General features: G+C 41.5%; 20 protein-coding genes and 1 long non-coding RNA gene across 54 annotated transcripts; 9 read left to right on the forward strand and 12 right to left on the reverse strand.

The window, feature by feature from the left end:
* Window positions 1–131,115: 131,115 nt before the first annotated feature.
* SLC7A11 (solute carrier family 7 member 11) lies at window positions 131,116–189,958 on the reverse strand. Of its 4 annotated transcripts, none has more exons than XM_085544924.1 (13): window positions 188,100–189,958; window positions 187,441–187,660; window positions 184,693–184,819; window positions 180,865–180,980; window positions 173,940–174,065; window positions 171,103–171,202; window positions 168,622–168,666; window positions 145,282–145,405; window positions 144,009–144,112; window positions 143,412–143,508; window positions 140,338–140,487; window positions 138,431–138,608; window positions 131,116–133,528 (listed from the first exon to the last, which is right to left on the reverse strand). In XM_085544924.1, the coding sequence occupies exons 2-13, from the start codon at window positions 187,631–187,633 to the stop codon at window positions 133,461–133,463; spliced, it is 1,428 nt and encodes a 475-aa protein (XP_085401050.1). In that variant the 5' UTR covers window positions 187,634–187,660; window positions 188,100–189,958; the 3' UTR covers window positions 131,116–133,460. The 4 variants fall into 4 exon arrangements, 3 of the variants coding, with proteins under 3 accessions (XP_085401050.1, XP_085401051.1, XP_015716570.1); XM_085544925.1 differs by lacking the exon at window positions 188,100–189,958 and adding an exon at window positions 187,972–188,093; XM_015861084.3 differs by lacking the exon at window positions 188,100–189,958 and having other exon boundaries at window positions 187,441–188,086.
* A 222,901-nt stretch (window positions 189,959–412,859) lies between these two features.
* On the forward strand, window positions 412,860–418,286 carry NOCT (nocturnin). Of its 2 annotated transcripts, none has more exons than XM_015861083.2 (3): window positions 412,860–413,275; window positions 415,214–415,483; window positions 416,149–418,286. In XM_015861083.2, the coding sequence occupies exons 1-3, from the start codon at window positions 413,122–413,124 to the stop codon at window positions 416,982–416,984; spliced, it is 1,260 nt and encodes a 419-aa protein (XP_015716569.1). In that variant the 5' UTR covers window positions 412,860–413,121; the 3' UTR covers window positions 416,985–418,286. The 2 variants fall into 2 exon arrangements, with proteins under 2 accessions (XP_015716569.1, XP_032300283.1); XM_032444392.2 differs by lacking the exon at window positions 412,860–413,275 and adding an exon at window positions 413,827–413,957.
* A 4,376-nt stretch (window positions 418,287–422,662) lies between these two features.
* Window positions 422,663–449,782, reverse strand: ELF2 (E74 like ETS transcription factor 2). 4 transcript variants are annotated; one of them, XM_015861031.3, is made up of 9 exons: window positions 449,565–449,782; window positions 444,389–444,584; window positions 443,248–443,413; window positions 432,789–432,902; window positions 431,689–431,862; window positions 429,938–430,024; window positions 425,509–425,701; window positions 424,754–425,107; window positions 422,663–424,384 (listed from the first exon to the last, which is right to left on the reverse strand). In XM_015861031.3, exons 2-9 carry the CDS (start codon window positions 444,458–444,460, stop codon window positions 423,754–423,756), a joined length of 1,791 nt encoding a protein of 596 aa, XP_015716517.1. In that variant the 5' UTR covers window positions 444,461–444,584; window positions 449,565–449,782; the 3' UTR covers window positions 422,663–423,753. The 4 variants fall into 4 exon arrangements, with proteins under 4 accessions (XP_015716517.1, XP_015716519.1, XP_085402548.1 ...); XM_015861033.3 differs by lacking the exon at window positions 443,248–443,413 and having other exon boundaries at window positions 449,565–449,701; XM_085546422.1 differs by lacking the exons at window positions 443,248–443,413; window positions 444,389–444,584; window positions 449,565–449,782 and adding an exon at window positions 437,276–437,445.
* A 3,731-nt stretch (window positions 449,783–453,513) lies between these two features.
* Window positions 453,514–473,635, reverse strand: MGARP (mitochondria localized glutamic acid rich protein). Of its 5 annotated transcripts, none has more exons than XM_085546427.1 (7): window positions 473,478–473,635; window positions 472,349–472,452; window positions 471,185–471,281; window positions 466,482–466,700; window positions 456,659–456,787; window positions 456,078–456,126; window positions 453,514–454,189 (listed from the first exon to the last, which is right to left on the reverse strand). In XM_085546427.1, exons 1-6 carry the CDS (start codon window positions 473,560–473,562, stop codon window positions 456,080–456,082), a joined length of 681 nt encoding a protein of 226 aa, XP_085402553.1. In that variant the 5' UTR covers window positions 473,563–473,635; the 3' UTR covers window positions 453,514–454,189; window positions 456,078–456,079. The 5 variants fall into 5 exon arrangements, with proteins under 5 accessions (XP_085402553.1, XP_085402551.1, XP_015716521.1 ...); XM_085546425.1 differs by having other exon boundaries at window positions 456,641–456,787; XM_015861035.3 differs by having other exon boundaries at window positions 456,659–456,817.
* Window positions 473,636–474,735: 1,100 nt separating this feature from the next.
* NDUFC1 (NADH:ubiquinone oxidoreductase subunit C1) lies at window positions 474,736–476,597 on the reverse strand. Its single transcript, XM_015861037.3, has 3 exons — window positions 476,309–476,597; window positions 475,790–475,893; window positions 474,736–474,819 (listed from the first exon to the last, which is right to left on the reverse strand). Exons 1-3 carry the CDS (start codon window positions 476,367–476,369, stop codon window positions 474,736–474,738), a joined length of 249 nt encoding a protein of 82 aa, XP_015716523.1. The 5' UTR covers window positions 476,370–476,597.
* Window positions 476,598–476,691: 94 nt separating this feature from the next.
* On the forward strand, window positions 476,692–507,645 carry NAA15 (N-alpha-acetyltransferase 15, NatA auxiliary subunit). Its single transcript, XM_015861030.3, has 20 exons — window positions 476,692–477,059; window positions 487,988–488,072; window positions 489,512–489,616; window positions 490,326–490,483; window positions 491,021–491,155; window positions 491,322–491,475; window positions 492,870–492,989; window positions 493,433–493,528; window positions 493,667–493,773; window positions 494,170–494,242; window positions 495,946–496,115; window positions 496,577–496,729; window positions 498,713–498,841; window positions 499,661–499,874; window positions 500,631–500,824; window positions 502,498–502,606; window positions 503,179–503,277; window positions 503,888–504,031; window positions 504,764–504,861; window positions 506,181–507,645. The coding sequence occupies exons 1-20, from the start codon at window positions 477,006–477,008 to the stop codon at window positions 506,379–506,381; spliced, it is 2,598 nt and encodes an 865-aa protein (XP_015716516.1). The 5' UTR covers window positions 476,692–477,005; the 3' UTR covers window positions 506,382–507,645.
* Window positions 507,646–515,766: 8,121 nt separating this feature from the next.
* RAB33B (RAB33B, member RAS oncogene family) lies at window positions 515,767–521,989 on the forward strand. The gene is made up of 2 exons (XM_015861072.3): window positions 515,767–516,033; window positions 518,859–521,989. The coding sequence occupies exons 1-2, from the start codon at window positions 515,791–515,793 to the stop codon at window positions 519,300–519,302; spliced, it is 687 nt and encodes a 228-aa protein (XP_015716558.1). The 5' UTR covers window positions 515,767–515,790; the 3' UTR covers window positions 519,303–521,989.
* A 6,500-nt stretch (window positions 521,990–528,489) lies between these two features.
* On the reverse strand, window positions 528,490–531,396 carry LOC107313102 (uncharacterized). Of its 4 annotated transcripts, none has more exons than XM_015861042.2 (6): window positions 531,216–531,396; window positions 530,763–530,822; window positions 529,972–530,103; window positions 529,348–529,494; window positions 529,118–529,178; window positions 528,490–528,951 (listed from the first exon to the last, which is right to left on the reverse strand). In XM_015861042.2, exons 1-6 carry the CDS (start codon window positions 531,378–531,380, stop codon window positions 528,848–528,850), a joined length of 669 nt encoding a protein of 222 aa, XP_015716528.1. In that variant the 5' UTR covers window positions 531,381–531,396; the 3' UTR covers window positions 528,490–528,847. The 4 variants fall into 4 exon arrangements, with proteins under 4 accessions (XP_015716528.1, XP_085402556.1, XP_015716529.1 ...); XM_085546430.1 differs by lacking the exon at window positions 531,216–531,396 and adding an exon at window positions 530,339–530,435 and having other exon boundaries at window positions 530,763–531,110; XM_015861043.2 differs by lacking the exon at window positions 529,972–530,103.
* Window positions 531,397–531,493: 97 nt separating this feature from the next.
* Window positions 531,494–548,316, reverse strand: SETD7 (SET domain containing 7, histone lysine methyltransferase). 2 transcript variants are annotated; one of them, XR_001554803.2, is made up of 9 exons: window positions 548,231–548,316; window positions 545,538–545,667; window positions 542,402–542,603; window positions 541,408–541,597; window positions 539,741–539,822; window positions 538,939–539,056; window positions 538,534–538,691; window positions 536,601–537,607; window positions 531,494–532,262 (listed from the first exon to the last, which is right to left on the reverse strand). XR_001554803.2 is itself a non-coding variant. In XM_015861041.2 (8 exons), the coding sequence occupies exons 1-8, from the start codon at window positions 548,268–548,270 to the stop codon at window positions 537,427–537,429; spliced, it is 1,101 nt and encodes a 366-aa protein (XP_015716527.1). In that variant the 5' UTR covers window positions 548,271–548,316; the 3' UTR covers window positions 531,494–537,426. The 2 variants fall into 2 exon arrangements, 1 of the variants encoding a protein (XP_015716527.1); XM_015861041.2 differs by having other exon boundaries at window positions 531,494–537,607.
* Window positions 548,083–554,470, forward strand: LOC146761024 (uncharacterized). 2 transcript variants are annotated; one of them, XM_085546431.1, is made up of 2 exons: window positions 548,083–548,670; window positions 553,913–554,470. In XM_085546431.1, exons 1-2 carry the CDS (start codon window positions 548,095–548,097, stop codon window positions 553,940–553,942), a joined length of 606 nt encoding a protein of 201 aa, XP_085402557.1. In that variant the 5' UTR covers window positions 548,083–548,094; the 3' UTR covers window positions 553,943–554,470. The 2 variants fall into 2 exon arrangements, with proteins under 2 accessions (XP_085402557.1, XP_085402558.1); XM_085546432.1 differs by lacking the exon at window positions 553,913–554,470 and adding an exon at window positions 549,875–550,026.
* Window positions 554,471–561,108: 6,638 nt separating this feature from the next.
* MGST2 (microsomal glutathione S-transferase 2) lies at window positions 561,109–568,880 on the forward strand. 2 transcript variants are annotated; one of them, XM_085546434.1, is made up of 6 exons: window positions 561,109–561,188; window positions 562,597–562,696; window positions 563,545–563,615; window positions 564,811–564,892; window positions 566,253–566,413; window positions 568,679–568,880. In XM_085546434.1, exons 1-5 carry the CDS (start codon window positions 561,131–561,133, stop codon window positions 566,383–566,385), a joined length of 444 nt encoding a protein of 147 aa, XP_085402560.1. In that variant the 5' UTR covers window positions 561,109–561,130; the 3' UTR covers window positions 566,386–566,413; window positions 568,679–568,880. The 2 variants fall into 2 exon arrangements, with proteins under 2 accessions (XP_085402560.1, XP_015716531.1); XM_015861045.3 differs by lacking the exon at window positions 568,679–568,880 and having other exon boundaries at window positions 566,253–566,487.
* On the reverse strand, window positions 568,546–762,424 carry MAML3 (mastermind like transcriptional coactivator 3). 2 transcript variants are annotated; one of them, XM_015861040.3, is made up of 5 exons: window positions 761,281–762,424; window positions 638,955–640,442; window positions 577,768–578,010; window positions 575,224–575,308; window positions 568,546–571,902 (listed from the first exon to the last, which is right to left on the reverse strand). In XM_015861040.3, the coding sequence occupies exons 1-5, from the start codon at window positions 761,647–761,649 to the stop codon at window positions 570,911–570,913; spliced, it is 3,177 nt and encodes a 1,058-aa protein (XP_015716526.1). In that variant the 5' UTR covers window positions 761,650–762,424; the 3' UTR covers window positions 568,546–570,910. The 2 variants fall into 2 exon arrangements, with proteins under 2 accessions (XP_015716526.1, XP_015716525.1); XM_015861039.3 differs by having other exon boundaries at window positions 575,224–575,311.
* A 3,864-nt stretch (window positions 762,425–766,288) lies between these two features.
* LOC107313114 (uncharacterized) lies at window positions 766,289–811,451 on the reverse strand. Of its 2 annotated transcripts, XR_014945743.1 has the most exons (6): window positions 811,013–811,106; window positions 809,978–810,095; window positions 803,458–803,624; window positions 771,098–771,207; window positions 767,973–768,028; window positions 767,240–767,324 (listed from the first exon to the last, which is right to left on the reverse strand). It is a non-coding gene; the product is annotated as an uncharacterized LOC107313114 (long non-coding RNA). The 2 variants fall into 2 exon arrangements; XR_004307004.2 differs by lacking the exons at window positions 767,240–767,324; window positions 767,973–768,028 and adding an exon at window positions 766,289–766,506 and having other exon boundaries at window positions 811,013–811,451.
* Window positions 806,420–815,170, forward strand: SCOC (short coiled-coil protein). Of its 3 annotated transcripts, none has more exons than XM_015861063.3 (4): window positions 806,420–806,769; window positions 812,062–812,133; window positions 812,237–812,320; window positions 812,854–815,170. In XM_015861063.3, the coding sequence occupies exons 1-4, from the start codon at window positions 806,706–806,708 to the stop codon at window positions 812,994–812,996; spliced, it is 363 nt and encodes a 120-aa protein (XP_015716549.2). In that variant the 5' UTR covers window positions 806,420–806,705; the 3' UTR covers window positions 812,997–815,170. The 3 variants fall into 3 exon arrangements, with proteins under 3 accessions (XP_015716549.2, XP_085402561.1, XP_015716550.1); XM_015861064.3 differs by lacking the exon at window positions 806,420–806,769 and adding an exon at window positions 811,560–811,655; XM_085546435.1 differs by lacking the exon at window positions 812,237–812,320 and having other exon boundaries at window positions 806,429–806,769.
* Window positions 815,171–815,901: 731 nt separating this feature from the next.
* CLGN (calmegin) lies at window positions 815,902–833,176 on the reverse strand. Of its 8 annotated transcripts, none has more exons than XM_085546416.1 (15): window positions 833,112–833,176; window positions 830,908–831,086; window positions 829,446–829,516; window positions 828,166–828,224; window positions 827,349–827,490; window positions 826,494–826,575; window positions 825,536–825,728; window positions 825,236–825,425; window positions 824,430–824,543; window positions 823,708–823,864; window positions 823,094–823,309; window positions 821,474–821,593; window positions 821,142–821,292; window positions 818,078–818,190; window positions 815,902–816,933 (listed from the first exon to the last, which is right to left on the reverse strand). In XM_085546416.1, the coding sequence occupies exons 2-15, from the start codon at window positions 831,067–831,069 to the stop codon at window positions 816,853–816,855; spliced, it is 1,851 nt and encodes a 616-aa protein (XP_085402542.1). In that variant the 5' UTR covers window positions 831,070–831,086; window positions 833,112–833,176; the 3' UTR covers window positions 815,902–816,852. The 8 variants fall into 8 exon arrangements, with proteins under 8 accessions (XP_085402542.1, XP_085402545.1, XP_085402544.1 ...); XM_085546419.1 differs by lacking the exon at window positions 833,112–833,176 and adding an exon at window positions 832,818–832,903 and having other exon boundaries at window positions 818,078–818,187; window positions 821,151–821,292; XM_085546418.1 differs by lacking the exon at window positions 833,112–833,176 and adding an exon at window positions 832,818–832,903 and having other exon boundaries at window positions 821,151–821,292.
* Window positions 833,177–833,551: 375 nt separating this feature from the next.
* MGAT4D (MGAT4 family member D) lies at window positions 833,552–863,301 on the reverse strand. Of its 4 annotated transcripts, none has more exons than XM_085546423.1 (15): window positions 863,281–863,301; window positions 851,598–851,759; window positions 848,648–848,782; window positions 847,111–847,244; window positions 844,523–844,569; window positions 843,423–843,536; window positions 842,006–842,081; window positions 838,756–838,867; window positions 838,348–838,478; window positions 836,898–837,005; window positions 836,465–836,658; window positions 835,578–835,656; window positions 835,378–835,456; window positions 834,409–834,521; window positions 833,552–833,687 (listed from the first exon to the last, which is right to left on the reverse strand). In XM_085546423.1, the coding sequence occupies exons 2-15, from the start codon at window positions 851,725–851,727 to the stop codon at window positions 833,661–833,663; spliced, it is 1,479 nt and encodes a 492-aa protein (XP_085402549.1). In that variant the 5' UTR covers window positions 851,728–851,759; window positions 863,281–863,301; the 3' UTR covers window positions 833,552–833,660. The 4 variants fall into 4 exon arrangements, with proteins under 4 accessions (XP_085402549.1, XP_015716546.2, XP_015716548.2 ...); XM_015861060.3 differs by lacking the exon at window positions 863,281–863,301 and adding an exon at window positions 860,823–860,968; XM_015861062.3 differs by lacking the exon at window positions 863,281–863,301 and adding an exon at window positions 860,415–860,522.
* A 3,120-nt stretch (window positions 863,302–866,421) lies between these two features.
* Window positions 866,422–876,794, forward strand: ELMOD2 (ELMO domain containing 2). Its single transcript, XM_015861048.3, has 8 exons — window positions 866,422–866,690; window positions 866,894–866,922; window positions 868,116–868,210; window positions 868,966–869,095; window positions 869,962–870,095; window positions 870,659–870,727; window positions 871,841–871,974; window positions 872,681–876,794. Exons 1-8 carry the CDS (start codon window positions 866,546–866,548, stop codon window positions 872,836–872,838), a joined length of 894 nt encoding a protein of 297 aa, XP_015716534.1. The 5' UTR covers window positions 866,422–866,545; the 3' UTR covers window positions 872,839–876,794.
* A 3,520-nt stretch (window positions 876,795–880,314) lies between these two features.
* TBC1D9 (TBC1 domain family member 9) lies at window positions 880,315–915,075 on the reverse strand. The gene is made up of 21 exons (XM_015861047.3): window positions 914,697–915,075; window positions 904,989–905,099; window positions 903,402–903,520; window positions 902,376–902,604; window positions 901,363–901,624; window positions 900,187–900,394; window positions 897,429–897,635; window positions 896,700–896,870; window positions 896,107–896,257; window positions 894,533–894,747; window positions 893,505–893,622; window positions 892,349–892,634; window positions 891,792–891,921; window positions 890,212–890,310; window positions 890,021–890,089; window positions 888,845–889,085; window positions 885,855–885,920; window positions 884,526–884,612; window positions 883,752–883,826; window positions 883,516–883,616; window positions 880,315–882,549 (listed from the first exon to the last, which is right to left on the reverse strand). The coding sequence occupies exons 1-21, from the start codon at window positions 914,821–914,823 to the stop codon at window positions 881,824–881,826; spliced, it is 3,798 nt and encodes a 1,265-aa protein (XP_015716533.2). The 5' UTR covers window positions 914,824–915,075; the 3' UTR covers window positions 880,315–881,823.
* Window positions 915,076–933,510: 18,435 nt separating this feature from the next.
* RNF150 (ring finger protein 150) lies at window positions 933,511–1,052,187 on the reverse strand. Of its 2 annotated transcripts, XM_015861049.3 has the most exons (7): window positions 1,051,402–1,052,187; window positions 984,876–985,126; window positions 977,813–977,884; window positions 977,321–977,403; window positions 970,055–970,151; window positions 962,878–963,088; window positions 933,511–940,620 (listed from the first exon to the last, which is right to left on the reverse strand). In XM_015861049.3, exons 1-7 carry the CDS (start codon window positions 1,051,865–1,051,867, stop codon window positions 940,502–940,504), a joined length of 1,299 nt encoding a protein of 432 aa, XP_015716535.1. In that variant the 5' UTR covers window positions 1,051,868–1,052,187; the 3' UTR covers window positions 933,511–940,501. The 2 variants fall into 2 exon arrangements, with proteins under 2 accessions (XP_015716535.1, XP_085402563.1); XM_085546437.1 differs by lacking the exons at window positions 933,511–940,620; window positions 962,878–963,088; window positions 970,055–970,151 and adding an exon at window positions 970,683–976,390 and having other exon boundaries at window positions 1,051,402–1,052,072.
* Window positions 1,052,034–1,054,945, forward strand: LOC116653404 (uncharacterized). Of its 2 annotated transcripts, XM_085546438.1 has the most exons (3): window positions 1,052,034–1,052,871; window positions 1,054,002–1,054,059; window positions 1,054,146–1,054,945. In XM_085546438.1, the coding sequence occupies exon 1, from the start codon at window positions 1,052,034–1,052,036 to the stop codon at window positions 1,052,718–1,052,720; it is 687 nt and encodes a 228-aa protein (XP_085402564.1). In that variant the 3' UTR covers window positions 1,052,721–1,052,871; window positions 1,054,002–1,054,059; window positions 1,054,146–1,054,945. The 2 variants fall into 2 exon arrangements, with proteins under 2 accessions (XP_085402564.1, XP_085402565.1); XM_085546439.1 differs by lacking the exon at window positions 1,054,002–1,054,059.
* Window positions 1,054,946–1,074,806: 19,861 nt separating this feature from the next.
* Window positions 1,074,807–1,085,051, forward strand: NOAZFP (nucleolar atypical zinc finger). The gene is made up of 10 exons (XM_015861073.3): window positions 1,074,807–1,074,899; window positions 1,077,768–1,077,897; window positions 1,078,140–1,078,159; window positions 1,078,265–1,078,335; window positions 1,080,307–1,080,386; window positions 1,081,173–1,081,299; window positions 1,082,015–1,082,119; window positions 1,082,948–1,082,994; window positions 1,083,599–1,083,716; window positions 1,084,359–1,085,051. The coding sequence occupies exons 2-10, from the start codon at window positions 1,077,778–1,077,780 to the stop codon at window positions 1,084,631–1,084,633; spliced, it is 963 nt and encodes a 320-aa protein (XP_015716559.1). The 5' UTR covers window positions 1,074,807–1,074,899; window positions 1,077,768–1,077,777; the 3' UTR covers window positions 1,084,634–1,085,051.
* Window positions 1,085,052–1,096,581: the final 11,530 nt, after the last annotated feature.

Consider the following 1,096,581-nt stretch of genomic DNA (forward strand, 5'->3'; position numbering starts at 1 on the left):
ACATGTAAAATAAATTATATAGTACCACTGTTATTAATTTGCCAAGTCAAGCAAGAGTTAACATTTAAATGCTCATAGAAATACACATACAAGGTATTTTTCTGTCCCCTGTGTACTGTAAAGGACTTAAAAATAGTATGACATTTGGGATCCCAGCTCTGCTCTTACAGCTTTTAAAATATACAAGTAAAAGTATGTGCACAGCTATTTTGGTCGCTCCTTGGGGGTAAGTCATTTGAATTTTCATATAGTCTGGCAACACATCTGCAATTATTTTGTTATTTAGAACATATGTTTCATGAAACATAATACCAATTAAAGAGCTGCTCTGTATTTATATTTGATCATCTATATGTGTGTGTATTATATATTTGTATTTAAAAGGCTACATTTCTATGCTTAAGTTTCAATCAAAGGAAATAAGAGGATTTAAATGTACTGAGGCTGATATTATTACCACTGATTTCTGTTTCTATAGTAGTTTTTACCTCAGGATTGCAACATGTTAATTAAGGCTCCTGTTTAGAGAACTATTCCTCTCCAAGAATGCTATTTTGCACATGGTTAGACTCATAAACTTAAAGTATATATTAATGTGACTTCCTGAACAGTGATGGCTTTATTACATAGGTAAGGATTTTTTTTTTCTCCTTAAAGGAACTAAATTTCATGCTGTCCACAAGGCCTTCTCAACTCATATAGTCAGTCTCTTTAACAAATTTCACTCTACTGTAGTCCAGGGAAATGAAACAGAGATACACATTTTTCAATCTAGCCCTTAACTGGGGGGACATTTCCTTTTCCAGACAAGCCTAAAGTCCTAGGAAGTTTTCACAAAATGAAGGGCTGCATAAAAGAGGAAAAACAAACCTAACCTACTCAGTTTACTGGCATTTGTTGTTGTTTGTTCTGCTGAGAGGGGAATGATATTCATATCTGGCTCTAAAATTGCAGAAAACCGTTCTGTTATAGAAACATTAGCTCTCTGGCCACCTTAACATCAACAAGAGTCATTATAATTTACAGCCTCACAAAGAGGAATAAAAGAATGTAAAAGATTTAAAGGAAAAAATAAAAAAGAAAAGCAAAATTCTGCCCTATTTAATCACTCATAGATGTGCCTTCAGAGTTTCCCTTTAAGACATGTTTATGAGCTCTTGGTTACTTAATCAAATAATGTGACAAAAACAGACAGTTCCATTTACAGCACTAGGAGCCCAGTAGACACAAACCTAATCTCCACTATAGACATGCAACCACCTTAGTACAACAATGAATCCAAGTTAATTTCCTAAACAGCAGGACGGTGGCACTTCTTTTTTTCCAGTTTCAAGTTATAGCTTGAAGAATATTGCAGCACACTGCTGGAAAGATTCAAAAGTAAGAAAAAGGAGTGAGAAACCCAACTTGAATTAGCTCATAGTAAGGATGAAGTGCTTCTGACCCACAGTCCCACCCACTCTGGAATGACTTGGCACATTTAAAGCCACAAAATGGGCACACTTGACCAAGAATAAATTCTTAAAATATTGCACCTTTGTGTACATAACACTTAATATGTGTGCACAAATATTTAATATTTTTTCTGTTTCTCTGCAGCACTCTGCCTGGATTGGCAAATGGGCTGCACAGCATAGGTGTCATATAGGTGTCATTCCTGATTTTTGCTACTGCAGATTTTCTCCCACAGTAATCAAGCAGCTCCTCTTGCTAATCAAGCAACAGTGACCAAACACAGACTTTTGTTCTCCTTTACAGTGTTGCTGACCATCAGAGCTAGGAAAGATAGCAATACTTCATGTAGTTCAGCTGAAGTCTTAACCTGCTTCTGTTATTTATAGGTCAGATCCAATAAAACACCTGTTTTAATAAGGTAATCTTTAATAAAGTTTTACATTTTCTCTCACCTCCATGGTCTTAAAGTTAAACTCATCTTCAGAAATATCAGTCAGTGTCATTTAAAAACTGTTTCTCGAGTTTCTGCAACAATAAGTTTCTTTAGAATACATACACACCAGATATTAATATTCAGTTGTTCCAGTTTTAAAAAGAACTCACTTGGAATAAAACATGCTATATTTTCCACAACTGTAAACAACAGCATATGGCATAAGTTGGTAACCTAAAATGGTAATTACACAGCTTAAGAGAAAACAACAAGCAAGCAGCCTAATTAGTTCCACTCCCCCCCTCTGCTCTGCATTTTAGAGACCTTACCCATCTCAGAAACCCAGTTTAAAGGGACCAGAACAAGCTGTGTCAGCCCAGTAGGTCAAGCCTCAAACTCAGAATTTTCTGAAGATGGTTTATGACTTTTTCTTTCATAATTTTTCCTCTGGAAATTAGTATATTTAATATATCAAGAAGATTTCTCAAAGGAAAATCCACTCTGTTGGAAAATTTGCACTGATCTCATGAATAAGCAATGTAATAGCAGCTACATGTGCAAAGAAATGCTCTAGAATAATCATCCCTACTTGTACATCTACTTCCCAAAAACACAAGAAAAGTAACGAACTTTCATATTTACTCAGAGATTAACAGGCACTTTGTGGTAAGAATCCTAAAAGCAGGCTTAAGGGACAGGAGAGATTTCTTATGAACTATCCCCACTGATAGCTCCTTCCTATTGGAGCCACTGTGAGGAATGAGATGAGCTCTGGAGCACTAACTTATTGCAACACCTTACACATGAGGAGATGAAAACTAATTGTAATTTCAGAGCAAAATTGTTCACTGACTCACAAACACAAGGTTTGTGGGCAAAGCAAACAGCAAGCAGCAAAGTGAAATACTTGCATAATAAGCCAACCCTAAGACTCTATCCTAACTTCAGTTTCTTATATCAGATCTTAACATCATGCAATGTAGCATTACTTGTCTCATAATGAAGAGCAACATAGATAATCACAGTAAGACAATATTTGGCAGAAGATCTCATATCTAAAAGCAGAATGCAAGACACTCACATCATCCCTTCTGGGACTTGCTCTTAGAAACTCACTCTGCTCTAGGTATAAAAAAGCTATGAAGATGTCAATTTTCTGTGGAAAGAGTAGGCACTTTTCTCCACTCAAAAAGTAAGCATGATCTTGAACACAACTGCTTTTTCTAAATGTGGTGTCCCAAGAGATTACTTGAGATTTATCTCGTTGAGGGCTTACAGTTCTGGTGAGTCTGAAAGTGAGAAAGAAACTGGAGATTACTACTAACTCCGCTTTGTTACTGACATTGTGACACCACAAGAACTAAGAGAAGTCACTGACAGCAGCCCAGAAGAGAAAGACATGGGGGTTCTGGTGGATGAGATGCTGGACATGAGCCAGCAGAGCACACTTGCAGCCCAGAATGCCAACAGTATCCTGAGCTGTATCAAAAAAGAAGCAGCCACCAGAGTCTACAGTTACATTGAAATAACGGGGAATGGTTTCAAAAGTAAAAAAGGATTTAGGTTTAATGTTAGGAGGAAATCTTTACTCAGAGGGTGATGAAGAAAAGGAACAAGTTGCCCAGAGAAGTCAAGGGTGTCCCTTTCCTGCAGGTACTCAAGGCCAGGTTGGATCGGGCACTGGGCAACCTGAGCTGGTGGGGGGCAGCCCTGCACATATAGCAGGGGAAGACGGAACCAAGTGATTTCAAGTTCCCTTCCATCCCAAACCAAATATGACTCAATGATACAAACCATTCTCCTCCCAACTGCCCACAATACTTAGAAGATAACTAGGACAAAGTACAGAGTAGGTCTCCCCAGTGCTGGCTGAACGGATTTGTAAATTAATTTAATTGCTCTTATGAATCTTCATTTTTGCTAATTTCTTTAAAAGTTCCTAGTGACCTGATTCAGTCCACTGAAGAATAGTACAAACCTTTATGCACTCAGTTGAGTTGCATGACAGCACAGGTTATATTGCAAATAGCATCATTGTCCACAGAAAGTCTTAAGCTGCTCTGTTTCAAGTACCACACCAGCAAAATGTTATTTTGTGATAAAGCTAATATTAGAAAAGTAAAAAATAGCATTATTAATACGTTAATTATAATTAAATTACCAGTCTATTAATTATTTGATATTATATGTTACTTTTAACTTTTTGTCATCAGGAACAAGGAAAATTTTGCATTATACAGCTGCACAACAGCACAATATTTCTTAAATAATTATTTGGCTCAACATCAAAAGCAGGAAGTTTGAACTGTTTCCCACCAAAAACGTCCTGGAAATCCTCTTTGGGAATTGCAGCCCACTCAGAAATACTGTAAACCATCTCAGAACATTTATTTAAAACACTAGGAAGAATGTGAGGCTGATGGGGCATGAGATCATGCTTTCAGTTTCCCCAGATTGCCCTTTTGCATGGTATTTGCCATCTTGCAAAGATACGTATTTCACCACTCAAATCATTATTCATGAGTGATTTATTTTACTTATTTGTACGCTGTGATCAGTGTCATTTTGCAAAGTATGGATTGATGTATTCAGATTTGTGTTCACAGAAATGTCTTGAGATGTTATCAATAGGCAGATGTCCTCTGTTACTAGGAGCTTCTACCAAACACTGTAATCAAAAATCAGATCTGAAGACAGCGCTGTAAATGTATGTATGTTTGTTGGTTTTTTTCCCCCCTAAATTGGATTAATTCTATTGAAATGAGTGCATTTTCCAAACCAGTCCAGAAAGCAACAAGAGCCCTCAGCAACAGCACAGCTCCCCTGGGATTCCAGCAGACCACAAAAGGAAATGTGTTAAGGGCTAAATTAAATCCATCCTTTACATGAACAGAAGAAGACAAAAAGAAATACAAGAATAGTTCCTTCTTGTCATGCTCTGAGAATCATGAACTGTAACCAGATGAAGGGAAGCAGAATTGTGGCTCTATCCTGCATGGCTTTAGGAGCTAATTCAATTCTGCTGCCCTAAAGTGTTGTGCAGCCTGTACATTACAAAGATGTGATTTTTAAGCTGCAAATTCTTCAAGGCTTGGGGAGCATTCAGGGCAAATGTTATGTGTTCACCTTGCTAGTAACTTTTTTTGCCCTCCAAAAATCCACTACTGGATGAAGCAGAAGGAAACACTAAGCTAAGTGGACTGACCAGCGTGGCCATTATGCTCAACCTCACACAAACTGAGGAGTTCGTAGGAAGGGATTTTTTGAACAGTGAGGCTTATCAGAGCTCCCACATCAGATAGCATCTTCTTCTCTCCTAATGCTACATTAGCTAATATTCTTCTGCCAAGTTATCTAAGAGAAATTATTAGTTTTCATACATATTTCATCTTTCAGATCTTGCTACTGCATTGCCCACAATTTTTGAAAGGCACAGGCTACTTCCTATTATTTCTTCTATTGTTTTCAATGAGGTCTGCTTTTGTTCAGCCTGATTGTGTATTCATGCTAACTACATAATTATTTTCTGGCATATCTGCACAGATGTGTGCGGAAGGACTTCGCTTGAAGCCCTAAGGCTTCCCTCACCGTTGAAATCTTATCTGTTTCAGTACATAACTGGTACATCTGGGCTGGAAACCAAGCAAAGATGGTTTCAGTCAGACACGGCTCCACCTGTGAAGCTGCATCTCTATCCCCAAGCAGCAGGACTCTAAATCCCTACAGAAGGGAAAGGCAAGCTGCTGAGATGCTAAAACTTTAAACTGCAGCAGCTAAACCCACTCTAGCTTTCAGTTGGAGCCCTCCTTTAGGAAGTCTCACTGCTGGATCATAGAAAAGGTCACATCATTTAAAGAGATATGAAACAAAAATACTGCTGCTGCCTAATTTTCGAGGCTGTGAGCAAAAGACTTCTCAAGAGCCTTGAAGAAAATGTCAAGATACAGAATTTCTTTTCATAAAAACCTTCCCTGCCCAGATGAAAGTTTACTACTCTTAGCCTGGAGTGGAAACAAAGGAAAACAAAAATAATGTACACTCCATAACAACCCCGAGGCACAGCAAAAAGAAAAATACAGCAGAAAGAAATAATTCACAGCAAGGTTAGAGAAACATAAGAGAAGAACGACAATAATGTAACATAGCAGGTGTAAGAAAGCAAAATGAATGGATTAGATAGGGTTGGATCAGCATGAGACACTAGCATGGCCTGACCTTTAGAGCAAAGGTGTACAAACACTAAATTACTGCCAAAAGCAGTTTGTGATCTACTGCCAGTAGCAGCTAATTTGCTTCAGTGGAAGAGAAGGAGTGACAAGAGATTACAGCTGCTGTTTTTACATGGGAGAGGACATTGCAGCACTTATCTGTGGGAAGCACAGTGCCAGGCAAACAGAGCTAGCAGGCATTTTCTTGATGCATCCTATGTTAAGAGCTCGGGGACATTATCCTCACACTGATAACAACTGAGACATCTAGAAGAAGGTAACAAGTAAATTAACAAATAAAAAGACCAAAAGTTGCTGCAGATAGATATGAAGACAAGTCTGGACTTGAAGTGATTAGAAGGGCAGTGGCTGTGTAATGACCAAGACTGGGTGCAGTAACAGACTTTTATATCTGTAGTGGACGTGGGCAACTTGACACGGGAGCAAGGAAAGGTTGAGCATATACTACACTTGCTGTGTTTGCAATGTATTCAGTATTGGGTGAGAGACTAAAGAGCCATATGTCTGAGAAAGGAGTTACCTATAATTCTTAAAATCTTTTCAGGTTGGACATGCAACGCACTGTAAAAGTCCTTGACCTTTATAGAGAAATAGCATATGATCTAGGGTCAGCTGACTGACAAAGGTTTGTCTCAGAGATGTCCACGAGAAGACAATTTGGAGAGAGAGCCATTACCTGCAAGTCATGCTGGAAGACTGTGCTGTATCCCAAAGTGAAGAGAGTCAAGAGGATCCCTAAGGAGATCTCAAACTGTATTCAGGCTTGAGCTTTATTCCTTTGGTCTGATGTCATAAATTTACAATCTCTGTAAATGTATATTGCTCCCCAGTTGATTTTTATAGCTGCTCACAAGGTAAGAATGTGACAGCACTGCTTGGCATTTACATCACCACCTTCTGAGGCAGATCCTAATCATAAATATAAATGATATATTTGCATCTGAATAGGCCCCTTTGTCAACTCAGAGAACAGTTTTAAGCATGAGAAGACAGACAAAAAAAAATATATCTTTCCCTGTCTGTTTAACCATTTTAATTTGTGTTTCTGTATCACATAACAGCTGTAGTCACACATACCAGAATGTGACTGTGCTTAGTGGAATAAATTCACTTCCCACAAGCTGATAAACAGGGCCTCTTGCAAGTCAAGTTAGTCCAGATTAAATTTAGAATTTATCAGATGCCTTTAGCGTTTGCAGTTTTACTAGTAAATTTCCTTGAGTTTATGATCTTAGGAGCCTAATTGTAAACAGAATGCAATTACAAAACTATATAATAAAGAGTGTTGTTAGATACTCTCCAGCTACACATCAACAAAATTTCCCATACAAAATTACTTCATTCTAAATTCTTTGGCTTTAAAACTGATGTTAGTTATAGAAGCAATTTAATTTTCCTGCTACATTTAAATATGAGACTCTAAGCTGTGACATCTGACAGAGATAAACTTCCAAGATCCAGTTGTTACTTAATTAAGGAAGGGAAAAATGGAGAGAGAAAAAGAACTTCGTTGACATAATCTAGTAGACTTCCTAGTTTAAAAATAATAACCTAAATGATTACCTTGGATAGATTTCCATATTTGGGCTATTTTGTAATGGAGTAGGAAAAGAAATAATCATATAATCACCAAGGTTGGAAAAGACCTCCAAGATTATCCAGTACAACCATCTACCTAACACCTCCAGGGGCAGTGACTCTACAATCTCTCCCCGGGCAGCCCTTTCCAGTGCCTGACCACTCTCTTGGAGAAGTATTTCTATATATGGGAACATATCACTTTTATATCATATCATTTCCATATCTGACTTCAACACTTTGTAAATTTCTGTTTATTAAATAGAAACTCAGAGTAAGATGAAATCACAGTTAATGCAAACTCCCATCATAATAGCAGTTTCTAGTTGTTCTGCCTAAAATCTGCAACAGAACTCAGATAGATTCTTATCAGAACTTCAACTCAGCTTTTCTGCTTTTGGCTACCAAATTTAAAAAAACAAACAAACCAACCAAACTAACAAAAAAGCAAAAAAAAAATTGCACGTTATCCTACAAGGAGTTACTGATAAATAGCATTTGTTATCTGAAGCAGCTAGCAGAAGCATGTCATCCTCACAGCAAGAAAGCACATTATACTGATATTTAAGGAGCAAGAAGCCAAATGAAAAGCTTCTCTCACAGCCTATGGATGTTGACAATGATAATCATTTAATTACAAAACTGAAATTCGGGCTGTGTAAATTGAAATGCTTCCCAGAGCTCACTAGTGATTCTGGGATCATTTCTGTTTTCAAACAGAAACCACAGAAATCATAAGAAACTTCTGAGGCTGTTCAGCTTTGACCCCACACCGAGTGCATCTCGAGGATTTAGGTTTGGATTCCACACAAATCCTCAAACACCAAATGAAATGTAGAAAAAATCAGAAGCTTCCTACCATAAACATACTTGCAATTTACTTGTTTATTCCGTGACTCCTTCTTAAAATGCATAATAAACCTCAGAGAATCTAATTGATAGAAAGATCTCTCTGTGTCCTTGGCTAATGTAGCCACCCAAGATGATTTGATACTACTGTGTACTTAACAGAGAAGCAAAGCCACTAAACAAAAGAATGGTCATCTCTGAAGATACAGCTGTTTTCTATGAATGCCCTAAGTTAATGTAAATTTAATGTAAATTTACAGGCAAAGGAAGTGGAGAAAGGATTTGAAAGCATGGAGGAAAGGGACAAAAATTATAGTGAAGTTTTCATACCATATGGCTTCAGGGAAACTGTGTGTGAGCAGGAAGTGCTTTGAGAGTGAGTCAGTGTTTGAGAGGGGGCAGCTACCAACATAAATTCACACATGGAAAACGTATTCTGACCTTGTGGGGCTCAGATACATTCCCCCTCCAAGGAGTCTGGCAGTTGGGATCAGTAAATCTGCTCACTGGAAGCTGTTCTAGATTCTTTTATTTTTATTTTTTATTTACCTATCACCATTCTCTAGCATACATTTTTTTCAGACAAAGACTAACAGATTTTTCACAGTAGCTTGCTGTCAGTTTCCTACAGCAGAAGAAAGAAAAGAATGGCTTTGTAGTGGGCTCATATCACACCAGTAGGGTTACATATAACAAAATGAATAGTGTTTGTTAAAAAATGGACAAAAGCCTAGATATGGAATTTTATCCCTTTACAGTGTCCACCACATGCCTCCATAGTTATTCAGGTAAACCAAAAGAGTAAAAGAATGCTTTCCAGAACCACTTTCTAAGGCAGAATAGTAAATATCTTTAATGTGTTTGAAGAGTAGAGACTGACTCATACTGATACGCTGGACTGCCTTTCTGCTGCTATCAGAAATTTGGAAGAGATCTTCATTTGTGTTTGAACTCTGCTTAATGTGTGACAATGTGGCTGGTGAGAAAGCACTAGAAGCATCCTCATGACTCTTATGGACAGTTGACACTCCCAACATAAAGGCTTAATCTAGCTTCCTAGTTCTTTCATTAGCTAAATACTATTAAAATTTCCAGCTCAGTCTGACCCCTGTTCTCCAATAAAGCTTACAATGGCCTTGCCTTTTCCTACCTTCTCCCTCTTTCTAGTCTGAAACTCTTAGCTGGTTTGAATTTGATTTCCCAGTAGCATATTGTAACTGATAACCAAGGCAAACCTGTTTACCAACAACAGTTGATAAATGATTATTATCGAGGTTCCACACATAAACAGGTAATGAGTATAACCAGCAAAAATTTTATTGTTTGTCCAATTCCTATTTTATCATTTAATACCATGAAAAAACATCAAGTGTATTTTCCATTAAGGAGATTTTTATCATTGCATATTTTTCCATTGAAAAAGTAGTCCCTTAATCATTAAAGGCCCAACTGAAAGAAAAGTTCCAGAGATGAAAAGAACAAAAAGATGAACAAAGGACACAGCAACTTTTTAAGGTGATGCTTACATCTTTTCTAAATGCTTTTGAGCTGAACATCACTCATGCCTCTTCTGTCCTCCTTCCTCAGTCAACTCTAACAACTCTCAGCATTGTGATGACACATGCATATGGATGGAATCTCTTCTGAACTTGCTGAATGCTTTAAAAAGGCAAGAGACTGCATTTTAAGTATTTAACCAGAGAGCTTTTCTTCCATGTATGTATCACCTTGTAAATTGCCAGTGCTACAGAATATTCATGCCAACTCATAAGGGACCAATGCTCTATTACATCTGATAGCAGCTGCACTGTCATCACGTATATTCTGAAATAACCCTTTGGTCAAAGCCTCAGAACTACAACTCTGTAGGCTTAGCGTAACCAATCCATCATTTATTTTGTTGCCCAGCTCTAAGACTTGTAAACCATGCGTAAGTTTTCCTGCCATGCAATTACTTGCTGATGTTGTGCCATGTTCAGACTAATGGTTTTCGTGCATCATTAAACACGGTCCAAGTGGGGATCCTACAGCAGGTTTCAAATTGACTTGAACAGATTTCATTAAGTTTTTCTTAAATGGTCTACTTCACAGCTTGTGGCTCTCTTTCTTCTCATAAACATTTAAAATAGGAAGTTAATACATCAGCTTCCCAGCAAGTGTCATATTATCTGTTTAGTATTTTTTTCAAGATAAAACTGATAAAACACAAGCCTAGTACAGGTCCTCTAAATGTAATAATGGTCTCATTAGATCATTATAGCCTTCCTATAGATCTGTCTGGTTTATTTTTCTACACTAGTTTCATTGTATATACAGCATTACAGGTTTGCGGGAGTTTTTTGCATGCAGAAAAATCACAAACCATTGCAATTTTGTATAAGTTGTCACTAAGGAATTAAAGATAGTATTCCAGCATCATCTAGACTTTCCTCACCATTTTCTACTGCTCCAAGGAAAGCAACAGCTTAACAAACCTACTTCTTTTTTACACAAGATCGCTGTTGTAGGAATTTAGAAAAACAGAGAAGTTTTGAGCATTCATGACAATACAACCAAGAGACATAAAAAAAGCCATAAGCCTAAATACAAAGCTATGGCATGTATCTTTCCTATGATTACATAATAAAGCCTCTATTTTGACTTTTGTCTTCCATGAAGACATGAATCCAGACTCCCTACACATAGCAGTCCTTAAACTTAGAGTAGGCTAGCAAGCTTCATGAAGGAACATCTCCTGCATTCCAGCTCTAGCCATTCTTCTGTGTGATTGTTTAGAGGAAGACCCTGGGACTAAGAGCATATACTGGTTTAGTTTTTATTTCTAAATTCTTATTAACATATTTTTTGCCCTTACTTCCAAGTTACCCCCTAGGCATGACGGTATACTAAAAGATAAGAAACTTCAAGTCTTGGAGGCATTTATGCAAGTGTCATATCTTTGCTCTGACTTGCTAATAAAATCTATAATTCATTTTTACTCCCTAGCTCAGTAGAAGCTATCACACTGGAGAAGAAAATAAAAGAATATATTTCTAGTATCCTTTAAATGTATTCACCATGAAGATTAGCATTTTTTTCTCTATAATTGAATATAGGAGTATTTAGAAAGGAACTTATAGTAATATTGAAAAATGAAAACTTCAATTTTAAACCTATCCTAGGATGGTTCAAAAGTTATAAATCATATGTAGAGAAACTGAAGGTAGAAATATCTGCTCATGTGTTCTTTTCCATGGTTGTATTCTGCGTGGAACAGCTTCCTTCCTAATCCGAAATAACCTTAGTCTACTAACTGTAGGGGACATTGCAAGGTGCCTGTATCAGTGCAGAGTGTGGATAAAAGATACATATTGCATCTGCGCGGGAAATGGGTTTCAGTTTCAGGCAGAGGGATGATTTCTACTTGCTACTGGGGTAAACCTCTATTTAATTTCATGGTAAATTGTGTCAGAGCCCTGTGTTGTTTTGTTGTTTTTTTTTTCTGTAAAGCACAAATCCTAGAAAATTGTCAAATACAATATATGTTTGCTTTAAACAACCTATTCTCATTGTCCATCAATGTACAAAATTCCAGTCTACTAAAATGTGTAAAATCCACCAAAATCTCTTTACCCTCCAGAGGCAGTGGCGTGCCAGTAGCTTGCATAAGGTTTCAATCTCTCTTTCATAGTTAAATGGTCTAAGTTTCACACAAACTCACTATTTTTTAGCACGCATGGCCTTATCCAGTAGAGAACAGATAACAACACTCCCATTTTAAAGATGAAAAACTTCTGACAAAGACAAGACAAGGGCCAAATAATCTGTGCTTAACAGGATTTTCAAAAAGTCCTGCATGCCTCTTCAGAGGCTTCAAATACTGTGACAACCCAGCTTCTTACTGCTAAGTTACTCCTGTTTTGACCTGTATGCATTTCACTATCAAAAACGGGATGTCTGAAGCAAAGACTAACCCAGTTTCCAGACTGTAAGTAAATTTTACACATCAGAAACAAAGCTGTCAGTAAAACAGTTGAAATAGCAATAAAACATGAAAAAGAGTGTAGTGAGTCCTATATGATATTTTTTTCTAAGTTATTACTTTGGATTAAATTGACCACCCAAGGAGAGACAGTAGTATACAGAAGTATAGTTACACAGAGACAACAAGAAGCCTGGCTACACAAAAACATCAAAGCTGTAAGAATAATTCTTCCCATTCATCCTACCACACAATGAGCAAGATCCTATTTGGTGAGGAAGGGGAAGCTCATCATTTGCTAAGTTTCCTCTTAGAATCACAGAATGGTTCGAGTTGGAAGTGACCTCAAAGATCATCCAGTTCTAACCTCTATGCCATGGACAGAGACACCTTTCACTAGACCAGGTTGTCCAGGGCCCCACCCATCCTGGCCTTGAACACTTCAACAAATGGGGCAGCCACAACTTTCTACGACATTTTTTCTACAAACACCATTTTTCACAATGCCATTTTCCCCATCTGATATGGGATTTCTCTTTAAAAACCTCTGCTTGATTTTTCCTGATTCCTGGCCTGAATTTTCTGATTTATCGCTGACAGCATATTCCACTGAAAAATGCTTGTATATGAAGGTTTATTTAAGTGCTTAAGGTGTGGCATGTTTGGTCAGAGCAGCAGTCTGGACTAGGTATTCCTAGTACTTTATTGTTCATCCCTGCCTTTGGCCAAAATTTAGAAATCATTTTGAAATATGGTAGTGAGAATTACCACTGTATCACAGCTTTAAACACTCACATAATACTGCTCTCTTTGCTCTGACTGGCACTGTTTGCTATTCCTTAGACTAAGTTTGATTTTTTCCATCACCAAGCAGCAATGTCCTTATCCTCACTTTTTACTGTGAAATGTTCAGTAGTATACCTGACATGTTTTCTAGGAAAGTTTACTGACCTCAGGAGTTTTACACACACACACACACATAGAAACTTATTATGAACTTGCAATACCATAGTCACTCCGGGGCCCTAAAATGAAAATACTGTAGACACACCTTCATACCCTTCCCATCCCCTTTCACTGCATTTTCTCTTCTTTTGTGCTGGCTTTAGTGAGCAGTTCAGGACTTTTCAGGTTAGTCAAGTACTTGAACCCCCCCTTTAAAGCACAGGAGGTTAAGGTCTGGAGGTGGAACTGTGTCCTTGTATTGAACAACTCATTAAGCTGATAAACAGCACTCTGAGACCAAGACCTGATTAAGATGCTCCAACACAGAATTGACAATGCTACTTTCTAGGATAAAAACTAACAAAAAACAAAAAAAACAAACCCACACAAAACTCCAATGGAAAGAGTCGATTCAGTGGAATTTGGATTGCACAGGAGGTTCTTTGTTAAAAATGATAAATAACAGATACTTTCTGAAGAAAAACATGCTTCATTCTCTCCATTAGAGCACATTATGATCACAAGCATAGGTACATCTTACATAAATTACTGATGGCCCAAACAACATATGGTTTAGTGTGAATATTTTATTCAGCTCTGTCATGGGATTTAACTTTAAGTCAAGTCTTAATTTCATCTGAAAGGCCCTCAAGACTACTTCCCTAAAAACAAACTAAAATCAAAGAAAGTCTTGGACTGAATCCAAGCAACCCGTTAAAACTCAGAATTAAAAAGCAGTGTCACAAGGAATGATTGAAAGTCACAGGAAAAGACACAGCACAAGAAAGCATTTTTCTCACACTCTGTCTAGAATATTTTACTTGTGTTAGAAATGGTAAAGGAAACATGCAATCCCAGGTATCATCTGTGGATTAAAACAGTATGGATATTATAGGATACAGTTGCATGGTTTCTAGCAAGCTTTGCCTGTAAGAAAATGAAACATAGCATATTGTTTCTGTCTTCACCAGCAAAAGTAAGAATGGACTTACCTATTATCAAGTACTCCTGTAAGGAAGGCTGAGACTAATAGAAATAGGTTCCAAAAACTCATACACGCACTAAACTCTTATTCAGGACTGTGGTGGCAAAGTATCTCTCAAAACAAGAATCAACAGAAGCATCAGATATGAAAGACTGCACCTACATTTCAGCACCCTAAGCAAGTTTACTGCGTAAACATAAATACTTGGAAAATCAGTCCATGATTCTATGAAACAGTTAACAGGAAAGCAATTTAGTGTAATGGGTTTTAGATTTGCATTAAGTTGCAATTCTGAAAATGCATGTGAGAGAATGCCACGCAGTTGGGTTACCTAATTACACATACCATTTCATTGGTCTCTCCAGGAGTGCATTTTCACTAACCTTGCTTTATCTCCCCAAATGAAAACCCTTGCTTTACCTGACAGTCACCCAGGAAAGCAGTTAAGAACATATTTAACTTGAAACACATTTACTGTGGCATCTTCTCACACTTAAACAAATGACCCTTTCAGCTGCTCTACTCTGGGAGTATAAGCAAGCCATCAGAGAGCTTACAGCTATCCAAGTGTGAAACTTGTTATTTTCTTTCAACAGTCAATTAGATCCTAATTTTTGCAATTTACTTATCTTGATCATTCTTCTATAAACCTAAAGTCAAGCATGCAAGGGTCACCATTGTGCAAACTGATCAGAGCATACTAAATCCCATGGTTTTCATTAAGTTTCTTTAAGATCTGTTCTGTAAGCAACCTATGGAGATCTTTTTGATGTAGATTTTTGTTGCAGCCACTTAGTAGTGGCCTGTATTTGATTCTTTTCTTACCAAAGTTGCCTTTGGTAAGAATAAAAAGTATTATTTTATTTAGAATAAAAATACATAGGTATCTAATAATGAACTCAAAATAAGATTCAAATTATCTAGGCTTCATTTTTTGTTTGGCAAACACAGAGCCTCAGAGCACTCTAGTTTTGTCATTTATTTTGTATTTGTAAATCCTGCTGATGTGTAAGGGGATTTTAAGAACTGCTGGGGACAAGGGAATAATAATCCTTACCAATATTTCCTTTGAAACTCAGACCTTGCGTTCCCTAACGGTAAATCTTTCCAGTGGATTAGTCACAGAGACTCACTGTGAGAACATCAGCTCTATGCTGAAGTTAAAAGTGTCTTCTAAACATATTTAAAACCACTTGCTTCATTTATTAAACAGCTATTTTTCAATTGAAGTTGTTCTGCTTACTGATTACTGAGACGAAGTTATTAAGTTTTCGTTTAAAGACATTCAAGGTTAAAAAAGCTTTTCTTTCATTAAGCATCTGTAGGAAAGTGGCCTATTCTACTGACATTTCGACTTGAATATACACTGAACTGTTTAACTGCTTAAACTGCATTAAAGGAGAACTCATCTGGGGCCTTTTGCCCAGAACTTTAAAAATAAATATCAGGCAAACTGGAAGAGGATTCTTCAAATGTTTATGCAAATCAGTTAACTCTAAACACTTAGTTTAGGGATAGTATTAACAGGCTAAAGAACACTGCCATAAACTGTGTCCTAATTAGAGGCCATATATGCATTCACATGGTATTCTGAAGACTGTCCTTAAGGGCAGTCTTTCGAGACTAAAATACAAGTAGATCCCTCTTGCCACCACTGTTTCTGTTAGTTGTCACTATCATAAATTAATTATATTCATGTATTTAACTGAAATATAAATCTTTTATTTACTGTGTGATTACAGTCCAGTGCTGACAGAAACTAAAATGTTCACTTGTGAAAAAGAAAACAAATGGATTTCTGACAGGACTGCAATGGATCACATTAAAGAAGGTGTAGGAAACCCACTACACTGAAAACCCACGGCTGATAGATGCTGTTTTACCTTTGCAAGCCAACTGTGTCAAGGCTTTTCAAATTTAAAGCAAGGGAGGAAAGACTGAGATGTCCATCAACAATTTATGAAAGTGTGACCAAGCCACCACTTGTCAAAGCAGACAGAGCTGAAAAAGGAAAAGGAGTACTCTCAGATACAGAAAATTTGGACATACCAATTGCAGGATAAGAAAAAATATAGGGTTAATCCCAACAGTAATACTCATATTACTTTAATGGCCTCTTATAACAAACTAGGTGGCATAAAATCCATTGTTCATAAGCCACATGTCATCAAACTATCCTGACACCAAATTCAAAAAGCAGGCGGGTAAGATGCTTTCACCATGGAACAGCCCAGGGAAAGTATGCAGAGAGCTGAAATATCATCACTATGCATATATTGTATGAATATCATTCCTAGCTCCTTACTTTTTGTTTACTGATTTTTAAAAAGTGTATCACCATGCTCTTCCATGATCTCACCTTCATTTATACACATCAGTGAACATCTTGCTTATAAGACTGATTATTTTTATAAAGTTCTATTAATAATGTCTGGCTTTGTCTCATTATTTTCAAATTAATAATATTAATATTACACTTCATAAAAATATTCTTATATGTAGCCTTTACACATCCTGCTCTAAAACCTTTATATGATTTTTGTTTGCTCAAAGATACCATGGTTGCAATTTAAGACTCAGAACACTAACTGTGCTTGAATTCCGTCCAATTCAAGTACAGTTGGCTGAGAATTGATTTTCCATTGTAATGTGGTGTTGGCATGCCTGTGCTGTATAGAGCAGGCTGCCTGCCAGCCTTACCACTGCCATGCAGGAATAATAACATAATTTTACACAGACTTGCACATTTATTTCTTTGCAAACTACAAGGAAAAAGTCAAACTTTTTGAGTAGGAGTAATACTGTTATTTGATTGACATTCTCTCCACATTTCTGTCTTTGAAATACAACATTAATTGACTGCATAGTGGAGAAACTCTACCACAGATACTTTTATGCAGGCTGATCTATGTTCTCTACAATTATTACTAAGGCAAGAATGGTGCACTTGCTGCCTGATTGTAAACCCCAATCTGACACTTCTTAGCCTTCATTCTAGGACAAGCACTGAAACTGTGACACCAGTGACAATGTCTCTGTCATCTCCCTATCAGGCACCATGCATAGAGTAGTTGTTGATACAAAACAACAGTTTCAAAAGTACTTTAAGCAAAAAGGTGGGACTTCCACCTAAACACAGAGATTTATTTACCTAAGATCTACAGGCAAACTAAAACACTGTCTTTGTACAATTAGAAATGGGCTGAAGGTACAGTGAGCAGGATCAGAAAACCCACCCAGGCTGAAGCGTTACTCCAACTGGATTTATATCACCTCTACACTGCTCCCTGGTAAGTCTGCACCGGCAGAAACAGGTTAGTGAGAAGAAACAAGAAGGAAAAAGTGAGCTTATTTTGGTGATATAGTAGCACACAGCATTCAGAGAACTACCATCTATGGGAGATATTGATGTTTGTGTAATCCAGCAAGAGAATAGTTCCAATGGTGTTTTTTTTCTATCATGTTTATTCTCGGCTAATCTGAATATAGCCAAAGCACCTAGGAATACAGACAAATGTACTTAAAATTTGTATATGTGCAAATTGACATAGATTTAGTTGCTAAGCCTAAGAAGTATTATGAAGACTGCTTGTCACCTTAAAATTGAAAGGATTTTGGTTATCCATGGAAATCAAAGCTCAACATCTGTTCAAAAAGTTAATCTTCATTTTCCTAAATCCAATAATTTTAGTTTGAGCAGTTGTTCATTTTCAGAGATGCTCCAAAACTTCCCTTGACAAACTTATTGAAAGTAAGATAGAAGAAAAAGAAACATCTTTAGTGGCTAGCACAAAAATAATACATTGTGTCCTCTTTTGACTTCATCATCACACTACCAAATAATAGCCTCCGAGCTGTGCTAAAATCATTCATAGATGCTGCTGCAGGAAGATATTAAAGTAATATTTAAATGGCAGTTGTTAAATAAAAACAGTCTTGCCTGGATTCTGTTACATTTAAAAGACAGGAAAACAAATCAATGTTGCCAAATGGAAAGAATAAGATCAGTGGGTGGGAAAACTACCTTTTCAGGGCATTAAAAATTTGAAAAGTAAAACCAAAAGTTTAAACAGTTTGAGCAACTACCTGGCTGCCTCCTTTTAAATCAAAGTTTGTGGCATCTATAGAATGCTAGACATAAGGTAATACCCAGTATTTGAGTGCTTAGCATTGTAGTTTTCTGACAATGTACCTCTAAAGCAGTAATTTGCCCCCCTCCCTATATTTCATGCCATTAAAAGAAAGGATTGGGCTGTCAGTTAATTTTTTCTTTCCTTTGGGTAGAGTTAAAGGAGCAGTAACAACTATAGGTGACCCACATTTCAGCAAAGTTAATTTCTGAAGCTTAGAGCTATGTTGATACTGAACAAATCCCGAGTTGTCATGAGTTCCACTCTCTCCCTTATTTTTCTGTGCAGAACTCCAAAAAAGTACACAGAACACATCATTTCACTGCAGTTAATAGGAGAAAAGTATACTGGAGCTCTAGAAAACCATACAATTTTGTTAAAAATTGGAAACCAGTTACTGGCATATAGTCCTAGCTCCCATTACAACACCATGTCACATATGGGCAGAGGCGCCAGGTAAAACAGAACTGCTTAGTGTGAAGCAAGAGGTCCTTTCCTTCTGAAGAGAGACTTAAATCACAGTTTCAAGATCCTGTTTCTAGTCTATTTTTGATGTATACCCACAATACTGTTTCCCTCTTAAGAAGGGTATTTATAACACTAAAAGCAACTGCAAACCTTAGCAGAGCTTCAGAGAAAACACATGTGGCAATGCTTATAGCAGTAAGTTGCTCCCTGGTTCCCAAACATCATCCAGACCTTTTTCCATGCATCTCCTCAAATACATGAATATCCATTCCTAGAGCCACAAAAATTTGGGATTTACATCAGTGAAGTTAATCACCACTCTCTTCAAAAGTCCAGCAACACTTGTCTTAATGCAGAAATATCACGTTTGAGTTCTATTTGCCTTCCCAATCCCAGAAGTATATCAGGACCTGATTCTTACAGTTAAGGTTCTCAGCAGTTTCCTCCACCTCTTTCCTACAGGCTCAGCCAGCAAGAGAAAAATCCCTGAGAGAAGCAAACATCACTCAGAGCTGCATCAAAGGGACATCAGTGAACATCTTGTGATTGGTTTTGTTGGGACAAGAGTGTACTCTGTCAGCTTAACCTGGAGCTGAGCTATGAGATAAACATAGCTTGAATATACTGGTTGAAAACTGGATATGTACATGGAAGTACATACAGCTGGCACTCACAGGTCTGTATATCCAGCATTAGGAAAGAGCAGAATATGAATGTGTCATATTTCTACATGATAATAGAGTAAATTTACACCTTTTTTGCATCTGCTACATCTCTGTTATGAGGTTATTTTCCTTGGATTTATTTTAGCAATTATAGCATTTTACTGACAAATTTCTAACACTGCATGTCGGCTTCTGAGGGTTTTCTAACATGCAGCGCACATCTACATTTATTTTACTCTTAAGTTCTGACCTCTGATTTAGGCCAGTGAGAGAGACTCTGGGGCTGGTAGCCATTATTTATTTATTTATTTATTTTGGAGCAATTATCATTCAGTGCCTTCTTTTCTTTCTTCTCTTTTCTTTTTTTTCCCCTTTTTTTTTTTTTTTTTTTTTTTTTCCCCCTCAACAAATAAGGCAGTATTTAACTCCCCACTGATTTCCACATGAGAGCAAGGTTCTTGCAGAGGCAAGCTGTAGGACTGTGAATGAAAATAGGGATAGCATTTGCGCAGCTGTGAATGCTACCATTACTCTTAGAGAATCTGTTAAAATAAAATAAAATAATTCATATGCACTTATATTGCTGTGTCTGAAATCATTCAAATACTGCAGAGGATTCAGACTTAATATTTCTCAATAAAAAACAAAGGGAAAAAAGGTACTGAGACACTGTACTTATTAAGTTTGCTGGTTTTGAGACATATAGAAAGCCTTCCTTTAACAATGCAGAAGCAATACAATTGATATTACAGACTATTGAGACAAAATAGAAATATACTACTGATCAGTTTAAAGCAAAGATTCTTGAAGTTCCTTGTTAGTCTGAAGGAGTATTTCATTCTTTCTTAATTACTCAAAAACTGTGTCACTATGAGCACTTTCCACATAGAAAACCACCTAAAAAACTGTTCTCTTGAATGTCTTTTGAATCTGCTTTAGCCAGTAGAGAGGAGTGACCTGGTCACACCACATGTCCTAGCAACTTGTGACCAAGTATACATTGTAAACGAAGCCTATCTGGAAATTCTTTCTGAAGAGTTCATGTAGGATGCACTACCAAATTGATACATCAATTTATGAAATAGCAGAATTCTGCATTCCCAGTCTTTTAGCAAAATGGGGCCTTATCACCAGAAGCTAGAGGACTTCTGCCAGGTAGAACTTCAGCAGCTTCACAGAGCCAATAAAAAGCTTTGGAGCAAGTATTGTTTCTTCTTTTAAAGGTTTTTAAATTGCGTTACTGTGGTTTTATGCATTATTTACTGACTCAAAAGAGTAATACAAGTCTCAGCCCTCCAGCCACACAGTCCGACCACTTTTTTTATCCCAATAATTCATGGAAGGAAGCATTCTAAAAAGCTTTTAAATCATGTAGTTAAAAATATAAAAACATTATTTGAAAGCCTAATGAACAAGTCCCTGTACTTTCATTCATGAACCTATCCATCAGGCACAACCAACTTTCGTATTAAGTCTGGACTAGCTGCTGCAAAAATAAGTAGAATACAAGAAGAGATCAAAACTTGGCTTAAGTTTCAGAAATCTCAGGGCCAGACAAAGGACTCATTCTCAAAGTTATCCTTGCACAAATTACCCAACAAGAAACTCATCCTTTACCATTCCAGTTTCCCAGCCCTGTACACGTCTTCCTTATCACAACATTCTTTATCACCACCTACTGCATAGAAGGAATATTATAGTGCCTTACCTGTAGTCATAAGTAAGCTTTCAACATAGAGCCATCCAGCTTTTCATGGGTCACCAGCATGTGTGCTGGAGAACCTGCACTAGGATTTTTAACAATCCACATAGAACAAAGAGATAACAAAAGTTTTGCACATTTCCTTGTGAAAGGAAATTGACTTATCTAACTGAATCAAAGAGCCCACAGTACCTAAATTCAAAGTAGCACTGTATTCCATTTGTCAAGATCTGGCTTCTCCCTCTCATAGACCAAGGATTTTGCCTCTCTAAGAACTAGATTCTCACAGATCTGTGATCTTCCTGAACTCAGAACTGTGACATCATCTTTCTGCCTTCCTCCCAGCTGAAGTAGCATGTACCATGGAAAACAGGCCTAAAAGGTAATAGCTTACTAATAATCATGAAGGGCATTTTGTACAGAGAGAGAAAAGCTACCATAAAAGCCATTTTAAATAGATGCTCCAGATAGCTGGTTAGAGTTTTTACACCAAATATTCTCCTAAACATTTCTGAGATGGAAAACTACTCACGTCAGTAAGAAGTGCAGATTCAGTTTTCTGAGACACTGACAACTAATGTAGATAAAGTCAGATTATTTCACAGCCTCTCCAGTAGCCTGTTAGTTTTACAGCACCATTCCATATGAAGCTCACACTATCAACACATTGTTTTGAAAATGTTTAATGTATATCAACAAACGTGTGTTCTCTTGCTCAGAGACAAGTTCTGTTCCCATAGAAATTAGATTTTGTTTTCAGACTATGAGTACTATTCTGATGAGTACTGACTGAACCAATGTTCCCACTACAAAAACTAAATGAAATGCAGTAAAAAGCAGTAACTACAAGGAAGGCATTACACGAAGTAAGAGGCAAGATAACAGTCTCGTAAATTCATTTGTTACTGACATACATAGATAAAAGTCTTAATTTACCTTTCAAACACATGATGCAGGGCAATAAACTATTAAGACATGATGAAAGATATAGGATAGATAGAGTTTAAAGAAAAATAAGAGAAATGAAAGGAACTTTTGTGCTCTTTACTCAGTTTGCTATCTTTACCTTGTATGTGTAAGAACATGAGGACTCTTCATTTTACAGCTAATTACAATTATATTCAGTTACACTAAGGAATAAACTAGTAAACTTCTGTATCATGACCTTGGTAAGTTTTTTGTGATTGTTTCCTTAATTTGCCATGTCTCGAGAACACTATCCTATAGGCTAATCCTAATCAAAATGGATGAGACTCTCCCAAAAAAAAGAAGTAGGTGTTCAACATTCCAAAAAGAGATCCATGTCTAAAAAGCCATCAGAACATCCAATCTGAAAATCTTTGACATTTGATTAACCATGGAAAAGCAAGACGGATGAGAACCAAAGTAACAGTTCTAAGGAGATCCCTTTAAAATGTTTCCAGTGAAGAACATTATAAATATTTTATTGGAAAAATAGATAGAAATTTCAGTTGTCTCTTGAAAAGCTATTGTGCTAAATTTAGAGTTTTAGTTCACCCATTAAAGTATCAAATTGACAGATTTTAGACCTGCTTTTATTGGAAATCAAAATGCAATTTTAAACTGTGGAGCTCCTACTGATGCCTTTGTAATTGAAGCATTTTGGGGCTGAACTCAAATGGTTTGTTCCACTCAAACTGACACTGAATAGAAGAGATTTAGTCTTGGAATAAAAAAGCAATTTTTCCATAATAAAAACAATGCAGGGAGGATTCAATTTTATTAAAGGCACAGAAGAGGGCAGCTGTTGTCTTCGATTATATTTACAAAGTATGAATCAATTTTAACACATCAAGGTAGCAAAACAGAATAAATTAATGCTCACCATGTGGGGACATATGTAGATGATAAGGATGATCACAGTTCCTTATTTCAATCATAATTTCAACATGCTCCTGCTACAGATGCCTGCCAGGCTGAAGAAAACTATTTCAGACTATCATTAAAAACTGTTTAGGAAAGAAGAATTGAGGATAGAATAAGAGGTTTTGTACACAAGAAATTAAGTATTCCACATCCAAGTTCATGTTATTTGCCAAATAACACTTGAGCTCCCTCTTGACTGTGAAATTCTCATGAAGTCTGAATAAGTCCAACATGAGGAAACATTTCATGAAATATTGTGGCAAATACCTATAGCACTTTTTGGGTCATAGTATCCAGACAGAGAATCCAAATAGAAGTGACCATGTCATACAGAAATGCTTGACGCAGAAATGAGGACATCAAACTGCACTATGCATTTGAATTGAGAACTGAGAATAAATATCTTTACATTTCCTTCCAATAGGAAAAAAGCAGCTTCTCTTCAGTGTTATGAGACACACACTGTTAGAGTACTCTAAAGATTACTTGTTAGATAGTATTCATTCTGTTATTTCAAATGGAACAATTATTTTTAACCTCCTGTTAGACAAAACCTGTCTTGTTTGACAAAACTATAAATAGCAAAACAATATCATTTACAAATGCTACCTGTGATTTTGGATTAAGTGTTAATGTAAAGGAACAAAAAAACGGCAAGTGTCTTATGCTCTTTAGAAAATGCAGCTAGATTTTGCATGAATGAGAAAAGATAGATGTAAATACAGAACAAGCATTTGACTTTGTGAACACATTCTGCAGGGTACGGACTTACATAATAGGAAAAAAAATGTATATTTGCCTACTTTTCACTGACTAGCTGAATGTTGATACTCCAGAGACCATCACAAGAAACTCTGCATAAGTTTATGAATTTCATTAAAAATATGCAATATTGTGGTGGAGTACTGAAGTAGAGAGCTGTGATCTCTTAAAAGAACTGTTAGATACAACATAAAAATTAAACTATAAATTAGTAAATTGATATATCAGGTTGTAAACCTATTTGCAGTGATTTTAAGTATCTAACCTAGTCTTGGATATCCAAAGGAATAGGCAGTACTTTTTGAGAAAACATCTGGAAAGACTAACTTTATGTGTGTCTGAGTAACTATTCCCCCTTGCAGTAGATTACATAGCAGTACCACATATATATATGCAAATACATACACAGAACATGTATTTCCAGTATACGTGAGTTCATTTGCCTTATTTAATCATTTATCCACTAAATGTAGAATTAAGACTGTATACACACTCAATTATTTTAGAAGTGGTAAAACTACTATAGGAAGCATCCAATACGTGGAAAACACTCAAGATCTATTACAGACCAAATCAACAAATATATATCTGGTAATTCCAGTACCTTGGTTACTCCCTCTGTATCTCTGATCTCCATTCAAACTCAAATAAGTAGTTTTGAATATTCATCCCTTTTTCCTCTCAAATACAACCACTTATAAATGGTTTGTTTGTTGCCCTACCTAGAATCCTGTTATAAGTACATATGTGCTCATTCTCTTCTCCCTCTCTAACCTTTTATTTCCCTCTGTTCTGCAGAAGACCCATTTTCTTTTCAATTTCCAGGTCACAGAGCAGACAGCCAAGCACAGTCCAGCCCCAGCCATGCTGTGACAGCCATTCAGGAAGGAAGGCTACACCAGCCTTTGCCTCCCTCACTGGCTATGAGTAGCATGCTCAATATTCCTGTCAAACACATGCACTGTGCAGGGCATCCAGAGGTTCACAAAGCTTGTGTTATTTCGGATCAACTTATTATCCGTATTAGACCCTGAGGATCATCATCGCTGGTCCTGAATAATTCTCTGGGGAGCACAGCCAAAGGCTGTCATTCAGAAAGCAGCAATTTCCTGCTTCCTGCATGTGAGTTCATATCAACAGTTATCTATAAGCTCTATAAACTGGGGAGTATAACCAGGATCATTTCAGAGGAAGATTTCATTCTATCATTGACTTCTGTTTCAATCTACAAAGGTGTCATTTTTACATACATACAGTCTCTGTACAATATATACAAATAATTCACATTTAGATTTCTGTTGCAGTCCCTTTCCTGGGTACGATAAAATGATAGTATTGGACTAAACTCCAGTGCTTCTAAGGCACCTAGTTTCCATCTGCTACTGAGTAGATTAAGGATGGTGAGAGACTCATAACCAAAACCAAACAAACACAACTTTGTAATCAACTTGTATTAAAGAGGTCTGTTTGGTTTTCACATGTGGTTAAAGTCAGAAATTAGCTCATAACTAGAAGCAAACACAAGCTTATTACCACCATTAAGAGCCAGAAGCCAACTAATCTGGTAATGTGTAAAACTCTAAATGCTGAGGGATACAGCTCGAGCATTAAGGATGGCAAGAACCGACCTTGGAGCGTCCGGTTGTATCACTATTCTATAGTAGCAAGAATTGTCACAAACTCAAGGATAAAGTTTTTCATGAGCCAATTAAACCACAACCTTAAGGGATGAATGCAAGATAGCAGCGAAAAAATTTTGACATACATCCCTATTGTGAGAAGAAATATAACAGGGCAACGTGCATGTAATAAGCATTCATACCAGCGCTGAACAAATTATGAGACTGAGAAAATAAGGGAAGTGAATAGTCCTTCATTTATTTATTTATTTTTAATCAATGGGATTATAAAAACCACACATTTTACTTTAGGTACCCTTTACTGACAGATTGTTAAGGAATTATTTAGGTACACAGTTTAAAGCATTTAATATTTTACCAGTAATCAGAACACATCCCATTTGTATTCGATCATTTCAACTCCCATTCTTCTACATTCTAGATTTCTGTATTCACTGTTAGTAACCATAATTTATCTTCTGATGCAACCAAGTCATTAGGAAATATATCTATAGATTTGTTCCTTAAATAAAATTAGCACATTACTCTTGTCTGAGCTAATCAAAAAGATTATTTTAGCCTTTCTGTTAAACGAAGAGAAGTATATTGCAGAAGCACAACCATGGTGCAAAGCCAGAGAAGACAAAGACAAATTATGGCAGCTTTAAGATACATAGCCCTAATTTCATTCTTGCAACACCACATCCTATGAATTTGGAAAGAAATACACGTTGAATCCAGAAAACATTTTTACACAAGACTACGTAAATCCAAACAGTTGCAACAGTGGAATGGACTCAAAAGCCTAAATCTATTGTAAAGCTGTAGAAGCTCAGGAATTTCTAACAAATTTTCCCAGATTTACAGGTATATTATAATCAAGTCATATAGCAACTATGTTTGAATTAATCTTTCAGAAACATGTATTGAAACTACATCATGCAATTCAGTATGGCTGAGCTGGCCATAGCAATTTCATAGGACAATTTCTTTGTCAGATGTTTACCAAGTGTAAGTTTTTGTTTGTTTGTTTTAAGGAACTGTTGATATGTTATAGAAATACATAGCACAAAGGTTTAAATTTTTTGTCCAATAAATGCACAATCAACCCATGAAAACCAGGACAAGTCCAGAAGGATAAGAAAGAAACCCATTTCATAATATCCCATTGTGGTTAATGTACTCTTCCACAAGCAGCCTACTCCTATAAACTGAAAAGCTTTTCCTTTAAACTAGACAGAAAACAAAATAAAACAAAATGCCCTGTTTTCAACACAGAACAATGGTACAAGATAGAATGTACATATATATTTATATTAAATATTGACGCTAAACCTCATTATTAATCTCAAATTCTTTAAAACATCTATATATATATATATATAATAGCAATATTATAAATATATCAATGTGTATATATATATATATATACATATATATATATAACAGTACATAGACTTCCCATATTAAAACTACCACTTCCACTTGTGATTCACTGAGCTTCACTCAGATTTGAAAATAGTATCTTTTTGAGATATTTTACATTTGATTTTAGAACGTGCTTCACACAGAACTATGAAGTTTTGTTAGCCAGAGAAGATAACTGCATTCTCCATAACTTGAAAGTGATGAGGCATTACAATAACAACTGAATTTGTGCAACTCTTCTGAACTACCCAAACTGGTAAGCACAAAGAATATTTTTATATCTAGATGTTAGCTGCCAGACAGTTGGAAAAGTAGAAGAATTCAAGGTAAACTTCATATGTAATAACTGATAGAACCCAAAGGACAATAAAATTCCTCCCAAATATCATATCCAGACACATCATCCCCTCCCTCTCAAAAACCCTGACTCTCATTAGACAGTACATATTCACACTGCATAAAATCATGTAGTTAAGTTAATCCTGCATATCATCATTTGTAATGCTCTAAGAGCACCATAGTATTTCTGTCACCATGTTCTGTGACCTGGTATGGAAGTGTGTGAGACAAGTTTGCAATTTTGAATATTTTTCGTGTGTGAGGCTCTTTAGCAAGCAGGGCTACATCCCTGTACAAGCATTTTGTAATTCATATCATTGCACTGTCCTTTGTTTTCACTCCACATGTTTCATAGCACAGATTACTTTCCTCAGAAGTCTAAGAAATAAGATATGCCTCCCACATTGTGACAAAGGGTGTCTAAGTGCAATTCCATGTCCTCTGGTAACTGTGATTTGAAATGGCATCTCCCTTTTGTTCCATCACAGAAAAATCAGTCTTAAGTTAGCCCATTTGCAATGCACAAACAGCAGTCTCTCCTCTTACCATAGCTTATTCCAATTGAAGATGAGTCACATCTACTCAAAAGTGCAATAGTGGCTATGCATTTGACAGCAAAACTTAGGAAGGTTTCAGGGAATTTCTTCACTGTTGCTCTGTATTCATTGTCCTAATAACTGCTGTTTTATTCCTCTTTAATTTATTAGTTATAATCAGATAGAATTATACTAGTTCAGACCTGGGAGAGGTTGAATTTTACATGATTATGGCAAATATTAATAATATAAGATGTTTTCATGCTATTTGGTTGGAAGAATAACAGAACATTTCAAAGAGCTCCAACTCCCCTAGGGTTTACATACTTGAAAATAACAGTATCTCTGAATTGCCAAAAGGGGAACAAGGGCGAACAACAAACCTCCAAATTAATATTACATTGGCAGCAGGTTTTTACAGACTACTATCAGGGCTGTGTGCTGACTCTCTGGCTTAATGAACAGCTTGATTTAAAGCTTAAAATTATTAAGTGTTCCACCAGAGTCATAAATAATGCAGTTTATAATATTCCGATCGAGCACATAAAACTACATTTGTCTTCCATTAACAACACACTTTTTAAGTTGCCTGACCTCTTCAGATATATAAGAACATGCAATTAGTGCAATTTGTCACAGGTCCTTTACATTTTAATAAGATGTAATTAATTGTCTGTTTAGTCTAATTAACTTTGAAACCCTGACGGTTCTTGCTCTCTGGTATAAAGCAAGCTCCTTATTTGAATTGTTAATATTGGACAAAGAGCCTCCATACCACAGTAAAATGAAATCTGTGTACCTTTGCAGATTAAGAGACACTGGACTAACCTATGAAAATCTGCATTAACTTTTTCTAAAGTCATTTTCAGAAATCTGTGCCAATGCATTTGTGTTAATAAAATATGGAAGTCCATGTTTGTGAAACAAACAGGGTAGAGTTTCATTAATGATCCCACAATGGTTCTACCTCAGTCATACATACCCAAGTATGTTTCATACATGATTTAAGAAATGAATTATGGACTCTGCCAGGGATGTAAATCCGTTATGTCCTTTCAAGTTACTCTGCTCATCAGAGAAAGATATTGGCTGCATGGAAGTAATACTGAACAGATTTAACTGCTAAAAGCTTTGGAAATCTGATTTTTTCTTTTACCTCCCCAGCTGTATTGATTATGAAAAAGTATCTTGATTTTAATGCAATTTTTTTTTTTTTTTTACTTTAAAATACAATTAATTGTCCCTTGATGATTTTAAATTCTTAGAGGATTCCATTTGCCACAATAAATGGCACTTAGTTCAACTGAAAGCAAACAAAGGGCAGAATCTGAAATACTGTCCTCTTTTAAATAAAATCATTCTCAGTAAATGATCCTGCAGAAGTTAATGATCCTCTCCAGAACCACAGAAACAGGAGAATGTGAGAATGAGTACAGAAATATGCATGTGGAGAGAACCATTCAGTGAAGTGTTGATACGTGTTCAAAAAGAGCATATATAATACATTCAATGGAAGTTTTAGCAAGTTGAAATAATATTTCATTTCTTATTCTGAAAACAGGAATAATTTCACAGTCTGAGCCTTGTTGCATGGTCCTCACCTCACAGAATGCCAAGTAAGGGGATAAATAAATCTCGCCTGCTATAACACAGACACTGACAGGGACAGAATGAGCACCAAAGCAAATATGAGGTAGAAATGATTTTTTATTACTTTAGGTATTTCCAGATGTCAGATAAAAATGAGAACATTGCTAAAAATTTTACAGAATGACAGCTGTGCCTTATGGATAACATTCTATAGTTTGATGTATGAGGAAGAAAATGTGAAAAATATTGTGAAGTACCACCTTGACATGATGATGGAATGCCAAAGGAAGCACTCTCACTCTAGAGGAATGTAATAGACCACTGTTAAATAAAAGAAGGAAGCTTCAAGTCCAGTAAAAGAAAGAAATATCAAACGCAGTCTTCAGAAAAAATGCAAGTTGCAAAAAACTTTGTTTCTTTTTATGCAGCAACCCAAGTTCTGATGTTTTTGTTTGAGCAAGATTATCCCTCAGAGTTTCAATAGTTGCAGAGGACTTTTCAAACAGAAAATGCCTTTCACAAAACAACAACAAAAATGCAGCCACTCCAGCATTACAAAATTTATAGCACAGGCTATTACAACAGACTATGTATTTTTTAAAAGCACTCAAATATAGCACAGGAAGGCTCAATAAGCAGTAGTTGTGTGGCTAAAGCGATTTAAAATAACTCTTATAGCCTCGTTTATCAAAATCTGCTCCACGCCAGACAATAAACATTGAAAAGTTGGAAATGAATAAGTACCAAATCTACTTAACATGCTGCTAAATGTCCACTTAGCATCACACATAAATACAATGTCACAGATTCACCCATACATTTCATCATTGAACACAGAGTACTATCATGTGCTGTCTCCTTGAAGCAAGGTCCACAAGCTGAAACCCTTTGTACAATAGGGTAAGAATGGCTGGGTTCACCCTGAAGATCAAGGCCACATGCACACCCTTTTCATTTCAGCACTAGACCTGTGTCAGCAATATTCAGGAGGAAGCCAAGCTTGTGAGCATAATTTCTGCATGGTATCCCAAGTCCCTCATCCTGGCAAGACAAGTTGCCAAACCTGACACATGGGCCTTGCCTATTGGCTGAGATGCCATGTGAATCCTACACTCACCCTGAGGCTAACTTGTTAGTCAAGTATTTTCATCGCTTCCCCACAGGTACAGGTATTCTCATAGTCAATCATCAAAAGCATCCAGATTCCTTTTATAGGACCTCAACAACAACAGCCTTCCACGAGCATTATCTGTTTGCTGGTGTCCCCTCACTGTGCCCACCAGTGTATTAGATGAGTAATCTATTATCTTGCACCTGATTAACCCTCCAATGTATCAGTTATTATTTAATGGAAGTTAATTCCATGTCTAAAAATAAAAGCAGAAACACAGTGGAGCATTCCACTCTGCTTGCTACAGGATATGCATGATTCCCCCCCCAGTCTTCTTTTCCCCAGGTTGAACAGACCCAGGGTAGTCAGTCTTTATCATACACAAGATGCTCCAGGCCTTTTATCATCATAGTAGCTATCCACTAGACTCCTTCTAGGAGATCCTTGTCCCAAGAACTGAACACAGTATTCTCAATTGCTATAGGCCGAATAAACATTACAGTTCCAAAGCAAACTAATGACTTCTGAATATCACTACAGGTCTGATGATCTTACATGTCAGATGGATATGAGGAAAAATGGACAGAAAGTGAACAATGATTCACATGATGATTATCAATAATAACAGTAGCAGCAAACAATAATTTATTATTATTTTTCTTTAAGAAGATGATGGGGAAGAACATTAATCAAAGCATCTTTTCTTGTGTAACTGTACCAGTAAACATTTTTGGCAGTGTCAGATTAATCTCAATCTCAGTTTATCTTAGCATAGCAATAAACAGTATGGGGACAGTGTGCCCCGGTGGCGCGTTGCAACACTGGGGCCCGGAGTTCAAATCCCCCCTGTGGCGCAAGTGGTAGAATGTGCTGCTCTGCTACACAGAGGCTTGAATCCCGGGAGTTGGACTCGATGATCTCTAAGGTCCCTTCCAACCCGCACGAGACTATGATACTACGATATGATGACAGACATTTGTAAGAAAGCAAGCAGTGCTTCCCCCCTTTTGGAATTTTAAGTCATTTCTTCTATCTTGAAATTAACAACTTCTCCAAATACTAATCACCATATAATCTCCGCTCAGCAATAATAATGACACCAATACTGTAGTACTCTTGTAAAATGTAAAATGAACAGGAAAAAAAACCACAACAAACAGAACAAAACAACAACAACAGAACAAAACAAAAAGTGGGAAACAAGATAGCCGCTTAAATTTAGGTAAGTTTTAAACATTCCAGAGTATAAGAAAAAAACAAATTCAAATCAATCCTAAAGTTATAGAAATTAAGAAAAATAAAAAGAAATCTCAGTAAAAGTGAGTACAAAGCTTCATATATAAATGACAATACCGAAGCTAAGGCAAACCGGTGTTTTGCACAAGACTCCACCTCTTTTTAAACCTAATAAACCCTCAGATAAAATACTGGCTCCACCTGGCACTGGGCACCCCAATATAAAGAATAAAGACTAACTGGAAGTGTAGAGAATATTAAAAAGCAACAACAACAACAACAAAAGTTGACAGAATTAGTTTAGAAACTTCAGAAGAGTTAAGGCCAAATGGCACAAGAGATTCTCAAATATGTAACAAGTTGTTCCTAACTGATAGTACGTAATCTAGTAAGTAATCCATCTCTGCTGAGGTAGAAAAAATAATAATAATCCTTTCTTAGGTATAAGAGAAACTTTAACCTTTTGGTTTCAAAAACATGTCAGAGATGTATTTTGTATGTTTGTTTCAGAGCACATAATCAGATAATTTTATGGTTTAAAAATCATTTTAGGTCAACCTTTCAAAGAATTCTAATGATACACAGAAGTGTTTTCTCTATTAAACAGCAACATTTGGATGGAAATGAACTTGTAACAGTAGTGACACAGAAGTTATGGAACTAGATAATATCCAAGATGAAATAATTGTCTACCTATAAGAACAGAAAGAGTTCCTACATGAATGTATTCTAAATTAATGTATGCCAGACGAGAAAATCCACTGAAGAAGTTTAGCATTGTTGACAGTAGTTGACATGCAAGTGTGATTGATGTCTGCCTTTCCTCCAAGGAAGAGCGGAAGGCTGGCAAATGCCACATATACATAATGCTTTGAATTTTAAGCCAAATTGGTTTTCAGACATCGTACTTGACATTTCCCCCTCATACTTCAAATTATTCCTTGGTACAAATTGCATGTTTATATAATGTGTTTTGCTGTACCGTCTGGTTTGATCATATCTCCTTTAGGCTTTCTTGAGGCAGCTGCAGTTATAAATAGGCCAAGAGCACTGCTTGTAGTAAAGATGAAATAGAGATTACCTACACCAAAAAAAAAATAAATAAAAAGGAGAAAAGCCATGAAACATCGGAGACCTTTAGATGGACCCATTAGCAGAACACTGCATTTCTATTCCACTTATTCTAAACTGCCACCCAGGCTTCTACTGTTTGCCTCTATTAAGTGGCAGCAAAATAATAAAGGAGAACTTTGGCCTTCCTGATCTGTTTTATGAAGTTGAAGTAACAAAACCACAGGGAGGAATTTTAGGGGGCTCATTGGCATACAGCTGGCCCTACTGCAGTGGCCTAATAAGGTTCAGGAGGATACAGACTGTGAGCTGAGGAACGCAGATCCAATTTGTGGACATGAAAGATGCCAGTGAAGGCTTTACTCAGGATCTCCTGTGACGCTGCTGTGCTGCTGACTCTGGTTTGTCATACACCATGCCTGTTCCTGAATAAGATAACCTGATCTATGCCTCAGGCTTTCCTTCTATTTCAGTTTTTGTTTCATCAAAACTAGGGGGGGTGGGGAGGGAGACAGAGAGAAAGGGGAAAAAAAAAAAAAGTTTATAAGTTTACAGGTCATATATTCACTCCCTGGAGACATAACACAAAAACTAAAGGAACAAGCACGGTAGCTATGCTTGCTGTTTCAATTTAGGTCTGTAACTGGAAATCCTGAGTCTGTGTTGCAAGTACTTGGTGAGATAAAGTCTAGCTGTGGAGTAGCAAATTAGAATTAGAAACTGGAAAGGTATCTAATGATCAGCAAATAGACAGTTTGCTTAAACACTTAAGGATAGCATATTGATTTGCTCTCTGCCATATTCAAGCATAACTGAAAAAGATAAAATCCTGAGTAAAGAAGGTTGAACTCCAGGTATCGATCCCCAGACTCATACCGATAAGTTTAAGTTAAAATGTAAATATAAACAGAGCCTCGAATTTCACCTCAAATAAAGCCCTCAGGCATGCTGAGGAAATCTGAACTGTGAAGATCTGCCTACAGGCATAACAGTTTGCTGAACTGTAGCACTCCAATTAGAAAGATAAAGATGCAGAGGTAGTAGCTGTAAAACACTCAGTTTCACAACCATGGCCCTCTCTTTTCCTTCACAGAAAAACAAGAGGCAGCTGCCTGGCTCTGTTAGGTTAGCAGCTGTACGTCCTTCAGCAGTGGAGATTAAAATATCTAAAACAGTCTGAAAACGGATGCAGGTCCTTCTGTTCAAATCCTGGGATAGAAAAGTATCAGTGCCCCACAATCACTCATTTTAACACCAAGCTGCCTTGCACCAACTTATTTTATAGTCACGAAGTTCAGTATTATTAATGAATGTTTCACAGAATGTCCTGAACCAAGAATCACCTCTGAAGCATTAAGCTGACCCAGGGTTTTCTGAAATTACATTCACAGCACTGATTATGGTACAAACTGTCTAACTTCCTGGCCTGGAGTTACACCTTTGACGTGAATACAATAACCTTATGTTAAGAATACAAAAGGAAAGAGAACCAAGTTTCCCATTCACAACTCCAGCAACTAGTGTGATTTCCAGAAGTTGACTGATGCGCTGAACTCCCATTTATTTTCAGGGCAATTTTACTTGTTAAGTGCTGATAGGAGTGCTCACTATCCTAAATTCTATTAAATGCAGAAGAAAAAAAAGCCACAGTACTTCAGGTCTGAAGCTCCAACACATCGTATTCTTTGATGCCATTCTGTTCAAAACAAGTTCAAACAAAACTGCCCTAAGCTACAGAACAGTAATCATTAAAACCAAATCTAAGTTAACATCGAATGCTGTTAACTTTCATAGCAGTGCTAGCCAAGAAACACCCTGATGGGAAGTTTTTTTAGCTGTTATTATCATCTTGTTTCTCAGAACCAGCTGGATGCTTTAAAGGTGGAATTGTGTATTTTCATATCTTAGCACAAAGGCATATCAGCACAAACGCAAGCTGGTCTGTGCACTTCTGTTTATCTCTTCAACTTGTAATGAATCTTTCATTTTAATCTAGGATTTATCAGAAACTGTTAACTCACTAAACCTTCTAATTGAATCATCTATCAAGGATTCCAAAAGAAACATCATACAAAAGCACAATGTAATTCAGGCCCTTTAATCCCCTGCTTTCTCTGCCACCAGGCTCCTATCATATTCACCTTGGGACTTTGGAAAAGGATGTAGCACCATAAAAATCACAGAATCCTTACAGTTAGAAGGGTCCTTGAAGGCCATCTAGTCCAACCCACCTGCAATGAACAGGGATGTCACAGCTACATCAGGTTGCACAGGACCTTACCTAGTCTGTCCTTGAAACTCCCCAGGGACAGGGCATCTACTACATCCCTGGGCAACCTGTTTCAGTGCCTCACCACCCTCACTATGAAAGACTTTTCCCTTATATCTAACCCAAAATCTACCCTCAGTAAGCTTGAAACCATTTCTTCTTGTTCTATCACAGCAGCCTCTGCTCCTTTAGCTCCCCTTTAGATACTGGAAGGCTGCTATCAGGTCACCTCAGAGGCTTCCCTTCTACAGGATGAACAGCCCCAGCTCTCTCAGCCTAACGTCTCACTTGGAAAAATTTCCAAAGCATTCAGATTCAAACCACCAATAAACAAAAGAAACAGCAAGAGAATTATTACCATCTTGTATCACCTGATAAAACAATACTTGCTACATTTAAATAAAAAAATAAATCAAGCCAAAGACACATTTTCCTGAATTTCCTTAACAAGTTCAAAAATGGCTCTCAATACTGATTCCCTCTGACTATACTATATACACATCAGTTTATACCTACCAAAAAATAACCAGTAACGATTTAGACATCTTCACAGGAAGTCTGTTTTCAGTTCTGATTCTTAAAATGAATAAATAAATGATTTTCTTTTATAGGAAATATAAACAGGTAACATGCTCATTTATTAATTCATACATGTGTGAAATGTATCATTAATACGTTTTTGGTTTTTTTTCCCTAAAAGCAGAGCCATAACAGAAATAAGGTGTAGTATTTAAAATATTTACCTGTTATTTTCATGGGAGTTAAAAATGGGTTAGAAATAGACAGGCTGAGGCATTTTGAATTACAAGTGCTGAATTTTTAATACATGGAAATCTGAATATTTGCTCTCTGCGGAAAAGCTTAGCTAATGAGTTTCCAATAGCCATTTTCTTGCCCTGGAAGAAAACCTGAGGCATTTACATAGCTCTTATTTGTTCTTTATTTAGGCAGACTTGCTGACTTCAGTGGGAACTTAGCAGTGCAAGATCTGGAAATAAAAATTGAATGAAGGCATTAACATCTGTTCACCTGGAAAGAGTATCTGGATTTTTCTTGGCTTACTTTATACCCATGCTGAATAAAACAGGCAATGGCATAGTTATTCACAGAATATTGTGAAATGGATCATTTTGAACAACTCACTAGAGAGATTAAGAATAGAGGAGATACCTGATTTTTTGAACCATACATTGAAATTCCATCTACGAATGGTAGCAGTCAAGCAGAGTTTCAACTGCATAAAAGGGGACTACACAAATGCTTCTGGCATACTTGAAAGCCTCTTTGTTATACTGAAGAGACAAACTTAATACAAACTATAAAATGAATCTCATTATACAATGCTGAGTCTCCTACAGAAGCCATATCATGACAGTACCTTTTAAGCTCTGTGCTGAATGAGCGTACTATTCTTGCCCTCATTTCTTCTGTCTTCCTGTAAAGCTAAAAGTTACCTATTTTGGCCTCATCTCATACCATAGCTTTCAATTTGTTATGGGTTCTCAGGAGCACACTTTGGAGTAGTGTTTTACAGAGACATATGGTACAGATGTTCTGTGAATCCTTCCAGACTAGATGTCTATTTACATCAGTTGCCTGTTAAGCTAACACTAAATGACTCCTTGTCCTTAATCTGTATTCCTAGGGAAAAACCTTTAGCTTCAAATGCTCTGTCCTACTATTCTCTACTACAGATACTCCAGTTTCTTTCTCCTCACTTGAATGGGCTCTAGGATGCAATTCTTGAAAAATGGTAGCAACAAAATTTCATGACATTAAATCTCACAAGAACCATTTCTCATGTAGCTTGCTCTGAAAGTAATGCCTTCTATTTATTAACATGGAAATTGCAACTGAGTCAAACTGCACAGCAACACTATTTGATAGAACAAATTTTCAGCTACAAAACACTATTTTCCCAACATCGTCACCACCACAACTATAGATTTTCAACAGCAACAAACAAGAGCCTGCATACCACACTCACAGAAATCTGCACCAATAGAGATAAACCACTGTTTCACAGCTGCTACTACAGCATCATTGCTAGGAGGATGTTGCCCACACAGTTCACAGTTTAACACAAACAGACAGATGTTAGAAAGCATCAAATGCAGACTATATAGTGAGTGTGTTAGAACACATTGGCAATGTGCTCCATGGTCTTCAAACTGATATGGGACCTGGTGTTATGTGTTGCAAGAGAAAGATTTTCTTTTCTGGCCTTACTCAAGAAGCTTGAGCCATCAACACAGACAGCACCACAGTGTAACAGAGCTGATGGCTTGTCTGAGTTCCAGGAAATCTGGAAGAATCATTCTGCTAATATCCCAAAAGACAGTGCACAATACATTACTTGCTGAGGGATACATTTTGAACTTTTTCAATGAGGAATTAGCATGTCATCACTCCATGGACTGCCATTTTGACTCTGGCTTATGGTGGTGACACTACGTCTTGTCACTCATCCAGGAAGCTGCCACCTTCAGACTCATATTTGTTCATTAGGTTCTGACATACGGTGTTGTATATGGTGTTCCTTCTTCTCTTGTGTGAGCATTCATGGGACCCACTTGGTGCAAACTGTAATATTCCAAGATGGCCACCAGTATTTCCAATGCACCAAAGCTGATATTCAGCTCAATACAGTTCCCTGCTTGTAATCCATCAATTTGCCTGGATAAGCTGATTGAGACACTCTCCATTTTCTGGTGTGACAGCTTTGCATGATCATACATGCCTTGTCTTTCATGTCACTGTTGCCACTGCTGAAACACACCACCATTGACTCATTACACTAACACCCAACTTTTGGTTTCCATAAACATTCAGCAAGAGTTAATGCATGTTAATAGATGCAGCCTTTTCTGCATGGAGGAATAAAGTGACACACCTTTACTTCATATGCACTTCCATTCAGACACCTATTTGTCAGGCTGCCCCGCTGCTACCTCCTGTTACACAGGAGTAAAATTGAATGAAATACTGGCAGGAAGGCTCAGCCTCTAATGCCATACCACTGACATCTGCCTCTGATGTCATGGGCCAGTACCATAAAATATGAGAGCATTTCTTCTGGAGCAGTCCTCATAGTTTTTGTTTACTTTACCATGCATTAGAGGAAATTACAGTGACACCTGAGATCTTTAAGTAATACATGCTCTTGACTGGCACAGAAACAACCAACTCCACACATGCAAGCTGAGTACACAAAGAAAGTTGAAATAAGTTTCTTGATCTCACTGAGCTAATGACTGGATTTTGAAACAGGAATTCCATACAAAAGAAGGATAGTAGCTTGAACCTTTGAAGGAAAAAAAAAGTCTGATTTCTCCATAACAAGGTCTGAGATATCTCTGTATCTGCTTTTACTTCTTTATTTGACCAGGAATTTTTGTTATATTAAAAATACTAAGTATTCGTAAATACAAATAAAAGCATTAATATAAAGCAGTCAACAGTGGCTTCCTTTGCAACCAAGAACAACTCTGTTTCTTTTCTCCCTGTTCCCATTTTGGTTTCATGAAAACGAGTGTCCTCAGCCATAAATAATAATAATAAAATACACAGTACTTGAAAACTTACTGGCTAATTTCCATCAGCTTTGTAAAGTATTTGTATTTTATATCCTTCTCCCTCTCTTGATTCTTTCAAGCAAGTCACAGATGATCAATTACTCATTTTCTCAACCATTAATAACAATCAGGCCTTAAATCTGAGAATCACTAAGCCCTTAAAACTTCAAAGTTTGACAGCGTGAACTTCCTATGTCAAATGGCTGTGAGCACACTTTCACGTCTCCACAGATTTTATAGCACTACTCCAGTGCATTCTTAATCTGAAATCACTTTCTGCCTGAGGCTAGAACACAAAACGTATCTTCTCAACAGATGCGGAACCTAGTCATCAAACTTACATTAAATGCCATCTAAATTATAGTATGTTTATGTATCTCAAAAAGTCAGTTGATAGAAATAAAAACAAAATTTCTCTTGGCCTATTCCATTTAGACAGAAAATCCACTAATAAACAGGAATAAAAATCAGCAGAATATCCAAGTTCATAAGTTAACCTGTGACGATTAGTCTGCTAACAGACTCCATTCTCGTATAGTTGTAATCACCTAATACAGTGCTGGGACTATCAGCTATCCAAACAAAGATAATTGGCCACAGATCAAGGAGAATATTTCATGAATTTTAGATCTATAAGGATGTAATAAAATTGAAGTAATAGTCTAATGAATTCGTATTAGATCAAATGGAAAGGCATTTGAGATTTTTTTTTTATTTTTTTTTTTTTTTAATTTAGGAAGAGAATTAAAGTACAATTGTGGAAGTGGTGGCAGCAATTCCTGCAGATATGCCTAGCTATCTCATCAAGCTACCTAACCTTTTTGTTTGTTTTTGCCACTGTGATCAAATGTTTTGCACAAGAGATTACGAGACTGATCCAAAACTCACAGCAGTGCTAAAGGACTACTGCATTTCCTGTAGTTCACAATTTTTCTTTCACTGGTAGCTGGAGTTCTTAAAAGAGTCAGTACCCACTTTACAATCTGCCTTGAGCTCTCCCTGATCACATATAGTCACTCTACACTGGTAGTCAAGAACTGCCACATACAGGTATAGGAAAAATAGATCTGAAAGGGAAGCCAAAGACCTTGTAGTCCATCTCTGCATGTTTCGTAGTGGATTAAATGGCTCTTAGTATAATTTCCCATTTATTTGTGAAATCTACATGAAAGGATCTCAGTAGGCAGAGTGACATGTTTTCTTGTTGTTTTGTTGGTTTTCATTTTGTTTTTTAAATGCATTAAATCCATCAAGCTAATAAAATTCATAACTGATTCTCAGGGCTCTCAGAATATTACCAACTTTGTTTTTTATTTTTTTATTTTTTTTAAAGCAACTTATCAAAATACAGTTGGAATTATCTTCCTTCTCACAGTTTATGTGAAACTCTGCCACTTCAACACTACAGCAAGGTACTCACACTTCCCTTATCTGAACATGAGAAAACAGCTCAGCTTTGCTGAGTTCATCATCAAAATGGACAGTGTTCTCCAACCCTGAAAGGATACAAGGTTGCTCTGCAAGTGACAATGCAGTGTTCACCAGACAATACATTATTACAATACAGTAAATAGTATTACACGTTCTGACTTTAGTCTATTATGAACCTGACTTAGGAAAAATAAATAAATCTATTGATTCTGTTCTGAGTTTATGCATTGCCTGTTTCTGCCTGGATCTAGAAAAGCACAGCTTTCTTTTGTCCATCTTCTATTCATTTCTTGGTAGTCATCTTACAGCCCCGTCATCTTTCTTTCACCAACTACTGAAAGTAATACCCTCCAACACATGCTAGAATAGCTATTTCAATTTAATAACAGAGTTGGTTACATCTAGTATCTTTAAGAAGATAAATGTAGTGCATAAGCAGTGCAATATCTCTGATACTTAAAAAACAATTTCTGTATCACACTAAATTTGTGAACTACTAGAGCATTATCAAAGTTATTAGTTAAACAACAGTAAAAGTAGCATTTAAAACACTTCTCAGTTCCTTGGATACCCATTGTGGGTGGCTGAACCGGGAACTTGAAGAGGAAGATACATTACATTGCATCTCTTTCTTCCATCACTTGTCTTTTTTCTCATCTTTGAGAAGGGGGAAGAGAGCAGGACGTGATTCCTGCTTGTTCTACTTCTTCCTATTGCATCCTCTCATGGTGCACCCACTTTAAAATGTTTCTTGTGGGGAACTTTGGAAAATGACTTTACCACAGTTGTGAGAGCAACTACAGTCCATTATCCTCTCAGGTTTCAGTTTTTCACTTTCTGGACACAACAGAATACCTTACTACTAATCTTGTTTTACTTTCTACAGCTCTCTATTTACCAAGTTATGGAATGCAATTGCAGCAACCCATGTAGTTGTTCACAGAAGGGCTGGTCCCTCATATTTCTTGTGATGCATTCCACATTTCCATAACCTTGCTGAAGTCTGGAAATGAGAATCCACACAATGACTGGACTCTCCAGGTTTATCAACACTTCCTTTCTTCCAATCTCTGCCCTTTTGGCACCATATGTAACAACAGGCAAAGTACAAAGTCAAATTCAAATTTGGATACGTCTCAGACTGTACAATGCTAAAAAAACTAGTATTTCATTCTGTACAGGCTGCCTAATGTTTCCCCCAGATTGAATATACCTCAGCATTAAGAAGTATGCAAGAGAATTGGCTATTTATCTCAATGACCCCAGGAAATTTGAACTTCTCACCCCATCAGTGTGCTGCTGAATGAACTGGTAGATTTCAAGAATATTCCAGCAGGTGTTCAAATATTTGTGCATTCATTTCTGTCATGTTTTCCAAACTATTTAACAAAATATATCATATAAGAATCTAAGTGTTATTATTATTATTAAAAAGAACATATTCTATTGGATTGATTCTTGTCAGAAAAGTGTGATACATTACTGTTCCATTACAGGAATTGCAATTGGAAAATATACCATACAGAGTTATTTGTTTTCAGCATTAGGCAGAGACACATTTCCAGTGCCAAATGACTTCTGACATTTAATTTGAAACCCAAGATACCTGAAAGTTAACTATCCAGGAGTAATAATGGTAGAGCACCAGAGCATTCAATTTCCAGGAATTCATTTTTCTGGTTGTTTTAAATAAATGGAAATTCATCTTATGGCCAGCACCTCATGCTGAGAAATTTTATTTTCTTCAGTAAACTACTCAGTTCAAGAGCTGTGTTTGGGTTGAATCTAGTTTGTAAGAGAATCTGCATTCTCTTACAAACTAAGCTTTTTGTTTAATGGAGACCTAGCTAAAATATTAAGAGATTTAGATGGATGTTTCAATTACCTGAGTATTTTTTGTAATGGACAAAGCATTCCAAATACAACTTTTCACACAGTGTCTCAAACTGGAACAATTTATTAACTGATGCAGAATGTAATTTGCTTCAGGAAAAGCTTTAATTAAAAAATATCACGCCTAAGTTTTATTTCATACCTTAGCCCACCATTATTCTAGAGGGAAATAGGTCCAAAATTTTCACTCCTTTTTTTTTAAATGTATGACAACTCAAATGGACCAAGCTATTTAGTTCATTTAAGATTTATATACCCATTTGTATTTTACACTGACCCAAAGCCTCCAATATTTGGGGTTCCTCATATAAACAGATGTCCAAGAATCAAGAGCTGAAACAGGACCACAGATGAAGTCAGACAATTTGCTAGTGAAAACTAAGACTCCTAGTGATATGGTCAAGTACTTGATGGTTGGTTTCAGAGCAACATAGAGTAGAATAGTTCAGTTGGAAGATGCCTAGTCCGACCACTTGACCTCTTCAAGGCTAAAAGTTAAAGCATATTACTGAGCAATATCCAACTCCAAATACTCTTGAATACAGACAGGTGTTACCAACCACCTCTCTAGGCAGCCTGGTCCAGTGTTTAACCACTCTCACAATAAAGGCATATTGCTAGTGTCTAGTCTTAACCTCCTCACCCTTCCTCACAGGACATGCCCTCCAGACCTATTACCAGCTTTTTTGCTCTCCTCTGGATGCTTTCAAGGACCTTACCATTTTCATATTGTGGAGCCCAGAACTGCACGCAAAATTCAAGGTGAGCTCACACTTGGTATTTTATGCATTTCAAAATGCATTTTGCCCTCTTTGGTTGCTAGTACACACTGCCAGCTGGTGTTGAGTTCCTGCCACCATCACCATGCCAAGTCCCTTTGTGCTGAGCTGCTCACTCACAACCCAACATTTTACTTTGCTGAACTTCATGCAGTTTCTGATGGCCCAGAGCTCTCAGTCTATCTCAATCCTTCTGCAAGACCTCTGGGCGTCAATGTCACCTCCCAGTTTAGTGTCATTAGCAAACATTTGGAGGATAGACTCCATTCTTAGATCCAGATCACTGATAAAAACATTGAATAGGATAGGGCCTAGGATTGAGCCCTAGAGAACACCACTATAGACGATTCACCAGCTAAAAATTAAGAGCATTAGAAAAAAAGTCTGAATCATTTGAAGACAGCTCTATATATGTGTATGGAGATATGACATTATGCATGCAAACCACTGTAGCGGCTCTTGAAGAACTAATTCTACATAAATGTTGAAACTTCCTTGATGACACACTAGGCAACAAATTAGTGTCTCATGAGAAAAAAAGCATCATTATTTGAGCTACATTAGTACCGAGTCATGTGCACAGGAGGAAAAAGTTTCTTTGTCTAGGAGAAAGCAAATTAAGAAGCTGAGCATTTAGAATAAAGGAGAGATGCAAATTAACTATAATGTTTACATGCAAGGCCCTTTATCAGTAAGGGCAATATGTGCTGTTTTAAAAGAAATTTTAATAACCATCCCTTAGCATATTTCTTCTCTCAGTGTTTACTGAGCCAACAAAACAGATGAGATGAATTTTGTGTTTCAGCAGCATAAGCACAATCAATTACAGGATGATATCTGTTTGCTGTATCTCACAAATAAGCAGTTCTCAGATCAACACTTATAACACATGGTTATTTTACACGAAATGTATTCCTCAGGAACATTAGCCAGCTTAGAATTACACTGTGCAAAACATCAACATAACGAGTTTCAAAGGCTTGCTAAGAGAAACTTGGGCTCTCCCCGATGTGAGCTACAATCCATTTCTAAACTAGTCTTCATTGTTTTCTCTGCCAACAGTTATTGTTTCAATTAGCCTTTGCTTTTTCAGAGTAGTTTTAGTTTGCTTCCTGTTTTGCTTTTCTATTAATGGAGAGACGGCATATAGTGCAACTAACCAAACCACTGACACATAGGCAAAAGGAAGAGAGTATATATGTATTTATGTTAATCTCTTTAGAGACCAGGATTATTTGGATTAAAAGGAGCAGCCATTCAAACACAGGCTTTTCCCCACCCAGAGAAAACTAATAATCAGCCTAGAAATCCAAGAGCATTAAAAAGAAAGCCAAAACAAAGAGCATTTCAACTATGTAAAATCCTTTTCCATGTGGAAAACAAATAATTCTATCAGTCGAGAGCAAGATTTAAAGTGTGAATAACAAATTAGCACATGGCAAATCAGGTCAAATTTTAAATATGCTTCACCCATCCAAAAAATTTCCCCTGCAAATAAAGTTCTGAGGAAAAAGAAGGGAAAAGATGAAGAAAAGCTAGGAGGAGAAAAGTCAGAGCTGCAGTACAACAATTTAAAATGCTGCCTGTACATCCAAGTCCTCACAACTTAAAATTGGAGGTATTAAAAGTGTTTTCTTAATCAAGTTCCAAAGTCTAAAGTCTAACAGAAACTTAAAAACATAAACTGCTTCTAAAGCAAGCACTCTGTAATTTTATTCCCACATCAAAGCCACTAACTATGAGATGATGGAGAGGACTGAATTTACAATAGATTTCCATCTCCAACTCAAAGTCTAATTCAGCTGGGAGTTTCTTGATTGTTTTTGTTTGTTTGTTTACTCTTAAACTGTGTGCGTTACCTTCACGGTGCCCAAAAACCACACCGCTTGACTCTTGCACTTTCCCCCCTCAGTCCTGGACACAGCTCTCTGCTTGGAGGAGTAAGGCCACCAAGGGCTCTGTCCTCCATCAGCAAGCTGTTGGTCCACCAAACTATGGAAACGCAATCCAAGAGAACTGACAGACTATGCAAACTGGCAATGCCTTTGTTTGACTTTGAAAACCAGTTCTAATGAACATTTATTACTACTTCTATTTGTACCATTCCTGCCCCTAATAAAGTCACTGCAGTAAAAGAGGGTTCAGAGTTTATTCACAGAATCACAGAATTGCTCAGGTTGGAAAAGATCTTAAAGATCATCAAGTCCAACCACAACCTAACCACACAACCCTAATTCTAACAACTCTCCACTAAATCATGTCCCTGAGCACAACATTCAAATGGATTTTAAACATCCAGCAGTGACTCAACCACCTCCCTGGGGAGCCTATTCCAGAGCTTAACAACCCTTTCTGCAAATAAGTTTTCCTGATATCCAGACTAAACTTACTCTGACACAACTTAAGGCCATATTCCACACTTTAGGCACCTTCATATTTTCTAATTAGAGTTTTCAGGAGGCAACTCCAAAATTTAGAACCAAAGAACTGAAGCATAATATAAAATTGAAAATTGTGAGTTAGGCTAAAATTTCATCAATTGTGACAGATTCTTTGTCATAAAAGGAGAACGTTCCTTTCCACAGTAGAGTACCCTTAAGTGCTGCTTAAACACTTCAACTGCTGTGCTTCTCAAAGGTTGAGTAAAAGATACATCACACATGCAATTGACCAAAAGACAGTCTCAAAAATATTTCTTTTCTTGCATGTGTTAAGTCTAAATGGACAGCAGGTGGAGGGGTGGGAGGGTGGTTCCTAGAGATTTACATGGTTTACTCTAAATACACATGTATGATGTAAAGTGAGTGAAAGAACTAAAAGCTGAGGATAACTTCAGCAACTTCCTTTCATACAAACAATTTCATTGTAAAGTTCAAACTTACTTTAGCCAGAACAAAATTTGGTTTAAACTGAAGAACGGGAACAATTTCGCACACAAACCTGAACTGGGAGAAACCAAATTAACACAGTTCACTGAAAACTGAATTTCACGTTTCACAGAACCAAAACTCTGTCAAAATAGCTTTCTGTTCTGTCAGCTGCTGAAATGACTTCTTACTGGGGTGACAGAATGGGAAGAAGAGACTGTTGCTTTTATATAAATTCTAAAGACTTTATGGAGAACAGAAAGATTATAGCACGTCGTCTGTTGAAATAGAAACAGTTAAGTAGTATTATTTATTGCAGACCTAAATCAGATCAGTGAGAAGTAGCAACAGTGCTATCAGAAGCTACCAGAATTAGAATGTTGAAGTATATTAAAGCTAAATTGAAAATTGCAGTAGACTCAAGCATAATTTATCGATTTCTTTATAATTGCGGTTCTATTCAAATTAATGGCTGTAACACCCAGAGCACTTACCCAGTTATCCAAGACAACTAAGCAATCATGCAGAACTACACTGTGATTAGATATCTAGAAAATATAACTTCCCCATACCATGAAAAATACACCCTATGATGAATAAGGTACTTATTTTAACATAAATGAAAGAGGAATACCACTAAGGCAGAAGGAAAAGGAAACATCTTCCTTCTCCCAAATCTCTTTCAAAGAAGTATGAATTTCTAATGCTTTGAAGGATAATTTTTAGTGGATGTAACTGTATTTCCGGCAACAATTTTCTGTTATGAATTCTTAATGCATCAAACTCCAAACACCTAAGGACCCAGCTGCACAAGCATCCGAACTCCTAACAAGGAACTAGCCTAAGTTATTTGTATGACCTATAGCTGATATGTAGTTCAAACAGTTCTCAAACACATGTAGTAAAAGCACAAAAGGAAACAGCTGCAACATGTAAAGAGGGAAATTCCCATTGGACATGAAGAAAAATTCTCAACTAGAGGGTTCCCAACACTAGAATAGCTCAGAAAAGTAAGGAGATGTCATCCTTCAGACTCAAGTGAAAAGGGCTCTCAGCAACCTGATCTTTCTAAACTGCCCTGCTTCAAGAACGAGGTTGGACTTCAGAGTTCCTTTCTCCCTAAATCTTTCTATGGTTCTAACAATTTTGGTGTTCATACAGAAATGCAAATAGCACCACACAGCACATTACAGAAGCCTATTACTTACTAACTAACTCTGAGAGACAAAACTAAAAACCATATTATTCCTCCCACTGCTCTGATTTAATTTGTCCTGAAGAAATTCACCCTCTGATATGACTTAAACTTTCTGATTGACCTTATGCCTGACAAGAACAGCTCCAGCACAGCAGTATCTTTCACTTTTTCTTTCCCATTCACCCATGCATTTCTAACAGGGATCAGTTTCAGGTTGGATTTTGCTGGAGAAAGAAAGGAGGATAGCTCAGGAAGAGATGGGTCTGTAACAGAGGTAGACAACTTCATGGCAGATGGAGTAGGAAGCAACTGTCACAAAGTATGGTTGTCATCTGCAGTCACAGCGGTAACATGGCACACTGGTGGTTGCACAGTATTAGCCCATCGCAATGTCTGAGCATCGCATGGTGTGATTCAGATCTCTTTAACAACCTATCTCTGTTATTTTGCTACCTCACAGACCTTTATGTCATCTGAAAATTTCACCAGCAAAGATTTTATATCAGTGTCTGGATCAATGATAAAAATATAAAGCAGTCCCGGCTCCTAGGAGACTGTAGAAAGAATGGTATTTCTCATTGATCTCTCCCCATTAGCAACTACATTTTGATACCTGTCAGTGAGCCAGGTCCTAATCCATTTGCTATGTAGCCTGTTAATGCTACACAATGCAGTGTTTTTAAATTGAAATGTTATGTGGTACTAAATTAAATACCTCAGAGAAATCAAAGTATCTAATATTGACACAGCTGTCTTTACCAACCAGACCTCTAACTCTTCTAAAAGCAAAACAAAAGTGGATATGTCTGAGAAGAGGTTTCATACTGGCAAGTCCAATTATACCTTCAGTTTCTAATTCTTACTTAACCGAGTCACATAGTCCATTATTCTACCTTTAGCTATCATCTGACCAATGATCACATATTCACTTTCAGTCATTTTAACCAGCAAAACTGTATTGCCTGTCCATTGCCTAACTTTCTGTCAAATTCCCAAGGAGTAAAGATAAATACCAAGACAAGAATAGGTTCCTCAGTTCCTAAAAGCCCCATGTGTTATGTTCCTAACAGTTGTAACATGCTTTGGAAAGCATACTGGCCTCCTTCTCCTGTACCTTTTGGCATGTGATTACAGACATGTAAAAAACAGACCAAAAAAACCCAACACATTTAATAGGAAATAGGTGAAAGGAAGGTTACCCATGGAAATAAACAAAAGCAATCATTTGTTACCACTTCTGAAGTCAGTTTACATAAACTGGGTAAAACCAACTCTACTCAGTAACTATTTTCAAATCAATTGACTGATTTCTGATGTCTACAAATTTATCAGCTGGGCTACACTAAGAGCTCCAGCATGGAACACTCTTTCCTGCATTCTCCCAGAGGATTCTTTCACACTTTTGACATGCACACCTTGGCTGTGCTTCCTAAACCAGGGCCAAACATGATATGTGAGTCTCTGAACAGTATTGTTTTTTTCTCCCTTTTGTTCCAAAGAATCCAAGGTGTTCATTCCAACCTTTCTAAAAGAATGTGAAAATCTCAAAGTTCCGTACAAATAAAAATTACCATTCTTCTGACAGTTCCTAGAATCATTTCCAGCCGCTTTCTCCCTTAGTTCCCTGCTAATGTTTTAAAAACATTAAAGCTCTGCTCCCAGCTTGTAAGTTATTTTGAAATTCAAATCTTTTGATTTTTGAAGTAGAATTGTTTCACAGCTGTCAGGAAATACAGGGAAGCTGAGTTATTTTCCCCAGGTTACACAATGGATCAGTAGCTCACCAAGAATAAATATTTATTTATAAATTAGATTATGAACTTTTCTTTCATGTGTCTAGAGACAGGTAAAAAGTCTTGCTTAATGGAAAGGATGTTTAACCTGAAGAAGGACCAAGTAAAAAAATCATTTAAGTACTTAAAAAGCTGATTAATAACATGAGTGTTCATATAACATGGTGTACAGTTACACAGTTATGCAGTCATTAGGTAAACAGAGGTTAAACAGATGTTTCATATGAAAGATTATTGTGATTGAAAGATAATCTATGATAAATGGAAAATGCTCACCAATGTTGAAGGTTCGCAGTAACTCCACAAAAAAGCGATCCCCAGAGAAAGAAATCCTGTCTTAGCTGTGGTCAGCCCTTAAATGAGATCTGAGAGAGGTGGAGCCAAGCTCCACCCCTTCAGGTAGCACAGCTGAATTACCTTCACCTGTGCACCTGTGCTCCTGCAGCTGACTCATTGCTTGCCCCAGGTGGTTAACCAGAGGTTCAGACTGTAATCAACAATTTCCCATACACAGCTTCATAAGGACAACAGGGTATTCAAGATGCCATTTGATTAAAAATATCCTCATGCTTTCTTTGAATGCTTTACACAGTTAAAAGATTTAAAAAAAAAAAAAAAAAAAAAAAGAGAGAGAGAGAGAGAGAGAGAGAGAGAGATTCTCAAGAAGAGCAAGTCAAAATTCAGACATTTATGCAAAAAGGAAGAATTAGGCTTCACGTTTCCTGAGGTACATTTCATGGAAATGCATGACAGGTATGCATGCACTTATGCAAATACACATAAAGTCTGCACATCCTTTTACACTACTGCTTTCATTAAAAAATCTGGAGAAGACAGGCAAACATTGTTTCATCATTTGCTTTTTCTCCAAAAACACATACAGACTTTGCTTTTAAAAGTTGCTTGACTCTCAAGAAACTGCAATGTCCTAATTTAACTGTGCCGCTGGGAACCATCAAAAAACTAATTTTGTCAGGCAGCTTGGTAGCTTTACATCCTCTCTCTTAATGGCAAGAAGTTCAGGTCTCCACTGGCTGCCTGGGATGATTCTCAAGACTGCAGCTCCAGACACTCACTTCCAAGTCCATCATGGAAAGAAACAAGATCTGAATGGTATTTTCTAAAAACAGCCTCACTCACCTGAGGACAGTGGAAGACTTGTCTAGACCTCCCTCCTTAATCAAGTCAACCTGCTTTGGCTCAGACCTACAGTTGCATTGTAAGGCTAATTAATGTTCCTCAGTGTTTCCTAAAGTTAGTATTTAAAAGCATACTCCTTAGCAGTATCTGTTGTTTCCTGAAACAAGCAGCAGTCAGAACAGATTCATCAGGGACAGAAACAGTAATCAGAAATCAATTAGTACATTTTGACTGTGAATTTAGATTATTTAAGTTCATTACTTATTTCATGAGGCAGACTTTACTTTTTTGGTTGAGGGGGGAGGAGGGAGTTGTGCTATGAAGAAATTTAACTTTTCAGAACATATAAAGAAAAAGCTAAAATGTCTTTTTACTTCACCATCAAATCAAATTAACTTTTTTCTCTGCATATACTCACTTCCAATTTCATCTTGGCACCTGTTATTCTTTTGTAAGAGAGCATAGCTTTTCAAATATCATAGTTAAATATAAGCTAGATCATTTAGTTTCTGGGTTATAAAGCTCTGGCTTCTAAATGTCTCATCACACACCAGTGCACTGATCTTAATGAGTCTTTTCCAGTATTGAATCCAGTCCCCCGCAACAACCATGAAGTTCGAAAAAAAACAAAATCCACAAGCTCTGCAGTTTAGCTAATTTATGAACTTGATAGTATCCATCTCAGATTCCACCACTGGATCCATATGTTCATTTATATCTGTTTCAACAAAGCAGCATATGGAGAAAGTTTGGGCTATAAATCCAAACACAGATGGAATAGAATGGGAATATTTTCCACTACCTACTGAAGATTTGGAATTCAGTTTCTCATCTTTAGGGCTGCACCAAGTTTCCCATGCTTTCCAAAGGTAGCAAAGTGTATGGAAACCCACTAAGAACATGGGCACTCTAATTTCACAATGTTGCCCTCACTGTCAGACTCTGCTACAAGTTACATGTTCACATAGGAGGTCACAAAAATCATTCCTCTATCAGATGCATTCCCTGCTATCTGTTTATTTTATCCAGGTGAACTTACACTGAAATCAGTTAAGAATTCTGTTTTTCCAAAGCCCAACTTTGTTCCAAGATGCTGGGTTTGTTTGTTGGTTTTTTTTGTTTGTTTTGTTTTGTTTAGGTGGGAGGGGCAATTGACTTAAATGGAAACAATGCAGTCTTAAAAATTTTCTATTGATTTAAGTGGTTCCACTGTCCCTCCTCCACAGCCTTAGATACACACATTTTTTTTCCTGATCTTAGCTGATTAACATCCTCTTACTTGTTTTTACTTGTTTAAGTTTCATCTGGGAAAAAAAAGCTAAGTTCTATCATGATTTATGAAGCTTCTAAAAAAATCCTACCTTAAATCAGAAGAACTGATTTGATACTGTTGGAGTAATCCTAAAGTAATTCAGCCATTCAGAAATTCTGACAGAGGAATTTTATTAAACTTCCTAGACTTTCTTCACTAGACTTTACTTAACTATTACAATTTTAGATAGCATTTTACTGAACTCCAATTCTCCTCCAAAAGCTCTAGAAGTCAGTTTTCAGATCCTCCAATTTCTTCTTCAAACTAAGCTTTCATGACTGAAAATTATCACACATCTCCAGCATTCTTTTTACCACCATTCTTTTACCAAAAAGACACTTCCAAGTCATACATAATCCATAGCAAATGTTGAATAACTTGCACTGAGACCTCTCACTCTTCATGTTTACAGAGAGTGCATTGCTTCATATACTTTTTCTGCAAAGAATCTTTATCTAACCTCATATTCTAAATATATGCCATGCCAACTATGATAAATAAAAACAGCAGTACAACTTCCCTCCAAATGTCAGAAACACTGAAAAGAAAGATTAGACATTCATGCATAATGGTCAGGGAGTTTATTTTTAAGTTCTAAAAAATGAAATAAAAAATACAACTGTTTTGTCATTCTTTGAACAGATCTGATTTCCCCTCAAGTCTCTGCTCATCAGTCCTACCAATGGTCTATTAAAAGATATTCTGCAACCCTTCGTTACTTCCTAAACAGAGCCTTATTAGGACAGTATCAGAAATCAGGGACCCTAAGGGCAGATCCAGAAGTAGACCCATAAAATAAAACTAATATTCAGGTCTAAAGTGTCAGCAAAAATGCTACTACTATATTCAAATAAAATACTTAGATCAGTTACTGTAGGACCACTGAGACATTACAACACAAATTCAAATAAACATAGTAAAACAATTTATTATTACTATATTTTTCAAAGAACTAAGATGAACAGTACAGAAATTCTGTATCCTAAGTTACAGCAACAGCCACCTCCTTCTCTCTATCTGGGTTTCTCCAGCTGCATGCACCTCTAAAATTGCTAATTCTGGAACCTTTTCATAAAGCACAGCAAAGCATTTTCCCAAAGTGCTCCCAAACTTAAACTTCTATATTAAAGAACAGTAAATTTCACAGCTGCTCATTAATTGCCAGTTTTCTGAGGGCAGGATTTTTCAAACACCAAATTGCAACTCCTCTTTAGACATATACTGGTCACAGTCCATAGCATTATTGTCATGGAAGAGACCTCCAATAACTTTCTGAAAATGAACAGTCTTTGTCCTACTACCAATGCCAATTAATTTTCCCCATAGAGCTTCTGTGCATGTGTGCATAACCTCAACTTGAAGCTGCCACTGGACTTCAGCAAAGCAACACGCTCCACTCCAACTCTACGAGGAGCAATGAAGACTGGCTATAAACATGCCAAGTGCGTGCTTATTCCAGTGAAAGATATTTTTCCCCATTAAGAATAAATAATTATATAATAAGATGGGTTACAAACAGTTTTGAAAACTAGGCAAAAACAGTTATGAAAATTAGGCAACATCTTGCTCTTAGATATACAGTGTTTAAATTGCTGTATAGATTGAATATTCTCTAGTGTAGCTGAAGCTGTGTGGGTTGTTTTGGTGCTGTGGGTTTTTTTGTTTGTTTTTTTTTGGTTTTGGTTTTTTTTTTGTTTTGTTTTTTTTCCAACTGAAAGCCTTAAAAAAGAGTACAAGTCCTTTAAACTGGTAATGATTTTCAGATGCTCAACAAATTGCTTTTTTGATTAATGACTAATTTGAATACTCGGGGGTAAAGTCCCCAAGCACTTTGTATTAAAAAATTATATTCTCCATATAGTTCCTCTGTAATGAAGTAGTTTAGAAATTTACCCTGAAGCATTCACAGACATTCAAAACTTGATTCAGAAACTATGTTAAAGCCCCAGTGACTTTTCTACCAACATCATTTCTTAGGAAAAACAGAGGAGTTTGTTCATTCAGTTGTTCTTATTTTGTTGTTCTTTTTCCCCAGGGGAAAAAAAGCACTGCATTTCCAAGTCTTACTTTTAACTCATGGGCTCTAAGAAATAGCACACAGAACAAATAACTTGATTTTCAAGACATTTATTCATTACTCTGGTCTTCGTCAGAAAGAGATCAGAAAATATTACCGTATTGGTTAATAATATTAGTACAGGAATAGTCTCCAGTGCTTTTTTAGTACACCCCTTAATATGTTCCTGGATTACACTAAGTTTCTGCCAAACAACACCTTCTATATCAAAAGTCTGCTCTGAACATTCATCACAGATGTGCTCTGCTGTGCATTTGACTACTGTTTTGGCCGTGCACTTTTAAAGTTCAGATTGTTTTGTTTCTGATCATGGCCGTATCTCTGAGTTTTCAAGAGTTTGGTGATGCAGATCCTTCCCCCATCATGCTCTTGAAGGTGGAAGGCTGCAGCCTTTGCTGTTATCTCTGCAGAATAACCAGTGAAAAACAACACCTTTCTCAGTGTTCAAATTCAATACATTCACTTCACAGCTCACTGAAGACACTCTCAATAAGACTGGACAAATCACTGTCAAAACGCAAAACACTAAAAAGCACACTGTATGTCCTCAAGCTTTCAATTTGAAACTTAATTAAAAACTTGTGACCATTTATTCTGGCCTAATTTGAAAATGAGGAATTTTATTAGTAAGGCCATGTTGAAATAAAGGATTTTCAGGTTCTAAACCAAGCATATTTTACTGGTACAAAGCAGGTTTTTTTCTAAGTATTACAAGACATTTTTAAAACTACCAGTGCTGGAAGGTAATGCCATTCAAGCCACTTCTGCCTTCCTTTCAGTTATCACTGAATATCCTTCTGAAGTTCTACCAACTAATCATCTGCAACGGCCAAGCAACTTTAGAGAACTCAATTGCTTCTCTATTTATGAAATGTATGGTCTTTATTTAAGACACCTTACCCCTTCTATCAATCACAACAACTGAAGATGATAATATTATTGCTGCTATGTCTTGTCAAGAACTACAACATCTAATTTGAAGAAAATTCTCAAGCACTAAATGTAAAAAAAAAAAAAAAAAAAAGCTTAAGTGTCATGGAAAGATGTTTTATTTGTGCTTGTATGTTTCTATCAGCTTTAACAGTTGGCTTCAAATGAGTTTGTAGTTGCCACAAAATTACAATCAACATTTGCTTAAGGGTCTTTTCTGTCTTTTCTACTAAAGACTACAGAGGAATTAGGACTTATTCTTAAATTCCAGGCAAAGGATGTTGAAAGATGGTCTAATTTGCCTCCTACCATTACATTCAAAATACCCCAATTAAATTATAGTGTATCTGATGTGATTCTGTGACTTGGTGGCTGCTTGTTGCTTTCATTACATAGCTATTAAAAAAGAAGTTTTTCCTAATGGTTGTGCCCAAGCACCAACAGTTGGTGGTTGCACCATACCCCCAGGCTATCAGATTTACTACAAAAGTGCAGCAGAGTTGAATATCACTTTGTAGCTTTAATATCAATAGGAATTTTACGGTAAGCAAACAAGATGTATTTCGGCCTCTATGTAATGGATTATAGAGATTGCTCGAAATGCATTAACTATGAAAACATTAAATATATAAAGTTTTAGAAACCAGATGCTAATCCCTGAGGTCCCAAATCACAAGCTCCTTAGTACATTAAGGAACAATCAATTTTATGTTCTCGAGGTTTGTGAACTGAGCCATAAACCTTTAAATCATTGAACTGTAAATACCATACCTATGAAAATGAACACTGTGTACCATTTATAATACTGCAGTCAAGCTCCTCGGTTTGTTTTTAATCTCCTCAGACAGAAGAGTAGGGTGTCAAGGTTGAGAGAGAGCAAATAGCAGACGTGATTATTTACTTTGTTAAAATATCCTCACAAAAATCAGTGGGGGCTTGGGAAGTACTTTTTGCAAGCACTTTGTGTCATCTTCCCAGGCTTCAGGGTTTCTGGAAGCTCTGCAAACATCTCACAATTAATATTGCCACAATCTCTGCCTCAACTGGGCAAGTGATACTTGTGTCATGAATCCCAGAGCTGTGGCTGAGATGATCCAGACCAGGGGAGCTGTCAGGGTTCAACACAGCTGCTTTTCTATCACTGAGTCAGAAGACAAAGGCATCAGTTAATCTCATAGTGCAATCTTACTACCTGCCCAGCAACCAGAAACCCATAAGGACTGATACAATCTAAAATAAAATTAAAAAAAAAAACAAACAGGAAACATTGCCAGAGAAAAAGAAATGTCTCTACCCTAAACCTCATCAGACTTAACACAAAGAATGAGCCTAATATTTCCGGTATATCACCATCATTCTTGGCCAATGTAGTTATTTTACTGAACCAGCACACATAAGATGGAGTTAAATAGTTTTATTTAAGTTACATCTTTTTAGTATTAGCTTACACATAGCTGTTAGAACTCCACATAGGAGCACGTACAAGTAGTCACTACTTCAAGCCAATAGCAATTTAAGATCACAGCTCTGAGCTCTATCACCAACTTCACCATTCAGTCCTACAAACCTAAAATTCAAATGACTTTGAAAGGGCTTTCACATGAACAAGGAGAAAAGCTCTGGCCTTTATCTGACATCCTTCTGTCTTCTTAATTAACCTTTGGATAATTCAGAGTCATCCCTTTGTTTCTGCAGTCAAGTATGGCAATCTAAAAAGCAACTTTCACTATTAGGAAAATGTCACCATTACCTTTCAAGGGGAATAGAGAAGTGCTAAATCTCTAATTTAATATTTCTAGTTGATTCATTGATCAGAAGTTAATCTGGTTTGTTATGTTGAATTTTGCTACCTTTCACAAACAGGTATTCTGTAACGAAGAGTCAAATTAGGATGGTACATCACACCCTACAGTTGCTTTGACTTGAAATTATTGTAGCTATTTTTAAAGTCTCTTCAGAATGACATCTGGCAGAAAAAAAAAATATATATATACTTAGAATTATTTAAAAGGGGGAAAAAAATGAAAATTTATTAATTTTCAATTTCCAAGATTTTAAACAACAGAAAAAAAAAAAATCAACATATTCTTCTGTCAGGATGAACACTGCCATCAAAGCAATTACCAATATGAAGGTGACCTGGAATAGAACACAACCAGTAACAACTTATCACTTAGCAAAATACCATTTATTGCTTTTATGACTTCATGTCAAACATTTCACCTCATACCAGCTCAGTTCAATGGAAAACTTTAGGTCAGCAAACAATGACTTCAGTAGAAGTGCCCATCTGCTTCAGATTAGGTGTATAAGCAAATACCCACAGAACCAAAGCCAAGAACAGCCATTCAGGTAAGGGTTCTCAAACATGAATTAATCATCTTGTCCCTCATGGCCAGGGGCACATTGATCAGTTTATTTTAAGAAGTTATGATCTCATTTATTTAGAAATAAGCAGACATTTGAGTACATCTGTTTATAAAATAACTTTTTTTTAATATCATTTGAAAGAATGTAGGCCTCTGGTAACATATAACAGACATTTAGAGCGAAATCCTACTTTCACAGACTTCCTATGGCTGAGACAGACTCAAAGGGGCACAAAATTTCATCTGAACTCTTGGATACCAAATTACTTTCCCAGGCTTGGTCTAATTTACTCTGCTGCTACTTCTACTTCTCTCTGCTCATCTGCAAGACATTTTCTTTTCCACACATTCACTTTCAGCATCTTGGAAATGAGCTTTACATGCACTTTTCTCCCATGTGTGCTTTTTATTTTTCACTGCTTTTCCACTGCATCCTGTCATTCCATTTCCTCAGATTCATTGTTTACTTGATCAAGTTCCCAGAGTGACTTTATCTACTTCACAGTATCTAAAGTGGAACTTCCTCACCTCCCTGTGTGTATCATTCCTTCAGTACCTACCATCTTTACAATTTCATGTATCTGCCTCATAATGCCTCAAAGACAGAAAAATACTTTTACAGGAAGAGAATTGAGATGCAAGCACAAAAGAAAAAATACACAGCAGCTTGAAGGCAGGACCTGTGTCACCTTAACTGGAATTACCTAAATAATCAGCATTCAGTGCTAAATCTGTGTATCAAATGGAAACAGAAGTTAGCAAAGACTGCTCATTACATCTTAAGATAGTGTTTAAGTGCCATCTCTCATACAGATGAGGTTATATATATATATATATATATAAAGAGAGAGAGGCACTGGGTTATATAGGACTTCAAACTACTAGTTTGGATTAAGATCCAGCCCAAATAAGAGATGGCTGTCTTGATTTCAGTGACTATCTACTAAAATGACCTTGAAGATCTGGACTAAAGGGAACATTTATCTAGAAGTGCAAGAAGACACAAAATTACTCTACTTGCCACATGTCAGCAGCTGAACATGTGCCTATTCCTCCACAACACCTACTTCACAGCATAAGGAGTCCTTACGCAGATGGAAACAGTCACACAGCAGAACTGAATGCAGGAGCTTGGATCACTGACAAGGCAAGCACCAGTCTGACTGCACACTTGCCATGCATGTTCTCCCCCCCATTGTAGCACACACAACATCTCTGACACCCAATACCAAGTCCTGGTCTAACTTTAACCATACTCTGATCTGTCCTCCTCTGAGTTCTGTATTGTCCACATCTCCTGTTTATGCCTAAGGAGCGGTACAGTAGGAGTAGGAAAGCGAAATCCTTAAGTTTTCCCCTCAGCCCTAACCCTGGCCATTTGCACTAGCACTATTTTTGTCCTTTAAAAACAGAAATATCTTAGGACACCCAAAGGTCTGAGGTCTTGTAGGGTTGGGGGAATGTGTGTTGACACAATCTCTCTTATCAAAAAATTGTTGATTCATTTATTCCAGTGCATTTGCAACACTGTGCAGTATGCAAGTATGGATGGCATGTAGAAAGCTTCCTCTCAGGAGACAGGGAGAAGGTGATAATCCCCCCTTTCTGTGTAGTGCTGGTATACATGATACACAAAGAGACAAGATGTCTTTCTGACAGGCTTTCATTTCATTTTGATCTCCTTTACACTCATGTTAAAGATTGAAATAACTCCAAAGATCTGAACTGAAAATTAGTCATGTCCCATCTGGAGCCCAGAGTTAAGTAATGTAAATAGTCGCGTGGGAGTAAATGTACAAATAAAAAAAAGTGAGATTAACCTTCTCACATGACAGAAATAGCGGATTCCCCATCATATTTCCTATTAAAGATGAAAGAGACTAAATATGCACCAACATATTGGATTTTTTCCTATTCCAACTTTCCCAATGGGAATCGTTAAACATCACTCCCTCAGTATCAGACTGAAGAACCATTATTGCATGCAAATCCACAAAGCTGTAATATTTCAACATATCTATTAGGCTCAGAAGAAAAGGTGCAATGTACAGATATCCTCAGAGAGCAAGTTAAGTAGCCTTACTGGAAAAATACACTGGTGACATCAGCCTGAATCAAGCTTTTTCCCCAGTACTAACATGGTTTAGTCTCAGACAAACCCTCAGATTCTTATTTTCCTTGCCTTACAGTTTATCATCACATCTGACTTCATTCTTGAGCAGTCCCAGAAGTTCTCTTTTGCCTCCTGCCCCAGGCCAGGCTGACCTGCCACCCATCTCCTCCTACAGCACACACACACCACGAGCACTCCCACACTCACCTATCCAGAGTGCAGACACCTTTCTGCCTCTCTACATGATTATTACTGTTTTCTTTTTTTCCCTTAGTGCCTCAGATCCCCAGTCAGACAGCAGCAAGTCTTTTGGCTTTAAAGGATTCCTTCAAAACAGGCATTCACATACTGCTTGATTTCAAAGGCTTTGCTGATCTGCAGAAATAAATGCTTCAAGAAGGGAGCTGAATGAGAAATCAGCATGTTTTGCCTGGATTAAGAGTAATTAACGTTACATTTATAACCTTATTCCACTCAAAAATTTCACTCTAAAATACAAGGCCTTGCCATAACGGATGCTAGCTTAGAGAACAGAGAATAAAGCATCAGCATTTGGAATGAGAGGAAATCAGAGGAGGTTTTCTCGTTGAAAGGTCAACAAGACTTACAAAGAGATTCAATCTGTAAAGCCCAGCAGAATTTCATTTAAAAAATAAAACCCCGTGCAAAAAGAAAAGCTCTGAGCACGGGGACCCGCAGGCAGCTCCTCGCCCGGTGACCCTGAGCCTCGCACCGCGTAGGCTCACTGCCACCTACAGACGGACAGACAGAAGGACGCGCCGCGATTTCCGAGCACGTTAACACCAAAGCGTGAGAGCACTGACTTTTTCCTACAGTCAGGGTCTTTCCACATGAGCATTAACTACAACTAGCTACTAACATTAAATACTACTGACTGAACAAATACTGACCACATCATAACGCAGCCAGCACACGTAAAGAACATCTCCACCTATTTCCCCCTGAAAGATCATATTCAGTAGCATCATCTATTTCCACACAGAGCATAAGAAAAGAGAGGCTGACAATGAAGTAACGATCTCCTAATATGTATAACACGCACCTGTGGAAAAGAAATTAGAATTCTGCCTCCAGTCAGAGATGAAGGCTTTGAAGAGCAAGGGGAAAGCACGGTTTCAAATCATTCCAGCATTATGATTTTCCCTAGTAAGAAGGAAAACTGGGCTGGAGTTTCAGGCAGAAACTTTACTAACATCTTTAATGAACATTTCAAACATTTTGCAGAACGTGCCTTTATGTTTACTGTTAATGCTGAAGTACTTCAAGTTTTAATCCCCTCCCACCCCCCCAGAAAAAAGTAATGAGCAGTGTTTACATTTTCATTAGGATAAAAAAAAAAAATGTCAGTTTAATGAGTTTTTGCATAGATCAAAGAGATAAAGGCAACAATATTGAATCACAAGCATAAAAGGGCACAGTTATAGTCAGAATCATACAGTAAGAACACTTTAAGGTTTGTTAGATTTGTTTCCAGGAGCATCATATAATTTAATACATATATATATTCTTAATAATAGTGGACTGTTTGCTTTCATACTATTTGAAAGAAATGCCATGCTTGCATCACTTTTCTTTTAAACAACAGGACTACTACAAATTAATTGAAAATCTCTAATTTCCTTTGGGAAAAAAAAAAAAAAAAAACAGATTGCCTGAACACATCCAGGACAACAGCCCTGTTTATTCACAGCCAGCTTCACACTGCTGGAAACATGGGTAACCACATCACCTGCAGGACTAGCACACTGTAGATATGCAGTAAGTCCTAATGGAGCTCCTCGAGAGTGCTTGACCTCTTCTACACAAGTCATAAGTGCTATGCTTGTGCAGTAAAGCCATGAGAAGAACAATGGCCAGATCTGAGGCTGCCAAAATTGCCTTTCCTGAACTGTTCTCAGATGCAGAAACCCAAACAAATTGGCCTAGTAAAGCTGTAACATCTACCAGATTTGTCCAATTAAAATACTGGTAGCAGTATTACTCACTTATATTGTACTCACTCAAGCAGTCTAAACTGATTTTATAGCATCCTCAAAATAATTTCAAGTAATTCACTTTCCATACTTCTGGTTCCAAATACAAAAGCAACCCCAACACCAAAAAGCTTAGGCAAAAATCACTCTTGCATACAGCCTAGGTATTATAAATAAGGCCTTGGTCCTCCTGGACTCAAGTTTCCATCAGGTCCATCCTGTCAACCAGATCTTGTTCACATGTAGGAGAAAGATATGCAAAGGTAAATCTCAAACCAGGAAAAGCATTAACTACAACACTTGCCCTGGAAGGGGTCCAGAAGCTGTGCTGGGATCAAGGGATAAGAGAGCACTGACGCTAAGTGTCCATGTAGAGGGTTTGGATGGAAATCAAGGTCTCTTGTTTAGACAGATACTGTTTGTTAAATCATGGGAGATAGCCAAGGCCTATCTGCAAAGTGTATTCAGGTCTCTCTCACTCTTTCAAATGTGTTGACATACTTGTTAAGAACAGAAGTATAAGCTCTGACTCCTTAAAATTCCACCTGTAGGAATAAATGCAGTGAATCCTATGGGAACACTGCTGGGAAGACCTGGCCAAAAGCATGCAGGAGGTCAAGATGTTCCCACTGAAGACACAGAACTGAGAGCAGTGAATCATGCAGCAAGCTCCTAAAAATGCCCCTGTAACTAAAGAAAACATGAGAAGTAAGAAGGCATGGAGCAACTTTATTCAAGCAATCATAGCTTGCACAGCACTCTGCAAAAGAAACAGTTATAAGTTCATTTGGTCTTGAGTAGAGGGTGCTTGATTTTACAGAAGGGTGGAAGCACATCAGTCTTCTCATACACTTCAAGTCACTGTCTTCAAAAGTAATAAAACTGCTGAGATTTTTTGGCTATAGAGAATTCTCTGCTTCTCATGTAAGGCACTACACCCCATAAATATTTCAAAATACATTTTTCATCTCTATTTTGCTTTAAACTGTAGAGAAGCGTGGATAAGCACTTCAGAATCACAGTTTTGTACCTTTAATGAGCTGCAGAGAGCATTTTTAAGTATACACAATCTCACCAACTCCATCAGCCTCATTCAGATTCAAAAATGTTTCTATTTAAGAAAATTGAAAATCACCAATGAAAGACTTAAAATTGAAGCATGCTAATTAACCTTAGTTCTTGCTAAACTGACTGTAATGCTTTTGGAATCTAAACCACTGTCTCCCAATTTCTAAACACTACACTTTGCTATAAAGACACAGCAACTTGGTCCAGCATCTCCAGCATTGCAACAACAACCCAGAAAATGTATACAAGTTCTTTTAACATACAACACAAATAGAAGGCTATTGTGCTCCCAAAAACAGCTGTGCTACTAGTAATCACCTTATCATGACCAATTGCCTCACCGTGTGCACCACATACAAGAATAGAGCCAAGCACAAGTGTTGCTATGTTAACTCATAGAAGATGTTGAAGAGTCATTTGTTTGTTTGTTTTGGCTTAACCTTGGCTGCTCTACAGGTAACACCTCCTACTCTTTTATGTTGGTCCACAAAACCAGATGTGAATGGTGGTGGTACAGCAGCAGAGGTTGAATCTTCCCACCAATATTCCAATATATTTTGTTGCTGTGCAACAGATGTCAGCAGTAGTAGGGCAGTTTGGACAAAATGATATCTGACATGTAGGTGTGTATGAAGCAAAGGTGTGTAATTGAATGCAGAAAAAATTGCACCCATTAACATTAATCAATATTTGCTAAATGCTTATGGAGACCAACCAGTGGACATGAACACAATGAGGTGGCATTTTAGCAGTAAGCAGATCACCTCCTCTAGTACAAATTTTAAAACATGGCATGCAGGCTTTTGTTCATCACTGGTGAAAATGCATAGCAAATGGCAGTGACTGCATTGGAAAAGTAGTGGTTCGTAACTGAGAATTAGCTCTGTCCAATAGTATTACTGTGTTCTTTATCTTTCATCATTTCCATGGAAGTTGAAGAGGAGGCAATACTTTCAGAGCAACCTATGTCATTTTCACAAAAATAAATAAAAAATAATGATTAAAAAATGGAAAGAGTAGAGTGTCTGTGGTCAGAATAGCTGTGAAATTTGGAATCTTCACAGTAAGAGGAAGAACAGAGGGGACAGAAGGAGCAGTCAATGACAAGCACATACAGATATGTAGGAATGAGCTGTAATACCTTCCTTGTCATCATTACTTGATATAAACCATTGTTATACTAACAGCTAAGTTATGACCTTTCTACAAGAAGGGAATCCAGCAGCTTTCTTTTCAAGTTATCTGATTTTAAGGTTATTCATAAATGGTATGCTGTATTGCATCAACTGCACTCTCTGTCCTTTTAGAGCTTGTCTTGAATCCAGTTCTGACCTTCCTTCCTGCAGCTATTCAGAAACAGAGAGACAAATTTTCAAAGTTAAAAGGAAAAAAATTCAGTGCCTACTCTCTTAATCAGGAAGCAAGACTCCAATCCACCTGCAGTTGTTCTGCTGGAGATCCCAGCGAGTACAAGCAAACTTCAAGCCCTAGAGCATGCATGTCCAGCCATGGCCTGTCATGTTCTGTCATGATAGCAGCAGTTCTAACCCAACAAGTAGCCTGGCCCAGGGACACGGGGAGGGCACAGTGCAGTGTTGACAAATAATATAGCACTGTTCTTAATTTGAAAAGATACTGAGTCAGTTTTCAAAGATTGCAAAACAAAAAACAAACAAACAAACAAAAAAACATATGAAGAAACATGCTGCCAAATCTGATGCATATTGAGGAAAGTTTCATAGACAAAATAAAGAAACTGAAAAAAAAGTGTGCCACTTCAATAAAATATCTTTTAATCTGTTGTAACTCAAATGGACTCTGTTATAAACACTAGATACAGAATAGAAGACCTGACTGCAAAAAAATCCAAACCATTTCCTGGTGGTGAGTTTGTTAAGCAATTCATGGAAAGCATGACAAACATAATGTACCCTGATTAAAACAAAACAAAACAAAACAAACAAACAAAAAAAAATGGAAAATCTATAAAAAAAATAATCAGAGAGCAAAGCCACTAATTTCAAATTTTCTGCTTTGGCTACTTATTAAAGTACCAATGCTACAGATACAGCTCAACTTGCAGTTTTCATTAGAGGTACTGGTAACAAATACAATGTCACTGAAGAAATGACTTCTTTGGTGCCACTGAAAGACAAAGTAAGACTCTTGATTTGTATGAAGCTGTAAGTAAATAAAAATGATTTTCTTTAGCCTTTGTCAACATACCTTGTACAGCTTCTGAGAGTGGACTTAGAAGATAAAGAAATTATCAGTGATAGTGTGTCATGAAATATGACAGTATCAGGCACATGAAGTATCAGACATGAAGAAAATTTATGCAAAATAAAAAATTAAAATCAGGTAATAAGATGCAAATTTACAACAGTGTGAATTTCATTAAGTCCAAGGGACTGAATCTTCACCATTTCTAGGACTTCCTTAAAGTATGGGTTCTGATTATGGGACCATCATTTACTTTTCTGAAGGATGGTAACTAAATTGTGGTAAAATGTGAGAAAAAATAAAGAATTTGTGCAGTGAAATCGAGTTCTTGGTGGAATCAAAAGGAAAATTTGTGCCATACTACAAAGATTAAAAATGCCTCACAGATTTAGCTTTGTGTGTGTGCGCGCGCTTGTGTGTGTGTATTTGACCATTCATTTAAAGGAGTAAAATGTGTCTTCAAGGTGAAAAATCACCTTATCTGTGCTGCGTTTCAGACAGCAATAGCGTTTGTTTGAAATGTAACTTAAATTGTAGCAAGCTATGGTAAATTTCATGCATTTTGATATGTAGGCTAAACACAGTCCTTTGAACAATGAGAAATAGACAGCCATGCTTCACGTTTTGATACAAGAATTTGAGAATAGGTTTCAAGATTTACCAAAAAAAATCATCACCATTCTGTATATTTGTGACTCCATTTTCAGTCAACAGAAATATATCACTTGCAAATTTTCACATAGGATGTTCAGCTCAAAGAAGAATGATTACATCTTTAGCAGTTTTATAAGCCCTATCTTACCAAAGAAAACTATCCCTCACTTCACAGTCACACCCTTATTCATGTCATTAGTATGCATATTTGTGAACAACTATTGTCAAAGCACAGAAAGAACAATATTTCACCAAAAATCTCTGATTAACACCTCAAGAACTTACTATGAATGGCAACCACTGCCATCTAACCAGCCATATCACAAAACAAGTTCAAACATACCACTAGTTTTATGTTTTTGTTGCTGTTGTGTTTTTTTCTTAATTAAGATATGAAAAATACATTAAAATAAATTTTGTTACTGTTTTGAAACAGCACGCTGCAGGTTTTTGATGTACCTGACATGTTTTCGGGTCTTCAATATTGACTTTATTCCTGGATTCAGTAAGGAACAGCAAAATGTCAGAATGATTTTAATGGAATTTCACAAATCATGATGGAGATGACCTGGGGTTGCTCTGCAATTCTTTTCTCTTTCTAACATTTTTCTATAAAAAGACAGCAGGAAGACCACTCTTAATTCAAACTCACAATAACTGTTCTAAAAAAAATTCAAAAAGACTACCAAAAGTTACAGAAAGACAAGCTTCATAATCATCAGATGCCTTCCAATAAATCACTGCATTTTCAGTTTTCAGCTGTTTTGTACACATTTATGGACACGATTCCAGACATGGTTTGTAGTATATTTGTTTTCTACTTTCCTACAAGAAAAATTACAGAACATAAAGGCACAGATGCATAAAGCAATGTTGGAAATATCACTCCTATAGATTATGGCTTCCAGACAAAGTGAAAGCGAGCAAGCTTTTTTTTTTTCTCTTAGCTGATACAGTGCATTTATAACACCTTCATTAGTATTTATCATGCCATCACACAACTCAGGAGACGGAGAAGCAGCATCATACCATCTGACATGAGTACTTTCATTTCCTTCACACAACCAAGTTGGTATGCCCAGAACAGCAATTCTAATGCAGTACATGGAAAATTCCTAATATTTTCAGAATTGTGTTTAACTGCTGTTGCTATTCTTCTGCACAAGCAATGTTTATTTTATGAAATATTGATACAAGGTTCAATTTTAAGCAGTCCAAAAGAAACTACTACATACACTTTGCTGACAGACAATTATAAGCTACTGTAAGTGAATCATTCCAAGCTCTCTCATGGCCTGAGTTTGCTGTCCTACTGGACATCAAGTAAAGGTTAAAAATATACAGTCTTTCTTAGACACAGTTTGCCTAGAAGCTTTTGCCAAATACTAAGATAAAAGCCACACTAGTGGGAACCTAAAGTATTTCACATTACACATACCAGTGATAAAATCATAGTGCCAACTTTATTAGAGGTTGAGCTGATTTCACCCACCCAAATGTACTGTGCTTATCCTAGTAAATAGTTGTAGGACCATGAGCTAAGCCTAGGACCTCAGAGTGATGTATTCACAGAGCATGCTTTTGCTTTACTGAATATGGTGTAAAGACCAATCTTCTGGCAACACACAAGTAATTAGGAATCACTAGCAATGTGCTGGTGTTTCTTAGATACTGTGTCCTACTGATTCTAGTAACTGAGAAAAGAGAAAAGCAAGACTCAGAGGATCAGGTACACTAAAGGAGTACAATCAGATTATAAAAATGCTACTATGTAACATAGCAGCCAGTCTTACACTGGAATTTTGATAGACTAGCTCAAGAAGCACACTAGAATGTATATGAAAAAAAAATAGTAATGAGTCATGCTATGGCTAAACAGTCATGTACTTTCCCATTTGTCTGGATTTCCTACCTGTTGGGTTGATTAATCAAATGTCTTCAAGTTTATTTTCTTTTGGATATCTTAAATCTCAACAAGTCCATTTCACGTTCTTAACACCAACATTTCCAGTAGATCTCTCCTAGCAAGTCAGAATGACAGATACGTTCCTGAAGCCAACCTTGCAGAGAGCTCATTTTTGTTTCAGACTTGAGTACTCACACTGGAGGTTCTCTACACAAAGGCCTTTAAAATTTTAGGTAATTTTAAGATCTATGTTGAGTAAAGGAGTAATTTCTATGCTAGAGAAAGCTCTATAGCAAAGGTCAAAGCAAAGTTCTCCATTTTATACAGTCTGATATCATCAGTCCACGTGCTAAAGTAGTAAGAACTGAAATAACAGCAATAAACTCAGTAACTCAGTGCAGAATTTGAGATCTATTCTATTTATTCATAGGGTTGTCTGCTCTATGTTGAAGTGCGATACAGTTATTTATGAGACAGTTCTATTATTTTTCCTTCCAAATGTTTCATGCTCTTATTGGCAGCACAGCAACATTATCAGCATACATTTATCATTCATTTGAAGAATGGTGCTGGTTTTTAGCCAGCATCCAGTAATTGTTTTCCTTTAGTGAGAATAAATACTGAAATATATAAAATAAATAAATAAATACTGAAAGAAAGAAAGAAAAAAAAAGTACAATCCCTTGCACTAATTTCTGACAAGTTTATTCCTTTTCTTACTACAACTTTTTATCTGCAATAGCGAATTCAACCAGTCTGAAGTACAGCTGCTTCAGTAAGTGTTTCATTATGATTGTCATCATTGCTCACTTGTATGTTTACTCTTTCAAAGTGAAAATAAGGTGCCAGACTGAGAAACTACATAGGAAAGATCAAATCCTGCTTCTACTCCACACTGTGCAGCTGTCTTCTTTCTGCGCAGCTGAAAGGACAATCATCCATTCTGTCTTGCAAGATGTTTATGACACCAAGTAATTATCTGACATGACTGGAGTAAAAAACATCACTACTTCCCTTCTTCTTCCTTTCACCCCCTAACAAACACTTCCAAAGTTCTTTAAGCTCAGTTTTGAAACTGAGACATAACTTTGTACTGGAGACATTGGTTGTATTTTAGATATGTTGCTGTTGGGAGATCAGCTGTGCTCATGGAAGCACAAATGGTTCACCACATAGGCCTGGATCTCACTTTAAAAAGTTCCCTTTTTAAGTAAAAAAGAGCAAAACCTCTGATAGCTTTGCTTCTACACATTAAAAAGAGAAATCCCGGCATCATAGTCAAAACTTGACAAAATAGCCTACATGTTTCTTCATGAGGGTGAAGAAGAAGGAAGGAAGGAAGATATTTGGGTTCTTGGATGAAATATTTCAACTATGTAGATCTTCCAGCTGACTAGATCAAGGCAGAAGCCCAAGATGGTGTCAAATAAGCAACTGATAATGACCTGATTGATATTAATAAATGTGGTTGATATTAACCACAGTTAGACAAATAAGGATATAAGGTTACCACAGCTTCAGTGAGCTGCAGTCAGCTCTGTGCATGTGTTTGGAAATAACTGCATTTAGATTTTGTCTACTTCCCAAGATTCATACAATCCAATTTAAGACATCAATCACACGCAGAACTAATGTCATCAACATACAAGTGTAAATGTTATTTATGTTTGAGTATGCAAGCAGTGTGTATTTTTACCAGTATTTATCATTCTTCATCCCCACTCAGAAGAGTAATCTGCTTTGTAAGCTGTATCAAGCAGTCAGATACCAAAGGTATTTGTAGAATTTCTCCTCCCCTTTAGCCAGACCTAGAAGCACTCTCTAGACACTCTCTCTCCTTTCATCTAAGTAAAGGCCAGCTACAGGGCTGCTTCCCTGGAAATCATGACTTTACAGCACAAACCTGAATTTCCATATATAGTGAAGAGTGCTTCTCTCTCCTGCTGAAATCAGACAAGTTCCTTAAGGGACAGTCTGTTTTAAATCATATCCCCTTTTTTTTTGCCTGGTTTTCTGAACAGGTTTACAGCCACCAGACCAATGCCTTTGAGCCTGTGCAATTATAACTTCTAATAAAATTGTAAGGAGCTTATACTAAGATATATAAAGTGTGCTTTATGAATAGCTTCTGCGTACAAAATTCTTTAGTTTAAATTACCTCCTAAAGCCATCTAACTCTATGCTTTAATATGTTTGGTTTTTTTCCGTAACGCAATAATCACTTCTTCATTAAAGTCTACATTTCATTGGTGTGGACAAGCAATTAGAAGTGTAATTATACTGATAACACTCTCTAGAGAGTAGAAACAAGAAAAACCAAAACTGGAATTTCAAGTGCTATTAAACTTCAGATACAGACTAGACCAACATTAAATCTTACAGGGTCTCCACAATAACATTTATGTTGGAATCACAGTAAGATATGCCTATTTGATCATACTGATCAACGATCAAAAATCTTTCACAGGTATAAAGGAACCCTTACTTTTCAGTTTATCTTTTTCCATTGTTAAGTTATGAATGCAGCTTACAAGATTAAAGAACACAAATACCCAAAGCCAAGCTGCAGACTTCTTAAAATCTTGCATTTAATCTAAATTTGATATAATAATCTGGTCGCACACTTTTTTTTAACCTCAGTCTCACCAGAAAAAAAAGAAAAATGGCATTACTTATAGCAATTCAACACTCAGAAGACAAAACAGCCCTGCCATGATGGACAAAGAAAATATTAAATAGCCTTCATTCTAAAGAATAGTTATCGCCTTCTGAAACTACTTTCTCATCTAGTTGACAGTACACAGAACACTTAAGCAGGAACATCTGCAGCATTCTTTCAATACTCTGGAGAAAGCATGAAAAGCAACATGTTAGGCTAAGAGCCTAAGTAATGGGAATTCTTTCTTTTCAACTCAGTCAAAAGATGCTTCTCATGTAGGCTTCTTTAATTTTTAAAAAATGAATTTAGTTAGACTTCTTAAGGAAGCCAGATGTTATTATGGTGTTTCCATGCTTCAAAATCCTTTGAGTTTAACTGTTAGAAGCCAACACACTTATTGCATTAATTTACATGTCTGCAAATGCTTCCCATACAAAAAGCTTTCTGCATAATGTGTGACTGTTCATTCTCTATTAAAGTCACCCCCCCCAAAAAGGAGTGAATAGGCAAGGGGGAAGCTAAAAGCAATGGGCAATTTTACTAACCTTTTTGGCATCAGGCTTTGAAGGCTGCACTTGGAAAGTCAGAATAAGGTCTAAGAGAAGCAGTGCTGCTTTCCTAGGACTAAATTTAACACACACCTGCCTAGGTCTCCAAATAGTCAGCGTTTCCTTTTGTTTTAAATTAGCCACCATGTCCAAACTGTATGTCTGGTTATTTCCAAGCTTCAGATCAGACTTTAAAATGGATATACAGCAAATCAGTATCCAAACCATTAACCAATTATCTGTCTAACCATAATTCATCCAGGAAACAGCTTGCTAAATGCATTTGTATTTTGTTCTCAAAACAAAATACATTAAAATAAAGAAAGAAATAAAATCAGTGGGGTTTCTATTTATTTATTTATTTTATTGCTGTTAACTATTTTCTTTCTGTCTCTGTCAAAGAAATGGCTTTCCTAGGGTAGTCTAAGTCTCTTAAAGTGGTGTCCCCAGAAGTGGTAATCAAGTACATCATTTACAATCTGAGGCAACTATAAGTAAAACAGAGCCAGGGCTGATAGACTTCTAGTTCCTCCTACAACTAATCATAAACAATTACAGGAATATTGTTCCTTGTCCCTAATCAGTCATAATAGCTTCTCAGCTGAGTCCAGTGGAACTGTCAGGTGTAGAATGGAACACATTTTAATATGCCAGACACACTATAATAAAGAAACCTGGAAGCTCACAAAGACAATAAGAGTGCACACTTAACTGTCCATTTATTACAAGAAATAGTGTTAATCTACTTCAGATGCGGAAAGTCATCTAAAAGTTCTTTGTTTCTACTATTTTACTGCTTAGGCTTCTGAAAAGCAAGGCTTCATAGAGCACACTTAAAATCCCTGAGGTGTTATAGACCATGTTTCTGTTTGACCTTGCTATGAATAATACAAGCTCTCTTGGCAGACACTATCCAGTAGGAAATACCACTGGGCTCCTGGACCTTATGAGGTGCAGGAAGTTGCAGATCTAAGCCTTTTGACAGGTCGGTTTGTTCAAAAGGAAGGTCACAATGCCATGGATACCAATTAAAACATCCCACTTGTAGTTCTAACTTACAGAATGAACCAAAGGCATATAGCCCAGAAATACTGATTCCCAGAGTGGATGATTTCCCTCCTCTCAGTTTTAGACATTCAAAAAGAAACAGTCTTATATTAAAGCGCATTTGAACTATGCCTCTCATCTATGAACATAAAATATCAACAGCCTATTTCAGAAACAAATTCTGTCTCCTAGCTGCAAGATTTCTATGGTTTTCTAATCCTTCATACCAAGTATTTCATCCTTGGCAATCCATGAAATTAACCATCTGGCATTTTCCCACATTGTCTGGTGCAGATGAGGTTCTAGTGGGGACATGAGGTGGTCCTCTGCTTGGAGTACTCTATTGGGCACTGTCAGGTCACAAGGGACCTGTTCTTGCAATGGATATCCTGTGTAAAACTGAAACTAAAGTTTAATCAAGTGAAGTAAATGGAAGTACTACAGACAGAGGCATAAAAGTTACAAGGCAAGAGATGAGTGAAATATCAAGATTTAAGGTCTGAAGGACTGGGCACTTCTGTTTGAGAAGATAGCAAAAATGGAGAAAAAACATCCTTTCTACTTTGAAATTTGAGAAAGCATAATCTGTACTAGTTTTGGAAAATATTTACAAGAGACTTCATAAAAATCATAGAATCCATAGAGAGGGAGGGTACCTTTAAAGCTCATCTAGTTCAACTCCCTGCAATGAACAAGGACATACTGTCCATGTCACTGATGAAGATATTAAAGAGTATCCACCTCAGCACTGACCCATGTAGGATACCACTCACCACTGATCTCCAATCAGACATGGAGCCATCAACCACTACTCTCTGGATTTGATCCTGCAGCTGGTTTGTCCATTGAACAGTCTAACAATTAAATTCATATCTTTCCAATTTGGAGAGAAGGATGAAAGGCCACTAGGCTGGTCAAGCAGGATTTTACCTTGATGACACCATGCTGTTTTTCCCGTATCACCTCCCTGTGTTTCGTGTGCCCTAGCATATCTTCCAGGAGGATCTGCTCCATGGCCTTTCCCAACACAGAAGTGAGACTGATAGGATGGTAGTTCCTGGGATCATCCTTTTTACCCTTCTTAAAAATGGGTGCAATGTCACCTTTTTTGCATTCACCAGGGACTTCACCTGACTGCCACAACTTTTCAAACATCACTGAGAGCAGCAATACCATTGAGTCTGACTTAATGGACTCAAATGCAAAACTTCTTCACCCACAGAAATAGTTGTCCCTCTCTGTCATCTATAATCATAGAATATGGCCCAAATCATATTGGTCAGGCCAATTTCAGCAGTTTGCTCCACTTCACTCTATTAGCTTTAAAAGTATTTGATCATGTGTTACATACCTGACTAGTACTAATAGCAGAAATACTTATATATAGGAATAGACATTATATTCATCGGGGGTGAACACAAAGAGCTTGAAAAAACCACAGATTAAATATTTACAAGAAAAGTGAATGAAAAAAATAACATTCTCGTACAGTAACTGCCTCAAAGAGTCCTCACATCATACACTCAGGAATCTGTACTGGCTCTTAATTGGATGCAAGGTTGTTGTTCATTTTTTAGGTAAAGACTGCAAAGAAATTCTGAAGACTTAGACCTACCAGCTCTTAGTCTGTACTCTATTGTATTTCACCAAAGTTCAAAATAACTGGTCCAGTACAGTACTACCTATCAACAGCTAGAGACCTGAAAGACATCTTTTCATCAATATTTTAAATAAGCTACTGTTCTGTAACCAGTTTGCTTCTGCAGACAATGATTCTACCACTGCATACAATATTTCCAGGCTGTAATGAAGTTTTCCCTTTGATGAAAGCAATTGTAATGACTATGAGATGAAGCACTACAGATAACCACTCTGCACTCAGTAATTAAAGATGAAAATGAACAGGTACCAAAGCAGCCACATTATGAACTGAGGTAATAGTGGGAATAAAAAGACAATAGTGTATAAGAACAAAATAGATAGGGTGCTTAGGAATGAAAAAAGCATCTTACAACAAACAGAAAGGTGTGATGGAGTCAATACAGAAATTCTAAAGCAAAAGCAGGACCGTTAACAACAAACAAACCAAATGTTCATTACACGCACAAAGGAAAGATCAGGAAAGAGTAACGTCTCCACAGGAGAATATAATATATAAAGCATCGTGAGAGTTTACATAGGAGAGAAATAAAAGGTATCACAAATGAAACTCAAGTGCATTCAAAGGAAATGGGAAAATCTCTTCAAAAACTATTTTAAGAATATTTCCCTGGAAAGAAGATCTGGAGCCAGTTTATTTCATAAAGCAGTAACACCTGTTGTATTAAAAAAGGAAAAAAAAAAAAAACCAACACAGATTTTTCATTATGTCAGTACTTCACTATTTCTCATCAGCTCTGTCTATAGTGGTCCATATACTATATTTGATGATCATGAAAATTCTGTTGATTACAAAATTATGGAGAATTTCATATTTCCTCTCTGGATGCTTATTAGAAGATTTTTTTTTTTAATTCCTTGAAGTACAATAAAGCAAGATGTTCCTTAGAAATTACTCTTAGAGCTGTTCTAGCAGATTTTTTCTTTCCTCTAGAAATTGTACTCTCATATGAGCAGAAGCATTCAGTATTGTATATTGATAAGTCAAAACTGCTTTAAATATTGAATGCTGAACTCTGTTTGTCAAAATTATATCCAAATGCAAAGGCAATTTTCATGCTTTATTCCACGATATTCAGTACCCCACATGTCAGGTGTAGAATACTCCAGATGGTTTAAAACAAATCTCAACATGTCAGTTCTTTCCTGCAAAAACTGACCTTGTTTGTAATGTTTGTAAACTGACTGTATTTACTGGGGAAGGAGGAAGGACTAGGAAGAGGATGAAAAAAAAAAAAAAAAAAAAAAAAAAAGGTATTATTAGGTATTCTCCAGAATTAATTTGCTTTCCTTTTAATACTGGTACCCAGAATTAAAAACCTAATTTTTAAATTGCTACTTGCATTTATCACTATGAATCATATGAATTTATTGCAAATCCAGAGACAAGCATCAAGAAAAGAGTCTTAAAATGATGTTAGCAATTTTATTGCTGTTTAAAATACTACAAGCTAAAAGTCAGAAAGGAAGAAAAGTTTAATTTCAGGTCACATGTCAGCTTATCTACCTGACATAACTGCCTCTTGATCTATAAAGTCAAACATTTGATCCAACAAGAACACAAATGCAGCCTCCTTTACTGTACTCCATCTGACCAGCAAGGTCAGCCAGACTCTAGCTTCAGGGATATTTCTTCTACTGTCAGAATCAGAGAGTCTCCAAAAATTCAATCATGAATTTCAGCCACCACTTGAAGCAAACTGAAGATATGCCTTTAACTTCTAAAGGTACAATTTTTAACACATATCTCACAGATATTTGGTTGTCAGTGTGTTACTCACAAATCTTTCAGTAGCTTCAGTATAAGCTTCAAGAAGAAAGCATGCTTTGCCCTCTCAGATTTTTGTTTTCTGCAAATACTCAAAGCCAGTGCAAGATTAACATCCACGAGCCAACGTGAACTCAAATTGAGCACAGCATCTCAGCAAAGCAAAATTTCAGTCACCAGTCAGAGCAAAGATTTCCATCTCTGCTTGGAAATGGAGATGACTAATTCTGTGATTCTGTGACCACATTTACACAGAACTCTCTCTGCAAATGGAATCCTATTCATAGCAGTGACTCGGAATTAAGACTAGACCACTTCCCCTGTGGCAACAAGCTGAGAGAGCTGGGACTCTTCAGCCTGGAAAAGAGAAGGCTCCAGAGGCACTTTATAGTGTCCTTCCAGTACCCAGGAGAAGGCTTCCAGAAAAGCTGGAGAGGTGCTTTTTATGAGGGCAGGTAACAGGAAAAGGAGAAATGACTTTGAATTGGAAGAGGGTAAATTTAGACTAGATATTAGAAAGAAATTCTTTGCTGTGAAGTTGAAGAGACACTGGAAGAGGTTGCCCAGAGCAGCTGTGGATGCCCCCATCATGGAGGTGTTCAAGGCCAGGCTGGAAGGGGTTTTGAGCAACCTGGTCTAGTGGGAGTTGGGAGATTGGAACTAGATGGACTTAGATGTCCCTTCCAACCTAAACCATTCTATGACTCAATTATATGACCTACAGAATTCCCTCAATTCTATCTTTATCCTAAGGAAGAAAGATAGACATTGGTTTCCTTGTGCAAGGCAGATATATAAGAACTGGGATTTTTCATTAAAAATAAAATACATGTTTTTTTCTTCCACCACTACGCTGCAATAGCTGATTCTTTGGCTTGAGGCTTCAAAGGGCATTTTTGACAAGTGACCCTTTTTCAACCATTGCTTTTTGAAGAAACATGATTCTAGTAGATTATTTTGCCATATCAACCTTTATAGTTAAACCAAGATAACCTTCAGAGTAATTCACTGAAAGATGTGGTACTCCAATGGGGGTGGAGTTCCAAAAATAAGTAGGACATGTTATTCCACAGTGCTATTATGTAATTTTTTGATTGTTAGCCAAGGTTATTAGCTTTTTTTTTTTGCATTTGATATTCTTCATTTCCAAATATTTTTGGTTAGCACAAAATATCAGTAAGTATTTTCTCATTTTCACATGGCTGAAAAAAGCATGCAAAATTGAAATGCAGTAACAAAAGCACTACTTTGGTAGTATTAAAACCCACCATGAGTAATTAGGCTTCTGATTCTGCTATGTCATTATCAAATCTAACCACTAAAAATTCCTTACAACTTCCCTATTGGAGGGTGTGGAACTTTATCTGCTATTAATGATGTTTTCTTATGTCATGAGTTATAGAAAGGTGTTAAAAACGATTTAATAAAGTCACTGTTTTTGTACATCTCAGTTTTCTCACTGATATTCAATAAAATGTCAAGTGTACCCAATTTAATTCCTGCCACTGTATTCACAGTAAAGATTTAGATAACAGTTCTAGATTAAATCAGTAATATACAGGCAGTCATCTGCAGCCTCTCTGTAAATCGAGTAATGAGACTCAGACAGTTAGTTTTATAAATCTAAGCTAGAAACTCCAAATAGTACTTAAGCAATTCACTGTTAAACAGTACAAGTGAGAGAAGCATGAAAGATTTCTGTCTATGGAAGTAGATGATTTTTATTTATTTCTTTTATTTAAGATAATGATTTTCAAATCATTTTTACTCAAATTTAAGAGCAGCTTTTTTTATTATTATTTATTTTTTGAAGTGAATGGTCCAGATATAAACAAAGTCAGTGTTGTCCTGCTCAGTACTGCAAACTCCTCGTGTTCAGTTCAGAAACAGAACCAGAGTTCAAGATCCTTTATACAGAACAGGGACTAATTGGGGTCCATACTGCACTTCAGCTATTTACGCAGCTAATATTTCTCTAGCAGAAAGTTCATTTGACTATAGCAGCTGGGAAAACATTTATATCAACCACCTTCACCTTAAAATGGAAGCACAGTATCTTGGGCTCTAACAGGATGTCATGAAAATGACATGTGTTGTATTTCTTTATTATAAAGGGACTGAAACTGAAGGGATTGTTGCCCCACATGCAAGATAAATACTGAAAAGCACCATCCCAGATTCCTATTTACCCCCTTAAGATGCTGAAGGCAAAGCTAACACAAAATGACAGAATTGTGTATGGACAAGGCATTTCTATTTATACACCTCACACCATTTGCATCCAAATAAAATCATCTTTGATATTGTAGTGGTAACATATTTCAATTTTCAGGGCATCAATTTTAAACAGAGATAATGAAGAAGTCAGAGAAGTCGGTACATCATCTGTTCATTATATTTACACATAACACCAGCAATGTAGGATTTAAGCTTCCCAAAATTACCTGTTTGGTAAAGCTTAAAGTAACAGTTGCATAGCACGTGCTTGTGCCTCAATTTAACATCAGCCCCAAGTCTCCTCCCTTACAAGATCTGCAGACCCAGAGCTATTAGAAATATGTTCACTGTCACATCAACTCATTTCACTTATGAATACAAAGTAACTTTTCTGTCCTTGCAACACGAACATCAGGATGAGTTAACAATAATAAGCCACAAGCGGGATATCTGTGCACAAATCAAACAAAACAGCTTATCTATAAGTGTTATAGCTACCGCCTTCTTTAATCAGTGGAAGCATTATGTAAAACAAATAACAGCATTGGATTTTTTGGGTTTAAGGAGGAATTTTTATCTCTTTGTTGTTGCTAAATAAAGCTTCTTTAAACAACTGAAGAGCTATTTTTATGCCTTCTTTGACACGTGATATGTCCCAACATCAAAATCATGCACTCCAAATGAAAAGACAATTAGATTAGAATCAAAACGACAGCTACTTATAAAATTACTTGATTAAAAAGTAAGATTAGGCAGTAGGTGCATTCTTGACTTCTCTAATTTGTTTCTATTCAGCAGTATGTTAAAAGCTTCTTTGCATAGGTGCACTTTGCATTTCATTGCTTCTCATTTCATTATACAGTGATTCTGGCTTGCCAAAAATGGCTTTTTATAGTTGGAGAGTTTTGTAATCCTCTAATTTAAAAGAAACACACAGAGAGCTCAGCTAGCTCTAGCACTAGCTCATGATTTATTTTACAAGCAGTTTCACACAGCTTTTTACTAAACAGACGTTCTTTGTGCTTTATTACAAGTTTGCTCCATTGAGTCATGCTCTCTGTGGGATGCTGCGACTATATTTTATTTTACTCTTGCAATTAATTACCTTGTGGGCCTGTATCATGTCTCTCTCAGTGTCATTTATTATAACGGCGCCTGCTAGCGTTGCTCAAGTTAAGAGGCTGTCAGTATTTCCATTAGAAAACCCATCTCTCTGGGGTTTATAAGTCAGCTGTAAAAGTTTACTCCTGGTTGATGGTTGGCATACATGACCACAGCCAGAAGGTTTCTTCCCTTCCTTAACATTAACTAAAAAAAAAACCAAAAAAACCAAAAAAAAACCCACAAGGGGTTTTCAAGTCAGACATGAGTTTTGAGACCCTGTTTTTAAGCTCAGAAACAGCTTAATTTCTTTAAGCCAAGCAGGCTGTTTTCTGATAATAAGTTACTGCTTGTGAGGTTTTATGTTTTGTTTTGTGTGGGTTTTTTTTAATGGATTCAAACCAGACTTCTATCACTGAACTTGAACCCTTTATACCCTGCCTCCAAATAACAGGCCTAGATTCTGCTCCTCTGCAGGTGCTGCAATATGAAAAAGCTTTCAAATACTCCAAAAAATCTACTCTTTTGTCTGACACCACAAATGAAGGCACATGCTCTTCTGCCTTTCTCTCTACATCCACCATGGTGTCACTCGCATTTATTATTTTGTCTCCACTTTGAGTAGAACTAGGAGATAAGCCATAAGACTTATATTTATCAACATCTGACTTTTATTTCTCAGTTTATTTGTTTTCTTTTTTTTCCTCCGCAAAAACAAACAAACAAACAAACAAAAACTGCAATATTCACAGAGGTGAGGGACTCAGCTGGGCTAAGAACCTTGCTCTGCCACATGCAGATGCCTGAAGATCTGTCTGGACTTCACACATTTACTACAATCATCCTCATAGAACACACTGACAAAAGAACAGTCCCTGGATGACACAATATAAAAATATACTAAAATCTATTCTTTGCATTCTACTCCAAGACATCGAAGAATGTAACAAAACTTTCTATGAGAGGACACACCCAAGAAGAAAACAAAATCAACTACAGAAACTTGCAGATTAAATAACGCATATAGTTCTTTACCTAACAAGCAGAAGGCACAAGGTTTGCAGGTGTTTGATCCCAGTGATCTAACTGGGAGAAAGTATCTTTAAAGAATAGGAAGGGTACATATCCACAACCGAATCTATGTTATGTTAGTTATCATAGCGACTGGTTATTTGTCACATAAATAAGGTATGAAAATTCTCCCTAGATCACTTCTTTCCAAATAGTCTACTGAACATAAAACACAACTACATTTCACACACTGCACAAAGGAATGTACAGAAAATAAGCCTGAAGTATATAAGTATCGGCACACTGATTTTAACAGCAGGCTATTGACACTGCCTTACATCACGTTTTTCTTGTGTTGGTTTTGGTTTTTTTAAATAATTCATACTTGATGCTTACCTTTGGTTTGTGCCTCTACTGAAAAAACCCTCAAAAAGAGTCAGAATTAGACCAAAGTTGCTCTACTCAGGCAGCACCTTAGAAACCACAACATTGTAGCATCTGCTTCATAGTTTGCATATAGAACAAAGAAATTCAGATTTATGTCATAACTCTTTTAAATCACTTAAGCCAGCATCAAGGAGATTCATCCCATCAAGAATACTGTGGCTGCACAAGAATGTTAAAGCCTCCCAAAGCAGTTCAAACATCCACACACTACACTTCTCCTCAAAGGAATGTTTCAAAACACAGCAAAGAAGGGAATCAAGTAACCCATTAAGGTAATCATAAAAAGAAAACAAGTTACAGAAGAATGTATTAAGTTTCTATTAATCCATATTTTATACATCAACTGTGTAATGGTTGGAAATAAGGCAGTTATCAACTACAGAGAGAAAAGGGAATTTACTGCTTGTATGAGTTGCAGGTGGGGTGGAAATGGATACTGCTTTAACAGGGCAAGGAATATGTGTGTGATTAACAAGGACTAGGCACCACCATATCAGCTGAAAAAATCCACTTATATACAACTACTGAACTCACAAATCATCATAGCTTACCATTGAGCTTTATTTGTCTTAAACCAGTTCCCTAAGATAGATCTAGGCTAAACTTCTTTGGGTAGATGCTAGCTTTCTTTTTTCTATGCTGTCACTTACTAAGCGAAGGGCATGGTCTAACTTTTGGATTCAGTATCCTCATCCTTATACGTTAAATGGTCAGGATATTTATTTGTATATATTATTTATATAATATATAGTAATATAATATATAAATTATGTACTTTTTCATTACCTAAAGACAATGCAATTGCCAATCACTCATTTCTATTTTACACCACCAAGAATATTTACAGTCTATGTGGAATGGCAGATGAGATACAGAAACAAGAGGACAATAAACCTGTAGAAAATCATCTATGTTAAACAACTTAAAGATCACATAAGATTCAGAGGAAATGAAGACATTGCGTGGAATAAGTGTCCTTTAAAAACAAACCTTGAATTTTGTCTCAAGAGATAAAATAATATTACATTAAGACCTTACATAGTTAAAACCAGCCTAAATCCAGCCTTTGCGACTCTTCCTCCTCTGTTTTTTCTAGACATCTTCCCAGAGTAGTAGAGATGTTCACAGCCTCCCATCCCAAGAAAATTATTCTCTTCTCAGCCAAAATGCACTAACTCAAGACCATTTGTATTTTTATACTTTTTATTTTTTAAAGCTGCAAACTCAGAGCTGGCTGTTGCAAAAGCAACCATAGGTTTGAAAGATCCAGAATGTCCTGGTCCCCTGCAAACTCATCCTAGGATTTGCAGTTGGGATTTGTCATGGTTTTTGTTGTGGTGGTTTGGGTTTTTTTTCTTGTGGTTGTTGTTGCTCTGTTTGTGTTTTTTTCGCTTTTGGGGTGATTGGTTTTTTGTGTGTACACACATGCATGGGGCTGGGTGGTTTTTCTTCAGTTGCTTTTCTTGCAGGTAGTATGAGGTTTGTCTTAGGATATGCATATGTATGAACACTGAAAAAATTCCTTCCTTCCCCATTAAGAAGTAACATTGAATTAATTACTCGCCCAGCAGACAGGTAACTATGGCACTTGCACCAACCCTGAGCACATCATTAAACACACAAATAGTAAGTACTTTAGATAAGAATTTTCAATAAGCCAGGCAGAAGCAGATAAAGCCCTTTGGTTTCCTCTCCCCAAGATACCTATTTGAGAACATCACATCTGCACCTGAAGTACAAGGCAATAAATAAATCCTGGCTTTGTAGCATTCTGCTTCATTGAGTAGCTGTGCTGCTCCAAATATTTCTTCAACTTAAATCCCAAGAGTAGGGCTAAATGTGTAAACCTCAGCTCAATACTGAATGCTAAACAAATATACACCTAACAAACTGAAACCTTCTCATGCTAGTGGGTCTAGTATTTTGGCATCAAATTAATTTTACTTCCCAGAATAGCCTTATATACAGCTGAAGTTGATACTTTATAAGATTTTCTTTATTTTCTGTTCCAGGAATGCCCAAACAACATTTTTGTTTACATTTGGAATTACTGTTTATGAATCTAGAGATGCCTTTGAACTGAGGCTCATCTATACAACCCCCAAAAGCTGAAATCTTCAGTTCAAATGCATCACTCATAAAAACATATCTAAGAAGAACAATACAGAACAAGATTTCAATCTTTGATTCCAATTTCTTTGTTTGATTTTCTATTTCTGCTCCTGGCTTTTACTGGAATTAATAGTGTTTACTTATTTTTCTCTTCCAAGTTTACACTGGCACTAAAGATTCACTTCAAATAAGAAGTGGTAGCTCTTAAATAAGATCCATGTTCATATCCAGCCCACAGCAAGCTTACTGTCCACAAATCAAACTGATATTTCTCAGTAACTCCTCTCCAGCTACTCTGCCCTCTTTTCTAATCCAAAAAGGCACTGTCAGTCACATTTATGGGATAATTTTCATTTTATTACTTAGGCTGACTAACAGGCTTCCTTGCTAGATCTGACCTATACATGCCATTCTACAATAATCAGAAGTGATGCCTTAAAGTATTTACCACTGTGGATTTATTACAATTAATTTTTGCTCAGCAAAAGTAGCAACTGCCTGGCTGACGATAAAAACTTCTGTGAGGAAATTTCCTCAGCTATGGATAACAACAGGCTATATAATCTCACATCTATTACTAAATATAAATTAACATCTAATAGCAGACCCACAGCTTTGGCCTAAGGGTCAAAAGGTTCTTCACTATAGATCTATCATTTTACATATATATAATACAAGCAGGAATCCTCAAAAGAGTTCCCATTATTTCCAACAAGCCCTACCAGAACTAAAATAGAGATGCACCCATGTCTATTCCACCAGCACACTTCTTGTCAGGACAGTTAGAAGGACAACAGCGTCAAACAGCTAATTCTTAAAAATTGGAGGGATCTGTCCATGGAGGGCTCTGCTTCACAGAGGACAATCAAACACTTTCACTTAGTTCCTTTTGCCACTACCAGTGAGAATGGGAGAAACCATCTACAGGGTTCAACTCTCCACAAAAATTATTTCATAGGAGTATGCAGATTGCAACACGGAGCAGAAACATGAGAATTCATTAAACGTGAATGAATTCTGCCATTAAATATTTGCATAAAGTGAATATAGTAGAAGAGTTGAATCAACTCTAGAAATTGCCCACAATAATCACTCTTACACTGCTCAAAGTAGACGTATTACAAAAATGCCAAAATATTACTGTCCTGATTTTCATATAGTGATAAAACACTAGACAGATTAATTCATTCTTTGTTGATATCAAAACCAGCTAACTGTAATAACCTTGCAAACATTAACTCTAATTATAAGTAAAATAACAGACAAGCCGTTGTATTTTAAGAATTGTGTTGACTGAATTCTGTGTTTACTTTTTTCTTCTTTTTTTAGTGCACCATTATCTTCTAGCAAAATACTTGATTTATGATGCAGATACAGTGTAAGTTTTATCCCCATATGTGTCGTAAAAAAATAAAGACAAAGCAAGCTTATAACCAGGAATGACACCAAATGTCAGCATTCCTGCAGTTTGTAGAAGAAATGTGCTATCATGCGAGTAGTACTGCAGAGGACTAGGGCAAAACAAATTGGATGAGTAACCCAAAGGGGAAAAAAAACACTTAGGAATGATTCCAATACCTTTATGCTGGAAATGCTGGAACCTTACAGTCATTCACATAGAACATTTTTTCCAACCAAAATCAATGTGTTTCCCCCCTCTTTGATTTGACCTTGTCCACTAATGCACAGCCTTCCAAAAAGCAATTTTAAGTCAACAAAACAGATTCCATTATTACCTGCATTTTTCAACCAGACAAGATTAATAACATAACTCAAACCTGTGCTTAAAACTCTTGTACACTGGCGGTGTTCACTTGGAGGTGAAGCCATATGATTAGGATTGTTAGAATATACACAGTTAATTTAGCACCCAGTATAAATATGAACTTGAAGAATGTAAAATCAGAACTCAAAAACAAAATGATACTATTATTTTAAACTTGCAGTTATAACATAGTAGTTCAAAAAAGTCACTCCATGGCAAGCAAGCTAGTCTGGATAAAGAGCCTCGCTTTGCTGGTCACAGTGCAGGAACCACACCTGGAAGCAAATGAGAAGGCTGTGCAAGGGTAAGCAATTCTGGGAGACAGGGTGCACAGAACCACTCCAAGACCCTCCACACGGAGCAAGCACTGGTTAAGACCAGCTACTGTACAAAGCACTCTGCTAATAACCTTAGATTTGCAGCCTATACACACTAGGAAAATGAGCTCTTCTCTTAACTAAGTACAGTGTTTTCATGCTAATAGATGAGCATGGAGAGGCCTGCATAGTCACCACCATAACTCTAAGGGGACAACATACTGTGTCTGTAGAGCAATCATATAAGCTTTCAGTGAGATATTATTTAAACAAAGAAAAATCTATGAGATTGCCTGCTGACTTCACAATAGAGAAATACTTAGATGCTCTCAAAAGAATAAGTTTAGAGTCAAGGTTTAATTTGCACAGAAATACACCAAAATTTTATCTTCTAAAAGATCTGATATTCTTTTCAGATATTGATGCAAGGAAAAAGCAACAGTGACATAATATGAGAAGTCAAGTGGAGGAAAAAAAAAACAATCACACCTAATAGTGTAATATGAAACTAATTAAGAGAAGCGCTGATCCATTTTTTTGCTTTTTTGAGATGATCAAGACAAGAGAAGAGTGTTATAGCAGCATCAAAATTCTGCAAGAGCTCATTGCAGCCTTCCAGTATTTGACAGGAGGTTATAAACAGAAGGGAAAACAACTTATTCTATGAGTAGATACTGATAGGACAACAGGGAACCATTTTGAACTAAATAAGGGTAGATTTAGATTAGATGTTAGGGAGAAATTTTTCACTGAGAGTGGTGAGACACTTGCACAGGCTTCCCAGAGAGGTTGTGGACAGTGCCATCTGTGGAGGTGCTCAAGGCAAGGTTGGATGGGCCTGATCTAGTGCCTGACTTGTTGTGTGACAACCCTTCCTGCTGCAAGAGGGTTGGAATTAGATTATCTTTGAAGTTCCTTCCAATCCAAGACATTCTATTATTCCATTAATTTCCACATGCAAGCTCCTTCCATAAAACTGCTCTTGCACAGGATTTGATTTTATGAGTAAATTGTAATTCTGGGATCTTATTTCCAAAGTATACTTTACACTCTTTGAAAGACAGAAGTTCTAATCTTACAGTGAAATGTAAATGGAGACAATGTAGCTTCATAACAACCAAAAACCAGACTGGGAAAAAAAGAATTGAGCTGCTCAGGGCTGTTGTTCCAGCACGGATCCCCTTCTAACAGGGAAACTGCCAGTAGTCTCCTCAGGAGAGCATGCAGCGTTAGTGATGGGGAGGAGTGAACCACAAACTCATCAAGACTACCACTTCTCCCAAGCTGCATTTCTGCCACCCAAACCAAAGCTTCAGAAGAACAAGATTTTTGAAGCTCCTTTTCATTACCTGCAGGAAAAGGGATGAAGTTCAACCCTGCCATCTATTTTTCCAAAGTCAAAACATGACAGAACAGAATAAGCCTCTCAAATCCTAAAAGCTATGGCAAAATTTGGGACTGGATTAAGAGCCCAAACACAGCTTTACAAGGAGGCCATGCAGAGGGAGCCAGCCCAGCAAACTCTAAGTGAACAAGGAGCAGAGCGACTCATACCTCCAGGCTTCAAATGGTGCAAAATACATTCCCACTACTGCTGCTCATTCTGGTCCTGGGGCTAGTGGCAGATACTGCTGTTCCAGCTTTTCCTGAGCTTTAGAGAAGGTTGTGCCACTGAGGGCTTTAAGCCTCATGTTTAAAGTACACAGAAGTCAAAACTCTGCTCAAATAATGCAGCAACAGTTGCAGATTTTAAGTAGCAGAGATAAGTCTGCTATGAGGAGATATCAGAAAACCTATTTAAACTAATGGAGCCCAAACACTCAAGGTTAACAGTGACAGAGCTAACTTAGATATCCATTTCCTTTGCCACTATAAGAGAAGTGAATTTTCCAAAATCTGTAACTCACAACACACCTTCTTCTTTTATTTAACTTGCTACTGAGGTGCCCACTTACCAGAACAAATCAGGAGGAATTGAAGAAGTCCTTTGAATGGAGCAGATCAAAGTAAATCTCTGCCTGCTTGCATTACAACTGTTAAAAATGCACTGTTACTGTATACACAAACAACCAAGAAGGGATTCGGCCAAGGGGGTGTCATAGCACTTGCTTCTCCAAAGAAAGCTTGGGATTGTTCGCTAGTTAACTGACCATTCCTAGTTTCTTTTCCAAAGATAAAACAGTGTGTATAATACATTCTATCCTTGACTGATGCCAAGAATTATTTAGGTCTTTAAAATGCAAATCAAAGTAAGATAACAATTGAACTCATCTTTCGTTTTATGTTGAAATGTCATTCAATAAAGCCCATTCCAGGCTTTTTCAGAATAGATGGATGATATTTCCTTACAGTGCCTTACGGTTGAGTTTATCGTGAACAACCTGAGGGGGCAAAATTGAAAGAGTAAGAACTGCTCACACAGTGCAGGGAGATGAACAATTTAATTGCTACTTGCAGACACAAGCTTCTAAATACCATCTTTTATTGTAGAGGTAGTGAGCCACATTTATTCTTAAAGGACTTGTTTTGTGGCAGGCAGATGCAGTCTTTAAAGAGAGAGAAAGTAATAAATATTTCAGAACACCCACAGGTAGTTTGTGAACAGTAGTTAATGTCTATTCAAACTACAGGGGATGCTTCAGAGGAAGTAGGCTTTAGGCAGTTTGCCCTTTACTACTTACACAACTTCACTCCAGACACAAGATGCTCTACTTATCTTCGTGCAGTTACATTTACCAGCATAATTCATCTGCTTGGAATACATAAATGGTCCATCATCATTGCCTGCTTAGGTATTAAATGGTGAGATTTCTGTCATGAGCCATTTGAAATTTTACTCTACTTAGGCAGTAAGATCTAGGCATGCAAATTCAATGCTATAAGATATAAACATTTCTGTACTAAAAATACACAGGAAACATGTCTGAACTAAGTCAAAGCCTTTGACATATTTTAAATTGTATGACCTTTCACTATTATCTTACACCACCATCTAGCTTTCCTGTGACCACACAACACAAATTAAACTTGGGTGAAACTGAGTGGTAGTGCATTGCATCAAGCGCTCTTCAGAATTAGTTTATTTATGTAATTTAAATTTCTTGTAGATGTAAGAGAAATAGTTTGTATTTATGAAACCTGGAAACTTAAGACACAAGTGGCTGAGATTCTGATCTCATCTTGCAACTGTGGGAATTGACGCCTCAAGTTTGACAGCCCACCAAGCATAAGAAACCCAAAACAATTTATATCAATTGGATTTGGTCACTCATATTTCAGGAATCTGAGTTACAGAGATGAGGCTTTAACCAGCCCTTGCTCAAGACAGGAAGAAAGGCAAGAAATATTAGATACTTCTCTTAAAATACCATCAGGCTCTGAAAGCTAAATGAATCTCTGAAATGGAAGGGAATAGACTTGCAGACAAGTTACACTCAGATGAGCTATAATGCTTTCAGCAGTCCTTATAAAACACTTGTATGTGGTATTTTTGCAGTGCTGCACTATAGTCCACAAATCTGCATGCCTAATGCTCATGACCAAAATTCAAAACAAGGGAAACAACTGTGAAGGCAGAGACTTGTTAGAGGGCTTAACACTTCTGACTTTGGAAATGGAACATGCACGGTTTCAGGGTGGTAGAGCTGATGAGATCCTTGCTGATGAGTTTTACATGCACAGACTTCCACAAGGTTGTTTAGTGAGCCAAGAAACTTGAAGACAAAACATGACACCAGTAAAATTTGTGGAACAGAAACACATCTGTAGAAAAGGATGAGGCGCATAGACATCTTAATACAAAGCTTGGTGAGACAGAGTCAGCTAAATAGCTTGGCTGTGTATGACTCTGCTTCCAGATGTTGCAAAGCTCAATCAATTATTACATCAGTCTATGATGCTAGACACTCAGATGATGGAAATGAGAGGCAGTTCTGCCAAAAGAAGATCCTTTATGATCAGCCAAGATGGCATATGCACATTCTTGTCAGGAGAGAGAGAAAGTTGTGCCACAGTTTTTCTATTCTCTCCCAATGGATGGATCTCCACCCACTTCATGGTGATGCTTTCTCATTTACAAAGTCCAACTAACTATTCATCAGTACTTGTGAATACAGGAAAAACTTATGGATATAGCAACAAGGCCCTAGAGGTTTCAGAACTGATCATAATCTAAGAGATTGTGCTGGTTAGGTCAAAGCTCATGCAAAATATGAGTCAGTGTAAAGCATATGCCCTACTTCTTAGGTTTTTATTAAATCATAGATAAGCCTTTCTGCAGTCTAATAATAATATATTTACACTGTTCTTATCAAGTATCACATGAAACCATCATTATTAAGTTACTGCTCACACATACTGAAAACCTTTTGAAAGCATTGCTGTTTTGCTTGTGGACAGCAGAATAATTGTTTTTTGCAGTAAAGCCTATTAAGATAAGACTGAGGGCTACTCTGGAATCAGTTTTTCCTGTAGGTGCACCTATGCACATGCCAAGCATACTTTGGTTAGAATAAAATAATTTCTGAGTTATAGTATTTGTACAAAAACAAAACAAAAATAAAGCAGAAAGATGAAAAGACAGTGACTGACTGCTATAATCCTCCAAGTCATCACAGGACTTCAGAAAGCTATTCAGTGGGTAACTTTGTTAGCATGTGCCTAAGGTTATTATAACACAGCCCCAATGATATAATCTCTCACCTAAACCACCCAGCTTTTGCAACTGCACACAAAAAGGACTACAGATGTAAGAACACATATGCTAAGACATATAGCATCAGATGGATATTGGGACCTTACTGTTGTAAAAGAGAAGTAATCAGGACATTTCTAAAACTCCTTTCTCTTCTAGTATTCTAGAAGGAAAAAAAGAAAACAATCAAAATGTTTGTCACCTGCTTTTCAACATTTTTTTTTGTGAAATGATGTGATATTACTCTGAAGTTTCCAACTCTGTGCAATAGCTTCCTAGAATGCATCACAATCTCCTCAAGGCCTTTTTTCAAAAATAATTTATTTTCTTTATCACAAGTGCATTCATCTTAATTTTCAGAGCTCGGATTGTGAGGGGGGGCCTGGAAGGTGAAGGATGTAAGAGAAGAAAAAAAGCAACTTCAAGTTCATTGCAGTCACCAAATACCCAATTTCATGTTTTTAATGACAGCTAGCAGTGTAATTTTTTGCTTCTACACTGACTACTCACCAAAGTGATAGTAAGTGATGTTGACAGAAGATAACAAGCCATGGCACAAAGCATCTAGCAAACAAAGAAATCCCCAGGAAGAATGCAATAATGAATATGGCTTATCTTCTTATTTCTGAGACACTGGAGTTATTTGTGGATGGATCTCTGTCTTTTCACCAAGCCACTCTGACTTTTCTACTTCACTTTCATTCCCTTCCCTTTGATCTCTTTCACATACTCTGAATAAAATGTGTTGCATACTAAAGGGGCTCAGTCAGCAGCTGAATACGTCGTAAGCTTTAGACCTTAATTCAGACTAGTGCCATGAATGGAGGCCTGCACAGCATTCCTGTTCTACCAGCCGGATGTCAGAGTAGGACACCTGTCTCCTTAGAGGTTATCAGCACCTATGGCACACCACTGTTTCAGGCACAGGGCAGGAAAAGGCTTCTTTGCTGAACCCAAGCACTCACAGCAGATGTATGCCATTTGTTGATTATTATTCTACTACTGACATTAATCACAACACCATAATGAGTTTGGTCTTTAGAATATAAATATGAAAATGGAACATAAGTCATTTGAAGAGACCAACTCATACCTCTGAAGACTCTTAATCTAATTCCTAATGAAGTCTACGAGACAGGACATCTGATTTTGAGGAATCAGTCCCCTATGCCCTGACTTCAGATGAAAGCCTCAAGTGAATTTTCAGCCAAATAGAGACCATAAGGCTCATCAAAAAGTTATTATTTAGGAAAAAAGAAATGACTAGCAAATTAGAGGCAGAGGGGAAACAAACTAACACAAGAACTAGGATGTTCTGTATTACATTTTTAGTAAGTTATACTGTAATATTGTATATGTTCACTGAAATACTGTACTTGTAATAACATCTGTTACCACAAAGCAGTAGAATAACCACTATTTACTGTATGCTTTTTCACAAGCACAGCAACTGCCTTTACACCAGTTTCATAGTTTCATAGTTTCGTGCGGGTTGGAAGGGACCTTAGAGATCATCGAGTCCAACTCCCGGGATTCGAGCCTCTGTGCTGCAGAGCGGCACTTCTACCACTTGCGCCACAGGGGGGATTCGAACTCCGGGCCCCAGTGTTGCAAGGCGGCGTCTTTAACCACTGCGCCACCGGGGCACACAGTTAGTAATACAAAATAAAGAGAAGACCTTTGGTCATTGAATGCCTTCCCTGAGATTTAAGCAGTCCAGTCTTCAGAGTTTCTAATTATGTAATCCTCCAAAAGGAAATGATCAGTAATGACTTAAGACAGCAACATTTACTTCAGCTTTTGCCTAAAATTGTGTACCACTCTGAGCAAAGCATTCCATATTACTGAAGGAGACCTGTTCAGTACAATAAATCAGATATTTTTCAGAGAACCTTGCAATATTTATTCCTCTACCCCATATACCGTCTTCAGGAGTCTCCTTTTCAAGGATAGATCTAGGCAAGTTAAGATTACAACAGCTTATGAAATCTGTCAGATCGCAGAACAAGGTGGGATGGAAAGTTGCTTTTTTTTCCTGATGAGAAGCAACTTGAGGGCATTAAAGGACAATGCTGGTTTACATGAGGATTCCAACAAGGACACAGAGAACCCACACTAGAACTGATCAAAATGAACCCCACAAAATCAAACCCAGTTCTAGCTACATGCCAACAGTAAGAATTATCTGCCCTCACACGCCCACAAAAGGAATGAATACCATCTTAAAGCCAAGATGCAAAGTTATCTCACCATCTGCAATAAGAGTTAGCATACCAAAATATAATTGAATGATTTAGAAAATCACCAAGACCAATTTGTATTTTTCTCAACAAATTAGAGATGTTTCACTCAAAGCGGCTTGTTAAGCATTAAGTAACATTTCTAAAAAGGCATTTAACAATCTGCTCCTTATACAACTCTTTTCCAGATAAATTGTACCCATAAAGTTATAGCGGATTTGCTCTGGAATCACAGCAAGCATGAGTTGCATGTTTTTATTACCTGGGAAATGGTTAGCATATTATACTTCAGTAACTACACATATACAGTTTTCTTTCACTGTAGTTTACAAACAACCCAGCAAAGTCGTCTTACAGTTCTACGTTATGAAATTGCTTTTAACTCTGACACATCAGATACCAGAAAGCTGGCAGGCTCAGAATAATGAGCATACTTTACCTGCTTTGCATTGCCCTGTTCATCTAACCATCTCACAGGCTTCTATACATCCATCTTTTGAAACTGCTTTTAAATTCTAAGAGATTTTGGGGGGTGGTTGTTTTTTTTTTTTTTTTTCCATTGTCGCTTCTTGCTCTTCTACCACAGCACTACAGTTGATCTGTAGAGAGCAGCAATGATGAGAGAAGAAGGGCTTAGGGCGCTTCTCCCTTTTGGTGCCACGGTCAAGTACTTCCATTAGTACTCCTATGCAGCTTTTAGCCTCAAACTTAAAATTCACTCAAAGACACAAAGTAGTTTGTTCTCTTTTAACACAGAATCCACCTGGAGGCAAAAAAATTCCAATGCTTCCCATTACCAACAGTTCTTAGAGCCAATCTTTCATCAATGCATAGAACACTACAGTACTCTGTGTCTGAAGTGTTCATGTACCTGTGAGTAGCACTGAACTGCACTTTCTTCTATTCCACTTTGTTCTTCATTATTAACACAAAATATTGCTGATTCTTATCTCTTCATAAAAGGTCACTAGTATTAGTTGTAAATAGTCATTTTGACTCATGAATAATCAATGAAAAAATCTGTTCCATCCTTCTACATGCAAAGACCATTAAGGATAAAAATATCCTTAATCCCACGTGTATTTTTAAGAAACTTTTAGGTAAACTTCCTGCTGGGTCCTGTTTTCCAGTGGGAAACATGCTTAATCTGTGTTTATGCACAGATGCTTCTGCTTATGCATGTCAAGGGTGCATAGATGAAGAAGAAACTTGGAATAGATTGTACTTTTAAAAGCAAAGTGACCTTTGCATTATTGAAGCCAGTTGTCATGCTTGTTCATCCAGTATAAATTATGAATTGCCGTTCCTGAGACATCAGGTCACTGCTCTTACCTGCTCCCACATTAACTTGCAAGACAATCCCTGACAATCTGAAGACATCAGGCATGCCCTCCTCTGGGGCTTTTCCCTCCCTGTCAATCCGTATGTGACAGCACAGCTGCTTCCAGAAGTTAGGTAGAAAACAAATAGTACCAGTGCTACTGCTCACATGCCCATCTGCCCAGACATGTATTAAATAGGCTGTGCTTCTTACATTTGTAACCAGAGCAATCTCACAGAGCAAGTATCAGCACCATCTTTTTTTACTGGAATCAAAAAGCCTAAGTAATATAAAAATATATCTGTGTAAATAAGACATTCTAGTCATTTTCTATGAAATTAAAGTGATACTACTAAGCAAAGAAACCATTTCTGCTCTTAAGCCGCATTGGTAAAAAGATTACGGAATTACTGCATATTTAGGATCATGACATAGCTACATTTATTCTGTTCATCTAGTTCAGTCTTTATAGAGTCCTCCTCAGCACAAGAATACCAAGAACAGCAAGGAGGGCAGTAAGTGTCAAATACAAACACATAGCTGATTCTGTAAGCAATTTCAGTTTATGTCAAATTAGTTTCTTTTGGAGAGAAAAAAATTTTTTGAGTACACTTACTAAAAACTAACAGAATATGAGGAAAAGTTTGGCCTTTTTCCTTTTGCTAAACTGCCTGCCCTCTATCTCAAAGATAATTTCCACTTTTTCTATCTTTTGACTTGCCAGTTTAAACATGATTGGTCTAATATCAATTTATCATCATTAGCAACATTAATCTTATTAGAGAATGTCTGTTGAATTACAAGCAACAGGAAGAGTCGCTGAACTATTCATCTTATTAATAATAAGAAAGCTCAAAATAGTTACAGCAGATGTCTGAGAGCCAGAATTTTCACTGTTACAATTTTAGTTCTGTGACAACTCATTACAGAAACTCACAGGGGTTTTGTTTTGTTTTCCTTTTTCTTTTGCAAAGTGTTCAATGAAAGAGGAAATAGAGGTATGCACCCATGACACTAAGCTTTTTTGCACAACACTGAGAATCAAAATTCAACAAACTTTAACATCCATAAATTAGGAACAATTGAGGAAGAAATGGAAATATCATTACCCATTTAGTTAGGGCAGTGTGAATCATATGCATACAACAATTCAATTTTAATGCGGGTAATATCATATTATTACTAACTTCTTTCTTATAGAAAGTATGAATTCTAACCCCTCTTTTTGCTTCTGGGAAAGAGCTAGAATTAAGAGAAGTGCTCCCTGGGGGTGTACTTCACAACTTCACTCAAGTCAATTCTGTTACCAATGTGGAAGAAATTTACAGGAAAACAGAAGCAAAAGGAAAGGTGCAATCAACCTGTCAGAAAACTACCTTGGCCCTGAAAAGATAAATACAAAAAGCTTACAAATCTGTTTGACAAAAACAACTGGGGAACATTTTCCAAAAGTACAAATTTTACTGTAGAAACATTGTTTTTATTCACATGTGTATTACAACTACTGTGAATTAGTTAATGTTTGTTATCAGTTTTAATGCTTATGACTAAGATTACCGCCATTTGATTTCTTAACTGAAACCAGAAGATAAGCTTCATGGGATAAGGAAGTGCAAAAAAAAAAAAAAAGATGATTTGACAGTAGTCAATGAAAAACTGAAGGAGATAACCATTTTACACACACACACACACACACACACACAGAAAGTGGGAGGTACCTGTTCCTTTTCTGTCTGGAAAAAAGTGGGCATTTATCTGGAAGATAATCTTTGCGCACAATAAGTGAACAGAAGGCTTTTATTCATAGAAATGATGTTTCCCACGTGTCCAGTCCTGGGGAACCATCTGGAGATTCCATTACAATATTCTTATTTCAGTTGGAACAGAGTTGATTTCCTCATAACATCTGGTATGATGCTATGTTTTAGCAGAAGAAGAAAAGCAATATTGATAATACAGCACTGTTTTAGCTGTTACTGAGCAGTCCTGCAAAAAAAGCCAAGGATATGTCAGCTTTTCAGCTTCTACCGTCCTATCAACAAGGGGCTGGGAAAGCACAAGATTCTGAGGAGGAAACAGAACCAGGAGAGCTGACCTGAAGTGGCCAAAGGCATATTCCATCCTGTATAATACCATGTGAAAAGCTATACTGCTGTGGAGAGCTAGCAGGGGCAGCTACTGTTCAGGGACTAGCTGGGCATCAGTCAGCAGGTGGTGAGCAATTGCTTTGCGCATCACTTCTTTGATAAACATATACACACACAATTGCTCTACACATCACTTCTTCAGTAAACATCTATACACACACACACACACACACACACACACACACACAATAACTACTCTTATTTCTCTTTCTTTCCTGTCTCAGGAAATAGTTTTTATTCCAATCTATAAGTTCTATTTATTCCTCCCATGCACACACCCTGCCTCTGATTCTCTTTCCAGTCTGACTGGGTGTGGGGAGAGCAAGTGAAAGGCTGCCTGCCAGGTTAAACCACTACATATATCTGTGTATTTAAAGCAGGAAAACCAAAATATCTATCTGCTCCATCTGAATGCATCCTTGCTAATCACATCAGGCTACTGTGGTACACGTTGTTGGCATCTTGTTATGAAAAAGTCCTAAAACAGGAGCTTAGAAAAACAGGACAGTGAAAAACTTCAACAGTGTCGTTACTCTCTGTTCCTAGATAATGTCTTCTTTTATGTACACATTGAGCACATACTCAAGAATATCTGTATTACATCTTAACTTTTAAGCACATGCTTGAAGATTAGAGGACCTACAATTGGCATTTGAAGGTAATGTAGATGCCATTCTAATACACCCAAGATAAAACAATATTATAACAGCTGGCTACTGCCCTATATTAGTATCTTCCAAACACTTAGTTTAGATCTTCCAGAAAATCTTTATCTAGATCCTCCAATATGTGTTTTTATTTATTTTTTTTTTAAAGCAAAGGTTAAAAACAGATTAAATACTGATTGTCTAAGAGCCTCTACTTAGCTCAAGATAAAGTCCATTCAACAAATTCTAACTACCTAAGTAAGCAACAATTAGTACTCACTTAAATCAATACTCACTTAAATACCTCCAGCAGTCTTAGCCATTAATTGTTTCACAAATGAAAAATATTTTAACTCCAGTCTGGTAGCAAAAGCCTGTACAATTTCGCAATTCTTTTTCTTTCTGGGACTCACACTTTTTCCATGTCCAAACAGGTTTAAAAAAAAAAATGAAGTTATGATAAAACCTACTTAGGAGGATACAAAATTTATCTTCTGACCATAAGAATACATTAGGCTAGCTAACAACAAGTTAAAAAAGTATTTAAGAACATGGTAACTATAAACAGTTTTCATTTGAAAAGGTTTTTTTCCTTGTCTAGCAAAATATCTCAGCTAATTTGCTTCTTGTGTTTGAGAAAGTGTACAGTTTTCATAACCAGAATAATTTCAGAATGTTTAAGCTTACTTTTATTCTCAGGCAATAACTAAACTGTAACATCAATCTCAAAGCACTGAAAAGGGGACTAATGAATACCTATCATCAGCCAGAATGTATTTTGTATCCAAATTATCAATACCCAAACATGACTGAGAAATTAATTACTACTAGTCACATTCCTACAACTCTCAGAAGAGCAAAGAGTTATTACACAGTGCTGGTCTTTATTCACACCATAAGAAGAGCATTAAAACATCCATTCTGCTTCATTTAGAAACTTTGTGCACCAAATATGGCATATCATCACCTGTACAATCCTCTTCTAATACTTCATTACTGCAAAATCTCACATGGATGCTTTAATTTCCTCTTCGCAGAGTGGTGAAATACTCTCCTCTATATCTTTCCTCCCCCAGCATGTTGCTCACACACTAGGGACCAACAGGAAAAATGACTACATCATCTCCACTTTGCAACAGTTCCTCCATCACCCTCTCATACTTTGGCATTACCTTGCTCTCAGGTTGTAAAGCCTGAAGCATCTTGTATGCAAGGACACCAGCACCCATACTTAATTCCCTGATCTACCTCACTGCCACCCCTTCTCAGCATATCTGAACTGACAGCGTACAGCAGGCATTATTTACAGTAATCTCTCTATACTAATAATAGATCATTTAATAGACTATGTCACATCATGTGTGTTCCATGTGCAACTGTAGCACACGTAAAATTCTGCAGGAATGCATAGATCAAGCTTCAGGCACTCCTAATTAATAGCTCAGAAGACTTATTTGTGGCTAACATTCTAAACAGAAAAGCTCAGCATACCTACAAAATACTCTTGAATTAGTAGGCACCAAGTAATTCGCACACACAAAAACTTGATGAGAGATCACCAAAGCTGAAACCAAGCAAGATGACCTAAGAACTTCTTCCAGGTCAACCTAAATTAATTTGCTTATGCCAATTCTACATACTCATACCCACTCCTGTTCTTCCCTCCATTACCACAAACACAACCAAACTGAGGAAATTTTTGTGTAGGCAAATGCATTGAGACAACAGAAAACTGTTGTCATTGAACAAAGCAGAATTCAAATTTGAATTGAAACTTCACTTTCTTATCACACTTTCTAAGATCCTGAGTAATCATTCACACTTAATCTTCCAATCTTTAAAATGCAGATAACTCTAAAGAACTCTTCACCTTGGGAAGCTTTAAAACTATTTGCATAGAATAAAAATTATACAGAACATTTTAAGGCATTTCAGTGAATGTGAACGTACAGTATAGTATATATTTTAAATAGCAGTGACAAGCTGATAAATAATGTAATATAAGAACTAGATCTAACACAAACCACAAGTATCTTGCTTTAAAATTAGAAATGAGTATTTTGCAGGTGCGCTGCCCATTCATTTTTAAGGCTACATCACAATTCTTTGAGAAACAGACAAATAGACATAGTCTTCATGTACAAGTATGTAAAAGAATAATTATCATGAATTTGTCAAGAAACTTCTGTTTAAAGCAATTGCAAGTGAGAAAGAAAAATGCATGGTATGCTTAAATAAAGATCACCGGTTTTAGTCAAACTGAAGATTGCTAAGTGAATGTGTCATTTGTGTTAAGTTTAGCTGTACAGATATTGAGACTGTACTCTTAAAACTAAAAAGTAGATGCAAAACGAGCAGTGGAAGATATCCACCAGCACAGTTCAGCACCTCTGAGAAAACAGACAGACAGAACATGCTATGTACACAGATCTCTTAGGGCAGGCACGTTTTTCCTCTGAAAGATTAGGCAACCACATGTGGGTCTAAGCTTGAAGTGACCTCAAGGCTAAGAGTAAAGAGGAAGATACAGTTTCACATCTTAACTCTTGGGTTTTGAGGAACCTTTAGCCTCATTTCAGGAGCATTTGCATTAATTGGAGCATTTATGAGCAAAGAGCCATCCTGACCGGCATTTTAAGGAACAGCACCTTCACTGTGCAGAAATAAGTTTACTAGAGTTTACTTCCCTCTTTAGCTCATGCTCCAAACCAGCAGAACTATCTTGTCATTCCAGACATTTCCCAGTCAGCATCACCTGGGCAAGGACCAGGAGAGAGGACATCCAGAGGCTCCCTCACAGCGTTTTACAGTCTCCTAAAACTTTCCAGCCTAAATAGTCTGGGGGAAAAAAAAAAAAAAACAACAAAAAAAAAACCACCACTTTCTTCCAAGAACTTCCAAATAGTTTCAGCTGGAAAGACAGCCCTGCAGAGCTGTAAAGCAAATAAGCAGATTAGATGCCTGCCCCAACCCTGACACCAGAACACAGCATCTCAGCATCTCCTGGGGAAGTCTTATAATCAACTTCTCCACCTCTAACCTGATCATCATAATTACCTACAAAATTAAAATATCTCAATAGCCTACAACATTATATTCATTGCCTTAAAAAAAAAAAAAAAACTTCAGCAAAATCTTAGTGTTCCATATAGTCAGCAGTAACATTAATATTTGACCTTAAAGCACTTCATTAATATTGTATTAATAGATTGACATATTTGAGGTATTTTTTTTGCCCTCAGATTATATTTTTAAAAGTCAGTTTTCACTCTGCTGCACCATCAACATATCAAAACAAAATGTTTTAGCATCCATTTGATTACTTAAATGAAATTTTAAAAGTTAACAGGAAAAAAAAGAAAAAAAAAATTGTCAGGCCAGCTCTCATTCATCTGTTCATTTACAGATCCTTAATTCATGAGCCTGAGGAAGAATTTGTTCAAGCGAGGATTTACATCTTTTAATAAGTGATTAAATAGAAAAGAAAAAGAAAAGAAATGCACACAGACCTAAGGTTAATTTTATCTTAAAAGTCAAGCTTCATAGAGCCAACTAGTTAAAAATAGTGCTTGGGGTTGAATTCTACAGTCATTTAGGTTCCCTAACTCCTCCCTAAAATAAGTTTCCTCCCTTAATCATTTAAGTGCTGCCACCAATTCAAATCAGGAAACCAACTGTCACTTTAATGTCTTAAGTAGGGTAGTATCTTTAAGATATTCAGGACACCCTGGGTATTCAAAGAAATTCATTCCTTTCCATCATCTATTACTGGCAGCCTTCAACCTTTGTTTCATGGAAGCATTCACTCACCACCAACTAAAAGCCCCAGTGAACTTGTCTGCATGATCTGCAAAACAGTATTTGGCAGATAGGAATACTCACACTGATTCAGTAGGAGCCAAACTAGTGCTTTCTATTCTCATTTTTTAATCAAGTTGTTCTACCTCTTGGTTGCCTATGAAGATTGATCAAAACACCTAAAAATATTTCAGGTTCAAACATGTCATAAATTTATTTCTGAAAATATGCATGTAAATGCAAATAAAATTCACTTCCCTCAGAGCTTCTCAAAATCCATTAAAAACAGTTGTCCAAATGTTAGCATCAAAACCATGCTCTACTGCCAGCACTATGAAATTCTCCAGCCCAACATAACTGCCCAGCTCATGCAACTTCCATTCACAGCAAGAGATTATCAGCTGGACTCTGCAAGAGTAATAATTTACTTCAGTTTGCTTCACATTCGTCTTATGGATGTAACTGGAGCAAAATGCTTCCTGTAAGTTAGCTTTCATAGATAAAGAACTACAAGGAGAAAGAAGCAGATTCAAGTAGCAGCTGACTGAAAAACACTAGTACACCTGTAAGGTATTTTTTCCAATACACTTTACTGCATAAGAACATAAGGACAACAACCAGAGTTAGAGCAGATTCGCCACTGATACTAACAGGAATGATGCAAGAAATCTGTTCAGAAAGTAGAGTTTGAAGTTTAAAAAAAAATCAACACTGTAGAGATTCCTATCTATATCACTTCAAGTTCAAAAGCCACAGCATATTCATAAGATGTGAATATATACAACATACCACTCATTGAGATTAACTTGTCAGGAAGAAACACCTCCAATGGTTTTCAGGATAGTCCCACAGGGACTACAATCATATCATGTTAATACGGAGCATGTCTGTGAAGCACAAGAAGCATAGTGCCCCACGCTTGATCTGGAGAAGCCAAGCAACTCAACATTCCAGTTGTCTGGGCACTGACAAAAGTTACAGTTCCTTCAGATCAAATAACAACTTTTCACTCTGTTTACCTCAAAGCCTGTAACCTATAATCAGCTTTGATTTTGGACACTACAAAATAAGTTGACCAAATCAAAGAAAAAACATATTCACATCCCAACCTCATACAAACTTAACGAAACACATAAATGCTAAACTATACAGTATACTAAAACAATTAAAATCACTAATAGTATTTTCTTTAAAATCCTGATGAGATTTGGCATTAATTCCACCCTTAAGACCTCACCATTGACAACATTTTTAAATTACAACAGATTGGGATTTTTCAGTTGTATTTACTCTGTGAAACAGTAGCTCCCCCATTTCAGTTTGATACCTCCCCCAGCATCCAGAAAACTTGAGAACTCCTTCCCTAGAGCTTACTTTCAGCAGAGCAAGCATAACAACAAACACAAAGCACAACATAATCATTTCCCACTCTCCCTCCTGCATGTAGTGCTAAAGAATTCTGTCCCCTAATAGTACTCACCTCTCACCCATCACCTTGCCACGTAGCCTATAAATCAGAAGTCATAGTTCCTTGATATTATTTCTTTCTGGAACAGACACAATACCTGAGTGAATAAACATGCTCTGAAGCTTTATAAGCTCCTTCATTTACATACACAGACACAGATCATCAATCTAGCTTACTATCATTTCACCTAGACAATTTCAAAGCAGAGACTATCTATCCCTTGGATTATTTAAGTTATACAGGTGCATTGGGTCAGTGGACTTAATCCTTACTTCACACACAGATGGGAGAGGATAATTAGCCCAAAGCTGACCAGCAGAGCTCATCACTGCTGCTAAAGAGCAGCACAGGCATCATTCATTTAGTTTGATTATGCTAGGAATCTCACTGTTGATAGAAAACTTCTAAAGAAATTTAAGAATGAGTGGCAAAGAGATTGTGAAGCACTATCCAAATTTCTGAGTTCAGTTGCACTCTTCCTTTTCAAATAGCAAAAGTCAATCCAAGTCTTAAAGCAGAAAACTACTAATTCCAGTCTTCTGTCACTGGTCATCCTCATACCCCTACAAAGTTCTGGTCAAAAACTTTCAAGATCTCAGTGCTTAGCCTGAAGATTGTCCCAACAGACACCCCAGAGAACTGACCTCCTAGACTGTCTATTTTGTCATTACCCTCTTAAAGCTCACAAGTTTCAGAACATACCAGCTCTCTGTGGAGTGACAGACAAGCTCTGCCAGGCCACTGACACTTTAATGTTGCTGGCAAACACCCCAGGTTCTGGCTGTCAGTGGTTATTTTTTAGAGCTGACAGCCATCCCACAGTTATTTGGATGAAATACTCTGTTTGGATGATCTTCTAAGCAACCTTTCACCTGTGCATTCACAACATCTACTCTTTAAGAAGAAAAACAGTGGCACCTGTTCCTCACTAAAAAACAGTGTGGGTTGTGTGATGCTGTAAGTGCACTTTTTTTTCTTCTCTGACTGTTAAACTTCTTTAAAAATTTAATATAAAGCTAATGTGAACAAAAATAACTCTTGAAATAGAGAGGACAACATCAGTTTGGAAATTCCACCTTTTCTCTGTTCTTTCATTGCTTTAAGATTCATTGACTTCAAAAGGATCAAATCAGGAAATATTACTCATGAAAACATATTTCTAATGGAAACATTTTGAGCATTCTTTTAACCTATGCTAGCAAATGCAATTAAAACTGAGAAAAACAAAACGTTAATTAAGAACAGTATGGCTCCTCCACCCACGCATGTACTTTATATTTTAAAATGGTTGTACTAAGTCCTTCAAGCTTCAACTTTAATATATGTGAGTTTGAGGTTACGTATATAAGGATGACTTAGGACCACAATCAGTGAAGATTAACCAACTTGCTGATGTGAAGACAATATGCGAGAATCAATAATGCACAAGCACAGGGAGCCCTGGCTTTCTCATGCTTCTTTATTACAAGTTACTAGTAGCAGAACAAATATACACTTCCATGTATCAAAAAATTACCACTGTGAAAGCAACTATATATTATAATAGTAACGCAAGTATATGTTACAAGTAACTACAGAATTCCAACTAGCACAGCAACTACATATTTATGAACATTTACATATACGCATGCCTATACATACATACTTTATGTAAGGTGTTACTGGTATGACACTTTCCAAAGCACTCCAAGGAGCAGGGCTCATCAATAGTAGAAGTCTCATGTCACAAACATTTCACATTAAGAAGTCCAGCTGGGCATCCCCAGCAAATATCAGGTCTGTCCGTGGGATCCCCTGCAGAGAAGCTCGTTTTCGGAAGACAGTGAGGTACTTTTTACTACTATTTGGGGGGCATTTATATAAATGGGCACAGGACGTCAGTCCCCAGGCCTCCTGTGGCTGACTTTCATTTTCCTTAGAGGTCATCACTTCATCACCACAGTTTCTTTGTTCTGTGCCTATTGAGTTTCTTCATCCTATCAGTTATACCTCAACAAGGAGGTTTTACTGAGTTTATCTGGGATGTCCTGTGGCTCCCAGATAATTAGACATCCTTCTCTCAGTACTGGGTCACCTTTGTAACAGCCAAGACAGCTAAGGACCATCAGCGAACCATTGCAAGTTGCTGTCTAGCTCTTGACTTGTGAATGCAAGTCTCAAGACTTCCTTTATTCCTGGACAGTTGATAAGCCAGTTTGATAAGGCAGTTTATTGTATTCTCTTTGCTAATCTGGGAAAATCAATCTTTGTTTAGTAAATATGGTCAAGGAAGAGAAAACGGTCCTCTTTTCCAAACAATCTGATTTGAGATAAGAAGTAACCTCAAAATTATTTTGGATTTTTTTTTTCTCCTCCCATGTAAAATCAGCTGAGGATGTTAAAAATTTCTTTGTTCTAGCTGTCCTAGTTGCTCCTTTCTGGATGATAGCTACCTATTCACCGGGCCAGTATTTAGAGTAATGACAACACAGCTTGCATAATCACATCTTCTTTCTTGTACACTATATCTTGCTTACCCACAAAACAATAAATTATATATAAATAAATCTAGGCTATACGATAAGGATAATAATAAATAGATAAAACACTCAGTTGGGATTAATTCAAAGCAAATATGTTCAAAAAAAAAAAGGTCAAAGTAAATTTCCGTTTGTGAAGAAGCTGCAGACAGCAAATAATAAATATATGGGAAGGAAGGGTTCCTACAGACAGCCAAAGGAATGTTAGTGTCAATAAACAGCAACATACTTCCATTTTGAAGCATCCATTTTTAATACCCCAGGAAGTTATGCATGACAAATTAGCAGTCCTCCTTTCTAGAGAACTGAGAGATGACTTGTAAAATTCGGATCATCTGAATCCAGTGTCCTTTGTCACACAGTTGCTGCTGGAATTGTGATAAAAATAATACCAAAGTCTAGACTTCTACTAAATGCATTAGTGCATTCCTTAATTGAATAGGCCACATGGAAGGGTAATGAGTGGAGGAAAAAAAGTGTAAAAAGGAATCACAAAAGAGCACAAAACTACAGTGTTCTACTGAGAGAAATTGATTAAAACACCATGTAACACAACAAAACAAAATGTCATAAAATAAAAACAAAAGCCAAGCCGAAGTGGTATCACTCCTCACGGTGAAGAAGAGTTTCTCTAGAAGAAAGTGGGAAGCTGGCTCCTTTGGCTATGTATAAGTGCAGTTAAATGATCATTCATATTTTTATTGATTAGTTGTCATGTTTCATCCTCATGTTTTTTTAAATGATTTTCCTGAAATTCTTTCTAACATAACCTGCTGTAAAATACAAATAACACAGCTTTAATATTCCAGTAGTTTTATAGAAGTCTACGTCAGATCATGCAAGAGGATCTGGGATCTTCCTTTTTAAGTGAGCCCTTATTGTTCAACAGGTACAGCAAAAAAATTACTATCCCATATTCTGCAGAAAGATTAGACTCTTCTGCTTTGATTACTGCCAAGAACTCCTTCCTACACTAACATATACTGACTTGAATGTGCCTATGCAAATGCATGAACTGGCATTGAAACTTGAACTTTGGTGTGTATATAATCCCCACTTGAATCATTTACTATATAAGCATAGGCACAAATTGCTTACTGAATATAACCTAAAAAGATACTCAGGAGTGAAGAAATTCATTAGAATTTTATGTGGAAGAATCTAACCAGCCAGACGAAAAGAAAAAAAAAAACAAACCTGACTTTCCAGCTGCAGTTAAGATAAACAGTTTGCTTTCCAGTGACAAGGCATCTGATTCTGATTCACACAAAATACCGTAACATAGATATAAAAATCATCCCCAATCTTTCAAATGTCTTTTGACACTATCATTATGACATCAAATATCAATCTTGGGTAGGGGAACGGGGGAAACGAAGGTCTTCAAAAACTATTAGTGTATGTAACACTATATGAGCAATGCCTTGTTTGTAAGTAATAAGGCTGCAAATCACAGGAAAGTACATAGAAGTACGTAGTTTTTGTCTTAATGGCTATTGAACATTCAAGCAAAAAACTGCATGATTTGGTATTTCTCTGTGCTCCAGATTTCCCTTACAAATGTAGTACCATTGATTTATAACTAATATTTTCATGTAAAGTAGGACCAAGCGAGCGCATCCTCACAGACAGGTGCACCCATCAAGGCAATATTCAGACAGAACAAGAAGGCAGTATACGAGCATGAGTCCTATTGGCTCATTTCAGGCTGCATGAGCAAGTCTGAGAACATCTGCAAGGTGAGTGGGTCTGCAATCATAAAAATCAGGAATAATAATGCATCTGGAAACAGCAGCAGTCAACATTTTTATAAATCTGTATTCTTCTGGCAGCAGGATATAGAGAAAAACATTTGTTTTTTTCCCACAGTGGTATGTTTAATACGTCTAGCCTCCCATAGGAGCTCCACAAGCCTGAGTCTTCACTGCCTTGTTCAGTGCAGAGTATCCTGTACCACTGCCAAATGCTGTCACTGAGGAAATGACAGGGAAATCACAGACTTGGAGATTGCTTGCAGTGCCCCGGGGCACAGCACAATGTGAGGCAGGAGACATCCAGCCCCTGAATCTCTTGTTAAGTCCAACTGCAACTTTTAAAATGAAGCTATGCTATCCTCTGGCCTTGAAACCTAAGCAAATGCTTTTCCCTTCTCTGCAGTCAGAGCACTCTGGTTCTCACCCCCTTAATGTATGATGCTCCCCCAGCAAACAGCATGTATCAAAGTGTCCTTAGTTTCCACAAAGTCTGTGCTAACAAGCAATAGCAGAACCAAGGATGATAGCATAAATACTCAGTTTCTGAGTCACACGCTGTTTCTTTCTGAGTTTTGACCTTCAAGCTCCCCATTAAAACTGTTGCTTTTGGCAGAAGCAACAGTTCTTGACCACAAAATAAGGAGAAGGGAGAGGAAGCAGCAGTGATGAAATGGAAAAAATCACACATCTGCCAGAGTTTAGACTGATGGAATAATAACATTTCTTAGTTATTTTTCCCACCAGAAATATGGGAGAGAAGGGCTGTGATAGCTTCTGAAACCATCAGCTGCAGGAACGGTGGGACTTGTGGCAACAAAATTAAAAAATAATAATAAAAAATAAAACCAACAACAATAAAGAGCACAGCAGTACTCATATTTTGTCCAGCACTCTCTAAACTTTGCATAAAATGGAGACGTTATCATTGCTTTGGTTCACTTGGGAGGATGAAGTGATAACAAGAAACAAGTCTACTAGACAGCTTTGATTCACATCTTCCCCTCCCCTCCCCATCCTACTGCACCCCTCGGTTCCCAGTGTAGCCACATGAACATCTCCAGCAGAGCAGAGCCAGCCCAGATCCTACACGCATGCTTACCCTGTTCACAAGTGTTGCCCCAGCAGAAAAGCCTTCTCGTGTAAGGCAAATACACTGCTCTAGGTAATGCATTATGCTCAAACTCATTGTTTCCTGACTGCATCTGATTCAAGGACAAGAGCCTTAAGCGTGAGCTTGTAAAGATTGTGGGTTTGTTTTTTTTTCCCATCACAGCCTAAATTCTAAAGGGAGGCATTATGCCTGTTGTCATTTTATTTTGTATTTCTCAGAGAAGAAAGTTGGAAAAAAGAAGAGTATAATTTTAAAAGTCTGTTCATTTTCCATAGCAGTTGTTAGCCTGATTTTCTAACCTCCTATGATTGCTGTTGCCTTGGTCTTACAACCACTTCTCTGCTGTGCCCTGCCGTGCACACCCACTTCTTGGGATGACCACTGGGTGTATGTGTGTGCATGCATGCTTGCAGCTACTTCCTTTGCACTACCAGGGCAAGGCATCATGGCAGAAATGTGTTCGCACATTTTCAAGTAGCGTGGGGCTGAGACACAGCTTTAGCAAATGAAAAAAAAAGGCTTCTAGCTAAGGAGGAGCTTCAGACAGAACAGCTTTGGAAGAGAACAGGTCACGCAATTCTTCGAGTCTGATACTGCCTGAAGTTAACAGCTCACATAAGAAGAATAAACTGGTGGTGCTGTAATTGAATTTTTATGGAAATAAACAGGTGGCAGATTTACTATGGCTGCGGGGATAGCAGGGGGTGAAATGCTGCAGCCACATTAACCTGTTTAATTTAATATCCTCTCTACTCCAAGAGAGAGGGGAAAAAAATAGATACTGTGCAGTTAGTTCAGTCAGCTGGATGCCAAATGTAAATAACTACAATTACCCTACTATGCCCATGTGCTAGATGAGAAAAGGAGTTCATGCCAACTCTCACTTAGTTGTCGTATTTCTTAATTAAGCTCCAGAAAGTTTTAAAAAAATACAGCAACAACAAAAGTTTTGATTCAAAAACAAGACATGGAGGAGGAGTGTCCATATGGAAGCAAATGTAGGGTTCACCTGGGTCTGCTCTGCAGCGTCTGCTGCTGAAACTCCAAACCACAAGCTGCAGGTGTGACCATACTCGCAGGGGAAGTCGTGACTGAGTTGGCAACTTTGTCTTGTGCTGTTGCCTACTGGGCAATTGAAAACTGGTCAGCATTTAATAATAGCCTTTAATCCTCACAGGGAACCTGCAGCAAACAGGCACAGAGATCCAAAACCATTATGTGTTTATAATCAAGGTAATTGTATGGGGAGGGCTGGAAATATTGGATTTAGCTTATTTCGCCTTAACTGCTGATGCAAAACAAAATAGGCTGAGGCATTAGTAGTACTGTATTTGCATCCTGGCATGTTAAAGACAAATGAAAGGAATGCTGCTATAATATTCAAAAAGGGCTCCAGGGCAGCCCAGTAAAATTATACATTAAGGGAACAGGGAAGCTGCACCATTAAGCAGTTGCCAGCCAAAATTGGGTTCCAGGGATCTGCCCCTTGTGCATATGGATGATAATATAGTCTCTAAGTATATGATCAGTCTTTAATGATGAAATATAACAACAACACATTTCCTGGTGCACTGCTCTCAGTAAATTTCTACACCTGTGGATAAACAGCCATTAAAATACTTTATACCTTCCAATTCAAGCAAAGAATTCTCACTGAAATGTACTTCTCCAGAAAATTACTCTATTCAAGAAAGGGAGTCAAATTCTGTTAGTGTAAGCTGACATAGATTTTAATAAAGCTACAGCAATTTATGCACATTGAAGATCTGGTTCAAGTGATCATGTAATTAATGACAGCAACACAATTGCATATCATTAGCATGGCTGAGATAATGCCTTAACTTGCCTTTTGAGCAGCATATCTGGGTTTTTAACACTGTCACCATTAGCCTTTATGTCATTTCCCAGATACCTTAAGAGCAGATCAAAAAACAAGAAGATCCTGTAATTTGAAATACTTGAGTATGCCACAACTGGTAAACACACAGTGACCCATATCTCATTCAGAAAACTCGGTGTAACACAAACACTGAACACACAAGCAGCTCTCCTTTCTCCCTCATTACTACATTACTGCCTCTTCTTGTTTGACTACAAACAAAGCCCTGCTTGCCCTCTGAGCACCGAGCAGATGCTGCTCAGCTCACAGGAAGCTTCAACCCCTCTCCTTTTCATACTGTTGTGTTGTACCTGAGGTCAAGATGCCCCAGCTTTTAAACAGTGCATTCTGAAAGAATACTGATTTGGAATAGTTATGCTTATATTTAAAGCGAATACAGAACAAATGCCAGGTTTTCTTCCCCAATGACATATCTAACCGAGCAGTGCATTTAAACACCGGCATCTTAAGATGGAGAGGGAACACGTGTCACAGGAAGAAACTGCTAAAATAAAACTCACTCTTGGACATTAGTGAACCTCTTCTTCTCTAGGAGACATCACCATCTACCTTAAATATTGCTATACACAAGGTACCTGTAAACTCAAGTGGGAGGGGAGAGGGGGGGTGGGGAAAGCTGCTCTGAACTCATATTTCTCTCGATAGCCTTCAGCTTCATCCCTTAACAGGTGCTCCCGCTGCTTTCCCCAGTCAGATCGGCAGAACAACGCAGAGCATCCAGACCCGCTCCCCCGGCCATTTTGCAGCACAACCGCTCTGCCGCGCCCGCAGCCGTGCCGCTGCTGCCACCGCGTGGGGCGGAACGTAAACGGACCTCCGACTGACAGGAGCGGGAGGCGGATCAGCAAAATAATAATAATAATAAATTAAAAAATGCATCTAACGAGCCTCCCATTGGGCCGAAACCGCGCAAGAAACGGGCCGTGGCTCAGCCGTGCCCTGGCGCTTTGGACATTCGTAGGAAGCCGAATGGTAAAAATTGATAGAAAATGCTCTCCTTCAGGGAAAAGCAAGTCAGGGCTCCGTGCAAGTCAGCACTCTGCCATCTGCTGATAGCAAAGGGGGGGTGGGTGTCCACGTTCTGTGACGGTGGGAAACTACCCTAAGTCTACACGAGAACCCAGTATTTCTCAGTGCTGCAGCTATCCCTAACATTCTGAAACGCTGCCAGTACAAATGCAAACAACATAAACGCTTCTTACTGGCATCCAAACTGAATTCAAATAAAATATAAAGTTCCTTTATTGCCCCTGAAGTTCTCTTAAACTTCAGAGTGCTGCTACTCCAGAAGAAATATCTTTAGGGTCCCCAGTCTCACACAACGCTTGGATTTAGCGTGCGGGGAGAAAACATTTTTATGGACAAAATATGCAGAATATTGCACTGATGGGGACCTTCATCCTCAGAAACCTGTCTCTAAACTGGCCACTATATGCCATAAACGCAGGAAAATTATGTTGCTACTCACAGTGGTGTAGTATAATGCAAGCGTTGAAACAAGAAAATATGATGGAGGTATACGTGTGTCTTGGGAGTCTGAAGATACCATAAACTGCTCATGCTTTTCTCTTTTTTACAATCAGAACCCTGTATTGCCTCCTGTGTTTTTATCACCAGTTTTTTCTCAGTTGGTTCTTCATATATAATGGACACAAATAACTCTTACAAACTGTGGCATAGTGTTCATTTATGTAGTACAGTAACCTAAATACTCAGATTTTATTCTTCCTTCATTAGATAGGCTTATTTAATCCAGGTTTCTTCATGGCACGCCCTCTTGAGAAGTGAAGATTCATTTGAATGGGCAAAAAAAATTTACGTAGACCAAAAAGCTATTAAAATGAATTTGGAAAGATTTTCCCCTGGCAGGATGATAAATACTCTAAGAAATCCAGTTCTACATATTTACAGCAATATTACAGCTGTTCTGATATGTGTTCAACAATGGTGGTGTAAAAAGCACTGTAAGAATGAAGGCCAGGCATTTTTAATATATATTTGCTGATCAGATTCACCGTATCTTTTAATCTCTTTGCATATTTTGATTGTTATCATTTAAGCATTTCATGTTAATTTCCTGTAGTAGTATTTTCAGGCCAGAATTATATATGCAACTTATATTTACATCATTTGATACTGATGCTTACATTGGTTTCTGTTTTTTGGTGGGGTTTTGTTTTCTTCCAGTCTCTTTCTCATAGCACTATGCTTCAAAATATGCCACACTCTCACTCATAGAAATGCATCATCCTGATTATGGTTTTATGGATGCATGAGCTCTGTAGAATGTTCTTCATTCTTCCACTTCAAGAGTGCTAAAAAACTTGTGTTTTTATTTCAGGGTGCGATATTTTTCCTTCAACTCTAATCTGACTGGCTGTAATACCTTTGAATTTTACTGCTCCCAGCTACATGAGGGATCTGACCCTATTGAATTTCTATCCAAACTTAAGTTTAAACTGTGTTCATATCACCTCTATTCAAGCTCCTCACTTTAAATTTCGTAGTCCATGTTGTAAATTAAATGAAACTCAGCTCACATTGAACCTAACATAGCAGTGCCCAGAGAAGTGAAGTGTTTGGAAAGCTCTCGTTGTAAGACAAGCACAGCCTAGCTTACACCAGTAAGTTGTAAGATGACTCACATAGCAGGCCAGAATAAGTCCCATGGCTCTGAAACTTATTTCACAGTCAAAATCTGAATTATCACAAAAGAAGCACAACTGTGATTTGCGTGTTTCTGCTGGTTTGCAAATACACGGCACTGCTTTTTTATTGAACAAAGCCAGGTGTGTGAATATAGACATAAACTCAAGGGGCCCAGAATCTCTGCTTATGAAAATCAGTTTACATCAGTGAAATTGGTTAATTTACACTATTTAACCATCTGGCCCTCTGGCATTTTCTATCAAGAACAGCCAGAATAATAGCTGAGTATCTGAGCATAAACTGACAGACAGCAAATGCATGCACAACAGTTGTAACCATTGTAATTGGAAAGTAAGAAGGAGATCTGCAGAGAGACGGCTCTCCGGTACTGTCAGTGCCTTGACTGAAAATTTAGATGCTGAAAATACTAAGCTTCAGTCTTCCTGTTGGTACTGTGCTGATCTAGTCCCAGCTGAACCCCCACAGACCTACTTAATGTTTGTGCCATGGCCAATCCCCTGCAGAGTTCACATGCCGGCACTTCCCTCTCACCTAAAGGTATACTAAATTTCCCCTGTTGAAGTGGCTTGACGTGCAAAAATGGATTCAAAATTAAATCAACAAGCAACTCCAGTCCTATGCTCCAGGAGAAATAATCTCTTTTTTACATTGTTCAGAAGAACTGAGGGAAACTGAAATCCCCTCAAGCCCTCAGAGCTATGCTGGTGGCCTCTCCAGTATTCATTATATTTTGTTGTTGGAGTGGGGAGATGTTAACCAGCCTCAGCCCGTATCTCCTAGCCAGCTTTCACAGCTGCAAACCTTAAATATACACAGGCTTTTCCCTACCTCATTTTTAAACAAGGCCTCTAAACTCTTCTGTTCCTCTCTGCTGACCAGGCTAAACAGCTCCCTCGTCAAGGTGCTGGTTTTTTACGGATCCCAGCCTTAGTCCTGCAAGGTGTGCAGGTCAGTGTGGGTATCAGAAATGCTATGTCAACTCATCACCCATCGAGAAACAGTTGGTGTTTGCCTGGAGGTTTGTTGACTAACAATCGTGCTCCTGGTACTCAAACCACCCACTGGCTCACTGAGTAATGCCAACTGCCTCTCTCCCTACTTCATACCTGGGCTATGAGGTCTGCTACCACAGTGCAAAGCGCACTTGGTAATCTAGTCTGTTTTCTGTGCCTGGAACAGTCTTGTTTGGCAGCTCATGTAGTAGTAAGAAAACTGAAATTTTGTTGTCCTTCGGGATTTTGATCCCAGACCTATAAACTTTCTTCATGCTCCTCTCACTCTGTATAATCCGTTCCACCTGTCTGCTGAAGCTGTTTGTCACTTCTTCCGCAACGACACCAAAATAATGCAGTCGTTGCCCAAATGCCAATTGCTGCCACATTCTCAGTGGGAGAAAAAGGATCTTTGATCTGAGCTAGTTATTCATCCTGCCCCACACCTAGTACTACTGTTAAAAAACATAGCACACTGGAGGGAGATTGTGCTATATTTCATGAACATTCATTGCTGGCGCTAAGGGATGTACCCATCTGTTATTTGCTCTCAGCTTTGCTTACTGATAAAACAGGAAAGACAGGTTGCTGATGGGCTCTTTGAAGCAAAAAGCATCTCTCTTTCTTACAATTAATGCCTCTAAATTATTTTTTTTCATTAGAGAGCGTGCAGCCTACCTCAAATCAGAATGATTTCTACTAAATTAAAATTAAATATTCTGTGCATTTTTCTGCACCATGTGACTGACTGACAAAACTTTACAGCAGCGTGACTGTCTTTAAAACATGTTGAATTAGATGTTTTCCCAGTATTGTGTAATTTGGATTTCAAACGTACACTTCAGCATGTGTTTCAGCGATGGTACTTTATAAAAAAATTTGAGGGAGAAAGTCTGTTCTGCCTCAAGGACCCAAGAGGGAATTATAGGCAGAAGACAGGTAGGAGGACATGGCTGCCTATAGGATGAGTGCTACAGTAGATATGAGTTTACATCCTGGCAGAGATTCTCTTTGTTCATATTTATGGCCCTCATTCCCAGGAGCATCCTCACACCAGTAGCTTGTTCACATGGGAGTGACCTTCCAACACATCACACAAAGCCCCTTATTTGTTTTCTCACTAGGATTGAGTTGTCATCCAGTTTGGGCTCTCAGTGCAGTCAGGGGCACTGGATAGAGAAGGTCCTCACACAGTGGCTTGAGTCTTACCATAAGGAGCTTACCAGTTCATTTCCAGGTATCTTGCTGTCCTTTCCCTTGCTAATTTGTTGTGTTCCTACCCTGTGATTGCTCAGGCAATTCAGAGGATTCAAACTTTTTCAAAATGGCAGTATCTGAAGATTTCAGATCTAAACAGTGATGGTTCTCACATCCAGGAAAACCTAGTCAGAGGTAAAGCACATGTTATACATGCAGAAATAGCCTTGTCAGAGGAAAAACTGGTCCCTCCTTTTTCTTACTCAAAGTAATAATCATTGCATTACCAGTCACTGATAATCAGCACATTGACTGAGATTAAACCAGAAAAAGTATTACAGGTGTCCCAAAAAACTCGCTTGTGTTTTGCCACACAAACCACTGACCTGGCTGCAATCCATCTGATGCTCAGCACTTTGACACGATTTAAGTGCTGCCAATGGCCTACCAGCCAGGCTCATGTCTGCTCTTTGTTCTACGTGGACACATTTGGCAGTGACAGCTGAGAGAAACAGAAGCAATTCAGTGCAAGGGGACAACAGCAGCAGACAGTATATGGTTCATTTTGATATATAGTTTAAAGCAACATTTAAGGGACTGTGTTGGAAAATTAATTTGCTGATGCTATAACGCCTGCCCTTGTTACATACACAACCAGGAAGTACAGGAGAGCAATCCTCCAAGATTCAGTAACTAGTTCTGAGCTTTCCAAACTTAGGTAACACTACCTAATAAAGTGCACTAGTTAGCAGCCTGTTCTGTACATTTCTCAAGATGTCTAAGAACATCTTGTTCTGACAAGGTCATTTCAACTGCTTGGCCTGATTGAGCCTCTTAAAGAGAAAAAAAAAATAGATCACCTGCTAGCACAGAAAATTCTGCTGTAGATTCAAGATGCTTCAACGTGCCTGCATTTTCCATGGGTCTAAATAAATCACCTTGTAATTCTGGAACAAATCTGCTAACAGAAACATCTCTACACAACCTCTTTCATCCTCATGAGGGTGGTCACTGCTGCAGTATTCTTGTTCACCTGCTCAAAAGGCAACTGAAGGCAGAAAGCAAATGTAGTTAAATGCCATGTCAAATGCAGTCACCTCTTCTCAGTCAACAGGAGATGGTGTGCTTCAAACATGTCAAACATGCTGAACCATGTGTCATCTATGTGGGCACAGCTGGTCTATGGAGGATACACACAAGTATATACAAGTGGGTGCAGAGTCAGGGGATTCTCACAGCTAAAAAATCCTAGCTGTGTTTTGCCTGCAGCAACTGTTGTCATCTCTTCTGGAAGCATATCTGTCAGTGTTGCAGCTATTCACAATTACAATAGCAATTTGTCTACAACTCTGTAAACAATCTGTAGTTTGCAGTGGTGTGAGTCCACTGCCAGGGGCTGTCTTGGCTCTGTTCTGTTCCTCCATGCAGCACGTTAGCCATGCATTTGTTTGTGAACCTTTGATTTTTAATTTTCTTTTTTGGGTAAACAACAACAAAAAAAAAACAGATAACAACGTATCCCCCAGCCCTTACACTTGATTCAGCCTCTGTTCAGAAATACTGACCCCATCAGCGAAATGTAAATACAAAGTGGGAGGAAAACCACATACTTGTGCATCATTTATGATAGATTAACAAACGTATTTCATCTCTACTCATCAAACACATCCAGTCCATTGTATACATCTGTGTATGTATGCATATATACATAAACCTATTTCCTGGCACAATTAGTTCTTTTGTTAGCCGGCTTTTATGTCATCAAAGGCCTTCTGAGAAAAATGCTAGAGATTTAGTAGATATTCTGAACTTTTCATTCCTTCCTTTCAAAAGAGGTCTATGGATTATTTATCCATTTCCCTCAAATGTGAACACATACTGCTATATTATTACACAGACCTCCTTATGGACTATATAATGCAATTAGACCCCCTTTTATCACCTTTCTAGGCCTTGAGGCATTATGCTTCCTAAACCTATTTCATACACAGATTCACTTAACCCTACCTTTCCCCCTCTGCACACACACAGAGTACACATTTTGCCTTTCTCTGCACTCCTTATGGTATTTAAGTATCATCTTCTAATTTTCATTTTGAGCCTAGTCAACAAAATAGCACACACAGCACAGGGATTAGTTCCATTTTTGGAGATGCTGGAGAGGTGTTTTCCTTCAATCATAACTCTGTTTTTCCTGGTCTCATGGCAGCTCAGTCCTTTGAGTAAAGTTGTCTCAAAAGCCAGCCATTTCTAAAAGAGTGCCACAGCTTGTTGCTTTCTCTGGTGCACTTCTGTCATTTTCAGAGCTGTGCTGAATATCCTGGGTTATGATTTCCTTTTGCAGGAGTGTGTCATCATCATCTCGATACTCTTCTGGCAGTGTCTCAGTTAGTATACAAACAGTGCAAGCAATGAATTTCAAAACAGATATGTTGAGAGCTAAAGGGCATTTTCTTAGTTTACAGTGTGTTGTCACAATGCACTAAAACCTTGAAAAACTATCAGAAAAAAGTGAAATATCTGCTTAGAAAAGAAAGGTTATAATTTGTAACAGAAAGAGTTTCTATTTGAAAAGAAAATAACAATAAAAAAACAAAATTGAAGAAAAAACTATCAATCCTTCATCAAGCAATCTACTTGAGAAATCAGCTATCTCCTTACAAGCAATACTACTTATGAGTGAAGCATCCTTCACTCTTCTTTCTCAAATAAATTCCATGCTCAATAAAAGCATGAACATACGATTACATTACGCTTCTCACAGCTCCTTGTGCCAGACTATGTTTAGCTTCCTTCTAAACCCTGTCAAGTTTACATTTTCCATATTGGTATTAGGCTATTTTGTGCAATCTGTTTCTCCAGGTCTCTAATGAGCAGACTGGTATGTGTCTCTGCTACGCCGTCATTAGCAGCAGAGTGAAGCAAGGCAGTGGCTTTCTGGAGAAAAGCCATGCAAAAGAAGTGCCTTGGTAAGCTCATCCAAGAGAATTCCCAAACCCAGAGCCAGAAAATTTTAAGCCAAACAGGCTGTCATTGAAAGGACCACATTCTTCAAATACAAAGTGTTCAACACTGATCTCAGGGATAGGGACCCTAAGAAATATGCCTGGCTTTCAGCCAGGTGGAACAACTTCTAGGAGCCCAGGGTCTGTCCTTGAAGCATACCTGCATTTGTGGAGCCAGCAATTACCCCATGGTTCAGAACCCAGGAAAAGATCCAGACTGCAGGATATAGCAGGTGAGGTTTCCGTGCATTTCTCAAGGAATCTTGTTCCCTAGTTTTATCTTTGCACATAGTTCTTCTTTTCCCTAAAATACTAATAAAAATATTCAAACCTCCAGGACTCCTGGATATCTCCAGAATATAAAAAGAAAGCTGATAGTGACTTCTCCAGGGTGCTCATCATAAGTGTGAAATGTAGGTCTACAAAACTTAACACTTGTGGTAAGCAGATGCTTTAAAATATATTTGGTTTGGCTGCTCTGAACGTTCAGGAAAAACAGTGATTAGACACATACTAATAGCTATGCAGTGTTGCCCAGTCTTCTGTTTCTAGTATTCTTTTTGGTAAAATAGAATCTATTTCAGGTTTTTTTTTCCCACTGGAGTCATCAGCAATAGCATATAGCATATTAGAACATGACTTAGGCTTCTTGAAGGGTTCGCTGAGATTTAATGGTGAGTTTAATGGTCTAGCTAGGCTGCTCCTCTTCTTAATCTGAGTCTCATTACAACTCGCCTGTGTGAAACGACATGAAGATCCAAAACAGATGAATCAGTGCTACATCTGCAAAATGAGTACAGCACTGAACTCTGGTCTTCTCACCAGTGTAGTGCAGCACAACTGCGGAGATGACTTATGAGGCAATTTTTCCGTATTAATTTAGATGACATGCTCTCCCCCTCAAAAATAACTTAGGCACTCGTCTGCCCATGCCCTGAATACATTTGGCTGAGTCAGCCTTTAGCTAGCTCTTTATTTCAATGCCATAAATTTCAACGACGGATGATAAAATCCATATATTATTTTCTTGCTTAGGATCACCAAAAGTTTAAGAACCACATTTCTGTAACCTCAGAATTAGGTTTCATCATTATTGTAGAGCTTGGGGGTAAATTAAACGCTCCTGGGCAACAATTGTTCATAAAAACAACTCACCATTTGTGCGTATACACTTAATTGTGTTCTTACCAGGAGAAAGCAAAAACAAAAACAAACAAAAAAACCCCATATAAGTAAGCAAAAAACTCAGGAGGTATTAAGATGTACCTTGTAGCTGGGAGTGGTGAGGTATTGATAGCCATATTTAAGAATGAAGCTATGTTATCTTACCATTTTAACATCCAGTTGCCTTAAATATTTCATCGGTGGCACCATCTACCTTTTTTTTTTTCCCATCGGCAGCAGCATCTAAAAAAGAAAAGAAAAGAAAGAAGATAATCTCTACATGCTAAACTCTAAAATAAATATTTCACTTGAGTTTTATCCTGCATTTGATAGGTGTCTGGATTGCTTTTGCTGCTATTTTAATCCTCTTACTTGGTAAGATGTCCCACAAAGGGAGAGGCTTGTTTTCCCCCGGCATGCTGTAAATGCCATGTAAAGGTGCACACGCTGTATCAACACATGAGCCAGATCTCATGTCTAGACAGATCTGATGGCCTGCTGAGTTGGCAAGGACAAAAAGGTTGGAGTTTTAGCTCCTATTGTGTGGAATATATAGTGATTCACAGGTTCAGATGGGCTGGCCTTAACCTAACAGAACACTTGCTTGGTTTGGAGATGTAGGACACTGGCGCATATGTCAATACACACATTTGTGGTCTAACTTCAGTCTTTCTCTATTTTTGTTTCTGCTTTTCTCTTGTGCCTCTTGCTGTGATTGATTGCTTTTGTCTTTGATTCGCTTACTTCAAATCTCATGTTGTTTATTGTCTCTATTAGAGTGATTAGTGACCTGTGAGTCTGGGGACAAGTGAGATAGGTATTTTGTAGGCCCTTCTAACCTAGATATCAATAGAACAGTTGCCTTTGATAGTGATCAGATGATTCCTGCATTTCTAATGTATTTGAGCAAATGTTAAATGCATCCTGACCTTCCTTCCCTTTGTTTTTTCCTCTTAAAATGTCATTTGTAACATTACATTGCTGACAGAAAAATATCAGCAAGTGTAAAGCTAAAGTTTCCTATGCTTGTAAATGTATACACTGCAGAAGAAAGAACAGTAACACCTGAGAGGAGGTACTGTTGTATCTTTAAAAAGAAAGAGTCAAAACACATATTGCTGAAAATACATGCTGAGTTTCATCTAAAATTTCTGAAATGATAGATGTCTATGTTGAACCTTGGATCCAAGTTAATGGGAAGAAGTTATCTTTGTTCTCTCTGTAAATGTAATGAAAGACTAAGCCCAAATGCACTGCTCAAAGGCTGTAAATGCCACTCTGTTTCATATTTTAAACTCATTCTGCTCCCCATCACCAGAATTTGCCCTTAACTATAGAAGTCTGTAGCAAGTTAGAAGTTCACTGTTAATATTTATGACTACCCCAATGCTTCAGCCTAAATTACAAGCTTCAAACAATTGCATCCAACTGAAATTAGGATGTTGGAATGGAAAACATTCATTTGTTCAGCGTCAAGTTTGTTCCTCTCATGTAATACCAATTCCATTTACCTACAAAGCATTGACTTGTCTTACAAACATGAGGTTCATGCACACAGTTGTGATGATGGCAACTAACTGCAAACTGGGCTATATATGCAAGACTGAAGACAGCAAGTCAATGAAGTCTTTGCAGCACTTCCGGGTACTGAATACTGCGCTCAGTTGTAGGCTCCTCACTGCCAGCAGGACATGAATGTACTGGAGTGAATTCATTAAAGGGCGATAAAGCCAGCTGAGGGTCTGAAGAACATATCTGAAAGGAGGGGTTAAGGGACTGCACAGCATGGAAAAGGCTTAAATTCTCAGCTGTCCACTGTTTTAAGAACAAGACCAAATGCTTTCTGCATCACATGTTTGTGCATTTTACAAGAGTGAAATGAGAAGTGGCTAAGAGCTCTAGCAAAAAAAAACTGTTTCACCACAAGGATGTTCAAACATCCTAGAGTGGTGAGGTCCTGGAACAGGCTGCCCAGGGACGTTGTGCATGCCCCATCCCTGGAGGTGTTAAAGGCCAGGTTGGATGGGGCCCTGGGCAACCTGATCTAGTAAGCATGGAAGTTTGGTGGCCCTTCCAGGCAGGGGGGTTGGAGCTTCATGATGCTTGAGCTCCCTTCCAACCTAGGTCATTTTGTGATTCTGTAAAACGCTGGAGCAGGCTTCCCAGAAGGCTGTACAGTTGCCAAACTTAGAGGCACTCAGAACTATGTATGTCCCTGCACAGAAGTTACCCTGCTTAGACTGTAATCATCTCTGCCAGCCCAATTTTTTCCTATTACTCTTAGACTGCAAATCTAAAATTCCTACAGAGAAATGAAGCAATATATGAAGCAACAGAAAGAAATAGAAGGAAAGAAAAGAGGCTAATCCTAACCCAGAACTGAATCCCTCTCTCTGCCATTTGAAATGGTTAATTATTTCATACAAAACTATGACAGTGCCCTGTTCTGAGCCCTATTTATAAAATGCACTGACATTGAAAGAAACCTTCCAGGACAACATCCTTCCCCTTCTGATAACAGATTTTCTGATACTCAGATTTTTGATGACATTTCACAGAGGGACAGCCAGCTCTTAGTGAGCTGATTAATTCCACTCCCTGTTCACCATGAGCAGGTTAAAATCTGGGGTGCAAGTGTCTAGTCTAGCGGTACCAATTACAATATCAAGATGACTAATGAGATGAGTAATGAAGGATATCATGGCTTGAAATTCCACCTATCCCAGAGATGAAAGGTTTGGGGAGATGGTTGCATTTATAATCTAATTTCCCCCACATAGGGACCAGATGGCTTCTAGTATTGATTCCATTGATTTTTTTTTTTCCCACTTTTTTATTTGACATACCTGCAAGAGAGCTCTTCTTTCATAACAGCTGTGTGATTTATCCTTGCATAGTGTTTCTTTTTTCTATGATTCTTTCTTCCCTTTCTTCATCTGTGCATACATCCCCCAACATATCTCTTTCTGGATAAACAAAAACCAGTTTTGCAAAGTTTAAATGTGGCAGCAGTGCAAGACATGACAGAAACATTCTTTTTGGTTGTTGGTTACATGGTGTGTCATTTATGCTAAACAAAAGTTCTTCCCCAAGACGAAACATTACATACAAGAGATGAACGGCGGCTTCCTGTTCAGAAATCTAAGACATTATGCTTTCTGCTAGGCTTTCTCTTTGTACAATATTGTATACTTAATTTCACACTCAAAAAAGAACTTACTTAAGTGCATACTTTTGAAGTGTGGCAGAAACAGTTTGCTACCTAGGAGCCAACTACAGAGCTGGGGATTGCATTTGCCAATTCCATGCTTATCAGCAAATCTGAAGAAATATTCTGAGATGAACTTTCTGAAGATAATAGTAGCCCAACTGTATCACAGTCAGGATATTTCCATCCATGAAAATGTTGGAAGTTCAGCACAGGGAATGTCTTCACCTCACAAGTCTCTTAGAAACTTTTCAAAAGTTATGCATTTTGACTGACATTTACCATTTCTATCAGCATATTGAGACACTTCGTTTCATGGTGTAACAGCTGTGCATGGCCATCCAGAACGTGACTTGTCTTTCACGTCACTATTGCCACTGCTGAAATGCACCAGCCACCACTTCACTGTGCTCACATCCACTTTTTTGTCTCCCAAAGCATTCAGCAAGCATCAATGAGTGTAATTTTTTCCACATGGAAGAATTCAAGGACACGCCTTTGCTTCATACCCTCTTCTTTGTCAGATACCATTTTGTCAGACTGCCCTTCTGCTGTTGTCTTTTGCACAGCAACAAAATTTAACAAAATATTGGTGGGAAGGTTCAACCTCTACTACCATATCACCAGCATCCACCAGTGATGTCATGGGCCATCATAATAAAATAGGAGGCATTGATTTCCAAGCAGCCCTTGTGTCTCTCTCTTTCTTAAATTGGGTGTTGAGGTGCTGTTAGTTGTTTGGTTTTTGTTTGTTTGTTTGTTTGTTTGTTTGTTCTCCTCTCCCTCGCTCCAGTTTATTGTCCTGAGTTACTTTTAGATGAATGGGACATTCTCAATTTAATAGCATGAATTATTAGCCTTGTATTAATAACTTCATCTGGCTATGGAGACTGAACAGCAATGGTAAAGACACGGTGCAGTACCATAGCAAAACTGATTTTGAAGATTTGGGTTGAATTTACAATTATATATTTAAATGTAGCTAGTCTATGACTTCTCTACTGATAATAATGACTCAGTGAGATCCTTCTTACAACCTGTCTCGCCCCTCTTTTTCTGATTACTCAATGACATCAACTTCATGCACTTGAGACAAGAATTGCAGCGCTGCCTAGTTGCCACTGCACTAAGAAAATTATTCTCAGATTTGCTATCAGTATAGTTTTGGGTATCTACATAAGCATGTGCCAAGATTTTTTTTTCTTCCTGCTGGTTGGTGGCAGTGAGAGGCACACACTGATGGGAAGCAAAGGATATTTACCCAGTGACCCATCCAGTGGGCCCCAATCTGTTCTCTATTCCACACCTCCAGGAGCTATCCCTCTGTCATTAGTGGAAGGCAGACCTAAAACCACCAACAGATACTTTGGAGAAAGGATCTTTTCTTGCTGTCTTGCTCTCCCTGTTTTCCTCCACTGATGAGCATACCCTAACATACCCTATAAAAATTTACAGTGCAAGAAGAAAGGACCCTCCTTCCTGACAGAAATGACTGATTTGCAGCTAGCTTTTACCTAGGGTTCATATATCACCTGTCAGTCTTCTTCAGCCACTCTAAGCTTCTTTCCAGAGACAAGAATCCTCTAACCTATCCTACCAGCTGACTTCAAGCTGAACTTCAGAAAGGTTCTGTTAGCCATTGACTATTCAACTGTATTGCAGTTCAGCTACTGAAGTCTCTCATTCAACTGCAGTATCAGGAACTATAGAGAGTCAAGAGTGAAAATTCAAAGAATCATGCAGGCAGCTCTGCTGCATAAACATTAGAATGGGGGTGGGCATGAGAGAGAGCGAGTACACACGTGCATACACACCACCATTGCTAAATTACTTTTTTTTCCCCATAACTTCAATCTGAGACAAATGAAATCCCCCATTCCACCTCCCACCTCAAAAAATAATCAAAGCTAAATTGATCTCTTAAGTGGATCAATATAAGCTTAACTGAAATGGATTGGGGAGTTTATCAGGCCTGATGCAGTAAAACACTAATAAGATCGCTTCCAATTCACACATATAGGGCTAAATTCTCAGCACAAATTGATCTCATTGCCAAGGATGAATGGGAACCTTTAGTAATGGATTAGGGCTGTAAAGCATTCTTCTTCTACACAAGCAGTAGGTTTTCCTCTTATCCTCACTGATTGCATGTTTTTAAGGCTGACTTTCTTCTGTGCAGAACACTAGATTTCTCTTTCAAGAGTTTATTTGTTTCAAAAAGCAGACTGCTGGGTCATCTGCTGAACTACTTTGCTCTGAATGGTACCTGAGAGAAAGCACATGGAGCAAAATCCTCTTCCAGGCAGAATATAAAGGCATTCCTCTTGATGCCCTCATGTTCTTTCCTGCTGCAATGCCTACATGAAAGCCACAGGTGCAGGGGAGGAGGCTCAGGAGAGAGAACAGAGGGTATCTCTAGCAACAAAGCAGTGCCTAAGAGGGGAGACCTGAACTTCATCTCCCATCAATTCATCATATCACTGAACAGTCAACATTTTGGTTATGAGGTTATCTGTGAGAAAGGGGAAAAGCTACCTTTTCTCCTACTCCTTAGGTATAAAATCCATAACAAGCAGATTGCTGCCTCCATCCCAGAGACAGGCATCAAGACACCTTTTGTAGAATGGTTGTGAGCCACTGACAGCAGCTGACTTGCAGTCACATGCACAGCTTACCTTGCCTCTATGGACTACCCTCTGTGGTCAACAGGGAACAGTCTCCTCCAGAAGCAGCAATGAGAAAACCTGTCATATTCCAACAGCTGTAAACTGAAGTGCATCAGGAGCTGCCAACATGAAAACAGCAAGACTACAGACTCAAAGAAAGAAATGTTCTGGGGGAGACGATAGCAGGCACCAGAGGTGCTTATTCTACTTCCAGGGAAGGGCAGTTTCTCTCCTAGGCCTATAGAGAGCTTCAGAACTCTCACTGACTAAGTGCTTGGCTCTTAGATAGTTAGATGCAGGTGGAATCAATCCAGCTTTGAAGACATCAGCTCCACAGTGGTGATGTTAGCTCTTAATCTCATCCCTTTGTTTATTTATTTATTTATTTCTGGAAGGCTGCTCTTGCAATTGAAATATAACTTTGCTGCACACTGATCAATTTAAAGGAGAAAAAATTGAGGTGAAAGAGTAAGCACTCTCTATTTTGTTATCCAGGTGTAAATGAATGTATGTACAAATGAGGCAGACCTTGCACAGCTATGCATTTCTCTGTCTAAAATGGAGAGAAAATAAAAGGTATTGACAAAATAAAACTTCTTGTGAGATAAGACATGGAAAAAAAAACCACACTGAAGTATGTAGACAAGGAAACAAGCCTAGGTTTTGTGTATGTGCGGTTTGGTAACAGTAAGGGGTGCCTGTAAGTCCTTGTAATGATACAGTGGGGAAGGACAATCTCTACCAAGAAAAATAGATTAATAGTGACGATGCCTGATGAAAAGACAACTGAAGACTAAATGCAGTGCTGCTAGCATTACCAATTACTACAAATAAACATAATGAAAAACAGGACAGGAAAAAAAAAATAAGAGTTCCTCGTCCAGAACTTCTGAGAATAAATTTTCTGAAAGAAACACATTAAAATATGACATATTGTAATATATGGGAAAACAAACTAAAAAGGAGTTACAATCAATTTTGGAAATAACAGAAACATAAATAAAAGAGCAGCAGTATCATGGTACCCATCAGGCCTATATTTTGTTAATGAGGAGTAAAGGATTTCTGCAAAATAGGCTGTTAATGTAAAATCCATAACTGCGCCTAGACTTCAGATAACTGTCTCTGGAATGATAGCCCCTGGTCCGCTCCCAGCACTGCCTAGAATACAGGAATATAAACTGCATCCATTGCACAGATAATAAAAACAAAGTCTATCTGTCTTCTCTTTTCTTTTTTTTTTTCTCTCAAGAACAAAACCTTTTATTAATGGAAAGTTAAATTGCAGGCTCTGCAGGCAAAAATTTCAAAGTGCATTGGTAACACAGCGAGTGCTGTGCACAAGAAACACATTACACTCTTCAGGAAAAAAAAAAAAAATACTGCATCAAATAAAGCTCCTAAATAAAGGCTGTGAAAGTTTCTCTTAAGACTGAAAATTAAGCTCAAAATATTTGAAATTAGACGCTCCAGATCAGAGTCATCCAAAATCTGTCACTGTTTTTTAAGATGTTTTTCTTATTACTTCAAAGACACAATTGTAACTGAAGCATTTTGTGCATGTTCTTTTCATCATCATTTGAACTGCAGCGTTTGTAATGGGTATCCTAGCAAAACAGAAACAATATTTTTTTCCTATCCTAATCAACCACAGTTGTTTTATTGATGTACTGCTTCGATCGTATACAAGAGAACTCAAAATAACGTTATGTGGAAACACTTGAGTATCAGCTGAGTCTCAGGGAGCTACAATTTTTCTTAGATACAATATTCACAAAGAAAGGAGATGCAATTTTCAAATGAATCATTAGAAAAAGTGTGCCCAATGTATTGGTGACAAACCTTTCCAGAGAATTATTTGCATTAGGGATTCTTGAATCTGGTCAGACTACATTCTTATGGCCTTGTCACCTTTGTCCTCTGGGCTCAGGGGGCTACGTGTAAGTACCTGCTGAAGGCTTACATCCACCTGGCTCGTATCCACCCATGAGCTCTTCATGGCTTCTCTCTTCTCCCACTGAAGCTCCCTTCTCCCATTCCAAAACCAAAATGCAAAAAAAAACTCATCACTTTTCTACAGTATAAGCACACACACACACAAATGGCCATTTTCTTCCTAGATAGGCTCAAAAAGAGAGGAAGAACATCTTTAAAGGGACAAGCACATAAAGGCCTAGTGGTGGAAAATGTCCAAATTTATAATTTGTGGGCTGAAAATAAATGGGGAAATATGGAAGGAAAATCAAAGAACTCGAAAGGATTATATGAGTGTTCCTTTTGCATTTGTACAAATGAACACAGCAGCTCCGATCTCTTTTCAGCTAGTCAGTGCAACTTGTCTCAGACATCCTTCACCTGGTCCTCAGATTACACTCATCAGTTTTTCTCTGGCAAGGCAAGACAGGGCTGGCTCTTCGGCAGCATTCTTTAAGAGGACTTCAAGCTCATGGCTGCCCCTTTAAGGCACCATGTCTTGAAAGCCATGTGGACAAAACTTTTCCCATTTCTTCTTACAGGCAGTGACTGTCACTGCATTGCCCTAATCCTCAATGCAGTCTGTCTCCCTACTGCTAACTTTCTTCTTTTCTCTAGCCTCTTTAAATAAGTCAGCCTTTGCAACTGCCCTCCAGTAATGAGGCTCTTATTTCTTTTTTGAGATGCACTTGGCTCTCCAGGGAGTTGAAATAATTATCCCCTATGGTCAGAGGAGCACAGAAATGCACATGACACTGGAAGCCTTGATACATTCAGTTTTGGGGTCAGTCTATTGTTGCTTAGTATAAAGGGCCTCACAGCTGGCAAGAGTCTGGACAGGTTGCATTTGTCACAAACACCAATTTCTGGATGGGTCCTAAAAGCCACCTTTTTCTCCCAAGTCTTTATTTTCACTAATTCAGCAGCACCCATGGGTGCAGCCAGGGCAGAGGCCAGCAGACCACAGTTTGCTTTAAACAACCATTTCCTCCACCCAGCCAAGAGAAACTATCACAGACAAACTTCTCCCCAATAAGTTGTGACTCTCTTAATTCCAAAGCGTTGTCCCCAGACCGTGGCACCACAGCCCTCTCTCTTACAGTTCTGCACTGGCATCCAAAGATTTGCTTTTAGATGCTGAGACCACCTGTAATTCTGTATTCCCCCTCTCATACACGCTCATATAGACACATCCATCCATTTTTATTAGAGGGAAAAGGTTTTATATAAGTCTGGAGGATTGGATGTTATTTTTAAAATGTTTGCAGTAGTGCTTCTGAAGCATCCATATTATCCAGCAAAAAGAGGAATTTAATGCAAAACCGTATTTCAGTTGCTCTCCCAATGCTGCCGCTTCCCTTACAGAAATTGTTTTATTGAATCTGATTTTTTTTGAAATGAATTTGGTATTCATGAAAGAACTCAGATTGATAGCTTGGGAAGTGGTGGCCAGATTTCCACACAGAGTCCAGCCAGCAAAACTTGTGTCAGAGCCACTGCAAGGAATTCTTGAACAACATCAGCTTATACTGGGATTCCACTGGGTTTTTTGTTCCCAACCAGAAAGAAAGATTTCACTCACGTGCCCAGCCTGATGCAAGGAAGTATTCCCAGATCCTACAGACCTATTCCCAGTCTTGTTTTGAAGGCATGTCTTGGGTGTGTGCCTGCTGGGAGGCAGCATGAAAGCAGAGGGTGACCGATCGCCTGATCATACTATGATTCATACAACTGATCCAACATCAAAAAGGTGATTTATGACCCAACAGATCCAATCCTTTCATTCATCAGTTTACTAAGAAAGAAAGGAAATGGTCATACCTTAAGAGCAATGCTGAAAAATGTGTTACTGATGAAGTACAAAATGAAATTTTTTTCAGCATTAAAGTACTAGAAAAAAACTACCCCAAACCTCTCACATTCTCAAAGTTTGCAGCAGCATTTATACATATTCTAGAGCTGCTTTTGCACAAACTGACATGCACAGGCACTTTTCTGTGGGTAAAGACAGGTGCAGATTTACATCAATAAACAACAATAATAAATAATGATAATCATAATGATCTGTGTTATGCTTTTCCAGCAGCTCTCTTTTTTTAATCTTTTCCATTTTCATTTCCCTCTAGCTTTGTTCCAAGTTCAAAAGAACAAGCCATCACTTCAGGCACGATTGCAGTGTTTGGAAAAAGGTGCTGATAGGACACCCTACCCACAAAGATGTTTCCATTAACTATGCATAAGGAAAAGAGGGTCCATCTTATTTTCACTCATTTATAATAGTGAAAAACAGATTCAGAGAGACTGCAAGCTTATTGCGGAGAGCTTGAAAGGAGCTCCTAATTATTATTCACTGTTTTATAGATCACTGTTAAAAGTGTTAATTTCAATTATCTAAACATTTTTCTGGCTTGTATGTCATTTGCAATAAAATTACCAGGGCCAGATTTACTGGTGTACACCATTTGCCGCATGAAATTCCAACCTCAGGTTTATGGCTGCTTTGTGTTGCTGGAGCAGCACGCTGAGCTCTCTAATGATTCTGGCTTATTGCCTTTTCCCCACACATTCTGTATCAATTTATTATTCCATGGAGTATGGTTATATGCTTTCTGCAATTTAGTTTAGAAATAGTATTAAAAATGAAGTTGACATGCATTAAATAATATTTTATTGATTTTCTTAAACTCGCAACGCAGGAGTGCATCACTGCACAGCTTTGCCCTAAACAATACATACATATGTATATATAGAAAACCACATGTGCACTGTAAGAAGAAGCCAAATGAAAGGCATGCGTGTTGAACATAAATACATCTTAAACGACATCTTGAAAACCGTTGTGAGAAAAAGCATCATATTGCACCAGCCTGTGTTTTGTATACTGGCACATTTGTAAGGTAAATGACACAATTTCACTATGGGCAGCATCTGAACAAGCCATGCTGCTCCCAGAGGGGGGGAAGCAGGAAGGGAGAGTAGCCCCACACTGCTTTCCTACACCCTTTCCATTCAGGGAGGTTGCTCCATTTCCAAGCCTGTTTCAAGTACATACTTTGGAGCAGACATCCATTGCTGAGAGCCACAGAGCAACAAATCACACCTGGATCTGCAGGATTGGTTTCTTTCAGATGCTCTATTTGACAAAGACCGTTTTTTTTTCTGAGACAGGAAGAAGGGGAGTGTTTGGGTGAGCACCTAACCTTATAATGATTTCATTTCTAAATGTAGCAACTCTCAGTGAGCACAGAGATAGGTATTTTATTTCCCACATGTGTCTGTTTTAGATAAAGGCTTTACATTTCCATTTTGGGAAGGAATTTGAAAACAATTTCTGTTTAAATTATGGGTAAAAGAATAAAAATGGGTCAAGGTGGATTCAACACAAGAGATAATTATTAGCATGAGCTACAGCCTGAAGCATTTTAGAGTACACATACCGCTGGATAAATACGACACTGGTGCAGCACTGTATGCTATCTTCTTCGCTTTTCATCATCCAGATGCCTTTGTATGATCTAAAGCAGAGCTGCATGGGACTTGCAATCAAATGCTGTGCTGTCAGAAAGGTGCGATCAATCATCTCTGCCAGGTTGACAGCACAGGATCTGATTTATCCTGCCTCTTTCTGACGCTTATATTTATTATAAAATCAAAGGTAGCCGGAGTTTAGCATCAGTACAAACTGCTGGAGCTTTGTTCAGTAGTGAACTGTTATGTGCACAAGAACCAAATCTCCTGGCATTTAATGATTCATTTTAAATATATCTGGCCTGTGAATTAGCAAACAGAGCTGTGAAATACTAACAGCAGCCTAAAGTAATTTATGAATATTGAATTGCATGGTGTGGTATGTCAAACAAAAATACAGCAAGAACTCCCTTGGAAGCTTTTTTGCCCACTGCAGGGTTTTGGTAATCAGAACACAGAAAACCTAAAATACTCCTCTGAAAATGGTAAAAAGGAAATTTTTAGTAAAGCACTCGGTAATTGAAGGTATGCAAGTAATAAAGCATGCAAGGATGGCTAATCACAGAACTCACCATTCTGCATACCATCACTCAATTTGTACAAACCTACCGGTACCCCCACAGAGCTTTCACAGCATGCAGCTGGGTTTGTCAGGTACCCAGATGACTTGGGGCAGGCAGCCATGCTGGGGCCTCCAATGGGGCCTTGGAACATGTGAAGTCCAATGGTGTGGATGCACTGCAGGACCTGGGTGCAGTGTGTTCAGCTGTCTTGAGTAGTCTGAAAGCAGTTTGCAAGCAAAGCTGTAGGACCCTGGCAGAGAGGAGCCCTTGGGTGAGACACGTGTGGCCACAACATGCAATCGTTTTAGGTTTTAAAATTACTGTTATAGCCTAGAGAACTGGTTGTCTATGACATGACAGTTTTCAGATGAGGAAAAATATAAGCCTTAGAAAAAAAAATAAAAATTGAACGTGCACGGGCAAGAATAGCACCCAGCTTAAAATTAAATACAGATGTCTTGAAAAGCTGGCCTGCAGAGGAGGCACTGAAAGGAAATACTCTCAGTGAAAAGTTATTTGTAACCTTCAACCAGGGTGAAGGCAGGAGAGAGCACAGGGGAAATGCACAGACGAATCATCTGCTTGAGTTCATACTTAATCCTCATTTCCTCACAGAGCACACACAGATACACAGTCCGGAGTACATCTGTCTTTGTGCTGTTTCCTGGGCATTTTGAAAGTATCCATCTGCCTTAAACCAGAGGTCCTGCCCTGATACTTTTGTGTGGTGTCTTATACTGGTTTCATGAAAACTCTGGTTCTTGTAAAGACTCGGTCATCCATATGTACAAGTCTGTTTGCTGTGCTATGCATACTCATTGATCAGTATCCTTAGAAATCAGCTGGATATCATAATTAAGACAAGCCAACATTGCTAGCAGCAAATTATACATCTACTTTAGATCCAATTACACTGTAATGACTGAGTGGCAAAGAGATATTGGCAGCTAAAACAGCATCAAATAGCTTTCTTGAGGCAGAGCCAATAGCAGGGGGTAAAATTAGAAAAATATCCCATAACATTTTAACCTCATAACAAACAGGGAGGGGAAAAAAAATGCCAAAATTCCCAGGTAACAATGTTAATATGTTTTGAGTGGGAGTGGTGATTGTAAAAGTCAGCTCCTTCCTCAGGCTGAGGACTCCAGCTCCCCCCTGTCAGACCGAGCTCTGGGCTCTGCCAAGCATTCATCTGCAGCCAACATGTATTAGCTTCCAGAGCATCCTGCTGTGTGGAGAGGTGCACCCCAGAGGAGGGGAGGGGGTTCCCTCTCAGAGGAGGTCTGGGTGAATTCCTGTGAGTGGGAAAAGGCCTGCAGGAAAGCTGAGCAGTGGGAATGTATTTTAGCTCACGCTGTGGGAAAAAGAATGAGCTATGCAAGCATAAAACCCATCCTAGCCACAGTCCTTTTATAACCATGTTGGAACACCACCAACATGATATTTAGAAAATATCAAAGCTGTGGTTTAGATCACAGTGTTGTAGATATTCCTGTTGCAAGGGATTTAAAGAGAATCCAAACGCTCTCTTGATAAAGTAAAGCCTTTGTTGAGAAAGGTGTTTAATCCATTTGGGTCTTTGCACTTCAAGGAAAAGAGTATTTCAAAAGTTCCTTTGAATAGAAAGAAAAGAAGAAGAAAGCCAATGTAAACTGAATAGGTGTGTCAATTGTAGTCCTGCTCCCCAGCAGTTCCTTTGCAAAAGACAATAGCAGAAATCAAATTACACATGGACTAACATGTAGGGATAAAAGAAAAAGGAAAAGGAAAAGGAAAAAAGAGAAAAACTAAAGGCTTCTGAACACCAACAAGAAATTCAGCACCAGTTTGCCATGTCCCAGCAAGTCAGCAGGAGGCATTTCATGCAAGTAATCTGCAGAGGAGAGCTCCTGTGGGAGCACAGGGGAATCCATACCCTGCCCCCTACTCATGGCAGCAAGCAGAAAGATCTACAGTTGGTTTTCTAATACCATGATAAAACTATCTGAATTCTGGAATTTGTCTGATGCTTGAAGCATTTTACGTTACCTGGGAGAAGACGCCAAGCCTCACCTTGCCACAAACTCCTTTCAGGCAGTCATAGAGAGCAATAGGGTCACCCCTGAGCCTCCTCTCCTCCAGAATGACCAATCCCAGCTCCCTCCGCTACTTCTTATAAGACTTGTGCTCCAGACCCTTCAGCAGCTTCATTGCCTTTCTCTGAACAAGCTCCAAGGCCATCGCAACTTTCTTGTAGTGAGGGACCCATGAGATGCATCTTAGGTCTCAGCAGAGGACACATCATGATCTGTGACAGCTCAGTTTTCTCAAGCTTGTCTCTCCCTAAGCGAGCTTAGCCCTTAATTTATTATGATCAAATGCATACTTATATCAAATCAGATTAAATCCCTTTTTTTACAGTGTGTTAGCATTAAAAGGCACCATCCGATATACACAAATGAGAGCAAAAGTAAGCAACAATATCTGTATAAAGTGAAAAATGCACCAAAAATTCAATAAAAGACAGGAAAGTTGTTTCGCAAACACACACAAACACATCTAGGAGATAACAGATGTGTGAGAAGTTTATAAACTGGTACCTGCCCAATAACCTCACGAAAGACAAGGCAGTCTCCAGGGTGGGACACAGGTCTTGTAGCAGGAAGAGAAGGAGGGCACATTGCACCCACATCATACTGTGGGCAGGCTGCAGGGGCCAGAGCAGGGCGTGCTGATGTGATCATGCCTCAGGCCACACAGCAGGCTGAATCAGGAGGACCAAAGTTAGGTCAGGGTTTCTGTGTCTTCAAATGCTGACCTGTTTCTCTCAGAGATATATTAAACCTCAGATGTATTCTCTACTTGCATAAAGTGTTCGTTTCCACTGCTTTTGGTGCAATGAAAAAAATAAGAGCAGCACCCACATAAAACAAAGAAAGAAATGGTTTTACAAAGCCCAGTGGATTAATAGTTGTATGGGCAAGAAAAAACAGCAAAACATTTAAGGATCTTTAAATTCTTCACAGAGCACTCTCATCAGCATGATCACCTCAGGCCCTAATAAGAAAAACATATATATAATTTATCTATTATCCTAGAAGAAATTCCTTTATGAGACTGAAGAGAATGCTTTCAAAAGTCTTAAAAAACAACTCCACATCTTTTATATATATATATATTTAAAAAATCTTTTTATCTTTTATATATATTTTTATATATATGTATATATATATATATGTATGTATGCATTGTTACCTGTATTCTCTCCTTTTGTGATGACACGCATCATTTCCACGCATAATAAAAGTCTTCAGTACTGACTTTTATAACACAATGGAGATCAGATTAGAACATTATATGGTGATTGTGGATGCTAAAGAAGCTAAAATAGAATTTAGAATCAAAAGGCATTTTCAAAAAAAAAAAAAAAAAATTTTTTTATTTTTCAGGCAACATTTTTTCTCCCAAAATATACATCTTCACAAACAATAAGTCAAAGGAGCTCTCTCAGGACAAATTAATCCCTTAGATGAACAGAAAATACAGTAAAATACAGTCATTGGGTCAGACTTCAGAAACATTCCTAAACTTTAAAGTCCACAATGGCAAAAACAACAGAAATAAAGTAACATTCAGTTACACTTACAGAGCCATTATTTCTACAAGTTAACACTGGCTATGCCTAAATCTTCAAGTAATAGGGCACAACAGGAGTGAATACATGGAGTTAAACAACTGATGTGGAAGCCCTGCTGCCCAGAGTATCAGTGTGAAGGAGGCTTTGCTCTGGTGGGATTCCACAAGCAAGGAATGTGATAGCCCTGCTCCTGGAAGGCAAAAAGCCTTTGGTTCCATGAGAAATGGATGGATATGGTGTACACCTAAGGTGCTCCACGCTGACACAGGCCAAAACGTGGGGGACTGGGATGGGCAGGAGATGGCCTCAAAATCCTACTTCTGCCCCATGTGTAAATACCAACTAAATGCATGCACTGTCAGCACAAAAATCTAGCTCAAAATGTTTGCCTAAAATAAGTTTCAAATAACACTTAAGTTACCGTAAACAGCAAATACTTAAAAATAGTTTGGAGAATGTTCTCTCTCTTAAATTACCACTCTTCTAGATCATCAGTTATTCCCATTACCCTACTTCAATGAAATTCCACTATAGAAATACAAGAAAGAAAAACATTTAGGAATTTAAGATATTTTACTGTACACCCTTAAAATGGTAAATATTCTGGATATATACAACACGCGTACAAAATACAGTCTCCCTTTACTGTAGTGGTCCAGCTATTAGTTGTGCTTTCCTCCCTATTCAGGAAGTCTAATGTTGCTTAGTTCCATAAGTTTTCATGAAACATAAGATTTGCTAATAGCAAACAGCTCAGAAAGTAGTGCATTCAATGTTTAAGCATTATATTCTTAACAGAGAATATTCTTAACAAACAATAGTCTTAAGGTTGAGTAGTCTCTGATTAATTATATAAAACTGAATTTTTAAGCATTAAAAAATTCCTTATCCACATTTTTTTGTTTTTAAAGGGAAAAATTTCAGCTCATATTCGAGCCAATTCTCAGATCAAACATCATTCTGAAGGTGAAACTTCAGTTTAGTTTGATTTTATCAGTTCTGATAGCTTTTCTCTGTTTCAGCAGAGATAAAACCAGGAAGAAGATGGCAAAGCACCTGTTCCTGGGTGTTTCAAAGCCCAATTAATTGGAGTGTGCTTGAATAAAAAACCCACAGATTAGGTGTGTTCCCAATTCAAATCAACAAATCTGTTATAGCTTGCCTTACACCTTACTCATAAAACAGTACTGCATTTATTGCTGTATCTATACAAAATTCCCACAGATTATAAACCCAGTGACCATTATTCATTTGCTGCCCACAAGTAATTATCTAAACCTCTAAAATCATGTTTGCCTGACTGATAAATGCAGGTTTGTATGCTTCCAGATAGAAAATACTCATATACCAATGGAGATTGGATTCAAATACCGATTTGAAAGTAATTACTCTGTTGTTGTATTTCCCATACACACACAAAGAAATATTGGCAAAAATAATCATAATCTCCTGACTGGTAGAAACTGGAACATGTATGAAATTACTGTCCCTAGGCTGAAATCCACCTGTCCCGCTGGTAGAAATACTAATTCTCAGAAGATGCTTTTATATGTTATGTTGTACCTTGATCTTGCTACCACAAACACAGTAGAAACCACTGTATTTCTGCATCAATGCACTGGTGCTCCAAGCAAGACATAAGTAAATTAGGGCTGCCAAACAGAGGGAGAGGAAGAACATTATTAAGTGATACTCAGCAGCTTTATCTCCCCCTTTCCCTAGTGAGAGTAGGTTCTTCAGGACAGCAAGTAGGATACGTTCTTCACAATACACCTGACTACTATTTACACAATGCTTAAACTTATTTTCAGTGACAATGCAGCAAAAATCCTTGCTTGAAGAACCTATGTTTCATTAAAACGTAACACTAACAAAAATAGTAAAGACCCCTTATGGCACAAGTTCTTGCTCTCTGCATATAAACCAACCACATTAAAAAAAAAAGATTGCAACATCATAAAATACAGTTCTGGTAACTGACACACTCAGTATCCATCTCAACTGTGATTTGTTCCTCCATTTTGCAGAGCACTAGGAGGAGGAAGACATCTCTGCAAGCTCTTCCTCAGTTTGAAATGAAACATCAAGCCAAAGGCTGCAATTTCGGGTAGATGCAGATCATGATTTCTGGTCCTCCTCTGACGGGACAACTTCCAAGAGGATTTGCAATGCTTCGGTTACAGTGTCTGAAAAAACAAAAGCATACACGTGGGAGATTTTTTGGATGGATGGAGAAGGAAAAAGCAGCCAGGAAAACTATCTCATCTGCTACACAGCCTGCTTGCAGATAGTGTTCATGAGTTACATATACCTGGTGCACATATCATTTAAATGCCTGGCTTATTTTATTGTCTTTTTAACTATGTGTTCTTTTCCTCTCATCTAATGATATTTATATAAAATAACAACAGAAGGGTATATAGGTATACACTTGTTCAATAAAGGTATGCATGCATTTAAGGACTACCATAAAACATGACTGCTCTCCGCAACTGCTTAGTTTTAACACCATTGTAATGTTAAAATAAAACTCTGGAAGGGTTCAAACAAGTTAATTCAGCTGTGCCAAGTTCTGCCTAACCAAAAAAGGAAACAATACTAAGAAACAGAGGAAGAAAGAAAACGATTATAATGCTTCACAGATCTAAGAATGTCACACGTACAAAGAAACTTTACATTCTTGGTCACCACGGACATATTTCCATCCTGTGTATTTACAGGTTTCCTTTTTAAAGAACTGATTCATAAATGGCATAGTTCATTTATATACTGAAGAGTAAAAGAGCATTCTTTTACCACTTCTTTGTCTTTTTTCTTTCATTTTCAGCAACACATTTTCAGCTAGCAGGATTTATTTTGAGAGAAAGTTCTTGTTTCCCTGTCTAGTACTATGTGTCAGCATCTACACCAATCCAGACTGAGAAGGGTAAAGCAGTGCAGCTCTCAGAAGACATGAACCAGAACTGCTTTCCTGCTTTGCTGTCTAACAGCCTCTGCCATATTCTGCTCTTCCCTCTGGAGGTCAGCAGCACAGTGCAAAGCCAGTGTGCCCTCAGACTACACATTGATGGAGTCAGAGAGGCTGAGATTCAACAGGGACTGCATTTTCTTCCATCTCCCTCCCTTCCAGCAGCATGGACTTCAGATCTGGGCTGTATGGATTTAGGGTGAAGGGTAGGAGAGCCAGCAGTGGGAAGCCTGCAGGGGTTTGCCCTGGTTGGTCCACTCCTTCCAGGGTGGAAGATGAGCAAGGAGTAAGAAGAAAGAGACTTTCTGTCAAGCTGAGCTGAGGTGTAACCGTTCTTGGAGAAAGGGCACAGCAGCAGAGAGAGAGCCAAGGCACCTCGAGAGCTGTCTGGGACATCAATATCCTGTTAGACTAACCAGGCACAGCAACATGCAGCCAGGCCTTGCCCTCCCTATGGTGGGAGGCAGCCTCCCCTCTTCTACCTCCATGCAGTAGTAGCAAATGGAGAAGCAATCACACAAGCATGGGGGTGAGGGGTTTGAGTTGCTTGTTTGGCTGGTTTTGTTTGCACTATACACAAGGTAAGACAGTGTAAGAACATTTCATTCTGTCATCAGTCTGTATTTGGATTAAGCAGTACCTGGACTCACACGACCACCTTTCCATTTGTAATGAGACAAAGAACCATCAGTAAAGACACATTTTGTTTCTACTTTCAACCCTTATTTCACATTTCAAGTGTAGAAGTCACTGTGAATAAGGGCCAACAGCCTTTACCAAAAGAAAAAGCCCTTAGCTGGTAGCTCTGTGAGTGCCACATATTGCTTGGAAGGGTAAAGAAAGCAGTTATTTTTTGCATATTTATAAGACCAGACATATGATCTGCAGCAACATATACTGAGTAAATTTCCTGTGGATCATAGCATCACATGCTCAGAGAAGAGAACAATGTATGATACTGTGTCCTGAGTGAGAAAGCATCATCCTCTGGTGTTTGTACATAATCCCAAAGGAGACATTTTGTTATATAAACAATCTCTTTTCTAGTGTGGGCTCAGGCTATGAAGAAAGCAGCATTCAGCTTTTAAAGACCTTCCAATTCAATCCACTGTAAAGAAATAAAGCATGATTCTATGGTTGGGTTTTCAACTGAGAAGTCCAACTGGAAGAGTCCTGGTGCTGGTGCCGCATCCTTTTTACACATTCATCTGCTTCAAAGGATTTGCTAGACTTGACTTTTTTTCATTTTCACATTAGTTCTACAAAAAGCAAGCAAGCAGAGGTCAAATGAAACCTGTACTAGCTGAAAATTATTTGTCCCAGAACATTTGGTACTACAGCAAACTTCCTTTGGAAAAGAACAAAATGTTACTCCCACTGCAAACTACCACCCCGACCCTATTAACCTCTCCAACTGTGAAGCAATCTTTTGTTCAATACAGTAATTTGGTAAAGTGAATAGGCAATGTAAATGCCATTAAGGACAGTCAAAATGTGCTTATCCAAAGAACAAAGATGTTCAGTCTTGGAGGGGATTTCTTGGGTAATGCGTACTCATCTTCAGGCTCAGTATTTGAACTCACTACTCCCGACAGTTCAACATCCCTCTCCTCTAATCATTAAAAAAAACTATATTGAATATCCAGACAAATCTTATGTGGGGATGGTTTGTACCTCTGGGATCTTGCAGCATTTTTCAAGGCATGTCTGGGGAGATGAGCAAGTGACATTCACCCCATCAAGGTGACTGCAAATGGGCAGAAAGAGACCCATGCCACTGGCACACTGGGCACAGCTTTGCCAGCAGGACACTGTGCCCCAACCAACCAGCTCCAACCTCCAGCAGTTCTGCACAGAATGCTCCACTCAAGTCTAAATACACTAAATCTATTGCATTTTCCTTTTCCTTGTCTGGAAAAATCAGTTATCTTCTCAAAGACAGCTACCCAGCTGATCTGGCAAAAATCTGCCTTTGGTGAATTGCAATCAATTTTTTCACAGTGTCCACTTATACGGTGTCCAGAATTACTCTTTCATGCCTAAACTCATCTAATACATATGGTTTCAAAGCAGGAATAACAATCTCTCAGCTGTGCCATGACTATTCCTTCCTGTATCTCACAGAGGTACCTTAAGTGAATTCATCCTCATTCAGTGCCTTTGAAAAACGCTCTCAGGCTATACAGAGAAGCATCCTTAGCTTTTAGAAAGTCATGCCAGTTTAATAATGACTCCATGCTGAATGTTGATTGCTTACTCTGAGAGGTAAAAAAAAAAAAGAAAAAAGAAAAAAATCTTTATATTTAACAAGAAAATCACCTCTCCACTCCACCTAAAAACTGTCAACATCACTTTTCTGTCATTACTGTTGTTATTTTGGGAATAATAATTGCAGAGCAAACAAGCTGTTTCACCCACCGCCTGGCACCCGCTGCTCTCCCCCCTGAGCCAGCACACTGTGTCCACACACATTACACAGGCACCTGGCCTTCCTTCTAGGAGGAGAATTTTCTGTTATCTGAAAAGCTAGAAGATTTACCTTCATTGTCACAGCTGGCAGAATGAGCTCCACATACACCCAGACTACCTTAAAGAGAACATTTTTTCTCTCATCCAAGTAACGTGGTTCAACACTGGCATCCTGTGGCCAGAGATTCAAGCGACTATATTCCAAAACCTCCGAGTCTTCACAGAAAATGCTAAAAATCTCCAGTATATGATAAGAGAAAATCTCCAAGTTCCTAAATGTCTATTTGTCTGAGAAATTACAGACAAACAACTATTTAATAGAATGCCTTTTTGCACACAATTATTTTCATTTGCACTGGAATTTTCTACTCAGTCCCGGTGTATTTCATGTAATTTACAACTTTCCTGATATAAAATTAAGTAGAGCAGAAACCGATAGCCTTAAACTAACACCTTCTTAATGTAAATTTTTTCTGCTTTATTGTCTATGGATTTCCCAGAATGAATTGAAAAATTCATAGATTTTACAACAGATGAGATATAAATACAAAGACTACATTTTTATTATCTATGCACATATAAAAACATGAATAATAGGTTATAGTGCAATACATATAAATACCGAGATACTCTTACTGTGAGCATATTGTTTTAAAGCGTCTTTTAACAGTGCAGCACAAAAGGCAATACAGATTTTCAGTTCACCACCTATATTATAGGACAGTATACACAACAAAGTATATACACAAACTATTTGTAGCTGAAATTTTTCAGGGGCTGAGTTTTCTGTTTTGCAGCAGAGATTTTCTTTTAGTTTCATTTCTCCCATCTCTCAAGTATTTTGCCTATTTTCTTAATTTATTTTTTGAAAATTACCCACATTTTTCCAACTTCCTCTCATGTTCAGTGAGAAAAGAAGAAAATAATAAATGACAATGATTTCTTTCTAGTAGAAATGTTCCAAATAACCCTTCTCAAGCATACCAGAACTTTCACAAATGCTTTTATAAACATTCAGAAATGGCACAGAAATGATTATTTGTGTATTTTACATGTCACTTGGGAAGTTGTTTGTCACAAAGCACAGAAACCATTTCCACAGAGGTGTGTCAGGTTTGGTAAATTTTCCCTCATTGGGGAAATTCCCTTGGTTGGAAGCCATCCTCAAGGACAATACACCCCCACCAAATCTGACAAAGCCTGTCCTATTTCCCTACATTCCTCAGTGGTACACAGATGTGTTGTGCCAACAGTGAGTAACAAGCCCATCCTGCCATCACAACTGTGACATTTCCAAACCAATTCTGCTACAAGTGAGATACTGTCTCTAACGGAGTAGAAGAGAGGGAGATTGAATTTAAAAGGAATCACGTGGTTGTAGGGGCAAGAAGGGGAAAAGGAAGCAGGAAGAGAAGCATGCAGACGTTTGAAGTCACTTTCTTTGGCTGAAGAATAGGCTTGCTGTAAACATCTCTGTTTAGTTAGCTGACATTGATTGTAACCAACGCTACAGCATATTCCACAAAGAAACTTGCATTGTCATGCCCGGAGCAGAGCAGCCAAGGGAATCGATAGCAAGGATTTCACAACACCCAGAGCCCTCAGAAAGTTCTAGAGTCAGATCAAGGAGGGAAGCCCCCTGGGGACTTACCTAAGAGCTTTCTGAACCACTTTGGTTTCTTGTCCCATACAATAAAGAGGTAGTAGGCAGGAACTCCCGTCAGGGTTATTGCGAATCCAATCCCTGTATTGACTGGATCGGAGTAAAGTGACAGTGCAACCATGAAGAGGCAGGTGAAGGAAAACAATGCTGGAATAAACAGAGGCACCTGGAATACAAAGAATCATTACTTGGCACTGACCTTGCTGTTGAATGATAATGGCATTTAATGTTCCATGAAATGTAAACCAGATAAAACTCAGCAGTACAGGATAGTCCTGGAGAAATGCAGGTTTCTAGAAGAGGCACGCAAAATGCCAGAGACTGCAGGAACCAAGCTAAGCCAAGTGCTACGCAGTAAGCACCACAGAAGTCTTTTAATTACACACTAAAACACTAGAGTGTTTTATGCCCTTTAAAATGTAAGGGTTGTAAATATGTTACATTACAAAATTCCTTTCTCTAATCCTCCAGTAGATAAGTAAGCAGCACTAACTGCAGTAAAGATTTCCTCTTTGATAATTACCTATTAGAAAACATTTTAAAACACAACACGGAGCTCAAGCCACCTTTTAAAACTATTAAGAAGATATTGATTTTCTTCCTAAGGTAAAAATCAAAATCTGGCAGGAAGAGAGCAAGTTAAACACCCATTTGACTACTGATAAAGATATCTGATACCATTATGAAACTGATAGCTTCTGGAAAAGCACTTTTCTGACAATATGACCAGTAGCATTGTCAGTGTCACTGTTGAAAGGATGAAAAAATAGCAATATCAGATTCATTCTCTCAATTTTAAAGAATGCTACCACAATCACTACGTTACCACCTCCCTGTGCCATGGCTTGTGAAATGTTTGGTGCAATGGAGAATTGGAGAATTCCCCTGGAGACTATTTTCTTCTTTTCATGCCTTGAAACATTACTGTTCCTCTTTTCTGTACTGTCAAAGCACTTTTTTTAATCAAAGCAAAATGGGCTGTGCTGTTGACCTTCTTATTTGCTGTTATGCCTGCGAGAACGCAACAGTGCACATTCTGAGTTCTTCATAAAATAGATTTCTTAGGAATACATAAATAGGGCTAGAATCCTCCACATTTTTCATCACGTTACCTTTCCGTACACATAATAGGAAAACTCACTCTGTGAGATGTTAAATGAAACAAGATCAGCGACAGAACTAAGTTCTAAGAACTAAGTTCAGTGGGCCAAACTATTGTTATTTACTTTCTGGTTTTACAGTAACAGTGCATGCAAACCACTCGTGAGTTCAAAAAATGAGTAAAAAATTTTCTCCTAATCTCTAACCTAAACCTCCCCTGCCTTAGTTTCAAAACCATTCCCCCTCATCCTATCACTAGCCACCCTTGTAAACAGCCATTCCCCTTCCTGTTCAAATGCTCCCTTCAAGTACTGGAAGACCACAATGAGGTCCCGCCAGAGCCTTCTCTTCTCTAAGATAAATAAGCCCAGTTCCCTCAACCTTTCCTCATAGGAGAGGTGCTTCAGCCCAGCTCCAGCTACACCAGACTGGAGATATTTTCACACAACTTGGCAGAGCATAGTGACCTTAGCTTGCCTCACACTGCTTCAACACAACAGGCAAAACTGAGCAAACAGCTTGCCTTTTGCACAGCAAGCTCAATCGCTCCCCTACAGCCACCAGGGAATTAATAAAAATTGTCTTTCAGAAGAGAGCTCAGCCAGGATAGCACTGGATAACTTGAAGGAAAACACGAGGAGACTCTTCAATGTAAAAGACTATTTTCTATTAAATCCTGTTTTTTTCTTAAAATAGCCTAACTTTTTACATCAGCAAATGCTGCTTTGCTATCTGACTAGACAATAGATACAGGGGAGAAAAATTCATGTAGAACAGCATAGAGAGAAGGTTACCTTGAAAGGACGAGGCATATCAGGGCGTTTATATCTGAGATAAATCAAGCCAGCAACTACCAGTCCAATAAAAAGCCACCTGGCAAAACTGAGGAAATTCAGGAGACTGTAGAGATCCCCACTGAATAACATTATCATTGTGAGAGGGTGCTGCAAAAGAAATTCAGAGTGTAAGAGGCTTTTAATGGTTTGATCTCTGTTATTTTATAGCAGTGATGCCATGATCTCCATCGGCATGGAGAGAAGCAACACAGTCTTATCCAGAGATACATGAGGGCCACAGCCTTCAAGCAAGCCAGCTCATGTAACCAGATGTTTGATCAATTTCTACCAGTCCCCTCGGATCATGTTTAATCAATATTTGCTACCCTGGCTTACCACATGTGAGCCATACACACCTGTCCCCAGTGACCCAGACAGATAGACAGGCACCACAACACATGTGCATCCTGTGCTTTGTTCTCACAGGACCTGCCCACCACTCCTCTGCTTGCTCGTGACAAAGGGAGCATATCAGAGGTTGGCTACAGAGTATGGGATGGTGGCTGGGCACACCAGGCTGACACCAGCTTGTACCAGCAGCATGCCCTGTGGGCTTGAGGGATGTAGACTTACTGCACATTGGAAATACAAACATTTCTAAGCAAAGATAAGCAATTAGCTGTCACTCAAGAGGTTGCTGAACAGTAAAAAGGGAAAACAACAGTAAAATAAATACAATTCTTCACTAAATGGGTGTTTTGAGGTATAAGGTGTCTGCGAGATGGGTGAAAGCTTAAGCATAAATCAGAGTGTTGTACCTGGGGTTAGATGATTAGTGTAGGCTACATGGATCTGCTTCAGCGTTATCTCTGGACAAAAGCAGAATATCTGTAGCTTGGACCAACTATAAAGGGTAGTCCACACTTCCCATATGAGACACTCTATACCTGCAATGACACAGCCCTTGCATTTGGGAATGAAGGCACCTGCAAGCATCACTATTGTGCAATTCTTCAGAAAAAGACAATGTCCCAGTGGTGACAGTCCCTCGAGAATTATAACAAGGCAACAGGTGAAATGCAGATCTCTAAATATTTAGCTAGTCTAAATCTTTGTATAAAGAACATTTGCATTAGAGATCTAGAGTCACAGCCCCTCTTTACGTTTTTGTTTGTTTGTTTGGTTGGTTGGTTTTGTTGTTTTTTGTTGTTTTTTTTTTCTTTTTTTTTTCTTTTTCTTTTTCTCTTTTTTTAAGCAATGAGTACTGTGTGGATTTGAATCAGAAGGATCAATATTTCAAATATGGGTATCTGACTTCCAAACTCTAATGACTTACAAAGCACTTGGTTCTTTACTCATAGATATTAAGCAAACTTCTCTGTAAAGGTCAAAGGAAATTTTCCACTGAATTATACTGGGCCAGAATTCTGCTATATAGACTCAGTCCCTAGAAGAAATCTCAGTTATGGGAGTGATATTGCAACAATGAGCCACAGCCAGTGAAAGAGAGCTAAGAGAAACAAAACCATACTGTATGGTTTCTTGGAATTGTCACATACACATCCACCAAATATCAGGAGATACAAATAATATGCAAATTTCTTAATTCCTAAATGTTTTGTTTTTTGGGGTTTTTTTTGTTTTTTTTTTCAGGCCTCAAACACTGAACATGCTCATTTACTCAGTTTCTCCTCAAGATCCCTTCCCTTTCGTACAGCATGTAGAACTTGTAAGGAGAAATAAAAGAAGAAAATGCTTAACTGCAGACTACTGACACAGAATATATCCTGCATCTACTCTGAGGCAAGAGAAACACAATCCTTGAATGAAAACCATCTTCATACGAGAATCTGACTTTTTTAAAGGAGACCAATGCACTAGTAATGGGACCAGATGCAAGAGAAGAAAACATTTTCAGGGGGAAAATATATATATATGTGTGTGTGTGTGTGTGTATGTGTGTACTTTAGTATATTTAGGGCATTTCATTCCACAGAAAAATTCAGTACAATTTACCTGATGATTATGAATATTTCAGCCCAAAGATATAAAATGCAAAGTAAACATTTAATTAAAATGAATTCCCTTAAAACTTTTCACTATAATTATGCTGTCTAGTTTTGCAAACTTGGATGCCTACAGCTACATGGGCATATATAAGATTCAATACTTCAGCTGGCACTTCAAAAGCGAGCTCAAGGCATGCCTTGCAAAAAAATGATTTAAATTCTAGTGCAAGCAACTGATCTTGCTTGCATAGACACATATGTACACACATCTCCTGCTGTAGTTAGAACTCCCCCAGATGCAGAGGTCTGTCCAAACACATTACAGTCAATGGGTCCCAAAAGAGTGGCTGAACACCCACAGCTACGAACAAGTCTGCAAGTTAAGTGGAAATCTATTTGGCACTATGCAAATTGGTGTGAAGTTTGTATTTTGACATTTTGTCCTAACAGTTTACTACACAAATTAGCCTGCAATGCAAACACATGGCCAACATTGAGCTCTGCCTCTATGTTAGAACACAGTAATAGTATTTCAACTATAATGCTGGTGCTTCTCCTCAGATGATTCACAGACTATTGCCCAGGCACACATACTCTCATTTTTTAATCACCACTACACCATGCTGATGAGGGTTTGCTTTCCATTATCGAAGTGCATAATTGTTTGCATTTTTCACTGTAAGGTGGTATAATGAGCTTTTAGGGTGCCCCCAGACGCTGGTGTTTAGCTGCACTTTCAGTGAAATGAAGACCTTTTTTTGTTTGTTTGTTTAACCAGAATTTGTCTCTCTGAAAAGGAGCTAGCTCATCTCTAGCACGTCCTTAGAAAAAAAGGGGCAATAAGACATGAATACTGTTCCAGCAAAAGGCAGTCAGGCGCTACCAACAAGATAGCAAGGAGGAGATGATAGAATAATAACAACTCCCAGATCTCATTCCTCTCTTTACTGTCCCCTGCCCTGCCCAAAGCCTGCATATACATTAATAAATGAGACTCAAGCAGTGCCCAAATTCTGTTTGAATCCTCCAGAGCAAGCCTGTAATATGAATTCTTGTGCAGGAACATTTGTTTGTATGATTTACCAAAACAATGACAGCTGGCAGAGGAGTGTGCTTGCGGACATGAATCATGGAGAGAATTTCCGGAAGGTGACCCTCACGGGAGGCAACGAAGAACATCCTGGTGGGAAATAAATGTGGACAGACTTTAAATGTGCTCATTACTGTGACAAGGCAAAGCAGCTCATGAAAGTCACACAACACAGAAGCACTTCTTAGGCTCGTTTGAGGTGTTCAGAATGAAAAGAGTAGCAAGAGAGGCCCATAAGCAGAAATCAAAGTAATCTCTGTTTGTGTCCCCCCATTATCTTACACTATGATCAGTGTTTAGAAGTAGTTAATGTTTTCCCTCCAATTTACCTCCTTCACATGAAACAAAACAGCCATTAATGAAGTGCAACACTCAAAGGGATCAGTTTCCAAACTGTTCAAAGGGTTTTAGCAATGATACTAAACTCAACAGGAGCAAAGTGAGGGGGGACAAAAACACACTTTATAAACTTTTCAGTCATTTTCAATTTCCTGCTAAAGGAATAAAGCCTTTTCTTCCTTCTACTTGCTTCCTTACTTTCAGTGTACATCCTATGCCTTTCACTTCCAGTAATATTAACATATGCTCACCTGGAGACTGCAAAAATGCCACCATTCATAGATCCAAAGCAGGAGAGAGCAACAAACACTGGTACAGCTAAAGAAAAGCTTCCCATTAATCGTTCAGCAAAGGTCTGTTGGAGGAGAGAAAAACATACTATGACTTTTCCCTCATAAAACATGAAAGCAATTTTACTTTATTAACAAATTATTAATAAGCATTTGAATTCTATTTATAACCCTCTTTGCGTCCCTCACTGAAACTTGTGCTGTACATTTGTGACTCCTCCCTCTCCAACACAAGCCTGCTGCAGATGAGGTCTTCCACTCTTTCTTCTGACTGTCCATGTTAGGCCTCCAGCTGAGGCAGTGCTGTTGACGTGGAATCAGACCTTGACTTTGTTGTGTCAGATCATTATGCCTCCAAAAAGAAGACTCACTCTGAACAGATCAGATTCTGATCTGCATAGCTTGTATTTTTTTCCACAGCCTTTTCCTTAGCTGATGCTACTCAACACTTTATTCCTCCCAGTCACACTTCGTTGTTCAAGGTCACTGAAAGAGCCTTACTTGGTGTTTGGGGCACCACAGGAGACCTGCACAATTTTCTGGAGATCTGCAAAATGTTTTTTTTTTCTAAATCTCCCAGGAGCTACTGAATTGGCCATTTTTTAAATGACACATCAATTGAAAAAGTCACAGGCTGTGTCACTACTGCAAAGTAAATGGAAATTTTTATTTCCTCATTCCAAGTTCGATATCATATATAAAAATCAGTGTCATCACAATTCAGCAAGACCAATCACAGCAGTATTTCCAAGCCAGGTGCCTTACAACTCGTTTCCAAATAAGCTCCAGTATTCACAGCAACCCCCTTACTAAGTACCCAGGATACAGGATGTGCAGAGACAGCGTTACTGCTTCTTGATACACTAAATAGGCTAGACCCCCCACTTTCTCAAGTATCTGTATTTTCTGCTTCCCAGGGGTTCAGCCCATGATTTAGTAAAAAATGTTATAGTTAAGTACATATTGGACAATTCAAGTCCTATTGACTTTGTTATATCAAGTAAATAGATATGGTCTAACATTATTATTATACATGCTATGACCTTAAATGCAATCCCACTCACCAGACAATAATCAACGTTCGCCTGGTTGCTACTCTATTGTGTAAGAGAGGAGTTATACAAAGCATGATTGGATGCAACCCACCCAACCTTTTTCCCCTTGGAAATAAGAGTATATGGACAAACAGAACTGCAGCAGGGATATAGCTTTGTATTTTTCTTCTGTAACTTACCACTGCTACAGCTTTTGAAAGCAGCAATTCCCCAGCACTGATTGTAGTGAAATAAGCCACGTTTGTTAACACATAGCCAACTGTGACGATAATCATTGAAATGCATATTGCGAGGGGTATGTTTCTGAAATACACAAGGTAGCTCATTATTTTGCAATCTGGTTGCTATCTCCTGAACATGAAACAAAAAAAAAACAAAACCAAAAACATAAGAAGCAGCCGCTAATGGTGGTGAATGTGCTTTTTGGTGATCCTGCAATACCATAATTAGAAACTACCAGTGAAAATAACACATCTAAACAAAACCATCTAGACAAAGTAAAGAGTTTCATGGCAAAGAGGGAGGAATCCTTTGGGGATCCCAAGAGGTCATTGTTCCATATCTCCCATATAAGATGAGTGGCACATTTTCTTTTCAGACTGAGCTCAATGGTAAAGCAGCAGGTCTTAATGCTGGAACCAGCAATAGCATGGATGACATGGACGGGGTGACCCAGCACTTTGCCTGTCAGGAGGGCAACTGCCGTGCCATTTCCAACAGGTGCCAAAGGTGGGCATTGCTTTCCAAACCTGGCAACACACTTAGGGGTGGTTTGATACCTTCCCCTGCATGCCAAGACATCCAGCACATCTGCCCTCACCTCCCTATGCAGTTCTTCCCTTGTACCCCTCACCACGCCTTTGTTCTCCCCATCATTTTTTCAGGGATACCTGAGAGTAGAGTGAGGTACAGAGATAGGAACAGCATGAATTTGTGCCATTCTGTACTACTTGTATCAATCAGCACAAAACCTCTGACATCTTAGCCAAAAACAAAAACAAAACAAAACAAAAAATCAATAGCACAAATGATAAATTCAAACTGATACAGAATACATCCTCACATTCAGCAAAATAGAAAAGCAGAGTTATATCTTTTTTAAAGAAGAAAAATGGAGGCATGAGCAAGTGCACTGTAGGTAAATGATCAGGTTAGGAAAACAAAGCTTTTTTTTTTGATGTTTAAAGCATACTTAAGTTTCTTTCCACTTAATGCCATCACTAGGCCAAGATGATATCTGTACGAATTCAGATCAGGAACCAACACCAGGTACTTTGATTCCAAGGCCATGGAGTGCAGTTTGAAAGACCCAGCACATGCATTTCACCAGACTTGAGCTGAGAGCTGCTGCCTCACAGACAGTTCACTTTGGCTACCTATTCCAAGAAGCTGAAGAGATGTTAAGGCTGCTACAACTAGCAGACTTTGCTATGAAGGTCATCTGACCAGCTAGAAGTAGGAAGAGAAAGAAGTAGGAACTGTGGTATAACAGAAGTACAGTGCAAAAGGACTAGTGTATTTACCTAAAGGAGAAGGCAGTTTGAAAGCCAATACTAAGATGCATTATTTTCACTTTTTTTTTTTTTCCCCTAAAGAAACACAGCAGGGTCAAAATTTAATGATCCTCTTCACTCCTAGTCCTTACTTCTCAGAGAAACCCTTGCCATTAGTATGCCTGAATAAAGCTGGAAAAGAAGTTCTAAACTGAATATATAAATAAAGTGGGGTAGCATCACAGTTGCACATCATGCCCACCTTAGCAATCATGGTGCGAACCCCTGTAGCTAACCCAGTTACACAAGATCACGCTGTACTGCAGTATCAAATCTGGACAGACACAATATCAGTGCTACCTCAGGCCCATCCTCTCAGATAAAAAAGCTGGAAGGAATCAGTTTGTAACATATGCTCATTAATGGTGGACTAGGCCATGGCAAAGACCAGGATAGAAGTGTTTTATTGCCAGAAAAAAACACCAAGTTACCAACTCAAGAAATATTGCAGAACTGTGTGTTCATAACACAGCTGTGCAAAGTTTTTGTGGCTCAGCTGCCAGATATTCTGCAGCCGGCTTGGTTATATTTCTAACTTGATCTTAGTATAAATCAAATTAGATCTGCTTAGAATCTGATTCAAAGTAGGAATGCATGGTTTGAAGCCCCCTCAAAAAAGGCATTTTAATATCTTTTGCACCACAAATGCTTCAACCATGGTGCTGTTGAGTAGGTCAGCACTCATTCCAGCCTTAAAATGTGCTTCTAACCAAAACCAGAAAATTTGCACTATTTTCACAAATATCATTTGAATTACTGAAGCACACTGTGTCAAACTTAAGAAACTGTCTTTGTCTATTATAACCAGCTCCAAAATCCAGCCGCCATACTTTCTTCTGACTTAAATCCCAGCCTCACTTCCTCAAATATAAAATAGCAGTGCAAAAAAGCCACTTGCTTCCAAATACAAACATTCCCAGCACAGAGTCCTGCCTCACGATTCTGAGGAGCACTACCGGATGCTGACAGTAACCACAGCAACAAAAAATCCGCAATAAAAATAAAAATAAAAAAATAAAACATTGAGAAGAAAAAGTAAAGCAGAATAACAAAGCAAGCCTGAAGTACTCAGCTCATTAAGAAGCCCAGAAATCCCAACTCATGCCTGGAGCAGCACAAGGAGTGTTGCTGCTTGCAAGTTTCTGAGCAAAGCATGCTCAGGTTGTGGCTCTATTTGTCCCCTGGCATGAGTGCCTCTGGGAGGGATGCAGCACATTTGCACACAGCCAGCCCAGGGCTGCTTGGAAGCTGCCCTCCATGACAGATTTCAGGAAAGTTAAAGGTCATGTTCAGGACTTCAGGAGTGAGGCTTATAGCATGCCTTGCTTCTCGGTGACACTTCAGATTTATACTTGGTTCTTGACTCATCTGAAGACACAGAGAGAGGTGCAAACCCTTTGCATTGCTGTTAAGTGACAGCTCTGACCACACTTTCCTATCCTTCCAATTCAAGAAGCACTTCCCAGTCTGCAGCAGGATACCATCAAACTTACTGCTGTCAACTACAGGTACTACACTGTACGTTAACTGTTATGCCAGAAGATCACTGTATAGGTTTTCTAGTATTTTATCTGCTCTCCTAGGCTTCCAAATCCTCTTCGAAATCAGGAAAAATCAGACCCAAGTCTATTCTCCATTAAATTACCTCCAGCTATATAGATTTCACCTTTTCAGTTCTCTGTCATATGAACCAAATGCAACACAAGCTGTTAGCAAGCCAGTAAGTCACATTTCTTATACACTGCGAATTCATTACTGTCATATGGGTAGACAACAGTTTTGGACTAGAGTGAGTTAGGAAATTCAAGGAAGAAAGTATTTCTCACTTTCGAATGAAGTTTTTCATTCATTGAAGCTGAAAGTCTTGACAGGAAACTGAACCATTTCAGTATGACATTTCTTTGGAAAAAAAGTCTTAGAGCCAGGACAAATTCTTGTCCAACTCAGACACACCTCAGGATGGCCTATGGCTTAAAAACCACAGCATTATGCTCAGACATGGAAGACTGACATATTTGTTTTGTACAAAGCTGACCCAGGACTTGAACTTGCACTGAAGTGTTCGCTGGGTACTGCAGGGCAGCGTTTTCCTTTTGCATTTCATCTCAGAGTAAAATCTCAATGCATTTCAAAATCAAGAGAAATCATTCTCAAGGTAGCTGTTTTTCTGAGTAGAACTTCAAGTGTGGATGCCTTGGAACTGGCCTGTGCGTTAGCACCAAAATGGCATTCAGGCATGCTGCTTCTCTGATACTTCAAAGAAGATCAGTATCAAAAGGAAGGAATTCTGGGGAGACCTGAGCAGGGAAAGTATTGACAACATCACTAGAAGTCTTTTTCAAATGAAACGAGGTTTAGATAGTGAAGGAAGTTTTTAAATGGTAATTAAAACTGAATTGAATCTCTACACATTTTTAGATTCACCACCCCCTAGCGACTATTCAAAGCCAAATCTTCCCTTCCTCCCCTACATACAAAGTAATTGTGATGAAGGATCATGACAGTTTAAGCACAGGTCACATCTACCTTTTGCTCCCCAGAACAAAAGTCACAGAGGTGTCTACTATCACAAAGAAATGTAGTATCAGCAATACAACCAGTCCCACATGTGACTGTGCAGGGCTGAAACACATTGCAGTGTACTGCTGAGCTCTGCTCTGTGGCCTGGAAATAAATTCTCTCCTCAAGTCTGAAAAGGCCCCAGAGCCAGGGCACAGGTTCAGTCAATCAGGATATCCACTGCAGTTTGGGTTTGACCCTAGGTGTTGCAGAACTATAGATCTTCCGATAATCTACTCTGACACCACACCACCTCACACACATATTTTTGAGAGAAACACACAGGGAAGATTGAGTAAGAAGGAAAAATAAATAAATAAATAAAAGGTGGGGGGAAATAAAAAGAAATCGAAAGTGAGAACCTGGGGATAGGAAGAACAATGTCAATAAATCAGCTGAGGAACATTCCCAGAAGTTTACAGCTCATAGCTCAGCTTAATGACAAATTTTATAACAACAAACAGTAAGTGCTAAGAGCTGTGACCACTGCAGACTGATCTTTCTATGAAACGACAAGCACACCGCCAAAATATGCCCCACAGATTCAGCTGAGGTCACAAGTACCAAATACATTGTCACCACATCCTGTGCTGTTTAGAGGCCATGACAAAATCATTCCCCTGAATGCACTTTAAATTTCAGTTTTACAAATACTTGGTCTGAGGCGGCTGCCCTAGAGAAAAACTGCATTGATGGAACCCGATCAGAAAACATAAGTAAGAGGACCTAAACAAATGAAATAATTGCTGGTAAAGTTATATTAGATCAACTGCATCTTTACTGCACTGCGGTAATTGTGAATTTCTGTTGTATTTAAATGTAAAAGAAGAGTGGAGAAGTCCTAATTCTTTTGCATGGATTCCAGGAAGGGATTTGGTTTTCATGAGCACAAGCCTATATATTCTGTACTTCTTTAGTCAGAAATTTACAACCACGGGAATTTCAAGATCCTTCTCAAAAGTTCCCTTGTGCAATAATTTATTCACCATTTGCAATCTGTTAAGCAATTTTCCAATTGAACTGTTTCCAGATTTTGGCACTCCTAAAATCTAATCATCCATCGCACAGTCCATAGGGCCAAGGCTTGGTGGAATAAGTCACAAGTACATCCCAGTACTGGAAAAAAAAATAACCACATACGGTACAGAAGGCAGCAAAGAGAACCCTGGTGATTTAATGTTCCGAGGACTTCACTGCAAGAGAAGAAAGCATACAAACTTAGTAAATACTGTGTACCGGCACTGATCTGTATCTCCAAGCATTCCCAGGTGATCGTGAACAGTGGTGACTCTGAATCCTGTGCAACACAGCAGTAGGATCTGACACACGCTTACTTGCCTCTTTATGACAAAAGCAGTGCCTACAAGACATCCCATCACACTGAAGGGATCAAATGGTTCTCAACACATCAGTGTGGGGGGAAATTACAACCTCACATCTATCGGTTACAATAAATGGAGTAAAAGGAAGATGCAGAATATAAATAGAGGCCACCTCCCAGGACAGAATCAAAGGTAGGAATATAGAGGCAGAAAGTATGATATCATCACATCACATCTTGAGTCCACAAATCTGTAAAGGCTAACATGGTTCTTAGCAATTACTGGTTTTAGAAATAACTATTATTATTTTGTTTATTGAACCAAGCATTCTCCTCAACAGATCCCTGCATCTCTCCCTTTGCTGCCCCCCCAGCTTTCTGTTCCAGACTGGAAGTGCTGCCAATGGGCTTGCAGTGCAGCCACTATTAAATTATGTGACTTCTCTTTATCTTCTTTTGATTGCAATTTCCCAGGGGAGAAATGAAAAAGGAGAGAGTGGCTATTAGCAGCACTTTCGTTTCTGTTGCTGGGGTGCCAGTCGAAGGGCTTCCGTCTCCATTCTGATGCCCTGGTTCTGTACCTCTGACATCTGCAGAGATGCAGCAGCATGACATCGGGATAATAGAGTGAAGAATCAAGCTGCAGTCTGCATTTAAAACCCATCTCACTTTCTATCACCTTGCAAGAGAAGAAAAAGGTTTCTGCTGTGTCTAATTACTTGCTTTCTTCCTGGTGTTTGACTTCACAGGTTTGGATTATAATTGGTTACAGTTCATAAAAGGGGTCTTCTATGGCCAGCTGACTTTGAGAGGTCAAACTGTGATGTAAGTGTGCTGGGAAGGGCAGGAGATTTTATTAACTTCTCAGATGTTTTCAGTATCCCTTCCAGCAGGGTTTCCTAAAATGTGAATTAGCATAAATACTCTCTTGACTAAAACTTAATACCTAGAAAGGTACCGACTGCACAGACTAGCACTGTTTACCATAACATCTTATTCCAGCCAACCTGGTGACAGCCCTGGCTAATTAGCCTAAGGCTAATTGTTTCATTAGCAGTGTGATTTGTTTTTTTTAAACAGAGATTTGAATGTGGCTGCAGTCATATCACAAACCCACTCAGGCTATGGTGAGCCAAATCTCACCTGAGCATAGAAATCATTTATATCCAGGCCCAAGTCCTAACTTGCTAAGACAATGTCTTTTACAAAATAACTTTCTTTGAGGATCAGAACTGATTCATCTGAAACTTGGACCGCTAGCTAAGGAGACACTAGACATTCAGGCAGGATCCTGAGTCATTTCCTATGGAGTGGATAGCTCCTATTTGTCCCAAGGAAAACCAGTAAAATACAGCAGGTATTAAGGATAACAGCAAAATCCACAAAGGATTTTTGAGATTACAACACTAAGTATTAGATACACTGGCTCTGCTTTCCTATACACATTTCCTTCACAGCGAGCATTAGGTATTCTTAACCAAGGAATAAACACAAGAGGAGGAAAACAGAGCTGCTAACATGACAAGGAATGCAAGTAAAACAAGGCCTAAATTTTAAGAAATATACATCTGAAAGAAAATAAATAAATAAATAAATAAAAAGAAATAAAATAGACTTGAAACCTAAGATATAAATCATCCTCCTGTGACTTCTCACTCAGCTCTTTGATAAACCATCTCCATATATCCCTTGGGTGTCAGTATCTAGTGTTTCTAGATTGCTCCATTTGCAATCTTACTGTACAAAGTTTATGACCGTTTCTGAGAGATGTATAAATAAACAAACCTGGCTTTCATTTTGCACTGTAACTTGACCATAAATCACATCCTTCTGGAGGACCTACAGGTCCAAAGGATCTGAGCTAGCTTTTCTTTCTCCTTGTAACAGTCAGCCCTGCTCACCCCAGCATGGGCCAGGCTTGCCCCGGGGAGCTCAGCATTGGAGAAAAGTCAGATGCCTGAGAAACCTGGAAGCAGTTGAGCAGGATCTCTGAGGGATCCATGCTCAGCATTTCACAGCCCAAAATGAGTGATGATCCTCAGATCTTTCATGGATGGCAGCTGCTCACCTTTAGAGACAGTGTCAATAATCTAGGGTATGGCAAGAAAGGCGTGCTTTAGGTTGGACCCATAATTAAAACAGTGTCTGCCACTCTCTTCCACAAAAGCTTGCCTTTCAAATAAAAGTCTAGGCTCAGAGAATTCAAATACAAATATATTGTCACTGCCAGGCTCTCAATCATGATTTTGATAAATGACTTCCTTGTTCCCTAAAAAGTGTCAGTATTTTGACATGTTCTATTTATTTCACTGGTAGGAAACTTTTATGTACTCTAGGAAGCTTGGAACCTTTTTCACTTGAGGCCCAAAAACTCAGATTTTATTTGTATTGCTTAGCTCACATTCAGAAAGGAGATGAAGGGAGCACCTCTGCTCTTTCACAAACTCTGGCTTTGTATTTTCTTCTGAGGCATATTTGCTGGCAGTGCTTACAGCCCTGCCAGTCATGGAGGTTATGATGAGAAGCAATAGTAAATCACAGTGCTTACTTGGAGGCAAGGGAGCTATAACCACCAACCTGACACAAGATGCTAAAAATAAAACAACCAGCTGGGACTATCATTTCCATCGCATATGGAAATGCAGGGGAGTGGAGCAGGGCAGCACTTCCAGGCTCTCCCTCCAACCTGCATTATCTAGCACAGGATCTCAGCTCTAACTTCCTCTTAACTCTTCCACACAGAAACATATCTCACTGCCAGACTTAAAATAAATGTAATAAGAAGGGTGTCGAGAGATAATTGCCTATTAAAAGTGGTTTTATCTATTACAGGAGGTTGTCCTGGAAGTCTGAAACTATTAAATCTCTGAGCATCTGATTTTATGAATGGGGTCGACTTTCCCCAGGCAGAATCACTTCTAGCAGTAAAGGAGGCGTCTCCTGAAGCTCCCTACACATTTCCTAGCCTGCAGAGCTATGGACCTACAGAACCATTTCCCATAACGCACAGAAAGCAGCAGGCAGAGCTGGTAGTAGCTGGAGTGGGATTCAGCAGTACAAACAAGGCACTAGAGATGGGAAATGGGCTGACAAGGCCCCATAGCTCAGAAAATTAAGCCAGCAGGGAGCAGCTACCAAATAACAATAATGTTAATGCCAAGAAAGAAAATATGGTGCTTGCAACTGGATTCCCACTAAAACCACCTGTCACAGCACCCTTCCTGTACTCCCACAGGTACCCAAGCAATTGCAAGTAACGGGGCTGGGGTGAAAGCAGAGCGCTGCCTTACTCTGTATGTATTTCTATTGTCTATACCAAGGACATATGTTTCTGATTTATGGAACAGTAAATGGCAAAGCGACACCATGAGTAATGCAAGGGAAAGGGCTGGCGCATTTGCTATCATTCTGGAAATGAACCACGGGAATTCAGAGCCCGTTGACAAGCAGCCTGCATACCAAGCACCTCGCCCAGCTCCTGATGTGGATACAAAAGGGAATGCTGCCCCTCATCCGGCATCTGAACTTCTAATGAAGCATTGCCATTAGCATATTAATGACGCCGTATGGGAGCAACATAAGACAAACGCTGAGGAGAACAGAGGGGTGGAGGGAGGAGCGTGTGTCTGCATGTGTGTCTCTGAAAGGAATCGGATTTTTCATACTTGTTGAATTCCCTGACATTTAATTTTGAGCAGGAGAGTTTCCACAATGCCAAAGATCATGAAGGAACAATTTGCTGCTGTATGTTACCATTGATATTTCGGCATGAATGGAAATTGCACCGTCCGGTGATGAAAAGAGCAGCTACTTGTAATAAGGAGCTCCATGGAAACTGAAATATCATTTACCAAGGCAGGCTCTTCTGCTGAAGGAATTCAAAATGAGAAAAATGGCAACTGTGGGTGCCTTGCAGCATTAGAATTTTAAAGCTATAAAAGGGCTTAAATGAAATTAAAAGGAGAGCTCTTAACAATACTGCATTGCTAAGAAGGGGCTGTCTGGCAGGCAGATATTTTGCCATGTGGTAAGAAAGGAAATGAGGCTCCAACTAAGGTCAGCCCAGGAGACGGGCCCCAGACATGGGACAGCACATTGAAACAACTCCACAAAATGACAGAGTTCTGACACAGAAGAGAAATTCATCCAATACTAAGCGTGAGCTGAAATGTGCCTTTGCTAAGTACAGTAACCGGAGGCAACTGAACAGACTTCAAATGGGAATATCTACTTTTCTATTTTATTAGCTTGATTGCTTCTCACTAAAAATTCATAATAATTGAACTACAATCACATGCATAGGAGAAGAAAAGCATATGCATATAAAATTTTCAAAATCAATGGTGAAGCTCAATTTTCATTTTCTGTGTTCAAGCTGGGGCTCTCAAGTCTAAGCCTTAAAGGCTTATATTTAAGGTGTAAGGTGCTGAAGGTACTTAAGGTACAAAGTACATTAAGGTATTAAAACCCTCCTGAAAAGCCAACTCCTTCAAGGTCTTTCAAATCAGATCGTGATATGAACTATCCAGAATTATTCTTTTTCAGTGATCTCAGACAGTATGGTCAGTGAGGCTTAGAATATTTTTTTTAAGATGGATCTTTGCAATTGCACACAGTCCAATGTACTTTCTGTCAATAAGATGCTACTCTTTCAAGCTAAAATCTTAAAACAAAGTGACAATGATGGTTTTTTCAGACCTTTCTATGTGGTCTCTTAGTCTCACTCAATATCAGCCCATTAAAAAGCTGTGTAATGGTGCCACCAAGAAGCCCTGTGCCCTGGCACTTCATAGAACACTGGCCAGCACCAGCCCCTCTAACATTCACACCTAAAAGCAAGCCTAGAAAAAATACCTTAGACCCACAAGTAGCTTATTCTGCAATGAAGTTTCACTCAAGGAAATGCAATTTAATTATCTTTGTGGATAAATATTTACATTCATCTGTTCTTATTTAGCAGCTGTTTTTGCTGTTGCTGTTGTTGTTCTGTAGTAAGCAAATGCGAAGAAAAAATAGAAACGCTTGTCCTTCATGATAGGATGAGCCTGATTCTTTTTTCACTAAAATAATTCCAACACAAGATAAACCTCTTGTCATACCGGAGTGCTGCTATTCTCTAACCATTCTCATGACCTATGGTGGGAGTTTCTCCATTGCTGTTAGATCCTTTCAAATGATGATATCAAAACCATCCTTCTAAGGGACACTTCATTCCATCATACTTCAAAAATTAAATACTGTTATTATATACTCCATATTTCTTGCAATGAAGAAAACATAATGACAAGGTGAAGATGCAAATAATAGTACTTGCTCAACAACAAGCGCTACAAGTGAATGAGGATTGACATAATAGACCACAGCAGTGCAACTTGTAAAATGCAGATTATTCACTTCACAGATCCTCTGAAGCCATTATAGTCTTATATAAATCCACTTAGTTTACAGATCATGGATACAGGCTACACTGTAATTTAAATGATTGAAAACCCTTATGGGATGTTAGTTAACCATTTCCTTCACTTAAATAAAATATGTCTGTCATCACATATTTAAATTTCCAGCAAACACAAAACCAAATATCAAAACACAAGCTACACAGTAAGCAACCCACTTCCAAATTATCAGCAAACCCATAGGCATACACACAAAGCAACTACTGTGTAGGGAAGAGGTATGCAGAGGAACATGAATCTCAACACTCACTGGGCAAGAGGAGCCTACAGCCTTCTCTGATGGAAATTCTGCCATCACACAGAGTGGGAGATGTTCATCTACAGGAAAGAGGCACAAAGCCAAATGGTCTTCTTTTGATACAACTGCAGTATAACTTAAATACAAGTCAGCAATTCCACTTCTCATTAAAGCTGAACAAATAAGACAGCATAAACATTGAGTAAGTTGCTCTGCTAGCTGATGTAAGTGAAATACACATCATTTCTCATGTATGAAGATACCATTGCTATTGATGCTTTGACTAGGCTGTTCTAAAGGATAAATATCCTTGATGACATGGCACATGGTAATTACAGACTATGAAGTTCTGTAAGTCACTTCTTATACACCTGGGGACAATAAAGAACACAATACCCTCAGTATTTTAGTAGTTATTTACTTTATTTGTGTTGTGTTCTGCAACTTATGTTTTATACAAACAAAAAGCCTATAGATGTTTAAGATGGTGCTCTAGTAAAAGGCTGCTATAAATGGCATACAAGAGGCTGCTACTGATTCTGACATAACACTGAACATTGGCTTAGGCCTACATGTGTTATCATTTCTGAGGGTCAGCGCTAAAGGGAAAGGGGAGCAAGGGGGGCACAAAGAAACTTCCAATTCTGCAACCAGGAAAAGTTGTATCGAGCACAGGCCATTAAGCTGTCTCAGCATCAGCTGTCCCAGCAGTCTCTGCTACCCTTAGGTAGCAGGTGTTGGCTTGCTTTTGCAAGTAACAGGAAAAAAAGTTGTTAGCCTAGGTCACCGGTTTCCTCTTATCTATGTGATCTACATAGTAGTACTCAAGAACAAGAAGAGAGTTGGAGAGTTGCAAAATTGCACTCTATATCAAAGGGCAGGCTCCAGAACATGCCAAGTCCCTGTATGCTTTGTTACCTTATCTGGCTGCCAGCCTGAAGTGCAACCTGATAGCAGTTATCAGCTGGTACAATCGAGGTTTTCCTGCATCGCACTAGTATACAAACATGCAGGTCATCAAAGCTGAATGAAAAACTGGTTCCCAAACCAGTAATTCTTAGATAGCCAAAGCACTTGTTGATTTGGGCTGGTATGTTTGACGTTAACAAATCATATCACTGTGCTGTAGCTGACGCTGTAAGTCTATAGACTTAAGTTTATCTGATTCCTACTGGGACACTGTTTGATCTTGTCTGGTTAGCTGATGTGGTGAGTATACTCGCTTTCATATCTACCATAAATGCACTGCCCTCTTACCTCTTCTCTAGTGAATTCAGACAGGCCACCAAGACAAACCTGCTTAAAAACCCCAAAAATGAACAAAAAGGGCCAACAAAAGTCCAAGGCCTTCACTAGCTTAAACCTGAGTTGTGATCTCTCCAGTACAACTGAATTGGTTTTATACCTTTAAAGCTTTAATACAGCATAATTCTTGCAAATGGCTTTTATTCCTGCAATGAATATCCTGCGAAGGAGCTCTGAGTTCACATGTGCCATCATCCTCCTATATGTGCACAGCTGTGGATCTGGGGCTGTGTGTTCCCCAGAGAAAGAGGAGGCTTGCATATATTTTGGGTGCCAAAGTGGGGAAAATGAAGGAAAATGCAAGGCAGTGGAAACTCAGAAGGTTACGTTGTTTAGTTGTTACATTACATGAGCCTGCTGTTAAAGCAGATTAGGATATTGCCAACTACCCAGGGAGATTGTGAATAAACATTTGTTTTACTTCTCTAGCAGGGCTGATTCACAGCAACAATGATTCACATAAACAAACAGAGAAGGCAAAAAGCAAAGCAAACACACCTTGCACTCAGCAGGTTATCACATCAGCATGCCAAGTGGGCCGCCAGGGCTTGGAGCAGGCAACCCGCTCAGCAGCAATGTGACACGGGGCAAAGCAAACACTGCACAGCCACAGCAACAGGCTGGGCAGCCGCCTCCCAGTGCTGATGCAAACATGGACACACACCTTCTTGTTATGCCCAAAGACACCAATAAACTCTTGGGAAAAAAGCAAAGCTCTTGGGGGTTCTGTGCCAACCAAGAGCCCCCTAGCAAGACAAGGAGAGGCCCAACAGCACCAGCTGAGGTCCTTGAGTTCTGCTTCCTTGAAAGAGCTCAGCAGAGGATGAGAGGCCAGGCTGTGGGCTTGCCTCTTCAGTATCCACCACAGTGTGAGTATTTGCCTTGGGACAATAGCTTCACCTCTGCCTGGTCACAACTTACATCCTCAGCATCAAACTGGCAGGGTCAGTCACTTGTTAAAATCAGGATGTAACAATATCTTCAACTGCCCCCCCCCCCCCCCCCCACACACACACAGAAGAGATTACCCCACACTGATGCATTTGTAGGACTACAAATAATCTTCAGAAAGTTTTTGCTGATTCCAGAATTCTGAGAGATTTCAGTCATTCTCATTTCAAGTTGGGCTTTTGTCTTAAACCACAGAATCCAAGTAAACATGAGCAAATCTAGCAAAGGAAGCATTTCCTTAATATAGATGATGCCTTAAAAGAAAGGTGGTTGTACCACCCCTCTCACACCCCAGAGAAGCACAGCCATCACCAGCTGTGTCAGCACAGTAGTATGGCCCTGACCTCCCTAAATACCTTCCACACTTTTTTTCCTTCCATCCTCCAGTGATGTTTGCTGAACATTTCTGATTTCTCAAGCAGCTGACTACCTTTCTGTTTTCATTGCTAAAACCATTTACAATATCTTTATTACATTCTTAAAATATGGAAGGGATTAGAATCGGATACTACGTCAGACAATTAGGAGAAAGTGAATAGAAATTGCTCTATTAATTTCAATACAAATATCCACAGCTAAAAGGCAGCACAGTAATACTGAACCCTACATCCACAGCATTCATCTTTGTTCTTCTTCCATTTTGCCCATCACCCTTCCTTAGGCATCCATGTGCTCTAAGTTAGCTCTGACTGTTTGAAATGCTCACACTAGGAAAATAAAGCAGAACAAACTAACAGAAAAGACAACTATGCTTTCCTTTATTATGACCTCAAAGCTTAAGCTGTCAAAGTTACGTCTCCCAGTCCTGAATATTTCCGCAGCTGTCACCTCGACTTTTGTGTGAGTAGGAGCATTTCGTACCAGGAATATAAATGTTAGAAGAGGTAATTATACAAGTGACCTTGCCTTTCTTCATTCAATAGTGAATTATTAGTCTTCCCAACTGCAATTTTATGAGACATCCTTATTGCCTTAATTAATGATCAAGGTATATATTTGAAGCCTTTACAGACACCACAGATTACATCAGTCTCTTTTCTCATTTACACTTCCTGACCGGTCACAGGTAGCTCTAATGAAGTAGAGGACAGAAAGACTGGCAGTCCCTTGAACCAGTTCAAATGCTAAACTAGTGTTTAAAAAGCAGCCATAAATTACACAAGTATCAGGGCCTGAAAAATTCAGGCAAAGATCATTTCTCCTCTTCATGGCATGGAATTGCCCCAGAGGATATAAGCATCATCAGAGATGGGCTGGAGAAAGAAACAGAAGCACACAAGGGAAAAGGAAAAAGAAATAGCAATGTTTGTTGAATGCATGTTACACGCACATGACTAGCCATTACAAATGGTGATAACACCCATGAGGTCAGTCCCCAACTAAATGTACAAGGGAAATGTGCACACTCTGGAAAGCAATGCATACATGCAGCAGCTACCTGATAGTGCCTGGTGAAATGGACAGCATGTGTTATCCCTGCTGCTGAAGCCTTTTCTCCCTCTGATCCCTATTCCAGATGGCAGGTGAGTTGATGCCATGACTCATCCCATCCTCCTAGTCCTTCAGCTGTCTGCTTGCACTGCTCAGGTGAATTCAAAGCAAAAAGTGCACGTCAGAGACAAGGCAGGGGATCCAGCCTGGCAGAGTCTTTGTGTATGTGGTGTCAACCACTGCAAGCTCATGTTGCATGGCATATCCTATTTTCCAGGTTGACTGCTATCCAGAAGGCAACACTGCATCCCTAGGGTAAGGGTCACCCAGGTGTGGTAGAGAAATTTGCGTTCAATAGCCTCTAACAGGAAAAACAAAAATTAAAGGGCTGAATTCACATCCTCAGTTGTTATGAGGTATTACTTAGAGTAGCTACTTTGCTGAAACACTTGAAAACTGTAGTGCCAAACAAACATCTGTGCTGCAAGACTATGGGGGTAACTAATGTTACCCAATCTAAAAATCTAGTTCAGTGCAATTGAAGATTTAAAAAAAAAAAATAAAAAATCACTTGGATTTTAATTTGGGTCACCAATCTCAATTCCATCCTGACCTTTTCCCTGTTTTAATTCAAGCTACCAACAATTACAGTCACAGTATCCTTTCTTCACTCCAGGTGGTTGAAAACACTCTGGGGATTCAGTAACTCCCACCAAACCCCATCACAGACAGCTCCCAAGCATGGCTTACAAGCACTCTGAAGCCCTCCAAACATTTGTACGTCTCATAAATCGCTTAATTGCATCCATCCTCAGAGAAGTAACAGCTTGTGAAGTCTAGGCCATCTACAGCAGGTCTCCTGCGGGGGCTGGAGAAGAGAGAGAAGTAAAAGCTGAAGGCAGAACTCAGCTGAACCTACCACAGCATCTGCTGCTCTAGCATGGGCAATTTCTTCCAAATCCTTTCACTCATGACTCTAAAATCTCCACTCACTGACATGCACAGCAGTATGTCCTGAAGGAAGTCTGTCTGCTTTTATAAATGTGCATTATTCCTTATTGATTTACTGACATTCCCACTAGGAATTAGGAAGCACTTGCAAGAAAATTTTCCCAGCTGCAATACTACCATTCCTAGGCTGACATCACAGCTGGCCAAGCAGCTTGTTCAGTCCCCCACACTCTGCAATTAGCTTAGAATTTAAGCTGCCCCAAACCATCAGCAAAAATTAGCTGGAATCAACTACAAATTAAGTAATAATTACTCCTTCCAAACGATGAATTGTATTTATGAAGCATATCATGTCACGCCTAAAACTGCATTGCCTCCCACAAAATATTTTGTCAGGCATTTCTTAGCCTGATGCTGTACCTGAGGCCTTTGGGTATTACACACAGGGAAGCTTGGCAGGAGCCAGGAGCTGAGCACTGCAGCCTGCCAGGTTGAGCCACAGACACTGCTCATCCAGCCCCAGAGCTGGGCTTCAAGGACACCACAGAGGCACTGCACATAGCAGTACAGATGCTTTAGAAATCAGGAAAAAACTATCGAGTTATCTGCCAATTAACTTCTACCAAACAAGATGTTTACTGAAAAGGAAAAAAAAAAAAAAAAAAAAAAAAAAAAAAAAAAAAAGAGAGAGAGAGAAAAAGATGATAAATAGGAACGAAACAACTCACAATATTTGGGTCCCACTCTAGGAGAATCTCCAGCTTGCAGCAAAAGGAGAAAAAAAGTGCAAAAATGTATTTCCATACTGAGATTTCAGAAATCCAAACCATCTAAAAACATGCGTCCAAGACTGAAAAGCTTAGCTTCAGAAATGAATTATCAGCCTTATAATAAGAAACTATAATGAATGAGTTGATGATGTGAGGCACGCAAGCAGCCAGCAGTTAATAAGCTTAGAGAAAGAGCAAAAGTAAAAGCAAGTTCATTTTATCAAGACCAATTTCATGCCGGTGAACTAGCTCCCCTATGATCTAATAATGATCTCTTTCTCCCTCTCAAAAACACACAAATGCTACTGAATCGCAGACTTAATTAAATTCTTTTTTATATACTTCACAAATAGCAAAACCCATTCTTGATTCTGTGTAAGTAGGATACTTGGTCTGGTAAATTCTTTTCTGTATTCAGGAGATTCACTTCCCCCATTAAAGGTCCTTATAGGTCTGAAGGTTGTGAATCTATCATTTTACCCCTGACACAGGGCACAGTTAAACTCTGGAAAGGGAGGTTACATTCACTGGTGTTTGGGAAGCTTTTCTTCTGAGATGCTTAGCAGAGAACTGATGGAATTTTAGGCAATTTGCTATGCTGCTGGGTGTAAAAGGAAAACTAGAAAAAGTACGATTTCTTTAACAATGACTTAGAAGTAGCTGGAGAGTTTTAAATAGAACATTCTTATTCCAAGATGGAGAGTAAATATTCAAAGAGAAAAATAACTCAACACACAATGTACTGACCTGAGTTTCACTTTAAGGCAATCTGATGAATTCACATGAGCAAATGGGCTTTGCAAAATAGCTGAAAGATTAGCATTTGTCTCTCCTGATTATCTCCAGATGTAATCCTATAATTTCTGCACTGAATATTTGGCACTGTGGCCTGACATGAACAAAACAACTTGCAGTCAAATGCATCTTTTATGAGTAAATGGAACAGAATAAAACAAGGAAGGCTTCAATCTCCAGGTAGAGAAGCTGCTCCGCCTACATAAAGGCAGGATATCTGAATCCAGCTTTAGACTTAAAAGGATTTGTGCTTATACTCAGCTACTTTGTGAGAAAGCTTGTCCAAAGTTCATTTGAAAAAAAAAAAGATTGTAGCCCCATGGGGAAAACCCTCAGGTGCTAATTGCTGTCAGGTTTGTGTATGTACCTACATGCTCCCTTGTTCTGCTGATACCACATGAGCCCTACAGAAGAACTGTGCCCTAAAGAAGCGACACACAGGGCTTAGTCCACCTGCTAAAGCCTTCGGGTCAGGCAGAATATGCAGTTTTAAATCTAAAGAAAGTTTCTGGGTTCTCCAGCTTTGGAACAACATACATACTCCCGAACTGCAGCATGGACATGGTACCTCTCACACCATAAGGCTGATACAAAAAAGAGGGAAGAAGAGAAAGCAGGGAAATGGGACAAGAAAAAATGAAATAATTCTTCATTATCTAAGCAAGTCTGTGCCCGACCAGATCTCGGGAGTCTCCATTTGGTGCTTTTAACTACATTGTCTTTCTATCCAAAATAAAAAGCAGTGCTGAGGAGGGTTACAAATTACAGACAGGATAGCTGGAAGGAGATCAGTATCCAACTTCATTTATTTTCCAGTTCCTAAGATTATAATCATCAATATTCTGCTTCAGAATAGAGCTTGGCATTAAATTATAAAATAACAAAAGTGAAGAGTGAAACACAGAGGTAGCAGTGGCTTTTGTCCTCTCAATGACCACTTAAACTGTTTTCCAATGTGATTACTGAGCACATCATGCACATGGAGTAACTACTGGTGGTCTAGACTGTAGGCAAGCAGTAGCACAATCCAAGTTCCTGATATTGATTTTGGAAGGGGAGACTTATCCTAATGTGAAGTGCCAAAATCAGACAGCTACAAACAAGGGAACTGGGGGAGTTATCAGTGTCTCAGCCACAATTCTCCTCCCATCCATCTGCATCCCTATGGTGCTCAGACACCCTGAAAAAGCCTCGCTTGGTCCTCCTAGATGCCAAGTGTGACTTTCAACTTTAATTAATACAAATGGGTGGTACACTTTAGATTAATTAGACACGACACTCACATTATTTAAATCCAATATAAAAACAGATTACAGCAAACACTTTGAAACCCTCGTTTTACAAAATGTCTAATGACATCAAGCCTTGATGACTTGCTATACATCTACTGTTTCTTGCTTCCTTAGAAAAGAAGGAATAAATGAAGTGAGAAGAACACTGGAAAAATCTAATAGACAAACTGACTAATCTCAGACCCCAAGGTCATAGCAAAGCAATTCATTTCTTGGCTTTTCAACAGCACAAGACATGATTTATCAATCTGAGACCCAGCTTATAAACACTATACATCTCAATAATATGTTCTTTGCACTGTGTAACTTTTTAAACAATGATAGATTGCTTGGGCTGGACCAAAGTTATTTTACAAACAGAAATAGAATTTTTGCAAATGAAATAGTTCAACAGGGAGGGGGGAAAAAAAAAAGAAAAGAGAGGGGGGAAAGAAAAAAAAATGAAAAAAGAGATGAGGCCAAATAGGAGATTTGCTTAACTGTAACTGCTAAGGAATCTATCTGCTCTAAAATATTTTCAGGATCCATATCCTTATAAAAAATCTCCTGTTCATTATTTTATGCAACTGAAATTGAAGGCCACTAAAGCAAAAATATTTAAGTCCAACAGCACTAACAAAAATTACATTGCCAAAATAAAAATAGGTATTGGGGTTCCAGAAGGATTGTGAATCAATACCTGCAGTTGCCTACTACTGACACAGACACCCTTTAAGTCATTAATGAGTTCAAGTCTTAGTTTCCTTTCTCTTAAACTTTAATAATATTCTTGCTCTTCCGCCAAGAGCCTAATCTTTATAACATGAAGCCTTCAGGCTCATCCTCTGCTCACACTGAGGACGTGGCTCATGAATTTTTTAAAGCAGGGTTCTCTTTGGCCAGTGCCTGACATGAGCTGGCCCCAACTTTGATGAGGCTCTGAAGGCAGCGCTGTAATGTAAAACACTGCTGTACTATTTCCTCCTCTGCAGCTTGTCAAATTCCCTGACAGAGTCGAACACCGGCCTCAGAGCCTGCTCCACCTGCAAAGGGAGGAAGAAAGTGCTGGCCAGGCACCTGCTGCTTCTAGGGTCTCGATTGAAATAACTTGGTCTGTTTCTTGGAAGTACAGAACAGAGGCTCAAGAATACAGATGAGCTCAAAGACTATGTATAAGGAATGAGTCTGAAAGTTCAACACGCTTGATTTCCAGTCCTCTAAATTTACTGCTCCAGGCAACACAGCTCCTGTCAATTTTCAGGTGACAAATACTCTTTCAGAGACCTGACTGTTCCTTCGCTCACTTATTATTTAGACAATACAATATGACCTCAGTCTGAGTAGGGCTGATCCTTATAATGTAAGAAAATCGAAAAGATCAAAGCCGCACGTGATGTGGCTGCATGAGGTTATTGTAGGAAAGCTCTGCCTCGGGGATTAGTCAGAGATTCCATTTCAAACAGCAATCACGACTGAGCCAGCACACATATGCAAAGCATGATTTTAAAAAGTAAAAGTAAAAAAGGAATGCATTATTACATTTCAGTGTTGTTCCACTTACTCATGTTAATAAAGTTACTTCAGGCTCCTTTTAAAAATACTGCATATTAAAGCTGAGCGCTGCAACCACAGCTCCCAGTGGAACAAACACTGACTTGGTGTTGCTTCAGGGCCCTCTGGCACTGATCACGGGAAGCTCTTTAACAGAGAGGAATAAAAGAAATAAGTTCAGGCTTAAAAATGAGACATCAAAAGGGGGTTTAGCAGGAGACAGAAACAGCTGCTTTTACATCTTATGATAGCTCACGCTATATTAATGTCCTTTTTAGTTTACAAAAGAAGAGACTGTACCATTTCCACAGTGAGAATCATTTCTGCTTCAAAAGTCTGGAAAGACAGCAACAGAATTCACTTTCATATTGTTTCCTTTCCCATTTTCCTTTCTGTAGCTTAAATGGCACTTCCTTTCCACTTGGCTCATTTCCACTCTCTCTGTCCAGGATTTCAGATCACCTGGGTATCTCAGTGCCTCAGGCCCATAATATTTTATCCTATTTATACACCTAACTCAGCAATTTACTGTGCCTAGGCAGAGTGCTGCACCCACATAGACTCCTAGCCCCTCAGGAGGCATTTCTGCCCATATAAACAGCCTCTCTGCCAGAGCACAAGGTCAGCTTTCCACTGGGTAAGGCTAAGCGCACCCTCTGTTCCTGCATCTTTCCTACCCCTCTGCCCTTACAGAGGCAATTGCTACCCTCCAACAAGCTTCCTGGTACACCACACATCACATCAAAGAAATTCCTATCTAAAAGATGACCCAGCAGATGTTCGCATCTTCCTGTGCATTTTATAATATAATTGAGGGCTCTGGTTCTTCTCTCTCTCTCTCTATCTCTCCATAACACAAGAGCCCACGACTTACCCAGCAGAAAGGAGCATTTCTGCATTCCCTCTCACGTAAAGGCACTGTTACCCCCAGAACCCTCTCAGCACATTTCCCTGCATGTTTGCAGCAGGAGGGGATGGCTCAGGCTGACTGCCCAAGCTCCTGCTGTTCGTTACTCTAAAGCTGCCGCACACCTGGAAACAGGCAACTGTGACTGATTCTCTGACAAACATTTACCTTGGCATGCACAGTGCAGAAGGAATCCTCACATTCGCCTCTGTCGCTGTAAGCAATTTGCATCCCTAACACTGACAAATATTACAAATTGCACACCTGGAGCTGTTACAAGCCCCAAGTGGCTCAAAGCTGCACTTTTTCTTCCATTTTAAAAACACCTGGAGTGTCACCACAGCACTATGTGTCATCCTTAAAATAAGGAATGCTACAGAAGTGAGAGGAGAGACAGTATCTTAGCTCAAAATAAATTATAAAAGTGCTTGCAACATCAAATGTGATCAGTGGATTGCATGGTGCCTGTATGCAACTGGTTTTAGCTTGCTTGGGGTTTTTTGCCATTCACAGATGGCAAATGGCTGAAAAATATCACCACTGTTTCATTTCACCTTTTTGGGTGAAGGGAGTCCTGCTTCCCCATTTCCAGAGGGTGCAGAGGACTTTCCCAGCACAGCAGGCAAGAAGCCACTTGCCCTATCTCCACCCGCCAATTACAAAACAGGGTGGACAGTCCCAGCCTTCTCCACTGTTTATTTGTCCTGGCGCCAGGAGGTTGTGATCTCAGGCACCCTGCTGCAAGCACTGTGCTTTTTCCTTTATCTTGGTCTCCAAGTGCAACCTAACAAGCAGAGTAATGCAGAGAAGCCCTAACAGCTTTGTGACAGCACTGCAGGGGATAAAGGGAGCTAGTTTTCCAGAGCTGCCTGGGAAGAAATCAAACCAGGTGGGCAAGGCCAGCCCTGCTTTGACAAGGGGAGTGGGACGGCAATGCCCTTCTGTCCTAAGCAGCAGAGGGCAACATTTCCTGAAAAAGACTTGGACCAGAATCACTCAACTCATTTCATTTAGGTTCACATTTCTTTTTAAATCAGTCTGCCATAAAAGTGATTTTTTAAAAGCATCAAAATCCACAGCTCTGCCTCCCTTAACTTTATAAAGTACATAGATTCCTGGCAGTTAAACCCAGATCTGCTATGAGATTCGCTAACCCGATTCCCTGTGTGTCGCAGTATGGGAAGTGTGAGCCAGCTACTTGACATGGAGCCAAATGACTTGGGTTTCACTAAAGCAAAGCTTCTAAAAAGATGTTCTGTCTGAATGGAAGAGTGACGATGAGGCATCCAATGTTTACATAGGTATTTGTTCTAATGATTAGTCAACCTTGTTAAATATTAATGCTATTTCTACCTGTATTTGTCTGGCTTCAGCTTCCAGTCATAAATGCCTTGGTATACACATCCTTACCGCACTGAAGAGCCTATTAACACCCAGGACCCCTCAAAGACGCTGAGACAATAGAAATCTGACAGTCTCTGCCACTCTCATGTTAAACATCTCATTTTTTATGTAATTATTTTTAGGTCTCTCAGAAAAATACCGAATGGCACTAGGCTCAGCTGCGACTAAAGCCCGTCAGCACACTCTGATGGCTGTGTGTAGTATTTTTCTTTACACATCTCAGATGTACAGCTTTATAGGATCATGCAGTGCTGGAGATCTTTTTAAACAGAGTTATTTGGTAAACAGCCACATGTCTCATTTTAAAAAAACCTAAGGAAATGACATCTATGTAACCATTTTCAAACAAGTGAATAGTTACTTTTTCCCTCAAATAACCCAATTGTATTGGGCAAGATGTTTTCTTTAATTGCAGAAAAGGTTAATATTGTTTTACTATTGGCCACTTCCGCCAAGATGTATCTATCAAAGCAGACCTGCCAAGTCAAACTGTCCGTAACAGGAGAGCTTTTCTTTTCACATTTTGCAGACAGGTGCTGTGAGAGATCTCATCTCTGGTTTGAAATAGACTCCCACCAACACTCCATGTTAGGCTTAATTGGATGGGATGCTGTTCTGCACGCATTCAAGCTCCTGCAACATTGAGACATCTAAAGCAAGAAGAACTAAGTATTGGATTAATATTTAAACATAGCAAAACTGCCAAATATTGCAGCAGAGAAGTTTCTCGGGCAAAATTTCCCTGACAGGATACCAGGAACTTTCACTGAAAGGAGCCACTGGTAGTTACTTGTATCCTGAGGGCGAGATTGGAGCCCTGGAGAGCTGCTTAGTTTTCTGCTCTCCATGCACATGAAAGCAGAACACATAATAAGGTCACAACAGGCCAAAAATAGCAAATCTTCAAGTAGTTGCAATTCAGACAGGTATCAGATCTGCTGGAAAGTAAGCAATTTGACCAGCATGCAGAATTTCTGAAGATCACGACTTTTACAGCATTTTGTGTTTTACAAATACCCTTCAAAAGTTAAAAAAAATAATAAAATAGGTACATACTTTTCAGGGTTTTCCACTTCTTCAGTAACAAAATTGAGGTAAAACCTAGGAAAGAGGCATAAATGTATCATGAGACCTTGGTAGATTTTTTAATTCTGTATTTTTTTCATAGAGAATCAAGAAGATGCATTTAGTTAAGCAGCGCTGTTAATTCCGGCAGGCTCCTCAGGCTCAGGAAGGGAATTCTCAGAAATAACAGTAAAGCAGGAAAAAAAGGCAAGAGCTATGTCATGTTACTGTGGGATGAAATCACATCTGTTGCCTTGACACACTAGGCCAACTATGATCGTCCTAATGCTACACAGACACACACAAAGACATGCACCTTCAAGTCTTTTGCCATCTTTTGACCCAGCATGAAATTCCACACAGCCAGGTTTGCCATCTCATCCTACCTCTTCATCATTTGTTTCTAGACTTGCTAGTGTGTGCAGCACAGGATAGTTCCAAAGAGAAATAGTTTCTTTAACAGGACCCCTTCCACATGCTACCAGGTAGAAATAATTTGGTGGTCCTGCATTAGTCATTTTATTAATGCAAAGGCATGTTTCTTTACATTCTTTTCTCTACTTGTCCTTTTTCTCCCAGCATTTTATACCCAGGTAGTCTACACTTGCTCTTGGCAGGATGAGCCCACATCCATAAGCAATAACACCTTTGTTTTGTACTTTAAAACTGTATCATTAAAAGATAATAGTGTCACAGGCTATGCATAAATTTCTGCCTCCATCCTGGGACACATCACCAGCACTTGCAGCACTCCTTTACATCCAGCTTATTGGATTGATTTAGCCCCATGAAACTGATAGTGCAAGGGTATTGACACTTCACTTAATGGTCTGCTCTTCTGTGCTCTGAGGCAATCAATTTGAGCTGGTGACAAAGACAAATAGGCAGCTTAGGAGAAGCACTATCCAAACGAGATCTTTTCCTGCTAATTTCTCCTATAAGTGGCAAATCAGGACCATGAAATAAAAGTCAGAAGGTGTAAGGGAAAAACAGAGATGATTTTTATTTTAGGAGGTTTGGAACGTCATGTGGAAAAAGGAAAGAAATGGGAAAGAAACAACAGCAGAATAGCAATCTTCTTGATGTAAGATTTCACAGTAAACCAGCTCTGCTTTGGCAATGAATAATATTAAAGACCTTTTAAAGTTGCCACCTTAGAAATGTGTACACCAAGGGCAATGTTTTAAAAGTGAGAAACCATCATGTGTATGGATGTATGAGACAAAGGTGGCTGTATCAGAGAAGGAAGAAGGAAGAGACTGTCCCTATAATGAGTTCAATTTCTTTGAGCCTTCAAAATGCCAGGCTCTTTTCTTACATATCTATCACAGATAAAAGCTGTGGACTCGCTAAGGTTACCCTGTCCCCCCCCCCCCAACACTGCCACCATTTAATACAAAAGTGCTGTTCAGTGATTTAGTGTGCATGTTTATACTGCTCCTGCAGTGGGGGAGTTACAGGCCAACAGAGAACTCAGATGCTGGTCCCATTGTCCCTCTGAATGAAATAAATAAATCCCTTATCATTCATTCCCCAGCTTTTGTACAAGGGTAAGAACTTTACTGTCTGTGAAGGCTATGGAAGGGAAAGGGAAGACCTCCAGACAAAGCTATCTCAAAAATAAGCCCACGCTCTGCAGTCTTTTTGTTGTATATTGTAGTCTTTTTTTCATGCCACTGCTGCAAAGCACATCAGCACTGTGCAAAGTGGAGCCCTTGCTAAGCACAAATAAATCGTAAGGTAGATTTGAAGCGTAGAAGCTTCTTTCAAACAAGCCGCAGTGTACTTTGGTGGGAAGAACTTAAAAGAAAGTTCTGAGCCAGATACTTGAAGGCAGATTCTCATTACCTTTTGAATAGCACTTAACTTTTGTGGAAGTGAGTTGCACTTCTTGTTAAGTGAGGCCCAATTTTGTCAGAGCAGAAGCCATAAGAACCAGTGTTATCATCTTGTTTTGTGGTCTGCACTGGCCTTATCAGAATTTGCTTCTGATTCTAAAATGCTGCTTTTACAAAGCAAAAGCTGAGGTCCACACAAGTGGGATGGAGAACTACAACTTTGAATCAGTTCAGAGCGATCTTTTTCATATAATTATTGTCTTCTTCAACAAAATCTAAAGCATTATTATCCCTTTTAGCCTTCTATTAAAATACTTAGTAAGAATTTAAGAGCATTCATTTCTCGTTGTTTTTATTTCTAGCCTTGAGAACAGAAATATACCTGATTTTTTTAGTGTTTAGTGGGTGCTTACGTACTGCATATTGAAGAAGAACAATCTTTCCTTCTCAGAGCTGCTGGCAGAGAAGCTGCCGAGCATGTGGGAAAGCAGCAAGAGCTATCTTCACTATATATGATGGAGTTTGGGAAAATAGGTAGAATGTGTGACTCAATCTGTGGTATAAATAAATGCCTCTGTTAGTTCATATTAGTGTTTGCTTTCAGGACAAATGCTTATAGGTTTCAACAACTTACCAGCCTGAATAGGCATACATTCCTGAATAGAAAGCAAGTGGTAATCCCATAATACTGGCATCATTCCCTGAAAAGGCATTTTTAAAGTGCTGCGTTTCTCCTGCAACATCAGAAAATAAAAAATAAGAATTAAAAAAAAAATAAAAAATGAAAAACAAGCTCTTTGGTCACCTCCTACTTTAAAACAAATAAATATATCGCACCATGGAACATTTAATCACCCAGTAGTTCACTGACTTCAAGCTCTGCCCTTGACCTTAATTTCTGACCCAACCCTCACAGCCAAATTCTGTTTGCAATTGTAAAAGGCTCTTGTGGTGTCCTTAGCCATGTCACAGCAGAATTTGACCTCTTAGTTTTTGTAAAGCGTTCTGAGTTTGATGACACTCAGCACACTATTGTCTCTAGCAGTGACTTATATCAACATTGAAGAGCAAAATGAGCTCTGGGTTTTTTGCTATAAACATTTCCCTTGTTTGTTAACATTTTCTTCAGATGGAGCATTAATAGCATTTCACTTATAAGAAACATTTGTAAAGTAAACAAACCCAGTATCTTAAGCCTTATCATGACTAAAGTTCTCAGTAAGTTTCTCTTCTGCATTATAGGCAGCACTGTAGCTTATGTTATAGCGAGAGTTATGCTTCTCTACATGCAAATGTTTTGACATTTTGAAAAATGTGCAAGGCAGATAGCAGAAAAGTTGTAGAAGTAGTTGAGTGCCAAAGATCAGTAACAAAATGAGTGCATGAGAGCCAAAGTCTCTGTCCAAAAAACACTATATATACACCATGAGACCAAATATTCAGTAAAGATCTTTCCAATATTTTGATAACAGAGGAAGGTGCTGACAAAGCTAGTAGTCTCCCTGCTAGTGTAAATGCACTGCCACTAAAGAACACCAGACATTCATCTTTCCTTATGGATGGGTACCTGCAGCTGAACGATGAAACGTGGAGGACCCATGCAGGAACAAAGCATGATTAAGGATATACTCCTCCAAAAAGTAATAGAAACAACTGGAAATTCTAAAGCCACATTATGAGCTTTATCTGTGTGCCTTTGACATAGTCAATGGGTTATGCTATTTCATTATCCATCTGCGAAGTCCTCTATGGTTCAAAAGACCAGCCCATAAGCCCCAGATTTCTTGAGAAGAAATGATCCTTTGCATCAACAATAACAACAACAAAAAGCAAGCAGTAGGAAAAAGGAGAATTCATTGAGATTTAAATGAGCGATGGTCAAACACTCCTCTTTACACATTTTTACTGAACCCTCAGGCAGAACTTCCACTGGAATGGAGGCATTTTAGCTAAAGGAATTGGGAACACTGAGCTGCATAAGAGAGGCAAAGCTGGTCCAAATCTGGGTCTGACCTGTTCCAAAGGCCTAGAGGAAAATGCGCAGGTATAAATATAGAAAACGTCTGTGTGTGAAAGGAGGTAAGGGAAGGCATGGTAGTGGCCAGAAAGCATGTGAAAAACGTGCAAATAGAAATAGTGAATTAGCAGAACACTGCATAGGGTCACATTTATTACAGAGGCTAAGGGCAGTGAGCTGCCTGTCCCTGTCAGGTGCTGAGCTCATGGGCAGACCCAGTGCTATGCAGCTGTCTCGGGTGGGAAGGAGCCTTGTGGGGCACAAGAGTGGCCCCGGGAGCTGGGCCAATCACTGCCATCATTTTTGCAAGATAAAACCTGCTGCTAATTCATTAAATCTGTCCTCCTTTCTGACTCACTGTGCTGAATGGCTCCTTGTGCTTTGTGTAATTATTATCTAGCTTTACTGTAATGAGAGAGAGTTGTGGCTTGTCCCCTTCTCACTCACGGCCATCAGGGCTCTAATGGAAGAGTCTCCTCTCAGGCAGCTCTGTGGAGACCAGTAGAACTTCATTGTCAGTAGGAAAAGGCTGCATACCATTATCCATGCAGGATAATTTCACACTCCTTGCTTAGGCAGCAACTATCCAGCCTGCTTTCTTTTCTTACTCTTGGATAGGCCCACACCATTGTATTTACGTTAGACATTAGGAAAAACTTCTCAGAAAGAGTAGTTGGGAACTGGAATGGGCTGCCCACAGAGGTGGTGAAGGCACAGTCCCTGCAGGTGTTCAAGAAATGTGGAGATGTGGTACTGAGGGACATGGTTAGTGGGCATGGATGTGTTGGGTTGACAGTTGGACTAGGTGTTCTTAAAGGTCTTTTCCAACCTTAATGATTCTGTGATTCTAGTCTATGACATAGTGGTATGCTTCTGTTTTTCAATTGGAAGAAGTAAAGTACACATGCAGCAGAGCATCCCAGAAAGCTGCAGCCAGGAAGCCTGTGAAAACAGCAGCTAGCTGTCTTGTTCTCCAAGACAGCACCTCTTCATCATTCATTTCTCTCTGATAATGAATCATCACAACCATTCCTACCAATTGGTTAAAGAATAGCACCCACAATTAGAACATCCTCCACGATAACGTTTCTTTCATACATGCCCAAAGCTGAGCCCCTAACACCACCATACCCTTGTGCTGAAGAGGAGCAGGCACCAGCACAGTTCCCAACGCTTATGCACAATGCAATTTACAGAGAAGGGCAATCCTGTCACTGGCTTGAAAACCAACTCTATCTGAATAGTCTCATTGGCATGCAGAAGGAAATACCAGTTCATCCCAGTGTAGTTCCACCTCTAATCAATTACATGACAGTACAGAGCTCCAGTTGAACAAGCAGAGACTAATTAAGAGATTTTGCTGCTATAAGCATTATTTGGTGGAGACAGGTGGGGGGAGGCTGCAGAGGGTAAAGATAAAAGCACTTTAAAAGCATTTACTTTTCATTTCATACCTTTAATTAGCTGGATAACTCCAGGGACTATAATTATCAGAATTGCTACAAGCTTGCAAAAGGTAAGGAAAATCTGAATGCGGGCACTCCAGCTGACACTTGTGCTATTCAGGACCATCACTAGCGCTGCAAGAGGAAAAAAGAAAAGTCAGAAAGAAATATTCATTCCACAGAAATCACCACAAAACTCTCTGAGGCTGCAGAGATACTAGATTCTGCAGCAATGAAGGAAATAACACCCTGATAGCCTTCTCTATCTGCTGCCCTCCCACCCCTCTCATGTTTCCCTTACAGTCTCTGTACTAAATGCTGGAGCTAGCCCTTCTTAGACCCTTCCACTTCGTTCTCCACTTAGCTCCTTCTGCATCAAATTAAAGGTTCGTTTACCCAGGACTATTAGCTGTTGGTAGGTGATGGGCTGACAGAAGCTGCCTCAGATGAAAAAAAATAATTGCACAAGCCCTGTCATTCCAGATTTCTGTACCAGTGCCAGTTTGATTAGAGATTTGCATTTTCAGAAAACAGTAACAATTAATAATGACATTAAACTTTCTCACACCCTTTTAGGCTCCACGTGAATTTGTCACTCACTGACTTGTTTACACCTCCTCCTTTCTCTTGCTATTTTCCCTCCTGTACAGCCATTCCATGGTGACACAGGAGGGCCAGAGTGCAAGCAGCATTTCTGCCCACACTGGGAACTGATGAGGAAACCAAAACCCAAGTCTGCACCTTGCCAAGCCAAGGAGCCCAGGGGAGTGGAGCTTCCCTACCCCACCTGCCCAACACACATTCCCCTGGGCCACTGCTGGAGCTCAGTGATGAGAGGTCCTACAGCTCAAGTGCCACTCATTCCAGTTTACATAAACAATTACCCTGGCAAAACAGAATCAATAGAGTAGTTCACCTAAAAATAATATTTACTAACTGAATGGAAAACATGAGTCATTTCACTAGATAAGAATTCCTCTTTCCCTTCTGCCGCAGGGAAAGGTGAGTGTGGCACAACAAGCCTACTCATTGATCATCTTGCTCCTTCCATCGTGTGGAACTAATGAATTAGTCCTTCATCACAGCTCTTCCTTCCCTCCAGCCCTCCCAAGAGCGCTGCTCTATCTGCCTCATCAGCCACACAGCACACCACAGGATGCATACAATTGTGAGGCACTGTTTCCCACCAGATCCTGCAGGTTTGTGGGAGCTGGCATCACAAACCTGGCACAGCACAGGGCTCTGACTGCAGAAACAGCTGGGCTGTCCCACGCCTTCTGTATCGATTTTGGCCAGTGGCAAGGCCAGAATGTATTATAAGCAATTCACTGTTTAAATCAAAAAAGAGTTGGGGTTTCATGGAAAAGTGAGAAAACTACAAGCAATCCAGAAAAAAAAAACAAACCCTAAATAAATAAATAAATAAATAATATATAGAAAATATATAGTATAATATATATGTAAGCAGCATTTTCTGGAATTTGCATTTGCAAACTTGCAGGCCCCACACTCAAGTGGACAATTTACCAAAATTAACCAATGTTGATGAGCAAAGTCAACACAAACTCAGACTATCACTTAGTTTTAAATCCACACACAAAAATTAAAAAAAAAAAAAAAAAAAAAAAAAAAAGCAACAACAACAAAAATAAAGATCTTGAAGGTTACAATATTTTTTCCAGTTCTGTATTGTACCATATTTTAGAACTGAGATGTCATTTTCTGAGTCACCAAAATATCACCTGGACTTATGGAAAGTATCACTTGAGACCCGAACACTTTTTTGTTGGGTTTTTTTTTTTTTTTTTTTTGCTTTATTAAATCCTTATGTGTGTATATTTGGCAGGAAACAGAAAATCCATCGGGTTCAACTCATTACTCTACTTTCCCAATATTACCCTGATGTAAGTTCACTCACTGAGATGCTGAAAGCTCCCCTTAAGCCACTGCCAAATAGCAGGGCTTACTGAGGCTTCCCCTCTTTCTTAAGGCTTTATCACCAGGAAAATAGGGTAGAAAAAGCTAGCAGCTGTCATTCAAGCATAGCATATCAACACAGATATTTAACCAACAGTGATTAAACTATGAAGAGATCCCATGCCATAAACAAGCACTGTCTCTTTTCAGATTTCTTGCAAAGTTCACTGTACTGCCTTTTCCTATTCCACAGGACAGGCCCAGGAAGGGACCAGGCTATGAAAAAATGTCACCAAAGAATTCCACGCTTGGGAAAAGATCTGTGACTTGACATCTAGCATGCTCAGAGTTCAAGACCCCTGCAGCAATCAGTCTGCTACCTTACCTGTGGCAGAACAGCTTATGTGAGCATCCTCACCCTCCTCGAGTGTCGTTAATGCATCGCTTTCAGCCTCCAGATACACATATGAGAATGTCATCAGATGGCAAACTAAAATGAGCACTAATTTTGATCCACTCATCACCTTGCTTGCTCGTCAGCCACACACAAATCACAAACCATAAATCTGCCTAAGAGCCACACTGGCTTGAAAGAAAAGCACCTAGAGCAATGTTTCTGTGAAGATAACCTCCATATGTACAGGCTGCTAAACTTTTCCCATCCCTGCCCGCGAACTCAAACCAGCAAAGTGCTTTCAGCTAAGGTTTCTTAATGAAATGGAGAAAGCAAAATGGACACAGCAAGGATCTTCATTTGATAGGGAAGGTAAAGGAAGGCTATGCTTGCAGCCAGTCCAGTGCACAATGCCATTAGTTTGGATGATCCTCCAGAAAAGCAAGTCCCTTGCAGAGTTGAGCATCTGCACAAATGAAGATGGAAATTTTATCTTGGGTCTGTGGTCATTATCTTCTACGAATAGGATCTTGTGGAGATATTTCAAGATTGCAGAGACTTTGATACAGGATCAGAGCAAAGATCATAAGGACACAGCAAGTCCCCAGACAAAAGGACAGTAAAAGCAGGACTCACCTCTAAATTGGCTAGCTAAAAGTCAGGTGGCTGGTCTGCCTGCATCCTCCATGAAAAGACATTTACCTCCACAGGATGATTAATCACCCATCTTTCAGATGCCTAGCAAAGAGAACAGCTGCCTTCAGGAAAGATATTCCCTTCCCTCCCTCCCCCCTCCTCACTAATTTTACAGGGAGCAGAGGCAACTGGCTATAACTAAATACCTAACTAAAAGTGAGTTGAATTCTAATCTATGGAGAGAGAACAAACAGGGTTTGTGAACAATTGGTAACACTAATCATGTTGCTTTTCAGAATCCTTAGCCTTCACATAGCCACAGCTATAAATGGATAACACCTGATGACAGAAGCAGCAGCAAGCATCCCAGCCTGCCTTTCAGGAATACATGTACCATTGCCTCAGCAGGAAGCCAAGGGAGCTGCCTTCCCCTGACTTTTCAGGCTTTTAGGGTCAAGACATTTACACAAAGCAAAAAGTATCCTTAGATTGTGGCTTTTAATGCATCAATTAAAATGAAGTCACAGGAGGCACAAAAGCACCCATCGGAGCAGCTTTTGTTATTCCTACAGCCAAGTGATGTCTTAATTTAAACCACTTGTCTGAAAACTGTCAGTGGGAGAGAGCAGCGTCCACAGCATCCACCATGAAGGTAGAAAAAGCAGCTATTGGCTCCCATGTACATCCAATTGATGCCAACAAAACTTCCCAAAGTATCTGCCAGCAAGCCCTGACAGATCTGTAGAGCTGACCTTGATTTCCAAGCATGATATGGCTTCTGTCTAGCAGGCAGAACTTGGGTAATTAGGTCTTTTTGGCAGACCTCCGAGCACAAAGAGAGAGGAAATATTACATATTTTACTCTAAATGTGCTTGAGTTGAAAAACTTTATGAATGTTAGAGTTGGTAACCTGCTTTCACTTTCAGTTTTTTATAGCTGAACCCTGTTTATTTGACTTCTGATATTTAGACCAAGAGAAAAGATTAGAAGTGGCTCAATTAAGGCTGTGTGGCCATTCAGGTTATACATCAACAATACAGTTCAATAAGTTAACACAGCATAACCTCTCGCTCACTATTACAAAAAAAAAAAAAAAAAACCAAAAAAAAAAACCTATGACAAAAGCACCATACCCTGGAACAGAAAATCTGCATCTACAGCTCAGGAACAAGTGACTTTAGGGGGAATTTTATGCTGAGCACACCTTTGCTCCTATAAATAACGAATAAAGATGGAAATATTTTTAAGGTCATCATCTCCCATGGTTCCATTTTAGTTTTCATATGATCTCCATCTCCTCTAGAGCACCCTTTTTTCTTTTGCATCACAGAGACACTGAGGTGGAAAGGTGGGGATAGGAATGAGCTTTGGCCACTCTATAAGCAGTGCTTTTCTGCAGCTAGGTGAGACAGCAGTGTCCGCCACTGCCATCATAATCCTGCCTGCATCCATCTCACGCAACCTTTGCATTGCAGTTCAGAAGGAACTCTCATGAATATCATGCTTGGCCATGCACAATGTTGGTACACAGTATTTCACTACTCCCCCCCTTATCTCCCTTCACAAACCTGTCTTGCAGAACAGAATGTTTACATTAAAAAAAGAAAAACGAAAAGAAAAGAAAAAAATCTTTGTGAAAAGTACAAGAAAAACTGGGCTACAGCACTGGGTAAGGTGTAGGAACTCACCCCTGGGACTGTGAAAACCACTGTAGATTAACATCTGTTGGGAGCTGTTTAGAAATGCACTGATTGTGTTTGAGGCAAGGGACTGCCTGGAGATTTTTCAAAATCTCTTCCTTCCCTTTGTAGTATGATCAGAAAATACAAGATAACACTACAGAGTAAAGTTTCTTTCAAGGATACAGGCTGGTACTACCTTTCTCCCCATGCAATAGGTATGTAGTGAGCACTCTGCAGGTGTAGGCAGCAGATGGGACCAAGAGTGGATAAAATGACAAAAAGCTCATAAGCTCATATTTTCATTAACTTAACAAAATCTTCAGTGGAAGTAAACACTACCTTTGCCACTGTTAAATTGGATTATAAGATCTTCAGTGCTCCAATGTGTCTGTGCAGCTCAACATCTTAATCTCACCTATCACTCTGCCTACCAGCACAACGCAGAACATTCATCACAGTCACCACACCAGCTAATTCTCACAGTGCAAGAATAACAGCTGTATGTTCTCAGATAGCTTAGCTCAGAATGTAGCATCGGCTCAAAAACCACCACAAATGAGAATCTGCTACAAAGCACAGTGCGAAGAATTAAAATGAAGCCTCAGTCTGACAGGTTCCCTGCTCTTCTCAGCACCATCCCATTCACAATTACAAACTTTCTACCAGAATCTCTCGCTTCAGTGAGACAGCAGCACATCCTACCTGCTCTGCACAGACCCTCGGTCACCATAGGAACAGGCTGCTGTGAACTCCCATCTCCCTTCGGGGTGTAATTATTCCAGCGTATCTCCCCCCTTCCCCCCCAACCTGCAGTGCTACTTCTTTGTTTAATTACTTTGTGTAGCCCCGGCTTATCCCACAGATTTTCAATTAAATTAAAAGCAATAAAAATCTATTTCAAATTGTTCACTTATTGTGCTTGAATCGCAATGCACTTAACAAAACACTTTTAATGGAGTCCTCGCTTAACATTCCTTCTGTCTCAGTGACCTTGAAGTTACTGAACATCTGTTTCATCCTTATCTTTCACTAAAATATTTTAGACAGATGTAGTCATAAAAAGTCATTGACCTCGAAATTCAAGCCCTTAATTCAATTATTCCTATGAAACCTATAGTTTGTGCATAATTAAGTCAGAAAGAAATGCGGTCACACACTGATTTTTTAACACTCCTGGCAGAAGACAGCTCTCATCAAGAGAGCTCCTACAAAAAGCCCCAGTAACCTGGAGACCGAAAATTTCCATGTCAATTGAACTCTCTACCCCAAAGAAAGAAAAAGTCATCTGAACCTATTATTGTGCAAAATTGAAGTGGTCCCCCTGCATGCCTTTGATCACTTTGCATGTCTTAATTCCTTTTTCCACCCCTTTTGTTTCTGATATGTGCACTGGCCGAACTGAAAGGAACAATCTGTTGCTAATTACTCCGATCTGCTCTGCACACCCTTCCCAGCACAGCTGAAAGAGCGTGTGTGAGAGAGAGTGAGGGAACATCATCCATGATACCGCACAGAACTGGAAACAAAACCTTTACTGCTGCATGGCTCTGTTTCTCATCAGAGTCATGCCTTCCATTTTACACAGCTTCACACACTGTCCAGGCACCCAAGAAGCCCCCGCAAAGAGCTAGCCTCCCTCCTAACATCAGCACATTTTGCTTCTCAGTGTCCCCAAACAGTCCCTTTTACACTAATTGTAAAGTTGGAAGAAGAAGCTACTCATAATAAATTAGCATTTCAAGCCAACCATACACCCTGCTCCCAAAGTCATTTGGGTTCCTGCTTCCCAAGCTGTGAGTGCCTCAGTAAGTTTTATCACTGTGCAGGGCAGTGAGGGACTGAGGATGATGATCTCATGTTGCCTACATTTCTTCATGGCATCATACTTGGCAAGTACTTGCCTGCTAAAACAGAGGTAGAGCAGTGCACTTAAAATCAAGTAATCATTCTTCCGTATCTCTGGCACTGGCTCGTCATCTCCCAAGGACTGAAATTGCTTCCACGAAAGTAATAAGAGTTCTGCCATTAATTCAAGTGGCAACAGAATCAGGCTTAGCAATAGATTTTTTCTGCCATTAATAAAGTCTGCTCTTCTTTTTTTTTTTTTTTTACTATTGCATACCTTCAGAAACACACACTCAGGCAAAAAATCACACCAATGCCCTTGGAACTGGATGTGCACTCATTCTGCAACAATTCACAGCAAACAACTACCTGTTCAGTGTCTGATTAACTTTTTTTATTATTATTATTATTAGTTTCCATCATCTTTACTCTTTCTGACAACTACAATCAGATACTTACTGATGCCAACAGCCGTAATAAGTTTAATCGCAAGTTCTGGGATTTCACACTGCATAAAGAAAGGCTCCAAAATGTAGCGTCCAAATGCCAAAGATATCACTGCTGTGGCTGCAGGGCTGGAGTGAAAAGAAAGAATAGAATAGAAAAAGCACAAAATTACTCTGCAGTAGCATGTAAACAATACTCATTTGGGATCACGCTGTAACATTATTATCACAGAAGCACAAGGTGTTCCCAGCCTGTTGGTGACTACGGCGCCATGTGCTGTGATTCCTGAGCACAGCAGACAACCAGAAACTGTTTGGCTTTGCTCAGTGGCTTTGATCCTGCCAGTGATAATTCTTACCCTGTGTGGTTTTACTATTTCCATGGTGTGAAGCAGCCATACACAGAAAAGAGATGCATCAATGCAAATATTCATACCCATCCTTGCAGTGGACATGGCCAGATTTAATTTGTATAGGCAAATTAAAAGTTTAAAAGTTGTTGAAGACTGAAGTGTGGTGGTTAGATACATCCCACCCCTCATAACAAGCATATTAATTTCAATGAAGATGAGAATTCTGCTTTACTGAAATAGGAATCACAAAATTAACCCAAGTCTGTTACTGAAATCTGAGACAATATAAAAGATGAATGAAAATGGCATCTCCTAACACGCAAACACTATTTAAAATGTGTGCTACTTTTACTGACAAACTTTCCTGCACCGTGACAGGGAAAATCCTCAAAGCATAGAAAGCCCCTTTCCATGCAACAGAGCAATGTAATGAAAGGTAGGCAAGCCTGTTGCATTTCCCAATCTGAAATGCCATCCCTACAGCCTTTCTCTTTGAGGCTAGCTAAGTATTTGCCAGAAGCCTTCACATGTTACCTTCCACTGGATAGATCACAGAATCTGAGCTCCATCATACTGCTACACACAGCAAGGAGAAAGGGGGCCTCAAAGGATTTTTGAGTGAAATAAGAGTCTCTGCAAATTTGTTATGAAAAATCTACAGCATTTAATGAAACAACACCTTAAGTACAGAATATACCTCTCCCAGCTGAATTTTAACTAAAACACAGTTGCTAAGAACTGTGTGAAAACACTGCAGAGAAGTTGTTCTTGTTCATTGGAATGCTAAAGGGATTTCCCACCAGAGAGTTTTGCCTTTGAACCAAAAAGAACTACAACCCAACCAAAGTATCACACGCTGCATTGGACAAAACCACAGGAAGCAAAGACCTGAAGCACCTTCCTATGAGACTTTCTACATTAAGTGAAGGCAGATAATGGCCTGGGCACTTATTCTACTTATCCATTTGCTGCCTTTACCTATCTAACTGACATAAGCAGCTCACCAGCCTCAGCTCTTATACTCTTAGCTGCTCAGTTTGAACTGACCTAGATCAGACAGAAGAGCAGATCTCCAAAGCTTTCCCTGGATTGTCTCCTCAGACTCAGCTCCTTCCTGCAGCACCTTGATTTTTCCCTCTTGTTTTATGGAAAATCTAGCTCCACACCATTCACTTTTAAAAACAAAGCTCCTTTAATAAATAGCTAGTTATCCCGGCTTCTCACACAATTGGAGATATGCTGCTGGCAGTTCGCTCAACCAGTAGAGGCCGAGGGGGAGGGAATGGGGCATTTTCCTTTTGACTGCAATCATAAGGATCAGCAGGCTCTTAACAGCTGTGTGCTCACAAACGCACACAAAGCAAATTAACAGCTTTCATTTAAAGGCAAAGAGAAAAGAAAAAGCCTGAAGAAGAAAGCCAGTAGGTGGGGGCAGGCAGAGGGTCTGCAGTACACACAGCAGGCGCACGAGTCACCTCTTCGGCAGCGTTCTCCTACCCAACCTGCAGGGAGCAAGCACCAGATCCAAGTGCTGCAGACAACTCCTTCAGTCATCCTCACTTGTTTGAGAACCTGCCTTCTTTTTTTGTCTCTTCCTGTTTTTAGGAACACAGTACACCTGAGAGAAAAGGTGTTCCCAACTGCACTGGATGAGGAGCACGGGGCGCTTCTACAGGCGATGCTAGCATGGTTTACTCAGTATGCGGGCACAGCTAAGTGTGTCTTGGACCATAAAATAGTGGCTGTATGTATATATGAGAACAGGAAATGTTTATTTTGGTTGTGGGCATGAAAATATTGCAATCGTTCAGAGGAAAAAAAGGCTGAAGTGAAAAGTGTGTGTGCAGCTTGGCCCCCTGACAATAACACTGCTACACACTGAGGCTCAGCCCCTTTGGTAGCTGCAGCCAACTAGTTCGCCGTACCAGAGTCAGCCCTAAAACTGTGCCCAGAGTTTTGGCAGTGCCGCTCTGATCACAAGTTACAACAAGTCCGTCTCCCTCACTGCCTCTTGGGTTGGATGATTAAAGGACCCACTGATGTTCTTTCCCATGAAACATGATTATTTACTGGGTGTGGGGCAGAGTGCAGTGACTAAGACTGTTTTGATGACACTCCTGGGACGCTGTCATGTGTACAAGAAAAAAAAGAAAAAAATAATTGAGTAGAAGACTTTATAAGGTCTGGTTTCTTGTGGGTACTCATGCCTAGGAACAGCATCTCCCCGCCTACTAGGGTGCAGGTTAACAAGAGGATTTCTCATGACTCTCCTTTCATGATTGTGCAAGGGTATAACTACATTCATGCCACTGTCTCCCTCGATGAAATCCGTAACTCCACTTCCTCTTTCTGGTTTTCTTTTCAGAAAACACTTAATACGATTAAAGGATCCACTCTTTCATCACATTTGATGGAGTTTATTCTAAGGTTACGTATGGGCGGGAAGGAAGCACGGGGCCATCTGACATGCACAATCATTTCCTCTGGAAATAAGATAAGGATTTATGGTTTCATAATGAGTCAGCACTGTTAGTGATTTTAAACTCTAGTCTATGCTAGAACTCGTCAATATTATGTAAACATAGCTGTGATTTGTGATGAGGCTTGTGTGTTGGTGACTCATGTGCTCATATCAGAAGAGAATGCAAAGGAGTGCTGATTGGCCTAGGGCATGAACACAGCATTCCTGAGTTTATTTCACACTAATGAACTGCCTTATTCTACAAGCAATGAGCTCTCCAGTTCCTGTAATACTGTAAAATTATATATATATATATATATTTTTAAAGGGACACATTTAAGTTTGACAAAAAGATCTATTTACGTTATGCAAATTTATTTGCTATGATCTAGTGAATCTGCATCTTTGTGTTGTAATTTCCCTAGACAATACCAAGTGCTGTAGAAATCACAATCTTACATACCACATCAGTACTTGGGGCATTTTAGGTATGTAAGAACTTATTATTGCTTTATTTGGCCAGCTTTCTGTAGTAACTTCTCCAACACACCATGATAACAAAAGATGGGGACCAGAACTGTCATCTAGAGAAGACACGGCACCCACAGATCTGAAATCTATTGGGCAACCACTGTGCCAGGTGTTATTTCTGTATCCACAGACAATAGAAATTGCTCCATAAGCCAGCACCTAGGCTTAGAAAATGTAAAGGTGACCTTCCTCTTCCACTAGACTTCACATAGGCATGGATATTAACATCAACAGATATAGTAAGCTTAGCAAAAATCAAAACAAGTCTCTGAATTTGTGTGACAGACAGCATTTGTAGAATCTTTTTTTTCCATACATACACATATGTCTTTTTGAATGTTTCAACGGTGAGAAGCAAAATAGCATTGTTAAATTGTCTGGAGCAGCCACACTAAAAAACTTAGCTGATAGATCAAGATATCTTTGCACTTCACATAGTGGAGAGTTTTCATCGTGACTGAGAAGTGTCGTGCCACAAGAGAAAGAACACACTTACCGAATAACAAGCAGTTCCACCCAGACTCTCACAAAAGCAGGAAGGGGGCCAAAAGCCTCCAGGATATATGTGTAGTGACCACCAGATTTCTTAATGCATGTTCCCAGCTCAGCATAGCAGAGGGCACCTGTGAGAATGAAACTGAGGCATCACAAGAGATATCCAGAAACACATTTCCAAACATCTGTAAGGTGAACAACCGAGCTACTATGGTAACAAAACAACTTCTGATACATTCTAATCCTCATTTATTTATTTATTTATTTTCCAAGAGGGTTATAAGTTTGATGTCATTCAGACAGACGTGCAATTAGCCAAGCTGCAAATGTAGCTGGTTACATTTATGTGTAAGCCGTGGAACAAAGGGTTTACAAGCAAGGTACTTCTTACTGACCTACGCTGGCATGGCATAAAGTGCTGCATCATGCCAACAGTGCAGAGCCCTCTGACACACAGTTATGAGCAAATATTGCCTGGCACCATCGAGTTTCAGAAAACCCACCTTATCATTGGAGGAAATATGGCATTCCCTTCCCTCCTCAGCAACAGGGGGAGCAAGCAACTGTCTCATTCATGTTTGGAATCAGGAATCACAGATGGAGGATTTTCCTCACCAGTACTCCTAACGTCTTGCACACCAAACTCAGGGAATGGCTTAGCACTAACAGCACTGAGGCAGTATTGGATTTCCCAGTAAAGAACAGCTCCCAGGGAAATCCTCAAGGCTGCTGTCAGCATGGTGTGTCACCCCAGGCATTACAGAGCAGCAACTGTGACCACGAAGGCCTACATGAACCACCTGCTAGCACTGCATGATGGCCGTCACCCAGCCTTACAGCCAGTGGATTCTCAGCTCTGTGGGCAAAGAGGGCACTGGGTCTGCACAATGCTGGCAGCCCTTTTTGGAGAAGCCACAAGAAAACCAGTTTGTGAGCATTGTATTACACAGAGCATTACACAGATCAGCAACATATGCTAAGCCTTCTTCACACCTGCTTTTATGCTGCTACATGTTAAGGTGAAAACTACAGTTGTCAAGACTACCTGACACGTACCAAGCCCAATGAAGCCATAAGACTTTATAACACATTACATGCTCATTCTTCTGCTTTGTTTGGGGATTTGCAAGAACATGACAGTTTTTATCCAATCATCTTTAGCTTTCCTGGAAATTTACTTACAGAAATTCTTAGAGCCACATTTAAAAAGAAATATAAAAGGTCTATTGACAGGCTTTCTCTTGTCAACCGGCTCTGGCATGATTCTGAATGAAATCAAACCATGCTTTGGTACGTATTACACAGACAACCTCAGCAAGAGCCTAGCTAACCTTTGTGTGAGGTTTTACCATAATTAAGTCTTGTAGGAAATTAAAACATTAATGACAAAAATATTATGAAATAACAACCATACCAAGTCCATTTAGAGGGAAGAGGTAATATCTTTTACTGGACCAAATTAGACAGATCTCTACACGTTGAGATCTGGAAAATGACCAGGAAAACCCATCTGATTTTTTTCCACAGACTTTACTTCACAGTCAGAAAATTACTGCTATTGAAGTTAAAGCTAAATGGGAGATGCTTAAGCAAATTCTGTTTTGACTGCACCTGAAGACCAGGGTCCTACGACAGAATTACAAATTGTATTTGAGGTGTTTCTATAGGGAAATTTTTATTACCGGCAGGACTTAAACATTTGGACAACAGAATATGTTGCACATTGTGCCAGTACAATTAACATTTGACCAGAACAGGTCCTAACTTTCTTGAAACGTCTGTTTGGCTTGGGTGGACTTAGCCTCCAAACACTCAATGCTGCTTTTAAGCTCAGAGCCAAGTTATACAGGGTGGCATTTGCACATTCCACCTATTAGACAGACACGTGTTAGCCCCTATTTGTCCTCCCTACCTCATGCCAGAAAACAAGTCGCCTCTGTTTTAAATAAAGCCAATACTCATGTTAGTTCCTCTGCTTCTTTGAGATTAACTCATTAAGGAGGTCAATGGACCCTCTGTCCCCCAGGAGTCAGGGTGGGGTTTTCTGCTCTGAATGGGGCTTTGTGAACAGAACAAACCACCCGACATTCTTCAGAATGTAATATTGTTAAAAAGAAACACAGCAAAATTAGTAAAAACTGTCACAACAAACAGGCCAACAATAAAACTCATTTTACACATTTGTTTCTGCTGCATTCATCCTTGCAACCTGAACTTTTCAAGGCACACTGAGAGCAGGGAATAAAGTGAAAAGCAGTAACATGAGACAGGGGAGAGGGGCTGTTGATGTTACTACACTGCTCCCTCTCATACCAACACAGATTACACCCAGTGGGAGTTATTCCCTGAGACCTTGACCGAGCCTCCAGGGAACCAAGTAAAGCTACCTCAACACTTGGCCCCGCACACCAGCTGTCAGGGGCCTCACAAGCAAGCTGTGAGCTACTTCTTACAGCCAGAAGAACAGCATATTATGTACAGCACAGCTAACAGCAGAAAGCGGCTACTTGCTTTTTCTTTAGGAACCCATGAGAAACAACCTGTACTCACAACCAGTGCTGACACGATGCTGGGTGACAAAGACTGTGGACTGCTGTGCCTTGCATGCAGCATTCTGCAGAGCAAAAGCCTTCCGCAGCCCCATTGGTCCTCAGGCTCCATGCTGAGCCTTGATATCCAATGGAAAATGAGACAAAAAATAGGAATAATCCACCAGCTGCCCCTCCAGACCAATTGGAAGCAGACTTACCAAAGAGCGAGAGGATGCCACATGCTGTCCAGACCATCAAGGACATGCCAACACTGCCTGTGTTCTTCAGGATCCCCTTGGGTGAGATGAAGATGCCAGCCCCAATGATAGTGCCAATGATGATGGAGATCCCCCTCAGCAGCGTGACTTTCTTCTTCAGCACCACCTTCTCTTGTGGCTGCCTGCTGTCCATGGAAGGCAACCTGCCGTTCGGCTGCCCCTGCAAGTAGCTCCCATTAGAAACTGTCATGACAGCAGCTTTCCTCACCATGCTACCGTGCCACCAGCACACCGATGGCAAGCACAGCCAAAAAGTTCCCAGCAGCAACTCAAGGCTTTTTCCTCTCCCAGCCTCTTCCTCCGCCACCTCTTATCAGTGGGGTTGCTACTACGTGCAGGTAGAGCTCTGCTCTGCCCTGCTGCCTGCCAGCGCTCACAGCACCTGCACCCTCACCCTGCCCACGGGCACTGCCCTATCATTGGGAACCAGCTCAGCTTCCGCGTGGACCTGTATTTAAGCTCTTGTCGTACCAAGTTAGTCCAGCTGAATGATGATGCAAATTCTCCAGGTTTGCATCAGCCATTTGAGAAACCTCTGGCATTACTCAGCACTTTTTTTTTTTTCTTCTCAAAGCTCAGGGGCATGTTGCACAACCGACCTGAGCGTGGTAGGAGGAACAAAGCCTTCGCAGGAAACCCAGCCCATCGAGCTCAGCACATCGCCGCCGGCACCCCCAGACACGCTCCCCAGTTTGTTACAGCAACTTGTACGCAGAAACAAAAGCCTGCCGAAACACAAAGCGTGTCGGAGCGCGAGGGGAAAAGAAATCAAACAGGATACGTCAGCTCTGGGTCTGATCCAGCTGCTTTTTCTCTCAGCTCTCTTAGTGAAAGTTCAGTGCTCAGGGCTGAACTCTTCGTCCTGCTGCAGCGGGTCAGCCTCTGCCTACCTGCAAGCCTAGGGGGACTGCCTCCACCTATCTAAAGAAAACATACAAACCCCTGTTAGCCCATGTTGCCTGGCAACACACCCAAATCAGACTCAAGAAAATCTAGGTTATTTCCCCAGAACAGTACTTTTCATACAGGCGGTGTTTCTGGATGTTGGTAGCAACTCAACAGTGACACTTCCCCTTTGGAAACACCATCCCTGTCTGCAGATGCCATGCTCTGGCAGGAGGAGAGCTGCAGGGAGCACAGGGTCTCCGGCAACCCGGCAACCCAAGTGTTCCCTCTCACAAAGCCCCTCAGAGCAGTAAGACTGCTGGACCCTACAAACTTCTGTTTCACTGCCTGATTCCTCAAATTCCAACCTGAGAAATTAAAATCTTTAAAAGAAGAACCCTCTGCTAAAGCAGGATGAAAATCACTAGCTTTCAAGTGCTTGTCAGCTAATTAAGGGGCATGCAATATGTGCCAAAGGGAAAAATCCTGCCCAGCTTAACTTCTGCAGCTGCTCATGGCTTCAGATCAGATCAGTGCACAGAGAAGTGATTCCTGGGGTTGCTGTTTAATTGGGACCCGGGATTGGGGTGGGGAAAGAAAGCAATAAAGCGGCATTTTATCATGTGAAAAACAGGCACAGAGCTCTGAGCACAACTGTGCTTTCACATTTATTTGGGAAACGGGAGATGCTGGAGTACTAAAACACTGCAGCTGTAAAATTACGGTGATTTTAAAGCCTCACATTTTCAGTTATCACTCACCTGTAATAATTTGCACCGAGGTGAAACAAGGCATGCTAAAAGCTTATCTGGTTTAAATGCACGCAGATAAAAACAGAAGGCATTTCAGCTTTTGACTGCAGACTGGCACTGCCTGTTTTCTGAACACATCCTGCCCTGCCTGCCCCAGCACAGCTTGCACCTGACCTCAGGACACACCTGCTCCTCATGCAGCACTGCTGGGTCTGAACCGAGCTGACTCTCTCAGTACTGGTCACACATGAAGCCACGAGGAGGTGTCATACTACACAGAACTGTTTTCCCTTGGTGTACATTTGTTAAGCAGTCCTCCACGAGATTATTAATGCCTGAAGTAAATAACCAGTTCTAACCAGGAAAAAGCATTCACCACAGAAATGGACTCATGATCTTTACTCTCATTTCCGAAGGCTGCTTTCAGAAGAAACACATGACATCTTGAAACATCTAATAGCATAATGTAGTCATTCTTACCCAATGATTACCCTCTGTTTCAGTAGGAAGATGGCTCTAGGATCACATCAAAGCTCAGTGGGTTCCCAGCTGATCCCCAGGCAGCTCCCCATCACCCAGCCATCTGCATCAGTATAAGCACTGAGCAGTCAAATGGCTTTCTAATTTCATCTGATCCCTAGCCAAAAAAATGCAAAAATGTTCTGAATCCACAATTGCCCTTTGGACATCACGAGTAACACTCCCCCACACAGGGAAAAGGGTGCCTGCTGCTTCTACTAGGGGAGGATAGTGGACATGGAAAGCTTAAGACTACATAGAACTCCCACCAAACTGTCTAAAGTGTGAATAACCAAGGAGGGATAGACACAGAAAACCTTTTTTCTGAACTATTGGCAGCTCGCTCATGATTACGCTATTTGCATCCTTCCCAGTGAGCACTGCAGTGTACAGCATTTCTCTATCCTATCAATTAATATCAAACAAGTTCCTGCATTCGAAGCTTAATTCAAACTATCAGAACAGAGAATACTTATTTGGTGCTCGGGGATGGTTTGTGGTTTCCTGGAAATTTCATGAGAATCCTCTGTGGAGAATGCCCACTGCTGCCCCACAGTACACAGCATGTTCCAAACCTGTTTTCATCACCTGCAGCCCACCATGGGCTGTTGTACCTTCCCTGGGCAACCACAGCACAGCACTCAGCCTTTTTCAGAGAGCTCTTCTGAAGGTGTGGGGCTTAACTTGCCTGACATTCAAAAAAAGCCTTCTTCCATAAAAACCTTCACTGGAAGCAGAGCAAAAATATAAAAGGTACAAATTTCTTTAGACTGATGAAATTATTGGAAGCAGTGGAAGTAAAGACAATGCTCTGAAAACAAACCTTCAGCCTCCGATGGCAGCTGGCATTGTGCATGGATTTTTATTGTTTCTCTTTGCTGTTTTCTTCCCTCCCTCCCCAGACATTTTCTCCTGAGCAAACATTTTCAAACAGAGATCCTTAAAGTGAGATGGCTTTCTTCTGAACTGCACCATCAGCCCTGGGACAGTGTTTCACAGGCTGAAAAAGCCTTGATACAGAGTTGGTACTAGCAGGGCTTGTGCCAGATTCCTGGACACGACTAAACCTTAACTCTGAAGAAGCTACAGAGTGGATATTTCCCCTGAGAAATGCTACCAAACAAACACACACACCTTAAAATTCAAGTCCAGACTTGAGTTTCAACTTCTCAAGCCCACATAAACTCCTTGATTTTGAGGTGTAGCAAGCATATTTTGATCATCCTTCCAGGCATTTGTATATCAGCTCATTGAATCAAGCAACTCCAGAGTCACAAGTCGAGCCTCCAGGCCACACACTGCCACAGCCACTGGAGACACAGAATAAAAGGAAGTATGGTGAGGCAAGGAAAACCCCAAACTTCTGTGTGGGTGGCACGGCATGAAAAAGTTGTTTAGAAAACTGGGCTGAATCTTCTTTGCATAATCTGAAACCGCTTGCGAGCCTCAGAAAGCAGTTCTGTAGGAAAGCAGTAGTCTGGTTTCACATGTCAAAGGAGGACAAAATACCTACAAGTCTTTGTTTCACGCAGACTATCTAAGCAGTAAAAACTTGTGACTGGGGATTTTCTGTTCCTTTTCTAATGTTGAGAAATATTTTAACTAACTCTGGGAAAAAAAAAATATCCGTAAGCAATTTAAGTGCTCAGGTGTTACTGGGAATTAAGTGAGAAAAGCATCATCATACAAAGAAATCCCAGTAGATCAAGATGGGTTTTAATGTTATAAAGAAAACCTGGAAATTTAAGAAGATGCTACGATCTCTACTGCAAGCCAAAGTTTTAGTTAAAAAAGAGAAAGCTGGGGATGTTATTTTGTAGTCAGTCTCACAAATTACTCAATTATTTTGCATTCCACTTTGTGCTGGATACAAAGATACTTAGAAGGAGGAAAGAAAAAAAAGAAGAATGAGGAGTGAAATAGTTCTCCAGTTCATAGGCTTTAAAAATCAAACAAAAACCTAGAAGAAATCCAAAAGCAATTCAAATGTTACTTCATGAATTTTCAGTAAAAGACTTCCAACAAAATGCCTATGCAGTCAGCAAATAGAAATCTGCTTCCAAGAAGCCTACAGACAACAACAGCAGTTTAGAAAGCAAAAACTTCTGAAAGATTCTATCTTCATTTCCAGGGCTGTTCAGCCTGGAGAAGAAAAGGCTGGGGAAAGACCAGATAACAGCCTTTCTAAAGGGGAGCTGTAAGAAAGAAGGGGATAGACTCTTTAGAGGGGTCTGCTGTGATAGAACAAGGAGAAATGGTTTCAAACTAAAAGAGGGGAGATTTTGCATGGATGTAAGAAAGAGAGTTTTTGTTTTGTTGTTTGTTTGTTTTACCATAGGGTTGTTGAGGCACTGGAATGGGTCAGCCAGAGAGGTGGTGGATGTCCCATCCCTGGAGACATTCAAGGCTGGGCTGGACAAGGCTTTGAGCAACCTGCTGTAGCTGTAGGTGTCCCTGTTCATTGCAGGGAAGTTGGGCTACATGACCTTTAAAGGTCCCTTCCAACTCAAAGGATTCTATGATTCAATTAGCTGATACCTGCCTATCCATTTTCAGATAGAAAAGAAAAAAACAAAGCTTTTCAGAAATCCTTCCTGTGTTTTTTACTACTACAGCTTTATTTCCAGCTGCAACCATGATAATTCCAACTGAACAGTTGGATGTTTTAGTGATTTTTTTTTCAAATGGACAAAAATCATTAATGCCTGGTGCCAAGCAAGAAAACTTCAAATGAAAAATAGCCAATTTTTACTGAAGCCCTACATACATAGATAAGGGATTGTGCTTTACACCATCTTGTTTTTCATATTTGGAACCTATGCAATTATAGCCTAAGCAATGCTGTGCATAAATATTATTCTTATTTTTTCTGTGTTTGCATTTCTTGTCAGCAGATTGAGACAACAATTTTCAGAGTCCCTATGTTATCCTTCCTCATCTTTCGGATGCACACACTGAGATATCCCATGGCTTTCAAGAATCAAGACTTCGTGGTAAATTTCTATCAAAAATGCACAGATTGATTCCTGGCACAAATACAAATTCATTGTTGGCTTCAGGAAGCTGATATTTAAGTTGAGATGTCTTAACATAGGCTGAGCATGTTGACAAAATTACTTGGTGCTTCTGAAAAATTAGGATTTCTAAACAATAAAGACAGGTAATTATCACAGAAATGATCTTCTTTCCTAGTTCATTTCTCCATTTTTTTATGAGAATTCTTCACACTAGGTAAAAAGCTTGTAATGTGAAGAAACTGTGTAACAGTTGCTTAGATTATCATACTGAGACTTGGCTGTTTAACTAATCTGATATGTATTTGCTGTTATTGCATTTTTCATACAATTTATCCTGTATTACATACACAAGAAATAGGATGCTGGGGTACTTACCTTCCTCCTCTATTTGGCCAGGTCCCATACTTCATGCAAATCACATTCTCCCATGATGAGTCAAATTTTCTATGAAATTCTTTTAATGTGTTAATGATACTTATCCCAAATCACAGGTGTGACAACGAAATCCAGCCACTGAATCCTGTTACTGAAATAATCTCTACTAAATCTTGGAAAGGGGAGTTTTCAAAAACTTGAGCAAAATTTCAATGTACTGACCACTCCCGGGGAAATCTTTCAGATCACTTTTCCTAATCTGGACTCCAATTCCTTAAACTCACCGCAAAAGAAGGTCACCCTCCTTTCTTGTCAAGTTTAATGAGCTCATTCCCCTCCTGTTGCATACAACTTAGACTAGATGGAGCATAGATTCAAGATTTGTTTTTTCTGAAACAAAAAACTCTCACCCAAGCACCCAAGAATAATTGTAATGGGATTTTTAGTTCCCTTCTCATTCCTCTCTCAATTGCCAGATGCAGAAGTAGAATTGCACCTGTGGATTTCCCCTTTGGTTCATTTAATATAGCTTTTTGTCTGGAGAGCAACCAAGTCCTGGCCACAGCATTTTGCCACTCATGAACACAACAAGGTCAGGTTCCAGTCAATAAATTGTCAGGTAGTTAGCACTTCTTGAACATCAGCAGCAATGGCACAACATGTGCATTTAGAGATGGACAAAATCTTCTCAGTCAAGGGCTGACGCAGTGACAGAGTTTACCAAAAGGAGGGATTAAACAGAGAAAAGCAAAAGCGCTACTCAACGTGGGTGTGCAGAAATGCTTCACTGGCAATTGGCGGTCAATCATTCACACTGGCATCATAATTTAGCAATGAAATGTGGCTTATGGATCCTACAGGGAATTGTTTTATTGGCATCTAAATGTGCACACTATGTCTTCTTGAAGTATTAAAAACTCCATCAGAAAGAGCAGTCGTTTGGAGTGCTGCCAAGGCAGTTCAGCAGTTTGTACAATCCTGCTCCATATATTATTCCTACATTTCAATAGAGAAGAGCATCTTAGTGCTGAGGTCAGCTTCTGTTTCTTCTTTGAAAGTGGAATTCCTCTTTTCCACATTTACAATATACTCTTCAGAGGTACTGTCCATCCAGGTAGGACTAGAAGAAGGTACGAGAAGGTACTGAACAATGCTGTACTGTAAATCACATGAATACTTAAGTATAACAGAAACTTAAGATGGGGGAAGCCTGGCCTTTTCCTGTAACAATTTTTGTCCAGGTTACGTAATGCAGACTTCTCTATGCTTACTGACAGGAAGATAGTCTAAGCAGAGAGACTGAGATAATCATTTGCAGATATTATTATATATATAATTATAATTAACTTCGATTTATTAATTTCCTTCAGAGAAAATAGGGAAAGTACAGCATCCCAGTTTGACTTTCTGAAAACCACATTGATTTAAAGACACATCCTCATACACCATAGTAACAATTGTGGTATGCCTGGGCTATTTTACCATTTGTTGATCCTTTCATTTTCCTTTTTCATTTCTCACCTTTTCTCTCACTTTAAGTACACTCTATAAATTCTGAGCTGAGGTAGGAGCTATTCAGAAATTTCTCTTATTTTTCCATACTTTTCAGTGCCCCTTCCCAGGGCAAAATATGAATCTCTGTGAACACAGCCTCATTCATTCTTTGATCTCAGCACCCATCATGAATGCAGATAGCTTATTAAACCTGTATCAAGAAAACAGGCTATTTTATTGTCCTGCTTGCCCCTCAGGCTATTTCAGAATTGCTCATTTGAGGAGGAGGACTTGACCAACCAGCTCTGAGCCAGCCTCATTGTGAGGGTGTTCTCAACCTTTCTCTCTCAACTTCCTCCTCCAGCCCAGCCTTGCACAGGAAGACAATGAGCAACTGTACTGATAGCACTCTCACTAAAACAGATTAACAACCACAAATCTGTCTGAAACTGGGAAGATGAAAGAACTGATAGAAGACACCTGGTTCAGCAGCTAAGGCACCTAAAAGAAAAGTATGCCTGTGAATCCATTTATCTTACTCCATAAATAGTGAGCAGCCCAAGAGCTCCTTGAGCTCTCCTGCACAGCAGTGGGGCTGCAAGACAGTCTCATATCAAGTAGGGATGCCTTCTGAGGTCATGCAGAGATCCCTTACACCTTGATGACAAGACGTCTTGCCGGTGCAGATTCTGGGTATGTGACTAATAGTTTCTTTTAAGGTTAGCTAGCTTCATTAAGATTGTATCTTAGATTCACTGTAAGCTTTGTTAGCTTTGCCAAAATTACATTTTAGACTGATTGTGCACATACAACCCCTTACGCATAAACTACTGACCAAGCCTGGGACTGGGAGTTGATCCAGCTGCACTTAGGCTCCTTCCCTCTGTGGTTCAAGGATTTTAGAAAGTAAGGGGTTGCACTTTAAACATTGTGACTCAATGGGAGGGTCTCTGTATGTGTGTGTTTAACCCTAACATCTATGCAGTAAATAATCAAGCTCATACAGCCATCTAAAATCTTGTTAAATCACTACATTGTATCTACATTGTATCAATAAATATATTCCTGCTTCTCTCTTATGAGTGAAGTGCATAAATGTACCTTTTTCCAGCTATGATACTTGCCTATCCACACTAGTGCACAGTCAAACAGAAACCTCAGGGAGCCATTACCAGGGTACCAGCTATTTCTTAACCGAGACTGGAGGCAGCCACACCTATTCCAGTGCAGACTCAACCATGCTAGCTTAAACCACAGGTGGCAAACTTCTTTTTCTCCATCCAGTGACCTCATTATCTGAGGAAACTGAGCTACCAGGCTGAAAGGTACTAGGTTGCATTAGGACTAAAGTCCTGGGCTCAGACTTTGACAAACATAGCATGTAGATCCTTGTAGCTCCATCATAAACTATCCATTCTGTAAACTATCCACGCCTTTCACTGTTTCATCTTCCCTTCTATAGACACCATCCTTACTCACTAATAAAAGAAAATTTTGAATTTTTAATATACCTCACTATCAATACCAACTCTTAAAAAACTTAAATTCTCAGAGCATTTTTCTGCCTGGGCTGTGAGTACACAATTAGAGTATCTGGCCTGTGGGGGTCATTCTCCTGGTAATGGCAAATGAGGGGTGTGCCCTGAGCTCAACAGGTCCTTTTTCAAATGGAAAAGGCTTCACTGCTCCTTTATCACCACAAAAAATAGCAGAACAGGCACTAACAGTCAAAACACCAAAAAAGTGCCAACAGATCCTGATGCCGGAAAGGAGCAGCTTTGATGGACTGTCTTCCTTATACAGACAGCCTGGGTAAGTAGTAAAGAATGGAGGATACCTTTGTGAACCACAGCGCAAAGGACTGAAAGGTCAAAGCAGTAAATAATTTTACTTAACAGAATGTATTGGGCTTTATATATCTAATATTACTTCCCAAGACAAAAGTTATTCTGAACGCACTAGGTGACAAAATAGGAGTCCAATCTCTTGACAATTGCTCTGTCAGAGACCTGGAAATGAGAAATGATACTCTGAGAAACAATTTGTCTTCCTAACTCTCCTTCAATCTCCTCCAGTCCAGTTTTCCTGGATGAGTTCTGAGCCTCCAGTCTTCTGCGTGACACACATGGAACTAGGTATTTGGGAACCAATGCACCAACACTGTGAAGCCATAGGGACTGGTGAGTCTTTCCAAGATTTGGGAGAGCTTTGTACATACCCTGTTTTAATTTCATCTGTTGAGATTATCTTACCCCAGACTAACCTACACACGCACATAGAAAACATCTCTTCAAATTTCATGATCTCCTCATAAGCTAATACATCTTTTTCAATCTGAAAATGAATTAATCTCCCCCCTCCACACAGTCCAACATGTCATCCACTCAGTGCATTTTCCGGTCAGTTAAACAAATAATACAAATGCACTTTTCAATCACTTAGGCTAAAGGCCAAAGCTAAAATTCCTAGCCTTACATGCACCAAGGGTAGAACTTTTTACATCAATTATTATCCTGTTCTGAGTACAATCAACTCAAATAACATAAAATCCTAGTATGCCTTATCAGACAGCAAGCTGCAACTCTTCAGAGCAAAACACCTGCACATTTGTATTTCCTCTTGTGTGACCCTGAATATACTTCCTCTTCCCCACTTCTGATAATTAGTAACAGACCTGGTAGAGCAGAGAGGAGGGTGGAGACAGAAAAACAGGAATTGTACCAACTTCTGGTTCAAAAAAAAAATAATTCTTGATGCTGGTGGCAAAGTTTGCATCAGTTTTCTTGCATTCCATATCTGTAGCTATCACCAACCTCGTTTTTAGGGGAAAACTGTCAAGAGTATGCAAAAGTAATTCCAAAGCTAAAAGGCAGGAACACTTCAGCCTCTGTCTTCTGGATTTTCACATCTGTTGGCAGTTTCTGTAATTGAAGCAGCAGATTCAAATCTCAGCGCCATGAAATAATGAGGTGTAACAGTACAGAAGTTTATTAGGTTAAAAGGAAACCTGCAACTATTTTGTTCAGCAAATATAGCATGGAAGTAAAAATAATATCATGGGAACAAAAATAAATATGTATTAGTTTGTTTTAATCCTTGAAAACAAACATCCAGGTGCATAGGAAACTGCATGTTTCAGCTCATCAGGGAGTGTGCAAGGGTAGATGAAAGGACTTTTGGCTCCTTCGTCTCTAACCAGTTGACAGGCTGGTCTCTGAATTTTAACAGAGCCTAGGGAATATGTGGTTTTGTTCCTGCTCAGATATGAAGAGAGCCAGTCATACCCAAAGCATTGCTGTAAGGCCGGAAGAAATAACACCAAAATGGCAGGCAGGCAGGCATCAGCACAAACCCAGCATCATCAGTGCAGAAGAAAAACTTGTATCTGTGTGATTACTTGTGGCAAAGCCTATCAGCTTCAGGTCCAGAATCTGCCCCTGAAAATAAATATAAATTGGTCTGATTGTGCGGGAAGTACCCAGGGCAAACATTTTCAATTGCCTCTTTGAGCAAATTGAATTGTGCCTATTGGCAATATCTATCACCTCGAGAAAGGGATGCTTCTTTGCTCCAGACAAGACAGATGTGCAGTTTAAACCTCTCAGCTACCAAAATGTCCTTCCTACCTAGATGCCAGGCAAACTAGTCAGTTTTGCATGAAAACCTGAGGATATGATGTTCTGTACAACTACCCTGGTATTTAAAATAATAAAATTCAGCTTATGATTATGCAGAGCAGATAGCCAGATTTTGTTTAACTTTACCTGCATGCCACTTCTGCTACCTAACTCCTCTTCAAATCCAGAACTGTAGAAATTAATTCCCCATTTGGGGCTTTTTGATATATTAATTTTGGTTATTTTTCTGTTCATCAGAAAGATATTTTTATCCTCTAGAGTCCGACACCATCCTGAAGAGGAAAACATTATAAACAGATTACAAGCAGCGTGCATTCAAATAAATTACATGTTTAAATGTGTCAGTTAAATTATAATGCTCAATTAGACAGCTAATTATGTCGAAAATGCAGTTGTGCGCATAAACTGATGGCCACTCCCCCAGCCTGCCTGGCTGCTTCCATTCATACATTGTCCCTTTCTAGGTTTTATCTTTCAAATATCACCTGGTGGAAGGTTTATATAAATGCAGTCATACACTGCTCCACTGTTACTTCGTTAAAAAAAAAAAAATCATTTTAAATCCTATTCAGCATTCCCACTGAGCTGTACTACCTGCCATCAGAACTTCAGGGCTTGTAGGGTAGGATCTGTGGGGCAGATGCCCAGATTTGTAGAGGTCGCTTTCCCTCTCTCAGCAATGTCTCATTTTTAATTACCCTCACCACATCATTTTAAAATCATACAATCCGTTTGTTTATACTTTACCTGCACACATGAGTTTTACAGTGGCTTTTTGAGTTAAAAGAGAAGCTATGCCTGAAACCATAACGGCAACATTTACATTTATAAAGCACTGTGTTAAAACTGCTGCTGTGCTCATTAATAGGACCTGGCAACCAAGTAGCAGAAAGACTCTGCAATAGTAAATGAATCAGAATTTGATTTCAGGATAATACCTTGTGTAACAAAACAGATCCACATACACATTTATGACATATACACAATCATTATGCAAGAGAAACCTTTTAAGATATATTGTCTCTGATTTACCCTTCATTTAATTTCTCTAAGTTTACTGTGTATATTAGGATCCAACTAACTGAAGCATTTACACAGCAAAATCCAAGATCTCATAAAGAATGACTTCTGTAAATAGCTAAATGACTTGGTTGGTGCTTCTAGGCCGTGACGTATCTCATTTCTTACAGTATGAAAGGGATCATTAGTGAAGTTCATCAGTATCACCATGTTTGAAATTTCAGCAAAATAAAGACAGCGTGAAACTACCAAACAGAAAAATCAGCTCCACTGCAGTTCAGCATAACAGCAGCACTTCAAACAGTCAGCTCTGCTATTCAGTTCTCATGCTTAAATGATACAGAAAAAATTAATGCTGGAAAAACAAGCAAACAAACAAAAAAACCAAACACCATAAACCTGACCATTCTCTTATTGTTTGATATTTCTTCTGAATGGCCCAGAGTACACATTACATTTTAAGGTCTGAAAAAATTATGATAGAGTTTCTCCACATTGTCAAGCCACATATGCCAGAAATATTTGTAATATTGTTCTCAGTTAGTCTATATCTCACCATAATCCATGTAAGAGACCTGCCAGTAGAGGGAAAAAAAAAAACAAAACAAACAATAAAAATAACCCTGCGACTGTAGGTCTCAGCATACGTGGCAGCAAAACTGAGCTCCTCGCAATATCAAAATCAACCTGGATAAGTACTGCAAATGATATATGAGCCATGGCCTTGACAACACAACAGACGAAAATGATCTATTGTACTCTGCCTTTTTCTTTTTATTACCTCTTTCAAGAAGGAAAGCATTTGTAATTATGCTCTCCGGCAGTTCCTCTGAAATACCTCTGAAATCAGGGAATTCCAGGGTGTGTTTTTATAGCACATACTAAAAATTATCAAATTGCACTTTGAACATAAAAATCCTGCTTAAACCCTCTTCCAAAAATTTTCTGTTGAAATCCACATATCAGTGTCTGACACGTCACTTTGAACCACTAGCCATGGCACGACAGACTATTGGAAATACATAGAAACAGGGTTTGTACTTATCATTCAGCTCTAGGTCTCTGAGCAGTGCCAGCCTGCCAAGTCACAGAGTGACACTGAGAGGGGATACAAACTGTTTAAAGATTTTTAAAGGTTCTTATAGCTGTCACTAAGCACGGTGCTCCACAACAGATTGAAAAATGTGAGAGGCTTTCCAGCTGAAGTCACGTGGGTGTTAAAGAGGATTAACATGAACAGCCAACTAGCAATTGCCAATTTCTTTCTTTCTGGTTTTTTAATCCTCCTCTCTTTATATCTTGCAATAAAACATTTCTTGCCTCCTATTCTATATATTTTCTCCTCTTGGAATAATGCATAAAGGAAGCTGGAAGCCATTTAATAGATGCATCTAGCACAACGAAATTTCGCGCTATAGACTCTGCGGATGCAGACTGTGCAGTAAATCGCACTCGAAGCAGAGAGTATTAAATCACAGAACTACTGGAACAACTCAGGGTCACAACTGCTCATTTACACAATTCAGCTGCTGTATGCTTATCTCTGCATTCTCTCCAGCCCCCAGTGCATATATCAACAAAACCTGTTCAGTCAGAAAAACACCTTTTGCTTTGCATCCAAAACCACTTCAGACAGAAACAGAATAGAAATGTTTTGGATGAATCAAACTAAACTGAAGTCTTCACAAGGCAGAGCAGTCTTCACAGGGTGACACCTCCTCAGAAGGAGAAGGGAAGTTGTGCCACCTCGTCCCAACAGCTGGGCTGCTTTCACCTTCACCTACACCTTCGAAACATGAGGGACATCATGGCTTGGTCCAGCCCTGTAAACACCATTCAAACACAGTACAGTGGAAAAACAGTGGGTCTAGAGTACTGTGGTTAATACCAAGCCAATAGTATTCATCTTCTTCCTCTGGGAACAGTTCTTTTGACAATAAACAAGTCATTTACCGCAATAACGTCTGTATATCAGATTAAGGCCACCCCTTCACTGGGTCTCCCAAGAAAGAGTGCTGCAACAGCTGCGGGTCCAAGGGTTCTTGATGCAGAAGATGCATCCAAATTGTTACTGCATTAATGGCCTCCACTATGAATTTGCACGAGCACTTTCCAGACATCCTTCCACCTTGGAGAAAAAAAATGTATTTTCTTTATTTGTATCTGAAATTTTTTCTCTTGTTTTAGGCCATATGCTCAAGAAACAAACAAAAAAAACCTGCCTACCTCCACCCCCCTCCATAAAATCCCACAACCATTCTCCTTTTTAAAATTCTTATAGATTCACTTTAGAGTGCATTTTTCAAGATCGTACCTTTCAACAACTTTAAGGAGATAGATTTTTTAAAAGGTAATAATAACAACGAACCCTGATCTTCATGATTCTATTTTCCATTAAGGTTGTTGAATATAATTCAGAAGAGCAATTTGGCATCCATATGCACTTAAACATTTCCAAATTTCTCTTTTAAATTCCTTGGAAAGTAATGGTCAGATTTAAATGCCAAGATGAGGAAGATAAATTTACAAATGAGACCTCTGAGAAACAGGTTATAGTGAATTTTAACTATTATGTAGAGTGTTCTCCAGGTGAAAAAAAAAAAAAAAAAAAAGCCAGAGTTAAGGTAGGCCCCTGGTTCTCTTACATTGTTCATTTAGGTCAGAAACCTTTGTAATGTTTGAATATTTAAAACCAATTCCCCAGAAAAAACATACGATCACTATTCACCTTTCTTTAGTAAAAACTCTCTTGAAATACAAAGTTGTCTGAGCCCATATGATCTGCAGTGAGGAAAAAGTGGAACATCAGTATCGTGAGAGTTTGACCATTGGATTGATGCTCCAGTACAGCACCTTCCTCTTGTTGTATCCATTTATGAGTGATATTAACTCGACACGGGTCAACTCTGCTATCAGAGAAATCCCAAAATGAGGGTAGTTTAGATGACAAAATAAAACAAGAATGATAATTTTCCACCGTAGTCATATTTCTTATAATTCATTTAGTCTTTATTCAATTATCTTAAACCAGATAATCTATGTATCATAATTTAACAAGGACAAAATACCGTTCAAGGAATACCTGTTAATAGTATTTAAGGCATTAAATATCTGAATGCTATTCAGTTCTCTGAGAGATCTTTATGTTGCTAGCTCCTGCTTATTTGGGTAGAGGTTTCAAAATGAAAGAAAGACAACTTCAGCAGAATATTGGCTTGATGATCTTTTAAAATACTCATTCAATGGCAAACAACATTTTTTAAAACCAACACAGATTCAAACAGATTTAATGGAACACAATAATGCAAGGGAGAAAATCTGACAGATCTTCATTTTAAAGTAAACAGCATTTGTACTCTGAAATTACTAACTCTGTTGTTAGCCACAGCACACAGTTTACATATGAAAAATAGAGAAACCAAATTAAGAGGAAGAAAGATTCAGCTTTATGTTCTCCTGAAGGGACAGAGAGGAAGTTCCATAAGTACATTCTTGCGTCCAGTTGTTGAAAGAAATGTGTATAAGCTGCACAACAATCTCTGTCATGAACCATCAAGAAAATGCGAACCCTATGCTATAAACCACCTTCACTGCAAAACTAACTCTACCAGCTGGCAGTACTAATCAAGAACACAGTAAATGTATATATCACACTGCACAAGCAGCAGAGAAGTAAAAAGGAAGCAACTGTGCACACTTTTTGCACACTTTTTGCACAGCAGTGCAGAAAGAAATGCATGGCCAACTCTACGTGATTTAACTACACTTATCTCAGAATCTCATCCAATGACAATCACCCACCAACCTCAGCATCTAATCACAGAGACATTGACGTTACTGATCATTTTATCTTTACATGGCAATCAAGTAATTTCCATTGCCTTAAAGAGAAAACAACCCACCCTCCTTTGTCTCCTGGGTTCAGTATACCCATTATCAATATGAGGTTTGCTCTTTCATACCTTTCATCATGAACTTCTGCTTTTGATATCACTGTTTGCTGTGGAAATCATTACAAATTAGTGAATTATAAACATCAAATTGAGCTTTTTACTTATGTTTGTTTATGTCAAGTTTTCTAAAGTAGGTTTTGGTGATTTTTGCAAAATTTCCTCCCCTGTGAGAAATGAACAGGGGAATTTTTCACACTGCTTTTCAGCCAAGAAAACAACTCATGGCCTCCAAATGACTGTGGACAGAAGGTCCTGAGAATTCTGTTTTTACCATCAGCTTACACTCACACTTCCCTTTTCTTGTATCCACAGCTAACATCACAGGTCTCACTGCTTATCCAGTGCCTCCTATGCTTAACTTTAATCTGATTAATAGTCATATTTCAGAGGGATTTGGGCTGTAAGCTTTCACTGCATGGTTTGGGTCTTTAAGTTACACATGAACACCCACCCACACAACAGAAATGCCTCACACTGCTTGAACAGGGACAGGCATGGGCATATCATCCGTGGGATATTCACACTTCTGTGTCTGCTCTGGTTCCACAATCCAACCCAGTTCATTTTAGGCAGGCATCTCTCCAGTCTGAAGTATAAACATATCAACAGACTCTGTCCATTCTCAAAACTCAGCTGGACCTATCACAATGGAAATAAAGCCATACGGTACAACATACTTCTTCTAGTTTTATTGTTAGACCAGAACCAGACTACCTCACAACCTGTGAAGTCGAACAAGAATATCTTCACTTGGGCAGAACTGTTGCGTGCAGTTGCAGGACAACAAGTAACCACCAAAGCACTTCCTAGTCTCAGTTTCTTCTCTAAATATTGTTAGATGTGCAAAAACTTACTCTTCAGACTGCTGTAATTCCTGTACTTACTACAGGACACTGTACAACAAGGTTTTCCATCACAACTACATCAGCTGGCATTGGAGGGCAGAATAAATCACTGTCAGCTCAAACAAAGATAGCAAAATCTCTGGCATAGAAACAGATTCACTAACAGCTGAGTAGTTTTGCAAGCTTAGCTTATGTCATTTGTCATTTTTTGTACAATGCAAACACTCTGCACCTCTGCTAGGCAGCTTCTCCACCTTGACTATGTTAACATTGTGACATATGCTAGCGTACGCTACCATAGCTATTCTAGTGCTGGCAAGGTCAACAGGAACGTTCAGCATCTCCAACATTTCTTTTCATTTGTATCTTTTCCAGGGGGAACAGAAACCCTGCCTGGAGAAGGTGGATTCATTACAATATTTCTGTTTTCTTCTTTCAAGAATGGGTCATCAGAGACAGACAGAGGTTAGCCTGGGCTCATAAAAAGATACAGAACATGCAGAGCATGCTGCAAGAACTGTCTCATATTCACCCCTTGCCCTGTTCTAAGTTAATATGAAAACTATGCATGATTAATCTTTTAAAAATTGGAAAAGATGATGCCTAAGGCATCTCTAATCAACTTGCTTGGCCAAGTACATACAGTTCTGCTGTAGTTCTGCACAGCAAATAAGCTACATAGAATTTTAATACAGCAATTACTGCCTGCCACTTCAAGATAATGATTACTTACCAATCCATTTAAGATGCGTGTGTGTGTGCATCAGTGAGAGGGATAAATTATGGGCTCCTTCAGCTGAGGAGGCAGCAGACTGAGGTTTTTACCAAAAAGACTACCCCATAGCACTCCAGAGCAGGGTAGAAGGAACATTCTAGGTGAGGTAAATTTACAGCAGAGCGTATCTGCTACTATGCCCCTCTGCGATGCTCCAGGGTCAAATACTGGCAGCATCATAAAAACAAGAAACAGGACCACCCATCCAAGTTACAATCCCCAGCACTGAAATAAAGCCAGTAGTACACAAAATATCCCTGCACTGACACATTTGGGAGAAGAAAAAACATTTATAAATGAGGAAACAGCACTAGGAAAAGTGACAAAGAGGGTTGTGAGTACCCTCCTGCTCCTAGAGGAACTTAAATAAATAAATAAATAAATAAAGCATAATTTTCCACTCCCTCACTCCTTGCTTGTCTATCTGACCTGTCCCTGAGCTCCTCTGCTTTTCAGACACATCCATATAATCCTGGGCCATAAAAGGCTCTCACAACAAAAGGTGGTGTAGTTCCTCTGCTTATCTAGCATTACACAGCCCAGCTTTAAACCAAGTGCAGCCAGATGGAGAGTCAGAGGTCACTGGTTATTTTTAAGCTCCATCTATCTAGGAAAAGCTTTTCCCATAGTTGTTAACTATCAGTTAAGTAATTGTGTGTACTCTAGTGTATGTCAAGATAATATTGTGCTAGATCCAAGCTACCACAAGCTTCTCTCTAGCAACACAAAAGTAATGCTATGTATTATGATGACACAGCGATGGACAATATTTTGCAGAATCTTGTTTAAAGCAGAAAAACACAAGAAGCTGCCCCTGGAGATAAATATATATATATATATATATATATATTATTGCCCATGTAAGCATGGCCGTGCACAATTTGCTCATACTTGGGACTAGCAGACCCTGGAAATATAAAAACAAACACAGAAGAAAGAAGTTATTACTGCCCCCACCCATAGAAGCAGTCAGCTTTGAAAAACAGCTCAGCTTTGTAATGAGTTTCACAACAGTGTGCAGAGTTATTCAGAAAAACAAGAGGTGACAGTGAGAAGCACTGTAATGTTTCAGACAATTGTGGAGTTTCTCGCCACTTTGGGTAGATGCTTAGATAAATTTCTTGTTATTAATCTTCTATGAATTTTGTTTTTAGAGAAGGAACTCAATGTGTGCACAAAATTTTTCCAAGATGATTGATTCTTAGTATTGTATATAGCATATTATATATATACATTTTACACTCCTTAAGATTAGTGGGGTAATGACCATTTTGTCAAAAGATCACATGAAAAATCTTGCAGAAGAATTTTCACTAAAAATCTCTGAGCATGAGACTTGTTCTCCTTCTCAAGACAACTCCAAGACATCTGTAAAAGAAGAACAGATCCAGGTTTTTAAAGAGTGTTATGAAAGCTTCACATTTGATGCATTAAAGTAAACTCAGTAATAAATAAGTAAATAAATTGAAAGTTGTATTATAGATTAAATACTGAAAGACAGCACTTTTTCAGGCAGAAGATCTCTGAGCTAGAAAATAATGGAATTTTAGAAACTCTAATGTCGTTTGCTTTGTTTGTCAACAAAGCAGGAAACTGAATAAAATAGAAAATGGGCTGATGCCCAGACGTAAAAATTATGAGGAAAAAAGTAAAGTAATGGTAATACTTAAGTATAAGGCAATATCATTCCAGCTAAAACTGTGTCTAACTAAAGGTCATCTGTGAACAGAAACCTCTCATGAATTAGTACATTAGTTGCAACATCTCTGTACAAAATTATAGAGAAACAATGTTACTGAGGTTATGTGACAGTGAGCCTTAAACACATAGAAGAGGTCAGAGGGATAATGTACAATAACACATTTTAGTATACCCTTCCTGAGCATTTCCTGAGAATACACTTTTTATTACATTTGGTAGCTTTACAAAGCTATGGAGCTCCACTCCCTTCAACATGTAATGGTGTGACCTCATATACATGACCACATGTTTCCCAGCTCTTAGTTTTGCACTTTCTGTGGCTCTAGTTCTTTCTAAAGTTCTGCCTTCATCAACCCATGGCACTGCTACACCTGAACTCAGCACCAAGCATCCCTGACTTCAAAGGAGTTGTATGGGATCCAAGACAACAGTGCTACGTGGGCAGCAGGGAGCCCTCAGTTAACAAACCTGCTGACCGCTTTGACCACACAGCACAGCTTCCTGAGTGTGTCTCTTGCACAGGGCTACAAGGATTTTATTTTAGAAGAGGACTTCTATTTCATTTTCCCCCAAAGACAGCACATATCAGTCTGAATATCTAAAAGAAGATGACACAACTCGAGCATCCTATTACTCACATTTCTACAGAATGACCTTGAGGAACAAACACTCCTCTTAAAACTTGGCTCATCCTATGTTTAAAGTCTACTCCAACAACAACACATAAAACAGACCAGCAGACAGCTTTTACCATGAAGTCTACAGTTTAATGCATAGCTTCTGCATCATTCCTGTCCTGAAAACTCTATATAAAGGAGTGTGGGAGGTGGACATTTTGTAAACATACCATGATATGTGCCTGCATTCCTCACTCCCCTGACAGCTGCCTCATACTTAGGTCTTCTTTCTGGAAATCGCATATCATTGCATGTCAGGTATGTCAGGTCAAAAAGATTTGAGAGGAGGTATTTCTACCTGCTCTGATTTTGTTGTTAGCAGTTTGTCCATCACAGACTCAAATACATTTAAAATCAAAATGAAGATGTTACTGAATCACTCACAACACTGTTCATGTGTTGTTTTTTTTTTTCCTTCGGTTTTAAGTGCACTTTGCAATCCTTAAGATTAATATATTCATTTCCATTGAAACACCTTCACTTATTTAGAGTATAACACGAGGAAATCTTGGGCATATTAAATTATCAGGGCCACAATCCCAGCACTTGATCTTTCATTACTTACAATTGTCTCCCTAAGCCCAGGAGTATAAAAAAGACAAGTAAAATACTACCACAACAGAATACAAAGAGGACCATTTTAAGGGAATCTTTAACCACATACAAGTGACCAGAGCATAATGCTAAGCTATGCAGTCACCTTGGTGCTACGGCAGGCAATGCCAATGCTAGGACTTTTGCTGAATAGGAAACTGCTAAAGCACAACCTTTGATGCAAGGACATGACAATATGTAGTTCTTATCCCACTTCTGATGAATAGCTTTTGACAATTAAACCTTTAATGCACTCTGAATTTTTTAGTATTATTTTTACTACAAGGGACGGTGATTTTTTTGTGCTCACATTGCCATCAGGCAATGCTGGCAGCACTGCTTCTACCCGTTGGACAACAGAGGACCACAAAGCTATCTGCATTCTGCTTTAATGTAGTACAGAGATTAGTGTCAGATAGGTGACAGCAGAAGCACCTTTATCAGAGCCAAATGATTATAGTATTCACTTTATTTTACAATATATTTTACCATTTATATTGAATATTAGTAACCTTCAGCAAGGTGTGAGTTATCACTGAAAACTGCACACTGGTCAAAATAGAGCTAGTTTCTAATTCCACTGGTAAGTTTCTAAAATCATCATACAATTATAGAATCACTAGAACTGGAAAGAAGCCATAACAGTCATCTAGTCCAACTCCCCTGCAATGAACAGGGACACCTACAGCTATACCAGGTTGCTCAGAGCCCCATCCAGCCTAACCTTGAATGTCTCCAGGGATGGGATTTCCACCATACCTCTGGCCAACTCATTCCAGTGCCTCACCACCCTTATAAAAAACTTCTTCCTTAAATCCAGTCTACATTTCTCCTCTTTTAGTTTGAAACCATTTTCCTTTGACCTCTTACAGTGAATCCTACTAAAGAGTGTCCAATTTTTCTTACAGCCCCCCTTAGATACTGAAAGGCCGCTATCAGGTCTTCCTGGAGCCTTCTCTTCTTCAGGCTGAACAGCTCCAGCTCTCTCAGTCCATCCTTGTGGGGAAGGTGTTCCATCCATTGGATCTTGTTATAGTAAAGTTATATCATTATTCCAATAATATAACAGGAGAAGAGGGTGGGTATTAAGTCATTATTCAAGTCTGCAGGCGCACCTCTGTCATAACATTTATTTTTTTTCAGCAGTGACATGAGGGCAAAATGGTGCCATTCAAATTCAATAGGAAAAGGTGGAAAAGATCCAAATATTCCCAAATGCACAAAGACAGAGGAGGTTGCACAAGTCTAAGTTTCAGTAACAGGCATATAATAGAAGACTAAATGTAACTTTAAGCCAGTGAAATATACTGCATAAACACAACAAAATCCCTGTGGAGAACAAGAGAAATAGGCTGTTCCTAAAACAAAGGTCTCTCACTGGTCTAAATGAATGTGCTAGTCTCATACCTGCAGAAAAAAAAAAGCAACTTTTATGTATATTCATTGAAGGGTTGACTTAACAAGTGAATCCCCTAGAGTTTTCACAATGCCCAGAGATGGTAATTTGGGCTCAGCAAGACTCCTCTTCTTGCAGCAGAAATGAAAGCCTATTGAAGATGAACAAGTAGGTAGGCCTTCTTTCATTCTGCAAGGTCACAAGCATGCTGATTACAGCACAGGAGCAATTTTTGAAGAAATATTGCCTGCACACCTGAGGGATGTGGTGAGTCGTGATCTGACCTTCAGGCATTTCCCCAGCCTCTGCAGAGTTTCCAGTAGCATCTCTTTGCTATTACAGAGGCAGGTTTTCTTACCATAAAAATAAAAGAAAGGATGGTATCTTATTGAGAGAGAAAACTGAAGCTGTCCGCCATGTAAACGAATGACCCCAATCCACCACATGTTTTAGCAGCATTTCCCCATCCCAAAGCCACTACCTGCCAAGATTCAAAAAGGCATGCCACAGGTGCTACATAAACTAGCTAGTTTTTCAAAGGCAGTTACAATCAATACAGATCTTGTACTAACTTTACAAAATCAGTTGTGCCAGCACCAGCGCCCTAATTAAATTTCTGTTCAGGTAATTGCGACTCATTGAGCAGCCTCTTGTGGGCCCCAGCCACCCACCTTCTTGGTTCTCCATTTCATCTACAAAACCACTCAATGCAGTTGAGCACTCTTCAGAGACTATTGCATTTCAGCTGTGGGCAAAGGTAGCTCGGTCTTTCTGTATGCTGTGGAGTCTCAGTAAGTTGCAGTTAGCACAAAAATATGATATTTTCTTTCTGAAGACATCGTAAACACTTGAAGAGATGACTTTATCTTCAGACAGTCCTGAGGTCAACTTTTTTCTTATGAAATTCAAAACTTTTCAATAAGCAAAGTAAATTCCCAACAAGATAATTAACATCAATTTTTACTGTACATTTTTCATAAAATTGCATCTCTTATTTTACAGGTACCCTTTTTTCAAGCTTCAGACAGAAGAGTTCATGAGTTCCTAGAACATCCCAGTTCCAGTGGGCTCCACAGATTGTTTGTGCCTGAGCATGAAAAGTCCATAAAGTGAAAAAGTTCAAATGTTGCATCTAAATCCAGACTCAGTTGTTATTCTGCAGCTGTTTTCTTTAAACCTCTGTTTTCCTTACTGTATGCTTGTTTTGGACTACAAAGGAGGCAAAAGTCCTTTGCTCTAGAGTTATTCTCAAGTAAATCCATGGTAACCTGTGTGAACGTAGCTCCTGATCCAAAATCAGAGTTAGGTCCAACATCAGGAATCATTGTCCTGGGGGTACAATTTATGACAGCTCTTAAATGTGACACATTTTAATTAAAATTCAAACTGCTACGATGGATTTTCTTTTTTTCTTTTTATAGTTTTGTGGCCAGGCTGCTCTGTAGTAATTTAGGAGTCATTATTATGATCTTCATCATAATTATTTTTCTTTGTTTAATGTTCAAACAAAGTTTCATTTCCATCTTCCACTTCATTTTACAGATTTTGATCTTACTGGCAGCCTGGAGAGCCTTGCTTAATTCTCCTACATGTTAGGACCAATGAAGAGAACTAATTAAAAGGAAAAACTGCTAAGTACAAAGAAGGTTCTAAGGAGAAAAAATATATATACAAAAGAGAAGTACAAAATGCTATACTCCCAGACTGGTCCTTGCTGAATATAGAACTACTCAAGTTCTAGTAGACACGAGAGTACCATTCATACAGTAAGGGAAGAGAAGAGCAGAATGTTTCATATTAATGAATTCAGCAAAGGAGAAAGGCCAGGAGGTCACTGTTAACCTCTCACCATTTTGACACTGATCCACATGCCTAGATATTGATGCCTCCGCCACTTGCAATGTTTTCAGGTGTCCCTCTGCCTCAGCTGATGTTACAGGTAGGCATGGGTATCCCATTCTTCCAGTTTCACATCTACCAATACTACCAAGGCTAGATCAGCAATGTAAAATGCTTTAGGTATCCACAATTAAGTACCTGAATCACTACCCTCCTATTTTTCTTTCACATTCTGAGAACTATCAGCTCATAAATACATGACATACAGCTACTCCTGAGTGCCACTACTTTGTCTACCACAACCTATTGGCATAATACATAATACCACGTACTAAGAAGACTTGCAGCCTTTAAACAGATGGAAGGTAGACCACACTTGAGATAACTATATTTAATATTCAAATTTATGCATCAAATGGACAAGGCTGAGGCAGGACAAATTGCAAAGTATTTAAGAAGAAGGCAGAATCTCAAGAATCAAACTGCAGCTCCCACATCCATGCTCAGGCTGCATCCCAGCTCCACCAAAATGCACTCCAGGGCACACCACCAGAGCTCCTGTGCAAGTTGCAGAGTTGCCACTCCTTGTAATACTCAAATTGCATTTCCTTCCTGAAAGAAACACTAACCCCCACATATAGAACTTGTAAGAAGAAACAAAGATTAGAATTTAGAAAACTAACAAAACTATACTCTCCAACTATTGGGGTTTCAGGAGACTGTCAGAAATTACCAGCACAGACACTTGCTTTGAATTACAAAAAGCAATAGGGAGACAGACTTGTTAAGCTTTCAAAATTGCTTTCATTCCATTTACACAGAAGAAATCACACAGTGCTCAACACTTCTAATTTTCAATCACAGCTAGCCAACCTTGATCCCATGGTCTCCTATTAATTTTTCTTTCTCACAGACCCAAGCAGCTATATTAGTTCACCATTTTAACGTGCTTTCACCCTGTGTAATTTAAATTCCAATGGCCAAACTGTGAATTTCTATTGCAGGCATCTCTTAAATTGGATGTAGGGACTTAGACAGCTGCTGTTATCAGGGAACACTCGATTGTTTATTACTGATATGCCTGTGGTGTGTATCCAAGACAGTCCTGGTGTTTTACATATGACAGACAGTTCTGCACTTTCAACATTTTCCAGAGGCAAAAGGTCAATATATAAGAGCTGCACGATAATGTAAATAACATCATATGAATGTCAATGTTAGTGCATGGACATATCCAGAAGCAGAGGACCCCTATGCCTTTTCCTTGAGTGCTGTTGTTTGCAATCAATTCCACATGCACCTCCAAATCCTGTAAAATTCATATCCTATTATCCTGTAATTACAAATTGCAACACATGAAAATCAGAACTTAAGTGTCAGGTTTTGCACCAAGTTATCTTCACCAAATTTTCCAGTAAAGCCAGTACAATCACTTGCCATCCCTTGGTGGTGGTCTACAGCTTATGCAACTGTGGCCGTGGCCACAGCTTACCTTATGGACAGCACCAAAACATTTGTAATCAAAAAGCATTATTACATTTTACAAGACAAACTAAGAAAGGGCAAGACTTCCAAGCAAGCCTAGGCTTCAACTTAGGTGAGCATTCATATCCATAGCTTTCTCATCCGGATGCTACTCTTGCTCCTTGGTTTAAGGCATTTCTGAAATCCCCTAAAGATATATTTATATTACTGCCAATTACTATGTTTAGATAACTAAGCTTTCATAGGTCACACAAGTTAGGTTTCATAGATGTTTCCATAGGCTCCGTTAAAAAAGCATGTTAAGGTCAGGATCATATGACCTGTTTCACATCACTACATGCAGAATGAGACCAGTCTTGCCCCAGACATTCATCTTCATTCCACAGTGTGGTTGGAATGAAACACAGTGGAGCCAAGTGGTTTCCACAGGTGGAGGCTCACTACAGGTATCTGCAATTGAGCAAACAAGCCCCAGCCAAGGAGGCAAAGAGCAAATTGGCCCTGCAGAGAAAGGGCTGGGTGGAGATCTTTGAGCTGATGATGACAGTAGCTGAGAGCCACAGCAAAATCAGACCATGACAGTGGGGTGCTGCATTCAAGACACTGCAAGTTCTGCAAAGCCAACTTTGTGGGTATCAATTCAGTACCTTTAGCATGAGGTGCAGGAACACTCCTTTACACCAGGAAACATTATTTTATACCTACTTGCTGAATATAAACCATCAGATACTATTGAGTTGAGGGAACTGGGCTTGTTCAACTTGGAAAGGAAAAGGTTCTGGGGACAACTCATTGTGGCCATCCAGTACTTGAAAGGAGCATGTAAACAGTAGGGAGAATGAGTATTTACAAGGGTAGATAGTGATAGGACAAGGGGGAATGGTTTTAAACTGAGATGGGGGAGGTTTAAGTTAGGAGGAATTTTTTCACACAGAGAGTGGTGACACACTGGAACAGGCTGCTCAGGGAGGTTGTGGATGCCCCATCCCTAGAGACATTCAAGGCCAGGCTGGATGTTGCTCTGGGTCTGGTAGCTGGAGGCCTTGCTAATGGCAGTGGAGTTGAAACTAGATGAGCATTGTGGTCCTTTTCAACCAAAGTCATTTTATGATTCTACGATTCAGTGAAACTCGCTAATCACAGAATGGACTAGGTTGGAAGTTACCCCAACAGTCATCAAGTTCCAACCCCCCTATCCACAGACAGGGCCACCAACCTTCACATATGGTACTAGACCAGGTTGCCCAGAGCTTCATCCAACCTGGTCTTGAACACCTCCAGGGATGGGGCACTCACAGCCTCACTGGGCAGCCTGTTCCAACATCTCACTGCTCTCTCTGTGAAGAACATCATCCTGACATCTAACCTAAACCTTCCCTCCTTGAGTTTAAAACCATTCCCTTTTGTCCTATCACTATGCACTACTTAAAATGATTATTTGCAGTCTGAGGTGATTCAAAGTTTGATTATATTTACAAGCCTAGGAAAAATATATCATTAATAATACTACAAAGTATGCAACAACAATAACATAACATCTCTTGCACTGCAGAGTCTGACTTTTTAAAAACTAGGGCAAAGTCTTTATTTCGGTACCACTGGATATTTAATGGTAAATGACAGTTTAATTTTTTTAAAGGCCTAATACCTGACAGCTTGTTAACTTTACAATTATGGACCGTTGATATCTCCCTCCCAAAACAGGCCTAGAATCATAGGCATTACTTTGTGAAAATACAGTTTAGTTCACAAGAATTCATATTTAAAGTATTCAGGAAGTAAACTAAAAACAAGTTAAAAAACAAAACCAAACCAAAGGTCTTTCCTGTAATTGAAGCCCCTATAAACAAGTACTGTTGAACAGCAAATAACCTTTTAACATTACACAATTAAGCAAAGTCCTTCAAACAAGAAATGATTATGTAAGCTACTGAGAAAGAGACAGTTCTTCTGATTGAATGTGCCTTAAAAGGAAAGATTTTCTAACTGGTGCCTTCACCAGAAAAGGTTTTGCTGATGCAACACTTTGCAGCTTCATTTCTATCACATTCAGGTGATGCTGGGGGTAGGAACAACAGATGTCAGTCAAGACTTATTTGAGGATGACTATTGGAACAGGTTGTGTTTTCATTTGAAAACAAAGGTACTTGTGTTCTGAAGTTACAGTTTTACTAATAAACGCTGAACAGAAGGTCCATTCTCTGACTGGTTTCCTTGCATTAGTGAGTCCATTTTCAGGGATGTCTGGTTGAGACATCATGTAAATTCTAGGTCTCCAAACTCTAAGAAATTTTTGCAAGTTAAAATCTCTTTGGAAGTTATTTAATTTCTCTACCAGTTACACTGAGACTTTATTCAGAAAATTAACTTCAGAAAATGTTGAGCTAGAGCTCCCTGTCAGCAGTTTCCAGAACAAGCTGGATCATTCCACAGACAGCACTACATTTATAACAACTGTCAGTCCCATAAATTTAGCCTTGGGCATTAGAAGTCAGACATAAAGGCCAAGTATTTTATTCCCAGCACAACAACCACCACCGAAAAGGATTGCATGCACCTGTTGTTTCCCTAGGAGGGACAGAAACATACTTTGATGTTACAGAATCCCCGTCACCGACACCTCAAGTCAGCATGCCCTTCAGAAGTCTGTTAGGATTAACTAGTCGTATCTTTAAGGATTACATCTTGGAGAATAATCAGAGATAAGAAATAGAATAATAAGATGAAGTAGGGAATAGGAAAGCACGCATTAGTCTTCATGCCTACATCCCATGTGTTCAAAGGGGGCTGTTTAACTTCCCATTCAGTTTTCTGAGCTTCTTTTGCTTCCACAGAGAATCTCAGAGTGTGACCATGGTTACAGACTCACGCGCTCTGGAAGCTTGAATGAGTAATACATTAAATACCTAACACAGTACTACATCTGCCCTGGAAAACAATCCTGACCTGGCAGAAGAATCAACTTTACGGTTTTATAGATCTGTTACACTTATAATTAGCAGAACTACAGAAAACTAACACATGCCCTACAACACCAGTTAACATGTCAGTACTTAGCAAAACACTTCAGGCTAGGATCATTATAAACTGTTCAAATAGAGACACCGTATTGCAGCAGCTTTATCTCCACTCCTTTAGAATTAATCAGACCTTTAGTCACTTGTTTTGCTGACTGTTCAGTCCTGGCTGTCTCAGGACAGAATAATTCTGTTTTGCCTGGGCTGGTATGAGCATCACATGGAAAAGTAGCAGAAGAATAGGTTATATTAAAAATTAGGTTCATTTAAAACTTGAAATTTTGAAAGTGAACACATTTCATCATTTCCAGCTCGGTGTTTTGTTCCCAGCATTAACACAGCATGATTGAACAGTTTCCCTAAAAATAAATAAATCAGTCACATGTGTCAACATATCTATGCCCTTCTCCAGTTGTTTTAAATGGGGATGATCGTCCCAGGATGCAGTTCAAACTGTACAACACATGGGCCAAAGTTTACAACCAGATTGATTCAAATCAAGTACAACTTTTTTTAAAACAGGTAATGACTATTGATCTCTTTTGGCTGCTGCCATCTTAACTCCTTGAATTTAGCCCTGAACATTTACGTAGACAAAAGCCAGACGAATAGTTATAAAATACATTAGTTCTTTATTGGAACCTTTTATAGCTATGGTATGTCTTGTGATGTACTATTGAATGTGGTCATTTCCAAGATACCAAAAAAAGGTTAGCTTAGCGGGAAGGGCGATCAGGGTACTGATGTGTTTCTCCTTTTGCTAGTATGGCCAAAAGGAAGCTGCCACCTGAATGATACACACTTGAGCTGGACATGATATCTGAATGCAGAGAAAGCTCCCAGTCACTGACTGACAGCAGCTATTGCAGCCACTCATCCTTAAAGAAAACATATTTTCTGTTAATACCTGTAAGTGCCTCTGCCAACAGGAATTTCCAAAATTCGGATTATATGGCTTCAACACTCTTTATTGATCTGTTTTATTTTTTTATTGGAGTGTGGCTAGAAGCAAGATGATCTGTTTTCTATAACGTTCTGACCTTCTCTTAAGCTTGGCAAAATCTCAGGCATAGCTGACAGTATGGATGTCAAGTAAAAAATAGATTTGGAAAGAGCTTTTGAAAAATCATTTTCCAGTTAAAGGTCACTGAACACTATTTAAATTATATAAGGAGAGTGGGAATTAAGATTATGCACCTTTGGCTGTTTCCCTGCTTCACGGAATATGAGAACAATTAATAATGCAAAGAGCTTATACTATTTAATGATACAGAGCACTTAGCAGAAATACCCATGCTATTCCTAAGACACCACAACAAAGACCAAACCATCTAAAGGAGGCTTGCTTTTCTGCCTGCACTGGGTATCTTCATGTTCCTTCGTGATTTCTGAGAGCTCTACCCTACTTACAACTTTGTTCCTGAAGAAGAAAAGATGAACACAATCCAGAATTCCCCCTCCTTAATTAGCCTCCCATACAAAGACTCCAAAGGTTCACATTCTGTCCTCAATTACACCCAAACCTCCAGTCTACTTCAAAACAAATGTACTCAGGGAGAAGGGGGAAATTAACAATGTGCATTAATAACCAGACAAAAGGGATGGAAAAAAAATGGCCAGGTTTTGCACTAGAGGGAAGCTATCGGTGAGGTCTGAGCTACATCCTTTTCTGCATGGATAAATACTCTGAGGAGAGGGGAGATGACAAGGTGCCACCTGTGCCAGTGACGCTAAATAATTCAGAGCATCCTGTATTGGTCCCAGTTAGTGTACTGGTTTGTTAGAGAAATGAAAGAGATAGGAACTGTGGAAGTTCATCTGCTGTTTTAATATTTCTCTTAGGTATGCATTCAAAACAACAGATGATCAAAGGTTACAATGAAAACATTTGGTGGATGACTTCACTTATATCTTCTCAGTAGCAGTTCTTAGAATAAAAGCTGAAAAAATGCAAAGTTGAGCATACAGAAACAGGAGCTGGGGAGGACTGGCTAAGAAGCAGGGAGTCCGAAAGGCTGGGCACCTCAGGATTTGTGTCTGGCAACATCTTCCCCCTTCCCTCCTTCTGAGGCAGGTCATAGCTGTGGATTTTAATCCCTCATTACAGTGCAATTAGACACGCTGGGACGCGCCGTGCAGCAAGGACTATGCAGCACAGCTCTGGGAGCCTGCTGGGCTCTGGTGCCAGTCTGCGCAGGGTTGCCAGTCTGCCCAGGAGAGCAATGAAATGAGTAAGAACACACCCAGCACCACACCTGAGCAACACAGGCACCCGCTTCAGAGAGATCCTAACAGATTAAGTATCTGATGACCTTTATTCGCATCTTGCTTTTTTGTACTAAGAAAAAAATAATAATCTAAAATAAAATTTGGCACAAACCTACACCAACTCCCACATGAAACTGAAGCATTCCCAAACTGTACATACATACTCGATCAAATCTTTCTTTCTTACTCTAGACACAAAGTGATCCAATGAAGCTGAGATAATGAAATCATCCAGATCACTATAACTATAAAATAATAGGATGGGAACTGGCTTTAGAAGAAGCACAGGGCTCTTGGCAGACCAAAATTTTGAGCAAGAGGTTGCATTTCATTTTTATTATTGATGCTTTTCCCCTATTATGGACTCTGGTATTTTTATTTTCCCTAATGTTTGGAGTAAAAGGTAATTGAGACAAGCTCCACTTCAGTAGGGACTGAGCATCAGCAGCAGTACTACTACTGTGCTCCTCACTAATGAATCTAAAAAAGAGCCCATGGCTAGGAAAGAAAAAAAAAAAAAAAAAGAAAGAAAAAAAAAAAAAGAAAAAAATCTGTTTCTGATGAAACCTCTCATGAAATGATTCAGTCCTATTGTCTGACTGAATTATGTATTCTCTCCTTTCTCATTCTCTCCCCAGTATTCATCTCACCTGAATAATCATTTCCAGAGCATCCTACACTGTGGTTCCTTTTATTCCAGCACCAGATCCAATGCCACCAGTTTCTCCAGCATAAAAGACTAGAAGAAACGCCTGTCTTTTATTTGTCATGGACTTCATGCCAGAAGGAAAGGCACTGCTATTTAGCAGCCCTATTTTTTTCTTCATTAGCAGAAACTGAAGCTGTTTGAGCTATATCTTTATTACCAGCCTTAGAGAGTTCCCCTCTACAAGGCAGGAGTGCATACCTGCTCCTCAATTCAACATCTGCATGCACCCCAAGCAAGTACAATATTTTCTCTATTCCTGAAATCTAGCTTCTACACCAAGGACACCTGAACACAACATAGCTGATCCCTGCACACAGTCCAGGTGCAGCTTAGCTAAAGTCCTAGAGGCTGCTATGAACTACGCCTCCAGATTAATTTCATTGGGAAATGCAGTTCCTTCCAATTTCCTTAGGATTGGGAGCTCGACAAGAAAATACAGGTGTAATTGACAAGTTACATTAACTTCTGCTTGACTCAGAAATATTTTGTCTGTGACTGAGAATTTACTCCATCTGTGGTTTGCAAGACATTTGGAAATAAATCATAGTCACCTTTTTTAATAAAGCCACATGCTCACTCTTATAGACAAAAGCAAGTCACCAAACAAAGCACAAGAAAGCATAAATTATATCCAATTTTTTAAAGTTAATCATTTTAACTACAAAGCCCACAACAGTCCGTGCATTTTTTCCCATGATAGGTGGTCCTTAGATCAAAAGCAACTGGGATACACCAACTCAGAACATACTGATGACTAGGCTAACTCTGTGTCTGGGTGGCTGCCACCTGCAGCCACATGAACACCATATTTAACACCTGAAAGAGCAACATAATTCCTCAGCTGTGTTAGAAAAGCATTCTGCAAGAAAAACAGAGCAAATTACTGAGCTTTGTAAAAGTGCAGGTACAAATGAATATGGAAAGGTGTGAAAGATGTAAGAGAAATTGGAAAAGCAGGAGGAAAAAGCAACTTCTGGTGTCCATCTCCCCATGCTGTCTTTGCCAGGTTCTGGGGAATGCAGCCCAGCTGAGGCTCACCTCCCAGCAAGAGCTCCTTTTTGCCAGAGGCCTGTAGCCAGTGTGTCAAGCACCATCCCATTGAGAACAAGCAACAACCCTCATTCCAGGTCACAGGGCCCAGAAAGCATTCAGAGGCAGACGGCAACCAGACAGCTGAGGCTGCTGCCAGCCTCCCTCCCCACCTGCCTGACCAGTGCCGCTACCCCAGAGGCAGGGATGTCTGACCCACCCAGGAATCACCTCTGAACCCCCATCACTTCTTAGCCCATCAATTTATGGCAAACTGACATCAGTGGAGCAGGCAGCAGCTGTCTGGTTTCCACATAACTCCACGTATACTAACATTTAAACATAAAATAACAAGAGGTACATTATACTTTGGTTATACTTCATTGTTTTTTGGGTGTTTTTCTTTGCCTGTAAAACAACTGAAAAATTACAGTTCTCTAGATATCCCAGGTGCTGTATCTCTGATGACCTGTAAAGGGAATATTCTGAGCATTTTGTTCTTTAGCTCTATGTGTCTGAACCAGGGCTAACGAAATAATACTAGAAAAGACAGTCATCACAAAATAATAATAATAATGGGCAGTAAACTTTCCTAGGGGAAAACAAAAGCAATAAGTTCATAGGTATATGGAACTTAGACACAGGTTGCAAAAACTAAGCACAATGAACACTGAAATTCTACTCTTTAAAGAGTTGCGGGTCTGTTTGCCTGAGGACACAATATTAAGGACAGTATTATTTATAACATACAATAAAGGCACAACTTTAGGTCCTTTTAAAAAGTTACTGATATTGATCTTGGGTTCTTTATACAAGACAATATCTGTTACTTTCCTAAACATTTACTGGATTGCAGCTAAATTTATTTTTTCATATAAAATGAAAGTGTGTCTGACACAATTTACTTTTTTATATAATGCTATATTAAATCAGCCCAGAGACATTGACAACAGAGTGGTAAATATTTAAGATTACATCTTCTTTCCTACAACATCATTCTTTTCCTTCTCTATCAGATCTACTGTCAAATAACTCAGTTCCTCCTTTTATTCTCACTCTTCAAACACCCTCAGAATCTCAGCTGCACTAAGATCATCAGATTTCACTGGCAAGATAAGGAGACATCAGAAGTCAAAAGAGCACTTTGGGCATGGTCCAAAGTTACAGGAGTCAACAGAAAAAAGAAAATTGTTACAACTGGCTCAATATTGAACTCCAAATATTTATTGTCACTTCAAATGATTGTATGCCAGAGTCATCATTAACATTCATTACAACTAAACATTTATCTGAAAACTGAAACAGTAAATGGGATAAAGCATGTCCAGACAGAAAGCTCTAATAGTCATAATCTTTCTGCAGTCTAGGGACTGTTAGAAGACCAAAAAAAGTATTTGTTTTCATTTCTCTGTCTAAGAAGAAATCAGAGAAATCTTTAGGGAAGTAACATTGTCAAAAGAGCTACGATAATCCTTCAGTTATTACTCTGATCTGGAACTCCCCACAGTTTGACAGCTATCTTGCAAGAAACACTACTGATCAACAGGCAATCATTACACACTTCCCTTGGAAAAATAAATAAATCAATAAATAAAGAAAAATTAATCATTCCATTGAGCTTAGATATGATGGCACAAAACAAACACACCATGCCATTCACAAACACTTCTCCAGAGAAAGCTTTTGTATTTGCTTTTCTATAATCATATGTTGGGCCAAGCAGGGATTGTATTTAGCAGTTAGTTATAGGCTTTTCCTGCTGCTGTTTTGCTTCTCCTCTAGCACAAATTTACCTTATTTGAAATTCTGATACAATCTACAGCACTGGGGCAAAGCTCAACGTTTCAGGGATCTGCCTTTAGCCATAATTATAGCTTCGCTATTGTGCTCTGCACTTTCAAGGGTGGCAGCTGCTATAAATTTCCACAGGTGGAAATAAAATAAATATATATAAAATAAAACAAAATAAACCCTCAGCTTTCTTGAAGGGACACCAAACAAGCTACAAGCTTGTCCACTGACATTTTCCTCCTGGATAACTCAGGCCAGGAGGTCAAAACAATGGCTGACTAACAAGACAGCATGCAGGGAAAAGGTTACCATTAATAATGCAACAGAAGAGCACTATGTGGACAAGTAATGGTAGAAAAACATACCAGGATGACCAGGAGGATAAAGGGGTCATGAAAGAAATGACTAGATGCTAGTTGGAGAAGCGATGTTCTGAAAAAGCTGTAATGTTGTTAGCTGAACATCCTTCCAAGTGTTCAGTAACTTCTGCTCCCAAAATATTTCCCTCTGAGGTAGCAAATGCAGATGTACTAATGTTCTTACTTCATTATTATCACACAACAATGCTTGGATGATTTCACTAGATGGCTTTCCTGAACAACCCCTGACTTGCTCACTTGAAACAGACAACACAAGGAAGGGTAGCATGAGGAAAGCACCATTCAGACAGCTCAGAGAGGAGGATTCCCTGCCAACCACAATAACACAAACTGTGGTGTATTTGTCAGCTGATGCCACCCATCACATTCACTAGTTTCACTAGACTGTGCACTACTTCAACCTTTGTCTAACAAATAGATACTGATATTGCTAAAAAGGCTCAAAAAAGGATTCCCAAAGTAAGCTCCTATCAGCTAACAAAGTCAGCCTCAGCGAGGAAGAAACCTCTGTGTCCCATAATTTCAAGATCTACGAAGATCTACATACAAAACAGACAATTTCAGCAGCATTTTCACAGCCATTATTGGTATATAATGACCTTGTACCTATATCAGATATAGACTTCAAACCTAGATCTTCTTTCCCTGAACAGTGGAATGCCAACCTTGGGAATGGAAATCCAAAAGCTCCACAAACAAGCAGCAAAGGCATAGTGGTGCTGATACATCAGACCTTTTTGAAAAAATTAATATACTTTTCTCCAGAAAGCATTGTATTTCAAATCCACTGTGGTACAGACTTGGAAGTTTGAAGACTGAATAGTGCAGATCTGTACTATAGTCCGGTCACAGCAGACCAAGCCTTGTGCAAGTAGGAAAATAACTGCAATATTTTCTGTAAACTACGAGAAGGGCACAGAGTTTAAATAATGGTTTTATAATCAACAGCCCTTTGTATCTACAGCCCATGATCAGAAAATAAAATCTGTCTTTCATAATAAAGAACAAGTGGCTCACTTTAGAATTCCTTACATGAATAATAAACGTGAGGCGCAAGCCACTATTGGGATGAAGGAATTACAAGGTAAAAATGAATTGAAAAAATGTTTTCCTTTCTGGTAACGACTTTGGAAATGGTTTTGCAGTTCAGTTGCACGCAGACAATTCTTGTGGAGAAAACAGTGTGTGGGTGGAAGTATGCAACTGTAGAGAGAAGAGAGAGGGTGTAGGAAAGCTGCCTGTTTAGTCATCTTTTTTGCTAAATAATTCCCTCTCTTACCAATGACAAAATGGAAAATAGATTAGTGGCCTTGCATTCTCCTTCACTGCTTAACTAAGTACACTTACAGAGAAGCCTTCAGTCACAGCCTTCAAGTACAACACAGTAAAAATGATTTCAGAACTGCTTTGGTGAGGTAGTAGGTGCAGTCTCTGCACAGGACCTTCTACGTATGGGAGATAACAAAAGATTCCGTTTCCTAATGCTCTTTAACTCTGATCCTGGTTTTGTGATTTTAGCTGATAGTCACTGTAGGCTACTGAAGTAAAGACTTCAAAGCCCTACGATTGGGACCTTTTAAAAATAGTTAAGACTTACCCGTATCATCAAAAACTACTACATTTGCTACACTATGTCAGAAGTCTGTCCTGGCTGTCTCAAAGATCAAACCAAGATTCATCACTGCAAAACGTCTGAGGCAAAAGAACAAAAATTCAAGAAAAGAACTAAATAGAATTTTGTAAGAAAATTATAATGTAAAAATAAGACAATTAGACTGTAGATTAGACTACACTTAAAGATATTACAGCTTCATACATGCTGACAAATCAATATGAATACAATGGCATGTGCGAGTCAGGAAACTGTTGCTGCTGTATCTTCCACATCACCCAGTTGATATGGAGAAGAGGCTACCCTGCATTACATACTAGTTCTATCTTTTCTGAAATGTCAAACATTTTACTCCAAAGCAGAAGGACTATACTACAGAGATAGAGAAGACAGATTTACAGTCATATCCCAACTGATTCATTTCCAGAACAATTAAGCCACATCCTGAGACTCTCCAAATCTCTAATGCTCTTTATGCTTCACTGGCTTTATGCACAGCCCTAAAACTTCTATATGTTAAGACACAAAATCAAAAATGATCTGGGCTAAGTGTTCTCAACCAGTGACACTCCTGCTGCACTCCCTTTTCTAAGAGTGCAGCACTGGAGGAGAAAACAAAGTGCTAGTTCACAGAGCCAGCCAGCCAAGAAGCTAAGCAACACTAATCCAGCATACCTCAAGGAAAGGGAATAGCTTTTCATAAAGCTGCTTCTCTTTCTAACCATGTGATATCTCATCTCTGTATCAGAGACATACTAGAGAGAGGAAAAGATACAAAGGTGCCGAGACAAGGAGTTTTGCTAGACTCCAAGTACCTTGGGCTTAGCAATGCAAAGCAATGGAGAAGCCAGGACGTGCGCATGTAAAGGATAGGGGTTTTGTACAACTTAAAACTTGGTGAGAAGCACATGGAGAGACTAAGGCAACAGAACACTCAAATAACTGAAAAGGTGACAATCTGCAGATTTTGAACTGGCATATTCTCTTCATCCCTTACTTAATAAAACAGTGAAATCTCACTAGATCTAAAGTACTTATATCTCAACAGTTCTCTGTCATCAGATTTTATTCACACCACCTGAATTATAAAACTGACAGAAACAAAATCTATCTGAGGACACACAGGGAAATGAGACTACATCAATCTGTGGAATAATTCTAATGGGACAAGTTGTCATTTTCTCATACAAGCTGATGCTCTTAAAAATCAAGAGATGGAGAGACAATGAGCAAATGAATGAAAACACCTACCTTTGAAGCATCTAACCCCCAAACAGTGTGACAGGATACAGGAAAAGCCTGTATTTTTTCATGAACACATCTGTGCAAGCCAATCTGGGCAGCTGTTCTGTGACAGGCATCAGGAAGTAGAGCAGGTGGGTGGAAAAAGGATTTGGTTTGCTCCACAGCAACTCTTAGAGCTCTTCAAGCAGGAGGACAGCAGGCCAGGAATGAGACTCAGATGCCTTTCTTATCTATAAAGATCCATAAGGATTCCACCTCCACCTGGACTAAAGTAAAACACCCCCAGCACTAGCCTCTCTAGAAGTTCCTGTGCTCTAAACACCTGTATTGCCAACAGTAATGTGCACGCCATAAGCCTTCTCCTCCTAGTAAATTCATTTCCTTTCCTCTGTCCACCAGAAATCAAAATGAAACAAAACTTTTTCAAGAAGATGAACATGAGGTGGGATGACTGAAGTGATGAAGACATTGAGTTCAAAGGAAACAAATGTTTATTATAGTAGTATTTATTATCTCACCTTTGAAAAAGATAGAGCTCATTTTGCACATACTTATGCCACAGACAAAAAACAGAGGAAGAAGGGATATGACAGAATGACAGATTCCTGGCAACTAAAATCTTCCTGCTTTCTCACACTGTACATGACAAAGAGTTTAAACTTGTCCACTTTTACCTTGTGATTGAGAGTATGCCCCAGGGTGGCAGTCCCTTGACCTAGAAAGGGTCCTCCTCAGCTGACAAATGGGGTCTCTGCAAGAGAAAGAGCCACTCTATCAGAGACAAACAAGCACTGAAGATTCCCAGCTTCCATCCCATTCAGTCCACCCGTTCCCCCCACTCACCCACTTCTGTACAATTTTTAAAAGCTCTTATAAGACCTTGGAAGGATCAGAAGAGTCATCCCCAGTGCTGTTTTACACAGCAACCAACACTGAATCAGCAAAGATTCCTATAGACCTCACCTCAGACTCAAGGGAGATTGTTCTTTGAAAGGGAAATGAAGTAACTCCACATAAGCGATTGATCAAAGAGGGACTCCAAGTTATTGTTCCCATGACACCTCTTGTTAAGTTGACCTCCAGATGAAACCTGAGCCTACAAGTTGCTTATCAGAATACCTAGCACACTGCTGAATGTCAAGTTATTGAGAGCCTAAATGTATTTGCTTAATATCTGAAAGATTATCTTGCTTTATAGCACACAAACAATCAGAGGATCAGAGTAATTGTTTCACAACCACAGTGCTTTTTGTTCCCATAATCCACTAACTAGGAAGAGAAGCCAACCTGCATAATGAACAGAGCAGATTAAATTGTTAGCTGTCACACACGAGATAAAAGAGAGAAGTAATTTCTGTGCCTCTGGTTGCATGGGCAGGATTCAGTCCCAGGACACATGCAGTCTTGCCAGTTCCTGGCATTATCAATCCATTAGTGAGCCTTCATCTCTCCCACAACAATCCCTTTCCTCAAATGTCTTTTTTAAATCTCTATCTGAAGATTTATCCCTTTGTCTCATGGTGTGCTGTCCTTTGTCCAGACACTGGGGAAGAATTAAGCTCCTGTTTTCTGGCCTTTCCCCGCGGAATAGCCAAGCCAAGAGATCTAAAACATATCCTCCTCTTTTTCTAATAACTACCTCCCTTCTGGCATTCAGGGTTTTCAGAAAACTGCAGAGGTCTCTGAGAAAAGGCTGGTTCTCAACAACACTAAATATACTTCTGCGCCACAGTGGAGAGAAACCAGTCATGATGATAAGAGTGTCATAATGACTGAAATATATAAGAAGCATTAGATCACATTAGAGTTTTGGAATGTTTTTAGATGAATCCATGATGAAATTAAAACGCAAGAAATTGATTTTCAAGTATAACAGAGAAAAAGTAGAGAATTGTAAACAATTATACATTAAAGACTCTCAGTAGAAAGGGAAGAATAGAATTCTGTTTTACTTTGAAGTTTTTCAGGTTTTTCCTTAAAAAAGATGGGGAAACAAAGAATAATACCTAGAAAGGTCACTGTTCTAACTATAGATATTTTTTATTAAGATCTATCCGAATCACAATGTAGTGTTTAGCAAATTGAATTTCAGTGAATGTTTAGCTGGAGATTAATCAGACATAAAATTAAAATTAAAAAAATATATATTAACAATAGAATGCATTGTACTGATTTGCCTAGAGTGAAAAATTAACTAGTTATTAGTTCCAGCCCAGTCTTTGTTGTGATCTCATTATAAATTCCCAAATGAAAAACACTTATCCTCTTTTCCTGCTGAATGTGCTATTCTCTGTCTTAGGACATCCATCTCCTGTTACTGCTGCTGCTGTTGTTTATTGGAATGCTTTTCTGAATGTGACAAATGCATTACCACGCACAGGGTCTGGCAGCAGTTTGACATACACAGTAGGCATTTCCTGTAACTTTCTTTTCTCATTATGGAAGATCTGTAACTAGATTTGTTCCCCAAATATGAATGAGATTACCTAGAAAGCGAAGAAGTTTCTAGGTTTGAGGCAGCCCTAAGTCATCATTTAAAAGAAAATCTTTATTTTAAAAACACTACTCTTGGGGCCATCCAGCTTCCCATTTCAGTCTCATGAAATTCCCACTTCAGTCTCATGCACCAATCAGTACCTCCTCACTGCAACACATCCTCCCATTTCAGGGTGACATATAAACTTAATCTTAACGAATTAAATACTCGGGCTACTTCTTCACCAGGACTTGACTCTATTTTCAGTCATTCAAAAAACAATTTTCCTAATGAAGACCCAGTCCTCTGGGCAATGAGGCCCAGATTTGCTCATCACAGCTGTCATTCACCAAGGTACTCAGCATACACCATCACCCAAGACAGGTCCAGGTCATGCAGGAGAAATAGAGAGAGCAGCCTATGCGTGCCAATTACTGCTCAGATTCAAGCTGATTCAGCTGCAGTAGTAAGATAGTCTAAGTTTTTTGTGTACCAGCAATTTTCTGCTTTCTTGTGCCTATCCTCTAGCTATTACCATGCTTCACTATTAAGATCTTTTTTTTCTCCCACTTAATTCCAAATTTAGCTATTGCTTCCTTAGGCTCCTGACTTTTCTTACTTGTTCATCTACTTTTTGTATTACAGGCTAATGATCTGTCAACTAATATTAAATTATTTGCTCTCCTAATTGCCTATTTTGAAATAATGGATTGTGGAATAAGGTGGCTACCTTAGCACTTTTCCTGTACATTTCAAAAGAAGAAAGGACTGAAACATTAGAAATGAAAGGCTGAAACCCCAAGGGAAGCCTAGTCCTATTTATTACTCACAAAAACATAACAGCCACAAAATTTAAACATTTTACAGTATTTCTGTAGCATTTATTTTTGTCCATTTCCAGTATCATCTACTTCCACTACGAAGCATACGAGGTTTTCTCATTTTCAGATCAAATGTTCAAAGCATGCTGAACATTTAATACTACCATAACATTGTACAGGAAAACAAAAGGAAAAAGAAAGTGTTTGAATGCACTGCCTTTTTTTTTTCCTCTCATAAAACTATTTCCTGCACACTAATGGAAAAAGAAGAATTTTAAACAGCTGATCAGGCTTAGGATAAGTTGCAACACAGACTTGCACAGACAGTATACTCAAGAGCTCAAATTTTCCAAAACTTGAAGAGCCTCTGTTAATGTGGCTCTCCGTTATAACAGGGAAACGATAGTAGTAGAGTTGCCAATGGAACGTACTCATACAGGAAACAAGGTCTCCTACCTGTCTCCTCCAAATCCCATAATTATTTTTCTTGGATGGATTTTTGTCCATGTTTTCAACTCTTTCAGGACTTTACAATGAATCAGTTAAACCAGTGGAGCAGCATGGTTACCTCAAACTTCTGAATAAACAGAAGGTGTAAAAAGACATGGAAAAACACTGACTAAAAACCTGCTGGCAACTCAGTAGAGATACTGGAAGGTGCCAAATAAAGATCCTCTCTTTCAGACCACTCAGATTTACAAACTAAATTTGATCTTGGTGGAAGCACTCCACCAAGAGCTTCACTCTCATTTCATGAACACGTAATGCAGTTTGGCAAAAAAGAGCATGTGGTTTTGGAGAAGAGAAAAATGAAACCTTGCTTCATTGCGGGGCACTTGCAAAGCCTACGAGAAAATGACATAATATCAGTTATAGGAAAGCTGTGGTAATAAGGCCATTCACAGTAGTATTCCTTGCTGTTTGCTCCACCTTTGAACTCATACACTTCATTAAGCAAACTCTCCCAACAGAAAGAGAAAGACCAAGATGGCATGACACTGAGTTAAGCCTTGTAATGCAAAATCTGTATGATTTCCGCAAGAAATTTGCAATAAGTTTTCACAGATTATTAATACATAGTGAGTGATGTATCTACCAAAATTCATTTCTTGGTACCCAATAAAGCTCATTTTAAAAGCTAATATGACAGATGGATTAATGCAGAACATTCCGCAGCTTTCAGTTGTTTGTTTTTATTATTATTCTCTAAAAAAAAACCAAAAAAAAAACCCTTAGTAAAGTTTCAGGGCACCCTTAAAGTCCTTAGTAATCTGTGACATTAAACACAGGAAGCCTAGGAAGATTTCAGCTATGCCAAATATTCTTAAGATAAGCTTAAGAAAATAAAATAGGAAATAAAAATAAAATAGGAAATAACCAGTGAGACCATAAGCCTACATTGATCTTTAACCCAAAGCCTACAATGATTAAAAAAAAAAAAGTCCTAAAATAACTTTCAAACAAATCAGAGATAACTTAAAGAGAACCTTAGTTTTCCTTGTGAATTGCAGTTAATTGCTTACAAAAAAACCTGCATCTGTCAACAATTAAAGATAACTGAATTTATCTTCTTAAAAACATAATCACAAGGTACTTCACTTCTCATCTAATGATATAATCAAGAGATGATGAAGAAACTCTTCTTTAAAACATTCACTTTGCCCTTGAATTCATCAGTGTGAAAGTCTCCACCGCTGCAGCCTGTACAAGCAGTAGGTAGCACAAGAGCAGTGTCACAGTAGGATATGCAGACCATTTTGTTAGCATGACACTTCACATCAGGTCAGAATTAGCCATCTGCAAAAGAAGGAAATACTTTTTTTTGCTCTTCTCCAAACATCTGATTTCCATGAGGGACGGGTGGGGGTTGCTTGGTTGGTTTTATGCAAAAACATTAATATCTGACTGTAGCTGCTAACAAAACTTTCACTCTCTTTACTGAAAGATTGTGGGAGGGCAAGGCATACAAATCCACATCCCTTTAATTATGTCCTTGTGCTCACAGGAGAAAACATTTCCTAATTGAAGAAAGTGGCCTGTGGTGGTACTTAAAATTTCAGCCTTTGAATCATGGACTTGCACTTATTTCACAGTACCCACAGGGCATGAAACTTTGTGGAAAATAAGCAGATACCGTTAGGTAATGCCTTGCTCACACGCTTAGACTCACAAACAATAAAACCAACTCACCATAACATCAACATTTAAAAGCCATTATGTACTACACTGAAAATAAGCAATAATAATAGTAAAAAATGAAACCATGTGTCACTATTGAAAACTCCACATATGCCATAGGTACACAGAGAGGTCACAAAATCTGAAGTTTCAATGGGAATTTATGTTTCCTGCCCATCTCCTCCAGCTCCATAATCTTGGTTTTTTTTTCATAGAGTTTACCTGCATATGGAAGAGTTATAGTCCACATTCAAGTCCACAAACAAGTTTTGGAGATCACCTTTTCACAACAGATTTCCTCTTAAGCGGGAAAAAGTTTAATATCATATCTCTTCAAAACAGGCAGGTGCCACACAAAGGAAACAGCTACAAATCATTTAGGAACTGAATTCCTGCCCAGCCTCAATGACTGGGGTTAGAATTTCATTGGGATTTAGGAAGCTCTAATATGAAATCAGGTGTCTGTATCATCTGTAAAATAAGATGCCCATTCTGCTCATGCATATCTTTTTTTTTTCCTTCTCAGCCTGGGAACAAAGGAGAAAGATTCCCACGTGGCTATCACAGGCTGCAGTTAACAGTGATACCTTTAGGAACTTCAAACAGCCCTGACAGGTTTGGCTGCTTCCACGCCTCCCAGCTGCAAAGGAGAACATCCGTATTGGCAGGGTCAGCACCATGCTGAGCAGGGCAGCCTTCCTCATGCAGAGTGACAGGTGACAATGAAAAGCAGTGGGCCGCCGTATGTTTTGCAAAATGTTTTCAAGTCACTTCTTCCTTTTCCTGTGAGTCAAAGCCTGATATAATGCATGGAGATGCCCTTAGTCTTTAATTTCAGGTTTACAACACAGAAAATGTTAATAGGAGTTAAATTAACTATTGACATTTATCACAATAATTTGCTGTGCTGCCTCTGACCTGCAAGACAATATCAGGATAATAAAGGCTTGGGGACTTGCCTGAGCTGGGAGCAGCCACTGTCAGTTTGCCCATCTAATGTGAGATTCCTTGATTTACAGACAAAGAGAACCCAGTGAGGTCTGTTTTACCGTTGAAGTAGGCTTACACACAGGCAATCACATCAACTTTCTCCATTCTCTCCACAAGTATATGTAAAATTAGGTCCTGAAAATTGTTTTTAGTGGAACAAAGCTAAATTGCTACTGAACATTATAGCATACAAAACGAGCATCCAATGTGACATCCTTACAAGAAAAATGTTTAAAAACATGAAAGACAATTTGCAGAAATAAGGTTAGCTTCAAAAATATGAAGCAATTATCTTATAAATGAATTTTAAGCCAAGTAAACTCTTCTCTTAGGTAACAAATGATAGGACAAGAAGAAATAGCCTCAGGTTGTGCCAGGAGAGGTTGGATATTAGGAAGAATTTCCTCTCTGAAAGAATGGTGAGGCACTGGAACAGGCTGCCTACAGAGGTGGTGGAGGTCACCATCCCTGTAGCTGTTTAAGGAAAGTGCACATACAGTATTTTGGGATATTGTCTAGCAGGCAATGTTGGCAGTAGATGGATGATTGGACTAGATGATCTTACAGGTCTTTTCCAACCTTAAAGATTCTAAGATTCTAATATAAAGGAGATCTGAGACAACAAGAGATAATCTTTTTGACTAACAGATTTGTTGTGTAAAGAACGTAAAAACTTGTGGAATATTGCAGCTTTTCTTTCAGAATAATACTTAACATTAGAAACTAGTAACATATGGCAGGCAGACAGTTCTGTATTTTCACAATGTAGATTCATTCAATTCCACATCACGGGCAGGCAGTTGTAAACACCTTTTTTGACATTAACAAAACAAAGAGCACATAACAGCTAAAACTTTACATTCTAGAATTTTCTAAGTAGAATATTGGTATTAACACAATAGAGCTTGTGTACCCTAAGAGAAAAAGCATGTTCATAAATACTCATATCTTATCAGGCACTTCTGTACCCATGCAGGAAGCCTCACATCTTGGTGTGACTCTTCCCAAGACTTTATCCTTGCCTAAATGGAGACTATCAGAGTAACTTGACTTTAGCATTACAGGGTAGAATGCTTCCTACATGCCATACCCAAGTGTTAGCAGACTGCTTCATGAGAACATATTCCAGAAGAATAAGGGACAACGGGATGGGGTTTATCCTGTATTTGGGCACTGGACAGTAAGCATTGTTTATTTAAATACACTTTTTGCTAATTGTGTGATCATGTGGAAAAGGTGCAGTGATGAAGCCCATCACACAGTCCTTAATTAGCACAAATTCTATTGAATTAAAGAGAAGTTTTGCCTCTTTAAGAATTCAAGGCTCAGAGAAGTCTTCCTGCACCCAGCAGTTGATCATTATTTTTCCCTTGAAGGCTGATTAATTGCTTATATTCTCTAACTATTTTCCTGGCTTATGTAACTGAAATTCTTTTCATGTATGTCTTGTCATTTTTATTTCCTAACCAATCTACTGGCAACAGCATCACCCTGCTTCAGCAATTTCTATAGACTGAATAAATGTCGCATGAAAATATGTTTCTCTTCATCTGTTTTAAATGTGTTGCCTTTTAATTTCAACATTCCTTTGTTCTTTTATTATAAGAGTAAAAAGACTGAGCTTCTCCATACCACTTCATATTTTATATAACCCTAACATCTTCCTTCGCTAGGTCAAGCAAGCCTTATAAATACCTCTTTGGTTGTTAGCCCCTCTGCTTCTAATAATTTCCATTGCCCTCTGAATCTCTTCTATTTCTGTGATGTCCTTCTGCAAGTAATTCAACTAGAGCACATTCAAGGTTAGGAAAAAGATGTACCAATGCTTAGATAACACCAATTAAATATTTCCTATGTAATTTTGTGTCACTGTCTAACATACCCCATCACTTCACTTGCTCCTACTGCTACCAGAGACCCTGTCTCCACCTCTACTGCACTGACCCTTTGCACCTCATAACCCCAGTAAGTCAACATATTTCAGTAAATTCGGTATGGAGATCAAAGCCTGACAACAAAACACTCCAGCTCACACTATCTTCTACAGCTCATGATCCACCACCCCTCACACAAAGAGCCCATGGCAGTGACTGCAGTCCCTGAGCATCACTGCAAAAGCACAGCAATTACAGCACCCTGGAGGCATTGCAAACCAAGACCCTGCCCTCGTGAAAACTTATTCAGTGTTCACAAGAATTAAGTTACAACTCTGCCCAGAAGCCTGCTAAGGTGAGGGTCATATTTATTTCAGTTTCTCAGTTTTAATCACCTATTTCTGTGCACAGAGTATGGTAGCCATCTATTTGCAACATTTCCTAAGGTACCGGTTATTTCTCTTAGAACGGGTGCCCATCTACCTCAGCAAATAGGTTAGTCATTTTTTTGTTGTTTTTTTTTTACACTAACAGGGCAAAAATGCTACCTACAATTGCAGTTTCTCTGCCATAAATTATTAATCACTCTCAAGAGCCTGTTTGCTTCAGAGAGAGGGAAAAAGGATTGTTTACCTAATAAAAGAAAAGCTTCCGATCATGCCAGTAGTTTTCAACACCGATTTTTTTAAAAATCTAATAATCTTGCAACACTGGAAAACACATAAGTATTTATTGTTTTATTTGGTAGAGTTTACTTTTAGGTTAGGAGATATTTTCTCAGGGTGATTGATTTCATTTTTGATTCATATCTTATTTCCCCACAGTGTTGTAGATTAACGTAGAAATATATATAGTATGCTGCATTTAACTCCTTTGCTTCCCTCTGCTAAACCTATTGTGACACAGTATTTACGTTCGGTAGATCTCTGTTCTGAAAACTGAACCAGAGCTCAGGGCGCAGCCCACCAGAATAGTGAGACTCATACCTGCAGCAAGCCAAGAGCTAAACCTGAGGATGGAAATTACATCTTGTCCCATCCGACCCACACAGGCTGGAAGCTTACCTCAAATGACCATGCAATTTTACAATACAACTGTTAGATATATAATTTGAAATTTAGAACTTTATTTGTTTTAATTCTCTCTTTTGGAGGTGATATGGGCATAGATTCTCTAGTATTTTTGCTCATCAGTACCTCAAAAGCAGCTAATCCACTTCATTTCAGACACACTGTTATACTTCTCTGAGATCCCACAGCTGGAGATGATCAGATGTTCAAATGACAACAGATCATTTACAAAAGCAGGAAGGCATGGAACAACCTGCCAAGAGATATCACACTTGGCTCTATTGTAGTTCATTCTCAGAGAGTTAAATCCACATACTGTTTTTGAGAAGACCTTCCCTGGAAATAACAAGCTAACCATAATAGGAAAAAAAAGAATGAAAGAAAAAAGAAAGCACAAAGTCCTTGGCCGTATTTCATTTCCTCTCATGGTCCTTGCTTTTGTAAAGCATTTGAAATGCTATAGTGAGAACTTCTTTTGAAACATCATAGATTGAATTAGATCTGTAACGTGATGAAAAATTAAAGGCAGATGCCCGAGCAGAAGAAAATGCAATTAGATAGATACAGGTGCCCCAGCTGTCTGAGAAGAGAGGAGATAGATAATGGGGTAGTAGGTAGCAAGGCAACATCTAAGTGGCTGTTTTGTAGCTGGTTTACTGTGTCAGACAGATGCTTTTCTTCTATCCTACCCCATCACTTTGTTCAGGTTCCTGTGACAAGAAATAAAGGCACCTCTACTAGGGATGTGCAGTAGCACTCACTGACCAGGTCTGCAACCTGCCTGGCCACAAAGGCCACAAAGGTTTCTGAGTGCACCACAGAAGCACCATTTATTTATTTTTCCTTCCCTGGGTTACATACAGTTTTGTGTCAGCCTAACCCACTTGCAGGTCACAACAAGGCGTGTATTTAGGTCTCTGCCTCAGAGGACTGCAGATCTCCATGAGCAGAAGTGTTAACGACTCCATTAGAAGCAGCTTTGTGAGCCAAAATCAGAGTAGAGAGGGACCTAAGTAACATCTGACAGGTGTGCATAGGGCTACTTTCAGATTTAAAGATCCTATTTCTGGAAATATTCTTAAAATAAATAAAACTCAAATTACAAGAGCAATTTTTTGAAATCACAAATTTTTTTTTGGAAAAAAAGTGCATTAAGAAAACACACTGTTCTCTTGAGGTTCTCTACCTGCTGACTTGCAATTACTCACCAATCCACTAAAGCTGTCTTTGATTCTCCAAAAGAGAAATTCTGGGATTTGTGCATGAAGAAAACTGATCCGGATACCACTGAGAACAGAAGGAGCCTATCAGAGCTGCTGTCTGTGGTAGCTGTCATCTTCATTTGTATTTCTGGAAAAGAAAAGTACATCTGTCTTTTGTGGAAATAAGCATACAGTTGCCATCTTGAAATAAACAGGCACTGAAATGACGAAACACAGCTTTCTGGGGGCATGTTCACCTTGTATTGCTTTTAAGACTGCCAAGGAAGCGCCAAGTAAGTTAGTGCACAAAGTGACACACCAACAGCTACACAGGGGGGTTCCTTAAAATCATGTGGGCACAGAGAAACAGTGCTGATGAGCTGGACTAATTAGTTCTGCTTGAGTACTAGGCATACACGCCTATAGCGCTTCAAGGGAACTCCACTCACTGCAGCACTGTATGATGTATTCACATATCATAAAATAAAGAAGCTGCATTTGTGAGAGAAGCTGCACTTGCATAATTTACCACACAGTTTCAGTTCAACCATTCTCGTTATGGGAGCTCCACCACTGCTTTCAATGGGAGCCAGCTTAGGCCAACATTTGTACTTTTGAACAATCCACCCTGAAGACAAATATTTCAGGGTAAACAATCTCAGCAGGAGCAAATTAAAAATTAAAAAGAAATAGATAAAGAAGACTGCTCAAACTCAGACACCATGTAGGCAGCAATAACCAGGTAGGACACTTCTTCAAATGCAGTTGTTTGAAGATGAGGTTTCATGTTGGCTGTCAGAAGTCAATTTTTTTCTGTATAGCAGGCACTGGGAAAACCCTCCAGTTTGTTTTACTCAGCATCAGGAAGAGAAAGTTTACTGCCTGTCCCTGTTCTGCCTGCCATATAAGAGATACTAGTCAGGATGACCAGGAGGTAAAGACAAGATACACAGTTGAAAAGATAGCTGAGGCAAGAAAGAGCCATTCCCAGAAACTAGGAGAGATAGAGTCAAACTTTCTCTGGTCCTTGAACACCACAGAAATGTACCACCCCAGAGAGATAATGTGATAATATAGTTCTTTATACAACCTTGTGCAGGAAGTAGCCTGATTTGCTGAACAGCACAGTAGGGATGAAGAGCCTGAAGTCCTCTACCTCTAGAAACCCAAATCAGTCAATTTGTTTTATAGCTCAAACAGAATACAATTAGATAGTAACACAGTATTCACTGCTGCACTGACACCCACGTAGCAAAACAAATAAATCTATATTATTCATTTGGACTAACAGAAAGGAAGAGTAACTTACAACCTCATTGTAAGGAAACACTGTCAAACAATCAATGTCTCCCCACTTTACCGTCAATAACTTTGCTCTGCTTTGGTTTTTGTGAATCAGCAGGAGACTATTATTTTGTGACAACGTTCTCGCATTTATATCATCTCTTTAGAAACTGTAGAAACTCCCAGCTGGCAGGATTTTACCATTAAATATTGATTTAAGATTTAAAAATAATAATAATAACCCTATATCTGCTCTCTAACTCAAGTGAAATAATCTTTTGTGAAAGTAAAGAAACCTTTTAATGAAGAACAGTTATGACAAGGGAAAAAAATCTTCTGTAGAGTTAAAGCGTGTTTGCTGTTAAATAGCCTCTTTGTATAATTAGGATTTGCAAAGTGGCAAAACACAATCCAATTAAGTGAGTTAGGTTCATATGATTAACATCAGACTGCCAGTATTGCTCTCATAGTTCATCAGTAGCACTACTAATTAGGACATCACTAAGCAGAGACATCTGACCTTGCCTCAGCCAGTTCAGATTATGGTTGACCCTTCTGAACCCTGAAAGAGCCTCACACTGCTTACTTCTTTCCTTACTTAACTTACCGATGAACACTTTCCTACAATGTTCTGCATCCTTTGAACGTCATTCCATTAGTCGTCAGCCATCATCAATTAATTAGTGCCTCTCTGACCGCTGACCAATGATCAGAAAACTGAAAATGGATAAACCAGCTTTTGGCGGACATATTTTTCTGTTCCTACTCTGAATTCACTACAGTATTAAAAATCAGTGCAGTGTACTGGTACAAACAATTTTAAGTTTCAAGTAGCAAGAAATAGAGATGATCTTTTCTCGCCAAATAGTAGCCACGAGTGGAAATGGTGTCAAGTAGAAACAGCACAACAAATGCTCAACACCAGCTCAGTAATCAGAACTGAGGGTCTACTGCAGGGAAAACAGGATCTGTGATTCCAGCCCTGGCAGCATCCCTGACCCATGACAAAAGGACAAACCACGGTCACTGATTGTTTTGCTTCATAAGCTGCTGCTTCTCCTCACAGTGCTGCGGTAGCTGTGACCACAGCACTTATTATCTGGGGCAGTTATTTCTTTCTATGTAGAAAAACAAAAAGACCTTCCAGATACTATTTTCGTATTACACCACTACACCTTTTTGGTTAAGTACCCTTAAAATCACTGTCAACAGAATTGAAGACTTTAGAACGTACCTTCAACTTTTCAGCAGAGATTAAACAGTAACTGATAACCATAACATAGAACCTCTAAATATCAAGAGTAAACACCATACAGTCAAATTTTCTCTAGAACAATACAACACATCACCTGGTAAGTATAAAAAGCAAAATTACTTTATCAAATATTATATTAACAACTTACAGAGCACAAAATAAAATTCCTATTTGGCATTACAATTCTTTATTTGACACTATAACTCCTCTCCATATCCTTCCTAGCTGTGACTGCTATGGCAGAGATAAAAATACTGAACACAAACGAACTGGAGGTCTTTGAGGATAAACCCTAGTAGCCCAAAACCAGTTACAACTAAAATGTATCTATGATATAAATAAGATGGTAAATGAATTAGTGACAGGGAGACAAACAATGAATTAAGCAAATTAGTGGGAAAATGAAATCTCTAAATAAATGCAAAAGAAAACTAATTATGGGATTAGAAGGAATTAAGTGACAGAGCCTGTGATGACTCTGAACATTACTCCATAATCCTCAAGATTCCCCTCTGTCCGCTGTTTCCAGCCTTTCCAGGAAGCATTCTAGAGAGCAATTCACTGCTGCATACACCTCTCCAAAGTCTGCTCCATTTCTCAACTAGCCAAACCGCTTCATAGCTGATGTAAATCATTTTCTAAAGAAAGTACAAGCAATGTACCATTGCTCTGCACTCCTTCTGCGATACTCTTCGTTTCTTCATCTTCTTGATTTAGGTCGCTTAAGCCACTAGAATTGCAAAGGTCAAGGATGCTGAACTTTGCATGGACGTTGTGGCTTTGTTCTTGACTAACTTGATGCCACTGACTTAATCTGCACTTGTTTCCAAGACCAACGCATATTTTCAAATACCTCAGCAGTGCCTCAAAATGTTGTTTTAGTACTCAAGATTATCAGAAAACCTCTGTGTAGAACTCCACAGGAAAAGAAAGGTTTTAAAAATATATACATATATCCATTCCCTCTGCTTTCCAGTAATATCAAAAAAGCACCATAAAGGCTAATTTTCAGTTCTGGTTAACACCTGGATGAAGAATTCAAAAGCAACATGTCGTACCTCATTCATTTTTTCAGTGATAAAGAAACTGCTTACAATAAAATGCTTCACTTATGCTACCAATTTCTCTAATAAGTAAGTCAAAATAAATTGCTCAGCATTTCAGAAACCTGACTGGTCTAATAAACGCTTTCAAAAAGTATAATCTCCAGTGGGGAAAATGGGTTCTTAAACTGTATGTCAGAACATACAAATATCTATCTGCAAAGTAAATCTTGGGAAGACACTATAAGAAGAAATGAATTTGAGGTTGGAACTCAGAGAGATGACAGCATATACAAACTATTTATTACTTAATGCATTTGGGAGGGGTTATTCTTTTTTTGTAGGTTTTCTCTGTTTTATTTTTTGTTTGGTTTTTATACATGTTCAGTACTGTATATGTTCATTCTTAGACTGTTCTGAACGCTGGCAGATGATGTTGTTAGGGTGAATGAAATGGTCCCTGAACCTTTCCTTCTCATGAACACCCAAGCACAGGGCGTACAGAGTCAACAGGGTGACTACACACATTTTCTTGCAAGTTGTTTAAAGGAGAGTACTTGCCGTGAGACACTGCAGCTATTTGTGTTGTCACCACAGAGCAGAATTAAAGCTCTCTGGATCCATTTACAGTGTGTTTTAACCTCAGATTTCATTTGAGTTATAACTTCTTATATCATCTTCTTTAAGTTGTATCTATCTGATTTATAATAGATTGTGTTTGGGATAATTAAATCTAGACATACAACTTTGCTCTAAATCAAAGTTCCGGTTGGCAGCTAAGCCAATCTCACAGTTTTTGCACCAGTATTTCAAGGATACTGATCCCAACCCTACTGACTCACACCATCTGTGAGGGGCTTTAGGTCAGGCTTACAGCTGTCAGGATTTCAATAACTTCAGCAAAGGAAACTCAGGAAGGAAAGGATTTGAGTACTGCCAGGGATCCTGCTTTGACTGAGGTAAGCACTTATACATATGTAAACCAGCTACTGATCAGGTGGAAATCTTCATGAAAGAGTAGGTGGAAATCTTCATGAGGAAAAAAGAGGGACTCACTTTAGGAGCTGCCTTTCAAGATCCACCCTTACAGAAAACTGCATTAAGATGATAGACTGCTGCTTGGATCTGAAAACATGGACCTGAGTAGACTACACATTATACAAACAATTCTCATTCTATCATGTGAAATCTCCCTTTAAATGGGTTCCAGATAAATCAGTCCTTCTCATTGTGTCCCTGTGGAGCCCCTTCTAAGTACAGTGGTGTCTCCTAGCTTTCTTCTTCCCTCTGTCTTTACATTATCTGTGATTTTATTCTCTAGATCACATTGTTCCAACTTTTTTTTCCCTCCATTCTGCAAAGAGACAGATTGTGAAAGTCTGATGACCACAGTCAGATTTCTCTGTTCTTTATGGTCTCACTACCACCTGTAACAACTGCCACAACTGACCACCTCTCTCCACCATCTCCCATCAGATCCACAGCTAGCTCTGGTGGATGGAAAGGGACAGTGGGAGGTGCCAAGCACAGCCTGAAAACACTACCCAGAATTACAGCTTCCAAAGATGAGTACACAAAAGCCATAACATAAGAAGGAATGGTAGGAGAATGGAAACCTCACTGTCCCTCAGGTTACAATGCATACTTCACTCACCTCTGAACACAGAGCTCTTATATTCTTCTCCCTTCCCCTCCATACCTCTTAAATACTTGCAGGCATTGTGCTGCTTCCCCACACACACAAAACAGCAGCCTTCTGCCGGCCTCTCATCCTTTCACTCAACATCTCAGCTTGTCAAGCCTTACAGCTTCCTGCCTATCTCTGCAGAAGCTATGGTTCAGCTCCTTCCTTTGACAGAAATCAGAAAAAAATAACAATAATTGCAAAGTGCATCAATTCTCCTATTAAAAAAAAATATTCACTTGAATATTATTTTTATGGAGAAACATATCTTTGAAGACAAACCTTGGAATAATCAAGAAAATCTCCTGTTTTCTTACTGTCCTTCCACTTGAAAATTTCATCCCATAAGTCCCAACTCATATCTACAGATCTGATGGGAAATTAATGCACATGTCCCTAATGTATTGTCAGAAAACAGCCACGTAGGGCTGCACTATGACTTAAATGGCTTTTAATGATGACAAGAAATGTCTTATTGTATTCCTCAAATTCAGAGTACCAAGCAAAAAAATCTTACTTTAATGAAAATCAGCCCACTGAAAACACTGTAAGAGAAGGTGATGGCCTAGAATAAATCTTGACCTTACTTTTATGCAGTGACATCACAATTCTTCCTAATTTCTATTGCATGCATATAAATTTAATGGCACTATGCACAGATGATACAATTATCTTACAGCACTTTCTGTGTTATAAGATATATTCAACTGTAACTGATGATATATAAATCAGTAGTTACATGGTAAGGCATTAAGAATTCTGATTGGATGTTTGTATTAACGTTTACCTAGTGAAAATGATACCTAAGTATTCTGATTTTATAATAAGAGTTTGGTAGCAGAAATCTTCAAGTTCAACATTCTGTGAGTTAAAGAGAAATATCATTCTGCAAAGTGTCTAGAATGAGTTGCAACACTCAGTGTGTGTGATATGACATCAGTTTATATCATGCAAATCTCACATTCTTCTCTTTTTAGCCCAAATTTGTGAATAATATTTACCTCCTGATAGAACTTAAAGTTTCAAAAAGCCAAAAACATTAACAGCAAAAAAGGGATGAAGAATGTCAAGCCTTTTCCTACCTTCCTTTCTTTGATCAGTATATAAACTATTCTGATGCAATCTTGAAAAAGTAAAGACACACCTCATATATTTTTGCATGGGTGACCTGGACAGAGCACATTAATATTTTCAATTTCATTAGAGGTACTTCAGAATGTATTTATAACTAGTTAAAAATGTGTTTGGCTTTTAATGATCTTTCTCAAAAAAACACAACAGCTTTTCACTTTCACTCCACAACAGCAAGTAGTAATTATGCAGGAGGTTGGAAATTACTATCTTAATGGTCCCTTCTGGCCCTAAACTATGTTCCAGCTATGAATTAAACTTTCATATCTTTGACTACAGCTTCAAAGAACTACTTTTTAATATGCAGTAAAGAAATCTGCGTCAGAATTTAAGCTAAAAACCAAAACAGTCTCCTCCTCCTCCTACCTAACCAAAACTTTCTTGAATCCTTAACAAAACAATGAAGGCAAGACGATATGCAGAAGGGCACCTTCCAGCACCTTATGAGTGAGTCCTCATAAGTTCTTTCATTTCACCAAGATTGTCCATTGGCTGTTAGAGCTTCTGCCTTTGGTGAAATCCTGCACTGAGGCTTTCACAGGAAATAAGATACAAACAAACAAACACAACCCAAATACATCCATTCCGAGTTATGCTCTCAGTTTTGCAACATGAGATAATTAGATTCCCCAGATAGAAATTACCTCTCCTCTGGGTCACAGTGTTTATTTTAATGAAATCTTTTTTGTTTAAACGTATATATCAGAGCCAGTTCAATACATGTTCCTTCTGCTCTCTGCTCCTTCAAAGAAAGGGTTAATTATAGCATATAGAAGATCTAACATGTACTTACACTACACACAAACAAAGTTCTAATTTATAAAGAAGACAGAAGTACCTGAAATTAGACTTAATGAGAACTGCTATCCCAAAACCACAGTGCTGCAACCAGAAGTCAGATGACAGCTATCTAGGTGAGCATAAAGCCTGGGCACTGCTTTGAATTCCCAGCTCTGCACAAGACCCTCACATCCACCTCCCAGCATATGCTCCCCATCAGTAAATACCAATGTCCCTTGAAGCGAAGACTCTCACATTGCAACTGTACAACTGTGAGAACAATGCCTTCCTAAGTACTGGCTGAGGGCTCTGCCAGGCAAATAAAAGCAGGATACATATATGTACATAAAATCCATTCACATTAAGCTCCTTGTACTTAAGTAAACCTTGCTTAAAAGTTCATCTCGTACTTTACTTTTCCACTTGCAGAATACTGAAACATAAGGGAGCGTAATGTAATAGATTAGTGAACCGAATCTCTGAAATGTGCTGGAGTAGATCATATCTTATTAATAACAGTAATCTGGATTTTTTTAATGCCTTTCCTAAAGAAGAAACTTAAATACTAGTCAGTTTTAAAGCAATAAAGCCCAGCTATGTCAAATAAGCTGGGCTTGCTCTGTGCATGGTTGAAGTGTTAGAATGCAAAGCCTTTAAGCAGTGCAAGACGACCTTATACGGCCAGAGAATACCTCACCCAACACAGAGATTGTACACAATACTGTCCAAAGAGTACAAACAAAACATTCTTTTGCATTTAAATTATTTTCCTGCAACAGAGGGTTTAGCCTTAATCAGAAATGTTTTGCTTACAATACACCTGAATAGCAAGAACAGCTAATGTACTGACCCAAGCTAAATGCCAGCTCCATCATCAAGGGTTGATGTTAACCACCCCTTAACATTTAAGCCTTTGTAATAAGTAGGTAGGTGCACTCTCCAGAAGTGTGTCACACCACGCAAAAGACTCAGGATGTGCCCAAGTGGAACAATGGTGAAGATAACTCACTCAGAATACATTTAATGTGAATGATCAGTCCTAGGAAAAGTACAAGCTACAGATCCCTGTCCTATGCTTGTGAGCAAGAATAAAACTTTGAAGCAGGTCAGCAGGAAAGGAAGATTATAGCTTTGCAGCTTGAACTTCTATTACAGGCACAAGCTGGTATTGAGGCCATCCAGTGACTTCCATGAAGACACCCCAGCCAATATGACCGAGGCTTCTCACTCTTGTTTGCTCTTATCAGTCTACTGAAGTTACAGCTGGAACAGTTTCCCAAAGTCTGAAACTCATAGGATTCCTTCTAATTTCCTTTCCTCAAACATCACAGTTAGACTTCGTGCTATGTTTTACCCCATCATCTCCCACATCATTTGTAGTTACTTCAGATCAGCCCTCACTGGTGGGGCGAGGCAGCATTCCCACTGCTCCCTTGGCTGTGTATTGATTTAGCCAATGCTAGCATGTTTGGGATAGCTGTCATGTTCTTCATCTGCCTCACAAATAAATCATCTTCAAGGAGACAGGTCTTAGACACAAGCTGCTAAAAAGTGATAGGAACAAAATGCTCTTGGGCATAGGGCCACCAAGAGAACAAGGAGCCTGGAGCTCCTCCCTTGTGAAAAAAGACTGAGAGACCTATGAATGTTCAGTCTGGAGAACAGAAGACTGAGAGGAGATCTTATCAGTGATTATAGATATCTAACGGGTAGGAGTCAAGTAGACAGGGCCAGGCAGTTTTCAGTGGTGCCTAGTGACAGAACAAGGCACAACAGGTACAAATTGGAACACAGGAAGTTCCATATGAACATGAGAAATAAACTCTTTACTGTGACAGTGACAAAGCTCTGGAACAGGCTGCCCAGAGAGATCACAAAATCTCCTTCTCCGGTAACATTCAAAACCCTCCTGGATGCCTACTCTAGAGAACCTGCAGTTCTACAATAGGGACTGTGACTGTGGCAAGGGGAAACCATAAGGCACCCATGAGTGGGGAACCTATAGGGATTTAGCCCTGACTGGCAGAGGCAGGAGGTGTACACAAGCTTTTCAGGCTCACAGTAGTAGCCTGTAGTAGACAGGTAGTTAAGACTGCCTTAGCCAACCTCTCTTTGTCCCGCATCTATGAATATCAGCCTCCAGTACACAAAGTATTCATATGTATTGTTCACGCCATTCCTCACTCCTGACTTGCTACTCTAGCACCCAGAGTTGGGAGCTTACCTAAAAGAGAAGAAAAGCAATGCAGAGAAAAGTTCAAAAGCAGATGTGTATACTAGAAGATTAGCTGAGGAAGCTCAAGACAGTGTGAATTACCATTCTGAAATTCTCCCTCATTCCACTAATGACTGGAGCATCTTCACCCATCAAATAAGCGTAACACTAGCTTTGCAAAGACTCTGCTCTGCCACTTGAAAAATGTCATAGGTTTTCTGAGTCCATCTATCACTTATGCTAAATCATCAAGGATACAATACTAATGCCAAGAAAATAATAAACTGAGTTGTCCTATTAAATTGTTATTTAGGCAGCCAGCAGTGCTGTGCCATAAGATCTTAACAGGATTTGAAAGTGTCCTCTCAGCAGGCTGCCATAAACGTTTTGCTTCACTTTGAGAAAGCTGACTTGTGTAGTTTACACTGGATAAGTCACACCAGCCCATTCAAGGACAATTCTGTGGACTGGATGCCAGACAGAAGTATAAGCTCTGGAACTATCATTAAAGAAAAACAGATAACTAATTCAAAGAAAAAAAAAAAAAAAAGAAAAAAAAAGAAAGAAAAAAAAAAAAAAGAAAGGAAGAAAAAAAGACTTTGCTTTCTTCTTTCATGTTTCTGAAGTGTTCAATTAGCACTCTTAGTGATTCTTTTGATCAATGACCCAAACTGTGCTAAAAAGCAAGTGGTAGCTAAAAAGTACAGTAAAGGGCTGGAGGCCTTGGAAGCATTAGACAAATATCTTCCCATACAAAGCACATTTTTCCATGCAAATGAAGGGTTGTAATCTAAAGAGAAATGCTGCAGCTAGCCCAATACATCTATTTGCTAAGTCTCAATGAATATCATCAGCATTCCAATCCACAAAATAAAAAGCAAATGGCATCCTCAGTACTACAGAAAAAGATCAAAGGGGGGTGGGGGAGGGCACTGTATCTTTTGCAAATAACAGAGAAGATTAATAGCTATCTTCAGCTCTCCTATTGCTTCTGAAAACAAGCACGGGAGAGAAAAACATTTTGTTGCTTAATTGCTGGATAACTTGGAAAACAGTCACTAGAATTGCTTTTTCGTAATTAACAAGGAGAAAAACAGCTTCTTGTAAGGGAACATTAGAATCATGTCATATAAGACAAAACAAAAGGCATATTTGTTCCTAGAAATTATGAAACTTGAAAATGATTACAACAAGAATAGGAAAGAGATGCTGTCATGCACTGGTGCTTCACTGGAAAAGTTTTTGACAGTGACAACAAACATTTTTCATGTCATTGTTCACAAGCCTAATTTTCACAGCTTGATACTAAGCAAACTCCAGTATCCATGCATGCAAAATTTTTCTTGGAGCAACGCTGGGTTGAGTCCCTCAGCAACCAGCACTGTCCTACGGAGTCTGCATATGCACAATAGCAACATCCCTCAACAACTTGGGGTTAGCTGTAGAATTGGACTTAAGTGACTTGGAGGTAAGAGGAAACAATCAGCCACACAGTGGGGATACCATTGTGCTAGGATGACTGATGCCATCTCTAGGATATGAATTTGAAAAAACTAAGATTAAAGAGAAATCATTGTATTTGCATTAGTAGCTGGAATAATTGCTACTGGTCTGGTGTGCACAGTCCCAGTGACATCAGTCTGTGAAGCAGGTTTACAGATTAAAGAGGACAAGAATTTTATCGCTTTGTAACAGAAGCAAACATGAATTTTTCTGCTCTATCGATATTAAAAATTTCAGACTTTTCCATTTTACATAAACCTAACTTTGTTATCTGAGGCGGAATTGACAGTATTCTCTGGAGGAAAAGAGACAAATTTGTAAGACAGCAATATGATTTTGTTCAAAGCTTTAATGCTGACACAGTAACAGTACTCTATAAGCCTCATCTTACTACCATTATTCTTTCATTGTATTTTCCACCACATGACCTTAGGTGATGCTAAATACATCACTATTTCAATCTTTAACATTCTATGAATGAATTTACCACTCACATGGCTATTAAACATACATAATTTGGGGGTTGGAAGCAACCATTAAAGATCATTTAGCTATTCCCCCCATCACCGTGGGCAGGGATAGGTTTCTCTGGATAAGGTTGCTCAAAGCTCTGTCCCTATCACACCTCAGACATTTTATTCAGTACGCAATCACTGCTGACAGATTGGTTTGTGGTTTCTTTTGGTTTCCAGAAGGAGCAAATATCCTGAAGAAAGAGAACACATAAGAGAGCCAATCACTTTGCTTAAAAAAGTATCCCCTCATCCTGCAGTGCTCCATCCCTCCAAGTATTTTCAGCATTCTATTTCATTTATTTGGAGGATAAAGGAGTACTGAAGATTCTAGAAAGTTTGTAAATTTGAGCACATCTGGGATCACACCTATTCAAGTAACTTGCTCCCCCTGAAGCCTGTTCTTCAAAGTTAAAAAGACCATATGACCTATTACAATACAAAAACATGGGAATAAACTGAATAAAGTGTCTGCCAGCTACAGTATCCAGGAATTAGTAATAGAAAAATGTTTGTTCCTGAATTCCTTTCAAGTTAATTCTGTACAGCAGAAAGAATTCAAAACAGAATCAATTTGTTGCACATTCTGCTGTCATCTAACAAGTTTGTAAATCTTTATAAATTTGCAAGTTAAAAAAAATAAATAAATGTGTACTTTATATTTGATGCTGGCAGAGTTCCAGGCACTATTAACCAGGCAATCCATCACAGTTGTAAGGAAAAGAGAAAATAAAAATAACCAACAGAATAAATCATGAGCAAGCTTGTGCACTGCTTAAAAGATTTAACAAGGGTTTGTATGCGCAAGTGTCTGTTCCTGTTCTCCAGCAGTAATCTAGCATCTGTAAAAACACCATCTGAGTAGCATTTTCTTTCCATTTTGCTATATATTTCATATTGCTAATAAATCCTTTCTCCTACATTTCAGCCTTTGCATAGAAGCCAATGTCTTTTATAAAATGTAAGAATTTTAGTAGACAACATTTGTTCATGAAAAAAAAAGAAAGAATAGGCACTTCAGCTGCTCTCAATAGAATTGGCAGTAACAAATATGCTGTTCCCCCAGGTCACCACCAATACACCTTCTGCCAGGCAGATCCCACACAGTGAGTGTCCAGCCTTTCCTTTGCATAACTTGTGATGCTTGCCCTCCTCCCAGGATAATCTACAGGAAGCAGCTGTGCCAACTTACATGGCTGACAGCAACCACCACACTAAATACTATTGAAAAAGACATTCAGATACATCACTGGATAGCAGAATTTTCTAAGCATGTTCCCAGTGGACTGAAAAAATGCTATCAGTAGTAGCCTGACAAAGTGCCAAACACTGTCAAACAGCTGTTTCAGATGCTGCTGTCAAGCTGGAATGAAAGTGCTCTTGTAAACTATGCCAACCCCTCACACATGGGTTAGTTTGCCTCACTGCATCCTTGTTCTTAGCAGGATTGGGGTTTTTTTTGTGTTGTTGTTGAGGCTTTTTGGTGTTGGGGTTTTTTTTGTTTTGTTTTGGTTTTGTTGTGTTGTTTTGATTGTTTTTTTTTTTTTGCAGGGGGCAAAGAGGGAAAAGGATTTTGATGTGAAGCCCCAAAATGCATCAAAAGATCAAAAAGGAATTTAAAAAGCTTCTAAAAACTTCTGTCATCAAAGGAGTTAATCTAAGCTTTGAAGATTTACCCTCACATGGCATTCTGACAAGAGCTGCAGGATATGCTTATGGTGAGATCCCTCTCCTTCAGTCTTCCTGCTCTGTCTAAACCAGACCCATGACTGTGAATCACCACACAAGTTCATAAAGTCCATATGATTGCATTCATTTACTGTAGAACCACGTGAACTACCAAGTACATTTGCACACATTCCAGACAGAAAACAGAATTACCACACCACAGTAAAGCAGTGGGCAAAGGGCTTAAGAGGAAGGATAGTAAACAATTCTTACCACCATGGCCCTATTGCACATTAAGACAGCATCTATCCTTGTGATGTATATATAATGTTACTAACCTGGTCTGGAAACAGAAGACTGTATTTGTTACATTATGTGGTATATTCCTAACCTTACATCCCTTAAAATCTGGATAATCAGTGCTTTCTAATAAATGGAATATATAAAAAGTACTTGCTGTAGTTCTGTTTAACAATGGTAACTTTTAAAAAATTCCTACAGGGTGAATAAAAAGTTACAGCAAGTACCTTTGATTGAAAGAGAATAAATAGCCATTGTCCTTAAGATTATAAAAATGTTCTGTAATGGTTGGGAGAAAGAAATCATAGGAAAAGATAGCTAAGGGAAAGCACCTGAAATTGACAGCGTGCCAATGACCATAGCTGTTACATTTAATAACCATGCCTATTCGTTATGTGGAGTGATTGTGTGTGTGTGTTCATAATTCTTCATAAAAAATAACTGCTAATAATCAAGAAAAGTTTATGTTCTCGTTTAGGGCACAGTTTTTTCCATCATTAACTCTAAATGTCAGTGGGGCAAGTTTCCAGCATTGCTCCCCTTCACTATACTGTAATTATAATGGATCTCAAATGTTTCTGATTTTTTCAAGTCCATTGGATGATTAAAACTCATCTCAGCATTTACTTTTCTCCTGTTGAATCACAGGTTCTGGAGCACACAGCAATTTCTTATGGTCTCCCAGCAATAAAATGATGAAAGTAAGTGATCTTAATTTGTTACAGATGAGCTGTGTTTCTTGAAAGTGGTACAAAGCACGGGAAGTGCATCCCAAGAGTCCATGAAACTCTTAAGCAACTGATCTCAAGGTCATGTTTGGCCCTGCACCTCTGAAGGCTTCCCAAGAAACGCTGAGCAGATTGCCTTGGAAGTTTATAATTAAGCGATACCATCATTGCCCCTGTGTTCTGCAAAGCAGTAATCCAATTCACTTGTGATAAACTACCTGTTCTTCAGTCTCATAACTCAGCCACTGAACATTCAATTACTCTATCATAAAACAAATGGGCAATGATATTGCTGTTGTTATATTTCCTAGACCAAAAAAAAAAAAAAAGAAAGAAAAGAAAAGAAAAAAAGAAAAAAGTTGCTAAGTGAAAACAACTAATTACCCCTCAGTTCACAGTAAAATGGTAGTAGATGAATAATCAGATGAATGCCATTTCAATCAAGTAGCTCATAAATGGATGGTAGTCCTTGAGGTATAAGACTTGATATGATTCTGGGCAAATTATAGAAAATAATAGCAATTGTTGCTTTCCAAAGCTTTCTTGACCTTTCTTCCTCCGGAAATTGGGCCACTCAGAAGATAATACTTCACACTCACTTTTCTCCATCCCATGAAGCACCTCATTTGACTCCAAACCTGAGCAGTACTGCAGAGCTTGTTCTTGAGACTGTGGCAATGCTGCCTCAACTTTGGCCTTCTAAATAAAATACAACAATATCCTGGCACAACGAGGTCACAACTATCAGATTTTAATTGGAACAAAGGGGAAAAAAAATGAATCTCCTGCAAGACAGCACCATCTGATCTTTGTCCCCATATAGTCTTCCTAAGTTTTCCTTTTATAAGGAGGGGATACATATGTCTTATACATACATAGGATGTCATTTCTTTACTATGTTCTTGATATTTATTTGGAGGTGTTGAAATTCTTGATTTAGAAAATACAACATGATGGATAAATTAGTAACACTGATTGTACCAACACAGCAGCACTCTTGTCTGTGTGTCTCACCCTGTGTGATATGAAGAAATTCTCTGTCCTGAGAGACAGAGGTATTCCATTTGGGTAATCACCTGCGAGAGATAAGTGAAAGGATGGTAGCTCAGCATGCCAGTGTGGTCAAGCTGCCAACACAGAAATAAATCTTTCTCAGTCCCTGTTTGAGAGATCAAGTTATCTGGGGAATAAGAAATAAACCAGGGCACAGAGAAATTCCAAGTTCCACCCTAAATAAAACATCAAACATTAGTTCTAATAGTTCTGATGCTTTTAGAGATTCTTTATGGTTCTTGCTGGTATTGCAGTTTTTCCTATATCATCAAAAGCACCCCCACTCTTCCAGAATGCTTAAGAGCTACTCTTATCTTAAAGTTCAGCATGAGAGCCAAAAGAAGATAACACATAGATCCAGAATGAGATGCTGATACTCAAGTTTCTCTAAGAACTCCAAAGTGATTCTGCTCAGTAGTAGTGTGAAGCCTGGGTATAAAACTTTCCTTATATGAGCCAACATAATTTGTAGGTTATAAAATCCCAGAAGAATCTTACTGACAACAAACAGTGTGGTCCTCTATCCTCTGCCTAATGCACATAGAAAAAAATCCATAGGAACATGTAGGTCCTTTCCAACCTTGTGATTCTATGTTTTCTGGTATCATCTTGGGTCTTGTCCAGTTTTCTGAAATGGACCTGCACAAGTGTTCTCATAAACTATTGTGCTATTTTCACCTCTCTTTCAAGAAGCTGAGCTTTAAATAATGTTATTTCAGCACAACATTGATCTCCTAAAAGCAGTGAAAATCACAGTGAAACCTAAGCAAACATTTAGCACAGTTCTCAACTTGTAAACATTTAGAACAATGTTCTAAATATGGAATGTTAATAGCTTGTAGTTTTCTTCGGAGTAAAATGTGTTATGTTCAGAACAGTGCCTAAGAGACTAAGTAACAAAATCTCACACAAACAAGTAGTTATTGTCATTTATGCTGGTGTTCATTCTAGAATTTCTTTTGGTGGGTAATTATTCAGCTGAAAAAAACTGACAATAATGAGAGAATATAGCTTTTGAAGACATTTTCTCCTGGACATAGGCTCTGTTCTTAAGTTTCAATGCAAGGCAGTAACACGGAAAAACAAAACCAAAAGAAGCGTCTGTAAAATCAGACTGACTTCGTGGAATATAAACAATACTAACCTTACACTCTTGTTGTAGGCAAAGATTTAAAATAGCAAGTGCCTCCACGTGTTTTGCAAGACCAGAAATATTTTTGTGAAGTATAGGCTGTAGAAGAAGAAGAAAACAGAGCACACAAGAATAATTAGTGTTTGAAAAAAAATTATCTTTCTGATAGCTCAAATAAAACAAGAACTGCTGTATACACTGTGTGAACATTCATAGTAGAGCATACCAAACTCCTAAGCTCAGCCCTTCATTCCTTGATATTTAATAAGTGATTCATTGTTATGATTGATAAAGGTCACAGCCTACCCATCTCTAAAATTGCAGCCTTCACTTAGACTGTGAAGCTTTGTCTCTGTAACAGTTTTTACCACTGGAGATTTATGGACAGTCACTCAGTGTAAGCGAGGTAAACTCCATTAATTTATTTTTTTTTAACAGCAATATCATGTCCTTAAAACCCACAAGTTCTCAGCTAACAAAGAACTACCACCAAAATATCACAGCATTGATAACAGCTTCTTTGTACTGCATAGCAAATGAATTCCTCACTGTATTCTGCAGTCTTGCTGTCCCAGTCACAAGAGCAATTGGTGTGACTGGGCATGACTGGAATGGGCCATGATTTCTTTTTGGTTCACTTGCCCAATTTTTCTTCTTAAGGAAAGCATGGCACAGGGAAGGCTAGTTGGGAAGCAGTCAAGGCATACATTGGATGTTGGTGTCTGGAAACAATGCTTTGGCTGCACACTTCAGATATTGCCTCTCATTTCTGTGCTGGTGGCTGGCTGTGCTCCAGATCTGATCTGATCTCATCACACACTCAGTTCCACAGCCTCACAATTTCACAATCTGCTGGATGAGGTGAGAGAAAGATGGCACAGGGCTGCTCTTGGATCTGTCAGAAAGGTCTGACACAAAAGGCTTAATAATAGGCATTTTAATAAGGTAGAAATGAGATAGAAGAGGAATATACATAGTAAGTAAATCTTATGATGGGAACCCCACAATTACAAGGCATCAGTCAGAACTTGGATGGATTTTCCCACAATGCCCTGCTCAGATCCCATTCACATTTCTGGTCACTCAAGCTATGCCATGAAAGCCTTACAAGAAAGCAGCTTTACTTATCACTTCCACTACCATAGAGAAATATCATTCACATTAGAACACCCCACAGCACCATCAGATAAAGGCAAGGCAGGTGGCACCACACTGTGCTGCATGGTAGCTACATTGGGTAGGCCAGTTGCCTTGCCAGTGGCAGTAAAGCCAGCACCCAGAAGTCCCACTGCATGAATCACATGCTACCCAGGGCACAATGGCCTCCAGGTAAGGATTGCTGCTCCCAGTCAGCCTGACCCACTGCCACCTCCACAGCTCCAGCATGAAGGCCTCAGGATGGTGGTAAAGGAGCTGTCTTCCTCTTCTCATGCATTGACAAGCAAATAGCTTATGCTTCACCTGCAGGAAAAACAGCACCTATGTACTACAGTCCTGCCTGAAGGAGAGAAATCAAGAAAGGAACCCGGGAGGTCCCACAGTGGAATCACAGAATGACCCAGGTTGGAAGGCACCTCGAGGATCATGAAGCTCCAACCCCACTGCCTTGCAGGGACAACAAACTTCCACGTATACTAGATCAGGTTGGGAAAAGGATCAGAGGCGGGCAAAGACACTGCAAGCCCAGCTATGAGGAAGGAAATACTTCAGAAGATATCTCAAGGGGGGCTGCAAGCAGACACAAGAACCAGCCTAGTAATGTTCCCTTTCATGCTGAGGAAGGGGACCATCCATACTGTCCCTCACTGTTCATACATCATGGGAACAGGACAGCACGGGCCTTCAAGCACCCAGCAAGGAAGAGAAGGGAGGTGCCAAGGATGATGCTTACCCATCTGAGAGCATCTGGAGCCTTTAGAGACAGAGCAGGCCTGCTATTACACAAGTCACAAGGAACAGTCAGGAGAACTGACCATTTCTGACATGTTCCTTTTTCTCCACTTTGATGCTTGTCTATTAGAAAGTCATTTCAATTGAAAGCATTTCATAAGCAAAGGGGAAGAAAAAGAGCAATTCATATGTTATACTAAAAAATAAAAATAGAATAATAATAATATCTCTGTGCACTTGCAGATAGGAGAGAAGAAAGCATACAAGAAGTTGCAAAAACACTGTGGAATGGAAAACAAAAGTGCAGCCTGTTTTTCCTTAGCAATCTTAATCCTTTCCTGCTAATCAAGTATTAGATAACATGTCGTTTACGTGCCTCACAACATACTCAGTAAAAGACAGAAAGTCTCTGCCTGATCCATCTAGAGACTGCATCAGCTTCAACTGCTACAGGCATCAGCTGCAAGGTGATACACAATCAGCATTAGCTTCCTGACGTTACTGTGTACCCAGAGCATGTACGTGTGAACTGCAACTAGAAAACTCAACACAGAGCAGCACAATACTGCAGAGCAGACATACACTTGCTGGACAATCCTAATGTTTTTCATAGAACTTAAAGTGGAATGCACCCTGCACGAGTGACTGTGCAGCATAAGATGTAACACTGAAGTCACAGGACACAGCAGATAAAACCAAAGCATCTCACAGTGACTGTTCACTATAGTAAAATATAAGTATGCTGTTGAAAATCAGCATGTTTTGCTTCTTGACAGAATTTTGAAGGAAAGCTGTACCTCTGCAGGACTTCAGTAGACATAGCTTAAAACTGAATCTCATCCGCATGACTGCTGCTGGGTGTCAGTACTGCATTCTCATTTCCTACCAAAGAAGAAAAGAGAAAAATTCAAATCACCCAGCCTCTGAAAAGAGTGTTGGTTCCTACATCCTTCTTCATTTGAAGCTGCTGCTCTGAAGGGGCATCAAAGGAGGTGACTATTTTTTGTTGTGACAGATCTAACAAAATTTGTTCTTCTGAAAGATTTTAACAGGCTCATAACAGTAAGCAAAAGGGCTGGATGAGAACAGGACGTCAGCCTGTTTTCCTTCAACATCTGCAGGTGAGGCAGAACAGACCAGCAGCTACAGCACCGGCAATTTCCCACTGTAAAGATTAGGGGGCTATTCAGCACACCTGCTGTACAAGAGAGGGTGTCAACATTTATGGGCTGTTCAGGATACACAAGCTTGGCACAGACTACACCAAAAGGCTTGAAACTGTATTTCTGATGCATCTAGGGGATCTTCAAAGATACGGCTCCAGTTTATTTCTCTTCTGAAGCAGAAGTCCTTTGCCAGTTTTGGCTCCAGAACACAGTACCCCCAACAAGGACTGGAATATTAATTAATAAAGAAAGGTCACAATCTGATTTTTTTTTGTTGTTGGTCTTCAATCAAAACCATGCAAAAAAACAACAACAAAAAAGCAGGAATGACTTTCCACTGGTGTTTTGAGGGCTTTTATGGGCTCAGAAATTACTCTTAGGAAGATCTTTTTTTGCCACGTAGAATTTTAAACTAAGGCTGTCATGCTTGAGAATATATCAATGATACCCCAGGCCAAAGAGGTAGCCTAGTAATTTTTACAGATTTTTCCAAAATAAAACAGTACAGTAAAAAGTTGACTACATACCTCTGTGCTACACTCACTCTAACCCTGTTACACTTGCAACTATACTGTCTAATAGAAGGACTCTAAACAGAAATCTCCTAATAAATCTAAGTACATCTATATGTCTGATCATGACCCACTTATTTCAGCTTGTTAACACAGCCTCATGTTGATAGTGGTTCTAATGAGTCACTTCTGAGCATGTAAGTGAAGGTAGTTAAATATCTTAATAAGTTTTCTCTGAGCACTTGAAACCGATCCATAGGTTTTGCAATCCACAAAATACACCTGGAAGGAAAAGTCCAGTGATCTGTGCCTCACCCAGCTGGACAAAGCCATCATGTAGCACTTCTAATGAAAGCCACACTAATTGCCTTTGTGGGGCAAAACAAAGGGAGATTTAAAAAATAAAAATAAAAATGCAAGGAAAGGACAGAGAACTACAGGCTCAGGCTTGAGGTGGAATCCAAACTCATGCCCCGACACTAGTAAGAATTACCTATTCAGGGCTGAGTAAAACCACAAAGAGTAATAACCTTGACGGCAGATATTAAAAGCACCTCTAAAAGGCACCCTACTTGAAAATACAGTTGTAGCCTCAGCATATGGTAGATGTTTCCCTCCAATGACTGAGAAAAATAAAGTTGATGCTCTTTAAAAATAATTTAAAACAACGACACTAAAAACAAACCTACAAAACAAGTAAGGGCTTTATTTCTTGTGAAGCATATTAGATCTTAATTTCTTTACATGTATTCGATAAACGGATTTTTCACTACTTGCAAGTACTGGGTGCCATCCTGTTGTCTGTGTTTGGAGATGCTGGAGGCTGCTGTGCAACAAAACAAAGCTCAGCCAGCAAATGTCAGAAGTCCCACTGCACTAATTCATGGGACCCGCATCAGTGTAAGTGAGCTGAGGACTTCGTCAGGAGAGCCTGCACTGCATTAAACACAAGTGGAGGTTTGCCACATCTCTGAAGCCAGACAGAAATGAACTTGAAAATCCAGAACTCTTCACATACAAAAGAAAGACCAGCTAGCAAAAACATGTTAGAAAAACACTGCTGTTAAAATGGCAGTTATAAACATATTAAACTACAAGGCTAGTTTGCCTTCAAGTACCTCTTTCTTGTCTACTGTATTTCAAATGTCCAACATATTTCTTGTTATTTCAAGCTAGTTCTGATCACCCCAAATCCGTACAGCATTTTGCATCTCAATCTGTAGCTTCCCTGACTTTCAGTTTCCGTCCTGAACAGACTGAATGGAGAAAATAGGGGAGACAACTGGACTTCTTTAAATTCTCTCTTTGACCCATAATGCCAAAGCTTTCAGCTCCCTGTGCTATGGGAATTACCTCCATGTCATTATCCAAGAAGTAATCACTGCCTGGGAGTCCCAGAAAAACAAGTCCTGAAAGCTGCAGGGAAGTCAGAGGGCCACAGACTGCAAGTCACACCAACACTTTCCTAAAAACAGCAACATAACCTTAAAAGAAATCTCAGGGGATCTCCCAGCTTCTTCATAGGAGGGAAAATTCCAGCCACTGCTAGCAAGTTTCTCTTCACTATCATCTAGCCTGGTTATTTCCACACATTATCATATACTGGTTTGCTTCTTGTCATGCTTATGGGTGATGAGGTATTTCCAATCTGGATGTACTCTCGCCGGAGCATTTTTCAGTGTTTCATCAAGAGCTGTCACACAGACCAGAAACAAATGGGAGACAGGGCAGCCATTCAACAGCACAGCTAGGAAAGATAATACATTTGCAGCAGGGAATAAAAGGTCCCTGATGGAAGAAAGTGAATTTACAGGGACATAGATTTTTGTCTCTAATTGCCTGTGCTCTTATTCTCCCATATTTGTGGGAAAGAGAGAAGCCTGCTCCCTTGGTTTTGACAAGCTCACCTTCCAGCTCTCTTCATTTGCCTTCATTTCTGTTCAAGTCACCGTCTTCCTTCCATGAGTTCTCTTCAATCCCAGAAGGACATGGTAACTGAGGGCTTGCCAGTGCCACTGGAGGTGATGGCCAGGATAGCATATGTGTTGTCAAGTATGTTCTTGCTGGCCTCACGAACCACCTTCTTACTGTTTTGTAGGGTTCAGGCTTCTTTGAGAGCATGATTAAAATAGTTAGAAAGTATAGTCATTTTTCCAGTGTCAGAAACAAACTGCTCAGAAACAAAAAAAACCTGATTTCTAAAGAAACTGTTTTGCAGCTGTGTTATCCACACTGGGCAAATGGTCACAGCAAGGGGGGGGGAAATCTGTGCATTTCATGTGTTACATGAAAGCTGTGCTACTAAGACTGTCCCACAACAAATAAATAAATCCTGAAGCATATTCTCTATTTGTGTCGTGTAAAGAAATTATCTGGCTCAATGCAGCGATGCTGTGATATTACTACACTTTCTGCATTATGATATCTTCTCCTCAGTAGAAGAATGGACTGGACTTAATGGACAATGTTAAAAGTGTGAATCTGTAACCTGTACTGTTGAAGAGGTCACACTCCCAATCCCCCTCCCCCCCCCCCCCCCCCCCCCCCCAAAAAAAAGGCATTGTTATTTTTCCTTGAAGGGAGATTACAGGAGGAAAGCAAAGTAACTTCTTTGTCATTTGGATTTCAAATATATGTATTCCACAGAGGGGTGACGGATGTAATATACATCTTATAACGTGCTAATTGCATCCAAAGCACCTCAATGGCTTTTTAATTTTGGTTCCCTCTCTCCTCCCCAGTCTAAATCCATTTCCTTGCCTTCCAGTTCATCATTTTTTCTTTTGGATTTTTCTCATTTCCATATTTTTTTCAGTTAACCTCTTTTCCCTCTTTATCACTCCCATTCCTAATCCTTAGATTCAGTTTTCCCTACATACTGGCTGCCCGTTGGATTTTGGTACTCTTCTCTGAGGCAAAGGTCTTAGTTTCTTTGCTTTTCTTGCTGTTCTTTCTCTGCCAGTAAAGACAACAAAGAATGCCAAAACTATCGCACAGTCCAATTTTAGAGTCTGTGTGTGAGCAATTCTCAAACATATTTTCATGGACATTTCTTCTCTCGTTGCCTTAAAATCATGTTATATTTCTCCTTTTTCACCTTTCAGCCAGCTGTTTTCTCTGATTTTCCTTTTGAGATCAGAATAGAACTGCAGGCCATGCCCCAATACAAAGCTGGAGGTAAGGAAAAGGGCTGTTTGGATTCAATGTGCCTCCCTGAAGGCCCTGAGAAACAAACACAGACTCAGAAAAACCAGATTTAGAATCCAATATTTATGAAGCTATAGGATGCTCAAGATCTATGTTTAATGTTGAAATATGTGTTTTACTCCATTCCAGTTGTTGCTTACAAGAGAAAATGCTATAATGGATCTTTATTCTCCATGCACACAATATCCTAAACCAACTCTCCTCCAGGGAGCAGCATGTAAAGGATCTAACCACAGCTCACTATCTCCTTGGGCCCTCACCTGTTCCACACTTGATAGGCTCAATAGTTTCCTGACTTAGAAATTGGAGTATTCCTTAATATACCCCTTCAGTGAGTACATTCATTATTGGGTGTAATGTTTTTGGCACATTTGCAAAAGTATAGGTTTCACATTCTCTCGCTCAGGGCCTCTATCCCCATATCACCATGCAGGGTGAACATTTGGTATTAGACTGGTGGTACTCAGGATTCTTTTCCATTTGGAGGACTCAATATGTGTCACAATTTTTTGGTTTTGTTTTTTTTTTTTTAAACCTCTGACAAAATCAAAAATACAGTCAACCCTTATCAACTACATCTAGCAAGACGCAAGCTTCTCCTTGAGATTCTAAAGTTTGATTTAAGACACTCACCCACACAAACATCCAATTATCCTCTGCCCACTGGCATTCACAATTAAAGCTATCTTTTTCACCTACAACAGCACCTGAGTGCAATACACTACTAGATGCTGGTTTACAGACCAGCAGTCTTCACTGGTTCCAACCCTTCAAGTTTTAAGAGCTGCAAACACCACCTCACGCTTCCCTCTTTCATAACTCTTCTGATAGTCTGGACCCAACATGGGTTCAGCAGTCAAGATGATCACTTTCAGAAACAGAAAAGGAGTACTGTAGGCTCCTGCTATGAAGCCACAAAGTCACCCTGTTATACTCTGAATAATCAATCAGACACCACTGCGTTTTCCTGGTCTTTGATTTTACAGACTCAAGAAACAGCCGGAGGTACTCAGCATCAATTTTCAGAACCTGCCACATGTTTCTGTCAGCTGTGAGGTACCTCATAGGGTCACAGAGGTTTCAGAGAAGGCAGGATGTGGGTAAGTTAACTGCACGACCTGATTTACTGAAGAAAGTCATAAGACTAAAACTTGAAATGGGGAAGTGGTGAAATACAAAGAACTCTCCACTCCCTCTTAGGCATATCCACACTGATTAATGACTATATTTCAGAGGCAAAGTCGTGTCTAGTTTCAGAAGAGGCAAAGGAGGCTATGACATGGCAATGAAAGTCACAGGACAGCCTCCACATCATTCTTTCTCTCAGATAGCCCATGTCTCAACCCAACACCCACAGCAGCTTTACCCAGCACTACTGATAGAGCCCAAGGAGCACACAATCTTGGTAAGATGGAGAAGTGCAAATCATGTGCCTTAGCTTTACTGAAGCAGACAAAGTAAATTTAAACACTACAGAAGAAAGCTGTGAACACTGACCACCATAATATATTTTAGCACGAGAACAGAAAGAGCTATCAACAGAAGCTACTTTGGCACAATATTTCATGTACCTAGAACACACATTATTCAGACAGGACTATATTCAAAGTTATTAAACTTAATATTGAGGAACTTCTAGTGATCACAATTAGAACCATGGGTTACACCTCACATGACAGGAGTTCGGGTGTCTGCTTGAAGAACACTACCAGCAGCACATTGATGAAAATGGTTTTTAGTCACCATCTTGCACAAGTTTTCACTGACATGCATTGTAATGCTGGCACAAAGCCAAGCTATTTTAATACTGGAAGTACCAGTACTATTTTGTAGGATTAAGAATTTACACCTGTATAACTTATCCTTTACAAGGAGAGAACAATTTAGGTACAAAGTCAGTATGTTGAGGATGATGCACCAGTTTTGCTTCAGAAAGCCCTGTGGAGCAGGGCCAATGCAGTTTCAGATGAACTGACCTGCTGAATACAAGTTTATAAACGCATTCAAACCAAAGAGCTTGGATAGTTCAGGGCTTAAAACATTACTAGTTTTCAGATTAGCCTCATAATCAGATTAGATTCATTTCGCAATCTATGTCACTATGGAGGGATGCAAGAATTCCCTACGTTGCCCTTCATTTTACACATTACAGATATTACTATCTACATTGTATTACATATTCCTGAGATTTTAAATGTAAGCAGAAGTGTTCTTGTAGCTGTAAGAAACTGAGCAGCTATTTGAAGTCATTTATGCATCCTGCTGTGGAGAGCTGCAAAGCCAGGCATGCACCTCTTGATCTCACAGCCAGCAGCAACCCTCCCAATCTCCCCACCCCAGCACCACTTGGGGAAAGATAACTGCTGATAGCTGAGGCTTGTTCTGCCTTCCCAGTCAGCTGTTCAAACCATGTAGAAATCCTACAATGAACAATGTTTTAATCTTGTTCCAATACCCTTCCTCCCAACCCTGTGCAGGCAGGCAAACCAACCCATCTCCTGCATGGCTTTGCTAAGCCTCAGAAGTCTTTTATTGTGCTTCCGACTGTGTGACTGTGTTGCCTGCAGCCCAGTGGTTTCTTTTTGAAGACTTGCATCAGAATCCTTCTCTCAATGGCTTTAGTGCTTTAGTAAAGGGTTTTCTTTGTCTTAAATGTTTTTACAAGCTCCAAAGTATGTTTGTGAAGAGCATCTTCTCAGCCTGCAGGACAGTATACAATGATGTGACATTCCATTCACTAGATCTGGTATTACCAAAGGAGGGAAAAATTCTCAGAATTCTTCTCACCATTTTCTTTGTTTTTTTTTTAATCTGTTTACTGGGAGAAGAAAAAAAAAAAAGAAAAAAAAAACAAAAACACAAAACCAAAAGCCACTTTCAATTATATAGTGTCAGCTGTTTAGTGATAAATCACAAAAAAATCAAAGTAATACCTCACACAAAATACAGATATTTACATTCAAAGACATAAGGAGTTGCAACAACCACTCTGCACCACAAAGTACAGCAAAATAACAAGCAATCTTCTATTCTGAATATTGAGTCTTTATCTTGTTGCACCAACCTTTCAGCAGCTGATCTAAACAGAAAGGTCTTTGCACCACCTTGTGACCCAAAGCCACCCAAACACAATGGAAACACAATGACTCAGGAAAAGTTCAGAATATATCTCTCCCTATCCTGCCCCGTGCTGCTGGTATTTGCTTTTTTCACACCAAAAGGAGAAAAGGTATATGAGGTCAAGTGCTCTCAAACTTTAGAAAATGAAGGCTGAACATCATCCAGGTCAGAGAGTACATGAGTTGGTTTTGGTAGTACAATCTGTTACCAAGTGCACCTCACCACACTGAAGCACCGCCAGGACAGAGACAGTCTGTCCTGTCACAACATTCCAGTAATGTCTGTCAACAGAATAAAGAAAAAAAAAATCACAGAGCTCCCAGAACTGCATGAGGCTTGTCTACGTGATAGGATTTTCCTCAGAGCAACAAGTGGTTTTTCATCTAAGTACTTAATCCAGAAACATCAACCTCACCCTGAAAATCTTCAGCCAGGTTAAGGACGAAGACAACACCCAGGCACAAATACTTTGGGAGCAACATGCACCAGCAAGGTGCCTCCAGAGCTCTGCAGAACATACGGGAATCTGGAGGAAGGCCACCCTGTCTTATAAGATGGCCACCAAGCTTTTTGGCTGTTATAACACAGCAGAGGAGAGCAGGCATAAATGTTTGTAATTTGTGTTTAAAACAGTCCTGGACTCTATTGCAGGCAAAGCAGGTAAAGGAGCTCACAGCTAATATCTGTACTGATTTGGGATTCAAATTAAAGACCTTCGAGAATTACATTTCTGCTAAAGCCTCTTTTAGAATATGAAATATACTTTTAAATAAAAGTCATTTAGGAAAATTACTGAGATTTATGGATACTTAAATTTGTACAAGCCCTTGGAGGGCAGCCTTGCCAAATTTTTCCTGATTGTTATCCCCACTCCATCAACATGCAGCAGGTGTCTGGACCACTCCTCCTCAGCAAAGAGATCTTTGCTGTGAAAATCTTATCCTGAGCCTAAGACACTTGGATAACAGCTAATTAAGTTATATAGAGAAGTGGGACATAAATGCAAATAGCAACAGGACAGCATTTTAGAATGCAACAACATAACAGAACGGAGAAAATATTGCAAAAGTTGACATTTTGAGTATTCATTGGAAAGGGCTTCTACATGGAGAAAGATGTGCTGACTGTAAACTATTTGTTCACGTTTGCCAAAGACAATGAAAATCAATGCCAGTAAAGAGAAGTAAGCAATAGCTCTAATAGCCAACATGAGCACAAACACACTTGCTTGCTTACAGTCTTGCAGCTTCAGTATCAAGGCCTGAACCCCCAGGCCCTCACCTGGGCTGCTGACCACAGCACAACCACTCCAGTCACTCAGGCACACTTTCCATTCATCTTACTGATTTCTAGGCTATCTTCATGCTATTCCAGACAGGAAGCTTAGTGCAGAGCTTCATGCCAAGACCCTGTCCAACTGCCCCGTGAGCAGTGTCATCCTGTCTGTGATCTGCAGCTCATTGCAGCCCTGAGGGCTATTCTTGTCTTTCAGTCAAACTTACAGGGCGAACTGGGCTATAATCAAAGATGCACAAATGTAAATGCGAGCCATGAGTATGGCAAGGGTTTACTAGTCAAAAATACAACTACTCTTGAGGTATCATGAAGTCAGTCATTTAATGAATGGAGGATGTAGGCTATGAGGTGAAGACTCCACAAGAAGGCAAGTTGCAAAGAGCAGTTTTGCAGTGAGACACACAAGGCAGGCATTGTGTCAGCTCCATGCCCTTCTGTTCCTCTTGGCTGACTTCCTAGACACACACCACAGACCAAGAGCCTAAAACCAAAAAAATTCCTCCTTGAACAAGTGAAAACCAGAAAGTCCCTATAAGCTATCCTTTTGCAACAACAAAAATGCAGATGCAGGCCACAGAAGGGTTGGGCAAATCCAAGAAGGTATTCTTGGCTTTCACTTAAGCAGGTAGAAGCCCTAGCCACATGCAGGTCAAGGCCTCAAGCAGACACAGGCAATCTAATCGTGCTAGTACATCACAGATGTCTCACTACCCCTCAGACATAAAAACTCCATTACAAAGCATTCCCAAAGCACAGGCCTGTTTCTTTTACTGAAAGTCATTCTAGCCCACCACTAGACCACCAATTACTTCAGTACAAAGGGACACACCAGTAAACACAGCTAAGTAGTGAGTTGGTTTGAGGCAAAATTATACCCACTTCAAAGGGAAGTGAAATTTTTGAATATACTCCTGACTGTGTGCCTCAGCAAGGAGCTGCATTCTGCAGGCTGAGGCTTTTCAACATCAAAGCAATGCAGTTTAAGAAGAAACTTGAATAAACAACCCCTCAGTTTTTTTGATGCGCAGGTCAAGAGGAAGATGAAGAAGCAAACTAACCCAGAACTCTGTTGTTCTGAGATACATCAGGGATAAGAGCAAAGACCTTCTGTGCCGAAGATGTCAGTACACCAAGCCATTCAAATAATCCACATCTAGCATATGTAAATACACTGGGAGTGGTTTTTCCCCATGTTTAGTGCATAAATCTATATACTGTAACACCAATAAAGCAGATCAGAAAGCATGGTTTCAGAGAGTAGGGTTTGATTGTCCCAGAGACTCTCTACCCTCTCTTCCCATGGCTTTCCATCTTCATTTAAACCATATGTTTTACTACAGCTCTGAGTGCTCAACACCCTGGAAAATTGCACCAGTAAATTAGGGGATTGTTTATGTCTGCTTGTACAGAAATCCTTCCTGCTGGCTACAGTAATGAATGAGCAAAGCTTTCATTTGCTGCACTGTTGCTAGCCATTTCTCTAATGCATCACTGCATAGAGTTTGTGGAAAGATCAGTCTTTGGTGAGACAGGGACTTTGCTCAGCAAGTATTTCCAGGACAATTTGGAAAAGGTTTCCTCTAACTGTAGTTCTTCTATTTAGGCTGAGGAAGAATTGTGAGCCCCAAGCCTGACAATAGGCCTCTATTAATATTTGGAGAATTAGTTGTTTTATTAGAGAAAAAGGCCAGGCAGTCAGAAAGAGATTTTGTGAGCTCAGACTAAAAATAGTACTAAGCATTTATTCATCTGTAATCCTGTTTATCTTGGATAGTTTTTCATTGATTTTACTGGGGCTCTTCCAGGTCTCTAAGCTTGAAAAGCTTTTAACAAATAAAGGTGGTTCTTTGACAGATGGGCTGTTTCCAAGCTTTCAAAGCAAGAAGCTCCCTTTAACCTTTGCAGCAAGGCCATCAATAAATGCAATGATCAAAGAGGGCCAAATTCTGCCCTTCGTGGTACAGATCTGTATAATCACAATTCCCCAGAGAACACAAGGCTCCTTTCTCTCAGCAAACATGCAATAACCAAATAAACAAATGGAAAGCAGCTCCCAGACTTTTACACCACATGCATTTAACTGTCCCAATCTTCCAGACAAGTGATCAGTCTGGGTCACCATAAGCACAGAGATTATTATAGAGATGAAGTCATACAAAAGCAGGTCACATGCTACTGGAACTGTACCTTCTCTTGCATTAGACCTAATACCCATTTGGAGATGGCATTTCTAAAGATCTGTACCAAAGCGCTGACTTTATTTTGAATGTAAAACACTTTGCTTGGAAGATTCATATTTGAAATGCAAACTCTTCTGACATAAAAGATAGCAAGAAACATAAATCAGAGAATAACAGAAAAGTTAAGGAAAGAAGGGGGAGTGTGTTGCTGTCCTGAGCAGAAATTCAGCAAAGTGCCAGCAGAAAAGGAGCACAGAGCACTGACAGCCCCTGGCTACTAAAGTTCCAGTGGGTCTTTCTGCAGTCTTGACTGAGATTGCTGTCTTAGTCAAACAAGAGTGAAGACAAGCTTTTCCGCCTTCAACTTCCCTTATGGAAGTTGATACTGATTACAGTGATTACAGAAGTTATCCTTTTTACATCACACAGATTTTTACTAGCAGCTGCCAAGTTCTTCAGCATTGCTTGGAAATAATCTGTGAGTGGATACGGTCTCTGTATAGGGTATGAACACCCTCCAACCTCCTAACTTTGCAGTATACAGTATGTCTTCAGAGTCCTGTCCACCATAAACTGTTAAAGTAGCTTAACATGGAGCTTAATACCTAAGATAAACCTCTTTCAAAGCTTAAAAGGCTACCTCTGCTTGCAAATTAAAGCAGCTTAGTGCATCTAATCAGAAAATCTATGTCCCACAGAAGAGATATTGTCATCCCCATTAAACAAAGAATTATCCACTAAATGTCAACGGAAAAAAACTGGCTGTTTGAAGAAAATCCCCTTAAACATACTCTTCAATTACCCATTTCCAAAACTAATTGGAGTGTACTGTATTACACAAACAAAAAATGCTGCTGATTAACATCCTCATGGAATCTTAACTCACTTTAACTGAAAATTTCATGGCCAGATTTTTTAAGTACAGTTAGTAATACAAGCACCAGCATTTCTGGGTACAAAACCTGAGGCATTTAATAGTGAACTGACTGTCAGAGAGACCAAACCCCTCATTTTTGAAAATCAGCATTCAGTGCCTGGCCCAGTAAATTCAATGAAAAGCTTCACTCACTGTAGGCAGTGAAGGATTTCCCATTCCCAACTTTTAACTTGGTCACAGGAAGAGCAGCTGAAAGAAGGCAAAAAGGCTGGGTCTGAAAAAAAAGAACAAAAAAAAAAAAAACAAAAAACAAAAAACAAAAAGCCTAGAAAAAAAGTAGAGCTTAAACTTATGTTGTAAAAAAAAAAAAAAGAAAAAAAAAGTCAAAATTCGAATTCTAGAATATCCACTGATCTCTTTTCATTGTCCTCTCACCAGGCATCAGAAAGGACAAACATATCTCCACATTGACAGTTTCTTATGTAAGCAAGTGTATCTTGTGCTGGCTCCGAACTACGTTCAGATCACAACTACTTGGCAAATGTTATTAAAATGAAAAGCACATTAAAACGACCATCAAATCAGACATTCGTTAATTTCAGTTTCACTTGAATTCTCAGTTCTTCACTTAAAGTTTCACATTGGTGTTATTGTGGTATGGTGTTTTTATTGTCAAGTTAGCCTTGACACATCTCTTTTTGCATTTAAGGCCAGACCACAAGTGCCTTTTCAAACAAATCTTCCAGTAATCTTCCCTTCCAGTGAATTTCAGATGTTGATGAAGAGATAGTGATGGTTACTTACTTCTCCCCACTCCCCTACTTTGTTTTTGTTTTGTTTACTTTTGCTTTTTATTCTCCCAGAGACATATTTCTTGCTGTTTGCATTGTGTCTACGCAGCGTATCTGTTTGGCATTTCAAAACAGCATGCTGTGAATGGTCACTGATCATTGGTTCAAAGGGATTCTAAATGCCACTTGGGATAATTAATCACAGGCAATAGGGATGTTGTAATAATACCTATGAAAACATTTCATATTCAAAGCCTCTACCTGCTGAGACTGTTCAAGTGTAGCATGTGGACTGCAATTCAGTCTTTGGTGTATCCGAACACACCATAAGGATCATAAGCAAACAGAGCTAATTTTTTTTATTATTATTAAATAGCAAGTTGGAGAAAAACAACTTGCTGTAAGGCTAGTTGTACAGAAACACTTAATGCCAATGTATATCACTTATAGGTGCAGGTTTTATTTCATTGAGCATATTTTTATTACTCAAAGATTCAAATATATTGTTGTTTATTCACTGCTTCCTACTCTGCCAGATCAAATTAGATCCCTTAAAACTGTCACAGAATTTTCTGGCAAACTGTAACAGGCATTTTCATTAATATTTGTATTCAAATGTATACAGCTGTAGAACTATGCCTATGTCCAATCCCCAAGAAAAGCATAAAGCAAAAACTCAATATAACCTCAAATAAAGATCAGTGAGCTTTGACAGGCTCTGTTGCTGATTTCAGCTTATTTAAATGCTATCATGAAGTACGAACAGAATACCTGTTTTTCGCAATGGAAAATGCAGTTTATCTTTGATTTTATTTTATTTTATTGCAAACTGTTGGTCTTGATATAGCTGTACACAATATTCAACATTTGTTACAGCTTCAGTAAAAGCATATGAGCACTACTGGTGTCTGGGACTAAAAAGCAACAGAAAAACTACAACTAAATTATCAACTGATTCAAGTTTCCATCAGATTACAAATCTAGCTTCTGCTTTTATATGACTGGTGTCACTTCAAATAGAAAAAAAAATCATTAATAAGAACACTTCAGCTGACAAAGCCAGCTCAGGTTTTCTGAACTCTTTCAAAATGATATTCCACTGTCAGAAACATTCTAAAATAAAAAACATCTGACCAAAACCAATAATATTTAGCACTTATTGCTAACAACAGTTTAAAGTTGAAACACAGAGACAAACTATCCTTCCAACCAGTCTTGTATTTTATGCCCGAAATACCCATGCTCGTTAGCGCCCACAGAGCAGCTGTTTGCCATGCACCAAACTCACAATCAAGAAAAGCCACAGTGCACACAAGTGGAAGGCCACCACCAGAGGACAGGTGGCTTGCTGCTTCACCATGTTTCAGCAGATCTCATCCACAGTTTGAAGGGTTCTGTCCTGTCCTGCCTCAATTCCAAATTCATCAAACCAACCAAAGCCGAGGTTTAGTTAAAGTAAAAAACTATGAGCTTTAAATCTGAGATTTCACACAATATAGTTGGATCTCCATTGCAGTGAGAACTCAGGGCTTGAGCCCTAACCTCACCCCAACCACACGCTGAAATCATTAAACCACAGACTCCAGATGTCTATTAAGGTCACAAATTGCAACCACACATACTTGTATACACAAATGTTTCTTGATTTGTTTTCCAGTGTGAAACCCAATAGTTTCAAATCATAGAATCAGCAACATTGGAAAAGACCTTTAAGTTGATCCAGTCCAACCATCCACCTATCACCAATATTTCCCACTAAACCATGTCCAATGTGTACAACATCTAAACATTTCTTGAACACCTCCAAGGATGGTGACAATATTGCAAGCATTGCCATAAAATAATTCTTGCACATCAGCAGGTCTTTCAGCCCACAGCATGCCAGGCTCCATGAATCCCCACCCAGATACATGTCTTTAGGGAGGTCTCAACCAGCCTTGAGCACCTTCTCCTTACAGGCCTTTCTTATACAGACTCAGTAGAACAACAGTGTCTCAAAAACAACTAAGCTCATTTTTCTTTTCATTAAAAGCACCAAATAAACTCATAAAGCTAGCACTAAAAAAAGATAACTTCTAGGGCCTTTGTACAGAAATAGCAGTGTAACTCAAATTCCATGTGCTTCAGGGTACATTCTAAAACACACTGTTCACTTGGAGAAAGACAGTTCAGTGCAAAAAGAAGAATAAGAGCTAACAGCAATTCATGAGCAGTTAAAGACATTGTATGGAAGAGGAAGGAATGAACACAGGAGGATGTTTCGCTCAGACTGGTGCCCATTTCAAGGAGCATGGAGAGAAGTGTTATATTGATTTAAGTGCTATCATCAACATCCCAAAGCGTTACAGGGGATATTTATGTGCTAGAACTCAGGTCAAGCTGCAGTGCTACCACTGCAAGCTGGTTTGTGGACAATGTTCAAACAACCTCTATTTCTAGAACTAATTTTTTTTCCCTTTTCTTCCCCCCCCCCACTACCATCAGGGGACCTACTGAAGTACTTATAAATAGCAAGAAAGCAGGGAAAAAGGCACCCCACAGAAAGCTCACAGGGAATCTTGAAGGTTTCTCATCACCTTCACTTTGGTTTTTTTTCGGTTCAGAAATATGTTCACACTATCCACTCCTTCTATAATACTTTGTGATTTCTCTGATTTCAAAGCTGGCATAAAGCCATCCTAAGGAAAAGTCTGGAGCTCACCACTCACAGATGGGCCATATTGCAGTGCAAAGCTCCGCTAGTTGTATCAATTTAATCATTTGTGTCTGATGGATTAAAACATATATGCCCATCCAATTGTTTTTTGTTTGGAGGATTAAAACTTGAATGGGGTGATTCACAGATCTGGACACCTCTCCATCAACCAAGTGACAACAATGTAATTTATACATATGTAGGTTCAAATTTTTCATGCTTAAGAGTTTACGGGTTTTTGTTTGTTTTTTAGGGATCGTGTTTTCTACTTTTTAAACTCTGTGTAGATACAAACTAGCTCAAGGAAAAAGTTCATCCAAGATTAGTGAGGGAGAGCCTTCTATTAAATTGGATAGAAAGAAAACATGGTCTAGTAATAAACATATGACTGAAAACTGAAAATTATATGCTTCATTTCTCATCTGACTAGAGAAGTTGTGTTAAATCCTATGAGTTCCAAGTGAAAACATTTCCTCGTACCAGTGTTATACACAATGCTCATCAATGCTTATAGTCCTCTGTGATTCCCAGATGAAAGACAGCATGCTACAAAGGTCACCTACTCATATGTTTTTTCTGTTTTACTTTGCTGGCTTAACTTGTGATGAATGTTCATTGATTCTTCTGTATGATATAACTGCAGGCATTAAAGCTCCTGTACAGCTGTTCTATTTCTCAGTTCCAAACCTCATGCCTTTAATTTCTAAGCAAGGTTACTTTTCCATTAAATACTACACCTGGTATTTTCTGAAATGCACTCTGGATTAGTCTTGACTTCTGAAGTTTTCTTAAGTTGACTAAACGCATTCATTTGCAAAATACTGAACTCGGGCAATCAAAGTCATGCGACAGGCTAGCAAAAGAAGACAACAGCCTACGCCTCCTAACAATTAATGATAAAACAGACATAGTGGGGATACTGGAACATAGGACATCAAAAAGATTTTTCTACAAAACGGCATGAAACAAAAGCTGCTCCAAAATGAGTGTTTTTCAACAATTTTAACATGTTGACAAAAACTCCCAAAGGAATTTGTCAGCAAATCCACACAGAAGGCACTTGAAATATTCGAGAAACCGAACTACTAAACTTTTAAACTTTTAACAGGTCTCTAAGGCTGAACAACTCACTCCCACCAGGATACTTCCCTGCAAAGGTCCTTCCTCTATTACATGTGACAAAACACCCACAGGCACAGTAGCAAGTGTCTCTGAAATCAATCAACAACAATTATTTTACTGTAGTTGTATTTTTATTGTTTCCAAGGATTACAATATGTTATTGATGCTCCCACGACTATAGGCTTCCTTTGTACAGCAATTTTGCTTCACAATAGCTTGGCAATTTTATTTTTTGGCCTTCTATTACTGCTTTGTGTTTTGTCCTTTTACTATGTTGCAGAATCATGGTAGGGAGGCCCTGGAGGAAGCAACTTGCTTAATCTACTTTAGTTTTCAGTATCACAAAATATGTGTTGCTTCCCCCTCCAACCCCCCACTAATCTGAACTAATCTATTCCAGTTATTTTAATTTTAGAGTTATGCAGAGGAGTAGAAAGGAGAAAAGTACTTTGCTGCAAAAGGCAGCAAGAAAACAACATATTATTGTTACACTAATACAACATCAGGTCATACAAAAACAGATCTGATGTCCAACATCTCTGATGTGTGAGAAGGTCCCACATGGGGGACAGATCATGCATACAGAACAAGTAAGCCTAATGGTTAAAGCCAAACAGTTCTCCATCGGGTTAAGTTTGCTCCCATCTTCACTATTCCTCTGACAATGTAAATTTTATCACATAACTCATGGATTGCAAAGGAAGAGTCGACATTCTTCCTTGTACATCAGTGCCACCCCCAGGGATACCAGTAAAATCTGTATTCCTTCATATCATTTCATAAATAGCAAATGAACATGTAAGGAAAGAAAGGAAAATTTTTAAGGAGTTTTAAGTTGCTAGCTAATAAACTTGTGAAAACAGGGAGTAACACATCTGCCAGTTGCCTCACAGAAGACCTTTCACAAAAGGTAAGTAACAGGCTAAGCAAAAAATAGTTAGCATTTTCCTACATTTTTCTCCATGCATAGCTACGGAGCCATTAACCCACGCTCCTTCCATTCCTCTCACTGGTGAACCTGATCTGCCACTGAAAGCCCTGGGATCTGGCCCTCATTCTCAAGAACCTGTTGTTTGATTCAGTGCCTGTCTTCTCAGCTGTGAGTAAAGAACATCCCAAGCATAACAGAAGAAATGAAAATCAGATCCACATACTTCCAAAAGAGCTTTTCTTGAAATCTCTCCTACTCATAGCTGTTTACAGCTGGAGGTCACCTGTTACAGAATAATTGCAGCTTTATTTCATGAGCATTAACTACTTATCAGTGATTGTATGGCAGGGCCAATGAACTATAAATATATTGGGTTGTGCTTTTAATTGCTTCTCATCAGTCATCATTTGTTGGCTTCTCTGCAAATTTCATCATCTATCCAGGATGATGAACATTCACTCCTGTGCTACTGGTACAGCATATCAAAATGGTGATAATCTGTTTTTTCAAACCAAGAACAAAGAATCACAACTATCTCCATTTTTTTTCTGATAATCCCTTTCACTCAATCCACCACAGTTCTTCCTGCATATTCTTTTATGCTGCATCTAACACCCAGATTGACTTCCTAAAGCTTTATTCAACTGATGACAGGAAAAACTACAGACACTGATGGTCCATGTCCAGCTTGCCATCCAGTGGTACCCGCAGATCCTTTTTGGCAGGGCTATATCCTTATGCTCTATCCTTACACCCCCCACTTTGTATCAGTATTCAGGATTGCTGCAACCCAGGTGCAAGATCTTGCACATGGCTTTGTTGATCCTCATGGGGTTCACCTGGGCCCACTGCTCAATCCTTCTAGGATCCTCTGCCTGGCATTCTGTCCCTTGGGCGTGTTGACTGCACCCCACATCTTGGTGTCATCCACAAGCTTTCTGAAGGTGAACTCAACCCCACTGTCAGTGTTATTGATGAAGATGTAAAAGAGCATCAAGGATGAGAAAACACAATAGCAATATAATAGACCTAGTGAGCAAAACATTTACAGCCCAAGGTCAACATTAACCTGGCTGGGGACATCACAGTTATCAAGTGTTATCAGAAATTATGAGACCATCAAAAAAATGCAATACTGTATGGGGTTCTTGATCGCAACTACAATTTACCCCCCTCAAGAAACTATTATATAACTGCCCAGACACCCACTGTTGAGTTTCTGTAAATTCACATATAACTTTTCCTTCAATAATTTTTGTGCCAGAAAAGGGTGAAACCAACATGAAAATTCCTGAAATACTGCAATATGTTCCATTCTTCCTGCTTCAAGGATTAAAAAAAAATAATAATAAATTAAAAAAAAATAAATAAAAAAAAAAAGAAAGAAAGAAAGAAAGAAAGAAAGAAAAAGAGGCTTGATTATTTCCTATAATTATTTAAGGCCACAGCCTCAAATAAAGCAAATACTTCTGTTCCCAAATCTTCCCTATATTCTTACCCTAACAGCTGATTCTGTTACACCCAGGGGAAAAAAAAAAAAAAAACACTACTTTTTCTTTTAGATTCAATTCTAATTAAAGTCAGAAAAAATGAACTTTAATATATAGACTGAAAAGCAGATAAAGATAATTGCCACTTTAGTTGTGAGTGATTAGAACAATTCAAATCGCTTACAGCTAATTCATTCTCCCAACTTCCACTCTGATTCGTTAATCTTCTCACAGTGTGCCATATCATGCATAGAAAAAACATCACGGGGTCCTAGATGCTAAGCTAAAATCAGAACGTAATAACAAATGTTTAAATACAATCTCTTAAGTTTATAATCCCTCTACCTTTATGTCAATTATGTCCCTACAGATGGTTTCTTCACAGCCCTCTAAACTTGCATAATCCCTTTCCTCATACATAAATCCTTCCACTCTGTTTGTCATGTAGATGCTCTAGGACACATGCTCTACAATTTTAGTACATCTTTCTTCAAAATAGAGTGAGCTAAGTTGGGCAATAAATGTCAGATGAAGACAAAATGAGTTCTATGAAGTGACAGCATAACACTCTTAGACATACAGCCCACTTTATGCAAGCCAACATCTTATTAAACTTTATTACTGCTGCTCACTGGTCAAGGAATTTAAATAACGTGTGTATTAATGCACCTCAATCAATTTCTTCTTAAGCATGTACGGACATATTTGAAATTCTGTGAATTCAAGCCACAGACCATCCATCACATTCTCCTTTTAAGAGCTGGCTGCATCATAATACAACCATAACAGGACCGTAAAAAGCAGCAGCAAAAGAAACCATTGTGTGGATACCAAATTATTTCAACTCATAACAAAAGGAATACAGTTAACCACTAATTGATTCCCCTTTGCTAAATATAATTGCTCCCCCTCCTTACCAGTTTGCTTCAATGAAAACGTTCCTTATGTTATGCTTTTGAACGCATTTTCAGAAGAGTGGGGAAAGGACAACTTTGGGAAATTACAAGATCTTTGTTCTGCATGACAGAATTATGACAAGGTGTGAATTTGCATAAAGTTCACTTTCCTTCAGAGAAATTTAATTTCTCTGCAGAGGTTTATACTCCTTAGGAATTCAGAGACTGGATTTGTTTGGCTTTGTGCAACACTTACCATCTGGCTTCTTGTGTCCCTTCCACAGAAAAGTTTGCTTTCCTGTCAATTCTGTGTATTTGAGATGTTTTTAATCTTTCTTCTGAGATCTTAGAAATGGCTCCACAGAGTCTGGCACATGGCAGCATTTAGAGAACTTTGCTGAGTGAAAATTAGTCATTTATTGTGCTGTGTGCCAGCTGTACTTTTGCCTGTTGTGTCTTTTCCTGACTGCAGAGAGACCATTGAATAAAAGAACACAAGCATGAAAAACCCCTCTGTTCTTCACACACTGTGGGCTGCGAGTGGGCTTGGAGACCCACCAGGATTGCACAGTTGCTTGCTTTCTACTGTCTATTGAAAGGATGAGGTAAATCTTCAATACACTGAGTTGCTAAGGTGTCATTTCTATTTTTGCCAGCATATCTACAAACACACACACACACAAAAAAAAAAAAAAGTAAGATGTTTAAAATGTCTGACTCTGTCTGATGGCAACTCTTATGCAGCATGGAGTCTATTCCGCTGTAATGGGGAGGAAATAATTCTCCCTCATCTGATTCTTCATTTACTCCACTTTCAAATGCAGGCTGTTTCCAGCCCCCTCTGAGCCACTTTCTACCCCACTTCTCTAACCAAATCTCTCTTCCCACTTTCTCCATTTTCCTTTCCATTACCTATCTTATTCTTCACCTCCTCTTTAAGTTCACTTTCAGTGGGAACAAATTTCCCTCATTTCACTCCAATAATAAAGCAGGAGAGGAAAAGGGAAAAAGAGATGAAACATGAAACAGCAGAAGAAATGGGGAGAAATATACCCATCTATAGATAATGAAGCAGAGACAAAGCTGGCAGCAGAACTGCAAGAAAGCTGAGTGGAGGACTGCACTGGGTAGGAAGCACAGCACTGTGGGATGGGATGAAGATCTGTACCCATGTGCTGCATTTGGCAGGTGTGCATTTCAGTTTCTCTCCACTGCCCCGAAAAATACTCCTTTCTCTTCCACTGACAAATGAAAAACATCTCACATGAAAAAGCAGAAAACCTGTGAAGCAATGACACCAGGTACTGTTCTCAAAGCATATAGCTGTGTAACTCAGGAGGAGCGGCATGTTTACTTGCACGCAGCTCCACAAGCTCTCTGTGGGCAGCCAACTCCAGGTGAGCGTGACAGCAGGAGATCAAGCTCAGCAAAGAGTCATTGCAGCTGACAGAAATCTCTAAACGAGTTGTTTAACTGGCCTAGGGAAGTTACAATCCACTTAGTACTCCTGATCCCAAATGACTCAGGTCTGCTGGCTGTATGTGCCTCTACAAGCATTTGTACATGAAACTGTCCCCTTGCGTGGGCAGAATGAGAGATTGGCAAAGTCAAGCTGGAGTAGCAGCCTGACTCACACAGAGGAAGCACAGAGGTGCAGTTGTGCAAAGCAGGTTGCTGCCATGCCTGAAGCTGCACTTGTTTGTTTGCTCACCAAAAGTCCTTAGGCTGGAGTTGATGCTCATCGCCATGCAAACACAAGCTGCGGGTGGCATGAATCAGCTTGGAGCCTCTGCCCTCCTACACAGCCTGCATCACACTGTTTACCACCCCCAGCCCAGCCTTAGCTGGAAGACATTGTTTCCTCCCTAAACACAGAGACATTCATAGGATTCAATAAAAACAAAGGATGTCTGACATCCACAGTTCCACACAGTCTAACGCCACCAGGTGACCGGGGACACTGACACAGGGCTGGGCTGAGCCATACAACCTCCCAGGAGTTCCCATTACAAACAAGACAGCAAATGACCATCAACTATGATGCTGAAGAACCTGGACATACACAGTGCAGTACTCCATATGGTGTATATAAAATTTCAGGAAGAAGGGCTTACTCTCACAGCAGTTGATACCCTCCGGGAACTCTCAAGTTGTGTCAGCAGATGCCAGCTCAGCCTCTAGGAAGAATGTGAGGAGGGCTCTGCCTCAAGAGCCCGTATACAACAAGTTTCTTAAGTGTGTTTCTTAAGTGTCCCCAGAAGATGCTACGCATTCCTTGTAATACACTTGTACCTCTTCTGGTGTTTTCCCATACGTTCATCTGAACATCCTGCATCAGCTCTTCCAAGCCAACTTATGGATTCAAGACTAATCTACCCAATAAGCTACCTGGGGAAAAAAAAACATTGCAGGCATAAGCCTAGCAAAGCATAGAAGAAAATAGTGATGCTCAGCCACAGAGCAAATTCTCAAGCAGAAAAAAGGTAGTCAGTGAGCTTCAAAAAGAAGATGTGGAAGCTTAAGAGAAATGTTCAAAGCAAGACAGTATTTGGTAGCCAGCCTTGTCATTGAACCTACATTATAACAATTGAGTTAAAGGCTTCCCTTCCTTCCAAATGATTGCTTCTAAAGTTTTTTTTTCACAAACTTCTGAACAGTCACTACAATCTCTTATGTAGACAGTGCCTCCCTTGCAGCAAGACCCCCAGGAAGATGTGGTATGAGTGACACAGGCTAAAAAACACAGAGTCTTTCAGGCTTCAGTGCAAAACTATTCTGACCAAATAATTAATTTTTAACTTGTTCTGTGGTAATTTTTTATTCACATTTATCACCTGCAAATCAGCACTGCTTTCTTTGCTCCAAACACCGTATTCTCATTATTATTCCATAGCTATTCTCACAAGGTTAACTCACACAATGGGATGTCAAACTAATCATCAGAAACACATAGGAATATGAATATTCATAACAAAATCTGGTGCATACTCCAAACTAGGACCATTTCCATCACTGAGCGACAAATACCATCAGCTGATCACAGGCTAACAGGAGACCAGTCAAAACACAGATTGCCTGTGTATAGGATATTTCTCATATAAATGAATTTAACAAACTTGGAAAATAAAATACCCTTCCTAAACGTACAGTACATGGAAGGATGTATGTATATTCTCCACCCGTTTACCAAAAGCTACTGGTGTCTGGACAAGATCACAGTATTTGTTTCTGGTGATCTCCAGACCTAAAAGGAACTTCTACCTAAGTCAGCTTAATGAGACAAATATCATAAAAGTCTTCTGGTATCTCTCATGTTCACTTCCACAGAAATACCTAATGTGGTTTCCACACCCTTCTCCAGCTTGCTCCTAAGGAGGAAGAGAAATCAAAGCAGTTAAAAGCTTCTCTCACAGTGAGCATACCTTGCACTGTTCTGACAGCTGTCCAACCATGAAGCATTTATGTTGGAGCTACCACAGATAGAACTGCAGGACACACACGTATGTAAGGGATGTAAGCCAACTTCTCCTTAACATTCTTTCCCTAAATATATAGCTATTTCATGAAAGCTCATTTCAAATATATTAATACATGCAGGAATATACATACACATCTAAAGTCATACGTTTCATGCATGTGATATATTACAAACATGATACACACAGTGCTTAATCCACCTCTGGACCTGGTTTTCCAAAGCTCCTTTTTGCAGAGCCTTCATGTTTTGCCTTCAAAGATGACAAAAGCCCATGGAGAGAGTAAGGTTTTGGAGGCTTCCTTAGCAATAGCTGTTAGCTGTGGTGGGTAAGCAGCCATTAGAGGACGCAAATCGTCAGAGGAAGCAACTAAGCGCCCAGCGCTTTTGAAAATCACTTACTCAAATAGAGGTTAGGGAAATATTCACATCTAACTTTAGGTATTTAATTTCTGTTTCCAAATTTGGCAGCTTTCTTCTTTTGTTATTACTGAATAGAAATAGCTCATAAATAAGGAGGTTTAGACATGAGAAATATTTAAAATTATATAGTGTCAACATTCCTCCTTCTTCCAGTTCTCACCTCCTTCTAAAAGGGGCAATTAAGTTCCTGTTATAAAAAACAGCATCAGATTGGATATATTTCATACACACACTATTAGAAAGAAAGGAGAGAGCTGACTGTTATTTCCCATTGTTTTGTTTAGTCCTGGGCACAAAAGCAATGGATAAGACAGAATTACCCTGGCATCTCAGGTACCATTAATCAGAGAACTGTGAAGGTATATCCCTGCTGGGCTAAGTGACTTCTGCATTTTTGATGTCTCTTCAGCCTGTTCTACTGTGCAAGTCAAGCTAGGAAAATATAAATGTCAACAAGATTCTACATTTTACTTGCTTCCTTTTGACTCAATCCCTTTTGGGTTTATGTGCTTCAAGTAATCTCAAATAGGTGGTGGTACTTCTGTGGAGAGGAGTTGTTTGAATTGCAGTGTGAATGTCTACCCTTCTCTGTCTATTAAGGTCCTTGTTTAACTCCCAGCCTTTATACAGTATCTGACAGCACCTGGGACACACACAGAGACACTTTATATTTAAATTCTTGGGAGAGTCAGCATCATCCTATTACCAGACATCACAGCTCTTTTTGGTCTAATCCAGTTGCAGCTTTATTTTTCTTAACCGTAAACTAAGCTGTATAAAAATCAGCAAAATGATTCAATATATAGTTCTCACCTTTTTCCCTAAATAATACTTTCTCTCTTCTCACTTCGTGGAAAAATTGTACAGAACATAAACTCTATTGGTCTCTCCATAGAATTTAACAGAAATTTCTATTCTTCCTGCAAAAAAAATATATAGAATTTCCTTCAGTTGAGACAGCATAGACTGTTGTTTCCTTCGGGTAGATTTAGATCTATGAAATGACAGTATGTTTCTGTATGAATGTTACTGATTTGTGTAAATTACATTTCAGAGGCAAATCTGGCTCTAAGCTAGATTTCTATGAATTTATTTTTGGTTTTATTTCTTATTTAATTTATCCTAACAGTTGTTAAAAGATACCTGTCCTCTGTTTGCCCACACAGAAAAAGCTAGACAGCCTAATAATTCAAGTGCCGCAGCCTTGAAATTAAGATTATACGCTCAAGGAGACACTTCTATTCCTATTTCTGATTTTTCCCTCCAACAAAGCTCCCAACTGCCTTAAACCCTCCTTGGGGCTGACTTGTTTTCTGGGGGCACCAGAGCTGCAAGTGAGCTTAGAAAGCTATTTCATGTATCAAAGACCTGTATTTTGATCAGCAACTTAAATGATATCATGTGGCATTACTGAATCTATGGACTAATGAGTTGAATACTGAGATAAAAGGAAAAAAACCTTATGCTTGAAATGAATCCTTCCTACTTCTAACTATATTTCCAAGCTTGTGATGTTAGATTCACAAAGAAAAAAAAAGAAAGAAGCTCTGGAGTCAACAATCACCCTTTCCCAGTTCAGCCAATTCCCTCACTGCTAATTCCAGCCAGGGATGTGACATTTAAAAAAGTGAGGAAAAAATTATCCTCGCATCAGCAGATAGGGAAGATTTCCAGCTGAAACAACATTTTCTTCATAGATTACACGTCTTAGAGGAATAATAATGAGAATTATATTTGTACAGCAATTCTTGCTGAACACCTTACCATGCATTCCAACAGAAATGTAAGCAACAAATGTCTATCCAAGTATGATTTAAATCTTGGACCAGTCTGGGTTCCCAGAGTTTGACAAACGAGCCCATGAACAGAGAAGAAAAATGTTAAAGGCTGGGCACTCCAAAATGGCTCCTCCTCATTTCTTGGAGCTGTGTAATAAAGGCAGACCTTTAATGCCGTTAGCAATGTGCAATGACATTTGAAACTGAATAACACCTTTCTCTCCATCTGTTCATTACACAGGAGCCACTTATGGCTATAGTGCTACCTTCACAATTGCCAGAAAAGCTCCCACCTTCCTGAGAGATTTTTTTGTCTTTAACCTTCATCAATAAAGGTTTTAGGAATAGGCATACTGTTTTGATGCCAGCTTACCTTGCTATCCTGATTAAGGGGAAGGGAGATAAAGGTGGGCATTGGTGGTTCCCTGAGGCTCTGGGTTTTAGTCCCAACCTCTCTGGAGCTGCAGCATGGGTGACAGTTGTGTGAACACAGGAGACTGAGCAGAAAAGCTGAGAGACAAGAATTTGACTGCAAGCACCTCTTTACTTGAATCTTTGTATTTTAAACAATGCTGATGTTACTCAGTCTCTGCACACATGCTTATTCTATAAGCAGAGCAATTACCTTTGATCTTTATATACACAGATGCATGGGGAAAACAATAAAACAGGAACCAAAACTTATCTCCTGTTTTCATATCCATGACACATAATGCAATTATGCAAGTGATGTTTCTGTTAATTGAAAAAAAAAGGAAATATTTAAATGTTATTATTTCACAAAACTAAGGTTTGATGCTGCTATGTGTTATAAAATCTACTTGAAGATTTAGCCACAAACGTTTAATTATATTTCTGTTTGTACATAAAAACCTGTAAGAAGCATCACTGCACTGCTGCAGCATTCTTCAAGATACAGGATTTGTTCTAGTTTAGAGACAGCAATGCTTGATGGAACAGAGCTGAACTCGAGCATGCCACATCTAACTTTCCCACTGAAAATATCAGCTGTTCATACAATCAAATTCTCATTATAGAAAAGATTTTACCACAGAATATAAGCATTCTTTGTAAATACATTATATGTTTCACCAGTGGGAAAATAGTAAAACAAATTCAGAGAAGATACTATTTACATAAATCCTTTCATATAAAAAAATCTTTTTACTATTTGCGTTACTCTTACTTCTAAGGTCTACAAGATTTTACGTTCAATAAATGGATTTTCAAAGCCAGCTGTGGTCACAAAGTTTTTCTGAGGAAACTGTTAAAATCTGCCATTGCCACATGGTTGCTAAAAAGGGCAAAAATTCTTAATGTACTGTGTGCAAGCATATCTATACAGACAGTAGGGTCTGCCATGACCCCTACCCAGGAGACAGGACATAAGGTTCAGTAGTGGAGGTCCAGCCCATCAGGGAAACACTTCCCTTGATACCTGTGGCTGAGTCAAAGGAACAGCCACCCATAGTGTAAGGTAATCCATGTTCATTTCTCAGTAACACATGCGATAGTTGCACAGCCAGTAGCTCAAGTGTGGCTGAAATTTGTGGCCAATTTCAAAAAGCCAGCTCATGCCAACTCAAACTTATGTGCTAGCAACTGTATTTCTGGACGCAGATCCATGTTTGTTGGACTTCCAGCTTCAGGCAAGCTGTTGAATTTGCTGCAGTTTCTCACCTAACTGTAAGAACCCATTTTGTGTTCATAGTCTCAGGTCTGAATTAGATGTAGAAGCAGCTCAAATTCTCACACCTCAACTTCTATAAAGGGGAAAGAAAAAAAAAAAAAAAAGGAAAAAAGAAAAAAAAAAAGTAAAAGCTGGTTTCTACTTCATTTCTTCTTTTTATATTATTATTATGAGTTACTTCATATCTTGCTCAGAGAGACTCAACAGAAGTCACCGGTTTAGTGGAACTGGACTGCTACATGCAGCATAAAGGCATATCTTTAGTGCATAAAGGACAAACAAAAACACCCTCCGCAGGTCTGCTATCAGCACCTCTAAAGCAAAGCAGCAGATGGAAAGTGTAGCAGTCTCTCCTTTGCTGAGGCAGTCACTGCTGTGCTATTGGAAGTCCTCTAATCAGATTTGTTCATATTCTTTCCAAGACTGCTGAGTCTTGTCAGCAAAAAAAAAATTCACAAAATGCTAACATTCAGCATTTTGCAGTCACTCTGGCATTTTCATTTGAACTACACCTTTTGCAACCCGTGTGCCTTCCTCCAAAAAGCAGGAGAATAAAAAGTAGTCACTAACCTTAAAATAAGTAAGTGAAGTTTTAAAACATCTAGGAACTCCCTGAAGCTGGGAACCAGTATTAAAATAATAATAATAATAATAATAATCTGGAATATAAAGACATTTAAAAAGAGAAAGAGAGAGGAAGTCCTATCTCTCTTTCTACCTCAGGATCATATTATTAGGTAACAATGATTGAAAATAAAGTACTGTGTAGTAGTAAACGTAGCAATTAGCTGATGTTGATTGTTTACTTGGAAGGAAATATAGAAATGCGTGCCCCAAGGCCTATATTTATGAAAAGGTTCAATACCTCCTCATGAGGTAGAACTACAAATGCCAATATTTTAATAATTCACCCACCTTGCTTTTAACTAAGAAGAAGTCATCTAATCTTCAGCTTTTCAGTTAGCTACATAAAAGTACCACCTCTCCATTTTTTTTTTTCCTATTTAATATGAAGAATTAAGACAAGAAAAATTGCTTTATCCAGTGCACAGTGTGAGAAAAATGGGAATACTTCTTCATCTCCCATTTATTATTTATTCTTACATTCTTCACAGGGATGTTCTTCCTTTCTTGACACAATATGCTATTGAAACATTTCAAAGGTGCCACAAGGTTTAAATGTTCTCATCAATATATGATTTTGTGGCTTTAGCCTCTTATCCTTGGGATTTTAACTATCCTTGGAATAATAACTTATGCAGTTAAAGAGCTGCATTCATTACCTAAATCACACTAATATCAAATAAAAGGATGAGCCACCTGTGCCATGAGGAAGGTAAAAACAATTCAGTAAAAGAACTTATTTTATTCAAACCAGAAATAGCCTTGCAATAAATAAAAGACAAGTTTCATTTACAAATACAAGCTCCTAGTATATAACTTCCAGAATCTCTCAGATATGATGGTAAAAATATATTGAGCCCGTAGGTGTGTTTCTTCTACTGCTGCTCTTTCCTGGCATCTTCAACTGCTACTACGCTGAAATACACAGCAGCAAGAATTCCCATATCGTTCTCCTTTCCCTCTAGCCACCTGTCACAGGCTTCCTCTTACACAGAAACTACCATTAGTATCCAGGATGGTTGCTAATTTCCTGTCAAGCAGACACTGCAAATTATTTGATAGTGAGAAGGATAAGCTGTAAAGAACGTCTTGTCTTTGATGCTTTTCCTCATCCAGGTTGATTCCCCGTAGGAAATGATGCCTACTGGACCACCTCACTCAACCTTCTCTCCAAAATATAATATGGTATGAAACAATACATTGCAATTTCATATACAAAAGTCACTCTGAAAGTAATGCCTCCTGTTTATTTCCAGGGAAACTACAACAGATACAAAGAGAACAATAGCACTAATTGATAGATCAAATTCACAGCTACAGAACACTGGTTTTCAACACAATCACCACCATTATCTATGCGTTTTCACCAGCCATGAACAAGAGCCTGCATGCCACGCTCATTAAAACAGCAGAGGAAACCTGCTGTTACAACTGATGAAACACAACACCTTCCAACTCACTGTGCTCACCTCCACTGCTTGATTTCCATCAATGTTCAGGGAATGTCAGTGAATATCAGTGGGTGACATTTTTACCCACAGAGGGATTCAGTGGCACACCTTTGCTTCACATGAGCTTCCATGTCACATGCCATTTAGTCAGGCTGCCCCTCTGCTGCCATCCATTGCATGGCAACAAAATGGAACTAAATATTGGTGGGAAGGTTCAATCTCTACTGCCACACCACCAGCATCCACCTCTGATGCTGTGGGCCAGCATAATAAAATAGGGGGCATTGTTTTTGAAGCTGCCCTTGTAGTACGATAACTTGCAACAGGTGCAATTAGGTATTGTCCATTTGGCATAGACTCCCAGCTTGCCCTGTGAGTAGTTTCACCACAGAGGAGCTGCTCTGCTGGTGTTACTGCCTGGCAAGATGCAGTCCACCAGGTTTCCTATCAGTTATAAATACTTGGAGCTAAAATTTGTTGTTCATTGTCTTAAAGAAAATAAACAGACCCAAAGATCCTGCCAGGTTTAAAAAAAAAAAAAAAAAAAAGCCCTATGAAGACACAATTTGAGTCCTGCTGGGAGAGGCAACACTTAGAAGCTGACCACAGCTGCCAAACACCAAGGATAGGAAAGTTCAGACACTTCCCAGTACAAGGAAGCTTACTGAAACGGAGCAAGAAAAATCAAATAGGGAAACTAACCTAAATTCTCTACAAAACATGGAATAGCCTGATCTTTTTGAGAAGTTATATGAAAAGGCTCCTCATCCACTCCCAGAATGGGAATCAGTGGTTTTGACTGATTTATTCACTTTCCATGCATCATTTTTAAAAGTGCTTTAAAACCACAGTCAAGCCAATGCCACTGGTTAACTATGTCTATGCAGAAGTTAGGAGATAAAATGATTCCAACATCAATCTCTTTTTCCAGTTTCTTGCTGAAAAACACAGCAATAAATTGCAGACAGTTCACCACAAGGCTAAGATGTAATGCTGTAAAAATTTCTATAAAGCTTCAGTACCAAATTTAACTCCAGTGATAGGCTGTATCACAAGATCCTCACAATGCGGCAGGAGATGGCTTCGCTAAACAGTAGCAGCAGATCAATTAAAAGTTGCAGTAAATAGCACAATCTCTTAAGAGCATTCACAGTACAAACATAAGAATGCTCCATGTTATATTTAGGAAAAGTATATAAATGCCATACAAGTGCTCTTTGATTAAGAATAAGACAAAACTATATAACAATTATAGCTGAAGAGGTTTAAGGAGGTTTGAAGGCTGCTTCATTATAAAGCATATTTAAAATGCTAACTAGGTGCTCTTCCCACTAACAAAACCTCACACCTTGATCCCTGTAGAAATAATACCTGTCTGGCTGGCTGCCCATGCCCCCTGCAAAGGGAGTGGGGATGGTGCCAATAGGAGAGCCCCAAAGGCAGCAGAGAGGAGCTGGGGAGAACACATGGGGCAAGCGCCAGCTCCAGGCTGTGGCATGCCAGCCAAATGCCACACCATGTTCCCCTGTAGAGTGAGTGCTGCTTCAGTGACCCTGGATTTTGGGAACCAGGCATCTGAAGGCACACAAGTATGAGCTGTTCATATGCACACTGTAGAGCAGTCAGTGCTCCAGAACACTCTTGTCAAACATCCAAAAGAGTCAAAGCATGACATGCTGACACCAGCCTCTTGGATATCAGAAAGGCAAGGAAGTCATTCTGCAAAAAACAAGCTTTTGCATTCTCCAGAGTTTGTTTCCATGTCTCTTACTTTTTCCATCAAATAACTATTATCAAAAGAGCAAGCAAGGAGGAACTGTGGAGTATATTCTGCTTCTGCAGTCCTTAGGCCATGTGTGATCATTGCCTAAGTTCAGAGTACAATAGCAAACACTTTGTCCTATAGTTCACATAGCACCTGAAAAATCCTGGACAAAATTACTGCATTTTACACCCTCTGGTAGAAATTGTGGGTTAAGTATTAACAGAAATAATCTGGAATTATTATAAATTTATAAAATATTTTCCAAGTAAAAGCAAAAGTATAATTATGTATATTTGCCTACAGGATGTTGGAGAACTACAATATTTATAAGAAGACACTACATAAACTTTGGGAAAGAAAACTGATGAGACTAAGCAATCCCAATGTTTTCAGAGACAGTTCTTTGAGTCGTAGGCAGTTACATGCAACTCAGTATCTATAAAAGCCACGCTACTAAAAAACTCCTAAAAAAAAAGCCCTTTATAACCTGCTGTAACAGAAGAATCCTGCTCCTAGCTAATGAAAGCACGCCGTTTGCTCTAGAGACTACTGCAAATGAGCACAACTGGAAAGATGAAAAGAACCCAGGATAAAATTTCATCATCTTTCATCTAGATTCAGAAAATTACAGTCAGCTAATAATCACAGAATGAATCATATTCCCCTTTAGCAGAGAGCCTCTTCTGCAAATCAAAAAGAAACAACAGCTGATACTGGCAAGGATGCCCACCCAACACAGTGCCCCATACAGCATCCCCTGGCTCTTCAATTCCATAAATAGAGAGCGTGTTCTTATGTACACTGAAGATATTCCTCGTGCAGAGCCAAGTGCAAATACATTAAAAGCTCTGGCAGCAGATTTCTCTTTTACTAACAGCATATCAAAACAATGAAATATATTTCCCCCGTTATGATAAGCATCAGTCCCTATGGATTTTAACGCACTGATCTTTCATGCATTAGAAAGTTTACTCCTGACTTCAGCGGAACAGATGAGGACAATACAAAATTAAACACTGAGGGAGAACACACAGAGAAGTGGCCACAGGCTAACAGCGCACGTGCAAGCATATACATGTATACAGTACATCACACAGGCCAACTACTCATTTAAGGATTTGGCAGCATAATCAACAGTTACAATGACCGCTATTTTTTCATTGCACTGAATACATCTTTTGCACAGGGGTACGGGCAACTTAAAGACATACAAAATTCCAGCATGCTGTGATGGAATCCATTTTTTGTGTGTGTCTATGCAAAAGTAAGAACAGCACAACCTCCATGCAACAGGAGCCTTTGTGTACAGCTACAGAAGATCTAAATATACACTCTCACTCTTTCTAGGCAATTTTTCTGTGACAGAGAACTAGGTCATAGGCTTACCCATTTTAGATTAACACCTTCTGTCCAGCTCCTTACCAGGCTACCAAGGATATTGTCCGAGGGCACTGTATGGAGGATTTTCTTTAAAGATTTACTACAGGGGCTGATTCATTAGAACTGAGAGCTTGTGCTTCTAAAAGCGGACATCATGTGTAACATCCACCTATTAAAAATACACTCCAGCATCAAGTAAGGAATGAAAAACAGCAAAACTGGTACACAAGTAAGATTGGAGTGGGATAGTAAGCCATCAACACAGGGTTTTTTGGCTTCGGGGTTTTTTGTTTGTTTTCTTTTTTTATTTCCAAACAAGCAAGGCAAGAAATAAAACTGACACTCTTCTGAAGGAGTTTTTTGAACAAAATTTTATACAGTGATGGGACATACTGTAGCAAGGACATCATTTTTCTCATCCTAGGAAAATACACCTATTAGGTACACTCAGCTTGCATACTGATTTTTACATCTGCCACTGTAAAGTGCCTGTTACCTGCATGCTTGCCTTCTGTTCCTTGATGCAATGCTAAGAACTGTGGTGATCAGTTTCTTCTCTGTGGCTCAAACTCACATTTGACAGCATCCCCTTGAAATGAAATAACAATATCAGCAAAAAATTTTTCCTTCCTCTGACAATACTGTCCTGAAGGACTCTGAGACACTTACAAGGCTCCCTGAAAGGTCACCCTACCACCTCTCACACAAATGGCAACAAAGGGCTCAAATACCAGGGAGAAGGCAAGGACACTTGTGAGAACAGCAGCCCTGCGATCCTTAGTGTTATGGAAAATGCCAAAATATGTCTTGTTCAACCAAATTACACCTTTGCTTTTTTCCACAAACAAACCAGAGAGCAAACAAAAAAAAAAAAAAAAAGACAAACACTTCTTGTAAAAACAGACACACAAAGCAATTCTAAAACCTTATAAAATGCTAATTGAGAAAAAATTAAATACCTGAGCACAACAATAGCCATATAGTCTGTGCACAAACTACACTGAGTCTATACAAGGGCTGCTCTGAAAGTAATGCCTCCTATTTTTTTTACATTAGCCCACAATGTCAGAGATGGAAGTTGGTGGTATGGCAGTAGAGGCTGAACCTTCCCACCAATATTTAGCTCCATTTTGTTCCTGTGTAGAGTGGCAGCAGTGGAGTGTAGAGTCAGCCACGTTTCAGTGCTAGAATGTGAAATCACAACAGAAAGCTAAAATTCACATTACTGTTTTCCACAGCCAAAGGAGATGATAATATGACTGCTACTAGACAAGGCTAATTCTCCTTCCTTTCACATTTCTTCCAAAATCCAAATCAAATTATATTTGCTACGCTATCCTAAAAAGTCAAGATCTCACCTGACCTCATAAGCCAGATAAATCAAGAGAAGGGTACTATTTGAAGTCCTAAATATATGCCTCTTTTCATGATCAGGATCCTACCAATAGGAAACATTTATTTTTTGTATACTAACATTTTAAAAACAGCAAGTAATGCGTGATTATTTTGAGCTAATACGTCATGTTGAGAAGTCCACACATTGAACTCACGTAAATAACTACAGAATGTCACACAGTCCACATCAGTCATGAGTTTGTTCCTAGAATATCCAGAGATCTCAAATCCCACCAGTTTCTTTTATTTCTCTCCTTGCAATGGGCAGTTTTCTAAACAATGCTAATTGTTTTATATCTCTTGATCACAAATATTTGACCACTTCTCTATAAGCACATAGTTGGCAATAAAAATTAAGCCCATTTCTCCTTGCCTTCATTTTCTCTTTCAGTATCCATCTAGCTTTATTCTGATCTTCTTGAAAAGACAGAAAAAAGCTCCCAGAATCCACCCGTGCATTTTGGAATAATCAAAGTGAATCTGTTTTTCCCTCCATTCTTTGTCCTTCTCAGCTTTGTAGTACAGCAGGGCTTTCTACCTGTCTCTACCATTATCAATCCTCAAAAACCACAAATGCTATTTCATCTGCAATTAAATGCAACGTAGGTATTTCATCACACTGTTAATGTGTAAACAGCCACAATTGCAGAGATACTTAGATCGCCTAAAGGTGAATTTTCCCATTACCATCTTCTCTGTAAACCAGATATCCAGAGATTAAGTATTACAAAATCCATATCCTGTAAGGATGCTTGAGTGTATCTATCATATGGCAGCTGTTCGGCACCTTCATAGTACCAAGAGTCAATCAGCCATATCACGGGTATGTGCCTTACTCCCCCAGAGAGATTAAAACAAGGGGTTCACTGCTTCTCCTGAGCCCCACAGAGTGCCCTGCTATTTGCTATCCAAGGTAACAAGGGGTGAACACCAGAAAACAGGAGAAAAATGGGAAGCACATTTTCTTAGAAAGACACATTTAAGGTCATGAGACTTAAATATTTTTTCCAGCAAGTAACAATTTGCACACTGGTTCAGGTATTGAGCCACATTAAGAATGGGCCTTCAGGGCACCTCTTCTCTGCCTGTCTTCTGATAGAAATCAATGTGATATATACACATTGCGCAGGTTGAATTGCATCCCCCATTTTGTGGGGTAGCAAATACCTTCTTCATCGATTTCATCTCGTCTTCACTTCTTCATTTGTTAGAAAACAAGGGCAGCTGAATGTTCCAGCCCCAGAGAACATTATGCTGCCACAAAGATACAAGAATCAGGTATAAGCAGCTTGAATCCCTAGACATCGGGAGACTTCTTTCTGCTCAAGTAAAGACAAACAAGCCAAATAAGGTTGAGCTGCATTACCTGCTGTATGGCACATAAAGCGATGTGAGATTAACACTTCACAGACCTATTTTTGTCAGCTTCAGCTGAATTCTAGTATTACTTGATTATACATCATATTCTACATATAATGCTTGAGAATGACTGCCTAAAAATGATCATTTGTGCAAGCATTATTAATAGCACTTAGAGAAGGCAGGTTTTTGCCTTAAAGAATAGTTAAATGAGCACTGGACTCTTCAGTAGAATTCTGATCTTAATCCAGCAAAGAATCTTAAGAGGTTGAGTATTGTCACATGCTTAAAGCTCAGCATATGCAAAAATGTTTTGCCAAGCTGCAGCTTTTAATAGCACCACATATGCTTATAATTAACACTGTGATTATTCTTCATTATTGGATTTTTTTTCTGAAAACTGCAGGAGATTTGACAGGCCTGTCATAATCTGCAGTCACTCAACAAAAAAAATGAGGCAAGCTCATATTAGTGACATTTAAGACCATTTGAGTCTAGTAAGAGCAGAAAGCCAAGCAGTAAAGGAGACAGTTTTACAGTGCCTGCTCATTGAAACAACATATAGACCTGGTGATGATCAGGATAGCTAACTATAACAAGAGAGTCATCTTACTGAATAGAGCTCAATGCTACCCAGTACTAAAATTGCCAAGGCTTTCTCTTATTTTCTTAGCTGATGATCACTGAAGGGATTTTTCCTTTTTATTCAAATTTGACATGAAGTACAACTAATAGGTGTCCTGAAATGGGAGCCCAGGCAGGACAAACACATGCCTCTTGCTACCCTGAAAGAGGAGGAGATGCCTGGGGAGAACCAACCAAGTACCCAACATCTGAAACTAATTTTTACCTTTCTTCTTGTTTTGTTTTTCCTCTGTAAATAAATAAAACTAAATGAACTAAGATTCAAGTTGACTCATTTTCTTCAAAAGCATTAAGTGCTGTACATTCCTATGCAGTGAAGATGCAATACACAGTGATTATACACATACACTCTGAAGCTGGTAATGGGACTACTACTTGTAACTCCCCTTTGGACACTCTCTAATCTTCTGCAAAGAGAGACTCCCACTTTGTCACAGATGCATGGCTCCCTTTTGTCTTTAGTTATAAAAAGCTGGCAAGGTGCTGCAGTGCAGGGAGCATACATAGGGCAATACGCTGAGACTGAGTTTATCACTCAGTAAATGGCAGCCATGTAAACATCCCCACCTTCTGTTTTACACCACGTGCTGAGAATATCTATCTGTATATTAAACTCTTTTATATAAATTCCACCTATGAAGTCACAATAGCTTTCATTGGAGGCATACAGCTTAAAATTACGCAGTTCTATTCAAATAAATTCTCATCACCAAAATTATTCCTATTTAGTTCAGCTACAATCTCTGTCATTAGAACAGAAAGAGGGATTGGCACAGATGGAAAAGTGGTGCAAGCATGTGGTAAGGTATGGTTGGAAAGAGAAGGCTTTCGAATGAAAAGCCTACCTCCATCTCTTGATCAATACGAGACATAAAGAAACACAAAGTTTTGCTATTTACTTCCATTACTATCACTCCAATGTGAAATAAAAATGAATTAAAAAAGAAAAGGGTTAATTTCTAGTTAGTAGGGCAATTGAATCCTATCCTAATGGAATATCAAAATATGCACACAACTCACTGTGTTGTGAGCCTCTATACTGCAGCCCAGAAGACAGGATGGTGGAATTGAGATCACACCAAAATCAGACGGAATTTGGGACATGACAAAAGCACCAGGTCTGCTGGAGACTACTGTATGATTGATCTCCTACTGTGGTGATACCACAGAACAGATGAGTTATCTTGTTTTCCTAAAATTTAGGAGCAGGAACAGAAAGAAGTCTTATTTCATACACCCAAGGAAGAGCTCTGAGGAGTTAGTACTTTCAGTAACATCAACATCCTGATCTAAGATTGCACAAGCACATGTTCCCCTCAAAATTTCCATGTTGTTGAGATCAAATTACTTCATTACGTGTATAAGAACATCAGTGAAGTCAGGTGTAAAACTCAGTTTCTGCTGTTGGGTTTACCTGTGGCACAGCATTCCCAACTCAGGAATTCTGATCCTCTGCAAACACCACAGACAAAAGACACCAGCTCCAATAGTAAAAACCTGTCTAAAGAAAATACTTCCTCAGTCCAATGCTTTGATTTCACGCTATTACATGTCACAAATTACAGTCACAAAGAAGATTATGAAAAATAACGAGTGTATTTACTTTTATCTCACCCTTCTGAACACAAATGGCCAAAATAGACATGGAATGCCTGAGTGCAAGAATGGCAGCATCTCATTTTATGCCCACTCAATAACAAAGACAAATACTGAAGTGTGATACACCCAAGAATAAAAAGTAGGTATTCATCAACTCTAGAGGACTTGGTTTGCACAAGTACAAAAGGATCTTTTCAGTTCTTGGAACTGAGATAGAAAAAGAGACAGCATCAGGGTGGAATACTAGTCACTTTAGAGCAGAAAAAGATCATCTTCAAGTGTTATAGAAAATGCAGACATTCAGGAATTCAGGAAAGAATTTTGAATAAACACAGCCTGTCTGAAAAGGTAAACCAAAAACTTGGGATACATAAGGAAAATACACTGAATACATTGATGGAGAAAAACTTAAGTTATATGGTCATGCATAAACCCCTCCAAGGCTCTGTTTCATCTTTTGATCCTTGTAGGCCTTTTAGCAGGGCTCCATCTCACATGAATATCAAATCCAACAACTTTGTTGTTTTAAGAAGAGCTTCTTGGTGCCAACCAGCTAAAGATGCCCAGTTCTCTAAGGAAAAAAGACATCTTAATCATCAGTCAACTCTGATCTCCATCTTATTGACATGCAGAAAAAGAAACCCTTGCTTTTAATAATAGGTCTTCCTTTCATGCAAAGATAGCGGAGGCTTTCAAAGGATAAATAATTCATGGTCTTCCAAGCTCTGAGAATAAATTTGCTCCTTTTCTGCTTTGCTTTCCTTCAAGATATGACATCTTAGGCAAGCAGGGGGAAGGAGACTGCTCTTTGCTTCTAAGGCTATAAACACACTCACTGTTTCATTCCCCACTGCAACAAAACTATAAGATCAATAGACAAGCGCTGAAAAGCTTTTCCCACCAGGCAGAGACTGTGCCATCTAAATAGTCTCTCAAAAGATATAATCTCACAAGCAGCAGCAAGAAAAGAGCATCCAGCGCATAGCTAGCGAGCATGCTCGGAATAATCTCACATGGGGACAGCTCCACAATAAGACATCAAGTTAATTAAGCTTGATTGTATCACTGACTGGTGACCTATAGTTCTGTCTCCATTCTTTTAAGTTTTATTTAAACTCCAAGGGGATACAGGAAAGTTGTTTTACTTGTTATTGTGACACACTTTGTAAACAAGAAAAAAACCTAGCACACCAGGTTGAATAACAATGCAACATATTCCATTCGGCAAGCTCAGCTGCCTTCATATAAGTCTAGTGCAGCAAAAAAGCTCTGAACAGAACAGTCCCCATTTTTCACTACTGACTGACAATACCAGCAATGGTGCTCAGAACCTGTGGGGCTTTTCTCAAGCACAGGAATCACTCTGTTCTCAGCCCAATTGCATTTGGTTGAGGATCCAAAATTCAGCTTGGAGATTATTCTCACAGTTTGTATTTGTAATAAAGCGGAAATCATCCAGGTTAAGGTTTATTCACGAATCACAAGAGGTAGATGCATGAATATAAAAGCTGCCATCTGGCCAGGCCAAGCAAAATGGAAACCCAGGAAAGCATTTCTTGCAAGGAAGAAGGTGATCCCAAAGGATGACATATGAGCAAGAAAACCATGACTAGTATCCCTATCCAGCCAGCAGGGTTATTCCCTAACACACACTTACTAAGTCTTTGGTCACAGTTCACATTTAATAAAGATTATAGCTTTCAGTACTTACTTTTAAGAGCTCTCTCAGCATTATGCAGATAGGTCATTGCCAGCAGCCATAGAAGAGCAAATGTAAACACAGTTCTGCAGATGACAGAGTAGTATTTTCTAATGATATTTTTAAGCAACATATCCCTCTTCAGGAGACTGAAAGTGCATTTATATGAAAGATTTGCTGACTAAAAAGGGAGTAGTGCCATTTGAAACTTATAGCTGCCTAGTGCAAATTAATATTGGGGAGGATGGGGATAAAATCACTATTTAAGCAATAAGTCATTAATTTGCACCTCAGTACTGAGCATGAATTATTGCCAGCAGTACTGACAAGAGAAGCTATGAAAAAATATATCCCCATCGCTGCAGACATTTTTATAATAGCTGTTATTGTCAGCTTAGTTAATCCAGTTAAGAGTCTACCAAAACAATCAAGGAAGTGAAAGATAAGGCTTACACAAATATGGTCCACCCTCTGAACCAGTTCTGTGCTCCAGAACCAACTATATCAAACAGTATGCTTGTATCCATTAAACTGCAGCTTTAAAATCATGGCATTATCAAACCCAACAGCTGATTGCAAATACTTTGCATGGTACGTACAACCACACTGCTGAAAAGCAGTGAAATTTGAGGACAAAATGGAGGAGAGAGCATTTACAGTGACAAAACAGCATCTAAGTCCAAGCAAGCGTTATCTGTAAGCTCTGGGAACAGAGATTAAATACACTGTTGAAACAGTACTGAAAATGCATTCAATAATCCACAGGAATTCCAGTTCCAAAGCACAGGAGTTTTGCTAGCTTTAAGGACTTATCATCACCATTACATGCACACTCATAAGGGGGAATAAGAGGCAGATGTCTTCCCCTCCTATGTTCTGTTCATTCCTTGTCTCTTTGTTGGGTTTGGTCCCACCAGCAAAGGTGAGGGGAATACGCAACATTAACACCAAATTAAACTGGCTCAGCTCACCATACACATCATTGATCAGGTAGCACAGTAAGTATTCTGCAACTACACACTATGCTGGGAAGGAAAATAGTTGGTACAAACAGCAGTACCCCAGCAAAGATTTTCTATCGTAGCGTTATTATACCATAAGAAGAGGAGACACTGAAACAAGCTGCACACCCAAGCCCAGTGCTCCAGGGAGAGAGGGAAAGAGCCAAGGTTTGGATCCTGTTAATGTGTAATGCAACTAAACAAAACCTTGTTTCTCCCAACTCCACACTGCTACAACTAGAATAGAACTAGTACCCAAAGTTGACTGCATTAAATATAACTCAGGTAATCCTAGTTATTCTAGGATTCCTAGTTATCCTAGGAATAGATTCCTAGTTATCCCTATAATATCTGTTAAAAGCTAAGAGCATGCCCTGCCCCAAAGACACTGGGTTTTCACAATGATACATGGGCAGTGCATCATCAATACAGTCAAACAGTCTGAATCAGAAATCATTCTTTACTTACACTGGTTTAAATATGTGTGTGTTCACCTAATACTATATACATATAGTACTGTCTTCTTAACTAGTGTGGTACATGACTTAAGGCAATCTGGTAAATACATTCAGTTAAAATCAAAAGGCATAACTTCAAAGAATTTTAACTAAATCAGCTTTAACACACATGCCAACCTATGGAGGGTGCAGGGCAGAAAGTGCATTACTCAGGCTGAAGCTGGAACCATTCTCTAAAACTAGGCTACATGACCAAACCAGTCACTCTGCTATCCACACCCTTCATCACAGTTTTTCAGCCAATTCTTCTCTCCACTCTTTTTGCCGTAATATCTGTGTCTATCAGGAATGTGATCTGGAGCCAGAAGGTGAGCATCAGGAAAAGCTGTCAGCAAGGACACAAGCTACAGCAGAATTCCACTCAGGCCCAAAGTTTACTCCCTTAGAGAGTAGGAATAAGACAGGTTGACAGAAATACAGCTTTACCATACCCTTGCCATGTATCAGATGTGCCATTATAAGCTTAACACTGTTACAGATCTGACCCAAGCAGAGAAGCAGAGCAATTTGTGAGAAATTAATTTCACCAGATGACTGAAAAGGCCTTTCACTTCCCAAAGAGAGTGTGCTTTGATAGGTCATCAGGGCTCAGCTAATTAGAGCAGCTTCCGTCTCTTCCAGAACAGAACCTATCAAGCAAAATTGCTAAGAAAAAGGTTTTCATGCAGGTATCAGTTTCAGTCTCTCAACATTAATATCTATCCCCTATGCAAAGAACTCCCTCTCAAAAAAATAAAAAACAATATAAAACAAAACAAAAACAGCAACTGAAAAGTTTGGAACAGTGGTAATAAAGTCTGCAGGGTTCAATACTAGATACGCTTCAAGCACTAATTTACTATCTATGCACAATGTCCTTAGCAGTGCTGTTCAGGATTTCCTGAGATCCAGAAGATTAGTTAGCATCCCAGAAAAGAGGCCACTGTTGTTTAGGCAGTGGGTGTGAGACAACATGGGCTTGTATGGTGTGCACTATGAGGTCTGTCTACATGGGTCTGTCTGCCAAAGACCTGCAGTCCTACTTCCTCCAGCTTCCTTCACAGGTACCGCGTGCACAGAGCATTTGGCCTATTCGTATCACAATATGTTTCATTGGGGCATGTAGCGACAGGAAAAGGGGAAATGGCTTTAAACTCAAAGAGGGTTGATTTATACTAGCTATTAGGAAAAAACTCTTTACTGTGAGGATGGTGAGACACTTGAACACGTTGCCCAGTAAGGCTGTAGATGTCCTCACCCTGGAGTCATTCAAGGCCAGGCTGGATGGGGCTGTGAGGAACCTGGTCTAGTGGGAGGTATCCTAATCTATAGCAGGGGTTTGGAACTAGATGATCTTACAGATCCATTCCAACCCAAGCCATTCTACAATTCTATCAATTTCATCACACGTGAACACATTTTTGCTCAGTATTTCTTAAAAGAAAATGAAATTTCTTGTGAATTTCGAAATTCATGTAGCCAAACAGCCCCTTACACCTCCCTAACACTCCCTCCAGTTTGGACCACCCCAGCCAAACTCACACTTACTAGGGCACTCATGTCTGTACAGTCTCCAAGAAGATGCTTTTCCTGGATTCATAGCTTCATATCATGGGATGCCTTCGGCTCCAATAAGAGGGAAGTCTGTCAAGCCCTTATTAGACTGTTAAGGACTTTGTTAAAGAAGATTTACACATGCAGGACAGAGTGTTTTACATCAAAGTAAGGTCAAAATGTCCACAGTATATCAAATCCTGTAGTCTCGATTTTAAAATCAATAGTGCCACAGCTTTCACATTCTTCTCAAGCTTATTCCAATGCTCAACAGATCTATTCGTACATTACTGACTGAAGACTGTTTCTCCAGTTCAACGTTGTTCTTCTTTTTGAGATCTCATTTCTCTCCCAAACTGCTTTTGCTCCAGTCTGCAGCATATTGCTGTCAGACAAAACTGGCTACAACAGCCCTGGGTAGCAGGCTCCAGCATTGTATCCATTCCCCTCATATCCTTCCTTTTATAGAAACCCTTTCAAGCTATTGTCTGCTGAAGAAAAGGTATTCTCGTGTCAAGTGTTAATTCTACAGAACTTGTTTTAGGGTTTTACTCCTGAGAGGCACTCAGGGTTGAGAAGCAAGGAGCTGTGAAAGAGCATGTCCTCTCTGTTGCTATAACATAAAACAAGGTCATCCCCATCTCAGTCACATTGCTAAATGCGCCTATTGTCTTTTATTAATATAACTGGTGTTGCAATTAGGAGAGTTACTATCATACAACAGTGGACTTCCACTTCTCCCCCTCCTCCCTGACTTTGTTCATATGCTCACGTTCATTCAGTCAAATTGACAACACAAAGAAACTTTAAGGCAACAGGTTTCACTACTCAGGATTAAGCAAACAAACAACAACAAAAAAGCAGTTTCTCTGCCAGGAGTTACAGGGCTCCAGAGGGTATTTACACAATGCAGTGTTTCTGGATGCAACTCTGGCCTTATCCAAAGCCAGCTGAAGCTTGCCATGTGCCTCCTGCCAACACACCCCAGGCATTCTTTCAGTGATAATTTACCTGTTCAGAATATCAAGTCAGACCTGGAAAGTAATTGATTCCTTGTGTGCTAGAATAATTAAATAAATGAAATCAAGGACTTTCTGAACTGCCTTGAGGGAACTGGAGCCTTTTCCATGAAGCATCATTAAAAACAGTTCTGAAAATATTTAGGCAAAAAGTTCCAAAGCATTTCTCATAAACAATCTGTAAGAGCTAGTTTTTGTTTGCCCTAGATCTAATCAGCTAGACAACAGTTTAGACTAACTTTAATAGAATTATAGTGATTATTTCATCTTCACTCTCAGATTTATTGTTCTTTTACTGTAAATCATCTGCTCTCATGCTTCGTAAAAAAAAAAAAACAAAAACTCACAGGAAGAGAAGATCAAAACTAAAACCTTTATAAGCAGCTTAACTACTTATACAGATCTTTCAAGGTTTGAAGTCAGTTGGCTTGCAGGGTGCACAGGCTGATCTCTGAAAATAAACATGTTTCAGAATCTTTCCTCATGTTCAGACCAATCCTTCAACTCCAGTAAGACTTTGGATGTGTGAGAAAGTCGCACTTGGTTCTCTCATGTATGCTCTTTATAAGCATCTGTAATTAAAGAGGGAGGGAAGCACCTTTACACGACTACCTTTTAAACATGCTATTACAGCATTTAAAGGAGAACAGAGAGAATCCATGCCCTCAAGCAGAAAATACAAACAAAACAAGGATTACTTAATGGTTGTGGGTTTATTTCAGTTTCCTTCTCAAACAGAAGTTTTGTACTGCATTTGCCATGTGGATGGCAGCACCTGGTCATCAGATGTTACTGCAGGCTCTAGGCTGGTTTCCAAAATACACCTCAGCTGGGTAAAAAGTGTAAGCCTGATTTATAGGCTGTAAATTCAGCTACGAAACGAGCAGCTTGGCTTGGTTTTGATGACATTCATAACTGTGGAAGGTAAGAGGAGACACTAGCTAACCCCTGACGTACTTGCATAAGATACTATAATGACTGGCTTGTTGCAAAACACACTAAAGGCTCAAGGACATTTCAAAAGAGAGTAATTTGTCCCGAAATGGACATGGACACATTGACAAGACATGGGAGACAGCAAAGAGGACCAGCACAACTTCAGAACTGCCACGTGCAGCAACATCAGGCTGCTGGGGCACTGCAGTCCACACAGACCTACAGCTCAGAAGGGTGATTCTGCAGTCTACAAATTCCCAGAGATGTTATTCCACAAATGGTTGCTCCACAGAGGAGTATCTCTTGGGGTGGACAATGCCTAGAAAAAAAAACACCTGTATATTGTACAGATTTTTTTCTGCCAAATCTGATTGCTCTTCCAGAGCCTTTAGCGTAACTACCCTATGTTGGAACATACACACAGCAATTCAGGGTACTACTAGCAGTGTAAAGCAGATGTAGACCAATGCTCACCACAGAACACAGAAAAATATTCTACTTAATATTAAAAGAATAAAAAAAGATAATTTAAAAAAAAAAAGCAACCAAACACAAAACACAACAGATAAAGCTATCCATGCCCATTTAGAAAACCAATTGCATATTATCTATCCCCTCAGCAATATTACAGAAAACAAGAAGTGTTTTAGAGAGTTCTTTTTCTGAATGTTTTACCTCATTCATTAGAGAAGCATGGATACAATAAAGGTACGCCCTTCTTACACTTAGTTACCAGTGCCTGTTTCTGGAAAGTGCCTTGCTTTGATCACTGGGTCCACTTCATCAAGCTAAAATTGAACCATTAAACAGAGCAAGAACAAAATCTGCAAGCTGCACTTGTCAAAACCCTGGCAAATTCCTACACAGTCATCTTTGTTCCCTCAGTGCTGCCTTACACCTCCCAGCTTGTTAAAGCCCCAGAGGATCTTCATTCTTGCTAATACGAGGCTTTGAAACCTATAGCTCTCATACAGACCAGGTCTATTATTTCCCAGTTATTTCAACAGCTGAAGATTTAGGATATCAGAGGAGGGAGGGGGGCTCTAAGATTAAACTTTCATTGGGGTTTACACAAAAGAAGCAGGATTGCAACAAGTGCTCTTAGTCCAACTTTGCTCTTGAACTGAAACAAGAAAATAAAGATGGACTTTTTTTCCCTAGCTTTAGTATTTCAATACAAAAATTATTTTAACAGAAGTGTTTTCAAAAGGCTAGAAAAGCAAAGGGAACTGAACAAGGAGAAGCAGTAAGAAACAATTAACATAAAAGAAAAGAGATGATTAAAAATCTTCTATTAATATTTTAATTAATATTTTGCTGCACTAACACTTCCAGCCGCTGGCTTCCAAACCTTCCCCCCAGATAGCCTTGAACCTGAAGAAAATTGCACAACTTCACATTTCGAGCAGTCTCATTCAACTCAAAGGGAAAGATCAGCTGAAAATGAGAGACGCTGATCTATTTACATGGATTTCTGCAATAGTTCAAAGCAGTCTGGGATGGCACTGATGAAGATTTCCTGAGGATCAATGCATGCTCAGAATAAATTTGGAACATCAACAGTAAACATAAAGATATAAGATTCTTGCACTGCTTTGAGCAGTGATGAAATCCAATCTTCCAGGATGCAAAGTTGAGATGACATCTAAGCAGATTTCCTCAAATCTCTGGAGATTCCTGGGTACATTACAAGTGTAACTTGTTAGCGACAACTTGTATAAATGCCTTCTTTCTTATGTGTGATGACAGATTCAGTAAATTGAATAAACATTTCAAGGATAGCAAACAGTTTACTTTTGGTTTATTTTTCTGCAAGTATCCACCCACTAGAAAAGGGATTTTGTGTACTGTACTGCACTAAGCCTGCTACATAAGAAAGCACTTCTTTACAGTAATTATTAGCATATGAGTTGCTTCTTAAAACACGGGAACACTAGCTGAAGATAGAATAGCTAGCCCCAGATCTTCCCATTTATGGTCTATGTAGCACAGTTGTGATAGTTAAGTACTTGGCCAGCATGCAGACTTCTAAACAAGCTGTTAATATATTTATCAAGATTACATTATGATTGATTATTAATTCATTTCCTATGTGACTGAATCAATATTCAAAGCCTAAATTTAAAGCCCCCCTGTTAATTATACAGGAAAATGAACGATCTTACAGGTTAGCTTTGTCAAAACCAGTTGCACCATCTCCCTGAGATTAATGAGGAAAAAAATTTATAAGCACAAATGAATTTGTCACATTTACTGAAGAAAAATGACTTAGAAAATTATTTTCTAATGAATATAAATAATAAATATGACTGTGACCTCCTGATCTAGACATGTAACTTCATTTCATAATAAGGGAAGAGACAGAACTATGAATTCACAGACCTGTTAGATTTTCATATATGCCACATAAGGAAACTTGTACCAAAGCAGACTCAAAGCTGTTGAACCTGCCATATAAATTCATATTTAAGTCTGCAATTGTTTCTTGTCTTTTTACTTCTTACTAACAACACAGTTAATTTTAAATCCATTATTAACTGATGGGTCAAAAAGGTATTAGCATGTTACAAGAAACAGAATCATTTGCTTGTGAAAAAGAAATCAGAGGAACTGCTCAGAAAAAAAATACAAAGTATCAGACATAACAGTTTGCCAGGACTCACAAAAAATGCAAATACCACTCATAAACCAAGGATGGGCACTTGCGCTGAAGTAAATGTTATAATAATCATGTTGTTCTTTCTAAAACAGGATCGGAAAATGTGTTTTGTCTTTGTAATGTATTATTAATTATTACTTACTATTCACACTGCATTAGCTCCTAGCAGATTTGTCTGCTAACAGTTACACAGAAGCATCTAGATTGATTCATTGATTTTTTGTAATAATCACAAGAATCTTAAGTTACATTCTCAATTTCCTACATTTTCATCTTTCAACTGTTAGTTTTCTGCTGGCTTCATCTCAGGGCTTTTGCTTTACAGGATAAGGAATTGTGAAATCCTATATTCAGCACTGCTTTGAAGACATGACAAAAGTACAGCACAACTGCCCCGTTTGTATTCCATTTTCTTCAGAAAATGCAGTTCAAGTTGTATATTCTGTTTAATGCTCCCTAGGGCAACAGCCCGGGAGGTACATCAGTACGGAGTGCAGTAGGTGAAATAGGTAACAAACCTGACTAGGTGCAGATATTACAGAACATGTGTTGATAAGGCCATCACCACCAACCCTCACGGCAGATTGCACATTGAGTGAGACAGATTCCACAAACCCCAGCAGCCGGAAGGAGCACCAGGGTTACTCGTGGAGCAGTAACTGATGCCATTTTTCTAAAAATATTTCCAGAAAATAAATAAATAAATAAAAATCCAGTTGGCTTTTATGAGTTATTTGCTTCCATGTTGTGCTTCTCTTTGTTGTGCCTTCTAGATAACAGTACTGACACACTGTGGCTCATTGTGCTTCATGGCAGCACTCTGCCTGCCCACACTGTCCTCCTTAATTAGCACTGCTGCTGGTGGTCAGCAGTCAGGAAATGAGCAGTATCGACAGAAAAAGCACGACTGAGACTTCTGTTAATCAAAAAATGGTTCACAGTTATTGTGGGACAACATTTACCGTAAAAAACTTCCAAGCTTTTCAATAGAAATTTTTGTTTAATTCCCACTTAGAGGCTCACTTGAACAACTCAGATCCACTGGTTCTGATACGCTGTGTAGCAAACTCAGGCTGCAGCAACAACAGGTCTCGGACAAAAATTTCCAAGCAGCTGGAGGTTGGCCATAAGAAAAAACAAAAACAAAGAGCACTCTGTACAACACAGTAGGACGGTCTGAAATTGCAAGAGCCAGAGGTAGCTCCAGTGGGAAGAATAGAAACAAATGAACATAAAAAGGGAGGCAAGCAGAACACAAGGGTCTTTTGTAGGAAGGGAAAGGAAAGAAGTTTGGTTTAGTCCTGTTATAATGTGGGTTTTTTTATGCACTCTGAGGCAACCATTAATGGTGAAACCCATAACAAGCAATTCAGGCCAGGTGAGGTAGTGTGGAAGTGAAGATGTAATCTGCTCTTGTAGTCCTCAGAAGAGCCACGCTGCTCTCGGTCACAGTTACCATTTGCAGCAGTATTGCTAATAAGGTATAAATTGTCATCCTGTTGGTACCACTGCCAGTGCTTGGGTTAATGAAAGCCTAAACAAGAAAACCATAACTAGTGTTAATGACAACATGATTGCTCTGTCGTGCAATGAGGCAATGCTTGTTACATCTGTGGTTGGACTTGGGAACACTCTGCATTAACAAGCATGAGAACAGATGGGGGAGAAGAGGAAAAGAAAATGTTTATGGCTGTCTGAATTTCACACTGGCTCTGGCCTCAGCACAGTTCAGAGTAACCTTGCAGTTTGTGATACAGCAAAGAATATGACCCTTTTTTCCACGTACAAAAAACCAAAAAATTAGAAACAGAGCTGCACTTCACACAAACAAGAGAATTTGCTCTTTTTGCTCACTTATTTTATGCAGCAACCTACTCCATTACTATTTTCATAATAATCAAACACCACCCCTTTTTTCTCTGAGAAGTAGAACTAATGAACTTGCTCCTGTTGCATCTGCATCCTCCTACTCCTTCCTCTCTGTTCTCTTCCATTTTTGCACACCCCACCTTCCTCCCAACACTCCTACCAGAGGCCAGCCTGAAGCTGCCCACACACTGGCCAGGCTAGGAGTTTTCTCTCCCCCAGCAGCAGCACTAACACACAACTCTCCACTTGACAGATGCCTATTTTGAAATGAACCTTAGGAAAACAAAACGCCTTCAACATACCTTCTCTTCTCTAATTTGGTAGCAGTTGGCTTCCATTCAAAATTTAACAGGGGAAGGCAAAAAAAAAAAAAAAAACATACAAATTGCACCATCAAATTAAGGTTTATTTTCCAAGGAAACACGTATAAAACATTTACATATAACCTGTCAGTTTCACTGTGGACATTGCTTGCTGCTCCTCAATAAAAGCAAGGATGGATGACATAAAAAGTCTGACCAAAGCATACAGGATATACACATGCCCAGCCTGAGTGATATTAAATCAAAGGTGAATTCAGAGAGAAGGACAAGAAGATCAACAGAATTAATCTAGTGGGCACATTATAACATTTTTCCTGTTTTCTGTGTTCAAAGTAGACTTGAAAAATGCCAGCAAAAAAGCCATACCAGACAGCACATTGGAGTTCACAGAAGTCTGTTGGATTTCTCTGACTACCCACAGCTCGAAATCTAAATGGTTCATCGCCAATCACTTTGAGGAACAGTACTGACAAGTCTAAATGTTCCCAGCAAGACAGGAAGAAGGTGAGTAACTCTACTACTTCACTTTTAAACACTGATCGGTCTCATCGTTTTGGTCAGTTCCTCTGTAAGAAGGAAAGTTTTCTGTACACCTAATCAAAACGTGTAACAGTCTTGAAATATCTTGGTTATCTAAGTTTAATCCTCAGTTACAAAACTCTGCCTTTAGCTGTCTAAATACTATGTACAGAGGAGACTAGCACACTTTCCCTGCCCACAGAGATCACCTTAGACACGCAGCATGGAAATGGAAGAACACCGCTGTCAACTTGAACACTGATATTTTCTTATTTAAGAATTCACTTTTCCTCTGCCACAGTTAACAGACATCTTTTTTGCTACCATCAATAATCCATTACAGAAATCCAGGACAAGTGTTTGTTCTGAAAGTGCTTATCAATATCCAGTTCTCCAGATTTATGCCCACAAACACCAGGACTCTTCTTACAAGAACTTCAACTGACAAGCATGTATAGTACTCACAAATTAAAGGCTGTTCCAGACCACAAACACATTCAGAGGGCACAGATGGAGGTGCTGTTACAAATATATTACTACTAGGTGGAATTCTGCTTTCTCCCAGCAGGTAATGAAGTGCGTTCAAAGTGACTCCAGCACTATCATATGAAATACCAGCGGTCCAACCAACAACAGAAGAGCTCTCTCTGAACACTTCTCTCAGTAAAACAGAAAAATAAGCATGCTGTATCATAAGAACCACTGAAACAAAATGCATTTTAAAAAACACCTGATGTTTACTCTAACATCCAGGCAACGACTGCAATTAATTCAAAAATGTCTTAGAAAAAGTTCTGATATATTGATAAAAACCAAACGATAGTTGTCAACGTTCCAGCTGGTGCCTCTTTTGAAGTAAAAGGTAGACCTGCAGTACCAACTGGTAATGAGGGCACGAGCAAGGTACAATCTGCAGCCATCTGTTGTTTGTAATATCATACTGGGAGTTGGATAAGATGAACTTTAAAGTAAAACCACTCTATGATTTTATGATACCTACATTTTGTCTTTACCAGCAGTAAAACTTGCCCCATTTGCCAGCATGGTGCAACTCATGGAAGAGCACAAGGCTACCGGCTGGGGGATCTGGCAGTCATGGTAAATGGGGTTCTCCAGCACTTGTGCTCAGGTGCACAGCTCTGACTAGTCTGGCCACAAGGATGAAACTCCAGAGGAACCAGTATTGCGCTCACATGCGTTCCTCAACTCAAGTCCAAACCAAAAAGAACACTAAGACAATCAAGTGAGCAGCATCCACTGAAACCCAGATACATAAAAATAAATTGATCCTAGCAAAATCTTGGGCTGTTCACAAAACATGCAGCATTGCCAGTTGTTTCTAAAATCACTTTGACTGTAGAACAGCCTAACTCAAAACTTAGTCCATAGATTAACAGGTTTTTTCTGACTGCGGCTTCTTTTTGTACGCTAGTCCCCAAGGAGGGGCAGTGAGTATCCTAAATTCAAGAGACTGACAACCTGTGTTGTTTTCTCACACACTAGAAAGTCTTCCCAGGTTACAGCACTACATTTTCCTTTATCTGGTACTGCATAGTTTAAACACAGCCACTGGTGGGACCCCATAGCAAGTAATGGAAAGAGCCGCTGCACCAGCTGTGGAAGAGTGAAAAAGAAGGTCCTGCCCTTTTGGAAGCTTCTGCTCTTTTTGAAAAGTGTTACCTTTTCCTTAAGATTATACATTTGTAAAGACTCCTTTGAGGAACTTAAAAGCATATGAAGTCCTTCAAAACACAAAGCAGTGATTCAACTTTACTGAGATTCAGAGGCCTGACTTCAAGAAAGGAAGGTATTTTGAAGATGAACTGAGGGCATTTGTCTTTCTCACAAATGCTATATACAGGTACATCCCTCTTTTTCGTTCTACTCTGATATTTCTAATTTGATGGATGAAATTAAGCAGTAATTTCAGCCAGGTCCTGCTGTCCTATTCAAATCCATTTTCATCAGATTATCACTTTCAGCAGTGAAAGAAATACTAACGATTTTTTAAAGACAATGTTGTTCTTAAATATTTCAAAACTATTGTTTTGTTTGTGTCAATGAGAAGGAAACATATTGACTGGAAGCTGCAGCTAATGCTGCCTTTTATAAATCTCCTGTCAGGCACAAAATGGCTCTCCATAGATTCTAATATGATGTAGAGCTCTAAAGCAAATACTCGTATTGCCAAAAGGCTCAAAGGGAACTGCCACTGCAATATCATGGCCTGAATAGTGGGATTTGACTTTATCTGTCCTACCACAGAAGCAGAGAAAAAAAGAGGAGATGGATCTGAATACTTCAAGTAGAAAGTTGATCGATTTACAGAAACGTCAAAACCTCTTGATAAGCAAAATTGCTACGGTGAAGATTACAGGCAATTTCATTAGGTGACAGCACAGCAGAGACAATGAGTTGCTCTCACTGGCACTTCAGTGCAGCTCTGCACATGCATATGCATGTTGTATGGGAATGTACAAGTTTCACAGCATTCTGGCTTCAGTGTCTGTCAAGTTGACAAGAATGCTTTCAGCTGTCTTATGCAAACAGAACATAAGTACCACTGCAATGACAGAAAATTCTAATGCAAAAAGAGATACATTAGCATGATCTAAACATTCCTAACTGCACAGTAGGAGAAAAATAAGTCAGCAATATGTGACAATTTAGCTTATTTAATCCCCTATTATAGAATCATAGAACAGTTTGGGTTGAAAGGGACCTTAAAGCTCATCTAGTTCAAACCTCCCTTCTGTGAGCAGAGACACCTTTCAGTAGAGCAGGCTGGTCACAGCCCCATCCAACCTGGCCTTGAACATCTGCAGGAAGTGTTCACAATTTCCCTAGGCAACAAGGTCCCATGTATCAAATGAAGAACTGAGGTGATGATTATTTCAGACAAACTTCTGTGAGTTTTAGCCCTGTTTACCAAGTTTATTGAGCATTTTGGGAACAACACATTAGAGCACACTTTACAAATTTCTTCAAATATTCTGGTTCACAATTTAAGACACAAACTATTCAGAAGTTGCAGGAGGGAATTGGTTCCCCCAATGGCTGGGATAAATCTCAAATACAAGTCACTGGAGCATCAAGTCTTTCAAGAACCAGCAGAAACAGATTAGAGGAATTGCTGCCCTGTGCCCAGTAACAGCCTTGTTCCTTATAAGAAGGTGCTTTTGCAAGGTTTATACGACTGTGGAGACTGCAGTGATTCATTTTTCTTCCATCACTCATGAGATATGACACTGTGCCCTGGCCACATACATTCTAAGAGATGCAGCAGTGCTTGTCACAGGGAAAAACTGCTCATCTTGCAGTTAAATCAAATCAGGATTGAAGCAGTTTATTGACTTATTAATGACTTGTAATTAACAAGCAAACCATACATTCAGGATCGATATTAGCAAAAGGAGGAACACACCTCAGCACTTGGCTACTTCAAAAAGTCAGTAAGGTACACATGCGCATGGAGTCCAGCAGTGTGACTCTTCACTAGCCTGGCATCTCTTGTCATGAAGAGTGAGAGTCCTCCCAGTCTACCATTGTGAGCATGTTGATAGGTCATGGGGCTCAACAGTGAGGAATTTGCCCATTGGCCTGGTAGGACAGCACAAGGCTGCTTCCTGAGCAAACCAGTTAGACACTAGAAGAAATAGAGCAGTTTGAGATCATAAGAGCTGGGTAGGGAAAGGCAGTACTTTTCTAGTAAGCAAGGAGGTAATGCAGGAACACGGCAGCAAGTTACACCTCAGATAACCTCCTCACCACTAAACAGCGGAGAACTGTCACCCATGGGCCCATCAGAGAAACAGCACAGCACCAAACCTTGGAGCTGAGCTCTGACAGGAGTAAACATCAGGCACCTTCAAAAAGGTGCACATCTTTTGGCAAACAGGAAACAGGATTTGAAAAGCCCTGCCATCACTTTTAAGCAAAAACTGCTAGATGTTATATCTGCAGTTTTTCATGCATATTTCCCCATGCTGTTCTTACTCATTCAAACAGCTGCAAAACTACAGCAAATATACACATCCCATTCACATGGTAGTTATTATGAAAAATTCTGCAATCTAGAAAGTGACTTTTGATTGAGTTTATTCACAATAAACTAATGGAATTGACAGATGAAATTCTGTTCATAGCTCTCCTGGAGCAATTGGTTTGATTATAAATAAAAGTAATTTGGTCACTTTCTATTCCCCAGCTTCTTTTCCTATGCAAATCTTCAAAATACATTTTTTAAACACATCCTACCACTCTGGTGGTAATGCTTCTATTTCTGTGCCAGAATCCCACAGGAAGCAAAGGAATAATAATTAAAGTATAGACTTGTCTGAATTTTTAATTAATGACACACTCCATTTGTTCCCGTTGTTTTATTGACAGACACTTCAAGCACATTCATTAAAAGGTTCAACAAATTTTGTAACAGATATATTACACAAATCTGCCAGTCCCTGGGGATAGCCCTCCTACCAGCCATACAGCATTCCTGTAACCTGGTTTATATGCCACCAACCATCTTATTTGCTGTTGAGCAGGCTGACACAGAGAGGACTGATGTCCAATTTAAGTTGCACAAAGTCAAAAATCCCCAGGAACTAAGGAATTTCCTTCCAGAAAATCTCCTGTACCATTTGAGCTCAAGGTATAATAGAGCAAAACAGACCCAGAAATGAAACAAGGCTTGAGCTTTAGAGAAGCATCATATTTTAACAAGGGCATGCCACTCAAGTAACAAGCCGGTTTCTGGTTCAGGTTTTCAGAAGAATATCTGCTCAGCTGCTGGACGCTTTCTGAAGAAGATTAAAATAAACCTTCATCCCCTGCTACAGGCTCTGGTTACCATTTTCTGATTTATTATCCATTTATCTGGAGCAGAGAAATTGCCTCTAGTCCTCTTATTCTCAACCCAGCTGCCTACCCTCTGTGTGTGTGGACAGCAGAAATGGCTCCATGTTCTTTCAGATGGGGTAATCTTTTTAACCTTGATGGGTCTAAGTGACAGGTGGGAAGTACCTCTGCAGCAGAGAATAGTTTCTTTCTTGCCTTTATTGCCTCCTAAGATTATAAATCTACCAAGATCTAACCTTGTTTCCCCAACTTCTGGATCACAAAACCCTGATATGCAGTTTCAGATCATACTTTGACCTGGCAAAAAGAAAGACAAAGAACACCAAAGAAAGAGTCCTAAACATTATCTGTGAGGGGGGAAAAAAAGCAAAAACAATTCCATTTTCAAATAAGCTTCACTTGTATGAACTCAGCTCTACACCTAAATAATACCCACACTTTTGCATCCACAATACAAAAACATTTTGTTATTCAAATTGGAGTAAATAATCATAAAATATTTCACTCCCGGAGTTTTGGAAGTAGAAACTACATGTAATAAACTAGAGGAAATCTCTAAAATCTTCAGCCTTCAAACACAGCATGACTTTCCCTGCAGTCCCATGCTGTAAGAGTTACACAGGCAAGAAGCTCTCTGACATCTGGCACTGGTAGTAAAAACCAACAGGAAGGTTCATCCCTTGTGAAAGGCAAAGAATTGCTCTGTATGCTTATATTCTACTCCTGAGAGATGCATCTTTTAGTCACAATGCGTTTAAATTTGAGTGCGGAGTACTGCAAAGCCCTCACACAGTACAACAAGGAGAACAGAACTGTACCTAATCTCTCTGAAATGAGACACTTTCCTAAAGGAAAATGTATTTTCCAGCAGTCTGGAAACTGCACATTCATCACAAGGGGAGATATGGGAGGAGGGCTGTCATTTTGCAGGGAGGAATTTCTAGTAGCTTCAATTATCCATCAAATGCCCTCATCCCCAGTTTCCTATCATAACAGCATGGCAGAAGCGGTAAAGCTGTCATCTGGGACAGATGGCAATAAAATCTGTGAATCTGGGGTTCTCTCTGAAGCCACGGAAGATGTCAATGAAGCTGAGGGTGCAAGGACTCCCCTTTTCTACTGCTGGAACAGCAGTGTTGTGGGACTGCAGCACAGCAGACTTCACCCTGGGCTCAAAGGCAGCAGAAGAGTTGCACAGAGGATATCCTGAAGCTCCATCATTCACAGTATGCACACAAAGGTTACCCTTAGAATCTGGAGGTAGACTTGCCAGTTGCATTTGGGATTTCACCATCACTTAGTATTAAGCAGTACGCAAAGCTCATCAGCAAGGTGGGCAAGTGCTGTGTCAAAAGTTACAAAACAGCCTTTTCTGCATCAAATAACAAAGGCATCATTCTGTGACCAAATTAATGATCTGTATCCATTCAGAGTCCAGGAGTGAACTCCCATCTGCCCAAAAACTGCCACATAAGCAAACTGAAGTACAAGACATCTGATCCATGCCAACCCCAAAGTTACAGGGAAAAGGAGGAGGTGTTACTTACTGTTGACAATGCAGTGCTGCTGTATTGCTGTTGACTGTGTACCGTTCCCTCTTCAATACTCATGAGATTACAATAGAGAGATGCTCCAAAAGTAATGCCTCCTATTTTATTATATTGGCCCACAACATCAAAGGCAGATGGTGGTATGACAGTAGAAGTTGAACCTTCCCACCAACATTCCATTAAAATTTGCTGCTGTGTGACAGGCTGTGGCAGAAGAGCAGTCTGACAGAATGAAATCTGATGTGGAAGTGGGTATGAAGCAAAGGTGTACCACTGAATTCTTCCACGGAGAGAAATTGTCACCCACTGACATTCATCAATGCTTTAAGAGGAGTCCTGGAAGTAGCTTACCTTGCTATTGCTTCCAAAGCCCTCTGAATGGAGCTTTTACCTGTGTGACAGACAAGTATTGCCCCAGCAACCAGAATACATACAGAGAAAAATAATTCTCCTTAGACTTGAATGCAGACTTTACAATTTCACCTCTGTCCATTGTACAGGGATAATTTTAGACACTAGCTGCCAATAGCTAGTCATTATCTTACTTGAGGAAATGCTGTGTTCATCTGTAAAACAAATCTGCTTTGCATAGCATACTGAAATCCTGAGAAAATCTGCAACATGTTGAAGCAGTGCACTGAAATCCTGTAATGAAGTGCACTGTTTGAATCCTTAGGGCACCGACTATCAATAAGCATTGTCACTTAGCTAAAAATGCCATTTCTTTGGAAGTTAGATAAAATGAGATCAATAAGATCAATGTAAAAATAACATGCTTCATGCTGATGAGACCAGAAAGCCTATTCTAAAGGTAAGTTGTAAATGGAAAACCAATTATTAAACAAAGAAACCAAATTTCGCCTTTTTGGACTGATATATTCCTGCAGCCATCATCACTCAGTGCAAGCTTGATGAATGAACAGTGCCATGCAAGTTAAGATGCAATAAATATTACTAATACAGTGTCATAGAAATTGGATTGCTTCGTTCCCTTCTTTTTCCTGACTCTCAAGGTGCCAGCAAATCTCTAGATCGCTTCTAAGTTATGAAGGCAGCCAAGGAACCAATAAAGCCTTGCACACAGCACTGCTGATATTTCATGAGATGATGGGGAATAGCAAACGAAGTTCAAATCCTGGATCTTAAAAGTAGTCACAGAGGGGAAAAGCACTTTGAGTTATGTGTGATCAGCTGGAATGCACAACCCAAGACTGACAAGCAGGCAGAAAGCTTCTCAGGTTGTGGGTGGTGGGGGGAAATGAAATAAAATTGGCTGTTGTAACCAGAGAAAAGGTGTTCCCTAGCAGAGGTTTAACCACACAAAGAACCCTCAGAAGCAGTGAACAGCACCATCACCACAGCAAGCTGCGCTGCCAGATCACCTCAGTCCTTGCAAGCAACAGCCCATAGATGGGTTTATTCTATTAAGAACGGGGCTTCAAACCACTCACTTCTTGAACATCAGTTAATTTTCTGTTGGTACTTAAGCCAAGATTTTGAAATAACCCTTGTGAAACTACACAAGTAATTACAAGGAAACACTATACAATGAGAGGAGAATGAGTGTTGCAACTAACTAGCAGCATGCTGCACAGTTGTGATAACTTCACAGTGCTGCCGTGTGTTATTCACAGTCCTGAAAGCAAGAGGTTTAGGGCACCATAGTCAAACATATATTTGAGCAAAACAAGCTGCAACACAAGGACTAGACCAAGTGGCAGGGAAGCCCACAGAATAGGGAAAAGGCAGTCAATGGGAAAACAGGAGAGCAAGTTAGGCTGACCAGCCAACATTGATTGCAATGAATTACACATCCAAAATGCTGTCCTCTGTTAAACATCAGCCTGACATGTAACCTCTAGGCCAACTAAAGTCAGTGGGAAGGTTGCTGCTAGTTCAGCACAATCTCCCCTTAATTCTCACTGGGTTTAAAAGAGTGCTTTTTGTCCTCCAAACGCAACATTGAAATAGACTTGGAACAGAAGGAAAGAAATCCGAAGGCTTGAGTCAAATCACAAGAGAACTTGTGTTATCTGTATTAGTTGTCTGAGGCATCTACTAAAGAAGAGAAAAGGCATTCAAACAGAGAAGAATCACACAGCAGTTTTATATAGCTCTTTCAAACCAGACCTTGAGTCCATTTCAGAGCTTCTAGACTCTTCTGGAATTTGAGTGAATAAACAATTACAACAACTGCCAAAGCCTTCAATAAATCACTGCACTCCATCAATCGTAATGAGTATAGTCCATCAGTTAGAACTGACATGAGACACACAAAAGGCACAAGGATAAACCATCACTCCAAGAAATAAATTTTAATCCCTATTCCAACTCAAACAGGGAGCAGGAAGGTTAGGTACATGAAGTCACATAAATTAAATGCAGGAAGGTGGGGAAAGGAACAAAATCACTACATTCCTGGCCTCGAAAGCCAAAGGCAGCACTATGATTAAATAATTAAACCATCTCACCTTGTGCAGTCAAGCTAAATTTCAACAGGAGTAATTAATCTTCATGTGGTCTTTTATACCCTGCCCTATCTGTACTTTCAGCCAAAGTAAAACATTTCCTCACGTTGCCTGTTTCTGAAAGGTATAAATACACGAGGAAAGAATAACTTCTCATTTAAATTAAATCAATGCCATTTACAAGGATGCTATTCAAACATAAAGGCTTGTCCTTGTGTGACTTTTCACACACGTTTGCAGAGCTTAATACTGGATGAGTACTATAGCATTCTTCCTGTAAAAGTACTGACAGTTTGAAAAGATTGCTTCTACCAGGTCAGGACAAGTCTCAACCTCTGGAATTTTTTTCCATAAACATACAAAAAACAAGGGAAAAGCAGGAAACGATCAACAGTCCAAGCCTTAAGCCCCCACCTGTCATGTGGGATACCTGATCCAAGTCCCCTTGCTGAACTGGTAAACCATGCACTCAGCCAAGCTGATTCTTTCCTGTTAGTTTCAGCTTTACAATACTGTAGAATGAGACAAGTTTCTTTAAAAAGTACTGGCTTTCTAGATTTGTTTTCTTTTTTGTTATTGTTTGGCTGTTGGTGGTAGGATTTGGGGGGAAGGGGGGGGCATAACATAACGGGCAATACTGAGACAGTGTCAAATCCCAGGGGCTCATTCCACTGCTTGTTCCCAGCAACAGCAGGTCCTATTGCACTCAAACACTCTCAAGTTTTAGACTAAAAAGACAATAGCCCTGGGTAAAAACAGGGGTTCATAATCACATATGAGAAGAAGAGTATCTCCATTTAATGTCGGCTACAATATCAAGGCAAACTTTGCACAAAAGCAGATTTCAGCATCACTGTTCAGATTATGAACACATTAGCCACCTCTTTGTGAGATGCCACAGCTCCATATCAAAAAGTCTGAGCCTATTTTGGACCACAAATACTATTAAAGTGAGTAACAAAGAACTGGAGGAAAAGGTTGCCAACACATTGCATCAGCTGACCTGCTGGAATGCAGCACAGACCATTGCAAGCCCTCACCTATCTTACCTGGCATTGGGGCTGCAAGTTTACTTTCCTTGACTGAAGATACAGCTCAGATTTGAATGAGATAAGGTTGACTGTAGAAGATGAAAGATGGGGGAAAGAAATAGAAGAAAAGAAGGGCTTTAAAACTCCTCCCTGTAGCCTTGAACTGTTGCTTGTACAGATCCTAGCATGCACAGATTGACTTTCAGGGTTCTTTGGCTGTAGGAGGTAACTTGCAGGCAAAGCATGCTTCCAATTTAATCCTAAAGCAGTTGTTTTAAATGAATACTCCAGGCAGCTGTTTAGAAACAGGAAAGGTGAGAAGGAGATGGATAAACAAGAAATAACAGGAGATCATGCAGAAGAAGGAGAAAAAGAAAAACAGCAGTTTTCCATTCCAGAAGGGGATTAATTGTCCAGTGGAACGTACTCTGGAATATTTCAGTGATTTAGCTTTAAACCTTATACTGTGTGACAAGGAATACTCCATATGAAAATAAAAAATAAATTCAAACAAAATAGAAAAAACAAACAAACCATAAACACCTTTTTTTCCCCTCTATTCCAAGAGTATTCTCAGATGGTGTTTCTTTTGCTTTTTCTTCTCTCATTCTTTTTGACCCTGTACCCCTGCCCCCAACACTCCATTTTTTATTTTATTTAACTCACTTTTTCTTTTTTTTTTTTTTTCCATTAACAAGGGAATAAAGAGCAAGCATCCTCCCTTTCAAAGTGCAATGCTGCCCTCCAGAGCTGTCTGGAAGAAAATTACTTTGTGAAACACAAAACCATCTCAGAGTAAACCGCAATCGTTCAAATGAGATTGCTGGATCTAGTCTCATATTTATTCTCTGGATTGAAAACCAGTCTGCACAGACATGTTATCTGGCTGAGCCTGGTTTACTGACAATCATTTTCCAAGCTCATCCAAATATACAATCTGTGCAGTGATTGCAAAGCAAACAGAGGGCTTCTCTCCTGTGTAAAACTGTGGGAAAACTCTAACAAATAAATTAAGTATCGCTTCTCCGAGTCACTCAAAATAAGGAATGACCATAAAACTTTTCAAATCATGACCGCAAGGTTCATTTAGGAGATATTAACTGAGAAGAACAAGCACCAGAATCAGTGGGTGGGAACGACAAGAATTCAGTTACCAAAAACAAGTATTTGATTTTAGATCATTCTTTAATCTTAGCAATGGAAATAGACGCTCCTACTGACAGTTCTGAAAATGATGGTTGTGGTGCTGTCTCATATCAGAAATTTGTTTTCTACATGGATAAAATTTTGGCTATAATTGAAGAACAAAATTACTGCAGTGATTTATAATGAAAAAATGCACAACTGGAACAATATTGTTAAAGTTCTGCCTGGAAGAGCTGCCTTGTTTATCATCTGCAAAACCATAATGTACAGCTTGCAAGGAGCTTTCATTTTCTGTAACACCAGGTTCCAAGTCAGCAATTTTCACTAACTTAAAAGATGCATCACCACAAAAAAACAGCTCTCCCTCCCCTATTCATTAATATCACTTCCTAATGGCTTCCAGGAGGCAACAGCAATAACAGATAAGATGATCTCCAAACTGTTTTCTCTCATCTCTGAAGTCTGATGAAAAGAAGTTTAGAGAGGGGCTTAAAAATCAATATACAGTGGATTCCAAGCCCTCCCTTCCCACTGCGGAGAAATTGAAGCATGACTGTACACAACCATCATGCCTTAGAAGGCTACAGGAAAAATCATTGCAGGGATTTACCTGAATTCTTCCAAAGCTCAGAACTCCTCCAGTCCAAGGTGAGCCTGTTCAGGGCTACCAGTTAGGGGGGCAGTGGAAAGAAAAGAATTCTCATTGGATAGGGTAAAGCAGACACCTTCCTCCTTGTGACACCACCAACCCCAAAGCTCCCCAGTTTAGCTCTCACATCAGATTGCAGATGCTCTCAATCCCTTCACACTCAGGCTGTGATGGCTCAGGCCCTCATTGGCATGGAACTGCTCAATTCAACAGAAACAGTCTGCTTATAGCAAGTGGGAATTATGGCCCCACCTGCTTTACCAAAGAAAGGTGTAGTCCTGACCAAAAACTGCTCCCTGGTGTTTTGAACTAAGTGCATCTAGACCATTTTTATAATTCTCAGCAATTATTCAACCCTGGTGAATACTCAGCTTTTCACGACAAGGGACCTCAGAGGTAGAAACAACCTGATATGCAGATGCAGCACCAGTGCAGAGCGATTCTAGGAGGTGATCTGAGCTACCCTGCAATGGATGCCCTGGAGGCCAGATTTACACACTGACCTCAGTGTAGGCTTTTTATGATTCTTACGCTTATCCCTGAATTTAAATGCCAAGCAGAGTGAGTGAGAAGCCTGGGAGGGGCCCCAGCTCACCAGGAGTGGAAGACATGTCCCACTCTAAAACGGGTAGAGCACAGCACTGGGAGCAGTCAGTGCCCTTCCAGATAACTACTGCGCTGCTTGGTCACCCAGGATTAACTATTCCATTTTCCTGTCTTCAAAAATAGAGGAAAAAAATGCCTGTTACCTATACAGCCTCCACAGCACACCATATAGGTCTCAAAGCTATTAAATAAGCAGACCTGCAAGAGGAATAGCAAAAGCAGCAGGATATCTTCATTGTTGGTAATCTATTGAGGAACACAGTTTCTGCTAAGTTTTAATTCAGATACCAGTTTTCCAAGCTCTGAGGGTTTCATACACTGTCATTTACCTCCCTTATGCCTTTTTGTCACTTCCTCCTCATAGATGAGATATTTTGTCCTCTGTACCTGCATACTAGATACTGTAACCAATTAGGATCTAGAAGTACATGCAATTAGTTTTAATACAAAGATTTTAATTAATGTAATGGGAAGGAAATTTACACCATAGCTTTGGGCAACAAGACAAAGCAGATAGCTCTCTGAGAACCTTTTTATGACCGTAACACTGAAGTTTAGACACAGACATGTTTACTCTTATCATATTTTTCTCTATTTTTACTTAATTTCAAATTTCTGCTCACATCATGCAATTTTTAGATCTCTCTTGCCCTGTTTTAGACATTTCTGTTAGCTGTGGAATCTTAAAACACTGCATGGTTAAATGTGCTCATCTGTAAAACCACAAATCAAGCACATACACCAAAGGTTGCGTATTTAGCATAAAGGGACAAGTATTCAACTAAGGTATTTGCCGTATTCCAACCTGACTCCACTGAGAACAACAGTTGGAGTTGAAAAATAGATGACAGCTTTCTCAATTATTATTATCTGTTTTAAAGAGCAGTTTTCCAGATTGCCTCCAGATGGTAGAACTTTAAAGCCAATTTACCTAGTCCCTTTGCTGAGGGCTTTGCAGTGGTTTTCTCCAGAAAGCTCTTAAATTTGTAAAAATATAAACTGCTTCCAGTAGGAATAATTCAATGAAAAGAAATGCCTGTTTATTTCAATTGGCATTGTGTTAGATAATCATGGACCAGTCTTGTAACCCCATCTGCATTAATGGATTCTGAAGTGTTTCTAGCACTGCCTGAGCTTCATCTGGTTTGCCTCATCACTTTCCATTTCAGATGGAATATTAGCACTGATTCCTATATAGAACACTTCATGGGGGGGGGGGGGAGAAAGAAGAAAAAAAAGTGAGTGTCTTTCTTCCATAACAAATTCCAATAGCACCTTAAAGCCAATCAGAGAATAAATTTATGGAGATACTAAAGTCCTGACTGGATAATTTTCTGTGCAACATACTGTAGGGAACCTGATTGAGCAGGGAGTTGAACTAGATGATCTCCAGTAGTCCCTTCCAACCTATATGATTCTGTGATCTGCATAACTGAAAAATCAACCCGTGGCAGCTCTTTAAAAAATACCTCTTCTGAAAAACACACTCAGTTTCTGAGAACAGGTCATATTGTATATTGTGGTTCTCAGTTGATATTTGATGGATTCCTCAGAAGATAATCCAAGCATAGGCAGGTGAAAAGCTCGGGATCTGCAGCTAGGAAAACTAACTGCTCCAAAGGCTGATGAAGCAACAGCAAGGTATTTATTGGCAGGAAGAAGCCTCTTCCATATCAGCACAGTAAGTGAGCCTTAGCATTCAGCTCTTTAAAATCTCAAGGGCCTGAAGCTCTTGAGTCAGCAGTTGCACCACAGTTTTCAGGAAAACTTCTAGAAAGTTCAAGGGCACGTGAGCAGCAATACCACACGTGACTAGGAATACACAAGGACACTTTCAGTGGGGGCTTAGAGAGAACAAGCAGACAAAACAGCGTATCTGATCCCCTATGCCTTCTCATGCTGAAGATCCCAGAACTGCTGGGGTTGGATAGTGTGCTCAGGGTACCTCCCCAAGTCATGGTACCTACCACCCCTACAAGCAGGTTGGTAGTTAGATAGTAGAACGCCACTGAGATCCAGCCAGGACTCAGCTTTAGACCAAGCATGGCCTGGTCTCAGCTCTAGGAGGAACAGCAGGGCCACAGCTCACTCAGGCTCACACAAAGCATACACTGCAGCCACAAAACAGTCTGGAAGTGGGAGAGACCATGCCAATGGCTCTGCACCAGCCGTTCATGTTTACGCAGAGTTACAACATGCATCTATTGCAGCCAGAGCAGTGCCAGCAGACTACCTCCAAAAACAACGCCAATGAGCATGCTTGAAGAACTGCCACAGAGAAGTGATCAAGGACTACAACAGCAGAACGTAAGGATAATTAGACATCCTCACTGTGATTAAAAGTGATTGAATATGGGAGTTAATGAAGTGGAGTTAACCATTAACAAATTTCTCCTTCCTACTTAAAGCCTTGGTCCACCTGCCTCAGCTGCGATAAGGCAGTACACCTTTGCAATGCATGACAAACAGAAAGAGAGAGTGGATATAAAGGAGCAGAGGTGGCAGCCTGAAAGGATGCGGGATCGGTGTGTGCTATAAAGCATAAGGCTTTGTAGTGCCAGGGTTTCAAGATTCAGCATTTCTGGCATTCATAACTTACAGCAACGCACATTCAGAAGCCAAGCGGGGCTGTAAGCAGTGAAACAATGCAAGGCCCAAACAGCAGCAAGGTGACACTTGGCAGGTCTTTCCTGATGGAAAAACTACACCAATCCAAAAGCCCTGGATCAGAAAGGCAAAGCCTCATCCTTTCCCTTATAAGATCGTACCAATGCATAATTACAGCCTGTCAGTCAGAAAGGCACAAAGTAGCTTTTGGGAATTTTGTTCTGCAGACTATGTGAAAGCCTCCTTAAAAGATGTCTAAGGAAATTTTTATGTGTAACACTTTTTTTTAATTATTATTATTTTAAACCAGAGGAGATGCTTAAACTGAAGCAGGTCCATAAGGGTGGGAGCAAGGAAGAAAATGGGGCTGGGTGAGAGGGAAAGAAATTAAGAGAAGGCAAAAACCTACAAACAAATCATCCATCTTTTTGGCTCTGCTCTGCCAGCAGCAATAACGCGATGCAAAAGCCTTATGTCCCATACAACCTGCCAAGTACGAAATCAGCACAGCACATCCTCTCTGTCACTAAGATGCAGGAAGAGATAAATTTCTTGAATCTATCTGAACAATAAGTAGATGATGTAGTGCTAATTCCATTAGGAATAAGCAAAATAAATCATCCAGAGTCATCTTTCATGAGTTGCCAAAGCCAAATGGGGTGTTTTTATTACTTTATTCTTAAAACAAGAAAGCGCAATCTTCATGAATGTGATAGAAGAAAGAAATAGGGTCTGATACTGAAGGCCCATTGATGCTTAGTAACCTGAAGCCAGCCTACATCTGCTGGCTGTGGAATAAAAATGGTTTCGCAGAGCCTTGTCCTGGCCCAAAGTACACAACACCAAGGACCAAGACAAGCAGCACAGTTTGTCACTGTGGAGAAAGAGAAACATTATCTCAGAGGCAGAGGGACGGTGAAGAAGTTAGAGGGTTACAGAAATAAAAAAAAGAGTTGAGACAAAAAAGAATTAAAATTCTTCACCGCACAAGAGCTTCTCCATCACTGCAGAACACAAAGGAAGTGCTCTATACCATGTATTTGGGGATTATAACTATTTAAATATTTCATCCAAAATGGTATCAACTAACTGCATCTCACCATCCTACTGAGCTAACTCCAGCCCTCCATTCCCAGTTGCTGCAATGGGCATCACTGCCCTGTGCTCAGCTCTTCTGCACTTTCACCTTCTCCCTCTTCAAAGGCTGGTACTACACACTGAGTATAGGACCCAGAGCCCTGTCAGAAACCTGTGCTCAGGCTCATTCATCCACAGGCTGTTCGTGGTGGCATTTCAGCAAGGACAGCTTTGGCCCTCCTCAGTTGAAACAAGTGGCACCAGCAGAACTTGCAGAGATGAGCAGGCACATGCAGAGAGGGAACCTAAGAAAGTCCCTTGGAGCAAATAAATGCAAGCAAGAGAAGACCCAGATTAAGAGGCAGTCACTCAGAACCTCACTCAGTATATAATTGGGCTTTATTTAATTTTTGTTTTATTAGAAAAGAGCTCATCTTTTTTCAAAATCCATCCCCTCATCTTGAAAAACAACTTGAGACCAAAACAACTTGAGACCAAGGGAAGACAGATTAAAATATATCCATATTATGAAGGTCTCTCATCTAAATGAAAGCCATTAGGAGCACCAATTAGTGTTGTTTCACCACAGGCAGGAGTTCCTTATAACAGTAGGATGATTATTTGCCTAAATTCCATGAAAGCCCCCTCCTTTGTAGAACAAATTGCCTATGACCAAAGCAATCAGCTCAAATGTGAAAGATCTCCATGATGCATAGCACAGAATTTGAGGCATCTGGCAGAGTCAAATCAATACAGGCACAAGAAGCAGCCAACACCTGGGCAGGAGCTTTGGCTAAGCCCACCTGTGGAGCTGAGCTCCCCTGGTACCAGAAGCCCAGCACAAGGGGACAAAATGTGGCATCCCAGCATAATTCCTGAAGGCACAGAAATAAGCCATATCTCTATCAGCAACACAGACAAAAAGCAGGTCTCTAAGTAAGGTCTGTGCTTCAAGTATCCACATAAAGAAACTGGCTTACATGGTACCAGAACTGTGCACAGCATTATTCCCCCTTGCTCCATCTTTCCATGTGTATCTGCATATCTCTTATTTTGAGTTTAAGCAAGGATCAGAGATGGAGTTTTTAAATCAGGAACTTCAGCTCTTTTAGATAGAACAACATACTTCTTCCGTTTATTTTTTCCTTTTTAGTTTTTCCCCTCCTGTCTTGAAGTCTTGAGCCAAAGCCAGTTGAAGTCAATTGAAAGACAACCGATGATTTCAATAGGTTTTGGCTCCAGCCCTAAATGCACACTGCATGCCAGACATGATGACTGGTTCTATATCTGTCTCTAGGAAGCACTTAAAAATTGAAATGAGGAAAGGGAAGAAGAGAGCAAGTCTGTATATATCACACACTGTATGTTCAATTGGCTTCAATAAATTTGAGAAGCAGCACACATGCTGAGAGTTGTTTTCAATCAATAAATAACACAGAGGTTGAATTGTTCACCTGCCACCTCATTACTGCCCCCCAGCAGAGGTGGAATTATCTTTTAGCCTCAAGGTTACTTGCAAACTAAAAGTTACATTTAGAGAAACATCTATTTGCTAGCCTTTTATTTTTTCCTTTTATTTCCATTACAGGCAGCAGCAGTATTTGACACCCACAAGGACCCTTCTCAGCAAGACATTATATATCACTCCATGGAAATACATAAATGACAAATTATCCCTGATAGCATTGTGTCTCTGCTGACCTGCTCAAGGTATAAAGGCAGATGGCAATTAAATGCCATGGCTACAGACCTGCTAAAGGCTTAGGTGAAGCCACATTTATATTAAGCAAAGGGTATCTAACAGTATTTTGTAGATGTATTTGTAGCTAATTGTATTTTGTTGATGTATTTCTCAAATGTATTTGCATAGTACTCATTCTTTCATTTCTCTTAGTCAAATTCTCTCTCATGTATTATTGTTTAACAAGCTGAATTCTGACTTGCATTGGTAATTACATATCTAAACCAAAAATCTTGCTTCCCTCCACTCCCACAAATTATTGTGGTGAAGACTTGGAAACTAGAAAGATACCGTTTGCACTGAATCCGCAATACCTAAAGATCAACTAGGAAAACTGCCAAGGAGCGCTACTAAGAGCTAGGAGCTGATTGATTCTAGGGAAGAGAAAGCAACTGGTAGAGATTGTTCATTCGTTTGTTGTTGTGTTGTTTTGTTTTTTTTTTTTTAATGGAAGTACTTTAAAACTATCTTTAACCATTGGGGTGATTTTAGGGATTTGCGTTTGTTTTAATTAAGTGCAATAATAATTCTTTCTCCTGGGAACAGGCATTCAACGTGGCTACTGCTGAGAAGTCCTAGACACAAAACTTAAGACTCAGTTACCTCACCCTTGGCTCTCCCAGAGCAGCTGCAGCAATGCAGCTCAGCTACTTCCCTGCTACCCACTGTGATGGAAGAGGAACACACAGTGTGCTGGGAAAACACACTCATCTCTGAGGTTCAGTGCTCCCATGCATCCCCAGGGCAGGGGAACCCTCCAGAGTGACATTTCTGACCAAAGCTCACCTTTATGCATTACAGCAACTGCCCAAAGCTGTTGGCTGAGCAGGGGTATAAAGGGAGTGCCATAGCCAGAGGAAACAAGGATCACAGTGGTCGCAGACAGAGAAAGAACTGAAAGACAGTGTTTTTAGAGCTGGAAGTGAATGTGAAGGCACATTAACTCTGTTGTTTGGTCTGCTACACGTGTGTGCATAGGATAAGCTCAGAGCATAATTCTCTGTGCACACACAATAAGTCTTAGCTATCTAATAATAATAATTAGCCATCTAATTAATAACCTTATGATTTGCAGTAATCCCCAATATCTTTACACTTCCATCCACTTAGAAGAAAACCCCATCAGATGATGATGACACAAGCACATCCTCAGCTCTTACAATTCCTAGACCTTTCTCTTAGATTACTCCAGCTATAGATATGAACAATGGAGTTTTCAAATGCATTCAGTGCAGGAAAAAAATCTCTGTTCCTATCCCAGTCAACAGGAAGTTTCCAAATTATTTCAAATGAGGCAGAAAGAAACACGATTTGTGTACTTAAAAAAAAAACAAAAAACAACAACAACAAAAAACAGTTCTGTATGTGCAGGATGGTTTCGTTTGAAAATGATATTTGAGCTCAGTTTGTTTCTTTTTTTCCCCAAGTCCAAATATACCTGGAGTTATAACGGATAACAAACTTTAAAAGTGAACATAATTCTTGTGTCAGAATTCATTAATATAATTCACAGGGGCCTCAGAGACTACAGACTGCTGTTTTATCAGTATTCCAACCATGCTTATCAATTAAATACAGTGATAAACTGTGCGAGTCAGACAGTTTTTTATATCATGTTGGAAAATAAAAGCTATTTGATTTTGTATGATCAAGTATCATTATTAATCACGTTAATTGAACCACTGTCTCCAACCAAGTATGACACAAGCTAGGTCCTCTAGCTACAGCTCACCCTCCATTACACAAGGCAGTCTACCTGTCCACACTGCTTTGGCTAAAAATTATGAAAATCCCAGCATGGCATGGCAATCTCACTTGAGTCAACTTGTCTTTTCATCCTAACAGAGATCTAAAAGGTGCATTGTATTAAGTATGCCACAGATCCAACAGTCCACTGACTCAATGGAAGAAGATAAGATCATGCAAGATCTTTTGTGTCAGAGGAAACTAGTGACCTGCTGAGGTATCTTTCTGTTACAACATCACAAGGTTGTAAAGGATTTGCTGGAGAAATAATTGAGACATCCAGAGACACCTGGTCAAGATAAGGAGAGGAACCAAAGAATCAAAATCTTTTGGGAAGGAAACAGAACCAAGGAACCAAAGAGCTTACAATTGGCAAGGAAATTAACTCAGGACCAAGAGCCTGAGAATGTGACTGAAGTAAACTGGGATGACTAGGAGAAAAAGACAGATCTTGGCAGACTGTGAATGTGTAAGGGAAAGGAAAAGCCGGTAAGCAGATCAAGGAGAACTTTCTGAGTAGTGAAGAGAGCTTAAAAGGAAATGAAAATTCAAAGACCAAAATCACTTAGGTTTTTTTAAAATGTCACTATTTAACTCCAAAAGGGTTATTGTGATCCAAAGGGTTTTTTGTGTTTTTTTTTTTTAAGCTTTTCAGTCATTATTAAGGTCAGACAAAGTTTTTTTAAATGAAGGACATACAACTGCATCCCTGAGTTACCGTAGAAAGGGTGCTACAAAGATTCTGTGCATTAAGAATTTCACATTAAAGCTGTAGATCTGGTTTCCTTTATATTTCCCTTCTGCAATGAAGGCAGACTTATTTACACCTTTTGATCTAGTCCAGAACAGACAGAATGCCGATAGGGATACTCTTCCATCTGGCACTGGGAGGCAACTGAATTCAGTTCCAACATCTCTAGAAAGAGGCAGGACACACATCAACTGTTGTCATCAATAAGCAGATGAGCAAAGACATAAATGTATAGTCAAAGACTGAACAGTTGGCTGACAGACTCCAATCATTTAAAATATTCCAGTTCTACTGTTCCGACACATACCATTAGTTAAAAGCAGACACTTCTAAGCATCACTTAGAAAATTTAGCTTTGTCTGTAGCATGAGACAAAAAGGGAAAAATCTGCATAGGACTGAAGTTTTTTCAACTAAAAACAACATTCAAAATTTGTAACCAGACAGTTTTCTTGTAAATTAAGGAAGAAGCTAAAAAGAGCTATGGGAAGAAGGACTTATGATGTGAAAGCAAATCTCACAGAACACTGATGTGAGCATAACCAAACCATTTGTCAGTTGGCTTGTTTTTTTTTTTTCCACATATATTTTACATATTTTTATATACAGTGTGTGCAAATACATACACCTGTGCACATATACACACACAGACAGGCTTATGAACTACACACTACTGCTTTGAAAGCCACAGACTGTACACAAAAAAGAAAAACCACCCACAACATTATCCTCTTCTCTGCTTAAAATTATCACACAGGAGACATGCTTTCATATTGCTGTTTTGCAAGGACATTCAACTCACATACTTTCCATCTTAATTGGTCCGCAATAAAAAGCAAATGGCTCTCTAGTGTCAAAAAGTCTCTAAACTGAACCTAAAGATATCTCTCTCTCGTAAACCTTATTCAATCTGTTCTTCCCACGTAGGATAGGTGGGTGGCAATCATGTCTCTTTCAACAAAGAATATTCTATGTTATTAACTGCTTTTCCATTAGAGGAAGGCATGTCAAAGTCATGCACTCTCTCTAAACTAATAGCGTGCATGTGCAAAGTACACATCTCTTATACTGTCCATTAGCTTGGAGTATTGCACTTACAGTTATAATAGTCTATTTTTCCTTCTTCCATGGGTAATGGTGCATGGAATGAATGTCTGAATCTTGAAATGGCACTGTAGACTAATAATCTTTAAAAAAGTTTCCAGCAGCAAGAAAGGCACAGGAGAGCAATTGTTTGCAAGTGTCGTTCTGATGGGGAAGAAGCCATCAGCTCAGTTTCACTGCAAGTCGAAGTCAAGTTACTGCTTTAAAAAATATATATATGAAACAGAGCAGAAAGAAAAAACAGAAATCAGACTTCAAGCCAAAACATGAAGCACACTTATTAGCTTATCAGAGAAACCCTTCTAGAAACATTTGATTTTGCTTACTATATTGTTGCCTAAGAGTCTTTGTACGAGACTTACTGCCCCAGACAGTTCATTACAGTCATACCCTTATGCTTGCCCTGCATTCAATTTACCACTGAACTGTTCTCTCATCCTCTCAGTTTTGCTGAAGTTGTTTCTGTACAGTAGAAAAGGCTTCAAATGATTGCAGGGAGCTGCCTTTCAGTTTCAGTGTTCTCTGTTATAAACTGAAGAAAATACTGAACAAAGCCCACAAATTAGCTGCACCTGCATGTATCACCAGTTTAGAGCACCCTGCTATTGTTTGACTTCTACCTACCATGCCAGTACTGAGATGCACTGCCCTTAAGGTATTTCTAGATGCCATTACAGGTCAGTCTTTGATTCTCTGACACAATATGGAAGTCCTGCATGGTCTCATGTCCAAGTAACAGCTCATAATGAACATAAGTACTGCAAATGAACATGTTTGCAGTTCAAAACTGTATCATCAAGAGCACGAACACTACGCAATAAGAACACAATGCAGAGAATTGCGATGCAAGACATCCTCTAAAACATGATTTTTTTTCCCCATTCTTATTATGGAATATGGTTTTAGGAAATGATTAACAGTACCTGAAAAAATGAAAACGAATAAAAAATTTCCACAGAGGGTGTACAACACCTACATGGAAGGTCAAGCTTTACATTCCACTGTCATTCCAGGAGACTTCAGTCCTGAATACTTAGAAGTGGAACAGCAATAACAACATCGTGCTTGTTCAGTCCATTGCCTGTGTCCCCCCACTGGGGTTTACTCCTTTGACCCTAACAAGAGCAGCTGTTGCTTGTAGTTCAGGCACTTGTGTACTCAAAAGAAGCTGTGAAGCTAGTGCCTGGGAAAGCCTCTAAGGAGTAGTTTTTAACAACAAATCTCCCAGATAGTTCCCTAGAGTTAAACATAGGAGCAAACGACCATTCAGTGACCAAGATGCAAAGAATAAAATAAACCTTAAGTTGCAGCCAGTAACATTATGACCAAGTTCTCCCAAGACTGCAAAAGATTCCAGCACTCACATTCACCACACCTCCCCTTTAGTTCTTGTTCACCCACGAAGGCACAAACACAACTGTGATCAGCAGCAGGCAGCAGTGAACATGGTCCCAAGCCTGCTAAGCACAAGCCCTTGGCACACTGCTTAGTACCAATGGTTCAATTTGGTAGCACGGTATGGAATTGACTGGTTCCAGCAGCTGGGTGAGGAGCAGTATTTGAAAAGTCCACTTGACGGATACTTCCAAGACCCCATGAGTACAAGGCTCTATGTATTTAATTAAATGTATACAGATAACTTAAGGGAGGGTACCAGAAAAATGGGGACAGGCAGTTTTCAGAGGCAACAGGCACAAAATGAAACATGGGAGGTTCCATCTGTATACAATTCCTTGTATAACTTCTTAAACTTATTAAACTTATTAAACTTCTTAATTGTGAGAGTAACACAGCACTGGCTCTGGGCCACCTGCTTTAGGCATCCCCACTTGAACAGGGGATGGTCCAGGTGACCTCCAGAGATCCCTGTCAACCTCATCCACTCTATGCCTGATTCTACATAAAACCAACTACACAAAGACCTGAAAGCACTGGGAGCAGCCAGCACGATTACTGAACTGTTTGCAATAAGAGGACAACTGCAGAGATGGAAGTAGATGACTGGTAAATTCAAGTAGTTGCTAACCATCATATGGTATTTGTATAGTGCAGGACGAGAAAAGAGCATTTAATGCTATGTTGACACACCTGGTTGTAAAGGATGACTTTACAAAATGGATTTTGTCCACTCAGGCAATAATCAAGTTGGATAACACATAGCCATAATACAAGCGAAGATCAGTTAATTCCACCTACTTCTTAGGTTTCCAGTATGAATTACAACATTGTGTCACGAAAAATACAGGCAATACCACAATTCCCCTTGGCAGACGTTCTAATGCAGAAGCTGCTGCCCTTCCCTTTTGAAAATAAAATTGTCACATAGAATCATAGAATTACCCGGGTACAGGCATTTTATCAGAAATAATCTGAAAGAAATGAATGATATACTTACTATCTGTTATACCATTGTTGATAATTACTCTGCAAACAAAGGGTGTTTCCTCTCCTTGCAGCTGTCAGGAACAGGTACCTGTAACCCTCCATCCTTGCAAGACAGGCTTTAACAGCCAAGCAGTTAAGGAACTGGCAAAAGGCCACACCACCCAAATCTCTTTAACCCAACACACAGCTCCCAGCACCTGGGACTGCTACCTGAGGGTAACAAGCCAGTCCAACATCAGCCAGAAGACTTCAACCACTGCAAAAACAAACAGGTCTGTAAAATATGGGGTGTTCTGGGATATTTCAGGAGCACAAAAATCAAGACGTGAAGAAACTTCTGACTGAGTTGTAATTTTTTCCTCATCTTTGACATGCCTGAATTAAGCAGGGCATATGAGGAGCTATGAAGATACAACAAGGAACACAAACAGAAAAAGCAGATCATTAAGGTGATTCTAGTAGGGCCATTTGAACAAATCGTGATTTTAAGGTCCTTTCTCAGAAACATACGAGGTCCCATTTTCTGTAGGAAACTACCCTTTTAGGGAAGGTGTGACAAAGCTATCTGCTGCTTTATTACAATGGTTTTTTATGTGGTGGAGCAAGGAAGCGGTACTGATCACAGAAACAAGCTGCCCAGCCAGAATTCAGTGCATGCCAGATTCTGCAGTCTTAGCCCACACGCATTGAAATTGCAGGCTCCACTTGCAATTTTATGGGCAAGTATTTTTTATATTTTTTGGACCACATTCAGCTCCTACAGGAGGAATATGACAGATTTCATCGGCTTGACAGCCAAGCCTAATTGTGTTTTCTGTATGAAATGACCAAAGACAAAAGTGCACATGTCTAGGTACTTCAGTGATGTGCCATATGGAGTTTTAGATAAAGGTTTTGTCAGATGTGAGAGCTCCCAACAATAACTGGACACAGCCTGAATCCTGAGTAACTGGAGCAGCAAGGAGAGAGCCAAAGGCTCTCCTCAAATGGAGAATTAAGGTATTGGGGTATTTTTCCACAAGAAGAATGTGAGATCGCAAGCATTTCAGTTTTCAGTAGAATGCACATTTATCCTTGCTTCTTACCGAAGCCTGTGCATGCACCTACATCTAAATCCTCTATATAGAGGATTTGATTTAAAATTTGTTTAAAAAATAAGAAATTACAACTTGCAAAAATATCCCTGTAATTACTTGGAGGACCAAGTGCAATGGAAAGAGAAGTTAAAACTGATCAGACATCAACACTGTTGGAAGACATCGGTCACCAAGCAGTAAATAAATATTTAACTAGTAAATTTCAGTTAAAATAAGCGTCATCTCATCCAGTCCAACAAGATGGAAAGCAGCAATCTAGTCACTACAGCCCAAAGGCTTTCAATACCTTTTTCTGAAGATGTACGCTTTCACATAATGAAAACAAAGCAAAGGAGCGTATGTCCAAAAAGATCATCTCCAACACATGTAAATCATTACTTTAGTGACCATAACCATGAGTCCTCACCCTCCCATACCTCCCTACATATTTTTTGTTTCTTAACTTTTCTCATACGGCAGCCTAATTTTCTTACCCTTTTCTTTTGGCCCTCCCCTGAAAATCCATCATCATCTTTAAACAAGTAAATAAATCCCATCTGTTAAAACATTTAAGCTTTCTTTCCTCAAAACCTGATTATTCCTACCAAAATAAATAAATAAATAAAAAGAAAAAAAGAACGAAAAAAAAAGGAAAGGCTTCAGCACAGCATAGGAAAGCAATTCTTCTACAAACATAACCTGGAAACTGCACACTACTAAACTCTCTTTATACCACGAGTAGCCCGCCCATGCCCAGCTGCACAACATCAGTAAAGTCATACTGTCATGTCATTTCTAATTAGCACAGTAAAATTAAGGAAATCTTTGTAATTCAACTGCAAGCTTCTGTTTAGTAAAATAACTATTAGGAGGAGGATATAAACTTCCAGTATTTATGTTGTTAGAAGAACCAACTATGGTTTTCAGTACATCATCCTCATTACAGTCACTGTTAAAAGAATGGTCTAATTTGTATAATATAATATTAGCCATAGAGTCCTTGTAATGAAAACAAGTAACCAATTTTATTGCCCTATATATTTTGTGAATAGTAATTTGTTCTAATACAATGGACTTTTTAATTTTCTTGGTGTTTGTTGATCTCTTTCGTTGTGATGAGAAAGCTGCAAATAGATGTAGAAAGAGGTGGCAATGAAAGATTCCTGAAGAGTGCTGCCACTGTGGCACTAATTCAAAGAACGAATGGAGTCTTAAAGCTCTCCAGCCCAGTTAGCGGGACCAGATCACAATGGCAAATGTGAACGACAATGCTTCAGCCAATCATTATAACCTTCCCAGCAAGGCCCTGTTCTAGCACTTATTACTGATGCTGTAAAAGGGATATGAACATCAGAAGTGCCTCCATTCACATTCAATTAATGTCCCTCCAGCCAACCTCCCCTGGTCTGTCCCAACAAGACTTCAAATGCTCTTACATTTTGAAAAAGAATAGCAGATAACCAAGGGCTATTTATCTGGTGATGCAGGAAGTATTGCTTAATACAAAATGATCACACTTGGAGTTCACACAATCAGATTTCTGCTAACATTTGGGACATTACTGCAATGTGCTTTTTAGATACTTTGATTACTGTGACCTTCTTGCTGAAGCAGAAGCAAAAAAAAAAAAAAGAAAGAAAAAAAAAAATGTAGCTGACATAAGTACCTGAAAGCTTCTCTGATTTTTCTAGCTAACAAAAAGCCAAACTTCCTTCTGCAAGCCTTCCTCCACTTCAGACAATTGCAGATACAAGAGTACTGAATGTACTTGATTATAAAAGGCATTACACAGACTCAGAAGGCATCCAATAGTAATTCATTAATCTTATAATTACAATATCCAGGAATGCTAAGAGCATATTTTTGGTTGCTACGTAACTGAGAACTCTGGTTCCGTCCAATATATCTGACTGGGAATGTTAAAAAAAAAAAAAAAGGTGTGTGCAGAAAACACCACATACATATGGATCTTCGTACTTCTAACTACAGGTAACTGCCAGACAAGCTTCAGGACCTTGCTGCATTGCTTTTTGTTTCTTACAAATTATAGAGCACAACAAATGACCATTCTTCGATACATCCTGCAAGTAACTCTGACTCTTCTGGAAGAGCCAACTGGTCACAAATACTTTTCTCAGTCATTGCATTTTGTAAAATCTCCTACCAACAGATTTCCTGTTGCTTCTCAAAAGAAACAAGTCCCCAGGGACATCCCTGGAGAACACTAATGATAAAGGAAGGTATGAGGAAAAGGGAAGTGCAGCGCTGATACCAGAAAACAAAAGAGCAGTAGCAGAGTGAGCAATTCCAATCAATCTCATCCAAGCGCTTCCAAAGATATCAGAGGGGAGGATATGTCTTCCTGCTGCTTTTGAAAAGGTCATTGAGATCAGAATTGCAACAGGTCTCCTCTCACAGCAGTCATGCAAGGCCCTGGAATGCAAGGAAAGAGGGCTGCTGCACCAAGTTGGCAAATGAAGATAAAGTCTATGGGTACAGAAGCTGATCACTTGTTTCAAGCACAGCAGTCCTCCATGTAGTGAAGGAACTGAGTCTCTACATAAGTATTCACAATTAAGTAATTCTGAAACTATATAATAGTAGCACTCATTTTGTAAATCACAAGCCCAGACGCTGTGTCACAATGAAACCAGACTCATTATTTATTACCGGGCAGAGGGTCTATGAACTTTCTGTCATTTCAGAGGCCAAATAATGACCAGCCCTGTCAAGTCAAGCACCTGCTGAGGAGGTGGCACCCCAGGCCTGCTGTTCAGCAGGAATCAACTCCCTGCACGAGCACTCAAGGAATGATGTGCCCTGCCTGACGCTGACCCCACAATACCCTGCCAGTGACAGGTTTTACTTCTTATCTTTGCTTTACAGCAGCAGACTGAGTTCTTCTGCATTTTTACAAATAGCCATAAATTTTTCAGTTCACGAACAAAAGCACTCTCCTTCCATTTGGTTTCCATTCCTCTTTGTTTGGCATTTGGATGGCAGAAAAAGGAGACATATCTCTATCAGCAGCATACACTGTGTTTTTCCAGAAACTGTGCACAAATCCTGAGAGACAGCAATAAAAGCCGCATGTAAGTACTTTGGATGAGTTTTCAAAGTAAATGCAGGATTTTTAGCCACACGATTCCCATCTATCTTAACTGCTTCATTGCTGCCTCACAGACAAGGCTCACCATGTCAAATGTGTCCTCAGAGCCAGCCGGCGTACCCATCGCCACATGCCATCATTTTTCAATCACAGATGCTCCTGTGTTCTGCCACAGCACAGACGCTAGTGTGGAGAACAAACAATCCAGTTATTATCAGGCCTACCTAAAGCTCAGTGCCACACACTGCCTGCTCTTACCAGCCTTCCTCATGCTGGGCGGTATTTTGCCTCAATAATAGTCCAGCTGATTCCTGCAAAACTATTACTCCACACGAGTGAGAACAGAAGCTTTGCAACTTTTCACATAAACATCTTCAGGCTGGAAATAGCTGAACAGTTCCAGCACACCAGAAGAATGAGGAGAGAATATCACCCCATCCTGAATGCTTTCTTAAGGTTCTTATTGAATAGGAACTGGGGGAGGGGCAATCCATTTGTTTCTAAGATACAAAATACTGGTATATCTTATTTCAAAGAAATGACCACATATAGCCATAAAAAGGCACAGCACAGCAGCACATGGCAATGTACACACTCATACAAGCCCCACATCCTATCTGGGCAGGACAGAGGTTGACAATCTCCACTTGCTGCCAGACCTACACCATGATAACCTAAAATTCAGGAGCTCCTCTGCTGAAGCACCATCACCCACCTTCTCCCAGAGTCACAGGAAGGTGCCATCGTGCTGCTGTACTCTCAAGACTGGGCCACAGGGGTGGGGGCTGCACATAGCTCTGCTCTCTGGCTCCTTAGAGAAGAAGCAACCTTGCTGGAGAGAGATGCATGAGAGATGAAGCCTGCTAAGTGTCAGCACACATGCCTTGCAGGTGGATGTAATGATAAATGATTCAAAATACTGATCTAACCTCCTCAATGCTTTAGAAGATCTCCAGTAGAACACTGACCGGCTCCCCAAAAGTTACAGGAAACTGAGTTTAAAATGCATGTTGATGTTCCTCAGAAGCTCTCTCTCTCAATTTAAGCAAATACAATTACAGAACAACAAAAATTATACCTAGCATCCATAACACCCTGACAGAGTCATGCTCAGAGTCTTTATTTTTTCCCCAAAGCAAACACAGCATGAATTAGCTGTTCAATTCTTTCCTCGCAGCAGTCTTTAACTTGAGCACTCGCATCAAAGCTTTCACCTTCACAGTGAAAGATGTTGGGATTCTCCTCAGAGCTCTTTCACAACGGTCTTTAAATCAGGCAGAAAGGTCAGCACAGACCAGCACAAAGCTTTACTATCCTCAAGTCTACGCACACTAAATTACTAGCGATTTTCTGACAGAGTAAATGTTATGCTTCCTGGCAAGGATAATAAACCAGGTTAACTGCACAGCTACTTTTAAGGATCTAATTTCTTTTCAATTAGTAAAGATTTTACAATCACGGCCCTTTTTAAAGCCACTAGAAATTGCTGAATGCTTACTTTGAGCGTGCTTTAACTCCTTCATCCAGAGACCAAAAATTAATCTGATTTCATTTGTCGGAGATAGCAATCTCACACTTATTCTCCAGAGCACAACATACACCAATGAAACAGCCAAACTGCTTCCCAACAGCCTTCTTGGCTGTCTCAGCAAAGGTCAGAAAAAGCATAGAGAACAAATCAGCTTGTCCCCCAGATGAGATGTACAAATACACTCAAGTCACAAATGATGAAGTCAGGTATGTCTAACAAAGCATCTCTACAGTCAGTTTATGGCTTTTATCACTGCACTCATTTAAATCAAACGGGTCCTAGAAATTAATGTCAGTTATGCATTCAGCAATTTCTTTAATGGAGAAAAAATTCTATGTGACATCTTGAAACAAATAAATGAATTGTGAATACAGACTTGTTAATTAAGAATATTCGTCTTGTGAAGTTTCTGTTCATTCCTTTGAGCACTGAAGGATGGCAACCTCTCAGCAGTGGGCTGATAGCAGCAGCACTTCCCCAGTTTATTCCTCTCCCTTTCCCTAACCAGAGTTTAACCTGTATTAAGTTCCTCCACACCTACACCACACTTCTGACTGGCTCCCTCAAGATCAGCCCACAGAACTATTTTCCACAGCCTACAGTCAACATTCTATTTGCCTTCCTTAAAGTAAGCCAACATTTATTCTATCCATTCAGTACAGCATGGAGAATTCCTTCCAGCAAAGGAAAATTGCTTTCATCACTGTGTTGGCTAGTCCTGCTACAAGAAGGCAATATTTTCATAAGGCTTATTCTCAGGAGAAAACGTCATAAGCTATATTTATCTCTAACTAATGCATTTCTAGCTTTTACTCTAAGATTAAGGAATTAGAGACTGCTACAGCTGCTGTCCTTATCGTGTTAATTACTGTAAATTGGCTGTCACCTCAAAAAAGAAAATCCACTTCCAAGGAATGCCTGGCACCACGCTTCAAATACAAGGCAAAGAGCATATCAAATATATCATGAATGCAATGCTCAACTAATAAAGCTTGTTACACAAAAGCTATTGGTCTCAATACTGCTGTTCTTAGTCCACACGCTGGTTGCAGAACTGCAGATCAAACCTCACACACTATTTATGCATGATTTCTATCTGGCACAAGCTGCTTCCAACACCAGCATTTGAAAACCAGCCATGTCTCATATGATAGGTGTAAAAAGCACTAACACACCAAAACCAAATGGAAACTGCAAGAACCTGCTATAGAATTTGGACATGGAACTGTGCCCTAAGTAGTGCCTTGCTAACCTTTTGAGTATTATTACTCTTCAGAAATCTCTTCAGAAATGTAGCAAAATTAAAATGTATTATGCTAATAATTATCATAACACTGCAATAGCAATTCTGTAACTCAAAGTGCTGCACTCCCTAGTAACATGACTACCATAGTGGTAATCTCTCAACTGTTTTTACATGCTTGTTCAGTAAGATTCTTTCTGAAGAGTACAGTATCTATAGAAAAAATACTAAGAAATACAATTTCAACTAATTCAAATAGGATTTGTTGTTATTTCAAGCTATCAAGTTTTCTCCATCAATAGCCAGCTATCTGCTCTGCTGATGACAACTATAGCACGGTGTTCTGAGAGGGTTAACAGCACTGGGAGTGCTAAGAGACCCTACAGACCCCTTCTTTCTGCTCTCATGGGAAGCATTTGTGTATATTTCTCTCTGATGCACAAACAGCACAATAGTTCCTCAGTATGATCAGAAATACAGGCATAAAAGAGAATCTACGTATTTTGAAACTTAATATTTTCTTCTTCACTGGCAGTGCGTTAATATTAAATGAATGCCTTAATTTCCACTTTCATACATGTTAAAACAATGTGAATAATATTTTTCTTTTTACTTTTCCACTCAACCCTTCACAAACAATTTTGAAAATAAATGCTTAACTGCTGAATTGGAAACCAAATTACAATAGCAACTGAATACAGTATTTTGCAGGCTATATACTTGATAGAGCTTGACATTAAAACCTTACTTCTTATAAGAAGTCACAGGATTTTCCTGCAGCTACTACTGGAGAACTTGAGAAACATGCACAGATTCAGCTTTCTACTTTGGTAATGCTTTATTTTTCTTACAAACCAGACACTGCTTCAGATTTGGAGACACAGGTTAAAGTAATAACACTGAGAAAACCAGGCTTAGGGAGCACATAGTTCTTCAAATATCCCTCTAGCACTGTAGCTAAAATGTGTCTCTCACATCACCATTAATACCTATCAATATTAATATTTTCAATTAAAAAAAAAAACAAAAAAAACAAAAAAAACACACAGAGATGTTCTTAGAAGAAACATGGTGAAGAAGTGGTAAGTATTCATCTAAAAGACTGAAGTCAACCAAGCAAAGCTAAATACCAGTTCTGATTTTTGTTTGCTGTCCAGACATCAGTTTGATACTTCACTGGCTGTATGACCAGAGCCCAGAATACTATTCCAGTACAGAATTACCAAAGACATTTCATTCAGACAGATGACACTCATGCACCAGCTGACTCTTCAGGGCTTTAACACTATTATCTTTCATTTCCCCTCCATACTACTTTCCCTCCTAGTAGCCCTGGTATAGATTAATTACACAGCCTGAAGCTGGCCTTGCCAAAGCCAAGATGTGAATACAAAGAGAATTTCCTAATGAGAGTTAGTGCCAGCCCTGATGCTGAAGAAATACAGTCTCCTCTGTGACCTTTTGCTTCCACAGTCTAAAACAGAAAAGTGACATGGTGACTGTGCTCAGACTACTCCAGCAAAGTTACTTTGACAGTCCAAGCAATTGTCAGCTCTCATTTTAAAACTAAATTTCAAGACAGAGTGATTCAGCTCTCATGAGAGATGTCATTCTATTGAAACTCTATTTATTTTCAGAGACGCCATAAACTGGCTGAGCAAAATCTTAACTGCATTAAGTTTTTAAGATTCTTTCAAGCACCAATTTCATGAAATAGCTACAAAACCCAGGCTTAGACCTACATATCATCTCCCAAACAGAAATCTATTCTGACATGTTTTATTGAACATAACCCAATAATAAACCCAGATTCTGCAGACTGTACTCTGGATGCATGGCTGTACAGGGACAGAATTCCCACTGTGCCATCACATTAGGTTCTGGAATGACAGATTCAATTGCCTAAATTATGGGGTGGCTGCTTGTGGAGATTAGGGGACTGCTGGCCTTTTTTTTTTTTTTTTAAACCTACTATTTAACCTACTCTTTCCAGCAAATTTCATGGAAGATTCTATGCTGCTGCTAGCTAAAAGGAAGCTGCTGTTGTATAAACCAGCTCATGGTTTAAACAGTTTAAACATAGCATCCCATTCTCCAGGGCACGGAAACTCGTTATCATACCCATAGATTATGTGGCGGCAGCAGCCTTGAGTAGTGTTCTTCAGTGACCCTTATTTATTCTGAGCCCAGGGAGCTTCTCAGGTATCATCCAACGGAGCAAAAAAAATCTCTTCCAACGTCAATCATTCCTGGCCCGTGTGCACTTTCTCACTCATGCATCTTAACGCTGAAGTGATTGGTCTTTTCCCTCTGGAGCCAGACTGAATGATATAGCAGCTTTCTCAGTTGTGATATTAACATTTCAAGTCAAGCCTCAATCCACTTCTCCATCTGAGAGACAAGATATGAGACCTTAGGCCCGCAAGCACTCCAGGGAAGTTTATTCTGATTCTCAAAACCTCCAACCTTTTAGAGTTTCGAAGTCTTTTGGTAACCAGAATGCCTCAAGTTTAATTCCTTCTCTTGAACATTGAAATAAGCCACTGAGATTTATAATCAACACCGCTGATTTTGATGGGACACTAAAACCCTGCTTGCTTTTGTAGCACCCTAGTAAGCACATCTAGAAGGCAAGCAGCACCATACCAAGCCTGACCAGCAAAAATTCTCATGCACACTGGAGCAGCTCACACATCCCTCCACAAGCTGATTAGCATGTACACTGGGGGGCCACCAGATAAGCATGTAGATATACAGGAGGACCAGCAGCTTTCTCTTACCTCTCCTCTGGGCAGTTACAGAATGTGGCAGCAGATTAAGTGAAAAAACAGGTTGGGATCTATACTCAGGTATGAGTTCCATTCTCAGATGCAGAGCCATATGCCCTGCTAAACATAGCAAATGTCAGCAGCTGCAAGTAAGATACCGCTCATTTGTGTGGGTCAGCATCTTACTGCTGAAAACCCACATGTTTTACAAATAGATGTACCATCTCTAAACCATCGTGCTTTCTCGAATGTAACCGAAAGGTAACTTGAAGAAACATGTGAAAATCAGATCTTACTTTAAATTGTTCTTAGTCCTATAGTCAGCTACCCCAGCTTTTGCACACTGCAATGGTTACTACCCCATTCTTCTTCCTTACAGTGCACGTGCATCCATACATGCACACACTGCACCTTTTGTTCAAGTGGTGGCACATGCTTTCTACAGTAGCATCCAAAATGCCAGTGTGCATTGGAAACCTGGGGAATGTTTTTCCAGCATGGTTTCATGGAGTCTCTCTTGGACTAGAGTTTGACAGAGGGAAGAAAACCTTTCTTATCACACTTTGAATAGAGTGAGAGACCTTTTGAGAGAAGAGTAAGATCAAACAGCTCCTGTTTCTATAACTCTCATGCAGGCACCTGGAAGTCTGGGTAAACATCCCATTACATGCTGGAGAACCACACAAGTGAAAAATAAAGTGATACAGCTCTGGCAGAAAACAGCACTATCCAGGTTTAAACTCTGTCTGACACAGAAGTTCAGAAGTATTAGAATAGGATCTGGCTTCACCGTTGTCAATGGAAAAGCTCCCATGAATGTGAAAAAGGACAGGATTAAATTAATGTTATTTGTTCTGAATGCTGATGTCTACAGAGGCAAAGAGAAACCGTCCTATAAAACAAAGGAATAAGTTTCACATTATTCTGTAGAACATAACCATAACTGTAGATGATGAATAAATAAGAACTACCTTCAAATATAATCCATATTCTTATTTATTTATATCTTAATGAAAAAATTCTCTTTTTGATCTAAAATGTTCTACACTTGCTTTCAGCTCTAAGGTTATTTTTTTCTGGAAAGCTTTAGCACAGAGATATCAAAGCAATGTGAATAATAGAAATAGGCAGACAAAGAGAAAATCATCTTTAAAATACAAGTGTATGAGGATATTTTACTAGTGAAGTGAATCTGCTTATGTCACACAAAGGAACTGAAAGATAGCATTGACTAATATCTCATTTCCCAGATCCCTTAGCTATTGTATCTCATCCTGAGATTAGCCCAGAGCAAATAGATATACATTTTTAAAATATAATTTTTCCTCAGCAAAGCAATCCAAAGGAAAAAAAATTAACCATAGAAACACAAAGTTTAAAAGCTATAAAATATATGGCAAGGAAATGTTTGTACCCTAGATAATTGACTTGGTGACTGAATATGCCTGAAAAATCCTAATTTTTTGAAAGAACTCCCCTTTACATCCTGACTCTATCACAAATTTCAATAGCATCCCATATATCTCCAGAAGAACTCAAAGACATTAGAGCTGTGATATAGTATCTCCAGGTCACACAATGCAGAAACAACTGAACCACCTTAGATGTGGCTCCTGGACACTGAATCTTCAGCATCACTGACAAGGGGAGATTCAAGAGAGCAAGGGTCACTCTGGCCAGCACCTGTCAGTGCCAGAGATGCCTTGCACACCCAGCCTATCCCACCCCACTCCCAGTGGGCAAGGCACTTGTGTGGTCATGGCCATCATCCACCTTTAGGCATGTTCAGCAAGTTCTCTTTTTGCAGATTCTCTGGGACTCTGCCAAAAGAGTCAGGTGACGTCTACTTGTGGTAGTGCTTTGCTACTTGGGCATTTGGCATGGAAAGTTGTGTATGCTGATTTTTACATCCAAGCTTAAGGGCCAGAGAAAAGTATTATTAATACCCTAATCACATCCCACATCGTGGTACTTAAATAGCGATGCAGATCTAGTTTGATTACTTCAACAAAAAAAAGCTCACTTTCCCTCTTAGAAGACCTTTCTCCCTTCTTTCACTCTGCAAGCAAGAATAAAATTACCTCAATTTCTCTGAGTTAGAGCTCTTCAGCCCAGCAGGCTGTATGCAGAGTTTCACAATGCCACCCGCAACTCAGCACTCAGGAGCAAGGAGAATTACAATATAATCAGCATGGTACGTGCATTTCTTCATCAGTTTCTTGGACTGCACCTCTATCTGTGCAGATGTACTGGAAAGAACAGGAGCCAAAAGCAAAACACCTGTAGAAGAGCCGTTCCCCCTCTGGAAAAGGCATTGAAGCTTTCCATTTCTAATCGAGACATCTCTTCCATACAATAATTAAAATACATCTCAACTTCAAGGAGAGGATAACAAAGGTTGAAACTATTAGCTGACTAAGGCAAACTACACTAGCTTCTGCCCTCCTCCACTAATAGCAAAGAGTTTCAAGTTTTCCAGAAGAAAAAAAAAAAAAAAGCTGAAAGGCAGAAAACAAAGTAGACACTTAAATTAGAAATTATTTAAATTGAATTTTATATGAAAAATGCTCAGCAGCCAGCCTGTTTAAGACAAATTTCAAGTTTTCTGCATGGCTGGAGTCACATTAGCACAGAAACAATAGCCTCATGTACACACTAATCTATTACCATCAAGTTAGAAATAGAATACTGCATTAGCATGCAGAGGGCTGCAAACCAACGCTACAGGGGAAACTGGAATTTCTATGGTAAGCACTGCAGAATGGCAGCATAGATGTGTATAAATAATGAGTCAGAAGGAAAAAAAAAGTAAGCTTGCATGTTCAGAGGTTTACGTGCCTTGATTATAATACTGATATTACATCCACTTTAACGTGCCAACTGTTCTAAAAGGCCTACCAAAGGCCAACTTTTTACACTTGTATTAGGAGTCTCTTTTTCGCTCCCTTTCATTTCCTCAAGAAAAATATTAAAAGAATTAAAGCTCAGATGTCCTGAAATCTTTCATCCACTGATGACTGCCAGCATTCAAATTAAATTCAAAGGGTTTACTCCAGCTCTCAGCCTTAGCTGTATAATTTACAAAGCTTACTCAGAGCTACTCCACTCTAATTAGCAGTTCAGCAGTGATTATCACTCACTGACTGTACCTACATGAAGTTCTTCTTTTGAAGATGAGAAAAAAAGGAAAAAAACTTTTGACACCAGCGTCTTTCCTCCAGGCAATGCTTCGAGAGATATTACCAGCAGGTAGCTTGGCATACCACATACAACCTGATGCAAGCCTCCTTCCTACCCCTTTTCTCATTAACAGGAACAAGCCACTTTGCCACTAAAAAGCCAGGAGAATCCTCTAGCAGACCACAAATTTCACTCCTCTGGTCTCGGATGAACTTTATTTCTTTTTCAAGAAGTTTGTTCTTCACTCTCAGAGGATATTAGTACAGATGCTGACCACCGCCGTGTTCACATTACGTTCATGCCTTAAGCTCCTCTGTCTCTCTAGTTAATTTTTATTTTCCACTAGCAGTGACAGTACAGTCCCTATAAATATTTACATAGTTTCTGGCTTTTCTGCCTTCTGAGGTTGAAACCCTGCTGCATTAGGTGGAAGGCATGCCTGTATGCCTGTAACATTTTTAACAAAGGAGGAAAACCAAATTGCTAATGGTTCTGTTAAAAAGAGGGTTCAAACTGCGGCAACGCTTACAGGGAAAAGAATGGTGCAAAGGAAAAGGATGTTGCAGTCCTTCCTGGGAATGGTCAAACCATGGACTTTCCTGAATTTCTGTGAGGTGTACAAGGCATCAAAGCATCCTCCAAAGTAGTTGGAATGCACCTTATCCCCCAACTTAGTACTTATAAGACAACGCAGCCATAAAAAAAAGTTAGAGCTGATGAGCTTCCTGCAGACATGGGCTTGTCATGTGTCTTTTCAGGGCATTCAGGTTGAAGGACACACAAAAGCCTCCAAAGAATCATGCAAGCAGACTATGTTTTTGCTTGATGGACTAAACTCTTCATTTAGCACAAGTACATGGTCTTTTCCAAGCCTTCACTCATATCAAACACCAGACTTTTCTGGAGAGATTGCTTAGAAGGTCACATGCTGCCCTATGTTGAGGCCTTGAAGGTGCTGAGTTGCTGAGCAATGCTCCAGCCAGATGTACTACACTCCAGAGAAGTGTGGGTTTAAAGTAACTGTGAGTAATTATTATTTTAATGCCAAATTTAGCAAGTGTGGCAAATTTCGCTGAAAATTTGTCTGACATCTAAGACTTTTCATTTTGACATCAACCAAATGTTTGTAAGCATTTCACTTAAAGATGCACTGAGATGTGAATGCTTAGAAGGAAAAACATTTCTGAAATGAAACAATTCCCAAAGACAGCACTTGATCCAAAAACATCTCTACCCCCTTCGGCTTTTCATTCTCGTCAACAAAGTCAATTTTTCACTGGTCCACTTGGGAATTTGAGAGTGAATTAAGAAAGATGAGAGGGGAAGGATAAGGATAAGGATAAGCTGCTGTAGCCTGAGGCATCCAGACTGCTGACTCCCATGTCATTGATGGCAGCATGCAAAAGACCAAATAAGAGCCTGCCAGTACTGCAACATCTTGAGCAAGAGAAACTGAAGAGTATGGTGGGGTCCCAAGGCACAGGACCCAAACAAACAGCCGGCTGAGCATCTGCTAATGCAGAGAACCAGCTTCACTGTCAGGTTCCAATAACTCCACATCTTATTGCTTCCAGATTCAGTCTCTCCTTGCATATAAATATAAGGAGAGATCCTCAACATGTCACCTAATTACATACTCAGACACCTCTAAACATGACATGTAACATATAACTATGTGAGAAGCAAGAAAACTGTCAGTTTTCTACTCAAAAGCTATTTAGCCAGCTGTCTGAAGGCAGTACAGCAGTACCACACAGGCATATTCCAGTGACTTGTAGGAAAATCTGGGTACATTTAGGCAAGAGCATTTTAATTTTTTTTAATTATCTGAAAGCTGAGAATTGTTTGAATTACATAGTTTGAGGGATTAGACCAATTGTTACATTTCCCCATGCTGGAAAGCATCACAAGAGATTTGATCTCAGTGATATTGATCATCACTGAGACATGAAAGGGAAAAAACAGTGTAGATATATTCAGTGATCACTCTCTCCTTACAACCTCCATTTCAGCTGAAAAACTGATCTACGTTCAGTCTTGCCCAAAGGGGAATAAGTATTAGTGGAGCCAGAAGCGGGGATTTAAATAAAGCTAGTTGTATTTGCCTCCTCATGCAGATGTGCTCACACTGGAGAAGAATCGTTCAAAGAAGGCAATTTTCTAGTACAGCTTTGCTGAAATAACTTGTAAAACCATCCCATGCAAATAGTCAAGCTGTGAGAATATGCTTGGTAAGGAGATGGTTTATGCTGCACATCGCTATTTCAGTGGGAGCAGAAAGGAAATGTAATACAGTAATATCAGACACTTAAGGCCCCAATTCTCCAATCCACTTCAATTTCTTTCCCCTTAAGACTTCTCAAAAACACGGTAAAAGAGTTATTTATCTGTTCTCTCTGCAACTTCGCAAGAGTTAAGTTTGAATTGCCATCTCCATGTGGACACTGCTAGCTATTAAGATGTGCATGCCCTACAGGGGTGTAATTAAGGAAGCATTAAGATGTTTTCACCGAAGGACAGTTCGTTCATTGCAGCTGCACTCTTTTTTTTTTTTTTTTTCCAGCAGGTTAACTACTTGGCAGCCCTTGCATGTCCTGGAGTCTATCTGGTCTATCGCTGTCTAAAGGATTGAGGTGAGTGGGCAGAACCGGGCAGCCCATCTTCTCCATCTCTCATTTATTATCACATCAGTCAGCAGTCCTGCTGACCTCCCTCACCTTGGAAACAGGGACCACGTGCTGCTGGGCCAGTGCAAAAGACAAATAAATTCCCTTTAATGAAAACCTACCTGATAAAAGATAGAAACGTTGATGGCACACAGATACCCAAAAAGTCCAATTATTTTAAAAGCAAGCTGTTATTTCACTTAGTCCCACTTTCCTTTTCCCTCTGCTACTAAATGGTTAAAAGACACATTACACAAGTACAGATAATTGTGCAGGTACAGTCAGACACGGTTACAAACAAAATTATCCCCTTTAGCCATCAACCTGAAACAGCAACCATTTCAGGGCTTGTGAATGCAAAATGTCGTGCTCTGTCCTTACACAAATGCTGCCACAACTATGAAGTCTCTTCTGGGTCAGTCTATAGCTTCTAACAGCAGTGTAGTCATGGGTATCACCATGCCACACCACTTAGGCCCTTCTGCCACCTTCCTGAAGCAGCAACAGAAGTTGTGAGGAGGCAACAAAGCAAATGAGAGCTTTCTAGATGGTTAGAAGGAATGGAATGTAGCCAGTTCAAAGAAAGGACTGCTTGATCTGAAGATTAAACAGAAAAGCAAGATGTACAAAATCTCTTCCTCCTGCCAAGATCAGCTCATCTGCTGTAACCCAGCCCAATATGCTGAGGTTGGGAGGCCCTGTATGATCTGTTCTTCACACAGTTAGCTTATACTCCCCACACTCAGCCTCATGTCCACACAGGGACCAGGATTACAAGTGATGTTTCGCAGAAAAGATCCACTGAAACAAGGCTCAGACTCTCTGTGGACAGAAATTACTATGGGATACAACTGCAAACATTAGTAGCACCACTAGCAAGAAGCTCATGAAAGGACTTAAGTTGTGTATACCCAGAGGTAGACTGCTTTTACCAGCATTGGCGCTGCCTATACCAGCTGCACGCAGTTAGCCACTGCTGAAACCCAAGGTGACATTCCAGTCAGCATTCAAAAAACCATCAGCCGGCATCAGCAACCTCGTCAACTGAAATGAAGTAGACTGAACTACCTGACAGCGAGACCAGCTACAGCTCATCTCTGACACCGTAACTCCCCCAAGTCTTCACATTTCAATTTTGGGACAAGATAGATAAGCAGCATTTGTTTCTCTGCTGTTTCCTCTGGTTTTCCCCATGCACTCAGTCTCCCTCCTCCTTTCACTATTTTAAAATCAGGTACCAGTGCAGTTTCCTTCCCTGAACTCTTCCACACAGCCCAAGCCGTCTGCCAGAGCAATCTCTTGGAAACAGCTGCACAACAGCTACAGGAGAGCATAAAAGATTAATCAGGTACAGGGTAGCGCTCTATATGCAATTTGGTATTTAAAGTGCTTCTGCATTAAGAATCAGATAAATCCTGAGTAGGAGAATGAACTTCTCAAGCAAGTTTAAGTGTGCTTAGATCTGTGATTGATAGACATGAGTGACTGCTTCATACTCTAGGGTGACCCTATTCACACTCTCTCCTCTGACAACAATTCCAGAATAAATTGCCCTGACTGGCAATGACATAAAAAACATTATTCTGGAAGCCCACTCACTTAACCCATAGCTTCATGACTGTGCTATCTAGTTGAAATACCAAGCCACTCAGTGATTAATTTTGGTGACTTAGTCATTCTTTATTTTAGGGAAGCAATGGTTGTGGTGCATGATGATGAATCCATTTTTATTTTAAGGTGTCTATCATCTGAAAAAAAATGACTTTCTGATTAACATTTCTATTCGCTGCCATTCAGCAACTCTCAAAACATTCTCAGGAACATGTTTTGGATGAGCAGAGATTTTGGTAGGAGCAAACACTTGGGTAGATCAAAGAATAGCAAGAGATTCTTCAAATAAAAAAAAAAAACAAAACACCACCAGTTCTGCATTCAGTATGCAGAATCCAGGAGTCAAATTTGCTATTACATCTTAAACATTTTTGTTGCCTGCAGTTCAGTCAAGTCTGGTGCCCACACACAAATAACATAAGCCAAAAAACAGTTTTACATACATAAGACAAGTCACAACTGATTTAAAACAAATTGATGGGGCAGATGCAAAGGGAAGGAATTACAGTTCTGAAGTATGAGCTGTTCTTTTCAATCAAGAAATGGTATCATGAGTCAAACCAGCTTCTTCCCATTTCAGACTTTAGCAAGGATTAAATTTATCTTAGTGGAACCTTGTTAGCAATTTGGCTGAGGTTTCAGGAAATCAGAAGAGACAGACTTGTATGCCCTAAACTATACTGGCTTCAGAGTATTAAAATACTTCTTTAAAAAAAAAAAGTTGTTTTTTTTTTTATCCTTCAGGTAAGTAGCTGTGACCTCTGGCCAGTGTTCAGTAAGGAAGAAGCTGTACTGAGCAAGGAGTCTATTTACATACTCACTGTCATTACCCTAATAGCACTTTAAAAGGAATTGGGAGATCCAAATTTAGTGTGTACTGAGGATTGCTGTTAGCACAGTTAACTGAGATAGCAAAGATAATTCTTTGCTACTGTTAGGGCAGAAAGCCAAAGCTAAACAGAAAAGCAGTGTTCAAGTTAACTTTTTCTTGAACTGCCATATCTGGTCTAAGGCACAGGCTAGAAATTCAACACATGTCTTTGAGGAGCTGGTACTTCTGGTCACTTCTACAGCCCTCCTGACAGCCCTGCGCTTTGAAGGGAAGCTGCCATTCCTCTGGGCTGCAGCACACATTTCTGTCTCAGTCCAGTATACTATGCTGCTGTACAACCTGAAAAAGATGAAGAAACACTCTCCTCCTGCTGAACTCTCTCTAGATCCCAGGAAGATATCATGAATATATACAGTGTTCAGTCTACTCCACCAGACCACAGGGATCAGCCTTAGATAATATAACCATCCACAGATGATGAAAGCAGATAATCACCTCCACTGGTTGTGAGGTGTTTTCCTTCCTTCAGAGCCCTGCGTACCATTTCCTCCAGCAGTATGAAAGCATTAAGGTATGCTGGTACAGACTGTTTCTCTGTGCTTCCTTTAGATTGGCATTCTAGGGGAGATCCCTGCATTGGTCTCATCTTATGGCCCTGGCTCCTCACAGACTTAATTCATTTTGTGTGCTAAATGTGCTTTAATCTCTGAGACTGTCCATGCTCAAGCTACCAGATAACTAAATCACTTTCAACAAGAACCTAGCTACGTTCAGTACACAAGGTAAATTACACAGGTCAGTAGAACAAAGCCCACGAGTCATTGCTTTTATTATTTACTCCCCTGTTCAGTTCATTCCCCAGTAATTCCTGTTCACCTCTAGCAAAATCCTGAGCTGTGGGGAGCCCGTGTAACTCAGGGCAGAGCCATGCAGTGTTCCTGAGGGTGCCAAGCTGCTGCTATGCACTGGTACAAGGACCCACCTGAGGCCTCTTCCAGCTGCCAGAAGCAAGCAACATGGGCTGCTGGCCTGGGCACAGCACCACATCCCAGCTCCATCAACAAAGGCCATTCTTCCCTTGTCCTATTATCCTCCATTGGTTCCGGTTGAATATTAGGCAAAACTTCTCAGATCAATCAAGCACTGGAACAGGCTGACTAGGGAGGTGGTGGAAGCACCGTCCCCAGAGTTGTTTAAGAAAAATGTGGACGTGGCACTGAGGGACGTGGGTTAGTGGGGAATATTGGTGGTAGGTAGACAGTTGGACTAGGTAATCTTGGAGGTCTTTTCCGACCTTAATGATTCTATGTCCTCACATGCAGATGCCCTGAGAAACAGGTCACTTCTGTCATTCTCATTTCTACACAGAGAAACTGCCTTCTTTTGATTTCTGGTTATGTTACAAATGGTTCAAAGGAAAACAGTACATAATGCAGGCTGCAAAGCTCAGAACAGACCACATACAGATTGCCAAATATCACACCTTATGGACTGGCCACACTAGCACAGCAAGGGAGGAGAGAAGCGCGGAGGAGTCATGAATAATACATGCTGCATACTGAATTCTGCAATCGCACTTAAACTGTTTTCCCTATTACCAATGGAAATAAGCAACATAACATTGTAGGGCTTAGTAAGTGCATATTTTGTTTCACACCAAAGAATACGAAGGCTTGGGTACAGTCCGAGCATTAGCTAGGCTTGCACTTTCTGGATGGTGCTAACTGAGGTCCAGAAGAAATGCTATGGAGTTACTCTGACACAGGAGTAGTGTACAACTAACTGGACCTTTGAACATGCTGCAGGCAATCAGCATGTATGAAGAGCAAATAAAGCAATTTTCAGCATAGTTCTTGCCTCCTTTGAAGACTACTGCCACAGGACAGCAAGGAGCCTTCTGGTTCTCTCGATTCTACCTCAGAACCTAATCACTCAGTCATCATCAGTTTCTAGGCTTGCCCCTGCAGATGCAAACCAAGCATTCCTCTCTAATGTCACAACATTTGGCATCACTGGATCCCAAGTTCAGAAACAAAATGAACTTTACTGGCAAAACTCTCTCTGCCAGCACTGTGCACTCCTTGAACAAGATAGATGGTCACTTCAGGATTAAAAACAGGGTCAAATATTGTTGTCAGCCAAACTACTGCACTTACTGCAGAGGTAGCAAATGTCTCATAGAGAGAAGGGACATCAGGAAGAAGTCATGCCTTTGTCAAGAAAAACCACAAGAGCCTCCATCCTGCCATTCTACAGCTACTTCTGTCCCTCTACAGCCCTGACACTTGTACCCCCTCTATCTGCCCAATGTTTTTTTCCCCTGAAGGGCAGCCAGCATCTCATAACAGATGTTGATACCGTGCACCCCAGCAGCCTTGATATCCACGTCCTCCACTCACAAAGCAGTGGCCCACGGGCACCCCAAACTTTCAAGGTCTGGGTTGCAAAGCCACAGTGAGCCCTATGGGTTTAGGGCTTGCAGTGTGTCCAGGCAGTCAGGGATTTAACTGATACAACAAAAATACCACACTCAGATACGCAAGGGCAGACCTCCTGCAGAAAGCTATTCTGAAGGGCTGAGCAAAGAGAGCTGTGCCTCTAAGGAAAAAAAGGTCACTGTAATTATTTCCTTCAGAAAAAGTGTTTTCTATTTTTCCAAAAAAGTAACAAAAATAAGATGGGGGGAAAAAAAAAATCTTCTAAACAAATAAAAAATGCAAGAGCTGGAGGCAGTCACCCAGCATGGAAAACGAGCTCAAATCCTAGAAAGTTATTAAATGGAACAGAAAATAGTTTTATAATGGGAAATGCCAGGCAACCCTAGGAAAAAGTAAAGCTTCCAGTCCCACCTGTAATCACCACCACCACACTCTTAATAGGTTATCTCCAATTATATACAGATGGTGAGAGATGGTGCAACCTTCTGCTGATGTTTGCAGTTATATATTTTGTTTAACAAAATGCTCAGGCAAATTAAAGGCACTCCTGGAGATTTCTCCTTTCAAAGATCACCTCACACATCAGAGGGTAAGACTTATCAGCCATAACAAGCAGCTTAGAGAAAAAACCCTTGCATTGGCTGACAAGTTCTCTTTTAAAATTTTATATTGTTTACTGTTCTAGTGTATACTGAAAGACTATGTTAACATTTACTGTATACAGTCTGTATCATATAAGGATCTTTTACTGCAAGTGACAAATTGCCTAAAGAATTGTTTTCAGGGAATTAAAAAAAAAAAAAAACAAAGAAAAAAAATGAGATCATCTTAGGCACAACCAGGGCATGAAAAGAAATCATTTTCAGATACAAGTTTGGCATAAATATAAATTATTTCTAAGAAAACAACTTTGATAAGACATTTAGAAAAGCCCTTTTGTGCTTTTAAAAGAAATTGCATTGTGCTCAGAATACTTTAAGGAGGTGTTTGGGTTGAAATCCGCATTTCTCCAGAGCCAGTCTTCAAATATTCAGTTTAAAAGTGCCTCTACTTTTCCCAGGAAAACCTTATGTAAATTCCCATAAAAGTCTGCATAAAAAGTCATTTCTGTTATAGTAATTTGAAAATGTTTCTTCTTCCAATACCAAAGAAGTAAAATGATTTGAAGTGATTTGTAGTTCTTCATTTCTTTTAAATTGGTTTTTGTTCTGTTTAAATATGAAAAGTTGCACTGGAACATGAAGTTCCTCCCTAGACATTGAAGATAGCTTAATTTCTTTAAGACCTATTTGCAAATATTTTTCATCTGAAAGAAGGATTGCATACGGCAGCTTCTCTATATCAAAAGTACATACATGCTTGTAAACATTACTGCAAGTGGCAGCTAATACAAGAGATCTAAGGTTAAAGCTATGAAACTATTTACCTGAAAATACTTATCCAGCCAAAGCATTAAACATAGAAGGTATGAGGTACCTGTTCAAGTTACTGAGAGCCAAAGTGTATCTCACTGCTACTAAAATTAAATAAGCTTTGAAAGTTTTATCTAATTAACACTTAAAACTTTCTGTGAGCACATGAAGCAAATGAAATGGGTGATCTTCTTTTAAACCCTGGCAAAACTTCATAAAACAAAGCAGAATAAAGAGACATTAAATTCTTGCGTTAGCAATGTTCTGATAGCATCCTGTCACAAGACGAAGTCACTGTAATTACAATGAACTTTGTCGCACACCTACTCACAGATCAACTATTCACAAGAAGAGACAGCTAACAAGGCAAATGCACAAACACATCCAAGGAAGGAAAGATCAGAGAAGCATGTGTTGAATACCACTAAAAGTTTAATGAAGGTGTGGTTTCCCTCTTTTTTAAATATCTAGAAGGAAAACAATACATAAGTTTTCTAGACTGAGCAAGACAATGGGCTTTTTTTGCATAGCCTTTACAGCTTATCCTCACTTTCTCCAGTCTTTCTGCAACCAGACCATTCATTTGCCTCACTCAGAGAGAATAAACTGCCATGAAAAACGGGCATGAAAAACTGACAGTTTTAAAGACTTAAGATTCTTAGTGCATTCACTAGTCTTAGAACAGTGTAACAGCCAATAGACCAGCCCACAGAGCAACCCTTTGGTTTCATACAACTTGAGCAGGATCACACTCTCGTGTTGCACTAACTCCAGGATATACGAGAGGATGTCTTTATTCTCCAAATTTTGTCCACTTAATAAAAAAAAAACAAAACAAAAAACCAGCTTTCTAGGGCTTGGACTCAAACCTAAATGCAAGACCTTCCTCTCACTACTGAGAATGTAGTACTTCAGGATAAATAAATATAAAGAAAAACAAAGATAGAATAACTTGGTTTTACTACAGAAGATGAAAATTTAAATTTTGTTTCCTTAGCTTCTGATACTACTAAGAAGCCTTCCTTGTGATTTCACTTTGGGACATTTCATATCTTAGATATTACAACGTAAAACAAATCCACTCTTTAGCAGCAAAGAAAAGGCTTTTCATGGCTACTTCACAGGAATTTAAATAGGACAGCACAAGGTGAAGAAAATAAGAACTGTAGAAAAGTTGCTGACTGTATTGTGACCTAATTCTCTGAATTCCCAATTTTGAAGGGACTACAACACCATTTAAACTCTCAGAAGCGCAGATATCAAACTTCAGAAAACAAACCTCATCAAACATTAAGCACTTCAGACTGCGTAAGATTAAGAAGTGGGATTTTAGTATAAATCCTTCTTATGTCCAAGATCACTAATGCCTGTAGGGGGTTTGCTCTTAGAATTAACAAAGGCAAAATTACTAGGCAAATACTGTGCAGCAAAATCATTTCTTTAATTGTTACTTAGGAAGAGAAGGCTTCTGAAGAGCAGCATTCTTTCTTACCTGCCAGCTCAAAGGAACAGATCGGTTTGAGAAGAAAAAACAGCTGACAGTTCTCATCACACACCTCGGCAATGTCAAGACATTTTGTACTTACACAAATATGTATATATTTTTAATCAAGAATGCAACTAACCCAATCATCAAGCTCAAAATGTGACAAAAAGAACTAAGTCCATATAAGGAGACTCAAAGCATGACCCCTCTACCTGAAAGCCTGCTGAACTGAAAGAAATTCTTCTCTCAGAGACAGTGGGTACAAGTGCAGATGGAAAATAGGACACAGCAAAGCTATACATAGTTTAAAAAAAACAAAAAAGTTATTGCATTCTTTTTTAAATCTAGAAATAGAGGATTTCAACCTTGTACGGCCAGCAACCTCCTCTCCAGAGAAAAACTGGTCACTAAGCTGGATTTCAAACAAAGAGGTTTGGCCCTCATCCCATTTGTCCTTTAATCACACCTCTTTCCTGTAGCCTATTTATTCAACATACATCCTTATTATTGTTAACTTTGAGGGAGTAACCTTCTTAAAGAGTTCCATTTCTTTCCCAAAAATTAAATTGAATGAAAGCAGAGCAGTGGCCACTTCAGGTGACAAGACTCCCCTCCAAGGACATTCTTCCTCTTATTTACTACACCTGCGCACTGCATAAGCAAACCAGAATATTCAGATCAGTCTTTGACAGTGACACCGCAGAAAGACAGAGGCCAACTTAAGCTGAAAGTGTACTCTATTTAAAGAAAATCATTCACATAGAGAAAGTGGATCTACACATTCGAAGATTTTGTCCATTATCCACTGAAGCTGCCAGAGCCTCACAGATCTCATTTAGGCTCCAGTTCTAAATCACTGCAGGGAAACAGAAGCGTTAAGTGACAACCAGAAGTTGCCCGCCAAGGGGCTTAGAGCACTCCAAGCTTATGACCACTCCAGCACACCTCCGGGGGGACCAACAGAAAGCCAGACACAAACAGGTTTAATAAGCAGGGAGATCATTGACAACTGAAGAATAAAGCTGAACAAATGCTATTCTGGAGCCTCTTATTTCTGGCAACTTCAACTGCCACATAAAATTTCAAATGGCAGTGCTCATGCTATGTGATGTAGACTTGCCAGTGTGACCTTCAGCATGCAATATTTCTTTCACACACCGCTGACTGCATCAAACCAACCAACACGCCTCATCCCCCAGCTCAGCCACTGCCAGAGCATTCAGACCTGTTCAGGATACAAACAAATTGCTCACTGCAGAGGAAGATGGATCCTATTGGGGTCTACAACAGAAAACCACTTATAAATTTCTGAACTTTACCATTAAACTCAAAACGTAGTCTGGAGAAATAAAAACAATAAATCTGAAACAAAAAAAATCTTCTTACCAAGTACAAATGACTCTTTCTAGTGATTATAAATATAATCAGTGAATTGTGAAGATCATAAATATTTCCCACACTCCTAGAACCAGTATAATAAACCACAAGAGCAAAATTCATGTGGGTTATTATGTCACCAGTACCATGAAATGTATTGATGATCCAGTTCACCACGTTCCTATATTTATGTTTCTGTAATACATGGATCCAACCACAAATTTTAATAGAAAAACAGAGAAATAAAACTTGGAAATCAAGATTTCTCCCCTGGCACTTATAAATGCATACCTCACTTTCCACGTTCACCAGAAGGAATTGGCAATACACCAGTACAATGCACACTGACACAAGGTTTCTCTGTAGCATTTGAAATTAATAGTTAACCCTGAATTATTTGAGTGACAAAATCCCTAGGCCAACATGGCTGAGACTGCCATTTATTTTTCTTCTCTGTCCTAGATTCCCCCCCAGATAGTCTGCTGCACAAGAACAGCACCTCCTTATCCTGCTTTCGCTCTTTTCAGTTGCTCATAGTTCCCCAGACTGCTTGCTTGTTTTCCTTTTTGTTGTGATTTTTATTAGAGTGGTTGATGTTCTGGGCCACTGAGTTTAGTTCTATTTCTATTATGTTTGCAGCATCCCAGACCTGCCAGCTATGGGCACTTGAAAACACATTATCGGGAAAAGAAGAGCTGCATGGACATTATTTAGGCATTAATCTATTCATATTGCAATAAGAACATTTGGGGACAAAAATAAAAATAAAATCAGGGGCTTGGTGCTTTGCAGTGGAGGATATGACTATCACCTTGAACACACGGAGCACTGCATTGAATTACGCTTAGTCTCAGCTTTTTCCTCACATCTTCTACTGAATACAATCCCTCCTCCTCAAGAAGACAACTATATCTTATTTTTTAAATAATCACTATTTTTATAATCACTATTTTTATAGCTCTCTCTTCTCTTCCTTCCTCATTCTCATTGCAAGGAATGCTTTCCTTTCTCTTTTTAAAGCATCTTTTAAAAGATGAATCAAGACAGACACAGGTGTTTTTTTTTCCACATGCTGTATGGAGAGCCCAAAATCTCAGGCTGGCTGCAGAGCAGAGAGCAAGTACAGATCCTGCTGCTGACTGACACCTTGTTTTTGTGTTTACCTCTCAATCACAAATACTCCAGCCCTATCCTTTCATTATTTAGAGGCCACTGCCACCCATCTGTGAGCCCAGCCTATTCTCTCTATCAGGCTACTAGATAAAAACAGATTAAAGGAAACCAACTTCTGTGTCTATGGTGAAAGCAACTCTGAGGAAGAAAGATTAATCCATACCATAACACTAAAAAGGAAAAACATTGAAAGGTAATGAGGAAATAGTTTGACACAGTGTTATGGCTGGCTAGTCTACAACCACAAGGTTCTGATGACACACACAGGCACTGACAATGCTTGCTAGCTGGCACAGAGCTTGTGCTGCTACGCAGGGAGTTGTTGACAGTGGAGCTTCACCATGCCCTTAAGGTCAGTTCTGCCCATGTGAGATCTTTGTGCAGTGGTGAAGCATCTGGTACAGAAGTCAGAAATGTTGTTCTGCAGATCCCTCCTCAGCACTGCCTGGCAAAAACCACTTTGTCATGGAATACTGGAATAGTGTCGAGGCACCACTAATGATGGGAGCTGCAGGAGACTCGCACCACACTCTCTAACCCTTTTCTCAGCATGCTTTAAAATCAGGGCAGCTGAACTACTATTCTCTCACTACACAATAGCACCTACGGGAAGCTCACCAGCACTGAGGAAAAGATAAGGGAAATTTCATTTGAAGACCACAAAGAATCACCACATACAAGAGCTGCCTCCTTCAGCTGAGGCTGGTTGAATCAGACACTCTAGCAAGGAATGGACCATTTCAGCTACAGTCAGAAAAATGAATTATAGCCAAAGCACCATCTTTACAGCTATTATTCCTGGTCTACAACTGTTTCTTCAGCTTCAGTAGATAAAAATTATAAATTCCAGAAAATATAAATAATTCCATTACCCTTCTGATGAAAGAAAATGTGCCTTAATATGGACTTCATCTGTTACCATGCATTCCTATTTTGCAGATCTTTAGCATACTTTTTCCTCAAAAGGAATTGCTTCAAGTTATTGATGTTTTAAGGGCTGCTCTATTATAAGTACTTTTTCATAGCTGAACTCCATCCAGTAAACTCTATTCAGCCTTCTTCCACTGTCATAGCTGATCTTACACACTAATTAAAAACAGGCTATGCTAATTAGATGGCACCATTTTCTTTAGGGAATACAAAGTCTTTTTCTACTTGCTTGCTCATGGCTTACTTCACAAGACAAACTATAAAGCTGCATTGCCTTCAACACCATCAGCTCTGCCTTCCATAGTAGGAGAAACAGCCAGTCTTCTTTCCATCCCACATACCATAAGCATCAAATCCAGTTTGGTAACAAGTTGCTACCAACTGACAGCTTGCTTTTTCTGTTCTGTGCTTCTATTTTTGTACAAGCAGAGCTCTAGGCTCTACTGCAATAAAGAAGAGCAAAGATTCATCTTTCCTCCCTCTGTTTTTTAACACCAAAGCGGTTAATCCCTTATTTGCAATTCTTTGTCCTCACCTTTTCTCTTGGTATAAATTTCATCCAAGCATAGCTGATCTCAGCATTAGAGAGCACATTTTTGGAAACAGATTCTAAAATGGAAGGCAGGTTCTTTACAAAACTCCCAACTGCCGATAAAGCAATTGAAACTTTGGTTTTCTTGGTTGCATAAAACTGAGAAGCAAGTATGTCATCTAAACAAAAATATCTTCTTGTTTTTGAATTCTCTGAGGCTGAAGCACTTTCCTGCTGTGGAACTTTTATGCCCTTCAAAGACTGCCTCTTGATATATAATGCAGATATTGCTTCCATGTTCTCCATGGAGATGCACAATTGGGCTGGCTGTTTAAAGTTCCATGGCTTTGGTTTTAAACAGACAAATTCTGATATCTGTTTCTACTCTATTTGACCTGATTTGCATGGCCTGAAACATTTTGTGGATATCTCCAGGACTATACATGTTGAATAAAATGAAATAAGTGTATTTCTTACTAGTTCTATAGCAGTGAACCTGATTATTCATAGCAAAAAGACATGTTTGTGTGGCAAATGGAAGCAAGGAATAACAAGAATTTCTACAGCATCTTAACTGCAAATCATTTTTTTACTGTATGTATCACCACCTACTTGCACCTATTTCTCCTTGCAAGACTTGCCAGGTCTTGAATGTACTCTTTGTTGCAACCTTTGTCCACAAATTCCCTTCACACAAAGCAGTGCATAAGATGCCAAAAACAGGCCCTGAGATCCAGATATACAGACATGGCTAGCTCACATGCCCTGAGCTTGCAACAACTCCTAGATAAATCCCCCATCTAGTATGTAATATAGAGAGGCTGTATCACTCCACTACTGTCAACAAGTGCTGTGTTACCTTCCTCTATGTTGAGTTGTCCAGATTAGCCAACTAATCTGGTCAGACACAGAAACTGATGCCAGTAGGCAACAGGGCCACACCAGACACGCTCACAGTAAATGACCTACCTATCCCGCTACCCCATTCCTTCTTTCACCTGGTCTTCCAGCTGCCTTCTCAACATCCAAGAAGCCCCTTGCTACCAGTGGAGAGCTCGCTGCTCCTACCAGATCTCTCTATGCAAAGGGATATTGAATTGCATCCTCTGTTCTCCTGGAAACAGAGGAGTTCAAACTCCCACCACCTTCAGTAAAACCTAGCACTGCTTGTCGACCAGACTTGCTCAATGGCAGTCATTAACTCCTCTCCAAATAGCTTTATTATTTTATTCATGCAGCAGTGCCGCTGCTTAGCAGCTGGTGTATTTCATCCTGGAGGAGCTTGTTTTTCAGTGCTGGTGCAGCTTGTAAAAATCATTTTGTGAAGCACTATGTTTTTCTCCTGGGTGAAAAGTGCTATACAAATAAAGATCATTGCCGTTTTATGAAATTTTTCTCATTGTGGCAAATGTTTTGCCACGGGATGCCCTTTAAGATTGGTTCAGGCACCCAACACTGACTGTAACCCAGGCTACCAAAGCGGAGGAAGGCCCTGAACAACCTCTGGCTGTTTTTTTCTGTCACCTAAAGCTGCATTCAATCAGTATTATTTCCAGGATTTACTAAGCTTTCACAGCCTCAAGAGAGCTTAGGACTCAGAAGCAAACTTGGCAACTTAAAAGAAAATAACCAATCCATTATGTAAAGGTATTCTCAGCACATACACATAACTTCCAAGTAACATAAGTCATGATGAGTGCTTTAAAGTGTTTAATAAGAAAAATTGTAATCCAATAGGAAGTTTCTACTCTGCAAGTCCAAAGCACGTAAGTTCACAGAGTCATAGGGGTTGGAAGGGACCTTCAGAGATCGAGTCCAAACCACCTGCCAAAGCAAGTTCCCTACACCAGATCGCACAGGTAGGCATCAAGGCAGGTCTTGATGCAGGTCTCCAAGAAGGAGACTCCACAACCCCCCAGAGCAGCCTGTTCCAGTGCTCCGTCACCCTCACCGTAAAGAAGCTCTTGCACACATTCATGTGGAACTTCCTATGCTAAACTGTTTGCACTTAATAGGATTCTGGTAACCTGAGGGATCAAGAACAAGCCTAGACTGTGTGTGCAAAGTCACATAACATGGGCACGCTCAGTTTGTCACACCTAAATAAACTCTGCCCCCAAAACAAGTGGCTGTGGTCAGTGGGCAACAGCAAGGCCAGTCACATGCAGGGGAATGGGCACAAGGTTAGTGGGTAACAGTCCTATCCACAGCCTCAGCTACCAGGTGACCAAGCACAGCTGGCTAGGCATCATCTGTGAGGCTGTAAGAGCAAAACCGGAGAAGAAAATATTAAGGACAAGCAAACGAGGCAACTGTACTCTAACAGTTTAGTGCAGATGTCTTCCTTTCACCAGCTCATTCAGCCCTGCACTTTGTATGCACAGACAGCTGGATATCCTGTCTGTCAGAATATCAGAATAGACTGGCAGATGAGCAACCACACAGCAGAGCACACTGCTCACCTGCTTTATTTCTAGAAACCTAAAGCTTTCAGCATGATTTCATATGCAAGGGCTATCTATACAGGCCTCACACCGCTAGTAAATGCTTTCTCCTTTGTCCCCTAGGTCCATATTAACTGATTCTTTAATATACATATATTTTAATCTTTAGAGCAGGCTCATTTGCTGTTACAAAGTTCACATAGCCAGTGGCAAATTGTACCACGTGTCTCATCTGCAATAGGCAAGGCATCATACTTAGCGAGCCAATTACTTGAGATGAATGGAGCCAGGGTGCCAACAGCAGAGCTGAAGATGGAGAGGCTACCTAATGAAACAAACCGCTAGGATGAGCCATATCTTAAATGTCCCCGCCTCCCCACATACACCTTTTGACTTCTCCCTACAATTGTAATTTTTTATTTGCAGGCTAGGAGAAGCCCAGGTTGCGGCCCCAGGCTCCCACGGCAGTTGTATATCATGAGGAGTGTGCTTAGGGTGACGGTTATAAACACAGTCTCCAGAAAAACACTTCATTTACAAAACAGATCTGACAGCTCAGTTTGTTTGCAATGCAGAGCATTCCTCCCATGTCCCCCCCCCATGGTCTTGTGAGCCTTGATTACTTCTTTGATGCCAGCTCTTCCACAGAGACCTCTGAAATGGAAGTGATGAATGAGGTCCTGTCAGGCTCCATTCCCTGGGTGGCCTTGAATCCATCCACTTATCTGTTACACTGCCAGCCCTGACAGTGACGAACACAATGCAGGCAGCTGACAACACCCCTATTCATTACAAAAAGGAGAAAAGAAAAGAAGAAAAAAAAAAAGGAGAGATGGAAAGTCATATGCCTGCCACCTTTCAATGCTTCACTCATCTACACTACTTTTATAGGACCTGCCTGGGGAGGAGGTGATGAAGTCTGTTTATGCAATTATGTGGAACAGAATATCCAACATCCCTGAGCTCCACTAAGGCTGAGCGTCAAACTGCCCAGATGCTGGCATTTCTTTGTCTTTTATTTCTTTAATTAAGTTATCTGCACTTCACATTTACTGCAGACATGCTTTCTGACACGTCTGTCATATGCACAATGGCACTTCTCTTTTTGTGCGTCATGGACACACTATCTCCACTAACAAAGAAGTATCTCACAGAAGGATGGAAGCTGGGAAGAACTGCTAGCCTAATTTGCTGCAACAGCAGCAGGCTACAGAGCAGCCTTGTTTTCTCCATACTCCTAATTAAGTACCAAAGTTTCTTGCAGGAGGGGTACCTTCTTTTCCTTTGATCTTCAGCCAGCTGCCTGAACCAGTCAATGCCCACATCGTAACTGGTGTCCTCAAGACTGGCTCACAGCAGCTCAGCAGCAAGTCCCTCCCTCAAGAGAGGCTGGCTGGGCAACAGGTACCCAGAGCCATCACCCTCTCCTCAAGCTACAGACCAAGGAAGAGAGACAAGCAAGACAAGCTCTGAACTGCAGGTCTGCAGGTTATTTTTCAGGCATTGCCAAGCCTCACCCTTTCCTTACAAACCCCTTGCAAGCCTGAATTTATACCTTAAAGTCAAACACAAACCACGGCATTTGTATTCCAGAAACACCAAGTCTCATTTGTGAGGCAGACTTAAAAAAAAATTTCTAACTCACTGTGACAAAACACCAAGGTTTCTGCTTTTAGACCCAGAGTCCCTTTCCACAGCATGCTTTAGCTTTCCACCAGTAAGACACTGAAGGGGCATGGGAAGGACACTTCTATTGGATCTTCTAGGTTTTATTTTGAAATAAGTCTAACCTGGTTATTTCCTGTCTTTATTCCCCAATCTGACTCATATTCCCTGAGCTCAGTCTCAAAAACTGGACCAAGGAGAGCTCATGTTATGTTACAAAAGGACACAGTGCAGAACTTCCACAAACCATTTCAAGCAAATGTGTCAGTCTGATTTTGCTCAGAACACACAATCTCTTAGGAAGTTTAAATGAAATGATTTTATTTCAGCTTTCCCAGAACAGAGAATTATCATAATGAGTATTAGATTTATCCACTTAATCATTTGAGTGGTATTTACTGTTAACCAACTATCAGATCTCTGTCTGTAGTCACTGGAAAGAGATGGTTCCAAAAGCAAATCACATCTTAGAAGTTGTTTTATCTTAGAAACCTCTCTTCAGATGGCCAGAGCCCTTCAGGTATTTCCCTTCTTCAATTTCTCTTGAGAAAGAGACAGTGCTTACAGGAGATGCCTAACTTTGGTTATTAGTAAGACCTAATGAGTAACAGACTGCATAGAACATTCCTTTATTTTCTGGCACCTAGGTACTAAACCTAGAGCTGTCTAAAAGAAATGATGCTTTGTTTGAGGAAACAATAGCTCTTTTATCCACAAACAATACTTAAACTCTTTTTAAAAGCAGAACATTACTTACATGGAAAGCAAACACTCTCCCTCTCTTGTTCTAGGACAGGCTTTCCAGCAAATGTAATGGAAGAAATACAATACAGAAAGTACTCCTGACAAGACTTTATTACAGAAAGTAATGTAAAAAGACCCAGTGGCAAGGTAATCTGCACAGGCTATAATTAAAAGAAATGAATTTAAAATTATTTTGCCTATCTAATAGGCTAACATACACTTCGGCTCCAATCATCTCACAAATCGCAAACCCACCAAACTCACAGCCTCTAAGTTAGTGATTACTCATGTGCACCTTAATATTGTCCTCTGCCAGCTTCCAGAAACCAGTTAGTAAAATCTGGTGACTCTGGTAAAAACCTAATTTAATACAAAACCGAACTTTTATTCAAAGAGATGGTGCTGAAACATTTGTTTTTAAAAGCTGGAAGGCTATGAACTTTTTACATTCCTACTTTTGAATGCATACTTAGAATGCTACTTTTTAGCATTCCTCTATTTCATCAGTCTGACAGACTTGAAGGCTCAGCCCTACTTGCTGACTCAACCACTGCAACTTCCTTAAGGAAAGGGGTCTGTTTTTCAGGCAGCTCCCAAGCTCTACAAGCCTATGACAGATTTGTCCCGTAAATTGTATGATCCACTGTGCCCTCAGCAAGGATTCCATTTTCTGCACAGGTTTAAAATCCTCTCTCATCATTTAAAGCAGAAGCACCACAGACAAAGAGAAAAGCAGAAATCCATAAGATCTGTGCTGCTGCAAACATACTACAGAGGATGTTCACCACTGGATTAACCTCTAGTAGACATTGCTCCACTGGGGACAATGCCTAAACTCTGTTTACAGCAGTGGTAAATCCAAAGCTCAGGAAGAGTGTAAACAGTATAAACAGAAAGCCTGACCCTCATCTCAAGTTGTAAGGCATGGGAGAAACTGCTTTGCGTGCTGATGAGATACTGTACAAGGTCCACAGTACCATTTAGAGAGCCAAATTAATGCAGTAATTCTGCTCTCCCAGCCTTGAAGATACAATCAATCAATTAGTATTTGTCTGTACTACCTGGATGCGTTCCTGAAGAAAAAGAACATTGTAAAAAGAGTTGTCTTTAAAAGAAATAAATCTTTAACTATTGAAACAAGCATGCTGCAAGCAGTTACTGAACTAACCTGGCCAGCAAAAAGCAAGCAGCTGAAATGCAGGAAAACAAGAGAAATAACAGACTAATTTGTGCTGGGTTAATGCTAGAACCACAAAGACACGCTAGGTGTTAGTGATGTCAAGAATCATATCTTCAGCTCCGATACCAGATATCCAAAAACATAAGCAAAGAAACTTGAGAGATGTCCACACGGTAACCAACGCAATCTCTTCTGCTCAAATCCTGAATAAAGCCTATCATTTAGCAGATGCTGGTAGTTGTATAGGGGAGAGTTAGAGCTGTAAATGAGACACAAAGTACATGCCTCACAGACTGGTGGCCCAGTGTCACAGAAGATGTTCAAGTCTTTACTCTGCCCATAATCCTGACCACCATTTATGAATCCTTCTCTGAGACCTATACTGAAACTCCATGTTATCAGATAAGCATAGAAAGCAGGAACAGGGCCCCTTTCCAGCACTGCAGGGTACTCTGCACGCTGCCTTCTCCAAGGCAATGGGTACTGCTCCTGTAGCACTCCAGGTTGTTAATCAGTGGCAATCATTTACTCATCTCTCTCAGCTCATCAACCAAAATAGTCTGCAAAATGTAGTGAGGAACTGCATCTATCTTCTGTTCCAATATAAGCATATTATTTGGCACTGCCATTCAGGAGTTCCCAGAAATGACTGCAGTTATCTCCAGCTTCTCATTTTTGAGCATGAAATCACAAATGCCTAATTGTTTGTGTCCAGGATTGGGCAAAAATAAAAATATGTACTACCTTACAATCTGGAACGCTGCATTTAGCTAAAGCTACTAAAACACAATATGAGGTACAGTGCACATATATTAAACTCACAGAATACCCTGCGCTGACAGGGACCCACAAAGATCATGAACTTCACTTCCTGGCTCTGTGCAAGACCTCCAGAAATTCAAACCACATTTCTGAGAGCATCATGCAAACATTTCTCAAACTCAGCCAACCTTGTGGTTACTTCAGATGAGTCCAGACTTAAGATTTCTGTATCTGTCTTTCCTAATCTCCGTGCTTAATGCACAAAATACATACTGTCAATGCATTGCAGCAGACAAAAAAAAGCACACAAAACAAGTCTTAGCACCTTTTCTCCTTTCTTCCACTTCAGCCAAGAAAACTTGCAGTAGGCTCACAATTTACACCCTACACGAGCTTCTCTCAGAGATGCTCACAGTGCTGGAAGGTACTAAGGGTATCAGCTCCAACCTACTGCTTCCACCAGTCCTCTGTTATCACTTACAGGTGTTTATCAAGACTTCCTCAAGGCCTCCAGCAAGACAGAGTCATAGAGTCCATGGCATTATTTTCCAGTGGGGTTTTACCACCATTATCTTTGAGAATTTTTTTCTAATTTTATCCAAATTTCCCCCACTGCAATTTAAGCCCATTTTTGTTCTGCCCACGTTTAAATCCATTATAAGCTTAAGCTCTATTACAATGAATTACTGGCAGACTAAGCCTTCCTACCTAGGCTCTTTTTCAAACTGACAGCCACCACAACAGGACCTGCAACATCTGAAGAACTCTCTTGACAAACAGAATGGAAGGAGGTAAATTAAACATTCCCAACAAAAAGGAGGTAGTCTGAACTTTTAAAGAACTACAAAACTTGGCAATTCCTTCAACAAGTTACTGTGGTCTCTATATGAAGTGTTTACACAATGCTAGTCCTCTGAGTTGCCTCTCCTAAAACTGTGGCTAACTCTATATTTACAGCAGAGATGTATTTTAATCTCAAGGTTAAGGATGGATGAGTGGTTCCTTTGGCATCTGAAAAATCAGTTTTCTCACTTCCCAGCTGGTTGTTGAACTTTCTGCCTTTTGCTGCAAATAGCCACTGAAGTCTGACTAATCTGGACCCCTTCCTATTGCCTTTCTATCCACTAGTGACAAAATGTCTTCATTTGCAAGTTCTCTGCAAAGAGTGGAGCTGATAGACAAAAATGAACTGTCAGCGTCGATACTGAGGCAAAAAAATATGTCAATCCTGACAGGGCTCTTTTATTCAAGTTAATCAAAAGCGCAGGAATATCTTAAACTCCAAGAGTGACTCAGAAATTTCCAGAGTTTCCCAAAAATGCTTCTGATCAATGGACCAGATTAATCAAAGAACGGAGAAAAGCTCACAGCTTGCAGTTCAATTACAAGGGTGAATCACTTCTAAGTGTACAAGGCCTTAAAATGGAAATAACCCAAGCAAAGGAAAGAGGCAAATCAAAGCTCTGGGAAGAACACTATCAGTGCAGAAGCAGGGTAAAGACAGGAGTTATTTTTACTCGTTTCTAACTCCCAGCCCATAAAAATTAAATACATCTCAAACAGAGAGAGAATGTTTAAGTGAACATGTAGGATTGTAGCCCAGAAACCTCAGGCCTCGCAAATTACTGCCTTGTCCCACAGTTTCAGCCTCCACACCGCCCTCAGTGCAATAGCATGCTCCCACAAAACCACATCTGAGCCCCTGGAAGGGGCTGCATGGGGCTTCTCACACTGCTTTGACTTTTGACAAATTTAGTCCCCAGTATGAGAGCCTGTTTCACCAGCCAGGCAGTGCTCTGCCACAGCTAGCAAGCTTGCCAGGCTTTCAAAGCTGAAGTACTCTTTAAAAACCTTCCCAGAAAATGTAAACTTTGGAGACTGAAAGGAAGCTCTAGGCCAGTGTCTTGCTCTACTCTCCCATTCCTGGAGCTCTTCTGTAGTAGACCGAACCATATGAACCTCCATTTACCTTCAGACCTGTTTCTCCACTGCTTCTAATTGCTGCTTATGCACATAGAAGTCTCTCAGGCTAACTAGCGGGGTTCTGCTGAGGAAAATCTTTTACTTTCAAAAAAGGGAGAAATAAAAAAAAAAAAAGAAAAGAAAATCAAAAAAAAGGAAAGAAACAGAGTCTGAACAAAGCACTTGCTTAACCTGAAACCCAACGTGCCGTTCTTCCCTCACACTGTATGTGCTTTTGTTAACTTTTATCAGAAGAACAGATATTTCAGGAATCGCTTCAGAGTTACCACCACAATGATTGATGACCGGTCAAAAGAAACATCCAGAAAGCAATAAGATGTAAAAGGGGGAAAGCACTCAGCCTGGTTCAGGACTGCCTAGCTGTGCCTTTCACATTTCTTTCATCACAACTGTGCCTGTAAGCACTGCAGGGTGAGAACAAGCAAGGGCTTTGCGGAATATTCGGAGGTGCTGATAGGTAATCCGTATTGCCATCAGTAGCAACCTGAGGATAAAAGTTTTAAAGAAATGGAAACACAAGGACTTGTGGGGGCTGTGGAAGAAAAAAAGAGCGAGAACAGTGAGATTTATGTAAACCCATTGGGAGTGCACTGGAAAGCTCTTTGATGAAAGATTGAGATTGCTTTGAAAGAGGCTGTATAGAAGGAAAAAAAAGCAAGGGTTGTATACAGGGAAGGAGGTTAGCTGGGTTACTTATCAGTCCTGTCCTGGTTTTCCCCCTTCCTTTCTTGACAATGTACACATGCCATATCAATCTCTCCCACCCTAAAGCCTGCTCTGAATTGAAATATCACACATTAGGGGGAATTTTTGTGGAACTTGATTAACTTACACTGCTGTTAGCACCAAAGCCACAGACAATTTACATGCCTAACAAAAACTGTATATGCTACCAGTGGGATGTTGGCACATATAGGACCAATACTCAATGCCAGTTAAGCAATTGCATAATACCTACTGATTCATTTCTTCCATGCTCTCAATTTAGCAATTTGGTTTCTTGCTGCTTTTTTCCTGTGGACTTTTTGGTTTGTTGTCATTTGTTGTTTTTGTCCTGTCTGGAGCATCTTTTTTTCTTCATTTTTCGCAGGAAAAGATAACAAAAATTTCCTCAAACATAGGCCACTATGATTTTAAAAATAAGTGCCAGATTTTTACAACAGTTCCTAAGTACAGGAAAGCAAAGAGGCATGCACAGCCAGTTATGAAATCAATACTGTTAGCCAAACGTGTCTGAACTTGGTTATTTAAGTCATCCCCCAAGACTTTAATTCTTCTGGTTCTGGTGCACATTAATGAAGAAGCACAAAACTTACGGTTTCTTTTATCTTCTCTCTGCAGAGCAACATATCTTTCATTACAGCAAGTACACTGGTTTTCTTTCCTTTTTGCCAGTAATTACCAGTGGTTTGTGCTGGAAGACATTAACTTCTGATACTGGCCTTCAGCAATTTTGAGTCTCTTCCCTCTTCACACACCTCCTTGAGGTAGCAAACAAGCACCTTAAACAGTACAGCATCTAGTAAAACTCCATACCATCCTAAAATGTAAAGGTCTCTGGCACATGAAAACAACTGAATCCATTTGCTGTACTGCTAGTTACTACTAAGCTCATTTAAAGAGAATCAATTAAGTTTCCCTCCTGCCTTCTCCACTGAAACCCTCACTAGATTAGCAAAGATTAAGCTCAATCTAAGCGTACTGCAAGAGTGTGGGCTGAAATCAAATTACTCTGTGATAAGCACAGAAACCTGTCTCTACTGTCAGGTGACATTCTGAGACTTACACAGACCTTTGCAGATCCCACTGAGAAATCAGTACTCTTTCAGTCAAACACAAGTGCACCAACAACAAAAATGCAAGTCAGTGATGGTTCCCTAGGATAAAGCCCACAGAAGCAGTTTCCATACATCAAGTAGTAAAAGCTAAAACCAGGTGAAGTTTAACAGTTAGACTGGTAGACTGCCACCGGGAAGTGCAAATCCATCTGCAAGCAACTCAGCAAGAGATCATTTTCTCTTTGTACAGCTGAGGACTGTTTCTCTCCTCATTAGTTGGTCTGTATACATGTGATGTTATGTTTAAGAAGAAAATGTTCCTCACCAAAACTGACAGAAAAGTACTGAGGAGTTGTTTTTAGGTTCTATTTATTTGGCATTATCTCTCATGACAAATCAGCACACTTTCCCCTGTTCGCTATCAGTATCTCCAACAACCTACATCTAACAACTATGGCCCCAACTTGCCAGCTGACTATATAGCACAGGAGGAAATCTCACAAGATACTCATCTCCCAGGCTTCTCATTAAATGCACTAAATGTACATTTTCTTCTGATTTTCTGCACTATTAAAAATGATACAAGGAACTTCCCATTCTTTGCAATTTGTCTGATATACCTACAACAGTATCAAACATGATCTAGCACCACCTTCAAGGAAAGTGTCAATTGCAAGTGGAATCCTAGGTCTGCTGGATTCAACAGCAGAAGCCAGCAGGAAGAAGTCTAGTCAAATTCCCCTTATGAGAAGAAGCACTTGGTGCAGAGTTCTGCCAGTAGCACAGCCACCAGTACCCCTGCAGGGCAGCAGGAGGCCATGGTACATCATAGAGTGAGCCAGGCAATGCAGGAAGCCAGCAGGATTTAGCCCACTTCATAATGAAAACAGCAAAAGGAGGAAAAAAGAGCTGCAGGATGCACTAGGAAAAGGACAGTCCTCCCAATCCATTCAGTGGATGCAAAGCAACAACCTAGATAAGCTTGGCTCTCCCAGTCCAAACTGTCTCACATTGGTCCGACCTAGGATGATGGTGGAAGAACACTCCTACCCTTACAGCACTATGTAAACAAACACCAAAAGATTATTTGGCTGCAGACATTTACATACAAAACTACAATTGTGCTTTACAGAACTCCATTTTTTCTTTGCAAGTCTTAGTTATCAAAACACTTTTTTTTCCTCCCCACCAAGACATGTTTCTGCCTAACACACAGGGAGGAGGTGAAGCTGATTAGCATCAAGATGAAACAGCCCGTCTTGAAATGCCAACCACCCTTTGGTGAAGAACTCTGAGGACTGAAAGCAGGGTTTGGAGATGAGAGGGAGAGCAGCTTAAAAGGACACTCTGAAGACCCAGCACTGAATGTGATCAAAACCAAACTTTGTTTAGAAATTCCTCCTGATCCTCAAAAATCCCTCAGTTATCCAGAGCAGGAGCTTACAGCACCAAATGATCTGCTTGAAGCACACCAGTCTCTGAGTTTTCTAGAAGTCACAAGTCCATCACACTCAACTTGCATTCACATCATGCATTTATGCTTCTTTAGTTTGAACTGACTATTGTAAATAGACTGAACTGGTCCTCTGGCAGCACATTTCTGAAAATGCACACAAAACCCAAGAAACTGGGATTTGAGGTTGCCTGTTATGAAAGACTGGAGAAAAAAAAATATTCTCTACAAACAAAGATCCAGGCACAGCAGTTGGTTCTCATCATTAATATGCAACACTTCACACTCCCTACAGTTGTTCCCAGGCCCACATCAGCTCCAATTTCCAGTCCTTTTTGTGGTTCATTCATGCCTTCTTCTTTCAGCCCAAACACATGAGAGAAGCCAAACCCCTTCTGCTGGACACTTGGTCCAGAGGCTTTTCTGCACACCACACAGATCTTCCACCCCATTCCTAAGCCCCTAAAGAATTAACAAACAACAGAAAGGGCAGATCATTCAGAGACTGTTTTAAAACCAAATAGCTTGAAAATTACTTCAGGGTTAAATCCAAGTTTGAAGGTCACCTTTATGTTACCTTTAATGTTTGCAAGGTAAAAAGGAGAGGTTTCAGAGGCAGCTGTCCGTGATCTCCAGCATTGGGCTTTCTCCAAGCCCAGGCATAAACTACAGTAGGTAAGTGAAGCAAGATAATAGATGCATTAGCAACACGTCTCCCTTTGAGAGGGCATTGTTCCTTACATTTCCAGCTTGCATGAATACATCTCTCTTGCTCGGTTCGCATAGTTCTTTCACAGAGAGATATCATTAACTTTTCAAGAGACAAAAAATAGAAGGGCATGCCTTTGAACTTGGATCAGAGATAAAGGGTATTATCTGATAATAATCCAGGTTTTTCTGAAACTCAAGGGATCTGACAACTGCTATTACAATGCAGCTGCTTAGCAGAGAATAGTGAGAAACATTTAGACCTCAACAAAGAATGACATCTATTTCCCTCATCCTGTAGGACTCTCCACTGAGTCACACAACCTGTTTAAAAACTGCAGCTTTTACTCACAGACCAGTTTTGTTTACATCAGCTGGTACCACTAATCTCTACTGAGGAGTAACAAAGGCATCTTACAAGAACTCCTAAAGCGCAATTCCAAATCACACCCTGAATTTGGGCTACCAGTTGCTGCCAGCGGAGCCCAGCAACAAGCAAATATGAGCCCCCATTTTCAGACAACCTACTAACATACCTCCACCATAAGAAATGAGTGCATCACCCAGGCTCAGGGAAGCAATGACTGAATAAGCACTACCAAACTTAGGTCAGCTGGATGTGGTCCTTAAGGCTACTATTACATTTGTTGCAGAGAATAAGCGACTGGAAAGAAAAACTCCCAGGGCATCTCTCAGCAGGCAGATAACCTTCAGCTGTGGGAGACACTAACATTTAGCCATTTGAAAGCAACAAAGCTGTGAAAATTTACAGAGCACTGCCCACAGGCCTGGGGTTATGTCCCAGACTTTTTATTCAATTATTTTAGGTCCATTACTGCTTAGTAAGGGAAGACCAAGGGTAAATGAATTGTATCAATATAACATCACTAAAGCAATAATGTGAAAAAGTGCTGATTTGACTTATTAAATAACATGTATAGGAAATGAATTTTTGTGTGTATATTTAAAATCAGCATCCTCAAGAAACGCTAATAAAATACTAAATGTGAAATAGATTAAGCTATAAAGACATTTTATCAGCTGCAGTTCCTCACAGCTTCTTCAATTATGAAGTTTCTAGATATATGCTTCTTAAGAAAAATAAGATAAACAGACTTTTTACATTTTCAAGTAGAAAACCTGATTTCTACCAAAGTTAGCCTGCAAGATTCTTCAGTAATTGCACTGATAAGGAAAAAGCACATTAATGTTAACAGGTGTTATTGCTGTTAAACTTAACTAAGAGTCAGCAAAACAGGTGCATTTATTCTCAGAATGATGTAGCTATAAATGCAAAGTTCATCCCTAAAACAGATTAGATGCCACTTCAGAAACCTGAAAAATCTCTTTTCTTTACAAAAAAAAAAAAAAAAAAAATCAGAAAAGACACAAATTTGTACTTGCTTATTCAAAAGCCTCCTTTTCAGCTTCACAGGCTACTGATAAAATCCTTTAACTTGTTCATAAAAAATAACTTAGCACAGACTCAGCTTATGCCATCCATCCTTTTTCTGAAATGTGAATTCAGAATGGTACAAGTTCATGCTCTCCTATCACATCCCCTTAGACTCCCAGAAGCTGAGGACAGAGCACACTGTTGTCAGGATTTAAATTAATGCATCACAGGGAAACTACCGTCCTCTCCTTGGAATTTACCAGTCTCAGGTAAGAGGAAACATCTACTGTGCTATAGGCTTGCCTGTTATATTTCCTCTTTGCAACGAGCTATGAACAGATGCTACTACTCAAGTTGCTAAGCTTGACCAGATTGTCTGTGGTTCTGACCGCACCTGGAAGCTATTACACAGACCTGGAAGTGCTCACTGTTTCCCCTTCCTGGCAGAGCACTTGGGTTTTGTCTTTGTGAATTATTTTAAAAGGTGTCATCATTATAAAGCTTTGCAAAATAATAAAACTAGTGATTAAACAGGACTAACCTGCACAGCTCACACAGAAACATAGCTTACCTTGAACAACCTCTACATCTGAAACAAACAGTCCCTTTAGTCAAATAACTTTTTCCCCTGGAAAAACAGGAAAGTATGGATCTTTGAGTAGCCTAAATTTCATACTCAATTCTCCACAATGCACTTAGCTTGGACTAAAAGACTGAGATTCATCTGATCACATGTAAACATTTATGTTCAACTTGGTTGACACTGGTCCTTTTACAATCAATGATAATAAACTGAGACTTCTAGAACAAAATTGAACTCAGACTAAAGCAGGCATCTGAAGTTGGGTGAAAAACCCCTTTTTTCCTCTTGGAAAGGCAAATTAACTCAAATGTAGACAACTGCCTCCTACATGTGTAAAGCCAATAAAATTAAATCCCTCCCAGATAAGATCTGTGGTGTACAAAGCACTGCTTATGAAGTGTAATAAAAACACAGTGTGGAACAGCTGCTTTGTGCTGCTTAGACATAATATTTACTCAGGCCTCTTCTAAATAGAAACAGAAAGTCATTGCTGTATGCATTAAATCATCTGTTCTCCCTTGTGTGTGTAACTTAAAGCTCTTCCAGTATTTGTAAAGAGGGAACGTACCTCAGTGAATAACCAATGGAGAAGACAACAGGCATAGTGTAACCTAACAGCTTATCTCAGGGAATTATAGCTCATGAACAACACTGTAGTTGGTGCCCTGCCCTATAGTCATGTTCTGGCGTTAGGGTGACGTATTTCTGAGTCTTGGTACGCTCACAATATTTCCCAGGTTTCCAGAAGATCACGTTGACATGAAAATGTGAAGTTATTAGTTCAGTGGGATAAATGTTGGCCAGCAGCCCAATATTATTTCCAGGGATAATGTTGCAGAATGGAAACCACAGGTGTATTACTCTAGCTGCTGCTTAGAAATGCTATCTGCACTCTGTCACTCATTTCATACCAATGCAAACTATATAGAGAAGTGTCTTTTACACTTCTTTTAATATCAATATTGTTTAGGAGGTTGAAAGGTGAAATAATGTAAGCTCTGCATTAATGATTATACAGCTGCAATATAAAATCTTGATGTTTGCACACTCTAGTCAGACAAATCCCACATGCAAAATTGTGGGGTTGACAAGAAATAGGTGTATGAAGAACATGTGATAGGAATTTGGGGGAAAAAAGTCATCTAATAGAAAAAGAGAATGCACAGCGTGGGCTCCAAAGAGAAACTGCAGAACCAATTAATACCAATATTGTATTTGTTCTTGGGAGTTCTTCCAAATTTTGTATTAACATGACACTGCTAGAGTACCTTAAAGATATAAAAGAATGAAAACGGTGAGTTTCCTGCATTGTAATTTGTGCTTTTTGGAAAATTAACTTTTGAAAACACTTTACAGAGACTGTGCCTTTTGTTTCTACTCTTACAGTTATGATCTTGCCCTGTACATGACCTTTTCACACTTCCTTATGACAAGATGTAAATACTGCAATAATTATTTACATCCTCTCAAAGAGAGCTTGATTTTTGACTGGTATCCAAAGAGCTGTCCTAACATGCTCCCCAGAATTAAGCTCCAAACACATCTGTGCTGCTTCCACAATGGTATACCTATGCATCCACATCATCTCCCTCTGTTAAGGAAAATGTTTAGATTTCCACCTCCACTCCCTGCCCCTGCCCCCACCCTCCCCCATTCTCAGCAGCTGGCTGTGAGATACGCAGGGATTCTCCACATTGTACTGTGAGGAAAGGGTCACTTGCATTACTTACAGTGTCTGTAGTTTACACTTTTCAATTAGGAAGTAATCAACATGCCATTATGACTAAAAATTGTTGAAATGACCTTTAGACCATTTTTTATCTGGCAAATTCCCCAGGGGAAGCTTGACTGAAGGAATGACGGGAGAATGAGCTGAGCTAGACTCATGATAAATAAGAACAATTATCACACTTATTATCCGATAAATAATGCATCAAGATTTGCCATTAATCCATCACAAAACACCTACTTCAAGAAAAAGCCTGCAGCCTGACTTCCTTTTGTGCATCCCTGCTTAGTGTCAGGTATTTGTGTTAAAGGAACATAAAAGGAGTGTTTACTTGGAAGCAAAGAGCCGCCTCTGCATCTTTGATCATTTCAATCAGGGAGGATGAAATATGGTCCTCATAGAAGCAACAAATTGATTCTTCTGACTCACCACTGCATGCTTAAGTATCAGAGACCCATCACAGGAATAGGTACTAAACACTCTGATCTACCAGGTCAGAAAAGACTTCAAAGCACTTCACATATTATAATGATTATCTTTTTTCCCCCCATGGGTTAATGCATTAAGATAAGGGACACGCAGACCAATTTTTTCCTAAATGCAGTACCTGTAAAGCAGAACTCTGGCTCACAAGCAGGACTGCCTCCACTGGGAATTCTCCACCATCTGCAGCCTGTTTGCTGCTCCTCTGCAACATGGAAGGGTCAAACATTGCATTGCATGCTAGCGTGTATTAAGGAAATCAGTGCTGATTTCCATAGGGTACATTAGTCACTGCCCCACGGTCAGTCCACCTCTAATTGCTGCACAGATGAGGGGCACTGATTTCTTTCTGCCTTATTTTATTCTGCCTGCATTTGCAAACAAAGCTTTCTAGCACCCTTGTTGGCCACCTGCATAAAATGTTCAGATGGTTTTTTTTAACTAAGCATCACTATTCATATTAGACACTGAAGCTTAATTGGATTTGCTTGACTAAAGTCACAGAAGAAATCTGGACCAAAATAAGAATAAAAAGAACATACACGCTTCCCATCACAGTTGCCCAGCATGCAGAGATCCCCTTGCTTTTGTAAAGCCCACATTTGGAGAATTAGCCCAAAGAACACACCGGCTAAGGAACGAAATTCTCTCTCAAAAAGTAATCCTGGCTAAAACACAGGCTCACCAATAAGTATTTAGTAAATGCTGAAGCCATATAGAACCAATTAGATGTACTTCTAATGTAGGGACCAAAATATTTTTCTGCTCTGTGTATTCAATATAGCCATTCCAACAAGCAAGAATGCATGCTGGTCACTGATACTCAGTGAACAGCCTGGACTTTCTGGAAACTCACTATCTTTTTCCTAGGAAATTTAATTTGCTGATTTGGTGCCATTTTTAAAATCATGTTTTAATCTTTTGTTACTATTTTTCTCTCCAAAATTATCTGAAATTAAAATATCTTGACCCTTCCCAATTATTTCTTTTTTTATACCCTGTAGCCCCGGTCCCCACAGTTCTAGAGCTCAACATTTTCTTTTAACAGCTGTGTATATTTGTTTAAGTATTTGAAAGTCTTGTAAACAGCTGTTCCTACCATTTTCCAGTATCTTCTTCATACATTTCGCAGTGTTTCTTTTTCCATCTTCACGTTTTCCTCTTACATACATCTGATCCTACCAAATCTGCGCTCTAACTCCGCACGATAAATAATGAAACTTAAGTAAATCCCTGACTACTCCAGGTATTGGGGGAGTAGAAAAAGAAGGGAAAAAAAAAAGATTAGCTTTCACAACTCAGTAGCTGTGAGACCTTGTTGTTATTATTATTCACAAAGACAGAACTATTTGGCCATTTCAACCACTGTATTTTTCAGTCTAACTCAGAACTTGGCAACATCTGTTTAAAGGGCTATTTGAAGAGAAGCCTTCCAGTAACGTGTGCTTTCAGATAACTCGCACAAAACCAGAGGCAGAGGGGATCAGAGAGAGCATGGAAACACTGGAGAGAAGGCAGCAGGCTACCAGAGAAAAGAACCAGAAAAAAATGAGGCTACCAGCAGGGAGAGGGTCTGAAGGGAAAATTCACCTTAAATTTTATTCTGGCATTAACAAGACATAAAAAGTCCTCACAGCTGTTACCCGAAAAAGTCAGGTGTTCTGATTAAGAAGGGATCCCCACCACCCTCACAAGCATCATTTCTTTTTACCTCTGAAAATCCAAGTGTTAAAAAAAATAACAAAGGCTTTATAGTGGCAAAGGGACTTTTCCAATGGCTATCCAGCTGTACTTCCGCAGTCAGCCAAGTCTTCAAGGTTTCATGGTCAAACATACATAATCTCAAATACAACAAAATAAGTTTTCTAGACATCATACTTTTCTGTTGCACTTTTGGCTTCCTGGAAATCGATAGTTTGGAAGATTAGCTTGCTGTTAAAAATGTTTCACCAATAAACCAGCTCAGCTGGAGTTTCAATTTAATGAGTTGCAAGTTTCCTAAAGCCCTGTTGCACTGAAAGAATGACAGCTGTAGAGAATATTTTGCCACATTTTCCACACAACCAGCTACACCAAATGGACAAGCACAGAAGGTGAGAGTGAGATAAACCTAGCAGTAGGCCCAAGATGGTCACTTGAAGCTAAGCAGGCTTCCCTCTAAGTGCCCGCTTCCGTGTCCACATTGATGTCTCTGTGTTCAGCACTTCCAAAATCTCACATTTTGGATCTTGCAGAAGTCATTCCAGTGTGATATTTGAAACTGGAGGAAAGCTTATCCAGCCACTCCACCTGCTATTCTTTCTATCATCAGTGCTAAAAGTTGAAAATAAAAATCTTGTAGCTACTAGACATAACTGCACCAAAACCTGACTCTAGTTGTCTCATTCAGGAAATCCCTTAAAAGGTGTGCAACTTGATGGATATTCCCACTATTACAATCAACCTCCTTTTTCATCAGCTGCTCCCTTATCTTCTGGACAAGTCCTTCCTCCTTGCATGGAGGGCCCTAGAGTGCATCTGCATAGTGGAGAGTATGTAACCATCAAATCAGTACCACAGCACTCAAATACAATCCTGTGTGACAAATACAGGCAACACCCCACTATGCCTAAGACTGTTGGGATGATTCTGTTTTCTCAAGTTTCATATGATCTTTCCCACAGTAAAGTGGAAATCAAATATGGGGTTGGGCTGAGAGCACTATCTTATATTCCAGCAGAAAAAAAAAAAAAACAAACAAACAGGTAGAGGTGAGTTAATCTGGTCCATGTGTTGACCAATGAGAAAAGACAATCAGGAATTTGAAGGCTGACAGCCCTGCCAAAGCAAATGAGCAGGCTCCAGCTGAGAGAGGCATTTCTCCAGTTGTTCCTTGCTTGTCATGCCATTATTCTCACATTAAAATCCAGCAGGGGAAAATACTGAAGCAGAATGAAACAGACACAGCTAAAAGGCAAAAAGGAAAAGGTTTACTAAGAAAACATGGTCTAGTAGAGCACTAAAAATCTGAGCAGCGCTTACTCAGGCTCCCTGCGTCTCCAGGGAAGTGCTGTACACCACAGGTCCCACTGTCATTAATGGGGTTCAGCTGCAGTTGGGCTCATAGTATGTGACAGCACACAGCATTTCTCAGGAAGGTTTCAGCACCCAGATAGTCAAGCTGGAAAGCAAGCAGCAGAGAGCTTGAAACAACTGGCATTTTCAGCCTGTTACATGCATGCACACCAGTAAGAAACATGGCAACATGCAAATCCGAGGCCAAAGATTATTTGCATAAAGCAATGAATGGATAATGATAAGAAAGAGAAGATCAAAGCATGTAAAGTCAGGAAGCAGGTGCTAGAAGGATTCCACAGTTTTTCAAGAGCTACTAGAAGAAACTGCTAGCAGCAACAACTTCCTAGCAGTCTTTGAGCACAGGCCAAGTCTCAGAAGGCTGCAGTGTCAAGAAAATAAAATGCCAAGTTTTAGGAAGGAAAACTGAACTACTTAAAGACTAGAAATTAGAAACTGACATTCTAAATATCAACAAATGAGCAACTGCAAAAGCTTTGAATACATCAGGAGAAAACAAAAGCAAACACCCTGGACAGCAGTAACTTGGGAAACACTAGCTAGCGGGATAGTAACACAAACCAGAGGATATTCAGCAACACAAGTAGCCATCCTGGAAGTTCCTGCTTGAGGACTTGGATCCATAAGATTTAAGGAGAGGTTAAATATTCTTTTCTTACAAATTTCAGAAGTGGTAGGCCTTATTTTTCATATTAGTGCAATATAACAATGCAGTGAGCAGTAAAATTGTATTTAATTTCTTCCTACAGTCTGTTTCATCATATCTGAACACCTACCACAGATACATACAGTCAAAATTCAGGCAACTCTGGTGCCAACCCTAATACTTTAGCAAAATGCATCTCTTCTGTCCAAAATTATTCCCTCTCCATCATGATTATTTCAGCTGTATTATTTCTTTATTAGAGAAATTATTTATTACTAAGGGCAAAAATGTTTATGCTCTACCTCCTTGTCTCCCTACCTGTGTTCAACAAGCAACTGAACACTATGGACTATTTAATTATTTTGAGTTTCTTCTGAAAATGCCACACTTCCATTTTTATCCTCTTCATAGTTAATGGTGCAGCTAAGCCAGAAGAGGGAGCAAAAACAAATGGGCCATTCCCTCAAACACTCTAGTGTTCGTTTTCATTTATTTCCAATTCGAATATTGGCTAAAGGGGGGGGAGGAGGAAGAAAGGGAAGGAAATTTATATTTAAAAATCTAAAAACTATAGATGAGAAGACTGCATTTTATCCTATCTTACAATGGTCTAAGAACAAAAGCTAATATTGCAGCCATTTTCACATGAACTTGCCTTACACACTCAGAAGCTAATGCAAAGAAGGAAGATGAATAAGGGACCAGGAGCCTCAGAGACTTGGAACACCTAAACGCTGTGCCACAAATGCTCTCTATGACCTTGCCAGCAAAGGAATCTTCAAAACCTCTCTGCCTCAGTTTGGATGTGCAGAGTAAGACACACAGAAAATGGTTGCATTGTAATAGTCGTGTTGGGTAGCATGTTCTTGGACTGCCAAGGGTTGAGATGTTATCAGTTGAGGAAGTGCAAGTGGTACATAGTTTAGCTGGAAGTTATCCTTCAGACTGCAACCACTGAAGAAACCAAACAGAATTCTGACACCCATTTGGAGTGGGGTACAACTTAGGAGTGCAGGAAGAGCTACCAAGGCAGCACAGGAACAGAGGATGAACAAGCTACCTCCCTTATACCTTTGCAATGGGCTACACAGGAGTACAGGCACTGACTGGAGCAACAATGGATTCTCTAGCATCGGAACAGATCTACTTAGTATCTGAACCACTGCTGCTGGTATGCTTTCACTTGTAGGCCTAAGCTGATAGAATCCCTCCGGGTTTAGTTTCTTGTCTTTTGCTGATGCTAATTTTAATCAGCTTGCATATCATTAAGCGTCATTTATGTGCATTGCATGGCACTGCATTACTGTACTTATCTGTCCACTAACTGTAGAGCTAGGGTGTGACAGCAGAGCAATCTGTTGTCCCCACTCCCTGCTGATAAGCCACAGTACCTGCACAGGCTGGGAGCCAGACAGAGCAGCAGCCAGAGGCTGCAGCAGCCTCCACATAGCAGGAAACTTGGTACACAGAGACTCCAGGTGGGCTTTGGGATCTTGAAGCACTATAGGTAACAATGCAGCAAATGATTCCTTTTTTGGCTTCACTGATTTTTCATCTTCAGCATCTCTGAGGCTGCCTATCAGCCAGCGCACTCTGCTTTTAGCACAATATTTGACACAGCAGCAGCTCAGCTTACTAAGTTGCCCAAGCAAGGTGACCTCAAGAAAAAAAGAACAGTTAAAAAAAAAATATGTAACTTACAAACAATATTCAACAACTCCCAATATTATTTTAACCAATACTTAAGGCCAAACAGAATAGTTGGTAAGTCAGAGATGCAGTGTAGGTGGAGAGAGTTGCTTATAAAACCCAGTTACTCTGAACAGTTTCCAGATTGCTGCTACAGCCCTGAGGTTACCCACTGCTGGTTTTCCCTGACAGCAGGACAGATCTGCCAAGCAGCTGGAGAAACAGAGCAGCTCTACCTCTGCCCTGTCCCACCAGGGTCCCCTCCTGCCTGCACACAGCCAGGGCAGGGCTGGGAGCAAAGCTGATGCGACTGCAGCATAGGTCACCGTGGCTGCAGATGAGGTAGGCACTCCTCTGAGTATCATCTGTCATTCACACTGTCACTATGGGATTAGTATGATCAGATGTACCAGAGAACACCACCACCCCCCAGTGACATCCTGGAAGGAGCTTAATGCACTCCATCAGTCCTGCAATAGATGTTGGGAGCAAAATTTGAAGGCTGACAGAATGAACAGGTTAGGAAGCAGCCAGAAGCTGCCCACCAGCCACCAGGGTCTGCATACCGCATCACCTGCATGGTAATTAAAGGTAACCAGAAAAACACAGGAACAAACACAGCTGCATTTCAGTGTTAATAACACAGGTGACAGAGTAAAACCCATCTCAGGCACACAAAGACTGCGCTGCTGCCTTCTTTTCTGCAAACTGAATGCAGTGCTGTAGCAGCCTCTCCTCATCCATCAGGGGCAGGAGAACATGCTGATGGCTGCCTCTGGTTAACATGCCACAAGCTCTTGCCCTAACATGTTTATTTCCCACTCTTTGGCCTCAAGAGATACACTTCAGGCCTAGTTGGTCATCCACCAAAGGCAACATCTTCTTGGCCCTAATTGCTACCTTTTCTAGCACGGATTTTCCAGACATACATAATGTTACAGCTGCACAATTGTGGCTTGTATCTAACTGAGAAACCCAGTCCTAGCACAACTGGAAACTCACTTCTCTCCCCACATCTAGTAACATCCTCATCGCTAACCGGTATCTGCTACCCTGTGGAAGTACATTACATAATGCAACAAACTTATCTCAGTTGGAAACTGATGCAAGGCATATTAATTATTCATTTACCATTGGTCTGTTACTTTTAAAAACATGCTGCACTACACATGTTTTGTTATTGCAAGCAAGCTCTGCTCCCACCAGAGAGCTACAGGACCACACACTGTGCAAGATCTCCCACATGACATTTGACATACTGTACCACAACTCTTCTGCTTTTGATTTAGCACCTTTCCTAGAACTTGTACAAGTTGTTCTTTGATGGTAATGTTTTTATGGTTTTTAGGACGCTAAACATGAAAACAAAGCATAAGAACTATTCAGAAGAACTTAAAGCAGAAAATTGTTTGCCATATCTTCCACAACAGAACACAAAAGAAGCTTTAATTAACAAGAACAAAAGAAAGAAGAGAAAGAAGAGGGCTGACACTTCAGAACCAGAGATGAGTGATGAAAATTCAGGATCAGATATTTCAAAGACTTCAGCACATCAAAGTCACACATCAAGTTTGTGCACCAAAAGTTTCCTACCCCAATCACAGCAAAAAGCCTCAGCTGATGAGTGCCGCTGAACACGGTGTATACTGGCCTACACAAACCAATGTCCCCATCCTCAGATTTACATACTTGTACAAGCTCTACCCCCTCATTCAGATCAAAAGGCTGTACGCTTCATTTTCAGTGGGACTCGTTTTCACTTACAAGCTCATACAGTGAGGCAGACATGTGCAATAGCAGGGTGGCAAAGTCTTTGGCTGCAGCAAGAACAAGCCCAAATACAGCAGCCATGGACACAGAAACAAATGGGGAAAAACATGAAAAAGAAAAAGCTGCTTACCCTTGGAAGGCTTCAAGTAGACAGACCACCAGCAGGATACCTCTGCCCCCATTGCTAACCCTTATATGAGGTCTTGGAAGGGATGAATCCTAGCCCCACCTGCATGCACCCCATGGCCCCACCCACAACCCTTCTGGCTACTCAGGTACACTGCGTGCACCTGAGCTCCCCTGGGTTGGCCCTGCCTTCACACCAGGTGCTCCATCAATGCTTCAGGCCATGACTTAGCTTTTCCACTACAACACATTAATACCAAAGAATACATGCAGCAGTGTGAATAGCTTCCACCATTCTCTTAGGCAGAGAGAACATTTCTGAGGACTCGGTTATGCTCTTCCAGTAAAATGTCAGGTATCAGACAAACCAGGTCACTTAGTACTTTGGGAGAAAAAAAAGCAAACAGGACAACATAACTCTCTCCATAATCTGACCTTTTAGACAGACACCTCCCTTTAATTAATATAGGAACTACAACTGTTCCAGCCACAACCTAATACCAGAACTTGGAAACCCTGCTGACAGGTTGAACCAGCAGATGTACTTAGTTACCTTTCCAAAAATTATTCCAACAAAAGCTCCCTAGTTACAGCAGCGCAGAGGTCTGCAAGTCAATTAGCCTGCTCAGAGCTCCATATTGCTGCAGTTAGCCTGCTTCCAGCATCTAAGCTACACGGGTGCGATGTGTTTATTCTGCACGAAGGAGTAACCTTGCCCTCAGATGTGCCCTTGCACACAGTTTCTCTTTGACATCAGCTTTGTAGTACAGGACAGTAGTTTACGGCTGCCTCACAGTACTTTCTGCAGCCAGTAAGGAAAACAGTCTTTCCTCTTCACTCCAGCATCCTCTCACATTTCTCACCCATCAGCTCTGGAGAAGAAAGGCGCCTAGCACATTTGAATCAATCCCCCATAGCTACTGCTTCCCACCACAGGTATGTGGTCCAAGGCATAATGTCATCCTTAAAGGTTATGTCCATCCTGCTCACTTTAAGGAGAAAAAAAAAACACTTCTAATGTTTTTTCCTTAGAGGGAAAATGACCTTTCTTTGCAGAAAAACATACTAGCTGCACCATTAGCACTGAGGAGTCAAATCCTCAATGCTTTGAGTGAAGAGCTGTGCAAACAGGCATCCTCTCACTGCTGTAAAACCAAAATGCTGCAGTTTGTGCTGTTTACATTAATTGCTGTCAGCTGCAGTTAATACAGACCGTAGGTATGTCAATTTCTGCACATTGTAAAACTTCCTTTCACTTAATAGCAGGACCCCTTCCCATCCAAAAGGCATGACATTTAGTACACTACATCTAGGAAAGCCAAACATAGTCAGCCATCAATGGTTTCAATGTAACATATGTACCTATAGTTCATGTAGGCATATACCTTAAAGAAAACCTGTAATGAGGTAAGATAACCCATCCTTGTTCAAGTACTCCATCAATTCATTTATCCTTTTGATCACAATGACTAGCAGTAATCTCATATCATAGATTGCAATCGCAATCCACAGGTACAGGCTGTGCCTCCATTTAGCTTTGGTTTAACATATTAAACTTTCGAACATTAGGCAACTTTACAAACACTAACCATAGAATAGTTCATGCTGTAAGGGACCTGGAAGATTGTCTAGTTTTAACCTCTGCTAATAATAATAATCAGGACACGATAGCAGGTATTCACAGCACAGCTTTTTTGAATGATAGCCACTGTAAGGGTGGCTAATTGTAAATGTATTGACCAATATGGCGGAAAATAATCAAAGGTTATTAGCAAAAGAAAACTCACCAATGTTGATGCCTTGACCAGAAAGCTGAAGCAATCTCCACTGGGGAATAATCTCCAAGAGATGCTGCCTCAGTGGTGGTCAGTCCTTAAATGAGGTCTCAGAGGAGGTGGAGTCGAAGTCCACCCCTTCCAGAAGCACAGCTAGATTACTCTCACCTGTGCTCCCACAGCTGACCCAACACTTGCCTCAGCTGATTAATCAGTGGTTCAAGCTGTGATTTCCCATACAGCCACGTATCTAGATATCACAAACCAGGCACTCATGGAGTACCTCTGGACCCAAAATTCTCACATACCACTATTTTCCACTGCTGCCACACATCTGCTTCCAGCGTAGCACAGCTGGGATAAGTACCGATGCATACAGTGCAGCAAACACAGAATACCAGTAATACCAGTTGCATGGGTAGAAAATATGGGTAGTTTCAAAGCCACGGGTATAACATGTCTTCATATAGTATTCTGTTGCTCTATCAGTGCATAAAAGTATCAGCAGATACTTTCCTCACTAAAATGCCTCAAGCCCAGAATGTTCCTGCTTACTCAAGTGGGGAGGGACTGCATGGTCTTCTATTGATTCACCAGGAGACATTTCAAACCGATTGCCCTGCATTATGGAATAAGACTCTTTTTGTGTCTTAAAAAAAAATAAAAAAAAAAAAAAAAAAAATCTCATCTATAAATGCACTTCTTCAGCAACACTTGCTGTGATTACTGTACCCCAAGTAAGCTGCACTGACTGGAACACAATCTTTGAAATAAGCAGGAAACCAAGAGACAAAGCCAATATAATGATCTTGCTTGAGAAAGAAAGAAAGAAAGAAAGAAAGAAAGAAAGAAAGAAAGAAAGAAAGAAAGAAAGAAAGAAAGAAAGAAAGAAAGAAAGAAAGAAAGAAAGAAAGAAAGAAAGAAAGAAGTTAAAAAAAAATAAAAATCAGCATTAATAATGTTCAAAATGTTTTTCAGATAAAGATGGTCAAATGAATAGCTAAGCTGGCATTTGAAATTCAAGGGTGCAAGGCACGTTGCTCGGGTTTAGTATTCAGATGTTTATAATTATAAACCAGTCATACTCGGTCCCTCATAGAGACATGGCCTTTTCTGCCCTGTTTCTGAGAAAAGCAGAGTGTGAGTATCTGCACTACTACTGAGCCTACAATACAGAGCCAAATCTCAGTGCCTTTCATCAGACAAAAGCCCTAACTCCTACAGTGGGTTTGCCTACACAAGAATGGAAGGCTTTAGCTAGGAACATATTAGCTAAATCTTACTGTTTGAAATCCCTTTCAACAAAACTACCTGGAAATATCCTCAGCATACCTCAGCCTTGGCTCTTCTCTGTCAGGTGGAGTTCTTATGGTAGCACAGCTTTGTCCAATCCAAGACTCCACGCAATTCAAAAGCATTTCTCAGTGTACTGCCGGGTAAAATGACAAGGCCCACTGAGCCCAGACACCACACACATACTCTTCAGTCCATTACTCATAACCATCAGCAAGCAAACAACTCCTGCAGGGAAACTGAAGGCATTGGAAGTTCTAGGCCCACTGCTCCCTGCTGGAAAGATAGCCTATGCTTGGAGAGGTCACCCTGGTACCCAGGGCAGCCCCAGATACAGGAGCATCCCTTCAATTTAAGAGTCATCAAAGGACTTCCTGGATTATTTCTGTCCAGGACAGAGTACTTTTTGACATCACCCACCTCCAAAGCTGCAGCTGTGGGTACCTGCCCACTTCCAGAGGCATGCCATAAGGCCTCTACTCCTCAGGCTTTTAAAGAAAAAAGCCAGCCCAGGCAAAGAACTCAGCTACTCCCGAGTGATGCTTACACCCTGACCACCTCATTCACCCAGACACACCAGTAACACTTGTACTTCTCCCTGTCCACACCACTTCCTATTTCTATCAGAGATGAGTACACACCACCTTCCCCCACTTCCTCAACTCCAGGTTTTACCTAAAGGAGTTCCAAGGCAAGGGGTGCCCCTCATTGCCCAGGTTAGCTTTGCACACCAGTTGCTCCTTCCTTATCAGGCTTTTCAAGAGGTTCTCCTCTCCCCTGCAGCACTGCACTGCTGCTCTAGGCACCAGCTAGGCTGAAATAGGGCCTGAGCAGAGCAATTCCAGGGGGAGGTGGGCAGAGCTTAGGCAATTAAGGGAGCGACAGACCGCAGGTGTGGTCCTCTTATCCACATATAAATAGATAGATAGATGTACACACACATAGTGACTTTGTGAGAGGGGAATAATTAATAAAGAGTTGCCATGTATACTAGGAAATCTTGCAATACAAAGAGAGAATAAATGACTAAACCACTCCAGTAAAAGACCTACCCTGGTCAATACCAGCTCAGTCTTTGTCTGGAGGCTCCATGGCACTCTGTCAACATCCCATTGAATGCCACTTACACAACAGCTTTGGTGGGGCATTGTTACAAATGCTCATTTATGCTTAGAAAGCAACAGCTTCATTTCCTGCCACATGGAGAAGCAGATAAATGGAAGGATACCTCTGTAGAGCAGAGATTATCGGGGGTTCAGTGACTGCTTGATTTTGCATATGCCAAAGCACATCCTGAGACTCTGCAAGGATGCTTTTGCAGAAATCCAAGACTTTCAGATCTTAATACACAGCAGACAATGTGTTAGAGGGACAAAGGAGAATGGAATTGTATTAAGCATGCAGATCAGCTGCCACAGATCATCTCAACCCTACAGCTAGCACGGGAGCGCTGCTACCCAGCTTGTCTCAAGCACAAGGCATTTTAAAGACCAGAAATAAAAATACAAATGAATTCAGAGAATTCTCTGCACTAAGCTGGAGCTCAAACCCCACATCTGCTGCATTCATCCTGCAGCAACTGGCGGAATAGCTACAGATTCTAGTCGCATAGGGGTCCGGTCCTGTATTTTGAAATGGGAGAGATCTTCTGCTCATCTAGAAGAATCTCATGCTTACACCACACTGTGAACACACAAATATTCAGGGCATTGGTTTTGCAACTGGTCAGCCACACTTACTGGAGAAAAAAAATACACATTTTGGCCCACCATTAGCAGTTTCATTGAGTTTTCTGCCAAAAAGTCTCCCAATGGTCTGAACATTATTCCAGTTAAACAGTGCTTATCTGAAAGGTGAGGCCATGCTGTATTAGCCAGTTTTACTCTGCAAGAAGACAAAATTGTTCCCATACCAGCCCAAGTCTCTTTCTTCCCAAAGAAACAAAATTGAGGAAAAACGCTGGGGAAATGGCAGCTGTGATAGACAGTCGTATCTGTACCTGGATATTAATCATGTAAGAACATCTAGGAAAGAACTTTTCCTCACTTCCAGAAAGGAAAAAAAAGAAAAAGAAAAAGAAAAAGAAAAAGAAAAAGAAAAAGAAAAAGAAAAAGAAAAAGAAAAAGAAAAAGAAAAAGAAAAAGAAAAAAGACAGCAAAAGTAGAAAGAGGAAAGAAATTTTGATAGCAGGGATTACCACTGGCATCTGGTATCCCCACTGTGATAAAGGAGACAGCCTTTCTGTGGGAAATCTAAAGTCCAGACTACAGACATTTTCATCTGCCACTTAAAAAATATACTTTTATATTTTGTGTGTGTCAGGTGTTTTTTGCTCTCTCTCTGTCTGTCATGTACAATTGCCACATCAGTGGAAAGAGCCCCTAATGAATGAACCCTCCGTTTTGGACTAATACAAATGGCATTTCTCCTCAACTATGTTTATATAGCTGCCGTCAGGCACATCACCTCTTAAATCTTGTTTTAGTCAGGACAGCCTCTCAAATGCTTCCTGACTTCCCTGGAAGTATCTGCAAGATTTATATTTACTCTTTTTTTCCCTGGTGATTCAACTTAGTTTGGTTTTTGGGATTTTGTTGTTGTTGTTTAAAATTACTTTTTCTTCTAATTTGTCTGGCAATCCCACTAAGCATGCAGAGAAAAAAAAAAAAATAAGCCATGGCACATTCAAAGTATAGAATAAGACTAAATATTTCAATTTAAAAAGCACTTTTCCTCTAAATGCCCTTCAAACTTCAGACTTACCTTCTAGAGAGCTTTATCTATTTTTAGTTCACAGGGTCAGGAGACCTTGCTTTGCCAATTGCGAGATGGTCAACAGTTCAGAAGCTATTGACCAACCAGGAGAGCAATAGTACAAAACTGTTTTAGGTCTCATGACCCTGTCTCAGCCAAATGGATTGTTTTTGAGAAGCCTTGTGGATAATAAATTATATAGCCAAAGAGACACATTAAAACACTTTGGCTGTACAGAAGACCAGAAAGTGCTGTGGTGATGATAGGCCACATTTAACTCTATAATGAGCATAGGTCAGATAGTGGCTTTTAATTTACTTGAACCACAGTCGTTTGGATGTTAAGACCTCAGTTCCTCCATCAGGCGAGGGAAGCTAAAAACGTGACTCTGAAATCTCCTCACAGTTTAATCCAAGTGAACTTCCTTCACATCATTTACCTCCCTTACAATTAATTTTGGGACAATGTCAGGCTGATAAACACACAAATAAAAACAAAGTAGGCACTACTGCAGCAGTCCTACGGCAACACAAGTCTCTCCCAAAGAAAAAGGAGCACAAAATGGAAAGGCTATTAATGATTAACAAAAAATAAGTAACCTTAATTTTCATCTCTTACCAAGTTTGCATAAAGTCACAAGACAAGAGGAAGAAAAAACTGATATGAGGCACAGAATCCAAGACTTGAGCAGCTGGTGCATAAGCATGACAGGATGTGCCACGTCTTCGGCCAGGGCAGCTCTCCCCTGCTCAAAGATGAGCCAGTAGGATGACAGCTGAGGAAAAAGAGAAAGTGGAGTGAAGAGCAGCCTGACAGAGAAGCTACTGGATGTGCTGCAGTGCCTCAGGTGCCACATTGCCAGGGGAATGCTGCACATGTCATCTCCTAACCCTTGGAGTAGCCTAATTAACCCTGCAAAGCTTTCTGAAATAAACAGAATGGTCTAATGACCCATTAACCCACTGACGTGCATTTATATTTTAATCCAGCTTTTTGGTTTGTGCAAAGCAGCAGCTTTCTTATTGGCTTGGTCCAGCCTTTGCCAGAAGGGGTCAAGTTCATCTTTCAGACTTTGAAGCAGGTCCATTGAGATGGTCTGAGCTACCACAAAAAGGAGTAAAAAGGAAATTAAAAGAGAAGAGAACCCTTAAAGGAAAAGATTCTGTTAAGGAAAAGCCATGCCCTTTCTGATTTCTCTGAAGTTACAAAGCACCCCTTAATGTTTTTCAATGCCTCCCTTCATGCAGCTCAGGGTGGCTGTACCCATGTCACCACTGTAGTGGGACACAGCACCTGAAACAGGCCACTGCAATTCTTCTGGTTGTATCAAATATTTTTTTTCTGTGGACTCACAGCAGCTCCCTTCAAGGAGCAGAGTCCTATGAACCTTTTGAATTTGCTGACAGAAATTCATTCTGCATCCATAATGGCAGGCAGCTGCAAGTGATCCTAAAATCCACTTAGTTCACACACACACAAAAATTTGGATTATTAGCTTAAATATAGCTTTCCAGGTTAAGGCATATTAAATGCCAGCCTAAAGATTTTTATATTGACAGTGACAGCAGGATTTCATTCCCTAGGGCTGGGTGTAGGAGTTTGGCAGCTCAAGACAATCAGACAGATGTCTTCTCCTTCCCAGCCTTTAGTCATCCATGTACCTCTGCTAGTTTGTTATTCTAGGCAGTCGTCTATTTTACTGGTATGACAAGGCTTGCATAAGCCAAGCAACTTAGATGCATACTTTATCAATATTTGCCAAGACTACTTTTGTTCTAGAACATGCAGAGTGGGTTTGTTTTATCAACTCAGGAAAAAAAAATAAAAAAAATAAAATAAAAAACTCACAGACATCAGGAAACATACAAGAGTCCCACAGAGTTGGTGCATCAGAGAGCAAACAGGACACTCCAGATTTGTCTTTTGGCACGGTGAAATAATAACCAGACAGCATAGGGTCTTATATAAAGTCACAAAAGCAAGTATCTCAACAGAAAATGCCTCTTCTGCAGCTTTTCTGCATGCAGTTGACATATGCTTTTTTGATGGGATTTGATCCCTCTTGTTATTATGAAGAGCATCAGGACTATCTGTTACTTGTATACTAGCTGTAACTTCACTGATTTCAGTGGAGACACAGCATATCAGCCACACTGACAAGTCCAAAGTTGCCCATTATTTTTATTGGTCCTCGCCTCTCCGGGTAGACATAAGACATAATGAATCTGTCATCGGTATTTACTCATCTCCCATCATCCTCGCATCACAACACCTCATAATCTGTAATATATTTGCCCTCACGCTCTCCAAGGCAGTTCTGTTGTTTTTATCTCACAGGTGAGAACTCAAGGAGAGGGATGCACGCAGGCTTGGTGTCTCACCCTCTCTTTATCTCCCACTCTCTGTTTGTAAATTAGAGACCAAATCCTTTCAGAAACCTGTGGCAGATCAGACAATCAGGTCCTCTTCCCAGCCTAGAAGAGAAGCCACAGATGTCCACTGGCTCTCTATGCAAACCCCATGGTTGGGGTATGGGGTGCTTCTGCCCCAGTCCCATCCAGGTCAAGCATGAGCACAGAGCACCAAGCACCAAACAAGCACCAAGCATTTCTGCTGCTCAGAGGCAGGAGGGGCTCAGGCTTCACAGCACAGTTTACCACAGATCCATCTCAGGCAGCATAGTCATTAACTGTTAATTCCCTATATACAGCATGCCCAGTGCTGCGCAAAGGGATGGCTGTTGAAAGGAAGCTGACTTCACACTGTGAATTGATGTGGTTTTCGTCCTTTACCATCTCCCTCTCTTGCTTTTTTGTCTTTTCAGTCCATCAAAATTCTTTAAAATTCCATGTGAAAAGTAAATAACCAGCCCCAGCTCATTTCACCCTGCAATATGAGCTGTAAATAACATACTCCTAGTCATTCATATTCTCTGACTTGAACTTTATGCTGAAGGGGGTTATGTGTGTTAGCACTGGAAACATATCTCTAAGGCAGGCTGTGCTTCATAGTTAATAGTTATGTGCTGCATACCTGGGCTGAGGAATCATTATACCCCCTGTGAGCAATTCCAAATTTATACATAATGATCTCATTACTAGTCAGCTATTCCAATTTTATCTAGACTTCAATATTTCTTGAAGCAAAAAGCATACAAAAGGGGTTCAAAATGCCAACTCAATCAAACTCCGTATTGATGGACAATTACTCCACTGCAGGTCAGTATAAATAGAAAAAGGGAAAGGACTCTCCTCCAGCTAGACTAAGCTGTCTTACCTTGCTTCACTCTCTGTCTGTACATAGGACTGCTACCAGATGCTTGAACATGGTACCAATGTGAGCTGGATAAGTTTTAACTGGAGTTGTGCCAGTTCAGCCCTGCTGCTCCACAGGATGTTGTGCAAAGGTTTTCCTTTGGTTTCCATACACACAGTTCTCACCTCCCACCTTGTCTGTCCTCGTAGTTATACCTTCAGTCGTTGTCCAGACAAATTTCAACTCTCATCATTAGTTCCACACCAGGGGATGGTGCTGGGCTGAGACAAGAGACATACTAAAAACATTCACAGGACAGAGGACATGTATTTACTAGCTGCAGCAAAAGATCCTTTTTCAACACACAGACACCCTGTTCTTCATTCTGTTCTTTGTTAAACTAATGGCCTTTTTTTTTCTCTCTCTCTCTTTTTGTTTGTTTTTCTTTTGATAAGAAAAAATTCCTGATATTCCTAGAGGATACCTCAGCAGTCATCCTCACTGGTGTCTTTACATTTGCAATCTATCACCTTACACCTGTCTCTTAAGGTACTAGCAATTAAGGCCATACTGTCTCAGCTGTATGCTGTCTATAGAAACATTCCACACAGAAGCAAGCCCCATTTTCCCCCACTTTCCTCTCCCATTAACACGTCAGTCCTAAGGGCTAGTTGGCTCTGAGCAACACATTTTGCCTTCCTTTCCCTCTCCTTGCTTGTTCCAGAGCCTGTGATGAAGACTGCAACAAGAGCACTTTGTGGTATAAAATAGATTCATTCCAGTGCCACAAATTGTAATGAGAAAAGGGCTGGGAATCAATCCTATCTCGTCATGACAATCTCAAGATTGGAATCACACGGTCTTCCTCAGATGTGGGCATCCATCACTCCTACCCCAGCAACACTATTGGGCAGCAGAAAGAAAACCCTTTCCCTGTGCTCCCAGCACATACAGCAGTAAAAATAAAATACAACTGGCTGCTGCTGAGAAATTTCAAAATATTACTTTTTTCCCTAAAATATTAAGCAAAACCCATTTGTTTTAAAAACCATCTCAGAAAGAGAGAATGCCCTACTGACCAAAATTTGTTACTATCCAATACTGCTCCATGAACTGTGTCATCAGTTTGCTGAGCCCAAGCCATACACTCTCTTGCTGTGAGGAAACTCGGTAGGTTTTCTTTCCAGTGGTTAATGATATATGTGACGTGAGTATGCCTGAGTACACTTTTTTCATCTTGTGGGTTCTTAGCTTGTTTATCTGCTTGAGTTTCTTGCAGAGGAAATTCAGACAAAGCACAGTATCCCCAGTAGATTTTTTAATTCCCTGTTCTTCAGTTTCTAACTTCTCCCGTATCCGCTGCGATGGCCACCTCCTGCCCCCATGGCTACACCAAGTGGCACTGTGCCACCATGCAGTGGTCTCAGCACGGCAGGCAGGCTCTGCCTTGCTTTCTCTCATGCCCACTGCCTGACAGGGAATTACCCATCCTCTTGTTTGCTGGTGGTGAGCAGCCCATAGAAGACTGAGTGTGCTTTGATTTCTCTTTCCCTCACAATTTTGCCAGGTTCCAGTGCCAGCCTTGGTTACAGCCTAAGATGGGAGGAAATGCTCACCACATGTAAATGATGAAAATGTTCATTATTTATTTATACATCTGAGGAAGGATGACGAGGGGAAAAGGAACGCAAATGAAAAGACTCTTATACAAAACTGACAAAATATAGGAAAGAAATGGTAAAACGTCAGCCAGGGAAAACTACCAATAGAGAACACAACCTGACAACTTTATTAACTCCAGATACATTTCCTGTGCCCTTTGCTTAGAGAAATAGGCTCTCTTGTCACAGCCTCTCTGCTTACGCTCAGCTAACTGAGTAATCTCCCAAATCAACAGCATCCCTACCCCTGCCATCTCTCCGGTTTCATTAGCACAGCCAGATCTTTCGAGGCAGAGCTGAAAAGCTTACGTCTGATTGAGGGAATACTGGGAAACTTAACAACAAAATCTCCCCACTCTACCCAAACACGGCAATGTGCACAGTACCTTTCTGAAGGGACATGAGGAGCCTCTACTGCTCGCCAGAATCAGCAGCAGTCAGGGGAAAAAGCATGGTGAAGTACTGCAGGGAAAGTTTGTACCAAGGCTGTCTGAAAGTCACTGCTAGCTCATAAAGGTAATCCTATGTACAGTCATCATCCTAAGGGCTGATAATGTATTCATCATGAGGCTGGAAGAAATTAAAGTTTGTGTGCCAGCACTGAGTATGCCAGGCTTGCATTTTCAGCTCTGCTGTACAGTCATATCATTGCATTGCTTTAGCTGCTTATGTTTTATTATTTGTTCCTATAGCAATGGCTTTGTTATTTCCCTGGAAAATAAGACCAGTCTGTCAGAGTACATGACCAAATTTCTGCTTGCTTCTATTAGGTGTTTGTGCACTACAAAAACATGCTAATCATACCCTCAGCCTGATGGCTGCTCTTCAGCAGTACCCAAAGGAGGGCTGGCTGACCTCCTACAAATCTTACAAACTGCGCTTATATTCAGTATTATATTATATCATATTATATGCAGTACGTTCACATTATGTTACAAGTAGTCATAAATACCCGCATTAGAGTATTTACTGCGGCTACAAAGTCTTCTACACAAATTGGTAACAACCCAGCTAACTATCTCTCTCCTCTCCTATGTTGTTACCTGTTCGTTTTCATGTTTTCACCCCTAATGACCACAGCCTTATATTGCCTATCAGATAATTGTGATATATCATGTGATGCATTGGGCGAAATACTAAGCACAACTTACTGGCACCACCGATAACATAAAAAGCATCTAATGTAATGCTTTAGTACAATCTGTCCTGTTCACTATGACCTGCAATTATTTTTTACTCAGCTGTGCATTTCTTCTTTCAGACACAGATTTATCTTCAGCTCAGTTCAAAGGCTGGAAGAGTGAAATTAAGCATTTTCATCTGCCTTTAGAGAGATACTGAGGTGTGTTCTTTATTTTCCCATTCCTTGTACAGTTTACACCAGTAGGAAGCACTGTTTTGATGGAAGCCAAGTAATTACTACAGGTCTTGGCCATCGCTCAGTAAGAATGCTAACAAAGACACAGTGGCACCTCCTAAAAACTGCACTGCACGTGTAAGGTTTCTGCAGAGCTTATGCTACAGTTGCCCACAGCATAATAAAGCCTGCTTCGTGCAACATTACAGAGGTTATGGCTGGCAAATTAAATCTACATTATACCTACCTGTACTGCAATTGCACCTGTGCTTGCTGCATTAATGTATCTCTCAAACGTACCTGCTGAAGGGCAAAAAATACAACTACTGCAAGGCAGTGTAGATTGTCCCCTCTCTGCCATCACTTAGCTTAAAGATATCATGCAGTCCTTGCCTTCTTTCAAGACAATATTTGAAATGTCATCCACTCCTTGCTTTCAGAACAAGAAAGCATCACTAAGGGCAAAGGCCTCTGCTTTACAGTGTATGAATTTATCTTTCTCTTATTTCCTAATCCTATTATCTATATCTGCTTTATCTGTTAAACCCAAACTCAGCTGTATTCTACCTCCATTAATACCTTCCAAGCAGTTTATCTCCAGCAATCAGAAGCTCGCTTCTTAATGCAACTTTTCGGGTAACACACTCCAAACTGCCCTTTATGTACTCTTTTCTTCAGAAGCCTTTGTTACTGTTCAGGATCCCTTTGTGATATGAGCACTCTTCTTTGAATCTGTCACCTGAAAGCACTTTCTGAGCACCTGCATTCATTAACTCAGGGAAATAAGTTGTGCTTGTCACAATGGAACCTTCTTAAGCGAATCCGCATTTGTTTGAGAGAACAGGCTTCTTGAAAAGATCTGGTGTAGCAAAACTCCCCAGTAACTGTGTAATTCCCCAGCATATAGGAGCAGTCTGGTGATCCTAGGGAAAATGGGATTGACGTTTGCACATGTATATCCATAGGAACATGCTTTGAGTAAAACATTCTTCCCCATTGTCCCTTTGCCCCCCTTGAGTGTCCCACCTAGCACACACCTGCTTACAGAGGGCTTTATCCTGCAGCCCTACTGTTCGCACAGGTTGTAACAACACTAAGTTCATTCCAGTCATGGTTTGAGGTTGTTGTTTTTTTCCCCCATTAAATTTGCGTTTGGGATCTGGGCAGCTTTAATTAGAATATTTGAAAACAACCTTCATCAGTAGAAAATTCTCTATCTTTCTTACCACTGCACCTGTCACAACACTGATATGTGGCTTTACAAGGTAGACAGTCAGTTTGTCTAAGGGTAGACTCTATGTCCTTAACATAAAATGAAAGCAGTCTTCTCATTATGTTTTGATAGCCCAAAGCCACAGGATATAGAGAGCAGGCTGGGCTTTTCTGTGCTTTGTTAGAGTGAAAGGACAATCAACATCAGGAACATTAGTGGTGGCAGAATACGAGATTGCTCAGCAGTGTATGAACAGAAAACTAGTCATCTGAATTGGATTTTCAACCGGGGCCTAGGAGGCCAAATTTAATCATCCACCTAAAATTATCACACAAGTCAATATTCCCCGCTTCCCTTTGCAAGGGAAAGAAACTGATTCTCTGTTTTTTAGTCAGGCAGGTGGCCTTGAGGCAGCTAACCAGCTGGCTGATAGCTAAATACCTTTGCCAAGACACAAGCGAGTAGCATGATTGATTATCTTCCTATTGCACTGGAAGCAGACCCTCCTCGCTGGTCTGGCTCCCAAGCTCCCACTCTGCTAGCGTGCAGCAAAACTCTTCCAAGAGCTAACAGTGGTGCTCCCAGACACCAGCCTCTGCCTGGCCTCTGCTTTAGTTACCAGCCTAGGTCAGGTCAATTTGCTGATGGGGCAGCAATAATAACACTGCGGTTTTGAATTTCATTTTAGAAACAATGAAGAGATACCAGCAACATCAGCCAGGCACCGCACCCCACACCATAGCCACAGTGGGCACACAGTGGTGCGATCAGGGCTGGAAGATAATTGGGGTGACAAACCTGCGCTGGGCTGAACAGTGGTGCTGCAGCTCCACCAAGCTTAGCACAGGGGCAAGAAGTTCCCACAAAGCTGGATGAACACCCCAGCCATGTCAGCCACATTACTGTGGCTGCACAGCTAGCAGTGCTCAGGCTGGCACTCAGCTTACAGATGGCCCAGAGTCTGCTTACACCACCATGCAGTAAAAATTCATGAGTCCCATCATATGTACTTCTCTTGCTTGAATCACATCCCAACCTCCTGGCATAGAAAGCAGCTTCCTGGGTGCTTGTGGCTGCAGGCACGCAGCCCTGTGACCAAGCAGCACCAAGACTGCCTTTCAGTCACCATTCCCTTCCAATTCTAGAAGGCTTCAAGACTTTGAGAGAATGCCTTATGGTTCCTTTATCTAGCCCTAGTGTGGATGAGCTTCACAGCCACTCCATTTGTGCCTCAGTTTTAATATGGGTGAAATGGCTATGGCAAGAATAAGATGTGACATAGACATTAAGGGAAGAAATCAAGCGTAAAATGAAGAATGCTAAGGTTGCAGGCTCATTTCTCATTATCTCCCTGTCAGTCCCCTCTCCCCATCCTAGCCTGCTTTTAATCATTCCATCCATGGAGCCCCATGGCTGTTCCCATCACTTTCCCTCCACACACAGGAATCACAGCACTGGCTGTGCATGAGGATGCCATCAAATGCTTCCCAGCGTTTCTTGAGGCAGGAGAAGCTCTGCAAACTCCTGGTGCAGCTGACACAGGCAAAGGGCATCCATAAATTACAGAGCATTGTATGGGCCTGAGGAAAAAGTGGATGTAAGGTAAAATGCTCAGAAATAGCCAGAAAACAGAAAGGAAAAGGAATTATTCTTTCTACAAGAGATTTTCCAGCTGTACTTCATATGATGTTTTAACTGGGAGGCACATGAAGGGGAAATGTTTAAAATATAGATTGTTGCAGCTGTGAGGGGATTTCTATCCTAGGCAATGCAAATCTTCAGGGAGAAAAACACAGGTTTTCTTACAGTTCTGTGTTACAAATGTACAAGCCAGGAGGTTTTCCTCACTGCATCAATTTATGAAGACAGAATATTCTCTCTTTGGAGGGAGAAGGGGGAGAGACCTGATCCAGCAGAGAGAAGTGCATGTCTGATTAGGCACATAATGCCAATGAGTTCAATCAATGAGCCCATTTATGAGCAAGTTCACCTCCCACATCACCGCTTGCAGAATTGGGCCCTATAACAACATAAAAGCCGAGGAACGGACAAAAGATTAATTGCAAAAAACAGCTTCCACTGAGCAAAAAATGCCTCCAGTTGATAGCTGAGAATGCACTGCGGTCTCTAGAGACAAATTCCCTCATACCAGCTCTCTTACTGTGTCGCAGAAACATTGTTTGCTTGGTTTTCACTTTTAGATGAAGACGAGAAAGAGAAATACTTCAGTGAAACTATGTGCCATTCTTGGAAAGAGCTTTCTATAACTGCCATGTTATTTTTTGTATTACAAGAGGAACCAGCAAGGTGTGTTGGGAATATTGGAAACAACACAAAGGGAACACAGCACTTACACTGCAAATAATTATGTTATTTCTTCTGCATATCTCTGCACCGCAGCTGTATGCTTTAGCTTTGCCTGAGGACACACTGCAAGCCTGTACCCAGAGGTGTAAGGCTGGATTCTGCAGGGTGCAGCGAGTCCTCATCAACTGAGATTGCAAATGTCTACAGACTTTGCAGAACAGAGAACAGAAAACTGGACAGACGGCACAAGAGAGCCTCCAGTGGGCAGGAAGCTGCCTAGAGCCTATGTCTGCCCATGGTTAGATATTCAGAAGCTGCAGGTTTTCAAGCAGCTGAAGTCTTCCAATTCCCGCTTGCTTTTCCCTGCTCCCCTCTTGACAATACACCGAAAAGCCCACAGAAAAAGAAAAATAAATACTGTGTTTCAGCTTGCTCAACCCAGTTTCCTGAGCAGCTGCAAAAGCAGTTCTGCCTCATAGGAGAAGGGACAGAGCAGAAGCAGAGATTTCTTCTTCTGACACTGCCTCCAAAATACAGTCCGAGCAGCCTCATTTGCTGGACTCAGATGCCCAGCGATCAGTTTGCCCACTGACAGTAGAAAGCAAAACGCAAGCCTTGTTTTGTGCTAACTGCAGTGTTTTTGTTCTGTTTTGCTTAACTGAAGATTTGACAAGCTAGGAGCCACACAACTCATTTACCACCACGCAGGCAACGAGTGCCTTTCTCCAGTGCTGTTCTGACAGGTCAGTACCACCTAGCACCACTGAGAAAATCAAGCTCTATGCAAGAGGGGAGGTAGACAGCAGCATGAATGCTGACGATAACATTGCCCTTCCTCTGGAGCTGCAAATGCAGTTAGGAAACAGAGTTGCTAAATTTCACTAAACAAAAACTAGGTGTAGATCTCTAAGTAGGTTTAAAGGTAACTAAATACTGATAAGACAGAAAAGGCCAACAGGATTTGCCTCAGTTCTGAGCAGAGCAACAGCAAACATTCACCAAGAAAATATGCTAATGCTCAAGGACCTGCATTTCATAGAAACAAACACATCTGCAGCTCGAAAATGAGCATCCTGAGATCTCTTTCATTCATCTGGATGCCTCTTCTGAGCACAAATCCAATTAAATTTCAAATTGCAAACTACATTTTTAATCTACCTCAAATATTCCACTTCTAACAAAAAATAGGTTGCCTGTGTGTTTGTGGTGAAACTTGTGACCCACGACACTCCTATTTTCTGTGTACCTCAGTCTCCCTGGGTACAAAAAAAAAGAAGAAAGAAAGAAAAAAAGCACACCACCAAAGGTGTAAAGTACTGTGAAAACTAAATCAAATGGAGCCATGGAGGACTTTTTTCTTGGTAGTCAGAAGAGCTGTGAAGTACTTTGCGTTCTTTATGCATATGTTTTCCAGAATAATAGCGCAGGAACTGTGTACCCAAGTGTGAAATCAGTGAAAGGGGATCGAGAATGACACCAACAAGCAAGAATGATGGAATCTGCACAACTGATAATGCTCTGTGACATAAACGTAGGGGAGCAATAGCTAGTCACACAGCTCATGCCCATCTCACTTTTGCTAGCACAAAGAGCACCCTGACATGTTACCACATGAATTTCTCAGGATATATCCCTTACCAGCTCCCTCCTGCTACCAGGTCAAAGACCTGACCACGGGCTCTAAGAACAATGAGGTCCTGAAGTCCTTGCTTCCCAATCAATTCACACACACCAAAAGACTTTGGGAGTGTGCAAAAAAAAAGAAAGGAAATTATTTTCTAGAACATCAGAAATGGTCTGGGGACAAATTGCACGTCAAGCTCAAAAAAAGCTAAAGCTTCTGCCAATCATAAACTCAGGTGGCAGGAAAGTAACATTATATGATACCTACTGGCCTGCAGGCAGAGTGGGTAGGTGTTATCCGCAGAGAACAGTGTCTCCAATTATAGAAAGAAGCAGAAGACCTGCCAGGAACAGAGGGAAAAGGAGGTGAAATCTGAAGGATTCTTGGTTGCCACATGACTTCGGGCTCATGTTCTTGCACGGGGCTACAGGGAGCTGGGAGCCTGATGCCAAGGCTCCCCACGTGCCCCTCAGCAGTGAGGCTCCGACAATGAACTGAGCCAGAGTGACAAAAGACATCTACCAGAACCCTTGCAAGAGCAATCCATAGCTGGGTCAATGCAACCAAAGGGGTGGCCCAAGGGATCTCCTGTGCCCTGCAGTACCATCACAGAAAGGCTCAAGAAGGGCAGGATGGGAGGAGAAAAAAAAGAGGCTATGAAGTTATCTTGTTCCCCTTTCTATTCTTCAGTGTGACAGCACAAATTCATGTTTAAGGCTTCCAAGATTACAGTCCTAAAGGCAAATCAAGTTATATACATTAGTCAAGATGCAGTGTTACTTGGGAGGAACTGAGGGTAGGACTTGGCCCTGGACTCTTATGTGCTGTTAAAACAAAGAACATACACAGAAATTTAAAACCAGATAACTAGAACTAATCCGGGCCATCAGAAAATTCCTACCCCAAAGCTTGTAATTAGCTGAAGTCAGTATAAAAAATGGCATTGGCTCTTAATAAGGCACTCAGGAAAGGTACATCATTGAAATAAGAATTGTTCATGCAAATCTCCCTTGTACATTCTCCTAATAACACTCAATCCTGAAACGTCTACATCTTGAATAAGACTTGGTAAATTCTTCTCCATGCATCTCCTTTCCATGCAACTCTCTCACAAGAAAAACAAAACAAAACAGAATAAAATACCGAATGTTAACAAATCCTGGAAAAACATATAGAAGTGTCAGGTAAGGAAAATCAAGTACTCACACAAAATGGAGAGAAGGGAATAACATTAAAATTACCCTAGCCTCAACAATCCTACTCATCAAATTCAGCCTTCAAAACAGTCCAAAACCCTGCCAAGACAGTTATGCTTTCAGCCCAGCTGAAACCCAGGGGTTTGGGTTAATTCAGAGCAATCTGAGTGAGGAGACACTCTTCCGTCCTTGTCCAAACCCTAGAAGTGAAGTATGACTGTCTCATCTTACAGTAGAGAGCAGCCACCAACAGCCCACTACACCAGCAGCACTGCAAGTATGAGGAATGACATGGATCAGCCCCTTCTAATGAGATCCCCGTCCTTGCATTTCAGATCTAAGGCAGCACACGCTGATAGCAAGGAATGCTCCTGGGTGGCTGTGCAAGCCAAAGCTTTTACTCTTTTCTCTCATCCATTTTGTCCATTAGCACATTTGAAATTGTGATGGCCTTTGCATACATTCCCTCACCAGCTCTACTGACAGCGGTTCACAGAACCAGCTTAAGGAATCTAAAATTGCCTCCCTGCACTGCAGCTCCCAAATCCCAAACTGTAAGCAATGCTTTTAGAAAGGCTGTTTTCAAGGAAATCATGTATAACACTGCATTTCACACCACTCTCGTGTAGGATGAAAAGAGGAAATATCAGTAATGGCTTTTAACCTATTTTTCATTACTGTTGCTGAGAAGAATGCACAAAGCATAATACCAGTGATAGGAACAATGTGGGTACGTGGCAGGTATAAGTCTGCTTTTCTTCACCTTCACGAGAATCAGTAATTCTTTTCTTATTACGTTATTATCAGGGGAATATATAATGTCACTGCGTGGCAGAAAATAATTTCTGTTCCTCTTCCCACCTGTTTTTTACATCCAAATTCTTACCGATAGCAACGGATGATGACAAAACAAGGCAAAATCACGTTTTACTTTCCTCCTTAACTATTTTGCCATAATGAAGCAAACCTCCACAAAATCCCCTTCTGTGCCTGGCCACTCTGTCTCAGTGGCTCAGCACAAATACATTTTTGACAATGGTAACGTTCCTTTATAGGCAAGAAATAACACTCTCTGTCCAGCCTGCCAAAACTGCACCTTATAGATTGGCACCCCTGTGTGCTATCAGCCCTGCACACATCACACAGGTGTCTTGGTCAGCTCACAATGAAGGCTTAGGATACCCGTTTCTTGGACATTAAACAGTGGGAATATGCTACATGACTAAATCAAACCGGGGGGGGTTAGGAGGGGGAAGGGGGGGGGAAAGGAAAGAAATAAGAAAAAGAAAATGAAGGGCAGTCTCTATTGCAAATAACAGCGGATCTGGGGAGCGGTACGACACGCACTCTGCAGGACGCATGAAGAACCCCTTGTTGCATGCTGGATTTATGACCAGGGTCCCTCTTCTACGAGGCTCTCCGAGCTTCACGCTCGCTGCACAAACGCTCCCCCACCGCCCTTTCCGAAATACTTTACTGCCATCTAATGGCTATTGCTGCATTCTGCACGGCGCTGGTTTTTCGTGGCTTCGCTCCGAGACGAAAGCCCAGCGCTGGGCGAGGTGGGGCATCTACCGCTAGGACGGCAGAAAGCAAGGGGCCAGCTCTGCCTCTGGCAAACGGTGGAGAAAAGAAGAGGCTGTAAAGCTGGACAGAGTTATGGGGAGAAACACAGATGCCCTGGGTTGGGACCGTCGCCCAGGAGTGATGCTCAGAGGTACGGACTGGGTAAAGGCAGGCTGCCTCCGTGCCAAGCCCATCTCTGGGTGACCATGCCCCTGTAACTCCTCTGCGGCTGTGCCTGCAATTCCGCAGCTGGGTTCTCCTTGGGATTTATCCAGATAATCACTTCTCTGCACTTTTTGTTTAACCTTGACTGGATTCGTGTAATTTCAGGGTAGCAATGCTGAAAAATTGGAATAGCATAAAGTCTGGAAGCAACTGTCATCTAAATACATATTTCCAAAAGAAAAAGCTGTAACAAGATGTTTCTCCGGTAAGCTGCATAAAAGCACATAATACAAACAGCTATGGAGCAGAGTGCTTAACAAAAGCCATCAACTAGTCAGGAAAGATCCGTGATGCCAGCAAGTCTGCAGGGAGCACAACTGAATCCAAGGGCCCTAAATGAGCATGTAAATGTACAAAAATAGAACAGGAGGCCTATAAAGCACAAAACTATGCTGTGTTCACAACTGTCTTCTTTCAGTTTTCAAGGTCTGAAATGAACAACCTCATCAAATCCAGGGAGAAAAAAAGAAACAAAAAAATTGCTCCCTCATTAGTATCACCATGAAATATCTAGGTAACATCATATTCTTTTTTCAGGTAAAATCATGGAATGGCAGAATGATTTGGGTTGGAAGGGACCTCAGATATCGTCTTGTTCCAACCCTCCTGCCATGGGCAGTGTTGCTGACCACCAAATCAAGCATCAGATAAGGTTGCTCATCAGCCTGGAGATTCACAGATATGAGCATGGAAGGGATGTAACCCAGAATGGTATTATCATATCAACATAAATAAGAGGGAAACAGATAAGTTTAAATGATTTCACTTTGCAATTAAAAGTCACTAATGGAAAGAAGATACTCAAACATCATGTCAGCTAGTATCTGCTTCTAGGATAGATACGAGGACAATATTTGGACGTTTTCTTGCTTGTCTGGTACTGTACTGTTAGTTAACCTGCAATTACTTATATGTAACTTATATTACTTATGTAATAACACTGTTTCCGTAGTGTGCACATCCATAGCATTTGCTGAGGGTCTCAGCACATCTTGTAGATGGCAATAACTTGTTTATATTCTTGGAAAGCTGACATCCCTGTCTACAGCCTACAAGCAGAAGAATCAAGGTATGGTGCAGTGAAATACTTTGTGTAAGAGTCCTTCCTGTCTTTACACAGAGCAGCAGAGAGTCCCAGCTTCCATTTGCTTCACAGCTCTTTATGATAGCTTTCTCAGTCAGGAAGATCTCAGTGACCAACACTATCAGTGACTGTACTGGTAAATTAAGAGAATTTCTTCTTGGCATACTTACAGCTCTCCCTCTGTATGTAAGAGTTGTGTTTGAACCACTTTTCAAGGACATTCCAATTTTTGCCCATTGCTGGAATATTGCTCTGTCTCTCGATTAAAACACTTTCAGGCAAATTTGTGTTTGATAACTGGATGGACTCATAAGGCCTATCAAATGAATGGTACAGCAGCTCTCAATAGAGTATATTGTAATGTTATACAGATAACTACAAACACAGCCCAAAATAACCATATTTTTGAGGCCAAAATTACAAAAGGAAGCCTGCTGTTTAGAGGCACAAACACAAATGCAAGGGTGATTTGTTTAAATCACAAACTTACTTACAGATGTGTGTTTGCCCAGACTCTTCCATGTGCATCCATTCCTGATGGCCACAGGCAGCTGTAGAACAAGCACACAGCATCCACTTTAAGGAAAAATCATCAGAGCCAGGAAACAAAGACTGCAGTAAGAAGAAAACTGAACCTTTATGATGCAGAGCAAAAGAAATGAACAGTTCAGTCATCTCTGGATGTAAACACACACATACACGCACTGAATTCTCAACACAGGAGCTGAGATGAATGTAAATAAATGTGGATATAAGCACTGGTTATAAACCTGTGGATGTGAAATCGGATGCCAACGTGGAATTGCCTTCAGTTGCCTCATTGATTAATGTACTGGAAAGACTAGCATAACTTTCAAGGACAGCATGCTCTGTGATCAATTGGCTGGATTTTCTTGAAACCTTTAATATACCATGCAGTAAAGGGATAATAAAATAATCTCCCTGCGTTTTCAGCACCTAGCAGGAATTTGAGCTACACACGAATACATCCTGCATGATCCAAGACAAATGTGCTGTAATGACAGAAGCGTTTCTGAGCTTCTCTAGTACAAGCCCCCATGAAAAAGCATTTCCAGTCTGAAAAACAAAAGGCAGAGAGAGAGGAAGGCTTTGTGACTCCTGATCACCAGCCTTGCAATAGCTAATCTCAGGCTCCAGAAGAGCCAGCACAAAGACTGCAGAGCTTCTCCCTCAGCTCAGCATATTCCCTGGATTGTATCTACAGGGAAATATGCCCACTTAGTCACACATTTATTCCTGTTGTTTATTCAAGCATTATTTCAAGCCGTTATTTCCCTCTTTTTTTCATGATCTCAGGTACATGTTGTGTGGCCTTTCGCACTTTTTTTAACATTTGAGGAAATTGCTGTAGATAGCCTTGGGCTAGCCAGCCTTCCTGTCATTACTTTTCCAAGGATGCTGAGATGCACCTAGACCCTCTTAAATCTTCTTCACAGTGTCCCTGTGGACAGCAAAGGACTATTTTCAGCCCATGGATCTTCTCTTGAGAATAATCTACCTAAGCAGCAGTAGTCGTATTCAGTCTGAGCAAAAATGCATTTTTTTTTTTTACTAGGTTTTCCATTTCTTTATAGAGTCGTAACATGTCTCAGCTCTATTTGAATTCAAAATAAGTAGCCTTTAATGTATTTAATGCTACAACATTAAAAAGGTCCAGGAAAAGCTTTGCAGCAAAATTTGTTTCCTGAAAAGATAAGAGCGAGGAGAACAAATTCTGATTTCATGGCTAGAGCTCTGTATTAAGAGATCTTCTCAGCTACTTTTTAGCAAATAAAAATACCCAGCTATTCCCCATTCTCCAGGAAACCTCAGAGCCCTCCACACCATGTCCCACCATGGAGGTGCAAGGGATGCTGTGGACAACAAGCTACATACAGCGATGGGCATTAACATCAGTGCCAAGGACATCCACCTCATCATAGCAGGGCAGGAGAACCACACACACAGCTCCCTACCCACCCTCTTGCTGTCTTCATCTTGAGACAGCCCTAACACTGGGCAGCCCAGGGATGAGTATCCATTGCTTTGATGCTACTTTCCCCACTTTATTTTCCAGGGGATACCTCTGTGCTCATGGTGTCTTCTCACTTGAGAGCTTCAGAGCCATAGTGTTGCAAGTAGTGCCCCAGCAGCCCTTCTGCTCCTTTAGCCTCTTTCAGGAGGTTTTCAAGAGTCCCATTTCCACCTGATGACCTACGTTTCTACATTGGACTATCACCTCTCTCTGAAATAACACCCTGCATGAACTGCAAGACCAAAAAGAGTAAACTTCATGAAAGGAGGCTATCTTCCAAAAAGTTACGTCTGAGTGAATCTATATGGAGCTTCAGAAGAGGAAAGGGAGGGGGAAAGAAAAGGAAAAGGGGAAGGAGAGAAGAGAAGAGAGAGGCAGAGAGTTGCATGCGAATGCTCCCTGGACTGTCAAGCAGATGCACGCTTCACTGAGTAGTTACATGGCACTTTTCACCTTTCAAAGCAAGGATGTTTCCAAAGTCTCCATATCTGTCAATACACACACAGCAGTGTGAAATCAAACCTAGTATCTCCTGCCTGTATGGCACCGGCCACAGCTTCAGCCGCTGCCCACCACCTGGTTACAGCTTACCCATCACTTCCCCAGACAAAATGAGTCTGCCACTAGAAACACAGTATGCAAGCTTCCTAGAGAAAAAGACTTCTGCCGAGTTCCTCCATTCCAGTCACTGTACTCAAAGCTGAGCCTTGCTGCTCCTGCTCTTCTTTCAAAGCTTGCCGTATTTTGAAAAAGGACACCAGTGCCTGTGAATCCTTTCATCAGAGAAGCATTGACTATTTAATTTTACAGTTGTGGCTCTTTTCCACAAGGGATACAGAGAATTTATTAGTAATCACACATCAGAGAGTGCATCCACCTACATGTTCCTCTCCTTTGGCAATTGTATAATTACACAATCATTTCTTATCAAAGAAATTTTTCCCTTTAACTTCCGCACAATAATTGCCCGTGGCTTTGCTTCCCTTTATCTCCCACAAAGAGAGGGAAACTCTAAAAAATACTTGTGTTGAGAGTTGTTCTGCTTCCCTTTAAACAGCCGAGCGCAAGGCATGTGCAGTCAGAAGCGTTAATCTGCTCCCAAAGCAGCAGAGAGCAGAGTTCAACAAAATGCCCCAGCCAGCAAGCGAGAAAGGCACGACCACGGGGCCATGGACCCGCAAGCTGCTGCGGCTCTCTCTTTCTACATTGCTGCTTCCCTCTCCTTTAATTCCTCGCTGGCATTTGGTTATTAGTCCCCACGCAGTAAACAGTGGGTTGCAAATTCTGACAAAAGGAATGGCTGAAATGATTATTCATCCCTCCAAGAGATTGCTCTGCGAGCTGAGAGCTGCACGTTCTGCATTCTGTGACTAAGATACAGTCCCATGTGTTTTCCCAGTTCAATCAAGTGTGCGAGGAACTGTCACAACAGTCCCCGATGCCAAGAAAATAAAACTTAGGGTAGAACGGTAAACCTGAGCTGCATTTTAATGGAATTTCATTTGCACCTGTTTTCCCTACCCTTTGTTTATTTTATTCTTTTTTAATCTCTATTGACAATTCATTAAAGCATTAGCATCCCTCTCAACAGCAAAAGAAAAGGGAGTTGTTATTGTACCTGTCTGGATAATTGTTGCTGAAGTGTTGTCAAATTCTTAGAAGTGGCTATATATCTTCCATGGCAGGCCACTGGGACTGATACAAAAACATTTCCAGGCATCTGTAGATTTTTTTCCCTGCCTTTAGAAGAAGACGTATAAAGAACAAATAAGTCAAAATGATAAATTATGACAGAAAAAAAAATCAACATTTGAATTGCTTGATAATAGCGTGAGCTTGGGGCTTGAGGAAAGATTACAGCAGCATCAGAGAGGAACAGAACTGAAAGTTATTTAAAAGTAATAGAAACCCTCTAGGATCCGCAATCCCGCCATTGTTTCCCTTTGGAAAAGCAGTTTTCAGAAGCTCCAATTAACCTTAATTGAATTCCGCCTTAGCAATATCTAGAATTTTAATTGACTGGGAAGGTGATCATAAATCTCTGTTCAAAATACAGCTTGGCCATTAGCAATTCCCACAATGGCACAGTAACGTGCCTCAGAGAAGGACTAGGCTGTTCTGCAGGTAAAGGGAGCTTATAAAAAAAGATGGAGACTGACTTTTTTTATACGGTCTGATAGTGATAAAACAAGGGAGAACAGCTTTAAACTAAAAGAGGGGAAATTTAGGTCGGGTGTTAGGAGGAAATCCTTTACTCATAGGGTGCTGAGGCAGAGGCACAGCTGCCCAGAGAAGCTGTGGATGCCACTCCTTGGAGGTGCTCAAGGCCAGGTTAGATAGGGCCCTGGGCAGCCTGAGCTGGTGGGAGGCAGCCCTGCCCACAGCACGGGGTTGTAATTAGATGGTCTTTAAGGTCCATTCCAACCCAAGCCATTCTATGAATTTATAAGGGTGCTGTTATACCATAAAACAACCATTCAGAGGTGAAAATCCCAGCAGCGGAAGCCAGTCTGGTGGGCAGCCATCTTCTCCAGTGCTGGGAGTCAAGGAAGAAGGACCAACATACGCACATATCCTGCCCACAGCATTCTGCCCTATATTAGCCCAAATTTCTGGTCTAAGAGAGACATCCCAGACTTCTCACCTCTCAGTCACCAGCAGGTGCCCATCTGCTGCACTGTGTGGCTATGGCACATGGACAGCAGCCCTTCAGACCTCAGTGAGCACACATTTACCAACACTGAGCTGGGCATTGAGCTCAGCCACAAGCAAACCAGCATGAAGAAGGGCCATGAGCTCAGTTCCATTCTAAGACCTACAAGTACGTAGGTCTCAAGAATGCTCACGGTCATCAATACACTTCATAGCACAGTCTCTCACCACAGCTCTGGCTAGCACACAATTATTGCTAGATCAATTCTGTAGATGAATGAGCTAATGCAGAAGCAGCCAGAGGAAAAATAGAGCTAACACAGATGCATACAGTCAGATATTTAAACATGCATAAGAGGATGCACTGCCCACTTCCAGTTCCTAGCGAGGACAGTGGATGGCAGCAGTCTTCAGCACCTCAGAAAAGTCAAAGGAGCTCAGAGAGAAGTGAAAACAAAGGCCCTTCTGGTCTCCTTAGTGCTATAGGAATCAGAAGGACAGACAACTAAAAAATCCTGGGGTCTATTTTCTTCACTGTAGGATATAAATCCCATTTGTTTAATAGGAATTTACATCATGCAGCAATAAGATAGGACCCTGGCTTCTAGCTGCATGCTCAGGTGGCATTGCATAAGCTTAGAAATAATACTGTCACACGCAGAGGAGTCACAGGAACTTGGGGGAACCTTGAAAGCCTCCACCCAGGCTGAGGCAATGGGCAGATGCTTACAGGAGCAACCTGAGGACAAAGAGGATGCCTGAACCCATAGCCACCGTGCACACATCTGCCTTCACTTTATCCCAAGCCCAGCAAAGCTACAGCTGAGCTTGAGGTCTACAAGGCAGTTCGACATCGGACTGGCACTGCCAGCTCATTGATCCTCCACACCTGCTAGCTGCCAGTTCAGCTCCCAGTGGGAGCTCAGACTTCAGAAGAATATCTGATTCTAAGGCCTTTCTTTTTTTGTCATCTTTGTTCTGCAACAGGCTTCCGCTACTGGGGAGGGGGCAACTGCACCATGGCAGGGCTTTTCTGACTTTAATGCTCCACAAAAGAAGGAAAAGCACTTCCAAGATCTATAAAAGGGTACATGGATGTTCTTGAGCCTCTTTCAAACTTGCCCCTTTCACCCTAGCACATGAGAATGATAGAGGCTTTTTACAAGGGTAGGCAGTGACAGGACAAGGACAAATGGTTTAAACCAAATGAAGGTGGTGAGGCCCTGGAGCAGGCTGCCCAGAAAAGTTGCTGATGCCCTATTCCTGGGAGCAGAAAGGACCAAACACAGACCCATTTTGTCTGCCCATTCTGCCCTCAAAACCCTTGAGGCTCCAGGTACAGCTCAAGACACACAGGGGCAGCACAGCCTGCCATGCACCGAAGGACATCCTAATGTCCAGATCCAGTGGACAAGAGACCTGAGCAGGTCACCCACCTGTGGGTTTGGCCAAGAGTGGGAGGAAAAGGAAGCGGGATAAAGGAAAACAGCCAGCCCTGTACCCTCACCCACCCTGGAGCACCCTGGATGGCAAAGCCTGGCCCTCCCTCTGCGGGCAGCATTGCCTGGCAGAGCAGCCAGCCTCAGCCAGGATGGCCTTTAGCCTACACGGCCGCATTTTCCATGCTGCCTTTCATTAAGCAGGCTATTACTTTCCTGGCTTCTCACTCATGAGCTGCTGAGCAATGGGCACTGACGGTTACAGTCGTGACACAAAAATACTGATTGCATCTCTGCAGCACCCAAATTCAGTCCTTTTAATAGTTCTGTTGTTGTTCTCCCCAGCACAGTAAGAATGCCTCTTTTAAAATATATCTCTCTTATTCTATATCATGGATGGTCTATTTCTCCAGCAGTAAAACATCCGTTCTGTCATCAGGTTGAGAGTTGAAATCAATCCAGAAGCACAATGTTAGTACAATAATGATCCATTTTGGTGGAACAAATCCACAGTGCCCAGCTGCCCAGCTGGACCCACCACTGCCCATTGGAGAGGGGCCGGGGCCACGTTCCTCCCTCCCCATACACCGTCCCAGTATCGCCTTTCAAGAGTCTGTGGATATTTGATGCTCAGCGACAAGAGCTGCATAATGGAGGCAATGCATCTTCAGTAGAGAAAAATGACAGCTGCAATAAGGCAACTAAACCAATTCATCACTTAATGCAAAGCATTATTGTGCTGCAGCCGGAGCAGCGCACCGGGATTGATTACAAACAGGATGACACCTCCCTATGGACTGTCTGCTGTATGATTATAAATAAATACCCATTCATTTTGGAGTCTGTATTACTGCAGAGGATAGATTATAGCTCAAGTACACAGTAAATATCCCATTGAGTACAATGTCCCTTCCTCTCCAACAAATGAGTTTTGTTTCACATAATACAGTTTCGTGAACAAGATAAGGGAACAGAGAAACGCCAGGAGACAGAGAGATCTGCCAAAATCTCGATGGGTATTAAGGAACCGTTGCCATGAAGGACGCACCAAAGCTTCACTCACTCATCGGCAGAGGGAGCTGAGCAACAGACAAAGCTCCAAAATCTCCCCATCAAGGAGATCAAGGCCTCCACCAACAATGAGACGACAGCACACCTTTCTGTTTCCAAACTTTCTCCATCCCCTACAAAATGAAGCATCCCAGTTTGCAGTTAAGGTGGCTAAACAGACAGCAAACAAATCGGTTTCCAAGAGAACAGAGGAAGCTGCAGAAGAGCCAGGAGCTCAACCAGACTCCAGCTGCCGACAGCAGTACCTTGCTGGATCCCTGGGGAGGCCATGCACACATGGGAGAACAGCTTTGGAACAAACAGTGCTGTTTGCTAATGTGGCCAGCAGAATATCAAGCAGTAACAAAAGCAGTATTTTCCATCCCCTCTACATCCTCTCCTTTCTGTATTTTCCCTCACATCACATAGCAGAGAAACCCTTCTCTACACAGACATGTAAAAAGTAACAACAATCAAGCAATCTTCCATCCCCAGTCAAAATGGCAGCTCTCCCTTTGATTACATGTTCCAAAGCACACAAAGATTGTTCAGTTCCCATTCCTCCATTCCCCACTTGTGGCTGCTGGCTTCCTTGCCACACAGTATTTTCACCCAAGAGCTATCCAGGCATGTTTTCTAAAGCTTTAACTGATAATCATCCAACAGGGAGCTGCTCTTCCCATTTCTCTTGGGGTCTAATTGAACCCTGTGGAGAGCCCCAAGAGGAATCTGGGGCTGCTGTGGTAGTTCTGCTTCCCAGGGAGCCCATCATCACCCTTCACACAGCATCTTCCCATGGGTGCCAGCACTGTCCATTCCCAAATTTCATAGAATTCAACCGCCAGGATGAGAGCAGCTCATTCCTTCCTACTCCTATTACTGAGCTCCAAAATCACAAGAAAACAGCAGAATGCACAAGGGTGTGTATGTGTCATCCCTTAAGGAAGAGAAAATAATGGCCACAAGGTGAAATAGAGACAGGCCTGGCACAGGAAGCGTGTTTATAAGCTGCAATGCCTGCCAACCTGAGAAGAAGCAATATTCCCAAAGCACAGCTCTCAACATTCTGTTCCAAATTAAAATCTTGAAGGAAGCAAATTCCATAATTTAGAGGACATCTGCAACACTGAACTCACACCAAAATGTAAATAAAAAGCAGCAGAAGCCAGGCTTGCCTTGTTATCCACTCTGCCTAAAGCACAGTTTATTACTGCCATAACTAGCCAGTGGCAGCATCCCTAGAACTGATTAAAAATCTGGAGGAAGAAGAGAAGGAAAAATGACACTGCTGTGCAAGAACTGTTTATTCTTTCCAGAAAAGACAACACAAGCACAGAGGTGAATGTAGACAGTAAAAACTGCCCACCACACACACCTACACTTGGCCAGATGGAACAGCAGATGACTGACCAGGCAGAGAAGATGCCCTGCACAGCTGGTGGTATGGATGCAGCCAGCACCCTTCAGCCCAAAATCTCATTGCATAGCATAATAAAAGGGGTAAGTATGCTCCTGCAGCCCAGAAGGCCAGCAGTATTTTGGGCTGCATCAAGAGAGGTGGGCAGCAGGGAGAGGGAAGGAATTGTCCCCCCTTACACTGCTCTTGTGATGCCCCATGTGGAGTTCTGTGTCCAAGACTGAGGATACCACCAGAAGAAAAACACAGAGCCATGGAGACAAAGCTAGCCTACCCTTGGAGCTGCACAGAGACAAATGCTAAGGCTGACCACTTTCAATTCCATGGGCAATTGCTACAATTTGAGCCTTGCACATCCAGCACAGGGATGCTGGGATCGCAGGAAGCCCCTCTGGGCAGCCTGGTATGATAGCGACCAGCCCAGTGGTCCAAGCAAAGACACAATGCACAATCAGTCCCAGCAAGCCAGCCTGCACAAGGACCTCTGTGAAACCCACAGATCTTGTAAGAGCCAGAGAGAGGTGGCTTCTTCCATATACATTTCCTCTTGCTTCAGTGTTTCTTGTAACACTGAACAGCATTACTTTTTCATAGAGAATGGTGGTCTCCAAGCTGGTGGTATCCCTTTAATACAGCTATATTTGCTTTTCAATCAAACTCCACTGTTTTCTGGGCAAGAAGAATGGACAGAACCTGTCTGCAATTTCCCAAGCTCTTAGCAGTGGGATTTTATTTATCCTACTAGCAATTAGGACTGGATGAATGGAGCTGGTCTTTATGTTCATTCTTGAACATTCACATTAACATAGGTAAAATTTTCTTCAAGAGGAGAGAAGTCACTACACATCACAGTGGTGTGACAGCACCTGGGTACAGAGGAGCTGTAGTTTCCTGCATTTGCCAGAAAAGCCAGAATTGCCACTGCAGATGGTTATTGGACAAGGTGATGTTGGCTGCTCCTACCAGCAGGAGCTGGATGGGGTTTGGGTCTATGGCTGTGAACATGCTTTAATTCCTGCATGCACCCACCCCATATAACACAAAGGCCAAGTGCTGGGAGGCAGTGGGAACCTGAACTTGAGCACAAAATTTCCTCACCAGAACAAAACCCTGACTGTGCTTGCCCTTGGTCCCCAGACAGCACTGCAGGGGGCTGTGCTGAGGGGTGACCTCTCCCCACAAGACACGGTCAGACCTCCTGGAGCCAGCAATGATCAACCAACCCAGTTTCACCATGCTCACAAAGTGTGTTTTCTGGTCCATGGGTTTGCTCCATACCACGTCATTGCCAGACCAGGTCACTGAGCACCCCTGCTTAACCTTTCACAACGTATTTCCAAATACTAGAAAAACAGGAGGGCCTCTTCGTCACATCTCCCTATCCCCAGATACCCTATGAAACCTTTTATTCTAGCAACAGCCCCCCAGGAGCCAAAAATCCCCCAATCCTGTGGGGGCCCCTGTGCTACTTTTACATGCCTGAGGCTCGCTACTCTCCTGGGGGTACTGGCTGCTGTCCTGCCTTGGGGTGAGCCCTGAACAAGGTCCTACCTGGAGGACTGATCAGAGGGCTGGAGCAGCTCTCCTGTGAGGAAAGGTTGAAAGAACTGGGCTTGTTTAGCTTGGAGAAGAGAAGGTTCCGGGGAGACCTCATTGTGGCCTTCCAGTACTTGAAGGGAGCTTTTAAACAGGAGGGGGAATGGCTGTTTACAGGGTGGATAGTGATAGAACAAGGGGGAATGGTTTTAAACTGAGACAGGAGGTTTAGGTTAGAGGGTGGTGAGGCACTGGAACAGGTTGCCCATGGAGGTTGTGGACGCCCCATCCCTGGAGGCACTCAAGGCCAGGCTGGATGTGGCTCTGGGCAGCCTGGTCTGGTGTCTGGCAACCCTACACATGGCAAGGGAGTTGAAATTAGATGACCTTTGAGGTCCTTTTCAGCCCAGGTCATTCAGTGATCCAGTTATTCTATCTTGCCAAGGTCCAGGTGAAGGGACTTTAACAGGACAGTCCCCATTTCAACATGAAGGATAATCTGGTCAAAGCTGTCTCTGGTCTGTCCACTGTACTGAAATCACCTAAAATACTGTTTTAAGTAAATCACATTCCTGAATCTATCACACAGCTCTTTTCTTTACCTTCTTTTGTCAGCAGTGGGCGCATCACTACTTCATACGAACAAGCCAATGCTGTCGTGTTACATGTCCCTCTTCTGGCTGGGAAACTTCAGCAGGACCGCGGGAGGGGGATTCACACGTGCCAACAGGGGAATCTGGTTTTCCCTTTAAAGTCAGGCTCATCAGGAGCAGCTTCTGGCTTTGCCTTCCTCTGTAAATTCCCTTCTGGACTTGCAGCTAATGAAAGCCTGTTCCTTGAGAGGTCATACAAGTATCCTAATATCCTTGAAATAAAGAGGGAAGATCAGAATTCCTTTTAAAGAAAACAATGAGAATACGATGAATTCTGAAAGCCCAGCTGCTCTACCAAAACAAATGTCAGCACATTCACTCAAACTCAAGCATACATGTGCAAATAAGAGACTAATTTGGTGGAAACAAATGGGGAAGAAAGCTACTGGGTGAGCTGAGTCACTCAAGCAGGAAAAAACAGGAATGTAGAGAGAGCTTTCTGCACCTTGTAAAACTGCATTTGATGCAATAAAGATAGGCAACCCAGAGGAACACGCTATCAATACAACTGTTTGTAGGATACACACTTTATCCCAAGCAAAGAGGCTTTTGCACACCCTGAGCTCGGTACACATCAAATGTGGAGGGAGCTGAACATTCACCCCTGATACTCAGCTGGTTCAAACTGGCACCGAGCGCTTACATAACCATGGGGACAGGTGACACTGCATGGGCTGCACTGTGAGCAGGCAGACAGACAGCAGGATGGATGTGGGAATGGCAGCAGCCCTGCCTCTGGGGCAGTCCAATCACCGCACGTGGCCCAGCACACCCCTGGGGAAAGTCCAGAGCTGCCCAGCTGCCAACACCACTTCTATGAGAAACATGCCAGCTGGAACCCAACCACTGGAGAGGTCAGTCACCGGAACACCAGGGTACCATGAAACTGAGGAAATAAAGTGTAAAAAGCCAAGGTTCCTCATCTGGAACATTAGCACTCCAGAGGTTATTTCTCCTGAGGCTCTGGATCCCTGGTCTTCCCACCAAAACGATGGCAGGCCCTGATCAGCACTGTTGCTTTGCTTCTCAAGTGGAGCCAGACAGCACTGTTGTTCAGTACATAAACACCTTGCTCACCATTTGCAGGGCAGTTTCCACAAGGACAGCTATAAGTGTTTGAAATCCTCATCCCCAAGCTGCCCTCCTTGCTTGGGGCAACCCCAGCCCACTCCCCAGCCCTATATCTCCATGTGCCATCGTGTGAGTGGCTGCCATTCAGTCCTGCACACTGCAGGGCAAGCACTTCCACCACTGCTGCCCTGCAAGGGAAAGCACTGGCTACAACCAAACCCTGGCCCTGTTATGGCACCCACTCTGCTGCTTCTTTACTGCTTGTGGGCTACTCCAACCTCACTGCCCCTCCAAAAACGGGTACATTGCAGAATTCCATCAGGTCAGCATAAGACAATGGGCCCTGCAGTGCCCAAAGAGCCTCAAGCCTGCTCACCACGGCAGCCAAGGGGAATAGACGTGAGATGCTTTGGGAAGCTGAGTCACACATACCCTAAACGAGCAGCACACTGCGTGCATTTCCAAGACTTGTATTTTCCTTTCCCAGCCATGGGGCCGTGTGAGTCACCCTGCAGCGTGCCAGCCAAGCACCGGTTCGCACTTGAGAGTTAAGCCACAGCCTGCCCGATCCTGGAGCAAAGCGGTCTGTGGGGAAAACAGCTTCCTGCTCAGAGAACAGCCGCCCTTCTGGCAGGTTACATGGAAACAAAAAAGCTGGCAGAGCGCTAACTGCCTGCCTTAAAACGGGGACCGACCGCCGCTGTTCAATTACCCTTCTTTAGTTACCTCTGTTTTTGCCACTTAGAGCCCGCAGCATCCCGCAGCGGGCTGAGCTGACCCCGGGCTGCCGCCTGCACGGCCATGCCGGCTCTTTTCGAGAGGCAAGGAGACAAAAAGCTCTGCCGCTTAAGGGCTGCAGGAGGACAATGCAAAAGCGGGCAGCCCCAGTGCATACACTTATGGGCATAATGGAGCTGCACGGGCACGCGGCGCTGTGAGGCTGGTGCAGGGCAGCGCCGAGCAAAAGCACCCAGCGGGTCAGCTCCAAATGCCACACACCATCCCTCCCATCCCTCCCACCCCGCCGCCCCGCAGCGTGGGACAGGAGCGGCACCGCCCCCCGTGCTCAGACGCGCAAGGAACGTCACTCGGCGCTGCTGCCGTCACGGCGCGGCCCGCGGCGACACCTCCGCCGGGCGAGCCCACTGCGCGCCGAGCGGGGGGAACTCGGTGACTCGCACCGCGCGACCCCGCTCTGCGCAGCCCCGCTCTCGGCACCGACGGTCGCGGGGCGGTATCGGGGACACCCCGCCGCGGTCCTCGCCCCGATCTCGGCGGGGAACGCGAGGCGGCCCCGCTTGGCGCTCCCCCGCCCGTCGGAGCTGGTAGGGGCCGGACGCGCCGCCGCCGCCGCCCGTAAAAGCGCCGCCGCGGGGCGGGTGCGGAGCCGCCGCTGTCGCCGCCCCGCCGGGAGCATGTACCAGGGCCCCGCGCGCTGCCTCTGCTCGGCGCTGCCCGCCCTTCGCCGCGCGCCCGCCGCCGCATCGCCGCCCCTGCGGCCCCGCCGTCCGCCGCCACTCGGTCCCGCCGCCCCGCGGGCCGCAGCGGGGGCCGCGCCGCCCCGCGCAGGTGGGTGCCGGGAGGGGACGGGGGGGAGCGCGATCCCGTACGGCCGGGAGGGACCGAGGGGCGTGGGGGCGCGGCCCGGGTCCGCCCGAGTCCCGGCGTGGCGGTGCTGGGCACAGCCGAGCCCCTCGTCGGCCGGTTTCGGCTCCTCGGTGTCCGCCGTACGGCCGGCTGCGATCGAGCGCGGGTGGCGGTGGAGGTCCCGGTCCGCCCGCACCGTGGCCGTACGCCCCGCTCCTCCCGCCCGAAACGAGCTGGCGGCCGCCCGGCACCACGGCCTCGAGTGCGGAGGCTGCCCGAGGTCGCCCACCCGGCAGGGCCCGTGTCCTCAGACGGGGTCAGAGCCCGGCGCTAAAGCCATCGCCTGACCCGGCCTGAGCTCACTGCCGAGCGTCACTCGGACAGGGTTTCAGCTCTGGCTGTGACTGGCACCGAGTTCCACCGTGACATTCCCACTCCCTGCCAAAGTCAGGGCTTGAGCAGCAAGCAGCAGCGAGGGCCGCACGCGTAGTGTGACAGCAGGCAGCCGCTGTGTCACACCGGGACAGCTCTGTGCTTCACCGGGACGGCTGTCACACAGCGGAGCCTCCACAATAAACTACGCTCCTGTCACCGGCTGACAAAAGAAGCCTTGGACTTTGAGCTGTGTTCTTCAAAAGGCCAAGACCACACCTTGGCTGACAAGGTGCCTTCTTGTCCCTTTCTCTTCCTTCCTCTTTTACGCACACTGCTTAATTGCAGGCGGTGCTGAGCTGGCGTTTCCCATTGCAACATCACGCAGTGGGAGCTGCCTGTGCTCACTCCCTGCTGCTAAAGGGCAACCTCGGGATAGCGTCTGTTTCCTGGTGTGCTTCCCATCCCCACACAGCTGTGCTGGGGTCCTGCTCAGGGGCTTCATGGCTGTGCCCTGTTCCCCGGCCATTAAATGGTATCTCTTCTGGTTGTGCTTGGCTTCTGGATGATAGTTCAAACTGACCAAGTCTCTAGAATTGAAGCTCACCTCTCAGCCTTGGGAGCTCTCCTGGATGGAGATAGGGTGACAATGGAGAACTTCCCACATCCAAGTTTCTCTTCCTAACGTACTGCCTTCAAACAGCTCTAAGAAACCCCTAACTGAGCATAACAGGCACAATATTCCAGTGGCTTACACATCTCGAATGTCTTTAAGTATTTTTTTAGTGCTTTTAAAAGCACCTGTTTTACAAGGCTGTGAGTTTCCTGCTGCAAGATCGTTCATTTCTTGCCTCCCCTCATTCCCTGAGCTGCTCATGCTCCTGTCCTGCTGCCTCCCCTCCTGCCAGGCCTGGCTCTACCACATGCCTTTCACCAGCCCACACAGAAGGCAGCGCTGTGAACCACAACTCCACTCCCCACCCCAGGGTGTCAGCCTGCTCAAGTACTCGGGGAAAGTTGCTGCTGCAAGGAAGAATGAAGTCTCAGTTGAAGGCTGCTATTAAATATTAACCTGAGGCAGTGAGTCAGCTGCTCGCTGCTCTGTGGGCCTGCAGCCATCCACATAGGGAACAGGGTACTGGGCTGTGCAGTGCGTTGCCTTCATTAGTGCTGTGCATGGAACAGGGAGCAGGCAGTGCCTGTTTACCTGCTGGGTTCTCCTCAGTGAAGAGGAAAAAAGCACACTTTGTTCTGCTTCTCACAAAGCGTGTGGAAGTTAATCATAGCCCTCCCGTTCTGAATGAAAGCCTCCTTTCTCCCCTTATGGGATGCCTGCGTGCTGTCTTAAACAAAAGGGTCTGCATGTGGGTTGCGGCGCCCAATAACAAGCGAAGCCAGACAGGACTGTGAGCAGAACTAATCCCTGTCTCTGCACCCTATTTGTTTTGTCTTGGGAGCAAGTTCCTTCACAAACCCCATGTTACTCACATGTAACGAGATTATCTGTAAGGCACACGGACATTGCTCATGCCAGTTTTCCCTCTGCAGCTTGTTCCATGGGAAACAGCACCAGCCGGCTCTACAGCGCGCTCGCCAAGACGCTGAGCAGCAGCGCCGTGTCCCAGCACCAGGACTGCCTGGAGCAGCCCGACTCAGCGCAGCTGGAGCCCATAGACCCCAAGGATCTGCTGGAGGAATGCCAGCTCGTTCTGCAGAAACGGCCGCCTCGCTTCCAGAGGAACTTTGTGGACCTGAAGAAAAACACAGCCAGTAACCACCGCCCCATCCGGGTCATGCAATGGAATATCCTCGCCCAAGGTAGGAGCCAGGTTGGAGCCTGGAGACCAAATGCAGCCAGTTTTAAATGCAGGCATGTCCATGCAGTTAGACATATCTAGGGCTGACAGGGTGAATGGAGAGAGATGAATGATGCAAGGCCCAGCTGACAGGGAGATTTTCAGCACTTGAAATGGCAGCTTGTCTTCTGTTCAGAAGGAAAGAGGAAAGAAGTTGCTCTGAATGCCTGTCATAGAACACGCTATGTCCAAAAAAATCCGTGCCTGTCCCTTTTAGTTGTCAGCTCCCAGAAGAGAGACCCATCTCTCTGTACATTTCTTTGTAAAGCTCTAGTGTTTTCTAATAGGCGCACCGCTGAACTGTTTGGGGATTCAGGTGGATTACAGGAATTCTTAGTTCTTCCAAATAATCACTATCGATTTTTTTCAGAGCCCTAAAGTCAGGACTGTAAGTTGAATTATGCAACAGCCTCACCTTTGGGGTGCAAGAGGGCAGTCCTGTACGTAAGAACTGCTCTCGTATTCAGTACTTAAGTAAACCCCGCTGTGCTGCATTTTGTCTCAGATAAGCTGTGGCAGCCACAGGTGGAAGACAGTGCGGTGACTTTTGAGAAGAAAGGGAAGAAGCCTCGAATCTGAGTTACTTTTGCCACTGATGATTTCTTTCTTTCACACCTCTCATTTCAGCTCTTGGAGAAGGCAAAGACAACTTCATTCAGTGCCCAATGGAAGCTCTGAAGTGGGAGGAAAGGAAGTGCCTCATCTTGGAGGAAATCCTTGCCTACAAGCCAGATATCTTGTGCCTGCAAGAAGTCGACCACTACTTTGACACCTTCGAGCCACTCCTCAGCCGCCTGGGCTATCAGTGTACTTTCTTCCCGAAGCCATGGTCACCGTGCCTAGATGTGGAGCAGAACAACGGGCCGGATGGCTGCGCCTTGTTTTTCCTCAAAGAACGCTTTGAGCTCATCAACAGCGCAAACATCCGGCTCACCGCCATGAAGCTGAAGACCAACCAAGTGGCCATAGCTCAGACACTGAAGTGCAGTGAAACTGGAAGACTGTTCTGCATCGCCGTCACCCACCTGAAAGCTCGTACTGGCTGGGAGAGGTTTCGGTCTGCGCAGGGCTGTGACCTTCTCCAGAACCTGAAGAGCATTACCCAGGGCGCAAAGATCCCTCTGATCATCTGTGGAGACTTCAATGCAGAGCCGACTGAGGAGGTCTACAGAGAATTCTCCAACTCCAGCCTCAACTTAAACAGCGCATACAAGCTGCTGAGCCCTGATGGGCAGTCGGAGCCCCCGTACACCACCTGGAAGATCAGGCCCTCAGGAGAGTGCAGGCATACACTGGATTATATCTGGTACTCCCAGCATGCCTTGAATGTGAACTCAGCCCTGGGCTTGCTGACTGAAGAGCAAATCGGGCCCAACAGGCTGCCCTCATTCAACTACCCATCAGATCACCTGTCTTTGGTGTGTGACTTTAGTTTTAACCAAGACCCTGACAGACTGTTATAATTGGTTAGAATGCCACCTGGTATTGCCGTGTCTTATTTCACCATTGTTTTATGTTACTGAAAACTTCTGAGGCTGGAAGCTATTAAGGATGAGGAAATACTGTTGACTAAACATTCTTTTAGGCACTTGTTTGGAACTACACTTAGCCTCCAGAGCTTGTTCATCTGTAGCCTCTGAAGGAGGAAGAAAGGAGTCAGTGTTCTTTTAATGGTGGTCTTTTCTGTATTCAGATTTGAAAACTGGAAGGGAAATGAGCTTTATCCTTTCACTAACCCCCGTGTCTAACAGTATAATCTTCTAATGAATGCGGAGGCCCAAGTATTTAAAGTTAAATGTGCGTATGTAAAAGTTTGCCCTGGCAGCATGCTAATTTTGTTTATTTGATGTTAAGCTCGTGCCGGTACCAAAGGGAACAAGGCTTGACTTCTCAGTTAGATTCTCTTAACCCCTTTTCTGTTGCAGATGAAGGAAGCTAAACATGGTTTAGACATGAGCAAATCTAAGATCATATTGGTGTAGTCTTATTTCCACGTGACTTAAGGTGAAGAGTCCACTTAAAGTGAAGGGATAATAGCACAGCGTAAGCAAGGCCCCCTCCAGCGAGTGAGGAAGCAGAGGCTGATTGCAGCACATCCTGTAGTGACATCCTCACTTTTCCAAAGAACGTGCATGTGTCTGTCACACACACAGTCAGTAGGTATAACACAGCAACCAGTACCTCTCCTGTGCTTCCCTCCACGGTACATGCCTAACAAGGGAGTGTTTTCTTCAGTCTGCTTCAAGTACTACCTTTATAAACGGTTTAAATGTAAAGCCTTGTCCATCTTGCAGTTTCGGTAAAAGGCCAATCTTCATTTTGAAAGATTTCCTTTTATTTATCTTCGGAACCTAAATCTACACTGGAACCTATTAGAGGACAAATTGTATTTATTGTGAGAAGCTGATAATCCTGTACCTGACTTGAAATGGCACAGCAGCAGCGCTCAGGAGCACCTGCAGGTCCTGTTTTCATGGCCCAGGTCCTAGGCCATGGCAGAGGTGGGGTAGGGCGGTAGCTGTTGTGTGTGGCACAGTGCTCACTGGTGTGACATAGGTATTGAGTATGTGGATTGTAAATGTGCCGCTGTTGCCAGGACATGGGGAAGGGAAAGGAGAAAACCAATAGCTGGAGTTAGGCTGACATGTAGATAGTTTGGAGACTAGGCAGGGAAAATAAAGCAGTACTTCCATGCTGCGTAAGGCCCGTGGTAACTTGTAAATGTTCCAGGTGTTTAATAATAAAAGTCCTTTGGAAAAAGAAAATACTCTCTGCTGCCCTCTTTTTCATATCCTTACCATAAATGGATGATAGTACCACTTCCAGACCTTCTTCCTCCAGGTCCGTGGTCCTAATCTTACAAGTTGTCACAGCTGCCTTCAAGTGGTGTTTCTCAAACTTGCATGCCTACATTTCACAGCAAGTGTGTAGGGAAAGGGGTTACAGCTGGAGTTAAGCAGCATTCTCCCCTAGGTCTTAAATTACCTTAAGTATTTCTTTTCCCCTTGGCTATTTGAAGCTACTGAACAGTGTCAGCACCCACGTCAGGACTGCACCCCAGGCTGCACGTATTCCTCCCTGAGGAGCTGCTGAGCATGCCCAGCAGGGATGTCTCATCACAACAGGAAGCTCCAGTTGTCACTTACGAAACACCTGAAAGGCAAGAAATAATACAGGTACGTGCTTCCACAGCCCATAAATTATACTATAGCATGGACATGTAAAACAGCACTGCTAACAGGCATCTACCACAGAAGTTACACCAGAGCCTGGGGTTTATATTCATCCTGTTCTCTCAGTTTCTGCAAGAAGCTACACTTGCAGTAGAAAGGCAAAGATAGACATACAATATTATTAACCAGCTAATACAGGGCTGTATTTAAATAAAACAGAACCATTAAAAAAAGAAAGGCCCTCATTTCCATTTTACTTCTGTGTGAATAGCTCAGTTTTCTGATAGATCCCCACTTGTCCATCTGCATGGCACTGCTTCACAGTGCCTAGGATAGACAGCCCGGCTTTCAGCATCAACTGTCCCATGAGAAGTACAGAAGTGGGGGCGCACAGCATGAGTTCTATGATGTTCTGGGATGCTGTCATCACTATAGAGCTTTTCCAAAGAGAAAAGGGTTGTGACTCTCACTTCGCCCTGGACACGTGACAGCAAGTATCCACTGCTTCATATCCTTAAAGGGCAATTTTGAAGGGGGAGTTGTATGGTGGAGAGGAACATTAAAATCACACATGCCTGCTAGAAGAGTAAATGCTTTCTGTTATGTTGTAATAAAGGATAGATGAGGCTCAACAAGGAGCTGCTAACTTCCCAGCCAGCTTCAGCTTTTTATTCCAGCACTTGCTATAAAATGTATTTTTGCAGAAGGCCTGTTATAGAAAGCTCACATGAAATACTGCCCTTGCTTTTGTTTTATTCAGCAAGTGACAGGCCTGCAGCAGCGAGATGCTTCTGCCCTCTATAAAAATCAGTGCAGTAAATACTTTTCATAGGAAAAAGCAGGACATGTTTTTGTTTTTTCAGCATAGCAGCATGACTGCCAGAACAAAAAGGTCTTTGGAGCTCATCTTGTGGCCTCTTGCCTTATATTAACACCACAGCTACAAGTCTCTGCAGCTCCCTTGCTCTCATCTCAAATAAGAACTGCATTAGCCCTAGCAGTGACAGTTTCCCCTCGCCCCCAGGCCAGCTGAAGGAAGAACTGACCCACTTACTCAATGTGCTGAAAGGCAGAAGCTGCCACAAGCTTATTAGAACGCTCTCACTCAGATAACAATTAGATCAGAAGTAGATACTGTCACTTGAATCCGTCCCACTTAATAAGCTTAATGTCTCTCAAGGCAGGCATTGAATTTAGCTTGTTCAGGTTGTGATGGTCTCCACACAGAACTGAGACCCCTGCTGGATATGTCATGGTAAGAGCCAACACGTATTTTAGTTAGCAGCTCTTTGTCTTTCAGATGTCACAGACCTGAACAAAGCTCCTTCATCCGGAGATCACATCTTTCACCGTCATCAGTAAAAACATTTCTTGCCCACGCAGTAATTACTGTCAGAATGAAAAAGGTTAAAGAGCAAGCTTGCACAACCTGACTTCAGTGACAGTCAGCAATCTTGTTCTTTTTAGCTGCAGAAACCCACTGTGATAACCCTTAGAAAAGAAAGCCTCTTGTAAGTATGGCTTGTGAACAAGATGTCACACTTCTCATGAAGAATAACCGGTGTCAGACCAACACAGAGGAGCCACACAGGCACGCAGAACTGAAGAGTTGCACCTAAGCAGACCTGCTGAAGTCTCCACCTGCCTGTGACAAAGAGGCCACCTGTATTTACATCTAGCAGCTAAATGTTTAACAAAGTGGGGCATACAGAGCCACATGTGGAAAGGTTAATGAGAAGGGACTTCCCTCTGATATTGCTAAGTACTGTTTCAGTTACAATGCATCTTCATACCGATAAGAATCTCGCAGCACCCCATCTACCTTTACTACATGTCCTGGGGCAGCTGGTACATGGCTGTCACTCACTGCATGGCCAGGGGAGAGAGCCAAAGGACCATCACCAGCAGGAGCATGGGCAGAAACTGCAGAGCATGGCTGAGGGGTGTAAGTCTATCAAGCAGCAGCGATCTGTGCCTTCATTCCTTCCATTCTTGCCATTACACGATGAAATCGTGGATCTAACTTAAGAGGAGGTTGTCAGTTAGAGATCCTTATCTATTTCCAGGAAGGTACTCTGCCCTCAGTTGACTTCCAGAGTACCTAAATTAGGTGTGGGAAAGGTCTTAACTGCAAATACACCAACGAGATACGTTTCATGCTGCGAGACAGAGTACATGATCAAGTAACAGCCATTTAGAGAATCATTTCTTACAGAAAAGACTTTGAAAAGTGGATTTAAAAATGCTATTGCTTTTCTCTTTGTTGTCTCCGATCAGTTCTACCCACACGGCACAAATCACTGCCTGCTTCTTTTCACCCTGCTCCACTTCCTTTATTCAGTAGAGTTGCCTCACAAACTTCCAAAAGCATATTCCCATTGACTAGCTTCCCCCCCTTGGCTTTCTGGTCTACCTCTTCCTTGGCAGCACAAATCCTCTTCCTTCTCACACATTTCCCCTTTGAAAGAGCCATTCTTCCTCATTTCAAGGCTTGGAAACATGGTTCACCTGTAAGAACCTTTGCTTCTTTGGACTGACTGCTGGTGGAAGGGATTGCTGCCTTCTATACCCAAATTATTTCCCTGCTTCAGCTTTGTTCATCCTTTTGTTCTTAAATTCTGCTCCCCTGCTTAGAGAATGTAACAAGTCTCTTCTTCAGAAGTAATATATAGCCTCTCACACGCTGGCCTGGCTGTATGGAACTATTCCCACATTTCTCATCATTTGAAGGTAAGAACAAGCTTACTGATAGGACTCTGCAGGTAGCTGGTTTTTCAGCTTCAGAAGTTAATGTGAAAAAATGAACTTTAGTGCAACTGTTTACTACTGGCCTCCTTCTGAATTACTGAACACCTCGGTTCCAGATTTCTGTTTAAACTGCTCTTCTGGGCATGAAGTACATAAATGGCCATACAGGCTTTGATTACTATGAGATTTACTGAATCCCTGCTGTCAAGACTTCCCAGAGCATCTTGCTAGGACCTGAAGGTTCCTCTTGGGCACCTGGGTACCCACAAGCAGATGTGCTGCTTCTGTACTGACAGCTGCAGTGCCACTTGTGGATCCCCATGAAAACAGGGTGCGTTACTACACACCTGTTTGAGGCCACACTCTTGTACACAGGCTGTAACTGTGGTGTAACTCTTGTACTGCATTCTCACTCGATCTTCACCCTGCACCCACAGCTTAAGGGCAACTATAAATACAAACCCTATTTAGATACTTCACTCCAGGGAAGGGGGAGGAAGGGGGAGGAAAAAAGGTTACCAAAGGTCACCAAAATTACTGACTTATGTAGAAGCCAAAATATGAACAATGTAAGATGTCAATGATAACAGCATCAAAGGTGCAACAGTGCAACACACTTTTCCTTTGTCAGTTTCTACTCACCAGTATTTTCTACTTGCCTCTATGAGACAGTCAGAGAGATCAGTACACTCAAGTAGTGAAGTCTGCTCACTTCCCCCTTTATTCTGTGCAGTGCAGCCTTAGAAAATGAAGGAATTGCTGGAGCAACAGTGAGTTGTCCACAGAGCTTTAGAAGATACTGGTTCTCAGAGTCATTTAAGCAAACCCTGTTTTCTTTGCTTTGCAGCAAATGAGAGTGCACAGAAAGTTATTGGCTGGAGGGCAGCACTATCCTAGCTACTCAAGTTACTCCACTCCAGTACTTGTCCAATTAGCCACAATGGAAGAACACTGAGTATGCTGACCATGCTAAAACAGCTTAGAAAATGAGACCCCTGTTAGAAGTCAACTACTGCAGGCTTCTCAAATACTTCGACGAAACTTATTTCAGTGCACTGTGTAGGAGAGCTGTCAGCCACGTGGAATAACAGAGTGCTGGGGAGCTCTGAGTTTCCACACAACCCCAGCTCTGTGAGGCTGAATGCCCGGCCTATGTCAAATAAGCAGAAAAAGGACCAAATTGCTGAAAGGAAAAAGTTCAAAACAGAAAGCAGACAAAACAAATTTCATTTCTATATTTCAGTAAAACCTACTTGAATACACTTTGAAACAAGAGTACAACAAAATAGAATATACTTCAAATGTTGAATATACAAACTATTATAGTTCATTCTGAACACTGGTACTTCCCTCTTAACTTCAACTAAAAAAAAAAACAAAACAAAATTTACAGGTTTAGAACTACCTGACAAAAGCTCATGCTGGGTGTGACCTTTCAAGTGACAGAGTAGAGCTGAAACTGAAATGTATGCACAGATGTCAAGGCTAAGTGAGAGACACAGGCATGTTACAGCAAAAGGCCGGAGGCCTGCTGCTATTTTGTCCACAATTAAGAAATTCAGACAGACTTTACCTACCATACAAAATATGTTACATGTAATTCTATAACAATACTGTGCTAGGTACAAGATTTTTTAAAAAATTTGTTTTAATAAAAAAGCTTTAAACAAACAAGCCGTTAGCTTATTTCGAGAAAGATAACTGAAAATCAGTCTAAGGCTTTCATTTTAAATCTGCTTAAGCTATGATACAAAAATCCCTCTAGGTCTCCGTCTTCTTTTAGAAGCTCTTCAATCTCCTTTATTTCACATTCTACAATACCTAGTAGCAGAGGTTTTCACTTAGCACCAGTTGAGTACTGTGGGCACACAGTAGTGATTGCTGGTATGCATATAAAATTCCATCAGCTTTGCCATTTCTAGAAATGAAACTTTCCTCTCCCCCAGAAACCAAAACCAAGGCAAACCTCTCACACAAATCAGTTTTAGTGTTCAGGTCTTAGTGTGCTGTGACAGCGTAGTGAACTGTTTGGTCCCTTTTCAGTCTCTCTATCGTTCCTTCTCCATAGGTTCAGCTGTCTCCTGACTGGAAGAGGCCGTTTCTGTCAGCATAGCAATGTGGTTCCATTCCCACTGAAACACGGGAAAATATTTCATTTTCTCCCCACTGAGTCTCCAATATAACGCATGTTTTTTTACACTTCCAAACTCGCCTTTTTGACGTGGTGATCGCCTCCATTTCCCTCCCCAATTATGTCAGTTTAAGCAAAACAGTAACAGTCTCTAAGTCCACACTGGAAGCAACCTGTTCTTCACTTCTCACACGCTACGATTCCTTCTGATTTCATTGTTACAGGAAGCGCGATAGCTGAGGGCGTACTAACTACTACTACGTGGGTTACAGTCTTGCTCCCATCTGCCATCTTCTCTTCCTGTAAGAGCTGCAGCGTTTTCATTTCACGTTCTTGTGTCGCAGCCGCTGTGTCTGATTTAACTTCTGGGCTTTTTATTACTGCACTAATAACCCTGGGGGCAGTCTGGCCGGACGCCTGCTGTGCAGGCACCGATAGTCTCATCACTGGTGTCCCATGAGCTATAGACACCGGGGTTAGTGCTCGAACAGCTAATGGGGTTCCAACGATGTTGATGCTCCCCGACCCAGTCAGGCCTGGTTTTGTTTGTACCTGACACTGTGTCAGCTGCGTGGCGGGGATTGTAATGATTTTGGCAGGCTGCATGGTGATTTTGTCTCCATTCTCGGCAGCGGTTGGCATCACAGTAGGGATTGTCTGGATTACTACCTTTGGAGTCGTTGCCGTTGTTGGACTTGTGTTGGTAATTAACGGCGACCCTGCAGCATTTACTGACTGTACTGCCACAGTAGAAATTTTCTGTCCCAGGGAGGTCATTACAACAGGCACTTGCATTGCCACACGTACAGTCCTGCAAAATACAAACGTTGTGTATTTAAACCGATGGAGCTGAAAACAGGTCTACGTAAATCCCAAATCTGCAGATTTCTAACTGGTTCTTTAAAAACAATGACAAAAACCTCCTGTCCATCTCAAAACAGGTGTTCGTAGATTGAGCAGCATCCATCTCTACGTAACTTTAAAATATGCTTGAAGGCAAGCATGCTGATGGGCAGCTCTGTCTCATAAACCACACTTTCACAGTATTCTATCACATTACACAGCTGCTTATACATTAGAGAAGACTTCCAACATGTAAAGTAATAAAGACAGCATCCCAACCAAAAAACTGCTTGTCATTCATTGGTGAAAAAGAAGCCTAAGCCACATCAATACAAACCTGGGAGTTGACGACACTGGGACAGTAGTAGTGGTTGTTGAGGGGCGAGATGATGATATATCGTGTGCTGCTGAGCCAATATTCACCACTCTGGTGACTGCTTTTTCTGTTCTGGTACAGCTTAATTGAGACAAGTTTTTCCCTCCACGTGCAGAGGTTGCTGCTTTCAAGAGGTTTTCTGCAGATAAAGACACTCTCTCCAATGACTTTTCATCCGTAGGCATTGACAAATCTTCACTGCAGGGTTCGCTTTTGTCATCATCGATGACGACTATATTTTTTGGCATCTCCTTAAACTGATAAACAAGCCTCTGTCCCTCAACTTTGGCAAGGATTCCTCTTTGATAGTAGTATCTGCAAGAGAAGTACAGTAAAGTAGTAACTGATACAGATTTTAAAGAAAACTCATTCTGTGCTAGCAAGAAAATTTAACATAACCACAGCCAAAAATAAAACGTAAGAAGGTATGGCAAGAAGCTGGCAGACCATGCTGCCAGAGCATCTCAAATATCTAGCTTAAAAAAAATCTGACCTTTTAAACACAAATCTCTGAAGGTAAATTGCAAATTAACTGGTAATATGAAAAGCAACAAGAACTGCAAAACTGCTGCTTTTTCATCAGCCAAGTCAGCAAAAGGGCAGAAGCTTTTAACACCTCAGAACCTGTACTATTTTTATAGTGTTCAATTTAGACTAGAGGATTTTAAGAGTCGTTTATAAAACTGCAGTAGGAATTCAGCAGCTTAAGATTTTACCTCAGAGCTCTTCCCATGGTCTCATAGTTCATGTCAGGTTTGTTTTTGTGTTTTCCCCATAGTTTGGAGACAGCTTTCGAGTCCACAAGCTTAAAGATTCCCTTCTCTCGCTGAGTCCACTTAATATAACGAGGACAAGTATTTTTGTCCTGGAGAAGGTCCAGAAGAAACTCCCATAAGTACGTTGTATTTCCTACAATCAGAAAGCATTTGAACATTAGAAATCCGCTTTCAAGGACAGCAGAAAATTCTCCATATATAGCTAACTCCAAATGACCTAAATTACAGGCAAAGGCTACGCAGAGGATGGTATGTAATGTAACCTGCAAGCATTCATTCATTCTGTTTAGCAAAGCCTTCATAAATGTTTACATTCTGAAAGGAGCTAATCCTGGTGATCTGCTGTGTAGCACAGGAGCCTCGTTGATTCCACATTCTCAGTTCTTGAGAAGTAAAAAGAAGTATAGGAGGGTGTTCCAAGTCACTACAACCTACTGCTCAGAGACAGACTACGCACATTTTAGTAAATGCTCCAATAAACACCAAGTACTGAATCAAGTAAAATCAAAACTCAGCTTCCACTGCATTTCAGAGCGATCTGTATGAGAAAAAGAGTCAAGAAGGGTACTTCAGAATCCCGGAATCATCCTGGATAACCTTAATGCTGTATCTTAGGGAAGTGAAGGATAATTCTGACAAAATAAACTCTTGCAGCTTTTTATATCATTCTTCTCATTTCATTTATCAAGTCAGAAGAATCTTCCCTAACTTATTAATCTCAGCATGGTGTTTGCCAGATGCTAAGTGTTTTAAGTCCTCATAATTGCACATAACGTATGTTCCCATTTCCAACAGACTTCTACAAGAGAAAAAATATTAACTTGCAGTGTATCCCTTGAAATTGATCCTGTTTTTTTGTTTTCCTCATAGCTCCTTAGAAACAGAATTCCTGGGTTCACCAACAAATCCTATAGAGGTCTGCAAGAGCAGAAATGGAAGTGACCTTCAAGAGAAATCATTCCTGAAAGTGCCTTATTTTTTCTGCTGGAACAAAGCTGCTGACTCAACACTTTTTCCTTTTTTCTTCAAACTCTTAATGTCCTGAATAATGTTTTACCACATGAGGGCTGTGGAATAGTTACATTACTCAGAGGATGTCTACTGTACCAGTAAGTTCCAGCAATACTAGAGGCATGCTGCTTTGCCAACTATGTTTACATTTAGCACAAAAGCTAACTTTATAAATGTTTAACAGAACTTTGAACTATTTTTAATCCTCTCTCCCTAGAAAGCTATCCTTTCCTAATACTATGAATCCAAACCTATGGACTTCTGAGGGAGAAAAAGACTTGACTATAAAATGTATTATCTGAGCAGATTTACATTCATGCTGCTCTTATCCAAAATCCATTACGAGAGACATAAACACACATTACATCTTGACAGTGAGACAGGAGCATTCTTCAGTAGTATGTAGTACTCATCTCCATGCCTGGAAGGTCCAAGGATCGTCAATATACCTTAAGAACACACTGTGTCCAACACAATTATTACCTACCTTACATTCAGTATAGAGCAATTTGGCACAGTCAAATACTTATTTTCTGACTAGCTGGCCAGTACAACTGTCTGTTATTTAATCACAGAATCATAGGATAACCAACGTTAAAGAAGACCTCTAAGACCATCTACCTATCACCAATATTTCTCACTAATCCCTGTCCCTCAGTACTACCTGTAAATTTTTCTTGAACACCTCCAAGGTCAGTGACTCCAACACCTCCCGGGCAGCCCATTCCAGCAGAGTTTTTTCAGAGTTTTTTCCTAACTTCCAACCTGAATTTCTTCTGGTGCAATTTGAGGCCATTCCCCCTCATCCTATATTAGTGACAAGGGAAAAGAGGCCAACCCGACCTCACCACAACCTCCCTTCGGGCAGCTGTAGAGAGCTATAAGGTCTCCCCTGAGCCTTCTCTTATCCAGACTGAACAATCCCAGTTCCCTCAGCCACTCCCTTTAAGACTTGTGCTCCAGACCCCTCATCAGCATCACTGCCCTTCTCTGGACACTTTCCAAGGCCTCAGTATCTTTCCTGTAGTAAGGGACCCAAACCTGAACACCGTACTTGAGGTGCAGCCTCACCAGGGCTGAGTACAAGGGTACAGTCACCTCCCAGCTCCTATTGGCAACACTCTCTCTGATACAAGCCAGGATGCTGTTGGCCTTCTTGGTCGCCTGGGCACACTGCTGGATCATGTCCAGCCTATTGTCAAACAACTCCTCCAGGTCCGTTTCTTCTGTACGTTGTTCAGGTCACTCTGCCCCAAGCCTGTAGGACTGCCTGGGGTTGTTGTGGCCAAAGTGAAGGACCTGGCACTTGGTCTTGTTGAACTTCAACCCTCTGGACTCAGCCCAGCACTCCAGCCTGTCCAGATCCTTCTGTAGGACCTTCCTAACCCCAGGCAGATCAGCACTGCCTGTCAACTTGGTGTCATCTGCAAACTTACTGAGGGTGCACTCAATGCCCTTACCCAGGTCATCAATAAAGATACTGAACAGCATCGGGCCCAGTACCAACCCCTGGGGAACGCCACTCAAGGTGTCAGCCATAGTCTCAAAATAAAAGGACTAATGGCCAGAAAGCATGTGAATGATACAAGGCACTGCGTGCATCAACAAACTGTCACATTCGTACCAGCACCTGTACAGAAACCGTCAAGGCCAGTTCTGCTCCCTCCAGCTGAAGGAAAAAATCTGCTGCAGCTTTATGCTATCTGCCTACACTTTAAAAAGAGCACTTAAGTAAAGCAAAAATGAAATAAGGGAAGAAAAGCCAGATATAAACTGTCAATCTTCTACGTGAGGACAAATACTAGTACTTTCATCCCAATTAAAAACAAAAGCATCTTCAGTTCCCTCGATTTAACAAACTCAAGCTCATTATCTACAGTTGCTTTACTTTGTACTGCGTCCAGAATGCACAAAGGAAGAAGTACCTACATGGAAAACAAGCCACCCCTTCCCAACTGTGTACAACCAGCTGTTCTCCTCCTCCGTGACTCTGCTGACAGCACTCAGCTCTAGCAATAATTCCTGTTTTTCCAGAAACATGCTACATGTAAAACAGCCTGCACACAGCAAATTATTTTTTGAAAGAAAGAGCAAAAAACATTAAGCCAGTAACAAAATTTTCTTTGAAGGACTTGAAGTGAACCTTCATGAAGAAAGAAAATGTCCTTTATGCCAGCTGTGGACTGAGATACCTTGTGAGAACAACAAACATAAGCATATCATAAGCACCCATAGAAACTGGGGGAAAAAAAAAAGGAGTAGTAACATCCCACGCTTCATAAAGCAGTTAAGGGAGAAATCACTGATAGAGACACAAACACAGCCTCCTTTCTCCAAATCATTTCTGCAGCAATTAGGGCAGATTACAAATGCTCTCCAGACATCAGAAAGCAAAAACCAAAGGCACCAGCAGTGACTGATGCATAGCAACTTAATTATTTTCTGCACCAGCTTCCATGAGCAGGCATCCATTCTTCCTTAGCCTGTTCACAAACACGACTCAGGAGCTGTCCCGAGATAAGGAATGACGTAAATAGCAGAGATTCTGCTTTCAAACAAATCCTGAAATAACAGCTCTTGTGCTGATAACTGCATGGTCTTTCAGCTGGTACGCTGCTACTGACAGTCACTCAAATGCTATTTCTCCTAGCTGTAGGACAACCTCCTTACAACTCTTTGTAAAGTTAGCTGGGAACAAGATCCACATTCTGCACCCACAGGCAGGGCTAGGAGCTGATACGCCGTACTGCAGTTCAACAGTAACCTGTGAGTGGGAGCTGTGAGTCTGCCTGACATCTAGGGGAAAAGCTGGGACTTGCAAACTAAGAAAGGACTCTTCATCATGAGGAACAATAAGAAGAATGACTCTTCTGCACAAAAGTTCCCGCTCAAGCAGCAGAGAAACATACCATCGTTTGTTTTTACCCTTAATCCAATTTGCATCTATTAGTCAAGCAACACATTCCCACTGAAGTTTGTAAATCAATTAAGGAAACACACTTCCAACCCTCACCATTACAAATGCCCATAAGCTGCTTCTACTTGCGAGTAAGTCCTACAGCAAGAGCTTAACAAATGATGTGCCTAGCAACAAGTTAGCACACACCACAGAAGACAGTGTGAGGCAATAAATGCAAAGCAAATGAAAATGTACAGGTCTATTAATGGCAGAGTGCATCAAAGGGCACTCAGAGGAGTTAGGCACATCCTTGTACTACATCTTGCATCAACAAATGCAAAGACATCAAATAAAGTTGAGACCAAATGAAGTCAGTGCAAGTTCACCCACCAAAGTTTTCAAGATCTTAGCTTTACCTATGACAGACATGATCTTAGATTTAACAATGTGAAATTATACCTTTGCCTTCTCTAGGTTTCTTCCTTATCCCTAGGTCTGGAGATCCATCTGAAATAGTCGATTGTTGGCTCTTGGGTTTACGGCCAGCTGCACACAAAACAAGCAGGAAAAAAGAGTATTAAAAAAAAGTATTAATCATACGCAGAACAGCAGCATTTTATAGTTTGATTTTGCTGAAAGAAGCAGTTTGTGCCTTTTTTTAATGCTATTTCTTTGCTTCAAGTATGGATAAATTAACATACTTAGATTACAACTATAGCACATCATTTATATAAGGCATCATTTGTCCGCTTATTTCATAGGCAGATTTAATCTCATTTCAGATGAGTAACCGGCAGGTGAAGTACGCACACCACATATATGAAGTAAACTCATTGTGTTTGCATTCCCTTAGTCACATGCCTCTTTCATTCTGGAACCTACCACACTTCTGTCTGCTTTGTTTTCAATATTCTAGCACACGTGCCCATCAAAGCATTAGTTTTCCACCAAAACTCTACAGCTGAAATCATAAAGTCCCACTTCCACTCCACACCTGCCCACTAAATCTACAGGCAGTGTGCAGCCCCTGGGATGCAGGTCCCAGGGTGGTACCAAAGCTTCCCTGCCCCCACAGCCCCCTGCTGTGTTCCCATGTCAGGGAAATCCTCACCCTTTTACACACCAGTGACCTTTCCATCGAGGTAAACTGGCCCAAGCAGGGAAGAGGATCATAACCTAGAGCAGCAAACTATAAACAACCCTCGCTTCTACCGTCACTTTGATGAAAGCAGCAGTAAGCACCTCTCTTTCCTCAGAAACAACAGCATTATCTTCTGCTGATGAACAATACTCTTCAATAAATGCTGAATTCAACTAGCATTAATTATGATGATCGAAGTTAACATTCTGTTGCTGTATCTGAATGACCTTACACGCTTTCAATTTTCTGAGAGTAGCCCTGTATCATAGTCTGCCTGGTAATGACTATTCAGACAGTGAAAAAAAATAAAGAAATGGTTTTAACCCAACATACAGCTATAACAAAGCACTGTCATTATTTTCCTGCCTATGTCATTTAAGGTAGTTATGAGCACGTGACTACATCAACTCTCAGACTTGTAGACCTCAGCTGTATACGGCTTTATCCTGACACTGCAGTTTTTTCTCCCCTAAACTAGAAGCAACTCTGCATACGTATGTCTGGAAGCTCTAATAAAGCGCTCCTATGGTTAAGTGAATTACACACATGCATGTAAGGAAACTGCTAGACCAGACACATACCAACCATTCAGAGCCATCTCATTTGGTAGCTGAACCCTTAGACCTAGTCCACTGTTCCTATTAGTGCCTCCTTCAAGACACACCAATCAGACAAACAAGATACCTCTCTCACCAGAAACACATTGTACTGATTCTGTAAATCAATTTTTGCTCTTGTAAGCTAGTAACTTTCCTACTGTTCCATTTGAAGACTCCTTCAAGTCCTTTCTGAATCCTTCTTTACCCTTCCACCACTCTGCAGACTTTACTTAACAAGGCAAAGAAAGAAATCCTTTTCCTTAACAGCTGGTGAAACACACTCTCACTACTTTTAGTTGTTGTCACAGGCCTGTTCTCTAAGAACTGACCTTTCAGACTTGAACCCATTGATTACAAGAGCAGAGAAATCAGCTAATCTAACCTAGCTGCATCCACATCAATTGCACCATCTGTAGCCATCTGTATAAGAAATAAACACTCAAGTAGCTGCTATGAGGAGCCACACATACCTTTTTTCTTCTTCATTCGTTCGTGGATATCAGGGGATGTTAGAACAGGAGATGAATCCATTGGTTCAGATTCATCTGCTGGCACCTCTACCACAGTTTCCGCGATCACATCAGGCCTCATGGCTGCATGGATGAATTCTGGGGTTGACACACAAGGAGGGACCAGAACTTCCACTACAAGAGGAAAAGAAGGAAAAAAGTGTGTTACGGGGTTTCTACTTGACTATTCCAACCTCTCTTACATGACATTGTTTTAAACAAGGCACATGCAAAAATGTTGCAAGATTCAATTCCAACGAACTGCCATGAAGAAAATCAGTCCACTCCCCAGAACATGCATACCTGCAATCACTGTTAGGCATAACATAATTCTATCAAAGCAATGCTGTTTTAATTTAAGCTCAACTTTGAATTCAATTTTAACTGAAGAAAATTAAGTGCTCAATCTTTGATCCTTAGTTAATTATGGACCAAGAGACTGGACTGGCTTCCATCCCAAATTCCATTTCCTACTTTATAGCTTTTGGGTTCCAGTCCAACCACAATTTCATCCAATATATATTAAGTAACTTCAGAAAGAAGATAAAGGAGTCATCAACACTGACTTTTGGGTTTTTAAACTGGTAGCAATTAACGACAATCTGTATTCAGATGTTCTTTCCAAAACAGAAGAACAAATGACAATCATTTTCCCTTAAAGTAACTATCCTGGCAAAGCAAAATGTCAGGTTCATAGCATCACTGAACAACTTTAGTAGGATGAGTTGCCTGAGACCACCTGGCCCAACCTCTGCTCAAGCGCGGAGGCCATGAGCAGGGTGACCATAATGTTCAAGTTAGTTATTGAGGATCTCCAAGGATGAGACTCCACAATCTCTCTGGGCAACCTGTGTCAGTGCTCCATCACCAGGACGATCAAGAAGCATTTCCTTACATTTAGATGGAAAAGTCCACTTTAAATATGTAGCTATTCAAGGATGTGCACCCAACATTTCTCAGGTAAATGATACTACCTGTAAGTATGCTTCTTACAGGATGGTTGTTTTACTGGTTAGTGGAAAGAAAAACTGCTGACAGAGCAGAAATCATAGCTGACATACCAGGACTCCTGGCATTTCTCAGGCAGGTAGGAGACTCCATATGAAGCAAGGCCTCCGCAGCTTCAATTGTCTTATCTGTGCAGTGTACATTGCTTCCATGAACTGATGCTTCCACTGCAGAAGAATAGAAGTGTCATGAGACCAGGTTAGTCATACAAGTCATAGAATCATGGCATGGTTTGGGCTGGAAGAGACCTTTAAGACCATCTAGTTCCAAGCCCCCTGCCATAGGCAGGGACACCTCCCTCTAGACTAGGTTGCCTATAACCCCATCTAGCCTGGCCTTGGACACCTCCAGGCTCAAGTCCATACGTATCGCTGTACAACAGTGCTATTCAATCTTAAACACAAAGATCAAGAAGCTGTCCGGTGTCTTCACACCTTTACACTTTGCTGCCAATAGAAATGTTTAAGGAAGGCATGAGACAAGCAGCCAACAAGAACCAACACTATCAATTCTGAGATTTCTGGCTGGCAGCCAAGCTCCCTGTTTCTATTAGGAGTTCAAAAGCTCACAGGAACAGACTTGGGGGGTTTCTCTTCTGCTTCCTATTTAAGCCAAATAAACCGGACCGTAATGAAGATGGTTGTAAAATGACACAGGAGAGAGAAGCAAACCCAACTCCAGTCATGATCCCATTGAAATATAAACATCACTTCTCTTCAGATTTTCAGTCTATTTAGATAAAGCATATATATAAATACAAAATTAATTTGCCAAACAGTGATATCTTGTTTCCTAATGCTGAAAACATCAGCAAGCTGGGCTTAACAGGCCTAGTTGATAATGAGAAAACAACAGGACCACAATGCATTCAAATACAAGGAGGTGCTTTCGCTTAAGCAACAGCTGAGGGATTAGGATAAAAAAAAACTCCTTTTTCAAGTTCTGAAAGCTCATGAATGATAAGCAGTGAAATAAAGCTAATATAAAGTAACTCCAGGAGAACACACTTGAACTTGGATACAAGGCAGACCATCAGGACCCAGAGCAACACCAAAAAGAAGGGAACCCCATGCATTCTGGATGCCAGCTTGTGTGCTGCTGTGGTGCTGCTGTGTGGGCAGCTATGCAGGGCCCCAGGCAGCACAGCCACCTGCCCCATGTCACCGCAGCACAAGGTGCCGGCTCCTGCAGCTCAGCTCACCATTTAAGGCAATGTGTCTCTCTGGGTGCCCAGTGCAGCAGCCAGGCTATCTTTAGCAGCAGCGAGGTCACCTGTCGGCAGCCCCTGCCATCCGAGGGGCACTCAGTGAGCATTCTCCACGAGAGCCCTGAGGCACCTATCCTGTTACTGAGAACGTCTGAGCAAAAGGTGATGGCTGCATGGTAGAAAGCACGAAAATACCGTTGCTGCTACTTCTGCCTCAGGAAACCCTACAGAAACAGATTAGTGCAGGAACACGTGGGGAGAAGCTAGCAAATCGGAGTTTAAAAGGACTAGCAGCAAGCAAGCAAGCACAGATGTTAACAACACCTGGAAAACAAAACTTCTAGCAGAATGCAACACCGCACTAAGCCAACGTAGCTGCCTCTAAGCGTTTTGCCACAGCCCTGCCCAGATGCTATTTAGGGGGCTTTATCTCCTGCAGCAGTAGGTGCCTGATAAGGCTGGCATTCCAGCACAATGCAACAACAAAAGCTTACCCTGAGGGCACAAAGAACAGTGCCAAAGGACAGGAGAACGGTGCCAAAGGACAGGCTGTTACCTGCTACATCCCACTTCCCGACAGCCCTTCCCAGAGACCATCCCCTGCCCCTGGGCAGCTGTACTCACAAGAGCGGCCCTGCAGGCAACATTCCACAGTGAGCATTTCCCCTTCCCAAGGGAAGTCTCAACCACAAAGAAGGAGGTGATTGGCACATCTGGGACAAGGGCAACAAGGTCATTCAGGCGCCTCTCTGCACCTTTCCAACACCATGCCAACCTGAGCAGGGGCAAAGGCAGGGAGAGAGGAGAGCCAGCCCGAGCCCTTGGGAGCTACAAGGCACCTGTCAGATGTAGTGGGTAACCCTACTGCGCTGAACACACTGGGAAAAGCATCAGTCCACAGCTCAGTGCCAATTTTAAATAAAAGCTCTTTTGGTCACTCTCTAAAATGTCCTATTAACAGATGACAGCAAGGGCAAGCACTGAGGGACAGGCTCACTAAGAGAGTGGAACGTGTAGAAGGCAGAGCCATCAGCCCAGCTCCCCCTGTACCACAACACTGCGAGTGCTCCTCATAAGAGGTGGGGGGAGAACTGCACCCAGAGGAGCAGCAGTGCTCACCTGAACACAAAATGTAGCCAAGAGACACTACCATGGGAAATCATGGAGGATCCTCACCATGCAGCATCCCTGCAACTCCCAGAGCTCATGCTAACATGGGCACACTGCAGCAGCCTGTCTGCTCATTCACAGCTGTGGGACACCACATTTGGAGAAGAAAACACCACATTTGAAGAAAAAATCTGTTTATAAAATAATGTGTGTTCCTACCAGAAAAGAAAGCAGCTCTTCTTTTTCACGTGGGAAAAGAGAACAGGCCCAGCTGATGACCATCTCCAATGCTGACCGAACACCTCCCAGCCCCACTCTCCATTCCCAAATGCTGTGCGCATCCAGGGTTCCCAGCTGCTGCTGCAAAAAGCCAAGCTTGGTTGGTAAGTGAGCCCAACAGGGCTGCAGCTGAGCTTCGCAGCAAGAAGTAGCAAAATGCACCTTTGGGAACAGTGTAGCCAAAACAGGAGTGAGCACAGGAATGAAGGCACAGGAAGAGCTGGACCGTAGTTTCTAAAACAGAGCTTTGTGAGGCTGTGGTGCAGCAACCTCCCTTCACCTGCACAAGGTCACCACAGAGCTGCAGCCCCAGGCTTACAACGGCTTATCCGTTAATGCTGCCGGGCACCGGCACGAAGCTGCAATGAGGGGTTCCCAATTCCAAGCACGGATGGTGGGCAGAACCAGCCCTGTGGGCATTAAAACACCTCGCAGGAGTTCGCCGGGTTCACCTGACAGCATTTAAAGGAGCACAGCGAACAGCAGCGCTGTCAGGCCAGTACTGAGAGCAACGTTAACTGCCAGCCGCACACCAATCCTTCTGTGCCTGCCTGGAGAAGTTGGAGCTGGCCGCAAACAGGAACAATCTGGGCTGAGCTTTCCCGTTACGGCCCACATCTCAGCACCGCATGGCAGCACCACATCTCAGTACCGCATGGCAGTACCACATCTCAGCACCACATCTCAGTGCGGCATCTCGGCGCCCGTGGGGCACAGGCCGAGGCCTCATTGCAGGAGCCGCCCGGCGGTGCCGGCCACGTGCGCCCGGCGCAGCGACGCCGCCACTTCCGTGTTTACACCCCGCGCCCTCCGCGTCCTCTCGCGCCCCTCCAACCCGCGTCGCTCCGCCGCTCCGCCGCCCGCCACGCGCCCATTGGCGGCACCCGCGCCCCGCCCCGCCGCCCTCCATTGGGCGCGCTCCGGCCGCCGCCTCCCCCTCGATCCCCCCCGTTCCGAAGCGGGGGGCGCGGGGCCGCTTCCGCCGCGCCGCTCGGGGGGGATGGGGACCGCGGCCGCCCCGCACCGCGCCGCACACGTGGGCCGCGCGCCGAGTTTAAAAGGGCACCGGGACGGGAACGGGAGCGCGGCGCCGCGCGGCGCGTTCGGGCCCGTCGGCGCGGCGTGGCGGGAGGCGGGCGGACGGCGGCCCGCGAGCTTCCTGGTTGCCGCCGCAGCCCCCCCCGCGCGCTCGGCGGAGCCCCTGAGCCGGGCAGGTGCCGCCCGTGCCACCCGCTTCCCGCCCGTTTCCCGCCCGCCCGCGGCGCGCCGCGCTGCCCGGCCCCGTCCCGGCGCGTCTTACCGGCGCGGATGAGGAGGTCGAGCTGGTTGGTGGGCCCCTCGTGCAGGGAGGTCGCCATGTTGCCGCTCCCGCCGCGGCTCGGCGCTGCCCGCCGGGCGCACGGGGCGGGAGCTGCGGGTCGCTGGCTCGGGGCGGGCGGCGGGCGGGAGGCAGCGCCGGGCCGGGGCCGGGCGGGCGGCGCGGGCACCGCGGCGGCGCTTCCTGCGGGGCGGCGCACGCGATCCTTCCGCCGCCGGCCCCAGACAGGAAGTGCCGCGCCGGCACTCGCCGCCGCCGCAGCGCGGGGCCGCCCGCGGGCGGGGGGAAAGCGCCGGGGCCCCGCCGGCCGCCCGCCTCCAGCCCGCAGCGGGGCGGCGCCGCTCGCACCGCGGGGACGGACGGACGGACGGACGGACAAACGCCCCGCGCCGGGTGCCGCCACGCCGCCCCGACCGCGTGCAGAGACCGCACGGGAACAACCGCGGCCGTGCGTCTCCCACCCTCCCTCGATGACGCAGGGGCCGAGCGGCCGCTTTGTGCGCTGAGTTCACACCGGCCGCGGCTACAGGCGGCCGCCTCCCGTCCCGTTGTAGCATCCCTGCGAGCTACGCGAGAAGCACGAATCGGCGCTCGGAATAAAGCCCCGCAACCGCTACGTTCAGCACCTCACATTCTTCTAAGGGCCCCGTACTCCTTCCGCCGCCCTCGCGGCGTTATAGGAGTGCGATTTCACGCCCGTATTTCGCTACACACACAGCGGCAGGGCGCTCGGTTCAGCCTCCGCACGGCGGAGCGGCGGCGGCGCAGCGCACGCTCCTCCCGGCAGCGCGTTCCCGCTGGGGGACCCCGCCGCGTTCTCCAGCAGCGGCGCTGCCCGCGGGGCCAGGCCCAAGGACACGGAAAGACACGGCGAGGGCACCGAGCCCTGCCCAGCCAGCCCGCCCGGAGGAGGGAACGAGCTTTTCCCCTGCGCTTCCTTGTGTTTAAACCGCGTGGTTTGCGGTATTTTATGCTGAGCGCTAATTGATTTGTCACGCTAATCTAATCTCACTATTTCTGCGGGGAGAAAAGAGAACCCACAGTCGATCGGGGTAAAAAAAACAAGCGTGTGCTTTTTAATCTCTTTTAAAGCCTACAGCGGGCTAACAACAGGGCTGCGAGAGCACTCTGTAAAATGATGGGAGGCCCAAAGAGAAAAGAAATAGTTACACTGTGCAATAGGACCACGTTCCTCCATTGCTGATAGATAAATGAAGAAATAAAACGCAGGTTTCTGCAAACCTGTTAGGATACACCGTGTATTACTGCAATGAGTTCACACAAGCTCAGCTGGCAAGGCAGCCAGGCCTCCTCCAGGTAGACTCTCACCTTATCATGTGCTACAAGCAATGACTGCCAGAAATAAGAAGAGAAACCCAACTGTGTTCCATCATTCAGGAAAGCCCACACTGAAAATAAGGCTAATGACACATATGAATTACCATTCAATACATTCACAAGTGAGTTCAAGAGCATTTGTAGCAGATGCACACCTCCAACCCTGTGCACTTTAGAGTCTTTGGCAGAGAAGGCCAGCAACCATGGAATTGCCGGCTCTTACTATTGCATTGCAACCCTCTGTTGTAAAGAAACAGATTTCAGAAACACGAAAGAGGGTGCAGCAGTCTCCTTCATCAGCCTATTACCATAATAATTAGCATCCATTGTGGATTCTATTAGAGAAAACTGCAGAAATAAAGGCAAGCTAAACACAACCTGCCCCTCAAAGAAGCTGGGAGATACTAAGAAGGGTGGCTGGGCTGTGCTAAGGTCATCTGACTATACCATATCAGGTTGGGTAGACCTAGGCACCTAGCGCTCACTATTCATGTGGCAGTTAGTGATCCCACATAGTAAATAGGATACTGCAGGCAAATAGAAAGGAGTCACTCGAAATAACAGAAGTCTCAATACCAACGTGAGTTCTTGTGAATGTGGAACAAGACAGACAGGTATGTCCCAAAGGATACAGTTATATAATAATTATAATGACATTATTCCTTATGAGTCTGTCACCATATTTTCAATCAATAACTACCACTATCTTACACCAAAATCATCTTGGCATGAGCGTATGACATACTGCATTCTGATTTCAAGACACAAAGTTGCTCAGCTTCCATCAGTAAAATGCATTGGCTGACTCTTTGATCAACAGTCTACAATTCCTTACTCCAAACTGGAACTAGACTTAGAAGTTTAAAAGAGCATGCGAGTCTGAATGTCCCATTCTAGCAAGTCATTCAATCAGCCTCACATTTACCATAGAAAATAACAATTATGACTGAAAAGCATACATTAAATTAGGCTTTATAACAAGAAAAAAAACTTAGCATTGCTGTGTTTTTGCTTTGAGCACTGAAAGCAGCAAGAAAGAAACCTGAAATCTAGAAAGAACTGAATACCACAACCGGGCCGTTACTGCTACAGGAAAACATCAACCACAGAGCACCTGCACCTGCTCTTTCCATTAATATCTCAGAAAAGGAAATGCCAGCAAAAATGACCCAAATTTTAAGTTGCAGCTGAATTTTGCATCTGAATTAGAAGCGTCACTGAAAACAGATAGGTGTGTCTGTAGCAGGAATGCTCCAAGAGCTACACAAAGTAGCACATGAAACTCATTTTGTTTCATCCTTGCTGATATTTCAGCTAGCAAAAATGCAATGGATTTCTTGGCAAGGTGAGAACTCACACCAGTGTAGTAGCAACGTGATGCAAGAAGAGAAATTAACTGGCATTCTAAACCCATGGATGTGTTAGAGACATTTAATCCTTGTGGTAGAGCAAGTATTCCACACTTAATTCAAAGCTTCGTGGTTGATTTTTTTTCTTTTATCTGGCTAATGGGCATCATCTCAGCTTTTTGATGAAGACGGCACCAACTTAAGCTGAGAGTTTAATGCAGTTCATAGAACATCCAGACTCTGGTTTCTAATCAGCACAGCCTTCCACAGCAAAGTGCTGTCCACTTAGAATAATTCCAATCAAGCTGTCAGGTAAGGAGACAAAGACCAACCACCACAATATGTCAATGCTACTGCAACATCCACCGGATGTCTACTTGTCTTTTGGAAGAAGCAACGTCATCAAACCACATCTGGACAGAATGAAGGATACTTTGCTATCTTTACCCCCAGTGTAATTTCAGCTTGCACCAAAGGAGGACTTCTGATCACATTTAAAGAAATGTGGCTAAAAGACATGGCATCATCCACACACAAGAACAGCAGATCACGTCTGTGGTACTTTCAGATCTGCATGTAGAGTAAACCCAAACATTAGATTATCTCATTAACTAGCATACACATCCACGTTAGGGGTTGTGTATCATGGCAGACAACTATCAAGCCTTCATTTCAGAGAGGCTGTTCCTTTAGGGATGGCAGCTTATGCTGTTACATAAACTACACGGGTTTTGCTGTGAAGGGCTAATCACTGTAAGGATGGATAAGTACTCAGGAAGTGGAAGCAAACAAAATCTAGATATTATAAACCAATTGTTAAGAAGGCTTATGATACAAACACTTTGACTGTTCCAATAAACAACTCTGTTCCCAGTAGCCTGAAGGGATTACTCCTAAGAGTGACATCATGCACAGGAAAATGAATTTAAATAGTATTTTAATGTAAGGCTTACACTTTCCCTTTAAAACATCAGGAAGGCTTTTGACTTCCACTGAGAATGTCATATATGGGCATTCGAAAAGATTAAAATCCTTGCCTTTCATTTTCCCTAGGTAACTCTTTTAATCAAGCTTTTTCCCCCATTCCTAGCACACAGGCAGCTTTTTATTTCCTGGAATGGGACAGAAAAACAGAACTTGAACCAGCTGGTGTTTCTTGTTTCACATGGAAACCTTGTTAGTCTTTACTTTTATAGCTCATGGATTAATTTTTATAGTTAATTGATTAATTATGATTAATGATCCTTGAGTAATGAATCAAGATAGGTTAGTGGGAGACTGGAAAGTGTCCAAAAGGAGAATATATATATATATATATATATATGCATACTCCCCTCAAATTAAATAAAAAATCATCAGCACTCATAGAATCACGGAACCGGTTAAGTTGGAAGGAGCCCTTTAAAGGTCCAATTAGCATCATCTAGTCCAACTCCCCTGCAATTAACAGGGACACCTTCAGCTAGCTCAGGTAGCTCAGAGCTCAGTCCAGCCTGACTTAGTCTGTCTCCAAGGACAGGACTTCCACTGCATCTCTGGGCAACCAGTTCCAGTGCCTCACCACCCTCATTGTAAATGACTTTTTCATCATATCCAACATAAATCTACCCTCTTTAAGTATGAAGCCATTTCCCCTTGCCCTATCACCACCACAGATCATGATAAAGAGTCTGTCCTTCTTTCTTGTAGCTCCCCCTTAGATACTGAAAGGCTGCTACCCAGTCAGCTCAGAGCCTATAGATAACCATACCTTAGAAAAAGGCCTTTGACACAGCCCCCCACAACATCCTTCTCTCAAAGTTGGAAGGATATGGATTTTATGGGTGGACTGTTTGATGGACAAATAACCATGTCAGCCACCCTGTCATGTTGAGCACAAAGGACACTTAGCATTCATATGTGATCTTGACTTGTTTATCTGTTTTAGTCTGCTTTCTCATTAACACCTACGATAGCATCTTTCACCACATCTGCAACACCCAGATACTTCCTACCAAAGGCTTTTAACGATGAAAATGGAAATAGAACACACTCCAATTTACATTCCTGCAGCCCACTGCTTGTAATAGAATGTTACCCAAGTAAATGCTTCCCAGGGCCTTTATACTTCCTTCCCTTCTGAACATATTCAATATACTTCTGAACAGCAGCTAAAAAGAAAGAATCCTAGAGAACTACTATGAGTTTTTAATTGGCATTTCCACCAATTTGCTGAGACCAGAAAATACTACTTAAAGACATAGAGAGCTCACTTGCAATAGCTCCTTATTCTAAGATTGCTGCACTGTTCGTCATTAAGCTATCAAAATCTTACTCACAAAAAACAGGATGCCTAATGTTCAAAAAGCAACCCTTCTTAATTCAGAAGGTATCAAAATATGAGTGCTTAAAAGCTTTCAGCTACAGGTTTAATTCATAAAAGTCAGTTTCTTGGGAAGAGCACCCTCACCTCCCACTTACCTCCATCTTAAAAGCTTTGTCACTGTAGTGAAAAATAACTTCTAAAAAAGGCACATTTCATACCTTTCCTTTACATTAATGTAACTTATAATTAGTGTATTTAATTCAAACCCCATTTTATTGAACTGGAAGTATTCCAAGATCTGAACAATTAGTTCATACAACTTTCCTACAAAGTTGATGCATGTGATTTTGGATGCAGTGCCATGAGAGATTAACATTCCAATTCCAGAAATGTATGAGCAATTGCATCTACTGTTTAGGGAGAAACTGGAATTTAAACCTACTTTGTCTGATGGAAATACACACATTTACTGTGCTACTAAGCTAAGCAACTGTGAGACGCGTCAGCCAGCTGTGTTTTACCTATGTGACACCATGAATCCAGATTCTAAGTTAAGCAGCCCAAAGGTATGTATATAAGCTAGCCATGTTCCACTCAAAGGGCTTAGTACAGATTGCCCAGGAGAGTCTTTCCTCCCTTTGGTTGCAGTTCCCTGTCCCAGCACTGAGCCATATCGACATGCTAATCCTAGCAAAATATAAAATATTTTGGTTTTATTGTTTCTCTGCTACTTGTTCTTGCAAAATTAGCACTGGGAAATGTTTTTCAAAGTTTGTCAAGTACGAGTAGCACAAGAAAGCAGATGGGGCAGGTGGCAGCCACTGCAGCACAGCAGCAGCCTGACAAGCAGATGTCACTAGGCTCTCGTAGGAGCACAACCTTCATTTCTTCAGACAGTTCAAACAGCCAGTGATCCTCCTCAGAAAGTTTAGAGCTCATGAGCATGTGCTTTGCAGAAAGGTTTAGAGATACGTGTACCTTTCTGTGAAAAGGTCAGGTGCTTTAATGCCCCAGCTCTACTCCTTTCTTCATTTGTAACTTATTTTACCATATAGCTTGAATTAATTTCAGGCTTTTTGCCCATAACAGGACAGTCCAGTTCCATTCCCCTCAGCCATGCACTCCTGCCACTAAACCAGCAATAAAACTGCTCTCAGATGAAAAAGCAAGGAAGCAACTACCCTACAGTTATTTGGCTCAGACACACTGTAGAACTAAATTCTAACCAGGATCTTGGCTCAGCTGATTTTTAAGAACTCCAGATTAAGTTGTCTAGTTAACCACCAGCATAAATAGGTAACAAACGCACAAATGAAGATTACCCTACTTATGAGGGCACACACTGCTAGAATACAGCATCCTAAACCTGAGGGGACACCTTTACCTGTCAAATCCCAGTCCTGCTGCTGCTGAAGTTATTAAGTACAATTAACTTCAGTGCTAATAGATCTGATCCTAGGTCAGGATCTCAACTCTGAGTAAACGTAAAGCATTCTTTGGGGACTTCTAAAAGTAAGAAATTCTACTTAAAAGAAAAAAAGGAAAAAGAAAAAAAAGAAAAGAAAAAAAAAGAAAGAAAAGAAAGAAAAGAAAAAATAAATTCTACCTGTTTCCACAGTTTCAGTCTCAATTTCTTGTTCCTCTGCTACATCTTGCATCAGATAAGTCTCGTCATCATAAACCAGGACCTGAGCAGCATAACCCTGTTCTAGTCTGGCACTAGGAACTGGCTCCACAATCACAGCTGGGAATTCAGAGACTGGCTCATTTTCCTATAGAAAGGAAAACAAAAACAAAAACAAAAAACAAAAAAACCCTCTAAATACTGCACTGTTGAACTCTAAATCAGTGTTTTCCTCTTATGCTTTTATGTATTTTTTGAATAATTTTAACCATTCTGAAGATATTCAAATGAAATTTTCTTCTAAAGGAATAGATTTAAAAAAACAAAGTAGAGCTTATTGCTCACCCAAGGGATCCTCCTGAATCTCAAAGGTCTTTTTTACTGACTCTAAGCACTTAAAAGTTATCTGATGCTTTAAATCTTAAGGTATTGGAAAAGACCGAGCTTTTAAGTTACTCAGCTTTATGAAGTGTTTCTCCCCCCTCTGTTCCATATGAAATGTAATCAAGTCTTTGTGCATATACTGCAACATACCTTTGTATGACCTACATCATACAAACATTCGTGTTTTGGATTAAGTATGCAAGCTACCATAAAAGAACTAGCTAATCCGATACCCACATGCCTACCTTTCTTTGTTTAAGGATCAAAATATCTGTGACAGTATATTTAATCTTCTCAAGTGTTGCAGGAGTGGAACCCTGCTAGCTACAGTATTTACTGCAACCTACAGGACAGTAGAATGCTTTTGTTGTTTGATTTGTTTTTTTCCTTTTAACAATGCAAAATACAAGGAAATACAATGTTTGAAAAAGGTCCTTCTACTATTTTGCTCACCTGACCCTACTTTAACTCACACCTGAGAACTCTAAATTAAAGAGATGCTTAATATCTAATTTCATTATGGAAGCTCGGTCTATAATTGTACTGCAGACTTCGAAGCTTCCTACTTCCACTTCTCTGCAATAATAAAACTATCTAGTAAGAGATCCTTGAGAAGTGGTCTGCTCTGTAAACACTCTCTAGTCCACTTCATATACAAGTTTACATCAGCTTTTCCCTTCAAATTAGGATAGAAAGATAGAAAGTGTGTTAGTAAATAGATTCTACTTATTTGTCTAACCTCGTGATTTTTCATTCCATTGCTGTCGAACTCCAGGCCAGGGCCTCCAGTGTCAATCACTGCTGATGTCATGGTGCATTCCCTGAAGAGGCTTTGGGAGCTGCTATCTATCCCAAAGATTATAATGCTGATAGGCTGAGGTTATCAAAGGCTTACATTCCCAATCCACTTCTGTTAAACAGCTAGGCGAGGGTGGCTGAAACACAAAATAATTTCAAGTTAATTGCACAGTTGATATTCAAAAGACTTTCACCATTTAAGAAAGTTACTGCATGCTGCATCTCTGCATCAAGAAAGGGCACCAGAGAACATGAGAGAAAGATTGTGCTGACCTTGGTAAAGCTAACAGTGAATACTGCCATACAGAAAAGATGGAGCTTACTTGTCAGGCTGTCAGACTGACTTTGAGCAGAAAGATAATAAATAACAACCATGAATTTCTCCCGGATGTGAAACATCAACAAAGTTACGGAGGTACAGATACATACATGCAATTTGAGCCAGCACTTTGTAGAGCTACTGTTTCTCTATTAAGTTAGGATACATTTTTTGTTTTGTTTTTTTTTTTTTTTGGTTTTGGTTTTTTTTTTTTAAGGACACTTTCTCTTTTCTATTGATTCCACTGCCATCTCATAAAGCTATAGATTCATTATAACACTTTCAACCATACTGCCTTTGTACAGCATTCCACATGTTACATACACCCCATCAATATACACCTGCTTTCTCAACTATGGTTATCTTTAAAATTAAAGAGTACTATAGCAGCACCACTTTTGCCTTTTTCTAGGGGAAATTGTCAAGAGTCTGAAAAAGATAGTTTCACTTCATAGCACTCTCAGTTGGATCAATCACAGACTCGTTGAGCTTACACAACCTCTACCTTCTTCAGTCTCTTCTGACTAGACTGAGGAGCAGAGCTTTGTTTCTAACAACTGCTGTATATTTATTGTAAGTGTTCCCACTTATCTCCTGTTTTTTCCAAGAGGCAGATAAACCCTTGGCTGTGAGGAGCAGTTTACTACTGCAAGATTCAGCCTAAGAAGTTTAGCTTCTTAGCTGTACAGGAGGAAGCACATATTCCACATAGTCAGACATAAGAAGCTGATCTGGTATCAATTACCTTTGCAACTAACTCTGCTGAGATCAATGCATTAGAGCAGGTTGGGTAGGGCCCTGGGCAACCTGGTGTAGTACCAGGTTTAGAGGACAAAGGCCCTGCCTGTGGCAGGGGGTTGGAACTTGATGATCCTTGGGGTGCCTTCCAACCCATATTCTTATAGGCTATGATTCTATGATTGTAATACAACTCCAAAGACCAACATAGACAAAAACACCCAAACAAAAGGAAAAAACAACCAGGAAACAGACTTTTCTACTTTTCCATGTACATCCACATTAGAAATACTGCCAAGCACAATCATAACCCAAAAGAGGGATCCAACAAATGGAAAATGTATTTCAGTATGGAAGCGCAGGCTCCAACTAATTCCAAACCCCAACATTATTCCTGCAATTGCAGGAATAACGCATCGATACAAAAGCAGAGGGAGCTTCAGGCAGCACCTTTGCATAGCCTAAGTATATCACAAAGCTAAACTGGTCCTCATGCTGTAGAGCAACGCAAGTAAATACTCGTATACTAGACCAGGAGTCCTGTACAGTCACATTGAATCCATGATAATCTCACACAGGTGGCTAAACAGCTGCCACACTGCAGCAAGAGAGAACACTTCATGTGGTACACTAGATCAGGTTATGTCCAGGAAATAGATAAATAAATAAAAAGAAAGCAGAAAGAAAGAAATGTATTTCTTTGCCTCCTAGGGTAGAAGAAGCTTAGATGACTTCTGCACTGATTTGTCTCTAAGTGAATAAACATGTACCTAAAGAAGCAAAGTTAGGGGTCATGTAAGAATACATGTGCTCTTTGATCATCCTCACTTTCCAATTACAGCAAACATCTCTAATGAATAAAACTCTCAAAGCGAAAATACATGGAAGAATCATTAGGATGCTACACCTTTGCATTCACTATAAGGTGGTATATTTACTCAGATAACACAAAACAGTCCAGGAAAGGAATCAACAGTCTCTGGAAATCAGGACTCCAACTTTACACAGAGACTCTTCCTATTCAGTAACTTACTCAACGACCTGGCAGGGTGGAAAAAGAGATCAGCCCACCAACCCAGCTGCACTGCAGCCTGGTTTAGCAGTGCTCAGACAGAACAACACACATCCTGGTAGGCTCATGGTGTGCACACAATAGATTCCTGCAGACACATCTCTTGCTGAAGGAAGCAGCCAAGCATTTGTTCTCCACCCTGCCGCTGAGCAGCACACCCATGGGGACACCCTTCTGCCTCCACCTTGAATCTAATATGACTCTAGGCTTGCTCCCCATCAAGTCCCTTACAATAAGGAAAAGGGCTTTGCTGCATCATATCTAAGTCTTTTTATACATAACCTGTGGGAAAACAGAAAGAAATCTAGCTGCTCTCACCCTCAGAAACTAGAATTGCAAAATGGCCTGTGCTACATACCCAAGCACCTCCCCACAACAAATCCACTCCTATGATGCTTTCAGCAACTACCAGACAAGGTTTAAAACATTGCATGCCACAGCTGTGCTGAGCACGTAACAGCCATCCAAAACCAAAAACCTCAAGTCAATCCCTCAGTGCACAACTGCTCTCCAGTTAACAGTGAAGCAAGCACAGAGCTCAAAAGAATTAGAACATTAAAGTAGATGAGCTGGCATGACAAAGATGGCGTAGCACATCACCTCTCCTACACCAGGCTGGGCTCTAAACAAAACTCTGAGCACAGATCTGTGAGTTGGTTCAGTTTTATTTCAATTGTAAGCAACCAAAAGAAAAAGAGAACTCGGTGCTTGAAAAAAGCTGCACACACTTGTACCCACACAGAAAACAAGAAAAACACCCGGAACGCTGGGTAGCACTGATGGGAGGCAGCTGCTCCTGCAGCACTCAGAAAATGTGTAAGAGCCCTTGGAACAATGTCTCCCTTTTATTCAGTTGGCATCCAAAACCCCAAGGATAGATTTATGCGGATACCTACATAGATACAGCCGCAGGAGCAGGACCGCGGCCAGCAGCACTATCACATACCAGTGTTTTCAAGCAGGCCTTCCTTTGCTTCGGTCAGAATTGCTAAAGAAGTCGGCTTGAATGCAGAATCAGTTATGCACACAGAAATGCAGCAGCTGAGATCACTGCCGAATCCCACTAACTGCAACAAGGCTCCTGAGGGGTACAACAGCCGCTTTCACCCTGAGACCTACAGACTTCAAGAATGCTGTTCAAAAGACAAAACAAAACACATTCTGCCGACTGAAAGTTCTTTCCAAGACACTTTCCCTGACAGGAGAAATTGTGAGCTCACTGTGTTTCCTTGGAACACGGAACAAGTCTAAAATCAGAGAAGCTTCTGCAAAAGCAGGAAAAAACAACTTCTCTGTAGCTAAAGAATCACAAGGTCGGCTCGAAAAGCTGACGTGGGTCAATCTTTGCATTTCAGGAGAACAAAACAGACAGTCTGAGCTAGTTATATCACCTTATAAACTACAACAAAGGATACAGAGAAAGAACTCAGACAGGAGAGTGGTCCTGTCCTGCCACAACACGTGTCCAAGTATCAGAGATCCCATCTCGCAGGGCAGTCGCTCCACTGCTGGATGCATAGGAATTATTACACTGGATCCAGTTAACAGCATACCAACCCAGTAAGGAACTCAACTTCCATATCTATTGAACGAGAAATCTGACCATCCAAAGTTTGTTCTGGAAGCTCAGTAGCTAAAGCTGATGAGTCCCGGGACATGCGAGTTCATCATGTCATAAAAACCACTGGTACTCTGCAGAAAGCTTTGTGACTTCAGCACTCCTCTTCTGGAGCCTCCTATGTTTTACCCTATGAGCAGACTCCCTTTCCACTGGTCCCGAAACCTCATCCCTCACCTCCCTGCTTGGTACCAGACCTCCTCTCCCTGTCGTGCCAATTGTTGGCCCTTAACATCCGTTTCTACTGCCCAGCAGGCCAGAGTTCAGGAAAAATTATTCATCGCTTTACATAATAAAAGAGAAGGGATCAACGCAAAGAAAAAAGTTAAGGATGCGGGTTTAAAAACAAACCAGCACAACAGCAGAGGAAGTGGGCATGCACACAACAGGATCCATTTACAAAGGATGTTCTAAGGGCCGAAGAGATAAGAACATTCAAGTCAAGAAGTTATGGAGATAGAGTCCCTCACCAGCCTAAGTGACCGCGGAGCACAAGGATGCACAGCCTCACGCTGTGGGGCTTTCAGAGGCTGGCATTGCTGGAACCTCAGAACAGAGCCCCGCTCCCAGAACCTTTCTGAAATAACTGATAGCAACGGAGATAGGCGGAGTGCGGAGAACCCTGGCTCAGACCCACGGCACGTGGACCTGCAGCCTTGTATTTCACTTCCTCAGGATCCGGGAAGCAACGGTTCACGCAAACAACCACAGATCCAGACCTCTCTGTTCTTCGACACCCGATAAAACAGGCAGCTTTACCAAAGCCCCATACGGAGCTTTCAACGTACACTAACACATCGCTATAAAGCTTTCTCCAACACGCCAGCGTTCGCACCGCTTCAGTCCAAAGTTAGGACACAAAACGCAGTCCCCGTTCCCCCACCTTTTAGGTCACAAACAGCAGAGCCGCTCAGACGCCCTATAACCAGCAGCCCGCTCCTGGCAGCGCCGAGGATTCCCCCGGCGCAGCGCGTGGGCTGGTGCCGGAGCGGCCGAGGGCTGATGCACGCACACGGCTCCGGGCGCCCCGCACTCGAAGCACGAGCAGGACGGCGGGCACCCCGCCCCGGGCCGGGGAAAGGGGGGGCGGCCGGCCGGGATCCGCTCGGCCAGCACGCATGACAGCGAGCGACAGAGCGGCCGGCGCCGGGCTGCCATCTTCCCCGCGCCCCGTGTAAACAAGGGCTGCCCCGCCGCCCCGCAGGCCGCGCCGACGCTGACAGGCGCCGGGAGCCGCCCGCAGAGCGGGCACTGGAAACCGAAAGCGCCGCAGAGAACGGGCGCGGCGCACCGCCCGGGCTATCGCCGCCGACCCCCTGCCCTCGAGCGGCCGCCTGTCACCGCCCCGCGAACCGGCGCCACGCTCTTACCGTGCCCGCGGCGTCGAGGCCGCCTCCTTCGCTCGCCTGGGACGGCGGCGGGCGGGGCCGGGCGCCGCCCGTGCACGGCGGAGGCCGCCCCGCGGCGGCGGCGACCAGGGCGGGCGGGGCGGCTGCCGCGGCTCAACCTGCCCGGCCCCCCCGCGCCGCCTCTGCACATGCTCGAGCCGCACGGCGGGGAGCTGCGGGCATGCGCGGCCGCTCGGACCCTGCGCAGGCGCCCGCAGGAGCCGTTGCCCCGCTCAGGGTGCGCGCCGTGCCGTGCCGTGCCGTGCCACCGCCTGCCTCGGGAAAGGGCGGCTTCACATCGCCCCGCTGTACCGCCGTGCGGGGCTCTGCAGGGGCTTGTCCTGGGGGGAAACGGCCGGCCGTGTGCGGGCTCGGACAGCCAGCAGCCTCCCTGCCTTGGTCTGGGAGGTGCGGAACAGTGCGACCACCGGCACTGATAGACAGCCGGCTGTAAGTGCCCTTCGGGATACGATAACTAAAGGAAAAGCTTCACGGAAGCCACGGCGCATGGCTGAGGAGCCCGGCGTTGCCCAGCCTTGTAACAGAGCGTGTAGTGTAGCGAAACTGAAGTCTTTTCACACTCTCAGCCTGCCTAAGATTGAACAGTGCACACACTTGGATGCTGTTCAGTTGCTGGATCTACTGCTGCTTTACATCACCCACCTCTCATCAGTAGCAGGAGCCGATCCTTAACGTCAGTCCCTGGCAAATGCTGGTAGAGATAGAGGGGGTGTTGACCCCAACAAGTGCCACTTAGTATCCCTGCACGAGGCAAAGCAACAAATGTTTCCTCCAGCCCTATGCTACTTTGTACAAGAGTCAGATGTTTTTTGCAGGGATGTGGGGCCTAATTTGAGGACCCTAAGTCTGTTTCACGTCTGTATTCTCAAGCATAAATACCACATTAATGAAGGTTATGTCTGCAAAGAATACCAGAAGAACTGTCAAGTCTTGAACGCCAGGTTTGGCTCCTATCTTTCCCTAACAGCCTCAGCACCACGCAGTTTACACTGGAACTAAGTTGCTCACTACAGCAGCAGAATGAAAAGGAGCTGTACAGTTAAGCTATTGAAAATAAAACCCGGTGAATAAAAGAAGGCATTATTTATTTCTTCCTGTTCAGCTCCGGCTTTTGGGGAATGCTTTCTTTGCTCCGGGTTTTAGCATCCCTACTGCCTTTGATTGAGTGCCCTCTTCTGTTTGATTACGTGAGTGCATGTCAGCCAACGGGTAATTACTATTTATCACCAAACAAGCAAGATTCTAGATAACTAAAAGACACTGAATCTGTACATGAAACCAACGCATATCAGAAGCCCTTCTTCCTACCCCAGTAAAGCTGGAGGGGCCAACATCTCCTGCAGCTTCCCAGGAGAAGGAGTAGAGACCAGAACGAAGGAAAATCCTGTTACCTACCACACCATTCAGCAGCCATGGCTGTGGAATAAAGTTTACTTCCCTCATCCTGCACACCTGCTGTTTGCTGCAGCAGTAAGCAGGGCAACACCAGCATGCAACCAAGAAAAACCACTCCTAAGAGCAGAACTGTCCGTGTGATGATGAGACAGCACTAGAAATAGGCTAGTTAATCCACAGGTAGCACACCAATCAATATTTGCTCCTACATCCCTTGGTACAGAATACCTTCTGACTTTACATCTGTCCCCTCATCCCACACGTGCTTGTGCTCTGTGACACTGCCTTATCTCCTATCATCAGCAAAAGGAAACAGTGGCTGCAGTAGCTGTACCTGCAAGGTGGTACCATCTGAAAGCAAACACCACAAAACAAACCACTGAGCTCCTATGTTGTCGCTCAGCTGGTACGAGCTTCTTGTACTTCCCCTTCTGTGCTAAAACAGGAGCTGGGGTGGGATAGTTGGTACAGAATTGGAGAGAAAGGAATGGGAAGATGGGAGAAGAAGCAGAGCCCCAATGCTGGGTTCAGTGTTTGGGGTTTTTTGTTTGTTCACCAGACAATAAGTAAAAATAGTACTTTATCACATCATCAAAGCTTGATGCTCATGCAAAAGAAATCCCAGTTAAGGCATTTTACTCTCAAATTTTCCAAATTTGGAGTACCAACCTGCAGTTGTAAGTATCTATTTAAATAGTTGCCTTATGTTTTAAGAAGCAAGTGGAAAAAAAGAAAAAAACAAATTCTATATTGATAGCAGCATGGGAAAGGGTACAACTGAAACTTGGATGGACTTCACCTGCATCCAGCACTTCAGCTAAGCAAATTACTGCTAGCAGCAGCAGGTGGTCACCCTTCCATGAACCAGCGCTAGAGGGAGGTGAAACGCTTCACTGCCTGCTTTCACAGACTCTGTATGCAGAGAAGCATTTGGCAGTTCAGACAGACAGGACTCCCAAGTTTTACTCTGGAATTTGAAGTATATTGTCAAGCACAACTTTTCTCCTCATCTCCTTTAGTCTTACCATCTTCCTATTACAGGACGTTACATCTGCTTTTAAAGCAAGATAAATGAGTTTTGAAGTGAACCATGTTGCGCTGCGTGGCATCACAGCTGAAGTGCATTTCTAGTTTTCTTCAAAAGGAGCATATAGAGGATCCCTGACATGAAGCATATATATGGGTTATCCTCAAACTAATACTTTTTTTGGAAACTGGGAAATGATAAGCTTTGAGAAGCACCCCATAGGTTGGGCTTCTGTTCTTCATGCATCAGTTAGCATGGGCTAATATATACCCCTTGTGGTCTGTTTGCCACATACCAGATTAACTCCAGAGGTTAAGAGGCAGTCAGCAAGTCCTACAGTGTCAGAAAATGTATAGCCAGGTGTAGAAATAGCTTTTTTCCACTGGGAATTCTTAGCTAAATATGAAATAGTACATTTAAGAGCATGCATCTATCACAGAATGTTTAATCTACCAGGTAACTACAGACAGACAACCAGCAAATATCAACCTATGACTTTTATTCTGGTAGCTCTGTCTATAAAAATTCTGTTTAATCACAGAGGTTTTATCCTTTAAGTAGAAGGCTGCAGAAGAGCTTTGTGGTGCTCAGAAGCCTGATTTTGCTTGAGCATTATTCCAGGTATTAATAAACAAGAGCAGGGGCATTAGGCTGTATTTCTGTTGGGACACTTGTAATCTACTTTATGATAAAGGAAAGAGTATGAGTTTCTTTATGCAATGGGTAGGAATGCTAAAACACTGTAATTTCCCTTTCAGTGTCTTTTCAAATTTCTGCTTGCAGAGAAAGCAGTCAGATAGACTTTTTGGTTCAGAGTTTCTACATAAATTGTGTACACTACACCTCATTTAGGCTTCATTTAGAATTACTGTTATGCTGTGATGGCTGTAACACTTTCTAGCTGATGGGGATCTCTGTAAATACTTTTTATTGAATACACAATTGCGTGCCTACAAATAGCAGAACAGGGTTAGGAGGACACTGGCATGCAAGTCGATTATTATAGATATTTTCATTATTAAGACAATAATGACAAGCCAAGAAATGGGGGGGAGGAAAGGGGGGGGGAGGCCATTGGCTTGTAAAGGGCCTTGTAGATACTTTTCCCTGCTCTTTTTCACTTTTGTTGCAACATGCCCCTCACAGAGGGAGAATCTTTTGATGTATAACTGCTTGTTCTGAGTTTCCATAGCCATTCTGTTCCTCATTAGATCCTAAAGACCCTTGTCCATTTGAATACCTGTGCCACAGCCACCTGTTGGGATTTTGCAGGCCACCTGCCAGCTCTCAGAGGAGCTTAACCACAGCCTAAATTCCTCCTTATTTGTACAAGAGTCTTCTCTGAACCCCCTGTTTTTTTATGCCACTTACTGCTAAGGCAGAACAACACAAAGATTATAGCAAACCGAACACAGTTTGGTAGGAATGGGGTTCAGCACCCCCAAGTAGGAGCCACCAGTCTGAGCAATAAAGACAACCTGAACCAGCTTGCTTTTGATGCTCATTGTTTCTGTCAAGTTGCGATACAGCACTTATTGCTACTACATGCAACAGTTCTTGTTCTCAGAGCAGAAGCTTTAAAAACATTTACTCTGGGCTTCTATTGCGCAAGGAAGTATAGCATCTAAAAGGTTTACACAGGAGGAAAACCAGATATTTTGTACAGCCGAATGTCAGTGTGGTTACAATTGTAAGCAGGGGATTTGTATAAGGTTTTAACTTCCTTAGAACTTTTAACTTTCATTTTGGTGTGGAATGTGATGGTGGCATAATAAAGCACCACAGTTTGGACCAAAAGTAAGAAATGAACATAAACACCTGGAAAACCAGGAACTAGAACAAGCTCACCTGGCAGGGATGCAGTGAAGCATACCACTTCTCTTAGCACATCTATCTATTGCATGCTGGGTGGTGCTCCTGCACTTGGTGCTGGGTGCTACTTCCTAAAGCAGAGTTGTTAATGACAGCAGCATCTAACTAACTGAAGTCATATTAGGTTGTCTGTTGCAGCAATGAACACTGGTCCTAACATGTAATGTGTGGTGTGACAAACAGCACGGCTCGTTTTGTCTCCAAGGAAGAGTCTGAGGTTTCTCACAGGAATCAGCTGGTTGATTGCCACAAACGTTTCTGTTAAACTTTTCAAAGGCGGCAGTGCTGCTCACTGAGAAAAAGGAAAAAAAGAATGTGTTTTAGATGGATGTTTAGCAACAGACGTTGCTCATCAAGTCTATTTCTTTGCAAATATACAAAGCACACTGTATTTCTGACTGCAGGTTATCAGTTAAGTGAATTACAGCATATAAACACTACCTGCTGTGTAAATCCTACTTATCTCATGGCTTGGAAAAACTTGCTCAGCAACCCTCCCCCCACCCAAAGCAAGATTCAGTGAATCCCTTGACTTCAGCCCTGCTGTTCAGGTGTAAGTTATTTCCCCGCATGCTGGGCACATTTGCTACTCCTTACACCTACAGATAGTTACTTAACTTTAAGCACGAAGTAAACCAAACATGTTTGCTGAGATCACCAATGGAATTAATTTCATGGCAATGTCAGTTTGGGGCCAAGACCCACACACAGAACTGCTACATACTCTCAAAATAAAGGGCAACAACAGCTTATTCATACTCAGACAAACTCTCAGAATCAATTCCAGGCTTCATCTGATAATTTCCTCCATTACTACTACTACTACCCTTGCACTGAATAAGTAGTATTTTTTTAAACGCCAACTACTGTAACATTGCTCCAATTTTTAGGGTAGCAAGATGTTGACAGATGGAGAAGAGAAAAAGGAAAAAGAAACACTTCTTAACACTATTACTTTCCCTCTCCCACCACATTTGTGTGTCCTTGGGTGCCCTTTGCCCTCATTTTGAGCAACACCCTCAGCTCTCAGGAGCACACTGGTGACCTTTCCATGTATGTCAGCCACAATCATCAAATATCTGCTCCCCTTCAAACCATGATTCCCAGTTAAACGTGAACATTCCCTTTGGTAGAGGAAGATATCATAGACAAGAATTTTGCAATCAATTTTGAAATGCTGGCATTGGTTTCATTCAGATTTGTTTTTCTCTGTCTCAACTGCTAAAATAACATACAAAAAGACCCAAGACATTTGGTTTATTTACTGATGTGGCTTAAGAACATTATTTATTTCTTATCAAAAGATAAACTATCTTAATGCCTCCTATCATAGCACTGCAAATGGTGAAATAAGTAAACATGCACTTAAGCATGGCCCGTACTGCTGTACCCATCAAGTTTTAAGGGTTTGTAGACATCAAGCTTTTTGAGGATACAATGAAAAGTAACACTTTCTTTGCTCTGTTTCCTTCTCCTCCTTTACTGGTGCTCCATCCGGAATAAAAATAATTTGACTTGCAGAGTTCCTGACCTGGGAGCTTTACCTGATTAGCTTTCATTTTGCTTAGCTTTCTTTTGCTGTTATTAATGTATTTTCTACCAGACCTTTTGTCCATATTTTAGCCAGCCTTTTCTTTCCCATTGGGTTTCTATCACCATCTTACGGTACATTTTGGAAAGAAGAGTTGCATGGAATAAGAAAACATGGACAAAATACTTTTTTTTCTATGAAGATATAAACACAACTGATGAAAGCTAAGCATTCCTTAACACCAATTTACAGAATCACAGAATCACAGAATGACCCAGGTTGGAAGGGACCTCAAGGATCATGAAGTTCCAACCCCCTCCCTGGCCTGGCCACCAAATTTCCACATTTACTTGATCAGGTTGCCCAGGGCCCCATCCAACCTGGCCCTGAACACCTCCAGGGACAGGGCATCCACAACCTCCCTGGGCAGCCTGTTCCAGGACCTCACCACTCTCCTAGTAAAGAAATTTAATAAAATAATTTTCTTTTATTATTTTTTTTTTTTTTTGCTGGGCAGTTGTTATGTGTGGAAATACAAATTCACCATCAGAGCGCACATGTAGACTTTGCACATGCTGCAATTGCCACTGCCTGGGAAAGACATAAAGGGAGAGCACAGGAAACCTCCTGCTGCAATTGTATTGTATACCTTTAGGGTTCCTTAGCAACTTCTTCAGGTGACTTCTCCTCCTCAGAAACTGAAAGTGGACACAAAACACCAATGAGAAATACTTAATAGTATACATGCAGAAGGAAAGGAAATAACATACCCGGCTATGAACAATAAGGATCCTTTGTACTAAGGAAATATGATTTCCTAAGTCATACTAGGCATGCAGACATTTTTCCTTTAAACTTGATAAATCTAACAATAATAGAGTTTAGGGGTTAAGCCTCCAAACTGGTGTGATGATTTTAACACATATTTTTCTCTCAATCATCATTCTGAAGAGCAATCCTTTATAGCTGCACTGAAACACTGTGAGGTTTATACATACCATATTCTACATTTTTCTTTACAGTGGTGTAATTTAAGAAGATACCATCTTTCAAATTAAGTCAGACTTGTTGTAAAAAAGCACATTACATTGCATGCAGCAATTTCAATGGCTTTACCCCCAGGCTCTTAGCCAGGCACTGTACTCAAATGCCACCAGTGCCCAACTTGCATCTATTTCTAATGCACAGCAAACAAGACAAAAGGTTTCAGACCCAGCTGCACTCCTGCACCTTCTGAAGCTCTCCCCGACTCCTCAGCATCAGCATCCTGGTTCCTCGTGGCTGTGTCAGACATCTCTTGAGCTGCTGAGGCTACTCCTTCCTTGACACTGTCTAAGTTTTCCTCATGGGTAGAAGAAGCTGCAACATCCAAGACTTCACTCACAGTTTCTATGAATCAAATTAGACAGATAATTGTCTCATCTTCCCCCTCCATTCACCAGTACAGGAGAGGGAAAGCAGTCACGGCTCACAAAGTGCAAAGTGCCCACCTAACAGGCGTGTTGGAAGTAATTGAAGGCAACAGGTCTATAAGACGATTAAATTTTGCTATGCAAATACATCTTTGCAAGTGGAAGTCCATGAAATGTTACAAGTATCTGACTCTTCCTAGCCCTGAAGCAGAAAGACATAAATGTGAGCTATTTTCACATAGTTAGGGTAAAGGTAGATATTGTCTAAGCTATGTATTCTCTTTTAGTTACAGATTTATTATTTTTTTTTTTTTTTTCTGCTTTCTCCCAAACTGTTAATGATACACAAGATACCGATGGTTACGATTCTGTAGAAAACTATCTAACACTTGCAAGATATTAGCTTCCCCATATTGTTACAGTTACAATTTAGGTGGGAAATGCAACCAGCCATTCTATGTGGTTGTCTGTTACATTATCATTATGTTGCCCAGGACAGCAACATGCGTGCTTCATAGTCTAAGTTAAAGTAGGACACACAGTCCAGGAAGGATCTTTGCATTGATTCTAGTTGTTCAAATTCATATTGAACAGCTTGCAGAGAACTTCAGTGTTCTTTCCCTGTATATGCATTGCCAAACATATCTCCCAAAGATGGCATTATCATGAACACAGTGTTGTACCGGTCCATGAACATGAAAGCTATCTTGAACGTTAACCTGATATACCTGTATATATATACTTTTTGGTTCTGTTTGTGTCTCTGTCTTGGAACAAATGCTGTGTTCCCCTCATTAGGTAAACACATTTTTCTCTGCTCACGGGAATCCCAGTGATCCCAGGGCATCTCCAGGTTAATGATTACCTGAGAACAATCTGAAATCACCCATCTCTTTCAGAATCGAATTGGTGAAGAACATTAAATATAACGACAGATCATCATACCTGCCTCTTCTACTGATCAGCTAGTAGCACAAAGCACCAAGCTCTGGAATTTCTCCTTTTTGTTCCCCTGCACGTTGATTTAACTTCCTGAAATCAGTTCTCACTTTCATTAGCTCTACAATTCTACAAAATTTAAGCTTTTTTATTTTTCAAAGTAGGGCTCTCCAGATGTTACAACATTTTAACTGGTGCTGCTTCCTGAAGGCTGATCAGATTGAAATCCTGAAGTCCCGTGTGTCTTTGCACAGCAATGACTGGGACCCATTTTCTCTACTTGCACCAGCTTTGAAAACAACCTGCATTGTTCTTTGCCTCTCTGCAGTGAAGGCACGTGGTATTTAAGTACTGTTTGTAGCATTTTTTTCCACTGAATGCCCAGCTGCTTGATCACAGCTATTATACAACATTACTTCAGCTCCTCAGCATCTGTAACAAAACACATATTTGCAGTGTTCCAATCAAATCCATCTCAAATGATTCACCCTGAACCACATAATGTAGAATCTAAAAATGGCAATGTCCTTAGAGTTCTTAATTTCTTCCTAAGTGCTTTCTTCTTAATTCTGCAGAAACAAACAATCAAAACACCATCGTTTACCAACAGCACTGCAGTTAGATGGTTTCATAATCTGACAGTTTCATTCAGTGTTTTTCTCCTACCCCTGTTCTTATTAGGACATATTACCCTACAGACTCCAAATGTGTCATAGTTCCACGCAAGGTACTAAACTGATAGCAGAATTTCAGCCTTTGTGTAAAAAACTCTTTTTGTTTGTTTCTGATAAGAAAAAAGGATTTATTTTTTAAAGAATTCTTCATCAGGCATTTGTCAATTATAAGTTTTTCCCTGGGATAACAGTTAAGTCACAACATCAGTGGATACTCCTCTCATTTTGCAAGGCATCTGCATATAATACTGCACTTGCAGATTTGAAATAGGAGCCCAACCTTCTTATCCTTGCACCAAAAGATAGTACAGACAAACTTCAGGCATCTGAGAAATCTATCCTACTCTCTAGATGATCAAAGCAACTTTACAAATCACAAAGTCCTCAGGGTATTGAGGCTCCTGGCACGGTACTGCTGCACAATCATCAGCACATAACACCTTTATCATATCCATTGCTTCAGTTTAACACTGAACTCCAACAAAAATACCACCTATTTACACATAAGATAATTACGTGCACTCTTAAACAGGTTTCAGCTCCTTTGCTTTACAAGATCACTATTTAGAGAAGAAATGTGCCCTTCCTATCTGTGCGTGCAGAAACACGACTGGGCAATAACCAGCTGCGCACTACACATGCATCAAACAACAACAAACTATTTATGCTCTGGAAACCCATCTGTTTTGAGTTGAGTAAATACAAAAAAGGAAATTGACTTTTCAGACAAAAGGAAATTAAGTTTTTGTTTTGTTTTGTTTTTAAACAAAGCAGCAGCATTAGGAAGCTCCAGTAGCTTATTGGCACTATGTCCAATATGTAGTTCTTCACAGAAGTACATCCCTATAATTTCAGTGAAGAAAGTCTTCCTTTTGCATAAAATTATTTTATGTCAGTCTCCACAGTCTCCAAGAACACTGTTTTTACTCCCACAAATTAAAGAAGTTCCAGAATTGAGAAAGCATGACCATCCATCTCTGTGTATTCACAGCAGAACAGAGGGCATTCCAAATGCATTGCGTTTCTGCATTCTCATGATTTTCAATTGACTGGTCTTAATAATAGTGAGCTCAACATTCTCCCAGCAGAACAGATAAACATGATTAGCAGAGACTTGCATGACCCGTATGACTGACTGATGTTTGCTCCAGATAATAATTTAAGAAAACACAATTTCAAATCATATGTGTTGACCTTCTCCAGCCAATAGCAACAACATACAGATAGATTTTCAGAATTCAGATCCTACTACTTTCATAGCATCTTCCCCCGAAGCTTTGAAGCTCTCTAAACAAGCTTTAAGCTTTCTAAACAAGCTTTCCTGAGGGAATTTCCAAACAGGGATCAGTCTAGACTTTGGTCTGGGACTCACAGTTCCCTTCTGAAGCTGAACCTACTTCCATTGGCAGTCATGTTCCACCACCTGGGAAACAAGATGCTGCTGTAAGATGATCCTGAAGCAGGCAAATGAAAGGGAGCTATGGAACAAGTCGAGCAGACACTGATGGAAGTGGATGTGAAATCTGTTAAGAACTTGGCTCTTTCAGGAAGTTTTGTAGGAGATAACATTTCTGAGACCACTTCTACATGGGAGCTACTCTAAGATTTTAGAGTTCAGTGTTCATACAGCAGAATTTTCTGAGTTCTATTTCACAGCATGCATGAAAGCTAACGTACTAAGCTAACAATGCTCAGACGTGTACTTATCATTTCACACATGAGTTTTCACTGACCAGGATTCCTGAGAAACAAAATGACAAAAGACAGCCTGCCACAATAGGATATGAGATGAAAGAGAAGAAAGAAGCAAGTTCACTTTCTGCACTCATATAGAGTAATGTTGTCTTCACTGTCAACCACGATAATGTGAAGGTTATGTCTTCAAACTTCTACTACAGTAGCAGCTAGTTAACAATCACTAAGAAAAGAAACAAACAAATGAAGTATTTGTGTATAGAAATTATTGTAAAAAGGAAAGAACTGCTTTCTTCCGTCCTCGTGCAGATGAAACATTTTATATCGTGAAAGCAAAACACCCTTCTAAGTAAAGACAGAGAAAATCGACTCGTGTAGTGTGGCATGAAAAGAGGGAAAAGTCCACATTTAAAAGAACAAACAACACAGCTGGGGGTAGAGGGCACTCTGGGAATGCAGAATTTCACTCTCACAGCAAAACTTGCCCCACCTTTGGCCAGTTAACTCAGCGCTGCTGCAGAGTGTTCTCCTTGTTCCAAGTGCTCCGTTGTGAAACACTTCTGATTATTTTTATCAGTCTAATAATCCCAGTTTACAGATAACCAATAAAAATAGCCAGCAGGTATCACTATGCTGACTTGCTCATTATATTAAAAATGCACTTTTCTGAATCATCTCACTTACAGCCCTATCTTTTTTTTCCCCCCCCTCCAACAGTCAAGAAGAGACTGCTATCTTTCACGCAGCAAGTCATGTTCAATTACTTCTGCAAATGTTATCTGCAGAAGAATTCAGCTTTACAAAGCTAAAATAACACCCGATAGCCAGCATAATACACATGGAATCTGCCTGGAGCCACAGAATGCTCTCAAACCAAAGAACTGAAAAAGGCTTTCAGACTTCAAGCTACCTATAATATATCCAGAGATACACAGTTATTCCAAAGGGGAAAAAAATAAAAAAATAATAAAAAAAAAATTAAAAAATCAAGTAGTTGTGAAAAAGAAACAATATTCTATTGACAGATTTATGTGTTTTTCTTTGTTTTGTTTATAAGACAACAAATCATAACAAAATGTGATGCTTACGTTTACACACTGTCCTCAGTGAGCTCCACTGTGGGTCTCTGGGATGTCCCCTGGAACATCAGGATACTCAGAACAAAACATTCCCTGCTTACAGCTCAAATAATAGAAAACTTGCTGTGAAGTAGAACTTGCTTAAAGTCAGAATCTGCCACATTTTAAAACAGCCCAAGAATGTATTTGTGAGAAGTTGAAAAACAGAACTCAAAAGGTGGGGGTGCCCAGCTCCCTTAGATCTGTTCTTTTGTTCACTTAAGACAGTTTCCAGTGGACAGAAAGGAATTACTGATGGGTTGTTCTGTAAAGGAGGGTACTCACAGCTCTTACAGAATTACTTTCTAAATATTCATATAATTGCAGAATCTCTAAGTTTGGAAAATAGAAGATTATCCAGTCCACCCTAATCCTAGCATAAATTGCACCCCACTAATCCCTGTTCTTCAGTACATCTAAGAAGTTCTGGAACACCTCCAGGTTCAATGTCTCCAACACCTCCATGGTCAATTGCTCCATTGGTCAACCACCAGCTGGATTTAACTCCATTCACCACCACTCTCTGGGCCCAGCCATCCAGCCAGTTCTTTATCCAGCAGAGTGTGCCTGTCCAAGCCACAGGCTGCCACCTTCTCCAGGGGAATAATGTGGGTGACAGTGTCAAAGGCTTTGCTGAAGTCTAGGTAGACCACATCAATAGCCTCTTCTTCATCCAACAGGCAGATCACTTGATATTAGAAGATCTGTTTGGTCAAGCAGGATCTGCCTTTTGTGATCCCACACTGGCTGGGCCTGATCCCCCAATTGCTCCACAAATGCCGTGTGATCTCACTATAGATGATATTCCTCCCATTCATCCAACATCACAGAGATCTTCCTGTTCTTTCTGCTGTAAGGAGTCATCAGTTATATGGAGGAAAAACAGATGAAAGATATAAGAGAGCAGTGGGCAATGCATGGCAGTCTGAAGGACAGCAGATAAAAATGGCAGCCCAAGGAACAGATGAAGAAAGGGATAAATATGAAGCAGGAACAGCCAACAGTGTTTCTAGCAACATGAACGCTGCCCTCAAATTATTAGAAATATTAGAAAAAATATTCTAAAAGGATGTTCAAAACAGAAAATCTTTATTATACTTCATAACTGAACATAAATTTAGTCAGATTAAGTGGAGATTTTTCCTCAATCTGTTTGTCTGCTGTTACACCATTCTATATCTAGTGGCCCACTTAAGGCAGGAAACTTGTCAATATGAAAGGCCTTTGATGAGCTGCAAGGATGAGGGCTGCAAGGGAGAATAGCACTGTAGACACATGCCCAGACTCCAAATGTACAGCTCCAACTGTGTTACAGTTATTAAGGCCTGTCCAACACTATCCATTCTACCACAACACTTAAGGTCACCAGGAGCTGCAGGTTGAACAGTTTTTCTTCTTCCTACACATCTCACAAACAGCCAGAAGGATGCATTTGTTCTACTGAGTGCTGCCAATTTGAAAGCCTCTGAATAAGTGTGAGCAGTCACAAACTAGTCTGAGGACTTTTCAGCCATCTTCCAAATGATGACGGTGTCATAGCACAGATCAGAAGGCAGCTGGGTACATACTCAGACTTTGGTAATTTACCAAGCTTATAAACTTATAAGTACACTGACTATGTCAGGTGTTTTTATCTGCTTGGCATCACTGTGTGATGGGGTCAGCAAAAGTTCTGTCTAGAAAGCTGTGACTCTTGCCTAGCACAGCCTATATTTGTTTCTCTAGGTTGCAGACAACTGGCATTATAATGTTATTCAAAGCTTAGCATGGAAAACACTGGCACATTCAGATGCTAATCCTCCTCAAACATAGTTACTCACCATTCCTAAAACCAGCCATGGAAGAACAGTGTTTGAAATGATAAATGAAAAAGAGACCTCACTCTTCAATACTTGCAAAATTAATAAGAACCTACATTACAGAAGCCAGGCATCTAGGAATCATAGCTGTGGGCTAATTGCTTTTGCTCCAGCTGATAATGTCAAAACTTCAAATGTCCGTATCAGAGACAGAAAAGAGTCTTTAGCAGCAATCCAACAGTTACTAATGCAACAGCAATGCCTAATCCAAACAGTATCTTGTCAATCTATGCATTTCATAGCATTTGTTCTATCAGATAAATAACTGATCTTAACTTACCATTACACAGTGCACATTAAAAGGAAAACAGCATGAAACTTACCAGCATCAGGCAGTAACCAAGTGAGTAATAAAGAAAGCAGAGAAACAGAATTTAGAGGAATCTAAAATCTTAGAAGGAGTGTAACAAAACACAATAGGTGGGTGTTCTTGTTTGTGTTTTTGTGTGTGCGTGTGTGTGTTTGTTTTGCAACAGTATTTCCCCAAATTCCAGATAAAAGCAATGGAATGTGAATTTCTAAAACTGAAATCACCCTAAGTATCTACATCCAAGGCTTTGCTCATGTTTGAGCAACCACAGGAACTCACACATTCATTCTATTTGCTTGCTGGACCATTGAGATGACTGCCCATTGCTTGAACAGCTTACATTTCCAAAGATGCTACAGGAAGCCTTATATTAAAGGAAGCGCTTGCATTTAAGAAAGCAGAGGTTTAATGGGAATAAAAATCCTTGCACCTTCATCTGCAGAAGTAATATCACCCTATCAGCAAAACTAATCAAAATGATTTAGATGAGTACTCTTCAGAGTAAGCCTGCATTTTCCCTGTCAGCTTTGAGAGAAAACACTTCTCTGCTTCAGTAGAAGTACAGATGCTTCTTCTCTCAATGGAGAGAAGGACCAATTAGGTCAAATACAGAACGGAAAGGAATTTCTGCAGTGATATAAATAAATCACCACCTTTTAAAGACATGTAAGTACTCTGAACAAACTGGCATACATCCAGAGAAGAGAACTTCTGAATCAAAATGCTCTCTTCTTGTATTTAATATACAACATTAATTGGAGCTAGCTTTTAGGAGAGGGATACTGGTGATACTGGTTTAAGCTTTTGTGTTAAGACCCCGTGGTGTTTGTCAAAACCTTCACAAGGCTGAGGCCTGAGGCATCAACTGATCAGAAGTGTGGCTGCTCGGCAGGCTGGGCCTGGGCTGGACGTGCAGAGGAACACCAAGGTGACCCAGTGACAGGGCCATGGCTGCCTTGGCAGCCTCCCACAGCGGGACTCAGGTTACGCAGCGGTCACGGCTCAACTTAGTCCTAGAGGAGGATCCTCACATGAACCTTCACTCATAGCTTAGGCACAATTAATCACAACAGCCTTGATTAGTGACCAGTGGCACAAAAGACCTGTTCTCCAAACCGAGTTCTAACATCCCAGAAGCACCGCAGTGATCAGACACTCCCCTGCTTCAGAGGCTGGTGATCACTGAGATGAAGCACAGCTGCAACGAGATGTGACATGTTCTTCTTAATATGAAACGCTCTGACTAGAGGCTGGAAGGAAGATGTCAGAAGCCCCATGTGATCATTTCTGCTCGCTTTACCACTCAGCAAAGAATAATCGCTGCAGTGAGATTGGGCAGATGATACAGCCCTCAGAATGCCTTATAAATGCCTTTGTAAAAGAAGCTCTGTTCTAGCATTGGGTTTCCACTATGTTGCCAGAGAAAACAGACTGAGGAAATCAGCAATTGCTGAATAATGCATCTGCTCAGCCCCAGCAGTTACTAACAGTTACACCACACAGCTTCACTTACTAACTACACAGTTACCCTGCCTGGCTTTAAATATTCACATTCAATATACCTACAATGTTCCTCAGGCAACAGTCCAGAGCCCTTGCAGCTTTGTATTTGAGAGAACAGTAGGAATATTTACCATAGAGAATCCCACCCTCCCCAGCAATCAGGAACTATCCCAAGATCTGTGCCGTGAAAGGAACATTCAGCACTTCGGGGTACAAGCCCGTGCCCACTCCTTAAGAGTGAAAACTTACAATTGCTTTGTAGGGCAACACAGACAAAGACCATCTTACAGCATCTCTCTCAGCAGCTTTGACTTATAAACATACACCAGAATATTTCCTTCCTAGATGGAGTTGTCTAAACATTCTATAGAAATAGCTTTCTATAGGAAAAAGGCTAAAATATTTCTGGAATCAGACAACACCGTTCAAGGAACTGCAGCAACCTCCCACACACCAGCAGCTGAAGTCCTTTTCACTTCAGTTTGCCTTGCACTTTGGATCTCTCCTTCCAAGTAGATGCATACCTATTTTCTCTAAAGAAGTCAAACACAGACATCCAGTAAAGGTTCCATGTTCAATCCAAACCGAAAGCTGTCACTGGTTTTCCCATGTACTACAGGCACACTGAAGACTTCCTTTCCAAAGCAAAGATTACAGTGAATTTTCTCTTTCATCACAGACTTGTCAATAGTTTTTTGTGTTTAAAGAGCTGTTGATACCAAATGACAATGTTTGCTGCTTTCCTACCTATCAAATAATTCCAATTGTTTTGGTTTGTCCCATTCAACTTTACTTGAACCAATCAAGAGGGAAAAGCTATTGCCCTACACTTACAGGTTAGCAGTAAATAAGTTTGATTGCAAAACAAAATAAAAACTCAAATTACAATTCTGCACTTTAAGCAATTTAGGAACACATTTGCATTTTTATCATTCTAGAATTAAAAACTGATGATAAACTGAAGTATTCCAGAGTTAAGAGTTATGTGGCCTTCAACTAACTTGTATTTAATGCTAATGTGATGTTTTTTTGCATTTTGAAATTTTCAATCTGATATATGGTTAAGAATGAGATTATAATGATATGGGGATTATTACCTAATTCTGTTGAAGTTCACTGTCAGGAGAACTACACTATTAATGTGAACATCTTAGGAAAAGCCTGTGAAATACAACGTTTAGGTTTCTTAACAGACCCTTAGGAATCTGGTCACAGGAATAATGGTTTAATCAATTATATTACATGCTTACCCCTGAGCATAAGTAAGGACTTGAAGGAGCATAATGGGGTGATAAAACAAACTTCATTCTCCTAGCTTTAGATCAACTCCAGTGCCACAGGCTCTTAGAGACACTGGTTAAATGAACCTTCTTGAAAGCTGTAATCACATTATGCACATGATATCCAAGGTAACACCTGAATTAGTTTTCACTACACGTCAACCTCCGTTAGGAATGATGGTGTTTGTTCTTTGTGTTCTGTCGTAAGAAGCAGAGTCTCAAAACTCAACACACACACGCAAAAACTACATTCATAGATTAACCTTGTGCTGCAGGAGCTTCTGAATTAGCAGCAGCTTCCTGCTGTGTTCCCTCCACAGCAGTGGATGTGTCTGCAGCCGGCAAGTCACCCTCTCCTCCAGTTTCTGGAGTAACCCCAGAACTCTCCTCCTGTGCTGCAGGTCCAGCAGCAGTTGCTGTATCGGCTTCTTCTGTGGCCACGTCTGCTCCAGTGACTTCAGCTGTCTCCTCTTCATCACCTTCTAAGGGTTTATTTAATACAAATAAAGAGAGTGTAAAGTGCATGCATGAAATACAAATTCACCGAATACCTTTACTGTCATTTTCAAATTTTAAAACGGGAAGTCAACTAAAATTTGGGATCAGAATTTACACAGCAAGTCATTATACCAAAAATTAATCCTCCCTACTGTCCAAGTGTGACACCATAAAAGATGTTTACAAGATAAAGAAACCATATTCTTCACTATCAAGTTTCACAGCTACTTCAGTACATTAACGGACAGTGTGGCTTAAAACAAGGGACTGCAAAATGTGGGGATGCAGGGAAGGATAAAAATAAAAACGTGATAAGAAGCAGATCAAACCAAGTGTTGCTCCAAACCCATTCTATTGAAAGGATCAGTGGTAATGCATTCTGACTTTGTAGGGAGATGGATTCTTGTCCAGTTTGCAACCAGCAGTGGCATTACCACGCCACACACAGATAAGACCCTTGCTACCATACTTAAAAGCTCCTCCATAAGGTATTACCAGTAGGGCTCACATATTAGAAGCACTGTAATTCAAGGCATGGCTTCTGTTTGGGGAGAGCTATTTTCAAGGCAGTAACCTTGGCTGGCAATATCTACAGCAGTTCAGAGCCCAACTCAAAATTAGCTTTCAGATGGGTTTTGTGCCACGTCTAAGCTCTACACCATCAGAGATATTCTGCTATCCCTCTCCATCCTGCATCCTTTAAAGCTATATTGACTGTGCTCTTTGGACTGCAAAAGCCATCACACTCAAGTAAGAAGTAGAAGATCTGTGGGACAGAAAGAAACAAGGGATTTCTACCAAAATTAGGTATATAAATAAGAATGTAATTTGAGAATGTTAAGTAGATAGTCCCCAACACTGATATGACCAGTTACGACTGATTTTCATTTTATGAAGTTCTAGCTGTCTCAAAAAACTGCCTTATTGCTGTGGGTCAGACTCTTTAGAAATGAAAAACCCAGTTCTTCCCAAGCGTGTGAATTTACAACTCAGTCATCACAAACAGCAGAAAGCAGCATGAGAAGTACACAAACACCATGCAAGTATGCACTAAGATCGAGAAAGTTATAGAGCAAGTGTTCATTGCAAGTTTACTACCAGACCCAATGCACCAGGTGATAAAACAGAACTGGGAATAAAATTTGCAATACGGCATGAGCTAAGTGAGGAGAAAAGGGAAGGACTTAAAGAGACATAGTCAGAATTTTTTCTTTTATATTTAATCATAAATGGAACAAATCCTTTTTTTTTTTTTTCTTTTTTCCTTGATTTTTTTATGCCAGCACAAACTCATTGTTTAGTAAAAATCAAAGCTTTGTACTGTATAACCTGACCACGTCCCTTTAAGAAAATGCTATAGTTCAGAAAATCTAAATTGATTACACAAAGAACAGACTAACAGCCAAGCTCAGCATTCAGTACAATTTATTGGACAGTCAAACATAGGGTGCATTCATTCAGAACAGCCAGCTTCTCGATCTCAGCACTGCCTTCTGCAAAGCAGATTCATTAAGAGCTCAATATGGTTTGGCCTTGCAAACATGGGTATTTCTTTTAAAGTCTCACAAGGATGGAGTTTTACAACAGAAGGCATAAAGTCATCCCAGGGTAGGCTGCAAGGTACGCAATGGTGAAGGACTGTCCTTTGTGTTTAACTTCCTCAGGTTTGGAAAGAGATTTCCCTTGTATTTTAGTCTGGAAAGTGTAAAAGCAGAGTAGAGATTAGACAGATTGAATCAGCTTGCATTCAGTTAAAAAGAAAAATCATCGCTAAAAAAAGGAGGAAATATGGATTAAGTTAAAAGGAGACATGTATGAATGGAAGACAGAATTCAGTATTTGCTAAATAAGCAAGTAGCATGTTCCACAAGGCAAGCATCATTTTATAGTTCAAATCATGAATCATCTTCCAAATTTCCTACTGCTACTCCATGTCCAGCTTCTACCAGAGGCATTTTAAAATCCTTCCCTATGTCTGAGAGTAGCTTTCAGTTAAAAAGAGCTGCAGAATATTTGCTGTTTGTGTTTCTTTTTTTAACATATTACATAATACATGAATTGAAATACCACTGAGTGACATTTCAACTCACTAATCAAAAAGCCTACAATAGTATTTGATTGTTTCATTCACTTTGCCAACACTGTTTGCTACATGAAGGTCTTAGTAACAGACAGTTTGGTTTGGGGCATGAGGAGAGAACTTTCCTCAGAATGAAAAACCATGAAAGTCATTTGGATCAGGAGAGACTCCCTCTGATCAGCTGCACCCTGCTTCTAAGTTCTTCAGCCGCAGTGCTCTTTTCTTACTATATTACACGCAGCAAACATGGCACAGTATGCTCTTTGGCATGCTGCTTTACTATCCTCCATTTCACACTGTTATCAACAGCTTTACAGAGTAACTTAAGCCTGAACTTAAATGATCCTAAACAATACTGGATGACTTTTAGAGCATAGTTCTTAATCAGCAATGCTTACTGTGAAACAGTGAAAGGATTTAACTGAATCTAAAGAATACATGGGGAAAGAAGCTGCAGTGGCAGTTTTGGGAAAAGCAACACTAGGGTAACACGCCAGGACAAGATACACACCAAAATATGACTATGGCACAGGAGAAAGGGGGAGGAAGAGCTGCTTTTGAGAAGGGACAGAGAGGATTCCATAAAAAAAGTAAGAATAGAAATCCTCTGGGGAGGATACAGTTAGGAATGTAGAAGGGTTTGAAAAAAGAGCTGATTCAACAGTGGTTTTGTATTGTGAACTGGAATCAGTCATGAGTCCAATTAAAAACTTAGGCTTGAGCGTCTGGTCAGGAGCCTAAAATTAAATCCAAATTAACAGGGAAAATAAGTGTCAGAGGTCTTCACTAGGTGGCCCCAGAAGTGTTTTAGACCTCTTACTGCCTCTCATCATTCACAGTAATTATCTGCCACGAATTGCTATATTTAAGCAAACTACTAAACAGCAAAAGGCATCAGATCATGGGATGTCTGGAGAGTGCCCAAAGTGGCAATTTATTAAGTTACAGAGCACTGAGTACTCTTATCCCAGTCTCAGACAACACATCTATAGCCTTCCAGGGGTAAATAGTACCACTGATTGCTGATATCCAGCACAACATTTTGGCAAGCTAGGGTTAAAACTCAGTACCTTGCAAAGAGAACCCTAAGTGAGGAGAGGGAATGTGCTGACATTTTGAGTGGCCTGGGAGGTGCAGTTAATGCTACTGTGTTCTTTTGATTAGGTTGGCATAACCCTCATTTCATCCTTGAAGAGCAGAAGGCAAGGTCACTAGGAGAAAAAATGTACTTTGGTCCCAGCCCCATTTTTTTGTTTTGGGGACAAGAAGGAATTGCACTAAAATTGTAACCAATGTCCCTGCTGACTAAAAGTTCAAGACCTGCTGCTTAAAAGAAAGTAGAGCATTTTGACACAGCTTAAAATCTGCTGGCTCTAAAATCTTTAAAATAAAGAGCATGTTGTGAAACTTCAAGAGATTTAAAATAAATCATTTTAGAAGCAAAAAAATTAAAGGATGTTTTTGTCCTGGAAAAGAAATTTCAGCTCAACATACTCGAACCTATTCATTCTGAGCATGCAAATATATTGAATCGATTCTCCAGATGCCAGCCCCTGAAAAAAACAAAAAAAATTGACAGCTTCAAGAGCTCTGGCTTCACGTATTAAAAAGTTGTGCTTTCTGTTTTTAGGATGTTTGGTTTTTTTCAAGTGGCAAATCAATAATCGTGATGAGGTCCTTTACATGCCATTTTTATAATTGCTTTTGATAGCAAGGCCATGCTTGCCAAGTTCTATCTTTCAGATTAACCATGTTGTAACACTAATTGATGTGGACAGAGACAACATTCCATTACAAGCATTTGAACTAACTTGGTCTAATTATTTAAGCATGAAGGACTACGGAAGGATTTACCATACATTTAGGTGCTGTTTGCTTTTCATTTAGACCTAAAATAAAAAGGATTAAACCCAAGTTGTGGAACAAGAAATGGGTTTTATTTACAACTTCAATCTATTTATTTAATTGCTTTTGTTCCTAACTCGGCACATCCAAGGTATTTCCTGACACACGGGGCCTGGAGACAACCTGTTGACTGAAAAAGAGCTATCATCTCTTCCCAGCCCTACCCCAAAACAAAAGAACAAATCTGGTTTTGACAGCATTCAATCAAAGTTCATTAAGATTTCAGTATAACAAACGAAAATACCCAAGATAGAATTAGTGGTCCAGACATTAACTCCTTTCAACCAAAGATACTGCAACTTGGTCACAGGCCAAGATTGCTGACTAAACACGAAGCCCATCTCTGACATTGGAGCAGGACAGTTTTTGCTCCAAGTCACAGAAAGTGGACATGGACTTGGATGGTGAAGGCCTGAAGAGAACACAGAAATCTGCTTCGGATCCTTATGTACCCAGAGAATGAGAGAGAAGTGCTTCACTTACCCTTGTAAGAGTCAGCTTTGTGTTTCTGCCCTCTCTCGTGGAGAACATTCATATGTTCAATGTAGTTGCTATGGGATGAACTGACTACCTTGTACGTCTGAAAAATAACATACCTAAACATGTATCTAGCTAATACATACATGTGAGACAATATAGCTAACAAAGGTTACCAAACAAAATAAATGGAAGAGGGAAGGGCTTCAAACAAGTGTTACTGCTCATCTTAACAGGCATATCAAATGATTACAAGATATATTGACATATAAAAAAATCCATTTTTCTCCACTAACATATTGATGAAACATGTAGGAATTAGCAAGAAAACATAATGCTTCAGGGATTTAGCAGATATTTCAAAAGGCAATTATGCTTTGGTTTCTACTTTTACAAATATAAATATATTTATATATACACATGGTAATCAAAAAGCTGACAGCAAAAGGATTTATAATTCTTTCAGACAGGCAGTCAGACAAGAGTGATGGTATTTTGGACAAGTACATGGCACTCACCATTCCTGAGGTTTATTTTTGGGGAAGAGAGAAACTTGTACCTTTTGGGGACATGCTAGTCAGGATCTCAGTTCTCAGTGGAGGAAGGGAGCTACAAAATGAAGGCTTTAGGGACCTCAGCACAGTCTGATAAACTTAGAGGAAGGTTGGTGAAAGACTACTAGAAAAGCTTGAAAAGACTTGGTGTTTACAAAGCTCAAGCATGCTTTTTCTAAGTAATTAATATTCTTATCTTCTTTTGTGCCCCAATTAAGCCGGTTCCTAATCTTTCCCTCCCAGCTTCAAACAGCTTCCTTCACATCCGTCCTGCCCACTGCACAATGCTCTTAACGTTTGCGGTTGGCAAGAAGAGACAAGGTGTTAAAGACAGATGCCTTACTCCATCTTTGGAGGAATCCATTTCACATAGCTTTAAGTCTTCCACCAAGAATCTCAATAGCCACACACATCAAAACAACAATGAAATAAGCAAGAATTATGCATCGTTTCGTTAGCTATCTTAAACTGATTTTCCTATGCAATTGTACTCAATTACATGCCACAACATCCACATTCTATTGACAGATCTCATTTTTTGACAGTGTTTTTAAAGCCTCAAACACACTTTGAACCACATCAGCTCAGAAAGCACGGACAGTCCCCCCCTACTTACATAGAACAAAGCACCAAAAGCAGCAACCCCGGTGATGAGATAGTAAATCATGTTCTCTCCAGAAGAGCCGGGCACACTCCCAGATGACATCTGGCGAAGAGGAGCTACAAAAAAATGTTCTTTATAGTGATGTAATATTGACGCTAACGTATGATCATAAAATAGAACTGCGGAGTCTGAACTTTACTATGGGAAGAGATGATTGAATAAGCTATAACAGAATTGGGGGATATGGCTTAGTGATGTATAGGACAATGGAGTAAAACAGGGAGTGGTGCCTAACTGAATGAGGTGCACATCTGATGAGTGTGCCATTTACTGAGTGTGATTTCTGCCTGTCAGCTCTTGATCAGTGGGTGCAGTCATACAGGCATGTCCTGCTTAAGGAAAGCAAAAGGATCAATCTGCCTTTATTCATTCTCGCTGCACTCACAGGCCGCAGTGGTAACAAATTCCCTTTCGTTTAGCAGCAGAGAAGTCTAGGAAAAAGCCTTTTGCTTTTAACTCGCAGTGTTTCACTCCCAGCTCAGCAGCTGACCTTCAGATGCTGGCCGGGATGTGAGGCCGTGCAGGGCAGGCAGGCAGGGTTACACAATGCCATCGGGAGCACGTACTGACAGCAATGACAGCGCAAGCCATTTCATCCCGCCCACCATGGCTGTGCTGTGCTGCCTGCTACGGCCTTGGGGTTCGTCCGTACAGCGACAAGACGGACCCACACCCGGCACGTGTTGTGCGGGCACCCAGCTGCGTTTCGTGACCCCCATCCCCGACGAGACACGTCTCACCCATAGAGCGCTGCTCAGTAAATGCAAGCAAAAATAGTCCCGATCCCTCCTTGCGTTTGGTGTCACCTGCCTCGCGGGGCCAAGTCCGCCCGCGCTACCGGCACATCAGCGCTTACCTCGGGACGGGGGCGGCGGAGCTCTGCAAGAGCCGGTGCTGCTGCTGCATCCCTTCCGACAGCGGGACCGCCGTTCCCAAGGGCGTCCGCCTCCCGCCCCATCAGCCCTCCCGTCCTCGCCCGGCAGAGCCCCGACACCCGCGACCTTCACGCGTCCCCCGCCGCCCCGCTGCCCCCTCCCCGCACCCGAACAGCACCTCGAACAGCGCTGCCGCCCGCACGTACCGCGCTGCTTGAGGCGGCTGGCGGCCGAGGGCGCCCGGCAAAGGCGAGCGGCCAGCGCCTGCGAGGCGGCCCTGCACAGGTACATGGCTCCGGCGTGAGCGGGGCTACGGGCACCGTGCTGCAGCGGCACCGCAACGGGCTGCGATCTGCCCGCCCCTGCCGCACTGAGGGCGGGGCCATCCCAGGCCCTACCCCCGGACGATGCCTCTGCACCTGGGCGAGCCCGGCGCTCACACGGCTCGGTACGGGAGGGTCGCGGTGACCGCCTTGCCGAGGGGTGGGCGTGAAGTTACTCTATTGCTAAAGCAGAGACGTATTTAAAAGCGCTCGTCGCCACGCGTTCCTGCAAAACAAGCTGGAGAAACCACCCCAATTGAAACCAAAGGGCTTTCAGCTTGAACGCTGGAAAAGAGGTTCGGCGTTTAGGTGGTCACATCCCTCAGGAAGCAAATCGCGGCCGTGACACCTTTCCAGCCCACCCTCACGGGCACCTCAGGGTCACAGTAGAGCAGCCGGCTCTCCCCTCCCACACAGGCAGGCAGCGCCGTTGTCACCGCTCCATTTTTATTCCCTTTGTCCTTGCCTGACCTTGACTTATAGCAAGTGTAGGGCTAAGCACTCGGAAGGCAGAAGGAACTGCAGCTGTTCATCTCACCAGGGGAACGGTGAGACAGCACTAGAACACTGAGCAATGACAGCCAGCACAAACCCACTCCTGCCTCTGCGACACCCACAGCACAGCCCTGCGAGCACTCACCTGGTGCTGCCTTCAGAAACACCACTAAGTCACGGCACTATCCATGAGATGCTGCCTAGCAGGACTTCAACAAACAGCTCCTTGCTGGCTGGACTGACTCTTAATGGATGCTCGACTTTTTAATACACAGAAAACCACATGCTTTATCAACATTATTTTCAGAACTATGAAATACGTAAATGCAATCAGAAAGCAATTCACAAAAGCCGGTAGAATAAAACACAAATGGCAAGAGAAGTCTTCAGAAGCTCCTTCCACGCTTTATTTTATAAGCTTGCAGCTGAAATGTACGAAGGGTTTAAATACTTTTAGACAGGTCTGCTGTGCTCCTTAATTCACAGGATGCAACCGATGGTATTTGTTATTGAACATTTGGTCAACCTAAGAAAGAGGGGGAGAAAAAACCCCTTAGCAACAAGGAAAATCCATACAATGAAATCAGTCAAAGATCAGCAGAATTATTATTTATCTATGTCAAAAGTACCTATATGTGCATACTTACTATGAACAACTTGTACACTTATGTTGTCTCTCTTGTTTCCTTCTTTCATATTCCATTACATCTTCATTATGTTGCTTGAAAAGCTATAAAAGCAATATAAGTTAAATGGCTATACAACACACAACTGGAACAACAGGACAAAAGAAACTGACCACTTTTCCCTGAAAAATTAATTTATAATTTCTAAGCCAACAGATAATTATCAGGAATCGGGAGGATAAAAGGTAAATTAGATGTATACTATCAATTGGCCAGGGAGACATGTTTGTGACACCTCCCTCCCCTCAGCAGGGAGAGGTTTATGTTAGATGTTAGGAAGAAATGTTTTGGATGGCGAGACACAGGCACAGAGAAGCAGTAGATGCCCCATCCCTGGAGGTGTTCAGTGCCAGGCTGGATGGGTTCCTGGGCAGCCCCAGCTGGTAGGTGTGCAGCCCACCCACAGCAGAAAGGTGGGACGGGGTGGGCTTCCAGGACCCTTCAGATTCAAAGGGTTCTATGATTTTTTGCTGGCCACTTTTTTTTTCTTGCACTAAACTCATCCCACCCCAAGATTGAACTTGGGGACCAAGAAGAGGAGCCACAATCCTGCCCTGGAGATTGTGGTCCTCATGCGTGCTGCTTATCCCTTATATTTTCTCACGAAATAAACTACATCCTGCTTGTTCCAACATCAAGCCCAACAGCTTTTATGCAGTGAACTGTGACACGGACATGGTAAGGCATAAGTCATCCACACATCATATCTTGACAAGCAAGTCTTGACACTTGCTACAGTTATCCATTACCACAACTAACTGCAGCTATTGCCTTCACAGAATCACAGAATTGTAGGGGTTGGAAGGGACCTCTAGAGATCACCGAATCCATCCCCCTGCCAAAGCAGGTTCCCTACACCACGTTGCATAGGTAGGCATCCAGTTGGGTCTTGAGTATCTCCAGAGAAGGAGACTCCACCACCTCCCTGGGCAGCCTGTTCCAGTGCTCCGTCACCCTCAGATCATCATGATCTGGAAATGTCTAAGTTCAACAAAATCAAACACAAACACTTACAAAAGCCCACAGGGCAGCACTGGTGGCGAAAGCCAAGCCAACTCCAAACCAGTTTGGTTGATCATAAGTACGCTTTCTTGCATAGAATGCAGAACGAGTCGGAGCTGCAAAGGCAGAAGATTTTAAACACGTTAGCACTGCTTCAGATTCAAAGTACCACGTCAATTACTCTCAGTAATACAACTGAATAAATCTAATCGCATTCCCGTCTCGCTGCCCCATGTGAGCTTCCCACCCGCAACCCAACGCGGACACCCCGGGCAGACCCTCCCCAGGCCGGTATCACCGGCACGGGGCAGCGCAGCATCGCAAGGTGGAACGACTAGGGTTCAAAACTAAGCGAGGAAGGGGAGAAACGTGGCCGCAGGCTGCTGCAGCTCCAGCCGCAAAGCTGACAGGTAGCCCTGCAGGACGCGGGTCACAACGCAGCCCTGCCGGTAACGTCCACGAGCAGCGGGAGGGCTCTTAATAAGCGGCCATAGCAGCCACCCCGCCGGTCTGCCCGCTGCCGCCGCTCACCGAGCCCGGGCCCGCCGCCCTCCAGCCGCAGCCACCTCGCCGCCCTCAGCGCCGTCGCCATCTTGTCCGCTACACGCGGGGCGGTCGCGGCTCCACGGGCTGCGCCAAAGGCCGCCCCCTGCCGGACAGGCGGAGCACACGCGTCCCGCCGGGCGCTGGGACGAGCGGTACGACAGCGGCGTGCAAGGAGCAGCGCGTCCCTCGGGGCCGACGAGCGGCCGAGCCGGTGCCGAGCTTAGAGCCGGGCTCCCCAACACGGGACGCGCTTCCCGACGGGGCCCCTGGCCGTGACTCACCGGGCGGGGCGGGGCGGGGCGGGGCCGGCGCGGGGTCGCGGCGCACGCGCGCTGCAGGCAGTGACCCGGCTGGGGAAGCCGCGCGCGGGGGCCATTTTGGCGGCGCTTCTCCGGCCTGCTCCGGGACCACGTGAGCGCCGCCTGGGGCTCGGCTCGGCGCGGGGCAGCCCAGCCCGGCGGGCGCACGGGGCCGGGCCCGCGGACACAGAGCGCGGCAGCCGCGGGGCGGGGTGGGCCGGCGGGGGTGGGGAGGCGGTGGCGGCGGCGGCGGCCAGGCTCCGGCGGACGGGAAGGAGGCTCCCGGCGGCGGCGAGCGAGCGAGCGAGCAGCGGGAACGGGACGCGGCCCGGCCGCCCCCCACCCCTCCCGGAGCCCCTCGGCGGGAGCGGAGCGGCGGGACCATGCCGTCCGTCAGCCTGCCGCCCAAAGAGAACGCACTCTTCAAGCGCATCCTGGTGAGTGGCGGGCGGGAGCGCGGGCAGGCCGCGCGGCGCGGGCGGCGGCCCCTGTGCTGCCCTATGCTGCCCTGTGCCGCCCTGAGGAGGCCGCCATGGGCCTCTCCTCCTTGGGCCGCTCCTCCACACCGGCGCGGCCTCCTTCTTGGCTCCTTGGAGCTCAGATTGCTGCGCCAGGAGTTAGGCGAGTTTGGCGGGGGAAGGCGGCTTGTAGAGGAAGTGAGGAGCGGTGGGGGCTCGGGAGCCTTGCTGAAGTTTAGCCTTAAAGCTTGCTCTCGGTGGGAGTTCAGCAGGCAGTTTTTCAGGGTGTTAGTGGGTGAGTGGAGGGAAAGAGGTTAAGACGACAAGCGGGAGTGTAGAGCTCATTTTGGACCTTGAGGAGCGTGTTCCAGCTGTGCTGAAGGAACCCCGTGTTCTGGACTTGGGGATGAGTGAGACACAACTGATTAGGGCTGGTAGCTGGGCGCAGTGGCTTTGGTCGGGAGGTTGTGCTATCAGAGTCAGGAACTATATATATTAAAAAAACAAAACCACAAAAACAACACGTTTTGTCTAAAGAACTATGTTCACTATCAACGAGGTTTAATGGGGTCTCTCCAGAGCCCAGGAGTAAGAAGTGCTGCAGACCTTCCCAAACAGCAGCACTGCTAGAATTCTATAAGCCTCTGCTGTGGAAGTGGTGTTTGTGGCTGATCTTCAAAACGTTGTGAAAATGGGATCTTGTTTGTGGAGCTGGAAATCTCTGGTTTGGTAAAGATATCAGAAGACACACCACTTGGGTAGGGTTAGAGCAGGCAGAGGGAAATGGAGCTTGTTTCTGCTTGGAGGGATTCAGTCCTGCCCAGCAGTTGGCCTGGTTGTGTTTTAAGCACGTACATGTTTTGAACTGGAATAGTAGAGTTGGTTCAGGTCAAGAGAGAGAAATGTCTATTGCAATCTGTACACTGAAGCAATTCCAATTTTGTCTTTTTAACTGAACAACTTTAATAAAAATGCAAGAATTTCAGGCACTGTTTAAACTACAAGTTGCTGGGCTTTCTGTTTCCCTGTATCTTCCAGGGATGAGCTGGTGACGCATAGTCTAGTATTAAGGCTGCTCTGTGATGAGATGTCTTTGTGAATAGGAAAGGGTTAAGGTCACTTTTCATCGTGGCTAATGAACTGCTTGTCTGCCTTATTATAGGTAATGACCCTGCTTTGTAAAGTTTTGATTATGTGGTTGGTTTGAGTGTGGGGTGTCTTTTAGGACACCCTATTTATCCATGCAAGCCCAAGGAAACACACCTCGCTTACTCCTATGCCACCTCCCCACATTGCTCTTCTTACAGTGCTTTCCTGATGCAGCCCTGCTTTTCAAAAGGCTGTAATCCTTCGTGGTGCTGTATCCTCAGCCACTCTTTCTTTGACGCAGGGGTGGTGAGCAGCAGGAAGAAGAACCAAAACGTGCCTGGGCAGCTGGCTTATTGGTGGCACCCAGGCTGCCTGACGCAGTAGCCAGATGAGTTGCCCTGGGCTGGCGTGTTCTGTCTGCTGGCCTGGACAGGCACCTGGAACCGGGGAGCAAACCTGGATGGGGATTTTTCAGCAGATGCTTTGGCAGCCAGCCCAAGTGCTATTGAAAGGGTGCAATACTCTTCAGATAGGTGATTACCGATAGCACAACTGTTCACAGAAATGTGAAATCGGTCACACTTAGGTTTTCCTGGAAGTAGAAAACATAGGAGCTAAGTAGGTAAGCGGCTTTGTATTTATACAAAAAGCTTTGCTCCTAAATCCTTTCTTTGCCTTTCTTTTAAGAAATACGCTTGTAGTACAGAAGAAAAATGTTAAGGTCTTGCAGAAATAACATTAAGCTGCCCAGCCTGCATTTACCTTTCTGTAGTGAAAGTTAATTATTATTTTTCAGAGTTTTTGCTTGTAGAAAACATCGTAAGTGATCTGTAAGTTACTTTTGCATATAAGTTGGCTTGCAAACCAGCATTTCCACTTACCTGACGAATTCTGAGTTCAGAAAGGTGTGCACTTTGCCTTTGTTGCAACACACCAGCTTGACTAACCTCTCCCAGTCATGTTACAGGTATGTGGAGGTTCTAATACAAAAACCTCTTCCATATGAATGGCATTTCACAGCTTCATGTTCTGCAGTGCAGAGAGAAAGGAATCTGTGTGATCAGCTTGAATTACAAAAAAAAAAAAAAAAAGCTAAACGGTCACAAAATGATGGATGGCTGTGCTGCTTCAATTTGGGCTGAACTTAAAAATCAAGTTTCCAGCTTATATTGTTCTCATGGTTTGAACTATTTGCTGTTAGGTCTGCAGGTAGGTACTCCTGTGCTGCTGCCGTTTGTCAAAGGTTCTGTAGAATTTAGAAGAAGAAAAGCTGCTCTGTACATTTTTTCCCACCTTTTTTTTTTATTTTATTTGTGGACCCACTTGAACATTTGGAACGATTTGAGTCCATGTCATTCTTTTCTTTTCAAGTGCAGGAAATCTCTGAGCAGCCCTCAGATTACTGAAGATGTCAGAGACAGAGGGATGCCCCATCCCTGCAGGCACTCAAGGCCAGGCTGGATGTGGCTCTGGGCAGCCTGGTCTGCTGGTTGGTGACCCTGCACACGGCAGGGGGTTGAAACTACATGATCGTTGCCTTTTCAATCCAGGCTATGCTCTGATTCTATGAAAAGGTAGAACAGTGAATGCAGAAGCTGAAGGAATAGAAAAGTTTACTTGATACTCAGAAATCTTGAATGTACTATGAAGTAATGGAGGAAACAGTTTAGTGTTTTGATTTTTTTTATGCCCTTTTTACTGGAAAAGGTAAGACAAATAATTGTAGGAAATAAGATTGACTGATTTGTATCAAATGTAACAGGTGAACCCCTCTGGCCTTCTGCCATATACCACTGCATCTGGTCAGATCCCATTCATTGGGTATATTCAGTTTTACTTCACAAGACCCATCAACAACATCCAGTGAACTGTGGGTTGGATGTAGAAGTTGAATATATTTAAAACATACTTTAGAAATATTAAATGTAATGCTATTTAGGGTGGAAGTTTTCCACTTTCCTGGCAGCAGCAGAGGAAGTAGTTTTCGGAGTCAGGATGTTCTGGCAGAGCAGGGAGGTGCATGTGCTCACTGGAGCTGGTTGGCTTTGCCTCCAGTTGAGTATAGATTGAGCAGGAGCAGTCCATGTGTTCAAGTGAAAGATCGTTGTGTTGTGTGATATCAGAGAACAAATAAGGAGTTAAGTGTATTCAGGCCTGGTTTAGTAGATTCTACTGGTCATGTACTGATCAGCACATGCTGTAGTAATAATAGGCAAAAGAAGCAGGGTGCCACCGTGTCCTGCGTGTGTTACATTGTATACAGATCTAAGCTCTTCATTCAGGTCTGTGCAGTGCTTTTGGTGACTGGGTTGGCATATTGGTGGTCAGAATGGGCTCCCTTACATGCCGGCAGGGCTTGGCTGAACATGGCTGCAACCTATTAGGGCATTGCAAGCACCATGTGCTGCGAGAGGAGAGCTGAGTTTCACCTTGGGTTGCTCATTGCTGTGGTAATGCTACTCTGTGCGAGCGTGTTTGTCTTTGAGATGTTCTTCCTGTCCACAGCTTTGTCAAGTGCTCTACTAAAAGCTGTAGGAACTTCCTAATGACATAAAAAAAAAAAAAAGCCTGTTGAACAGCATCTCATTAGTAGCTCTGCTGTAAATGTGCCAAGTCCCTCCTGCTGGGCCACCTTCCTGTTTCTTCACTCCAGATCCTGCTCCTTGTCCCTCCACTTCCAAACTTGACAGACCTGTGCTTCTCCTTCACTCGTGGTGCTTTGTGCAGCAGCAGTCCTTTAAAACAACGCCCTGTCTCAGCAGTTTGGGTGCTGACTCCAGGGCTGCTGAGGTGGCAGACCAGGAGTATCTTTTTAAGTGATCTCAATTGGAGATTAAGGACAAGATTAAAGACTAATTTTCAAAGTTTCGCTATCGGTAACCAAATAAATTAGCACATTTTGTATGCAGTCACCTCCGCATTTGCATGACTGTACAGCAATCAGGTGTGCTCACCTCTGAAGTCTTACTGCATGCTATCTCATCTGAAATAGAATTGCTAACAGGGCTTTTCCGATCCTGTGGCTGCAGGAACATCCATCACTTTATTTCCCTTTGCAAAAGGGAGCGCTACACTTTGGCTTTCCCGAAAGTAGGAGGAAAAAATGTCTTGGTTGAAACACTGGAGTGGAAATGAAGTAGCGACTGTTTATGTTTAGTAGCATTGCTGTGTCTTTGTTAGAGATATGTGTGCTCCCATGATAGCACACAATCAAGGTAGCAAACCCTGTAATGTTGAAGAACAACCTTTTTTTATCTTAATAATCGCATTAGGTATTTTGCAATGACTCGGTCCTACAAGTCAACATGCCATACCTTGGAGCTGAGTGTAAAGAATACTTGGGACATAATATAAAGTTAGAAAGTGTCCCAGGCTGTGTCATGAGTTGCAGCTGAGGTGAGATATCCAAGCTAGACTGTAATGACCTTTTGTGGGAGGCTCCTTTCTCTCTTTCTCCTTTTTGTTTTTTGTTTTGTTTTTGTTTTAAATTCACATTCCAAAATAGGATACATTTACCTGATTATGGAAGAACAATTTGTATCTGCTATCCATACCAGATCTTTTGTCAGTTTCGTGCAAGATTCAGATACGAAGCCTGAGCACTGGAGATATAGAGAATTGGACAGAAATCAGCTGATCTGACTTGACATAAAGCCAGATTTGTGATAATTTTTCCCAAGAAGGGGAGGTTAAAATTATAGACTCACATAATAACTTATAATGGAGGTGACCTTGAAGCCTGTCCGGTTCCTGCCCTGCCATGGGCAGGGCTGCCACCCACCAGCTCAGCTGCCCAGGGCCCCATCCAACCTGGCCTTCAGCGCCTCCAGGGGTGGGGCACCTACAGCTCTCTGAGCAGTTGTGCCACTGCCTCACCACCCTCTGAGTGAAAAATCTCCTCCTAACATCCAACCTAAATCTCCCCTCTTATAGTTTAGAGCTTTTCCCTCCTGTTCTATTGCTGTCGGCCTATGTAAAAAGTCAGTCTCCCTCCTGTTCGTAAGTTCTCTTCAAGTACTGGAAGGCCACAATGAGGCCTCCCAGGAGCCTTCTCCAGGATGAATGAGTCCTCAACCTTTCTTCAGGGGAGAGGTGTGCCAGCCCTCTGATCATCTTCATGGCCCTTTAGACCTGTTCCAGCAGCTCTGCATCCTTCCTGTGCTGGAAGCCCCAGGCCTGGAAGTAGATGGGGCTTCACGAGGGCAAAGAGGAAGGTACAATCCCTTGTCTTGCTGGCCACTCCTCTTTTAAGGGGACTTCAGGGTGCAAGCAGAATAAGCAAATAGTAATCAGTAGAACTCATATTGAGTAATAGATTTTTTTTTTCAGCAGAAGTTTTGCTTCAGAATTTTTAGTTTTTCTTCTAGAAGAACTGTAACTTTGTCTGCAGCTGTTTCCCACTGTATTTTGTCAAGTGCTCCAATGCGAGGCCACATTAGAAGCGTAGGCTGACTTTTTCTGTGGCTGTACTAAGTGGAGAGGTTCATGCATTTCTTACTTCTTAATTGCTAGTTGCAATTTGAACCTGTCCTTCTGATGTATCCTGACTTGGAATGCTGGCTCTGAAGTATCATTCACCCCAAAAAGTAAGGTGGGCTGTGCAGGAGGAGGACAATGCTGTGGTCCCTTCGGTTAGACAGTTGCTGTAGCTGTTCCTTAGACAAAGCTTTTGTATTTGTTAACTCTGAGCAAAAATTTTTGCAAGTTGGCCTTGAAGCTTTTCAGCACTAACCGATCTGTTAGATTTGACTAATTTTTCCATCCCCTTGTGTAAACATCTTTTGTTTGTTGTGAACTGAAATGAGTGTGTGTGGAGCACTTGCCTAGAGCTGTTGAACCATTTGTTGTGGTCGCTGCTCAAAAGACATGGAGAGCAGTTGCTCCTAATGCTTCCAGCTTTCAGAATCTTCCTTACTCTGTTTAGCTTGAACTGGTGCACCTTAGTGACTTGACCTGATCTAGTCTAGCGGTAGAGAGAGTAACTGTGCTGGAAAACCACCTTGAGCTGCGCACCAGCAGCAGGGTTTACTGTATCTTAAGTTGCTACATCTGAACTGTGCTGAGGAAGCAGATAGCATCTGAGTGGCAGATGTGCATGTCATGCATTTTAAGTGCATGCCTTAGCCAGTGTTAAGGCCAAATATGCCAAGACCTTCTGCTACAAAAACCAGTAGAGTTGTAGTTGCCGGTGTTCCTGTATGATGCCACAAGCAGTTGTGGCTGCTGCTGGGAAACGCTGCGCAGTCCTTGCAGTAATGTATTGCTGGAGTGTTCAGCAATGTATTGCCCTTGAGCATTCAGCTAGGTCTAGCCACTTGGCTTGTCAGTTTTGCTTTGTGTTCAACCTAGCAGGTCACCAGTGGAATTGCTAGGTAAGTCTTTTCACTCTGCTTTATGGCAGCCATCAAGGAAAAAATGCAGAGCAATTCATTCTCATGCAGCGTGGTGGATGTGAGCATGTAAGGCTGCTGACGCTGATTCTGCTTAGATGTCTGGAACCAGTTTTGGTGTCTCAGACTCTAGAACATGAGCCCTCCTTCCACCTTAAGCTTGGATTCTAGAGAATACAGGCTATAGCTCTGTTTCTTCCTGTCAGTCTGTCTTGTAATTGCTTTTGCTCAGCTCCAGTCAATAAGTACTTGATGGGGGAAGAAGTTTGAGTGCAAGTTTTGCCTTACCTGCTGCCATCTGAAGTGACTTTTTTTTTCTTTACTGATTCTTTCCTCCTACAGAAACTACTTGACCCCCAGCGGATTATTTGATTTTTCACTCCCAGGAGGCTGGGCATTAAGCTCACAGTCATCTTCTACGTGTAATTCTTCTTTTTCTTCCTTTCCCTTTTTCTGATACTTTTCTTAAAGGTTTTTCTTTTGTGTTTCTGCTCCTTCGAGCCATGGATTTAGTAAGGTTTGTGTCAGTGAGATTTCAATAAGGTTCAGTAAGCGTATGCCATGGAGGCACATGCTGCATTCATAGTTTCCTTCTCTCTCATTTGTAGCTTTATTTAGGCTGACTCTCCTTAAACATCAAGGCGAAAGGCTGGTTGTTGGACTACATGAAATGAAACTGCTTAGAGATAAGATTTCATGCTCATAGCTGGCATCTGAACAGCTGTACTTAAAGCAAATCACACAGCCCCGGAGCGCTGCTTGTGACATGCATGGAGACGTGTTCTGGTGTTCCGGTGGCTGCACCACTTTGTGGCAGGTTTTACTGCTTCCCCACCCACCTAAGTGGGAGCGAGTGGGAGGGTGCCTAGGCGGCAACTTTTATGATGGGTGATTTTCAAAGGGAAGAAAAAAGGCTTGATGCTATTGTGCTGTCAGCTGTGAGAAGTTGTTGATCAAAGCGACTTGGCCAGTTTCTTCAAAGCAGGTCATATCTAAAAGGTGTAAATAATAATCAGTCAGGTGGTTGGTTTGTTTGTTTTTGCAGTGGTTTTTGTGTTGTTATTTTTTCCCTAGATGCCTGTGCAGATTTCCTCTTATCTAACCCTTCCTATTCCTTTGCAAGGTGGTTTGTCCTGCCAGCCTTTTCCTGTCTTTGGTGATAGGGAAAGTCACCTTACATGGGTGTATAATGAGCCATTGTCCTGTCCCATGACCCTTTTAACCAGCATAGGAAGTAAGAGCCTTGGCTTCAGTCTTCAGCCTGATATTTTGACTGTATGGCTCTGGTACATTGAAAGTAATGCAGCCACGTAGTAGAGCTTTTTCATTTAAAAAAACAAAAAACCCCAAACCACTGGATGTTGATGTTGATTGTTGGTGTTTCCATTTTACTTTGGAAGAGAAGATGGGGCATTAAGCAGCAGCTCTCCTGATGCCAAAGTGACTTAAATCGGAGACAATGAAGTGGTTATGCTGCTTGTTTTAAAGCATCCCCATAACATTCATGTAACTCTTTATAAGTTTTATTTCTCGGGCTTTGTCTTACCTGAAGTCTCTCAGGTGTAGCTCACTTAGACTTAAGTACAGGTGGTGTAATATATTCTTACTGATGTGTTTTTGTAGCCAGCTTGGAGTGCTGTGAGGAAAGATGGTATCCTTAGCAGGACTGCTCTTAGAAGTTCTGTAAGCGATTGACTCTTGCTTTGTTTAACACTCCAGTCTCCAGAGGTGGTAAAACAGGAGCCACCAGGGCTTTTTAATATAAGACTTTCCAGTGACTGCATGAGCTGGGGCTGTGCTCAAGCAGTGCATTTTTCTGTACTCTTATACTCAAGGTGGGACATTGGCATTGCAGTCAAATGTAACCCAAGAAATTCGTAGTGTTTACATAAATGACTGGAAGTGGTTGTGTCGGTGTTTACAGCAGTGCTTCTTCCTCCCCTGCTTTCTGTTTAGAGACTGGCACAGGCTGTGAACTGACTGAAGCTGATTCCAGAAGTTTGTTCATGCCGTGTGCCACTTTCTGCATCACCGTCATCTTGCATAATGAAATGAGTCACACACAAGCAAATCTTTGGCTTTAACAAAACTGGAGATGAGTGGTTATCGTTTCACAGCCGGTGCAGTCGTGTTTTCAGTAAAGACTCAGTTTTAGAGTGTATTGCAGTGCACTTCAGGCCTTGTTAATTGTGCAAGTAAACATGTTAGCTCCAGGTCTTTTCTCTTAGTAATTGAAATGGGTCTGTTTGTCATGTTCTGCTGGAGAGCTCTGTAAAATAAAACAGAGAAAAATGAGGACTATGTTTGTCCTTTAGCTTTTCTTTTTAATAATTTAAATCGGGATGCTGTTTGCAGAAGCATTTGAGATACAAAAGTGTGTAAGGATTGATGTGGTTTTGTTCTAATATCCCCAAATTTAAAAGATGGAAGAATTTTCTAGTGAGTCATAGTGATGATCTCTTCTGAGGAAGAACTTCAGTCCATGGAATAATGAAAATCTTTGTCAAATATTGTGAGAAGTTTTGTGTTACGCAACAAATACATCGAGTGTAGCCATGGAAAAATGGGAACTAAAGGGAAAGCACAGGGACAAACACACAATTAGCTGAAAGGATGCAGGAAATTCTTTTCACATAAGGAATGAACTCAAAGCCTTTGCTGCTGATGTGTAGAAATAGTAATATATGCTTAAATGGGCACTTAGTTCTTGGTAGTTTCTATAGGTAAAAAAAACTGTTGATACCTCACGTATGTAAACACTGAAGCACTGAAGAAGTAGCTGCGATGTATTCTAAATTGGCTAGTAAATGTAACAGCTAAAGCAACAGAATTTTGAGAATGAAAAAAACCACGTTCCTGGAATGAGTGGATTTCTGTAGAGGTCTTGAATCCATTTCATCTTGGAATACAACATGGGTTGCTGAAAGGAAGATGGAAAAACTGCTCTTATTGTATTTGTTTGGATAACATTCGGACTGTATGCAGTGCATAATCTTAGTTTATGTTGATTTCTTTTGGAGAATTTCCATTTCTCCAAAAGAAATGCTTCCATCTGCTTCCATTTGCAAGCAGAGCTCAGATTTCTTAACCATCTTAATTATCAGCATAAAACCAACACACATTCATTAATTTTTGGGTTTACTCGGCTTCAGTGTGGACAAGTATCTTTGCCAATAAAACCACTAAGAATTAATAATTATTCCATTCTTGACAATCCAAAATATCAGTACATTTAATAGCATGCTTCACAGTGGTTTTGCTTGCTAAGATTGTTAGCTACTTACTCCCTAAACACTGAAATATTGTTCAGATAAGAAGCATAGTTGTATATGGGAAAAATGAAATTGAGCATTGCAGCTCTGGAGGGAGTGGTTCTGGCCCTCACAGATTGTCAGTAGTTCAGCTCAGACCTGTTGATCTGAAAGCTTATTGCCAAAGTAATTTATTGAAAGTTTTTTGAGTCAGTTACATGTTGTATTTGTTGTAACTCTAAGGTACTTCCAGGCACTGGTACCACAGAACTCGTATATTGCTGTGCAGAGAACTGTTGCTACTCCTCTGGTTTTTCATAGTTTTTTACTTGTTTACATTTTAGGTGTTTAGAACAGAGGAGTAACAAAATACTCTTCTGTATTTCTTTAGTATATAGATTTTCATTGTGATGCAGTATGTCTCAGGCAGGCTTCAATTCATGTGATCTGAGTGACGGAGTGATTGTTGCTTATCAACAGATCTTCTGTGTTGAGCGCTTCCAGCCTTGTAAAGAAATGTGTGACTGGCACTTGTGAGCTTGGAATGTGCCACCAGATTCAAAGTCTGAGTTGTCAGGGTATACAGAGTTTTAATACTTTATCTGTGGAGACTGCAAAATTGCATAATTTTCTACATCAGAGTTCTCAGTGTGGCAAGGTAATGTTAGTGTGCATTAGTTTTGAGAGCTTGGGTGTACGTCAGATCAGTGTGGTGTTCAGATTATTATAAGACATTGCTTTCAGAGATGGCTTGAACCAAGACCCAGTGACTTGTTTTCACAGCCTCTGTGGTTGCTGGGGATGCTCTTAGCCTTTCTGTGAAAGGTGGTTGAGCTACAGTGAGTTGAATGCTTACTAAGTTTTGTTATTAAATAAGGTTTGCATACAGGAAGGTTGAATCTCTCCTATCGCAAGGTATGTCACATATCTGCTGTGGCATCTTATCTGAGAGAATGCTGTATTAAAAGCTATCTTCGGATATATGTTTAAATTTGTGTTCTCACCAGAACATATTACTTTATCTGGGTGTGGGCGAAGTTTTAATTATAGGAAGGTTAAAAGGGCTTAATAAAATATGTTTTCTAGGGGTCCTGTCTTCACTCATGGTTCATTTCAGAGGGATATGCTTTTTCACCCTGAATATTTTGAATAACCATGCTGTGTTCTTTTTCAACAGCGGTGTTATGAACATAAGCAGTATAGAAATGGGCTGAAGTTTTGTAAGCAGATCCTTTCTAACCCGAAGTTTGCGGAACATGGAGGTAAGTTTTCAAATGGCACGTGCTCACTTTTTTTCCCCACACAGAAAATGAAACTGGCAGTTATTCTCTTATGGTCAACAGTAAGTTATATACAGTGAGCTTTAAAAATTTACATAATGCCTTATTGTTGATGATTTGCCCTTAAGCAGATTTTCTTGAAGTAGTAACAGAAAATCATCCAGAAGCCCACACAGTGACAAACAGTCATGGCTGGTAAGGTTTGTGGTTTTAAAGTCTGATCTTACCTGTAGTCGTGGCTTACCATTCTTTATGTGGGAAGTCTTAATAGTCATGATGCAGGCTTCTTAGTGCAAGTATGTAATGTTGAATTCACTTATCAGGGGAAATTATTATTCACTGTTGTGTAGGAAGAAGTGCAAGGCAATAGGAAGGGACTGAATAGTGAGAACAACAAACGGCAGTGTGTGCTTGCAGCCTGAAGGGTCAACTGTGTTGTGGCCTGCATGGTCAGCAAGGAGAGGGAGGTGATTGTCCCCCTCTACTCTGCTCTTATGAGGTCCCATCTGGCCAAGATGATCAGAGGGCTGGGGCACCTCTTCTATGAAGAAAGGCTGAGGAGACTGAGCTTGTTTGGTTTAGAAAAGAGAAGGCTCTTGGGAGACCTCATTGTGGCCTTCCAGTACTTGAAGGGAGCATATAAACAGGAGGGGGAATAGCTGTTTATGAGTGTGGATAGGACAAGGGGTGTGATTTTTAACTGAGACAGGGGAGGCTTAGATTAGGTATTAGGAGGAAGTTTTTCACACAGAGGGTGGTGACGCTGTAACAGGTTGCCCAAGGAGACTGTTGATGCCCCATCCCTGGAGGCATTCAAGGCCAGGCTGGATGTGGTTCTGGGCAGCCTGGTCTATTGGCTGGTGACCCTGCATGTAGCAGGGGGGTTGAAACTAGATGACTTTTGAGGTCCTTTTCAACCCAGGTCATTCTATGAACAGTATGCATCTTTCAGCTCTTCATTACTTCTTCTGAAGGAATAGTCTCTTTGGAAGAGAAGGAAAAATTGTTTGTTCCTTATTTTATTGTTACTGCTGAGTTGTGTCTTTCTCCTATCCGAAAATTTTCTTTGTGAACTAGGTTGGCATGGATAGATGTGTAGAAGTCTCCAAGTGTTACGAATGGGCTTGAGTGGTTTAAATTAGTATCTTCCCAAAGCGCTTGTAGGGCAGAAAGTTTCTATTGTCTTGCAAATAGGAAGCTTCTTTGCTTTGGATGAAACTACTGAGTATAACTTATTGTCGTATATTCTTAATAATCTGCTAGTTTAATTTTTCCCCATGGAAAAAACGCAGTATCTTCATGGTGATAATTGAGTCTGAAATTACAGATTATTATATTCATTTCATATACAGAGTATTATATTCAGTTAAAAATCTTAGAGAACTGAATTGCTGATACTTGTTTGATCTTTGTGTTTTTAGAAACCTTGGCAATGAAAGGACTAACATTAAACTGTCTAGGGAAGAAAGAGGAAGCTTATGAGCTGGTGCGCAGAGGCCTAAGGAATGACTTGAAGAGTCATGTCTGTATCCTTTTGGAAAGAGATTTTTTCTTATGAATGGGGATATCTTGTCTTTAGCTCCTCGATCTGTGGAATTGCAACAAGAGCCGGTAGTTATGCTTCCATGTGGAATTTCAGAATTTGAAAGTGTGTCCAATATCTAAGAATGCTTAGTTTAGATTATCCAATAGGCTGTTACTTTGCAGTTATCCTTGCAGGCAGAGTTAAATTTGAAGTTACTATAGCTTGTGTTGTATATACTTGTTTTTATCATTAGACCATGACTCTAAATTTGTCAGGGGCTGAACTGGGCCTTTAAGCATATGATTTGCTTCTGAAGCATTAGTAGTTGCTATTACATTGATAGGAACTTGTCATATACCTAGAATGCAGGAAGCACATGGCCACAGCTGTTTAATCAAGCCCTTACTCAAAAGTGGATTTAAATATGCTTGATGATCTTTCTCAGGGATCCTACTGCAATTTCTTCCCTCAGTACATGAAAAGTAGTAGTTTACAACATATAAGAGGCACTCTATCCATGTAACTGGTCAACAGTTCTATATTTTCAGTCTGCTTTGTACAGCGGAGGAAAAGAACATAATGATTATAACAACGCTGTTTATAAAATGGCTTTGGAGCTTTTTTACCAGCTGCTTTTTACCAATCACTGCCATATTAGATCTGTTTTCTACCTGCTCAAGTTCAGTAGAATCCTTAACAGAATCTTCCAGGTTGGCATGTCTATGGTCTTCTTCAGAGGTCGGACAAGAAGTATGATGAAGCTATCAAATGCTATAGAAATGCACTGAAATGGGACAAAGACAATCTTCAAATCTTGAGAGATCTTTCTCTGCTACAGATTCAAATGAGGGATCTTGAAGGTTACAGGGTAAGCGTACATACTTACATGTAGTATCAGCCCCTAGGGAGTTGCAATAAAGGCTTCAAATTATTTCATGGCATTTAATGTAAATGTTTGGGTTTTTTTGTTTTTTGGTTTTTTTTAAATGAAATCCAGTGTTAAAAGATTTTACTCAGTATTTTGTGGAAATAAGAAATAAGACTACTGAGCAATTTCTCTAATGTGTTCAGATTATTCTTTATGAATCTCAGATTATTCTTTTTTCATCTTACTTGCAGGGTTGTTTGCTAAACTTTCCTCCAGTGCAGTGTAATCCAGCCATAGATAATCCTCAGTCTTATGGCATTATTTGAATTATTACTGAGTTGTTATTTGTATTATTTTTTAATTTGGGCAAGGCAGTTATAATGTGCTGAAATTTGTTTCCTTTGGTTCAAGAAAAACTTTTTCCATATGGAAAAGTAAATTTTAATGCCATTTGCTAAGTATGGGAACAGTATTACCTAGGAAATTCTACAAGGCATCATAATAAAGTCGAGAAAATGAATAGCTACTCTTTTGTAGGAAACAAGATATCAGTTGCTTCAGCTCCGACCTGCGCAACGAGCGTCATGGATTGGCTATGCTATTGCTTACCATCTGTTGGAAGACTATGAAATGGCAGCGAAAATTTTAGAGGAATTTAGGAAGACTCAGCAGGTAAGAGGAAGTCGTGTCATTCCTGTTTGAATTGCTTCTTCAGCCAAAAAGGAAACACCGTTTCCCTTCACGATATGAAAACTTTATGCTGTTATTTTAGACAAATGAGTTAAATCCCAAATGAGTTCTAGGAAGCTGAGCTTTCTCATGCATCTTTCCTGTGTAGACATCACCTGATAAAGTGGACTACGAGTACAGTGAGCTGCTGCTATACCAAAATCAAGTCCTCCGGGAGGCAGGACTACATAAAGAAGCGTTGGAGCATCTTTGTACCTATGAAAAACAAATCTGTGATAAACTGGCTGTTGAAGAAACGAAAGGTAATTGCTACTCAAAGATACATCTGAATGCATAGTTATACAATGGAATGCCTGTGCTGTCATCTTTTTTCATCTTTTGGAATTTAAATTTAAAAACAAATTCTTAGTTTATTTTTATATTAGGTTTTTTAAAACTTTATTGTGGTTAGTGACAACCTGTCTTGCAGCTGTGCTGTGCCTGTTGTGTGTCTCTCCCAAGTGGATAAATCATCTGCAGAGTTTAGGCATACTATTCTGAAACTCTGGAGCTGATGAGAGTTTCAGACAGATAATTCTGAACTGATGAGCTAAAATTCTGTTTACATAGTACAGCTAGATCCATGCTGCTCTAGGATTTAATGCGAGTCCTGACAGACAGGCCACATGCTGAAGGGACGGAATAATCTTAGGCCGTGTAGAAGGCTTTTGATTTTCCTCAGTCACTCTTGCAGTGTGTGGAAATACTCTCCAGATGAGCAATCCAATGTAATCTAGCATGTAATAACCAAACAATATAATACTGTATATTATCATTCTGAAATTCCAATAGTGAAATGCAGAAGTTGGATTCTTTCAGCTCTAGTGACATTGGAAAATGCCTTATTTCTCTTATGCTTGATGCTGTGCGGTCCTGCTCTCACTGTTTTAAGTAAAAATTCCAACTTACAAGTTACTGTTCATTCATAGACCACACTGAAATTGACTTGTTTTTGTTTTTGACTTTGTTTTTCTCTTGAAACAGGACAAGAGTCTTAGTGTAGAACGACACTGTTTCACCCCTTGTGTATAATATTCTAGCGCCTCCCATTTGCAAGTAGCAAAGTATTGCAAAACACAGATTTTCATTGGCAAATAGGAAATTGAATTATGTTCCACTTCAGCACTGGGGAAGATGTTACATATATCAAGATCTAGACCTTACTTTTAATGACTGTATCATGTATTGAATGATCAGTAAAAGAGGACTTGCTTGCGTAATCTTGAGGATTCATTTCTTAGATCAGTGTCTTGATTTAAAATATTGAAGTTTTATTAGGTACCAGTCTGAGGAGCCATTCTTTTATCTGCAGCTCTGTACATGTGAAATACTATGTACTACTTCTCATTCCCTTCTACACTAAACTACTTAAAATAACTAGTGAGAAAAAACATGTGCATCTTGCTCTTACAATTAAATTTTCAAGTAAGTTTCAAGAGGAAATGGTGGCTGAATCACAGAATTTTTCTTGAAGTGCGTGTATTTTTCAAAGTAAAAGTTTGTCAGCTGGTTTGTGATGCAGCTATTATCGTCTTTTCCTTAGAAGTTAGAATCTGCCTGGAGTTGAGGATTATCTGTCTTTTTACTGTGGAGTTATTGATTTTACACTGCTTCAATCTCCTGTTACCATAATTAAAATTTCTTGTGTTTTACACAGGAGAACTCCTGCTTCAACTTGGCAGACTTGAAGAAGCGGTTGATGTCTACAAAGGATTGCAAGAAAGAAATCCTGAAAACTGGGCCTACTACAAGGGCCTAGAAAAGGCACTTAAACCAGGTGATGATTTGATGTGTTTGTAGTAAGGAAGATGTAACAGCAACAACATGATCAAACAGCAGTCATCTCAGCATGTGTTGTTGAAAGAGAAGAATTACTTATAGAACAGCTCTAATTTATAGGTTTTCTTTTACTGTTATCTTAATCTTCTGTTGTAGGTAATACAGGGTTTGGAAATGGCATAGGAACAATAGTTAAGACAAGAATCTTTATGATTATTAACAACATTGGATAGGGGAGTTTGAGGTACTTAATACTTGAAATCATGTAGTACTATAAATGAAAACGAATGTTCATAAGGAAGTACATAATCATTCATTACTATATATTCTGATTGTTTTTAACCAGATGTAATTGTTTCCCTTCTCTTCCTTCCACCCTTTCCCATCCTGACAAAAAAAAAAAAAAGTAAACTGTTCTATTCTTGTTCTGTTCTGTTCCAGCTAATATGATGGAGAGGCTAAAGATTTATGAAGAGGCCTGGACTAAATACCCAAGGGGACTAGTTCCAAGAAGATTACCATTAAATTTTTTGTCAGGTACATAACAGTTTTGCTGAGCAGCTAATAATCTACACTAGTGCTTCCTTCTTAGATGCTAATGTTCTAACAGCACTTGTACACAGTTGAAAAGTAATGTGTAGTAAAACCAAATTAACAGGTCTTCTTCCTCTCAAGGTGAAAAGTTTAAGGAATGTCTGGACAAGTTCCTAAGGATGAATTTCAGCAAAGGTTGCCCACCAGTCTTCAATACCTTACGATCGTTATATAAAGACAAGGAGAAGGTAGGATTCTTTTTTACCACTTTTTACATGAAGTCTTTTAATAGCTGTTCTGTGCTAAAGAGATAAAAGAAACTTTTTTTCTTCAACCTTGTCTGCACTGTTGTGTATTATATCTAGATAAATAAAGTACAAGCATACATAACCTTATGCCTATTTGGAAAATGTAGAAAACTAAGACTTAATAATTAAAAACTTTATACGCTTTAATTGAGGGAGGCTCGATTTTTATTTATGTATTTTTTAACTGAGACTGGATACATTCCCATATGTATGACGTATTAGGTTATTGCGGAATTCTCTGCCCAAGAATAACTAGTTTAGGGACCACCAAGTAGCTCAAACTGAAACAAAATAGCATTTTGCACACATCTTTTTTTGTCTGTCTTGCATGTGCAGGTGGCGATCATTGAAGAGCTGGTGGTAGATTATGAAACCTCCCTAAGAAGTTGCCGGTTATTTAACCCAAATGGTGAGTGCTAAACTGTCAGGCTTGAAATAAGTTGTGTGTGGTATAATCACTGTGACCATTGAGAGGCAGAGAATCAGTGAAGTATGAGAAAACTGAGATTTGTTTTTCCTTCTGAACCAAAACAGAACCGAATCACAACCACACTTAAAATTAAACAGCTGAAATCCATTTTAAGTCTGTACTCACATATCCAGTTTCTGTTTCTCCTACAGTTTAAAGTATTTTATTTTCAAGGCTTGAATTGTTCATTCTCCAGGAAACTGAAATTTGAAAGCTAACGTTATATTTAGTAATAGCAATGTCAAGTGGAATCGATGCTAATTCGGTAGCACAATCTGCAGGGTTTTTTCCTGTTTGGTGTTTGTGGGTGAAGTGCTGTCTGTTCTGTGTTGCTCTTTTGTTTCTTAGTGTACTTGTTATTTGGGAGTTGAAATCCTTTTCCATGTTATGAATATAGTTTTGTTGCAAGGTATGGTTCTACATACACAGAATCCAGCCTTCATAGCGTCCTCCCCGATAGCTTTATTTCTTTAGTCACTGTTGTAACCATGTTGAAAATAAAATACCTAGGAAAGATTTTCTGCATAAAATATCAACAAAAGATGGTCTTGAAATTTTACTAAGTAGGTTATAGTGGTATAATAGTTAAGATAGCATGAATAACAGCATCAATTAAGAATATTAAATATGTCTTTTCTGAAGTTATAATGAGTCATTTCCTCTTTGCAGAAATAATGTGATGCTTCCTTTAGAAGTCGGTTAAGTTTTTCCATTGAATTTAATGCTCAGACTACGGTATTGAAGACTGCTCAGTAGCTTCCTAAATTTGTGCAAGCATTTCAAACAAGCCTGCTTCTCCATTTGATGAAATAACTTACTGTATTTTCAATTAAATATTTGCTTTGATACTAAATTGCATTCAAATAAACAGTACTCTTCCACCCTTAAGTGAATGAATGCATGCAATTGCTCGTTAAGTTATATCATACCTTGTGACAGGGCCAGAATCCCTGTGCCTTTTTTTTCCCTTCCCCATGCAAGGTGCTGTATTCCATAACAAAAATAAAGTGGAAAAAACTTTTCCAGCAGTGCCGTGAGCTTCAAGTAAAACTCTCTAGCTTTCAAAACCGACTTTTGAATAGCTCTGTTTTTGTGGGATGCACTTAAATGAAAGGTGACAATTAATTTGTCAAATGTTGAGATAGAAAAGCCTTTTTAAAGTCATCAACAGACAGTTTTATTTGAAAATATTCAACTTTGTGGGATGAAAACATGAATTCTAGAAGTGCTGAAATGCTTTATGTCGTTGCTGTGCAGCACTTGTGTTCAGCGGGACTTCACGCTTTATCCTTCACCTAAAAGCAGTATTCACTGAGAATTTTGTTGTGCAGTTCTGGCCATCTATCTGTCCTGACTAAGGGACCAGTTGGATCCAAATGCAGCTCTTCTGACCCACCAGTTCAGACTTCCTTTTGCTGAAAATCACAGCTTGAGAACAGAAGATTGTACTCAAGTCTTGACTAAACAGACTTAAAAAGAATTGAGCTTAACTGGAGCTTGGCAACGCACCCAGGTCTGGTGTGGCAGCCTGACAGAGAGGCAGAATTAACTTCAGCATTTATATATGTAGAATTTTTCTTCTGCCGTGTTATCTGAATAAACTGAACCAAAAAAAATCTCACTTGTTTTTTTTTGTGCTGTAGATGACGGTAAAGAAGAACCTCCAACCACTTTACTTTGGGTCCAGTATTATTTGGCTCAACATTATGATAAAATTGGGCAGCCATCGCTGGCTCTAGAATACATAAATGCTGCTATAGAAAGTACTCCCACTTTGATAGAGCTTTTCCTTGTGAAGGCAAAAATCTATAAGGTAAGCTTGGCTCACACTTCGTGATCGTTGGTTATTCTTTTGGCCTGATGAAAATTTTCACGTGTTTACACTTCATTGTTACTGAGGGAAGACTAAGGTTGTCTTAAGCAACACACGAAGAATCAATGGGAAATGTTTGGGTGAGTTTTGGTGAGTTCTTAAAGTAGGTTATTAGTGGACTGGTTGGGTTTTTCATTCCATATGAATCAGCCCATTTCTTAAAGTCAGTAAAGGACAAGAATATTGGAAATGTACATTGTCAGTTTCCAATTAGGTTTTGAATTAAAAAAATCACACTGCAAAATTTAGTTCTTATTTTAAATGTTCACGTGATAGCATGTAAACACCTTTATTTTATTAACTGCTTAAAAATAGTTCCTCAGCTACAATGCAGTGTTCTATGAAAATGGAATTAACCAAGGTGGGATAGACTGAGTCTAATACTTCTTTTTTTCTTCAAGCATGCTGGAAATATTAAAGAAGCTGCAAGGTGGATGGATGAGGCTCAGGCTTTGGATACGGCAGACAGATTTATCAACTCCAAGTGTGCAAAATACATGTTGAAAGCAAACTTCATTAAAGAAGCAGAAGAAATGTGCTCAAAATTTACGAGGGTTGGTTGCATTTAACTATAACTCTTTTGAATAACATAGGCCTAATCCCTTATGGAGTCTTGTGTTAACTTTCCACTTAACGTTATTGCAATCCTCAGGTTCTGATGAACTCAGATGAACTGTGGTTTCTTGCTTTATCGATTATTGTAGTCAGTGTCATGGTTTGAATTACAAAGCATGATTCCTTACAGTTGGGGGAAAACACAGCGTTAAAGCATGTGATCTTTTTTCTTTTTCGAGTAGGGAAAATACAGGATGCCCTTTCAGATTGAAAATCCTTTGGGTTTTAATACTGATTCTGTAGAACCATTGAGAGAAATTATGAAGTAGCTTACATTGTTGTTCTCACATAATACATTAAGAATGGTCAAACATCCCTATAAATAAGAAATACTTGAAAAGAAACTGTGTGGCTATGGGATGAGAGGCTTCCAAAATGTCATCATTTTACAGATCAACTTTCATCCCCAAAGCCATGTTTAATAGGCATAAAGGGAAGCTGCACATGGTATCTTTTTGTTTGCATCTGCTTACTGTGTCAGTTGTCAGGAAATGTTTGCACTGTACGGATTATTTAATTTCATGCATCAGCTTTTGTCCCTGCAGTAAACTATTTTAATAGGTTTGATGTCTCATAGGTTAGTTACTTTTTAAATGTATTTCTTTTGCTCTTGATGTTTTATATAAATGAAAGTCAAATATCTTGATGTCTTTATCAAACAACAGGTTTGTTTAGTGCTGCTGCTATTGTTTATGTCTTGTCTCATTTTTCTCTTTGTTGAAGACTAAGGAAAACCTACAGTAAGGTAGATTGAGTGGGGATGGTTAGGAAGGGGGGGAAAAAAAGTACTTTACTTTAAATGATGGGTGTGCGGGCAAACACTGGATGAAGTTTAAAGAAAAATATAGATAAGCTCAGTAGGTGAAAAGGTGCAAAATTACTCGGGATCTCATCCTTCTGACTTCTTTCGGTGCCTTAAGCAGCTTCAAGGTGATGTCAGAAAAGCATGCATTGCCCAGAATGAAGCTTTAAAAATATAACTTTTTGCCCTTTTTGGTCTTCATCTTTTTTTGATCTTGTTTCTACTGCTCCAACTGCAAACTTCTTTAAAAAAAAACAATTATACAAGTCCTAAATGAGAAATACTGGAAGTGGAACTTGGGCAGTTTTTTTTTCTGATTTCTCATTGCCCATATTAGACTCATTTGAAGACTGCCTTTCTCCTTCATTTGGAGCATTCTCTGTACTCTTACATTGAATATTATCTGTCCTGTTCCCAGCCTTGGTTCTTGGCTCGTTCTTACATAGCTTATTTTTAATTTTATATGTTTTTTTGCATGACTGGAATAAACCTTCTGTATGGCTCAAACTGGCATTGAGCTTGAAAGGCACGTCAGTTCTACAGATCTATGCAAGTATACACAAATACCAGATAAAAAAAGCAATTGTAAGCCTCTCTGAATCAGAAATCATCCAGGCTTCTGGTATTGCTTTGCTTTACTGACGTGATATACTTGCATACTATATTAAAAGCACTTGAATGGATGCTGTTCCTATCCTCAAGGTGAGGAACTGTCACACTTCAGTAGTGGTCAGTATGTGGCTAGTCTCTGTATGTTTGAATCTGCTGAAAATGGAAACATAGAGGAATGGTATTCTTTCCTTTGGAGACCTCATTAGTGGACAAAGCAAATCCATCTTGTTGATTGCTTGAAGCAGTGTTGTGGTTGAAGGAAACAGATAATGCTGTGACAATGTGACAGAAATTAAAGTGGTGCAGCAAAGCTTGTATCGGAGTGAAGGTGCACAAAAGGAATATATTAATGTATGTTAAAGAATAATTTATACCATAGCAACTTCAATATTTTGAGGACCTCCGTTTTGAAATTTAGCAATACTTTTACTTGTGCTTTTTACTTGTGCTTTTAACTGACAAACTAATTGAGGTGTATCTTTTTTAACAACGCTGTTTTTGCTTGTAGGAAGGAACCTCGGCAGTAGAGAACTTGAATGAAATGCAGTGCATGTGGTTTCAGACAGAATGTGCGCAGGCTTACAAAGCTATGAATAAATTTGGAGAAGCACTTAAGAAATGCCATGAAATTGAGAGAGTATGTATCTAGTCTAACTGGCTAGCTTGCAAAATATCAGCTGAGATTTACATTGCTAATATGTTTCCTTTCGGAGCAGTAAGTGTATACTTTGTGTAGCACTTGGAGTGATTTTTTGTTTCTTGTTAGATACAGAGGTAGCAACTGAACCCATAGTGGTGTTTACATTTTATTATCATACATTGCTCTTCCTAAAAACGAGCCAGTAGAACATAAGCTATGAAATAGATTTTACATGAGAAGAGCACTATTAGCTTAGTATTTAATTGTCAGTTTGACAAGCAGTCACGCTTAGTATTTCATCCTCAGTTTGACAAGTAGCAACTGTACGAGATCATAAATACTTTGAGAAGTTGAAGAGGGGAATGACTTTTCACTCAAACAAAGGCATTGGGTGACAGTGAGGAAGCAGAACAAAAGAAAGTACTTTCTCATGCCACGTGATGTGGAATTTATTGCTACAGTACTTGATGGAAGTCAGAAGTATAAAGTGGGAAAATCAAATGAGTTCATTGAGGAACAAGTTGAAGTGCCATCTATTAACAATAAAAACAGGATCTTCTCTTAAACTGTATGTTATCAGAGGGTAGTTACAGCTGAGATGCTGTGGCTTAGATGACTTGGTTCTGACCTAGGATGTCTTCTGCTTTGATTTTTTTTAGCATTACGTTTTTTTGTCTATTTTCTTAACTCATGCCTCAAAAAGTTAGTGTCAGCAGTGGTCTGCTACTAAATTATTCCTTTTGGAGGGGAGGGAAGTGGGTTGAGTCAAGTTTAGTATCTGATTAATGCTTGCTAAATGATGTTTTATTGTGTTAGCATTTTGTAGAAATCACAGATGACCAGTTTGACTTCCACACTTACTGCATGAGGAAGATTACTCTTAGGTCTTATGTGGACTTGTTAAAACTAGAAGATGTACTTCGGCAACATCCATTCTACTTCAAAGCAGCACGGATTGCCATAGAGATATATTTGAAGCTTCACGATAATCCCTTAACAGATGAAAATAAAGAACATGAGGCCGATACAGGTAGATAATCCTCAAGATTTATTACACATGCAGTTTCACTGGTTAGTGAATATTTTGAGAAGGTCCAACATTCTTACAGTTGCCAGCTGTAAGTTTCTTATTGTAACCAAATAGAAAGGTTTAATTCAAATGGTAAGTTGTCCTGGAAATAGAAGTAAATATTCTACTGAAAGCTAAATTCATGTAAGTTTTTATCTAGGTATGGAAAAAAAAACCTCTGCTTTTTGTTTTCTGTAGTAACAGTTCTAATTCTTAAGTAAAAGCTTTTCTGTTATGAATCAGCTGACAAAACATTGAATTCTCCATGTTTTAATTGGAGGGAGGGCAGGATTGGAGAGTGAGACAAATATATAGGGTATTTGTAGGACATTAGAAGCAGAGCTGGAGCTATCTACATCAAAGTATAGCTATTTCACCTTACTTTTGTTATGCTATTTAACACCTTAATTGTAATTTCTCTGTTATATAATGCCTAAGGAAGAAATCAGTTTGTCTTGGTGTGTGCTTTTATTCCTGACACTGAAGTCATTCAGCAGTGACTTGGTCTTGCCATCTGCTTGCTCTAATTGTTCAAATCCCTATTGCCCTAATTTCACAAATGAATTGATAATGTAGACTAGTAAACAAACTTTTACAAATGTAATAGCAGTATTGCTAGTTAGTAGATGTGGTTTAAAAGTCGATGGTATCTGACAGTTGGCACGAGTTAATGTTTGGCATCAATGTTGTCTGTTCTTGCCTTGTGTGTATGTACAGCAAATATGTCTGATAAGGAGCTGAAGAAGCTACGAAATAAACAGAGAAGAGCACAGAAGAAAGCACAGCTGGAAGAGGAGAAGAAGAATGCCGAGAAAGAGAAGCAACAGAGGAATCAGAAAAAGAAGAAGGATGATGATGATGAAGAAATTGGAGGCCCAAAAGAAGAACTTATTCCTGAGAAATTGGCTAAGGTGCTTACTAATGTTTCGTTAAGCAGTCTAAATTGGTGGAAAAGTTGCTGTGAGCTTGCAGACAGTTTGAAAGTCTTTGTAATAACCTGGTGATTTTATACCTTCCTACTTTTCATGGGCAGCAGGTTTGATGGGAAAACTGTCAAAAAATTTTATTGAATTACTGCTTTTGTGCCAAGTTTTCAATGATAGCAGTTGAAGTTGCAGGCTCTTGTTTCAGGTGTAGTTGTCTTCATGTGTAGATTGCACCCTATCCCTGCTGACTGTGCCTTACTTATGAGCTGAACAGGTGGATGTCTGTATGTAACATGATTGCCTTTGGACTCCTTATGGCCTGTATTAATTTTTAATTTATTAAGCATTGCTGCTTTGTGGAAAAGGAGACATATAGAAACAGTGCTTTAATAGCATTTAATCACGTTTGTTTTGTATGTGGAAGGAAAGTTTAAAGAAGCAATTTAGAAACAACAGTCAACTGGAGCGATGTGGATTTTGAAATCTGAATTAAGACATACCACCCCCTGCTGGGGGGTATGAAGGGAAGGTGACCTGGAACATCGTGATGATGTACATGGAAGGAGTAGGAAAATAATTGGCGAAAAAAAGATGGGGGATCATACTGGGAAAACAGGTAGCAAAAATGCTCTGCTCACAGTAGGATAGCATCCGGGTATTGATGGATTCACTATCAGTATTTTCATATTGCATGTGTAATGAATATTATTGGCTTCTGCAGGGTATTCTGGAAAGCAAAGTGAACCTTATACCCAGGAAGCAAGTGACTTTAGAAACTTAACTCTTCACACTATATTCCCACTGTTGCAAGAATCCCAATGCTTGTTAAGATTGGGGTGGATTCAGTGGCTTGCTCTGGAGCAGAGGATGTTACGGGATATGTTGTGAAAATCTAGGCTGTCCTCAAGTTTATAGGGAATAGTTGCAGCTACATAATGCATTCCTTTCACAAATCTTCCCAAATTATATTCCATATTTAGTATCAGAATCATGATTTAGAGAGCTCCAAATACAGTTGGTTGTCAGGACTGAAATACCATTTATGACATAGCTGGTCACTTGCAAACAGGTTTTCTGAGACAGTTGAAACCAGATTTCCTTGGTGGGTGATACGCTGTTTTGGCATTAAGCACACAGAATATACAAGTCACATTCCAAAGCTAAACAGTTTTTAAGTGTAGAGCTGTGACTTGTTTACATGAGCTCCCAAAAGCAATTGTAAACCATTAAGTTTTTATAATGAGAACTGATAGTCTGAGATTAGCAGGAACCCTGTGAGGTGTCTGTTGTTGTTTTCAACATTTCCTTGTGCAGTTTAATGGAGCATATTGCTTCAACATTGTAAAAGCGTTACAAACAGACAACAACTGGTGTTTATTAGAATTTAAATACATAGGGCAACAGAATTTTCTTGTTCTAATTATCCTCAATTTTTTAATGCGAGAGGTCTGTTTGTAAAGAGTCCAGGTACTGAATTTGTTTGTGTTAAAGCCATCCATTTACTGGGCTCTGTACTTACATGGGGTAAAATAAGCAATAATTTAAACAGGTTCATAAGGCTCACATGCATTATGTTTTGAAGGTAACCCTTTGGTGCTACTTGAATTGCTGGAGAGTTAGTTGTTATCTTAACTATGTGTCCTTCCTGGAATCTGTAGGTTGAAGCACCTTTGGAAGAAGCCATTAAATTTTTAACCCCCCTGAAGAATTTAGTGAAGAACAAAATAGAAACACATCTCTTTGCCTTCGAGATTTATTTTCGAAAAGGTCAGTACTGGTGAAATAAAACTGTTTGTTTGTTCACATTCTAATGTATGACGTGAAGAACCACGTGTTGATCGATTGAGGAATCAGGCCCTGTAGAGACACAGCATTTCATTGTGCAGACAGCATAGCCATTAGCATTCTGTGAAGAATACAAAGTTGGAACGCTTGCTGATTATCTGGTTTCTTTACTGCTCGTGTAAACCACAAGGCTATGGAACTAATTCTCCCTTGTTTGCATCACAAGTGTGCAGAACTGCACACCATGTAGAATTGATGCACACTTGCTAATGAGTCTTTTGAAGTGCTCTGTTTTTAGTTCTGTCAGTATCAGTTAAATATTATGCTTTATGAACTACTTAACTTCGTATTTACTTTCTAGTACAAGTCTAATTCACTGGCTAAATAAATGTGTATTGGAAAAAAAAAAAAAAAAAATGGTTCTCCTAAAATGTTCACCTTCAATTTGTTCTGATCATTCTAATTCCAAATGTTAAGTTTTCCTGCAACAGAAGGTATTGTGTTTCAGCATCATTATTTTGACCAAAGAATTTGCCAATTCTTTTCTTTTCCAGAGAAGTTCCTTCTGATGCTTCAGTCTGTGAAGAGAGCTTTTGCTATAGATTCCAGTCATCCTTGGCTTCATGAGTGTATGATTCATCTCTTCAGCAGTGGTATGTATCTGTTGGGTATGACTTCATCTGTACGTGTTTCCAGATGATGCCTAACCTACATATGGTATTTGATTGTTTGTTTACAAACTGTTAGCATAATTAATTCAACATATTTAATAAAGTTAGGAAGCTTTTTAAGCAACTATGTGTTAAATGAGGTATGTTTATTGTAAGTGCAGCTGGATTTAGTTAGTCTTTGAGTTAGTCTTTGAACATAAGTGTCTTTACAGCTGTGAGCAATGTGGTGAGCCCATGGAAGAGTGAGAGAAGCAAATGGAAACTGCAGAATGAATAACATGACTTCTCTGCTTGCAGCCTGTGTCAGTGCGTAAGGTTTAGAATCACGTCAGTCTTAGAGCTTAATAGGCTTTAATCAGCAAGGCAGAGAATGGTATTGGAGTAAATGACTTTAGCTTTTTTTTTTGAGCATCGAAAAACCATTTAGTTGAGCTTTTTCCAAGCAGTTCTGGTTACTTACCTTATTTTATACATCTTCCTTTGAGATATGTCCTTTTCAATCATACTGATAATTTGAGCATGACAAAAATAAAAACATAAAGTAGATTTTATTGTGATTACCTTTGGTTAACATTTTTTTCCACTTCATTAGTATCTGAAAGTAAGGATCTGCCTGATGCAGTTAGAACAGTGTTAAACCAAGAAATGAATCGGCTTTTTGGAGCAACTAATCCAAAGAACTTCAATGAAGCTTTCCTTAAAAAGAACTATGACTCACTACCGCATAGGTTATCAGGTATTTTGCCTTCTTCCTTTTCCTGCCGGGTTTCTGTATTTTCTTCAATCTAGCAGTGGCCTTTCAGTATCTGCAGCAGCCAAGTAAAAATTGCTTTTTCCATGCACTGTTGGGAGAAGTGTTCTGAGTACCCACAATCAAGTATTATAGTGGGAAATATTGTAATGCATGGAAAGCAGGATGCAAGCCACTTAACGGGTCAGCATTACTGTCATGGCTCCATCAGTCTAGAGTTGGTCACAATGAACAGTGAATTCATTCTTTGTATCTTCTGTGGCATCCAGGTCCCAAACATACCTGTGCTGTGGGACTCAGAGCTTCTTTTTGGTTGTGTTCTGTCACTGTATTATAACAAGGTCTTAATGTGCTCTTCTCTCCTGTGCCCCAGTCTCCATGTGCAGGGAATAGGAATGCTTCTTCTAGAGGGAACTGGGGTCTGTGGCAGCAGATCTGATCTGTTATCCTTGTTGCCCATACAGTATGCTGCCAAAAGCTCCTATCCTGCAGGATAGAAGCGACCTAGTTGTTTCTGTACTTTGTCTAGCTCTTAATAACAGCTGTGCTCCTGTCTGCTCAGGTATCACACTGTAATGCTTCAAGTTGTTTTATTTTGAAGTGCTACTGTAGATGTATGGTAATACTGCCTATTAGTCACACTACCTCTATTTTATGTTCACTTACAATAAATGTTTGTCTTCCATTGAGTGATGAAGCTTGTGTTTCTTCTTGTAGCTGCCAAAATGATGTACTATTTAGATCCTTCCAGTCAGAAAAGAGCGGTGGAGCTGGCAATGACCCTGGACGAATCCCTCATTAACAGAAATCTTCAGGTAACAGATATAAATTGTAAACTATTATTACTTCTCTATCTACAAAAGCTTTGTGCAAGCTATGGAGGTAAGAGGAAGCTGAAATGATTACTGTGCTTTATGTTAGGGAGGTTGGGTTGTCATGTGAGAGAAAGGGCTGTCGGGGTCATCTGAACTGAGAATTTGTCCTTTTTGCTCATGTGATGTAATAAATAGCTAGACAGCACCAGAAACCATGTTACTTATTCAGTGGAAGTGCCCTTAAAAAATAACAATCTGAAGGAGTTCAGACATTTCTTGAAATATGTTCTCATAAGCAAAGAAGTGACATTTGATTTTCAGTAGAGACCAACTGTCTCAGGGCGGTGCGCTGCAGATGCTAAGTGGGATATATTTTATCTCCTGTATATTCTCATGTGGCACAGAGCTAATGCAAGGGAGCAAAGAGCTTGTTGAAGGGAACTTCCTAACACCATAGCAAGGGCACAAAGCAGTTACCCTCAACACAGAACAAATAAACGCCACAGTAAATACCAGAGGAGTGGGAAAAGAATATCTGTGTAAGGTGGAAGGATGCTGAATGCTGATGAGCTGCCTTGAAGCTCAGTTTTTCATGCTTGAAAATCAATTAGGAAAAAAACTCCAAAACAGGAAACCTCCTTTTCCTCTTCTAAATTAAATGGATACGGAAGTGCAAATAAATGAGAAGGAAGTGAAAAACCTAGATCAGTTCCGCTCAGTAGTTGCAAGCATGCACCGCAGGTCAGGTACCCTTAAATGTGTGTGTGTGGGGGGAGGAAATTTGCTCTATCAGGAATGTGATTGCATAAAATTATGTTTATTTGATTAATGTCTTTTTTATGTTTTAACTGTCTTCCACGGTCCTTCCAATTTCTATCTGAAGGCGCATTCACCAAAGTAAATATTAGGATAATAGAAACAAAAATGGGTCAAGGATATTAAGATTTAAATTCATGTTATGTACTGCTTAAATGCTTAGTGAATCAAGATCTTGGATGGGACTCGATCAAGATGCACTTACTTGCAAATAAACCTGGTTGCCGAGAAGTGAGAAACCATAGTTTCAGGAAAATCAGTTATAGGTGACAAATGAGGGTATTTATCTTCAGCTGAGATTCCCAGCTGCTGTTTAGATCCCTTTAAAGCGCATAATTTCAAATGAAGCTACAGTGCTACACTGTGCTGCCGCTCGCTAGAACATAAGTCACTTGGTGGTGGTAGAAGCCTGAAAACAGTACTTGGAATTTGAGTCTTGTTTGTGAGTGCTCAGATGAATGTTAAAGAGTCGGTAACGTTTCTTTATTTTTCTCTTTAATTAGACTTGTATGGAGGTATTAGAAGCTTTATGTGACGGTAGCCTTGGAGACTGTAAAGAAGCATCTGAAACTTACAGAGCAAATTGTCATAAGCTTTTCCCTTATGCTTTGGCTTTCATGCCCCCTGGTTATGAAGAGGATATGAAGATCACAGTTAATGGAGATAGTTCTGCAGAACCCGAAGAACTGGCCAATGAAATATGAACAACTGTATTGGAAAAAAATGACATTGGACCATATCTGGTGTATAATATTTTTGTCACGCACCTGCTGAATTGTTCTAACTTACACAGAGAATGGAAGGGAAAAAAAAAAAAATACTGTTGCCTTCAAATAGTTTTACTTTTTTTTTTTTTTATCCTGCTGACAAAGTATATATATAAAATATCTAACGTATTACTGGATATAGGTTGTTTGGTTTCTTAAAAATTAAAAGCTGCTAAAATTGAAGAAAAAAAAAAAGGAAAAAAATACCCTTGTCCTTACCTACCTACCCATGTTTTTAAACTAATTTATATAAAATCTGGAGGGGCGGAGCCTTCAGAGCAGGTGTGTGGCAGAAATATTACTTTAAATTTGTCTTGTGAGATTACTGTTATCTCAGACAGCAAAAAATGCTGTTTTAGCACTGGATTCTTTCACTGAGCACAAAGAGTTGTTGGGGCTTTAGCATCTGACTGATTTTGATACAGGGATGGTTCAGTCCATAGGAAGTATGCAATGTGAAATCAGAACATACAGAGAAACCTGCAACATACACGTTGTGTTGCGGATGCTGGGACATACGGATACCAAGCAGAATTAAGAAACATAGTGTGTTCAATAAGCTTGTTGCGTCTCTGAAATTCACTGTACACGATCAGTTTGGTGTTCTTGCACCACAGTTTTTAACCGAAGGAACCGGCTGAAACGATATCTCTGAGGCGGGTGGGGAGGATAAATAACGTTGCTGGTTTTGTGATGAACCTGTCTGAAAAGGTTGGCCAAACTTTGTAAAACTGTAATGCAAGAACCAAATAAAATTATGCACTGTGATGTGGCACCAACTAATTAGGAAAGATAGCATGCGTTTTTCACATAGAGTGAAACCAAAATGAGAACATACTATGGCTTGAAGTTGCAAAGAGGAGAACTCCTGACTACCATTTGACTGATCAAGAGACTAATAGTTTAAAACCTCAGCAGGCCTTGTTCACGTTATGCAGAAAAAAAATAAAGTGCTGCAGTTTAGATACCTCTGGAACTTTTCCACAGTGTCACAGGTTTGTAATACTTGAAGCCCTACATTTCTAAGAATATATTTCTTGCTCAGTTGTTTCAGGCAAGCCCAAGACTTTGTAACTTTTAAGGGGCCCAAGATTTTTTTTCAATAACAGACCAGCTTCTTATTCCTGCAGTTACAGATGTAATTTCCTTTGTCAAACATAAGGTACCAAATATGATGCAATAAAACGTTTTGAAAAACAAATGTGTGAATATTTAAACCAATCTCTGTTGTACTTTGAAAATGAATGGGTTCACAGGAGTGCAGCTCAGGGTTGGCTTATTATGCTGTCCGGTTATGCTAATAATGTCACTGCTGATGGGTGGATGTTGAGTATAAAGTGCAAACGAACTATTTGAATACTGAATGTCTGGCTAGTCCTGTAATGCAGAATGCTTTACTGCTTGGCTTTTTAGTTCCACCAGGATTATGTTGAATTTTACTTTCTGAGTCAAGCTACGTTCAGCAAGTCTGTTGTGTTAGTAATATAGATACGTCTTCAAATGTTGGTTTTTTTTAATAGGTTTATCTTAAAACGGAGCAGAAAATAAACCACAGCTTATAAAGTGAGTGCCTTCTTTGCTGCAGGAGTTCAGTTAGAGTGTATCTGTCATGTGGATACACAGCCTTCCTCTTCCACATAATAGATGTCAGTGATTGATGCGTACGGTTCAGAAATCTGGGAGGATTTACTGAGGTTTGTAGTTCTGTCAGTTTTTTTATTGTGCATTCAGCAACGCTCTATTTTCATGGTTAGAGGATCCTCTTGTATGTTTGTCGTTTAGTTCACATTGGAAATATATGTTGTATTGCTGTATGTGTATATTTAATCTGCTGGGCTTTAAAGGACTAGAATGCCTATAGAGCCTTTAATTGCTCTTCAATGTCTAGATCTCGGTCTTTTCTGTGGCCTGAGATACTCAGACTGCATGTCTTCTGCAGCCACTGAAGATGGCTCAATCTTGCCTACACAAGCTATGAGCTTTTGGCCTTGCCTCTGAGTATTGCTGCCGTTTTCTTGGCTTCTGATGCTTAGCTGGAGGCAAATGAATGCTCACTTTTTTAAACAGTTCCTGAATTGCATCGAGCAATTTTCTTTTTTCAAATTGTGTTTTGGATGCTGCCTATAAATGGGGTTATTTCCTTTACTTGTTCTCTGCCCATTTGTGCATTGAGATGAACTAAAGATTGTTATATTTCATGATGCAAGTGGGAAAGGATACTTCTGTGGGCCTTCCAGAAACCTCTATCTACATATCTGTTATGATTTCCCCCCCAAAGACTTCTACTGTGCTTCAGATCAGAGGGATTCCTCACCACCTTCCAGAAGGCTGCTGTCCCAGGCAAGGAAGGTGAGAGTTTCCCTGAAGTAGAAAGTTTAATTGTCATAGGAATTCTTATTACGTCACCTCCACACATCTCAGGTGTATGGTTGACTCCCAAGGCAGTGTTTATAGAAGTTGAAAACAACGTTAAAACCCAACTCATTGAATCTTGTGAGAAGTAGCAGCACAGCGTCATGCTGCAGTGAAAACTTCCCTTTGAATACTGAGATAAATGGCAGTCGCTGGTGTTCAGCTGCAAAGGCAGGTGAGCAACTGCAGTTGCAGTCAGAGCAATCTAGAACACTTTATTAGAGTAGCAAAATTTGGTTCAGTATTTGATGGTTTCAAACCAATTTGATGGTTGATAACAATGTTCTTTCACCATAAGTGGAGCATATGCCATGGCTATTGTTATTATGGATATTGGGTTTTGGTGGTTGTTGGGTTTGTTGTTGGGGTTGGGTGGTGGTTTTTGTTTGGGGGGTGGGGGAGGAGGAAGAAAAGGGGGATTGTGGATTGTGTTAATGCACATTGCATAAAGCAACGTCACAATGAGAAGTGGATTTAAAATTTGAGTAATTAAAAGAGGTGGTTGGATAATAGTGAGAGCAGAGCGTTCAGGCACAGTGGATGGTACGTGCGTACAAACAGATATTCTCAGAACAAACTACTCGGTAACAAATTGTACTTTGCGTTTAGAATGCCTTAAAAACCTCTGTCTCCTGAGGTTACACTTTTTGGATGAGGTCTTCATGCTGACATGACTGTAGGGAGAGGACATTCAATCTTGGTATCACATGAGAAAGTTCCAGCATACCACATGTAAGGACTTAGGTTATGCCTTGGAGGGCTTGAGCAGTGGTGCCATTGTTCACGTAGCACTAGCACCCCATATGCCCCAGCTGCAATTCAGACATTTGCCACTAATGCTAAAACATTCGATGAGATAATCCAGCTTAATATACTCAAGTAAAAAAAATACTTCTTCCCCTTTTTGTAATTGCTTTACATGTTTTTAAGTGTTCTGTACTGGCAGCTAGCTAGCTTTCAAATCTTTCCCCCATCTTCCTCCTCAAGCAAGTATGCTCTAAAGATGTGGTTTGTACCTGATGGATGATGTAAAATAGCTCCTACCGTATGGAAGTAAAAGTTGTGCTTGTCTGGTAGCAGAGCACAGCCTGACTTGCTGCTTTGGGCTGCTGTGGAAGACATAGTCACATAGTCTCATAGTCTCATAGTCTCGTGTGGGTTGGAAGGGACCTTAGAGACATAATGCAAATGTCATCTAATCAGATGGAATGGAACAGCCTGTACGTGTGCTAGGAGTGGATGCTGTTCCAGGTGGAGGGAGGTGGTTGCTGAGGCTGGAAAGGACCATTGCTTCAAGGAGCATTTTGGTTATGAACTGCTCTTTGATGATTGAAAGAGCAAAGAGTGTACATTTTTATTAACATCTTGATCATGTTATTGCGATACTTCCTGGAAATTTAAGCTGCACGTGCCAGTTTCAATGGGGCAGACTCTTTGTTGGAGCATGCAGCCAGAGGTGAGAATAGCCAAGAGAAACTGATACAACATCTTGGCAAAAGGAGACTGAAGGGAGTTATGAGGAGGCAGCGTAATAGAAATTCTGTTTTAGATTAAGCATCAAAGTAGGTTGTTTGTTTTTTGTTGCTAGAATGATTACTGAAACTGTAAATAATAGAAATGCAGTCTCCTGCGTCCTGGAAGCTGTATGTGTATATTACTTTTAGAGTGGTACAAGCAAAGAGTAGCATGTTCACAAAGATTCTAGCTTTGTGTGTTGGTCTCCAGGTAAATCATGGCAGAAAACCCAGAGGTTAAAGGTTGTCCAATTTACATGGGACCATAACAGTGAGTATTTCAAGATAAATATCACTAAAAAATTCAAAGCATCTTAGAACAGCTTTCCCAAGATGTTTTGGTGTTTTAATTGAAAATGTTACATCTGCTCATTGTTCATAACAAAAGGCAAAAAGTACTTCAACAAACTATTTCTGCCTGGCACTGCCCATTCAATATCTACCTCTACTAGTTTTAGCCTGGTTCAGCTACTGCATAATTTTAGCCATTTAGTACATAACGTATGAAAAAGTGTCATTTGCCTTGTTGGTGAACAAATGTATGATGATGGATACATTCAGTTATAAAATGTAATGCAATAAACCACACATTTAGTGAAAATCCTCTTGTTGGTTCAGTGCGGCAGCATATTTATTGCTTCATTGCTGATCCATTCAACAATCTTAAATTATCAACTCTGCCAAGTTACTTGCAATTGTATTGGGATCTGCTTCCCCTTCCAGCCTTCCGAACTGGTTAATAATGTTGTACTGTGTTTTTACGCTCTTCTCTGGTGGTAGCAAATATTAAAGGAAAAAAACAACTGGCAGGAAGTCAATCAATGAATAAAAATGCTGAGTTCTGTTTGTAAATGAGTGCTAGTGTTTCCTTGTAGGGTTCAGCGTCCTGCTCGGATACCCAGCAGCCTTGTAGTGTGTGACCCCTTGGATGACAATAGTCATTAAGAGTTCCCTTAATTCTTGGCTGGTTGTAATGCTGGCAGCCCTGTTGTGCTGATGGGTTGTGAGTTTGGGGGTGTCTCCTAAAATGGAGGCAGGCCAGTAGGGGAAAGGATGTGGCTACTTTGGGAGTCAGAATGGGAAAGAACTGTATCAGCAGGGAGGTTTCACTAAGCCTTTCCATACATACTCATACATACATAAGGAAAAAGTCCCTCGGTCAGTCTTCTGGGCTACAAAGAGCTGATGTGGAGATTTGAGCAATGCTCTTATTGTAGGATTTAAAAAAAGAAACTGGTTTGAGGGGAGCATTTGCTGTTTTCCTCAGGTGCAGGTTGAAGGGAGAGTGGGAAACTTCAGTGGCCTTCTCTTCTCCATGTGTAGGTCCACAAAGATTTCCTGACACAGCGCTCTTCAATTTCTCATGGTCTCCATCAGTCAGCAGACAAAATACGGTGGCAGTGATGAGTAAAAGATGCAGCTTCTTTTTTAGATATGCAGGGAGGTGGTGGAGTCTCCTCTGGAGATATTTAAGACCCGCCTGGACGCCTACCTGTGTGACATGGTGTAGGGAGCCTGCTTTGGCAGGGGGGTTGGACTTGATGATCTCTAGAGGTCCCTTCCAACCCCTACAATTCTGTGATTCTGTGTGATTCTGTGAATATCTTATTGATAACTTTGAGTCTGAAACAGGAGTTCGTTGCAGTACAAGTCACTTTGTGTGGATAATGCCCTACCGTAAGTACAAAGGATGTTTCTCATACCTTGCAGCTTGTGGAACCTCGTGAGGGTCACTTGCAGCAGTAGCTGACAAAACCCCTCTGCTGTCACTCTGTCCCCAAAAACACTGAAGAGATGGACGAAGGAAAATCCAGGTGGTTGACTCAGATTGTGCAACTGGCAAAACAATGTCAGTATTCTACTGTTCTTATAATGCGTGCAAAAGTAATGCTCTGGTTGGATTGCATGACTTCTGCAATGTCTGCACCATCATGGAGCAGGGGAAGAAGAAATGCTTTCGTGGTTTGGAGACCAAGCAGCGAGCAGTACTGCAGAACTGGACACAGCTGCTGCATTGTTCATGACTTGCTGCCATGAAGATAATGCGAGGGGTATGTAAATGCCCATCATTCAGGGGAGAGCAAAAGGGACTGTCGATAAATTTGCTAATGAAGGCTGGCACTTCTGTGGTAAGTTGTTGGCCTTTGGTGGTTTACATCATGCTTTTCAAGCTTCTTTTTTTCCTCAGAGGAATCAAATGATGTTCATGATTCTGCATCTCACTCATGATATCTGTATGAAGTATGACTGGAAGATTGTTATGCAGTAAAGCTTAGGAAGCAGTCTTTGCTCTGTTGCACAGTAGCCTTGTTTGTACTTCTAATTTCCACTTTTGCTCCCCAATGAGCATCTTTCCACCACAAATCCTTCTGTTCCGTCTTTCAGGACACTGATAGCAGAGGGTGGTTTGGTTACTCCCTTCACTTACACTTTTATTTGACAAAACTGGGCTAAAACTTCCTGACGCTGCTCTCTGTGGTAGAGTAGCAGCACAGGCTGCCCTGTGAGCCCCATCCTGTGTCTGCAGCAGCTCCAACACAGAGGGACTGGCCTCTGCCCTGACATCTCAGTTCCCCAAAACTCTGAACTGAAATACAGAAGGCAAATCAGGATAGAGGGAACATGATTTATAGCTCCCGTCGTGTTTTGCCTTTAATAAACTAAGGATGGGTACACAGAATGCACACCTACCATGTGAATAATGTATGCCAACCTAAATTCACCCTTTCACAAAACCCTGAAAGAGAAGGGAAGGGGGCGGAGGGGTGGAGAAAAACCCTTGTGTTTCAGATCTGTTAAAACTGAGGAAGCAAAGCAATCTGCATGTGGGGCTGTGAGTCAGACAGCTCAAGGCATGGGCTGCTGCTGAATGTTGAGACATGGGGAAAGACAGACTGACACCCCTGGAATAAACATGTATGGGAACTGTAATGAGTGAGTAAACTGACTGTTTTCAGAATCCCCCTTCCTTGGGCTTCTCTATAGCTGCAGATCCCTTGGGCTCTTGTACATCAACTCACTGAACTCATCTGAAAGGCATAATTAAAAATCCTTGTCCTTTTGAAAGAAGACAAAAGCTTTTCCAAATGCTTATATAGCAAGAAGCAATTTTTAAAGTATTCTGTTACTATAATTGAATTCAACTTGATTTGTCAGTCCTCAAACATACAGAAAGCAGCATCCAGAAATAGTCAGTGCTGGCTGAAACGTAATAATCTCATCAATGTTTCTATCACTATGTACAGAGCACAAGTGATGAAACATCCAGCGCTGTGCTGAAATAGCTTGCACAAAAGTGACTTAAGCTCATGAGATTCCCAAGATGTTACTGTATCAACCATCATTTTCTAACCCACCGCTAACTACAGAGGTCTGACCTTGCAGTCCATCTTTTCACAGCTGAGGGACCTCCAAGGAACTGTACATTCATTCTCCTGTTAAAAACTTTGCAAATAATTGAGTTTCTTTGGCACTTGTCAGGCTTTACTGTTGTAAGGTGGAATGATACAAAGATGGTAACAGACATTCAAAAGGTTATTTTAAAGGAAAAACTCACCAATATGGATGCCTTTGCTGGGAAAAACTGAGGCAATCTCCACCAGGGAGTGATCTCCAAGAGATACTGCCTCAGTAGTGGTCAGCCCTTAAATGAGGTCTAGAAGAGGTGGAGCCAAGTTCCACCCCTCCCAGGAGCACAGCTAAATTACTCTCACCTGTGCTCCCACAGCTGACCCAACACTTGACTCAGCTGATTAATCAGAGGTTCAGGCTGTGATCACCAATTTCCCATACAACTGATTTGCTTGTTTGTTTGCTTTGCTTTTCCTCCAGAATAACTCTTGTGCATTTGTTGTGCTAAGATGCTTCTCTTTCACAGTGACAAGGTACTACAGAAGATGCTGGAGTCCCATTCAAACGCTGGTGTGAATACACTCTACAAAGAAAGGTGGAAAGCAGTTTCATCAAGTACTTCTTTCACCCTTGGTTGACTTCACTCTTGTTTGGACTCAACTGTCATATGACAATATTTCCTTCTTTTATTTCTGGATGCAAACAGCAAGCGTGACTTTGTTCTGCATAGCCCTGGCTTTGCCATAGGGAAATTGTCTGTGTAAGAGCTGCATGGATTGATCTAATGATCCTTCAAGCTATTTGGTGTGTTTGGATGCAGCCAAGCTGGCACTGTCTCACCATTTTCATACTAAAACAACACATTACTGCTTTCCCATGGCTTTGTGCACCCAGAATTCAGCAGGCTGCTAACTTAAAGCGGTTGTTCACACCAATTACTCCTGGTGTAAACTATTTTTGTATTGCTCAGGCTATAACTGATAGAAACCTGACTCTTCCTCAAGTGGAGCGGCTGCCAGCTGGGTTTAATGGCGTGCACTGAAGGGTGTGTGGGTGGGAGAAGTTCTGACCTTTAGTGTGTGTGGCACACACAGGCCAGCAGGAGCAGAGGTGAGGCCACATCTCAGGTATTGTGTTGAGTTTTGGTCTCCTCACTACAAGATATCGAGGCCCTGGAATGTGTCCAGAAAACAAAACTGAGGGGGGATCTGGAGCACAAGTCTTATGAGGAGCGGCTCAGGGAGCTGGGATTGTTTAGCCTGGAGAAGAGGAGGCTCAGGGGAAACCTTATTGCTCTCTATAACTTCCCAAAGGGAGGATGTGATGAGGAGGGGCTTGGCCTCTTCTCCCGGGAAACAAACAGGACCTGAGCAAGTTGTACCAGAGGAGGTTTGGATTAGACATAAAGAAGTTCTTCTCTCAGAGAGTGGTCAGGCACTGGAATGGCTGCTGTATGGGAAACTGGTGATCACTGCCTGAACCTCTGAGTAACCAGCTGAGGCAAGTGCTGGGTCAGCTGTGGGAGCGCAGGTGAGGGTGTGCTCTGGGAAGGGTGGAGCTTGGCTCCACCTCTTCTAGGCTTCATTTAAGGGCTGACCACCACTAAGGCAGCATCTCTTGGAGATTGCTTCTCTGTGAAGATTTCCTCAGTGTTTTCTAGCCAGATTGAAGGCTTCTATATTGGTGAGTTTTTCCTGTAGATAACCTTTTGGATGTTTATCACTATCCTTGTGTTATTACCACCTTTGTATTATTTTCACCTTACAGCTGCCTAGGGAGGTGGTGGAGTCACAGTGTTCAAGAGGTATCTGGCTGAGGAGCTACAAGAGATAGTTCAGCAGCTTGTGGTAGCAACAGCGATGCGAGGACATTCGGATGGATGATCTATTCGGTCCTTCCCAACCTTGCAGCTCTACGATTCACCTACAGCTCGGAGGGGCAGCAGCAGTGACCCCACTCCGCACAGCTCTCGCGATACGCTCCCGTGTGGGCGGAGCGAGGTGAGGGGAGGCCGGGCTGCCGCGTATCGCTCCGTGTCCCCGAGCAGCTCCGCCCGTGAGGCGGCGGCGATGGCGGCCGATCTGGAGTCCTCGCTGGAGCTGAGCTTGACGAGCAGCGGCTCGGTGCCGGGCTGCGGGCTGCCTCCCGCCCGCTCCCGCATCTTCAAGATCATCGTCATCGGAGACTCCAACGTGGGCAAGACGTGTCTCACGTACCGCTTCTGCGCCGGCCGCTTCCCGCAGTGCACCGAGGCCACCATCGGCGTGGACTTCCGCGAGCGCGCCGTCATCATAGACGGGGAGCGCATCAAGGTAGCGGGCAGCCAGCGGTCACCGGGCCGGGAGGTGCTCGGGGACCGAGCGGACGTGGCGCTGAGGGACGGGGTAGGCGGATGGTTGGGCTGTGTGAGCGTAGAGATGTGCCCAGCATTAGCGATCCAGCGCTCTGCTTCCAGGGTCGTATTTACGGAGCGTTAAAAACGCGCCCGCTCGGCCCGGTGGTTGCAGAAAGGCCGGCTGTGCTGTTTGCAGCTTGAACCACTAGTTGCTTCCGAACGCGCTGTGGTTGCTGGCAGGAATGTGTTTTGAAGCAGAACTCCCTCCTGCTTCTGCTTGACGGTTCGTTTCCGCGGGCAGATATTCTGAGCCGTGCAGTAAGAGGGACCAGCAGCAGTCACGGGGCTGTGCCATCACCGGGTGATTACAGCTGACAGTCAGCTGAAAGCTGTTGTTCTTCACCACTTTCTTACTGGTTAAAGACGTTGTGGGAGGCCTGTCACAGCCCTGCGCCTCTTCTCGTGTGCTTTTTCCACCCCATGGCCTTTCTAACCAAAAAGGAAATACAAATGAGCGCCTCTGTTCCTCCTTTCTTTTATAAAATGGTTGAATAATGCTTCTTCGGCTCCTAGCCTCCATTCTGCACTCTGCTCTGTTACTGCCCATAACAAAAGAGAGAACCTCTGAAGAGAGATCTTCCTGTCAGCACCGTCTTATAGCCTGGCGTTGTCAGCAGCTCTGGCTGATGCAGAGCAGTGACTAAGAACCAGTCCCATCTGCAGTGCTGAGATGCTTCCCTTGGGGTATCGCGCCCTTTTGTGATGTAAGCTGGCATGGCTGGCTTTGCTGCCTTTGGAGCACTGCCTGTTGAATATGCCAGTTCCAAGTGAGGGAGGTGGAGAACTGAGGCAGATGCTTTTCCGATGCCTGGTTTTCCAGGAGGTTTTGTTTCAGCTGGGAAAGGAATACACTTGATCATTGTGGCCAGAACTGAAGCCATTAGGAGGATGCTACGTGCCATCAGGCCCCACTTCTTGTTTTCTGCCTCCTCCCCTCTCCCCATCCCCACCTTTCTTGCTCGCAGCATCTCTCCGGCAATGCCTGTTGAGCCAGGAAACAGAGACGCCAAGGTGAACCCATTGCTGTCATTCTCATTGTGCCCTGAAGGGCCTGCTGAGTAGAAGGATTTTTCCTCTCGCTTTGAAGGAGAGTGTAAGTCAGTGTCTTCTCATTCCCTCTTCTCCCTTCCCCCATCCTGCTGGATGGTCACTCCATGCTGCTACAGAACAGAGAAGCATTTCCCTTGCAGCTGGGAAAATGCTGCGTCACTGGCAGTATTACAAGCACAGTCCATCTCGCTGGGGGTCTCCCATGCATGTTTTTTTACAATTCCAAGACACATCCAAGAGATGAATGTGTTCTTCTGTAGCTGATGCAGCAGGCTGACAGCTGCAAATGAAACACTGGGAACCAGATACGAGGAATAGATGAAATTGTTCAACAAACGTTGCGTCCTACATTTTCCTCCTCCTAAATTGACCTTAGCACTGAAAATCGATGAGAACAGTGACATCATTCTTTAGTGACCTACATAAGATGAGCAAAGGATGCACATCAAATTCAAAGACAAGAGTCCAAAAATCATGTTCTACCCCTCTGAGCCATTGACGGGTGTTTGTGTTTGGGGTTTTTTCCTCTTCTTTTTTTTTCCCAGCTTGTGAAAGAAGACGTGCTTTATAGTGTTCTGTTTCTATTAAGGGAGAGAGAGATGCTGTGGGAGTCCTTGCTCACAAAGCAACCCTTCTTGGATCCACAAAGAAGAGTCAGAAGGCAGGAGGTGGTAGTTGCTTTGACATATTTAAATGCTGCCTGTGTTTCCAAGGGAGCACGACAGGGTGATTCCGTCTCCAATTTTTATTAGTTGGAATCATTCTGTTAAAGCCAGATTTTCAAATGCCGCGTCTTAAAGAGCTACTATAAAAAGCATCTTTCCTTCCCTAATGATGGATGATAAATAATAACGAAAGAAGAAAGCTGCGGGTGGATCTGTGCTTCCCTGAAGTGTGACCAACTTCTGCTCTCTGAGTGAGGTGGGGAAAGAAGCGTAACCTCAGCTTCTGCAGCTGCCTGGGGAAACCAGCTGCCTTTCTGTGTTAGATTTGATCAAACAATTAGATATTGTGATCCCTGAGCATCATGTTGTCTGTCTATAAGCCCGACCTCCCTCCGTGCTTTTTTTTCTTACTCTTGAATTTGTCTTATTTCAAATTAATGTTTTTTTCCGTGAGTCTCCCACCTATACTGCATTCTGTAAGGGCATAGAACTGGAATTCACTCTCAGCTGGGTATGTGAGGGCATCTTGCTTAAATGTAAGTGACTCTCTTTAATCTGTTTGTGTGGGCTGTCTTTGTAGGTGACAGAGATGAAGAAAATGGGGTATAGAACAGAACACAGTTGACAAAGGATAAATATTTACTATACAGAGAGGTATACTGCAGCTACTGTTGCCTTCAGTAAGGAGCTGGGGTGCCTCGCTTTGGCTTTCTTTGTGATCTCAGTGACTCCTTTAGAAGCACTGTTTGGATCTTTGTAAGCCTGAGGATCAGAAGCTGCAAATAACTGGACTAAAGCACAGAGGCTGAGCTGTTTCTTTGTCCAGTTTATTTTGCTGTCGTTGTTCGTGCACGATGGGTGTTGTTCCTTTTAGGGACTCTACCACTTTGGCACAAACTTTGCAGTATGAATGATTCCTAAGAGTGACTTTCTGTGATCTCCGTACTTTCCTACTGTGGGTAGCACGTGTTACTTTCCAATGTGAGTAGTAAAACATTTTCCTCTCTCTTTACCCTTCTCTTTTCAGATCCAGCTATGGGATACGGCAGGCCAGGAGCGCTTCAGGAAGAGTATGGTGCAGCACTATTACAGGAACGTACACGCTGTGGTGTTTGTGTATGATATGACAAACATTGCCAGTTTCCATAGTCTGCCGTCGTGGATAGAGGAATGCAAACAGCACCTCCTTACCAACGATATCCCACGGATTCTTGTTGGAAATAAATGTGACCTGAGGAATGCTATTCAGGTACCTACGGACTTGGCCCAGAAGTTTGCTGACACCCACAGCATGCCGTTATTTGAAACCTCTGCCAAAAACCCCAATGACAATGACCACGTGGAGGCCATATTTATGACACTGGCTCACAAGCTTAAAAGTCACAAGCCATTAATGCTAAGTCAACCCCCAGATCGTGATCAAATACACCTAAAGCCTGAACCGAAACCCTCCATGACCTGCTGGTGTTAAATTTCGCTATTTATTAGCTGCCACCTTGTCCTTATGGTCTTGGCATAGAACAAGGGTTTGGTAGCGATTATAGCAAATCCCTTTGGCACTTTACTGTGTTGTTGTTGTTTTTTTATCTGGTGTAGATATGCCCATCTCATTTTCTTGCACTTTGTTATTCTCCTTTCTGAATTACTGAAGTTTCACTATAAATATGCAGGAAAGTAACCTTTCAAATGAAGACTTAACAAAGCAATTCTGTTTGAGCTCTGGCTCTCTGAGGTTGATTTTATCACTCATGGCAAAGTTATAAATAATAAGACAGTTTGCTAATGTGTTTGGCTGCTACCTGCATTGGGATAATGTAGGAGAAAAAGTATCTTGGGACAGCCAGATAACTTGACGTGCAGATGAGCGGGTGGGGAGATTTTTGATGTCTGAAGGAGGATTGGTGCCTGCTGGCAAACTGAGAAGTGAGGGCCTGTTTATTTAAAAAGCAGACAAGACCATCAGATTCAGTTTGAGCCATCAGTGTAAGTACAAACTGCTGGCGCTGGTGGCCTGTCACTCTGTGGTAAACTTTGCTTCTCTGTGGCAGTCATGGGAGCATTGACCAACTCGTCCCCACCTCTAGGCGATTATTTGGTACATAAGACTTCAATAATTTGTTACAATTAATCTTAAGACTAATCAGTCCTTCCTATGGGAAGTCCTGTAGCATGGGATATGGGGGAAGAACTGGGGCTAGGAGGGCTAGGACTATCTTCAGCCTCTTTGACCTTACTGAGATTTAAAGGTTCAGTGAAGTTTGGCTTCTAAATGGGCTGTATTTGAGTTGAGTGAGTGAGGATAAGTGAAAACACTTAAAGTAGAAATAGGAGTACATTTATCAGAAGCATGCTGGGATTTTCAAAGATGCAGCTTTCAGACGATGCTCGTGCTGATAAATGCTTTATAAATGTCTTGATAAAGACAGCTTTTTACAAGACAACATGATGACTTGCTATAGGGACAAGAACACCTAGGACAGAACCTTACTTCAGGTGCCCCTTTTGATGTACAAAGTTGTGCCTTATTTATTGAAAACATTGAGGCTGCTGTACTACAAGGAGCTGCGTTGTCCTGTGCTATGATCTTATGAGGGCTGCTGTGCAAAGGAACGACTGGACTCTGTATCAGAAGGTTGATAGGGTTTTATCATTGTGCAAGCAAATCAGCCATTGACAGGATAGGGAATATCGGATTTCCTTTAAACAGCTGTAAAGGCAAAAATTAGCTCTTGAAATAGGGAGGTAAATGTGCCAAATAACGTGTTACAGATGTTGGTCATGGCTGTAAGCTGTGCTTCCATGGCATTGCACATGCAAGTTAGTAATTGCTCCTCTAGAACCATCTGCACGTTGCAACCATTTGTTCTGTTCTTTGAAGGTCAAAGGCCATAACATATAGTTGCATATAGTTACATAAAGTGAAACGTAATCCTTAGATTTCAATCTATGACTTCCTAAGCCGTGGTCAGACAGTATTTTCTGGCTTTTTGTTTTTGAAGGGAATTTAATTAAAACTGAAGGTGTTTGAATTGCAATGTGAAATGTGTTGCGTTGGCCGGAAATATAAAGCCCAGTTTAGAAGCTGCCAGCCCAGTGAGGGTTAGAAAGAAATTACTGAAATGAAGTAGCTAGTATAAGTGAGCAATGGAAATCACTAAGGTGGCATTGAATTGCAAGTTACATCGATAAAAGGAGAAATGCATTGACTGTCTTTTCTAGATGTAGAAAAGCATTCAACATGGCCTAATACGATGAGGGTGTTTAAAAAGAGACTAAACAGAAAATATGATTCTAGTCCAAAAGAAGCTGCTACAGCTCTGACAGTAACGTCGTTAATACACCATGTGATAAAGGGAACTTTAGTGTTTGCTCTGAACCTTATGTGACTGGGCTTACAGTCCTTTCAGAAGCAATCAGCTTTTTGAAACAAGCATCCTTAATGGTTTTTGTTTTGTTGTTGTTTTTTTGGAAAAGGATTGATCCGAAAGTTATATGTGTAGTAGTATAGATAAACAGTTTGTTACATACATCCTGAGAAGATCCATCTTAACAAGCTGTGTCATAGTAAGTGCGTCAGCAAACATTCTGTTGTTGTCTTTTTTGTTTTAATTAAATCGATCAAAGCAAATCGCACAGAATGAAGCATTTCAAAGTCAGGTTAGGGTCTGAGGTAAGGAAACAATGTAGATAGTGTAGCTAATGTTGATATTGGGAAGTTGCAGATCTGTGAAGCTTTGAGGTATTCACAACCTGTACATAAGGGCCTTCACATCATTCAGATGGTGTGGAAACAAGCAATGCTTTTTGTATGTGATCTTGTTTTGAGCACACAGCATGTTTCAGTGGTTCTGCCGTGACAATAACGTGACAGTTACTTTGGGGTTCAGTGTGTGTCCTGGCTTTCAGTAGTAGTGTTCTACCCACTGAACTGATCCCAAAAGCACTGAACACTTTGTATGTGTATTTTCACCTTCCTGAATTGTAACAACATGGGATTATTTTGTATGTGTTGGGGAAGGGTAAGACACAAAGCCAGATCCCTAACAACTGGCTTTGCCGCAGACTATTATCACTTGTTTTCAGTAATTGTTCTAAGAACGGTGATAACATTTCTCTTAGTAAAACCCGTAATAAACTATGATAAAGAAGGGAGGAAAATGAGTCTGTAGTTTTTTCTATGTGTGGCTGCCAATGCATTGGAATCATGCCATAGTACTTCAACTGCTGTCAGCACTTTATAGTTTCTCAAAATTGCTTTGAGGCATCTAAATGAGCCACCTGATGGTTTGTAGCATGTTTGGGTTGTATGTGAGGTTCTAAGAGAACAGGAGCCAATGACTTCAAACTAGCAGCTACTTGCCCTTGAATGTACATCTGTGGCCTTAAGGCATCTTCGTCACACTCACAGTCCTACCTCACGTGCAGAAAGAAAAGCCCTTATCCTCACACGTGGCTGGGGCTCGGAAGACAGTCTCGCTGGCTGTATGGAAAAGCAAGTACTGGAGTCTCTTTTCTTTGGAATATACTCACAAAAAAACCACTGTTTGGAGCTTGAAGGGGGAATCGAGAGAAAGGATTTCTTTTTTCTTCCTTTTTTTTTTTTTAATTTTTTTTTTTTTTTTTTTTTTGGCTGTTCAATCTGCAAGTCCAAATGAAGGCATTCATACAGCTGAATGGAGTCATCAGTGAGGCCTGTAGAGCGACACTGATAGGGAAAGAATTGGTGCTGGCTTCCACTGCCCACTTGGATTCACTGAGCTCTGCACAGCCACCAGGATACAACGTTGGAATCAAAGAGGCTCCTCATAGCATAAGGAAGGTATTGCCACAGCACAGAGAAGGGCATGTAAGAGAAGCAGAAAGGAAAAGAGAGAAAAAAAGAGGATAAAAATTTACCTTATTTTCCTCTGCAATTAATACATTTCCCTAACATAAACTGCTAAATGTATTTTCTTCTTGTTTATCATTAGTAGAATTGTGATCTGAAGATGCATTCTGAAAGCTGTGAATAGTTTGTGACATCTCTTTAAAGGCTTCAGCATTTGAATGACCAACTTCCAGCCTGAATTCTGCCTACCAATTAAATAAGTTATTCTTCTGCTCTTCCTGTCCTAAAACTGTTCTGCAGCATATTCTTTATATAATATTTTATTCTGTTGTTTTGCTGGGGGAGACCTGAAAGCAGCCTTTTGAGAGGGCTATAAGAAAGAAGGGCAGCCTGTTGCACTGGATCTGTTGTGTTAGAACATCCCCCATCTCACACTTCAAGGGAAAAGCAAGAAATGTTCATCTTTTCCACTAGGAAAGTAAAATTAGTTCCACCCAATTATGGCCTTTCACTACCTTACCTTTCCATGAAGTTTGGGTGTAATTACCTAAATAACGAGATAACTACCTGATTGAATCCAATCCAATGAGCTGTGCATCCATCGTCTTCACACCAACAAAATGATAATCATTCAAAGCTGAAGCGCTCTGTACTCCCATGGTGGAAATATAACAACTGCATAAATGGAGCACTGGCTTCATTTTAAGCTGCAGTAGCTTCAAAAAGTGAAGCATCATTAAAGCATTTGGAAAACCAAAAGAGCTCCGTCATTAGCAACAAATGGCTAATGGAAAATAACAAAACAATTCAATGCAATGGAAAGTACAGCAATGACAGCAGAGCTGCAAGATTCTGGGCTGTGGTGAGTGAGGACTTGCTCAAACACAACAGCCATAAGCACAGAAACAAAGAAAAAGAAGCTGCTTACCTTCAGAAAGCCTCAGTAGGCCAGGATCTCCAGAGATACCTCTGCCATTACATGCCAGCCCTTATGTGAGGCCTGGAAAGGGGTAGGTCCTGGCTCTACCCTCCTGCTCACTCAGATACATTACACGACCCCCTGGGTTGGCACTGCCTTCCCAGCAGGTGCTCAATCACTGCTTCAAGCTGTGACAGCATTTTTGCTACAAACTTTGCATAATTACTGTGAATTTAAGAGCTACAGGACTTCAAATTCAAGTCATTCCCTCCCTCCCAAACAGTCAATTATTATTAATGATATAAAAGAGTAACAGTGAAATGTTTGTCCTATCATTTCTGAGGGAAAAAAATAAAATACTTTAATACATTCAGAGGTTGTTTTCCAATGAAGAATGGTATCTTCATGAAAAAGAAAGGGACCAGGCCATTTCTTTCTGTGACTTTTCTACAATTTTTTGACCTCCTGATTGACATTTGCACAGCTCAAGCTCTGGCACCACACAGAGATCATTTCTGTCTATTTACATATCAGTTTTGCTGCATATGGGCAGCTGTTTGTTTTAAAGTTATATGTGATCCCTGGGATCTATATATATACTCGTACCTGGGAACGGTACGAGTAATCTAAAACCAACAAACAAAAAGAAAAAAGATAAAACCCCTCCAAAAGGTTTGTTTGTAACTTAGTTTCATTTCTTCTTCAACTCATCCTTGGTTAATGAGGGCAGAGCAGTCTGAAAAAGTGAGAAAGATACAAATGGATGTGACAGAGTAGTATATTTGGGTATATAGTTTGAGTGGTATATAAAGGGACAATGGTATGCCAATGGACAGTCAACTGAATGTGGGCCAGCAGCGTGGCCAGGTGGCCAAGAAGGCCAATGGCATCCTGGCTTGTGTCAGGAATGGTGTGGTGAGCAGAACTAGGGAAGTCATCCTGCTCTCATATTCGGTACTGGTGAGGCCTCACCTCGAGTACTGTGTTCAGTTTTAAGCACCTCAGTACAGAAATAATATTGAGGTGCTGGAGCAGGTCCAGAGAAGGGCAGCAAGGCTTATGAAGGGCTTGGAGAGTATGCCCTGTGAGGAGTGACTGAAGGAACCGGGGCTGTTTAGTCTGGGGAAAAGGAAGCTGAGGGGAGACCTTATTGCTCTCTTCCAATACCTGAAAGGCACTTTCCATGAGAGAGGGGTTGGTCTCTTCTTACTGGTGACAGGACGAGGGGAAATGGCCTCAGTGCATTTCCTAACAAATTAAATAGAGTATTATGCACACATTTTGTTGAAGTCCTAAACTGAAATTTATTTACTGTAATAAAAAGGGGAAAGGGAAAAAGGGCAAAGGTAATAAAACACCATCTACCTCCCCTGGCCCCTCTGCCAGCTGCCAGAATCTCCAGGTACTTACTTGATCTGAGGGAGCTGAGGAAGACTCTATCTGACAGGGCTGAGACGCTGAGGGCTCCTCTCTCTCCTTCTATCTGCTCATCATAAGCCTCCTTTCTGTACAATTTCTTCACATTAGGTCCCAGTGTAAGACAAGTTCATAGCTCTGTGAAGCACAATCTTACAGCAAAAGAAGCCACCTGCTTCTGTGTTTGAGTGTGAAAGCAGTACATCAGCTGCCAGTTCATTTTGAAAGTAATGTTTTTTGCTGTTTTCAGTAGGAGGTATATTTACACTGTCACATTTTAACAGGGATAAACATGGACTCTAACAGTTTATGAGCTCTTTTTTAAGGAAACTTTTATCTGCTTCAGATGCCACTGACCCCTACCCCCGAAAAACAACAGAGAAGTGATGCACCAGTGTGCATAAGCATGCACAGCTCAATAGTAAATTGCAAGAGGATGGAGAGCTTCTCTGATTACAGCCTGTATTTTTAATACCCATAAGTAAGCACACATGAAAAGCTATTTAATAAAAGCAAAGAGAAAAGTAGTGAGCACAAAAAAGTGAAGCACTCGGCTGTACTTTCCCACCTCTCTGTGTCTGCAGGAAGAGCACACAATAATGAAGCAGGTGAAACGATTTGTGCAACAACTTTTCCATTCACTTAGATATTTTTAACTCACTCATAAATAGGAAGCAATAAAGGGCTCCTGGCTTCATCGGCTGAAGATTCAAATGCTGATTAAAAAAAAAATAATCGAAACCATTTGCTCATCAGAGGGTGATTTGAGTCCCTGCATGTGATTACTCATCCTCAGCAGCAGCCTGAAGCACTAACTTGAGTGCCAAGCTAGAGCTGAGTCACTGAGATGCTGCTGTCAGAAAGCACAGTGCTGGCAGCTCCTGTGACTGGCATGCGAGTCTTGCAGTGAGAGGAACCTTTGAATCCGAGTGGTGTCCAGTTATATCAGTGAAGCTTTAAACTGGCTATAGAGAAAAATACATACATATCTAACACCTTCCTACTTCTAAGTGCAGGCCATCACCACTCTCTGTCCCCAGGACATCTCTTCATATTGTTAACTACTCCTCCTGTGCTTTCCCATCTCCTTTGAGGCTCTCTTTGGCAGCTACCACTACATTTGCCTCCTTGATTAACATTCCAGTTACAACTTCTGCTCAGCTAACAACCTGACAAGCAGCAAAAGTTGGGGGGGGGAGCAAATGCCAAGTTCATTGCTCCTGGAGGTGCTGTGGACGGTGCCTGCACACTGAATAGTGTCCCACAGCTGCCAACCGGGGGGTGGGAGGCACTGCCAGGCTCTGGGGGGAATACGATGCAAATGTGGAGCACCTACTAAATATAGCACTGGAAGCCACAAGTGTGAATACATTTTCTGCACTGCTGCCCAATGAGAGAAACCGACATTAAACTGAGGTACAGTTTCCGCTCGTTTCCACAGCGCAGTTGTTTCTCCCTCTGTTGAAGGAATTGTTGCCATCGTGCAGCCATGAGGGATACAAAGTGTCTCTATGCTGTTATAGCCACTCTGCAGTTCCACCACTATAAGGACAGCAAAACCGATTTGCAAGACACAGACACAGGCACTGGGGGTTGTGCAGCAGCTGCTGAACCAACTAGGCATGTTTCTGGTTAGAAATGGCACAGAGCACGCTCCTCTTCTACACTCCTACTTCAGTATGCACTGATAGGGAGATTCCTAGGGTTCCTTGGCGGGTCTCCTTGTCTCTGAGCGCCACTGTTGCTGCTTCCATGCTCCAGGCCTGCACACGGTTCAGATATGTCCTATCTCACAGTATAAGGCAATGTTAAAGAGCAGTATCTGTGGTGGGACTGCAGCTTTCACCCAGACACGGTGCAGTGGCTGAGCAGCGCCTTTCAGCAACAAACTGCTTCCAGCAAGCTGCTCCTCCGAAGGCAAAATCTGTGTCAGAACACAGAGAATCAAAGCCAAGCTGGTTGTAAGTATCAGCAATCACACGAACCTCCCGGGGAGCCTTGCTTTCTTTTAATCTACAAGAACAGCAGTTTATGCTAATCAAAGGAGAAAAACAATTTGTTGCAGGCTGTCAGGAGCAATACCAGCACTGTCTGAGGGTGGGAACGCACTCACACTCACTGCTTTGGTGTTTGCTGCACTAAAACAGAGAAGAGATGGCACCACTTCCCTCTTCACACTAAGGATTACTATGTTAGAAACAAATGATGTAAAACAACACAGCAACATACAGCCAGGTAGAAGCTCAAAGTGGACTCTAATGGGCTGATTACCTGCACTTAGCAGGCCCGGCCACTGAGACTTTGGGTGCACCTGGGTGCCAAGGGAAACACAGCAGGGTGCCAACTTCTGTCAGAAATGCTTCAACATGCAGCTTAGGGTTTAGAATCATAGAATAGCTCAGGCTGGAAAAGACTTTAGAGATCACCAGGCCCAACCACAACCTAACCATAGTACCCTAACTCTAACAACCCTCCTCTAAATTGTGTCCCTGAGCACCACATCCAGTTTTTAAAAACATCCAACTCCCTGAGGAGCCTATTCCAGTGCTTAACAACCCTTTCTGTAAAGAAGTTTGTCCTGATATCTGGCCTAGACTTACCCTGGTGCAACTTGAGGCCATTTCTTTTCATCCAGTAAGCACAGACCAGCCCTGCTCTCACTGTAAGCACCTTTCAGATACTGGAAGAGAGCAGTAAGGTCTTCCCCCCTCAGCCTCCTTTTCCTCAGACTAAACAGCCCCAGTTTCATTGAGGTTTCTGGGTTCTTTTCCTAGAATTAGAAAGAAGGCTTCAGTCTCTAGAAAAACAAAGAAAGCTGGGAACAATCTAACTCCCTCACCTGTTAGGAAAGGGAAAGGCACCTCTATCCTTCCTCTCTCCTTCCTGGAGCTACAGTGCAGGCATGACTCGCCCTTCCAGTAAGTGTGCTTGCCCAGGAGGTGAACCTGCCCAGTCCCGCTCAGCCAGAGGTGCTGGGTAACATGTGCTGTTGGATTGGCAACCTGCTGCATGTTCAAAGCCTGCAGACATTAAGTGCTGCAGATGCTTCTTGGCCTACCTGAAGTGAACCCTAAAGCGCAGGTGGGAATCTATGCTCCTCAGGGCTGGAAGAAGTCGACTGGAAGCTGTGAGTCATTCCAAGGCAGCACTTACACCCAGGTCTGTAAAAGAGTTCAGCAGAACACTTTATACTTTCAGTCTCCAAAGCTGAAGTAGGTAAGTTACTCCGTATGAGGAGCTGCTGTAACTAAGCCCCTATCAACCCAGCATTATCGTTCACAAACAAATTGAATTGCCCCCAGGCATGAACACACCCAGAGCCCTGTTATGATGGAGACATCAGACTGGCACTGCAAGGCTTCATGCTGTTGATGTGACCTGTCCCATCCCTACCAGAGAGCAAGTATTCAGCCAACAGCTGAATGCAGTGGATCCTTCGTGACAGATGATTCAAGGAGCAGGGGGAGAAGATAGGGGGGAATACACCACAATCCATTTCTCTTAAAAATAAACTGCATTTAATGTTTAAATGTGTACAGCCGGCACTGCTAGGCAAACTGCACCATGAATTCTAGTGGAAGAACACACGAACAAAGTATAAAAGCCGGATAAAAAAGCCCACACTTCCAAGAGGCAATGAGCTATTTCAGCTATACAGAGTCTGAATGTCTCCAAATATCTGCAGGTCTCTCCATTTGCTGAGATCTTTGCTGACCACTGGGCCTTCAACAGGTCTCTCCTTCCATGTACATTCTGTATAAAGGCCCAGAAAATGAATTTAAATAGGAAGAACTCCTTTTGTCCATCTCGCTGCACATCTCAACTAGCAGCTTTAGATCAGTCCATCACTTTTTCAAGCCATTCTGATGTATGGCGGAGGTTTGGATGCATCTTCCTCCACGTCACAGTCCTGAACTGGAAACCGAGCTGGGAAGTTAAGAATTCCATCCCCAGGACCTGTGTGGGGAAAGGAGAGGGAATCATTAAGTGTGACCAGCCCTCTGCACAAACTCCTGAGTCCCTGCTCCGAGTATTTTGCTTAGCAGGATTTGCAGCTCATTCAGGACCTTCCCTCCATGTCCCCGGTGAACATCCAAATACACAGATGGGAACAGTTACTCACTTTGTACAGCGCAAACCATTTCCACAGCCTGAATCTGGTCGTCACAAGGCTGCAGCCATTCCTACAAAGGAGATAAACCCATCACAAACCTCATTTGTGAGCCAGTACATAATAACTGGGAGCAAGCATTAGAGCAGGATGGTTGGGGCAAAGCTGAGGTAATGTTAGTGGAAGGAAAGCACATCCTCCCTCTCCATGCAACAGCGTGGTGCTCTCAGCCCCCCACTCACCATCCCAGTTACGCTGTCATAGCACGAGCAGCGAGGAAGACTTCGACACCCCAGGTAGGCAATGACCAGCACAACAACAGTGCTGCAGATGGATGCAATTAACATGATGATGTTTGCACCCTTGACAACTTTATTCAGAGCAAGCTTCTGCAAACAAAAGAAAGGAAACGTTAGAGCCATATTCAGAAAGTGAAGAGTTCCACTAAAATACTCCAGACACAGTAAGAAAGCCGTGATGATGCACCGGTATTGATTTCAGGTCAGTGTTCTTTAAAACCTTTCTTCTGTGCTCTGGAGAATGAGCCAAGCTAAGGTTGAACAACGTGTTGCAACACAAGGAACGGCTGTTCCTTGTCATGCTATGAGATACATCTGGCTACGCTGCATCTCCCCAGCCTGACTCTTGGCTCTGACCTGACAAACTGCCTTGGCTGTACCCATTCACAGTTTGCAACAGAACCGATGCGCAAAAGGGCAAACTAGCTCATTCCTAGAACAAATCCAACCCTTCAGCTGCAGCATCGGTGCTTATTAACCCAACCTTGCTGTGTTTGGGTGCACGCCCTGTTGGCAGGCAATGGGAAGCTGCGCATCAAGGACAGCAGTGAGCACAGGGACACTCACTGTATGCACAACGTGTACCGGGTGAGAGCTTAGCTCCTCCTTTTCTCCATAGGACAGCGTCAGGGAGCTGTAAACTATGACAATGAGGATGGACACACAGGACAGCATAGATGCTGCTATCAGCACATTCACCTGGGCAAAGAAATTAAAGGAGAATAAGAAAGGGAAAAGAAATTTAACTCACCCAGTCTTAAAATAAGGCAATTAATACAAACAGAACATGTCAGTAGAGGGCAGGGAGCAGACTTTGACCTGCTGGAACACTACAAAGTATCCGGTAGCAACAGTTGGGTGGAAACCAAACACAGGGTAATAAAGGTTTCCAGGGGACCGAGCTGCAGAGATACAATCGAGTCCCACATCTCACCCCTGGGTACAAGCAGGGCTGAGATGTGTCCTCCTTTAAGGTCTCTCTCTCAGGAACTGCACCCTCCTTTGGGGCTTACGAGGCTGGAAACACCCACCTAGGAAATGCAGGAGAATTAACTTGCTTCCTGTTTTGGTGTGCACACTTAATACCAGGCAGCAATTAAACCTAAATAGGCGGGTAAAGAAACAACAAAAGCATTCTCGAGCACGTTTTACAGATTTCAGTTATCAGAGCCGGCCAGAGCTCACGTTACGCATTAGAAAGCAAAGAGACACCGCAGTCTCCTTCCTCGTATAGATGCGGCTTTTCCCACCAAGGCCACTGTAGGAAATGGGCTCTGCAGGTTGCGGAGGCGGCCGCTCTCTCTCGGCCCCCGGCACCCAGCCCTTGCCCCATCCGCGCACAAAGCCCCATCGCTTACAAGGACCGGGTTCTTCTTCTGAGAGGAAAACAACGCCAGGACGCCCGGGACTCCCATCACCTGCGGAGCAGAAAAGGAATCGGTAACAGGAGTCGAGGGCGGGTATCAGGTTCCGAAGATAAAGCGCTACTCAGCGGCTGAAAGGCCGTTGTTTTCAGGGTCTGGCTCCGAGGAACGGAGAAGGGGAGCGAGAGAAGAGCTGCTGGCCCGCGGTGCTCCGACCCGAGGCGCGTCCCGGCGGCACCTGCGGGGGGCAGCGGCCGCGAGCAGCCCGGAGCAGCCCCGGCTCTCGGCATCGCTCGGCGAGAAGCGGCTCCCGCTCCGTCAAAGGGAAGCTCCGCCCGTAGCACCGCCCGGGATCCAAGCAGGAAGCCGGGGAAGGACCGGCAAGGAGCTCCGGCCTCTCCCTGCCCTCGGAAACCGCGGGGGATAGAAAGCGGGGCGCCGCCTTACCATCCCGGCCCATACGGGAGCTCTGGTTCTGCCCAGAGGCGACTCGCCCCCGAACACGCCGTCGACGAGCCCGCTGACGACGCAGAGCGTGCTGAAGGCCACCTGCAGCAGCCCCAGCAGCACCATGTTGCGCTGGTTGAAGACGAAGTACCGGTAGCGATCCATGTCGCTCCGGCGGGGCGGAGCCCGGCCACAGGGGTTGGCCCGGTCCGACAGGCGGCCCGGCCCTCAGAGCCCGCGGGGATGGGCGCCGCGCAGCGAACACGGACACACAGCGCTTGTGTTGAATAGTTTAATATCTGCATTGCCTCCGTAGCGCAATTAAAGCGATCTTTAAAATTCACTTATTACAAATGTTTCCCGAGTCTGTTTGTTGGTTGTTGCTTTGTTTTTGTTTTTTTTTCCCAGAAACGTTTTGTGTTTTTTTTTTCTTGCTTCCTTGCACATACACCCAAACACACTATAAAAACCTCATTCATAACATCAAAGGAAGGGCAATCGTCAGTCATGTAAACATCTTTCTTAGAGTTATCCATTTTGAAAAGTCATGAATAAACCTACAGATGTTCAGTAAGGCTCATAGTTCGAGTACAAATGTCATAAAACACCTATCAAGTACTGTATACAAGTTAGATACGCCGGGGTTAACTGTGAACGCGCGTGTAAGCTCACCCCAAGGATTATTCTTTAGCACTTAGTTCTTCAGAACAAAGAGACCCAGTAAGGATGGGCTACAGAGTATTAAAACAGCAGAAGGCCCGGCAGAAACTGCTGAGTGACACACAACTTTAGTCTGGATCTCAGCTCAAGAGTTCAACCCGGTACAGTTACAGTAGGAAAAGTCGCACAGGAGGAAACCGCAGAAAGGAGGGAGGGCCCCGTTTGGACAGGGCTGGCGTGGGGCGGGAGAGGTATGTCCTGAACGTGTGACCGGCCTGGCCATCGCCATGAGTTATGGCAGCCACACGGGATGCTGCATAAATACTTCCCCAAACAGCAGAAAGGACCTCTCGCAATTGCAGCTCGCAATAATTGGTTGCATCTCCCCTAAAGAAAAAGAATTCTACTTAGCAGTAACCAATCACAGTTGCACCTTTACAAAACACATCCTTTTCAACTCTGTTTCATCTTACCGCAACTTCTTTTGTTAAATATGCATTCTACCGTGAAAATATTTCATACAAACATCGTTTCACATATAAATACATTAAAACTCGTGCAGAGGCTCTTCCCGCACTCATGATGTTATGGCTTGAACATTTAATTGCTTTCATTTTTTCTGTACATAGCTCTCTTGGAAGTGAAAAGACCAAAACCCAACAATAGGTACAGCAAAAGTGGGAGAGAAAGGGCAGCAGCTTGGATTGCCTGAAGACAGAAGAGCGCCAAGAGAAGGGTCCATTCAGCTGATAGTGACCTTAGTGTTCAAAACCTTTGATCTGGGGCAAGTAAACATGCACTCAAATCTTGCACCTCTTCAAAAAAAGAAAGTCCTGTACAAGACTGTCCCAGACATTCAGCTCTCATGTTTGCAGTACATGCAGCAAAAGGAAGCAGCTCCCCCCACACACAGGTGAGCACTATGCCCACATACACCTGTAGGCAAAGCTGCTCCCATGCCTGTGCTCCTCACCCAAACACCCCCAGCACAAAGCAGTGCGTGCTGAGCGAGGTGGAGGCGGCCATCACAGCGACTCAGCACCGAAGGAGATACTTCAGCAAACTGTTTTCAAAGCAATTGTTTTGTTTTTTTAAAGTGCTTGGAAGTGAATTCCTCAGATACACTCAGCAGTAGCAGTTCTGATGCGCAAGAGGAAACCAGAGCAGCGGGTGACAGCCCTGTACAACTCGTCACCTCATCACAACTGCAGCATTTGGTCAAACACTGCCCGCTGAAATGAAAGGCCAAAAGAAATCAGCGAGGCATGATTCTGGGCCAGGAACCATGCTGTACAGCACTGCTGCACCCGAAGCACTGAGCCCTGGCTTTGACCAAAGGACAACTGCCTGCCAGCTGCAAACAGCGATGGGGACAACTCAGCAGCAGAGGTGGCTTAGAGGCAAGCAGGAAGGAAACAGACAAGTGAGGATTTCTAACACTTCTTAGTTCCTGGTACCAAACAACACCAGGTCCTCCACTCCTCCAGTGCATGGCAGAGGGCAAGAGAGCATCTGATGGCACACCTGCTTCCACACCAGCCGAGAAACACAGCAGCCCTGAGTAAGAAACTACTGTGCAGGCATCACAAGTAAAAGCTCTGCACCTAGAAAGGCTCAGCTGGAGTCAGCCTAGCCAGCCCCAAAACACACAGCTTCACAGGGCTGAGCACATCCCTGGCTGCCCCGAAACCAGCATGAGTCACCTGTTGCTGTGCTTCAGCTGCATTCAGAGCAAAAAGCAAGGCCCATGCCAGAAGGCATCATCGTAGCTGCTAAAGAAGTCACAGAGCGACCAGAACCATCATTCGGATGGCTAAAGAACCCTACCCAGGTACTTCTAGGATTTGATTTCTGAAGGCTAAGGTGTTTTTATGATTAATACCAAAGAATAGGAAAAAAGCTTCTTCAGGTTTGTGAAAGAAAATTACTCATTCCAGCAGATCCCAGAGAGTCACATAATAGCAGCAGACTCGCTATGAGATCCCTTCTCTAGACCTAAGTCCTTTTCCCTGTTACCCACAGGCGTGACCCAGCAGGTAGCTCTCAGCAGTAACTATTCACATTCTCATTTCCAAGGTTAACTTCCTCTCCAGAAAACTAAGCTTCTCTGCTCTCGGTGACAAAACACAGTGCTGCCACAGAAAGATCCATTTTAGTTTTTAACCTCCCCAAAGAGAGGGTCAGTGGCCACTAACACAGGTTGATACAGGCTCCTTCTCACAAACGAACATGGGTTACAACATTTAAATTGTAGAGAAGCCATCTGCAAGTGTGCAGACTAAGGGAGGAATTTGGGAACTGACCTGGACCTAAAAAAAAACAGCAGTAATAAATTCTTTTACACTATCCTCTAGTCATAAAGAGTACACCATGATCCTCCTGGTCACCCAGCTTTAGCTGACAGCTATCCCAGCTTTAGCTGACAGCTATGTCTTCTTCCAGCTTCTCCCCTGACCAAACAGGACCCAGGCAGACTCTGAGAAGTAGAGTTTCTTTACTTATTGTGTTTTCACAAATAGTCAGTGGTATTCAATAGCTGAAACAAACCACTCTGCAAAACAACTCCTTTATCCTCTTCAAGCTGAAATCAAGCTCTGTTGTGGGTCTCACAATGCTATTGGTAAGCAGTCCTAAGCTGGTCTCACTATCCAGTGAGCCCCAGAAGCTGAGCTGCAAAATGCATTGACCAAGTTAAGGCATCACTCGGAGTTACGTAGTTAACCTCTGTTTCAACCTGTGGTTGCCATGACACACCCCCCAAAATGCCCCAAGGGACCCACTCAGTCATGAGTCCTTTCACTGTCCTGTGGTAAAAACCATTCCAGCCACCTCTACTGTAACAGACCACAAAGAAAAAGAAAATATAGAGGAACCCAAGGGCTTGGTCCTGAATCAAGCCAAAGCAGCTTTATAATCACAACTTTTCTCAAAGGTCTGTCACATCCAGTGACATCACTGGATGTCACTGTCACGGATCTATAGGAGAACCAAGAGATTTTAACAGAGTGAAGAGGAAAACGACAGCAGAGCTAACACAGACCAAAGCTGCAGCATGCTAGCTGGCTGTAGGCATGCACAAGAGCAAGAGCGTTTGCTTGGCGGTCACCAAAGCAGCGGCTTTTGAGGACATAAGGAGACAGCCAAGCGCCTTTTCTTCTAGGACTTCCCTATTTCACAATGCAATCACTGATGCTACCTCCAAACCTGATGTGCTGAGAGCACCCTCTTCTTCTGCCTCTCTCTAAATTCACACAACAGGAGGACAGAGCAATCTACCAAAACAATCAGGCCTGTGTGAAGAGGAGACAGCAGAGGAATTGGACCAATCAGAAACAAAGCCAAAGGAGCTCGAGACATCGCATGTTTTAAGCACAGCTCCCTAACTGGCATAAGGAGGAGAGGGATCCAGAGAAGGTTATTGGGAAGAAAAGTGGGTTACTGTGGAAGGAGTTACCATCTGCTCACAGCTGCATACAGCCGTACACATGCTCCCTCTTGCACTTCAACACAGCACTAGGCTGAAACAGCCATGATCCAATACAACAACTTGTGGGAAGTGGGGAAAATTAAAACAAATAAATAAAGACAGAGATTTCTCATTGAGGTTGATTGGTTGAAGCTATGCCACCAATTGCCCTTTGACAATTCTCCCTCACATGCGAGGCTCAATTCTGTCTCTCTGCACACTCAGCCAAGACCTGGAGGCAACACCTCTGCTGCCTCAGACCAGCCAGCAGTGGAGCTGTGGCACAAGTCTCCAGTTGCATTGGAGCTCACACTCAGCTCGCTGCTGGAAGAGCATCAAAAAGCCCCTGGAGTGCCTGCACCCCTCCCCAGCACACAGACAATATCTTTTGTGTAAGCTTCAACAGTGAAGTGCTGAAAAATCTTTGTGGTAAGTCGCAGGAAATAAGCAGAGCCCCACGTTGGAGAGGTCTGCGCTCACAGTTCCTACCACAAGCCAAGATTCTCCAAATGCACTGATGGCAACCTCCTTCCACCTCTGCCAATGGCCCAACGTCTGGCTCCTCAGGCAGCCAGACACTTGCAACCATTCAAGCAACCAAACGCTGCGATAGAAAGGTGGGTCTGATTCCCAAGTCATCTATGTTACATATATACAAACATTGTTAATTACAAATGTTTAGAAGAAAGCGTTGCAAACGCAATTCATTTGTCGCTAAGCTGCTAAGCCCTGAAGAGAACATCACAGTCCCAGATGGGCTCCAGCATCCAGACTAAAGTGATCGTTATTTCTCTCTTCTACAGCATTAGGCAAGACCGGCATAGCATCCAAACAAAATGAACAACTCCCCTATTCCTGAAAAACCCTGGAACACAGCCCTGCAGACAAATATTCACAAGCCCCCGCTGTTGGTTGTAACAAAGCTATGGATTGACTGCTGCTTCTAAATGTGAACAGTGAGAGATGTTTTTACATTCAGTTGTTTGTCTTTCAAATAACAAACTTCATAGCTTTCACTGAAACCTCAGTTTGATTCCTCTAGTCGTATTCGCTCACTATCTGAGTGCTGCTAAATGACAGCTATATTCTTTGCCAACTGAACACATACAAAAGATACTGCTCTCCTCCACCAAGTTCTGCAGCCTGCCCTCAGAAACCACGTGCTTCCTTTGAAAGAACTCGTTTCTGCCTTGAGAACTGTCCGCCCTAACAGATGAAATACAGAAACCAACTCATGGATGCTAACACCATTAATGTACCTGCCTTCCAGAACGAGTACTTCTCAAAGACCTTCGGAAAGCCAGTCCTGTTTTTCCTTTCAGATAATCTTCATGCAAAGAACAGCTTCATTTGCGTGTCATAATCATAAATTAAATTAAATAAGCCAGCCGTAAAGGCCAGATAAATATTAGGCTTGGACATGTCGCTATACTACTTAGAGAGCCACAGAGACCGACACACAGCACTCTCACGTACACGTACAAGCCTTTCCACTAGTTAGAAAGGATTTTCTCCTGCAAAAAAGGAAAGAACAATGTTCAGACGAGAGGAAAGGGGAGTTAAAACCCAGCCTCCTAGATGCTAATAAACTGCTCTATTGCAAGATTCAGATCAAAGGTTTAAAAAGGCAAAATTATGCTACTATTAGAGAATATCAAAATATTACTGTTATCATCACAAGTGGCAGATATGCAAAATGCAGTTGCACAATAATGCCTAGGCAGATAGAGAGCAACACTAAGTCTGCCAACTAAAAGTGAACGATATACCCATTTTAGTTTTCTGTCTAGTCTTTTGGCATCTTTGCATATGGTGCAAAAGCAGAAGCTACCAAAGAATATCACGTCTCGTATAGAATATTAAATAATTTCTCCAGATAAGACTGGTGCGACGCTAGCTAATTTTAAATCTGCTATGAGTAACACAGTCAAACCTAGTTAGTATGCAAGAAACTTATCTCTTAACACAGAATGCAAAGTTATGATGCAACGGCATGAACAATCCCTGGTTGTCCAGTTTTCAGTACAAAGGTAGTGCATAGATCCAAGTTTCTTTTTGAGTTTGCTGAACTGAGGAGTCTCCACTTCACTTCTGCTGGGCAGCCTGGAAAGCTTTCAGTTCCAGCTGGTACCACTCGGGTGCTTCTGGCCCATTCTGCCCCACAGGGTTGTGATCGTATCCGTAGGCCACTGTCAATTCTTCGTCCTTCTCCACAGCCCTGATGGTACGGATACACTTGATCGGCCCAAACCGAGGGTGAACAAACCTAAACACAAGAAGAAACAGTTTTGCTAGGCTTAGCTGGCAGTTCACAGACTCCATTAGCCCCTTCTATGCATACTTTCAGCAGTTGCTCTGTCTGTAATCTGTATCAGATCAACAGATTTCTTTGAGTCAACCTCATAAAGACTTAAGTAACAAGGGCACATATATCAATATATCAGAACCCATTTGTGTAGCTCTGCTGCTAGAGGTCTTTCAATAGACCTGCAACATTGCTTGTGCAAAGTAAAATAAAAGGTTAATTGCTGCCACATGCCTCAGGCCTGCAGTGGTGAATATCTGGATAACAAGAAACAAGCACATATTATACAAGATAGATGAGCACAGAAAATTACTCATCTTCATTACCCCAGCACAGATTACTGACCAATCAAAATGCATCCTCTCCCAGGGCCCAACAGTAAAGGAAACCAGCTAATTTAACAAAGGAAAACTATTTCCCACATGTGAATCCACAGGACTGTCCTTTCATATGCTGGTATGAAAGACATCTGTACCCTTGAGCATACATATAACATCAGACGTTTCCTAATGCTGTGCATCATCTGCAAAGCAGCAGGATGTATTTCTTTCTGTATTTTCTGTATTTTTCTGTGCTTTTTTCTGTATTTTCCAAGTGGCAGCACATTAGATGGTGCTGGTCAAACTTTTGCAGCTCAGCCAATGTAGCGCAGTCCTACTCAAGGTAGGGTTTAAAGCAGAGTTAATGAGTATTATAACCCACGGTCAGTTCCCCCAAACTGACAGTCTCCCCGCCCCCCAACCCCCAAAGATGTCCGGAGCAGGCAATGCCAGCCAGTTTCCAACACAACCTCCTTCGGCACTGGGACCTGTTATTCCCAGCCTCACAAGCCCAAGATGCAGCACCAATCTCATGGCTTCAGAATCGTAACAAACCCTTCTACTTACGGGTCATAGATGCAGTTAGGAGTGAAAGAATGGTTGGCCTTATGCCCCAGTGAGGCACAGTACTTGGCGGCGTGGTTGTAGGGCTCCGGCACATCTATGACTGTTTCATCATCCAGCGATATTGTATTCCCATTGAGGGCCCAGTCTCTGCTGTCTACCTAGTTTGCAAGGCAAAAACCCAGTGTGTGCATGGAGGATCAACCTCGGCGGCAGTTTGAAAGCAAACATTCAAATACATGCAACTAAAGCTTTTCCAGGCTATGCATTTTGTCCTAAAATAAACAGTTAAACGTGCACCTCCTATCAATTAAACTCCTCCGTATTAAACCTTAACAGTAGGAAGGGATGCTACAAGATTTCAAAAGGAGCAATGAAAATTCAAACTGACTTTTTTGTCTTCTTTACCTCCTGGTGTGTAATTCTCACTCCATTGTAAAAAGACATAACAGTGCGAGCTTCTGCTGCTATTTTTGAAAACAATCCTTCTCCAGCACTGGAAATGAGAGAGACATCTACATACACCCTACAAGGAGAAGAAAGGACAGCGATTACTTAGGTATGTCACAGTATGAGAACATGATTACAATTAGATCTCCTACAGAGCAAAGCTTCTTAAGTCCAGGTAAAATTATGTGATATGCCACGTACCAGTCACAGAAGCAGTTTGTGAGTGTCACCAACTGACTGTCATGGGACAAGTTGCTGAGAAGCATGTCCCATGAGAAACACACCCTGTAATGTGACGGGAGAATAAGAAGCAGAACCCTGCTTTCCTCCAGCTTCTGGATTTGCTTTTGGCACTTTGCTGCATCTGTAGGGAGGTGCCATTCAGCAGGATGTGAAGCTGGGTATATGTCTAGAGAAGGGGGGAGCGGTGCACTCAGCTGCTCAGAATGTTACAGGTGGGGGCTATTACTAGAGTCCAAGTACTGGACTCAAGACATATTTCAAGCACTAAAGAGATCCTAGTTTAATCGCTTACAATGCACGGCTGTGTTCCATCCACAAGAGTGCAATTTTACTGTGCAAGACAGAAAAATTCAATTAAGTCAAATGTTTACTGATCTGTGGTATAGGCTCCATATGACAAACCCTCACACAACAGTTATTTCAAATAAGGAAATGCTGGTGAAACCAGGTCCTAAAATCGTAACAGCAAAGAACTACAGACAGCCCTGGAGTAAGGGAGAAAAAAAAACCAGCCCACCTCTCTGACTCATAAGGATCAGGAAGAAGAGCATTTGTAGAAATGCAGGATGAAGTAGATTTGTCAAAACCATACACTGGGCCTAAAAGGAGAAACCAACAAAGGAAATAAATGAATGGGTGGTACATCAAGCATGCAGCCCTTAATACAACCAAGACATTACAGAATTAATGTCTGTATAAGGCGTTATGCTTAAGGGGGAAAGGGAGAAGGAATAAAGGGTATCAAATGGAGGTGCACCTCTGTGAGAGGCCTACTTCAGCGGGACAGTTTCTTGGTTACTTTTCCTCCCTCAGTGTAACAGTGGCAACATCTTGTTTACAAAATGATACATCACCCCTAAGCTATCAAGTTTTAAGGGACTGGGCAGCCTTCTACAACTGACCTTCCCCAAAGTCTTTAATTAAAACATAAAGCAAAATTCAAAAGGATATATTTAATAGTATGTTAAGTAAAAAACAAAACAAAACCTGGGCTATTTCATACATGAAATGTTCTCTAATTCAAAACCAGAACAGACATCATCCAGAAGATAAAGTTAGTAATCACAAATACATTTGCTACCATCATTTACTTCCTGCTATTTCTAAGCAACTCAGTGGTACGGTTCTAATTATATCCTTACATCCCCACCCAAACAACTGCCAGAAACTATCTGGGAGACAGCTTAGGATGAAGGTGGACATAAGGAGAAAAACAACTCCAAATATTCCTAAGTTTGGTAAAAGGATCATTGCCCACAGTATCCGAGTTTCAAAAACAGATCTGTTCTGGTCTAGGGCAGCTTCATTCAGAACAATCAAAACCTATTTATAAAGCACAACTGCACCATCTCAGATTTGTTTTACGTTAAATCCAAGAGATTTTAAACAAAAACAAAAGGCCGTGGGCATACTCTCAGTTCCCATCTTCTCACTGACTTTTTGTATTGGGTGGCACAATCTTAGGTGACAAAAGAGTCAGCCTTGCAGCAGCATGGTTCCTGCTCATGCCCATTGCTCTGCTCACAGCTTAACCCTCTTGCCCCAAAATGCAGCGCACAACCCCAGAGCACCAAAGCCATCCCAGAATGACATGCTCGACACCAACCTTTTTATAGCCTCTGTGTCAGCAGTCCGAAGGGTGCTGGTGAGTCAGATTGTTACACAACAACTGAATCTAGTTCGCTAATTCCAATCCCTGTGTCCTTCCAGCCCCATAACACAGACGACATGATATGCACAGCAATAATATGCACTTGCACACAACCAACTGATGGAGCTACAGCCAAACCACAGCCCCCCTCCACACCCCCAGTTATGTTACCAACAAGACAGAGTTTGCAGCTGTGCCAGCACTACCACTGCTAAGCAGGTTTTCATGCTGACCCAGCTGGCAGCGGTGAGGGCGACAAGCAGGACTGTGTCCCCAAGTGCACCAGAGAAGGGTTACGAAATGCAGTTCAGTAGCACCACCACGTGGGTCACTTCCCATTTGTCTGCAGAGCAAAGGGCTTGTGCTTTTCTGCCCAATTTTACCATTTAGGAAAAGGGCTTCTCACTAATACACTCATCCTCTCATCACAGCCAGCCTTCAGAGTTTCTAATGAGAAATGTTACAGAGACTGAGCTGTTTGCAGCACAGAGCTGGTAGCAAGAATACAAGTTGGCGTGTTTAGCGGAACTTACTGCCCGGTACTACTTCAAACTGAGGTTTCCCATCCTCTAAGGATGTCAGGGTTGCCAGTTTTGCTTCTATCATTTCTCCATCTATGAACTTTCCGGAATATGCAGTCCTTCCATCAGGGTACACGTAGGCGATCTTCTCTCCAGTCATCTCTCCTTCTTCATTCACTTCTCCTACAAGGCTGCCTCCATCCTGAAAGTATGGACAAGGAAGAAAAGAGCTCTTAGTAATTGTTCCTGAGTTTTGAAAAGCAGCAACCTAAGCTAACTGCCATAAGCTCAGGTGTGAGGAAGAATGACATAAGAAGCTGGATCTGATTCTGGTCAGGATAAAAATGACAAAAGAAATTAACTGGGACTGGGTCATCCAACTTGTTTGACACCACCCAAACCCAAGCTTTTTCCTGCCTGACACAACTGAGCTTCAGTTCACAGAAGCTTTATGTGAACAGACTGTGAAACAAGGCCCAAAGTAATGCACGTACAAAAGCCCACCTGAAAAACAACCAACAGAATCACCATTGTTGCTGTAACTCAGCACGGTAATAAGAGCACATAGCAATTCTGAAGGGTTTTCCAGAGGAATACTTGAGTTTCTACCAAGAATCAGAAAAACTCTGGCTCACTTATTGACTCAAGTACTACCACACCCTACAGTCAGAGGCAGAGTTCTCACACCAGCTCCATCTTGTTTGCTGGGCCAAGGCAGCACACACCTTGTATAGGTGTCCTTCCCCAGCTAAATAGGAGCAGCAGGTTATGTTAGCTTGTTGTCTCCCATGCATTTCATCAGCAGTCTGCTCACAGCCCCACTGTACACTGAGCAACACTGAGAAGGTTCCACTGTATCTTGGACTACCCAAAACCAGAACAAAAAGAACTTCCACCTAGGTTTTTATGTTTCCTTTTGGATAGCTGGCCCTTGGCAGGTATCTGCTTCAGCTGCAGAGAGAAGATACGTGAAGAAAAAAGAAAAAGAGCGAGAGGTCAAGTTTACCGGGTAATATATCCAACAAACTCCATGTCGGATGTTGTCCTTATACTGCCCTTTGAATATCAGTCGCCCATCACTGTCATACTCCTGGGCTGGGCCATTCAGCTCTCCATCCACATACGTGCCATGAAGCACCACTCCATCCTCGTACGTGTAGATTCCCTGGCCCTGCAGGGCATCGTCAACATAGTACCCCTCCAGGGTGCTGGCAAAAAGAGAAAGGAATCAGCTATAGAAGACTATTCACCTCTGTAAGAAGCAAAGCCTCAGTGTTGGCACAACACAACCAAGCTCCTTATGCTGTCCTTTGACTAGGGCACACAGCATGTACAGAACATTCTTCATCTAAATTACGCAGCTGAGCTTTTTTTATAGGCTGTGGTAGCAAATTAAAACAATGAATGGACAGCTCTTGGTCCAAGAATTAAGTATTGCTCAAGAAAGCTACACTCACATTAGGTTCTTCTACCTCCTGTGTGTGGCTCTGTGGTGACATCACTCTGGTGAGAAGACACTGAACTGTCATGCAGGTGGACCATAATAGAGCACAAACCACAACCTGCCACCAAGTCACAGCTGGCTTCCTAGCAATACACTTAGCAGCAACCTGTCCTGGATTTGCTAAAGGCACTGTCATTTTTCCATGTATTTCTATTAAAATGGAACAGAGCCTGTCAAACACAACTCATGCTGCGCTGTAACTTGAACAAAGACAAGCTCAGCTCACTTCGACTTCATCTCACAAACCCTTCAGAAGGGATGCAACAACACTTGTGTTCTGCTTTGTTTCCTTGCTTAAAAAGGCTGCTGATGGAAACTACAAAGAACGAAAGCAACACTGAACAGATCCTCCTTCACAATCACTTCTTCCTCGAGCCAGAAGCAGCCTAAGGTAATACAAACTGTTGAGCACATTTAGCTAATGACTGGCTGCAGCACATGCACTTTTGCTGTCTAATTCTGCTTCTGATGCAGACATTTACGGAGTAAGCAGTTTGTCTGGGAACACAAGAGCAAAACTCTCTGCAGCTGATAACACACACAAAGCTCACGTTTAAGTTTACTCTTCGAAAGAAGTCAGGCTTAATGCAGTATGCTTCCCAATACCAAACCACACCAACATGCCCTTACCCACCTTTCCTTATACATGGCAGGACTGAAAGCTTTTTCTTAAACATAACACATGTCCCTGCTGTGATCTGGGAGCTGTCAGCTTATGGGAGTGCCTGGTTAATGGAAGCAGCAGCTGCAGCTTAGCGCCAGGCGCTAACATCACGCTCACAGCTATTGTGCAAAGTGCTTGTGAAGTGCTCTCCTGCAAGCATTAGCACTGCTGAGAGCTCGAGTATGTCATCGGAGCAAAGAACCTGCCAGAGGTGAGCCTGCTCTCAGAAAGGATATGTGGGGTGAACTGCATTTTTGAAGGGGGAGAAAAAGAAAAAACAAACAAAAAAAACACCAACTGATGTTTAGTCATGGGGACTCTTAAGGTTAGCTGAAATCTGCCTGCTTCCAGCCCTGAAGCACAGAACGTGCTGCCATAGGGAGAGATGTCTGGAGAAACGTTTGCAATTCATTTCTCTTCATAAGATCCCTTCCTAAGCACTCAGCCTGGCTGAAGGCACAGGTAATGGGAACAGCAGGCCTTGCACTACGCCAAGTCATCCTCCCTCACTGTGCCATCTGACATGACCAAGGCACTCCTGCTACCAGGGCACAGCTAAGTAAATTGTGATGCCATTAGGAACCAGAGTCACCGCTTGCTTATGGCTGCCGTGGCTCAATTACAATAAGCTCAGGCCAGTTTATAGAAACACCCCATTTTCTAAAACTATATTGCAGACTGCTGTGGTATATTTTCATTTTGCTGGTTCCTGCAGTCACCCAGCAGCCAACCGTTCCATTTTATTAAGGGTTATGTAAATTAAAGAAAAATCAAGAGCTGGCAATGGCAAAGAGGTACAGAAAAGGCTGAGTACTGGCGGCAGCAGCTCGAGTTCCCCCACAGAGCACTGCCAGGTGAGGTGGAGCAGCTCCACCAACCAAGCTGTGGGCCACTTTCTCCAACCGTACACTCAGAGCCTGCTCTGCTGAAGTCATCAGCAGGCACAGAGGTGTTATGTACGTGTGTCCATAGAGACGCTGTCAGCCAGCTTGGGAAAAAAAAAAACAGTGTTTTGGAGAGGTCAACTGCTGGGCAGTAGTGATTTTCAGCGACTGGCACAAGATTTAATAAGCCCATTACCAACAACAGAGGGGATTTTCCTTCATCCAGACTCAGAGTTCTGATCAGTTTCTGCATAACTGAATAAAAATATTATCCTCCCCATGAAAACAGCCCCACAGTCTCCTGTATGAAGTGACTGCAAAGAAGGGTGCAGACAAGGAGCTGACTCACTGAGCAGCACAATACCTCCGCTCCTGCTTGGAGGTTTGCAGAGCTGGGAGGGGGAGAGCGGAGCCAGCACGACTGTCAGCCTTGCAGCTGCTATTCATAGTGCCACCGGCAGCTGCGGAGCCATGAAGAATCGTGTCCTTTCAGACATCTGCTGCTCCTTCCAAGGAAGTTCTGAGCAACTGCGAGGAGAAGCGCTGTTGGTGGGGGAAGGCACTCGGGGTGCTCCTGATGAGGGCTTAGGAAGGAAATGCACCCACAGGCACAGAGCAGCCCCTGTCACTGCCACAGCTCCAGACAAACAAAGTGCAAGTTAAAGGGGCTTCTCTGAAAACAAAGCAGGCCACAAGCGACGTGCAGAAGATGGAGAAGAGCTGAAAACAAAGCCACATGTAACTTGCTCCATCATAGCCATGAGCAGCTCCCAAGACCAAGCAGACATGGAAGCACCCAGAGAGGCTCCTACACCTGTGCATGGCCTGGCACAGGGAGCTGCAGGTCCCTGACTTGCCTCACAGGCCTCCACAGAAGTCCATTGCAGTTACAGGCTTGAAATCTGTAACCCAAGTAGCTGTCACCGTGACTTTTCAATATCCCTGAGCACATCCCAATTCCTAAAGTATACAACTATAGCTCTTCATACAAAAGCTTATTTGGAAACTCTCAGTGCGAGGAACATGGACTGAGCTTCATAGCACTGAAAGCAGGAAGAGAAATACAGAACATAGGAGAGCTGGTGTTTACCTTCCATCAAAGAAGAAGAACTTGCCACGGCCATTCTTTTCTCCATGCACAAAGTTTCCCTCAAACCTGTCTGTGGATGAATAGGTGACTGTACAGAATCCATGTGGCAAGCCATCATCGTCTAGATGTCCTGAAAGAAAACCCATGTAACAAACAGCAAAAAAAAAAAACCACATTAAACTTGGTAACAACTTGCACATCTGCCCCTATCACACAGATGCCCCAGTTGCAGCACCTCCCCAGTATTAAACATGAACCCTTACCAAAACATTTCTGTTAAGAAAAGTTATCAAGAGATTCAATGTAACTCAGGCTACTGTACCCAGAATAAGTAGTGAAAAAAAAAAAAAAAAGGAGGGATACAGTGAGAGGACAGAAGACATGAGAGACAGAAGAACAAGTGAAAAAGTAGAAACCTATCTGAAATAGATTCATAGAATGGCCTGGGTTGAAAAGGACCTCAAAGATCATCCAGTTTCAACCCCCTGCCATGTGCAGGGTCACCAACCACCAGACCAGGCTGCCCAGAGCCACATCCAGCCTGGCCTTGAATGCCTCCAGGGATGTGGCATCCACAGCCTCCTTGGGCAACCTGTTCCAGTGCATCACCACCCTCTGTGTAAAAAACTTCCTCCTAAATCTCCAACCTAATCCTCCCCTGTCTCAGTTTAAAACCATTCCCCCTTGTCCTATCACTACCCACCCTTGTAAACAGCCATTCCTCCCTCCTGTTTATATGCTCCCTTCTACTATTGGAAGGCCACAGTGAGGTCCCCCCGGAGCCAAATAAACAAGTTCCATATCACCCTACCTTCCCTTAACACACAGCTTTAAAAACGCAGTAACTTTTCAAATCTAAAGCATGCACTTGCTGGTGAGAACAGACCACATTTACACTCTCCTCCATTGAGTAAGATGGGGGTTTTACGATAAATATAAGCCTTACAACAATGTGGGTGTGCCGCCTCATAGCTATATCCACATAAGCATACAAAAATAAAAGCATGTAATAGCTGCAACACTGCACACTTGCAGGACGCCTGTCAGTCAGCCACGCTGTACCTCAAGTGCTGCTTGCCAGGCCTTTGAGACGTGCAGCCATATCAGCTTTCCCCATCACAGCTGGCACACACAGGGATGGCAGATGGGTGACACACAGATCCCCAGTGCGGCTTTGTGTCAGACCGAATGCAACTGGCAGCTCCCATTAACTCAGAGCATAACTGAGCTCATGTTGCAGCTCTTGCTGCTTCTTCAAAGCCAAAGGGAAACTGAGAGCTGCTCCTGGTGTACCCAGAGCCCCTGGCACTGTGCTGGGGACACAAAGGTGCTGGAGCGCAGTACAGTGAGGATATAAGGAGTCCTCCCACAGGCAGCGCACACACATCCTGCCACAGCCCTAAGTAACTAAGAGAATGTTCCTCAAAGTAACTGAGTGATGCTCTGTAGGTTTATTAACCATCTCTTATGTGTAATACAGTTCAGTACAGAAACACACCCAGGAAGAAGGCACATAGGAGAAAATAATGTGATACCCCATCTTGTTTACAAAGCATAGAAAGTATCAAACCACTCAGCATGAGAGCTCAGAGAAGTAAAGCAGCAAGGGATCAGAAGTACAGAGCCATGCTGCATCCCCCAGGGCTTCCCCTAATGGCACAGAGGAGCCCTTATTGCTCCCATGGGCAGGGGGAGGCTCGGTCCCTACTGGCACCGGGACAGTCATGCTACAGAGTGGGACAGGCTCAGCAATTATGCCCATGTCATTATCACAGTGTTGATATTTCTGATGCGGATGTTTCTTTTACAGTGAAAACCACCAGGCAAACACATCAGGTTTTACTTAAGGGCCTGAATTCCTAACTTATCAGTATGAGAAGGTATGTGGTGAAAGCTCACAAGCCCTACACGGCACACCACAAGTTCTTCCTTTGCCGTAGGAGAGACGCTTTTCTAAAGCACTCGGATTAAATCAACACACCAAAACAAGCAGCACGTGATACTTCTGGAAAGCAAAGCAAACCACCTTCTGACCTCACCCGTGGGGCTCCTCAGCCCCATCACGGATTAACATGGCACAGAACATAAAGACAGCAAGCCGTCTCCAACAAATAAGAGACATCGAGCGTCTTCCAGTCAACAGGAAAAAACGTAAAGGAAACAAGCAATCCCAAGCTTAATGACACAGACGCAGCTTTGCTACGGAGCCGAGGCCTTGTGCTGAGCTCTGCTCCGATGAATGGAAGCTCCCGCTGCGCTCCGGGAGCAGAACACCGCTCCTTGTTGTCGCAAGAGGGGACGGAGGCGAGGACACGACCCAGCTGGCCGAACACGCACCGAAGTTACGGATCTCCCGTTACTCCTCCCAGGCTGTCCGGCCCACCAGGGTTTAATGAGAAGAACGACTGCCACATAAGATGCGAGCGGCTCCCGTCGGCACGGCGGCCCGGCCCCACGCCTGCGGCCGCAGCCCCCCGTCCCGCCCGTACCCCCCGTGCCGCCCGCGACCCCTCCCGGCCCCGCGCCACGTGCTCGCTGCCGTTGCATAAGCCCGCTGATGTCATGCGGGGCCGGCCGCCCGCAGCCCCGAGCCCCCGCCCGCAGCCCGCGGGACCGAGCGGCGGGGCCGGGCCCATCCCGCCCCGCGGATGCCGAGCGGCCGGGCCCTCCCGCAGCCCGCCCCGGGCCGGCACCTTCCACGGTCTCCTCCAGCGTCTCCTCGTCGCTGTCCATGGCGGCGGCGGCGGCGGCGACGGGCGGGGCGCAGCCGGGAGACCTCGGCCGGGCGCGCGCGCGCCGCCCCGCCTATCCCCGCCCTGTTGAGGGAGTGGCCTGGGATGGAGGAGGGGCCTTCAGGAGCGTGTGGTACCGACCGGGCTGCTCAAAGCGCCAACACATCCGCATCACGGGACCAGCGGGAGCTTTGGGTCGGCTCTTCCCATCTCTGCTCCTAACGCTTCTCTGCTGCGTCCCGGGGTGCGGGGAAATCAGCAAAGCTGAGGGAAACCAGAAGGGATGCGACATTCTGTCCCAGCAGCAGCGGCTCGCTGTGCTCCCCAGTGGAATTACATACCCAAGTTGCAGCACAGCAAATTGTCCCGTGCTTCCACTGCTGAGAGATGCAAACTTTAAGGTAATGGGGGAGAACACGCACCTGAGATTTTGGAGAGGAGCTCAATCAAATCCACTTTTCTCATCAGCCGAATAATTAGCGGCTGGCTCCACATAGTGGTTTCTCATGTAATTCCACTGAGTAGGGTTTGGTCTTTGGTATTTTCTCAGAACAGCACCGTAGTGGTTTCCCAGAGAGGGGCCATTTGCAGGCCTGGATAGTCCAGCAGTCCTTGCAGGAGAGCAGTGAAATCCAGCTGGAGACCTTCTGGCCACCAGCAGGACTGGGGAAATTAGGGATTGGGAGCTGGTGGTGCCTGAATGCCCGTCTGTGAGCATCATACTTGGTGACTGCAGAGACAGGGGCAGGACATCAGGGGGAATCTGCTCCTACATAAACGTAAAGGTGTGCTGTGATTAAATATGTTTACATTGTACCTACAAAGCTGTTGTCAATATTGATTTGCTCATCTGAAAGTGAGGGTGAATCTGCAGCACCAACTGAGGACTTTTGTAGCCACAAGTGGCTGGAAGTATCTCATTTTGGAGAGGGTTGTGGGGAACCAGGTGCATTACTGCAAGGAGCTTGTTGGAAGCATGCTGGGTGCAGCTGTATCACTTAGTGCTGCTCTGTCAAGCCATGGCAGAGGGCTGCTCAGAGGCTGTGATTTCAGTTACACAAGCTGCCATGTCAGGCAGGGAGGAGGCCGAGCAAAGGCACACAGATAACGCTGCACTCATGTGCCAGACAAGGCATGACAAAACTCTAAGCGGAAACTTTCTGGCACTTGTTTACAAGAAGCTGGGTTCCCACCTGCTTCCAATTTGGGGATGTTTTCTCTGTGGGATGCACGCTGTTAACCTGTAGCTTTCCACTGCAACATGACTCATGGTACCAGTCATCAGTTCTGGGAACCGTAAGTGCTTCTGGGAGCAGCAGCTGAGAACTGGGGACTCTGCTGCTCTCTCTGAAGGTGCCATCAGATGTGACTGCAAATGCAGAACCTTACGCTTCCAGCCCTGACAAACTCTGCCATTGGATTCCCAGCTGTCTTTTTCAGCTGTTCTGTGCAAGCTCTGTCTCGCAGATCACTGGGCAGGCTCTTTCTCAGCCTGTCTCTGTGTGGATCAGCTGTAAAAAGAAACCAGGCACTTCACAGATGTTTAAGGGGAGTAAAGGAGAAAGAAAAAGACTCCTCCTTCCTCAGTGTTTATGTAATTTATAGAGACAAACCTCGTAAGCGCTGAAAAGATTGGATGGAGAAAGACAAAATATCGTCTGACCATGTCATGCCAGCAGACTCTCAAGCAGCAGTTCTCCTCTCAAGACCCCACTGATCATTTGGCTCACATAGCAAGTCCCCACTGCTCCAGGAACAGCACCTACACAGGCCAGGTGGGACCTCCCACCCTGCGATGTGAGTATAGATAACAAGATACCTTGTTAATGAGGACATTCACCTGCTCTCGGTGCTCCAAATAACTCAAATCTGGGGTTAATTCTCCATTTAAAATGTAGGTACTGAATCTCTTTCTCCTTCTGAAATGCAAGGCTGGCAGTGCCTCCAGGCCTGGGGGCAGACAAAACACTCCTTTGATGCAGGATCTATTCTTGGCTGCATGACAGACCCTCAGGGAGCTGCTGCAAATCATTTCAGGCAATGATGTTTTCTGTAACACTTTGCCCCGGCTCAGGTCTGCTTACTGTCACTGACTTCTGCTTCTGCAGGAGGAAACTAATTCTAGATTCTTCTGAAAAACACAGACTTAACTCTCCTGGAGCCCAAAGCTCAGAGAGCTTTGCACAGTGCTCTGTCTCCTTCCTCCATGAATCTACTGCACGCGTGCTGTAGATGTGAAGATGCAGGATCCTGTCCAGGCAATCTGTTGTGGTGGGTGCCATCAGAACAGATACTGGACAAGTATGGGAGAGTGACAAACCTCAACGGTGCAGAAGGGACAAAATCAATGCATCCCAGCTTGCCCCAGCCAACTTTTCTTGGAGCCTTTCCCTCAGAGCCTGCAGATGTCACACACCGTAATCGGTACCTCTGGAATCTGCTTCAGCTGGCTTCCAAGCTGCGTGCTGACACAGCTTAGCCAGTTACACCTGGGCCTGCATCCCCTCCGCACTCAAGGCTCTGCCAGCACCTCCAGTCGCAGACAGCCTTCATCACAGGTGAATCACTGAGCTGTAAGCACTCAGCCTATGGCAGGACTCTGCAGCAGCAAGTTCCTGGAGCACCTCTTTCTTAAAGTAGCTGCTATTTCTATGCCTTTCTGGAAGAACAGAGAAGGCAGTTCTTAAGAACAGTGCCACAAAAACACCCGGAAGCTCACTAGGCTCATAAAATTGAGGTTTTTCAGGCTTTTTGCATTTTTAATTAAAATGGTATTTACCATCTCAGTGTTATTCACACGGGTTCATGGCTAAGCAATCATATTTTGCCACTTCCATTGAGTCTCCTTTTGAAAACTGTCTATACATTATCAGGCAGAGCAACTCCCAAATGCCAAGTAGCATCAGTCTTCTTGCCTACCCATTTCCTTGCTTCCTGTTGGTTCTGTACCTTCACTTCACCCTGGCAGGCAGCGGGCAGAAGCTGCACACCAGCAAACACGAATGGTTATGTTTATGTCAGCAATCAGTTTTCCTAACAGTGATTGGAGGCTGCTGCTTTTCCATCACAACAGATTAGGCGTGGAAGGTGACACGAGGCATTTCTGCACCCATCACACACGCACAAGTGTAGTTCTCTGCCATAAGGATCAGGACTAACGTATTTAAAGGATAAGCCTAATAAGCTTTGGAGATTCTCTGTGTTACAGCGTTTCTGGACCCAGCTTATTTTTCCACTCCTGGGAAGTTCTGTAGCAATTACAGAGAGAGTTTGGTATGCAAACTAGTGAACCACGGGCTTCTGTTCGTGCTAAATTGTAACATTTGCCTAAAGTAGTTAATAGGAACAAAGTAACATCAGTATTTTGCAACTGGATTCAATAAAAGCAATGGCATCTAATTAGTTCCCGTCACCAGAGGGCATTGGAGGACAAGCTGATTTTCAGAAAGCGGCGGTTCTATCCCTGCAGTTCAACCAATGAATGTTAACAGAGCCAGTGGAGCTGAGCCTGTACTCTTGCTGGTGACAAACCCACAACTCTGGCACAAGCAGTGAGATGAGGTCCTGTGTTTATCCCGAGTGGAGCTGCAGGCTAGGAGCCATCTCCTTGCTGGTTCCCCCACAGGTGTGCACACATCTGGTGGTAACTTCATCACTAATTAGGAGTGTGACTCAGCAATGCTTCAGCTTACCATGCAGCCAAGTTACAAGTGTGGGGGGATGGCTCTCTGGGTACTCAACTCTCACCAACAAAGAAATGCCAACACTTGGCGATCGGCGTCTTGGGTCCCCACATACAGTGCAATGGGTTATTTCAGGAAACAGAAGAAAGGGAGGGGGGTGTGGGAAAGGCTGCGTGAGGCAAACCTGAGCTACCAGCCCATGGGTCCCCTGTACAGGACGCCTATCCTGCAGTGCATTTTTAGCAGTGTACACAGAGGCTGTGAGTCCCTTCTAGGCTCATGCAGTTCCCTTATGCTTCCTAATCTGATTCAGGAAATTCATTTCTATGCTAAACACAGGCTCAGAGATTTACAGCAGGAGAGGATTTTCTTAGACTGCCTCACTTGACTGAAGGGTACCTCTTCAGATTAGCAAGGGAATAAAACCCTTCTGAGCCTGGAAACAGCATGAAAAAGTATCCACCTTGATGCCAAAATGGCAAACACATTTCAGTTCTCAGAAAGAGATACTGCCCATTAAAACTAATCAATGAGGCTTTCTCTGCACTATGAACGCTTTGCTTTGAAATGGGAGGGAGCAGACCAAGTGGCTTTGTTCTGCTGCACCACAAAATAGCAATATTCATTTTTTAGCCATGCTCACTAATAAACTATGACGGTGGCAAATCTGTGGTCCTTAAAGACAGCACTTCCACGCTGTCCCTACAGTTTGCAATGAAGGGGTTCTGACAGAAGATAACAACTTGAGTTGACACAGAGAAGTGTCAAAACAAAGAGCATCCCATTCTCTCTCCTGTACAATTTGCCTTATTCTTTGCAGAGCTTATAAGCTGGAACAGCACCATTTCTCCAGATTACTACATCCTTACATTTTTAGCTTACGAGCAATAGAGCAGACTCCAGCTGCACAAAGCAGGTGTTAAACAAGCCACACACTTGATGAGAGACCCACTGATGTAGAGTTATCATCTTTCAGCTCTCCTTTGAAGAAAAGTGAAGCTGAAAGAGATAGGTAAAAGCAGAACAAACTTCTGAAAGTAATACTAAATTAGCAACGGCCAAAAATGAAATCCTGATTGACAAACAAAAGAACACTACAGACCCCAGGAAACTAAGAAGGAATGAATTTCCAAAGTCACCTCAAGTGCTTTTGTTTGCTTTCAAACTAGCAGCATAAATCATGAACGACTTCAGGACAATACAGCTTGAAGTGCATTCCAGTATTCTCCATCCATGGTCAGGTGATGCTTACTCCAGGCTACAAGTGTTTTATAAGAGAACACCAACAGGAAGACTAAGTATGTGATGATTAACATATTGGAAATGCTACTTCTCAACATGCAGCTCCAAACTGTGGTGCACAGAGCAATAAATTAAGGGTAGGGGAATGCCTATTAAGTTTTCCCAGTACTTCTTTTAGACTAACTGAGCAAGGCTCCCTAAAGCAACAGCACCAGTCAGAGAAAACAGACCTAAACTCGCCACTCAGTCCTCATCTGGGGCAGTGTTACCTTTCCACAGCCTCACCGAAGGACGAGGACCTGCAGCCTCTCATCTCTTTGCAGCCCCTCATCCCTTCGCTCTGATCTCATTTTGAGATGCAGGAGAGGGAAAAGAACAACCCTGCAGAGAAAGTGCTGCAATTCCAACATTTTCCTCACGAGTGGCATGGAAACCCTCTGTGCACTCACCCCCTTTCTATGCACTTCCATAATTTGTGGAAGCAGAAAACCAGCCTTGTGTGATGGATCAGAAATAGCAGCTAATGCACTTGTGTGCAGATCTCACTAGTCCTCATCGGAAATACCATTTTCTTCTGACAAGTGGGACAGACAGGATTGTAGCAGGAGAACATTGTCAGACAGGCTAAGTGCTACAGGCTACATGTCTGACTGGTGACAAATTTTGAGATTGGAACTAAATTTGGGATTAACAGAGACTTTAATTCGTTTCTTTCTAGGTCCTTCCTGTAAAACATACTGACAAGTAAAGCTTTGTCACCCTGAAGCTGTCATGCTGCCAGCATCACGGGCAAGAACCTCACTGAGAAAGGCTCCAGTAAGCAAAGGAGAGCAAGGCCAGAAGTCATTTGCACATGCTATTGATTTCACAAGGTATAAAGCAAAGAAGAAGCAGGCCTCTGAAATGCAAGGAAGTGAACTGTGTAGCCCTGCTTAGGAACAGGCAGAAATGGGACATGTTGTATTTAATAGATACAACCCATCCTGTGCGGCTTCCCAGGAGTATCTCCTTCCTCCTCAGAAAAATAACTAATGGATTTTAGGAGCTGAGAGGGCATTTTCTATCAGAGGGTTGTGAGAGTGCCATGGAATGGAAGAAAATATGATTGTCATGTGCAGCTGGGAGAAGTGCTTCGCACTCATGTCAGAGGCCCACGATCTCAGTGGAAGATATTTATAACTCTGGCTCTGAAGAAGATGAAAGTAGTTCTGATGCTGAAAAAAGGGGGGAAAAAAAACGTTACCTAAAAATAAACGTCCCAAGTCAGTGCTACCTATTTCTATGTTTCTCATTTCAGAGCTGGTTAAATGAATTATACTGAGAAGCATTTAGGTTATTCAAAGATTATTAAGGCAATTCTGGAGCTGGGATAAGCATCTTCTTTTCTGTTAAACTAACTAATCTATTAGTTTAGCAGCAGTTACCTGCACTCTGCCATACCATCTCTCCCTGAGCTGAGAAAGGCAATTCAGTCAGCACAGGGGTATTAGCTGATCCAGGCAGTGACCAGGGCGAGGTGTCCAAAGAAAGTACTGCTAATTGCATTCCCACTTCACATGGTTTATCTCCTGCCAGCCTCTGCATGAACAAAGAAACAAAATCAGGCATGCAACATTCCTCTGCTGCTATTCACTGGTTTCAAGAAAGAAATGGCTGGCAGTGGGTCACTCCCACAGACTGCTCCTGTCCTGCACTTCCACACCACCAATCTACCATAAGGTACACGCTGCCTCTCCTTGAAGATGTACTTCTCTGTTGCAGCACACTAGTACCGGGCCTTCATTTCTACACAGGTCTTCATTTCAGGACCTTTCAAAGGCCTCTGTTTTAGGAAGCCATTTCAAGTGGATTCAAAGGTGGACTTGGAGTCCTCCATCTCAGAGCCTTTAAGCTGTGTCTTTCATAACTCCCTCCTCAGCATGAGGGTGAGCAGACGCAGATCAGGTACAATGGTTTGGACCTGGTGATGTGGATGTCTGTGCTGGGGTAGGTCCCGTGCTGCTTGTTGTGCTGGGTGCTACATGATAACCACCTACTGAACAGAAGCACCCATTTGCTTGCTGGGCTGTTACGGGCATCCAAAGCAGGTGATTTCCCAAAGTAGAGAAGAGTGTTCTGAAGAAATCAGAGCGGCAGAAGGCACATGCCAGTAGTTCTGGCATATCCCAGCAGAGGGCAATGCCAGATATACATATGCATGTGTCGCCGCAGAGCACTGCTCCAACATAAAACAAAGTTCTCCCCTGCCTGCCAGATCTTTTCATGAGCGAGAAAGTCACTCAGTGCCAAGCAATGGAATAAAACCAATCTAGAATGAAGGCTCAGCAGAAGACCTGGCAGCAGGTAACGAGCCAGCAGCATGAACAAAGCCTTCCAGGTCAGTCCTGAGCTGCAAACAGTTATTGAGTAAGGAGAAGCCGAGGGAATACCTCTGCAGGATTTTCAGACTAAGGTCAGAGGAAAAAAAGGAAGTATGTTGTTCTTGCTGTGGGCAAGCAGACAACGCAGAGCCTCAGGCATCAGTAAAGTCCTGGCTTTCCTGGAATGTTTGCAATCTGGAAACCTTCATGTTAGCATCAGTGCCCTTTTGGAAGGGACAGAAAGTGGTGGGGAGCAGGGCTTGTTAAATACACGAGTAACAAAAAGAGGTGGCCACAGCTGGCAGCACGAAGCCTGACTCTCTCACACTGGATTGTGGTACTTTTGAGGAGAAAGCCTCAAGTCTTTCCATTTACGGCTGAAAGATAGAGACATCCAGAAGCAGCAACCACTTCAGAAATGTCTGATCAGTTTGTATGTCAGGTGCACGGTAACACAGTGACCACCCATTAACCACACAGGCAAGTCACAGAAGAAGTAAGAATTTCAAAAGAGGAAGGATGTGAAGAAACACTCCCCAGTCCTTCTGCAGCAATAACCATCACTATGACACCAGTGCCGACAGCAGCCAGCGTCGCACGGTGCTGCTCTGCGCTGCGCTTACCTCACCTCAGCAGCACTGAGGGGAGATGGCTGGCAGAGAGAGGTGTTGCTAAGCAACGGGACATGGCATGGCAGCCCACTCCCTGCCAGGCCACCCTGATGGTCTCTGGATTTGGAGGCACTAAGGGCTAGAAGGGGCTGCCAGAGATGGCAGCTGCCCTGTGGATGCCCATGAAGCACGCTGCAGGTGGCTCTGAGGGACTGGGTCATACCTGTCTGTGGTGATGCTGAGACCTGCTGCACTCCCTGCAGACACTGGGTAAGGCCAGACACGAGCACAGCTCGTCATCTGCCTCCAAAGCACAGCTGATTTCCACAAAGGTGAAATTAAACTTCCTTACGTGAACACGGCTGAAAAGAATCCCTGGAGCTGAAGTCGTGCGCTAATTAAAATAGATCTTTCTCCAAAGTAGGCAAGTTAAAATACCAAGTACAAAGTATTGTCACAGATCTACTAGGTGTTGTGAGGGAGACGAGAGACGTACAACCAACGCGTCCTCAAATCTCTTGCTGAAGCTCCTTTAATCCCCTGCATTCCACATATCAGAGCTATCATGCCAGCCTGGGGATCTGCTTCCAATTGGTCAATAGCAACAGGAAAGTCTTTAAACCTCCTTTTGATCCAGACATAAGTCACGTAAGATCTGCATCTTGCAGACCAGCTCTCAATCCTCCCAAGACTACCTGCTGTAATCCAGAGATACCGTACACAGAACCAGCAGGGCTGTGTGCTACAGGAAGCGTTCTCACATCTGGAAACACTGCTGACTCTCAGCTCCCATTACTTATTAATGAGTTATTATTATTCATTGTTGAAATGCTGCCAATTTGTATTATACAGGCAGTCAGGCAAGATGATCATATTGGGCCCCAGCAGCTTTAGTCTGTGAATGAGCTGCTGAACGTGCACCACACTGATTTCCATAGGGTGCAGAATCTGGGAGAGCTGCTTCTAGTCTTCAGGCATCATCATATGTGCTGACAAAAGAAATGTGGCTTTGCGTAAGTCTCCCCTCAAACATCATGTGAATGCAAGCCCCGTAATGCCAGCCCATCTCCAGGCTGGTAGCTTTTGCAGCACACAACAAATATTGCACAAGGCAAGTCAAAGGAAAGAAGGTGAAATAGCTTTGTATCATGCATTTCTTCCTCTACTGTTGAATGGAAGAGGCAGGCTGTGCCTCTTTTCTGGAGATGCACTGCTCATTCTGGAAACTTTTGTGTTAGGAGGAGCACATCTGAGACACGGGAGGTAGGGAATGTAAGTACTCCTTGATCACCACATACACGCAGCCTTTATACCCTAGGGCAGATGTGTTCATGCACCATTTTCCTGCAAGGCTTCAAACAGTCTCTCCCAAGCCATTGCAGTGCACTTGGAGCTGAGATCTGGTGAAGATATATTATTAGAGGGGAGGGAGGGGAAGCGCAAAAAACGATCCCACACCCTCCTTACACAAGGTTACTTTGTGCCATCTAGTCTCCTGTTCTTGCTGCTACTTTGAAAAAGCCTGGTCTGATTACAATGGGATGTATTGCAAGATTGGCAAAGTTTATTTTTCACAAGCGTGTAAAATTGTATCATGCTCTAAGCCAACCCAGAATTGCATATGTTCTTGTAACATCCAAAGGAAAAACAAAACAAAAAGAAAAAAGCACTGATACCTACCCAAAGGCTTCAAAGAAATCCAAGAGGCCTGTGGGCATGCAAGAATTTATGTGCATATAACAATGCACATTAGCACTGATGGGACTTACAGCATATCAATCTTTTGTACACCCAGACGGGAACACCATGAACCAATTATTCCCTGACTTCCATACAATATTGATGCAGGTGACAAAAGGCTGCAGAAGGTGCAGCTTGGGGAAGAATCGGAACCTTTGGCTACTACTTTATTTAATCCTTTTAAATCTGCTCTGCCACAACCACCAAAAATAGTCTGATCTGACTGGACTGACACAGGGGTGGAAACTGAGGATCTGTTTCACTGTTTCATATAGCCTGTGCAAACCAGAGGACTCTGGACAATGAGGCCTTAAAATGGACCATTCATCCCTTCACTGAGGGTCCATGCAAAGTATACATCTGACAGTGGCATACAGGGGTTATGAACTAGTATTCAGGAGGGAGCAATGGGAACGTTTGAAGAAACAAAGATTTTTCTTTCCTCTTTCATCTGTTTCATAGTTCCAATAACTTTGAAGCCTGAGTATGGTTCAGTACCACGCAGGCCCACGTTCTTTGTTATATATTGTTTTAAGGTACAGGAAATTAATTAACTACAGACTTCACTACTGTTACTGATGCAGTAAAACTGCTTTTGGCTCATGGGCCAGCCTCATACATTGTAACAGAGTTGATTTACCCTATAAACATTTCAGGTGAAGTATATGAGAGGCTCAGGTATGCTTTCCATTGCAGAAGCCTCTCTATGCTTCAGAGCCTGTCTCCTAGAGGTGTTTAAATATAAAAGATGTTGCACTGCCAGTTGAGACTGGCCTTTAAGAAGGCACACTCCCCAGCTAGGACTGAATCCTTCCCTTTGCAAAGTTCTTTTCAGTTCTTTCAGAGACAAAAACCGAGCAGCTTTGTCAGTGTAAGTCCATTAAAAGAGCTTATTTGATCAGTCTGTTTTCATGCTCAAAATGCCTTTGGTCTCACTACCCCAACCATCTGCTCTCTTGTGACAGCAGCTCTGCCATCCTGCTGGGATCTGCCTTTGCTGCTGGGTCAATGGCAGCTTCTCTGCAGGGAAAAGAGTCAGCCTTCTTGGGAAGGTCTGCCAGGGAAGCACAGGTCAGCAAGACATCAGGAGTTTGCCATAAATCCTGTGGCTACATGAACCTCCAGCTCCAGTATTGAGCTGCCGTGTGAAACCTGCCACTCTCTTTCCTGCCCACAGCACACACTGCTCTGGATTACACTGGTAACAGAGAATTGTAGCTGAGATTCCTTGTAGCGCACAAAGGGAAAGTATGGCATGGGAGTGAAATACTGCTGGTAGCAAAATACCACCTAAGACTGCTAAGACACTACCAGTATCTCTGACTTCACATAATGTTTCACTATTCAGAGCCTCTCTTCTCACTGTTTGGCTTTGGTCAGCTGGAGAAAACACAGGCACTTACATCAGCAGACATAAGCAAAGTACATATAAAATACATGCAAGCAGAGGAAATACAAAATCAAACTGCATTCCTCAAGAGCTGAGAAATCAACCACAGACAAGCTGCTGTAATGTCCCAAAGTAACTGGAGAAACCTTTTAGTTGATCCTGGCATCTATTCATTCATTAAGTCTTAGACACATCATAAAAGCTCTATGCATTTGAGGCACTACTGTACTTACACAATCAGAAATAAACCCAGCCTAAAAGCCTTGTTTTGTGCGTGATCTGATTTTCTACTACTGGGTTACACAGTAACCAGGAGGGAACGTTACTCTAGATCAAACTGTCTGTGGACTATATCCAACCAAAAGCAATACAAATCTATAGGCAGCTGCAAACCTTCTGCTATCGGTGGAATGAGAATGCTGTTTTAAAAGTACCCTAGTTCAGCCATAATGGCACGTAAGATAAGAACACTCATACCCCAAACTGTATCACTGCCCACCTTCTAGTCAAACTGTGGTGGAACTTCACACGCCTGCCGTCATTTTGAAATTCATATGCTTGGAACAAAGTCAGAAAGCAAACACAACTTCAGCCTCGACTGGCCTTACAACAGTCAGCTTTTATGGACTTAACTTTTCAAGCTGATCTTTCAGACTTTTCAGTGACCAGCTCTGTGCCTCCATTTTCCATCAGTCCCCTGTGCTGGCAGGGTGACAGGGCTTTAAACCCTTCTCAACCAACCTTCAAAAACACAGAGAAACCATCTTGTCAGAAAGCCAACCCTGAACTACAGCAAGAACAGTGGTTAAAGTGCATAAATTGGCAATTAAGAGTTACTAAGTTCAAACATCCAACTGCTGTTATTAAAGTATATCTTTTGTTCTAATCTTTGAAAAGAACAACGTTCTGAATTAACACCCAAGAAGTAAGACAGTAAAATCTGGCACAGTAAGATAACTGATGTAAAGGCACTGTTGCCCGAGCCATTACAATTAGCCTACAGACCTGAAGCCAACCAAACGCCCCCCTCAGTGTCAGTCAGAAACAAAGCAGATGGATGATCCTGGAGTCACAAGAAACACGACACAGGTTTTGTTCTGGTTCTGGGATCACAGAGGCTAACAACGCTGAGCTCCTTGATAGTTAAAGCTAGTTGACAAAAAAGCCTTGAGAGAATCTCTCCTAATCTTAAGCCTAGGCATAAACTATATGAAATGTACATACAGACGGTAAAATGAGACCTTCTTTCTTTCTTAGTTGTTTTGCCCTCTGAATTACCCCCAGACAACACCTTTTGGTGTGCAAACTATTTGTAAGAGTCTGTCATGTCATCCATAAGAGCCTGAAGGTGTTACACGCTGGGCAAACCCCTGAAATCAAGTACAGGGCCAGGACAAAGCCCGTCCCCCTCCCCACCTGCTGAACCTGCTGCTTTAGAGCAGCACTACCAGTGACAGATGCAGACCTGGCTGCACCAGGCCCTGTGCAAACAGCGAACAAAAAGTCTTCACCCCCAAAGAGATTACAGCTTGAAGGCTAAGACATAATAGAACAGCTGAATCCACAGGGGCAGGCAGGGCTGGTTTTGTTCTCTCCGCGTTTTCACACAGGCAAGAGGCAGGCAGAGCTGGCTGACTGCATTTCAACTTTTCACGAGCAAAAAACAGCTGTAATTTCGCACTCGTTTTAGAAAGTTAAACATTTTCCTTCCCTAGGCAGCCCTTTGTTGCAATGCTGAAAAGCCCTGCAGTTCCCCCACCCACCGAGAGCCTTATTGCTCACTGGAGCTCCCTGCCCCAAGCGCACCCTGCTCACACGCAGGAGCTGCTGGGAACATGGCTGGTGACTTAGCTCTGCTCGCTGCTGTCTCTCTGCTTTCTGCCTTCCAGCAAGGTAAGACCCCTGGGGCTACAGGGCTGGGGCTTGGGGAGGTTTCCTCCTGTTCTGCAGTACTGGAAGTTATTTTATAATAAACTGGCTGCCCTGCAACTTTCACTTCTTGTGACTCCTCAGACTTCTCCCTGGGGAGCTCCAGTTAGTTCAGTGGGACAGGTTACTTTTCCTTCCAGGGGAAACACGTTTCTTTTCAATTCTGTTTTGTTTGCGTACTTTCTGTATTCATACTATTGTGACAGCTCGCAACCAGCTGTGAAGTTAACCCAAAAGCCACGTTGTGTCTTGGTTTCGATTCTTATTTATGCAGCTATGCAGCTGAAAAGCTCAAAAAGGGAGAGTTAATTTGTCAGATCGAGTACATCAATGCTGGACTGAAAGCACTGCTTCCTGAAATAGGCAGACACGTGCTTCAGTATCTGGAAGGAAAGAGGAAAGTGAACCTTTATACCAAGCAGCAGTAATAGAGATACTCTGCAGCATGTCCCCCTCATTGCATTTCCCTAAAATCTAAATACATGTACTTTATCCCTGCTGGCACGCTACAGGGAACCAAGGAGGCGGGCAGGTCTGTGACATCCCTTTTGCTGTGCTTCTGTTTGTAACTGTGGGAGCATTTTTAGTGCTTGCAATGATTTTCTTTGAGATGCCTTGGTTCGTATAGTCGTGTTTGACACTGAAGTGTGAAGGGTTAAAGCCAAACCAAACCAAATTCACCAGAAGCTTCATGCATTTGGAAAACTTCACAGATAGTTCAGATATTGAAAGGAGCAAGGGAGTCAGAAAATGCATACGTTCTTCCTTGCGGTGGTTAATCCATATTAGCTAAAGCTGGCTAAAATCACCGACAGCTCAGGCTAACTCAGATTTCAGTTTAGACTTTCAGCCTAACATCAAGCCCAAATAGAGCACCATAAGGATCTGACATGTTCATCTGATGTAAAACATCACAGCATGGTTTACTTCCAGCACGTGTTGTAGCACAGGCAAACCAACACAGATGAACTGCTTTGAGTCCAGCTGAGCACTGTATTGCCTGACCTCAATGTGGTGGCTGAGGTACAGCTGCAGCAGCACCACTGCTGTAGGCCTGGGCCGTGCAGGTCTAGGACTCGGGTATTCAGTTCATAGATAGCATCAGCAAACACAAAAAGGAGAAAAAATACATTTCTGAAACAGCGGTTTTGCATTTTTCTCCCCTTTCTCAAGAATGAGATACTCTAGAAGGCATGACCTGAACTTCTATAGGGAAAAAAAGTTTTATCTAGTATCCTTCAGATAAAAAGAGCCAAAGAACAGTCATTGCTCTTGTAAAAAAAAAAAAAAAAGAAGTGTATTAGAGACTCAACTGAGCTGTTCCTAAAGGAGAAGAACCATACAACCCACAAGCCCTTATTTTTGCTTACAGGTCGCTTTGCTCGGCTGGTGGGAAAATCAAGAATGAAGCACAAGGTTATGCCCCCAGCTATCACCGGACCTCCAGAATTTGAAAGGACATTTCGTGCACAGTAAGTGCTGACATCATGGAGATGGTGGCAATGAATAACAGTTCAGTCCAGCAGAGAAGCAAAAACATTACCTTAAGATATTACATTTGTCATTGCATCCTACACTCAGAAAAAGAATGAAAAAGAATTAAGAGAATGCTTTCTGAATGGTGTGGCTATTATTTTAATGACAGTGGGATACGTTCAGCTCATTTAAAACAGTCCCCGTGCAAATTCTGATAAAGATGGGCTATCAGATCCCCCAGAGCTCAGCAAAGGCTCAGAACTGCTTGGCTGCACCTTGCAGAATTTGGTGTGCTGACAAGAAAACTGATGACGTTGACAAAGACATTACAGTCCTAACCGTAAGAAAATCCATAATATGCTGCCTGTGCCCAGCTGCATGTTGTAAAGGCACTTGGCCTCAGCAGAGCAATCTGGACTGCCTGCATGTGGCTCCTTGCTTCCTTCTGCAGTCCCAGGAATGCTGACCCACAAAACATGCCCACTGAGTATGGAGATAAGCAATCAACACCATATCTCCAAGCTTGAACTCCTGCCTGCTTTTGCTGTACAACCGCCTGAGTTAGAGTATTGGTTAAGCACTTCCTTGTAGGTGGGATACCAAACCTCATCTAAGTTTAAATATGAGGAAATGTTTGAAATTGTTTGTATCTATACTGAGATCACAAAGAAGGGAATCTTTAGGAGCACCTAACGCTGACTTGAGCATGCTCCCACTGAATTCAAGAGCATTAACTTTGGTGGGAACAAAGTGAGGCCAAAGCTGATTCTCCTTAAAAAAAAATCTCTCTCACCCATAGTCTTTTCCCTTTCCAGAATAACATTATGTCAAATTTAACCCACAGACAAAACTGTGCCGAGTTTTACCCTATATTCCAGACCGTCCTCTGGATCGCAGGATGTTTTTGCAATCAAGGTAAAGAGTTCTTGCTACCCATTAGACTGCAAAGATTTAAAAATCAGCTTTATTGGGAGGCAGAATAATGCGGACATCCTTTTGCCTTCTTTTCATTAGGTCATCTTACCTCAGCCTTCCTGAAGGAAGGCTCGATGGCACTGCAATCCCTGCTTAGTCATGGCCTTTCACACAGCCTCAACAGCTTTTGCTTTTCTTGAAAACCATGGAGCCACAACATGGCACATTTCTCATTCACAGAAAATCCACTGAGGATTTTCTGGGTGAATCATTCAGCAGAGCAGCTCCCAGATGTTTCCCACTAACAATTATGTGCACGTTATAGGACAATTCTCATGGGACATCAAACACAGCTATGGTCCCTTGTTCATTCTGCACAGCACTAAGCACTGAAGTGCAATCAGCACAGAGCGTCTCCAGCCACAGATGGAGGGCTACTGTCCCTCAGGTATGCAGGCAGACTTGTGCAAGCCTGTTGTGTTTCTCACATACCTACACAGGCTGGCGTTTTGGCATTAAAAACAAACAAACAAACCAACCAAACATTTGATTTTGGGGCTCCCTTACATCCAGATTCCCATCTGCATTGCACTGATATAAAACTGGAGCAGCTCCACTGCTGCTGGATGTGAGATGGTACACATGCTCCTAGGCAGATACTTGAGTCAAAGAAGATACGTGCTGTCACATACAAGAGGAAGACTGACCATTTTAACTCCGCTTTAAGTCACCTTTACAGCAGCTCCCACAGGAGTTAATCCAGAGCAGAGGAAAAGTTATCCTCCCTAAAGTTTGTGCTGTTGGAAAGTGCACCAAACTCGCTGGCACTGCTCAGTGCTGGGCAACACACTGGGCAGGCCACATACTGTGGCTGCACAGCCTGCTCCATCCATCAGAAGTATCTTCATGCTTTCCCCACACGGAGGTCAGAAAGCTTACACCCACTACAGCTTCCTCACCTGTCCTTGGATAAAAGCCGCTATATAAATGCAAAGCAGGTTATTAACAACGTAAATCACATTCTCTTTACGAAATCAAACATCCCCCGTGAACATGAACTGCTGTAACAGTACCAGATGGCAGTTGGGTCATGCTGCAGTGCTGTAGCCCACAGCCCCATTTCTGGGACAGCCCCCAAATAACTAAAATGACTGTCAGCAATCCTCACTTTTCCCATTACTTGTTTCTTTCTTAGAACTAGCCTCCCTGATGGGCCTGCTGTACATGTACGCTCGCCACAAGTACTTCCACGGCTATGCACAGTCTGCATCAGGAAGGTAAGGAGCTGCTTGCAGGTTACAGACCCCAGCTACAGCCTGAGCTGGGCTGAGAGCCATGTCCAGGCAGTGAGAAGTCACTGCAATTGAGTGCAACATGTGTAGCTTGCCAGCAAGAGGGCTGAAGCAAAGGTTGTGGGGAAGGAGGGCTGGCCGTGATAAGGAAGCCTTGGGGAAAGGTGTGCACACACTGCGGTGATGGAAGGAAAGGTTTGATGTCAACCTCAACTGGGCCTGCTTTGTGCCAAGCATACAGGCAACCGCACTCAGAGGGCCAAAGGCAGAAGCAGCTCTGCAGCTTCTCGTGAAGGAGGCTGCTCAGGCACGGCACACACAGCACTGGCTTGTCTGCTGCTTCATTTTCCCTCAGTTTATCACAAGAACCTTTAGCCATACAAAGTGCACTCCAAGAAGCAAACACATCTGTCCTTGTAGGCTGATAAACTTTCACCAAATAGATAAGAGGCACAGCTTCAGATAAGTGCATGTTAATGGATGTAAATTCACTGCATGTGGCGACATGAATTCTGCTACAACAAACACACACATCAGCGAAACACCCCTGTGGTGTATAGGCACACTCAAATATACTGTTTCACTGAAGCCACAGCACTACCTGCTGTTCCTTGACCCAGGGCTCCCAGGAAGAGATGCAATGGTTCAAATGATGCAGAGAGCACTGACCAGAAAACCAGCAGCTATTAAGGACTGCTTTTGAGATCTCATCCATCAATTCCTTGAACAGCCCGAAGTTCACTATTCTTTAGTTCAGGGTCCTGACTTTGCTCTTTGCCAGGCCCACATTCCTCAATATCACAAACCCAGCCAGGGCACAGTCACTGCAGCCCAGGTTGCTTCTGATCTTAATGCCTAACAACCTCCTCCACGTTGGTGAGCAACAACACTTTGCTTCTGGTTTGCCTGTCCAATACCTGAACCAGAAAGTTATCACCAATGGACTCCAGGAGACTCCTGGGTTGCATATTGTTTTCCAAGCAGGTATCTGGGTAATTAGAATCCCCTATCATGATGTGAGCTTGTAAGCATGACAAGGCTTCATCAGTGAATTAGATGGCCTGTAGTAGACTCCAACCAGCTGTCCCTAAAGGTTCCCATCCCTGGTCTTAATACACAGGCTCTCAACCTGCTCCTGGCTGTTTCTCAGGGGCAATCCCTCAAAGTCTATCCGCTTTTTAACATAAGGGACAACTCTCCCTGCCAAAACACCCAAGGTAGGGTTACAACAGTGATCTTCCCGATTGTGCACAGCTTCTCTTAACTGCAGCAGACAGGCAGCTGGTTTCACTGTAAACACACCATGTACAGCTTGTAACAGCTTTTTTCTCCTTTCCACTTCCAGGTTAACGGGTTTTTATTTGAGTCTGGTAGCTCTGGCTTGCTTGACAGTCCTGGCTGCAGCTGGGATTGTTAGCAGCCTTATGGATGAGTACCTGGGCTTCAACATTGGGAAGAAATTACATAAATTGTTCTGAAGACTTTAAGACAAAATAAAACCCACAGGTAAATAATGTGGAAGGTCTCCCTGGACACCAAAATGATGATAAGCTGAAAGTGAATAAAGCTTCAGAATTCTCCATTAGCATTCCACTGCAGCATTAAACGAATGCTTTTTCTGGGCTGTTTACACTTTCTCCTTTCCCTGTGCTCTTGAAAAGGAGTCACTAAGACAGAACAGTGCACCACACTAGCGTTTCCTACTACACAGCCTGTCTTCATATACAGTACTGCAAACTCTAAACAAATCACAGATAACAAAACCCGTTAATTCACTAAGGAACTCAGTTCCAACAGGCACTGCAAGCAACAGCCCATCTTACCCAGCATCCTTCGGCTTTGTCGATGCCTCTGAAGCCTTTCTTCACTCTTCTCCACTCCCAGCAGCAGCCATTCTGCACAACAGAACAAGATGCTATAATGCAGTGCAAATTGCACAGAACTACAGAGAAGTGAAGACCATGACTGGCAATTTCAGTAGCTCTTGATAATTCAAAGGACTTTGGCAATGCTGAATGCATTCATGCTAGAGCCAGTAAGCAGAAGCTTTCCCAGCTACATCCAATGCACAGCTTGGCCAAAAGCAGTGCACACATTTATAGTTCTGCTCAGTCAAGTCTATTTAATGAACACTTACTGTCTTCCCAGGAGTCCACTGGGGTTGTTAATCTGAGCACTAACTGAGCAGTGGCTTGGGTTCATCACCACCTTTCACACAAAAAAAGGGGGACACAGTGTGCGTGCAGAAGTTTGCCCTGCAGAGTAGCTGTAATGTGATTTAAAGGCTTATCTTAGTGGCTGCAGGTGGTAACAGCTGATGGGGTAGTTGAAACAGTAAAATGAAATGTGTGCATAGGTGTAGGACTTGAGGGCAACTGCAGCTGCTGAGGTCAGAGGACAGATGATGGTGGTGAGCAGGCAAGAGCTGACACGGTTGTAGAAAAGGCAATTCTCTGGCACAAAGTTCCAGGGAAAAAGCAGAACAGAGACAACAGCCACAGAAATCTCTGGGAATTCTTCTACAACTTTCCTCTGACAGGCAGAAGGACAGCAAACCCACCTGTCAGCGATGCCTTGAGGCAGTCATGGGCAGTGAGGAAAAGAAGGCAGGTGTCCCAACCACACATCAGGCTTGAAATATGTAATAGAGGAGACCCAGAGGCTGCTGATAGTGTTCAGATAGGTCCTTGCTTCTGAAATTATTCTGCACTAAGCTCACCTGTTGAAATGCTTATGGATAGCTACCAATGCCCCAGGGGGAGGAGGAGGCAGCACAGGGGCAGCTACACGTGCCAAAAAAGGTGGATGTGAGGCTGCAAAGTGCCATCTAGTAACACACCCTGTAGTACTGCGGGATATATCTGAGCTTCAGCTGCTCAGAGCTGCATTTACAATGGCACCAGTAGTACAAGCCACACAGACAGCCCAAACACACAGGCCTTTTGCAAGCTGCACTAGCAGAGCCCAGAGTGTGGCTCACTATGACTCCCCAGGGGGTGTGAACAGGAGAGAAAGGTGCCAAGCCTTGAAGGCTGCACGGCATGCTTGTCTTACACAGGTCACATAAATAGGAAAAAGCCTGTATGCACTTACCAGAGGGTTTCTGACCACAAAATCTCACAGTGGGGCAGCAGGTTGTGGAGCTGCTGTGAGTATGCTTTTCCCTTGCTTCCCCAACTCATCTACCTCCAGCATCCAACTCCATGCTCCCCTCCTTCCTTTCCCCAGCCCCACAATCTCACCTCTCCAGAGCACAGCTGCAGCACTCCTGAACCTTTCACCCCATGTCCTCCCCAAAAGCATTTCCCTCCTGCACAGAACAGTTGCTGAAACTGAGAGATGCTGCCTCTCATAGCAGCACAATAAGGGATCAGCTCACCTGCAGCAACCACTCCAGTAGAGAGCACAAGCCTTATCTCACAACACCTGAAAGTAATGGGAGCCTTCCTTGCTCTTATGAAAGGTGCAGATGGGCTTCAGAGCAATAGCACACAGCTGGCTGTACAACCAGCCCCCCAGCAGCTCATTGCACTCACCTGTGGTTGCTGCCTGCCTGGTAACCCACGTCTGGGGCAGCATCACCAGTGTGCCACAGGAGCGCTGGGCCGAGAGGTGATCCCACAGACCAGCCTTGCATGTGACTCAGATAACCATGTTTTATTTGTTTGGTGGGGGTTTTGTTGCTGTTGTTTTTTCTTTCTTTTTTTTTTTCTTTTTTTTCTTTTTCTTTAAAAGTGATATGTTAACATTGGCTTTTTTCTACATTTCCAGAGCTCTGTACAAGTCTTAAGAGGAAATAAGCAATGCTTCATGTACAAAGTAAAAACAGAAAACTAGAAAAATCTGAATAAAATGGAGCAAGTTGCCATCAGGGATACAGTACAAATTAGTAATCAGACATCATCTGAAGTGCAATACCACTGCAAGAAGGATGAGTTAGGGGATGAAATAAAAATACTCTATTTTAAACAAACAGTATATATATATATATTTATATGTATATATTTTACAGATAGTAGACCCAGTGATATCTGTAGAATTGTAAAAACATATTTACAAATAACTTTTTTTTTCTTTTTTTTTTTCTTTTTTTAATATTACATATACATCAGCACCATAGTAAGGAGGGGGAAAAAAAAACAAAACCAAAAGGACAAAACCTCAAATCTATTAAAATCTATGTCTAGTACTTGGTCCCAGTACGGAGTATTTGGAGGAAGCTTTGCAAAGACAACAGCTCGGCGCTGGCTGCCATCCAAGCCTCAGGGCTGCTCTTCCCAGGGTGGTGGCTGTACCCCTCTGAACGCAGCTCCCAGTGGCCTGTCTGTGCCCCCATGCTGCTCCCTTGCCCCCATCCCTCAGGGTGCTGTCACTGTGGGCTGTCCCTTCCCTCAGGCTCGTCCCAACAAGAGCCGTCTGCCTATGGTGTGGCTGTGGGCTGAGAACTTCGGCTGGTGCTCTCGCTTGCTGCGCTGGGGCCTGACACAGCTCCTGCTGCAGCAGCAGCAGACAGGCAAACCTCTGCCATCTTTGTCAGTGACCGGAGTGGGACCTCGTACTGTGCTTCAGAACTGGGTAAGCACGACTTACCCTGATGGGCAGCTCTCAGCTGAGGAGGTGGCAGGTTTTGGAGGGCAGCTCTCCTTGGCTCAGGCCCCAACTGCATTGAGCAATCAGAATGGCCAGCATCTCTGTGCAAGATGTATCACCCCTTCACTGCAGTGCTCTTGGCACCAGTCCACACAGTGGAGATAGACAGTGGAGACAGTGATACGTCTGTTACCTAAAAGCGTATTTGGGCAGTCTCAATGTTTTTAATGCCTAAATCCATTATTTTAGCCATTCATGTGTGCTCTTTACTATAGTCCTTCCTCGGCTCCCATTTCTCAAATACTGCAGTGAATGTTATTCCAGCAAACAAAGGAGGTTAGACCAGCACCTGCTTAAAACAGAAGACCAGGTGACACTAAATGTCAGGTTGAGAGCCCAGACACGCCAACCTGATACGCCTGCATTTTGCAATCTGAGAGAAGGAACTTGTTCCTGCTTGCCAGACTCTCCCTGCACATCTTCCCTTCTTCTCCTCCCCTCCCTGCCCCTTTGTGAAGAAAAGCACAGTGAGTTTACTTTGCTTTACACTGACAGATGGGATGTATGAAAAGATACCAGGGAGGGAGGAGAGACAAGGAACCTCCTTAGGATTTTTGCTGGTGTCCCCTGGTGCCTTGCAGCCCTTTAGCATCTCTCTCAGCTCTTTTCTGCAACCCGGGCACACAAAGTGCTCTGACAGGGAAGCACTACTGCAAGTCCCTTGGGGACTAAATAGCTCCTTACACAAGTCACCCACTAAAGCCATCTCCAGCAGTGGTCCTGCAATCAAACTGTCCTCACTGCACAACAACATTCATGTTCTGTTACACCCCTACTGGATTTTTATCACTCTGCAGTGGAAATGGCAACCTCTCCGTGACTGTTCAGATTTGTCACATGTGTGCCCCTTGTAGCAGCCCAGAGCCTGGCCATGGTTCGCTGAGGCCTGCCGACACTGGGGCTGGTCGTGGGCTTCTTTGGGCTTCCATCTGCTATCCTGAAAGCTGCAGCCTTCGCAATTAAATGAGGTGGGAGACACCAGGGCTACCCCATACTGCTGTGCAAGGAAGCCTCATTTCAGTGAAGAAAGACCACATTTTCCCTTCCGGAGGCATCAGCTGGCTTTTCCAGTTTCCCCATCCTGCCCCACACCCATGCAGCAGGTGCTGTCATGCAGCAGAGTCTGCTTGTGGAAGTCTTGTGATACCAATGTTCTCAGCATCACCCGAACCTTCCCAAGTTGGCTACAGATCAGCTTGATTTGCACGATTAAAAACAAAAGAAAACAAACGAAAGAACCCCAAACCAATTCAAACAAAAAAACCCCAACAATCCAAAGATGGGGAGCACATCCAACCCTCTCCTTGATTTTTTCAAACGTAACAACCCACACTCCAGACTATACAAGCCCATTCACTGGGGGTTTCCGAACAACTCATCGAGTTCTTGTATCCACTCATCCCCTGGTCCGCTCTTAATGATGGAGTCCACGAGGTCTGCGCCATCTGCTAAACTGGAGAATGAGCCCCCAGCTCCTTCATTACTATAGCTGTAAGATATGTCCTGAGTGGGATTCCTCTCATAAGCCTGGCCTTGGCTGCCCGGAGCGAAGCTACCACCTGGCATCTGCTGTGTGGGAGGCTGGCTAAAACCAGACATCGTGGGGACCCCCTGGCTTATTGCAGGCATCACCATCGGCCTGGCCTGGCTGGTACCCTGCTGCCCGGGCAGTGGCTGCAGCAGCTGTCTCCCCATTGCTGGGTTCAGGGCTCTCACTGTTCCGCTCGTGTCCACAACGGTCTGATTAAGTCCCTGTGGGAAATGCTGCTTGGGCAGCCGAGGCTGCCCCGACTGCATCGGGTACGTTGTGCCATTATTGAAAGGCCCGATTTCGCCGCTAGTCCTTCCGGGTATACCTTGCAAGCCTCGCTGCTGCCAGTTCTGCGTTCCCTGAGGGACAGTCCCCATCAGGTTCTGAAGCCGTGGTGCTTGTGGCCTGGGTAAGACCTGTCCCACCGCTCCTTTCATCTGCTGTTGATGCTGAGGAAGAGCAGAGTTTACCAGCATGTTCTGACCAAAACTGCTGACCATTCCCACCGCTTGTCCAGAGGCAGCTTGCCTCGTTCCCTGGCTTGCGTTATGCGCCATGTTCATGCCACTTTGGTTTGGGTGCTGCAACATTTGGCTCATCCCTGTGCTCATATTGTACATTCCCGGCTGGCTGGAGGAGGTGTTGCTGTAAGGAGCCATGCCCAGGTCTGACTGGCCCACTGTGGTCGGCAGCGTGCTTGGGTTCTGGGAGGGACCCATTGCCATCATGCTCGCGCTCTGGGCCATCAGTCGGGATGTCCTCATGCTCTGGAGCGCCGCTTGGTTTCTCGCAGCTGCTATATCCTGGGGAGAACCTACGCCAGAAAGGGAGGAAGGTGAGAAAAAAACACGATCCTGTAAATCTTACACAAATCAACACGTCTGTGCTTAAGAGAGAATCTGTAGGAGCCTCATGCATGACAGTGGGATTTCAGCTTGCTGTGCTTTTCCAGTGAATAAATTACTGTTTCACATGAAGGTTAGCAGAGAACTAGAAGGTTACCTGTCCTTGGGAGACGTACCTGCAGCCTAATGGTAGCCGTACCTCAGAGATTATGCGCTCTGCGCACTGCTGTGGCTGCAGCCTCAGCGCTGCCCTGCCAAATCCCCACTTCTTGGAGCTGGGAGGCAGTACAGCTGAGTGTTACCCCAACCAGGAATCACTGATTGAGTTACGTATTTAATTTGTGAAGCGGGACACTGCTCCTGTCAATACAGACCAGCAGCTTAATTTCCCATCAGGCCCCAAGCAAGGCTGGCAAGGTGAAAAGGCCGGCGGTTTACTATTAAGTAATTTTCAATTACGACAATTTAGGGATTTGTACCCAAAGGGATTTGTGGCTTTGGATTTTTGAAGAACTGTGGCAATGTGATTCCTTCCACGTGTGATGTGCCATTACAGCCACGGTTACTTCCCTGCTAATGAGCTGCTCGCACTGCACAGCCACTGGGGCTAAAACAGGCCTGTCTTTCTGGTACTTTGCTGTGGCCAGCAAGTAGTTATTTTTGCAGTGACCCAGGAGTAAGTCTTCTTTCAAAAGGAAAAGCATTTTTTTGTTTGCGTGCATTTTTTTCCACAGGCCCGGGGATGATGCACATCCTGCTCTGTGCAGTAGCTATTCCCTCACACTTCTGAAGCACTGTGATCAGAAGTGCTTAATCTTCTTCAGATACACCTGGTTCGGCTTCTACCAAGCAAACGGGAATGCTTCCAATGGCCTTCAATTGAAGCAAAAAGCTGAGCTTGAGTAACCTGTTTGAAGCTCCCTTTTAAATATCTCCATTGTCTTTCAGAAGCAAGCCTTGAAAATGGAAATGTCAGAGTCAGAAGACCAATCAATTTTTTAATAGCTCAGGAGGCAGAAATGAATGGATTTTCTTTACCATTGTTACTGATTAAGTCTATGGAAAGAAGAAAAATTGTTTTTTCGTGGACATTTAAAGCAAGGAAAGTGTATTAATGAATCAATATGATAAGCACATTTCAGTCCACCTCAGGCCAGTGATGGGAAACCAGAAAATCCTAACCTTGTTAAATTCCACACCGTGGCAGAGAACTGGACTGTGCTCATGTCTTCCTTTGAGGGGTGGGGGAATTATTGATTTCTGGGAAGCCAATATGCTCCTGTATTTACTATCTTTATTTAAAAACAATTACCGGAGCTCTGATTGTGTCACAGGTTCGCTGTGGTTTTGAGTCAATACTGTACTGAACTAAATAGAATCCTCAGCAGGCAGAGCTCCCAGAGCAAGATGCTCACAATTACCCCAGCTCAAATATCGCTAAATGCAAGAAAAAAAGTTGCTGCAAGAGTCATAAATCGTACAACAAAATCAGGATGCTCTTAAATCAGCCCCTGCCTGTTGTCCCTCAGCAGCAGACAACGTACCTCAATGTCTGTGGAGACCAGAGAATGTTAGGCCCTGCTATTTATGTTGGCCAGATTCCCATGAGAAATGGCTATGAATAACCCAAGTGTCGCTCCTGTACCGTCACACACGATGCAATGGATGGCTACATCTCGTTTTCCCTGCAGCAGGACGAGCTTCAGGAGGATGCTTTTAGCTCAGCTCTCCAACATATACATAAATGGAGCATTCTGTAGCATGAAGAGAGACCATCTGGATCTTATTTGCAGAGGGCAAATGTACGGCAGCTTTCACTCCATCTATGCTACCAATTAAACAGCTTTCTTTAATGACTGGCACTAGGGTCCCCTTGATTTATTTTTTTAAATGTAGGTCAGCTCCTTCCTCCGCACTCGCAAGATACCTCTTCTTACACCCATTCCAGCCAGTGCTGATGAGTGCAGGTAATGCTAAAAGCCTCTAGTGCACCTCTCACCAATTGTGGACTGCAAACAGCAGCTGCAAACTTCCAAAGGAGTCAGCCAAAGCGAGCGGCTCACTCTCTGCCTTTGGGAGCTGCTGAGCCTGGTGGGAGAGGCAGGGCTTCAGGCAAGAAGCAGTTAAAGGGGAGATGCAGCAGATTGGAAGATTTTGGGCCACATTCTGGTCTCGACTCCACATAACCCACTGTACTGGATTACAGCGTCATGAACAAATAGGAAAAAAAAAAAAGGTGCAATATTTATATTTAAATTGGCTCATTTATGAAAATGAATTCCTCGCTCTGTCACATTAGCCTAAACTCTCTTCTGCATTTCTTTTAAATTATACATATGAAGGCAAGGTTTCAAAAAAGCATTGACACAGAAAAGATTTTACATATGCTCCTCAAATAACGCGTGACAGTGCACACATACATTTTGATTTTGCAAACAAGTTATCGGGAAAGAATTCACTTCGTATAGAATTAATGCTGCCAAAAACAAGAATGGGAAGGCAATTAGAAGGAGCCACACTGCTGTCTGTCAGAGGAAGCTTTGGCTGTCTGCTCGCTTTCTGAGCACCAGAACTGCAGTGTGCTCGCCTGCCTTGTTTCTGTTGCAGTTATGTGACACTATCATGGATACACAGCACAAGGACATGCTGGTTCCACGTATATTCAGAATCCATGGCTGACGAAGGCATTCAGCTGATGAACCGTACCAAAAAAGCTCAGAATTAACCTTTTTCCTAAACCAAAATAATTACCCTCACATTCCCCAATTATTTGTGAGCACACTGAAATAATCCTTGCTTTGTGAGTTCATTACAGAAATCTCCATTTTCATCTCAGGTATTTCATTACATTTCTCACACCTGACATTTATCAGACACTACTGCTGGTCCTTCTCCAGGTGAAGGTGACCTCTGTGAAATTCCCTGCTCATCAAATTAAACAAAGTAGGACATGAAGAAGAGTAAAACCAGGATCCAGCAAGTAATGCTGGCTGAAAAAAACACAACGATGAGGGTGAAGCAAACAAGATGAATCCACCGAACCCAGGAATCAAGCAGGCAAAACGTATGTCAAATACAAAATGCAGCTTTTGCTGAGCGGAACAGAAAGGAAATTAGAAACATGACCAAACATTCCAAGCTGGGCATTCCCCTTCTGTGAAATCTGTGGTACATGCAAGTGTACAACAGTCCACCTTCCTATTCTGCATCCACAAAATGCACAGGTTTTCGTACGCCCACTCCAGGGGTGTATTTTGCCTCCACAACACAAAAAAGAATGTGACTTTTACCTTGGAACTGATTGACCTGTTGCACTGGATATGGGCTCCGCTGTTGCTGCAGATGCTGCCGAGGCAAATGTGACTGCTGCTGCAACTGCTGAAAATGAATGAGGGAAAGAAAGCAGAAGTGAAAAAGATGATTAATTAATTAGTGAGCTGGAAAGAGGCTGGTGACAGAAGTGCTGCAGCAGAACCGCAGTGTTCCTTATCTAGCAAGTTGTTCTGGAGAGACAAGTAGAGACATTTGAAGAATCCTCCTGAGAGTACTTGGGCTACTCAACACACAGACTCCTTCTGGTTCAAAAAGGAATAAGTACTGAGGCTAACATTGTCTCTCCTTACTTACAAGCACTTCATCTTGACCTCTAAAGAGCAAACTGAACTGTCCTCAGGCTGAATGGGGAGGGAGGGTTATAAGAAAACTCAGCTCACCCAGGTCTGAGTGCTGCTGTATCCACACACCCTTTCCTTCCCCCAGCCCTGACAAGACCTGTATATATATGTATATATATATATAAATATTTTCCTATATATACTCCTGGTACAAGACTGCAGTCCACCTCTGCATCCACAGTGCTCAGCTGCAAAGGGCAATGCCTCCTAATCTGAGCACTGTGACCCAAGACCACTGCCTAGCCAGAACAGAAACAGCTACTAAGGCACATTTCCTCTTCCTCATGCTCTCTGGGGAGTTGGCAATTGCAAAATGCTCCTGTCCCTTAGTCCAGCCCATGCTGGTCCTCTGTGCTTTTTTTTTTTTTCTTTTTTTTTTTTCTGTGAATACTCAGGCATCTAAAACAGAATCAAGGGTTGATTATAAAAACAGAGAGCATGCCTATCAGACCTTTCAAAGCCCTGGGTATACTTGACCGAGCAGTTACTACAATGACACTTCTCATTGCTTTCATCTGCACCTGTACAGATGCTTTGTCCCAAACCAGGGCTGAGGAACAAAGGAAAGAGAATGGCAAAGACAGAAAGGAAGCAAATACTAATTCTAATGCTTATAAATACACATTACATATGATCAAAGAGATTAAGGGAACTTTATTAGGAACAAAACACTCAAAAGCTAGGAGCTTATGGGCTGTGCCTTTTAGTCTTGCCTTCAGCATCCGAGTCAGTGAGTGGCTCTTGGGTTTACACAAATGAACTGGCCTGGTTCATGCAGAGGGAATACTACTGCATCATCGCTTGTACTTGTTTCCTCTGAACCCATTCATGCATCTTCATAGGATCACAGAATCATGGATGGTTTTTGGTGGGAAGGGACCTTTAAGATCATCTAATTCCAATCCCCCTGCTATAGGCAGGGACACCTCCCACTAGACCAGGTTTCTCAAAGTCCCATCTGGCCTGCCCTTGAACACATCCAGGGAGGGGGCATCTACAACTTCTCTGGGCAGCCTGTTCTAGTGTATCACCACTCTAAAAGACTTTCTTCCTAATATCTAGTCTAAATCTACTTCCAGCTTAAGTCATTTTCCCTCATCCTGTTGCTACATGTCCTTATAAAAAGTCCCTCCCCAGCTTTCTCATAGGCCCTCTTCAGGTACTGGGAGGCTGCTATAAGGTACTAGCTCTCTCAGCCTGTTCCTGTAGGGGGGATGCTCCAGTCCTCTGATCATCTTTGTGGCCCTCCACTGGATCTGCTCCAACATCTCCATATCCTTCTTGTGTTGGGGGCTCCAGAACTGGATGCAGTACTCCATGTGGGGTCTCATAAGAGCAGATTAGAGGGGCAGAATCACCTTCCTCAACCTGCTGGTCATGCTTTTCCTGATGCAACCCAGGATATTGTTGGCCTTCTGGGCTGCAAGTACACATTGCCAGCTCGTGTTGAATCTTCCATCAACAAACACTCCCAAATCCTTCTCAGGGGTGCTCTCAAGTGTGACACTTTTTAGGAGCATCCTTCCCGTTCCTTGGGAGATAAGCTTTATGTTGCTCAGAAGGGCCATGTGAAGATGGGCTAACCATCAGTACTTCTGTGGTTATACAGCATGCACAAGTTCTAACTCAAAGTGGCACCCAGGTCTTAAACTGTATTTCCCCTGACAAGAGCTAGGAGAAACATGCTGAGCTTAGACTGACCTATCAGAACATTTTCTAGGTGAAGTAGAGGACTGCAAGTTTAACTGAGGTGTGAGCTTGCAGTAACTGAACAGTGTGACTTCCTGCTGGCTTTTCTCCTGGGTTGCCTTTAAATTGCATCTGAATTAAACACACATAAGACATGACCATTTAGACCAGGTAACGTAACGTCTGTACTGCACAAGCCTGAGAGCTCTGGGAATTGGTGTCAGGCTCCAGTGTCACATCTTCACACTGCTGCTGCTGGGGTTGTGCTTACTGCTGCCCCACTTCAGCCCAGAGAGTTCCCACCTCTCCCTGAGGCTAGCATGACTGCTTGCATTGTTTGTGTGATAAAACAGAGTAAAGAACTGATCTTGGAGATCAGAGAATCGCTGAAGGTGAAAGGAAGGGCTGTGCTGCACTGTCTGTAGTATTGTGATCTCACGTCAGCCGCAGAACCTGAGACAGATACCATACCTGCTCTGCTAGGATCTGCTGCTGTTGCTGCCTCTGCTCTCTTAGGAACTGCTGCTTCTGCTGCTCTATCACGTGCAGCTGGGCTCTCTGCTCGATCAGCATCTGCTTCATGATGGCTGCTTGCGGCTGGTTGCCCAGGAAGGGCCCCCCCGAGCTCGTGCCTGTGACCACGCTGCTGGCTCCTGGAGGGACAGAGGGCTGCATGGCTGCTGCACTCCGGGACAGTCCCACCTGGTGCTGCTCCTGTGTGGAGAGAGGGAGAAGGGCTCATTACTGAGGGTGCTCTGCCTGTAGGGAAGCTATGGCTCATAACACTGAGTGCTGAGTCTGCGGGCAAGGGTTGGAGCTTGGAGAAAGTGGGAAAACTGGGCAAACGCTGGTGGCTTGTGGCCACGCTGTCTGCTGAAGGGACAGGGGCAGGTTTCTCCTGTCTTGCACCAGAACCTGAAGCTCTGGGCCTCCTCCAATAAGGCAGGAGCACTTCATGATTCACCAGTATCACAGAATCACAGAATTGTAGTAATAAGAAGAAAAGAAAATGGGGTGTGAGGTTTATTTGCACTCAAAACAAGTAGCCTCTGAGCAATGATTTTACCAAGGTTTTCCTCCATCATCACGACTTTTTCCACTTCCTTCTCTTTCTCCATGAACTGTCATATGGTTCTTTGGACTCAGGAGCAGAGGTCTGAGGCACACACAGTGAACTCTGAGCCAGCGGCCCTAATTTCCACTGTATTGCACCAGAATCTCAGGATTTAACCACATCACATGTTTATCTGATTCCATCCCACTAGGACAAAGAGCTTGTAGCTGGAAGGACGCGGGACACGTGATGCCACAGATACCTATTCCTAAGATCACCCTGCTCTCCCCCGCCTCTGCGTGCAGGATCTTCCCGCAGACCCCATCTCCTCCGCAACTCCCGGTGGTGCTGCCGGGAGCGGCGAGTTGCCGGCAGGGGCCGCTGCCCGCCCGCTGCCACGGCTCGGCTCGGCTCGGCTCGGCTCAGCATCGAGTGCTGAGGCCAGGCCAGGAGCGCTGCAATGGCTCCGGTACCCAGGAGCAGCGAACAACTCGCTGCCAGCAACAGAGGTGGAGGGTTCCTTTTACCCATGTAATGAGTGGGGTGAGCTCACTGGCAGGGAAAAGCTAACTAATCCTAAGGCAGGAAATAATAAGCCAGGAAATAAGAAGAAAATACAATTTGTCCACATCTCCACTTTGCACAGATAGTCCCTGAAGGGCTCTCTGCTGAGAGGCAGCTTCCCAGTGTTTGAGCTCCTGTCTCCGTTGAGCTCATGCTCTGGTTTTAGACTTTCCCCTGCTACTCCGCGCTCCCTTCTCACACAGCACCTCACTGCCCGGTCCAACATCTCGCTTGGGGACATGCAGTGAGGGCTCCATCCTGCCCCCCTGCCCTCCCCCTGCCCCAGTGAAGTCATCAAGCTGAAGATTGCATAACTGATGCACAGAGTGATCTTGTGTTACACTGGGAGACGGGCCAACTGCTTCCATTTATAGACAACAGCAACGCCACGCTGCCAAAGAATGGAGCCTTTGCTGCAGCTACAACACAGAAAAGAGGGAAAGGAAAACCAGGAGCCAGAGGCTCGTTGTGCAGTGACATCAGCAAGAGCTGCCCCCAGCCCTTGGGGCTGCAGCCCACTTCGACACAAGCTCACAGCAGAGCTGCCATCCCGGCTCTCACACATACAGAGGGAGCAGTGCTCCACGGCAGCAGTGCGCACAGGGGCTCAGTGCCATACTGCGTTACGCTACTCCTTGGCTTCGGGGCTGCAGAAGGCAGAGAGCTCTGCAAGACGCCCCAGCAGCTGACAGCCCGCGCAGCAGCTGGAGGAAATGTGAAGATTAGCACCAAGGTGTTACTTCCAGGGCCGTGTGTTCGGCCATTTCTAGGCACAGGAGTTCGCCTATTCATAGTGAAAACTTCCTGCTTCCAGCTTTAATAACAGATTTAAAGCCAGGCCTTTTTCATCAAGCCAGAACACCACCCTCCCCCCCTTTCCATTTTCTTTTTGGCCAAAGCTCTTCCCAAACAACGATGAAAATCCCCGCTGACATCACCGGGAGCAGCACTGGGCTGTGTATCCTGACAGTAGGAGCACAGCCTGGGCAGAAGGGCCCCACCAGCTCTTCCACATGAGTACCTCTGCAGTGGGCACTGCTCCACTAAGTGTGTCCACTTCCCAAATCTTCCATCCTCACCCTGCTCTTTGCTCTCCTCTCTGTGGCAACTGGCACCTCTTCCTTGCTGCCCTGCAGACACCCCCACCAGCCTCAGGGAAGCGGTGCCTGTCGGCCCCTTCCTGTAGTGTGACTCACTGTATGACTCAGGCTGCCGTGACTCCAGATGGATTTTTGGGGATGCACAGCAGTGAGGGGACAGCCCCACTCCTTCCCCCGGGGTCTGTGCTCATGTGTACCCGTGTGTGGGGGTGCCCTCATACATACTCAGGAGGGTGAACTTCTATGGGGACCCAGCTGCCCTGTCAGTGCCTGAGAGGGAGTTGCCCACTGCTGGCAACTGGTCCTTGGTTAACCATAAATCCTGTGTCCTCCAAATGTATTTCTGGGGATCTGCAGGAGCGATGGGTCCTCCTCAGGAGTTTGGGGTAATGCATGTGTATGTACAGTTATGCACACTTAACATCACTGGCACTGAAAGCAGTGTCAAAGCAAGACAGTCGATTGAACCTGAGCTCGCTGTGCCTTCTGTGGTACGTGAACTACTGCAATCCTTCAACACGCAAGCAGCAAAAGTGCAAACAGAAGCCAGGAGGTGACTTATCCTGCATACTGCATGAGAGGAACAACACTAGAAAGAGATGTGCAATCAGACGTCTACATTTTTGAGCCAGGACAGAAAAAGAAGAAACAAAAATGATTTGAGGCAGAAAGTGTCTTCCAGTGAAGGACTTCAAGAGCTCAATCATTCCGCTTAGCACAAAGAAAACAGAGATGCTTTGACCACGGTGTATAAAAATACCTTCACGAGGGAACGAACCCTTTAAAGAGCCCTTTTATCCAGTGAAGAAGGCAAAACCAGATACAAGGGCTGGAAGCCAGAGACGGATTCAAATCAGAAAGAAGAATCAAATTTTTAGGCCATGATTTCATTACCCACCAGAAACGGTAGGTCTCTGCTGTTCCTAAGACAAAAGCCTTTCTGAGTAAACACAACTTTGTGGTAGAACCTATGGGCCTGTGACGGACAAGGCACTACCAACCTCTCACCTCCATGCACTCTGAGCTGCTGCTTGCTGGCAGCAAAAATATTACTGGATTTCTGTACACCTCGTAACAAGAAAACTTATTATGTACCCAGTGTTTTTGGAGTAAAAAAGTACCTGTATTCCCCCAGAAATATTTCTATTAAATTCCTGTACTGTTGTCACTTACTGTGTCTGGCAGGGATCTCAATCCCTCTGTCTAAATGTGGCTGCCCAAGCACAGCCGCCTTCAGCAGAACGGTGCCATCCGACCGACTGAGGGAGTTACAAATTCATTCACTTCTGACTTCTTTTGTGCCTCACATGAGCCAGCGTGCAGGATGAAGGGAAGGGCTGAACTGTTTTGTGACTGCATCCACTAGCAGACTTTGCAGGGCGGACCGCTTCACTCTCATCCTCTGTCATCCATCCCAGGGAGGGGCTTCAAGCCTCTCCTCTCCCTGGGCCCCCGGTTGCCATGGTCTTTCAAATAGTATCTGAGCGAACAAGATCTCTCTGACGTTTGACGCCAGACCTCTGCATGCAGCCCATTTGTTTTCCTTTCACCTCCCTCTCCTTGCATCTCTCCTCCCCGTGTTTTCGATACGGTTTGCTCTTGCTGCAGAACAAACAGAATCCACCAGAGTATCACTTTGATGTATGTGTTAGTCCATAAGAGGGACTAGTTTCTTTATTTCTAGTGACAAAGTACACAACAAAGGATCTGAAAATTAGCAGGTGCTTTCCTAACATGGTTTAGGGGCTAAAGACTCCTGAAGGCCCTCACCAGCACCTACGAAGCCACCAAAGCCCACGATCCTACTCAGGTGCGGTGTCACAACGTGTCCCCTACTCACAGGTGACTATGGCACAAGGCTCCTGCCCCACATGGACATGGAGCTCCCTCAGGAGCCAGCACTCATGACTGTGGTTGGGAGGTGGTTGGGAGCAACACAGTGAGGGCTGGGCTGACCCCAAGGCCAGAGCCTGTTAGAAATGGCAGCGCTAAAGGTTTTAGCTTTAATCAATGCCCGCTTCGAGTCCATCTGGAGCTGAAGGGAGGAGAGCTAATGCAAAACACAAGGATAATTATGGCTAGAGAGCCTTTGAGAAGGGGGAGAGAAGAAAAATGGAAGATGAAAGCAGGCAAATGGTTTAAACAAACAGTCACACAGGGCCAATGAAAAGGGGAAACCGAGGGAAAATGACACAATAAAAATAAATGCTGTAAGAGAAGGAAAAGCTTCTAGCACATACAGGGAAAAATACAGAGACCGGGAAAACACAGATACAAGGAAAAGATGCTCTAAAAAAGTTTTCAAGCAGCAAATGCTAAACCGCAACCTGGCCGTTCCTTCTCCTATGATGTCCCAAGCCCCCACCACATTATCCCCTCACACCCCACAGAGCTCATTGGGTACAGAGGCATTTCACAGCCCAGCTCCAGCTCATGGCTTCTAGAGTTTGGTTGTTTGTGCTTTCCTCTTGGTGAAATTTTACTCATTCTCCCCTTGGCTGTTTTGTTTGAGGATAAACAAAGGTATTTTTCACGCTTAAGGACATTTTTCAGATCCTTTCCTCTGTGCTGTGATAAATGAAATCTCTTTCATTTTTAGAAAAAACAAACTTGGCACTTGTGTTGATCCTCAGCAAGAAGCATGTAATTTGCCAAGCCCGAAAGAATCCTGGCTGAGAAATAAACACACTGGGCCATATGCTCGCCTTCCCCTACGCAGAAGGCAACTTACCTCAAAAATTGGTACGAGGCTGAAGTTGCCCCATGTTGTTGCTTCTGCCAAAGCAAAAAGAAATCCTCAGATAACTTCAGCGCAAAGGTCTGGGGCTCTCACAAAGTAGCTGTGCATGTGGGGACCTCCCCTGCACCTTCCCCACCCCATTGGTGACTCTGGTTTCTTTGTTGGCACAAATGGGGTCATTTGCTCACAGTACTGCTGCATTATCCTTATCAGTACTTCCTGGCACTGCTTGATTTGCAAGTGAACAACCCACACAGCCCAACTGTTCCTTTCGTACCCCCCTCCCTGTCTCATTCACAGCATGCCCACATAGGAGGAAGATCACACCCCATAAGGGCCTTGATGCCGCAAGGACCCCTCTCAGTTCCCCCTTCCTTCGCTGAATTGCTACAGGAAGTGCCATGTCTGTAACAAACACAGAGGCAGCCCACCAGGTTTGGTGGACTTAAGCAGATGGCATGTGTGATGGCTAAAACCACCAAGACAGACACACAGACACTTGTTATGACCTGTACAAACTCATGCATAAATTCCAAGATCATCCCCTGCCAGACACCAACACAGAGAGCTGGAGTAACTCCCCTGTCCCTGAATGCAGGTACTTGTCCATGCAGCTTATCTGCAGGTGGTATTTCACTCCAAAATCAAGAGCCCAACGCTATTTGGCAAGACCAAGGGAAACAGTCTTCCACTGCTGCTGCCCAGCAAAGCCATGCTGCCTTTGCAGTAGTTTCAAGTAACTCACTTGAGGTGGCAGGGATGGCATGCCAGTCCTGGGATTTTATGAGCTAGTTCTTTCAGCATCCTTGAACCAAGGCTGCCCATCACCCAGTTCCAGCACTGAAACCTTGCTCATTTTTCCTCCACTTTGGACACAGCCTGTGTATTTCCATTAGCCATCCAGCCTTTGTTTTGACATCCAATCTCACCAGCCCTAGTAAGAACTGACAAATAGTTCTGATTTGGGCAGTGCTTAGGCAGTCTTCAGCCATAACACTCTCTTCACTGCATGGTTCCTGCCTTCTCTCCAGGGTCTCCTTTATTTATACAGCTCAGGAAAACTCCACTCCAGAGTTAATTTCTTTTGCAAAGCCTGACTCAGCTTGGCTTTAGGCAGTCCCCAGACTTCTGGATCTCTAAGGAATGGCTTCCTTTGCTGAGGAAGTCCTTATTCACTCCTCCTGAGGCTTTCTGAATATCCTTAATACCTCTTCTGAGACAATTACTTATTAAGCTTTAAACTTTTTTCTTTTTTTTTTTAAACTTCCTGTACACCGTGAATGCTTTTTCCCCTCCTTGATTCTGTCATCTTTGTAATGCTTACTCATGTTTGCCAGCCTAGCCAGCCCTCGCCACCGCAATCCCAGCTGCCTTTTTGCAGCCTTTGACTCACTTCTCAAGCCCTGCCTTCTGCCACTGCTGAAAAGTCTCATCCCTGCTCAGGGCTCCCCCCTTGCCTCCTGCCCAGCTCTCCCTCCCAACTGTGGCCCCACTGCTTGTCCTGCTGACCTCACTGTGTCCTGTTTTCTCATCTCCCCTAACCCCCTTTGCCTCCTCTTCCTTCAGGTCTCTTGCTCTGCCTCCTTCCCCTCACCACATAAGCATGCTTTATCTTCATGCTTTAAAAAAAATAATCTAAGCAATCCTTGAGTCCAAGTGCCTCACCAGCCTCTACACTATCCCTCTTCTCACTGTCATCTCTAAGCCTATTGAATATGCTGCCTATGATTTATATGATTTGGATTGAATTTAGCCCCCATCTCCAGCACAGATTCTTTTCCAAACAGGCTTTCGCTGTTTGCCTGTCACAGAAACCAGTATCACAGAGACCCTAATAGCCTTTATCTTGTGGAGCTTGGTGCTGTTTTTCTCCATGGCTGCCTGTCAGCTCCTAGCACTGCTGACCAAACCCTACCTGCTGTCTCCAATCTCCCTAGTGCTCTCACTTGACCCCAGCACTTTTCGTTGTCCATTCCATGTTACTATCCAGTCACTGCTCACCCCTGCACAGTTCTGCAGCTCTGCAACCTCAGTCTTCTCCTCTCTCCCCCTTGTTGCATCTCTGAGCAAGCTCTCCGGCTGTACAAGTCCAAGGACTCCCTCTATGCTGGCAGCTCACAGGCCTGCTTCTATCCAGTCTGACTAAATTCATGCCTGCTTCTGGGATCACCTTGTGGGTACCTGTTAGCTTCAGCTCCAACCAGGCTCCAATCCTCCATCACTTGCCTGTGACTTGGCCCATAAGCTGGTAGTCATCTTTGCCTCACGCCTCCATGCTGAGTCCTATAGTGGTGCTTGCATGCCCTTGCACTGTGATGGTTGCAATCGCACCCTGCCTGCAAGGCAGCTGGAGGGCTGCTGCCCAAGCCACGTTCTTCACCTAGTGAGTGTCCTGACTGTGCCATCTCGCCCTTTCCAGCCCTCTCCTGGTTTCCATTCCTTTCCAATTTCAGCCCCCTCCCTTGTTTTCAAACCCAAATGCAGCATATCCTGCCTTGCACACCATTTCTTGTTCACATGCCGAGCGCAGAAGTCCATTCCATCTTGGCCAGCTCTTTCCCACTTGTTATGTTTTAGATACAAGTGCCTTCATGCTTTCCTCCCTGCTGGACTGCATTTCTGGGAGGAGATTCTCCAAATCACACAAATCTGACCATGACCTCTGGCCTCTATGTAGTCAGATTTGTAGGAGTCTGTGGAAGTTCCTGTCTCCACTATGCCCAGCAGCAGCCTCTGCTGTTTCCTTGTGCTCTCTGGTGTGTTTGTCTCCCTCATTATCTCTTATCTTGCTCTTAGGTTGGAAGTACTTGGGGGGGAAGGAAATATATTTACATCCTGCACTGCAGGGAGCCCCACACAATAGAGCTCCTGGGCTGTGACTCAGGGGTGCCACCCAGCACAGCAATTTACAAGTACAGCTTCAAGTCTGTGAGCGACTATGTCTGTGCTTTATATTCTGTAGATGTGAGAACACCAAAATTTCAATGTGCCCTTGCTCCAATTCTCCTCCTTTTAAAGGGTGCAATATTAGGATGAGATATCATATGCTGAAAAAGTCAGGAAATGCTAAGTTACAGTTCCCACGGCAATTGTAACTCAGGCTCACATGGCAAGGCACAAAGGTTATCACCATACACAGCAACGGAGAATGCTGAACTCATGCAAAGTGACCGAATTATCGCTGTGGCAGACACCAGGTCTTTGAACTTCTGGGCAGGTGGAGCCTTAAGACATTTACAGGGGTTTTAGCACTTAATTCTAGAAAGCCAGAGTCCATCAACTTACAAATAAAAGTCAAAATTATGTTGTACAGCGAGCCGCCAGTCCCAGCAGCAGCGTGTAACTCACTTTGCAGAAACACAGCTAATGGCAATGAGAAATATTTCCATTACTTTATGAGCTCTGGTAGCTGTCAGCAGAGAGAGGGATCTGCCGATCAGAGAAATCTGGGAAGACATCAGTGTGTCAGAACAAGTGAAAAGACTTGACACAGAGGGCACATTTTTGTTGAGCAATTTGCATTAGCACTTCTGGACAAATTCTACATTTCACATGCAATTCACAAACCAACAGCAGCGGTGCTAATTGGTGCAGTTGCCACTCAAATGCGGTGCCTTGTTTGAGCTATCACTAACATGAATGAAGACTACAGCAATTATTTTGCAGGCTTTGAGTTGGGTTCCCCCTGCCCCCACTTGCATCCTTGTAATTTCATTATCAATATACCTTAAAATAAAACGGAACGGAAATGCAAACCTCAGAAAAGATCAGCCGAAGTCATGAAGAAAAAACTGTTTGCCAAAGAATGATGCTCTTCATGACTACAATGGTCAGCCCTCTTGTCATGGTGAATCTGACTGTGCTGCAGAGTGCCACAGCTAAATGTTCATCTGTAAAGCCAGAAGTAAGGGGCAGAGTACTGGTGACTCTGAAAGACCCAGGCACTAAACCAAGGCTGTGCTCTGCACATATCTCAAATTCTGATGGGGGTGACAGAATCTCTCTGCTTCCTCTGAGGTGGTAATTGAACTTATTTAACTTAAAACAGGGCAGTTCTCTCATCCATCATTCTTTATCCTTTGTAAAATCAAGTATCCTGAGAAAAGGAGAGCACTTCCACGCCGCAGCTTTCTATTACCAACACTTTAAGTGCTCAGGCAGCTGTGGCTCAGCTGAAGGAAGGTTTGCCTGATTCCTTTTCATAAAGTTGGACAGCTATTTTTATACCTTATTTCCTTTAGGCCCCCACAGTGCAAAATCCAAAGGAGCTAATGGGATTGGCAGGCGCATAGATTATTGGAGACCTCCTCTAGCCCAGCATTCACATTTTCTTACTATATTTTTTTCATAATGCACAGTGAGAAAGAGAGAAACTTACAATTACAGATCTTCCCAGCCAGCTCTGATACCTTTATGTTCAAATGCTCCAGGAGAGACCAAGGCACAATAGCTAGAGACAGAAAAGAAAGAAAATCCTATCTAGATACACAACTAGATCCAAATAAATCTAAATCTGAAAAAACTGGATCCTTAATGCAGTAATTTGGTTGTACCTCTGCAGTGCCATGCTGTGGGTTCCACTGCAGTGTTCTACTCCCCCAGCCCAGCTCCAAGCCGCAGGAAGGCGCAGAGGTGTGAAAGGACACATCACCACAGCTACTGGGCACATCAGGAGCTCCTGTGTTCAAGATCTGGCCCAGACAGCTGATCCCTCAAGCCCTTTCACAGAGAAAAGCAAGCAGTGCCTACTTGAAGCCATGAGCTGCGCTTTCTGGTGGCAGAGCAAGCGCTTTTGGACCTCTTAATATTTTCTCCCTGACAGAAGTTTGTAGTTCCCCACCTGCTTGAGTGTAATTCACCACAAAACATCAAACATACATTCAGTCCTTTGCAGACATATCATTACCTTATGTGTTCATGTAATGCACATCTGTAGCACATTGGCAGTACACCTAGTTAATGTGTGGGAGACTCCTAGGTTCAAAGCCTCCAGTGTTTCTTTTGTTCTCTAATGAATCCTTCTTTTGTTTGGCTCCCCCCTCCCCTTAGGTTGTAGCTGTAATTCTGTCATTAGCATCTTAAAACTCTTTTCCTCTGAAACCACCTACAACACTACAATAAGCTGGGAACATCCTAGGAAGCACCTAATGAATCACAATTCTTACCTAAGACAAGTTTAACAGGTTTGGGTCACCACTACCAGCAGCAAATAGCTTGGTTAGCAAGCAGTAATCAAATATGCCACTAAAAACCAGGAGAGGAGGGATCTCAGCTGGTAAGGTTTGTAAAGTTCAAACAAAAGATGCATTCATGGTCACTAAGAGTGTCACAATTTGGACAAGTCTCTGCAGAAGTCTCTGCTTCTCAGAGTCTAACAATCAAAGCACTTGTGCCCTTCCATGAAGGCACACTGAAAATGCCGAGCTGTTTCTTTTGTGCAGAAACATTCTGTTGAGTTTTCACCCAACTTCAGTCTAATGATGCATGAGAACATGTAACACTGAGATACCTACTAATCCTGAGCTGTGGTGCGATCACTGGGCTCATTACAGTTCTTTCCAAAGCTGCCAGACCTCTTTGAGGCAGCTTAGAGACTGTGAGAGAGCCAGGGTGTGATCTGGGGAATTTCCTCTGTGGGAAATGCAGAGCCAAAGCAGGAAGGCCACACCACTGGCAGAAGTGTCAGGGCTCCCACGTACTGCGTGTCTTACACGCTGTGGACATCTCTGGCAGCTTAACTGCAGCATTTACGTGTCCACGCACCATTATCTGCACTCCTCTGCACCTCAATAAGAGAGCTCAATTTCACAAAGAGGTTTGTGATTCTTAGTCAGTATGGCAATATGTGTCTAACATTGCCAAACAATTCAACTTGTAAGAGAATCAGATTTCAGCATTTAGTTTGTCACCACCCCAAATAAATAAATAAATCAAAACAGCTCCTTAACAGGCACGACATATTAGTAACGTGCATTGTTGCCCCATATTCATCAATTAGCATTATTATCTTTACTTAACTGTAAGTGGCATGTTTCCTTTGTTGGCTTCCTTCCAATTAATCTGCGACTGAGCTGAGGTAGCATGCTGCCTCAGTGCTTGTGATGAGACATTCCTCTCTTCAAAAACACAAATGCACCTCCACCTGAAAAATGATGTCATAACAAAGCCCAAGAAAAACAGACAAGCAGAAATCAAGCCCATTCTTCCTCTCTGTGGCTTTTCAGTTACAATCAAGATAGAGCCCCAAGCCTTGAAGCTTGGCCTCTGACTGCTCCCACCTTCCTGCTGCTGTTTCCCACAGCAACATGGGCACCACACTGCACAGCAGCTTCAAGGGGCAGCAACAACCCAAAGGCATCATGCCCCATAACCAGTGCCCTTTTGTAAATGAAGCAGCACCACACTCACAGATTGACAACAAGACGCAGCTGTAGAAGAGGAAGGCCTGCTGCACTTTCAGCAGGTGCTCAGCAGAGGCGTGTTTGCTCACAAGAGGAAATGACCCAGGATTTACAATGGCAAAAACAAGTACACAGGCTGAAAGACTAATTAGCCCGTTCCCTCTCCTCAAAATATTTTCTTATGGACTGAAAATACATCCTGTATCTTAGATGAAATGAAGAGGAGTGCACAGACTGTTAATAACCACATTACAATAAAGCCACCTTTAAAATTCAGAAACCAAAGACATTCCTGTTCCCAAGGTTGTGCTCAAAAGCAATTCACTATTGTGGCTCTCATTTATATGTTTTCACTGCGTTTCCCCACCCCACTAATCTTAGACAGCTTCAAAATTAATTTCTTCTTTCTCAAAAGGCTGTGGCCAAGCTGGCTGGTGCAGGCAACAAGCTACTGCCTTTCCCTGAAGCCAAAATCACTGCCTTACAGGACAAAAATCTTCATCCACCGCAGACTCAGCAGTCACAGCTCAGTGCGAAGTACAGCGCTGCAGCTCTAGTCTTAGCATCTTTTCCAGGGGAATGCAAGTAATATTAGTGCAAAAAGAGACCTAAAGCTATTTAAATGCTGAAACCAAACTTAATTGCTTAATTGAACAAGGTTCCACCTCCTCAAGAATAAGTCAAGCCGTTCAGCAGTGGAAAAAACTCGTGTTGACACTGCCCTTGTTTATTTGGCCGTGTGTCAGCCCAAGAGGGTATATTTAGCTTTTGTGTGCTTGCAGGACTGCATCTTGCAGCTCAACAGGAAATCTCTGGAGTCAAAGCTAAAGATATCACTGCACGCTCGGAAATTTACAGCCAGCTGTAAAAGTGGAGCTGTGGTGGTCAGAGTGCTCAACAGCCTTCTTTCAGATGAGCGCAGAGGCCGAATTAAACACTCCACTGTGCTGAGAGCTGGGCTGGCAGGGTGCACCCGACGAGCTAAACATAGCAACAGGGGCAGTCTTCTTCAGATAATGCTGGATTGATCCGTCCTGTTCCCACTCCCTAACTGGTCCAAGTGGGAAAGCTGGGGCACACATGCATGTGGAACTGCTGAAGGAGCATGGGTACCTCCTCCTCCTCTGAAACTTTAGGAAATGTTAGCAGTTATTTAGGCCAAAATTAACCACTCTGCAAAGGCGCAGTGAAGGGCAAGGCCTCAGGGTAAACTGCGGTCCCTGTGAGCTCACCCTGCATGGCACTGCATGAAGCGCCATGCTGTGTTAGCCCTGTGGTGCACCAAAGGATCAGGACCACCAGCTTCAGCAAAGCAAAGGCAGGAACACGCCCCAAAGCTGTTCTCTACCAAGATAAAGGAGAGACAGGATGCAAAGCCAGCTCTTGTTTTCTGTTAATAAGTGCTTTCTTTCACTATCTTATCATTTTCTCTCAAGTAAGGCTAGCTGACTGCATTTCATCTCAGCTTTGGGAAAGCTTCATACGGTCCAAGTAATGTGAGTAACCCAAAGCATACCTCTCTTTGCTCAGCAACAGGAGAGCCACGTATGTTTATGAAGCAAAATCAAAAATGAGGAAATGTGAACAAGCAGTCCCCTCCTGGGTGAGCTCCTCAAGATACAAAGTGTTCTGTCAGCAGCTGTAGAAGGAAGTACCACAGCCCTTTGAGTCCTGCACGCTGCTGATACTAAAAGCAGCAACTTGGTTTATCTAAGTAAGTTTACCCCGTTTTCTCGCGTGCTGATGCCATCCTGCCTACAGCTGACTGGTTCCACAAGAAGTGGCTCATTTCTTTGCCTCCACACAGGCCATTAATGTGAGAAGAGGGAGCACAGGTATAGATATAGTCTAAACAAAGTGTGCAGAAATGTTAGGAAGGTAATTAATTGTAAGGATGGGATTTGGTGGTCTGAAGCATCCACAATCCTGGCTGATTCTGGCTGAATTACTGCCCTGCCTTGGTCACCCCAGCCATATTTCACTGGAGTGCTGACACCAACACAGCACACCAGGACCTGCTGAGCTGCAGTGACAACCACGTGCTTCAAGAATTTTCTCAAAAACCCAGAACCACCAGAACTGTATTCACTTTCTGCAAGCAGTGGGCAAAAATCTGATTCAGAATGAAGCAAGTAAGAAAAGGAATGAATTCATGTATTCTGTTTAACTCTGGCTTTCTTCCTGCCATGCCGGAGAAGGCAGGCTGGCCACTTGGCCAGCAAGGAGGGATTCACTGCAGCCCAGGCAGCACTCATTTCTCTGAACCCCGACATAAACCCTTCCCTCTTCCAGAGCTCAGCAAGACTGAGTGGTAGAGCCCCGCGAATCTGTCACGGCTGTCGGGAGCTGACAGCTGTGCGCTCCCCCTTCGACAATCTGTTTCCTCTTTGTCAGGTGTAATTTGAGTGCTACACACCACCAGGCACACATTCAGCCCCTCATTACCGGCGCCTGTGTGAGGCTCGGTTACCACTGGAAGATTTAAGGACAGTGCTGAGATGGGTGCTGCAGTGGGCTGCTGTTGGCTGCCACCTGGCAGCTCTGCCTGCTGGAGAAGGCATGGTGCCTCCCATTGCCAAAACCAGCTTACTGACGGGCCGGCTGCAGGAATCAAAGGCCACCAGTAAATGGGAGTCCTCTTTGCAGAGAGAAGCATGACACCGGTCTCAAAGTGTGAATATGTGCCAGGGTAAAAGGCTGCTCAGCAGCCCTCTCTACTGGGGCAGTTCTTTGGGTTGCTGACATCTCCATAGAGCAACACACCACAGTCCCCAAGACGTGCTGTGCCCATCCGCGACCTGGCTAGATGCTGTCCCTGGAGTCCACACAAGATGCCAAGCATGCAAAACTGCTGCTGGGATTACATTGCCTACGCTTACCTCTGTGTGAAGTACACCGAGCTAAAAAGGCTCTTCTCTGATAATCCCAGCATTTCAGAGCTGTAGCGCCAGGAGTGCTCTCTGAGGGCACTGTTTAGTGGAGCATCAAATACAACGCAGAGCACGAGTAGCAGCGTCACAGGAGGCAGAGACGCAGGCGATCACCCAGTCTCTCAGCTGCGCAGGATTGCTCCCTCGAGGACTTTTTAGCCCAACACAGAGGCATTACTGCAGTGAGAGAATCTCAGAGCACATCAATGCTCCTTAACAAACAATGAAATGCCTAGGATGAGGAGGTGATCAAGAACTTTGTGATATATGCCCATTAGCAGACAGGTCCTTCTAGAGAAAGCCAGCAGAGCCTTCTTGTTAAAAGCCAATTGGATGAGTAACATTTAAAAAAAAAAAAAAAAGAAAAAAAAGAAAAGGTGTGTCACTTTTCACCAGCTGCCCCCTGGCTCAGTTCAGACAATTACAGCTTAACTACCAGGGTTCAGCTAAAGCCTTCCATGGTGTCAGCATATGAGATGTGGAGGGACACTGTCAAATACTTCAGACATTGAAATATCATTTATGAGAAGGGGTGAAGCTTTCCCTGTCAGCTCTTTCTTTTGTGTCTGAAAGAAGTAAGAGTGCTCAGAAAGGTAAAATGTGGTAGGTGTCTCTCGCAGTAGCCTTTACCTGTGGTCTTTCATTTGCACAGCTGCTGTGAAGAGGAGCCTACTCTGGAGTAAAATGGCTTTGCCATTTGACAGCAGCAGGGGACCAGCTGCCTTCCCCACATGCCTGCTCCTGATGAGCTGGCTTCCAGCAGGGCCACCTCCATGCTTGAGGACAACGTGACCCTGGACACAGACTGAACCCTTGAAATCAAATCCCTGCATATGCAGCAAGATGCTCCTTTACCACACTCGCTTGTTGTGCTCTTCAAAGCTGTCATTCAGTACAAAGAGAAGAGAACTACAAGCTTACCTTTAACCAAAAGCAGTTACACTCACAAGTCTCATAAACACCTCCAGGGATGGGGACTCCACCACACCCCTGGACAGCCTGTTGCAACACTCAACTGCCCCCATGAAGAAATTAATCCTAATGTCCATCCTAAACCTCTCCGGCACAATTTTAGACCACTGATAACAGATCTGCAGTTTGGTCGGCTCCGGATTATTCTTTGGATACCTAAAACTTTATGAGTGTAGAAACTTGCTTAAAAAAATACAAGAGCTGAGGTGAGGCATCCAATCAATCACCTGACTCTGGGAATCAAAGACTTGAGATAAAAAACAATGGATAAAATCCAAGATGTGTCAACATTACTGCTATACTTATTCATGGCCAGAATCAGCAAGGGAGATCTTGCTGTTCAGAAGAGTTTTCAGTGATGGAGCCTGGGAAGACAGAAATGTAAAGTAAACCAATGTAGACTGGTACTTACACTGCATTTCTAGCGTTGCCAACATAACTAAATAGTTACAATGATATTTAGTTGTGTTTATAAATGAAACACGGGATTTGTAGTTTGATTTATACTATTTCTTAAGATGCTTTTAAAAATGTTTAAGTAACTACCTGGAACGCTGGAAGTCAGGAAATCCAATACACAGCCCACCACCAGCTGCTAACTTGCTACTGGACCCTAAGCATATGTGTACTTCGGAGTGACACTTCCAGTGTGTTGAGACTCTCAGGACATGTATGTGCGAAGCACTGGAGCTTCTTCCATGTGCATTTTACCATTTTCAGGGTGAAATTTCTCCTTGGACTCCTACATGAAAACCATGCCAAATCAATGGACGTGCATTTATGTTTTTAAAAAACAAGCTCTGGCTTACTAAAGGGAAAGTGTTTGTTGTTCTCTGGTTTTCAGCAAAGGGTTCTTTCCAAGGGCACAGGGAACCACCCTTCTGTCAAAAACAAACTGCAACCATTTCCCTCAGCCACGGGCACAGTTGATGGAAACCAAAGGACTCACAAGAAAGAGCAGGGAGGACCTGCACCAAACTCAGGAGGAAGGTTTTACTGCTTTTTTCTTGTGCTTCTCACTGTTAAACAGTCCCTCTTCTCTAGGCTGCAGTACGTATAGCACAGTTCTGAGCTGAATGCCATCCACTCACCGCTCTGCTGGTGAGGTTCACTTGGCAGCTTCATGCCACGAACCACAGTCCCTATTTCTCAGGCCTATGAGGGATCCCAAGAACAATGATTCATGAAGAAACAGCATTTGTCGGGAATCCCACTGTGCCTTCTTCTGCAAAGAAAGGGAAGGGAAGGAGTGAGGAGGAACAAACTGATGCCCCCTGGGGCAGCAAGGCCACAACAGCCTTCAGTCCAGATCTTCTATGGGATGTTTCCTTACACCAACTGCTCTCCACCCACTCTCAGCAGCTCCTTGTTTCAGCCCTCCCCTGTTCTCCAACACTAACCTCCACAGGTGCACGAAGTGTTCCAGGATTGCCAGCTGCAACAGACTTCCTTTTGCTAAAGAAAATGCTGAACTGATTTCAGGGACACAACATGCAGTCACACACGTGGCCTTGCGCTATCTCTGCATTGACATCTTGTCCACTGATCCAAACAAAATGTGTCCAGGACAAGCTAGCCAGGACAAAAGCCAACAAATCTGTCAATTTTAGGCACTGGAGAGCTCAAGCAGAATGAAGTTGGCAATTGATCCAGGAATGCATAACCAGTGCTGTCACATCTTCACCTTCACCAAAAAGACCTTGCACAAAACCTCCACTTACATCATTTTGTGTAGGTTTTTGGAGCTCAGCATTTTTAAATCTCCTGCACCAGCAGCTAACATATTTCTCTGTAGAAATGGATAGAGGGGGCATTTCAGAACTCAGGGTGCCCGAGGGATGGGACAGCTCAAAGCCCTGCTTAAACCACGGTGCCACCTCTGACCTGCCAACTTTGAAAAAGAGGTATCACTAATTACTTGTGTCTGTGCACATCCCTAAGCACGGGTTGGGCTCTGGGACTTTTCAGTCAGTGCATGGCTCAGGAACAAACCCATGCAACACTGCTGGCAGGCTGAGGCTACCAAAATGTGCAGCAGCCAGAGCGGTTATGGAGAATAAGCAACAACATTTATTTACAGATCCACATACCTCCTGGTTTGATTTTATTTTCATCTGCAGTGCAATCTTCCATCTCAGTCCTCTAAAACATGAAGTTGTAACTTTATTTTGGGGGACAGTCCTCAAAATCATTTGTTACCAAATGTCATGCTCTTGAGTTCATTTCAACTACTGCTCCTTTGCTGTGCTAAAATAATGAATAATAAATAATGGTGGCAGCAGCAGCAATAGCGGTAGCTGCAGCAAGTCATCCAAAACCATTACACAGTACAAAAGGAAACAAGTCATATCTATTTTTCTCTTTTGTAATTTCTCATCCCATTTTTTTTAACCATGGATTTTACTGTTGTTATTGTCCCCTCTATCTTCTTTCCTTGCTTTCTTTCCACCAAGCAATCGGAGATTCCTAAAAAGTATGTACCTTTTGGATTTCACAATGCCAGTTACCTGCTTATTTTAGGTACTGCCTGCTACTGGAATACATAACTAAGTCCTAATAACCAGGTAAGTAGAAGATGCCCTCAACAACATTTGCTCTTACTTTTCTGTAGATCATACTTCTTTGGGGCCCATCCTGGAGAGAGTTGGTAAATTTCTACTCAGACAAATGTTATTCAGCATACTAACACCACTGGACACCAGTTTAGTTTGTTATTCTTCTCCCTGTCACCTCTGATGTTGCTGAACTGAATACCACAAGTAAAACAGTGCCTGAAGGATGAACACGCATGAGGCCACCCAATTCCCCCTTCAGCACCCCCAGCCTGCTGACAAGCTGCTTCTCCATGGCTGCTCTTTTGGAAGGCAGGAAGGTAGCACTATGGTGTGCCCTGGCTGACTCATCCATGTACCACAGTACAATCGCGCAGCTCCAACCAAGCCAATAAAAACCCTGCATACAAGCATGCTGTAGCTCTGGGAGAGAACTGCAGCCTGCAGAGGCAAGACAAAACACTTAATCAGTCTGAAAACACTGGTGAAAGAGCAAAGGAAAGCGTAAGAAAGATGTATCTGTCTGAGATCAGAGCCTGCTCCTGTCCTGAAAAGCAGCCATCTATCTGCTTGCCCCCTCTTCAAATTTGGCTTGAAAAGTGAATTTTAAGAGAATGGCTCAGCGGGGGCTTTCAGTGACTGAAATGCTAAATTTGTGACTTTCATATGTGATGCAGCAACAGCTCTCTGTGATCTATGCTCAAGGCTGATTACCAGATCTTGGTTCCCAAAAACAGCCACATTAAGGAGTGCTACAAAAGCTGTAAGCTCACGATGTAAGGGAAAATGGGGGATTTGATTTGACCACCAAATGGGTGGCACTTCTAGCAATAAGAAGGCAATACACAGTCTTGCTGTCTGGGGAAACAGTGGCATTATTTCTAAACTAGTGCCACACAAGGTGCTTTCACACATGGGCACAACCTGAATGTAGAGTTTAATTTAAATAGTGGGACAGGGTTTTACTTTTTTGGAACTTCTTTTCCCTGGAAAATCACCATTTCAACCACATAACATTCATCACAACAGGCTCCTGTTTTCAGGGAAAGAAATAATAGTTTTGCCAAACACTTGGGGAGTACTTATAAAACTCCAGACATCTGCCAACTTTCTGCAAAAATGCTTCATATTTTTCAGGAGGAGACATGAATTTCTATGGTAGAAAACCCTTGTAATCAATAGTCAACACCAGTTTTTGTCCAGTGACTTTTCTGAAGGCAACCTTCTGGCTCTGTTGATGGCTCACCATTTATCTTAACAGATCACTGTACAAGAAACCAACCAAATAAAATACCCTTATACAAACTAAGCAGCATGTGCAAACCATTTCCAGAAGGCCAACTCCAAAGTTTCTTTGCAAAAGTTGATTTGTGGCAGAAGTGGAAATGCTCTGTAAAAATTCATGAGTAATGTAAGTTCTAGTTTTTGTAATGGTTACTGATTAAATTTAATTTAAAGTTACCAAAAAAAAGCAGCCAAGAATAAGGAAGAAGACAGAAGAAGGCATCAGTAATCAATGGTCTGCTAAGAGACAATACTTGCATTATTAATGCTGAAGATCCTGTCTTCTGCCTCTAGACAGCTAAAAAAGTACTTCATGCAACCCAGTCAAGAACAAGAACGAAAACTAAGGAAGGAAGGGATTCCTTTGAAAGAGAAATTATTTGGGAACTGCCTATTTTACAACATTAGTCATCTGGAATTGAGTTACAGTACTGGTAACTTACCTTTGCAAGCCAATGAAAACATGTTCTAGTGCCCCTTATTCTCCCATGAGTATCTCCCTATTGATGTGTTTGTGTAAAAGTAAAGCAAAATAATACACCTAAACTTGATTTTTTAAACCATGGAGCTAGGGAACTTGTCCAAGGTTATCCTGTTTATCTGATACCTGCTTATAAGAGAAGGGAGGGAGGGAGGGAGGGAGGGAGGGAGGGAGGGAGGGAAGGGTGGAAGGGAGGAAGGGAAGAAGGGAGGGAGGAAAAGAAGGCAAGGAAGGAAGAAAAAGGAAGTGTGTGCCTGTGCAGTAGGAAGCATAAAGCCTGTTGTTCAGGGCAGACCTGGCAGTTCTCTGGTGGAGTAGCTCTGTGATTAACATGACCAAATGTCAACTCACTCTAATCCCTCACCTGGACCAATCTAGCGGCAACTGTCCCTGTTGAGGGGATGTTTCTTAAATCCAAGTTTCTACAGCAGCTGATGGGTGTGCTGGGCAGCAAGCTGCTGGGATCCGCCCGCATCATTGCACTACAGGTTTGCAGCCCAGGGACATGCTTCAGAGTGAGTCTGTAGCAGCTTGGGCTTCCTCCTGCCTGCAGTAAGGGTCTATACAAACCACTTGCATTCTTGTTTGCAGCCAGACTCTACTTTCCACAGCTTAATGCCCGTGTCCCTCCCTCCTAGCTTTCCACTGTGGGACATCCCAAATTGACAGGCATCTTTGGAAGCAGCACAGAGGGGAGCAGCTCTCAGCTGCCACGAGCTACAATAGCTGGGGAGTGTTTGTCAGGGTGGCTGGTGGCAGACCTCTATATAACTGGAAGTGAATGGGGTTTCTGTGCGTCTTTCATGCCATTGTGCAGAGCTGAAGTGTGGGACAATGAGAATGGAAACATTTTGCCTGTTGTTGACATCTAACTGCCTCCTGGAAGATACAGTCTCCACCAGACAGATGGCTAATTTCTTTACCCTAACCTCCTCCCACGGCACTCCAGTGTTAGTGCAATGGTCTGCCCCCGGAGTGCAACCCTAATTGCTGTCAAACGTTCACAGACAAAAGTGGTGCCTACATATCATTCATGCAAGTGTTGTTACTAGGCTGTGAATTAAACAGCAGAAGCCACTTGTCAATTGACTCCAACGTGAGCCGTTTTGCTCAGACACCGGCTCACATTTTAAAGGATCAAGGCTGACGATATTTATTGCAGGGCGGGTAGGGAGCGCTGGCACTGGAAGATGTGGCATTTTCCTCTGGAGAACCCTTGGCCGCACGGCCTCCGGCAGGCTGACAAAGGAAGCGGGCTGCTCTCACCCCGTTGCTGAGAAACCCTCCCACTGAAGAAAAACCTTCATTTTCCTTTGTCCTCACAGCCGAGCGGCAGTTTGCTGTGAAGCGAGTGTGGAGCACAGAGCTCCTCATTTGTCTTGCTCACACATGAGACATATTTTGGGGCCGACTAACTTCTTGCTTCCTGGAGACGCTGCTGCCATTGAACAGACAGGTAATACTAATGGCCAGACGGTGACAGTCAGCCACCGGTAGGCTGATTGGATGCACATTCATCTTCAAATTATGTTGTGTGACAGCACAGGCTGCTGAACACCATTTTAACATGCAGAGTAACTCCTCAGGAGGCTCTTCATTATGCATTCAGTGGGCTATTTTCAGACTAAACAGCATGTCAGTGGCTGTGTTTATCCCTTTCCACCTGGGCAGAGGAAACAGTTCAATGTCCCTCCAGAGAATTAATACATATTACAACCCACACGTCGATTCTCCTCAACAGACAGGACTGGCCAGACGCATTAAACCTTCCCAGAAAATATTGAAGTCCCGACAATGAGGGATGGCCAGGGGACAAAACACGTTCAAGCAGCAACACTCAGCTCCAAATGATCAACACCAAACCTCCAGAGGCGTGAACATAAAGGCAGACCTGCAGGACAGCGAGCAGCACGCTTCTGGCCCACGAATGGCATCCAGAGGCCTCATGCCAAGCCCTCTGCAGCTGCTGGATGAAGCGCAACCACAGCTGCGGCCGCTCGTGGGTGATGTACGGCACGGGGCAGACAGCAGCTGTGCGGAGGCCCAGGGGGGCCTTCCTTCTCCTCCTGTCTCTTTCCCAGCATGATTTACTTCCCCTTGCTGAGAATACTTTATCTCCTGCTCCTTTACAAATTTGACTGCTGGCTTCCTGGGAATGGAGTCGTGCCCGTAACTCCACAGCAGTGACTGAAGCATGTAAAAATCAGCATTATTCCTCTCCTTCCTTTAACCCATCCAGACCCACTGCTAGTTAAACACTACTAACTAAATCCAGAGTCATGACCTGTCAATCTGGAGTTCTCTCAGTCAGAAGCCTTTAAGAGAGGAGGCCCGCTGTCAGCCTCACCTCACACTCACCCAGCATGCGATGCTGGACCCTGCCCCGTGCTCCCACCCAAGGTGGTCATTGGTGGGCATCAAGGGGAAGGTCTGTGTGCTCAGCGAGGGGCAGGGGTGCTCACCAGGTCAGAACTCCCCTCACCACATGCAAAATGCACACTGAATCTGAAATGAAAGTCTGTTTATTAAAATTGACATTTCTCTGGTGCCTGCCCAGCTGATTAGAAGTAACAGCTGTGAAGCAGGCAGTGAAGAGGCCTGATCTCCCAGAAGCTGCAAAAGCACTTTATATCTTGCTTCATTACTGACTTAACAGCCACGGGAAAAGATTTAAAGCCAAGTCCCTGCAGCCAGTGAGGGCTGACCTACACGGCAGCACCTGCAGTGCCAGCTGCCCACAAGGGTTAGGGCTGCCACCAGCAGCCTGAACCAAGGGGCACCTGCTAAGGAGGGAGGTGTGGCAAGCAGCTCCTCCAAGCAGGGCAGTTCTTTCTAACAATGACAGCAGAGCTCATCCGGGGTGGCTTTCTGTGGCAGAGGGATATTGAATTCATTACACTACAGGGAAAAACTGAGAGGTTAATATAAAATGGCAGCAGGTGCATCTAATAAGATTACAAGGTCCCCCTGGGATGTACTTGGAGGGAGGTTTCACTGTGTATTTTGAATCACACTATACTGTTGAAATCAACAGGATTTTAGCTGCAAAAGGCTAATTGGGAATTTGTGATTATTCAGGTATAAGATATAACATGGCCAGAGATGCGCTGAAATACAACCTGCTTGATCTAAGCTAGGAAGCACAAAGTGGATGCGCCTCATGAGCACAAATGTGAGACCAGAGTGTGGAGCTATGGGTGGAAGTACACCTTACAGAGATTTCTGTGCTGTCATTAAAAAGACATTCCAGGGAAATAGAATGAAATATATTGTGCTAAAATACCATTGAGATTCAGAATCTTTCTGCTTTAATACATCACACAGCCTCAGAGGAGGGGTTAGAACTGCCAGTAAATCATCGTGAACTAACCAAGCTGTTCTCAAATCCGTAGCTTATAGATGACCTAATACAGCAAACTGAAAGAAGCCTCAAACTTTATTTTAATGCATATTTAAAAAATAAATAAATTAGAAAGGGTGATTCTGCCGTAGTCCATCTAAGCAGCACCTGTACAACCACCTTTCAGACGTGCTCATAAGGCAGAACTGACAGCCTGAACTGAGGAGATGCTCTGAATGACCCATACAACCCTTCAAATAAATCTCTGCATTTCTATTTGAGCCAATCAATCCGGCTCCCTGAGTGCCAGCTGGTAACACACACACATACATCCGTCAACATCCAAGCGTGCAGTCACAGGGTAAACTGTATTCACAGCTGGAAACTCAGCAATTGCTTACGTTTATCTAAAAGATAACCCTGGATTATGCATTTCACACAGCAGAGGTTAAAAATGAGACTGGGGTTTAGTTTAATGCTAGTACAATGTCTCTGTCTGACCCCACGCACACATAAATGTTATCTGCGGTAATACTGCCTCTCTGTTATTCATTCTGCACTGTCCAGGAAAATCAGGGAGCCTCCTCCCTGCAGCCGGAACTTACCTACACAGACTCTCTTCAGAGCCAAAAGGAGTCAGCTTTTACTACCAAAAATCCTACTCTGTTCTCTGTGGGAGGCTTCCAGCTTCTGCCTAGGAGCATAAAGTTGCTCACCTTCTTATCATTACACTAGCTTGCGTATCAGCAACTGCTGTTAATGCTACACAGGTACCTAAGAACCCTATGGGATGCCACTAGCCCTGTCTTTACCTCTAGGGCTCAGGAAAAGAAAAAAGATGGCACCGAAGTAGACATTTCAGATAGCAAATGTTGAAGAAAACGTGTTTCTCAAACAAACCCCACCTGCACCATCACAAAAAGCCTGTAATGTCAATAGCTAACTGGTAACAGACCTCTTAATGGGTAATGGGATCTGCCTGGAAAAAGTGACTCGAGGCAAATGTCTTTCCCAGTGAGATAATAAAAAGCCTCTTCAGAGAGATAGATTTTAAGACAAAATGGACCAGCCTGCACAGGGCAGCTGGTCACTGCCCTTGAGCCACAAAACCAAGCAAACAAGCAAACAAGCAAGCAAGCAAGCAAACAAGCTCTGAGGCTCCCCATCATCTTTATGCATCTTTATGCCCAAGTTTTCTGCCTTCTCATGGAAGCCTGAGAACAGTTGCTATCCTACTCCTGAGTGTCCTCTCAACCCATCTGCTTTAGCAAGGTGCAGCTGCACCTCAGGCTGAGTTGCAAAGGAGATGAGCTCCTGTGCCCACCTGTTAGCATACACCACCATCCATCAGCCCAAACCAGCATCCATCAGTGGACCAAATTCTAGCTCCGTCTAGAAATTCCAAAATGGCCAGAGGTTGCTATGACAAGCTGGCCAATACTGTTCCCTTCTTTGTTCAACTCCTGCTCCTGCACTGAGCTGTACTGACTGTAAGGAGAGAAGAATTACAGTGGAGACCATGTGATGCAGAAACCTGTGTAAGAGTTTTCTACTCCATCACAGCCTAAACAAAAGGGTTAAGTAGTATGAACTGCTATTTTGTACTAACCTGCTCTTCTGAGCTAAAGCAGACCAGGGAACATTCACAGGAGCAGCTATGCTGGTACACTTGTGGAACAGAGCAATGAACTCTTCCAGTAACTGCAGCACAGTCATTTGCAGCCTGAACTCCTGCCTGCAGCCTTGCTGATAGCAGCAGGATGCAGCTACACCGAACCATCTGAGCTTGTATTTCTAGTTATGATGTGTAAGAGAGAGCTTAGCTTAATGTTAGATGTTGGGTAGTAAAAAGGGAGTTGAAATGAGAAAAAATGTGCCTGTTTCTAATAGCTTGGATCATATTGGATCATAAGTCAAAGAGACCTCTAGCACCTTTTCTGATCTACTTCTCAGGTCTGAGCAGGACTTGAAGCATGCGGACTTGACTACATGTGCTTCCCAGAAGTTATCAATCCCTGCCTCTGATTCTCAACAGAAACAAAAGCAGAAGGGGAATTATTCCCAGTACCTCAAAACATCACTGTGCCCACAAGACTATCCATTACAACTGACACATGCACTGCTGCATTAACCCCCTTAGTGCCACTCATCTGTCCCATATACATGCTGCAGTTAGCTATTAATATCTGATTGAAAACTCTCTACCCATGCATCCATCTCAGAAGCATTTAGGAGCAAACTAGATCCCCAGTAAATTCTGCAGGAAGATACCAAGAAGATTATTTCAGAATAAAGCAATTAATGGAACAACTTTCCTATGATTCAGAAGCACTTCAAGGAGCCCAATTCAACCAGTACGCAGGAAAATGATCACACATTTGACTGCAACAACAAGATGCTAACACTCACGTACTTTCAAATAAGGTTCCTCAGAGCTACATCCACAAGGAGCACCTCATTTAGATGAGCTGAGCAATCAGTCTCACACAGGATTCTGGTCCAATTTTCTGGACTGTCATCTTGCAAGGGCTCCATCACCTCTTCTGCCAAGTGTTTCAGTGCAGGAAATCATTCCTCCCCCACCGACCCACATGGGAACAGCAAGTTTTTCCACTAAGTCAACAGCTTCCTTAGAATCGAGATACTCTGAAACATGGCGCAGATGCAAATACTTTAATGTTCTTTTAAGGTTTTTAACATCTTTGTTTCATAGGCAAGGTGCTTTTTAATTCTAGTTCATTTTTAAACAGCGGGAAATGTAGTTTAATAGGTTTTTCAACAGTGGTATACACAGAAAGGGAAAATAAAGGGAAGTGGGAGAATAAATGGAACAGAAAACTGAATGTTGTATCTGCAAAACAGTGTGAAATCTTCATGCAGAGCTGATTAGCAGGAAACAAAGTGTTTAAGAAAATGAGAAGTATGGTGCTGGAGGGAGAGTAGAATACCACTGCTAACACAAAGGCCTTCCTCCCTAGCATGTCACATCCCTTCCTTCTGACCCTTGGCCCCTTACCTCTTTGTGTCTGTTTTCCTAAACAGGAAACCACAACTGCCTCCTAACTAATCATTAGGAGGCCGACCCTATCACTAGCAGGCAACACAGCTGCTGCTGACCTCAGCGTGAGGTTGGGAGGGTACCCAGAGCCTGCACCGCTGTGCAGGGAGCCTGCTGACATCCTTGTGCTCCCCTGCACCATGCCAGCTCCACCTTTGGCTTGCTGAGGAGAGCCCTCAAGTGCTGATGGATGAAGGGCTGTGTCCACCCCAGCTTTTCAGAGAGCAGGGGGTGCCTGTGGAGCAGACAGTGGACAAACCAGGAAGAAAGGATTCTAATGGTTGTTATACCCTCCACAGGACCCGGCCTTTCACCACCCAGGAGCCAGCAGCAGCACAGTACTCAGCGTGCTCATGTCCATATCCCCCTGCCCAGCTCACAGGGCAGAGGTGAGAAGCAGTGCAGGCACCTTGTCTGGCTGCTGCATGTCTTTGTTCCTCTTTCTTTCAGGGCCGCACACAGAGAGAGGCTTAAGTGTGTGTTTAGCAGCTGGGCTTTGTGCCCACAAACAAAGCAAGGAAGGAGGCATCTGAAATGCTGGCAGAGCAGTGTGTTTGTAGTAAGAGAAAGAGGCCGTCAGCTGGGGAAAAGGGAATGGGGCTTCCGCTGTGAAGAGCTGGGTGCACAAGTGGTGAGCATCAAGCAACTCAGGCTGTGCTAGCAGATTAGAAGCTACCACTATGGAGCAGCCCTTAAAAAGCTTTAGCTGGAGAGGCACAGGGCTAAAGCAAAACTCATATCAAAGCATAATTGTATGTGGAGAGCCAGCTGCACCTTGTGAGTTGGCATGTGTCAGGTCCCACAGCAGTGGCCCTGAGGCAGCCATGCAGCTCTGCCACCTACCCTGAGCATCTCATGTGCAAGCCCTGAGGAAAGGGGCTCAGCCCACCCTGGCCAGGATGCAGAGACAGAGGACATGTCCCCTGGGCCCCCAGCCAGCACCCCAGTCATCCATGCCCTGTGCCTTTATTCCCTTGTCCATTCATTATGATTTTCTGTTAAGTAGAATTCAGGCATTTACGCTTAGCTGTGCCTACGTCCCCACACCACTAGGCTCAATGAATGAGCAGTTAAGAAAGGGTCACAGATGGCAGTAGTGACAGATCCATGTGTGTGGCTGGTGGCGGCCGAGCCATGCTGCTTGCAGCGCCGTTATTTTATCACCACTGCCTCGTGTCTACCCAGGAGGCAGGCAATGGCAGCTCCATGCTGCTGGCAGCAGCTGTTCTCCTGCACCATCGCAGCCGTGAGTCTCCACCAGTGCCGGGCGTTCTGCCGCCCTCCTGCTCCCAGTCAGAGCGCGTGGAGTCACGTGCTAACCCAGGGAGATATTAGCTAATTGAAATGGTGCCACCAGCACGCTCAATGCTTCTCACTTAAATCAATCGCCCGCTTCCTCCCCTCGCCTCCATCTCACTCCCTCCACCTGCCTCCATCCTTCCTGCCGGCTCCTCCTCCTCCAGCCCCCTTTCCCCAATCCTCTGACCCCCACATGGCGATAAAAGTGGGACCAGCCACAAAGGGAAGGTGACAAAACCCAGTTATTGACTGGCGGGTGCTCCCCAGCAGGGCTAGGTGCTGGCGATGGCCATGTGGGCGCAGCTTCTCCCCCCGCCCTGCACCAAGGCGCTCGTCTTTCTCCGAGCAATTACTGCGGATGATTTATGTGGCCAGTTGAGAGGGCCTGCCAGGGTTCTTATTTCATCTCTGAGAAAAGGAACTCTGCTGGAATTTTATCAGGGAGCCTGGATTAAATTGACAGCTGCCTTTTGTTTTGTCTTTAAAGACCTTCCCTTCGGAGCACCATGCTCCACCCAGAACGAGCAGGGAAAAAGCAGCGCTGAGCAAAGGGTAAAGCTCCTCCTGTAAGAGAAAAATCCATTTTCCACTCTCCGTATACATTTTAAGCGAGGCCATTTTTAAGGAGCTGACATCTGAGAGCAATCCCCACTCCCATCAACTCCAAGCAGCATTTTATTTCACTTGACTGCAGCCACCAAGGCAACTGATTTCCCTCCCTGATGTGAGCATCTGTGGGGTGAAGGAGGGAAGCGAGGCAGCCTCCATCTCCTTACCCAGCACAGCCTCATGCACACTGTGCCACAGCCACAGGCAGACGCGGGCATGGGAGAGGCCTGGGCACATAGACAGGCCAACAGGCTGCAAGGCAGGGCAGGTACAAAGCAGTAGGCTTTCTGTGCGCTATGGGGAGAGCGTGTGGAACAACAGTGTGTGCCAGTGGGGTACTCTGCCTGCCATCACTTCAGCAAAGAGCCAGATGTGCATTTGGGGGAATGAACCAACTTTATAGAACAAATCTGTGTATTGCCACATGGTTGTGCTGCTAAGGGTACCAAGAGAAAAGGAAAAACACTGGTTTTCCTCACACTTTCTCCTCTCAGCACCTTACTGCTCTCAGTAATAGTATCTACTTCAAAAGAAAAGACAAATTATGGTGAGGCAGAATCCCTTTAAAACATGAAACTCTCCAAATCCATTTGCTCCTTGCTGCTCTGCCCTCCCTGGGCTTTCTCACTTGGTGCCTGCCTATTTAAGGACACCCAGCAAAACTCCTAAAGGCAAAGCACATTAAAACTCATGAAAATGCTCTCACTTGAGAAGAAAGTGGCCTATGGATCCAAAATTCTCCACAGCGGGCCCTGGAATGAGTCACAGCACTTAATGCTGAATCCAACAAAGCCACACTAAGTATAGTTACTGTATGTACTACAAAATGACTACATTTTCTTGCTTGCTTCTTCCAGTCTCCCACAGCCACTTCTCCCCCAAGTGAGAGTGCTCCCAGCAGCCCCTGAGTTCTCAGCTCTGGGCTTTCTAACTGTCCCCAGGCAAAGCTGGCACTGCAGGAGCAATACAGAAAATGGACTGAGAGCTACTGACAGCCCAGCCCTGCTGTAAAGCTGATGGCCAGTGCTCAGGCCTTTCCACACTGCAGGAAGTGTGACTGGGAGGTGGCACAAGGAGCACAGTAAGGATGGCAGTGTAACGTGGGAGTCCAGTATCACTCAGAGAAAAGAGTGAGCCCTAGTTGCCTTGGATGGGCTTTACTCTTCTTCTGGGTCAGTCCTCCCAGTGCAAAGCTCGACAAGGCTGCCAGGTTCCTGGCCCCAGGAATGGCATACCAGGTATCCAAAAAAACAGCGGGGAGGGGGAGATGCAGATAAAAATAGAGAGAAATGTTGATTGCATTGTTACTGCTTCAATTAAGCTCCGACACTTCAGCCTGATGAGTCAACAGCAATGACAAGAGGGCACAGCAAACAAAAGCAATTGCACTGCACAACAGCCTTACTGGTCCTATTAGTGCAGAGGGCAGTGAAGTCCTGAAACAGTAATTCTGGTAGCAAAGGGAGCAAGAGCTCTGCTCTTGTCCCCTCGGAGCAGGGATTCTGGTGGATGCCCAACACCTGCTGGGTGGGAGGGATGACCAGAGCCTGTGAAGCCCTGAAGCGGTATGGCAGCAGCCTTTCCCTGCCTGGGCGTCCCCTTCCTGTGGCAGGAGGCAGCGGGTGGAAGGCAGGAAACAACTCCCCAGTGACCTTCAGATGATGAAATTACTGTTGTGGCTGTTTGTGTTGCCTGCCACATAAAGAACACTCAGAAAAGCAAGGAAGAGGAACAGCTGGTCACAACTTCAAACAGCCTGTCTCTCCACTGTCGCACACCACACCCTGGGAAGCATTCACCTCTCCCTGTGAAGTGGTTTATAACGCACACAACACTGGCATTTACTGCACTGTCTGCCAGAGCTCCATCCCCATCAAAGAGATGCTGAGGAAGTCACTCACAGGACTTCGTACCACCAGCAGCAGCTTCCTTGGGCTCTGCTCCCCTGGTTGTTCCACCGTGTTCCCCCACTGTAACGCAATGGCCTTACACACAAAGGCTTTCTTAGCTTGGTGTCTCATCTCCAGGAGTAGGCAGTTGCCAACACTTAGGCAAAGCACAAAAGGAACAAGGACAAGAATACAGCATGCCCTCCTTGGGATCTCTCCCAGCTCCTAGCAATCAGAGGATCAGGGGAACCCTCACTGAGGGCTGCATTTACCTAGCACGCTCACAGTCAGCTGCAAACATCTCCTTCCTGCCTTCATCCAATTCCTTTTACACTCAGCCCCTGCAACAGGGTGCAGAAGGGAATTATGCTCCTTAAGTAGGTGGTGTGTGGAAAAACAAAACAGAATAAAGCTTCCTTTGGCTTTAAACCTGCTGCCCACTCTTGCGCTGCTAGAACGCTCCAGAGACACTACAAATCTTGTGCTCCTTCTCAGTACTGGGAGACCTCACAGTTGCTACAGTTCCCTATGTACTCCTGAAGTTCCAGCTGTTGTCCCATTTGCTGAGCAGTGCTCTGAGTTACTCCCACCTGTCTGCAGCTGACTAGATACCCACAGATTGTTGCAGGGATAATGATTTTATGATGATGCTGTGCTTTGGTTTAAGACAGCCTAGAGGCACTAAGGGCAAGACACCAAGCACCGACAGTCTGAGAAAAGGTACCAGCTGTGCTGGGCCACACTTTGAGGCGGGATGAAGGAACTACCTATTGGCTGTGAGGCTGCACTATCCGCAAGCAAAACTTGATCTTCTTTGCAGTAGCAGTGTCTAACTGAAAGGCAAATGAGCCCATGAGAACCTGCCCTGTAGCACCCTGGGGACAGGCTGCAAGAACCTGCTGAGAGGAAAAGGGCTGGCACGGGATTGGGGTGAGTCACATTCCAAAGTCCTCAGGCCCAATGTTTGCACACACATGGGGCTGGCTTCAGGGCTCACAGCCTTTCTGGAACCGTTCAGCAAAACATTTGCATTGCCAGTGTGGACAACATTCATTAAAACCAATGTTTATCTTGAAAGGATCATGCCAGATTGTTCAAATAAATGACCTCCCAAATTAATCTCTTTTCCTAATGCTATCTCCTGATATTTGGGATGACTTAAAGCCAGATATCCTGCTAAGGAAAGGAGTGTGGGGCTGGGGGAGGAGTGAAGGGCTGCTCAGGGATGAGCCTGTATTCATTCCTCCTCGCTCCCCGGTGAGCCCCTTTCCATCACACTACCTAGCACAACACAATTAGTGCAAAGGGCCCGCTTTTCCTGCAGGAGCCAAGGTCCCAAAAAGGTACAGCTTCAACATCATTAGCAGTTCATCTTCTTAAACCTCTGGGCAGCCCCTAGGCAGATCCCCTCACGCAGACCCCACACCCCCTCCCCCTTTTTGGTGTCTGCTTATCAAACTAATGAAGCACATCCAGACTGAAAGGTCTTGGGGTAGAAGACAGCAGCTTAACCGTGATTCAGTACATGTCCTTTCCCCTCCTCCTCTTTATCAAATAAAGAAAGCAGCATTTCCTACACTTAAATGGAAGGGAGGAGGGAGGAGGGAGGCTAAGGGGAGGGAGACGTTTGTCTAGTAATTCCCTGCAGAAGGAGATGTCTGTTTACTTTCTTTGACTGAGCACTTGCATATTAAAAAGCCTCTGCTCCTTAGTAGGCAGGATTTATCAGCGCCACATTTTCTACTTGACAGGGCAAGCAGGCAATGCCTGCTGCAGGTAAGCTGGAGAACAGAACAGTGCTCTGTGACCTTCCCCTCGTCCTTCATGGGGCCGCTGGCCCAGGGACCAGCTGGAGGTGCTGAAGCCCAGCACTGAGTGAAGGGACGGGTGCTGTGTGCTGCCACCCCCAAACAAGAATGCTGCTGCAAGAGCAAGGGAAGCACAACAAAGCTCCATTAGCTTTTTTCCCTTTGGTGATAGCCGGAAAGGCAATTTCCAGCTTTAAGTAAAACACATAAACATCTTTCATCGTGTCACTGACCTAAATATAGATGATTACTTCAAGGCAAGTGAAAACAGAGATGGCGAAAGAGCTCAATTCTTATATGTTCACATGCTAGGAAACCCTACAAGCAGAGTGCAGAACAAAGGAGCCACAGAGAACCAGTTAGATGTTACAGAAGTGTGAGAGAAAGGCCTTTTCTCACAGATCATGCTGATGGGCCACAAACCTCAGACTTCGAGGCACACTTTTAAAGTGTGACAAGAGCCTGAGCCATGCTGGTTCCAAAGCAAGGAAGAGCACTGGAGTGTGTTTTCTCCTGGGTCTCCCTCAAATCAAAGCAATGTTGTACTCCTTCTCTTGCTGGGGACAAGAGGCTTTGTGCATCATGCCTATGCTTCTGACACAGCGGAGGCAGGGAGTCCACAGCCAGCTCAGCACACATCAGCTAAGCGAGAGGGTCCATGCGTATAAACCCACACCCGCTGGCCCAGCACATGGGGATGTGTAGGCAAGCCCTTCAATGAACTCTCTTTGCTCTACTGCAACCCGAATGCTGAACATCAGCAACAAGTCATGAGTCTCCACATTTAGCACGTCCTACCATCTGAATCACAGCTACATGCTCTGTGATCCTCACTGGTACACAGCGGACAGAATTAGTTCCTTAATCGCCCCTGCCTCAGTTTACGCATGTACATAAATGACACATCAGTAGCACATACAGAAAAGCTACATCCTGGGATGGTGATCCAAGCAACAGGGGCTTGCAAAGCCATTTGTGCACACTGGTGACAGTGTGCTGTTCATTTTAAATCGATGAACACAAATACTACATGTAGTGAGTCAGAGCTGCTGTCACAGTTCCAGCTCAGACTTCATTTTTCTCAGTCAGGGCGAGCTTTGTCTGGTAAGGGGCTTCAGGAGTAAGAAGTTGTTCTTGTTTACACTGCAGAAAAATGAATTTTCATTAACGAAACTAGATACGCTTTTAAAAAGAGTTTACTATGACAAGAGTCAGTGTCATGAGAGCTTGTTGTACACTGTCCCCATAAGTGTTGTATGTAAGGCTTTACAAGCCTTACCTTCTAGTTCAGGCTGTCGGGGAATGCCTTCATCCAGACTGAAACAAACTCCCTCCTGCTCCCCAGCACAATGATGTCCTGCATTTGCAGTACCAGGCTTGATTCTTCTGAGACAAGCCAGAAGCACAGCTTGACCAACTTGCTGTACCTGCTCTGAGACCTGACTGTCTTGGAAAGACTTAAGAAACCCTAAGTTTTGCCTCTTGAAAGGCAAGGACCATACAGAACCAAATCCAGTGTACCTATCAACCATGACACGGCACCACCACACAGACAACAATGTTGACTGAATCCCAAGGAACCTACAGGATCATTTTTTAAACAAATCCAAAATAATCTTACCAAATGACAAGTTTTCATTTCCCACTAATCTAGATAGGTTATTTCCATCCATTCATCAACACTGGATTTGCGCATCAGAAAGAAATAACCCAAGCAGCTGGATGCAGATGGCTAAGGGAAGTCCTCCTTCAGGGGACAAGAGGTTTGCAGGGAGCCAGCCTTAACACCAGAACTGGGCCCAGCTGGGATTGGCATCCTCTTGAGGGTTTATGGCTGACATCAGATGGTGTCTCCCACACTTGAAGAAAAAAGCTGAATAAGACACAAGGCCAATGCTCAGTCCACAAAGGTAAACAGTTGCAGAGCATTCTTCTCTCTGAGGTTTAACATACCCGTTGTATTTACACCCTGCTCCCCATTATCATGCTGCTTAGCAGACTCTTTAGCATTTTAGCTCCAGGTGAAAATTCACCCCTCCACCCCTACACAAATCACCGCTTTTTTGCATCGCTACTGAACATCTCTCACCAGAGTTAACACACAGAAGATGTACACCCTGAAGTTAAGCCTGCTGGGTCAAAAGCAGGGGAACCAATGGGAACTTTGTTATCAAAACCACCTTGGGGAAATGCTGCAGTTTTTCAGGAAATTTGTGTAAAAATTATGTATTTCCCACCTACCTAAACACACATAAGCATACAAACACACAGGTACACACAGAGGGACTGGGTAAACAGTGAGCACCCTGACAACACAAGTGTATTTGCACAAGAACCACGGGCTTGAAGAACACAATCATCTCTCTTACTCCTCTCCCTGTTTGTGCTGTTGCTGAGTTCCTACTGCCGTGCCTGGCTGCAGTGCTTCACCCCTTTGCAGCCCAGCCTGGCCAAGCAGGTCCCCTCTGCTCCCAGAAGGACCCCCGCAGCAGTGAGAGCAGCAAGACAGTGCTGTATGGCCATGGCCAACTACAGGGATGAAAAAATGGACAAATATGGCCTGAAAATGCATAAACTGGAGTTAGTCAGCATTCAGCAGAGACTGGCTTGCTCTGCAGATTAAGAACCTGGAAATCAGATCCACGGTTTGCCCCTTTTAAGCTAGGTGAGGGTGTTGGGATTACAGCTCCTCACTGTCACAAAGACATCTTCCTGAGACTGCTTGTTGCATCGTTAGCTTGTGTGCATTATCACATTGCGATCAGCTCAATATCCCATCTCTTATCTAATGTGTAAATACTAATTTGAGGGTTCAGGGAGTACACAGTTATTTTACTTTCAGTTTAAAAAAAAAGAGTGCGAGAGGAGGAGGCCTGGCATCATAACACTAATTTATGATTTTACTGGTGTATTATCATTGGGTAATAAGAGCAACTCGAAACTGCCAATTATCTCATAAGAGGGGTATCACCTTTTCTATTTTGAATGACTCCGTCGATAAATGCAGGCTCTGCTTGCTAACACTCCGTCACATAATCAGCGGCCTTCCAGCAGGAGAGATGAGAGCAGAAGAAAGAGAGAAGCCAAGCCTGTGAGGAGACAAGCCCAGCCCGGGGCTCAGCGGTGCGGAGCAGGGGAGGAAGAGGGGGGGACAGGAGGAATAGCCCCGAGCAGTCGGCAGGTCACACACACACAGTGTGCAACAGCAACCCAGGTTTACAAAGAGACATCTGTTCCATTACTTCGATGCATTGTGGCTAATTACATCCTGGCCCGTCTGTGAAATGACAGCCACTTATTCTCCAGTGAACCGTAAAATCTGTACATGTTCAGTGTGGGCAGCGGGGAGTGAGAGGGGAGCAGGGAGGGGGGGAAGGATGGAGAGGGGAGACCGGGAGAAAGGCTCAGGAGGAGCGCCAAGGGCACATCCAGCATCTCTTGGGCAGTGGTGCCAGTGGCCAGGAAGGGGCCAGAGAAGGCAAGCTGCTCCCAGCAGCAGGGCTAGCACCATGCCACATTCTGAGGCCATTATGTGCAGGACCGCTACACCCCAAACTCTTCACTCCCCGGCTTTGCCTTTAGTGAGGGAGCAAGGTGGTGCCAACACAAATGGCACCAAGCGAGCAGCGGTGTAATTTACCCACAGATTTCTGCAGCCTTTCTGCCAGTGCTGTCTGTACCTTCCTTACGGGCCAGTCTGTTAGAGGCTATTATCCTATACACCAATTTAATTTTAGACTTGGGTGATTTAAAAAAAGGACTCTCATCTCCCATCACCTCCCACAGACTTTTAGTTATCTGAAGGAAGCTGCAAGAAAATAAATCTCGTCTCAACTTTTCTACGTGACAAAATGGGATTTGTTCTCAAGCACGATTGTAAACCACTGAGTCAGGTAACAAAACAAATAGTATTTAAGATTTTGAGTATGTAATCCAAGGTATGGTGCGAGTTTTGGTGGCTCGGGGGTGGTATAAGCAGCCCGTCAAACTGCTGGGGTGGCAATTAAAAGAATGGCTACATGGTTAGGAGAGCAGGGCAGGCTACAAACAAAGACTGGCTGAATGCTGACAGCTGAGCAGCTCTATAACCAGAGGCACTGCTTTTGTTCCACGATTTCTGTGGAAAGCATCACCTTTCAATTAATGCAACCAAAGCTTGTAGATTTGGGCAGAATTTGTTCAGTGTGATGAATTGCTCGCTCCCACAATTGAAGCAAAACTAAGTGCCATGAACAGAGAAGGAAGGTAAGGAGGACTGCTCCTATCTTTTACGAGCTGAAGCTGTAGAAATCTGATGAGGCCTACGAACACAATTGCAGCAGCCAAACTAAAGAAAACTAGGATGCTTTGGGATGGGATTTCTTCCCACATTTACTTATGGGCTAAGAGGGACATACTAATCCATCTGAATCCCTGACTGCACCATATCCTGTAGGTGTTATGGCCATTCAGGATGGACAAATCTGGATTGGAAGAAAAGTATAATTAATCTCCATTCACTTACATGGTACACAAACAGATACAAGAAGAAGGGAAGAACTGTAGGAGACTGGTTTGTGTTCACAGCTTAAAGCGAAACCACCTGAGGCTGAAAAAACAGGAAAAGCAGTGCGAGCATGGTGCTTTTGCTTTGACTTTACAACTGGCCTCTGTAGCTGTTGGCAAACCAAAGCAACGGGGGGAAAAAAGGAATAATTCCTGCTAGGTTGAGAGTAAAAGAAACTGGAAAATTAAATGGATTTTTCATTAAAATGCTCACTGCTTCTTCCAATTTTTGGTCTGCTTTCTGTGGTTTCTGTTTTAATCCTTTCCTGACAAAGCATTCCGTACTTCTTAAGGCCAAAAGGAATATTTTTACTCCCCTCGTTTTTGCAAAACACAGGTCACAGCCTCTCTTGCAGCACCCTACTTATGAAGCTTGTACCACCAGGCTGTGGTCAAGCTGGGATCCTCCAGCGCAGATCCTCCTGTGCAAGGGCAGCAGCACCTCAGCTCGGTGCTGCAACGAGATGGCTTCATAGAAAACAAGGCGGCTGGCCAGGGTTTTGCAGGATTTCTCCAAGGGTACACGCAGAAGCCCTTACACTTGTGAGCTCTGCTAGCAGTTGGCATTTACCACAGCTGGCAAAACTCAAAGGTAAAGCACAGCTCCTCAGAAGCACCTGCTTTGACTGACAGATTTAAAGCAAGGGGCTCAATATCACTGTGCTTGACAAAAGCTGGAAAGCCATTAAAATGCATCTGGGGAACTGAGCAGTGTCAGTCTGACTCAGAATGGATGATATATCCATCTTACCAATTTCACTGCACAACAGGCAACCGGAGAAGGCAAACCGAGGGGAAGGAGAGGGCTGAGTGAGCTGAATTCAATCTTGTGGTGTGTTCCTCTGCCTTAACAGCTGGCACTTAGCCTATGGATAAATACAGGATTTCATTTTCCACGGACATCAGGTTGCCTTTCCTCACCAGCCCAAAACTCACCCTCACAAAAGAAAAGCTTCAAACAGAAAAAGAAGCTCACAGTGTGTAACTCTACAAAGAACTTACAGGAAGGATTTTCAGTAAATTAATATCGTCGGCAGCCATACAGTTCACAGAAGCTCACAGCCTTTTGGTGTAAACTGCGATTTAGTTGGCTAACATGCTAAGTGTTAAGATCCAGTGACCTCAATTATACTTTTTCTTTCCTGCTTGTGCAGTGGGAACCTCCTCCCCATGCTGCCTTAACAATGAACTTAGCTTCTGCCTTGTTTTTGTTGTACGTATTGACCTATCACTTCTGATCATTCGTCTGTGCACGATCTTCTTCACAGTGTCTTAGCCTGCTCTGGTGTCTGAAGCACTAGATATTTTACAGTAGGCTATCACAAGTTCAACTTAATGAGAATCAAGGCAGCATATCGGGTACAGGCCCAGGATTGATCTTGAGTTCATTCTGATTTGAAAAGATTAAAAGGTACATCCCCCTCCTCTATTTTATTTTTCACTTGCATTTCACATTGTCTACGGACACCCAAGGTGAGCTTTTCCTCTCTTCTCCTGTAAAAGCTACAACAAGTGGAGGAGAGCACATGAGTGACATTACACGAGCCGTAAGTGAAAAATGAAGCAATGGGAGAAGGAAGGGTTTTTAATCATTCCATTTAGAATGCTGCTTCCCCCTGAGTTTGTGAAGTGCGAATTCTTGCTTATATCTCTTTCAATAAGAAATGAAAAATTTGTAACAAAGGACATCTGTTCTGCAAATGCAAAGCTTTCAGCTCTTCAATAAGGATGAAAAAATGCCTGAGACTTTCAGGAGTTTCTCTGTCAGAAGGCAGAGATATTCTTGAGACCTGTATGGCAAAGTGAAATACACCCGCTCTCTTTCAGAATACACCCTTCTTCCCCTACGTCTGCCTTATGTGAAAAAGTCTTTTCAAGCCATTTTTTCCCAGCTACCAAATAAAGGTGACCAGCAAAGGATTTTAAAGATACAACTCTATACTTCCTCTTAGGTAAATTCTTCAAAGACAAGGGAGGCATGACTTTGCAAAAGCTGAAAGCACTCACAAATGGTAGCTGGAAAGAGCAAAGTGCTTGGGGGAAATTCCTCCCCTGAGAATGTCCCCTTCTTACAGAGAGGTGCCACCACTACGAGGCTTTCCAGTTATACCCTCCACACAGCTCCTGAGAAAGCAGCACTAAAAGAAGGCAGTGGCACGCACTGACTTTTTCTCTGGGGCAGAAAGGCAGCAAACCAACTGCTATTTCTTCTCTGCTGCCTGGGCATTGTGTCACTACCAGGGCAATCAGACAGCAGTGCGTTAAGAAATAGGATGAAAAGAAGAAAACCATCATTTTGCATTAAAGAAAAGGACTGGAGGGGAATATTTGTCTGACTTGGGCCTGCCACCACATGGCACAAAGCGATGCCATGTACTTGGGTTTTCAGAGCACACAGCTCTGGAATTACTGACATGCATACTGCCAGAATAAAAATAATCAGACTGGGTCCCTACCTGTGGCCAGTGTCCCTTACTGGAGATGGAGCACAGGGGGCTGGCCTGCAAGTGCCCTGGGCCTGGTCCAGCAGCCCCAGCACACCAGCCCTCCCAGCTGGCTGCAATGAGCGGTGCTGCTTGGAGAGACTCGTGTCATTAGCCAACATGGAAAGCTAATCACCTGTCTGCTGTTACAAAAGGAAAGGTCCCCTCGGGAGAATGGTGGGTGTCTGGGACCACTGTGGGGGACAGTGTCTGCTCTCTAAATGGTGCCCTGTGAATAAATCAAAGTCCTAATCGCAGGACTTCTAGCCCTTCACCAACACAAGCGCTGAGGAACTGTATACTCAAAATGACCCAGAATACAAAGATCTCTTCCCCAGCCCCAGCTCTGGGATGCCATCTCTCTGGTTAACCCCTCCCTGCCCAGGCTGCCCTGCCTGCCGCACAGAGCGGGTTTGTTGTTCCCACAGTACACTATTTGTTGAAATAAATATGGAAATAAGGCTGAGCAAGACAGCCAAGACAGCTAGACTGAAATAAATTCATCACTCATGGGCTCTCAAGGGAAGAAAACCACGCATTTTTTCTAAATGATTATTTCTGAAGCACTGAAGGAATGGCTATATCACTAATGAGGCCAGTGCTCCATGACTGCTGATTATAAATGACCTAAAAAGAGACAAGGGGATGGTGTATGTGTGTATAGGGGGATGGGGAACGAGATGAATTGTTCTTCCTTAGGATCTGGAATCATCTCCCCAGGCTCCTCAAAAGTCTGAGAGCATCTGTAGTTCACCACAGCGGCAGGCCTGGCATATTTACAGCCACGCCAGGAAGTTTGGGCTGCGGCATTGTGCTGTGCTAACAAGTAAGCACACCATCCCTCTCCTCCCTTGATAGGTCACTATCTGTTCACTGCAATAATAACTAAAAAGGAAAACGAGCCCTCTCAGTTGCCCTTGGGTCTAAATTATAGGTCCTGCCAGTTGAAGCAGTCCGACTTGAGGCAAGAGGAGGCTAAAGCTGGTAATAAGATTCACTTGTGTCTTCTCTCGCTCGCTAATTCCCATGGAAACAAGCAACTCACGACAAATGACTAAAGGATGCTTGCAAAAATCTTACTCATATGTTTTGCTGCCTACCTTCCCCCACACCTTCAGGCTGAATGATTACAGATGCATCACACAGGCAGCACTCCCAGACCATGGCTGACTGCTGAACAGGACAGGACAGCCACATGCACAGGCGGTCAGGATGCAAGCCAAAAGCAGCAAACCCAGCAGCGTGAATTCAGACAATAACACAGCCATTTCGCTGCAGCTTTCAGATTCTTAGCGGTATTATTTATGTCACATGCTTTGCAGAAGTGACAGCACCCAGAAGAAAAGATAATCTAAGGGACAGCCCCTAATACATAATGTGACCTATTACCCAAATCTGAGGGTACTGAGAAGATGGGATTGCTTATTTATCTAACAGGGCTTTGTTTCAGCTTGTTTTATAAACAGCAATTGCCAGGACACCTTAAAGAACACAGATCTGAAAATGGGCTTCTGCAGGAGCTCAGACCAAGGAGCTCTGACAGTTATTAGATGGATTACAGTCATGCACCACTGGCAGAGGTTTCCCAACACCATCTGAAGACTGTTTCCTTCCGAGGGAAGCAATGTCCTCTCACAAAAGCCAGTGAGGTTCGGGACAGGCAAATTTGCTTCTGTCAAAACCCTTCTGTCTTGCACCTTGATCCATGGTGACAAATGACGCGTCTGCAGAACTGGAGGGCTCCTATCTTTCTTCTGTTTCTTGTTTCAGCCATTTGGAGTGGCTTGCTGCAGAAGAGTTACTGCACCTTGGAGGGGAATTACAGACCATTTTCACCCCTTTGGGAGAAATTGTCCCCATTTCCTTGGGTCTGGGATCTCTCTAAGAGCTCTACAAGTGTCAGAACCTTTACAAAACCCTGGTGTGCACAGGCCAGAAAGGCAAGGCTGGGCACAGCTGCTAAATCCAGAGGGAGGGTAAGAAAAGTTGAAACAAGTTTCTCTCCTTCTCCCAGGTCATTTGTTACAAGTCTTTATAGCTAATAACCTCTTTGTAAAATTTATAAGCCAAGTTAGAGAATTACAGCATAGGGAAATAGTTCACTAATAGCCCATATAAGGTGGTTTAGAAAACTGGTAGGAAAGAACCACAATATATTAAATTCCCCAGGCTTCAGAAGTTACTGCTGTAGTTGCTGCTCTTTTTAACCCTGTCAAATTCAGCCGGCCTATATCTATGCAAGAATTCATCCCTGATTCTTCTCGCAGAGATGTTCATGCTGCAGCACAGACTCACAAGCCAGTTCTGTACCACCAATGCAGTTCCCAGTTCTCCCCTCAAGGCATTACAGGCAGGGTTGACTTCTCCCTCATGCCCCACCACAGACAAGCAAACTTCATTTGCTTTTCCAAAGGCCTCGGGTTATTCCCTCCCAGAAAGTAAATCTGACAAACAAGTGAAGACCACGTGCTGGGTTGTGCTACCCCTCTAACCCTTGCTTGAAGCAGAGAGCATAAAGAAATCAGAGCAGATGCTGCATTGGTATCATTTCTGAAGGACTCTAATGAATCTGACCCCAGTCTCAAGCTTTAAAAGTGTAGCGGCTTGTAAATGTAAACAGCTAAAACTGGTGTCAAGTCAAGTGGTAACAAGGCCGCCGCTGTTTTTACAAGCCTCGTGCACTTAGCAGATAAAAACGAGCATCCTATCAAATCCCTTCGCCAGCCGCCGTTATTACCATGAGAGGAAACAATGCCCCGTACAATTGGTGTAACCCAGCACCACTGGTAGGGAGCCCAATTTCTTACAAGCTGTCCATTAGTATGATGAAGAGACTAATAACCGCCACACACGGTTTTTTATCTTTTCTTCCTCTTCTTGTTGGTCCACTGGCAACTGCTAATAGCTTTCCAGGGCTCCTTTAAATAAACAGAACTAATTACTCCGCACAATGACACCATGGCTTACAGACCACTAATTATGTCATGGAGGGGTTTCTTAACACGCACATTTGTTTGCAGAGGGCCACGTCTAACATGCAGCAAATTTATTCTGTCTTTATGCTATCAGCTGGTACCAAAATAACACTGAATACATGGCAGATCCAGACAACAGAACTTTAGCAGGCAAGATCTCCCAGGAGGCTAAAAAACAACACATGGAGTACGCATATTAGTGAACATGTATAGCAGTGCACTGCTAGCCTCTTGTGTGCTTAATATAGTGCCATGGCACGGGCTGAAACTGTTGTGTAAATAAAGCTCTGCTTTTATCCGCTTGCATTTGCTGTATGTTGAACAGGCGAGAAGTACTTGCTATGCCTAATGCCCTGACAACGCGCCTCAATACAGAAATAATGGAAATCCTTGTCCAAAAAAGCACAGAACTGAACAGATGGACAACATAAAAGACAAGATACACTGGGAGACTGTTCCACCAGTATGCAGAGAAGAAAGTCGGAAGTTAAGAGACTCACTGCGTGCCATGCAACCAGCTGGAAGCAAACTTGGAGTTTCCTGACACTCACTACTTTTTTAGACAGGATGGTATCAAACCAAGACCAATTGCTTTGTTTTATACCAACTCTGCAGACAGATATCTAACTGACAAGATGGAATTATACCAAATTATTCAAAGTGGATGTAGCTGTATGCCTTTTTGAGCTCCTAAAAATCTAAAAGGACTTTGTTCTTTAAAGCAAGATACTGAGTGACAGAATTTTTTTAAGGTATGCAGTGTCCCCCCCAAACCTTACATAAAAGCAAACGAAAACATCTGATCTGCAAGCACTTCTGGACAGCCACATTATGGGAGCAGAAACTCTCCCTCCTCCAAGACAATATTCTGAAAGGATGTAGCAAGGACACCCCTCCACACACACTCATGATGATGATCCTTAGCATTAACAAGAGTTATATGCATAAAAAGCGGCATATATCTTGTTAAGCTTGTCTGAGTGACAGATGAACTGATATAAGAGGGCAGAGTATCGTATTTAGAGCTATTAGCTGACTGTCTGGTCAAAATATCTGTGCAGAAATGTGTGCCCAATTATACATGCATCCGATTCTCATCCACATATCAAGCACGCCTACACCTGCACAAAGAGCAGTGTGCTTTGCTTGCTGTTTAAAGAAAATGAGTCAGTGGGTTTCACAAGAAAATGGCAGCCTTTACAAAAGGGTTCAAAATCTTACTTGAGATGCAGGCCGCTGTTTTCTGCAGCGTTCTAAGGCCCTATTTTCTCTCTAAACAAGAGGATATTTTTACAGAAGAACTGAACCACAGATGGCAAGCCTGCTGCACAGCTGCAGCAGAAACAGGAGACAGGTAGTTTCCTCAGTGACCAGGCTGACCTTGACTAGCAACGTCAAGACAAAAGCTACAGTGCTTGGCCTTCCCCTGTGATTCTACGGAGGTGGGTCACTTGGTTAAGCTTCTCACTGTAGAAACAGACAGCTTGAGCAGAGACACACGCTAAGAGCACTCCTCCCATTCACAAGAACCATTAGAAGATGACAAGATATGAACAAAAATCCCTGCTGTGGAAACTGAAGGAAAAATGACATGAAAGAGATGAAGAAATAAGGGTGCACAAAGTGTCTTTTGTCCCCCAGTGTAATCCTATAGCCCTGCAGCGCAGTACCACAGAGAAGAGGACCTCATGCCACAGCTCATATCAGCAGAGCTGAAGCTTTCAGCAGTCCTGCAGTGACTGTTCAAACATCAGTCCGGCAGAAGGTGCCCAAACAAAACTGTTGAGACTAACATGATGTTAGGCATAAAAGAGGTCCAGCCCAGCTTGTGCTGACGGTATCACTGTTCACCTTGATTTTGTGCTGGCCAACTTCGGGTCAATGCCAAGTGACAACAGGAAAGGAACAGAATCTGCACAAATTGTTCATTTGTCTTAATAGTGGAAAAACAACTTTGTTAAAGGAAGGAGAAATGTACCCATCCCGAAAATGAACTTCTGCACAGAATACCTCCTCTTTCTTTACACCTCTGGTTTTCAGATCAATTTAAAGGAAACTACATGAAACTCCTCAGCAATCATACTCATGACCTAGTTACTGTTTCCCATGGGAAACTCTGAGGTGTGAGTACCATTTAGTATCACAAACTGCAAGTCTTGTGTTTTCTCATTCTGCCTACTGTCACAGGTGTCAGGTTCAAATTTCCCTTGGTAACCAATACCCAATATTCTCACATACACTGCAATGGCAGGAATTGAGGCCTGCCAAAGACGATGCCAGACATCTGTGCTAAAACATGAGCTGTAAAACATGGACTGTGGCCTGCAGCTCAAACCACAGTGCTCACTCATCAACTCTCCTGATCCTCAGAAGTATGCAGGAGACACAAGGAGGTTTTGCACCTACATCAGGTTGGATATTAGGAAGAACTTCTCCAAAAGAGTAGTGAGGTAATGGAACAGGCTGCCCAAGGAGGTGGCAGAGTCACCATCACTGGAGATATTCAAGAACCACGCAAATGTGGCACTGAGGGACATGGGTTATTGGGCATGGTGAAATGAAGTGAATACAGGATGTACGTGTGCACATTTCCCTCCAAAAATGCAAATTCAGAGGATGCAGTAGGACACATTTTGTTCCATCCAAGCAGCCCATAATAAAAATGAAAAACCTTTGTTTTCTGACATTATAGGTTGTTGCAGGCTGAAAAGACAGGCTGCCAGTGCCTCTACATGAGCAGGAGCCTCTGAATGGGTGCAGAGAACCACAATTGGACCACAAGGCAGCACTGAGGGATGTCAAAGATGCCAAAAAACACCAAGCATACATGCCTGCAGGCAAGCAGGGATTTGTCTCTGCCTTTAAAACTTGTATCTCAAATATGTCACCCACATAGTAGTCCAAAAATGGGCAACACGTTCACACCTCAAGTAGGAAGAAAGCATTTGTTCAAAAAGACTGCCTGTATCTGAGCCACAGGTCATCTCCTGCATGCAGCTGAGGCAGGGAAACTAGATCCCCTGTAGGATGCTCATCCATGTGGGTGATACGCATATGTGGTGACTACTGACAGGTTGCCTGAAACTTGGGAATTTGTTCCATGTTGTGACTTCTCAAACTTTGGGTCTGCTGGATGCAGACTCAGAAGCTCAGCATACTATCTGTACAGTGGTGCTGAGCCTTGCCTTTCTCCTCTTCTTCTCTTTCTTCAGGGTATTTATACAGCTTTTTTCTTTTTCTTTTTTTTTCTGCCACCTCACACAGGCTGCTTGCAATTGATACAGGAGAAAGTAGAGGTCAGAGGAAGAGTAAAGACACATAATCTAATTTTCATTTTGTCCATTAATCATGCACGATTTCAGCCAGCCATTTAACAAGGTGGAATTCAAAAGCGATTTCTCCTCAGATGAGGGGAAATTCACTCTAATTTCTGCTGCTGCACAGAGCAGTCTCTTTTCCTTACACTGGAAAATGGAAGCCCAAGAAAACCTACAGTCTCCTGCAGGTCTTGTAAAATATTTAAGCTAAGTTTAAAAGTACCCCTCTCAAAGTATTGGTGCTTTGTGGGAGCAGCATTATTTTTTTTGGGGGGGGAGGGGGTGTGGATCTGAGTATGTCAAAGACTGAGTTGCTGACAATGACTTCATCTGTTTCAGAAGAAGTTGAGCATTTCTGCTCTATTACTGACAATACATTTGCTAAGACAGCATTGCCACTCAGGAGCCTTCCTTCTTTGCTTAGATGACTAAAAATTGCTGATCTGATCCAGGAAAAAACCCACATTCTCCAGCTGCAGCCCTCCACTGGTTGCCAATCTTTCTCTAAAAAGTCATATCCTTATTTCTAAATGTATCCAGGCTTCTTTAGTAAGACCACTGATTTAAGCAGAAGTACCATGATTACTAGGTCCAATCTCTAAATCCCCAGAGGTATTTTCCAACAGGCCCACACTATGTCAAGTCCTGATGCAGGCTGTGGAGAGGCGGTGTTCAGAACAAGCTCCTTTGGCACAACTTTGATAGAACTGAGGTGAAAAGTAAGTGAAATGACAGATTTATTATGGTTCATTTGAATTGACTGGATAATGGTTATAATCTTATTTCTTAATTGGTTTTAGGGTTATCTAGTCCTTTTGCTTCTTGTATCAACAACTGATTGGAGTTTCCTAACAAACCTGTTGTCAATCACAACTACCTGTAAATGAGCAAACGCAAGACTATGGGAGTCAGCCAGGACTCAGGAAAAGCTACACACTCAAGGATAAAGGAAATAATACTTTAAACAGAGCAATTTTTTCCTCTACAGAACTGAAGTCTTATGCCCCCACGGCTGCAAAGCAAACCTGAACAAGCCAATGCAAAGCACTCCTGGGTGACATTCCTAATTTTCAGAAATGGCGCTTTATTATGTGGAAGGGATTACGTGGAAAGTAATCATCCCTTTATGTGGGGCAAAAAGAGGCTGAAATGCTAAGATACCTTTTTTAAGATGTGGTTTTGTAACAGGGAGCAGAAGTTCAAGCCACTGCAACAGACACATCTGCCCACATGAGCTGAGGTACAAAGAGAAGTTCCCCCAAAGCACACCCTCCATACAGTTGAATGCAGGCAGCAGAAGAAAGCAAGGCAGCAGACATAGCCCCATGGTGTTTACCCTCCAGCATCAGCTGCATCTCCAGCTATGCTGATGCAGCCCCTGCAGGGCTCACTTGGGGCAGAGGAGAGGTTGCCTACTGAGCTTTAGAAAGAGCCAAGTAATAAAGGTGCAGAAAGAAAACGTTCAAAAAATGACAAGAATTAAGGATCCAGCCTCCACTTTCTGTAGGATTTGGGACATCGCTGCCCTTTTGAAAACTTCCCTTTGCACTTGGAGAATACAGCAGCATGCACTAAGACATGGTAGCTACGACCCAGAGCACGGAACACCACCTCTTACTGGCTCCCTTCTTACGTCTGTTAAAGCTTGTTTTTAGCACTCCGGCCAGAAATACTGTGAAGTTCAGAAAAAGATCTTCTACTTGAACACAGGTAAACAATTACATATAACAATGAAGTGAGTTTTCACAACCCCACTACTAAGCAAGCCATTAGCTGTTCATAATGCAAACAACTTGATAAGGTGCAGAACCAATTTTGCAAAGCAAAAAAAACAACACCCAAACTGTTCATAGATCACAGGGGAAGGGCAAGCTTAGTGAAGTGTTTTCTGTCTGATCCACACAGAAGCCACACAGAGCTAAAATGTTGGCTGCTTAGTCTGATTTTTGCTAAGTGTGTTTAGTGAATTAAATATTGCAAGGAACCCTGGGGTGTGCAATCATATCTCTGCTAATACACTTTTATATTCTGACAGGGACGCTTAACAGCATGAAATAATCCTCTTCAATTTACAAAAGCATCTCCCAACCTCTGAGTTTTAAACTATCAGTGATCGATCACTTGCAACAAATACAACACAGCTACTCTGCCAACAGACTGGATTTCATAGAAAGGATTGTATAAGTGGGCTTTTTCCCAGTTAAGCATTTTAATGAGTATCATCTTTTCTCCATCACATACTGCTCTAAGCAGGAGAATTCTCTGTTTGCAGGGGATAAAAAAAAAAAAAAAGGAGATTATGCAACAGGAAAGCAAAGACAGATATGCATAGAGGCCAATTAATTAGATATATATTAATAACATCACCATTTGAATGCAAAGTGGAAAGAGAAACAACAAACACTCAAGCTTATAACTAAAAGAAGGAATAAAACCCAAATTCTTTTCAAAAGTTTAGCTTAAAAAAACCTGATGTGCGCCTTTTAAATAGATAAAGTAACTCAACTTTGGAGTGATTGAGATAATTTTTCATCACCTTAATTTTGTGGCTGGAATGAGGAGGTGACAAGTTCATTAGAAATTATTCATATGACATAGAAACAATAGGACAAATTCCCAGTCCTGACAAATGATCATCCCATATAAAAGATATGCATACTCTTTTAAGGATAATGACAACAAATTCTTCAAGTTCTTCTTCTACCTTCTGCAACTGAGCCAGGAGATTTCCTTCCAGAATAAGCTTGAAAAATACTTCTTTTTTAAAATCATATGTTGCTTTTAGATTGAGATTTGTGCTGTTTTTCCGTGCCCAAATCCCTCCTTTGTGGGCAAATTAAAGCAAATATAAAAAGGAAACGTTATGTACATACTGAAAATATCTCAGCTCTGATTGTCTTTTTTGTTGACGCTTTTTGTATCTAGGATTGTTTTGCCACTGTAAAATCCAAGCCTACTCAAATGTTACTGAGACATCTGAAACTCACAAAGAATGGTAGTATTACTCTACTAATTTCTGTTATTGTTTCTCAAGTATTGATATCAACACTGAGTACCATATACTGGAAGATATGACCTACTTTCTTTCAGAAAACGCCTAAGAAAGATTATACTATGGAGTGCCTTTTAAAATCTTAACAGAGAGGGGAAAGAGTAAGAAAATTGCGTATGGTAGAGCAGAGCGAGGTGGTATTGAGAGATGTGCAGATATTTTGTTAGAGAATACAAAAATTCTTAGTTTTCATTACTGACCTCAATTTGCTTTTTTTGTTTTTTGGTTTTTTTTCCTAAGAAGGGCACAGCATTTATGTAACAAGTGATGCGCTCATTTGATGCCAAGCCATGCCTGTGCACTACTAGCAGGGAAATAATTATGTCACATGTTTATCTCTGCAAGACAAATGTGCCTTTGCACAGCGGCTGACCGCACAGAAGTGCTCCCCACAGCTTCTACGTGGAGTCACGCCAGTCTTGGTGCAATGGCTCCATTGGCTGGAGGATTGCCTGCACCAGGGCACAAAGGAGAAATAAAGTCCTTTGGCACTCAGCTGTGTCCTTAAAGGACATCAAGCACCTCGTCTTCGAGCCTGAGTCTCACCTTTTGCTGAATTTACTTCCCACAGTCCCCGTGCAACGAAGCCCTGAAGATCTCTTTGGTGCCAAACGCCACAGTTGCTGTGCCAGCCCCTGCTCCAAGTGCCACCACTTCCACTCCAGCATCACCCAGTGAGGGACCAAACAGCTTATGGCATGGGTATGTTGGAACAGAAAATTGTTTGTACAAAGAGTTAACTGTAACAGCACGCACCTCATCTATGAGTCCACCTAAAATGGAAGCTTAACTGAACATACTCTGGTCAGACTCCATGGGTCTGGTTTTCCTGCACAGGGTAATACAGGGTCTTGCTGCTGCCAACACCACAAATCCCAAATGCAACATGACAAAGAGCCAAACTGCCCTGTTTCCAGAGCTAAGGCAAGCTCTCCATGCTAATTCCCTGCTAAGCCAAAGCATGGGGCTTTGATTTCCTAACCTCAGGATGTTATCTGGCTCCAGTATAGGATTATCATTAGCTCCATAGTCTGTCCTTACAGCAGGGTCACTGTCATGCCATATGCCACTTGGACAATCTTTATTCTTTCTAGAACCTTTTTTTGTTTGTTTGTTTTTTAAATCACAGTGTTCATCTGAAAGAATTTGGATCCTTCTTGGCTTTCAAAATCTGCTTTGCATTGCTAATGCTTGGGGCTGTAGGCAAAGTTGCATTGGAGAGACAAAGAAAGAAGAGATGCACTAAAAACCTCTTAAGACATAAAATGTCTTGAGGGTGCTCTTCTCTTAAATATGAGCAACAACAACAACAAACCAGAGCAGGTTTACTCAATTTCCATTTACCAGACAAAAGACCAAGTTCTTCCAGAAAGCAGCTTCTGTGAACAGCTTTAACTCAGTGAATACGCTTGAGTTGCACCAGTGTAACTGCAGAGCATGAGGCCTTAAAAGAGCACATCAGGCTCCACATGGAAGTTGTAGCAGGGTGAAAAACCACAGCATCAGCACACAGAAGGAGCCTCAATAGCTTGATACAGCAGGGCAAATCTCCTACCCCCCCCCCACTCCAGTGCTGTGGTACAAGAAAAGGTCATGGGGCTCCAAATTGTCACTCTCTTACAGTACAGTGGCAAACACAAAAAAATCAGGGAGTCTGGAGGAAGAAGTGCAATGGCCGTGAGCTCGCCCATGCTGGGAGGGTAAGATACAAATGACAGAGGAAGAGACTTCAGGTTGACCTCCTTGCCAGATAAAATCCATTATGCATGATTAAAACTTAACAAAATGCAATCACATTAAAAATGACTATCATGAAGTGCACCATGATTTACTGACTAAATGAATGAGAAATTTATCTGAATAAAATAGTCCTAGCCCTACTGCATCGGCAACGCGTGATAAATTGCTGATTGTGAGAAGATCATCGCTTGCTGTTGGATGACATACATGCATTGATTTTTCCTAACAACGCTAATTAGCATAATGGCATCTCCACATATATTACAGAAAGTTTCCTCTTAGCAAGCAGAAAATATTTCAAGCCTTCTGGTCCCAAACTGCAAAGAATAAAGATGGAAAGAAAGGACTCGCAAACTGCCTCGTTGTCCTTTATTATGCAGATCAAAGGCCCAGCCCACTGGATCTTACTTAATCTTGAGGAGATGGGAACAACATTCAAGAAAGCTCAGGCATTGTTCAATTAAGCCACGATCACAGTGGGGTGTTTTTTACATGGCAATGATCTAATTTTGTGAGGCCAAAAAAAAAAAAAAAAAAAGAAAAAAAAAAGCCTTTGAAAAAGAAGAATCTAATCCTAAAGAACTAGAAAAAACATTTCTCCAATTTCATTAACACACAGGGGGCAGACTGCAACGCTCTCCTAAGCACTCACATTGACCAGGGCTGTGTAGGTGAGAGAGCACTTGCTAGGTTCAGAAGACACAGACTACTAATAGGAAAATAGAAGTGGTGGAATAGGACAGGAAAACGAAGGGGAGATCCCACGTGATTCACCACTAATTGAAAATCAATCACAATAACCTGCATTTTTTGCTTTGAAGAATCTGTGAGGTGATAAAACACCACCTTAGAAGCAACACAGTATCCCACTGCTCAGCACCCCCTGCAGCGTGTGGACTTCAGGCTTAGCCATGATGATATTCCAAACAGCCATGTTTTTTCCTGGGTTGTTTGGAAGCATGAACAAAACAGCTTATTCATCTGCATTAGTGCTTTGGATTTCTTTGACACAGTATGCTGCATCAGAGCAGAGGTTGAGCAGAAGGGAGAGGAAAGCAGAGCCCTAACCTGCCTTGGGTGAATTCAGTAATACTGGAGCTCACGCTGGCCACCCCATTACCTGATACAGCAGATACGGTGCTGGGAGCTCTCGAGGTCTCCCAACATTCCCACTTGGCTCTTACCTTACTTACACAGAGCCAAAATGCAAGTGCCCTGTGTCATAATATCTCTGTGGGGCAGCTGGTGAGTACAGCAGGTATGTAAGTTGGCAGTTCTCAACCCTCCTCGACCCTTCAGCTACCGCTATGTTGTCTCTGACCTGTTCCTTTTCCACCCCTAAAATCACATGCTGACAGTACAGCCTGTGTGCCAGTCATGCCCAGCCAACACAGCACACCCCAAGCTGTGAGCGCATCTGCAGGTGACACCTGCACCCCTTCAGCAGAGCCCTTGGAGGACAGACTACACTGTGTGCTACCAGAGCAGAGAACGGTGGTTTTGGCAGTAGTTTCGCTCGTATGGGAGTGCTGGGAAGAAACAAGTGTGATACAGTGTCTGCAAACCAGGTGCAGGAACTGGACAACCGCAAAGCTTAAAGCTTCATGAGGCATGGGAGCTGGCAGGTAGTGTCCTGCACATCTGCCCACCATACTGCACGGAGCAAGGCTGGCAGCCACGAGCAAACAATTTGGGAAGCCACCAGCCTTCCCAAAAACCCACACATCCTTCTTGGTAATGGACTGGTGACCCCTTACTGGGGACACGAAGGAGGAAATACTGCCTCACAGTAACCACAGACATTACATTTTACTGTACATTTATGTGCACACTGTGTGCATTTGTGATGTATGTCGTATTTCAGAAATGACTTGAAAAGCTTTAAATATTTTGTATTTATGAGCATCTTGGTGGAAACAGTCAAGCTATCTTCACATGATGAGAACAGTTTCACACCATATGAAGTGCAAGGGAAGGTATAATTAACAAGGCTTAAAAGTCACAACAAAAATCACCTGAAAATTACTTTTATATCTATAAGAATACCAGAGCTTAAGACTAATGTACTGCCTTCTACTGTTGGAAATAAAACATCACCTAGTGGGAAACTATGTGTCACTGGCAATTCTACAATAGAAAAGTCCTATACATGCTTTTTTTTGCTTTAGTCTTCTATGATAAGCTTGATCCAGTGAAGCTGCTCTATAGTTTCAAGTGTCAGAGTCCAGGCTGAGATGGATTAGTGGGCAGACTGAAGGTGGAGCAGCTGAATTTATCACGTGGATGGTGCCACCACATCAGTGAAATTGCAACTAAGATCTCCCAGTCCTTCAACTGTCTCAAGACTGGTTAAAAATGCATTTCATACGACAACAAATATTTCATCCTGTTTCTATCAGCCTGAGGTTCACAGACCACACAAAGCCACGGTGTCTGCAGTGATCTCCTGCAGAGTGACAAGACCGAAAACTAGTTCTGTGCTATTTAACAGATAAGAAAGGGAGGTAGAGAAGGAAAAGCTGATGAGGAGAAACAGAGGGAAAAGAGCACACACTGGAAATCAGTTCCCTACAACACACATCTTGGACAGCCTTGGGAATTCTCCTTTTTCCAGGCAATACTATGTACCAAAAGTAATCTATAATGCAGATGCTTTTGAGGATGTTACCTCTCTCTTAAGCCTGAAAGGAACATCACATCAGATGGGGAGGAAGCATCTTTGCTGGGCAGAGCTTAAACTCTTTCTAGGCTGACCCTTTAAGAAGCTTTTTATTGCTGTATTTGAGCATATTGTCTTTCCCTCAGTTTCTCCACAAAGCAGAAGGAAACAGAAGACAGCTTACAGGTACACCTGTATCCTTCAAATACTGAGATTTCAGCTTGCAGCAAGGAACTGGGCATAACAGATTTTATGGAAGGATGCAAGCACAAGAACTAGGCTTGTGGAGGGAGGAATATTTTATACTGTCTACATGAGAAACAGAAGTGAAAAAGAGACAGCTAAAACATAAAAGCATGACTCTGTAATAGAGATGATGGACTTGGCCTTGCCTAGACAGCTCCCTCTGACCGTGGAGCAAGAGCTGCTAACAAGTTCCTGCTGGGCGCAAACAAGTAAGCCACCTGTTTGCAAGATGCACTGACACAGACTCTGTGGTTTCTTCACAATATGTAAGACATTCTTGCAAGCTAATGCACGCAATGTGCTTCTAACATGCAGGAAAAGAGGCTAAATAAGGACAGGAGAACTCAATACACGTATGCCAGTTCTGCATGAGAACAAAGAGCTGAGGAACCAACAGACTGGTTTCTCTCCACATTGACAAAGTAGGCTGTCTCGGACTTAATGCTAAGCTGGTGAACAATGACACAGAAAGGGCAGGTTTCCCACTGCTCATGAGGAATGAAATCTTTGCTGAGAGCGCAGAAGCCACATTCTTTAGCAAATTAGATGCATCAGCTAGGATTTGGCAGAACCTCCTGAATGCACTCTTAACCGCTTACTGGGACTGTCTTTCAAGAGGTATTACACAATTGCAGACCACTAACAGGCTAAAAGCCATGAACTGTGGCAAACAAGGATGAGTGACAAGGAGCCACCAAAGACTGGACAATTATTTTTCTTCTGCAAAGTATTATTTGGACTGAAGTGGCAACATTAATCAGTATTTACCAATGTGCTCCTCAAGCAAATGAGTTGGCCTGTATTCCTGCATTTGGATAAGGAAACAGCCTGTTTCAGCATCACTAGAAACATTTACAGAGCTTGGGGATTATGATACAGCAGAGAATTTTCTCTTTCTGTCAGTGCTCAGTCTCCCATAAGATATCTCTATGTTTCAGCTCCTCTTCCTGCATCCATTTTCCTCTTCTGCCACATCTGGCAGCTTCCAGAGCAGCACAGATAGCTGTGGACAACTTCTACCACAGCATTTCTAGGTTTTTGAGTGATTCTCTGTGTTACCTGAAACGAAGATGTCAGTGCATGTAAGCCTGAATTAGCTGCAAGATCTTTGAGATGGGCACCATCGCTTCCGACACAACTTCCACACCCCACACAAAGGCCCAGGCAGAGCACTGCCATGGCAGAAACCCTCAGATTTTCTTCCCTTGCAGCACTCAGTGTTGTCAGCTCACCCGGAGTACAGTGAGTGCCATTAGCAGCAGTGGGACGCTCCTACCACAGCAACTGGTTATTCCTCTGCACTCTTGGCTCTCAGGATGGGCTCAGCAGAAGAGAAGGCAGAAGTTTTCCCTACTCTCCTCCCTGCTCCCAGCCTGGCCTCAGCTGTGCCTTGGGAAGGCAGTAGCCTGCTCCTGGCCAGTCTGTAAACAAGACAGGAGCTGGTGCAGGAGATAAAGGAGGATTCACACAGCACCGGGTGCTGCAAGTACTCCTTCCCTCTCCAGCAAAACAGCCTCTGGGGGAATGCAGACCTCATGGTGATTTTCTCTGATTTCTCCCCCAGTAGGTGTTCCTTCTTCTGTTTACCTGAGAGAAGAGCTATGGGCAGAGGAAGGAGCCACCTACTTTGGCAGGCTGAAAAATGGAAAAAAAGAACAAGATGCAACTTGTTTTTAAGGTAAGAACAACCTATTAATAGCTTGAAATAGGCTTTTTAGTTACAGAATACAGGGGCCAAAACACAACAGTAAAGACAAGCAGAAGGCCACTGTGAAACAGCTCCCTTACTCAAGGAGCAGCCTGCACAACATGGCGTGGGTTTGCTGCTGCTCACGGTGACTTGTCTGAAAGGTACTGCCCTCCAGAGCTGCCCACTTCACAGGAGATGGGTGGGCAGCTGTAAAGCATATCCTGTCTTCCAGCAAAGTCTTTTCTGTTCCAGTTCAGTGACATGGCTTGTGTGACTGCCATTAGCAGAGAATGAAAATCAACCACCAACCTCTGCACAGGTATCTTCTTTGTGCTCCTGAGAAGAAGACAAACTGAAGACCTCTCTAGACCTGGATCCATACTGTTAAATCTGGCCAGGGCCTGGTTATGAGTTTATTACTAGTGTTAACTGCAATGTCTAATAAGTCTGCTACACACAAAAATGGGTGTGCAGCTACTTGCTGGTGGCAGATGAAGCAATTAGCTCTTTGTGCTCAGCAATTACTTCACCTGTTTCCTCACCACAGACATCAGCTTGAAACCAATATGATTAGTTTCTCTGAGGTGTCTTTTTTAAAAGGTTTATGTGATGTGTTAGAAATACAAACACAACTACAGAGACTCTTCCAAGAAAGAGGTTTAGGCTTGCAGATCATGGAGGATAATAAGAAGAAGTAGACAAGAGTAGACACCATAGCCTTAGTCGTCCACTTGGGTAACATGAGAACAGACGACACTGAAACAAGAGCAAGGAAAACCAGCAGCCTCACATCATCTTGCAGTGTTACTGCAATATTTGTAGTTTGAAATGTTTTCCATTAAGTTCCATTTTTTTAGAGTCAAGAGTAGATGGGATAATCAAAACTTTACTTTAAAAAGCATTCTTCTCCTCCATATAGGTAAAGAAGATTCTTGGAAAACAAGAATCATAACAGAGGAGGGCTTTTGATTTTCCAGGGGACACCAGAATACTGTTGTTGAATTCCTGTTACTGGCCAATACCGAAAGCATCTGCCCTTTCATGCTAAGTTAAGTATGCCTATGCTTAGAGGACAGCATGGAAGAGTGTCGTATAAATACCCCAGGATGTTCAGTGGTACTGCGTTGTCAGCTTATGACAGATCCAACCGTAAAAACGTATGGAAAGAACACAATGTTACATCATTGTGCATTGACAGTAAGAGCATACATAATAAAGAAGAAGAGTGAGAGGTCTTGAACAGTAAGAAATGGATCATGGCTGGTATTGCTGAAAGCAGGTGGAATGGGTTATAAGGCTGGAAAATGAAAACTGGTGATGACAACCTGCCTAGTAAGGGAAAAATGGGGGGGGAAAAAAAAAAGCAGGAAGGTGTAGCTCTTTATGTAAAAATAATGCTGCTACTAGCTATAGATATTTCCAGATCACCATGTTTTGAGATTACTGCTGTAACTAATCAAACTTGCCAGGTATTGGTTGACATACATTGTATCGTCAGACTAATGGGCATATGTAGATAACAGCACAAACTGCTCTTTGTGCCACAATCTAGATTGTACAGAAAAAGGTAGCATGCTATTGTGGATACTTCAGAACAGAAGACACTAAATATATTCCTTGTGCCATCAGTAATACACATTTGCAGCTTCTAAAAGTAACGTAGGACAATTTCTTTGTGGACAAGAATAACTCTGAGCCTCTGAAGCTTACAGAAACTAAACCAGAAGGAAATCACACAACAAAGCGCTTTAACAAGTCTTGGAAAAGTGGTGAAATTTCCAAGAATTGAAGTCTTGCCATTGCAACTGTGATATTTAAGACAAGGAAAAGACTAGTTATTCTGACATGTCCCCAGCAAAAGGATGGATATCAGTTCTCTGTCAGCAATGACTCAGAGGATAAAACAGGAATACCCATCAGCATGGTTTCAAGAAAGTAGGTTTTACCAAAGACAGCTATGATTTTCTCATGGTAGAATTATTGGTTCAGTAGGGACAAGAGAACAGTGCTTTTATCCTTTGATTCTGCAAGGCCTAGACTAGAGAAAAACATTACGTATAAGGAATGAACAAAGTATGTATTAGGTTAGAAAGCACACATACATACAGATCACAAGAGATGGCTAATGAGGAAATATCAGCTAACCAGAGTTCTTTTTAGCATTGTGTTGTGGAGATCCAATCTTAGTCAACTGCCATCAACATCTGGTTCCAGTGACTGATGATTATGATCTCTTCCCCAGAAAATGGGCAGATGATACTAGAAAGGTGAGCACTGGAAGGCCCTGCTAGTATTTACAAATCATCTAGAAAAATTCCATCCAAGTTAATTTCCATCACCCTTCTGTCCTTAAATGTTGATGGGAGATTGATTACTGGGGAACACATTTTTGCATTTATAAAAGGCAGTCAGTGCATTTGAACTCCAGTGCAAACCTTTTGTGGAAAACAACAGTTACAAGTCAAACACAGCACACACAGGCGTTCACTATGTCTCTATCGAAAGTACACCAATCAGTCCTCGAAGAGTCAGTCATTATTTCCATTCTATCCTATTTCCCCTAAAATCTAGTAAGACAGTTGCGTTTCTGCTACACTTTCATGTTGTGAATATAAACCTTTAGACTTCTTTACTTTCAGCTTACCCTGAAAGAACCTCAACAATCTCTTTTTCTCACTGTCCCAAAGATAACCTTCAGAAAGTGTAAGAGCTTGCACTATTCCAGGGAGAAGCCCACCTTTTCACCTGGAAAGGACAATTGCATTTCGGAAATGTTCTCTGGACACACAACTCCCTTTATCCTTTGCATACAACAACAGACTGAGCGGATGATGCGTCTTCAACTTGAGTCTAACACAAAAGGCAGAAAGAGAACTTGAAGGTAGTACTTCCAGTATGGTGTCAATTCTCCTCTTCATTCACACCCCTCTAATTTCAAACAATGTAACCAGTGGTTTCAATAGGAACTATAATTGCAGCATCCTCACAGCCTCATGCAGGCAAAGAGCTGCAGTCTAGTTTTATTTTTCTTACACCCACAGAGAATTCTGTTTTGTTTCGACCTCTCATTACTCTCCCTCCCTCACTTGGCTCCAAAACATCAAATTCTCTCTCAGCCATTCAACGTCTATTCCATTTGGCTGCTTTTTTCTTACCATTATGCACACATATTGAACAGCTGGAACCAAGAACAGGCACAATTAATGACTCTGAAATTTTCCAAAGAAAACCCATTTGAAATTATTTTTGGTTTGAAAATAAAATAAAAAAAAATTTAAAAAAAAAAAAAAAAGGAGGAAAAAATGCCTCCCATTAAACCTTACATACATCTTCAAAAACTAAATGGAATATTTTGGGTTAAAGCTCTACATTTTTAGAGAAAAAGTTGTTTTATGGTTGCTTTTATTCCTTAAATCACATAAGAACTCCTAAAGGGCCCCTGTTGCATCTCAGTGCCAAACCAATTTCCTTTATTATTGCACAGGAACCAGAACAGCAGAAGACCTCTACCCCTCAAATACCTTACAAGTTGCCAGCCGTTGGGAAAAATTGTGTTTGATGCTTTAGCCTATAGCCACAGCAAAGGGAGAACAACAGCAGTATCCATGAGGCTAAGAGGCATTAAATGCCATATCCTTACACACTAATAAGCACTTTTAGGGCAGATCAGAGTATCTGGGGCAGGACTAAGAGCACAGATTTACAAGTAAAAACCTGACCAAGTGGAGACAAATCGGGCATGAGGGGACACTGGTAGCAGGATAGAGCCTTGTTGAGTGTAGGTGGCTTGGGATCAGATAATGGATTTTATACTCAGTCCCAAAGGAGTGGCTTGTACTACCTTCTGTCTCATGCTGGAAAAAATCCCCTACTTCAAAACCAGGGTCTGTTTTGTGGAAAAACAGAAAAACGCCCCACCCATTGCTTCTTTGAAAAGAACAAGCCCTAGGACAAAATGAAGGCTATCACATTGCAGGGTGTGTGCTTCTTTCACAGCAGTGTGGAGGGGCTTACAGGCACAGCGCCAGTCCTGGACTGTGCAGTGAAGCAAAAGACCACTGTGTCTGACAGGAATCGTTTCAATGCTGACACTGCAGAAAGCCTTTTGCTAGACACTGGTTTTGCTGCTGTCACTGACATTGAGCTAAGTGCTCTCCTTTCTTCACAAGAACATTTGACACAGCAAGCCCAAGACACCAGCCACTCACCAACACATTTGTAGGGCAGCTGTGGCTTACTGACCTCCACACCATGTCCAAAAGGCCTCAGCAGACCAAAAGGTGTCTTCTCTAAAGTACGTCAAGTGATTGAAACCATGAGTGCATTCCACTCATTAACAGCAGTGGCCAAAATGGACACAGGTCAAATGAATGTATGTGGTGCACATGCACACAACTAGCTACACTTGGATAACACAGCAGTACACAGAAAATAAGAGCAGGTGTGGTCTTTTGTACCTGCCTGATTGTCCCTAAGTCACTAAGTTCTGGGTCTTAATGATCCCCAGACAGCAGTCGCCTGATAGAAATGTATAGTCGCTGCTAGCTACATGATACAATAGCTAGGACTCTCTTTCCCTTCGAATTCCATTTGTTCAATCCTCATGATTATTTAAGACAAACACACATACATTTTTACAATTCTGTGTCAAAGACCAAAACTGCAATGAAGGTAGAAACTATAAGCTCATTGAAAGGTACATTCCCCCTACACTCAGAAATGTATCGCAAACTGAGGAGTGCAATCTCCTTATTTTCCACAGATGATCTGGCAACTCTGACTGTCCGCATCCTGCAGTAAGTAGTAGAATCAGATAATCTGCATCAGCCTGGATTCAACTCAACAACATCAACAGATCATTTTACCACCTTCGCAAAAGCAATCCATTTCTACCAAGCACATTTCACAATAATAAAGCTTTCCAATCTTCTACTGAAAAGTGCTTTTTAGGGAAGCAGGATGAGAAGGAATGAAAAAATACATTACGTATAGAAATCTATTCTTTTAACCTTCCTCACTAAACAAAATCCCTTCTGGGTAGGCAAGTGAGTTTTATATAATAAAATACAGCTTTGCCTTAAATTTCTTCCTTATAAGATACAGAAATGACTTAATATCTGATCTTGGTTTTGGAAGAATGTCTAGGTTTAAGCAAATATCTGTTTTTTCTTATATTATAAAAGGACCCGAGTGAGATTAGATATATGAAATCTTGACTTTCTGTTCATACAGGACAACTGCTAAGAGATAATAACATGAACTTCTCAACTTATGAAATGCAGGAGATGACATTAACTCTTTCACACAAGCAGTTTTTCCTCCCAATTCTTCGGTAGGTGTTTGACATCAACAGACGTAACCAAAAACTTTAAACATTTGACAGCCTGACCAAACATTACGCACCTCTCAATTACACACGGACAAATCTGTACCTGATTACAGTCTGAGTTCTAGGTCATTTTCACAGTGTTTCTCTAGATAAGTCTTCACAAAAGGAAGCAGCTTTAGACTGGCAATTTCTAATGCAGTAGGCAAGCAGAATTAAAACACAAACGTTTGAGCTGTCACCATACATGCTGAATCATAAACAGGAGGCAGATGAACATTTCTTTTTGTTTTGCAATTCACTCTGAAGAATATCTAATGGACTCTGACCTGGCAAACCCCCTGCTCCTTGTACTGGTAGATCTCCAAACTCCACAGACTGCAGAAAAGACAATTTTTTTTTGTATTTCTACATGCATTACAGCATTAGTTATCCATGCACAGAGAGAAATGCTCCTTGCAGGTGGTGTGGAAACAGCTTATGTGGTAAAACACCAATACACAAAACTACCAACCAACAACTCTATCTGTGTACTATGATATCAGAAATCTTGATGTGTTTTAGTGGCACAGCTTCCATGAAAGCAACATCTACTTTGTGAACTCATTATTGTCTTTAAAGTATTTTTAAATCCCTTATAACAGCATTCTGAAGATTTATTCTCAAACCTCTCCATTACACCACCATGCAGATGTTTCCAGAGCCTACTCAAGTAAGAATACTCGGCTGAGCTAGGTGGTGACAGGGCTGTTTGTCATTACTACAACCATTACTCAAAACAGTTATTAATTCATTCCAAAGTATTCCCCAAGCCTGGCATCTGCCACACTGGAGGTTAGTATGGAATACAAGAAAGACCGATGCCAAGTCACTCAAGCCAACACAGCTTTAGCCTTTTGCTGAAAGTGAGTCAGAAGACTCTACAGATTCCCAACATTATAATATTTAAGACTGCGAAAGACTTCTTGAAAGTCCTGGAATAAACCATCTCATTTCAGCCATGGTTCAAGCACCACTAAAACCATTCAGTTACGTTTACTTTTTCCAATGGAGACCAAAGATATTCAGCACTCAGAATGTCTTTCCTTCGCTCCCTGAGCCAAAATGTCAAATGTGTTCACCCCAAGAGTGTGAGCCAACCACTCCATCTTTCTGTTATAATGCCAACTACACTCTGGAAATTAAGCCATACAGAGGTTTGGGATCTAAAAGCATCAAGTTTTATATTATGAGAAAATGAAACAAACTCTCCAGGGAGCAGTAACTTCAAAACCAAAGCTTTATAGAGCGGCCCTATGCACTCACCAGCAGAACAAGGAAAGCTCTGGTTCAGAAAAAGTCATTTAATAACATACCTTAAACATAATGCAACATAATTTCAGTTATTTCTTAAAACGATCAAACTCCAGTATCACATGAAAAATCCAAAAGGCATCTGCAATGGCATTCCATATTTTCCAGAAAAAAAGAAGAGTAGGAGGAAACGATACAAAGAGTTATTAAACCTCACTCTGGTTGTTCGCATACTGCATAATCGCACTTACCTGACCAAGGGAAGGAAGCGTTGCATATGCCATGGGCTGGTTCAGCATGCCTTTCTGCTTCATGATGAGCATGCGTTTCTGTTCCTCACTCAGGTGTGCCATCTGAGCTTGCATCTGCGGCTGCTGGGACTGCTGCTGCTGTATGTATGGCATCATAGGGTTCTTGCTGGGATTTGCCATTGGTGGGGTCATCCTCTGGCTCAGCTCAGCATTGAAGTGGGTCAGAGGTTTGGTGTTGCCATAAGAAAGCATATTAGGCTGTTTGCTTAAAGAGTTTGTGCCCAGGTTATTTGGCTGCTGATTGATCATATTCATGTGATTCTGAGGGAGGTAGTTATTCATTGTGGTCTTCTGTGGATTGTTTGCCATAGGAGGCACTATTGGGTTTTGGTTGTTAAAGGCTTGGGGATACATCATTGGACTATTTGGTTTCTCTGCACTGAAAGGCCCTCCATACGGACTAGATGGAGGTCCCACAGGTGACCAGCTTGAGGCTTGATTTGGATGCTGCTGCTGCTTCTGCTGCATGAGCTTAGCTCTTTGCTGCTGCTGTGCGGCCATTTGCTTGAGCTGTTCAGCTGGAGACAAGTCAGCACTTGGTATATTGACCGGTCCAGGCCCTGATCCTGCCACAGTTGCTGCTGCTGGGTTCATGAGATAGCCATTTCCAGATCGTGTCTGAGGTTGGCCTGGAGTGTGGGCCTGGTTGGGAGTCTGAGGTGACTGAACAACACAGTTTGCTGGTGAGCCTGCAGGGATTGGAGCTGGTGGAGCACTGGATACAGAAGTTATGCTAGAGGCTGTGGAAACATTTGAGAATGGAGGACCAGAGGAAGAAGGCCTCACCTGGGGAGATCCTAAGGGAACATGAGCAAATGGGGAATGAGATGGATCACTTTTGACACTTGCACTCTCTTGAGTCTCCGTGGCAGGCCTTGTAAGGTCTGGCTCCTTCTTCTCTTCAAAGTCTTCATTGAACAAATCTTGTATGTCATCTTCTGGAACAGTGTTTGCTAGTTCATCTATTAGCTCCTGCCACTCTTGATCATTCAGATTAATGTCTGAGAAGAGTTTGTTCTGATTTGAAAGGGATGTCTCTGAAGTGTCTATGCAGGTAGGATCATCCAAGGGCTCTTGCTTTAGCTCCTTGTTCTGAAGGACATTAAAACCATCGTCTAACTCACTGCAACCATTAACAGGGAGCTTTATCTCTGAAAGCCCACCATTTTTACCCAAGTCTTCTAGCCCACTACCGTGAGTTCCACTGTTCTGCAGGGGCAGGGATGCTTTCATGTCAAGCTGGTGAAGAGGAGAAACAGCAGGCAAAGGCAAGTTATTGGGCAAGTTGTTGATTGCCTCGATGCCTGGTACATCTTTCCGTATCCGCTTGCTGGTTGGAGAAAAGCTGCCATCGCAAACTCCATTCTGCTGCTCTCCATTGAGAGGTGATCGTGCGCCTTCCAACTTCCTTTTTACAGTCTCTTGAAGCTTAAAGGAAAACAAGAGAAAAAGAACCAGTGTTGACCAGTTGCAGAGACAAAGTGCTGATTGAGCCTTGTGACACAAACTAGTTACCAAGCTGACTACTGGCAGTAGGTTTTAAAAAACCATTAGGAAGCTTCCTTCCTAATGCCTCAAGGCATTCCTATGCCTTGACCAATTTGAGAAGACAGTCTAAAACAAACCAACCAACTATTCAAAACAACAACTGCAAAAACCAGAACACCCACTCCTTTAGTAGGAGAGCACAGGTCCACAGCTCCAGAAACAGTTCTGTAGAACTTGCTTCTACTCTCCAAACCACCTGAATTTTACAGAACAAACTGAGTATTCTAACTGGTTGGTGCTTAACACAGTGACAAAATATCTACAATACAAGTGATTGAATATGCGTATTGAAATGTACCGTTGATGCAAAAGAAAATATCCAAAAAAATTAATTAACGTGGCTTCATTTGAACACACTCTGTTCTTTGGCTGCAAAACATATTGAGAATCAGTTTTAAATGATGAAAAAGCATAGCCACTCCAAAAAATAGCATGTATTTTGCACAATGCTAACCCAATCAAATCACACACAAAAAAAGAAAAGGCAATACTGTATGTGATAGAGGCTAACATAAAAGACAAATAACTAACAGAAACGATAACAGGAAAAGTCCAGGAAATCGACCAAATTAGCTGTGAGAATGTTATAAAGAATAACCTACTCATATATGTTTTATTTTATGTTAAAAAAAAGAGTAGTAAAGCAGTGTTACAGAGTACAGTCCCCTCCTACCTCAATCAAACATTAAGTTCTCTGCTCAATGTACCAGGCTAAAAAAAGCAGCCTTCTTTAGCTCCCACAAAAACAATAGCAGGGAGGGGAGGAAGCAAGGAGATCACAGCTCTAGAGAACTCCTTCAGGACACACTTGCATCCTTGATACTATAACAATAGAAGAACACACACACACACACACACAAAAAAAAAAAAAAAAAAAAAAAGGAAAGATTTTATCAATTTTTTAAAGTACTTTTACTGGTATGAAAATCTCAGCCACTCAGCTCCCATCTCTGCCCTAAACTTGAGGTCCTCAACCTTGTTTCTTCCCACACAGCAGACCCCATTTAGTTCTCCCATCCCAGAAAGCAGGCTCCCCTTTCATCCCGAGTGCAGAACAGGTAAGCAAACTCATGTCTCATCCCCACTCAGAGGGAGTAGCTTGGATATGGCAGCTCCCTGCCTTTCCCCCAGTCCTATGCGGGACACTGGGAGGACAGCGCCGGGCACAACTAGACACTACATGGCTCTCACCCGCTGCCTCCTTGCCCTAAAATCCTGCATTAAGCTGACCATCACTGTATTTATGCGATGTCACTCTGGCTACAGTCTTCCAGTGAGCCTGTTTTCCCTTTGCCCTGAGACCGTGTTAGCTAAATACTGAGCTGCAGTGGGAACTGCCACAGCGAGGGGCCTCTGGCAGACTTCTAGTGATGAAGAGAAGGCCATGTAAGAAAGACAGACCTGTCTTAATGTCGAGTCAGGGATTAGTAAGAGTGATTATCTCCTGAGAAATAAAACAAAACTGACTCCATACGTTTCACAGCACTTTGCGGGCATCCCTTATGGAACAGGAGTAAGAGTGAAACCATTTCACATTTTACATCTTTTAGTAATTTATCCTGAATCCATCACCTTATTTGTACATGAATGTTTACCAAGAGAATCAAAACTACCCACAGGCAAATAACCAACCCTAAAAATACCAGCTCCTAAAGATGTAGTCATGCTGTAAAACTTGGATGTCCCCCTGTACAAATATACAAGGACTTCAGTGAAAGTAAAAGCAGGGCCAGTATATAAATATTAATATCAGTGTTTATTATGTATTACAACAAAAAGCAGATTTAAGATGGAAACTATTTTCCATCAAATATCAACTGTACAAAGATCTTGCCTTGCTGCAAACAAAAAAAAAAAAACAAACCCAAAAACCAGTTTCCAGCTCCAAATTATTCTCCTTCAGGCATTTTTGGGTGTGGGGGGCTAAGAGTCAATAGAACAGTCTATTCTCTTTACTTTGTTCATTTGCTCGCTGAGCAACTGTGGGTGGAAAGAAATGTAACACATAGGTTTATTGGGAAGGAACTTGCTGCATACAGACTTCATGGGTGGTGAAGCATCTTAGCTCTAGCATCTGGGAGGGCTTGGGGGCCACAAAAATAAAGGCATCTTTTTTTTAGGTACGACACATAAATATTCTTAACAACTTATTTCAGTGCAGGTGGCTGTTTTCATAGCCTGATCTTATTCTCAATCACTATGTAAACTAGTGGATGACTTCAGAGTCGTACACTGACCACAGACAGGCCAGCAGCTTACTGCAATAGGACTGCAGAGTGACTTGGAATGAAACTCCAGCACCTCCCTTTCTCTCTGTAAAAACAAAGCCTGAAGTAAAATATTCTTCTGCAAAGTGTCTTCCACTTCCTTCTTAGAAGTAGTGCTTAGCTTGTGCATGTGATTTACAATATGCTTCACGAAGACATTAGCCTCAGAGTAGAGATTTATATCTTGGAGCAGAAAACTGTTGATGCATAAAACAAAACAAAAATAAAATCCTTGCCAGGTTCATAGGCTTTTACCTTTATTTACACAAAATATTTGGCCGATGGAATTGCATTTCAAAGCAGAAAGCAGGGTGAAGCAGGACTTGCTGTTATTTACATGCCTTTGGAGAAACTCTTGTCGCGGAGCAGGAAAAGGTCAAACTTTAGTGGGCTGACTTTTTAAAGGACTCAACTGGGGGGCAGAGGAGGACAGGAGCTGTGCATGCCAACACACAGCCGCACTAGGACCTGGCCCAGCTGATCTAACCTGCCCTGAAATTTTCAGCAGGGCTGCTCGGACATGCCACAGCACACCCGACACATAAACAACAGAGCACCGAGGCTGTCGGCAGGGCTTTCATCTGCCGGGAGAAGCTGCTTCGCTTCATCCTACCAGCAGCAATTCATTTTTCAAAAGAAATTAGACCAAGGTGCTGTTGTTATAGCAACAGTCAGAGCCACTTACCCGGCCCCATCCCCCCTGCTTATGCTGACTTCAGCGGGCAGCTATTTCAATTATGTATGGGGAGTGACCAGGACGGCGGCTGCTTAGTTCTTTTATTGCTCTTTCAAAAATTTAAAAGAAAAAAAGAAAAGAAGAAAAAGGCACAGAGACTAAATCCTTTTCCTGCCTGTGGAAGCGGAGCACCACTTGCAATGCCTAACACAGCTCTGCTTCCAGCTGATGGCCAGATGACACGGCAGCCTGCAGACACAGGGGCTCACAGCCTGCAGACACGCTGCAGCAAGTTCACTCCCCAGCTTTTTTGCACCGTGCCCAAATGCTCAGCACGTGTCACAGACGTTGTGTCAAGTGGCACTACTCAACACGCTGGCCCTGACCAATCACCTAACCAAAGGTGCAACAGCTGTAACAACCTCATCTGAGATCAACAGGGAATAATACCTATCGCCATTTGCATGCCACCAATTCAGCTCAAACATCTGAAAGGACCGCACATCTCTTGAACATCTGCGTCCTTTCTGGACTGCCTCAGAGATAACCATTAACAAGTCAACAGTGCCAAAGGCAACATGGACCGCATCTTGTGACCAGTGTATGAGGTCCTTCAGCACCACAGCAGCCTCAGGCTGCACAGGTGTCTCACAGAGATGAGGGCAGAGCAAGACAGGTGTTCAGAAACCAGAACTGAGATCAGACAAGTGGCCAGGCAAAGCCCATGGACGGGAGGCTGCTTCCAACAGGTGAAAATACTTTGAGCATCAAACCATCGCCACTACCTGAACTTCCTTATGCTGCTGCACACAATGCATCAATGCCTACATCGGATGAAGCCTGACACAGCAAATTGATTAGGGATTGTAACTGCTCACTTAAAGCACACGCTGCACTCCTCCATGCTGGGCCTGTATGCCCATTCTTAACGACTCACAGAATCATTAAGGTTAGAAAAAGACTTCTAAGATCACCTAGTCCAACTATCAGCTGATCCCCACCATGCTCATTAACCATGTCACTCAGTGCCACATCTCCATGATTCTCGAACACCTCCAGGGATGGTGACTCCACCATGTCCCTAGGAAGCCTGTTCTAGTGCCTGACCACTCTTTCTGATAACTTGTTTTTCCTGCTGTCTAACCTGAACCTTCCTTGGCACAGCTTGAGGCCATTACTTCTCACCCTATCACTGTTACCCACAAGAAGACGCTGATCCCCACCTTGCTACAACCTCCTTTCACGCAGTTGTACAGAGTGATAAGGTCTCCCCTGAGCCTCCTCTTCTCCAGACTGAACAGTGCCACTTCCCTCAGCTGCTCCTCGCAAGACTTGTGCTCCAGACCTTTCACCAGCTTTGTTGCCCTGCAGGCCACTGAAGCATTTCAAATACACAGGAAATTCCCATTGTGAAATCTGTTTGAAGCTGGTAAAAGTCTTGCTCTGCCAATCTCCCCAGTAACCTCTGCAGGTTCACTGAGTAACCTCTGCTGAAAGAATGAGGTTAAACTGCTGCCTGTTATCTGAGCAACTCAGGTCTGCTGGAGACTACCACCGGCCTTGTTTTTGCAAGCAGCTGTCTGAAGAACAAACCACTTGTGTTAACAGCAAGGAGTAAAACAAGCTCAGGGCATCAGGCAAGCCTGAAAGAGCTAGCAGTAAGGAAAATGCTCATTTTAGCTGGGTCCATTGAACAGGAGGAGTTAGTGTTTTAAGCAGCAGCTGGATGCAGGGCCAGTAGTGTGCAGGCCCTCACAGAAGTTGCCCGCCCAGCCAGCAGAAGGATCACGCTGTGAGGTCAAGTGAAGCCTAGGGAAGAACAGCAGCAAAAAAGGCACTGCAAGAGAGCAAAGAGGTGACAGCACCAGTGAAGTCAAATGCTGTGACTCTGACCACCTGCGGTCAGCATAGTGGGATTCTAATGTGGGCCAACACAGCTAGCGAAGCAGGCATCAGGACGTGCTTCCCTCAGCACTGCCAGAAAGGGAAGGGTGAGGGGAGGGAAAGGGACATTCCTATTGAGGTGGGAGAGTGAGGGAGAAAGGTCTATTCCTCCCCCAGGACTCAGCTGCAGTGCAGATATATCCTCCTCGCAAACCGAAGTTTTGTGTTTCCATTGCTCAGGTTGTGGGATAAAAGAGGACTTCTGGCTCTACACGCATTAATTGCAGCAAAACAGAGAAGATAGGCATCTTTCCTGGAGTTTACTGCACTCTTTCAAACCACCCATCCCACAGCCGCAAGAAACGTTTGTTGCTGTAGGAACTAACAGGATGGAGAATGCCTCACTAACAAAGTATGCAAGAGTGGAGAATATGTACAAAAAGTAGTGGAGAAATATATACAAAAAAATTGAGCAGCAAAGTTGGTATTGTGCACACTTACGAATGGTCGGGGAAAAAACCTGTAATTTTTCTTGCAGACTTGAGAGTACATATCTTACATATCAATTCCAGTCTGCCTTGAAAATATTTCTCCTTCTAATTCTTGCCTCTTCATCTCCAACAACTCCAGCCTCACTATGAATGCACAGTCACTAAATGGCATGCTTCGAGGAGATTTGGAGTGCAGGGTCCCTGGGGAAGCTGTTGAGTAAAATGCAGGCAATGGATGCAATTAATTTCCTCAATACAAAATCATTGGCAAGTTTAACTGGACTTCACAGCACAAATTATTTCATGGATGAGATGCTGTCATCACTGCCACGCAGCCAGAGTGCATGATCTACATGGCTCGCTCCTCCTCAAGCCCATCCAATTTAATCCTCCTTTAGTCCAGTCGGATAAGCACAGGCGAAGCAGTAACCTCATCACGTATGGAGTGCCAGCACTCCTCTGTTTGCGCAAAAGTCTTAACGAGGGTGCTAAGAGCCTCAGCACTACACTCCTTAGCTGGCAGAGCCTGCTCCTGCCTCACACAGCACAGCTGAGCCACACTCTCCCTGTGACTGCCCTCACAGACGGCAGGAGCAATGTTCTCAAGGCGGGTTATGAGGTTTTAGCCAGGCAGGTTCTAATTGACTTGTCTGGGAGCTGTGCTGATAAATCTTCACCCTTTGAAAACATACCCAATCTGCTTTGTATCTTTGCAGGAGAAAAATAATGATAAAAAACAGATACAGCAGAGCATTAAAGCTACACCTCTTGAAAAACTGCAAAATAGGCTACAAAATAAATGCAAGGAGCTCATATTTTAGGCTAAGAAGCAACAAAGCACCCTAACTAGCATTGCTGCATGCATTTGGTTTTGTACCACAGCTACTCATTCACTATTCACTAGCTCTTTAAACTACTATGTGATACTAGAAATAGTCCCCTGGGGAAACCTCACTCCAAATCATCCTGGGATGGGCACAAGTCCTGGCAAGCTATGAAGTGTTCTGTGCCAGCCCACGTGCCTTCTGAAGGGGCATTTGGGAGAGGAAAGTTGTGGTGCTCTGCAAAGAAACAGCCACTCTCTGACCCAGCCTCTGCTTCCCTTTGCCACGGCACTGGTTAGCTCTTAGAATAACAAAGTCAACAAAAAAGAAAAGAAAACTTAACTGAAAATCGTGGCATAGAAAAGGCATTGGAAAAATCCAAAATGGATGCATTCCCCTCCCCCCCCCCCCCCCCCTTCCTCCAAACTGTTCCCTCGTCAGTACAATCAGCTTGATCCATCTCTAGGAAAGAAGAGCAGCACTAGAACTGCTTGTTTGCCTTGCCTTTGCATATCTATTTAAAAGACTGCACGCAGCAGCAGTTTTGTAAGACTCCTTCACAAACCTGTGTGGTCTTACATAGCCCAGTCACGCAATGCGCTTAAGGCCTCAGCTCCTGTTAAGTTCACTGTGTGCTAAGGGTCCAGTTAGTAAGACTATTTCTTCTGCACCAATACTTTTTTCAGAGAGGGATGCTAAACCTCATGAAACAAATATTTACAGTCTCTTTTGCTTTCAATAGAGGTTATAGCTGGCACTGTTAAAAATGTTGCAGGACCCTTGAAGATCTGCAACAGCAGAGCCAAAGGATTGTCCCAGATGCCCTTGACATGTCCTGGATTACTCTAAGCATGGTCTGAGAGCTATTTGCCACAGGCTAAAAGCCAGACAGTAGTGAATAGTAGTTTTGCCCTAAGCGTGGCCAAGCAAACCTTATAAACTTTATTTCTTCACTGCCTCAATGCCTTTACTTCAAGCTGACCTTGAATCCCACACAGGCAAATAACAACAACTAATGGAAAAGTACTCGCCTGGTCTCCCAGATCCCAGTGATTACAGTCACAGGCTCCCAAGGCCAGATCTACTGTGTGGAGTGAGCTGCAAATGTACCATTTAACTCTGCTGAAGAAGTGTAAAGAGGAAGAAATGAGATTTCAAATTGAGGTTCTGATTCAGCAAACTATTTAAGCATGTGCTTCACCTTCAGCACCCTAAGCAACCTAAAACATAAAGAATGATTTATGCAGCCAATGGCTTCATCTGAGGCCCTTGCTCAGCTCTTACTTTCATTATTTCCTGTACAGCAGGCACCTCCACCTGAGCATAAACCTCTCCCTTGCTCCCAGTGCCAGTCTGAAAATACTTTAGTGGTGTAACTGACTTGCATATGTGCACTGACTTCATGTTTCCTTGAAGCCAGATCCCAACAAGGATGCATTCTTTTGCAGTATGGCTAATCTCTTCACTCCCTACCAGTATCTGGATTGCCTAGGTTAGACAGCAGCTGTGGGAAACCTCAGGCTTCCTCAACAGTGCACATCCACATACATGTCCAGTGCCAGGCAATGGGCTGTGAGATGGGAAAAGAGGTTTTTTTCAGCAGTCACTTGGCCTAAAGCTCTGTTTTCTGTTGATCTCTTAAGGACATCAAGAAAAAAGGTGCCTGTGTTCAGTCTGGCAGAAGGGGAAGAGCCCAGGGATGGATAGAACCTGCTGCATGATGTTGAACACCTCAGCAATGACTAATCTTGTGAACACATCCCATATTTGCTCCTTTGCCCTTCTCCTAAAGCTGTTATGTTTGCAGGTACCTCATTACCAGAGTATCTTATCATTTCAGGAAAAAATGCTACCTGTTATTAAGGGGAAACCACATATTACCATCTTAAGCCATATAGGTACCTCTTTGCATAAAGGTGCTCAGCTCTGCTCAGGGCTTGCCTGACAGTGTCTCCAAGTACAGCAGTAGCAGCCTGTCTGCAGGGAAATTCCCCAAGTTCCTAGCTGTTCTGAGTCTGAACTTGTAGAAATGGGAAGAAAAGTCAGAAAAACTCCTTAAGATGTATAAGGCTTCAACATGCCTCCTTAAAAACACAACCGATAACCAAGAGAGGTGGTCAGTGCTGTGCTAAACAGAACAAATTCCCAGCTCCTCATGGCTACACACCAACAGATACTTTATAATCTGTTTTGAAAGCAGCCCTCCAAAGCAAGGAACTATAACTCATAATGCTAGGTATGTCTGTACCTGCCCATTGTACACAACTTCCCCCTTCCCCCCCAGTATTTTGCTGGCCAAAAAATAAATAAAAAAAATCTTTATGTTTTACACATGTGCATACACGCACACATAGCTGCTGCCATGATATACACATGGGTTTTTTCTCAGCTATCTCTGCATATCCAAACTATATTCAGATTTTAAGTCCTGTTCACCTTTGAGAGCTTGGTGACTTGAACAGCATCATATAAGCATACAAAGACAAAAGAACGTTTCCTATTGTTAGATGCTCTAGGTAAACAAGAGCTAAGGCTCGGTCACTGGGAACACTACAGTTCCTCACCAAACCCCTTAGAGTTATGAAGCAGAAGACTTTATAGTTTGCTGTTAGATAAGCCATAGAAGTGCACCATAAACCAGCTGTGCACTCATGTAATGGGCTTCAGCTGATCTAATTTTCCTTCTTAAAAGACTTTTAATTTCCACCTTTCTCTCCCATTGTAACAGTGATGAGCCACCTGCAATCTTTCAGTCTGCAGGTAAAATGCTTTTGTGCTGCTACCAGAACTATGTGGATCTGGGTCTCAGAGAACAGAGGAGGGCTCAGTCTAAAGCAGAAAAATATTCATATGTCAAAAGAAATATAAACCATCACTTAGCACTTAAACAGTGTCTTGTCGTTCAGATGTAAACATAGATTAAACCACTGCATCTCACTCTGGAAAACCTGATGTTGTATATGAATTGAATTCCAGTCTCCCAAGTCCTGTGCCCACCCAATGGGAATATAAAATATCTTACACCTTCTCAGATCAGTAGGCACTTTTGCTTCTTTTACTTCTCTTACTCACATATCAAACAAACGGTGACTAGGACAGAAAGTGCCCACAAACTCCTGCAGGTAACTAATGGTAAGAAAGTTGCAGACAAGAACAGGTTGATACATTCCATTCTTAAGGACAAGAATCATATCCCCTCTATCAGGCTGAGATAGGAATAGCACAAAGCTTGCTTTAGAAGTTCTTTATCATTGACCTTAAAGGCAGCCTTGGTAACTAGCTCAAAGAGTGGCATCCAGGCATCCACATTCAGATGCCCACACTAGATCCTCCCCAAGCCACCAACATTATTTGCCCAGTCACAATTAGGTCACCAATTACATGCTACTGCTATTGACATCTGTGTTTAATTAAGATCTCCGTCTGTGTGGGTCAAGTCCTTCACCCTCTGTCATTTCCAGAGGCTTCAGTTTTGTCCCACTTAAGTCTAAGAAAAAACCCAAAATCTTCATAATTTGGGCTACAATTACAGCATTGCATGTGAAGGGCCAGGGTAAAGAAGGACGTGTAGCTCCAAGTTCTCAGTTATCTACACACCTAATAATTTCTGGGCAGTTTAAAAGAGGCAAGAATAAGAGTAGAGGTAGAGGCCTTGAGTTCAAATTGCAAATAAATAGTGGCATTATAACCACAACGGTTTAAGCACAGTCTAAGCAAAGTCTGGAGAGAAAGAACAACTATGTTTAATTAGACATACAGATAGCAGGGAAGTACAGACAAGCTTTGGAATAGGCAAGCACTTCTTCCTTATTTAATAACAGTGGTAGTAACCTTAGTAACAACTTCAACAATGAGCAAGCACGCTTAAGAAATGATGGAAAATTGAGTAGGTATCAGGCATACAGAACTGAGCAAGTCTGCTGTATGATAAAGCTTCCCTCACTGAGAGCTTGTTTATAAAGAAAATTACATGGGCAGCAGGTTGAGTTTTTCCTAGGGCTATTTACAATACTCTTTTATTTTTCCTCCTTTCTTCTAAGCTTTTCAAAACTGTCAAATGAAAACAAAAGCCTGGCAATTAGCATACTTTGGAATTACATTAAGGGCCAGCTTTAAAATGCACAGCTGCCCCAGAGTGACTTTTTTCCCTGCCAGGTGGAAGACACTAGGCCAAAAACTAACCTTGCATATTCTGGGTCCTGGGGGCTGCAGCAAGGATTTACAGGAGATCATGGTCTCAGCGCATCTGGGGACAGCAGTAACTTGTGGGTTTTTTTGTGTTTAATTTTGCCAAAGCCAAAGCTGCCTGGCATTGCCAAATTTTGAATTCAGAACCACAGAAGCACTCAACACTGAAAACATAGTTTGTTTTCCTGACTCATCAATAAAGTAGTGGCAGCCTTCTTCTTTCCCTGCTAATAAGAGAGGGCTGCCATGCCAGAACCTAAAGCAGATATTATTCCCACCGCAGTGTTCCCCATGTCTGTGTACAGCAGCATAAGCTACTCAAGGCTGTTCTCTCAGTACAAGGCCTGGAAACCTTGCCAGGCAGCAAGACGCTGAATACGCATTGGGAGAAAGGCTCCCTGCAGAGCTGCTGGGGACAGATCCTGCAGCAATGCATGATGCCTTTTTTGGGAACACCATCTCCCTAAGCAGCTGCTGTCTAGCAGCGGTTCAAACCACAAAGTTTCTGACTAAACCACAGCTCTGCACCCGCTGGCTTTTTGGTCCCAGCACAGCAGGGTTGCCAGACAGCCCGCGCACACTGGCGTTCCCAGTCTCTTAGTAAAGACATCCAGGCAGGAGGCCCTGGGGAGAGCATTGCTCTAGAGCTGCTGCCCTGTGAGGAGTTCAGAGCTGTAGAACTCCTTGTCTCCTCTGCTTCCCACAGCTCTGTCAGACACCTGGAGCTCTCATCTGGGGCTATGAAATGCAAGTGGAATACCAGCACCAGTGGTAGCAGCTCTGCGTGGTGATGGAGGTTTTAAGGCACTGGGTATGAACCGTGCATCAGGCAGGTGAGGAACAATACCTTCTCCTTTGCATATTGCCATCTTTATACCTCTCATGACATTTTCCTCATATTTCCACAGTTCAGATCTCAAACATCAGTTATAAGACTGCAGAAAGCAAAGTGACTCTAGAGCATCAACATTCCTTCCAACAACTCAACAACCTCTTCTTGCTCCCACCCCCAGTGTGTTTTGCAGTCTGTAAGCCTCTCCTCATCTCTCACTGCTCTCTTCCCAGCGCTTCTAGTGTTTATTGGTCTTGGAAATGCCATAATAACTGACCTCATCAGCAGCTTCCTCAGAAAGTCAACTGGAGCTGGGCAACCATTTCCTCCAGCAATTCTCAAGCTCACACAGAAGACACGGGAGGCAAAATGATGTCTTGAGTTGCTTTGGGATGCCAGCTACTTCTGGCGAGAGAACTTTGCACAAGCTGCCCCTATCTGCAGTGCAAGCAAAATGTTTCTGCTGCAGCTCAGGCTCTTAGCTTTCCTTATTTGCACCCTACCATTCAAGAATAAGCAGAAACTATCACTTGTGTAGGGGCTGAAAAGCCAAGTGCTTGCAGCTGGGCTCATAGCACTGGGTGGCTGGCAAAAAGGAAGGGCTGGTGCCATGCCTGCTTTTCTTGCACTCTGCTTCCTGACTGCTGTTGCAGGGAGAATGCTGGGCTAAATGCTCCAGTACCATTGTTCTCCAATCTACAGTGCCTGCAGAAGAAAATCTACTCAGAGGCTTTTCACTAAACAACAAACAAACAGAAACTCCTCTCTAGCAGCTTTTGAGTGCTCTCATCCTGAAGCATTCCGGTGATAATACAGGTTTTTATAAAGCTGCAGCTATAGAATGCCATTTCCAGTGACCCCTGAACAAAGATGAGTTGGTGCAGGAATAACAACCTCAAGCACTCGCTGACTGCTCTTTGAACACAGTCTGAACATCAGACTGTGGTCATCCTATTAAAAGATGAAGAAATGAACATACTTTCTCCTTATCCCCTGCTCACCCTTTGCTTCCTCCCAGAACTTCAGGGTAACGATGTCCGTCCTTACTGATTTTATGTTCCCAAGGAGTACTGCTGGAGCTCAGTATCTAAAAGGAGGACCTGTGATAACTTTCTTACCATACGCAGGTCATTCTAGCCCTTAGTTTTTGACATTCTTTCCAAGGAGAACTCATGAAAGGATCTTTTTACTAACACATAGGGCATACAGTATAAATAAAATCCATTATCTCACACACAGAGTGGGTATCGCAGTCAGAAAGCGACCAGGACCAGTGGGAGCAGCAGACAAGGGAGCCTTCAGGCTGAAATGTTCGACCTGCTGCAGCCCCTGACATGAATGACAATGTCGTGTGCACAAAGCAGCTTTGCCAGAGAGCAGAGCAGAGCAGCCGCACCGCAGATGGAAAGCCACAGCACAGCCAGGAAAGGAAACGTGAATTGTCATGCTACTCCAAGTGTGTGCTCTCTGCTTTACATGCACAAACGAATCCTCTCAGAAAATGACACCTGCCTGAATTCCTTTAAACAATCAACTCATTAAATTCTTGAAAATATATAAGGATAAACACGTGGATACCGCAGATATGCAAAGAGATTACTTATTCTTTTTCCTAGCTCTCCTTACACTTCACATGTGAGGCTGTGACTTGAATAAACTTTACATACATTTTGCATACAAAAAATTGCAACATCATTTTGTTTTGTTTTTTTGTTTTGTTTTGTTTTTTTTAAAGAAAGAAATAATCGCCCTCCCTGGCAGAACTTCAACACCATTACTCAGAATGATTAGTTTGGCCACTGGAGGGCTCCAATATTGTTCCATAAAAGTAAAAGAAAGTTTACTCGGAAGGATAAATACGTGACAAACAGCCTGGGCAATAAAGTTCAAACATAATTTGCAATCTGAACCAAGATCTGTGGGTTTGCAAGTATTTTGTAAGAAGCAGAGCTACTACAACTGTTGCTTTGCTCTTGTAGCACAGAGAGAGCTTAAGGAGAATGATTTTCTTACGGTTTGGGTACATATGCTTCCTCAAGTACAGCACCTATTAGAATGATTTTTCTATATAATAGAATAATATGGAATGATTAGCTGTCCGCAGAAAAGCCCAAACTATAGGTTTCATTGGTACATGTCAGTAAATATCCCTCTGCATGAGCTCCCAGCGCTGCCGAGTGCAACTCAAGTACATTTTCTGTCCCTCCCATGACTGGAGCCTTCTCGATGAAAGCTTCCCAAGATAAATCACGCAATTAGTAACTGTGAGCACACGGAGGAGAGCCTGCTATAAAAAGTCCTTGAATGTTTTTTCTTTCTTGGATAAGCCATGCTGGGAGTTTCATTTTCTAGGAGGATTTATATGTTCGAGTATACAGAGTTAAGGAATAACTGCCTTGAAAACTTAATGGGTATTTTCCAGTGACATGGCAGCCAAGATTTTATCAGAAAAATGTATGTGGTACTGCAGAAGCCAGTATGGGCACCGATGTCAGCTGATAAGCTAATGACTGCAGCTTATCAGCTGATAAGCTAATGACTGCAATGCTCCAGTTAAGGATAAAACAAAAGCTAGTTCAGCATAGGACAAGAGAAAAAGTATTTGAAGCATCCCACTACCACCTACAAATGTACAGAAGGAAGCAAAATGTCGGGTAGGGGGAATTAATCCTGGGCTGAGTTCCTGAAAGTTGGAAGTTCCACATGGAGCCAAATTTGAGAATTGAGTTAAGCGCTCCTGAAGAGGGGGTACTATGATAAGCCCAACAGAGCACTGCTCTTGTCTGATGGAGTGTACTGACTTGGGCTGATGCACAAAACACTGTGGCTTGCTGGCGCCTTGCTCTGCACACACTATTTTTTCCGCTTCTTCAACGTAAAGGGAAAAAGGAAAAAATAGCTTGCTTAAAATATCCCTGCCGCGCTCCTGTAGCCCCTTCCTCCAGCACATCACATGTTAATGCCAATCTGCTGGGAGACTGCAATTCGAACATAATGAGATATTAATGAGCTTTGCACATGTCCCCAGTCGCAACAGTTCCCTCTGCCCGCTCGCTCCCCACAGCCCTACAGAGATGCTCCTCTTGTCTTCCTGACGCTGCACTTGTGTCTCCCCACACCTCCCCCCAGCAAACCCCACTGCACCACTCACCTTAAGCTGCCAGCACTAAAGAGCACCAAATGGGCTGGCACTGTCTTGTTTCCTGGCCTAATGGATGCTTGTTTAAACACTGGAGCTGTTTGCATTGCTGCGGCTCACTGCATGTTAAACACAGTCCTCTGAAACCCTACGCCAATCCAATAAAGGTATCAGCAGTTCAGCGTGGGGAGGCAATTACCATGAATCCCCAAGTGTGCCTTCTAAGCTCAAGGAAGGAAAATTTGATCGAACAACTAAAAGCAAAATCTGATTCGGTTCAGCATCACGTGGAGGACACAAGGTTTATCTGCAGCCAGGCCTATGGAGGGCAGGAGGAAATCAATGGGCGAGCTGGGGAGAGCAACTGCAGGTTGTGAAGTGGGCTTTAAGCCGGCCTGTTAGCAATGCTCTCCACTGCCTTCAGAGCCACTTTCCTCCCCTTTCTTCTGTGTGCCAAGGTGTGCTGGCTTTCTTTCTGCTTTTTTTAACAATATGCTACCAATTTCTTTTCACCCTTCATCAGTTCTTGAAACAATTCTCTTTCTGGGAAAGGTCCTTTCCCTGTGCAAAGTCATTGTCATATCAAAGGGGAAGTGTTAGACAGGAACAGCAACGAGAGAGGGCTGATGGTAACCAAAAAAAGATCTGTGCTTCATCGGGAGATGAAATAAATCCAAACCTCAGACTAATGACAGTCAATATTTCAATGGATCAGCTTTTTACCTGGGCGAGGGCAGAAAATCAAGGGAGGAAGAAGCTGTATTTCAGTTCATTTAATCCACAGAAACAAAGCCTCTTTAAAATGTTCCGCTTCCTCTGCTTTTAAGTGAGAGATAAGGAGATGGGGGAAGGGAGGGAATGTTTCCATTTTATTCTTTTATTTTATTTTTTTAATTTTAAGCAGAGTCTAAGATGGCCTCGCTCCAAGGGCAGCTTTGCAAGGCTGTGGAAAGTTCTCTAAGCACTTGCCACAGCCATAAAGGGGGGGGGGTTGCCATGCCATATCAGACTGCTGGAGCACTAAGCCCCATGCCCCGCAGGGGCTGCCATCCCTCTTCCAACTCTACTGTGCTGGGATCAATGCATACAGGTGAGACCTATAGAAGGAAATCTGCCCCCAGGAGAGCAGGTCCCCTGATCTGTAGGCCAAGCTCACCCCTGTACCGAGGTGGCAGGCAGGGCAAAGCTGAGGCTTGCCTGCATCAGAGCCAGCTGTGCAACACCAACACTGGAGGGCCAGCACATGGCTAATGGGCTTAGGGATCAAGCTGTGCTTTCCCAGCTAAGTCCCCACAGGTCAGACACCCAGGAGAGGGGGCTGTGCTGATTGATTACTGGGGATAAGAGTCACCTGGCTGCTGTCACTCCAGGACACACCACAGTTCTCAGCACTGGAATGAGGAGGGCAGCCAGAGGAAGCACTGTCTAATTTTACAAAAGGGCATGTGAGGGGAGAGATTGTTTCCTTATTTGTTTTTACAAAGCAGGAAAACAACCGGTGGGGAGAGGATGGAGTTAACCCCAGGATCTTGCCTTCCACACACTGCTGAGCCCCCACGGGCTCCAAACTTCAGGCAGACAACAGGATGCCAGCGGGGCCAGAGCACGGCTGGTGAGAGAGGCTGCCTGGGGAGCTCTGACAGGAACCAGGGGTGTTCAGCCTGGGGGACAATGTTGGGAAACAGCTTAAAAAAATTCTATTTTCTTTTAATAAAGAAGGCAGGGGGAGGGGAGGGCACGCACAGTAACTTTCCAATTTCCAACCTTATAGCAAAATATAAACAAGCAAGCAAAGAGCAGTTGTTTTTGTTGGCATTCCTTGCCATGGCTGGGGGAGGATGAGCTGGAGACACGGTGTCTAGGTAAAGGGGGAATCCCTCCACACACCCTGCTGCCGCTGGGGCTTTGACCCTGGGGATGTAATTTCCACAGGAAAGCACCTTACAAGAAGGATCGCTGCTAAGGCAGGGCAAAGAGTATCGGCCTCGTGGGAGGAGCAGGGCAGCAGCCAGCTCCAACCAAAACCGAAACAAACAAGAACCAGGCTGCCCTGAAAGCATCAGCTCCTGAGGGCCCTGAGAGACCCTTGTCACATTACGACTTCTTCCCTCTCTTGAAACTGAGAGTGCCGCTTCTCTTAAGAGCTTGAGCCCACACACCTCCTCACCAGTGGGAAGTGCAGTGCTTCCCTGATGCAACTGGGGAAGGATGTGGCTCTTGAAATCATCAGCCTCTGCAGAATCCAGCCTTTAATTTGAACTAAACAAAACAGAAAAATACAGCCCTTGCAACTGCAGGGATAACTTTCCAAATACAATCCACTGCTGTGCCGTGTTTCTGAGTCTGCAGACAGGCTGCTCCTGTTGTTCCCAAGAAGCTGCATACTGAAATCAATAAGACTCATTAATGATAATCAGTACCCTATGGGCACAGCAAAACTGACAAGAATCCTGCCAGGTTTGTCCTTCTGTTGCTACTTGTGGAAGCTCTGACTGACAGGAAAGGAAGATTTCCCACTTGCCTGCATGTGGTAGTGAGAGGAAGCTGCAGACAAGTCCTGCAGGAGGGTGCAACCATGGCAGCATCCCACAAGGACTAGCACTTGCTACAGTCAGAGAAGAGCTTTGCACCCTCACCATCACCTGCACAGAGGACATGGTTTTCTCTTTCTCTCTCTCTTTCTTTTTTCTTTTTTTAATATATCATGATTTACCACTCTACTCAGAACACCTTAAGCTTTCCTGCTTCCTGAACCCACCAGGTTGATGGGCCAACAAGCTGTAGGTCCTGATACCAGCCATGCTCTCAGCTTTGAGATAAACAGGGAGCTGAATCACAAGCTTTTACATAATATGATGTGTTCCAGGTGCTATTTTCGCTCTTTTAACTCTGGCACAGTGACTAGAGAGCCTGCTACCCCTTGTCCTCCCATCTGGAGGTGAACCCACTCAGCACTTATGAGATATTTTGGGATTCTAGTAAGGGACTGAATAGTCCCTTCCAGCTTCTTCAAAGTTTGCTTCTACCCAGCTCTCCTCATAGTTTGTGGACTTCCAGTTTTTGCTTGTTCCCTCCAGACTAGAGCCTCCTTGGACACCAAGCCCTGGCTTCCACCACACATGCTTTCAGACACGGACCAGCACAAGCAATAAAACAGATGTGTAGACAGGGCCACTGCAGATTAACCCCAATGGAAAGTTTCATTTCAGGTTGGAACAGTTACCTTACTATTGAGGTCAGTTTCTCAGAGGCACACAATGCACACTTCTTACTTGCTTGAGACATATTTCACTCTTTGATTTAAAATGATCCCTTATCCTTATTGGGGACTGACTAGTTTCCATCTTTGATATCTGGCCCAAGGAGATATGCAAAAAAACCCACACTGAGGTTTACAGCAGCAAGTCTTTCCTTTGTCCCATCTCCACAGAATAATGTGTGCCATGATAGCATAGCTATGCACTTCATTTTGAGTGAATCATTCCCAAGAATAAAATAGACTTTTCCAGAAGCTAAGCCTACACAATGCAGAGAGCTTACAATTAAATCAACATTATGGAAGGAAAGAGTAGTAAACTGATGTCTGTACATCCAGTGCCTGTAATCAGCTTAGATTAAAAACTCTGAGCACTTACAACTCACTCTTTTGAGGCAAATGGAGGGAAAGACAGAATCTGTATTTCAGGAATCTGCATGGCAGGAAAAAAAAAGCCAAGGGAAAAAAAAAGAAAATCCCTTAAGTGTTCCTCAAGCATAGTATCATCTCATCAGGTTATGCACAGGGTGACACCAAGGTAAAGGAAATGGAGAAAATGCCATTTCCTCCAGATAGGAATGCGGAGCAAGGTTCCATCAGATTAGAAATCCAAACAACCAGGCACAGACTAAGCTTTAAGTTTGCCATTCCTGAACTCACAGAGAAGCGAGCAGCAAGTCAGTGTGATGGAGCAGCGAGACGTGGGAGAGGAACATGGGATATTGGCAGTGGGGAGAGAGTAGGGATGGCTGTCACCTGCAGTCTCGGATCTGAGGCCCCGAGGAGGCAAGCACAGGCCTCACTGCAGAAAACAAGGGTACTGGCCTGGGGGAGGAATTTTGGGCTGTCACTCACAGAAACAAGAGGAAAAAACACGCCATTTCCAGAATGATTCAAATATTAGGGCTGCCTCGATTACATATATCAAGGAAAAGTGCCAAGTTTCAAATCTCTAAATATTAGGCCTTTGAACATACAGGTACCCCAAAGTTGAAAGACACTTTTGGAAATGCATTCTGTTCCTGCCGGTACACATCAGTAGTTACTGCCTTGAAATCAGCAATGTTAGACTGGCATTTACTGTCACTAACCACACAGATCTACCACATAACGGTGCACAGAAATGTCAAAGCAGTCATCAGCTGCACTTCATTTCAAAGAACATACCTAATGGGAATGTTATTATATGCCCGAACATTAAAAGAACTCATCTCAGAAGCTGCTGACTACATTTGTTTTCAGTTGGGCTTTAAGAAGTCTGAAGTACATTCTCTTTTCTTTATGCATGTTTAGATGATGAGAGAAAGGTTATCAATGCTGACCACAGTACTGGTCAGAACAGCCAATAGTGCTGAGCTGCTCTGAGTAATTTGTGATTCCGATAACCAGCAGTGGGAGCTTTGTAGAGACCAAAACTCAAGTGCCAGCCTGGAACTAGGATATCAAAACCATGCTATTCAAAGACAGCTAACACTGATGCTCACAAGGAACCTCATCCATGTTTAATACAGGTACCCAGCTTCCTCCAAGTCATTCAGGCCCCATATGACAACATTAAATCCCCACTGCAACTCATAGATCAACATCAAAATCAGATTACGCTGCTTCAGACATGCTGCTGTGATGCTCTTTTTATATAGGAAACACCACCACATACCTCATAACAGTCTCCTCCCTCCCTCCCTCCCTCCCTCCCTCCCTCCCTCCCAGTGCATGGTGAAGCATATGGATGTGTGAGAAAGTTCACTACACATTTCAGACCTTTGTGAGTTATCTGATTCAATTCTTTTCAGCTGTGCTTTTGCCTTGCATCTGCTCTGTACAAGGGATGTTGTAAGAAGCTCCAATCACAAACAAAAACCAGGCAACTATAATGCTCCTCTCAGCACTTTTGTATTGGCAGCAATGTTAATAGTTCTACTTATGGAAATGACAAGTTTTGCCGTGTATGTATATGTTGTATTTTCTGCTGCTCTGCTTTGGAAGCATCCACAGATTCCAGCAGCAGCAGCGTCATCCACACTGAAAGAAACAGTGTGGATGTAAAAGGATCCAGTAAAAGCTGAGGGATTGTTCAAACTGGAAATCAAGTGGTTGCTCTGAATCAGAACTCCCAGAGCTGACAAAGTTCTAGATTTATATCCCTTTGCATAAATCTTCTGCCTGGTAACAGCTGCAAGTCAAAACCAAGATAAACATCATGGGCAGGCCAAGCAGGCAGGCTGTGGGCTGCCCAATTTTGGCGGCTAATTGCTGTGGCAGCATCTGCCTGCCCACTCCTTGCTGGCCAGAGTGGCCTCAGGAAGCTGGTAGATTTTGCACATAACACACAGTGGTGAAGACTGAGATCCACTGTGAACCAGTCGCCTTGTGCCAGCCATGACCACAAGCCAGCTGTGAATGCCACAAAATCAGAGACAATTTGAGTCGTACTTTATAGGCAGCATCCCTCATTTTGATTACTTGGTCTTCTGGGACTTTTGTCATCACCCTGACTCACAAAGCATCCCTGCTGATGGGCTGACACAAAACCAGAAGCAAAGGAGCCTGCTTCTGTTTTAGTCAGAGAGGTCTCCTCAAAAGAAGAACTGACAGGAGGGGAGATGAAACCTTGCAGAGTGAAGTTACAGAATAGCTGCACTGGTGCTAGCTCTGCTTCTCTGGCTCATGTTGATGTTTATTTCCAGAACATCTCAGAAGTAATAGAAACATCACCCAACATTCACTTTAAGAAAACAGACAAAGGGAATGCCCTCTTCATCCCTTCTCTCTGTAGGTCTGGGAGGCAGGTTACTTTGCACCATAAGACACTGGGTGTGATAAAAGTATTATAGTGACACAAGGCTCTTTGACCTTTCACGCCTTTCTCTTTCCTGAGGTCCCTCCTGCGTGTTTTGAAACCAGAACCTTACTGTCACTGCAACTGGAGTCTGGGAAGAGAAGGTGACAGAAGTGACCTTCAGCTCAGACCTACCATTATTTTGGTCTGTGATGGAAAGACTTGCCCTGTAAAGAGCTTGAAGTTTCCAGCACTACTGCTTATGTAAGGAAGGAGGTAGAAAGACCAGCTCTCTTCATTTCAGTGCTTCTTCCCACACACCTGCACTTCTGCAGGGAGCTGGAAGGACAGGAGGTCCTGAGGTGCCCATTGTCCATTAGGCCATTCCCACCAGAGCCAGCTCTGAGGGGCTGGCAGTAGCCATGCAATGGAGCAGCAATATATTAATGAGACAATCGATAGTACTAACAAAGTTCTCTCTGAAGTAACATACTGCAATTGGAACTAGGATATTTGGTTTCTTTCAGGAAAAGAAAACCAAAACATGCATACTGCAGCTTTTTTACTACAGAAGCCTTTAAAGAGCAGAAAGAATGGAGGGAGACCAATAGCAGGTACAAGTGCTCGTATTTACAAAGCTCTCTGCCCAGTCTACCCCGTAAGTCAGTACTTTGCAGCACTGGCCAGCCAAATTCATACAGGAAAGATCATCATGCAAGTAGAATGGCATTTAGCTAAGAAATGCTCTGCTTTGCCATTTTCATAATGTCCTGAGCAAGGTATTAGTCAAAATATTTGTTCTATGAAAGTATATTAAATCATCAGTTTCGATCCCTTCTCTTCCACAAGCTCTCGCCTCCATGCAAAAGCTTTTTTCCCTCCACACAGCCCACAGACAGACAAGTGTCTCACTCTCCCTTTTTTCCAGCCAAGTATTCATCCGTGCTCATTTATTACTTTGACTCATAACAATCAGATTGTTATGCAATTCTTAATTGCAGTAAGAATTGTCTAGAGACTAATGCTTAGATCTCCGTGACAGAAAAAGGTTTCTTTTAATGTCTCAGATAATGTTTAAAGAAACAGATAAACATACCAAAATTGTTCTAGGCAAAATATTCATCATACTTTCCAACATAATGCCACTTTTGCTCTGGCGTACCGTCAAGAAAACAAAAATGGAACTAAGAAGGTCTTGGCTCTGTTTTTACATTGTCTTAGAATAGGTAAGCACAGAATTAAAATGTCAATATTTGGCCCATAATTAGTAAATTCAGCTCAACAAATTCTTTCCTGTTCTGTGAGAAATACCGTCGGAGCCAGCAGCCCAACATCCCAGGGAAAGCAAGGACAAGGGAGGTTTACTTTTTCAACTTGCAGATAGCAGCACTACTTGAGAAAGTTTGTGGGAACAGAGGGGCAGGCAGTGTTTCAGAAAAGGACGGAGCTTTCCACCCCGCAGACAGGAGATGAGCACCCTGCCTGGGGGAGGGCTGCCGTGATAATGTTAAACAAAGCCACGATACGCGGCACACAGACAAAACAACCCCTTGTGATCCTGAGTTCCTTTAGCCACCTCCAGCCATTGGAGTTGTTTATTATTGTGGCGGCACAGCCATTTGCTAGCAAGATGCTGGAATGCCATCAAGCACAGTCCCGTCCAAATTAAGAATGCTTTCAAATATTCTTTCATGCAACCGGAGTCCCTCTCACCCTCTCACATTTTGCAGATGCCACTGGTGTGGATCCCTGCTCGTCAGGTGAGCAGTCTCAACAGAATCCCTGCACTGTGCTAATAGGGGAAATCTGTGTGAATCCCACTGGGGCAGGAAAACAGTTTACCTGAGATGCGTGAATTTATATTGTTACATTATAAATGCTTTGCAGAAAGGAGAATTTCTACCAGGTGCCAAGCTCATGCGCTGCATAATCTATCATCAAATCTCAAAGACATCTGGCCAATTATTTTATTTTCTCTTTAAAACCAACAGGGAAAAATAAAAGCAAATTTAACATCTACATTACTATTCGCAAAAGTGGAAATAACGCTTTATTCCAGCGAGTTATGTCATATTTATTTCTCAGTGTAACATGTTGGCAAATTAAATATTTTGCAGAAAACTTCACGGCTGCCATTAAAAAGGTGGTTTTGTTTTTTGCTTATTTATTATTATTTTTTAAAAAATTTTACGGCAGTTCCAGTCAATATGAAACATTAACATAACGAATAGCCAAGCAGATGCTGCTTACTTTGAATTACGCTGTTTCTTTAAGGACTCAATTCCTAGTTGCAGGGTGAACCTGGACTGCCAAACCCATGTTTTACTGCACATGTTGGTGCAGCTCCCCACGTGCCTGCCCAACACCCCGTGCTCCTGCCAGCAAGAGAAATGTGCCCATCTCTCCTTTCAGAGGAATCCCTCTGAGTTGTGTGGCCATAAAAAAGCCAGCCAAACTCCTCCCCCCTAAATTCTCTAGACTGGAGCAACTCACACCTAGACAAGGGAAGGTGTAGGTTTCTCACGCACTCGTGCACACTTCCTGACTTTTAAGCATCATCCTTTGCTGCTCTGGTACAACACACACATCACACGCATGCTACCACCAAGCAGAGCTGCAGCTCTGCTGTTATCTGGAGCAGAGTGTGCCAACCTCTGCAAACAACGCTGCGATGCTCTGATAAGGACATAAGCCCCCCTACGGCTCAGCAACCACTGTGAAAAGCTGGCAGCTCTCTCTTTAAGGCAGGGAGTCTGCATCGTGTGCACCTTTTCATTGGTTTTGGATGTGAAACTTGCTAACTTACCAGCTTTATATTTCTGTTGCAGCCCTCTAACAGTTACCCGATCATAAACACAGCAGCAAAAGCGGATCCGTATCAAAATCTTAACAGATAATGTCAGGGTATAATAGAAAAATGAATTGCAAGTTACAAAAGGAAGGAAAAAAAAAAAAAGGAACAGCAACTGGCTACGCCTTCCTCCTGACATTGATTCATTTCAGCTGGTGAGGAGTTCCGAGCCGGGAACCGCACGGCTGCTATCACTGGGTGTCAGAGGATCCCTCTCCGGTTTCACCAAACCCATTTCAACTCCTGCTGTTACAAAAACATCATAAAAATAGCAGCAAAACTGGGCTTTCTGAAGCAAGCAGCGCAGAAAAATACCCTTCACAAAGGCAAAGTTTGCAGCACGCTGTAATTAAGCTCACATCCTGACAGTGAGAGCATGAAGTTTTGTTCTAAATATAGCAGAAGCCTCTCCAATGTACAGCCCCCCCCTTCTAATGCCAGATTTACTAAATTAGTCATTATACGCCAGCACCCTCCTAGAAATTCATGAAAAATGTTTGGGGCTTGAACAGAGGGAGCTCAGTGGCAGGGACCGAAGGCAATCCCTAACATCAGGAAACAAACCATTCTGCTTTATTGCCTGTGCAGTGCTGGCAGGAGGGCACACACTGTGCAGGCAGGACAGGCAGCACGAGCAGGCAGCAGCATCCCCAGCACCAAGGGTAGGCATATCTTTGGTGTCCCCCCCAACACCCATCTCTTCTCCAGCTTCCATCAGCTGCTTCACCTACAGTTGTACCTTCAGCTGACTATCAGCTTTGGGTTGTCTTTGCTCAGGTCAGTCTGAAGTAGAGATTTAAGCTAAACCTGCCTGATTTACCCCAGACTGTAACACGAACGAGACAAGAGCAAGATAAAACAGAGTTTGGAAACTGTGTTCTTAAACGCTTCTTAAAATAGATTGGGTCCAAATCCTGATCCTAGCTGCATCAGCTGCAGGCAGAATAACTACTGATTCCAGAACAGCCTCTGTCCTGCAGTCTCAGAGAAAGGAGACTGGGGCCTGCGTTATCCCTGTGCTTCTGAATCAGGCTGCAGACCCCGTCCCACCACTGCACTGGAGAGGGAACAGAAGCTTCAGGCTGGCCCTCATAGCAGTGCCCAGTTACAGAGTGGACCTGGCTTGGGAGTGACATTACACCAGGCAGCACAAGCACTTCCAGCAAGGTGCACGCTGCCATTGCTTCAGACAGCAGCAGTAGCTCCACAGCAGCTGAGTAAACTCCTGTAAAAATAGAAGCAGGCTTCCAGCAAAATCCATTTCTGAGTGAGCCCAGCCTACTCCCCCTCTGCACCCGGTAAGCTGAGCCAAACGCTGGCAGCACATGGCTCAACACGGGGTGCGGGGCCACCTCCAGCATCACCCACTGGTGCAGCACCCAGGTCGGAGCAGGAGCCAGCCTGGAGCCACTCAGCTCCAGCTGTGCTGACCCGGCCTTACCAAGCCCGCAGGCAGGTTGTGGGAGCACAGGGACAGCACAGTGATATCCCCAAGTGTGCCCCAGGCTGCACTGCCTAAGGCCATTCCTGCACAGCCACAGCACTGTCCTACCCAGCATCTAATCTGCATAAACCTTTCCACCACTGCACAAACCAAAATGCACATAGAAAAGCAAGCTGTCCTCTGTCGTTCACCTTTAAACAGTAAAATATCCTAAGCCCCGTGTTTTTCAGGGGACTCCAGACTGTGCCTGGAAGCTGTGAACATGTAACAGGGAGCAAATCCACCCTTTACCCAAGGCTGTTTTCCTTGTGGTTTTTTCAGTAGCATGCATGCATGCCTCCACTGTTTACTGTCAGCAATTTTCAACATGCTGACATGGCTGAAAGTGACCACAAAGCCAACGTGGGCAGAGAGAAGGAACAGAAGTAGAAATGTTGGGAGGTGCAGACTCAATCTTACACTTGTGCAGCAGTAACTACCAAGGTAACCTGCCTATCTCAGGGAAGAACGTGATTAGCACAGCTTGGAGCAGCCTCACCTTTTTCATTAACAAATAGAGCTTTGATCCCAGCGTTTCTATTTTCATGACTGATGCACACAAAGAGCAAAGTTTCACACAACAAATGCAGTATTTCTTTCCCCACTATTGGCTCACTTGAGGTGGATGGGTTGTTTTTCTAGCAGCTTCATGAACTTCTCCTCCTCAGTTTAACTCCAAAAGCAATTTGTGTCTTGCATTTGCTTTCTTTTAAAGCAGTTTAAGCCAGATGAACAGTGAAAACACCCGCAAGACAATCAAACAAGACTGTATAAACAGCACCACAAAGTTGAGGTCCCTGGCTTGCCATGCCCTGGAGGTACTGGCGCCTCCACTAACACACTCAGGTATGCCAGTATCTCTACCTGAATTTTAAAGCACCCTGCACAAAAACACTTACAAACCACCCCAGGTGCCAAATGCATCTCTCAAACTGTGCTTATGTAACAACTTGCTCCTCCTTTCACAAGCAAAACTTGTCAAACCTTTTCCTGGGTTCTAGAATGAGCAGATGGAAGAAGTAAAAAGCCACATGGCTGTTGTTTCCTGTAACTCCCAAGATGATGCAGAATATTTTTTTCCCTACATGGAAATAACCAAATGAGGATTTTCTTACGATTCTACTGGAAAATACCCACTGTGTGGAAAAGCTTCTCTACAGTATCTTGTAACAACACAGACCAAAAGCTGCCCCTGTAATGTTAATTTCCAGTTCTCTTTCAGTATTTGTACATGTGAGTTATGCTACAGGTGATTCATGCTGAGTACCACAAATTCAAAGAAAACTTAAGCAACAAGCTCTTGATTATACTGCAAATCTGTGCTTGGAATTAAATAAACTTCCCTCATTTTCCTTATTCTGTTGATACTTACAATGCCAATAGGCATTTATAGAACAGAAAGATCTAGGATCTCTTTGCCTAAGACAATGCACGTACCTCATAGCATTCAAACAACACGCACTGAAAAACCCTCAGCACCTGAGTGTATCTCTAAGGAGCTGCAGCCAATGACAGATTTCACCTGTGCCTAATGGCAGCGACACTCAAGCCTCAGCATTTTGGTCCAACACTTTGCAGAAGACCAGAGTGCTGAAGAACGCATAGGAAGCACATTCATTCCTCTGCATTCTGCTGCTCACACAGGTAGCTCCACCTCTCCTGCATCTACTGTCTGGATCCTCCTCGCCCCTGCACTGAGAGCTGAGTAACACATCCAGCAGTGATGAAGCACACGGTGTCACAGAGCTGCTGGATGCCTGCATCGTGATGGCCATAACTTGTAAGCGAGGCACTACAGCATAGATCATACGGCCTGCCGGGCTGTCTGTCTGAAATCAATAACCTCCTTGGCCAGGGCCTGACATCACAGCCAGCAAGATCAATTTGGAGCATGACTCGATAGCTGTGCTGCTGTGAGCTCTTTGTGAGTCCCAGTGGTGATTTCAGAGCCAAGCTAAGCGCAGAGCCATGCACCCTGCTGATGGGGGCAAGTCCAGCACAGTGTGGAGCAGCAGCCAGCTCCAGCCCTTCCCTGGCTGTGAGCACCTCACTGTGCAGCATTGCCTGTGCCCAGCTGCAGGCAGGAGGCAGTTCTCCAGGCACTTTCCTGTCTGTAACCCTCATCAGACTCCCACTATCCCCGGAAACACAAACTCCCGATTTCCTAAGAATCTCCCTGTGCATCCAGGGGAAACCACTGACAAAGGTCTGCTGCTGCATGGCCCTGTCCTAAGAGCCCTGCTGAACCCCCAAGCCCATGCTGAATCCTGACATCAGTGCTGGGGAGTGAGGAAGGAACTTCCCTCACTTACTCCCTTAAACTGTGCCTTGCATGGGCAGTAATAGTGTGAAATTTGTCAGATTTTGTTTTGGGGTTCTTTTTCCCTCCTCACAGCTGTTTTCAGTCCAAGAAACAAAAAAAGACAGCAGTAAAAATAACGGACCCTGCTCATTTTCCTTTGTCCAAATCCCAAGAATTGCAAATTTGGATCAGCTTCAATGCAAATACATATCACAGTTGAAAAATCATCGTTTTTATTAATGCTCTCTGTAATTATGGGAGGTAAAATTATTTATATAGCAAAGTCTACCCAAAAGCCTTCATAAAATACGTGATGAATCTTTCCCTGTGCCACGGATGCAGACAGTTCTTAAAGAGAAAGATGAGGAACACCAGCTTTGTAACAAGCACCCACATTCAAGGCGCCGGCACAGAGGGCGCTGGTCCCTGTGTGACAGATGGGGACAGCCAGGCTGCCCAGGTGCTCATGTCCTCTTGTCTGGTTCCTGCTTTAGCAAAGGCACTGTGCTGTGTACGTTTGCTAAGGGACACACCGACCAAACGGGACTGACATAGTTCTGAGCAGCACAAATAGGTAGCAGCCATACTCCTTGCTGCTGCCATTTCAACTTGTAGAGCCAACAGAACCACCAGGAGGGCCACATCAGCTGCAACAGTAAGACATCACCCACCTGCAGGCTGTTCTAACTACAGCAAAAACATTCCCCAAACTGAAGCCAGACAGGGCAACACAATTATGTTAAGAGTTGCAAAATGTAGTCATTTGCATATCCGTGACTGACACAGAAGATCATTAATTACGCATTCCGAGTGCACGTATATATGTATAAATTAGCATCTATTCATCATTTAAACCGTAATAGTTCTTTTATATCTGAATATTAACTATGCAGGAAAATTAGGAAGTTTTCTGTGGAAGGGCATCCAACAAAAGTTCTATCAGCAAAAATAAAACCAGGATCGCAAAAATGATCAAAACACAACAGCGAGCAGCAAGGAGTTTGCCATCCATCACACCTACCCTTGCTCTGCTCAGCATCTCTCACTGCAGGCTTTCTGCTGCCTCCCTCAGTACGATTCTTTCCAATAGGGCCATTCCAGGAATATTATTTCTGACCCAATTTAAAAGGCAGTGTAAAAACCATGAGGATTTCACACGGTTGCTATCCAGGCAATCCCTGCACTCTGTTAACGTTAAAGGTGGTGTGAACTGAGAGCAGGATGCCTAACTGCTGCTCTCCCTACCAACCTGACACACCGGTACAGACCGACATCTGTGGGGAAAACAATTAGATGGAAAAAAAAAGAGTTCTGGGTTTTTAAAAAGCTGATTGGAGTCTCTCTGCCAGGGAGCACAGGACACTTCAAAGACCGTACTATCACAAACAAAAGAAATCTGGTGATTTTGGAAGCGTAAGACGACAACTTGGAAAATTACCAAAGCTCACAGCTTTTGAGCAGAAGTAAACAAGTCAGGAATGCTGGAAAAATGAGAGACAGGATGCAAACTAATGAAGATTCAACTGACAGTAATGATATCTGCAAAGTTTGCTTGGAGCTACAAAAGGCAGACAATTATACTTCACAAGGGGTCCTCAGGTGGCATAAATGGAAACAAATGCTGTGCTGCTTCACCAAGAACTGGGTCTGTTAAGGGCATCTATGCTGACAGGCAGGAGGTGAAATGGAGCACCAGGAGAAACACTATCTACTGCATGGTACAGCATGGAGGTGAGCTTCGTGACAGGGAAGGTGCTTTAGAGCTACCTATGTGCAACAGAGCCAGCAAGACACAGAAAATTAAAAGCACACTGGCAAAATAACACCGTGTAAAAGCTCTGTTTTACTTTGTCTACTTTCCGCTTAGAAATAGGGAATCGATCCATGAAAATGGTGGCTTTTATGTGCGATGGTTCAGCAGTCACTGTCCCAGCATCTTCTGTGTTGGCAGAGATGGAAAGTCTGTGACCACGGCCATTGAGAGCAGTACAGTTGTGTGTCCAGTTAGAAGTTACTTTAGCTGGACAGTAAAAGCTTTAACTGGGAAAGGAATAGGGAGGGGGAAGAGCAGGTTCCTTTGCGATTAAGGTTTCCTGAATTAGGTTAAATTTAGGTTAATGGGTAGCAAGCACAAAGAATACTCAGAATAGAAGCCCTCTTCAGTCATCCTGCTCTTTGGCCTCATCAATACACAAGCACACTGACCTTGCCTGGCATCGCTGCCTTATCCCATTGTTACAATATCAGCTTATCTGCTTCTTTAAAAGTTCCTTCTACAGAGCAAACTAAAAGACTGAAAACTCACTGAAACACATGTATGCACATTCAGAAGAAGCAAAACACCAGAGTGTTTCATGATCCAGACAGCTCTTCTTCAACTCAGAAAGATTTAAAAAAAAAATATGGAGGAAGAAAAGAAAGACAGTCATGCACCATCTCTGTGTTTTGGGGGTTGTCTTTAGCTCTCAAACTCCAGGTCTGATCTAGAGACTTGTGGAGTGCTGAGAGCTCCCACGAAGTACATACACAACTCATTCCAGCTTTGCCAGAACCATGCAGGAGGCAGTACAGATTTCTAAAGGTCCTTCAGAGCAAACAGAAAGGACTCAGGGTTTCCTGTGTGCCAGCTTTTGAGCTCATTCCTGCTGAGCACAATCCCCAAAATTACATGGTCCACAGGGTGGGGAGAAAATAGGGCATTGCTACGTTTTGGGGTTGAGCAAAGCTGGATTGAACAGTATGTGAACGAAATTAAGAGAGAATCACAGATACAGCAGCAACATACAGACTGGCACAGATTGTGATATGAAGGCAAGAATGATAACCATCAAAGATAAGACCAGCTTAAAGTAAGGCACTGCCAAGAACACCCATCCATCAGTCCAGCCAAATGTCTGTCACGTCTATGTAACAACAAACCAGAAAATTCATATAGTAGCTAAAGAGCAACTGCTGAGGTGAATGGGCACAACAAGTATCCTGAATAAATATAAACAGGACAGGGAAGTGCAGTCTATACGACTTAAAAACAGCTTTGGAATGGTACAAGATTCCCCCTACCTCAGTTTATGAAAGAACAAGGGCAGGTCCAGGCCATGGCCTCACAGGTTTTATCATAAGGACCTGTTCTTCTGTGTCTAAGAAGCTGCTAATGATCTGGCTGAATGGCACCGATCCCTGAAGGAAGGTTTCTTCAAAGATGGAGCAAAATTCTTTGACTGAGGCATTGATGTGAATAAAGTGCTTTAGATAGTTGGGGACAAATTCAATTGTCAAAACTGAACATAATTCAGGCATTCACCCCAAACCTCTTCCCTTATAGCATCCATTGGCTATAGAAAGGGGCTGATTTTCAAAAAGAGACTGCTTTTGCAAGAGGATGAGGGACAAAAGAAAAATACCACTATCATGTGCATGGAAGAAAGAGACCTTTTCGGGTGTGCTAGGCCACAGTTTTTCTGTGAGGAAAGCTAAGACTGCCTTTTGGGTCACACTGCTTCACTGGGCTTCCTTCTGAAGACTGGGGCAGATATTCCTCAGAGACACTGTTGTCCCTGTGGCACACCACAGCGGCCTTGCACCTTGTGCCTGGGAAAAGGGGTCATGGTAGAAATGCATGGACTCTGCTGGAGCACATCAGCCTGAGAAACACAGCAGATGGAAATCAAATCAAAGAGAACCAACCACGTGGTTTCAGTAACATCTGAGGAGAAGGAGGTCACTCAACTTCTGGACAATATCCAGCCATCAGTTTGCTCTCTAGCTCTTGCCAATAGGTGCCCTTTTGTGAGCCTCAAAAATCTGGACTTGCTAGAACTCTGCTCTAGCTAGACTAACACTAGTTATACAACTTGATCTTAATTGAAATATTTGGTGCCTGCTGATATGTTCAAACAAATTCACCAGATCTTGATTATGCGCTGGCAATTAAAGCCATTAAGTCAGTAGACAGACAGCGGGTTATTTCATTGCTATTTGACAAAGTCAGCCGTCGTTCTTTCCCCCTGTCTATGTGACAGCGCTGTAATTAGCAGTAATCAAATACTATTTGTGCTAGGTGTTACGAGTTTGCTTCCTTAGCTAGCAAGATACCTCTGCCAATTGCAGAATACAGACATCTACCTCTGGTCAGTTGATATGCACGTTACAAGGAGAAGAACACAATGAAACGTGAGGAATGAAGGGTTATTTGCTTGCTTATTTAGGTCTGAAGCAGTTTGCTCCTGAAAGCAAGATTAAGAGCATTTGTTATTTCTGCAAGTTACACATGAAAAAAAAATTAAGTTCCATTAAAAAAAGGCTGATCAAGTAATACTGTGAAATACAATAATAATTAGAATTATATTTAGCATTTATGTATTCCCTGCTTGAGAAATGCATGAAGCCTCCATTAGCATTAATGGGTGTTCTACTCATGCATCAAGCAGAGACCGGAGCCTAATAGTGCATTACATCTTCAAAGTGCTGTACAAACATTAACTAATTAATCCTCATAACCACCCTGTGTGGTAGGTAAGCGATACAGGAAACGTATATCTGAGCAAGCCCAGGAGTGAGACTGCACCACTCCGTGCCCTTCAAGGCAGATGAGGAACTCATCACATTTATAGCGCTACCCAGCTCAGGTGCATTTTACAAGTGCAGGAGAGGGACCCACAGTGAGCCAAATTCAATGAATCTGGCAAGAAAACAAGCAAATCACATCTCCCTCTCTTTTCCCTGGGCTCTGGTAAGCTGCTCGCACCTTGACAGAGCAGGAGGTATTAATGCCCACTGCTTTGCCTTTGGATTTCTACAGTGGGAAGACAGCTCTTGGATTCCAGCAAAAAGAAAGGAAAAGATCCATGGGAGCTTTACACTGCAGACCTCCCTTCAGTTAGTACCATCCCCTTTGATAGCTTGATCTTCCCCCACTTTCTGTGTTCTTCTTTCTGGCAGGCTTCCTGCCTTCAAAACCTTTTGACATAGTTTGCATATCAAAGTTGCACCAGGACCTCAGGAGGAGGAGCTGAGCCTCCAATCTGGGCATTCCAATCGCAGCATATCTGAGGGATTTCTCTTCAAACAAGAATCTATCACTGAACATGGTTCATCTTTTTCTGATGAAAAGGTACTACATTCCAAACCCTCATTTTGTAATGGGCCATAGGCAGGACCTTTGGTGGCATAACTGTACAGGCAGCAAACTATTTTAGTAGTATGCAGTGAGGTCCCAGGACATGTAAATCTGTAATGCTGCACCAGAGAGCAATTTAGAAAAGTAACAAGTGAACAGCAGTACATCACGAGAGGGGGAGTGCTCTTGGAGAATAAAAGGGGTGTGCAGAAAGGGAGAAAAAGCTGAAATATTGAATCCAAAAGGAATAAGGGAAAGCAGAGGAGGTACATGAAACGTGACACTGCAACACCTCCATTGCAACCTTGCTTTCCAAATCTCCCTGGGTGGAATATATCCTGCAGTGAAAAGGTAAGGTAGCAGATATGCTGGCAAACCAACCCAAACATATTAAAGGTGTTCAGGTTTCCCCCAAAGCCTCAGACATTCAGTGCCAGAGTCAAGGCCACGCCAAAGGTCGTGGGTCTCTGACAAGCCAGTCTTTTTCCACAGAGAGAGGCCAAGCTCAGCCCTCCTACCAGCACACACCCTCCACATCTCACCAGCAACCACAGCCACTTTTCCCTGGCTGCTGCTTGTCAGCAAAGGAATTTGTGCAGTTACAAGTCCCAGAGCAGATGGGTGCACAGGGAGAAGCATGAGCCGGAACGATACTGCATGCTCAAGAGAGAAAGATGCTCTTAAATGTATGTTGCATTACCTTCTGGTGATGTATCAAACACAAGAACAGTTGGTATGAAAATACAGAAACTTTCTTTGAAGAATGTGTAGAGTTTTGCTTAAAAGTAGCCCACACAACATAAACTATACTTGATATGCCAAATCTTCAGCTAAAGGTGCTGCTCAAACCCAGCTCACCCCAACTAACTTAGCACACAGACTTCAGGGCTTGGATGGCAATGGGAACTGTATGTGGCTCAGCTGGTGTGTTTGGTCTCCACAGATGGAAACACATTTGAAACATTCTGTTTTCATTTGCCACAGGCTGCCTAGAAAGTTTACAGACATTACCTAAATACATATGTACTTCCTTACATAAATCCACAATATCAGTGAAGTTTCAACAAGATCACATGTAAATCTTCCCAAAAGATGAACTTTCATATGCCCTCTAGTTTCCTGGTCAATATGTCAACTTAATGTTCTCTGCTATAGAGTGGCAAATGGTGGAAACTGTGAGGCTCCTGGTGCTTGAGAAGGAAAAATCTGTTTGGTTAGTCCAAATAAAAAAGGAAATAAGCTTCCTAGGTGCTTTCCACTTTATGAAGATTAGGTAAGACGTTCAAAAGTTGCTGCTTGAAAACCAAAGGCAACCAAAATTCAATGGGTGTTACAGTTTCCCCTACATTTACTGCACTTCATAAAGCGCACAGTGGTAGCAAAGGCAGCCTTTGCCCATGCTGATGCCCCAGCAGTGACCACGGCAGATGGGGCAGTGCAGGAAAGGTCTGCAGGAGGGAGCAGTTGCTTATGATGTGTCCTGGAACAGTCCTGCAGCAGGATCTTCACGCCGCCCTGCTGTCCCAAAACATAGAGAACTAAAGGAAATTTCTTTCATGCCTTCCCTAATCCTGTCACTTGATACACAGAGAGAAAACAGCACAGAGAAATGAGATTGTGTGAGAAACTGACCTTGTTTCACAGGAGCCCTCCCTTTCCACTAGTAAACATTCAGCAAATGTTGTGACCATTTAATTTCTATCCTCTCTCCCTCCCTCTGTCACTGACTACATAATTTCCAAAGATGTTCAGAAAATATCCCCCAATCAGCTGAAATTTAGCTTAGACAAACACAAGGTAACACACATGAAAAGCAGTGGTTTACTCAGGCGCACTGACAGGAGTTCCCTTAGCTCTGACTGCTCTGGAGGACACTCAGGCAGCACTCAGTTCACCACCACTACCTGCTCTGCACAGAACAGAGTCAGCAAAGACAGGACAACATGGGGAGGGGTGTTGTTGGCAAAGAGAAAGGATAACATCTGAAGCCATATGTAAAAAGCTTGAGAGTGCATGAATGCTTACTGCTCACTACCTCATTTCAAGAAAGATAAAGAACAACAAAACTCATTACAATTGTAGGAGCTCCCATCTGAGGAAGTATTTAATAGGTTACAACTATTAAGTTTAGAGAGACTCAAGATCAGGAGTCAATAATTGTGTCAAATAATGCATGGTTTAAGGGAGGTCCCTGAAACACATCCATCTCCCTTCCTCTTCTCCTTAAACAGAAGAAAACGTGGACCCAGCAATGTGATGGGAACTACATATAAAGGGCAGCACAAACTCAGTGCTTTGTTGCGACAAAGATCTCCAAGGACTAAAAATAATAATAATTTGCATTCGGAGCTAGAGAGATTTACAGTTTTACTACAAGCCTGTATGTGTTATCAGTCCAGCTTCAGCCAAAAGATAACTATGATAAATAGGGAGGGGGAAAAATCCTCCTTGGAGACCTCCCTAAATCATCCTTCAGGGCTTCAGAAGCACCTCCTTCCCCACCATCCAATGGGTGCCAGGTGTGCAGTGTGCTGTTGAGGTCCCACACGACACCTACCTACACCTTCAAGCACCCAATGCTACCCCTGTGTGGACAAGAGGCTGTGGTGATGCAGCTCTGTCAGCTGCAGAGCCCAGTTTGGCATGGGTGCCACAGGCCAAGCACTGGTGGCGGTGGCACTGGCTGGCAGGTTTGCCATGCTGGTGGCCCTGTGCAGGACAGAGGCAGGGAGGGGGAGGCCCCGAGACACTGCAGCACAGAGCTGAGCACATCACCTCAGGAAACCCTGTGCCTGGGTTCTGGCTGGAGCTGCACTAGGGACTGCGCTCCAAGAGAGAGGGCAGTCCCCTTCTGTGCTATGTCACAGAGCCACTGTCCAGGACGAAGCTGAAACATCCATACCTTCACCTCACAAGCACTGTGATGGGCTGTCAATGCAGAGCTGAGACTGAGCTGAATCAGATACAATTCTAGCTTGGTTTCAAACAGGCCTAATTCTGCTCTCGCTTTGACTTTTTCACTATGCAAATGAATTAACTCCAGCTATATGCTAATGCAGCTAAGAATACAATTCAGAAATTACAGAAGGCTATTTTGGGGATTTTCTTTTATTTCATGAAAGACCCTTAACTCTCCTCGTCTTTCAAAGTAAGCCAAAGCATTCAGATGTTGCTGGTACAAACTGTATCACGCAAGACACAGAAATAAAGAGTAAAACAAGCGTTATAATTTCACATTCAGGCGAGGCAGCACAGCACTGCACGGACCCTGCGCATTGTTGTAAAGGAACAGAACCATAGAATCAACTCTTCTCTCCAGAGCAGAAAGAAGCCCTACTGCTGGCTTTTTGTTTTGCCTTTTTTTTTTTTTTTCTTTTTAAATTACAGTCTCGTGGTTTGTGCAATTACAACAGGAATGTATAAATGAAGCTGCCTGGCCTAAGGAATTTCTCATAACACAAAGAAATCCAAAACACCACAGTGCTTGCCTGTTTGTTTGCATTTAATGTTACTGATCGCTTCCCACCACAAACCCTTCATGTCTTTTGGTCACTGCCATCCATCATTTACCAGTTCCCTTTTGCCTGACTTTCAGGATCAAGGGGATGAAAGAAGGGCCTCATCCAAATGGGGCTGGGGCTGCCACCACCTGCTCTAGAGCTGCCCCAGTCACATGGAGCACATTATGGGCTTCTTGCATTGCATTTTGGCCAGCCAGCACTCTCATTCATTTCATACTGGATTTCAGAAAGGTGGCAGCCAGAAAAGAACAGGCCAAAGGTGAGAGGCAAAGAGATGCCTCAGAAACACCTGGTGGGGTGATGTGAGCAACATGAGCCCTGCTATAAATTATGGGTATCTTTCTTCTGCTCGCAGCAGCTCAAGGCAATAAAGCAGAGCATAAACAAGCTGCCACCCCCAGCACTAGCTGCATTAGGGCAGGAGTTGACTGATGCTGAGGTTGTGCAGGGAACTGCATTACTTTAATGCAGAGCTGCAACATTTTATTCAGCTGCTCAAGACAAGTCCTGTTTTGACAGACAAGAGAAATAAATAGACTTTTCATTATAAGCATCCTACTAAGAAGCCGACAAATAAATCTTCCTGGAGTGGTATTTGCTTCCCTGGTAGCTTTGGTGCTCTGAATGCCAGAAATATGCAACAGGTAATTCAATGCTTTTGTTCACATTCATGCAGGATTGGCTTTTTGCATTAACAATAAAAGCCCAAGCTTTTGTCTCAGCTTCATTGGCATAAACCCAAACTAAATCTACTGATGTTTGCTATGTAGGACAAGCAAGCTTATTCCAAGGATGTGTAAGTGTATAACATTAGTTGGCCCACTGGCACTTCACAGTAGGCTCTGATCTTACCTGCTCCCCTGCTGGAAATAAAACAACAGAAGAAAAGGGAACCACCAGGCTACATTGTTGCTTCTATGTTTTCTTTGGAATTCATCAGGAGAGGAGCACTGCAGTTCAATAGGGACTTTGAAAGGTGAGTTCACTATTTATAGGAACGGATCCATGACTTCCAGTAAAGTTTGTCCTAGTGATGGAATTTCTTTCTTGGGCATGCTGTAGAGCTGAAACATTGTGTAAAGGACCTTCAGCTTCCTCCACATTCCCATTTACACACATGTGAAATTCTCCTGGACCTGCAGTGCAGCAAATTCCTGCCCCAGAGACCTGGGACTTTGCCCTGCCCCCAGCTATGCACATTAATAGCAGTTGTAGCCAAAGCACAGTCCAATGGCAAAGGCCCACGTGCTTTTAGAACCCAAAATGCAGCTTTTCATTTAGAAAAGAAAATCTGTCTGTTCAATTTAAATACTTCTATGCTCTTGTAACCTAACAGAATTACACAAACTAACAATCTGCTGTGGGCCCATTCCAGCCCTGCACAGCTCTGTGGAAGGAAGCCCTCCGTGCCGCAGTGTTACTCACAGCCACGTCGTGCGGCTGAATTTAACCTACTTACATCGCGTGCTTGGAAAGAGAGCAAAAAAATAAGATAGGATTGCACTGCCTCCATTTCGAGAGCATTGTGTCAGACACTGAACTTCAAAAAAACTCCCCCGGGACTGCTCAGATGAGGGGAAAAGCGTCGTTTCCAGTGAAGTGCCTTAACTTGATTGATTATCCCACTTTAGTGCCAATACAGACGTGTGTTAGCCCCTCAACAGGCCAAGTAAATGCTACAGACTGACATGCGGTTGCCAGCATAGCTTTACCAAGGAGGCCTCAAATAAGGCTGAAATAAAAAGAGCTCCGTGTTGTTACTAGACTCAGGCCAAAAGCTATTTGTAGGTGTATAAACTGTCTTCAACATCATCTGTTACTGCTCACTTACATGGACTGTACAAACATCTAGCCTCTGATGTGGGTGCTAAGATACGAATCTCAATGCTTAAATGCAGGCACGTCAACATACTTAAGCATCCTCTTCCCTTGGTTTTGAGGAAGGTGGATATTGCTAGAATTCAAACACAGACAGACAATTGCCATCAGGCAATTGACCTTAGTAACCAGAGTTACAGGCCAAAACAGCCTATGTAAAACTGGGCATCGCTTCAGCTGCCCTTGATTTTAACTGTAATTACTACAGACATACTCAACACATACCTTCCCTACTTCTATTACAGTTATTTTCCCAGGATGATGGGGAAGAGAAAGCAGAGGGCAGGAGGAGGCAGGGCATGCTGGGGGTTGCTGATTCTGCTGATGTTGGGGCCATGGGGCTCTTGTAACATCATCTGCCTGCCCAGGTAGGGGAAGGAGCCCATCGAGCAGATCAATGAATAATGCTCTGAGGCTCCATCCTCCTTCCTGGCATAGCATAATGCTAGCTGCGCCCCTTCATCACCACATGCCCATGCCACCAGAAGAAATGAAACTATGCATGTTCAAAGTGCTCCCTGCACTACGGTGCCCATTCATCTGACCCCTGCTCTCAGCAGACCACAGCTGCAACATAAAGTATGTTTCTTTAACTGCTCAGCATGATACTTCTCTTGGGAAAGGCAGCATATAAATCTAGGGGCTGAATGAATGAAAAAAAAAAAGTCCTTCTCCTCAGGGCACTGCCAGCTGAAGCAATAGTAAAACAAAACACAACAGAACACTACTTGAAGTCTCTTCTCCTTCCCAACATCTACCTTCATTTCTCCACAGCTCACAAGATTTGACATTCATACTCAAGAAACAAAAAGCCATGTGCATGTCTTTGTGGCAAGCACTGACCCAGGAACTGATGTGGACTTCAGCGGCAGGCACCTGCTGCAGCCTCTGGAGTGAAAGGCTGGTTTCTCACGCAAAATGTCAGCCTGGAAGGATGGCAACATGATGGGTATGTGCTCATGTAGTTGTGCTGCTGCTGCAGCAGAGGGCAAGGCAGGGTTACCCCAAAGGACCAGCCCACCCAGAGGGAAACTGGGACTGGCACCAGTTCAGCAGGTCAGCTTTAGGGCCTCTGGACCTTCATAAAGTGTGGTAACACTGAAAACAGACAGAACTCTGGAAAAAACACTCTAGGAAAACAAACCAAAAGAATGTCCATCAGGTGTCAGGAATCATCCAGCAGAACTGAATGGCCACAGTGAGTCATTAACACTAGGCAAAAACTGAGGTCTTGAAGTTGTTGGTATTATTCAGGTCAGCTGTAACTTAAACTAAGTTCAGAAGATCACAGACACGGTGTAGGTTTTTCACAAACTTACTCACAATAGGAATGACTGATGATACACATGTACCTGTGTATGTGAAGCATCTCGGAGACTTTATGGAAAGTTGCCTATTATTGTTGGTTCAACAGAAGGCTCAACTTTGGGCAGAGAACTGAAATTATTCTTTAAAACACTTCTGGAGCTGATAATTTCATTACCATTAGAAAACGTTCTAAGGTGGCTTCTCTTTTTCAAGCACAAGCCCTTCTGTGTGCATATATCAACATACTCAATCCGTTCCTACCTGGTTCTTTTACATACTCCCCACTTCCCTTACCAGTATGTCTTTCCTGTACCTCCTCCCAGATCAGCAGCAATGTTCCCCTTGGTGTGCATCAGGGAGCCCACCAATCCCATCCTGCTCTCCCCAGAGCAGAACACGAAACAATGAGAACATGGAGTGAAGGACAACAGACAGTGCTGTCAGTCTGGATTCACCAAAGCCTCATGCTGGACATAAGTGACTGGAATAACCCTTGGACATAGGGTTCTCTATGCCCCAGTACTTGCAGCATTAAATGCAACTGATTTCCACCATTAGCTTTATTCGGAAACTACGTGGCTTGTGGCTGAAAGAGGAACCTCATATCATGCCCACACTGAATTGTGTTTTGTGGTGTTATTTAAAAACATAGTTAAGACTGGCAGCTTAGCTGCGTGTTAAATAACAAAACTGGGTTCCCATTTTATTTATGTATTCGTTTAGGCAATAGGCATCAGCAGAGCTTCCCCAAGAGCACTGGAATGCATGCAAGCCCCTCACCAACCAAGGCCAGTTCTTTCTCTTGCTTTCCTTCCATAGAGGAGTGCCAGTGGCATTATCTGCTCAACTGCAGAGAACACTCTGAGAACAAACATGTCCTTCAGTGTCAAAAACAAAAGTAAAACTGGGGAAAAAAAGGGGGTAGGAAATTCTTTCCCTCAAGGCTGTGGCACACAGCAGAAACACAGAGAGCTGACATGAGGAAGCTCATCCTTCATTTTAGAGGCTTTCTTAAAAACACACCTCTAAGGACGAAGGCTGTCACTGCCCTGTGTATCACAGCTCCACTGTGGACCACTCCTGGCTGAGGTTTCAGGTGAAGAACACTTGACATATTTAGGTTCATCCTAGCTCCATACAGGAAATTCATAGCCCTGTTCCACACAGCAGCAAAGGACTGGCAGGATGCAGCAAGAGATTTACCACATGCTCTCATCTTTAAGAAATGACCTTGACCAAGGCTAAAATATCATAAACATGCAGAAAGATGCACTGCCATTTTCTATTTGTTGGGAATGCAGAAAAACCCAACTCCTAAATAAGAGGGCCCCCAAAATGCGCTATCAGGCCTCAAAACTCCCAACAGCAATTAACACTATCCTAACTTCAGAGGCTGCAATTGGAAACTAGTTATTTAAATTAACCTTTAGGCACTGTTTTAACTGAAATGGCTTTTCCTTGAAAAATCAAGAACTCCATTCTAGTCAAACACTTGTTAGGAGCCCTTGCCACCCTTTGCTGCAGTGCTGAAAAAACGCATTAGCAGAGAGAAAGGTTGGCTTCCTCCCCCTGTTCTGCTCATTACCATCAGTTTTGAGAACTGATTAGCTGTGGTTGTTATTCATTAGTCACATCTCTAAAATCTGAATTATAAACACCTCTGTGAGGTCTTACTCTAATCAACCTATTTTGAGTCTCGCAATTAATACTAACTCCAGAAAAGTAATTGAACAGTGTACATTTAAAGACCACCTCCTCTTCCCACAAAAACCCAACGGTAGATTTTCACAAGAAGGAAGACTCAGGCTAGACCCACAAACTCTGCCATCCCCAATATACGTTTCTCTCCCATGTATGCTGCAGTTGGTTCAGGTGGTTAATCCAGGAGACGTAATGGGTATGCTGTAATCTGTAAGTAGGAAGCAGCCATCAGTGATTTTCCTGATGGGGTCAATGCTACATAGCTGATGAATCTCAGGAGACAAGAACACACAGACATGACAGACTAAGTGGCAGCCATTGGTTGAGTGCTCACTCTGAATACTCAGCTATGGACAATAATCAATTACTTGGGGCTGCTAATGATACTGATCAAACGTACTTAGCACTCAGCCGCTTGAGGGCTACAGTCCTGGCTCTTTGAAAACATGAGAGCTACAAATAGGCGAGATGCAATGAGAAGCTAGGTACCAGCAGATGCTCCAAGACAACAAGAGCATTCACCCTGAACCCCTCCACACCCTGCACAGTAACAAAAAAAGAAAACAGCTTACTTAGGAATTAGCAGTCTTTCCCATAAGACAGTGAGATTATGGATGCTACAGCCATCTGCAAAAGGCTGCAAATGTATGTTCACATTCAAGGATCCCACTGCTGCTCAGTGACTTAGTACAGGAATGAAGAAGCACTGCCACCACAGCGCTTGCTTCCAGAAATCCATGTAACAGGCCATATGGCTCCTGACATGGCTTCCTAAGCTTGACCCATGATCCAGGGTGATTTGACTTCATCATCACTATCATTAGCTCAAGACATTGGCCTCCTGGCAACCTTCACAAAAATGAAAATTAAAAAACACGTCCCTATTTTCAGAGGGCAAAAGATCAGAGCACACATTTCTGAGCATCTTAGCCAGCCGCAGAACTCAGAACTGGGCCTCTGGGCACCCAAACCCAGCTTCTCACACCCTGGGAGACTTGTCCTCATGAGCAGCTGACAAGATGGAACACAAGATATCTCTGCAAGGACACTGTACTTAATCACCAAAAGAAAAATAAATTCTGAAGAAATTATCAAACTGAACAACGCAAAGAGAATTTGTAGCATGCAAGCATATGGTAATCTGCAGGTCTGGCAACCTCTTCTCTGAATGCGGGAAATTAGCAGTAGAAAATGCCTCACCTCAAATCATAATGAATCAACAAGTGAGTGTCCTGCAGCTCTGTGCCACAAAGACACTCCTGCAGATCATGTGCCTGGGCTGCTTTTCACCTGCTCTGGAGTTGCCTCATCAGCATGTGGAAGCCACAGACGTATGACAGGTGGGGACATTTCAACAGGCAGAAAGCAGACACCACTTGGCTTTTTAACCAGAATAAAATGATGAACCCTCCCCATGACATGCGGTAAGGATTCAGTAAACTGGTAAGAAGTCTGTGGCCTGTTTAGTCACGAGTATTCTTCACTGAAATGATGGTTAATCTCTTTTTCCTTATGGTCAACTGAAGTGCATTAAGAGGCAGAAAACAAGGAACTGAATACCATCCTCCTTGTGAACTGACATTAAACCAGTGAGGTTTGCATTCTGCATGCTGGGATGATTTCCCAGTGAGCGTGTTGGCCACAAACTTCTGAGCACACACCAGAGCCTCTGCTGCTTTAATGCAGCTCGCTAATGCCATGCATTAAATTATCCTCCTTCTTCCTGCCTGCTCCTTCTAAGGGCTGCTTTGAGGCAATTACTAGTAACTCGTTACTCCATTCCATTATACAATTCAAATCTCTAAAAATGCAATAAACTCATTCTTTCCTGAACACTCCGCCTAGCCATTCTCCTGGCTACTCCACATACCCATCTAAAATACATTATCAAAAGCACATCAGCACTATCCCCACAATGCTAGGCATCAGACACCTCAGACGCATACAAAAAAGCCTGAAACACCACGAGGAGATTAGCCTTGATAAATTGGTATTTTGAGCAAACACTGCAGAAATAAAATAATTTCTATCTTTTAAAATCCTCCAGAACATTTAATTCAACATGTCCTTCCAATTCTCCCTTCCCTCACTCATCGGGACGCTCAGTGCTGCTCCCAGACATGTGCCTCTGCTACCTTTCTCTGGGACTGGAAAACTAGTTTTGCATACTGAATCACTATTTCCATGGACGTCTCTGGGTTCCTCTGACAGCTTTATCTTACTGAGGAGGATAAACGTTCTTTTGAGAGGCATTGCCAGATTGCCCCCATTCTCAGAAGCCGAGGGATGCAGCTGGCAGAATCTGTCAAAAACAATCCTTTTGGTCTTAGGGACTAGAACACTGTAGTGGATAGGTTTGAAAGTATGTATGGCTGCTACAAGGTGGCTCTGGGAAGGTTCACTTCACTGCTGACATTCAACACCATACAAATCAGTGCAAGCTGTGCAACTCCTGCCAGCCAATGATGCATGTCACTGAGCTTCACTGCAGTGTTTTCACAAGTGAGAAGATGAAGCAGGTACAGCATTTGAGAATTACCCAGTGCCTCCCCCCACAAAGATAAGTATGATGTTTGTACCAGACCTGACCTGTGGTGGGCTGCACGCTGACTGACTGAGTCACGTTTAACCAGTCTTCTCCCCAGATAGTTGCACCAATCCATAGTTTTTCAAAGGAATTATGCAAAGTGATTCAGAATACCATCTCTTAGCTCTACAAGAGCTGCTCCCCTCCCTTGAACCTCCTTGATCCCTGCCATCTCTCCATGTGCTTTGTGCACCCATTGGTGACTTCAGCACAGCTGTCACACAGCATGTTAGTGCTATGCCATCAGCAGTTGCTTTAGGCAGCAACATCTGCATCTCCAGGCCCTCAGCTTACCTTTTACCTGTGATTTTAACATATGTTTGCACAGAGAGTGGAACTGGTCATGTGAGCTGTTGCTCGCACTATGCCTGAGGTTTTGATGTAACTGGCAGCATTTCTGCAGTGAAGATGGAAACATGTAAAATCTGCAGCCTGTGCTGAAGTTCATCTCAATTAGAGGAGTGTGCTACCTGCAGTGATGCACACCTGCCAGAACACACAGTACATCTGTATATGCCTGTCTGCATTTGCCAGGGAATCTGTTGGAGAGCCCCCAAGCTACACGATGCCTGCAACCAGCGATTACTGCATGCTGCCAGTGCTACCTGGAGACCTGTGTCTGCAGCAGGTTACAGAGCTCAGCTGCAACTGAAGAGGTATTTTTCAAGAGGCCATTTTGGGACTGCAGCCAGATCTTTCAAAGCTACACCATTTCAATAATGAAATTAAACCCAGAATTTAGCACTTGTGGGACTGAAGGAAACAAAACATGTGGCTAAGAAGTACCTGCCCATATTTCTTCTTTATGACATCTTTCATGTTGCTAAATAAAAATTGTGCAATTTTTCCACAGTCAGGAATGCAAATCACAATGGCAGCTTCTCCATGGGGCAGCATGCGTGGGGCTGGAAGGCCTGTACCTGAGAAGAAACTAAAGCTTGTTCTAGCGAAGTGATCTGCATGGACTGCTCTAATCCTTGGATGCAGTTAATGCTGTGCTTAGTGGAACTGGACTGGTACATTACATAAGCTCGATTCCAAAGTAATTTTTAATTAATTTTTTTTTTTTAAACAAAAACAATCAACAGGAAGAAGCTGCTTAACTACCAGAGAGAGAACATTGTGATCCCAAAACAGGGCTGAGATCTCTTTCAGAAATCAAGGAATCACAGTGGGCAGGAGCTCACTTCCACTGCCCAAAACCATCCCCTGAACTACCCATGAACATACTCAGTGCAGAGCACAGCTTTCAGGGGCAGCTTTCCCAATGGGGGTTCCTGTGGAGAGCAGATTCTGCATATGCCAGCCCAGTTTGAGCATCAATACAGAATTACTTCGTAACCCCTACATTCCAGCTGAGACACATTTTAGCTACCAACTCATAATCCCTCGTGCCCTTGCAAAGGAAAGGAGCGAGGAATCAAAACTGAGATTGCAACAGACCCTTAAGGAAAAAAACCTGGAAATGGCTGCTGTACAAACACAAATTATATTAACGATGTGATCTGGCAGTTTTACTTCAGTCCCATGGCTGCAGCTTAATCATATCTGTGACACAGCCAAATTGCTAGGATACAGCAGGACCTGTAGCTAATAACACTGCTTCAAAAATAAACAAACTCCTGTTTTTCTCAAGCAGTTAAGAGAAACTCCCTATATTTTAGGTGAACGGCATCTGCTTAACCACCCTGTCCTCAGACATCAGCACCAGTAACCGGTCCAGTTTGTATCATTATAGTGGAAAGAGATCAGGCAGAACTTTGTAATAGGCACTCTTGTTGTTGCTCTCAACTGGTCTCCCCACTTTATGCTAACATTTAACACAGTCACAATACAGAGCAGGAAGGCTGTTATTTCTAGAAAGGGAAAGCACAGAATCCCAGGTTGGAAGGGACCTCAAGGATCACGAATCTCCAATCTGCCCACCACAGACAGGACCACCAACCTCCGCACTTAATACTAGATCAGGCTGCTCAGGGCCTCATCCAGCCTGACCGTGAACACCTCCAGGGACAGGGCATCCACAGCCTCTCTGGGCAGCCTGTTCCAGCACCTCACCACTCTCATAGTAAAGAACTTCAGCCTGACATCCAACCTAAATCTTTCATCCTTCAACTTCAAACCATTTCCCCTTGTCCTGCTATTATCTACTGTGCAGGTATACAGTCAATAGGTAAACAGAGGCTATACAGATGTTTCATATGAAAGATGATTGTGATAGAAAGAAAACAGAAAACACTCACCAATGTTGAAGGTTCACAGTAAACTCTACAAAGGAGCAATCCCCAGAGAAGGAGTGCTTAGTGGTGGTCAGCCCTTAAATGGGATCTGGGAGAGGTGGAGCTGAGCTCCACCCCTTCCGGTAGCACAGCTGAATTACCTTCACCTGTGCTTCTGCAGCTGACTCACTGCTTGCCTCAGGTGGTCAATCAGAGGTTCAGGCTGTGATCAACAGTTTCCCATACATCTACCCTTTCAAGGAGTTGACTCCTCTCCTGTTTATAGGCTCCCTTTAGGTACCTGTACTAAAATGCTTTTGATGTTGCGCCTCCCACAGTGACAACTCCTCTTATTTTCAGGTGATACTTCTTTTCTAGTTGAGAATTTGTAATTAAAAATACTTTTACTTTCTTAAAGCGAGTCAAATTGACCCAAATAAGGTCAGGATAAGCCCAGAATCTCTACCTCATTTTTAGCACCTATTCAGACAGGAATTCAGATAGGAATCAGAATTTCCCGTGTGCGTCCATAGGAGCTCATTTCAATGCACTTCAGACAATGCAGGTACCTCACAATGGCTTTACAGCTGTGCTCTTTTCTTTATTAAGCGCAGCACCTGAAGTAGAAGCACAAAGGTGGTTCTCAGAGGCAGAAATCCCAGGATGCTTTGGGGAAAATATCTAAACAACCACTGCGCTATCCCCTAATATGTTACTAAAGACACCATCATTCCTCATCCCTCCAGAAGTGTTCTTAATTAAATAAGAATCTATTAAAAAATACAGTGCCCCTCAGCGTAGGCCCCCCACCCCCACCCTTCTCTTTCAATTTTAGCAGCGATCTATCTTGCCTTCTCTCTGCCTGGGAGCTCATTAGGAACAGCCCCATCTACACGCATGCATCACCTAACACAGATTTGGAGGGAGACAGGCAGAAGAAAAGGAAAAAAAAAGAAATTAGGAAGTGAATGAAAATAGCAGGTCTGTGAGACAAGAAAGCCGCTGCAGACAAAGAACGGCCAGTGCTCACCAGGGAATAGTGAGGCCTGGGGGACAAGCACAGGTAGCAGGGGACTAAAACGGAAGTTACCGTGTAACTCCGCAGCAGAGATGCTGTACTGCTCTAAATCAAATTATCAACAATAACCAAGGCAAACCAGACAGATCTCCCATGTCAGTCTCTCTGGGTGGCAAAACGTTGCCATTAAACACTGAACTTCAAAGGGAGGTGCAAAGCAGTGTGAAACCCCAGCCCCAGTCTCTGCATCCCTTTTCCCACAGCCCAGTTTGCACTGTTTGAGCAGCCTGGCCTGGCTGGAAAAAAGCAAGCAAAGAACAGTCAGTGTGGCCTCCCTCGCAGCCACAGGGAGACAAAACCCACACCCTTCCCCCCAGACCAGTGCTTTCAGATACACGTAGTGCTTTCACTGGGGAGATCCCTGGGTATTTGTTTGTGAAAGTAGAAACAAGAGGATGCAGCCTGAAACAAAAAAAGAGTGGCCAGAAAGATTTCATCTTCTTCTCCAAAACAAACGGGTCACCAGTTCACCCTGTCCTTTTCCCCTCCAGTCTCACAGTCAGACCCTTGCTAGAACTTAAAGTCATCTTCATCTGATGTTTTTTTCCAGTAAACTCTGCTGTGAGGGTTTTGTTCTGCCTGCCTGATAAGCTCATGCTTGTGAGAGAGGACAGACAGCAGAAGCTGTAAACTAGGCTAAGGAAACCGCAGTCACACGGAGTTGCAAGCTTGATTAGATTTTTAATAACACCAACATATTAAGAAGAGCAGTGACATGAAAAAAAGGCTTTGAGAAGCCAAGGAGGTAGCTGCAGTTTTAATAAATCCTTTGCCAGCCTGGGAAGCAGAAGGGCAGGGAGTGCTGACCTCAGCTTGTAAAACTGAGGCAGGAGTTTAGAAATGAGACCTGGCAGCAATCTGGATATTAGTCCTGGGATGTGACCGACTGCTGCTGGGACATCGCATGCAAGGACACCGTGTTGTGGTCTAAAATGTACACGGTCAGCTCTTGGTTTCTAGTATTGCTTCCTGAAAAAACTTAAAGAAATCAGAAATCTCAGATCCTTTCTAGAAACAACCCAGCTGCTGCATGTAGATTGGCAGGATCCAAGTTCTGAGCAGGTACAAAGCACGGCTCCTTCCAAAAGGAAAACTGCATTGTTAGGAGCTGGGTAATGAAGTCAGATATTCTGTTTTAGCCCTTAGTAACAGGGAAGCATGTGAAAAAGGAAAGAAAACCAGAAAGCATTAAGAGTCATTAAAAACAACTAATAAGTGCAATAACCACTTTCCACAAAAAGAATACCATTTTATTTTATCAGCAGGTTAAAATGAAGGGGACTGTTTCCAGTGATTAATCTGTCTTCAACAGAAAGGAGAAAAATCTCAAATGCTGGCATTCAAAGGCAACTTCTGGCCATCATCATGCAGACTGATCACTGTGCCAATGGCATTTTGAGCTGCGTACCACTTAGGTAAAAACCGCTCCAGACCTCCAGGTCTCAGTGGACGTTGCAAGCACCAGTCCGGGGTGCTGTTCACACTGTCTGCTGCATCCAAACCTGGCCTTCCATAAGGAGAGGTAACAGATACTTAGCTGACTGCAATCTAGTTACTGCCCTAGGACAGACATGCTCCTTCTCAGAAATCCATCAGGGCACTTTAATGTATTTTGGAAAGAAGACAGCAGAAATCACGGTGTCCAGCCACAGAACAATCCTGCTTCTAACCTATTTAGGTCATTAATGAACAAAAGGAGTGACATCCTCCCTGACATCCACTGCAGTGACTGCTTGGAATCACAGAGAGGGAAAACAGAAAGGCAGCCCAGGGGCTGCAGGTACCATGGCTCCCACTCAAAGCAAAGGAATAACACTTAGGCGCAGTCTGGGTGAGCACGAAGATGAATATTAACGTGTATGATAGATACTGGAACCTTTACTATTTAAATTACTTGGTTTTACGTTATGGTGAAGGCCAACTGACAGAAATAAAACATTGCTTCTCTTGGTACTCTCTACTTAAATTGCAGCAGTAAATATTTTTTAAGAGTAGTGTTGTCAAATCTCAAGTACAGGTTCATCCCTCCAGATTGTACATCATACTAGCTTGTTATCTACCATTTCATTATAAGCTTCCATAAATAAACCAGGAGCTACCTTTCTCCTGGGCTGGCTGCTTCCAGAATTTGTTCTGCAAGAAGTCCTGCCCTTCAAATCTTCCCACACAAGAAACAACTTCTTTGTGCCTGCTAAAAGAGAACCAACTCCACACACCTGCTCCAGCTGCCTGCAAGGAACAGCTCAGTAGCTGCAGGGATCCAATGTTCTTGCACATCGCAACTTTAAACAGAACATGTGGATTGTTTCCAGCACACTTAAAGAAACATGACAGATACAAAATGCACCTTTCTAATATATTCCTATCACTCTTCTCCGAAAGAGGAATAAAACAAACAATAGATTGAAAACACTAATTCATCAATCTTAGCCAAAAGAAAGTGAAATGAACCTATGTGATTTCCAAACAAGACTGAGAAAAAAGGAAAGAGCAATAACTGAAAAACATGCCTTCCCTGGCTGAGGTGCTGAGGCTGTCATTACCTAAGACCATTTCCCTTCAGAACTTGCAGCTCCTGTGAGTCACCGTGTGTCTGACTGCTTCGCTGAGCCTCCCATATTCCGGCAGTCTCAGAAACAAGCACAGCTTGTCCAGCGAAGTGCTAAACCTCAGCATTTTGCAGCCCCCAAGTTTATCCAGCAATTACATTTGCTGTTGAAAGGAACAAACACACAAAACAACAACAACAAAAAAAACCACTTCTGTTTGCTGAAACACATTTATAATCATTTTTGCTATTTCTGAGAGCGTACAGAGAACAGAATGCCCCGACATGTACAGTAACTAAAAGCTAGAGACGTGTCTATTTTGTGGTTGTTGTACATGCTGCTGACAAAGGAGATGCTGTTTGGTAATGACATATGTAAAAGATTGATATTGGCCTTTATTTCTGTTTCCTGATTTAACTTTTGTTTAAGAACATTGCTGCTTTGGCTTGCACACACTGCCTTCCAGTAAATCACAACACGGGCTTACAAACAGAGGGCCCTCCAGCTCTCCCCATGCACTCAGGTGGTGATTAGAAGACCTCCCAGTATCATAAAGCACAGGTCTGAGCTGATGGCTGACACACAGTCTGTAGAAAGAAGCAACCGAGGATGAAAAAGGGAACTGCTGCACGGAGTGTGGATAGATTTATTGTCTATTTAATTACTTTGGGTGGTTTGCGTTGGCAGAACAGAGCCTTTAACTGAAATTATTACAGGTTTTTGAGTATTCAGGACTCCATAAACATGCAAATGTCTAAGCAGCGACAAACTCAAATCACACTACAGGCTCTGACTAGCTGGTGAAGTTCAGCATTAGATACTGCCTGATCACACCAAAGGTACAGAACAGCCTAAATGCTAACTTGGCAGGGCTGCAGAACCGTTCAGTCCTGTATTCCTCTGCTTCAGTGACAGAGGACAAAAATAGATGCAACTTTTACAACTGGCAAACCTGGCTCCTCATTCTTTTCCACCGAACCTCTCCCTACACCTTTAGATCCTTCTAAGATGTTTATCCATCTCCCCCACCCCCAAGACCTTGCCTGCAGCATCTCAGTATAGGAATTTGCCTGGCAACCTGACATAAATATCCAACCAACCAGCAAATAAAGCCTGGCACGCTCTGAGCTGCAACGTTTCTGTGCACAGCCTTACAACAAATCAGAGCTGCCCACCAGATGAGAAATTAACTCATTTTCTGTAGTTCAGTTTATAATCTCAAGTCTGAGCAGAGGTGGACATTTGCATGCCTTTATTTTACTTTTTTGGATGCATACTGTCCGGAGAGAGCTCTGCTGCGGGCATCACTCTTCACTTCTGTTCAGGAAATACAAAGTGCTCTGTATTCTCTGCTGCTGCCCCAGAAGGACAGAGACCTGCTCATGTCCAAGCTGTACCCAGTAGCCTCCAGTGCACTTCCAGCAGCTTTTGGGAGCCACACCTCGCAGGGAGCACACAACACACCAGCTTATAATGGAATATATGGAAAATTAAAAGAGACCTATATTTCAGCCATGAGTAGAGCTGAAGGGAAGGTAAGACAGCGCAATGGTAATGGTTTCACTGTAATTAAATTTCTCAACTTCATCATGCCCCACAAAACACACTGTTTGCTATTGAAAACCAAAGCACAGGACCAAGACAGATCAGAAAGAAGATTCCATCCCATTCTGTCCAGCAACTGCATCTGCTCACACAAAGGCCCAGTCACTGCTTGGCAGCTGGGAGCCAGCCGTGCCGATGCTGCCCTTTCTGCAAGCCATCAAACTCCCAAGTAAGAGATCCCCTATAAAAGAAGCAGACAAGGAGGGCTGACATGAAGTGCCACATTCTGACACATTGTGAAAGTCTTTTTTACCCTTTGTTTAAGATAAAGCATTGCTAATGCAAATAATTTTCAATAATAATGCAGTGAGATAATACTAGGACCTGGTTTGTGTGGGATGGAGGTAAATTTAAATGACATGCCTGGTAAAGAACAAGAAATGCAGATTAGCACCTGGTAGGCTGCTCCCTGCATGCTGAACTGCAAAGTAGCACAGCTCTGCGCAAGATGGACGGAGAACCCTCACCCCCTGAGTGCTGCTGCTTCCCCAAACTGTTACCAACTGGTCAGTCGGAGCACCCATCTATCAAGAGCAAGGTCAGGAAAGAGGAGATCCTGCTTACAGCACGGGCTGCAGCCGGCTTAACACCTCTCCTTTTAGGGGCTGACCGACACACAGTAATTTCTTGGGTTAAACCATCTTCCTCCCCTCCCAAAGGTTTAATGTCATACAGGATGAGTTGTGTTCTGAATGACCTCTGCTACTTGCAAAGGCACACGCTGCGTATTTGGGAAAAAATCAGTCAGTGTAGCAACTGACACTGGGATTTTTGTTTTCATAACCAAAGGAATATAAACTTTCTTCCTCATTTTTATTTTGCTTTCTGAAACAAAAGCTTGCATTGAGAGAGATCCTGGAAAAGGGGCTGGTGCCACAGAGCGGTCCTGAGGTACAAAAAGGGGGGAGATTTATTTATTCTTTTAAGAAAAAGGGAGGAAAGGCTAATCCAAACATACCATGCGTTCTGCCTTGTTGGTCAGTTATGGAGAAATCACATGTCAGACATCCAATTGTAAGGCACGTCTTCTGAAACTGAAACACAGCCCCGTGTGACTGAGTACAGTATGCTGCAGTTCCACCAAACCAGCTATAGAAACGAGTGTGTCAGGCCTCATCCAACAATGGCCACCACCAAGACTCCCTTAATTAAAATCATGTTGTGAAATCGGGATAATAAAGCCCTGTTTTGATCAGAGCCCAGCCAAACATACCGCTCACAGCCAGCCCACACAGCCACGCGCTGTGACCGTGCTCAGGTCTGTTCTCTGTCGCTGCCTGTTCCCCTGAAGCAAGATGCAGCTGCGTGGCCCGGAGCCAGGCACCAAGATGCTGACAAGCTGCTGCACCTCAGCTGAGGCTTGGAATGGCAGATGAAATGCGTGAAACCAGCCCAGACACCTCTACACAGCTACTTCCAAATGCGCTTAAAAATATTCAAATAAAATCAAAACGTTCATTAATGCCGTGACAAAGAGAAGCGCATGAATTTATTCTGCTAATTGCAGTAATCCTCTCACCCTATGGGGAAAGTTTCTGCCTCTGAGTACTAGGAGAACATATCATTGCTCAAGGTATTGACAGTTCATATTAGGGCAGCTACTACTCAATATTATCTCAGTTACATATATATATATATATGTACGTATCATTGCATATATATATATGCAAATGTATATGCCTGATCTTTTTCCCCCTGAGATAAACAGAAGTGGCACGTTTAAAGGAAATGCAAAAAACGAGACATTTCTAAAGTGGCAGTGATGACAGCAGCGGCAGCAATGGCAGCAGGTTAGCATTTGGATAATTGAGCCATTCAGGTTAATGAGCTCCACAATTGTGAAGATCCAATGGAGAAAAAAAAATCACTTCTTTAACATCATAAGCATCAAAAGGCTGCTAATCTGGGTTTCCCAAATAATCCTATTTGTGTGACAGAGGAAAGAGAGGGACAGAAAGGAGGGACTGAGCAGACCCCTCCCCAAGGCAGCAGTGCTCCCCCAGACACCATCTATTTGAGGCACCAAATTGCAACCCCCAAACAAGACCCACACTGATACAAATTGTGCAGACTCTCCAGCTCGCTCCTTCCAGCAGAATAATTAACAATGTTGGCAAGTACATTATCATAAACTTCAGAGTTAACACCCCCACTGCAAAGAACAAAGGCAGTTCACATCTCTCTCGAAGCTCCTGCTGCAGACTGGGTGCAGATTCTGACAAGTTGCTCTGCGCCAATTTAGATTCCGCGCACATTTGGAAGATTATGTTCATAACCACCAGCTAGAGAGCACTTCTTAAACAATGCCGAAATACACAGAAAACAGCTTGCTGAAAACCTGCACGCCAGCCCAGATCACCTCCCGGTGACAAAAAGCTGCTTTAGCTGCATTTATGCAGAACTCAAACAAATCATTTATAATAATCATGTGTAGCATCCTTTATCTCAAAGTATCCCAGAGAGCTGCTAGACTGAGGCAGCACACACTTGTTACCAGGCACCCTCTCCCTTGATGGGCTGTGAGTTGGAAGCAGCAGTCTGCCTGCACAAGTAGGTCCTGAATGCTACACAGAGAACACCCCCACCTTCGACAGGCAGCCAGACCATGACAGATACAGTCCCTGCCGTGTTTATGATCTGTGGCCTCGAGATCAGACTTCAGGTCACCAGCTCTTTCTTTCTAGTTTATCAGCTCCAACTGGTCTGATGTTCACCTTAAGATAAGCGGCACGCTTCCTTGTGACACTGGAGGCTTACAACAGAGGGACAGTTTCTGCAGGGGGCTTGCTGATGGGGCCCAGCTCTTTCCCTCGTCTTCCCCCCAGCTGGGATATGATCTCCACATGTGGGGTCTGTGCTTGGCTTCTTTTGGGATAGTCTGACATGGCAGAGGGACTGGATGCTGAGCGAGGCCACATTGCTAACAGCAATCCAGGACAAGTACAGCTTCAAAGAGGTGCGTTTTCCAGTGTGCTGAACCAAACAGTAAAACAAACAGTTCAAGGTGCTTCGCTACAGACACTTTAGGTTCTTATGGCTGTTATAATTTATTCTGCCAAGTTGTCTTTCAGACAGCTGTCACCAACTCCACGAGTGTGACAACAAAGAGCTGACATTTTCAGGAGGCAAGCAATGTCGAAGTGCAGCAACCTTATCCAAGAGGTAAGGAAACAAAGGAAAATAATGCATGGAAAATGGCAGGCCCGAAAAGAAACAATTGCACTGCACAAACAAACCAAACAAGACTACAACTGCATCAAAGCAGGCCACCCCCTTGTCTCTTCTCACCCTTCCCAACATGTCCAGTTCTGGTCTCCAGAATGAACTGCAGCACCTGTGGGTCTTGGTTTAACTGGCAGTTAGTACGCAGAGGCTCCCTGAGGCAGCAATGCTCTGTTAGACAAAAACCAGCCCTCGGGAGTTTATCTACTGCTTCTGTGTCTTTTATGGTGAAAAAAACCCCAACTCAACAACCCTCTCTCAGGCAGCAGACCCGTTTTGCACATGACCTCTGTCAGCTGTGGCACTATGTTTGGTGTCCATAACACCAGGGGCCCTGACTGCCCGTGTTTGCTCCACGTTAGGTATTAATGAGGGCTGTGCCATTTCAGCCATGGCCCTGCTGCACCAGGCAGCCTCTCACTACAGAAGGGGTTTTCTGCAGGCAGCAGCCCAGCCTCTGGGAAGGGTAATGCATCCCATGGATAGGCACGGGGGGCACAAAGGTATCTTCACACCGCTTAGGAGAACAGAGGCACAAAACAAAGGAGAAAAATAAAAAATCTGATTGTAGAAAACTCAGCTGTTTGTCAGTCACAGAATGCTCGTTTTTATCTTCAAGAAATATAGAAGACTTCACCTTTGGAGGTGACTTCTGGGTTTCTCTGAGAAATAAATAATAACTACTCCTGAGCAGACAAAGAAACAATAGTCCTCAGACTCTATTCTGCAGGGATTCATCTTTTCAGTTTCTTATACACAGTGGAAATGTAAATTTTGTTATCTGCTGCCGTGGAGAGGGAAAGCCAGTGAAAGTTTATTACGGCACATTCTCAGGATTCAGAACATACTGTATCCCATGCACACCGTAATGAGTTTATTTTAACTGCTCTGGGAGATTGCTTTAGTGGACAGTGGAATTGAATAACCAGCTCTACTGAAAGAAGGAAGCAAACCCACCGCTGCGCAGCAAAGGTCTCAGTGTGCTGCAGAGGCTTGTGCAGCACCCACAAAGGAGGGCTGGAATGCACAGCCCCTCTTGGCTGCTCTTTAAAGAAGGAAAAACACATCCTGGATTCATCACATGCAGCTACACATACTTCATCGGAGGCATACTGTGGTTACAAGCAGACAAGTCTTACCTCGGTACAAAGGCAGCTTCCCCCAGTTATCATATCCACATAGTCAGACATCTGCCCCCACATTTACGTTCTCTGCTTCCTTGCCATTTTAAATGCTGTATTTTACTCTCATTTCCCAGCCATAACCTCTCACTGATAATTCTGGGCTAGTGGACAGATACATTAGCTTGCCCCAAAGCAAAGAGAAGGAAGGACCTTCTTCCTTGCTTGAAGAAAACAGTTCACAGTCTGCACTTACCTTATTACTTGGACCACAAATGCTCACCCCATCCCCAGCTTTATCTGCTGCACCTCCCATGAAGGTAAACAAACTACCTACACATGGAGAAAACCTACAGTGATACACTGCTCCGCCACCTGCCTCCCCTTTTTATCAATACTTCCTAACGGCTCTTCAGGCCCAACTAACTTTCAGTGACACCCATGGAAATCTTCTTTGCCCTTTACACCAGAAAGAAGTCCCCCACAGGTCAGATCCTGCCTTGTCTACTGTACAGAGTTACTAAGCAACAAGTCTGTAAGTGAAACCAATCCAAAGCAAGGGAACATAAAAAAATAAACCAACACAAAGCCGACTGACTCTAAGTTTCCTTAGCAGATTTGTCATTAAAATTAATGAATAGTTTAAAACTACCTTTTTCTCTATCAAGATCAACTACACATGAAACACCACTGTTACTGACTGCCCTGAGATTGCCTCATTCTCAGGGTTAGCCTATGTATTCTATGTCAATGACATAAGCACTAAAAGACACCTAAGACAGACCCTGATCTCAGAAGGCCAAAGAGGTTACCTATTTTGCAGCTTGAAGTGAAGCACCTGGGATGCTGCCAGTATTTGAAAACAGTCATCATTCCATGTCTTCCAACAACAAGGAGGAGCAGGAATTATTAATAAATAGTTTCAACATAAACACTAAATAGCAACTCATTCCTCTATCAGAACGCAATGAGAGCAAAGAAACATTTTTTGGACAGGAAACCCTAGAATTGTATGAGTTGGAAGGGACCTCTGGAGATAATCTAGTCCACCTCCCTGCTAAATCAGATTCCCTAGAGTAGTTTGCACAGGTAGGCATCCAGGAGAGTTGTGAATATCTCCAGACAAGGAGACTTACACAGCCTCTCTGGACAACCCGTTCCAGTGCTCTGTAACCCTCACAGTAAAGAAATTTTTCCTCATGTTCATATGGAATTTCCTGTGTTCCAGTTTGTGCCTGTTGCCCCCTGCTGAAAAGAGCCTGGCCACATCCACTTGACTTCCACCCTTTAGATATCTATAAGCAGTGATAAGACCCCCCCACCCAGTCATCACAGAAGACCACCAGACTGGTCAAGCATAACTTTCCCTTTCAGTGAATCCACGTTGACTACTCCTGATCATCTTCTCTTTCACTTGCTTTGAGATGACATCTAGAGTAGGCTTTCAATCAGTCTTTCAGTAATATTTATGAACTATGGAGCTTCTTAGGTCTGGTTGCCTGACTAGCAGTTACTGCATGGCTGCTGCTAGCATTAACAGGAAGCTGCAAGTGAAAAGCTGCCTTGAGGGGTCTTTGAATATATAAGTAAGAGAGTGGCTATTCTGCCTAAACTACCAGGAAAGCACAACCAACTTCTGCACATATTCCAGGCCCTATTATCTTCAGCAGCTCCCCATCCTGTTGTATGGGAACTGTAGAGCCACAGCCTGAACCACTTGGGAAAAGGACCTAGTCAGCCCTGGGAGCACTGCTGAAGGCCATTCAGCTGTGTGACTGGAAGGGGTGGAGGCTGGCTGCACCTCTCAGATCTCATTTAAGGGCTGATTGCCACCAGGGAAGGTTCTCTTTCTGGAGATCCTTCCTTGGTGAAGCTTGCCCTTGTAAACTAGAATCTTCTGATATGGGCGAGCAATCTTCTTCCCTTACTTCATAACACCTCTCTATTGTGCCAGTCCTTTCATCACCACGGCTTTGCTGTAATGCCTTTCCCACTGTATTGACCTGTCCAATTGCTACACCTGTACTGTGCTTTCATTTTTCTAGCTGGTCCCGCCACACTCCTCTGGAAGACACAGAAATGCATCCAGAGCTGGAAGCCTGCACCCCTCTGCACTCACACTGAGTTCCTAGATGCGGAGCCTTCAGGCACAGCTGGTCACTTGTCTGAAGACATCTGGCTCAGCACTGCTGTATCCAGGGGAGAAGAACAAGAAAGAGGGAAAAAAAAAGACACCTTGGAAGCAAAGCCATGTAGGAGAAAGTAAAAACTACAGAAATTGAGAATGAAAGAACAGCTCATTATTACATTAGCAAACCTAAACTATTTATAAGCTCTATGTCTATCTATCACTTCAATTACATGTTTCTAAATGAGGCTGAAGCAAGATATCCATAATTATTACAGAAATGCCATTTTTACATTAGCCCAACAGTTGTGTGCGTTTCCCACAAAGTGTTATAAGCAAACCACCAATTTATTATTTCCTGAAAATTACAGACAGATTCATCAAATCTAAACACCTCTTTTGCAATATATTTGGTTTCTAACCCAGAATTCCTATTTCCTTTGAATCACGTGAGCTCAGAAAGACCAGAAACAGAGGCAGGAAGAAGTGAGATGCCTTTTCCAACGTGGAATGGAGCCTTGGAGGTGCTGCTTGGCTGGTGTGTATTTTAGTTTGCCAGAGACGTAACTGTGCTCTAAATAGTCTCTCTCACCATCTATAATTTTGCTGCCTGTGCTTTTAAAGTTTAAGCCATGTACAAAGTATAATCTACTCTAAGACAAACTTTTTCCCCCCTTGTTTTTCAAGTTAAACTGTAACAGAAAATGCTAGAAATGGCTGTGCAGGATCTCTCACTGTCAAGTGCTTTGTTCCATTACTGTCTGAACAAAGAGCAGAAACAAATCCCTGTATGAGATGAAGGCTGTTTAACGAACACTGTATTAAAGCTAATTATAAAAGCTGATGAAGTTTCAATCAGTCAAAATAAATATCACAATCTGGCTCAAGTCAAAGAAGAGCAGAAAAATGCGTAGCCATGCCCTGGCAAGGCTCCTTCCAAGCACTCACTGCGGTTGACAGCCAAAGGCCAGCCCACCTTGTCCTGGTGCTGGAGCTGCACAAATGGCACAAGAAGCTGAAGATCAGCCAATGGCCACCCTTCTCCCACAGCTCACTGCTGCCCTCATAGAGGGTCACAAGAAATCCTTCTCACCCCAGCCTGACCTTATAGACCTCATCTGGGTGCTCAGGTGTGCTCCACCACAGTCTCAAAAGCTTCCTGCACCCCTTTAGAACTGCAGGTGTTAATTAGCTACTGAGCTAACAGCAGGATGCACTGCCAGAAGGGTGCCTGCTCCACAGTTTGTTTCAAGTTTCCCTGCTGCCATTGCTGGCTGTTTCATACAGAATCCCACTCTAGCTTATGGCAGCTCAGCATTTTGTTTGTTGTCCTGTGACTACAAAAGTATTTGCATGTTAAGATACTCAACCACCCTCTCCCCAGACATCAAGTCATACTAATATTCTACTATTCTGCTTTATTGATTATATTTCCATAGATGTTCATTTTCTTCCCATCTTGCCTACAACGAAGCACAACTTAAAAGAAGCATTATGAAAGACAAAGCAAAATAAGAAAGCCCTGTATATACCCAAGCGTTATCTATCTACATATTTGTCTGGCCTTTGACAACAACCAACACCTTCACATTTGGCTGCCTGTTATTCAGACTGTCAGCTTTCTGGGGAAGGAACTTGCCATTTTGGAGGAACCTTAAGAATATGATGCCAATCCCTGACTTACTGTAAAGTGTTCTAAAGAAAGGACTGGGACCTAGATCTCAGTTCTCACAGCACAAGTGTCATTACACAAGTACTTTAACCATCATAAGACCATGCTGTTACAAGAAGGACTGGAGTTTATGTTTTGATTTATCAGTTAATTTTCTGCTGGATCAGCCTTCCCAGCCAGCTAACTGAGAGACTGTAGGAAATTTGGAGCTGGCTTCAGAAGGCAGCAGGAGCGCACAGCCACAAGTGGGACCCCACTACCAGCAGCACTGCAGATTTGTGCTAGGTGAAAAGGAAGCAGCAACTGCAGCCAAAGCCTGAGGAATCTGCCTTGCAGTTAAAGACACTTGTAAATTTGTACTGAAAAAGAGGACAGTGAAGGCTGACTGCAAATGCGGAGGGAGGGTAATCTAATTCTTACACAAATATTTTGAAACAGAGAATTATTTTAAAGTCATTTCCAGTGTGAGTATGTTTTAGCTCTCTGCGAGCCTACTTCTGCTGGGTCTTTTTTCACCTGATTTGACTAAATAACCAAGGATGGTATTTGCTTATGGTGAGCTTACTGCAGAGGTGAGCCATGCATCCCAAGGACGGGCATTTGCACATTCTTCCAGGAGCATTCAGTATTTGACAGAAGGATAAGAGCAAAGAACCCTGCCTGACGGTGCCTATAGATGTTCTTACATAAGTACACCACAAGCAATCCAATGATTAACTTACTTTCATATCAAAATTTGATCCAATACGAGATGGACACAGCGTAATAAACAGCAGTTTACAAGTCTGAATCAGACCCCAAACATCTCAAAGTCTCATGATCTGACATCTCATGGTCAGAAAATACACATAATTAACAACTGCAGGACACACAAACAAAGTGAGAGCTATCATTTTCCCACTGGGGCAGCAAAAAGCGTGTAGAGATGGGTACCTCCATGTCAGCACTGCAGCTCTGAACTCAGTCCTGAGTCCTCAGTTCCCTGAGGGAACAGCCCCTGGGGCACCTGGTGAGCACAGCATCCCAGCACACAGACAGCTGGCAGCTCACTGATGGTGGCTTGTGGCATGGAGCCTGGCATGCATAACTCCTCATGCCTCTACAAAGGTCTGCATGTGCTAGAAGCAAGACAGGCTGCACAGAAACTTAGCAAGAAACTTTCTGAATAAAATTCAAAACGAGGAATAAAAGTTGAGATGGTTTACACACAACAAGAAGCAGATGATCGTGCTGAACAAAACTCCAGCTCACAGTGGCTATCACATGGGAAACTGCAGGCACGTTATTAGCAGGTGAGTGAAGCAAATGGATACTTTGCTGAGTAAAATTTCAGCCTTGGCCAAAATAGACCCTTCTCCTTGCCCAGGAGTGTAATTATTGCATCTTGGGTTGCCACTCTTAATAAAATAGAGCTTTTAAGAGACAGCACATTTTCTTTACCTTTAGGGAACGCCCGGGAAGGCTTTTCATTAGAATGCTAATAAAACAATGAAATTTAACACCATTTTTTCCCTTTTGAGTTTGAAAGTAAATGCTTTGGTTTAATTCTGACCAGAACACTGTCTATTTTTTTTCATTAAAGTTTTATTCCAACGTATTTATTATTGAGGAGCCTATGAGGAGACACATTATATTCAAGAATGAACTGAAATGAACTTTGAAGCAAGAAACAAAGCCTGTCTATGCAAGGGAATGAACTGCATAGGAAATCAGGAGATGAGGCTCAGTGCATTGCTGAATGATTTGTCACTGCAATACAGCAGCATTTTGTTGTTCTCCAGGCTACCGACTGCACCTACCCCCGGTCTATTTTATTTGGCATATTCATGAAATAACAAAGCACCAACACTTAGCATGCACATTCATGACGTTTCCTAGATCAGCTCCCGATTAATCTACATACTAATGCAAGAGGACACATTCTGCAACACAAACAAGCCCTGTGTCATGTCGAGTTACATGTTCCCTGGCTCTCCCCAGTGTGTGGGAGGGTGCGGGCTCACTGCAGAGCCAGCGTAGCCCAAAAACCAGGCGAGACTGCTCACAGCTCCCGTCGTCCTTGTCAGTTGGTAACAAATGAGGACGAAAGAAATGCTTAGCTTCAGACTTGTCTTGCAGCTCAAAATAGCTGCAGATCAGCAGGGCCCAGTGCTTCTGCTTCACTATTGCAGCAGCCCAAAGATATAATTTGTGGGCCAGCCAGGCAGAGCCAGAGTACATGGCGAGATATTAGGAAGACATGGTGCTCCAGCAGGTTTTCCTTACCTCCACTAGGTCCTCTTGGAGCACCCTTTAAGAGCACTGTGCTACAGGCTCTGACTGAGTGCCTGCCAAGACCACCACCCATGTATGCAAACAGCCACCTGATTTCCTGCCAGTAGCTCTCTCCCCTCTTTTCCTCTGCCCTTTCACCCACTTGCCTTTTCTCCCAGTCCCTTCAGATTACAGACTGCTAGGGATGGAGCCCAAATTCTCTGCCTGACATGGAATCATAGAAAATCTTGGGTTGGAAGGGACCTCAAGGATCATCAAGTTCCAAACCCCCTGCCATAGGCAGGGTTGCCAACCTCCATCCCTCCCTGGGAAGGAGCAACAGTATAAGGTAAGGAAAAGGGGGAATTACAGCACACACGTGCCTTCTGCTTTGCATAAGGAAAGGAAGCCAAACCCTCCCGTGTCACCTGCTCTTACATGAGAAATTTCTTCTTGCTGCTTCTCATAATGGTTTTAACAAAGCATGGAAAGCTTATTTAAAACCATCTTGCTACAAAGAGGCAGACTAAAAAGAATAATAATAATAATAAATTGCTGCAGTAGTAGAGGTGATCTCCCCAAGCAGCTCTGGAAGGGCGAACCCATCCAGAGCCCTGAGTGCCCCACTAAGCAGAGCAATGCTCCTGAACTTCAGGAAGGAATAGTACAACCTGTTCTCCATTTCTCCAGAAAGCTGCCTTCTCGTTTCAAGGAAAGGCTTCAAAAATAAAAGCGCCAACTACAAAGAAAACACTTTCCATCTCAATTACTGCACAAACATTCCTTCAAAACGGTTAGAGCTACATGAAAGGAAAAATAAGAGCAAAAAGAATTTGAATAATGCCCCGTGTCGAAGGATTGCTATCTCAATAGCACATGCCCAGCAGGTTTTGAGTCACACGGCTCTGTCAGGTACAAATCTTGGCAGAGCGCTGTCTGTTAGCACCTCGCAATGCCTCTGGTTTGTTTTAACCCTACACACCTGCCTCATGTCAGGTCATGGCATCAGAGCCCTGACACAACCCCAGAGCAGAGCAGGGCTTGCTTGACTTGCAGAAATTTCAAGGCACTCTCAGTTGTGCTCTTCAAAAAAAAAAAAAAAAGAAAAAAGAAAAAAGAAAAGAAGAGGGAAATAATCATTTAAGAGTTTAACAAAACCCCAGCTGGCACTGACTAGACGTAATCTTATAAGGGTCTTTTGTCTCTGCCTGAACTCCTCGGGTATGTAGCGCTCTTTGCTGTGATAATTGGTTTGGCTGTCCATTCCACCCATCAGGTGATAGAAAACTATCAATCAGACTAAATGCAATGTGAGAGAAGTCTCTTTAGCCAATTAGTTGGTAATGAGAACATTAGCCACAGTATCTTCTGCAGAGGGCACCTTAGCAATTCTGGTGGAGCCCACGAAGATGACAGTCCTATCTGTGTGATTAATGGAGATCCTGTGACACCACAGGAATTCTGCACAGCTGTGTAAAGTCGGGGGGAACGATCCACTTTACACCGTTAAATATTTTAAGAGCCACAGATGATTTTATATTACATTATATTACATACACTTATTTGGTATCTTGAAATTAACTCTCCTGCAGCAAAGACGGAATTTCAAGAACTGGAATTTGCCAGATAAGAGGAACTGTACAAATCTGAGCAATCCTGAGCAGCAGCTGAACAGCAGACAGACTTCTCAACAGTGCAGGACTGAATGACAAGAGGGCAAAACCAAGTGAGCCTGTTTCTTCACCTGCTCTCACATTAAGTATATTCTTTTGAGCCTATATAAAGTGGCTTAACTTCCAGCCTGGCAGGTCAGAAGCAAACACCTGTGTGCTGTGTGAGACAAGTTGAAGTTAATATTTGCTTTTCCCAGAAAGATTTTTTGGGACAGAGAGGACTTTCAGCATGACCATGTGCACAGTCAGAGTAGCAAAGTATAGTATATTTGAACATGCTCTGATCTCAATGAAATCTTATCCCCAGGTCCTCCATACCCACTACAATGCGAAGGGCAGCCACATAATCTCAGCTGGAGTGTGGCACCAGCAAAGAGGGGACTCAAGGACACCATGCACAAGCATGGTCCCATCAACCACAACACTGAGCCACTGGGGACCACAGCCAAACACCAGCACCCTGAGATGCACTGATGGATCAAATCATCTGATGCTACAATTCAAAATCTGCACTTCCATACTGCTTTATGGCACAACATCTTAACACTGCTACCAAAAAAAAACCACCCAACAAACATTACAAAACCTGATAACTGAATTGATTTAGTTATACTAGAGAAAAATCTTTAAATTGGCATGTTGCAAGGTTATTTTCCAGATTAGCTGACTTTGAGTTAATTGCCAAATCAACTTAAACAACTCGAGCTTCCTGTTGTGCCTGAGCAGCGCTTGTGGGAGACAACTACAATGGGGCAGCTATTGATACAGCAATTTATTTACACTGCACACTTGCCGAACACAAACAAAGCCTGAGTGAGCTGTGTTGGGTGGAGGAAGGGAACAGAAGGGATTGGTGATGGCGCAGTTATGGGAAGTGACAGGGCAATCAATAAGTTCCAGGTTCAGAGGGCAAACTGAACTGGCAAGACACAGCCTCAGTTTGCATACCAAAATTTCACTGGTGTAAATCCCTTCTGGAGAAGGCAGAACAGCAGTAATGTAACCACTAGGATGACCCAAACCTATTTTTCCCTAAATACCATTCCCAACTGTTATTTCTTCCTTAGTCCTTCATTATATTCAGGCTTTGTTAATACACAGTGAATTTTACATGGAATGTATTAAGAAGTGCCTAGCTACCGTGGTGATAGGCACATTGGGAACAGCACACAACACGACAGCTGAGATAGACAAATGGGTTTGAACACAGGGAGTTTTGCACAGGAGAATTAAAATAAATCTGCAAAAGGAAAAAGGGGGAACAAAAGGTCTTAACAGGAACCTTACAGAGTAAAACACAACAGGTCTGTCAGGCAAATTCGCACCTTTGGTGAGCAAGTCAGCCAAAGTGGTAAGAAATGCTCTCACTGCAGTGTTGTACAGAGATGGACACCTGAGAGAAAGGACCCCCACCCACAGGGCCCACTGAGCTCACTGAGGCTTTGCACAGAGGGAGAAAATACTTCAGAGAACAAATCTCCATGCAGACGCACCAACAGGAATGGATCCAGAGGAGCCTTGTTCCTTTTCTCAAAACCCATGGATCAGAGCTATTGTTTAATTGAAGTACGCTTCCATGCTTTTATGTAAATTATTTTTTTACATAAGGGCAGTTAATCTGGTAATGTTGCAAAGAGACTTGTGCAAAACTGGGAATCAAAGCTGGATTGACAATTGTGGATTGACAATGCGTCAACTGTTAATTAAAGGTGAAGTGACAGCTGTAACATATTTCATTGTACAATGCAAAATTATTGACTGCGGCAAGATCGTCAAAGTTTTATCACCCTTTTAAGGTGGTTGGCAGGGTTAAAGAGGCAAGCACGTTATTAGCCCTGCAGAGCACTAAACAAATTTGCCAGATGCTTTCTAACAGACAGCTTCTGGGGGGCTAAGAAGGGCCAGCATCATGTCCGAGCCCAGCAGCAGCTCTGACGTGCCAAGACAAGAGAAACGCATGGCCTACTCGGCTGCAGCCAAACAGCCTGCAGTTAAAGAAACACTCAGAGAAGTACTGCTGGCCCTTTGTGACACTGCTGAATGGACTGATCCATGCTTCAGGCCTCCCTCCTTCAGCAGGCAGCAGAAGGTTCTGCCTTGGCACCACCATCCCCACCACACAGAGCCTCAATGGAGCTTTCCTGCTCTGGGCAAAGACACCAAAGCATGGTCACCCCAGAACCACATGAGCATGTTAACCCTCCTCAGGTCCAACCTGTGTGTTTTATTTCTCTACCAGCAATCTACAGTTCACATTATACACTGACATACTGTAGACTTTGCTGGTTGCCCATCTTTGGACGACAGCTGAAAAAAAGTGAGGCTACACTAATCCTTTTAGCTTATCAGAAAACCCTTCACTACTGCTGGTCAGAGCCATCAGCAAGTGGTTGATGGTCATGATGTGGCTGATGTGAATCTATCTAAAAGTACAATCTTTGTAAAAGCACTCAACTCCTTAAGATACATTTGAATTCCACCAGCTGCAACCACAACCCTGATGTTGCCTACCCACTATTCCTCCCTGAAAGCCAGGGCTGGGAACAGTTGGTGGCTGCAGCACCCAATCAAGAATCACCGAACATGCTGCCCCTCATCTGAGCTTTAGCACCGAGGCTGCATCTGTTCCCTCCAGATCCAGGGCTAACTGCAGTCATCCCTATAACCACAGCCAGTGCTTCACACCAGCCCTCTGTCACCAGCACTGGTGGTTTGCAGATAAAATGCACTCACTGCTTTGCCGCTCCTAGAGAACTGTGATCAAGATGCAAATATATTTAACACAGAGAACTTCAAATGCAAGAAAAATAACCTGCAAGAAGACTTCACAGTAGGTTAACACTGAACATTAAGCCACCAAGCACATGCTTTCACTTAGCACTTGAATCACAAAAATCCTGTGCTCTATTTGTGAGCAAGTGAGCCATAACCTATTTCTTTTTACAAAACATGACTACATGGCAGCCAGTTCCTACAGCTACTGACCGTGTGGCTGTCTGCTCACCTGGTCTGCAGTAACCCCACAAGTGCCAGCAGTGTGCTGTGCAGCATGCCTCCCCAGATACTTGTGAATAGGAGTGGAGAGAGTAGTAGTTATAAGGTGATGAATGTGTCCTAATTACTGAGGGAAAGGACAAAGCCCACTCGGCATTTGTCTGTCTGAGGCAAAGATGAGACTCATGGCATATTCCAGTATCAGTGATTAGTAGAAGATTAACAACTACGAAGACCACAGCAAAATAACTTCATTGTGTGCACTCATTTCTTAATCACAGCTTGGAGCTCACGGCACAGGGGAAAACATCCTTGTCAGTGCGTGCCTGTAAATACATCGGAGCATCATATTCTTTCTTTCCCCAGGTATCAATGCATTTATCTCCAGGACATGAATGGCTATTATGAATTATCTCCACCACCCTGCACTCTCTCTCACCCTTCCCTGTAAAGGTGGGGTGGGAGGAGAGTGAAGAAAAGACAGCACTGTTGGATTCCCTTTCTTCAGCCTTTACCAGCCTGTGGAGGTCAGGATGCTATTGGCTCCGCTCTGCGTGCGAGCTGGAGCTGTTCACTTAGCAACAGAAAGCAGGAGCGGCAGACAGCAGAACCACACAGCGAGGCATGTGTGTGTCTGTGCAAGGCAGAGGAAAGCCAGGTGTGTGGGATGTGCTCAGCCCTGCGCCCACAGGGACACAGCAGCAGGGACAGAGCAAGAGGATTCAGCCCTGCACACTGCGTGTCTGATGGAGGAGCTTCCTTCAAGCTGACTAATGACAACGGCAACCTCAACAGAGCCTGCTTGAATGTAGGTTGTGAAGAGTGGCTTCTGTGCCTGAAATAATGAGATGAAATGCGGTGTGTTAGAAGGGGAAAGATGAAGAAGGAATGAAGCCAGAGTTAAGGTTACACAGAAAGAACATATGAGAAATGAGTTATTTGCTGCCATTTACCTTTTTTCCTACTATTACAGAAAAAAAAAAAAAAAAGAAAGAAAATACTTCAGCAGCTCCAGAAAGAAGGACATACTTGTGTCTCAGCCACTTGTAAACAACAAATCTCCTGAGAAGGGAAAGAAGTGGCTGAGAAAGGTGCAGATAGGAGAAATGCGTACTTCACAGGTCTTAGGGGCTTCAGGAAACACAGGAGAGCTAAGAGACTAAGAGACATTACTAAGCAGTGAGATTCTGTCACGCTGCCACCCACAGTGACAGGGAGACTTTGTGCAGCTCCATGCAAATGGAAGGCCTAGCCCGCACCCTCCCACGTCGTTGCCATTGGGTGCTTTCCTTCCCACTGCTGGGGAGAACTGAGCATGCAGCAGGGAAGCAGCATTTTCTTACACCTTGGGCATGTCTCCCTCTTCCTTGTCCCCACATAAATTAATTCTGGAGCTGATACAAATGATCCCATTTTTTTCCCCTGCTGCTTGGCATTTAAAATTCAAGAACATCATAAAACGCAGTTTAACTTCCTTTACACACAGAACAGATCTCAGCAAGCATCTCCATGTCTGAGCACCTAACCTCTCACACCAAACCCATTGCAAAGGGCCACCGGCCAGTGAGTGACACACAACAGCTCAACAGCTGCTGCAGTTCTCTGCAGCTCTAAAAAGACAGGGTATAAAAGCAACTGGGAGCCTCTTGCTATTGAGAATGAGGGGCTTGAAAGCAACAGAGAGTGTTGTTTTATCCTTTTCACCTCTTTTGTGTGACAATTCTATTACGTTTTCCTTATATTCAACAATACAATGGATATGTATTAAAGAAAAGGAAACGGTACTTCCTCAGATTCAATATATCCAAAATGTATATGTCATTGTTAAAAGGGAACCTATATTTTTCAAGGAACAGAACTACAACATGAGTTGCAGGCACAGTTCTCCCATTATTTCCCTTGTAGAAAGACTTCTCCTCGCAAGCAAAACCTACAGCTTGTTTTTTCACTTCATCTTATCCTTGCACTAACGATGGTTTTTAAACTTTATTAGTTCTTGAATCATTGCTTATATATGCAAGTAAAGTCATGACTTTAATGGGTATGAACATTTGTTCTTAATTTACAAACATCAGTGCACACTTTCTGATGGAACTGATGTCAGGCAGCTGTACCCAGAGAGGCAGAGCCCACCTACTGGACCTCAGGATGGCACTAGTGGAGCAGGCATGGCTCCCTGTGGGTGTGCAGCAGCCGATCCCTCACCCAGCATCAAGTCTCAGTATCCCACAGCCTGCACAGACTAAGGGATGCCCCACAACTTCCACATTACACGGTCACAGATTAAAAGCTTGCACGCTGAGGATTGAGTTGCATGCCCTGCTCTGAACTGGCATGACCTGAGCAAGAAACAAGCCTGCTAACAGCCCTCCTTTTAATTTGGGCTTTAAGTTAATGGGATAAGCTGGAGGAGGAGGGTCTATTAGGTGAGGTTTTTTTTATTATCATTTTTATTTTTTAAGCAGCACAAGCACCAAATTTCCCAATAGGTTCAGCAATTTCACTCTAGGAGGCAGATCAATACACTTCCTTGGCAGTTAAAGATTCTCATTCGGTAAGGGAGAAAAGGGGATTTGCCTTAATGAAAACAATATACACTTATTTAGAAGGAAAAAAGCCTTCCTTTTGTCCAGTTTCTCTTTGGTTGATAAAACTACGCATGCTAGAGGGAAGGAATTTTCTTCATAGATGAGACTTTCATAAAGGAATTTGTTTCTTTCAACACACTGAAGGAAAAACAGAAATAAATGCTAAGAAGAAAAAAATCTACATTAAAAAAAAGCATTTTGGAAATGGTCTGGATTTTTCTTTCAAAACTCAGCTCTCTATCTTATGCTTTTCCTGAGCAGCAATGGAGCAACACAGCACGAGCCAACAGGATGTCACATCAAAGCAAGAGAATCACATCATAGGATTTGGTTTCAGTTGCAATGGGTTTGGGGATTCTTTTTTTGGGTGGGTGATCAAGGGGGTAGGGTAAGAAATCACCCTCCACCCAATCCCTTGTTCCTGTTCCTGCCCATATCAAACTGCCAATAGCATCTTTCTCTGACTGTACTGACTGGAAGGTCCCATCTTTCCATGCCACTCATTTCAGTAACTGTTTTTGTAAACTAAATGGAAAGTGTTACGTAAAGGAGTTACATAGTATCAATAATGTGGAATTCTTAGCAGCCACAGACTGCTTCTACAACTGAAGTTCACTTACTACTTGTATTTTAAAACAGCAGCCTGCTTTTAAAATATCCATACTGTTTTTGATAACAGAAATTCAGCCAATACACAGAATGACTGTAGTTTGCTGAGAGACACATGGTTGGCAAGCAAAACATCACCACGCGATCTCGTTGACTAGCACACCCCATACAGCACCTCTCAGGACTTCTAAATAAACACAACCTGGTACCAAAACGGTGCCTTCTGGCTTTTTCCTTTTGTAGTAGAATTCCTTACCTCTTCATTTGAACCTTTTCTCTGCCTCTTTTATGAGAAAAGCTTCATGCATTTGAGTGGCATTACACGCTTCTTTGGGTGTAGATCACCAGACCCTCTGGTACTGCAAAGCATGTTACTGTGTGACTAACCCTGGTGGCACAATCACAGCGCATGCAAGGCAGGGACCCCACACGGACACTCCCTTTCTCCCTAACTGTGAAATCTCAGGCAGCTGAGAGAGCTCTGCTAAAGCCAACAGTGTGTAAGTAGCAACAACGAAAAGATCTACCAGCCAACTCCTGGCCTTGCACTCATTCTAATTACACCATAAATTGTTTCTTTTAGAAAAAAAGAAGTCCTATAAAATTATCATAAAAATCCACTTACAAGCAATTCTGAACCACTTGGTGAAATTGCTGCTTTATGTCGCTTGCATCACCAGCAACAGAAAGCAAGCTGTGAAACTCGCTGCTGGTGTCCAGTGGTTCCACCAAAACCCAGACTTCCATTTCTTTTAAAGACCTCATGCAATGACGGCTCTCATCACAGGGAGAGAATTTCACAAGGCTGAAGAATAATGGCAAAAAGCTCTTTGACTGGCAGAGTGAAATCCAGTCCCACAGTCAGTAAGGCAGCAGCAGTAGGTGGTTATCAAGACAGTTTCACCAAGCAGTCGAAGGCCATGCAAAGCTTTTTAAATCAGTATGAAGAGCTTACAGCTGACACACCACTGAACAGAGAACACTAAAGACATCCTCTGCTCCGAAAAAGCTGATTTTTTGGCATCAGTCTTCCCGCACCTTTTGGAGTTTGCTTACAGCAGTTACGGAGTGAAAGGAGACAGAATGAAATCACCCAGTCTCAAACCCAAGATAGCATGAATTAAAAGCTGTCTCCATGGCTGAGGGAAATGATCTGTAGCTGATAATATTCCTCACATAATAGAAGTCAGGATGTGAAACAGCCCAATTGCTGCTGGGGAACCAAGGGAATGGATGAGGGCCCTGACATGCATGCCACCTTCTGCTGTGCACAGGAGGGCCATGCCCACCCAAGGTCACATCTCACTGCAGGGAACTGCTCCCAGTGCTGAGGACTGGCTGCAGCCACAGAGCCAGCTCTCACTGCTGGTCCCTGCCATGGCAGCGTGCTGACAGATATGTCTTGACATCAGCTTCCAAAGCAGCAACATGATGGTTGCTGATAGCAAGCGTTTTGTAGAAGATAGCGCTTACAAGCAGGCAGATGTGGAATCTTCCTGCAAGCCCTAAATTATGATTCTAACAACAACTAAAAATCAAATTCCACCAACTGAACACCCCACCTTGCTTTTGGAAAGGCAAGAACTGATAAGGGCACACAAAGAGCATTTACAACTACTTATTTCACTAGGCTAAGTTCAGCATTACTGGACTTTGAAACTGAGATATCTAAAATAATGAATAGATGACAAAGCCCAGAGGAACAGCCATCATCAGAAATACAAAGGAAAAAAAATATTATGAAACCCAAAGCTTTCATCTCTCATCCCACACTATCTAACAGTGCTACAGTCACAGCATCATTACTTTAGGAAAAAGTTTCTGCTATACCATTTGCAATCAAATGGAGATAATATGGAGGCATAAATAAGAAATCCACACTTTGTAGGAACACGGGAACTACTGTCAGGCTCAAAGACCCTGTGTACATATATATCTTTAACAGACAAAGGTCCCAGGTTCTAAGAGAGGACCTCACTTTCCATAGGAATTACAACGAAGCAACCGAGAGAAACAACAATCCAGATAACACTCTTACATCCATTTTGTCTATGTGGGAAAGCATTCTGTTAAAACTCCCCATAGAGAAATTCACACAATATTTTTTGTATCAATAATTCAAAAAGTGTTTCCCTAGTTCAAACAATACTCCAGATTTTTCATGCTCTGCGCAATCTTTTCTAAGGAAAAAGAACAAGAGAGAGAGGGAAGATAGATATCTCATTTTAATAACCTGATTCTTGGAAAGACTGATGCTCCAGAAAAGATAATTAGCAGCCAGGCCTGTAATTCTCTGTAGCCACACACACACAGCTTTTAACCCTTTCTCTGAAACTAAAATGATAAAGAAGGTAGACTCAGTGTGAATCCTGCATGTGAAATTCAAGCAGCCCAACACTTTCTTACTAGTCCTACAAAAATTCTGCATCAAGCAGATGAGATGATGTAAGAGGATATAAGAGTTCAAGATGTCATCTGCTACCATGGGTGTCCAAATGGAGGAAAGAATGCAAGTAATGAATAAAAAAAGAAATAAACACCATGAGTAAACAGAAAAAACGTTTGTAGCATATTTAAAAGAAGGAACATTTTTTCCCTGTGTAACAAATCCTTACGACAGTTTGAAAGCAAATGATAACTGATATCCAACTTAATGGCACCAAGAAACAGAGCCATCTTAGTAGCACACCTTATTTATGCCCAGCAGAAAAATCATTTGTTATGTATGAGTATAGAGAAAAGAGAAATAACAGAGTTCTTCCTCAACTTCTGTAAGTACCTAAGAAAAATAATAATTTTCTCTGGAAACAGCTGACCCAACAGTAAAGTGTTCTTACTAAACTAAAAACATGTCCATTTGATTATCAGGCAGATGTTCAAACAGCTGAAGTAAATAATAGTAATAACTAAATACAGTATTGGGTAGGCTGTGGATTTCACAAGATCAAGAAGTGGCCAAGTTTACAAGCATAACAAATGACCAGGATTCAGATGAGCCACGGTAAGTAATTGCTGGTGCATTCCTACATCATTGCAAATACGAGGTGAAGCCTCATTAACTTACAACATTCCCACAGAGGTATAAGCTAACACGTGGTACCTGGTATTTCCTGAGTATTCGCACGTAGTTACTTAACTGTTCAGTTAAGGCCGAGTAGCTTGTGAAGAGGCAGATTTCCTTAAGGCACAGAACCCCAGGTGCTAATAACTAACCCCAAGTCTGCAGGCAAAAGCATCCTCCTAGTGAAGATCCCCTACTGGTGGTGGTGTGGTATGGCAGAGGGCTGTCCACACAGCTCTGTGACCAATAGCCTTGTTGCAGTCATTTTAATTCCACACCCCCATCAAGGGGAGTGCTCTGAGCCTCTGGCAGCAGGGTTGATGGAACCGAATGGAGAAGACTTGGACAGGTACTAAGTTTATGTGATGATGATCTCCAGCATCTTGGTGGATGTGAATTCCCACTTTCCAACTGGGTTAGTTTGCTCCCTCAGTAGAAATGAAGAAACTGCTCTCCCAAACCTGTCTGCTGAGCTCTTTACAGTCAGCAACATGAACCATGAATACTACGGTCTCCCATGGACTTGCATCATTAACCTGCTCCACAATTAGCGAGTTAGGAGCATTCCTCAGACCCTGGCAAGTTTCCAAAGCAGCCTCCTCTGAGCAAAGGATGGGCACCCAGAATCACACTTCTTTTTATTTTTGGCAAGTGATCCAGACTGTCTAAATATTTGCCAGCTACCATGCCAATAACTTCCTCTGCCTTCTTACTTTTTCTTTTGAACCATCATCATAAAGGCTAGCTACTTGCCCTGTTCTGCATACACTTGGCCAATCTTTACAATGAATCTGAGATGATCAAACTTAACCGCTATTTATTCTGTCATGAAATACACGTGTGTCTTAACCTCTATGTGCAAACAGATAGCACTCTGCCATGCTCTTGCTCCAACCTTATCCCAAAATTCCTCCTTCTACGTCATGGAAGTTAATTATATCAGATACAGAAACAGGAGAGAGAATCTGCATCACCTTTTATCGTGTGTTTGTCTGCCCACATCAACGTATGGCTGTATGCACACACACCCATGCACAGGAACTGAAATAAAGCATTAACAGAACAATGAGGATTTTGTCTTCTTTAATACAGCCCTGTTATATATAGCCTGGAAGTTAAATATAAGCTTAAACCTGAACATCAAAGATGCATAAAGATACATACTTATTTATAGCTACTGCAATAGGGAAGCTGCTGAGCAAAGTAGAACATCTTTGGAAATAGTGGGTGTTGAAAACGTTAAACAGAACCCACTCTTCAGCTTTCCAGGCATCTCTGGTCTATGAAAGCTGTGAACCTGGGCCCCTTTTTCTGCCCAGTGTGACTTGTATGAATCATCTAACATAACACTCTCTTGAGTATTTCCCATCTGCCCTATTCTCTTCACTGCACTTCAGGAGTTTGGCTGCCTCTGGCCAATGGAAAATTGTAGACGGAATGGACGTGGACTCCTTCAGACTCTGTGGCTGTGGGATTTTTACATGTTAAAGGGCAACAGAAAGCCAACAGTGCTGGGCAAGAAGAGAGAGGTTCAAAGCTACCTCACTCTAGAAGAACTGAGGTCTTCAAACTTCTCTATCACTGTTGGAAACACTGGGGCACTGCCTCAGAACTGAGTGTGCCTTACAAAACAGAACTGTTCAGCCACTTCCACTCCCTTTTGTCTGTGTCACAAACTTTGCACTGATTTCATAACTGAGGAGAAGGGAACCAGTTCTCTGCTGGGAAAGTCACTTATTGAAGTACTCAGTTTTGTGCTCATTAAAAGGGAGGTAAATGCTTCAGAACAGGTTGTACTTTGCTGGATTGTACCTAGAAGCTGTATAGCGTGTACTGGCACAGCAGTATCAGTCAGAGCACAGAACAGTCTGCCTGCAATAAAGCACCTGACTAGAGCTGGGTAAAGTTGGACAGCAAATGTATTGTGGTGTTTGTCCTACCCAGCTCTGTCTTCTTTTTTTTCTTTCTTTCTTTTTCTTTTTTCTTTTTCTTTTTTTGCCTTTTACTCCTTTAGGCCTTAATACACAAGGGTCTTTAAAGAAAATCCACCTCCTCTGTACCATAAGCTTTAGTGAACAGTGAATGAAGATTTTTATGTTATTCACAACTACACAGTATCCACTAGCTAGTAACTCATCACAGGCTACAGTGTAACACATAAACCTCGAGTCTTCTATGGTTACTTTGCATGTTATTTCACACAGCTACATGTAACTGCACAGACTATCAAGGCCTTTCTACATCTCAGCCTGCCTTGCTCCTCTCAGCTGACAGTAACTACAAGAAAAACAAAGCTGCATCTGTCTCCTTGCAATGAAGGGGGCGCCAGAGCTGATTCTGTACTTGTTTAATGCTACAGGTGAAATTGCATTTCACTGCAGTCACCACGAAACTTGTTGCTTTCATCAGTAGCATCAGCATTTCACCTGTGTGCACTTTCTTGGCTTTACCCAGCCACCTACCTCACTAGCAACAGCAGCGTTAACAGGTCTAAGCCAATTTTGATACCTAACACTGTTTGCTTCCTTCTGCATCTTACATCACAGCCAGTGCCCAGGACTTGGCCACACTACGATCACCTAACAGGTTTCTTTAGAAACTCAGCAGTACTTTCTTATTGATGCAGCTAACAGGAAAAATCTTGGTTATGTCATTGTAACAAGTCATTACTGACTTGTTGGATGTGCCAGGAAAAGATCTGTTGAAACAGAGAATCAACCAAGTGGTTTCACCTCGGGAATAGCTCAAAGCCAGATCAGAAACTACGCACTGTATTGATGCTGTGACATACTGATCTGTGGGGCCTAGGGCACATTAGGAAAAGAACATCATTAAACATAAAGATGGCACAGCAAGGGCTGGCTTTTGTCACAGCAAATACAGGAAGAGGTGCTTCCACAGCCTCTGGAAGAAGTGGGGGGTCCCAGAGAAGCACCCTATGAATTTAGTGCAACCCACACACAAAATGTTTCGTCTACAGCAACAGACTAGCAGCATGACATATTGCATTATCACAACAGTAGTGACAGAAATATACCTGTGGGATATGTGCATTACATCCTACTGTCCGAAATCTGCAGGCCCAATAGCTAAGCATTACTCACGAGAGCAACGCAAGCCCTTAAATTTGCTTGGACTGCAAGGGTGAGGTTTTAACCTACTGTTTCCAAGCTGGGTGTCTTATGCCAGTGCTGCCAAAAGTCAGGGACAATCATCTTACAGGGTACCAACATCCAAGTGAACATCCAAAGGAATTCAACACTAAAAGAAGCTCAGCTTTTCCCAGTTCCCAGCCACATGGCAACTAACATAGCCGTGACCTTAATTTAGGAAACACTAGCTTCCATTTACAGCTCTGCTGCTCCCTTGCAGAATGGCCCTGGGTAAGTTATCTGTACCACTCTTCTGCTCCTGGTGCCTTCCCTATGCCACTGGTGCAAGGAATGCAAGCCTCCCTCCAGCCCCAACCAATCCACTAACACTAAAAGTCAATTAAAACAAAATAGATATTGAACTGAAACAGAAGCTGCAAAATGATTGCCACTTATCATCAGATGTTTAACACACCCTCTGTACCTGTCTTCAGTTTGTCTATGGCAGCCCCACTCGACAAAGCATCCTCATTAGGACACAATCCAAACAAGTGCTTCAGTGCTTTCTTACATACTGTCATTAATACAGATGGTTTAAATACTTTTCTGAATGAAATCCTTTGACTGTAATCTCTTCAGAACAGAAAGGATGCTTTCGTTTTGGCGTAGGCAGAACTGAAAAATCAGAGAGAAGAATGCTCTTCATGGCTGCGTCCATGGCTTGCTGACAAGCGTGCACAGAAGTGAAACATTCTCTTGTTTCCTCTAAACTTTGTGCTTTGGATGTTAAAGAAGGAACAGACAACAGAAAACACTTTAAAATCTCATCAGACAGACCACTGAGCACATGTACAGAGAAGAACCATGGAGCTGCCACTTTTGGAACAGAATTACAATCACTCCACATCAGTTTTTGCTTGTAAAACAGGAAAAGAGATGTTCAACCCATTCAGAAAGACATTAATATGATCTCTTGCTTGCCCAGTGTTTTGAGATAATGAGTTCTCTTTATGCCTAAACTAAACCAGTACCCATTTTTTTTCCTGAGTCTCCCGGTGCTGTTCAGAGCCTCTGGTTTTGAGCAGACCACCTGCTCTGGACAACAGCTAACTTCCACCAGTACCTGCGAGCAGCACTCCTACAGAAGGGAAAGGGCTCATCACAAAGCAACCAAAGGCAATCCAGCAGGGCTGTACAGATCCTGCAGCACCCTCAGCCTTGCTGCCCTTAAAGGGGAGTATGCTCAAGTCAGCACTTCTTGAGTTAGGAACTGCAACTCAAGTTTTCTCTTCAATCACTTAATTAAATCATTTGTAAAACAAGAACAAACAACAAAAAGCACCCCTCACCTGCCACTTCCGTGGCAGAAAATGGAGCTCACATTTTCATTAGGCTGCCTCCCTCCCAGCCATGAACTGAGCTAAGTGAAATTCATGTGTGCTGCAGGGCCATGAAGAAGATGTGCAGACTGCACAGTCTCAGACTCACACAGGACTCTGATCGTGGTGGCATGTTTTGTGTCATTTTAATGATGTGCAGCCCTGCTAGCTTCCCCCCCTAAAGCTTTATGTAGGAGGCATAATTATGTAATAAAATTCCTGTTTCTGCAGCATTCTCCCTGTACCAACACAGAAATGCAGGCTTTATTATTCTTCCCAGCTGGTAGGCACTGAATTACTGGTGTTTTAACCCTCTTTGCACTAAAGCCTCAGTTTGATTTCTGACTCTCAACAGCAGGAGAAACATCCACTGATCATTTCTGCTCTCTCTGCTTGTGAGGTTGATTCCCGGCCTCTGAGACCATTTTTTATCTGCTCGTAAAACACCTGCTTGTTAAGGATACAATCTGTTTCCTGGAGAAACTTTCAGTCATTGTAGTTGAGCTGTTTGCAGGGCTGGCACACTGTAGAGTCAGGACAGAACTACTTGACCCGCTCCTACCTGCTGCCAGCACCACAAAGCACAGCATGCATCCTACAGCAGAGCAAAGGTACAGCTGAGCACCTTATGGTGCTCTGCTGGTTACACTTCCTCCCTAAAGGTGAGAACCACGGTGTGTGACTGCTGCTGAAAGGGCAGCTTCCTTGGGCATTGAGGTTTCATTCCAAGGCAGAGCATGGGCTGTATGCTCGCACAACACTCTCAGGGCAAACACACTCCCAGACTCTTCATGCTGCTCCTCTTGGCTGCAGTGGCTCTGCCAGGCTTGCTCGTGAGTGGGGACAGGATGCAGCCCCCTCATAAGGCACTATTACAGATAAAGTAAGCCCAGGAGCAGAACCTGCTTTCCACAGCTTCAGAGCAGAATTATGGCCCAGCACTGTGCATCTATATGTCACTTCCATACTTGTGATTCACAGCAGCTTTCTTCCCAAGGAACATGGCTGTCTCCACTTTAACAATACTCATTCATCAGCCCTGCCTGACCTTCCTCCACAACACCCCTCAGCTAGCATTTACAGCTACTTGAATGTGGTTGGCTTGAAACACCCAGCAGCCTAACACTGGGATACAGATCCCTCTCGAGCAGCTTATTCACATGAAGCTTGCGAACATGATACATAATCTTCCCAATCATCTGTACGAGTAAGGCCTGCTGAGTCACTATCTTCATTTTTCTGTAGGCATGAATTTTCACAAGCCATCACGAGCAGAGAGTAACACAAACCCAAAGAACACCCTTAACACAAAGGAAGGAGGGGAGCTTTCTCTTCATCTTAATGCCCCCTAACAACAAGGAGTCGAGGGCAGGGCCACCTTCCCCCAGTGCTGGCCCACAGCACACAAATGACCCTTCAGTCATCTGCACCCTCATAAGCAGCCTCTGTTAACAACTTTGTTAGCAGCACAGCACTGCAAAGAAATTCTGTTATCTTAATGCCATACGCCGAGTTGCAGGACTTTCTGCTTGGCTCTCCTTCTGTTCCAAAACCCTTTTTCTTTTTCTTTTTTTTTTTTCTTTAACTTCCCTTATAAACACACGCCGGGTTCGCACACTTAAATAAAAGGTGTTTCTTTCCTCCTGCACTGTGCCAGAGGAGAGAACAGGAGACTAGGGAACAGCCAAGAGAAGACGATCTGACCTTTGCCTGTGAACAGCTTGGGGAGGCGGGGAGAGCTCAAGAGGGTTTTTCCTCCTGTGAAGCTTCAGGCAGCCACAGGAATGCATCTCTAGGAAAAGGCTGGCTGTGTAAACTGGCCAGAACAAGTCCAGAGCAGCACTGCAGCTTGCCCTGGTGCCATTACCGTGGGGATAATGTTGCAGCAAGAGAGGTGACTGGCTGCTGCAGGGCAGCCACCTGCCCCCTCAGGGACGGCAAGGCACGGTGCTGACTGTGGGGGAGCTGGCAGCAGAAAGGGGACAGCTGCAGGAATCACAGCCCTGTGTGTCTCCAGGTGCTGCACACAGAAGCACTGCACTGGAGCTGTGCCTGCTGCCAGGACTTGGCTGTGGTCATGAAGGAGCCTGGGTAGGGCTGGGATCAGGCTGAGACATGAAGCTCTGTCCTTCTATAGGTAGGGCTGGGAGAGCAACGCTTCCACTTTCTAATGATACATCTTATGAACTTTCTGTAACAAAAAGATCTGCACACATGTGTTATTTACGTCAAAATTAACTTCAATTTAATCATATACTGCAAATAGTTGGTTTTCTGACAACTTTAACATAGCCTGTTTCCTTCAGTGAAAGGACCTGTCTGGACTTGAATGTTAATTCAGATTAAGGTAGAATGTGAAACTGAAGCACAGCTGCTGATCCTGAAGAACAGCAACTGTGGGCACCCCTGCTGTAGAACAAGAATATCTTGACCCAGCTTCACAGAACTGGATGATAGCTTAAGTCTTACTACTAAGAGGATCCCCAAAACCATCAGCTCCTTGCATGACTAAGTTCATATTAGCAGATGTAATTTCTATTACGTGCAGCTTCTCAAGTAGTAATATGCATGCTTTGCTTTTGAAGTGGTAAAGATACATGAGACTTTACTACTCTAACACTTTATGTTAGAAACCTAGATTTAGTCTGTTGGTTTTCATTGTTTCTTGGTGTGGGTTATTTTTTTGGCTGAAAAACTGCTCATTTGTGAGTGCAGTCTGACCTGCCAGGAGGATGCAGATTTCACCAAGCGTGGTAAGGCCAGGACTGCCAGGCCACCCTCAGCTTTGTCCCGGTGTGCCTGCCCTCTGCATGTACTGGCCAGCCTAGGGAGAATGCACACTGCACTGCCAGCTTGTAGTGGTGCACAGAGCACCTCGTGTAATGCTACCTGCACCCTGCCATTACTTGGCTAACCTGCATGGAGGTAACAAGTTACGAAATAGAATTTATGCATGGACAATCAACTCCAACAGCTCCTCAGTGCAGCCCAGTGGTTTGGCTCTTTCTGCCTCACTCTAGCAGCTCCAAAGCAACCCTGTGCAGGTCCCTATGGGTACAGACTTACAGAGGTATGAGTGACTTTTAACTTAGTCCACATGTCCAAAGCACCCTCCAGGGAGATACATTTTTTCTGTAGATCACACTGACCATACAACCTGATAAACCAAGCATCTAAAAGACATGTTTGGATGGTTACAGCACAGCAGCACAAATACCAGGTGTTCTCTCAGGGAAGGTAGGAGAAGCTCTCTGAACTCTTCAGTGTTGGTTCCACACATATCCCATATAAAAATGTCTCCATTTGGAAAGCAAATCTAGCAATCTAAAATATTTTTTTTTCTATCTACAAATGTTAAAGACCTGATTAAATAACATGCATCCATGGCTGTAAGCAATGCTTAGCTTTTTCATTAAACGGGGTTATAACTGAAGTTTTTATACTGTAAGTATATTTCTGTGCAAACACATTACCCCTGCAATGGTTCACTTGCAGGGAAGAAAAAAAGCAATGTCTGCAATTAACATGAGTGTAATCAGCATAAAATGTTGAGAAGAAAGACAAATAGAAATGCTTCAGAAAGGCTGCTGGTGATGCCGTACTATTTCAGATAAAGATTTTTTTCCATGCTTCCCTCTCAGTTAGATTCCGATTTCCCTCTCAATGAGTACAGAAATCCTGGGCCATATTCATCGTAGGCATGATTCCACCACAATTATATCAGGAGGAATTCAGCCTAGTGCTTCAAAATCAAACTTCATTTACTTCCCAGGTGAATCTGAATATGAATCATGAGAAGAAGGACAAGAGAGCAGAGCTAAGTAACTTGGAACGCAATGCTTCTCAGCTTTCTAGCTCCAACCAGGCAAAACTCCGACACGTGCTGGATCTAATTAGACACATGTTTTTCTTCCTCCTTCAAGAACCATGCTCCCTGTGTCTTCTTCCTATTTCACATTTGCTATTTGTACAATGAACATTTATAAGCGTCACAATGGAAATACATTAGAAATGGGGGGGAGGGAAAACCTTTTTTTCAGAACGCCTTCTTGTTCTGAGAACTGCCACTGTTTCACTGTGCTAACAGTCAACTTCTGTTACTGGAGATTCCCCGCAAAGAAACAGTCAGCTCTAACATAGTACTAAAGGCCAACAGGCAGACAAGTTTGGACAAAGCAAAGTCTACAGAGTAACTTTTACTGCTTGTTATAACTCTGGTTTCAAAAACTCTGTCACATAGTTGCACATCCACTAGTTTTCTTGAGAGCCACGTTTGTCAGCCTATCTGCCTTCCGCCTTCGACTAGCATTGCCATAACAAAAGAGCCCAGCACTCATTAAAGTATTTACAGACTGCAAAATAGCTGTTCAGAACTGAAGGGCGCAGCACCCCACTCTTCATTTTTCATTTTAATTTTAGTTCTGTTCATTAGCAGGCTGTACCTCACCCAGAATTTAAGAAGACCATGATAAGTGTTAAGATTACAAGGAACAACAGTGATATGGAATTACTTCCAAAAACCTTTTCCTAAGTCACTTTAGTTTTCAGTGCTACACAATATTTTCCCCCTCCACTAGGAACAAACACACACATGCATGAACTCACAGATGAGAAGGTGACCAAAATCAAGCTGCAAACTGAGACCACAGCAGTTGATGCAGTTAACACAGAGAAATATTGTGGGCTATCTATTGTCCCTGGCTGCAATGCAAACAGGTGGCTCTGTGCTCTGAGGCCCATTTTGGTGCTGGCTGGAGGTAGATGAAGCCAGACGTTGGCACACACACACACACAGTGCTGTGTGGCAAAGGAGCACCCTGTGCCCTTTCAGAGAACGTCCCCAGGGCCCTGGAGCCAATCCTGCTGCTGCAGCATGGCTGCATGCACTGAGTTCTGGCAGGTTGAATTTCACTGCCATGCTAATTAACAGAGCCTGTATTTGCCAATTCAGCCATACAGAAGTCTAAAACACAATGCTGTATTCCTCAGACCCAGAGACGTGCAGCATGTGCCCTCCCTACACCAGCAAACAGGGCATATTGTCATCAAATGTCCTTGGCTGGAGTTGTTTGAACTACTGCTCCTTATTTCGGATTTACATTTCCCACACTAAGCCTCTCCTCACTTAGTGCCAGGTGCCTTTCTGTAAAATGGGAAGTTTTGCTTTGAAGGCCCACTCCAACAAGTCTACAGGGGCAATAAAGTTAAAGCAGAAGCCATGGCAACCAGGGGATAAACCAAAGCGACTGCTCCCATAGAAAAAAAATAGCCTGAGAGTAGCTGGCCAATGGGATTTGCTGCACAGGCATAAGAAGCAGACTGAGGAGCTGCAGAATATAAAGAATTCCTGCTGTGTTTCCCCAGTGCATCTCCTTTTATATTCAAGAGTGTTCACTAAAACAGTCCCTGAATGCATTAGCTTCTCACATCTGGAGGCATGGCTTCAATTGTGCCTGTAAGTCCCCATTTCTTGCCTAAAGACAAAAATCAGGTCCATAGACAAGCTTGCATCCAGAGCAACCCGCTGTAACAGGTAGGGAAAACCATGCCAAACAGAAAGAATCTTGCTACAGGTCCTTATCAGATATGGGAAGGTTGTTAACACAGGAGATGTGGAGGATCAACTCTGCCTCCTTTTGGCAGACACTCAATTGCCACTGGCCACTAGCCAGATCAGAAGGTTCAACCAAATAAAACTGCATCCAGAAACAGCACAGAACAATACAAAATAACACCATAAGACACCAGTTTTAACTTGAGCCCATCTAGAAAGGCTATTTTCTGAGCATGGATCAGATCTACATGTAATCACTGTTGTCTTTTCGTGTGAAGAAGACAGTCTTACCACTGAGCCTTTTGAAACATCTTGCACACAACTGTATGGCAAACACTTGGACAGATATTTATCATATACCTGGTTTCACTTTATCTTTGGGCATCACCATCTAATTACATAAAGCTATGGTAGCTTGTACCTCTACAGCTTTTAAATGATGTCTGTAATGACTGCCTTAACAATTTTCTTAGGTACTTAAATGAGGGCCGTCAGATTATAATTCCCTGTATCACCCTTATCATCTTTCCCACCTCCAAAAGAACTGTGGCAACTCTTCAGATTCCCCTAATGATAAACTAAAATACATCTATTTGCTGGTTGGTTTTGTTTGTTTGTTTGTTTTTTACTTTTTTCTTTTTTCTCTGGAGGTAATTCAGCTAATGCTAAAGGAGTTAACTACCAACTTCCTACATTAATAGTCCAAACATTAAAATTGCTAATAGTTCTACATTTACATATACATATTGTCCAATCTCAAAATGCTTTAAAAAAGAAAGCCATTAAAAAGAGGTTCCATTCTGAAGACAGAGAAAATGAAGCATAGATCAGGGTGTAATGGGGCAAAACCGCAAGCAGAGTTCAATTCTCCATACTTTTATTATTGTCTGCTAAATCATGTGATGCAATGAGATCTTATTAAAAGTAAGTCTCTCTACTCCTGCCAACTCTTTACCTGTACCAAAAGTAACGTTAAGCTCAAGAGATATCCTCTGTATGGAAGACCAGTGTAAAAAATATTTTACATTCTCATTTTCTCTTCTTGATTGTCCCTTGAGCCTCCTGAGCTATTCAGGCTCATCAGCTCTCCAGTGGATTTCCTAATATAATTCTGGAAGAAATTGCTTTCTTCTCAGGGAAAAAAAAAAAAAAAAAAAAAGAAGTACTTTTTATCTTCTTTTCATCCATCTTGGTCTCTAGTTTTCCTACAAAAGCCTTGTACTTCACTCTACTAGCATCACTTGTTCTGAGTTCACTTCCCCTCTCCATGCTATTTCACTAGCCAGCATAAATAATCACCTCTTATCATTTAAGCATTTCTCTTCCCTTCTCTCCTTCCCCTCCTTTCTCCCCCCATTCACTATGAGGGTAAGTATCACCCTTTCTGTGTGATGCTTTTCTTCATATAGCATCCAATCACATGTAGTAGTATGAAACTGATGGAAGAAGAAACACCCTGCAGACATGGAGAAAACAATTAGGTTCTCAACTTTTTTTCCCCAGATCAGATGCTCAGAATGGGATAGAACAGAGCTGTTCATTACCAAACACTAAGAGAGAAGCTAGTCTTTCTTGGACTGAAAGCCAATGGATTATTTTATCTTCTTGTTTTAAGCTCTTTTCAACTAGTTTCTGCACTCTAGCAGTGGCAACCTGATATTCTCATTTGTTTTCTGAAAAAAACCCTTCTTGATGCTAAGCATCGCATTAACATTAATACCTTCTAGGTAAAAGAAGCTCCATACACTGAGCGATCCCAAAGAGCTTTGGAAACCATACACAGTTTCATTCACTCATGTGAATCGTCCATGAACAGAAGGAGGATATACAGCAGCTGTTTATCAGCACATGGAAACATAGTGTACAATAGGATGGGAGTTGCAAATTGACACTAGAGAGCAAATTTAGTTGAACAAAATGCAATTACTGCACCTGGAGCTGGGCTAGACATAATCATTTACATGCTTTTTCTAAGGGAAGCATCATGGGCTAGCTGCTGCTTGAGCCACCCGTACAGCAGAAGCACAGCAAACAGCCCAGGGCCATGTAGGAAGGACAGCTTGGGATCTTGGCTAGTTACCCTAACTTGCATTTTGTGTCATTGGACTGCGTAAGTAACACTGAAACTGCTTCAATCTACAGATCAGCTCAAGGTCAGGAATGTGCAAGAGTAGCTTTATTCTGTACCACCCCTAGGAACAGAAGCTCTGTGTAAACTATCTGTCATGAAGTCAACACTACAACATGTGGATGTGGACACGAGGCATTTAAGCTGTAGGCACCCATATGTTACACTTGGTACGAGTGACATGTTTTTCAGTAAAATTATCACCCCACCCTCTCCTCCTATTAGTAGCCTCCCACCAAACAGTGATTTGTGTAGCCTAGCATTTAAAGGACAATAACGAGATGGTGCTTGGCAGGCCGGTGTAACTATATCCCAGTCTGAAGATAGCTACTGGAAAGCATAAAAGAAGCCATAGGAAAGAGTCAGCCATACTGACTCCTGGAATGAAATCCTGTGTTAAAACTCAAGACAACCTTTCCAGTGAATACTTCCAAAAAACAAAACTACTCCAAACCAAAAGGCTATTGCTTGGAGATCTCACAGGCTCACTCCTGCAAGCTGTGTCCTGTGCCATTTCCAGGCTGTTTACATGAACAGGCGGATGGGGCCATTACTGCCCTTCTGACTGACTTTGCTGGCTCTTCACACTCTGCTCGAGATGCCACACTTACTGTCACTGCTTTGATCTGCAGCTTGACAGCACACCACTTACTGCTGCAGCTTTACTGTCTGCCCTGGAGTTTTTATCCCTGCTGTTTCTCTGCTTTATAGCCCTTCACACTGAAACACTCCTGCAAGGGGACCTTCTGGTATCTTTTATGCAATGCATTACTTTTCCATGTGTAAACCCGATCCACATTTTGTACAGTTTGTTCCAGGCCAGCATTACTACACTGCTGCTCACATTAGCTGTGTCTCAGACACAACAGCCCCATCTGCCCTGCTGTAGCATCAGTCTCTTGCTCACAGACTCTCTTCTTTAGAGGAGTCTTTAAAGCCTGGTCGGCAAGAAGCTGAAGCTGTCACTTACAACCACCGTCAGCTATTTCCATTGTTCATAGTGCAAGTCAGGATGGAAGCACACTGTGGGAACCCACCCAGCATGCCCCACTATGCCTCCCATCAATCACTGCTATATAAGATCTACTGAATCTCAAAGAAAAATGTAATTGCCAATTTGAGGAAAAATTACATACATACAAGAAAAGTGTCTAAGTATGTTTAGACTGAGTGGTCTATCAATGTAACATCACTCTTCAGATATTCCAGAAATGCATCATTCTCAATGCTGGTCAGTGTGAAATGTGCATTTTTTATTTGAAAGTCTCAAGACCTACAGATTGTCAGGAATACTAAAGCCTACTTTTAACTCGCAGCTAATACTACATGTACCTTGTAATGTACCTTGTATTATTTCTCTAACAGCACCTACATTTAAGAGTGGGGGAAAACAAACAAAAAAAAAAAAAGGCCGCCAGTCAATCCTAGAAGACATGACAAATGACACCCATTTCAATAGGATTTAACAATAAACAGCCACCCTAACAAAGAGGAGCCTTCCCCCACCTCCCCACTAAGGAGGAATCAGATAAGAAGCCAAGTGAGATGCTCGCAGCAAAGCACTCCAATTAAGGCACCACAGCCCCCTGAAAGCAGAGACCAAAGGGTGCTGCTCATGATGCTGGAGGACACATGCAGTAATTGTCACTGGGCACTTGGTTCCTCACAGCCTGCTTCATCTCACCAATTACTGCCGGCATTTCCACAGCCACATGTACCACTAGCAGCCCAGGCAGCAAGTAGCTCTGAGCTCCTCACCAACAGGAAAGGCCTGGGCTGTGCCAAGGGAGGTACAGCAAGGGAGGAGTGCAGCCTGTAGGGTGGGTCAGGAGATGCAGGGGACAGACTTCAGGTATTAAAGCGAGACAAGGAGAACAAGGCTGGGAAGGATCTTAGCCATAATAGCAATTATTCTGTGCCTGATGCGAATAGCAAAGGGAGCACCCAGTGAAGGCATTCAAACAACATGAATCACACATTGAAAGAATAAGGATGAAAAAACTATATGCACCTATCCCTGCTGCTGCATTCTGCATGGGAAAAAGCAAAGGCAGGGAAAAAATATGTCACAAAAATTTAGAAGTGACATTATGTGAGACCCAACAATAGCTTTTTGAGATGCCCAGAAACACACCTGGTATCTTCAGGAAGTGATAACACATAATCAGCTCACTGGTCTTACAGCAACAGGCAATGGCTGAGACATTGCCACAAAAGATGCCAGAACTAAAGGCCAAAATTTTGACTTGGAGGAAGTAAAAGTAGGTCTGCTGCAGAGTATAAGTCATGCCCTATGGACAGTGGCTCCATTTTGTTTTCCTACACTTGTTATGAGGTATATATGAGGAACAGAGGAGACGAAGGATAGCCTCACAGGAAGCTCAAGTGAAATGCAGGCACAGTGTCAAAAAGGCACTCATACAGAAAGACTGAGGAGCTGGGGAAGGCAAAGAAAATCCGGCCGAGAAACCAAAAGCATATCTGGGCACATTTGAGGGACTTGGCCCAGAAAAAAACAGAATGGAACAAGGGGCTTGGGCTGCACTTGAATTCCACACTGGAAATCCAGAGGGCAACAGCTGAGTGAGTGCACACTTGGCAGAGGAGAACACAACACAGCATTTACTATGCCTCTTCAGATCTCTTGCTTTGCTTCCTAGACAGTGCAGCTTAAGCTAGTACCGTGTAAGTTCATCAATACTTAATGAATTCACTTCCCTAAAGGCTAAAGCCTGCCTATTTGCAATGCATCACAACTGGAATTTACCACCCAGTTTTAGAGGAGTTTCAGCTCGTCAAACAGTCTGCACACTTGCTGGTATTTGGAGCTCAGGGATCAGTCTTCCAGGATGACAGGAAAGTCAGCACTGTCTCCATTCGTCAGCCCGCTCTGTGACATCTCATCACCACGCAAGGAGTGGCAGCCACCCCTGAGGACAGGGAAGAGCCACTCCAGCTAGCTCTAATTCAGCATGGCCTCTGTAACTGAATAGGATTCCTTCCGATCTTCGCAGCCAGGAGTCAGATGTATAGAATCATGGGTTTTATTTGCTGACAAGATGCATTTTTTTGGGTTTTCCCATGAGTGAGAGAAAAATTGTTTTGTGGGCAACTCAGACTGCACAAATGGAGCGGGATACAAATAGCCAGCAAGTACAGAACAAACGCTACCTCCTACTTCAGAGTGTGTTAGGGAAAGGTTGTCGCTGATGAGCTGCAATCACAGGGCAATAAACTCTCCATAGTGCATCTAGCAGCAAGTTCCTCAATGCTAACAAAAGGGAATCTGAAATAAAAACATGCTGAAACAAAAACACAGTTTGCCTTTTTCTTTCTAACTCGTCACCAGAAAAGCAATGGAAGACAGCAGTCTGCTCAAAACCAGATTGCAGCTCCCAGTTAGGAAAAGCACGTGCATGTAAAGCTGTGTGTACGTGCAAGCTTATTTCCCACTGCCATCAGGACCTCTTTGCTTGGAGAAAAAGAAAAGGATACTTTAATAAGCCAAAGCAGCTTCTAAAATGTAAGCAGCCAGCACAAGATCTACTGTTAAAGGCCAACATAGAATTAACTTGCCCTCTCTTTTGTTTCTTTTAAATTGTTTTAAAATGCTCTCTTTTTTTTGGCTGGATGTACTATTTGAAACCCTCCGTATTAATAAGCTGATCAGTTACTGGCTCCCTATCTGCTAAGCAGAGCCAGCAAACTGCTCATTTTTCTTTTGTCTCCAAGCCAAAAGAAACTTTTATGGCAAATAAGTTCTCCCCTCCCCCTTCACTGAGTCACAACACAATGGTGATATAGAAGCCTTCCATTTATCACCAAGAACAAAAACGTTAAGCCAGACAGCAAATGGGGCTTTGAAACAGGGTGCCTGGAACAAAAACTCCCACCACCACAGGCCACACAGCTCCTGACTTGGGTGTTCTCCTTAACCCATCACCACGCAGAGCAGGCTGGCCTTCTTTTTTGCTTCACATTGGCTTAGCTGACCTCATGCTCTGCAGTTCTCTACTATTAAAGTATAGCTTATTCTGCTACAAATTTTAAGGCAGCCTTTTCTTTGCTTACCTATCTGGTCCTGCCAAACTATAAACCTGTGCTTGCAGAATACACGTTTTCTTTGCACTCTTAGAAGTGGAACAGTGGTGAGAGCCAAGGATCAGAGCTGCTAGGTGAAGTTCCACAGAGGGAATTTCTTAAGACAGTTTGAATGACAGCTGGGGGATGAAAGCCTGGTGGAATCACCTGGGATGAATTCACTACCTGCCACTGTTTCTCAAAGTGACACAGCAAGACAGCTCTGATGGCAGCTGAGGACCAAGGCTGGCTCCAGGTGACTTTGTCCCTCTGCTCTGCTCCAGGCTTGTCCTGTTAACCCTCACTCTTGCAGTTCTGTGGCCCTGTCTGTAAGGGCTCGGTTTCCCATCAGCAGAGCCGCTGAATTACTATGCATTCATGGTTGGTTCTACCACATCTTCTCAAGCTTTGACTGAAACCTGTAGCTGCTTCTCCACCTTTGCAGTACTTTGCAGCCAAATTTGATTGCTCCCTGAATAACACACAGGATCTCTGTCACATATCAGCAGACATGAAACACCCTCCATGTACAGATTTCTAGAAGGATGTTAGACCTTCACTAAACCATAAACCATATCACTAACCATCCATTGTTTTAGCATCCGTCACCACCATCTTTGCATAAACAATCCCCCTTTATACTGAATTCCCAGAGAATTATGCTATCTGAACACCAGACAGCACGAACAATAGACAAAACAATGGCTCAGTTGGCTATGTTATGAGGGCTGTGCCGGCTACTCCCAACTGAGATAGACTATGGCCTTGGCTGAGTGGCACCAATGATTTGAACGCGGAACTAGGAAAAAAAACAACAAAAAAAAGCAAGACAAATTCCACTGAATTCCTGACCACTCTGAAGCAGAACGCACAATAAACACCGCCAGTTGCCCTTCTGCCTGTCCCGTGTCCCTAAACAAACACCCAGCTCAGGGTTAAACAATGAATATAGTTTTCCAGAAGTCTAAAATAGGAACAACATGGGCAAAATTGCAACAAACAGCTACAGCTTTTTAACTCACACAGGACAAAACAGTTCTTTTGGGACTGTAATTTAGTGTTGTAACAGAGGCAGAGCTCTTTCTCATGCAAGCACATACCATTTAAAACAGCAGAAAATACATACATTTCAGTTTCCCTCCTGCTGGTCAGGTAGTTTAATTAACAGTAATCATTAATTGCTCCAGCAAGCAGAAGCACCCTGCATGTAATTTACATCTTGACAGTAAGCATTCAGTCATACTTCCACAGGCAGACAGCACTCACCTACCTTGGAACAGAATAGGAATCTGGTGGATGGCACCCACTGGGTTAAATTCCACTTTCAGACAGAAACTGTTTTCTACCTTTTCCCCCATATCAATCTCTATTTTGTGTGCCACCAATTTCTTCTTCTGCTCAAGGTTCCCTGCCACCACCTTCTGCCCTTACATCTGCTGGTTGTTTCCCACCATGCATTTACTGCTGCAACCCTACAGTTTAGGTTTATCTTCATGGTAGTGTAGCTTAAGATGTAACCAATATAGCTTGATTATGTATGATTGACATGGGATTCTAGCTCAAGCAAAGTGATGTCTCTCCCCAAGATACCTGCACCAAAGTCTCAGGCCAAAGAGTGTCTGTTACAAGCCTTTGGACTAAACATGCAACGAAGATCTGGCTATCCAGTTACTAAGTGTGAAGAGTACTTATAATCCAACTCCATTACTCTACACACTTCAATGGACTGGAATAATATTTTGTAACGTAGCACTGACAAGAACCAGGGCACCCATAAAGGAGCCGGCAATGCAGAAATAGATATGGTAACCTCCACTGCTATGAAGACAGTCTGAATATTGATCTCTAATTACTCTGTTTTTGCACATTATTCCAGCTCTCCAGAAACAGGATCAGACAGAGGTGGAGGCTGCAGATGCTGATGGAGCACACTGAGGCTGTGAAGGCAGGCATGGCACCAAAATGAAGTCTCTGACATGCATCAGCTCCCTCTCTGCCGACATGTTCAACTTGAGCAATGCTTATTACACACAGCAGACAGAACATTTCTTAAATCCCAATAGTTTATGCATATACACAAATGAAGAAGAGATACCTTAATAACTCTGATTCCCATAAGCAAAGAAGTGCTATACTATACACTGCAAATTCTATTGAAAGAAAATTAAGAATGTAGGGAAATGTAATTTTTCATCTGCATGTACAAACTGACTACTGCACCTGCGAAGCTGCAAACGCATCGAGTACACCTTTTTAGAGATTCTTCGTTTTGTTGTCCCCAAACGTACCATTCAGAGACAACTCTCCTCTTTTTTATCCTTTACTCCCACAAGGGAACTCAAGAAAATTATTTATCCCAGCAAATGAGTCTGTAAGAATTTCCAAACCTGCCATGCATACATGGTACATCAACTTGCTTCTATTCCAGCATTGTTATTCTGTTTTAAAATACTTCATTCGCTCATGTCTTAAAAGGAAGAATTCTGGAAGTTCCCAGAAGTGCACTTAAGCACTTACACCAAAGTATATGTCTGGAAGAGTTTCCTCCACCTTTGGCAACACAGAGGCAACACAGCACAGCATTCTTCTGTCTTGCCTTGCCACACAGTTCAGCCTTTCTACACCCACCCTAAATCGTAGAATCATAGAATTGCTCAGGTTGGAAAATACCTTAGAGATCATCGAGTCCATCCGTAACTTGACCATACTACTCTAACAACTGTCCGCTTAATCATGGCCCTGAGCACCACATCCAGATGGTTTTTAAACACATCCAGGGATGGTGACTCAACCACCTCCCTGGAGAGCCTGTTTCAGGGCTTAACAACCCTTTCTGTAAAGAAGTTTTTTCTTGATATCCAACCTAAACTTACCCTGGTGCAACTTGAGGCCATAAATGCATTGCAAAGTGGTGGTGTGTTTCTGTTGGCAAGTTTTGGCTGTACTGTAGATCATCTCCAGCCTTTCCCAGTCCTCCTTTCGCTCAGGAGCTATGCTGAAGGCTATTCACAGCCTCTCTCCCTTCCACCTCACTTTCAGACTCTTGTTTCTGATCTGCCCACGGCAGGCACTGACCCCTCCTCTCCACCTGCTAAACTCTCAAACAAATCTCCTCAAGCTCCTGCATGTGCACTTCTTCATGCCTGTCAGAGTCTCTCTCCATAAACCCTCAATTTTCCTTCCAGGAGCTGCAATGTTGGAACGGTGCTGAAAGCCATGGGGCCAGTGTGCTGAGACCAGTGCTATTGTGTTGTTCAGTGTCCTGTCACTGCTACTACCCATCCGTTGTCTCCTTTCATACCTGGCAGTTCTCCTTCCATACAGCCCTTGATGTGAGAGAGCCGTGTGCTTTGGCTAAGCTCTCAATACTCTAATAACACAAGAAGGTTAAAAGCAGCAGCAACAGGGAAACTGCAGAAAGGTTTAACAGATGCGAACAGTTACAGCATTAGCTTATGAGAGCATATACCAGCCCCATTATCTGTACGGGCCTTCATCAAAAAGTTGCACAAAAGCTTCAGAACTCATCACTGCCACCTCCTCTGCCACCCAGCAGCAGTTTTTTACTTTCCTTCCTTCACTGCCAGAAGGAACAAGAATAGAGGAATGCTGCCGCATTCCTTCACACAGCTGCCTGAGAGCAGGGGCACCTTCTTTATTTTCAGTATATTTATTACATGCTGTACTATGCAAGGGTTATTTCCATACAGAAAGGAAGAGCTGCCCTCTCTAAGCAGATGAAAGCCATAGGAAGAATCCACCACACTGATGACAACCTACTGAAGTACAAGCCTCAGTACAGGTGTTTGAGGAGAGCACAAACTCCAAGACACAGAACATGCATTAACCCTGCCTCACTGTAATTTTTACCTACACTACTAGCTGCATTAAAGCTGGAATAAATCGCACAAGCCCATACCATGCTGCCAGCTTCATGTTAACATGTTGAATAGCTCTGGCTTTCCCCCAGCTGGCCTGGTGCCCACGCTGACCAGCAGCAGCATGCACTTGGAAGCGTACACTCCCAGCCCCTTTGTGCTGTGGCAGAGCCACACGCGAGCTGACAGCAGGCCCCTGTTGGCACTACTGGCAGGACAAAGGGGACAGGGGCTGGCATGGGATAGGGTGACCTGGCTGGGCTGCTGAACACTCCAAGTGAAGAAAAAGAACACAACAAAACTTTAGGAAGGGGTGCAGATGGACCAGGAGTAATTCTGAAAGAAGTCTGACCATCTGGCACTTGTCAAAGTGAGGGCTCACTGTTCATAACAGCCAGCCTTTCCTCACTATTTTGTGCAAGAGAGCACAGATCCGGTTAATGGAGACAGATCCAGTGGCTCATTTCCTATGTCAGCGCAGTCCCAGCAGACCATGCATTGCCTTATCTCTTTGTAAACAAGCTAGACTAAGCTGAGCTAAGGGCGCAGAAAGTACACTAACTGTGAGTGGATTTAAGGCTCTTGGCAATAGACACAGTCACTTGGTTTAAGTGGCACGTGTCTTAGAACCAAGGCTCATGCTAAGCAACTGCAAATGCTGTGGCAGGCATACTGCATATGACACTGTTTAATGCAGGAAACAGCGTCTGCTCCAATACAGTAAAGTACTAAATGATTTCAGAGGTTAAAAATGCGTATTAGGGAATTAAACCCCTGATCCCTGCCCCTAGAGTGCCCAGAACAGCCTTTGTAAAACCTCTTCTCCCAGTACACCTGACTTGTACGTATTCCCAGTATCGTCTAACACACAAGGGGCATTTCCAGGCAGACAAAAGGACGTCCCTTCATCCCAAGCTGCACATGAACTACAGATATGCAGGGAGAGGACCCCGCGTGCCATTTCAGTCTCTCTTGTTGCACTACATCAGAGCCCAAACTTACGTCTATCCACCCAAATAGGACAGGCACGATGCTGTGTCTACTGGGGCAGCAAGTACAGTTAAGGATGTCTTCATCAGCAGAGCTGAAAGACTGCAAATGACTTCTGTAAAAGCCATTGTTTTTCAGCAGCTGATTTGACCAGAGAGCGCCTGCCCAGTGCAGCTGGAGGCGGCAAGAAGGGGAGGGAGGGAGGGTCTAAATGGAGCAGGGAAAGAAACCCTCAGAGATCCAAAATAAATGATTCTCAATTCACGGGGAGGCAGGAAACCCAGCTCACACCCAAACTCAGACACTCCTCCATGGCAGACAAGCATCCTGACAGTTGTCGGCTTTGCCTTTCCAACAGGACGCTGTCCTGTGCTGCCGCACACAGTGGGCTGGGAGACCCGGATCCTGCTGGGCTTTTTCCCCCGGGCCAGCACCTGGCACCAGGAGCCCCAGAGAGACACAGCATCCTTTACTTTGCTAAGCAAATACCTTTTGAATTCAAAGGCTGGACAGGGAACAAGGTGTTACAAAACATTTCCTATGGGTTAATACAGCAAACAGGACCGCTCTGAACTTAGATACACTGCCATATGGCTTCTGTGTTTTTGCTAATAGCGTAAAGCAGTGTGCACTGCTGTAACTACAACAGCCACAATGCTGCTACGGCTTGTTTGTGCTGGGATTGATGCTAGAGTAGTTTCTGATTCGTTATTTACATCTAGCATTGTATCCAAAATCTGAAGACAGAATAACAGTATTTCCACTTAGTATTTTTCGACAGAGTGTGATTAAACTGTTTTTGAGAGCCAAGACTCCCTATTTTTCAGATAAACTAGGATGCAGAAGCACTGCTTACTTTCAAATGAGAAAGCAACCCAACCAACTGCCTTTACAAAAGCATGTTTTATGTCGAGCATTAGCTGCTGTCACTCTTCTGAGCTGAAAAGACGACAGAAAACCAGAGGGATCTGTCACTCTGCTGTGAACCGCAGACTTGATCAAGATCCCTATCAGATTGAAATACGTAAACTGTATTGTCCGTTTCCCTCCTCCTCTCTGCATGAGCACAGATGGTCAAACCCTTACAGCTAACCCTGAGCAATGGATAATGAGGTAATAACTCTGCCCAGCCTACAGCCTCCGTGGTTACGTCCAAATTAACATCCAGACGGCATTATCGGATTCACAACACCAGAAACAAGAGCCTCGCTCACCAGCCAGACCATCTTGTTTGTCAGGAAACTGTTCTAGCAGTTACGCTGCTGCACCTATTTTTGCTCTTTAAAGTTGTGCACGGCTACAGTAAACATACACATCAAACCACCTCTGTGTTCCAGCTTCAAGAGAAAAAGAACAACAGAAACCACTGAAAAAACAAAAACAACCCCCTCCTACCCAGACTTTTCCTGAATACTAATGTTAAACCTATTACAAATGCTAATTTGGTACCAACAACCTATGATTAAAAAAACAATGAAGCACCTCAAGCACATGAATTAAGGCATCATCTTAAAATACACTCTTTTCTTCTCAAGCTAGAAAACCCTTGTATACACATCTGGGTCTTTTTTGCTCTGATGGTCTCAAAACTATACTGAAAGATGTATGTCTTTCTATGAGAAAATCGAATGCATTTGGGGCATGAATGAAAGCTAAAGGCACCACAGCACTTTTAGAGAGAACCACAGATGAAACTACAATCTCAGTTAAATGTTTGCTATCAGTAAACATGTGCTGCAGGCAAACTCTTGGATCGCTAGGATGTCTATTGAGTCACTCAAGTACCATTACCTAACATTCAGCATTTGGTAAAGAACATCACTACTGTAAATCAGCTTTCAGCCCATAACTTACTGAAGCAGAAGTGAGGGTGCACCTCGACAACATTTCCAAGGCAAGGAACTCAAGTTTTAACAGCACTAATTCATCCTTACAGTCCTCTTTTTATCTCAGTTCTTAAAGCATGGGAAACTGAAACTCACAGAATTGGTTCATTCATGTTTTAATGCTCATCAGCAGCAAAGCTGGAAATAGAAACCTTAGTGCAAGATCCCTTTTCATGGCTTGAACTAGCAAGAGTACTCTCTCAAAACTACACTAAAACAAACAAAACTCTGGCAAACATGCTAGACAACAGTAGAGAGAAGGACAAATGCATTGCTTATCCAGAGCCATGTGCTAAATCGAAGGACCTCCATCCTTCACTTCTGTCTTGTCATGTATCAGCCTAGAACACAGAAACCAATAGAACAGAGGAATACATCTTACCTTGGTCAAGGAATACACACAGTAAATAAAGAACAGCTAGCAGAAAGGAAAAGAACCCAGAAGTCCTCCACTCCCATCCAGGTCAGCGTTTTCTTGTTACAGCGCATCTTTGCCAGATCTTGCTTTTCCTTGTGCAAATTAATTATAAGTATTAAATAACTCCCTACATCAATGCTATCCTTAATAGACACGTAAGTCATTATCTGATTCTAGTTAAGCCCTCAGTAGGTACCTTTGGTAAACAAAAAAAGTTCCTATTATCAATAAAAATGGTTGTAACCTCTAAAAACCAAGTGAGAGGTGAAACTGAAACGTGCTGGGTTCAGGTGTGTGGAGAAGCTGAATGCTAGGTCAGAAAGCACCAAGCCAGGAAGTTTAAATACATATATATTAAAAAACACCACCATCATCCTCTGAAAATGATAGCCACATCAGATTGATCATGCTTTCCAAATGATAAAACTAATATATTTACATTGCTTGGTTGATGCTTTCCAGCTCACAGTACCATGTCTCAGCCATACCAACTTCACTGCTGACCACTACACTTACACTGAGAACTGTTCATCCTGATTTTTTTGCACTTTCCCTTCTTGATACTGCAAAAGGTGATGAGATTCCAAAGATGACAATGCTACATGAAAAAGTCACACTGAAAAAAACCCAATAGTTTGCCAAACACGAAATCAGAACCATTCTTTCCAATGCCTGCCTGCCTTTCAACTGAGTTTTTCTAATAGATTTAGTCCTCAGTACTTCCAATTTCAGAGAGGTTTGAGTTCTTTTTCCTTATGAATGCCTCCTGTTGCATTTGAAGTAGTGAGACCTACCCTCTTGGGACAGGATAAGCAAGTGACTGAGGCCTGTCAAGTGCTGACTGCCTCTGAGAGATGAGGTCACTTTCTGACACAGAGTTATCAGTTGCTGACTAGCAGTCAAACAGAGCAAATAAAATGTAGGATACAATGTCAGAAACCACATTATTCCGAGCATACTCTGAAGCAGTGCTGATTTTTCTATGTACAATTCAGCCAAAACAGAGAAGGTGGCTTTGGATAGACCACCAGTGGCATCTGAATTAATACAAAGATTTCAACAAACAATGGAGAGAGGCAGACAAATCTTCAATTGGACCACCCCTAACTATACAATGTAGTATTTCCATCTCAGAATAGAATACACTACCATGATCAAAATCACCCCAAAAGATTAATTCCTATGGACCCGGTGTTGCAGAAAACAAACAATTCACAATTCATTTGAGTACGAGTTCAACTTTTTTGTTGTTTTTTAAATCACCACTTTGGTTATTCTCCTTGCAGAGAATTTGTCTCCATTAGAGAATGAAGGTAAGTCGATATGTAGTAAAAGGCAGTGGTAGTAAGCAAAATTACATGGATGAACTAATTTTAGTGCTAGGAACCGCTACAAACATAAGCACTTGGAGAGGTGTCATCACCTGGAAAGGGATGATACAAACTGTCTGGAACTCCATGGAACAGGACTACAAACCCACTAGACATATAACTCCTCTGAAGAAAAAACGCTGTCATAGCAAATCTAACAGACACTTTCTGCAAGAAATCTCAAATTTAAGATGCTATTTCACAGTTTAAGTCTCCATATCCTTTTAACATCTCTACATCCAGTCAACCTTCCGTTAACAGTTTCACCCTGAGATGCAGCAGCAAACACATCGCATTTTCCTCAGTTGCAGCTGAGGTTCTAGAGTTGAGTCCAGCTGCCACCTGCAAGTATTTACCTTTCTTCCCATTTATTCTCTATCTAAACCTAACACTATCATCATCTTGATTTGAGAAAGAGGCAAAGACATAATAAAGCCATATATTTGTATGTATGTTCCCCTTTGAAATTGTTTTTTGTTCATAAGAAGGCATAAACACTCCAAAGAATCATCCCCAAGCCATCTTCAGCACTCACAAAAAGCAGCTTTTAAAGCTGCCTAGCTCTCTTCCACCTGATCCTATAAACACTGCTGGCAATTTTTCCCCCTGTGCCTCTAACATATTTTCACTTAGCACCAGTTTGATGTATAAGATCTGACAGCCAGGCAGTTATAGGCCACCTGCATCACTGTCGCCATGACAACAGTGAAAGACAATCCATGATCCCATGCCCTGGTCACACGTTTCAATACAGCTTATCTGTCCAAAGCCACTGAGTCTAATGGAAGAGAGTAATTACAATCTTCCACTCATTGTCAAAATTCTCATCATATAATGCTCTTCAAAATTATTTTATTCCTCTCACATTGCTGCTTTGCAAGAAGAAGAAAAAAAAAAAAAAAGAAAAAAGAAAGAAAGAAAAAAGAAAGGAAGGAAGGAATGAAGAAAGAAAGAAAAACAAAGGACGGAGGAAAAAAAGAAAGAAAACAACAAACACCACTGCAAAAGAAACCCTAAATGGGTTTGGGAGGGAGCAAGGGGTGGAGGGAAAGGAGGAGAGAGAAGAGAGGTTGTTACTGCTACAGAAATGTAGCAGTGTGAGCAAACTGTCTCCTTGCAGCATTTGAAGGACTAATCAGAAGAAGGGGAATGCACCAACCACTAAGAGGGATAAATGAAAATTTCTCTTCTGTTCGTAGAGCATCTCTTAAGAGCCTTTCGGCTTTGCACTGAAGGTGAAGAGAGGATATCAGCTGCTCTCTTATCCCCCTCCCCTTCCTGGAAAACTTCTTCCTATCAAAATGAAGGAGCCCCTTACCGCACCATGCAGCAGCAACAGCTCCGCTGAGCAGCATGGCTCTTCAGATGAGTGTCACTATAAACAGGACCAGGAGCCCCGTGCCAGGGACAGCTGAGTAACAGGCTCCTCCTCCCCACTTCACCCTCTTTGACAAAGCTCTGGCATCCACATATTCTCATTTTCCAAGTGAGATGCAGAGAATAGCTTCACAATCGCACCCCTTCCTGTCACCAGCCCTTAAAGATCACTATGTGACATCCATTTCCAGTGGAAAATGCCAAAATGTTATTCCTTTGTCCATGATCACACTCACAATGAGGATGGACTGACCAAGCACTTTGATCCCCAGCACGGGTCGTCAGGGGAGAACAAGACACGGTCTACACTTGAAGAAGGGGGATGTGACCACCATGCCCAGCAAGGACATGAGCAACCACATTAAGGATGGCAGTGCTACAAGGACAAAGGCCGGCGACAGCTATTTTGAATATGGCAAACCACTGGACAGCAACATGCCCTGGACTCTCATCCCGCAGTGGATACGAATACAATGTCTCCTGGCACAGAGTAGATTACTGGAAGATCAGGTCATAGTCATAACAAGAGAGAATGTTTGCCTTGTGCTTGATGCTTTCTGTCCCAGCCCTCTCTGCTCCTCCAAGAACCGTAACACAAGTTGGTCAAAATCCCCAGTTCACTGGGCATACAATACCTCTTGGATAAGTGAAATAGTATAAATCAGAAACAGGCAGAATGATACAGCAATTCATGAGAAGGTTTCATCCACTGGTGTCCAAACCACAATAGTAAATAAAAACGTCAGATGACTGCCTAATTTAGAGCCATATTTTTAGCTAGATGCTTTAGGCCCCAGTGTCAGCAGCAGGTCCTGAATGCCTCATTCACAGCACTCCTCGTGTTTGCCATGCACTGTTACCAGGGATCAGCTGACAGACAGTAACTCCACTGTGCGCCCAGGCTCCCAAGTCCTCGCTCTCAGCTCCCAAGCCGCAAGGTAAATAAAAAGTCTTTTTCAGTCCATACTGACAAGAATACAAATAGTCCTGAGGACACTCAGCCCTCATGTAGTCCAAGCCTGCCTCTGGATACTTGTATCACCTCCTGCATTTGTGACTAAATTACCTTAAGGAGAAGCAATGCTGCTATTTAGCGCCATCTCTTTAACACATCATCTAAACACAATGTTACAACCAAGGCATGCAAAAGTATCTTTACGCTTCAGTAGAACCCAATCTGAACCCTGTGTCCAGACATGGCTAACCCAAGGCTTAGCACAGCCAATGCTGCTCATGCCAACCTCAGCGCCGCTTTGCTAAGGGCAGAGGGCACAGCCTGGCAGCAGGTTCAGCCACACAACACATCCCACAGAGGATGGGTTGTGCAACCTCCACTAGCGACAAGCATCCAAGGCCCCGCTTTCACCCCATGCTTTTGAGACAGAGGGACAGACTTCTGCTGGTGTAAATGAAGCACACCTGCAGGCTTGCACCTGCGGAGGCTCTGGGCTGGGGCTGCTATCGGCAGTGCCCCCTACCCCTTCCTTCTGGCACTGGTTCAGCACCATCTCAAAGGGAAGGGTGCCACCTACAGCACTGCGAATAATGCTTCCTTCAGCACCATGGCTCATCTTGGGTGTCCCCCAACAAAGAACTAAGCAAGGCCAGCTACCTGGAATGGAAGCTAAGGCGGTCCTTCCATGACTAAGAGGTAAGCAACAGCCTCAGACAGTTTTTTACTTTACCGATACAGAAGTACATACACTCAAATAGATTCCTTTCCTTATCCTCTTGGAGTCTTGTTGTTGCAGTGTATTTTCCCCCTACTGTTATCTTTGCACGTCAGTGCTATCACAAAATACAGCATCAGCTCAAAAAACAGTAGCTGGAGTGTCAAACATGCTTTACTTCAGAACCTCTTCAAAGGAGATTTGGACCCTGTCTCCCAAGCTTACGGCCTGGATTCCTTTTTCTCCCTTCCAAGGGTAGGATCAATGCAAGTAACACATTTTCATTCCTGTAGGAGCCATGAACCTATACCCTTTTGGAGTTCCTCTGTGTGACATCTGACCTCTGAAGAGGAATTAGAAGAGAGGTGCTGCTTCCTGGCTTTAATCTCACTAAAGCTGTATTAATTCGTACAGGGGATACATAACCAATAGGTAGAGCCTGAAAACCAATTCACTCCCATTCAAGCATGCCAGCTCTATCCATCACTGCTAATCTGAGATAAATGTCCCTGGGCAGAATACACAGAAGGCACGCTGTACAAAAGGGAGACAAAAGTTGAATTCATCTGACAGAACCCACCTGCTACTGTTAATGAAATGGTCAGTAAGTGAACAGGTACCCATAGCCACTGCAAAAACTGACATGACTACAGAAACCACAAGTACACTTTAGCTAAATATAAGGATTAGGTTCTTCTCTTTACTTGCTCCACTTTTCATTACACAAGTATTTTTCTAATTATTACCAATTTACAATGAAATGCAAGTTCAAGTCACAGTTATGAATCTACAGTCAGAAAAAAAAAATATCAGAATTAATAATCTTTTTAATAGCTTGAAAAGACAGGCTGTTTCATTCATAACGACCTGAGTGTTTTCCCTACACGGGATGATTTGAGCATAGTCAAGCCAGGGGCCACACCAGCATGCTTTGCTGAATTTTGATGTAGTCAACAAGCATCTAGCCCAGCAAATTCTAGTAGACCTGAAAACCAAGGATACCATGTGGAAAAACACATAGTGGAAGCACCAGGCAGTACATCTCCATACCAATTGGCATGAGCCCGGGGATAGGCTAAAAAAATGTTGCAGGACAAAGGTGTTGTCAGCACTGAACACTGATGGTCTGGAGCAAGGCACCACACCGTGAACAGACTAAGGAAAGGTCACAAACACTACTTCTGCACAGATCTTGTCATCTTGGTGCTCTGTAGCTCGGATGAAATCCAGCTACCAGCAGGAGCAGCAGCTAGAATGCTCTACCTCTTGTCCTCAGCTTCCCTGTCCTCCACTTACCCACCTACTGGGCCTCCATACGGTGATGTGGCTCCTGGTGCCCAAGGCTCACTCACATCTACATCTGCCACAAGGACCTAACTCCTTGTCAAGTGCAGCACAGGGGGAGGGGAGAACAGTGGGACACACTGTTCTTGCTGGGATCCCGTGCATGCACGTTGCAGACACAGTCCTCACTGAAGATTTTACACTGCAGCTTACTGGCAAGGGGCCAGATGGACAGGCCGGAATGAGAAGGAAGCCTGGTGGCCTGGAAGCAGCAACTCAGTGTGAAAACACAAGGGCAGAAAAACAAATGCCTGATAGCAGAGCTCTTGGCTCTTCTCACACTCTGCTCAGGCATTTGGCCTATTAATACTCTTCCTCTTATTCCTGTGGCTAATAGACTTAAAACAAACCACTATGACCCCAGTGGGTCTCTAGACTTCTCAAGAGCAAAATCCTACCAGGTGGAGTAGGGCAACATATTAGTTAGAAAATCTTACATAACACCTCATAGAATACATATTAAGTCTGATAGATCATATTTATTCATACATAAAGACTACTGGGAATCAAAACAAGATGAACGCAGTAGGCAGGAAAAGAAAACAAAAAGCAGAAATTTGAATCACCAACAAAGGTGAGGGGAACTGTCAGAGAAACACCAAAACCAACGACCAAAGAGACCCACATCTATAAATCATGCACTTCCTCAACTACCGTGCATCTGTTTCATAACTGGCATCTTCTGCAGATAGCTCAAAGCAGCTGCAGGCCAATGCTACACCTGGCAGCATGCTGAAGAGATCTGGTGCTCAGTACCTGCTTTGCCAAGTGAGGTGTTTTCACACAAACCAAGTACAAATGTAACCACATATTTAGAACAGTGATCGTTTCTGTATTAACAAGCCACAGTTCTCCCAAACAGCAAGTCACATACATGTTCATCTGGACAGTCACGTTCAACTGGACATGTCAGTTAGACATCTCCAGCTTCACTGTCAGTGCATGTGTTAATAAGTACTTAGCTGCATTTTTGTTCTGGTATTTATTTATTAGCCTCCCAGGCTTGACTTATTCAGATTCATCCCTATACTGACACAGCATCCTGTGCTCGCAACCACTCTTGTCTGCCAGGCTTTACATCAACCTACCAACACCAACCTGCCACTTCAACAAACAAAAAAGCACCCAAGTTAATGTACCCTGCAGTTTCCTTTATATTTTGAACCCTCACAAGACCATGGATGGCATGGGCTTGCCAGTCTGAGGCAGCATACAAAACTAAGGCTTTACAGCAGTTGGGACTCATCACACCAACCCTTTCCTAGCCCATTCCACCAGAAGCATATGCTTCTCACATCTCCGGCCTCCTGCTGAAATCAAGACACTGAGCTACCTCAGCGAGACCTTTTGTAATCAGGCATCACTTAATGTACAACTAATAAATGAAGACTTATAGGAGTGAAAATTCCCTTTTAACCTTTCATTCCCAAATGTGTAAGGAAGATGGTTTTGTCAACTGCAGGAGACAAAAAGTAACATTAAGCTACTGTTACGGAGATCTAGTACTTATATACAGTTTGGTGAGCCTGCAGCTTTAAATCAATCTTTCCACAGAAATGAAGAAATCCCCCATGAGGTCCTCACCTTCCTGAAAGGCAAGGTGCAGCGTTCCTTCCCTCACATTATCTCCCTGTCTTCCTATGGCAGACACCAGACCAGTCCTAAAGAATATGCACAGTAGAGAAGGATTCGCAAAAACTTTTCTGATGAACGAAAACTTTCCTAAGATTCAACTACTAACAAATCCAATGAAAACAGGCACTATTTCACAATCAACAATTCGCAGCAGTGACCATTCCTGTATGTCAACAAGTAAACTAATATTAGTTGTAAAGAAAGCCACAAATCACAATCAACTATGTCTTTTGAAGTGAAGCCTGACTAAAGGGAAACACCTACAACATGAACCTGGATGCCTTTGCTAATGAGTAACGAGAGGTATTAAATTACAGGCTGCCAAAGACACCTCCCCTGGAAAAGCCCAGCTTCTACCCAAGGTGAAGACTTATGCAACAGGCTGCCAGCTACGTAGAAACCAATAAAACCTTCTCTGTAAATCAGCACTACTTCAAACTCTCCTAGAAACAAACCCTGTGGTTTTATTCTTAGTGAGCCACGATTTGTAAAGTTATGGCCCTAAATGTTCATAAATAAGTCTACTTGTTTAATTTCTCTTTCCACTCGGACTTAATGAACAGTTAGGCACTACCAGTGCAGGAGCCATTTCTTTTCTCTTTCCCCATCCATAACATTTGCCCTCTTAGCAAATTTTCATATTTCTCATTAACATTTCTTACATTAAACCCTAATCCTGCCTACAGGTGTGAAAGTACAAAATCTCATCTGACTGGAGCACATTCTGCCAGCCCACACGACCTGTTCCAGGTCTTTGCTGGACCAGTCCTCAGACCAGATGAGCTGGGAGTTATGGTGCCTACCAGTATCAAGAGAAAATCCTATGTTTAACTGAACTTTCAAACTTCAGAAGTGTTTTCCAGTAAATACAGCAGCAATATTTCCCTGGGGACAGGAGACAACTTTCTTCCCCATTACCGTCTCACACTTTAGCAACTAGATTAAACTATATACACATTAAGATTACATAACTAGTACACAGATTATTTTCCCCACCATACCTAAGGGGAAGGCAGGGGTGAGAGGAATCTGGTCCAAATATCATAGAAAGGCAAGATTTTGCAATCAACTGTGAATACCAGTCAGACTTGGGCCACAGGAGTACCATGACTCCTCCAGACGTCATTAGCTACAGAAATTTGGCAGACCATTTCTACTCCTTACATGTACGCTTCTATTCCTACAGATGAACCAATGGTGACTCATTTTTCCAGTCTTTTGCAAGTCTGCAAAGAAACAGAACAGATCTATCTGTCTACATCCCGATACAAATGTAACCGGGAAAAGGAGACCAAGCCACACAAATGTTTCTACATTCGTCTGTTGCATGCCATCATTTTCCCATTTTTCCCACAGTCCAATTTTAGAAATTCTATATTTAGTCTATCAGATTTTGAACTTTTTCCGCGGTTAGAAAGGAAAGGGTGGTCACAGCTGAGATCTGCTCATTTTTTCCTACTCATACAATCTGAGGTGAAAAAAGAAAGAAAAAAAAAAAAAAAGAAAAAGAAAAAAAAAAAAGCATTTAAAGACATTGCATTGTTTTGCACTTAATATCTAACTGCAAAGAGCAAACCAGAAAAAAAGGTTCTCTCTTCCACGTGTGTTTACAAATCAAAAGTGGTCGTGGTATTCCAGCAGTTTCCAGCTAAGCACTTTCCTATATGGCCCAGGGGATCAGACTTAGCAAACCACCCTGAAATTATTCCCAAAATGCAAAGGTCAGTTTCATCCACAGAAAACAGCATTTGCTACATTTGCTAGATTATCTCTATGGAGTGCTAAACTGGCAATGGTAGCAATTATATTTTCATTAAATAAACACAGACTTACATGAGCATTTTTTGCAAAACTGAGTCCCATGCTCTATATTACTACGTAACCTTTTAAACTAACCGCTCATTTCAGTCACTTCTGTTAAACGAAGCCTCAGACCACGTGCTTCACCTTTGTCTCTGCACAACTCCATGCAGTGCTATGAAAAAAATCTTATTGCTTAAACCCAAAACGAACCACGCTTCTTATTCACATCGATCAGTGTTCTGTCCCAGGTGTGCAAAGCAGTTCCCAAGCAAAGCCACAAACTTCCTGTACAAAAAATATTACTGGGAAAGGTTAAGCCGCCTCACTTCACTTTGATTTCTACTGCAGAAAGAACTATACAAACAGAAGAGCAAGACATCTGCCAAACTATTTCTTTTCTTTTCTTTTATCCCCACAAATACGCATTTCCTCGATTAATTTTACTACCAAACAAACTCCTATCTCCTCCACCCATGTCCATCTAAGGAAAGCTCTCAGAGTAAGGTCTTCAGCAACAGATTTCAAATTCACTGGTAAGGAAACATGTCTCAATCTCAATTTTATTGTAACATATATCTAAATAGAGACAATAATCATATTGAGACGAGATAAAAAGATGCATTTCAACAAAGCGGGTTAACAGATGCTGAGCAGCAGTTGACCAATGCAGCTTGGAAGCCTGAACTCACCTTTATCAGTAGTTCAAACTTTCCTGATGATTGCATTTGATTTTTCCCTCTTTTAATATCTGGTTTTCCTGTTCTTAGCAGCTTATGCACCAAACTAAGGCTCTGGAGATGACAATAACACTTCACAACCCTCAAAGCCATCTGCTAATTAACTCAAATGAAACATGGTGAAATGAAATCTGGGGCATTATCCCTGAATTTAAGCACAGATACTTCTTTTGTCACAATGTCTGAAACAGTGGTTATTCTGTAGGAGAAAAAACAAGATCTTTTCAGAATCCTCCACCAAAGCAACGTTGCCTTTCCAATGCCTACTACAATAGCAGACCATCAGTTTACAATTCAGATTGACATTTCCATCTTCTACTTAAACAATTTATCTTTCTTCATTGCTTTTAATTCATAAAACAACAAATGATTCTGAAACAGCAGCTGGCAAGAAAAAGTTCATTATGATAGCTCACAAAACACAGTCAACTTATCTAAATAAAAGTAACCAACTGACCCCAGGTATCAGAACGGTGCATTCATTAAGTCCGCTCTAAAGACCACTAGAAGCACCTTCATCACCCCACATCTAAGCATGGACAAAGCCCGCCTGATCTGGAGGCTGCAGTATGAAAAGCACCATTTGCTTCTACAATTTCATGCTAAAGGAAAAGGGATAGTGGGGGCCAGGTCTCGGTGCCCTTAGTTAGAAAACAAAGCCTCAGAAAGGCCTCCCTGATTGTTTCCTCTCATTACAAAATATTTTCTTCTGCAGAAGTCACGAATTTGTGCTGCATTACATCTGAATTACACCATTAAACTTCTAAACCCTTTCCTTATTCTGGTATAAGGGTCACATTAAAAAACCCTCAAAGGTAGATGTTTGAGCTGATGAGCACAGCAAAGGAAGCGCAGACGTATCAGATCTGCTGGGTAAATGACTCATGATGGAGTATGTGCAGCTCTAAATGGTAGAGCCTCTAAAGCCCCATCCTGTTCCCACTTAGTCTGAAGACAGAATGCCTGATATAAATCAAAGTCATTTAAATTGCTGATTTTAATCAGGATTGAAATTACCAGGCAGGAAGCCCTGATCTGAATAAATCAGTCCTTTGGCGTTTTTGTTTCTACAATAATTTTTCTAGGGGATGGTCACTGGTTGGTAACTATTAAAGCACGGAACTTGACAATTCCATATGTCCTTTGCATTAAGCGTGACACATTTTCCTGACATGTGGTAGGTCTAAAATGGTGCACAAAGGCTACGCTTCCAGCACTTCATTTCTCTTCTGAGTTTTCTGCTGGTGAGTGTCACAAAGCCACATTTAGATACAAACTGAAGTTCTATTAATCCACAGCAAAACACTCTCCTCTTTCAAAAACTCATTTTAAAAATACCTTCAGCATATCCATTATGTAAGAAAAGATTATCAAATTGCCTTTTCTCTGAATTTAAGAATATACATAATCAGTAGATAACTTTTATTTTGCCCTGTCCCTATACATAGGTGGGAAGAAGTAGCCTCCTGCTCTGCTAGCAGTCTTCTGCCTTAAACGAATTAATGGAACCAAGCAAACCACATCAGCACATAAGGCTCTTGTCCTGTTTAGGGAATTCAGGATACACTCATCCCAATTATTCTTTCTAAATGTTAACCTTTACTGGCTTCATTTTCTTTAATACTTCAGTGTAAATACAGCACTTAGCTGCTTGTTTTAATGGTTGAGTTACTTTAACAGGTGGCAGTAAGTTAGGCATAATCTCTCTTGTTTGCAAATCATAAATTGTGGGGCTTTTTGAAATTTACTGGCCACACAAACCTGAATCATTAAGAACTAAGTATCTCACATTACTTATGATCACTTGATGAAAAACACACACACAAAATAACAACAAGAAAGAAAATCACCACACACGTGGCAAACAGGAGCTTGAGCCAGAACTGAATTATCCTTCTGGAATGCAGACTACAAGTAGGAGAACAACAGCGTAACCTCAAAAACCAAGAGACGAGCAGCGCTACATGGACCTGAGCAAAAGGAGCATTAGGGCAAGACATTCTCTACCTCACAACCTTGTTTTAAAATGTCCTCTTAAAATTCTAATTCCTTCTCATGTAGGTGCCCTGCATGGAAATCCAGACAGAAAGAATACATGAGGGCAGTGATGCTGTTCATACTGTTTCTTCAACATCACAGTGACAGTACTATTGGAAGTAAGAAATAAACCCTGCAGACAACTCTGTAGGGACCAACAGAGGACTTAACTTTTGCCTTCCTGTCTCCTTCAGTTTGCAAGGAACGGGATTCTTCACATCTGCAGAAAAAGACAGATTTTTCCTTTTCCTAGGCTGATCTATTTTACCAGGTATGGCAGTGCTTCTTTCCTTTTGCTCCCCTGCCACAAAACAATCCACTGAGCAGCTGAATCTGATTTACCAATGCTTTGACAGTTACTTTGATTTAACAAATTACCTTTTAACACCTGGAGCAGCTCTCAGCTTGATGGTCACCAACATCATCTTACTACTTTAGAAAATAATAACAAGACAACAAATCTAAATGATTATTCCCATGTCTATAAAGTTCAGCATTACAAACCATCTTAGGCTCTACAGAAAGCAAGGCAATTCACAGTCTCCATGTCCTTTGAATGAAGGTGGGACTGGAAACCTTCCCTTCTGCTGCTGGTAGTACAAAGGTTGCAGGTTAATGCTCCTTTTCCCAGCCCCAAAAACACACAGCTGGTGTTGCTATGCCCGAGGCCCCCACAGGCAGCCAAGATTCAGGCTGCTGTGCAGAAATCAGCCAGGTCAGAACTCACACAGAAGTTAAAGTACTTAACCACCCCCCCAACCCTTCAGGCAATGCTTTAACGAAGCAGCTTCTTTGGGCTTGCCCTCACAGCAAGAAGGAGCTGACTGATGTAATGAACGACAAACTCTCTGGAATCCATATTAAAGTTGGCTGGGGAAAAAAAAAAACCAAAAAAAAAACAACCCCTCAGGTGTTCTGCCTCATGTTCATCAACCACTGTAGGACAAAGTTACTTTATAGAAGTGGGTTTTGTCTCCTTTATTGAATAATCAAGATTCGATCCTCATCCAGCAGGATGTCCGGTCCCAGAGAGTAGGCTGAAAATGTCCATCACCTTGAGAAATAACAGCAGAAAGAAAAAGCCTCCTGTTTATTCCCATTAAGGTCCCAGTCCATGACACACCACAATGAATTAGTCCTCCACATTCGATGGCCACTTGCTACGTAAGTCCAGGACTCACATTCCTTGGTCACCTTAAAACCTGCAGCCTTCACTAGTGCGTGGTTCAGAATTTATTTCCAACATCACACCAAACAAAAATAGCTTCACAAAACACCACTAGAAAGAGATCACTGTTCCTCCATTCCCACACATTCTGCTCAATGAGATGCCTAAATCACAACTCAATACTCACAAAAAGCACTGATCTACCTCACAGAGAATTCAGCCAGAAAAAAACAACAACAAAGCCAACACTAAGGATAACTTAAATATAGCCTAGTTCTGAAATTTCCATCTCCCACATGCAACCGAGCCAGCATTAAGATAAATTCATGTGGCAGTAATAGGAGGGATACCCAACTGAAGTAACCAGGAAAAACCCTGTTGCATAACACCAGTGAGAGTTGTGCTGTTTTGCTGCTGTTTTTTTTCCCCCTACTTCCTTTGGAGGAATTTAACTTAGCTGTGCCAGGATGAAAGGACTTAGCAGAAAAATGATTTTGGAGGAAATTAAGACTTTTTCCAATCACATAATTTTCTTGACATGTCAGAGCCCTCCAATTCTTCAAACCTCCACCTTACAAACGGAAATTAAAGATATGGTCCCAGTTGTCAAAACACACATTCACCATAAATAAACCCATTAGTCACTGCAAGGTTCTCCCTAAATTAATTATACTGTCCTATGAGCAATTCTAGTGTGAGGCTACTAAACTGAGAATGTCTCTTCCCTGATACTTAAAAAATAAATGCAACATCTCCTGCCTCAAAGCATGATAGTCTTTGAGCAACACGACATATTTATTAACATAAAGCACTTGTGAAAATACGTTTTCTTAATAAATACTGAACCACTAGTGGACACCATCTATGCCAAATGACCAATCATGGAATGGCTGCATATAAATACACAAACATTTATGAAGTGTACGTACAGTTTTAAGGTGAGCAATTTGAAATGAGGTATGTCTGGTTTTGGGGCCATGACACCACCCAGACCAATAACATTGCACATGCAGACACTGAGAACGCTGAAGATCAGGAATTCCTGCCCTTGCAGGACAGACACAGCACTCTGTCAGGAAGTAAAATAGGTGTTCTGGCTCATGTTTATAAATACTTAATCCTCTTTCTTGTAGTCAGAGCCCAGTCCACATGCCAACAACTATTTGCATCTATTCTTCCTTAAACTTGGAAGAATACCTCACATCTGCCATGTGGCTTTAATGCCTACATCGCAAGATCTGAATAACTTACAACTTGTGGACCTTTAGTGATGAGAGAGGGAGTGGGGGGCTTCCCAGCAAAGACATAGTTAACTTGCTAACCTGCCTTTCTAAGCTGCCATTCACAGTGCTGCACGAACCCAGAAGCAGACTCTATGTTAGAAATGACCGCCCTGGGTTTCTAGGTTCTAAAACAAAAACCACACATAGGGCAAGTTGGAAAACACAGCCAGCAATTGTTGACAGTGGATCAAGAGGAAGCATCACAAATACGATCACCTGTATAAACACTCAAATAGAAGCAATTAATCTGGTGGGTTTGGTATTTTGGGGGGAGGGGGGGGGGGGGGAGGTTGTTTTTTGATGTTGTTGTTGTTTTGTTTTTGTTCAGCTTGCCATAAATCAATTTATTACAAGAATTAGCACTGTTCTTTATGCAAGTATTGGCTTCCGCCTGTCAGTAATAACTTTCCAAGATATCCCTAATATTTGTTCCAAATATTATCACAATGCTCGCACTTCTCTAATCCTCTCTACACAGAACATCACCATGGATATCTTTCATTTCTTTTATCACAAGCTCTGTGTCTCAAAGATGAACTAAATGAAGTTAAACGACCCTCTTAACACTCCATTATACAAACAATCCCTTCACAACACAATGAAGAATAAGAGATTGATTTATATTGATACTAACAAAACAACAAAAGGGATAGAAGAAATACATAAAAACACAACTGCCAATAACTAGAGAGGAAAATAAGCTTGCTATTATTTACTATTCCCAAAATACAAGAGAACCTCTGTTCTATTATACAGTACAGGGGAAGAAATGCATCTCACTGGCAGGCTGGTGCCTTCTTACCTGCATCCTAGGTAAGAAATGCAATATATTTTTCCATGATTTTGCAAAATAAAGCATCTATATCTTTCTTTGCCTTTATCTCAATGCCAAACTCAAATGTCCTGTGATGAAGGCAAGTCAAATGTACCTAAGCTGAGTATAGATACTTCTTGGACAGGTAACACACTGTGCTGAAAGTACGCGTATGCTGCCAGCTATGTATGTCGTTCTGCCACCCTCACAGATGAAGAAAGGTACCTCCACAAATTAAAGTCCCTCCCTTCCTGAAATGTTATTATTATGTGCAGCAATTAGTAATGGCGTCAGCTCAGTATTACGGCTGAAATATGAAGCACTGCAGACGGAACTTTGTTCTGCCATCTACTCAAATGCTAATAAAGTTTTCTCTAAATTGGGAAAAGTCTACGATACACCTCTTTGTACCATACAGATGTTATTATAAGGTGCTCTCTAAAGAGTTTTTAAAATATTCTGATAGAAAAATACAGTTCCTTTGTCTGAAGGAACAGGTGCAGGTCCAAGTAGGTCTGAAGAAGCATGGTATTAATTTTCAAGCTTACCTGTTGAACAGTATACATCTAACTTAACCAACCCAAGGATGCGAGGTGACAACCGCCTGCTCCACACACTATGGCACAGACAGGATAGCTCAGCCAACAGAAGGATATTATTATATCTGCACCTTATTGTGCTGTCAAGCATATAAATCATTCCCCAAACCCTCACTGTTCAGTACTATAGTCTGACCTAAGGGAGAGAAGCTCATTCCTTCCTTCCAAAACTATGAGACACCAGCACCCAAGGATACCTGCCTAGAGCTGTTGATTTAAATAAGGCCTGTGGTGCACTGCTCGGCATTTCTCTCTAGATCCATCAGAAAACAGGAATACGGGCAGCCATTAAACCATTGGGAACTACCTAAAACACTTTCCACTCCTCCCACTGGCCTGAGAAACTTGCATTGCCTTCTGCCTCCTGCCACAACCAAGTTTGTAAACTGCTTTACAACATCAGTGAATGGATATATTGAAAGGGGCGGGGGGGAAGCACTGAAATACAGCTTGCTTTAGCAAAACAACACATCACTTAACCAACTTGAGAAGTGTGCCCACAGGGACACTTTTTGGACAGAAAGGACTTAAAACACACACACCTGTTTGTTTACTAACGTGTGAGAGGTCACTTGGACAATAGCTTTCCTGTGAACTGCTGCAGTCTGTAGGCAGCCTGAATGACACATGCACCAGGTAGCCACAGAAACAAGCCTGCTGCCTGCAGGTTTACATTTGCTGAACAACTCTGACAAACAAATTCATTGTGTGTGCCACTGGAAAGCCTTTAGAATTCCTCGGATCAGAGCAAAACAAAACGAAACAACCCCATGTCATCATCTAATTTAACAACCATTTAGAAACCATACAGCACAATGCGTTGTGAGGCCTTCATGGATGCAAGGCCCATTTCTTTGGGTCTCGGCACGGTTGTTGGGGCAGAAGCGTGCCGCAGGCCCCAGTGGTGCCCCCCCACCAGGCTCCAGGGAGGCAGGCTGTGGTCAGCATGGATGGAACCTTCCACACACCTTAGCAAGGAACAGCTAAGCACATGGGAAGCACACCACCTTCCACAGGTAACAAAGCACTTAATGTCTCCCCCCTCTCCATTCCCACTGCTGTTAAAGAGACCACAAATGGCAGATCACGATGTGCGATTCAAATGTATCCAAGATTCTCACTGCAGCCTTTTCAAGAACTTCCAAAAAAATAGCCAGAACACAGTGTGCTTTTGATGAACATCATCCTCAGATTAAGCAAATAAACCACGAGGCAATTTACCCCCAATTTTACAACTAAGAAAAACTGGCTTTCAAAATATGATACAAGCGACTGAGAAGAGGATTCATACCTTGGATATACACACATTTGAAACTCTCATCTGCACTCAGGATACCAACCCACCTCCACTAGGACAACTGTACTTGATATTCTACATTTTTAAGCAGAAACAAGCAGCTTTGCTTAAAGAGACAAACAACAAAACAACAACAGTGTAACCTGCAGCCAATTAAACCAAAGGCAAAAGCAAGCAGATCCTACCTAACATGAATTATTGCAAAAATTCTGACATTATGTACCTGGATATAAATAGCATATGAATCCTGTCTAGTAAAACCATATATATTTGATATCACACTGCTACAGTTGCAATAAAACTGATTACAGTTGTATAAAACTGCAAGCGTTTAGCTTCCTCCCTTCACAACAGGAAAGACGTATCCAATCTTGAAACATGTAAGAACTGCGCTTAAAAAAAAAGTCATCTCTAAAATGAGATGACATATTTCATACCAATTTGTTCATGCTAGTTTTCTAGCTTATGAAAATCACTGTTTTTCACTTACTGGCCTCAAGTTCTCTTCCTGCCTTTACAAACATCTAAGTTTGTATATGAAGAGCTCAGAAAAGCTCCTCTACCTTAAACAAAGTTAATTACTTACAAGCAGTCTAAAAATGGGAAGGGGGTGGGATCCAAAGCTGCTAATGGGGATGACCAGCATCCCTCACTCCTGCCTTTACCCTTGTGAGAAAGTTAGCGAGCCCTACTCTTAACACAGCTTTATGGTGTATGTTCATTATGTGCACACTACCCAGAACACATGTCACAGATCTGGAAGGTAAATGATTTTGAAACCAGAAACAAGCTTCTTCTCAAGCAACCACTACTGTAACTTGACATTTGAAACATGCTCCATCAGAAATACCATTATCCCCAGTGCTGCTGTTTACCTGTTGTGATTCTATTGAGTTAATTCCAAAACAAATAGCAGCTCCAAGAAAGGAGGAAACAAAATAAAATGCAAAATACCACTACTCCATTTGGACAAACTACTTCAAAGATGGGTAAACCTATGTGCTCTTACCATTGGCTTAAAGCAGCAGGAAATTTATAGCAAAAGAAAAGGTAGGGACAAATTTGCCATCCCCAAGGAACCACCTTCTCATGACAGCGTGTATTCTGACACAAAATGAAAGAGTGACACAGTCCATTCCATGTGTTCAAGCATCCATAACAACTGTAAAGACGGTGTGTGCCAACTTCCCGGAGCCCCTCTCTGGCTGTGACATGACTAGTGGCCACTTTACCACAACCATGGGTGAAGGGAAGGGAGAGCTGAAAGCAGTTTTGGTTTTGCCGTTTTGCATTCACTAACCTCCATTATCACTATCCACTGCCAGCAACAAAACTGTTACTGAGAAAGGCAGTGGTGAAAATATAAAGGTTACATTATTTCATATGCAGCCATGTACTACAAGCTACAATGCTTCAGCCAACCAGGAGCCCAAACAACACAGCTGTCATCAACCTACAGGAGTCTACCGTCAAAAGGAGGAGTCCACTGAAGTCTTCAAAGATACATTACCTGCTTCAATGAGAACCAGAACTATGTGCAATAAAAAGAGACACTGCTTGCCAAAAACATTATTAAAAATTGGTTATTGAATGCTTTAAACAGTTTTCTCTACGCTGCCTCACTTTGCACTGGAACGCAACCCAGAGAAATCAGAACAGCCACCAGCCTCAGAGACAAAAATGAGCAACAGCGAAAATCACAGCTGAAATGTAACAGTCCTTTCAGCAGCCCAAAGACAACGACTGCCAGCTAAGATATATTTTAAAGTCATTTTCTCAAATACGAGAGCATCTGTAACCACAATACTCTGCATAAACAGAAGTGGCAGGAAATGCTGCAATTTCTCTCCTGGCTAAGCACTGCTCTATCCTCCTTAATATAAGGAAACATCTTAAATGATTAAAAAACTCCAATACCTTCCATAACTCTTCCAATCTCTCATCTGCCATAACCAACTCCCTTCCTCTCTTAGATTAAACACAATGAAGAAGTGCCAAGATATCACTGTGGATTAGATACGAACCAAAGGAAAGAGAAAGAAAGCTGAAAATAAAGCAAATGGATGCATATCAGGGGTTTTTCTTATCTGATTAGCACATCCCCTTCCACCATCAGAACCAATCACTGGTCACCCTCCACCCTTACAAATCCTTGCAGTGAAAATCCTTTCACTTTGTCTTGTAAAGCACAGTCTAAATGCTTCCATATAGGTACACATGCTGGTTTATAGAAACACACACGTATGGTCATACTGGCTGCTTGTCATGATACTGTGCAGGGGAATAGTAAGACTGGGGACCAGCTCTACTCCTTATCTAGGTGTGCAACATCCAAGCACCGTCTGAGCAGGCCTGAGATTTTCTCAAGTGCCACAGAAACAATGCAAGAAACCTGCACCAAAGAGGCAGAGCCCCAGAACCCCCACCTCTGACCAGTTAAAAAGCAACTCACAGAATCATAGAACAGCCTGGGTTGAAAATCACCTAGTTTCAATCTCCTGCTATGTGCTGACAACCACCAGGCCAGGCTGCCCAGAGCCATATCCAACCTGGTTAACCTCACACAGGGTTAGCTCAGCTGATGCTCAGTAACTCAGTAGGTCTCAGTTTGCGTTGAGACCTCAGCCACTAGCAGCTTCGGTTCATTCCTCCAAGCTGCAACTGCTGAGAAGCAAGGACATGCAGAACTGTATACAGCCCTATTTGAAAACCTTGTAGAAAGTGGCCCTGATAAAAAATATTTGAAGGAAAATATGAGAGTTGTTGGTCTTTCTGTTTATTAGCTTAGTTATTCCAAAAGTCATCAATTCAAACCTCTTATTCCACTCCCTGTGTGCTGTGGGTGTGCGGAACTTACAACAAGCAAAAAGCAACAGATCTTCTTCTCTACCAACAGCACTTCAGCATCAGCATTAACAGCCACAGAAACCTACAGAAAACGTGAGATTACAGGCAGACATACTTCTCTCTTCTCACAGGTCAGCTGAGTTCAAAGTATCCATATCACCTTACAACTACACCATACGTGGTGGCAAGCAAAATCAATCTGAAAGCGGGAAGTCTTGAAAGAGAGCAGCTCAGCCCCTTCCTGTAGGCAAAAAAAAATTCAGCAGCTGCTATCTTATTAACCACCGTGAGTTTAAAAACACATTTATTTCCAACCTCAGTAAAACCGGGTTGCAAATATTCCAAAAGCAAACAGGAACAAACTGCAAACGCTGGGTACCTGAAGTATGTAAGGGGGAAACAAAAGGGCAATCAAAGTTACACTATTTTATGACTCACCATCTTAGACAAACTTGGAAAATAAATATTTCAAACTGTTAGGGCTCCCAAACTCCCACTGAACATGCAAGTGCGTTGCTTATCTGAACAGCCCCTGAGATCTCAGGCTGGAAAACTGACTACAGGTTCCCAGCTCCAGCCTGAGACTGAACCTAACATTTCAATTCACCAGACTGAGCACTTGAAGGACTTCTGTCAGCAGTTCCTGGCTGTCAGACCTGTCCTTAAACCCCTGCTAATCCAAGCACATCTCTCACATGAATTATACATATTGGAGTAATATGCAACCAAATGGCACATACATGCAAGTGGTTAAGTAAAAACGAACTCTGACTCCTTTGCTGCTTCTCACAGTGTTCTCCCAACCCCTGCCTGTATTAAGGGACAGGACCACTCGGCCCTTCCCAGGGGTTACTGAGCTATGACAAAAAGGGTGTGCGAGCAGGTAGGCACGTTTTAACTAATATCCCACGTGTTTGTCCTGGGATAAGGGCAAAGTTTCACAGCAGGATTAAGGTGATGTAAGACTGTGCTGCCCATGGGAGGGACAGTCAAACAAACCATGGACCTGATCCAGCTGAAAGCCATCCCAGCGTGAAAGGAGAAAAAAGAATTTCCACCCTCCCTAAGTGCTTGGTGAACCCAGTGACCGCGGAGCAGCCAGAAAACACGGCCTCTCACACCAGATGAGACCTCCTCGGTGGCGCAGTTCCCATTTACGCCAGCTCGAGCTACTTGTGAAACACTGAGCTTTAGGTCAAGCGAACACAAACTTAGGTGAGCCTAAATGCATTCAACTGTCCCAACACAACTGCATGTTAATGTTTTTGGCTCTGCTAGCAGAATAGTTCTGGACAAGTTCCAGCCAAAGTCTTTCCTCCTGAACTTCGTGAGGCCTCAGACTTCAGGGCAGGACTTTGCGTGCTGCTGTTTGGCCAAGCTGAAGGTAGATTTCACTATGAGTGGTCACAATGTGTCAAAACACAACTTTCCCTGCTCCAGATATGGTTCATTTGGTCCCAACCCGCTACCTCTTAAAGAGACACGGTTTCATTCAAAGCACATAAATGTCACCAGAGGCTGGCAGGGCTTGCAGTGAAGAGTCTCTCTATTCTATTCCATTTGCTATGCTGAAATCTATTGCGCTGATGAGCTGCAAAAGGAGGTCAGCACAGAAACTCCTCATCCTAAAGGACAAGAATCACACAGGAGCATCAAGCGTGAGTCGCTATGGAAAGGAGAACTAAAATGGGAGAGGCTATGGAAAGACACAGAGATCCACCCTTAGAGGAAGAGCAAAATAAAAAGGGTTAGTGGATGACTCCTTCCATGAGGCATATGAGTGTTGTGGCCTGGGATTTAACTCTGGTGTCATTCCAGTTCTTTGTTCACCACCAGCCTTACCCTGGGCAAACAAGCTCAGGCACTGCTCACTAGCTGCAGAGATGCTTAATTCCACCTAGTCATCAGGCATGAGTAAGGACCACTGTATTTGACCTCTTGTGGAAAATAAGAAGAAACATCTGAAAAATATTTTTCTTTTCACTTTTTTACAATGTTAGAGAAACACATTTCCTACGGTGTAACTGCTGAACCCCTGAGCACCTGTATGGAAGCTGCTTCTCAGTGCTATGTGAGAAGCACAAGAACTGTGAGCAGGTGTATGAACACAGGTACCCAACAGATACAGCACATGTGAGCTGTAAGAAACCTCCTACAAGACCAATGGCACCACTTGACACTCAGTTTCATCACAAGACCAATGAAGAAGTTACATATTTCACTGGGGATACCCTCTCCAACAGAAAGGAAGCAACAAAAGCAGTAACCGCTTTCCTGGGGTGGAATATCTGCCAACACGGAGCAGATACAGCCAGACTGCTGTAATTCCAAACACATCATACTGTTCCTATACCGACCAAGCTGAAAGCACCGGTCTGCCCGTCTCCCTTCCCACAGGTCGGATGGATGTGACCATTCACTCCCACGAGGCAGTGCATTAGCACAGGGTGGGTAAAAGAGCACTGCTGGAAAATACTGCGTTTGCCAGCTGTGTTTCCTCCAACTTTAAACCAACTCTGAACTGGCATGGTGTGCCCTGGCAGGGGAGCAGAAAGGATGATCTAATAGGTCAGTTAACTTCCATCACTAATTTCTGTGATCTAAACAACATTTTATGGTGTTCAAAACTCATTTTCTAAGGGCTGGCTTTAGGGTTATGCACAGTCAATCCGACACAGTGGCTATCAAGACCACCATGATGCTAAATAAGAAAAGTGTTGAAGGACCTTCAAAACAAGAAAAAGTAGCTCCAGCCCCTTTAAACGCTGTGGCAGAGCAGAGCTCAGATGCAAATATACATGCATCAGAAGGTCAGTGCAGTAATTACCAAAGTAGTGTTTCATTGTTCAATGACAAGACTGCACAGAAGAGCAGAGTCGGGGATAGGACATAGGCGATTTAACTTGGCAATATGTATCTTACATACACTACCTTATACTTAACATTTATTGTTTATATTGTGTAAATACACACATGTACAGCCTCTGGACCATGTTCACACAACACCACAGACGCAGAGCCAGAAGACTGTTGCACTTAGAGTTGCAAATGCAAAGACAGATTAACTCAAAAGCACTGAAATAATGTGCTGATGTTTCCTGGAAGCAGCAGAGTTTTGGATGGCCTGCAAATGTTCCCAATGCTTCCTTTACAACCTCGCCAGTATGACATCCTAATAATCCAAGCCCAACATTTTTGCCAGGTTGGACTGGAAGAAAAAAGAGGGGAAAAAAATGTTCTCCCAGCTACGTATAAACAACTTTGATTCTGGGGCTCATCCCAGTCAGCGCCTGCAAGGGCACAAACAAGTTCTGAAACACACTGCACTCCTCAAGTGGGACAGGCTAAACCAGCTGGCTAAATTCAGCCAGCAAAAACTAGGGTCTACAGCAAGATACAAATTCAGAGTAGATCAGCAGCTCCCATCCCAAAAAAGGCTGCTACTGAGAACCACTTGTTGGTTCACATGGGGTCCTAAACAGTTCTTCTCTGGAAGAGCAGTGAAGCAGTGGCACAGCTGCCCAGGGAGGTGGCAGAGTCGTTGTCCCTGCAGGTATTCAAGAACCATGTAGATGTGGCACTGAGGGACACGGTGAGCAGGCAGTACTAGTGGGGACGGTTGATGGTCTTAGTGGTCTCTTCCGACCTTAATGATTCCATGATGCAATCAGGTACCCATGATTCAATAGGTGTGAACCTGGGGAGCAGCTCCCCTGCCCTCCTGACAGAAGTGAATGCACACAGCAGCCCTCCCTGCCCTCAGCAACCTGAGTGGGAAGGGAGAAAAGCCCAACACACAGGCTGGCATTAGGTCAGGCCAAAATAAAGAAAGGAACACAGATCTGGTTCGGTAAATAAGAATCCCAATGCATTTACATTATGAAACTTCTTTGCAAACTTCTGACAGCCGGACACAAGGAACTTTCTGCTTTGGTTTACTTCTTGCTTTTGGTTTCTCGTGCTATTAAAAAATATCAAGGTTTCAAAGAAAGCATCTTTCTGTTGCTCTGAAAGGAGCAACTTCCCAAGGTTCAAGTAGAACTTGCACGTGCCAGTGAACGTTCCCCAATGCTCTCAGATGAGACAGCAGTCATAATTAACATTCTACAAGTGAAACAGAGCAGATTACACTTCTACATTTATCTACAACACACATTCTTATAAACAGAGTAGTGGCTGGAAGCGGGTCTGGTTTGATCAAGGCTTAGAATTTCCCTTCTCAAACGTGAGAGGTGTGGGCACACCCCGTACCTACACGGCACACACCGCCGCCGTGCAATTACCGGATCCCTGCGAACTATCGCTACACGGTGCCGCTCTCAGCTCCCCGAGTTTCCTTCCCCACGCGTAGCAAAGGAACACGGAGTCGCACCCGCGTTGCCCCGTCGGTCCCCACAACTTCGGCACGGCAGCCCGCCCAGTCACAGGGATAAAGCCATCTCTCGAGCCGCCCGCAACCCGGCAGCGCTGCGGGGCCGGGGACGAGGTGGGCACTGCCCGGGGCCGGCAGAGCGCTGGCAGCCCCACGGGCAAGCGGAACGGCCGTGCCCCCACTGCAGCGGCAGGAGAGAGACGAGTTGTCAGCGGGCGGCTTCCCCGCTTCCTGCACGCGGACTCCCCCCGCCCCCGCTTTGTGTGGTCGCCGCTGCGCCCTGCCCCCGAGCGGCCGGGCCGGGCCCCCGGGGAGAAGCCGGGAGGCGGCCGAGGGGAGGGAGGCGGCGGGGGCAGCGCGGAGCTTTTGTCTGCCGCCGGCGGAGCCACCCCCGCCCCCAGCGCGTCGGAGCGGGCAGACAAAGCGGGGCCGCGGGGAGGGACGGGGGGAAGGAAGGTGCCGCCGCCGCCGGGGCGCCGGGAGCGGGGCTCGGCTCGGCCCGGGATGGGCGAGGGAGGGTCCGCGGGAGGGACGTGCGGCGCTCGAAAGCCGCGCCGCCGCCTCCCTTTTTCTCCTCCCCTTTCTCCTCCCTCTCCTCCCCCCCGCCGCCCATTGTGCGCCCGGCAGACAGCGAGCGGCCGACCGCCCCCGGGCAGCGCGGAGCGGTGCGGGGACGCGTCGGGACACACACGGCGGAAGGACCGCGCGGCCACCATCGGAGCTCTCCGTACGGCCGAGGGGGCCGCGGCCGGCAGCCCCGCTCCCCCCGCGCCGCCTCTTATTATTCATCATCGGTGCAGGCTGGGAGTGGGAAACTCCGCTTCCTACTCGCAGCCGCGCGCCGACCGGCTCAGCCTCCGCCCCCTACCCCCCCCCCCCCCCCTCCGCTCCTCGCCGAGCTCCTTAAAACCCGAGCAAACTTTGGCAGCGCCCGAGCGCCGGCTGCCGCTCGCCCCGAGAGCCCCCGGCCCGCAGGCTGCCGGCCTCGCACCGTCCCCAAGCACGGCCCCGGTCCCGGCGGCGCGGTCCCCGTCCCCACCCCGTCGGGGGGACCGGGGAAAAAGTTTGTCCTCCCTCCGCGCCGCGCCCCCCGAGCGGCCCTTACCATGATCAGCGTGTGGTTGCGCTGCTCGGTCGCGCCGGGCTCGGCATCCTGCGGCTGCTTGTTCGGCGGCGGCTGCTTGCCGCCCGCGCCCGTCTTCTTGGCCCGCTGCTCCAGCGTCCTCTGGTAGAGGCTCACGGTGTCCCTGCGCTCCAGCTCCAGCTGCTCCGCCTGCGCCTGCTGGTAGCGGCTCTCGCAGCTGACGTGGTGCCGCCGGCAGCCCTCGATGCGCTGCCGCAGCCGCTCCACCACCGTGCTGTGCTTGGGGACGCCGGCCGTGGCGGCGGCCCCGGCCCCGGCGAGCCCTCCGCCGAGGCCGGCGTTGATGCAGACGCCGCTGCCGTTGGCGGCCGGGGCCGCGAAATCCCCCATGCCCGGCCCCGCGCGCGCCGCTCCGGAGGAACTCGGCGCGCCGCCCCCCGCGGGGTCCCGCTCACAGCCCCGCGGGGCGGGGGGGGCACCGGCATGTAGCGGAGAAGCGGCGGTCCCCGGCGAGCGCTGCTCCTCGCCCCCAGCCGATCCCCCTCGAGGAGCTCCAAAACATGAAGGAGGAGAAGAGCGGAGCGCAGCGGGGGGCGGGAGGGGGTGCGGCGAGCGGGGAAGGTGCCGGGGGTGACCGCCGGGAAGCGGCGCGACAACTGAACGGCGGCGGCGGCGGCCAACTCCGGGGCTCAGCGCGGCTCAGCGCGGCTCTTCGCCTCCCGCGGCTCCTCCGCGATCCGCGGCGCTCGGAGCGGCTCCGCGGGGCCGCCGGAGGTCGCTCCCGCAGCCCGCGCTCCCCATGGGTGAGGGGGACACGCGCCCCTCCGCACGCACACACACACACGCGCACGCGGGGACGGCACACGCACACGGGGGGACTCCGCACGCGCCCACGCTCGCACGCGCCGTGCACACGCCGCACACTCACTCGCGCGCCCCGGCACCCAGGGGCGGGCGCGGCCGCTCGCTCATTGTACGTTCCTCCTAGAGAAAAGTTTGGGCGCTCGCAAAGTACTGGCGCGGCCGGGCCGCATGGCAACGGGAACCCGGCGGCACGGCTCGGCCCGAGGCCGGCCCGCACATGCACGAGCCGGGGCCGCGCCGGAGACAGCGGAGCCGCCGAGCCCGTGCGGAGCGCCGAGCTCGCACGGCCGGGCGCCGCGCTCCGCCGCCGCCACAATGATCGAGGACCCTCCTCCGCCTCCTCCTTCTCCTCCTCCCCTTCTCCTCCTCCTCCTCCCCTCCGTGCCAGCGGAGTGATACGGGGCGGCAGCGCTCGGCGCGCGGCGCGGCTCCCCGGCCGGGAGGCAGACCCGGGGACAAGGTGCAAAACCCGGCGCGGACGCCGCCCAGCGGGAGCGGACGCGGTCAGGCCCCCCGGCTCGGCACGGCCGCCACCTGCCGCCCCGCTCCCCCTTATTCCCCCTCCTCGCCGTGCCCGGAGCGGTAGCCGCGCGCCGCGTTTCCCTCCGGTGTAAACGGCCGCATAAGGAACGGCGTGAAGCGAGCGGCTCTTGCGCGCCGGCCGCGGCCGAACTTCGGCGTTTGATGCGGCGGGCAGCGCTGCCGGGCTGCCTGCCCACGGACAGCAGCGGCTGGAGCGCTCGGCACACGCACGGCTCTCGCGTTCTAAGTGTTAGCTGGTGTTTGCCAACTCCTTGTTTCACAGAGACGCGTGAAGCCGAGCCCCGTCTCTCGGGGACACCCCTCCTCTGCAACGCGCCGCTGGGAACGGGGACAAGTGGGAACTCAGGCACCGGGCGTGGGAGCCTGAGTCGTCCCCGATTGTGCCGGGGCACGCTGGCACGGAGCTCGGCTTCGGAATTCCCGACAGCGGCGAAGAGCCGCCTTTGTCTCCTGGAACCGCTCGGCAGCCTCAAAGTTGGCTTTTATCGCGTTCCTATTGCGACAACTCCCGGCCACGAGCGGACTAAATCCTCACCGGCGCTCAAACGACACCGATCGGCAACGAGCGCCTCGCGAGGAGCGTCCTCCCTCTCCCCCCGAACTCTGCCGGGCAGCGGCCGAGGAGCGGAGCTGAGCCCCGCCGCTCCGGAGCGCCCCGCAGTGCCCCCTGCAGCCCGCTGCGCGACGAGCACGGGCGCCCCGTGAAGCGGGGACTCAAGGGGAAAGCCCTGTCCCACTCCCGGCTCCTCGCGGTGCCGCCGCTCGGTGCTCAGCGCACAGAGCGGGTGAGCGGAGCCGCATAGTTTTGCGGTACCCGGAGTTCAGTGCTGGAAGCTGAGTGGCAATCGTAACATAGAATAACCATGAGGTTTCACCGTTTGTTTTTGGGTCCCTTTCATCTAAGGATGAGGTTCCTGAAATGCTACAGCCGAAATCTGCTGTTTGGGGAATGATTTAAATTCAGTTTTTGCAAAGGGCCGAGGGATATCTGGGGCGCTCACTGGTGGCCGCAGTGGAACACTGATGCCTACCGGCATCGGTTGGCAGGGCACTAATTGAGGGTTACGGGAGATGATTGCCTGGTAAAGGCTCTATTCAGTCAGTTACGATTCTGAAAAATTACAAAGCATGGGCCTGATCTGTGAAAAGAGACGCAATATGAATATACAGCATACGTTCTCGAGATGATTATCATGACAGAGATCTGTCTAATTAGGAAGAATCTATTTTAATGCTAAGAAATGAAAGAGCCCAGCTGGGAGAGGAATTCAGAGGAAGATGCGGCAACATGACTGCTAAGCTGACAGCAAATGCAGCCTAAGCATCTTCCAATGACAGCTTCTAAAAAAATCATCTCAACGTTTAATCAATAGCGGCTTCGGAACAAGTAAAGCCCCACAGATAACCCAGCTAGTCATAGCAGTGGGAGGAGCTCCATAAATAACATAGAAAATATGTATTTGCAGAGCAACACACTGACACCACTTCCCCTTTGTCAGCCTAGTTGTGGGCTATCTAGTAGATGGGCAACGTTAAAAGTACCCTGAGGATAAAGCTGATCCCTGCTGTGCCAGAAATGCCAGTGTTCTCACATGGGTTGCAAACTGTTGCTTTGGGGCAGCAAGTTTGAAACCACCGTAGGCAGCACAGTGACCTTCAGAGCGGCTGCCTGGGTAGAAACTTTGCTGAGTGCTCCTACCATGATTAGTTAGTGTGTAAGTCAATGGATGCCATGGTGACATTGGTATCTGCTGCAAGGCCAGCCTAGCATCAACAGCTTGGCATGCCCAATGAGTATAACAACTTTGGAAGCCAGATAACAGACGGCTTTTGGGTATGGATTAAACTTTCTTAGACCATAAAAAGCACTTCAAACATTTCTGCTGAAGTTTCTCTAGGATACAGTGAGCAAATCAGATGTACTTCACTTACTACAGTAGCTATTTAAGTGCACATTGCCTAATACAACTGTAGTCTGAAGAGAATAATAATGTCATCTCCAGAGTAGTTTAAAAAAAAAAGCCATGTAATTGAGGGCTGATTAAAAACAAAACCCCAAAACCTCCATGAATGCATCAGTGAAATCCAAGTGCAGCGTGGCAGCATGGCTAACATTCTCAGGACAGCTGGGGCCGGAGCTGCAGGAATCCTTCCAGCAGTGAACTGAGGCTGGAGCAAAAGAAGTAGCTCTAAATAGTTAAAGAAAAGTCATCGAGGTTGAAAAGGAACAGGAGAGCAAAACAATGAGGGGGGAAGGGGAAGCAACAAGGAAAATCAGAAAGCTGGTTAAAATTGCAGAAGTTGGGGCTCTGAGGCAGACTGCAGGAAGTGATCGCCATGGAAATACACAACACTCTCAGAACTCTGTGCACATCAGTACAATGCAATTCAAGTGGTAGAACATGGAGAATCCAAGTCAGACTTTGAACCAAGTCTTTCCAGTTGTGAACACCACTGAACCACCACTTCAGCAAGGCATTAGAGTGGGACCATCACATAGACTGAGATACACATGCCTAAGCATTCCACTAAATCAAGGCACAAAAAGCATGGGGAAAGGATGCAAAATGCAGACTCATATTGTCCTGTTATGATTACAGACAGGTCACAAGAATGAAAAAAGAACTTCGTAGGTGGCCCCACCAGCCAAGGAAAAAATGCCCATCACAGCAAAGCTTCTGCACGTGCTTTAGGTGTAGAGAAATCTGAACGAGGTTCCAGACTGTAAACGCCTCTAAATCCACAAAGTTAATCAGTGCTACCAGACCTCCCCAACGCTTTGAGAAGGCAGAGCTTAACACTGATATGGTACTGTAGGCTCAGCAGACAGCTGCACACAAAATGCAGGAGAGAAATTTTCTCTTAACGTTCTAGTCCAAGTTCAAAAACTGTTTTCTATTTATATTGAGGGTAATAATCATATAAAAGAATATAATCTGTAGGTCTGTGCTTCAAACACGTGAACAGAAATAGCAAGTGCTGAGTTCTGTTTGTTCTTTGCACATAGTGGGCAGCTCAAAGACTTTCATTCATCATTAGCAACAAAGCTAAACAGATGCATACCAAGTTTTAAGGGGCAGTTCATCCCTTCTGCACCTATTCCTCCCCAAAGCACTTGGGCAGCTACTCTACATGCAATCCATGCAGAAATTGAAACAGCTGTTAAAGTGGCAGAATCTACATGGAGTGACATTGTTAGAGGGATGTTACTGAAACACATCCTAGGTTAGGAAGCAAAACTAAGGTAAATAACCCAGATAAGTCACAGTGTACCTTTCCTTTATTATGAGCATCTGGTTTCAGAGGTTACAGCTGTAGATGCCCGTGGAAACAGAGAGTTGAGAGTGTGAAGGGTGGCAAGGATCCCAGGTCAGTAACTGGGATAGAAAGGAGGAAAGCAGGGAGTAAGAGAGAAGAAAGGACACAAGGAAAATCCCCCATGAGATGCTGGGGGGGGGTTCCTCATGGCTTACAGCATAAGTATACATGGAGGAACTCAAGCTTATTTAGCCATTCTTATACTGAGTACCCCACTCCTTACTAAAGGCCGTCCATTTCCATTTAGCTTGAATTAGCAGGGCAGCAAACAGAAAATCCTTCATCAATAAAAACAAATCCCAGCTTTATTGATGGGGAAGCAGCTGGGGGAATTTATTTATTTTTTTTCTGCCAGGCATTTGCTGTTAACTGCCAGCTATTTACAAGCATTTCAGAGTGAATACAATCACTTGGAATCTTCTGAGACAGAGAGTCCGAACCTAAGGAGCACTACTGTTCATCCTTTTCCATGCGGGAGACTTATGATGGTCCTGCAATCCTTGGTATAGCCAATCAAATATCCTGTTGAAACAAAGGTTTTATGAAAACAGAGAAACAAAACAAAAGGCCATTTTCCACAATGTTTTCTAAGATTCATGTAAGTTCACTCTCCAAGCAAGAGACACACTTTATATTCCCCCTCATCCTAAAGTGCCAACTACTATTGCCATTGTCTCTCTGAGACGGCTACAGTTTCCAATTGACCAACATACATGTATTTAGCAAACATAAAACTTGTATTAAAAGCATGTCACGGAGGTTCAAGTTTTGCAGTCAACGAGCTTAAAACCACCAAAATCAAAGAGTTTGTGCAATCTTTATTTGGCTTCCTTGTGTAATTCATTGCATGATGAAGTCTTCAAATACACCCTCACAAACTATTTTTCCACAGGATGTTTGCTTCGTTCTGTACACAGAATTGTCAGTGCTCACCAGTGAACAGCTATTTAATACATTTTTTTCCTTTTTGTTTTGCATATGACCTCACATCTATTTACTAATTCAAACCCCCGTTCCTAGACATTTGTTCCCCGAGACTGACCACCACTATGACTCCTGAGTGCTTCACATACCAATAAGCTGTTTTTCCACAGCTCATGGCAAGTGAGAGGATAGTGCTCTCACTCACATTAGAAACTAGGAACTGAAACAAAGAAACCAAGCTTAAATCTTTTGCTAAAATGCCTAATTTGAGCTGTGTTGTTTTGTTTTTTTCTTCAAGTTGTATTTTAGACAACTTAAAGCACACCAGGTATCATGAGACCAGCCCTCATCAATTGAGCAGGATTTGCAGGTGCCCAGCATTTCCGTTAATCAAAAGCCCTTTCCAAGTCAGATACCTAGAAATTGAGGAACAGAATTAGTGATCGCTGGCAAGAAGAGGAGCTTAAGTGAAATGAATGAAACCACTTAAGACAGTTCAGACATTTAATCTCAAGCACACACAGTTCAGTAAATTTACTGGCAAAACCAGCATTTATATATGCCACAGCAAACAACAAAGAAGAAATAAAATATTACATGCTGGTTTTCAGTCATCTTTTAAAACAACAACAAAACCAAACACTTTTTTGTCCCTCTCTTTCTGAAGACACCCCTTTCAACCAGCCTTTTCTGAAGTAAAGTCAAAGCATGTTGTGTTTAGAAAGCATGCTTTCTGATTCCCCAAGGCCAAAAAATGCTGAGGAGATAAGACATTAAAATAACATGAAAATCCCTAAAAGGATCCTATTTGTGCTTGGTCATAGTAACCAAAGTACAATAAACTACTAGCTCCACTGAAAATCAACCCCGCTGCCAGGCTATTTCCAGAGTCACTAAAGTCACTAGACAACATTCATCAGAAATCTAGGACGCCTCTCATCTTAGCTCAGACTTGCAGTTAACTAATGGTTTACAGCAAACAACAGCTGATTAGATTCCAGTTAGACAGGAAAAAAAAATCCTTCTCATAGTATGAATAGTGAGACTTTAAATAGATTGCTTACGGAGGCTGCTGCGTCTCCATCATTGAAAGCTGTAGGAACAGGATAGACAAATTTGTCTGTAAAGACATGAAAGTAATTGATTTTGCTTACCATGGAACAGGGGGATGGATTGGTTCACTCCTTAAGGTCCCTTCCAGCCATAACTTGCCATAACATTATGATTACTTAGGGAGTTTGAAAGTTACAAATGTATTTAAGCAGTTAATAACTTCATTTATTTAACCTTGACTTTGGTGTAAGAAGGTTACGTACAGACTTCGATGTTGGATCAGACCATGGGTCCATCTATCACAGAACTCTGAGAGCAAAAGCAAGGACAGGGTAAACATCCTCACGGCCACCCAGCCTTCAACCATTGTCAGGTTAGGTTATGTGATTATCTAGTTAGTACACTACACAGCATCTCTTCCAAGGATTTACTCCTTGCATCCCCATAAACTTGAAGTGTAACACCACTAGTCCACACAGGTTGCCTGAAGAAATAGTTCCTTCAGTTTCTTCTGAATAAAGCCCTTAACAGCCTTTTTTTTTGGTACGCATTATTCTTGTATTAGGAGAGAAGGTGAAAAGCCAACCCCATTCCTCTGCTCTGTAGACCACTCAGTTCTACACATACCTTCATACATTTCCTCACTCATATCTTTCCAGAGTTTCAACTATTCTGTGTATGAAGTTCCTCGTATGTTGAATGGAAGTCACAGTATGTGAGTAAACATCACTGCTATCTCAAGAATATTTATTAGTTCTAGCATGCCTTTTCCAAGGCAGAACTGCACGCAGTATTCAAGTTCTGTCAAAAGCATTTTGGAAATCCAGGTTGACTGCATCATTTAGATGGTGTTTTCATCCACATGTCTATGACCCTGAAAAGGGCCCTAGTGGGAGAATTTCCCCAATTTATTCCACAAAGAACAAGGGTAAAAAGAGTTCAGGTTCTTTCTAGTGGCTTTGTCCTCCCTGAGGGTTAACTTTATATCCTTATCATATGCAGACTCACTGACAGTGTTTTTTACTTCCTGATGTGTGGGAAGAAGCATATTGAACTATTTGTAATTATCTTATTAAGTTAGGTATCCATCTCGCTTGTGTTCTGCCTACTAATATCTTTAATACTACATCTGTCAGTGTTTATGATCATTTAACTTTTCAACGTTTAAGTATGTTTTTGTGTTTTAGAATTACTCTCCTTTCTGAAAGCCTCTCTGCTGATCAGCCACGACCCCTTCAGTTTACTCTCAGGAATGTCCAATAAACGATGCACATAAGCACTGTGCTTCCTGCTTGGCATTCTGTAGTCTTCATGACCACTCTACAGATGTCTTGGATGTCACTCTTTATTTCTTCTTGGTAAGTTTTGTCATATTGAAATGAATACAACAGTGGTGGATATTTTGGCCTCTACAGCTCTTCAAAAATATTGAATGGAAGACTGCTGCGGCCATTCCTAAAGAGCAGCATTAAAGTTCAGCAGGATATATACACATGTATATATACATACCTAAATATGTGTATGTATGTATTCATTATATGTAACAGTGCAAATTGAATACATAACAGATGTAGCTGGTAAAATAGGAAGCAACTACAGAAGAACTTCTGGTTCTTCTGAGATCTTGTTTCAGAGTTTGCCAGAAACATACACCGAAGATAATTAGTATTTATTACTTGCAGCTCTCAAACCCTTCTATGCATTATTACTGTTGAGAAAATATGAGCCACAGAACAATGAAGTAACAAAGAAAAGATAGTACCTATGATTCTTCATTTCACTCTGCTACCTCTACAGTCATCTTCACCTACCAGGAACTAGTAAGTTTGCAGACTACTGAAAGCATTGCTTACAAATCATGCTATTATAATTACAGTTGACTTTATGATAGTAAATGTGCTCAAGTGGGGTGTTTGCATCCCTATTTTCATTCCATATTTTGTCTAAATATAACAAATAATTGTGTTGTAGCAGTATAATAGCACAGTTTTCATGTAGTACATATTTTAAGATAACTTAAGTCGCTTCGGCCTGGTTTACATTTCTTATCTCAGCAAGGTACTCTGATCAGGTAAAGTAATGCAGACACAAAACCTGGGATTGTCATGATTCATGTGGTAAATATCCTACAGAAATCTAGCACTTCTGACCAAGAATACCAAAGCAATCTCTTTGCATACACAGTCTAGTAAAAACACCTCTAAATGAATAACAGCATTTTTAACTTTTCCATGGCATAACATGGAAAAATATCATGTGCACAGATATTTTTTCTTTACCTCTTCTTTGTCCTACGAGACACACAGTCATTCCCTTCCCACTTCACCTATCTATACTTGCTGATTCACATTTCTTCTATCAATTTGTTACCCATATATAACTTAGGAAAAGAGTGTTTTACATTTGCATGTCTCATTCACAGGGAGATAATGTTAGTATGGTCAGTTTGCATAGTGATCTACACTGTCCTTGAGTCTCCACTGTTTTTTCACAATAACTGGCATATTGCCTCTTGGTCAGCACACTAATTGATCACTGTTTAAGTTTAGGGGTAGAGTTACTTGTCTCACTAACCAAACAATTTGTATTTTCAACATACACAAATGATAGCATATAGAAAGGTAGCATTCTTTCATTACAGTTTTGTTTTTTATTTTATTTTGCTTTAATTTACATATAAAAAGTCTGCATCACTTTGTGACTAAATAAACAGTCCAGTAGAATCTATACAACTATACTTGGTTATTACTTCATGGTCCTTTAGAACCATTCTATAACAGTGACACTGAGAACCCAAAACCTGGATGTGCAGTTTCCCCATTATTCTGTATTGTGGCTGTCATCTCTCCCACACTGCCTGGTAGAGTAACTTAATTAGAATTTCATCTCCAAGACACTGTAACAGTAGAAGTTTGGTATTCTACCAATATTTAAAATTCCCTTACAGTCATTGCTAATTTACTGACTCTTTGCTCTGCTGAATCAGCACCTCTTGAAAGCAATGTCTCCCCTTAATCACTGAGAGAAAGCAGTGCTTCTGCAAGGGCAGATCCAGCAGAGAACAGGATTATGGTAGACTGACAGCAGCTGCATCACCTCCTATGCAATCATTTTAAAATTATCTAAAATCACTAACCTTTCACAAGGTTCAATTCTCTGTTTAGCCACGCATGACAATGAGTTCAGCAATCCTGTTTCAGCCTCCACAGAATCACTCACGTGATTTGCCCTGATTGGCAGATTTTGCTGTGGAGAAAGAATAAATACAAATTAAAAAATTAAAGCGGGTTTCTGTCAGGTCAGAATATCAAACATCAATAAATATAACTCTCAGAATCACAGAAAGCAAACTCAGATTTGAAAGTTCGAACCTCTGTGCAAATCTCACATGGGCAGAATCCAAAATGGATCAGAAGGCAGACTCTGCTTCAAGCACAATGTAAAGGAGCACTCAGCAACACTGTCCTATGAATGAGATGGCGGCACACCAATGGACCACTCCAGAACTCTACATCTCAGAATGCATGGTGTCACCCCAGCCACAGAAGGTGATGCCAGTACTGCTCAAAGGGGTACAACAGGATGCTTTCCATCTGAAGTATGCCCTGCATCGTGCACACTTATGCATAACACCTGCTACAAAGGAATGTAAATCCTAACTGTAGCCCTATGTGTGTAACATAAGTACTGCAAAACTTGCTTATACCTGTCACTGACTGCTCTGTGTAAACTAAAAAGCTTCAGTGTAGAAAAAGAGAAACACAGGAAATTGATTAGTTTAACCTAAACATTAACTCCAATCCTTTCTATAAGATTGAATTGTCTTGCTTTAATAAATGCACATCTACAGCAGATATTAACAAAGGTGAAGCCTGAAACACCCACCACCTCCGCAGCTCTTCAGGTTGTATTTAGCACTCCACAGCTACATTAGGAACCCTGCAAATAAAACTCTAGCCAAGGCTCCCATCTTTGTGATTTCAGCAAGGAAACCATTTCTGTTCCAAACAAATCAGTGGCAAAACCTTGCCTGAAATCCTGCCAGGCTCACAGCATAAATCAACCTGTTGCATACTAAATGTAACACGCAGCAACTTGCTACCTTGTGTAATGGCACTCTGCATTTAAATCACAGACACAGGTACCCTGAGCTGTGATTTGTATTCAGTTGTAGAAGAAAAATTAATAATTCTTTTCAATTATCTTGGGTATGTCATCCATATCCCAGGGTACGGATCCAGGCTGGTGTTGGTGTGAGTTTTCCTCTCTGGTTCTTGGACAATGCTGTGTGCTTTGGAGCAAAATAGTGCCTCCGCCATCAGGGACAAAATACCCTGCCATACCCCTGCGCTGTAACATAAAAACTGCCTTTCAGTCCATTTCTCATTTCCCTCAATACTACATTTAGAACTCTCATTTAACAACAGAACAATAAACAAAGCGAAATAATGACAGCAAATCCTAATTTCATCCTTTGGCTAAATCTGCCAGGCACATCAGACCTGATCCACTACAGGCTTATTTTAAAACTGGGTGGCTGAAAGGTGCCTCAGGATTTATTTAAGGAAAACAGATTGTCTCTAAGGCTGATGCCAAATAACTCATCGCCTGAGTTATCACTCCTCAATCAAAAAGTAGATGAAGAAATTACATAAGTCATTTAGACAGCGATCACCATGGAGTTACGCTGGGCTCTCATGTCAGTGATTAAACAGCCAGCTTCCCTGACAGCGGTGAGTTATTCCTCTTATCACCAGCAGAGCTGCCGAAAGAATCATCAGGGCTACAGGCACAGAAAAGACGAGGCCTCTCCAAACTCAAGTGATGAAAACACAGTGTTTTATTACTCTATTTTCATTGCCATAATTTAAGTTTAAACAAATTACAGTGTTAAACATAGACAACAATGCTCTCACTATAAACTCAGACTTCTATTTCTTTTCCAGGCCACAGTCTTTGGGATTCTGTCCCCATCACCATCTGCCCCAACCTGTCTCATAACTGAGCCCGTATCTTGTAGCCTTGCCAAAGCCAGTAAAAAATATTGGGTGTTTTATTATTACAAATTATGCTTTGGTCACTTTGGAGGTTGATTTTCTCTCTAATAATAGTAATGACTTAGTCCAGGAAATTGGTCCATTTTTGCTGCACTTTAACATAACTAGAAAGAAGTCACATGTGATAAGAAAGAATACAAGTGTTTAGAATTAGATATCTACCAAGACCGACTGCCTTTAAATATCCTAAATAAAGCAAGAATATACTAATTCTCTTGTATAGTTTTAAATTCTTCTTTAGAAACCTTATAGGTCTTATAGAAAGCAAGTTTTGTGAGCCTGACTTTAATTTTAGCAGAATCTCAGTTAATAACACTGCAGGCATAAACCCCCTTTTAACAGTCCATAATACTGAACTGAAGACAGGATTGCTAAAGAACTTTGTTATTTTTTCTCTCTAATAAACCAGCATTACAGACTTTCAGCAGGTGTCTTTAATAGACCCAGTTATTAAAAAAGTATCGCATGAAATAAATTCAGACCATTTCTCCAGCATTACTCCTCTTTCCATTACAAGAATTTCTTCTGCATATTCAGTTATTTATGCCTAAACTAAAACTCATCCTCAGACATTTTAAACCACTGTCAGCATCCGTAATTATTCCTTACACTTAAAAATCTGCCACTGCTTCCAGTTACAGTAAAATTCCCTTCCTTTTCCTCTTTTATTATTTACCTTATTTTTTTTACAGTTTTAAAAGCTGTAGGAGTGTGTTTTGGTATGAAAGGTTCTGTTCATGAGCAGTTTTGTGTTCATTATTTTTTTTAACTGTGGAAAAAAAAAATCTCACTTTTCTAGTTTCAGTTTCATGTATTTTCTGTGCTTTAATCGCTCACAAGAACTCAAGAATGGAAACGTTAGTGCTAATTTCTTTCAACACACCAGCTAACAGATATGTACTATTGGCATTATTACTGTTTGGGAAGTGTTGTTAGAAGTAATTTCTTCATGGTTAGAAACCAGGCCAGACAGGCAACATCTCTGGGTCAGCTGATCAGTAACACTGTATGCCCAAGCCAAGTACCCAAAGGTACCTCATTTACCTATGCACATCCCACAAAATAATGCTTGTTTCTCTAATGTGATGATAGAGTTGTTGGGATTTTTTTGTTTGTTTGTTTTTCAGTCTCCAACAATCAAGTTACTTATTCTTCTAAGTAAATACAGATTTATGACCTACAGATTTCCTCTCTTTACCTGCCATTTGCACAGGGGACCTCATCTGTACATAAAGCAGGAGGTGTTTGAGTTCTTCTGGGCTCCTTGGGCTTGACCCCATCTTAACTCCCTGCTGAGGTCAGCCTTTTTCTTCCATGGGCTTCTGTCCATATAAACCTAACATGTGGTCAGATGCAAATAGCAGCAAGTTCCTGGACTGGTTAGGAGACAAGATCTAAGACAACCTTAAGAAGTACCTAGGGATGTGGCAGGTTTGGAGTGAGAATCCTCTGGAGTAATTCTACTGAAAGCTCCGAAGTTATTCTGTGTTTCTATGCAGATATAAGATATATATTTTAACCAAGTAAACTTCTGTCTGTCAGCAGCACACATTCCCAAACATTATCCATCAGAGTATATACTCACTGTGGGAAAAAACATCACAATATCCAGGCACTGCTGGGGCTCAATCTATCGCAGACCCCTGAAACTCAGCTCAACTCATAAATCCTCACTTGCCTCAGCAAGAGTCCTTAAGTGCATTAAAAACAGGAAGGCATGCAACAACTGTCAGCTAGAAATACCACGATACATAGTTTTATGAGTTTGCCTGATGGTGGAATACTTTAAGATGCTCACACAATACAGAACCCTTAAGAGATTGATTGTTGTGCAGATCTTTAAAGAAATGTACACAATACCTTTAGCATCATAACTTTTTACAGCTGTTGAAAAAGAACAGTTTGAGGCAATCATCAGGGTCAGTGGGATGAAACTGGAGTAGCAGAGCCTTTTTCCATAGGTACAGGTACTTCCTAACAAGCAGCACCTTAGCTTTGTAGTTGAACAGTCACCAGCTCAAGGTCATAACTGCACAGCAGTCCTTGTTTTTAGTCAAGCTACCAGAACTTCAGGCTGAAGAAAAACAGCCTTTTTTTTATGGTAATCATTATTTAGGTTACAATTTCAAGCTCTTCAAAAACTGGCAAGAAACATTAAAGAATCTGAATGCTGTTTTCTTCAACCTCATAACTGGGCTTGGGGAAACCATTCATGAAAACTGATAAGAAGCTATGGAAAAAAAAGATGCCCCATACCCTTTCAGTCAGATGCCTGCATAAAAATATTCCCACAGCAAGGTGTGGCTGCTTTTACCTTCACCAGTTGCAGCTAGTCTTCTAGGTATTATTAGGACCACCAAAGTACCCAGATCCCTCAACTACCTTGTATCTACTAGGCTCCGTACACTGTGATGTGTTGGGAGGAATACATACAAGTAGTACTTTGCGGATTCTTTTCCACTGGTGTTTTCTACTGTCTTGTTGACCTACCTGATCTTTCTGCAACAGACACACAACACAAACACAGAAAACCAGTACAGGCAAATCCACACCATTTACTGCACAAAATAGCAGCATAGGACACATGAACACATTCCTGGGAACCACTCTGCAGCTCTGCCCTGCCTCGTTACCTCCACAGAGCTGCCTCACCACATACAACACCATCCTGAACTATGAGGTATGAAGAACAGCAGAAACTCATCACAGAAATTCAGAACTGCTGATGTGATGATGCAGCACCTGAAATAATCAGACACTTCATGAAGTAAGAGCTTTCAGATGGATGGCTCCAAGAAATGTCGACATCTGGGAAACAAAACAAAAAAAGATGACTGGTCTGAGTTCAGATGCAGCCTCAAATATGATCTGGCACAGCACATAATCTTGCCCACCTTTACATTTTTTCCTCTTTTATTCACTTTGGCTGCTTCATCTGCTAAAGACATAAATCATGGCTGCCTGCAGGGGCAAAGTTTAGAAGGATGCAACCACAGGCCAGGGAGCTGATGACTGACTCTGACATCTGAGAACAGCTCTGAGTAAGCTGCTGCTTTTCTATCAAGAGTGGGATCTGTTTTTTCCCCTCTAGGTATACACATTTCATAGCAACACGTTCTGTTGCTATTTAGGATTCACTGGCCACTTCCATTACAAATGTTCTTTTCCTAAGATTTATAACCACAGCTTTTGTTACAAAGCCCAACGCCAGACAAAACTTGCCTCATTTTGGGTTTTATTGCAAAGCCTGGACTAGGGCCAGCTTCACACAAGTTTTTGCATTTCTTTTGGTGAGCCTGAGACAGTTGCATCCTAAGACAAGATGTAAGAACAATACATACTGTAGGGTCTGCACTCAGCAAACACTTCTTAACTCACAGTTAAAAACAAGGAATCCTCAGCCTTCAAAACAGGATCAGTGTTGAATGGAGGGCTAAATCCAACGATAGAAACCAACAAAAATGCTTGCGTGGACCCCAGCGAGAATCAAAATAGCTGCATTTTGAGCAGCTTTATTTATAACTGTATAATTTTAAATGATAACACCAAAAATAGACATTGCAATGTCAGTTCAGTGTAATTTTTTTTCAAGCCACTCCAACCTTTTTTTTTTTTCTCTTTTTTTTTTTGGTAGAGTAGTAACATAAATAATAAATAAAGAGTTTTCCAGCTAGTTTTAAAGGGCTTTGTGTTATACATCTACCAAGGGACCTTCACAGGTAGGTAATGATCCAGCAAGGCAGCCAGCTTGACTGGAGGGTTATTAGGCTCTCACCCTCCCCATCGCTCTGTGCCACTGCTTTTACTCTCTCCACCTCCATTGTATCTGTAAAAGCAGCAGGTCCGCAGCCAAGCACTGCACGCTCCCCACAGCCAGCAACTTCCTCTGAAGCTGCAGTGCGTAATTACAACCAGCTGTGCAGACACCGCCAAGGAGGCTCCCACACTCCTGAAGGGAAAGCAAAGAGGGAGCAGCAATCCCCCCTTTCCTGCAGCCGCAGATGCTAAAAGGATTGGGCACTTCGGCCTCCCTCCCTCTTCTCTCCTCCACTAAATCCATTTGTTTGAGGGAGGAAAGCCTCCTTGTGGCCCCTGCTGCTCCCTCAGCCTGACCTGCTGGAGGCTGCCTGAGCCACTGCCCCTTCCCCAGGGACAGGGTCATGAGCTGCACTGTGAGGCTGCGTGACCCATTCAGCCAACAATCCCATGTTTAGGCTCTTCCTACTTGCTAGCTCCTGGGAGTTCCATCTGCAGTGCAGAGTTATCTTTTTAAAGGCTGAATCCTTGCTGCCAGCTGTCAAAGTACCCAGTAAACTTAAAGGCCTTCGAGTATCTTGGACACAGGATATATACAGGTGGTGCAATCACCAGATTAATGCTTTGCACTTACACAGCACTGAGATCACAGCACACAGATGAACTCTATCTCTTAATACCAAAGTGAGACTAGAACCTTAATTTATAACTAGAGAAAGCAATATCAGATGCATTGAACACCTTGCTCAAAACAACAGAAAAAAATCTATGAAAGAGCTGGGGACAAACAAGTCCTGCATTCTAATGCTTACATCACATCGGGATTGCACAATGATAGCTTTCCTTTCTATGATATACAGAACTGCAGCCTCAGCTTCACTAGGCAGGTAGTGAGAGCTCATGTGAAAGAATTGTGCACCACATGAGATCACCCAGCATTCCCTCCTACAGGATGCAGAGCTAAGCATTGAGGCAGCCATCACAAATGTCACTGTTCACAACCAATAAATTCAGCAAAAGCAGAATACAGAGGGCTCCCTAAAGCCATGACGTATATGATCAGGGCTTTTGGGTAGTGCATTGGATCAGCCACATGCAGGCACTGTGGCTAACAGCAGTACATGAAAAGCAGCATAAGTGATGCCCAAGTGATTTAGGGACATAACACACTCTCAGAATGGATTTCACACTCTAGAAACATAAAAACTAGATAAGAATGTTTCTATTTTCCTCCAGGGTAGAGGAGCAAAGCCAGAACAGTACATGAAATCACCATGCCAAAGTCATGTTAGGGTTTTTTTTTGTGCCATGGTAAAGTTACATACCTGTACAGGAATCCTGTCAGATTCCCTGTTTGCACTTTTCCTATGGGTGTAAGCACACCTCAAACACTTTAGCTTTCATGGTTTACTTTTGTACTTTCCCAGCGTTACCTACACAGTGCACACATTTCCACTTCTTTGCTTATTACTGCAGCAACAGGGTGCTGTTAAGAGTTCTGCACCGTCCCAGCTTCTCAAACCATAGCTTAGCATATTAGCTTTGGCACTAAGACAGGCTTAGGAAATTGCCCTCCTCTGTTTGTCTTGCCCACTCTGTTTGTTGGGCTAAAAAAGTGTGTTTATCTTGATTCATTTCACTAATGTCATTCCAGCTGATCCAATTAACACTGGCAAAAGAGGGAAGCAAGGGGTGGTAAATTGTGGCAAAAGGGGAATGAATGAGAAGAGATGAGCAGATGGAAAGAGAAAGGAGTGGTAAACATTAAACTATCTTTGCTGTTGGAGAATGTACAAGGGAAAAATGTTCTCAAAGAGTTCACTTACTGGTAAATCAACTTTCCTCCTTCAAATACTTATCTCTATTACACATATTCCAGCTCACATGATTTCAAAGCGGCAGCCAAAACCTTGGAGCAGTATGTCAGAGCTCAAAGCATGGACTGAAAGGACTCATTTACCAAATATAGTATATGCACCTTAATTCTCCACACTGGTCTAACACTTGGTAACAGAGCAGGTGGCTGCCTGGAGCAGAACAGAGATGCTCTGACAGTTGGCCAGTAGTGCTGCTCAGTCTCCAGCAGTGCAAACTCCGCTGTAAGTAATGATGGCTGTTTTGTTGAGTTCTGTGATACAGTCCAAGACCCTGTTAAAATGTGTGGGGTAAGAAACTGCTGTGACCTTTAAGTAGTGGAAAGCAGTCATTTTTCAGCCAGGTAGACAAAACTCTTCTCGTATCCCATGTTCATGGTGCATTTCTGGGGGACCCATGTCTCTGTGCTCAAGCTTCAGTGTAAAGGCCTTCAGCAAAAGGATCAAGAAGTTCAGGAATGACAACAAGATGATAATAAGGATGGCGTTGTGTCTTCCAGAAACCTCATGAAACATTCCCCCAAATAGACTGCAGTAGTAAAGGCAAGGATGGCTTTCTCCAGAGGGAATTCTGTCAAACCAAGAAATTTAGCATCTAAACACATCCAGGATATGAGGCAAAACTTAAAAATCTATGTGAGATAAATTGATCCAAGCTCTTAGTTAAACTCACTTTTAGGCTAAGAAATGTAAAAGCTGACTACTGACATGCCTTCCTGAGGGCAGAACATTAAACTGTAGGGATGTGTGTTTGTTCCATGCCAAGAGAAACACAGGTCAAACCCCAACAGTAGAGAAAGAGAGAAGGAAGAACATATTTTAGCTACAGCTACCATACAACTTAGGTCAAAGACCCTCAGGTCTCATTTAACACAAAGTACAGAAGAAAAGCACTAAAAGACTGGAAAGGAGGGTGGTTGTAGGAAAACAGTTCACTGAAAAAGGTACAAGAAACAAACAAGTGGGTTTTGAAAGAGCTGAAATACAGCTTAGACTGCAAAAGTACAATTCTAAGTTAAAGCAACTGGGAGGGGAAAAAAGAACAGAGGAAAGAGAAACACACACCACAGTAAAGCACAAGGATAGGCACATGTACATTCCACAGCAAGGAGAAGTAAAATCCAAACCTAAGCACATGAGCTATGCAAAGGTATACACAAGGAAGCATGCTCCAGGGAGAACAGGAGAAAAAGGCTCTGTACCCAGAACTAAAGTCTAACTCCTACTGCCATAAAGGCTGATGCACTTTATAACAGGCACAGGGTAGTAAGCGGAAAGCTCATGCATGGACAGCGCCACTTTGGCAGCATTTTGCCTTGTGTCCATGATTAATAAGCAAATGGTGAAGCAGCAGAAGCAGATGTACAGGCATAAACATATACAGCAGAACTGTCCACCTCTTTGTTTTGCACTGTGTCCATTCCAACCCAGGACATTCTATGATGGAAACTCCACAACTCCAGAACTTTTCCAAGCAACCTGTTTCAGCCTTCAGCTTCACAACAAAAAAAAGCTTTTTTTTTTTTTTTTTTTTTTTTTAAAGAAACATGTAGATGGAATAATTTCTTATATTGCAATTTGAATCTACTGCCCTTCATTAAAGCAGCAAAATCTTTTTGTGTTTTTGGTTTTTTTCCCCCCTACAAATGTGATATAAACTAGGGAGTTCCTTATTTTTAGCAAAGGAACAAAAGGTAAATTTCTATCAAGATTTACACAAGTACCAGCAAGTTTCTCCAGACAGTCTAGCAATAATTGCCAATGGTGTTGTCAGAATTTGGAAAGTATCTTATTTCAACAAATTAAATTTGATTGCTAAGTTCCACCTTCAAGAAAGGGAAATGCAATTGTAGGTTTGGGGCCTCTTACCCTTTCCAGCAAAAACCTAAGAATTAAAGCTGGTAAGGTCTGATGGGAGTGATAAAATTCTGAACTTTGCAACCTTCAGAACTCCCCCATCTCTCATATCCCCACTCCCCTCCCTGCAAATTGTTATAGCAATGGTTACAATGATGAAAATTTCCACTTGAAAGAATGAATTTTTATTTCAATTCATTTTTGCTACCTTCAGGCTCTCCAGAACTGCTCAGCATACAACCGCTGAGAATTTGGTCTTGGCTAACTATTTTCCTCTGCTAGTTTTTGCTCTCAGCAAAGTAAAACAGCTATCACAGATTTGGCACAGCAGAGTAGGAAAGTTTTTTTTACGCTCTTTTTGCATCATGAGCCATTATTAACTTACCCTGAAATCGGAATATATTAGTGTGATGCAGGAGACAGTTTCTGGCTAAATTGGCAGGCCTGGTAATTAGAGATAATCTTTTATTTCTATCTGTACATCCTCAAAAGATAATAATTGTAGTTGTTCAATGACAGGCACTTTTACTATTTTCTTCCAGAGAAAAACTGAAATTTCAGGCATGTTAATCATGAAAAAGTCACTGTCATAAGAAATCATCCTCAAAAAAAGATGGACATAAGATGGAAGTGAAATGAATATAGAAAAAAAAAAATCTTTACTAGCCCATAGGCTACAGTAGAGGTGCTGTGAGGCTGTAAAGACAGACTAAGCGTGGAGAGCTGTTCTGATTAAGGGACAAAGAACACAGCTTCTTAGGGATGTCAATATCAAAGAGTGACTGGAATTACTTAGAATGGTTCAAGGTAATAAATTGTAAGCAAATGGAATGTACTTAAGAAAGGAGAAATTTAGGTCACATCTCAGGAAAAGATTTCTAATAGTGAAGAGCAGAAGGTTACGGAATATTTGCCTGAAGGAAGAGACACAAGGCACATCCCTGGGGACTTTTAAAACTACACTGGAAAAAGCACCGAAGTATTTGGTACACAATCTTACACCAGGAAGGAGAAGGGCTGGGTGATCTAATTGGGCTTTTCCATCTCTCCTTGCAGTGACTCAGTGGTAATTCCGCTGGCCGGCTCCAGTTTCAAACAGAAAAAAATCCAGCAGCAACAGTAAGCACCTCCTGCTGAATGCAAGTGCTGCAGAATAACTCACCCCGGGACACAATGCAAATGTTCTTCAGAAATGAAAACAGAGCCCATGTTTTAGGTTCTCTTTATGTGAATATGTCTACCTTATAATGAGAATTAAAATATATATATATATGTGAAAAAAAAAAAAAGAACCATCATTGTGTGGGCATTTCTACCAAGGATCAGATGTGCTCAATGTGGCTGCACACATTAAAAACTGAAAATATTGAATCGAAATTGCACGGATTCTGCTCAATTCGGGTCGATTCTGCAGGTACATTACAATGTTGCTCAGCATGAAGAAGAACGACAGAATCGGGTTCTGTGAACTTTCAAAGGCAGGCTTACACTTTTCTTGCTTTCTGCCTTTTTTTTCTAGCTGACACCAAGGGAATAAAGGAAAAAAAAGAGAGAGGTGGTATATTTTACACAGGCAGATATCTGAAAATCTTATTCTTTCCACTTGAAATAGCTGCTACCTGGTGCTGCTCTCGGTCGGGAAAGGAAGCTGCAGCTGTGCGTGCAGCCCCGCTTCAGAAGCTGTGAACTCACCGCTGCAGGCTCGCCGCCTGGCGGCACAGCAAAGCCTGAACCCACGTTAAAGGCCTTCCCAAAGGATTAATGAGCGAATATTTACCAGGCCAGTCCAACTACCTCCTTGTTTATTCCCTTCCAAAACACAACAATGGCCCGTATTCACTGGGACGTCAGGACACCCTGCGTGGGACTGGGATTATTTACATGTACCGTGTGTGCCCCGAGTGCAGCTGCATGTAAATGTCTGAGAACACAGTCCTAGGAAAGTCATTTGAAAAATAATTTCCTCTTCACATAGCAGCTGCTGAGGTAATTAAGTCACTAATTCTTGGCAAGTCCCACAGATCCCAAGGGGCTGCTTGCACGTGGCAGCATTTGTGGATGCACACAATCCCCAATTCTGAACTAGCTCAATGCAGACTTCCAGTATTGAAAGAGAGTTAATAAACATGAGGAAAATCAACTTTGTACAAGAGCAGATAGAGGCAGGACAAGAAGAAATGATTTAAAACTAAAGGAGGGAAGATTTATATTGGATGTCAGGTGGAAGTTTTTCACTGAGAGTGGTGAGGTGCCAGAACAGGCTGCCCAGAGAGACTGTGTGTGCCCCAACCCTGGAGGTGCTCAAGGCCAGGTTGGGTGGAGCCCTGGGCAGCCTGGTCTGGTACTTGATCCAGTGTCTGGCAGCCCTACCTGTGGCAAGAGGGTTGGAACTTAATGATCTTTGAATTCTCTTCCAAGCCAAGCCATTCTATGATTCTATTATTAAATCAACACATACTGCTATGAACATGCATCTCCCCAGAAATATTATTATGTAGACATACATCAGAACTGCTGCTATATACCATTGCTAACACACCTCCTTAAGACAGGCCTTCAACTCTCAAGTTGCAGAACTGCCAGTAAATATCACACAAAATGCAAAGCTATTGATAACAGAACAAGGAACAGGCTTGAATTTCCTTTGTCCCAAGCTTGGTCACAAAAGACAATCCTGTCCAATTAGTGAAAGATGAAGATATCTTCAAGCATGTGTGTGTAATGATGCAAGCACTTAAAAGGATGCTCATATTTTAAGTAGCGAGACTGGAATTTTAGCCAAACGACCCACATGTAAATTCTGATTCATCTGGATTTCTTTTAGAAATGCCACTTGTGCTTAGCTACACTACAGACATTCAGATTCAATGAAGTTAGAATGATGAAGCCACATCACAGCTATCAAACAAGCAGGGTCTTTGATCCAGTAGACTACTATTTCATAACTTAGGGAAGTTAACCCTTTCTTTCCACCTACTAGCAATACTTTCAATAGTATTATAAATGATACTATTTACAGTATGCTAGGATACTTTACTTTCATACAGATACACACTTTGTTTGTCTTTTTTTTATTACACAGCCATAAAGGCTCTAACAGAGAATCATTTCATCCCATTCTGTCTCCATCAGCAGGCAGTGAAGGATGCAGAGAGAGTATCACTATATTCTTGCCATGTTCAAAAACCATGGCTCAGGGATTTCCTTGAGTCAACATTAAAGGCTTACTACTTCTCAGTCTTACAACCTTCACAAACTCTGCCATACTTTCTGAAGAACACAGCACATTTAAGTTGCTCGTAGCATCATGACAAGTTTAAAGATTAGCTGTGTTGCAGAACAGATGAACTTTTGAAGAATAATTAGATAAGCTATTTAATTAATTGAGTGAATTTAGATTAATTTTGAGGTCATTTAAAGCCAAGTAAAGAATTCTGTAATAGTAGTAGGCATGTGCAGTGTCAACACTAGGATTAGAAGAAAAGGTGCAAAAGAATGACTCACGATAACAAAAAAATCCATTTAGAACTCGTAAATTATGATTAATTTTGATAAGCTAGAGATAGGTAAATGACCATGGACAGAAACCAGCTACAAATGTTGCAAAATCATCTTGATTTCTGAGAGAGCTGGAGATATCCAGCGTAAATACAAATGCTGTCACTTCTGTCCCTCATCCCAAGACTAATTTCTTCTTAGACAATACAAAGAAGTTTCTAAGATGCACGATTCTGCAACACCCTCACTAAACCAGAAAAAAAGAACTATAGATCCTTTTAAATATATCAATGTGTAGTAGCATGGATGGATAGGAATGTACTTGTAAAATGAAAGATTTGAGACAGCAGAACGCTAGCTCTCATTGATCCTATGAACCAAACACCCCTAAGTGTTCGGAGATTAAAGTGTGATCACAGTGCACAGCTGAATGACATTTCTCCACGAAGAGGTGAGTATGTGCACTCAGAATGAGCCATGATATGAACCGAAGCTGAGCAAGTGGTAGTGATCATCATATTCATGGCCTGAAGAACACAAATACAAATGCAACTCCCAATTTAAGATTACCACAGAAGTTGAATGTCTACATTTTATGCAAATACTGATAAGTTCTAAGGTAAAAGTGGTAAACAAGATAGAATATGAGAAAATAAAGGGAAAAGCCGCTTGGTTTTTCAAAGGACTCATCCAAAGTTAGGTTGGACAGCTTATGAGAAAACTAAAAGGAAGTCAATATGTGACAAGTGAAAAATAGAAGGTAACTGTTTCCGAGAACACCAACTGTTTTTCATGACTGTTACATTACAAATGCTGTAGGATGAATTCTGTTTCAATTTGTATCGACATCTAAACACACAAAAGTTACAACTTAACTGGCAACGTGTCAGTCCTACACAGGTAATTTTGTCCAGAGAGGTTAACTTACACAACCGCTGCTGTTTTTAGTTGCTTTGAGCATAGAATATTATTATCTTGTTAACTGAAAAATTCTATAGGACTTCCAATTTTGCTGAATCTACGTTTGTTTGAATTTTAGATTATAAGCTAAAGGACATCTTACACATTGTTCCAGCCACGTCATTCCCTACCGCTCACTATTTGAGGCTGAGTTCCACTGGCTTCAATGAACAAATGCTTTTAAACTGAGAGACAAACTAGTTTTATTACCCAATTAACTTAGCTCCATGAGCATACTTAACTGTCTATAAACAGCACTGCACTGTCATGGTGCAGGGCTCCAAACTGTTAACACTAAAAATGAAGAGAGGATATCAGTTATTTAATTTGTGTAATCTGTAACGTAAGTAGTTTAGAGAATGGACCATATGGAGAAGTTCAACAGCTGCCTGTTGTGTAACATATTCAAAATAGGAGTCACTTCCAATTATAGTATGGCTTCAAGTGTATCTCTAAAATTACTTTTCTTATATGCCCAGAAGGATTCCCTCTTCAGAATGGAAGTGTGTGGTCACAGGTTTTTATGGAGCAAGAAGGAACAGCAAAAAAGACAAAAAAGCAGAATCTTTCAGGCTATATGAAAGTATTTTCCAAGAAAAAAAAATGTCTCCTTGGTAAGCAGCTGCAATGCAGGACAACAACAAAGGGAAAGGAAAGACTGATGTCTCCTAAAAGGTGACAGTCAGCTCAGATACATGAGTTTAAGGGCATGGTGCAAAGAGGAACAGTAATGAAAGCCATGGACTTCAGTGAGTCTGTGGGCAGGAATTTGTGTGATTTAATTAAATAGAAGTATGAGGAAAGGGAAGAAATTACACATGTAGCAGATTTAAAACACTTGTACAATTGGCAGGAATAAGTATTGAGCTTGTAAACAAAGAGAGAGAGAGAGAGAGACAGACAGTCAGACCCTTATCTTCCTCCATGTCAAAGCCAGAGCTCTGAAATAACCAAACAAGTTGTCTTCCTTGACACACCATTGCTTTAATTGTTGAAGGTGAGTCAAATTGTAAAATACAAAGTATTAGCTCAAACTCTGTAAAGATCATGCAAGAATTTATGAAGATGTTTTGGAAAGGAGATGTTCCATCTGGTTTTCACTTTCTGCTCTGATGAATGAGTCAGGTGGCCAGGGAATCAACACTGCATGGGAAGTTCTTCATTATATAATAAATTGTTAATGTGGGTTTCATGTGAAGGATGGAAAGTCCAGGGAGAGCTGAACTTCACCCAAGAATTTTATGGACTGTCTTTAAGGTGAACTGATATGTAGATGGGAAAGAAGTTAGGAGGAACAGTCAAACTTTACTGACTGAAGCTTTTAGTAGTCCTGGGATAAATCCAGGAGAGATCTCACTCTCCAAGCTTATACCAGGCTGCACTTAACTGGTGGTGGTAGGAAAACAAAATCAAGACTACTGCAAATTCAGAAGAATGAAGCAAGTGCTTCATAAGGCCACTGACAGAGCAACAGGATGATACAAGTTGGATTTCTCTGCAACAAGTGTCCACAAAGCTGCCATTCTCTGAATATATTAAGACCATATTGTAAACAAACAAATACATGAAACAAAACAAATAAACACAGTCTTCTGTTTCAGAAATCCTAGCCTGCCTTTTAATCAGTGCTGTACTCTAATGAGCTGTCTCCCTTTTCTCTCACTAATAACACACACTTCACTGGTTTTCTCACTTGCATCTTCTGAAATCCAGTCACTCACATCTGTCACTCAGAGCCTTAGATTTGACATCAGCAATCAGAAACAGACAAATCTCTTATCTCCTGAGCTGGTTTTTCCACAGGTCTTTGCTTGAGGATTATGAGTAGCAGCTCCTACTTCAGAGCAGTTCTCTTGCTGCTCAAAGGAACCCATTCCATAAGGCTGAGGAAGACGTGGTTTGGCATGTCTGGTGGTTTATCTGTGTCTAGCTGGGATTTCAGACACTCCCTGGCTAGATCCCAGAATGATACTTCTGCAAGTGACTTAACCCATGAAGACAGAACTAAACAATTTATCAGCTGACTTGCAGAACACATACCACATATATGTATACCTGTACCATATACCTGTTTGTCAGAACATTCTCAGGAGCCAAACGTGAATGGATCTCCATTTTGTTCAATTAAATCTATTAAACCCCCCACCCCACCCCCCCCTCCCAGCTCTCTTTCAGCAGCTCAGGAGACAGTACTTCTCATTTGTCCCTGCTGCAGAGAGGCTAGGCTGGAACATGAACATTTTCTTCTGATTTGTTACTAGAAACAAAGTTTGCAAATTAGACACTATTTTAATATCAAGAAAGCTTTTAACCAGTTCCAATCTCCACGTTCTTCCTTGCAGGGGACTAGGATATTTCCATTCCTAAAAAGCAGGGAGGAAATATGACAATCACGCTTTAATCAGCAACTACATTTCACTTGACAGCCACTTCCCTGCTCTTCTACACAGAAAGATAACATTGCACTCCCAACGCTTTCTAAAGAGACCATAGGAACAATTTTGCTTATGCTCTGAGCAAAGCAGAGCAGCTGTCTCACAATACAAATTTTCCTAGTCATGTGATAGCTAGTCCTGAGAATTCCTGCATCCAGAGAACACATCACAGTGATGCAATTTTATCTCCTGCCTAAAAAATTTCCTTCACAAAGCTACCACTGGAAATATACTGCTGTAAACTTCAGAGAGTGCAATTAATTTCTCCACTGGAAGTTCAGACCTTGAGCAACATGACTTACGTCCTATATCAGCCCAAAAGTTGTAGAAGTGGAGTCCAAGAACAAAAGGACTCTGAAACACATGTGAGCTGAAGGAGCCACAAACTCCCTTTTCAGTTCTGAAAAGTGCTAAATCATGCTGTTGACTCCTGGAATGGTTTGCTTTTTTTCATCCAGCCTCTGCAATGGCTTTGAAATATGGGTAAGTTCACTGATAAACCTTCTATAATGTGAATGAAGCACTTTAAAACAAACAAACTCTACAGATCCATGAGTTTTGGGAGACTTGGATAGTTGAGCAGAATTTCAACATGCCCCATCCTGACCTTTTCATTCAAGTAAATTCTTAGCTCACTGGTTATGCGTTCCCTCTGTTATACAGTTATACTTTCTCTCTGACAGAGTACCAGCCCTTCCTTTTATTGTCATTTCAGATTGGTAGCTGCTAGGCTACCCTACATCATCTGTGAGAGCACTCATTCCTTTCCAGAGGTGTGGTAAGCACTAAGGCATCTTCTAGGTACAGAAAGACTCTGCTCAAGTCTCTACAGACCTTTGAAGCATTGCCCAAGCCTAAAAACATCAATATTGCCACAGGCCATATCCTGCTGAGAAAGAATCTATTTCCTCATCGTTTACAATGATTTGATTTTCAATGGTCCACAGAGAATGTGAGGCTGATAGTTTTTCCTCAAGGATGTACAAGACTCCAGAAATGGCCGACAGTGCAGTTAGATTATTCTGACAGATTTCCCCAGTGATCTGAAAAGCTCATGTCCTCTTTGCAACTGTTTAATTAGCCAGCCTCTGCTCCATACACCCATTCTGTGCAGGAGCAGTGTAGTAGAAATCACTTCTTTGTTATGCTGAGCATAAACACTGTGATTCCTAAGAGGGGGTCTCAGACCATTCTGTTGCAGCTCACCTGAACATTCAGCATGGTGCTGGATGCACTGCAGGACCTCGGCTATCCCCAGCTGAGCCCATGGTGAAGCCATCCCTGCAGCAATGAGGTCCTCATCTCACTGACCTCAGCCAAGAGCTGCACCCTTCAAGCTGTGCTCAGCAAACAATACTTGAGTACTTGGCCCCCTAAGCATAAGAAGATATGCACTGAAGGAGATAGACTAGCTTTGGGGTTGATCCCAGGGGATGTAGAGCTGATCATATAAAGGCATAGAGACACAGAGACTCTCAGCATTTTGTTAAGTTGGGCCCAAAGTAGTAAAACATTTTATTCCAAGTGTATTTCCATACACAAATACATGCTGTGTTCCTCTGCTCATAGAGATTTCTCTAGCGCTGTTTTAGTTTTTATGTTCTTAATAGAATTCTCCTTAATTTCAGCATAAAGACTTTGAGAATCCTTCTTCTACCTTTAGAGAAGGTATTATATAATCTTACTCAGTACACCGTTCTGTAAATTTAGCTCTTCATATTCTGAAATCACAAGGATAAGTGAAGTTACATCATGTGAATTACGAAGCAATAATGCCGTTAGTTCTATCCCAATCAAAAGTGTAACTGTTTAAGGCTTGGAATAATCATGTTCAAACGTATTCAGATTATAATTACTTTTCTTCTGATAATGATAGCTTGTCTGATTGGATGATTACCTATTTGACTTTGATAAGTCTCGAAGGTCAGAGAACATAATTACAGACATCTGTTTTCTAAGAAAAATAAACTCTTGGAAAATAATATTTAAAGTGGCATCTGCAAATAAGTGTTTTAGAAGCATGTTGCTCATGTGAAAGTCACAGGCAGACAAAACAAAAGCCAATTGTCAAAATATCAGGTTATCATATTTCCTTTGTAAATAACATCCAAGTTTTCTTTTGTTATTTACATAAGCATAAATAACTTGACTGGTGAGAATACATCTGAGTAGACATTAAGAATAAAAATAAATGAAATAAAATAATGCATGTGCTATACATGTTCCAACAACTCTTGAGGGCATAATTGGTTTGAAAATTGAATAGTTTGATCAGAAAGACAGCAGGTTACATATACCTCCTGTTATTCCTGAGGAAAGAAAAGGAATACAACTGTACAGCTCTGGAAGAAGATGTGAGAAAAGACCCATAGAACCTGACAAGATTTCTAGAAAGCAGAGGTTCACCACTCTGAGAGCTTTTGTTTTGCCTTGTATTGTCTACAGTAAGTTATTTCTCTATTAAGTGAGGACAAAAATGCTGTCAAACCACAATTCCCTACTCAAACTAATAACTTTGCTTCATTGCCAATCAATCTATTTCTTCTACATCAACATTCAGTTTAATCCTCAGCAAGCACTCAGACACCTTTACAGAAATGTCTGTGGTGCTCTCCCTTTGTGTGGCTGCTTCTACAGCATGTAGATTTCAGGGTTTTATATTTCTTACTTTCATTTTCTAAGTGTAAATAATAACACAATTCAAAGGATGCTCCCAGTGATGAAGTGCTGCTTAACATCGCTCAGGAAAACAAACAAACAGAAATCACCATAATCTACCAAAGCCAACTGTTGACATCCTCTTCTCCAAAGCCACAATAAGATCAGCTTCAATATAGTTACTGTAAGTAATCTGCTAGACTGGGACATGGATCATCCACTTATTTTCATCTGTAATCTTTCTTGTTTTGTGAAACTTCACAATGAGGTGAAATTCCTAAATTCTTATGCTTAAAATATCAACAGTGAAAGGAAGCTGAGATATCATAACTTATCTTTCAAACTGGTTCTCAGAGGTAGGCTGAAATCAGGTTAGAATAGTTGTATTTTGAATAACGCAGCCAGCTGGGTTACTTGACTGCAAGGAGATTAGCATCTCACAAAACCGAGAAACATCCATGCCAACAGAGAACAGCCTGAGAATGAAAGAAGACTATGCAACACAATGAAGAGGAACTCAAAAGCCTTGCATGGTGAAATTGCACTGACAGGCATTCGGTCTTACTCAGGATGGAATGCAGAAGATAACAAGGAAAGCTACAGTCAGCATGGAACTAAGGGAGCAGGCAGCTGGCATCAAAGGGCTCGTGGCTTTGGAGAAGTAGCTAAAGGGTTTTATATTTTGTACACTGAAATTACAAACAAAGATCAATAACCTGAAAATGTGCAATTGATTTCCAGAAGAATAATCACACAGCCCAGTTTAGTTTTCAAGCACCAAAAATAAATTAATAAGCCATCATCTGGAGGCAAGCAAAGAAAAACATGGGCATGTAGGTGACATTTCTTGAAAATCTGAAGGTCTAAAAATCTTTTAGCTAAAGTATAATATACAGTACTGTGCAGCAGCCCTCAAAATTAAAATACACTTGTTTTGGTTAGTTTTAATAAAAGACCAAATTCTTTTAATAAACAATTTCACGTCAAGCAAATGAAATGCTGAAGAGAAGTGTACTCAAATTTTGTTAATATATAATAATGAAACTTAAACAGTCTCCTGCAAGTGGATTTTTTGAACACAAATGCAAATCAGTATTTGATGCATTTAGTTGTTTTCTTGTTTCTGTACTTACATGAGAACAGAGATGAGTAATGGGGCAGATTAACCCCAGCTCAAACTGGTATTGTACAAATGTACAACAACAAACAGTTCTCCAGAGAGGTCTAAACAGCTGTGACAGACAGATGACAGGAGAAAGCATATTCCCAAACCAGAGAAAGGGAAGAGGACATCATACATCAATGACCTTGCCCAGACTCGTGCTAAACACTTCCTTTTTCTTCTGCTTTTAAATCAGAGATGCGGTTTGATTTCGCCTTCTGATTTTCTAATCAGAATCTAATCTCCATCTCTAGGAATTATTTCTCTTCTCCTGTTTCCAGGACAGGATCAAAATGAATCCACTGATCAAAATAAATCAATAACAAAGAATATTATTTTTGCCACCACAACTCTATTATGACAAGACAACAATACACACAACACAGCCAGCAGTAGGCTAATGCTACAGTTTACAACAGCAAAAGTACTAAGTTTATACAAAGTATCTTCACCCCCAGTAGCACTTCTCATTGTATCTACCAACTTTCTGATCTCACCAGCTTTCCTCTAGGGCAGATCGCAACTTCAAGGCAGGTTTAAAAAGGTATCCAAAGGGCTGGGAGAAATCATGGGCTACTTCTCATCGGGCAGGATAGAGAAACTGCTCTTCTCATTTGATACAGGTCCTGGACCACAACAAACCAAACAACAACCATTCCTGAGCTGTGCTTCACAGCAGAAAAAAGCATATCTGAGGCTTCAGGCTGTATCCTGTATTTTTTTGGTGCAAGCACTGCCTTCAGTTAAATGGAACACAACTGAAAAGAAAAGCAGATCTGATCCCTCAAGAAGTGCGCTACTCTCCAAAGAATTCAGATCTTGCTCCTCTGTTCAACCACCTCCACCCAACAGTGTGGCCTTCAGACTCCTTTTACTGCATTGGCTACATAAATAAAGGCATGGAAGTTGAAGAGTTAAAAATGACTTCACATATGCTTACATTAACCAGAACCATTGTTAAAAAACGTACATTCACCATGTTAGAAGAGACAGGGTGCTGCTCCTCTCTCAGAATTCTTTTGCTGCAGAAGATGGGTGAATAGGTTACTTCACCAGCTCCTTTGTTAATTAACAACTGGAAACAACCAGCCTGAGGGCAGGCTGAAAATACAGAGACTTTCAAGTAAATCTTAAGAGGTCATACAAACTCCTCCCTGCCTGAAACAGGTCTGAAAGCAAATCACCTTATTACATTAGTCTTATTACTGTTATGCCAAGCAGTGCAAGACGCAGGTGGAAGAAATTCAGCTGGCATATCCACGCTTACAGTAGGTTACCAGCTGTAACCATGTCCCTCAGCATGCACATGCAATTAAAAACAAAATCTGAGGAGCATTTCAACAAAGCAGCACACTGATGTGTTTGTTTCCTCTTTGTACTACTTCTCAGATGTCCCACTGTGCAAAACATCCCACCATTCCAGCCATGACATGAAGTAACATGTGCAAAATAGATTCAGAGAGCCATACAGTATCACAAAGATGTATCAAAGTCATCGCTTTGTCATTGTCAGTGTTGATAGATGATTGGTATTGAAAAATACCAAAACAGAACAACTGCTGAACCTCTTCAAATCAAAGGTCAGGACTAACCATTAAGAGATCACTTTTTAATGAGTTAAATGCAATTTAGAGCAAGAAGCCTGATATTATATTTGGTGGACTTTGAGCTGGTTTTTCAGTTCAGAAGGAAAATGAGTTATTTTACAACCAAGCAGTATTTTTAGAGCTTAGAGCAGGCAGTGAAAAGGAGACTCCTGAACAAATCCTTGTTCCCAAAGTAGGTGTCCTTTGCAGTAACTTCACAAAGAGGAAACAGCAATTCAGGAACACTTGGACATGGCTATCCCTAATGAAAATTTCATTGAAATATGAAACCCCTATTAAAAGTGATCTGATCACAGCTTAGGAACTCAGCTCTCAAGTACTGTTGGAACTATGCATAAAATTAATGAACCACCCACAAAGTGATGGTTATTAACCAACCAAACGTGATTTCATCTGATGACTGCTTAAATGTTTTCTTCCAAAAACTACCCAGGCAAAGTATGGGATCCTGAGATTCTTCAAAATATTTCAGGATAGCACATTTGTTTGGTGATCTGTCTGATCTACATCAGACAGGAAAGCTGCTGCTTCTCTGATGAATGCAGGATAACTAGAACTGCAAAAGCGTAACCCAGATACTGCTAACAGAAGTTACTTTGCAATATATAACCTTGCTTGGCAGGTTAGATTACTTTTGAGCATCCTAAAGAGAAGAAAAGTAATACAACTTTGTGCAGGACACCATGTTATTCAGATAGACATACATTTTAAATCTAAGAAGCCTTCAGTGACTGGGTAAGCCTTCCATGGCAAAGTCTTTCCTCATGTATAATCACCTGGGTCCTGGCTTTCACTGACTGCCACAAACAACAGGAAGATGAAGATTTTATAGGAGGCAGTTTGTCCCTACAGCTGCTGGGAACAAGAGAACTAAATGCCATAATTTTACTCCACCTAGATTGAATAATATGGGTGTTTCCTTTGAAAAAATTCAGCCACATACACAGGGGGAGCAGTGTGTTTATACAGGATTCCTTGAAAAGGCAGTACTATGGAGGGAAAATGTCTGTACGTTTCATGAAAGAATCATAAGTGCTCACTGAAGTTAGTTTTCAAGGGCTGAACTCATCAGTTCCATAAGCTAATATGCTTTAGTAACAGATGCTAGAAATGATGGAAGTCAGCAAAGTTAAACCTGCCCCAGGAGAATGGGAAATTTGCTGTGAAAGGACACAGGACAATCAGTCTCAGTGATTATATAGATAACCCTATTATCTACTATAAAAAGGATTGTAAGATAGGAGTGATACAGAGTGCCAGAGAAGACAGAAAAACCTCAGAGCTAGCCAAACATCACAGCTGACTTCTGCCCATCACTGCAGCACAGTAATTTAACAGAACACACCTGACGTTGCTGCTTTCCACCCCTAATGCCTCCCACAGCCCATCTATTCCTCCCTTGGCTTTCACCACCCATCACTCTTTGAGAACAGAATGAGCAATGTGATCATAACTCTTGCTTTCTTGTGCAACAAACCTTCCTTCCTCTTCTATTTTAAGTTCTTAAATACCATTATATATCTTTTGTACCATATCAATTAATACACAATACAGCTTTATTCCAGGAACTGTTCCTGGCTACAGTGTGCTGTCATAGGAAAATAGTGCTTTGAATATCTTTGCTGTAGTTTAATGCTTACCTCTTTTGTCTGTCATTTCACCCTTCCTTCCACTTCCTCTCAAACTGTTTGATACTGTTCTAATAAACAGCTGCTTGAGACAGATGACCTTTACTTTCCATTAGAAGTGAATTTGTTCAGCACAAGCTGACTACCTGTATAACATATCTAGAGACACAACTTCACATGCACAGCTAACACTCCTGTTCTTACCTTGATTATCACAACGTACTTCTGCTTGGCCTTGACAGATGCAATCCTGTCTCTCTTACTTCATTTAAAATACCATGGAAAAGATGATTTCTCCTGGCTCATTCCTTTGACCAGGCCATATCTCCCCTGACAGTTTTCAAATACCAGCTGCTTCCCTGCAAAAACAACCTGCCCATTCTGATTCCTGAGGTGTCCCAGCCCTCTCCCTCCTCCTCTTCATGCCCTGCTGAGATGCACCACTCTGTTCACACAGAGCTTCAGGCCTGGTTCTCACATTCCTGAGCCTTCTGCCATGCTCCCATGGTGACCAGGAGATCTCTCAGGGCTGCTGCAACATATTGGCAGAATTACCCTATTGTTCTCCTTCACAGTTCCCTTCAGCATGCTTTCCCCCTTGATGCCCTAAAGAAATACTTGGACAATGGTTGGAGTATCACTGTGTCAAAAACATCACCTGGCATATCACCTTCACTGTCCCACTGTTTCCTCAAGCATCCTTCTTTTTTTAATTGGTCTAAATTGCAGCCTCTTCGGAGCTGTGATCTTTTTGTTCTGTATTTGCACAAACACTGGAAACCCCACCTGTGGGTAAGGGTCAGGTACACACAGATATAAGCAATAATCAACCCACAGAAGTTCACAGATTCTTAGTGAATATACTGTAGGCCAGAACCCGAACAGAAGCCAGTAATCTCAAGTCTTGTCTGTAAGGTGTACTACCTTTATAATATATTACACAAATAATTGTGTTAGCACCCTTTGGCATTTCTAAAGGACTTCAGAATATTTCTGGGTAGTGTTTCTGGCAAAATATTAAAAGACACTTTGGCAAAGCCTAAATAAATTTGGGAGTTAAAAATTAGGAGAAAATCCCCCCAGAGGGTTGTCAAAGCTTCTGGAACAGTTGTAAGGACCTTACAAACTACTGCTCCCCATTTCAAATCCAGAGGTAAACCTTACTGTGAAAGCAACTATGGTGCTAGGAAACTTGTAGGGAAAAAAAGGGGGGGGGGGCGGGGGGGGAGCTTAATGATCCCACAAGCTGTAATATTTGAGTTGAAGAGCTCAACTGTCCATCAGTAGAAATTACATTTATTCTTTGTTCTGTGTTGATTAATTTAGTAGATTCAGTTATGCAACCCAGTCCAATGCTCTCCAAAAGCATGCTTCCTAGCATTATATCTAGCCTGGTTCTATGAGTTTCCAGTGACGAAGCAGGTTCACATACTTGTTAAAACCTGACTACCGTTGTTCTGTAGGCAAAACGCCTGACCTGAGTCAAGTTTTACTCCTTTAAATTTCATCCTTTTGATTCCAGCACACCACTCTGCATATCCAGTCTCCATCCTTGCTACCTGCCTAGTCCAGTATCCAGAAGCATGTGGCTTTGTTGATGTAGAACTACAAAATGCTTCTAATCTCTCCCTATAAATAATATTTCTTCTGAAAAATGTATTTTAATGGACATCAGACAGATCAGAACACAGGAAAATGTCCTAGTCATGAAGCATTCCAGTCCTGCTTCTAGGCTTCGGTTCAGGACGGTATTCTCTATCCCCCTTTCTGGTAACAGTACCAGATTGTTTTGCAAAGCACCTCATACTAAATGACAACGTTTGTATATAAACAGTAGTTTCTGATATGGGAAGACATTTTTTATATCAATACTGCTTCTCTTTTTTGTAATTTTTTAACTGGAGGTTGGGCACATTATAAGAAAATTACCAAAATTAAAGGTTATACATAAAACATCAGAACTTGTTTTTTAAAAACATTCATGCTGAATTTGCTTCTCATTATTGTCTCCATAGTTCTACTCAAAAGCCCAGCCTGGAAAGGATGATTTTTTACTAAGAAATAATGATCACCTCTATTCTTAGAAAAGAAAAAATTGTGATGAATGATTACACTTTCTTGCATGCTTTTAGCCTCTTCAAATTTTATACAGCTTCTCAATACCTGCAATTCTTTATCTGTTTTTTTTCCTTCTGCTACAAGAGGAAACTAGTTCGCTCCTAAGCCTTTGTCCATGAATGTAAATATTACCTACTAAGGCGTATTAGTTCAGGAACTGAGTCAAAGTCAACTGAAGGCAACTCTCAATAAGCTCTGGAAGACCTAAAAATCACAGAAGGCATTCCAAAACTGGGCAGATTCACATCTCTTCCTTTCAAAGCCCTTGCCAATTCCAGCAGTCTTCTTTCTTTCATATATGAAATACTGTAGGCCTTTCCAAAATATATCATGGCTGTTCTCCTTATCTCTCTCTAATCTTTCTGGATTCCAGTTTTTTTCACCCCTCCTGTACCAGACCTTCTGAAGAACACCTTCCTCTGACTGAGTTGGGAGGGGTGCCTCTAGCAGCAGACTACTGAGTTCAGCCTTAAGCACATTCTCAACAGATACAAAGGTAACTTCATCATACTGCCGTTTTTTTTTTTTGTTTGTTTTGTTTTTTTTCAGGAAAGGAAGAAAACTGTAAAAGGCATCATTTTAATTTTACTGCCAAATTATATGTAAGGCTTTGCTAGTGAAATTGTGTATGATACAACTGCCAGCATACAGAAATGAAAGTACATGCTCTCCTAAAAAGAGGTCACAGGAAAACTACTTGAAAACCATGGCATTTAAGAGATTTGTGCATTAATTATCCACACATTTAATGAATGCCCACATGCTCGAGCTACTGGAAAATAACTGCAAGAATTGCCTCAAGTCTGTTCCACACTAAGAGCCTGTAAACGTGACCCAATACGACCGAACCGTTATGACCTATGTTTGGATGAAACAGTCTTACTCTGGATATGGATACAATAACAGTGAAGTGTTAGATACTGAATATTTTGCCTTAGTATACATGCTGAGACATAAAGAAGGAGAAAGAAAGCATGTGCATCTCCAAGACTACTTGTGAACAGCCTGTGCTCTTGACACAACTTGATGATACAAACTGAACTACAGCAAGTAAATTGCTCAGCTTTCTGTGTTCTATCATCTATCATCAACAAGAGCATGGATTGCTATTATTTATTCATCTATCCCAAGGCCTAACTTGCCAAGTCTGTGTGTAGAGATGACAAATGCATTATTTAGCTACACTGCACAAAACTGATTTAAATTAGAGATCTGTGTTGTGGGCAATACATTCACAGGATAACAATGCTAAAATTTAATAAGAGTGGACTGCAACAAAAAGCAGACATAAAAACACTGAGTTTTGACTTCTTTGACTCCACACGAGTAAGAATTCTTTGCTGAGCTTTATTACTTTGTCACTCCTTGACCCAAGTAAACATTCCCTCTATAACTAGGAACTTTCATCAGGCTGTGTAGTTTCACTTTCTGTTCTACTCAGAAATACATTCTGTTAAACACAAACAAAACTATTTAAACAATACTTACAAAATTTGACATTACTATGAGGCATGTTATACCAGGATGAAAAGCAGCTGAAATACACTTGAAGCCTGCCAGTTGGTCCCTAATAAATGATTGCAGAGTCACAAAATGGCTGTTGGAAGAGACTTTAAAGTCCATCTAGTTCACTCCCCCCACCAGCTCAGGCTGCCCACAGCCCCATCCAACCTGGCCTTGAGCACCTCCAGGGACGGGGCACCCACAGCTTCTCTGGACAGCTGTGTCACGTTCTCTGCTGACCCAAAACAACAACTGTTAGAGCAACTTCAATTTACCAAAAATAAATAATAAATAAATAAAGTAGAAGAGTCTCTCAATTAGACTTCTTTACCAAATGAACTTCCCTTTTTTAAAAAATGAAAACACTGCCCTCCTTTGGATCAAACATCAACACTCTTTGGTTAGAATACAGCAGGAAAATCTCTGCTCCTACAAGATTTAAGTCTGGCACAAAGATATTGCACCCTTTAGCCAATTGCTATATAAGGCCCACCTTGCAAAAGACCTCATCAACTAAGCACCACATTCTGATCCAATCCACCAAAGCACAGCAGTAGTATAGTTTAAGCAGAAGGTTAAAGACCATCCTGGTTTGCTTCTGTAAATTACCCTGAATGATTTTAATAAAGCTCACAGAGTTGTAGGCAGTTGTAGGAAGAGAACAGTAAGTAGCATAACAGTATAGAAATTTTGACTGCTATTTGTTTTTAGATGTAACTAAATACAGCTTATGTAAAGCGTAAAAATAAGGTGAAAGATGGTAGCTAGATAAACCATAATAAATCAAAATAGAAGTCAGAGTAGCAGCAGCCATCAATAGTCAGCAGAAAACGCATGGCTTAAAATCTTATCTAAAAAGTACCACCCTCAGGAGGGAAATAAATAAATAAATAAATAAATAAAACGCATGCTGGGTTTGCCATGAACCTGTAGATGTAAGTATTCATTCAGTTTGTACAGTGATGTATAGTAACAATAACACAAAGATGGTACAAGATACAAGAAAAGTGGTGATAAATATCCAAAAGGTTATTTAAAGGAAAGACTCACCCAATAGATTCCTTCAGTCTGCTGGAAAACACTGAGGCAATCTCCACCAAGGAGTGACCTCAAAGAGATACTGCTTCAGGGGTGGTCAGCCCCTAAATGAGGTCTAGAGGAGGTGGAGTCAAGCTCCACCTCTTCTGGAACCACAGCAGAATTACCCTCACCTGCGCTCTCACAGCTGACCGACACTTGCCTCAGCTGATTAATCAGAGGTTCAGGCTGTGATCACCAATTTCCCACACAAGTTCAAAACCATGTAGCAGTACTTGGAATCAGCCTCTACCTGAAAGACAGTGAGCGCACTTCTAGATGTTTTTGGATGTTGCAAAATGACTGGGCAACATCTTCCCTACTCTCAATGGAGAGGATACTTTGTACACAAAGCAATGGACCTTAAAAAACACTTAGGTAGCACTCTCGGCCAAACAGATAAAATACTGGCAGAGATCTGGGTTCCCTACACAGGCAAAGCACACAACACACAGCAAAAATTATTAGCATAAATGAATATCAAACTCATCACTGAAGACTAGCTGCAGATTCAGAACACTGCTGAGGTGTGGGAGTATCATTCCATCACAAACAAGGAAAGGGACTGAAATCTACTGGAAAAGTTGAACATAAGGAGTACTTTCTGTAATGTGTTTCTTTTTCCCTTTGTCAGGTAGTACACTGACAGTGTGATCTGACTAATGAGAAAAGAAGTGTTGTTAGAACCACCTTTTGAGAGGCTGCTTAGTTTTTAACAGTTCTGTAGGGTTTGTCAAAGAAAAAGATCGAGTAGGCACTGCAAATCCTGGCTCTTCATACATGGTCTGTATGTAGAAAGCTAATAAACCTTCCTCAAAAAGAATGCATGGAGCATAAGAAAGCTGTTTATTCATTAATTTCTTACACATGCAGACTCTGTCTTCACCTTCTGTCTAAAATTGTTCTGCTGGATGCCACCTCTAAAGTTACTGCGTTCATTACTGAAGCACAAAACTCAAAATATAATTATAAAGCAATTCTTTACCTTCCACTACAAAGGCGATATTTCATGCTAAGTTCAGTATAATTTCCCTAAATACACGGCTAAACTCCCCCATCCATCCCCCAGGAGCAAGTACCAGACTCCTGCCTTGTATTTATGATCAAAGTGCAGGGAGCTGTGAACCACAGCACAAAGGTGAGATACTGCCCATCAAATGATAATAATTTGCCCCTGTGGGAAGCAGACTACTATACTGTGTCTGCCAGAACTCAGCAGGAGTCAGGACTTGCACTAAGTGACTGATGACAGAAACAGGGTCAGGTAAAGAGGGCTGAGAAGGAAAGAAAAGGTAAAGGTACACAGAAATAGGGACAAAGCAGAAGCACTGGTAGGGGTAAGTGTGGAACTGGGATACAGAACAGACCAGTGTGGAATAGAATGAGGCAAGAAGGAAGAAATGGATGTTGCTGATTTGCTTTAATCTACAGAAATATTCTTCCAGAAGATACACTATTCTTCCATAAGACACACAAACCAGGGGTGGTTAGGGCTGCCCTGTGTTTATCTAAGTACAAAATCCTTCTGTGTTGGATCCTGTGGAACTGTATGAAGGGCCTGATTCCTCTCAGTGGCCACATCTCCTCAAGTGAAAAAGAGGAAATACAACACCACAAGAAGCTAACAGATGGACTGTTGCCATTTTCCCCAGCTTCTGACTGAGAGAGAACAGCTTCCAGATCCATCCCACATTACACACAAACTTCAGCTGGGGCACAGAACAAGCAAGGCTCTTTGTGCTGCTGCTGCTGCTGCTTCACCTGGTCAATTATTATAACTTTTTTTAAACCTGGTGGCACTCCAGATAATTCCATCACTAGATTCACAATATCTCAGGGCAATTTTTTCATCTCTTGGCTTCTGGTGGTTTTTATATTTTCTATAGCAAGACATTCACATACAATATATAGTTACTATTGCATGGGGCTTGCAGCTGGCTCTCACTAAATGACACATCATTACAACTCTTACAACTGTATCGTGGACTGCATTAATATAATGGCGCATTTCTTCCAATTGTGAACTGATACACTTTCATAGTATCTTAGCCTTGACTCTTCATAAAGAAAGATTAGGTCTTAAGAGATCTTAGGAGCACACGTGCTCATAGCTGAAGAATGCAAAAGCAAATAAAATAATCCCAATATTTTTAATTTTTTGAAGTAAAACCATGGAAGAACAGCATGTTCGAATCTTCGGGTTTGGCAACACTACCACAGTAATTTAGTTGGCTTTGAAATTGAGTTTGTTCATACACAATTACCTCCTCCTTCCAACTTTCCAAAATCAAAACAGGAATCCTTCATTCTAGCATGACCTGATCCCCACCCAGGAAAGCTCACGAGGGAAGACCCCCAAAACCATAAAAGTCAATACTTTGTAACAACTGCTCCCAGTCTCAAATAAAATAAGTAAAAAGTCAATAAAGTACTTTCTACCAGTGAGGCACAGAAACAAAGTAAGGCCTCAACAATTTAAGTATTGTGACTTACAGAACAAAGCTTAATTCCTTAATACTCTCTGATATTTCTCACACGTGTTCAGTTTCTTCCACAGTTCCCAGGTGTCTTTCCTTTAAAGTTTTGATCCTAATCACAAGTTTTGCTTTTGTTGTTGTTGTTGTTTTTAAAGAAAAATGACTTTTTTTTTTTTTTTTTGGCAACACCAACTATTGGAAAACTTGTACTGTCTGTCAGTGCTACTGACTGACACTGGGCACAACTCTACTAATTGTCACTGGGAAACAGCTCATTTTATGGAAGCTAGAATGGGTCCAATTATCTTTCTGCTTTAGAAACTGTTTTTTGTCTGTTTGTTTGTCTTTGCTTTTTAAGCATGCATGAAGTCTCTTTCAGCTATTGTATTATTGTATTCTGCTATTGTATTGTTATATGTTATTGATTGTCAAGACCATTAAAAGCATTAGTCACGTTAAATAATTAATCTCTCCAGATTAGCTTCAGCCACAGATGCCATCAGCAGCAACCTTCCAAAATACTTGTAGTAAAGAAAACCCAGCATTGCTGCAGTGTAAACAGATCACATTCAAAAGCCAGCAAGACAAAGATGGTCCAGCAACCATGTCACATGATTGTATTACAGGGGGACTTCTGCAAAGAGCATTAAATAATCTCAGTTTTAAAGACAAGATATGCAACAACAAGAAATGTGAGATCTTCAAATGAAGTATCACTACGAGAACATCAATAACATTAGTGAAAGTATGGGTCTTTGAAAAAATGTTTGTATACACATGAAAGAATTTGTCCTTCTCATTGTCACTCCTAGCATCTCACTGCTGAATGACTGATATATTATTCTGCAGCTGACTGGCAGCTCAGTAGGCAAAGTATGGCAGCCTGTTTACTGGCCTTGGCAAGGGTTCCAGGTATGTGACAGACCAGGAGGCACACAGCAGCAGAAAAACTGACAAATGCCAAAACTCCCTCGGTGCACAGAGTCAGTAAGACCAACGTAAGCTGTTCCACATGACCCTTCTTTAAAAGCCTCCAGCAATAGCAGGCGTCCCACGTGGGGTACTTGCAGTGAAGCTGAGCAAGCCCGAGGCAGACAGAATTCAGGCAATAAAGGGACCACAATTAGATTTTTCAAAGTAAGTCTGAATTGGCAGAATACTTTAAAGTCCCTTATCTTTTCCTTCTAAGTGCCAAGATAGAGAAGACAGAGAAAAGATAGAAAAGAGCCTGTAGGCGGACACAGTGTTGGACAGTGTACCAGTATCTGTCTTGCTGCTGCACTTGAACCATCACAAAGGGAAATTTCCGTATCAAGATCCACATATTTTTGTAATTTGTTTGCAAAGTAAGATCAGTTATTACTTTGTTGATTAATTAACATTCAACTTAATAAACGGATTGGATCTTCCACAATGAATACTATTTTAATGACTACATATTTAAAATCTGAAGTATTTTCCATTTAATTGCACTGTGGAATGGAAGAACACGGGTTAGCTGGTTACATACCTGGAGGGCTCCTGGAAGGACCAAGAAGAGGGAAAAGTTCTTACAGACTAAGTGGCCACATTCAGTTTAGAAGGATGGTAATGGCCAGCCACATCAGAGAACACCAATAAAAGCATAAGGCACAGGCATTCTGGAGCAGTGTTATGCACCACCCGATTTTCTGCATGTTACCAAGAGTTGAAGGAAACATTTAGCATGGCATAGTGATAAAGAAAGAATGTTAGTGGTCAGTAAAATGGTGTATTCCAGTGCGTTAACCAATAATTTCCTAGTAGCTTTAATGAACAAAGTGAAAACTCATGAGAAATGTAGGATTTACCTGAGCCAACTCTGTTGCTGAAATAGTGCCATCATCAGAATTACAGATGAGTGGAGCAAAGGAGAGCAAGCTTGCATTCGAAGAGAAAGGCAGACTGATGATTCTTTGTCACTTCCAGCACCCAATGAAAAGTGCTGCTCTGCCTCATGTTGCATACACCAAGTCACCTAGGTAAGAATTATGAAAAGACACATCAAATTAAAGGAGTGGGAAATGGAACACACTGCTATCATTCACACACTAGTAAAATACAGGTAGTCTCCCCCATTGCCCAGTCACCGTCTAGTTTTACAGGAACCACACTAGAATTAAACTTCAAGGAATATGTGAGGTACTCTGAAGCAGTACCTTTTTTACTTGTCTTTTAGTTTAGCAGACAAATGTTCCCCATGTCCAGACAGATGCACGGCAGGAAATCTGAGAGTGAAATGGACAAGTGCGAAAGAAAGCGGGTCTATTTCAAGACATACATACCCAATGTTACGAACAAGTCCCTCATTTTCAGACAGCAGAGGTTCAGATCCCACTTAAAAATAAGTACGGAGGCAGAAAACAATATGTACACTTTTATCATAATTAAATGTAGCAAGTGAGTGGGCACGAGAGCAAGTGGGCAGTTGTCATGGATGGTTTCCAGGTGGCCAATTGTCAGCGCAGCCTGAGAAGCAGCATTCGCAAATGCTGACGTTCATTTGCATAACATGCCATCGGAGCTCATCTCAACATTTGCAAGGCTGCCACAACAGAGCTCGTAAGTATCTTAAACTGGGGGAAGTGGTGAGGCAGGAAGGAAGAGCACATACACCTAGGAGACTTGCTGACAAGTACTAATACACCCCAGTGTACTGGTTAAATCTGCCAATGACACATTTCATACACTTCTGTCACTACCTCAGCAAAGTGTTGTTCTGCAAGTAGGTTACTGTCATGCAGTGTCAGTCAGGCTAGCTCTGAGCATGCTGTGAACGTACTAGCACGATCACTGCTTTATTAGCATGCACTAAACATGTGCAGCAGTTCCCTTCTAAGTTCATTAAAACAGAAACACGCTGGCAGCCGTCACTTCCTAACAAGGCCCATATTTTTAAGATGCCGTGTTTAATACACTGTGTGTAAGTGATGAAGTGGATGCTTCTTTAGAATGTTTAGCGTAAGAAAAATAATTCCAAACATTTTGCTGTACACCGCAAAGTACTGGTGAATTTATGCACATCTGTGTTACAGAACTGCACAGTCAGAGGTGGATTCTGCTCCTCTTTATACTTAGACATTGTCTCACTGGAAACAACCACAATGCTTTCAAAGGTGCTGACTATGAGCAGAAGAATTCAAGACACAGTTATCAGTTATCCTCTTTCAGAATCCCCTGTTAGTGTATGTAACAGACTGTATAGCTTCCACCTTACACATCTGCATTTGCACAGCTTGTCTTCGGAGTGGACTCCTGATCAGACCAGCACAGCCTGACAGGACATCACACACACACTGTGCTACAGCAGGGACCTAACCTACCCAGAGCACTCTGTGTCCCCCCTAAACCAACATAAACCTACAGCTTTGGTGGTTTTGACTTTACATTAAAAAAAATCTTTTGTACTGCTGAGACTGAGAGCATTAGAACAACACCAGGAACCTCCCTACAATTACACCTTTGGAGCAAGGGGTCAGTGAGGACTCTCAGCTGACCAACCTCCTGTCTCTGACCCCTCTTGCCTCTCCAAAAATACTTGAAATAGAAGCACTGTGAAACCAAAGGCCAAAAGGCTGCAGCCTACGGCCTGTGCGGATTGGTGTGCATCACACTTCTTCACCCCGAGGAATCCTTCTTGCCCATGCTTATTAAATGCAGCTTCTGCTCAGCATCACTTTTACTGATGGCTGTTAACCAGACACAAGTAACAGCTGCACAGCTCCTATATTCACTATGCTGCTGCACAAGTCTTTGTCTAACACTAGTTAATGATCTACCTGAGAACTGCTCCATTCACTGCTTTCTTTTCTCTTCTCTCCACTTTTCTTCCTCATTCAGAATTTACAAATGAACATAAAACATTATAGAGATGCCAGGAGACCGTGCTTTGCATGGGTCAGAACTAAGCCTGAATAACACTCAACACTGTTCTGAAAATGCAAGACATCCTTGATTTTCAGTCATCCCTAAAGACGGTTGTCAGCACCTTCCCTATTTTACAAGCTTAAATAAAAGCAAAAACACACACAAGCAGTTAAGGGGCCAGAAGAAAGAGTCACATCCATCATTTCTGTAAGTCAGGCAACACTTCACAGAACCAAATTCAATTTTCAGCAAGACTTCAGAAAGGTTCCTAATTAAGAAAAAATATTTGACAACAACTAAACCTGGTCTTTTTCTGCATGTAAGTTTTGATTAAAAAATCCAAGTCAGGTAGGTCAGGCATGCAATCTGAGCAGGGAACAGTTCCACTGCTCACTACACTGTCTTCAACCAAGACCAGGGCTATGTATACTTTTAAACTAATCACAAAGAACGATGCTATCCAGTGCATGCAAAAGAAAGTTATTCCTAAGAGGTAAGAAGCACAAGGTGACCTCCTAGTTTATATGTTCAAATGATGGTCACCTTTTTTGAAGAATGCAAAAACAAACTGCCCCAAAAGCTCGGGTTTCCTTTGAAGCTATTTTCTCCTTCTTCCTCCCATCTCCTCTCACAGAAGCCCAACGCTCACTTGTTTTACTTCACTCATGCACATCGGTCGGTTGGTTTTGGTGAGGATGCTCAAGTCAGTAAAATCCCACAGTATTTAAAGACCACATGCTAAATTTGGTACTGCAAAATCCACTCATTGCATGTGCCTGAAGTAACATTTTATGATCACACAATATTAAGGCTTTTCTTCTATGAAAAATACAAAACAAAAGAGCAAACCGCCTTACAGAGCCCTTGAGGAAAAACCACAGGCACTACCCCCCCCCCCTTCCCTCTGATTCAGGTGAAGGCACAGCTCTTTCCCAGAAGGCGTGTAATTACAGTGTTTGCTCAGCACATATCCGATGAAGCTGGTAGAGCCTTCCAGCTTAACGATTTCCGGCAAGGAGCTCAAGGTTCACAGGAGAGATGGCACCGCGCGATGTGTAGCTGCCCGCAGGATCGGGTAACACCTGTGCTCACCTCATTAAGGATTTAACAAGAGAAGCTGCCTGCACTGAAAATGGCTGACAACTGCTATGCTTAATGGGCTTCCCTGAAAACTTCGAAAGAAGGAAACGAAATGGATTTACCAATAGATGAGGAGGACGGCACTTTCACCAACATTTCTTTGGCAGATGATCCAGGTAAGAAATACGTTTATCTATTGAGACAAAACAGATCCCACGGGCTGAATAAGAACACCGGGTGAGCACACAAACCTGCAGGTGCTAACTATAAGGTACGGTGTATTTTTAAGAAAAGGCCTCCAAGTAAAGACTTTTAGTCGTGTAGTTAATTAAGTCTTGTGATCAGAGTTGAGATCTTTGGAGTTTGGAGGCTACCGCAGCCCTGCCATAACAGCATGTGGTAGCTTACACTCACCCCCTGAGCACACAGAGCCTTTCACTGCTTGTGAAGAGACTTACAGAAGTGTTAACTCAGTACTACTTCAGACAAAACAAATACAGACAGTATGGATACTGAACGATCACCTCTGCCTTACTCCAGAGAGAGCTCACAAGAAGGGATGCAAATTAATCGGTAACTGAAACAAGCTGATCCACTTAAATCCCAACTATCAAGCATTAACTTTTAAAGGAAGCTACACAAACAAGCCTCCTCCTGCCCTTCTGGTTTATGGAATAGAAATGATTTGGGATGGGAAGTAAGATAGTTCTGCTAGCTCCACATACTGGGAAAACTGAGTTAATATGACCTGGTAATAATTTATTTAGAAAGGTATAGCCAGAGTAGCAGCCAGATCATGTTAGCTTGGCTGCCATACAGCTGCACTGACTTACACAAGTTAGAAAATGGAACTGCTGCTTAATGAATGCTACAAGTCATTTTATTTTATTTTTAAAAAACAGTTGGCTGTTTTGTCTCGTTTTTAGCTTAAAGAATGTTATTGTACATGCTGTCTTTACCACCTATATAAAAACAAACAGTTGAGCAGATCTGATTTTGAGAGCAGTTTTCCAGCAGTCTCATATTAGGACAATGTAGCTGAAGTGGACATTTAAATGCAATTAGTTTATATAGCACATAATCAGCCCTACAACAATGTTACTAAGCTAAATATTCACAATGAGACAAATATGTACTGATGGCCAGTCGGCTGAATATGAGCCAGCAGTGTGCCCAGGTGGCCAAGAAGGCCAATGGCATCCTGGCTTGTATCAGGAATGGTGTGGTTGGCTGGACTAGGGAAGTCATCCTGCCCCTGTACTTGGCATTGGTGAGGCTTCATCTCGAATAGTGACTTCAGTTTTAGGCACCTCAAAAAGGACATGGAGGTACTGGAGCAGGTCCAGAGAAGGGCAACGAGGCTTGTGAAGGGCTTGGAGAATATGCCCTATGAGGAGAGACTGAAGGAACTGTGACTGTTTAGTCTGGGGAAAAGGAGGCTCAAGGGAGACCTTATTGCTCTCTTCCAGTGCCTGAAAGGTGCTTACAGTGAGAGTGGGGCAGGTCCCTTCTCACTAGTGACAAGTGACAGGACGAGGGGAAATGGCCTCAGGTTTAGGTTGGATATCAGGAAAACTTCTTTACAGAAAGGGTTGTTAAGCACTGGAATAGGCTCCCCTGGGAGGTGTCTGAGTCACCATCCCTGGATGTGTTTAAACACTGTTTGGATGTGGTGCTCGGTAATATGATTTAGCAGAGGGTTGTTAGAGTTAGGAGACTATGGTTAGGCTGTGGTTGGACTTTATGATCGTTGAGGTCTCTTCCAACCTGAGTAATTCTATGATTCTACGTAGATCCTGGTGAAAGCTGTGTTGTCAGGAGAACTCTCCATCGCTACAGGTCTGTCATTTCCCCATAAGAAGGAGAACAGTAGGAAAAGGTATATCCTGTGACTCTGCAGATGCCACTAATATTGAAGTAGCTGCTAAGCAACTGTGCAGTAAGACTTTGCTGTACCTCAGCACTTACATCTACATGACTCCTGACAGCATGAACACACCCAAACTCAGAGGGAGCTCATTTTAACACAGAGGATGGAAAGCAATGCTTTACTATGCTGGATCTGCTGCCAGTACCAGAGCTTTACCCCCTGCTATAGAAGTGAAGATCTGGGGAGAGTCATGCAGAAGCAGAGAAAGAAATTCAGAGTAACTGAGAGTCAGTGATGTTTTCAAGTGAGCTTTTAACACAAGGGCAACACTGACAGAACATACATAGTAAGATTCATGGTGAATATAATAGCCCCCATCCATTTGTTCTGCCAGAGGGTAACACCCAGAGGTCAGGGAGCAAGGCGTCAGAAAACTCATAATCTATAACAGGAAAGTACTATCACAAGCTTTAGAGCAAACAGTTCTCCTTTGCTCTCCCAGCTAAAGACTAATTATCTCAACCGCAGAGCACAGAAGCTAACAAACAAAGCGGGTCTCACAGCCTTCAGGCTGGAGATGGACATCAGTTCCACAAGAATTGGAAGATTAGACAAAAAAGTTTTACACAACGAGGGAGAAGAAGAATCCTTAGGATGGCCAACAGAAATCTCAAGCAAGGAATAAAGAAGATGGACCAGCAATATGTAGATACTGAAACAAATCATAGAATCATAGAATCATAGAATTAACCAGGTTGGAAAAGACCTTGAAGATCATCAACTCCAACTGCAGCCTAACCATAGTACCCTAACTCTAACAACCCTCTGCTAAATCATATCCCTGAGCACCACATCCAAACAGCTCTTAAACACATCCAGGGATGGTGATTCAACCACCTCCCTGGGGAGCCTATTCCAGTACTTAACCATCCTTTCTGTGAAGAAGTGCTTCCTAACACCCAACCTAAACTTGCCCTGGCACAACTTGATGCCATTTCCCCTTGTCCTGTCACTTGTCACCAGTGAGAAGAGTCTTGCCCCACTCTCACTGTGAGCACTTTTCAGGTTAAATAAGCCACTGGATTTCACCTGAGGATGATCTGATGTATTAGAAGCAAGTGTTCCGTAATTAAATCTTAAGTTGGATCAGAGAGATCCACTGGTTTTAATGAACTCCAGGACGTTTGTAATTGCATAAGGCCTTCCCCCACCTCTCAAAGTGCAATGGCAAGGAAACTAAAAGACAAGCAGAACAACATGCTATGTATGTGCAATCTGGGCTCAAGCTTCTCTTCGCTGCAAAAGAAAACAACATTTATTATCTTACTCTTTATTATTTTTGGCCTAACCAAAGGAAACGCAGTTTTCATCTCAAAATTACCAGTAGAGCTTTATGGAACCCTGCTAAAAAGTCCATCTACAATGTTTTTGTGACAACTGCCATCCTTTTCATATCCTTCTTTGTGCAGACGCTAAGGGGAAAAGTAGCACAGCTCAAATAGCAAACAACTTACAGATATGTTCGACAGCAGCTTCTGGTAAAAAGGAGAATGCATTTCCATTCCTGTGGTGAACAGTGAAGCCTCTGTCATCAGCCAGTTCACGCAGGCGCTGTCGGTGCCTGTAACTCTGCTGCCAGAAAGGAAGCCAAAGGCTTGTCAGTGTGTGCTGTGCGCCATGGGAAGACAGCACATACACAACTGATCCAGAAATGAAACCTCTGAAAAACAGTGACTGTTAGAATCTGAGTTCAGGGCAATGGAATTCACTCCTGCAGTTTAGTAAATGCACAGACCTATGCACTCAGGTTAGGGGTTAACTTATGCCTTATGGGAGGAGAACCCCTTGAGAGCATAAAACAGGAGGGGAACGCTGGTTTACGAGGGCAGATGGTGATAGGATAAGGGGAAATGGTTTTAAACTGAGACAGGGGAGGTTTAGGTTAGATATTAGGAGGAAGTTTTTCACACAGGGGTGGTGATGCACTGGAACAGGTTGCCCAGAGAGGTTGTGGATGCCCCATCCCTGGAGGCATTCAAGGCCAGGCTGGATGTGGCTCTGAGCAGCCTGGGCTGGTGGTTGGCAATACTGCATGTGGCAGGGATCTTTAAGGTCCTTTTCAACTCAGGCCATTCTATGATTCGATGTCCTAAGGCAGATTGTTGCAATTTTAAACAAAAAAAGCTCTTTCAGTGAAATTACTAATATTAACCAATTAATTAATAATAAATTTATTCATTTTTCCAGCCATGTTGGTTAGTTATAGGAAATCTTAAACTGGAACATAGTACACATGCTAAGTCTGAGTAATTGCATCCATAAAGTGACAGACACCATTCTAAATTGAATATAACACAGCTGGCAGCGCTGGGAGCACTCCCCAGCTTTGAAAAAAACCTGCCTTAGAGGATACAGAATGAATTAGTAAGAAAGAAAGGGATTAGCACTGGTTCTTGGTTATGTCTCAGTCAGTTCTGACGACGGGTGCTCTGTGGCTGCTCAGCATTACAAGCTCTCTTTGAAGCTCTTCAGTCAGAAAATCCACTTACCTGAAGCAAGGGATGGAGAGTCTAAGCGTAAAAACAGCTTAATAAACTGAGCAGCGGAACGCCACTTAGGGCAGCACCTGAGTGTTCCAGCAAGGAGGACCCTCTAATTCCTTCTTTAAACTACAGAACGTGTGCTGGAATACCACTACACATCAGAAAACAACTAATTTCCAGCATGTGCTAATGTTATTTCACTTCAGCGCTTTATCTCTGAAGCAGAAAGCAGTAAGTTGACCAACAGAACCAAAGCGGAACAGCTCTGTGAATGCAGGTTATACCAAATCCGCCAGCCTCGTACCCCAAAAACCTCCCCATCTGCAGCCACACAGCAGGGCTGACCAACCTGCGGGCTGAGGGGACTTATCCCAATGCTTCTGCCCTTCTCAGACAGAGGCAGAAGCTCAGAGTAGCAGATGCGGGCCACTTTATGACAGGCCAGGGGTGCAGCCCCCTGTGGTAGCCAGGCAACACGGCTCCCTGCAAACACGCACTCATGCCGTCCAACCCCGCGGGCAGGCCGAGCCCGGCGCAGGCGCGGCGCTGGCGCAGGCGCGGCGGGAGGAAAGGAAGGAAGGGAGGAAGGAGGGGACCGAGCGGCGGGGCTGCGGCCGGGCCGGCGCTGCGCTGCCCGCGGGAGCGCCAGGTGGGACGCGGCGGGATGGTCGGTGCTGGGCTGCAGCGCGGGGAGGCGGCCGGCACCCGGGGCTCTCAGCGCTTCCGGAGCGCTTCTCAGCTCGGGCCGCGGCCAGTCTGGGCCCTACCGCCAGCCGCTCCTGACGTCCTGGATGCTCCGTAGGGCCGCGGAGGTGGGGCGAGGGATGGCGGCGGGGAGCGAGGCAGCCGGGTCCGGCGGTACCGCGGTTGCCCCGAAACGGGCCGGGATGGGCGGTGAGAGCAGCCGGCCTGATGCCGCTCGGCCTCTGCGGGAGCCGCTTCCAGAAAGATCCGTGCCGGGAGCCGGCATCGCACACAGCGCTGGTTGATAGAGCCGAGGGGAAATGTGCATCCAGAGCATCAATTCAGTGTTCCCTTTTTTTTCCTTTAAGCAGACCGTCGCTCGGACCGGCTGAGTTCTAAAGCAGAAAGAGCCCATCCTACAATGATGAACGCTGACATGGACGGTATAAGCACTTAATGTTCTTGTTCTTCACTGTTATTTTTTCTGCTTAGTATGATTCCCAGCTATGACAGTGATTGCATTAAAGCTCCTATGATTTATTGCAGCTGTTGAGGCTGAGAATCAGGTGGAATTAGAAGAGAAAACACGGCTTATTAATCAAGTTTTGGAACTGCAGCACACACTTGAAGGTTAGCAGTTTGGCACCTCAGACTTTTCATAAGCACAATGTAAACAAAACAACCGTACGGTGCTGCGCTGTCCTAGCCTGACAGTGCTGCTGTTTACAAGTACATCGCTTATGCAGCTGAAGGTACACAAACAAGGCTTCAGAAACATTAGTGATATCAGCAACTACTGTTTCCCCTTTTCTGCAGTGCAATCTCACACTACGCAACAGGCAGAAGGGGTGATACGTTTAGCATCCCAGGCTCACTGGCTGTCCTACATCTTTGTTTCCACATAGTTTAGCCGCAGTAACTTAAAAAGTCAATGAAAGAACACAGATTAACAGCATAACGCAGGGAAAGTAGACTTGAAATACCCTCTGTGCCACCTACTGTGGTACTCTCAGGCTCTATCTAAAGTAACACCTTAAAGCAGTGTTTCCCACATTAAGAAAAACCTGAGTGGTTTGATGTAGGCACACAGAATATATTCGTTATTGTATGCAATAGTGTCTAATTTTAATCTATATTTTTTTCTTATAATGTCACCTTCACAGATCTCTCAGCACGAGTAGATGCTGTTAAGGAAGAAAACTTGAAACTGAAATCAGAAAACCAAGTTCTTGGACAGTATATAGAAAACCTGATGTCAGCATCTAGTGTTTTCCAAACCACTGACACAAAAAGCAAAAGGAAGTAAGGGTTGGCTCACAAGTGATGTCGTTGTATTGCTGCTGTCTTTTTTGTTTTAATTGGCATAGGCTACATGAGCTAAAATGATCTTAGTTTGTGGCTTTGCTGGATACCTGAAAGTTATGAACTTCAGTGATAAGCAGAATTAAGAACATTATCATGAACAGGAGATGCAAGTTTGTATATTAAGATTAAGCAATGTGCAAATATAGCATAGAGACTTACTAGACTTCCATATTTGTATTAAAAATGAGCATATCTTGTTAAGAATGGGGTTCAGTTTGTCAAGTTAAACAAACATGTCTTGTTGGCTCTCTTAGAGGCCTTGGTGTTCTTGACTAGAAAAATGATAGTTATAAAAATGGTGTTGAAAAACTTACTTGGTAAAAATATTTAAAGTCTAATTGCATCACCTTTTTCACCTCAAGTGTTGATAGATTACCGTGTAGTACCGTTCACATCTCTGCAAAGCAGCTTTAAACAGAAGCCTATAAAGCAGTTAGGAATTTTTGTAAAGCATTAACAGTCCGATGTTATTTGTAGGGTTTGCATGCAGGAAAAACAACAAAGTTTTTTGGAAAGGGTTAAGTTAAAGTGAACACGGATAAGTCACTTGCATCAGGGAAATATCAAATTGATGCAATATTAATGTGTCTGTCATTTATAAGATCCACGCTTCAAGCTATTTTAGCTTTCTTTCCTTAAAGAAAGGTCAGGTTCTGCGTTGTAACATACTATCCAACCAAACTCACCCAAAACCTGAGTGATGAGCTTGACAAACAGAAAGCCAGCGGTGTTCATCCTCATGCTCGTTGTGAACAGTGTGGAATAGTGAGAAGCTGAGAACAATTATTTCCTTGCCACCTTTTTACTTTCCTCCTGAAGTGCCAAACTTGTCCTTGCTTCAGGCCTTACAGCAGCTGTTTACCTGCCACGGGGCCAGAGCTTGTGAAGTACCTCTAGAGACATAGCACAAAACCATCCGAGGCAGAAGAAGCTGCTGTCTGTCAGCTCTGGGCTGCATTGAGCAATGCCTGGTGTCAGGGTGTCCTGTTTTAGTTCACTGGATTGGCTTCGTTAGAAGGAGCTCAGCCCAGATTCTGGGTGCCAGCACTTCCCCTAGAAAGGGTACATCTGGCAGCATCAGTGTTAGAGAAGAGCAGAAGCTGAAACACAAACTGTTAATTTTAGCTTAGTACTGTTAGGTCTGTTTCATCTTGTCATGTAGCAGCATGGACTTCTTATGGATGCTACCTAAAACTGAGATCTGTCTCTTTAGCAATGAAGTCATTTTATTTTGCCTTGTAACAAAAGGGAACTATTAGTTTAAGCTTCTCTTTCAGTTTTGCTGTGATAGTTAGTGTAAAGTAAAGCTGGAGGAAGTGAATGAGTGGATGTCATAGCAGAATAAATCCATCTCAATACACAAGCTTCTTGGCAGCTAAGCAGTGCTATTCCTCATCTGTAAGCTGATATTGTGAGATCTCCCATTTCCCTCTATTTAAAATGACTGTAAAGCACTTACTGGAACGTCAGCAGAGTTAAGTGATCAAAAACAAAGCACTAATATTTTGTGGCTTGAAGGCTGTTTACAAAGTCTGCATCAAGAAATAAGGATGACCAAAAGTTTCACCCTCTAAGGCACATGTGGCTGATACTGTTTGTATCACAGGGTCCTATAAGCAGCTGATGTTACTATTAAACATGTCTGGATTGCTTTGTCACATTGCTGTCTATCTTAAACTTTGAATACATGCAGAAATTTCTAGCAGGTGGATTAAATCACAGGGCTAATCCAGGGTTTGAGCATTAAAGACAAACCTCACCAGGCTCCTGACTTCTAAAAACTGCATTTCATTACTGCTGTCCTGGCTATTGGGCCATGTCACTGTACATCTCCATCTGCACTGTGGGAGACATCCACAAACACCAAGTAGTAACACAGCATGCACTTACTAGGCTTGAGCAGTTCTGAGATCAAGTAATCTCTAAATCATGGTTGTGTGTTGTAAGATTGGATAGTGATATTTTATCCCATCATCAGTCTGTATATAGTAGTCACTTAATCTATAAAAAAAACCATTTTTCATCCCACTACTGCGGCCTTCATTTAACTTATGAGCATTTTAAAGATGTTGTATTTCTGACTTTACACTAAATAAAAACTTTTGATTTGTCTCAGTTTGGTTTAACATTTATGAAGCCTGAAATGGATTGCTATTACCTTAATTGCTTCTACATAGTTAAGTGTCTGAAAGACTGGATGTAATTATCAAGCGTTGAGATCAGAACTGGGTTAATTACTGTTTTCAGTAAGCTTAAAGTCTGACTTGCATGGTATTTTCACCTGTGGGTTTTAGTACACCTTTCTATGCAAGCTACAAAGCAAAAGAGACTTGGCAGACTGCATCCTGCATTCTCAAAGCTAAAGCCTGCCAGTCTCCACACGGGTTAATTTTAAGAGAGACTACACACATACTTTGCTAGACATTAGACAGGAAATCACAATGTTGCAAGTATCAACAGAAGGGTTCCCTTTTTGCTTCATTTCCCTCCCCCCCCATCTAGAGCCTCAAATCCCTTAAGCTCTCATCTTTTTCCCCTAGTTCCTAGCATAGACTAGACCCAATAAACCGATGGGCAGGAGAATGTTTTCACCCGCAGGTTCCAGGTAACGGTAGTCAGTAAGAAAAGAGAGAGATTGGTCTTACAAAGTCAGTATCATTGCATACAGCACCTCAGCTATGGCCTTGTAAGGCTATTTTACCTGGTAAGTAAGTAGCTGTTTATAACAAAGTGAGGTGCAAGCAAAGACACTGATGCTCATATCCAAGGCCGCTGCCAAGCGGCAGCAGGATTCCAAAAGCTGCAGATCCACTGGTTTGTTTTAATATACAGTTGAACTTCAGAAGTTTCTCTCATGATATGCAGTTTATTTAAACTATATTAAAAGAATTAAAAGAAAGCCCAGGTACTCACATCTGTAAAAAGAAAAATATCCATCAAAATTCTGACCTATATTAATAAATTTCACGTTAAACAAGAATTATTCAATATTTTTAATACACAATGTACACTCAGCAAATGTCCTATAAACAAAATCTATGCCGTTCTGGCATGAAACATGAGCTATAAAAGACTGAAAAAATCCATACATCACTTCTGTAGGTTTGATACCTGCATTGAAAAGCAAAAGAAGTCACATCAATTAACCACTTGTTCTCTGAGTATTCGGTTTTCAACTCTCTCTTAAAAATAAATGACTATAACCAATGTTTAAAGTGAACAGGTGACAACTCCGTAACAGCATCAACTAAAATAAATAATTTACATGGAAAAGAACATTGCTAGCACTAAATGATCGTACAAAACCAATTATTGCATTTAGCTCTGCACAGAAAAAATACCATCTCTCTCAACATGAACTGTAAATGCTTCATCTGTACTGCAACTCTTTGAGCTCAAATGTCTGAACGTTGAACGTTGTGCTAGAGCTGCAAAAATATTTATCCATGTTCTTAAAAACATTTAGAGTAAAATTTCTCATCTCTAATATTGATTTCTAAGAATCTTTAAATCTTAAGAATCTGCTTTTAAAAATCCGTTGGCCAACTTGCACTTTCACTTTTATTCGAAATGTGAAACATTGCGTAACTCCTCACAGATAGTATTTCCTCCCAGAAAAAAAGGGCATCAAGGAAGCTTGGGAAGGTTAAAAGAGGTTTGGGAATTAAGAGAGGTTAAGTAGCAACCAGTCCTATTTTTCTCTTCACATCTCAGGGACCTGCACGCTGTCAAGCCCCTTGCAGCGGCATGTCATAAGTTACTATTGTTTAGAGCTAGAAATACTAGCTGCAAAGAACTCAGTCCTTTTGTACTCTTCTTTTGCGCACTGACTTCAGTGGACCATCCCCAGAGCTTGCAGTTTCATCAGCTACTGTCATCTGAAGGAAAAAAAGGAAAATCAGCATTAACATTATTGAGCAATGTGCATTTCATTCTTCAAACTTGTTATCTATTCCTCCCTCCCCACAGATCATATTATTGCTCAATACAAAACTTAATGAATAGATTTTTTTCCATGCAATATCACACTAACGATAAACAAGGTAATGTATAAACATGATTTTAGAAGGGGAAAAGGTTTTAAATTGAGGGAGGGAAAATTTAGGTTGGACATCAGGGGGAAGTTCTTTAGTAAGAGAGTGGTGAGGTGCTGGAACAGGCTGCCAACAGAGGTTGTGGATGCCCTGTCCCTGGAGGTGTTCAAGGCCAGGTTGGATGGGGCCCTGGGCAGCCTGGTCTAGTGTTAGAAATGGAGGTTGGAGCTTGATCCTTGAGGTTCCCTTCCATTCTACGAAAGGCCATTCTATGATAATACGTGAGAATAAGGCTTTATCTTCTGAATTCAGAAGAAGGACAGAGCATCCCAACTCACATCAGAAATTTGTTCATTCCTCATGTACTCACTAGTTTAAAAGCAAAGCCTTTTAATTAATTTAGCAAATTCCTTCAAGTGTATATTATGCTAACTTTCATTTCCACTTCTTAAGCAAGAAGTATTTAAAACATTGTTACTTTCTGTCTTGGAGAGCTAGAAACAGAACAGCCTGTTAAATCAGATGTCTGTTCTTGTCACTGGAGAAGCACTTGGCTTACTGAGGCTCCATTCCCAGCCAACGCCTTGTTTTTTACTTTCCCGCATCTCCTAATGGAAGCACCTGATTCAGAAGGTGCAGTTCCCAGAAGGTGGCACTACCGAACTGAGGACATGGCACGCATGCAATCTCCAAAGTAGGTCACTAGCTAAGTGGTGGTAGAAACTCGGGCACCCTGAAAACACCTAGGTAAGTGCAAGACATAACCTCTCCATATTCCATTACACAATATCAGTCATATGTTCGGCTCCTCTTACTACTTTCACAAAGAAAAGGTTAATGGGGTCATCAGATGCTGCATTCCTAGGCAAAAGTACAAGAAGAGCAAGCTTCTAGCAAAAAGGAGAATCGAGAAAGGGATAATTAGTGAAGAATTTCTGCTAAAGCAATGTGAACTCATACAAGGCACAGTTTCAGAGAGGAAACTCACCTCATCTTCTGAGCCAGATTTATTTGACTTATCACCTTCTTCTTGACTTTCATCTGCATCTTCGTTGTCTTCATCATCAATATCTTCCTCTTCCCCATATTTACTCTCATCTACTGCAGGAGAAATCAGTTTTTACTTTGTAAACAGAACTATATTAGAAATACACTACAGTTACACATATGTTAAGATTTTCCTAGCCAATTTCAGTTCCAGAATGAACTGCTTGTTTACAATAATATATAAGCTGAACAAAGCAGAGCCTTCTACCTTCTCAGTGAAGTTGTAGTTTGCTGTAGTTTAGGGCATTACTGTACTAAAATAAAGAGAGCAGTGAATGCATAAGTACTCTCTGGCTACTCTATGATCGTCAGACAGGTTACCCTTCTGGGCTATCTCTCTCTATTCCATACATTCTGTGAAGGAAACCATGCACCCAAACTGCTTCAGTTTCCACTTAGGGCCTCAGAACTTACAAGCTTGCACTCCCATGCCTGCATTTTAGATATCTATATTCAATATAGGAATTCAGACCCAGCAATCACACCATGATGTATTAAAAAAATCACTTAAACTTGACAAGTCTTTTACTTCAAACTGTGATCTTGAAGTGAGATTTCCAGGAACTGATTATCTATTGCTAAGATTTCTATTAAAGAGTAAACAAGAAATAAACATCCGTATCTGACAGAAAGGAAATAAGTGGACAACTGTTCATAACTACGCCAAACATTGCTCAATTCTACTCCTGCCATGTGATGCCTGAGCTCATAACCACTGCTTCACCGTAAAAATAAAAGAAGACATTAACAGTTTAGCTCAGTAGTGCCCAAACAAAAGCACACAGACACCAAAAACCTTTGTCCACAATATACTGATAAACTGAGCCAAGCAATTCAGCACAACTGGTTGAAGTCTAAGAGTTTTCTCAACTGTATCCATACCTCATACTTATCTACACTAATCTGTCTGAATTATTGTTATCAAAAGGAGAAGTACAACCACAAAGCTGGAGGTTATTTTTAAGAGAAATGTCGACAAAAGATTTGTTCTGAAAATAAACCCTTGTGAGAAAAGCATGGCAAAAATGTACAAAACCTTTGCTCAGATCTCAATCAAGTAATGTAAGTCCCAAGCCAGTGCCATTCAAGATGTCAACAATTCCTGCTTGCTGGAGCCAAAGAAATCTACAAGTGTTTCTGAAACTTGCCATTGTGCCACACTTCTGAACTTCCCATAATAAAATGCAGCTCTGAAGTCATTCAGTGCTTCACAGTTCAAAAACAAGTTACCTTTAACTCCAGAAAACAAAGTAGATAATGACTACAAAGGAATTGCAGAAATGATTAGTATACAAAGGAAATGATTAGTAGAAAACATTGATGACTACAGATACCCTGTGTTAAGAAACTGTACAGACAACTCACATACATACCTGGCATCTACCTACTTAAAGTTCTACCACTGGCAATGAGACGGACTAAAAAAAAGAGAAGAGTGATCACTTTCAAGTCCTAGCCCAAACTATTTCCTTTTCCATTACCTGAAGGAAGAGACTTCCTTCCCATCTTATTTGTACCCTCTATAAACACTCTCTTTGCCTCCTACAGTTCTCTCCGTAGCAGAATCATACGAAAACAGAAGACAGTCTATGATTTCAATACGAAGAGGCAAAAGATAGATGCAAAGAGAGGTAGGATTTCAACCTGCAAATGTAAAAGGTAGCAGGAAGGCTAAGGGAAGCAAGCAACTCTTTTTGAAGAAAGAAAAACTCAGTCATGCAATGGCTAAGTATAATTTTTTCATCTTTGAAACCTGGAATGTACTTGAAAATCTTAGAGTCATAGTTAGCTTTTTCATAACTTGAAAAGCTTAGAAAGCCACCTACGTTTATTCTGCTCCGTGTTTAGTTTAGTAATCAGAAGTAAAGGTATAAAATGGAGCCTAATCTTGAAATATCTGGAACAGCTAGTAAAAAAGAAAAGGTAAGGCAGATGAATTAAGTTTGGTGTAGCAAAGTATTATGCCCAAGTACTCTATGCATGGGAACACTGATGGAAAGTTAAATGTTAATTCATACATCCAAAAGCCATCAACTCTTGTGGCTGGCAGTACAGAGACAGACAAAAATGATAAAGTTCTGGCTAGCAATAAAAGAAGATGTCATTACTAACAAAAACAAAACAAAAACAACAAAAAACCAAAACCAGCACTAATGTCTGCTTAGTTTCTGACTTTTGAGGCCAGTCATTTGACACTTGCTTTGCTCTTACAAGAAATAAGAGACAGAACCCCCTGCAGTATGCGGCTAAGGATTTTCTCATAGGAGTCAAAATAATGCACTGTGAGTTACATGATTCTCTTTTTACTTGTAGGCTGACGGAAATGCTACCACAGCATCAAAGCCATAGAGGAGTAGTTCCACTTGTGTTTGATAAAGTAATGCAAGATGATTATGTTAATCCTTGAATGCCAAAGTGCATCTCAACCTACTGATTTCTCCCATGGAATAGCAGAGCATCTCTCTGTGGGCTGGCACTGCATTCCTAGAAAGCACTATCAAACAAGCAGCTGATTTCAGTATCCACAAATCCAGTATATATTCAGACTTCCTCAACAGTTACTAAAACCAGTGGGTTTGAGTAGTTTGGGGTACAGTGCTCCCACAGATGTATAAGTAAACAGTTATGTTAAAGACTTAGAGCTATTCCAGACACATTTTAAAGACAGCATGATTGTAACCATTAGAGGGTACAGATAACTGAACCACCCAAAAAGTGTTCAATATATGAGATATTTAGTAGAGAGAAAATATGTTTGTGAACAAGGATGCATAAGACTTAAAGCAATTTACTGAAAGTGAAGAAATACTGAATGGAATACTGCTTTTTCCTAGTATTTATCAAAACATACTCACTATGGCATGCTAATTGCTGAAAAGATAAAGAAGGCTGAGAGCACGGCAGATTTTGTATACTCTAAGATAACTGGCTGCAATTATTGCAATACAGTCCATGACTTAGTTTTTTCCATGCTTTTACATTTATCCAAATATGAAGTGACTTACTCATCTTACCATCTTCACCAATATCTTCGTTGTCTTTTTCTTCTAAATCTATTTCATCATCTTCTAATTCTTCTCTTCTTTGTTTTACTTCTCCCTTTGTAAATGGCATAGACACATCTGTTTTTTTCAAGTTGAAATCTTCATCTGTTTTCTAAAAGAAATTAGAAACCAATTTATTTAAACTCAGATTAAGAATTAAACACAACTATCACTAGGAGCTAACTAATATCAGTGGCACAGTAAGAGAGCATACTGTTGTACAAATACAAGGAGTTTTAAATGAAGTATTAAGAAAGACAGAAGAAGAAAAATGCATTAAAAATTTCTCTAACCTTTGCCGGCCAGCAGAACAACACACATAGACCAACAGGCAGAGCTAAAGTCAAGATATAGAGAACCCAGAGCCATGGATGGTCTTCTGCAGCAGTCACCAGTTGACTAAACATTCCAGGCTATGTTAAAAAAAAATAAATAAAATTGCATTTATATCCCTTTCAACACTTAGATAAGCTTATAAAATGTATATATTTTAATATTCACACCACGCAAAGAAAATCCTTCAAGTTTGAGCAACCTCATGTTTTCCATTCTCCCCAGTTTTTTTGCTCTTTCCCCATACTGTGCCAACGCAACCAATAGTTCCCAAAGCATCAAGAACCTCAGAGGAACAGCCAGCCACTTGAAGAACAACATCTTGCTCTCTCTGTACTGCCACTTTGCTTCCTCTGATAGCCAATTAATCAGACAGTCAGCTGCCTTCCAGCCCAGTTCTTACTTATGGAGTAGTAGGACGTAGGCAAGTCTTGGTTCAGTTAGACTCTGGGAAAGGGACATCAGCAACCAAGGTAGAAAGCTACAGGGGCAGCGTAGCAAAGGGACTTCAGAATTACCTTCTGCTGTTGTATGTGCAGATACAGATGTAACTCCAAACATAGAAACAAATATTTGAAATGTGCAAGGCTGTGAAACAAGGGGGCTTTCTTAAATTGCACGGACAGTCTGTTGCTACTTTCTCATCCTTTCTGCAAGAAATAGCACCTGCCAGAGACTGACCATACTTACACAGCCAATCCATCATTTCTTTCATATACCCACAGGTCTGCCTTCATCCCCCAAAGTAAATACAGGGCTGTCAGAACAAACCACTCATGAAAGTGGAACAGGCTTCCTAAAAAAAAAATAAAAATGATGCCCTATGCCTGTCAGTATTCAAGAGACAATTTCAACAATGCCACTTAAAATCCTGTATGGCCCTAAAGAAGTCAAATAGCCACGCTCTGAATAATCTTTGAATGGTTCATTCCAACTGAAGTACTCCCTCTCAACTGCAGTCAGCAAAGGCAGCCACTAGAGGGGCTCACGTTCCCATCTATTAGGTCAAATTCATGCTATGACACAGGGAAGAGATCTAGAAAAACTGGTGACTGGCCAACTGTAGTAAACAAAACATGGATGTATACACACAAACAGAAGAACAGATGCAGCTCCATAAACACGCACATGTTATTGTCAGAGTTGCATAACATAAGATCCAAGCAGACAGAGACACAGATTTACTAAACAAAAAAATACATGACTATTAACCACTTTTTATGATAGGAGAGCACATCAGAAGCACATAAAAAGAAGTTAAGTCAAAAGTGACAAGTTTTAAGTATATAAAGAGGCCTGGTTGCAAATAAATCAGCTTCCATCTGCTGACAGGCACTGAATTGTAATACCACCATTAATAGTGGAAGGTGCATCAACTACAATGAAATGTTGCTACATTTCTTGTAAGATACTTAAGTAAAATGTTGTACCCTTTTAATTTCAGTCCAGTATTGATCAGGGAAATATCATAGCTATTCTGTAAGATTATCAAGCACAGAATAATTATATTACAGAAAATTATTCCAACAGAACTCCTTCCTTGCTACTTCTGGTTACCAAGAATATAGTAAAATTGATACCTCATTAGCACTTGCTACTAATTTCTTCAAGCCCCAACCGTCTGCCGCCCAACGATCAGCGACTTCTTTTTCTGAGCATATTATGAAGTTATCAAAGTAGATATCAGATGTCATAGACCAGAGTTCTAAACCAATAGCACTGATAGGTGTCATCTCAAATGGGTGAGGATCTTCAAAATAGTCTGGGTTAGGTATTTTCCGAGGACTCCAGATTCCCTTTTATGGGGAAAGAAAAACATGTAATAATATTATCTATACCACAAAAATAAACACAAAAAAACCCACTCACAACAAAACAGGAAAATACATTTTAATGCAATTAAGACTTTCTGATTATTTCAACTACATGATTTAAAAAGCAAAAGGGAAGCCTCTGAACTTCAGGAAAACAGACCTGGAAATAACCTATGGAATTTTGGCAGATAGGTCTCAGATTTTTGGCTTAGGACAGACAGATTTCTCTTAAATTCAAACCTTTTTCCTCCATATTGGGTTATAGCAGTAAGTGACCATATCAGGTTCAGTATGAAGGGCCAGACATATGTACTAATTCTACTTTTCTGCTTGGTTGAGCTCCACATCTCTTAAATAATAACCTACAATATTGCTAGTACCTGATAATTAGGATTAACTATCATAGGTGCTTTCCATTTTCCTTTATACTTGGGGTTGTTCTTCATGGGACGCACCCACAGTCCACAACCAGGTGCAGTTGCACACTTTGGATTGGGGACCTGAGGAGCTTCCCACTCCCCATCCATTTCTTCATCCCTACAGAAAGAAAGGTACAAATAACCAATTGCAGGTTGGTCTGATCAGAACACTGACATTCAGTATAACTTGGGATCCGTATGTATTTTGCTGTAACAACCTCAGAATTTGGCTAAAGTTCAGTGGGCTGATCTAACTGCAATGTACATTTTCCAGAGGACTGAATGCTTTAAGGCCACACATTCGTAACTACTAGAGCATGGTTAAATGCAATCATACTCCTACATCTGCAGGCAGCTTGCATCATTTCCATATAACATGCTTTAGGACTACTACATGACTTCAAGCATCAGCTTCAACTGCTTTGCTGCTTATCCCCATGGTAGGTTCTTTCAAATAGCTCCTCACTGTTTACAGCTCTTCAGAATACAAGGCAATTATTGACACTTGCATATTTTTCTAAAGGTAGCCTCACAAATCAACAAATATTCGGCCACACTTGTTATGTTCCAACTTAATATGGCAGAGACAGTGGGACTGGGATAAATTCTAATTTACTCAATGTGCCAGAGAACAAGCTTAGCTACAAAGCACATTAACAGATCCACGTGTATTAAATTCTTACCAGTCCTTCGGCTTTTTTGCATTGGGGTCTGGAACATACTGTGGTTCATAATCAAGCCATCCTTCGGGCTTAACAGCATCAAGATCTTCTATTTTAGAAGGCTCATCTTCATCCCTTCAATTACAGACTACTGTTAGGAAATATATCAGCTCGACTCTGAACCAATGTTCTGTTCAGAGGACTGTAACTGGTATGGAGGGGATAATATTCAAGGGCACAACATAGTTAGATGTGCCTATAATGAGAATTAGGCACCTACTTCTCCGTTTATAAACATTTAAACTATAGATTTCAAGGCACTTGTTAGCCCAGAAATAGCTGTCATGGACTGGCAGGTGTGTCAATCAGGTCTCTCCTTAAAATGATTCCTTTGTTTAAGCTGCTACATGAACAGTACTTCAGGAAGAAGGAAGTATATGTACAACATCTGACCTAGCAGTGGCAACCCTGCCCACAGCAGGGGTGTTGGAACTAGATGGTCTTTCCATCCCTTCCAACCCAATCCACTCTATGACTCTACTAGTAGTGGAAAAACACTCTTCCTAATCCTTCAACTAAGGTGATCTTAGTTACAAATTGCATCAACAGAAAGTTCAAATCAGCAAAAGTCCAGATTTTACTTCTTTCCTTAAAAGATGATCAGATCCTCACACTCCCACTTCAGTTACATTTTTTCAACTGTTAGTATTTGTAAAACATATCCCAACTGTTGAGAGCAAGAAAAACAACAAAATAAAGCCAAGCAAATATTATAAAGCAATAACCTGCATACAAAATGTTTTCTACAGGTGAAGCTTTCTCCTTACCAGTCATCTGGTTTGACAGCGTTGGGATCAGGTATTTTTTGTCTCTCATCCCAGTCCTCAGGCTTCTTATCAGCAGGATCATCTATTTCTTTGGGAGGGTTTATTGGAGGAATCATATCCTCCAGAAGACTTCCCTTACTGATGACTGATTGGTCGATCAGCATTTCAAACGTATCATCTGGTTTCAGCACTACATTGAAGGAATTTACATTAAAGATCAATTAATCTTTAATTAATTAATTGATTAAATTAGAAGAGATTTTAAAAAATTAGTTTAAACTTGTAAAAACTAAACAATACCAAGAGTGTATAGATGTGTCTTCTTGTCCAAATAGAACTTCTTTAGGTCCACATCAGGACGTTTTGCATGTTTTTCATCGTATTCTCCAGTTTTAGGATTCTTATGCCTGATGATAAAGTGTAGTTTGTAATCTTCACCACATTTATCTGGTCCAAACATAATAGTATAAGGCGTTTTGTCAAAAAAGAATTCCTGTAGAAGTAAAAAAGTTAAGCACGTGTCAATCTGTACATTTTATCAAGTCATTTGGAGTACTACTTTTCCAAGCTATTGTGGCATATATACAACACTGTTACCTTTTTCTAAGAGGTGTCTGATGTGGCCTCAATTCTAACACTGAAAACTGGCAGGGTAAATCATGAAAAGAATTTAACAGGTGTTATGAGTTACTGAAACAGCCTAACTACAGAGATCACTGAAGCCTCCTCAGACAAGATGAATGGGCTTACTAAGTCCTTACCCTTACACTAAGTTTAAATGCCCGCCACAAATCAAAACAGCCACACATACTCTTCTGTACATGTTACACTAAAAGATGGAAGAGAAACAGTTTCTGTTCTTCACAGCCATTTATATTTCAATAAAGATGAAAAACAAGGTATTATTACCCAGCATTTTAGCACTGCTTTCTTGCTCCACAGTAAATAATAATAAGCAATTCTTAAAATAACAGCTTGTTTTCTTCAGAGCATCCTGCATTCAGCTGGTCCAAAATTTCAGTTGTTGTTTTCTTTTTTTTCCCTTTAACTATATAATTTATCTACTTGGAATGCACAGTACCAAGCTATGTTTTTAAGCAACCGCTTGAAGGAAGACCACTTGATTTCTGCAAGTTATCTTCCTGTGAGATACATTCTACGGCAGATGTATTGTCTGAGATGGATCTGTATGTTTATTTAACTTTAAATATGCTAATTCCTCAAATGAACAATTGATAGCAAATGTAAAGGGGCATACCAGATCCAAGTCATCCGTACTGGAGAGAAGTTTAATATACGCACCACCACAGTCAATGCCGCCTTGAAAATTCACTTCGTATCTAGGCAAAGAGCAAATTAAAAGACACATTCCTCATATCAAACATAAATAATCTTCATATCTGCAGTTCTAATTACAAACACATTAAAATCATGTATGAGTTGCTTGATTTTTTTTATTAGGTGCTACTGTCAAAATATCCCGATGTGACTTTAAGGTTTTTAGTTGCCACACAGACACATTAGCAACCTCAGCCAAAAAATATTTACAGTAGTAATTGCTATAGTTTTTATAGTCTATATATATAGTTTAGTTTCTATAGTACAGAAAAGTTTCAAACTTGTGTTGACCTGGAGGTTTAGTGGCCCTGCCTGCAGCAGGGGGTTGGAATGTGATGATCATCTGAGTCCTTCCAACCCAGGCCTTTCTGTCATTCTATGAAAGGGAGGCATAAAGAGTTCTAGGAATTTGATTCTCTCTTTGAAACTGCCAATACAGCACTTTTAGCTAGAGGGATCCAAATTGTTGTAGTTGAGTTACACAAAAATACTCTGCAAGTGTAAAAGCAGCGTACTCAAATCACGAGTTAAACCTTCATTTAAAACTAAAAATTAATTAAAATATAATATAAAATGGTAACTTACCACCAAAATATTTCTAGAGTTTGAATATAACTTCTTACACTTGAACTACAATTTTACCTGCTAATTATCATTTGTACTTACAGCTCTGGCTATGTCAGTCAGTGATATGCGAAAGGATTTACATGACTTTATTGACTTAAAGACTTGAAGCACAGTAGATATCAAGCACAGAATCTGAGGGAATACTTACTGAACAATCAATGGATTTTTATCAAAAATAAATGTCTTTGTTAGCATAGCTGATATTGCGTGATGCTTTGCAGCCGATTTTAACACTAATCCTTTGTCTCCAGGTACTGTGTTTTCTTTCAGCTCTTCTACTTCCCATCTTCCTAAAAGAAAGAAACAAACAAACAACAACTATGCAATCTCCGGGAAAACAAAAAAGGATGTTGATAAGAGACATTATAGCCTTGTGGCAAAGAGAAGTAAAGAGTTCACAGCATATAAGACTAATTGCCAAAGTAGGGAAGAAGTCTTGACATTTGATGTCAAAGTTAGAAGTTTAATAACAACCATCCAATAGAGCACTGATAATTCTTCTTTGGATAGAAGTGATTATATAGGACCCTATACTTCCCCAAGCTTTAACTGCTCTGCAGCACTACAATACAAAAAGAATGTTCATGGCACACACATTTGATGCTCACATCTTACTATCAGATCACCAATACAGCATTTCAACCAGTACTTCTCAGCAATTAGAAACCACTAGAATTCTAATTCACAGTAAAGACAATAAAATAACAACATCTCCAGGTCAGAAGATCTAAGATCTATCTAACCCAGTATTTTGGCTCAGACAACAAGGAGAGAAGAAAGCTTAAGGAAAAAAAACTGAAAGTAATAGAGCCAGAAGTTACAATAACAAGAAATAACAAGCTTCTGCTTTTAAGTAGGTTTCTGAAGGTAAGTACAGCACAACAGGTATACAGCATGAAGGAGAGGTATTTCACACAAAGCAACAGATCAAACATGCAGCAAAAGTAAATATTAAAAGCACTAACCATCATATTTAGCAATGTTGTCATCTGTGTCTTCTTTCTTGGCTTCAGACAACACCCAGCTAAAACAAGAAGCATTCAAGTCACTTAACTGCCTATACAAAGTTGTACTATTTAACAAGCGCAGGATAAACAGACTGAGCTTCTACCAAGCGAACTTGTAACATGGATTTCAATGGTCAGCATCATGGAACTTGGTGTAATTTAAAGAATGGGAACAGGAAAGTCACAAGTTAAATACAACACTCATTTTGAGACACTTCCAAAGGATCTAAATGAATGTACAATTACACCCTGAAAAAAACACATTCACTCCAAATAAACTTGGGTTTTAGCTGTGACCTGAGGCTGACAGAATTTAAGACTAGAGGCGTATAATGTCAAAAAAAAAAAAGTGAATAACAATGCCAAAATAAGACATCTCTGCAAGTCATGCAATGACTTTCAAGGCCTGGTCTACAAAGAGCTACTCTATGCTGATGCAATTTCATAGAATCATAGGAAGGCCTGGGTTGAAAAGGACTTCAAAGATGATGTAGTTTCAAACCCCCCCGCTATGTGTGGGGTCACCAAACACTAGACCAGGCTGCCTGGTCTTGAATGCCTCCAGGGATGGGGCATCCACAGCCTCCTCGGGCAACCTGTTCCAGTGCGTCACCACCCTCTGACTGAAAAACATCCTTCTAATACCTAACCTAAACCTCCCCATCTCAGTTCAAAACCATTCCCCCTAATTTCTCCCATTTTTCTCCTTTCTTGAGGAAAGATGGGCAATATGTTGATTACTTTTTCATACTGTAGTTTCATACACTCAGCACAAAAATTGCAGTAGTTTTATCACTCCTAGCAAGGAATACAATCCAGCAGTAGCCTTTATCATCGTATAACATGTTACTTCTATGTTTATTATGTACAGCTCAAGTAAAACGGCAAAAACATTGTATTCTAAAGCTTCAGATATTAGATGTAGTGGGAAAACAATACTCCCAGAGATCAGGATTGAAATAAATGGTATTTCAGCAGTTAAGTTTTTGCATTTTCTAATTGAGGGATACCAATAACATGTTCTGTCTTTAAAAACCAAACACCTCTTTTTCCCCCAACATTATCAAAGCTTTCATCATAAAACAAAGTACACTAACAGTACCAGCTGATCGTAGCAGCTCCTACTAAAGACATTTCTACTGAGAAATTCCTAGGAGGAAAGTGAATAGAAAGTAAGTACTGATGCTGTAAGTTAAATGGCTGAAATTACAAGTTCAGAACTGGAAGGTGCCGCTTACCCAGTCAATGCTCCATCAAAGGTTTCTGCAAAATAAACATCTCCAGTTGGCTTCGGAGTCCGGTACACAACCTAAAAGACATTTACAGATATGTGCTCTAACATAACTACAGTTTTTCAACTGAAATACACTACCATGTGCTACGATACTTATCGGTGCTTATAAATAGATAAAGTGCCAGAGTCAAGTGGATGGAGCCAGGCTCTTTTCAGTGTAATCCAGTAATGTGGCAAGGGGAAATGCACCAAGAGGAACACAGGAAATTCTATACAAATATGAAAAAAGCCTCTTTACGTTGAGGGTGACAGAGCCCTACAACAGTCTGTCCACAGAGCTCGTGGAGTCTCCTTCTCTAGAGGTAGACAAGACCCACCTGGATGCTTTTCTGTGCAACCTGCTGTAAGGAACCTGCTCTAGCAGTTGGATTTGATGATCTCCAGAGATCCCCTGTGGTTCTGTAATTATACATCCCAAACCAGCCCATGCAGACAGAACATCACTGTTGCATTTAACTAAATAAAACATGCTTCCCCCAGGCCCACCTCAGTTGGGCACATATCCTCTAAAGTGAGCAATTTCCTGTCTGCCAAGCATCTGTGTGATGTGGAGATCAAGAGCCGCCAAGTGCATCAAGACACTGGGCAAGGGCTTTTAAAGCAGCAGAGTCCGTCCACTTCATTCCTAGGACTGCATTAATGATGGCAGAAGAGGCTGCTAGGTTGGTTTTAGACTCACTTTCAGATAGCAGAAAAAAAAAACCTTTCCCCAGATTTTTGAAAAAAAAGGAGAAGGAATTGATCTAATCTAAAACTATCAATAAGACAAAGCTGCTTTCTGCTTTCTTTTCTACTAAAGAAAGGGCTGACAATAGCAGGACACGGGGAAATGGTTTTAAGTTAAAAGAGGGAAGATTTAGGTTGGATGTTAGGGGGAAGTTCTTCACTAGGAGAGTGGTTGGGCCCTGGAACAGGCTGCCCAGGGAGGTTGTGGATGCCCCGTCCTTAGAGGTGTTCAAGACCAGGTTGGACGGGGCCCTGGGCAACCTGATCTAGTAAAGGCGTATGTTTGGTGGCCCTGCCAGGCAGGGGGGTTGGAACTACATGAACCTTGAGGTCCCTTCCAACCCGGGTCATTCTGTGATTCTGTGACACATAAGGCTACAGGGCGTATTATCAAGGAGGGCTTCAGATGAGAGGCCCCATACCTAGACTGAAGGACCAGCAAGACCTTCAAGACTATCCACTGGCAGGTAGGAGATCCAATTTTGCACTTCAGCATAGCAGGGTCATTAAATCACTCACAGTGATTGAAAAATTCAGACTGGTGCATTTGACAACCACTGAATTGGCAGCCGTACGTTAACTTGTTCTTTTTGAAGTCATTTGTGAACCAACTCGTCTCTTAGTATAACTATGTAACTTAAAATTACACAAGCTTTAATTAAAGACATCTATGGCCTTACCCCTAAGGAAGATTCTTCTTTGTCGACATCAGCTTGTTGAGACTCTTCGTCAAAATCCTCCACTTCAACATCCGCACCCAGAACTCCTCCATCTTCAATCTCTGCAGTTACTGAGCTAATTACCAGGAGACCCAACCACAGCCAGTCCCACTGGGAATGCATTCTGGTCACCTGAAGAACTGAAAGGTTTAAACTGTAAGCACTGTTGTGGGGATATTATTGCATTAGCTCAATTTTAGTCCAAGTCTTTATCTACTAGAGAAATAACATGAAAATCCTAAGAAACGAGGAACGTGAAGTATTGACAACCTCCTGTTCTTTTGGCCACCACTGCTCACGTTAAATATTCTGCCCCTGAGATGCTTTCTGTGCCTCAGGGAGCAGCCAGCCTTGGAAGAGGGAGCACAGTTCCCCAGTGACCACTCATTAATCACTACAAACCCTAAATATCACAGCAACCTGAGACAGCAATTAGTTCTGGAAATCAAAGCCCCTTTTTTCCCCTCCCCGGCTTTATCAGATTCACCACGCAATGCAAACAGTGGAAGCATAATGACAATTGTTTCATGTTCAATTTATCAACCTGCTAGTTCTATCAAGCAGCACAAATAGAGATCGGTACCAAGGCAAAACAAACAAACAGAACACCCACATTCCTATATGGTTGTCCAAAAAGAAAACTTATTCTTTTTTGCCTTATTCCTGCTAAGATCTGTTCACTTCATATTGTCTGCACCGATTACATCTACAGCCCAAGTGCCATAGATATAACCTACAAACTCATGCCAACATGCCAACAAAGTCATAAAAGCTTAACTTCTTAGGGCAGACTTGTACTTTACCCAGATCTACATTATGTTACCATTCTTCCCCCTTATTCCCGCACTATTCTATTCCATTCTTTGATGCTTTCCTCTCCTGTCCCAAACGTGACCATTATGTCTTTTCCTAGTTTCCACAGAACTACCCACATCACCATGCAAAATCTTTAAACTAAACCTAATAGCTTCTGGTCTTCAAATAGCATACAAATAATAAGAAAGTTCACCGGATTCTAAAGATTAATTAACATGTAATGACCTACAAAAATCACACCTGTAAGTTTAAGCTGTTTTTGCATATCTTGGTCACTCTTCACCATGGGAACATGAGTATCTACAGCACATCCACGTACCAGAAGAGACCTATGAGCCAGCAGCACTGCTGTAAGGCAAGCCCTTGGGAACGGCAATTGTACTGCAACAGCAGCACGACATTACATCTCAAGTAATAAGCTGCTACTTGCGGGACACAAACTAGACAGCAATGCAATGGGAGAAAAAAAAACAGCGAGAAGAAACGTTCTGAGTACTGTTTCCCACTGAGGGCAGGGAGGAGAGGCCCTTCCCACCTCAGCTACCTGATGCCTGCAGGGCAAGTCAATGCAGTAGGACCTCTCCATCGGCTTTTACGGAGCTATTCTACACGTGCCACCAGACTAACGGCTTTGTTAGATTCCCCTCGGAGCAGCGCTACAACAGAGCGGTCTGTCAGCCGAGCAGCACCTTACACCGGAGGAGGGACACATTGCCCACCGAGCCCAGCGCTCCGGCAGGCATTACAGCAGCACCGGGGCTTCTCCTGTCACTACCCGCGGCAATGACACGGGCAGGCTCCATGCTCCCTCCCACCCGTAACCACGGAGCTACGTGGCTCCGCTCCGCCCGCACAACCCCCGCACACTACAATTCCCAGCGACAAGGCGCCGTGACCGCGCTGCTCCTCCGTAACGGCCGGTGTCCCGGCAGCCCCGCCCGCCTTCCCCTCATGGCCGCCGCTCCCCCCGCCCCACTTATAAAACAGGGGACGCGCCGGCCTCACGCCGCCATCCGGCCCCGCGTTCCCATCCCCACGGCGGGGGGGTCCATTACCGGCGGCCGGATCCGCTGCTCGCCCCGCCGCCACTAACGCGGCCCCGGCTGCCGGCGCATCTCTAGCCGCGCACGCGCCGGTGAGCGCAGGGCGGCGGACGCTGAGGAGCAGGTGCCCGGCAGGAGCCGCCCTGCCCAACCCGAGCGCCAATCACCACCCGCACGAGCTCCAAGGGAGGGAGGAAGGGAGGGACGGGGCGGGCGCGGAGCTGAACGTGGGCTCCGCCGCGTTCCACAGGGCTGCGTTCACACGGCTTCCATCGGTTAGCAGGCTGTACGCGAGGCCTTTCTTACCCCATGGCTAATTGGAACGTCCAACCCCATCTCAGCAACGGCAAAGCAGGGGGACCGCAGGGGTTCCTTTCAGCCCTCCCCCCATGTGCACATCACATGATACATCTTATTTCAATAGATTTTCTTCTGACAAAAATAGAGTTACACGTGTCATACCAATTATCCATGTATTTCATTCTAGTGACCTAGAAATATACTGTCCTGTTTCGTCCCTGAGGTTGCTTGCAATGCCTGTAGTGTCAGTTCCTTACAGTAATACATAACGTTGTCCAACTGAGATGGGATTTTTATACAGAGCAGCTGAATCAACAGCATTTTATGGATATTTCTAACATAATCAAGTTTTTCATAGCTTTTAATATTTGTTACATAAAGTTTTAACAATTTAAAAAAAATTTTTTTTTTTTTTTAAACAATTATCTCCATTCTTTGCCAATACACAGTATTGGGTCTGGATTTATTTATCCACTCAGAGTTCTGTTGCTGTTTGATAAGTCTTCAAATGAGTCTGTAACAATTGACAGGTCAAAAATAGACTTTTTCCAGTTATCAGTTTTCAGCCATCTTGATAAGTACCTGGAAAAAAGACAACAAAAATCCAAAAGCCATAGAATGTAGCATTCTCTAAAGTGGGCTTTTCCTTACTTCCAAGTATGACTATAGCAACTGTGAGTGATTGCTTTCAGCTTATGGGTTCACACACATTCAGATATTTGGTTGAAACTTGCAGGATAAAAACAACAAACCATGTGTTCATCTGAAACTGTCTGTGTACGGTAATTATCTATATCCAAAACGGTGACTAAAAAATGCTAGAAAATCCTCCCCATGTCCTCTGGTTTGTCATGGCCCAAATTCCAGTGGCTGTATTACTTCACTGTAAATAATAATAATAAAGCCAATTATTCCACACTTCTTCACAGGAAGGGTGGTTAAGTACTGAAATAGGCTCCCCAGGGAGGTGGTCGAGTCACCATCCCTGGATGTGTTTAAGAGCTGTTTGGATGTGGTGCTCAGGGATATGATTTAGCAGAGGGTTGTTAGAGTTAGGGTACTATGGTTAGGCTGTGGTTGGACTTGATGATCTTCTAGGTCTTTTCCAACCTGGATAATTCTATGATTCTATGATTCTTCTATGAAATAAATCCCCATCCAGTTAATAATACAGCTCTCCACTTGTGTACTTTTTTTTTTTTTTCACAGAGAATCCAACTCAAGATAAAAACAAGTGACCATCAATTCTGTGTGACAGGAGAAACTGAAACCAATTTAATCAAGCCTTTATTAACAGACTCACCTCACTAAGTATTGCCCATACAGGGGAATCAGAATTGACTAATAGACGAATAGCCAGTATTTCTCCTACTGCCACATCGATGCTGCCTTCTGCAATTCCATTTTCAAAAGCTCCTGGATGAAAAATAAAGCACAATTACAATTCCCTTTTAGATCAAAACGCACTTTTGAGTGAACTTATGTAAAAATTATACATTACAAAATAACTCCAGAACACGAGGGGAAAACATTTGGAAAAGCTCAAACTATAGCCACTGAAAGGTAACACCTATAAACAAGAAAGAGCTTTTCTGGAAAGTACAGTTATTCTAAAAAGAGATATAAGGAATCACGTACTAATTCTAACAATAAGTGATGAGGAACTGAAAGTGGTTCATTAGGAAAAAAAACAGCCATTATGTGATAGAACAGACAGAAGGAAAGTGGAAAGAAAGTAGGTCTCCCAGTTGTCCATTTTTATTCACATAGCGGCATTTTAGTTTAGGTAACAGTAGGCAACAAGCCTTGGCAGATATCTGGTGAATCTGCAGCTCATTTAGAGCAGTCAAGCACTGCTCTGAAGAGGAACTCGGTGTGCAAAAATGCAATGTGTTATTCTTCATCATAATCAATATGGACTCCTTTTTCTTTAGCTAAGGCTGCAAAATTCAAACCAGAAGCACTTATCCTATTAAAAACCTTGCAGAGGCTGAGTTGTTCTCATTATTGATGATTGCTATAGATCCCTTCCAGCATCAGTCATTCTGTGATTAGGTGCCTTGACTTTTGGCACCACAGTTAAGGCTCTTCTTTAATCAAAATTAATAGGTGAAACATCTCATACACACAATTAGCAAAGAGGGTTTCTATTCCTTACTAGTTCCTACCCTGGAAAGTTACAGTCATTGCAGACCTAATGAAATTTTCAAGTGCAAAACGTTTTATATGGAAGAAAAAATGTCTGGTTTTGAAGCAACAATAAACTATTTACCTATCTTTAAATATCCGTCTTTGGTTGCAGTGTAGTTAAATTTACTTCTGTTGCCAACAAGTCCTTTCCTTACAGCTTCCTATAACAAAAAAAAGAACAAAACCTCAGCAGTGCTTTCTAGAACATGATCTTACATGCCAAATATCATCCATAAAATGAAATTATGTATTGTGTATTGCAAGTGGAAATAAGACACTTACATCAGCTGGCAGCACTTCCACAGTAGTGTCATGTAGTATATCTCCAGGGTAATCCATATTTCCACTTTTAAAAAAGTATCTGATTAAAAAAAATGCATATTATTTACAGTCAGTTTCTAGTTTAGAAAAGTTCTAAGGTAGTAATACTTTCCTTTTTGGAAGGAAACATTTAAACACCCTCACTTCGGTTAGTTGTAGGCTAGAGAGAATAGAAATAGGCATTAAAACTTTCTGACGTGTCATCAAACAATATTAGGATATTTTTATTTCAAACAAAACAAGCATTAAAACCATCTTACTCGGGTATCATGAATACAAGCATTCCCTCTTTTCAGTGCTCGAAGTCTGAATCAATTCATTTTTCCAGGCTTAAATAGCTTAGGAAGTTCTGCCCTTGAATTCATTCCTATCATCCTAAGGCCTGGGATAGTTGTGCTTCTGGAATACAGGGGCACGAAACATCTCAAGAACAGTGTATACTGAATGCCAAGAGAATCACCCTCTTTATTGACACTGATCAGTTCAGGTGCTCTAAATAATCCACAGTTGTTAATGAGCACAAGCACTGCCAAAGCCTAAAATAAGCATTTGCATGTGTAAGCCATTGGGGTGGCAGGATCTCTTTCAATGAGAAAAACATGTAAGGTGAAACTTGGTTATTCACAGAAATACCCTAAGTTAGATGTCTAGCTGTGACCAAAGTGTTTGTTTCTAAAGGCAATACAGATGTATTCAGTACAGTCAATGAAACAAATCCTGGATTTTGCCTCAGTAATCAGGCTATGGTTTATAGAAACAGCTGAACTCTGGTGATTTTGAATGTATCCAAAAGTTGTATCCAACTGTATATATGCAGTCTGCCATACTCCACACCACGTAATACTTACTTTTCTACTTTTAGTGGCTTCAAAAAGGTGAAGCTGATATAGTCCCCAGCCATTGGAGCTGAAGCCCAGAAATAGCCTTTTCCTTCATAAACGTTTTCCAAGGTATACTGCTGGTATATTCTTAGACTTGTATCCAGTTTTGCAGGTGGATTATTATGTGCATTATGTAGCACACTTATGCCAAAATCTTTATCCTGTTGGATATAAGAAATGTAATTTCACTGCTAAAAGTGAAAACAGTGCTCCAGTATCTTGAGTTACTACAGGTAACTATTCCAGAAAAAAACTTCTTCCCCAGAACTGTAAAGCCAGCATTTCTAGGATATGGAGGTGCCACCTAATGCTGAAGATGCAATGCTTGATACCAAACTGAGAAACAAACCAAACCAGAAGCATATAGTTTAGAACTATAGCAATCATTTCTTATGCTTACTTTCAAATTCTGTATCTTCCCAGACAATGATGAATGAAGTCCCATATGCTGAAAGAGAGATGGCTTAGCACGGATACGTAACCTTGCCTTTTCCTTTTCACAGTGTGCCTAGAAAAAGAAGAGTGAAATTTTATTTAAATTAAGGAGATACAAACTAACTTTCATAAGGCAACTGCATTATGTATTTGAGCATATGGTTCCAGGTTTTTTACCTATATATACACAAGCAGTCCTTAGATTAACAGACATTTCATCTCAAATACACTTTCCAGACATAAGCTCATCATAATTCCACTCGTGGTGCAATGCAGATCTGCAGACTCAACCGCTATTAATTCAGAAACTTGTGCACTGTACATCATCACTCACACCTCAAGTATAAAATACGCCTCAGACTGGAAACAGATGGATTTTTGTAACTGCTCCTGGCAAATTTTGTTTCAACTCTTGGCCTTGCCATATCATTCTGCTTTGACCAAAACAAATCCTCTTGAGATTGATTTCAGTTACATTTCTCTTTTTTTTTTTGTCTCTTTCTGCTATGTATGAGAATATTATAATGTAATATACTATACTAAACTCTATGTCACATATCTATCGTTTATCCTAGAACTACATAAAGTCCCTACATACCATATTTGCATCCTTGTTTTCCACTGTGACATGACATATACCAAGAACTTTGATTACCATAACTAGTACTAGTTTCTGTGTTTCCTGCTTTTCAACTGACAGCACATCATTTCTTTAAATGTAATTGTTGCACTCTGTTCATAAAGCATCACAGTCAGATACAATAAAACATACAACTTGCAATAATTAACAATGCATAATGAAAAAGAACAATGCAAAGAGTTAGAATTACAGTCCCCAAGACTCTTGGTTCTGCCACAGAATAATTGTATGAGTTCAGAAGTTCATTTAACCTCTCCATATCAGTTTTCACATATTTAAACTTGAGAGGATAAATCTTCAATAAACTACTTTCAATTCCATAAAAGAAAGCAGGTAACATAAGTTACATCAGTGCTACACATTATAGTCCTCACTCAATTGGCTTAAACAGTAAAACTCACAGGAGATTTATGGTTCTTAGAAAAGTACTAATCAAAAGTAAAAAATCACCTGGAAAGCTCTTAACAGAACCAAGTATTTTTATGTGTGTCCACAGCAGACGATCAGCAATCTTATTTAATGTTGCAAGGTGGTCTTAAATAGGCAATTGCAGCAGACACAAGTTTGCATTGGCCATATTCGGACCTGACAAATGCAGAACAACTTTGCTGTGAAATCTAAATTCCATGTGTCCTAGTGGGCTCCAGCACAGTGCCATACCATGCAGACCTGTATCAGCTCTTGAGCTGAGAGGTTTTTTATTCTGCTTTTTGAAAATAAATTATGTTGTGACAGAGACTACTACTTATATTCATAAATGCATAGACATACTTACTGCATTCTTCTCTGGATTGCACACTTTGACCCAGAGCAGGTGGTCAAGAAGCCAGTCTATGGGCTTATCCTTATAGAACATCAGAAAAAATTCTACAATAAGTGGCAAGTCTTCTGATTTAAACAGTTTTCCTGAAAGCAAGACAAGTTGGATATTTAAATATTTTTTATTGCTGCAAAGTAAGCATTCAATAGTTTTATGTTTTGCAGTACCCATAGCCTTAAACGCACGGATGCAATAATGATATTTAATGGAAGTTTTACATAGGTTTGGCTTTGGAACTTATCTCCATAAGAGAGGCAGTTAAGTCCTGATATACAAGTCCTGCCACATAAGAAATGTAATTCTGAATGAGATCTGCTTAAACAGCTCCAAATCAACTGACACTGCTGAGGCCTTAATACTTACCAATAAATCCAAGCTGGGAGAACTCAAGAAACAACCACCCTGGGGACTGTCGGGCAGCAAAGTTTTCTATGCTTTGAATGTAATCAGGCTTGGCTATAATATCATCTTCCAGCTGGGAGAAACAAAAACAACCAAGGCAACTGATGATTTTATTGCTTGCAGAGGAGGTGGTGGTGTTGCCCCACATGAGTGATAATCACATTATAACTGGCTGCTGCGCTGTCTGTAGTGAAGCTGTGTCATACTGCAGTGGATTGCTATTTTGCTTCTACATATCACTGTTTTGATGTAATTCATTAAATACTTACTTCCCATGATTCTCTTTCTCATAGAAAACAAAAAACCAACAACCATAATGCAGTAAGATAGAGGTTAAGGAAAACAATAGAGAGTTTGTACTGAAGTTGTACAAGCACTGATAAGCAGCATAAGTAAACTGTTTGGGAAGAAAAACTTTGAGAGCAGATGGCCTGTGGCTCGACAGATTAGCCCAGGAAGACACTGTTATAACTGAAAGGTGATGGGGAACTAGGGATGCCTATTGACACACCAGTGCAACACATTTCAGGGAGAACTCATCACGGAAGAAGGAACAAGCTGTAAAACAGCTGAAGGGCAGAAATACAAAGAGCCTTCAACACGTTGTGAAGGCTGAAGCTGAACACAGCAGTAAAGCCAACTGAAGGATAGTCAGAAAAGGAAAACAATACTCATCAAGGAAATGGGAAAAGACTTGCCAGTTCTTGCAGAGTTTTCAGAGAAGAACAGGATATCTGAAAAAATAGAAGCTGTGCCATTTACTAAACCTGCAGGTAATGACTCTAAACTAAGAGTTTAGATCTGAATTTGGTATGAATGAGAAAAACACAAAAGGACTACACCCTACACTGCGGGGTACTGATACAATTAACTGCTGCACTTTATTGGTTCTGATGCTTGTGTGATAGCACTGGAATCTGGTTCACAGAACTAAATTGGCAGAAAATGATTACTATGGGGAATACGATGGTGAATAAATGGTTTCCTGCTGGTTTTGCACATTCAACAGAGTCAGCAACAACAGTCTAAGGGAGCGGGCCCACAGCTTTAAGCTGAATTTGGTCATTAGAGGTGTACAAGTATGAGGCTAGTGAGGGAGAAACGGGTCATCAACAGTGAAACAAGGAGGAATTAGAACAAAACTGAAAGACAAGATGATGAGGTCTGCTTTGATCCTGCCAGCTTTTGCTGATGGTAAGGAATCAAAAAGCAGATGAACTGAGGCCAAAGTTAACAGTTAATAACAAGACCTGAGATCTGAGGTTGGAGTTAAGGAGACAGTTATATGGAAGAGAAAACAACACAAAAATAAACAAACCCCAAAACAACCAAACAAACCAAACAACCACTAACACTAAACACTAAATTTAAAGGGAGGAGAGCAGGGAATCAAAGAGTTTCAGAGAATCCTCAAAGACAAACTGAGTGAATACAAAAAAGGAAAGGCAGAAAGAACAGCAAAAATACCTCCATATCTCACGAAAACCTCCACATCGAGAAACACCAGAAGAAAACATACAAAAGAAAAATACAGAGGCTCTGATGCAAAGTGGTTGTGAATGTGTTATGAATGTAGTTTTGACTAGGGAGAGGTCTGAAATGGCCTCTTCTAGAGCTGACAGTTGAAAGTGAGTATTAGACAACATAATTTGATGTCCTATGTAGCACATGCTATAAAAAGTAATTTAATTGCACTGATCCCCGTGATTTGTTCCACTAAAGCATATCTTCTTGAAGTGCATTTGCCATTGCTTAAGGATTTCAGTATCAGCTATTCCTTTCAGTTAAGTTACAGTCTGTGCAATTACCTTTAATACTCTGCACCTACATTCTACTTTTTCTGGTTTCAGCTTACAGCCCCTTGTTCTTCACATGCTCTTATCTGCAAAAGGAAGTTATGAAGTAGCTGTAGGCAGCTTGATCAGGAAGTTCAAGATAAAAAGTGTCTAGTCCATTTTGCCCAATTGTCATCTAAGAGTGTGCCTAAGAGAAGTTCGAATCAAGAAGTAACAAAAGACAAAAGCTGTAGCATGTAACAGAACTGCGGGCATCTGACAGGAATGCATCTTCCTTTCTAAATCATACTAGTGTATTTTTCTGTTTTAATCATTGTTCAACAAATCTAAAGATTGCTAAGCTGAAAGATCTCCCTCTCTCATTTTCCACAGAAATAGCTGATTTATTAAAATCCTGTTTTTTTTTAGTATTAAAAAAATGTCAGATAAAAATACACTTTCATGAAAATTATTCAATTTAAAGCTCTACCAAAAAGGAGGCTTGACTTACAGCCTACATATGTCTGTGAAAACACAGTGCAGCTCCCCAGTCTCCCCAAGAAAACCTTCTGAAGCAAAAACAAAAAAGCACGCCAAAAACTTAGCAGTAACTCAATTAACTCACTCCCAAGTTTATAACAGATTTCAAATCTGTTCTAAAATCTGGATTCTAATTAATTTGATGTTTTGTATATGTTCACGTGAATGCTGATAGAAAACACTGCCCTACAATCGCTATACCTGAACTCAAAGATGCTTTCATATGTATAATGTTTCAGAATGAGCTCAGCCTACAGGAACACAAAGAACAAATACATCTCACAACTAGTCCTAAATTTGGATGCCTAACTGCATAACCTTTTCAGCAGTGTCTCTTCACTGGTATATTTCCTTACCTAGAAAAGTCTCATAGTCTCATAGTCTCGTGCGAATTGGAAGGGACCTTAGAGATCATCAAGCCCAACCCCTGGGATTCGAGCCTCCTGTGTAGCAGAGCGGCACTGCTACCACTTGCACCTCAGGGGATTTGAACCCAGGCCTCTGGTGTTGCAACATGGCATTCCTACCACTGCGCCACCAGGGCACACATCTAAGTCATCTAAGGTCTTTTGGTTCTTCATGATTTGGGCTATAACCTGCACCCATTACCATTATTCTGTCTTTATGCAGCAAATGAAAATACTCTAAACTCTGACTCTCTTTACCAAATGCTTCAGTTACCTTATCATCACATGTCATGGAGGTACAGATTTAATGAAATAATTAAATACGTAGTTGCAAGATATGCGTACAAACACAGCAATATATAGATGTTTCGAAAGAACACAAAAAAACACACAGAAAATGACATTTTTATTGAAGCCTTAGGAAAAAAAGTCAAAAGTTAATAATCAATAGAGATGTATTGCAGCTGCTTAATGATCATTTGAACATACCTGTAAATAAAATGTTCCCTTAGGTTGAGCATACAGCATTAAAAAGCTATAATCCAAATTCTGTTTCGTTCTCCACCTAAACATAAGCAGTACATTCTGAAAAATCTTCTTGAGTAATTTCCAAGGGTTATTTGCATAGTAAAAGCATTAGAGCAATAAAATCATAAGGTTGAGTATGCTAACTCATTGTTAAGTGAACAAAAAGAAATCCAGTAGTATTTTTGATCTAAAAATTTCCTTTTAATTGGTGTAGACATCAGCAAATAATCTGATTTCTCCAGAAAAGTTGATGTTAACTAAGCAAAACATTTAAATCCCTATCAACTCAATCTGAAACTATATGTTCTAAACGTTTAACAAGTAGATTCATTTCAAATGACTTAAGGGGGCCTGTTCATTACATTATGAACATTAGGGGTCAATACACAGTTATTATTTAAAGAACATTCACAGCATTATAAAACTGAGTGCTTTTACTGATCAAGAATAGAGAAGCAGGTAGGCAATAATTCATTTTCTGATTTAAATGCAAACACAGATTTTTCTCTGTGAAGTACAGCATCTCATTTTACTAAGGGAGGAAGCGGATACTCAATATTCAATGCCAAGTATCAGTACATAAAACAATTAACATCAAAATGCACTCCCAATGTACCTGTTTCAAAGCTAATCATATCTGTAAGGTAAGTACATGAGAAAGTTTATGCTCTGGAAAACAGAAGGTTTATCTGTAAATAAAATGACTTTTTATCTGTATGCTTGCTGAGTTCAATCAACCTAAACTCCAAGTACTGCACGCCTCTTGTTGTATTGTAGCTCCTAGGCATGCTACTTCTTCGCATAAATTAGTTATTATTGGGCACAAGAAAACTATTTTCTTCCATTTGATCAGTTTTGTTAGGTTATAATTCCAGCCTTAGTTAATTTGAATGAAAACCCTAGAAGTTAAGATAAATCATCAACGGTACTAAAAAACATTGACAATCACAAGTTAGGTCATTGGTTAAACCCACATTCATTATTACTAGTTATTAAAGGAGCCACATGGGCCTTTCTTTGTGCATTCTCAGATCCTCTCCCCTGTTTGTTAGTTTTTCCTTTATTACTAGATTATCTAGCCTATCATCTCTTAGCAGTATCTGTGTGCTTTAAAACCTATGGGATGCCCAGACACAGGACATAAAGGAGAAGCCCTGGCTGTCACTTGGAAGCCCATGTACAGCATTAGCTCTTCATAAGAACTCCTTGCATAATGGTTTAAATAAACAAATAAATACATAAATCAGGGGGAAAGAAAGAGTACACTTGAGGTCCATTAGCTCTGAAATACAAAACCATATCACTTCAAACAACACTGACTTTTGAAAAATTTCCAATTTATACTCTTAGAAGATAGTTCTTATTGAAGCTGTCCTACCTTACTCTGTCCTCCGAATCCCCAAATGTTTTCTTCAGATTGGAAAGATCTGGATAATAAGAAGCAGGAGGAGAAATAATCTCTAGGACGCCAGACTGGACTTCTCTGGGGAAGCTATGAAGAAAAGTTTAGAGAGACTCCATTCTTTAAAAAGATTTTTGACTGTAACCACACACCAGTTCCCAAAAATCGCATCTGCATTTCCATAAGTGGAATTCACAAGTCTAGCAAAGAACATAATTACACGTATTGCCAGGTAGGGGAATTAGGAACCAAGATGAGATCCTTGACAACCATTAGAACAGGCAGTACAGTATCCCATTCAAGTAACAGAAAACACGAAAGAGAATTTTCAATTGGAAATCATATAAAAATGCATCAGTAATTACCAGTGAAATCCACTACCTAGAATTACAGGCAACTTGGCAAGAACTACCATGTTCCTTACTCTTCCTTGATCTATTTCTATATTCCAACCAAAATGACACTGTCTTTAATGGAGGTCTAGCATGGAGGTTTAGGTTTCAGCTCGATTTTCCATTTTAAAAGTCACTGAGAAATCATATATCATCTCTTGCTTTCTTTCAGATAAGTGCAGTTCAGAGCTTTCAGCCTTACCTGTGTTGTGACTGTTGGTTACACTACACCACTTCTTAGAAAGCAACTAAATGAATCCACCAGTGAACACATTCTTTTACCCAAGCATTTTTATTTAGTAGTGTTCTTCTCAAGCTACTCTAAGGTTTTTCACAGTTGTAAATGTGTATGTGAAAGAATGCAAAGAATGCACTAGGATCCAAGCCTTCATTTGTAAATGCTAACATTAATTATCCACCTTACGTTACCCATCATTTACTAGTACTTCACATTATGTTATAAGCTGACTGCTGCCCCAAATCCACTGCCTTCATGAAATAGGGGCAAACAAGGAAACAAAACCACACAGAATATACGATAAACCTCAGGACTACAGGGCCTTTCTTAGCAGTCCCATTTCAGTATGGTAGTGTTACAATTTATTGCTGAAATGCTCTAATTCTGCCCATAAAAGCTCAAAACTTGTCTATCAGCTGCTGAGTGTTGCACCGTGCAGAACTTACCTGGTTTTAATCCTTTCAGCAACACTGTTAACATATTCTGCATTCACCTAAAGAAAAGAAGTAGGATTTCATTTCAAGTCACCCATTTCTGCATTAAGCAATATTATGTAGGAAATATTTACATGAAAACATATCATTTCTGTTCTCCAATTTATTTCATTAGAAGCAAGAGCAATATGTTACAGTTGTATTTCCACTACAAGACAGAATGACCTTTTGTTTTCTCATTACTTCTGCAGACAACCAAGCTATTTTCCGCAGAAACTATTCTCCAGCTTTCACTTACACCAGAAAAGCACAGCTGTGTAACAGCCACTAAAAGGAATTATTTGGGGTTAATCATCCAAAAATTACAAAAGAGGCCTGTGGCTGTTGAGAAAAGTTGCCTAAAATATTATAAATCTTACAACACTTAAAATGTTTATTTAGTTTCTTCTTACTATAACAAACTTACAGCTTTTAGTCTGAAAGCTTTGAGGATATACTCGTTCAGTGCTCCTGTATCATGAAATTAACAGTTCTGTTGTGGAAAATGCATCTGTTAACGATGAAGCTGCCCTGAAAGTAATGCCTCCCGTTTTATTATGTTGGCCCACGATATCAAAGATGGATGCTGGTGATACGGCAGTAGAGGTTGAACCTTCCCACTAGTATTCCATTACATGTTGTTGCTGTGTTAACAGATGGCAGTAGAGAGGTGCTCTGACAAAATTATGTTTGATACAAAAGTGTGTATGAACCAAAGGGATGCTACTGAATTCCCCCAACTGCACATTCATCAATGCTTGCTGAATGTTTATGTTTATAAACAGTGGATGGTGGTGGGTGATGTGTTTTCAGCAGTGGCGACAGCAGGTCACCTCCACTGGTGCAGATGTTTATGAGCACAGCATGCAGGCTCTTGTGCGTTGCTGGTGAAAATGCATAACTAATGGTGGCTCCTATGCTGAAAAACAGGGTTTTGAAGCTGAGAATTTTCTCCATCAAATAGTGGTATTGAGTTCTGTTATCTTTTCCACAGAAATAAATAGGAGGCATTACTTTTGGAGTGATCAACATACATTATGCAGTGCCGAATTTAATGAATGTGTTTCCAAAGCATTACAATACCTGCCTTAGCAGTTACAATATTTTTTTTCTGTAATACAGAAGTGATCATTACCAGCTACACAACAAGTGTGGAAAAAAACAAAACAAAACAAAAAAAGAATGTGATAAGAAAAACAACAACAACAACAAAAAACCCACCAGCACTTGCAGGCAATAAGTTACTCTGAGTTAACCCATGATGTAAATGTTCACCTTGATCTTTGGAAGCTTTGTGGGAAAAAGGAAGGTGTGTATTCATGATCAATGAACAGATCTGCCCTTTTCCCACAATTACACGTTCTTATCACCTCATATCAGTACAGTTCACCTACTGTAATTTACTGCATGGCTGAAAAATAAAAGTTGCATGAACCTGATTTTGGGGATTAAAGAAAGGGGAGAGGCTGACTCTTGCAGCAGCAATTTAATCTCAAATGAGCTGAATTGGACTGCTAATAAAACTTAAGCTCCTGTTTATTAAAAAATGCATTTTTAGAACCATCCACAGTGAGAAATTGTACAATTTCAGAAGTCAACACTTAAAAAAAGCAAATAACTCTCTGAAGGATTGTAATATTAGGTCTATCTAAATGGCAGTTGGGACTTATCTAAAGGTTAGACTGCAGCACTATTTCTGTTGACAGTATTACAGTTGCAAAAGCTATCATAAATTGTTACCTAGCTGAAAAATAAACTTTAACTCTTAATGAGTGTCCAAATGTATTCACTGAGAAGGTATTCATTATGAATACATTCAGTTCATTCATGAAATATAACATATTTAATGGAAGGACAAGGACATATTAAGAAGGAGTTTTGAATAACTGCAGTCTTTCACCTGCTAGCAAATATCACCAGACCAGATCCCTTATGTTTTTTTTTTGTTGTTGTTTTTTTTTTCAGTGCGCTCAAGACAACTTGAAATGAAAAAACAAATCACTAATATTTTACCACTAATATTTTACCACTAATATTTTACCTTGAGAACTGTTTACTTTTGCAAATACGGAATGTTCACGTCCCTGAACAATTTAAAACAACTTTGTTTTTAACAAAAAAGTCTCCAACATGCTAAGCTACTTTGCAAGATATGTGATGTCAAAATAGAAAATAAATAAGCTGTATTTTTGTTCAGACTTGTTCTGTCTAACAAAAAAAAAAATCTACTTTTTTCAGGTTCTATGGGATTTTTCTGTGAAGAACTTACTTTTCGTGCTTGCAGTAGTGTATAATTTTCAGATAAAATAATAAGTTTGTACAATTTTTGTATCAAAATCTGACTGCGTCAGCTGTGTTTATAAATATAATATGGGCACTTTTCTCCCTTCAGACATCTAAGTTACAGCTTTCTCCATATATGAAGACTGCCTCATCCATCACTGAAGAAACCCTTCACAAAGCCTGAAGATGGTATTTAGCAACATCTTTTAGACCTTCATACTAAGACATGAATTTCCATGTTGTCTATTAGTATCCTGAATCTTCTCATGCAAACTCACCTCTGCTACAAAAATGATTATTACACAGTCATTCTTCTGCTTTTCAGAAAGTCCATACAATAGGGAACGCAGCGTGCTCATCAGGTAACTTTGTTTTTCCCTTTTCACGGTAGGAATACCTATCACCAGTGAGACTGCAAACAAAGAAATGAGAAGTCAAATCATCTTAAGTCAGGTAAAAGTAAACATAAAATGCCATTTTAATTCTGGTTTGAGGTAACCTTGGGTCATCTGAATGGAACTATAATGACAGAAGATCATTATAGAAGAACATTCATTGATTAGTTTACATGGTGACATTCAGTATTGCTACAGGAATATGACAGCATTTGCCTTGCTGCCAGGTAGAGATGTATCCACGTATGCTTAGGTTAGAGACACCTATGCCTGTGCTATAAGCACCAGTTTCCTCTACACTGATGATAAATATTTGGGAATATAATGCTAGTTCTGGCAAACACATGCATCTGCTACTGAGTTTCAGAAGTGGGTACTGCAAAATAAATACTAATTCTTGGAATGGAGTTGGTGATCTGAGTAAAAAAAATTAAAACTACACTGCTTTAGTGAGAAAGTTCTCACAGGTCATGAATGGTGGCTATCTCAGAAAGAAATCCATACAAAAAAAGTCTTGAGTAGTTTAACTGTTATGAACTAATAGCTTTAATGTAGTAAGAAGAACAAAGAAATGTATGCATAATCATTATTAGGAAGAAAGGAACTTAAATTGATTCTTACAAATATTGACCTAGCAGTGGAACAGTGCTATATTATATCACTAAAATGTAAGGAGGGCTTCTCTTTTTTAATGTTAAGAGTATTACTTAGTTCAGTGACCTGATACAGCCTGATAAACCTATGGAATTCTTAGTCCTTGCAGAATTCCTATTCACAAAACAAATGAAACAAAACAAAAAAACAAAAAAACACAGGAGGTTGGTACAGAAGTTTAGGGTTTCAAAGGAAAGGAATAGGTTCAGTTAGTGACCTGCTCCGGACTTCATCATCGGTGCCAGCATCAACTTAAAAACAGATGGTCCGTATTCCTTTCCAGCACACAACTAGCTAAACACTAGGCTTTTGTTTGTTCTTACACCCTGAAGGCCAACTTGCACACAACAGCAAGACCTGACTGCAGTCTTGCTATTGTGACTTTCACTTACAAAGAAATAAAAATTACAAGCAGACTGTCCACAGCTTCCTTATTTATTATAGTTTTGTGGGGAAAAAATGCCCAGCAATTCTTCTTAGCTATATGAAAATGTGATTAAACATGAAAGAATATAGTTTTTCAATTATGATTATTTTTATTGATAATGTAAAGTTTACCAGAATACTTTGGGGTAAAGACTTGAAATTAGGATGGGAGCGGTAGAAGTACTTTCACCGTTCCCATTCCTATTTATTCAGTTTCACAACTTTATAGAATTCCCAGAGAAAAATTCCTACCAACTTTGAGCACGTGTCATAGCTAGAATTTAATACAAACTATGAATAAAATGTATGCATAAAATACAAACTAAACTTTAATTCCTACCTCCAGTTCTCTGTTGTCCGATAATAACATTTGGAAAAATGGCATCTTCATATTCTCGAAGGTGAGGTAGGTAGTAGTACAGGTTTGTAAGATGCACAGGGAGTTTTCTGGTGACATTTAATAGTTTCATGCCATCTTGAAGACACAACAAATCCACATGCAAACATAAAAAATAAAGCTGTCAGCTATTATTCCGCCTATTTCAACTAGCCATTATTTTAGCTGATTAGCACACACAAGTTTATGATTTATCAGAATCATTCATCACACACACACTTCATAATGATTAATAATTGCCCTGCCTGGTAGTCAGCCCTGTTTCAGACTAATGGAACTTTTCCAGTTTCTCTGATCTATCTCAGAAATGGACCTGGCAAGATCCCACAGATGAGTCTGTGCTAACATGCATCAACACACACACACTGCAGTCAGCATGAGCCCCTCCTGTGGAACACAGCTGGAGAACAGCACAGCATAACCCTCCCTACAGATACCATTCATTTCCTAGCTTATTGTCCTACATGTGTGCACTCCGAAGTGATCCAGTGGTGGTAAACAGCCTTTAACATAAATTAATTAAAAAGTGAACAACTGAATTCTAAAATAATTGCAGGTTTAATTATAAGCTGATGAAAGAAATTTATACTGAATGTAAGATACCTGCAGGAACTGAGAGGGTACATACGATGCAATTAAAAAGAAGAAAAGGAAGAAAAAGGATATGAATGGATCGAAAGACTATATTTCATCAGAGAAAGAAAACTGAAAGAAAGCCCCTATATCTCCTATGAATTTATCTATGGTAGTTCTTACTTCAGAAGCTGCCTCCTCAAGATACTTGATCAGTTTTTCAGAGGCTAGTACTCACGTGTTTCATGGTATCAGAGCAACACCTTCACTATGTTTTGTAAACAATGTGATGTTAGCAACCGTCTAAGTTGCAGAAGAATTGAAAACTTATAGTCTTACAGTCTGCAGCTGGGCAGCAGAGAGCTTACTGACTTAGTTATGAAAGAAATGCACCTAATGTAAGGCCTCAAATTTACCAGTGCTCAAAATTACTTAATAGAAGCCCTACAGATTACCATAACCTGCTTTATTTATTCAGCTCAGCTCAATGAAGACTTCCCAAAGGGCTGAAAGTCTGAAGATTTTCAATATTCAGAAGATAGTCCCACTGAAAATTAGGAAATCAGCAGAGATCCCCCAGTCTCACTCTTTAATAAAACAAAACAAAATCCAACAACAACAACAACAACAACAACAAAAAAGCAAAATAAGCAAACAACACCACAAAATCATTCCACAAACAACCACACAAACAGAAATATCTACCTCCAAGTATTTGGGTATGAAAGAGAGACCAGCAAGTCCTTCACCTTGCTTTGCATTAACTGTACTAAAATTCTGTGACATATCAATATTTTTTTTTGTTGCTGTTTAAATAGCTTTGTAACTTTATAGGACTTTCCATTTCTATTAGAAATTAGTATCTGTCAAGGGCTGCAGAAGGGACTTTAGTTGGATTGTGTACAATGAAAGAAATTAATTAAAACATGAGCAAAAATGTAAAAATTAAGAACATTCAGTAATATTAAGAAATTGCTGCTCTGAATACTATGAATGGAGAACTTTAACATTTGCCCGTATTCAACAGGAGTAAAGAACAGAAGGAAGAGAGAATTGTACCTCCCTCCACTGCTGCTTTGTGCATTAGGCAGTAATTTTTGTGTGCAGAATGCTGTACCATTAGTGGCTGACAAGGCAATTTCTAGTCTAACACTCTGATGGCCTATCCACAGTTAAGCACTTGCTTAGATGCATCTGAATAGTCCCCCTGCATTAATTGAAAAAAAACAATCAAAAAGAGGCAGGGAATAACACAATTAAAAACCAAACCAAAACAAAAAAGCAAAAAGAACAAGAAAAACCGAGTTGACTACATAAACCAGGAATGAATTTCATTCTTTTTTCCTGTTCCAGTCCTGGATAATTCTCTATTCTAATGAGATACCCGTCTGCCGTACTGAATACAAACAAGGATTTTAAAGAAATTGTTTACAACAGTACTCAGACTCTTTTTCAAGCCTAAGTGGATTGTGGAATGCTTCCACGGCAGATTCACTTTGTGACCTTCCTTCTTTCCCCAGGGAAGTAGCTTTTCTACCCTGAACAGGGAGGAAGGCAGATCCTACAGCATTTCTTTTAGGGAAGAGAACTGATTTGTCTTATTATTGTATGCAACTACCAGTCTGCAGACAAATGGAGATGCACAACAGCCTGTAAGACAATGATCTAACATGTGAAGATCTATGGGAAGATCTTCTAGAGTAAACTCCATTTTGGTGTTTCTCTTCAAAAAGAACTGCAAGAAAACATCAACGTAGAACATCAACTCCTCAAAGGTTTTCCTTTCTTTTCTAAAACTGACTTCGCTTCCAAGCAGTAACTGTTCTCATGCAAAGCGCTCATGGCTGAAACAAGCTCCCACCTAGGCAGGAGGGGACAAGGATCGTGGAACACATGAGGGGGGAGATGCACCTGACTTCCAGATTAGATACAGTCCCAGTACTACCAGGGTGTAGTTGCATAATAAAAGCTTTCTAGCTTATTCAGTGCTCTGTTGTTAGCAGCAATAGTGTTCAGACACTGTAAAAAGCTAGATAACAATATTATAGGCTTGACTTGCACTTGGCCCTGTTACATCACTGCAGTCAGTTCCCTTTTTATTCTCCCTTGTTTACTTACTTACTTCCTTATTTATTTATTGCCCTACTTGTCAGATATATTTAAAGATAAGCTACAGGTTGCTTCACTACAGCTTTTCTTTTTCGAAACTTTTCTCTGCTGCTGATACCAGCGATCAATGATTTTTCTCCTCGTGCCATTATTAAAGATACATGAGCACACAACATTTCTGCTTTTTTTTTTTTTTTTAATGTGTACAAACCTGTATGATTTGTCGTCAAGTTAATTCTTTTGGCAACTATATGTTTTATTTCATCTAGTGCACTGCTCAGCTCATGCGATCTTTTCTTATTTTCTTTTTCAGCATACAGTAGTCTTTGATGAAGCTCCATGAACTGGTGTTGGTACGTATCTAAGTCATTTCCTGCAAACAAAACATAATTTATTATGAGCTAATATTATAGTATAAAGAACATCATACTTATAGTAATATAGTATAAAGAATATTATAGTAATATTCTATTAATATTACAGTATAAAGAATAGGAGACAGTCCAGAAGAAGACATGACAAGGAGTTTAGGGACAAAGACGCTGCTTGAAGTTTACTCATAGAATGAAGAAGCCTGGAAGCAAATCCAGAAGTAGAATTTACGGAGCACAGCTGGGTAAAGGCTTGGAATTGAAGGCACAAGTTAGAGTGCAATGTCAGCAATAAGGAAAAGATCATTGAAAGACTCTGAGTTATAAAGGAGGATGCCCAACATTTTTCAGTAAGTTACTCATGCAGATGATTCCTCGTCACACTGAAGACTGTAATTAGGCAATGTTCTTTTGTAGGAAACACTGAAGAACTGGATCTCATGACAACTTCACGAATAACAACATCAAGAGAATAGGCAGAATTGCAGAACACTGCTGTTCAAAAACACCTTGATTCCACAGGGAAGCTAACATGCAAATCAAACATCACAGTAATAACAAAAAAAAATCTTACTGTTCAGCAATGCAATTACATGCACCTTAATATGAAGAGATCATCTCTCCTCCCAGAAACAAAGTTTCAAAGTCAACTACTTATAAATTAATTTTTGCTAATGCAATGCATTAGAAGAAGCATTGAATTTTCAGGTAAACAGAGGATTTTGTAGAAGTTTTAATAGGAAAAAAAAAAAGCTTTAAAAAAGAAAAAAAGAAGTGGATTTTTACTTCATTTAAAATGTTTTGTACTGCTGCTTTTTTTTCTTTCTTTTTTTTTTTTTTTTTTTTTTTTTTGCCTCTGTCATGAGGAATCAGGATACAGAGCCAGAATCCCACACAGCTAAATTATTGGAATACCTACAGAAAATCCATGTCACCAAATACTATACAGAAATACATTTTCTTTTATGCTTTTCTTTTGCAAATGTGTTTCCAGTGCCATAATCCAACCTTTAGCTTTCTGCTTCAGAATGAATAGGAATAAAGTGGAAACGGGAGTTGAAAATTGATTTAGGTGACTAAAAGACATTAATCACAGTGTTTTAGAGCAAGAGATTCCCAAGCAGAGCATTAATACATGTAAATGTGGTGAAGACAGCTGGAAATTAGAAGACGAATTCAGGAGTGCAAGTTAAACATAAAGTAACTGATGAGCATTTTTCTTTAAATTGCTATTGCCTCTGTAGAAGCTAAATAGCATTGAGTACCAAGAAAACAGTGGAGGTTTAAACTTCAATCCAAGTTCTGTTATGTTCCTTCCAGGAAGATGCAAGCAACAGAGAAAGAGCCCACAATCTTAGCATAAATACATGTTATCCCGAGATGTAACTCAGTGATTTTGACAAAGGGAATGAATCATCTTCCAGTGGTGGTGCTTCACAATTAAACACTAGAAAGTGTTATGCTACTGGCATGTCCAAAGTGGTAATAGCGTGAAATAAAACTCCTTCAGTACAACTATGTTAAAGGAAGAACCAGTATGGAAACTGCATATGAATAGAAACGTAACAGTCTCTCTCTTTACTATTACTCTGGCTATCTAGTGTCAGTGTGACTCAAAACTACTGCTGTCATTGCCAGGATGACATTTTAGCCAGCACCAGTTAATGGTATTTTTATTTGATTACTTAGAGGCGAGCCTGCCAAAAAATCCTACATTCCTGGCAAATAAAATGTCAATATTCAGTTTTCACCAAGTACAGCCACAGAAGTCAGCATTAGTAAATGCCCTTATCTATTTCTTCAAGCGAGAGGTGGGAAACCACATCTCCATCTTTCAGAATTGAAGTCTCCATTCAGTTCAGCCATTACACGAGTCTTGACCTACTTACTCAGTTTCAACAGCTGAGGAAATGTAGGTTTGATAAAAGGAATGTAGTGTTTGCTTACCCTTGATGAATATGTAATTGTACACAAATTGGAATACAAAATAACATGCCATGAGATTGTTACTATCTATTAGTTATACTTTGGGGGGGTAAAAAAAAGCAGTGCTGAATTTTCTGTACTTTGCAGCGTAGGAAAACACTATCATATCCCACATTTATTACTGCTATAAGTTTAGCAAAGTATGAAGATAAGATCAGAAATACTATGAAGCTAAATACTCTAAATATTAAACAGTCATTAAGTTGAAATGAATTTTAGCATGCATGTAGAAAGCACTGTTCAAAGATTCTAAGTATCTACACAGAACCAAAACTGCATCTTCCAGTAGCTTGCTTGGAAAGAACCACAGAGCATTTCCATGAACATAATCTTGGCAAGGCAAGGAGGGCCAGGAGGAGGAAGCTTCAAATATATTATGAAGTACTATGTCAGTCCACAGCAATAGCCGTGCTTAGCACAGGCTACCAAGAGAGGTGGTGAAAGCCCCATCCCTGGTCACTTTCAAGGCTGGATGGGGCTCTGAGCTGCAGGTGTCCCTGTTCATTGTGGGGAAGTTGGACTAGATGACCTTAAAGAGTCTCTTCCAACTCAAGTGATTCTATGATTCTTCTAGGAGGACCTATGGCAAAACTACAAATAAATAAATGTTTCCTCTCTCCTTGGGGAACTGACAAACACTTTGATGTGATGAAGAAATCCTACCAGGAAATTTCAATAAAGTTACATTGGCTGAAAACCAGGGAAAAAAAAAGAAATTAAAAACAAGACAAAACAGCCAGATTCAGAGATAACATTCAAAGCTTTTCAATGAATCTTCAACTCTACTACAGTTTACTATAGTAAACAGTCTCCTGTTTACTATACTGTCATGCATATTTATGAGTGCAGCAGTTCTAAGAAGGCAATGCTCAAATTGGCTTAACTACAGTCTTATCTCCCAATACATACATAAATATAACTTCCTGTACTGCCAACCAAAATTGTATAGAAACAGTGCAAATCTCTAAAACAAACTGATATGGAAAGTCTAATAATTATTTATCCCCCCTCCAACCACATATAACTTCCTATCACCATAAATGCTTCCATTATTAACAATAGATTTCTGAGAATACATAAGAGCTCTGAAAAAATTCATCAACATCCCCCCAACTCAGGAAAAATAAATGAGTTAAAGGAGAATTAGGAGCACCAGAAACGGTTGAAACAGTGGTAAAAAACCACCCCATATTCTAGCAGTTACTCTTGTTCTTATTTTTGATTACAAGCTACACTCTATGCCATACACAGACACTTTCTTCTGGAGACTGAGTTCTCATTAATACCTGCTTTTAAGAGAACTATACATACACATAAACTGCAAAAGATCTTGCCATTAGCTGAACTTGGAACCACTGCTCACTGTTCAGGTTAATGAGGCACATTAAACCACTGAGGCATACATGGCACTAATAACTGTAGCAGTTTATTGTTTTCCTGTAACTGATCTAAACTAGAACAGAATACCAAGATTTCTAAATATTGCAAAGCATGTAACAAGAGCAGTTTTGTTTATCTAAACTTTCGAAGACAAATCCTGCAAATAACGGCTCTGTCTTAGTTTTGAACAGTCAGTTCTAACACAAACATTCAATTCAATAATTTACTAAAGTCCGAGGCCACATAAGCACCCTTCCAGGTAAGGACACCTCCCAGAATTTCTGCCTTAGATTAAAATACCTTTTTATAGCATTACAACACAGTTATTGTAGGCTAGAGATAAGCATGGAAATCTACCATGACATCAAAGGTATATTCACCTGTGCTGGGTATGTTCACTCCTTATGTTTAACCTTGAACTGGGGTAGCTTCACATGTTTAGCCATAGCCACACGACACAGCACATCTTAACATACATCTTAAATCTTCAGGACACTGAAGTAAGTCATTGCTCATGGTGGTTTAATTTATGCATCTGAGAAGGGAAGGCTGATTGCCTGGGAAGCCACTAACTGTTTCCAGTCACCTATGCCCTAATAGCAACAGCACTGTAGAGGCTATTGGTATGGCAAGGTCCAGAAAGTAGGAGAAAATTCAGACACATCCCAGTTGGCTGACAGAAACCTTTGCCCTGCTTTAATGCAGTAGTATCACAGATGTGATCCCAGCAAGCCAAACCATGTGGCTTAACACACACCGAGGGTTCTCTCACTGTGTCGTACTGCTCGCTGTACAGGCACCTAGCCAAGCACAGCAACTACAAAGCAGCATGCTGTCCCAGTGCGTCCGCTTGTCTTTGACTATATCCACATTAGGAGCTTCAGGACAGTGAAGGAACATTTTATTAGCACAGTGACAGCAGATAAAAGCAGAGTGCCAGCAGTTTTGTGTGAGAAGCTAGGATTCCTCCACAAAGGATCTAGGAAAAGAACCAAAATCATTTTACAATACTAAAATGAACAAGTAAAACAAAACAAGCTTCAAAAAGTAAAAGGCAGATCAAGGTTAATTACTAAATTTTAAAAATAAATTGTATGATGAGACTTGTTGCTGGTTTTGGTGAGGAATGCATTTTACTAAGCCCATTCATGTACTGTATCTAGCTGAAAATAGAGGAGCAAACAAACATTTCAAAGAAACATGGGTTTTGATGATAATTTCTAAGACATCAGTGAACAATCTTCACTTTAGATATGAGTTGTGGGTTTTTTTGTTTTGTTTTTTTGCATAACAAAAGGAATTTTAAAGTAATCAGAACATTTCTATGTAGGAAAGCAAGAGCATTAAAATAAGCAGAAACATAAATCAAAAGGATATACCACGGTGTTGGCATATAATTGGTATGGCTTTAATACAGTGAGGTCACTAACACCATAACAGTTCTTAAAAGCAATGGAAAATTCTGATTTGAATATGGTCTTTATCAAATAAACAAATAGCACTCATTACTTTGGATAATTAAATGGTCACTGCTTCATTCTTGTTGCTATTTTAAATATTGGTACTGGTTTGCCTGATGTAGCAACAATCACCCACTTGTACTCATACTTTATTAAATGCCTACCAACTAAATAAATTATTCTGGGATAAAACCGTTTCTCCAGACTGAGTGTGGAACATGAGGAAAGTGTGAATGTCATGTGTTTATACTTGTTTTAGCACATGTTGTGATGACACACAGCAAACAGTGAGTAGTCAGTAATCTTCCTCCTCTACAAACAACAACAGTTACCAGTTTCATTTTGTACCTGAAACTTCACAGAATTTATGACTCTACTCCTTCCCCTACTTCTAAGGACAAGGCAGCCACTATTCCACCTAAATTAACTGCAAAAAGCAGCTGTTAACTCAGCAAATCACACATTTAGAAGTCATTTAAACGGTACAACTTCAGTAAGTCTTGGATACAGATTTTGGTATAAAATGTGGGATCAGTAATACTAAGCCTCAAGTTCCAATTAGGATTGTTCTTTGTTTTTTTGTTTTTAAATTGTATTTTAAATACTTAAATGGAGAACCACACATGGAAACTGAATAAGCAGTCTAGGGACTGGAGGTGCACCTTTCCTTACCACTGTGCATTTCGGGTCACATCCTGACTGCATGACTTCTTTGCTAGTAGGTATCCCTCACACCACCTCTTTATTTGCACAGAAACTTTAACAGATACAAAGAGCACAGCAACACTATTTGACAGAGCAAATTCTCAGCTATGAAACACTATTTTGCAATGCAGCCTCACTGTTTGGTCTCCATAAACATTCAGTAAGCGTCATGTTTAATTGAAGCCTTAAGCCAGAGCATGCCAGTTAGGTCTGGATAGGAAACCTGCAGAGAGCTCCATCACAATCCACAGACTCACAAGGGGAGCCCCGCCTGGGTGCACTACAGGAGCTGGGCTGCAGAAGCCATGAGTCACATCAGGTACAAAAGGTTATTGGAAATAAAAAGAAGAAACGTGTAATCTGCTGCTTGTACTAGAGTGCACATTACATTATTTCAACTGCAAACAAGTGACATTCAGCAGAAACATCTTTTTAACCCTTTGCACCTTTTGTCTCTTAAGTTAAGCTTTGTGAAATACTGAAACATTTAATATATTAAACTCTGATAAACCCTAGGTATACTTCTGTGAACGTGCTTATCATGAACAGTTCCTTCTTTTCTCTCCCTTATCTCAAAGGAATAACTACGGAAATGCAGGTTTCACAAAGTTTATCTCAAAACATGTATATTAACATGCTTGCACACATACATGAATATGCTTATACGTCACAACATATTTTAACATCACATTTTCCTAACTTCCAAGCAAATATTAATTTACTTGGATTAATTAACCCATGAACTTAAGTGAAGAGGGTAGCAATATACTTTAAATCGATTCAAACTGATCTAATGCTGTCATTTTTACAAGCACCTTTAGGAAGCACTGCCACTTGAGATGATTCTGTTCACCTCATTGCCATGACTTCTGTAAATCCCCTGTTATTTGTCATGTCACTGAGGTTATTTCTAATCTGGGAATAGTCTTTCTAGAGAACAAACTTCCTGTGAGTTCAAAATGAATTTATAATGCACTCTTGGCTTGCAAATAAAGACGTGTTACCTTCTTACGCTTACTTTCCTACTTTGATACATGTGGGATACTACATGCAAGACACTAACTGAAACAGTACAAGAAAATCACTATGTAGATTGTTAACACACATACTATTTTCCATATCTATAAATTTTCATTAGTATTTATATGAAGGAACATACCTCTGGCCAGGTGAATTAATAAGCACATTGTAACTCAGTTGTGTAACAGCACAAACATCTGCATCATCCTGGTCACAGCCCTCCCTACCCTCAGATGCAAACTGCTTGCTTCAGACAGGTCTTGCTTAGGGCCTTGGGAGGAACCAAAAAGCTCAAAGCCAAACCATGCAGGATGTGGGACAGGTATTGCTACATCAGTCAACAAGGCTGGTTGGTAATAGCAGCCCACATCTGCAAGCACTCCAGAGGATGCAAAAAGAATCACCCTACAAGCTTAGACAGACAAACTGTAACAAGATTTGCTGCAGATGTGGCTGTTACCAATTGTCTCTGTAATGACTTTATCACTTTTCTACCATAAGAATTAGTCAGCCTGCTGAAGCTGAAACCTCTGCTTGAACCTGTTTTTAAAGTAAAGGAAAACTGAATAAGAAAGCTTTTCGAGTATAGTTAAAATATTTATAATATTAGAGGTAAGAATCAAAGTCCAAAACCACTGAAGTACAGCAACTGTATCTGATTCCAGATGTTCATTTCTAAGAGTGGATGATGAACATTGTCCCTGCAATGCCAGTTCGTGTTACCTGTAGTCTCATTACATCTCAGCTGTTCAATTAGAATCTCCCCAGGTAACTAGCACATTAGTATCAGGCATTTAAAAGTCTCAAGTTTTGAGCTGCACTGGATAGAGTCTGATTCACAGTTCTATCTAATACCAAAGGGCTGGAAGGCTACAACCAAACTGCACAAGAGTCCATAAGGCTATTAGATACTGCTTATATTATCAAAGCACATCAGATCACTATTTTTGAGCCAGAATGCCTTGTTAAACAACAAACCAAAAAGCTCATTTCCAACCCCAGCGTCACCACAACTCAAGAAAACAACAAACCATCAACAACTCAAGATAAGCTGAAAACAAAGGGCATATTTCTGAGTGCCACCTCACATAACACACACCCTTCAAAGACCAGGAACAGCCTGGATGTTTTAACAGGCACATCAGATAAGCAAAACAAAAAACAACAACTAGACTCTGGGGAAAAAAAAGAAAGAAAAAGAAAGAACTAAAGAAGCCCATCTGACAAACAGGTGAAAGAGATGGGAGCTGACAAGCAATCAGACAGCACCTGATCTGTCAGTAACAGGCGAGGTAAGTGAGAAGGGCATCAGGAAACAAACAGTTCACCTCTGAGATGAGAGGAAAGCAGAACACCTGAAGTGTTCTGGGTGTACATCTAGGAAATTCAGCTGGCGGGGGGGGGGTCAGCAGCATCAGAGTAGAAGTATACACCTGCTGTAGGAAGGAGGATCATTTCAAGCCTGTGCTTACGCAGATCCTCTGCTGTGACAGTGGAGCAGCGTTTGGTTCGTTCCTGATCCTTCTCTCATTAGAAAAAAAAGGTAACAACATGTGGTGATCTGTGGGATTCTAGTTGGCATGTATGGCAGACTGCTGTCTTCTAGCAACACTCAGGAGCAAAAATGGTATCTTTCCAGTGAAATTACCAGCACAAATAACTTGCCATATGCTCCTTTAGATAAGATTACTAACTTTTTGCACATCTGTGAGATGGATCAAGTTTAAGAGAAAATGCTTCTGAACACTGTGTTAACATTCAGTACGATTAAAAGCTTGTTAATAACACAGGTACTAAAATAACTAGGAAAGTTATATTGTCTGAGAGGAGCTGGCTATGGAGAAGGAAACATCTGTGGAAATCAATATACAGATAGAAAAAAGAATAAACACACCCATAAAAAGGTACAAACCAACCAGCCAACAGCACACCAGCAGAGAAAGGGCACAACAGAAGCTGAATAAAAATGGCATTTCAGCAAAGGTGTCACAAAACACATGCCACAACAGAAAAGTGACAGGGACATCAAGTGTGCTTGGGATAAGCACTCCATAATCTCTTGGATCCTAGTTTCTTAAGACAAGTCTTACTTGTGTTTTCTCTTACCCCACTCTTGGCAGAATTGCCACCTGAAGCGTCAAGTGCTGTAAGGTCAACAAGAAATGCCATAGGCAGGAAGATCAGCACTGCTCGGGAACATTCAGCGTCCTGTTGCAAGTCCACTTCTATTGCTCACAAAAATGATCAATATAAGCAAAATGGAGCAGATGCTGTGAGTTCTGCATTCATCCCAGAAATTAATAATTGGCTTACTTTAAATCTTCTGCACCTGTAAATCCAGACCGTTTGGAAAGCGTACAGGAAGCTCTTAAAGATTTACTCCTTCACCCCCATCCCAAACGAACTATCCCATAACAAGCCATCTAGCAGCCCTGAAAGCACCAGGGAGAGATTTCCAGTTTATTTCCGGAAAACAGCATCAGCTTTACCACTCCGCCCGACGGCGGCTCTCACCTCGGCTCCCCTGCCACGCCGCGTACCACAGCAGGGGGAAGGCGGCGCCCAGGCACAGCGCAGCCAGCAGCCGACAGCTCCGCAGCCGCATCTCCCAGCGGGGCGCTCCCGCCGCCTGTGCCCGGCTGCCCGCCGGCCGCCCGGCCTCGCCCGACGGGCGTGTCCGCTCCGAGCCGCCCGCCTCCGTTCCGGAGCGGGGCAGCGCCCGGCCCACCTACCTCCCTTCTGTGATTCTGTGATTCTGTGATTCCCCTGCCCCCCGGGCAGTGGGGCACTCGCCCGACCCGGGCGCTACATTCCAGCCCCGGCTACGGCACGCGTCGGCTGTCACCTCGAGTCCCGGCATCGACGCGGTTCTGACACTGCTTTGTCCGTAGGCGTTTAGAACCCAGCGGTGTGGGTGGCATATTCCTCGTGCGATTGTACCACGAGGTTGAGCTGCAAAGTACAGGGTCAGTTAAGGAAACAAAGCCTTTCAGTTACCACCGTATTGCAAAAGTGAGGCGAAATGTAACTGGATGGCATCTAAAGCACACAGGTAAACATACATGTGCCAGCCATTAGGGGACAGGTGCCTCCTTCTTCCCCCATCACTCCTTGGCACTCCATAAGCAAACCAGCAGATCCATGTGTAGCGGCTTGCATTCATCGTGCCGCTGTATGGAGGCACTGGATGCTGAAGAAGAACCTGACTTTGGTGAGGTAAAGGATGCACTTTCAGCTGAGGACTGAACTCAGTCGGTAGATTCAGACTAGATACTAGGAAGAAATTCTTTACTGTGAGGGTGGTGAGACACTGGAGCAGGCTGCCCAGTGAGGCTGTGGATGCCTCTACTCTGGAAGCATTCAAGGCCAGGCTGGATGCGACTGTGAGCAACCTGCTCTAGTGGGAGGTGTCCCTGCCCATGGCAACGGGAGTGGAACTAGATGGTCCCTTCCAACCCAAACCAATCCACTATCTGAGCAATTGGCAGCAGCAGACCTTTCCCATAGTGGAAAGGAAGGGAAATCCTGCTTACAGAGCTTCCCAGATCCTGCTCTGTGGACATGGTTTTAATGGAGCCACAAGGTTTTATGAGGGAAAAAAGAAAAAAGTCATTTTCACACCTATCCATGAGCAGTTTTTGGCTTTCACTATGACATTCTCCACAGCTGCTCACAGGTCAACCTCCCATGCAAATCAGTCATTTTTTAGCGTTGGAACATTTTTATGGACAGGTTTACTTCTCCATTTAATAGATACTCTGAGTGATAAATCTTATTCATTAATAGCACAGGGGACTGTTAAGTGGCCTTTATCTGTATAGAGAACTTCAGCTCTGAGTATGGCTCTGTGAATCACTTGGAAACCTGAAGTTAGGCTTATTCTTCCTGATCTATACTCAGTCACTACACTGCCCTCTTCCTTCACTCACTGAGATCACTGAGAAATCTTGTTTAAATTACAATTGCTTTAAGTGTCTGTAATTCCTGTAATTCTTGTTATTAACCAGTGTGGCTACAACTCAGCACTCTTATGCTCTGTTGCCTCCCCACATCCACTTCTCTCTCCAAGTTAACATATGAAAAGCGCAACACACTCCTTTTAATGGAAGATCAGTGCAGCTTTTGACACAGTATAGAATGATAGAATCACAAGGTTGGAAAGGACCTACAAGATCATCTAGTCCAACCATCCTCCCTTTACCATACCTACAGCAAACCCCTAAACCATATCTCTTAGGTCACTACTGAAATGGATGTGTAGTCCTATGAGAAACAGATAAACAGTGGATTGAATGCCTATCAAATGGCTGCCTGGTGTGCACATGTTACCAAGCCAAGGTGAACATGCATGTGATGGAGGGATACCAAAGAGAAGAACAGCAAAAATCTAACATACATTTTAGTTTCTTTTCAGAGCCAGTTAGGAAAGTATCACCATCACATAGCTACTGATCAGCCTACATACTGTCCAGGGAACATTTAAATGCATTAGATGTTATTTATGGGGATGACTCTAGAGCAGATACTTAGTCGCGATGACTTGTGATGATCATTCGCTTTATGCTGACCAAGACCAGTCTATTAACTTTAGATGAAGTAATACATTAACTGCTCATCTACAAAAATAATAAATCAAAATACTCCATCATTGGAAACATGAAATACTTCACTGCCTTGAGACTTGCTCTCAAATAGCCCCTCTTATTTGCTTCATGTTTTCCTAACATCTTCCTCCCAGTGCCCTCCGCATACATCACATATGTTCAAGGGCTACCTGAAATCAATGTAAAATGTGCCTTTTTTTTCCCCTTTTCTTACCTCCCAGCAGCATTTTTAGCATACTGATAATTAAAAACAAACAAACAACACCCAACTGTTAAGAATAGACAAGCAGAACATATTACCACAGGGTGACCCTACCACCTGTACTGAGCCAGCAGTTCAGCAGGCTGCTTCCACTGAGATGACATACCTGCCAGAACAAGTTTCTAGGCTCATTCTTATGTGTCTTAACGTCTTTTCTTGTAAGTTGCACTTTTGGTCCTATTTTCACACATCTCTGTGTAAGCAGGAATAGAGATAAGAAAGATTAAAATAAATATTTGAGAAAACACAGGCTCATGGGTGAAACAGCTACTAGGATTATTCTGCATGCACGCTGCTGCTGCCCTTCATCTCCAAGGGTACACAAACAAAGAATAACTACCCGTAACAATAGGTAACAGTCACTGCCATGGAACACCTTCTGACTGTAGAGATCCAGCTGATAACGCTGGCTAAAGTATTTGTCCTGCTGTCATTTAAGAAATGTACGTTTAAAAGGTGAACAGTAGGTCATTATCCTTCCTTAAGCCCAAGTCTCTCTGAAGGCGGTGGCAGAAGGCACCGAATGTAAACAAGAAGGAGAAATCAGGACTGTTTTCTTAAGCTACCTTTTATGTTTTTGAATGTCCTGATGTAACTGGTGAATTGAGTGAACACTGTAATGCAGAAGCAGCAGTTCAACCAGTAGCATTTGTGGCATCAGACATTCTCTGCTGGATCAGTCAGTTTCATAAAGGACCAAATGAAGCTCTGGGTTAAGAGTTTACACTTGCTTGGTAGACACTGAAAAAGACTATCAAGGTTAGAACAGAAAGTGACACGAATGCTCCTGAAATCCCCGACTTATATGTTATCACCTTTATCTTTTGCCATGCTTACAGTAAGTCAGCACTTCATCTTTCTAATAACTCACAAAAAGCTGTAAAAATAAATAAATCCAAAAAGGCACACTTTATTTTTGAAGAAATAATTGGTTACAGTTTGGGTTCAAAATACAGATTGTAATATTTTAGGAGTAAAAAATAAGTTAGATTCCAACTTGTTTCTTGTACACTTGTACATTTCAGAAGCATTTTAAAACTCAACCTACACATTTCTCTTGCTTACTGCAACAGGTCTAATTATATTGTATCATCAACACCGGGTACTCTTTGCATCAGTCCTGAAGACTGAAGCAATAAGAACTGACTGAGAAGACAACAGTAGCGTGCTCTGAATATCTGTAGCTAAAGATTACCACAAGACAAACAATTACCAAAACTTGTAGTGCAAAAAGATGTGGCTTTGGTTCTTAATAATCCACATGAAAAAGGATTTCTACGTGAATATAAATAATTAAAAAACAAACAACAACAACAAAAAAGGAACAATACTTATATGAAGATATTTCTGAGTAATTAAAAGTACTCAACAGAAAGCTAAACTCCTAAACCAGGCTGTAAGAAGGCTTTATTTTGGTACCCACCAACAAAACTGCCATCTGCTGAGATTTTCCTACACGTTGTTTGCACAGACCCACACTGTGAGGATGCACCTGCTGGACTTTCAAACTAAATCCAGTAGCTATTGCTCCTCATCAGCTGTCTCAGTGCAATCAATGTGTGGGCATGGAGACTGACAGGAAGGACCTGACCATCCTTCCATTTCTTACCCGCATTTCTTCACATCTCTGCAACTCCTCCGTCTTCCCAAACTGTAACACAGCACTGCTGCCGAAGCCAAGATTGTTCTGACACAACCATCACACCCCAGTTTATTTTTATCCTGCAGCACTCCAGTGTTTTAAAGAGTCAGATGACTCATTTAAAAAGCCACACTGGAAAAAATGAATGACCACCTGCACCACCTCTCATAGAATTATAGAATCCTTAGAGTTAGAAGAGACCTCTGAAGGCCCCCTGGTCCAACTCCCCTGCAATGAACAGGGCCACCACAGCTAGATCAGGTTGCCCAGGGCCTTATCCAGACTTGCCTTGGAAGTCTCCAGGGTCAGGACATCAACCACAGCACTAGGTAACCTGTTCCAGTGCCTCACCACCCACTGTAAAAGATTTTTTTTTCCTTATATCTAAGGAGCTCTCCCCACAGAGAGGAAATAAAACTCTAAATCAAACAACTTAGGCTGAACTGTCAAGTGATTCCCCCATATGAAACTCTGCATCCCTGTGACTGCAAAAATAGAAAGGGCCAATGCCAAATACACATTCCTTGGAAGCATCTTTGGGATGCAGGCCACCAGACCTATCATGTGGCTTTGATTCTGTGCAAAAGCTGCTTCTATTTCCGTCCACTTAGAAACGTATCAGAATGTGGCCAAGCAAGTCCGTCAGCTCCCGCTTTGCTCTCCAATCAAATTCTGCATACAGTTTAAAGGAAGAGGAATTCTTTCTGCTGCTCTCAAGGGCTCAACCCATATTTACTAAAATAACCATTCATAATAATACAATGGAGGTGCCTACCAGCATTAAACCAAAAATCTGGGCTGAACCTGTGGCAAAGACCTCTAAGATCATCTAGTCCAACAATCAGCCCATCCCCACCATAGAATCACAGAATTATCAAGGTTGGAAAAGACCTAGAAAATCATCTAGTCCAACCATTACCAATACTTCCCAGCTAAATCATATTCCTCAGCACCACATCCAAATGCCCACTAACCACGTCCCTCAGTGCCACATTTCTTGAATACCTTTAAGGATGGTGACTGCACCACCTCCCTGGGCAGGGCATCCCAGTGCCTGACCACTCTTTCTGATTTTTTCCTACTATCCAGCCTGAAGCTCCCATGGCACAATTTGAAGCCATCACCCCTCATCCTATCGTATTAGCTGAGAAAAGAGGCTGACACCCATTTCACCACAACCTCCTTTCAGGCAGTTGTAGAGCTACAAGGTCACCCCTGAGCCTCCAGGGCTGAACAAACAGGGCTGACACTGAACAATCCCAGCTTCCTCAGCTGCTCCCCACAGACTTGTGCTCCCGACCCTTTATAGCTCTGTTGCCCTTCTCTGGACACACTCCAGGCCCTCAATATGCTGTAGTGAGGGGCACGGCCCACACAAACACACATCTCCTTTCTGATCACATTTCCCTTCAGCTACAGCGAGGGGGGCACATCTCCAAGCACACGGCTTTGTACACACTTCGGCCAGAAGCCATTAAACACACGCAGTAAGACTCCAGGATGGCGGTGACGGGACCGTGGCCGCCCTGCCCTCCCCTCCCAACCGCCTTTCCCCGTCAGCCCCGCAGCCGACACTTCCGTCCCCCCCTTCCCGGCATCACTTCCAGGTCAGGAAGGCGGCGGGCGGCTTCCGGCTGGAGGCTGCGGGGCGCCGAGCGCTGCCGGCCCGCGGGGCTGAGGGGGCCGGCCGGCACCTCCTTGGCTCGGAGGGGGCTCGGAGCGGGCCGAGATGTTGGTGCACTTGTGGGGGTTCCTGTACAGCAGCTACTTTCGGTTCTGGCTGAAGTGGCTGTGGCGGCTGCTGAGCGGGAAGTGCGAGCTGCAGCGCCTGCTCGACGGCGCCGAGGAGGGCGCGCGGAGGACGCTGGGCATAGGTAAAACGAAGGGGGGCGTCATGACATCACCGCATGGGTCCTGCGGGTTGGTGAGTGAGGTTGGTCGATACCTCTGGGTTTTAATATCGCCCTACCTGTGTCATCCAGAAATTACACCAAATAGTGCAACAACGCCCGTTATAAACTAATAAAACCAAACCAGTTCAATGCATGTGACTTTTCTTGTGTTGTTATTATTGCAGAACATTCACTGGGATCGTCGAAAAATAAGGTAATTATTGAAAATAATAAAGTTGTGAAAAACTGAGGTAATTATTTGTTATTATTAACCTTATTTCAGAGGCATGTACCTGGAAATGATTTTTGAGGGCAGAAGAAAGTGGAGGAGGAAGAGACGGAGGGAGAAGAGTGCTGTTCTGGGTTCTGCATGTGAGGATCAATCACATCATGGCCTTCAAAATAGCCCCATGTCCCTTCATGGCTCCTCAGCAGCACTCAGACAAGTCCTGGCACTGTGTTATTGATCCTGGAGTAGGTCTCTTCTCCCTGGCACAGCTGTTTGCCATGTTGGCTTTGCAGAAACCAGAAATGAGACAGAGGCAGGTGATATAGACAGTGCAGTGGTGTGTTGCCTGTACGAGACTTTCTCTAATCATGGGGAAAAGTGCAAGTTTGCAGGTAGACTTTTAACTAACAAGCTCATACCGAGTGTTCCTTAGCAGTTAGATACTGTAGTACTACGCTCAACGCCCTCAAGTGTGTGTGTCTTCAATGGCACATAACATGGATGGGTCTTTGAGCATCTCTCAGTTCAGTACTAAAGGATTTACCTCTTGCCTCACTGAGACAGAACGATGTTGGTGTGAGTGTTAATTGTATTAAGAATGCATTGTGACCATGAGAAGTTCAGAAGAAGAAATAAAATAGCTGCTGAGTGACTTCACATGGGCAATGTATTTATTCTTAGCATTTGCCCTTTGTTCTAGAAGACCAGAATGGCAGAATTTTGAATTGAGTTCGTTGTTTCAGCTCAGGTTTCATGCCTCAATTTCATTAGTGTGCTGTCTGTTAATTTTGAAGCATTATTTCCTTAGTGAAGATTTGTCACTTTTGCTCCTTGATAGCTGCATTTATTTAGATCGAGGTTAGGAAGATCGTCTTTCAGTTCAGCATTTGAAGGCAAACAAGAACCTAAACTTGGGTGTTTTATTTTTTGTGGGTCACCTACAAATTATACACTTTTATTGAAATGAAATTTAATAATTAAACCAATTCTTGAAGATCTTGTATGTGATTTGAGCACATTTATCGTACATATTTTCAATTTATTGACTGTTCTCATAGTTTTTAAAGAATACTCGTGGCTCATTCAGAGGCTGAGAAGTAACAAGAGTAAAACAGATGATAGATTTCTGCATTAATTTCTGCTTTCCTCATGGGTCTTTTACTCTGTATATTTCTTAGGTTCTAAGAAACGCTCTAAATGCTGATGAAACTGAAATAGAGAAGTGTGTCAGAGATGTAATGAAAGAAAAGAAAATTGAAGAGAAGGATATCAGGTACGTTCAGAAGTCTGACGCGGGATCTTCAAGGCCAGTAATTCTGACTTCTTGACACATTCCTGCTGTTGCTTGGTCTAATGCAGTCACTGGACAGTTCAGCACAAGACTTTATGTAGGGTTTGAAAATAAGGTGTAGCTATGTCACGATCTGGAAAATAAATTGCAAAGTTTAATTTGACGTGGATTTGTGATAACCTCCTCCTTATCTCACAGGTCACTTGTGTTACTCCTTGCATTATCACAGAAGTTGTGACATGCATTTTGTAGTTGTTCAGATACGTTTGAGAGAATATAATGGTACCAGATTATAGTTTGCATTCCTCTGAAGAAGTAATTATGAATGATTGAGGGGAAAACCTGAACTAGAATTTTGACTTTTCAGAACGAAACTTTTCTTTGAAGTTGTAACATTTATGTCAAATCTTGGACTGAGGTTTACAAACAGCTCGGGAGTAGTTGAAGGTACAGTAGTCAGGATGATGCGTGGAGTTTTTGTGTCGTCAGAGCTTTAACTGAGGGGCATTACTTCATTCTTATAAGTGAAGAACACCTGACTGCGCAGCTAGTGGTTTTATAAGTAGAAATAGGATCCAAATAGCAATACCAGATCGCTGAAGTACGAAATGTAAATGTAAAGCCTTTCCAGATTTTAACATTTAGGTTGTGCTTAAGACTTTTCTCAATGTTGTTCAAGCAAGAATTGATGACTATCTATGCCTCTTAATAACTTATGTTACTTGTTATTATTCCAGGTTTAAGACAAATCTGCATATGTCCTTACTGCAGATAACAGGTTATAAAAAACTTTACTTGGATGTGGAAAATCTGAGGAAGGTCACATATGATTCAGATAACAAAGAACACGAGGAACAGTTAATTCAGGTAAAAAAGACCAAACCACAAGCAAAAGCTGTACCTGTCCCCCACCATCAAGTTCAGCAGTTGTAATGAACTTGATTTAAAAATAGCGTTATGAGCAGCTGCCCTAATGAAAGCTCTTTTCCACTTGCAAGCTTCTAAGCCATTATAGACTCATCAAAATAAAATGCCAGAGCAAAACGGGTAAACAAAAGTTGCCTGCTCTGGGATCATTTGCTGTAAAATCAGACAGAGCACCAACAGCAGACTCATTTTCCTAATGGGTCACTGAAGAATCCTAACTAAAAAGATGTGTAACTTCACCTATGCTCTATAAATTTCTCGGCTAACAGTTACTTAAAGAATCAACCCACTTGGTGATTTCTTATTACTGCATCAGCGTTGAAGAGGACAGTTCTGTCTTCCAGATTTCAATTATCAGTACAAATAATAGCATACAAATGATATAATTCTGTTTAAGGCTTTTTAATGTAACTGCTAGCATGCAAATACATTAGCATGTCATTTTCTTAGTAATTCATAAGGATTCAACTTCTCACAGAAGTCCCAAATTTGTGCGGTATGGTTCATTGCAAATTGATATTTCAGTATACTGCTGTCCTGTCAGAACATGATAAGTTGTTTTTGGAAATGAAACAAGTCTTTGCTTCTGTGGTGTCTATGAAGGGAAACTAACACTTAAAGTTAAATGTAATCATTTTCATACCTGCTTGATTAAACTATTGCAATACAACTCGTGATCACCACTAACAGAAAGCAGTGTTCAGGCTGTATGTGTCCTGTGCCATGGTCAGTGGTCTCCAATGTGCTCTGAATTATGAGTTAGAATGCTTCAGAGCAATGTATAACATGGTAACATGTTTGTGCAGCTCTGGAATTTGCTGATGCCTCATGAAAATCTGAAGGCCAGAATCACGAAGCAGTGGTGTGACATTGGCTTCCAAGGCGATGACCCCAAAACAGACTTCAGAGGAATGGGCCTGCTGGGATTAGTGAATCTGCTGTAAGTAAAACAAACCACTGAAGTTCTGCTTTAATGAGTTTGCAGTATCTATGAGTTCGCACAAGTTGATTCTGTTTTCAATAAAGACTGAATGAAAGCAATTAGAAATGGTGCTTATATACAGACAAAACCAGTATTTGAAAATAAGCCAGCAGTTCTAGCAGCTGTACTTCTTCAGACATCTCGTTGGCTGCAGATGAGGGGAGGGGAGAAACAACGTTGCTGTAGACACCTTGGTTATGGCACCATTTGATTGGTTATGCCTTGAAAGTAATTTGCTGAAAGCTTTTTAAGTTTCTGAATCAATTACTGCAATGAAGAACACATTTAATACCTTTGCTAAGTTAGTTGGGCTTAGCATCGGTTGTGTTGCTTTTTTAAGCTGTATCAGCTCAAACTGAATATAAGTTAATTTTGTGACATCTCCTTGGTTTTTGTTTTGTGATGTTTTTAGTACAAAGCAGTGTTCAGCTCCAGGTTAAAAGCCACACACACTGATGTTGAACACGATCTTTTTAAGTACAAACTTAACAATAATGGAAGGTTTTGTTTCACACCGGCAGGTATTTTAGTAAGCATTACACCAATGAAGCTCGTCAGATCCTTTCTCATTCAAATCACCCAAAACTGGGGTAAGTCATAAGACTTTTTCGTGCTATTTTTTGTGGAAGAGCATGTGAAGACTGTCAGGTAGTTTTTCTGAAAATGAAGAGGAAAATATTTGCGTTTTTTTCCATTTTAAGTATAAGCCAAAGTAGAAAGGCTTGAGAAACTCACCACAAATCATCTTCAGAACCAGAACTGTGTGCAGGTTTTTTTTAGAACAGACTCAGTAGAACTGAAATGCTGCAAAATAGTGGCTCTGGTTAACACTCGGAATATCAGCTGTATTTTTGAGCGCCTCAGGTTAGATGTAGATATGAATACTTATTTTTCACCTTCTTATTTATCCCATGTAGGGATGGTATAGATTCTCTCTAAACTTTTTTTGCTGGACACTTGTTCTGTAATAAGTAAATACAAGTAGGTGTTTTGCTGCTGTTCAAGGGTTTTACTTCATTTTTGAATGCCATGTATTAAAATGTGTATATTTGAAAACAACTCAGGTACAGAAAAAAGATGGTAAGTCTGTCTGATGTTATTCAGTCCATCTGTCCCCCCAGTTAACACAATCACCTGCTAAGAATGGGAAACTTCCCTGACTTTCATTGTCAGGAATACTACTGTATGTCATTAGATCACTGAGCAGATTCCTGAGCCATTTACAGTAATGAGGTACACAAACACTCGTTTTAACAGTCCTTTAAAAACTTATGGTATGAAGCTTCCTAACCATGCAACAGGAAAGCAGATTTTTAATGTGGAGAATAAGTTGGGCTGGCCGTGCTATAGATACTGTACCAGCTTTTTTCATGCATGATTTTTAATACTTCAGGAGATGTAATCATTTCAAATGAGTCACCTGAATTATTAATTGGTCTTCCCATCTCCTCATTGCCTCACGGGGGCATTTTTGAAACTATTGTAGAGGAAATTACGTGTTTTTCAGTAGCTGACTTTTATGTGGATAGATGAAACAGGGAACTGAAAAAGGGCCTGTTGGTCAGAGTTAGTTTGTGAACAAGTATTATAGGAAAAACTGACTCTTACAGTTCTTGCAGTGCCATCTGTTTCTGGGGGAAACTCTTAAGTCCTTCAACACATGAGGTTAAAAAAAAAACAATGAACTGTGATTGCCATTGCAGATACTCTTATGCAATAGTTGGAATCAATCTGACTGAAATGGCATACAGTTTACTTAAGAATGGTGCTTTAAAGTCTCATCTGTACAACGTGGTCCCTGGATTGCCACAAATGGAACACTTCCATCAGTTTTACTGTAAGTATCTGTGGCTTTTTCAATACAGATTATTGGAAGTAGACCTGTAACAAAGACAATCTTAGGTTTGGTTGATTTATTTCTCAAGGGTGCTTCCACTTTTTTTCCTCATTGGCTGCAGCAAAATCAGGTATTGGAACCACAACCAACAGTGAGTTGCCATGCTACAGAAATACGTGCCTGTAAGGGTGGCTAATATAAAGATTTTAACAAAGATGATGGTGGATAGTCAAAGGTTATTAGTAAAGGAAAACTCACCAATGTCGATGCCTTGACCAGAAAGCTGAAGCAGTCTCCACTGGGGAGCAGTCTCCAAGAGATGTTGCCTTAGTGGTGGTCAGCCCTTAAATAAGGTCTTAGAGGAGGTGGAGTCGAGGTCCACCCCTCTGGAAGCACAGCTAAATTACTCTCACCTGTGCTCCCACAGCTGACCTGACACTTGCCTCAGCTGATTAATCAGAGGTTCAAACTGTGATTTCCCATACACATGCCTAAGGAATAAATTTTGGTGGCTTTCTATATCTGCAGTCTGAAAATTCAGTATTTGCGGATTTTTCTGTATTTTTTACTCATTCTTTCAGTGCCCTGGAGGTTGCAGTTAACAGGGACAAAGCACTCACTATTTTAAGGGGTCGTTGTAGGTCTAAGCTCAAGGCAGAAGTTTGCAGAGCTTGTTTGCGTAGATGTGTGTTTATTTTCTTCACAGGTTATCTGGTTTATGAGTTTGATAAGTTTTGGTTTGAAGAAGAACCAGAAAGCATTATGCACTTCAACCAGTACAGAGAAAAATTCCATGACAAGATTAAGGGCCTTCTTCTGGATTACGATGTGATATTAACCTTGCAGAATGCAAAGGAACCGTAACTCTTCTGCAGCACGTCAGGTTCTGCATCAAGGGAATTATGCATTTGGTTGCAAGTTTTGCAGGTTTCACTGTATGAACTGTATAACAGTAGAACTCTTTTGCATAAAAAAAGAAAAAAGCAAGCTACATTGGGTTAAGAAAGCTCGGACAATCAACCTCTGTTTACAGCTCTTATATGCTATTCTCCAAAGGACATTTTTGTGTGTGCGTTTATTTTGTAGTTTGGTTTGGTTTTGTTGTTAACCTGGATGTCTGAAGATCCTCCGGATCATTTGCTCTCGGTTTCTTTTATACTTCTTGGTGCAAGAACTTGAAGCAGATATTTATTCTGCGTGGTGTTTCTCATTAATAGGTTTATTCGATCATTGGATTTTAAAGGTTTTTTTAGGTGAAGTTTCTAGTTTGGGGCTCTTTGTGTTCTCATTCTGTACCTGTAGTCTATTGATCATCCACTTGTCAGTGTTCTGTTTCTGCCATGAAGGGAATGCGTTCAGTAATTTGCAGTCTTGGAGAAGGGGCTTAACTGAGCAGCATACTGATGTACGTGCTGCAAATTCCTTCTGGCTATGGAAGTTTTCTCTTTGTGGATTCGTACCAGCAAATGTCTGTGCTTGGAAGTAGCTTCATTTGCAAACCAACAGAAAATCATAAATCACTAGTGTGAGGATCGAGTCCTTTTTCTGAAAACATTCCTGCTGTGACAACTTCTCCATTCTTTCTGATCTAAGACGTTTGACTTTTTGTTGCCAGGCCTTTCTTTTAGCAGATGATGGGGAATTGTGATTGGGACGTACAAGGGAGTTAGAGAGTTCAGTCATTAATGGAAAATAAAACAAACCCCACAGATGCATCTTCTGTATCTATCCAGTGAAAATTAACTCCAGCTCTAATGAAAACATTTTCCATGCAAGGATGCAGCTGCAACACATTCCTTAACCTTGGCATCCTCAGACAATCTAATCAATAGGAGTTCATGTGTGTGTTTTGATGAATAGTTGCTTAAAAGCAGCTTTGAACGGATTTGGTGAAACCATCACTTCTTTTCCTAAAACCTATTACTAAACAAGTGCCTTCTGCTTTATTCAGTCAGTATTTTATCTTTATTCTGTAACCGGATCGTAGCCTTAGAATCTTGAGTTAATTGGGAAAAACTCCGTTGGCATGTACCTAACTAGCACACTGGCACAAAAGTTTTGTGCTAACACAAGCTTTCATGGTTATTTTTTTAGTTTTTTAAATCATCTCAGGTAAATTAGTTAACAACTATGACTCATAATGATGAGGCTCCTGAATAACACAGATTTTGAGCAGGAGAGGAAAGAGACAAACCCCTTCATGTAATGAGTAATTCTACACTACAGAAACACTACATTTATTATTATGCTACATAATCTTACGTCTCCTTGGAGAGATTAAAAACCCATGTGGGCGAGGTCCTCAGCAGCCTGCTCCGGGTGACCCTGCTTAAAGCAAGTGGCATTTGGACCATGGGGTCTCCAGAGGTGCCTCCCCACTTCAGTAATTATGTGATTCTCTATGGTATAAATAGGGACTTCTTGCACTGTTCTCCATCCCTTAAACGTTTGTGATCTTTGTATTAGTGGGAAAGCTCCTGGTCCTAGATATGTACACACACAGGATGTAATGCAGTTCTGTCTTCTTTTTATGGTACTTTAGTAATTGATAATGGTTGAACAGTTCTTGAGTTTACCAGGCACAGGGTGGAGAGAGGTTCAGCTCACCTACATTAGACTGATACTATTCTACTAAAAAATAAAACTAAATATTGTTCATAGTTACGAGTATGTATGGTTATACCATGGCTTGTAAGCAGAACAGCAGTTCTTTTGCTGCTCCCAGGTACTTGGAGTCTTGTAATTGCCGCCAGTGAGATCCTGTGGTGCCATTTCTCTCTGATCTCTGTGCAAATTGGACATTCCCAATGTCTGACAGAAGAAAGGAGCAGAAAGTGCACTTCCTTCAGTTAGAAAGTGAGTTGTCTACTATGCACTAGACCCAGCTTCTTTCCATCTTAGTCGTCTTTAATGATTTTTGCTATTGCTCATAGATCTCATTTGCAAGTAAATGGGGGGCATCTTTTGCATTTCAGAAGTGGCCACAAGATTCCTGCTGCTGCTGCCAGACAAGGAGATCCCATCTTTGAATTTCATCTCCCACTTGTTAGACAGTGGCAGAGCTGTTACCGTCTCAGAAATGCCTCTCCTCTATGGTAGTCTGCAACCTTTTATATCTTTTGTGGCAGTGGTAGCACACAGAGCCTACATGCTGATCTCTACAGCCTTGAACCTTGTATTCAAGCTCCTTGATCACTAGGAAACTGCTGTGTAACTACTGCCAAGGCATTTCAAGCCCTACCGTCATGGTTTAGTTTTCCTTTTGCTTAATGGAGACATCTTAGTCTAGAACGTACGTTGAGCTCTGTGAAATTAGTTTTTAATTACAGAATGTCAACCCATCACCAGATGTGCTATATCTGTACCATATACATGGGAATGCATTAGTTTGTACGTAGTATTTGTTTGAGTATTTGCTAGGCTTCACTACAGTTTCCCAGTAACTGTTTAGAACCCGCGTGTATTTTGGTGTGATCAGGTACTCCAGTTCTTCTGAGAGTCACTGTGTGTAGAATAGTAGCAGCTCTCCCTGTTCTGCACTGGCGGTGGGCTAAGTGTATTGTGGTAGTGGTTAGAACATGGGGCAGGGGGAGGTATAACTGCAGTTAGGGGAGGGAAGAAGAGTGTTTAGAATGGTGTTTTACTAGTAAGTCAGTGTATTTTATACCAACTCTGCTACAGAATGACAATCCTAAGGCTATGGAAAATTCAAAATTGCCTTTATGCAAGTTGATATGATCAATTTGCTTTAACATCAGAACTTGTTGCTCAGAGCTTATTCTAAGAATCCTACAAGTTAAAACTTGGTAAATTCTCTTGCTGTTATTTATTAACTATCACGTGTTATCTTATTGGAACTCGTAAGTATTGTTAGTTTGCTAACACGCTGCATCTTCAAAGCATTCACTACAGCACGGCTGATACCTAACAGTCAGTTTAGGAAAAAAATAAGACTGAACACAGCGTGGCTCTCTAATTTGTTTTGTCCTTGTAGCAACTGTTTAGCAAACTACCTCCCTTCCCCTTGTACAAGCACGTGCTTCAAACGTGGTACCGCACCATGAACAAAGTAATCTGGAGATGTGTAAAGATTGCTATAAATCAAGGTAGAAGCTCGTCTTTCATTCACTGAACACACGGCTTCACACATAACCAATATGATTAGAAAGCATGATTTGAAGACAGTGCTACCTAAGAAACAAAAATGTTTTCAAACTGATGCTTCTGCCATCTGATAGTGCAGACAATAGGGTGTCCTGTCCTAAAAGGGCAGTATGAGAAGGGGCCAATGTAAGCACCAAGTAGTTCTGGATTTTTACTCATTGGGGTCAAACAAACAAAAACCAAACCCCAAGCATTCGTTCCCTAGATTTTTCCATCCTAGTTTAAATAAACATTTAAGACCAAGAACATTAGTTAGCCTTGTCTTAGGAATTACTGTGATGGAAAAGGTTTGTGGGAATTCAATAGTCACGATTATTGAAAATACAACTAGTGGGTTTTTTCGGTCATACCTGTTTGTTTTGTGTTGCTGTAGTGCTGTGGTGATCTATCTTGGGACTAATGTTTCCTGTGCCAGTCTGTATATTGTCTTTCACTTGGGAAGGGGGTGGTGGAGGTGGGGGGGGAAACACACCTGAGAGTGCTGCCAGTGGGCAGCTGCTCCTTATCACACTGTGCTTAGATAACTGCATACTGATAGAAATTTATGTTTACCACAGTATAAAAGCAATAATGTAAACTGTGATGTCTGTGTAATGGAAACTTATGTTTACAATGGTAGGAAATAAAGAACGAGTTATTAAAAATACTTGTCAATATTGGGGTGTTCCAGCCTGCTGTCATTGTTAGGAGACCAACAGTTTGTAGTTCATCACTCACTTATGTCTTTCCTAGCAGCTGTACAGCACAGTTGTTAGAAGCAGTAGAGGCTGCAGAACATGGATACGTATGACAGCTGAAATGGCAAGAAACTGCTACAGCTTGAACAGCTGCCTCACCTACATTTTCTGGCTTTAAAATCAGCATCCCAGATCCAAATCTAGAAATAAACACCAAGATAAAGGAAGGAATTAGAGAGATTAAGATACGACTGTGAGATCTACACAAAAAAGGTGCTTATTTTTGACTCTCAAGATTGATCTTGTGCTACAGAGCAATGCTTACATGCAAGTCTGCTTGAAATCTTGCATCTGTTGTAACAGGAAATTGTAAAATGGGAAAGTCAGTTTGGCACATCTGATCAATTTTGGCCTATTGTGACACTTCCTCTCTCCCTCTCCACAAAGAAACATTTTATCTTAACTAAATACATGACTATAGTGGCGGACCAAACATTTGGTTGTAGAATAAGAGTAGCACAGGTAGGCTGCTATGCACCACCATCTGCTGCTGCCAGGTGGTTATTAGTGCTCCCTAACCATCACCAGCTATCTCCAGTATTGTTTGATCATTGATTGCTAAAACAAAGTAAACAAGAATGTAAATATGCTTATATATAAATAAACTATATCAGGGATGTTGTTTTAATGGCTAGGAAAAGCCGCCTTGTTGCTAAGAGAGATCAAAGCTCCATGAACAAACTGACAGCTGGAAGAACTCTGGGAAACTTCTCTGGAGAAACCCTAATGTATCTTGGTTGGTTTCCCTGCTCCCCAATATCTTTTATCACATGGTAATCTTCATGTAGGCTTCATTAAATAATTCACTTAGTTTTTCACTCGGCCTTTGCTTTTATTTCTGAATTTTGGAGACCAAATGCCCCTTTTTAACGTACAAAACTACTACTGTATAAGAATTTTAACCACTTCATCTCTCAGTCTTTTTTCCCATTTTATTCAGAAGCATAGAACAGGCTCTGCACTCTTCCACTCTTGAGATGAACAAAACACTGACACAAGCTCGATGGGAGGAGAACCAATGAGCTTGTATTACACCAATGCAGCTACAGGTGCCTTTTTTGATCTGTCACTGCTTCATTTAGACATACTATAGGCTTACTGTGCTTATGCCCTACCTTTAACTTGCTGCTTTAAGTATCTCAATGGAATTTAAACCCTTCAGTAACAGTTTGTTGTTTGTTTCTGTACCACACCCACTTGTCAAGGGACCCAATTAACCCAGGCTCAAAAAGTTGCTGAAAGTTACTAATCATGGAGAATCTGTGATAGGAAGGACACAAGCTTAGTGAGTACCCAGCATTAGGGCACAGCTTACCCAACACAAGTACCATCTCTTTGCTTGACCAAGACTATTTCCTTTCTCTCCCACAGCCCCCTTACACAGCATGCCACACACACACCCTGCTGGCTTCTGCTATCTTCATCAGTGACACAGCATCTGGCAGCTAACATCCACTGTAACAGAAGTGCCAGCACCATTAATATCCAACCCCTGAAAGTGCTTTTCTCTTTAGAACTGTTATAACATCTAGTTTTCAGTAGATTTAATACATGAGGAGTCCATCTGCTTGCCAGAAACACAGATCAAGAGAACCTGTATGAGCCCCAACAACCACTGCCCTTACCTCTAACACCCAGAATTCTTGAGGCATAAGAAGTTGTTATCAATAGGTACCATCTAACTTTCATACACTGTGAGCATCTGAGTAAGTTGAAGGACAGACTGGAAGAAAACCTGGTGGAAAAATGTTTCTTTGTATCTTCCCCTCCTCCTTTAAACAGAACTGCCTGAAGCAAAGTCCCACTCCTTCACAGCTCCACTGTCTGTCACTTGGCTGGCAGCATCCCCAACTCCACCAGGCTCCTTCCAAACCAGACAAGCAGCACATCAACATCCAGAAACAAATTTAAGTTCACAAGTGGAAGAAGGTCTTCTTCCTTTTTGTTCTTTTGGCTGTGAGACCAACAGACCTGACTCAACCCTACTGCTCACACACTCGAGAGTCTCTTATCTCAAAAAGTTATCAGTCAAGAGACTTGCTTACACAACATATCCAGATATAGAAAGACTTTGAATATGCACTCACGTTTTCTTGAAGGTCTTCACGTGACTGCATGCTGGTCAGCTGAACTTTAGTAACTTTCACCAACTTGCACCCAGGTCACAGCAGCTCTTGCCATCAAACAAGCACCTACCAGGCAGCCATGGGATGTGGCCCCATCAGGTGAGCAGCCTTCCCAAAATGCCTGGAGAACCCAGCTTCCTGGAACAAAGCAACTCTTACAGACGACTCGGTTCACACTCAAAAGCATCGCTGAGATGGTTGTGTTATTCAGAAAGGTAAGGAAGGCTACGCAGTAAGACAAACAGAAGTCACCCTGTAAATGGATACGGGGATAGGAGCGATCCTTGTGGATGCCTCCTCTTATCATAGGGAAGCCATTTTGCTGCTATGCTGCCAGTCCTGGTGGGTAGAGCACAACTGGCAAGCTCTTGTACTTCATGTACAATGAAATGTACTTCATCTGTAGTCCATACAGCTCTTGGGGTGTGCGGCAGATTGCTGTTATGCATCAATACAGTTTGACACAACAGACACTCATCAAAGTATTCTGGGGTTCTACATACTGAAAAAGGCTGAATACGTTTAAGGAAGTGCTGAAGACTTCTGTGGCAATGTACTGGCTGCCAGGCATTTATGATCAAGTGCCCTGTTCAGGCCTTAGCATGTGAAGTTAAAACATGAAGCCATGTTCTTCAAATGGTGATTACTGCTTCACATGAACATCATGATTTGATATGCACATAAACCAACTTGCATGTTTTTGTATACAGAACTACTGCTTTTTTGTACTGTTATACAGACTCTATAGAGATAAGACAGAACTCCAAATACTCTCAAAATTAATGCTAAAATGGCTTAGATAAGCATTTTGTGAGCAAAGTTATTAAAGCACTCAGAAATCAAGATGCTTTATATACACACAAATGGCAAGACAATAACTTTCAAAATAAATAATTATTTAGAGTGTAGACATATATATTATCTGTTCTATTACTGCCATGGTTGTGAGGCTGACGGCTTGTCCTGTGAAAAGCATTTTAATACTGACAGATGTAGAAGGATGCCTACCAAACTGTGGCTAAACACAGATGCTCTACAAAATACCTGGGGGTTGTGAAGAAGTATTAACAACCGCTGTCACCCAATGTGAGCCTAACATGGAAAGCATCCCATGAAATTGCACGGTGTGAGAGTCCTAATGTGGACTGCTTGCTTGTTGCGGATTGAATCAAACACATGCAAGTGTTTAAGGAACAGAAGTGGCCAAGGCTTTTCTCCTAAAACCCGGTGTTGTGGAATTAAATTCATTTATCTCTGTAATAAAATCCAATCGCCTACTTCCCCTCCAGCATGACTTAATATTAGAAATCAGATCTGTGCAGTGTATTTTATTTGTTTACATTTCCTATTTGTGGTTAAAAACCACTTTATCTGACAGTTTAAAGTCATTCTTTCAAAATAAAAAGAAAACACAACTTCTGCTATAAATTTGCAAGTTACATGGCTGCAATATACAGGAGTATAAAAAAAATCAACAGTATTCTACAGAAGATATTCTCCAAACAGCAAATAAAGATTAGGCAAAGCATGATCCTGAACTGAACAAGAATCAACTAAATACATTTAAAAAAATCCTGAATATCTGTATAAAAGAAGTAAGGATTGAAAGTGCAGGTGCTCCAGTTTGCATTTTAACATATTCAGGAAGCTGATACAGGATACTATTCATTTTATATAAAGTGACAGTGTTCTCAGTAAGACTTAAACATTCAGTTACATTATCTTGCAGCTTTTTCATTACCTCTACTTTACACTGTTGTAAATGAAGACTTATGCAATACAGGTTTTTAACTTCTTAATCTAACAAGGATATAGTAAGTTGGTGGTAAAGGTTAGTTTTTAAAAGCTAAGCTAAATATGCTGTAGATCCAACTATATACGTTGTGTTCTGGTTTTTAAAATTTATTTCTAAAAACATCTCTCAATTTCTAAGGGACTCCACCAACCTGTTTTGGTACCTGCATACACCATCTCTGGAGCTTAATGGCAGCAAGGCTTCCAAGTCCACTTGCTAGAAGCAAAGCTCCAGGCAGGGTGACGATGGAGATTCTCCCTTGGTGGCCAAGGGCTGTCCCTCTGCTGGGTTTGGTCAAAATGGAGATGGCTGAACTGAGGCAAAGGCAAATGGACTCTGTGTTGTGTTAGAGCAGAAATCATCATACTTAACTGCATTTGCATGATGCGCCAGCTCAATTTGGGATGCCCTTTCTACTTTTGAGTATACCATTCTTGAGCAAAGGAAGTTAGGCCCCAGGCAGGCATCACTGAAGTGATCTTGTATGTATTTAGAAATGAAAATGAAGCCTACATTTAAAAACATGATCCTCTCTGGGAATAAAAAAAGAATTACATGCAATAAAGTTATCCTGCAGGGATAGTGCCTGGAACATAGCTTTACCCTGAAGGCCTATTCAGGTTGACAGCGTCCCTTTAAGTTTTAGTTACTCCCTCTTTTTTTTTTTCCTTCAATATTTCCCCTCAAGAATCAGATCTCTGCATATGTCTCTTTTAAAAACGCACATAAATATTGGCGTTAAGTTTACATTTAGAAGAACTAATCTTTACCATTTAAAACTGACAGCAAGGTTAATAATACACACACTTCACTGACAACTGATAATTTTTTTTCTGTATTTTGAATAAAATTTGCATTCGTGTAACATTTCCCACAGAAAGAGTGATTATACTTCAAGACAGTTAAGTATGCACCCCAACATTTTCATTTCACATTAGTGAAAACAATAATGCTTTGAAAATACCAAGGCCTGTGCCAGGTACTCATAAATACATAATAGAAAAAATAAAAAATAACACACTGCCTTTTATCCCGACATAGTAGAGATTTCATAGTCACTGGCCGAGGTGATTGGTTTACCCATCATCCTGACGTTTTTAGCATTAGTAATCCTAGCCATCATGGACACAGGCTTATCAAAGTACCTAACCAACGCCGGCTCAGTCAAAAGGGAGGCTAAAAACTGTTCAAAGGTGATGGCCCAGTCCCTGTCAATGCTAGTGCTTCTATGAAGAGAAGTGGTGTGGTTGCTCCGTACTAAAACAGTGTCTTCACCAATGTCCTCGCAGTGCAGCTTTTCTTCTTCATGTGAACCTGCACTCAGCACCGAGTAGGAGGACATCGAACTATCATCTTTTGTATCATCATCAGAAATAAGCATGGAAGAACAGGCTCCGTTGTCCCTGGGAGAAGAGTCTTCAAGTTTAATGTCTTCCATTTGCATGCCCAGGGTGCTCTCAGTGCAAATGGCCTCCTCGTCGTTGGTGACGAGGCTGCCTTGGAACGGCTTGTGCTGTTCAAGGGGGTACTGCTGGCCGTCTTTCTTCTGAAACAGCTCACTCTGAATAGTTTTGCTGCAATTGTTACTGCTGCTGTCTGTCTCTTTTGTGGGTTGTACGGAGAAGAGCTTACCAACTTCACCTATCTCCAAAAGCAGGCTCGTCACAGCAGCGGTAGCATGGTACAAATCTTGTTCGTTGGGGTCTTCACTGAACATGTTATACATTGTCTTGCACAGTTCGATGAACTGTCCCTACACACACAAAGAAGAAACATTACTGAGAGCAGGAAACAAATACAGCTGTTACGATCTAGTAAACCCATTTAAAAGAAGTTTGGAATAGGGGGATGACAACAGGTTATGTGATTAAACTGAAATTGAAAATAGTCTGGGTAGAGTCTAGAAAACATTTTCAACTACTGACAGCCACATGTTGCTTCTCTCAAAGCTATTTAGAATATTCTAAACTACTGTGTGTTCCTTCCAACAGATAACAAATTTCTCTCCCTGCAGCCAGAGGAGGGTAACAGAGGGTGAGCAGTGAGATGCAGCATTCACTCTGATGCCTTTTCTTATTGGAATAATGCTCAGTGTAACTAACAGTCTGATAAAACCAGTGAGAGGTAATGAGAAATGAAAGAAGTGACCTTTGTGTTTTCTTAATTGGCAGTGGTAACTCAGCTGAATGCAAACCTTTCGAAGTTCAAAACAGACTAATAGGAAGGAGATTTGCTTAGAGCTACCCAAAGAATCACAGAATGACCCAGGTTGGAATGGACCTCAAGGATCATGTAGTTCCAACCTCCCTGCCTAGAAAGAAAGGAATACTGTTCTACAGTGAACTTTCCCTACAAACTTCCAAAGGAACAGCTGTTCCAGTATGTCTTTAACCTCCCTAGCTGCTATGGATTTGAGACTGAAAGTATAAATTAGAAAACACAAAACACCTCTCTCAGGTAATATTCAGCATCATATCACCCTCTGTCTACAAGCCTAAATAATATGTTATCATTCCTATATGTATGCATCTCACATTCTGGGAGCTGGATACGACTGTGTTGAAAACAACTAATTATTATATTCAGCTGACTGCTGTGTTGGTAAAAAAAAAAAAAAAAAAAAAATCTGCCTAAAAATAAAACTTTTACTCAGCATTAATCTATTGAATATTTTAAAATATGTTTAAAGTTCATGAGATGTAAATGTCAGCAGAAGTACCTGGTTCAGCTTGGGCAAATCCTTTGAGTTTTTGGCTTTGGATTTATTCTCTTGGCTCCACATTCTCAGGTAATTTCGATTCTCTTGTGAACTCTTCTTGCCTACCATCCACAAATTACCAGAGATGCAAGAAAAGTCCACAAAGAAACAATAAATTAATATCTTTTTTCCATTTTCAAAAGGAGTATCTTATCAAGAAACTGAAGATGTAATTCAGAGGGAGACAACATGCATACCTTTGTCTGTTTTGAGACTCACTGTAACAAATCCATCATCTACTCCTTGTTTGTTCCTGCTGTCCAGACCAACAACTAGAAAATAGAAGGGCGGGGAAAGAGACCATTGTGTTTTACATCTAGAAACAGATTTCAGGGGTACCATACAAAATAAAGAAAATGTTCACTTTACTGAAAATGCAGAGAAAAAAAATGCTAAAACTAAGCCACGACTCTCAAGCCTGCTGACAAATCCCACGTAATTAGTAATTACTTACAATTACACTCACTAATATAAATACTAGGATTTTTTGTGTAATACAACGATTAGTCTGCATTACCACTACCCAAACAGCTTCTAGCATGATTCATGTTCGGTGATTATACTAAAGCATCTTGTTTTATCTATTAGGACTCAAAACTTCTCTCTCTACTCTACCAATTCTTATCCTCATTTTCAAGCAACATTCCGTCTCTCTGTAATCTGGAGGATGGGTAAGATTTTCTTAAATCAGAGGGAAACTTAACATCACATATCTCCAAGGAAGAGAATGTCATTTAAGACAACGCAGTTGAGAGAGACAGAGAGAGAGAGATGTTCTCATTAGGCTACAAAAAGATTTCAGACCACTGAACTACAACTAAGGATAACAAAATAAGTATGCAGGCTACCTACTTCTTTTTACAGAAAACGGTTCACTCCCAGAGTTTGATCCAATGCAAAAGTAGCTTTTTAAGAAGGCATGGTGTTTGAAGTGCATTACCTTGTATTTTCCTATGACAAAAGATGCCTACCATGTGTACATTCTGGTGTGATGTCTTCAAAGAAGTACTGTGTGGCTTCAAAAGCAGAGTCTGGTTCTTCTTGCTCAGGGGATGGATCTAAGCAATATGACAAAACTCCATTTCATTAAAAACTCTGAACTTCCATTAAAAATTATAACATATTCCAATTGATACACTAAACATTTCATTTTCTGGAAATAACAGTTTGAAGATGTGGAGGTTCAATTCATGGGAGACGAAACAACTGGATCTGGTACCACTTTTTTACTATCATCCCTTCCATCTCCAAAACCCACCTCTCTCTGGCTTCTCATAACTGCCTGCCTTCAGATCCTGGCTTGTTTCCATGTCTAACTTCCATTACACTCTTCTGTGCAGGGTGTCCTAAGCAGGATGTGAACCTGTACTAGCTTGAAACAGCCTGTTATGACTTGGTATGAGCACTCCAATTCCTCTATACCAGAACTTGCATTCTTAGAACTAGATCTCTTCTTGCTCAGTAAAGTCAACTGTACTTTTTTCACTTAAACTAGTGAATCACTCCAGCCAACCTCCAAGTAAACCCAACTGGGAGCAATCAAGGACAAACACGTTCAAAGCATATGGAGGTGAATGTCCTCTCACAGGTTTTAGATGTATTTACCAGAAGAGCAAACATACACATTAATTAAAGCATCCAAACAACTGCAACATAATTAAATCACAGCTTCAGAGAGGATAGCCATAGGTACTTTACAACAGGCTTCAGACAAGCCAGACAGGATACAGTTCCAGGACACTGATTTCTTCGGGAGCAAAACTGTTCTGAGATGTTTCCATCCCTTCTCCACCCTAAACTTTGTTTGTTTCACTTAGCTGAGTACAACTGCTTGTACAACTCCATGGAAAACATCTGTAAAAATGATCTGGATTTTAAAACAATCAGAAAGGATCTTTCTGGAAATACAGGGAGGAACCTAAGAAGAAAGAACCTGGAGACAGAATAGTAACCAGGTCACACAGGAACATTTTGAACTGGCTTTACTGCTAAATAAAATATGTTATGGTAACAAACACTGAAGAACGCTATTTGTTCTGCATGGGGGAAGTCACCAAACAGCTCAACTGGCAAAAAACCCCTTTATCAATGGCCTTTTTGTGACAGGAGAAATAAGAGAATCAGATGATGGTTTCAGGCTTTCTGAATCATCTGGGTAAGGCAGAATCTCTTGTTTTACCACTGAACACATAAAATAATTTCTACAAACTAATTTTAGCTGGGACAGCTACTTGTTTACAACTCTGGTCCAAAGTCCAGTTCTAGCCACAAAGACAGCTACTTTAATATAATTTACTTACCAGGCAAAACATGCATTTTATACAGTAGCTTGAGCTTCTCTGTAAGATCGCCATGGCATGCTGCACCTAAACATCATTGTATACAATATATCAATACTCAGTATTCAACACCATCCTATTTATTGTTGATAGAATATTGCATTTAGAAGCTGCTACATTCCACAGCTGTCACTTTACAGTTGTAATTAGATCAGAAAGCAGTCATTTGGTCATATGATCATATGGCCTGCACTAGAAATGAATGAATAGCATGAGAACACAGAACACTTTAAATGTTGTACTTCTGTGTTAGGTCCTTTGTTTGACAATTTCATAACTCTCAAAAATGACCCATCATCACCATGTTGCCACTAAACTTTTAGCAGGAGGCCTTTTTTAAGATGACATTTTGGTGCGGTCTTCAAACTTATCCATCTGAGGATCCAATAAGAACATCATGCGACTTAGAGCATTTATCAGGAAGAAGAAAAACAATAAGGTAGAAAAGGCATTCAAGCAAACACAAACACTATTCATCACCATTTAGCCAAGGGCTAAATTGTTATTTATGCAATACCCTCTGGCAGCAGATATCTACCTCAACTCCTTCCTGAAATTAGCTGTACAAAATCCAAGCAGTCTCCTGTAGACTACTGTAATAAGTAAATTGGCATCAGTTCATTTGAAAGCACCAAATAACCTAAAATCAGACCTCTTCATAAATCATCTTTTTATGACATGTAACTCAGAAATAAATGAATTAACATTAATTAACTAGACTAGACAGATTTATTTTACCTTACAGTGTCAACCTACCTTAGCTATGCAAACTGCAATGAAGTATGGATTGGCAAATACTACCATAGTCCATTGTTAAACTTAAGACTGCAGTAAATACAGATGTCAAGCCAAAGAAATTGGTGCATTTACATTAGTCATTTAACTTTTAACCTGATCCTTTTGCTTTAAGTGCCACAGCACTCTGCAAATGCTTTCTTTTCTGGTGAAGTTTTGCCCTAGGTTATGCACCCAAGTACCACATGATATGCCACAGTGGTAAAAGCAATGTGAAATAAATTGATGTGAAACTCAAGCACCAAACAGGCTGCAGTTCTGAGTCTTTCAGCAATGGCTAGAAATGCATTAGTCAGATCAGAAGTCGGGGTATGGGCTACCTGGTGACATCAGTAGGTTTGTTTTTGCCCATCTCCCCAGATATAGTGAGTACTGAAACGACTGAACAGTGTTGCTTTTTGCTTTTTTTTCCTGAAAGGTGTCTGTATGCGTCCTATTGTAAGGCTTTTTCTCCTCAAAATGAACAGGCGTGAAGACAACAGAATGCAGGACAAGCTGTCATTTGGATGCTCTCAGAGACAACCCCCCTGGACCTCTTCCAGAAGAGAGACATTTATAGACCACACCCTCCACTAATGACATTTAACTTCCCTATCCAACCAGCATTATCATTTTCTCCTTTTTCAGTTTACTTCTACTCTACTCTGTCTCTTAATCCATAGGCCTAGTTACTGATTGCAGAAGTAATACACCCAGGACATCACTGCATACACTGTGAGATGTGATACCTTCCTATCACACAGGGACACACATAGGAGCTGTCAGCAGACTTCTGAAGAGATATTCAAGGGCAAACAAAACCAACATCCTGATCATATCCTCCTCCTACTCCTCATACATGCACGTGAACTTCTCAAAAGTCATCCTCTTGAACAGTGAAAAGGAAAGACATGTATTAGAAGTAGCCACACCACGAGGCATACTGTGGGTTACCTCCATGAGTCAGGGAAATCCAGGCAGCTGTGCACAGAAAAGATGACCATAGTGTTTTGTGAAGTACAAGTTGGTTTTGTTTGGTTTTTTTTTGGTTTGTTTTTTTTTGGTTTGTTTGTTTTGTTTTTAATTTAAATATAAAATGTAGCCAGAAGTGAAGTTCTATAAAGTTAGAAGTTTTCTCTGAGAATTAATCTTTCATACAGCATCACCTCTTTCAGATGGTATCTCCAGTTCCTAGCTCCTCAGTGATATGGGACCATGTCCACCTGTAAGAGGTTGCATCAAGCTGTAATACAGCCATAGCAACAAATGAGTTGCATTGTGGACAGAGCTGCAAAAAGGTTCAGTAAAGCTTCATTCTCATTCTTGCAAGCTCACTCTCAGCACAATCCCATCACAGCCCATGCTCTTCAGTAATGCTTGGTGATTGCTGGCTGTTCTGGCCTCAGCTTGGTTTCTAAGCAATACGAAATCCAATGCTCAAAGTACTGGTAGTAGGAAGCAGTACAATGAAGTAACAATCACTGAAAGAACATTTGGAAAGAGTATGCCACTCTTTCTTGGAAAGACAGGCCACTATCTTCTTGTCCCTTTTAAAGGTCTTCAGCCACATGCAGATGTGGTCATTGATATTAACACTGACAGTTGCTGCTAAAGCAGGAAAAAACAAGACTGCATCCTAATGTAATGATTTCTAGATGAGTTAATGTTCACAGTTTTAAAGGAGGCAGGACACATGAGAGGTGGGAAAGCATCAGTAACAAAATGAAGCACCATGACTTTAAGGGAGACCTACAGCTGGGCTCTCAGTTAAGCCCTCCTGGGACAGCTGTGAATACTGCTTTACACCACATCTGGGGTACAAGAATGGGACCATACCCATCACACTGCCACAGAGAAGCACAGGTACTCAGACTATAATCAATGTGTAGCTCACATACAGTCCTTCTCCCAGTGTGATATAAAAATGCCTAGTGTAGATGCACCTACTGACACCAACCTAAACCCCTGTGGGTACCACTGCAATCAGCATAACTAAATTAACTGAGCAGTAGTTTGAAGAGCTCTTAAAACAAAAAATGACTTACGCAAATCAGCATACATCAAATTCAAACTCATTATCTGGTAGCTGATAAAACAACTATGTTTGTGACAGAGTGGGTCTCCTTTAGAAACAAACTGTTTTAGACAGATTACTTTACGAGTGCTGTGAATCTTACTTAGCCCAGACACGAATTCACGGAAGTTGATGAGCAAGTCTCCATTTTCATCAAGAAGTCTGAATAAACGTGCAGCTAATACATCTGAATGAGTTCCACACGCCCATGGAAAGAGGAGAGCAAACATCCCCTTGAACTGCTCAAAGTCAATACGGTACTGCTCCAGATAAGGCAGGCTGGGATCATGACGGTCAATAGCATTGCTGTTTCCTCCCCAGTAGCAGCTGGTCAGATGTTCTGCCTGAAAACAAGGCAAATGCTGAGACTGTCATCACCTCTGTAAACAACTCATCAGTTAACAATGATAAAAGAGCAAACTCTTAAACACACTCTTTAAACTACACAAGTGTAACAGATGTATTTCCATCTACCTAGCCCTTGCCAATCTATAAAACAGATTTCTCCTTAGTCCAACACAAAATAATATCTATCTATATCTTATCAAGGAATCAGAAAAAGGGGGGAGGGTCTCATAGAATCTGTAATTTTAGGGTATAAGAAGTCTTAGCACTGCACAATGATCCACCAGTCTTAGTATTCCTGCTTCCATAGTAGACTGAAAGGCAGCACTGCACGATTTAGAAAATCTTAGGCCCTGATATTACAGATGGGAAATTGAAAGGAAACAAATACTTTATGGGATATCACAAAATCTCTTTTAGAACAAACCAGAAGATTAAAGTATCTTGTTTCAGGGCAGTGCAAACGGAAATGAAGCTACAGTGTTTTAATTAAGTCTGCATATTGCTGTACACTTAACTAAGACATCACTTTGTGACACGATATTTCTACATATTACATTGTGGTATGAGAATATTAATGAAAATTATTTTTGTGTTCAAATCTAAAGATCAGTTATAGAAAAGTGAGTTTATGAAGACTGATCAAAAGCCCCTCCATGTTAACTTTTAGATAATATAAGCTGTGTTTATGTGTACTCATTTTTTTTTTTACAAACAAACTGCATATTATACTACTTCTTCCCTCAGCTTTTAAAAATTATTAAATTTCTACTGTATATTAATTAATCCAGCAGCTAACTCAAGTTTGCATTGAGATACCTAACAGAAAACTCACAGACACAGCCTGGCGTTTAGTAAACAACCCAAGCCTGTATCACACACAAAGATTTGCTTTTCCTGAAGGCACGTGATCTTATGTTCACTTCAGCTTTACCTTGAAAAGAGCATACAGCTCCTCCAATTCATCGATAGTGAAAGAAGTCTCTGTCACAATAGTTCGTACCTTTTGAAACATAACATTAACAGCTGTTACACATCTGGAATCCATGTCTCACAAAAAGCTATATTCAATTTCAGAAACAGATGGACTTTAATCTCCGTAAAGAACATCACTGCAGTACTTACCACGTTGCGCTTTGTAGTGTCTTCAAGGGTTTGGATAACTTTCAGCCTTTGTTTGAATCTCATTTGTTCAATCAAATCTGCTCGGATACTTCCAAATTTCTTAAGTGAAAATTAAAAATAAAATAAATTTAAAAAAAAGAGAAAAAGGATAGTTTGTGTACTGACTGTGTATGGTGTTCCTTTAATGCACTTAAGAAATTCTATTTGGTGAAGGATCACAGCTAAGATTCTGAAAACAGTAAAGATACACTTGTTTGCTTCTTACACTCTGACTTGTAACAAAGCTAACAGTGAAATCCCAGCCCCTGCTGCACACCGCTAAGTAATGAATGTAGCAGTCATTACATAACAGATGTCTTGATTTTTTTTTTTCCCCCATTCAATGGTTTACTATGGGGCTGTTGGGTGTTTTAATAATTAAATCAACCAACAACCCTTCCTGGGACTAATTCTCTTTTTGCACCTGTTTACTGTTTCTGTCACAGTTCTTCACTCCCCATGCTTTATTTATTTATTTATTTATTTATTCCTAAGCGTATAGGAGTACAGCATTACTTATCTGTATGGAACAAGAAGGTTCTGTACCGCATAAGAGCACCAAACAGACAGACTGGCTCTGCATGGAGGCAGGTTACTCATCTCAATGCAGTTAAGACAAAACAAGATGCCTCCATGACAAGGCAATAAAAAGTATATATATATAAAAAATACAAAGGAACAATTTCACAAAAATACTCTTCTTCCTGTTACAACATCGTGCAAATGAGAATTACACATGTAACTTGATTCTGTCTGTTGTTCAGCACAGAATATGCAGTACAGAATATGCCACAGCTAAGAATCACTTACTCCCTATTAAATAGAAACCACGTTATTAAAACATGTAGGGTTTAGGAGCACAGGAAGCAACTCTGAAACAGTTGTCACACTGCTAATAGGAACTTACACCTTGAGTTAAAAAAAAACTAGTTTACTTGGCATGTCATCAGAAGAAAAAACATGGAAACTAAGGAGAATTACTTCTTTAGTTACTCTCCTTAAGGTTACACTTTAATTTTCATAAAAAATAATACATCAGTGTAATCAACAGGGATATTTTAAGTGATGGATATGTATTTTTTAATTTAAGAACAACAAAACTGTTTTGCAAGTTTTAGCTTTTTTGTAAGATTTCTTCTGTGCTTTACAGTTATTAGTTGGCATCAATTCCCTTCACTTGAAAATATTTTAGCTTTCTGAACAGGGGCCACTAACTTCTCTACTATCACTAACCAGCACCAGCTGATAACTTAAAAGGAACAAAGTTTGACTGCAAATGGAAAGGTCTTGTGAAATCATACTGACTCAGCTTTTTGATTGCAAGCAGCTCTCCTGTGATGCTGCAAGCTTCTGTACACAACAGCTGTTGTTTAAAACAACAACAACAACAAAAGACAGACTAGCTTCTTCCCATCTGACTATTTCGGTTTTCTGAGGTGAGAGAATACTTCTTTTACTTCCAACTTCAAGCTAAGCCAAACTATACAGTAAAGCAGAACTGAAGTGCAGTGACAAGTTCCTGTTAAGAAATCCTATCCTACCTCATAAGAAGATCTGATCAATCTGAAGATATCCACCTCAGGATAAGGCTCTACATCATCACTGAGCAGTGAGTGAAGGTGAGGAATGGGTGGAAGAGTGCTGTCTTTATTGGTTACACTGTCCAAATACCTGTTGAGAAAAAGAAAATGAAATAGAGGCCTCCTCTAAACTCATTCATTTCAGAGCTTACCTAATTCTTCTTTCTAGTCCATTCACAAAACAATTTCCCTTGCTATCTAGGCTTTTTCTTAGAAGCATTTATAAAGTAGTAACTAAAAGCTGAAGTAATTTCTGTCTAATCGACAGAAACAAGTTTTTATAACCAGGTTTGGAAAATTTCTTTGGATGTCTTGAAAGAGTAGCTTACATTTTATTAGTCACTAAACATTATTGTAAGATGACATAAAGAGCACCGTACATGGGTGAAAAAGTACTATAAGCATGTAAAAGATTTACTTTTAGTGCATTGGTTTAAACTTCAACATAGCCAAATATAAATTAGAAGGAAGCAAAAAGAAAAATGAAGATGTTTGGTTTTTTTTTTTGTAATAAATACCTTCCCAAGACTGTCATGGCTTCTCCATCGTCTTTGCAATTAAGCAGCTTGTCAACATTAGCATCGAGGACAGCAAGTGCTAACTGAAATATCACCTTTATTCCTTCACAGAAGAAACAATCCACAACCACCACAGCACTCTCAAACGGCATTACACTGAGGAAAAGAGTGAGGAACCAGGACAGTGAAATAGTGGATATTACACCCAAGTCCTGCATGCAGTCATAAAGCTGAGGGACGTAGTCACGAGCCAACTCTTCAAAGACACCCTGATCCACCAGTGCTCCTGTTGAAAATAAGGTTGAATGTCCATTACTTTGGGAGCAATTGAACACATCATCATTTAGGGAAAAAAAAATTATCTTCTCTGTAGATAAACAGATACAAAAATTAAAAATCATTTTATAATTCTTATATGCACTGTCTCACTTTCAGTGAAACAGATTCATCTAGATCGTAGTAAGTTCTTGCTGATTTAATTACAGATTTCATAAGAGCTATTAAAGAGTCAAATTAACTCTAGGACCTACAGAAGTTACACTGGGATTTAGTATTCATTACTAACAGAATTACTAACAGTGTTTTTCAATATTAGTTATTGAAAGCAGCCAAGGTGACTTGCCTGAGAGGGTTTGGATTTTTCCTAAGAGAACCCTTGGTTGTATCTATGTCATAACATCAGTATCTTAAGCAGTTCAAAAAGGACTGCATTTGTGAGTTACAGCAAAAACAGTTTCCCTGATTAAGCTGTTTCAGAGCTGTTTATTTTCACGTACACAAGAAAACTGTCATCCAATAGTAACAGCTTTCAGATATCGTTTCTCTTTCAAGTCAGAAGTGAAGAGACACAAAGAACTCCACTGTACATTGTCAGAGCTCTTATTTCCATACTTATTAGATACCTGATCTTCCATAATTCCAGTTTTAGCCTTCCACATCTTTCAGATGTTCTCTAAGCCCACTTTAGAATGCCTCATAATCCTAAGTAGTTGAAAAAGCTTATAACTAGCACAGTTTAGGAAACTTTCTATTCTCTCTGAGCAAGCTGCCTTGCTGTCAGCACTCACAATAGTTTCTATGCCACAAATAGCTCTTGTTACCAACTCAGTTGGGTCACTGTGTACTGAAACTTAAAAAATAATAAATCATAGCATACCAACAACTCTTGTGTTATAATAGTCAGGTAGCATACGTTCACACAGAGCCACCAGCAGCCAGAAAGCTTCCTCCTCTTTTGCATAAAGAAGAAGTACTGAAGTGACAATATTCATAGCCTAGAAGAAGAACAAATATAAATTGCTACACTCATTTCCTTAATATCTAGTACAGTAAGTGGGCAGGTAAGCGCTTGCTACTCTTTGAAAATTAGGTAAAACTCCACAGCAGACCTCAAACTTTTCCCAGCACTCACAATGAAGCTTAAGAAAGCCTCAGATAAATGATAAAAGTTAGTTCTAAACTATGAAACTATATGTGTATATTTAAAAAAAAAAAAGTTTTATTTGCATAATCAAGGGGCTAAAAAAGTCTGCAAGCATCCTGTTTCACTGCTACCAATATTCTGTAAATAAGCGTTTTTAGGGAATCTGAGTCCAATACAGACAAAATGCCTCCTGGAGCACTGATGACAACTGCTGATCTATTACTGCTTGTAGAGATAGTGTACAGGCTTTGTGCCAGTACAAGAACATGAATCAGTGGGCTGAGGCAAGCATCTGTAGCAGTGTTGGTCACCAACAACCAAAGCTTAACAGTGAAACATAAGCCTCTCACTGCTGCTTACTATCAGTGTTCAACTGTTCTCTTGACAGCTTTTTTCTACATGCTGTTTCCATCCTTTTCAAATATCACAGCATTGTATAATGACCTCTGAATTGTTTGCTTAGATCCTCTGACTAGTCTTCTGTTAGTCTGAAGAAATGAAGCACTTCAGTGCAATTTTCTTCTCTGTTCATGTCTTCAAGAATTAGCTGGTCATTTCAGATCCTGAGTCATTAATATTTCAAGGCTCCTGCTTGATCACTATCTACTCTACAGTTCTGCAGCACTGACACTTCTCACAGCATTTTGCCATTATCAGTGAACTTCCATGGCTAAATAAAGTGTGTGCAAATGAAGAAAAAAGAATAAAAGGAAAGAACTGGAATTCCAGGAACTGAAGGAGTGCCAAGATACTTCAGTTACCTGACAATATCCTATGTTTGGATTTCTAAAAGCATAAGCTGTCAACACTCTCCTTAGAGCAGCAATACCCATCTCATTCTGGAAAGCAGGGTGTTCTGGGAGTGAGCGGTGCAGATCCCTCTCTATTTCTTCTGTAGCAAGATTATACTTCCCCATTGATCTCTCCACTAGGTCCTCGTAATAGCCAGGATGAGTGGCCATTTCATTAATGGCTCCTGGGAATGGGAGAATAAAACCACAAGAAAAAACAAGGCTTAGCAGATAAAACATCCCAATGTGATGATCATCATCCGCCATCCTTTCATCTTGAACATCAGTTTTAAAATTCAACAAGCAAATATGAAATGTTAGTTTGGTAAAGGTGATCTAATAATAATAATAATGCAGAGATGACAAAGTAGCTCTACTTGTCTTCTCCTCTAGACATTTTAATATCAAAGGCTAGGAAGGGGGAAAAAAAAGCAGGCCCCTCTTTCACTTAAGATGAAATGGGAAGCACGAAGAACAAAAAAGCTGTGCCACCACATGGTATCATGAGCTCTCTCTACAGCTGGCTGTAGGGCTCATTATCCTAAACTCAAAACATACCTGAGAAAGCTACTTGCCCTAAGGAGGGAATAGATTATGCTCAGTCACAGAAAATACAGCATCTCAGCTGCATCCTTCAAAAAGGAGGACAGAGGAACTCAGGAGCTTTACTCCTCCTCCTGAAAATGACCTGTTACTTTGGGCAGGGCACTCACCCAGTCTTAGGGACATTGTTACACACTCACAGAGATGCTACAAGATTTCACTGGTGACTTCAACAGGACAGACGTGTGCATTCTTTATGTATTTTCTGAAAACATCCCTTTTGTGCCCATTAGTAAAGTGAAGATGTCCAAAACTAGGCATTATTAGCAAAGAAATTTTAAAAAAGCTTAACTATATCATCATACAAAGCTCCTGGTGAGCTTGTATTTTAAATGGTTTAAGGTATACATGAAACTATCTCAGTAAAGGGCAGAACTAGAGAAGACATACAGAACCTAATGCATAGACTCGTTTCCATGAAAGCTGTAGTAAAACAAATGAATTCCCTCAGCTTTGAAAAGAAATGCTTAATGGGACACAGATACAGAAAATCCTCAGGGGCACAAGAAATACAAATGGACAGAGAAAATTTTCTCACCATTTTCCACATGGAGGCACAGCAACAAGTTTATATTTAGGAATTCCTTGTGAAGGCCAGAAGTATAACTGGATTCAGAAACGATAACAAATACAAAGCAGGCCTGCAGATGACTGTTAAACATCTGAAAGCCCCAAGATTACTGACTTCTGGTAGCAGAGTATACACTCTGCTTTTTTATATACCTCATTAATTATCTGTGTCTTGTTTGAAAAAAGGATTATTTTTTTTGTCTAAACAGAACTGTTGCCTAAACCAGTCTGGTGCCTGTCAACAATTATGGCCTTATTTGCTCCAAACATTTTTGTTTTCTTTTTAACTACGCTCTTAAATATCTTCAAAATCCTCCCTCCTCTCATGATTTTGCTTATAACCCACACTTCTAATCTGAACAAATACTTACCTGAAAACAGCAGCCAGAGCTCCCCTCTCATGCTTTCTGGAATGCCCTTCAGCACAAGATCTCTAGTCTTCTCTGTACGATACATACACACTCCTTGGCCATATTCAGCAAAATGAATCTTCCAGGCCTGTTCTTTCAAAAACTCTTTAGCCTAACAGCAATGAAAGAAACACATGAAGATGTCGCTCCTCCTTCTTACTGTCCCACTGAAATGCAAGGATCTAAAAGCCTGTCATGTTCTAACTTATAAAGAAAGCAATTAACAACCTGGTTACAGTCTAATTTGCTTACCAATGGTCTGCCTTCTCCCTTTTCTTAATTTCTATCCTTTCAGACATTGCTGTTAAAAGAACACTTTTGAAGCAGTTGTACTTGAGAACAGGCATGCAAAGTCTCCTTGATTTTCATCCAACTCTGCTTTCTATGTAGCAAAGTAGCTCGTATTGGTAGAGCAGCTGTATATTTTTGTGAAAAATACTGCTTCTTCTGGAGACCTTACTGTGGCAGAATGAAGCTTTCCTGCCTCAAAAGCATTTATTTTAAAGCAAATGCAACTTTTCTCAAACAAGCACACGGCTCCAAGATATTTTTACCAGTTTGGGGTTGAACTCCTCAGGAGACCTTCGTCGATACATAGTCATTAAAGCTTGAGTTGCTGTTGGAATGCCATTGCCATTGAGATTGAACTGTCGTTCTCCTTCTGACTCAGAGCTGAGGCTTTTATGAGGGCTGGCAGAAACAACACTATTTGATCTTGTAAACACCTGTAGAAACCAGTCACAAACAATACAGGCATGGGGTTTAAGCCCAAGCCCAGACTTTTTACTTTTTTTTACTTCAGTTTCTATATGCCAAAAGCTAACTCAAAGTGAAGAAATTAAATCTCAGAGCGAGCACAAATCAGCAGAATTTAAAAGAGATCTAGCTGTTATAGACCCGCATAACAAGTTTCACATTAACTGCTATTTTCTTCAAAATACTGAAGTTTCACAATTATATTTTGACTAGGATAAGTACAAGCAATATCCAGTTAAACTGATAACTACACTACTGTGGTTGTGCAATGTGAAAGCAGGAGCTAAAATAGTTCCTGCTTCTGTGGTGAATTCTCTCATGTTTATCATGAAGAAGATATTCCACTCACAACATTTTAATTGTTCAGCCTAGGGGAAACTAAAAGCAGTAACACAGAGAAGGTAATATCTCAGTGTCCAAAAGTGTGGCCTTAGAAAACGTTTAAGGTTTTAGTCATCTTTAGTCATCTCTTGCTGCACTGGTTAAAACTTCCTTGTAATCACCTATTCACGTTTCCTTCCACATACCTCATCATCAGAGCTGATATAACTTCCAGACATGTTTTTTTCCAAGTATATTTTTGAAGTAGTTTGTTGCAGAAAATCTGAGATCCTCTGTACAAGAAAGTCTCGGTCTTTCAAGTTGGCAAACAGGAATGTCATTCTGTTTTTAGTGCTGATTGACAACGGGCTGGGCAACACACTGGAGCTATCTGCCTTTTCCACTATTGTCACCTGGGGAGAAACGGTTGCACCTTAAGATCTTCGTTAAATGAGCTGCTTGCTTTAAGAAACCATTTAAGTACAATAAACCCAATGTCCTTTTCTCCCTTGTGTCACTAACATCCCTCTACTGCAAAACAGGATACAGATTAAAAGACTCAGAACCCTAAAGACAAAGACAATCACTCCCCTACAACCGGCATCTGTACTTTCTCCAGCAAAGTTCCTTTTTTCCTGCTTAATTTTCCTCTGGCTTCATCTTAAAAGAGGCAGCACAATAAGATTTCTTCTGTGGGTTAAAGATCTATGAGCTTTCTGTAGGATGCTCAAAATCCTTCTCCTGGTCCCCAGCACCAGCATATGTTGAATCAGCAGAGAATTTTGCTTACTTTTTTATTACTAACATACACAAATATGTCCTTTCCTTCCCTTCTTCTTGAAGAACACTCCTATTAAGTTATAACTACATACTGCGATAACAACTGTTATTTCAACTGCACGTTCACGATTCACAGCAACCTGCAGCTTAGGGAAACTAACCCCATGCCCTTCCTTACAAATGAAAACATCTCTCTTCTGACAAGTCAGCTTGTTTGGCCTTCAGCTGTTAGTGAGCTCGTCATTAATCTAACTGAATCCCAATCTGTAAACAGTACACATGCTACAATCCACTACGGTCTACTGAGTACATGGCACAAATTCCCTCAATTTCTGGTAAAGCATTTTTTCAACAAGAAATCTCAGGAATAAGTTGCACACTGTGGATGAATCCATAACAGCATCGTTAATAGCCTTAGAAACAAATCAACCAACGAAGTCTGTGCAGCTCAGAAAACAATTTAAAGTACTTTGATTTCTTCTGACTATAAAAGAAGGCACGTTTCACTTTACCACAACTTTTTCTTTTGTCTCTTCACACTTCTTTTTTTCCAAGTAGGGATCAAAAGTGAGACAACAGTGCTATAACATTAATGTTTCTCTAGCTACACTTTGCACAATACTTTCTTTAAAAATGGATTTAAAGGCTTCAATGTGTAGCTCAGATCCTAAATCTCTTCTCTATCCTGGCAGCTTCAGTTTATTTTTGTAAACAAATAACAAATCTCTTACAGCTCTTCATTAACACAAGTAAGTTAGAAATTCTTCCTACGTTAGATTTTCACTCCACTTAAAAACTGCTTGAGAGTAATCAGCACAAATGAATTTATAGAAGCACAGGTCAAACATCATAGTAAGTAAGCTCTGCTACAATGACAGCTGAAAACCCACTTATGTATATTCAAGTAGACACAGGTATATGAAATGCTGATCTTGGAGACCATACATAGTGGGGCAGGGAATAGTGCAGTCAGCTACTGAAAATCTTTTCCAATCACCATTTCTGAATCAATGCTTTGCCATTGACTTCTGTGTCAAAACTGATCCAAGTCATCAAAGAACACTGGGTCTGAGGCAAAGCTTTAATTAAACAGAAAGCTTCCCTTTCAGATGTTAAGAATACTGGTTTATTTTTCCAGTGGTTGTTCCTACCATGTGTTACTGTTCTCCTTGCTGGTGCTGAGATCTTACCTGCTGACAAGAAAACATTTCTTTCTTTAACTATTTGTTAAAGCTTTCAGGATGCTCTGAATCACATGCTGCTGCAGAGGTTGTGGTTATCAAATCAGTTGCTGAATATGCTTCAGAAAAGGATGCCCTGTTAAATGCAGACTTTGTTCTCTCTTCTACCCGGTTACTCAGAGGACTGCTGCTCCCTCAGAATTCCAGACAAATAGTGCAACCACAATCAAATGTGCCTTCTCAAATAACCAAGGTCATTACAACACAGCATGGAGAAGAGGTACTTCAAAGTTCCCAAACAAATACAATTTGTTTTGGTTCTTCAGATCAGCTAACTGGCCTTGTTTACATAAGCTTTGCTAATATTCTTAAGACTACACATTTCTCCATCAACCCACAGAGCAAGTCAGTTATATAAAACCTCCCCAGTATGATTTTTTTTTCCATTGCATCTAACTTGCATTATTTTTACTGAAAATCTACTTAAAGCAACTATCTTTAAAAAGAGCATTACACTCATTCATTAAACATATACAAATGCTTTCCAAGTACAGCAATAAATGATTTCAAGTTTGTCTATATTAAGAGATGACTGAATTTGTTAGTATTATAAATCTTTTAATATCTGACAAAAGCAAGTCTTACCCAAAAGATTTTTTTTAATACGAAGTCCTACTCATCTACCAAGGAATTCTTATCCTACTCTATGAGACAAGAAGTGTACCACAGACACATAAAACAGAGTACAAATTATGCAAGAGGATGGATTCCTGAAGGTCATGAAAACCGACAAGGAAAACTCCCACTCAATTTTACTAGTAGGAACTTAGTTCTAAGATACACATAGTCATTACATATTACACAGAACACATCAGAATAGTATGCTCACAGGAAATTAATGAGATGAAAAGAGGTTTTCTCCAACAGTAGGAAAAAAGCTACGATGCAATTTCCAATACAATATTACTTGATTTTTTTGCCCCACTAATCTACAAATATTTACCTCTCGAAGAGGGATAATAAGGCTGCACAAGTTCTCTTCCTTACTAGTAAAGCAGATGTAGTTTGTAGACACAAACATCTGACCCAAAATATGCATTTTGTTGAATGGAGTCCACAGAGTACAGTCTGTGTGTCCATCTAGTTTCTCATCCTTGGGAAGCCGGAACAATGCACGGTATCTCTCACTCTTTGCTCTGGCATCAAGATCTCTAAAGCAAACAAAAAACACACCATAAAAAAAAAACAACACACACACACAAAAAACTGTCTCTTGTTATAATAAATATTTTTAATGTATATTTTATACAAGCTATTGAATATTTCCTACAACATAATTCATTTACTAACACTGAGCATACAGCAAATAGTAGAAACAGTTTGATTGTAAGGGACATATAATCTTCATTGCTGGAAGAGGTATGGCTCAGCAGTGGACTTGCAACATTAGGAGGATAGTCAGACTCAGTGATCTTTTCCAATCCAAATGATTATATGATTACTAAATAAGAGACTACATAATATTATTCTAAAAGTGTTACTCTGAGGTTGATTTATTAATACAGTGGAGTCTGTAGGGTTGTAGTCTTAATAATTTCAAGATTTAGTCTTGTTAACACATTCGGTGCAGAATACTGAAATATTACAGGTCTATACTACAAAAGAAAAAGCAGACAAACTTAAGAGATAAAGTACATGTCAGATGTCACAAAATAATGAGAAAATAAGGAAAGACTGATTGCAGTTCTGTATGGTTCGCTAACATGATCAACATACAAGATAAGGAAGAAGTTCTAGATGGAATTCACCACCCAGCAGAGTTTTTAAATTCCAGCTGTAGAATCAAGAATGAATGTCAGAAATGTTTTCTTTAAGAGGTCTTACAACAGCTTATCTAACGCAGCCTACATCAAGTGATACATAAAAGAGCTTCTGAACAAACTAGAACCTGACTCAAATATTTCTCCCATTTTTCATATTTGTATGTTTTCCTGTTCCTATTTCAACAGGAGACCAACTAATTATATCTAAATAACTCCACACCTTTTGCCACCATCTAGAATCAATCATTTCTTTTGGAATAACACTATATAGCAGCACCATTAGAAAACTTCTATACAGAATGATGTAAGCAAAAAGAATGAGGAGAAAGAAATGACTAAAGGTCAGTGCTACTCACCGTTTCAGTGCAGATACTTTTTTGGGAGATTTCCTTTTCAGTTTGGGCAATGACCTGTCTTGTTCAAACCCTTCGTTGTCCAAAAGCTGTCGCATAGCTATATTGGCAAGCTGTTCCATTAGTTTAAATGTCTCACTGATATTAAGGAATACTGAGAAGAAGTGTTCACTGGACCTGGTGCTTACTTTGATCATATCAGGGAAGAGCAGAGTAGCATTCTTCTCAAGTTGAGTGATATCAACCCAACGGATAACTAACTTTGCTGAACAAAAGCAAACAAAAATACATCGTCCAAAAAAGTTAGTATAATCTAAAGCATTTTGAAATTTTCTTGCATCTTGAAAAGTTAGAAGGATGGCATAAATGACACAGCTGATATAAACAAACTATCACCTGACAAACAGTAGATAAAAGAGTTTAAATATCATTTATTTCTGTACTGAACGCCCACATGTATGCACAACAAAGCTGGGCTAACATAATTCTCAGTGTCACAGCACTTGCTCAGACTCCTGATGTTCTGTTCCTAGGAAAGCAAGGGACCATGTTTTGAACACATCAGAAAGGCTTCCCACTACTCAACAACCAAAGCAATTTAATGAACTGTTTTAATTTTAATAAACTGTATTTGTTACTGTACTTTGAGATGTCCTTAACTTAATCATAATACAGAATCCCACTTAAAAACAGATAAATACTTGAGCAACTAGACAAGAATCATAAAACATTTTGTGTATTAAAAAAAAACACAAAATAACCTACTGCATTCAAGGATGATAGATTTAATACTGCCATTGTTGAGGTACTTAGTCAGCCTCTCCTGATGTGCAACCAAATAAGGCAACAAGAGCACAGTTCAGCACTATGGACAACCAAGGGACTGTTCCTTGCTTTTTCTTCACTCAGCATTGCCTCTGCATCCCAAATACGTCAGCATGCAAAAAGTAACAAACTACAGAAGACTCCCTAACAATTCTGAGATGTACAAACCACCATTTCACTGTAAAACATACCTTCCCGTCCCATTAGGAAAGAATAAAAGCAAAGGTGATTAATGCTGAGATACACCCAGCCCTGACGAGGAACCTTCCCCTTCCAGTAACTGCAAGAGTAGTAGTTCACCAATTTCTCTTCTTCTGGCATCCCAAACAGCTTGTGAAACTTCACTATGGCTTCCTTAAACTTTTCTGTATCATCATCTTCCTTGATACCATTGATTTTGTTGTACTCAGCAATGATACCCTAGAAGGGAGAGAAAGAAGTACACAGTATATTAACTGCTGCAGGTTATCACATACCCTTATTACCAGCACGTTTTATGGTGAGGGCCACAATAGTTAACTGTGAAAGTAATGAAGTATCTTACTTGCTATTTAGTCTTCTATTCATTCCTTTACTTACATAATTTTTTACCTTATTCAAGGCTGTCTTTATGATTACTTTACTCCCTACCATGAATATGTAAAAAGTAACCAAACATCAACTGCTCAGCTGCTTTGCCAGTATCCCATTTTAAATTTGCAAACCTATCTCAAATACACTACTACCACTACAAACTACTAAAGGCGCCTGTGATTTGTAAACCTTTCCCCTTCCACAAAAATATGTCCTATGCACAAACCAATAGAATTTCACTAGAAAATTTTCTTCTAAACAGAAAGATAAAAGAACAAGTTCTATGATCTCTTAGTGGATCTTAAGAAAAATAGAGTAGGTGAAAAAGAGAAAAATCATATTTGATACCTCAAAAACTACAGCAGCTTATGCTCAATACTGAAGTTCTGCTCTATTTATTTTCCAATCTCTCACATCATCATCTTATTGCCTTTTATGTTGTAGAAAGTAAAGATGCTTTGTGCCTTTAAATTGGTTGGTTTACATAGAAAGTACAGCAATGGACAGCAAAACATCATTCATTCTAACCTAAACCACCCTGTGATTCTGTGATCTGTTGGACAAATATTTACAATATTCTAAAAACTCTTCCTTTCACAGTCATGTCTGCCATCAACAACATTTACAATAATATACTTAACCACCTGTATTTTTCCTCTGACAAACGTATTTATGTCATTCTCATTTTCAAAGATTGATAGAGTTTGCAACAAATTCTGTTCAAGCCATTCCCAGTGTTCAGTGATTTCCTTCCTTGAGCAACCTGCATATATAAAAAATAAAATAAAAAAATTTAAACATCACAAAATAATCAATGTCTGTGTTCTCTTAATACTCAATCTGAATCTCATTCTCTTGCTAGTTTCCTGAGAAAAGAGGCCTTCTACTCTCCTGCCCATCTCCCCACCTGCACATGTCAGTACAACACCATACTGAAGAAAACGTTAAGAAATCCACTTTACAGAGCTATAAAGCTGCAAATCTAATAGTTAAAATTCTCACACAGCCAAGATCCATACAGCTAATACCAAAGAAAATTCATATCTACATCAAAAATGAATTTCAAACAGCTCTTGTGTCTATACATAACTTAAATAGTCATTTCAGAACAAACAAAACCCCTAGGATTATTTTTTCCCCAGAGAAGCCTTGCACAGAAGATCAAATGTCATATGGCATGAATGAAAGGGGAACCAATCACATTTTTTCCTATCATTCTGCACAGGTGCTCACTGGAGATAGAGGTTACTGCTTCATAGAAGGCATGGGAGGTTAAGAAAAATCTGCAAAAATAAGACACTACAAGCACTAAATAAACAATGTAAAATAAATCAGACTTGCATAGCTAAATTCAGCAAAATGCCTTAGTACCCCTGTATAATGAAAACAGCCCTTGATTGTTCAGAAGGAATCACTGTAGTTGTGAGTTCACAAAATAATTACAGTACAGTGCCTTAGGCAACACTGGGCAAGCTCATCTTTAAGGTTGCATGATTTGCTTTATAACATTTAACTTTCCTGTAAGGGCCACACTGTTCCCTTTAGGTGACAAGTCTGAGCTACCACAGTCTTCATTTATAATGAAAAATAACCAAGCTAATCACCCAGCCTGATATTATATGGTTAAAATTCAAGAATCAGTTAAATATATATATATATTTAAAAAATGGGAACAGGTATATGCATTAACTACTTTGTTAGCAATTTCAGCTGGAGCTCACATTCAAAGCTGGGACTGTAGAATCTTCCCAGTTTCCACATCAAGGGAAGCCAGGTGCCCAGTCTGAATAACTTTGGGGGCCATAGGCCAGTTACTTTTCCTCCCACATTTCATACACTCTCATCACACAGGAATGCAGTGCTTTCAAAGTGCTAAAGGAATAAGCCATGGGCATGGAGAAGAACATAAAGGTTGAGGGACCCTAGACTGTTTGCCTGGGAACCAATTCGAGAGATGAACAGCAGGAAGCAACATAAGCCTCTCTTCCTGTTCCTGGCCTGGCCATTTCTGTCTTCACTATGTCACTGTCAAACATAGCACATACACACACACCGGCAAACAATATTAGAAGTTCTGGAGCTTCTTAATTTAAACATTAGAACTAGTTCTAATCCTGACCCCATTATTTGTCCTACAACAACTGTACTCAGCAGGCAGGATGCTTTGTTAGTTACGTAGCAGAGTACCCAGGAAAACAAAAAAATCTACACATCACTATACTTGTCCTTACCACAGGCAATAGTCCAATAGACCAAGGAGTCTGGTGCTTGATAGAGGATTCGATATGGTGCCACTCTGGCACTAGAGTCCAACACAACATCAAGAGTACCCACAAGGAGACCTAGGGAAAAGGAAATTCTGATAAATACACAGTGATGGATCATCTGAGACCTCAGCTGAAAGGGCTCCACATGCCCTCACCCCTCAATTAACCCTCCTTGGCAAAAGGCAGACTTATGTACCCATTACATCTGTTTTCCCAAGTTATAATAAGGAAGAGTGACTCAACAGGGAAAAACATCCTCACTTTCAACATGACTTCAATTTTAAACATACATCAGCCCCAGGGTAGAGGCAGACAAACTGAAGCAAAGCACAAAGCAGCAGTTTCAAGAAGCTATTTACGAGTTCAGGTCTTTTCTGTTTTATATACTTTTGGAGCCCTAGGGGAAAGAACAAATAAACAACAACAGAAAAAACAACCCGGACAACACAACCTGTAAGAGTTCAACATTCAGATGTCAGCTGGGAAAAAAACCAAGACTTCCAGCAAAGACAATTATGCTATTTAATGGTCTGATTCTTTAGCACAGAAAGGATCAAAACGCTTAACAGTCAGCTAGAAGGATACTGCTGCAATACAAAGCCATCCTGTTTTCCTGCAGTAGGTTTGCAAATTCTTTGCAGCTGAGGGGCCATCAACAGTTGCATGCCAATTCAATAATTTTTAACTACGTTTTTACAATTTTCTAGATGGCATTTTACTAAGAAACTATGCACAAAACTAACCCCAACAAAATCCTGTTCTCACAAAATACTCTATTTATTCTTTAAAAACACACAAAAAAATTTCCTTTTCATCTTCCTTGCAGAGATCTGGGTTATTAACTCTCATGTTTAAGTCCTCAGCAAATCAGGTCTTAAGAACAGATGAGTTAACTTCCAAACACTTGTTTTTTCCCCACAAGTATTTACTGCCTACTTAGTCGTTGGTATTTTGTCTCTCCTGCCTATTGATTTCTGGTATATACTGACAGGATGCCTCTGGTGAATATTCCACCACTTTTCCTAGATGCCTCTCGACTCTCTTCAAACTTAGTGGACTGAAGCAGATGAAAATATTTCTTTAAATTTCCGATATCTTGCACTTTTTTTTCCCTTTACATATATTCTCCATCCAACTGTTACAGAAACAGTACAGCTCTGACCCAGAAAAAAAAAAAAAAAAAGACAACAAGCACAGACCAAGCCAGACACTACACTGAATTACTTGGGTTTGCTGCAAACATGTGCAAGGGCTTATGTCAAAGATTACTCTTGTTTTGCAGCTTAACACCTCCTCTGACAGTACCAAACACACAAAAGGCATGAGGGAGGCAGTATCTACAGTTGTAGGCTGGTTCAATATAATCTTCTATGAGGAGCAGATACACTGTTAAGTCTCCATAACCTTTAAAAATGCTTGTTTCTTTTGTTGTGCCATAATCCCAACTGTATTGACATGTGGGTGGTCCTACCCACCAATTCTGCCACTAGTTCTAGGATGGTACTGCAGCCAGAAAAATAATGGGATACTCTGCTAAGGTCAGAGAGCTAGAACAAACCTACTGACTTGAGCAGCAATACCAATGTAAGCAAAGCTTCCCATCCCATCTCCTTCTTCCTCATATACTGGAGACAGGGAATGACAGGCACAACCCCAACTCCAAACAACAGAAACAACAACGTAAGGTAGAGCAAAGCCTCTTTTCAGCAATTAGGTTGTAGAAATATCCCTGAAATATGGTTAAAGGAAGAAATGCACAGAACTCCAGAAGATCCCACAGAAAATTCTGTTGTGACAGAGTTTATCTCATATGATGAAATGGCTGTTTTGATGGATGACACACAAATATTTAGAATATAGTTTACATATTTTCATACATTAAAGCAAATTAACATTTATACTCTCATAATCATACAACTGTCTCTTATTGCTGTCCTTCAGGAACTGTTCCATTTTGCACTGTAAGTCAGTTTTTGTTTCTTTTCAATGCAGGCAGATGATGCAATCAGAACGAAGTCACAAGTATTCAAATAACCAGCGACACATTTCTTCAGAAGTAATACAAAAAACAAGAACAGTTTACTGATTATTATTCATTAACTCTTCATGCAGTGAGTACATTTTGAGATGATTAATTAATTAATAATGATGTTCATATAAAAACACAATAAGCAATAAATAAATAAATAAAAATCATTGTCTGATTGGTCCTTGAACAGACAGTGAATTATACACACAATCACATGACTAGGCCAATTGCAGATTCTTCACCCATTATTTCATCAGGTTTCTGACTACAGTGAAAGAAAGGAAGAAATTCCCAGTGTAAGACTATGAAACCTGCAAGCCCTTGTTCAAGTGAGCCTTTTTTTAATCAGTAAAGATGTAATGCATGTGTTAAAAGTTTGTGGGATTAGCATTTGACTAACACATGACAGCTCTAATCCTGAAGGCAGTCAAGCACGAGTAACCTTATATTGTGCAGAAGTCCCATCACAAATGCTACACACATAGAGTAACCATGCCTAGATAGAAGAAGCAGTAAGGGAAAGGCAAGGGATAATACCTGAGCAAATGTTCGACCTCATGCTACCAGAAGGACATACAATGTATCAGAGGGTGGTACTGTAAAGTGCTACAGTTACTTCATACATCTTATTAAAAAAACAAACAAACAAAAAAACAAAACAGTACTATGTTTCACTTATCTAACCACCATGCCTCACATTCACTCTTAAACTGGGCAGAGCTATAATCATTGCACAAAGTGTGAGGATTAGTCGACTGTACCCATGCTTTAGGATTTGTACTTACAGTGCTGGTATCCAGACACCAGCAATGACGTTTTTCAGGTGTTTTTCACTAGAAGGGTTTACAACCACAGACAATCTGGCTTCATCCAGAACACAGACTCTCTCTAAGCAAATGACATCCACCTGACACTTCCCATTCAGCTTAGACTTTGCAGTCCTCAAATCTTAGGTGCTATCAGTGCACATCAATGATCCGCAACAACGCCATTCTTCCCTACCATGGGGAAACTGCACCAAGTCTTGCCTACAGCTGGAACGAGGTCACTGCAGTTGCTGCAACTGCTGTGCCTGATACTGACACCCAGGAACACCCTCCTCCCCTGTTTGCCAGATGTGTTAATTGCCTGGCCCCAGAGAGCTGAATCATGCCATGCCACCAGCACTGCTACATCCTTCTCCCAGCTCTAGAACTAGCCATGATTGCTAGTTCACAACAAAAAAATCATCACATCACTCATCATTACCATTACAGAACTTTTTAGACGAATTGTTTCCAGGAGAAGACTGCTGATAAATCATTACTATTATAAACAACAGCCAGGCAGTCTCTCAAGACATCTTCTGGTAACAAACAACAACACAACAGATCTTTAAATGCCCAAACAAACAGCATGCATTCATCTTTTCAGCACCCACAGCAAAATCAGAAGTTTTCATGTCTGATTCCTGAAGTCACACTCACGAGCTACCATTCAAACACTCACATAGATGTCAGCAGCCTATCTGTATACAAGCTGAACACTACTAGCAAATAGGAAAGCTTACAAAGTCACATGCATAATTTGGAAAGAATTTTTCAAAACAGGCATAGCAACATTCCAACCACTGTGAATGAAAGAAGCACGGCTCAAATGATTCTCCATGCATCAGCATGCTGATGACTCCTCCTTCTCTTTCCATTAACAGAAGGTGGACATGCAAGGGAGCTCTGACCATAAGAAACCTATTTGGTTTGTAGACATTCTCACCTTGAGCTTTCAGTTTTATACTGATTTAATGGACAACAAGCAAAATCTTTCTAAAGTTTCAACGTTACTTTCTGGACTGTAAGAATAATAACTCATAACACTGCGTAGATAAGGTCTACACTACAAGCTATTGTTCTTCCTAGACACTACACTGAATCATTTATTTTCCATCTTTTGAAGACAGTCCACGTGTTTACGTAATTAGCTCACTCATTTGTTATTACAGGAAGAGGTCATTTGATTACTCGTCTGAGAAACCTCCACCTTGAGCAACAATCTGAACTCCATGGCTAATACTACCAACCTCTTCATTTATATGAGGCAACGGTGCTTGGTTTCATTTCATGAGACAGGCTAAATGAATGGTAAATACTATTAATTATTTAGAAGTGACCACAATGTTAAGCTTCCCATCCTAGAAATAATAAGATGCTTTTTTCAAAAGCATGAATAAAGTATATTCATTGTGAACATTACCCTTGGAACTTTACAGAGGGCTTTGTACTGTATGTGTTCATTAATGCAAACTAAAGCAAAATAAAACCTAAATATTTGATAACTGTCTTCTCATGCGGGTAATACATCAAAGGCTCATATGGATACGTATTATTACATTATGATAGGTAATGTAAAAAAAATTAATTTCCTCTGAAATCGACGCCATGGAGCTGTTTTCCTCAATGCCTGCCTTTGTTGCTTTTTCATTTTACAACCAAACTTTATTTGCCACAATTTCCTGACACTGACAGAGCTCTGACACTGATGCCATTTGCCAAGAAAAAGAACCAAAATCCTACATACTTTTCTTCAAGTTGATGAGTGCAAGTGAGAGTCAAGACTGAAAACCCAGTCTTCTATGATAATCTCAATCACCTACATTAGGACAAAATTGTAATAAAGGATAAAACTTCCATCCTCCTTTCAAGCTAACAAGGAGGACTGAAACAGATAATCTCATATCTTAATTTGAAAGTGATCAGCAATTAGATGTCTACTATGATACTCATACAAGTGGTCCAAACAAGTGATGACTCTGTTCCTTGCCCTCTAATCTATATCTGACCAGAGTTACTTCCAGCTTTCACAGCTTTCTGTAACTTCAGCTGATAAGCTGAAGCTCCCCAAATCGTTCTGAGATATAACCACATTCATCAGCATTATTATTTTTGCATTGTAAAAACTTGCTGCTTTTCTCCTCCAAGACAAAAACCAAAGTACAATAACTCACGCATATTATATCCAATGAGTAAGTTCACCAAAACCAACCTACCAGATTTGAACTCAAACAGATACAGTACTTCACCTAGGAAAGAAATTATATGGCAGAGAAATTCCCAACTCTGGCTACTGACATACTGGAAAACACAAAGGGAAAGCACAAGACAGGACTGTGAAGAAAGAACCCAACTCATCTCAAGAACTCACTTGCCAAAATTAAGGCTGCGGCTGCAGTGGGAATCCACAGACCTTTATCTTGGAACTATTTAACAGGCATGAAAAGCTAACAGACAGGTTGACCAGAGAAGTAACTATACTAATCGTCTGAATTTTGATAACTACTATATTTCAAGCATTAGAAAGCACATTTTCTACTTAAGCGCAACAAGTCTGACATACTAAACCCTAAATGCTTCAGCTTATGAGGACAGAAAGCAACGAGTTTGTTAAAGCACAGACCACCTTCTAATCAGGTCAAACACTTATCTTAGGCATAAAAAGGTTTTAAAGTAATTTCTTCCTCAATCCTCTGACTTGAGAGTGAGATGGAATTCTTCTCCCAGTTTGAGCTACTAATTGTGATGCACAAGATGGCTGCACAAAAGCACTGCTGGGACACTGTCACAGTCTTAAAAATATTAGATTCAACACTATGGCCTTGAGTTAGTCAGCTGAGTTCAGAACTTCTCCTTCCTGACTTCCCAGTTCTGAAAATGTATGATAATCCCTTTTGCAAAAATAGCTGGTGAGAATGACAGTACTTCATCAATTTCTTTTACAGCCAGGAATCAGCAAATTTCCATCTGCTCTCTTCTGCTTAAGCATTTGAATCATCTTTGGCAACATCTCGTGGACCCACAAACTTGCACTGAATTTCTCACACACACGCTGTCCCAGCTGTAAGCATAAAATGCCATATCTGCAAAATAGTTCTTTCCTAAAAACAGTTCTTGCAAAGTAAGAACAAGAATACATTTGCCTTGGGATTCAAAGGGATCTTAAAATAGCAGCATTTTAAAGAAAATGAATTAGAATTTCATGTCTGTTTCATACAGAAATGTACATATGCAACAGGAACACAGCAATTACATAAAATCTACCATGCTCTGTAAACTGTGAATACGCTGCTTTACTCTCAACTGTTAGTCTCGCTAATTCCTTGCAATGTTGTCCCCAAATAAAAGTCTTTGGCAAGCTTTATCACATCATAACTGAAAGCAGATAGAGAGACTTCTAATCTATGTGATGTATCAGAACACAGTATCTACTAATTAAAAAAACAAACAAACAAAAAACCTTTTAGTTATTCGTAAAGTTTATGACCTGTCCAAGATCCTTGCATCTGTGTAAGTAATATGGTCATACAGCACACAGTGCCCAAATGATGTGAGAGGTCTCTGTTCACATTCTCTCCAGCTGCCTGCATATCAGGTGACACAAGTTGTCCTATTACACACTGGATCCTCTAAGAAGGAAGTATTTCACACGGGCCAATCTACCAGCCTGAGCAGGGCAGGTAGCTGACAAACAGGAAACAGAGTAGTTAATGAGAGAGGTTTAAAAACAACCAGCATCTTTTAGAAATGACTTTTTCCCCTAACAGTAAACAAAAGGAAGATTAAACTCTTGGGTGAAGGCCATGCAGACACAACATACGGGCCTATGTGCAACTATCAGGCACTTTTACAGCAGGAACATACTATTTTTTTAGCCTAGTCTTTGGAAGAATCATGCGGTGATGCAAGACAAAGCAAGTTTGTAAGACAGCAGTGACAAAAATGATTTAAAATACAAATTGGATGTCTTTCCCTTTTTACTTTGGTTAAAAATGGAAAAATTTAAATAGCCTTTCAGGAAAGGCATACTTACAAAGGAAAAATGCAGCGAAGTAACTGGTTCTGACAAAATGACAATCATTTACAGGAGTCCATGACCTAAATTAGTCTAAAATGGCTTCACATAGCCTAGTAGAAAAGCTGCAGATCTTAAGCAAACCATTTGTCAGACACATTTTGTTAGCAGAGCTGGTTTCTAGGGATTCACTAATTAGGCACTGTCCTAATACAAACAAGATGATTGTCATGCTTCTAACAGGTTATAATTTGATACTAAACTAAGTGTAGAAAGAAGTCTCTAACATCCAAATGAGTAATGAAATTATGCTCTCTTCTTTCTGCTGAGATGTATAAACAGAGGCCAAGAGGAAAGAATCACTACAGATAGGGCTGAGATTTCAGCCCTCCTCCGGGAGTTCCTGATATTGTCTTTCCAGCCAAGGGTTGCTGCACTCAGAGTAGATCCAAGAGAACAGGTAATGTGAGTACTGCTCCTTCTCAATGTAAAGCCACAAGAATTAATTTCACTTGCTCCTAATGCTAAACAAACTGCTTGTTTTTCAGATGAAGTGTGTCCAAAGACATGAAAGTTGTTTGGACTTTACTCTGGCGATAGTAACATCCCTTTACTGGAGGGTGACAAGCAAATGATGGAAGACAGATACACAGAGACCCAAGCATTCACTTTGAGGATGACTGCCAGCCTTCAGATGCATTTTTAGTCACAGCATCCAAGCACAGGGCTGTTTGGAGAAGTCTATGCTGAACCTTCCCAAGTCGCCACTTCTGGGAAAGCAATCTACCTTTTCTGTCAGCTACACCGACACAAAGGCACTACAGCACACCCTCAACTTATTTTCTGCCAAGTCTGAAACATCAACAAATAGAAAGAAGAACACTATACTTAGCCCAGCTCAGACCGTTTAGATTCACAGAAAAACAACATCTGAAGGGATTGCCAGAAAATCAATGCTTCTCACTGCTGAACCATGGTTTAAGTTACGCATCAAAGCCATCTCATGACACTGGGCGCATATTCTCAACAACCAGAAAATCAATTACCATTCTAAGGTTTAAGACAAATGACTTGAAGAGTCAATAATGAGGGAGGACAAATCAGCAGAACTTAGATTGCAAGGAAAGAAAGGGCGACAACTGAACTTACATCCTCTTTTAAATACATACATTTTGATGACTCAGCCCCAGTGAGATCTTACATTCAGTGTTTCCAGTCAGCTTCAAGAATACGTGATCTGGTTTTTGTCAGAGCAATCGTAACGAGTTTTACACATTAAAAGGCAGGTGTCTTTTTAGGGTGTTATCTGAGCAAACTGCTGTAAAAAAAAAAATGAGGGGGGAAAAACAAAAAGCTCCTTTTTTCCTGTTTCTCTAATGTAGACCTAATAGCCTCCAAACTCTGTTGCCAGAAAAACTACAGAACTTCCCATAGTATTACCCTAAATGCTATTGTTATTAGAAACCATATGCCCTTAATTGTTTCAGCCATTTTCTTTACTCTCGGGATCAGTTAGGTCCCTCAGTACCTGGCATTATCCAATCTCATCTGTGAAGAGCAAGCCACTGATTTTCTTCACCTGTATTGGCCCTCAATGGACCATCCACAGCTGCCAGTGCAACCAGCAAAGAATTCCAGTATTGATACTTCCAACAGAAACAACTCATCACAGGTTCCACTTCCTACTGCACCTACCAAGCTGGGAGCAGACTGGACACTCCTCATCCCTTTCTTTCTTCCTCACTCACATGCCCACCACTGCCTGCAAACCCAAGCTCTAAAATGATTAAGTCAACCAAGTACCAAGAGGAAAAAGTGCCTTGGAGGCCAGTATGTAATCTGTGAGAGTCCACAAAGAAATCCTCAGCCAAAACAGCAGGGTTGTAAACTTTTGAAACAAGACAATTCTAAGTGGATTTGTCAACACTGTGGATTTTTCTGTAACTTCAGAGACCAAAAACCAACAGAACAAAGACAGCAAGGAAACAACAACAGACACCCACAGCTGATGTGAAACATCTGCTCGTCGCTTTCTGTGCAAGAATAAGGTGGGCTTTGTTAACCTTCAGCGCTAAGATCTCAAGGGCCTCCATACAACAACACTTGACCATGATGTCTTAGTTGAGATTGCAAATTGCGAGTCCACAGAGCATTCAAGGGCTGAAGGAACACTTAATCTTCTGGTAAGCAAACTCAGGACCTTGAATGCAACCTGTGTGTTTATTTTGCTAAGCCTGAAGAAAACCAGCATCAGTGTAAGCAGGTATGGGAAAGGCCACCCTGCCTGCAGAGAGCACGCGTGCACATTTTCTGCCAGATAAGAGGGAGCGGTGGTAACGTCATCGAGCTGCTTAGCTCCACTTCTATTTAAACGTATACCCATTACCTACAAATAATAGAAGGTTTTGCCAGATGCGTACACACGGTATTGCACAGACCAACACATGCAAGACTACTGATGCATTTCCAGCTGACAGCGGCTGAAAACGAAGCATTCAGGGAACAGACTTCACAAGGACATCCCAGGGAAGACGGAGAAGCCAAAACAAACCCGTTCTGATCTCATACGGCTGTGAATTACAGCCTGCTCTCATTTCCAACAGCACGCCCTGGAGGCTCAAACCTCCAATGTGACGAGAAGCCCTGCAGGTCACACCCTCTCGTCGGGAGACATCAGGCACCGCTGACCACCCGCACAAAGCCTCGGCTTTCTGTGTGTAAACCCTAAGAGGAACCTGAGCTTCAATGCCACGAAAGCACCTGGCGACCCCGCAGCGCTGCAGCAACAGGGGCAGTTCCGACCCTCCCCGCAGCGCCCTTACCAGCCAGGCCCCCGCCGCCTCCATCTCCGCCGTGCCCCTTTCTCCGCTGCAGGATGAAGTAGGGGTTGGCCCGCTCCGTCACCCACAGCGCGTTGGCCAGCAGCACCTCCTCGGGGTTTACCCACATGCTCCCGGTGCGGACAAAGGGCGGCCGCCCTGCCGGGGACTCAAGCGCGCAGCGGCCGCATCAGACTCCACCATGCCCGGCCGCGGCCCGCGGCACGGCCGGAGGGCGGAGGGGCGGCAGCCGCATACCCTCGGCGCTCCAGCCGCCTACCCGCACGGAGGAGCGGCCACGGGCGGCGGCGCCCCCAGCAGCAGCAGCAGCAGCCGCAGCGCCGAAAACGATGGTGACATCAGCGGCGCCCGGCCCGGCCGTGCGCGCACCCCGTGCTAAAGCGCGCACCCCGCACCTGCGCGCCCCGTGCGGGGAGAGGGGCGGGACCGCTGCACCGGCGTGAGCAAGTCAGCTGAGGGCGCACACAAGCACAGGCACCCAGCCATCGTTATCTGGAAGCTTAGAGCTAAGTCTGCCTTAAATGAGCATCTTATTTGTGTGTGGAGAGAGCAGGTGTTGAGCTTTTAATGATAGGTATTTGATTTATGAATGGCACTGATGGTTTGAAAGGCCATAGGATGCTGAGTTAGGTGAGATGGGGAATTAAAGAGGGGGTAGAAAGAAAAAGCCTGAGGTTTCTAGTGGCCACAACTCGGTGTTTCTATGTCAGTAACGCCTTTTAGTGAAGAAACAAGAAGCACTCAAAAATAATGATGTCACTTGTACCGTGTTCCTGCATGGGCAGATTGCAGGCACTTCTACAGATGAGCAAACTGGATTGTAAAAAGCAATTCTTGCTTCAAGTCACCCAGTAGTAAATCTGCTGCGATTTTCCCAATGAAGGTACTCAAATCACAGCACCCACTACCAGCAATTTACCCACTTCCCAGCTCTAACCGCAGCATCTTTTACAATCATAACTGTGGTCAGTCACTCTCAAGGCCATTAGCACTCCACAATAATTCCATAATACTTCCTAAAGTAGCCAGCCAGCATTTGGATGTAACTGACACTCTTTACTTTCATTTGGTTTAACAGCCCTTTCCAATACACCTTAGAGAGCTGCACACAGTTGAACTAACATTACTAATACAAGAGGAAAACAAACAAGCATTTGACAGCAGTTGGTATAAAAAGCAGCTGCCCCGCAAAAGGCATCATCATCATGTTTCAGTGAGATGCTAGGGGGAAAAAAGGGAGGTATACAGCGGTGACAACAGCAGGATGTGCTTCATTCTCTCTGGTTCAGGGATCCAAATTCATTTTGCATCTTCCTGTTAGCACCTCTAGGAGCAGTCAGACAGATCAGAAGTCACTGAACCAGTTCAGCAAGAAGCTCCATGGGCACTGTTTCTTCAGCATGAGAGGAGTGAGAAAAACAAACAATCAAACAAAAACAAAACCACCAGTAAGGAATTATGTTTATTCTGAAGTTTGAGATGGTATAATTGCATTTACGTATTTGCTCCTGGTGGAGATGATGGATTTCCTGAGAGACAACGTAAGTTTTCTTGGACAACAGAGAAAGTGCTGGACTTAATTTTGCTTTAGGAGTGTGGATAGTCAGTAATTACTTAGCACAGGACTCTTCATGAGCTATTTTTGCTAAGCACCTGAATTAAAATACTTTATTCTTCGTCATAGGACTTAGTTAGCTTTGCTCAGTCACGAACTGGTTAGGTCTGTTTATCCTTCAGTCAAAGCAAGCTTTGTTTACCTTCCAGTTATATTCCTTGCTTTTCTATATACTTCATTATCTCAGTTATGCTAAAACAGAGGATAAACTTTCTATTCAAAATAGGGACTGAGCCTCTGTGGAAAGCCAGGAAAAAGCTGAGGTACTGGTCTATTCATGTACTCATTTGTGTACTGAACAATTTGCAGAGTTAATTTAATTTGCACTTAGCTTACAACTTTCATTAGTCCAAGTTCTTCAGCAGCAATTCTGGTTGCTAAAGGCAGAAGCCTGAAAAATGACTCCAAGATCTCAAAAGCATTAGTGTGTAGGGAGACATCATGAAGCAAAATACAAGATCTGACCTCCTGGTTTAGTCTGCAAACTGAGTTAATATGTAAGAGTCATATTACTGTATTATAATTGCCATGCCTCTTACTCCTTAGCAAAAATAGTTGAATAATTACTGCTTTGAATTTCTTCAGTTACTGTTCAGTGTGTGCACTGTTGCTTAATTTTACCTGTTTTTTGCTTGTTGAATCTAGCTTTGTGTGATCAAATGCTTAATAACTCATCAGTGGCAGCTGCTGCCTGAATTGGTACTTATACATTTCAGTGACATGTTCTTAATGGAACTAGGTGATTCCTGAAATGATAATAAAATCGGTTAATCTGATATCAAAATGAAGAGTAATTCATAGCTTACCAGTTGTTTGCCTGCTGATTGAAAATAACAGACTATACTGAGTTAAGATACTAAATTTTGAAGAACTGACATACTTGCTTTGAGAACTTTACATCAGGTCCAGCTGAACACATTCAAGTCCCCTATAAATAATGATACCGCACTCAGTGTAACCCAGGAGGACATTGCATTTGAGCCGTATTACCCTGTAAAACCACACAGGAATTGGTGTGTATTAATTTCCTGAATGGACCATGTAAAGAAACACTGATCTGTGTCACGCTGCTGTATTTCTGAGTTTCACAGAATGCTGTTTCCTGCATATAATCATGTGTTTATAAGACTGTGCAGTCTGTTTAACTCTTTGAAACCTTAAAGAAGAATGTATGCAATTTTTAATATTTTTTCAATCAAAAAATAGAGAATGACCATAATAAAAAGCTATGGGAGATGTTAGAAAAGAAATAGGAATAAAGCTATTTTTTTTTATTATTTTATTAAAATTTTATTTATTCATTTATTCAGTGGGGAAGAGAGAAAGAAGTGAAGTGATCTTTCTGTCGATTTTCCCCTCCCCCCATAGAGAGGGCCTTTAGGAAACCACAGAATTAAATCTGCCTGTAGTTAAAGGATCAAGCCCGTGTTTTCTGCCACACGTTCTCAATCAAATCTGTTCTTAATCTTTTCAGGAATCTTATATAGTCAATAGATACTTTCAACTCAACTGGTATCCTTATCACTGTGCATGAAGCTGTAAAACCTTACATAAACACTTCAAATTTATTTTTATTCATAATATCTTGAGAAAAAGCTGGCTGTGCTTGTGGTAAGGATTAGGGGGATCAAAATTGTAGAAACTGATGCAAATGAATAAAAACAATACAACACCCTAACACTGAATAAATACAGTGAACATTTGTAAATATATATACATATGTATATTAATAGATATGGATAAAATGCACAATGTATATTAATAACAATAAAGCATCACAGTAAATGCATAAATTAACAATTTGCTCTTTTAAAAAGGGCAGTATACATACTATAGTCAAATTGCAGCATTTTAGTGTTGCTTTTTAAAATGTTTTAAAAAACTGAGGTAAACGGGAGAGTCAAAGTTTAGATTTAAGAAGTAAAGAGTTTGGAGATTTTCAAGACATACGTGCTACCAATGTAACTGAGATTCCTCAAAGGTAAAATCAAAGCTCTCAGTTAGAGGTAATATCCAATTAAAAGGCTAATGCCTGACACTTTGTTCTGTTTACACCACAGCACTAGTCTTTGCTGCCTTACCCTGCCACTGCAGGAAGAAAACAGCTCCCAGTAGTGTTTCTCATGACAGAGAAGTCTAGTTTATGTGGTCCAATTGGCTGCATGAGCAAAGCTACAGAGAACCTATCTTCATCTTGGTTTCCATGTTAATTAAGACACAGTAAATCAAACAGAATTTCAGCAGCAAAGAGAAAATCAACTGTTTGGCAGGCTCCTGGCTGCTGCTTTTCCTCCATCTCACTCCTGGCTGCCCACCAAACAGCTGCTTAGAATCTGGGATCAGAGTTTGTCTCTACATATAAATGCCTTGCTTTGCTAACTTTGCATAGCTATTCTGGGCAATTAGCCAGTTTCTAAGCCAGTCTCACCATCAGAAAGACAGCCTGTGATTCAGGAGGTATTTTGAGCTAGAGCTTCCCTAGCCTAAATAACTGCAAGCTCTAAGATAACCTAGAATCCAGGTTGGTTCAGCTTAATACTTGCCTACTTTTCAGGCATCCACAAAGTTCCTGACATCATCCCACAGTTTCCCTGTGTTTGCGGCATTAGATTAAAACATTAGTAGAAAGCAACGTGGTACCTATCTCCATACACTCATGCAGAAACAGCAAAAGCACTCAAAACCAACACAGTTGTGCTTGGTAGAAGCTCACCATCTGTTTGTTTGTTACCACTAGTGACATTCTTATGCACCATTGCTTGAATTCAGGGCAAAACTGTGCCTTTGAGCCACTCCAGAAATGTTTGCTGGGTCTAAGAGGAAGATGCATCATTCTTCAACACATTCTTGGCCATGGACAAACAAAAGTGAAAGAAAGGAATGAGAGAAATAGAATGAGAATGCAGAAAAAAATATAGCTTAAGGAAAAAAAAGATGTGTAAACAAGCTAAAAGAAGCAGAAAAGTACCTAGTGCAAGAGTATAGAAGGAGAGGAGACAGAATAGAAGGGAACAGGCAGAAACAAATGGCTGAAGCATTTTACAAGGGATAATTTTTTCTCTATGACATACAGTGAACAGAGTTGTTAGTGGCATGTAACCACAACAGGAAACCACTTGCACCACTTTCATTCATTTTTCTAGGTACGACTAAATACAAAACTGTCTCTTAATACATAAAGCAACAGAGTTATTAGTCAGTCTTTAGTTATGCTGAGTAGTTAAGCATATTCTTAAGCTCTTTCTACATATTAGAAATATTAGTCCATAAAGTATCAATTATGAATTATACAGAGCAGCCCATAAACATGCCAACATCGGAAAAGATAAATCTCCTTTCTAAGTAATTTATAATCTAGCTTAGATCAATGCCAAAGAGAAATATGTTTGGGTGCAAAATGTTATAGTTTTCCGTTAATAACAGTCCACCACGTTTTAACAAGGGAACATTTTGATCACTTAGAAACTCTGAAATAACTGTTATATTCTAAAAGTTCCCACTGATGGACTCCATTGATTCCTTTAAAAATAAGCTCTCCATCTGTCTGGAGGTAACCATCCTCTAGTAGCTGAACTAAGTTTGAAGAGTTCCTGATGGCACAAGAGCATCTAGTTCAGCACATCAGAAGAGAGAGTGTTTGTCAGTGCAAAAGAATAACATAAGCTCCTTCCAAGAGAGGTACTCAACCCCTGCCTTCCTGCTCTGTATTCTCCCAGTGCACAAATAGCACAGTGAGCAATGCTACTTGTTGGCTTACACTATCTACATTGTAGGTCAGGACCAAGCAAATAACCTGGTTTATTTTTAATCAAGGATAAAAAAAATATCTTCTCATCTATGACTAATGAGTGGGTATTCCAGCAGGACTGTTGTTGCATGACAAATAGACTTACGCTTACTCAAAGGGGAACTAGATTGAGGATCAGGAATTCTACCATACATTGAGCAGGGCTTAGCTACTTTTAAAAGCTACATTTAATTTCATTTTGTTGGTGAGTATATGCACTATAATTATGTGGAATTATTGGAGAAAATCTCTAACTAAACCACTAACAGTAACAAAACAAAGTTTTATAGTTAGTTCCACATATACGCATATGATGTATTTAACTGTAATTTTTACAAGAAGTTAGGTACAGTCAACACATTTCAAAAGATATACATACATATATACATATATATGTATAATTTTGTATGTACATCTGTTGGACATGGCTTTGGCACTTGCTTTAGATCCCATTTCTGCTTGTGCCTGTAGGAGCACCTGACACCCTTGATCTGAATTTGTGAGATCACTGAATGTCCCAAGAAATAGTAAAAAAATTTTTCACGTTTTGAGGCAAAAGACATCAAACACAAGGAAGGGCAACAACTTGATCACCCCACTTCTTGATCATTTACTATCATAGGTGTTCATCAACAAAGTACATTCAATTCAAATTAAAAGTTGTCTTACTTGGCTTGGCAAATGCAGAACTGTGCCTTCTTCATGCAGAGGGACATTAAGAGTGCTCATCTGTGTAGGCCCTCATCAGGACGAGAGCGTAGTATAGGCAATCTGCAACATTTAGTGCAACCAATAAATAGTTATGCTCACAAGTGGAGAACACACACCAGTTTTCTCTAACTTTCCTGTAAGCGGATAACAGGACCAAAACCAAACAACTGATTTGTAGAGGCACTTACCTTTAGACAGCCTTGATAATAAAATGTGAATACTGATTTTAAAAAGCAAAGGAAGTAGTGCTAGCACAGAATTATGACCTGGTGAGTTTCTGCAGGCTGACAGCCAGCTGTATCAGCACTTCCCATGTGCTCTTCTTCAAAGACAAATTCAAATGTAGTGAACACCCTGTATTCCAAAATAGCACAATGTTCAGATATTTATGTAATAATTATATTACTTCCCAAGCCCAGATGATGTCCCAAGAGCTGATGTCTCAACCAGTCCTGGAAGAATCCAGAATAATGCCTGAAAAGCAGTCAATCATGGTAGGGGACCTGGTGTCACCTTTTTCATTTGGCTTGTGGCCAGACTGGCTTCAGCCAATTCTAAAGTGGAGCCAACTACAATTCCAAATAGGGGCTGACCTTGCTGCTGCTTCCCTTACATGCCATGTGGGCTGGCCTTCTCATTTATTTCTTTCTTTTTCCATTTCCTCTTTAAGTTGCTCAGTAACACGAGGGCTACTTGAATTTTCTATAAAACCACCCAATTTAGGTAGATATAATTGGGGAGGAGCACATATAGGATAGCCATTATGTAGAAATCTCCTGTTGAAGTTTATATTTTTTTCATTTTATGTATAGACCTTCAGTGTTGTTTCACCTTAAATTAACAGGGATGATACATGAATCTGGATGCTACCCGCTCCCTTCACGTCACTTGTATAATCATAGAATTGTTGAATGGCCTCGGTTGAAAAGGACCATAATGATCATCTAGTTTCAATCACCCTGCCATGGGAAGGGTTACCAACCACTAGTCAAGGCTGCCCAGAGCCACATACCAGTCTGGCCTTGAATGCCTCCAGGGATGGGGCATCCACAACCTCTCTGGGTAACCTGTTCCAGCACGTCACCATCCTCTGCATGGAAAACTTCCTCCTAACATCTAACTTCAATCTGCCTTTCTTAGTTTAAAACCATTCCCCCTTGTCCTATCACTATCAACTTACGTATACAATCAATTCCCCTCCGGTTTATATGCTCCCTTCAAGTACTGGAAGGCCACAATGAGGTCTCTCTGGAGCCTTCTCTTCTCCAAGCTCAAAAATCCCAGTTTCCTCAACCTTTCCTCACATGAGAGGTGGTCCTCCTCTGTACCCATTCCAAGAGCCCTGCATCGTTCTTGTGATGGGGAGCTCCAGGCTTGGACGCAGCACTCCAGATGGGGCCTCTCAAGAGCCGAGTAGAGAGGGACTAATTTGGAAGTGAATTATGCTGGTCTGGATTAAGGGGTTATTTCTCCCCCCCTCCCCCGAATAACATAATGCTGCAGGGAATAATTCAGATGCAATTGTAATAGTAGAAATTCACAGTCTGTTAATTTTAATGTGTAGACCTATGCCTTATATGCCAATAAATGATTGTAGTAATAGACATTTTCAAATGTTGCATCTTAGTCAATTAATCACTGATAATCTGGAGACTTGGGTCTCATGCAATCAGTAGAAAAATGGACTAGTGGCAGTCATTGCTTATTTCAACAGCACAAAAACAGAGTCAAACTGGAGTAAAAATACAATGAAAGCAACAGATAGCTTCTGCATGCTGCAGATCAGCACATCAGACTTATGCTGTTGTATTTCAGATCTGGATATATCTTGATATTTGTTTAATGACTTGAAATTTTGCTTCCAGGCATCCTGCCTTAGCCTGTCTGCTTTATACTGACAGCCTGGATAGCCAGAGGCACCCTACACATGTTCACCTGCATGTTTAGCTGGATAGTAGCCTAAGAAGGGCCAGAATAGCAAGGCCCAACTCTGGGGGAGTTCTTTCCCTCCTCTTCTCATGTCTGTGTCCACAGAATATTTATTTGATAAAGCAGCACTGTCTGCTTAACCAATCAAATCTTTCAAAATTATTTATGAAGGATGACAGACGGAGTTACAATATAGAGAAAAACTGACAGACAGTGAAAGTATATTACCATAACAAGATGATATGCAAAATTATTCTTCACTTTTTGAGAAGGAACAGGCCCTTCTAGCATACATAAACACTTTGTTATCTTCTGCACCTTTCCTGTCCCCAACGCAAGAATAATGACAGCTGAAGCAGGGAAATGTTATTGGTAATCTGCATTTATTTAGCTTATAAAAGAGTGTCTGCTTAAGCCTGAAGGTCATGGAGGAATACTTATTTGCAAGTCCCTCGGTAGAAATATTTTCTTTTATAGCATGTGTATCAGTACCAAGCAGTAGCAATAGAAGATTTAAACATTTCATCCCGTTGAATATTTAAATCTCTCCCAAAAGCTGCAATGATTCAGATACCAATCAGATCACCTCTCTAGTCTCTCTTCTACTATGGGGTCCAGATCCCCAGCCCTGCCTTTGTTCCAGCGGGATCTCAACTTCAGAGTGCAGTTGCCAGACCCCTTCCTCCCCATCTACAAGTCCTCTACAGGACATAGCTGCTCTCTGGTCCTCTTTTAGCTCTCATAGTCTCTAGGCCTAGACAGGAGCTCAAAAGGTGGGGGTCAGTCCAGTTATCTTGTGAGTGCACCTTTCTGTGGTATTACAAATGAATGGTGCAGATTTAAGACCATGGAATGGGCTCCACTGACCCCAACTACCTGCCCTTGCTGGGGCAAAAAGCTTTTTCGCTGTGTACCAAGAGGGAGTTATTTTACTGCAGGAGTCAGGCTTCAGGATGTTAAGAACAACAAGAAGGGATTCTACAGGTACATACATCAGAAGAGACAAGTCAAAGAGCATGTATCTCTTCTCTAAATGAGAAAGGAGAACTGGCTACAACAGATACAGAGAAGACTGATGTACTACTCACCTGACGTGTTCTTTGCTTCAGTGTTCACTACAGCCGGGATTCTCACATACCTGAACCTCTAGGTGGGAACCAGGGGAGAAAACTCCCACCCACTCTAAGGACAGAGCAAGTCTGAAACCCACTCATGAGACTGACTGTGGACAAGTCCATGGTGCTGGATGACATGCATCCCAGGGTCCAAGACAGCTGGCTAATGTGGCTGCCAAGCTGCTTGTTGTCATATTTGAAAAGTTATGGCTGTCAGGTGAAGTCCCCAGTGACTGGAAAAGGACAGTGCCACTCCTATTTACAAGAAAGGGAGGGAGGAGGGGCCAGGGAACTACAGCCTAGTGAACCTCACCTTTGTGCCAGGGAAGATCATGGAACAGATCCTCCCAGAAGTTATGTTAAGGGACATCACAGATGAGCTGATGAATCAAGACAATCAGCATGGCTTCATCAAGGGAAGATTGTGTCTGACCAATCTGGCGGCCTTCTGCAATGGAGTGATGACATCAGAGCCAACAACTTGGTGAACAGCTTGGCACTTGAGTAAGGGCTGGTAACCCAACTGCTGCGACCTTCCAGTTCCTCTGCAGCAGAAGACATGACAAACCTGTACCTCCATTCTATAGGTTCAGCTCAGCCCTCCTACCCACTTGCTCAAACAGGCAGCAGCATGGGTCTGTGTGCCAAGAACAAGTGCTGGGAGTGATGCAGGGACATCAGCAGCTCTCTCACTAACAATTGTTTTGCTGGATGCAGATGTGCATCCACATCATAGAGGCACTGGAGCCTTGTGGGAGTCATCCAGCTTCAGCTGTGCTTCTTCTGCATGGTGTTGCTACAAGGTCTGTGACAGGCAGAGGGAAGGTGATAACTTAGGAGGTGGAAAAGCTATTTGCATTGCATGCTTAAGAAGAGCATCCTGCTGCTCTGCATCAGGCATAACAAAGTATGGCAGGGAGCTGCACCTCACTCCTCTATTGAAGGAAAGCTCCTTGAAAACAGCAGGTTAAAAGCTTTATTTTTCCTTCCTGCCATTAATGGCAGGAATGGAAAATATAGCTCTTCAGGTAAAATTTTTTTTTTTTTTAAATGCAGCTTAACATACTCACTGCCTAAAAATAATCTCAAGAAAATGACCATTTATTTGATGGATCCTCATTTGGGGTAGAGAATGCCCATTCATACTTACACTGGGAGTCAAGACAGTCACAGCGTAAGTTGCCTGGACACTGCACAGGTGAAGAACTTGCTGAGGGTGCAGTAAGACTGCAGGTTGCCCAGAGAGGTTGTGAATACCCCATCCCTGGAGGCATTCAAGGCCAGGCTGGATATGGCTCTGGGCAGCCTGGTCTGGTGGCTGGCAACCCTTCCCATGGCAGGGGAGTTGAAACGATTTTTGAGTTTCTTTTCAACCCTGGTCATTCTATGATTCCATGATATGATTGTATGTATGATTCTGTATGTATGATTCCATACAAACAGTTAGCCCAGCCAGTAAAGTATTTCCTATCCAGCAATTGCCGTCAGGCACCAGTGCTCAGTCTGGTCACTGTGATTCATTCTGCACCCTGAGGCAGGACTTCCCTCCTGCTTAAACCTAGTCAGAACTCAGGACACAAGAAGGGAACCACAGCTTCACCTCCACCACGTTCCAGAGCCCAGCCTCAAACTTTCCACAGACCATCTCCTACCCCCATGGGGAACCATATCCACAAGTTTTGCACTGTCTCCAGGGTCTAAAGATTTTTCCGTGTCCTAGTTCCTAACAGGTTTCTAATGTATTTCTCACTCTTCTTGCTGTGAAAGGACATGCCATTCTTCCAGCCAGCCAGTCCATCTACCTCTTTTCTGCTTAACTGTTGTCACTCATACCTTCCTGCCTGTACCAGATGTCGCGCAGTCATACCCATCCACAATACAGTCACCAGTTTTTAAATGATCACTTCAGACTAATCAATAAATAACCGTTAATTTCAACTCTACCGTAAGGCCACAGTAATAGCCTTTACTGCACACGCTGCTGGATAGACCAGAAGGAATGTGGAAATCTGGGTCAGGAAATCTGCAGCCAACATTCTGTGGAACTACTGCCAGTCAGTTCACCTCTGTGTCTCTTCTACACCTGGAAAACAGGAAAACATATACAAGAAATGTGATCTTTTCATTGCTTCATATATTGAAAGCATCCAGGATTTGCCAACAAGAAGCCACACAATAGCATTAATAAGAGCTGCTTTGTAAAAATGCAGAAGCAGCTTGTTCTATCATTTCTAATATATAATTACATATATATATAGCACCAACACTTGTCTTTCAAACAGCTCAAATATATAGCTAATATCAGGTGTGTATCTGGAATCATGAAGCTTCGTTGTTAATCAGCCAATGACTTTGGCTAGGCTGACATTTTCCTGGCTATTTTTAGAGCATGACTCAGACGCTGTGCTACAGAGCCTGCAAAATCCCTGTAGGCTGATACCAGAGCCTCATTCAAAGCTGTACTGAGCATCATGCAAGAAAGGAAAGGAAGTCAAAGAGGACAAAGGCTTTGTTCACGCACCTTCAGTTCTTTCATTAGAAAAAGAAATAAACTTGAAAAATGGGGTGTTTGGCAACATAGAAGGATGCTTGTAACTGTAAGGGAACTCCTTACACTGCTCTCAGCATTTTCATAATGAATCACTGGCCTGGTAGAAATAAAACTGAGCCTTGTAAATGCTATTTCCAGATGTGACTGAAAACCCAAAAAAGAGAAGCATTGAATTTTTAGCCAGTCCTACGCATAATTGAATCCTTTGCCTCCCTGCGCAGAATCCATTGCTCACCTCATCTCCATCAGAGCAGCTGCTATGAGGAAGAGATCCACACACCTGATTAATGACTTAATTTACTAATGTCCAAGAATAAAGGAGCTACTGAGGGTGGGGATGGAGAAAAGCAGGCATTAGAGAAGGCGGTCTTCTGTGAACTGACTTGTTCTCCTCTATAACTTTGTTATGCGTCACTTCAGAAAGGGCTGATATCCTTGGAGAATAATTTCATAGAGGTTTAATTCTCTGTGCAGTCTCCAGGATCTGCCTAATGAAGCAGGACATAGCTGGAGTGAAAGCTATTGCTGTGAAGTAGGTTTCTCACAAAAAGAAAGGTCAAGAACTAGGCCTTCATCCATCAGCTCTAATATGCAATGAAACAAAACCTTTCTCCCTGCAATTTCTGGGTTTTATTTTTAGTTATTTTCCTTTCCAATAGCAAACAGAGAGTAAATATACTTGGTCTGAAATGCAGTGGAATCTCTGGCTGCATACTGGGAAGAAGTAGATCCTGTTATTGATCTTGCTTGAAAGATGCCCTCAGCACGTTTCCAACTGAAATGTAAGCATGCAGCAAGGTATGGATACACAGTTTGGATAGGGGTAGCCAGGAAGCTGTGTGAGCAGCAGCAAGGCCAGCAGCTCTTCCCCACCAGTTCCCAGAGTTTGACCTTCTCTGTACCCTGAGAACAAGAAAGAAAAGCTGTTGTAGAGGCAGAGATGGCTTGGTGCAAGTACAGCTGAAGTTGTGATTGTGATGGATGGCACTGGCAGACTATTCAACTCATTTGAGTCCTCTGGCAGTGCTTTTTGAGGGATTTTGGCTGTTCAACACAGCAATTACTGCTTAGGGAAAGGCTGAGCTGTCACCTTCATATCTCACCTCCCCCAGCTCTCACTGCCCAGCCTGCTAATATCTATCATCTGGGTTTTGCTGGGCTAGTTATTACACATCAGTGTATTAACTGAGGATTCAAATTTAGCAAAATGTTTCTAGCAACAGCTCTGTAGCACATCATAATTAAAACTAATCACTTAGTGCTGTGGTGCTGCTCATTGCCCCTTGACTGCAAATGGGTGACACCTGCACGAGCAGATGACTGTGCAGCTCTAAGCCATCACAGCCATCCTGCGTGTTGGCAAATAGAGGCACCAAAAGCAGGAGACAGTATGAGATCCTTACCAGTGCTCCCACCACAGCACAGGGACCGAGAGGATGAGTAAAAGCTGCCTGAGCCCACAGCAGGGGCAGCCCACCTCTGAAGTCAGTGGTGCTGTATTGATTTGTATCAGCCAAGGGTCTGGCACTCAGTCTTCCTAAGTACGTGTTGTAAGCTACTCTAAAGCGAAGCATAAAAGATTCATAATGCATGCAACCAAGCACAGCAGTAAAGTGCATAGATCACAGAAAGCTTTTCTTCAGCACTCCACCAAACCAACAGAAAAGCAGCAGAAAGATTTATGTCTAAGAAGCTCGTGTTTTCATCCCGTGGTTGCTTTAATTCTGGTTAGTAAAACTAGAAGTGTTATTTGTGGTGCAGTCATCCTAAGTAGCAGTGTAATCCACAGATCAATAGGACATCATTGCAGTATAGCATTGCCTTTCACTGTTCTTAGGTTTCATCTCTTTCATGCCTTTATTTCAGACAGGAGCGAAAAAACTGTGGTTGCTTTCTACATTTTACACATCCTGAGCTTCCTGTACAATCCACGCAACAAGCTTTGATATCCTTCTTTAAGGAGGACATGCTTTGTATCCTACAAAGTTGCATCTCTCTGGGTGCTTCCAATGGCAAATAGCAGCTTTTGAATTCTGCTTAGAGGTGCTTGAGAGCACTGCAGATGCGGGATTTCACACTGGCTGAGGTGAACCCTGGTGCAGTTTACTGGCCCTTCTGCCCCACAAGAGGCACAGCCCTCACCACAAATCTATCACCTCCCTTTGCTGACTACATTGCCAGCAGGTGTTTTGTGTAACATTTGAGTGGAGAGAACTTCTGCCATCAGATTGCCCAGTATCCTTGGTTTCTATTGCTCTGAGCAAGCATGCAAGCAGATGATAAATGGAAGTGGATGACAACCATTACTACAAGAGACAGCTAGCTACTGAGCTTCTGTGGATATGAACTGGAAAGAGATGATGGACTCAGCATAGCTGAAAAAATAAAAGAAGCTTTCCTATCAGAAAAAATAGCACAAGAAAAAAACCCTATAAGCTAAAAAGAACTACACAAACAAGACAGAAACAAGTTTGAAGTACATTGGACATATGCACTCCAAGCACAGAACAACCTTCTCGACATTTTTTTTCTGATGAGCCATAAACAGGCTATAGTTGGGAGCATAACCAACATAGAAAGATACTGCTATGGAAAATCTCATTTGTGACCATAAAATGAACATACACTAAAAGGTAAGAAGCGTGACCTTTCTGAAAAGGATTAAATGAAAGCATTAATGCTATTGAGCTCGAAAAACCTTAATACAAGTTCTGAACCAGGTTATTGGAGTAATTACAGTTACTACATGCATTGATTTGCAGACCACCAGCCTTTGAAAGGATACAGCAAAGGGAGGGAGGAAGGAGAAACAAGAGCAACAGCATTTACTGTAAAGTAAAGCAGAGAAAAAACATTTGACTCCCTGCTCACCAGCAAGCCTTATGAATCCCCAAAAGTAGAAGTCATCTCCATTTTCACCCACGTTAGAGAATAAACAGAACAGATGTTTCCTAATAGCAGCAAATTGATGGTATTTAGGAAGGTTTCTGGTATTGTAATCAAGTGACAACAGGAGCAAGCTAACACTGTACTGCTAGAAAGAAAAGAAGTAATCACATTTCCACACCACACACAGTTTGCATTTAATGTGAGTCTTTTGTTCAGAGTCAGATTTCATCTCTTGGAGACAGTGAAATGCATTTCTGAATTGCTCTGCTTAACACTCAGACGTGCAAAGAGTGAGATCCAGTAGCACAGATACACGCCTTTGCTGGCCCAACCAAATCCCCACAGAGATGATCTCACAGCTGCATAAAATTATCTTCAGCACAAAAGAGAGGAACTCTCACGGTCAGAGCAAAGCTGCTTCACCACTTACAAAGTCTGGCTGCTGGCAAAACAGGCACACAGTGCTCAAGCAGTAGCTATCAGAACAGCAGGCAGTTTACTGCTTACGTGCTCTTTATACTCTCATTTTCTCTCAACTAGCACAAACAAATGATTTACTCAGATTCCCACAGGTTAAACCCATACTTACATAAAGATCAACGCTTGCCCTACAGACCCCAAGACAATCACCTTCCCAGCATGCTGAGCCCCTCACTCCCCCCCCCCCCCCCCCCCAACACACACACCTTGATATGCACCTGGCCTGTGCTGGTCATTGCTAAGGACTCATCAAATGCATCTGGGGAGTCTTGCCAGCTGCTTGGGTGTAGGATTTCACAGAGTGTAGGCAAATAAAAGTGGCTTTTCCAGCACTATCAACCCTTTTCAGAGAAGCTCCCTAGCTGAAAGGGTATGTAGTTTGCTATCAGTCTCCATAAGAAACATCACCTTCTCCTTCTCTATTTCTTTAGAACTTATCCACCACCCTCATCTAAATAACGCTGTGAGTAACACCCCCTTTGTGTCATCCTTCCCCTGCTTTTCTGACTCTCAGGGCAGGAGACCAAAACTGATCAAGTATTTCACATGCCAAAGCACCACCATCACACTGTTTTATCTCGTGGGCATGAAACTTGGCCTGGGCAGGTGCAGATGTTGGCTGGAAGCACTGAATGCTCCCAAAGTGTACCTGCCAAAGTAGTAGGTGCATGCACACACAGATTTGCTTTCAAACTATTCCTTGGCTAAAATCCTGGCTAAAACGTGGCACCTCCTTCATCCAGAAAGCTTGGGTTGGAGCGCTAACTTAACTCGAAACAAAACCAAACCCAAACAAATCCCACCGGGCAGGACCACAATAAACGCAGGCACCCATCAGCGTTGACAGGACGATCGTTTCTGCTCCGACACTCGGCTGCACGACGCTAAGAAAAGCATTTGCAGGGAGAGAGAGCCTCCTGGTGGGGAAAAGCCGGAGGTGGAAAAGCAATCCTGGTTTGCAGCGATGGGTGATGTGGGCTGTGCCAGCTGCGGGACCAGGCTGCCCAGAGCCACATCCAGCCTGGCCTTGAATGCCTCCAGGGATGGGGCATCCACAACCTCTTTGAGCAACCTGTTCCAGTGCATCACCACCCTCTGTGTGAAAAACCTTCTTCCATTTCCCCTGTTTTGCTTCTGACCCCCAATTTTGCCAGATTCTGACAACTCACCCACCATTGCTGGTCATAAGAACATTACCTGGTGCTTGCTGGCTTCAGACTGCCATGTCAGTATCTTGAACCTTAGGTCTTGTAGCTGGGACTTCTGTGCTGTGTAATTCATGAGAGTCTCATGGGGTTTGGAGAAAAGCAGCGAGGATGTGCTGATACACAGCACAGCAACCACACAAAATGCAACTGAGCAAGGCTAGCCCCTGCTGCTATAAAGCCCCAGCACTTCAGAGGTGTACCAGATATCTGAATGGCTAGGAGCAGCATGGAGGAGACAACCACCCTGGTGCTGCTCCTTTATGGGCTTCTGCTCCCGGCCTCTTTTGAGTCAGATATGGTTCAGGTGTGATTTGGGTTGGAGCCAGCACAGCTGCCTGGAGCAGGGACAGAGGAACAACCTTATCTGAGTTCTGGGGCTCAGCCCAGATGCATTACTGCTCCCAGATGCATTACTGCTCCCAGATGTCTGCTCCGTCCCTCCGCCAGAAGCTACCATTCTTTCCATCTAGAGCAGGAGGGCATCTGCCTGGGCTTCAGCCACCGAGAGTCACTGTTGGCCTCCCTGTGCAAGCCCATCTGTTGTCTCAAAAGTAAGAGGCCAGCCTACAGAGCCAAGCTGCTGAGATGCATTTGTCCAGCAGGAAGGCCAGAGGAGCACAGGGATAGCCTACAGCAGAGGGCAGCCCAGGCATGTGAGATTGGTGCTACTTTCCCTGCCTCATCTGTTACCAGGGCTTGCTTACATTCAGCTTGCTTGTGTGGGGAGTGAAGGCTGAAGAATGAGTGTATCCCAAAATTGCACCCTGACTTGTTGAGCACTGACTTCCTATGGCTCATCTATGGTAGATATGAGTGCATTGACCCATTATGGATTTCTTCTTGGCCCTCAAGTCCTGTTATTCTCTGCAGGATGTCCCCAGACTCTCTCACCCCATGCTGCAGTGCTGCCTTCTTAGAGCCATTTTCTTTGGAGTTAGCCCCCAAGACTTAGCATAGGCAGCTGCCCTTAGGGCATCTTCAACTGCACAGTACTAAGCTTCCTTGCTTTCCTACCACATTTTGGGTCTCATGGGAGAGAAGGGACCCTGGGTAGGCTAACACAGTGCAAGTCTGGGCATTGCTCTTAGAAAAGACTATCTAGTCCTTTCTATTGATTGTGATGGGACTCAAGGTCACCTCCTTGAATCACAGGAGTACACTTTGACTATTTCCTTTTGGAGGGGAAAAAAAAGAAAAGCATGGAGCAGCAAAGCCTTCTTTCTCTACTTGGACCAGAAATGAAGCTCATTTGTGGAGAAAAGAGTGATGTAACCCAAGCCCTACGTATGTGCTTGCAGCCTGGAATTAATTGCCTTACGCCCCTGGTTATTTATAGCCTTGATGCCATTCCCAGCAGCTCGGCACTGGGTTACTGCTGCTGCGACACCCGAGCGTGCCACCGCCCATGAGATCTGCAGCAGCAGCAGCAGCTGTGTTGTGTGTGCAGATCACATAGCAACTGTGCACTGCTGTCTGCCGGGGGAAACCGGCCCTGCTCTCTCCTATGACCAGCCCCATGTAATTGGCCTTGGGACAAAGCAAGAGAGAGACCTGGAGCCTGGGCTGACAGTACCTCAAACCTTCCTCTGCAGCCCAGGGGTTATTTTGGCTGTGTGGAGTGGGGCTGGTGAGACGGGTTGCTCGGGCCATACAGGCGACTGGCTGACACAGGCTGGATGGGCAGCATTAATTTTGAGTGTTGCTGATGGAACCACATTAAATCATAGCTGATTTCCTGCTTAGCAGGAGTGAGCGAGGCAATGAGGCACGGCAACTTTGGGGAGCTGGGCCTGACCTAACCTACAGCTGTGCCTTTCTTCTGGAGGATATACATTAGGTTCCTGCTGACCTGGCACATCCACACCTTGAATGCACTGCTGCAGCTGGGAGCAAGGCGTGCCTTCTGGGAGCACTATCACCAAGCTGAAATCATGGGCCAGGATCAGGGAAGAGTTGTGTACCTGCAGCATGGCTGCAGCTCTTCCAGGGCTTTTTGATACCTTTTTTTCTTTATTCTTTTCCACATCTTCCAGAAAACTTTCAAGTCTCTTAAGTTTCTTTTTGGCAGGATTGTAAGCAGCACACCTATGATGCATAGATCAGGCTGCATATATGACAGTGCCTTGTCTCCCCCAGCAACGACACCTTTGGGGATGAGGGATCTAGGGACAAGGATCCTGGTGACTCTTCACACCTGCACAGCAGCGCCATCACACGATGTAACACACGATGTAACACATGATGTAACACACGATGCCCAGTGCTTAGTGTGACCACAGCTCTCCCTCCAGGATGTGGAGGTGTTCACCCCTGCCAGCTGCTGCTCTCTGATCAAAAGCAGCAGGAGCACAACAGGAGCCAGGCAGAAGCAGGTGGCCAGGCTGCGGCTCAGGTCCCTCCTGTCTGCAGCTTCTGCTTTCTGTCGGTGCCAATGTTAGCAATGAGAAATAACCATTGACTTTCACACATCATGGAGTGCCAACTTGACTGCCTGTTAGAAAATATGCAGGACACGGTCATCAGATTCATTTTATTAAAAAACTTGCAATAAAATTCCTTGAAATTCACAATCTTAACTTCGATAGTTGCAATATTTTACTGGTACATAATAACACAGTCTCACATATTTACATTATAATCTTCTATATAACAAAAATAGCCGTGTTGTACTACTGAATAACGCTTCCAAATATTAGCCTTACTGCTTCAGTACTACCCCCAGCTGAGTCACTGTCCATGCTCTTTAGCATTTACAGTATATAACAAAGCAAGATGAAAAGGAAAAAAGAGCGCGTGCCTCGTGATTGCAGGCAAATCCCTTTAGGATGGTGCTTCCGACTCCCACATTTTTTCAAGAGAGATAAAGTGCATTGGAAGGGAAGGTGTACACATCATAAAATGTCAGCATAGAGCAACGCTATGTTTGCACTGCGGTGCAGAAAGTAAACCTAGAGAAAAGGCTCGCTTCACAAACTGTGACTGCCGTTGTGGCAGCACATTCATAGGTAGGAGGACAAAAATAAAAGCTGATGGTAAGAAAAAGAGCTGCCTATGCAAATGCCACAGTGTGATGCTGTCATGGCCTTTCACTCAGTGCTTCCCAACCCCAAGTGCAGCCACTTGAAGAAAGGAGCTTTTTTTAAAATGAGGAGCTGAAGGCTCTTTCCCATGGGCAAAACCAATGCAGAGCAAGTACCAGCAAAACAGCTTTGGCCAAAACCATGTCTTGATCCTGATGGCCCTGCAGATGATGAGCTGCAGGGTGTGAGTGTGACACCCTTGCCCTGTCCCCCAGGTTTCTTATGCTGTCAGCTGGGGCAGGGAGAGGCAGGGTTGGAGCACACCCTATCCTGGTGCCTGCTGTGGGACCAACCGCCTCTGAGAACTTCACTGATACAGAAGGTTGTTTCCCAACTGGAAATTACTTTGGCAGGCTGTGCACTGATGCATATGGTATTTATTCATACTTTTCCCCCTCCCTTTTTAACATTGGCATTTGCTGGTGTGGCTCTGCAGCATGTGAGAGGAAACGTTGCTGGAAAAACATAGGGGCCATCACTGGAAAGCAGAATAGTCCTGCTCTGTTCATGAACTGCATCCAAATAGGACACCACATTGTGGTTTGGTTTGCTTATAAACTACACTAAATAAAAATAATTCTCTTCTGGAAATGGATGGAATGTATATCTTGACAAGTACAAAACCATTTGAAGTGCTCACTAAATAAAAGGTACATCTTCCTATAAGAAGACCCTCCCACCTGCTGTCCCCTCTTTACATTTCTAATTACAAAATGGTATGTGTCATTTCAGCTTCCTAACATGGAGCAAGAAGGAAGGGTGCCATTATGTACACATATAAAATGCTTAGAGCTGGGAAAGCTGTATACATTCAGAGCAACCAGGCATCTTGATCTTGCTATTGTTTTTAACACCACACAGCACTGAAGAATTGGGAAATAAACTAAAAAGGGAAATGCTCTTTCTTCTTTATTATTATTATTATTACTTGGGGCTTTTGCTCCAGAAAGCAATAGCTTCCATGGATTCTCAATTAAAATAGTTGAGAGAGGCAAGATTGATTTCAGATGGAAAACCCATCCATTGGCTTTTCCCTCAAAATGTGCAACACATCTGATCCGTCTTTCCTCCTCTGTTTCTCTCCTTGAAATACAGCTCGTGCTAAGAAAGCCTTTTTCTTTTCCATGGAAAAGAAGAACCGGGAAGGAGAAAATGAGCTGAGCGGCTCTGAGTCGCGGTGATGCCGCACAGCAGAGGGCAGCCTTCGCCCTCGCTCGCCGCCTCCCAGCCTGCAGCTGCCATCTGCTACCGACGCATCCCGAGCTCAGAGCCCATCTGGCGCTCCTGTTTCAGACGCACAACTCTCCATTTATCCAGGTAACAGCTTGTTAGAATTCAAGAAGTGCTTGTGTCGGACCGATTGTCCCTATTAAAAGGTCTGCTCAAACAACATACCCCCTTACGAGAGACACGGGCAGCACAAATTGCCAGAGAGAAAGCAGAATGGCATTGGCTTTAGCCCACCAATTCCCTTCCCTTGTGCTGGAGCAATCCTTTGTGACGGGTCTGCTTTCTCTACCATTTTAGTCCTACAAAATGGAGGCAGCAGAACAGCAAAACAAGTCCTGCCTTCTGTTTAGACAGCCAGCTTGCCCTGGCCCAAATTTCTAGCAGACCAGAAACTTTCATCCTACAATGAGGCTGTACAAGAACTACAAATGGTTAAAAAGTCTCAGTTATTGCTAATGAAATAGAAGGTAATAAGTGACTACTGGTTTCCATGGTTTGCATGGCCTGTGAACTCATATTCTTGGCTTATTTCAAACTATATGCTCAGTCATGAGCTTTTCTATGGACAGCGACCAGGCAGGAATGAATGAGGCCCTTATAAACACAACCTGGGAGACTCCCAAGTGCCTGGGCTGAGATGCATCTCCCACTGCCAAACACAACCTGTCTTATCATTTCAGTGCAGAACTATTGCCACAATGTAGACTTGCAGGTTGTCCACAAAGTCTTGTGCTCTGATCTTTGCCCGTTCATCATTGAATCCCCTCTTAGAGCTGTAGTGCACATTCCAAGGAAAAAGTTTGCCAGTCAAAAGACTGGAGAATCTATACGACAACTACACTCCAGGTTAAACCAGACTGGGAACTAAAATACATTTTATGAAGAATCTTGCAGATGTGTACTAATGACTGTCAGTACATAGAGGCATAGAGGGATCTGCAGATAGTTATCTGCCAGGGCAACCTACCCAGGTGCAAACATCTTCTGAGCTCGATGTTTTTCAAGTTAGATGAGCACCTGTTTTTATTTAGCAAGGAGGAGGAGACGCTGGATTACCAGGTGTGACAACAAAGATGTTTGGATCACAAAATGCATATTCTTTGTGAAACACTGAATTCTGAGCTAGATCTGTCTCCAGCACTTGGGTTCATTTTGTTCACAAAATAAGAATGTATCACAAAGTGGTTGTTCAACAGGAGACAAAGTACTGACTTTCCTGCGACAACATCATCTGGATCTGATCCAGATTTCATTAAAGTAGTGAGATCCCAGAGACCTCTTGTATGTGATTTCAGTATTTTTATTTCAAATTGCCTCTATAAAGCCTTTTCCTTTATTGCCATGTTCTCTCACATATGGAAACACTCTAAAAATGGCAGCAGCTTGTTTTCACTACAGTTTCCATAGATATTTCAATGTACTTACAGATGCATATGTGGAAATGTAATTCCGCAGAATGCTTAAAGAACCAATTGTAGCACTGCAACAGTCCCAGTCCTGTTTCTCAGGCTCTGAGGCACTCAGGGAAAAGAAACAAGCCCCCAAAACCACAGCAAGGATCTCCATCAGAATGGGTGGGTGAGCTGAGGAAAGGATTCAGAGCTGGTGCCCTGCACACCTGCACATACATTAGGCTGGCTATAAGCACAGAACTCATGCAGTTTTTTTTATGTCTCCCATCTACCAAACAGACCTTTGGGAATGCAGCTTAGTGAAAGTCATGAAAACCAAAGGGAACGCAGAGCACGGGCTCTGCTTGCCTAAGGTTTATTCTGCAACACAGTTGGAATGAAGACAAGCTGGCGAATGTTCTCCCACATAGTACTTGCTAAAGGGAAATAATAGGAAACAGCCTCAGGTGACAGAAGCAGAAAGAGCAACAGGAACACTGCTCAGAGAGCTGTGCTGTCCTCCAGCCAAGCAGTAACCCCTGCCCCGTCCGTGCTGTCCTGGCAGCAGGAATTGTCTGTAGCAGTAAAGCCACGCTGCGCAAGTGTGCTGAACTGCATTCTTGAGCACTCTTTGTCAGAGGGCACCTGAGGATTTTGTTTTTCCATCGCTGCGGGCCAAAGGCTGCTCTCTGTTCTGAACAGGTAGTGCTGTGCCCCCAGCAGCTGAATCCCACCTGCTTAATGCCAGAGCCCTGGGCTGGCAGGCAGCAGTACTGAGGAACTGCCAAACACTCTCAGGAAGGGAATAGTTTTGCCCAGATGTGCCAATGAAGAGGTTTAATTTTACCCTGTGAAAAATCACAGTGGAGAGATTCACATAGGCTAAACTGTGCATGGGCATGCAGAACTGTAGAATTAAGGCTTTCGTCTATCACAAACAAACCTCTGGGGTCTTAATATTTAGGAAGCACTTCAAATTCCCAAGGCATTCACAGGTCATACGTACAAAAAACACTGGCAGCCAGGTCCTACTTTAGGAAAACATCTCCATTTGACATGAGGGTTTAAATACGTTGAAAATAATGTGATTTCTGTACAAGCCCCAAATTAACCGAAAGTGCTTTTCTGAACAAGGATGGATTAGAACATTTATGTAAGTGCTTTCCTCATTTCTGCCTTCAGTGAGGTGTGACCTGACTTTGCACTTGTGATCACTTCACAGCACAAAGAGCTACACAACACTGAAGGAGAGATGGAGAAATATCCTTCCTGAGCAGGTAGAATTTGGAAAACAAAAGCCAAAATGCTCCTGGCCCAGATTTGCTAGGACAACTCTTTTGAAAGACCAGAACATGGCAAGATGTAAAAGCACCCTGCCCCTGAGGGTGGCCAGCCCTGGATGCCAAGAGACAGGATCTAGAATGGGATACATAGAAGTATTATTGCTCCTAGCGATATTGGCAGGAGCTCAGTTACTATGTGCTGCTGCATTCAGCATAGCTCCCTTTAATGATTTTGCCAGGCAAATGACTCCCTGCACTGTTAACTGGAGGTTTCAACTCCTGCCTCACCTTTTTTACAGCCTCTGCTGCAAACACAGACCTCGTTTGCTGTGCTGTACTGTGAGGGACTCCATTATAGCAACAGATAATCAGTTTGTCCATTAACTTAATTCCTCTGGCAAAACAAAATGAAGACTTTATGGCAGCTCCTCTGAAACTCCAGCGGTTCAGTCAATGGCTTTGTCTGTGTGCTGGTCTGCAGCAGGCAGCTGTAAAAGGATCACTGACAACTCGGACATCCTGTTCATGATGCACTGTGACATGCAGCACCCAGGCTCCAGCACTAGAGAAGATAATGTACCAGCATCTGCACTTTCCACTGGGAAACCTGTCCGTGTACAACCAGCTTCTCTCTTTCTCCTACAGTCATTGGTGATGTTTCCTTACTATGTAAAGGGCCAACAGGAAGTGCAGGCACCACTTTTATCTCATTTCAGCGCTATATTCAGAGTTTAAGTGGAGCTGACGTGGTACCTGGTGTAAAGTCTGTTGTGAAGGGGTAAATTTAAGCATCAGTTTCCCTCATAGTGGGGGCTTTACCCATAGTGGCAGAGAATAGAGAAAACATTAAAAAATACAGAAAAAAATTGTAACAGAATCACAAATATTGGCAAGAGTGACTCAGCTGCATCCTCCCTAACAATCTCTAATGTCCCTTTCAAATCAAACAGATTTCAAACTGCTTGCATCTCTTTAATGAAGGAGAGACGTTCATGTGAATGGCTTATAAAAATGTCACGGCACATATCTGGATCCTGGCTTTCAAGCCTCAAACATACCCTACAATTTAGGGACTAAGAACATTAAAAAACAACAACTGAGTTCTAACTGAACCCAAAGCATGGAGTATAAATCTTCCTTCTTCCCACAACAAAAAAGCAAGCTGTCCGCAGTTTTAGGTACGGTTTTAAACACATTTGTTCCAGAATAAAATCTTACAAGCTGAATTTTGGGTGGGAGCTGTTTTCTCCAGCTGAGCAAATCCAAAAGGAAGTTTAAATATAGCGAGAAACCCAAACGGTTGCGTTTTGAGATGCTGCTGTGATGCAAGTGAAAACGTTTGACCTCTCCATGAAATTTCAATGTAAGATGAATCGTCGATTCTGCTGACTTACTCAGGAGGCAGTAATGTGATTCACATCATCTGACTGTCAACAGAAACTCTTTACTCTTGTAAAACAGGAAGCTAAGAAAGCTTTTTCACTGTTAAATATTTTGACTGAAAAATGAAATCTTACGTTGAACAAGCAATCGTGAGCTTTTCCCTGGAAGCACAGCTCTGGATGGATTAAATGTAACCACAAATCATTCTGACTTAAATGTTTTGATTTGTGTTACTTCTGCTAATTTTCAGATTCCTTCCTCCTTACCCAGAATGGTTTGGCAAGAAAGTATATACTAGCATGTAGTACATACTGACATACTGTACTAATAGCATAAAATGCAGCAAAGGACTACAAAGACGGGGTGAAGTTTGATACACTTCTTTCTCTCCCTCAACTCTGTATCATATTGTCTCAAAGAGAGCTGTATGTAGAAGCCAAAATAATGCTGTTTCTAACCAAATCTCAGCAATCTTTGTTAATTCAGAGCTCTCTTACAAATAAAGACCTTCAGATCACAACATTTCCCAGGCTCCTCTTAATGCAAGCAGGTTTCACATTTACACAGGATGCTGGTGCACCATCCCTCTGAAGCCATGTGTACTTCACAAGGAAATAACAGGCAATGATAGATCCTGGAGTGGGATCATGAAGTGACCAGTAAACAGGGAATTCAGGTATCTGGATTCAACTCTTGAAAAAGCTGGGGGTCAGTCAACAAAAAGAATGTATATTGATAACAAACTATAAACAAACAAACATACATAACAAACATACCTCTTCAAAAAAAAAAAAAGAAACAAAACCGCGATCGAACAAGTGTAGAAAACACTCAAGCTGTCATTTCAGTTGCGTATTTATGAGCCACTGAAGAGTTACATGGCTGCTCTCAAGCACGTGGGCAAACTGGAAGCGTTCATCTCCCATGTGAACATTACGAATGTATGTAGATGACAAAACTGCATCCAGGCAGACACAACTGTTGCTATTGCTTTTCATGACCGTCTCAGAATGGAGTGTGCAGGAGTGACAGTGCTCTGGAGGCAAGTGCGTGACTGGTCCAAATCCTAGAAGGTTGTCTCGGTCCCTCCCTGTGGCCCTTCCCTGTAGTTTAGTCTCGGAGATCTTTTTGTTTTTCAAGACTTCACCTCTTCGCAGTCTTGGTCAGTGGAAAGCTCCACATCGGACAGTCCAACCTCCATGGCCATAATCAATGAAATATCTGAATCGCTGCTGACTGCTGGCTCCTGTTCATCTGTGAGAGTAGAAAAGACAGAAAAAGGGCATTATGTTCATATCTTTCAGTCTACACAGCACTATTTTTCAAATCTGCAGATAGGTCCATAGAAATCCAGGTTTCTCCAGTGCTGAAGTTGTGCTTAGTTTCCAAACTTTGCTCTTACTCAGTACATTTCTAAAACACTGCCAAAACATCACAAAATTGACTCCATCAGTAGAGAGAAACATGATGACAAGGAGACTGGATGAGTAGCACTTTCTACTCTTCCTCATTCTGTTTAAGCCCATCATTTCTATGATCTTCCTCCTACACACCTGAGTACTTCCTTCCCCTGCCCCTTCCTTGATGTGGCACCATCCCACTCACTCCTCCAAAGGAAATGAAATAAGGACAAGATCACAGGCACATGATGGAATGGTTTGGTTACCAGGAAAGCACTTCTAACTGGAAAAAAATTCTGTACAAAGCCTCATTGGATGCTAGAATCTCTGCGACCTGGGGCTTTTAACAGGGTGCTAGGTGAATTTTTTGAAGGAGCAATACAGGTGCCATTAGTTCTGCCATTAGACATGGGACCAAGCTACCTGCCTTCTCTAGTGCCTTCCCTCTCATTATTAGGCCCTTTTTCTATTCACTCTCTGCTCTGATCGGCAAATACCTTGCAAGTTTCTGATCCAGGACAAAGAGATCTACTTTAATCCACCATGATCCCAGACACAGTAGGAATCAGATTACTGACTTCACCAAACAGCAAGTCCTATCAAAACTGCAAGTGTGGGAGGAATAACTTATTTTTTTTTTTATTCTGCAGTGCTTATTCTGTGTGTATTTACTAGCAGCTAAAGCCAACAGATTTTGAAGAACTAGAAGCTGATTTTATTTCAAGAACAACCAGGAGAAGCAAAGCACACTGGATCTCTGGGGAGATATTCAAAGGCACAAAAATCACCTAGGTGGCCAAGTCCCTGAGAGAAAAGTCGATGGTTCATATTTTCAAGTGGTTTAATTACAATAATGGTTCTTACACTGCAACAATATAATACACTTAAATGTGTGACAGTTTTTCCTTTACGTATTTTATTTTTCAGACAATAGAAGCAGAACGTGACTGATGCTAAAGCGTCTAAGATTTGAGTATGTAAGAAACAATAAATATGAAAGATTTAGAAGCCAAGAAAACAGTACGTCATCACAATTTAATTGTTCACTTGAAGCTAAGGGAACACAATTAGCCTCTTCTCAAGAGCTACATGATTTTTAAGTCAGTTTTAGAGTAAAAGCATGTACTTGCGCTGTTATTAGACCCCATGATCTAGAGAAAAAGCTTCAGCAAGGTCTGCATTATTCAAACTGAAAAAAAACAGTGTGTTCCTTTATAACACCCCCCATCTTTCACCCTGGATCATTTTTATACTTTCTTGATTGCAAGATAAATAGTTAATACACACGGCCTCTCTATAACTGTGTATTTTTTCCTAGTAGCAAAATGTCTCAAGACACTGCTTCAGACTATAAATATTTCTACTGGGGACAGAGTGGATGCTTACAAACTGAATGGTATAGCTTGCAGACTTCAGTGGGTTTCAATTGCATGTAACCATGCTGTGAACTGACAGACCCAAGAGTGCAGAAGTGCAGCACGTACACCTCCATGACCTAAAGCACCATCTGTAGTGGTGAGAGCTCCCTGAGCCAGAACGATGTGCTTCCAGATCACTGGATTATTCATCAGTCCCTTGTAACTAATACAGTTCTCCAAAACAATGACAATGACAGCGGTGGTTTAAACGTAGACCTAGGAGCAAGTTTACGTCTGCCTGAAAGAGTTCCCAGGGCTTAGCCTTGTTGAATAGCTGCTTGGAGCATCCTTGAGAGAAAGGTGATTTTCATCTGAACTAGCTGTGCAAGGAAGGCTGAATGGAGTGACAGAGCCACAGGCAAGCTGAAGGGGTGGTCTGAATGGCCAAAATCAAGTGCCAGAGAGTCAAATGAGAATTGTTTATGGTGCTGAAATGCTATTTAAAGATTTGCCATTTCTTTCAGGGCTGCACAGAAGAAGAAGATTTCAAGTGCATTCAAAAGAGAACAGAGCCAGATCTACAGCTCACCTACCAACAGTCTAACCCACAAAGTTACAGAAGCACATGCTTTTCAAAATGGCAAACATGAATTTTATGTTACACTTTATATACCTAGTTCAATTCTTGTATCTTAGTCTTTACATACTATGGTCTCTGTAGTCTGTTTTCTTTGGGAGTGATCCTAAACAAGTGTGCTAGCATTGCTTCTCCAGTGCTGCAAAACTGCCCAGGAACACAGATGTTCCATCTCCCTTGCTTGCTAACAGCACAGTTCAGAACCCTAAAGCTGCAGCCTGCTGCTTCAGCAGAATGGGGGGAAAAGCTCAGGCATCACCTCTCCTTACTCCTTTCCATTCTGCAGGGTCAGCACTGACATTTCTTTGGAAGACGCAGACAGCACAAGGATACTAGTTCATGCCTCAGCTTTATGTGCTTGACTCTGTAAATAGGAGTCCTACAGCTGACCACAACACTCACACGACGTAATCTCAGGGAGACTGCAGAAGTTACACCAGCTAATGCTATATATGGGTGTAGATCTGGCTCTAAGTCTTCAAACTGCCCCGCCGTGGCTCTCCCTCATAATGCAGACTTCCCAGACTGGCATGGGGCTCCTTTTGGCCAGCTACACAATAACATGAGCTAGCACAGTCAGGGAACTTCATTAAAGGTAAGCAAACCTCAGTTAGGCTGTAAGTGCCAGGAGCTTTGCCTGCATACTGCACTCCCAGTTTTTAGATCTTGTTTACAATGACAAAAATTATACAGTCACACAGCCTCTACAGAACAAGCCTGGCTTGCTGTTAAAAACTTCTACAGCATTTTGGTGAGTTTTGTACAATGTGGTGTATATTTGAGGTGAAGATCTCAGCTTGCTCTTAAAAATAAATAAAATTTGAGAAGAAAAAGGAAATAGTTGAGCTTTTTTACAACCCTAAATTTTAAACTGATCTTATTTTGGAATATATGACTTTTGGATGTTTGAGATTGACAGTTCTGCCTAACAACAAGTACTATAATACTTCCACTGTGTTTTATAGCATTTCATGCCACAGGCAAAAAGCCTTTTGCTTAATGAAGCAAAAAGCACATCCCAATCTGCTTTTCAGCCGGAGTGCGAGCGCCTACAGCCAGCAACTGTAGACCTCACTGCCACATTCCTCTCATGTCAGCGAAACGCAATACACCACAGCACGCTGCCTCTTGCCAGACAGACTTTTTCCACTCACTTACATTCCCTGACACACATTCATTTGAGAGAGGCGCAATAAAACAAACTCATTCTATAGTCAATATTACTTTAAACTTAATTATGCTGGAGTGGGAAGAATATTACCACGTAAAGATGCCCTACATAATAGTAGTAAAGCCCTTACTTTTCACAAAGTTCGTTAAATTACATATATATTTGTTTATAATTGCAACCAAACAAGGATGAAAATAGCTAGTTACTCTGGTGCTTTCAAACAGTAAGACTGCATGTTAGTGGTTGTCTACTGCCACTGATACTCCTAACACTGTATGTATCTGTATCTGTTGTAGGCTAATAAATATTCCAAAAGAAATAGGACAGACTACAGGTTTGTAAGAATTTCATACTGTTGCAAGAGTCCTGGGAAGGACTTAGACTTTCAACACTGACTGAAAAAGTGCATTTACAAAATGCATAGGTAAATATGTAGGCATGGGCACAAGTTGAGATACAGGTGAACGACCAAGCAAGGAAGAGGAGCAAATCAGGTACAATGATGTACCTGTGGTGGGTTTTGTACTCATGGAGGCCTTACTTCTGCTCCCCACTGTGCTCAAGCCAAGGAGGCTGCATCATGGGCAGTGCAGCAGAGCTCTACTAAAACCGCTCTTGCTTACTCCAGATGCCATGATTCCCCCTAAGCTAACAGGGCTGGAAACATTGCAGAATCTTCTGACTAGGCTAAGAGGCCCACAGTCAATCTGAATCCAAGAAATCAACAGAAAAAGAACAAAATGGAAAAATGTTATACTGCTAAAGTTTCTCAGCATTGAATGCAGACAACAGACTTCTTTCCTCCTCTAGACCTTCACGTAGCTACCTCCTTAGGGGAATAAACAGAAGTATTGATTATTGGATGTCAAATGAGACCTGTCACCAAATGTGTAATTAGGGCTTTAAAAAAAGTGTAACTAAAGGCAGCAATCTCCTGTTCTTGTGGATTAAAAACATGGGCTGCAGCAATAAGCCATTCAGCTGGGAGTCAGCCTCCCTTCCCTCATCTATTATCAGTGTTCTGCGAACTAATTCAGCATACCAAGGAACTTAGCCTTGTCCTGAGTGCAATTAAAATACTGCATAGAGCAGTACAACTGCCAATGGTTTTTTTCATCTTACAGCAGGAATCAGAGTAAGAAAAGAAAGACTGCTATTGCGCTACTGACTTAGATGTAACCTACCTGCTTAGCTTTAAAGCTGAACACTTAACACTAATTAAATGCTTTGAAAAATATATCATTTATTACCCAACCTCAGCTGAGAGAAACAGTACAAGGCAATGGTAAAAGAACTAAGACCTGGTTCTGACAGTAAATACACAGAAAAAAAAAAAAAAAAAAAAAGAAGAAAAAAAGACCAACTTCAGTTCAGTATTCATTTCACGTTTTTCACTACTGTGAAATATATCCAGGTTCAGAACTTTTATCTTCCGAAGGTAGAACTGAGCCAAAACACAAACTCTTGGGTGATGATTATGCCTTCAGGTACAAAGGTATATCTAAAATTTATGTTGAAGCATAAACCTTATTCTAGTCCAGTGCACACTTCTATTTAACAAACATTGCCCCCAATCAGATGTGACTAAAAACATCTTGTTCTGGAAGGAAATTGAAATGTGATCACCAGTTGGAGCTATGAGGACTTGAGAAAAATATATATCAACAACAGGGTCAACAGAGGCACTGAAATGGGGCCTTCACCAAAACAGATTCTAGTCAGTACAAAGCCACAGAGACCTGCCAAGGCAAGCAGCGCTATTCCAATTTTGCTTCCAGTATTACAACCTGAACATACTATCCATCACATTTGACAGGGAGAGAAGAGACATTTCTAGAGCTCTCCATTTTTCTTTGCCTGAGAACTCACATTGTTATTACAGAGCTTATTGCTCCCTCTCAGCGTAACCTTGCCACAGAATCACCTTGCTGCTTAAGGTCTACCAAAAAAGGAGCACAGTCCTATGGACTCAGTACATCAAATGGTAACTACTTCACAGCCAATGACATTTCTTTTATTGCTAAGACTCTTTTCTTTAAAAAAACCTAATTCTTAAATTTATTCTCAGATTAATCATCCAATACTTTTTACTGGACAATTTAATAAAATATGTACAAAATTCCTTCCACATCATCTTGATAAATCATCATACTTTGGAACAGGCCATAACTGTACTAACAATACAACTGACTAAAGAGATGCCTATACTATCTCTAATGCAAAAGAAGCAATGGGAATATGTTTGAGTAGAGGGGGCTATTAAAAAAACTTGTTGCTAATGAACTCCTTTATGCAGAGGCTAATAAAATGGATGAAGAAGGCTGGCTGGCTGCAGCTGAGAACAAAGTACTGGGGAGGTATTTTTATTGGTATTCCCTGGCATCACAGACAGACTTATTTGCACAGAGAGGGCAAAAAGTACTTGAGAACTGTAGGTCCTCTTGGAAGGAAAGGAAAGAGTCTTTTCTACAGATTACTAGCCAGAGCTCTGTGAATGCACTAATGGCAGCACTGCCTCATTCAGGGGATAAAGCAGCAGCATATGGAACACACTGCAAAAAATACCTAAACATCAACACACCAGAACGAATCAAATGCTGTGACTTGGCAACATTTATCTAAGAAATAACTTCAAAACTCTTTTTAGCTGGATCACCCTCAAAGTGGCTGAGAGACATCCTAGGTGGCTCTGGATATGATATAGTCCTATGGAAAGAGCAAAGTTTCGCAAAGCCAACTCACGTTAGCTTCTTATTCAGTGAAAAGGTAACAGTCTTTTTCCCTTAATTTTTCTGTAGGAGATTTATCTTGAGAGAGCAGACAGCATCCTTTTCTGGATGCTCTTCATCTCCAAGTATTCAAAGTACAAAGGGTAACATCATTCTGGAGGCAAGCTATTAAGATGGAAAGACACAACTGTTCAAGGCATTTGCTAACTCTGTGTGCCCAGATAAGACATCCTAAACCTTAGCTTTCAGCTAAACATTAACCTGCACACTGTTTGCTCCAGGCATGTCTTCTGCTGCCTTTAGGTACAGCAGTAAGTATTTAATACTTTTGGAAATCATATCCCAGTATTTCAAATCAAGAGTATAAAAAACAATTAGAAGAAAAAAGAAGAAGGACATAATATTAGTAACGCAATCAAATTTACAAAAGCCCAGATTTCTAGAATGGAACATACTGTACTTCAGTGACAAACTTTGATACCAGTTACCTGAAAAGACATCTCGTCAAAGTCTTAGCAATATTGATAAACCCATTTTCATAAACAGTAGGGAAAGTGGAAAATACCAGCATAAAACACATGGAACAAATAAGTAAGTGCATCTGCAGAAAGCTGAGCAAAAGGGAAAGAACATATACCAGATGTTATTGCATTGAGACCTGGAGACTTGATTCTCTAGAAAAGCAAACTCTTTTTTGTTCAATTCACACACGCAAGGACATACTCTATGGGATTTTGTCCATGAATTGGAAGATAATTCTCTGAAATTCGCAACATGCAATAAAATCATTTTAGGAGTCCACACTTTGGATGTTCGTCTTCTGCCTGTAAGAGGCTGGCTGACATTCTGGGAACCTTTCATCAGCTGCCTTAGCAGGGAGCCGCCAGCCCTCTTCCTGATACAATGAACATGCTTCTGCCAAGTATGACACAAAAAACCTTAGAATTTTTGCTTTCAGTATGCTTTTCTCATTCTCCTTATTCCTATGGGTCATACTTAATATATTCCTGCCCTGGGACCGGTCTGTGGCTTAGTTACTGAATTATCATCTTCTCCCCTCCCTATGACCAGTCTTTCCTCTTGTTTCTTGGAAGCTCAGTAAAAATATAATCAGAAAAATTAACTGAACAGTTGACACAGCCATTACACCAGGGTGTCTGCACAGACCACTATTCCCTTGTATCAGACAGGCCCCACATTTGATTGCCAGACAAAAAATACTCTTTCCTTAAAAGTAGGGCATCCAGACTCTTAACCCTTTGCAAGGCCCCTCAAAGCCCTCCTGCTGTCTGGAAGGAGACAACAGCACTGGGAAGCCACTGTCCATGCCAAAATACAGCACTGGCTGCACCACTGCTCAGGACTGTATGTCCCCGTGCCCACAGCAAGTTTCAGAAATAAATGTGAACGCATTTCATTTGGTGTACAGCCTGCTAAAGCTAATTATTATTTGGAAGACATGAATTTTTTTATGCAGTTGATTCAAAAATCAGAAAATGAGATCTCTCATAAAAAGAGAAAAGCTTCAGATGTACAGAAGTCTGGAACTGCAACAACATGACAGTTTTGTACTTAAAGATTTTTAGTTCTGAAAGATTTTAGCTACTTTCGGTAACATCCTGCCATTTTCTACTCTAAGAGTTCAAAGAAACATTAAATTACATTTTCCACTTAATGTCAAACAAGAAGTCTAATTCGAATATTCACCAAATTAACTTACAAGAAGCCTGTTAGGCCCAGACTGAACCCAAATCCCTATCACTGTGCAATCCTGAGCAGTGTTAGGAACACACGTACAGGTATTATTCCTTGTTCATTTTTATCACTCTGAAATTTCTGCATGCAGACCTGCTTTCTGACTCAGCTCAATCACAGACTGGTGTAGCAGTGGCATGACAGAGCCAAGTGATGAGGTCCAGCTCCCTTGCCTTAGCTTGCCCTCCTGTTACCTAGCCCTGCCATTTATCTGGTTGTCCACTATAAGGTCCCCCCAGTGTATTCTCCTCTCCAGGCTGAAGAGCCCCAGCTCTCTCAGCCTGTCCACATCATGGAGGTGCTCCAGCCCTCTGTGTTGGAGGGGGTGGGTGCATTACTCCAGGAAGGAACTCACATGAGCAGAATAGACGGGCAGAATCGACTTGCTTTTCTTGTTTCAGCACAGGATACATTTGGCTTTCTGGGCTGTGAACACACATTACTGGCTCATGTTGAATCTTTCATCAACTGACACTCCCAAGTCCTTCTCCTCAGGGCTGCTCTCAAGCCATCCTCCACCCAACCTGTTTCTTTGCTTGGAATTGCTCTGACCCAGCTGCAGGACCTTGTACTTGACCTTGTTGAACTTCATAAGGTTGGCATGGGCTCACCTCTCAAGTGTGTCCAGGTCCCTCCAGATAGCATCCCTTCCCTCTAGAATATCAACTACATCACTCAGCATGGTGTCACCTGCAAACTTGCTGGGGGTGCACTCAATCCCACTGTCCTTGTTGCCTACAGAGATGTTAAATAACACCAGCCCTGATACCAATCCCTGAGGAACACAACTCATCACTGATTTCCACTTGGACACTGAGCTGTTGAATACAACTCTCTGAGTGTGACCATCCAATTCCTTATCCAGCGAGTGGTCCATTCATAAAATCCTCTCTTCTCCAATTTGGTGACCAAGATGTCATGCAGGAGAGCATCAAGCACTTTGCACAAGTCCAGGTAGATGACATCAGATGCTCTTCCATTATCCACTGACGCCATAACTCCATAAAAGGCCACCAAGTTTGTCAGGCACAACTTGCCTTTGGTGAAGACATGTTGGTTACCATCAACCTCCAGGAGGATCTGCTCCATGATCTTGCCAGGCACAGAAGTGAGACTGACTGGCCTGTAGTTCCCTGGATCTTCCTTTTTTTACCTTCTTGAAAATGCTGGTCATGCTTCTCCTTTTCCAGCAGGTTGGAACTTCATTAGACTGCCATAACCTTTCAAATATGAGAAGCATGAGGAGAAGCATGCAGAAGAGGAGGAAGGAAGGGAAGGCACTCCCTGCATTCAGTATCTATCCCTGCTGCACCATGACATTAAATGTCTGAGCCACCAGGTGTGGCATAGAGGCTGCTTTTTTATTTTGTTTTCTTGGCAGCTGCTAAATGACCAGGGCTCCTTGGTGATGTTGCAAAACAAACAGCATCAAGTGATGAAGTTAAAAATAATTGTGCTTGGCCACATTAATGGTGTGTAAGGAATACTGCAAGGATTTTTCCAGTAACCAAGGTGAGAAGTGTGTAAACCTAGCACGTGTTACATGCTCTATGGCCTAGTGGCAACCTGTCATAACAAAGGGACTTTTACATGCAAGAAGTATAATCACACCGTCTAAGTGGGTGTATCACTTTCCACAGGCTATTCTAGTGACTGCTATTGACTGACCTTTTTATTTATATTTTAAAAGCCCCTGTCAGCAAGCGTGCTCTGCTTCCTGCAAGCCTGAAAGGAAAAGGAAATTACAGGCTGACTCAGACACACAATGCACTGGATTTAATGAACAAGCATCTAGTGGTAAGAGAAGCTTCAGTTCAGTTCTGTTCTTAGGGAACAGAAGAAAGAAATAATCTGTGAAAAACAGACTGATCTAGAGACATACTGGCTAAATCCCTCAGTGCAGTCATACCACAGAGGTACCCCGGTAACCCCAAGCATGACACAATGCTAAAGCCGAAGGCTGGACGTAAGCTAGTGGTTTGCAAAAAACTATTTATTGGTTTATCGTGACCTCTCCTTGGGAAGAAGTAGCTGCACAAAACCATCCGTCTCCTTGCTGATCCTTCTTGACCTCAGCTGTGCCTGTGGCTTGAGGTGACTGTGGCTCACCACGGCCTGCTGGACCAAAGCCTGGGGGAAACTGCAGCCTATTGCTGTGATCCGTGCCAAATGACCCTGGCATGGCAGGATCCTGCAAGGTACCTAGAGCCAGGGCTTGCTTAGGAATGCCACCTCTGACACTCAGGGGAACAGGAGAAGTAATGACTCAGTTCCTGCAAGAGACACTCAGAGGAGCTACAGGGCTGGGACATCACAGTGGACCTGCAGACTAGCTATAACAGTTTATTGCAGCTTTTCTTCAAGGCTGTCACAAGCTTCTCACTCCTACTTCAGTTCATGTACAAGGTGGCAACTAGCCAGTGAAAGTCTGCATGGGGGCAATTAATCCTGAGAACCTGGTGTGAAACGTAGGCTGCTGTGACAAACAACAAAAAAACACCAACCACTTTTGCTTAATCATTATGAACTGCTTCCTCAACTACAGGCATGCACACAGCTGTAAGAGAAAACAACAGCTTGCTTTAAAAGCAAACTCCTGCTAGCTCTTGAATGAGGGGGTTGGATGAGCTCACACCAGCCTGGCTGTTTGCTTGTCATGGCAGCATGCGCACGATTTTAATTCTGCCTCTTTAAATAGCATGAACCACAAAAGCTCTCAAAAAACCCCAGGTCACTAGCAACCCATCACACTGACGAATCATAGACTGAACTTTTGAGAGCAGTTACAACAAACAAATCTGTGCAAAGGCATCACAAAAATGGCTAATGAGAAAACAAGCACGAGTAAATGGCTGACAAGCACAGCAGTGGTGGAATTACTCAAGTAAAGCACATGCACATCTTCTTTCCTCCTACTTGCCACATGGTCCCACCTTCCTTTCCAACAGTGGGCTCCACCTGGGACCCCTGGACATTTCCAGAGGCTCAACTCTTTAGCCCCGTGCCTGAGTTTTGTGCATGTCACTTGAAATTTCTTTCTCACCTTGTACACCGGTGATGGTGATCCTTTGCTGAAATTTCATTCCCTTCACACAGGGATGCCTTCTCATTAAATATGGAAAGAATGCACATAGTAATGTAATTAAAAGAGAGAGAAAAAAAAGCAAACACCACAGTACTTGTAGAGATTATGTCATTCTTACTGCCCTCACAAACAAAACACAACTTTTAAAATATGCGCTTCTATCTTCAGCAGAAAATGGCTTTCCTTTCTTCATGATGCAAGAGAATAACATGTCTGAGAATGGGTCTGGCTCTGCTGTAGCAACAGCTCCAGTGCCTAAAGCAGGGCACAGCTGTGGGACTGCTACGCCTGCCAAGTCTGGGCAGATCAGGATGGCATTCAGTGGTGATCCACAGAAGGCTCAGCAGCCTCTGTGCTACCCAAGGGCTGCCCACAAACATCAGGCATGCACAGAGGCTGTAACAATGTATGTCACAACTCCCCTGCTGCTGCCTTTTCCTCTAACACCTTGCAGCAAACCAGCGTCCGGCCTTTCACCAGCCCCACGCTGACTTGCAGGATTTGACCCTCTCTATTCTCCCAGCATATGCTCATGCCTCTGTAGAGCTTTTAGATAAACGCCTTCAAAACACTCAGAGATATCCAGCCAAAGCATACTGCTTAGGTTAAAGATCACTTCTCACGAGTCTCTGAAAATAGAGAATACATCACAGAAATAGCACAAATAGCAAATAAAAATAAGTTCCTGAACTTTACAGGACGGCCCAACCTGATTTTAATTGGACAGCTTAATTACCTATATATATATATATATATATATTTATTTTTTTTTTATAGGCCATGGTTTATCTACTTACTGTAGTTCATAAGATAAATATTGATTTAAGAGCAATTCAGCAGTGGAAGAAATCTCTTGTAAAAGAACAGTGACACAGGGTCACGGTCAGAATCATAAAGCCTCAATCGTACAGCATCTCGGTGACTCTGTAAGAGGTCTGCCATTTCACAGTCTCCTTACAAGCTTTGTGCAGCCTTCATACAGTTCTGAGACCTCTAGGAGTACTTAAAAACTCTGCAATAAAGCCTTCCTTAATATTCAATTTCACAGAATGCCTATATAAGGAAATTTACTCTAAGAACAGTCTAAATTTTGCTTCTAGTGCACTGTGTTCACATGCATACTTGACAGGTATGTATGTCCTGTCCTCCCTTGTGCACACACAGAGCACAGCCCTGCCCTTCACCAAACACTGAAACACCAAAGATGAGTCACTATCTACTGCTGGAGCTACCACAGATGTCTCCTTTAAAGTAAGGAACCTGAAAAGAGTGAAGCATTTCAGATTTTGCACCTTTTACAGAGTCTCAGAGACAGCATTGTTTTAAAACAATAACAGCAAGAAAAGGAGGGCAGTGCAGAATTTATGCTTCAAAACAGTTATATATGTATATATATTTAACATATGGTGTATTTATTTTACTTAAAAAGGAAATTTCAGGAGACGTGGTCTGGAGGGGACATCCTGGGTAGTAGAACCTACTCTCTGCTATTGTAGAGGCTGCACAATATAATCTCTTTCAGATTTGCTAGAAATTAGTATCATTCACTGTACAAGCTCCCCAGTCACTTTGTTCATCTCTTTGTCAGCCCAGAACCACAGGCAAGTATCAGTTAAAAGCTATAATGCTGAGGTTTCAAAAGAACACTTTATACAACACCAACCTTCAGAGATTAATTTTTTTTATTTTCATTTTTTAATATTTTTTTCCCACATCCTATGATGACAGATGAGTTCAGCCACTAAAACCTTTCTCTTAAACCTCTCAAACCCCTCAAATCTTTCTACATGTCTCACATTCTGGTGTGACTGTACAGTTTTTGAACAGACATTATTCCACCTCTGATCCTTCCTGCAGCCTACTCAATAGTTTGCTATCGGTAAGATTTTCTGCCTACACTTGTGGCCAGCTCTGCTCTGACTGAGTACTGAATGTGACCCTGGCCACACGTGGAATCCTCCCTATGAAGATATAAGTAGAGAACAACAACTGTGAAAAGCATTCATAAAGGGAAAAGTCACCGGTTTCTTTGAAAACACTGCAGTATTTGAACAGGTTTGTTTTTTTCCCATTAAAAAATAAATCTTCTATCTGTCAGGCCAGGTCTGCTACATTTGAATCTTGTCTGAAAATATATCTATAAAGATGGCTTATTTAAAGAAAAAGTCAGCATTTACATAAACAAATATCAAATTAATATTGATATCAAATTGATATCAAATATCAAATTAAAGATTTTAAAAATTAATTAAAATCTCCCTCCTTCCTGCTTGTCTCCCTTTACTCTTTAAAATGGATCTTTATAAACAAGAATATGGTGCAAGCTCAACTTGATCTGTCTTCCTGAGATGTGTTGCCAACTCTTTCATCTCATTGCCCTGAAGCAAGGATGCCAGCATATTTTTGCTCTTTATTTAACTAGCATCTCTTGCTTTCCCTAGCTCTCAGTTCACACAAATAACTTCACAACAAAGCTAGCTCCACTTAGCTGCTTACAAAATGCAAGATGTGACACACACACAAAACCCAGAGAGAGGCAACCATGACAATCAACAGCAAGACTAACATCACCTAAAGGCCACAAGAGCCAGGCATCTCAGTTGGAGCACTCAGGTTACCTTCCCACTGGCCAACTGCACTCAAAGGCCTCGGGCTGGCTGGTAGGAAATCTAGTAGGAACATCAATAAGGAACCGGTCTTAGGCTACATAAGCCTAGGGCCATTTAGTGTTTCCCTTCAAATAAGCTTACAGTTACAGTCCAGTTTCAAGTGAGCAGCTTCTGGCATCAGAGAAAACCCCTCTGAGCCATTGTCTCACCAGGGATTTTTGCTGACACGCTCATGAGAACATGAAAAAGGCCAAAACAGAGATACCAGTTTCTGGAGTTTCTTCTTAGCAATGGAAGGGTAAGGCCATCTGAACTTTTGACAAATTGCAGCTGGAATTTTACAAGAAAATATGGTCATTAGGTCATTTGGACACCATCACCATCATCAAGGCCCCTCTAACACTCTGCAAGTAAAACTTCATACTGGAACAGAGAACCTTTTAAACACTATGCTCTGCATAAAAAAGATTTTGTCTATTTCAATCTTACTGGTGAATGCAAACTTCTATTCCACCTTCTTTTGAATTGCAGGTGCATACGCTCTTCAGAGAGGCAGAAGAGATATGCAGTGGCAGGTACACTGAGATAAAATTTCAATGCCTGGAAGCCAATCACAAAACCTCAGAAAAGTGAAAATGCCTTTGCACCAACTCTTTGCTATTACTCTTGGGAACTTTACTGCAAAGTCAGAGTCAACATTTCACAACATTAAGTTCAGTTTCAATCCCTTCTGCCCTTGCTTTTCCATTCAAAGTCTTCTATTTCAACACTTCTCATTGAGAATGATGGTTCCAAAAAAACATTTAGGCCTTGTGAGTTTTATTGTTTGTTTGTTTTTAAATACTTAATTTAAAATATTATTACATTACTTAGGAAGACTTTTAGAAGGTGAGTATAATCTTCAATTTTCTGTTATATTTTCTGTTTTTAAAAGGAAAATTGACTTGTTTGTTTCAATCATAATAGAGAAAGGAAGAAAGAATTACTGCAAATAAGTGAAATTGTTTCCACGCTGTGGAATACAGAGCCATTACAGCATTTGAACAAAGCACCAGAAATAAAGTCTTTCTATCACACCTCTTCTTCAGAATTGTTTCCTTCATAGGGTATCTTTGGGCTGCAAGCTGCTCAGCACCTGGGAGCATATGCTCCATCTCCCAGAGCAGGTTGCAGAGGGACATTTTTCTAAAAGCTCCTACTCTGAGAGTATTTTGGCCTTGCAGACAGAGAGCCGTTCGTGCATAGAAAGACCATTCGCCGGTGCTAGCACCATTTCAACAGCAATTATAAAGTAATAAAGTTCAGTAACATCTCATTTTCAATATCCCCTGCACAAAGCAAGACCTAAAGCGAGGGTAGTCATATGCACAGGACATCACACTTGGAGGCTGTCTAGACAGCGGCAAATAAAGCAGAAATTCACCACAGAGATTTCCAGGTAAGTTTTTTTTTGTGTGTGTGTGCATTAATATGTGTGTTAACATAAGGTTTAATTATTGCCAGAACAGAGCATATGTTCTTGCCTGCTCCTCAAATGCCTCAGAAATGAGTTAAACAGGAAAAGAACAGTCAAAGGTACTGGCACTTATAAATGATAGTCACAATAAATAGGATGAGCTGTGAGGATATCCCATCATATATTCCTCGACCACTCTGAGAGCCCATTAATACAGCCCTGATGCCACTGTGCACCACACTGAGTACATCCTGAATATGCTCCTCAGGGTACTGCCCCTGGCACTTGTTCATAGACTAACCTAGAGGAATAAGGAGAAAACACCAATGATTGAATACAGCATATCAGTAGAACTCTTGCCTGACTTACTTCTTCATTCAAGTCAGCTTCCAGCTCCTTAAGACACTGGAAGCACTGATGCAAATGTACACTCCATCAGGAAGCAATGCAACCAGAACAAGAGAACACGCAAGCAGAATCGATGATGACCGCAACAAATACAGCAGACCTTCTTAAGAGCACCTCTAGTAGCTCAGCCTCAAGTTTTCACCCTCCTATAGGTAGGGTTTGCTTTTCACTATCTTTCTTTTCACACTTCATTTATTGAATTTGTTTGCTCTCTAATAATTGCGAATGAAACAGCGAATGTTTCATAAGTGGCTTCATTCATTCCTCTCTGTGTATAATAATGACTGTTGTAGTGGACCCTGACCTCCGAAGCAGGCACAATATAGTTGAGCACTAATTTTGCTTCATTTATCTGTCTGCAATAACAGCAGCAACCAGCAGGACTGGCTCTGGAATCCTGTCTTTTCTCTGTCTGCCTGCCTGCTGCTTAGTCTGATTTCTTAACTCTCACTTGCAGATGCTGATTCAAGCTCATTCCTTGTGTCTCCTATTTGTCTTTGATCCTGAAATGGTCAGAAAAAGATTCACACTGTTTGCAGCATCTTGCATCTTAAACAGCAATTCCTGATGATTTCAGTGGAGGCTTTTGTGTAAAAACTAATGAGAACAAAAACTCCACAGACATTAAAGACGTGAGACTGAATCCTAAATAATCCAGCAGATTGCACATGATGCTGAACCAAGTATATCTCAAAGAACAGTTAGTATTAAGTGATCTAGTCACTGACTACAGTTCAGATTTGTATTTTATTGTACATTGTTTGCTTTGCATGCACTGTTGTTCAATGCTTTATCTAGCTATACGTATGAGATGGTGAAGTATAAAGAAAGATATAAGCTATGTCAAGCCTGATCTTGGTCCTCAGATCCCCTCTTCCCCTGTTCACATATAATGCACAGCCAGAACAAATGGAACTGGTATTTCTAGGGACAATTCTATGTGTCATAGCCTTTACAATGACAGTTTTCCTTACTGAATTTCATCACAACATGATAAATCTCTTCTGACTTCCATATTCAGCAGATATTAACAAAATGCTTGTATACAATTGAAACGTCATGTTCACTTTGCCTATCTATTTATTCTGATTTCTGGACAAAATAAACAGCTGCACAGGGTCTTGCTGTTCTTCTGAGATAGTGTGCTTGCTTTTGGCAATAGTATTGAGAAAACTGGCTTATATGGCCCTCTTTTCTCTTGCTATCCAAATTTCTTTCCTCCTGTTTACTGGCACAACTACTTCTGCATCAAAGAACTGATCCAGATGGAAAATAACCCAGAAAAAAAATAAAATAAAAAAAAAAATCAGCTGGCTTCTGGATTGGGCTCACAATGTAGCTGTGCAACAGAAGGGTGACGTGGAGGCAGAAATAAGTAATCTGTGACAGAGAGACAAGGTGGTAACTGCCACAGCATTGGCATGCAGAGACAGACATACTAAAGGAGAGTATTTTCTCCCCAGCCTTGGCTGCATGGATGCCACAGAACTGTTATGGCAACAGTTTAAAAAAGTGTTACCCCAAAATTTCACAGAACTGAAGGGGTGCTGATTTTTCTTACAATTATATTTAAACTGTTAGGTAAAGACTGTCAGACTCTTTCAGAAGCAAAGTCTGGGCCAGGTCCTTCCTCTGCCACTTGCCCTTGGTTTCTGCAGGAGGGAAGCGCAAGTCTGAGAGACAGAGATGGGGGCACAACTGTATGTGCCTACCCTGCACCCTGATCATGCCACAGGGACAGCTTAGTGTGCCTGTGGGGAAGAAAAGCAATTTGGGAGCCAACAGTTTCATTTTAACTCCGTATAGAATGCCAATGTATGTAACAGATGTGAAATCAAACAAAAAAACCCAGACTTTAAATTCATTCCTTGTTTCACAGCATTCTTTGAACAACTCTTTCTGGTGTTTACTCTACAGAAACACTTTGCACTTCACATCTCAACATATGGAAAAGAAGAGCAGTTTTGTAACTGTAAAACTTCACTATTCACGCACATAGCCTGGCATGGGTTTCTGAGGTATATCTAACAATCCAGGGCAAATTTTTAGTGCCAGTTAAGCTTTACTTGGTGACCCTTTCAAACCACCAATGCTATGTTGGCAGTGGTATGAGTCTCAAAACGTATCTAGGACCTCAGCTCATTGGAATTTTCAGTCCATGGTAAATATTTAGTGCAAGATCTGCACAAGCTTTTAATAGAGCCACCAGGATTTATGTCATCCTCCAGGCACAAGGGGCCCAATCTGCTCAGCCTTTAACTAGGTCCTATCAGTATTCTGTCTCAAGGACTGTGCTAAGTGCTAATGCAAGTGTTAATAACTTTCAGTATTAACTAGTGGCTAGGGAATTTTTCCACCTTTTCCTCCCCCTTTACATCTGCTTAAAAAAGCCCTCTAATAATAGCATCGAAGAACAGTCAAGTGGTTGCAAGACAACAGCAGATCAGATTCTTACCATGCACTTTCATCTTCTTCCAAAGACTGATTATTCTTCAAAAAGAAATTTCAGATATACACAGATCAAAATAATTACTTGATAAGTTATATTAATAGATATAATGAAGAGCTATCAAAGAGACTTGAAGGTGTCCTAACAGTCATGATGAGCTATACGTTGCCAGGGTTTCATGGAAGGAACAAAATGGGAGGTAGAAAAGAAACTACTGGCGTTCCCCAGACTGCACACACAGCTGCACAGCCTGCCAAACAAGTGGAATTTGCAGGTAACAAGCTACTGCTGAGGAGAAATTCTGTTTTTTTCATATTAAATCCCCTCCCGTGTTTGCAGTAGAACTATCTATGAATATTCCTCCAACTACAGAGACAGTGTGGTTGTGATTTCTGAGGCCTTACATAGTATGACAGAACACACACTGAATACCAACATCCAGCAAAGACTAAGGCAGTGCACATTATCCACTACTGTAATTAACAAATGACCATGGATACTATAAAAGATGAAAAAAAGAGAATATTTACTTTTCCTCCTTCAAGTGTCAGACGTACAACTTTTAAAATATCTAGATGCTGCTTTCCCATCACCATAGTGCCTTTGCACTGTACACTCTGCTGAAGAGTCTATCCCTCTCTTTCTTGTAGGCCCTCTTTAGCTACTGGAAGACCACTATTAGGTCTCCCCAGAGTCTTCTCTTCGCCAAGCTAAACAACAGGAGAGGTGCTCCAGCCTTCTGATGATTTTTGTGGCCCTCCTCTGGACCTGCTCTATTAGGTCAAAACAGAAAACTCAGCTGAAATGACGTTTTGTGAATTTCACACACAAATTCCATTCTCCTTTTTTTCTACCTCGTTCCAGTTTTAAATTTTTCCTATCCTCTCATTTTCAGCAACTGATAAGAGAAACTCCACATTTCAAGATGTTACCCCAAGATCCTGTACAAAATCCCAGCACAAAGACCAGTCACTAAGACTACACACTGCACAACATTTGGTCTGTAGACATTTCTAAAGAACTTGTTGAAGGCTCGGATGTTGGTAGAAGCCAGCTGAGAGACATTGCTGGTCCATATTTTAGTGCTCAGTGGTACTACGCAGGAGGCGCTTGGTTTAGCAAGCAACTCTATAATGACAGGCCTCCAGATGAAGACCAGCCAAATGTTCATAAAATACAATGTTGATAAAATTCCTATGGAAGACATTATCTATTCTAGAACATGGGGAGAAAAAAGGGAGGAAGAGAAATGTTTGCTGAGCACACACACACAAATGAAAAGGAAAGTGCTGGCTGAGTTCCAAAAATGAAAAACTAGCCTCACTGAAGAAGGTGGGAGTTTTGCCACCAGATTTCAATGGAGACAGAATTTCACCCGTGTGAACAGTACTCTGGAAATATCCTCCCTCCAGACACACTGTGGGAGCTCTTCTGGCTCCGAATGCTCACTGGAAACACAGAAAGGAAAATTAAACCCAAACCAAGAAAACAATACCAGAATTATTAATCAACAAGCCAAAGGGATGTAATGACAATTAAGCAAAAAGTATTGCAGAAATGAATGGAAACCAGGCAGCAAGTCCATTACCTCCTGGACCACTGAATTCCGCCAGGAAAACGAAGGGATGAAAGAATGGGTGCTTATGCTGCTGGGCCTAAGGGTGTCACATCAAGACTGCATCAGAGGCAGTCAACAGAGATTCAGTAACAAGAGGAAAAAAAACCAAAAACCTTCTAGCACAAATTCAGCCTTGCAGTGTACTTACATCACCAGTGCTATATAAAGAGGCTATCATCTAGTAACTTCAGCAAAGATTCCTAGGAGCAATCAGTGTCAGCACTTATAAATTCCCAGGCAGGACAGTTCACAGAAAGGGCACACGCAGCAAGCTCAGAAGTTGTGTAACTATGTGGACTCTGGAAATGAGAAATATAATGCCTGAATACAATAAACTGACACAACACTTATAAAGCCCCAACTATATGACAGCCGTGACCCAGTTACTTAGCCTAAAGTTGCCCTCTGATTTAGTTAGCATTTGGTCTCACACCACAACTATACAGTGGCCCTAAACGTTCCCTTTTCTCTGTCTGTGTTGCTAAGCTCTACCTTTTAGAGTGACTGAACACAAACAAAGCCACGTATGCAAGTCAGAGGGAAAAATTCCCATCATTGCTGGAATCAGCTTCTAGTTTCCAACCAAAGAGATCTTCCTTGTTAGGAGATCTACTACAAAAAGAGACCAAATGGCTGTTTCTGGGAACTACTGCAAATTGCACTGCTTGTGAGGTGGCGATGACAGCATGTAAACTCGCACACCTACAACTGACTAGTATACAAACACTTTACTCCACTGACATGATAAATCCAGATGAAGATTCCTAGCTGTGTATTAAAGACAGCTGAGTGAGCTCCACTGTTTGCTGCCAGCTGTGTGCCTGGACAGACTACTGGCTTTCTTGCAAGTTCCTTGTCCACAGACTGTTCTCAGCCCTCAGGATTGCCTAGTGTTAGAAACTATTGCCTAGGGACATCAAAGCTTACAGGAAAAAGGGAGGGCATGAAGGCAAAATAAAGCATCTCTACATGCCTATTGTGCTCCTCTGGCGCAAAGCAAGTTTTTGAAAAAGTTATTTAGCTGGCAACTTGGAAAACTAAGAACAAATGTGTTTGCACTGACACTATCTTACAGACTATGGAAACAAACTTAGATGGGAAGAGAGTTGCTGGAGTATTACTGAGCTTTTGTGCTCCCTGGCTGCCTCCACACCATTGTAACTGCTGATGGCAAACCAGCAGAAATGCTTCTCAATGCGCCAAGATCCTGGGAAGAAAAGCGTGGAGTGCCTCCTGTGCTGGGTTTTAAACCAGGCTGCTGGCTCTTCTCAGAATGAGCCATGCTGCTGTTGGTGTAAAGGTCTCTTCTTTCCTACCTCAGTACTGGGCCTTGTAAAGAAAAGTGGGAAAAGGGTATAACCTGATAGTGGATCTGCTGGATTTAGGAACATTACAGAGTTACAGCTGAAAACAGAGTCTAACCCAGTCTTAGCAGTGTTGAGATACTGTGATGTAAAACCTCTCCTTCACAGTTTAAATTAGCTCAAAATGTTCTTAAAAACAATTACTGGAAGGAACAAAATAACACCTCATTTTGAACAGCCCTTGCCAGCATCTAAGAAGGCTCAAGAAAGTCACATCTGCATCTATAACCTTGTCAAATTGTCCAGGATTTTGACCAGAAAAGGACCAAAACTGAAACAAGTACCAAACCAGCAGGGAGAACAATTAAAAATCTACTTCTGAGTCACTTTGGCTAAGGCCACAAGTGTTTCACTGCCATGACACTGTCTGTGATATGAGGGAAAACATGATCATTTCAGCCTAGTCCCCTCATGCCTCTTCCATCATTGGCACATCATACTATTGCTTGGCTTTGCACTCAGGCCCAGACCAGTATGTAAAAATGCTTCACTTTTTATTTTCCTTTCCCCAGACTCCATGCACAAATCTGTATTTTCATATTCTTCTCACTCACTTCAAGTATATCTTATGATTTTCTACAATATTCTTGTCAATACTAATACAAGAACTGGTATCAAAAACATGTATTTCCTACTGATCTGCTATTTTACCTCAAAATGAGAATTTTAGCCTACCACAATCCTCATTCAAAGCAGCTGATAATCATTCTCTTTAAACTGTCAGTAGATTTTCAACAAAGAACATCATTTTTAGGAACAGTCACGCAGGCATTTTGAGAGTTACTAGCTGGAATGACAGCCCTTAAAGAAGTGAAAACTAGCCACTGAAAATATTCAAAACTCTTATTTTTAGTAAGAATTGACAGTGTTATTTCACCATGCTCAAATTTTCAAGTGCAGGAACTCTGACCATCAAACCTTATAAAATGAGAAAACCAAAAGTGAATCAATAACCAGATGAGTTCCAGTTGACATAAGAAGATAAAAGGAAAGGCAAAAATCAGAATTCAACTTCCTTTTTTCTTGACCAAGTGCACTGGAAGTGACTGTTGCATTTACTATCTATTTTATGATATGCAGGTAAGAACAACTTCCATATGGTAGCATGTAGTCCAGCGAAGAAAGGCAGGCCAAAAGACACATATAAGATATCTGAAGACAACCCTAAGTTTGTGTTCCTTTGTGTTGCCTGAAACAGCTTGTTCTGTTCATGCACGGGACTGCAACTGAAGTTTGTTATACTATACACAGATTTGCATACAGGCAAACACTACATATAGTGTTTGCAGTACAGCAGAATGACACAGTATCTTTAACTACTTACCTCATGGAGTTCTTCTGGGCTTAAGGTAAGGCCACTGCTCCAGTATAAAAGCCCTCAGCGGCCACTCTTCCCCCATTAAATATCTGTTTGTGATTCAGGTTTCTAATCATTTCTTTCCATGCTAATTCTGCCAGAAAGAGGAACTTACTGCTTGTTGTGAAGTTACCCTCCCCAGCCTGGGGAAAGGAGTCTACGTCCTGGATTACTTGTAGTACTCCCACAGTCCGCACCGGGGGATCCAGGGCTACAGAGCTCTCGTTCACTGTTATATCGCTGGCTCCTGTTATCTGGTTGGTTGGTGGTCCTCCTATGGAGGCTTCCAAGTCTGGAGGTATATCGTCCATACAATCTGCATTGGGCTAATGGGAAAGGAAAGAAGAAAATGGAGCTTTTACTTCTTAAAAACATTTAATTCACCCGCTCTCATTTTTCTAGGTTTTTTTCACTTTTTCTTAGGCCCACTGTTCCTCCTGCCACTTTCTTAATTCTCACACAAGTGCTTACAAACAAGTACTGAAAATGGCAACATATGATGAATGAACATGCATAGTTTGCATGTTTGACACAATATGTTGCAAGAGGGACCCAAAGCATGCATTAGAAATCTCTAAATACCATTATCACAATCTCTAAATACCATTATTTATACCAAGAGGTTTTTGGGAAGGCGTAAATTGAAAAAGTAGTTCACTTATTGATATGATCTGCTCCACACAGGCAGTCTGCTGAGTCAGACTACGAATGTAAACAGACAGTAGCTGAAGGGGGATGATCACTGTTTCCCTAAAGATACATTATATAGAGCGAATATCAGAGCTTCCAGGAATAGGAATTCATGGGAACTGCCTGTGGGCACATCTACATGTGAGGTGCAAAAATAGAAGCCAAAGCCGTTGATAAGACAAGTATTCTAAAATCACAAGATTGCCCCCTTTGCTAATGCTACATTTTCCACATAAATAGAATGATGACAAAATAAACAAACAAAATTAGAAAACTGAAGACTCAGTCCCAATTCTTCCTTGGTTTGTGATTCAGACACCAGGGATGGAATCCAGTTCCATGTAATTTCTTCTCTTTTGCAATTTTATAGTCAACATGACTATCTGTACAGAATGAGCCAAGCTCTTCAAGCCAGGTGTTTGCATTTTCACTGAGCTTACAGGGAAGCAATGTATTGTGCAGCTTTTGTGCTGCATCCTTGGCATGCAAGCACCCATTCAGGAAGAACACTGAGATTTCAAGTGGGCAACAGAAGGCAGGAAGAATTGTTTGTCCAGTAAGACCATGTCCAAGCTGAGCACTTAAAGCAGTCAGAGTAACTTCTGCCCTTGATTTCTCTAAGACTGTTCAAGATCAGACGCTCCCATTCATATAACAGCAACTACTCTCTCCATTAACAATGGTGAAAAACACAGAGGGAAAGAGCCTTTTTACTCCCAAGAGGAAATAGATTCTCATGCCATCAGCCCACATAGGAAGGCTTAGTTCTCCCTAAGGCAGCAAGAAAACATTTTGGCATAACTATTTCAAAAACTGGGTCCTGAGGTTTTAATATACTGCAAAAACAAACAAACAAAAGGCTAATTCTGAAATATACTGTAACATACTGATAGATACTGTATATTAGGGTACAAAACTTTTAAAATGACAGAGAGGCATTGCAAGGTTGAGCTACAGTTATGTAGATACTTTGCTCAGTTAGGAAGTGTGTAAAGTTAAGTTGTTCTCATTTATCCTTACTGTCCAGGAATCAGACAGATAATCTGGATTATTCATTTAGGCTTCCTCTAACTTGAATCATCTGAAGGTAATTTTGCCACGTGATTTCTTCCCCTCAGTGGTAAGTGGTATGAACTGCCCTCTCTATCTTCCTACTGATTACCACTAAACACAGAGGGGACTTACACTGCCAGACTGAGAATTCTGTGTTCAGAGGGCTGAAGTCAGAGGAGATGAACTCTGCTCTGTGAATTAGATTTTTTGCTATGCTCAGGTATCTCACATGCTGAGGCATGTGTGTCCAACCTTTGGCTTGCCTGGCACACATTGAGAGAAGTGTGTTGGGCAGCATGTACATAGGTCACCCAGAAAATAATTCCTCCTATTTATTTCCATGGAAATGACAACAGATACAAAGAACACAAGAACACTATTTAATAGAGCAAATTCTCAGCTACAAAATGCGTTTTCAACACAGCCACTACCATTAGCTGTGCATTTTTGCCAGTGATGAACAAGAAATCACATGCCATGCTCACCAAAATCTGCACCAGCAGAGGTATTGCCACCGCTGAAATGCACCACCCAGCACCTCAGTGTGCTCACATGCACTGTTTGGTCTCCAAAAACATTCAGTAAGTGTCAACAAATGTCAGTGGGAGCCATTTTTTTCCCTCAAGGAGGAAATCAACAACATACCTTTGCTTCATACCCACTTCCATGTCAGATGCCATTTAGTCAGAGTGCCCCTCTGCTGCCAGCTACTGCATGGCAACAACACAGAATGGGGTATTGGTGGGTGTGGGGCAGGGTGCAAGCACAGGCTGGACAAGCCCGTAGGAAGGCATTTCTGAAAATCTCACTACCTTTCTGCCTCCAACAGAAGGCATCTAGAAACTAGGCAAAATATACAGTAAAAACAAACAGAGGCTTAGCTTTAAGCACAAGAGTAATCCCTTTGAACTCAGAAGGCTACCATATGCTGGCGTTTTTTTTGTGGTTTTTTTTTTTGCAGAACCAGGAGCTTGGCATGTTTTCTCTTCTCCCATACATTCCCTGTCTTGTTTTTCCACAAATGCTCCTGATGAAAAAGATGGGAATTTTACACAGTCCTCAGATGACTGCTATCCATAAGCTGAGGTCTGAGATAAAAATAAGAATTGCCATGGTCAGGCTCCAGCCTAATCCACAGGAAGAGAGAGCTCCTCACAGGTTCAGATATACCTAGCTTTAATGGAACCCACTGAACATGTACTTTCCTAAGTGAAATAACAATTATTTATCTGTGGGACTTGGATTCAAAATTATTCATTAGATCCATCATTCTTCCCATCGCTCTTAGCTATTACAACAAATGCCTTCAGAATTTCATTTTTAAATGAGATTTGGCCTTGAGGGCACCGTATCTTAAAGAAAAAAGACTTGTTTTTTCTTTTCTTTTCTACTACTACAAAAAAAATATTTCTAATTTTTTTCCAAGGGATCAGTTGTATGCCCTTTGCTCCTATTCCAGCTATTCCTAGAATGGGACTTTATCTCCAACTTTTAAACCTTTAAAAACAGGGGATTATAATTGAAAGCCAAACCAAACACTAAAAAACCTAAAATAACACTGCTTGATATAATTAATCCCTTTACTCCCAAATGATTCTAGCTGGAAAAACACCCCAAATTAAGCAGCATACTATAAAAATCAATGATACGAAATACTGACTGAAAAAAAAAATTATTATGGGTTTTGCTGTTAGAGTGACCCAGATACATTTTCTAAGTTTAATTATATTGGTTTCACTCATTCCCTGCTTGTAAGTGCTTAGAGGGCACAATTCCACTACAGTCAAGGGAAGGCTTTGTATTGACTTCTGAGTGCTTGGCTAAGGCTCTTAGTGAATAGCTTCAAGTCATCCAATCCGCTGCCAAAAATGCATCTGTCTGCATATCCAACAGATATTTGCAGAAAGGAAGGAGAAGCAGAGGGAAACTATTTTATGTGATACAATCACCCCAAAAGCAGTGTAAGTCTTTGAAACTGAAGGACGCTTCCGCCTATAATTTACTTAAAACATTACAGCCAGAAGAAGCAAAGTCTGCGAGCTGGTTGGCTACACCAGCAGAGACACTGGAAAAGGTTACACCAAATGTCTGCTGATAGGTACTTAGTTAATTATCCTCCTGAACTGCAGAAAACCCCAGTGAAAATCTGGGATGTTTGGTTGCTCAGCTACTGTGAAAATGGGCACAGTTGCTCTGATACTTCACTGCAGCTGAAGTATCACTGAACACTGCAGCAGGTTTTAGGGCAGACAATCTGAAGCCTTTGTTCCAAACTAAACAGAGAGTTTAGATGTGAACTGAATTGAAATATTTACTTTTTTTTAAAAAAAAAAAAACAACTAATAATTTCCTGGAAAATCCTGGGTCTTCCTGCTAAATGAAGCATGATCAATCCAAGTTGCACAAGCCAGCTCTTTAACAACCACCATAGGACAAACACACAGTTAGCAGGAAAAAAAAATGGTAACAGGCCTGCCTACGGTAAGATTTTCTCATTCCTTCCATTGTACAAGTCTGCAAAGGATTTGGGCCATTTATGCTCAAGCCTCCCAACAGAGCCTGCTGCTTGCCTAAGGCTTCTTTTCTCTGCGTGGAAATTTAAGCTAAGATGGCTCAGCAAGAGTCGAGAACGTGGTTAGGGAATGGCATTTTGCTTTATCTGCTCTACAGAAATGTTTGCCACCTCTCGCTGAGAAGCCCTAGAGCTTTACAGCTTCTTCCTGGGAAAAGTGTTTTCCAACAACAGCCTACTGACATCTAGATAAATTATGAGCCTCTGAAAAAATCAGTTCATAAATGCTGATAGAGCCTGGTGGCTTATTTGGGACTGACGACTACAGAGCTTTCTGTAGTTCTGGGAAGCTCTCTGTGGCACCACAAAGCACCACACAGGAGCAATGTCCTCCTGGGCCACCCTCAGCTGCTGCCCACAGCAAGGAGAAGGGTGAGGGGACACAGTTTGTGGGCAGCTGAAAAAAGGTCCTGGGAGCTGAGCAGGGAGTGGGAACACAGGCAGCGACACTGGGCAGGAGGGGGATACACAGAGGAGAAGCAGGGAGAGGAAATGAGACAGGAGAAGAATAAGACTTGAGAAAGAAAAGGCAGAGAAAACAGAAGAGCACCAACTGACAACAATATAGGAATTTAAACCTGAAGTTAGCAGAGGCTCTCAGGCTGTTTCCCTTGCAGTCAAGCCAAAGGAAAGCCCCAAGATAAAGGCCATCAATTGCTCCCATGGGCAACAGTGCCTACAGTAATTCACTTCAAGGGGTAAAACTAACATGTGGCTCTCCCTCCCTAAACGTAACCGATGCTTCTGCAGGTGGAAGCCAGCATGCTTTCTCCAAACGATGGAGCAGGCTGTCTTCAGCTTGTTGTTTTAGAACAAACTAGGGAAATTTTAACTGAACTTAAGAAAATAAATTCTTCTGAGCAAACTCTGCTATTGGCACATTAGTATACAAGCACTTGATTTAAGTGTTAAGAGATTAGTACTAAAGTTGACTGAAATCTTCATTTGACCTCGTTGTATATGTGGGTTACAACAGTATCCTTAATTACAAGAACAGAAGAGTTATTTCCACAGAAACTTTACGTGGGAAGCTCCCATTGAGGGAAATAGAACAGATCTCCCTTCTGCCACACAGTCTAGAAAGAACAAGACTGGGAGCTGTGAGAACTAAACCAAAGGCCTTGTGAACTGAATGATGCTTTAAATTATTCCTGGTAATTAAGTTTGTAGAATCATAGAATGGCCTGGGTTGAAAGGGACCATAAAGATCATCTAGTTTCAAACCCCCCCCCCCCCCCCCTTCTATGGCCAGGGTCATCAACCACTAGACCAGGCTACTAGAGACTGGCCTTGAATGCCTCCAGGGATGGGGCATCCACAACCTCCTTACCTGCTACTACAGAGCTGTTTGTGTACAGTAAAGCCAGTCATGAAAACCAAAACTTTTGCATGTGACCTCTAGGTATGTTCTTCCTCCCCTTGATGTACTCAGCCATAGATAACCTATGGCTGATTTGCAGACATGCCTGGCCTTCAGCAGCTGTCAGTGAGGTCTCTGAGAGTCCTTTCTGGATGTAAATACTGACTGAAGGTACTGAACTTTCTGGAAAGATCAAAACGTCTCACTGCAGTTCAGTGGAGGCCTATATTTGTTTATATTGGTAATGAAGCAAAAATACCACAGTGCAGAATAAAGCCATGGAATGTATGCTAGATATAGAAAAGAGGTATCGAAATCCTGGGTAACTGCTCACTGGCAGGTTTATGAACTGTGATAGATAACCCAGGAAAAAAATTCTGTATTTAAACCTGCACACAGCAATGCTGAATGGCACCAATCCTTTTGTTATGTTTGAAACACTGATTTAACAGTTCTTTCATCTTTTAGTATTTCAAAGATAATATACACTTAATAGCAGAAAAATTATCCCAACTGTAATGATGAGTTATGCTAACTACAATGCTTTATGTCATTTTTCCACTGTATTTTTAGCTTGGATTATGTTAGGTTGATTAACATACTTGCCTCCTCCTGTAAAAACAAACTTTATCATGTGCCATAAAGCTTTTTCTGCAACAACCTGTTCCTTGTTTCCACAAAGTGAATCTTTTGGGGAGTGGCCACATCAGCTTCCCTAATACATTCATATGATCTGTTTTACTTTATATAACTCTTTCATTCACCAATTGGCATGACACCAACTGGGGAGGGTATCTACAGCACCTGTTAATGTACTGACCAGCAGTGCTTCAGTATTGAACTTCACTGACACATGGCAGGGCTCACACACAGTAAGAAAGTGACTCACTTCTTCCTGGATAAGCCCCTGATCTCTGATAACTGCAGTTAGGAAACTGTATGGCAGACAGGATATGCACTATCTGAGTGGAAACATACAACCTAAAAAGATGAATTGTTTTATGTGATTCTAACCACATCTAAATATACCAAACAACTGAGAGCTTAAACGTTTCTTATACAGCACGTGGTCTGCCACATATTTAGTTACTGGTAGAAATCTTCCTAATTGGAATTAGCAGTACTGAACTTGCCACAGATAAACTTTAAGAGAAATCAGACAGAAAAGAGATTTGCCTCCCTAAAATAAGCCATTAGCTGCTGTCCTCAACTGGTGTATCAGGGAAAATTTTATTTGTAGATCTTCTGCTTTGAGATTTGAACTCAGCGTGGGACTACGAAAATAAATCCAGCCCTGATTTGAAACATAAATAAAAGCAATACGAAAGAGCACAGATCCACCTGAACACCACTAAATGATACCCAGCCCCACAAACTGGGCAGTTACAGACACATGAACCCCTATACCCAACAAAGACTCTTCCTTGGTAACATAAGCAGGGTAAAGGACAGAAGGAGCTGCCCAGACCAGCTTCTGTTATCCTTAGGAAATTAATTAACACATCAATAACATGGTCAGAAGGGTAGGAAGGGAGCAGACATGCAAAGGACTGGGGATGCACCCTTCTGGCTGCTGTTCCCTTTTTGCCCCAGACAGTTCCCCTGTGATGTGCTTACCGGGATCCCTAGAGCTTTTAAAATATTCATTTTACACATAGGGCAGGTACGATGGTCTAGCAGCCAGGGGTCTACACAGGACTTGTGAAAAAGATGCCTGCAATGAGAAACAAGATATTTTAATTCAAATCCACAATAGCACAATTTACCACTTAGCACCAGATGCTTTTTGCTGAATTCAGTAAAGTGCAAATTTTTCAAATACTATGGTTTGTGACTTCTGCAAAGACTGCCAGGCTACATCCTCTGCAGACAAGACTTTGCAATGATTTCTGTAGTGTGCCAAGTATGAGAGCAAAATTTTACTCAATTGAGTTTGGAAAAGAAAATGTACACAACTAAAGAACTAGGAAAAATACAAAAAAATAGTAGCAAAACACATAGTCTTTAAATGCTAAACACCACCAAGTAAAGAAAACCCACTACAGGTGAAATCACATTAGTTTCTTGATGGCTCTGTAAACAAATCTGGTTATACTATACACAAAGATTAAGCCACTGGGGTCCTGGTATTATTTTTAAAGATACAAGCTTATAGGAAACAAGTGAAATGAATAAATAAATAAGCATACCCTCATTTAAATGGAAAAATCAGGACAATGTCTTTTGAAGTATGGTCCCTGGCTGCTGGGGGGCATTGCTTTATAAAATATATAAATATAAAACATATATATATATGTATATATATATATATATAAAACACTTAGCCTGACAGACACAGAGATGGAACATGGAGATATTCGTTGCATGAACCTGACAGTTGTATTTTCCTCTTGTGAGCGTATTCTGCTATCTTGTGGTTAGTGAGGATGAATGTTACAAAATGCAGGAAAATGGAGATCGAGATTTAAAAAAGGCTGTTGAGGAGGTCAATCAGAGCAGCTGGATCTCAGCATAAGGCAAAAAAGTTCTCTCTTACTCCTTCCTCCTTTTCTCTTATATCACAGGTGGCATATTTAGGCTGACAATAGTGCTCCATTGGCTTATGTAATGCACCTGTTACCTATCAAAAGTGCCCTGTGGCTTGGGATAGTTTGCCCTCAGCTGATCCCATTCCTGCAGAAAATGAGAAAAACTTCTTACCACATTCATAGCCTCAGAAACTCCACTGGAAACTCCACTGACATGTAGGAAAATCTTTTTTAAACAATGAATAGCACAAGCAAAATTGAGAGTATTTTATTTTGTAATATGAAGATCAATATATGAAGACGTTCCCAGAGGTGAACACTACAGCTTGTTTTAAAATAACATGTAGATCAGCTCTAACTTTCCTAAGGCCTGTAAACAGGTCTCCTACATCTTAGTTAGCTGAGTCAGAAAGTCCCATTTCATCCTGTTTGAACTTTCACATTTAAGGACAGGCAGGCAGAGGCTGGAGATCGCTGTCACAGCCAGTTGCACCACTTGCCATCCAAGCCACCAGGTATTGGCAGGGGGCACAGGTCACAGCTGCCCAGCATGCCACCTGCAGCGGGGGCTCAGCAGCTCACACGAGCCTCCAGCAAGAAATGCAATCTCTGAGAAAGCCAGAATTGCTAAGTGCACCCAAATAATTTTAAATATTTAAATGGCACCCATTCAGCTGAATGGGATGGCTGCTGTATCCTGTCACAGACTCTCTCACATAACAAGATACACACAGCCTGTCAGCCTGATGGAAGACACTGAGGTGCTCTTTCCTCTGTATCGATTTGCAGCCACAGCTCATAGTAACATGTGGCAGCCCACACCATCCGGTGTGCAAGCTGACTTCAGTCCTAATGGCACTAGAAATTTAAAGCCACAACTATGTGAAATCTCAGAATCTTATTCTTTTCTCTTCAGTATTTTTCTCACTGCTTCTAAAAGAGACAGCTCCTTTGTGTAAAAAAAATAAGCTTTGTGGCAAATTGTTGCTTTGCTGTACTTGGTCTGACTTCACACAGCTATGGGAAAGGGCAGATCTGCTCTTGGCAGTTTGACCTGTCTAATTATACCAGTTGGCTGCAATACAAAACTTTGTCACATCTCATCTGATCCTGTATGTCAACGTGATTAATGCAAATGGAGTATCGTGATACTTGAAGTTTAAGCCACCACTTTACTAATGCTACTGCAGTTCACAACCCTCCTTCAAAACAAGGCTTGCCTGACCAGATAAAAACACAGTGCACTGAATTCCCATCCCTGACCTGCGTGACTCTGCTTTTTATCCCAGGAGAGAGACATCCAGCGTGCCATCAGGCAAGCATTCTCAACAATTCAAAGTGCAATGACACACGAACGTGCAATTTTACATTCAAAAGCCTAATCTACAGGAACTACATTATTTCATGCAGAGTATTGAAAGTACATGTCTTGTTTTTCAGCTATATGAAAAACTACACAAATCTTCGTAGCGTTTGGCTCTCTTCAATTGTGTACTCACCTCCGTAAACACATGCTTAACTGCATGGATGTGAAACACATTGTGCCAAAATACAAATACAAAACCCCTGAGATTTATGTTCTTTGAAAAAAAATCACAAAATCTTTTTGGATAAAAAAAAAACAAGCAACAATATAGCTTCTATCAAGCCATTTTACTGTAGACTAGAAAGTCCTCTTTGGCTTTCAAGTTCGAGCTTTGCAAGCTTCAGTCAAGCCATGGTTCATATTACAGCATTTCATAATGCTTGTTAATCACCAAAAGCTTGGAATTTTCATGCCTTGAAGACTTCACAAACTGAAGTTTAGCATTTTTAAAGCTGGCTTCAACAACGATATTGTAAAAGAAATTCTGTCAATGCTGAGTAATTTAAACATATGACAGATCGTGTCATTTGGCACCTCCCAATACTACATTATTAGGGCTCCATTAATTTGAGATTTAATACGTACAACAGAAAGATCTTGATTATTTGACAAAATCTACACAAAAATAGAATGCTACTGAAAATCATTTTTAAAGATTTGTACCATATTATAAAATTTGAGAGTTCATATTATCTACAAGCAAACACTTAAATATTTTGTGTGCAGAATTATATCATAGAACCACTGAATCATGAAATTGCCTGGGTTGAAAAGGACCACAGTGATCATCCAGTTTCAACCCTCTGGACATGGGCAGGGTTGCCAACCACAGGACCAGGCTGCCCAGAGCCATATCCAGCCTGGCCTTGAATACGTCCAGGGATGGTGCATCCACAACCTCCTTGGGCAGTCTGTTCCAGTGTGTCATGAAGTGGTTGATAAATTTCCTGATAAGTGTCCCACCTAAATCCAGGTAAAGTAAGAATCTGCATAAAATAAGATGAGGGTGTAACTGTGATATTTCAGCCATCCTAAGACATAAAACAATCAACTGCATTTCTGCCTAATCAAAAATTTAAAAAGAAGAGGGTAAAAGCATTATGGTTGAGTTCAGAATTAATGACCCATACAGGGAGATGGTAAGAAAGATGTTTCAAACACAGGCTAGGAACGTGGCTTTGATAAATGAAGTCATAGCTGAAGAAAATATGTTTTTTGTTTTCTGTTGTGTGCAACCACATGCATTGCAAAACTATGTTGGTTTGGATGGGTTGAGAAGATTCTGGGAAGGACTGTCATTGATTAGTTGAGAGAAAATAAGGCGAGTGGGGAGATGTCATAAAAATCCTCATACAAGACAAAGGTTTCTATAAGCAGAAATGAAACAAACTGTTCTTCACCTCTCCTAGGGATAAGAGACACAATGATGTGTTTAAATTGCAGCAAGTAAGATTCAGGTTACACAATAGGAAAAGCTTCATCACTCTCAGGGTGGCAAAGCACTGTAATAAATTACCAGGAGAGTCTGCAGTCCTCATTCTTGGAGACTTCAGTGTGTTGGAAAAACAACTACCGAGAATGACACGTGTGCGGCCAGTGCCCCTGCACCCTGGGGCAGGTGGCCTCCCGGGATCCCTCCTGCCCTGCTCTGTGACTGCACAAGGCTGTGTGCAGCTCACAGCGACCAAAGCAAGGAAAAGGATCTCAAAAATCCCACAACACTGCATTTATTGTTATCTAATTAGCACTTGATTTATTTGTTAAGCGGAGATTATTTGTGTCTGAAATGCATTTCACATTTTCTTTAAAGCTGCAATTTTAAACAGAAAACAGGAAAAAAAAAAAAAAGAGATTTATTTTGGGCTCAGCCCCAGAATTGTAATAATGATTTTATTATTGTAAAACTCTTGTACAACTTTTAACTTGCCAACTATTTAAAGAAAAACTTCTTTTTTCCAGGCTAAGGAGGACTGTTCTCCCATCTTCCTGCTCTAGTTCCAGCTTTCTGAAGCAGATGCAAACAAACCTAGCAGTCACGTGGTTTGATTGGTTTTTATTTTTTCCTGAATAAAAGCATGAGCTATGACAAAAAGAGCCAAAAGCAGAAAGAAAGACACATTCCCAGAGACCCAGACTGTGAGTATCAGTTGTTCAGCCCTACATCAGATGTCAGGCTGCAGCAGAGGACTGAGCAGCACTGAGTACCTGACAAGGTTTCATCTTTTGGGGACGCATATGAGCTACTATTTGTTTATTTTTAAGGCAGAAGAAGCAAGGACAAAGGGACACAATGATGAGTATAACTGAGAAAATGGAATAAAAAAGGAAGAAGTGCTGTGATGAAATGATTTTCACAGTGAATGAAAAGAGAGGGAAGGAGTGGAACAGTCTGTGAAGTCACAGTTGTTCACTGGAGGTTCCGAGGAGGCGTGCGAGCTCTAACAGTGTCTATTGGTGACAGAAATGGAACAATCTGAAAAAGAGGTTATGAAGAAATAGAAAGTTTTCAGTAGAGATGAGGCTGAAAGAGTTGTCCTATCACCCTGTTAAAGTTCAGGAAGTTAGGAAAAGTTTAGTGAGAAGCAGACAAAGGGAACAGCAACATTAGTGATTTCTCCAAAGAATGTGCAGAAAAGATGGTGTTTTGAAGATGGAGATGGGAAAACAAGCAGAAGGAAGTAGGGCTGGGACAAGAGAAGTGACATTGAGAACAATGAACTCGCTTATATTTGAGGTTGTGTCAGTGCCCTCACTGTGATGCTTGCTACCACATAAACACAAAACCAGCTGCAAGCCAACACTTTCTTCACTATCAAGAGTTGGTATATATTTATTTAATACACTGTAGACTGAGGTTTATTAATACAGTCAGTTGTAGGAGTTGGCTTCTGAAGAGGAAAGAGAGGAACAAGCACAAGTTAACAAGAATTCTCCCCCCAGCTCTCCAACAGAAAGAGGACATTTGGGAAATCAGTCTCGAGTACAAGAAAATATCATTTCAGACCTCATCCACTTAAATACTCTCGAATGGATTTGTGGTATCAATTTCTGAAAAGATTCAGGACTCAGTAACCTTAAAAGAAATCCAAAGATATACAGGGCTTTATACTGAGTGTGTCTGCTAGCCACAGTTTTCCCAGTACAGCCTGCAGGACAATGCAGCTGATCTCAGGGTGCATTTGGCAATGCAAGTAGAAAGCATTGCATCTTGTGCAGCTCCTGGATAGAAACACTGGCATGGTCAGCTGGCATGGTGTTAGCTTCCGTGAGACTTGATGAAATGCCAGCCTCTTATTAAATGCCAGACTAATGCAGATACTGTACTGGAACTAAAGTGAAACCTCTGTTTAACTGAGGATGCTGAAGGAAACAACCTTCAGTGTCTGTAGGTCTTTATCAAGATATAAAAAAAATAGTGCTCTCCTACTCACTTTACAGCGTCTGGTAAGTAGCTACTTGAGAAAGATCTTTCAGTTTTTATAATTCAAAATTACTTAGGCTCAAACTATGAGCATTTTACAAGACAGATCTGCTGCTGCTAACCTTTTAGCATGAGTCATTTTCTAGGCGACCTTTTAAGTCAGCCAAGAACTGAACATCACCTGTTAACTATCTGCTTCCTATTCACTCTGCTTGACTCAACACTGTGCATGACAAAGTCTGACTGGAATTGAATTATGAGGCAAGACACAAGTGAAAGCTAGGAGCTTAGACTTTTTTTTTTGCTCTTGTATGACTACCTCTGAAAACTGCCTGTCCCTATCATGTTAAATTTCCAGACTTTATTATGCTTTACAAAAACAAGCTTGATGTCAAGCCAGGATCCACATTTTTTTTTGCAATTTCTCTTTTTTTCTTTTGTATTTCTGCTACATGAATTATTTGCAGGAAAAAAGAAAAAAAAAAGAGTTCATCTGCAGTTTGTCATTGTGGGGGATTTAGAGTAGGTCAAATTTGTGATTAATCTGTTGCTTTTTGTTTGCCGTTTAGTGATGGTGGTAAACAGATTTATGAGTCACATGAACGAACACAAATGGACAGCTTGTTGCATTCAAATATCTACAAGGGAAAAAACAAAGTAGGAAAAGAAATAAATATTTCATTTTTTTCAAGCCAGTAAACACATCTCCAGCAGAAGAAACTCTAAAAATCTATGCTTTGTATGTATCACATCTGAGACCACGGTTTCTAGGGAAATCAAACACTTGATCCTCTTCTCTTAAGGAAACCACTGTTTATAGGAAATATCTTAAGAAAATGATTTCCTTTGAGGTATCTTTTGTCAACTGACATCCCAAGGAAGACAATACAATGGTACAGAGAGGTGAATACAGCTCTTATTGCTGGCAAGAGGCCACACTCCTGCATTACATCACTGTGAGCATGCACACTTCGTTGGGCATGTTCACACGAAGGGAAGAAAAGAGAAACGAATAACTCCAAAAGCTCTTCTTGTCACCTCCACATCCCACAAGCCCGGGAATATTTTTGTGGCAGCAATAGACAACATCGCTCTCTCTGCACCTGGTCAGGACAGCACAAGAATTGCTAACTTCTGACCATGGGGAGCAGTTAGCCTGCACTATCCCTGGCTGCTGTGCCTAGGACTCACTTTGAAGTCAGAAACAGGTTCTTCTAAGGGAGTTATTCCAGACTAATGTAAAACCAGTGAGAAAAATAGAGGAAACATCATAATCTTCATTTTTAAAATTTACTGAAAACTTTGTCATATATCCAGATCAGACAAAATTTCTGACTATCATGCTAATTTCAGGTTTTAACCACCACTAATGTCATTTTCATTTCAAGTAGAGAAAAAGAGTCATTTCGGATATCTTTACAGTATAGACTAGGAACAAATCAGAGCAACTAATTTCCCCATCTTCTCCAGGCTCTCAGGAAACCTCAGAGTGATACTCTGAGAACAGAACATAACTTTTGAAATAGACAGACTATGAGAGTTAAAAGCACCTTCAACTTTCAACTTACCTGCAAGGTAAAATTCTGACAACATCATTAGGTTTGTAGCCTTCAATACAAACAGCACAGTTATCAAAGTCTGGTTCGGTTTCCTACAGGAAAGAGAACATTTTTCATTTGTGATTTTGTCAGTTAATCTCTTCAAAAGAGAGTCTATGTGACGAAATAAAACAGCCCCTGATGCATGCTGCATATTCAGTAATGCGTTTCAAGAAAAGCAAGTCAGACTTTCAACACACATCCTGCTGGAAACTTTCCCTGGGAATCATGCAGATTTAGGTAGCATGTTTCAACTTTCAGGATTTTCTGCATCTCTGCATTTTTCACATCCTCCTCTCCCTACTCTGTTCCTCCCATAATTACCCATATTCCTCTCCTACCTAGAGGACACATATGAGCTTAATAAGCAATTGGAGCTTCTGTTCTGCCTCTTTGTCCTGGTGGTCGGAAGGAATACTCAGTGCAGTGATTCATTTGGTAATGAGCAATTTGAAAAATTACCTTGTCACCTTTCCTGATTGTTCTGACTTGCAGCTTGCTGATTGCTTTCTTTGCAGCATCTCCAAGCCGGCGCTGTAATACAAAATTTGCTCTTAAGCAAAGAGTAGCTCTTCATGCAGAATTCATCATTTTTTCCTCTTAGATTTCTTAATAATCTCAAGTAACTGTACAGGGAACCAGACAGTTCTGTATCAATGTGAACAGATGAGGTCAGTCATGCTGTTATTCAGAATAAGTGCACAGTAGGTATTTTAGGCTTGTTGGTAACCCATGGCTGATGAGGCAGAGCTATGCTAATTCAGTTCTAGAGAGGAGTGCACATGAGCTTCTTGTGATATTACACTATGGCAACTATACTATTTCAGTGAGTAGCAATGTACGTAACAAGTCTGCTGTTTTGGTATCCTACTTCTTTCTTCTCCTTTTTTAAATCACACTTGCAAAAAGTACATTTTAAAATGAGGCTTGGGCTGGTAAGCACAATGAATGCTGGACTTAAGATTCAGGAGGTCTTTATTCTTATTTTGTTCCAGGATCAATTCATGATGCCCAGCAAAATTTCAGTGTTGCAACTGAAGTAATAACTTTTTAAATCATGATGAACACAAATTATCTTCTTCACTGTTGCTTTTTTTGTTTGTTTGTTTTTGTTTTTACTCCATTAAAGCAACATAAGGTATAAAAATGAGGCAAAAGTATCTGCAGTTTCTTACAGGTAAAACAATATATAGTCTTGCAGAACATCGTACACATACCTAACAGTTTGCTTTTTCTTTTTTTTTTCCATAAATTGCTCACCATGTGACATTTCTGACTGTTCTTCCTTTTTTCCTAAATACTGCCACTGTCACTCAAGGTTAAAGTAAGTAACAGCCTGATGCAAAACATCGTTCTCAAAAGCTGAAGATGGAGATGGGGCTGAGAATGATATGGGGGCAGTTGTCACAATCGCAGCTCCATGAAGCTTCTTAGCTTGTGCCAGCATCAGTACTCCAAGGACTTGGCTGCTCAATGTGCTAACGCAACAAGGAGACTGGGAGACAGACTCACAGGCTGGAAAGGTCTTGGGGAGGTCATGAGCTCCCACCCCCTCATCAAGGCTGGGTCAACTTCAAAGTCAGAGCTGTGTCCAGTCAAGTTTTGACTATCTCCAGGAAGGGAGATTTCACAACCACTGTGGATAATTTGTTCCAGTGCTTCACTGCTCTTGCGGCATCTATTTATTTATTTATTTTTAAATCACTATTCCACAAGGAGAATTTCCCTAGCTGCAATTTGTGACTTATCCTTGTCCTTTCTCTGTGCTTCTCTCAGAAGAGTCTGACACTGCCTTCCCTCCAAGCATGCACTGTGTCACTGGAGGCTGCAGGCACAGCCCTCAGCCTCCTCCTCTCTCAGCTTACTAAATGAAGTTCCCTCCACCTCTCCTCACTTGTTGCACACTTCTATCCCCAGAACACACTGGTAACCCTCCTCTGGGCTCCCTTCAGTTTTTTCTTGTCTGTCTTACACAGGACCAAACAGCACACCTACTCCCATGACATCCTGTTGGTTTATAACAGTGCGTTCCGAGTCGCTACCAGTAAATGACTTAAACTCTTCTTCTCGCCCCCTTTTCCCATCTAGTTTCCAACCATGTGCTGTTAGTTAGGCGGGAGATTTAGGAGCTCTGGTGACTCAGAAGACATTCAACTTTCAGAGCCGGGAACACCGCCTGTGCTGGAATTCTGAGGGCATGTCAGTGGGAAGGGTTTCCAGCTGGAGGGGCAAGAGCATGAAGCCAAAAATGAGAGGAAGCTGAACATTGTCTGTAAATTGCGACCTCATCGTCACACAGATATGATTAATAAATTACCACTTTGTTCTTTGGATTAAATTAAAAGCACTGTATTTAATTTAGAGGGTGAGTTTATTGGATTGGAAAGACATAGAATGTGTGTAATCCTGAAAGCAGTGAGCAATTTCAGGCCAGAGATGAAAATTATCTTGGCTATCATATAGGATTTACATATGTGCTTTCCAGCACAGCTAATTATTACATGTGAGGGACTTCCTTGTAGTTACATCTCTTTCCTGTGGTACATTTTTCTCACAGTCTCCCTTCAATAAACAGATATGACAAGAGCTGGAAGCATTTCTTGCCAGCTGTTTGTTTCTTCAATGTAAATCAAAGACAGACTGATAACACAGAGCAAGACAAGAGCCATTGCACCCTGCTTCAGGAATTGCTTGTGATTTCTTTTTATCATTATTATTACTTAAACTAATGAAATGTCTCAGCTCTTTTTTTTTTTTTTTTGCACATTTTTCAAGGGGATTGGACAAGATTAAAGACTCATGTACATCTTTGATCTGCTTGTTTTCATGTTTGCTTTCTCTTGTCTATCTTAAACAGTCAAGTTCATGACTTAAATGCAAATAAGAATTACTTAATTTTTGACAACGAGTAAAGTTGTACTTCCAAAGGATTCTTCTATTTGAACAAAAGGCATGCTATCACCAATCATTGTCCCTAGAAGATAAGAGGCATTACAATACTTCAAGGGTTTAAAATGAAGCTTAGAGATTTATAATCACAAATCCCATAATGTCATTAGCAAGACTGCAACATTTGATATTGGACTGGAAGGAGTTAAGAGTATCAGATGTGGAGGTCTTGTGGAGATTATGCTACTATACAAAAAGAAAGGACAGTAGCATGGAAAGCATCACTCATCTCCTCCTAAGGAAGTAAATGACAGAAATGACAGAATACGCTCTGGAAGGGAAATAAAGAGTGACCCTCTCTTAATGGCTTTACTGGACTGTCACCTTTTGGGAAAGGAGGTCACCTTTTACCTTGAGCAGAATGAGGCAAAGCAGCAGGATGAAATACCAGCCACATCACCACAGATCAGATTGCGGACTTTCATCATGGGAAGCATATTCCTAAGACTGATTCCAATATGATGTCACTCTCCAATGGCCCAAAACTCACTAAAAAGTCATGATCACCTGTTTTCTTTCTCAGAGAATTGCCCGACCATCCATGTGGTGCCAGTTACATACTAAACTGGGTTCTTCCCTGGATATTAACCCAGGACTTGCAGGCCCCAGTGGAATAACTGCCTGCTTTGGCTTTTGCCATCCTGCAAAAATCATAGAGCTCACCTGGTTTCAAAATGATCTTAAGTAAAGCTTCTTAACAAGAAGTAAATCGGAAGAAACAACATGAGAGAAATCCTGCCAATAGACATGAAACTCAAATATCTCCTGCTTGCTGTCTTCCTGTCCCATGGCTCACAGACAAAAGAAAGATCTCTGATCTCAGAAAGAGACACTGGTGAAATATGAACGGTGATGCACTGATGTGATATTTTTTAAAGCCTGTGTTCTGGCTACTTACAAGGCTAAGATGGCAAGTCACAGTTTGCTGAATTACCTCTGGGAATTCACTTATCACGTAATTCCCAACTGCTTTCAATTAGCTCTGCAACATGATGTTGCTTGATACAAACAATTCCCCTAGTCTTTCATACACATTGTCAGAATTCTCATTTTCAGGAGAACTCCAGGAATGAGCTGCTGAGGAAACAGATTGACTATGCTTCTCTTTCAGAAAATCATTTGCTTGATATCAAAAGAACATCACACTGAGCATATCTACTTCCTGACCATTTTTTTAGGTGGGAAAGGAAGAGAAAAACTTGGGATTTTCATGCACATGAATATTACTACCTACCTTCTACTTTGACACATATATAGCCATCTGTGCTAAAGATGCTCTTAAAAGCTCAAAACATTAAAATAAAAATTGAAACATAAGCATGTTTTCTATGACTGTAGGAAGCACAATTGTAGATGACACCCTAGCTGCAGAAGCACAACCCCATAGTGAAAGACAATTTTGGTCTCTACTGTAGAAATTCCCAACTAAGTTTACATTTACATGAGCAGGCATTGGCATGCAGCGAGAAACCTTGCAGTCCTGGTTCTCCACTCAGCTAAAGCAGGCACCTACCTGGTTCTCCTTTCTGGCACATGAACCTGGATTTTGCATAGGTGGTGAAGAACAGTGATGGCTGAATATAAATGCATGTGGTATATGCCCAGGTTTCATCTCACTAAGGAGTAACAGGAGAAATCCAAGAGATTCTTCAATCTTCCTATCTGCCTGTATTATTAGCCAGAGTTGTTGCTTTAAGTAAGTTCTTAAAATTACTGACTGATAAGCAACTTCAGCTGTGTACAAGATGGGAAGCAGACCTGGGAAGGAGAGTCGTATATGAAAGAGCAAGGAGGTAGAGGTGGTGATGAGGCTTGACAAAAAAAATGCTCCAAGGAAACCAAGAGGTAGATACAGTGGGTCAGCTGGGAAGAGGTAAACTGAAACATGACTTAGGGATACTTGAAGTAATCAATGAAAGACATTCAGAAACCTTGCTTTCCTATAATACAACCTTTTCTGCTAATCAGCTACCCTGTCCCACTCCCTCAGCACAGTGCCCAAGGTGCCAACTCAGAGGCTGGACTGCTCCAAGCAGCCTCACTGTCAGACATAGCTAGGAAGGGTATGCATGATGGAAGTGAGCAAAGAGGCAAGCACAAGTTCTCCTTCAACTAAGAAAACACTGGCCCTCACAAGCTCTTATTTTAATAATCTGTGATTTAAAATCATTCAGATATCAAAACAAATTTAACCTCCTTTTTTATTATTTTAAAAACAGAAACCTAATTAACGAGTCACAGCTTTTAGCACTTAGAGAGATGAGCAGTCAGTGTTCAATTAGATCCTAAAGAACCTTGAGTAGGAACTGATGGCACAACAACAAATAGGCCAGCTGGCTCCCTCTTCCTCTGAAGCTCTATTTACACAAACATCTCAACCTTACCCTTTGGATAAGCTTTAACTAACAAACAGAAGAAAGCACCTTTCTTAATGCTGGTGAGCAACATAGGCACTTACAACAAATAAACACAATACCTTCATACAGATGGACAAATGCAAGCTAGAATGGCAAAAGTTTTTGAGACAAATGATAAAAGAATCACATTCTAAACTATATCCCAAAAAGCAACAGAACACATTTCTCTTGAACATATCTGAATATTCAAGAACTTTGGGCTCCCATCTTCATGTTACAAGATAATGTGCTCAAGATTAAAAAAAAGAAAAGCAGAACATTAGAGGAAGGAACCCTCATGAAAAAAGAAAGAGCAAATTGAGCTATTCTGACAGCTACCTACATTCAATAGCCAAGACTAAAAAGGTCTTTAACAGAAATGGTTGAATGTTATCCATATATGTCACCGAGTACCGTTTTTCATAAGTAAAGAGCAGTAGTGGAATTACAAGACAGGCAGAACTGAGTGATGAAAGCATATAAAGAAATCCTAGTTTGTCCTGCATAATTAGTCCAGCTTTGAAAATAAAGTAAGAATTGCTTAGGAGGCCTGTTTTCTTATTCTTTTCAAAAACAGAATTTGTATTAATAACAAAGTTATCAAGAATCCTCTGCAGAGGATAATTGTTTGTGCACACATTAGTCTCATTTAAATTCTGGACAGAAAAGACTGGAAAGCAAAACTGCTTGAACATATAAACTTGTAATTCCAAACTATGATGTATAACCTGAAGCGTGCTTCTTATTTTGCTGGGTTTCATATTTATGTATGTCTACTGACACTGCTAATCTGCCTGTATAATTACTTGATTGAAGGCACATTCAGGGTACTCACATGCATAAATTAGGCACACATGTGCTTTAGCAGCCAAAGCATCTGAAAATTACCACAGCCACTACAGTCGCAGTGATTCTGCTGCCAGTGATGCTCAAATTCCAGCTGGGATAGTCTCATTTTCACTATTCAAAATTTCATGGTCTATATTTAAAAGTAAAATATATTCTTTCTGTCTGTAAATACAGAGCAGCTGCTTTCTCTGCATCTCTGAGGATGCCTAAGTTTCAGTGGGAGTGGTGAGGGATCTCTATATGTTAAGTTTATGTTTGAGTGCAGCAGTACTTTCTTCTGCAAGACAATTATAAACAATCCCTGTTTATTTTTTTAAGCAGAGCAAACAAAGCAGTCCTCCTCCTGCTGGAACAGGAGTTTATTAAGGGTCCAAAACCATCTCTGAATCACAGAGCATTATTTTTCCTGCAGTAAAACGGTCATCTCCTCAGATTTCAACATTGATAACGTTTCCTACTGAACCATTAAAATGAAACATAGAAGTCTCAGTTTCACAGTTCTGCTGATGCCAAAATTAGTTGGATCCAGTCAATAAAAGATGAAACTTATCATTAACATTGCTACTAATATTCATTTCTGAACTACTATAAAGATTCAAGGTGCATTATAAACCCAGAGGGCCTCAGAACCTACCACCCATTCCCACACAATGCTGCTGGCTTCTCTCCAGCCCTATAGGTTTTGTGTCTCTTTCAGGGACAGGCTGGACAAAATGCCAAAACCAAGGTTTTAATAATACAGGTGGATATCTACAGTGACTACACCACTTACACGTTCAGTGATCGCTGTCAAATAAACAGCAATGGCTTTTCCTTTAAAGGCCCTTCAGAAGAAGCATGAAAATGAAAACTCTGTTCTTTTTAATATCTTCACATATTGCAAAGCCTTATTTCTCATAGGTATTTCTGCACACTTCATTACATTTTATTTATCTCTTTGATCATAAGGGTTTTTATTTGTATTCATTCCTCTATCGCTTGGCTATGTGTAACAAACTAATCTTTTCACTAATACACATTATCATTCTTTCTGTCTGTTTCATGTGTGTTTTGCACGGAAAAAGCCCCCACATAATACATACAATATATTCATTTTTTTCCCCTTAATTCCATTTATACTGACAGAATTCTTGCCTTTCTCCATACACAGAAATTTTTATATCCTCATTCTTTTCACTACTCAGTATTAGGTGGGTTTTTTGTTTGTTTGTTTGTTTGTTTTTTTAAACCTCACATAAATTTTCCTCAAATTTTACTTCAAGGTTATTTAAAATTGAATCCCACGGTGATTATTTTTTTGGAAACCAAGACCCACTGCAGCAATGACTCACCTGATTCCTGTCCCTGGCGTTTGCGTAGCGGAATCGCTGGATGTAATAGAAGACCAGCCATGCCAGTGAGATGATCATCAGCACAATGAAGGAGATGGAGACAAACACCACGGAGGTCCGGCTGACATACTTCTGCAGGTTTCGTGTCCCAATTGTTATATACATCATCACAGTGATGTTCCTCTCCAGGAGGCTCACTATCTCTTTTCCTTTGGGTTCAGGAATCATTATTGCTACAACATCATCTAGGCCTGTCATAGAGAAGAGAGAAAAGAAACTTTAATTAGAACAGCTGAATGCAATGTAAGAGAATGACAAGAGGGTATAGTAAGGCAACAAAGCAAAAACAATAACAAAAAGCTCCTCTTTCTCATCCTGATTTTCATCAGGAGGTAAGCTGGATGGATGTGGTGAAGTTTTCAACCAGAACCAGTTACACAGTTCGTTCCCATAAAGCTGATCTGTGAGATACGTAAAACATGTTTCATGGTTTGACAAATACAGGCATCCAGTTCTGCTGAGGCTTATCGAGCAGAATAGTGCTGTAGCCAGCACAGAAAGAGAGATGTGCCAGAGCTAGCATAATTCCCTCCAGCACCCCATGCACTTATCATAGCCCATTCTGCACAAAGCCCCACCAAGTTCCAACTCAGACCAGAAGTGCTTCCAGTCACTGATTCCCACAGGGCTGGAGGGTGAACACACCAAAGTGTTGTTGTTCTTGCCCAAGGGCAGGGATGGGTGAGGGCTGTAGGGACAACAGGATCTCTAAACATTCCATGTGGAGCTCAGCCTGCCCTGTGCCACCAAGGCACTCTACAGCCTGAGACCAGCCAGGTGTTTAGGAGCCATAGTGAAAGTCAGCAGCACCATTTTATTTACTAAAAGATGTTACTGCAGCTCAGCTCAGCCCCTGACATAGTTCACAGCACATCCCACAGAGGCATGTGTCAGCACAACCAATGTAGCAAAGGGGTTTCCATTTCTAGGATGGGGTAGGGTCTTCCTACTATCCTGTCTGCCCATCTGAAGCCACAGCTCTGTGAAATTAGGTCCTCCTCTGCATCATTTTTCCTTTATGAGCTGTGCTGTTTTGGTTTTGCATTACATACTGCTGAAACATGTTTCCTTTCTTTTATATGCTCTATGTACACAGCAAATAAAAGTCTGAAATCGTCTGGGATGAGGCGGCTTGTTAGATGCATTTTCTAGCTCTGTGGATAAAAAGAATTACTTTATGGTTAATATTAGGAATTTTGTTCTTTCCTTTCACAAAACAAGCGTATACAATTTTTACAGCTAAGCTATATTTTGCAATGGTCAAATCCAGCATTACTCTAAATAGCTAAGTACCAACAAGATGTACTTGAATGCAGAAACATGCCAGATACAATAACATCAACGCTGACCATGAACTGGAATTTATAAAGGAAAGTACAAACTTGAAAGGAAGGGTTGAAGTCAGAGAGATGAAGTGGAGGTGAGTGTTTTGGCATTTCAGCTGAAATCCCAGGAGATCAGTTGTAAACTCCACTGTTATCTGTATTTTGACTGTGGAAGGAAGACGAAAAGCCACCTACTGTGGGACATCCATAGAGGTGGGAAAGGATTGCCTGCCTTCAAACAGACTGTGTTTCTGACAGCACCCCCTTCCCAACCCAGGAAGCATTGTGCGCCCAGTCCCTGTGGTCCAGCTCAGATGTTAATCTGCCAAAAACTCCTGGGAAGTATAAACCAGGTTTTCAAAGGCATTTAGATACCCAAAGATTTCAACAGGAGTTTAACAAAATTTCAGACATACTAAAGAGGACATGTGGGTAACATTCAATAGAAAATGCTAACTGTGGTGGATTTTTTTTCCAATTCTGCTGGATGCCTGGATGGCTTGGAGGTACTGAAATAGCTGTGACAGACTGTAGCCACTCACAGACAAAATAAATATGCAGCAAAGCTGGGAACTGAATCCTGCTTTCTCAAGTCTTGGAGCTGAAGTGCAAATTGCACCACTTTCATGATGGAAAGCCTCACAAAAGGGATACTTCCCTGATTACGAATAGGCCAGTCAATGAACTGGGTGAAATTGCTGGGTCAAAAAGAATTTTCAGTATCCGTGGTAGACGATTTAACTTTTCTGCTGATACACTTCCATAAATTGTAATGATTTTCAGGTATTTTCCTTCTGTTGTCTAGTACGGCTCCACCTTCAGCAGTCAAGTTTAAATTAACCTTTGCAACACACCTGATACCTGTTTATTATCAAAGACTAATGCAGGCATTACCCTAACAGGCTAGGGAGAATTTGCTATGTCTCAAAGTGGCCAAGAAAGGCACCGATGATGTCAGTAATTTTCCTACATCAAGACAAATTGTCTGGAGCATTGCTTATGTTTCTCACAGCTGCTCACATGGCTTACTTAATTCTTTTCTTGAAGAAAAATAATGACAGCTTCAAATCACTCCACATGAAAACCAAAGGAGCAACCACACAAACAGCCACAAAGTACCCACAGCAAAAAAAAATAAATCCCACAGCTGAAAATACTGAAATTAATTTCACCACCTTCTCTCAAAAGCCACCTCCTCACTTGTCCAAACAGCCATCTCACATCATCTGCACTGTGATGTAGGATGTGGTATGGAAGATATCACCTGGAAGACTGTGCCAATGGAAGGGATGGATGAAAATATTTTCATTAAGAAAATACAGGTGGCATTTTAACTGTTAGATAATCCTTAACCCACAATGTCTTTTAAAACATGCTTATAGCGCCTTTACTTTGTCTAACTCATCTGAACAAAGCTCAGTGTATTTTTGGAGAACTACATATAATGGACAATGGCCATACATGACACACTGCACATTAAGAATCACGTTCAATTAATAATGGGATTAATATACCTATAATAACAACACAAGGATTTCACAGTAATGTCCTACCTTTTTAATACCAAAGAGAGAGTCAAAAATTATGATCTCCTGGATAAATTTGACCTCATTCCTGCTCTTCAGAGCCTGCCCTTTCTGATCAAACTACAGTGCAGCTTTCAGTCTTGGGTTCACTATGGAAGCATCATGAAGTGATGTTCCATTGACAAGAGCGCAACCACATGCATACCTTCACTTTCTCATACTTCCATCCCATTGCTAGGATTATCTACTGCCACCTCTGGCCTATGGCCTTTCATGATACTTTACAAAACAAGACACTATATATTGCCATGGATATACGCTAAACAAAACTGTGTTTAGAAATGCAAAGTCAGAAGACAGCTATTTGCAAGAAGCAAGCAGCTGCTTTCATCTATTCAAACACTTAATATATTCAAACTGTAAGCTTATTTTCTTGGAAAACATTAGTTTGTAATGCAGCATTCTTGGAAAAAACAAACACTAACAAAGCTTATCAGCAACAAATAATCAGGAAGATTTTTTTGTAGCGTTCTATTAAGTTCATGATAATTTCTCCAAGGCCTTACAGAAAGGGCTATTTGGTCAATTGAGCTATTAAATTTTTAATCTCAAATACAATTAATATTGGGAAGAAACAACAATTACCAAGTGTTTGTTTTCCATTCCTCCCTCACATCACAGTATTATCACTGTTTTGGTATTTAACAGCATGTGGGAAGCCATTAAATATATATCGTATATATAGGAAAACTATACACATACCAGAAGAGAAATAATGTAAGGAGCCATCCATCAATCATAGAGATGATTTTTATGCTCAAGTACACATTTGTTCAACAGACTTCAGGAAAAAAAGAACTATCTGGTAATACGTACTGATGCTTCTCTTGTGAGTTAGATGCTAACAATGCCTTTCATTACATCCACAATGGCAACTGCACTTTGTGGCACCCTTGTTACCTAACACATTTCTTTTCTTTTTCTGGCCAAGATTAATGCAGACTTTGACATGATTTTTTAAATAGCTGTCAGGATGAATCAGAGATTCATAAATCAGAGGTATTCAGGCTGCAGTGAATGGATTTTCTTCTTCAGCTTAGGAAATACTTAACATATCAATGTTCTCTCCTTATATGCCAATAACAAAACAAGCAAGGTAGAACTTGCAGGCATTCGTGATGTTTAAACTCCCTTCAGTTTGCTGAAGCAGATTCACCTCACCACATATTTCTGAGTGGAGAATACATGCTGCAGATCCACAGGCAGCGATTCAGCTTCTGTGCTCTGCATTCCCTGCTATTATGCTGCTCTGCCAACAGGGCCAAGCTTTGCTGGCTCCAGAGAGGCAATACTGTGGTGCTCTGTACAGGCTCAGCTTGGCTCCCAGTCACAGGGTAACCCTGTGGCTAATCCATCAGTGGCAGAACAGCCCAACCAAGCTGTGTCTGCTTTGTTCACTTAAAAAGAGTTGTTCTGGAAATAATTTTGATTCACCCAGGCATTATTCCATCTTGCATGGGTCATCCTGAACTGTCCCTCACCCCGGCCTGCAGGAAAAGGAGTAACATTTTGCCAGTGTCCAAGGACAGAAGGGACTGTGAAGGGAGGGAGGTAGATGCAAAGAGCTTGCAGTGAGCTCCAGCTCTCCTCTACCTCCTGCTCAGCAGCAGGTGGTGCTCAGCAAAGCAGCAATTACGTCAGAGAATATTTTCTATGGTGAGATGCGCACTTAAGAAAAATACCTGGGAGAGCCTCTCCAAACCTTCCTCCTCCCCTCAGCATTTGGCTGTGAAGTGCATTTCAGCTGGGATGCTTTCCATGCCAAGCTGCAAACTCTTTTAAGGGTAACAGTCTATTCGCTGGTGGCGCAGGAAAACAAAGACTCCGGCTTGGTAACCCATGGCTTTACAACTCAAGAAATGAAGAGATTTTATGAGCAGAAGATGCAAGTAACATTTTCCACCTTGTAAACAGGCTTTGGTGACAACCCTATGACATTTCTTGTTTCTGCTTTGGGAGCTGTGGAGTGATGTTGAAAAAGGTCCTCTGTTCTCTTAATTAAGAAGCAGGTCCAACAGAGGGGGGCTGCTTCTTTACTGCTTTGTCAGTTCTTCATTGAGGCTCTGACAAGTGATTTGCTTCTGATATATCTTAGAAGATTTACTTCTTGGTGCTTGGCAACTTCCAGAAGTCAGAGAAATAATTAACTTGAATTACTTGAATATAATTCTAATTTGGGAGGTATATAGCTCTTCTCTGTGATGTTCTATCAAAAAGTCAATATGGATTTCTCTTAAGCTGTACATCAAAATCATCTACTAAACTATTTCCTTCCACAGATTCTGTAGCAGAAAACTCAGACGTAATTTTAGAGTTCAGAAATTGCCTTAATGCAACTTTGCTCACAACCTGGTCTGTGTGGAGGCCAGGGACAAACACCCCACAGGATGGTGCAAGAGTCTAAGCAACTCTTCCTTTACACCTTGAAGAAACAATTTTATTACTAGGAATCAATTTCAGTAACCATCACCTATTATGAAGAAGCCAGACAAATGCAGATCTAAACAGTTTGACAGCCTGCAAGTGCCCAGCTCAGGCCATAGTGTTCTGGAAGCCCCATGCAGCACAAGCCAATTCAGCAGTTGTGCTTCCAACAAGCTCAGCAGCCTGGGCTCTGCACAAGCACTGGCTGTGCTGCCACCCATGTGGTTGCTCTCCTGCTGCACCCCCGCTGCTACCTGCATCTGTGCAAATAGATTTTACAATGCAGTTCAGATTATGTGTTTAAAGCAAATTTGGAACAAAGCATGGACTTTAGGATAGCACTTTTTCTGTTGGCTTTTTTTTAGTCCAGAACAGTAGCTCAGCCAGGAAGTATCAAAGAAGAAAAGAAATTCACGCTGCTGGTGCCATACTTGTGATTAACTAAGATTGTCTAAACAAGAATAGTGTGTTGGACTATTAAGAAGATAGGACCTTTTGCTACAGACTTGGTTCTCTTTGAGAATACTCCTGCTTCTAATACTGTTTGGTTCCTTTACAATGAAATTATGTGGGAAATAGTATGTATGTTAATCGGGTGGTATTTCAATTGAACATTAATGCTGTATAAATTGTTCTGATATTTTCACAGTTGCATCAAGAGTAATGTCTTAAAGATCACCTGATGAGAGCTGGATCTCAGTTCTCCTGTTCTTAATGACACAATTATAAACTGACCAGCATATCAGCTTATCTCTGTTTTCTTTTCCCCTTAGTAATAAGCATAGGCTTAAATTACATTTTTTGTGAGCTCAAAAATTACTTTGGGAAATCAAAGCAATATTTTAGGCAAACTTATTCCTGAGTTTCAACTATTTCAGAGAAGTAGCAGTGTAAATATCATTTAAACGAAGCCTTGGAGTTTTACACAGGCCAACTATGAAGAATTATCTAAGTAAAAGCATAGTACCCTGCAGGAACTCTATGGCGTATCTGCAGTGCTGGTCTCAAATTGAAGCGTCAGTAAATGAGACTAGAGGAAAAAATTGGCAAAGAGCAACATACAGTAAGTAACAGTAATACACAGTTGATATATTGTATATCTTAGGTGAAATGACTACAGATTGAGATCTACCACCTCTTGCACAGAACTATCTTGGTGCCAGAGGACTAGAAAGGACACCAATTTCTTATGAGGTTTCATAACAGATATAGGCAAATATAGGTACTTCAAGGTTATTCAGTAAGTTTAATCACCAAAAACTCTTAAAACAAAAAGTCATTCAGCCATCTCTGAATAAAATGGGAAGGGCCTCGCATGAAAAAAATAAAGAGGTTAAAAGCAGGACCTCTGTGCTGCTAAACAGAAAGCTACCAAATAGAAGAGATACTCAGGAACCACAAATCGCTGGAGGGTGGGAAAGCAGGACTCAACATTCACCCTGCTTATATAATTTCCCAGTTAGGTACTGGTTTTTTTTGCACTGGTTTTCTATTGATTTTTTTTACCAGACAGTGGACCACAGGCTAGACATACCTTTGGTCTTAAACAGCAGACTTGCTTTTATGTTATCTGGGCATTGAAATTTGCATCTGCTCAGGACAAAAGTGAGATTAAGTCAGGTCTTGACAGCAAAACTACACTCAGAGGTCTATTGAAGCCAAGAGGCTTCTCTGCACTGCAGTGGGGATGGCACACCTGTCTCTAGACAAGAGAAAGGCTTGGGCTGAGACAGCTGGTGTGTCTTGCTTTCCAAACCCCAGCAAGGGTCAGAGCCAGGGGAAACGGTATGTTCTAGGTGCAGAGGCTCTCACCTGGCAGTGAGGGCAGGCTGCAGAGCAGGGTGGGATGCGTGAGACTTTGCCCATTGCCTGCTGCCTGCCAGGAAAAGAGGGCAGGAGCATAACCCTTGGCCCTCACTGCTGTTACAATGCAGAGCAAAGCCCATTCTAGGGAGCACAGCCAGAGGAGAAAAACACACGGGGGAAGGCCAGAAACAAGGACAGCGCTGCAGCACATAACTCCATCTCGATGGGTGGCAGGGTGCACAGGCACATGAGTTTTCACAGTATGCTCTTTTTTCCTTATTATTGCAGAGCCATTGCTTTGCAGTGACGTGGGTTCTTTCATCTCCTCCCATCCCCGTTTCAACTTTGCTTTCCTGTATCTCTGTTTATAAGCAGAGAGATATTTTCTTCAACTTACCCTCTGCCTCATTTCCCACTTCTTCTTGGCACTGTTAGCACCCTCCTTGGTCCCTTGCCCATCTTCCAAAACACTTAGCTGTAAATCAGGTCTCCTTAAAAGGCAAGCATGGCTTCTGCTGGAAAGAGGAGTGACACCTTTTCCCTCCAGCCATTCCTTTTCCATATTATAAAGGAAGGCAAATCTTCCACGCAAACACTTCCTTTTTTTTCCCCCTCTGACAATCTTATTGTCACAGATCATTTCTCTCTGCAGAAGTACAAATATCTAACAGGACAGTTAAAGAAAAAACCCACGGATGTTAATGACTGGCTGCAGTATTTAAATAACTGATACTGAAGTTTTCTCTTTGGTCCTGAGGTGAACAACAATAACCTCCAGCTGAGATATTCTCGGTTCATTTCTTTTGATGCTGAAACCAGGAGAGGCAAGATGCTTCTGGCTGTGATCTTCTCAGCAAAAAGCAGTCTCGACCACTTTTTATTACTGTTGAGGGAGAAAGAAATTTCTGTTCATGTTTTTGTAATCAGCGCTGATCTTCTCAAGGCTGTAAGAGCTCAGAATGTATTGACTTCCTCTAATTTTATGCAGAAACTGCAGCAAAGGAGAAAGAAGTAAACAGCTGTAAAACTTACAAAATCCAGCTCAGCATGATAGCTGCATTCGTCCTGGGCTTGTTTCCCATACTGTCAGCTCATCAGCCTGCTGAACTAACCAACACTAATGAATCAGCATGTTGTTTTTTATTCACACTTAATTACAGAAGAAAAAGGGTGGGTCTCTGAGAGGTTTCCCCAGACCCCGGCCCAAACCAAGGCACAAGCTTTAAGGCTTTCTTATTATAGCCAAGGAAGTGCTTAACTACAATCCCTAATCATTCGTTCTGAAGACATCTCTGGAAATCCCCTTTATTATCTAAAAAATACTTGATAGCACATGCTACTTGCTGTACGTTTTCTGTTCTTGAACTTGCCTTCAAACGCTTTGCAGTTTTTTTTTGTACAAGGTGACATGAGAGAATCCTTTAGACAGGTCTTTACAGCTGGCATAGGCTTTAGGCTTCAATTTGTAGCAAAACATGACACAGCGATAACCTTTTCAGGGCTGGTGCAAAACACACCCACTACCTAAGCAGAAGCTGCCTTGCTATCTTCAGGGGAATTATGCCAAAAGAAAATATGTCTTAAATAGCATCTGAAGTAGTTGCGATAGTGTGCAGGCCAAACACAAGCCAGTTCCTGTGCCTGGTGCTGCTAGAGCAATATAAATATATTTCCATTTACAAATGGGGAAGCTCAAGCAAATGTGTTGAATGACTTTACAAAGGGTAACTGAAGATAAGTGCTCAGCATTTATATCCCAGCCTTCATGAAGGAAAGATAAATCAGCAGAATGGCTGGGGCTGCTCACATCCTCCCAGGGCTCAGCACTGCCCTGTGCCTGCCCCAGCTGCCCTTTCCTCATGGCAGATTGTCCTGCATGAGGACACACATGTTGCCACAGTACCTTACATTAAGCCCTCCTCCCATCAAACTCCAGATCCTTTCTCAGGTACGTCTATACTTGAAGTAATTAGGATATTTGCACTGAATGGAAGAGAAAAATGAGGTCAGTAGGTAGTACTGAAACAACATGGGGAGGTTTGCAGTGGTTCCCACAACACACTACCCAGGGATGTGCCAGCAGCCAGGAGTAGTGAAAGCTGACAAAGCACAGCTTCCTGCTGCAAATACACAGCTCACAGCCAGCTGCAGTACACACCTGGAATTCCTCCTTGCAGACTTTAACCCCATGCCTTGACAAGACCCAAACACATATGAAACACATGGGTACACAGAGAGCTGAGGAGTACTCAGAGATAAAAACAGGGGAAGCAAATAAATGGTGCTGGAAGTAACTGGAGCTGCTGTTTGCGTAATTGATTAACCTGTATGGAATTATGTCCTGCTAATAGAATTAAGTTCTGTTTGTGTTTTATAAAGTTTGCAAGCAAAGATTATTGAAAAAACACAGGAAATTGGGAAATAACCATGAGACTATACGCAGAAGAAAAATGTAGTCATTACCATGCAGATTAATCAACAGCTTTTCATCTACATTTAGAGACAGAAGCAGTGATTTCTTGGTGTTGTAACAGCTCCTGCTTGTTTACTCATGAAATCAGAGATTTTAAAAAGCAGCAACAAACTAGTGCCATATGCAAAATAAATAGCATTCAAATGTGGGGAGTAAAATATTATTAGGAACTTTCCAAAGAATGAAAAAGAGGAAAAGAGAAAGAGTGAGAGAGGAACGTGTAAAAAAATCTCATTTCAGCTGAAACCCCAAAGTTCTAAAACCATGATTCAAGCACTTCTAGCACAGCTGGAAATATCTTTCAAGATTGTGAGGTTTCATCTGCAATTTGAGCTGTGAACTGTTAATTACAGAAATTAGATGGGGACCAGAAGAGGTTTTTTTAATCACTGGTTCCCATCACTGGCCCTACATCTGGGACAGCACCAGCAGAAGTCCAGGCAGCTTCAAAGGCTCACAGGGTCTTGCAGCCCCGATACCCCCTTCACCTCTCACTGCAGTATCTAGGTGCAGCCAATTAACCCACTGGTGACAGAAGGTTGTCTGCCTTGGCATCCAAATTAGCAGGGACAGCTCAAGAGTGCCATAGATTTCCCATGACCTTCTCAGCCCCATTTTCACACTGAACCGAGGAACAGGAATTGTGGGCTGGAGAAAAGGTGATATGGCAACACTGCTGCTGGAAGAGGGGCAACTAAGCACATCCTCCACCTGTGCCACTGGGACAGATTACAGGATACCTGATTTTCTCCAGAGAAGAGACAGCTTCCCAAAAGAGGCCCTTAGACTCCTTTGCCTAGTAATCGAACCCAGAAAATCCCCAAACCAAAAGATTGTGTTTTTTGAGTAATGCTGTTGGGTGTGTTCCAGTGCAAGTAAGCCCTAATCGGCTGGGTGAGAAACAGGTTCAGAGCAGCAATCCTGAAACTCTGGAATTGCTACAGGGGATTTCCTCTTTCTTATCTCAGAGAAAACTTGGCTAGAAGTGTGAAAGCATCCGTTACCTATATTGCTCTGCACAGGGACGGATGGGAGTAGAAATGACTGACAGGAACAGTGAAAGGAAATGCAGCAAAAGAAAGAAAGCAGTGGAAATCAACAGCGAATGTGAAACAAAAGGGCAAATAAACCGAATCTCAGGCAAAGGGCCAGGAACACTTGGGCAAAATGAAATGAGAAATAAGGTAAATCTGAGGGGAAATATTGTTGACATGTTATCAAAGCCTCCAGAAATTGTGGTACATCCCTCAGTGTCACTGGATTTTTATGGGAATTTTGTACACCTCTATGATAGGAGCCCTTAGTCATCTCTTTGAGACCTGTCTTGCTCAATCATTCCTCATACCTTTGAACATACTTTTCCATGTAGGGCATGGATAGGTTTGATTAACAGTGGCATGTTTGCTAGCACTTCTAGTTGCTGCCATCTTAAAGAAGAAGACTGAAGAAAAGGTCTTCAGTCATTATGCTCAGTGTAAGTCGCAGCCACAAGCTTGAGCCTTCATCTTTGTCACCTCACGTTAGCACCACAGGCATGATTGATGCCACAAGTCTTTGTAACTCTCACAAAGGCAGCAGTCTAGCTTTCATGTAGAATTAGCTTTTGTTCATTCTTAATCAGTGATAACAAATCATTCCGAAAGCTACAAATAAATGTTGAAGTTTCCTCAGTGCATGTAATCTTTCTCTGTACTGCTTCCCAACCCTTGGAGAAGCAGACACTCCTGGGGGCCCAGTAAGAGCTGCTCATCTGACCTGCAGAGTGTCCTTTGTGGGAACCCGAGGTGCTTAGTAACTTGAAGAAGACAAAGTGAAAAAGGACTTCAGAAGTGCCAGCTGCAAGTCCCCCATATCAGCAGATGCCAGCATGATACATCTTCCAGGTCTGTAGACAATGGGAAAGAAATCACCTTGGGTGTACTGAATAACGCCAAACAGAGGAAGGAAAGGAGGAGAAACATGCAAGGCTATGTCAGCTGCTTCCTTCAACATGTTATTCAACCCAACCACTGGACCCACCCTAATCAGAGCTATCAACCAATAAAGAGAGGACATTTGTAAACTCTGGCTATTTATGAGCTGTAAAAAAAAACCAAAAAACCAACAATAAACAAAAGTCTGTAAATGTTGGAATTAAGTAAACACCTCAAAATAAACAGTGATGTGTCTTATTTTGCTTTACATCAGATATAAACAAGGATAATAAAGTCTGTCTTGTTTTCGCTGAAGAGGTCTTGTTTGCTCAAGAACTTTGTGAAGGAAACCTGAGGAAGCGGCAGGACTGCAGAATCTTTGAGCTGTCCTTTTCAGGTGCTATGGTTAAAAGCCACTTACAACAAGGGACCTGTTCCATATACTGAAATCAGAAAGGTAAAACTAGTGAAAATAAGAAAAAAAACATGGAAAAATGTATTATTCAGCCTGAATAAAACTCACATCCTTTCTCACAAAATCAATTTTTATCTCATTAGTCTCTCTAATACCATTAGTTTTGCATTTCTCCAGCTGTCCATACAATCTCTTTGGAAAGCAACACTTAAAATGTCTAAGAAGGAAGAAAAAAAATAAGATAAATGTTGAGTCTTAGGCCTTTCCTGTATTATAACAGGCATAAGCTCAAACAAAATTGGATTTTGAATCAATAAAGTTAAATTCTCTATGCTGGGGCAAAGCAGTTTAAAACCATTTTTAAGAACATTAACTTGCAAGAATGCAGAGTACAATAAAACTTCCAGGGATACTTCACACATCAGAGAGAAAGTCTGGCAGGTGAGAACTTTGATTTTTAACTATGATACTGGGGTTTCTAAAGGCATAATTCAAGTAAGAGGTTGGGTTTATGTAACAAAAACAGAAATAGAGATGTAACTGAGAACCACTGAAACAAAATTCAGAGCAAGTCACCCAAAAATACTAATGGTAAGGGGGATATTCAATGAATTCCTGGAGATAGATATATATATTTACTTTGTTGTTGTTGTTTGGTTGTTTTTTCCTACCCAACTAAGCTATACTGGTGTTGTTAATAATCTCCTGACTGATTCAGCTTCCAGCTCTGTAGTTTGATCTAGGGCTGATTTAACCATGTCTGATGTCTAAGTCAACAACCAGACTCAGCCCTGCCTCTCACAGCGTAACATCTGGTAGCTGCCGAATTCTCCATGTACCACTGCATCTGCCAAGCTCTCTCTATACCAGTCTGTAGCTACACACTGGTAAGTTCAGCTGAGCTTTCTAGTGCCAGAGATTTGCTTTTCTGCATTTGACTCTTTCTAGAAATGATTGTCTGATTCCACCAAAAGGTTGGATTTTATTCCCTGGAGCAGTAACAACATGGTCTTCTCCAGCAGCTGTAATGCAGTAGACAAATATCATCAGCTTAGAAAGGGGCAACGTGTCAAAGTCACAGAGAAACCTCAACAGCAGAGCAGTAACTGCAGCTCTGTTTTCCCTGCTCACCCATTCAGGTCTGCAAGTTCCCCCACTAAAGCACAGTTCCCTGTGCAACCCTGCTGCTAATGACTCGCACTGCAAAATAAAGAACATTTTCTGATACATTAGTTTTTGCACTTAGGGTAACTCCCCAAATGTACCGAGTAATACTCCTAAGGACACCGCAGCCCAACCACAAACCACAGTACAGCTTATTTGTCATACAAAACAGCATAACAAAGCAGACCGGCTGCAGAGGAAAGCTGCCATAGCTCACCTGGGCCTGGGGCACTGAGGCAATACACAGAGCCTGCACTTGCCTATGAGCAAGGTGGTGCTTCGAGGAACCAGGAGCCAGGCTATGCAAACCAACATGAGAGGGCAAAAACAAAAAAAAAAGAAAAGAAAAAATGAAAAAAAAGAGACTCAAATCTGGAAAGCAGTTAGTCTGACCGGACAGCCAACCAAATGAGAAAACACCACACTGGGACAGAGTTCAAGCATATCCTTATGGTAAAAAAGTATGAGCCTGGGATTTATAAACAGGAAATAGTGAGCAGAAGCAGAGGCACTGAGAGTAAAATCAGTATAACGCAACTGTTCACAGCTGCAGGGAAAGCATACACAGATACAGAAACATACACAGATCTCTGTTTAGTGAAAACAGGACTAAAAGGGGTCTTGACATATCTCTATACATGTACACGTCCTTGGAAACAATGGTTAGTAATAGAGGCTTTGTCTATCTGGAAAAAAAAAACGGTATAGATAGAGTCAACAGCTGGAATCTTATGGTAAATTTTTCAAATCATAAATAAATAAATAAAGATTCAACTGTGTGATTTAACGGGGGGGAAAGGATTTAGTTATTTACTGAGCATGTCCTTTGGGATGAATTACATATTCAGCTGGTACAGGAGAAATGCACTGAAACAGATAAGATTAGAAAAACTTAAACGTTCCTTTGTGATTTTTAAAATGTGCACTCCAGCTTCATAAAAACACAGAATCATAGAATGGATTGGGTCGGAAGGGACCCCAAAGATCAACAAGTTCCAACCCCACTGCCACAGGCAGGGCCACCACTTCTTGGTAGCCTGAAAACCTCAGGGTGGTAAACTTATCAGGTTTAATTTCAAACATGTCCAGCTATCATTAAGGACAAAGTTTGACAAAACATGAACATTACTGACTTTCTTTCCACATGGACAAATGTCCCATTAACTCTTCAGCAAGGACTTGCATTCGGTTCAGTTGCCAATATCTGCCATTAGAACTGTAACGCCCAGTGCTCTGGGACTTATAACAATCCGAGTGCTGAAATTAGACTGTTAGATGGGAAGTTCAAGACAACCAGACATTGCCATTCATACACAGCAGTCTCACTACAGAACTGCTTCACAGAGCTGGGCTTCCTTGATTCCAGGAGCAAGACTGGAAAGATACTACAAGCAACATGCTACAGAACATAACTGTCTTTCAGATGGAGATATTCAAACCCCAGAACAAAGCAGAAATCCTGAGTCAAAGCAAGAAACAAAACAAATGAAAACGGACAGAAAAGAGGAAGAACTCCAGAACTGAAATACAGCAGAAGTGTTTTTTTAGGCTTGAACTAGACCAATGAACAGTGTGAACTGAGGAATAGTTGGCAGTGGTAAGCAAACCTCAAGCTTGGCAAGATACACCCATCTTTAGCTAAAACTACACATCAAGCCTGAAAATGTTTGAAATATGCAGATCTTTTCACAGCAGAAAAAAAAAATAAAAAAAAAAACAAAAAAACCAGCCAACACTTAATAGCATGTAAAAGTCTGAGTGTCTTGGAAAAATATATTTATGCCTCTATAGAGTCAGAATGTTTCTCTCCGAATCTCAGGTGGAGGATGTTGCAGGAATGCTTTCTAATGCAACACAGAGAAACAATTACACTTTGGAACCTTATGCTTATCAAATTTATATGGAGCTTGGATACACATCTTCTTTTAGAAATCTTCATAATGCACACCTTACAGTGGCACCAATATGAACATCTCAAAAGCACACTTGTAATATATGAAAAGCAAATGCCTTATAAACTTTAATTTCCCACTTTACAACCAAGCAGGGAAAATATGTATTACCATCCAGAAGTCATTAACATTTTCTTCATAAATCCAGTTCTTCCCACAATGAAATCAAAGTTAAATCTTCCACTGGTTTATAATGATGCAGGATCAGAGCCTTAGTATGTAAGGCTAATTGTGTCAGGTCTACAGAATGAAAGGAAAAACATACCACTACTGAAAAAAGCTGGGTATTTTTATTTATACACTGCCTGTTAGACAACAGGCTTTAAGAGTGTGGCTTACAGGACTTATTTTCCAAACACAGGATATGAGCAGTTCCTATCGATTATGTATGGAAGTTACAGACATCCTGGAGAAAGGGGACAGGGCCCCAAATGTCCTGGCAGGTGTAAGAGAAAGTTTTTCTTAATGTGCTACAGCATTTCCAGCATTTTACAGCTTGTCATTGTCAGTAGAACTGTAGTCCTCAAGAAATGCCATTTTAAACAGCAGCCAAAGGCAAAGCCAGGTATATGCCCTGGCTAAAGCAACTCCACAAGCTCATTTCAGAGATGTTATTCCCTAAGAGTTACTTAAAAGAACAGTTCCCCTTAAGACAAAGATATCCCTTCTGCTCAGTGGATCCTTTTTTTCTGCTGTCAAATGCATGTAGGCATGATGAAAAGGAAGGGGTTATAGCACTGATGTGCCTTTCAGATATCACACCTCTCTTTTCCTTCCACAGATGCCATTATTTTTATGTCACCATTACTATATCCTGTAGAGACGTATGTTTCATAACTGAATGATACAGAGAAATTAATCTTCCTTATGAAAGTGCTTCGTAGCCTTTCAAGTACTGTCATTGGAAATGTAGACTTAGGAAAATGTACAGATTCTCAAGTTGAGAGAGGTATCTGACCAAACAACAGCGGCTGTGCAGGATGTATACACAACTGCATATTGCTGTTGATATGTGCTACATTACGCAAGGAAAAGCTTGTGTTTCTTAAAAGTGCTACTTATAACATTGGTGTAGTTAACGGTAATCACCTTTCATGAAAATACCAGCCAATAGTTTTATTTCAGGCAGTCTTTTTTGCCAACAGTTTTAGTGTATTTCTTCTGGAGTCATATTTATTCATCTATGATCTATATTATTCAGACACTTACTACAGAAAGGTTGAAAACAAAATTAAGAAATAAAGCAGTATTACCTGCTCCATAGGGAGGTACTCTGCATTAATCAGGCAGTTGTTGTATTCTCCCTATCTACTACCCAGGGAGCAATCTGGTTTCAAGAGCAGAGTCACCATCACACAGATGGAAGGCCTAGATTTCACGTTTTATTCAAAAAGATGTAGGATTCTCAAAGAACATAGACTTTTTTGTCTGTACTTGATCTGGAAATGTAAAATAAAGCTCTGCAGTAACCCTATGGTCCTAGCAAAAAAACTCAGCATTACTCTGACACTGAACGTAGAAGACTCAAAATAGGGATCTTATGTGACATACACAACGTGAATGCAAAGCAGGCAGAATTGATGGTAACCTGGATGCGAGCAAAGACATAAATACAGCAGAAGACAAGCTGCATGCAGTTTTGTTCCACCAAAGCTGCACCTGCATCAGATGTCAGAGCTCACAGAAAGGGAAAACTATTTCCTGAGAGACAGTGATACCAAAGGACGGTAATTCTGAGAATATAATGATATAAAACTGACTGTATTATGTACACATTTAATAATAAGCTGTCTTCATGCTCAAAAGTTTAAACCTCTGTGTCATAAGATGGGAGCACTGTTATCCCATGGCCCTTCCAGCTAAGATTTCTCATTCCACTCTGCTTATGTTCAGGATGGTTTTAAAGCAGCACATCAATTACCTAATTCTTATCAATGTTTCAGAGCTCTCAGTATTTAGGCCAGTGTCTCACAGTGCCTCTTTGCTTATGTTTAAGTCAAGTTTGACTAAGTCCTGACTCACTTCTCTTTTTGTTTCTGTGCACCCAGTCTTAAAGCAATTCAAGGACAGCAATTCAGCAAATTCAGTGTTATTTATCACATGAAGGAAGTTCAGAAATAAAAGAGGGAAATACCAAAGCTTTAAAAGGAATTCAGTCAATAAGCAATGCTCTTTACACGAAGCTACAATTTATATAAAGATTTCCCAAAGAAGATGAGTTTGACAGTCTCAGAGATTGGTACATTAACAGTCAACATGTATAGACAGATCTACTCCAAAAATACACTCCAAACATTAAAACCTGGACAGCCACTTCCAGAAGCTGGAATCGAAAGAATAAAAAGACCTCAAATTCAATTCAAATCTTCTCCAACCCAGACTTTTGATAATCAATTATTTAACATTCTTTTAACACAAGACTGAACACAAGACTGAAATAATAAAGAAGTACATTGATAAAGAATGCAGATTTGTAAGTAAATTCTTCAGACTTCCTTTCCTCCCTGCTGATGGACAACTGTTTTGTTGTATGTAGCTCTGTCAGGTTACTAACAACATAAGATGGAAGACCATGGATATGGAGCAATGGTTTCAGACAGTTGTCACAGTTGCAAACAAAATGAACCTAGCTCAGTAGGAGTCATGCCTTTTGAACATTCTAGTGCATTGTGAGAAGCATTTAAATCAGTACAGAAAGGGCACTGACAAGGAAGAACACTCTTTAATAGAAAAAACAACCAAACTTTGCATCCTGTATGAGGATGCAATTACAATCACAATTACAGTCACTCCTGCCTTAAAAATGTAGAGAGATGGCCTAAATGACTTTTTGAGGTCCCTTTCAATGCTATTTTTACATGATTCTCAGTTACTGCATTGTCGCACTTACAGGCATCATTGTAGCTCCTAAAAATATTTGGCTGGTTATGTACTTGCAAAGAAAAAAAAAGACAGGACAACTATAGAAACAATGCATTCCACCTGAAAGCCTTCTACAGATCAGTTGCATGTGAGTTTTATCTCAGAACCTGAATATGGCAGCTTAAATCTTAGAAGAAGACAAGAAAAACACAGATAAGTTAAATCTACTACTCTAAATGTTGGATGCCTCAGGATGGATGAACTCATCCCTAGAATCAGAAGTAAAGTGGTGCTCAGCTGTGCTCCTACTGAAATTAAGGAGTGCTCTGATTTAAAACCTTATCATGGAGTTAACCTCACCTCGGTTCATCTGATAACAAGCTATCACAATGTTCTTCTTGCAGCTTAAAAAAATGAAATGTTCACCCTCTGCAGGCACCTTGCTCTCTTCTTCAACAACAAATGGATCTCATTCAGATTAGTGGCTTTACCTTCAGATAAATTGGGGGAAAAAAAAGAAAAAAGGATTAATTTCCTCCAAAGCAATTCATACACTTTAACAAGGCCAGGCCAGATGGAGATTTGAGCAACCTGGTCTGGAGGGAAGTGTCCCTGCCTATAGCAGGGGTGTTGGAACTACATGATCTTAAAAGTTCCTCCCAACCCAGACCATTCTATGATGCTATGACTAACTAAAATCAGCAGGAGATGGAGGAACTTGATCTCCACACACCAATTCTTAACCACAAAGCTGTTTGTCAGTTTACAGTAATTTGTAACAAGTTGTTGCAAAAAGTCCTTTGAAAAGAAAGACCACCCTAGTAAGCAACACACTTTTTTTGTTGTTTTGTTTTTACAGGGAATGAGAGAAAGACCAGGAGTGGAATATGGTTTGTTTTTTTTCTTTTTTCTTTTCTTTTTTCTTTTTTTTTTTTTTTTGTTATCCTTCATCAGAGGTCACAGCAGAAGTGCATGTTTTTTAAAAGACAGGCTTTGTCAAGGATCCAGAAGGGAGGTCACTAGGCAATTTTCTCAGTGAGATGTATTGACCTAGAGGTTTGAAATCCGTCAGTCTATTATATTTTCTTTCCATATTCAGACTTCTTTCTAGGAGAACACACTGTGGGCAGCTTTTAAATCAGCTCTCCCACGTCAGGCAGATTAGTACAAAACAGAGCACAAAAAGACAAACAAAGCTGACTTCCAGCTAATTCCAGAGAAACTGGGAGGAAGAGTTATCCCAAAACATACAGAGTCCTGCTTCTGACTGGAAGTGATGGCCTATGCAAGTCAAGACAGCTGCTAAATAAACACTGATGGGGTGCTACCATAAATGCTACAGAGCAGTAGGACCTTTCAAAAAAAGATAGCAGTTCACAGAATCATAGAATGACCCGGGTTGGAAGGGTCCTCAAGGATCATGTAGTTCCAATCCCCCTGCCTGGCAGGGCCACCAAACATACACATTTACTAGATCAAGTTGCCCGGGGCCCCGTCCAACCTGGCCTTGAACACCTCTAAGGATGGGGCATCCACAACCTCCCTGAGCAGCTTATTCCATGGCCTAACCACTCTCCTAGTAAAGAAACCTGCCACATTTCAAATCTACATCTAATAGCTTTTGCAAGGTTGGTTATTCCAATTTGTGATTTGCTGTGGGAAAAATAAAAAGTTATGCTTGGGCCAAATAATGCAAAGCAGCTTCCCTAGATCCATGATCTTAGTTCATACTAGCACTGGATATTTGATTGAATTGCAAAGCTTTCAGAGCTCATGGGAAGAAGCAGTTGAAATTCTCCTATCACTTTTATGTGGGGGTCTACAGTATTGGTTCAAAAGAAGCCACATGTTACCAAATTGCACTTAGGTAATTCCTCCTGCAGTTATTAATACATAACACTCAGCTGGAGTGCAGTCAGTTAAGATATTCTGAAATTCTCAAATCACTACTCCTGAGTAGAAAAGTGAATCCCATAAGATTTCCTTAGTTTGATAAAGTTTTCTTGTGTTTTAAGAAAGGAGGGCTGATGTATTACTCTGATGTGCTTAACCACTGGGTTATCAATTCCCTCGTCTTATTTCTCACTCAAATGTACTTCAACATTAAATGGCATGTTCTATACTTGGCTGTAGATATCTCTGTGCAATAACAAGGCACCTGGATTACAGTTAATGCTGCCCTTTTTCAATTTCCTTGTTTATTAAACCCTCAATAGCTTATGTATGTTATGTGAACTGTTCCTGGGAGATTCAGTCTTGAATTATGCATGAATCTTAACATCTTTAGTCCCTAATACAATGCTTTCTACATCTTGTAGTTGTTGCTTAATTCAGTATCTCCCCTAAAACCAAATTGTTTACATTAGAAACGAACGTTTTCATGCTTGCTGTCCTCTATTTTCTTCATTTTTTTAAAGGAACAGTTGGAAAATTGAACTACAGCTGTCGGAAGCCACCAGTATAAGAAACTGTTATACAAGCAAATAAGTATTTACGCACTCATGACATACAGATGATTAATCTTCAAAATATCTCTGTCAGTGCACAGTATTAGCCAAACGTTCTGCTGGCAAAATCTTTCTGGCTTCTCTGAAGTTACACAAGACCAATTTGAAGGAGCTGAAGAAACAAGACCCAAAAAAGGCAAAAATCTAAAACCATAAGAACGAAGACTTTTGTAGTTCTGTATGTTGGGCCAAGGTGGGCTGACAGTGAGCTTTAAAATGAAACAAAATTGTTGTCTGAACTGCACATGGCCAAGCAGGTGCTCTGTTTCTGTCAGATTTTTAGAGCAGCTTGCTGAATCAGAGGGGATGAGGGCTGGGGTGAGAGACTGCATGGCACTGTGGAATTTGGCTGTCCAAATGGAACCCCTCAAGATGTTGGATGCCAGCTCAGACTCAGTGACTTCAATAATCAAAGAAAGGCAAAAAGGCTACACTTACAACAGGGCTAAGTGTTGGGGCAAGAGTAAAGAACAGAGACTAGGGGAAAAAAAATGAAATAAAAGAAAAAATGTGAACTCAGGAAACAAAAGGATCGAAGATCCTGGACTGCTGTAGATTCCACTGTCTGCCATCCTTTGGAAAAATGGAGTTCAGGGGAGATGAAGGACCATCACCTTAGATCACAGACAGAGGAGGCTTGGTTGCGACCCTCCTAGGCTATTTGCCATCCCCTTAACAACCACAGCTGCTCTCAGCATTTTTCACTGCTGAGGCCCTTCAAAAGATCACTCGGCATTTCTCTATCTTTTGCCTTCAGGAGCACCGTGGTGACAAATATCATGCAATTCACACACTCTCCATGGGCAGAAATACCTAGATACAAGCAAGGTAGGTATATGAGACAGGCTGCTACAAAGGCAAACTACACACAGCATCCTCAAATAAAATACACACACTATGGCCTTGGGACTCCATACCAAGATTTCCCATTTTTCTGGCAAGACTGTCTAGTCTCTGGCTTATCCCCTGCAGTTATTAGTTCAGCCCTGTCACTGCTGGCTGTAATCTCATCTCTGTGATGTCAGAAGACATTCTTCCACCATTTAACCAAAGAGACAAAAGTTAAATGCAGTTCTGAAAAAGGTACAGTATTAATGCTTATTGTCAGGCTCTGATTATCTCTCAGCTTCCCCACAGCACTTGCTGCAACCTGCAAGACCTGCCTGTTGTTTTAATTTCATTAGGCTTTTACCTCCTGTCAGTTGCTATGTGCTAGCTAACATCATTTGTTTTTCCCTTATGAAGAGGCTTTCTGAAACCTGAAGCTGCAGTCTGGATTCAGTCTGCACAAATACGCTGTGCTAATCTATTAATGCATTCGGGGTCTGCACCAGGGTGCCCTTGTGATGTGCTCCTCAGCTGCAGCAGTAATATGGCTAAGAGACAGCAAAACCTCTGAGAAGCACACACAAGGCACAGATTCACTCACTCTAATTAGACTTAGGTCTTCCCTGCCTTCCCTTTATATCATGAAATGAAAAAAAGACAGCTACAGGATTCTTCAGTATTCAGACATTATGCAAACGTCCAGCACTAAATGAACTCAGGAGTCATCAAGATCTACAGATCAATGGACTTAACTGAAAGAAAGCCAATGCAATAAACACTGTCAAAACAAGACCTCTTTTCACCTTTTCTCTAAGTTAGGATCAAACAGACTTGCTACATAGCTTCCAAATGCATGGTTATGAACACTGAGAAATGGTAATCATTTATTGAAAAAGGAATGAGTTTAGAAGTAGCATAGCTCTCAATTCCAGCTCATTTCAGAAAAGATACACACATATCAGAAAGATGAGGGAACTGTGAATTTAAATACTTAGGCTATGTTCAGCATTAAATAGTGATGAAAAAGACTAATCACAGCGTTATAAACTGGTCAAGGGAGTCTGGTAGTGATAAAGTATGGCTCGTTTTTTCCAGAAGGAAAGCTAAGGAGAAAAGCTAATGTGATGAATGTGTTGGCTGTTAATGCCAAATTCCATAGACAACAGCCTGAAATTTAATCCCACAAATCACTAAAAGGAAAATGCTCACTTCCAACAGCTTGCTCTCCTAAGTACTCCTGCTCTGAGCCTGTTCCTGAATGAGCTGCTGTCACTCAGCCCCCTCCCGGAACACACCAACAAAACAGATTAACTGTTAGATAATCTGATCTCCGGAGGGGGGACGGGGGGGGGGGGTAAACAGGAAAAAAGTAAATAGAAATGCTACCCAGCAGCCATGCCACACGCTGCTTAAAAGTAGATGGCATCAAGAGTCACAAATATTAGGCTGCAAAGTCTGGCCCTCCCATTGCCTTGTACCAAGTTTGGGAGCATTTCTTCTCCAGCCAAAAAAAGGCAAAAGGATTTCATGTGCTCACAGTCAGATCCTTGCCTGAAATGCCCACAAAGCACATGAATGTGGCTCTCTGCTTTACGAGATTATTCCAGATCAATAAGTATTGCAAGTTATAAAAAAATTTAACTTCTCTTTCCTACTAAATGCATAAAACAACTTTATGTATGCTTTTTAGTAGACATTTAGACCCCAATATGTCATCATCTTTTTATTTTAATTCCAGCAGTTTTTTATTAGTTAAGCCTATTCTCCTCTATCTTTGCAGCGATCCTTTCCAATTGGTTTTACTTCTTGATGTCAAGTCAGTATAAATGGCTACTGCTGAATTAGAGAGATCTGCTTTTCTCCATCCAAAGAAGTAATTTAAATCATAAAGCACCTTCCATGAAAGAAATAGGCAATGAAACAGAGCAGCTGCTCCTTTTCCAGAGCAGCTGGACAGCAACAAGCTGAAAACATCACAGCATTACACTGGCTTTTCAAAATTAGGACGCGAGCTTGCTTTTTATAATTTATTCCTTTGCACACTTACACAGGTGCGAAGAATCTTGGTTTGCTTTGTCTGCACCTCAGAAAAAAAACCAATATTTTGTATGCCGAAGTGTTTTATAAGCATTGTAAAGGACTTTGAGGTTTGAGCTCTTAAGTGCAAAAGGGAAAGGCGTGCACAGAGAGACTGGGAAATACTTGACTTAGAAAGTCTTATGCCAGACTATTCTATGCCACGTTTCAAGATAAAGTCTTTATGGATTTAAACAGTGATAAGAAAATTACTTAAGTGAACGTTTTACTCCACTGATTTTTTTTTATCTTAACAACTCATTTGTAATAACCCTAAAGTGAGGTTGAGGGCCAGTATTTCTAACTCACCAAAGACTCAATTTATCCTTACCTGCAGGTATCATAGAATCATAGAATAGCTTGGGTTGGAAGGTACCCCAAGGATCATCAAGTTCCAACCCCCTAACATAGGCAGGGCCTCCAACCTCCAGATTGCCCAGGGCCCCATCCAACCTGATCCTGAACACCTCCAGGGATGGGGCATCCACAGCCTCTCCAAGCAGCCTGTTCCAGCACCTCACTATGAAGAACTTTCCCCTGACATTCAATCTAAAACTTCCCTCCTTGAGCTTAAAACCATCCCCCCTTGTCTGATCACTATCTACCCTTGTAAAAATTTGATTCCCCTCCTTTTTATACTCCCCTCTAAAATACTGGAAGGAAAATACTGGAAGGTAATTTGTTTCTAACTTTTCCAGGTCATTTTGTTTCACTTCTAACTGTGTGGAATACCTGGATTCTAACATTGAAGCCAAAAACTTTCACAAGATTGCCCTCAAGATACCTGAAGAGAGCTGTCAGTGGGAAAACACTTCATCATCTATTTCTCTCCTGGGGACCTGAGCAATAACATCTTCATAGCCCTGTATCCTTGGGCTCCCGCTCTACAAGACTCTACAGCCAGGAGACATATGCTATGCAGGTGCACTAGAGACAATATCACACATGCAGAGTGACACTCTCCTCTCTCCATACAGCACATCCACATACACTTGCATATGTATGTAGGTTCTCCATGCAACAAACTTGCTTCCTTGCTCAGTTTCCCCAACAACTATGAAGGCTCTAAATTAGCCCACAGGGACTGTACAGGTGAGGGAATTTCACTCTGTAAGCCTGTTTACCACCTTGCTTAGCACAGGTAACTTAGCAATTAGTGCAAGTTAAAGGAATGAGACCTGTTCTGAGTGAAAGGGGTATGTGAGGCTTATTCTTTGCATCTTCTCCCCAAGCTCACTTCCTTGCAGAGGCATAAAATTCATTTAAAACTAGAGAAGCAATGATCCAGACTTAAATTGTCAGTACAAACTCTTTTGTTTAGGCTTTAATGTTATTTGATGGAAGATGTGGAAGGCATCTCTGAATAGCATCGCCAAAATTATGAAAAAAGGACACACTGACCAAAGTAGACTGCACTGTTTAGTACAGAGCGCTAAGTAAAAGTGGAATTTTTAAATACTGCCTAAGGACTGATTTAATGCATATGTAGGGCCACTAGATTAGAGCAGAACAACAGCACTGACATGTTGTTCTGTACCCACTGTGCCCAGATGGGTGAAATAAGAGAAAAAAAGGCTGAAGGAAAAACGACCTTCAAGCTGCAGAACAAAACAATTGCTCACCAGCACATCATCCATGCAACATATGTATGGAGAGCTTAAGAGAGGGAGGTAAACAGGTGCACATTTGGCACTCATTAAGAGTTAGTGCCTGCAATTAGTCAGAATCCTTGACCATTAATCCTAGATAGTCCTTGATGCAGACTGTGTTCAGTCATTTGTCCAGATGTTTCTGACACAGCCTTAAAGAGGAACTGCTGTATGTCTGCATCATAAATATTTGACTGTCTTAGTCATTCAACAATGGAACTTTATTTAGCCAACAGCTTGTTAATAAAAAGACAACAAACATACAGCTTCTTAGGGATGTTTTGGTTCTTTGCCATACAAAAATTACTGGCAATATTCAATGAAACAATACTGTTACGAATAATTTTTCCTTGGGAGCCATGAATCTACTAAAATCACAGTAATCTTCTCTTTGGCTAAAGTTGTTAGAATTATGTGCTGCCTTAATTGATTTAGAAATGTTCTCTTGCAATTAAGTCAGGCAACTAACTAGCTCTGGTAAAATTAATGAACTACCACAGTCTCAATGCACATATATATATATATATATATTTAACAATATCAATTATAACTTCAAGCAAATAAACAATAAGTACTCAAAGAGGAAGCAGAGACTGGACTCAATGGAAAAAACCTCTAACAATGCTTCACAATTCAAAGCCTGTGGGAGACTCATTTGTAATTTTCAAAGGAAAAACAAAGCAGAACCCATTTTTTCCTTGGAATGGAAACACATTTACTTCAGTGGAAACAGTCAAGTGCCACGTGTGCAATTTTTTTCCACCAGTTTTACTAGCAGAAACCTGGATGATTTCTCTGTAAGTATACGCTTCAGTCATTCCTGGCTGCAAAGGCAATCCAGAAATCCAGGCACTTCTGTACTGTTAAGACCAAAAATCTAAAGCCAAATCCTTGGATCTGAGCACAGTCAATCTCTGAGGACTATCTATGTCTAAACAAAACAGAAGACCAGTACTCAGAAGGGCAAAATTTCAAAGATAACCTTGGCAGATTTAAAAAGTCCAAAACAGTCTTTCTTATAGCCAGATTTCTTCTGTACTCAAAGTATTCTTAAATGATATCAGACGTGTAGACCCTCAAAATATTACCTAGGTTTCTGATCCAACCTTTTTTTGATCGCAAGATCTTTTATGCTAATTCCTAAAATGGGAGAAATTATGGATGAACCCCTACTGCAAATCTAACGCGTCACATATCGTGCTGCAAGCGTAAGTGTTGAAGCATTCTGTATTTTATGATCTACGTGCCTTTAGCCACTGCCAAAAAACACACATTGCTATCTCAATCTCCAACTTCTGTGTGTAGCCTTCAGGGTTTCCCACAGTAGTTTTTCTTCAAAACATTATCATACAACTTCTTGGATCCCTCAAATCTGATTAAGGAACCACATTTTTTTCTTTCCTGTTTACAAAATTCTAAATTAGCTAAAACACTCATAAGAAGGAAAGGAACACCACCACAGGTAAAGATATCGCCTTTCTTTTAAGCTAAAGAGATTTACTGCCTGCGATTCTTCATTCCCCATATAAAGTTACTTTTCCTTTTTAAAGCACTCTAGAAACCATTTCAATGCCAAGGCACCTTGCATGCACTAAAAATCAATGGATAGCCAGATAGCAAAGGAGCATGCCCCTTTAATGAAGCCTCGGGGAAAAATGTGTAAGTTCCTCGCTCTCAAGGCACTGGTTCAACAGAACAGAGAATTTAGAGCAGCCTCCTCAGCTTTTCAACCAAATTCTTTAGCTTCTTCCTCCTGCCTAAACTGGAGGCAGCTGGACTAAAGGATTTGGATCACAGTCAACACAAAATGTCTTCTATCTTTATCTTGTTTTTGTGTTCAGTAAAATCTAACAGAGTTTGGTGTCAACAAATGAAGTTCTGTTAAAATCAGAAAATGGAAGTGTCATAAGCTCTAAGATAGGAAAGCTAAATTTTATGAAGAGCTTGAAAGAGATGCATTCTGTGATATTTTTTCACCACATTATACTGCACTGTATTAAACTGTGGTCTCTAGAAACAGTCACTGAAAACGCTCTATGGCTTTCTGTGCTTCACTTTTTGAAGCTTCATACAGTGCTGTTTGAGAATCCGGTGTTTAGTAGGCCCCCCATTCCCTGTAGCATGAAAAAGCAAAGCACTGCACACTGTAAAGCCTTTCCTAACTTCTGCTAAGTTGCCTTTGATAGCTGACCTGCATATCATGTCAACCTGGCCACCGCTGATAGATCATTTCTTCTCCACAACTGCACATGTATATGGTGCAGTTTCCAATTGCAGTCCTGTACTAAAGTAGGTGGTCTAGTTATGCTCAGAACAAACAGTTTCCAAGAAAAAGCTTTGGATGGAGGATGAAAATACTAAACTAACCAATTTCCACCATGGTGTTGCAGCTAAGCAGCGTGTAAGTTTCTCATTCAAATTTTGGGCCTAACTCTGCCACTTCTGCACTCCATGAGGATCCTGACTGAATGAGTAATTGATGAGCATGAAGCAGGTGGCAAAATATGATGTTTTATGACTAATAAGAGAGAATTTATTCCACTTTTGTTCTTTTCAGTCTGCTACACTACTGTTAACTAAGTAGCGGAATATTAGTTCTGATATATTTATTTTGTTGGATTTACCACACAAACAGCTGAAATCAGCTTTCCACCCTTCAGTAAACAACAAAGCTAGAAAAGCTGCACAATTCCCATTTCTCCAGCCACATTCTTTCCTCCATTACTAGCAAGGCGCACATAACAAGCTTGTTTTCTCTGTTGAGACTAAGCATGAACCAAACATTTCTGCACCATACAGTCCTATGGTCCATTTAAAAACCAAGGTTGTTTTGCAGAGGTACAGCTTAATGCATCCATGAAAGAGAATGAGAGGAAAAAAAAGCATCATTCAGTGGGTATTACTGTACCATCAAGCTGAGAACAAGCAATCCCTAACTCAGCTACTGAAATAAGTTATACCATACTAGAAATACATTTCATCAGAATGACATTCCATATTAGTGGAAAATGTAGGCATATTCAAGAAAGCCCAGCAATTTTTCTAAGGTTTCAAGTATTAGTAATGTTGCTTTGCTTGATGTTTATGTGCATGCTGCACTTAGACATGAATAACTTTGCTACAGCCCATCTCAGAAAATTAGTTATAACTTTACTATCACCATCACAGTCCTTTGGTCACAATAGTATTCTGCACTCTTCTTAAACCAAAAAGTGGTAGAAATCTAGGAGCAGAAGCAACTGGTACGAGGATTCTTGGATCTGATGAAGTACATCAGACCTAGTAACCAAATTTTTGTTTCTTATAGAGCAAGTCATTCATGTCAACACATAATTAATGTATACAACTATATTTTTATTTCTATTAAAAATACTAACAAGACATTGCTGGAGAATGAAAGATGAAATTTTCTGTGAAAATTTCTACCAAGTGTTCTGCCATTTTAATGCATTTTTCTATCCAAAATCAACCCACATTTGACGTATGCTGGTTTTCATTTCAAAATTCTGAAATAGAATGCCACCTTCTGTGTGAAAAGAACATTAGTCCATCTTTCTTTAAGAATTTAGCCTTCAAGTTAAGATGTAGAACAATTTGGCTTTTTAATAACGGTTTAGATCATTCATCGCAGAGAAGAGTACAAGCAAAGAAAGAGTGGATCCCATAATTATATTCATTTTTCTAGAGCTGTATTATATTTCTTGTAGTCATTACTCACAACTGATATATTATGAACCTCATGAAGTAGAAAAAATATCACAATGGCTCATCACATGATGCTCAAATAGCAGAAGATTTCTCCTGAATCTTGAATCACAGTTTACTTGATTTTCAGTTATGACTTTCCTCCTACAACTGCTCTTCAGAATAACAGATGTCGGGTTAAAACCAGAAATAGTACCTTAAATCAAGAAAATAAAAACCTTTAAGATTGCTTTTTTTTTTTTTTTTCTTTTTCTGTTTGCTGTTGTTTTTTTCCCCAATTGGCCTATTTTTTTCTCATTTTAATGCAGCATGAAAATATGTTTTTGGAATCAACATCTTTTGCACTTAAAATACGTGTACAAACCTTTCCAGGATAAAATCATAGAATCATAGAATCACAAGGTTGGAAAGGACCTATAAGATCATCTTGTCCAACCGTCTTCCCTTTACCATACCTACAGAAAACCCCTAAACCATATCTCCTAGCTCCCTATCCAGATGCTAAATCACATATTATATATTCAGTAGTGGTTATTAATAGAGCTGAATCACATGCATCGCTTCAGGACTTTCCTTTGTGAAAAGGAGTGCAAAATGAAAGTCTTGGGGAACTCAGGGACTGTTCCTTTTTATGTGTTGTCTTCTGAGAGTTTTGCATGAATAACTCTCATTAATACTCCACTGGGGAAGAAAAGAAAGAAAGAGAAAAGATACAAGATCTTTTCCAAACAAGTACAAAGCGTGAAAGAGAACATCTTCGGAGCAAAGCCAACAACACATGCATCCGTAACACAGGAGAATTGTAATAACTGATTTGTTGACAAAGATTATTTCACACTTAATTTGAAAATTTCATTTCAACCGTGTAAAAAATAGCTCAGAAAAGAAACGTCGTCAAAGAAACGCATCAATGACTGAGAGGGAAATGACAAAGCTAGCAGCAACATGGTATAGCTACAGTCTAACAATAATAGTTAATTTTATGAACTGAAATCACATTTTGGAAAAACAATGAAAAATCTGAATGCATCCACAACTTCCAAGTACCGGGCTTGATTAACTTCTCATAAACATAACTGGAAAACTGACTGTAATGGGAGGCCTGATGAAGGTTGGAAGACTCACGCAAGTATTTAATGAGTTGGTGGTTTTGCATTCACGCTCTTGACTTTGTGTAAGCTCATGCCTCCCACTTGCAAACATAACTACAAAGTCGGCTGAAAGATATGCAGCTCTGCAAGTCTTTCCTGAAATAAAACATAATCTGCTTAGCATCATGCCTCAGAAGCTGCACGCTCTCACACCTTTTTGAAGCTCAAGGTAGTGATTGTGGGACGGATGACAAAGCACTCAGAAGCTGTAGGAACATCCTTCAGCAATCCCTTGCAAGGCTGAGTGTGTTGGCCTGAACAAAGATAGAGATGGGGCCACGGGGAAACCATTCATCTTTTCTCCAAAAACAAGCCCTCAGATAAAAGTTGACATGAAAGTAAGATGGCCAAATGGAAGAGTTAAGGGGAATAAGAGAATACTGTGTGGAGGAGGGAAATATTTAGTGACATTATGAACCTCAACTTTCTTTAAAAGTTATTTTTGGAGCCTAGAGCTTTTTCTGAGAAGAAAGAAACAATAAACCTTAAAAAATGTGAAAGCATAAAACAACTTCACCTTCAAGTCTCACACAAGAAAGTGGCAAAGAAGGAACTTATAGCACTTTTATATCTCTCACTTTAGAGGTGGGAAAGGGAAACTTAAAGAATTTGAATGCTGACGGCTGGAAACACTGTGCTTTCAAAGGGCTGGAGGCTTGAAGTCAAATTTCTGAAGATGATGTTTAACAGCGTCAGTGTAAGAAAAGAGTATTTCAAAAGGGATAGTTACAATGAAATTCATTGTAACTAACTGTAGGAATTGCAGGGAATGGAAATATGGTTGGTAGGAAAGAATGTTAACAAAACAAAGAGGGAGAGAGAGATTCACCTCTTCTAATTCTACTTTCTGACATTCCTGAGGTCTTTCTCACAAGTATAAGTGGTGTTACATAAAGATCAATATACAGACAAATAAGATTAGTACTCTAACTCAGACTTACAAAAAATTCTATCCTTTTTTTTTTTTTTTTTTCTTTATTCAAAGAAATGTAACTATATAACAATCAGAACTCCTAATCCTCCTAATGTTTATTTTAAGGAGGATTAAGTAAGATCACTACTACTACTACTTTTATTCTGGGAGATTTTTTCAACCCTCCAAATTCAAAATACTGACTGTCCCAGCAATTTTGTCCTCTGTGACATAACTGTTGCTTGCTAAAGAGATATATTATTCCACTTCCCCTCACTAGAGATGGGAATGAAAAAAGGCTTCTGTAAAGCACTGAAAAGTTCAAAATTGACATGAAAAAAGCAGGGAAGCTGCTTACTTTAAAAAAAAAATAAAAAAATAATCAAAAATAATCAAATAAAAAAAAAAAAGAAATGTAGGGAAAATAAAAGGAAAAGATCCTCTATGCAACATTATATTTCTCCTTGTGGAAATCATTTGAGCATTTCCCCATCATTAGTATTCACCTTTTGTTCTCTTCCTCAGTACATCTAACTACAACATGAGCTTCTCAGGCATGTCTTTTTTCTGTCTACTGCCTCTTTCCAGCTCAGACTAATGCTGATAAGACTTGTGAATAAATTCTTAAATGATGGGATAGGAACATACATCAAAAGCCTTCTCACCTGACAGCAATGATCAGCAGCAAGGAGACAGATATACTGATGTTTTAGTAGTGTTAGACTTCATCTCCAGACATCTCCTCTTACAGGCTGTAAATGAGTCTTAATACCTTCCCCTTGTCAAGGACAGGCACAGAATTGGTAAATGATATTTTTTCCATTACTGAAATATTAGCCAAGAAGGAGAACCTAGAATTTACAGATGACACAGTAGAGAGGTGGCAGCTGCAGGTCTTATGAAAGTGTTCAAAGTGGAAAAATGAAAGTAAGCAGTGAAACACTGCATTAATACAGTGTTCATGTTTAATGCTGAAAAAAAGGGAAAACTAGACAAGAGAAAGAAATAATATCAGTGAAAGATACATGGCAATCTAAGGATTTTTCTCAATATATTACTGGAGGAAAAAAAAGCTTAAAGACCTGTCAAAGAGACTAACAAATGTTGCAGAAAAGGCATAAACATTGAAATTAACTAAGTAAATTTAAATGATGACATGGAAAGATGGAACACTGTATGGTCAGTCTCATAGTGATCCTCTGCAAGTCTAGGAAAAAAGGTATATGGGATGTATTAATAAAAAATGAAAGAATAACAGCATCAAAAATTAAAAGAAGGAATCTCTTTTTCAAGTGATTATGTCAAGCAGATGTAATATAATTATTATGGTATCACAAGGTTAGTAACATTACTGGATACACAAATATTAAACCTGACCTAACACATCTCTTGGTCAAGAAACAATAATACTTGACCAAAGCAGATTTAAAACCAAGTCCTGTTGTATTTAGATTCACAATTGACTTGGTTAAGAAACAATGTCATTCCTTCTATTCAGCGAAATGAACCAAATTTGACACAGCCTTTGATTATGGCAGAAAGAGTCACATTTTCTTTCTTTCTATCATCTAGAAAAATCATCCCAAGGAATTGGGGAGAAGATGGTCAAAATAATGCTTTGTTGTTTGTCTAAATAATCACCTAATTGTTACTGAGCAAGTACAAAGGAAAGAAGAGCTGAAGAAACAGTACAAATTTTGCTGCAATGTATATCCAGATGTCTGCAATAGGTAAAATAAGTTCAAAAACTGCATCCCAGCGGGAGCAGCAGAATACACAGATCTTTCTTCTGACAAAACAAAAACATACACACAAAAACCAAGAAACACACACTGAAAAAAAACAAAAAGCAAAGAAACAGAAAAATGAGAAAATGACAATTTTTTTCCTCTATTATCTGTTTACTTTTCCACAATAATCAGAATTTTTGTGACACTTACTTACACATCTTTATCAGGCCACTGACTTCATGTGCTAAGTAGCTAAGCTGATAATTTCAAGGGTTTTAACTCATCAGTCCTCCTCATGGCAAAGTCCTAGTAAAATCTACCGAACGTTGCAGTTATTGTTCAGCCATGAATGCCCTGCTAAGACCGGCCTTTGTAACACCTGTTTCAAGGGTATAAGCATATCCTGTGTGCTCTGCCATTCAGAGTTCAGAAAGTAGCTAACCTTGGGGCCTCACACAAGCACATCCTGCACAGGCTTCAGCCGGAACGATTATTTGTTTGGATTTTTTTTTGCAAGTGCCAGCAAAGATGTTGGCTGCAGAGGGCCGGACCACAATGCACACCTGGAGAGACCTGGAGCACTCAGCTCCCTCCTCTCCAGACATTCTGGGCATATCCTACAGAACCTGGATAACAGCAGCCAAGAGCTGCTCATCAGACAAAAGGGGGCTGTTTTCTTCTTCACTGCCAGTCTGGGGCAGGAGGAGACTGCTCCTACTGCAATGGCAGCTCTTGGTGATGGAAATCATGTTTGTATAGAAAGCTGCAATACTTCATTATGTTATTTTAAAGTCAATGCGGTAACAAGAAAAATACTCAAACTCAAAAGTTCTGCTCATGTTGCTGACTAAGACTGGAGCTAACTGAGCACTTGACCACTCATGAACAATCACAGTAACTCACTTGGTGACTTGGAGCTGCTCTCAGAACACTAAGAAGGTGCCACAGACAGTGCCAGGCTGGCGGGACATGGTCAGCAGAACGGTGCAGCCAAGTCCAAGCCTGGCCTCCGGGCAGCTGCAGCCCACACAGCTCTGGCCCATTGAGCTGCTTGCTACAAGATTGTTTTGCCTGCAGCCGGTGTCTTGAATGCATGAACTTAGTATTTAAATTCATTAACTCTGCACTCCTGTCCCAGCGATTTACACAGATCTTGCTTCCCACTGCAGCTCACATATGCTACATTTCTTTCCGTGTGGATTTTGTTTTTCTGAGTACAGCCTAGTTAGTGACATCATTCCTAATAACTTTCCTGTCATGACTCTGCTGCACACATCTTCTTCTTCTCTATTTTTGGCTTTATATTTTCTCTACTGCAAAACATTCCTGAACCATCAGTTTGGTTCATATATGCTACATTCCGTCTTGACAATTACATCACTCTGCAGACTGCAGTTTTTGTCACAAACCTTAGCCATGGAACAACAAACTACATATGAGAAAAGAGCTAGTGAAAGCCAAATCCAGCCTGAAGTACCTTTCTGTTGCTCCAGGAGGGGAGCAGTTCATGTGATTCTGTTAAAAAACACATCAATTTATAAAAATCAGGCTAATATTTTTAAGTTTCTTTAAGTATCTGCCTGTTCCTCAGCACTATTCCCTTCCTTTGCATCATGCACGCTCCCCTTACCATGCACTCTGGCTGCACTCTCACTGCTGCCCAATGCTCCTGGCATTTCTGCCACAAGCCCTCTCAGCAACTTTCTTTCACCACAACATTCAAGGACTCAACAATAGGTGCCCTGTGCCACTGTAGACCTCTTGTGGTATATGAAAAAGCCACAAAAGGCCTGCAAGCTTGATGCAGATCTCTGGGAGCCCTGAGCACCGTTGGACAACAGGATATGTCACAGTTCCTGAAGTGGTACCAGGTTCTACGTTTAAGTGACTGAATCCTGTTCCCGTTGTCTTTGCTCTAGATAGCAAACACCTAAGCCACGTTACTGACATTTACTGACATCCTTTTCCTCTGAGGGGGCATGTATATAACCCATGTTTTCTGAAAGTACCATGTGTGTGTGTTTAATGGTTTGTTACCCATATTTTCAAGATCCATGCCATTTCAAAACCAAGGAATCAGACTTCAGTGCCAGCTTTGATACATAGGTGACAAAGCCAAGTCATCAGCAAAGTCTGGCAGAGCAGAAAAACAAGTCCTATTAGATCAGCAAACAGAGGTTGTTTCACCTTGCAGGAATCTCTTTTTCAAGTATGTATTGCTCTTATTTTAAACTTCCCTATTAAAATGCAGCATTTCCAGATTTGAAGACTCCTACTTGTCACTAAAGAACTTAAATTAGCAGACAAGGATACAAGAGAGACTGCTAGAAAACAGAAGCATATTGGAGTTCTGCTATTAGTTACTATTAGCTACGACTCTCTTAAGGAGTATGTTAAAAAAATACTCATCAAAACACATCTGTTTGTGTCATACCCCGGGACTCTGGTGAGGACAAAATGCCCACTGAATGAGGATGGGACAGACACTTTACCGCACCAGTGAGCTGCTGCAGTGTTAATGTTTTCTGAGGTGGTAGTAGTAATCAGGAGCAGAGAAATACTGGTTTGTGGGATTCTTGTCTGAACAAGAAATGGAAAGATGGAGATGGAGGCTAAGGAGAAAACAGAAATCCCAACGACTCTCTCATCTTTCTGCCCCTCTGAAAACAAATGATAAGAGTTCTAGAATTTGAAGGTTTCACATCATTCATATGCGAACTGTCTGTATACGTGCACATAAGTATGCAAATAACCTTACAAGGAAAGCACAAAGACTCAAGGAGAAATCAGCAGAAAAACAAAAGACAGAGCAAGAAAAAAGATATCAGACTTTACTGTTCTATTTTGTCTGAAAATTATCAGTTTTCAAACAGTCACCTCACTGGTCCCAGGCAATGTATTATTCAGCTTAGTCAAACACCCATACTTAGGCTTGGCAGAACTTCAAAACAGCCAGATTCTTCCTATCACACACCTACAAACCTCATTTTTTTTTCTGACCTTCATGGACTTAATCAGCACACTGATCCAACTTTGAGACCACGGCCCAACCTTCTGCTTAAGTATGAGATGAAGAAAACAATTTCTTTGTGAAGGATGCACTAGGAGAGCCTGGTTATAAAAGCAATGAGGAAAATGACTGCAAATGAACATAACGACTCCTGTTGGAAGGGAGAGGAGGAAATCACTGTGCACAACATGACCCTAATTTTCTGTTTGTACCAACCACCACTGCCGTCCTTCCCCAGATGGGAAGTGGCAAGTAATGTAGCCCAGAAACCAGCAAGACATCATGAACACTGCTTAGAAGAGCGGCTTCATTTCCCAAAGGCTGCAGGCATATTCCTCATAGAGCTGTCTGTCTAAAACTTGCACAAGAACAGGAGATCAAATTCTGGGACCGAGACCTGCCTCATTAGTGGAGCTATATATCAAACCACACAAAAAGCAGCCTCATAAGACAAGCACATCAATTACATAAGCAACGTGCTGGCAGCAGTTCACCCTCATCTGCTTCCACTGTATTTGTACTCAGTTTATATAAAAATTGCCCGTATATCTATATATATAGACTCCATGCATTCCTTATGCTTACGAGTTGTTTACTTTACCTTTTTTAGTTTTTGCACTCTCCGGCCCATGTCCTGTTTGTTATTTAAAATAAAAAACTTGTGGAGTGTTTATAGGAAAAACATTTACTAACAGAAGGGAGGAAAATTGCCATGTATGCAAAACAGTGCCATGACAAACACATAAAATTATCGGGTATTCATATTTTTTCCTGTAACTATCTTTGTATCTAGTTTTTGAAGAAGGGAAAGAAAAAAGAAAGAAGACTATGCTGAAGTTCATTCCCCAGAAGAATAAAAATGAAACGGAACCAGCATTAGCAGCTAGATTTTTCTTTTCATTTCCTTTTCTTCTGCTAGCTTTGCCGCATCAATACAGCATGTCTCTTTCCAAGACAGAGGGCAAAAAGTCTCACAGTGTTCAGGTGTAGCTGGGAACAATGATGAACTCTGCTTCTCTGTTCCCACTACACTGTATCAGAGCAGATAATTCTTTCAGATGATGTTTTTTAGGTACTCTTTCCCTGCAATGCTTTTTCTGGTGATGGCAGCAATTGGTCCATTTGAGTGCCAGGAAACAAACCAGCAGTTAGGCAAAAATGTGATTGCAGCTGGCAGACAGTCTGCAAACAAAGCAGACTTATGGCATGCTGTTTGCAAGGCAGTTCTCACAGTTTATGCTATCATATTTAGATTAATGATGCATTTCATTTTCTAAACAAGCTAAATTCCCTTCCTCCTTCCTCTCTCACTCGTATCTCACATGCCAATGCTTCCATCAGACAACTCCATGCCCTGCTAGATATGATTTAGCTACCACCCACTACAAGTCAGTGTTCAGTACTGAACTAAAGGAGTCTGATCTGAAAAAGGCTTCCATAGACAGCTGCCCAGTCGACCTTTGCTCATTAAGCAGTACTAAATCTCTGCTTAGTTCCATTCAACATTTAATCAAAATTAAACATTCATCCAAAGAAAATGACTTTCTGACAGAAACTCAGCATCTCCCGTGGCCAAATCCATCTTCACAAGAACTTAAAAGCCAAACATGATTAAAAATATGTTTATCTGTTTTTACTACAGATGAATGGAACACTGAAAAGAAGGCTTTTGAAGGGTGGTTAAATAAACATTCCGTACACTATTTCACTGCTGAATTGACAATGACATTTGAACTGCACTGAAGTCATGGCACAGACAGAGACCAACCGCAGCCAATACTGAAGTCTGCTGTCCCATTTACAATATCTGCTGTGAAAACACCCTGACTCTATCAAATACTCTGTGGAAGTTCAGGAGCTGCTACATATAAGCAGAAGTCTGCTGTGAGAATTCCCATATTGTAAATGTTACTCAAATTGTACAAGTTCTGGTCTCATCTGCATCCTGCCCTGCTGATTATCTTCTCCAGATTCATCATTCACCATTTCAAAGGATGGGATATCTCACAAGGAAGTTCTGTCTTACAAGGCTATCATTTTATCCCATTGGAGATCACAGTTGCTTAGGCACTTAAAATGTTATTCAAATCCTATGTTATGTCCAGTTTTCAGAGTTCTTTCTGTTGCCAAGCTATCACGCTGGAAACACTCCAAAACCAAATCAGTAAGTACTGGGAAGCTCCTGGTGTCCTCTTCACCCCAAAGAGAATGTAGGTAAATTACCACTGCTGTGATGTTACAAGTGTTCTTGGTATCTAAGTCTCCATACTAAAAAGCCTTGTTGCACTGTAAAAAAACCATCTCTGTCCGAAATAAGAACAGCTCATTCCCTGCAACTGTTAAAAGCCATTTGGTTGCCATTAAAATCAAATGAAATGGACAATCCAAAGACAAAAGGAGTCCATAGCATTGTGACTCTACAATGACGCACATGTAGTTACGTTCTTTTCCAACTTCCTCCTGGCATTCTGGTAACTGCATTCCTTCCTATTTTTATTTTTTATTTTAATGTTCAGTGTTCTGGGGAACAGAATCTCATGACATCAAGTAAACAAAAGCATCTTCTGTTTGTGTATCATCCACTCTTTTTTATATTTTTGGCTTTTTAGTGCCTCTATAATGATAGATGAAAAAAAATGAATTTTGCTTATTTATAGGTACCTGTATTCTGTGACTAAGCTGAAATGAAAACTATCCCATTGCTGCAACAACAATCTCCTTTATAGGCCTGAATCACTGAGAACATCATTATAAATAAGCAGTGCTAAGAAGAGCGTACTCAGGAAAAAGGAGCCATTCAATCCAAATGCTGTAAAGAACTAGCTAGAAAATCTTTCAGTTCAAAATGTTTCTGTTGCTCAAGGTTTGATATTACACAACTGAAGGTGAAGCCTTCTGGGAGAAAGCAGCCTGGGGACGTGCTATAGGTTTTTCCATGGTCATGATCATTGGGGTTGCTCAAATGTGCAGAACCACCATGTTCCTAATTGTTCATTGGAGAATTAGCACTGAGATAATCACTTCTACTCTGTTAATAGTTCTGAACTATGACAAGAAGCAGGCTTCTGAGGACCACAGTTGTTTTTGACTAGATTTGGGAACTGCTAATCAGTGGGCCTGAATATCCACTTTTTCCACTAAACAGAGAAAGAATGAAAAAAAAAGAGCAACAAGTGCTCTCTCTCTCTCAAAATAAAATAAAATACAACAAAAGACCATGCACAAAGCCAATGCTAGATCATAAATGAGAAGGACATAGTTGTTTTAACTTTCAAACTGGACAACATACAACAATCAAAATCATCTCATTAAAACTGAAACATAATCTGAAGCACTGACAGACAACAGATCCAACTTTCAATATCTAAACGTGCTTAAAGCCTATGCATACCTATGCAAAAGAACATACACTTAAAACATGGTCACATTTTTCTTTTAGCTAGTGCAGGAAAAACACACAGAGAAAACTGCCAAACTTTTAACCTCAACCTGACCTCAGCAAAAACAAACTAATCCAAACACCTCATAACTAGATTTCTGCTCCAAAAGTCAGAACAGTTTGGCAAAAGCAAGTACTCCTGATGATTCAGTTCAGCACTGAACAAAATTAGTGTCTAACACTAGTGAAAGCATGTTCAGTCCCCAGAACATGCCGCCTTTGTCACCTGTGGTGAGAGGCTGTGCTGCATGCATCTCACTGCATAGCCCTCTCCTAAGACCACTGAAGAGCACTACAGTAGCCATTCAGAGCAGCGCATCCCATCTGACTCACCGCACTCTGCAACATTCATGAATAGGCTGCTGCTTCCATCAGGGTTGGTGAGGAATGGCACAGACTAACATCTACCACATTAACTAGAAAGGATACAGTTATATCACAAAGCAAAGCATACTATAAGGATTTTTTTTTCTTTCCCTTCTGAAAAATATAGCATCGTTTTTTTCAACCAACTCTGTGCAACACACTGTATTTATTTGACCTTTAATACTGTCGTTCAAGTTTCCTAAGTCTGCTCATTCCATAACTGGAGAGCCCCAGCTTGGGGTGGAAGGATGAGGGTAAATACACCCCAGTTTCTGCCATCGGATCATTTCAGCCTGGATGTGAGCACGATGCTGTCACATCACCATTAGTGGCAGTGGGACTAGTTAAACACTCACTTTGCTCTAAAACGTAGTTCTCTATCAATAAAAAGAATACTCTATCTCTGTGCCCCAAGCCCCATTTTAATGCACAAAGGGATAATTTACAGATTTGCTAATCTGTAGCATTTTATTTTCTATCTTACTCCATCAGTGAGCATTTTCTCTACATTACAGCAATCAAAAGCACAGAGACAGACAGGATCTTTTTATGGTAAGGAAGAGAGAGCATTGGTTCAGCCAGAAAAGCTTAATCTGGAATTAAAGTCTGCAAGCGTGCTGTAAATGCCACTTCCGCTATTCGTCCACGTTATTTTTTCTTAAGTTTTTTTTTCCTCTGAAGCAAATAGAAAGTGATTTTGCATTGTGTACCACCATGTCAGTACTAGAGTTAGCTGCACTTGGTTTGGGTCAGTTTTCTTTCTTGCTGTTAAGATGTGTTCCAATCATTCCAGAGCTTACTAGTGAAACTATCCCAAAATAGCACTGTCAAGAGCTTACAAGGGCAGATGGTCATCTCCACAATAAAAGGGACTTGTTGATGAGCATTTCTGATTAAAGCAGAGTTCTCAGTTTATGCTAGATGAGGCACTTGCAGCTTGTTTTGGAGCCACAGGTGCTCAGCACCTGAAAAATTGTTCCAGTTAAGCATGAGGAAAGATTAAAAAAAAAGAAAAAAGGATACTGTGTCTTTCATTACCAGATTAAACGGCATTCAGAAATAGATCAACAGTGTTGACAGACTGCTGAATTTCAGCTTAGTTCATGATCAAAATATATCCCACTGTTATTTTTATCCCAAAGCCCACATATGGATTATTTTTTCAGGTTTGAATTTGATGAAATGTCTGATAGATTAAAAGATCAAGTGCATTACTTACGTTACTATAGATGTCACGCCGTAGGTGCATCATTTCAAAGCTATGGCATTTCATGTATTTTTATACAGTTAACAGATCACAAAATGGATATACGTGTAACAAACAATGCCAACCTTTTTAACAAAACAACAAAAACCTGCAAACCAACCACAGACCAATACAAACACATAAGGCTGTTAGGCTATACACCCACAGTAGGTACCCAGATTTTTTCAAACAAATTGCTTTCTGTTGCTATTACAACAGAATTATATAATAGTGCTAATATTAACCTTTCTGACTAACGTAACAGGCTACTTTTGACAGATAGTTTTATTCCATGTGGAATTTTAGAGAACTGAGAAGCATGAAATTTTAACTACCACTTTCCAATAACTCGCATATTAAATACACTTAATCAAAAGTAAGCTTACACCTCACACGTGGTACATAAGTGTGAGTCAAGCTTTGTTCTGAGTATTAATTACTGACTCTTCATTCTCCCTGTGGGGCTCTGAAGGACAACCATTCGCCAAACACTGCTGTAACAGACAGGCCTCAGCATAGGGGCAGCTGACATTACATTTACTACCAAGAGACAGCATCAGCTGTCCCCATCTTTCAAAAATCTTACAGAGAACTACCACAAGCACAAATTCTTTTGCTTGTGTACAGGAAGAAGTCATCAATATTAAAAGATATCACACCAAAAATTACTTTTCCTGCTAAGAGGCTCCCTTTAAAGTCAAACTGAATACTTTTTCCTTCTACCTTGTCATAGACATACCAACCATTCCATTCCACACAACTGAACATTTCCAGAAATTACTGTTTTGAAAGCTTGAGAACACAAACAAATGGCGATACAAGCCCAGTACCTTATAATTGCACAGATTTGTATGCAATAAATTAGACTATCTTGTTGAAAAGCAACATGTTTTTCACACAAAGCAGTAGAGACTGCATGAGACTGTAAATATAAATTTATAATCCATGTTAGTTGTGATGTAAAACAATCACAAAAGGAAATTAAAATACAAATGATTTATTTTCTAAAAAAAAAAAAATTTTTTTTTTTTTTTTTCCCCCACATTTTGAACTATAATTTTTATTTCCGTATACAAAGAGATCTACAAATCCAGAGAGGGAAGAGTTTTATTAACTTTGATACACAGATATTCTCTTGTGAGGATTTATTTGCAAAACACATTTTTCAGGATTCCACATACAAGTTAAGAATCAATTTGTTGCCAATTAAATCATTCTTTCAGAAAGAAATTGCCCTCAGATATAAAATAAAAATGTCAAATGAAGTTTCACGCTTACAATCATGGATATCAAAATTCTATCATGATTTCAGGTGTTCTAATCCCCCCAGATTTAGGGATATTAAAACATGAAATGTAACTATTTTTCTTTAGCTAATGTTAAATCCCCATTTCTAAAAACAAGGAAAGCTGTGAATTAGCCAGGGCTGAGCCACTGTCAATGAAGAATTAATTTTGGGTTTAAGAGTAACAAAATTGAAGCCTAAAAATCACATAAAAAAGTTACCAACACAAAAAACAGGGATTAATGGAATACCTACATCTATTTGTACAGATTGCATGATGCTGTATTTAGCTTTGTAATTCTAACCAATTGCAAAGGACTATTTTTGTGCCACAAATTAAACTGCTCTGAAACACATATACCACCACTCCAGTAACAGGAACATATAAGTTAAAACTTGAGCTTTTGTTCAAGCAAAACAAGAAGGACAAGGAGTCTGTGACTGGCCCGCACGGTTTATAAGAAATAGGAAATAATGTGCAGAGGCTGCTGCTTAGGATGCTGCAGCAGCTTGATGCAAAACTAACTTGCAGTACTTCCTCCCCACTGAGGATACTACCTGCTTTTCCAAAGGCTCTTTGTGGGGCACCCATCTGCACCACGGACCTGAATGAAGGGTCCAGTGAGTACTGGCGGGTATGAAATTAGAGGCTGGATGGGAGGAAAAACATGAAAGACAGATGTCACACTTCTTGTGCTTTGCTTGGGTTTAAGTGCCTACATGAGGGGCCTTTTCCCAGCAGGAAGCATCAGCTCTCCAGTACTGGGGAGCAAGCAGGGTGTCTGACGAGTAACATCAGCATCGACAAAAATGTGGACTATTGATGAAAATGCAGGGCATATGCATTAGTAAACAGCACAAGAGAGGCAGAGTGTGGGCCAGCCTGCTTTAGTGTGGGAGCCTGATGCTGTGATTGCCCACCGCTACCACCAGGCCTGTAACACAGGCACGCCTCTGCTGTCTGGGTGAGGATCACTTCAGCTGAGCTAAGCAGCATAGCTGGGCTGCACTTTGCTGTTGGGTATTCGTTATAATAGTCTTGATTTACAGTGTACAAGTTTCTTTCAAACACATCGATAAAAACAAACATGTAAAATACTTTTTGCATTCCAAACACTCCAAACTTTTCTACTGTCACCAAAATTACCATAAAGATAATTCTACAGAAGGCTACAAACCCATGATATTTTGCTAGCTTGCAAGTATGTGGGAAAATGAGTATGAAGAGGAAGTAAAATCACCTTTTCAAGTATAATCAAATCACCAAATATCAGCAGAACAGAAAAGACCTCAGGAAATGCCATAATCTACTCACAGTCTGGTGACGATTTTTATCTTGACAAATATTTCAAACTTCCTTTTTTCTCATGAGGATTTCCTACAACAGCGTACCCTCACATATTTCTCTTCTACTTATTTCTGCTGTAATCTGGTTTCTCTGGCAGTTCCTGCATTAGCCTTCTGGTTCTCCAAACATCTGTAGCTTCTTGTCATTTCTATTTCTCTTTCCTCTCTCTCAGCACTCCTCCTGTTTGGAGCTCCAAATAGCTCTACAGCATGCACGCCTGCCTTCTCACAAGACCGTTCTCCTGGCAGTAACAGATGAAGCACAGTGTTGGCAAGAAGCCTCTGATGCGTCAGAGAAACTTTGTGAAATGATTTTGAAGCACATGTAATTTTGAGAGAACGTGCAGCAAAATCAGAAAACATGGAAATTTGTTATGAACCTTTCAGAAAGCTCCTTGTCACTGACCTATGGTGATACAACAGGGCACATGACTGTATGCCCAACCATAGGAACGCGTTGTCACCGCTAAATTCAGACAAAACTCAATACTAATAGTCTGCTGTTCCATACCTTTACTGAGGTATGCACTGGACATTCAACTGTATTACTGATTAAGTTTAAACACACAAAGTAAACAATTTCAATTGATCATTAACCACTCTCCTGCAAGCAGCTATCAGCACTGCTGGCATTGTACATAACGCCTTTGGTACATATGGCACTTAGAAAATTAATACTGCAAGCAGAAGGGGAGCAAGATCACACAATAACATTTAATCATGCTTGCTTCTTGTCTTTTCATTTGGTAACATTCTTTTCTTCTAGATTCAAAGACAAGCAGTGCATTCCTCTTGCACTGAAATGTAATTATTACATGCTGGGTGTCTGCTTCATAACGAGATTTTGTGATAGCTGATATTTTTTACTAGCACCGCTTTCCAGCTGAAGATGACAAGCTTGACAATAAGCCTATACTGACATGAAAGTCCAGTACCAGCTTTTTAACCCCCTCATTCATCCTCACTGATCTAAGAGGTATTTTTCTCCCAATCTGTACATAATCTGCCGTATCTGATGTACTAAAAGCAATATTTAACGACAACAGCTGCTGTTCCATGCTATCAAAAACCCTTGGTTTTTCTCTTAAAAACAAAGATATCTTCTAAAGTGCAGTCATGAGCGCGTCTTTTAAACTTAAACTATGCCCTAGACTCTGTGGGCGATCAAAAGAGCAAAAAAAAGAAAAGAAAGTGATGCAAGTTTACACAATACTGAGGTCAAGTACACTGATGCTGTACACAGATCTTATGCTTTGCCTGATGGTTCTTTACAAGAGATGTGGAAACATGTTAAGCTGCATTTTTAGCATCTTACATCTCTCCTCTGTAGGATAAAACAAAAACCTTTTCATTTGCTGAGAAAAATGCTTACAGTCTTTGCCGTGGTCTGTGAATACAGTGACTGCCAAGAGATGTGCAGTTGGATACTCATTTACTGGACTGATGAGATGTAATTTCATAAAATAAGGTCTACCTTGACTTCAAAGACAGACTGCACTACACCTGTAACTGCTCAGGACTAAGCAGAACAGAGAGCCATCAATGCCAGGTCAGCACTGACTCGTTGTTTCATGCAGCTTTTGATGATTGTGACACAATTCTCAGAAGTCAGTTTCTACTAAGTGAACTGCTGGTTGGTCTGAAAAGAATCCGGTGATTCACAGAAACTGGGGACTATAAGAGTTGGAGCAGAAAAACATAATGGTTCCCTGAAGCTACACTGAGGAAGCAAGGTTTTATGCACATGAAAGAAACAGTGATAAATCAGGAACAGTTTTCTTCAACAAAGTCATAAAGGAGTGAAGGAAGATGCCTAAAGAGCAAGATGCAATACTTTTTCCTTTGATGAGAAAGCCTCATTTTGGGAGAGCTGCACTTACTACGCAGGTAACTCATGTGCTTCTCTGTGCCTGACTGGGGTGTGGATTGGAGGTGAACAAGCATAAAACCATGTCATGGAAGCACAAGCGTCAGCAAAGAATTTCTGCACATTATTAGGAATGATTAACATCCCACCACAGTGGCACAGATTTACCTGGGAAGCATTCATAAATTTTTCTTTACAACCACTTTTCCCTGAACGTAGCTATTTTTCTTTGAAAATCTCTCTCTCTCCTTCTCCCTCCCTCCCTTAACCTTTTGGATACTTTGGCTAGAAAGGCAGACATTTTACATTTAGCTCTTCTACTATATGGCAGAATGTTACAGCTGTTTCAACAAGCTACAGCTACAAAACCTGTTAAAGAAGATGAGAAACCACCCTTAGGAAAAGCACTGATTAAACACGACCAGGCAAGCACACAGCTAAGAAAGAGCAAATGCACATCCAGCAACAGTAAGGCTATGGCATGTGACAAAATGACAGAAAAGAGGAAAGTGACTGAAAGCGAGGATGAGTTGGTAATGGGACAGGAGCTCATCAAAGATATGATAGATGTTCTGGAGGAACAGACAGCTCTGCTAGAATAGGGAATATCATCAAGCTAGCCAAACTGCAGGGTGTGCCAAGATCTGGGGAAAGGAAATTGCAGCTGGTGTGACAGAAGTGCTGTCAGACAAAAACAACATGCACAGCCTAAGGATGTATATATGTAGTAGAGAAAGAATATGCCAGCTGCCTGAGATTGGGAAGCTGGGGCATGCACACACTACATGGACAGTCTTGCACCCACATGAGACGTGTTAAGTTATTCACACAAATTCCAGTCTCTTGTTCCTCTAACAAAGCCACCAGCTGTCTTTTCTGTAGCCCAAAATATTTCAGAAGACATCTGAATACACAGCAGATTTTTATACTGGGGCCATCCTCTAAACTGGAAGTTGAACCCAGGAACAGGGGAATCCTTTCCCATCTGACCTCAGATTAGGAAGTAGCTAAGGGGCTGTTGAGCTTTGCCTGCACATTACTGCTCTGTTTTGTAGACAGTATAACAAACACAGCTGCGCTTGATGTTCAACTCAAGATGTAATCCATATGCAGTTCCACTATGCATTCGTTTTGGGAACAAGGCCATTTTATGAAGTTCCTGGCCCTCCTCACCAACAGCTGCCTGTTCCTGCTGCAGCAATACCATTCACCTAACATTCAGCTGGGCCAATACAGCACTAAGGGACTGAAGGTCTGACGTGACCTAAAAATACCATTTTCGGTTTTTAAGTCATGGTAATTTTGAAACAGCTGAAAGGGCAGCAAGCTGCAAGTGGGGAACAAAAACACAAGCAAAGAGGAGAGCAGGAGAGAACGAAGAGAGACTGCTAAGTGTTCTATGCATCTGAAGACAGATACTTACACTAGGTAATTAATTATCCTGTTATCCCAGCCCTTCCACAGAGAGTGTGGAATACCACCTATATGAAAAGCTCATAAAGTCAATAGAGCAGACAGAGCCATGGACAGAAGAGCAAGAAAAGTTGAGTTGACTGATACAAAACTTCTAACGTTCTTGAAGGTCTTGAAAAAATTTAGAATTCCATTAGAAGGATCTTGCAGAACTTTTTCAAAGGACATTTTCCATTTCAACTGTCTTCTCGGAACAATGGCAAAACCATATGTTTTAAACAATAATTGATTTATGACAGATGTGTAGAAATTATACTAAAGGCATTATGACTAAACAAGCAGTATTCCCTTCTCCACTACTTCCCTGCAACTTCTGATGTCCCCTGAATTAGAACTACTAAGTTACTTTTAGCTTAAAACTGGCACCTTATGGCATCTGTCTGTTTACAGAGTCAAGTAATCTATTGCTCACAAGAGGCTGTATTAAAATCTGAGCTTGTTGTTTACACTACAGAAATATATTCACCTCACCACCTTCAACTTGATGTGCTGAAAACTTCTGATCAAGGAGCAGATTTTAATATTCATAAATCTTACAGTTTCTTTGATGCAATCCTAATCTGAGGAACTGTCCTGTTAAAAGTCATAGGAAATAATTCATGATCACCGTGGACTTAAAGAAGATTTTTTTTTGTAACCCTCCCAAGACAGTGGCAGACATCCTTACACACATAATATCTGACTATGTGAGTGCTAAAATCAGATAACCTTGGTGTGTTTAGATGTACCAAATATTAGCAGATGAAATGCCATTCATTAGCTGAAGCTGTCTAAAAAAAAGTATGTAACTCAAATTTTATACTTAACATGAAACCTGTTATTTCAGTGGGTGTGGAGGTGCACGAGGAAATGCATTTGCTCCAACTATAGCTTATTCTAAGCATTCTTTGCCAGGCTTACATTTCCCCTTCACAGCTTTGTTTTTTAAGATTTAAAAAAAAACAAAACAAAAAAACAACAAAACACAAGGTGGCAGATTGAAGTTAATCCTTAGCAGAAACACAGAATGTACATTAAGATATTTTTAAAATAAAACAGAAGTTTAGAGAAAAAAAAATGAATACCATAGGGCTTCAGTTCAGCACCAAGGGAAATGTTAGAAAATCCTGCTTGGTAAAGAAATCCAAACCAACCTTTGTGTAACTTCATGTACATGGAAAGAAGAAACAAAGAGAACCAAGAGAACCAAAGAGAACTGGCAAAGAGAAGGCTTAGAGAAGCAAGATGATGCAGGAACAAAAATGATCCATTGCCTCTGAAAGAAGGGGAAACTATAAAGCTGGATTCTCCCCCCTGACCCACTGCATGATTTAGCCATTCTGCCCTTTTAGTCTGTTTCACCAGTCTTAACATTTGATGTTATCTATCTTTCCTTGTAATGAAAGATAACCAAAATTTTTAGAATGTAATATGCTTTTTCCAGTTATATCAGTTACAGATTATTCTTGCAGAGAGACACCAGTAAAAATCTGATATGTATTGCATTAAATAATTACAGATGTCTATTCAATTAAGTTTATTTGTTTGCTACCTGGATTCTTGTCCTACATTGAGATATATGATGATATATGAACTGCTGCTCATACACATAACCCACTGAGCACTATCTGGGAACAAACATATGCTGAATAAAAGTACAAATAGATCAAGCAAGTTCATCATGCACGTGAAGTACTTGCCTGCATGAGTGTGAGGGCCTGGGATCATAGAACAAATTTCTATAGCTTTCCCACCAAAAAACCTCTTATTTTGAGTTGAGAAGCGAAACACTTGAAAATAATTTTTATATTTTAGACCTTAGTTTTGTCATGGAATACATATATCCAGATGGAGAAGAACACAGAGAACACTCTGACTCATTTCTCATCAAGCAGTTGGAACAATACAGGAACCAACATTTGTTTCATTTCTGTACTGTTTTTGTATGGAAACTATTAGAAACTCATCCCCAGATGGAGTCTCTTCCTTCTAGTACCCTGAAATGGTAATAGAAGGCAAATTCTTGTCCTCACTTTTTACATATCTACAAGGGTCAGGTCTGGGTAGCGTTGCTGACTGTACAATGTATTGTATTTAAATTCTAACACTCTAAAGGCTAAGGACTAGAACTGATTAAAATAGTTTTTTTCTTCCCTCTCCTCTCTCTGCTCCCAAGTCCAGAAAAGAGCATAGAAAAGTAGCTTTCAGAAAACTGTCCATAAAATTAAAATAGCTATATTTCCCACCCCTTCCCCACATTCTACACAACTGCAGTTAAAATGAACCTCAAAGCAACCAGCAAGCGTACTATCCTATGTGGACGTGCAAGAGGGTCTGTTCCGTCTACGTAAATTATTCACTGGCAAATTAATTCCATCAGATATCTACATAGCTTGGTTCATCTGTGAGTTCAAGACCAGATACTAAGTGAGCATAATCAATTGTAGCCAATCTCTCTCAAAGAAGCTAACTTTATAGATAAATCTGCATGAACACCTAGACTTACATTCACATCTGCATTTATGGATAAAGGATTTGTGTTATTGACTCCCCAGAAATTGTTCTTAGATGCCTGAATGGAAGATACATGCTTAAATGAATACAAATCTGTTTTATCAGGCAGAGTCCTTCCTCTGTACTGTTCCTTTTATAGGAACGTGGCAATACAGACTTTGATTCTGACTAATGAGTCAGAAATAAATTCTTCATAACACACACTTCTCAGGCAAAATCACGACACTCTACTGAAATGCTCTCTTCAGAGTCTGTTGCAGGTGCTCCTATTTCTAAAAACAAAGCATTTGTCAGTCACCTCTCAACATTTACAGGCTTCACAGAACAGTACATTTTTTGCCCACGTTACATTGTGTACAACTGTGACTGATGTCTTTACACGGTTTATTATACGCTTACCACCACTTCTCTGTGAGATTTAGGCAAGCGTTGAGGATGATGAAAACATCTGCACTTTACATAATGCTGATATCACAGCACATTGCTAATTAGATCCCTCATTTTTAATTCTCAAATGCCAATGCAGATCTCTGTGCAGTATCTTCTGATTTTAAGGGTTCTCCATGGTGCATCTATCTATAACAGATAAGATAAATACCTCTACTGAAATCTGATTATCTGAAGATGCAGCAAAGCCAAAAATTTTACTTTAGAATTGAGTGTGCATTTCGTAATTCTTTAAATGACTTGAAACCAAAAAAAATTGATATGAAACACTTCAGATCTATAATACTCAGAAAGCAAATCTTGCACCAAATTTTGAAAATATTACTATACGGATTCACTTGAAGATGTGAAGGGGATATATTTGAGTTATACAGGTGAGCCCAAGGTTTATTTTTGGCCAATTTTAATTGCAAAGAGGACTTGAAAGGAGAGTAATACCATTTACCCTGGTTCCTACGTGACAGCTTATGCTCCCTCTCTCTTCTTTTAGCTTCTGTATCTTGGATGACTCAGTGTTCAAGTACCAGCTGATCAGAACTACCAGCTTAAATCGTGAACTTCAGCTGTGCTGTTATTTCTATGCTGAATCACCTATCAGGATGTCTCCTTTGATTTCTTATACTTTTATGTAATTGAAGCATTTCTCCTTGGCATATCTGTATATTTAACATTTCTGTCTGCATTTAGTGTCCTATAATTGATGGGATAAAAGAGATCAAAAGGCAAAATTCCTGTATGAACTGAGATTTCTCATTTCTCACCTCTACTGGCAGAGGTTCACCACAACGCACACTGTAAACATGCAAAGGGGGCTAAACAACTGCAAATTTCCAAAATTAAGATGTAGCAAAGACTGAAAACAAACCATTTGTAGTATAAATCACATCATTCAATATTTTGTCATCAGACCCTGGAAAGAGAAAGCGATCTGAAGCATGTTATAGGAGCCAAATGAAATTAGCATAACAGCGGTTTTGAAAATCCCACAAGCTCTCAAAACAGATCAGCATCACTCAAAACACAATCTGCACACTAGAACAAAGGCACTGAAATTTGCCATGCAGTTGCCATATTGCCATTACAATGCAGGCATTGTAGTCTCTTCGACTGAACAGCATTTCCAGGAAAATTAAGAAGAAAGATAAAAAGTCACCAACAAACCAAGTGCATATTCCAAGATTTTGTAGTTTATCCAATCCTAACCTACAGCAGTTGAGGGAGGTGATTCCCTCTCCCTCTCTACTCCATTGTCATGATTCTGTCCTCTGGAGTACCCTGTTCAGCTCTGGGGCCTCCAATATGACAGATATAGACCTATGGAGCAGGTCCAGAAGAGGACAACCAAGATGACCAGAGGGCTGCAGCACGTCCTCTGCACAGACAAGGTCTTGTTCAACCAGGGAAATCTTATAACACTCTTCCAGTTTTCAAAGCTGTCCTACAGGAAGTGCAGGAGGAGCACTTATCAGGAAGCACAGCAATAGAACAAGGGATAAAGGCTTTAAGCTAAAAGAGAAGTTAGAGATTACGAAGAAATTTTTCAAAAGGTAGTGAGGCAAAGGCACAGGCTGCCCAGAGAAGCTGTAGGTGCCCCACCCCTGGGGTCCCATAGCAGGAGTTTGGAACTGGGTGGGCTTTAAGGTCCTGTCCAGCCCAAGCCACTCTGTGATTCAATGGATTCTGTGTTTGGAACAGGTTAATCCTGCATTAAATGTCATCTTAATTTGGTCAGATTGGAAACAGGTAAGGAACGATCTCTGTTAGGTTTCACGTGGATGCAGAGTTACTGAATTTCTGTGACAAATGTCCACATTCATTTGGCATACAAATGGATAGTACAAAAATGTAGATTCTGCTCCTTCCTTGGAGACTGCAAGTACTAAATCTGAGCATTCTCCTAACAAGCTAACAATAACTGAAGCATGCCTCTCATGACAAGGCTGTCACCATTGCCATTCTTTCTGAAAATACCAGTTAGTCAAGAAAGGTGTGAAAACTATATACTTGCCCTCCAAATATAGAACAGATTTTTTTGCAGTGTGTCCAGCTAGTACCTGCCTGAGACTCAGAAGCTTTAATCTGACCTATGACTTTTGGCAGGCAGTAACATCTCTTGCAGCTGTTGTGAGCTCAGCTGATCCCTCCTCTTGGAGATGAGCTAGCAGGCATCTGAATCTTGCAACAAAGACTCCTGGCCTCCTTCTGCAGCACAGCTGTAACATACACACATATACATCCTCCCTTGATTCCTTTAATTTCATGCAAAAGTCGTTAGACCTTGCGATAACTCAATTTCAGCTGCCAGTAGGTTTCAGAAAAATTTCTTTTGAAATCCACTATCAGAAATAGATGCAAGATATTCTCAAGCACTTCAGAAAGTAAGAAAATTAACTTCTACCTATATCAGAAATAAATAAATGTAGCACTGGCTAAATCATTTATATTATCACTTGAGGCTAGGCAGATCTTTTATTAAATGAGCTGGAGAACTCATGCCAGTTAATACTTACAGCTTCAAGGCACTCACAGGCTGGTCAACAATTCTGCTCAATTACAAAGCAACCTTAATGAAGCCTCAGTATTGTTTGTTGGTTACTTGAATCTGATCGATATGTGCAGTTCATATGACTTGCAGAATGTCTATACCTAACTCAGACTGCTGCTGAAAGACTGACATTATTTAAGTTGGGCTGCAATGAATAGGAGCTTTTCCATGCTTGAGAACAATGTGTTGGATACTATGAGAGTAGCAGAAGATAAATAATGAGTTCAGGTATTTATTTTCTTGATTTATCTGCTTAGCAATGAAATCCTTAGCAAGTTTTGGCACTGACTTCAGCAGAGTTAGGATTTCAGAAGCAGAGGTTACAAATTAATGGCACAGGTAAGTGCATTGCCGTTTATCAGCAAAAACAAGGTAACTTTTCAAAAGGAAAGGGGTTGGAACTTTGTAGGATGGCTATTGATTTTCTCTTTGTAGCACTAAAAAAGAAAAAGAAATAAGGTAGAATGAGGACTTTAGAGGCTTTTAAATTAATAGTAGTAACCTAAAAGTTCAGACATATACATATGAGCTGGCCCCAAAGATGTTTACATACAGAAAATACGGCCTGTGAAAATTCAGTTTAAAGCCCAGTCTAATCCCAGTACCCCCAGCTAAAAGCTACAGGCCATCATATTGATGCTGGAGAATTTCTTTTCCCTGAGAACTTCCTGCAACTATTTTTCAGCTAAGCTGCCTGTGTGCATCTTCAAAGTAGAGAAAGAAAAAGTTATAGACTTCATACATTCTTGCAGTTTCTGTGACACCAGCTCTGCACAGTGTAACATCTTAATGCGAAAAGAAAAGAAAAAAAAGAAAAGAAAAGAAAAGAAAAGAAAAGAAAAGAAAAGAAAAGAAAAGAAAAGAAAAGAAAAGAAAAGAAAAGAAAAGAAAAGAAAAGAAAAGAAAAGAAAAGAAAAGAAAAGAAAAGAAAAGAAAAGAAAAGAAAAGAAAAGAAAAAGAAAAAGGAAGGAACACCTCTTATTTGCTATAGTCTGAGTATACTTAAATGCTGCATATTATCACTTTTAGATAGGGATATTAACATTATTAAAGATGGATTTTATTTTATTTTTTAGCCAACTGAATACTGTGCACTTGACTGACTACCTCACGTATCTCATGCATGCTCAGATCCTGAAAAATCTGCCTGTGCCACCAGGTGGGTGTATGACTGTTGGATAAGAACATGAACATCAAGCTTATTTTCTAATTAACCAAGCCTGCAATCATTCTTTGATTAACGGATGGATTCCAGTTCTGTTGTATTAGACAAGAAGATGCATGAGAAGTTAAACCAAGACCTAGGCCAGTGAAAAGCACAGAATGTGCAGATAGAAAAAATCATCTCCAATCCCACTGAGGTGGAAGGATCTTTGAGGCTTGTGGTGATTATGCCATCCCTGAAGGCATTCAAGGCCAGGCTGGATGTGATTCTGGGAAGCCTGCACATAGCAGGGGAATTGAAACTAAATGATCATTGTGGCCCTTTTCAACTCAGGCTATTCCATGATTCCATGATTAAGTATTGCATTATTTCCAGACAGATGTCTATAACTAGATATGACAGTTAACTTGTTAAGAATACTTCATAGAAGAATATCCAGTAATTTTACACTTTGGTTTTCCTCAGTTACAGTTTCCCATCCTCTCAACATATTCCAAGCAATTATCTGAGCTGCTGCATGTGCTGTTCAAAATTGGCACGTACCATCTGGAACATGAGGAAACTTCTCCTGAGTTTCTCAAAACAAAATAAAGCTGACAAACTGATAAGGCCACAAGGGAGGATGAAAAATTTTATCTACTGGAAACAAATCTGCAAAACATTACAGTAATTACTGCCTAACTAGAATGAGTTTAAGGTATGAAGCTGCAGTGCATCTGAAAAGCCTTAGATATGCATGCATTTCCAAATTAGGAACTCCCTGATTAGCAAGAAATACTGTGGGGCTATTCTAAACTAAATGAACTTCTCTCACTAGTTAGCCAGTACAACTGATTGGTTGATATCCATCTCTAAGATATCTGCAAATAACTAACAAGCTGTCCACACTTCTGACAACTGCATGCGCACTGGTAACAGAGAGCAAACAACAAGAAGAGACAGGGTCTGAGTTTTTGAGCATGTGGGTGGTCATCTCTTCCTCAGTCAGAAGGGAAGCAGATCACTGAAAGCTGCAGAGCCATCTTTGCTTCACATGGTGATGCAGCTACATCTGGTAGCCCAAAGAACAGCAGCCAGTTAATGAGGAGAAATGTAAAATAATTAAAACTTCTAATTCATTAGGCGTTTAAAAAGTATATGCTTAATACAGAGAGAGAGAGGTTGCTCCGGAAGTAATGCCTCCCCATTTATTTCTATGGAAACACAGTCATCCCCGTTAGCTATACATTTTCACCAGCAACGAACAAGAGCCTGCATTTCATGCTCATAAAAATCTGCACTAGAGGAGATGACCCACTCTTGCTGTGACCACTGCCGAAGTGCACCACTCACCACCTCACTGTGCTCACATCCACTGCTTGGTCTCCATCCATGTTCAGCAAGTGTCAATGAATGTCAGTGGGTGCCATTTTTTCCACATACAGGAATTCAGTTACACACTATTGCTTCACATGCACTTCCACATCAGACATTGTGGACCAAGATAATAAAATGGGAGGTGTTACTTTTGGAGCACCCCATATACATATTATAAATAGAAACATTCTGCTGTTTTAAGGACGTTGACTGTACACAGCACACAGTGTTACAGGAGGCCCTAGGATCCCACAAGATTACCATGGTAACATTCTTAGTAATAAATCTCCGGGCTGCATCAGGCATTTATTCCTCTTCCATAGACAACATTTTCCCATAAAACCATTTTCAACTATGTTTATTTAAGGTGCTCAACTTCCAGTCTGTTCTTAGCAAGAACTAAATGCAAGCTTAGCGATGAGCATCTACATAAAACCTGTCCTCAACTGGGACATGAAGCACCCTCCAAATTACTTTATTGTAATGAAGGCATGACAACAAAATTGCCATCTAAGCAAAGAGAGAAGCGACTTTTCAGTATCAATCATGTTTGCAAATAAGATATTCTAGAAGTTGTCACAGTGATCTATGCACGGAGTGAGACACAGTTACACCTTCCTTCCTGCTAACATTACTGCCAAAATCTATTGCTTTACATACATACATACATATATATTGCTTTACCATAACTCCTGGTCCACAGACTAATCCAAACATAAAGCTGGCTAGTCAATGCCAAAGCCTACAGCTTTGTGATAAAACTTACCGTTACCTTTAAGTTGGTGAAAAATATTTTTGGACTATGAACATAAAATAAATTGACCAGAAAAGACCAGCTGTAGCCAATATGCTGACTCAGCACAGCATTGCTTGAAAACAAAAATTCTACATGTTAAATAATAAAAAACCCTATTCTAATAATACAGTGCATGCTTCCTGTTTGTTTTTTTTTTTTTTTGTAAGCCTAGTAGCAGAAAGATGGCTATATAAATCAGCCAATGGGAATGAAACCCTTAATTATTGGGGAAAGAACTGAAAGGTCATGCATACTTGAACTGGATAATATCAATTCTTCATTACCAAACATTTTCCTGAACTACCATCCACTAGAAATTATAAATTCAAAAAGAAAAATCATTATACAGTCACATGTATTTATTTATTTATTTATGAATAGTCCAACATAAAGGTTGTCTAGGATATACAAGGATAAAGAGAAGATAATGTCTCTACAGAAAAAGAAAAGAGAAACAAAATTACTTTCTCATGTGGTTTCTTAAAGCAGGAGTTAACAGGACAGGGGAGTGAAAACGATACATGAGTTCCCGGAAGAATCAATATGCACTGGGGGATCCTGCCTGCCTTTGGTGTAGCTCCTTACTTTCCCATACAGTTAAGCTGTTTGCTGGCTTTCTCCAGCTCACTCTTGATTGCATTTAATTGCAATATTCCCTTGTGCTGACAATCTGCATTTAAACAGACGTTCTGGAAGAGGGAGGCTTTTAACTTATTTTACCATGAGAGACAGCATCTTCCATAGGTGCTCTGAAAACCATTTATTTCCTGGTGATAAATGACATGTCCAGCATAGAACCCATCTTCAAGAACAGGTGCTTCAAGACATAGTTTTTATCTCTGCCCATGAAGAACTTCTGCAGAGCATTTGCCATGACATTCCCCAAGCATGGAAAAGTGTTGATTGGTAGTTTTAGACAAGTACAGTGCCTAAAGCTGAGAGACTACCATGACCACCTTCTCTAATCTTTCTTATACACACACTGCCTCAATTTCCCACTGGATGGGCTGAAGTACATGACTGACAAAGAGCTATTCAAGCTCATTCAAATAACAAAGTTTTTTTAAAACAAACAAACAAAACTTGGCTGTCTGGATAACCACTTAAGAAACTGCATCTTAACCACAAACCTGAAACTGTCTAACTTCCATTGACAACAACCCATACTTGTGATGTTTTTGCCTAAGAAGACATACCCTACCTTGTATCAAGTACAGTTCCCATGTGTATCTAAACAGTGTTAAAACTGTGCCTAGCCAGCTGGTAAGGATATACACACAGAGAGAAGGGCCAAAGGTATTATAGATTACGGACTGCTCTGTGGGAAGACCAAGCTGTTGGCATTCTGTCACATGGAACAGAAATTAAAATTCAAAAAGTGAGTTCAATTTCTTCAAACACTTCTTCTAATAAAACACATATATTGATTCTGAAAGAAGTGTAATATTTGAGTTGGGAAGAAACTCTGTTTTCTTCTGTGTTCAGTGCTCCAGTGAAGAACTACTGTCTACAGTTTTACAAGCAGATTAAAATGTTATGTATTCAAACCCAACTGGTTTGGGCTTCAGGTCTCCAAACCTGAAATCCTAAGAAACTAAATATTTACTAAAATGAAATCTTTCTTTAAACTTAGAATTTTAAGACCTTTTCAGGAGAGCAAAAAATTTCTTAAACATTTTTGTTAAAAGTCCATTTAACTCCTAAAGTAAAAACATTTTGATGGGAAAAAAAATCCTGGTCAGTTTTTCTAGCACCCAGCCACAGAAACTTAATACTCCCTGCAAAAACAAGAAGGAGCAGGAGCTGCTTCTTATGTGGAGGGGATTATAATTCAGTCTTGTAAGAGTTCATGAAAAAGACTTAGGAGAATTCAGCACAAAGCCACTGCATGCATGGCAAACGTGTTGTCTTCTTGGCAGCCTTCCATTGATAAACAGCACTGCCACACTTCTGACTGCTGGTGTCCCAATCCTCCAGCTGACCCTGAGCAGCAGACAGCAAGTAGTCTGCAGTCACTCTTTAAAGCCGGGGCCAGCTGCAAAGCAGAAGCAACTGAAAGCACATAATCCTGCTCTGCTTTCCTTTACAGCCTTTGGCTATTTGTGTCAATCCCGGGAGGCGGGGGGGTGGGGCTGGGAGGTTGGTAAAAAGGTAAGGTAAAAAGTTAGCTAACTATATACATATATGTGTGTGTATACATATATATAAAGGAAGAAGAAAAAGAAATAAAAAATAATTGAGTAGATGAAGGATTGATTGAAATTGAAGAAATTAAAGAAATCATACAAAAACAAAGCAAAAAAATGAAGAGGATTGAAGGAAAATTGAGGCACGTGAGAAAGATTACAAAGATATTATATGTAGACATAAGTGATTTTACTCAGCTCCTCAAATTTTGGAGTAAAGAGTCTTGAAACAGTATTTAGTAAAGGTACTGATTTCAGGGACAGCCAGATGGTGCTTCTAACACACGGACACACAAAGAGCGATAAGAGACCTGGCACAGAGATTACACAATCTTGCAAAAGCTGCCTCACTCAAAGAACACGATGCTGGCAGGTAAAATTAGGAGACGGCAAAAGCATTATAAGAGCTTAAAAAGGCACAAGAGGGAAAAGCACATCCCCTACAAGCATAAGAAGCAATCATGAATGAGACTACAGCCTCAGACAGTTCTGTCTTAAATATTTATATATATATTTTTGGAGTATGAACATACATACCCAGAAACATGGGGGAAGACTTGATGTTCTGTAAGACAGAGATTGCTGACAGGCCAAAGGAAAAGCAGAAATACATGTCCTTCTTTTAACAGAAAAGACTGAAATGAAACACTAGCATTTTAGGCAGCTTTGCAAGATGTAAAACCATAGTGATCTTTATCAGATACTGATACAGAACTCTTGCATAAGTGGAAAATCCACAGCATCTTCTATAGCGAGTCTTGTAAGCCACAAAGCTTTGATCATGAGGCTTTCGAATTAATCTGCTATATGACAGTAACAACTAGGTGCAAAAGCTGAAGAGCTTCACATACCAATTTAAAAGAAAGAATAGACCCATAAATCTTATCGTACTGCGACCCACAATACCACAACAGTTACTAAACTGATGTCTATATATTTTACAGTAATCTCGGGGTGAGACATGGATTCATCTTCAGTTAACATATACCTGCTAGGCTCTCAAGCTCAGTCTTAGTGCTGCTGTGTAATACCAAACACAGAGAATACAATATAGCAGTCACTGTGCTGGAAATGCGTATTTTGACTAGGGCTGAAAGATCAAGCAGTAAATAGAAGAGCATGGTTTAACGATGTGTGAGTTATAAAAGATGGAAGCTGCAGATTGATGTGATACCTAATTCCCTTTAAAATACAGCATTATCTGGTGAGATATTAATATAATGACTTTAAAAAAAAAAAAAAAAAAAAAGAGAGATGCTTTTTTTTAGGAGAGATGTGAACAGTAAAAGGCAAATCAGTGAGCATATTAAAAGGGAGGAAGACCAAGGATAGGAATCAAATTATGAGGAAAAATAGTATCTTGTACCATTAAGCCTTTGTTCAGGAAGAAAAGATGATGGTTCTCAGATAAATACATCAGTAGCAAGGAGGTGATTTGGTAGAAAAGAATAAAGAGAACTGCTCTGTTATGGAGTACTGGTACCACTGCCTGCCATGCTAAACAGTGTTGTCTCTATGCTCGTCCCTCAGTCTGAATTCATTGGCTAGATGGTCTCAGACTGCAAACTGACACAGTACCCAGTGCTGTGGTCCTCTCTCATGATAAAAGCTTCAAGACACGAATGATTATAAATGCCTTTTGAAAAAGCTATGTCTCATTAAGTGAGTAACACAACAGAGTATTCACCAACTAATCTTATTCTGCATTTTCTTTGTAGGAACTGTGTTCTTGTGAAAATGGAATCCTTCTACCCAGGTTTAAGAAGCATATAAGATGTAATCAAACCAGGAATTGATGGAGTTATGTGGTTGGAAGTTATGTTTCCATGATTTGGAATTTAAAGGGCAAATATTTTTCCTTCAATTTCATCCCAAGCTGAAAATAGTTTTGTTTGTTTGTTTTTTGAAGTTTAAAGAAATGGGTTACCTTTCCAAGTTACAGCTGGGAATACCACATACACAAATACTGCTGAGCATCAAATTTGAGATCAAAACTCTGATAGGCTCTTAGGTCTAGCAGTGTAATTGAATATCACTATGATTATATTGTCAGAAGTAAATGAACAGGCACTTCATTTTATTGATGTTATTTATTAGGCAGTCTTGAGAAGGAAAAGGAACTATTATCTGAAAAAGCTACTTTGTCTTTAAGTAGCAGTGGTGCTAGCTTTTCATACTCCCATGTAAAACAGGAGTTAAACTAACAGGCTAATCTTTTCATCTCCTCCTTCAGTTCCCCTCAGTTCAGTTTTCTAAGGTTTATCCCAAGTGGTTTACTGAAGAGGATCCAAAATACAAATAAAGCCCTTGTTAAGCTTCTCTTGTAAATAAATAAATAAATACACAGCTGCACGGTCTTACTGTTTCACAGGCAAACTAATCTTCACAACCTTTCTCAGCATACTAGAAAAGGTGTAAGAAGAGGTGTTTTCACATATCCATTTTTGAACTGAACGTCATTATTTCTACCAGGATGATAATTTCACCTAAGTCAGTGATTTTTGAGCTTTCAGTACAGGAGAGATGTGGACCTGTTGGAGTGCATCCAGAGAAGGGACACAAAAATGATTCAAAAGATGGAACACCTCCCTCTGTGAGGACAGACTGAGAGAGCTGGGACTGTTCAGTCTGGAGAAGAGACCAGCACCACTGGAATATGTTGGCCAGAGGAGCGGTGAATGACCCATCCTCAGAGATGGCTCTGGGCAATCTGACACAGAGCTGTAGGTGCCCCTGTTCATCTTAGGAGAGTTTGACTAGATGGCCTTTAAGGGTCTCTTCCAACTCAAATGATTTTATGGTTCTATGAAATGAGGAGAAAATTGGGCACTAGTGGAGTTTTCAGTTGCATCCCACTGTGCAATCAAGACACAGCAGAGTAAACCTGCCTGAACATAACTAGTTACAAAATATCTCCTCTTTCCTGATACACTTGCCACATACTTCCCTGAAGCTGTGCTGGATAATAGATCAAGTTGGCTCTGAACCTTACCCCATAGCTGCTATGCCTCAACTTTTAAAAAGTCTTATCAGGAATGAGAATGAAATATTATTGCAAAATAGAGTATTGCTATTTAATAACCTCCTACATTTCACTTCTTGTCTCAGCACTATACAACTGCTCACATAAGCTGCATTTGGTTCTGATGCATTCCAAGACTTCTTTAGCAACACAGTAAGCAAAAAGCACCGTGTCAGTAATAGATGGCAATACTGCAGTCCTGCATCAGTAACGTGACAGATTACATGGGCTACTCGAACTGTTCCATATCCGATTTCTATGAGTCAATGATTCTATTGTTTTTCACTTTTTCAAAGCAGTCATCAAGTGACCGGTACTCAAGTGCAACTGAAAGGGCAGAAGTGGGGCTTGTCTTGAAATGAATGCTGTTTCTGTGCAGGTTTGCTATGCAGAAGTTATTGGGAAGCAGAGATTTCATTGGGCTTCATAAAGACCTGACTCTTCATCAGCTTGGCTTGTGGTGCAAGACAACAGAGGTCACTTGAAACTCAGCAATCTCATGACAATGCACTATGAGTTCCATCAACTAGCTGTAGCAAAAGAATGGGTTCTTTCAGCTCCCTTGCTTACATGAGAAGATTAGAAAACATTTGCTTCTCTAAGCAGGAAAAGACACTCTTAAAGAGAGAACACTGAAATAACTGTAGATTTATCTCCCTGTTTGCTCCAATTGGCCACACACCCTGTGAGGTATCATGGAAGGTGACAGCACAGAAATGTATCATCACGAATTAGCAAGTGATTTAACAGAGGCAATACATCAGCCACAGACTGCCACAGTATCCTAATAATCCAACTTGATGAGTGCCATCTTAAAGTCAAAATACCTAATGAACGTGATAAATTGTCACTTTATCAAGACCAAAACTGGGGACAATAGACCAAAAGGAGATGCTCCAGATTAACCGTGGTTATAATCAATGCTGATACAGATTCATTCCTAAGAAAAAATTGCTTCTTGCCATGTCACTTCACTGCAGAGAGCTAAAGACAGCAATTGTACGAGAGCAAGACAATCTCTTTCCTCAACTGGCCAGCAGTGCTGGGTCTGACACATCCCAGGCTATGGCTGGCCCTTTTGTCTGCCAAAGCACACTGGTGACTCATTTTTCAACTTGCCATTGCCCAGAACTCCCAGATTCCTTTCCACAGGGCTGCTCTCAAGCCTTGTGTCCTCCAGTCTGTACACAGATCTAGGGTTACCCCATTCCAGGAGCTGAATCCAGCACTTGCTCTTGTTAAACTTCATGCGCTCAGGGACTGCCCAGCCCTCTAATTTATCTCTTTGTGTGGCCTCTCTATGCTCAAGAGAGCCAAGAGCTTCTCCTAATTCAGCACTAGTCCAGCACTGAACCACTGCAGAACTAGCAGGCAGAAGTGAGACTCACTAGCAAAACTCAGTGGGACAGCTCATTGTCATGCTGCTGAGTCTAGCCACTGTTATAAATCTCTGATTCTGATAATTATCTAGAACCAAAATTTACAATAACTGTAGAAAGCCAAGCTTACATGACAGACCCAGGTGTTCTTCTTTGTTCCTATGGCTGGCAGCACACCTCAGCCATGCCCTGATTTCATGACTGACAGACATCAGTGCATCTCTGAGATGCATATTCCTTCTCCACTAAGTCACTTCTACTTGGGATAAATCCTGGGTGCCTGAGCAGAAGAAAATTACAGCAGTGCCTGGAAGCCTCAAATCTCTAACCCTCATTCATACCTATGCACAAATGAATTCAATGTGAATACTATCAGCATATTTTTCTTATTAGAACATAACCAAAGTTTAGAAAACAATTATTTTAGGAAAGGAGTAAATGAGGTACTCACAATATTGAAAAATGTCTGTAAAGAGAAATCTTCAACTTCAGCATTTAATTTGCACATCAGTATAAGTCCTACAGAGGAGTCCCAATCAAAGGTACTAACAACACATGCCAAAAATATGTAAAAAGCAAGACTACTTATTGATCAGGGAAAAAAACTCTGAGTACAAGCAAGGAAATTGTTAATGAAATGAATGGGCAAGGATCAAGAATGGCTCAGTGTGGAGGGATCCACCTGGTTTTGCAGTGGGATAGCCATGCCTTCCTCATGCCATCTGGTGCACATATGGTGCACTTCAGGCCCAAAGAGGAAGGGGAGAAGTCAGAACCATCTCAGACCACACAGGAGATTCATGCCTCAAAGATATAGCTGCCAGTTGCTGCCAGTATGTACATGCCATTACAAAAAGCAGCTGGGCATCTGCCTCTCATTGAAAACAGACTGTCATACAGGCAGCATACAACGAAAAAATTCTATGGCATGCACTGGAAAAGCAGAATAGAGAGAACACAACTACTCGACTCACATTTGCTTGTGGTGCAAAGTACTTAGGATACAATTTAGTTCAAATAATAACCATATCAATTTTGTGAGATAGTCCGATGCACTCCAGAATTCAACCTGGTTGTTACATATGGTATCGATCAATAGAGATTTAACTTCTACCCACATATGAATTCTGCACAAGTCACACAGCTACATGCCACCCTGGCACCATATCATGGATAGTCAGCCTACAATCCCTTAAAAGCAAATGAGAACTGAAGAGAGGGAAGTTCCCATCTTGAATTATCTTTGGAAACATCTGCTAAGACAGGGAGTGAGAATATTTCCAGTTAATAGAAAGTTATTAGGTGTAGACACAGTTGATAGAGACTTTTAGAACCTACATAACAGCTCATTTGTTGCAAGTAAAAAAAAAAAAAAAAAAGCCAATCAGAGGCCTGGATAACATTATGGATTATTCTGAAGGAAAAGGAACATCGCCTCTCTGTTATTAAAGAAATTGATATAGGAGAAACAAAATGCATCTGAAGCAGAAATTCTAGATGATTTTGTGCCTCCTCTTGTTAAAACCTGCTTAGTCAAAAAGCAAACACTGCTGGATTCCAAGCTCCTATACTGCACGTCAAGCCAATAAAAATAAAGATATCAGTTCATGAATGCTATAGATTATGATACGGAGGATAAGTGCATTCTAGCATGAGAATCACAGAGCTCCTCTTTCCCTGTGAACACAAATGTCACAACTTTACCTCATTCTTCTGAATGCATGTAGTGACCCAAGAAGAGGTTCCAAGAAAGCAAAGGCTTTAAAAACAATGAATAAACTGGCTCCAATAGAACACTTGCTTTGTTCCATCTGGTGCACAGAACAAATGCTGGAAAGCTGCATCTCAAGATTTGCACAGCAGGCTTTCAAATAATACCACCTTGGTTTCCATTTGAGGGGGTGGGAGGGCTTGGCATGAAGGGATAACTATGAGCAATGTTTTGAACTGAAAAGTATCTTACTGCAGTTTCCTACTGACTTTAAGATCAGGATATACCATTTTAGCAAAGATTCACTGTAACTGAAAACAGCAGTGAAGTTAATCTTTGGCAGGAAATACAGAATAGTAACAGGTTAACATGGTCAAGAGAGAGAGTGAAACATAGCAGTAGATCTGAAGAACTAAGAGCAGCAGTGAAAGGAACAGAACCTCAAGAAGGAAATATAACGGTAAAAGAAAGAAGGCAAAGCACACAAAAGACAAAGATGTACATGAGGGAAAAGAGGCATCTGTCTCAGGAGGACCAGCAGTTCCTTCATGAGGGCAGGAGCCACACTGTTATTCAACAATACATAACATTTTCTGTATAGGAGTTTATTAAAGCTTCTAAGAAACCTCAAACAAATTTGCAGAAGGACAAAAGAGGGGGAAAAAAAAAGAAAAAAAAAAAAAGATTTATAGATTTCTTTTGACTTCTAAATTGCTTTTTAGGTCATATTTCACACACACCCCGTGTCCCTCCTTTCCCTCCCCCCCAACAAGTATTTTCCAGGATGGAATTTTCTTCTTCCCACTCCAGAATCTGGCGTGGGCAGAGCACTGCAGATGCTGCTCAACTCAGAAACCAAGAACCTGATTCATTCTTCCCTCGAATGTTGCACTATCATTTAGGCTTGGACCAAGCAAACAACAAAGTAAGTAGGAAAGATAATTGCATACAGCTGATACATTCACTTTGCCTGAGCATCACGGTAGTACAAAAGTAAAGGTAAACTCAACTCTGGATCTCCACTAGTCTGTCCAGTATTAATTAAATAATTATTTTTCCTTCTGTTCCAGCAGACTTTAGCTCTGAAATTACTGAGTCTTACCCTATGCAGAGTGCAGGTTCTTTCTAAGTTACAATCAGCAATCTGTATTTCAACTTCAGAGAATAAGAGCCCTTAAAACAAAGACAGGCTTACACGGTCAGCAAAGCCCTTGAGTCTGATCATGTTCAACAAGTCTACATCATACTCTGCAGCGCCCATTTCAGCCTCCACAACTGTGCAACTCCTGGGTATCAATTCGTACTCAAAGAAGGATTCTTAGAATAAGCTGCAAGTGGTCATATGATATCAAAGAAGCTGCCCCCAAGATAAGCGATAACAGTGACTGAATTTTTGAAAGCAGAGGCTGCTTTCAGTAAGAAAAATCCCTTGCTTACTTCATTTTAGACTGGAAAATAAACAAAAGCTCTACCATTTAAAAGGTTAGATATTTTTTACTCCCACTGCTCCTTAATAAAACACCATTTGTATGGAGCGCACGCCTTAAAAACAGGCAAACTATTAATTGATCCAACATGTTGGCAGCTTTAGAGAAACTTACTGGACATACATAAGCAATACATTTTAAGTTTCAAAACAGCCCGAGATTTACTTGAAGGGTGCATAAGCATGCCAAGGTCCTACTCTGTTATACTGCTTAGTAAATAATCTGTCATACTTAAAGTACGAAGGAGTGTCATCTGGACAGCTACTAAACTACGTGCAGTTTATAAAGCACAGCTGTAAGAAGCTCAGGTGGTCTGGAGTTTCTTGTCTTACAAAAACAATGGAAAATAAGAATAAAAACCTTCTGCAGGCTCCATCAAAGAAACAGGATTGTGTCCAACTAATCTCTTAAGGAGATGGCACAAGGGGTTCCAAAGGCACCGCTTTTGCATCAGCACTAACATAATGCTCGCAAGGCAACACATTGTTTTCCAACACATCCATGCTAGCTACTTTAATGAGAGACTTGAAAAATCCCATTAGAATAATATCCTGTTTTGCAGCCTTTCTATGTTTCAGTTTACCCACAACTCAGCTAAGATTCAACTGGTATGAAACAGCTGGGCATGATTAGTTACTGGATGCAAAACACACAGAGATTTCATAATAGGTGGCATTTTAGTCCCCACAGAACAAGCTGGTGGTATAAAAGAGCAGTGACTCCTGGCAGAAAACACTGCCCCTAAATAGAAGTCTGCTGAGCTGCTTTAAAAACTATTTTCTTTTTTCTTTTTTTTCCCCTCCCAGATCAAACATTGTTACAAACACAGAGAGGTTGTTTGCAGGAATAACCAGCGGTTTTTGTGCTGTTCCTGAAAAATGGATTTCTGCTCTGTTAGGCAACAAGAGCTTTCGGAGCCAAGCAGCCGTGTGCTGGCACTGCAAACACAAGATCAATCTGAGGGTTCTCCTGGAGAGTGAAGCCCCACAGATGTCAAAAATGGACAAAACGTCACACGTTCTCACCAAATCAGATACTCAGCATTCCCGTCTGATCCCTCAGCTTTTACATTATCACAGACAAGACAGCGGTCACCGCGTTCCCCTGTTAAGCGTATACCACAATCACTCTGCTCCTCTCTGAACGGTCTCAATCACACCTGCTTCGGCACGGCACCTGACAGAGGATCCTCTCTCTGCCCACAACAAAACGCTGGTGCTCCCCAGCGGACTCGAGGTCCATCGGTTCCTCCGACTACCCCAAACTTGGCATCTCCCAAACTTTTTGGCCCCGGAGCACACACCGCTAGAGAGAAGGGGGCCCGGCCCTCGGGGTGCGCCCACGAGGAAGGGGCCAGGGCGGCTCACCTGCGTAGGGCATGGTGACGGTCTCGTTGGCGTTACTGGAGCCCATGTTGTAAATGACGACGGCGGAGGCGTTCTGAGCGGCGGCGTGGCGGATCTTGTCCTTGTAGGTGCAGTTGCCCCGCGGGATGAGGGCCACCCAGCTCTTGCCCGGCGCCGGGGCGTTGAAGCGGGTGCCGGGGTCGCAGGCGTAGCGGTCGGCGGGCGAGGCGGAGAGGGCCACCTGCCCTCGGGCGTCCTGCTTGGGCGACTGGTCGCCGTAGCGCCCGCACTCGCTCTTCTCGCTGCGGAGCTCGGCGCCGCCGCCCGCCGGGTCGGCGTAGGTGATGTTGACGAAGGCCGTGTACCACTCCTCCTTCTCGGCCACGGTGAAGTCCAGGCACAGCAGATGCACGAAACAAAAGGACAGCAGCCATGTTGAGAGAGCCAGGCTGCGGCACGCTTGGATCACAGACATTGCCATCTTCATCTGCCGGCCCCCCCCCGGCCGGCCCGCCCCCGCCGCCTGCCTGCGCCGCGTGTGCGTGTGTGTGCCCCGACCGCCGGCTCCGTGCGGGGCGGCGCTGCTCCCGCCGGGCGCCGTGCGGGAAGGGCGGGCGAGGGGGCCCTCCCCTCTGCAGCCCGCTGCCTAATTCATGTCGGGGCCGTTTGATTTCCTCGGGCTGGCCCCGTCCCCTCCCGCCGGCCTCCCCGCCCGCCTCCCCCCCTCCCCGACCCGGCTCGCTTCCTCCTGCCCCCCTTCCCTCGTTCGCCCTGCCCGCACGGCCGCCTCCCCCGCTGCTGGCAGCCCGGCCGCCCGCCGGGCGGGGAAGGCAAGGGGGCGGGGGGGATTTCCACTCGCGCACGCGGCGCCGCGCCCGCTCCGAGCCCGGCCCCTGCGGACGCCCGGCGCGGCCGCGCTCCCCGCGGTACGGAGCGCCGGGGGCCGCGGGAGCGGTGCGGGAGCGGCACCTGCCGGCAGGCGGCGGCCGCGGCCGATGAACGTCAGCGAGGGCACAGAGCGCGTCCCGCAGGAGGAGGGAGTCGGGGCGCTCCCCGCGCGGCCGGGCGCTTCGGGGCTCTTCATCTCGCTGAGTGCCGCGGGACGGTCGGCAAAACCGACAGTCTTACGGCCTCTGGATTTGCCCGAGTGCCGCTGTACCCCTTACAGGGAGAAGCATTCGCGACTTGTCAAAAGTTGTTCTGATTTAAGCGATCGTGCGCAGGCTTTGGAATCCAGACCCAGCAGCCTTCTCACCGTGGCTGCCCGTGCAGCTGTGAATGCCGCTGACGAGCAGGTTTGCTACGGTCAAGTGAGCTTCTGGCATGAAGACGGCACGTAAAGCAACGCCTGCAGAAGTGACGGAACAGCTCTTTCTGAACACCCGGACTTGAGGAACGTGGCCAGAAAAGAATAGTTTAATCTTGGCTCGGCAAAAGCCCAGATTTGTGGATTTAAACATACAAAATACTCAAAAAGAGCTGTGCCAAGATGTAAGTACCTCTCAATATAAAACAAGGTCAAACAGCAACTGGCTCTGTCCATCTTAGTGCAAGCAAACAGCAAACATTCCATGTTTCCATAGGTATGTTTGGTGTAACAGGAGGACATCTCACAAGATTTAACATATACTGCCTACCCCAAGCACCTCGTTATTAAAAACCTGATGAGAGAAATGCCATACCCTTTGGCTGAGATGAGATGTATAAATATCTCACTGCTGGCAATATTTGCCTGTTTCCACTTCAGCTTCATAGCTGCCATTGATCTAAGCCGTCTTCTGCTGACAGCCTTAACCACGAAAAGGTTATTTCCCCAGTGCTGACAAAATTGAGTTTTGGGAGGAAAATGTACAAATGTGGGAATAACAGAGAGAAATTTGTAACAAAATATAGTAGACTGCCAAAAAGCTGTAAGTCTACCAACAAGCAAAAGCACAACTTTGCTTGCAATCCAGTTCCTGGAGAAAGAAAGCGGTTAAGAAGAAAAAGTTACAATGTACAACTAATGTTGAGAAAGGAAAGTAGATGGCAATCAAGAGTAATTGTAAGGTGTTGATATTTCATAAGGGAAGCTAAGCCAGCAAGGAAAATCCATGGTTGGCAGGGCTAGGGGCAATGAAACGTTTGTATACTTGGGAGAGAAAGAAGTATTATCAGAAGAGAAGACAGAAACCACATAAATGATTGATAAATATTTCAGGTTTATATCTGGAAAGAGAAGGATTATGTGTTTCCCAGATTATCGACTAAGGTTTCAAGTTAGGTTAGGGCTGTCTAAATTCTGATGAGATAGCGATTTGCCCTGGAATTTAAACATCTTAACACAGAAGAATGACCGGGCCTTGACCAAGATGGTGTCACTGGGTATTTAGAAAGGTGCATTGGCACCTAAATTAGGCACTCTGGCACCCTTTACTGTTAATGGAAAGTACTTCCAGCAAGCAATTCGGAACATGCAAATGTAATACCTTACTGAGTACAGGACCTAGATGATCCCAGGTTATTCTGTGTTGAACTGGACACAGGCAAAAGCAAAATACACTCCAGGGCAGGCAAGAAGTTCTTCCTCACTCTCCACTTCGGAGGCTTCAGCTGACAGCTCCTTTCCCCTCATCTTCCAGCCTGGTGACCCTTTACAGAGCTGGGACCCCAACAGGTGTGGGCTCAGGATGACTTGGGGTAAGAGCTAACTATAGGGCAGCCTGAAGGCTTTTTAATGCTGATGGACAGTAGAAAAAGTTGACTGAAATACGATCTCTCTGCAGGTGCTCAGGAAAATGAGTTCTTTCTTCTATGAAACTGCAATTGAGTCTTGCTTACACCTGGAGAACAGAAGAGATGTGAACACTGGGAAACCACACAAAGGGTAAAGTGATACCATTGCCTCACCCATTCGCTGCAAATACTATGCTTTGCATAAAAGAAGACAACACATCTGTTCATTAAGCGAGTTAATTGAGCAATGCCTATTTTCCTGACCTAACTGACACTGTTAATATTCTATCCATCTTCCAATCCATATGCTAATAGCTGCATTGCTACTTTATTACGGAATCTTGCCTTAGATTTGAATACTGCTTCATTCTTCCATAACATTGTTTGAATTACTATAGTTGCTGCTGTCGTTCTGGTTTCATTTACTTAAGTAAATTTAATGGTTTTGATAAAATTTTCATGTTCCAAAGAAACACTCAGAGTAAAGTTCCAGAAAAACAAACAAACAAATAAATAAATAAATGTGTTCCAGCCAAGATAAACTCACTGTTGCTATAGGAAAGGTTTAGTAGAATTTATGAGGAAAGTGACATTTTCATTTAGAAATTATGAAAAGTGTTGAAGCAAGCTTTATCTCGTTTGATCCTTATTAAGTTTTCACAGTGAGATGGTGCTCCTGCTGTCCCAGAGGCAAAATTGCCACATCTTATCACATTTGTTTAGCGTCTGCTTTTGTTGTAGGATTTTTTTGGTAAACTACAAGAACCCAGGAGATTGCTGCTGATAAACGCCGTTCTGCCTGTGCCTTCTTCTGTTATAGCCTCTTAAAAATGAAAACTTTTGAACGAAACATATCTATCACTTTTGTGCAATTTCTTTCTCTTCCATGATAGCCCGCTCAGCTCCCTTAAACTTTCCACATTTTTATTGCTTGTCATTAATTTCATGTAGAGGTTTACTCAGCCCTCAAAATACTGGCCTTTCCTTTGCAATATAAAACTATCACAAGTTAGCTTTCTTCAGCTATGAGATTATTTTCCTTGCTATTTCTTATAAAGGGAGTCATTTAAATATCTCACTCAGAGGAAATGCAAACTGACAAATACTCAGTCCCAGCTTTGCAGTGTAGCCCAGGTGTTAACACTCCACTGATATTTCTTGCTATTCCAGCTGGCTGGTTCCTTCTGCACTATGCCACTAACCTCTTCATTTCAAGTGTTTATGCTACCACTTCTTTCAATAAAATAAAATAAAATATATTAGCTATGACTGTGAAAGAGTGACATTTGCTACAGAGGATGCGTAGAAATGTGTGATTAAAGATCATCTGTGCCTCATGCTGGAAATTCATGTCATCTGGAAGGAAGAAAGTCACACTAAGTGCCAGTCAGGTGGCTCATAACTTGCGTTGTATAATGATAAATCTTGGAAGCAGTACTTGCCAGCTACACGCCACACTCTAACACTTAAAAGAAATACATAATTCAGCCTCTGTGCAAGAAAACGTGGATCTTGCCTATTGTAAACAGCATATATTAAATATTAATGTATTTTTCAATTAATGGCAGATTCCTGCTTCACACTATTTTACCTGAAACGTTTTAGCAAATATGTTGCAGAAGTAAGGACTTTAACAGACTTGAAAGGTGGGCCCGGGTGAACCTAATGAGATTCAGCACAGCAAAGTGCAAGGTTTTGCACTTGGGCCAGAAGAACCCCAGGCACCTGTACAGACTGGGAGGAGTGGTCCTTGAGAACAGCTCAGCACAGAAGGACCTGGGGGGTCCCGATGGATGAGAAACTTAACATGAGCCAGCAGCACGCTCTTGCAGCTTGGAAGGCAAATGAGATCCTGGGCTCCATCAGGAGAGGGGTGGCCAGCAGGGACAGGGAGGTGATTATCCCTCTCTACTCTGCTCTTGTGAGGCCCCGTCTGGAGTACTGTGTCCAGGTGTGGAGCCCTCACTACAAGAAAGACACAGAGCTGTTGGAGAGTGTCCAGAGGAGGGCAATGAAGATGATCAGGGGGCTGGAGCACCTCCGCTATGAAGACATGTTGAGGGAGCTGGGCTTGTTCAGCCTGGATTAAAGAGGGCTGCGGGGTGACCTCATTGCAGCCTTTCAGTACCGGAAGGGAACCTATAATCAGGAGGGAAGTAAACTCTTTGAAATGGCTGATAACAGCAGGACAAGGGGAAATAGTTTTAAGTTAAAGAGGGAAGATTTAGATTGGATGTTAGGGGGAAGTTCTTTACTAGGAGAGTGGTAAGGTCCTAGAACAGGCTGCCCAGGGAAGTTGTGGATACCCCATCCCTGGAGGTGTTCAAGACCAGGTTGGATGGGGGCCCTGGGTAACCTGATGTAGTAACTGTGGAAGTTTGGTGGCCCTTCCAGGCAGGGGGGTTGGAGCTTCATGATCCCTGAGGTCCCTTCCAACCCAGGTCATTCTGTGAAGTAATATTAATTGCATGGACAACCAAAGTTATTCTCTCAACCGACATCTTGCTTCTGAGGCAATCAGCAGCAGGAGAGCAACAACAACAACAACAACAAAAAAGCAACGTTCATCTCATGAAGGCTATATTGTAAGTCACAAGAGGCATAGTCACACCCAAGGATTTTTTTTTAGTGGGAGGCACAGCTTTTGAAAGGACACATCTAAAATTCTTCCACCATTTCTGAAATGAAGCTATTAATTGCCATTGCAGAAGGCTACACGTGCACACTGTAGATGTGGTTCCGATCACCATTGCTGAGCACAGCCAGCGACACTGAGCAGCTACTGTTTGTCAAGGCTCCCACCTACAAGACTTTGAGTGGAATAATGAAGAACAGGTAGACCTTGGATGGTTGCAGGGATGTTTTTCTGGCACAACTCAGACACATACAGATACTCCTGATCTCTAATGAGAGCTAGGAGGAGTATATTTGAATTAACTAGACATTTTCCTTTACTAATACACCTTGCTCCTGAATTTATTATACAATTTATATACAGTGCCATGCAGGTCACTGGTGGGGAAAAAGAGAATGATACCCAGAGCAAGTATAGATCCTTGTCTAAATGGAAGATATTAATATGTTGCGCTGAAAAAGATGCGCAGGGTTACTAATGGAGTTTTTACAGAGGTGACTTCTCAGATTGATCATCGTTAATATTATCATTAATGGCCACAGCGCACACAAACAAAATAGGAAAACACTAATGAAATTCATCTATGACATAAAATAAGGTGCCATTGGCAATAGAGAGGAAGGCCTATATGGAATACTGAATAACTATATTGATTGGGCTGAGAGAGAGATGCGATGAAACTCGATAATTCATAATGCCAGGTCATGAATCCACAGACTAAAAATACCTATTTCTGCCCATTGGTTGGGGTGTCTGTTCTTTAGGATGTCAATGTCACAAAGACACCATTAAAAAACCCTACAAACTAACAACCCTAAAATGCATTAGCAGACAGTCTCACCAAATGATGAGGGGTACGAATCTGCTCACGTGTGTCCTCAAGAACACCCACTGGGAGTTGTTTGTGTGGTTCTGCATAAAAGGAATTTTGCAGCTGGAGAAGATGCAGGAAAAGATTACTGGGAAAGTGAGGGAATAAAGAAATCTTTTTTTTTTCAAAGGAAAATTAAAAACTTAGCAACAAGGGGAAAACCAAGGAGATAACCACTGGATAGCAACTGCATCTGGAGGGCTAGATGCAATGGATGAAAAAAAGCAATTTAGGATAAAGGCCAGTGTTTGGTATTTAAGGAGAAGATTGCAAGAATGTAAATGACTACAAACAATGAAGGAGGAAATCTTCTGGTTACTTTTACTTTTAGTAATCTACAGTAATTCTGTTTACTAATTGCTAAACCTACAACAGTGGCATTAAAGATGGCCTGATAAACAGATGTGGTGGAGTTATTAAATGATTGCATCTGATAGCAGGGTTTGGATAAGATGATCCAGGAAATCCCCTTTTCAATCCAAACTTTGCTTAAAAGTTGATAGGATCTTTTCCTTTTCCCTCCCCTAAAAGCAGCCTAACTAACATTGTCAGAAGATGCCAGATGGTGCTGCCTCAGACAGTTTTCTACATGCAATATGCCTAGACTCTCATTTTTACAGGTTATGGTTGAAATGCTGCATAGCTGTGTTACATTTAGCATATTTTATGGTGTTCTTGCATATGCTACTCCTGTTTGTTATCCATAGCTGGACAGGTTTGTAAAGGAAACACTTTCAAATGTAGATACTAAAATACCTCTTGAAATGGTATTTTTGTCACTGGTTTGAATGAAAATTGCATTGAATTCTAAGGATGCCAAGCACACGAAAAAGATGAAAGCCCAGAATTTTGCTGTTCTTTGGCTTTTTTCTTTTTCCTTAGGCTTCTTTCTTTAAATTTAGTTCAAGGATATTCCTTACCTCATCTCTGAGTTGGGGTCATAGAATCACAGGGTTGGAAAGGACCTACAAGATCATCTAGTCCAACCATCCTCCCTTTACCATACCTACAGAAAACCACTAAACCATATCTCCTAGCTCCCTATTCAGATGCTTCTTGAACACTGCTAGGGATGGCAACTCCACATAGGATGTATCCTCTGAAGGCTTCGCATGCACAGTTGAAGGAGAAAAGTACAAATAGATGTTATTTAAAATTTGATAGAGCTGAGATAGGTTTAATTAGTTTGGGGCTATTACCACTTCTCATTCCCTTTGTGCTTTTCCTCCTCTAAGACTTGTCTTTCAAAACGGAGTGTTCTGGATTCAACAGTCAAGTAGCTCAGACAATGCATTTAGATTTTAGATAATAGCCCTAGCTGTTGTATCATGTCCTCTTATCTCTTACATTTATTGGTTGTTTACCACTGCAATTAGAATGGCAGAGAAGCACAGGATAAGAACTGATGAAAGATTCATATGTGCTTTTAGAAAATAAGTAGTTCAAGGAAGTCTACTCAAGTCCTGGTTCTGATTTTTTGTTTGTTTGTTACATAAAATTGAGCACAGCAGTTTGAAATAATACTGCCTTTTGTCTGACACAGTTAAAACTCGAGTCCTTTTATGACACTGCACCTTTATTTGACATGTGCATTAGTCAGTATCTTGCCTAAAAGCTCCTTTTTGCAAAGAGACTAAAAGTTTTGTTGTCAATTTAATGGTTCATTATAACATTGTCTTGGGAGAAGAAAAGGCTTTTCTGGAGTCAGCATGGCTTTGTTTGTTTTTGTTGAAGACTGCAAAGTCTAATTAGGATTCCTGTAAGACAGTACATTACAATCACTTATTCCGATTTTCTACAACACTAATGATGTTATTAACATTTAAATTGTTAACATTGATTTTATTACTAAATATCACTCCTAGGTCCATGTTTTATGAGAATTTAAGAAGAAATTAACTTTTCAACTTGTTAGCATTTACACTTCTCAGACTTCAGAAACTAATATTTGATCTTCAAAATAGATATGTACTAACCCACTGGCAGACTCCAAAGCAACCCATAAACACAGGCAAATGCCACTTTTCTTACTGCCTGATCCATTAAGAAGAAAACAGCAAAACGTTTCAATAGGTGCTAAGGCTGCTCTGCTGATGTTGCAGAAGATAAAAATCAAATACAAATGCAAAATATGCATTTACAAAAGTAACTGGTCTCCTTCATAGGCATAGCATGGCCTTGTTCTGGTTTCTTTGCCTTGAATGATTTTATCATAAACAGAGTGCTCAGCTTAGTAATTGAATGCAGCTACCAGTTCATGAGTCTGACACATATAAACCAACAAGTAGACTAAAAAGTTTTCTTCCCAAATGCTTGCCTGCTTCCAAATAGTCTGGAGAGATCCAAGATAAATATTTTATTTATCCAATACCATTTTCACAATCCAGCTTGTAGAGACTCAGCTATTAGAAAATCAGCTTTTAGGCAAGTTTAGGATGAGTGTCTTCTCCCTGAGCAGAAACTGTCTTGCTCTTCCCTCTCTATTTTAAAGCAGAAGGAAAAATCCAACAACATAAAAACACTCCACTTCTTCTGTACATATATTTAAAACTTCTAGGGCAATTAGGTGGCACCTGGTGGCTAGTTCCTCTGTGTGAGCAAGAATTTTACGGACATCCTCAGAGCTAACCTGTGGCTGTGGGTCCTCACCCTGAGGTCTGCTCACATACATTATTTACTTCAGGCTGCTTTACCTGATGCCAGTATTTTGATCAATATCTCTTCCCTCAAAGCATGTTAAAGTAAACTGCGAGCTTCCAAGGAGTAACAGCACTGCAGCATTACTCTGTCTTTTTGAACTGGACGACTACTGAGGTCTTGTGGATCACAATTAGTCCTGAACAAATGGCTGAGTAATGCTACTAGAACTCTGAGCCACTGGCCCTGGAGACACAGCTACTAGAGTAGGTAGAAAACAAACAGATTGCATACTTGTTATGCAGAACAAAAACTACATAACTCAGGTCTGTATGCAGATGCCAAAACTACTTGCACATCACAGCTGATAGAACACTGCAGTACCTAGCAGAGATAGAAAGGCATTCTAGCAGTGATCTTGATGCTTTATGGAAGTTTCCTTCCTCAAACCCACTGAGAACTAAAACCCTATTTCAACTCAGTCAAAAGCTTTTAACTTTCAGACCATAGTTGAACATGAACTGCTTGAACCTAAATAGCAAACTTTTTATATGATTAAAAGATAGTTTTGTAGCTCAAAGGGAACATACTGAGCGCGAAGTATTGTTAAAAACACAAGCAAACGTGAATGTAAGTTGGATTATTTACATAAGATAAAGTATTTTATTTTTGTGCATGGGGACAGGACTAGGGGTAATGGGATGAAAGTACAGCATAGGAAGTTCTGCACGAATGTGTGGAAGAACTTCTTTATGGTGAGGGTGACAGAGCACTGGAACAGGCTGCCCAGGGAGGTGGTGGAGTCTCCTTCTCTGGAGATAATCAAGACCCGACTGGACGCCTACCTGTGCGACACGGTGTAGGGAACCTGCTTTGGCAGGGGGGTTGGACTCCATGATCTCTCTTGGTCCCTTCCAACCCCTACAATTCTGTGATTCTAGGAATACATTTTTCACCAACCATCAAATGCAGAGTTTTTAGTCCCTGCATATCAGTCAGCATAAAGGGTGAAAAGATGGTACTTTCCTGCAGACCAGCACATTACCATAACTTTTGGTTGGCACAAATTCAATAAAAATTCAAACTTCTTAATAAATGGAATGTGTAATTTAAGCATGTGACCACAAGAGGTCCTTATTACTCCATCAGAACAGTGCTCAGGCAGTTCAGTACTAAAAATACTGTTATCTATGCATACCTGTTGGATTTACTTGCACGTAAATTAGAGCTAAATCAGAAAACGGATTGTTTTTCATATTCATTGAAAATATACAATAAGTCCTAAGTGATTACCAACAATATATACTTTATATCTTCTCTCAATTTCCTTAATTTCATTCTTGCATCTCTACGTACACTTGTCATTCAACTTCCACACAAGGATAAAGAAAAGGTGACTTCATGGGATATTTTCCTTGCTGGCAGAAACACCTACTTAATGCTGCAAAAGAAATGACTTTAAAGATCACAGCTCATACTCTTCCTTAAGACCTTTTGACCTTCTACAAGAATCCATGCTCCTTGTCCAACCATTATCCTTGTCCGACCATTAAAATATAACATAAATGCTTCTCTCTCTACTTTGTTACATGATATCTGCCTGTCTCACCAGCATACGGAGGTAAAAAACTTAGAAAACTGCTTTAAAATCAGAGCCCTCCAGAAGCCTTGATTACACGTCTTGCCAATGTTATTTTGCATAACTGAAAAATCACAAACTTTCTTACTCACACCTGCACCTAAAAAATTGTATCTAGGCACCCATCTCATGTCCTAACAGGAACCACACACATTCTATCTTTACAGCAGCTTCCTTGACCCAGCAAATGCAATCTTGGCATGTTTAGATCAACTGAAAGTACTGTCCAGCATCTTATGACTGACCCTTTTCTTCCTTTTCTTTACATCTCTCTGCCAGCTCTCCATTTTTAGTCACATCAAATTGTTGCCACCAGCTTCACCTTCAAGGACATCATAGACTCTCTCAGGTTTGCCACTGCAGCTTCCTCACCCCCAATCCTGCCCATGCTGCCAGTCTCTGCTGCCACTCATTTGTCAAAAAGCACTGCTGTGCTTCCTTCCAGCTGGTACAAATCATTTTGCTTTTCTTCAAAATCCTCCATAAGCCCAATGGCAATTACTAAAATGGCATAACTCCAAACCCAATGTAGTAAGGCATCATCTATGGCCACGTACTGCTACTTCTTACCTGGTTCTTTCCCACTTCTCAGAAGTTCTTGTGTACCCAGCTGTAAGGTTTTTGAAAGAGAACCATCTTCCACACTTTTACGATCCTTTATGCAGTAGGGTCATACTCCATTCTACAGGCTCCAATGCAATGAAATCAAGTAAGCACAAGTTAAAGGTCTGAGTTATGAGGGAAATGGCTTGCATAACTTATTTATTGTGGAGATATTGCCAGCCTGGGAATGGGTTTCAGCATCAGCACAGTCTGATGACTTTTTATTTTATGACTTCAGACTATGTTTCCAAAGCTAGTCATGATTGAGACCATAACAAATTCACTGAAATCAACATCAAACTCCCTTTCATTTTCAATGAAGCTGGGATTTCACCCTCAGCTAAGTACACAGTGCAGAATCATATCAGCACAAAGAAATTGTTGTAGTGTCCATATTCTCATCTGGCGATATCACCATGGAAACCTCACAGAGATTAAAGCTAACAATCCAGTACCATTCAATTAGCACAAGTGTCATGCTACTCTCATGAGCAGATACAAAAATATATCTAGTTCCTTGAGATACTAAAAGCTTGCTGCACAGACACCCCACATGGGAAGAAAATCTAGTTCACTAATTTCATGGATATATTACTACATGCAAAACTTATGTCTGAAGAGTGTATTTGTCATTGTACTTTCAGATGATAAAGAATTCCAAAAATCAATATTTCTTCCAGGTTTTAACCATAATAGCCCTCATTTTTTGTTTTCTAACTAATATTGCCACTAACTGACATCAGAGAAATAAAGATTAGAGTGGAGAAATAAACATACTGCTGCTGTATACTTAACTTGCAAAACAGACAAAATACATTAAATATTCAGCTTATTTCTATACAACCACTGTATGAGAAAAGAACAGTGTTGTGGCTTTCATTTGAAAGCTGTGATACAATGACTGACTCTGTCAAATAGATGATTTTCTCCTTGTGTAGAAACATGGTGCTTAAAAATATGAGTTATCACTATATGAATTCTACTCTAATGTTCAACTATTTTGAATCTATTATTTAATTTGAAAATAAATTTTTTTATGTTACATTGAGATAAAGGTAATAAAAAATAGCATCTATAATTTTCTAACTTACTAGAGCTGCTTCCTGCAGTGTAACTAAAACAACTCCAGTTGTTTCCAAGCATATTCCCCATTGTTCAAGAAGGTAAAGTTCTCTTAATTCTTACATCAAATATTAGCTTTAGCATAGCATCTCTTAACTTTCACTTACCATCAAACAAATGCTGTTGACTCAAGTGATTTTGTGCATATGCACAGATATTCTGCTAATTACTGCCTGAACATTACAAGACTGTTAGCCTTCATTGCTCTGCTAAATCTGTTACTTTATGGCCAGAGAGATTACTCCAGTGCAGCTCTGCCATCAGTAGTGAATCCAGGCCCTCATAGTTAGTTCAAAGCTCAACATCCTCCATCCACTTCATGGATATGAGGAAAAACTGATGGAATTTTATTCACAAGTCGTACATGAACCATGGATTTGTTTTATGTTCAGGTGAACTTTCCCTCACTTCCAAATTTGTCTGTCCTTTCTTCAGCCCGCCTTCAGCTTCTGACCCCGACCATGTCCTGCCCAAGGAAATGGTACTTCTAGTAGCTGCATCTGGTTTGTTGCATCATCTCTCAGCTTCTGTGTTCCACCAGCTGATTCACTGCAGATGGCTAGATAAATCCAGCTACGCTTTTTAACCCCTTAACTCTAAAAGCTGCACAAACTATCTGCCTGATCAAATATCACAGGCACAGGGAAGGTGGCATTCTGAAATGAAAAGGGAGAGGAGTGCTCATCTCTCTTCCCTGCTAACAGAGCTTTCAGCTCTGCTCAGAATGGTGTACCTTTACCTTCTATGTCAGCTACATGTTGTTCAGAAATATGACATTGCAGAGCCATTGCACAAGGAAGGTCTGGAAGCCCTATCCTTTTGTGGCAAGTATTTAATCCAGCCTGTTTCAAAACAAAGGGAAAAGAAGGTTCCTGCCCTCTTCTTTTCTGTTTGATAGCTCTCCAAACGTGAGATCTTTGCACATTTGCTTGCTGGAGGTGTCAGGGGAATGCATATCTTGCACTCTTCTCTCAAACAGCTCTTCCTCATGGAAGCACTCAGACACCCAGTATGTTATTGTGGCCTTCTTACCCTTCCCTCTCTTCCACAGCCCCACTTTGCCCAGTTCTACTGAGTTAATATTTGAAAGAAAATAAATTAATAATACAACATATTTAGCAACTGGAATTTCTCACATAGGAATTGTAACGTTAATTTTCCCTCCTGTTTGCAAGCATCATCTCTGAGACATACACAAAATGCATAAAAAGCTGCAATTCAAACCAACAGCTGGGCAGAGCTACCATGAACTCCAGCTACCACCCAGCCAGAGCAGACCTCCCCTACCTGACCAGAAATCCCCATCTGCCAGTCAAAGTAGGGAACCCCCACATTACCACAGATTGCCTGAGAGTTTTTTTCTCATCTATCATCTGCCAACAAGCCTCTGCTAGGGAATACATTACAGCCCTGTCAGCTAGTGAGTCAGTGGGCACCAATGGTGTTAACTTTCAGTCAACAATAAGCAAAAGCTTTTGAATGCTGCTAACATGTATTAGGCTTAAGAATTTCTTCTTCTATTGGAGGAATGAAGGACTGTTTCTGCAAAAGTCCCAAAAGGGAAGGCAAAAAAAATTGTGTTGTAACTCATTTCCAAGCTGGATAATTGCATTTCAAGCTTATCTGCATTTATCTCTGCTTTCTTCTTTTCCAAAGATGTCTGTAGTATTCCCACATGCTATTTGTTAGCTATAACAGCTCCACAAGAGAGAAAGCTGCACAACAAAGACAGGGTAGCAAACTCTCTTCTGATACATTTGACCAGCTTTCAGTAACTGTTTTTATTTCAACACTTTGGCTTTGCTCATAAATGGGCTCTGTCACACAGAGTTCTCTGTAAACCTCTAGGGTGCATTCATACCTAGCAAGCATAAAATATCAGCAATAAGAAAATGACTCCAAATTTTACATCAGCTTCACCTCTGATGCAAACACTGCCATCTGCTAGTCCCTAAACATTCAGATGAGATCAGCATTAGGCTGAAGAGCAACTGTTGTAGTTGAATCTGAGGAAGTCTGAGGTAATTACAGATTGAGGTTACTGAAAGGGAAGAATTTAGCCACTGTCCCATTGCTCTTTAACTTGATACCTAATTATAAGTAGAAGAAATGACACCATTCTCTAATAAGTCAAACTTTAAAACTTGTACCTTGCCTCCTGAGGGTCAAACTCAGACTCATTCCTCAACTTTGTAACACCTGTGGTGAAACAAACAGCAATTTAGGAAAGCTCCAGTGAGTTCCCAGCAGAGGTCCATGTACCCAGTGCTCAGCCTGCAGCAAGCACACCACACAAGCATTTGGTTCCCTGGGAGCAGCAGGTGACTGCAGAGCACTACATTCCTTGTGAAAGTCCCCATGGGGAAGGCCCGTGACAGGCAGAAAGAACATCTGCAATGAGTGCAGGGCAGTGAGATGCTGGGGCAGACACAGGGAGTATATAGTTGGAAGAGCCAGAGTTGGCAGGGCTGCATGAAAACAGCAAGGTAGAGTGCAATGATAACATATGCTCAGCTAGTGAGCTCTGAAACCCTTGCACCCTTCAGTAAATATTCACAGGCTGCCACTCACATTTTACAAGTACTGTCCTCATTGCCATGCACTGCAATCCCCACCCCACCAGTAGCTGAACATCACAAGGCCTGACGCAGGGTGAAGCCAGACAAGCCCACCAGTGGCCATGGAGATGCTTGTGGAGCTTGAGAACATCCCACAACAGGGGACGTACAGGGCACAGCAAGCACATCACCACTACCTTTCATTCAACTGATCCCATTTGTATTCTAGATGTTTAAGGATCTTAATTAGGGGTCACTGTCTTGCTTGGAACTTTAAAAGACCTGTGAGAAGCTGCTAGAACACTGAATTTACTTCAGTCCAAGTCCTCATGAATAAATTCAGCTTTTTTTTTTTCTTTTTTTTTTTTTTGACAGTCCAGCTATTTGATAGCCTTGATTAAACCTTCTCAGAATGACTGGAGGCTCAGGATGTTATTTATTCATCTTCAAGCACAGAAACAGTCACTCATGCATAAAATTCTCAGCAGCTCACAGAATTATGTGCTTACTTATGCACAGGGATCCTCAGAAACTCGCACACTGGCACACTCCTCCCCTACCATACTGGATAACTAAAAATCCTCCCAGGCTCCCACTAGGCCTCCTCTCTGAAAACAAAACTCCCCAGCAGCTCCAACCCCTGCTGACAAATGTTCACCCACCCCCAGTTCTCGGAAGAGCTTTTCCTCACGTTTGCTATTTCCCTGCTGAGGGCTCCCCTTAAGGTCACTAACGCACTTATGAAAGAAGATCTCATTTTCACTACCTTCACATTTTAACATCACAGTGTCAAGGAGCTGCTGTTCTACTTTTGGGGTTTTATTCTGTTTTGTTTTATATGGAAATTTTATATTAAACAAACATTACATGGCAGTCAAGGGGATGAGATGGCTCAGGGAATCAGTAACGGGCTGTGAAACCTTCCCTTTCTAGGTCAGCACTCCAACACATTCTAGGCCTGTTTGGCTGGATTTAACATTAGAAAAAGTATGCTCATTTAGAAGGTCTGAGCTCTCTGAAAGTAATTAGACTTAAAACAAATTGACTGGTGACAAGAACACCACTAGGCAAATAAATTTCACTAAGCAGGCACTTGGAAAAAAAAAAACAAACAAAAACACCACTATGCAATGGAAGTAACATTTCAGTTCAGATGGCTAATAATACCAATGGGAGTGCTCTAGAGAAATAAACAAAGAAGGAACAAGGAGAAAGATAAAGAAAAAAGAAAGAACAATGAGAAAGAAAGACAGTTACAATAAACTTGTACTATTTTCATAGAATCATTAAGGTTGGAAAAAACCTCTGAGATCCTGTGGGATCACCTAGTCCAGTTGCCCATCTATGACCAGTATTGCTCCCCAAACCATATCCCTAAACACTACAACTATCCTTTCCTTAAACACCTCCAGGGACAGTGACTCCACCACCTCCCTGGGAAGCCTGTTCTAATGCCTGACTACCCTTTTTGAGAATAAATTCTTAAATCAGTCAAAATAGTAAAGGTTGATGTCCATGTCTAGAAAAGGTTCTAAGCCTTGTCTGTACAGCAAAAATAATACAAGTAAGGTATTGTACGGTTGGAATCATACAAATATAGATGGAAACAAATAGACGGAGGGTAACTAAGGAAAAGCACTCACCAACTCCGAGGCCTTCAAGATAGGTGCTCGCCAATGTCAAAGGCTCACCACAAAAGAGCTACCTCCAGAAAAAGATATTACCTTAGTGGTGGTCAGCCTTTAATTGGGATCTGGGAGAAGTGGAGTCAAGCTCCACCCCTTCTGGGGGCACAGCTGAATTAACTTCACCTGTGCTCCTGCAGCTGACTCATAGCTTGCCTCAGATGGTTAATCAGAGGTTCAGGCTGTGATCAAGTTTTCCTTTCACTTGTCATAATTACCTGCATTCAAACATTCTATTTATAATACAGGTATTACATCACCTAAAACATAAAGTCCACTATGTAATGAATTGAGGCACAATGATGTTATCAGCATGATGCTGAGTGAAAACCTTTATCCATAATGATTTAGAAGAACACAGCGTAGAAAAAATAAAGACCTTTTGAAGTTTGCAAAAGAAATGATGGGAGCTCCCTGCAGTATCAGGAATTGAACTGGTGACTCAAAAGATCTCTTTCAGTCCCATGAACCAACAGTTAAACCACCCACATTATATGTCATAAAACAAATAATCTGTCCTTCAGCTTTCATTAGGTGAATATATTCAGTGTTTAATTCAGCCAGTCCTCGGTATCACTGATATTAGTCTCATCTAAATGGAGCTATAATTAGACAGGAAAACCATTCAGTTCAAATTTGCATAAGATTTCTATGACTGAATGCTACTGAATATGAAAAAACTGTAATTAAAGGAGAAAAATTACCGTCTGGATAAGAAATGACACAAAAGGGGAACGTGTCAGGCAAGCTCGATAACTGAAGAAAAACATGAAACAACTGAAATGTTGAATTTGTTTCCACAAACATTTCAGAAAAAAAAAAAAAAAAAAAAAAAAGATGGTAAACAAGTATTCTGCCTCGTCTAGACCATAGTCCAAGTGCCTTTGAAGTCACTTGGATTCTCCTATTTAGTGGACATTAGGTCCTTGCAAAGAATGTTGTTAAGCTTGGACAAAGGTCGCTCAGAGAATTTATGCAACCTCCACCCTTGGCATCATTTGAGATTTGGCTAAACAAGGCAACCTTATTTGATGTGGAAATTTTCAGCAGGTAATTTTCAGTGGGTAAACTCCAGCAGTCCCTTTCAATCTAATTTATTGCACTATTTTACTAATATTTTCTCTAAATTAGAAGAGATTTTCTTGTCATCAGTGTATGAGTTTGCAGCACAGATTTTCCACTGCATAACCACCATCACTGAACAATATTGTTCCACATACCATTTATAATTCCACTTGCTGCTGCTTATGAATGTTGACTCTCATGCTTTCACTACTCAGCCTTGAGAAGAGCCTCTGACTTCTCTATAATTTCCCTTTAGGTCCTTGAAGATGGCAATGAGATCTTTTCAGCCTTCCTATCTCCAGATTAAACAACCTCAGCTCAATTCATACAACATGCACTACAGCCCTTGAATCCTAACACTCTCCCATTATCACTCACTGTCTTGTACTGTTTGGTCCATAAAGTTTCACATCTATTTCCTTTTGTGACAGAGCAGGCTTTTTCCTCACTCCCTCACTTAGCACACTGATTGAAATCCACCATACCCCATGCTGACCTTTCATCCTGCCAGCTATGGGATGTTTTTTAGCCTTCTCCTAGGTGAGAGGCTTCTCAGTTTCCTGATTACCTTAACAAAGTTTCCTTCCACATGGCTGTATTATCTTTTTTTTTTTCTTCAGCAGGGATTAATTGATACTAACTGCTCCACACACATAGTATAAGACTTACAGGAAATTTACAGTGACTTGAGTCCCTCTTCCTTCAGCAACCTCCAGTGGAACTTATCTCTTAACTTGTGTAGCATGGCTACAGCTGTACACCTCTCATGCTAGATTAGAGTTAAACAATGGTACAAAATATTCTAGGTAATGTTTTGTAAGACCTTTCTGATTCTGCTAGCTCTCCTGATTCTTCTAGCTCAGCTAGAAACACCACCTTCAGTACACCCTAGAGAATCGTACTCCCTTTGGCAATGACAGCCTGTAGACACACTGGTCAGGTTTCTTGGGCCCTAGATTCAGCTGTCTGAGAAGAGAGATCACCCTTTCCTGAGAGAAATGACTGACCTGCTTTAGGTGCCCATCTCTGTCCACTGATTAGAGGGAGAGGCCAAACAACAAACTCAGACTGGTGAGCTCATCATTACAAGGCTGAAGCTAAGTGAATTAATCTCATCTCCTGTGACCAATTAAAATATTCACATTTTTCATCCCATTCTGTCACTTCCATCTGACAAGCATCCAGCACTGCAAGAGAATTTCCTTTTATTAGTCATCCAGTGTGACCTTGACCCCACTCCTGTCCCAGAGGTGCTCCTGTTTATTTCTGCCATCAGGTATCTCCTTCCTGTTCTTCACTCACACAGCCTCCCAGTTTCACATATGCAGAAAACTCATCATCACGTGCCACCCTCTTGGTGGGGCCAATTAGAAGAGAAACAAGATTATTTATGACATTACAATCTCATCATGGATAAACTAGACTAGTAATAACTTGCCACAAGCCAACAAGTTCGTACTCCAAAACAAATGATTGTTGTTTTCTTCTTTTGTTAGAAAAATGAGTAACTGATTAATATTGTCCCATTCCCTCGCCCCAATCTTAATTAACCTGTGCTAATCAACAGATCATACCACATTAAATGCTTTTGTAGAAATCCCAGCAACTTAGCTTTACTGCATGACTTTTACCTTAAAAACAACAACAAAAAACAATGAAAAATGGTGATAAAATGTTGTACAGTTGTTTGCTGAAGTGATGGGTGTAATGTGAAGATGCACAACTTGGCTATCACAGAAAAGATTAATAGGTTTTAATAAAGAAGTGTCAGCTGAAAAGGCTTCCTGAATTGAGGCTCTTCTTATTTAGCAGCAAATTCTCTTGTCTTTTTCCCCCCTTTTTTTTCCCTTTTGATACATTTCACACTCAGACAAAATAACCACTTAGAAAATTTCATAGGAAATCATTTTGTAGGGCTAAAAGGACTGGAACATACAAAAAAAAAATCTTTCCAGTTTTAAAATATTCTATCTGGACATGCCAATTCACTACATATCAATAAAGATTCTTGCCAAAGTTCTTTTCCTCATCTCCCCTTTCTTTATATAGTGAAATCAGCAAGGATGAAATTATCTTACATCAAACAAAGATTGATATGACTTTTAAGGTCAGTTGCTGCAAGGCCAGGATTTAAAAACAAATTAAATGTGATGTACGATGCTTGAAAGGTCAGTTAGAAAGGTATATGCTGCACCCATTTCACCATGCAACCCCCAGGGAGGTAAACATATTGAATGCTTCAAGGAGACACTGTAATAATTAAGACAATTATGGTAATATGTAGTTAGGTAACAGAGGCTTAATTAGATCAGAACAAGCGTGTTATTTAGAGGAAAAGAAGTCACAATGTATCAAAGTAAAAGTAAATTGCAGCAAATTGGGTCAATATTTATTTCAAGTTGACAGCTAATATGCCTTATTGTATATTCAAAGGGACAAAGATACTGCAGTAAAATAAAGTAAGAATCTTTCATTCTCGGCTAGTCACAGCCCAGCATCACTGCAGACAGAACTCTTGTTTCTCGTTATATTTCAGAATATTGCCTCTCTGACAGAGGCTGTACATGCACTTTATGTCCACATCTTCCTACCTGATTTTAATAATTTTGGATACTGGAAGTGAAATGGCATGAACTTTATGTTATTACTTGAATAGCTTATCCAATCAATAAGTACCTGTCCTCCTACCTGTCCTCCAAAGCAGCCCTCACTGGAAAGAAGAAGTTCTACATGATGAGCAGTGCAGGACTGAGCAGGGCAAGGTTGGCAATGGTATGTGCTGCACTGATACCACTCCACAATGCCATTGGAAAAAGCACTCCCACTTTCACCCAGACAACAGTGCCCAACTCATATTTCCTTCCTTCCTTCCTTCCTTCCTTCCTTCCTTCCTTCCTTCCTTCCTTCCTTCCTTCCTTCCTTCCTTCCTTCCTTCCTTCCTTCCTTCCTTCCTTCCTTCCTTCCTTCCTTCCTTCCTTCCTTCCTTCCTTCCTTCCTTCCTTCCTTCCTTCCTTCCTTCCTTCCTTCCTTCCTTCCTTCCTTCCTTCCTTCCTTCCTTCCTTCCTTCCTTCCTTCCTTCCTTCCTTCCTTCCTTCCTTCCTTCCTTCCTTCCTTCCTTCCTTCCTTCCTTCCTTCCTTCCTTCCTTCCTTCCTTCCTTCCTTCCTTCCTTCCTTCCTTCCTTCCTTCCTTCCTTCCTTCCTTCCTTCCTTCCTTCCTTCCTTCCTTCCTTCCTTCCTTCCTTCCTTCCTTCCTTCCTTCCTTCCTTCCTTCCTTCCTTCCTTCCTTCCTTCCTTCCTTCCTTCCTTCCTTCCTTCCTTCCTTCCTTCCTTCCTTCCTTCCTTCCTTCCTTCCTTCCTTCCTTCCTTCCTTCCTTCCTTCCTTCCTTCCTTCCTTCCTTCCTTCCTCCCTCCCTCCCTCCCTCCCTTCCTTCCTCCCTCCCTTCCTCCCTCCCTTCCTCCCTCCCTTCCTCCCTCCCTTCCTCCCTCCCTTCCTCCCTCCCTTCCTCCCTCCCTTCCTCCCTCCCTTCCTTCCTTCTCTTTCTTTCTTTCTTTCTTTCTCTTTCTTTCTTTCTCTTTCTTTCTCTTTCTTTCTCTTTCTTTCTCTTTCTTTCTCTTTCTTTCTCTTTCTTTCTCTTTCTTTCTCTTTCTTTCTTTCTTTCTTTCTTTCTTTCTTTCTTTTAAAATTTTAAAAATTTTTTTAACTTAATTTAAGTTTAATCTTCTTGTGAATTTACTGCCTAACAAAATGTAAGTCTGACCAACAGTCAGTATGTAATCCATAGTACCATTGCATGGTCACACAACCCCTAAAGGTGAATGAAGATCGGAGCAAGATGGGGAGAGACTGAATGAAATGTAGCTGTAATCTACATATTCTGACTCTGAGGGGTAATAAGGAATGACGATGCTCAGTTCTGAGAGGTGCATGCTCTCCTTCCATAGCTTCTCTTATAGAAGTCACTGCAAACAGCCCTAAAAGCAGGGGTGACTCCCATTTCCACACGTATCCTTGACAAAGCAATATAGTCTGTGATATTCTTGCATACTACTTCATTATGAGCGAATTTCCCACACAAAAGTCCAGTCTTGCTAATGGAAATTAGCACCAAATTAGCTATCATCATCTAATTTTCCTCCTATTCACTTGTATTACAGCCTTGAGCTGCTTCTAAGCCCTTCTGGTTTCGCCGCTCACCAACGAAGTGACTCCTGCCACCTAGAGGGTGCTCTGCGGAGTTTCATCGAGGAGGAGATAAGAGTATCACAGCATTAACAAAAGCCCTGCTTAAACGCCATTTAAATTATGAGATTAAACACAAACATTATAGATTCTAGTGGCAGCATACCTCCTTTCTTCCTTTCTTCATTTGTGCGTTTTCTTATGTAAGAATGCACTCGAATGGGAAGACTGATAATTTCTTTTGATGTATCTGCAGGTCCTTTCCTTAGCAGCTCCATTCTTTCATGAAAGCAAATTGGCTACCAGGATAATTATAATAACCTGCTGTAAAGATAACATCTTGCAGGAAAAGAACAACAAGTAAAGAAACAGCCTGGGTAGACACACCCCTGACTCACTGAAGCTGCAAGAGTAACTTGCTGGAAAAACAGTGGTGCCCACTAAATCAATCTCTCTCTCTTTAAGCTAAAATCACACACAAACCCAGTAACCACCTTACAGTAAGGAAGGCATGACCAAGCACAGCGTGGCGCAACACAACCAGCCCGCTGGCATGAATGGCCAAAGCACACTAGGAATAAAAACATGTGCTAAGATAAATGTGTATGAAGTTGTCATTCAGAATCTGAGAAGAAAACTCTCTAACTCTACTGTGGTGTTAGAAAGTAGCATTCTTTTATTCCTCATAGTACGTACTGGGTGACTTGACAAACCAAATACATGCCCTCAGAGCTCAAGTTCTACATTTAAACAGTTAAGACAACACAAGTAGTCTTACAAAACATCAAAAGCAGACAGGGCCTCCACACAAGGCTGAACTGTCTCACTCCAGGAGTAGGTGGGGATGCAAAAGGTAGACATCAAGATACTTCTCTCTGTCATCTGTATCATGGAATGGCTTGAGTTGGAAGGGACCCCAAGGATCATCAAGTTCCAACCCCCTGCCACAGGCAGGGCCACCAACCTCCAGGTCTGGCCCTGACCAGGTTGCCTAGGGCTCCATCCAACCCAGTCTTGAACACCTTCAGGGATGGGGCATACACAGCCTCTCTGGGCAGCCTGTTCCAACCCTTGTCTTCCAGCACCTCAGTATATATCATTAAAAGACAGGTTGACAAGCAGATGTTCCGGGTGCTGAGTGAGCAAATGCTATGATTTTGGTGCTTATGAATAACAGGCATTCTCTTACTGAGCGTGTGCCAGTGAAGAAAATGCACCCAGAAGACGATGGAGGAAGACCACTGGATGAAGTAAAAGGCTGTTCCTTGGGCTGTCATGGTGCTAAAAGGATGCTAGACTGCAGAAGAGACCGTGGAATAGAAGACTAAACCTCATAAATCACTACCTGAGTAACAGGCATGTGTATGTTATTTAGTGGGTAACTGATGAACTGTCTGTGTAACTGTCTGTGGAAATACAGCGTGCTCTGAATCATATCACCTTTGAAGCACTTACAGAGGAAGCATCCCCAGTGCTTCCCACTGCTGCTAATAAAGAATACCTGACTTAACAATAACAAAACTTCGCCGTTAAGCTCCTTTCAATCAATTTGTTCGATTCGTAAGCAAAGGCTCATTACACACAGAGAAGGCGGAGAGCAAATCCCTGCGATACCCGTGAGGGAGGGAGGCGAGCGGAGCATTACAGCCACCAGGACGGAACCTTCCCTCGTCGCCGCGCGGGCCGGGCGGGCAGCGCACCGCTTCCGGCTTCCGTGCCGCCGGCGGAGCGAGGTGCTCGGTGCGCGGTGCGGAGCTCGGCCCGGCTGTGCGGCAGGAGGCAGCGAGGCGGCGGCGGGCTGCTCCGGAGGTGAATGATGAGCGCGTTGGAACGCGACGCGGTTTGGGGGCCTAGGTGGAACAGCTGGAAAGCTAACAGTGATTGCTTTAGAAAGCTTCGCTTGGAGAAAAGCTGAAGTGCCGATAGCTCAGGAGATCGGGTGCGGGTCAGCAGGATCGTATCTCCGTGGGCTGAGGAAGGGAAGCAGGCACGGACCTGCCATGTCCTGCGTGACAGCGTGCTGAGTGCTCTGACAGCAGCCGTAGGTGCAAAGGAGCAGGGGAGCACCGTGGCTGTCACTGTGCCTTCAGTACCTCTTAAGCAAGAGGTCCACAGGATCGTTCCAGTGCCTGGATCCTAAACGAGCGGCTCCTTGGAGCTGTTGGTTCCTTGGTTGGACCTGCTCGGTTGGTTCCCCCACGCCACTTCTCTCGCATTGAGCCCACTGATGGCGCTGTGCCTTTCCCATCTGAGCATCTGGTACCAGTGTCCAGTGTCCTAAACAGTGTCCTAAACATTTCCTTGGCCATCCTCCAGCCACAGGTTACAGAAGGGCTGTTAGAACTGCAGGTAGAACACAGTGCCAGTAGGAACTGGTTAGCACTTCTGAAATCCACTATAACCTGGTCTAGTACTGGACCTGGAGGTTGGTGGCCTTGCCTGTGGAGTTAGGGTTGGGACTTGGTGATGCTCGGGGTTCCTTCCAACCACGACCATTCTGTGATTCTGCAGTTTGAAAAGAACTGCAGCTAAGGACAGTTCTTACTGTTGTCATTTCTGGTGTAATAGCAATATTATTGCTCTAGTCAGAAAATTCAAAAGGCCGGTCAGGTCCCTAAAAAACTACGAGGTAGGGCAACAACAAAGGTGAGAGCTCAGAGGGGAAGAGTGATAGAATATCAATCCGTAGGGTGCTATTTGCTGTTTGAAAGCCTGGATTAACTCGATGGCTTTGTTAAAAGAACCTGACATCGTATTTTTGTTGTTGAAAGTGCAGCTTTCTAATGAGCTACAGTCTTCAGCATTTCTCATAATATGTGTCCTCAGTAGTCACCAAGAGTGTTTATTATGAAGGTTTGCCTCTTCAGTGCTTTCAATTAGGAAGTAATGTGAAGAAGCCGAGGTATAAATACTATTAGATTCTATTGTTAAATCGGCATTTGAGCAGTTAGAAAATTAATGTGCAATCTCACATTGAACTCCAGTGTCAGAAATGTCATACTCTAGAATAATGATTCTTGCCAGCAGGCAGCTTAGCAATACAATTTTGACTACATAATAAGACACTGAAATGCGGTGCAGAATGTTGCAGAGCAAGCAAGCTGATTTATGCATGCTATCGAAATCAAACTTTAACATTTGGTCAGGACAATATGTTTCTTTGCTTAGGAAAGTTAAGATCTTTTGAAAAGCGATACCAATTTTTAAGTTCAAGCTGCTACAGTTCACTGTCTATTGATGCTGCAGCTGTCCTTGCAGCTACCATCATGCACACCTACACATCAGCTTGATGTTAGGGATGAAACTGGGAAGAGCAGGAATTGTGGACTAGTTGTGCAACACAAGATTTGCTGGGGCATCTTGCTAGAGGAGTCAGGTTTACAAAACACAGGCGCTGTAGTGAAGTACCAAACTTGGAGCTAAATGCTAAGGATGGCCAAATTTTCACATCATCTGTAAGCATGGATGGTTTGGTTGCTACAGCGCAAAGAAATGCATCTGCCTTAGACTTAGGAGTGTCTTTTACAAATATGCTTAATAAGGCAGCGTTGCTCTTTTTCTTTGCATATTTGTATGTCAGTGGAGAGGTCCTTGCCTCTTCATGAGCTGCTTTATTTCCATGGTTGCTAAGCAAATAACCCTGCTGCCCCTTTCATTGCCTTGCTCTATCAGGTGTATAGATCTTGACTTTGGAGGAACATTTTTCATTTGGTTCACTTTTTAAGTTTACTCTGTACCTGGTTTAGAATGTGACGCCAACAACGGTTACATCAGCAGAAATGATGGTGAAGACTGAGCCTAAGGAAGGCTGCCTGACTTGAGTGCCAGCATCAACAAGAGAAATTCTAATGTCAGACTACACATTTTATCTCTCAGTCGTCCATTTCATGAAGTCAGGATAATAATGGCACATAGCAAATTAAGCATTCATGAATGTTGTGTATTTCATTGTGGAGATGATAAGAGTGCAGTGCTCTGATTCTCTGACAGTCTCAGCACTGCCTTGCATTGGTTCCCTCCTGGGCTCTTGAAATAGGCACACATTGAACCAGAGGAATTAAATCACCATAAATTCTTCTCGGGAATCAGTGGCATCTTTAAAGCAATGTATGCTCATCTCTCTTCATTATTACTATTGTGCTAGAACAATAAATTACAGGTTGAGACATCCCTTTCTCATCGCTCTTAAAGCTACAATAGTAACGTTTTGCTTTCTAAGCTTTCCCAAAGTGTGCCATTTGCACTTTTGCAGCAAACCATGACTCACTTACCTGAAGAATTTTTTTTTAACTGGTTGAAGTAGAGAGCTTGAGAAGAGAGAAGTGAAAATAAGCTGAGTATTGTTCTTATTAAACAGACAGTAAGGCAGTCTAAAGGGAGAGGCCCATCACAAATAATCCTACAAAGCGCATTATTTCAAAGGCAAAAGACTTAGAAGATAGTTAGGGACGGAGTTTAGGACAGCAAAATCCTTTCCAGATCACAAGATTCTTCATAGTTCATCACAGGATCCTTCATAGGGGACAGGAGTCCTTTTGAAAATCTCTCAGGAAAGGAAACAAGTGGAAATGAAACATTTAATAGATGGGAACTCCAAGATCTAGTTTTAGTGCTGGCTGTGTCATTTGTATCCATGTACTTACATGTATTTATTACATACCTTTTTCTGTCCCACAGACAGTGAAAGATGCCTAAAAAGAAGACTGGTGCTCGTAAGAAAGCTGAGAACCGTCGAGAACGTGAGAAGCAGATAAGGGCTTCAAGAGCCAACATAGATTTAGCCAAACATCCTTGTAATGCTTCAATGGTAAAATAAACTAAAATATTTTGTATTACAATACTTGATTTTAAATTATGTAAGATTTGTGGTAGCACATTAACTATGTATAGTACCTCTAGAACAACGTCCTTTACATTTAAGATTACATTTGTATCAGGGGTAGTAGTACTTGCATAAAAAGTTTGGTTCCTAATCAGAACTTAATTCTGAGTTTTACATGTTCTACATAACATAAAAACAATTACCACTGTTTTATTTCTTTTCTTTAGGAATGTGACAAGTGCCAAAGGTAAGCATTTTTCCCTTCTAAAGGCTAATGTATTATTTAGTCTCAAACATTTCACAGGTCTTGTTTTAACATTTTATTCCCTCCCCCCTCTCTCCATGTGCCTAGACGACAGAAGAATAGAGCTTTTTGCTACTTCTGCAACTCTGTTCAAAAACTACCCATTTGTGCACAGTGTGGTAAGTGGAAATAATGAATACAAACGTGCTATTCTCTGTTTCTTTTGTCTTCAAACTCTCTGCAGTTAAGGTGCCTTTGTCTTTAAGTGCTTATGCAATTTTTAGAGCAGGTTCTTTTAAATCTGTTTTGAATATCCTCCTTAAGAAGAGGTTCTTGCTCAATCACACAAATTAATGAACATACCTGTGACCCTCCAGGGTTTGCAAGTCTGGGCCATAGGCTTGTCTTCAGTATTTGATATTTAGAAGAATTTTACTTACTGCCTTTTGGGGCTGAGAACGTATGACTATTCCCCTAGATTTATGTGGGGGCGCTGTTTCCTAGTGGCAACAAAGCTCATAAGAGCTGACTGCCCAAAGGATACAATAAATACTACATTTTGGGGATGATATACTTGCTGATCACTTTAGTATCAATTAAACCAACATAGTTTTGTAAGCTGTTTGTGGCATGCTTTGAAATCAGATGAGGAGGACGCTTAGTATGTAGCTAGGTTCTGAATCAGGCTAAAACACCTATTTATGCAGCTTGCTTGAAGGTGAGGTTAATAATCATTCTGTACTTTGAAGTTGTTTTTTTGTGTCACTACTTCAACATATCATCGCAGATTTTACATTTTTCATTAAGTAATTTGGCCGTTTTGCAGTCTGACACGCAAAGCTGCTGACATCTGTAGCTTGCAGTGCCTTTGTTGGAACCTGCAGATACTGAGCACTTCTGGAAGCCAGGCTGACTGCGTGCAGTGGCACCGCGTCATCCTTCATAAGTCTTCCTTCTGTCATCACACTGTAAAGTACTAAAAACATTTTGTCTGTTTTACAGTCCAAAGTTGACTCCTGTATGTTGAATTTATCTTAATCTGCAGTGTGTTTCCTCAAAAAAAAGTGTTCCCAATCACCGCAAAATGATGCTGAGTCCCCTAGGGTTTGCCAACACAAAGGCCATTAGAACTCTTCGGTGCTTAATCAAGTGTTGGTGACAGACCTCATAAACCAATGTCATTTTTCCTCGAGTAGTCCCTGAAGGATGGGAGCCCAGCAGCTGTATTGCTCTGCTCCAGAGCCAGTAATATCCTCACCACATTATACTGCCCAGCTCAGACCACCAGTGGTCACTCCTCAGCACCATTTGGTATCTGATTGCATCAAAACCCTCTTGCTGGTAGTGCATACTGGGATTCATTTGCAGAGTAGAATTTAGTTTTATGAACTCTTGAGTTTGTTTGCTGGGAATATCCCCCGTAAGGAGGCAATAATAGAGACACCAAAGGGATCTGTTGCAGGTCAGCTTAAACTAGTGATAAAATCCCAGTGCAGTGACCTAGACTAGCAACAGGTATTTTTGCTTACATATCTACATACCAAGTAAGCATCTTCCTGGTAAAGCTACTTACTCTAGGGGAAAGATATCACCCTAGTTGTTTACCTGTGTCAGAAGGACTTTGAAGTGCAGACCGTGGCTTTTTTTCCCATACAAGCTCTGCATTTAAAGAGAATTATTTTGCCATCTCTTATTTGTTTTGAAAAACAAACAAAACACATTAAAAGCTTAAGCATCTAAGCATGTAAGTAATCAAGTCAAGTATGTGTATTATTTTCAGAGGTCCTCAGCCATGCCACTTTTGTGGTGGGACAAGCAGCAGTGTTGTCGATGTTCCTTAATTCACACCTTAACTATCTTGTTTTGACATTTGAAATCCTTGCCAATATATTCAGCCTGCCTCAAAATATACAGCAAGACAACCCACTACCTCATCTCAGCACTGGTGCTGAAAACAGACCATAATTCATTTGATCTAAGTGAAATACACGGGGAGGTTAACAAGTTGCCAAAATTTCTTTGCATTAGTCTTTAGCTGGATATACAATAAGTTCAGATGTTTGCTTGAATCTGTTTTTATACAAGCACTGTTTTTATTTTTATGTATTTTCCTTCTGGTTGTTTACTACTTTTTTTTTTTTTTTATTCAGGAAAAACCAAATGCATGATGAAGTCTTCAGATTGTGTCATAAAACATGCTGGTGTGTACAGTACTGGGCTGGCAATGGTGGTATGTATATAAAATGACAGCTTTTTTTATCAAGTGTGACATTATTCTATATAATATATCTATATTCTATATATATATCTTTCTAAAACAAGGTAAAAAAGGTTTGCAAACGATAGCATATGGCACACTAAGACTTTTCTCTCATCTTACCATTGCATTACTGAAAATGTAATGTTTTCCTTTTTAGACTGACCTCCTGCAGACCCTGACTGGTATTTTTTTGCCTGTGGGCTGAGGAGGCTTCTTAAATGCTATAATTATGTAGTTGATCTTCCGATCTTGCACTTTAACTAAAATGAAAATGTATCATTTATATTTCAGGTGCATTATTTGGTCTTTGCTGGCCATGGACCTGATGCTCTAATATAACGTGCTTTAATATCTGAAGGAGTGATTTCAGCTGTGAGAATCTATAGCTTTTTTCTTTTTTTTTTTCCCTTCAAATTGAACTTTGGTCTGAAAATGGCTATCATTTATAAAGTTCAGATTTTAGCTAGAAGACAAACTCCATGCATAAAATTTAAGATACAGATTTTAAATGGTAAAGACAGAAAAGGAGGAAAAGAAGTTGTTTCTCATTTTATGTAATCCTGCAAAAATGATTATTGAATTAAAAGAAAAGGAGAATCCTGAAGTGGCTTGATTGGATACTGATTGTTTTGTATTGACTTGCTCACCTGGAATAAACCCACAGAGAGAAGGGAGAGTGAGGAAGATACAGGGTTTTGAAATAAGTCTCTCTGGGCATTGTACAAGTCCCAGGATGCTGTCTTTCTGTAATTGCAGGGTGCAATCTGTGATTTCTGTGAAGCTTGGGTGTGCCACGGGAGGAAGTGTCTCAGCACGCACGCATGCATCTGCCCTCTTGCAGATGCAGAATGTATTGAGTGTGAAAGAAGCGTCTGGGATCACGGTAGGCTGCTCACCGTTAATGAAAAAATCTAAATTATGCTTTTCCTCTCATGTTACATAAGTTATTATACCTATATACTTAGCATTACATTCTTGGTCTTCAAGATTAGTATACTTAGTCAAAGGAAGGCATTCTCCCCATTTTAAAAACAGATCTTACAAAGTGGGGAATGTAAATGTGCCCAAGAACATGTACTTCTTGTCCCATCAGCTGAATGCTTTACATAATTAAGTACCGTATCTGATGATCAACATGCAATTTTCTGTCATTCTCACCCCTTTCATCTGCACTGGTACAGGTGTTTGGGTTCTCAGTTGCCTGGCAAACCATACTGATAACCATTTGTAGAATCCTTTCAAGTATAATTTTAGCGTGCATCAGAGGCGAGGGGGTGGGAAGGAGCAACACTGGATGAGAGAAGATCCAATACAATTTAAATAACACTAAAATGCCATAGTCAAATTGAAATAAACTACTAGCAATACTTGTTCTATATTTATGCTGTCTTGTCTTGTAGGAAACATGGTATTTTTCATACTAAAAGTGGATGCTAGTGTCTAATTTAGAACTTTCTTAGAGCATTAGACAAAGGGCAGAACTGGTCTTCAGTAAAAAAACAGCAATAAAAAAGTCACATAACTGCCTAAATTGTTTGTGGGGCAGAACTTGGCACCTATGCCTGTTACTGGTTATTTTGCCTTGATATATCTTCCAGGAGGCAGAATGTTTGCCTGCTCTTTCTGCCACAATTTCCTCTGTGAAGATGATCAGTTTGAACATCAAGCCAGCTGCCAAGTTTTGGAAGCAGAGACATTTAAATGTAAGTTGGTTGTTTGTAGACTCTTTATCAAAAACTCAACAGACTCAAATTGCTTCCTCTGTGTTCCAGCATAATCTCCAGTGCCTTTTCCAGGTATGTGTTGCCTTTTGCCACCACTGGAGGAAAGTGCCTACAATCCTGGTATAAAGGCAGAATTAAAAACCTGAACTTCTATAGAATACATCAACTTTTAATTGTGGTCATACAGTTGTAGTCTAAATCCCATTCTATCTGTGAAGAAAACTACTTTCCAACCCCAAGAGTTTTTATTAAGCACAGATGCTCTAGAAATGTTTAAATATATGAGCATTAGCATTTCCAATTCTGTTTTAAACAGAGTGCTGACTCTGACTGCTGACCTGTTCACATGGAGAACTCATAATACTAATTAATTCAGATACAGAAGCGTCATTATCCTAAGCGTAAGGCAAGGTGGAGAAAGTACTTGCACAGAGACTTCTTAAGATGAAATAGTGCTTTTGAGGAGTAACTTATTCACTGTAACTATTCAGCTTCGTGCTGCTACCAATTCCTAAGTGGTTGCCTTCAACGTACTCCCTCTAGTGGAGTAAAGAAACCAGTTTGAAGCTTTAGGACAAGTTAGATTTTGAGAGCACTGATTCTGCTGCTTTTTACAGTTCACGTGCCAGCTGTAATTCTTTAGTATAGATAGGTTTCCATATAGAGTTATATGCAATAAAATGCATTTCTTGAGGATAAGATGGAATATATGGAACAACTTCTAGGTTTGGAGTTTGTAAGCTCTGAGTGTCCTCAGATCTACAGTTTCCAAGTAATGAGTTTTACATATATTTTTTCCACCAACAGGTGTTTCCTGTAACAGGCTTGGGCAGCATTCATGCCTGCGTTGTAAGGTAAATATGACTGCAAGTAGTTGCAGTTTTTGACTTGTTCTTCTTAGCCTCCAGGGATGGTACCAAGGCCTGCTCTTCTTTTTCTTGCCCTCCAGTTTTTTATTTTTTTTCCCCCTCCATTCTCCATCACATCAATTTTGTCTTTCAAATTATTCTTTTTCCATGGATTTTCACCAGCTCCCTGGTATGCAAAACATGAGATTTCAATCTCTCATTCTTGCCTTCAGGTCACTGCATAGTTATGTTCTGATGTACATCTCCAAATGTATTTTATGTAAGCTTGCCAAGGTAAACCAAAGTTTGCCAGACCCCTTATGGGCAGCACTGTAACCCAGTCCTTGAATATGTTACTTTTTCTATCTGTTTATCATCACCTATGTGCAATCTCCTCCTCAGATAACTGTGAAACGACATTTAACACAGTAGTTCAACTTCATAAATGGTGTGCAGATTGCCCATTCCACTGCAGATAAGAGCTCAATAAAGTTTAATCCCACCCAGAAAATCCTGCTGCTGTTAGACACATTTTCACTGGCTTCTTGCTGATTTTTTTTGCTTGTATGATTAAAACATTTAGCCTTTTCACTATCTTTTCACCCTCCAGGCTTGTTTTTGTGATGATCACGTGCGAAGTAAGGTTTTCAAACAGGAAAAGGGAAAAGAGCCTCCCTGCCCTAAATGCGGCCATGAAACTCAGCAGACAAAGGATCTGAGCATGTCAAGTAAGCCTGCTTTTCTAGCTCACAAGCATCACAAGCTGATGATTACTTATCTGCATGGGAACAATGAGAAAACAGTTATTTTCAGCTGTTTTACAAAGCTTTGATGCATCTGTTCTTAGGGAAACATTGTGTTTTGTAGTTCTTGAAGCGTGTATCAGAGTCTTACTTAATCTTTAATTGATTCTGACACAGTCAAAGCTTTTGTTTAGTTCGAGATTTTAGTCATGGAAGAATTACATTCCTCACTTACACCTTTATTTCATTTACCAAAAAAAGGGTGATGAATGTAGAAGTGTCATTTGGTGACATACATTGAATCTACCTCTTAACTTTGCTTTAATAAATCAGAATACGTGCCATGTCTGCGGAGCATATCCAATTACAACTTTTCATGGCTAGAGTACTGAAGGCATCCTAAAACCTATATCATACTCTGGAGACAGTTATTGATTGTACAAACATGGCTGCACAGGAGGAGACTGCTTGTAGTGGAAAGGTTCTGTTAGAGCATGGATTTAATGTGAAAATGTCAGATTTAGAAAAAGGTTGAGTAGTGAACAAGGATGGAAAAGAAATGTCAGATACTCTGCTCAAATTGCTGTTGACAGGTGAGAGCATGATGGTTTTTCTCTCTGCCTACAGCGCGCTCTTTGAAGTTTGGACGCCAGACTGGAGGTGAAGATGCAGATGGAGCTTCTGGTTATGATGCCTACTGGAAGAACCTCTCCTCCAGCAAGGCTGGAGATGCAGGTGATCATGATGACGAATATGATGAATATGAAGCAGAAGAGGATGATGAAGATGAGGATGGAGGAGGGAAGGATTCTGATACGGAGACCACAGATGTATTCAGCAATTTGAGTTTAGGGAGGACTTACGCTAGTGGGTATGCACACTATGAAGAACCTGAAGATTAATTTGAGTATGCTATTGAGCTAGAATCTTTTGAGAGGTTGCACAAAGCAGATGCGTTATTGCTGAGTTGTATACATGCCAGTAGGATAGTTCTATCAGGTACTTAACATATCAGAGGTTGACAATAAAGTCTGGGACATCTATGGTAACTCCAGGTGAGATTTGTTGATATAAACCATTATTGGGTTTGGAACTTGGGCGAGAAAATTGGGGGAATATTTTTTATTCCTCTGACCACCTAAATGATGTTGTCTTTCGGTGACTGAGTGTGACGGTTTAATGCCTTGTTTCCATTTATGCATCAGAAATTAAGTTATTTTTACAGTATTTGTTAACTGACTTCATAAAATTAGTGTATTGTTGGGCAGCAGACTGCATTTCTGGGGGGTTACCACAATAAAAGTCAACTGCATTCTCAAATGAGTTGTCTCTAAATATTGATGTATCTAAACAGTTGGAAAGCAGGCTGTACGCAAAGAGTAAACTGAAATTAAAATAACTTATTAGTTTATGTAGGTGAAGCAAATCAATGTAGTTCTCTGTCTACTTGAACATTATCTTTCTGGTAGTTTTTAGTACATGACAGAAATCAATGGGGTTATTTGAAATCATTACCAGCACTCCCTCCCCAGATAATTGTAACTTTTATTGCAGCACAAGTATTGGTGCTGCTGAAGTCTGCACAGTTTCTCAGTAGATCAAAAGGAGACTGGTTTATTCTCTGCGTAGCATTCAGCTCTCTTTTGTGCACATAGTATAAAAGAAATGGGAAACAAACTCTGTGTATGAACTAATAAGGTGAAAACACAACTGCCCTTGGTTCTGTCCAAATGTATTGGTACAAGACAAACGATGAGTATGCCTGAGCTGAGGTGGTGATGCTTGCACCAGTGTTTGAAGTGATTCTAATTTGTAATTCAGTGGACTAGCTTTTAGTTTCCTCCTGCAGGGGAACACTGAGAAGATAGTGACTTTAACAGCAGACAGATGAAGAAGATAAAAAGGCAGCCATCTAAAGCATTACTCCAGTTTTCTAAATACCATGTTTGAGTGGAAAGGAACTAGTCCTTGTAATCTGTCAAACATCTGAAGCATTGACAAAATGATCTACATCTGTACTTTATCTGCTGTTTCTCACTCAAACAGCTAAGGGTCATGGGTTGATAAAGCATATCCTATTGGGGATAATTTTTAGTGTTACGATTGCCAAATGAGTGTTTCCTAACAAAGCGGTACTGAGGAATCTGGCCCTCATGCCAAATGCATAAAAGGCATGAGTTGGAGTGCATTCGAAACAAAACAAACTGACAAACAAGGCAACTTGGTTATGACAACTGAAAGAAAACAAACTGCATTAGAGAGGGAGCAACCAATCAGTGCGTTTAAAGTGCTTGCCTTCAGAAACAGAGGAAACCAGTGAATACAGGGCCTGAAAGCCAAGTCCTCCTCAGAAAAAGTCTAGCTAGGTTTATATGCCAGCAAAGACCTGCCTGTCTTATATTCCATACATGACGGGGGCTGGGTTAGTCTTGGTTGCATAACCAAAGCTGAAGAGATGGAATTAGGATGCTTGCTAGTGGTTACCAGGTTGCAAAACTGGCACCTACAATAGAGTTTATGTACAGCTTTGTGTGGTCCAAAAACTTCCATGGCTGAGTCCATCTGCCAGTGGTCAATTCCAGAAACAATCTCTTTTTATCTTGACTAATATATCAAACGCAAAATAATATTACATCACTGCAATGTCTTACATAGGATTGAGAAACAAACGTGCCTTTCTGAACATATTTAATTTATAGCTGCTTGTGCGTAATTTGTTAATATCATTGCTTAACTGCACAAAATTCCACTTTAATGTCCTTGGCTCCTGAATTAGGTTTTTTCCCCATATGAAATCTGTTGCTGTCACTGGTTCTGCCAAAAGCTGCTGATGTAACAGAATTAATCATCATAATCAAAGTAAAGAATTATTAATTTTCTCATTGAAGTGTCCTTTCTTTGCCAGTTTGGTTGACATCAGTCCTCCTGAGCTAATGCATGTTCCTATCATGCTGCAGTAAGAGAAGGCCATGGCACAGATGCTCAGGATACCTGCTGTAATTTAGCAAGGTCACTGCTCAGCGGACAGGCATTTATTTGCAATTTCTCTTTGGGCTGCTCTTCATACTATTCAAATACGAACCGGACTGGAAACAGAGCCAAGGTATTAGAACTATGGTAGCTGGCATTTGAAGGGTCAGAACAAGCTGTTCTAAGCTGCTTTAAAGTAATCCAGTAGATTCAAGCTGGAAGAGACAAACACGACCACATTTTGTACAGATGGGGTTGGTTGTTTGCAACAGGACAGGCAGGATATGATGCTATAGGTTGCATTTTTTCATCCTATCTGCTTATTCAGTGAAGTTAAAAAACATGGGAATAAGCACTTAGAGCTTAATTTAATAGGAAGTGCATCATTTTAGTTTGCAGCTAAAAATACAGTAGTATTTATTGGGTCCGTAGTCCCTGAAATAAACAAGAGTTCTGGTCATATCTGTGAGCTCTTTTCTGGCACCACAGTTATAATGGTGACAGCGCCAGCTCATTATGAATTCATAGGGTGCTTTTATGGATATAATGTATTTCCATTTGTATTCAGGTGTAATTTAGTACAAGTGACTGGGAGTCATTTGGTCAGTCCTGTTGCAGCGACTGGTTTTGTTTCCAGCAAGTTTATGTGAAGATCATTGTAATGTACCAAACAGTTTCAATTGCCAGCTGATGAAGCAGTAGGAGGCAGAGAGTAGCAGCTGCAGAGAACCAGAGGATGAGATTCGAAGTGTTTCAAGTCCTATTTCTTGAGCCAGGAAGTGTAGACACTGCATGCATCTATCAAGGTTCTGAGCCCAGGACTGGAGGAACCAACAGCCAAGCTCCCATTTATCCAGGTGGGAGCAATTTAACACTCTACAGTATATACAGTTAAATTGCCAACAGGTGATAAGTAACAAAGCACAAGGAGAAGCTTAAATGAGGAAGATGGAACAAAGCTTAACATGAGATTTATGTGCTATCATCAGCATAAATATACGAGTCCTAAATTTTAACTGTTCTAATAAGATGTTTTCAAGATTGAAGAAGAAAGCTGTTTGAAGCCAAAAGGGATATAATTCTGTAAACGTTAAACAAGATGTGGAAATGTAATTATTCATCTCCTGAAAGTCAACAGGTAGCCAATAAATATTTGCTAAAAGCTCAAGGCAATTAGGGGACAGACGAATTTTATCATCTCTGCTTTGTAGGTATGTAAATAGAAAACACAGTAATTAACAAAATCACAGCCTGAGTGATCCAGTTGGCAACAGCCCTCAGCAGCTTGGCCTCTCCATCTCATACCCGGGAAACTCTAGAGTAAATATATTTTATAGCTAATGACACTTCTTTATTAAGTTTACGCGTACTGTAATTAGCTACCACATGACTGAAATTTGAAGCAGGGTCTAGTTTTCTCTTTAAGCTTTCAAAGCCAAAATAGACATAAAAAATAATGATAAATAAGAATGTCACAGACATGAGAATCATTCCATGAAAAAGCCATAGGTTTCCTTTTGCTGAACAAATGATGGGCTTGCAAGCCTGTTCTTTATCTTCCACAGCTATTTGCTTGATTAAATACCAATGCAATTTGGAGGAAAAAAATAAAATCACATCTCAACATCTGACCGAACAAAGCTGCCCATAAACACACAGCTTTGCTGTCTGTTAACAACCATCCTATTTTTAAGTAACAAGCTTTTTCTTTTTTTTAAAAAAAGAGAAACATTTGTAATGCAATGAGAAAACCTTTTGTAGCTATCATTATATCCCCCCACCCCCTCCTTTAACGCTGAAGTGTTTGCTACATTCCTTTTAACCCCAGTTTTGGAGCCACACGGTGATTTTTCCAAAGGATTCCCCAGCCTTAACAGTCACTGCAAATTCACTTCTGTTTCCTCATGAAACGATCAATACTGAGTGCTTACAGGCTTAAGCATTATTCTGATTTTACCATGATGTTACATGACATCTTCTGAAGGTTTTCAGATTGATTTTCACTTTACAAAACCATTGAATAAATTTTATTTTAATTTCCTTGGAGAACTACTGAAGACCTCTCAGATTTCTTCAGGAAGTAATGCAAATATTTTCCTACTATAGTTGCCCAATGCTCTTCCTGCTGTTTTATTTCTGGCACCACAAAGTTAATTCTCTTGTAAGTCCCTCACTGTTAGCTGGGCACATAACCCTTGGGCTGCCTGCAGCCTGATTTGAGGTCAGCACTTTATTTGAATAGCAAAGACAATGATGAACCCCTTTGAGATTTTCCCACCAGCAGGAGAGGTGTACAAGGTCCTCAGCCTTGACATCAGCATCCATTTGAAATACTGTGCTCTTCTGCCAGTTCAAGATGGTAACAACTGAAATGTGACCTTACACTAGATTGCTTTGGAAGCTAGCAGAAATTCAAATGCTACAGCCTCTATCAGCCTTGAAACATATCTTAGCTGGAAAAGCAACTCCTACTAAGGTGAATCCCATTAAGTTGGCATTTTCACTCCTGCCACAGGGACAACAGACTGCATCTGCAACTTCATAAGAAGTATTTGTCAATATTTTTCCCTTATTAAAATAAATGAACAAAACCTGTCAGGGTAGCTTTAAGTGAGAAAAAGAGACAGCATCAAAAAGGTAAACAAAGATGTTACAGTATCAACTGCTGAAAACCAAAGCCATGTTGAGCGTGTTGGAACAGAGGGCTGCAGAAACAATACCATATGCTCACAACTGGCTTCTCCTGAACCATCCTCTTAAGTCTGGAAGCACAGGCCAAAGAAGCATTACACAGAGCTTAACCTTGAGGCTTGTGTTTGGCAAAGCACTCACAGTTCCAAGGGAACTTCACAAGAAGCACTATGTAGTGTTTTAAGGGACATTTAGCACACACAAGCGCCATGACTGGACTTGAAATATAAGGTATAATTTGAAGCCAGATGACAAATTGCACTCCTTGCATATTTTCCCTGTTTGCTTGACGCAATGTATATTTCAAAGATCCTATCATGACATTTACATACTAACGCTACACAAACAGAATCCTCTGATCTGCCACAATAAATGATTTCCAACCAGATAGTGCCAACATAAATCATAGAAGGTACCTTCTGAGTTTATCACACTTTCAAAGGACAACTCTTCTTTCATCATACACTTCACAAAGCCACCAGGATATTCACAGTTTAAGAAAACATTCCAGCAAGGTAGATTTCTGACCTTAGCTCAAGTTAGTAAGTTTCAGTCAGCAGAGTGAACCCACACCCAAACAGTGCTAGTTCTAGAATGCAAATACACAGTACCATTCCCTGGACTCCTAATGGCTGTGGCACCACAGATCTCACCCCAAGCTCAGCCATAAGACTGCGAGATGCAGAAACAGGAACTTCACATGGCCCATGGTAGCCACCCTTAAAAGCACCTGAGCTCACACACATGGAAAGCACCCTCCACCTCCAGCTTTCCCCCAACCTCCCCAGGCCCGCAAAGCACCACTGCTCATTGCCACCAGCTACACTTGTAGAAAGCTACAAGCACTTACCCCTGGGGAAAACAACTCTGGAACAGGACCTCAGATAACACTCCTCTGGATCAGAGATCATGGCTTCCTAATGCCCTCCTCCCTGATTTATAACCTTCTTCACCTGCTTCCTGAGGGCCTGCTCTGATAGGCAAGGTGAGCATGGTCTCTCTGCAGCTTATCTCTAGCATCAGCAGGCCCTCTCATTACCTCAGCCTTTGTCTTGCTGTCAGATGAGCCTCCATGGCACCTCTGAATGTTTGCAGATACCATGTGATCATCTCCCAAGTTCTGCTGCACCTTCCTGCCTCTTCCTACATCAAAAGAAAAAAATATGCAGTGTAAAACATAAGTAACATCTGTCATATTTAGGAAGTGACACATCCCTCCTGCTATGCTATTTCATTGTATCTAAAATGGATGAGCAAATGATACATATTTTCTACTGACCCTAGATGGCGGATCATGAAAATACTAATACTTGTTATAATGTCTTCATAATATATTAGTTTGACTATCTCAGAACCAAAATGTGACCTCGTGGTCTTTTCTATGCAGCAATTTGTCTTTGAGGGTTGAAAGAAATATTACAGCTGTATCAAAGTATTAAGAGCAAAAATGAACCACAGCACATATAATGCCACTTAAACATGTCTGAAATTACTCTATTGGAGATTTTTGGTTCTCGTGTGCTCAGTTTGCTCCCAGCTTCATACAGAATGCTAAAAGGTCTTCCCCTTTGCTCTGTTGCTGGCCTTGTAAGCTGCAGCCCAGCGGGGGAGCACATCCTGGGGTGACAGAAGTTGCTGGAGCTGACAGAGAAGTGCCATTCGTACCAATCAGTGATCTGACCCGCGAAGCCACAGGACATGGGATTCTTCTTCCAGCCAAACTCAGCTCCTTTGGTGGAATATCCTGAAGTGAAAACAAAAGCCAAATGATCTGTTGTGCTCTTTACTGGAGTAATTACAGTGTTGGCATTTTGAGGTATATGGAAAGCTGTCAAACCAAATTTAATAAACCGTGTAAAGGATGGGTATTGTGTATGTTTTCCTGAATCTGCCTGTTCCAGCCCACCAGCTCCCTGCTGTATGAGACACTGTGGGATGCGATCCTCAATCTCAGACCTTTCACCTCCTGATAAAAACCGTGCTGCCACCTACTCCCTGTTAGATTACCTTAAATTGAAGCCTAATACCCAGGAAGCATTGACTGTGCTAGGATGAGCCCATGAAGCTTGTGGGCTGAGTGAGAGTGGTCTTCAGACACATTGGCTGAGGCTGTGGGAGCTCCTGGGGTTGTCTGCTGGTTGCCAGCTGTGGGGTTCAGATATCTGTAGGCTGCACCTGGCAGTAACACCTTTGTTCTCCCCTTTCTTGCATGTCAGTTCTCCTTCTGGCACTGGTATTGATCATTTAGTACTTGAGACTTCTATGTCCTGTGGTTTGATTTTGCAGCATGGGACGTGACGGAGAGCCCAAGTATAATTTGCTTTTATTTACACATCACTGGCAGCTGGGAGCAGCAGAAGGCAATTCCTAGCTCAGCAGTCTCAGCCCAGCACCAGTGCCTGATTTCCAGGGAGCCATTTCTGCCTGAAGAATTGAGTCTAATCAAGGCCCAAGGCAGAGAACACACACTCCTGCTGCTTGCAGAACCATGTTCTCCCTCAAGCAATACCTCTGCACAGAGCCTGGCAGACCAAAGCTAGCGGCACACTGTGTCCCTGTCTGATGCTAAGTAGAAAGACCAGCACAAAAAGACTTTTGCATGTTTTGTTTTTCTTGTAACAAACAACAGGATTTCTCAGCTCCTGAGATGCAAAATTAGTGAATATATGCAGAGATATTATTAGTGATTATGGTCTAAAGAAACCCTCCTTTAAGGTTCTGGATGGATTGCCTTTGTGCTTAGTGTAGGGAATAAGCAAAGGATGTCCCATCCTTCAGACAAAGGGAACAGTGCAATCATTGTGCTGAGACACCTGATGTTGTCTTCCAGCAGTTACTTCATGAACAACAAAATACATCCTTTCTAACTGCCCAATCTTAAAAAAGGTTTACTAAATTCAGCTTTCACAAACAGTGAGAGACCTCCAGTGCCATCTCCATTTGATGCTTCTGGCACCCTAGCTGTGCTGTTTGCTGTTGCAGCCATGCTCTGCAGGGAAAAGCAAATTGATGCCATGCTTGACTGAAGGAAGTACTTTTGGTGACTTGGAAGACTGAGCAGAGGTGGAAGGGGGAGGATTTCCCAGGTCTGCTGTATATGTTGAGGTGTGAGAATTGTATGTCTTCCACAATTGTTCAGCTTAATCCTGAGATGTGACTGCACCAGAGATCCCTGCTCTTTGGTCTTATTCCCACCACAGGCAGAGACATTTGCAGTTTCACTCTTGTATTCTGTTAGCCACTATGAATTGTTCCATCATGGCTGAAAGGGTGAAAGCTGTTTTTTCATCTGTGCCTGTAAGTCACACAGATTGTAGCTTTTGATATAAATAAGCCCAAGTGACAAGATCCAGCAGATCTGCAGAATTTTCTGCCTTTACCAACATCGCTAATCCACACACTATAAAGTTATCAGCACAAGACTAATAAAGCAGAGAGTTCTATAAAAGTGGCAAGTGAGTCATTGCAATTGCTTCAGGCAGCGTAACCTACTTCTGCATTCAGACACAGATGGGAAAGATTTACTCATTGTCTCCATTTTAGGTGCCTGGAAAGGAAGGCAAAGCACAAGAGGAATCTTGCTTCCTCTCCAGTTTGTCCTCCCCTTCAACCCCAGCAGCAAAAAAATCAAATCAGTTCCCTCTAAAGGAGAGGGATCTCAATGGGACTGCACTGTAAGGCAAAATAAACCTTTATTAACTAAAATTATGTTGCAGTTTAGGGGGAGAACAGTCTAAAGACATCATGAATTTCAGAAACCCGAAATATAGTCATTTTAAGATGCATTTCATATTTATTAGATTGGGAAAATGTGTTACTTTAGAGATAAGGCAAAAGTTTTCATAGGGAGAGATGTTTTCTGGCCTCTCTCTGTTCTGATTTAAGTGATGCAGCACCCAACGGTTCTGCTTGGTTATTAAAGGCATCTGCTTTATTTCCAGAATAAAAGTTAAAAAAACAAACAGAACAAAAACAAAACACAAACAAAACAGCCCACATTAAAAAAATGCATGGCAGAACTGGAAGGACAGGGTTACTTAAGTCTGTGTGATGACTGTGGTCTGGTCCTGCTCTCTCTGAACGTGACTGTTGCTCACACCGGATGCTGTGCTAACTCCTAGAGCTTCTTTACCGAGTGAGAGGCATGGAGTACACCTACTGTGCAGCTCACAAGCATGGTTTTAGCTGTTCAAACAGCTGAATGAGCTGTAAAGAAGAAACAAAACCACCTAAAGCCACTGCATGAGCTCTCAGCTGCCTGAGTTCAAAGTGTCCCAGCAGTAGGCAGAAGCCAGGCCAAGTGGTAGGGCACCACTTTGAGTACATCTGTGTGGGGCAGCATGGGCCTGAGGTGCCCAAGAGCTGGTAGACTTCTGACTTGTGTATGTTGCTGCTTTCTGCCCAAAACCTTACCCAGCTGGATTCTGAGGAATTGCTTTATTTGCCTGAGTACCCACTGTATCTGTCACCAATGGAAGGTGCAGTGCTTCTGCACGCAGATCACATCATGCATAGTAAGGCCAACATTGTCTCTCAGCATCCAACCTGATGCTGTAAGGCTGCAGACTTGATTTCTTGACCTCTCACAGCAGGAATGGAAGCTTTGTCCAGAAGTGCCCAAGCCAGACTGGATACGCTGTGCCTCAACCTCAGCAGAAGAGGAGACCAGGATGCTGCACCCCAGGAATATCAGTCTCAGAGCAGGAGCCACATGACTGCCTCCCAGGAGTGCACTGAACACATCAGATTTTGGAAGCATCTTACTTACTGTGTCTGTAATGTGGTGATCACCTGGGTCAGTGCCCAGCTGAGGCACACTAACCTGAACAAGCTCTTTGCTGTGCTTGGGTAAGACTCCTTACTAGGGTAAAACTCCTGATCCATCATATCTTTTCTTGAACAGGCAATGAAGAGTCCATACTCTGGGCAACTGCTGCTTAAAAATTCATCTGCTTTTCAAATCCCAGTATGCCTGGTGTGGAGGGAAAGGCAGAGAGGTAACTAACTGTCTTCAGATGTGTTTCATTTCCCCTGTTATTTCATGAAACCTGAAGCCAGAATACTATGAAAAGTGCATCTGAGGTTTGAGTATTCTTTCTTTTCAACAGCCTACTGCCTGCTTTTAATGTTTACTGAGCTTTTGGCTGTAAAAATGTAGCTGCAGCACATGGTTGAGAGGTTTTTCTCAGTCTGTAGTCTCTATCACAAAGGAATTCCTCCTCCAGACTCCTTTGCCTTCCATTCTGAGCTCCTCAGAGACCTCTGCTGCGGTCCCTGGCAGCAGATCAAGGGGAAACAGCTTCAGTAAAAGCTCTCATTGTAGCAACAAAACATCATTGATCAACCATGTTTAGTGCCAACAGCTTTTTGAATCTGGCGTTTTTAATGCCCAGATTCTGCTTTCGTTCAAGTTTCAGGTATCCTATGTAAAGAAAGCATTCTGAGAGGTTTTTTTCTTGTTATTGTTGTTCCATCCTCTGAGTTGAGTTCAAAACAAAAACCTGCAGCCGAATAGCCCTGAAAACACCAGTCCAAATCCATTTCAGGCCAAGTTGGCAGGGCCTTTTCCTGCCCTTCAGGTCTGTAGGGAAGGCAGAAGAAAATATGCTGAAGCACCAGCTGAATAGTTGAACACCTGGCAGAGAGAGCTCTGCTCAGCAGAGCAGCTACAGCACAGGCAGTCAACAGCTGCAGGAGAAAGGCAGCGACATCAAGATGCACTCCACTGAAAACTGGTAATTGATCTGTTCTGCCAGGACTGACAAACACCATCCTTCCGTGCTGTTGCTGCAGGAAGAGTGGGAATGACTGTTATGAATGCTATTTGCAGAATACCAATGCACTGCCCTTTCTCCACTTAATAGAAATTTAGTGTTCTTCAGAAGGTGACTGTGCAATCAGAATAAACCAAAACCTATTCAGAAAGCTACAGTAAATCCCAGCACTGAGCAAGGTATCCCTCACCTGGGGCCAGGCAGCCATTTAGGAGTCCCTAGTTTCCTTACACAGCTCCTGTATCTGGCTGAAATTCTCCACACAGGCAACTGAACTGCCAGTGGCTGGCTCAGAGCATTGGGCACATATGGCTGAAGACATCCATATTGGTGGGAGAGACCCTGGGTTAGTCCTCAAATTCAGGGCAATTCTTCCAACTAAACTGGAGATATTCTGGATTTATATCTACATGCTTGCTGGCAGAGCTCAGCCTACTGCAGAGAGAGATTCTGATCTTTCTTTCATCCCCATGGGATACTGACTTCAGTAAAATACTCCATGCTTCATTTCCCAGTGTTGCAAAACAACTTAATGGATCATACACTTAGGGGAGAGTTTCCATTATTTTCTAGCTAACATTCTACTTCTCATAGCACCAAAATATCAGTGGCTTTAGCCTTTTCAAAGCATTTCCTCCAAGAGCACACAAAGTAAAAAGAAGGCAACTTGCAGACTTCTTCAGCTAAATCCAACCTTATGTCACCTTTGAGGATGGTGGAAGAGCTACACAAAGCCCCTTTCACTTACCTTTCCTCTGAGCACTTAGCCCTTGATGACTGACATTTGTTTGTTTAGTGTAGCCCTGATCCTCTTCTTGTTTTCACAGATATCAAGCAGGAAGCTCTGCTACAAATGACGTCAGTGGCATTTTATCAGTCAAAGAGCAGACAAAAGTGCAGGTACAGCTGACAGAGGAGGCAGGTTGTGTGAGCAAAAATATGCATTTGCTGTTACCAAAATGGAACTTATGCTTGCCTATTTGCAGCTATAGTTCTTTGAAGCATTACAGAACCTAGACGTTAGAGTCAGTATCATCACTTAGAGAGTTAATGTGCATAAACACATATAAAATGACTGTTTGCATTATTCCTGCAGTCTTTGTACTGTATTATTGCATAAATCAGATCTATTTTACTTTCATTTGCTAATCCTTGTACTCTTTTTGAAGCATCTCAGTGAATGAATACACATTTCATATCCAATTTTTTGCCACAAAGCATATTATTCAAGACAGAAATGGAGGATTTGATGGCTGAGGATATGATTTCCAACCTGTAAGATGCATGACAAATCTGAGTGCAAAGGGGCATGTCAGAGAAGAACAGCATGTCTTAACAGGAAAACACAAGGCTTATATACAGGTACTGTACTTTGGTGGCAGCTGCAGTCTTCTGAAGGTCGTAATCCATCCTGT

This window comes from Coturnix japonica, chromosome 4 (assembly GCF_054131305.1).
Source record: "Coturnix japonica strain WE chromosome 4, WE-NBRP24, whole genome shotgun sequence".
NCBI classification, from domain to species: domain Eukaryota; kingdom Metazoa; phylum Chordata; class Aves; order Galliformes; family Phasianidae; genus Coturnix; species Coturnix japonica.

Excerpts from the sequence above, each read along its gene's own strand:
- MGAT4D (XM_015861060.3), bottom strand. The coding sequence starts at position 860,913 with ATGCGGCTGCGGAGCTGTCGGCTGCTGGCTGCGCTGTGCCTGGGCGCC. Across the intron at positions 844,570-847,110 it reads TAATCATTTTTGTAGCAGAG|GTGAATGCAGAATATGTTAA; the intron begins GTGAGTTTGCAT and ends TCTTTTCTTTAG. Across the intron at positions 843,537-844,522 it reads GCTGAAAGGATTAAAACCAG|CTTCCCCAGAGAAGTCCAGT; the intron begins GTAAGTTCTGCA and ends TTTTCTTCATAG.
- SCOC (XM_015861063.3), top strand. The coding sequence starts at position 806,706 with ATGGATTTACCAATAGATGAGGAGGACGGCACTTTCACCAACATTTCT. Across the intron at positions 806,770-812,061 it reads TTCTTTGGCAGATGATCCAG|ACCGTCGCTCGGACCGGCTG; the intron begins GTAAGAAATACG and ends TCCTTTAAGCAG. Across the intron at positions 812,134-812,236 it reads GATGAACGCTGACATGGACG|CTGTTGAGGCTGAGAATCAG; the intron begins GTATAAGCACTT and ends GATTTATTGCAG.
- LOC107313102 (XM_015861042.2), bottom strand. The coding sequence starts at position 531,380 with ATGGATCGCTACCGGTACTTCGTCTTCAACCAGCGCAACATGGTGCTG. Across the intron at positions 530,104-530,762 it reads AGAAGAAGAACCCGGTCCTT|GTGAATGTGCTGATAGCAGC; the intron begins GTAAGCGATGGG and ends TTCTTTGCCCAG. Across the intron at positions 529,495-529,971 it reads CGGTACACGTTGTGCATACA|AAGCTTGCTCTGAATAAAGT; the intron begins GTGAGTGTCCCT and ends TTTTGTTTGCAG.
- CLGN (XM_085546414.1), bottom strand. The coding sequence starts at position 832,048 with ATGGTGAAGAGTGACCAAGATATGCAAAAACAGCTTAAACTTACAG. Across the intron at positions 826,576-827,348 it reads AAAAATCCATTGATTGTTCA|ATACGAAGTGAATTTTCAAG; the intron begins GTAAGTATTCCC and ends CTCTTTGCCTAG. Across the intron at positions 816,934-818,077 it reads AATCTGGCTCAGAAGATGAG|ATGACAGTAGCTGATGAAAC; the intron begins GTGAGTTTCCTC and ends TTTTTCCTTCAG.
- NOAZFP (XM_015861073.3), top strand. The coding sequence starts at position 1,077,778 with ATGCCTAAAAAGAAGACTGGTGCTCGTAAGAAAGCTGAGAACCGTCGA. Across the intron at positions 1,078,336-1,080,306 it reads ACCCATTTGTGCACAGTGTG|GAAAAACCAAATGCATGATG; the intron begins GTAAGTGGAAAT and ends TTTTTTATTCAG. Across the intron at positions 1,083,717-1,084,358 it reads AAAGGATCTGAGCATGTCAA|CGCGCTCTTTGAAGTTTGGA; the intron begins GTAAGCCTGCTT and ends CTCTGCCTACAG.
- NDUFC1 (XM_015861037.3), bottom strand. The coding sequence starts at position 476,369 with ATGGCGACGGCGCTGAGGGCGGCGAGGTGGCTGCGGCTGGAGGGCGGC. Across the intron at positions 475,894-476,308 it reads GGGCGGCGGGCCCGGGCTCG|CTCCGACTCGTTCTGCATTC; the intron begins GTGAGCGGCGGC and ends CTGCCTTTGCAG. Across the intron at positions 474,820-475,789 it reads GTGCTGCCCTGTGGGCTTTT|CTTTTCAAGCAACATAATGA; the intron begins GTAAGTGTTTGT and ends TTGCTTTTATAG.
- SETD7 (XM_015861041.2), bottom strand. The coding sequence starts at position 548,270 with ATGGACAGCGACGAGGAGACGCTGGAGGAGACCGTGGAAG. Across the intron at positions 541,598-542,401 it reads TTTGTTGGATATATTACCCG|GATGGAGGCAGCCTTGTAGG; the intron begins GTAAACTTGACC and ends CCATACTTTCAG. Across the intron at positions 539,823-541,407 it reads GTTTGAAGTAGTACCGGGCA|GCCCAGTGTATGGTTTTGAC; the intron begins GTAAGTTCCGCT and ends TTCTCCTTTTAG.
- NAA15 (XM_015861030.3), top strand. The coding sequence starts at position 477,006 with ATGCCGTCCGTCAGCCTGCCGCCCAAAGAGAACGCACTCTTCAAGCGC. Across the intron at positions 493,529-493,666 it reads ACCATTAAATTTTTTGTCAG|GTGAAAAGTTTAAGGAATGT; the intron begins GTACATAACAGT and ends CTTCCTCTCAAG. Across the intron at positions 503,278-503,887 it reads GATTCATCTCTTCAGCAGTG|TATCTGAAAGTAAGGATCTG; the intron begins GTATGTATCTGT and ends CCACTTCATTAG.
- NOCT (XM_015861083.2), top strand. The coding sequence starts at position 413,122 with ATGTACCAGGGCCCCGCGCGCTGCCTCTGCTCGGCGCTGCCCGCCCTT. Across the intron at positions 413,276-415,213 it reads GGCCGCGCCGCCCCGCGCAG|CTTGTTCCATGGGAAACAGC; the intron begins GTGGGTGCCGGG and ends TTCCCTCTGCAG. Across the intron at positions 415,484-416,148 it reads ATGGAATATCCTCGCCCAAG|CTCTTGGAGAAGGCAAAGAC; the intron begins GTAGGAGCCAGG and ends CTCTCATTTCAG.
- ELMOD2 (XM_015861048.3), top strand. The coding sequence starts at position 866,546 with ATGTTGGTGCACTTGTGGGGGTTCCTGTACAGCAGCTACTTTCGGTTC. Across the intron at positions 866,923-868,115 it reads TGGGATCGTCGAAAAATAAG|GTTCTAAGAAACGCTCTAAA; the intron begins GTAATTATTGAA and ends TATATTTCTTAG. Across the intron at positions 870,096-870,658 it reads CTGGGATTAGTGAATCTGCT|GTATTTTAGTAAGCATTACA; the intron begins GTAAGTAAAACA and ends TCACACCGGCAG.
- MGARP (XM_015861034.3), bottom strand. The coding sequence starts at position 473,562 with ATGTACCTGTGCAGGGCCGCCTCGCAGGCGCTGGCCGCTCGCCTTTGC. Across the intron at positions 471,282-472,348 it reads CTTTTGGTGCTTTGTTCTAT|ACGTACAAGGTAGTCAGTTC; the intron begins GTAAGTAGGGGG and ends GTTATTTTTCAG. Across the intron at positions 456,127-456,640 it reads AGGTGCAGGAGTGCAGCTGG|TTTCTGAGGAGGAGAAGTCA; the intron begins GTCTGAAACCTT and ends GTCCACTTTCAG.
- ELF2 (XM_015861031.3), bottom strand. The coding sequence starts at position 444,460 with ATGACATCAGCAGTGATTGACACTGGAGGCCCTGGCCTGGAGTTCGAC. Across the intron at positions 432,903-443,247 it reads GACTGAAACTGTGGAAACAG|TGGAAGCATCAGTTCATGGA; the intron begins GTAGAATTTATT and ends ATTCTTCTGCAG. Across the intron at positions 430,025-431,688 it reads ACGAATGAAGAAGAAAAAAG|CTGGCCGTAAACCCAAGAGC; the intron begins GTATGTGTGGCT and ends TTTTGTGTGCAG.
- MGST2 (XM_085546434.1), top strand. The coding sequence starts at position 561,131 with ATGGCTGGTGACTTAGCTCTGCTCGCTGCTGTCTCTCTGCTTTCTGCC. Across the intron at positions 562,697-563,544 it reads GAAAGGACATTTCGTGCACA|ACAAAACTGTGCCGAGTTTT; the intron begins GTAAGTGCTGAC and ends TTTAACCCACAG. Across the intron at positions 563,616-564,810 it reads AGGATGTTTTTGCAATCAAG|AACTAGCCTCCCTGATGGGC; the intron begins GTAAAGAGTTCT and ends TTTCTTTCTTAG.
- MAML3 (XM_015861039.3), bottom strand. The coding sequence starts at position 761,649 with ATGGGGGATTTCGCGGCCCCGGCCGCCAACGGCAGCGGCGTCTGCATC. Across the intron at positions 640,443-761,280 it reads GCAACCACACGCTGATCATG|CTTCAAGAGACTGTAAAAAG; the intron begins GTAAGGGCCGCT and ends TTTTCCTTTAAG. Across the intron at positions 571,903-575,223 it reads ACAGGTCAATCAGTTCCAAG|GTTCTCCCCAGGATATAGCA; the intron begins GTAAAAGTCACA and ends TTTCTGGCGTAG.
- LOC146761024 (XM_085546431.1), top strand. The coding sequence starts at position 548,095 with ATGTCATGCGGGGCCGGCCGCCCGCAGCCCCGAGCCCCCGCCCGCAGC. Across the intron at positions 548,671-553,912 it reads TGAGAGATGCAAACTTTAAG|GTCCTTCCTGTAAAACATAC; the intron begins GTAATGGGGGAG and ends GTTTCTTTCTAG.
- TBC1D9 (XM_015861047.3), bottom strand. The coding sequence starts at position 914,823 with ATGTGGGTAAACCCCGAGGAGGTGCTGCTGGCCAACGCGCTGTGGGTG. Across the intron at positions 891,922-892,348 it reads GCCATGACAGTCTTGGGAAG|GTATTTGGACAGTGTAACCA; the intron begins GTATTTATTACA and ends TTTTCTCAACAG. Across the intron at positions 885,921-888,844 it reads TGAATTCGTGTCTGGGCTAA|GTGCAGCATGCCATGGCGAT; the intron begins GTAAGATTCACA and ends AATGATGTTTAG.
- RAB33B (XM_015861072.3), top strand. The coding sequence starts at position 515,791 with ATGGCGGCCGATCTGGAGTCCTCGCTGGAGCTGAGCTTGACGAGCAGC. Across the intron at positions 516,034-518,858 it reads TAGACGGGGAGCGCATCAAG|ATCCAGCTATGGGATACGGC; the intron begins GTAGCGGGCAGC and ends TTCTCTTTTCAG.
- LOC116653404 (XM_085546438.1), top strand. The coding sequence starts at position 1,052,034 with ATGTCGGGGCCGTTTGATTTCCTCGGGCTGGCCCCGTCCCCTCCCGCC.
- RNF150 (XM_015861049.3), bottom strand. The coding sequence starts at position 1,051,867 with ATGAAGATGGCAATGTCTGTGATCCAAGCGTGCCGCAGCCTGGCTCTC. Across the intron at positions 977,404-977,812 it reads CAATCAGGAAAGGTGACAAG|GAAACCGAACCAGACTTTGA; the intron begins GTAATTTTTCAA and ends TCTTTCCTGTAG. Across the intron at positions 970,152-977,320 it reads GTCAGAATTTTACCTTGCAG|GCATCTTTTTCACAAGTCCT; the intron begins GTAAGTTGAAAG and ends TTCTCATTGCAG.
- SLC7A11 (XM_015861084.3), bottom strand. The coding sequence starts at position 187,711 with ATGGTGAGGAAAGCTGCTGTCATGACAGTTTCTAATGGGAGCTACTTG. Across the intron at positions 171,203-173,939 it reads AGTTATCCAGCTAATTAAAG|GAGAAACGCAGCACTTTAAA; the intron begins GTATGAAATGAA and ends CTGATGTTGCAG. Across the intron at positions 144,113-145,281 it reads TTTCAAAAGCTGTAGCAGTG|ACCTTTGCTGAACGATTAAT; the intron begins GTAAGTTACAGA and ends CTCCTCCAACAG.